This window comes from Peromyscus maniculatus, chromosome 7 (assembly GCF_049852395.1).
Source record: "Peromyscus maniculatus bairdii isolate BWxNUB_F1_BW_parent chromosome 7, HU_Pman_BW_mat_3.1, whole genome shotgun sequence".
Classification (NCBI taxonomy): Eukaryota; Metazoa; Chordata; class Mammalia; order Rodentia; family Cricetidae; genus Peromyscus; species Peromyscus maniculatus.
In genome coordinates this window covers 12,082,714-13,113,349 of record NC_134858.1, presented here as the reverse complement: position 1 = coordinate 13,113,349, position 1,030,636 = coordinate 12,082,714, and the positions used below count along the sequence as shown (strand labels likewise).

Sequence of the window (1,030,636 nt, the reverse complement as noted above, 5' to 3'; positions counted from 1 at the left end):
ATGTCAGTGTCTATCTCCTATCCAGAACTGTTCATACCAGTGTCTCACTCCACAATTGCCACTCTTTCCTCTCCCTGAGGACTTTAGAGCTTGATGACTAGAGCTAAAGTGGATGGGGGGGCTGTGCTCTCAGACCAGCACAGCTGTTGTTCTGAACTTTATTTCATGGCACCAGTTAGGACAACATAGTGGACCATTGTATTGGAAACTATCCCAAATTTGGGATGAGGATGTCAAAAAAGAACATTACCAAACATTACTTGTGACCCAGTGTGTGTGTGTGTGTGTGTGTGTGTGTGTGTGTGTGTGTGTGTGTGTGTGAGAGAGAGAGAGAGAGAGAGAGACAGAGACAGAGACAGAGACAGAGACAGAGACAGAGATTTCATTAAATACAGATCAAAGGTACCTTCATCTTTACCACCTCTTGCTTTGATTATCAGAAATGTCTGTGGCTGCTCCAACATCACCACCAAAAAAGGTGGGGGTTGGGGGAGATGGAGGATGGAGGGATATGCCAGGGTAGAAAGAAGAATGGCTTTCACATAATATTCACTTAAATATCTTACTTTGAGTGTGAGTGTGAGTGTGTGTGTGTGTGTGTGTGTGTGTGTGTGTGTGTGTGTGTGTTTATTCATATAGGCTATCACAGCTGACAGGATATTGAAAGAAGTATTTTACAAGTGAATTGCTCGGATGCTTAAAGTTCAGTCATTTTATGGCCAGTCTCCTCCCTGGCACAGAAATATTTTGATTTTCTCCAGAGGGAGAACAGCTTTTAGCAAACACATGCCTTCTCTGCCCCTGCTGTTACACTTCTTAATTTCCAGGTCTTTCTACCCTCTAGTCCTTCCTCATAGCAGGGCTCTTAGCCACAGGTCAGGGATTTGGATCTCTTTCTTGTATCCTTTATAAAAAAGGTTTAGGGAAAGAGTATACACTCAATAAAATTTGCTTCTGAATAAAATGATTAAGATCTCATTGGAAATTTTATCATGAATTATAAAGGAAAATTTGGCGATGTTTTAAGTATCTTTGGTAATGGAATCATTAACTAACAAAATGAGGGGACTATGGAGGCAACGCCATTGGTTAAGTGTCTGCTGCTCAAATGTGAGGACTGCGTTCAATCCCCAGCAGCACCGGAGTAAGACTCAGGGGCCATAAAGGTGGATTCCTGGCATTCATTCACCAGCCAGATAGCCAGCTTCAATGGGAAATCCTGTCTCAAATTTAAACTGGAGATCAAGGAAGATATCCAGGCTTGACCTATGGATTTCATATACACCCATGCATACATGCTCATGTACTCAAAAGCTTATGTGCACAAACCCACATACAATGCATTCAACACTCACAAGAATTTTAACTAAAACAAAAGGAAACACTCTTAAAGTGGAGATGGTGGCTGCAGCAGATGTACCAGCTTTGTGGCTGCAAATAAGCTACCCCTAAAATGTAGTAACTTAATAACGGTCAAGTGTTTTCTGACATAGGTTTTACAGGCCTGGAATCTGGTACTTTCTCAGCAGGGTGGTTCTGGCTCCTGCTCCTGGGCTCTCAGAAGGCTGCAGGCAGAAGGGGCAGGGTGAGGTCATGCCAAAGACAACTCTACTCTGGGTTTGTGGTTTCTTTGTGTGTGTGTGTGTGTGTGTGTGTGTGTGTGTGTGTGCCTAAACTGAGAGATGACTCCTGCAGCTGAAGCCATGGGTCAAAACAGCTGCAGATCAGCTTTGAACTACAAGGTGCTCAGAGCAATTTTGAGATGACTAGCTGAGATGATCCAGTCTCAAAGACTACTTGAATAAGGACTTGAGATAAACCCTGAACTTTGACATTATACACAGACTGGATAATGAAGGATATAGTTACCTTTCCTAGAATTTGACAATTAACCTAATTTTTTTCTTTCAGGATAAAGATAACTTCGCCCATACCCAGCAGGAAGCAATTTTAAGAATACGACGCCCACATTCCCAAAAAGGTGGTGTGAGGCAGGTGGTTTTTTGGTCTTTTTAATGGGTTTTGGGTCTGGGGTAATTTTCATTGTTTAGGGGGTTGGTTACAAGTTGTTGTCAAGGGTTAGGAAAAGGGCTAAGCAAAGGAGATTAGATTTAAGCTTCTTGTTTAAAAAAAAAGAAAAGAAAAGAAAAAGACAATTACTAATTTTAAATACTTTACATTGGATTGTTTTATATTGTATACAAATTTGAAATTGATATTGTTAGAAAATGCTATATGTATATTTCTAATTGTATTTATACCATTCATTTAACAATGTAATGCAATTTTCTGATCCTTGAATGTTATTATTACCAACTATTAGGATATAAAATGAAAGTTAGTAGTTAGACATTACAATAGAACTTGTATGTTTTAAAAATTAAGCAGAGATATTTTAGACAGGTCATCTTCAAACCCTTCAGAGATCTACAGAATATGGCATTTAAAATGTTTTAATAACTTAGAAATTTTTCTTTTTTGAAACATTGAGGCTCCTGGCAATACCAATCTACTTCAGAGAAAATATGGGCATTAAAGAAACTGCATATGGAGTCAACTTTCATTGTGGCAAAAGTTAGCCACTGGACAAGAAAGTATCCTCGAATCAACAGGACAAAATGGACAGACAGGACACGAAACAAAGGACTACTGATTGTTGCCAAAACGAGTGTGGTTATGGCTTTACCAAAAGGCATCTTCTGAGGCCAGGACAATATAGCACCACCCCTGAAGTGGCCTTCGCAATCCAGAAAAGGTACAGTGCCCTTTTCTTCGAAGGCAGTTGAACAGGCAGTGGGCCAATGGCTTCTATTGTGCAATGGAACAGCAGCTGAAAGCTCACGCCTCTCAACAGTAGACTGGCATTTAATAGAGGGATGTGGAGAAAAAGGGGATGCTGAGATGAAGCCATATATACACAGCCAAGAAGAATGAACAGCTGAATTAAAAAACAGTCAAAAATTTCCAGAATTTAAAATCCTGAATCATGACGTGACACTAGTGGAATTCAGGTGTTTCTGGTACATGGACTGCTCTCACCCAATGTGAGGTTGAACTGTTGACTCTGTGTACATCCTACTTTCACAAATGAGTCTGTCAGATACACTAAGCCTATAAGCTGAAGATGATGCCCCAACACTGCGGAGAAACCTCAGGTGACTGTCCAGGCAGCTGGCTGTTTCTGTCAACTCACAAATTTTTTGGAAGTTGCTTGCGTGCACTTCCTGTTTTTATTTTTGTTAGCTAATATTATTTCCTTCTTGGGTCTCTGAGGGAGTTGAAGATTAGTTAGTTATAGTTGAAGGTTAGTTAGTTATAGTTGAAGATTAACTAGGATAGAAAGTGAATTAGATACATTTTGGACTTAACAAAATAGGATAGATAATGGAATTATTTTCTCTGATTTGTCAAATACAAATGGACTAGACATTGTTTAGGTATTTATTACTTGTATATATTGTATATAGTTATTGTACTTTTGTATATAGTTTTTCTTTTGTTAGTTATAACCTTTTGCTTTTTTTCTTTTTATTAAAATAGAAAAGGGGAAATATGGTGGTATTCTATTTGTACTGAAATGTTATGTTAATAAATAAAGTTGCCCTGGGGTCAGAGCTATTAGAGCTATAGAAAGAGTGTGGCAGTGGTGGCGCACACCTTTAATCCCTTAGATCTCTGTGTGTTCAGGGATACAACCAGCATTGGAGACATACGCCTTTAAGACCTAGAGAGGTGTACTTATAGGCAGTGATGAGGCAGTCATGTGTTTGGGTTTACAACCAATGAGAAGGCAGAACCGAAAGACTATGTAAAGACGTACACACAGGAAGTAGCTCTCTTTCAAAGAGCTAGGACCACCGCAGGAGGAAGGGTGAGATTTTAGCTCTGAGCTCTGACCTCTTGGCTTTCTCTTTTACATTGGTTCTGTGTTTCTTATTTAATAAGACGGTTGGTTACATCTACATTCTTTGTCATCTCTCTACATAATCTCTGCAGCAAGCAGCCTCCAGGGCCCTGGGCTTGTGATTAGTTTCTTCTGGTTTTCAAGGGTTATGACCCAAGAGAGCATCAAGGCAGGCTCTTTCATCCTCTGAAAAGCCACTCTGGAAAACTGCCTCTATGTTCTATTGGCTAAGACAGTAACAAAGACCTTTGGGTGTTAAAGAGTGAGCACAAAAACCTCACCCTCTGCAAAGGAAGACCAATGCAATGTCATATTTGACAACACCTGGGGGAAGTATGCCTTGGTGTGGCCATCTTGGGAAAATGCATTACCAGGGACAGAGGGATCTAAAATCACAAACATTTTCAAATAGTGAAGGTTTCATAACTTTGCTAATAGCTACTATTCACTTTGCACCAGACCTGTCAGCGTTGCCGCTAAGGGAATGAAATTATGCATGTGGAGTCCTCTGGTGGTTTTGCATCCAAGCGGTGTACAGTGAGCACTGTAGTGTCTGAGAACATGAAAACCTGCAGCTCACTGGGGCCTCGGAACTGTCTCCTAGAAATCCACTCCGGCAATCCCCCCAGCCTGCTGACATCAGTGTACAGTGCCGGGTGTGCCAAAATGAATGGCTGGTATCCGTGCAGGTCTCGGTCCTCTCTCAGCTTTGTGACAGGTCTCTCTCACTGTCTGTCTGGAGTCCTGGGCCCCTGACTACTTTCCTTTACTGTGGTGCTTCAGACCAAGAAAAGTGCATACTGAGACGTTCTGCCTGCTCAAGCTGACAAGACCCATCGCTATAATCCCTATCTCCCCTGCCATTTCCACTTCCAGACTCCAATGAAGTACCAAACAGCCGAATATGAGGTCTGACTTTCTGAGCAACTGCTAGAGTTGGTTCTTCTCAGGGACTAATTTGGTCCAGTTGCCAACAGGACACAGCAGGGAGCCAGCAGAATACCCTCAAGTCTCATGCCAGGGATGATCAACCTGAAGACTTGTATTGTTTTTTGAAGGCATCCTTTAGGGCTGAGCTAGAGCAGTTACAAAATGACCAGCTGAGCTCTTTGTAGCTCAATATGCCCTGTGGCCAACAGAGTACCGCATTCTGTTGTAGAATCTTCTTTCATTACTAGGTACAATTCCTCTTTTATTCCCAGTGCTCTGGTAGAGCCCCTCCTAAGTAAACCTGCAGTATTTAACCCTTAACTCCAGGTCTGTTTTCAAAAAATGAAAGCTTACAGTGAAAATCATTGACTTCATTTTAATTTGAGCAAACTAAGAATTTGAGAGAATAAATGACTTCTCCATAGTCTCACAGCTCAAAGAAGACTTATATTGACATTTCTTTTTTAGCTACAACGCCTACACTTTAACCTTCTACATTAGGCATTTTCTTAAGAATGCAGGCAGAAATGGGAATATAGTTCTTACCACATTGAGACTCCTTGAGTACATAGAAAGGAACAATAGTTGTAATTTTAAATAGTTCATGTTAATTTAATTTTAACTAACACTATCTGACAATTACTGAGTCCTTATTACCTGTCATGCTCTTATTTTCAAACAACTTTATAACTTATGGACTATTATCATCAGTGCTTCATAGGGAAGGAAACTGAGGCACAGAAAGCTTAGTATCTACTAAGGTTCAAGCAATAAGTGATGCAATCTACAAGACTCAGTTTCCTTTTTCTATCAACAGACATGATTTTTCTCATGATTACCTGACAATATTCTCATAAAACTGATATCATAAACTCCCTGGAGAAAGTAAAACTATTGGGGCTGGAGAGACAGCTCAGTGTAGTACTGTCTGCTTTTGCAGAGGGTCAGGGTTTAGTTCCTAGCACCCACATGGCTCAAAATCATCTGTAACTACAGTTCCAGAAGATCCAATGCCCTCTTATAGCCTCCTTGGGCATCTGGCATGCACATGGTGCACATACAGACATGCATGAAAAAAACCTTGTACACATAACATAAAAAGAATTTAAGCACAACTTTAAGCCTGGTGTACAATTACTTTTCTATTGCTATAATTGTTAGCCCCAGTCTGCCTTCAGTGACTCAGCACCAGCAACCACATCATCGCTAGCTGCCAAATACAACACACATACCCTTTAAAAGGTCCCTGCCAACATAGCCTGCTCTCAGTCTCTCTGTCTGTCCATCTGTCTGTCTCACTCTCTCTGTCTCTCTATCTCTAACTCTCTATTTCTGTCTCTTCCCTCTGCAACCTTTCTCAGATGCAGCCTCTGTATACACCTCTCAATAAATCTCTCATGGGAGATCTGTTGTGTCGTGTGACCTTTAGAGCTTACCTTGGCCTCACCTGCCAAGTACTCCTTCTACCACTAAACCCTAACATTGGTTCCTGTGACTCAGTAGAGTATCCTGGTGCCTGGGCTCCCCCCATTTGGAGAGGTTTAAGCTGCATGGGGAAGCTGTTCCTTATCTTCAGTCCACCTGCAGCAGATTCACCTGGCTCACTGATCCTGGGCTCTCCATTCAACAGCACCAATTGATAAGTTTTGGCTTTGGTCAGCATAAAGGTTTCCCTGAATCTAAGGGAGTGGATATTGAACATCCAGCATCCCTCTGGTATTCTTGGAGGTGTGGGTACACCCAGCCACATTTTTTAAGGTTATAGTTGACCCTCTTCATCAACCCAGCCTCTGACCGTTTTCCTTGGGTCTTCATTTTGAGCTCAGTTTTGACCTTTTGGGTTCATTTTAAAGTTTTGGTACCAGGCACCCATGTCTCCTTGGGCTTTTTAACTCTGTCCCTGTTCTGGTGAGGTGACAGACCACTGTACAGCTTGTGCCTTCCTCATTTGGTCCTTGTGGGTCCTGGAGATGCCTTGGATTTAAGGCTATGGACGCCCCACACACATACCTTTTCTCACCATGGGAACTGTGTCATCCGTCTCTCCTGGTTCCCCTTTGAGATGCCTCTTAGAGAACCTCCAACTCCTCCACATAGTGCCTGACCTAAGGACCTCTAAACATATCTGCCTTTGCAGGTGAATCTGGCTTCAACACCCCTTAGATAATAACGGCCCAGCAGCACCCTAGGTTCCAACATTATTATGGACCTCTACAATTACTGCAAGCAATAAGGGAAATGGAAAGAAATTCTCCATTCACTGTTTCTTTTTTTCTCTGTTTAAAGCCCTGTTTGTTTTGATCTGGTCATGGTGTGTTTATGTGTGCATGTGTGCATGGGTCTCTCTCTGTCTCTCTGTCTCTGTCTTTCTGTCTCTCTGTCTCTGTCTCTGTCTCTGTCTCTCTGTCTCTCTCTCTCTCTCTCTCTCTGTGTGTGTGTGTGTGTGTGTGTGTGTGTGTGTGTGTGTGTGTGTGTGTGTGTGTTATAAATGACCTATCTTTAAGTTGTGGTTGATGGATCTGTAAATTTGTTGAAAGTGGGAGCCATAGCTAGCAGTAGTGTGTGTGGCAGAGAAACAGCCAGTTATAGTGTGCACACATCTATTCTCCATCGCATCACTCCCTTGGAACCAAGTCTTCTAAGGTATGGACAGATCATTTGTGAATTTGATTTCAGATTCTAGAGTCCTGTCTTCAGTTGCTGCTTCCCTTGCCTGCTGTACCCTCCACATGGACACCTGTGTACTTCTCCAGCTCCCGCAGCCCGCCGCTGGACTCATGTGGACATCTCCCTTCTCTCCTCGCTTTCTCGCACCTTCCCCTGGGAACTGTAGTCCTTCCTGCGACAGCCTGGCACAGAAGCTGCAGTCCCATCTGTGGCAGCCTGGGACTCTTTCTATTTTCCTTGCTTCCTCCCGCTCCAAGCTACCTGCTCTCTCTCTCTCTCTCTCTCTCTCTCTCTCTCTCTCTCTCTCTCTCTCTCTCTCTCTCTCTCTCTTCCTTTCTAGGCCTATACTCTGTAAATTCCCTTGCCTCCCCCTAGGCTCTGCCTGCCATGCTGCTCAGCTCTTGATTATTTCTTGTCATCCCTTACCCATTGCTTTCCTTGTCCTATGCCATTTGTATCCTCTGTCTCCTGGAGCCAGCTTCTATACCCGTGGGTGGCCATCACATGGGCAACTTTCTCTCTGGGCTCTGACCTTCTACAACGCTGTGGGTAGCTACTAAAGACATGTGCTGGATACTTTTCCCCTTGCATTCTCTTGGCTGTCTCTGGCTCCAGCCTGCAGTCCCATGGCTTCAGCTGTCAGCTCAGTCTCAGAGCTTATAAGAACATACTCATATGCTGTTCCGTTTTCCGACCCTTTCTTTCTCTCCCTCCATGAACGTGGATTTTATTACAACAGATTGGCCTCAGTACAGATCAATAACCAAAAATTGGCAAACTTGATTTCCAAGTTCTCACAAATCATAACAACTGATACCACACAGACAAATGATCCCCAAATATCTTATATCTAAACTTGCTCCACTCTATGCTTTTTCTGCTTTCCACTCTTAAAAATCTAATATCCCCATGATTTCTTTGCACTCTGCTCTCAAAAAAAAATCTCTTAAGATTATGCTGTAAACTATATATCAGAAATTTGGCTTTAAACTTATAACAAAAGGCTTATATTTAAAATCTATATATGGGTATATTTGTGTGATTCAACTCTTGTTTAGTGTGTGTGTGTGTGTGTGTGTGTGTGTGTGTGTGTGTAACTTAGATTCAACACTGTGTGCATATGTGTATGTAACTTGGATTCAACTCTCATATATATACATATATATGTTAGGTAAACATGTGTTTTTAATAGCAGCCCTGTGACTCTCCTCCACCTCGGCTAATGACATCATCAGAATGTAAGCAGCTACATAGGTGGCAACCATCTTTACTAAGGTTAAGGAGTACATGAATGTGACTCTACCATCTTCAGATGACCATGTGTTATAGAGCAACAATTGTAAACTTTCCTAGTCCCAATGAGCTCTCTGTTTATTATTGTATCTCCTTTTTAGACTAAGGAAGCAACAAGAAGTCTCAAATATTTTGGATTGGTATGGACTTTTGTATGACCATAAAAATTTAAGGTTGCATTTGCTATAACATACTATATATGATGAGTTTCAATTCTCATTTAGAATATATTGTATACAACGATGAAATTTTAAGAATATAAAGATCTATTTAGATTAATAAAAGCTGATTTAAGATGTATTCCTGACTATTTATATCTTTATTAACTGTTCAACACCAAACTTTAAAAAAAATTAGATAAATAACAACATATGTTTGATAAACAATATATATTTGATAATAAAGATTTATAAATTCCTAAGGTCTACTTAGCTTCACATCAGTATTTGTCTAGCTTTTTGTCCTTGCTCACTTTAAGATTTAGCCATTCAGATAAACTAAGCCATACAAAAAACCTGCAATATTCTGTAATGATGCACTATAAAAAGATCAGTAAAGCTGCCAGTCTCTCTATGGACTGTATCTATGATTTAAAAGTTGTATTTTGATACTAGAAGAGCTTCAATTCAAAAACTGTTATTTTTTTAAGGCTAATCCTAACAGTGATGCAATGTAAAATCGCAGTCTTTGAAAACTACTAACTTATTAGAAACTGTTAATGATAACTAAAACATGCAAGTTAATAGTCACTTATAGGTGATTAAATTCTTTAATGTGTCCATAATTATACTTATAGTCATGCTAAGTACCAGCATAATCCATTACATGAATAAGCTTTATTTAGCCTCCTGCATATGTTCTCAAAGTTAAGCCTAAAACAAGTAACTAGACACAAGCAAAATTTGTCTAGTTCAGATATACTTAAGAGATAAAGGTCCTCAAACATGTCAGAGATCTGGAAAATATGATATTTAAACTGTTTAGTAAAAAAGCTTTTTGTGATAGAGGGAAGTTCTAGCTCCTGGTAACACTCCTAAGAGCTCCTCCAAAGAAGATAACGGGCACAAGAGAATTCCACCTTTAGCCCTGTTTTAAATGTGACAAAGCTAGCCACTGGGTGAATAACTGTCCTTTACCTTACCCACCGCCAGGACCCTGTCCAAACTGTAGACAAGCAGGACACTGGAGCGTTGATTTTCCTGCTTTGCCTATACAAGGTAGGCCAGTCTCCCCAAATTCCTCCTCCACAGGACCATCTGTTGGCTCTTCTGGACCTGGGAGCTGAAGGTTGACACTGCCCTGGGACCTCTGCCCCCAACGATCATGGAGGAACCTAGGGTGACTGTCCAGGTAGCTGGTAAGTCTGTCATTTTATTAGATCCAGGAGCTGCTTGTTCCTCACTTCCTGTTTCCTCGGGTCAAATTTATCCTTCTCAGCTCTCTGATGGCGTTGACTACTAGGCTAGTGATAGCTTTCTCAGTTCAACAGCAGCAACCAAGGCTTCAGCTCCTTCTCAGCTCTGTTCACATGTGAAAATCAGGCCTCAGGCCTCACTCTCCTAGAGCTACTTCAGTTTACCTTGCTACCAGACTCTTCAAAGACAGAAACTCACAAAACAGATTTTAATGTAACTTATTACTGTTCCTCTATTTTAAAAAACTCATTTTATAATGACTGCTCTCAGTAATCAACCACCTGTTTGTCATGGTAAATTACTTGATAGAAAAATGATGTAAAGTTTATGTAAGGTCTGAGGATATAAAAGCTTAAGCTGTGACAATCTAAGAAAATGTTTTAAGATATGTAAATGCAGGTTATAAAGATCTGAGTATATGAAAGCTTAAGTTGTGAGGGTCTAAGAAGGTACTTTAAGATGTGTAAAGGCAATTTGTAAAAGTATAAGGAAAAGATTTAAAATACATGTAAAAATGAAAAATGTTTCATATTTCTTTCCTTTATGCAATTATTATATTAAGACTTCAAAAGTCCAGAATTTTAACCATCATTGAAGTTCTGATAAGCTAATAATCTAGATCTGGCAATCACTGACTACTATTATCATAGTCACAAGTTCAAGATTTGAAATTTCCTTTGGTTGTCTTCTAAGTATAGACTTAAATTACTTCTCATTATGCTAAAACATCTGTTCAATCTATATAAGCCTTGTCTTCTGAATAGAGGAAAGAGTGTTCATACTTTTATCCCAAAATAATTTTTGATCTCCAAGTTTCTACTATGACTCAAAGGCATGAGCTTACAATGTGGATTTCAGTACAGATTACAAACAATGTTAATGCTAACATATCTAAAACTTACTTCTTTTTGTAAACTTAAGAAAATTCTTGTAAGCTTCAAGAAATTAACTTGAATCTACCTCTCATGGGTCAAATGAACTCCAGGTAAGTACTATCAATCAATATCCTGTTCCCCCATCTGCTTATTCCTGAGGGTGGGATCTTCCCCCATTTCCCTGGTCTTGGGACTTGCCTTTCCCAAGTACCAGGACCATGGGCCTAAAAGTATCAAATATACATCCAAGAAAAATATTTACCCCTAAACTTCTTAACTTTATCTGCTGCCCCTAATATATATCTGTTCCTGCATTCTGCCTCGTCCAGGTGTTCTCTCATCATCTGCATCACAGACAGCTTCAAATTGGATAGCCCCAAGTGGTCAGCCCCACAAACTGCTTTAACTACTGCCTGCAAGTTCCTACCCCCAGATGGTTCCACAGAGCCTGGACAGTAAGTAAAACATCATGTTCTTCCAAGAGTTGGCCAGCATCCCAGCTTTTTGGGGCCCCAAAGATGTCAATGCCCCAGACAACAGGAAGTAGTCTAAAGAGCATGGTGTTCCCATTCCTGCCTCAACATTACTTCTTCCTATTTCCTCACCTTTTATTATAAACAAAAGGGAGGAATGTTAGGAACCAGGTGCCCCCGCCCCCCCAGTCTGCTTTCAGTGACTCAACAGCCATGCCATCACCAGCCGCCAAATGTGACCCGTGTACCCTTTAAAAGGTCCCAGCCATCACAACCTGCTGTCTGTCTCCTGGTCTCTCTGTATGTCTCTGTCTGTCTGTCTATCTCTCTCACTCTGTCTGTCTCAGCTATCTGTCTCTTTCTCTTCCACCTTCTCTCAGAGGCAGCTTCTGTATACGCCCCCCCCCCCGCAACAAGAAATCTTTTGCATGAGATCTGTTATGTGGTGTGATCTTTGCAGCATATCTTAGCCCCATGTACTACCTATGTACTCCTTCTATCATTAAACCCTAGCAATAATAAAGCACCATGACCAAAACAACTTACAGAAGAAAGTTTAAAGTTCTAGAAGCATAAGAGTCCATGATGAAAGAGCAGAAGCAGCAAGCAAGAGGATGCTGAGAGCAGACACTGAAGGTTCACACCTCAAACCACAAGCATAGCATGAACAAGGAGAACTAATGGGGAATCGCTCAAGTCTTTAAACTTTCAAAGCCTGTCTACAGTGACAAACTAACTCCAAAAAGACCACATCTTAAACTCCCAAGCAAATTGAAGCAAAAGCATAGAGCACTCAAACTTTCCTGTGCATTATCTAATTCAACAGTAAACTTTAAAAAGCCTTTGGAAGTTAATACTATAACCACAACAGTGTAACTAACCTGCATTGAGCACTTACTAAAGTAAAGTCCTGAGAGTTTTACACTGTGTGCTCCTCTTCTTTTTCAGTCTCTTTTTGAAGCGTGGAATGGTTAATTAGTGTTCTGAGGCCAAGAAAAGAGAATGCTGAGCCTGTCCAAACATCCATCACTTTGACCACTAGCCTACACCATGTGCTTGTCAAGTGAGGAAATTCTTGCATAGTTCTGTGCATTTCTGTGTATACATCCATGGCAAATGTGAAGAACCCGATAACTGATAGTAGATAAATGAAGGCAAGAGAGAAGAAAGAGGAGGAGATTTCTTCATTTACAAAGCAAAACAAATACACCATGCCCTAAAACAAAAGAGTATGTTCATGGGATTGTGACAGTGGTTGTCGCCAGGAAGCAGTCACAGAGGCCAACGTGTCTGCAAATATTTAGATTTCTGATTTATCTTCAAGAAGGCAGCCTGTGTACACAATTGCATTCATTCTGTATCTTTTTTGGGGGGCCTATAAATATCAGCAACAAGATGTAGTAGTAATACAGGCAAAACACACTTGAGCTCTGAGCCCCAAGAACACGGCTCTCTGAGGCCAGGCTTATACCACAAAGAAGAGCATCCTGCTCTACCCAACCTTGGCCAGATTCAGGGAAACTTGGAATGACTAAAGAATTGAAAGCCTTAGCACTTGATTATCATTACATAACTAGTGTAGTTGCTCTAGAAAGTCAGGTTTTATGTTTTTTAGAACCATTATGATTGAGTTTTCAAGACAGTCACAAAAACTTAAATCTCTCAGAACATGATGCAGCTTTGACATACTTTCACTCCTTTTTTTCCATCATGAAATATAAAAGACTATTCTGGTCTAGAGGGATAGCTGTGAGGCTAAGGAAGTTTGCTGTTGCTCCTCCAGAGGAGCAAAGTTCAGTTCCTAGCACCCAAAGTGGGTAGCTCACAACTGTCTGTAGCTCCAATCCCATGCCATCTGATGACCTTGTTCCACAAGGGCACCTAACACACACACACACACACACACACACACACACACACACACACACACACACACTCACACACACATAAATCATACTTTTAAGGTGGTTATGGTGTGTGCCTGATACTCTGAATATACAAACTCTAAGGAAAGATTCTGAGTTTGTTTTGGTTTTCAATTTCTTCTGCCCCAGTTGAGCATATAGCAGAGATGTAAAGTGACAAGTCAGAGCTCACCATTAGTGAATGATGACCTTGATGCCATTTTTAAATCTTAATCCTCATGGTACCAGAACTAGACCACACAAGATATTTTAGAAAATGGGGTCTTAGAGGTTTGGAGATTTATTTTTTTAATTTTCTAAATTTTAAAGTTTATTTTATAAGCATTGGAGGTACTGGGGTTCACTGCGGCATTGTCATGTGTTGGGTCATCACTCTGTTCTTGTTTGCTTCCTTTCCCCAGTGTGCCCCAACATGACTCTTCTTCCTCTCTTGGGAGTCAGTCTCCTTCTCTTCTCATAGTCTCTTCTTTGGTTTGCATTGATGGGAGAAAAGAGGAGGCCTGCTGTGTTGCCAATGAGAATTGCACTGGTGCAGCCAGTCTGTTCATTCCTCAAAAACTGAAAAGAGGACCATCACGTGACCCAGCTACAACACTCTGGGAATATCCCAGAAGGCTTCCAAGACAGCATGCAATACAGTTGCCTACCCTGCCATGTCTCCTGCTGTACAATTCAGAGAAATAGAGCCAGGCTAGGTGTTTATCCATGGATGGATGGAGAAAATTAATTTTAACTTCTTTCTGTGTGTCCCTCCACCTGCAATTCATTCTCTGTTCTCCTCTACTGATGGATCCGCTCGCTAAGACCAGGAGGCATATTGCCTATCTTTTTAAAGCCCTGTTTTCCAGAATAGCATCCACAAGTTGTACACATCTACTTAGATTTCAACTGGGCAACATTAAATTAAGAATCCAATGCCCTATTCACACTTGACATAGTTCAACTGCTTCCGAGCCACATGCCATCTCTGACTCTGTACTGGTTGGCAAGTCTATCCCGGCAGAAAGTTCTCTTGGGCAGCATTGCTTAAGCAATCCCCTTCAATCTGAGCTCTTGATGCAGCAACCTCACTGAGTCTAACCCCAGCTCCCCTCAACATACATCTGTGTTTCCAAATGCACCATCATGGCTGCTAGGACTGTTCAGAATCATCTGGCAGCAGGCTCAGAGCTGGTATGAAATGCCTAAGGGCTATCAGGGAGAAAGCTGACTGATAGGAATGTCTTGGATATGTGCTCCACATGTGAATTGGCTCTTGAAGGCCCATGTTATCTGAACAATTACAAGTCTAGGGTTAGATTATTTGCATTCTGATGAGGTGGAGAGGTCAGGGGGCAAAGAACATAATACAGCTCCATCCTCCCAGAATGTGAATGACTGTGCCTGCATCATTTATAACTTCCCCATAAATATTCATGGCAGATAATATATGTATAGATGTGTGTTTGTGTGTGTATCTCCATGTGCATGATTAAAATTCATCCACATTAGATTTGAAAGACTTAATGTTTACCATGCGAGAACAACCATTCTGTGACTAAAAATGACTTTGAGGAAAGGAGAACAGGGAAGGTGTCCTTTCTGAGTACAAGCTGCAAGGGATGGGAGGAAGTGGGTAGTATGTGTTTATGCAGTCATACTTTTTCATCTCATAACTGCTGATGTAGAAAGTAATCCATGATACCCTGGTCAGGCTGCCTGGTCCCTAGGGAATCTGTCATATGACTTTTCCCAGGGAGATAATACAAATTTTGGTTCTCCCCAGATAGCACAACACAACAGACCAAAGAAAGAATTCTGCTCAAGTCTACCTCAACAAACCAGTGTATTCATTGAGGGTATGTCAGCATTCTGTAGCCGGGTGACTTACTCGATGATAGCTCCATCACCAAAACCCACTCTAGCCTGGGTTATGATTCAGAAATGCTGTACCCCAGGAGCTCTCCGCACTACTTACAGGGAGGACCAAAGCAGGCCAGAGTGTATCTTCCCAGAAATTGTTACAACCTGAACAAGTTTGAAGACAGCCTTCTGCATCCTATAAGTTCCAAAAGAACCTGAGACTTGGAATTTTTATTTATCTCCTGAGTTCCCTTCTTTCATCAAGAGGGAATCCTTCCGTTTAGAGGGAACTATACAGCAAACCCTGTCAGAATGAAGTCTGCTTCCTCCCATCATTCTGATTATCAGAATGAACTATACCACTTCTTTATCACACATTTAAATAAAATCAATGAATATATATGTACATATATACGTATACGTTGAAACATATATGCTGATAAAGGCTGATTTTCTTTCAGTGTGTTTTTATCCATCTCAAATAGAAACCTTGTTTTAATTTATAGGGCAATTACTGTATGTTAGACCCCTTATGGCCATCAGCGCATGTTGCTAGGAGGATACCACAGGGGCAGTAAATGTTTAATACCCATTTTAAGGATGAGCAGATGGAGGCTACGCTTGGCATTGTTACCAAGGTCACAGAGAAGGGGATTTTCATGGCTATGATTCAACATGAAATACATTATTTCAAAGAAGCTGAAAAGGTTGTGAGTTGACATGTAGGAAGGGGGATCTGGTGTTGTGTATCCTGATGATTTATGTAAGCAACAGCTGCCACTGTCCAGGGGGACTTGCCTAATGTGCAAAGGCCATTCATGCCCTAAACTCGACAGTCTCTCCATACTGTGTGTTCCTGCTGTTATTTCCCAGTGGATATGTTCATTTTCCAACCAGCATCTTCCTTCCCAGCTCTACAACTGAGACTGTGCACAGTAGCAGAGCCATGCACTGAGTTTTTAGATTAGAGAATTCCCTGTGCACTTTCCTTAATTTCCTTGGCTTTCATTTTCACAGCTCTGGAATGAGGCACTGACATATATCCAGGCAAGAAACCAAGCCCAGGACCATCCCTGGCTTCAGATAAGATTATTCACAAAGACAAAAGCCTGGAACATTTAACAAATTCAAGTACAAGCAGCCAGCCCAGCCTAGCCAGGCCAGGGAAAATAGATTGTAGTGTCAACTTAATCAATGGTTCATCGCTGCACTTTTTCAGAGCTTGAACCTTATTAGGATTGAAGCTGCATTGCCTGGCTGAAAATCAATCTGGAATTTTTCAAACAGCTCCAAACTGTAGAAATACAATTACAAATAATTTGTTGAGTTTTCCAAGTGCCTTGGGAAAGTCCATGCTGAGATAAGTGAGGCTGGCACACAGATATGTGTCTGATTGGGGCACAAGAGTAGAAAAATATGGAATAAGGAAGTGGAGGCTGAGGTTCCAAATCCAGGGCATTTGATCAAACTCCATGTTTGATCAATGTTAAAGATATAGTGACTGAACAGGGCAAGATGAATGTTAGGCTCTCTTAACACAGAGACTGACCACGGCTAAGATTAGAATGGCAGATCCTACAGAGAGCTCTTGAGTTCCTGTTCAGCATCTAGAAATGGTTCCAAGGACTGCATGGATTATTGGATCAAAAGAAGAGAAACAAAATAGTGCCAGATTGCCTAATGCAGAGTGGGGCTGAGGGAATGTTAGGGAGCCTCACAGTACCAATGTATAGATTCTTAGGATGACGCTACAGTGATAATAGAAGATGAGCAATGACCATGCTGGAATAAGAGATATTCAAGTTATAAGACACAGGGAACAGAAAAAAACAGCATATAGGACCATGAGGGAGAGAGAGAGAACAGTTGCATAATGTTCCAGAACATGACCTCTAAAAGCAATGGTTAAATCCAGGCTCCTCCATTTACTACAAGGCTTGGTGCAAGGCATTTAACCTCTTTGAGACCCAATTTCACAGCCATTGACAATTACAATGCTTCTTACCCCCTGGGGCTTGTTGAAAAGATAAACTGAAACAATTAAATGCTAAGCAGCATGTTTGGTACATAATATGCAGTCACAATTAGTAATAGATGATAGTATCATGGCAAGCAGGAGGAAAAAAATGCTATTTTAGTAAAGGTTATTGTTATGTTAGATTATATGTCACCCAAAATGTTTGCTGAGGTCCTACCAAGAAATATTTGCTAATTGTGAAGCTCTCTACAAATAAGTTAGCATGAGGTGATTAGAGTAGGCTTCAAGCAGCACAACTGTGTCTTCAAAAGAGGAAAAGAAATGGAGAGAGCTATGCAAAGAAATAAAGCTACAAGGGAGTGAGGATGATAATGGAACTTGACCTGGGCTGAAGATGGATAGTCCCAAGCTAGGTACCAAGGCTTTGAACAGATCATGGTCTGGCTGACACCTTGACTGCAGACTCCCAGTCTCCAGAAATAAAAACCAATACATTTCATTGACATCAAGAAGCTAAAATTCCCATGACCCTTACCAAAGCAAAGCCAGGCTTTTATTAACTAGTGGACCATGGCAAAAGGAGGGTCTTCATTTCACCAGAAAGCATGAAAACATGCAGACAGACTGCACACCATTGAATGCTATAATTTTGTGGAAGACATTGATTTTTATGATAGTTATAATGATATGTTATACTGTATAATAAATTAGTTAGCTCTGGCTATTGTAACAAATCATCACTGGGTAGTTTAAAAAACAGGAAGTTGTTCTCTCTTGGTTCATGAGGCTAGACCTTGGCTATCTGGTGGGGTCTAGTGAGGCAGCTCCTCCTGGCTTGCAGGAACTTCCCTTTTGCTGTATTGCCTCTCCTCAGACTGGTGGCATAGGCAAGGAGGTAAAAAGAATGCCCTGGTTTCATTCAGGGCATTAATCCTATAGCACCAGTGTTGTGCCCTCATGATCTCACCGAACCTCAGTCACCTCCCCAAAATCCTTCCCAACAAGCTCCCTTCCCGGATCAGGGATTCAACATACACATCATGTGGAAATGAGGATGCATTAATTTTCTAACATAGAAGGCAAGCAAGCAAGCTGTACTTTCCTCACAAATAGATCCTGAGATACACTTGATACAAAAATAACTTCTTGGAAGAAGAGCCAGAGTATGACAAAGGACGAGTGAGCTATTGATGCTGCCCCCAGCATCTTAAAGATTGTAAGAGTCAGAATGGTAAAAGGATATCAGAAAATAATATAATGGGCCAGGGCCTGAGATAGGTCTGAAGGCAAGAGAGAGTTGGGGGAGCTCTCTGCAGGACAGTAGCATTATTATCCAGTCTCACAGACTACTTGAATAAGGACTTGAGATAAACCCTGAACTTTGGCTTTATACACAGACTGGATAATAATGAAGGATATAGTTACCTTTCCTAGAATTTGACAATTAACCTAAAATTTTTCTTTCAGGATAAAGATAACTTCGCCCATACCCAGCAGGAAGCAATTTTAAGAATGACGCCCACATTCCCAAAGAGGTGGTGTGGGGCGGGTGGTTTTTTTTTTTTTTTTTTTTTTTTTTGGTCTTTTTAATGGGTTTTGGGTCTGGGATAACTTTCAGTGTTTAGGGGGGTTGGTTACACGTTGTTGTCAAGGCTTAGGAAAAAGGCTAAGCAAAGGAGATTAGATTTAAGGTTCTTGTTTTTTTTTAAAAAAAAAAAGAAAGAAAGAAAGAAAAGAAAAGAAAAGAAAAAGACAATTGCTAGTTTTAAATACTTTACATTATTACCAACTATTAGGATATAAAGAAATGAAAGTAGTTAGACATTACAATAGAAATTGTAGTCATATTAGATATGTTTTAAAAATTGAGCAGATATATTTTAGACAGGTCATCTTCAAACCCTTCAGAGATCTACCGAATATGGCATTTAAAATGTTTTAATAACTTAGAAATTTTTCTTTTTTGAGACATGTCGGCTCCTGGCAGTACCAATCTACTTCAGAGAAAATATGGGCATTGAAGAAACTGCATATGGAGTTAACTTTCATTGTGGCAAAAGTTAGCCACTGGACAACAAAGTATCCTCAAATCAACAGGACAAAATGGACAGACAGAACACGAAACAAAGGACTACCGATTCTTGCCAAAACAAGTGTGGTTATGGCTTTATCAGAAGGCATCTTCTGAGGCCAGGACAATATGGCACCATCCCTGAAGTGGCCTTCACAATCTGGAAAAGGTACAGTGCCCTTTTCTTTGAAGGCAGCTGAACAGGCAGTGGGCCGATGGCTTCTGTTGTGCAATGGAACAGCAACTGAAAGCTCACGCCTCTCAATAGTAGACTGGCATTTAATAGAGGGATGTGGAGAAGAAGGGGATGCTGAGATGAAGCCATATATACACAGCCAAGAAGAATGGACAGCTGAATTCAAAAACCATCAACAATTTCCAGAATTTAAAATCCTGAATCATGACATGACACTAGTGGAATTCAGGTGTTTCTGGTACATGGACTGCTCTCACCCAATGTGAGGTTGAACTGTTGACCTTGTGTACAACCTACTTCACAAATGAGTCTGTCAGATACGATAAGCCTATAGGCTGAAGATGATGCCCCAACACTGCTGAGAAACCTCAGGTGACTGTCCAGGCAGCTGGCTGTTTCTGTCAACTCACAAAATTTTTGGAAGTTGCTTTTGTGCACTTCCTGTTTTTATTTTTGTGAGCTAATATTATTTCCTTCTTGGGTCTCTGAGGGAGTTGAAGATTAGTTAGTTATAGTTGAAGATTAATTAGGATAGAAAGTGAATTAGATACATTTTGAACTTACTAAAATAGGATAGATAAGGGAATTATTTTCTCTGATTTGTCAAATACAAATGGACTAGACATCGTTTAGGTATTTGTTACTTGTATATATTGTATATAGTTATTGTACTTTTGTATATAGTTTTTCTTTTGTTAGTTATAACCTTTTGCCTTTTTTCTTTTTATTAAAATAGAAAAGGGGAAATATGGTGATATTTTATTTGTACTGAAATGTGATTTTAATTTTATGTTAATAAATAAAGTTGCCCTGGGGTCAGGGTTATTAGAGCCATAGCAAGAGCGTGGTGGTTAGAAGAGCTAGGTAGATTTCTGTGTGTTCAGGGATACAGCCAGTATTGGAGACATACGCCTTTAAGACCTGGAGGGCGGTACTTACAGGCAGTGATGAGGCAGTCATGTGGTTGGGTTTACAACCAATGAGAAGGCAGAACAGAAAGACTATTTAAACACAGACAAACAGGAAGTAGCTCTCTCTCGCGGAAGCTAGGAGCACTGCAGGAGGTAAGATTTTATCTCTGAGCTCTGACCTCTAGGCTTTCTCTTTTACATTGGCTCTGTGTTTCTTATTTTAATAAGACGATTGGTTACATCTACAGGACAGCCTGTGTTACTGTTAGAAGCTGGGTCTCTTTTTAATCCCTGGCAAAGTGAGCTGGACTGCAACAAAGATGCAGTCTTTGTGTTCAACAACTACTTGAGACAATGGAAGAAGAAATGAAGAAGCACAGCAGCTTTGACCAGAACACACAATACCTCGTGGTGGTCAAGGCTTCTCTGGGTTGTTCCATTCTAACATGAAGTTGATATACAGAGGACAATACAAAAGGAAACTCTTTGAACTAGAATCCAAAGGATAATCTCAGTCCTTCGTTTGCTGTTAACCAGCCCTGGCACCTTAGATAACAGATAATTCTGAGAGCAACATGGGTATCTTCCAGCCTGTTGGCTCTAGACATGAGACTGGGGTTTGGTCACCGCACACCACCTTCAGAGCACTGTTGCAATCACCTGGATGCTTGGGAGACTTCATCCCTTTGTAAGGTAGAAGCCCCTCCAAAGGACCTAACAATTCATATAATAACCAGAGAATGAATGTTCACTGAATTGAAAGTGTATATTACTATAGATTCCCCAATGGATTTTATTTATTCATTCAAAAGTATGTGTCAGGCCAGGATGCAGGTAATAGTATATTCAGATGTCAATATGTATGTAAAGAAATATATGTGCATAAAATTTTTAAACGCTAAAATCTATTTCTCCTGAGAACTTCTAAAAACCTCTTGAAACTTCTGAACCTGAGTGCTTTGCTGACACTATGTCAAGGGACAAAGCTCTGTGGGACAGAGTTCTGCCCAAAGCTTTTAGTGCTTGGCTCTTGCTTCTGCACCACATGGTTATTGGAGCTGACAACCCCCAAAATAGCTTTATACCGTGCAGCCTCTCTAGTCCCCTCAGAGCTTAGAAAGTCATAAAGTCTGTGCTTCATTTCCATTGTGGGAGGAAGTGGGTGCATTTTTTAACCCTCTCAGAATTCAATCCATCCCTGTGTCCAGGCCAGGTTCACAGTTCCACCTTTTCAAAAGAGGCAATTCAGCTTAAAATTATGAAGAGGATTTTGATCCAAGTCACCTCTGCTCCGCCTTAGGCTGTTTCCAAAGAATTAAAGAATGTGAATGTGAACACAGAATTAGCTTAACACAACTTCTTCATTTTGTAGATTGGAAAAGTCAAACCTAGAGGGGGTGATCACCCACCATCATGTACCTAAAAGCTAGAAAGGCTGACAATGTAACCTAGGTCTCCTACCTTAAAAATCATAATCTGTTCCCTAATATTCCAAGCCAACCCTTCTCATACATTTGTTCATAAATGTAGGTACTCTGGACTCTCTCTCTTCCATTCATAATGTTGTTAGGTGAGAGACAAACTCTTGTTCTGCACAGGGCCAGAGAGCAAGCACTTTAGGTTCTGAGGTCCATTGTCTCCCAGAAGCAGCTGTAGACCAGAAGCAAGTAAGTTCCTCCAATAAAGCTTTGGGAAGGAGACCAAGAGCCACAACTGGGCAGTGGATCATTTCCTATCTGGCTTTGCTCTGGCTTTGACTTTGTCCTGGCACTCGAAGCCCATTCTCTCTGATTCTCACTATTGTAGATGTGGTCTGCCTTCCTTCCCTTATGTGCCAACAATATACTTTCATATACATTGTATACATTCGTTTGACTGGAAACATAGAACTTCCACCCTATGGAAGAGCAGGGCAGTGAAAAGAGCAGTGGCAGCTAACATCCAGGTATTATATCTTCTGAGCACTTCCCTGTCCAGACTGCTAGTTAAGTACTGTAGACATACCTTCCATTGACCTGGGAGAACCTTTGCTACTACAGGGAGCTCTAGAGAGTCTTGGAGCTAGGACTAGAATCTGGATGTCATGGCTCTTCCAGATTTGAAAGGGTTCATTATCTTATCATAAAGGAGCTACAGCTTAGCCCCGATGTCCATTTTACCTCTGAGTGATCCAGGGATCATCCCTCTTCCCCCATTTTTACTTTCTTGTTTCATAGTAGTTCATGTCCACATAGATGCTGTGAATGAGATCCTGGATCAAAGAAACAGCACAAAATTAGAATGATGGCCAAATCAATGTTTATAAAGAAGGTTGAAAGCCAAAGTGTAGATTTTTAAAGTGTGTGCCTGTGTATATGTCTATGTGTATGTGTTGTGTCTATCTGTGTATGTGTCTATGTTGTGTCTATGCATGTGTGTTATCTATGTTGTGTCTATTATGTGCACATCTGTATTGTGTCTCTGTGTGTTGTATCTGTCTATGAGTGTGTGTGTGTTGTCTTGTTGTGTCTGTGCGTGTTGTACCTATCTGTGTATGTGTCTATGTTGTGTTTATGAGTGTGTGTTGTTTTGTTGTGTCTATGTGTGTGCGCACATCTGTACTGTGTCTACATGAGTGCATACTTCTGTGAGTCAGTTTGTCTCTTTGTATGTTTGATTAGTCAATCCCTCCATGTGTATGGTTCTCTCATACACTCTGACTAGCAAAGTGACAGGAACCACAGCTTATAAAAGCAAGACTTTGTGGCTCTGAGGCAGAAAACTAACTCCTCTGAAAAAACCCTGGACCCCCACTTCACATTTTGGTGTTTCTTCATGTTCCATTAATAAAATGAGAACATTCTATTAAACTGTGACTAGGAATCTCTGGTCCAGCTGGTCAAGTTAGTGAGTCTAACAGAAAATGAGGATTCACATTCCAGCTCTTTTGGAGTTGGAGAACTGCCCTCTTGGGGCAAGGATCCAAGAGGATCCAAGTACCTAGGTGTCTCAAACCACATGTAACTCCAGTTCGATGGAATCCAATGCCCTCTTCAGGCCTCTGTGGGAACCTGAATAAATATACACATACCCTCACACAGACTCATGCACATGTATAATTAAAAAGAAAGTAAAATTGAAAAACAACTGCTCTACTTCATATATGAAGGGCATTTCATGGAAGCAACATGGAGGCAAAGAGCAAATGAGCTCAATCAATGCAGGTATGACCTGAAAGCATGTGTGTGCTTAAGTTTTCCTGTCCTCAGTGGCTGCTAAGCCTTGTTTGTCTACTTGCCCTATTATCTTGGTTTTGCTAGAAAATGTCAGAAGGTTTTGTGGAGGGTATTTCTAGGGACCCATATTTCATGAAGCATGCAAGGGCCTCATTGCGCATCTCCTTCTGACTGACTCAATCAAGTGCAGATGGGGCCCAAGGATCCTCCACGTTTCCCACTTACTCTTAAACCAGCAGTTTCGGTACAGGCAGCAGAGGCTCCATGTTCCAGGCTGAGAGCCACACGGATTGCTGCCAAATACTCAGTGAGAGTGAACTCACGGTGTGTTTTTCAGGTAAGACAGATGGCAACTGAGAGTAACCCAGGGGGCTCCATGGAATTCCTGCCCAGAGCTCTCTCACTTCATGTTCACCATCTACAAAACCTTTCATTGTTGCTTGGAGTTTTCCTTTGGGTACTCAGAAACCCCAGTGAAGTAAGCTCCCCACACAAATGTGCGTCCCAGTCACTGAAGAGTAGTTGGTAGATGAAGTATGCTTTCCCTCCTATAACACACCACACTGCTGCACCTTGGCTGTGACCATGTGAGGAAGTCCCTGCGGACTCTAGAGCTGCTCACTGTTATCCATCCCAACTTTACTTCTCTACATAAGTGATGGAGCTCCTTGTGTCTCTCTGGTCCTCTGTGTAGGAACTGCCAGCACTGACAGTTCACTCAGATTCCACAGAGGAATCTCATGGTTGGAGATAAGTGTCCTGAGATGAAATTCATTTCAGTATCCACAGCCACAGTTAGAGCCTTTGGGACAAGGTCCGTTCCACCAGGTCCATCTCCATGTCTGACTTTGATGTTTTAATTTTATTGGGAACCTTAGCTATATATTGCACAAAGATGCCCATGGCCTAGTTGCCAGCATTTCTTTATTGAAGGAAACTGTCTGAACCCTGTTTTGGAACTTGTTAGTCCCTACAACAGAGCAACACAAATCATAATTTTCCAGGAGGGCTGTGATGCCTGCCTCTAATCACCCTATCCTCCAAATCTTCTCTCAGTAGATTGCCAGGAAGAAGATTCCTGATTTTAGTGTGTGTGTGTGTGTGTGTGTACACCTGTATAAGTGATGGTATACATGCATATTTATGTATACATGTGGAGGTTAGAGGTACTCTGCACTATATTTTATAAGATGGAGTCTCTCACTGAACCTGAACCAAACCAGTTAGGCTAAAATGGCGACCTTGTTAGCAAGCTCTGGGAATCCACATATCTATATGCTGCACACCCAGGACTACGATGACCAGCAAATGGTGACGCCCATGGATGATCCAAACTGTGGTCCTCATGCTTGTGTGTCCAGCACCTTCCCAAATGAGCCTTCTCTCTGGCCTCTTCACATAACTCTTCACAGACGAGAGCTGAAATGGAAATAGACTAAAGAGTGACAGTCACAGCCGGAGAACACACTGTCGCTGGCTACAGCCCTGTGATTATAAGGCCTCAGTCCTGGTGCAAAGACTGAAAGCCTGTAGTCTCTGTACTGACCTTGACGGCTTCTCCTTTTCCCTTTCATTCCACTTAAGTACCAGCACACAATATGGAGTCACTATACTCAAAGCAGATCTTCCTCCTGGGGGGACATGGCCAATGTCTATTTATGCCAGACAGGACACCAATGACAGACTAAAGAAATGAGTTCACACAGGTATGCCTGTGTGAGCCAATCTGCTTAATGCTTTATTTCTAGAAGTAAGTGTAACTCCTTGCCAGGAGTAACCCTGAAAAATCCATCCTAGCATGAGTGGCAACTTACAATGTCACATCCCTAGAGTTCTGTGCCTAATTTGAAGGCAGCTCCATGAAAGACTCTCTGCTCCTTCAGCAATTGTTTATTGCTTATATAATCTTGAGGGGATTTGAGAACCTTGTACATTTAGAAAGCCTTCTGATCCCTGGTAAGTCCCATTGGCTTCCTGAGTCATGTGACCCTCCCTCCAGGGGTCAATGTTTAAGTCCAGATGAAATACCAATCTCCTAGGTGACTCTGAATCCTGTCAGATTGCCAATGATGATGAACTATCACAAGCCAATTTAGAAGAGGAAAAATGGGAGACTGGAAAGGAAACTAAGCAGTTAGCATATATGGGGGCTTGCAACATGAAACAAGACACCAGTTGTAGAAATAAGGCATAGGGCCTGAAGCGCAGTTCACAGCAAGACTCCTGTGAACTCTGAGATCTTTCGTTCTCGAATAGACTGAAGTACAGCAGAGCTGTCAAATCAGGGGCTCAAGTGTAGGCAATTGTACCTCAGTGATCTGAAGTGGAACACAGGGTCAGAGCAGAACAATGCCTTGTGGAAGGTGGAAGTCTTTGAGAACCTCAATGTGATGTCAGGCCTGAGAAGTTTCTCAGGCAGTTCTCTATAAGTCACCGTAGAACTAAAGCAGAATTGTGGGGAGACTAGCAAGAAAGTAGAGTTTGAGGTGAGCCCAGGGGCTCTCAAGGCAGGAAATGAATTTTCATTAACTCATCATGCTACATCATTCTTTGTCTTTTAAGAATTCTCTTGTCATCTGAAGGACCATAGTTTAAAAAGGAACTAAGGGATAATAGCTACAGGGTATATTGGGTGAGGGTTCCTAAAATTTTGTTCAACTGTCTTATTCACGAAGCATCCTTGGGCGATGGGATTTGTGAGCTGTGTTAGGCAGAAAGAACAGGAGTAAGATGTCTCAACTCAAGATGATCCATCCTGATGCCACAGGAAACACTGTACCACTGACTTCATGCCACCTTAGGACAGATGACCTACCTTTTAAATTCCTAAAGCAATATATTTGCTGAAGATTATCTCAAAGGAGAAAGATGAGATAGACTCCAAAGGCCAGTGGCTTGAGTTTAGCATAAGAAAATTCTGGGGAAAAAATAGTCCTAATCATCATCCCAGCAGGTGAGTTATGAATATACCAGCTGGTTTAAAACCTGGGTGCACCAGCAGCAGAATCTACCTAGAATCTCACCAATGTACTACTTATAGAATTTCCTTCTAACCTTAAGTTCACTCCATCTTAATAAGTTCCATTGTTTAAGAGAACTTGTAAGGTATTAAAGATTGGAATTAGCTATTGTCCCTGTTGCACTATTGAGGAATAATTAATATTTGCATCTCTGACATTTGATGCCAGTTCATATTTTCTACCCTCCAAGACTACTCTTTGTTTCAATGACTTACCTCACAGTTATCTTGAATTCCTGTCCCCAGGGCATTGTGAATCCCTGATTGCTATGCATTTATTGGACCATAAGTGTTCTATTTACCAATTTGTACTTCTAAGGTATCCAAATACTAAATATAGTCCTTCTTGACTGTATTGTGCAGGACAAATCCTACTACCTCATGATAACCTGGGTTAACTACCCATTCAATTTTACTGAAACTCTTTGTTTGTGAGTTTGATGATGGACAGAGAGAATAGGTGGCAGTTGTAACTTCAGTAAACAACAATTTTGCTCTATCTCCTGGTGGAAGCATTCTCTTCTAAATCCCAAGACATCTAATTTCACATATAAATAAATTTTCAGAAGTAGAAAGCAGTAACTCTGTATTTTTTAAATAGTGTGTTTGAATAGTAGTAGTACAATCTAAGTAGTTTCCCCACCACCCCCAAATCACACAGTGATTAGTGGTTTAAGATGATGTCCTTGCCTTTCATGATGGCTTCTCAAAGCTGGTACTTTAGCTGTGCATTGATCAACAAGCTTATCGTTGTACTCGGAAGTTTTCCTGTGTCCTGCCCAGTCCTGAAGTCCTGTATTTCTCCAGTCCCACCTGGCCTTGGGGTCCCACAGCTGCTTTTAAAACAGTTACTCAGAGGTTTAATATTAATTGCAAATTATATAGCCTATGGCTCAGGCTTCTTACTAGCTAGCTCTTAGAAGTTAACTCAACCCATAATTATTAATCTAAATTTTGCCACATGTTCCATGACTTTACCTTCATCCCATTACATGTTGCTCCTTGGATGGCAGGCTGGCATCTCCCCTTACTCTCCTTTCTCCTTTCACTGTCTCTCTTGGGTTTTCTGGCCTGGCTCCATCCTGCCCTGCCATAGGCCAATGCAGTTTTATTTATTAGCTAATGGGAATAACACATATTCACAGTGTACAGAAAGACATCCCACAGCATGTAGTCACTGAGATGCTGTGCTAGGATGGAGGAGCAGTGGAGGTTGTAGTGATGAATGCACAGCAGTATCTCCTTTTATGCAGAGTGGACAATGTTGTGGAGATCGCATGAATCAGACATTCTGTGACTTCTTAGAGAATGGGGTTGACTGGGTCACTGCAAATATACAATGGTGACCTGCTAGACTACTGTCAGGATCAGCAAGATAGGTTTGTCAAGATTAAATTGCTAATTAATGAATTTCCCATGTGTTATTTTTTAACGGTGATACTTATTTAGACAACCAATGCACATAGTCTATGTCTGTTCATGGAAGCTTAGCTGGAACAAGATCTTCACACATTTTGGCACTGCCACTAAGGCTCAGAGATCCTCATCAAGGGTGGATATCTCTTGATCACTTTATGGATTGCCTTCAAGTCTGAGAACTATCTCAGTTGTGAAAGCAGGTAAGAGATACAATTTTCATTAAGTCGGCTGACCTCAGCCTTTTATCCCCGACTTGAGATATTGTAGTCATAAGAATAGATACGGAGATATGCAATAAGGTTATTGGTTGCTCTTCTTTATTGCCATCAAGAACATTGTGTTACATAAGGTATCTTCACACCTTTGGATGATGCACACTGTCTACTTTTGCAAATTTGTCCCACGGCAGTGATAACACCTACCTGATTCTGAGTGTTATAAGATTCTGATTGTCATCACCTGTCCTTGATTATCAGCTATGGACACTGTTGCCACTGCTGTACAAAGCCCAGTTCCATAGCTGGGTCCCCTAGAAGCCGTCAAAAGATGACCAATGATGCTAGTGCCTTCCTCACTAACACATTGCTTACCATGTTGTAAATAGAGTCCTCTAGGCTTTCCTGGGGATCATGCCCAGATCCTTAACTTTTCCAGTCTTCTGTAGTATTTTCCCTCTCTCTGCAGTTTGCTCCAACAATTCTCCTACATGGCTTGGATTTTGTCTAATATGATCTATGGTTTATTCCAAACTTCTGAATGCTAGCCCAGTTTTGCAAGGTACTAAATCTTGTGTCACAGAAGAGTGTCTCCCAGACAGATAAACTCTCTTATCAAGCTTCCTGCTTTACTTCCTCAACACAGCATTACTTGGGGCCACTGAGAAAGCTACTCTCTAGTTCCAGACAGCATATATTAAGGCAATCCTCAAATTCACTATTAGAAGATTTGGATCATGCTGTATTTTGAGCCAAATTATCCATACTGGGGCCAGAGGATCTGCTGTCATCTGTAGGGTATCCTGCCTCATTTAAACTCCTTGTGGTCTTCAAACATTGGTAAGGCTATGGTCTTCCATCACCAACAAAGTGGAGGAAGTTAGCTCTACAGGATTCAAGAAACCAGAGGATACCTCAGCCTCCAGAGGTTCTGGAGGACATTCCCTCCCTCACTGCACATCTTGGAATCCCACTCCTTCTCTAAAATGGCCTTGCCTTAGGCCTTACTTAGGCTCAGATTTTAAGTTTTTGGAAGTTAAGTTACCTTCTGATTAAGCCCTGCTTCTGACTCACACATGTGTTTTCCATCTGCAAAAGACAGTGTTCTTTTTAAAAGGAAATTCTCTCCAGATAACGAATTCTGTGAGTCCTTATAGATTTTGCTTCCTTGTACATCTTGACTTCCCAAAATGTGGCACCAGCCTAGGCATCCTTTCTCATGTGTTTTATCCCAGCTCATATACCTTAGCAACTATACTGTTAGGTCCTTCAAGACCTGACTCATCGTAGACTTACAGGGTTCTCATCGCAATCTAACAAATGAAGGATCTAACTCCAGAACCTCATTCCAGGAATATCTGTGGTACCACATGCCTTGTTTATAGAAGTAAAGCCTGAAAGGGAAATGAGAATGCTTTCAAGAATGCAAGTGTAGTCATTTATAGGTCATGGCATAAGTAAAAATGATAATTCTACTAAAGACAGACACACTTTTCTTTGACAGCATAGAACACACACTGTACCTGAGTTAGTCCCACTTTGAGGCAAGTGGGTAGTCTGTTGTTGTCTGAAGTATGTAGTGAGCAGTGTTGGGGGTAGGGAATGCAAAGAAAAAGTGCATTCTCAGCCAATAGGTAATTCCCTAGGATCAGAACAACTGTGAACTGTTGTGAGCCAGCCCTCTCAATGGGGAGCAATGGATAGCAAAATGGAAAGGTAACCTGGGCTGGACCACTATACCACCCACTAAGCAGGATAGTAGGACTCTGTTCAACAAAATTTAAATTTTCTAATTGAGTTCACAAATAAAAGGAATTTTATCAAAATTAAATGAGTATTTACCAATATGAATCAAGTACTTTGTCATTTAAAAGATGCAACCAGGGCTTAGTGGTTATTACTCTGCCAGAGGATGCAAATTTGGTTCCCAAGACCCACAAAAAGCACCTCACAGTCACCTGTAACTCCAGCTCCAGGGGATATCTGACATTCCTGGGCTCAGTGAGCACCTCCACTTCAATGCACAATCCCACTCAGAAGTGCATATACTTTATTTTTCTCAAGAGACAAGGCTGATGCCAGGGAGGTAACTCAGCAGATAAGAGTGCTCTCTGTGAGCATGGAAACCTTAATCTGAGTACTTAGAACCCATGAAAACAAGTTGGGCATGGTCTTGTGTGCTGTAACGTGGTGCTGTGGGTTGGGGAAGAGATAGGAGGGTCACTGAGGATTGATGGATACTAGCTTAGCTTCATGTTTAATTAGAAACCCTGTCTCAAGGGAATGAGAGAGAGAGAGAGAGAGAGAGAGAGAGAGAGAGAGAGAGAGAGAATGCAGGACACAGAAGTCCCCCCTGTGACCCCAGCATGTGTGCATTCCCAGATACATGTTGTATAACACACACACACACACACACACACACACACACACACGTGTCAGTGGTGACTGGTCACTTGGATCTGACAAGGGGAAGATCCAGCAGGCTTTTTGTCATTTCATGTCTGTGATGCTATTATTCTACATCAGTGGGAGAAAAATAAATAAGGAAAATTAGGAAAGAAAGAGTGGTTATAAGGACGCAAAAAAAAAAAGAATTGAAGTCTAGGAGACAATGTGATTTGGCTTGCTTTGTTGCTGTGGATAAGCTCATGAGTTGCTAAGATTTCATGTTAAAATGAATGAGAGTGAGCATTTTGTAGAACAGTCAAATTTTATTCCTATCCTCAAAGGGTCTATGCTACAAATAGAAATGAAAGGCACAGTGAGGACATGTATTCTTTCTTACAGATGCAGGGCTGCTTCACTGAGAATCCTCTCTTGCTACATTGAATGACTGGGCTCTCCTTGCACCATTTGATTAAATATTGTGGGTTAAATTTCTATAAAGGTAGAATGAAATGAAATCCTCAGGAGATACTCTTTTTCTGAAGATGCAGTAGGTAAACTTTAAATTTTTAGACTGAAGTTCTGTTGGGTCAGTCTTTTAATGAAGATAAAGACCTAAGCATAATGAACAGATTTCATTTATACTAAATTTGAAATGAGGCCTTGCCTGGTGACTCTCTGGCCTCTGCCATAACCCCCTCTTTGCTACTTATATTTTGACTTTGCCTACATTGAATGAAAGCTCAACATTGACAAGGAAGTTATAAGAAAAACGAGGAACAGGGCAGAAAACAGAAAACCCCTGCAGTAAAGACAATGCTTGTCTCTGGGAGCCAAGAAACTTAGTTCTGTGTCAACAGCACAGGGAAAAGGGAAGAGGCTTGTGGTCTCTGCTGTCTACAAACTCACTGAATTCATCAGGAGCAGCCACTGGCCTGAATGAAGGGGTTGGTCTTTGGAGACTTTCATGAGAGCATTCATTCAATCCGTGCATCATGCTCATGGAAATGATTTTATAGTTTATCTAAATGACTTCCTCATCTCAGCAATTAATATGCTGAGGTCTGCAGTAGAGAAGTGTCATGGTCAAATACAGAGGATATTAACCTAGCCCTAAGTGATCTCACACATAAGCAGGAGCAAAGTTTTTGCAGCTAGGTTGCCAGAGACCAAATTCTGACAGCGCTATTCCTTGTGTGAACTACAATAGGCCTGGTAGCTTCAGTCTACGGACATGGGAAATGGAAATACTTTTGTTACAGATACAAGCTCCTATTGGAATTGCTCAGGCAGCACAGGGTTTGTACACAGAGAGGACCCAACGGTTCTACTGTTGCTGTTTCAACAAAAATCACCTGACTGAAAATTGAATGTTTTGTTCCTTGGTGTACTTTAGGCTCAAATTCAGGACCTTTAACCTACAACACAAGTGGTCAATTTGGACATCTGATAACCTCCAAGTGGACTTATTTTTCTTATGTGGGAGGTGAAAATGAAAGTACCTACCTGACGGAACTGAATAGTCAATGAAAAGTGGATAACACATTCACTAAATGCAGAAGACTCTCCCTGCTTCCCTGTGCGTAGTCTTTCCTCTAAAGGTCTTTGATTTAGAATTTCATGTTACACAGGAAGTTAGACAGAAAATAACCCATGGAAAATGAGTGGCTGTAGTATTTTTATTCAGTGTATGCATTTTCACCTGCCCCTTCAGTTTCCTTCACTTCAAACAGTATCTCTCATTAGTTCAGTTTTTTAGATGAGCAGAGGATATCTAAGATTCCAGGGAGCTCATCAGATGCAGTGTTGTCCAGGCAGAAGTCAGGGGCCAGTCATGGTACACACATCGGCAGCTCTTGCCACTGTCCTGTCTGCTCATGAAATGCAGCAGAAGGAACACCACACTCTCTAAGTCTCCACATGGATCCTTCTGTCTCTGGGATAGCTGGAGAGGCTTGGCAAAGTGTGATTTTGACAGTGCCAGAATACCCCGATCAGTGCTTCTGGATGTTACGCCATGGAGGCCACTGCAGCATTCCCATGAGCCTGCGCAGGAACTCCAAAAACATCCCTGTGAGCCTGCGCAGGAACTCCAAGAACATTGCAGTATCAATCCTTAACTTCTGTTTGTTCTATTTTTTTTTTTATTCTGAGGAAAGCTGGAAAAGGGTCCATGGATTTGTCCACACAGGTATTTACTCAGACACGGTTCTTCAAACAAATATTCATGGTGAAGTGCAAGTTGAGGAATGAACAGCCAAAGTCAACTACAGCTGCAGAGTCCATATGGGCTGTTGTCTACGCAAATATTAAGACACCTTCCATGAATTTGGAATTACTTCTAAGCCTGTGAAGAGTAGTGCCTGGAATCCATTGACCACTGGTCCAGAAGCCATCAGCCAGAGCATCAGACCTGATGGAGACATGGCTGTGGACAATTTGGGTTGCAGAAGTCAGCTGTAGGGTTTTAAACTGTCAGATTGTTATTGCTTTAGCAATTTCTTAAGACATTGCAGCTGAAATGTCTAGGCCATTATGAGCCCTTTCGTATCTTATCTTAATATATTAATCTGCATGTTCTCAGCACAGCGCTTGAAAAATTAAAAAATATTATGTCCCCCCAATATCATGCCTATTGATGGTTTGGGCTTTACCACATCCACACAACTGACTTATTTCCATGTTAATAGTAACCAGTCCCTCCTTGTTACTGTATAAACAAAACACATATGTTTTCATAACTCTGGGATATGGGTTTGGATTATTTCTCCCAATTTACAGATAATAAAGTAAACACATGTAAAGCAATTTAATAATTTATCCAAGATGGAACAGCTAGAAACCTGTCTGTAATTGAGACAGTGCTGAGAATACTCTCCTAAGAAGGGAGAAGCCAGAATTATACTCAGTCAAAACCTAGCACCTCATAGGAGAGGCCTTTGCTTTGAGAATATTGAGATTTAAAACATGACTTTGCTCAGCTGTAAAATGTGGGAAGGAATAGAGGACAGTCAGAAATGTTGTGGAAACTAAAGTCATCCATTTATATAATGTAAAATGTGGATCTGTATTTAAATGGACACACACACACACACACACACACACACACACACACACACACACACACTTGTACCTACCATGTCCTGGTTATTCCCTCTTGAAATAAAAAAGTGTCATTGTCTGAATTATTTGGTATCAGGATAATGAGAGTTGCACATAATTAATTTAGAAAGATTCTCTGCTCCTTAATTTTCTGAAACAATTTGAGAAAATTTGGCCTTAATTATTTAAATATTAAGTAGTATTCACCAGTGAAGTCAATTTGTCATGGACTTTTTCATGTTGAAAACTTCTGATTAGCTATTTGGGTTTCTTATTCTCTATTGATCTGTTCAGATTTTCTATATTTTTCCTGGTTCATCCTCGGTATGTTTCTAGGAATGTACTCATTTCTTCAGAGATACCTAACATGTTGATGTAATTACTCAAGACAGTCTCCTACAATCCTTTGTATTTTTTAGAAATCAATTCTAGTGACTCATCTTTCATTTATAATTTACTTATTTTTTTTATCTTTTTCTTCAATCCACTAATGATTTCTCTATTTTGTTTATCTTTTCAAAACCAACTCACTTTTGTTGACATTTTCCTTATTTTTTTTCTGGCCTCTATTCCACTTATGTCTCTTCTTTATTATTTTTTTCTATACTAACTCTGGCCTTCTTTTGTAATTTTTTAATTACTTGAAATGTAAAGTAGTTTAGTAAGATTCTATTTCTTTTAAGGCCATTATCTTTTTTTAAGAGTTTATCATTTTTTGAGAATTTCAGACACGAATACATTATATTTGGGCAATTTCCAATCATTCTTTTATCACCACCAAATTCTACCTGCACCCCTCCCTCTCAAAATCATGACCTTTTCTTCTATAATTATTATTGTCACCATGAGATGCCAAAAGAGGTAACTGGTAAAGGTGCAGCTTCAGCTGCAGCAGAGACCCCAAGATATTAGGGGTGTGAATATATAGCCTGCTGAGACTATTTATTGTTGACTGTATGATTATGTGTTAGGGTTGACCACTTTTGATTGGATTCCCTATCATGGGGATCATTCCTGGCGAAGACTGATTCTCCCACAGCAGCATTCTGCTGCCTTTATTTCTTCATCTATGGATGAGACCTTATGAAATCTCCCCATCCCCATTGACATGCTGACTGGTGTGGTCATTATGGAGGTCTTGCTTAGGCAGCTATACTGTTGAGATTTCATAGATACAGCATCCCTGCCGTGTCTAGAAGGCACTTGCTATAGCAGTGCCCTGATCCTCTGGCTCCCAGACTCTTTCCATCCGCTCTTCTGTAGCATTCCCTGAGCATTGTAGATGTACCAGTTGAGCCCAGGCACCACACAGTTACTTACCATTTGGGCCAGCCACAGATCTTTTTAGCAGCCTCCATCTGATGTGGAAGAAAGCTTCTTTGATGAAGGGTGAAACTACTTTTATCTGTGGGTATAAAAAGTATTTACAATACAGTTATAAATTATATTGGTTTAGTAAAGTCGTAGTAGTAGGTTCTCCTCTAGGGTTCATGATGTCTCAAACCATGCATACTTGGCTAGGTTTATAGTACAAGATGTGAGTTCCTCATAATAAGTAGGCCTTAAATCTAACTAGACAGTTGTTGGTTACTCCCATGGTATATCGCCATAGGAGTCGATGGCCATCTACTTCCCTCTTACTGTTATCATTTTTCTAAATGTTGTTTGACTGTCTTGTAATTACTTTCTTTTCACTTGCCACTTTCCCTGTGGTTCGATTATTCTTTTTTTTAAAGCAATCTTTAATTCGGTTCTCTTCACTTCCATGTATTTATTCATGAATTTTTAATTTGTTATCACTGTAGCATTTACATAAAACAGCTCATGGTTATAAAAACACATTTTTACAGATAACAATTTAGTTTTGATGGCACATAAAATTTTATACTTTTAATTATATACTACTTGGAAATGGTTGCTGATCACACAACTTATTTTATATAATATACTCACTAACAAATTGTTATAATGATAAATTGTCTTTAATAATTTTGTCTTTTCTGTTTTATGCCAGACTTAAAAATGATTCTTGTCTCATAATTACAATAGAACAATATTCTGAATTAAAAAGTATACTTATAAGAATATAAGAATTCAGTGAATTTTATTCTTGTGTTTTTCATATTTCTCATCTGCATCTCATCTTTTATTTAACTTAAAGAATTTCTTTAGCACCCTCTGAAAGGAATTCTGAGAATGTTTATTGTTCTTTCATTCTTTTTCCCCATATTTATTTATTTATTTATTTATTTTTCTATTATCAGCTTGATACAGTATAAATTCTTATCTTAATAGTGAAATGTTTCATTGAGGCTTGCCCAGTGATTGAGTAAAACCAAAACTTATTATAAGCCACAGTCATCCTAGGGTACCCCCTGCTATGTAGCCTCCCTGGTTCTGTGGGTTGCAGTCTGATTGTTCTTTTTGCATTATATCTAGAATCCACTTATGAGTGAGTACATACCATGTTTGTCCTTCTGGGTTTGGGTTACCTCACTCAGGATATTTTCTAGTTCTATCCATTTGCCTGCAAATTTCATGCTGTCATTGTTTTTCTCTGCTGAGTAATATTCCATTGTGTATATGTACCATACCACATATTCTTAATCCATTCTTCAGTTGATGGGCATCTAGGTTATTTCCAGGTTCTGACTATTACAAATAATGCTGTTCTTTAATTCTTATACTCTCGGTCAACCATATATGTGTCCCTTATGCAGGATGAATACATCATAACATTGTCCTGGCATGCAGATGCAGAGTTCCTGATAAGAAATCTACTGGCAGCATTATGAAGTTCCCTTGTATGTCATGAACAGCTTTACTCTTATTGCTTTAAAATTATCTCACGTTTAATGTAAAGCTCTCTGAGCTGATCCTGGCTGGAGACTTCAGATGACACTTAAAATATCAGTCTCTCTCTCTCTCTCTCTCTCTCTCTCTCTCTCTCTCTCTCTCTCTCTCTCTCTCTCTCTCTCTCTCTGGAATCCTATACTGCAACTGCATATAACAGTTGTCTTAATGATATCTCACAAACCTAGCAGGCCAGGCGTTCTTCACTCTTCCAATTTGCTTCTGAATGAAATGAATTGGTCAGTGATATGTCTGTTGGTTCTTGGGTGTTTCTGCTTGAATGAGTCTGTTCTTTTTTTCTCTCTCATTTGTCCATTTTTTTCTTTATTTAATTTTTATAAAGCACCAATCAAAGATCCCCCTCTTCCCTCCTCCCGCTCATGCAGCCTCCTACTCCCAACCCACCCCCTACTCCTCCCCCCACACAAGTAGGCAAGGCTTCTCATGAGGAGACGCATCCAATAGAGTCAGTCCAAGCCCCTCCCCCTGCCTCAAGGCTGCAAGTGGTGTCCCATCATAGGTAGTGGGTGCCAAAAATACTGCTCATGCACCAGGGATGGATTCTGATCCCACCACCAGGGGGCCCCCCAAGCAGATCAAGCTACACCACTGTCTCGCCATGCAGAGGGCCCAGCTCAGTAACATGCAGGCTCCACAGCCATTGATCCAACTTTCATGAATTCCCACTAGTTTGGTTTGGTTGTCTCTGCAGGTTTCCCCATTATGATCTTGATGCACTTGTTTATAGAATCCCTCTTCTCTCTCCCCGACTGGACTCCTGGAACTCTGCCTGGTGCCTGGCTGTGGATCTCTGCATCTGCTTCCATCAGTCACTGGAGAAAAGCTCTGTGATGACAGTTAGGGTATTTACTGATCTGATCTCTGGGGCAAACCAGTTCAGTTCAGACACCCTCTCCACTATTTCTAGTAGTCCAACCTGGGGTCATCCTTGGGGATTCCTGGTAACTTCCCTAGCACTCAGTTTCTCTCTATCCCTATGATGTCTCCCTCTATCATGGTATCTATTTCACTGCTTTCCCACGCCATCCCTGTTCAAGCTTGACCATCCCATTCCCTTATGTTCTCATCCCCTACCCCCTACCCTCCATTGTCCACTCCTCATCCCCAGTTTACTCATGGAGATCTCATCTATTTACCCTTCCCAGGGCAATCCATGCATCCCACTTTGGGTCTTCCTTGTAATCTAGCTTCTCTGGAGTTGTGGGTTGTAGTCTGGTTATCCTTTGCTTTACGTCTAGTATCCACTTATGAATGAGTACCATGTTTGTCCTTCTGATTCTGGGTTACTTCAGGATGATATTTTCTAGTTCCATCCACTTGCCTGCAAATTTCATGCTGTCATTGTTTTTCTCTGCTGAGTAATACTCCATTGTGTATATGTACCACATTTTCTTTTCTTTCTTTCTTCCTTTTTTTTTTTTTTTTTTTTTTGTTTTTTGAGACAGGGTTTCTCTGTGTAGCTTTGTGCCTTTCCTGGAACTCACTTGGTAGCCCAGGCTGGCCTCAAACTCACAGAGATCGGCCTGGCTCTGCCTCCTGAGTGCTGGGATTAAAGGTGTGTGCCACCACTGCCCGGCCACATTTTCTTAATCCATTCTTCAGTTGAGAGGCATCAAGGTTGTTTCCAGGTTCTGGCTATTATGAATAATGCTGCTATGAACATAGCTGAGCATGTGTTATTGTGGTATGATTGAGCATTCCTTGGGTATATGCCCAAGAGTGGTATAACTGGGTCTTGAGGAAGACTGATTCCCAATTTTTTTGAGAAACCACTATATTGATTTCCAAAGTGTCTGTACAAGTTTGTACTTCCACCAACAGTGGAGGATTGTTCCTCTTGCTCCAACATAAGCTAGATGAGTCTGTTTTTAAAACTATTTTCTTTCATTTCATTTTTATATCCTTCAGCTCCACTTTTCCTTTCTTCTTTCCTTGCCCAATATCTTTTTTTATTGATTGTCTGACTTCTTTTGTAACTAACTGCCATCTTTAAAAATCATTCCAGATTGATTGTTAGAGAATTCACAAATTTATTTTTTGGAGGGCCATCAGAAAATTATTGTGTTGATTTGGTAAGATCATGTTACTCTTTATGTTTTTAAATTTTCCTTGGAGGCTGATTTTGCTGTCACTTTATTAAATAATTCCAACTCCTCCACATTAATTTTTTTTACTTTTATATTGTTTGGGAATTTGTGCATGATAGGTTTGGGGAGAAAGAATAAACCAGTGAGCTGATGTGGTGCCTGTGTGGGTGCTACTCATTCTTAGAGCTCATCTTAGGTGTTGCTCACTCTGCAGCCATTCTCCCCTGCAAAGAAGACGATCCTACACTATTGGTGAAATTATTAAGGCCCCGCCACATAGTTAAAAGGGAGGTTTATTTTGTGGGGTAACTTACAAGTGAAGGGATAGGTTACAGGGTCTGGGAAAGGTGTAGCGCAATCCGGCGGTGTTCTCTGGAGAACTCTTCTCAGTCTACCTTCAGCATCCAGGGTCCAGGAACTAAGAGAGCAAGTGCATCCAGATCTCAGATCTTCAGGGTCCTCTCTCTCAGGCCCCCCTTGTAGGCGTGACAGTTACTGAAGCCTCAATGGGGCTTGGAACTTCCAGATCAAAGGTGGAATGGCTACCCACTACATCTCCCTCTTTGTCTAAATAAGAAGGTTCTAACCTAATACAAGACTACATACAAAGGAATGGTTATCAAATATTGTCCAGGAAAAATGAGGGATAATGACCAAGATAAGATGTAACTACAACCAATGCAAACAATATCAAGCAAGAAACACATACTAAAATCCAGAAAAGTCTAGAGCGTAGGTAAATGGCATGTTACAAAGATCATTCCAAAAGGTGTCCTACCCTAAAGAACCAGAATCTAATACTTAATGTGTTCTAAGATATTATATATATACTAAGTTGTAACTATAACTGCTAGTCTTCAGTCCCATCATAGACCTGAGAAAGAATATAATGGTACCTGAGAAATGGAAGATGGATATAATTCCATTAGGTAGGTAATCTTCAAACACTTCAAAGACCTACAGAATATGGCATTTAAAATGTTTTAAAAATTTAGATTTTCTGGACAATGAGACATGTCTGCTCCTGGCAGCACCAATTTACTTCAGAGAGGAGGATGGGCATCGAAGATACTCCATATGGAGTTTATCTTCACCTTGGCAAAAATAGCCATTTGGGCAAGAAACTGTTCTTGTCTGGACTGTTTGATCAACTGGACATGCAGGACCCATATGAAGGTGACCACTGAACTTTGCTTGGCGAAGTGGTCCCTCAGGTTCCTGCTTCACAGAGGAAACTGCCAGACATTCTACAGGACATCTCTCAGAGAGAGATGACTGAGAGACTCTGGGCCTGTGGGCTGAAGACAGATGCCCCAACTTTACAAAGAAACATTAGGTGACTGTCCAGGCTGCCAGCTGTCTCTGTCTACCCTGCAAGAATCCTGAAAGTTGCTTGCATCCTTCTCCTGTTTCTCGGGTAATAGTATATCCTTCTGAGGTCTTTGATGTAGTTGAAGACTAGATAGTTATAATTTCCTCAGTTATGAAAAAAGATAAGTTACATATAAAACCTTAGACTCACAAATATAAGATAGATAGGATATCTTATTTAATATTGTAACTGTAATTCTTGCTTGATAAATGTAATTTTACTATGTTAAAGTTAAAACCTTCCTTTTTGATAAAAAAAAAAAGAAAAAGGGGAAGTGCTGTGGATGATTGATTAATAAATAAAACACTGATTGGCCAGTACCCAGGCAGGAATTATAGGCGGGACTATCAGAGAGGAGAATTGAACAAGAAGGCAGAGAGGACGAGATGCCAGCTTGCTGCCCAGGGAGCATCATGTAAAGACAGCAGGTAAAGGCACGGAAGACATGGCAACATACAGATTAACAAAAATGGGCTGAGTATAAGAGTAAGAGCTAGACAATGGTAGGCCTGAGCTAATGGCCGAGCAGTTTAAATAATATAAGCATCTGTATCTTTATTTTAAAAGTGAGCTATGGGACTGCCGGCGCTTGGTGGGACCCGGAGAGAAAAACTCTAGCTACACTACACCTCCTTTCAGTCTCCCAAAGCCAGGCTGGGTGCTAAGTGCCTGCCATTGGCTTCCTCAGCAATGGTGACTTGGAGTTGATAAAGAGGAATCCTTTCCCCTAATCTGTAAAATCAAGTGAGATACTTTTATATCCTCACACACTGCCTTTAAAATGATGGCTATGGTGCCGAGGGAAGGAGTATGAAGAGCAGTATGGGCATGCACCGACTAGTGAGTGTGAATGCACCCATGACTCCTGGCTCAGCTGCGCTGTGGAGTTATGAAACAGTTGGAAGGAAGGCTGAGATCCCTGTCCTGTCGTCCTGTTGATGCCCTCACTGATACTCATTTTGATTCATACATCATTCTCACAAAGGGACCTTAAGGTCAGGTGTGAGGTAGTTCACCCAAAGTCACTCAACTCCAAGTGGTGGATAGGAAGGGCTCAAAGATCAAGTCAGGGCTTCAGATTCAGTTTTTACATATTACACTGCAAAGATACGTTAGGAAACACCAACAATAAGGACATTTTTAAAATAAATGTAAAGTACATTTATAGAACATGAACAGAACTGAGTCAATGCCTTTCCTGGACCTGAATTGTCAGGAAGCAGCAACCTACCTTTAACTTAATTTATCTTCACACATGGATATCATTTCTGTTCTGGGTTTGACTAAGGATTCCCACATGGTTTCTAATCAAATCCATTTAAGTGTTTGTACCTGTTTCAACTAAAACTTCTCAAAAAAAAAAGAAAGAAAGAAAGAAGGAAAGAGAGAAAGAAAGAAGAAAGAGAGAGAGAGAGAAATTAAACACAGAAAGTATCTAAAAAAAATGACACCCCCAGGGTATTCCATGGAAGGAAATTAAAATGCCATTTCAATGAAAAAAAATTGAATTTATAACAGTGGATATTTCAGTCTGTTCTTTTGGAGCTTGGCAGTATTACAAATTTATTGGCTCCTTTTTAAAGGAGAACACTATAGGGAGTCTGAGGTCTGATTCAATTTATGTTTGCTTAGTCATGTCCCCAGTAACCCCACTGGGATGAGGTCAGCCTTGAGGAATATCCCTATTTTAAAAACTTAAAATAAAGTCAGAATAAGTCTTCCTCCTTTTTCTCAAGTTTCTTATACTTTTCCGTGAGGTGCCATCTCCCCACATGCCCTTCCTCAGGTTATTCATTTTTAATTGTCTCTAGATCTTAGCATCCTGATGCCAGGGACAGAGCCTGTGGCTCTGTTCTGACAGTCCCCCCACCCATTCCTCATATGTTCACTGAAATAGGCTTAGCAGCCATCTGCATCTCTGTATGGAAGCAGGCAAAATGTCAGCCCTCCCATGGGTTCCACACAGAAGAAAGCTCGGGGAGACCCACTGGTTTCTCACCCAGACTACCGTGGCTCTGGCCTGGCTGTTCTCATTAATGTTTTAGCATTTGGGTCTCATGAGCTTGGGACGCACTTTTGTCATTGAGGTTCACAAGGTAACCTCCAGCATGAAGCACATTTTCCATAGACTGTGGAGAGGTGCTTCTTCAGTCTAAACAAAGAACACCTTTCACCACACACACATGGACACATTAGAGGAGGGTATTTGTAGCAAATCTTTAATATGGCAAAGGCGAAACATGCTGGTTGATTCTGAGTGGAAGAAAAGAAGAGAAAGGGGAGAAGGGGGCAGTAAAGAAAATCTCTAATGAAGATTTATAAAAGGGTGTCTAGAAAGGAAGAAGGAACTAATGTGCCCCTGTGTCACATGATGAAATTGCCATCATAGGTGGATCTATAGTAGAACGGAGAGGTTGGGGAGACTGGAAAGAAGAAGAGAACAGAGGGCATGCATGATTCCTTCCCTGTACCAGGAATGTCTGGGGTTGCTTCACCCCCATGTTGCAAAGACATTTATGCTTAGCATTGTCTAAATGTCAAAGTAAGGAGCAAGTAGGAAGCTCAACTCCTTACACTCCTTCCTTAGGAAACATTTGTTGAGTATTATGAACAGGTGATATGGTCACCATTATCTAATCGAACAATGTACAGCTTCCACTTTCAAGCCCTCACAATAAGTTAGGACAGGATTACTTGACAACTGTTGGAAATCTGACTACAGGTTGACTTGTCTGCCTGATTTGTAGGACAGCTCAGACTAAACATGCCTCTTGAGCATAGACAGATCTACCAGAAGTATCTGAAGACATCCGTGAAATGAATTCATATGAATCAGCAAGTCCTTGCAGGAAGATGTGTGGACCTCAGTAAGTAGAAGAATGAATCTATTTCTGAGTTAGTAGAAACTGACCACAACATTGGTCAACACTGGGCTATGGAAGCTTCTACACACTAATAACATTGTTGGGCTCCCTTGGGAAGTCTGTGGTGAATCACCAGAAGGGCTACCATCAGCTTGGACCTCTGCTTAGCTTGCTCCATGACTGTCAGTCTAGGATGTCAGGACACATTACTGCAGCCAAAGTCACTTATGTCACACATAGCTCTGAAAACTTGAAGGCCCTGGTCAAGGGATAGGAAGCGATAACTCCTGGTGTCTGTGAGCAAGGTGTATCTGCTCCTAGCTTCCCCCTTGTTCCTACAGCCCTGGGCATTTCTTGGCTTGTAGATGGAATTCCTCTTGTCTTCTCCTATCTTTCCTTCATAAATATCATGCTGTGTGCAGTTATGTTGAGTTAGTAATCACCACAATGGCCTCATTCACTTGTTTATAAAGACAATTAATTTCTTTTTTCTTTATTAAGAATTTTTTTATTCCTTTAACATACCAGCCACAGATCCCCCTCTCATCCCTCCTGCTCTCCCCCAGCCTTCCCCCATCAACTCATTCCCATCCCCTCCTCTGAAAATGTAAGGCCTCCCATGGGGAGTCAGCAAAGCCTGGTACATTCAGTAGAGGCAGGCTCAAGTCCCTTCCCCATGCATCAAAGCTGCACAACGTGTCCCACCATAGTTAATGGGCTCCAGACACTTAATTTCTAAATTAGGTCACATTCATAGGTTTTGGGGGGATTTCAACATCTTAGGAGAGCTTCTCTTAAGAGCAACTAAGAGTTCACAATTATATACTTCTAGAAATTCTCCCAGCTAGAGAAAGCCAGCTTTTCAAAGTCATACCCCTTCCCTACATCAGTCTAACCTATGAATGACCCATGACAGAAGAATATAAGGCCTGACACTGCCCTGATTCTGGGAAATTCTACAGGTGTAGTCCAACTCTAAAACTCCCTGGAGTTTAGAGAGACTGCTCCTTAACTCTGTTTGCCTCTTTCCCTACAGGCTTTACTGGACAGCACATCCCAGTAAATGACCTGAGCAAATAAGGAAATCAAAGCCACATCACTTGTACCAGTGTGTCTTCAGACATGGACCACGCTAACAATACAAAGATAATACATGCCTGCTCTCCAAAGCCTTTCTCAGTGTCCACAGGCATTAGCTGGTATGGCAGTATTTACTTCCTCTTGTGATTGGTCTCCCTTACTTCTGCACCTCCCAGACCACAGCTGATCATTACCTTCTTCCTCTCCTTGTGAACTCTACTTCTAGAATAAAGAGAGGATGAGGGATTGCTTCCCATCTATAGGGTACAGTGGCCATCTAGTCACTTTACATGTGTGATTCTAGTACAAATGGGAAAAAACAGATTCTAAGGAGGTCAATAAGATCCCAGAGCATCAGTTTGTGATAGATGCAGGAGTAGGATCCCAGGAGCATCCAGTCTGAAAAGCTGTGATCCTTTTGCAATACCACCGGTTCTCAGACCAACATCACGCAGACAAGTATATTAAAAGCAAACAAAAAATTGGTGAACATAAATAAAATTAGTGATGTAAGATCTTGCAAAAAACATTAAAAGCAAAATTTTCAATACACTGTTGAGGGAGACCAGCTCCCTCTTTTTCCCCCAGGGTATTTTTGAGGAGGGAGAAGTAAGAAATATGTAGAAGTATAGAGAAGAGAGACAGTTAGAAACACAGGATAGATAGTTCGGGAGGGCCTGGGTCAAAACCCACCATCCTCTTCTGTCCCTGCTAAAGGGCTAGAGCAAAAGACCTGCCCAGCACAGCCAAGTGCAGACCATCCCAGATACCTGGTGACCACACAGGTGGTCAAGCCATCCCCTATTGCAGCTCTGTTGTGCAAAGCACGCTCGGATCTCACTAGGAAGCTTTTGTGGGCTCCCACGCACTGTCACCACCATTTCATAAGGCGAGCAACATTTTAAGTCAGAAAAATTACAAACATTTAAAATCAAAACAGAGACTGCATGTGCTTCTATAAAGCCAAGAAGTTTAGCTGTGTGGGTAAGCAGAGTGCAGTCTTACTCCTGATTGTATTCATTTGACTGTGGTTCTTTTCATTTCAAGGATTGATACAAGTTGAGAGAGGGAGGGGAGAAAGAGAGACAGAGAGAAAGATGGAGTCAGGGAGAGAGGAATGAAAGAAAGGATCAAGGAAGAGAAGGGAGGGAGGGGGGGACAGGCGGGAGGAAGAGGGAGGGAAAAGCGTTGTAAATAGTTCCCAATGATCTAGGTTTTATTCACACTAAGGTGCAAAATGGCCTCTCTATGTTATTCTACTGAATATTTTCAGTGTTGCAAAAGATTTATCCAAGTTAGCTTTGATGGGATTTAACCATAGTGAGGTTGCCTGGGTATTCTGCACTTCATGCCACAAAGCAAAAGCACAAGGAAATTCTATTTTATAACTTGACTGTTTTTCCCCAGGTCTCAGATCTCTCAGAAGTCGAGATCTGGCAAGAGTCCAATTTCTAGTCAGAAGATTCTGTTTCCACCCTATCTATTCACATTACAATCCCCCTTAAAATTTATATCCACAAACTTATTTTCTACCATTGGTTACATCTGACAGGGAACTATAGTTAAAATTCATGTTGATAACTGGATGCTTCTAAAATGCTAGACAAAATGTATGCATTCCATAATGCTTGCCACATGCTTCTTAACAATCAGATGGGAGTGGAATGAGTTAATGTATTCGTAGTGATCACAAATATGTCCTCTGTAGAAACACTGATTTGTAAGCACTGTTCACCTGGAGGACTCCCCAAACACAATATAGATGAGAGTGGGACCAACCACCCACCAGTGAAATGCAGCTGCCTCAGGGGTACCAACTCTTGTGTCTGAGGTTTCAGTATTACAAAGAGAACTGCAGCATTATCCTGGGGAGCTCTAATTCGCTAAGTCTTTCAGATTTAGAACTGACAGAGGCATTTCGTTTGAAGAACAGCAGTATTTTAAGAAGGCTGAGTGTGAGTTTTGAAGTGGCAATCACTCCTTGCAGGCAGCTTGTCACCTTCAAAGGAAGGAAGACCTTTGCTTCAGATCAGTGCTGGGTTTGAATCCCAGCTCAAAAAAACAACAACAACAAAAAAAAGATTCAGATGGGTGACCCTGAACGCTGTCATCCCCTCAGTAGAAGGGGAGCTGATAACGCTATCTTTGCCATAAGCTTGCTGTGAAAACTGAATGACAGATGCATTCAGTAAATGATAGCTGTTGTCATTACTGTACCTATAACTCCTGGGGCTATCCTGAATCTTAGTGTTGTGAAAACAATTACAGTAGTAAAGAGTGTTAGCTGTGGTGTTCCATAAGCCTGGGAGTGCCTTCGGGGCTTTCTCATGTCCTCACTATAAACATGTTGTTTCACAGAAGTTGAAGTGGTCTTTGACTGAGAAATTTACTTACCCAGCCCAAAGTTACTGCGCAGCTAATGTACTTACTATTTACTATGCTTATCACTATAACAAAATATTTGACAATAGCCACTCAGTGAAGAGTTTATTTTGATGGCCAGTTAAAGAGTACAATCCATCATGGTGGAAAAAACACAGCAGCAGGAGCTCTAGGCAGCTAATCACACTGCTACCCCAGTCAGGAAGTAGAGAGAAACAAATTCCGGGGCTCAGCTGTGCTTCTCTTTCTTCTGCCTGGGCACCGCATCCATGGAATGATAATTCATGGTGGTCTTCCAACCTCAGTTAACCACATCTAGAAAATCTCTCCTAGACATCTCCAGAGGTTTGTGTCCTAGGTGATTCAAGATCTTGTTGAAGTTCAACATCAAATTTAAATCGACAAGATCTTGAATCACCTAGGAGGCAAACTAGGTGACAATATTAAGTTACAATGTCAAACCACCACCATTAGCAAGCGGCAGTGACAAATTGTAGAACCAGCCAAGCAGTGTTCGAATGGTCTCTTCAGAAAATGGCTTGGAATTTCATGCTGTCTCCCATAGCTCTCACCGTGCTTTGGCCTTGCTGAGCGCTCCTACTTGCCAGCCCTGACAATAGGATACGGCGGCTATGTGAATGAGGCATTCCTGTCTTGTCCTGTTTCTCCACCTACATTTTTCCCTGGTGCACAAGTCCTTAATCCAAGCAGACTGGTGTACACAACTCCTCACCACACTGCTAACATCATCATTGCTCCTACTGTTGTTATTCTTCGGGTTAGCAGTGCCCTTCAGGGACTTGTGTGTTAAATATTTGGTTCCTAGTTCTTGGTGCTTTGGGAAGATGGTGAAAACACTTAAGATTTGGAGCCTTGTGGAAGGACTGCACCCAGAGGAGGTGGGAACCTTGACTTCTCCTCCCCTTCTTTCCCACCTGACATGAGAACTTCATGCACCATATGTTCCCACCATTACTGGCAAAACAGCAGGGTCAGTCAGTCATGGAATGAAACCTTTTCTCTATAGAAACTGCTTGCTTATGCCTCTGTTAGAGCATTGGGAAATTTACTGTAGTGAGGAGGAAAGTGAGAGAATGGAGATGTCATTTCCAGAGCATAGAGATCTAACCTGAACCTGAGTTCGACTACCACTACCCTTAGCATTTCTGCCTTTTAACAGCATCTGCAAGTATGATTTCTAGGTTTTCCCAACTCATTCTGATCTTGATGTATTCAAGTCTTTGAGCCAAACTCTCAAGAATTCTCAGCAATTTTGAATTCTTAAAGGTGTCTTGATAAATTCTTTGTCATCCAAGTCATCCAAGATCTTTTTGTTGCCTTAAAGGACTCGAACCCATCCATAGTTCTCCATTAACATTTACATCTGCTTCACATTGGGTACATTCCCATGCATTGCCTTGTCCTGCTCATTTTCAGTGCATTTCTGAATTTTCTCCAGCTAAGTTATCAGGTCTTTCAGAGCAGACACTGTATAGTATATAATTCTCAATTTGCCTCTCTGAGGGCTTAAGATAGTGTGTTGAATAAAACATATGTAGTTCAGTTGGGTAATTGACTACCCCTAGAGGTTCAAAGTCACCTCTTTGGCCTCAGCATAATGTGTTTCCTAACATCCTGACATCAAGCTAGTTCTGGAATTTTCCAAATCATTAGAATTCTTTGCCAGACCAATCTAAGCTGTGATGGACAGGATGCATCCTTGTCTGTAACATTTCCCTGGTGCTGGAGCTTATTAGAGATTGCAGGCCTGTGAGCATCTGCTTAACAACAAAAACAAAATTCCTCCAGGGTAACTCCATTTCTGATCTTCCTTAAAATACATCTTAGATACAAGCAGTCAAATAAGAGCATTGGTTAGCCCTGCACTTTAATCACAGAACGCAAACCTCAGATTTCCAGCACTCCTCTGGCATTGGCAAACCCACTATAATCATAAGTGTCTGCCTTTCCCTGTGTTCAGCAGGTGAAGGGTGGACTTCAGAGTCACAAGCTCACACTGAAGCTTGTCAGGCTCTGTTTCCTTGGCCCTGTGTTCTGATTATCCAAGGCAAGCTCTCTTCTGTAGGAAGACTGCTCTTTGTGAAAGAACTTTGTTAAATCAATAGAATTTACTCTGAATCTTACTTTCACGTGGAAAACACACACACATAGAGCACACTACATAAGTAAAATATTTTGAAATACTTAAAATTTTCCCTTTGTATGAATTTCATATACTATTTTAAAGTAGTTCCACGTATATTTTAATAGTGTTTATTTCTCAAAATAAACTGAGAATTTAAACAGAGGTGTAAATATTAGCAATTGATTGTCTCAACAACTGAAACTAGAATCTTCCTTTGAAAACCTGTGGATATGCAGTACAGAAACCATGGGGATGCTCAGGCTTGATACTACTATACTATTGTTAATTTTAAAACTTTTAAAGTATAAGTAGAATATCCTTTTGTAAACAGAGGCTTTTTTCTGTTTTTTCAGCAACTCCCAAATACCCAGCAGCCACTTCCCAAATAATTGACTCAGAGGCTTAATATTACATATAAATGCTCGGCCAGTAGCTCAGGCTTATCACTAACTAGCTCTTACACTTAAATTAAGCCATAATTCGTATTTATGTTTTGCCAGGTGGCTTGGTACCTTTTTTCGGTACAAAATTCTCATCTTGTGTCCTCTGTGTTTGCCTAGAGACTCTCTGACTCTGCCCTTCTTCCCTTCCTTAGTTTGGGTGCCCCATCTATACTTCCTGCCTGACTACTGGCCAATCAGCATTTTATTAAACCAATTCAAGTGACAACTATCTACAGTGTACATGAGGATTGTTCCACAGCATTCTCTCTTCCTGCTTCTAGTCATGCCACCCTTTAATCCCTGTAAAGCTGGAAAAAATAGGGATATATATGCAAGTAATGAAAAAAGTTACATTGTGGCTTGAAGCAAACTTGGGGATATTTTCTCTTTTCACGTTACATTTCTGCTATCTAAGAGAATTCGGTGGAGTTTACATTAAGAATAAACAAATTATCTTTTAAAGACCTTAATGTGGAAACTCAGACTGTGAGTGACAGGACTTAAACTTCATGTGAAGTCTGTCTTCAACAAGAAAGCCTTAGACAACCTCATACCACATCTAGAAATTTTAGAACAATAAAAATGTCACATGCATAAGAAAACCAATTTCTTAATTATGAGAAAACAATGTGGCAATGTCTTGCCTTTGACTCCCTCAGGTGACTGCCTTGCTGCCTCTTATTATTGTTATTGGTAATAAGCATTTCTACACTATGGAGATATCCATGCATTCTTCACAGGCATTGTATCTATACACTGTTCCTCCCCCTGTACAAGGTGAATCAGTCATCCTGATTTTCTTAACAGCACAACAAAGACCTCAAGCAAAGAAGCAAACAATCTACTATTTCTAAAGTCTTCAACTTTAGAAATCATAGTTCACACTTTGATCCTCTGTCATCATTCTGATACACCAAGATTTGAGCATTGACACCCAAGGAATCTACCATTCATGGAAATAATGGTCTGTGTCTTTGGTAAATAGCTACAGTTAGTTCTTGAGTTTAGAACTTTGTTTTCTTTGCAGGTTTCTTGGAAGAAGCAAACATCAGCTTTTTACCTAGCCTTTAACTTAAACTTCTCCAAGCAAGTACCAGAAACTTCCAGAGAGGTGCTGCTTCCTGAGGCTGGAGTGATGGCTCAGTCAGAAGGATTCCTGCAGTATGAGCACAGCGGACTTGAGGTCACATCCACAGCATCTCTTTAAAAAGTTGGGCCTGCAAACTGGATGGGGAAAAGGCCACAAGGCCTCATCTGTACACAAAGAACTATACAGGCAACTGAAGGAATCTGGGAACAGGAAAGGTGACCCTTCCCAAGAAAAAACATAACAATTGGTTGTCCAGCGCTAAATGGTCAGCTCTTAAAAAAACATTCATATAAGTAATAATATATAACATATATCATATATATACACATATATATTTCATGCATACACATGCACACACACATGCATGCAATAACAATTAGTTGAAAAAGAGACTATGAATTTGAGGGAGAACAAGGAATGATATATGGAGGGTTTGAAGGGAGGAAAGGAAAGGAAGAAATGTTGTAACTAAATATAACCTCAAAAATAAACAAAACAAAAAGAAAGGAAGGAAGGAAGGAAGGAAAGTTGGGCTTGGAAATGCACTTCTGAAACCCTAGTGCTGGGAAGAAAGGGACAGAGAGAGAAATCCTTCCTGGAACTGACTACCCAGCCAGTCTAGCTGAATCAACAGGCTCTAGGTAGGTACAGTGGCAGTCCCCAAAACTGAAGGTGGAAAGGGATAGATGAAAGATACACTCGTTTTCTCACACACACACACACACACACACACACACACACACACACACACACACACACACACACGTACAATGTGTATATAAACACACATAAATAAAAACATGTGCATATACACACGTACACATACTACAAAAATTAAAAAGTATTAGGTCCTGTCCAATGAAATCATGTGTGTCAGAAGCCTAGTGCTATGTCTATGAAAACAACCTGCCAGTATATTACTGCAAGAGTGGGAGTCTCCATGAGTCAGTAATTCAGGAGGTGGGATTTCAAACTAGAACATTTATCAATTGTTCATTCCTAATAAAGTCCAATGCTAGGAGCAGAACTGATGGCTTCTTTTTCTTCCTTATAAAAGTGACAGTTCATGATTTTCTTAAGCCCAGAACTTTGAACAAAGGAGAAGAAAAGCAAGCTTGTTCTTTCTTGTGCATATTGGTTAATGATGAAAACCTTCTCACAAGAGCAGTTGCTTGTAAGCATCTAACACCGTGCATGGCTTACAGGGTTCAGTAAACTGACAACACATTATTAACAGAAAGATACAATGTCTTTAAACCATGTTGCAATCAGCATTTGGCAGATGTAAGGCAAACAGTTCTTGCCATATAAGTGGGTATTTCTACAAGCATGCCAGAAAGACAATCACAGGCATAGAGAATTATTTATAATCTATTGATACTAATTCACCTATATATTCTAAAGAATGTAAACGATGCAGCAAGCTTATTTTAAAATAAAATATGATAAAACAGGTAGAGTCTGAGTATTTGGAGTTGTGAACAAAGAAGAGCAATGTCCCAGCTCCTAATCCCATTTCCAATGAAGAAATCAGTGTTACTCTATGGACATGGTGCTTATTTGTTTGTAGTCGAAAAGTTACTCCAGTCCATCCTGGCCCTGCGGTCCTGCAGCTGCTTATGAAATAATCATTCAGAGGCTTAATATTATTTACAAACTGTGTGGTCTATGGCAGGCCTCTTGCTAACTAGCTCTTATGTCTTAAATTAACCCATTTCTATTAATTTATGTTTTGCCATGTGTTCCATGGCTTTACCCGAGTTTCATTACATGTTGCTCCTTGGGCTGCTGCCTCACATCTCCCCAGACTCCGCCTTTCTCTTTCCTGTCTCTCCTTTCCTGCCTGCCTCTAAACTGCCTTGCCATAGGCCAAAGCAGTTTATTTATTAACCAATGGGAACAACATATATTCACAGCATACAGAAAGACATCCCCCAGCATTTGTTATTCTTTTATATATATGGGTGTTTTACTTGCATGTATGTCTGTGACCAAGTGTATACCTGGTACATGCAAAGAACAGAGGAGAGTGTCAGATCTCCAGGAACTTGAGATAGTTGTGAGCCGCCAAGTGTTTGCTAAGAATTGAACCCAGGTCCTCTTGAAGAGCAGCTTTTAACTACTGAACTATCTCTCTAGCCCCCAATTATTCTTTTAACACTAACTCTTGAGAACTCTCCAGCAATCAGCAGTGGGAATGACCCTACCAAAAGGCTTCATGGCAACCTGTAAGACTCTCCAACCTCAGCTCTCAGAACTTCAGGTTGACCTGGTTGGAACACACAACCTCCTTAACTTCTAGGCTGTGATTCAGTGCTATCGTCTGGTGTTTTCTGTTCAGGGAAAAGACAAACACAGCACTGGGTGCTGAGTGATCACTAATGCGGGTGATGGCATGGGAAGATTGGACCCAGGGTCAAGACTCAGGCCTTTTATAGACCTCAGCCACTACCTTTGATGAAGCCTTGATCCTAAAACTATTCCATCAGATATGGTGAGAGTGGAGAGTCCAGTCTTTTATTTCTATGAAATGCAGATTGAGGACTGGACTAATGTTTAAATATATAGTTAAATCTTAAAATATCTCCTGATATTTAAAATAACATTGAGTTGGAGATATTTGCTTATTCAATAAGTAATTAAGTCTTGCAAGGGCTATTGGCAAACTAGAAAGCAATGTCCAGCACCATGAAAAGTCTCAGAAACTGTCAACTGTCTTCCATAACTCTTATCCACTTTATTTTCACACTAGCTTAGATAGTTAAGTGATGATGAACAAGAACTCCCTTGTAAAAACAAGACAATAGACCAGAAACATCACAATTTAAATGTGACCTACGTTCTCCAGCTCTATCAGTGTGACACTTCATCTCAGCATACTGGTTTCAGTGTGCTCAATTGTGTTCTCCTCTGCATCTCAGGATGCCAGGCATTCTAAGGACAGTGCTAGAGATGCCAAGGAGAAGGAGGAGGGGGAGGATGCTGAGAAGACTGACTAGATGCCCGGAGGGGGATACTTGAGATTCTCAGGAGAATGGGGATGCTGTGGAGGATGTTTGGGATTCAAAGGAAAGCTAAATGGATGGTGAGAATGTGGATTTTGACATTTGTTCTACCTGCATTCCCAAATGGGCATTACTGTAATAGAGAAGAAGCAAAGGAGTCTGGGTAAGACTTTGAACAGATATAAGCCTCCAAATCCTGAGTAACTGACCATCAACCACATAAATGTGAGTACTTGAAATTACTAGAGAACAATGGGGCTCCTATTGAGGTTCAGTGTGGACCTCTGTAGTCTCATGTGCCTAGCATTTCACATTAAAGTTTTTTACAGCATCAAATAATTCTCAAATGTTAGGATTTCATAATTTGGGAACTTCCTTCATTAGTCCAATAGGGACTATAGTTAAGGATAGTTGAATTCTATGTGTCCAGTTCAAATCCCCAAGGACAGAAGGCAGGGCTTATTTTTAGGGCCAAATTCTCTATGCTTTCTAGATTGCTTATCATCCCAATATGCCAACATGCAACTTTCTCTGAAGTTTCAGGACCTTTCATCATGGTCTAACCTTAGCAAATCCTGAGCCATTGTCATTACCTATCATCATCATCTCACAAACTGTCTTGTGAACCACATGCTCAAACACAGTTTCCCCACCCAACTGACAAAATCTGCAAAGATTAGGATGAAAGCTGTTTATGGTTCATCAATAAACCCTCACGGGTTTTGAGAACATGGTAACTGCTGGATAAATAGATAGTGAATGGAACAAACTCACATCCTCCAGGGTTGTATCAGTTCATCTTCTCAAGGACATCTGTCAGGACAAGTATCCTCAAGTAGAATTAAGTCCACAATGGAGTTGAAGGCAGTCCTTACAGGGACAGTCTGGGAACTTCCATGTTGGCAGAAGCCACTATAACATGGGGGGGGGGTGCATACCTAAATAGTTATTCCAGTAGGGTCTTAAGGAAAATACATGGATTTCAAGGAAAAGAATTTATTCTTGGCACACTCAGAGATCTGAGCCCAGTAATGAAGTGTTAACAAGCACCAGTACAGAGCAGAGTCTGCTGACTACATACTTCTTGGTTAATAGTGTGAAAATAGGATTGCGTGGATGTTAAATCTGTTTATTTTATAAAGCTAAAGTGCCTTTTAAGATTATTGATTCCTTAGGGAGATTCTCAGCACAGAGTATTCTAGTATATTAAAAGAGGATTCATTAGGTTACTCTGGACTAATTGTCCTGGTCTTAATTCTATTTCAAACTGAATTTTCCGTACTTTTGTTTCAGTGTTGGGAATAGAATGGAGGGACCTATACATATGAGACAAAGTCTAATACATCCTCAGCCCCCAAAGAAGCCATTTCTTAATTGTATTTAGAAGCTAAAAGTTAAGATGTTCTAAAAATTCAGACAACCTCTTGTTCATGAAATATTTTTATACTAGAAAAAGTTAATAATTGCAAGGTCCATAGTGTCTAAACTCATCCATTCATTCACTAAACCACAGGAATATTGGAGGTAAGCTATACAAGCCAATGACCAGAGCACATCACTGTATGGGAGAATATAGTACAACTACCTTCAAAATATACTCTATCAGCAAAGTTAGTTTGAATATATATATATATATATATATTCTCTTATATATAAGTCCTATTATAGTATTTAATTCAAATATTATTATAAATATGTATTATGGTTATATCATTTATTAAGCACATTTATAGTTGTCATAATATATGTTTACTTATTTGTATAATATTAAATATATATCTTTACTCTATGTAAATATAGTTATATGGATTATAATATATTCAGTCTATATAAATGTATTTGCATATTAAATTTTGTTTTATATTATATTTACATACAAAATAATTTTTGCTTATCCTCCAAATAATTTTTGGAAGGTTTTTGTTCTATGCCTCCCTCTCTCCCTTGGACAATTCCCATGCTTCACTGTTAGGATTTTCTCTTTAGTCTTCCAGTTAGTCACCATCACTCACTGTGTTTCAAAGCCAGACCGTGATTCCACATGTGCCATGTAGGCACAGGCTCAGACTCCACTGCATAGTGAGCAGCCTCCCCATACCTTCCCATCTCTCTCCAGCTCTTGTTCAGTCTCAAAGCCTGCCATCCCCTGAGGTAAGCAAAAGTACTTTCAGGAGCACGTAGTAGGACTACATGTCACTGGCAGCCACTTTGAAATTTGTGCTAAAATAACACAAGTTCTAGTTGAAAAGTTATGGAGCAGATAAAATTATACAACACATCAGTTATACAGAGTTATTTGTGGAGACACTTTTCAGACACCACAAATACCTTTTCCAATATCACTGAGCTCCAAAGTCTTTTATTCTGCCCTTTCTTCTGCTTCTTCTTTACTTAATAAACCAGGAAAATTAAGAATAGTACTACTGAAAATAAGTTATTAAAAGTTATTTATTAAATAATTTAAAAATTAACAATTTTATTTTTTGTGTTGTTTGTTTAAAGTTATAAACACAAACGTAGCCCTGTGTCATTGAGAAGCTGCCATTTCTCTTTACACAAAATCTTCCTTATACATCCTTTTCAGTCAAAGTACTTACCAGTGTATTCCTTTGTGATGGATCCCAAATCACTGAGCTCAAGTAATTATCAGAATTGTGGAAAAGTGTCACATGTCAAAATGTTCACATATTTACCACCAAGAAAATGAGGGTGGCAATGGGTATGTTTCATTTTGTACTTTGAATGTTCTACAATGTAGGCTATCCTTTTTGTAATATCAGTATAACAAAGATAGTGGCCATGATCACCAAACTTTAACTCTCTAATGATATTTTTTTTAACTACAATTTACTACTGTTTCAGTTTCGTCTTGCTGCTGTGATAAGAGCATTCTGACAAAAAGCATTTTAGGGAAGAGGGATTTATTTTAGCTGTGACTTCCAGAGGAATGGAGTCCATTATCCCAGTGAGGAAAGTATGCCAACAGTAAGGGGAAGAATGGAGGCAGGGGGGAGGCAGCTGGCTGACCACATTTTTGTCCACACTCAGGAAACAGGCCATGTATTGGAAGTAAGGCCAAGCTAAAAACCCTCATAACTATACCTTAGTGGCGTACTTCCTCCAGAAATGCTTTACCAACTAAAGAGTCCATAACCTTCCCAAGTAGCATGAACATTTTGGGGCCAAATATCCAAACACATGAGCCTGTGAGGGACATTTCTCTTTCAAACTCTCAGAATTTTGCATGCCTGGCAAGTGTTCTTTTACAGAGAATGAGTAATTATAAAGAAGAACTACACTAACAAGCCCAGGTGCAAAATCAAACTCATATGTTATTGCCCTGATCTTCCTTGACTATGACAATCACAAATGTAACATGCAAAGTACAGCATTCTCAGCTGAAGAATCATGAAAGCAAATAATTGAATTATCATAAGTTTACTCTGAAGCAAGATCAACATATGTGAGCAGGGTATCTCACTTCAAACTTCCAAAGCACATTCTTTTCTACATCTTGGAATTATGCACTTTTAATAGGAGCAACAAAGAGACACAAAGATATTCATTACAACAAGGTAAATAATAAGAAGTCAAGTGCTTTTCATTCATATCTACTCTATGTATTCACACCAGAGTTCTTAGAGGCACACATTAGCACTAGGACATCCAGTCAAGAGCAAAAGTTCTCAGCGATGGAACACAGATTTTCATGACATGAAATGAGTTTACTGACAATTTAATCTGAACTGGATTGGGAATAAAGGGTGGCAGAAGCCATATGCTTGCAGACTCATGATTAGTTTTTTCTTTTCTTTTTTTTTCTTGCTTAGGCAAGATGTGTTGTTTACCATAAACCACTCCCATACAGGATATTAGAAAAAAATTCTAGTGATCTCACACTGCCAATGAAACCTTAGGAAAGACACCACTTGTGATGGTAAGACTTGCTTTTGTTTTATGGCTGAGAATATGGGGAATGCACTCAAGGTTTCTGGCAAAAGCTTGAAAGGAGTCAGAGCATCTTTGTGAGGGAAACAGCTTTATCTGTAGATACTTGTGTTTGCTAAGCCTGCATCAAAATGGGTTGACCCTGACTTGACAAATATGAGAGTAAATCAGCTCCACAGTTTAGCAATGTTGCTGCCTCACTCACGTGTCTGGTAGCTACGAGGCAGAGCTTTCATGTATGCCACCAGCATACAATAGCTGCACTAATGGTGTTTCTAAGACTTCAGACCTGATTTATCTGAGCTATCACCTGCCCAGGGCCAGCTTAAGACATCTAATATTTGCAAAAGGCATTCTGGTGGGCAAGTTAAATGCTCCTCCTTCTAGACTCCTTGGATCATCAGGAAGCAATGTACTTGGACCAAATTATCTGAGATCTCCACAGAACCTCCTCCCTGACTGATGATTCCAGGCTTTGCCGTGGGCCTTTGCAGGGAGTCGATAGGAAACATTTCCTTGGTATCTGCTGCTTTGCAGAGCTGTTGCAGACAGTGCTTGCAAATACCAGTTCTTCAGATTCACCTCATCTGACACAGTTCCACCAAAAGTGTGCTTCTGCCTGCAAATGTGTGTGCCTTCTTTGGTCTGAAGTGAGTATTAGGTAACTAATGAGGTTTCTTTTTTGCCTGGGGTCTCAGGAAACTTGGAGCTAAATTCTTGCATATATTATACATACTTTAGAAATTAACTCACCTCAGGCAATGTTCTTCATGCTTTTCTTAGATAGTTTCTTCCTTCCAGGCACCATGTACCCTGCTTATAGGCTACACTTGGAAGTAACTTTAAAAGCTTATTGTGGAACATTTGTTTACACTGTAAAGATACGTCTCTGTCTATGGTGCCTTCTGATTGGTTGAATAAAGAGCTAAATGTCCACTAGCTAGGCAGGTGAGAATAAGTGGAACTTCGGGGGAGAGAGAGGACTCTGGGAAGAGGAGAGGATGAGATACGAGCAAGATGAGGAAGAAGTCAGATATATGGTACAGAAGAGAGGTAAACAAGCCACATGGCAGAAGGCAGACTAATAAAAACAGGTTAATTTAAGTTATAAGAGCTAGTTGGGGAAAAGCCTAAGCTAAGCCCAGGCTTTCATAATTAATAATAATTATCGGGGTCATTATTTGTGGTCTGGGGGGCCAAGAAAGTCCAATTACAAAAGCTTTTTCAAATTTCATGTCAAAAGGGAACTAAATTTATTGAATATTTGTTGATGCCAAGTAATTCACTTATAAAACCTTATAAATTTCTTTTCTTTTCTTCTCTTTCTGAGACAGGGTCTCACTATGCAGCCCCAGGTGACCTGGAAATTACTGTGTAGATGAGGCTGGCTTTGAACTCATAGAGATCAGCTTGTCTCTGCCACTGAGTACTGGATTAAAGGAGTGTACCACTAAGCCCAGCAAATTCTTCTACATTTCTTTTTATCTCCATGTCCTGGTTGAAAGATAAAGTTCATATTCTTCAAGTAAAACTCATAGTGCTTTAGAGCTAATAATAGTCAGGACTGATATTTGAAATCACTGCTTCTGCATCTGTCCAAAGCACACAGTCTACAGTATATTCCTAATATTTAATTAATAATTATAATAACAGTACTGTTTTGTTATAGTTAAATGTATTATTCGGGTATTAGACATCTATCCTCTGTGCACTGTACATGCAGTGTTATCATGAGAGTAAAATAAAATTAAGAAATGGCAGCATTTGTAAAAAATGTTAAATGATATATAAACATGAAAGATTTAGTTTATCTGCAGTGAACGTTAGGAAACTTTTTTCAATGTTAGTTTCTAATAGTGATCAGTGTGAATTATTGCTTTTAAATCAAGAGTTTGCATGTGAGTGTAAGGTTTTAAATCTTGATGAATCTATTATTTATTCTATTATTGTTCAACAATCGTTTTAACCAGCTGGAAAGTCCAAAGGTGTTTTAGCAATGGTCAGTAAGATATAAAATATCATGTAGAAACTCATCAAGTATATTATAAAGTAAAATTCACATTCTGACAAAGGAGTCGCAGCATGCCTGGACTTCCTCTCTCAAGTTCATCTGAAGCTGTCCATTTGAAAAGCCCACTGTGAGCCTCTGATGCACAGGAGAGATTTTCTCTTTGGGAGTTTGTCAAAAGCAGTGGAGAGTGATTGGTTGTTCTTTTCTGCATCCTGAGAATCAGTCTCAGACTTTATGAAGTGATCAACCATTTCTAAATCCAGACCGGAATAGTCTCCTCGATTCATCCCAGCCCAAATCCTCAGCCAATATTTAACTGCTACCTCAGCATCACGTTCAATCCTGTTTCACTCTCTTCTCATTTCAGCTCTTCACCCTTCCATAAAAGGACATCTGGATGCTGCCGCTCTTGATTCTAATTATATATATATGGTTTTCTCTGTTTCCTTTAGCTTACAAGTAAGAAAGTATTTTAGAGTCCATTGTATCATGGGATATGAACATTCTTCCTTAGGATTCAATAGCAGCTTCATGTGTCACTTTACTGAAAGATTTCTGTGTGGCTTCATGTTTCTAAAGCATCACATGGTTCTGCACTCTACCTCCTGAGTGACTGCAGTAGACTGCAGAACTGTGTAATGCTTTAAAACAACGTAGTGCTTCCACAGGACTTTTAGCAAGCTGCAGACTACAGACGTTCTCCATCTTATTTTTAGTTTAATGGGTTGTGATAATACCTTCGTCTTCCTCTCTCCATCATCACTGAGGCCTGAACTGACAATATAACTTTTATGTGTACTACAGCATATTGAATAACTCATGACTGGGAAATATCATGTGATCCTCAGAGGCTCTGTAAATTGTAAATCCCAACGAGAGAACTGTATATTAGAACCAGTGTGGCAAACTGTTGCAGGCTGTCTCTGGTCCCTGGTTTACAGTTAGAGCAGAAGGAAAGCAGAGAGGAGATATAGAATCCTCTCTTTTTGAAAGGAAGAACTTTGATCCAGAAGACCAGGTAGAGGAAGCTATTTAAGAAGCTCCATGGCTCCCTAATACAGCAAACGTGGCAGGGAAGGGGGGCCAGGAAGAGGAGGGGTGCAGGTATGTTTCTCGTATTCTCTGGAAGGACAGCCTGGGGTGAGGTTAGGAAAACCACATGCAAAGAAAGGAAAGAGCACGATGGAGAAGAGACTGATGCAGCACCAAGCACCTCCTGGTCTGGCCTCCCAGTTTCCAGACATGTGAAACTCCTGATGAGGAATCGCAGGCTCTTCCTGTGAAGAGAAGGGTGAATACGCACGCTTGATGTCATAGCATGGAGATAGACGCCGACAGGAAGATACACAAGCCTGCCTTTGTTCTAATAAAACTTTATTTACAAAAACAAGTACTGGGCTGAATTTGGCCCCAAGGTTCACTGAGTCTTTCTGTCAGGTGCACCCCTTAGGATTCTACAGGAAGGGGTTGAATCTTTTCTGTTTTAGTCATGAGCTATATAGCTGGGGTGGGCAGGGACATAAACTACCAGTAGCTCCATCAGCTAGAGCAGTGGTTCTCACTGCCCACTGTGACACAGCATCAAAAGGGAGGCTTGCTGAGGTAGATCTCAGGGTTCTCTGAAGCATACATGTTAGTGGTTCTGGAACGAGCCTGTGAGTTTTCACCTTTAGCAAGCTTCCTAGTGATAAGCCCACTACTTTATCCACAAGGACTGCTTGAGGCCAGTGAGCCCAGGCAGTTCTTCAGGGGAGGAGGCAGCTGTGGGCCCTTCCTCGGTGGCATTCTAATGGCTAGAGGCCAGTGGTACCATCCTGGGAAGGACATCTCAGCAGGGCATTGGCAGAATCTGGATTCTGCTATGAAAAGATGTAATGAGGACACTGCACCGGGGAGGTGGAGGCTTCAGAATCAGAAGTTCTTGCCCATCCACCGGTACAAATCAAGTTCTCTAGCTAGTTTAGTATACACAAGACCCTCTGTATTTCAAGAAAACAAAGTCCTGTATTTGTAATTGTCTGTTTGATGGTGCACACTTATAACTTAATCACTGAGGTGGAAAAATTAGATGTTCCAAACCAGCCTTGACTATGTATCTATGTATGAATTCTTGAGAACTTCCTGGGCTACAAGAAACTCTGACTAAAAAACAAACAAACAAACAAAAAATAACAACAAAAAACCTGTATGCAACATCAAATTAAACAACAATGAAAATATTTGTGGAAAGACACTGATTTGAAAATACAAACTCTAGATAAGAAAATATATTTATTCATCTCATGTTCCCTTTTTTGATAAGGACACTAATCCTTGAGTGACTTCTCGCCTAACTAACCAGCTCTGAGCCAGCTGCTTCTTAGCAAGCAGGCACTGCCCTCTCTATCTGCGCTTATGTATAAGTTTTCCACATGGGTTTATTGATGCCTTCATTGGTATTCATTGACATACTAATCCCTGTTAGGTTCTAATCTCCTTGATAACATAGGCCATAGTTATTTCTCCCTAATTTTATAACTAACACTCTCAGGGGAAAAGAATTCTGTGCACTTCAAGGCTGCTTTGAATCAATATTTTACTGGGGCGCTTGAAGCAGGCAGCATATAGAAAACAAGGTTTTCTTTACTTAATTCCTCCCATGACTTCTAGCTTATTCCTTTCTTTTATTTCTGTTATCACAAAATATATTACCAGACAATTGACATTAGGAATATAAATGTCAGATCTCTCAGTATTTCTGTCCCTTTACATATCACAGCCTGGTATTAATGTCTTCTCGTGAACATCTATTTCTGGCTCATAGATGCAATACAAGCAGATGACAGCCCCAAATCCTAGCCTGTGTTTTGTGCAGTCAGCTTTCTGAAATGCCTATGGATTTCTGAGGTGAGGAACCAATATGCCTGGGACCACATGCCTAAATATTAGTATCTGTAACAATGGAAAAGAAGAATGTATCTTGTGGTTGTGACAAGTTAACTAACCAGGCCAGTCTCTAGAATAAAATCAAGTCTATCTAAGGGATCATAATTATGGAGTCACTTCAGCTTCAGTGTTCAGAAGTTAATAATGATGAGAAGTGGAGCAGCCAGAATGCTAAAATGGAAATAGATGTTGACTTTTAAAGGTCTTACTAAATTTAGGGTGCGTGAAATGACTCAGCTGGTAAAAAACTCTTGCCACACAAGCAAGACAACCTGGGCTTCCTCCCCGGATCACACAGGAAAAGGAGAGACTCCCCAAAGTTGTTCTCTGATCTACGTGTGCATGTGTTCACACACACACACACACACACACACACACACACACACACACACACACACTAAAAAATAACACAGCATTTTATCTTAGAAAAGCAAGATTTTTTAAAAATATGTCATGAAATTTAAAAGAAAATCAGATTGTACTGCTGATTCTGTCAGTTGAGAGCTAAAACACATGGCAACGATCATTTTTAAAGAAGTAAAGGGGAAAAATGGAAATATCCTATTACAATTTCTAATTCCGGTTTGAAATGGTATAGCCTGATGTGAGTGTGGTAAAACACAATGTGAGTTAAAAATATAACATAAGCCTGATGTAAGTGATTAATACTGCTGAGAGAGGGAGAATCTATTTCGCCAGAAATGCTCTTCTAACTGTTTATCCAGAACAAATGGTCATCCCAGAAAACATACACATTTAAACAAGACTAAATGGACTGTGTGTGTGTGTGTGTGTGTGTGTGTGTGTGTGTGTGTGTGTATGCATGTATATGCCTGTCAATAATAAGGAAAGAGAAAGTGGCCATGAATTTGAGAGGAAGCAAGCGTTCATAGGAGGGGGTTGGAGAGAGGAGAGGGTTAGAGAAAATGAAGTTATGTCTTAGTTAAAACAAAATTTTTAAATATATATCTTAAAACCATTATGCAGAATTTTAAAATATTTAGTAAAAAGACAAGTGGAAGTAAAAAAAAATCTAAAACTTATTCAAACAAATACAAAAGGAAACAAAAAATCAGTAAAAACAACAAGGAATAAATCAGAAAAAGCTGAACTGTGAAAAGGTGTATTTGAAGATACCCATACCGATAGTCTAAGTATTATAGTTTTAAAATGACAAACACTGTGTGCTAGCCTCATTTTATGAACCAGTTCAGGGTGAGTGGCAGGAGGCATGTGAAGAACAGACCACCACTTGACCACGAAAGAGGCTTTCCTCAGCACAGGTCTAGCCGCAGTTTCCTATGGTGTTTTATGCAGAGAAAGCTGAGGTCTCCTGTGAAGTGACTGCTTAGAGTTGGAACAATAGGAGCAGGAATCTCCATCCCACACTACCAATAAAATGCCTACCTTGCAAAAAGACTGGGGCAGGCATAAATATGACATAAATATTTAATATAAATATGGCAATAAACTGATAGATTTGGCTTAAGCCAAACAAAGACCTGGTTGAAGTAAGAAAAGGAACTGCTCTTTCCTACAGTATGTAAAATTGAGTTCAGGGGATGGAAATGCATAGACAAGACTTCCTGACTTATACTGATTAAGTTCAGGAAAGCCTCATTTGGCCACAAGCATTAAAAGTTGGATGGATTCTAATTGGCTACATAGAACGAAGAATTCACTTCTGCTGTGGTCTGCTTTTGTGCTATGGATCTGAACTCACCCGGGATGGTTGGCTCTCACTTGAACTTCAACCTATCTCCAATTAGTGTCTCTTTGACATGATTGGAAGACCATAAACAAGCACCCCCTGGACACTTGTTTTCACTGAGCCTCCTGAAGTTTGGAATCCTCAAACCCAGTAACAGCCTGCCCTCTAACTCGGATGCTCTGGACTACCCTTTCTATGCCACAGCTCATCACATTACATATTTCCAGATTTTTTTTTTTTTTTTTTTTTTTTTTTTTTTTTTTTTTTTTTTTTTTGGTTTTTCGAGACAGGGTTTCTCTGTGTAGCTTTGCGCCTTTCCTGGGACTCACTTGGTAGTCCAGGCTGGCCTCGAACTCACAGAGATCCGCCTGGCTCTGCCTCCCGAGTGCTGGGATTAAAGGCGTGCGCCACCACCGCCCGGCATATTTCCAGATTTTATACACTAAGGTATGACTACACTTTAGGAAATGGTCATGTACATCTTCCATAATTTCATAATCACTTGGGATTAACCATAACACATTTATTAACTAATTTGTTTGTATCTGTCTTTCCCAAGTGTCTTCTATGCACCACTGGCCCTGCTAGGTATTTGAGTTGCAAAAATGAATTTAAGCACTTACTTCATTGTGATTTTACTTTCATTTGGCTTTCACAGTCAGTCAATGGGCATAAAGTTACATGTAAGTAACAGGAATAAATGCTGATGTTCTGTTGCAATGGTGGGGTAAGCATGATCAATGGTAGTGTAATATATACTTCAAAGTATCTAGAAAAGTGTTCAAATTCTCTTGCCACAAAGAAATGGTAAGTGCATGAGGCAACGACTACTAAATTAAAACATCTTCTTGAACTCCATGCATCTGTTCAATTACTGTGGAGTCATAAATGATAAGACAGAGGCAGACATTGTAACAAAAAGTTCCAGCCATTCTGAAACTCTCCTTTCAGGACTGTTCGTCACTAAACTATTCTAAGCCATTTTTAATCATTTGCAGATATTAGCACTTCTAAATATTAGTTGTCGTTAGTGAGTTACAGTTGATTTGGGTTCCTGTTATAGAAATTTCTACTGTCTTTCTTTCCTTCACCAACTTTAGGAACTAACTTCAGGTTGCAGTTACGATGTCCCTGCTCCCTCCTGTTCTTATCCCCTGCTCCCTGGCAGACACAATCTCCCCCTTCTCAGTGCTCAGTCCATGCACTGCCCTGTATTCATTTCATTCTTGTGCTCTCTGTTGCTGTTGTTGTCTTGTGTTGAATTGTTTGTTTGAGGTGAGAGTCTTTCTCTGTAGCCCAGATTAGCTTTGAACTCAAGATCTCCCCTGGTTTTTCTCCCAGTGCTGAGGTTCTAGTGTGCACCACCGTATCAAGCCAAGGATGTTGTGAAGTCACCCAATGCCATTTTTTTCTTTTATGTGGGTATCATGACTTCTGGTGTAATATTTTTTGGTCCAGTGTTACCTTTCCAGGATTCAGTAATTGTGCTGACTCTTCTTGAAAAAAGAATATTGCCGAATCACTAATTTTGATATTTCCCAGCTCTCTTTATGGTTTATGACCACTCTATTCCTTCTCATGAGATCTTTCTTCATAGAGAATGGTTGTCTCTTTATGATTTATTAGAATTGTTTCCCAGGCCTGCTCATCTAGGATAAATATCAACCATATTCTTGGCTTGGTCCTAAAACTTCTTCAACTCTCCTCTTCTCTCCAGGTTTTCAGGAACATTTTTTCTGCAGTCATGTTCTTACATATATGGAGATGTGGTAGGGAAGCTGGAAATCACAGGATCCTCTCTGATGATCTGCACGAGCCTGGATTCTACAGGAAGAAAAGCAAGAGAACAGGACTCAGCTACAAACAATCTTAGGGACAGCAATGCCCTGTATGTGAGTGGAACAACCATCCTGCAGAGACTCCACAAAGGGAAATCCAGGGATTAGATATTGAAGCTCCCTTAATGCCTTCCACTCATTCTTAGTAACATCCTCCACTGGCCACACCCTCCTATAGTACAGGGTAAGATGACATCACCCACTCATGTCAGAAAGCAGTAAACTGTGAAAAATGACACACAGAAATATTTAACTGAGGGTTAATACCTATAATATGTAAAGAATTTGAAAAAATAAAACACAAAATGTCCTAAGTAAGAAATGAACTGATAATGAACAGACAGTCCCCCAAAATAAAGTACAGATGGCCAATAAACACATGGGAAAAAATCATTGAATATCCTGAGCCTTCAGAAAAATGCAATTAAAATTACATCTCATCTCATTCTAATCAGAACAGTAATTTTTATGAAAACAGTTAAAACAAATGGTAGTGAGGATGTGATGGAAATGGGAGCCTTTAGATACCTCTGGTGGGAGTCTGAGTCTTCCTAGCCACTGTAGAAGTCAATGTGGAGGTTCCTTAATAACTCCTAAAGATTTGACCATAATAGCTCTACTCCTAATCTCCACTACCATAACTTTCTGGTTTTTCACAGTAAACCTCTTGTCTTAGTTAGGGTTTTATAGAAATAAAAGAAGAGATCTATGACCATGGCAACTCTTATAAAGGATTATTTAATTAGGGCTGGCTTACAGTTAAGATTTAGTCCATTATCATCATGGAGAGGAGCATGGTAGCATATAGACAGACATGGTGCTGGAGAAAGAGCTGAGAGATCTTCACCTTGATCAGCAGGCAGCAGGACAAGCATGCCACACTGGGCATAACTTGAGCATCTGAGACCTCAAAGCCAGCACCAAGTGACACACTTCCTCAAACAAGGCCACACCTATTCCAAAAAGCCACACTCCTAATGGTGCCACTCCCTGTGGGCCTATGGGGCCCATTTTTACTCAAACCAACACACCCCTCCTCACTATTATACAGACAACAACTAATCAACCACAGGCCCCTAACTCCAGCCTTACTAGGTTTGACCTTACCTATGCTTACTGGGACCATCTGTTCTGGCTATGGTCCTTGACACTCCTTCATATACTACTAACTGCTGCCTCCAGGTCCTCTAACAGGCTGATGTTGATTCAAAAATCACAAGACTGGAGTTTGGATCCTCATCTGCAAATGCAGCACAGATGTCCTGGTACCTTGGTGCATCATGTGACAGTGAGCTCACCTGAACTGGGGCCTTAGCTGAAACTAAGGCAGCAATAGTTCTTTCCACACATCTGGTGATGTTTAGTGGAGATATAATAAATGCAGGGTCTGGCAGTAGTTTGTTGGGGGAGAAATTTCCACTACAGTATAAGATAATCAGTCACCAGCATATAAAAAAAAGGAAGATAAAAATCCAGTGAGACACAGGAAGGAAGATTTCAACAAATCCTACCTGGAAAAACTTGTTATCAACAACAGAATGATGACACACACTTAGTAAATGAAAACTAAATAGTAGTTACCAGCTGTTAAGCATCATCTACAAAGGAGTATGAAGCAGTCTACCAGTAGAATGTCTTTCAATATGCAAGCAATCCTGTGAATATTACTGCCAGGAAGCTAAGAAAGGCTACCCCACTCTTCCTCTGTCATGATGCTATGGAGCCAAGTACAGCCAGCTGAATGCTACATTTCTAGATATCACCGATGGATGCTCTCCTTAAAGAGAATCTTAGGATGCTGCCAAACAAGAGGCTGGTTTCCTGGGAGCCAATGGTAGTGATAAGGAAAGGTTTAGAGCACAGATCAGGAAAACAATACCAACTGCAACCACTACACCATGTTTATTCACACCTATGATGTCATATTAGAAAGAGACTCTAACAAAGAAGTTAAAGGTATCTTTGAGCCTCATTCACATGCTTCATAATTCAAGATTTTCTGAGATATAACTTCAATATTCAGTAAGTCGTTTATAACCAAGTTTTCCCCTATGACACTGTTTAGCTGCCAAGCTTCCATTCTAGTGTAAAGAAAAGCCAATCGTAATAAGCAAGAAGAAATCCACATCCATGAAACTTACTGATTTCCAATCATCTTATGACACTACCTAGGCTGCCTTGAAGAATTTCATAACCTGTTGTATTTGCAATGATCCTTATTTGGGAGAATCTCTAAGCTTACCCTCTTCCTTCCATAAAATAATTTCTGAAACTCTTCTGTATCTTATTTGTCCTGTTACCTAGCATGCACTTTGACTGCTCTCTAGGTCTTTAATTTATTTTTATGTTTGTCGTTAGAAAAGGAAGTACTCAAAAAGATAGTCTGCTTTATTTTACACTTTAAAGTGGTCACAAGGTTTGCTCGCCCTGTTGCTGCTGCTGTCTGGGGGGAGCTTGTTTTGCTTTTTATGAGATGGAGTCTTGTGTATTCCAGGATGGCCTAGAGTCCTTTTCTTTGCAGCTGCCAGGAATTGAACAAGGACTTCGTGCAAGGTTGTCAATTGTAATACTGAGTTATATTCCCCAGGCTGGCTTGGAATTCTTTATCCTCCTGCTTCAGCCTCCCAAGAGTTGATGTAGATATGAGACACTATATCTGTCTTTGAATACCTTTATTAGGACAAAAAAAAATAAATGAAACATCTTGTTTGATATCATACTGTGGGCAGAAACCAGTCTGTATGGCTAGTGCCTATTTAGAAAGCACGAATGGATCAGATCACCCCTGCATCCTGACAGTTCTAACAGCAACAGCTGTTTCCACTGCCTGTGTCACCACAGAAACTACCTTCCCCCAAATCACCAGCATCATCCCTGCTTCCTCAGTATCCCTCTGATGTTCTCTGGTTTCCCTTGCCCTCTCAGCTCATCCACCATCTAACAGCCATGAGAGGTTTCCAAAAATGTAAACTGAAGCTGGCGATATGATGGTACAGCAGGAAAAGGCACATGCCTCAAGCTTGGAGGCTGATTTCCATCACTAGGACCCACATGGGGGAAAAGGAGAACCAACTCTCAAAAGTTATCTGACCTCCACACGTGAGTGGGCCATAGCTCACACCACACTACTCACATGCACACATACATACATACACACACAATAAATAAAAGTGTAATTAAAAATGTATAATAGAATGCACTCTATTCTACCCCTGCTAAAACCTTCAAGAGCTGTCACAGTATAAAGCTGATCATCTTAAAATGAACTGCAAGACCCTGTGCAATATTGTCTTTGAGGACATCAAAGCTGAACCCTTCCATACCAGCTTTCATCTCAGCCTGCATACAGTTGTGAGTGGTATAATCTTTCCCTTCCCTAAACGACTGTTAGTTCTATGAAGGGGCCATCAGAGTTCCATCATTTGTTTGTAGCAAACACCTGCTACACAAGTTCTCCACATTCTAATGCTAAATGAATAAAGGAACTTTGGTAAAGATTACTGCAACGAGGAGAAACTGTGCTGGTTCATATGCAGCCAATAAAATGGAAATTACAAACGTAATAGGCAAAAGATTATAATACACCATATGAGAAAAGTGAAATAAAAATGTTGGATAGTGTGTGGCATTTATAGTGTGATTAGCCTCACACTTACAATCTGATTGAACTGATTAGAACAGTGGATACAAGCTTTCTAAAACCACTCTGCTTGAATAAAAAAAGAAAAAAGAAAAAAAAGAAGGAGAACTATTTAGAGCTTAGATGCACGGTTTGTCTTCCAATGTAGGAACCAAAGTTTGTCTTAGGAACCAATGACCTCTGTCTGGAAGAGATGTTTTGGAGGCCCTTTGTTATTCTGGGTAGAACAAAATCCCTTTTTTGAGGTGGGACGATGTCACATGTTAATTGTTCTGAATAAGAGTTAATTTGTCTTCATGCAGTGAAAATCATTTCTATGGTTATTTCCCCTTTGAAAAATCTGAGCTAAGCCTCCTCTTCCACTTTGTGGGTAGCAGGATCAGAAATGTTTCAGAAAGGATTTGCCCCAGCTGTGATGACTCATGCCTGCAATCCCAGAACTCAGGAGGCTGAGACAGGAGGGTTGCTGTGAGTTAGATGCCAGCATAAGTGTAGAGTTAATTCCCATATTCAGTGTAATGCCGCATCATACTACTGCCAGTACTCATAATGACAGTAGTACCAAACGACGAGAAATGAGAGGCTTTGGAGTTGACCTCTGTGGAGAAGAAGAATGGGCTGGAATAACAGTGCTAAAGCCAGTCTACAATGGCTCTTAAGACCCAATTATTACATTTTCAGGATTTTTAATTAGTTAAATTTAAACTAATTAGTTTAATTAACTCTTAACTGTAGACATTATTTAATATTCAAATGTATAATCTTTAATTTAAATGAATTTTATTAAAAATGAAGGAAATAAATACCCAAAGCTCATCAATTCAATGGTCTTTGACTTTCACCTGTGCTTTGGTGTTATTTGTGCCTCTCACATCTGATTACTAGAAATGATATAATGCTGCTGCACAGTTTTGCCCAGTACTTTGCTTAGTGATAACCTGTTCATAGTTTTGATATTGACAATTGTGTTTGTATTCTCATTCTTCAAATTGGCAACCACTACAAAAATGAGGCTCTATTTATTTTTTTCCAAAAATTTTACATTTATAAAAATGCTATGAAATTCAGCCTTCTGGAGATGGAATGGCTGTTATGGTCATGACTTCATACCAGTAAGGTTATCTACCAAATACCTGCACAAAGATGAGGCATGTCAATATTCCATCACTGATGGAGAAAGAGATTGCGAGGCACCATCCTTAGCTCGAGGAGTTATTGTCAGTTAATGGTGGCTGGGAGGAGGAGAGTCATTCTCTTCAGCAGTGTAGACACTGGTAAATTGGTGTTGCTCACACGCACGCACGCATGCACGCACGCACGCACGCACGCACACACACACGCACACAGAGGCTCGCATGTGCACCCGCACATAGATTCATGAAAACAACTTCAAATAATCTCAGCAGGTCACAAGAGAAAAGACATGAAAGTAAAAGGTAGACTAGCTGGGGCTCAACAGGAGTTTGAGATAGCTGAGATCAGATAAGGGAAGTGAAAACAACCAAACTAAAAAGGAAATGATGAAGGTATGTTAATAATGTAAATGATTATATTTGGCTGTGTGTGCCTTTGCTTCATAAATAGCAAAGAATATTGGAGAAATAAATTATTATTCAATCCAGCCAAGAAGTTTGTCTTATCATAGTCAAATAAGTGAAGTTCTGACATACATTTTCATTGTTTAAATTTTGCTATAGCCTTGATTGCAAGCAGATCAACCCCCATATGTGTCTAAGATCTACTTGTTTGTTAATTACAGCCATATGTTGTCTATGAGTGCTGAAAATCAGCAAAATCAATGAAAACATTCTGTAAAAAATCAATGACTACATAGACTTTCGTATGAAAATATTGCACATTTTATCATTATTATACATTGTTCTACGTTACCTTCATAGAAGTAAAATGAATATATACATTCTTTAATTTTCTTGGAGAGTTGGGTGGTGAATTATAGCCCACTGAATCTGAGCTACTTCTACATGTGAATTTGAAACTATGAAAGGCCAAGCCTTTCTTGGAAGGCACAAAAGATGTGGGCAAGCAAGCCTGACAGTAAATGCATGGGATTGGGAGTCTAGCTACTGGGGCCTGTGTTTAAAATGAACGTAGAGGCAGAGATGTCTCAGCAGCTAAGAGCACTAGCTTCTCTTGCAAGAGCACAGATTTGTTTCTCAGCACTCAAATGGTAGCTCACAACATCTGTAAGTCCAATTCCAGGGGACACAACACACTTTTTCTGGCTTCCTTGGGCACCAGACAAGCACTTGGTGCACAAACATCCATGAAAGTGAAACACTTATGGGTCATTAGTAGTATAGTAGCTAGTCATCATTGTTCTAGTGAGAGTGATGAAAGAAACCACACACCCCTTTCATTATACGAATGTGGGTGAAGCTATGCTTGCGTGAACAGTTTCTTTGATGGTTAGTGGGCATCCTTTCTCAAATCTCATGTTATAAAACAACAGCAGCCTACCTCCAAACAATACTTCATTGGCTCTCCTCAGTGCCATCTCTATCATTAATGTGGAAAAGAAAGGATATACCTCTTAATAAGGACATTAATTATAGGAAGGGCTTTATTTCCTAACCTGGTGACTATAAACTAAATGTTCTGAGACTGATGCATGAGTGGCCTCAATACAAAGCCCAAAGGACAACTGCAGTTTTAAGAAATGGCACAGATAAGCCGGGCGGTGGTGGCGCACGCCTTTAATCCCAGCACTCGGGAGGCAGAGGCAGGTGGATCTCTGTGAGTTCGAGGCCAGCCTGGGCTACCAAGTGAGTTCCAGGAAAAGGCGCAAAGCTACACAGAGAAACCCTGTCTCAAAAAATCACAAAAAAAAAAAAAAGAAATGGCACAGATGACGAGGGGTCCTAAGGATGACTGTCCTTATTTGGAAGGTCTTTCTATAGTGACAACACGGGACCCTCACATAAAATTTTATGAGCAGTAAATCCAATATAATAGTTAAAGATAATTGCCCTGTGACATAAAAGTAGTGTCAATTGGCATTCCTGTGGGTAAGGGGGGTGCAGTTCACCAGGGAAATGTTATTTATTTTAATAAGTGACTTTCTACCCTCTCATTATTTTTGTTACTCATAATTGGTGTCAACGTGAGATCAATATTGTATCCCTACCTCATTTGTTCCTGTGAGGATTGAATGATATATAACCTGTGAAAACAGGAGGGCATGCACACTCTGGATGGTTACTCTTAATTCATACTACTGTTACCACAGTTCTACATGTGGGCTGGGAAGAGTCTACCTAAATGTGGTCCCCAGGGGTATTGTTGCCACCTTGTCACTGTCAGAAAAAGCCTGTGCCATAGCCAATTTCCCTGATGTTTGCCTGGTACTTTATTAAGACTTCTTGGGGACTCTCTGTCCATGCCACAGAAAGTAGAGGTTGATCTTAAGTCCAGAAGAAAATACAGGTAACAGATCTTTTAGAATTGCATGGTCTTGACTCAGAAAAGCTTCTTGGTTTACAATTGCTTTTCAGAGCCTTAATTCATGGTCACATAATAAATGCTATTTTTAGTAAGTCGTTTCCTTTTGTTCTGTTTCTTCAGTCATTTTAAAATCTTAAGTGTACAATGCTGTTTCTAGTCAATATAGTTTGGGACTGATAACTTAATGATTAACTTAAAATTTTGAGTGAGAATTAAATTAAGATTAATTATTAAAAATTAAAGCAAAAATAACCAAGCTCCCATTGTTGTTTCTGGGACTCTCCTCCTCTGCCCTTCCTCCAGCATCTTCCTTTACTGACATCAGAGCACTGGCTTCTGTGCTTCTTAACTTCTTCCTCTCTGCCCAGCCCACTAGAGGAGTGATCAGGTGACATAGGCTGCTCAAAGAATCAGCAATGCAACACCAGTGAGGGGCTTGAGGGAGACAAGGCGTCCAACATGGATGGTCAACATTCTGGAGAACAGTAAGAATGCCAGGAAGCAGGGGCACTGACCTGAGGAGAGCTCCAGTGGCATTGCTGGGTTTGCTGTCTGCGCCTGGTACTTCAGACACACTGCCTTTCACTCAGTTGTTCACGTTCATTTTGTTCTTTCACTTTGACTGTGCTGCCACACCTAGGATGTATGGTGCTGGGTGTGGAACGCAGGAATTTATGTGTGTTAGTAAACACTCTACCAGCTGTGCTGCAGTCCCAGGCCCCAGATACATCATCTCTCTGGATCTTTGCAGCCTTCACTCAAGGCAGATGCCATATTCCATTTTGTAGATGAGATTTGAGACTCAGAAGTACAGTACCTTTTCCTAAACCATATCATGAGGAAATTTCAGGGCAACGATGAATAGGGCTCTTCCCATCACTCCAAAGACTCATAATTTATCTCAATGGACATGATTACAGTCTGTTGCCCGGAGCAGCTTTCTCTACTGTGATAAAGAGTGTGAGTGTTCCTAGAGTGAGAAAAAATAGCTTAAGTGGCTTCTAAAGAACAGAAATTGATTTCTCAAAGTGTTAGAGGTGGGGGAATCCAGGATCAAGGATCAAGGTGCCTGGAGATTTGGTGTTTGTTAAAGGCCAGTCCCTAGCATTTTTGCTGCTTAGAAGAGGCACATGAACACTTTGAAATGCACCCATCCCATGGTTATAACAAGAGCAGCCATGGAGACATGAGCTTGGATGCTGCATGAAAGGATGTAAAACAAATCCAGGTTGGTTGATTTGATGGTTATCTTCTAGGTCAAGGTAATAGGATTTAGATAACCATGGAAATATACCTCTGGTGCTTCCAGAAGTGAAGACTCATCATGAATGCTAGCAACACTATTCTAATTTTTTTATATAAAGAAGAGGATAAGGAGGAGGAGAAAGAGAAGGAGCAGAAGGAGAAGAAGAGCAGTAGCAGGTATTTAGTCCAGGCAACCAAGCAAGTAGCATTACTTAAGCTCAAACCTCAATCTCTCTGACTCCAAAGTCTTTGATCATTTCACCTATGTATGGTTGCTTCTCAAAGGCATCCCAGCATCAGAAGGCCTGAACTTAGAATGTCTTGGATACTTCTCTGCACTGTGCATTTGACTGCTATGCCTGTGTTGACTTTCTCCTGAATGGAGAGAGTTCACCCATACAACCTTGCTTTTTACCATTCAGCCCTGATTTCCTGTAGGGAGTGTTACTGGACTGATGCCTCAGATAAGCTGCCATGTACCCCAAAATCCACACCATTCAGTACCTGCTCCTTGTAAAGGCTCCATGTTTATTTGCAATCAGCAACCTGGACAGAAACATTGTTTGACTGCATAGAACAACACATGTATTTATTTATATACTATATTATAGCACTACTTTGCTTTTATATAGTGTACATTATAAATCATATTGAAAAATACTACATTTTAATAAGAATACATTGGAAATAATGCAGTTAATGTTACAATCATGGTAGTCACTTCAGGCTACCATTAATGATAATAGTCAAGGATACAATTTGCACTTACATAAAGGCCTGCCATTAAGGGAGTGGTAATAATTCACTATTTCAAACAGTCATCTTTATACCATTTGTATGTGACAGCTCAATACATTTGATTACGCTGCCCTCATGTTTTCCTCTGTGACTCACAAGAAAAAAATGCCTGCCCTGAAGATTTTACTTTTAACTTGTGTTTGCTATCTCAGTTTTCTGCTCTCCACAATTTATTTTAAGGGAAATTTCCAAGCCGTTTCTTCACTTTGTGGAGGCTGGATGCCTGTAAATGCACTTTGCAGACACTTGTAACTTAGCAAACCGAGTAAAGCAATTTTGGAAATAACTGAGCAGACCTTTCTGCCCCTTTTAGACTGTTGGGATACATCTGCACACAGGATGTTCCTGCATCATACCACATGACTAACAGTAACCTAGGGAGGGCACATGAAGCCCAACACAGCCGCAGATGCTTGGTCTGCTCCCTTTGTATAGATTAAAAGAAAACAAGGAAAGGATATAAATGTGATTCCTGACCTTGTGGTGGCCTTATTCACACTGAGGATGCCTGCTCCTGACTTCAGAGGCGTGCTGCTCTGGGCTGTAAAGAGCCAATGATATCTTCATCTGTTTTGATTGATTCAACCAAAAAAAATCAATGTTTCACCTTTATGTCTCTCTGTCTCTGTCTTTGTCTCTGTCTCTGTCTCTCTCTGTGTCTGAATACTTTAAAAATGTTTTACTCTCACTGTTTAATCATTTAATTATTTTCTCTTCTCATAAAGTCTTCTCACGAGGTAGATATAATTTACAGGTAAAAACTTAAGGCAGAGAAATATTAGCTTAGATGTGGATGTGAATCTCCTGAGTCATTCAATTAGCAAATTATAGAGCTGAGATTTTAACTCCTAAGAGCTCTCTGAGCCCTTACACTTCTAAACTATTCCTTTCTTCTCCCATTTTAGCAATGTGTATACATGCATACACTACACAAAACACATTACTGTGTGTGAGACATATATACAAATAGAGCAAGAGCTACATGTATTTTCCATCCACCCATGTATCTATACATCTATTTATTTACTTGCTTCTCAAATATATTTTTGAGAAACAAAGAGCTGTAAAACTATATTCTAGGCACAAAGAATACAACAATGAATAAAGCAGACAGTGTGTTCCTGACACTCTGAGACCTTATAGGTAAAAACAATAAACACGCATTTAATTTGTAAGTAATTAAATGTTTGGAAAGAGTTCCTATGCTAAGTTAGAAAATGATGGGCAATGAAGAGTGGTAGTTGTACGGGAAGATGAGGGTGACTGTTATAGGGCATAGTTTTCAATAAAGGACCAGAGAAAGGCTTGCTGAGTAGGGAATATTTGAACCATGCTTTGAAGATGTGAACAGGAGCATGAGTATTGCTCCTGTGCATGTGGAAATCAGAATAACTGCTCCTAATGATCCCTATGTTCTTACATCAGGAACCTGTGGGTATGTCACCTTACACGGTAAAGGCGAGCCTTGCTCACTGATCTGAATTAACAACTTTACCTGCAGTGGGTCATCTCTGCCATCTGGGAAATCAAACATGTGTTGGGTACAGGGGGATGAGGGTTGAGTGACAAAATGGTAAGCCAAAGCAGCAGTCAGAACCAAGCTGGTCCTGTTAGAGAAACATGAGATAAAGACATTGGAAGCCTCTAGAAGCAGGAAACACGAGGGAGGGTGCTTCCCTAGAGTCCAGTTGGAAGGCAGCTTTGCCAGCACAGTGATTTCCAGGACAGCTAGAAGTCTGACTTCCCATCTGTAAGAGTGAGTGTGACCTTGTCCTGTGTAAACCCAACATTTGTGGCAACTTGTCATGGAAGCAACAGGAAACTAATAAAGCAAGGAAGGGAAAAACAATGGAAAATGGGGTCAAAGAAATCACTAGTCACCCATGCCTATGTAGCCCATACATGGGTAAGATGGAGAGCACCAGAGGGCTTCCAACAGGAGACTAAAATCTGTTTGGAAAGAGTTCCTATGCTGGATGTTGGGGGAAAGACCCAGGCACCTGGAAGTACAGTGTTAGGTGTGAGTTTTATAAAATGGATGGGCAACATGGAAGGAGAAGAGAAACATGGAACCACAAAAATAAATGACACAAAAAATGATGGTGGTGAAGACAGGGAGAGGCAACCCCCAATGGTCTCATTCTCATCTGGGAGCCCTGTGGGTCTTTTACCTGGCTGGCTGTGAACATGCACTTCCAGGAGTGGGAGATTTCCAGGTTCTGCCTGACCACACATAAACTGAGGGAGGGGTGAGGTGGAGTGTTGGTTGGTGGGATGTCACTTTTACAAATGCTAAATTGCTCATTGTAAAAGCAGTTGGGATTTTACCCTACATATTTTAATCTCTCAACACGGAACTTCTTCCAAGTGTCTTCTTGATTCATCATTATTATCTCCTGTGTTGTTTTCTGCTCCTGCCTTGTGCTGGAAGAGACATATTTTTATATAATTTTTAGTTCTTCTGAGTTCCCCTAGTTATCTTTTGTTTGAGACATGGTCTCACTAGGGAACTCTGGCTAACCTTAAACTCATAGTCCCCTTGCCTCACTTCAGTTTCCCAAGTGTGCATATTAAAGGCAAACACCATCACAATTTGCCTTATCCTTATATTATGACATAAATTTATAAATGCACCTCTCATGCCTCATTCAGTATTTTCATGACTAGCTTAAGACCTTAATTTACTTGTCATTTAATTGCTCATTGAAGAGCTCCTTCCTGAGTGCCACTGTTCCCTTTCCATATTGTGATCACTTACTGTCTTCATTTTAGTATAAAGAAGACATTAGCTCTCGCAGACTCAAAATGACCAATTTCCCATCATGTTATCTGCCCCTGCTCAGCTGGGCTTCTTCTTTTGCATTTTTCTCTTCAGTTCCATTTCTCTGCTTCCTGGAGGGCTGTTTCAATCAGATTCTAAGTGTGATGACCTCCAGAGTTTGAAATAGCTGAAGTTACCTCTTTTTTGCTCTAATTCTTAAATGATAGTTCATCTGGGTATATAAATCGTGTGGACAGAGGAGACAGTGATGTGGGAGGTAGATATCTCCACTAGAATCAGACAAGGTACCTCTTGTGAGAGAATTCAGCAAAGCTCAATTGTAAACCTGTCATGTGAGGTTTTACCATCAGCAAGCCTCTTCCTGTGATCTGGCTTCCACACAAATCAGAAGAAATAAATTCCATGCTTTCTCTAACTCACAGCATATGTTAAAAGTTGGCTAAGACCATTAGTGAAACAATTTCAGTGAACTGGGGTAATAACAGCACTGTGTGCATTAATTTTAAGATTTTCATATTAATATTATTAGTAAAAGGTTCAAAATATTAATTTTATATGCCCTCTGGCTCAGAGGTGTTTATTAGACAGGCTTTACAATTTGGTTTTTTATACTGCTTTTCCTCAACTTTATCCTTCTCATATGTAGTTTAAACAATTTAATATGAAGAGTTAGTTAAGAGAGGCACTAAATCCTCTATTCTATGTTACACACAGTAAAATCTCAATCTCCATAGGGAAGTATATTTTAAAGATATTTGTATTGCTGGGAAAGAGACTCTCTGTCCTCCCTGTGTGAACCTGGAAATTGCCCATATGGGAGGTGACCTCATGGTGGCCCTTCTAAGTGGAGAGTCATCGAAGGTCCTAGGACCATTGTCTCCAACACCTGGTATAATTGTCAACTTGATGTTGACTCCATATTCTGCTGCCAAAATACATTTTCTAATAAACATGAATAAATACATCTCTAAAGTAACCAGACACCATGGAAGTAATTTTTTGTACCATTCAAAGTTGGCTGTTTGTAGACGAAATTCTAAACGGTCCTATTAAATAAGAAACACAGAGCCAAATACAGAGTTAAAGCCAAGAGATCAGAGCAAGAGCCACTACTACCTTATCTGACCACCTCAACTCCATTGCTTCCCCCAGAGAGAGAGAGACCTTCTTCCTGTGTCACTGTCTTTTTATTGCCTTTCTGTTCTGCCTTCTCATTGGCTTTAAACCCAACCACATGACTTCCTTGTCACTGCCTGTCTATACAGACCTCCAGGTCTCTATGGTTGGTACTGGGATTAAAAGTTCAGGTCACCTTACTTGGCTATGTCCTTGACCACACAGAGACTCTACCTGCCATGTGGTCGGATTAAGGGCGTGTGCTACCACTGCCAGACTTCTGTTTAATGGCTATGACCTTTGATCTCCAGGCAACTTTATTAACATACAAATAAAATCACATTTCAGCACAAATAAAATATCATGATAGCTGTTGTGAACCACAAAATTCAAGAACAGGAATCTGCCTCAGATAGTAGAAGCTGAAACAGTCCTATAGAAGGAAGGAAACCCACTATGTCTGAATACTCACAGAGAGATGTGTTTCCTAATAGGGGCTGACAGGTATGAAATGAGACCACAAAGTGGTTGGCATTTATAATATTATTTATATTCTTTCTTGAATCCAGGTACCATACTGTGATTTCTATCCAGCAGTTAAAAAGCTGGGAAACCTGATAAAATTTAAGCAAGAGTTATTGTGCTTGCATTGTTACAAAAGAGACCCTTTTATGGCTCATGTTCACAGTCTGTCCACTTTCATTTTAACCCTGATTTCTGAAGTTTCTCGTCTGTGAAACTGTATAAAAGGTTAAAGTTGACATAAATTCTTCAAGGGCTGTAGAGGTGCACCTATTTTTTCCCCTTTAATCACTTTCCCATATTTTACTGTGATGGCCACACTATAAACTGGTTTGATCTGGACATTAAACTGCTCAGATCCCTTGCCTAAGTTACAAGGAGCCAACACACTCCTTCTGGGTTGAGTTATTAGTCGATTAGACTGAAAGCAAGGAAGCTGCCATTTATGAACACCTACTGTGCTCTGCTTCTTTACAGTGGACAGCCAATCATTGTCCCAGCCTTACGAAGCAGAAAACACCACCTCCACTGCCAAAAGTGAAATAACCAAGTCCCTGTGAGATCAAAAGAAGTTTCCCAGTGTTGTACAGCAAGTACATGAAATAAGCCTTTCACATCACTTATGTCAACCAGGTCTAATGGTACAGGCCTGTCATCCCAGCTACTCAGGAGACTGAGACTATAAGATCACAAGTTCAAGACTACCCTGGGCTACAAAATGAGTTCAAAACTAGCCTGAGAAAGTTAATGAGATTTTGTCTCAAAACAAGTTAGATGCTCATAAACTTTCAGAGCTTCTTCTGTCTCTAACTCTTATGTCACCCTAGGAGCATTACATACATGCTACTATACCTAGATTTATATGCATTCTGGGGATTTGAACTCAGGCCACCATGGTTGTAAAACATGCTCTTTACTTGTTGAGCCATCTCAGTTTTCTGGGAATTCTTTTTCTTTCTGCTTAAGAATATCCAATAAAGCTACGTAGGTGTGAGTGTGTGGACCAGATCAAGAGGAGTATTATAAGTTTTGTCTTCAAGATAAGTAGACCCTGATCCACTTCCTAAGCCCCTGCAGTGTCCTTTCCCAGACACCAAAGCCATCCATATCCTCTCTGACCATGTCTCAGGCCTTTATTTCCAAAGTAAGCCCTCAAAATTGTCAGCCAGTGTTTATCTGCAACATCCAGAAACTGTTGTAGAAGTCAAAAGTTTGCATAAGGGTAATTCATGTACCATTGCTCCAGGAGTTTATAATCTTTAAGAAAAAAAGCATTCAGACAGTTAATTTTGCTGCACTCTGACAAACAGTACAGGAGACTCCTGAAGCAATGAAGACAAAGAAGAGAAATAAGTCTTGCTGTGGGATTTGTGTGGGGATTCCTGAAAGAAACGAGCTCTTTGTTGGCTTTGAAAGATGAATAGGAAAATAATTTCCTTAGAAGAGAGAGCAAAGGATCCTAGAAAGAGGGAGTTGCATGTATGAGGAATAAGAGGCCACACGTGATGGCTTTGCATGAAGGAAGTGGAGAATAAGAGAACAGGGAAATACTGGTTTCCTGCAGCTGGCTGCTTCAATGAAGTTGATTGACTAAACTAGCAAAGTAGCATAACTCTGGAGGCTTGAGATCTGAAGCAGAGTCTCAACAGGGCCATGTTCTTCCTGATGGCGACAGGATAAAGGAAAGCATGGTTGCATCACAGTTTCTGGTGCTTTCCCAGCATTTCTTGGTGTGTCACCTAACTTGTGCAGACACCGATCCAAAGTGTGACCATCCTCTCTTTGTGTATAGTTTCCCACCTTCCTTCCATGTCTGACTGCCAGTCTCTGTCTCCATGTGTTCCCACTTGTTTATCTGTGTATATAAATATATAGATTGTGTGTGTGTGTGTGTGTGTGTGTGTGTGTGTGTGTGTGTGTATGCTTGCATGTAGGCGTGCAGGTGCATGTGTGTTGTCTCACGTGCCTTGTCCACATGTGGGAATCAGAAGACAAGCTCCAGTGTCAGTCTTCAATTTGCAGCTGTTTGAGGCAGGATCTCCTCTTGTTCTCCACTGTGCATACAGTAGAGCATCCTGCTCCCACCCCCAACCCGTCATAGCACATCTGTCTCTATATAGGTTCTGGAATCCAAATTTATCCTCATGCTTCCATGACAATAACTTTACCTACTGAGCCATCTCTACAACCCCAAATTTCTCCTTTTCAAAGGGAAAACAAAATTCAATGGGATAGGATCCAATCTAACAAGCTTACTGAAACTATTTTGTAGAAATCTTACTTCCAAATATATTTACATTCTGGGGACCCTTAGCTTAAGACTTCAGTCCATCTTTCTTCTGAATAGAGCACACAATTCTTTCTGCAACTTGGGATAAAGGTTGCAATGGTAGGTTAACAAGTGTGTTGAGTCACTCATTCATTCAACACACATTATTATATATGCCATGCTGAACAGGCTGCTGGAGAGGAAAAAAGTTTCTGCCTACAAAGCACTCTAAATTATTTTAGTTGACACAATGAAATTAGGAGAAAACATTTATTATTCAGTGTTTAGTAATGAATCATTCTAAACTTGGTATCTTACAACAACAGTAATGTATTCTTTTGGATCACGCAGGGTCTGTGCAATCTAGACTGCTTATCTGAAGTGACTCTGGGAGGCCAAGTTCCTAGCATAATGCCAGTTGGGTCACTGTCCTCATGATTTTAGCTGGGGGTTTTCTTTTCATGATGCCATTTGGAGACATTGCTCATATAGCAAAGGACTAAGAGAGCAAGAGGAAATCACCCAGAGCTATCATTTCTACTCTTATCAAATTAGCCAAAGCAAGACATAGTGCCAAGTTCATATTTTAAAGAAACTGTAGTCATATTGTCAAGGAAGTGGATACAGGGGAAAGGAAAGAACTAGAGGCAAAAGACATATGGTCTTTGCATCAAATAGTAAATATACCAACTTTGTACACTGGTAACTTTGCCACTCTCTTTACTCACTTTACAGAAAGCATTAGCTTGTTCATGTAGGGTCAAGTCAAAAGCATTCTTTATTCTTGTGTTCTCATCTTAATCTTAGTTGTTTGGGAAAGAAGGAAACCATAATATTTAAGATAAAATATAGGAGTTGAATGTCTTCCAAAAAGTCTATCAAGAGGACTCTGCCTCACTTGGTGGTAGATACAGCTTCATTGATCACAGTGAGGTAATAATGGGATATGAAGTGGCTGTTACATCCTTTGGGCTTTAAGCACAATGTTCCCACTACTACTCTGTGGGGTCACTGTCTATTTACCCAGTTAAAAAGCATTCATGATGTGAAGAATACTAGAGATGTTTCAGTTGGTCATTTCTCCTTAAAAATTGCCAACAAGTGAATGATGTCAAGGGCTGTCTGGAAGCTTTACAGAAATGCAGATTAGATGTAGACTCTAAGGCAGTGTCCAACCCTAGCTGACACCTTCCTGCTGTCAGTGCTCATTCAGTGCTCTTCCACATCATTACTGTGTTAACATCATCCTCCCTCTATCCATGTGCACTCAACCTCACCGATGTGGCAGCTCCCACAGACCTGAAGAAGGAAGACATCTCTGGACCCCTGTTTGTAATTGAATTACAGTTCAAATACATGAACCCTTGATCTGTGAAAGAGACAAGGATCTAGATGTCACTGTGCTTCATCATGCAGAAATGTACATTTGCTTCTATGGAGTAGAAAACAGCTAAAAGAAGGAAGAACTGGCTGTGTAGTTTCATTTCTAATTCCTAGATTATTTTTCTCCTGTTTTAAAGGTACTTCATGGTCATAGAAAATTGAGAAAGTTAAAGAAAATGCTACAAAGAAATATAAGGATTACCCTTCATAACCAGAACCCACAGATAATGTAGGCAGCATCTTGGTTGATTTCTTTCCTGTAACTCCTGTATGCACAAAAATACATATCTCATATACAATTGGAACACAGAGAATATATGGCTGGCTCTTTCTTCAGCTTTAATATTGTGGACATGAACCTAGATCATTTTTACTAAATATTCTTCAGGAATAGGGTTTGTATGGCTTTGATTCATACCTTTTCACTTTTCAAATATCTTATTGTCTTATTTGGAATCCATAAGTCATAATAGGGTCTTGATTTGGGATTTTTTTTAATATATTGACTTTCTATCTTTCAGATTTGTCTAACCCAAGTCTTTGTTTGTTTGTTTGTTTGTTTGTTTTGTTTTGCTTTGTTTAAGCAGCCAGCAGGGTGTAAAACGCTGATGATTCATTCAGAGTACAGTTCAAAGAAGCAGGAGTAAGGGACAAGGTAGAGTGGCTTGAAAGGAGGAGATAACACAGGAGCTGGAAGCCCGCTGGTGGTGGCACATGCCTTTAATCCCAGCACTCGGGAGGCAGAGGCAGGTGGATCTCTGTGAGTTCAAGGCCAACCTGGTCTACAGAGCGAGATCCAGGACAGGCACCAAAACATCTCTGTGAGTTCAAGGCCAACCTGGTCTACAGAGCAAGATCCAGGACAGGCACCAAAACTATACAGAGAAACCCTGTCTCCCGGTACAAAACAACAACAACAACAACAAAAAGCAGGAGCTGGAAGATCAGGGCCACTAGATCACTGGCAGGTAGAAGGAAGGAAGAGACCCCACTCTACATCCTTCTGGACAAAGACATCTTGATACAGGGCTTCTGGGATGCATATGCATGGATACCAGGTAAAATCCTTTGACACTAGCCTGAGGCAAATCACTGTTAAGCTGTGCCTGGGTGAATTCACAGAAGCTGGTCCCCAGCAGTGAATGGGAAAACCTGGGTAGATCTGCTAGAATAAAAAGATGTGTGTGAGCCAATACCTTGCTTCTGGGTCTACAATGTTATGCTTATTGAAAACCAAAATGAGACAAAACCCATAAATGTTGTGTTGGTCAGCTTTTCCTCAAGATGTGAAAACAAAAGAGAAAAGGTGTATTTGGGCTCAGTCTGGGGCGTTCAGTCCACACTCAGGTAATCCCACTGGTGTAAGCCCGTGGTAAGGAGTAATGATGGTGCAGAGAGGGTGGTGTGGCAGAGTTGCTCACACTCTGCTGGTCAAAGATTGCTCCTTCCAGGCTGCACTCCAACAACCTGCTTCCTCTAACAGCACCCTGTCCATTTTTTCAATCACTTCCCAACAAGTGATCAATGCCTTCAGTCCAGAGATTAGACTAGAGCCCTCCTGACCGGGTCGCTCCCTAAAAGTCCATCAGTTGGCACCAGAGCCTTGAACCCATGGATCTTCAGGGCAACATTTCAACACCAAACTAAAATCAATATTTTACTATCAGATTTATAGCATTAGACAATGGAGAAAAATAAACAAGAAGAAAGCCAGAGCAAGGGGCTGGAGTACCACACCCCAATAAGAAAGTCATCAGCCCTTCCCTCCTCTCCTTAAAATTACTCCTAAAAAAAAAATTGCTCCAATATGCTCTTCTTTATACACTCCCCAAAGGAGCATTTGCAGGGTGCCCCATGACATTCCTTGCCTTCTTCCTATGCAGTCATCATGACAATGTGGTAGGGCAGGGGATCCCAATTTAATAGTAGAAGTTCTTAAGCAGTAGAAGTTCTTAAGTTAGCCTTTCATGTCTGTGTATATGTTCAAAATTACAAAGTAATTTAGGACAGAACTGTGAAGTTAGCAGCATTTCACTTCAATATCACAAATCTACATTCACTGTAAATAGTAGTGTTACATACATTTTGGTGAACACAGATCAATTAAATATGACAGTGGAGATGGATGTAAAGAGGCACAAGTATAAACATATTTCATTCAACAAAAGCAGCATGATAATCTATTTATTCGTGCTAGCATGAGTAGGATATGAATAAAACCAGATACTACTGTCTATTTCAAAGGTTTTACAATGCCAGAATGTATGTTTGTTACAAGCTCAGATTTATATAAGTATAAATATATGGGTGTCAACTATTGAGAGGTTTATAATAGGTGTTATGGCTTCAAGCTCTGAAGGGAGATTTGGTTTCACATATGTTACTAGAGGGAGTGGGTGTGAGATAGAACTCCACCTTTATGGACCAAATAAAGAATAATGGTGATATTGATTTCATTGCGATGATTTGAGTACAAAATGAGGCACCTAGTCCAGTGCCAAACCCAGAGTAACTGCATTTTAGCAGTTTTTATGCTGTCAGATTTCACAGAGTTTGAATGCACTACTCAGTATCGTGTATTCGCCAGTGCTAGACCCTGGCTTCCCATGTCTCACTAATGGTACTTCAGAGGCAAAGAGTGCGTAGGAAGAAGCATGGCTCCAGGTGTCAGACTTCCTTCTCTAACAAACAGCATACCACTCTGCATATAACAAACAGTCAATAAGAAACGACTCCACATCAAATGGCACAGTTGCTAGTGCACAGTAAAAATAAGATGCTTTGCTTAGCATTGCTTTAGAGGACCCTAAGGATATCAGACACCACTTGTTCCTTTGGTCAACTACACAGTGATAAAAATTTTAGGTGCTCGTAGATTGTGGCCACATCCTTCCAAGATACATTTTGTTTTCAGAGAGTAAGACTGAAAACTAAGATACTCAGGAGGAAAGTACAGTGCTTATTATCAGGGGAAAAGAAATTAGGTAACGGAATTGCTGAAAAACTTCCTGCTTCTGGCTAAGATGAAGCATGTAGCAGAGGCTCCTATACCCCTCAGGGAAAAGTTCTACAAAGATTACCTAAGTCTGTCATGAGGAGCCTAGGACAAGAATGCTACGCCCATGCAGGCACCAAGTTATTCAACAATACAGATTGTCTTTCTGTTACATTTATTTATTTTGCAGAGCTAGTGATTGAACCTGGGTGGGCCTTTATGCATGCTGGGCATGAGTTCTGCCTGTAAACAGTCTCCCGGCTCAATGAAAGGTCAGAAGCCAAATTTATTTTTAATTAGATACTTGAGATTATAAAATTATAACATTGTTCTCTTCCCTCTCTCCTTCCAAATCCTTCCGTATATCCCTCACCTTCAAATTCATGGCCTCCGTTTTTCATTAATTGTTATTGTATGCATCCTTGAGAAAGAGCCATGGGATTGGGATCCACATTCCATGTGGAGAACCATGCTTGATCTGTGACAACAGGTTCTAGAAAACATGTTGCAATTTCCTTGTTCTCTTAGTATTTTCATAACCTAGTTTCTCATCCTTCTTTACTGAGCATCTACTGGACAATATATATATTTAATATATATATTTAAAACACACATATTACATATAAAATATATCCATGTGTGTTACTATATTATATATAGTATATATATGCACATATAGCATATATTATATATGTTAATGTATTGATATGTATGTTAATATATGTGTATTATTATATTATTATTATTATTATTATTATTATTATTATTATTACGTTCAGACCTCCCAAATTACTGTGCTGGTGAGGACCAGGTAAGGGTCTGGACCTAGACTGCGCCTAGAACAAGTTCCCAGCAGTCTTTACTGGCCGTATGGAAAGGAAAAGCACTTCCCTTCAAGCCAGAAACCTGCAAAGCCAGGTGACTTTCCCAGAAATGAAGGGGCTGAGTCTGCAACAGATGCAGGGCACTGCTGATTGTGCCCTCCTCCTCAACCTGGCTGCACTCAGCAGTTTCGTTGCCTCTAAGTCTTTCTTCCCTTTGCAATTCAGCTTCCCTGTTACTGCCTTCAGTTCTCGAATTCCTAGTCTCATCCTGTCACTTCTCAGCTGCCATAAGACATTCAGACTGTCCTATAAACTCCGGCCTTCTCATTACCATTTACATTTAATGCCATCACAGGGAAGTCCTGGTCCATGACTCTCACTGACCCTTGAAAAGGGCCTGTGTATTTCACCCCCTATATATCTTCCTTTGTGTGTCACAGAAAATCATCAGCTTATTCCTCCTGTCGCATGACCCCACCATATGCTACATTGCTCCTTTCCACTCAAGCTTTGCTCCCTCAGCAGCAAACAGTTTCCTGTTGCTTGCCCTAGTTTCTAGACCTTCGCACGATGCATCTTGCAATCAACAGAGTTTATTAGTCATGTAACACTCGGCTCCATTATTAGAGTGCAAACATGCTCAGAGCAGCCAGCAGTCATGACAAAATCAACTTTGAGTAGCCACCATGGCAAACACTGTATCCAGTATGCAAGAATTGCTGGCTGGGGGTGTAGAGATCCAGCTGTTAAAAATGCTTGCTACTCTTCCAGAGGACCTGGGTTTGATTTATAGCACCCAAATAGCTGCTTACAACCATTTCTAACTCCAAGACTGGGTGATTTAATACCCTCTTCTGACCTTTGAGAGCACCAGGCATGCAAGTGGTAAACAGACATATACCTAGGCATAAACAAATAAATACATAAATAAATAAAAATATATAAAATAAAAGTTGTTTTTAATGTAGAAAAAGAATTACTAACAGTATGCTTAATGCAACTAATTGGTTAGAGTATACTAGCTAAATATGATACATTCCATATATATCTGTGTACACAAACATGTGAAGTTATTGTTTTAGGAAATTAAAGAGCTACCATTCATTTCTTTTTCTTAAGATTTGTATATATGTATGTGTGTGTCTGTGTGTGCACATGCCACATATGTGCAGGTACCTGCAAAGGCCAGGATGACATAGGATCCCCTGAACCTGGAACTCCAGGTCCACTCTACCTGGCTGTAGGAGTCTAACGCAGATCCTCTAGAAGATGATGGCTGACCCATTCCTTCAGTCCCCGCCACTCATTCCTTGGTACTGTAAACTGCCTCTTCTTTTTCACCTCCTCATTCCATATCCTTTCTGTTGGGTAGGTTTGTTTGTTTGCTGCAGAGCAGAAACTGACAATGATTAGCTGAATCCAAGGCCCCCTCCCTGGATGAGCTGCAGCTGAGAGATCCCAGCCAACACTCTAAAAGGCTCCACTGGACAGTGATGGGTGTTTCGGTGGTGGCTACCACTGCATGGTAATTACTAGATTTCTATCTGTGCCTTCAACAGGGTCATGAAAGAACGGGGCCCAAAACAACAAGCCAGGCTAGAGACCGATACTTTGAAAAGCAATAAATTTGGAAGGGTTATAAAAAAAATCATCTAGTTAATGTTCATTAGAAACCATGAGGGCAGCCTTCTTGGGACAGAAGTCTTCCTTCAGACAGAGAGAGCACTGTGGTTCTTTCCAAATTAACCAATTGCAAAGAAAATGCCATTTGTCTATGAAACGTGTGCCGTGTTGTGGGGAGGTCAGAGAGATGCTTTCTGGCTTCACTGACATCTACCACTGCAATAAATAAACAAAGAGCTGCCTGAGTCCATTCTCAGAAGAGTCATTCCTAATCCTTTTAGGGCAGGAGGATGATTTGTGCACAGCAATCTCCTATCAGCAGCTGTTCCTATTTCTCAGAGGATTCTAGTTGCTTCAAGAGGAAATATTTGGAACAGTCCCCCAGAGACTGTTCAGAAACCAGAGTGAGGTCCCAGCATGTGGAATAGGCAGATTCAAGATCCTACTGGCACTCTGGAAGCAATTTTCAAGTGATTATTCACTTAGAAAGATGTTGGCCTTTTCTTTGCAACAAAAGCAGGTTGAGCATGACAAAGCTCTGAAGTGGATAGCTACTTGGGCATCATGGTAAGTGCAAGGATGGCACTGAGTGACACCTGTCTTCTGGAGTGCAGTGGAGACAAGTAGATCAACTACTCCTGGGAGCAGGAGCTATGTGTTAGGTCAACCTCCAGTCCCTCCACTTCCGTAACACAGTAACACTCAAGAGTGTCTGTATAATGCATCTACCATTGCACAATTGCTCACTAAATGAAAAACAGCAGGCTTTTCTTGCTGTGTTCTTATTGACAGGATTAGTCTCCTATTATTAATATAGCCTTTGAAACTATCATAACATCCAAATTCATAGTAATTAAAAATTCATGAGTCTGTGAAGATGATTTAGCCCATAAAGAATCAGACATGCAGGCATGAGGACCTGGGTTGAGATCCTCAGCACCCATGCAGAAGGCCAAGTGTGGTGGCACACCTGTAACCCCATGCTTCGGGAAGAGGAGCTGAGATCCATGGAACTCATTGGCCAGCCAGCCCAGCCAAATCCAAGACCTTCATGTTGATGAGAGACTGTGTCTCAAAAATTAAAAGTAGATAGTAATCAAAGATACCTGACATCAAGCTCTGGCCTCCATATGCACATTTGCACAATTGGTCACATCTACACAAGAAAGTACACACACACACACACACACACACACACACACACACACACACACACACGAAAACCAAAGTGCATGCTTTCTTAATTTTCTATAGCTCTCTAACATCCTAGCACAACAAGCTGAAATGCACATGTTCACTGAGAATGTTTCCTGGAACTCTCACTCCCATCTTAATACTCTGACTAGAAATTACAGCACGATCTTCAAATACTGTTTGTCAGCATCGGATCTGAAGACTATTGGGAGGGAGCACGGTGCTCTTCCTTCAGGACCTGGAGGGCACTTGACAGATTTGCAGATGTCCACCCAACTCTAGCCTCTCTACCAGCTTCCAAGAGTGTCCCTTCAACACCTGGTAAAGTCACTGCTGTCGCTCCAAAACAAGATCACAAATATGTACTGAGAAATGAAAATTTCTGCAGACATTTCTTCCCCTGAGCCTTCCAACTCTAAGAGATAGAAGGTTTTATCAACCCAGTCAATTTCATCTTAAAGGCAAATAAAAAGTTATTGGCACCAAGAGTTCAAATATTTCATGGAGAGTAACACTTGGAAAATGGCTAAAATATGTTATTGATTTTATGTGCAATTTGAAAAGAATGGAAACACTTCTTATGCAACTCCTGAAGCAGCATTCATTTTCCAGAGTGCTTAATCCTTCTAAGTAATTTCACTATTTCTTAGTATCAGTAAAGATTTTGTGTAATCATTTGTCTTCAGATTCCTATTTCCAGATTTCAGAAGTAACACGACATTTTTCAAAACATGCATAAACTTATATTTCTGCACACACCCATGCAAACACACACCAGGAAAACCAGGGTTGTTGGGGTACCAGGCGGCAGTTTGTCCTAGTAATCCACTTCCCTCTACGAGTCCCAGAGGAGGCAGATACCCCCTGCTCTCTGAAGGCACTTGACACAGATCAGAAAGCCTTTCCTTTATCACTTAGGGGCCACACTGTAGCATAAAATCCCATACACCAGGGGAAGAAGAAAGGGGCCAAGTGTCTGATTTCTCTTCCTCAGCAGGTCTCTACTTACCTGGAACTGGAGGGAAGGGGCTGTACAGCTTTAGGATACTGTGGGCAGTTTACCTCCAGCTGTGCCTACCTAAGCAAAAAATGTTAGCTAATAGAAGCAATTACCTGGTGATTCCAGCTCAACCACAACCCCTGTAAAGAAGCAACCTGGAGAATTTGTATTTTTGTCAGATGAGTCAGGCTGGGTACTTTCTCTTTACAAATTTAAAGCTATGTTAAAAAAGAAAAAGTATAGTGTTACGTCGTGAGAACTTCAGAACAGGGCTTGCAGTTAACTTGTGAGCACTTGTGTGTGTGTGTGTGTGTGTGTGTGTGTGTGTGTGTGTGTGTGTGGAGTATAACTGCATGTATGTTGTGTGTGATATGTATGTGTGTGTATAATTTGTGTATTATTGTGTATGTAGTATATGACCACATATACATGGTATATATGTGTGCATGATATGTGTGTGAGATAAATAAGTATATATGTGGTGTATGTGTGATATGTGTGCTTGGTATTGTGTGTATATATGTTATATATGTGTAGTGTATGTAGAGTGTGGTGTAACTGTGCATGTTGGTGGTGTGGTATATTGTGTGGGTTAATGTATATATGTGTATGGTGTGTGTGTGTGTGTGTGTGTGTGTGTGTGTGTGTGTGTGTGTGTGTGTTATGAGGAACATAACCTTGGCCAAAAGTCCTCAAATTTTAACAACTGTTAGAATCACTAAGATTCAGTGAATGCCAATTTCAGGCTGGAGCCCTGTGAGAACATCAGCTTAACACAATCTAGAATCACCTAGAAAAGAATGCCAGGGAAGGATTGTATCCAGATCATGTTGGCCTGTGGACATGTCTGTTGTGGTATCTTGATTGCCTGGGCTGATGCAGGGAGCCCCAGCATGTAAGTGAAAATGACATAAAACAAATCTGAATCCTATTAGCAACTCCTTGAACATGAAATTTCTGCAAAGTTATGAACAAAAACCCATCTTATTTGGTTACTAGTGGCTTGCAGGTTATCAGAGAAGAAATAGAAGGTGCCCTGACCTCTTTTTTGGCAACAGTGCCATAGGCATTCAGACACTTGTCCACAGAGACAGTCTCCATATGCAAATACCTTGATGCAATTTACTTTTGAAAATTCACGTTGACATGCATGGCTAACATTTGTGCTGGTAAAATGAAATGGATTCTAATTTATTTAGCCAAAAACACTCCTTAAGTCAGGGCAAATGGCCATTTTCATGAATTAAAAATGAAAATGGCATTAAAATGTTATTTCAGGAAATATGATGATATTTATACTTAATAATACCTTGCTGACTCAATTAAATAAAATCAAAACCAATTCGTCTGATGTATGTGGTGGCTCATAATCCCAGCAGTTGAGAGTCAAGGCTGGCAGCAGATCTTTGTGAGTTTGAGGCCATCCTGGTTGTACAGCAAGATCCAAGCCAGACAAGGCTGCTACATAGTGAGGCCCTGTCTCTAAAAGCAGAAAAGAAAAGAAAAAGAAAATTGAAAAAGAAAATAATGAATGAAAAAGAAAGTTGACTAGTCTAATTTAAATTTTCTTTTTTTCTTTTTTTCACCAACATTGTGGAAATGCTTTTTCATTGTCTTTGGTTTTGAGAGCCCTTGTTTCAGATGTATTTCTTTTTAACTTTGGTTCACAGTCAATGATGAAGAAAATAATGTAGTTCCACCTTTTAACAAGTAGACATGTTTTTATCTGCACCTCGGATGTTTTTTTAGAAGCTGCACCAGGGAAGTAAACAGACACTGAAGGGAGCCTAGCTGTGAGATGGGCCAACGGAAAGACAGAATCAATCCAATTTCTTTTCTAGGATTTTAGGAATATGGTTACCTCATTTTTAAGTTGCTTGGCAATTTTCCCTTTGATTGGCAAAGGAGCAAGTCGCATCCAAAGTCCATATAGGTTATCTTAAGCTCAGAATTCTTCTTTGTAGAGGAATACTACAAATGTGGCCTTAGTAAACCAGTTCACATGAGCATACTCCATTCATATTGCATTCACTGTACTGAATGGTAGAGACAAACAGTAAAAAAAATAATTTCCAAAAAATGTTGTAAGATAATAATTTTGAAAGAAAAAATCCTCAAAATTCTTGAGGAAAAACAAGTTCAATGAGAGGACAGGAGAGTATATAAAAACATGTTACCTAATGAAGTGGGGTTCGGGAGGTGGTCATACTTTGGTAAGGGAGAGCATATGCCCTTTCAGTATTATAGACTTAGTATGGACTAAGTGTACCCCTAATTATCTCTTATTATCATCAGCCACGGGTAATGTTGGATTTAACTTATGAATAAAATGGGGTGGAATGAAGAGCCCTCTTCACTAGGGTAGTAGTCGTCACGTAACTAACCAGTCCAAATCATTCAACCCACAGCCCCTGTCACTGCTACATTATTTTAAAACATCCTCTGATAAATGGTGAGTTCTAAATCCACCTAAGACACACAAGGATAGATAACTCATATCTCCCCAGTGCTTCTCAGAGCCAAGTGCATAGCTGCTCAAGAATAATGTTTGCTAGACAGATTGATGAACAAAAATGAATGAAAGGCAAAGAAGAATGCCTAAGAGATATAAAATTGTACAAAATAAAATGGTGTAACATGAATTTTAAAAGGTCTTATTAATAAAAAAAACAATAGAGGCAGATATTGGGGTGAATGTTGAAAGATCAGAGAAACAGAACAAGCCACAGCCAACTTCACCTTGCCAATTCCTCAGCTGATCCTGTTTCCACGAATCCTCAGACTGAAAGTCTCTGAGTCCTCACCCGAATGGTTCTCAGCTGAACTGCTTCGAAAAAGCTTCTAGTTCCTGGTCTTCATGTCTTATATACCTTTCTGCTTCCTGCCATCACTTCCTGGGATTAAAGGTGTGTGTCTTTCCCAAGCAAGACATGAGATCTCAAGTGCAGGGATTAAAGGTATGTGCCACCATGCCTGATTCTGTTCCCAGTGTGGCCTTGAACTCATAGAGATCTGGATGGATCTCTGCCTCCCAAGTGATAGGATTAAAGATGTGTGTGTGCCACCATTTTCTGGCCTCTATGGCTAATCTAGCAGCTCTTCTGTTCTCTGACCCCAGATAAGTTTTATTAGGTAGGGTACATAATATATTGTGTCCCCCAATATATTACCACAAAATGGCTTCTATTACATTGATTAACCTGTTAGCCAAAGTAAAGGAAGAGTTGTAGCCCAAGATGGATACAAAATAAAAAAAAAAGTCAGATGGTAAGAAACTCTTTTGAGGAAATCCAAGTAGTTAGGTATACCCAAGTCTAGTTTGGATGCTCTTTGAAAATAAGGACTGGGTTGCAGCAACTTTAAGATATTGAAGTGACTGCTGAATGCCGGGTTTTAAAAATCAACATGTATATCATCCCCAACAAGACCCAGGAAACATCACGGAAAAATGGACCAATAGATTAGAAGAGCTAGAGGATGGGAAGGAGTGCTGGGAGGCACTGTCTTCTACGTGTGATGTGGTCAATGTAATCCTGACAGCAGCTATGACTACCTGCAAAGGACTAGTACCCACCAAAAGTAAGGCGGGAAAGTAGGAGGGACTAACTGGGCACCAGAAGGGGGCCTGAAGTGTTGGGAGGGAGATAAAAGTGTGAACATTTTCACAGTGTGCTGCATACATGTGTGAAACTGCCAAAAATTAAAATTAGCAAGAGAATAGTTAAGGCTCAAAGAAGGGTATGCGCAAAGGAAGAATGTGATGCACCTGTCTTGGGCTGGTAGAAGACAGATTTGTAACATGTAGTACCAGGATTGGTGGGAAATTTGGAAAGAAGTCAGTCTGTGTTTTGGACTTACTACCTACTGCAATTCTTAAACCAGCAGTGACCTACTTCCTCCAGTGAGGCTTCAACTGCTAACAGTTCTACCACCTCCCAAATCAACACCAGAAGCAGCAACTGAACATGTTGGGGATGCTTCACACTTAAGCCGAAACACACAACAAAGCATGATTGTATCTGGTCCCAAAAATAGTGCTGGCTAGAGTCGTGTGCTTGATTTAATACTTCGAGGAAAGGACATTCTCCCACCTCCCTAAATAGCCCATTTGGTCATCAAAATATCTCTTAAATTCAATGTTTACAGGGTTAGCAATAAGATAGGTATTACCTCATATGACATACAAGTAAAATCTTCCTGAACACAGAGACAAACTCAGCAAGATGAACAGGTCTGGATAGAACGTGACAAACAGAATTGATCACTGAAAGAAGTCTTATAAGTACATAGAAAGTTGGGCATATATGTATTCCTGTGTGTGATCAATTCTGTATATATTCATATATTATCCTTAGAAGATAATGAATTATAATTTGGCAGTTGCTTAGAGTAAGAGATGATTAGGAATGACGATCAGACACGAACAAAGGGGTTTACTATGCGACTCACTGTGTCACACTGCAGCTTCCATGATGAAATTTTCAATCCCTCCCTTTTTCATTTCTCTTTCTTCTCTTAATTTTTTTTCGGGGTGTGTGTGTGTGCAGGAGCACAGGCCTGTTGCAAAGGGACAGAGAAATGGATGGGATCAAGATACATGATGTAAAAAGACACATAAATAAAAAAAGAAAGAGAAAAAATAAAAAGGAATGGCGATTGGTGTATTAGCTTGGGATTGCCAGAAAGTAGAGTGTGACATCAGACTTACTGGAGAGGCTGGAGAGATGGCTAGGGCTACAACGAGTAAGAGATAGCTTGGTCCTTCAACTCACATGCTTCCAGAGGACCTTGTTCAGTTCCCAGCTCCCATGTCTTGTCAGGCAGCTCACCCATTGCCTCCATCTCCAAAGGATATGAAGTCCTGTGGCATATACTCACATGCGTATAGGTATGTGAGAATAAAAATAATAAAAATAAACCTTAAAATTATTCACTGGAGAAACTTTGGGGGAAGGGATGTGAGTATGATCCCAGGAGCACAGGAGGGTCAGAGGGCCAGAGCCAGAGGGAAGGAGCGTGTGTACATCCAAGCTGACCACTGTTTCATGCAGCAAGACCACCCCAGAAGCTGTTTGGAATACATCTGCCTCCTCTATCTGTGGCAGAGAGTCATGCAAATTTCCAAACATACCCATGTCCTGTTCACTAAAGATTTCTCAGTGTTTAATCTCCTACACATCTAGGTTTCCATTTACATCAAACACTTCAAGAGACCCCTGGGTGGGAGGTGAGCTGCAAGAGAGGCCCAGGGCACCACACTATGAGTACAGCTTGCAGCAATCCAGAAGAGCAAGTTGTTTGCTCAGGGACCTAGGGGGAGAATAAGGCCCAGAGGATCTGGAGTGGACTTGGGAGGCATATAGAGCTACTTACATGATTACATATTCCTGATTTTTCAGCTTAGGGCTCTTTTCTGTGTTGTTATCCAGTCTAACAGAGAACTCTCATGCTGTCTGCACTCATTTATTCTTTGACTGTTTAATAAATGTATCCACTCCACTAGGATTTGGACAAGGTACCGTGTGTGGAAACTTAAGTGTTATTAATGCCTTTGGTTCATTCATTAAATTCATAGTTTTATCAATGATGTGACCTCAATACCACAGGTACATAGTAGGTTATGTTAAGAAAAAATAGATGTTTTTCTGATATCAACAAGCATTACTTGCTCCCCCAAATCTAAACTGACCAGAGAGTGTCCCACTGAGTAAACTACTCCACCCCCTTACAGAGAGTCCTTTACCCCCAGGTTGTCATGGCCCATTTCTGCTCTGGGAGTAGAGACTGTTTCCTTTACTACCTACACACTGCCTAAGGGCAGGAGGCAGAGTTAGACAGATTTCTGCACTTACAGGCAAAGTGCCTCTGAGGCATGAGAGAGCCTTAGGAGGGGCTGGACTCCCACAGCATCAATGCTCCTCCAGTTACCTGGCCAGCTTCCCAGGAAGGAGGTGGAAGATGGCCTCTCCTGCTGTGGACATCACTTCCCCGAGCATCCCAGGAGCCAACCAGTGACCCCTGACTCTAGCCCAAGTGCTGGCTTCAGGCAGCAGCTCTCCTAGTCCTTCCTCAGAAGCACTGGAACGGGAAATGCTTGATTCATTAAAACCTTTGATGCTATGTTAGCTGCCGTGGGTCAGTCACAAGGAATATGCCATATCGGGAGCATATTTATATGGCAATAAACTTTTAATGCCTAAGAAAGTGCCTGAATAAAAAATAAAATCAGAATAAAATTATGCAAATGACAACATTTTGGAGAGCAGGCAAGTTTTCTTCTGGCCTTTGTAACAGTGAAGCCCTGGACACCATCATGCTTCTGGCCTGGAATTAGTTGATGTATGGGGAGCTGTCAGTATTCCTTAGTATTTCCATTAACCGCTCAAGGCAAGCAACCAGAGCATGCAGAGTGCTTTATGGGGCAGTCAAGGCAGTGCAGAAGGCCGCAGAAGGCTTTCAAGGGGAACTTCCCACCTACTAAGAGTGGAGGGCTTTTTAGAGCTCTCAGGCCCCAGGCTTGGGAGCTGAAGACCAGGAAGGTAAATTCTATGAGCTCTTCAAAGGGCATGACTGAACACAAAGACTTTTAGCTGCCACAGACCTTGCTCCCCAAAGAGAAATTGAGGGGTGAAAAATAAAGAGCGATTTTCTCTACACAGCAGATCTGTAGGCCTGCCACACCTCTGTTGGTATTAGTGCTCAGTCCCAGAGTCCTGGAGAAGCTACCTGGGACGGGACACTTCAGGCACCTCCTTGGAGTGAGCACCTGCTTTAGACAAATGGGGGAAGGGGATAGGCGGGGACTGGGGGGGGGGGGCGCTGGCCATTAGGTTGAGCTGTTTCGCTCCCAGCTTGGGAGCAAGGGCTACTGCAGTAGTGGGTAGTGGGATGCGGGTGGGGGCGGCGTTTTCCAGAAATCCTTGCACTAGTGAGGATGATACAGAAGTTATAGCAATTAGAGGGCCACCAGTTGGCATTGCAAATCACCTAGTTCCTCAGAGATCACTCACTCATCCCCATTCGGAATGTCTTCCCATCCCACAGTGTTTCAGATGGGGAGGGGGTGATGAGTCATGTTACTCTTTAGTCGGATTCCCTCTCACACAAAGGTGATCCGTAGGATCTGAAATACGTGGGAAAGCAATGCGAGTCCAGTGTAGGCAGCAGGAGGTACAACGTTTGATAGTTTGGCCCACTGCACTTCCAACTAGCCTGAGGAGCTTGGGTAAGCCATCTTGGCCTCATCGTGCCTCCGTTTCCTCTTCTGTTCCGGAGAAGTCTAGGGCACTCTAGGCAGCGGGATGCAGCGCCGGGCCGATTGAATGTGGTGCGTGCGCGCGCGCGCTCTGAAAACGGCAGGGAGCTCTCCCCGCTACTGCCTCTGCACCGCACTTTGGTGCGTCCTTCCAGCCCAGCTAGGGGTGGAGGAAGCCTGGGCTCTAAAATTAGTCCAGCTTCCAGGCGAGGCGCCCAGAGCGTCCTGCTGCCGGCCGCCGCGTCTCCCCGGCCCCCTCCCGCGCCTCTCGTCTTCGCGTGGCGCTCGGAGATCACTGGTCGTCCCCCACGAGGACGCAGCTCTGCGGGGAGGGAGGAGGAGACAGCGAAGCTGGGGGCTTGGCAGTGCGGCGGCGGCAGCGATGGGGAACCCGAAGCAGCTCCTCGACTAGCTGTAGCGGTGCAGGCTGCCGAGAGCAGACGCGAGAACCGCTCCTCCCGGCAGGCTGCGCTGTGATCTGGGCTGAGCATTGGGACCTCTCTCCCGGTCCCCCTCCTCCCGCCGCCATCCTCCTCCGACTCCCCTCCTCCGCCCGCCAACCCGCAGCGGTGGCGGCGTCCTGAGCGCCAAGCGCGGAGCGCCTCCGCTCGCCTCACCAGCTTTAGCCGGGAGCACGCGGCGAGCACTGCGGCGGAGGCGGCGGCGTGGCCAGCTCGCCCTAGGCCGGAGAAGAAGACCACGGAGGACGCGTCTGGTGCAGGAGAGCATCGCCAGCCGAGGCAAGGGTGCGTGAGGATTTTTAGCGTGCTTATTTGGCTGCAGGGTGCACCGACTAGAGCGCACCTTTCTCAGAACAGCCCCAGCTACCAGGTTACACAGAAGCTGTAATGGGGTTCCGGCAAGCTAGAGCCATCAGAAAGCGTGGGGGAAACTTTTCACCTTGTAAAGTTCCTGCCTGGGTGCTGCCGGGAGCTGTGGTCATTACCGCTACCAGCTAGAACCCAGGGAGACTCAGCCTTGCTGCTGGAGCCAGGAAATAGCTACGGGAGTTGGTCAAGTTTAGGTCTAGGGATAAGAGGAAAGAGTGCTTGCGGGTCTGCATGCTTGCACGCTCCTCTGGGTCCTCACTGAGCTGTGGCGGCTGGCTGCAGGTGGATTTGATCAGGCGGCTAGTCCGCTTGGCTGGCGCTTGCAACATCAGGGGGAAGGCGCAGATGCCAATGGATGCACTTGCAGGACCTAGAGGCACAAGTTGGGTGCTTGCTAGAGGAGGCTATGTGCGGAGCAGAGAAGCTAGCCTGCACTTCCACCGTGCAGGAACGGTAGCCCAGACTGTTCGCCGGTCCTCTCCTCACATCTGAGTCTTGTCGGGTTGTGAAAGGTACTGAATGACAGCAGACTTTGAACTGGGGCGACAGTTTGGTTGAGTAGCCAAGAGATGATTCCCTGTTGTTTTGACGGGAAGATGGACCCGAATGCTTAGGGAGAAAGCATGATTTTTGGCGGGCGGGAGGACGGGCTTTCCTATTTGAAAAGAGAATAGCGCAAGTCTGACCATCCTAAGGATGCCGAAGGGCCCTTGCGGCTCTGCTTGGGCATGTTGAAGGCGCACTGGTCCGCGCCTGGAGTCCCTCCTGGAGGTGATGAGAGGGACTGTCGGTTCTCCAGAGTGCAGTTGGGGATCCTAGGGAGCTGGCTGGAGGTGGCAGAGAGGGCCTGGAAGGATTTCGCTTGGCGCTCAGAGAGCAAGAGGACGCGGCCAGCTGGGGTCGCTGAGCTAAAATGCATCGGGCCAGGCTGACGAGAGGTGGCGAGCCCGGGTATTTTTAGCAGTATACTAATTCACCGTTTCTCTCCCTAGCCGACTTTTGTCTCGTGTGTTTTCGGAAATGTTTAAGCACTGACCACGATTAGACTTTGTGGAAAGCAACTCGTGTTGCTTTTCTCTGCCCTGCTCTTGCATGCTTTGGTGCGCTTGGAGAGCGGATGGGGTGCAGAGTGCCGGGTGTTCCCGGGCGCACTAAGGCTCATCTCCTGGCTCCTGCTACCAGAAAAAAGGGGGCGCTCCTGGGTGTGCGTGCTGGCGGTGTCACCCACCTTCAGATACAATAACGAGCATGCCCGGCCATGGGGTTGTCCGCAAATGGACGTGAAGGTAGGGATAGGCTGCAGACAGTGAGGTCGCCGTGGAGGCTGGGAGTCTCCCAGAAGCAAGAAGCGCTGGCATCCGGGAGCGAGGTCAGCCAGTGTCCTGAGCCTCCCTGGGGGAGTCCCACTTCTCCGCCGCGTGCTCTCGGGACCTGGATCTTGCTTGGGGTATTCCTGAACCCGCTACGCAGCGGCGCGAGGGAGGAACACTGGACCAGGCGACGGATGGGAGTCTTTCTCTGCTTTCCCCTCCTCCCCGCCCCCAGACTCCGGCGCGTTTGCTTCCAAGTTGGATCCCACTTCCATTTACAAGTGTCAGACAAACCGCGCCAAGCACCCGCTCTCTCCGACTCAGCCAGATGGGGGAGGGAGCAGGGCGGGAGCCACGCTCCCACTAGGGTCGGCTCCCGCACGGGAGTCCGGAGTGCTTTCTTAGTTTTTAGGCCCTGATGTTTAAAAGGTATATAGAAGAAAACTGCAAAGCCCACAGCACTAGTGGACACTCGCGTCTCAGCCTTTTATCCTCCTTTCCACCGACACATTAATTTTCTGGCCCGGCGCTTGTCTTTTCAAAGGCGAGTTTGGGCGGTGGGAGGAGGGGCCGGGAGCTGGCCGCCAGTCCACCTCGGTGGCTTTGAGCTTCGGGCTTTGTTGCCAGGATTTGATTGAGCCCGGGCCGAGTTAAAATAAATGTAGAAAGACAAAAACAAGCCAGACATACTGCAGGCGAAGCTGCCTTGATTCGGGAGATGGAAAGGGCGAACTGCCATCTAGGAATTGAGGACCCAGAGGCCAGCATCTCAGCTTAGATGGAGAGAGCAGAGGCTCCCTTGCTGCTGCTGCTGCAGGCTCCCAACTCTCGGTTATCCAATGCTTGAGCGGGGGCGGGGGTAGAGGTGGGGGAGGGGGCTCAGAGTGATGTGGAGATTGAATCTCATCCGGAAAGAAAGGGAGGAGATGGCAGAGCGAGAGAGAGCAAGGGGGGGGGGGGCAGACACACACACCACACACACACACACACACACACACACACACACACACGGGGGGGGGCGGGGAGGGAGGAGAGGAAAGAGGGAGAGGAAAAAGGGAAGAGATTAGGAAATAGAAATGATATGGGCTCCTAAAAATTTCTGGTCACTGACTGCTTCGACCCGCCACTCTAAGCCCCCGCCCCTTTTCGTTCTTATTCCAAAATTGGACAGTTGCACAGGGAGAATTTAAAAAAAATGCAAGAAAACAGTGCGCCAAAAGACAAAGAGTATTTTTTAAATGCACAATTACTTCTGCTCCTTGATATGATTTTTATACAGTAAGTTTGGTGTGGGTGAGGGGTTCAGTTGGGTTTTTTTTTTTCTCTCTTAACATTGTATAGGGAGAAAAGTTGTCTTCCAGAATTAAACCAAATAATTAAAACCAATCGATCAGGAGTCCCTTTTGTTGCTTCTGGAACTTGGACAATGAATGATGTTGGAATCAGTTTCTATGCACTATGTGCTGGAAAGAGAAAGTTCCCAGAACTGTCCATGCTATAACGTCTTCATATCTGAGCCACACAGAACTCCACATGAGAGACAGCTGGCTGGGAGATCAGAAATTGGTCAGCTGCTGAGCTGGCTTCATCTCTCATCACTGCAGGATTTTTGCAGCCAATATTTGTTGACCAGCGACTGGCTTTCCAGCCTTGCCTCCACTCACTCCCCTTCTTTCAATTTTTATTTATTCTGGTTCCTGGCAGAGACATTTTGGGAATTTTTAAATAGTCAGGACCCAGTCAGTCTGTTAAACAGCAATTAAATTTGTGCTGAGCTACAAAGAAATGAAAACTAGTAGCAATAACCCGGGATGCGGTAGGGGGTGGGGTGCCCACCGACCAGTGTGTTATATAGATATTTTGCTAGCTCACAGGTTTTGTAAAGCAGGGTTTCTTCTGACTGTTCACGTAAGGGCAGTGGCAGGTTGTGCTATTCCTGCATGCTCTCCCTGCTAGGGAAGGAAGGGCCTGTTCTAGTCTACACAATGAGTTATGTCAAAAGGAAAGAAACAGGCAGCTGCTGTGGAGAAGGGGTATTCAGTCTAACCCACAAGTCAGAGGATGATCTGTGAGGGGCTGTGTTATTAAGGTGTGTTAATGTTTCTTCACAGACCAACAACCTAGTGGCCTTCTCTTATTACTCTCAGAGTTAGGGCTGGTGTGTCTCTGTGCCTTGGATCTGTCCAGGTGACTGTTGGACAAGAGGGAAACCACACTAGTGGGGGACATCTGGTGTTTCCCTCTGAGTTACCTCTGGCATTTTCCTGCTACAAGAACATTGAATAGGGTTCCTGTCTTGGGCTCAGGCGGACTTGCTCCTTTACATTGATTTCTTTGATTGCTGAAGTGGTATTGGTGAACCCCATCTTTGCTGACTGTGGAGACATTAGAATTGGAAAGGGCATTTAAAAGAAAGGAGCCTGCAGGCTGTAGCCTCAGCTCTCAGGTTATGGAGGCAGGAGGATCAGAAGTTCAAGGTTATTCTACAGTCTACAGTGAGTTCCAGGCTACCAGACCAGCCTGAGCCACATAAAAGCAAACTGGGTCTCAAAAAGAGGAGGGCTAATAAATGTAAGGGGAAGGATTAGTTTCCTGACCTGTTTCTCCATCCGAAAGTTCACAGATGCTCTAGCACTCACCAACACTGAAAGGAGGAACACAGATAGCCCTGTTGTTTGTTAGTAAGTCTCTGCCCTCCTTTTTGCTTTTCCTTCCTCCCTGTCACTCACTCCCTTCCTCTTCCTCCTCTCCCTCACCCTTCTCTTTTCCTACTGTTGATTATATCCTTATCTGCTGCTTTCTACCCAACTGTAAAAGCTGAGGACAGGAAGACCCACACTGTGACTACTTCCTTGGGAAGACAGGATAAAAAGCTTTTCTCCATGTGGGTTCATTTGACTGCACTGGTATTTCAAACTCACTGATTCTTTGAATATCTTCTCATCTCATAAGCTTTCTCCCCATTGACTCCTTTCTCCAAGAATATTTCAGAGAAGCTGGCATTTAAAACAATCAACTTAATGCCACAAATTGAATTTATTGAGAAGACATTAAGGACTTGTCTAGTGGCTTGAACTCTTCTGGTTTAGCTTCTGACTGTCAGTTACATGGAAAATAACAAATTACCCAATCTAGAGATTATGTATTGAAGAGGAATTCCTAAGGTAGGCTCAATTTAGCCTCTACCACCTTAGGAGTTCTTCCCAACCCCTAACTCAGTGGGAGGGGCAGAAGTTTGAGAGTGAATTCCCTGATGTGATCATGGAAAATGGAGAATGGACCTCAAAACACAATAATCAATCTTATGATCAAAGTGTGGTCTTTCTGTCAGTGTGATTACATTGATTTATTTATTTATTTGTTTGTTTGTTTATTTATTTATTATTCTGCAAAACAACACATCTGAACCACATCTTCCCCTCCTCCACTCCTGGGGTCTCTCATATAATGCATCCCAACCATAGTCTCCCCTCCCTCCACTCTTTCACTCCCACACACCTCCCCTCTTCCCAAGATCCACTGCTCCTCTGTTTCCCTTCAGAAAAAAGCAGGCCTCCCAGGATATCAGCCAGACATGAAATACCAAATTACAAAAAGACTAGGCACAAACCCTAGTATCAGAGCTGGGTGAAGCAACCCAGTAGGAAGAAAGGGGTCTCAAGAGCAGGTGAAAGAGTCAGAGACACCCCCACTCCCACTGTTAGGAGTCCCACAAAAACATGAAGCTAACAACCATGACATGTATGCAGAGGTCCTTACACAGAGGAATGCAGGCTCCATGGCGGCTGCTTCAGTCTCTGTGAGGCCCTACAAGCTCTACTTCATTGATTCTGTTGTTATGTGCTGATACAGAAACCTTGGCAGATTTCTGGGAAAGGCCAAGTATTATCTTCCTTCAGATACTACCTTCTGAAGATGATGCCATCTTGGACACAAAAGTTGTACAGAGGACCTGGATAGGTCTTAGATTTGACATTCTGACACTTCAAACTTTCAGTATTGGGAACCATAGATTCTGTTTAATGAACGAACTTATTAACGCTCTCTTCTAGGTATGTTTTTGTTTTTCATTATGTAAAACCATGTAGACTCTAAGGTAGTTAACCCTTTTATTCTTCTTACAAGTTAACTTCACTTTCAATGTTTCACCATAATCTTTCACTGTTGTTTGTATCATTTGAACACCCTTTCTTTTGTTTTATAAGATAGGACCCTGTCATGTGGCCTGAAATTCATGTGTAGCCAGGCTGGCTTCAAATTGATGGTCTTCCTCCTTCTAACTCCCAAGTGCTAGGATTGAAGGCTAGTACCACCATGCCCATAATTTATTTATTTTACATTATTTTCAGCAATATTTACTGAAACTACCTCTGTCTTGTAAGATTCAAAGAATAGCTAGCTACACCCATTGTTTTGAATCTTTGTCTGTTTTCTTGTTGCAGCATAAAAACAATCTGACCAAAGCAATTTAGTGGAGAAACTATTTACCAGATTCACAGTTCCTGGTTACAGTCCATCCAGCTCCAGTTACAGAGTCAGAAGCTGGGTACAACTGGTCACGTTGTATCAATAGTCAAGAAGCAGAGAGCAATAAATGCTTTTGTTCAGCTCCCTCTCTCTTTCTCACTCAGTCCACTGCCCAGACAGTGAAACAGTGGATTTGGGATGGGCCTTCCCAACTCAACCCAATTAAGAAAATCCTTCAGAGGCATGCCCACAGTCTAACCAAATCTAGCCAATCCATCACTGAGACTCCTTCCTAGGTTATCCAGATTCTGCCATGCTGACCAATGAGAGCAACTGTCATTGCTTGGATTAGTCGTTGTTTAATTGGGAAGGTGGGAGATAGCCATTCATCTGCTCTGTAAGTCAAAACATAATTGCAATTATTAACTGAAAAAAAAGAGTGACAATGAGCAGGTACTTGAATAGGAAGGTGAGTGAATATGGGGTGATATACATTTTTAGGAGGGGTATAAAATTTTCTTTCTCAATGAATATATTCTTTCACAATTTCATATATATAACACATATATACATATATATAGTGAGCTGATCATATTCTCTACCATTTATCTCCTTTTATTAATCTTAATGAAACCTGAATATATAATATAGTCATTGGACAGGCCAAAGAGGATGTTGGAATGTTATTTGATAGTCTATGAGGGATTCCAGAATTTATCCAACCCTTTCTCCATTATCCTCTTGAGGTTCTCTACTCTGCCAAGTTCAAAAGGGACTCTGGGGATTTTGGAACGTGTCTGGAAGCCTGGATGCAAGTGTACACAGTGCATTCCAAGTCCTACCTCTTTGTATCTGTGACTTAGCTATAGACATACAACTAGCTATGGCACAGAAAATTCTGAAGGTATTCTGTACCTCATAAATTAGTTCTGTTGCTTACATTTCAGCTGACAGGACAAAGCAATAAATAAAAACCAAGAAAAGTAAATGGACTGCCTTGTGATCTTGATTCCTGAATGTGAGCTCTCCATGTTTGTTATTACTGGGGATTTTTGTAACAGGTGTACATAGTATTTCTGTTCCTCTATCTTTCTCTCCTTTTTTTGTTTCTTTCTTCTGTTATACTAGAGATAAGTGCCCACGATAAGGGAGGCATAACCATGGAGACAACTAAACAGAGAATTTTGCCTTAAGGATGACCACCAAATTACAGTCCAAAGACTGTATGTAGTCTTTTCAATACCATGCAAGGTCAAACAAGAAAACTCTGGAGCAGCTAGATAGTGCTTCATGCTTTGAGATATGCCCCGAATTATCAGTACTACTAAATATCACCGAATACTACTCAACATTTAAAAGCATCTTAAATCCTGCCATATGGAAAGCATTAGATTCAGGAGAAATGTGATTAATGACAGTATAAATGTCAGGGTTTTTTGTTTGCTTTTGTAAACATAAGCTCTTGGGGGTTTTGTTTGCTTTAGAAGTCTAATGAAGCTATCTAGGTAAGAGAAGCCTCTCTGACATTTTGGAAACCTACACCATCGACTGCAGGTGACATTCTGTTGACTTTTAAAGTATAAATGTATAAGTAATATTTTGGACTTCTGAGATTTATTTCTAGGTGTAGTCTGGGTGTCTGTGCTTGGCCATCAGTGGAAACTGAAGGATGGGAGTGGCTGATCTCAGACATGGAAAATAAGGCAGGCGATTCATGCAGCTCACACAAGTCAAGCAGCAACTTGATACCAAGGTGACTTCAGCCTAGCTTGACTCTGGAGAACTTCACTTCAAAGAGATGTACACATGAAAATGGGTCAGATGCACATGGCTATTGTATGGCTGGTGTGGTGGAGAGAGGAGGGTGTGACTCTTCCCCACCCTTGAAGTAAAGATGTTTTATTTTAACCATCAGATGAATCAGAATTCACAAGTGTATGGTGTCTCCATTGGGAACCCAATGCCAGTTAGATAGGACTGTATAAGGACTTCAGAATGTCAGAGAAATGGAAAATTTGCCTAGAATTGAATATACTTAAAGAATGTTGAAATCTGCTGTCCATATTCAGATGCTGAACACAATGTTTAATTAGTGAACAAGGATTGGGGCTTATTGACAGGAAGGCTTTTTTGGGGTGCATTTCACTCAGTAAAAGCTCACCATCTTTTGGATCTTAGCTGTTTCAGTGTGACCATTTGTCATGTCGTGTTTGTGACTTCCACATTGTGTTCTCTCATTTCTTCCTTCTCTCCCTCCTCCATCCTTCTGTCCTCTTTCTTCTCTCTTTCTTTTCTTCTTCCCCTCTCCCCTTTATTTATTTATTATTAACTTCACAACAGTTGGAAATGATGTTCCTTCTCACCTTGATGGCTATTCCCACACAACAAGGATGGATGTCCCCTAAAACTACGACTATCACCAGGGATCTAGGCACTTCTAGTACCTTTAAAAGAAAGGAGGGTGCAGAGCAAAGCAGGAGCATTGGTAGAATTTCTGTTCTAGAAAATCAGAAGCAATTTGGGGGAATAATTTCATATCTGTAATGACAGGATCTGTATTAGATTTATTTAATGGTATCATTTATATATAGCTTTACATTTTTTTCCGTGCCGTTTATGTTTTTTGGTTGGTTTAGTGGTTCAAATGCCTTTTATTCCTGATTGTTGGCAAGAAAAATCTTCCAGTCTGATAGGAGATTGAAAATTTCTTTTTCTTTTATACTTGTCGGGTGTATTTCTTTTTGAACTGCATTTGACCATCATAAATGCTTGAGCATGTTGCAGTGAGTAAAGAGAAAGCCTGGGGATGCTAGTAACCATTGAGTAGAGGAGAAAGTAGCTTTATGGAGCCATTGAGAACTTCAGTGACCTGTTTGCAGTCTGAAAGTTGACGCCCTCTGCACTGGTGTACTGTGAACAGCTAATTCTTAAACAATTTTTAGTTGATCTTCCCAGATATATCCTCTAACTAGGAACTGTTTAACAGCAACTTAGAATTCCTTATGTTTTATAGACATAGCAGCTCATTTTCAGTCTGGCTGAACTAAGAACACATCGCACTGTTAGCCAGGCTGATGGTATATGCTGGGTCTTCACACTCACCATTGTTGGGGAAAGTGTATTCAGAGTGTGCTTATTTTCTGAGGCTGATTTTTACCTGTTATGTATTAAACTAATATGGCACCTGACTCTTGAAAATTTATCTTTCTCTTCTGTATGATATTTGTCAGTTAGGTAAAAGAAAAGACGTATGTATGTATGAACCCATGCAGGAAGATAGTCAATTGAAGTAATATGGGGTTGTAAGGTGCTAAAATTTTACAAGAGACATGAAAGCCTTAGATTCACATTCAGGAGAGAATGATTCCACTTGGATAAGGATATTGGGCAATGTAGACATTAGAACGGACATGTAAAATAACATGTATTTCTGAGGTAGCCTCAAATTATCCAGTGATTAGATCATGTCTCTCAGTTTGGAAGAGTAGATTGTGTGCATGTAATTACTTGGGTTAATCACTTTATTCCTAAACTGTGTTCAGCAGTGTACACATTCTGTACAATTTGCACTCTGTATATTTTTGTTAAATAGTAGGATTAATAACATATTACACCTTTTCTCTAAAGAGGAAGGAGAGAGGGTAAGATGTCAGTATTTATGAGATTTTCTTCCTTCTCAGAGCTCATCAGTGGTTATTATAATAATCAAAGTGAATAAGCTTAGATTGTTTTTATACAATAGCTACATTTTCAAATGTTGAGTATACATCACATTTTCCCCAAAGCAAATCATTCTTTAAATGTATTCAATTAGAGGACCTCACAGTCTGGAAAAATATTTTTTTAAAGTGAAGAATATTTTGGCTTTCAATAATCCATCTGTTTCTTACGTTTAGATTGGGGACATCAAATTTCTTAAAGAGAAGCAAATGTGTTTGCATTGTGGAAATACATTTTCCTTCAAATATATGATATTGGGAAAGAGTTTGACATTTATCCTCTATACTACTTTGAGGAAAAGCATCAGAGTAGAGGGCAATTGGGGTAGTGAAGAATTAGAAATGGGTGTTGTTGTGAATGCCTTTAATTCCAGCACTTTGATCCGAGACGGAGTCAGATGGATCTCTACAAGTTGGAAGACAGCCTGACCTATGAAGGGAGTTCAAGGCCAGCCAAGGTTATGTAGGTAGACCTTGTCTCAAAAAAAAATGCAAATGTTAAATGTCCACCTGGTTTTGATATTGAGAAAATGTAACAAAAAATAGTTTAAGATTACCTGGAGGTTTAGGCCAGGGTAATCCAACCCAGGATTCCATGTCTGGCCTTGTCAGGTTGCTTGTGAAGACCTTAAGTACGGCTAATGGCCATCTTAGTCTGTGGAAACCCAATATTGATCTTCTTGAGGCCTTGCTCTTTACTTTCCCTTATTCTTTCATTGTTGATTCTTGATCCCTTTGTCCCTTCCCAAGTCCCATGGTCACTGGCTGGAGGTCTATGCGTTCCAGATGGTCTTGCCTGTGCCCTATCTCCCATGTCCACCCCCCAAGTCTGTGTGCCCTCATGAAGGTCATGTCTACACCTCCCATCCTGTGTTCCCCCATCTCTGCACTCAGAGCCCATTACACTCTGTAAAAGGTGGACATTCATGATCTGAAGTGCTGGTTATTTCAGGTTTGGGGTTCATTTAATTTTTGATGTTGTACATGGAATAACATTTTTATGGAGCAGGATTTTCCCCTCACAGTGTCATATCAGTGCAGAAAGATCAAGATTTTGGAGAACGTCAGACTTTCAGATTAGGCACAGTAAACTTTATTATTTGAATGGCCTTCTTACTGCAACTCTTTCAGTGGCTATGCTGGTGTCCCCCCCTCACAGTGGCTATGCTGGTGTCCCCCCCTCACAGTGGCTATCCTGGTGTCCCCCCCTCTCACAGTGGCGTGGCTATGCTGATGTCCCCCCCTCACAGTGGCTATCCTGGTGTCCCCCCCTCACAGTGGCTATGCTGATGTCCCCCCCTCACAGTGGCTATCCTGGTGTCCCCCCCTCACAGTGGCTATGCTGGTGTCCCCCCCCTCACAGTGGCTGTGCTGGTGTCCCCCCCCCCTCACAGTGGCTGTGCTGGTGTCCCCCCCCTCACAGTGGCTATGCTGGTGTCCCCCCTCCCTCACAGTGTCTATCCTGGTGTCCCCCCCTCTCACAGTGGCTATGCTGGTGTCCCCTCTCACAGTGGCTTGGCTATGCTGGTGTCCCCCCCCTCACAGTGTCTGTGCTGGTGTCCCTCACAGTGGCTATGCTGGTGTCCCCCCCCTCACAGTGGCTATGCTGGTGTCCCCCCCCTCACAGTGGCTATGCTGGTGTCCCCCCCCTCACAGTGGCTATCCTGGTGTCCCCCCCTCACAGTGGCTATGCTGGTGTCCCCCCCTCACAGTGGCTATGCTGGTGTCCCCCCCTCACAGTGGTTATCCTGGTGTCCCCCCCTCACAGTGGCTATGCTGGTGTCCCCCCCCTCACAGTGGCTATGCTGGTGTCCCTCCCTCAGTGTGCAGCACTTCCGGGATTCAGTGGCATCTCCCCAGTCCTTGGTTCTGTACTGTAATTAGTACTAGACCTTGCCAACATTTAGTATTTAATGTTGAATGATTGTTTATATTTGATCTGGGCAGTGATTTTGACTTTCACTATTGAAAGTATAAGGCCAGATATTAAGATTTATCCCTGTGAGGTGCTAGGATCCTGTCTCATGTAGGATAGGTATTTGAAGTCCACATTTTATATCTGAAAGGAAAGCCCTTCAGCATATATACTCAGGTCTTGTTGACTGGTCAGTCAGAACTATGAAGCTTCCTTGAGTGTTCTCATTCAGGGTGATGAAGGCAACCCAGGAGGCAGGTGAATATGCCTGTGTTTCCTTGCCTTTTAAGAGCACAACATTGCTTGCAAGAAAGTCCTGATACAAGAATTATCTACCTCACAGTGTGCTTTCTTGGAGCTTGATGTCCAAAAATGATAAAACAGAAATACCTATCAGAGGCAAGCGCTCTCTCTCTCTCTCTCTCTCTCTCTCTCTCTCTCTCTCTCTCTCTCTCTCTCTCTCTCTCTCTCTCTCTCTCTCTCTCAAGAAACAATGATCTCATAATCCGGAATGTTTCTACCAGGACCCTTGGAGACCTTTTCTAATTAGTATTTAAACAATGCAACCCTTGTAAATGCTGTGGTATAACTATCATCACACTAAGTTACTGTCCACACACCCCACAAGGGGTTAAGACATGGCAGTGCACACTGAGAGTTCATATTTGGTTCTGACCATTGTGGGCAAGAGAGTGTGGGTTTACAGGGTGACCTGCAGTGTCCTTGCTTCTCTAAGTTCATCCACGTAAATGAATCCAGCCCTGATGTGGTGGTTAATAAGAGAACCCATTAAAGTTCACAGTCTGTTACATTTTAAATCTTTTCTTTTTAAACACTATACTGCAATATAGGCATTAGCAGAGGGCCTGGCCATTCATATCAACATACAAACAGGTGTGCCTTAGGATGTTGTATTATACAAAATGTTCAATAACTCCTCCTTGAATGAATGGAAATTGGAAAAGATTGTCTTTCAGATACTTTGCCATCCTTTGAGCTTAACAAACAAAATCTCATTAACATCAGCTCTATGAGAGCATGAGAAATATGTAATGTTCTTAATTTCCTTTTAAGTGAATTGTGTTTATTGAGAATTGGCGTGAAGATGCACTGAGCATAATACGTGGCAGTAGATGTAGGTAAGTTTAAGTCCCACAGTCCTGCTGTGTGTAGCATTTTCTAACAGCTCCGGTTGGGACTGTAGGTGGGGCGAAGGCTCTGTTCTTTCTGGGAGGATTTACTGAAATGAGACGATGGTGAGTTAAGACTCTGAAGAGCAGCTTTTCACACTCCTGTGCCTCTGGGGTTGGTGTGATTGGCTGAGCCTGTGTTTTTCCAGCCATACTCTGTACGTGTCCATAAGCAGATGAGCGTGAGAGAGAGGGCATACAGGGGCTGGTAGAGGCAAATGCCAGTCCCGTTTTTCTCTATTAACTCACGAGGCCTGCTGGGCAGCAGCAGGCATTACAGATACTTAATTGTGTGCTAGGTAAGCCTGGCACAGCTCCAACATCCTGCTGGAGCAAGAATTACACTAATCAGCTGGGATATACTGCATGTATTGATTAGAGTTGGATTTTGTTATGCAAAAAGAAAAAGAAAAAATCCTTATAAATAGTGGGAAAGTAATGGAGAGTAATTAAAAAGGCAGAGAGTTAATTCACAGGTCTTTCCATGAAAGGGTGTTTGAGCCTTTGCCTCCATGCAGATTCCGGGCAGACTGCACTGGGCTGAGTGCTGAGTCTAAATAGTATGACCAGTGTTGCTACTCAACTGGAAAGAGAATATATGGGCAGGCTCTGTTGATGGCTCAGTGATGACTGAGATCCAACAGTCACTTCTTGATGGCTTCGCTGATGGAAGTCCTCCCTATTTTTTGGATTGGAGCATTTTATTTTTTGTGGTCTTGCTAAAAAGAGACACTCATTATCAGTGTCTCTGATCAGAACTGAGTCCCAGGCAGGCACTGGGGAGATAGAATTGATTATGAAGACAACAGGATGGGTAGGGGCCAATTTAAGGACATGCATTTTATCTGTCAGTGTCAAGACTTGATCCTAAAGCTCTTCTCCACACAAAATCCTCATTCTAGTAAGTGAACGGTAACATTCTCTCAGGATCTGGGATAAAGTTGCAAGTTAGGCCATGAGCATCATCAACCTGGGCTTTGGATAATGCTTATACTGCAGTATAATTTTGAAATTTAATAGGATTCTAATTTCAATCAACTCTGTTGCTGTTGTATTGTGCATGCACCTCTTAAAACCAGATTCAGTATGTGCTGGAATGCCTTAACCCCTTACAGCAGTTCTCAACCTTGTGGGCTCCACAGGACTAACATATCTGATATCCTGCATATTATATATTTACATTATGATTCACCACAGTAGCAAAATTACAGTTATGAAGTAACAATGAAATAATTTTTGGTTGGGGGTCACTACAACATGAGGAACTATATTAAAGGGTTGCAGCATTAGGAAGGTTGAGAACCACTGCTTTAAGACATATGTGGACAGTAACTTAATGTGTGATAATGATTGTACTGGAGATATCTTTGAGAACTGAACGTTTTCCTTTGGAAGAAAATGGGATGATTTTACAGACTTTGTCTAGACACAATGATACTTTAATTTTCTTACCCATCAAAATACTCATAGCTTTATCCCCAAGGCTTTTGAGTAAAAATGACCCACCTAAACTTGCCCCAAGTACATCTTGAGACACATCTTTGGTATTTCAGATAGGGAGCCAGTAAAGGCAATCTGGTTGAGTGACTGGAAGAGCATGGTGACTTGGTGTCACCTAGGATTCGCAGAGCTGAGGAAGCACTCCTATCCCATAGTCTCGTCTTGTCTGAACAGTAGCCTTAAGACCTGTTGTTGTAGCTCCTGAAAATCAGAGTCCAGGAAGACTGCACAGGGCTGCTCTGCTCTGATTCTAAGAGTCACAGAAATGATGAGAGAAGAAATGCTGTCCCAAGTTAACTACCAGGGGCAATTTCACTGCACCAGCTTTAACACGAGATAGCTTGAGAAAAAGAGAAAGGATGTACCTAAAGAATCTTGAAAGCAGAACAATCCAAAATTCCCTACTTGTCAGCTGGCCCTCGGTTCCTAGGAAAATATGAAAAAGGGGTTCTTGACAATATTAATTACAGTGACTCATGACTTTAGAACTTAACCTCTGTACCATTTCCACTGCTGTTAGCAGCAACTAATACTGATAAAAAGCCTTCAGCGTGTATTCCCTGGTCCATCTCCTCAAATCCTCTGGCTTCATATTCTCCTATTTCTACCTTATAGATGGGACACTGAAATGCACAGGGGGAGGTGGGAGAACATCTGAGTTCTACTGCTAAGATTTGTAGTTAGCTTTGAGGCAGAAAAATTGTAGTTTTTGTGATCACCAATGAGTGATGTGTGGAAGATGATCTGGTTCCAGAAGTTTTGGAGTAAGCATTCTAACCTGGATTTTCTGAAGTGGGTTTCTAGTAGGGCCTAAGTTTGACTGCAGTCCCAGCAATTCTGGAGAAAGAGATGCTGTAGCCTAGAGAGTAGTGTGGTGTGAACTGTGAGGAGAGAAATATTCCCCAGCTTTCCCAGGATTACCAAAATTGAACTCAGAAATAAGAAACAAAAATGTCTTCAGATTTACATGACTATGTGGTCTTCAGAAATGAAGATCCAAAAAGACCCAGGGAATGTTCTCTCTGTTTCTGTCTTTCTCCCTCCCTCCCTCCATTTTCCTGTCCTTCCTCCTCTCCCCAGTCCCCTTCTCCCTTACCATTTCCCTCTCTCTCTCCCTCTCCCTCTTCCTAAGTTAGGATTGATTAAGAATGGACAGCTCTGTGCCTTTGCTATCTCATGGTAGGCAACTGAATCAGGGACACCCAGCAAGGCCTCTTTCTTCAGATTCTTCTCTGCTTCTCTATATTCCTTTCTTTTGTGTGGCAGGATGCCTCTGAAATGGGGGTCTTCTGTCCACCATGAAGATCAGAAAAGCTCCTTATGGCCTGATTCTACATGGAAAGGTGGGGAAGTGAGAGTTTTACTGCTGAATTTTGAAGCTAGCTTTGAGGAAGAGGATATGGAGTTCCCATAACCACCATGGGACAGAGGACTCTAATTTCTGTGACCTACTTGGGGAAAGAAAGAGACAATAAGAATTTAGAGACCTTCCCTTCCAAGACTCTTTCAGTTCCTTCAAGTGCAAGTTTATTTCCACGCACTGTCCTTTGGAGTATTCTGTTCTGAGTCCCAAAAATTTTCTAAAATTTGAGTGTACACCCAGGGCAGCTGGAAGCACACGGAGTCCTGCAGAGAGAGGGAGTACAATGCTCTCTTCTGAAAATGGCTTTGCCCTTTCAGGTCACGTGACAACATAAAAGGGAGAAGGAAGGTAATGGGGTTCTAATGCACTTGACGTCCACTCCATCTGAGGAATCTTCCCCAACTGATGGTCTGACTTTAGAACCATTCTGGGGCAATGGGTCTGAAACTGAGCCAGAGGATTCCCAGTGACTACCTTGTAGTTCCCTGTGACTGTTTTGTGTAGGAAGCTGGAAATCTGCTGGGTTTTCCTGGGTTTTGTTTTGGGTTTCTTTGGTTTTTTGTTGTTGTTGTTGTTTTGTTTTGCTTTGTTTTGGGTTTTTGGCTTTTGGTGGCTTTTTTCTTTTCTTTTTTTTTTTTTCTTTTTGGCATCTCAGATGAATGTAAATAAAAAGATGGAAGAAAAAAATGTAGAAAATTGCATTAGCCTGATTAGGGGTCTTATTTGCATAAAAGAATCTTTGAACACAATTACCCTCTGGCTTTGGACCCTGCTTTTTCTGAGTTCCTCTTATCTGGTCCAAGGTCATTTCTAAAAGGCTTCCTGTTTCGTGGGAGAGGACTTACTGAAATATTAATCTCGTTGCCTGAAGTAGATTCATAATGTCTGGTGAATAATTCGAGGTCCTATCAAAATCACTAACATAAAAGTTGCTACTTATGCCTTTGGAAGGGTGGCACAGGGTTTTGAGGACTTCTACTTGACATAGTGACAGAAGAGAATACACACTTTTGCATTCTTTACTTTCCTGAAACAATGTTATCTGGGGAAGGTGCATGTCTAAGGCATTATGAAGCAGATTTTTTTTTCTTTTAATTGCACATTGAATTTGATGCATAGGACTGGGAGAGAAGTGAGCTCATGAGATTTTAAGCTTGGAAACATCCTTTTTAAAAAAAAAAAAAAAAGAATACACAGAGCTTGAGGATTTTGTTGAATGTCTTCTCCATTTGTCACTGCCTGTACAATGCTGCCATTCTTTATCCTTTTTGTTACCTTAGCTGTGTGCATGATTTCGCCAGCATATTGACAAGCAGTGGCACTCTTCAATAGCAGGGGTAAAAGTCCCCACTCTTTCTTGTTAGTATCTGATGATTATAATACTTGCAAGCACAGTCCTTAGAATAAAGTAGACAAAACAAAAACAAACCCTGAATGTGATGGAAAGCTTTTGCATGATTATACAAAACAGCCCCAGGCTGCAACAGATACACTGGGAGTGAGTTTGGCTCGTCTTATTGACATATTGGCTTGTCTTTTGTGAGTAGACATGTATTATCCTTGGCTCAAATAACATACATCAGTTGGCAACTTACCTGGAAACATCCTTGAAAGTTTGTGTTGATCTTGTTCACGGAACGGCTCAATAGGTCTTTGCACATCGTAGTATACAGTCCATTTTATATATACATCTACCCAGACACACTGCTGGAATGATTTTGTATTTACTTTGAAAGGCAGTTTTGCTTAAAGTCACAACAAAATAAAGCAGGGTTAGAGACAGACAGCATTGCCTTTTCAGACCCTATGCGTTCTGGCATCTCATTGCTATGCAAATGAGATTCAAGGAGGTCATCCCTTTAGCAGTTGCTCTAGCCCTGGTGTCTACTTGATATTCCTTGGCCAAACTTACTAAGCATTCATTACTGAGCAATCCTGGGTATTTAACTCTTCGTTGGCTTTGGGCTGGCTGTTTGAGGTTGCTGCATTTCCCAGCATTTTCATGTTTTCTTCTCAGGAACCTCTCCTCAATATTCCTTTGTAGAAGATAGAAAGCCTAGACTTCTAAGATGCAATTGTTTGTACTTGGCAAAGACAGGATTACAGAAGTCCATTTGTGAAATTTCTTTTATTGCATCAAGTATTTTAATCATTGTTGTAGAATGTAATTCTAGATCGATATTTTATTCATTCACATATGCAAGGAGTTCTCACAGATATTTTTATGGAAAACCGTGTGCCTATGCTGGTTAAAGCTCCTGAATTACTTAAATCACATGGTCTGAAATTCACATTTGATTTCACCAGATTTGGCAGGAGCATTAATAGTAGTAAGTGAAGATGCTAACATCTAATTTCAGTTCAGTGAGAACTGGTGACTTGCACTGAGTTCAGGTTATTGTTGTGACTTTATCTGCTTGATTATTTACAGTATTTGTTTATCAGTGATTGCCTTCACCATATAATAGATAGCTTTGATTTTGTTGTTGTTTTCTCTTCATAATGTAGGGAATTGAACCTCGGCCCTTGAGCATGAGAGGGGAGCACTTGACCACTGGGCTGTATCCCCAGGTCCAATGGGTGTGTTCTTGAAAAGGTTCACCCACCTTCTTTTGTAATTGACACTGAATGAGCCTTCTCCAGCTTGAAAAGCTGCCCTATTGGAGATGATTAACTTGTAATAATCAGTACTATTTCAGTAGTGAATTTCATTTGTAAACCTGCAGACATGAGGATGTCTAGATTCTTAGCTTGCACAGGCATTGTGCCTAGAGTAAAGCATGGCTTATACCAGCTACAAAGCTTTAGGAACTATAATGTCTCCCCAACATTAAGAAGAAGAGGAACCACATTGCTTGAGGGGCAATTTGTTAACACAGAATTCCAGCATGAGCATCAGACTTACTCTTCATGAGTTAGGAAGGCATCTCTCGACTCAGTATTGAAATATACACAAAATTCTTTCAGGATGCTATGCTTGGCTTTTATAAATCATATAAAAGTATCTTATCTAAGTGTCTTCTGGTAATGAAGAACTACTCAGATAGCTGATAAAGATAGGTTATCTTGAATTCTGCTGAGAGGGGTATTACTACAAAGTTTTAATGAAGGGCATTAGAAAATGACTAATGATTAAGTAGTGGAACAGTGTTTAAATGGCCATGTAAGTGTAACCTTAGAAGTAAAAGTTAAAGAGCACCATTCAGTCTGGCTCCCCAACTACCCTACTTTTTTCTGACTCACTCTACATATAATAGAATAAGACTATTCTACCTGGGCAGCTTACTGGTTTCTAGAAGGGTCTAGGAAAGAAAAACAGCAGTTGTTCCAAAGGAACTTAAGTTCTAGAGAATGAGATAAACCTACAGATAACCATCAAGAATTCAAAGGAGTGTGGGACACTTGTATTTCAGCCACACTGGCCCTGAGGAAGGTGATTGTAACCCTGTCTCAGTAGGGAAAAAAGTAATTGGAAAGTAAAGTTTGGTAGGCTTTGGTATATCTGTAATGAATCCCAGACTCAGGAGGCTGAGGCAGAAGCATGATGAGATTGAGACCAGCCTGGGCTACAAAATGAAACTGCCTCCAAACTAGCTGACAAATGAATAAAACAAACAGAAGAGTCAGAAAGTAAAGTGCGGACCTTTGCAAGCTTGGGGGCCTGAGTTCAAGGCCAGAATCCATGTTAAAAAAAAATCAAGGGATCATGATACATATTTATATTGTCAAGAGAGGTGGCAATAAGTGGACTTACTGGACAGCCAGTCTTGTCTAAACAGCAAGCTCCAGGTCTCAGTGAAAGACTCTCAAAAAGCCAAGGTGGGCAGCCCCTAAGGAACAACACTGAAGGATGATGTCATTTCTCTGTGTACACAAAGGTAGGGGAGAGGAAATCATATTTAGTTTGTATTTTCTTGCAAGACAAGTATGTGGTGGTATTGTGTTCCCCAAAATATTGTGTACCTTAATAAACTTATCTGGGGTCAGAGAACAGAAAAGCCACTAGTTAGGCAGTGATAGCACACGTCTTTAATCCTAGCATTCCAGAGGCAGAAATCCTTCTGGGATCTCTGTGAGTTCAAGGCCACATTGGAAACAGCCAGGCATGGTGACTCATGCCTTTAATCCCAGGAAGCAAGCCTTTAATCCTAGGGAGTGATGGTAGAAAGCAGAAAGGTATCTAAGGCATGAGGACCAGAAACTAGAAGCATTTGGCTGGTTAAGCATGTGGCTGGTTAAGCATTCGGCTGGTTAAGCTTTCGGGCTTTTAAGCAGCAGTTCAGCTGAGAGCCATTGGGATGAGGACACAGAAGCTTCCAGTCTGAGGAAACAGGACCAGCTGAGGAATTGGCAAGGTGAGATAGCTGTGGCTTGTTCTGTCTCTCTAATCTACCAGCATTGACCCCAATAACTGGCCTCAGGTTTGATTTTATTATTAAGAACTTTGAAGATTCCTGCTACACAAGTAGTATTTGCAGGGTTTTTCCTGTCTGTCATTTTTTTTGTCCACTTATCATGGACAAATCTTTCCTTTAGAGCAGTGGTTCTCAACTTTCCTAATATGGCAACCCTTTAATGCAGTTCCTCATGTCGTGGTGACCCTCAACCAAAAAATTATTTTTGTTGTTACTTCATAACTGTAATTTCGCTACTGTTATGAGTCATAATGTAAATATCTGGTATGCAGGATATCTGATATTCATTCAACCCCCGTGAAGGGGTCACAACCTATGTGTTCAGAACCACTGCTCTGAAGAAAACTTACAAGTTATTTTGCAGTAACAAACACAGTATGAGTTTTAATTTTGTATTCATAAGACAGTGTTAAAAGTTTAAAACTGAAGATAGTTCTCTATCCAAGCTACATATGAACCAATCCTGAGAGTCACCTCTTTCCTGTGGTCCTGCTCTCCTCACCTCTGATATTGACACAGGGGCTGTCAGACTCGAATCCATCAACACTGCTTACATGAGAGGAGACAAAGTTGAGAGTCCATGGTAGCTAAAATGAGTAAAGTATGCATCCTGTCCTTCTCTGGTGTCCTTGTTTCCATGACCACAAATGATTCCACTGGATATGTTCCGGCTAGGTGAGTTATAACAGCCACAGCCACAGGGTTTCATCTGGGACTTTGGGGGTGAGTTCTAAAAATGAGTTTGCTTAGAGTTAAATGGAAATGTTCTTTGCAGAAGGCTTGATTTAAAAAAGAAATGTCTTGCTTTATGTTTTAGGAGATTGTCTTTTTCCTAAATAGAAAACTTCAGAAGAAAATAGTTGGCTAAGCATTTTGCATGTCGCTTGGCCTATTGTAGAGGCTTACTGCCTTGTTTCAAAGAGCACTGCTGAGCATGATGTCTGTGCTCTCTGTTGTCAAGGATGTTAGCAAATGCAACCTGAAAGGCTTCTTCCTGGGCCCTCATCCTACTAATGCGGTAAAATGCTACCAGATGGGCTATGGTATGAGCTGCAACAGTCACTTGAATTGGACTTTAGATCCTTATTCCAAACCAGGGAATATTCACTGTAAGTCATTTTTAGACAGTAGAACCAAACTTTATTAAAATGCCTTAAAATAGAAAGCTTCCCCCATGTGACTACTCACTGTATTCAGGATGCATGGAGAACCTAGACTCTGGGCTCCCATCCCAACCCTTCCCCTGAACAGCTCAATTGAAATGTTTCTCTCAGCCTCTGCACTCCCGACTCTTCGGTAGAGTTAGGATCTCCCCCTTCTGAAAGACTCAGTTTCCCTTTCTCCCATCGTAATATTTTTATTGATTATTTGGGAGTTTACATAATGTACCCCAATCATATTCACTTCTACATCTTCCCAAGTCCATGCCCCCTTGTGACCTACCCCCAAAAGGAGAATAAAAGAAAAAAAAGAAGAAAAAAAAAGTCCAATTTGTGTTGCCCATATACTCAGTGAAGTATGCTCAAACTCCCAGTGGCCAGCCCCTTAAAGAAAGCTGAGTCCTTCCCCTCCACTCCCTGCCAGAAGCCATCAACTGTGAGGAGCTACACTTCAGGATCCCTAACACAATTTTTAAGAGTTCTCTTCAATGGCTTCCTATCTAGACCATGTCTTTATGGGGGGCTTGGGGTGGGTGTGGGGGACAAAGAGAGGTTTTCAAAGAAGTCTTCTATGTCTCTTATTCTCAAATGTGAGTCTGCAATCATTGATACTACTACAAAAGAGGCTTCCTTGCCCTTCACAGTCAGTGACAGCTTGGACCACGGACTTCCACATGGTTTCTAGAGACAGCAGGAACCATGGACATCCACATGGTCTCCAACATCAGCACAGACTACACGATCATATAGTCTGCATTATGTGTATATGTGTGCAAGTATGCACATGAATGCAGTGCCTACAGAGTCCAGAAGAGGGCATCATATCCCATGATTGTTGTTTTTGTCAAGTTGACACAGACTAGAGTCACCTAGAAAAAGGCAACCCCAATTGAAGATTTTCCTGCATCATATTGGCTGAATTGGCCCATGATGATATCCTCTGCATAGATCACATCTTATTCTACAAAGGTCACTAAGAATGGGCTTTCTGGGTAACAAAATCAAAGCCCAATAGATATGTTTAGTGGTTACTTGGAAACACTAATTAGCCACACAGCAGTTCAGCTTGACTCAAGAATCAGCACCATGTGTCTGTACTTGGGGCCCTGAAGATGGCTCAGAAGTTTTCAAATTTTAATAGGCACCAGTTACTTGCAGGGTTTGTTGGAAGGAGTTCTATTTGGAATAGAACTCACAGACTGTGTATTCTAAAGCTCTGAGAAGCACCAACACTGCTTACTCTAGGGACTCCCCTTGGGAGCCATTATAAGGGCTATAGAGGAAATCTGCCATGTGTTTTCTGTAAGGGGCCAGAAAGAACATGCAGGCTTTGGTGGCCATTCTGTCTTTATGACTAATACTTAACTTTGCCTGTGTAGCTTGAAAGCAGCCACAGATGAATATATAAATGAAGGATTATGGCTATATTTCAATGAAACTTTATTGCAAATCTTGGCCATTGACCCGTTTGGGTGGCAAATTTTGCAGCAACTGCCTGAGGGTGAGAAAACACGAACCTTGAGGACAGGAGTCTGGGAAATCCAAGAGGAAGCCAGAAGAGTGGATGATAGGGGACATAAAGGGGAGCAGATTTTCAATGAAAGTGGGATATACAACACTCAGCAAGCCAGTCTCCTGCCACGTGGTGAGGATAGGCATGGGAGTGGGTGAAACTGGAGGAGATTGTTGCATTTGGCAGCAAGAGAAGTACCATTTACTAAGCAGTCTCAGTGAATTGATGGGAAGGAATGTCCCCCAGAGGAAGAGGTAGAAATAGCTGGGTGGTGGTGGCACATGCCTGTAATCCCAGCACTTGGGAGGCAGAGGCAGGCAGATCTCTGTGAGTTCGAGGCCAGCCTGGGCTACAGAGTGAGTTCCAGGAAAGGTACAAAGCTACACAGAGAAACCCTGTCTGGAAAAGCCAAAAAAAAAAAAAAAAAAAAAAAAAAAAGAGGTAGAAACAGCAAATTTTGAATATCCTTCTAAGATTCGGCAGTGAGGGAAAGGAAGGGGTGGGGCTTAAGGACAAAGTTGGGTCCAGGAAGGAAAGCCAAGCATGTTTGCAGAAAGAAGGGGAGAGGATGGGTAGAAACAGAAGCCTGGGCTGAGAACACATTGCCACCTCAGCAAATGGTTCTCTCGGGTCCATGAAGCCAGTGCTCAAAAGAAGGAAACAAAAGACACCAAGAGGAAACAAACAGCCTTCTCAAGGAGCAAGATTGGATGGGCTAGACAATCTGCAAAGTGGGTTCTCTGTGGGGCTGAGGTCCGTGTGCTGTAAGGCCACAAAGTTCGAGCTGGCGGGGATTACCCCACAAGAAATGTGAAGGACAGGAAAGGAGGAAGCAAAAGTTAGAGAGATCTAAACTGACTATGAAGAAAAAGGGCTAACTGAAGATATTTGTGGGGCAAAGCAGAGATCCCACAGAAATACAGTCTGCACTGGCACAGTGAGCATGGGTAAGAGTCTCTACTGGCACAGTGAGCATGGGTAAGAGTCTGCACTGGCACAGTGAGCATGGATGAGTCTGCACTGGCACAGTGAGCATGGGTAAGAGTCTGCACTGGCACAGTGAGCATGGATGAGTCTGCACTGGCACAGTGAGCATGGGTAAGAGTCTGCACTGGCACATTGCACACAACAGATACAAATGGTGGATCCTTCTGGAGGGGGCTATCAGGGGAGTTATGGTACAGGGCATGCCCTTGAAGGAAATATTAGGATTCTGGCCAATCTTTGCACTTCCTAACCACCATAGAGCAAGCAGTCAGTGTGCTATAACTACTACAACAATGTATTGCTTCTTCACAGAGTCCAAAGTAATGAAGTAATAGGCCAGCACTGACACTTCTGGAACTGTGAGCCAAAATTCATCTTTTCTCCTTATAAGTTGATTGCCTAAGGTGTTTTGTCACAGCAACAGGACCAGGCATTACCCTAGTTTTTACTTGGAAAGTCTCAACAATGGGTACGGGTAAGGGTTCTTTTATTAGAGCATGCGGTAGTTCTGGAGAACTTTTCCTAAATCCATGACAACCTAAGAGTTGCAGGAAAAAAAAAAAAAAGCTGAGGAGTTACTCAGAATAGTAGGTTGTCAGAAAATTCGGGTGGAGGGCAGAACACGATCAGATGTAAGACATCTAGGATGTGAATGGAAAGGGAACAACGAGCACATTGTCATAGACTTTAGAGATCTTGGCAAAGCAAAAGAACAGGTCTGCAAGGAAGAGGTCAGAGATGTTTAAAGAAGGCTTAAAACCAATGAAGGATGTTGGAATTTCTTAGTGATTTAAGAGATGGGGTAGTTTAAGGAATGTTTAAGGCCTCGCTGTTGAGTTCAGGTGAGTGGTTTGTGTAGTTAGACTCAGGTAAGTGTGTTGTGTGGGTAGGCAGGGCTGAGCTTGAAGTTACTTCAAAGGATCTCAGGAGTCAAGGCTGCTCCTGCCTCAGCCTCTGCCTTCCCGGGCCCCACCTCATCCCTCTTTGCTTTGTGTTTTGATGACTCTGATTCTTGCTTGCTTGTGTGTTCCTCCACCCCTTCCTGGTGTGATGCGTAGCTTCTGTGACTGCTTTAGTCATTTGCAATGTATTTCCACTCTTGCATTCTTCCACCTGGCAGAAACATAAAGAACATTTCCAGACAAGTGAGAATATGTCTGTGTTTGTGACTTGACTTCTGTCACCATCATTTCCAGATCCAAGGGGAAAACATTTCCAACTTCCTCTAAAGAAGAGAGGAATGGAGGGAGAGAGGGAGGGAGGGAGGAGGGAAGGGGAGGGAGAGAAAAAGGCAAGAATGAGAGAACTAGTGAGACACACACACAGAGAGAGAGAGAGAGAGAGAGAGAGAGAGAGAGAGAGAGAGAGAGAGAGAGAGAGAGAGAGAGAGAGAACAAAACTCCTATAAGATAGAACATGATTCTCCTATGAATGAGAGAAAGCTAGTTGCCAAGAGAGAATCTCTTCTAGGAGAGAGAATGAAGTTCCTCCATAAAAAGTTAGCCAACCTCCTCTCTCTATTTAGAGAGAGCCTCCTCTGTGAAAGACAGCAAATCTCCTCCCCCTGTGAGGCATTGCAGGTTGCCAGGCATTGCTGAGCCTTTATTGGTGACCACTCTGTGTTACAGGCATCCTTAAGGGAGCTGGCACTTGACTTGCAAAATGGTTGAGCTCTCCTCTCAGTCTTACTTCTTATAACAAATTTCCTTATAAAAATTCGCCAGACTCACTTTCATTAAAAGCATTTAGGGCTTGGCACAGGCAACACATCTTGAACCCTAGCACTCAGAAGGCTGGGCTAGCAGGATCGCCAGTGTAAGGTCAGAGTAAGCTACATAGCAAGATCCTGCCTCAAAAAACAGTGCAAGGCCATGCAGAAAATAACTAATGATTTCAATATGAGTAACATTTAAATAGAAATTGAATGTTTTGAAACAAATGTTTAGAAGGTTTCCACCTCTCACATATAAATCCAGAAAAGGATTAAAGCATTAGTTTAATGCTGAGATGTTATTGTGAGAACCTTGGGGACATGCCCACATGTTGGCCTGCACAAAGGTATTCATGTAGCCCTAAAATATAGTCAGAAAATGTAAAATGTGACATGTAGGATTATGTTATACAAAAAATAATAATAACAGTAGAGCAAAGAAATAATCAAAAGAGCTAAGAAAAAACACAGAATGAAAGAATATTCTGGAAAGAATATATCTGAGTCAGCATCTCATATTTAGAAGGCAATATCAAAAACCCAAATAACTTAATTAAAATATGTCTTAAAGTTGGAATAGAAGTTATTGTGAAAGGTGTTGTTTCCCTTATTTCTTTCTCAGACTCCTCACCACTTTTTGCCCCCAACCTGAGTCAAATTAGTGCTTCCCATATGCCCATGGGTGTCAATTATCAACTGGAGCATGAGCCACCTACTCTGGAAGCATGTCTGAGGAAAATAGATGCCCACCTCCATGGTAATCAACTCTTAACAGTGCCTTAGCTGGTGGTGGGGGATAAGGGGTGGGGTGGCCAGTCCATGCTGTAATTCTGGCTGTCCTGATTTTATGTAGGTCTTGTATATTCAGCCACAGCTGCCATAAGTTCATGTGCACAGCAGTCCTGTTATGTTCAGAAGACACTGTTTCACATCACTCCTCTCAGGCTCTTATCATCCTTCCCTGAGCCCTGGGGAGGGGGTGAGATATATATATATATATATCCCATTTGGAGCCAAGCACTCTGTGGTGAATAGCCATTTCTTTAAAAATGTCACACAAGTGCTCATCAGGCATGTAATGTTACAGGAAAGGCAAACCATTGCAGCCCAGTTAGAAAAGCTCTATGAAAGACTGAAGGAAAGAAGATGCCAGTAAGAGTGTGAAGAAAGAACAGGCTCACACACTGCTTTGGTGGAATGTATCTGGTAAAGCTAATGTAGTCTATAACATCGAAGTTGCTCGAAAAATTGAAATTCACACATTGTATGGGCCAGCAATCCCATTACTGGGCTCACAGTCAGAGGCATTAAGATCCCAGTGCTGAAGAGACACCTTTGAAGAAATAGGCTCAACATGAATGTCTTTCAACCAATGAATGAATAAAGAAGTTGAGGCACATGTAACACAGTCAGGAGTACTACTTAGCCTTGATAAGGGATGGAACATCATGGGTGGAACTGAGCATCCTTCTGTGGACTAAGCCAGTCTCAGAAAGACAAATATCACATGATCTCATTCATGGAGTCCAAAAATGCTGACCAGAGAGCAGTGGGGACTAAAGTGTGCTTAGGAGTCAATAGTGAAGAGGAGCAGGCTGATCATATGGACTGTGTTAGAAATGGGCAGGATGACTAAGGGCTAGTGATCTTTTACACAACAGGATAAGGTTAACAGCAATATGATGAATATCTCAATATAGGTAGAAAAGGGGGGGTGGTGAATGTACCAGCTATAAAGAAATATTAAAATCTTAAGATGATGGATAAGCTAATTACATAATGTTAGTATTATACAGTGTCTACATAAATGGAGACATCATGATTCCCCATAACCATGTACAGTTATGTGGTAGTCTAAAAATAATAGAGATGAACATGATTGAAATGACTTCAGAATAGCAGCTCCATCTTTTAAAATAACTACCTTCCTGTTTCCCCATTTCTTTCTTTCTTTGTCTCTTAATGTTTGATTCTTTTAATAATTTTCTTTCTCCCACTGAGATAAGAAAATGATATTTTAAATAGGCCTGTGTCACTGATGATTTTTCTTATTAATAATGGTTCAATTTGTACCTTATATTTTCATGTGTCACTTGAAAAATGAGAGAAAGTTAGTTAGCAATAGTATCATCTGTTAGGACCCACATGAGCACACCCCACACTGGATGTTTTGTGATGTGTAGATGCAGTTTACCCTCTGCCTATTTCACATCCAGTTCAAAATTGTCAAAAGAAAGATGTAGATATGAAAGGCAACATGGACAAGTTATTAGAATGGACACAGGGTGTGCTGAACTTGAGATGTGTTTCTCTCACATGCATAAAGGTTTACCCATTTACCTCTTGACTAAATTTGTGCAAAGTTAATCCATACTTGACATCTATGAATATTCTAAATACTAAAACATTAAAAAACACATTTTGAAAAAGTTGAAAGCTCTAGCCTAAACTTATTTATTTATATTGCCATTATGGAAACTATATTATTAGAAAATGAAAAAGGACAAGTGACAGGACAGCATCTAAATTCTAAATGTAAGATCTCAAATCTCCCTGCATTAAAGTGACGTGTCCACACATGTTAGGTAGGTTGGAATTGGGCATTAAAACTCTGCTCAGGTGGTAAAATACATTCCCACAACACAGGTGCGTTAACAGTCTCAAAGTGATTCCTCCCTGAAATCCCAGGCACTAGGGAGGTCAAGGCAGGAATATCACAAATTCAAGCCTTCCTTAGTGAAAGCCTGCCTCGAAGCACAAGTGCCCCAAGAGTTGGTGATGCACCTCAGTAGCCCAGCACATGCTTCGCATGTGGGAGGCCTCAGTTCAGTCCTCTTACTGGGGCAGAAAGTTCTCAAGATGTAAAAAGTGGGGCGTTTCAGGGCCAAAAGAACCTTGGAGCTTCCAATGTGTTGTTACAGATGAGTGGAGGATCACATAACTAATGAAGATTAGCACGTCATATTTCCTAAAATATGACATCTGGGCCTCACCATGTGCTGGGTTGGAGCATTTCAGATTTTTTGTTTTGTTTTGTTTTTACTCAAAATTGTAAGGTGATGGTGGGCATTTGGAAAACCCATTCTTGTTTTTTTTTTTTTTTTTTTTTTTTTTTCTTTTTCGAGACAGGGTTTCTCTGTGTAGCTTTGCGCCTTTCCTGGGACTCACTTGGTAGTCCAGGCTGGCCTCGAACTCACAGAGATCCACCTGGCTCTGCCTCCCGAGTGCTGGGATTAAAGGCGTGCGCCACCACCGCCCGGCCCATTCTTGGTTTTAAAGTAAGTTAGAGTGCCCGCAGTTTGTTTTTGCAATATGGGATGTTGAGTGCTGGTCATTCTAGAAACAATCCCTGTCTCCTTAGATGAACCTTGAGGAGTCACTGACAAGAAATGGTTATCAGAGAGAAAACAGGAGTAAGGGGTGTGTGCCCTGTCCGGCGTCCCACCCATCCATCAGCATTCGTCAGAGCAGAGGTCTCAGCCAGGAGCCGAGTGCTCTCAATCCAGGCATGTCAGTAATTGCCATCGACCAAGCATTCTGTCACACCTGCATGCTTTCCTTTCGTGCTTCTTTTTTTCCGCTGTACTTCATTACATATTGATTGACTTCCTGGGTTTTACAAGTTCATAAATCACATTCTTTTAAGAGGGTTCTTGGCTTTTGTGTGTGCAGATGGAGAGTCCTGGGAAAGATTGATATTGGACTCACTGTAACAGAGTGCTCATCTCCCCTCCTCCAGTTTCAAATGCAGACCAAGGCATCAGAAGTCTCCTTAAGATGAAATGGGTTTTAGACAGCACAGATACCTTATAAAACCTCACGGTGCTGGCAGCCAGCCGTCGGAGGTGTGATTGAATCTCTTACTTTGCATATAAGAGAGTTGGAAAGAATTTACAGCTCCAAAGTGGACTTACACTAATTGCATAGTGAGATTCCATTCTTGCAATTAGTTATAGACATCATTACCTGATTGCAAATCTATAATTCTAGAACAAGATGGAGCAGACTTTTCTGTCTCAAAGGGCTGCCTTTTATATCGCCTATGGCCAACATTACATAAGAAGAGAAACTTGTGATTTCTTCTACACCTCAAATTATTTCAGTTGTGGGGTATTAGGGATCAATGTTTTGTTATTAATTTATTTTTAAAAGATCCACCATTCTTTCAAGTATGGGCATTTAAAGTTATGACTTTGTGCAAAGACTTTAAGCCATGAAATTCTTGTTCTTTATAGATACAAAGTGGCTATAGAAACTCTGCAAGGGTACATTTCCTATTTTTAGCACCCAAGTATTTTTGGTTATAACATAAACCAGATATTTGACATTTTATATTCTTACTTATAGATCGCTCTTAAACATTTTTCCCATTTACAGAAATAAACTGGTATATAAATATTTTTTCCAGCTAAGCATTTTTTTATTCTACTATAGACCAGCTATAGTATTTTGTTATAGAAAGGTAATGTAGTATACAATGTTGACACCCAGCATTCTTTTAAGTAACAAGGCAGCCAAATTTGCAGGTTGGTGGTTCATTATTAGAAACAAAGGACGGTATTTAGGCTGTCTTTAATATTAACTTGGAGATAACTTGCTTGTTCCTTTCTGAATTAAGTCCAAAGCAGAAAGGATCACCACTCCTATGGCTGCTAGAGCTTGCTGCCGAAGCTCTGCTGAGCCCTCCCGTGAGTGAGAAGAGGCTGCCTGGGTGTGGGGGAGGGCAGGTGAGGGGCAGAGCTTTTGGGGAGACCTCCATGCAGGCATGAGAAGGAATCTCGGAACTATTTCCATGTTCCTGACTAAAGAAACTGCTTGTGTTCCCTCTGTGAGGAAGAGACAAAGGGGGAGAGGAAGCTTTCTGGGGATGGCTGTCACTTCTTCACAGAGTTTGCGAACAGAATGTATCGGCACAAGAGTGTCTTCTGGACTGTTTAGGAAAATGACATCCATACTCACAGTGCTGCTACAGAAAGGAAAATCGGTGCTTTGCTGTGATAAAGACAGCCCTGTTTGCTGCAGATCAATCAAGTAGCGCTGTACATGTGGTATTTACTTGAGACAGATTTAGTAAACACACAACTCCAGAGGAGTCCTCCTGAAACCAGACAAAATTCAAGTACTTCAATAGAAAAAAAGTATTACTACCCATGAGAAGCCACACAGATCCTGAACTGAGCACTGACTGTCACTGGAGAGCCTTCCCTAAACCTCACGACTGTGGAGACAGGTGCTGTGTGGGCTCTGAACCTGAAGTAAGGAAGTTCGAATGTGTTCAAGGCCAAGCTTTTCTTCAAAGCTGTAGTACAAATCTTCTCATAGTAGCTGGAAGCATCTAATTATTTGTCTTTATTAATTTAGAAGAACTATTTAGAATGCAACATTTGAACAAAAAGAGTAGGCACTTAAAATGAATTAATAATTGATGAAGCTATCAAAATGATATTATCTGCTCATGTTCAGACTATAGATTTTCCAGTTATTTTTTTCCTGTTCTAACTTCCTCACTGCTTATTTCTCATGCAACATGCTTTCAGGATTAAAATTCGTTTTACTATTAATTACAGTAGGGATATTGTAGAATATTATTTTAAGGTGTATTACTTTTATTTACTTTGCATTTGTTTAACTCTATGAAGCTGTGTTACTTTGCCTGTCTAAAACACCTGATGGTCTAATAAAGAGCTGAATGGCCAATAGCAAGGCAGGAGAGAGAAACAGGTGGGGCTGGCAGGCAGAGAGGATAAATAGAAGGAGAAATCTAGGAAGGAAAAAGAAGAAGCCAGAGAAGGAGGAGGAATCCAGTGTCCAGCCACCCAGCTACACAGCAAGCCTGGAGTAAGAGTAAGATTTACAGAAGTAAGAGAAAGGGAAAAGCCCAGAGGCAAAAGCTAGACAGGGATAATTTAGATTGAGAAAAGCTGGCAAGAAACAAGCCAAGTTAAGGCTGGGCATTTGTAGTTAAGAATAAGCCTTTGTGTGTGATTTATTTGGAAGCTGGGTGATGACCCCCCCAAAAGAGTAAAACAACAACAGGATATAATTTCAAAAAGAATAAAAACTGCTGGGAAAGCTCATAAAAGCTCATAACTCTCTGCTTTTGAATGAGTCTGTTAGATTAAATAAGAACTTAGATACTATGTTTCAAGCAGTTTTGAGAGGAGAAGGCAAGGCCTGCTTGTGGAAGGCTCATTATTTGGTTGGGAAGGAAAAATGTGGAAGAAGTTGAGATAAGACCTAGTTTACTTTCATCTACTTCTTTCAATTATCTAAGATCTTGGAAGGCTCTACAAACTGAGCACGCATTTTAAGTGCTGTATGATGGTTTGTTTTTAACTTAGATAACCACCCCTTCTTCACTATTTAGATTTAACTACTTAAAAACCCTACCGAAGTGAACTGTTGATTACTCTTGGAGCTGATTATCTGGGTTTCTGTGTCACTTCACTGTCACCAGTTACCACTCCATGCACTAATACAGGACAGGGGGTCTTGAGATGATAAAATCAAAAACCAGAACGGGACTCAGAAGCCTCTTGGCTGGGTGCAGCTTCTCCAGACTCCCAGAGAGTCCAGAGCCATACTCCAAGTAGAGTGGCAAAGTAACAGGAGAGAGAATTGATTTGGCAACTGTGCCTACGACATGTCTTTTGAACAATCCTTCAAATTGGGAGTATTTTCTAACAAGGTGCACATCTGCAGAAAGAGAGGAACAGTTACAGAACCACGTGGACCAAGTCATTCAGCTTTAGTGACCTTCATCTGGGACCATCCAGGCCACACCTACCTCTCTTATTGCCCAGAAGGGAATAGCTACACGGCTACCAGCTGGAACTAGAGCTGTGAGTTTGTCCCAGCAATATCATAATTAACTAAATACTGGTGTGACATTGACGACAGCCTTCTGCTAAACCAAGTCTATGGAGAACCTGCAAGAATGCACCTGGCTGCAAGAGTCACTGAAGTCATCTATTCTATTGTTTTGTCTCCCTTCCCTTCCCTTCCCTTCCCTTCCCTTCCCTTCCCTTCCCTTCCCTTCCCTTCCCTTCCCTTCCCTTCCCTTCCCTTCCCTTCCCTTCCCTTCCCTTCCCTTCCCTTCCCTTCCCTTCTTTCTTTCCCTCCCCTCCCTTCCCCTCCCCTCCCCTGCTCATGTGTCCTGTGGTTCCATCAACCTTAAAGACATCTTTAACAGTTACATGTTGGTATGAAAGTTACTTTTAAGTCCTGGTTCTCAAACCTGGCTCTCTGTAAAAGTCATAGGGACCCTGAAAGACTGCTTCCCTGGTTGTACTGTCTTAGGCCACTTAACTGGGCAAAGAACATAAAAATAATTGCAAGTAAGCCTCTACCAGAACTAAGACTATTTCTTTCTGAATTGTGGCCGGCAGTACTTCTGAGAAGGCCTCTCTGTTTCATTAGCCAGCTCTTTACCTCATCTCTTTATAGATCTGGGGACAGAGGACTAACTCACAAACCTTACTTCCCCAACAAGGTCTTGATGATCACTTTAGGACCATGAATTTAGCCTGAGTACTTCCTGTTCTCTCTAAAATGCCATGCCTTCCTTCCAGTAGTGGCTTTTGCGCAAATCAAGCAGTATCAGCAGGTAGACTTTCCTCTCTTTCATATCCATAAAGCTACACCAGCTTGATTTTCTTCTCTTTGGAGTGTCATGGGGTCCTGGGTCCAGCCCTTGTATAGTCAGCCAAGTTTCTTGCCGAAAGGTTGAAGCTGTTTCTCCTACTTCCTGATACCGAGTGGATAGTGTCCACTCAGAGGAGACAAGACAGTCCCTCATGAGTATATGTTCTTCTTTGCTCCTCTGGGATGGATTCTAATCCCTCTCTTCTTACAATGCATTTTAAATTTGTTCCTACTCCTCATGAGGGGCTTTCTCCAGTGAATATTTCTTTTGTTTAGAGTATTTAAATACATCCTGTAAAACACTTACTTTCACAGGTTATCAACTTTGCTTCTGTTCTTTGATTTTGTTGAAATTAAAATAAAATTATACTGTTTTCCCCCTTCCATTTCCTTCTTCCAACCCTTCCTATGAAACTCTCTCCTTTCTCCCAGATTCATGCCTCTGATTTCTTTAATTGTGTGTGTGTGTGTCACATGTACGTGTGCAGGCATGCATTCCTAAATATATAAATACAACCTATCCTATTCAGTCTATATAATGAGACACACCATATATATATATATGTATATATATATATATATATATATATATATATATATATATATATATATACACATTCAGGACTAAATATATTTTACTTAGTCCTTAGTTTCTGTTCTGAGAGTTTTCTCTGGAGTATGAGAACTGGTATTCATTTGCCAGGAGCACCTAGGACATATTTATTGGCTCCTTGGAAAGGAAACCAACTGGGCAGCTTAAGGGCCATTATTCAGTGTTGGGATTTACAGAGAACATTTCCTCACAGAAACTCGGGTTTCTTTCCATGGGAAATAAAGCTTTTCTAAGGCAAAACTAGCTGGGATTTAGCCATGATTTTTCTCTAGTACATTTTTTTTAGCAGTGAGTTTTAAGAAAACCAGCCGTCGTGAGGAATTTGTTTATTGAACTGTCCAAAGTGAAGCATCTAGGGTGAGAACAGATTTGCTGTGTTGGAGAATCTGCAGGTTGGAAGGGGCCTAGCGGGGCTCCTGCTCTGGAAACATTGGAAGAGTTTCACTATTGACGAATTCTGAACGGAAATTGTCCTACTGCGTAGAAGATTCCTGGACTGCTCTGAGATTTCCCTCATTTAGACTTGAACACTTAAACTAATTCAGATCAGCTAGCAACAGTCTTCAAGCTTTAAGGCAGAGATGTCATTTCATTATATCAAAGATCCCCATGAAGCCCCAGATCCAAAGCAGGTGACAGCAGTGTCCAAGGGGGCAGGGCAGGGAGCTCCACGTTCTAGTGGCCTCCAGATGGACAACACCAGCCATGTCCTGAGAGATGGAAGGAAGCCCCATGTTCTCTCTGTCACCTATGGAAACTGTGAAGCCTCTTCTTCAAACATTAACAGTGAGGTGGACCCTAAGAAAGGCTGAGACTCTCACTAAACTTGCAGCACAATCCATGATCCTGAACTAATCAGTGACAACTTTACGCACAAGACCCTCAAAATGAGAAGTTGTATTAATGCGTGTTTTTTAAAGCCTCTGAAAGACAAAGTGTGAGAAACAGAACTTTTATACAGCTTGACACCCTGCTAGGTAGCAGTGCTGGTCCTGCTTTCTGAGCCTTTGAGAAAATTAGGGTGTTGCTATGGATTAAAACTTTCTGAGCACTGGGTAAATTGCATGCTGAGGCTGAATGCCCTAATCAAGAAGCTCATGGATTGTGGAGAAGGGGGTGTTTGGAGGACAGGATACCCTACTGAAACCATGTGGTAGCTGCCCCTGCCCCTAGAGTTGTTGGGAAGATGGGTAACTGGAAACCTCATTGACACCTAGGATAGGGATCTCCACCTCATGCCGCCACCCAGCTAGCAGCAGAGATCCTGACTTTAATTACTTGCATAATTTTTATCCCAGGTTTGTAAAAAAAAAAAACTACTTAATTATTAGATAATTATGAATTTTAAGACTTGAAAATTCACCTCCTTACAAATGTCTTCTGGGTAGATATAATATGATCTTTCCACTACTTTATATGCCTGTGTGTGAGTGTGTGTGAGTGTGTGTGTGTGTGTGTGTGTGTGTGTGTGTGTGTGTGTGTGTGCAGGTGCAGGTGCATTTGTACATGTACACATGCTTGTGTAGATGGGAGGACAAACTCAGGTGTCATTCCTTACTTTCGGGGACAGCATCTTTCATCACCTTTAAGTCAGACAGGCTGGCCAGCATGCTACAGTCATCTTTCAGCCTTTGTCTCTCTGGCACTGTGATTACAGTGATGTTCTTCCATACCTGGCTTTAAACATGAGTCTTGGGATCAACCCAGGTCCTCATGCTGCCACGGCAAGCACTTTACTGACTGAGCTGTCCTTTAGCCCCAATTTTTTCATTATCCAGGCTGTGTTCCCCACTTCTGTCTCTGCCATCTAGGATAGAATCACTGATACACAAAGAACTGTAGGCAACTGAAGAAAGTTGGGAGTAGGAGAGATGGTCCTTCCCAAGGAAGAGCATACCAATTGGTTGTCCAGCACCAAATGGTCATCCTTGAAAACTTACATACAAGTAACATTATATGAACTGAACAGGCTATGTTTAGAAATGTACATGTATGTACATACACATGTGCATCTACATATATGCATGCAATAACAATTAGTGTAAAAACTGGCAGTGAATCTGAAGGTCACTGGGGTTGAGTATATGAGAGTGTTGGAGGAGGAAAAGGAAGGGAGAAATGTTGTAATTATAATCTCAAAAAGTATATTGAATAAATGAATGAGTGGATGATGGAATAAGGAATGAATGGGATTATCAGTAGAAACGAACCATTTTGAAGATTCTACTGCCTGGGATAGAACCTTATTCTGCCTCACCCCAGATGCTTTGAGGTTGGGAATTGTCTAACCTTTCTGTGCCTCAGTGTCCTTCTCTGTAAAGACATGATAACAATGAAAGCTACTTCCTAAGGTTTCGTCACTAAGAATGGGTCTCTTGCATGATGGATGAGACATGTGTGTCAGGGGAGATATACAAGAATGAGCCCATTATAGAACAAAGTGAAAGGTCTCATTGCCATGCACATTTCAAACACCCACTAACTAGAGGCATAACATTTCCTGTGAAAGACATGCCCAGGGTGTGTGAATCCAGATAGACAGTCCATTATGTAAAGAGTTGACATGGAGAGGTGTCAGCTATCCCATTCTAACTGAAAGGTTACACCATCATTTGCTTTCAAGTAAACTAGAGGGCTGAATTCTGATCCAAATGCCTTTAATTTGAGTGTAGAACTGTTTTTAAAAGTGCAGAATACTGGTTGAATATGGTATTCAGCTGGCTGAGTGCTTGCCTAGCATGCAGGAGACCCTGACTACCATCCTCAGTGCTGTATAAAACAAGCATGGGCAGAATATAAGGTTCTTAGTTTCCCTCAGAGACCTCATTTTCAATGTTTGGTGCTTATCACCAGTGTGTTTCTGTGTGAACAAGATTCTTTGTGTCTAGATGTAGACGTGGACTACCTGGAGACAGATGGGGAGGAGTGGAGTTTACAACAGCACTGTAGACCACAGAATCCAAAAAAAAAAAAAAATTACCCTTCAGTGGACTGTGGAGGTAGTGCTGCTGCAGACCAAGCCTCTGTGCAAGCCTTACAACTAGAGTTCAGATTCCCAGAGCCCATGTAAGATGCTAAATAGGCAAGATACCCCACTAGACTTCCAGTGCTCACAGGGTCATATCCACTGAGCATGCTGGCCGTCTCTAGGCTCAATTGAGAGGGGCTGCTTCAATAAATAAGGTAACAAATGACTGGGCCTCCACACACATGTGAACATGCTTACAATTCTGGCATTTATACATACATACCTGCACACATACAATGAAAATATTTCTCCAAATGAGATTTTTCAAAAATAATTAGCATATATATGTATGCATGTCTGACTGAATAAATAAATGACATGGAATTTGAAAACCAAAGTACAAAAGAAATTTCATTGACATGAAATAATCTACTTCTAAGCATAAAGTACTATATTTCTTTGAGTCTTATTAGTAACTGTCTTGTCTTAGCACTGATATCTATTATGGATATACTCTGGGTTATAGCTTGTTTTATGCTAAGCAGTTTATGTAATTTGTTTCATGTTCTTAATTATTCTTCCTGTGAGACATAGATATCACCATGTCCATTTTAATGTTGAAAAGACAGAAATTTGATGATCTTACTTATTCTGAGACTATATGGATAATTAATTGAGTATCCATGATATGAACCTAGTCCTGCCTTGATCTCAGGGCTTTATACTCTGAGTCACAATTAGGCAATGTGGCAAGCTCTAACACTAACAAGATGCTCTGGGTTGGGGGACAAGTGTTAAACGCTGATCCTCTGCTCTATTACTTTTCTGGTGGTTCTAGAACTCTGGCCACTTCTTCAGAACCAGGAATAAGTGTTTCTCAGTAAACCTTGTGTGGGAACAGCTATGGCAAGACTAACACTGAAGTGCATAACACCCTCATGTGGTCTTTTCCACCTGTGCCTTGAGGAGTCTGCCTCTGCTACACCCCCTGGAAAAAAGTAAAAGGAGAGATCTTGGTTTTAATGGCTGCTTGCAATTTCATCTTGGGTCTTGTTATAAAGTTTACATCGAAAGCTTTACAGTGGTACCAAGTTCAAGCTAAATTTGAAAGTAGCTGTGGGAGAGATGGCTTTAACATTTCCCTGGGGAAGTGGACTGGAAAATTGCTGGAGAGTGAGCTGCAGGGAACAATCATGAATTGGCCTCTTGGGCTGGACGTAATTACCTAATGGATTCTCCATCTCTGAAAAATTTGAGGAAGGAAAAAAATTACCTTAAAAATAACAACACAAATGTGAAACCTACAACCTTTTCCATTTCTCTCCAGCACTATAAACCCCAGTCTTCCTGTGATGCCTTTGAAGAATAAGTGTCCACTGAGGAGAGACCAGCAAGGGGCAGACATGTGGAAGAGAAATGGGCTTGGTGTGTGATTGAAAACTCACAAATTACATAGTTCTACTTTTTCAATAACTCCTCAATGAATGTGGCAATCCAGACCCTCTGAGATTGTTTTGGGTACAGACTATATGTAAATACAGTATATATTCTATATGGTGGGTATGAATGTGACTACATAAATGGTGGGGTCAGAGGACAACTTGCAGGTGTCATGTTTCTCTTCCATGTTGGTCCCAGGGACTGAACTCAGGTTGTCAGGCTTAGCAGCAAATGCCTTTACCTACTGAGCCACCTCACTGGCATAGGAACTGTATGTTAATGAAAAATGTGACCTAATTCTGACTATTTTACTTTTCCAAAGACTCTAAAGGCAATTGTGGACTGGCTCTAGCTGTCTGTGTACAGCACATTCTGATTCACGTGCCCCACTGTGCAATCAGTTTTTACCACATACCCACATCAGGATTTCCTCCTCTTGCTTGGAATTTTCTTGGGTCCAGGAACATTAATCCTAGCTCTCCCACTGACACCAGGTACATCACAATACATTTTCTGTTTTAATGTGATTTGTTATTATTACCCAGAGTGCCCTGGGGATGACAAAGCATCTACTTGTTCTCTTACTTATTATATTTTCATTATTAGCTCTGGGAATACATATGCTTCAGTACAGGATGATTCCCAATATAGTCATTGAAAAAAATAAATGTGAGAGCTTCCTGAGTGCCTAATGTACAACAGCTAAGGCAGACCTACAACTGCAGTTAATGCCCACTCCTTGCTTTCTCGGTGGGGAGAGGTAAGTCATTTGCAGAAGAATTTAAAACACAAGGCACATAATGACAAGAACTGCAAGGGATCAATGTACTATGAAATTCAAACTAGGAGACTTTGACCTGGCTTGAGGTACCATGGGATAGCTCCTGAGACACAGTTGTAGTGTTGAGTGAGCTACAAAGGAACATCTCAATTGAATACAGCACCAGAACAAAGACCCAGTGCTGGAGACAGAGGTATCATGGAAGGAATGTGTGAATCTTTTCACTCCATCGGAACTTGGCCTGTGTGATAGTTGTGGGTGGGAATACTGATGCTAAATATTGAATAGTGCAAGATGTCAAGAAGGGACCTTGGACTTTAATCACTTGGCAGTTGGGTTTCTTGAGAACTTGGCATTGCTGTGTGAGCCATGATTTTTATGGAGCTCTGTAGAAGTAGGCATTGTGTGATGAAGACCGAAGGAATACCAGCAAAGAGAGGGAGAGGTAAGTAAAGATGAATTTGACGATGGAGAACACTAGAAGAGTAGAATGACCATGTGGACCAGAAACCAAAGACCATGAAAGAAAAGTCATCAGTTTTCCCACTAGTTTGTTCAGAGGGAAAGATTAGAAGCTAGATAATAAGGAGAAAGTTAAAAGCATTAAGAGAATTTGGTGAGAAAGGAATGATGTAAATACTGTGGTGGAATTGACCAGAGTGGTTGGGAAAGTTGAGAGTTGGTAGACAGGCAGGGGAGGCAGTCTGGTCAAGCCTCTCTCTCTCTGCCTTTCTTTCTTTCTTTCTTTCCTTCTTTCTTTCTTTCTTTCTTTCTTTCTTTCTTTCTTTCTTTCTTTCTTTCTTTCTTTCTTTCTTTCTCTTTCTTTCCTTCCTCCCTCCCTCCCTCCCTCCCTCCCTCCCTCCCTCCGTGCCCCCCCCCCCGTCTGTGTGTGTGTGCATGTGTTTATATATGCACATGTATGTTTTATTGGGAGTTTGGGAGCAGATGGGAGTCAGCTGGTCAGGCTTTGTGTATATGTGTAAATGTGCATTCATGCAGGTATATGTGCTTCTATGTATATAAGTGTTGTGCTTGAAATTTGGGAGTAGGGAAGAACATGTATGTGTACATGTGATTGTCTTGGAGTTAGGGAGTAGGGAAGCACTGAGGTCATCAGACTGTGTGTTTAGTTTGGAGTTAGTGGGCAGGCAGGAGCTAGGTAAGCCAGACTTTGTGTGCCTATTTGTGTGTGTGTGTGTGTGTGTGTGTGTGTGTGTGTGTGTGTGTGTGCACATTTGTTGGCATTTGGAAGCCTGGCCACAAGAAGGAACTGGGCTACCTGGCTTTCTTTTCCATTTCAATCTAAATCTTTCTTAACAATGTTTACTGAGCAAACAGTTTCACCTTTTTTGTTATCCTCTGTATCTTTAAGTACATCTTTAATTCTTAGCCTTATTATTCCAATATTATTTCCACTATTATTATTTAGGAGTTATAGGAAATGGGTCTTTCAAGTAACTCTCAGAATTGGGAAATGGGGAGAACAAAAAATGTGACACAGAAGTCATCTGAAACTTTTTCTGTTGCACAAGAATCTTGACCATTACAGCAGATGACGCCCTTTAAATGAATGGTGGGCATGTATGTTAGTATGAAAAGGCAGATCTCAAGACTTAAGAAGATATCAGTAACATGGGGCCACAGGTATGATGTAAGCTCTTAGTGCCACAAGTCATAAGTGGGACACAGGCTGAAATTGCAGGGATTGTCCCATGTACCTTTAGAACCTATGAACCTTTAGAACTGTGCCTTCACGTCCTACCTTACCTTAACACACAGTGTAATACATATGTACATAAGAAGGAAATGTCCACTGTGGAGAGGCATCAGAGGTGGTTCAGTGCCTGGAATGGACTTCTTCAAGAAGGACTGCAGTCTCTCTCCACATATGTCAAGTCACAAGCAATTGCCTGGCTTCTAAGTCAGGAGAAGTGCTGAGCTGAAATGAAATGGAAAGGACCTGGTGTGCCATCGGATACCAATGGAATGGTCTTTCTGGGGTACTGGAAGGAACCTCATGACCTTCCAGCTTCAAAGGACATGATTTCCCGTGGGCTTTCATGTTTTCCTTTGGTGTTTTCCATGTGTGAGGTAGAGAGCAGAGGAAATGGTTGGGGTGCTCTTACAAAGGACCTGAGGTTTGCCCTCAAGTCTTTCAAAGCTAAGGTTTTTCCTCACCAGGGCGTGCATGTGTTGTGCACTAAACAGCTGTCTGTCTGAGGCGGCAAAGCAGAGCCGAGGTGCCTTCTACAGCTGTCATGAATTCTGGGCACCCAGTGTGAAGAACCGCCAGTGTGCCCTGTTCCTGAGTTGACGCAGCCTTGCCTTCTCCTGCCGCTCTTCCCCTCTGGTCCTCTGCTTTCATGGATTTTGTTTTCGTCTCCAGATAGAAATGTTCCAGTTTACCAGCTCATAGTAGTGTGTGTGTGTGTGTGTGTGTGTGTGTGTGTGTGTGTGTAGGATATGTGTTTTAAGAATATTAATTTTGTGCTACTAAGAGTCACATTAAAAAAAATCTTACCCAAGGCTCTGGAAATTTGCCTTGTAGGAAAAAAGAAAAGCAAAGGTCTTTATCAGCTTTCTTACTTGGTTATAAAAGTGATAAGGCATGAAATTGAAACAGATGGCATAAAAAAACAGCTAGCCTTATTTCTCTTATCTGGCTTTTGCTCAAAAGTTCTTTAATCTCTTTATAAAATCCCACTTCTGGTAGTTCTTTCAAGGGCTGCAGTGAAGACCCCCACAGTGAGTCCTCATGAAGATGTGTTATAGAAGCTTGATCATGAGCTGCTCGGGACCCACAATAGACCAGAAGCTTCATTTATATATTTTTCATACATACAATACAACATAAAGGTATTATGTGAGTCTCTTGTCTATACCAACACCAACACACTGTGGTGTTAGACGGCCCATGTATGTGCTACGGCCTCTAATGAGTTAATGTGAACATAACAAGAGCCTTCATGGAAAGTTGAGGGGACTTGAGAATATCAAGCTGGCTGTTTCTTCCTGTACATAGGCTCAGATAGACAGCAAAATGACTTAAGTAGTGGTTATCCAAGTCACGTTTGTCTGCAAATATTAAACAGTTTGAATGGCTGGGAAGATGGCTAGATCATTATCTGTGGATAGTGTCTGAGAGTTTATTATTATTTATTATTATAGAGTTTATTATAGTTACTGAGCTGGGGGGGCATCATTATTCATATTTTAAAATGCTGCCACAAGCATTGCATGAGTGTTTCTCTTTAAGTCACCCCCAAGTCCTCATGCTTGAGGTGGGGAGTGTTGAAAAGATAATTCTTTTCTGAGGCAGAAATTTCCATTTCTTCACTGGAAGAATTTTGATTGTAAGGAGAAATTCATCCAAGTAAGAAAGCTGTTTACTGTGGTTACATTATTAAGTAGGGAAGGTAGGAGAGATGTGGTCAGCTCAAATATGCCTCCAAACAACAACACAGCCTTAGCTGCATGTGATTCGGGATGAGGCATTTCTGTGGAATGCTGGCTTGAAATCCAACTTCTGTTCTTCTGAGAACTGAGAAGTGTGTTCTACAGGACCAGCATATCATTGGTCCACAATATTCCAATGCTCACACCTTGACTAAAGGTCAAGAGGCTCTAGGAACCTCTGTCTTCTTTTCCCATTCCTCCATCATATCTTTCTGATGCTTGAGTTAAGATCTAGCATTAACCTCAGCTGAAATTGTAGTTTCATTAAGTACCGTTTATTATTAATTACAAGTCACCATTTGTATTCTTTTCCTCCAAACCGCTAATTTGGAAGAGACTTGTCTATGGCCTAAATGTCTCTTAAAATAATGTCTACAAGCATTTAATTAACATAAGTAGGGAATAAATAAGCCACGTTTCTTTTTCAAAATTTTGTTCTCTGAGCATGCTATTTCTTTCTTTCTCCAGTTTGAGAACCTGGTCTCACTGTGAGCAATGATGTCCATATAATCTAGAAAGTGTGTTTTCTCTTAGTATATGAGCACTATATACTAAGTATATACACTATATACACTATAAAGTGTCTTAAAGAACAAGCTGCTATCTGTCCCATGCCTGAGACGTGACTCCTCCTTGATAAAGCATCATTAGGTGGGCATACTGAGTGGAGTGCAGTGATGACCAGGTGGGGTTCAGCTTTATCACTGTGTGTGTCAGGAAATTAAGTTTAATCTAAGCTGCTTCCATTGTTTTTTTAGCTCCAGTGGGTATACTTTGTGCCAGGAGACTGCCCTAGAGTCTGCTGTGGAGAATGTGAGCCTCTCTGCTCCACAGCATCAGCCTCTGAGACAGAGGTGTCCTGAAGGAGACTCATACCCCTTCCCTGCTCTGAGGGGACCTGGGATTTGTGGGGACTTTTCCTCTTTTCAGCTTGATTTTTCAGAATGTTTTTTTTTTCTTCTACTTGTATGGTAGTGACTATCTGCCAGAAGCTGTTGGGAAAAGCTGTCAGGAATTTGAGTGCTTTGGGAAGGGGGGGGGGGGCTTTTCTCTGATTTCATCAAATGACTTCCTTCTCTGGGTTCATGTTCCATAATTCTAATGCACTCTGGTATGTCACCCATGGAGTAATATCCCATGACCAAATGGCCTGTGTATGTGTCTGTGTATTGTCCTTTGTCCTTCTTCGGGAAGGACTTTGTAGTCAGTGACTATATCTGGTGTGAAAGGGCATATAAAACTACGTGCTAATCACACACTACCTGGCAAAGACCTAAGCTCCCGAGATTTCCACTTTGCTCACTTTGGTACCAATCCATTTGCTGTGAATGTTCAGTGAAAAATAAGCCAGTTGATCATTTGATATTTCATTCTGCTCACTCAGCACAGAATTATGGGGCAGAAGACAAATTCTCATGTTCCTATGGTGCTGTCTACACCTATCCTCCAAGAACACAGTGTAAAGATTGCTGTTGTAGACCCAATCTCTGTTGGTCTTAAAGAAATTTTAAGTGCATTTTGAAACCTCTGACCAGACACCTAATCAGCTAACTAGCTCTGACGTCTTAAACATAAGCATAAGAGAATGGTGGGCATATTTACACTAAGCAAAGTGAAAAGAAGTCATAGAGTCTGACAGGCCCCTTGGCATCCTGGAAGGGGCACAGGCTTTGCCAGAAGGTCCTTGGGCAAGAGCAGCTTTTTGGAGACCATGGAATTTAACAGCAACAGCTTCAAAGTTCATATGTTGGAAAAACAGGGGGTGGGGATGGGGAGTGAGCCCAAGAAACAGGCTCTCCCAGTTAGACCCAATACCAACTGTCTGTCTTTGATTACCCTCTGAATAAGGTGTAGAGGAATTTTTAAATGAAAGAGAAAAGAGATTCTCAAGGAAGCTTGGTTAAAATTATTTGCTTATAGGGGTTCCTTTGTTAGGATAGCACCTACCACTCTAAATAATTTTGTAACACAACAACAACAACATTTACAGGACCACATAAGGCTGTGTCCTTGACCAGGTAACATTGGAAACTTGCTTGTTAGAATCTGTGAAGTGAGGTTGGATGGAGCATATTCATTTCATAATGTACACGGTTATACTTTGAACACCTAGGGCCTTCCTCTTTTGCTGTGGACTGCAGGCATGACAGACTCTCAGAGAGTAAAGTTCAGTCTCTGCCCCAAACAGCCAATCAGTGCAGGTTTTAAAAGGGGCGAAAGCAAAGTGGTCACAACAGAGTCACTGTCTCTGTGATCCTCCTAATTCTTAGCATGGCAGATAGCCCCTCTCCATTTATTCCGATGTAGGTAAACTAAGACTCAGAGAGGCCGGGGACTTGCCCAGAAGGCCATAGAAAGAGGCAGAGGAAGTTTTGATTAGATCTGCCTGCATCTTTTGTCCACCTTTTGCCATGTCCCCGGATGAGGCCATTCCACTTAAGTGATAGCAAATGGATCAGCACCCAGTGCCTTTCCTCCCCTTCATGGTGCTCTTTCATATGTTCTGTGGTGGCGCTTGGATGGACTGAGTGTCTTACCTCACTACATGGTGCTCTTTCATATGCTCTGTGGTGGCGCCTGGATGGACTGAGTGTCTTACCTCACTACATGGTGGTCTTTCATATGCTCTGTGGTGGAGCCTGGATGGACTGAGTGTCTTACCTCACTACATGGTGCTCTTTCATATGTTCTGTGGTGGCGCCTGGATGGACTGAGTGTCTTACCTCACTACATGGTGATCTTTCATATGTTCTGTGGTGGCACCTGGATGGACTGAGTGTCTTACCTCACTACATGGTGCTCTTTCATATGCTCTGTGGTGGAGCCTGAATGGACCGTCTTACCTCACTACATGGTGATCTTTTGTATGCTCTGTGATGGAGTCTGGATGTGTCTTAACTCTCTTACATGGTGATCTTCTGTATGTTATGTGATTTAGCCTAGATAGCTTTGATCCTGTCCACTGATTGCAAAAGAGATTACTATATCATTATTATTCCTGATTTTTAAAGGAAAAATAACTTTCCTTAAGGTGATAATTTCAGTATGCCTCCTTTCTCTTTTAATGGTTGGCTGTCTGTAGATTTTAATTGAACCTTCAGACACATCACTAACTTAATTTTAATTTCTGGTCTCTCTCCTCTATTTATTTCTTATCCATTGAAGTGATAGGTGTGCAGTTGTGGTAACCATGATTAATGTATAATTTATTTCCCTGAAATTCATGGAGAATTGACTAAAGTATAAGTTATCCTTAGCTTCTAAAAATGTCTGATTGCTATTTGCAAACATGTACAATACATACCCCCTGGTAAACATTGCTTTTATTTACATTTTTTTTTCTGTAAGGAAGATGGGTTGGAGAAGAAAGAAGAATTGTTTTGTGGGATATTTAGATTAAACTGAAGTTAGATTATAGTTTGGGAACATTATGCTTTTCATTTCAGGTCTCACTCGGCCCAGAAAGAATTTTAAAAAATGATGTATTCAGGTGTTTTCAGCATGTTGAGCTGCAATGGAATGCAGAATCAGCTTTTCCTCCTCTTTATCTAAGAGCAAAAATACCGTCATGTTGTAAATTGCCTTGGGTCAGAACACTGTTTGTTGAATTATTCAACAGATTGAACTGGTAGAATTAGAGGACTCATTAGACTGAAGGTCAAAAGTTAAGTTAAAAACATTTCCTTATAGTTATGATACGACTCAGAGTGTTGACAGATTCCAGACAGGGCCCAGGAGCTGAGAGATGTTGGTCTTAATGAGCTACAAACAGACTTGCCTGGCCGTTCAGTCTCCAACCTCTCTGAAGTGCCCTGAATTGAGGTAATGTAGGTCTGCATTGAGACCCACATGTGAGTGAGATGACCAGCAGTTATTTTCAAAGAAAGAAAAGTGTAAAAACAATTCTTTTGATTTATTTTTTTCTAAAATTACCAAATCCCATGAAAAATTGAGCCTGGTATGCATAATCTGAACAGACAGAACTTCTGCTTTGCAGTTGATGTTTAAGTTATTTATTAGAATAGCTTGGGCTTGAAGTTGTGAGATGGAAACTATATTAAGAGTATTTCTTAGAGGCTGGGGAAATGGCCCAGTGGGTAAGTGCTCTTGTTAGACAAGCATGAGGGCCTAAGTTTGGGCCCCCAGAACCCACATGAAAAGCCAGGCCTGGCCCTATGCATATAATTGCAGTGCCTTGTAGGGAGGAGACAGGGGGATTGCTGGGCATAAAACAGATCCAGGTTTAGTGAGAGACCCTTTCAACAGTATAAAGTGGAGAGTGAAAAAGTGGGAAATCTGATATCCTGCTCCTGAGTCCCAAAGGATGGCCATGGGCACATGTCTACACACATAATACACCTCTTCCTCCCCCCCACTCATGCACACACACACACACATACATACATACACACACACACACACACACACACACACACACACACACACACACACACACACAGTATTTCTTGAGCTGGTATGATAGTTAGTTATAAATGTCAACAGTTTAGATTATCTAAATCAGGTTGACCTGTGGGCACATAGGGATTGTCTGATTGTTAATTGAGATGGAAAGACCCTCCATAAATGTAGGTGGCACCATTCCGTAGGCTGTGTCCTGCCCTGTAAAAGAATGGAGAGCATTAGCTAAGCAGGTAAGCAGGATCACAAGGGGAAGCAAGTGAGGATGTAGCAGACCATCTCTTTGCTCTTGACCGTGGATATGTTATGACCTGCTTCCTTCTTCCATCATGTGACCTGGAGCTTTAATCCAGCAGACCCTTTCTTCCCTTATGTTGTCTGTTGGTCTGCATATTTTTGTCACAGAAACAGGACAGCTGGAAATTGGCAGAGTGCTTGTTTAGCAGATGGCAAGCCCTGGGTTAATCTCAACATGATAAAGCATAAACTAGGTGTGATATTGCATGCCTATAATCCTAACATCACTTGGGAGACAGAGGCAGAAGCATATGTACTTGAAGGTCACCTTATACATTGAATTTGAGGTCAGCCTGGGCTACATGAGACCCTTATTTTAAAATAAAATTTGTGCCGGGCGGTGGTGGCGCACGCCTTTAATCCCAGCACTCGGGAGGCAGAGGCAGGCGGATCGCTGTGAGTTCGAGGCCAGCCTGGGCTACCAAGTGAGCTCCAGGAAAGGCGCAAAACTACGCAGAGAAACCCTGTCTCGAAAAAACCAAAAAAAAAAATAAAATAAAATAAAATAAAATTTGTATTTCTTGTTAGGAGTAAAGACAAAGAATAATCAAGAGATTGTGGGTCTAAACACCATTGTGATAAAATGACCATCCACCTTTCCTAGTTACTTTTATGTAGAGAGCTTGTAGTAATAAATATTACCATTTTAGAAATTGAGGAAACGATCTTTGTCACATAGTCTTAGAGCTCCGTTCTTAGATTCTCGTCTAGCCAAGGTGCTTCATGCCCCTCCCCCTTGGTCACATCCCAGTGAACTCCCAAATCCATTCCATCACCACTTGTTGCAGTGTTGTTCAGGTTAGATACATTAAGTTGTGAGTTTGACTTTTCCAAAGTAGTTGGCAGGGAAGCCACCAGGGTAGTAAGGATGATGTTCACTTTGGTCTCAGCTGTGGTCCACCTCTTTTGAAAACACTTTCTTGTCAGGTGATTCATGACTTGTTCATCTGACCTTTAAATTTTTAACCTCACTATTGAGTATCTCAGCAGCATTTGTCAGACATGGCTACTTCCATTTTAGTCTCCAAAGCACTATTTTCCGAGCTTCACTTCTATTGTGCTGATCTAGTTTTCTTCCACCACTCTGGTTTATCCTTTTCAGTCCCCTCCACTGATCCTCATACTAATATCTAATAATAGCAGCATTTCAGAGTTCATTCTCAGCAACACCTATCTCTTTATTTTCTACTTCTAATGATATTCCTAGTCTGTTGGTTTTAAGCACTTCCTATACTCTTGGATTACTTTTTGACCCTTGCCTGGAACCTTTCATGATTTCCCATGGGTAAAGACCAACTTGCCACTTACTCTGTACCCCAGGACAAACGTCCCTTCCAAGCCCTGATTCCTTCTCCCTCTTTTGTGACACGTAGGGCTTTCTCTGCCATAAGGCTCCCACATAGTCTTGCTATGTCACCTTATATCTGATTTCTTGAGGTCATCCCTCAGCTGCATCAAGCCTTCACCCTCCTCTCTCAGAAAAAGCCACCCTAGCTGAAACAATCCCTCTCTGCAAATAACTTAGCATGATCCTATCTCGCTGTCTTCAAAGCAGATTTTAGAACTGAAAAAATGGCCAGTATTTATAATGTGCTCTTTGTCTCCCACCAAAAGAATCCAGTCTTGGGGAAAAGAGTCTGTCTTGGGTTCACTGCCCTGCACTTGGCACAGGATATCTGCTCCATAAATGCCCGTTCACTGACTGACATTTAGCACCTTGCATTTTTCTCTTTACTTTTGTGGCCACCTTTGATTTATCTCTGGAAGGGAGAGCTAACAATCTCCCTTGATGTGCTGGGCTGGGTAAATTGGGTTTGCCCCATTCATCTGAAGTAACCGTACTGTCAGATCCCATAAATCCCTTTAATGTGATTTGGCCTTACCTGATTTCCTCTGGGTTCCCACTTTGGGCGTGGGTGTATTTTGTGCTTCAAAACTGTTATCCAGTTTTTAATCAGTGTGTGACACTTGGAAGAAGTGGCTCCTTTGATTTCTTTCTCAAGTTGGCTGCGATTGACTTGAGACTACATCTTTTTCATTATCCAGTTGTATAAAACTTTAGACCAGCTCTTCTAACAGTCCTTGTCACCTGCCACAATGCTCTGAGGCCACAGATTTGCACTAAAGGACTCTCTTGCTATTATTTTGCTCTACAGTCCTGCCCAAATCAGGTACAGAGATAAAAATGAGAAAAATGATGAAGCCCTTAGGAGGCATTGGTGGGGATCAGTGGGATTATGTGCTCAGAGCCCTCCTCCTTTGGACTCCCTCTTGGTTGGAAGTCATCCAACAGAATACAAAGTAGTACAGAAGGTAGAGTGGGCTGTGCCTACTTTCTGGTTGGAGGTTTTCTGTTTCTATACAAACTTTGCAGTGCTTTAGTGTGAGGGGACGATCTTGAGTTCCTTTAAGTCTATGGAATTTTGTGAATTATTGAGCAGTGATAATAGTGGGGGCTCTATTTTAATTCAGCAAATTCTAAACTAGACAATATTATGTGAAATCACATGTTTGATATAGCAGTTATGTATTTTTAAAATTGTAAACCCCTGAGTATATTATGTGTTTTATATAAGTGAGGCCAAACATGTTCACAGAGAACATGTATCTTCTTTTAAAATAATTCTAGCTGTTGGGGAGAAATAAATTTAATTTCAACATCTTTGTAGCAGCTCCATTAAACCCTTCACCTCCATCTCCTTCTGCCTTCTCCCCCGCCTCCCTGGGCTCTGCACAAGTTGAGCCTGCAGGGATTGTGCAAGACATAATAAGCAAGATCTTGGGTGTTTTAGAATCTGACATGCAGTGAAAAGAAATTACTGACAGAATCACCACTTAATGGAAGATGGTGATATCCATCTAGTAATGTTTCCTGCCGTCCTCATTGTAATAACTGTATAATATCATACACTTCTCGAAATCATTTAAAGACCTTCAGATGAAGTCGTTATAGAGCCCCTGAGTAAAGTCAGATGAAGGTCAGAGTTTCTAGACTGTGGCAAGGGCAGGAGCTGAGAGTTCGTGGACTGAATTACAAGACCAAGAAATTCCAGCTGGAATCTTATGAGGGCTTCCTTCAACTTCCTTAGCTGGCCCTCAACATTTCTGTAGCTCTTTTGTGTTTGTCTGTTTGTAGTATCTTTAGCTGCCTGACCATCAAAGCTCTCAAGGTTGCACAATTCCTCAGAGTGGTTTCTTCGTTGTTTTCTTCATTCACACAATCTAAAATATGGCTGTATTGAAATGATTGGGTGAAATTAAGGGCCAGGCCTTGATTTTGTTTGGAAAATAAACATTTTTGTTACCAAGACAGCACGATGAAGTAAAATCAAGATTCCATGATTTAGTATTTAGTTAAATATTAGAAAACCATTAATGTTTGGTTTTGTATTGGTGTTAAGAGGAGTTTGCTAAGAAATTCAGTATTTTAAATAGATTTCAAATGGTGGGTTTAAGTTTAGGAACTTCGATTTGGAGGCACTTTAGAAGTATTTATTTTCTTGATGACTTTGAGCTTATTTTCAAATCTTGTGAATGTGCAATGTACTAATTTTAAATCATTAAATAATTAACTATGACACCCTTCTATAAAATACTTTAGCAAAGGGTATATAAACTCTAAAATTATTTTATAACAAGAACAACAAAAAGCATTTTTTTTTACTATCTCTCTGCAATTCCTTTTCCACTTTAGCAAGAGAACTGTGACGTAACACATAGCTCTTACGTCTACTCCATAGCCTCATCTTATCTGCTGTTTAAAACCAGAGGGAACAAGAGCATGGAGTCTGGGCTTCCCTGTGACCACCAAGCCTTTCTTTCTAGCCCACTTTGCAGGTTTGCTTCTGTGAGTGCCAGCATGATGAGCGTGGGAGGGCTGTTAGAAGTCTTAGAGCCTTAGGGACAACAACTTTATAAGTGAGGACCGTTAGAAACAGTGTGAAAGTAGGACCCACATGAGCACCCATTTGACAATAACTAGCTGTATTTGCCAGGATTTTAGATGCTGTAATAAACATGGCTGGTGCCATGAGAGGCTCTCTAAGTTGTGTGCTCCCATCTTTCTGAGCCTACACTGAAAGTGGAAGCCTTCCAAGCCATCCTTTCTGTCACGGTTAGACTGCTACAGCCCCCAGCCAGAGCTTAACCTTCTCAGGTTGGATTAGGCCGCGGTGTCCGTAAGACACCCTCTTTCCCTTCTCCCTATCAAACTGTCCACATTACCAGAGCCACCGTCCACGTCGGCCCCATTCACCACCCACTTAACCGTATCAAGCCCTTAGGTCCGGTTTCTAATGCTATGAAAATTGGCTTCAGTTCTTTTCCAATTCTACTTCTTTACTCTGAGTCCCCCCCAGCTCTGGCTGGTATTGCGACACCTGTATTCAAGATTTTATGAACCCTTGGAACATAGTTTGATTCTTTGATATTCTATCTAAATCTAGACATTCATCAGATCCTGCCTTGTGCCTGCACTGTGACCAACCCCAATGTTTGGCTTAGTTTCCTCCTTCGCTGCTGAGTCTTTAGGTACAGAAGATGAGCTAGGTCCTCTTGGGGACAGAGCCCTAAGCTATTAAGGACTCATTACTGTCAGGAGTAAGCAGGATCACTGAGTCAGTGACTACAGAAAGGACGTTCTTCGGTAAACCTGAACAGCACATTGGACATTAGGGGCATGTAGAATTGTTTTGGAATCCATATTGCATCCAAACCATCCTTCCTGCTTATGTGGAAAAGTAATCTATACTTCTCCTTCACAGGAGTTATTTTAAAAATCAGCCACCACAGAGAAGGTTCCTTGATAAGGGCTGAGGACTACACATAGCTGTGGGCATAAGGACAGACAGAATGTAGAGAGCAGGAGAAATAGTCTCAACCCAAGGAAAAGCACACCAAATGGTTATCTAATATCAAATAGTCCACCCTGAAAACATATGTGAGTAACATTACACAGACTGAGGAGGTTAGATTTAAGTGTGTACATATCTACATCTATAACATATATGTTATATTATATATTTATTCCTATATTTAGGAATATATTATATATGTAACATATATGCTATATCTATTCCTAAATATAACCATCTTGAAGATACACTTATATGTATATACATGTTATGTGAATATATGACATATATATGTTATATTTATATACATATAACATAATTATGACTAAATATGACCTCAGATATATATGTATATAACATACATATATGTGTATATGTATTCTTAAATATATATATATATACAAATTAATGTTTACATATATATGCACATTATAACAATTAATAAAAAAAGAGATCACAAATTTGAAAGCATAAGGAGGGGTATATTGGAGTGTTTAAAAGGAGGAAAGGTAAGGAGGAAATGATGTAATTATATTACAATCTCAAAAATGAAAGAAATCATTATTAAAAAATCAGCCACCAACTCTTAGAGATTACAGGATCTTAAAGTCATTTGTATTCATCCTTTAAAAATAATTATAAAAACATAAATAAAAATAATTATAATGATTTAGCTCACTGAACAGTTATTTACTTGCTTGAATGCTTTCCATATCTTGGCTTAATTATCTCTCAGAAAGAGGAGGAGAGGTCAGGGAGAGGGGAGGAGCCTTTTGTGTATCCCTACTAAACAAATAGGATAATTGGGGTATTCTCATGCCCTGTACTCAGTTGCAAGGCGAAATGCAAAGATGGTCCCATCTTGGGAGCTGTGGCAGTGACCTCACTTTGACTGCTCTATTGAATCATGATTAACTTAAGTTTCCAGAAAAAAAATGTGGATGGCTGTTTTTGGTTTCTGTCAAAATTAGAATCTGAACTAATGTTTGACTTCTGGTCTCACCTAAACTTGTGGACATTCTTAGGTAAAAGGACTTTAGCAATCATGTAGTTGGAAGATTTTCTGTGTCCCGCCTGGCCTGCGATTGGGACAAAACTCTCACCCACAGTCCTGCAGCCTTTTATAAACTAATCACACAGAGGATTAATATTATTGATAACTGCTTGGCCATTAGCTCAGGCTTATTACTGACTAGCTCTTACACTTAAATTAACCCATAATTCTTACCTCTGTTTAGCCACGTGGCTTGGTACCTTTTCTCAGTTCTGCCTTGTCATCTTGCTTCCTGTGTCTAACTGGTGACTCTTGACTCAGCCTTCCTCTTCCCAGAATTCTTCTTGTCTTTTTATCCTGCCTATATTATACTTCCTGCCTGGCTACGGCCAAACAGCATTTTATTTATCAACCAATCAGAGCAACACACATTCACAGCATATAGAATGACATTCCACAGCACAACCATTCAGTGTCATTGCTTCCCTCTGCAAGAAAGTGACCTCGGTGATTATCTCAGGGAACACCTGAGTCTTGAGCACCTGATCTTTGCCTCTCTTCATCTAGATTTACTATCACAAAGACCCACAACAGGAGTGGACTGAATATCATGATTTGGATGTTTTGTCTGTTGGAATCAAATTAAAAAATATATACTATTTTCCTAATGACAAAGACACTATCATTTATGAACTCTGTAGCCACCACTTACTGGAAGTGAGAAGAAAAGCCCACACATGTGCCCTCTCTCACATGCTGCTATTGTTTTGATCTGCTCACTGGTAAATCCTGGACTATTGCAGGAGTCCTCACCCAAGCCTGTCTTATCTGTCACTGTCACAAACATGATCATGTTCCTGTTTTCATTAAACCATTTCAGAGTATTCGTGGCTCGTGGCTAGTATTTTGAGCTCAGCTTCTGTAGCTCAGCTCTCAGGGCTGTTCCTGTAATTTTGCATCCATGCACTTTCATATCAATTTCTTGTGTCAATAAAATACTTTCCCTAGTATTTTACTTTTGTTTTTCAAAGCTCATTTATATTTTATTAACAATATATTTCCTGGCTTAATAATTCTTTTAAGAGTTGTTTTTGTTGAAACAAATAATTATGTGCAAATATGCTTTACAATAGCAAATAAACAAACAAAACAACAAACCCCTGCATTTCAAGGACCTGAAATAAAATATCTAGAAATAAGGAAATACTCTGATTAATACTGTGGGATCCTTTTTTCTTGACATGCTCAGGGACTTGCTTATGCTAGGCAAGTATTCTACCACAGGGCTCCGCACCACCTGAGTACCATGGTACATCAGATATCTATTAGATTTATATCTCCACTGACTTTTAATAACAAAAGGGAGCATACAAAATATAATATTAGGTTAAAGTAATATCAATTACAAACTTATGTATATGCATTGTCTTTTATATGTTTTAATGTTTGTAACTGTTGGTGGAAGGAGAAGAGAGAGCCCAGGGATTCCTGGAAAGACACATGCTAAAGTTAATAGTTAACTGACAGATAAAGTTATAGGTGGTTTCTATTGTTCTCTACAGTATCAAGAATAATATTTTACAAGTGTATACAAGCATGGGTGTATTTTATAATCAAGAAAAACAATATTAGTTAAGCATACACTGGTGAGTTCAAAGCTAGGCCTGTCTGTGACATCTTCCAGGAACTCTCCTGCTAACCTGACCTGTCTTCTGCACTTCCACAGGCTGGTGCTTACTGTCTGCAGTACTTCTGCGACAGCAAGTCCACCCTTCACTTGGGCATCTCTAGCCGTCCTCATACTATGATCTTAAGATTGGGCATGGCTATTACATGACTTTCCTGAATAACCTAACATGATGACTGCCCTTAGTGAGTGCTCAACCAATGTAATTTATGAGTAAACTGGAAATGAAGGTTTTTCTCTAGTCACTCATTGGTCCCCTGTATCACAGTGGCCACCTTCCTGAGCATTGGAACCTGGGAGAAATTATTGCATGGTTGGAATAATGCTTTTAGGAGTATCTTGATGTTCTCATATTTATGGATTCTACATTTCAGATCTTCACATCCACCTCCTAACTGTAAAAACAGTCTCTTTAAAGTCAGGTTCAAATGCATCAGCTCATAATTTAAAATAAAGAGATTTTTAAATCCCTTTATCAGGACTTACTGTCTCCTACATTATTAGCAATTACTGTCTGGTCCTTGCATTAAAAAGCCTTTAAGATTCTACAGTGGATAGACATCAGAATGCAATCCTCTATGTCATAAATGCAATATTTAGTTCACTAGCTGAATGGAAAACTTTTAAACAGACTTTAAATATTATAAAACTAACATCTCATTTAGATGTTAGTCAACAGTTCTCATGCAGCTTCTTGATCACTAGCAATCTGTACATGACTTGACTTACATCATCAATTCTGAGGAAGTTTAAAACAGAAAACATTCTTTATTCAAGAGCTTCATATCTGTGATCCTATTTTTATTTTTATTTTGCTCTATAGGCATCTTTACTATCAGACACACTGAAAACCAAATGTTTATTTACAAATGTTATCTGTGTCTTTGAATAGATAGTGGCTGTGAGATAAATAATGAAAAAGGAATGAACTTCTTTTCCCTTAAAGAGCAGAAGACTAAATGCTTACTATATATTAAGTACCGTGTAAAGAATTTCAGATAAGTTGAGGCTCCTGAGCCAGGCTTCTGGCTCACAGAACTGTTCTCAGTGTCAGGCAGAAAGTATGTCATGTGTTGACATAATGGGCATGTACTGTAACCAGTGGAGTAAGCACAGGGGTGATGGTGATGCTGCTCTGAGTGAGCTTGGAATATAGAAAGATCTTAGCAAATTAAAACTAGAGATCTGGAGAGATGGCTTAGTGGTTAAGAGCACTTGCTGCTCTTCCAAAGGACTTGGGTTCAATTCCCAGTACCCACATGGCAGCTCACAACTGTCTGTAACTCCAGTTCCAGGGGATCTGACACCCTCACTTAGACATACATGCAGGCAAGCACCAATGCACATGATATAAAAATAAAAGAGAGAGAGAGAGAGAGAGAGAGAGAGAGAGAGAGAGAGAGAGAGAGGGAGGGAGGGAGGGAGGGAGGGAGGGAGGGAGGGAGGGAGGGAGGGAGGGAGGGAGGGAGGAAGGAAGGAAGAAAGAAAGAAAGAAAGAAAGAAAGAAAGAAAGAAAGAAAGAAAGAAAGAAAGAAAGAAAGAAAGAAAGAAAGAAAGAAAGAAAGAAAGAAAGTTTAAGCTAGGAGCTGCTCTCAAAACACAGGCAAGGTCTAGAGAGCAGGATGAAAAATAAGGTAGACTGTGTGGCCAGCTAGAACACAGACGAAGATCACAAAAGAAAGGATGAATTTGAGCATGTGCAAGAGACCATTTGCCTGGTGCAGAAGATGGCAGATAGGAAGGCAGGAGAGTTACTCTAAGCACAAGAACCAGTCTGTGTCTGTTGAGCATAAGATGGAAAGGCAGGTCTTGGGAAAGGTAAGCCATATGAGGAGGAAATGGAGGCAAGCAGAGACATAGGAAGCTCACCATCCTGATCAGTCTGCTGTGATTTTTAAAGGTAGTCTGACTATGGGTGTCATGTCTGTGGTATTTTAGAGGTCATAATACAAAATGGTACAGACATCTCGATGTACCCAACAAACCTTGGCTTCTTATTCTCTTTCTTCACTCACAGAGCAAGACTTCATATTTGGGGTGGGCAGGTCTTAACTGAGTACTTAGAAACTTCTGTATGGATCTGTGCTGACTATTAATTTCTGACAGAAAAACAGGCACTCTCAATGGTTAGTGATTTGCTGCTGCTTACCCACTGCTCTGACCCTACGTTTACAAGGTGACCGAAGTCTGTAGAGTGAGACTTCGAAGTAAGCACTTGTTACATAGATGAAAAAACTGAGGCTGTAGAAGCTGGATGACTTATACAGGCATAAAACAAATGACTTCAAGGTCTGGAGGGGCAGCCTGTTCTCAGGCTCCTACTCTACCACAAATCCAGGTTCTGTGCTCTGTTGTAGCACAGCCCGGTAAAGTCCACACCAGTAGCAAGCCCCCTTCCTTGCCACAACTTGGAATCTTGGACACCCCCCCCCCCACTTGGCCCCAGACATGCCGTACCACTAACCATTGCATTTCCACTACAGCAGAGCACCTCTGAGGTTTGCTGCAGTGACACACTTTGCTCAGGGTTTGGAAGACATTTGGGGTGTTTTACTTGACACAGAGGCTGAGCATTATAAAGTTCATCAGTCAAATACTTGACACCAAACTGCCACCCTGAGAATTAAACCTTAAATCATTTTCTGAGGCACCCTAGGTGCTATGACAGCCATGTAAGCCAGGGTCTCTCCTGACACTGGCTTCTGACACTTCCATGATTCTTATTCATTAGTCTCCTGGTTTTGGGTTCAGAGACGTTTTAGCTAGCAACCCCAGAAGGCCCAAGGACTCAAATCCAGCTTATCTGCAAATTTTTACAGCTAATGATGGTCTTTCTGTTCACTTGAAGAGGCTTCTGGTTTCAGCTGCAATTCAGAGACAGCTAAGCAGCATGATTCTCTCATTTCTTTATTCCCCAGACCATTATGCCTAGTGTACCTTGACACTTTTGAACCTGACCTACATATTGTCCTCAAGCACTTTATAGTTTATAGGAGTGACAGGTGCCTCTTCCTGGAAGCTTTCAGAGCCACCCAAGCAGATGTTACTCTTTGTTTTGTTTCTGGGGACATAATTCATTGGAACTTTATTAGATCTCTATGCTTTTGTGTTGTGTCTTGATCGTTACATATTTCTAAGAGATTTCACAGAGATTGGAACAAAATCATACTCAACCATCTCTACTTTCCCAGGACCAAGCACAGCAGAATTGGGCACTCCAAAAACATATGGTAAGTGAGTACACAAAGAGCTGAGTACATATTAAGTTCATGTCCATTTGGAGGGTGGTGGAGGAGATACTGTCTTCATTGGTTCTGATGGCTAGACATATAAGATGTGGGGAGGCAAATCGGTTCTGCGTGCAGCACACCCAACCCTAGAAAGGGTGAAAATGTATGACCTCTCTGAACTCCAGAGGGTAGTATGCTCAGGCGGGGCAGGGAGAGGGTGGTATCCTTGGGCTAGGGGACAGTGTTCATAGAAAGGAAAGCAGAAATAGTATTGAGAATGGAACAGGAGTTCTGCTGGCAGGTTTGGAGAGAGGCAATGAATATCCAATGCTATTTCTGTTCACTGGTCTTTGTCCAACTGTAAAGGCTCCATCTCTTCGGTTTAGAACACATAAAAGGTGAAGGGGTCATAAAAGGATAGGTCCTGAGAGATCAAAGCCTGGTAAACTCTGTGGAGCAGAAGGACTAGGGTGGATAGGAAGCCAGGCTATTGAGTTCTTGGATGCAAAAGTCACTTGTAAATCTTGGGGTAAAACACATGTTTACAAATCCTACTTTTGATTCTTTAAAGATGAATTCTGCAGTGCCTGAGTACTAGGAATTTTGCCCTTCCCCCAAACTGTACCTGCTTCTGGCATAGTACCTCAAACATGGTTTTGAGGACACTGGCCGGCAATATTCTCGATAGAGCAGGACGGCAGCTTGCTGTTTCTTTGTTTCATGGGAGCTGAGTGCAGTGCTGGCACACGGAAGCTCCCCTATAAATATCTCCTGAGTAGAATTGAATTCCTGAAATGTAGCCAAAGATACCATCACCTCGGGGACATCAGAAGCTGGAGTTTTTGTCTAGCTTGATGTTTGATACTTATAGCTCGTAGATGATAGAATTTTCTATTAGGAAAATGGCACCACAGACATTATTTTTGTGGCTCATCTGTGCAGTGGGAACAGAGGTGAGCAGAGACATCGGAGGGCGGTGACTGCTGCCAGTGGTCATTTCTTGGGCACAGATTGGGGGTGTTCATGAGAAATGAGATGTGTGCCAAAGACAGAAGATATATATATCCTCCATTTTTTGGTGGGAAAAAGTGGGAGAGGGGAGGACGTGGCCAGGCAGATGCTGTGATTGGCACGTGCAGCAGTAAGGTGACAATGTCTGAAAGTGGATGCTCCTGTCTGTCTCCCTGCTCACATTCACACTGTGTGCAGTTTGCTGGTTCTTTTTACTTGTTTGTTTTTGTTTTTTTGTTTGTTTGTTTGTTTGTTTTTGAGATAGGGTTTCTCTGTGTACCTGTGTGTTTCTCTAGCTGTCCTGGAACTCTCTCTATAAACCAGACTACCCTGGAACTCACAGAGATCTGGCTATCTCTGCCTCCTGAGTGTTAGGATTAAAGGCATGCACCACCACCACCCAGGCATATGCACAGTTTTTAACTATGGACAAACTATTTGGTACTGACATTCTACTATAATTATTGATGTTATTATTATTTTGCTAAATATTTAGGCTTTCTGCAGTGGAAATAAACCAACTGTGGGGTGTGTATGGATATGAGGGTTAGGACACTGGGCAGCTCAGTAGTCTGTCAAGTGCTGACTTGGTCTATCCATATAATCATTTCATTCCTGCTGCTTCAGTGAAGTCATCATAGAAGCACACTCCAATGTCTGTTGGATCATCTTGTGACATCTGGGAACAGGCAGCTAGGTCTTTTCTGTTCTTATGAAATCATCTACCTCCGCCAAATTTGAAATTATCGCCTTTATGCTTAGAGAAAAACAATCATCTTGGCAGAAGGATCTTATATCTGGTCCTTTTTTGCACATTCCTTGATCTTTCTCAAAATAAGGGCATTCATATGTTTTTAATTCAGTGCCAAAATTAAGAAAATGTTTCTTCAGTCAATTATGTGTTTGTATCTGCGTTTTATATTGAGACAGTTCATGGTAGACTTTAGTGTTCTGTTTTCTAGATTATTTTACCTTACTTACCCATCTGTCTTCACAAAGGTGTGGTGGGAAGGATGGCTGGCAGTGGGTAAACATCCTGGCAACAGCCTTGGGTGCCAAAGCTCATGCTCTTCCCCAAGAAAGGGTTGACAGAAACTGGTGCCTAGGAGCAGCCTCTCTTCCCCTCCCTGGAGACAGAAACCTCTCTTCTCTGTCAGCCCCAAGCTGTGGATCAGACACAATTCCTAATGCAAACTCCCCTAACTTTGTCACGAGTAATAACAACGCTGGTCCAGCTTCGTCATTCCAGGTGCTGATGGATTGCAAAATTCTGTCTGCAGGGTCTGTGGGCTGCAAACTTCAGGGGTCAAGCCTCTTTTATTGACTTCTAGGCAGACAATCCCAGTGCCAGGGTTTTTGCTCATTGCAAATTTTGTGTCATCAAAGCCTGGATCATCTGTCAATGAGTAATGGATATGAATGCTGAGATCCTGGAGACAGCTTTCCCAAGCTTTCTTAAACACACAGAGAGAAGAGACTCCAAGTTTTCACCCAATCCTTTGTGTAACAGGACACGGTAACATAGTAGAAGGGATATATTATTCAAATACAGAATGAGATTTTTTTTATTGCAGCTGTTTTCTTGAATGACCACACTATAGTCTTTGATAACTAGTTCATTTAGAAAAGTGCCCCAGCTTCCTTGTTTTAATAATACATAACACTTACGACATGGTTAAGGGTGCTTTACAGTAGTGACAGCCTGGGAGAAAGAATTCCAGCGGCTGCCAGCCCTCTCTCAGTGTACACTGAGAGCTCATTTGCCTTTTGCTATTAGGGCTGTGGCAGTTGCCAGGGAAGGCCAATCCTGGTGCTTGGTGCTGCATCAGGGATGCAGTCTGGAGGAGTCAATAAATCAAACTGTGGCTTCTGCTTGGATGGTCCCTCCTCCTTCAGCTAAAGACAATATGTGAAGAATTCTTAGTACAGCTCAGATCTTGCACTCAGAGAAGTTGCCCTTTGAATCTACTCTGTAAATAGTGATTAGCCGCAAAGCTTCCATTTTGATATTCTACCACCAGTATCAGTGCTTGGGTACCAGAGGAAAGTGCCTTCCTTGCTACAGCAGAACTTTAAATGGTGAATTCTTAACAAGAGACAAAAATAGGTTCCCTATTGTTCAAATGGGTGTTTTAAGTGCTTTGCAGGTGTATCTTAGCGAATGGAAGTATTTATATTTAATGAGGAGAACTGAAGAATAAAAAACAATCATAGCCTTGGAGAATTGAAGATCAAAGCTTTCTTCATTAAGAAACAAATGAAGGCCTTCATCCTAGGAGCTAGTAAATTCATTAATTTTTAATAGAGGAATAGGCTATAAATGGTAATTTAATTCTTTGGGGAGAAGGTCATTTAAGTGTTGTTTAAGCATCCACATGTGTTTTGGAGTAAAGACCTGCTGTGATAGCTAAGGTAGAAAGTATATTACACAGTTGAGAAACTTGTTTCCAAGCTCTGAAATCTTGCTTCGGAACTGCTGTTTCTGTGCAGGATAAAATTTTCTGTGCCTGTCATCTTTAGTTGTTCTTGTGGAGCTGCATTGCCCACCTTGCTGTCCCAATTACAAGTGTTGTTGCCAGGTAGAGTTGTATACAGAAATAATAAGCCAATTCAGAGTCCTCTGGCTGTTCTATTCCATGACCTTCCTGGCTGGGGAAGTGTCCCTTGACCTTTGCACATTCTAATGCTTCTCTTTGAGGACCTCTAGTGGGTGGTTTCTTTCTTTTACTTGCCTATCAGAAGGCCTGGTGTTTATTGAAGAAGCAATCTCTTTTCTCCAGATGTTGGTTCCATAAGAGAGTGCAGCTGCCCAGAATTGTTACAGGTCTCAAGGGGCAGCTCTTCCAAAGAGCATCTCTGTTGTGAACTGACCATGCTGGATGTCACCAAATTGAGGAAAATGTTGGCATTTTCCAAAGCAGCAATGTGAAGGGGTATGCCATACGGGCAGGAGAAGCACAGAGTAAGTGTGTTATGCCACAGATTTGTATATAGAAGACTATGTGCACATAAAGGAGTGAATGGACATGGAGGGATGTGTGAGCAGGAACTGATTGGCACATGCTTGTAATCTCAGCACCGGGAGGCACAGACAAGCAGGTCAATGGGACTCATTAGTCAACCTGTTTAACCTACTCTGTAAGCTTCCGGCAAGTAAGAGACCCGTGAATAAAAAACAAGGTGGGTGGTTACTGAGGAATAACACCTGGAATTTACCTCTGACCTCTCCCTGCGCGTGCGTGTGCGCGCACACACACACAAGCCAAATGTTAGAAAGAAGGAAGGAAGGAAGGAAGGAAGGAAGGAAGGAAGGAAGGAAGGAAGGAAGGAAGGAAGGAAGGAAGGAAGGAGTGAGATTCACAAAACCAATAGAGAATGTTGTGGAGTGTGACCCTAGCCTATCCTCAAACACTCAACGAGGAAAGATCATCTATCTGCTCCGATCCTTTGCTCTAGGGATAAAGATGGCTCAGAATGACAAAGAGACATTCCTGGAGCCATCAGCCTGTAAGAACAAGCTTGCTTCCTGTGTCTCCTGCGGTGCGTCTGTGCATTTTTCTCATGTTGAATGTTTTCCCAGGACACGCAGCACATAAAGGAATGAGTGCATACATCCTGTGCATTGCTGTGCCCTTGCTCATCAGTCTGCTGCTGCAACTCTGTTATCCATCTACAAGCATTTGACTCTGAATTGCTTCCCTCTGTGTAACTCAGCTGTAGAGATGCATGAAGTCAAGGACGCTGTGTAAACTGAAGGAACTGACAACTTCTAAAACCCTGTCATGTGCCTGTGAGGATTCAAAACATTTTGCTAGGGTATGAGCATCAAAATCAAGGTTTACTGAAACACACTTAGCTGTTTGGTGACAGATTGTTAAGCCTGATTTAGAAAAACAAAAAAGCTTCCCATGGCAAGGACTTCATTTGCATTCCTTGTGAATGTGCTCAGAACTCCCCTTTAGAACTGTAGGGCTCGAACAATAACTCACTGTATGCTTTGGGCCCTGTTTGGGGACTCCCCATTGGCTTGAGGTCAGAGGGCCAGGTCAGGCCTTAATGCAGAATTGGTGCAAGGCTGTGAAAACAATTGCTTACGTCGTCTTTCTCATCTCTCCAAGAATGTCTGTTCCCTAAATCATGCTCTTAGCGATTTAATTCACACATCTTGGGTAGCAGTTTAGAAGCTTCCAGTTTTTGAAGGGTTCTGTTGGATGACTCCAGTGGTTGTATGAGTTTGGGTGATCAGTTTTCCTTGCCTCCGATCTCTGTCTAACATGCTCTGTAGTCTAGATAGGAAGAACAGTCTGCAGTTTTTTACTGGACAGCTTCTTCAATGGGCATCTGAAATTACATGCCCAAAATGCATCTTGAGTTTCTCCCTCCTCACATTTGTCCCATCTCAGTAAATGTCTGCTACATCATCTTTGCAACGTGGAGCCTCCCTCTGATGTGTGTGTGTGTGTGTGTGTGTTCTTCTATATTCAACTCTTAAACAAATCCCATGACCCTAGCTTTGGGATATTTCCAGAGTCTGAACATATTTCATTGTTACTGTCTTCATCTAGTCCATCACTAGCTCTTTTTAAAAATCATTGCAATGGAGCTGGAGAAATCTCTTAGTGACTAACAGCACTGGCTGGCTGTTCTTCCAAGGTACCTGATTTCGATTCCCTGAACCCATATGGTGGCTCATAATTGTCTATAACTCCAGGTCTAGGGGATCCAATGCCTTCCTCTGGCCACTACAGGTACTAGGTATGCACATGGTATGTGCTCATAACATGCAGACAAAATACCCATGCCCCCTCCTCTTTTAATTAAAAAAATAAAATCATCACAATGTCCTTTAGCTGGTCTCCTTGCTTCTTCCTGTGAAGGTTAATATTATTTGTTATCTTGGTAGTATGTAGAGCTGCAAGTTTTGGGGCATGTCTGTGAGTAATTTCCCAGATTTGGTTAATTGAGTTGCAAGAAGGCCCACGCTGCACATGGGTGTCACCACTCAATGAGTCTTCAACTGCAAAAAAATGAAAGGACGGAGTGCCAGCATTTCCGCTCAGTGCTGCCTGCCTTTCCCTGCAATGTGAGCAGCTGCCTCTCCATCCCGCTGCCTTGTCTTCCACCCTAGGGGGCTGGACCCGCAAACTGTGAGCCCCATACACCTGCCTTGTTCCTCAGTCACCTTTGTCAGGCACTTTGTCGCAGTGGTGAGCAGAGTATCTAACCTGCTGCTTTTCTTTGTGTTTTACTTACAACAAATCAGCTCAGAAATACTCGTAAATATTGGCTACATTTCTCCATCTCACTTCCGCTATAAATACCAGTGGCTTCCTAGTTAATCTTGTGACCTTTGCAAAAATACTCATCATCTGGTCTCCTCCTCGCTAAACTAGTCTGACCTTTCTCAATGAATTGACTCCCGCACACTGTTCTCTCACTAGGCCTGTTCCTGCCTGAGAGCCTCATTCTCACTTCCCAGCCCTAGCTGGGTCTCTTTCCGGCTCCTCATCCTCACATGTGGGTCCCTTTCTCGCCAAGGTCTCACTGTAATGCTTTGTAATGCTCCTTTCTCCCCGCTGTCCTTGGCATCCTCTGACCTTCATCTATTTTAGGTATTGTCTTCATTCCTTTCTCTTCTTTCTCACCTAGAACACAGATACCCTTGGGAGCAAAGATTATTATCTTTGTCTGGGCCTGTGTTAGTAGCTCCTCAGTGAAGCCTATCTCATAATATGCCATCAGCATCAGAATGAATGAATAGATGTTTTCAGGAAAAGATTACCCTTTTGTGGCCCAAAGGTTTTGTTTTCTGTGGTGTTAATAGTTAATAAGAGAAATTCCAAGCTCCTGTGAAGGGGAGTAGATTGAACTTATGGCTTTCTTCAGCTGTACATTAGCCACCATCTAACACGAAGACTGCACATCTAATCATAGAATTTCCACTCAGTTATACTGTTAATATTACAAATGCTAGCCTTAAGGATCTGAGCTTACAAAGACATCCAAGAAGGCGGATGCCCACAATTGATCCTTCTGGAGACCAACCATAGCCAGATGGATAAGATATGCTCAGTGTTTATTCTAGGCTATGCTTTGCGAAATAGCTCTCTGTCTGTCTCTGTCTTTCCTCTCTGTCTCTCTGTCTCCTCTCTCTCTGTCTCTGTCTCTCTTCCTTCCTCTCTCCTTGCCTCTCCCTACCCCTTTCCTTTCTCTCCCTCCCTCATTCTTTGGGGGGAGGAAGGTAGAAACTGTCTCCATTTTACAGATGAATACTCTGAAGTTTAAAGACGGGCAGTAACCTGTCATTCTTTAACAGTGGAGTGGCAGTAGCAGGCTGCTAACCTCAGTGCTTGCTGCATACTTAGTAGAAGGGTTTTTTCTGACACATGTTAACTGAAGGAATTATTCCCAGGTAGGAGCTACTATTTGCTTTCATTAAAATCCTAATGGCTGCCCTCATGAAATCAGGCTCAGGTTGGAGAGTAGAGGGCAGGGTGAAGACATGGCCAAATTAGTACTGCAAGAAAGACCTGGAGCAATAAGTAATCCAGAGCCCTCATCTGTGGACTGCAGGCTATGGAGGAGGGGAACATTAGCTAATTAGAAATCCAGGAAGAAAGAAGAGTCCAGAGTCACTATCGTAATTGGGCAAAGATATACCCTGTACTGCCTCTCTCTAAACAGAGATATTTGGTCTAAATGTACAATATGCTCTGCCAGCTAGAAGTAATTTCTCCTTCTCAGCCCTGAGCTACAGAGAAGAGCCTACGCTCCTCAGGTCTCCCAGCGGACAGGATTTCAGACCTGGAGTGGTGTGTGGAGAGCTGTGCCGTTTCTCATGCAAAGGTACTCCTGCGTGTGAGTTCTCCAACCAGGTGATGTCTTTCTTAGCCTGGATCCACATGGTCTCCTCCCTGTCCAGCTAAACCTTCTCTCTACATTCCTTTGGCAACCTCTACCTGAACTTTAGGCTTGAGTCCAGGAGACAGAACAGGATTAGTTTCAAAAAGTTTCCCAAGGCAAGTAGAGACAGCAATGTCCTTCTGTGTTTACTGTTTATTCCTCAAGATGAAAAATTAATTTGTGTAATGACATATGTGAATGCCAGTAAAAGCTTGGCTAATGCTTAAATCCCTCTTACCTAATATAAGACAAAATGTAACCATGGATATGGACCACAAGCAAGCACATCCATTAACAGATATCGATGGCTTGTAACCAAGACAGAGCCTGTTGGTTAAATACAACCTTCGATTAATGCCAAAGTGAAGAATAATTTATAAAAGATGCCAAGTGTATATCTTTAGCCTAAGTGTGTGACTATGTGAAGCATAAGTTTATCATTATCATCATTAGGGAAAAAAGGTAGCAGGTTGTTTTTTAATGAATCCAGATGTCCAGAACTATATTTTTCTTTATTTTAAACTTACCCACAGCAGTGGTTTCAAAGCTAGAGCATGTTGAACATGACCACGGGAATGGTAGGTGAGACGAGATGGTTGCTTTTGTCTGTGAAGACTTAATTTGTGTGACACTTGCCTTATGTCTTCCAGGAAATTAGCATGTGAAGTTTTAAAACACAGAGTAGAGTTACCACTGTGTTTACCAATCCAACCCAACCACATATCTATGTGACTATGCATAATTTTTTTAAATTATGTAGGATGTTGTGAACTCTTCCTACCTGAAATGGCACATTTACTTAAAGGAGACCTTTAAGTGTGGAATCCAGAAGGAAGGGGGTGTTGACATTTACCAGTAGCCTCCTATGTGCCTGGCAGTGGGCTAGATACGAGAAGAAAGGATTGACATTTGTGGAGACTCTTCCTTGTGCCTGGGAGCACGAAGTTTGGCATTTTCCTGCTCATGGACACCACAGGCACTAGCCTAACCAATGTGTTTCTGAAAACAAAAGCTCCTTGAGCTGCTGCGGGCCAGTAGAAGTGTGGGGACTCGGAGCATACAGCTTCCCAGAGGCTTCCTGGTGCCTGAGGGAGGCAGAGGGTGGAACACAGGAATGAAGCTGGTACCGATGCTACCGGGTAAAAGGCTTAGGGTACCGATGCTGCCGGGTAAAAGGCTTAGGGTACCGATGCTGCCGGGTAAAAGGCTTAGGGTACCGATGCTACCGGGTAAAAGGCTTAGGGTACCGATGCTACCGGGTAAAAGGCTTAGGGTACCGATGCTACCGGGTAAAAGGCTTAGGGTACCGATGCTGCCGGGTAAAAGGTTGGCTTGTGAGGTTGATGGGAGCTTATCAAACTATATAAGGAAACCAGTTCTACTGTGTTCCAAATGTCAGTACTGGTTATCCATGAGTTTGTGGGTCTGATTGTAACTGTTCTTTGTATTCATATATCTCTCTGCATTTTCAGAAAACAGGAAGAAGCCTAGTTGTGCTCTCAAAAGGTCAAGAACCTTTAGCTTCTTTTTCTTTTTCTTAATTCAAACATAGTCCAACCATTTGGAGAAATCTTATAAAATACACATGAATGTAAGGAAGAAAGTCAAGGCTGGAGACATGGCTCAGTAGTTAAGAGTGCTTGTTGTTTCTGCAGAGGAGTGGAGCTTGGTTTAGTTTTATATATATATATATATATATATATATATATATATATATATATATATATATAATGGAACTTGGTTCAATTTATAAAAAGAAAATTATAATCATATTTGTGGTCCAGTTACTCTGACATATAATTACTGTTTCTGTTTTGAAGTAGAACTTCTGATGTTATATATAGAATTTTCTTTCCTATTCAGTTTGAATATATGGTGCATGCCCTTTACTTAATTTACCAGCAATCGGTTTTCTTGATTGACCAATTAAAAGTAATGGACCTGTAGTATAAGACATCTCATGGTGAGAGTCTAGTGGGGACTTCTTAGCCTTCTTTTCTCATGGACACTGATTGTCAGAGCCCAGAAGAAGGACCCTGCTCTGTTTGTAATAAGAGCACAGCCCTGTGATCATGGAGATCTTTAGTTTTTTGTTTTTTTTTTTTAAGATTTATTTATTTAATATGTATACAGAAGAGGGCGCCAGATCTCATTACAGATGGTTGTGAGCCACCATGTGGTTGCTGGGAATTGAACTCAGGACCTCTGGAAAAGCAGTCAGTGCTCTTAACCTCTGAGCCATCTCTCCAGCCCCATGGAGATCTTTAGTTATTTAGGGTTCGATACCTGAGCAGTGCCAGCAGAGGCAGATGAGGCAGGCTTTATCTAGTCAGTACCAAACATGAGAGAGCAGTGCATGGGTGAAGCTGCTGCCCCACAGAGACATGGTAGGACAGATGCTCCCATCTCTAAGGAAGTGGCTTCCTCACCTTGTTACAACCTGTCAATTTCGGTTGTCTTTGTCTACTCAGGCTGCCATAACAGATACCACAGAGCTGTGAACAGAGCAAAGGGGTTTTTCTTACAGCCCTGAAGGCTGCAAAATCAAGTAGCAATACTTTGGAAACCTGGTCTCTGCGGAGATCTCACTTGTGGGCTCCACATACCATCTTTCCCCATTGTCTCAGCTGTCTTTTCTTTAGATTTTGCCCATAAGAAGGGAGAACATTCTCTGAAATTTCTTCTTACGAGGATGCCAAGCCCACTGCATGAGCGCCCCATACTTGACACCTGATTTCTGTGATGACTCCATCTCTAGTATGGCCACTATGCTAGACAGAGCTTCAGGATGTGAACTGGTGAAATGGGGAGGACACACACCCCATACACAACACTTATACAACAAAGTATAGTGAGTTCCTATTGCTGCTGGACTGCTAAGGTGTCTAAGAAATAGAGATGCCCCATAAGCCACTGCCACATCACGCTGGAGTGGAAATAAGTGTGCCTTGGACCCCAAGTTTGGGATGGCTTCCAATCAGGCCTTAAGAAATAAGCGTTTATGATGAAGTAACTATCCCAAAGAATAGGACAACTTGATTTTGCCTGTCTTATTTTCTTGCATTTAACATTATTTTGCTACATCAAACCAAACTTTGTAAGTCACAAAAATCCTCTATCCCATAATCTCTTTTTGGTCTTATTTGTAATGTGAATAAATAAAACAAAATGCAGAAGCTGGAGCTAGGCATTTGTGGGATATTCATTTCAGGCATGCATCCTTTTGTTCCTTCTTCCAAGCCTCCTCTTTCTAAAGACCTGGTTGAAAATCCAGCAGCATTTGCATAATCTCCTGCAATCCTTCCTGATCTCTCTTAATGCCCTTTGCTTGCTTTATTCAGTGGCCATGGCCACTTCTTCTCTCAGCATCTTCCTCCACAAACTGGAAGTCTCATGTTGTCTTCTGAGAAAAGGACACGTAGAGCTGGAGGTTTCCACAAAGTGGAACGTCCTGTCATTCTATCATATACTCGATTTACATTTACTGAGCACTTGCTACTTGACATTCACTACATTTAGGGATCACTGACTTTGGAGTGCATTAGAGAGCTCTTCAGACTTGGGTGCATAGAGATGTTGCATGTAGGAGACACTGCTCTGACTGGGTCCATGGGGGCTCCCTGGAACTCTGTGGCTGGTGTTTCCTCCCCATTTTTTTCATAATTTGATCATACCTATTTATCATTGTACCTTGCTCCGATTCTTTCTCTATAACCTTCCCCTGTGCTATGACATTAGGGTGAGACCAAAGCCTCAGTCTCCAGTGCACAGCCTGGAGATCTGATAACAGGCAGGAGCTCCTGCATCTGGCCAATGGAGAGCTGGTATAGGGCAGCAGCCTGGTGAACATGCAGGCAGGACATAGGAATAGAGGCCTCTCCTGGCTGGGTGGGTGTCAAGCAAACTCCGGGTGGATAGACACAACTGTTCTTTCCTTGCCGGCTCTGACCTTGGGCTTTCTGCTTCCCCTGGTTTAAAATTCAGAATTCCACATCTGACTCCCACACAGAGTCTGTGAAACAGTAGAGTTGTGGCTGGTTGCAAGCAATGCAGTGGATGAGAGCAGGGGGAGAAGGGGAGGAGCAGAACAGGAGAGAGGAGGAATGGGGAGGAGATGACAACTTAGTTCACCTACATCACTAGAAGATTGTCCTTGACTGGATTCTGCCCATCGTTGGCAGAGTCCTCCTTCCTGAAGCCATCTTTCAATTCTTGGGTTCCTTTAGCAGATACACAATCTTCAGAATTCTCACAGTTAACTTTGCACAAAATTCTATAAGAATCTCATGAAAAGGCTTTGCATTATTTAATCTTTTTAAACACCTGACATACTCCTTTACATATAAGAACTCACCTTTCATCACCTAGATCTATATACATAGGGACAATCACAAGAAATAAATTTGAACCATTTGAAAATTCACTATTGTTCTGATCACCAAATGACAATTGCCATTTTTCCTGTTTTCAATTAGTTTATTGAGCTGTGACACCATCATTAGTTAAAGAGCATCTTATAATACGAAAATTAAAATAATTTTTAAATGAATCCCTATAATATATAAAAACTACAAAAAGATGCCATTTTTTAAAAGGTATTGAACCACAAGGCTTATATTCAGACCATTTATAGTCCTTTTAATACTACTTTAGATCTTAATTCATTCTCTAGACATAACCCATGACCAAACTCAGTAGAGATCTCCCGACATTAATTTTTCCTTCCAAACCCACAATCATTGTTTGAGCATGAATGTGAAAACATATTGTTTCCTATGTTCTGCGGGTTTGTAAGTGAGTGTAGTTACCATTTAGAATTCTCCCACCTGCTTCCAGATGTCAAAGCAGGGGGTATTACTCTTGAGAGCTCATCAATTCTGCTTCAGTGGATACTGGGAGGATGCAGGGTGGATAATTTTGCCTATCAATCCCTTTTGAAATCTTAAATTGTTCGCAATAGGTGCAAAGTATTGCTTTATTGGGTAGGGTGAGAAGGTGGAATAGCAATCATTTAGTAAGAAATTCTGTCCAGCATGCGCTGGACATAATAAACCAGCCTTTGCAGGGCTTGTGGTAAGCTCTTTTTGGAGGAATTAGCTTGTTTCTGTGGGGGTGGTGAAGGCATCCAGGATGAGGCAAGTGATGACTGACAGCCCAGCTGGTGGAGATGGGTAATTGGAAATTCATGGCACATAAATCTCCCGGTACTTATCTCGAAGCACAGGAAGAGAGGGGATCCAAGCAGGGGAACGTTTAACTCTTTCAAAGGGATCTAAGAATGTGGCATGTCTTCGGTTTGTCATCTGAACTTTAATTCTAGTTTTCCGTTTTAGACCAATGCATTCTGTTTAAGGAAAGGACTCTGCAAAGTAAATGAAAATATTTGCAACTGTTCCTAAGAACGATCTGTAATCCTTCCCCCCATGAGGCCTCCTGAGACAGTGACTGATCTCCTTACTCTTCATTGGTGTCTGGATTTCTGTGTGTTCACTTCATATATAGGACCTTCCTCTACTCTAAACTACTTTTAAAATGAGGTAACATTAGGTCATTTGCAAGCAATGTGAGCTAAAAATAGTAGCATGTAAGTGGGTACATTGTTCTTACTGAAGTCCCATGTACTCTCTGATAGCTTGAGTCTTTGCTTAACATCCCAAGATGCACATATACATTTGCAATCTTCATGATAAACCTCTATATTAAATATGACCAATAAGTCACTTCTAATTTATTAATTTTTCTTCAGGAAAATCAACCCTATCCTTTCTAATTAACTGAAACTTTTTAATCTCAACAAAGGTAAATCAATGTTTTGAGCTTGTCACAGTGTGGGTGAGATTAAGACTCTCCCTAAGCCTTGTGGACAGAACCCTTGACCCCACACTGTAAGTGGGACAGGACTTTTGAAGGGAAGGATTCATTTCAGCACCTGACCTTCCACATTTTCTGCCTCCTTTTTGCTTATGTTCAGAACACTTAGCTCATCTTGGTGGGTTATGTTCCTGAGGATTTGTGGCCATATCTGGACTGCTTGTGTCTGGAGAAGTGTTGCATCTTCTTCAATGCCAGCAGTCCTGCTGGTGAGCCCAGCTACCACATGGGAATCTAACTGTCCATAGTCCCAGAGCTTCGAGTCTATCTGAAGTCTGGGAAAGGAGGAGATTGTGAGTGAGACAACAGGGCAGGCACAGGAAAATAAATAAATAAATAAATGAAAATTTTCTGCGGTGATCGCTTTCGAGGAGGATTGGTCAGTGTGAGGGAACGCATCAACTTTCAATCCCAGGTCATTAATTATCTGAGTTCTTCTAGATACTTTGATACTTTTTTAGACTAGATCTTTCAGATGTGAAGGGCAAGGCTGGAGATGTAGTTCAGTTGGTTGAATGTTGATCTAGCATGCAAAAAGCCCCTAGATCAGACCCTCATCACGGCATAAACAGAGTTTGGTGGTGTATACCTAAAGTCCCAAAACTTGGGAGGCACCTTAGAGACAGAGATGCCATAAACCCTTCTGCCATTTCCAAAGGCTATTATAGGTGATTTCTGATTCTGATGTGTATCTCTCAGATAGACTGACTGATTCCATGTGAACAAGATAATGATGAGGGTGGATCCCAGAGAATGGGTGAATACTTAGATGTGATAATCGCAGCAGGAATGCCTGCATAGAAGTAATTATAAAGCTTTTAAAACCACCTTTCATCTCTTCAAACGAACTGCAAATAATGTATGTCTCTTTAGTGAAGGGAACAAAAGGCCATTTGAATAATATCAGTAGGGCTGGAGAGCAGCTCGGCAGTCTAGACTACTTGCTGCTCTTGCAGAGGACCAGGGTTTGAGTCCTAGCACCCATATGGAGGCTCACAACTGTTTGCAATTCCAGTTCCAGGAGATCCAATACCTTCTTCCGACCTCTGAGAGCACCTGCCATGCACGTGGTGCAAATACATACTCAAACAAATCAATAATAAATCTTTAAAAAGTATATATAATAAGGAAGCTTCATGATCTTTATGAAAAACATCAGCAGCCATGATAGATTTATAAGGGAGGCTTCTGGGCCAATAGTTTAAATTCATCTTCATCCAGTTTCTTATAAACTGTAAAGCCTTTAGTAGTCCGAGTAGGCACAGAAAGAAACCTTACTGTGTGGCCTTACATATTCCAGCCTTCACAATCTGTCTAGTTCTACCCTCTCTACCCACAAGCCCAAGAGATAGTAGCTTATGAAGGAGACATGTGCTAGAATGTACATGATTCAAAATAAATCCAGTTCTCATAGGCAAAGAATGTGCATTCCATCCATTGTGGCCATGGGGAATAGACATACCTGTGCTCATCAGCCCAACATGCACAGCTTGGCTGCAGAAGTGTCCCGGACTCCCTACCTTTGTTCCCCATGCTGGTGTCTTACTAACCATCTCTCTTACACTAGCTCAAATTCTTTAATCAAGTTTGTACTTGCAGGAACCTCTCATGAACCATTTGTTTATTTTTATTTTTGAGACAGGGTCTCTATAGTTCCAGCTGGCCTGGAGCTTACTTTGTAACCCAAGGTTACTCTCTCACTCATGTCAATCTTTCTGCCTCAGCTCCCCAAGGGCTAAAATTACAGGTGTCTGCATACCTGTCTAGAGAGCTCTTTCCATTGGTGATTATGGATATTTGTGTATTGGTTATTGTGTTTCTGAGTCTGTGCCCCCCACTAGACTATGAAAATATCAAAGGTAGACTGTCTGTCTTTTTTCTTGAGAGGAGTTTAGTAAACATGAGCAGACATGCAGCCAGGTTCCTCTATCCAAGGATTTGAACTGCTGTTCCTTCTGTCTTGCATGCTTCTCCATAGATCTTTAAACTGATGCCTTTGTTCTCAGAGAGACATCCTCTGAACACTCGGCTAATGAAGAGGATGAGTGCTTGGCACAGGAGAGAAGGCATCTGTCTCAGTTACGTTTCTATTGGTATGAGAAAACACCGTGATCAAAAGCAACTTGAGGGGGAAAGGGTTGATTCAGCTTACAGGATAGTCTATCACTGGGGAAGCCAAGACAGGAACTCAGGGCAGGAACCTGGAGTTAGGAAATAAATAAGAGAGCACAGAGGAGCACTGCTTCCCCAATGATGGACTGTAACCTGTAAGCCAAGTGGTTTTACTGCTAGTGGAACTGAAAGACATATCCAGTGTATAACTTCATCATTACTGTGTGGCTCATGTTAGGTCTGGGACTGTCTGTCAGTTAGGTTAGCTGTAAGCAACAGAATCTGTACCCCTCACCTGCTCCATGGGACTTGGAGAAAATGTGGGTCATCAATGTATAGCCTTACTCTGGGGAATATTCAAGAATTCCACTGAAAGACCAGGGTCAGTTCTTACCTCTGCTCTAGGGCTGGAAATATGCACACATGTGCATATGTATGTGGGGGGGAGGGTGTGCACGTGCATGTGCAAGCTCATGCACGCCATGACCTCAAGCACAGGAGGTCATGTTTGTCTTTTCATTGAAAATGAAGGTGGTAAGAACTACCTAATAGAAGATGCAGAGTATTCTCTAGGAAGATTAAAATACTACTGGATATAAATATTTAAAGGTCTTACTGATTTTTTGAGACAGAAACTGGAATCCTAAGAGGAAAAATTTAGCCGTTGTTTTAGAATGATTCCATAATGAACCAAACTAGTGTTTAATCAGCTCAAAGTCAAGCAGTTTATCATGAAGATGCAAACTGTAATTACCACCTAAGCTCTCATTTTACTCCCCAAGTTCCTTCACCCCTTTTCTTTTAGCATTATTGCATTCTATTTGGATTTCTGCATTTAGCTTCGGGGAAAAGAAGAGCACACTTGCTAAAACCGGATAGTGGACGTCACCCGGGTAGACTATTAGTCCACTCTAGCTGCAAAGAAGTTGCTGTGTGTACAAACAGGCTCTGTAGCTATACACATTTCCTTTCCTACTGGTAGAAAATTCCAAACAGAGCACACAGTCTTCTTTGAATGAGAAATAGTCTCAAGTTGGAGTTTATTATTTTAATCATTGTTTTTATTAGTCATTTAACAATTGCCTGGTGCTGATTAATTATCTGGCTGTGTTATGTTAATAAGATTTCCAGGGAGGAAAAGAAGTCATTTTGCTTACGTGGGTTTAGTCTAATTTTATTCACCAAAATGGTATTTACTTAATAACAATGGTGGGGATGAGCTAAGATTCAGGCTGTGCTGTCTTCAGTCCTGTGCCTAGCTGATTAGCAGACCCAGTCCTACCCAGGGGTGTGAGTCATGGCTGCATCTCCAAGCTCTTTACAGACTTTGTGGGGGATCAGTGAATCCTGCATCTCCTGCCATGTGAAGTGGTCCATGGGTTCCCACTGGATAGCCACCCATGAGGATGATGGAGTACTCCTGGGCAACTTGAAACCTTCACTGGTTCCCAAGCAAACAAACAAGGCTACTTCTTTTTTTTTTCTTTCTTTTTGTAGTTGGATGGGTTAGTTTTCTGCCTTGGGAAGGACCATCTGACACTGATGCTTTGGCCCCTGATTTGAATCTCTGTTGTGCCATTTTCTCTTCCCTCTATTCTGCATGGGTTTCCTTTTGTCACGATGAGAACTCTGTCAGCACATAGCAGCCCCAGAGGGTGTAAATCAGATCAGGGATCATCAGCCTTTCAGACCCTTGGAAGCACAGGTCAGACATTGAATCTTGGAAGAACCATCATGGGCTTTGCCTTAGTGTCTGAAAAACTGAGTCCTACACTTTTAGTCAAGTGGAGATATCTTTAGAACTTGGTTGTTTTTGATTTTGGACTCTAGAAGGTCTTTGAATTTGTTACTATAAAAATTACTTAAGAGCAAGAAAAACTTTTTAAGTTTTAAAATGTTTTGATAATTCAGACATGTATTATATATATATAATCAAATTCACCCCCTTGCTCCTTTTCCACCTGCTCTTTCTCCTATTGGTACCTTTTTTCCAGCCGGTCCACTCCTGCTCTCATGTCTTTTGTGGTTTTTGGTGGCCTACTGAGTTTAATTTGGATTGCTTGCAGGAGCACGGACAGGACTATTTGCTGGAGTTTCGCCAGTTCACCAATGGCTGAACCACTGCCACAGAAAAGCTATGAACTTCCAAAAGCCCCTCCCCTATGCAGGATGGAGTATTTACTGGCCCCATCCAGCTTAGGCCTTGAGTGAGTTGCCACAGCTGCTGTGAGTTCATGGGAGAAGTGGCCACATCACATCAAGAAGACATGTTTCACAGCGACCCCCCACACCCATTGTCTGGTTCCATGGCCCATCCTCTATGATGAAAAACTAGTTATTATTTATTTCAGAATTCCTATTATATATTTTAGGTGATGAGTTCTCTCTATTTTTGTTTTCTTTTTGAGACTTTTGTATTTGGGGTGCTCAGTCAGAAAAGCAAGAGTCACATCTGAGTTTGTTAGAATCAAATCATTGCTCAAACATTTCATTTTGAACAAGAATTTAGCAGCTTATGCTATAAACCATGAGATAGTGTTGACAGCCTATTAAAATATAATTTAGAGGGTTTTGGAAACCAATAATAAATAATGAAACAAGACCCCGTTTTAGGAATTGCATGTTTTTATGAAGATTTTAGTTGAAAGCCCAAAAGATTTGACAACATGTTCTGTTTGGTGTTTTCAAGTTTTGAAAGGGTGTTTTAAAAATATGTATCTGGAAAATACAGGAACTATGCAATATGATTTCCAATCCTCTCTGTATTATTTGCTTCATAAGACTTTTCCCTTAATCCTCTCCAGGTGGGGTTCTTAGTCCTCAGAGGCAAGGAGGACTTGGGCTAACTGTGCCCTGCTGCCTCTGGTTGTTGGGCTCAGTAGGGATGGAGGTAGGTCTTTTGTGACCTGCACTTTTGCCTCAGTGAAAACTGGCTTCTGTCTGCATCTGTATGCCAGTTTCTAGAGCGGCTTCTTTGGAAGCAACTGATCTCACTTGCTTCTCAGACTTCTTCATCTTCCTGGAAATCTGACTGATATGGATGCAAGCTTCTGGGCTAGAGTCTTGGCTTCTTGATTGTAAGGAAAAGATACTGAAGAACGGCTGGTTGGAAAACTGTGTAGTCTTGGTACCAGTGTGGCTTTCACGAAGTTTCCTCCTAGTAGATTTAATTTTATTCCTATTACTCCCATGACTAAAAATTAAGTCCAATAGATTGTGGCTAAGCTGGCTCTACATGGTGTTTATACATGTGAAATGGCTAAGATGGCTGATTTCTGGGTTTTGTTTTCATTGAGAACATAGGTGTGTAGAGAGATGTGTGATCAATCTTATTCTAGCAGGGAGGGCACCATTTCAGGATTGAAAGTCAAGAGGAAAGCTTCAGTCTGTGGCCTAAACAACTTGACTCTTCCTCAGCTAGACAGGGATGAGGTAAGACCAGGCTGAGATGAAGCAGACATGTGGTAGCCTGAAGGAGAAGGTCCAGTGATGGTGGTCAGAGGGTGAATGCACTGATGCAGGGGTATACTACAGCTTCATTCTGTGGGGCTGGGGTGATTTTTCAACTTTGTCAGACTAACCCAGGCATGAAGATTCAATGTGCTGTAGGACCCTGAGCTGGGCCAGAAAAAAAATCATGCATACAGGGCATTATAAATATAGGACCTTAGTAAGCATTTCTAAAAGAAGTTAGCACTGGTTTCAGAGTTCCCTTGTTTTAAGCCCTCGCTGCTGGGAAGTTGATGACATGTTTTGTTCTCCTGTTTTGTCCTTCTGCTGCTGCTGAAGATCTTGACATGCCAGCAGGAGCCTGAGAGGGAGGCCTCTGGTGCTCTCTCGCCTTGTCAAAGAGCAGGCAGCACGGAGGGGTTCTGTTGTGTAGGTATAGTATAGACCAACTATATTGGTTTAAGATCATCAAGTTTTCATAATTTTTTCTTTAAACAATTGTTCTAAAGGGATTTTTTTTCTTATACTGGGATTCTAACTGATAAATGTAAAAGGAATAATGGAATAAACACTTACCATGTGGCATCCATCAAAGCAAAGGGTCAAGAATGGGTTCTAAAGTTACTGGATGAAAGGCACCAAAAGCACAATACTCTCTGAGTCCCAGAGTAAGTCCCCATAAGAATGGCTTAGATTAAAAGGGGAAGCTGTAGATTCATAACAACCAGGCCTAGAAAAATCACAGAGTTAATCCAATGACCAAATTTCTGCATGTCAGGATATCTGGCATCATCCCATCATCTGGATATGATGGTAGAATTAATCTTGAGAATATACCAGATAGAACCAAACTGAGAGGAAGTTCACAATACTATAACCCAGCACTCTTCAAATGCCAACATTGTGAGAGACAAAGCGTAAGGGGATCTTACAGACTGGGGAGACAGAGGCAACATGACAGGGAAGGTCTGTGCAGATACCTGTGTTGAATGCTGAACAAACCAAATAACAGAATGTGCAGCTATTAGTTCCCAATATCAACCATAGTTAACATATAATTAGCATACCATAATCATCATGTGTGAACACCTGGAAGTGCTGAGGGAACGGTAGGTGAAAACTTTTTGTGTGGGTTTTTCCTCTTTTGGGGAGTTTTTAAAACAAAATCTTTTCTTTAGGGACATTGACCTTGCTGAATCAATGGGTGGACTCTCACGTGTTACCTGCATGCACTAGTTCTAATAAGAAAACAGAAGTGGACAATAGGCATGTCCTTATTGTTGTTTTACTTTTAGCTTCTCAGGGTGGCTGTCTTCCTACTACCCTCCTTCCATGGTCTTGTTTCAGGGAAAAAGAGGGGTCCAGCTTTGTTTAATGGCATGGCCATCCACAGCAGTGCTCCCCAGATTCTCCTGGCTGAACTTCTGAAACAAATTTCTTTCAGGGATCTTTACTTACATTTAAGTTGATAATTTATATTTTTTCTCATGTTGGGTTAGTATCAGCCCTCTCAACAACTAGATGTGACATCTGCTCTTGATGTCAGAGAATTCTCTCTCATGAGGTCCGTACAGGACAGTTCAGACCAGTGACACCCCCAACTCATTTTTAAAACAGCACAGGAGAAAACATCATATACAAGCCAAAATGGAATATTTCAGAAGTTTTCCTTTGTTTAATTTGGCTCACTCCCTGGCCAGGCAGAAATATAATCAAGTGAGACATAAGTAGCATTCCAGAAAGCAGAGTATATCCATTCCCTTCAGTCAGGCCAGATTTGCTCATCCAAGTGATCATGTTCCTAAGGTATGCCCCTTGGAGGCTGCAGGGGGAGGCTGGGGAGGGAAGGCATCTTAGACTTTCCCTTGAAAGACAGCTGCAGGTTCCAGCTACCAGCCCAGACCTAGCCCTATGCTCCTGGTTCTTCCTGGGTCACCGTGTCTCTCAAAGAAGCTCACAGTATGAAGTTCCTCCATGGTCGATGTTAAAGTACCAGACCCCACAAGAAGAGACCAATTATTCATAGGGAGATCTGTGTTAAATAAAACACAGCATTAGGCCAAGGAGCATGAAATCCGGGTTTGGTGTTGACAGCCCCTCATTCCTGGCACTTACTAATTTTATGTCTCCTCAGCCTGTGTCATTGCTTGACGATGATTTAAACGCAGGCTTTCAGATTCCATGACTTAACTCTTTAAGACCATCACTGACTCATGGGAATTAGTGGTCTCCTGTTTTACAAAAATTCTAAATTGAGCTTATTCTTATGGAAATTTGATCTTTAACAATTTTATCAGAAAGTGATGCAGCCAGATGTGTGCCTCCTACTGAAGCTCTGAACTTACCATGAACATTTTATTTCTAGTCACACACTTCTGAAACCAGAGGATTAGAACTGTAATAGGAAAAGCATGGTATTTGCTTTCAACTCTCTTGTCAGGTGTGTGTGTGTGTGTGTGTGTGTGTGTGTGAGAGAGAGAGAGAGAGAGAGAGAGAGAGAGAGAGAGAGAGAGAGAGAGAGAGAGAGAACAAAGGCATGTCAAGAACAAGGTCTAGAAAAGGATGTATCCCAGACGAAACTAGTCATACTGAAAATGATACTGTGAAGAGCCGAGACAAGCTTCAGAAGAGCAGCCTTCTTTTAGTAACAGCAAGATGAATATGTAAATTCTGTGCTGTTTGTCATCTTGCTTTATCTCTGGGTTATGATAAACTCCAGTTACCTGACAGTGAAGCAGAATTAAAACCAGTGGGGAAATCGTACCAATTAGTAAGGAAGACCTACTGTGAAGGTCACTGTGACAGGAGACAAGATAACACTTCCCAGACAATGTTCTCCAGTTCATCCTTTGCCAAAACACTAGGATTAGGTCATCACCAGTGGTCAGTCTGACCCAGAAAAGCCTGAAAGTGCCTCTGGGCAGATGCAGGAAAGGCAACTTACCAACTCAAAGCTCCCTTCAAAATGAAGGTCTTAAACAGGTTCCATCAAGTTATAGCCTGCTTCTTGTCTGATATGTGGGTACCCCTTCTGACACCCCACTTGGCTGTCACTCTACAGAGGATATAAATTAGAGCAGGCTCGCTTATTTTAAAGCAATGCTAACGGCAGCATATGTCATACTGATCATACCAGGGAGCTAGCCAAGTATGGTGTTAATTGGGTCCTCTGGAACTCAGCACCCCAGGGTCCCAGAACTTTCTAGCAAGGGGTGGGAGTGGGAGGGAGTCAATCCACAGGCTGCATCAAAATGAAATCCAAGAACCTGTAGTGTCTGGATCACTGATTCTTGGCAGTTCAGCCAGCTCATTTTGTATCTAATTTCTTCTTTTAGTTACTTGTGTTATTGCCCCCCCCAACTGCCTTTCCTGCAAAGCCATGAAGCCTTGTGAAAACCTGCTGCCCCAGAATGCAGCCTTTGGCAGTCCTGACCTCATCGTTCTGAGGCTCATTCTATATGTTGTTCACATTCTCCATTCTCTTCAGCCCTTCCCTCCTCATCCATACATTGGTGCACACTCTTTTTCTTTCTTACACACACACATGAGTGGGGGGGGGGAGAAGAGGAGGAGGAGGAGGAGGAGGAAGAGGAGGGGGAGAGCTGTACATACTTTTTTCCCCTTGGGAGACAGAAGTAGGGCAGGCTCAGGGCTTGTAATCAGCACCATTCAAACTAAGGGCCTCATTGCTGTGTGTTGAGTTCATGGCCAATTCTTCAACTCTGTGAGAGTGATTATCATGATCCTTTCCATTTTTCCTTCCATCCTCCTCTGTCTTCTTCCAGGACAAGGTTTGTAAGAAAGGGAGATGGTTGCCTTCCCTGGCTCTTTCTTGTTATCCAGACAGTGAATGAAGGACGGAGCAGGCAGGCTGGGTTCTGACACACAGTTCTTAGGGGACTGCATGAGGAGTTCAACAAAAAGTGTGCATTGCAGGCATGCCTGCTGAGTTTATTATGCTGTTATCTGTCACTTACTCTGACTGAAAGGCAAGGGCTTCTGTAATTTGTTGCTGCAAAGAATTGGTGCATTGTTCTTTTTCTAAGGCTTCCAACTAATTGGGTCTAGAGGGAAGATTGAAATGAGAGTTTTTTTCTTGACTTTTGTAGCTCATCTTATTAGACCCTCTTCTTTTTCTTTTAATATTTGAATGGAAAGCAATCACTTCAATCTGTGGCTGTAGACAGAATGTGTATTTCATTGTCTTAAAGGAAAAACAAACAACAAACTTTTTGATCCCCTGTTTCTTTCCATTTACAATTTTTCTTTTGCCCTTGAAGAGATAAAGTATACACAAGGCCATCTTTTCAATCATGCCTATAAACTTTGGAAACAGGAGCCATGATCTTCCCAAGACAAAACTATTTTAATTCCTTGGGTTCTGATTTGCCAATTAAAAAATCCAGAGCATGTTAGTAATCTATGTGAAGATGCCTAGTCACTATTAATGTAGTAGAGGCAGTCATACCTGTAGGTGTTCTTGGAATGTTACATCCTGGAGGATTCTGAGTCTGACAAGCCTATTGGATAAGATTGGTTCTTTTCTGTCCCACTTTTGTTGAAACTGGAGAAAAGCTAAGCATACATGTCATCTTACACATAAGCTGAGAAAACAGGATTTCTTATGTAGAGATTCTTAGTTTCAGAAAATAACTGAGTTATGTTTGAAAGGCTCTGGGAGTCCACTAGTCATTTTTATTCCACACAAAACAGGAACTGGCTTCTATATCAATCATACTAACAACAATTGCCTTGGAAATTACTGGGAACTCCAGCCTGACTGTCATAGAAGCCTGACAGTGATATGTGGAGAAAACATAACCAATTGAAAGCATTCTATTGCCTGTGCATTTTGGGTGAGTTCATCATCTCCTTAAACAGAAGGAATGTTCTTCTTTGCAGAGAAATTTTTATCCTACTCAGAAGGTTCCCAGGTGCTCCTAATTTACCAGCAAAGGCCTCTTAACCACAGACTAAGGATTGGTCTGTGACCAAAGCATGTGTTTTTCCCATCAAAGCTTCTTCCTTTTGGTACCTTCCATAGTTTTGACAGTTTTGCAAAATCTTGAGATTCTTGGTACTCTGCAGTGGTATACAACATGGAGTCTATACCCCCACATCACCAAAGCTCGGAATATGGAGATCCTCCAAGAAGTATCAAATAATGTCGAAACCATGACTACAGCCTCACAGGAATGCCACAAGGGCACCCATGTCCATTTTCTGAGCCTCAGCCATCCTCTTGGTTCAGCAATTTGCCATCTGATGTTTCCCACCACTTCACAGAAACTAACCAGTAAATTCAGGGTAACTCACATCCCTTTCCATGACCTCTTCCCTCCAAATTCTAGGACTTTTTTTTAATAAGATAAACTGCAACCTCTACTGTAGTATTCATATAGTTTTCAACCATTTAACGCATGTTACATTTTGCTATCACTTTATTAGCATCTTGCTTTTCAAAAGGTATGTTATGAGCAATGTTTTGATTGTGGTGTTTCCCAAGCCTTTTTACCTGATGAGCTGCTTGGTTTTGTTGTGTGGTGATGCAGAGCACAGATGATTTTAAGAATGCATATGCTTTATTAGTGTGAAGCCAACAGGACTCTGTCTGATAAACTCTCAGAGACTAGCTGCCGAGCACATTCATGCCCTAGTAACTTTTTCTAGGCGTATACAAAACACAGTTTCCTCTCATGTTTTTCTTAACCTAAGAACTTTTGTAATCTTTGACTAGTTAGTAGATCATTGCTTAATTGTAATTGATTCTAAGGTTCAGAGGGGAGCATCGTGATTCTTTCCTGCCTGTATGGTATGAAACTTTATCACACACACCCAGACTTGGTGATTTTTCACATTTACAAACAGGCTGGGATGGTAGCTCAGTAGGAGAGCACTTGCCTAGCATGCTCAAAGCCCTACATTCAGCTTCAGGGATTGCAAATAAAACAACCCAAACACTCTACAAAAATTGCTAAGGTGGTTTTTTGTTTTTTGGTTTGTTTTTGTTTTTGTTTTTTTGTTGTTGTTGGAGTAAGCAAAGGAAAACACAGCCCTGTCTTGGTCTGAGAGAAGGAAAGGGAATTTTAGTCTTCCTGAGCATTAGGGAGAACTCTATGCTGCATGCTTGTTTTATTTGCTGTCAGCGTTTGCTTCTTGTGGGTCTCAGGACCGGAGCAGGGTTTTCTCTCTCTGATTCTGTCTTTATCGTTCCTTTTATTCTTCCTATGTACAGATGTGTTTGTGTGTGTCAGGGGCTGAGATTTGAACTGCAGTGTCTTCCTTGATCACTCTGCACCTTACACACTGAAGCCACGGCTCTTGAACTGAGAGCTCACTGATTCTGTATCTAGTTAGTTTGTCCTTCTCTGCTTTACAAGGCATAAGTGTAGAGGTGGCCCACAATGTTCACCTAGAGTTTTCATGTGGATGCTGGTGACCTGAACTCTGGTTTTCACATTAGTGTCAGGCACCTTAGCCAGTGAGTCATCTCCCTTGACACAGGAGACTTTAATCCACAAGGAGTTACAGCCTGATAGTGCTCAGGGGACTCCCTTGCCACTTCCTGCTGGTAGTACCCTTGCCACTTCCTGCTGGCCCACTCTTTATTTCACCTCTAAAGCTGCGTCCAAGGAATTGAGCCTCACCTGGCCTGGGTTTGGCGCTGGGGGTGGGGGGGGGTGGGCTAGGGTTGTTGCTAAGGCTGTGGTAACTAGTATCCCTGTGGGTTATCTCTGTAGCCAAATTACCAGGAGTTTTAGTTAGTTCCTAAATAAGTTCTCCAACCTCTTCACTAGACCTTTCACCTGGCAGGCTTCCTGGCCACAGCCACCATAGTGAGGGAAGGTCATATGCACGTGTACAGTCAGTAGCCTGAGATCAGGCCCGATGCCTTGTGTGTTAGACACATATAGAGCTCAAAATCTAATATGGTCTTATAATAATAAAAAAAAAACCCAGAGCTAGATATTGGGGTGAATGCTGAAAGATCAGAGAGATAAAGGAACAAGCCACTCCATGTCTTACCTCGCCAACTCCACGAATCCTCTGTTTGAAAGCCTGAGTCCTCAGCCAAAAAAGCTCTCTATCCAAAAGGCTTTTAGCTGAAAAGGCTTTAGTCCCTGTCTCCTCATACCTTATATACCTTTCTTCGCCCAGCCATATTACTTTCTTCCTATTGCTGGGATTAAAGGCATGTGTGCTTCCCAAATACTGGTAGCTAAGGCATGAGATCTCAAGTGCTGGGATTAAAGATGTGTGCCACCACTGCCTGCCTCTGTTTCTCTCCTAGACTGAGTCAATTTCATGTAATCTAGGGTGGCTTTGAACTCACAGAGATCCAGACAGATCTCTACCTCCCAAGTATTATAATTAAAGGCGTGTGCCACCACTACCTGGCCTCTCTGTTTAATCTAGTGACTTGCTCTGTTCTCTGATCTTCAGGCAAATTTTATTAGAGTACACAATATATCACCACAGACACACTCAACCTGATTTTTATTTCTTAAACATGCATGATGTTTTACATTAATAGATTTTTGGGTTGAAAAGAGAAATCGTAAGAAATATTGAAGCACCCTTAAACTGACAAGACACTGAAAGTGGCATTCACACTGACGCTGTTGAGATTGTCATGAGGGTATTTCCAAGCTGAGGTGATCAGCATGTTAATACTGCATATCATCTTATAAAAAATGCAAAACCAAGTGCCTTTCTGTCTTCTTTGCTTTCTTAAAATCATGGAGGTTAAACAGCATCCATGTACTCTATGGTTGTCAATAGGTTGCAATTGAATCTTGAAATAATAAAAATGGAAAAAAAAGTTAATTTTAAGTATGTGATATGTACCTTCCTTTCCATTATCAAAAATCAAGTTTATATTTGATAAGATATTCAGTAGTTGAATACTTGATTCTAGGTAAATAAATAATACCTGCCATAATGCTATTTCAAATTTTAATTATAGACAAACTACAATTTTTCTTATAAAATAAATTTGAAGTAAATTAAACAGAATATATTACTTATACATGAGGGAAAGTTGAAATTTGTCTTCATACATAATGAATATTATTAAAGTTGTATTAAATGAACTTTGAGATAAAATCTTTAATAATATATTGATCTCAAGTGAAATGCTTTATTTCAAATCTTCTCTCACACACCATGCAAAAATGATGAGATCATTAAAAGATTTCCCAAAGGGTTTATCATGAAAAAAAATGAGTCCTCAAGTAGACACTGAACAGAAAGTGCTAGGTTGGATGACCTTCAAAGCCTCTGCAGAGCCTCCTAGTCCAGGCTGTGCCATGAGCAAAACGAGGTTAGGACTAGATGATGCTAGGAAGACAAAAATACTCAGGAAGTACAAAGCAGACACTCCACTCGGCGCTCTGTAAGCAGAGGAGGTCTTATTTAGCTGGAGCAAAGTGAGAGTTCGGGACTGAGAACCAACCTGTGCCCTGAGATAACATGCTTATTGGTAGTTTTAACTCTTTGTTCTTGAAGAATATATACCAAATGCATATTTATTAGTTACTTTGGTTTAAAAAAACTAAAAGAATTTCTATTAAAATCATTCTCTTAATATCATGTCAAAAATATGCCCTCGGCTACCCATGCTTAGCGAGTAAAATTGGAGAGTGTTCTCTTCTTGACTACTTCACAATTAACTGCTTAGGTTAGTCTTGGCAAATTCTATAACCAAATTGTCAATCAATTTTTCTAAATGCCCTCTAAAATTAAGCTAAAAATGCACATGAAAATAAGTTACCACTAGAATTGCGTATTTCTTACTATTTGTTTTAAGGAAAAATGATGAAGTCCCTTTTGGAATCATTGTCTTTCAATCAGTTTTGCTTTGCCCTTCAGCCTAGGGGAGGAGAGAGCAAGGAGGTATCAAGCTGCTGTGTGTTGAACTAAGGAGACTACTTAATGACCACATTGCCTTCCTTTCAAATTCAGTTCCTTGTCATGTTGTAAATACCTGTCACTCAATATGTGGGCTGTGCCACCAAGAGGGTGCTGGATTTGGAACCACAGGAAGAATTATTCTTAATCTTGACATGGTGTTCAATTAATTTAAATGTAGCCAGGATTCTAGAGTGTTCTGCTTACTTAGCATCATTGGAAAGAAGTATTCCCCAGTGTAGCCGTCAAAATGAAAATGAGGGGAGAAATAAAATCAGGAGCCTGCAAGAGCAAATTGATTCCCTTCCATTCTTTCCGAGAACCAGGACATGGAGATTCACGCCACTTTTCTTTGGGTTGGCAATAGTTTGACTCAAAAAAAAAAAAAAAAGAAAATTCAGATTTTTTTCCCTTGGATGTCCCTTCAGTTTTTTTGCTGTAGTTAAGCACTTACAGATCTGCCAGGTTGCTTGAGATTGGAGAGGTTTTTGTTTGTTTGGCTGGTTGTTTTTTGGGTATTGTTGTTGTTGTTTAACTGTATTTGCTGGGGCTGGAGAGATGACTCAGCGGTTAGGAGCACTGGCTGCTCTTGCAGAGGTCCTGAGTTCAATTCCCAGCAACCACATGGTGGCTCAATCATCTGTAATGAGATCTGGTGCCCTCTTCTGGCCTGCAAGCATGCATGTAGACAGAACACTGTATACATAATAAATAAATAAATCTTTAAAAAAAACTGTATTTGCTTCTGGAATTAGCAAGAGGCACTTTTCAGGAAGAGGCATGGCTGTTGGTTGAAAAAGGAATTTGTTCTTCAAAGTCCTGGACACCTGGCAAGTGTGCTTTGAGCTGTACACCAATGAAGTCATGCTCTCAGGTGTTCCTAATTATCAACTTCCTTCGCTAGACCAACATCAGTTCCCAAAGTCTATGGCTTCTTTGCGGTAGTCACTGCACACTCAAGGCTAAATAGTGATACCTTACATCTTTTTAGCGTGTTTGTCTTTCCTACAGCTTTTTCTATTGGCACCAATACAGTTCAATGACATGAAGTTTGATGTATGGAAGACCTGTAGAAAGAAGTCCGACCATGCCAGGAGACTGAACCAACTGGCCTGGAGGATTTTCTTCAAAGTGACCCCTGCCCTCTCAAGCTATAAACATGATACTTTGATCCTAAATGGCCCAGGTCTTATTTCTATTTATTCAGTACAGAAGACCCCATCTGTCAGGGAGACTTGGTCTAGAAAGACAGAGAGGAAGGGTTATTATAAATCTCCTACCACTTCCAGGGTACTTTGGGGGAAGTTATCTCTGTCTTTACTTTCAAAATATATTCTTTGCAACTCCCTCATGATATTTCATGATATAGTGGAAATCCTGATCTTAGTGTGGGTCAAACTGAGAACTAGACAAGTGAGTGACAACCTTGATGCCCTATCCCTCGAGGACCAACTAGTGAGGCAGGGAGTGATTTCCCAGGAAGCTCCTCTGAGGTTGCAGAAGGAAAAACTGACTGTTTCCTCACAGATGGAAAGATGGTCTTCTGTACCTCTGGTTTCTTTGTGTTTTCCAAATTTACCTTTTCTAGGCTTCCTCAACTTTTATAACTTTATATTGCAGCCAAGGTCCTGGAGGTTGGGGTTGTATTTTGAAAATTAGAGATATATGTAAAGGGCAAGAAATATAGAGATGTCAAACTCACTGAGATACTTGTATTTTAGAATGCTTGTGGTCCTAAGAAAGGAATCTTCCTCCTTTTTCTTTTATGTAGTCTTAATTGACCATTTCCCCTTTGTCTTTAGATTCTTGGAACATGAAGTCATGGTAGAAGAATTCCAACTTATAGAAATAAATGTATTTATAATTTCTTGGATTAAAAATATCCATAAAGGTTAAAAACATTGCTTTACTGAAATATAGTCAACATTAATGAGCCCTTTATCAAATAAACAAAAGTTTCAGAAAAGTTTAGTTGAAGATAAACAAACATTTTTTTTCTTTTCTTTTTTTTTAATATATATATTTTTTATTTTACAATACCATTCAGTTCTACATATCAGCCATGGGTTCCCCTATTCTCCCCACTCCCACCCCCTCCCCTTACCCCCAGCCCACCCTCCATTCCCATCTCCTCCAGGACAAGTCCCCCCATTTTAGGGAAACATGCCTTAGAAACCAGGAGGCTCACATCTAGACTGGCGACCCAAGATGGGAAAGTGTGGTGGTAACCGAGGTAAATGCTGTGGGACAGGTGCTGTGGTCTAAGTCTGCAGTGTCAGGAGGTGTGCTCACCCATGCTCACTGGGAAGTCTGTTCCTGTGTTCATCCAAGTTGGCTAATTATAGAATATGTGCTATGCTATGCACTGCATTCTCACAGCAGTGAGCAGATCAAGTGCCTTCTTACAGAACCTTCATCTAATAGAAGGTCACTGATGGCTGCTTGAACACAGACCTGAAAATTCCAGTTGATTCTTGGAAAATATGGAAGATTTCAGGCAGCGATGGGCCAAGTGAATAGTTCGCATCACAATACCTTCCTTGGAGTGCTCTGTGCTTTTCTTTAATTGCTGAACTTGGCTGGGGGTAACTGCTTGACACTCTGGAGTCGGTCAAGGTGGTGGACAAGGTATAGAACTTGTTCATTATGTGACACTGAATCATGGGGAAGTACTTGCATGCATATGGCTTAATTCAAACGATGTTTGGTGGCTTGAGACTTTGGATGGCACCAAGCCACTCTGCACTCTCACATCTTCATGTGTTGCTTTAAATGAGTTTTTTTTTTTTAAACAATGGCTTTAATAATTTCCCATGTTCAGTGTATGGTACACCTCGCCCATCAGCACCAATACCAAATATTGATTCCTTCTATATCCTGTGCAATGTGCCACTGATGGGAAAATGAAAGCCATGGTCCTTACATTTAAGGAGCTTACAAGATTGGGGATTCAAGGTATTAAGGGAATCGGCTTTTAAAAGTCATTTTTTTCATGTACCTTTCTGTAAATGTACGTACATTGGAAAAAGAACACTGAGCATTGGATGAGAACCAGGGCACTAAGAGCTATCTGTTGGATTGTCTGCCATTCCTAGTCAAGCATATGTGAACATGAGAATCTGAATATAATTAGAGAAGGCTGTGACACCCCTGAATTTGCTTTTACTTGTGTTTCCCACAGTTTATTCAATGGAATGTTGTTATTAGGTAGGGGCTGGTGCTGAGCGGAGAGCCCAAAGGAGGAAAGCAGCTGAGTTTTCCATAGCTAAATGAGTTTTAAACACTGAGCTAAAGGAAGTGAGTCAGTTTTTCTCCCAAGCCCTTTCTCTTTGGCTTTTCCTTGGAGGCACGTGCTATGTTCTATCCTGGGCAGTAGTTTCCCACTTGGCATCCTGATCCCAGAGCCTCACAGATTCCAAAATCCAGCAAATGAGAGCTGATGACTTGTATCCAAGACACATCTGGGAGATTCCTTTAATGCAGCTCTAGTTTTTCTTAGGGAGTTGATAGGTTTCAGACTTGACCTCAGATGACCCTGACAGGCCCCACCTGCAGGAAGCACCCACCCAACTCCATACAGTGGAACCCCTCTTCTTCCAAAAATGCATGCTGACTTTCTGGGATGTAATGGTTTGGAAAATGCTGACAAGCACATTCTCTTACAAAGGATTAACATATCATTGACAAGTCATCAGCTTGAGACTTGACTCTGCTGTGTGGTAGCTCAGGGGCCACTGAAGATCATGCCTGTGTTGGGGAACACACGTTTTCTGAAATGGTACATAATTCATTATTCTTAGGCTTTCTTTGTCTTCTTGTCAGCTGGCATGTCTACAGAGATTGAGTAATAAGGAGGAAACTATGTTTTTTAATTTTTTTAGAGAATAATGCTTAAGAGGTATTGCATTTATGAAACCAAAGTGCTCAGGGATAACAAATTATATAGAGTAAATATTGCAAGAATTTTATGAAATGGGTAAGTCTTTAAGGAGAGGCCAGTCAGAATAATAATAAAAAAAAAATTTCCTCAACGATGTTCTGTGGCATAATAGAGGTGATCTAATTAGACAAAATAAGAAAAAGAAATAGAAGAGAGCGAAAGGAAGACGAAGAAGGAAGTAAGGAAATGAGGGAGAAGGAGGAAGGAAGGTGGGAGGGAGGGAGGAGAAGTGAAGAAACCCTGGTCCTGATGAGAAGTTTCTGTGCAGGGATGTGATGGGTAGCTGTTAACTGACAACTTGACACTTCCTAGAATCAACTAGGAAGCAGGTCTTAATGGGAAATGATCTAGACCAGGTTGGCCTGAGGGCAAGTCTATGGGTGATTATCTTAATTGTTAATTGGGGTGGGAAGACCCACCTTTAATGAGGGCAGCACAACTTCATGATCTGGGTCCTGAACCATGTAAGAGTAGAGAAAGCTAACTGAACATAGGCACTAAGCAATCCAGGATGCCTTTGTTCTCTCTTGGCTTTTAACTGTATATGTGATATTAGTAGCTGCATCAGTTCCCACCTCAACTTCCCCTGAAATGAGGGACCATGAGCAGGAATTGTTAGTCAAATAAGCCACCATTCCTCCCATGATGCTCTTGTTCGGGGTGCTTTATCATAACGAGAGGAACAAAAGCCTGAGCAGGTAGGAAAATGAGAAATCCCCTATAAAGATAGAATATTCTCTCTGCCTGTCTCTCCTGTCATCTTTAAAGCTTTTGGCTAAACTGGGACTGACCTTGAACTGCTGAGTTTGCATTTTATTGGACCTGGCAGTACAGCCATGGGAAGAGATGATGCCTATCAGCCACTCTAGAAACAGTGGTTAGCATCTAGAGACACTAAGTGCAACCTGCAACTAGAATGCTCAGTGTGGTGCTCTCTCGTGTTACACTGCTTTTGGTAAACCCATTCTTGAATTTCTACCCAATTAAGTCATTCTAAGATAATGTAAATCATACCATCACTCCTATTAGCCAACTGTGGCTGAGGCTCAAGGCCAGGTGCTTTGAGACTACAAGTCAATGACTGGCCTTTGAAGATATGTCTACAGTCACTAGAAATCATGGTTGCTGAAATAGGGACTCTGGTTAGGTGTAAGTCTTGTCTGAGGGTCCAAGGGTAGTAAAGAATCATACCAGGGTGCTAATGGTAATTGTGTCATGGATGATACTATCAATGTAAATGTATGCTGAAAACGCAAATCTCTACAAACGTTGCTACAAGCTAGAACCATTGTGAGACTTTCACAAAATGCTCACATCAGGACTTTGAGGATGTTTATCCTTGAGCCAGAGCTTTTATAGAGATAGCATTTAAGACCCATTTCAAACATGTTATGTGCATTACAGTAAGTCTCCAGGGAGATATTCCTGGATTCTGAACATTTAATGGAGACTGTTGTTTGACACTCAGAGCAGGTGAGGTCCCTACATGTAGCATGTGAAAGTACTAAGGTAAGAAGATAACAGGCTTGACTTGATCTGAGTTCCTGCCAGCTGTGACAGCTCTAAGTAGTTGGTGGAAGCCCAAAGAGGGCTTTTATTCCTCAGAGAACAAAGAGTGTAAACACTCCTAAACACCCTCGTCATGGCTAGAGGTACTTCCAGGACATCTTTGCAGAGAAAAGGAAGAAGTTTTGAAGTTGGTGTGTGCTGTCCTGTCAGAACCGTGGGCCTGCTCATCCTTGTTCCCTGGGTGTACTGAACAGATGTCACGGCAGTTTGCCTTCCTCTTCCTCTCTTGGTTTTGTTTCCTATGTTTTTTCATATGCTACAGTTGAAGGCAGATGTTTTCTCATTTCAACAATTATTCCTTCCCTTAACTCCCATCTGACATGTGGATAAGATAGTATTTGTGCTGTTGGGACACAAGACTGTGACATATCACAGATGTGGGCCCATTCTCTATTGTATGAGTAGGAATGAGTTTGGTTCACAAGCATATTCATATTAAAACATACACAGGGTGGCATTGCACTGCTTGTGCTCAGTACTATGGCTAAGCACACTTCATCATATGCTCACTGTGTGGTTCAGGCAAGCAGTTTCACTATGGAGCCCCTGTCTCTCCATCTGCTTGTCTGTGATGCACAGCTAATAAAGCTACTACGTGGAGTTTTTTCAAAGTGAAACAAGACAAAGCCTTAAACATGCTAAGCTGTGCCAAGTACACAGACAAGGTTCTATGATTGTTGAGCCAACAGAATTGATGTAAAATATCTGTATTTTTCATTTTCTTAGCTAGCAAGGGTGATTCCATGACATTTCAGGAAAATCTATTGGGCTGTGAATGTGGGGTAAGATTTCTGAACGGATACATCTCTTCTTTCAGGATGTGATGGAGACCAGAAACACTCAGCAGCAGCTGCAAGCCTTGGATTGTGATAGGACTCGTATTCTTTTAGTTGTTGATATTTCTTAGCTTTTATTTTAAAATTTTAAAAATTACATTTACTTATGTGAATGGGTGCACATATGCTGAAATTTGTTTGTGGAAGCCAGAGGACAACTTGTGGGCGTTGGCCCCTTCTTTCCACTATGTGGGTACTAAAAATTGGACTTCATGGTGTCAGGCTTTGTTGCACATTTTGAAAAGCCTTCTTACTGGCCCCCCCATTTTATAGATCTTCCCCCTTGATTATATATAAATATATTTAAAGTATCTTTTAGTAAGTATATAGAAACATATATACATTATGTATAACAGGTTTGATGACAAGAAATAGCCCACTGCAGTAGCTTGCAAGGGGTTTGTCTAACCTAGTTGTCCAGCAGTGACCCAGAGCATAGATATATTAGATATTAGGGTCAGTGCTTCTGTGATTCTCTTAGATTCCCCTTTCTCTGGCTGCAAAATAGCTGCCAAATTCAAGAGAAGAAGAAGGGAAGGAGAGGAGAAGGTCCTTCTGTCTGCCATTCAATATCTAGTTGGGGGCATTCTTCACTCCCTACTCTATATTTTTGTATTCTCATTGGCTTGAATGATTTATATACTATCTATAAAGGATCTCTATGATCATCTCCCAGAATTCAGAGTGTTTGTTCTCTAATGAAATGTACTGTCCTCCAAGCAACACCATGGCCATAAACATCAGACAGGCTAGAACAGCCTCACACCACACTGCAGACTCTAGCTTTGTTCTGTGCAAGCAGCCTTATGAATCAGAGGAACAGAAACATGGTTGACCCTAACCCATCAACCCTCTGCATGTGAACTAGCTACAGTGAATTTCTATGTTCTATGTTAAGTATCATGCACAAAAGAATTGGGAGCAGCCCATTCCTGCTTCAAGCCCCACATTTTGAACTACAGTAGCTTTTCCCGCCATCACAAACTTCAGGATGTGGGTAGCTAAAGGAAATTAAAATGGATGTTATGTTGGGCTATATATGGTCCAGACCAGAGGACATCCAGACAAATAGTCAGGGCACCTGCCATTTTTGACCTATACTATGGGGATGAAGGACAACCACCTAATGTATCTTGTATACAGTTTTAGGAGCCACATTCCTTACCTCCTTCATCAGTGACCAGTGGTTTATTTTCTCCATAGACCCCTAACACAGAAATGAAAACTTGTGCAAGCTCAGTTCTTGTCTATGTTAGTGACTGGAGATCTAATAGCTCCTTTTGGTTTGATTTTGTGGGACTTTTGTGCACATACTTTCCCCAGCTAAGTAGTCCAGTTGGAAATGTCTCTCTGTCTCCAAATAAACACTCTGTTTCTGTTAACCAACTGACTCTCAAAAAGCCCTGGTCATCATGCAAAGGCGTGCTTTCACTGCGATAGTTACACCATTTTACTTTGTTCTTTATCACCTCCCCCAGATGCTCTTCTCTGTCCCACCAGCCACCTCCCAAACATGACAGGGAGACTTCTTATTAATTATGAAAGTTCGGCCAATAGCTTAGGCTTCTTTCTAACTAGCTCTTCTAACTTAAATTAACGCATTTTTATTCATCTATATGTTGTCACATGACTGGCTTTTACCTCTTTTAATGCATGTCTGTTCCCTCGATGTCTGCTGGATGACTCCGCTTTCCTCTTCCCAGCATTCTCTCTGCCCCCCAAAACCTGCCTAGCTATTGGCTGTTTAGCTTTCATTAAACTAATCTGAATGACACTTCTTCACAGTGTTCAAAAAGATTATTCCACAATATCTCATCCTCCCTTCCCTAACCCTCTCCTAACACTATGGCTGCTTTCTTTCCACTCACAAATGGTCCTCCCTCTGCTTGCATGCCACATATGACAGCAACCTTCCTTGTCCTCCTCCTTCAATAGACCTCTCCCTTTCCTCCCGTTGTCCCCGGCCTACTTTTACATCCAACATACACATGTAAGTGTGTGTGTGTGTGTGTGCATGCACACACACATCTATGAGGACAAACTCATGATACACATCTCTCTGAGTGTGGCTTATTTCATTTCACATAATAATTCCTTAGCGATTGCAGGGACAGAGGTTTCTGGAGTTGGCATTCACTGATCCAGGACAACTCACTGCTCTCTTACCCTGGTCTTGTGGTAGAGAAATAAAATTGAAGGCCTTTTTATTTCACTTGGCCATTTTTCAAGGCAAAATAGGCTTGGTTATGGCTTGAAGGAATTCCTTATGCAGTGGAGAGTCTTTTAAAATTATATTTATTAAAAGCCAAGGTTGTTTTGCTTATCATGCAACTTGTTAGTGACTTTTTTCTACATGAAAGTTGGTTGTTTTTTTTTTTTTTTTTTTTTTTTTTTTTTTTTTTTTTTTTTTTGGTAGACTTCTGTAGACCCCATATTAAAAGGCATCTAGGCTGAATGGAAGATTTCCTTTTATTACTCTTTTTCCCCCCTACTTGCAAAGCCAGGAGTCAGAACCATGGGATCAGAGGATTCAAGGCTTTTTGTAGTTGAGCAGAGTGGAGCAGAGAATGGACAGAAATAGGTCAGACAGCTTGAAAGGCTGAGCTGGGAGCAGTTGCTGGGGCTCACACTGGTGGGTTTTTATTTGGGGAAAAGAGTACTTCAGAAATATTGGAAAGCAAACACTACACTGTATGACATCCAGGAAAATATTTTAAAAATCACTATGTGTGTATGCTTCCCCACTTTTCTGGGTTTTGGAGGTGGTTACACTTTGTTCCCTGTGCCTGGAGCCTTTGCAGGAGTTCCTGGATTGCTGATCCCTCAGGAGCTGAAGCAGTGGTCCTGAGATTCCTTAGCCTTCAGGTAATTCATTTCTGAGCATAGAATTTGAGGAAGTCATTTAGCCCGAGACTGTGAAACAACATTTAGCCAGTTGACCATTGGAGCTTCTAAACTGACTGTGTTCATCTCACCTCGGAGGGTACATCCTTTCCAGATAACTGGATGGAGGGAGGGAGAGAGATAGAGAGAGAGAGAGAAAGAGAGAGAGAGAGAGAGAAAGAGAGAAAGAGAGACTCCACAGTCCATCCCTGGTCTTTGCTTTTCTTCCTCTTCCCCGCAGGAGATGGTGTGACACCCGGATCCCTGACCTTCTCTGGGCACTGCACAGGCCCCAATCTCTTCTTTATTCCTGCTCCATTAAGGGTTTGGCTCAGTTTTTCCGTCCCCTTTTGCTTCACTCTGTCTGGGCATTTGTAGGACTGTCAGCTCCCATTCCAAACCCAGACTTGTCTTCTGCCTCACAGTGCTCCTCCTTGCCTCCTGCCAGCTTCTCCTCCCTGTCTGCACTAAACCAAGTCTAACCACTGCCTGTATTGTTTTACTAACATAATGGACCATAGGATAAAAAGCGGAGTTAGCATTTTTTTTGGGGGGGGGGGTTGCAATAGAATTATTATAACTTTTTTTTCTAGCAGCCAGCCAACCTTCCTCCTTCTTTCCTTCCTACTCTCCCTCCCCTCCATATTCTCCCCCTCTCTCCTCCCTTCCCTCCCCCCAACCCTTCTTTATTAACTTCCTTTATTTTGGCTATGTATGCTGCAAATTTTTTGGTTTTGGGTTCATACCCAAACAGGAGTCCTGTAGAGTTCTAAGTTTAGTTATTATAGGGAAGGAAGACACAAAATTGTCCCCTAGAACTCCTAGAGACCCAGGATCTAGAAAATCACCTGAGTGAACTGGTGGTCCATTGTCTCAGTTCACCCACTAAGATCCCAGAAGCTGTCAGCAAAGTGTACCTGTTTCCAACCCCTGAAGTGTGTTTTAGGACTGCTCTCCCTAGGTTTGGGGATTCATAAGAGGGAATGGATCACATGAGCCAGTTCCTTGTGAGCAGCTTAAGCTGAGGGGCAACTTCCTACAAGAAAGAGGTTTAGTGGGGTACATCAGACCACATGTGGGCTTTTATAGCTTGGCTTCCTGAGCTGCTAATGCAGAATGGAAGGACAGCACAAGTCACAACAGCACATTCAGACAATGGCATCATCCTTTAGGATGTAAAGGAGGCTATACAAAAACTTCACAGAGATAGTATTTCCTTCAGCAAGCCTTTCTTCGAGAAATGAAAACTGAGTTTTATGATCCTTTCTTGTTCATTTGGTTTGTTAGGTCTGACTATGTGTCCCAGCCTGGACATGAACCCATGATTCTCCTGCCTCAGCATTTTTAGTTCAAGGATTACAGATGTGTGACATCAGAGCTGGCTCACTTAAGACCTTGTGATCTATTTGAGATCTCTAAAACTACCTGCAGTTTGAAAGGATTTGAAGTCTGCAGGCATTCCATAGGTCCTATGTAACGTCAGGGAGAGGGCTCCCCTGCTCTGCCCAGTCCTGAGCCTCACATCTGCACATCATATCTATATCCAAACTCTTTCAGAAAACAATTCCCAAGACTAATCTTTCAGTCAGCCAGTTACAACTTGAAGTACCATCTAATGAGGACCAGCAGATCCCTGTGTATTAATGCTTCTCTTCTGTCTGGAACCATGGCAGAGCTCAGCTTGACTGTGTTCTTCTGAGTTCTTGTGTTTGAAACTTAATCTCCAAATTCACAGGTGATGGTATATGGGCCATTGGCAGGCAATGAGGGATACCCTGTAGACTTGAGGGTGGGTCTCCAGAATGGGATTAGTGGCGATGAAAGAAGAAAATGGAGACCAGAGCCCCACACCTTTGTTTTATATTCTTTCATCCATGAGTTAACCATGCTCCAACAGGTCCCTGCTGGATGCTGGCTCCTTGATACTGAGCCAGTTTCTCTTGAGAATTATCGAGTCTGAAGCATTTATTTCAGGCACTGTAAATGGACACTTGATGTCTGTAATAGTGGGGGCTTCTACGCACCAAGAACCTGCAAGATTATTCCTTGTTCTGGGTCCTAGAGAAAAAGTTATTTTTTTTTTGAGCCTTGACCTTTCCATCTGTACAAAGAGAACACATTAGTCCCCTCTTCTCCATGGAGAGCAACTTTTGAGAGTACCAGTGGGTACTTGAAACTACAGATAGTACTAAGACCAATCTATCTTGTTTTTCCTAATTCGGTATACTCATACATATGTCAGTCCTTAATTTAATTATACAGGAGACAAAATAAGATGAGCAGTGACTAGTCACAAAACAGTCATGACAACACACCGTGACAATGTGGCTTCTGCTGTGGGATCCTATCCTAGATTTTCACCTGAGCATTTCTGGTGGCATTTGACCTTCAGTGAATCACTGTCCTACTTAAACAGTGGCTGTGGAGAAAAAGCTAGAAAAACTTGAAACATTACCTGAATAATTTGAAAAACTGTTCAGATGGCAGAGATCATAAAAATGCATTAATTCTATAAATGATTGGGATGCATTTTTTTTAGATATTTTTCTGGTATAGGTCAAGTTTCTTCTGATGTCAGTAAAATTTTTACATTGTATCATGGTACCCTGAGACAGGTGGCATTCCAAATACTTTTTAAAGAGTGTGACATTAGAAGGGAAATTTGAATTATGTGTTCTGTGTGGCAAAGGAGAATGTGGTGAGCTGAGTTTCAGAGGGCAAAGACCCTATTGTCTACTGGAGGACATTTGTCAGAAGCACCAGCACATGATAGGTAATAAATCGAGGTGTGCTGATGATCACAGGTAACTGAGACATGCTCCAGAGTTACCTGTGATAGGGAGAGCTGCCATAATGTTCCTGTTAGAATCTCACTGTTTGGATTACTTCTGAAAATTCTTGAATGGTAGGTGGGGTATCAGAAAGCTTCCGCAGCCCTTTTCTGTGTGCAGCCGGTGGTCTGTGCGGACACTGGCACTTGAGCATCTCTCTGGCCTTTGTCTACATTGTCATCTACTAGCTTCAGAGACCTAGGACATCTCATTTGCCTCCAGAACTCAACACTGAGAACTGGGGGAAATGGTTCTTAGCACGCTGTTCCTCACCAGGCACCCACCCTTCCCGCTGTCTGCATTATGCATTAGTCAGAGTTGCTTGCACCTCCTCACTTAAAGCCCCTGCCAGTGGAGCTGCGAGGAGTCAAGGGGTTTCTGAGAGAAGAAGGCTGCTATTGACTCTCTGGTTTAACTTCAGCTCTGAAGACTGGGGCCAACTTAAATTCTTCCTGCTGTGCTTCTGTTGCTGGGCGCCTCTCTTCCTTTGTTTCTCAGCTGAGACGGTAAACAGAGGGTAATGGTTGCCAGCTCTTTTGTGAAGGCTGTGAGCTCCAGACAAGCACCCTGGATGGCTGGGGGAGAAAGACTGCTGAATGACAAAGAAAACAGAAATGACAACAGAAACCCTATCCCTGCCGCGGTTGGCTTTTCCCGAGCCTCTGGGTCCTTCCTATCAGTGAGTCCAAAACTGGACTGCTTCTGCAGTAATAACTGTCGAGGAGGAAAGAAGCTGGCTGGCTGGGTGATAAATAGGGAGCCTTTAGCTGTGCTTAATAAACTGCAACTTCATTTGAATGTATTTTTCTCCATTACTAGAAATCAAGCAGGCTCTTAAAGCCAAACATTAAAATGACTTTATGCTTCCCATGTCTTCAACTGAAGTTGGGAATCCTTCACATGAGAAAACCCTCAGGAATTTCCAAAATGCTTAAAGGATAGTGGAAATGGGAATGAAGAAAACAGAATTGTCTGCTGGTATGGTGGATTATGCCTGTGCTCCTAATACTTGAAAATCTGAGGCCAGAAGTTCAAAACCAGCCTGGGCCACATAGTAAGTTTGAGGCCAGCATGAACTATATAACAAAACTCTGTCTCATAAATGAAAGGTTTCCATACCCCAATATTGGGTTTCTCCACCGATGCAATAAATCAGATCAGGCTGAATACAAAGTAGGAGAGAAATCACATGTCAGGTCTAGGGATAGTGCCTTAAATACCCTGTAGTCGTGGTCTTGAGCATCTCTGTGGGAGGAGCTGACCCTTGGTGGGCTTTCTGAGGATCCGGGTCTGGAATGGGAGGAGGGGGGCCTGGAGGAGCAGAGATTCTCAACAATAAAACCAAAGGGGCAAGGAACTGGGTTATCATCAAGGTGATCACAGAAGCCCCTCAGACAGCCAAAGGTGAGAAGGTGATGTACATGTTAAAACTGTGGTTCTGAAGTGCTGCAAGACTGTATGTATGCTGAACCATGCATTTCTAGATTTCATAACTACAGAACTTGGTGTTACCATAGAAGCTTCGATCCCTCTGCTCCCCTCCCCTCCCCTCCTTGTTTTGCTGATACCCTGACAATTGTTTTTTAGCTTCATCAGGAATCCATCAGATCAATTTTGACTCAATTGTTCTTTGTTCCTTGACACTGAACAAGGCATTTTGTCCTTCTTGCTTTCCATGAGCGTGCAATCAGAGATTGTTTATTACTTCCATTTCAGAGTGTTCTCAGATACATGGTTGCCCTGCAGTGTTACGGGTGTAAATCAGAGTGCTGATGGTACCTGCTGAGCTTTCCAGGTTCTTGTGTCCTGGAGCAAAGAAAAACAAAAGTAGCTGCCAGCATCGTGATGCTTATTAGATTATTTATAGGGCACATGTCATCCCCTACATTTGGAAATACTGGGATTTTTTTTTTGAATGCTGTTCATGAATACACATATGTTACATGGAGCCTGAAGTGGAGTAGTAGTGGAGATTTTCCTCTGCCAATGGTTTCTTTCATATGTTAGTCCTGATGCTCCCTTTCCTGCCCCAGAACTTCTGAGATAGGTGAGGAACAAGGTCACATTTGAACACTTTTCCCAGTGTCAAAAGACAAGCAAGAGGACGTCTCACATTTTCATGCTTCAAACCCAACGTCACCCCAGCTCACCATGTAGATTGATTCATTATTAATTCTAAGTGCAGGGCCCTGGGAAAGGGGTGAAGATAGGCATCACAGAACCCTGAGTATATCATAAGCAAATATTCATTTTAGTGTTGTCATTATGCCTCACAACTATGTAAACTGTTTATTATTGAGAATGTTAACAATTTGGAAGGAAAGGCTTCAAATAGCTGATAAACATAGGACATCTTTAGTAATGTGAAGTATTAGTGAGTTCCTAGGACATCTTTAGTAATGTGAAGTATTAGTAAGTTCCGATTGACCAGTTTGGGAATTATAGTAATGGAACAAAGAAAGGGATTTCTTACTAGAGAAACTTACAAGAACACTATGTGCCTCTGTGTGTGTGTGTGTGTGTGTGTGTGTGTGTGTGTGTGTGTGTGTGTGTGACTACGTGCTTGTGTGTGTGTGTGTCCCTGTGCATGTGTGCGTGTATGTATATGTGCCTGTTTGTGTATGCAGGTTGTACAACTATATTTATAAATTTTAAAATATCATCATTGAATGCTGTATACAGTTGTGTAAATGTTAACATAATTATGTCTAAAATTAAATGCTTTAATGTGTTTAATAAAACACACACTCAGGACTGTTGCTTGAGATAAGATTTGAGCCCATCTCTGAGATGAGGAAGATCTTATTTCACATTACCTTAGCACTACTATAGTACTGTTCGTGGTTGAATGGATACCAGAATGCAGTCTGCATGAAGGATGTGTTCTTTTTTCTCTTTTCCTTCGGCATGAGAGTTCCATCCAAACCTTTTTCTCATATTAAAGTCCTTTCCTTGATCTGAATAAATATTTTCTCTTCGGGCAGGTCATATTGTAGTTTGTTTAACAAAATAAAGGCAGTGGGCAAGACAAGTGGCCATAATTCCCCAGGGCAGGTGAGCACTGTTATTTCAGTCGTCAAGTCCCCCTTATTAAAGTGTCTGTCACCAGGGCTTTGGAAGCAGCTGACCTTCTAACCAAAGGGGATATAAAACCAAAGCCTGTTCTTGTCCTTCATCGGAGACCAAGACATTCCCAGCTCCCTTGCTTGAGGCTCAGTGTGTGGCCAACACAGTTGAATCTAGAAAGAATAAGAAGCAGAGCAGGAAGCTGGCTTTTACAATATGGAGCTTTCCATCCTACTCACAGGAAACCCTTGCATGCCTGAGGCAACACTTCTGTCCCAGTGGTTACCTGGACATTAAAAGGGAAGACTTGGCAGGGAAGCTTCCAGAATGGCCTTCAAGATAAACTGTGCTCATTAGGGTGCGAATGCTGCCATCTTGTGCTTCTGCTTCCTCTGGTTAGCTAACCCCGCTCACTGATTCTTTATTGAACAGACCCCACCATTGCTCACACATGGGGGGTTATGTCCTTTGCGTTTTCTGGATCGGGAACCAAAAAGATTGCCATCAATCATTAGGATGATTTTTGCCCATGTGAACACCTCAGATAGGAGTTTAGTGCTGGGTCGAGAGACTAGGCAAGGAAGTCAGACACACCATGTGGGAGATGCAGCTTTAGTAGATAGGAAGAAACACAATGTGGGCCAGGAGCCTAAGCTCTCCAGCCTCAATCGTACCATCTGTTATGTGGACATAATGGTACTCGATGAGCTCCTGTGAGAATAAAGTAAAGCAATACATGTAATGGTATATGGCCACAATTCGGGCATTTCATGGCCCTTGGTAATATTATTCAAGGTCTCCTGATTAATAGGTTTTGTTGCCACGTTTTGCTCACTCTATAGTGCTTTTTGTGCTTTGCTACCATTTTCTTTTCTCCTACAGGTTGATCTCTGCTGGGTGTTTAGCGAGAAAGAAGTAATTTTTGTGTGTAATTAATAGTTCCAAAGTCATTCTGGGAACATAAAGATCACACTTGTATAATATAGAACAACATGGAGCTGAAAAGCAATGGAATGGAAGATGAGATACTTACATTAAAGATCTCCTTAGATGACTGGAAAGGAGTGGAATTGGTAGCTGTCTGAAGTCATTCAACTGGCTAACATTTGGCCCTCTGGTTTCTGGGCTTTTGCACCTCTGGTCTGATGGGCACCTGTCTTTTTAGCTTCTTTTCTCCTGTTGTATTGTAAACTACTGACTGGGTAACTTGTTCAGTTTATTTGGCTCATAATTCTGGAGGCTGTGATGTCCAAGGGCATGGTGCCAACATCCGGCATGCTGTGTCCTAACAGGACGGAGTGTGAAAGGATGAGCATGAGCCAGCAACAGGAACCTGCTTCTGGGGGAACTAACCCTTTGCAGAGAGACTCACAGTCATTCATTCAGGAAGGTGGGTCTAAGGATGAAATTCCTGTCTGGCCCCACCTGGCAACACTGCTGTACTCTAACAAAAACTTTGGGGAGCCCATTCAAAACCGCAGCACTATTTGCAAAGCAACAGATATATATTGTAAAAGTGAATGCTGTGAGTTTTAGATTCTCATCAAGTCATAATAGTAGTGTTATTTATGCCCTAGGATCATTGAAAGTCTAGAAATAAGAGAATCAATTTCAATGAAACAGGAACTGGCATTGGTCTTTGATAGCAGGGAGGTGTGTCTTGAGTTTGGTGTGGCCATCTCTGCAATCTCTTTGAGTTTGATTTTGAGAGTTTAAACTCCAAATCCTCTTATTTAGATCTTCTACATTCTGGTCTTAAAACACCAAAAATTAGTAGTAATCGCATAGAAATTTCTTTCACATTCTAATTTTTAAAAGATTATTATACATCCTAATATATACCCTTTTTCCTCCTGTGGGTAATTGAACCAAGAGCCTTGTGCACCAGAAACAACTGCTTTACTGCCTAGCTTCATCTGTGGTCCTTTGTTTTGAGATAGACTCCCACTCAGTTGAGCAGGCTGGTCTTGAACTCATTCTGAAATTGAGGCAGGCCTTAAACTTGGATTCTCTTTCCTCAGCCTCCTGAGTAGTTGGGATACAGATAGGTATCACCAGGCCTGACTACATAAATATACCTTAAGCTAAGTCCCCTCAGTCAAGTGCAAAGCACCTTTAAAGGCTTAGATGTTGGATTGCCCCATATTCAAGATGTAGAGTTTAAATTCTTCTGAAAGTGCTTAGGTAATCATGTCTTCTCCTCACATCCCCACCAAAGGAGAAACAAATGGAGAGAAAGTTTCCTTTCTGTTCTTAGTTACCTTGATTCCAAGTGTCAAGAAAATTGATGGAGGAGGGGCTGATTGCTACACAAGGTAGTTGATCACTTACACAACACCTTTTCTTCTCATATGGAAAAAGGTAAAGGAAGGATGAATAATAATTTGAGAAGAGTAGAACCATTATATTTAAAATTAAGAGTAATGTTAATACAATCAAAATCATAGTAAGATTATGCCTTATGACTTTTTCAGAATCTATTTTATTCCTTCTATCACAGGGTCAATACAGAGCCTAGATTTTCATTCTTTATATTTTAATTTCAATTGTCTATAGAGAGATTACAGAGAATGCCATTGATCAAGGAGTAATTCTATCTCCCACATAGCAATATGTCTTATAGAGTTCATAATTCCACTCATGGTAGAATGTGGAAATACCACCTTAAGGAGAAAGACATCTGCCTCAATTCCTGACAGACCTTGAACAGCCTCTGGACAGCACCATGAAGCCTGCTCAGAGCTCTCCTCTCCTGTCAGCAGAGCGCTGACTCAGATAAGATTCATCCACAATTAAATGATGCTTGCATGAGGGATGTCAGGCTGGAGGGAGTACCGCCTGTACTCATCACACATTACACCTGGAGAGATTCTTATCCAGAAGGGATGGGAGTTATCAGGATCATAATGAACTCTGCATATATTAGACACAGTCAGTTCTGAGACTGCTCAGCAGCAAGATTGGCCACACGCCTGTCTGTCACCTGCTCTCTTAAAGGATGTGGAGTTTCCACAACTTACATTCCTCATCCTGAGAGCTTCATTTTTTTGTTGACCTACCTGGGAACCTAAATATTCATTTTTGTTTAAACACATCAGGGTTAGGGAATCATGGACATATCTCCCACCTGACTTAACTCCGTACTGAATGCTTCCAATACATCTCAAATTATTTTGCCGGGCGGTGGTGGCGCACGCCTTTAATCCCAGCACTCGGGAGGCAGAGCCAGGCGGATCTCTGTGAGTTCAAGGCCAGCCTGGGCTACCAAGTGAGTTCCAGGAAAGGCGCAAAGCTACACAGAGAAACTCTGTCTCGAAAAACCAAAAAAAAAAAAGAAAAAAAAATCAAATTATTTCAAACTGAAGGTTTTACTCTGCGACTTTTTGTCTAAGTTAACTGGTTGATTATGACTTTTTTTCTGGTTAAAGTACTTTTATAGTCAGTTTGGTGATAGACATAAGCTAGTATATTACAGTTATTGTGAGTTCCCTTGGGGTTCTGTAAGTCTTGAAATTGCATATTCTATAATAATTGCTCATTTCTTAGTTCTTCCAAAAGAAAAACTAGGGCTTTGCCAACAAGTTCAGATGTTCTGAATGATGTAAGCACCTAACCCCCACAGAAAATGTATTAAAGCACCATCCTGAAGAATAATTTGTATATATGTTTATCTTTAAACATATTAAAATATAAATAGTAGATGAACACACAAAACATAAAGAAGACCATATTATCTTCTTTGGAGTATATAGTTCTGTAGGGTTCAGTCAGTATATGAATACTGATGTTTGCAACTTAAGCTAATGGCCTTAAGAAAGAAATAAAAGGACACTGTATCTTATAGATGTGAACATGTAAAATGGAAATTAAATTTAAATTGAATCTATAGGGAGAAGAAATAGAACAAAATATTCATTTTAAATTTTCTCCCCATATCAAAAGTTTCAAAAGCATCAGGTTGATATGTATTGAGTCTTATTGTTACATATTCTATATGACTTTTATGTCATACAATTACACACCTGATTAGGTGGTTTGCTTCATGACTACTTAGCAAGAGATTAGTATTATAATAGCCAGGAACAGAAAGAAGTTTTGTTATTTAAAAAAAAAAAAACTAGAATGAAATAACCAAAAACTATTTCATAGCAAAACCAGATAATTTAATTATCAGATAATGTTTCTTGATGGTTTCAGAAAAAAACAGGAAGACGTTGAAGATGCCTTTAAGGACTTTGTAGACCACATGGCTTTCATCTGAGATTCTATGAAAGAATGGTCAATAAGCACGCTCTTTGAACCCCAAGAAAATTACTTTGAAATGCTGCACTAATATAACCACCTATTTTTAGTCTGAGACTTCTGCACTCAACCAGACATCCCTTGGAGTATGCTGTGGATTGTCATCTCAGCTCCCAGCACCTCCATTTCACATCTGAGCAAAGGCACTGTTGCTCTGCACTGCCCATGGCTCTTTTTCTTTGCATCCCTTGACTCTGGACACACCACCTTCAGGTTCTCTTAAACCAGAAGATGTGAACCTCTGCCCTGTGAACCAAATTGCAGAACATCTTAAAACAATAATTCAGGAGATGCAGCAAAATGAAGAGCATTCCTGCTGTGCTATCTATTAGTATTTATCAATTTGAATACTTTCTTGAGTGCCAAATATTTATTCTTGTAGAGTACATACAAATGAGTCAAAAGGAATATGCCCCAATACAGGGTCAAGAATATTTAGTTTAAATAACTTCTCTCTAGTCCCACAGTTTCTAATGTGAGTAATGGAAGGGTGACATTGTTGTCAAAGGGGCTCTGAGAGATGACATTTTCTTTTTGATGTGATGTGGTGGTTCTTAAAAAACAACAGTGTAGCCTGGTGGATTCTTGAAGTGTTTGGCACACGGACTGTTCTGTTTCTAAATTTATATCATTTACTCATGTCTCCTAGGATTTGCTAATAGCACACAGACATTCAAAAGCAAGCTTCTGAGCTCATATTTGTAATGTCTGAGTGACATTTGCTCAAAGTGGTCAAATCACCAGGGCTCCTTTCTTGAGTGGGGGAAAAAAAGAGGAAATGGGAGGCATGTTAAACAAAATAGAAATCTATTCGAAAGGAGCATTCAGACCTGAACCCTTTGGGAGATGAGTTTGGTAAAAGGTTAAACAAACCTTCCCTCACTCTTGTGGGAGCTTAAAATAAATTCCATCCCATTCATGTCAGCCTTCTTGTACAGCTGTCCCTAAACATCTGCTGTGGATGCTCCCCCTCACAGTTTACATATGCTTGTGTAAACTATTTATTTGTAATACATAATTAGCAGTAAAGTGTATACTTGGTTTTTAACTACATATACTCAGGGGTGGACTCGGAGAAAACTCTTTAACTATGTGAAATGAGTCTATGAGGTTTAAAGCTTGCCAGAGCAACAATCCCACTTCTTGTTCTGCAGCTGTTGATCGTAAGGGTTGTTTTAATGTGTTTGGGTTATTGTAGCTTAGGGTAGAATAGTGAAGTTGTGCTGAGACCTCCATCCAGGGCAGAGCTTGTCAGCCCCTGCCCTGTGAACCACACTGCAGAATAAAATCAGCCTTCAGGGCTATGGAGAAGTGTGGCTGCCCAGATACTCGGAAGCTGCAGTCTTCATAGACATGCAGAGAAAATTAAGCAAACCTCTGGAGACACAACCCTGGGTTGACCTGGACAGATCAATCTTCCAAGGTCTTGATTTTGTTGGCAGAATAAATGCTCCCATAAAGTGTGAGATCCAACTGAGGTTGGGTGAAGACTGCACAACACTAGTTCTTGGGAACAAATGGGGATCCTAGCTGTCAGGGTGACTGATGGTCTTGCCACATGTGAATGCTTTGTTGAGAAATGAGGTCAAATGGTTCCACCAGCAGCAGCAGGAGGTTCCTTTATTTTCTGTTGTAGGCAAGGAGCTGAGAACCCATTAGGTTAACTTACTGGAGATGGGAACCGTCTCAGCACTAACAAAAGGGAACCCCATTTGTTGAAGGTCCAGAATTGACCTTCTCTGGGGAACCTTTGAGTGGCAGTAGAAACACTCTAGACAGTCACCTTTATAAAGGGATTGATTTGTGGTTTTACATGGTTGGATCTATCCTTCTCCAGATAACGGCACTAGTTCCTCTAATCAAGTGCTTCTGGAGTCAGCATTGTGATGGCCAGCCCGTGTGATTCCATAGAGTCATCTGTGGCCTACTTGTCCTGGTGTTGTGTCAACAGCAAAAGATTTACATTATCACCCACTATTCTCTGGAGGTAAGCTTCCTGTGGAGAAAATTTGACCCCAGTTAATAAATACTGTTCTAATCTGATAATTTTCTGAACCTTATTAGGCAGTAGAAATGTATTGAGTACTTACCTACCTTGGGTGGACAGTGTTTGGAGTGGGTGACAGTAACTTCCCTTAGAGATAGTCTCATTCTTTTTGTAATTCACAGTCAAGTTGGATAATGCTATTCAAACAGCTTGATGGGGGAAAATGTTTAGAATAATATCTAGTGCTACAAAGAAAATATCCTGAGGCTATCCAACAGTTAGGCCTGGGAGTCAGTTGTATGCCCGTGTTTTCATGGTGGCATGGTGGTTAGGGTAGAGAGTTAAACTCGGGAAGCATGTGAAAGACAACAACAAAAACAGCGTGAAGGCCAGTGGTTTGCAGGCAGACAAAGGTTTGAAATAGTGCCCAAGACCAGTGCCAGAGTTACCCCCATCCCTCAGCTATACGGACAACTTTGGACTTTGTTGTTCTGGAAGCTTCAGAAAGGCTTTGACAGGAGGCCAGCTGACCTGGTGGCTGAGATGTGCTGAGGGTCAGGTGTCTGGGGAAGCAGGAGTGCTGGGGATGGGCTGAGCAGATGCACCAGGCTAGTGGGAGAGCTGGAGCACCTGGATGCTGCCCTCCTCTGCCTGGCATCCTAGCATTCTCCTTGTTCTGTCTGAGGTCTGATCTGATCCGCCCCGAGGTCCTGGCTTTGAACCTGTGCTCTGCTCTCATTTCTTTATAAACTGGTGCATTTGAAACTTTTCCACATCTGGCTTTCATTTCCAAAAATGATACCAGGAGTGAGATCAGAAGAAAAACAAGCTCTTCTTTGGTAACTGAACTTTTTTCTGTTGTGGTGGTTTTATATACTTCTTGTTTGGGTTGGTTTGGACAGGGACTTCATGTAACCCAGGCTGGTCTGCAGTTCCTAGTCATCCCGTCTTGATTCCTTAGTTAAGTAACAGATTAACTTTATTTCAAATACTCATCTCTCAGGAAGTCCCTTCGCTACCAGACTCAATCCTCAGATTCATATACGCAACAAGATTCACGGAGCTCCAGAGGAACCAATCCCACACCTCTTTTGCTGAGCTCACATGCCAGCTCTTCCTTAATCCCCAGGACAGAATCTGCCCTCAACACTTGTCCTAAGCTCTGTGGCAGAGCCTCCATGGGATAGCGCTTGTTCAGGCCCGTTTTGAGGGGCTGGGTGCACTTATGTGCACTCTGTTGGCTGCTGATTTGAAGCACAATGCTAAATCACCTATTCAGGCTCTTGAGCCTGAGGATTATTTCCCACAACAGAACCCATCAGTCACCGGAATTTTGACGTGGAGGATGGGCAAGCTGAAGGAACCAAGTCTACACTGGGCCCTTTGCTGAGGCACACTTGTCAGTGATGACAACCTGAGACTAGACTGACAAACTAGATAAAGAGCGAATTTCTAGACGGTGTTTCCAGGTCCACATACAAGCTGGTTCAAATCCCTGGGGATTGTTTCTTGCTCTGTACCTCTAAATAATTCCTCCTGACCCTGCTTGTTATGTTGCATCTCTCATAGCGTTCTCCTCTTTCTGTGTGAGGTTGCTTGGTTAGCTCTTCCCATCGCTCATCTTATGCCAATTGTTACCTTGAGATAGCCTTCACCATATGCTGATACACTATTTCTTAGTTTCTCCCCATCTGTCCATTCTCAACCTTTATGAGGCAACAGAAAATATATAATCAAGTTATAGCAAGCTCAGTATCTCTTATCTCCTTAGATTCATTTAGCAACAATTACACAGTGTTTATCTACTAATGTAAATGTTTGTCTAAATGGACGAGTGCATTCAACCAAATCCACTTGCTCCTGTGGTGTCCTCTGTCCAGGAGGAGACCTGACCTTTGTATAACCTTGGAAAGATTCAAAACCAAGTTATTTTTCAATTAGCACATCTACAGTGTTCAGTTCTTTCTGAAAATGACACTCATCATCCTTTTCTTCATCTGTGGGAAAGGACACTCATAATCCTTTTCTTCATCTGTGTCTGATAAACACACACACACCAGGTATTGGTGGCTGCACACACCTTTAATCCCAGCACTCAGGAGGCAGAGGCAGGGAGATCTCTGTGAGTTTGAGGCCAGCCTGGTCTACAGAGAGAGTTCCAGGACAGCCAGGACTACACAGAGAAACCCTGTCTTGAGCCCACACACACACACACACACACACACACACACACACACACACACACCCTTTCTTCCTGCCCCACAGGACTTCCTTTCTTCACAGGAAAGAGGCTTGCTATTATACCAATTCCTCTCATATTCCTCTTCCTGATTCCCAATGTTACTAATCACATAGTTTTTTCCTTAAAGGAGAACCAGTTCTTGTAACCGGAGGCAGAGCTTTCCCATACACCCGATTACACCAAGCAGTTACTTCCCAAATTACTACACAGAGGCTTATATTAATTATAAATGCTTGGCTGATGGCTCAGGCTTATTACTAGCTAGCTCTGACATTTTAATTAACCCATATTTTTATCTATGCTTTGCCACATGGTTCATGGCCTATTACCTCATTTTCTACATGTCTTGCTTCCTCTGTAGCTGGCTGGTATCTGCCTTGACTCCACTCTTCTTTATCTCCTTACTCAGTTTGATTGTACTGCTTAACCTTATCTTGCCTTGCCATTGGCCAAAACTGCTTTATAATCAACCACTGAGAGCAACACATATTCACAGAGTACAGAAGAACATCCCACAGCAAGTTCTGGTACTTGGGATGGATGATTAAAGACACCTTTTAGAAGAACAGCAGGGACACATGGAGAGGAGACATCTACTGTTTCAGAATCCATCACAAGGATTCTGAGGGTCCCCAGAGAGCACCCTCCCCCTCAGCTGCATTTGCCCCAACAACTACTGGAATTGATACTATTTAAGGATATTTGTCCCATTGTAACACTTTGGCTCTTTCTCTTTTACACAGTTATTACAAAGTAAACAGTATCATCGTGTAAAGGCTTCCTTTATTGTGCCTTTTGTTTTAAATTTGAGTCTAAGAGAATGCTAATGTGTTTACTGTTTGCTTTCTGTAAGAGACGCCTCCAGAGGAAAACTGAAATAGGGATCAGGCAGCCAAGCACAGGAACAAATGATATTCTCTCCATACATTTTTTTTCTTACACTATGATGAATTTTTTTCTCCAGAGAGAAGAGTGATTTCTGAAAGCCTTGAACAACATGCTAATCTTTCTTTCTGATAGTCCCTGGTTGAATTACCCCTGTATTTGTAGCATTTCCTGATGAAATGATACTTGACATTAACCAGTGTTGTATGGAAATATTTCCAGCACCTGGGGAGGAAATAAAGGAGGGAATTCATAACCTGGGCCTGGGTAGCCATTTTCTTCTGAATGAACTTGAACAATTCTTGCTTCATAGTAACTGACTTTTCCTAAGAGGTCACTCTGAGACAATAAAACGCTTTGCAAACAGTGGCAATAAGTTAGAATTTATAATGCTGTTAGTAAGAGAAGGATAATTTTTGGGCTGGTTGGCAAAATCAACTGTGGGCTTTGGGATTTCTGTCTTCATGTTGCGCAATAATAGGTCTTGTGAATTGAATATTCTAGTTATTTAGAAAGCACAGATTAGAGGAGCATTCAGGAGAAGCAAGCAAAATTTTCCAGATGGAGAAAATATGAAATTAGTATTTGGTTTAACATCTCAGAGCAATTGGGGTAATTTTGATTTGGCTAAGTAAAAATAGATAATGCAAATTTTAAAAATATCTGGATTATTCACCAAGCTGTGTTTCCTATGTCTGCTTTTGTATCTGGAAGAATGGTGTACATTCTATGATTGCTGCTTTTTCCTAGGATTAGAAAATTCTGTCAGAACTGTGGAGCTGCTCTCCCTCAGCTAAGCAGAGGGGGGTTTGGGGAACGGGTATCGGGGCACCTTCTTGGGATGTAATGCTCAACTTAGTTAAAATGAGAACTCATATCCTATGGTGCAAAGGGAGAATAAGATCTGGCGGCATCTGGGCCACCCCAGAGCTCTCTGCCAGTGCTTCCCCAGCCTCGATCTACAGCACACTTTATCCTGTCCATACTGCAGACATTTGTGAGGGGGAGATCAGGGCTGCAGGGGCATAGGTATGTGTTAGAACTGCAAGATGTACCACAGGAATCACACTTTACATGGTGTATGTTCAACAATACATGAAAAGTCTAGTCATGTGAACAAAACAATGTTTTGGTCAATGCCAGAGTGTGCCCACTTGAAAACAGTGTTCTCATGAGATTAAAATGGCTCCATCAAATTTTCATCACCTGGCAACATTGTAGCTGTCATACATTGTAGCATGATGCAGTTCTTACAGGCTGCCATGACTCTGGGATAAGCAGACATGCACTGCACAGGCAGTTACAGAGCATTAACAGACAGTGATGGTGTAAATAAATGACCGTGATCATGGGTTATGTATTTACTATGCTATACTTCTTGTCATTGCTTTAGAATATACTCTGTCTACTGAAAAGATAGTGTGCAGGGAAGCAGCATGCCCTGTTAGCCAGCAGCAGCCTTGGGTGCTGCCTCTCATGACTGTTTCTCAGGACACACTGTGGCTAAAGGATGAGTGGCTGTATTTACTGCATTCTGACTGCCTAATGTGGGAATTCTTCTAATGGTGAATGCAAACACTAAACCTGTAGCATGTTTCATCTAGAGAGAGCAATGCAATACTATTTCTTATATGTGGCTCAGCACAGGAAAGGAAAGACTTATTTGGGAACAGCTTAAAGGCTGCAAGGAATTCTAGTTTAAATATTTTTAGCTATGCCCTGCCGCTGTTTCTGCAAGTTTTCTAAGTTGTAGTGCTGATTTCTCTCATATTCATTTTAATTTTTTTTGTAATTATAATGACATTACACACACACACACACACACACACACACACACACACACACACACACTTCCTTAGCTTTCGTGGTATCAGAAGGTGTCATACAAACTCCCAAGGATGGGAAGCAGTTAATAGTCCTACTCAGATATGCTGCCTATAATCCAGAAAGACCAGCAGGTCAAGATGACCCCGAGGGTGTGGCGGAAGCATGCTCATTGTGTCTTCTTCTTGGAGCCTGAAGTAGAGTTCTGTTGTATGCAGACCAGCTCAGTTTCACTAAATGAAAGGTGAATCTTTGCCCTTTAAGACACTTGAGCAGACACTGTACGAAGGAGAAATGGTGGCCTAGCACTTCATGCCTGTGCCCAGTCCAGTGTCTGCTCTGAGTGACACTTGATAACTGAAACATAAGGGAGAAAATAATACACTAAGACCACCGAAGTTCAAACTGCAGAGTAGAAGCCCTCCAATGGGCTGCCTGGGCTAGGCCTTTTGGGAATTCATTAGAACTCTGAATCCTTAGAGCCACTGGCCCTAGGCCAATAGTCAAAATCTCAGAAAAAGAGACCAGAAACCTGGTGCTAACAGGTCCAATGATGGCTCTGACACACACTGGAAACTGCTGAGGTAGTTCATAGACTGAACCTCTGAAGGTAAGTGCAATTTGTAGACAAGCTTGACAGACCTGAACAATGATAGGAGGCAAGAGCAGTATTGGTGTCAGGTTCACACTGGAGATCTGAGGTCCCTTTTCAGCCGTGGGACTGGCAAACCATATGATCTTGTCCACAGTATATAAGCTGCTGTCTTTCTTTTGTGGTAAAACTACAGTGTTAGGTTAGTTGATTTGAAGACATCTTTGGCTGTAATGTTCATTGACTTTAAGTGGCTTTGGTTCAATACATCAATATATGATCTGTGATAGCATTGTCACATTAATGATTGGTGATTCAAATAGCTACTATCATATCCTGTATTATCTCTAACGGCTGTGTGTGCACGTGCCTATATATGTATGCCTATATATGCACGCGTGCACACACACACTCACACATGTACACGTACACTGTAAACTTTTCTCTTCTTTTCAGGCAGTCATTAGCATGAGGCAGACAGCACAGCTTTATTCCCTCATGTGTCATGTAGGCAGTCTATTACTGACTTCAGGAGCAAGGGCCCAGAGTGCCGAGCAGTCCCAAGCAATCCACAAAGGCAGATGTAGGGAATTCAAGTTAGATCTGCCTTTGGGATCATAAGCCCCAGGACAGCATGTCACTGAACAGGCCTGTCTCTTCAGTGATGCTGACTTCACCCATTGGTGTGGGCTTTGTGAATGGTAGTTTTCATAGGAAGGATGCCCTGCATGGCTAAGGGCAAACCAATGGTGTTCACTTATTTCCTGTTTTGTGTTATTGTTCCTGAACTTCTAAGTAATTAGAATGTCAGTTAGTGTTTGTGGAACTGTTTGTTTATCTATTGAGACAGGGTCTTGCCCCATGGGTAAGCTCCCCTCAAGCTCTCTGTATAGCTCAGGCCAGACTCTATAAACAAGATCCTTCTTTTCTCAGCCACCCAAGTTTGGGATGATGTGTAAAACACTACACCCACCTACTGCTAGACCTTGGGAGTAGCAGTAGGGTCTGCTATAAACTCCATTTGACAGACAAGAAAACAGACTCAATACACACAAAACTTGACTCAGGTTTCTCTGGTCATTGGGGTGGGGACACAAATCTTCATAGCCTTGGGCCAAGAATGAAGTATCCTTTTCTTTGACTTGGGTGTGCCATTTTCTATTAGAGAAGAAAATATAGAGTAGACCATGGATCTCCTGTAGTAACTCAGGAGTTCTAGTTTCTAGAATCTACCTTAGTAGATGGCTGGTTAAACTCCTATAATTACTTGTGCCAGGAATTGAAGTGCTTTATCGTTTTAACTCAAATCCTGCTGAGTGGGCACTATTTTTCTCATTTTTCATTAATAAGAGTAACTGAAGCACTGGAAGGTTAAATAAACTCTTCCAAGTTTGCACAGCTAATGACAGAGTTCAGATTTAAACCCAGGCCTGTGTCGAAGAGCATTCTCTGTAACTTAAGCAGCCTTTTGTTGGTGAGAGCTTTTTCACAGGGCACTTCTGATTGGTAACTGGTCAGTCTGGGGCAGTTAGGATATACACATCTTCCCCCAAAGACACCTGTGGAGGAGAAGCTGCATGTGTTGACTTTGCAGCATGTTCCACAGCTTCACACAGTTAACATTTTGAGTACTTTCTGGAGAACAGACTCTCTCTCAATCTCTCTCTCTCTCTCTCTCTCTCTCTCTCTCTCTCTCTCTCTCTCTCTCCTTTTCTCATACAATACATCTCAACCATAGCCTCCCAGTAGCCCCCACACATACCTCCCCTTTCTTCCAGATTCACTGGTCCTCCTCCTCTATTTACCTTCAGAAAAGAGCAAGCCTCCCAAGGATATCGACTGAGCACAGCATAACAAGATGCAATAAAACTAGGCACAAACCCTCCTATCAAGGCTGGACAAGTCCACCCAGTGGAAGGAAAAGGGTCCCAAGAGCAGGCAAAAGAGTCAGCGACAACCCCACTCCCACTGTTAGGAATCAACAGGAATACCAAGCTCCACAACCACAGGGGAGGAACTAGCGAATACCCACGTGGGCTCCATGATTGCTGCCTCAGTCTCTGTGAGCCCCTATGAGCCCTGCTTAGGTTTTGTGGCTGGGTTGGTGTTTCAGTCCCACTACTGGAAGTTGCCTGGTTACAGAAGATGACTGGTTTGGGCTCTAAATCCTCCATTACTAGAATTCCTCATCAGTGTAACACTTGTATTATCCAGTGAGTTTCTATTGTACTAGGTTTCCATGTCACGTGCCCCCAAATGAACCCAATTCCAGTCAATTCTCTCCATACTCTCTCCTTCTACCCCATTTCCCCATCAGATCCCTCCTATTCCCATCCGCACCAGCCCCCAGTCCACCTACAAAATCTGTTCTATTTCCCCTTCCTGGGGAGACCTGGGTGCCCCCCCATGTACCCTCCTTGTTACCTAGTTACTCTGGGTCTGTGGACTGTATGTAGCATGGGCGTCCTTTACAGCTAATATCCTCTTATGAGTGAGTACATATCATAGTTGTCCTTTTGGGTCTGGGTTACCTTACTCAGGATTTCTTTTTTCTAGTTCCATCCATTTGCCTGAAAATTTCATGATGTTATTGTTTTTAACAGCTGAGTAAGACTCCATTGTATAAATGTACCACATTTTCTTTATCTATTCTTCAGTTGAGGGACATCTAGGAGAATACACCATTTCCAAATGAGTAAGTCAGGAAAATAGGAAGGGAAAGTAGGATATTCCTTCTGGTGGCTTTTCCCTGTTTATAATGACGAGAGAACAGGTTTGTGCTGCAGAGGACAACATCACCAGGTTATAAACTCATGCCTGAGTACTCACAGGATCAAGGCTGACCAATACTGTCCCTGCCCCAATGACTCCATCTTTATTCATCCCCTGTAAAGGAAGGTCTGCATGCTCCATCCGAATCCCACACTGAGATTCACACTCACAGTGAAAAGGGCTGCCTGGGAGTCATGCCAGCCCTGCCTCTGAAAGACAAATGTCTCCAAGATTGATGGCTCAGTGATCTCTTTGGGGATTGTATAAAAATATTGATTATGTTGCTAAGTTGTAGAAAATGGGCTCTGGGGTACAGAAATAGGTGCTTTCTTTAAAATAATCCAGAAGCAGTAGGATAAATCAATGCACAGGGCATCTAAGACATCATAGCTATCATAGCTTCACAAACAGCTTTGGCTTCCATGTGGAAAAGCCAATACCTTGCTGAAATAATAGCAACTGTTATCTTGGCATGCTAAGAACAGAAGCTAGGGTTTTCTTCTAGTGTTTACTTTACAGTTGTACCAAATCCCTAACTTCTAGCACTCATGTATTCCTGAAACCCATGAGGGGAACTGCCAGACAGCATTTGTGCCAGGTGAGGTTTTGTTTTCCTTCTTCAAAACCACAGACATTAATGTCATAGGAGATATTTGGAGTTTGAGAGCTGAAGCTGACAGAGGTACTCTTGCTTAGTGTTTCTTTTTTTTTTTTTTAGTTAAATACAAATTTCCATACACAGTAGTACAACTCTATTTACACCTGCTTTGAAGTATTTCCAATTGTATCAAAAACCACTCATTCTAGTTTATAAGACAGGAAAAGCAGCAGAGATCTTGCTTCAAGAATAACTCAGTTTTTGAAAGCATCAATTTTGATTAGTTAAGTTGAACAGTCAGTTTCATATGACAGCACTCTCTGCTTTGAAGGATTCATAAAAGGCTTTGAAAAGGTGACCACCCCTAGGTCACGGTAGAAAACTACTCAATGGAGACAATATCCCAGGGAAGTAACCAGAGATTGGAACAGGATGGTCCTCCCAAATGTTGATGAGTGCTCATTCTGAGATTGTCCCATGGTTGGTCAGTGGATGTGACTAGAATGGACATACAGCACAGTATTTACTCTTGTCCGATCTGAGGACTGTGTATAGGGTAATAATTTCCTTCCTTAAGCCCTCAGTTTCCCCTATGGAAACTGCATTTTAAGCTGCTTTTTTAACCCATGTGATTTCTGAATTCTCTCTGTCTTTGTCTCTGTTTTTCTCTGTCTCTGTCTCTCTCTCTTAAGTAAGGTGTGCCGCTTGAAATGAAAAATTAAGACCTCTAGTTACATTGGCACTACAAGGTGCTGCTCACTGGACTGGCATGATTGTTTCATGTACAGTGGGTACTGCACTGGATGTCAGAGACAGAACTGGGCACACGTGTGCTTCCTCTCAGCTTTTCTGCAGTAGGAGCTTGGGGCGGGGATGGAAGAACAGGAGAAGCTGAGCACTGGGTCATGGTCCCTCTCTTGCAGTTGTGGACTTCAGGCTCTTCCAGCAGAGGATAGGCCAAACGGCTCCCATGGGCAGCTTCCCAAGTTAACGGGATGAATGGCAAATAAGGCAGAGCCTGGGTTTGTACTGCGGGAACTCCCGGGTTTTCATGTGAGAGAAGAGAATGTGGCCTTCACATCCCCTTCTCACAGCCTGCATTGCTGCTCATAGTCACAGTGTGGCTGAGATCAGCACCTCCACTGCTTCTAGGCATCTTCAGAGGATGACAAGACAGGTCCATCAGTGCACACAGAATATCATTAAAGCTTCTGGTGACTTCAGTGTGGGATTGCTGGAGAGGGGGCTACCACACTCAGAGTTTAGTTGTGTGTACAACACAAAATACAAATCATTACCTCTGAAATGCCCAGGAGCCAAATAGTGTGCTTCTTGAACCCCACTGCCTAGCATCACTGGCTGCCACCTGCCTGGTCTTATTTCTGGCTCTCTGAGCAATGGCACAGTTCTGATTATTTATGTTCTCAGCCCATGAGACATTTCCTGATGATACTCAAGGGAGCTGCATGTAAAATTAACTTCTTTTGTAGAAGTTATACCCTCTTTCTGCTTTTCACTGTGGTCTGTGCTGCCCATGAGCCCATGAGGTCCCTGTACTGAACACGCTGTCTCCTTCCTGATATTTAGCATTTTCTAGGTGATTCAGCTGGTGACAGCAGCAAGGCACACCATCCCCACAGGAACTCAGCATGCACACACTCCTCTCAACTCCACTCAAACTCACCCTCTGCCACTAGGAAAAGAAAGTTTGATGTTCTGCCTAGAAAAAGGATATAGTAATATGTACTTTGCCTACTTTGAAACATTTTATATGCTACAAAAATAATGTGTAATGCCTTAAAATGTTAAACTTATGCAGAGGTTTTTTTTTATTGTAATACCAGATTTATAGCCAGAAAGGAGATAAGGAATTAGAGATGTTGGATGGGTTCATGCGTTTTCATCAATAATCTTTATTGACTACTTCAGTAGAAGTAAATTACGTCACCTGTGCGTCAAGAAGCCTGAATTTGCCATCTGGCTTACAGCTGATTCAGTGAGAATGAAGGTATGGTAGAAAAGCACACAGACAAGTGACATTAGGAAAGCCAAGGGTCTGGGAGCCTGCTTAGCCACATCTACCTGGCAACATTGACTGGGCCAATGGCTTAACCAAGAATGCTAATTTATTTACCTGCCCGTTTTCTAATATGTGATCAGGTTAAATGGTGCCTGATTCAGAATTAAATGCAGCCCAGTGAGAAATTCGAGAGATGGCTCAATGGTTAAGAGCATTTGCTGCTCTTCCAGAGGACCTATCTATGTCAGGCAGCTCACAACCATCTGTAACTAGAGTTCCAGGAAATTGGCCACCTCTAGACTCCAAGTTACCCGTGCTTATTTGCGCATACACACAAACCTATATACATAATGAAAAATAATAAAATAAGTATTTTTTGAAATGCAGTCCAGTGAGAGGCTGAACAGTGTGCCACCTGAGTCATCTTGCACCTGCAGGGACATCTATGTCTCGATTTCTTCACCCCCTGCAGGGGACTGGCAGGGCCCTGGCAGGGCCCTGACAGTGCTACTTGGAGTAATAACTCATATTTAGACATTCTGAAGATATGATTAGCAGTATAACCTGATTTAGCCACTCCTTGTTAAATGGCCACTTCCCACCCAGTATTTAACAGATTTTACTGATTAAAATGGGAAAATGTTTTTGCCTTTCAATCTGCATGGTCATAAAACTGCAGAGACTGACAAAATTTGGTATTCACTGATAAAAGTAGCTGGAGGTCACTCATGTAATCCCTCATATACTTTCACAAAAGTACGTTTGCTCTCCTTCTGCCTCTGTGATGGATGATAGCCACTAAGGAGTGTCACGTAGGGTGTACAAGCAGCTTCTGAAGGAATTGTCACCTGTACTTCATTACACAGGACATTGTTTATTCTTATGACATCGAACTACCTACTCATTTTGATCAGTTTTAAAATGCACACAACAGAAGACAGTAATATGTTGACACAGACCTTTGTAAGATTATAACTGTGTAAAAGAATCTGAGCAGCCATTGGTAAGCAATGTTCAATGAGGGAAGTGCAAAATGAAATGACGTCTCCACATCCCTCAGTAGTAGACACTTCAAAGCTAAAGATGCAACTGTCCATGTCAATATTTAAATAGAACATTCTCCAATGCAGCCTGGCCACCTTTACCTTAGCCCTTCATCTTCATGCATCTGAAAGCATCTGTCTCTAACCATCATTTTTGGGACTACATCCTATTTTAAGAATGTACTCAATTATTTAATTTTCTATTGATAGTCTTTTAGTATCTTTGGAGTTTTTCTTTTAAAATTTGAACTGTGCAGTAATAAAGATATCTAAATAGCTTCCTAGTATAATTATATAAAAGGCTACTATAGGTCAAAGTTAAATGCATTTGAGGTCTCCAATTATCCATTTCTAAGTTGACCTCCAACATATAATAAATTTGGTGATCCAAACCAATCCCAAAAGAAGCAGAAAAGAGTCATTTAAGGAAGTCCAATCAAGATAAGGTTAAATCCTGGTGACTTTGAATTCTTTATTATCTGGTAGCAGTGAAGGTTCTGATTTTAGTATTGCTGCTTTACTGAAAAGATTTTACAATAAAGCCTTCTGAAAGCACCGTTTCATAACAGGTTTTTGGCTTTTGTGTGTGTGTGTGTGTGTGTGTGTGTGTGTGTGTGTGTGTGTGTGTGTGTATGTGTGTGTGTGTGTGTGTGTGTATGTGTGTGTGTGTTTCTTTCCCTCACTCTCTTCTGAATTAATCTATATCTTTTCTCTGTGTTTTTCTCCAGGATGGACATGTGATGTGATGGGTGTGACTATGGGACACTGTGTGGGCACAAGGCCTCCTTCCTGCCTCCTCCTGCTGCTCCTGAAGCTGTTGGCCACTGTCTCCCAGGGGATGCCAGGAACGGGGCCCCTGGGCTTCCACTTCACACAATCCATCTATAATGCTACAGTGTATGAAAACTCAGCAGCAAGGACCTATGTCAGCAGCCAGAGCAGAATGGGCATCACCTTAATAGACCTGTCCTGGGACATCAAGTACAGAATAGTGTCTGGTGACGAGGAAGGTTTCTTCAAAGCTGAAGAGGTCATCATTGCAGATTTCTGCTTTCTCAGGATTAGAACTAAAGGTGGCAATTCTGCCATATTGAACAGGGAAATCCAAGACAATTATTTATTAATCATTAAAGGTTCCGTCAGAGGAGAAGATTTGGAAGCATGGACCAAAGTGAACATCCAGGTTTTAGACATGAATGACCTGAGGCCTCTGTTTTCACCTACCACTTACTCGGTCACTATTGCAGAAAGCACACCACTCAGGACCAGTGTTGCCCAGGTGACGGCGACAGACGCAGACATCGGTTCCAACGGAGAATTCTACTACTACTTTAAAAACAAGGTTGATCTTTTTTCAGTCCACCCCACAAGTGGTGTCATCTCGTTAAGTGGACGATTAAACTATGATGAGAAGAACAGGTATGATCTAGAAATCTTAGCAGTGGACCGGGGAATGAAACTCTATGGCAATAACGGAGTCAGCAGTACTGCTAAGCTTTATGTTCACATTGAACGCATAAATGAACATGCTCCAATTATCCATGTGGTCACTCACATCCCTTTCTCATTGGACAAGGAGCCAACATATGCAGTAGTGACAGTTGATGACCTGGATGAGGGGGCCAATGGAGAGATCGAATCTGTGTCCATTGTGGCTGGAGATCCTTTGGATCAGTTCTTCCTGGCCAAAGGAGGAAAGTGGATGAATGAGTATAAAGTCAAGGAGAGAAGGAAGGTAGACTGGGAAAGCTTCTCTTATGGCTACAACCTCACTCTTCAAGCAAAAGACAAAGGGTCACCTCAGAAGTTTTCAGAACTAAAGACAGTCCACATTGCCAACCCCAAGAGAGACAGCACCCCGGTCAGGTTTGAAAAAGATGTGTATGAAGTCAGCATAAGTGAGTTTTCCCCTCCTGGTGTCTTGGTGGCCATAGTCAAGGTGAATCCTGAGCCACTGGATGTGGAATACAAACTATCTCCTGGGAAGGATGCAGAATACTTCAAAATTAACCCTCGGTCAGGCCTGATTGTCACAGCACAGCCCCTGAATATAGTGAAGAAAGAAGTTTATAAGCTGGAGGTAACAGACAAGGAAGGAGATGTGAAGGCACAAGTCACCATTGGGATTGAGGATGCCAATGACCACACCCCAGAATTCCAGCAGACACTGTATGAGACTTTTGTGAATGAGAGTATTCCTGTTGGAACAAATGTCCTGACAGTGTCTGCCTCTGATAAGGATAAAGGAGAAAATGGCTACATCACTTACAGCATTGCCAGCCTGAACCTTTTACCATTCGCCATTAACCAGTTCACGGGTGTGATCAGCACAACTGAAGAGTTAGATTTTGAATCCTCCCCAGAGACCTACAGGTTCATCGTGAGAGCATCTGACTGGGGCTCCCCATACCGCCATGAAAGTGAGGTGAATGTGACCATTCGGGTGGGAAATGTCAATGACAACATCCCTCTCTTTGAAAAAGTGGCTTGCCAGGGAGTCATTTCATATGACTTTCCTGTTGGGGGCCACATCACAGCCGTCTCTGCGATAGATATTGATGAACTTGAACTTGTAAAGTACAAAATCATTTCTGGAAATGAACTTGGGTTCTTTTATTTAAACCCAGACTCTGGTGTTTTACAACTTAAAAAGCCACTGATGAATTCCGGCATTAAAAATGGTAATTTTGCCCTCAGAATCACAGCTACAGATGGGGAGAATTTTGCAGACCCCATGACCATTAACATCTCAGTCCTTCACGGGAAAGTGTCTTCAAAGAGCTTCAGTTGCAGAGAAACTCGTGTGGCTCAGAAATTGGCAGAGAAGCTACTCATTAAAGCAAAAGCTAATGGAAAACTGAATCTAGAAGATGGGTTTCTTGACTTTTATTCAATTAATAGGCAGGGACCACATTTTGACAAGTCTTTTCCCTCTGATGTGGCTGTGAAGGAGGATATGCCAGTTGGAACTAATATCCTGAAGATTAAAGCATATGATGCTGACTCTGGCTTCAATGGCAAGGTGCTATTTACAATATCAGATGGAAATACAGACAGTTGCTTCAATATTGATATGGAAACTGGACAACTGAAAGTCCTCATGCCCATGGACCGAGAGCACACGGACCTCTATCTCCTCAACATAACCATCTATGACCTTGGAAAGCCACAGAAATCCTCGTGGCGATTGCTGACTGTCAATGTGGAGGATGCAAATGACAACAGCCCAGTGTTCCTTCAGGACAGCTACTCGGTCAGCATTCTTGAAAGTTCAAGTATCGGCACTGAGATTATCCAAGTGGAAGCGAGAGACAAAGACCTGGGCTCTAACGGTGAGGTAATGTACTCGGTTTTGACAGACACACAGCAGTTCACCATCAATAGCTCAACTGGAATTGTTTCTGTAGCTGATCAACTGGACAGGGAATCCAAAGCCAACTATTCTTTGAAAATAGAAGCCAGAGACAAAGCAGAAAGTGGCCAGCAACTGTTTTCTGTTGTCACCCTGAAGATCTTTCTAGATGATGTCAACGACTGCTCCCCAGCTTTCATCCCCACTAGCTACAGTGTGAAGGTTCTTGAAGATCTCCCTGTTGGTACAGTCATTGCTTGGCTTGAGACTCAGGATCCTGACCTTGGATTAGGGGGCCAAGTGCGTTACTCTTTGGTTAATGATTATAATGGGAGGTTTGAAATAGACAAAGCAAGTGGAGCCATCCGCTTGAGCAAAGAGCTGGACTATGAGAAGCAGCAATTCTACAACCTTACAGTCAGGGCCAAAGACAAAGGGCGGCCTGTCTCTCTGTCATCAGTTTCTTTCGTTGAGGTGGAGGTGGTGGATGTCAATGAAAACCTCCATATGCCCTATTTCCCAGACTTTGCTGTTGTTGGATCTGTAAAAGAAAACTCACGGATTGGAACAAGTGTGCTGCAGGTGACTGCCCATGATGAGGATTCCGGTAGGGATGGAGAGATCCAGTACTCCATAAGAGATGGCAGTGGTCTTGGGAGATTCAGCATAGATGATGAGAGTGGTAAGTTTAATGTTTTGTGCTCAATGTGTCCTCTCACCTCTTCTATTTGTCGGTTTTGGAGGAGGGATATGAATCAGGGCACTGGAGCAGATGGGGAAGATTCTCTATTAGAGGGGACCTGACACAGCCTGATCCACATCTTAGAATGGCTTGGTTTCTACGTAGCTCAGTCTACACAGTGCCCAGTGAGTCGCCTGTCTGTGTTGTGTTGTTTCGCCTTCTCCCCATGGCTGTTAGGAGGTTGTCTTCAGAGTTTTACATTGTTGTTTCCTCTGGTGATTGTATTCCTGACCCTCACCAAATGAATGGTCCTGATACAGCAATTATATTCAAATTAGCTTTAAATTAGAAGTATGAAATTGATTTTTAAATGCATCTTACATATGAATCTTTCCCTTTACAGTAAAGCTTTGCTGTAGGAAATCGTTGCCTGGTCTTTCATGTTGAATGCCTACATCCAGCTCTTGAACAATAGGCACTCATACTCTGACGTGAGCATGTGACTTAAGAAGCATTTTTGTAAAAGAAAAGAACCATGTCATAAATTCTATTCATAAAAACTTGGGTATAAGACACCTTTGAATGTTAATGGTTTATTTTTTATATCTTTTTTCTTTTATTGAAATATTTTTAATCTAATATATCTTGATTATGCTTTCTTTTCCTTCTGCTCCTCCAGTTTTTTCTCTCCATCTTCTCTCCCATCTGGATCCACCCCATTTCTGTCTCTCATTAGAAAACAAACAGGCTTCTAAAGGATAATAATAAAATAAAACAAGATAAGACAAAAACACATCAGAATAGAACAAAATGGACAAACAGAAGGAAAAGAGCCCAAGAAAACACAGATACAAGAAACATAAATAGACACAGAGACCTACTCATTTGCACATTCAGAAATCCCATAAAAACACAGAACTGGAAGCCATAACACATATGCAAAGGACCTGTAGGACAAAAAAGAGAGAAAAATAAATAAATAAAAAGTAAAATAAGATTAGAAAGAAAAAAGGAAGGAAGGAAGGAAGGAAGGAAGGAAGGAAGGAAGGAAGGAAGGAAGGAAGGAAGGAAGGAAGGAAGGAAGGGCGGGCCCTGACATGTCGTTATGAGTCAAGGAACTTGGAAACATTCCTTTGACTTCCTTTTCTGTTGGCCATCTACTGCTGCGCATGGGGCCTACCCTTAAGAGTACTTAGTTCCCCCAGTGAGACTCCCTTGGAGGAAACTAAGTTTTCATTTGTAAGTGATGATTAATTATAGATAGTTCCTAGGTTAGGAATGAGGACACATGTTCACTTCTCCCTTCAGCTCTGGCACCCCATCTGCTTTACACCATTGAAGGCCCTGTGTTTATTGCTTCAGTCTCTGTGAGTACATATGTGCATTGGTCATGCGGTATTTAGAAGGCCTTCTTTCCTTGGTGTCCTCTGTCCCTTCTGGCTCTTACATTCTTTCCACCTCTTCTTTTGAAGGGCTCCCTCAGCACTAAGATGAACGGATTTGATGGAGACATACCACTTAGGGCAGAATGTTCCAGGGTCTCTCACTCACTGTGTATTATCTAGCTGTGTGTCTCTGTATTTGTTCCCATCTGCTGCATGAGAAAGCTTCTTTGATGATGGCTGACCAAGGCACTGATCTATGATTATCACATGAAGTCATTAGCAGTTATTTTATCTCTATATTCCTTTAGTAGAACAGTAGTGTTTGGATTTACCCTAGGTCCCTGGATTATCTAGTTTCTGGTTCTTGGTCACCTAAGCAATGTCAGAAATGGATTCCATCTTGAAGATTGGGCCTTTAGTCAAATCAGATACTAGTTGGATACTCCCATAAGCTTAATGTACCATTATATTAGCATATCTTGCAAGCACAACACCTTTGTAGATAAAAAGGGTTATGCCTGGCTTAGTGTTGACATTTCTCCTTTTGTTAGTTGCAGAGTACTAGTCTGTAGTTGGGGGGGAGGCTCTTTGTAAGCATCAGCTCAACTTATCCATGTTCAATGGGCTGTGTTGGTGTTGCCTTCAGCAATGGGACCTTGTTTTGTAAAGAGCAACCAGTAGTCTTGACAACAGTCTAGGTTGTTAGAAGGTTCCCATGGGATCCCTTTGGCCAACAACTCAATTAACTATAACCCAGTCCCAACCAGAAGCTTCATTTGGTGACAAAGACATCCAGTTGGGGCTCTGTCTCCCCCATTATTTGGTGATTTTGTTTAGATTTCTTTCATACATGTATATATTTTAGGAAGCTTCTACTGTATTAGATTTCTATTTCAAATGCCCTTGATTTTAGCTGTCTCTCCCCATATTCCTTCCCTCATCCTCCTTTTCCCTCCACCTCCCCACCTGCTCCTCCTATTCTAGTCACCCTCTTACCCTTCCAGAACTATCTATTCTATTCTCCTTTGTTAAGGATGTCGATCTGTCCCCAAGTCTCTTTTTATCTAATCTCTCTGCCTCTATGGATTATAACCTGGTTATCATTGACTTAACAGCTAATTTCCACTTATATGCAAATACATACCATATTTGTCTTTTTGAGTCTAGATTGCCTCATTCAGGAGGATTATTTTTCTAGTTCCATCCATTTACCTGAGAATTTCATAGTTTAATCATTGAATAATATTTCACTTTGTAAATATATTATGTTGTCTTTATCTATTCATAAGTTGAGTGACATCTAGTTTGTTTCTAATTTCTGGCTATTATGAATAGAGCAGCAGTGAACATTGTTGAACATATATTTCTGTGGTAGGATGAAGCATCCTTTGAGTATATGCCAAAGAGTGGTATAGATGATCTCGGGATAGATTGATTCCCATGTTCCTGAGGAACTGACAAGCTGATTTTCATAGTGTCTGTACAAGTTTGCACTCCCATCAGCAATGGATGGGTGTTCTTATTCCAAATCTTTGCCAGAATGAACTGTCACTTACTTTATTGACCTTAGCCATTCTGACTGGTAAAAGATGAAACCTCAGAGTAATTTTGATTTGCATTTCCCTGATATCTAAAGATGTTGAACATTTAAGTGTTTCTCAGCCATTTGAGTTTCTGCTTTTGAGAATACTGTTTAGACCTGTACCCCATTTTGTAATTGGATGATTTGTTTTCTTGATATCTAGGACTTTTTTGAGTTCTTAATATATTTTGTATTTTAGCAAACTATTGGATGTGTAATTGGCAAAAATCTTTTCCCATCCTGTAGGCTCCCAGTTTGTCCGAATGATGGTGTCCTTTGCCATACAGAATGGCAGCTTCTCAGTTCCATTAATTGTTAATCTTAATTCCTGTGCTAATGGTGTTCTGTTCAAAAAGTCTTTGCTTATGCCAGTGAATTTAAGGATCTTCCCCATTTTCTCTTAAATCAGTGTATCTAGTTTTATGTTGAAGTCTTTAATGAGTTTTGTGCAATGTCATAAGATAGAAATCTATTTGGATTCTTGTACATGCAGTCATCCAGTTTGACTAGCACCATTTGTTGAAGATGCTTCCTTTTGTTCCAGTCTCTATTTCTAGCTTCTTTATCAAATATTAAGTGTCCATAGGTGTGTGGATTTATGCCTGGATCTTCAATTCCATTCCATTGATGGACATACCTATTGTTGTGCTACTACCGTGATGTTTTTATTACCATAGCTCTGTAATACAACTTGAGGTCAAGGAAGGTGATACCTCCAGGGTTCTTTTATTATTCAGAAGGTTTTTGTTGTTGCTGCTATTGTTTTTGTTTTTAACTGTCTTGGGATTTTTGTATAACACATTATTTATAATTGATTTTATAGATGTTTTAAAATGCAGAGCAAATTTGGCAAATACCTTATTGCCCAAATCTATCTACTTACCTTCCATCATAGATAATGGCATAATTTTAAAAATGCTTGCTATGTTTATCATTTTTATAAATGTATATTTGACTAGACATGTATGTGTATATGTGTGTCAATGTTTGTATGTCCTTTTCCACATTCGAGTGCATACACATGTGTACAAGTTTATGTGTACATGCATATGTGTGTGTGTCTTCTGTTAGCACCACATATTTTCCTTAGTAGTCTTAGTAGATTCTAAAAATTTCAAAAAAAGAAAATGCATATTCTCTTGTCCTGTGAATGGTGGTATTAGTGTGTTGTGTTTTCAGAGCAAATTTGCATATACTAACTAATTTTCTACAAAAGTCATAGAATTGCTTAGTACCTATCTCATTCAGTTTTAGGCTACTATAAAATCCATCCACCACCATGGGTGGCTTTAATAGACTTTCGTTTCTTATAGTTGTGCATGCTGGAGGCCTGAGATCAGTGTGTTCACATGGTCAAGGCAGAGGGCCTTCTTGAACTTGTGCTGTGCCCTCAAAGAGGGGGCTTTAGTTTCCCCCTGCAATGATCATTTTAAGACTTGTGACTCAGGTGGATGTCAATAGAAGGATGTACAGCTAAGTTATTAACTACTGCTATCTAAGGTACAGTAATTTGTCCAATTAGGAAGCTAAACCGTGGGCTTGACTCAGAGAGTCAAGGGCAGGAGAAGTTGTCACAAGTAGCCTATACTTTGCCTATATATTCTGCAGTTTACTGTTTTTACTTGAGTTTTTATTTTAGAAAATGACTCCAAACATTTAATATCCTTGCTGTTGGAAACCCCTGACCAAAGAAATATAAAAAACCTCAGTGGTTCATATCTGTTCTGTTGCATTCTGAACTTTGTAAAATAGACTCTTTCATTTATAAAAATAATGTCAGTTGTGTTGTAACACTACTTGACGAATTAAAAATTCATTTGATGTGAACATTAGCTTCGAGGGGTCAAAGCTAAGTGAATCGTGAAGGTTGCCTTTGCCTTACGTGGGGAAGAAAGCCAGACTGTGCACCTGCATCTGAGACTGAGCACAGCTGCTCTCTCTCTTCACACTCATTGTGTTTCTGAGATCTTTTTTTCAGAGCACCTTTTAGTTTTTAAAAGTATAGCAAGTGTCCTTTTCCCCTGTCACTTCATTTTCTTCTCTTAGACAATGAAAGTTTTCTCTCTATATTATGGAAAAGATGCCTGGATGTGGAGCTGAAGAGTAGAATTCTCATAATATTCCACATCATATTTCATAAGATAGAAATCTATTTGGATTCTTGTACATGCAGTCATCCAGTTTGCGTGTCACTGACCCCAAGTTTCAGGATCTAAGCCCAGGAGCTCCTGGGTGGTTGCTGTGTGCACTTGTGCCAGGGTTCAGAGGTTTGGGAAGTTCGTAACACAGAAGCCATCATCACAGGGCTCAGAGCCTCACATGGTTCTTTCAGGATCCATCGACTCTCGGCCCTGAAGTACTGAAAAGCATTGCTAGAACCAACACTCAGGGAGTGGTTCGTAAGCTCAGCAGCAGTTCCTGAGGCTCAGGCTTAAACTTTTCTGGGCCCACTTGCTACCCATGAAGGCAGACATGATCTCTGCTTGTTTGGATTTTTGCCTTTTAAAAGTTGGAAGTCAGCTGCCAACGGTTGCTCAGTGCCTGGCCTTACGCCTTACTCACCAACTTTGAGATTTGGAGCAAGAATTCTGGGGTTTGTTCGCAATGCAGGACCCCTGGTAAGGTCCCAGACTGCAAGTGGTAGAGCTTAGGTGAGATGAGAAGCTTCCTGTCAGTTTTCTAAGCCATCCTGCCACGCAGACTCTGAAAATAAGGCGAACTGTTTGGGGGGCACCCAGGCAAGGGGATCAGGATCTGTCCCTGGTGCATGGGCAGGCTTCTGGGAATCAGGTGCCCGTGGTGTGATGCCTTGTATAGCCTTGGTGCAGTGGGAAGGGGCTTAGACCTGCCTAGGCTCAGTGTGCTGGGCTCTGCTGACTCCCCATGGGAGACCTTGATTTGGGGGATGGGGGGATGCGGGGCGCGGGGCATGGGAGAGAGGGCTGGGGGTGGGACGAGGGAGGAGGGGGAATCTGTGGGTGGTATGTGAAGTGAGTAGAAAATTTCTTAATAAAGAAAAATGAAAATAAATAAATTGTTTTCATTTGAGAGAGAGAGAGAGAGAGAGAGAGAGAGAGAGAGAGAGAGAGAGAGAGAGAGAGAGAGAAGGCCTGAACCTCGGGCTCCCAAGAAAGGGGTTGGCAGAGTCGGTATTTTTCCTAAGGTCTTTTTTCTCATCTCTTTAAATGGCAGATGATGTAGCTCAGGTGCTAGGCACATTTCTTTTCTAATCAAATTTTACTATACAGATAAACCTTTTATTATTCCTCAGTGGCAATCTTTTTCTGAATGTCTTTCTGATGGCTCCTAAGCCCATTTGTGCTTCAATAATTCTGGGAGCTTGCACCTCATGAAAAGGGAGTGGGTGCTGGGGGTAGTTGATGCACTTCCTAGACTGAAATTCTTGACTTTCTGGTGCTCAGTGCACAAAACCACACCTTTAAAATTCTTAACCGTGCACCAGCATTTATTAAATGTTTAATAATATTCACAGGAGCTGGATTAACTCTCCTCATGCTACATTGAGTCTGATCACAATTTAAATCGCTAGTGTGGAAGATGCAATTTAATCAGTTTTTCCTTCACAAAGAATGAATTCTTACTCTATGGCACAACAGGAATCCATATTCTTGACTACTCAGAGGTACAAAATGTTCTAAAAAGAACACAATGTATATTTTAAACTGTGAATTTGTGTTCGATTATTTTGTAAACCACAAACTACAGCACAAATTTCACTAATTTGTTTACTTGGGGTTAAAGAAATATTTAATTAAGACAAACCGATTCTAGCTTGGGACTTTAATCAGAGATAATTAAGAAAGTATTATGTTACCCATTATTGCTATTTATTTCTTCCACTCACTGAGACTCTATAAAGACCCGGCCCGAGGCAAGTTGCTTTTAAAGTCAATGAGGTAGTATCAGAGGTTTTCTCAGCCAGGATCATGTGTCCAGTCGCTAGCAGTTCTGAGATCTGAAATCCAGTGGGAAAGATTCTCGAGTTTACCCCATGTCCCTTCCTGCTCCTGCAAGCCCTCATAGGCAGTCCCTGTGTCTTCTTCACAAGGAAGGATGCTTGGACTCATAGAGACTCTGGAAGATTCCATGCAGAATCTTCTCAGATTCTGAGAGTCAGAGCACAGCCCTAGGACAAGCTCGGCACTGTTTTGGGACAGAGGGACAGTCTGAAAGTGTCTGAAGGTTGGCATCCATCCAGAATCCATGTGTTGGAATCTAACAGCCATTGGAATCAGTGTGATGAGGTGGGTTTTGTGGAAAAGAAGTCATGAAGGCTCCTCTCTCATAAACAGGATTAATAACCTTAGGGTAGCAGTACAAGTGAACTTCTTTCCCCTTCCATTGTGTGAGGATACAGTTGAAGAAACCATTTATGAGGAATGGGCACTTGCCAGACATTAGGTCAATTCTCACACTGATTTTGGACTTGCCAGCTTCTAAACTTGTAAGTGGTATTTTTGTGATTGTCGATAAACTACAGAGTGTAAAATGTTTTGTTATAGAAGTCCAAGTGATGACAGCTCCTTTACTAAGGGAGAGAAAAGACAAGTGAATCACTACTAAATGATGACACAATGAAGCAGTGATGAGATCAGCTCCTATTGTCTATCTTATCTCACATGAACTGATTTTACCTAAATGAGAAACACCGGGCAGACACTAGTGATGTAAAAGAGATGCAAGTGTAAGGTGTGGGCCTTCCATAGTGGTGGCCTTTCCAGAATGTTCCAGAGCAGCAAAACTAATATTTACTGAGCACTGTTTATATGCCACATTCTTCATAAGATGCTCATATCTGTGATCACTCAGAAGTCCCGTGAGCCAGGGTTCATTTCCTCTAGGTTTGACTCATCTGATGTTGCAGGGGAGCTCACATGCACAGTGCCTTCAGCTGGATCTTTTCTTGTGTTGACACTCTGATAAGCATTTCTCCAACTTGTCTGGACATGGAATGCTTTATTTATTTTATAGACTCCGTAGAAGCTAGGGACCTAATATGTGCCTGGATCTAACTATATGCTCCAAAAAAGGTCCGAGAAATATTAATTATTGAAGAAGTAGTTGCTCTTTTAGACAATATATTCCAACCATCAATAAATAAAACTTTGTAACTTTTATAGGCATGTTCACTTGACTCTTCAGATCTACTTTGTATCCTGTTGTGTGTCCAGAAGACTATAGGCAAATTTGCTTTTATACTCTGTGACAGAAGTGAAGCTTGAGGAGGAAAAGGGTGGACTTGGGGTATTTCTCCTTTTGACTTTTTCACGTTAGGTGATGTGGACATCCTTTGATAGACGGGCCTAGAACATCAAATGCACACTTTTGACTTTCCGTGACCTTCACCCATGCCTTTGTTAGTGGCATATTTAGTATATGCTTCTTCCTCGGGTTAGCACTGTGTACTGTCTGCCTTCTTCCAGGAGCCTAACTAGTAAAATATTCTTCTTAGGTAAATGTTTTTGAAACAGATTTAATTTTAAATGTATTTTGAGTACTATTTTCCAGCAACTTTTATTAAATATGGTTTCTATAACCCTGCTCTGGTGTATTGGAGCTCTGAAGAAGCAGGCGTGGTGATAGCTCTCTATTTCACAGGGAGGAAAGTAAAGCAGGTCTTTTTCTTGCTATCTAACTCCTGTCCTGCTTCTCCACTACCAGAAATGGGCAGAGAAAGGGGTTCAGTGAACAGCAGAGTGACCTGAATATTTCAAACTCTCCATCATTATCATGCTGTGCTTTGGTCCTTTGCAAAGAGACAGATAAGTCTCACCTGGTGGCCAAGGAAACAATAAAGCCATGCACTGAATAGCATATATTTAGTTCACTGAAGAAGTAAGGCCAGTGCTATATTTAGAATCATTTCTCTGCAGTTTCTGATCATCAGATAATCCAGACAGTGGATGCCAAAAAGGGAAATTCTGTATTGTTAGAAAACACTGAAGAGCTTTATGTAATTGCAAAAACCATGAGCCCAACCCAGGTACTGACAGAGTGGTTGGTCCCCACAGGAGCATCTTTGACTTACTTCACTGTAAGTTTCCTTTCCTTGATTTCAGAGGCACTGGAAACAATGTTTGTCTTATGGATGATTGCTTATCTTTTCTATCCTTCTTCACGTTGCTGGTAACTCCCCCTTGATAAGCTCAGGATGGAAACATTCATTCTTAGGAGACTTTGGTGTAATTCATGACAACTTTAGACTGAACAGTGTTCCTTTTCTTCATCTACTTCAGATGTGATATCTTACTGGAGCTCATTTGACTCAAAATAAGCATAGCTTCTGGCCGAGCCCTTGGAATCAGAACAAGCAAATGAGAGGAATAAAGTTATGATTAGTGACACCAGAAACTTTACTTGGCTCTGAGATTTCTGACCATACTCATTTGCAAGAAAAACAATCAGGCTTCCCAGAGGATCTCTGAACATGTCACATTGTTCTGATGAACTTAGGAGTTGCCATGTAAGCCAGGCCGGAGAGACGAGAGACGCTTCTGGGAAATGATGGATAGAGAGTTCCTACCACAGTTTTCAGCAGGTGCTTTTTTTCTTGACGTTTTTTTGGCTGTTGGCTGGAGGCAATTTAGCTTTAATGGAGGACTGTTGGTTTATGTCTGCATTGTGTATCAATCTTGGGCTGTTATTGTCCCCATATAACCAGTAAATGATGAGAGTAACGACAATCATAAAGAAGTAATCCAGATAGGGTAGCAAGCTGACCACCTGGGGCGTGTGTGCTCTTTCCTCTGTGTGTGGTCCTTCTTTCACATTTAAAAATGGACACAGGCAGCAGTGAAAGGAAATGCAATAACAAGGACCAGCTCATATTTGTGTATCAGGCTGTGCAGAAGGTGGAGGGATGGATTTAGTGTCCTCCATGACTTTGGGTAGCTTGCATCAGTTCAATTTTCTAACCAGGGCAATTTTTGGAAGTGTTTTGCATGTACTTTGAAGGACATTTTCATTTATCATTACAGTTGGAAGAATTATAGAGTTTGATAAATATTTATGTGATGCCACTACACTCTCAGTGTTTCACTGAAATGAAAATGAAAATGGGCTGCAGTCCGTATTTTCAGCTTGCCAGTTTATTTTTTTTTTATGAAAGTACATCTTATCCAGAGAATATCTGCAAAGAGTTGTGAGTAGGAGTTGGTTCGATTACATTAAATTCTGTGCACTGCTATTGAATAAAATAGTGCTCTCCAAATTTTCCCACTGGACACTATAGGATTTAGTGGCTCCTCTGGGCCATTCTTCGTGATTAAATTCACAGATTTTCATTTGCATAGCATAGTTAATATTCTGGTTGCTTTGAAAAAGCAACATACAGTTGAAAATGATAGCTAGTAAAATATATCGAATATGAAACATAGTGACCTAAAAAGTACATAAAATTTGAGAAAATTAAGATAAAGAATTTAGGTATATACCATACACACACATTAAAAGGTAGTTTGACAAGAACATAAAGACACAGAGGTTTACCTCTGAGACCTATAAATGTTTTTCTGGCCCTCTACTTCTTTTTCCCCAAATTCTAATACTAACTATGCACCTGTTCTCTCTTGTTCTAGAGCTTTGCTCAGAATGGGTGGTGGCTTAAGTCAAGGGCAGGTCATATAGACAGAGAAATGTGTAACAGTAAAGTGTGTCATGTACAAGAACCAAAACCATCTACCAGCCACTCCTGTGGCCTTACCATCACCTTTGGATTGTGAGAGGATTTCCATATGTTCTGAGGTAAGACTCTCTGAGAGACACTTGGAACACTGAGGTGAGTTAGTGATAAGATGGAAGTCTTCTGAGGCAACCGCAGGAATGGACCCAGCTTCCTTAGGGCCAGAGAGGCACCGCTGAATGGCTGTATTGAAGAAAGAACAAGTTATGACAGAAAAATTGCATGTTTTTGAAATGAGGAAAAAATTATACTTCCATAAACTGCAAAGTTCATAAATACCACAGACATCATTTAAACCCACAGAAGCAACATGATACTTTACTGGCCAAATCCTGACATTGGCCTCATTTCTGGCTGCATCCTTGGTTTGCTTGCCTCTCTGTAGTATAGCAATCTCATAATAATTGCTGCAGAAAGCATGGAAATACCATTTGCTTATCTTCCACAGTGGATGGCTGAAATCTGGCTTTATTATTGAGAATTAAGATGTATTTTTCCTAGGCTTACTTGTTATTGATAATTTAATTTAAACTTTCAACCTTGCTATCAAATTTTGGAAGATATCCTATCAAACTCACTGCCACAAATATTCTTACCATTAATGTGTCACAGGTCTAGACTCTGTATAATAGGAAGAACAATATACCCTCTCTCTCTCTCTCTCTCTCTCTCTCTCTCTCTCTCTCTCTCTCTCATCTAATTATTTACAGAAAACAAGCCCCAGTGCATGCACAGTATCGGTGCTTCAGTATCCAGGGCAAAGCATTCATTCTGAATGTGGTAGGAACCATGCTTTCCTATGCCAGGTTTATATGTCTTTTGTCTTGGTGATTTTCCTTAGATAGCTTTCTGGATCTTTCCCTTTTATGTATAGAAATTGTTCAGATCCCTAGAATGCTTACAGGTACTTTGTCTTACATATGAAAATTACCATGGCAAGAATCTGGAGGCAAAGGGCAAAGACACTGAACAATATCAATAAACAGTTTGGGAGCTGGAGAGAGCTCAGTTGATAAATGTTCCACTCACCAGTATGAGAACCTGAGTTTGTATTACCAGGGCACACATAGAGTCTAAGCATGGCTGGGGTGACTGTAATCCCGGTCCTGTGGAGGTGGAGACAGAGGATCCCTCAGGCTCACTGCCCAGCTGCACTGGTTGAGTTCCAGGTACACAGAGAGAGACCTTGTCTCAAATAACAATGTGGAGGGGCATAAAATGATGCTATAGAAGGTAAAAGCACTTGCTGGAGTTTGGATTCCAGTACCCAATGACTAGAATTCCAGTTCCAAGGCATCCAACACCCTCTTCTGGTCTCTGCACTTGCCTGTAGACACATGAGTATATGCCCTCACACAGACACACACACTAAAAAAGATCTTAAAACAGTAAATATATGATGGAAATGACTGAAGGAGACACCAACATCAACCCTTGGTATCCACATGCACTCTACCCATGTACACACACACACACACACACACACACACACACACACAGAGAGAGAGAGAGAGAGAGAGAGAACTCACAGTTCTGCCTCACCTGGGTGTGTGTGGGAATGTGACTGGTATGCTCTGGTTGAATCACTCAGACAACTTAGCTGCAGATGTTCACAGATGCTAATCTTAGGTCAGAATTCTAAACTTCATAGGCACAAAGTGTGATTCAAAAGAATATAATCATAGTTTAGCTAATTTAGGGCTTCATAATTTGGTGGGATACCCTTAAGAAGCAGGATGTCACCCTCAAAACAAATTTGCTCTAATCTATAGTAAATTTATGCTTTATCCATAACCTGTTTATGTTAGCGTGTACATAATTCTATTAAAATCGATTTCCACACACATAATCCTGTGACATTTAGAGACTGCAGAGCAGAAACTTTTCCCAAAATAGTTTATGAACTACAATGAGAACCAGGCAGGAAGCGCGATGCACAGACCAGGTCTCCTCTGTACTTTATTACTAGGTAGTGATTTAGTGTTATCTCTCTTTCCTTCAGGAACACCTGCAGCTAGACACTACTGTCTTCCCCATCTCTCACATGAGAAAACAAGCTTGCTTTGGAATTTCTTTTCTGAGTCCTCCAAGTTTGTGATGGAGCTGCAGTTTGGGCCAGGCAGGCCAGCAGTGGATTCTGAGAGCTTAATCAGGGTACTTTAGTCATTTTCAGGATTAACAACCCCAAGCATCCTGGAGTTCATCACCTCATTACCACACAGTGAGACAATTATCATTGCAATGAGAAGACAGGATTATCAGCATTGCCCAGGTTCCCTGTAAACCAGCTGGGAGAAAGACAGTACCTGATAGGTCCTAAGGGTGCGATCCCAGGGGAGCACAGGGGAGGAAAAGGCCAAATGGAGGGGATCCCAAGTACATACTGGCATGTTATAAACTTGGTCTCAGCTTCACAACTGCCATATTGTTTCCCAGTCCCCTGTGCATCCACAGGAAGTCACAGGGAACCATAGGGTAGGGCAATTTCAGCCTGGACCTAGAAGAAATGTGAGCAGAGGCTAGCTTTGATGTCTCCTCTTCATGCCTGGCCTCATATTGACATGATTTTTCTCACAAGAAAGTACCAACTTCTCAGCTAAGACTTTTCAGATATGCTGATGTGTCTGGGTAGCAGTTAGGGAAACCAGAACTTTCATAATACAGTTCATCTATTTGCAGCTATTACCGTCTCCATTTTTTTTCATGGGTGCTGTTTCCAGTGGGAGGCAGGAATCTCTGTTATGTTGTATCAGTGAAGAGTTTCAGTTAGGAAGCAGGATGAGCAGTTAAGTATTATGTTGCCTTGGAGCATGCTTGACATTGGTAGAGCACCACCCGAAGAGTAGGCTGAAACTGAGCTGTGCTTTGGAAAGATTCTGTACTCACAACAAACCAAAATTAAGGCAAAAGCCCATACACTCTGATGCTTGTGTGTGGAGGCATTTTATTACTCAGAACATCATAACACAAACAATACATTTCCCAGGACTCTGCTTTGTTAAAACCCCACAATTCCCATCTCTGGACCCTAGAATTCTTAAAAGCATAAAACAAAAAGAGCAGGATTATTTATTATTTAATCAATGTGGCTAGAACATAGTTTTGTGTCCTTCCTTTCTTGCGAACATCCACAGTCAGAATGTAGTTTTATCAAATACATGTGTGAGTTTGTGGGCAGGAAGTGGAGAGAGAGAGAAGAGGCTGGGGTTGGGATCTAAGGGAATGGTATCTGCTCGGCTTCTTTTCAGGCTTCACCCCTCCTACTGTCCCCATGTGTGTGAAAGAGGCAGGTATTAAAAAGATCTGTCTCACAGGATTCTGGAGGTCTCCAAAAGAAGCATTTAAGCAGGAGAGCCAGGGAAGCTAGCAGCATGGCTCAGCCCTAGTCAGAAAGAGACTCCAGTTCTAGGTCTAAAGCCTTGCTCCACATACTTTTAGTTACTTTCTGTCATTGCCACAAAATATCTAAGGCAAACAATTTTAAAAGAAGACACATTTGCCTTGTCTCATTATTTCAGTCCATTGTCAACTGGTGTCAGTTTTCCTGGGCTTTCGCTGGGGTACATCACAGGGCAATGGCTTGATGACGCAGCACCGCTAAGGTCACTGGGAACTGGGAAGTAGACAGAGAATCAAAGCACCAAGAAGAAAAGACAGATAACAGACAACCTTCAACAACATTCTTGCAGCAATCCAGTTCCCCACCCCATAATAGCCCATCAGCTGTGAATTCACCAATGGGTTAACTCTTTGATGACATCAGTACCTTCATGACCCAGCAACCCTCCTATTGTGCCACTAGTTGGGCACCAAGACTTCAGCACATGAAGAAGGATTGTTTATACTCAGACCGGAACAATCTCAGAGATGACTACACTGATAGAAATCCTAGAGATCAAATGCAGGAGAGCCTTGAGTTCTGTTGTCCAAGGACAAGAGAAAGTGTTTCCGATCCAGAAGAGAAAGCTCACCTCCATGCTCTCTTTGTTCTGTTCCACTGCTTGGTACTCACTCATGTTGCGTGATGATAGATCTTGTTTACTTGCACTGATTCAGGTGCCCAGCAGTGCTCACTGGAATATTAGAAATCAAGCTACCCTGGCTATCCCAACCTCCCTCAGCTTGAAATCCCCTATCATTCACTCTAATGCAGTCATGACCAGCAGAGATAAATGTAAAGGATAAAGGACAGTAAGCCAGGCGACTTTAGACACAGACGAGGAGAAGAGAGTACATAGGCAGTAGTGGGTTATAAAGAAAATTCCCCAAGAAGCAGCTTCCTGATGAGGTCTCTAATCACAGGCCGGAAAAAAAAATGATTAGATTGGATGCTTGCCACAAACTCTGATAATTTCTCTGTGAAGAAAGGTGAAAAGGAGGCTAGAGAGATAGCTCAGCAGTTCTTCTTCCAGAGGACCCAAGTTCAGTTCTCAGCACTCAACACTGGGTATCCCACAGCTTCCTGTAACTTCAGCACCAGGGAATTGGACAGAATCCTCTTCTGGTCTCTGTGGGCACTTGCATACATGGACACACACACACACACACACACACACACACACACACACACACACACACACACGAGCACATGTATATACACATAAGTTTAAAAAATAAAAATAAATCTTAAAGAGTGAAAACCCCATAGGAAGAAGGGAGCTTTAAAACACAGTTGTATCTGGAGATTTTATTGAGCCTTAGAACATCCTGTTGGAACATATTTTTCTAATAAATCAAGTTTTGATGTTAATGAACCCAATATCAAATCCCTCCAGTTGTAGCAAATCTGAAGTACTGAATGTCATACTCTTCTTAACTATTCACATATACCACATCTCCCTGCTATGAACCCATTTTTACATATGCAGTTGTTTTGTTTTAACCAAGGTTGCTTTTTATTACCATAAAATCCATTGCCTTTAAACACAGTGCCTGGAACAGCCGCTGTGTCTGATGTGTTGTCAGATGCAATGGACATTGAGCTCCCTCCGTGGCCTAGAAGACTGGTGTTGAGTCTAGATAATAGGCATCCATGCAAGAAACAGGAAAAGACACCAACTTGTCTAATAGACACAATGGCTAAATTGCTAATTTCCAAAGAATTAGCTATTCAAAACGCTTAAGTAGTAATTGAATTGGATTTTTACATAACTGTTGATTCCTTAGAATGCTCAGAGTCAGTATTTCAGGAACGGAAACTATGGAGGTGAAATGATTTTCCCAGAGCCCTCAAAGGATCAATGGAACAGCTCAGCCTAGAACCCAGTGCTAGCCAACATGGCCATTATTCTGCTCAAGGCTGTCTTCATAATCTAGAAGATACTTTGGATGTCTGAAGTAATCATCTTAACAGACTTCACCAGGATGTTGTTTTTGATAAGACTCTAAAAAAATCTTTGATTCTTACTTGAGCTTAGTGCCAGTTTGTGCATTTCATATTTATACTGTGAGGTTTTGGGTAACCCTGGTGTGTGTGTGTGTGTGTGTGTGTGTGTGTGTATGGAGGCTGGCAGTCAACATAGGGTGTCTTCATCTGCTGCTCTCCATCTTACTTTTGGGAAGGGTCTTTTGCTCCTCCTTGAACTTACTATCTAAAGTAGGTGACCAATGCTACTGAAGATCTGCCTGTCTCGAATGCTGTGATTACACCGACATACCACCTTGACAGCTTTTATTTGTTTATTTTAACATGGAGGAGACAGGAACTCAAATCCTCAAGCTAGAGCAATTGCCCCCTGGGTCACCTCCCCCAGTCCGCCCCCTGGGCCACCACCTCAGTCCACCCCCTGAGCTACCTCCCCAGTCTACCCCCTGGGTCACCTCCCCAGTCTACCCCCTGAGAGACCTCTCCACCTTGATGGTATCTCACAACTTGGTGTTTCACATTTTGTTGCTTCCTGACTTAAAACAAACAAACAAAGATATGTAACATTTGAAACAAAGATCAAAGTACATTTTTAAAAAATCATACAGGGGCTGGAGAGATGGCTCAGAGGTTAAGAGCACTGACTGCTCTTCCAGAGGTCCTAAGTTCAATTCCCAGTACCCACATGGTGGTTCACAACCATCTGTAATGAGATCTGGCGCCCTCTTCTGTGTACATAATAAATAAATAAATCTTTAAAAAAAAAATCATACAAATTCAGCTTTTAGTTGCCAAAATTTTTAAGTGGTTAACACATGCAAACCCTTCTCAACATTTTTAATTCCCTAATTATTGTATTGCATATAAATAAGCCAGACTTTAAAACACCAGCATTAAAATGCAAACCATTGTGTTGTTAGGAAATACTAGAGGGTCATGGAAAACACAACCCATGCATTTGTGCCTGCAGGCAGTGCATGCTGGGAGTCTCTGCCCCTCTGTACTCCATCTCCTCAGGGCTAAATGAATTTCTCTACTGGAATTCACTGGCCACACCACTTGTTGGGGGTCAGAGAAGAGGGACTTCTGTGGTCATCTGCAGTTTCTCCAGCTGTGAGGAGAGCTTCTCAGGCCCTTTCTACATTTCAGTTGGTGGTAATTTCTGCTGTCTGTTCTGGTTCCAGGCAGACACGGGCACCTGGAAAGCACCCTGAGTGCTAATGAGCAGATGTGCTGTTGGCTCTCCATCCAGCCATCATCTTGGGGGCCTGGGATGGGACTCTTGCTTGATAGGCAGAGCTTGCCAACCAGCTATTGCCCTCAAGAACATGCTTCTGTGCTAGGAATATTTTCCAGTTTGTCTGTGGGGTTCTCCTTAATGATGCTGGATGCAGCTGTCTTGCTGTGTGTTGGCTTCTAACCTGAAGACGACTGAAGGCCTTGGGCCATTGTCCTTCTCTGATGAACCTTGGAGCCATTTGCTTTGGATAGCGATTTTATTTGCATGGTTGCTTCCTGGTGTGGTTTTCGGCCTTCCTAGTGTTTCTAAGTTGTTCTGATTTGACAAGTTTTGAATAGACATATGGGCCTCAAATAATTGTACTGAAAAATGCAGAAAATATTGAGCAAGAGGCTATTGGATTTCCATAAGTAAGCAAATATATTTTAAGAACTCACTAGTGAAAATTGCTTTTTATTTAATGAGTCATTTTTATTGGAAGGTAATGATTATGTCCAGGCCATAAATACAGTATAAATTCTCTTTGGAGGACATTAAAAAGATGACTCTCAATTGCAAGCAGCTTTTTAAAGAGCATAAGAATATTGAGGTATAAATTTCCAAACCTGAGGATTCGGTACATGTAGGAACATGAAGAAGTGAATGACACTCCACAATGGCTTGTGCATGGGAGCAAATGTTTACAGCATAGGCCAAACTTCATATAGGGATCTGTAAAGATACAAGAGCTAAGGTTTTCGAAGGTCTAGTTTCACGCTTTATTTTATTATTGCCAGTACTAAATGAGTTACCCAGTCCTCTTTCTGTCTTATAGGTAGAGAAATACAAGTCCAGGGAAGTTTAGAGTCTTGCCCAAATACTCAGTTAATTTCCCTCAGTTCTTTGTATATCTCATGAATGCATAATTAGCTCAGTGAGAAATCTGAGTAGGAGAGTGTTCTGATAACATTTAACCAGAAGCAAGAATTTTGTGTTGTGGTTAAAGGTAATGTAATGTTTGCTTGCTTGCTTGTTTGGGGCAAAGTATTATGTGGCCAGTTTCTTCTAACTTTCCTGCTTACACCACTGGAATGCTGTGACTGCAGGTATACATCATCATACACAGTTTTAAATGATATATTTTTACACTAGATTATGTTTGAAAGTCACACTGTTTCAGGAAACAAAAATTGTTGCCAGGTCACAAAGTAAATTCAGATTCTGTTATGCATTTTATCTGTGTTACAATTCTGTTTTATTTTAAAATGCATTCTTACACGAAGAAAATGAAATAATGATGATTAATAATAATAATAATACAAACAAAGATCCTGTTCAGCTGCCCAGCTTGCAATTGAGAGGGCTTTTCCACTTGATATTCATGCTACCAGGATTCCCAACTACATTGTCCATCAGCTGTACCAGTCAGCTCCCTTTCTTGAGGTGCTGAGCATACTCCTTCTGTAGGCATAGAATTCATCTTAAACTGATGTCACTGGTGATTCTTCTCATAGCTCAGGTCTACTGTCTGACTTACTTCCAATTGGACCGAATTCTTTGGCATTAGGATTTCTACCTGTTGAACCACTGTGTCTGGCTCACTCAACACTTGGCACTATAGGTATTTGTGGAAGAAGACTGGGAAAAGCTGCTGAGCCCAGGCAAGAGCAGCTCAGGGGCTTGGTGCGGTTGTTTTGAAAGGTTGAGTAACACGAAGAAGCCATGCTGTGTGTGTGTGCACATCAGTTTCAAATCCTGCAAGGAGAATAGCTCTGCTTCCTTTGTTCTTTTGTGGTTAAAAGCTTTGAATAATGCATATGTCCATGAAAAATAATTGAAACACTGAGGGTCTTTGAAGACCTTGACTGTAAACTCTGGGTTTTCTCATACTTTTTCTCAGCCATTTAAGATTCTGAGGAAAGAGATGATGACAGGTTAGGTTTGGAGAAATCAAACTGGAAATTATTACTGTTGGATTACTTTCACTGTGTTTCATTGCCCCCCAACAGAGATTTTCAGCTTGTATTTATATCTCCTCTCTTCCTCTCTCTCAAAGAAAAAAGAAAGAAAGAAAGAAAGAAAGAAAGAAAGAAAGAAAGAAAGAAAGAAAGAAAGAAAGAAAGAAAGAAAGAAGAGAAAATCACAGGTCTGTCCAGTATACTCTCATGTACAATGTCTCCTCATATTTCTGGTATTTTTTAATTTTAATTTTTTTGTCACCTGACTTGCTTTGCCACAGTGATGTGTTTAACACTTTCTTGGGCAGTTTTTTAAAGTTTGTTATCTAGGAGGCTTTATCTTCAGGACAGCCATCATCTTTTCCCTCGTTCCTGGTTCCTGTCTATTAAAGTCTCTACTCCCCATCAGCACAATGGCCTTGCCTCATCACCATGGCCTTGCCTCAGCATCATGGCCTTGTCTCAGCACCATGGCCTTGCCTCATCACCATAGCCTTGCCTCAGCACCGTGGCCTTGCCTCAGCACCATGGCCTTGCCTCAGCACCATGGCCTTGTCTCAGCACCATAGCCTTGCCTCAGCACCATAGCCTTACCTCAGCACCATGGCCTTGCCTCAGCACCATAGCCTTGCCTCAGCACCATGGCCTTGCCTCAGCACCATGGCCTTGCCTCATCACCATGGCCTTGCCTCAGCACCATGGCCTTGCCTCATCACCATGGCCTTGCCTCAGCACCATGGCCTTGCCTCAGCACCATGGCCTTGCCTCAGCACCATGGCCTTGCCTCAGCACCATGGCCTTGCCTCAGCACCATGGCCTTGCCTCAGCACCATGGCCTTGCCTCACCACCATGGCCTTGCCTCAACACCATGGCCTTGCCTCAGCACCATGGCCTTGCCTCAGCACCATGGCCTTGCCTCAGCACCATGGCCTTGCCTCAGCACCATGGCCTTGCCTCAGCACCATAGCCTTGCCTCAGCACCATGGCCTTGCCTCAGCACCATGGCCTTGCCTCACCATCATAGCCTTGCCTCATCACCATAGCCTTGCCTTATCACCATAGCCTTGCCTTATCACCATGGCCTTGCCTCAGCATCATGGCCTTGCCTCAGCAGATGCTCTCAATCTTGAGTGAAGCTTTGAGTTTGTTTTGACTACAGTTTTTTTTTTTTTTTCTGTAAGGTCTTCCATGTTACCTCAGCTGTACCCAGGCTGTTGCTTTTCACTACTCCAAGATTTAAAAACAAAATCCTTACTTATCTCAATTTAATATTATATAAAATTTATATATCTTAGATTTTTTATAAATTTATATAAATTTTTATATTTTATATTAACCTCTTTTGATATTTCTTTGCAAAAGTCTTTTCTTTGTCCATTCAGGCTGCTATTGAAGAATCATGTCTGCTGAAGTCTGTTTTCTGATTCTAAGCCAGTGTCTTGTGGTTGGGTCCTCCCATAGTGTCAGGGATGAGGAATTTTTCCCAGGCCTCTTTTATAAGGGCTGTTATTTTTTCATGGGTACTCTGTTCCATCCCCTCATCTCCCAATGGCTGTATCTCCTAGTCTTGTTGCCAGGGTGAAGATCTTTCATTACTAATTTTAGAAAGACAAATATGCAGACCTTAGAGTTACATTTTTTCATTTTACATCTCTGGCCTTGTCATCTCCTCACCCCTCCTGACCCCTGTTCCATCAACTTCTGGTAGGCAACACTTTCCTGACCTCTTCAGAATTCTGTGTCTTCTACATCAGCATGGGAAAATATGCTAGCATACTTTCTCCACATCTTTTTCATGTTGTATGGTAATGAGCAATTTTATGTATAGAACGGATTCCTCGTGGATTTACACCAGACTTCCTCATTCCAAAAGAAACTCCAGTTTTGAAACAGAAGATTGTAAAGTATCCATCATTTCTACACTAAACAAGCCACTTTTCTCTTCTGGCAGATAGCATGAGCTAATTTGGATAGCTTTGTTCTGTTTTATGGGACTAAGAAGAAGCCACAGCTCATTCTTTTTTTTTTTTTTTTTTCTTTTCATCCCATAGGCCTAGGCTGCTTGGTAACTCAGATCACTGCCCATTGCTCTTTCCTTGCAGCCCTGGAAAATCTTTTTAGTGGATTGTAGATGAGGGGGAAAAAAGCAAAAACAATACAACAACGGCAAAAGAAAGAGAGAGAGAGAGAGAGAGAGAGAGAGAGAGAGAGAGAGAGAGAGAGAGAGAGAAGGAAAGGAAGGAAGGAAGGAAGGAAGGAAGGAAGGAAGGAAGGAAGGAAGGAAGGAAGGAAGGAAGGAAGGAAGGAAGGAAGGAAAACAGACCAAGCCTCAGACTAGCTTTGCTCTATGCTAGCTGGGCAAATGTGGTCTTTGTAGGTCATCTTTTGGCTTTGGTGTCTCCATCTGTTTAAAGTCAATGTCATCATCTTCAAAAGTTTGAGACCATGGAGGTAAAAAAAATCATTTTCCATTTGACCTTTAGCTTTTCCATGTCACTGTTTTGGGGTTACTCAAATGACTAGAACAGAATCTTTGAAGTAGAGGAATTTGGGCTTCTAATTTCTAAACATTAGAGGAGGAAATTCAAGAAGCAATCAGACCTGGGTATGGCAGAGTGATAGAGAAGATGGCAGCTATCAAGTCAAGTGAGGCTGAGGGACGTACTACAGGATCTGGTTGTCAACTGGAGAGACATTTGGAGAACATGCCCAGGAGAGATGAATGGATTGCACCTTTTGGCTGATGATACTGTTGGCAAGGCCACCAGGTAATCACAGCTTTGTGGACACACCTGTACATGCCTCTGTGTGCACTCGTGTGTGTGTGTGTGTGTGTGTGTGTGTGTGTGTGTGTGTGTGTGTGTGTGTGTGTGCCTGTAGATGCCCAAGGAAGAGGGGGATGAAATATAGCAGGTGAGATGTTTGTTCTCTGGATAATTGGGATTAAATTTTGTTTAAAAAAATTTGAAAGGACTGGAAAATAAATGTGAGTGTACTTGCCACATGCAGTGAATGTTTTTTAATATCTAAAATGCTCTTTTTGGCTGGCCTATGACCCTTCCTGTGCCTCTCCAGAATGCTTGGAATTAATGGGTGGACCTGGTACATGAAGTACCAGTTTCACACAGCTTTCAGTGGAATTTGCCTGCTGCATGGCACTCACTGAATCGACTTATCTATGGCTCTCAGCTTCTTGGAGCCTCTTATCACTTCTGCATCCCCATATTCCTCTGTGACATTTGTTTCACCTGCCAAATACAGTTTATGTCAGCATATCTTTTCTTTCTTGAGCACCCCAAAAGAAACCTTACTGACTGGGCATCAAGTTGTTAGACGGTACCCATGTGACCAACCATTAGCCCTGTGAGGCACAATTACCCATGCTTCTGAGATGAGAAACACTGCTTGCATGATTCATCTTTCTCGAAGACCCGAGGTAGACCCAGTTGCTCTGACCCCCAGACTGCCTTTGAGAGATGCCTTCTTCCTGGTGACACATCAGTCTTTGATTTCCCAAACAGACTGGTTTTTTACATGTCAGGAATCATGGGAAATCACATTTCCTTCAGCAGGTGCTGCAAAATAAACTTGCATTCTTCTCCTTCAGCCCCCAGTTGACATCTCTGAGTCTGTGAGCTACTGATGAGATGAAGTCCCTAGGATTTCGATGGTTTTATTTATTTGTTTTATTGAGATGAAATTCAGAGAGCACACATTTCTCTTTTAAGTGTATACTTCAGTAGCTCTGAGTTTATTCACCAAATTGTGCATCCATCCCCACTCTTTATTTTTAGCATTTTCCTCACCCTGGCAAGAAACAGTAAACCTGAGAGGTGATCATTTCCATTCTCCTTCCTGTGACCTCTTGGCAACCACAAATCTGTTCTCTGACTTTGTTTATATTTTTTATAAATATAGACTATTGCTCAGGCATGGTGGTACCCATCTGTAATCGCAGCACTTAGGAAGTGGCGACAAGGTGGTCAGAGTTTGTGGGAAGCTACATACAGAGCTCAAGGCCAGCCTGGACTACATGAGACCTTGCCTTAAAAAATGGGAATCCATGGCTGGCTGATATGTAAAAATAAATTAATTATAAAATTTAAAAAATAAAGAATAAACAGAACATGGTCATCTTGAATGAAGGGATGCAGCCTTCAGTGTAGTGACAGGAGAGAAAGTCAAGTCTTAGACACTGAAACTGAAATCTATTTTTATGGCATTTTATGTCCCTACATATCTAAGAGTTGAGGTTTGAGAATAACACTTGCCTGACTTGAGAAACTGAATAGATAAAACTCTGTTCAAGCAAGTAGCCAAGTAACTAGAATATAATGAATTGATGAGCTATTCTGTTTTCTTTCTCCTTTCTTTTTCTTTCTTTTTTTCCCCCCATTGGTCTTGAAACGCTCACATTACATAGCCCTGGAAGGCCTGAAAATCCCTGTGTAGACAAGGCTGGACTTGGCCTTGCGGCGATCTTCCTTGAAAGGATAAAAATGGGGAAAGGGGGCACCTGGGCACCTTCGGCAGGCCCTGCCAAGGTGTGGCCGTGAGAGAACACACAATGTGCAACAGGGGTAGTGCAAGGGGCTTATTGGGGGAGGGGTGGGGACAGTGAAAGAGTGGAAGGGGGCAGGGGGCAGGGACATGAGAGAGGCAGACAGACAGACCAGACAGACAGAATAAGCAGGAGAGGAACAAGAGCAAGAGAGAGAACTGCGCGGCGGCGGCAGCGACGGCAGTGGCGGCAGAGAGGCACTTTGAAGAGGCGATGTGTAGCACAGCTGAAGGTTTAAAGACCCCCGAGGCAGGTGGTGCTTAACTCCGTCAGCAGAGGAGGCGCACTGGTCCTGTCCTGTCTTCTGAAGGCCGGGACTATAGATGGGAGCCACCGTGCTCAGATAGATTCTGATTTATTTTGTTGCTGTTTTCTTTCTTTGTTTTGAGCTCAGAGTTGAACCTAGGACCTTACACAAACATGCAAGTACTGTATCACTGAGCTGTATGCCAAGCACCCCAAACCTTCATTCACCCATTCATTTATTTTTTTATGTTTTTTCCACTTTAATTTCAGAAATCTGAATCCTCGCAGCAGTCTAGGGGAAAATTGCAGTTTACCCTCCACCTTAAGTACCTAATTCCATCCATTTTCTTAAAGGGCAGTGCTTTGGAGACATTGATTGGTTGCTCGTTGTGGAAAGGTATGCAGACAGCAAGAGTAACATGAAGGACATGTTGCTTGCTGTGTTTCTCTGAGACATTGGAGGGCAGTTTATGTCCTTCCAGCAAGCTTCATTGGGTTTTGCTGTTCTTCATTGCAACACTGAAGTTACTTTAGGGGAAGAAAGTCTAATAAAACACGAGGAGCTCCGGAGAAAATTGAACTCTGGCTGCAATCAATCGTGTGTTATTTCAGGAGACCCTGGCTTCTGGGCATCTAGAATTTTTGACATCAAGGGGCATGAGCCTGGTTTTCTTTTGACTTGGGATTTTAATATGAACTTCTAGTACTTAATAGTAAAAAAAAAAAAAAAAGTGGGGGGGCATGTTTTCACATGTATTTTTAATTTTCCCAAGTATGAACTTTGTGTATATGTTGTTACACTGGCCCTCAGAAGTGGGTTTCAGAGCTGGTACTTAAAATACAAAACCCAGAGGGCTCGTGGAGGGGCCCCGCTGAGGGTCATCTTCTGCTGGTCTCTGCTCAGCATTTCGGCCAGGGCTTGTGGGGAGTCTGGTGGTCAGCAAAGAGATCACACTGAGGGAATTACCTGCCGGGGCATTCTCATCCAGGAAGGCAGTGGGATAAGAACTTTCTGGTGCTCAGAGAGGGGAACATTTTGAGGTTCTGCCTGGAAGGTTTCCCTACGCCGATACTGGGTTTCTCTACCCATACAGTAAATCAGATCCGGCTGAATTAAAAGTCCAGGTTTAATGAGCAAAGCACTCCGGTGATTCTAGGGGGAAGAAAGCAGGAGAGAAATCACATGGCAGGTCTAGACACTGAATCTTAAATACCCTGTAGGCGTGGTCTTGAGCATCTCTGGAGGAGGAACGGACCCTTGGCGGCTTTCTGAAGGGAGGGTCTGGAAGGGGAGGAATGAGGCCAGAGTGGAGGAAAAGCTGGCTGCAGTCCTGGGTGTGCCTGTGGTCTTTGCATTGTGGAAGTAGAGGCAGGTTCATGGGACAGCTAGTCTAGAGATTTGGGGAGCTCCAGGTTCAGTGAGGAACCTTGTCTCAAAAAATACAATAGTAGTTCTGAAGAGATGTCTCAGCAATTTAGAGAATTTTTAGCTATCAAAGAGGACCAGGGTTTGGTTCCCAGCACCCTCATGGTGGTTCATAAGCAGAAGTAACTCCAGATCCAGGGGATCTGATGCTCCTTTCTCTTCTGACTTCCCCATGCACCAGGCATGCATGTGATGTGTGTGTGTGTGTATATATATATTTTTTTATATATATTTATTTATTTATATTTATTTATTTATATTTATATATTTATATTTATATTTATATTTATATTTATATTTATATTTATATTTATATTTATATATGCAGGCAGACACTCACATACCTAAAATAAAACAATTGAATCTTAGAACAATATAAGGTAGTGAGGGATGGAAGGGGATACTGGAGGCTGACCTCTGGCTTCTGTACACAATATGCACACACAAGTGCACACACACATATACACACCCTAAAGAACTTTTTAAAAAACCAAACCAAACATCTTTCTCTTCCTTCCGGTTCAAATCCTAAGACAGCCACAGTTTGCTGGCCTTTCTCACCTGTGACTACTGGCACACGTGCAGGTATAACAATCACACTCTGAGAAATACCATACTGACCTAGCAAAACCATATTTGAGCTTGATCTGCGTATGTATTGTCCCAGTTTTACATCATGTGAGCCTTGGTGACCTGATCCAGGATGTTGCTGCAGGTAGAAGAGTGAATTCAGAGTCCAAGTCACTAGATCCTGACCCAGTAGGCACTCTGCCTAGCGAGCAGTGGAGTTTGTCACTGTCTCATTTGGTGCCACATTTTCCCGTCCTCACCCACGGGATCTCATGAGAGAGGCCACTGTTTGGCTGCCATTAACATACGTCAAAGCTACAGATTTTTCTTAATCCACCAGTGCAGCAAATATATTTTATCTTAAATTGTATTTTAATGTGTGTACGCACACGTTTGCACTTGCTTGTACATGGCATAATACACACATGGAGGACAGAGTGTGTTCAGTGATCATCAGTTCTCTATCATGTGAGTCTGCGAATTGAATTCAGGTCCTCAAGACCCACAAACACGTTTTTTAAAAGATAAAGAATTGGGGAGGGAGCATTGAGGTGGTGGTACATGCCTTTAATCCTAGCACTCAGGAGGCAGAGACAGGTGGATCTCTGTGATTTTTGAGGTCAGTCTGGTCTACAGAGTGAGTTCCAGGATAGGCTCCAAAGCTACAGAGAGACCGTGACTTGAAAAACAAACAAACAAAAAAGATAAAGAATGAAAGTAGGAAGAGGAAGAGAGAGGGAGTGGGGAGAAAGAAGAGGAGGAAGAGAAAGAGAGAGAGAGAGATGAAAAAGAAAAAGGGAGTGCTGTGATATTTAATTCAGATGATATTGCTGCTCTTGACCATCTGATGGTAAAATTAAAACTAACCAATTATTGAGGTATTTTATGTGGAATCTTCAAATTGCAAGGCTGCTTCCCAGCAGCCACTAAAACTTAACAAAGAAATCCATGTGCATTTTACAAAACCCCCACCCCCACAGAAATGTGGGCTGACCTAGAATGTCATTAATCTCAGCTTCTTTTGTGTGATGGGAAGGGGCACTAATTCTTACACAGTGGTTTGGGGAGAGGTCCAGAGAGGGCATTTGGGTAAGACAATTCAAAGGCTTCAAAGGGGTCTGCCTTACTGTCTCATCCCACCCAGACCACCCCGAGGGTGCACCCTGCCTCCTCCATCATTGCTGATTGGTTCTGATGACTTTGTCTATTCTCTTTGTGCATCAAGTAGGAAACCAGGGTGAGTTGCTGCCCTGAGGAGAATGAGCCATTGGGAAGCAGATTTGGATGACAAAACAGAGTTTCTCTGGCAGGGAGTGGGGGGAAACGTGCAGCAGGGATGTGTGTGTGTCTTCAAATTCTGACCAGGAAAGCACAGAAAAGAATTTCACTAACTCACTGAAGCTTTTTCCTCCCAGAGTCCCATATCCTACTGCCTAGTGAACTCATTGTGGAAATCCTAAGGTAACTGAATCAGAGAAATCACTCACAGCTATCATCCTGCAAGAGGGATGCTTCAAAGCTCTGCTGATATACCGGTTGAAAGAGTGGGGAAAGCAAATTAATTATATTCAAAAGGAATTTAAAAGGGACTAATCAGCCGAGTGGAGGAGACAGAGGTGGGGAGCTGTTTACAGATGTGCCTAGATGTAAGGAAATCAGTGTTGGCTTGATGTGGGAGAAGGAGTGGGATTCCTCTTCCCCAGCTAATTAAAACAGGCTTATCTGTAAATTTACTTATTCATAAGGCTTGCTTCCACAGAGCTGATGTTTCTCTAATAAGACAGGAAGGCTGCTGTCTGTAGATGTGGGTCAGCACTGCGATGGAGTGACCCAGATTCCTGCAGACACCCAGAGAGAGAGAGAGAGCAGAGAGATGTGGGAATTCCTGGTAGGTAGCACATCAGGGCATGCCCAGTCCCTGCTTCATCTGGGACGGTAGCTACATTTGAACCTGAATGCTTCCATCTAGAAATTATATCATAAGAGCCCACCCTCAAAACCATATCAACCATCAGCTCTTTCTTTGTATTCTCAATTACCTCCTAAAGTCATATCTTTCCTGCATTTTAATTAAATGCATGTTTATCAACTGAGTCTGTGCTTGTGACAGCCCTAGGGGACAAGTGGGTAGGTGACCATGAGTGCCCATGGGTGGTCAGTTTGGAATTAGATTCAGGCTGCCTCTTAGACAGCTCATCTTGGCATTTTGTTTGCTCTCTGAACATTTTCTCCATCACATAGTGACTGTTCACATGTCATAGTCAGCCCGTGTTTTCTATATTATAAAAATTATAGCCAAGATTGCATATTCACTGCAGAAAAACCTAAAGAGAAAAATAGGCAAAATCAAATGAATAATAAAATTACCAACTCAGAGAAGCAAGCATTCTTCTTTCCACTACTCTTAGTATTTGAGGCAATAAACAAGACGCCGTTTCCATTTGATTTATTCTGCAGCTCTGTGGCTGCTCAGTTGCAGCATCTGGACAACTTAATGCTGTTTGTGTCTCAGTTTCCTCCTTGGTAAAATGTAGCCATTCACCTCAAGTGAATGCCTGGGAACATATAAACGACCTTGAATATCCCTGTCACAAGTGTCCCATAAATGTTTGCTGGAAAAGACATTCAGTGAGCTCTTGGATGGAATGTCTCCCATGTGGCACAACACTGTCTGTGGATTTGCTCCCAGATCAATGGTGACAGCGGTACTCAGACCCGGATGGAACCGGCTCAGGCCAGGGCTTAAGCAGTGTGTTCTGGGTAATGCACTAGTTACCACGGCTGCCTTCCTTCTTATTACTAGGCCCTCTTCTTAGAGTACCTGTCCAGTCAATAGAGAGTCGTGGTGCTCAGTCCTTATTTTAAGTAAGGTCAAAAGATATTTTCTAGCCGAGGGTCTTCATTTGAACTGCTGTGTCCATTTTGAGGTTTTTACCAAGCCGTGTGAGGCAGCACTCAGAAACAGGGAGAAGCAGATGAGCACTGACTATAGGTTTGGATGTTTTTGCTCCAAGCTCATAGAGTAATGAAATTTTAAAGTTTTATATCAGAATCGTTTTGTGAACATACCACAATTATTTATCTGCTTTTTCTGGAGTCCAGGAAATGAAATTGTTGCAGAAATTTGTCCTCATCTTGTCGCTGACTCGATTTGGTCCTGTCCACTCCCCCACCCCCATCTCCCATTTATGTGGTTGGGATCATTTTTATCAAGCCCTCCAGAGGAGATGCTTGCTAATATTGCTCATTTGTTTTAGCATGCACACTGCCTTAGGTAAAGTTATTTCCTGGAGGAGAAATGACAGCGAAACGGTGTACAGGAGGATGGAGACACAGCTATAATTTGTTTCTTAATTTCCTACTTACGTGTTTCAGACATGGAAGATAAAGAATTGGTTATATGTCTCGGTGACATTTATTTAGGACTCTATGTCGGCTAGGAGTGAGTTTCCTAGCAGAGAAATAATGGGTTGCACAGCTACAGACCAACTGAATAGAACCACTGTCTGGACGAAGCTTGTACTTCCTGGAAAAGATGGTCTGCTAAACAGTTAAGTTCCAAACAATGGGAGAGGTGATGTGAAAAAGGATACAGAGATCAGAGCATGACTGCCAGGAGAGAGCTGGGGGGGGGGGGGAATCTTGGCACCCTCATAGCAAGTTTGACCTTGTTGGAGGTCATGTCCCTTTCCCTGAACTAGACATTCCACTTGCCTTCAATGCCTTGCCTGGGTTCTCTGCTTTGTGTGATCACTTTCTTAGATATGTGTCTCATTTACAACTTGTGCTAGGACATCTTCAGGACAAGATCTCTGTCTGCCCAGCTGTCTCTCCCTCATGCCTTGCCTAGCAAACATCACTGTACGTGACCACTGATAATCTATGCTCAGAACAGCAGGATAACACTGCTGCTGTTGGTAACCTCTCTGCTACAGATAGGAAAACTAAAACTCACAGCATTGATGTCACTGAAACTTCTTCCTGAGTTTGGCCTGCTTTAACAAACTACACTAGACTGCTGGCTTAAACATCTGAAATGTATTTCTCATGTGTGTCTGGGAAGGCTGATCGGGATCTAGCACAGACAGGCTCTGGTGTGGGGGCATTTCCTGACATAGAGACTTGCCTTCTTTCCAAGTCCTCATGTGAAGCAAGGGGAACAGAGCTCTTTTTGACTGCTGCTAGGATGGCATATGATGAGGCTTATTTCTCAGTGTGATGGAGTTGGATGGCAGGGCCAATCAGGGTGGGGAGGACAGAGTCTACCGGAATGGGCCCCACCCTTCCTAAGGGAAGAAAGGAACTCTCAATTTCACACCACTGGGTTAGCTGCTGCAGGGCTGGGGTCGTGTTGTTTGTCGTTCCTAATTCTCTTGCCGTGAGTCCGTTACCAGAAGTATTGTAGCTTGCCATGTAGATTACAATCCTTCTTCATAGTTACACAGTACCAGACATTGTGTCATAGCTACAGGATCTGGACTAAGACAGTCTCACTCATGAATGCTCCACCCTCATGGCTTATTTACGTACTGAAAACACCTCTTGATGCCGTCACACTAGGGATGAGGGTTTCTGTGTATGAATTTTAGACAGATACTTAATTCAGCACACAAAGTCACACAGTTCACTGAGAGCAAAAGCCAGCTCCGTATTTTCTGTCCATCTGTTTTCATTGAAGCCCTTTCTGTAACTCCCACGTTGGGAGGCAGGCACTGTGTGGCTATACCTTGTTAAATATGAACTTCTGCTTTGGAATTCCCAATTCTTTGAATTTAGGGAGGTTATTAGGAGTAACGCTGTGAACTGCAGAGATTCTAAGGAAGAAATTTAAGGAAGGTAGGCATCCAAAAGAGTTGTCTTATTAGCCATTTATGCAGTGAACACAGGAGATTTAACATATGAAGACAACCTGGAAACTGAAGTGCAGTTTTGAGTTATATGGTCAAGGTGAGAGGGAAATGGGGTTCAGGGGTGCCATGCCCCATCAGACATTATCACAGATCGTTAGTGATGGAAAGATTAAATTCCTTGACCTATATATCCTTCTATTAGTTGGCAAAGTGTCCTTGACTAGTCCCAGAAACATAAATTTAAAACGTTAAAACTCCAAAACTCCAGAATGGAACTGTACCGGAAATATACAGAGCATGCCCTGTAATGGCAGTAGGACCCGAGGGTTTGAGTAGACTCTGGAAAGTCTCCTGTGCCTACAATCACTTCCTGGATCCAGGCTTAGGAATGTTCTTGGGCACCCAGCTTTTCTCTGGGGAATGTGACAAGATGACCTCTATTCTCTGCCTTAATTTGTGTTCAACACTCACAAACAGGGCTACTTAACATTTACAACTTCACCAGGCAGGTTATTCTTTTTTTTTTTTTTTCTTTTTTTTCGGGGGTGGGGGGGGTTGGGTTTTTTCTTTTGCTGTTATTATTTTTTTTGTTTATTTTTTAAATTACACTCATGATATTAATCACATTTGTGGTATTCATAGATTACATCCGAAGTATTCATTCAAATATATATATATATATATATATATATGTATATGTATATGTGTATATATATTTAATTTTAAATGTCGAATGTATGTCATTTCTTAAAGGGGGTAGGAGGTCTTAAATACAGGCTTACAGCACAATGGGAGGACCCCGGAGGGCAGAAGTTCGCTACTGATGTTTTACAATCTTGCATCTAAGCTGTTAATGCCCATTATTCAGGATACACAGACAAGGAACTTCCCTTAAGCATTCAGGAGGGTGGAACCTGGCAGGGAATTAGCATTGGGAGGATATCAAGGTCAAGGTCCACAAGCAAGGCAACAGTTACCCAAAATGGGGGCCAGGGCCCTGCAGGTCCCCTTTTATTAAAAAATGAGCTTCTGACTTGGGTTGCGTGGGACGTCAGCAGGTCACCTTACTCGGCATGGAGACGCCCAGGCAGGTTATTCTTAGTCCTGCTGTATAAATAAGAAAATACCATGAAAACTTGAAGTCATATTTGCAAAGAATGTTTACATGCAAAGAAAGTTGAAGGAAAATAGATCCAAGTAGCAGAGAGCAATTCCTTTAGGCGGCATGAGTCCCATCGCCAAGTGCCTAGTGTCTCCCAGGAGCCATCACTTCCTGAGTGTTCTAGACGCATGTTCTCACTAAAGCACTTTAGAATAATTTGGTCTCCAGGTAGCAGTCAGAAATGAAGACAATGACTTCTTCCTTCTATTTATGATGAAATGGGCCCTGGTGAGTTAATTGCTGATGAGTAAATGTCAGATGTGGTAGCTGGGCTCTTTCCAGGGTTTATTCTCGTAAAGAGTGTGGGATTATAGCAGTTCACATTTGTGGATAGTAAGCTTTGAGCTTCCCTTTCTGCGCTGTCTTATCTGCAGCCAGCAGTCTTCACAGGACCTTCTGAGAATCAGAGGAATTCCAGGTAGGGAGCAGAATAAGCAGGAGACATGCCCAGAGCAAAGCAAAGGGAAGGGTGGGGGAGAGAGAAAAAAAATGCTTAAAAAAATTTTTAAAAAGAGGGGAAAAAATGTTCCAAAATAGGCTTTTGAAGTCCACATCAAAATGACAGTTTTAAAAGCAAAGTTTTTGATCTTTAAGAGCTAAGTTTTGTTAGGGAAAGAAAAGACTCCTGAAATGAAAAAATACAGGAAAAAAGAAAGTTTCTAAAACAGCTAGGGATACAGCTTATGCTGGGATGGATTAGAAAGAGCCAAAGGGATAACTAAAAGCTTTCTTCCTTCTCTCAGGTCTCTCAAATGAATTATGTAGGTCTGATCTAGGAGTGGCATTCTCAGACTCCAACACTGGCGAGACCTGAGCAAAGCCCGGGGTGGAGAATGTGCAGGTAACAGCCATGCGTGTCTGAGGGCCCAGCTCAGCCCTGCTACCATCGCCTGCTTGGTGAGCACCCTAAGTCACCTGTGTCAAGGAGCTACTGTGGTAGCTGTCATGGCTAACTGGGCCTTGGTGATTGTCTGTGCTTTACCTGTGAATCACCTGCCAGAATTAACATGTTTTCTCTGTGCCTCAAAGTCTCTGTCAAACCTTGATGTGAGCCACCCTATTGGGGAATTCCATTCCATTTTTTATGCCCAGAATAATCAGAACAACACAAAGGAAATCAATCCACTCGATCTTTGTATATCAAGAGAAGTGAAAATTGCCTAAGGTGGCTTCCTGGGCTGGTACAATGGCTCATAGGGTGAAGGTGTTGGCCATATAAGCCTGTTGACCTGAGTTCAGTCCCTAGAACACATGTAAAAGTGGAAGGAGAGAATAAACTCTACAACATACACATGCACACCATGGCTGTGACACGTACCTCCACACACACTAATAAGAAATAAAATAAATAGATGACTTCTTGAGATCACTGGGACCCAAAAAGGATAGGTCATCATAGGATAGATAGATGCTGGTAGGACAGACAAGGAAGACTTGGTGACATGGATCAGAATGTGTGAATATCTGTTTTTGGAAAGGCAGGGTGTGGTAAAGGTGTGAACCCTGAGATTATAGACTGAAGCTACAGTCTGACATGTGGGTTTTAAAGTAGCAGGTTAAGGCAGTATACTTCAGTTCGTGGGCCTTGAGAGGCCATTGAAGCTATCTAGTGCTTGTTCATTGGTATTCATACTGCCTACTGAAGGCCTTGTTAATTAGTTCACACACACACCTAAGATTCAGTATTCAAACTCCACAGGGGCTAACAACTTCATGTAGCCCAGTGCTATGTGAGGGAGAAGCTGTGGGAGGAAAGGATTTGCATTTCCATCCACATGACCCAGTATCCATACTTTTCCAGTCTACCACGCTGTCCTTCAGCCTTCTTCTGCCTCTGCTAGTGTTTGGATCAGCAGTCATACTGCAGCTAGCATCTGGTCCACAGACTGTGAAAAAGCCAGAGGCATGCCTATAACCCTGAAAATAAAAATAAACACTCTGACACTCAACCACCCTGCCAAGTTTTCCTAGTTTGGTTATTATTAGGTTGTGTCCCTCCCCCTGATTCTCATGGAAGCCACTATGGTGGCATTGTTGCTGGCGTGACAGGCAAAGGGTTAGCAGCTCAGGTCCTGGATCCACATCTTGAAAACACCAGTGTATAATCTTTCCTTCTTACTTCTTCAGAGTCCCTAACCCTTCTGTGAAGGGGGACAGCACCGTGCTTTCTGTGGGCCATTATTCAAATGTGGGTTAGATCTCTACTCTGTCAGCTCATTAATTTGTCTACTTTTCATCCAGTTAATGACAAATGTGGGCTATGCAAATGTTTGACATTCAAAACAGACAGCTCGGCAGTTTTGTGCTATTAAATCATTTTCTCATTCCGACTTAGAGATTTATCTAAATTAGCGTGGTGGCGGCAATGCTTCCTGGTATTTGTACCTGTCCGTTCTGGAGTTGTATTTGATGTCTCAGAGCCAGGAACCAGGTCTGTGAACACCAGCTTGCCTCTGAGACAGACAGGCAAGCATCCTAATGCTCTACCATGCAGGAGGCAGCAGCGGGACTTATGTCCTGATGCTGCTCGGGTGGTGTTCACTGCTTCACAGGCTCGCTGCTGCCTTGCCACCTTCAGCCCCACACTCATGGTGGACATCACTCAAGCTCAGACTTCTACCCACAGAGCACGCGTACTCGAGCATCCTGCTCTGGCCCAGCTGAACAGTATTCGTCTCCTCACCCCAGTGTCTGTAGATGGTGATGGCTGTCCATTGTTGAATGCTATGCTTGTTATTCACAATTTCCCATTCATGTAATTTTTGCTTTTAAGAGATGAAGGACCCATTTCTCTAACATTTGGTATATGTGTCTGTCTGTCTGTCCACTCTGCTGGGCTGTGTATCCTTCTTAGACTTCCTGATTACAGTGTGTTCTCAGTGTTCATGGAATCCATCGATAACTCCCAATGCCTCCCTAACTCCCCATGTATATGAAGTGCCATGCCTCCTGAAGGGTCCACACTACCCGTTCCTTACTGGTGGACTATACTGTCTTGTGTTGATCAGTTTACCTGGATCAGTCCTTTCCTCGAGACAAGATGTCTAGAATTGTTTAACATTGAATGCTGGGGCTGAGCACAGACATTCAATCTGCCTGAGCTGTCATAGGCTTTCCTTTACCTGGCCTTTGCGAGTTCTCTGGAAGGCTGGTCGTATTGTTGATTGATTGATTGATTGATTGATTGATTGATTGATTGATTGAGAGTGTATAGTAAGTGATAGCTGTTCTGTGGGGGCAAAAAACAAACTCATTCTCTGCCTTCATACCATTGGGAGGAGATGGAAGGTGTGCATGGAAGGGGACTTTATCTGATATTGCATAAATGTGTGCTTGTGTGCATGGATGTGTTCCCTGTGTGAGTGTGTACCTGCGTGTGCACACTCACGCTGTCTGTCTTGGGACTGGAGAGGGCTTCTGTTTTGCCACCAGTCTCCTTGTGCAAAACATTGCTGTCATCGCGGGAAACATGTGGCGTCAAAGCGCAGCGGCAATTAGGCCAACATTGGGATGTCTGAGCTGTGCAGCATCTGCTGATGCCTCCAGACTTTTCTGCCAGGATTCCGCCTGCCAAGCCATCCAAACCATATGTTCTCATCAGCAGGAACACCCTCAACCCAAGCCTTGCAGGAGCAAGGCATCATAGATCAATGGCCGATACTGCGATCAGGAGACAACACGGCTCCTGCTTGATTTAGATTATGGAGGGGAGGGGACAGGGAGCTTGCAATTTTGCTTTCTGAATGCCGGGCGGTGGTGGCGCACGCCTTTAATCCCAGCACTCGGGAGGCAGAGCCAGGCGGATCTCTGTGAGTTCGAGGCCAGCCTGGGCTACCAAGTGAGCTCCAGGAAAGGCGCAAAGCTACGCAGAGAAACCCTGTCTCGAAAAACCAAAAAAAAAAAAAAGTAATGCTGAATTTACTTGTGACTTGCTATTATTGACAGCATAATTAATGGGTTAATTAAATTCCATGAGAGCGGTGTTTTCCGTGGTGTAATCCACGGGCTGCTTGTCGGTGAGCAGTCATGGAAAAGGACTGTGTGGAGGGGTTCACTCAGAAACTGCTATTTAGCTAAGTGGGAGAATTTTTAAACTTCTGGATGGTTGGGGAGGCATCTACTTTCTGGGGGTGCTGACACAGGGATTTCATATCCTGGCTGTCTTGCAGTATTTCAGGAATTGATCTAGATTGTTTTATGCTCGTTACAGTGTGCTTGCTTTGTTCTCTAGCCTCCCCTTCTAAAGAATAGCCACGCTGGCAGAGGGTGGGGGATCCGTCACAGGAACCCACAACAGCAGTGCATGTGGTGGGCACCTGCTGTCTGCACCCGTACATGTGAGAATGGATGACCCACCAGGACCCCCATCTTTTTCGTGTATGATTGGCATACATGACTCCATTCCTGCTTAACACTATTAGTTAAAATGGAGTCCAGAGTCCTAAGGATTTCCCCATAATTTTCCTAGCACTTCTCCTGTTACGTCTCTCACTTATTGTTTGTCTTTCTGTAAAACTAAAAGACTTAGGTTCTCAGGGGAAATCTGAATGGATTGAGGGAGGAGGAATGTCGTTTAGCAACTGGGGTCTCACTCATGGAGCAGTGGTCCCTAGTTGTGTTGTAGGGTGCCAATATGTGGCATAGCTCTTCCTGGCGGGGATCTGTTTTTGCACTGTGCTCTTCCGGGCTTCTTCCCCCGCAGCCCAGTCAGTCTCAGGATGGTCAAGACACTGCAGCGTGAGGAGGGGTACAGTGGTTCATTCTTGTATTCCCAGGGCTGGGATGCATTCAGGACAAGGTGATGGGCCCCTCACATACAGGATAGGTTTAAATGAGAATTGCATTTAATAAATCTGAGGGAAATGGTATACAGCTACGAGCCATGAATCCATGATGCAGAGAAGACACAGACGTGGAAGTACGCAGCAGAACCTTAAAGGGGAGCAGAGCAAAGCCAGGATTTGCTTCTTCAAAACCATTTTCACAGTGCTTTGTCTGCTACCCCACCACGTTCCATGGAGGGTTTTATGCACCTAGAGCTGTAGACTGTGAATGCTTTGTTGATGGTGGAGGTTAGACGGGGTAGGGAATGAAAAAGCCTCCTCTACCCAGAGCTGAGGCACAGCCAGGTTCCCAGGGAGGAGCCAGTTTTGTGTCACCTACCCCGCTCACTGTTCTGTGACAGAATGAGCCCTTAGCTTTTGTTTACGTCCTTTTGGTAGGCTCACTGGTCACACCTTTATAAACAAGTGAGGCTTATGATAATGCTGCTTTCTCAGTTAACGGAAATCATATCTTATATTGCAGGCATTTCGTGTCACTTAATTTGTATCACCGACATGTGTTACACTAGTCTGCAGCAAGGCTAAAACTGTTTGCAAAGTGCTTTTTGGTTTGGCCTTTGTAAAAATAAAATTTAACCAGGATTTTTTTGAGGATTTGGGCGTTAAGAAGTACACTTTCCCAGATGCAAAAAGCTAATTTCTAAGGGGTATGGATGTCTTGTTCATGGTATACAGAGGAAGCTTAAAGGGAATTAGTTTAATTGTGTAAGAATATTAACCAATCTCCCACCGTCTGCTGTCAACAGCACGTGGGTCCCTGAAGGTCTGCCTTTCCGGCACTCTGATTTTCTCCCTGTCTGGATGGAGATCCCAGTATCATTAACACGCCTCACATAGTTTCTTTTGAAGCTTTTGGCTGGGTTAAATCATTTTTACTTATGCAAAGTAGATGGCTAAAACCTTTTCCCCAAATACCTGCCAAAACCAGCTCATTTTGTTTGCTATCTCGCAAGTGCCACATGGCCAGTCTCACACCGTGTGTCACCAGCTCACTCGCCTCTCTCTTTAATGATGCTGCTCATCCTCCCCATCCTCCCTTTCTTAACTCACTGCTCTCTATCCCTCAGCCACCCACATAGCATATCTTCTTTCCCATACTTTTTACATTTTAATTTTGTTCTGGACCCTGTTATGAAAGGCTAGTGATAATCTAGTTGCTTATTTTATTGGACTGTTTTGAAATCTTCCTTTGACTGCAATCCACAAAAGAAATTGGATTTTACACTGTAACCCAGAATATACACACAAGCATACACTCCTACACACAAATAAAAAAAAAAGTGTTCACAAAATAACACAGTATTAGTTTCCACATACAGGGTAGGTAAGTAATAGATATCTATTGTCTGACACTAATAACTAATAAAAGAGGTTTGAAGTCTCCGAGTCAAGCTGTTAGCAGGGATGTGGTCCCAGTTAAGGTCTCTGTGGATTCTGTCATGTCTCACCCAACCTCTGGTGGACGCCACACCCTCCCGCGCTGTGCAAATGTGGTCATTCCAGCCCCGTGGCTGGTTTCTCCCAGGTAATCTCCCCTAGTGCATTTGTGCCCGTGCTCAGCTTCTCCTGTGATAAGAACGCCAGACACATCACAAAGCACCTATGACGCTGACTTTTAATTGGATGACCTCTTCAAAGATCCCAACAACACATAAAGCCTGTGTGTTGGAGGCGGAGGATATGAACCCAGTGATACCTTTCAGGAGACAGAATGCAACTCATAACAGAAAAAAATAACTCCTAAATAATATCCTCCTGGCTATTCTATTTTAATCTTTCATTTAGAAAACTCTGGTGGCTTTTCACTAAAATAAGTCCTTATCAGTTTCAAAGTCTTATGTCAGGCCAATGACCTGAGTTTCAGTGTGGGGCTTCCCTGATTTTCTTGTCCTCCATAGATGATTCAGTCTCACTTTACAGGACATAGCAAGAACTAGTTATAAATGAAGAAAGTACTTGGTAATTTAAATATAATGAAGGCAGAGCAAATGATCAGGTATCCATAGTATTAATCAGCTCTAAGAATCCACACAGAATCATTGGTAAATCTGATGCAGCTAAGACCTCTAGCTGTTTGCTAATTAAGATGGTCAGCAAATGCCTGATTCATTATATTTACAAATACATGCAAGGTGTGACTGCTTACACTAGAGGTTTTCAATGCTGCATCATGAGCTTCACTTTGGTTTCACCACTACAATTTTGTTAACAATCCCATGATTTACATAATTTTTCATTACTAAAGTCCAGGTCATCTGCACTTTTCTCTTGCAGACTCCCTAAAATGGACTGGAAAGGGAAATACCTAATAACCTGGGTGTTTGATTCTGTACTCATATAGGGAATTCTATTTTCTTGTGAAGTCCTCCACTTGAATTTGATGACTGACTTTATAAACCTATTCTCTCTTAACTTATTTTTTGTTCAGACTGATAGTTTTTGATGTGAAATATTTAACTCATTTACAAAATACTGTTAGCAAGTTATACTAGAATGTATAAATGTAGCTTTTGCTTACAGCACAAACCCAGCTTTAGCAACAGAGAGCAGATGTCCTGGAGGATGAACCGATGTAACCTAGCCAGGAGCATGGCTACTAATTTACAGAGTGAACAATGACTGAGCTAGATACACAGCAGTGGATTAAGGACACCTTTATGTTTTAACCTCCACTTCCACAAGTCTGTTCTCAGCCACAGATAGCCTCGGGGATTGAGGGGGGCTTTTCCATATCTGCACATCTCCTGCCCAGTGTCCTTCATGGACTCAAGGCTTTCAATCAGGAGGAGAGTCAGAAGGCACATCAACAGGAGAACAATAGAGAGGAAGAAGTGGGTTTGGTACTTGCATCTGCTTGTACCTGCTGCACTCCAAGGGTGACCTTGGTAGGAGTTTGCATCTAGGCTGTCATCTAGAGGCAAAGATTATTTAGCTGTTGCTGGCTTTTGCCCCAGACTTCTGAGGTGTTCAGAAACTAGTCCTCACCAATGTGGATCTGCCTTCTTGTACTCATGTACATGACGTTTTTTTTTTTTTTCTTTGCCTGTGTTCCTAATTTTATCTAGCAAAATAGGTATAAGCTGAACTTTTAGAAAGGCAGATGTGTAACTTCATTAGGTATTTATTATGAAATGTCAAATGGTGATTTATTAGCTTGGCAAGGTAATGCCAAAGAAACCCAGAGGAGGCTTCCAGCCTGGCTGGAAGCACAGTGAGCCTTTTTCTCTGTAACTACTCTAGCCTTGGATCGCTTATCAAGAGAAGGAATGTGCTTTCCACTTTGAATTGTGTTCTTTCAAGTGTTTTCTCTACGGATCACAGTCCTCAACAAGCATGCATAATGCTCAGAAGATAAGGTTGACTACAAATGGCGAATACTGTACAAGAGCCAGGGTCTGAGAGACTCTGAGATGCGGGTATTTGAAATTAAAGTGTTGTAAGCTGTGCTAAGTAGCGGTGCCAGCTGACATTTCTACTCAGTTCAGTCAGACACAGCGCTTCCTGCACACAGAGGAGGAAGAACTGGTTCCTACAATAAAATCTCATGCTGTCTTGCTGAGAACAAAGAAAATTATTAGTGCATTTATTTGAGAGACAATTAGGATAACTGTATAGAAAAGCAGGTTTAAGAGTCTTGAAAATTGACTTTAAAATCTCACAAAACAATGAAAATGTTGGCTATGCTTGGAGCTTAAAACCAGAAGGGGAGAGTGGATTCCTCTTTTGTCTTTCAGGAAATATATGTGGTTCTAACAAAAGCCATGCTGTCTTCTAGGACTAGGGTTGGGTGTTGCTTCAGTCTCTAAGTCATTTAGAAGCTTCCACAAATGCTTAATGGCGATTCTCTAAAAATTATAGTTTGTTACAGGCCAAATGTCAACACGTATCTTGAAACATCCGTTTAGGCAGAGGAGTTCAAAGGTTCAGCTATGGCTATGTGAGAGGCCATCCTGACAATGGCTGCCTGAACTGATCGTTGTTATGATTCAGTGCTAGATAAATACAATGTTGATAAATCTCTATATGAGAAAAGATAACCACATACAATGAAATACTGAAACAGACTGGTATGATCAGAACCTTGAGGAAGCATAAACCAAAAGAATGCATGCCTCCAGGTTAAGACGTTTGTATGAGTACATGCACAACTAACTGAATGACTGATACAGAAAAATAAGAAACCTGAAACGCTGAAAATCAACAACGAGACATTCACCTTTAATTCTAACAAGGGGGAAGTTTGAAAACCATAACCTTTGCCATTGAAGAAAACACATAGGCAAACTGGATTTTTGTGAAATAGGTTTCCTTGGAACAGAAATTACCAGATGCCATAGTTGGCAGAGAAGTTTTAATAATAATTTTTGATGAATTGCTGAGAGCTATGTGGAGACCAGAAAAAAATTTAAACTCCTATCACTTCCCTCTAATCGGACCAGTCACTTTCGTAGGCTTTTCTCCCTGGAACCATACCAGGTACTCTGGAGGATGATTTGAGAATGTTGTCTCACAGTCTGGGAAAAGGGGACACACCAGCCATCATGGCTCCTTTCAGTGCCACCCCAAAATCAGGAGAAGGCCTGGAAAAGAAGTTTTAGGGTAGGGAACAACTCTAAAACCTTATTCCAGTTGGGAGGAAGTCACACTTGGTCCTCAGCCCCTCAGCCTTCCTTCTTAATTTCATGTCCTTTTATAAATTTTGTATTAATTTATTTATTTTTACTTCTATTTATTCATTTATTAATCCACTAAGTCCAATTGGTGTTGCCCATATGCTCATAGGCATCTGGTCATTCATTAGGAAATGGGAGACCTATCAGAGGACCCACTACAAAAGAAAAGTGACCTTTCCTCCCTCAGGAGCCATCAATTGCCAATGGCTCCGTAGATAAGACTGATGCCCTCCTGAACTCATACTGGGGTTTGTAACTGCCTCGACCTTGTATAGTTCTCATGTATATAACTGCAGCCGCTGTGAATTTGTATGTGCAACAGCTAACTTGTAGCCCAAAGGGTACCATATAACAGCACTCTTCTTCTCCGCTCTCTGCCATTCTTAAACCTCTTCTTTCTCCATGGTCCCTGAACCCTGCACAGGCTGGGGTGGAGTGGGTGTAATATAGTTATCCCATCTGCAGTACTCACAGTTACTTATTTTGAGTACATTGAACATTAAGGAATCAAGATTGGGAGAAGCACAAACATATGGATAGAATCATAGATATTTAGAAGGAAATTTTCACAGCACAACTATTTAGAAAATAACATCAAGAGGTTCTCTCCTAGGGCCTATCATTTTCCTAGCCATGGTTTTAACCATGATTACACTGCCAGGTACGAATTCCATCCCATGGAGCAGGCCTCTAATACGATCAAGAGAGCAGAGGGTTATTTCCATATGACAGTCTTGCCACTATCGCACCAATGGGAGCAGGCTGCATGGCAGGTCCATGGTGGAGCGTGCAGAGCCTGTGCCTGATAAGACCATTGAGATCCTCTCCCCTAGCAGTCCGCATAGCGTCTTCCAACACTATGACAGCTAACCAACAGGAAGAGAGTGTCCTGGCCATTTTAAGATTGATGTCAGTATTCCCTGCACCCAAAGTGTGGTGTCTTCAGCAAATACCTTACCGTTCAGTTACAGGGAGCAACCAAGAGCACTGGCAACAGCCTGTCTTGCTCTGGCCGCCTTTGGAGCCACTCTAAGTAAGAATTCAGGGGGAGAAAACATGTACCTGGCACAGATATTTTCATTTATAAACTATGTCTCACAATGTGTTTTATAATGCTAATGTTTTTAGCAGAATGGATGCACTCTAGATAACAAAAGTACGGGTAGTTCTCTCTTATAAACATTCACATGAAAATACCAAGTAAAATATTAGCAACAGAAACAAATTCAATAGTGTAACCAGAAAAAAAAATAAGTTTTTCCATTCAGGATTTATTCTTGGAGATAATTCATCATTAAGAAATTTAACAATTTTGAAAACTGTTGAATATATGAAAGGAAAGAAACTAACCTATTTGCCGAGTCATACAACTGTTAATAGTTTGAACTGTGACTTTCGCTTCCACACCAGAGCCCAAGCTCTTCTCTAATATTCTCTCTTAGAAAAAAGACAGCAGAATCTTTCAATGGTAGCAGGTCAGGGCACAGTTGTAATGGCCACAAGAAAATAAAGGCTGAGTCTATTAGCCTTCTATTTATTTCTCTTCTTTTACCAAATCTTTCAAGTCTGACCTTGTGTCTTCTTAAATGGTTTAATTTGTAGTTTTCTTATTAACTCGCTGTGTTTTCCTCACCCAGTCTTATTTCCTCTTATGCCCACTAGGATGCCAATAAGACCCCCAGAAAGAGCAAACTGAATAGAAGCCATTGCAGAATGGGGAAGTAGCACGTGGGCCTCGGAGAGCATAAACACCCAAGCGGGGAGTAAGGACCAGAGACAAAGTCAGGGAAGATAAAGGGACGGAGTTTGCATGGTGGCATTGCTAAGGGCCTGATATGGCCATGTAGGAGACAATGCCATGAGGAGCCTCTTCCATCTGCCCTGCGGACCTGTTTGACAGATGTACCACTTCCAGGTGCTGGGGCAGCTTCTAGTGCCCTTATATGGATCTATCACTCTGCTCTTGGAAGCTGCCTTTCCAAGGTCTTATGCCCTGAGAGTGTCCCTGGAACACTGTTAGAGTAACACCTGAAATTCATAGTGGCAGTCTTTTGTAAGCCTTTGTCTAGAGAGGCTTATTGCTTGGTGATAGTTTCTCTAGTATAATCTTTTTAAAATATCTCTTCTGCTGCCATATTGGAATGTCATTTGAGCAAGGCTCCTGTTTACACAGTAAGATCTGTTAATCTACCAGAGAACATTTTCAATGGTTTCATTTGACTCTCTTTTAGAAAACTGTATTATTTTGGGCTTCTCCCCATTTCCCAGTTAAATCTGTGAATATTTTTAAACCCTGACTATTTCAAGACATGTTCTTGAAGTTTAAAATACATCTTGTTATTGTAAAGGCTGTAAAAATCCCTTCATTGTTTGGTTCACGGTGACACGTTACTTGATTTATAACAAACCGCTTAAAATATCCATTTAGATTCCACTAAATTCAGGTTTTAAAAAATCTGGTAGGAAGGCTCCTTTGCCATTTGCAACATACTTTCTATGGCTTTTTAAAATGTTTCTATGGAGAATGTCATATGCTCTGAGAAATAAACTATTTCAGAATTATAGTCTAAAGGATCGGATATATTTTATTTATGGTTCCACGTGTTACACCAGGCCCTGACAGAATGTGGCCACATTCTAGAAACAGTTTAATTTTACTCTCTGATTCTATTTTCAGCACACAAGGCGTCCTTAAAAATTCTTTCAAAACTAACTGTTCCCTTCTTTAAGTAAATACCTTAGTGCATCCTAAATTAGCATAACCAAGGGAATGGTGTTCCTGTTTCCCTGGATGGAGTCTGGTCTCTTTACTTCCTACCATTAATTAATGTTGGTGTGAAAGCTATGCAATGGACTGGCAGAGTTGTTTAAAAAGGAAAGCAATTTGTCTAATCCAGTAGGGTTCTCTGGGTGACATTACATTTCACATCCTTTCCAGCAACCAGTAATAGTGAATCTTGGACATTCTCTTGTGTGCAGAAGCTAAGTGGCTCTGGAACTCAGGCAACGGAAACCTCCCATGTGGGTTACATAGAGCTGTCCTGACAGGCAGTGCCTAGACTTGATGTGATATGCACTCTTTTCCTGGCTAGAGCCTAGAGGTGGGAGGCTTTGGTGTCTCTCAAAGGTGTTCAGCCAGTGATTTGTAGTTTCTCTTCATCATATCTTAGAAGGTGTCACCCATGGGGACTACCTCAGAAAAGGACTATGGGAATCTAAACATTTTTTGAAGATGAAACAGTTATTCCAGACACTAACCTCATGGTACCACTGATGCTCAGGCTTACCCACAGGATGCTATTAGAAAAGTTCTTTAAAAAGATTTCAAGAGACTGTGAGAGTGTTGTGTCGTCATCCCCTCTGACCTGAAACTGTCTTTCCTAGAAGGTAGAGAGAAGTTCATCCATCTTACCTGGATCAAGAGCCTTAAGGTTAAAGATTCACACGACCTAGCCTCAAGGTTATAGAAGCAGCAGCAGTGCTGGAGAAGTGAGTTGCCTGCAAGTTGGGCAGAGGGATTCAGGGACACAACTTTCATGAGTTACCCAGACTCCTGTAAGCAACCCAGGTAAACTGATGGATGTGGACGGCCATGCATCAGTACCCTACCTAAGGTTAATGACATTCTGTACATCTCCCAGGAAAAGTCACATAACCAAAAGGTGATGTGCTTAGGGGAGAAAGAGAGAGATGGAAATGGACTAGTTAGATTTCGTGGTCTCTTTTCAGAAGTGTATTTGTTTTATTTTCTACTAATAATTGGCAACAAATACCCAATACACTCTTGAAGCATTTCTTAGAATTAGGCCTTTTCACTCCATAACCCTTAAACAGCTTTAATGCTGCCTACCACAAGGCAATTACTCAGAAAACATTTATTAAGGAGTGGGACGAATAAATGATTTGATTAGATTTAGTTGATACATATCCTGTTGTTTGTGAATGTTTAGGTGCCATACCTTAGCTGGGCTTCAAACATTGACTATAATTTCCTGTGTGTCTGTGGGCTGATTTGAGAGGAAATGCCTTTGATTACAGAAATATAACTGGTCAGGACTGATCAGATTAAAATCTAATGTAGGCGCCTAATTCAATGAGGAGAGAAAAAATTACCCAGACAAGAGCACGTGTGATTATGCTAAGTTCCATAACTCCAGGGTCACAAATGGATTTTCCGTACTGTCCATCTGACATGAATTAATTCCAGTTGCTGACTGTTAGGCAGCAGTGTGTAGGGCGCCTTATGATAAGGGGGCGTTAATTCCTGTTAAATTACCATGGTGATCCTCCTGCAGAATCACACGTCTCATTCACATGGAGGCTGCTGATCGAGGCACTGCAAAACCACGAGGCTCAGAGGGAAGCTCTGCCACAGAAATTGATGGGGAGTGAGTTTTCCCACCTACCATGTAGAGTGGTAGAAAGAGTATCCCTGTGAACTGGTGTCTGTCTACCAAGCAGAGTGGTGGAAAGAGTGTCCCTGTGAACTGGTGTCTGTCTACTAGGCAGAGTGGTGGAAAGGGTCTCCCCGTGAACTGGTGTCTTTCTGTTGGGCTGCTACAACGGATGCCTTGGAGACGTGGCATGCACAGTGGAAACATACTGTCTTAAGACACAACTGGACACATCAAGGCCAGAGAACTAACTTCCAGTGTCAGTATCCACTGACACTCTTCCTAACCAGCAGGTGGCTGCTTAATTCACAGAGATTTGCTTCTGATTGTTCCAAGTGGAGCTAGAAAGTAGCAAGAGAGCTGTCAGGTGTCCTTCCCTCTAAGGACACTGACCCTAGCAGATGAGGCCTAAATCCACGGCCTCACTTACATTATGGCTGTATAGACCAGGACTCCAAATTCAGTGATTCTGGACTTTTCAAATGTGAGCTTTAGAGGTGCTGCTGCAGTCCAGTGTGTAGTTCTGGGGTAGTTGCTTTGCTGCTATTGAGGCTCTCCCACTGGTTACCATGATTCTAATGCACCAGTTACTGTGCTCCTTCCTGTGACAAAGCACAACCCAAAGCAGAAGCAGTGTGAAGGAGGAAGAGGGGTCCTTGCTCCTGGGTGGAGGCGGTGCCGTCACAGAAGCTGGCAACTTCGCACTAAGCTGCAGGAGGCTGCTTGCTCACATCACAGTGGACAGGGACAAGGAAAGAGGAACAATGGTGGCTCAGCTCTCCTGCTCACTTCCCTCTTCTTATTCAGTCTGGGACTCAGTGTGGGACACCATGTGACAGCACCTCTCCAATTTAAGAGCTGATCTTCTACTTGGCATTAACCCTTTGAATATACCTTCACAAATACATACATACAGAGGCACAAGTGAGTGTCACAGTAATGTCCAAGGCATTTCTTGATCTAATCCACTAGAAAATCAAAATTCTACTTCCCATTTACTAAGGTAGTAATAATTCTCGTTACTGCTGGCACATTACAAAGAAGGATGCCAATGTACAAAATGTCTTCCTTTGTGGCGGGTGGTGGTGGCACACGCCTTTAATCCCAGTACTTGGGAGACAGAGGCATGCAGATCTCTGTGAGTTCAAGGCCAGCCTGGGCTACAGAGTGAGTTCCAGGACAGGCTCCAAAGCTACACAGAGAAACCCTGTCTCGAAAAACAAACAAACAAACAAACAAACAAAAAATGTCCTCCTTTGGCTGGACAGCAATGTGGGCACTCTGATAGGGTAGCCCAAGGCTGCATGGGTCCTTGTCTACTGTTTGGGCTGAGTTAGAGGTTTGCAGAGAGAGCCTGTGAGCCCAAGTCCCTCTCAGTGATTAGATTATTTCTCAGGAGGGAAGAACAGAAACACTTCAGAATTGTAGATTAGCGAGAATGTATACCACATGGCTGTGTGGAGAGAAGAAGATGGCTCCCACACAGGTTACTTCCTGAGGTGATTCAAAGGACAGCACCTAGATCACAGGGTGACCCTAATTCTAGTCTCTAAATTATAGGGTTAGGCAAAAGCCTTTGATGAGAAAAGAAGTGCATTTTTTTCAGCAGAATTCCATATTTAAAGGATCCCTATCTTTAAGTATTTCTCCTTTAGTGATCCTGTCAACTGCTAATGAATTAAACATCATGTGTAGAAGTGCTGTTTATGTCTCCTGTGTAGCAAAGAAGTCTCAGGAGGAAAGAGTCTCCATCTTTCTGTTCATGGTATTTGAAATTAACTTTCTCTGGCCAAGTGTTATAGATACTCCTTATTCATGATTTTAGCACAGATGTTCATAAATGTCACCATAGTGTATTTGCTTCCTTTGTTCAGTTGAATTAATGAAGCTTTCATATGCATATCTATAAATACATATAAACACATCAGCACCACGTGAACATCAAGACTTTTAAAGACATAAGCATTTTTCTCCCTCTGTACTTAAGAAAACGCCATCGTGTGTATGTACAGCTGCATTCCAACACCCTTGTAGGTTTGTGAAATATGCTATGTGTACCCCGTGTCTGAGGCCCACTAATGAGCTAACTCCTCTACTGCGGTTTGTCTGTGGAATTTCCTCGGCTCAGCAAATGTATCTTCCATTCATTCAGCCCACAGAGCCGTTATCATTTGGTGTGATTTGCTGTGACAGGAGGGAGGGAAAGAACCACTCTTCCTTAAAACGCTGTCAAATTATTGTCACTTCCCCCCACCCCCCTTTGGTCCCAGTCCTTGTATTTGGTATTCAAAAGGAACCTTTATCTGCGGCATTGGGCACAGGATTAGATCAGTTCCAGGAGATAATGACCATATTTGCAGTTGTGAGCCTTTGTGATTGCAGGGTGGCGCTTACAGCTCGGAGACGCTTCTTTCTCTCTGCAGTTCTGCAGATGAGGCGCACTAGCAATGTCTCCTGGCTTTTGTGCCTGGCCAGGCTCAGCATTCTGTACTGTGGTGGTGGTGGTGGTGGTGGTGGTGGTGGTGGTGGTGGTGGTGGTGGTGGTGGTGGTGGTGGTGAGGGGGGACTTTTATTTTCCTAATTAGAGAGCACGAAAACAGACTGGGTCTTTATGGCTAGGGAATGTACCAGTGTGTAGGTTCATCTGCCCATTTCTAAGAAGAGGTAACCAAGGAACACACATTGTTTTGTCATTGATAGGAAAACATGATGTATAATCACCAGGGTAGTAATATAAAGATAAAGATGTTCTATTTCTCTCACTGGAGGGTCTTTACAGGATTCAGACTCCACCCCCTGCAAAAGATGGTCAGTGACCTCTTTGTCATATAAATAGCAGTAGCAACACCCTATAAATCAGAAATCCTTCCTGTCATGTCCACACTGTGAGCTAATTCCATTATAGGGCTATTTGAAAGAGCACTGTAATTAAAAAAAATTATTTGTGTATATTGTACACATCTGAGTATAGACATGTACACAGTGGTGAACAAACCTCTGTGTGTGTGCATATGGAAGCCAGAGGTTGAAGGTGGGTGTCATACTCCATCACTCTCCACCTTATCTTTGAGGAAGGGTCCTTTAATGGACATGGAGGTCACTGATTCAGTCAGTGAATCTCCATCATCATAGTATCAGTACTTCCTCAGTGCTGAATTTACGCACATGTGGCAATCAGCAGGGATACTGGACCCACACTCAGGTTCTCATGATCACTGTGCAAGCACTGCACCAGCTGAGTTCTCTCTCTAGCACCTGGTGTGTGTGTGTGTGTGTGTGTGTGTGTGTGTGTGTGTGTGTGTGTGTGTGTGTGGTGTGTATGCACTCCAGCATGAGTGTGTGTGCGTATGTGAATGTGTGAATGATCACTCTGGCATTACCCTGGAAGTGAGTACAGGGTTAATTCTACTTCTTCAGTGACTGAGATGAGGAGCTCCTGCTGCCCAGTGCTGGCCACACAGCCTGACAAAGACTTTCTGGAGGTCAGTTGGAGTGAACTCGAGGCTGGGGATGTGTTCCCCAGTTTTTTCCGTGAAGGGCTCTTGTGTCAGCCACTGCAGGCTGTATGCTATTTATGTCCTAACTCCTCACTTGCCATTCTTAGCCAGTGAGTAGCTTAGCAGCTCATGGGGAAGGGAGATGAACTTACTGAATAATTTTCCAGATCTCTTTCTGCCCAGACTCCAGCTGTGAGCAGCACATTTTCAGTCACACCAGGTCCTTATATGTGCCTCGACCTTCCTGGCCTTATTGCCAGAACTAGGCAAAATAAACAAAAATAGGAAATATGACTCATTTCATGCTGCTTTCTTGAAATAATCTTGGAGAATTTCTCCAAAACTCTGCTGTATTCTGGAGAAATAAGCCTCATAGGAAGAAGGGAGTTTTCATACTTCAGACTAGATTTTTAAGTCTCTTTCTCTCTCTGTCTCTGTCTCTGTCTCTGTCTCTGTCTCTCTCTCTCTCTCTTTCTCTCTGTCTCTCTCTCTCTCTCTCTCTCTCTCTCTCTCTCTCTCTCTCTCTCTCTCTCTCTGTGTGTGTGTGTGTGTGTGCATGTGTGCACACATGTGTAGATGGATAGGTGTATATATGTGAGTACAGGTGCTCACAGAGGCCAAAAGAGACTGTGGGATTCTGTGGACCTGGAATTACAGGCGGGGGTTGTAAAGCTACGTGATGTCAGTGCTGGGGACCGAACTCAGGTTCTCTGTAAAAGGGGCTATGTGCTCTTCATCATTGAGCCATCTCTCCAGCCTCAAATGAGATTTTTCATTCTTCAGTTTAAGGGACAGTTAGTTCAGGGAACAAATTTAATGCGCATAGATAAGAACGTCTTAAATCTAGTTAGTCACGTAGGCAAGAAACAGCAAAGAAACATTAGAATGATACAATCCATCATTGTATCAGCCAATTGATTTGACCTTCCTTTTTTAGGGAAAAGGATAAAGTCAGCATTTGGAAGTTTTGTCATGTCCAGGGCACTGTAGAATTTTTTATAGAAATGGTTTTGGTATTTGCTACATACCAAGGAAGCCCTCTGCTCAGTGAAGGGGAGGACATAGGGATTCCTGGACAAGGTGTTGTTAAGTCAAGCAGGCACAGCTGGCCCAACCTGAGGAGGCTCTAGGGGAAAGCAGTGTTCAAAGGCCTTAAGCGGCTGCCTCTTTTGTGCCTCCGACTCTCAGAATGAAAGATTTATTTTCCATTTCATCTACATTCGCCATGCTTCCTCCTAAGCCCGCTTCCTCTGTTTTCCTCCTCTATGGAATTGGGAATCACGGTGATCATATTTTATACAACAACCTCTGCTGCATTTCAAGGAGGCTACCGAGTTCCCCATGGTCTTTCTTCAGAGGGTAATTAATAATCATTTGTCAGCCTTTTTCTTACCTTCAAACCCTTCTGTTGCTTTCATCACCCCTGCCTGGGCTTTCCCCAAATTATTTGTATGTGTCCAAAGTTACAAAACCCAAATCAAAGCTGTTGAGGTCTTAGCCTGTGTGAGCCGAGTGAATGGATGGTTTATTCCCGACATGTTCCTAAATTCTAAGACTTATTTAAGTTCAAAACAGTGTCTGGCAACTCTAGCATGATCTCCACATGCATGGCCTTTTCACATAATGTATTAATGATTACATTACGTGAAAGGATTAACCAAATTCAAAATCTATTTCCTCTTCTGTATTTATGACAAAAGTACAACCACTATATTATGCATATACATGCATTCATATGTATACAATATGTTCATATATAATATGTATTATATATACTTACATGTAACTCAAGAGCAGCTTTAAATAACAAAATTGAGAAGAAATCAGAACTTCCCCATGTCCTTGGCTCTTTCACATACATAGCCTTCCCTTGCTTATTAGCCTCTACCACTAGCTTGGTGCATTTATTACAATCAATAAACTTATATTGCATCATTCTTAGGGGTCTGGAGAGATGGCTCAGCCATTAAGAGAATTCTTTGTTTTTCCAGCGAACCAAGTTCAATGTCCAGCATCCACATGGGAGCTCTGTCACTCCAGTTCCAGGAGATCCTCTTCCTTCTTTTAGGCTCTTCAGGCACCAGACACTCAAATGCTACACAGACATACATGCAGGTGAAACACCTATACACATAAACTAAAATTACTAGACACCAACAACAACCCTGGAACTGCATCTAGTCTCACTGTAAGATTTTGATACTGGCCTTCAAATGGCTCACACTGTGTTGAAGGCATCCTCATCTGGTGGACTCAGTCCTGGAGAGGAGACTGAATCATGACAGCTGACCAAGTCACTGGATTTATCTTCTGATGGAGATGTAATCTGAAGGCAATTGTAGGAGGTGGGGTCTGTCTGAAGGACACAGGCCACCGAGGGTTGTAGCTTTGAAGGGTATCGCGTCCCAGGCTCCTTCCTGGCTGGTGTGAGGTGGGCAGTCTCCAATGCCATCTCGTCCTGTTATGTTCCACTTTCTCTCATCCAGAGAAATAGTTCCATAAATCCTTGGCCTGAAGTCTCTGAGGGTGAGTGCAAAGGTTGATCTCTTTAAGTTGTTTCTCTCAGTTTTTGTCACAGCAATGGTTGAGACATGCACCACCTTCCATGGCTGCCTTGGGAGTCACAGCAGGTGTTATGTCTTCTGTCTGCCTGGGCAGTAACGAGTCAATGCAGGTATTAGGTATTCTGTCTGTCTGGGCAGCGGTACAGAGAAACCTCACTAGCCTAAAAGCCCTACATCGGTTCATCTCTTCCTCTAACTCAGAATCCTTTTACTGTCTTCATAACTATTCCTTTTCTGTAAATCAAATGATGGACTCATATGTGATACGTTTTGAATATCAATAAAGGATTTTTTCTCTTCATGAGAGCACACAGATTTGTATATTAAACCAGATAGGCCTTGTGGCCTGCCTTAATCTCTACAGTAGGGAGAAGAGTACCACTTCCCATGAAATCTACTGGGATAACATGTAGTCATGTTCAAGAGAACATGGTACATGTTAGCAAATGGTAGATACATTGTATGTAAATTAGTGTGTCTTATATCTGCCTACTATGTTTTGATAAAATCTGCCCAATCTCTAGCTACACCTCTGTATAGTGTCATGTTCTTGCATTTGCGCTTCTTCGGGTAGAAATGGAAAAAAGGTTTGCTTGTTAGTGTTCCATGAGTCTGAGTCGGTCTTTCTCATGTGTCTTCTCATCACCAAACATCCTCATTACATTCCTCTGTAGGGTCTAGAATGGCAGCTTTTCCTGCTTGCACTAAAAAGGTTTAGTTGGGTTTGTTCAACAGCACAGAAATGAAAACTTAAGCTATTTTTCTCTATAATCATTTATATTTTTATCAAGAACATTGTGTCCATGTATGTTGACAGAGAATATCGTGTTGAAGAGTAAATGGAAGTGCTTCCCAGAAGAAAGTTTATTTGGCTGGTCTCAATGACCTAGCTCAAGACAGACATGTGTCTTCATGGACCCCAGTTCTTCATTACTCTGGAATTTGTGTATCAAAGTTGGTAGTAATAAGGCTGTGATTTCAGTGCTTTCTGTAAAATAGACAACAGCCTGACCTCTATTCATACTTTGTATTTTTGGAGATGTCTGAGCAGGTACCTTTGCTGTGTGGTCAGTGATGCTCAGGCCTTACAGTGTTTCTCGGTTGGGTACTAGATTATCTTTGTCTGTCTATGTCACATGTGAAGCTCTATAACCCTTTGGTTTCACTCTGAGTTCTTTCACTTGCAACAAAATTCACAGATTTGAAAATAAGCTATAAGATATCATAGAGCAGAATAGGACTCAGAAAAAATAAGCTCCATGCAATTTGATGAACTAGCTTAGTAGCCATGTTGGACTTCACAGGTGATTTTCCTTTTCCAAACTCAGGGGTACTGGTTGCTTTGCATTGTGAAACAAAACATAATTAATTTCCTAAGGTTTTATTTTATATGTAACTTGTTGTTTCTTATGCTGGTTTTCAAGGCGTGGTATCTCTGTTGTGTTCCTCTACTACCTTTTGGTCTACAAAGAATGTAGCCGATGAAAGTGGGTGGCTTGCTTTCTTAGAAAATGTTCAACAAAGCTGTGTATAATAAACTGATAATTTTCACTGCAGGAGAGCCAAATACACTGCCCTATTTAGAATGGGCTTTTATAGAACCTAAAGAATACACTTACTAAGACAAACTTGGCATGGATTTTTATATTTTTTTGTAGTGACATCTCTGCTACAGAACATTCTGAATTGCAAAATATACAACTTTCTTTCCCTGATGGGGTGGGGGAAGGAGACTTTCCTGCCAATTCCAGCATGAATAGCTTCAGTACCTGTTTAATGCATTCTCTTCATGAGTTGCAAGCCTAAAATTATCCTACCATTTCACAATTTAAAATATGCTCTCATCTGATCTAATTTTTTCAGCAGTGAGTATGGGGGTATTGTGCAGACTGATCAGTCATCCATGTGCTACATGCCTAGGGTGCCACTTTCCTGAATTGTTGTGTGTTCATGGCATGCCTGAGTTAGGAAGGGCATGAGATCAGAATCTTTGGAGTGGGAGCAGATGCCCAAGGCTCATAACTAGCCTGTTCCCTTTCATTGGAGCAGCAGGATAGGATTTGACTTGCCTTATGCTGTCCAGTTTCAGAAGGGTGATTCTGGCCAGAGCTGACTCTACCTCCATGCTTTGGATGTCAATGGCTAGTCTGAGAAGATACAGAATGGTTAGGATGGCTAGTTCCAGGTAAGAGACCCCACTAGAAATTTGACATAAGCTAGAGTCATATGAGAAGCAGCTTCAACTGAAAAAAGAATGCCCCCATCAGATTGGCCTGTGGTACATTTTTTTTTTACTTATGATTGATTTGGGAGGACCCAGATCACTGTGGGCTATGCCACCCCTTTACTGGTGGCCCTGGGTACTGTACAAAGCAGAATGAGCAAACAATGGGGGGCAAATCAATAAGCAGCACTCCTCCATGGCCTCTGAATCCAGTTCCTGCCTCCAGGTTCCTGCCTTGAGTTCCTGCCCTGACTTCCCTGGATGATGGACTACAAGTTTTAAGATACTTTCCTCCCCAACACTTTTGGTCATGGTGGTGTTTATCACAGCAATAGAAAGCTAGCTAAGACAACCATCTTTATTTTTAGAAAACATTTGTAGTGACTGAAAAGAAAAAGATTACTTCACAGCATAACTCCATGTGTTGCTCAACAGGTAAGCCACAGAAGCTAAAATCCAGGACTAATGCTGACGTTTTCCCCAGGTTTGCTGCCTGTAGACGGCATAAACAGGCTCCTAAGAACACTTTTGCAGGGCTGGGAGAATGAACCAGTCTAGAAAGTTCTTGCCTTACAAATATGAGGACCTGAGTTCTATTCCTAGAAGCCCAGTGAAGAAGCTGAACATTGAGGTGCCTTGTAATCCCAGCACAGGAGAACCTGGGGCTCACAGGCCAGTTAGTCTAGCCTACCAGGTGAGTTCCAGGTAAGAGACCATGTTAAAAATAGTACAGGTAGACACCACCTAAGTAATAACATTGAGATTGCCCTCTGACAGCCAGCCACTTGTTCACATGCACTCACACGAACACACCCCTCATGCTGCCTTCTAGCCTCAACTATTTTGGCAAAGGAAAAGCACTTGAGTAGCCATGTCTAGGAAAGAGTTCTTATTTCAGCATGAGAAAGTTAGTGTTGTTTTGAGCCCGGCCCGTGCACGTCACTGTCAACCATTTCCATGCAGTTAGGCATAAGTCTTCAAAGTCCCCTTTTAAAAAGGAGCTTTCGGTAATAACGTGAGTCATAATTAACTTATACAATCGTTGAACCTGTGTTCTTTATATATTTTTCTCTTATTGGGACAATGGAAATTCTGTTCTTTTAAGTATATATGAGAAGCCCCTGGAAGAGTCACCCAGAAGCACCTTTCTAAACTTTGTCAGCATTTTATGGTGGCCTTCTTTTAGCATAAAAACAACCCAAACAAGAAGTTGTCATCATCCTTGGAAAGTGCTTGCAGTTTAGCAATCATCTCTGAAACACTGCCTGATGAATGACGTTTTATTGAAGTAAGAAGTAAGCTGACAGCTGTCTTTGTTCAGTGGGTCTCTGACAGGAAGGTAAAGTGCACAGGGGAGTTGATGGGACCCTTTCCCCGTGTCTTCAGCAGCCTCCTTTACAGGTGCAGGCAAGCATGCCTGTGTTCTACAATGAAACATAGATGTGTTTGAACTTTGGAAGGAGCAGAGGATGTGTCACAGGATAGAAGCAGATGAAGAAGTGGGCATTGTGTCCTGGGGCTTCCTTCCAAGGCTCTTGGATGTTTGACTTAAAAAATATAGTCAGGCAGGATGAAGTTGAGTCCAAACTTCAGGAACTAAGGAAACTTCAGGTAACTAAGGAAAACATTAAGCAGTTGTCTGATTCTACAGGACTTCATTTGGAGATTTAAAAGTGAATCTCTTGTCATTTATATATTCATATAATCCACTGGTTTGACAATTCTTAGGAATTGACGATTTTGTTCACAGTTCTTAAGAAGTCACAGTGATTTTTTTCTTGTTCAGTTTCCATTTTAAAAGTGATACTATACTAGCTACTATAATAAATAGTTGTGGAAGCTGGGGGTGGTGGTACATGCCTTAATTACAGAACTCTGGAGGCAAAGGCAAGCAGATATCTGTGAGTCTGAGGTCAGCCTTGTCCATATAGTGAATTCCAGGACAGCTAGGGCTATGTAGAGATGCTGCAATAGATAGATAGATAGATAGATAGATAGATAGATAGATAGATAGATAGATAGATAGATAGATGATTGATAGATGATAGATAGATAGATTAGATAGATAGATAGATAGATAGATAGATAGATAGATAGATAGATAGATAGATAGGGGCTGATGGGGAAGAGTTCATGATCACTGGGAACAGGATTGTGTTTCTCATTAAGTAAAAATATCCATTCAAGGGATTGAAGTTTTGATTGTGTGCATTCGCAAATTCAACATGGAAAATGGATTTTACCATCTCCTAAATGCTTTGCTGGGGTCTCAGGATACTAAAAGGAGACAACTATGAACTCTGTATTGTGTAGAACATATTATATACCATAGGTAGGAAGACAGCTGTACAAACCAGTAACACAAAATAGAATTTTGATTAGTTGTGGCCAGAGAAAGTTGCAGAAAGAAGCCAGATGAAAAGGACACTGAGTGTATGCATACTAGTGTTCAGCTTGCTTTCCCTGCTCTTACACAGTCAGATCCCTCTGTCCAGGGGATGGTGATACCCACAGTGAGTACGTCTCTTCACCTCAACTAATATAGTCAAGATAGCCCCCAAAGACACCCAGTCCCTTCTCCCTGGCGACTCTAAGTTTTGTCTCATTGACAACATCACTAACAGTTGCAGAAGTGTTCACCCCTTAAGCAAAAGCTGTAATGAATCCCATTGTCAAGCCCTGGCATTCTGAGGTAGGAAGTATAGCCCCTTTCACTGGGTCACTGCTTTGACTTGGCAAATCACTCACCAGAGGCTCTGTGTCATCTGAATCAAAATGAGCTGTTACTAGGTATAGTATTTAATGATTTCCTAACTTGAATTCCATCACCAATGAAATCATCTTTTAATATATTTTTCCTAATTGTAAAGGGGAATCATCTATTCTTCTGGAAAATCAACCCAAGGCATTCTGTGCATTTACCAAATCTCCCATACATCCCCTCCTTAGCAAATATGTAATGGTAGCCCTGCACGTCAGATAGCATCTTTTGCTAGACTGGAAAGAAGCTACCTTTAAAATTAATTATTTGGTAATCACTATAGTAACAAGAACAACAGCTTCACTGAAAGTTAAAAACTTCTCCACTCCCCTAATAAGACAAACAAATTCCATCTTAGAAACACTGGGCATCTGTAAGACTGCCTGGGTTGTAATCTTTCTGGTGTGGCCCTGCATGGGAAGGCATCTCAAGGCACTGGGTTCCTTGGAAAAGACAGAATTTACATAAGTCTGTCTCACTGTGCTCGGAGGTCCACAGAACCCATCCGAAGTGTTCTGAGGACCACCCAGGTGCCAAGAGCAGTCATTGGTCATTGTATGAAGTGAAGTGACAGACCCATAATGGTCTTTGCTAAAGGACTTTCCTTAGAGTCCTTTGTAAATTAAAGCTTCTCTCTCTCTCTCTCTCTCTCTCTCTCTCTCTCTCTCTCTCTCTCTCTCTGGTATTGCTGTTTTTGTGGAATGTCCTGCTGAGAAAGGCTTTAGGCAGTGTGCATAAATCCCCACCCTTATAATATTTTCAGTCTTTGCAAAACAAAGATATAACTATTGTAGTTTATAGAAAATCATTAGTTCTGTACTAAAAGCATTTTCATAATATCTGGACCTCCAGTCAAACAATCTATCTTGTAAAAACTCAGACAAAGTAGAAAAGATTCTAACACAGGCTTTGTCCTTTCCATGGCTGACTCTTCCATGGCTGAGTTCTGACTTAAAATCCCAAATATTCATCCCCCGGGCACCAGTTCCCCCCACCTCACCCCCAGGCTCCAGGTAATACTCTAACTTTTCTTGCCCGTGCTCCCTACAAAGACTCCCTTGGAGACTCTGCATTTTCTTTTCCTTATATAATCATTCTGGTTATAAAATGGTCTTCGTGCAGGCAACACAACTGTTGCTATACGCGTTTTTATGTCCCTAGTGTCCCTTTCTGATTCTGCTATTATAAAACTAAAAGGAATTCCACATATCTGAGGAGACATGGCTTTCCAGAAACTTTGTCTTATGCTGCAAGTGACAAGCATCTGACTAACCCACACACACTCAGGACTAACAACCTCCTGTTTTTGTCAATTTTGTTCATAGGAGACTTAGGCAGAGGGCTAAAGGTTGGCAGAGCTGGAGGGCCTGCTGGAGGTCAAGTGTAAGAGCAGAGATGGGTTCCTCTCGCCATTCCGTTAGACTCTGGATTGCTTTTGTTGTTGATAATCAGTAGGTGTGCTGAGATGGGGCTTGTTCTACTAGCAAGATAGCAGGAACATTTTGAGTTTCTACCTATGCCTCCTCCATGATCAATATTTATTGCTGTTATTGCTACATATTTGATCATCTCTGGCTGTCTTCTTATCACTAAAATCCAGAACCCCTGACCAATATTTTTTTTGTTTTGTTTGAGACATGTTTTCTCTGTATGGCTTTGCGCCTTTCCTGGAACTCACTCTGTAGCCTAGGCTAGCCTTGAATTCACAGAGATCTACCTGGCTCTGCTTCTTGAGTGCTGTGATTAAAGGCATGTGCTGCCACCACCACTCAGCCCCCTGACCAATCTTAAAGGACACAAGGAAGAATCTGTAAGAGTGAGTCAATTGGACTCGTTTTTAATTCACTAAGACATATCATGTAATCCTTCAGCCTCTTTGTTTCCTGAGGTTTTGTCCATGTTTTGAGGCTAGACTCTGAGAGACTGTAAGGATAGGAAATTTGCTACTATGGAAGGTCATTTCTTTCCTTAAGGATGCTTGAAGGAGGAAAAACACAGAGAGATCATTTAGATTTTAGGTGCACTCTGACACGTGGGTGATTTTGCAAATAAGGTTTTAATGGAAATCAGCTACTGCTGTGCAAGAGTAGAGCTTAATACTTAACTGTGAGAGTGATATATTATGGAGCCCGAATTTCTCCTGTCTGATTCCTTCAGCAAAAGCTGCCTAATGCATGCCTTACAGTATTAATTATACTTAATATTCATCAGGTTCTTTTATTGGTAATTAAAAATCACACCAAGAAAATATTTTATTGATAGGTCTGCTTCTTGACTTCTACTTTCCCCAAAGTTGTTGAAATTCTCTTGAGCAACCACGGAGGCTGGGGTGGTGGCAAAGAAAGACTCGAGATCTCATGAGCACAGCATCACTCAAACATGGTTCTTGGAGCCCTGGCCTCCGAAACACTGAGGGTCCTTGTTGCCTTTACTTACTGCCCAGTGTGGTCTCCCATAATCTCAGGCACCCACACTATCCCTCTGCTTTCCTTTATGATAGATAGAGGAATGAAAAGGGGCCGATCAAACTAAAGCTCTGGTAATTATTGAAATTCTACAAATCCTAGGCCTTCTGCATCTCCACTCAGGAGCTCTCTCCTGCCTCCCTGCTCGTTTTCTTTGAAACAAGGAGGGGAGATACACAAACAGATTAAAGTACACTTAGAAACCCAGCTGGCTTGTCTTCAGCTCCCAAAGGGGCACTTCATTCCCAATTACACTATTTTTCCTTTTTATCAAATTGCTAAGAAACAGTAACTCAATTGATTTAAATGATTTCTATCGCCATAGCCTTTAAGACAAGTAATGGGTTTATTATGCTCAGTCATAACGATGGCATTTTACATCGTTGAGTGTATTTTCAGCAGTGCTCATAAAATACTCAATTTGACTTCATTTATTAACTTTCTCATTCTCCATTAGCTGGTGTTTTCCTGTCTGAGGATAATTCCCCTGCCTGTTGATATTGCACAACATGATGGGAAGGTGTCTTTCAGGAGAATAAACAAAATTATCTGTGGAGGTTTCAATGGGATGGTTTTGCTTGAACAACATCCCAAAGAGTAACTCTTCAGCTCTTGTTTAGTCAAATTCAATTCTAAATGTCACAGCCTGTCTGGTCCTTGGAACACCATTTTGAACTTAAGTACACTAATCCTGCTGGTTGCTGCTTTAGTTTCTTGCTTCTAAAACCTATACTTTTTTGTTGTTTTAGTTATAATTTGGACTTTATTTATTATTGTTTGCAAAATTAATTGGGAAGATGTCTGGTCTTATATTTAAGTTTTCAGCTTTGTTTCCTTCTCTGCTCAGTATCTCTCCATCTGTCTGTAGGCAGAAGTCTTTGGAATTCTTTTTCTGGCTTCCTCCTGTTTTATTGGCATGTGCCTGTGTGTATGTGGCAATTGAGCTACTGTGTGCTTACGTGGGTTTATAAAATTTGCAATAGCAGCTTTTAGAGATCTTAAATTTGTTCTAAACATAATTGAAGAGGAAGCTTTCCAAAGTAGCATCTTTTAAATTTTAGTGTAAAATATATTTTGCATTTTGTTGAATGACAGCCTCACAACTATAATGATTCATTTTTCTTTCCTCTTAGATGCATCTTGTGTGTTTGTTCTCTTGAAGGCTGAGTGACTCTCTAATGGCAAGGGTGGGGGAAATGTGGAAAGAGAGAAGCACTGGGGAGAATACTAGGCTGAGAGAAACCCTCACACGTCCTCACAGGGCCTCTAAAAGCCTGAGCTCTTCCCAGATAAATGAGAATGCTGGTTCTTAGGCTGACCATGTCTCAGGGGCTACACGTATGCAGAGCTCAGCTTTGAACAGGCTCCCACTGGCATTAACGATGGTTGCTCCTTTAGCTCCTCAACTCAGCTGTGAGCAAACTCTTGTGTTTCAGTCTGTTGGCTTCCGGTTGGACTTCACTGACATAACATTACAGAGATACCTAGCTCTCTGTGCATCTGTGCTCTGACCAACCAGAAAGCCCAGCCTGTCTCCTTTTCTCATATCCAAGGACTTCTCCTGGTCTGAGCTCCACCGGGATGAGCATTCCTGGTGCTTGTCCCTTCCCTTGCTACTCAAAATCTTGCTCCTGCCCTCTGGCTCTTGTTCATACACCTGGAGCTTCCTTTATATGTTAATATCTAGAAGCAGTATTTGATGAGAAAATGTTTATGTTGATCCTGGGCGCCTGTCTTAAGTCAAACTCCATGTTGAGTGATGGGACCCTTTCAGAGACTTCCATCATCTGATAATATCCAGTACAGGCAGTGTGATGAGTGGAGCCTTTTGAATGACGACCTGGAGGGAGCATGGACATGGTAGGTGAGGACAGAGATCCACTGGAGGCTTTAGGAGGAATACGGGAGTGAAATTGGGCACAAAATAGTCTGTGGTGGGAGGAATAAAGGCTGGGAAGCTGAGCGCAGAGCCTAGGTGAGAATGTGATTGTAGACTCCACTGCGCTTATAATGAAGAGTTTCTGGAACTCATGGCATGGAAAGCTGGGCCTTGACTGTGGCTGGCCACTGTCAGTGACTTTATTGTATGGCTGATGGTCTAACTAAACTTTATGGATCTGCAAGGGAGATGAAATAGGCGAGAGATGACTGAAATCTGAGGCAGCATAATGCTGCTAACACTTCTGCTAGCCTCTGTGTGCAGAAAACAGTCAGAACCTTGTGAGGTACTAAAGGAAGTACACTCTGCAACCACACTCTTATTTGGTGTATCTATTATAATCCCACTTCATTTACCTAACAGAAACAACAGCCAGCACTGTAGTGTATTGACAGGAACATCACTAAGCTCTTTGAGTTTTCATATACATGTTATATATAATACATATCATGTGATAATGTGATTCATATATTATTGTGAGTCATAAAGAAGTTTGAAAACACCACCATAGGTAAAGGAACCTGTGATTATCAAATATCAAGAGTCTACCTTTTAGCTTTGAGTATAAAATAGTCATAGACATTATCCAACCCAGGACACAACCTGTGTTTTGAGTGGTGGAGGGACTCTTGACTCAAACCACGTGACAGTAGGGTAGAATAGAGTTAATAAAGAGATGTATCACCCTGTGTATGGGAGTCAAGGTTCTCTGGAGAGCAGAGTATGGGTATGTAAATGAGAAACAGGGTAAAGGAAAAAAGCAGGGAGGGAAAGGGAGAAAAAAGGGGAGAGGCTGAGATATACTCTGAAGTACTAGCTCCTATAATTTTGGGGGCGGGCACGGTCTCCTCAGAGAAAACCCACCTTTGCTTTTCAGTAGCCACAACAAGCAGTGGGTGAAACCTTAGCTAAATGAAATAGGCGAATGTCAGCCTTGGCCTTCCTTCCTGCCTCTGCTGGCAGAGTTGCAGTCTTGAGAACTGCTTCATTTGAAAAACCTGAACCTTTTCTTGTAAAGCCTTCAACTGACTGACTGAGGCCCACCTACATGAGGATGGAATTTGCTTTATACCAATCCACTGATTAGCCATGGCAATCATACTGAAAGCATACCTGGTGTTCAACCAAACTACAGAGGTCTATCACCTAGTAATAGAAAATTAACCTCGTGCTATTTAAATACGGAAAATGGTGGCTACCCATAGATAAAGGCTTTTGGTGCTGCACACTCTGGGCTGAGTCTGGGTCTTCTTTTTCGATGGTGGCATCGTTCACCTTTATTGCGTTCATTAGCAACGTACTTGTTGATTGTTTTTATGAGGGCCTTGCTAGCTTTAGAAATAATAACAAAAAATCATTTTTGCTAATTTACATAGCTTTTTAACTAGATGTAAATTGTATGTATTTATTTAACCAAGGATATTTTATTTTTTTATGAAATATTTGCAAGGAATGTTTCTAAACATTGAGTCTATGCAGGACACACTGTTTATCTTAAGAGCTTTAGGACATTTGCATATGGGGAATTTTCTAGCCACATGTGGCTGGCTGCTCAAGCCTCTGACAGCAGTACTTGGGGAGCTGAAGCAAAAAGAAAATGTTGAGTCCAGCCAGTCTGGGCTAGAGCAAGACCTTGTCACAAAGAGGTGGGGGGAAAAAAAGAAAGGTAATTTGTATTGTAAGCACCTTCAAATTCCCTTCTAAAGTGTGAGCTCAGCTGAGATCCTTGCAGATGCTTGGCCAGGCTCCCTGAGACCCCCACCCCAGAGAAAGGGATTTAAACTAAATAAAATGTGATTTCTGACTTCCTGATGGGGCCGAGATGACAATTGTGATCTTACTAACATACAAAAATGTGTCTTGTCTCACGGCTGTCTGCCTGCCTCTGTTCACACCTGCTGGCTGACTTTCCGGCAGATGCACTCCCCTGGTTCAGTACTCAGAGCACCTTTGTAGACAAATAGACCATGACCATAGGCTTCTGCACTGCCAGCTCAGTGCACTTCAGGATCCAGCTCCTCAGACCCTGTTCCCAGAGTTGTCTCTTGAGTGGCTGGGGCACCCCTCTTATGGGCAAAGTTAAAGACTGCTTCTCAGGTCCCAAAGCAAGCTCTAGAGACACAATGCTCTAGCATGGAGGCCTGCACCCCTTCTGGGGTCTGTCTGCACTGCTCTGGGGTCTGTCTGCACTGCTCTGGGGTCTGTCTGCACTGCTCTGGGGTCTGTCTGCACTGCTCTGGGACCTGTCTGCACTGCTCTGGGACCTGTCTGCACTGCTCTGGGACCTGTCTGCACTGCTCTGGGACCTGTCTGCACTGCTCTGAGGTCTGTCTGCACCCCTTCTGGGGTCTGTCTGCACTGCTCTGGGGTCTGTCTGCACTGCTCTGGGGTCTGTCTGCACTGCTCTGGGGTCTGTCTGCACTGCTCTGGGGTCTGTTGTCTGCACTGCTCTGGCGTCTGTCTGCACTGCTCTGGGGTCTGTCTGCACTGCTCTGAGGTCTGTCTGCACTGCTCTGGGGTCTGTCTGCACTGCTCTGGGGTCTGTCTGCACTGCTCTGAGGTCTGTTGTCTGCACTGCTCTGGGGTCTGTTGTCTGCACTGCTCTGGGGTCTGTCTGCACTGCTCTGGGACCTGTCTGCACTGCTCTGGGGTCCTATCAGCACTGTTTTGCCCTCTGAGTTTCCAGTTTCTGACAGATAGACTTTGATATCCTGTTCCCTTTCTCTGTGGCCTTACTATCTATGCACACGCCATAGTTCTGAGACATGCTGCAGAACAAACCCCAGAGGAAGCACACTCCTGTTCTTCCATTCTTGCCATCAAACAGTTTCCTGACACTTGCTTCTTGGCTCCATCTCTTGCACTGTCCTTGCATTTGGTTAATATGCTTGCTGACATACCCAAAGTACATTGATCGCAAAGAAGGAGCAGGAGTGTGTGGTTGTTTATTAAGTGCATTGCGATTTTTTTCACTCTTGTCCCCAGTGGATTTAACTGACTTCTTATTTATTTAAGTAATGTTTTGAGAAGGCAGCAAATAAGTTTATCTTTATTTTGAAAGTTGCAAAATTGATTACAGGGAGAGATTAGATAGGAAGGGAAAATGGAAAAGAGTTAAGTATTTTACTAAGGGGTAGGATAACTACTTCCAACAACTAAGCTCTCCAAATATGCATAGACCTGCTTCTGCACTGGCCCTGTTTCCTTCTGTAGGTGTTGTTGCATGGCTGTGTGACTTCAGGCTGTTCCCTCAAGCTCTTTGTGACTGCAACGCCCATTTTGTAAAATGAGGCACTTGTTGACAATCTCATAGACACTGAAATACAATTTATAGGCATTCAGAGATATGGTCTTCATCCTCAGCACTTGTCATGTATTAAGCTCATAAGTGCATTGCATGTTAAACAGAGAGTAATCTAATTTCACAGTTAAATAAAGTGCTAATTTAAATTACTTTTGAAATTAAAATGTTAATGGAATAAATTTCCTGGGTCTAATAAATGAACTCTTCAGCATCCTTCCCTTCCCCCGTCCACTCTCTGAATCCTCCACTCTGGTTCTATGTTGTCTGTGCCTGTTTTCCACTGTACCTCATGTTCTGGAACTCCTTTTATTTCAGGCTGGATTACTTTTATCTGCAGCTGTTTGGGTGGCAGGAATTAGATCCATTTGCCTGACAAGAGTTTTACATGGAACACATATTTGAAAGATTAATGTAAGCAGTTGTTGCCGAAACAATTTAATCTTGCTTTCCATAGTAATGAAAAATGAATAATCAGAAGAGTAAATTGTGTCTAGAAGATAATAAATGCCCCTTAAAGGATCTTAGCAATGTGGATGAGTTATGGCTGACCCCCCAGCTTAGAAGGCCACAGCCAGTTGGTTCTTAACCATATGTCTACTATACCCCTTAGTCTCAGAGGCTGATCCACCTTGCCTCTGTCTATCACAGCCAAGTGCTCTACTGTCTTCTCACTGATTTGAAACTACAAATAACATTTTGTGCCAATTAGGGGAATGCATGTATAAAGTGCCATGAAACTAGTATTTGATTTCTCCTATGTGCCATTGTACCCTGCTCTAGCATTCTTTATAAAATAGCTGTGTGGCTCAAACACTAACTTTTCTGCAAAGCTAGGGGCTGAAAGGAACTGAGGTCCCCTTAAAACAGGGATGTCCCTGCACCTGTGTGGCTCAGTGCTGTGGGGTCCTGCTGCTATGGGACCCAGGAGACCAACATCATCAAACCACCAAACAATAATGTACCATGCATCTTCTTATAAAACACTTGGGAATCACCTCTGCTGTGTGTAGTGTGAAAAACAGTCCTAGAGCTCAACCAGGAAGTACTTGCTGTTCAAATATAAGGACTTAGTTGAATTGAGTGTGGTGGCACATACTTGAAATCCCAGTGCTGGGGAGGCAGAAACAGGAGGATCCCTCTGGCTCCTTGGCCACCAGTCTAGTCTTATCTGTAGGTCCAGGTCCCAGTTAATGACCCTGTCTCATGAAACAAGGTTCATAACAACTGAGAACTAATACTCAAGGTTGATCTCTGGCACACACACACACACACACACACACACACACACACACACACACACACACACACCAGCAAAAACAAGTTCTATATCTCTGAAGACCTCAAGTCAGGTCTCCCATTCTGCTTAGATGAGACCTTTTAGCCAAGGGGCTTGGCCTTAAGAAGCTCTGTGTCCTCTAAAACAGACTCAGCTTCTACTCTCTCCTGTTTCTAAACATGTTTTTAAAATAAATGAGGGGCTGGAGAGATGGTTCAGCAGTTCAAAGCACATACTGCTCTTCCAGAGGACTCAAGTTCATCTTCCAACAACCACATCAGACTGCTCCCAGCTACCTGTGAACAGCTCATTGGGTGCCAACACTTCTAGCCTCCACTGTTCTTTGAGACCCGAACTCATGTGTGCATACTTACATGCACACACACATATAAGTAATTTAAAATATAATAACAAAACAAAATAAGAAATGGAACAGTGTTTGTAACACAGCAGGGCCTTCTGCACCCCATTGGTGAACACACCATACATGTGAGATAGGGCAGTCTCTCCAGCTGCCAAGGGTTAATTTTTAATATATGGCTGCTTATTTTCTAAATCAAAATTTTTGTTAGCATACAAATTTAATTGTGACATTTCCACGCATATCACTATGATTTTTTCTTATTCAACCCCCTTCATTTCTTCATCTTCTTCTTGCTGATGGACTTCCTCTCCCAAACCGGTGCCCTCTCTCATGACATCCTCACCCCACATCCTCTTCTTATTCCCACTGCCCTTCCCTTAGACTTATGTCTACTTCGTTTCTGTTGTGTCTTTAACTGCAACTATGTCAAAGGTCTAGACAAGAAACATTTTCATGTTCCTTACCTTTGTACAGTATTATCTTGACAAAGCTAGAGATACAACTTTGAAAGCTTCCAGGCTAGGGAAACAAACAAGCCACCAACACTATCAAACAAGTCTTTTGCAAGAGGAGAGGATTTTCTTAGCTTATTGTTCCTAAGAATAAACTTCCCTAATTTGGCGCAGCTGCTGGGGAGCAGAGCTGTGATGCCAGTAGCCCAAAGCCCTGACTGCACACAGCGCTGTGTTATCAGTTCCTTGTCGAACTACCAAACAATTTTCCTGGCATTGTGTTTTCTTCTAACAACTCCATGCAGTTTGGCTTTTAAATCTATTTTCATAGAAATGTTCAGGTTCTTCTGTACTCTTTGGAAATATTGCCAGGATGTGAATTAAGCTCTTGACTTGGCCGTGAGAGAGAGAGGTTGAGAACCAAAGATAAGTGGCCATATGGTCCCTTACACAGGAGAATCACCCAGTTAATTTTCAATCACCAAGGCCAGTCTAGCAGGAAGCATGTTCTAAACATGACATTTTGGGATATTTCCTGAAGGGCTTTTGCAAGAAATCAATCCTTTCTCCACAGAAGGATGGCAATCTCCCAGTGAGCTCTTTTCTTTGATCCTGTTCCAATTCATCATGCTGATGTTACAGGAAGAAGAAGGAGACAGAGGAGTAGCAATGAGGGAGAGAAGATCATAATAACACCCTTCAAACCATCTATTCTTCTATCACTTACAAAGTGACTGTATGTGTTTTTATCTATTTTGACAATAAAGACAGGTATTGTATCTTAGGTCTGTAATCCCAGCACTTGCAAAGCTGAGACAGGGGGATCACAGAGAGTTTGAAGCTAGTCTGGGCAACAGTGTAAATCCTCAGAATAGAATACATGAGACAGAAAGGTAAAATCACTGAGAGGAAAGATGCTGAGCAGAGAAGGGGAGGAGAGGGTGATGACATCAGAACTGATGAACAAGAGCACAAACAACCCTGTCTCCTGATTTATAGCTGGGCATGGGATCCGATCTATAAGGCATAAAATCTGGATTGTACATGCAAGTGGAAATAAAGCTCAGTTGATCAAAAATATTGGGCTCTGAGCACAAGTAGAAGTCCAAATTGTTTCTCTAGTGACCTGTGCTGCACAAGAATAACACACAGAAAATAGTTTGTTCTTTGTTTGATATCAATAGTCCCCATGCTTTAAGAGGAGGCTTCGTTTTAGTTTTTAACTATTTTATTTATAATATATAATATAAGGCAAGCAATATGTAACGTGTCCCTATTCAGTTATATTATTGCCCCCTCTCCTCCCTTCCTCCCGACTGCCCCCTTCCTCTCTAGGTAATCTCCCCTCCCCCTTCTGTCTCCTGTATTGTTTTTGAGAATTTACACTGTAACCTGGGCAAAGGGGTGAATCAAGGGTTATAATGTGACTCAGTGGAAGAAAATCTGCCTAGCATGCACGAAGCCCTGGCCTTGATATCAAGCACCATGAAAAATTAAATAAATAAGAGTACTTACTCTGCACAGCTGCCTGGCTAATTGAGAAGACAATCAGTCACACATTTATGAAATAGACACCCTCACAGCTCAGTTGCATCTCCTGTCTTCTGGTGTTTTGTTTTCACTGTTGTGTGGTTGTGTAATGCATCTTTATTTAATAGCTGTCCATATAACTAACCAAAGTGGAGCTTATGCTATAAGCCCATGTTCTACTCATAGTGGGTTCAATATAGAAATTTAGAAGATTAGTAAAAGAAACAAAAGCTAAGCTATGAGCAGAAAGAAGGAAAACCAACTGTTACAGAGATCCCTTTCAGCCACAGAGATCCCACAAAGCTCCCAGGCAGAAAACACTTTAATTATATCAGTGAATATTGCCAGGGAAATGCCCAGTAAGCACACTTTTCCTACACCATTCTAGAAATGGACCCAGTAGAGGAGAATGCTTCATGGTAGCTACCAGGGCATTTGGCCTTTTCTTTCTCAAAGATGCTATGACAGGGAATTCTGTCACTGAAGGAAAACCCCACAGGAAGCTGGTGTACTAGAAGCAAAGGTCTTTTAAGAGTTAAAATACAGCCACCCCAGCTCTTGGGAGGCTGAGGAATGGTGTGTCTTGATTCAGTGTGGCTGACATCCTTATGAAAAGGGAAAATTGGCTTGTACAATTGGAGGCTGAGGCAGGAGGATTGTGAGTTTGAGACCAGATTGGGGTATATTGCCAGATCCTATCTACTAAATAGTCACCGAATTTGGAATCAGACACACTAGAGGGAAGAAAGAATGAAGCCACAGTGAGAAGAGATCCAGGAAGAGGGCACAGAAGATAAATCTGCTGGTACCTTAACTTCAGAAGTGTGAGGGTAAGGAATTAAACTATGCTGTTCAATGTCCCGAGCCTGTGTGTCTGATCATGGTGGTTGGCCGTCCATGATCAACCACCAGTGTCTCAGAGTCAATTAGCAGTCCACACAGTGTCAAGGCTCAGGCACCATCCCAGGGAAGGGGAAACAGGGTCTCTGGGAAGTATTCTTTTCAAAATTCCCAGAAGAATCATTGGACATCTGCATTGAGAATCACTAGGTTATATTTCTTTCCAAGGATGTTCCCTCCTAGCTGCTTCAGAGAGAGAAGTGACTCTTCTACCCCTGTCTGGGTTACTGATGCTTATCAGTCTCAGAGTCAAATATCCTAAGTGTATCAGTAGTGCTCCAGCGTGGACCAGGATTCCATGGAATTGCCTGAGTATCTATAAATACAAATTCATAGAAACAAATTCTGTCATTCTCAGGGTGTCTAGGTCAGACCAGGGTTTGTATATCTAAATTAATCTCTGTGAGAGTGACTCCAAAGATAAGCTGGATTAATAAAGGCTTGACATTTGTGTGTCGGCTATGGATCTATGTATATATTATCTTCAACAAGGGAAACTTACTTCCTAGGCCACCAAGGAGCCTGCTTACTCTCTGGTCTCTACTGTTTCTAGAGGCCTGTTTTCTTCATTGTATCTATTTTAGTGATAGAGGTCATTGAGACTGACTTAACCAAGCAGGTGTGGCATTTCAGTGTGGTTTTTTGTAGTTGTGAGCTCAGGTTAATCAGTGCTTTCTCCTTCTAGAACCTGCTGTTGGCAGAAGGGTAGGGACTAACCAACTTTGTTGTTTACCACTGAAGTATAAGTTTAACTCCTGAATTCATTTGTTCAATAATCCTCATCTTTATTAAATACGTTTTGGCTTCCTTGGGGGAAATTCTTCCATGGTGTATAGTACCTCTACTCTGATCTCTGTGATCCCCAATTAAATAAATTAAGATCTGAAATGAAGGGAAAAATAAACCATTCCCATGGGAATGCAAACTAGAAATAACAAGGATAACTAACACGTGTCATGACTGACACTAAGTGGTCATCTTTGGTCACAGGACAGAGCCAGAAGAGGTGACTGCTACATCTAGGCAAAGTCCTCCTGTGAGGGGAGACTGCCTGTGCACAGAGCCAGGCAAGAGTCACCATGTGAGTATACTTGCCCACTGTCATGAGGCAGAGGAGTGCTCAGGACTGCAGAAGTGTTTGGGGGAGAAGCTGAAAGAAAGGAGTAAGAAATGACTGTGGAGTGTGGGAAGGGAAGCTAGGGGGGCCCAGAGGGTCCACGATGAATCCAAGCTTGTAGGAATGAGTCTGAGCTAGGATGAGGTTTCAGCTAGAACTAAGTTTTCAAGGTCAGTCTATAGCAAAAAGACGGGCTTCTGCAGGTGCAGGTGCAGGTGCAGGGTGCTGTCCCTCTGACACCAGATAGGCAAGAGCTCGTGGCTTAAGCCTTTAATAGTTGATGACTTTGGATGAGTCTTCTTTGTTTTCTGTGGCTAATTCCCTTACTTTTAAAGTGAGAACAAAAATAGCACTTAATTTATAGGGCTGTTGTAGAGAGGCAAGATTAAATCTCTTTATGGAAGTGCTCACAATATGCTAAGAAATACCATATATATATTATATATAATATATATATATTATATATATGTATCAAACCTACATGTCCAAGGGCTGCATGGCCAGTTTTTTGCTGTCCAAGAAGTTGTCCTTTCTTTTCTCTTTCTTCTTTATCAATTGAACCTTGATTTAGGTGCATTTCCATGTGAGAGATGATGCTTGGCAGTTCATACTTTTCCGGGGGTGCGTCAGTGTGAGGCTTTTTGAATTAAAAGTCCTGAGCTGGTTCTGACATAAATTATTGTCATGGAAACAGTTCCTTTCCCAGTTAGGAACTGCCTCTCACCCTTTATAATCCTTAAGATGCCAAATCTGTGGTATAATAAGCACACATTAGCACAGAGCACATTCTCAGGCAGAATAAAACCTCTAAATAGTCTGACGGTTCTGAAGTTAGAACATAAATTGACTTTTAGCAGAAGAGTTTGCTTAGGATCTAAGGGCAGTCTCATTCTCTATGCTGTTTTTAAGCCTAGCTGTAGTTGAGGGAGGTCTGGACCGTACCCCCACCCACTACTTCAACATCAACCTAGCACCCTTGTTGATTGGTAAAAGTAGACTGAGGAACAGCCTGGGTGCATTCTTGTTTCCTCTCTCCCTGGTCAGCTGCATCAGAATCTCAGGGATTTGACTGTCACTGGGCCCAGTGTATAGCCAGTGATCCTTGCACTGTGCTCTTGGGTTTTCCAGGCTGTCTCTCCAGAAGAGGCTTACACATGTCACTACCAAGGCAGTTCTAAATGGCAGCATGGGGTTGCTCAGATGTCAGCCTGTGCTGTGAGTCTAGAGACACACACTGCTGGGTGGCAGGTGGTGCTCCATGGGTTGCAAGTTCAACGGGGGTAGAAGAGTATGCTTCATCCATCACTCAGTGAAATCTTTCATGAGAGTAGACTCCGTGCTAGGTAGCTCAGATGCCTGCTGATCTACTCCTTAAAGCATTACTGTTAGTGCTCTAAAGTACCTAACAAAAGCAATTTAGGAAGGGTTTTTTTTGGCTCACAGTTCAAGTGCAACAATCCATCATAGTAGGGCTGTTATGTCAGTGGAATTTGAGGCAGCTGGCTACTTTGTGTCTGCAGTCAGCAAGCAAGGAAGATGGATGATGCTGATGCTCAGTTTACTTTCTCCTTTTAAGTCCAGGAGACCAGTCCATGGAATAGCTGCTCACATTTAGAGTGGGCCATTATACCTCAATTAACCCAATCTGGTAACTCCTTTGTAGACATACCCAGAGAGACTGTGACATGCCTAAGTCAAGCCATCAATGATTACCATTGCTTCTATGCTGAAAAAGTAGTGGCTGAAATATCTTTGTGATTTATAGATGCTAAATTGCTAGGTGTAAGTTATATGAGAACCAGACTTTTGCAAAAACCGAATCCTGAAGTTACACAACTGTTCACACCATTCACAGCCATAGTGTGGGCCTCCCTCTGAATGGAAGCATCTGTGCCCTGGGAAGAGCAGTCAGAGTTTCTTATAGTGGCTCAGCCTCAAGTCACAGAAGTGCAGAGCTGAGTGCAACACTTTTCTTTGTCCTGGATCAGTGTGGCATCCCTCCTAGATTTGAAATGGATGAATCAAGTATTGGAGAAAGACCAGGACTCCATTCAGGGAAAAGATGTCCCCATGGAAACCAGCACAAGGTGAAGGTCAGATGAGGAAACGGAAGCATGAGAAAACTGAAGAATCTGCAAAAGGCTTTCCAGTTCCGTAACACAGGGGCAAACTCCCTGTGCTTAGTGGGAGCCTCACGCCATACTGAAGGGCTAGAACTTTTTCATAGGAAGAGCTGTGTTCTCTCTGCTCTGAGGGACCGATTTGTCAAAGGCTCAGTCGTACTCTACAATCTACACAGAGAGCTTAGATGACTCCCCAAGAACAAGTAGGCATTTTACCCATGAATTTAGCTACTTTTCCTCTCATGGTTCTGATCACTTCCCTCACATGGTGCTGCCTTGGTCACTAGCTTCTTTCTCCTGACACTGGCACACTGCATGTCATGCCTTCCTTCCCCAGGCCTGATCTTGGTTCACTATAATTGCCTCCTTAGCCACAAGTGAGTGATACCCAGCACTGAGCTATTTCAGCTGCATGCATACCCATGGCCTTGAGGTCTTAAACAAACAAACAAAGGCCTCCTTTCAAATACAGTCAAACTTGGCTTTCGTTATCTAAACTGCATCTTCTTCAAAGGCAACAAGCAGGGGCGGTCCCAGCTTGAGGCTGCATCTGTACTTAAAGGACTGGTTCCTGGTAGCTATGGTGGCAGGGGAGTAGAGTGGAGTGGGCTTATGGGAGAACTTTTTGAATGAACTGGAGAGAACTAATGGAGATGTGGTGTCAGAGCCTCTTGTTTCTAGAAGTCCTTGCAAACCACACATCCCTACAACATGTTAGCAATAATAATTGTTGCATGAGAAGCAGAAGCGGGTGTGGGGGGCTCCTGTACCAGACTGAGACAAGAAGATGTTAAATTGCAACTCCCTCAGAGTCAAGAGATGTTCCCCAGAGCCAAGAAATCACCAAAGACTGCTATTTCATACATGGTAATTTTAGAATCCTAAAATAGTCCTGCCTTCGTGGCTAAGCCGAGCTGAGAGAGGGGAAGTTATAGGCTGTATTCCCCTGAGCTGTTATTAGCACATAGACTCGCACTGTTGCAAACTTATCTTTCAGTCTGTCCTATTTCAGACACAAAACAAAACAAAAAAGTCCTGCCTAACGTGGGCTTCCAAACTCGAAACCCTCCAGAAATCGAGAAGCTGACAAAAAGAACCGCCATCTTTACTAGTCACAATTTACCAGTTTCGGGGGAGAAAGTATAGGATGAATTTTGTTTAGAATTTCATCAGGCAATTATGTTATTTTTTTCTCCCCCTCTTGACTGAGCCTCATCAGATGATTGCCTAAGCATAAGCCTGTTCATTAAGAGAGTTCTCCCCTCCCCCCAGAGTGTAGAAGAGTTGCAGCCTGTGGCCAGCTGCACGGGGAGGCCACTCTGGGAAGGGTGTCCTAAGCCGTATGACTTTGGTGGCAGAGCTAGGGCACCCTCAGCACCGCTCAGTAGGTGGAGTTGTAACCAGTCTTCCATAGCTAACCCTGTCTTTGATTCCTTTGTGATAGCATTATTCTTTGGATTATCAAACGAGCCCCTTTGGATATTTCTATGACCTTGAAAATTAGAATAATTAAGTTTCCTCTGGCACAGCAGAGACTTGATACGCGTAATTAACAGCGGCTTGAGTTCCCTGGAGACCAAATTTATGAAAGACATTAAACGAGGAAAGAAGCCAGCCTTTCGGAGAGGGGAGAAGCGAACATTGTCATGTGGACTGGTAGTGTTGCGGTGTTCCTTGTCCTGTGCACATCTGTGTCTCCTGGAACTTGATAATGCATTGTCTCTTCATTTTCCTTCAGAATACCAATCACTTGAAACAGGACAGTGGCTATCAGTATCTGAATCAAGGACCAGAGATAAGAACTGAAAATTTTAATTGTATGGTATATTAACTTATTAACTTTATTGTGAGCAAAACAACTTCTGTTATTCATCTATTTATTTATCTATTTATTCATTTTATTTATTTTGTGTGTGTGCCAGGCACACACGTATGTCAGAAGACAGTCTCAAGGGCTGTTTTTCAGATGCCATCTACCTATATCTTGAGACAGGCCTTTTAATGGCCTGGAAATCATCAGGTAGGCTAGGCTAATTGTCCAGCAAGCCCTAGGGATCTTCTTCTTTTCAGTTCCTGTGTGCCAGGATTACATGCATCCCATATTTGGCTCCCATGGCTTCTGGCCATCAAAGTCATGATCTCAAAAGTTACGTGTTTTAGGTAATATATTCCTGTCTTCCAAATAATTCTTAGACCAGAGCAATTGTATGTGATAATTTTATGTTCCCAAGCTGTGACCTCATCAGATGTGAGTTGGTCACACAGTAGACACCTGAGATTTGAGCAGAGAATTTGATCAGTCATTTGTCTTTCTAAAGACATGGTCAGAAAACTCTGATTTTTCTCAGCACTGTTTTCTCTGAAGTTCCCATCATGAGTTCATTTATGGATAGGCAGATATAATCAAAAGGTACACAGCTTACAAGAATGTAAGTCTATAAATATCTTTGGATTGCTTTGAAAGGTGTTTGCTTTTAGTCAACGAGAGTTAAAAAGAGCCAGGCAGTAGTGATACATGCCTTTAATCCTAGCACTTGGGAGGCAGAGACAGGTGGATCTCTGTGAGTTCGAGGCTAGCCTGGACAGGCACCAAAACTACACAGAGAAACCCTGTCTCAAAAAAAAACAAAAAAACAAAATGAAAAAAATTAGTTAAAAAGAATATGCTGTGGATATGCTTTCAGCTAATGAAAATGAGTGTCCCATACTCTAAGAGCTTCCTCTTGGAATTCTCAGAACAGTGTGCCCACCACCTGGCTTCTGTTTCCAGCTTTGAGTTCAAGTAGTGGGAACTAGTAATACAAGTTCTGACATTGCCCAGCTGTTTGTAAGACTGACAAAAGTACTGTATGGATAATGATTTTAGAAACCTTTAGCAAACTACCCAGAAAACACATGGTGGAAACAACAGGTAGTGAAATCCTTCACGGTTATTAACATATTTGCACTGAGGAATAAAATCAGTAGCACAATGGGCAGAGCAGGAAACAGATTTGATGACAGGCAGGAAAGGATTGTTAAAGTTCTTTGAAGGGACATCTCACCTATGGGCTCTGCTGTATACCATGATTCTGTGAATGGGACACCTCACCCATGGGCTCTGCTGTGCATCATGATTCTGTGAATGGGACACCTCACCCATGGGCTCTGCTGTGCATCATGATTCTGTGAATGGGACACCTCACCTATGGGCACTGCTGTGTATCATGATTCTGTGAATGGGACACCTCACCCATGGGCTCTGCTGTGTATCATGATTCTGTGAATGGGACACCTCACCCATGGGCTCTGCTGTGTATCATGATTCTGTGAATGGGATGCCAAACTCATGGGCTCCACTGTGTACCATGATTCTGTGCTGCTGAATGGGAAACAGAAAATTTACTTTTTAATAGAAACTATGGAAAACTCAGGGAGGGGCAGATAAAGTGTTCCATAAACACTCACCACAGAGATCTTAACTTGATGTCCATGTTTATCTTAACCTACCAATGTTCTTGCCTTGGCTCCTGATCTCCTCTTCTCTCCCCAAATAAATCACTATTGAGAAGATCTTACCATTAAGATACAGTCCAACAGATGATCACAGGTCCTAGACTCAGTGCCAGATTGACAAGACGGAGTATGGTACACAAATGCGGAATCTCTTCCTCTTGACCAATAATGTTAAAGGACACAGCTAAATATCTATCCTAGATTATTACCATCATCGTTAACTTTGATCCAGGTCATGTAGTCTTTGTCCTTTCTTGGAAGTGTGTTGTTTTAATCAGTATTCCAAGTTCATTGGTTTGAGATAAAAAATTTCATTTCTTATAACTTCCTAGATTTGAAATTAAAACTACAATAATTTCCTTTTTTATAAAACAATAAAAGGAAACAGGGACTAAAAGAGAAGAGATGGTCAGTGAGGGGAGGGGTGACAGGAGAGGGGAGAGAAGGGGAAAGTGGGGACGGGGGGGGGGGGAATACAAGGACAGGAAAGAATACACATCTGAGGCCACTGAGCACTGGATCTTTCTTGATATATACACTACATACTTAATGTAGAGGAGCTTGGAGAAGGCCTGAACTAAGCAATTTGTTTGTTTCAATTTAAACTTTGGTCAGGGAAATGGCTCAGTGAGTAGGAAAAACATCGGCCTCCAAGCCTGAAGACCGGAGTTTGATCCTCATAATCAACATTCAGAAGGAGAGAACTGGCTTATGTTGCCTTCTCACCACAGATGCTCCATGTAGAGGTACATACACACACACACACACACACACCATGTGTTTAAAAACTTAATAATTAAACCTTTTATTCAATGTGATAGAAATATAGATAGAGAGGCAGGTAGATAGGTTGATAAATAGATAGTTAACATTTCTTGAAACACATTTTAGTCATGGCTTTCTACTATGTGCTGTCTACACTTCTTTCAAAGTAGCACCTATCAAGTGTTTAGGTGGTATATTAAGCCAACAAATATATTTCTGTGTGAGTAAGCAAAATGCTGAGCTGAGTGTGCCTATAATCCTAGCCAGTGAGGTGACTGAAGCCAAAGGAAAAGACAAGCTCAAGAGTTAGAGACCACCTTGGATAACACAGTGAGAGCCCCATTTTATTAGAAGGGAGAAACGGAAAAAAGCAAGGAAGGAAGGAAGGAAGGAAGGAAGGAAGGAAGGAAGGAAGGAAGGAAGGAAGGAAGGAAGGAAGGAAGGAAGGAAGGGGGAAGGAAAGAAAACAAATAAGAGAGAGACAGAAACAGACACACACACACACACACACACACACACACACACACACACACACACCCCAGGTGGACGGCACAAAGGCTTGTTTTTCACTGGTTCAGCAACACAGCACCTATCCTTTTCTGAGCTCAGTCTTCATCCATACTCTCTAGTAGCCATATAAAGCCATCCATATACCATTTAATTCTTTTCTAGAATAAAAGTGAAAGTTAGTAAAAGATCTTGGCAATATATTTAATCTGTCATATCCAAACTATTATTATTTTTGTATAATGTATTATTAGACATATTTTATTCTTTTCAATGACTTCCTCAAAATCTTTACTTTTTCCATATGTCCCATATGTAGCACACAGGACTCAGCAGCCTCTCGTCACAAGTCCCCTACCCTTCTTTCAGTGGTGTAGTTCAACCAGTCTGATTTGATCTCAACCATGTCACCTGGATTCACACCAGCCATGGGAGTCAGTTGGTGAAGACACCAAGTATAGGGTATTACTGTTAATCAGCTCCTGTATCAAGTTCACCCAATGGGAAGAAACGTACTTCACAGAAATCTTTGTGAATTAATGAAAGCCAACAGTAAGTGATCTAGAAACCTCTTTTAGCCTTGTAGGGATACATTATTTCTCTTACTTAGATTTGATACACCCTTCCATTTACTTGCAGCTTATGGAAAGCCTTATACATAGCTGGGTGTAGTTAGCTACATCAAGATTTGATAGATGAATGCCAGAGCAGACATTGAGGACCAGAGAAATTGCAAGTCTAGTGTGTTTAGAGGGGTCTGTGTATGTGCTTATAGGCAAGAGAAAATAGTAATGTTGAACACCTAGTGCCTTTTATGGCTGATCCCTGTTTATTGAACATTCCTTTAACCCTTCTAACTTTGGAGTGCCTCAAGATGCAGAAGAAAATAGGATTTAGGTATGTTCCATAGTCCTTGTCACTGCTCAGTACCAAGCTCTTGGGTCACCTGTAACAGGGGCTCCTGCCCAGTCTCTATCCAATAATCTTCAACCTTATAGGAGCATGTGGGGTTGGGCTCAATCAGGATAGTACAAATGCAAACTGCTGTACAAAATGCATCCTTGGGGCTAATATCCCTGGATGTCCTTGCCATGAGAATGTTGTTCACATATTTTCTCCAGTAACATGAATATAAAGACAGTGAAATTCCAACTCTGAAAGCTGTGAGAGCATTTGAATCTTTTCCTAGAGTATCAAGTTCACTCTGCATATCACTTCTGTGGAGCCATGTCTTGCAATTTTCACAGGACTCTGTCCCCAGAAGTTGTGGCTCTGGCAAGCTCCTGCTGCAGCCACTTCATTAATCTTACTCTACCGGGACACCTGCTTGCTGCTGTGTGGTGTCAGCTGATATCATGAAGTAATTACGTTGTTAATTCATGGGCTGATGTTTTCCAGGCTGAAGCATGGCTTCCTGTAGGCAGTGATCTGGGAAATCAAATCAAGGAGGCCAGGAAAAACACTGACAGTTGTCAGCTTCTGCTAGCTTGGTTGTGGAACATGACTACGGGTGGAACGAATACCATTTGTGGAAGACGATCTCTTTCATAGCTGCAGTTCAGCAGAAATCCTGTTCTTGGGCTGATGTAAACCAGGCACTCTCCAGTGAGAGTCTGCCAGACTGGAACTCTCTCTCAAACTCCTCCTTTCAGGATCATGAACTCACTGGCCTTCAGTGCCCTTTTAGCATGAGAAGTGATAACGAAGTACATGTCAAACACAAAATCTTGGTCCAGGACACTCAATAGATGTTAGTTTCTGTTATTGAGCACATGGCTGCCTTTTACTTAGCAGTATTGAAAAGCTACTTGGAGACAATGGCACTCATTTACCTTTGATTCCGAAAGTAAAGACATGTGAAACACGGGATGAAGGGGTGACAGATGAGAATGTGGTCTTGAATCTTGAGAACCTGAAAATGAAAAATGTGCAGTTTTGTTTTTCATGGTGGTGTGATTTCTGAAGGATTTAGGGCAGGTTCTTTGCTCTACTGCCTCCCAAGCAGCCTTGGGCAGGTCACTCCACTACTTGATTTCTTCTAACAGATACTGAGTATATACTTGAGGGTTCACTTTAAGCACTAAAACACCTTAAATACCAAACCATGCCTGGTCCAGGCTCAAAACCAAAGAGCTGGCTCTTCGTAATAATTCCTTACACAGTTGTAGTTTCACTGAGGATGCTGACCTAGCATAGAACATGTGTAATCCATAATGCATTGCTGTATTGTGTTCATGTGCATGTATGTATTTGTAGATAGATAACAGATAAATGACAGATGATAGATAGATGAAATAACATTAATTTCTAATTTTTTTTTACCTATAAAAACTTTTTTATCATTCCTTCCTCCAATGACTTGGAAAATAAAGCAAAATCACAACAGAAAATGTTTACAGGTTTTCTAATTGTAAAATCAATGAATAGGCATTGCAAACAGATTTTTGTAGATAAACCAAGAAGAGAGGGACACATCGGAGCCTTAATGGTGCCACTCTGAAGTAGCTCTTGTGAACACCTCCCTATGCCATCTTTTTATATGCTAGTTTTTGTGTGTTTATATCACTTGACAGAATGAAGTTATGTTATATGAACTGTATACAATCTAGCCTATTGTTTTTATTGTGTTCTTAGCTGATCTGGGACATACCAGACTGTAGCAAACTTGTGCCAATCCTTGCATCTTCTGAGCTGGGTTCATGGGTGCAACCTATCTTGTACTTAATGATAAATTATATATATTTGTTGGTGTTGGTGTTGTTTTTACTCTTTTGGCTCTTTACACTTTAGGGGACCCACCACCTAGCTCCCTAATAAATCACACAGAGGCTTATTCTTTGTTATGAATACCCAGCTTTAGCTTGGCTTATCTGTAGCCGGCTTTTCTTTTCTTTTTTTTTTTTTTTTTTGGTTTTTCAAGACAGGGTTTCTCTGTGTAGTTTTGGTGCCTGTCCTGGATCTTGCTCTGTAGACCCGACTGGCCTTGAACTCAAAGAGATCCGCCTGGCTCTGCCTCCCGAGTGCTGGGATTAAAGGTGTACACCACCACCGCCTAGCTTAGCCAGCTTTTCTTAACTCAAATCATTCTGTCTATATTTTGCCTCTGGGCTTTTACCTTTTCCTATTTCAGTATACCTGTCTTTACTTCTTACCGCATACCTGCTTTATAGCTGGGTGGCTGGCTCCTGGAGTCCTCTCCCTTCTTTTCTCATTCCTCTATATTCTCCCAGATTTTGCCTCTTATTTATTCTTTCTGCCTATCTTTTCTCCTTCCTTGTTATTGGCCATTCATCTCTTTATTAGACTACTCAGGTGTTTGAGGCAGGCAAAGTAACACAGCTTCACAGAGTTAAATAAATGCAACATGAAAGAATGCAATATATCTTTGCATCATTAGACAAATATTCCACTGCATAAAAATGTAACACATCTTTAGCTAATATTCTACAACATATATTTTTATTATTAAAATGTTTCTCAACAACATTTTATGTGTGGGCTAACACTATTGTATTGATATAGTATAACTCATTTACAGAGCTTTCAGTGCTGGACACAGGGAGCTCGTCATTGTGTGCCATGATAAATAGCTCTAAAATGAAATCTCAATCATCCAGTGACTGATGGAGGCAGAATCAGAGACCCACAGTCAAACACTGGGCCTAGTTCAGAGAGTCCTGCTGAGGTAAGAGGGATTGTAGGAGCCAGAGGTGTCAGGGACACTGGAGGAAAACCTACAGAAAAGGCTAGCCTGGCTCATGGGAACTAACAAAGTCTGAACCAACAACCAGAGAGCCTGCATGGGAATGACCTAAGCCTTCTGCATATATGTGACGGCTGTTTAGCTTGGTCTATTTGTGGGAGTCGTGGCAATGGGAGCAGGGGATGTCCTTGGATCTTTGTCTCTGTTCCTCATGCCTTGCCTTGCCAAGCCTGAATACAAGGGTAGTTGCTTGGTATTACTGCAGCTTGATGCTTTCTGAGAGAATAGAGAGACGGGGGGGGGGGGGGGGGGGGGGGGTTGGGGAGGAGTGGAGGGGAGAGGAAGAGAGGGAGTGGGAGGATAGGTGGGAGAGGAGACTTCAGGATGTAAAATAAATAAATTAATTAAACTTTAAAAGTTAAATCTCAGATTTATCCAATCTTGAAGGTTGTTGTACTATTATGCTATCTCTGGTATCCTGATTAAGAAAGATTCATGGTTGGGCCTACAGCTGAAAGGTGGCAAAATCGGTGCTGTGGTCCATGCACTGGGCAGGAGGGGATATCAGACCTGAAGTGGTTCGTGCCAAAGCAGCAAGGCCTTCCTTGGTCAGAGGCAAGTGTGGTATGTGTGAGAACAGTCAGGCAAGCTCAGAACTGTCTGCAGGCCCTTGGACGAAGCCGGGAAAGGCCAGCACTTGTTAGAAGCAGCCTTCCCAGAAGTGCAGTCCTCTGACTTTCACAGAGCCTTTGGGTCTACATACTTCTCCAGAGAACAGACAGAGACCAATAATTTTGTCAGCGGAGAAGCTGTGGGCAAGGATGCTTCTGAAAATAAAGCCATTTTAAATAGTTAGAAAGAAAAGATAAGCCTACTTCCAATGGGAGGTTATATGTACAATTTGATGTGATTTTCACTTATCAGCTCTGATGAGTAGATCTGCAATTGTGTGCTTGATTTCACCCTGAGAAATCTCTGATAACTGCCCATGATTTGCTTTGCTAACTGGGGCTGGGCCAGCCATGGTTATCTGGAGAAAGGGGGAAGGAAAACCAATCAATTGCCATTATTGGGTACCTTTTTCTTTTTATATTTATTATATCATGTGTGTACCTTTGTGTGCAGGCATACATGTGTGTAGGTGTGTACATGCATGATGTGAGTGTGGAAGGCAGAGGAAAACCTTAGTCTCAGTCTTCAGGAGCCTTGTACCTTTTTGTTTGAGGCAGGGTCTCTCCCTGGCCCGGAATTTTATGGAACAGGTCAGAATAACATGTCCTGGGACTTTCAGGCATCCTCCTGTCTCCACGTCCCATTTTACCATTGGTGGGATTACAGTGGTGTTTCTCCACACCTGACTTAGGCTCTGGGAATCCAAATTCAAGTGCTCCTCACACATCCCAGGCAGGCAGTTGAGACACTTCTCCAGCCCCATCTGTTTGTCTTCACAAAAAATCCATCAAAATCACCATGTGCATATCACTTTAGTATTCCACATTAAGACTGTTTAATTCAGTCAAATGTGAAAATAAACTGACATATCTTGGCCCAATAGGACTAACTGGCTCTCACCTGACTAATGACAGAATGAAACCTTACCTTCCACTTCAAAGTTCTTACCACACCCTGTTCTTACCACACCCCCCTCGGGGTTAGGTGACCTGTTTCCTTTTTCATGCCATGGTCCATGGCTGTGGTGAGATATGGTGCTCCGCCTGCATGTTTTTAAATATTTTAACTAATGAAATGTTGCTGCATTTTTGCCCTTGGGGACATGGAGTAATAATCAAACTCACCCAGGGCTAACTGGTAAATAACAGCAGCCACAATGCTGATTAATCTGTATTTGAAAGTGGCGTTCCCCACCGGTTCCAGGTTCTGACATCTCCTTATGCTTTGTCCTTCCGTATCGGTTTATATAGCTCTACTTTCTGCAAAAGCGTTTTCTTTAAATTTCCACAGATTACAACATACACTTCTCTGCTACTAAATCAGTGGGGGAGAATGGTCGTATTAGCGTGAGTGCAAGCTTGTATTTGGTAATTGGCAGTGGAACTCGGGGATCTAGTACTCTAGTCACCACTTATTTCTTCTACTGTTCCCAGTTTCCAACGTGGTGTAGGACATTGTGGCTGTGATTCAAAGGGGATAAGTGGCTTCCATTAACATTTCCAAGGAACAAGTCCCTCTGTGGTAGGCTCTTATAACATGTGAGACACACTGTACCCAAAAAAAACTAAAACACCTCACAAGATGCTGTCAATTGGGCTGTTCTTGGTTTGAGAAGGCTGTGAAGGAGAAAGCATTTGTGTTCCCCTCTGTAATCCTGTCTCCATGTCTGTCCACTCCCATCGTTCTTCAGGATTGCTCTGCCAGCTGTGTACTTGTCTCCCAGTGGAGTTCCAGGTGACCATCCTGGGATGTTTCCATAGGGCTTAGGGCGAGAGGAGGCGTGGAGTGAGGTCAGAACTGAGAACTCCCAGTTCCTTGCTTCTTCCTAGCTCTGCTCACTGGTAAATCTCGACACACCTTGTGCATTCATGGCATTGATAATACTTGTGTGCCTAACAGCGCAGCCAAAGGCTGATTCCATTTAAATAAACTCCAGTGGGTCTCAGGGCTCTCTGACTCCTCTGCCTCTGCCTGGAAGAGAGAATGCTCTGAAATTCTTCCCAGCAGAACGACTGTAAAGCAGTGCAGACTTAGCTCTGACCCAGCATTTATTATTCGGAAAGATGAGGGCTCATTTGCTCCTTGCCTCTTTGAGCATGGAGCAAATGTCCTGCTAATTGATAGACAAGCCAGCAGTGGATTGGTGTCTTCATGCGCTCACTCTATGTGGTCAGATATCAAACCCACAGTTCCTTAGGGCACAAGAACTGGAGTCTAGCTGTTACAGGACAGGATATATTTCTGCCATAGCCTCAAATGCCTTTGCATGCTCCATGCCCCGCCCCTTCATTCCCAGGGCTCCTGCATGCTGCGATATTCAGCAAGAGGAGCTTTAGCGCAAGCCAAAGAGGCAACTTTTGGATTTGTTTTCTCTTTGGCTCCAGGTTTGTTGTTTTCAGGGTTCTGTTTGCTATCCAGTGTGAAAAGCGGTTTCTCTGTGTCTCTGTCTCTCCAGTGACACCTGCCTCGGGGATCTGTGTGCAGCTTTGTGCTAGACAGTGTTCTGAAAAGCAAGGCCTGGGAATTGTTTGCAGTATCACTTCCAAGGGCGACAGACAGACATGGAAACACAGCTATTCAATCTGTGTATTAGGACAGGGTGGATAATTAAACTCCTGCCTGGTTCCCAACAGGATGAGGATGTGTTTTTATTTTCTAGTGAATGAGTAATGGTCATCAAATGCCCATGTCATCCGGGAAATAAGAATTCTGTGGAAGCACAGCCCCAGTCTCTGCCTCACCATGTTCTGCACAGGTCCAGCCTGAGCCACTGGCAGCAGCAGGGCTGGACCAGCCACACAGCTGTCAGAGTCGCACATAGGAGTGGAATGGCTGGGAGTGTTGCCTCCTTATCTGTGACAGTGTTTGTTAGTCCAGAGCTCACTTTTTTAAAGACAGTGGTTTGTTATCAGGCAGGCGCGTGTAAGATAAACATTGAGAACGCAGTATTAGAGAAAGTGTGTCTGTGCGTGGTGTGGCCCAGAGATACAGAGCGTGCTAGAAGCACAAAGCCGCTGCTTGCCTACAGGCTAAATAGAGGCGATTTAATGTCTCATCTCAAGGTAGAGAGCCAAGCACCCTATGAGACAATTCTCAGCCACACCACAACACATGCCCGGCACCCCCACCGTGGCTGGTCTTTGTTGTGTGTTGTACACCTAAAGCACAAAGGTGTTAGAGACATTCTGGAAAGCTTTTCTTTCATTTGAATGTGTTTCTATAAGATGGACGGGCCTCTCCTGGGTGAACTGTCATTATTGCCCTGTAGATACATAGGAATATCACCCAGAGAGCAGACAGGAGGTTGTTATTGTTCCGAGCTGTGCAAACCATGGGAATGTTCCTCTTATTGAGGCTCCTGGCTATTGGAGCCTAAAGGAAAAATCAGTAATGCTGATCCTGTCTTAATAAAATAATGTATCATTTACGGTGGATTCTATTTTTAGTTTTTAGTGTTGTGTCAAGATGCTATTTAGCTAGTTTCTACGGATTTTTTGTAACACCAATTCAGGTTCTTACCTGGGTGTGTGTTCAGCTGTCCTACCCTCTTTCCAGCCTCTCTGAAGGGTGCCTTGCGCTTTCTTCGGGTGACACCAGAAAGAGGGGCTTTCTCCCCACTGCCCCTGCTGCCCCGTCACTGGCCTGCTGCTGTGACAGCAATTGAATCAGACGTAGTCCCCACATTCACGTGGTTAATGATCTGTAAGTAATAATAGGCAAAATCAGATTAAACACATTTAAAATTAGAGTAAACACATTTATAAAAATTAGAGGAAAGTCATTTATGAATATTTTTTTCACAGCATGCACTGTGCTGTGTAGCCAGGGATTTGGCCATGTTTAAAAGGCGGGGGATGTGAGTGGTGACAAAGTTGGAACCATTTGCTCTGAGGGTTAAGTTGGAACTGACAAGGAACTGACAAGATGATGGGGGCAGAGAACTCCATGCAGAGGGCACTATCACCGTAGGGGTGAATACCCACAGAACAGAAAGAGACTTATTCAGAGAGGGAGGGAGATGAGAGGCCCAGCAATGTGCCTGGGCTCAGGCTGAGGCAGCTGACAGCAACCTAACAGTTTGGAGGGAAAATTGAGAAGTCTGAAGGGGCACCGTGGACCTAGGGAGACTTCTCTGAGAAACATGCTCACACTTTTTCCTCCACCCTCTGTGTCTACAGTTGCCCATTACTTATCTAAAAAGAGATTTTTGGATAGTGTAGGATCTGGAAAGATGGGCTCATGGTTAAGAGCCCTGGCTGCTCTTCCAAAGAACCCTGGTTCGATTCCCAGCACCCATATGATATCGCAGAACTGTTTGTAACTTCAGTCCTGGGGATCTGATGCATTCTTCTGGCTTCTGTGGACACTGCCTGTTACAGGGTGCACAGACATACCTGCAGGCAAAACATTCAAATGCAAATTTTTTGAATAAATCAAAATGTATTTGGAGCATCTAAAAAGATCCTTACTCTGTGCACAGAGAGTCTTGGGGTCAGAACCCTGTAGTCTTTAAGTATACATGTAGTTTTATGGCAGTTTGTCTCCTTCAGAATTTCCTTTCTCCTTGGTGACTGAAGATGATGGCAGTGGTCTCTTATTTAAGAGTTGCTCTGGTTTATGAATCCACAGAGGAAGATGGAAAAACAGCACAAAAGTGAATGTGGAAAGAAGAGCTGAGGATTCATCAGCAATCAGAGCATTTCTGAGGCAGCCTCATTTCTCATTCTCTGATGAAGCTTCCTATGCATGCTGCATGCTGGAGTCACCCCATTCCTTCACTCTTCTGAAAGACTTTCCATATCAAAATAATAAATAAGCTTTCACCTGCTGACACCCTCATAAATTCACTGGCTTCTCTCTACTGACACTTTTCATGTTTAGGGAGTAGAAGTCAATAAAATATATAACATTGTTAAGACTGCGTTTGTCTTTCACTCTGGTCAACCAACCTTTTGGCACGTCTCACTCCCTTCTGTCTGGAGAGAGTCACCAACTCATTGTAGTCAACTCTGTTATCCATGTGGCATTTTCATGACCTTTAATCTTCTTTTCTGTAGACACATGTTGATGCCTGCAGGTCAGAGCAGGGCTATGCACCCAGCTCTGTGCGAGGCAAATGAAGGATCCCTCTATGTTGGAGTGAGTTATGCCAAAAGACTCAATGTGCGCTTGGAGCTTGGCTTAGTGGAAGGTTTATTCTGCAGCTATTTTGGAAGGCTTTATAGAGAAGTAAATATCTATGCCAACACTTATAAATGCCTAATGATGTGTGATATTGACTCAACTTACACATTGTTCATTAACTATAGTTTCTGAATTGTTCTCATGTCAAGCTGGTTTTTTCTGAATAGATGAGTAGCAGATACCATTTAGCAAATGATTGTATCCTTGGTGTGTGTGCACACCAGGGTGTGTGCAGTGCTTTACATAGCTGACTCAGAAGAAGACAGTCTAAGCCAGTTGCAGCTCTACCCACCAGCCCTGGGCACGACTTCGCGGGACGTTCAAAGACCTTCAGGTCCAGCTCTTTGTCAATAGGGTGGGATGGACACCAGTAAATACCTAACCGTACTGTGAAAGGATGTGAAATAAGCCATGGAAAGAACCATTTTTTCTGGAAATTACCATTAGCTATTTGGAAATTACCAAGTGCTTCTCTGGAAGCTGATTTTGTTAGCATCAGAACTGCCTTGAGGAATTTGTTAAAGTTCCCAGCTTTCTGGTCCTCAGAGACCCACTCCATCTGCTCTTCTAGATAATTCTCAGCATCTGTGTGTCTAGCAAGCATTCTACTTACTCTTGCCAAAGTAGCCTGGCATCACATCTTTACCCCGACTCATCAGCTGCAGGACATGAAAGTCACACCAAAGGAAGCTGCCCTTGCCAGGCCTCTTTAGTGCCTTCCCCTCCATGACGTTGATATTTGCTTGCTTTCCCTGGCTCTTGGCGTTCTAACTTTGAAAAAGAGTTATTATTCTTTCATGATTTGGGAAAACCACAAGGGTGTTCCATCCCAAGCACACAGCACATGGTTAGTGGACAATGGGACATGGCTGCTGTTCTCCCAAGCATGTACTGGCCACGGTGTTAGGTGCTGAGGATGCAGAGAAAATATGTGCTTTCAAGTTTGCAGCAGGAGCCCGGAAAATGACTAGTGCTTTGGTCTGAAATAACACACAGTGGTTGGAAAAGGCCTTTAAGTTTAAAGTACTTTCATGTGGTAAAAGAATTGTCCTTTAACATCCCCCTCAAATGGCACTCCTGTAAGTGACAAGTCTGTCACATGTCACAGCAAATGAAAGCATGCTTTCCTGTTATTGATTCTTTCAGAGCAGTCCCTCCAGATCCCTGCAGCGTAAGTCTCAACCTCAGATGAAGTGTCTGTCTTGAAGTATCCAAAGGCAATGTCATATTTACTCCTGACTCTAATTTCCAAGTCAGCATGATCTGATTCTCACTTACCAGGACTTAGAGCTGCTCTGCGCCCTTTTCTGCTGCCATGGGCAGCAGGATTGCCTTCCACCTTGGGGATGGTTTTACAAAGGCTTTGGGGCATCCATGCCTCAGGAGAAGCATGTGTGCACCCCCTCTTCAAAGGCCTGTGTAGGAACAAATTGTCTGGTGATGTCAAAGTGGATAGATTTGGTACTTGTGGGAGAATATGGAAAGAATGGGTGTGAAAAAAAATCAGTGCTTCTTAGCATCTCTTAGAATATCCTCAGCCTTCATTTACGCCTCCAATTTCTGTTTAAAAGTCGTTTCTTTGGAATGTTGAAATATTCCTAGCACATAAAGCCTGTCTGCTTCACTGTGTCTGTAAGAAATGAGAACTCCCAGGGACGGTGTGAGAGGACAATGCCAGTTAAATCCAGGAGCTAATGAGACGGCCGAGGCAGACGTTTGATAAGCTTTGTCATCTTTTTGTCTGGAGATCATAGACTTCGCATTTTAATTTACTACACATAATGCTTTCTTAATGAGTTCCAGTGGATGGCCATTGAAACATGCCAGAGCAGATGCCCACGTGATTACAGGAGGGGGAAAGCATTTATTTGATTTACGAGATACGCAGTTAGGGTAACTAATATCTGCAGCTAGGGTACAATAACAGCATGAAAAAAAACATCAGTATTACTGTAGGTTTGGAGAAAGGTGCTAAATCAATTTATTTTTTTCCTGTACGTGTGAAAACTACTAAATTTAAGCTAATGGAATTGCATGTTGGATGGTGAATGACTTGTTAGACTGTGGTTCACTTGTGCCAGAAAGTTCATATTAAGCCAATGCAATTATCAGAATTATTTTTAAGTGAAAATTGAATTGAGGCTTCCTATTAATGATTTTGGCTATGTTATAAAACACTGCCCTCAAAAATAAGTGAGGTTTAGAACGATGATTGAAGACAATCCCAGTGAGTAAATCATGGAGAAAGTCACAGATGTAATGATGATAGTCACAAGAGCAGGCCAGAAAATTTCTCAGATGCACTACACCATGATGTTCTTAATATCTCTAAACCTTGCATATGGTTCCCACCTTCCTTCTGGAGAAAACAAGGGATAATACTTCTCCAAAATGTTATAAAAGGAGCTAGCAGATGGTTCAGTTGATAAGGTGCCTGTCCTCAATCACGTCTGCATTTATTTGCTCATTAGTCAGACCCTTGGATGTCATCAGTCCCTGAATCCTGTGGCTGTTTGCTCTGCTCTGTGCATAGCCTACAATAACATAGCCAGTGATGGCATTGGTCAGGGCTACGTGTGTCCTCCTTCTTAGCATAAGGCTGATGTGCCATCATTTCTTAAGCCCTGGGACTCTGGCATTGCCCTTCTATGTTAACAAAAGTCTTAACATGGGTGCATCATTTTATATCTAAGCTATATGCATCAGACAGATGTCAGAATCCAGAACTCTAGAAATGCCACAGGGAGTGAGCATGTCACACAGGAAGCACATACACCAAATGTGTGGCATCCTCAGCAGGGTCCAAGCAGTACCTCCTGACCAGGTGTTTCCACATTTCAGTGGCAGCAGTCCACAGAATGAACCTCAGAGCCTGAGTGTGGTGGCCTCACAGAAGGCCAGTTGGACCTCTAATTCAGCTTTTCCTGGTATGGGCAGTGGGCTGTCACAGCCTGGGGGATTTTGATTTTTCTAACTGTGGAGAGAGCAGGAATGTTAGTCTGCTACTAACCAATCACTACTTAAAATAATTCACTGTCCTGTGTGTTGTAGGAATTCAGTGTTCCATTCTCTAGGCAACAGTACACATTTGTATCATAAAATAGATTAGATCAGAATACAGTTGGCCTGGCCTAGTGTCTACAGCTGGGATGGTGTCCATAACTCCTCCTTCTGTCTATGAGATGGGGCAGCTACAAAAGCAAGTGATTATGGAATATCTAGAGACGTTGCAGCAAGCTCTATAAATCATATTTTCCCTGATAATTTATTTTTTTCATTTTTTAGGCCACAAACAACTAATATGTCTTTTCATCTCGAAATCATGTTCAAATGCATTCTGAATTTGGGAGCCAAATACTAACTTCACCACATGGTCTTGTCGTCTCACAGGGTTGTAACTTCATGAACCATCAGGTTGATCAAGGTCATCTTGTACGTTATAGATAATTAAGAGCAAACAGGCAGGCATGTGGGGTCCTGATGGTTACATCTGAAAATCCAAAATTGTTCAGGAACTCATAAATTAGCCCCGTTTAATGTTTATGAAGATAATTAGGGAAAGATTGCTTCAAAGTAATAACTGTTATAAAAATGAGACCTTTTAAAAACCCTGATTTATAAAGCATTCATTTGCCTTCAAGAATTTTGGGGGCTGATTTATAAGCTCATTCACCATCTGTCTCTTTTTGGCCAAACAAAGGGGAAAATTGTTAGATTCTATTTCAGAAGCTAAATTAAAATATTAATGGTACATTTTACGTGAGCAAGAAGTAGAAGGAGCTAGTATTTGCCGTTGACCATGGGTCCTCTTTTCTGTAAGGTTCAAAATCTATGGAAGTGGTATTTTAGAAAGAAAAAATTATGTATAGAAAGAGTAAAACTTGAAAAATGTTGCCCATGGACCTGTGTGTGTTGGGAGGAGTACATGTCAGGGAGGGCTGGGTGTGGTGAGGGCTGGGTGTGGGGGGTAGTGGGGGAGGGGCGTTTGTAGTGGAGAAGTGGGTGTGGGGGAGGGGCTAGTGGGGGAGAGGTGGGTTGGGGGAGGGGTGTTTGTAGTGGAGGAGTGGGTGTGGGGGGTAGTGGGGGAGGGGTGTTGTTTGTAGTGGAGGAGTGGGTGTGGGGGAGGGGCTAGTGGGGGAGGGGTGGGTTGGGGGAGGGGTGTTTGTAGTGGAGGGGCAGGTGTGATAGAGGGGTGGGTGTGAGGAGGGTCAGGAGGAGATGCAGGAGGAGGCCAGAGTTCTTGTTTTGGATATTGTTTATAAGGAGCCATCTACCTTGTGGTTTTTGTTGTTGTTTGTGTATTTGTTTGTTGCTGACTTGCTGGTTCCTGGGGCTCAACAAGCAGATGGGCTGACACTGTCTTGTCTTTCCCAACACTGAGATTCCCAGCACACCTCTACACTGGGCTTTTTATGCGGGGCTTTATGCTGGGGCTTGACCTCAGGCCTTCAGGCTTGCACAGCAAGCCTCTGCCTGCTGAGCTTCCTTCCCATCAGTCACCAGGCCTTTCACAAAGCTTTGGAGGTTTGGTTTGGTTTCTGTGGCAGCTGCTGTGTGTCTGGAAACTGTTGTACGGTGATCAAATTTCAGATTCAGAAGCAATCACTATAGTTCCACCGCTATTTTCTACTTTTTGTTTTGTTTTTGTTTTTTTGAGGCAGGGTTTCTCTGTGTATCTTTGGCTGCCCTGGAACTCACTCTGTAGACAAGGCTGGACTTGAACTCACAGAGGTCTGCCTGCCTCTGCCTCCTGGGTGCTAGGATCAAAGGTGTGTGCCACCACTCCTGGCTTGTTTTCTACTATTTGAGTGGGTCTGGCAGGCCACGTCAACTGTTTGCTTTCCTTATCTCTAAAGACCCAGTAGTCATCAATATCTGCTATTATCCCCATCCTGTGATAAATAATGTGAATCTACAAAATGATTTAGTAATTGTCCCAAAGCTGAGTTTAACTCTGTCTGCTTCTAAAGACAGTCTTTCCTTTTGTTCTATACTTGATATTAAGTCTGCCAAAAAATTTTTTGTTAATTATAAGCATACATTTCACAGATGGAAGACAATTATTCTAGTATTGAAGCTCACCACATGTGAGGTCATGGTGTTTTTGTGAGTCACTTCTCTCATTTAAGTTGAGTTGATATCCTCAGCCACATGAATTGTATGTGCTCTTCTGTAGCCCTCAGAATCCACTTCTAACTATGATTTCATTTAGCTAGAGTCTGAATCACCTTAAATTGTCCTGAAATGTGAGCCTGCGCCTAGAAGCCACATGCCCACTCCACGACGTGGGTACAAATTACCTTTTCCCAACACTTGTCTATTTGTCTTAATTGTCTCATCCATCTTGTTTAGAAAGTGAGCCTTTTGGGACTGTGGAGTTCTGCTGTATGTGGAACCCACAGGACTCCATGGTTATCATTTTCCATTAGGGGAGACAGGGCTGATCCAACATGATCATTTCCTGAGTGTTTGGCTGACATGTCTGGACTCAGACACAGAAGTCCTGCACACGTGTGCACATGAGTCTTATTTAATTTCCACCATGACTTGTTGAGAGTTATCCACATTCTGTCACTTAGATTATTTTTCTATTATTTTATTATTATTCTCCTATATTCCAATTCTGAGTCTTCATGATATATTTACATGAAAATCATTTTTTTAAAGGAGTCATGTCCTTCACAGAAATTTCAGAAAAGAAAATAGCTAAGATTCAGGGAAAGGTAGAGTGAGTGCTAATAAATTATTAATATCACTATATAGAAGGAAACCTAACAAATTCAACAAAATATCTTAATGGAAAAATAGCCAAATGTCTTGCCTAAACATTTTATACAGGAGAAGAAGGAAACACTCACTAACCATGCGAGAACTCACCCAAGAAACATTACATATACAGCAAAATAGAAAAGAGCACTTGGTTCTAAACAATCTGTTTTAAGGCTGTGAGAAACAGAAACTCAGGTTATTATGGAGAGGCAGCGGGAATCTTCAGGAGCTTTGGAGAAAGACTTGAAGATACCCAGAAAAGCACAGATGAAATATACTTACTCAAATCATTTCCTAAGAAAACACCCCCTCATGTGCACAGATGATTATTATAATATTGCTTCTAACAGAAGGAAACTGGAAAGAAGCCAGGCATCAGGCTTGATTCCTAATACTTCAAAACAAAGGCTGAGCTACTAACGTGTTCTTGTTGCCCGGATCCATGTCAGTGTAAACATAGTATAGCTGCCGTGGCCCCCAGCCTGCCCACCACCAGTTAGCCCTCTCCTTTCCAACTCACTAATGTGCGTGGACTGAATCCTTCCAGAGATGCTGAGAGATGCACAGCCCTTCCGCTCAGCGTTAGAGGACGTTCATGATCAAGCAGTGGTACACTTGGGCCCATCTACCACACTACTGAGTGGTTTGTGGTTCTTCAAAGAGCTGCTGGCTTTTCCAAATGTGTCCGCTTTACCATTCCACCTATCCCCTAAGACTTAAACATAAATGCTTGCTGCGGGGGGCAGGGGGGGTCTTTCCCGAGCTTCTGCAGCTCAAATGTACTTGCATTTCTGTGTGGTATCACTATCTGCACATGGTGGCCCTTCGTATGTGTGTCGATCTCTCTAATTAGGCTTATAAGCTTCTTACAGTCAGGGACTGCATTCTTCGTGTTTGTATACTTAATTGGCATAGTACTTACTGCAGAGAAGGCCCTCAGTCAATGTTTGTTAATTTAATTGGAATTAGCAATGCTCTTAGTTGTGTGTATATTGTATGTGGGGGAGTGGGGGGGAGAGAGGAGGGAGGGGGGAGTCACCAAATCAGCTAACTACATTCATACTTTTAAACCATTTGTCTTTGACATTTCGTTTTTCTTTGATAATATTTTCAGTAGACGATGATGGTTTTGAAGTTTTACCCAGGTTTTCATAGTATTTGGAGAGCCACCTGATTTAGCTTTGCCACCAAATTTAGTAAGCAGAGCTTTGCTTGCTTTATTTTAGGTATCAACACAGAGAGAAGTGGGTTGAATTTAAGAACCTATTCCTAATAAAAAACACTACCAATCACTCCAATTGTTTCATTTGGATTTGCATTTAAGTTAAATACTCACACTGAACATGAGGGTCTCACAGGTCATGGGTTTTGTATCTCTTCTTCAGATGAAACTACTTTGGCCAATAATCTGTTCTATGGAGAACAAACTCTGTGAATACAGGGACTGAAAGGAAATTCAGAATGAACCTTTTCACATAGATAAGGAAATGTTCATTCTTCTGGGTGCAAGACAGCTCAGCAAATTCAAGACGCTTGCTGTCAACCTGAGGACCTGAGTTCAGTTCCTGGGATTCACTTGGTTAAAGACAAGAACTGATTACCTAAGTTGCCCTCTGAACTTACAAGCACACCATCACACACACACACACACACACACACACACACACACACACACACACACACGGCAGGGGTGGTGGGGGCAGATAAATAATTCCTATAATTATAGACCAGAGTGAGGTCTAGACTTCATGGCCTTGTGTGTTGGGAGACAGAGTAATGATCTCCACAAGCATCTTTGGGATTTTGGGATCTGATGTCAGCCTAGGCTTTGTCAGGATGCTTCTGATGCTAGATTGCTTGTGTGTGTGTGTGTGTGTGTGTGTGTGTGTGTGTGTGTGTGTGTGTGTATGTGTGTGTGTGTGTGTAATTCTCAGTTTCCTGGAGCCCCATTCAAAAGTCTGTTGGTTTTCCTGGTAGTCCCTTTGTCCAGCACACCGTGGTTGTACATAGTGGAGCTCTGTGAAGAAGCTGTACAAGCTCCCACCATTACACCCAACATAATTCTGGGCCTATACATCAGTAGAATAGGCATGGATTCTACTTGGGTTGATTAGAACTCCTGTACTGAATGTGGCCATGCAAAAGTAAGTGGCTAACTATCATCTTAGCTCTTAAAATGCTTAGAGCATAGGGTGTCAGGACTGTAGGCTCTGAACAAGTAAACACAGGCAATGAGCATCCCTGTGAAGGAGAGACTCCAAAAGCCTGTAACAGCGGTTATACTGGAAACCAGGTCCCAAGGAAGGACACTGTCTGTGAATCTGAAGCCAACACTGACAGCAAAGCTTGGATAGGAGCTAAGAATAAAGGTGCAGTGCTTCTCTGGGCATAACAGCTGCTCCTGGGAAAGGTTGGTCCCAGCTGACTCCCAGGCTATGCAGAAGGAGCGTGAAGAAGCCACCGAGAGAAGAAGTCACTGGAGAGAACTCACAATGTGCTTGGCTGTCTCTCTAGCCTCTTGTTCACATAGATGGATTCCATTCATGTTTTTCTCAATTTGGAAAAACTAGCTACAATGTTATCATGTCAACTTGTACCTGGAGGGCCTTGAGGGGACAATACCTTCTCCTGCAGCTGACTGATCCCATATAATTCTCCCTGTTACCATATCCCCTAGACAGGAGTAAGCAGCTGTTTGGGGCTTTATCATCATCAATTTACTGAAGCTGTTTTCTCTGTCTCTTCACAGTCATTCTGACACAAACCTTGGATGTGGGAACTGTGTCTCTGTCTAGGTTCTGGGGGTACTGCTCCTCAGTTCTGTCTGCTTGGAGAGTCTGGTATTGGCATTGCCGTACCCCAATGCTGTTCTTAGCAGCTTCTTCCAAGACATGGCTCATCTCTCAGCAGAAAACTCCATGTACCAGGCATCGCCTGTTGGCCATTCTTCTCAGGCTGTTTTTGGTTGGTGTCTTTGAGTCACTAGAAAACAAGTGAAGATGTATCCTGAGCTACTTTTCCTGGTGGGAGCCCAGTGTCAGAAGTTGGACAAGCAGTTCAGAAGGAGCCTAAATATTCATGACAAAAGCCAGCAAGATGCCACCTTCAGAGATGAACCTGGGGCTCCCAGTTTCTACCACTGGCAAATGTAGTCTGCATTATTTCTTGAGCCCCTTCTTGACCAGAGGAAGACAAAACAAAAATGCAATCAAAGAGTACTTCAGGAGAGTAACAAATAGATGAGCTCTCCTGTGCTCTGAGAGAAAGCATGGGCCACCAGTGCCTCTTTGTTTGTGAATGGCCACATGGAACCTTCAATGTTAAATCTAAAGCTATGAGATAGAATATGAAGGAGAAATGGGAATTTATTTTTAGGGAGTCACTTCCATACAAACCTCCATAAAAAGTCTTTATGGAGAGAGGAGGTCATAAAATCAAGTGAAAAAGGAAGAAACTAAACACCAAAGGTTAATGTGGAGCAAAGGAAGATGGTTAAGTGATTTATGAGACAATTGAAGTGTCAGAAAAACCCCTTTCAAGGTCCATGTGTCTGGAGGTAGCTGCCTGGCCAACAGAGAAACAGACAGACAGACAGACAGATAGACAGAGGCAGAGAGGGACAGAGAGAGAAACAGAGACAGAAAGACAGAGATGGGGAAGAGACAGAGACACAGAGAAAGAGGGAGAGATATGTGCAAGCATGTGTATATGATGGGGGAGCAGAAGGGTGAATGGATGGGAGAGGACTCCAGGAATGAGTAGACAGACAGAAAACTGGTGACTACATAATACTGAGCAAATCTTTTGGATGACACTGACCAGTAAAGCGACTGTTCATTTAAGGTGGTGTTGGCTGGTGTACCTATTTTCTGTTGGGACCACTTGAAATCAACCATCCAGACAGAAATGCTAGGCCCATATTAATATCTACTATTTATGTAACATTTTCAAAACCATTTTTATGGTACATCTAAGTACATTTCTGTGATAAGAAAAATCACAGCCAGTCCACTTCGCTTCGATCTTTCATAGACTACTCTCTCTTACTATGGAGGCAAAAAAAAGTTTGTGATTTTGTGGACTTAGCAACAGATAGCTCCCATACTGCCTGCTCCACACATAACAAGAAGGGCAAGCTGGAAGGCTGAGAGGCACTGCAGAAAGCGAGGGTGGCTGAGGCAGCAGTCACTTAAATACACTGTCCCTGTCAGATCACAGCAGGTGGGCTGCGCAGAACTGTTACAGTTCCAGTGTGAAATGTCCCCAGGCCATGTGTGCCCAGCTGGTAGAACTATTCTTGGAGATTGTAGACCATTTGGGAGGTGGAGCCTAGCTTCAAGAAGTGGGTTGCTGGCAGCTGAGCCATTCGTTCTATAGCATGGCCTCACTCCTTTCGCCCTCTGCTTCTTCGTTAGTGAAGAGATGAGCCAGTAGCCTCTTGTTTCTGTCCCCACAGAGGAGTTGGCCCCACCACCATGCATTTCCTGCCATGCTGAACTTCTACCCACACAAACCCTGAGCCAAAGTAAACCTTTCTTCCCTCGAGTTTGTTCACAGTGAGGAATAAAATAACTAAGATGTAAATTTACTGATCTGTGAGTGTGAAATGTCAGCCCTTCTTCTCATGAAGCTCATAAACATTATGAACTAGTATGGGGTAGGAAGACCAACATGGATGGAGACAAGAAACCCATGGTCACTAAACCCATGCCAAGGAACTGGAGTACTGTTGTATCAGATATACCAGTTGAAAACAAAATGTAAAACTAAGTTCCATCTCAAGCATGGTAGCTGTTGCCAGCATCAAGTCTTCCCTGTAACATTCTCCTCTGTTTGTTTATTTCTCCTGCTCCCATGACCAGCATCAGGGCTCCTGTCTTCTGCAGAAGGCCAGGAGCCAAAGCTGGTGGTAATACACCATACAATGATTCTCTCATTGTGTTGAGACTTTCTCCATGTGCTATCGTTTAGATTCCGAACACCTGGTGGAAAGTTCATTAATGAACTTTATTAGTAAATCCAGAGAGACCATAATTGGTCTTTCATTTGTTATTTTTAATTGAGGCCGTCTGACAGCTTTATTTAAAACACCTTCCCACAGAAGAGAATGGGGATTTCTATGGTAACAGGAGGCCATTTGCTCTGGATAACAGATGACAATGAAGATGCCTCTATTTTGGGGGCTTCTGGTGTGATATGTATTTTTGTCCATTGCCTCATGCTGTGTGTAGGTGGCAAACACAGCAATCTAAAAATACAAGCTGCCAGACTCTTAGTTTAGTGACTGAATAAATAGGTCCAAAGTGATATATATATATATACACACACACAATCTAAATTCTCCAAGCTCAACGTGTCTGTCCTCTTTTCTGGATAAATCTGTTCCTGTTCTTCATAAGGACTTGTTCGTGTAGATGCATCTTTACTTTAAAAGCTCTATTGAGTTTTCCTCCTGACCTTATTCTCACAAGAATCAACTGCTCACCTACTCCTATCTGCAGCTCTCCTAGTTTGCTAGTCTGTTTATGTACTCTGTTGTCTGTACTCAAGCTGGGGTGTGAGCTTATTAAAGGTGGAAGCTGTGGTATGCAGTGTTGTAGCTCTTACATTTAGCACAGCTGTGACTGGATCCCAGAGCAGATGTTGAGTCAGCATGAAGGTTGAGTTCATTCATGGTTCACTGTATTCTGTGTCTGTATTGGAACACAGGGGCGGTTGTATAGCTCTGGTCTATGCAAGTCAAAACCACTCTTGACCTGGAGTCACTGGAGAGCATGCTGCAAGAGGTCTGTTAAAGAGTAGCATGGCCTGGGTCAGTGAGAGGACCCGGCTCATTAGAAGTCAATACTACTGCCCTGGCTAATGTTGTTAGTACAGAAACCAGAAGACTTCCATATTTTTGAGTAAGCTCGAAGGTACAAAGCTTCATAAAATGCTCTTGGGGAAAATACAGCACAGAGACGTTATTTAAGGAAGCTAGCCATAAGTTAAATACTGGTTTTCTCAAGTCACATGAACATTTCCAAACTTAATAAAGCAGTTTTTTGTTCTTGAAAACTTGGGTTTCAGTTTTCAAGATATTTTTTTAAAGAGTGGAGGATCTACAACTGATAAAAATTCCACTGCTTTTCCCTCTCTCTAGCCAGGCTTGCTTATAACAGATATTTGTACAGATTAGGGAATAATTTTCCCTGGTCCTAACAGATTGTAGTCATTTAAATTCATTCTATTTTGCTTATTTCTCTTATTAAAAATGTCTTCTCGGGCTGGAGAGATGGCTCAGTGGGTAAGAGCACCGACTGCTCTTCCAGAGGTCCTGAGTTCAATTCCCAGCACCCACATGGTGGCTCACAACCATCTGTCATGAGATCTGACACCCTCTTCTGGGGTGTAGGAATATATGCAGACAGAATATTGTATACATAATAAATAAATCTTAAAAAAAATGTCTTCTTAGGACTTCACATTCTATGGGTTTCAAGTCTGTATAGTCATTGGCATCCCTTTCTTTCCTCTAGCTTTTCCATCCTTGTCCTTCAGTTCTATTGGCCTAGTGACTACTACTGTTTCTTAATCCAATGGCTCAACTCAGGAAGTAGCAAGTAGACTGGAAAGGTGGCTTTTTGAGTTGGGCCATGAGGATGACTTGCCTGAGCCTCTGTTGTTTCTGATGAGAAATAATCTACCTTAGCCTCATAGTCACGAAAATGTTGAGACTGTGAAATAAAGAACATTGAGAAAACAACAATGTCTATGATTTTAATACAGAGAATTTATTCAAATATGTGATCTATGATCAGGAAATGGTGAGTTGACATAGTTGTAAATAGTTATTTGAAAATCAGCTTTTTTATGTGTCTACCTCAGTGAAACATGAACATATATCATATAACATATAACAATGCTACACACTTCAGCCCTCCACCTCTTCTGTCACCTTGGTGTGTTAGTTTGACTCTACTCAGTTTTGTTCTTGTTTTTAATCCCCTTGAACATATAAACTATTTCCTTTCCTTTTTATTGCCTTATTATTACTATTATTAATAGTAACATTATTATTTTGTAATAAATTGAACCCAAAGCTTCAGGCATCCTAGAGAAGCACTATTTCACTGAATTCCACTCTTAGACCAACACAAATTTCTTAAAGGAAGGAAGTAAACATTCTACTTCTGTCCATGTGCAATCCCAGGAACAGTTAAAGTCACAGATAGTAGATGGTTTTCCACCTCCAAAACAAAGTTTCAGTGGCCCAGCCTTAAAAATTCAGTGTACCTGCTTACTTGATTGACAATTGAAACATCATTGTTAAGATATTTTTCACTCATTTATTTTCAATGAGAAGAAAAGGCTTTATTTTCTCTTTGGTAAAAAATACTTTTAAACATATGAGAAGATCTTTTTTCTCTTATATTATTTGATTTTGCTCTTGTTTATTTTCATGCTGTTCTCAATCACCTGATAAGCAGAGAAGTAAATATAAAGGGGAAGAGAACTAGGAAACAAAGGTAGGAGCATGGGGGCAGGATGGATTCCAATCCCTATGACTGCAGGCTACTGGTCTACCTCAGGCAAACCACTATAGGCTTCTGTTTATCTTTTCCTTCCTTCCTTCCTTCCTTCCTTCCTTCCTTCCTTCCTTCCTTCCTTCCTTTCTTTCTTTCTTTCTTTCTTTCTTTCTTCCTTCCTTTTTTTCTTTCTTTCCAGCAATCTCACTCTGTATCCAACTGTCCTAGAACTCAAGTTGTCATCCAGGTTGACCTTGAACTCATGACTATTCTCCTGCCTTATCCTGTCTAGTTATGGGATTAGAGATACTAGCCACTATGCCTAGCTTATTTCTCCAGTTTTAATGATTGGGAAACATGACTTCCATAATCTCTTCTACCAAAAAGATTTTTCAGTTTGTAGAGTGCTCTCTAAAAAAATTGGGAAATTATCATGGAAACCTTGCTTCTCAGTTGAGTGATCTGGCCTCTCTCACTCCATTGACCATGCCAAACTCTTTTTCTTTGTAAGAGAATGGTCATCCACAAATGTTGAAAATGTCCCTGATATGGCATAGCTGATTGACATGGCTACTGGACAAAGCCAGCTTGGGCATGTGCATCAGAAAGCCTGAGCTCGCTGAACCCCAGGTTTATAGGACAAGCAGCAACTCAGTTGTAAGGTGGCGAAAAGGGGAAGCATGCAGCGTCTAGGGAGGAGAATTCTCCTCACAATTAATAGGTGAGGCGAAAGTCCTCAAAGCGGCTGTTAGGTCAGGTCCTAACCTGTTACTGTAGTTTGTCCATACTTTATTCACGTACTTTATCTGTAGTATGTGTTTTGCTCATAATATATACAGGCATTGAGAGATTTTTATCCAATAAACTATCACAGTTGGACTTGTAGTGTTGCTAGGAGAAGTAGTTTGGGGTACTGTGAAAGCATTTAAAGAAGCTCTTTTGCCTTCTATGGCTTTTGCTTGAAGGACTGAGGGGCTGTTGATTGAGAGAAGTCTGGTGTGCCTGGAGCCCAGGGAAAATGAGTAAGATGGATGCTCTAAGAACTCTCAAAGGACTTGAGATGTTGTCCACATGTGGTAGCAATTTATTTCCCCAGTCTACTTCCCAAGATAAATAGGAAAGGCAAGTAGCTCTCAACTTCTATAGTTTATAAATGATTAAAATATGACAGAGGTGTGCAGTGACTTGCCCACGGCCCTGACCCAAATACAGCAAATTCCAAAGTTATAGAATGTTCTGCTTTCAGCACACTCATTCATCTACTGGTTTTGGAAACATTTATAAATATTTACTATGCAATTGTGCTGTGCCACTTAATTCTTAATGTTTTCAGTATATTCCCTTTATCAAAGGGACTTGATAAAATCCCTGGTTATTCCTGAATAGCAGGTTCTGAATCATAACCAGTCTGTAAAATTGTTTATACAAACTAATCAGATCTTCTTGTGATAACCAGGACCACTGGGTTTTGACAACACCTGTCTCCCTTGACATTCCATTCCCAAGTGTACAAATTAGGCTCTGGGAAGCATATGATAGCCTCTTCTCTTGGACTGTGAGGACACATGACTAACACACAGCTCCTGGTCTCATCTCATCAGTGTGTCATACTGTGATAAAAACATGCTGAAGCTTTGAGCCTCACAGAACATTTTGAAGTCAGCTTAGCAAACTTGAGCCAGACTTTTCCCTGGTGCTAAGGAAAACACTCATTTCCAAAGGTTCCTGATACTAGAACCACACTGTTGCTGTTTATTGTTGCTCTGTTTTAGATTTTGGGGTACACTGTAGGAGGTGAAAGGCAAGATGAACACCTGATGCTGTGTTCCCTGCTCTAGTGAATTTTCATGAAATATGTCTCCTAGTTCCCCCTTGCTTCTGTTATTACTAAGAAATAGTCCCAAACTGGCCTACTGTCCATGGTTTTCCTGAGAAATCAAAGAGATATCATGGTCTATGGAATGGAAGTGAGACAGGTATTATTGTGGCTTTGCATGAACTTAAATGTTTAGTTAGAAGCATACAAGGTTGCCCAGTGTCTGACTTTAAAGAAAAATATTTCTATGTGTTAATATGTAGACAAAACATATGTAAGTCAATCATGGGTTGATATTATGATTTATTTCACTTATGAGCAAGTTAGAGGAGATACTGATAGAAATGCCTGGTGAACATCTGTCCTGTGGATGAAGGAAGCTTTGCCTGAGGGAGGTTACATCTATGTCAGCCCTGTACATTCATTCATGCAATGGAAAGCTATTGTGACAAAGTTGGAGGATTTGTCCTTGAAAATTATGATTAAGATCTTATCTCCTGTATAATATACTTAACTGTTGTCTAGAAGGAAGATTTAGTCAATATAATCTCTCCTTCCTTGCATTATTAGTTGAGTTGATTTCTTGGTATGGTTATGTACCACAAGGAAAGTACTAAATCATTCTAGGCCATCACACCAAACTCATAATCCAATAAATACCCGTGGGCAACACTGAGAGTTAACAATGTTAATTTGGGATATTCAATTTGTGCAGAATATAGACCTCTTCATATTATGTATTGAGTTTCTAGTAACAGTTATAATTCTTTATAATGCTTCAGATCCCAAATTATTGAGAAAATCACACACACACACACACACACACACACACACACACACACACACACACTTCAGTGCATATTGGTGAACATCTGTGTTCATTTTTCATCATTTCCAGTTTTCCATTCAGAACATTTATGGAAATAAAAACTTAGAGTGACTATTCTAGAATTAAGAATTGCTACATCCCCTAGTAATTTTGGAGTCTTCCTAAGTGTCGGGTCTGCTGCTATTTATATTACCTAATCATTATATCAACCTGACTGTGTGGGCTCTTTATTTCTCTAGTTTGTAAATGAATAAAGTTAGGTTGTAGAGAGATTAAATAGCTCCCCAGAATCCAGATGCAGGTCTCGATCTTTCTGACCCTGTATGTACCTCTAACATTGTGATCCCCACCTCCACACCCACAGCAGGATTGGAATCATCCCTCCAGTGCACATGGCACTGGAGTCACTGCTCCTGATTACCCCTGCAGCTCTGGTCCTGACAACCTGATACAGAAACCGCCAGGACCTTTCCTCCTCCATCTCTGAAGTCAGGCTGAGTGTCTCCCTGCTTGGATCCCTTGCTCCTTCAGACTCGCTCTCATCTTCCACTCCCCGTTGGCTGCCCATTGCTATTGCAGAAGCTGTAGCATCCCTAGCTCTGAGAAAAGGACAGAGGAGACAGTTCTTTCTAGGCTTCCTTAGTTTACAATACCTTTGCTTTCAGCCCTCAGATAGCAGTTGCCCCATAGTTTCAAAAGGAATCCTCAAAGAGCAGCCATGATCTTTGTATTAGTTACTCCACTATTTCTGTGATGAAATGCCTGACTGAAAGGAACTTGATGGAAGAAGGGCTTCTCCTGTCCTGTAGTTGGAAAAATAACAGTCCATCGTGGTGGGAAGTCATGGCAGCAAGAACTTGAGGCTGCCTGCTCATATCCAGGAGACTCAGAAAGCAGAGAGAGATGGATGAAGACCTCTACTCTCTTTGTCCTTTCTCCCTTTTTATTCAGTCCAGGACTCCAGACCATGAAATGATGCCTCCCAGTTTCAGGGAGGATTTTCTACCTCAATTAAGCCTCTCTAGGAAAGTGCTCACAAATATCCTCGGTGGTATGTCTCATTGAAGCCCTGGGGATTTTTTAATCTAACCAAGTCAACTATGTAATTAGCCACCAGAATTATAAGTGGGGGATGGGAAATGAGGTAACTGTATGTGCAATACAGGAAGGCATAGGCATTCTTCTGGGTTCTGAATCTTCCGGCTATAGCCCAACATTGGGAACAACTATGCAAATAAACTGGTCAAGCTAAATGAACGACAGTGTGCCTCATGTTTGCCACGTCCTATGTCCTGTGGAGGAGGAGCACACTGTCAGGAGTTTCTGGAAGTGGCCAGGAAGAGCCAACCTCTCTGACATTCTTTCCCTACTTGCCCTGCCACATGCTTCTGTGTCACTTGTTTTCATCTGAACAGAGCTGACACTTCTTTTTGTAGCTCCCTGTCTATTAGACTTCAGGATCTGCAGGTGTCCTGACAAATCTGTCTTTTATCTACATCGACGTTAACCTCCTCGCCTCCTTTCTTCCATCCAAGCTTGTTAAGCCCTTCTTTTGTATCACGTCTTGCCAAGCACATTGTATCTCTTGAGGTACTAGAGTGGGTACAGAGAATGAGCTCTAACAAAAGATCTAGAAAACATAGGTCTTTGTGTTGTGTTTACACAGAGAAGACACTAAATAAATGCCCACTTGCTTCATAAATGTCCTAGATCCCTGCAGATGAGATCCCAGTCTCTGTGCCACTAATGTCCCCGACTTGCAGACCTCAGGTTTTTGCTACCTGTTGCCATAGGGAACTTCCTAGGGGCTGCCCAATTTAGGGGATTCTTATTGATTTACACAAGGAGGGTCTGTGCTGCATGCCATTGTTTTTAACGATAGAAGAATTAGCATGTGATGTAACTAGGTAACCAGGGGGCTGAGTTCTCTTCATTTTTCCAGTAAGAACATCTGAATGGCTTTCCTTATGTCATCCTTGGCTCTCCTGTCCTGTCACCCCGGCAAAGGGCTTTCAAATCACCTTTATGTCTGTGTTGTGTAAGTTATAAAAGTCAGTCTTGTGCTGTCTCCCTCTTAGCAGAGTTATGTTTTCTTTTGCTTTTACTATTATTTAATTTTATTAATTTTCTGAGACAAAGTCTCCCTGTCTAGCTCAGGGTGATCTCAAAATTACCAGGGAACCAAAATTGGCCTCAGACACCTGCAATCCTCCTTCTTGTCTCAGCTGCTCAGTGCTAGGATTAAAGGTCTGAACCACTATGCTTGGCTCATTGTTTTAGATTTTGTTTATTCTATTGGCCTAGAAGTCGTATAATACAGTATCCAGGAAAGGGCAATTTGTGTGACTGGTGAACAAGAAAAATTTCTGGGAGATACAGCATAAGATGCTGTCAAGGACACCCATCTTCCCTTCTAGGATAAAGAGAGACAGGTGCAGAATGGTATTCAAAAGGAGATAAATCTGAGAAAATAAAAATTACATTAGAACAATGGATATAGCTTTCATCAGGCCTCTGCCAAGAAAAGAAACAAATAATATGATCACATCAGTGTTGTCTTGTGTAAGTCACTGAGCTGCAGGGGAAAAAAAATCAAATCACTTCATCTAAACCCCAGCTTATTGTATGGAAGTTTTATTAGAAGGCTGGCTCACCCCTGCCTCTTCTCTGTAGGATAATAACTGTAAATTCCACCCTGTATGTTCACTTCTACATTGCATCTTCAGCTAATAAATACTGCTAATAATATTTGGAAATCAGACTCCCAGGTTGCTAGACTGTAATTGTACTGAGTTTGTGGTGAGCTGAATTTATTTGTTCATAAAGAAGTTAATTGGACAAGTAATTTTTTGAGACATGTCTTTGAAAGTGTGTGTGCTTGTGTGTGTGTGTGTATGTGTGTGTGTGTGTGTGTGTGTGTGTGTGTGTGTGTGTGATGAATGCAGAAAGGAGACTATGAGAGGAGAGAGAGAGAGAGAGAGAGAGAGATCTTAAGGGCAGGGAGAGAGTAATATGTTTCATAGAATATAAAAGTATAAATGATGCCATTTCACGGGAGAAAGGGGATCAGAACAAGGTTCAGGAGAGGACTGGGGAAGGACTGAATAAGGACAAAATACATATGAAAATGCCATAAGGAAACTTATTTCTTTATATGCTAACTTAGAAAGTTTATATAAAAAATAAGTGCCAAAGAGAAAATATTTGCTTGTCTCTTCCATCCTGTTTTCTGGTTGACACATTTTATGTGGAAGAGGTTATAGAGACTGAAGTATCTGTGTGGACCCAGAGAAGCAGACATGGGCTACAAAATCATTCTCTGGAGATGGAAGAGGCCCTGACTGTAGCTCTGCTCACTGAAATCACTGTAGACTGTATATTGACAGAATGGCTTATTTTAATCATCATAATGAGGATATCACATTGAATAGATTACACGGAAATAAAGGGGCCCAAAGAAGTCCATTCATGAACAGCTCATTCCTTGGCCACAAATTATCTGAATGAAAACATTTGTCTCCTCTCTTTTCATTACATATGCAAACACACAATCACAGCTACAAATTTATATGTATCAAGTGCTCATGGGAATTCTCAATTATTTGCTAGCACTGGATCACAATCTGTGGGTCTTGACCTCTTTGGGGGGGGTCACATATCAGATATCCTGCATATCAGTTATTTACATTATGATTCCTAACAGTAGCCAAGTTACAGTTATGAAGTAGCAATGAAATAATTTTATGGTTGGGGATCACTACAACATGAGGAACTGTATTAAAGTTTCTCAGCATTAGAAGGTTGAAAACCACTGTGCTAGGGCAACCCAGTAAGGTAAGAACTGTTCTCAGTGTGAAGAATGAAAACACCAGCTTCTTTGCACCCTATGAATTGTACTGAATTAAATCCATGAGGATTTGACAACAGGACAACTGGTTGGCTTGCCAGCTAATTACAGGCTTGTCAATCTCTGTGTGGTCACACATAGATCAATACTGTTCGTGAGCAGGTACCTCTATGCCCATGCTGCGTGCAGGGAATTGAAGAAGGTGAAGCCACAAACACAGATTTCATATGGTATATTTGTACCTGAACAAAGGAGACATAGGAAAGACGTGGATAATTTCACAACTGTCTCTGAGGACTCATATGTGAAACAGACGAGAGGCTGCTGGCTTTTTTGCTAGACTCATCTTTGCTTTGCTTTAATTTGCTCTCCGAATAAAGCACTTCAGAACTGTCCTTTGGGGGGCTGTTACTACGGATTGGTTAGTTACTTTATTGACTGTGCATTAACAGTCTCCGAACCACGTGTTCTGCCTGTTGTCTTACTAAATTATACTTTGCAGTCCAGGCAGATGGTGGCGCCTATTTTAGCCCAATACTTTGTTGTGGTTTTTCTTCTCACAAGCCTGCTGTTTGCTGTGATCATGTCTGTCTTGTATCTTGGTAGTCAACAATAAGAGGTCAAAATGGAGAGTAGGGGAAAAAGAATGTAGGATTTAATTCCATCTATCCATTCATGCCTTGGCTTGTTCTAAAAGCATTCAGTAGATACTCTCTTTGTTCCAGATGCTGTAATCAAATTTCATTAAAAGTCCTAGATGTTTAGGGGCTGGAGAGATTGTACACTGCATAAAATGCTTTCCATACAAAGAATAAGACTTGAGTCCAGATCCTTAGCATTCACCTAAAGCTGGTCATGGTGACATAATACTGTAATCCTAGCACTGAGGAGGTGGTGACAGGAAGATCTTTGGAGCTCATTGGACAGTCAACCTAGCTGAATAAGTGAGTTGAGTTCTGGGTTCAATGAGAAACCCTGTCTTAAGAAATAAGGGAGAGTGATTGAGGTAGACACTCAATGTTGCTTACACTCATGAGTGTTCAAACACATGCATAGACACACATACATCATAAACATTAGCTCATATAAACACATGCATATGTACACAATGTGCATGTTCCATGTGTATATAATACATCCACAGGTACACATACAAACATGGTCATGCACCACTTATAAACATATATACATGCACATATATACATGAAGATTCACACACACTTAAATATGTGTTTGCATACAGATTCACACACACTTGAATATGCATATATATTACACATACCTAAATGTGCACATGGACCTGCATCTACATGTAATGTAGATGTACCTTACACAAGCACAGATATACCTCCAGTGTCTTTCCCTTCCCCCAATGAGCAAATTCACTTCACTTGCTTTCCACAAAGATGAACTCTGATCCCTATATTATGGGCATGGAGAACCATAGGAGAGTCTGAAGTTAATTTAATTATATTCCACCAATATTTTGCCTGTGTTTAACTCCCTGAGGAGCCTTGTAGCAGTCATTTTTTAAGTGAAGATCTCAAGTTTTGGGGAGCTCCCTTGGCTGGAGAGGAGGAAAGTAGACACAAGCACAGGAGAGACAGAAGAACAGATTTCAATTTCATTATGTTTTCCATGATATAAATTTTAATTATATCATGTTTTCCAAAATAAATCTCCCTCCCAAGACAACAGGGTGCTCCTTGTTTCTAAGGGTATTTAATCTTGTATCTACAGCATCCTGTGGAAGACTGGAGACACTGCCTTCTGAATGAGTTCCCACCGGCATAACTCTCCACTCAGGAGCTTTATGTAATCCCTGTTCCCACACCACAGTCAGAAGCAAGCAAACTCCATAGTTGTTAAGAGCAACAGTGGACCTTTACTGAACACATGCTTTGAGGCAGACATCTAGGTATTCCTGCACTGATGATCTTCTAATTCTCACAGCCTTCTAAGCAGTAGAGCCATGGGAATTCAGCTTTACACACAAGGTCTTGAGCTCAGTGAGGTTAAGTGGGTTACCCAAGGTCAAACAGGAAAAGACTTTGAACCACACCTTTATGCCTTCAAAGTCCATGTGTTAAATACAATGCTAGTGTGAAATTTCAAGAATCTCTTGAAATTTCAAGAATCCTTGGAAATGCCTGTCAAAACCATTGACTGAACTAGAGAGTCTCATAAAAGAGGGCAGGTTACACACAGAGACCTGGGTCTGTCTTGCAAAATGTCTGGTGCTCCCTAACCCCCGCCTTCTGATGTTCATGCCTTGGTAGAATACTCTCCTCTGATGTAAGTGATTGATGTTTTTCTTCTAACCACTAGAAAATGGCAAAGGTGACTCTCAGGATTGCAATACAACATTATATAAGACTGTCTTACTAGCAGATACTTTCTAAAGGTGTGTGTGTGTGTGTGTGTGTGTGTGTGTGTGTGTGTGTGTGTGTGTTTTCACATATGTGTGAGTATGCATGTACATGTTGTGCATGTGTACCCGTATAGAGGCTAGAAATAGATGCTGATGTCTTCCTTGTTACCTCATTTTTGTCTACTGAGGCACGGTCTCTCACTGAACCTGGAACCTGCTAATTCAGCTTTTCTAGATGACCAGCTTGCCCAGAACATTCCCTTCCTTCATCTCCCAGACACTAGGATTGCAGATTGGCCACCATGCTTACCTCGCTTTTATATGGGGTTCTGGAGAGTCAAACTCTAGTCCGTATGCTTGTGTGGCAAAAACTTCAACCCTTTTCTAGACTCTTGGTGGGCTTGAAAAGGTAGGCACCATGTCAAGCATGCTCATATGACAAGGAGGCTGTGGACAGATGATGACCAGCTGGAAGCTGACATTGACATTTCCACAACCACAAGAAGATTAATTCAGACAACATTCTGGATTGCGTTTGAAGCAGCTTCTCACCTACTTAAATCTCCAGATGAGAACACAGCCTGGCTGACTTTGTGATTGCATCCCTTTGAGACTTTGAGGCAAAGACTCACTAAGCCATGTGGGAGCTCCTGACCCAAGGGGTCTATGAAATACTAAACACTCTGTTTTCAGCTGCTAAATGTATATTGATGTATCACATAGTAACTAATGCCTGCCCTGTGCCAGAATTCTTATTCAGTAGATATTATATACAAACCTTTATTTTTACAAGGTCCTCAGCAGTCATAGATGCTACTACTGGTCCAGGGGCCACTCTTTAAGAACTGGCTTTAACTTAGACAGCTGTATTTTTCCCTCTTTCTACATACCCACTCTCTGAATCTCCGTTTTCTACACAGAAGCCAAAGGGTTTTGAAAAGGAAGGTTTTCGGTTGTTTTCTAGATGTTTTTCAGCTGCTCTACACAGCTTTAAAATACACTTGTAGCTCCTCACCCTAGGGTGTGTTTCCACAGTTGCTGCTACTCATGCCCCCTCTGCCAAACACCCTGCTATGGGCCTCTCTTTGTCCCCCAGTTTCCCTCCTCCGCCCCCAGCCCTCCACTCTTCTTTGCCATGTTTTCCTTCCTCTATTTAGATGAAAGCGTCCTCGTTTTCAGCTTAGGTGTCACCTGCTCAGTGAATCCTTCTCTCACCCAAGCCTGTTTGCGGAGATAGTTATACACGTGGTCTTTGTGCTGAAAAACCCATCTGCCTGCATTTGGATCTCAGCTCCTTTATTCCTTAATGATGGGCAGTGAACAAACACATCCATCTTTTTGTGCCTTTATGTCTCCTACCCTAAAGTGTAATTTCATTTAAGTAGGAAAGTTGGCATCTTCTCCATTGAGATTGAGTGGTGACTGGAAGCTATTTTAGCAGATTAGGAGAACAAAATGCATGAAACACATGGACCCCTACCTAGAGCCCAGACAACCCACCTGGGTGGAGCATCCTGGTGCCATGCAGATGATCCAACAGTGCAAACCTCTGTTGACAACAGAGACGGCCTCTGGGAAGCCTGTCTCTGGCTCACCACAGATTCATTTCTCATGTTTGGAGTGCAGTCCTCTGCATTTAATCCCTCTAGCACCACCCCTTGCCTTATCTCCTTTGCTCACTGGCTGTGTTGAGAAAATATGGTGAGCCTTTTAGCTGCCCCTTGGCCTGAGATCCAGGTGAACTTGCTGCCCATTGAAGTCTGTGTTTTTCCCATGGATCATAGATGTAGCCTTGCATACTTGTACTTGGGTCAAACATTAGGGCATCTTTGCTTATTGGGATCTTCTTACCTACTTTAAAGTCTGTCCAAAGTCTAACATCTACCAGATGCTAACAGGGTATCACCGAGCCAAACACAATTCTATGAGCTTCTCTCTGAGACCAGGAACTGGGTGTTCAGAACTTGCTACCTCTTTTCAGTGCTGGTAAGATTTCTGGAAAAGACATGACACAGGCCTCTACAGAGAACTAGAGAGTAGCCTTCTGACTTCCTTGATTGGAAAAAGAGACACACATTCCGTGGGGATTTTTTTTAAACTTCTGCTCAAGAGCAACAAAGAGACAGCTCTGAATCTGCAAGATTCTCTGGAGATGTCTTCCCTTCCTACCCCATTTCATTAACCTTTCTTCTGAGACTCCTTATGAGTGTCTGGGTTTAATTAAGAATTTTAGTGTGCAGTACAGAGGGAGCCCATCTCCCCCCCTTGGCTTTCTCCTTCATCTGATTTGGGTTGAGCATATACGTTTTTGGAGAATTAATTATAATTGCATTTGACAAAAGAAATGGCTCTTTTTTAAATGTCTGCATATCCTTAATGCTGGTTTATTTTCAAGCAATAATGATAGCCATCAGCATAATCAGTTCCAATGGCCTCTACTGTCTACCTGGTTTTGCATACAGCAATACAATTCCAGTTTCAGAAAGTTGGGGCTGAATGGTCCTTTGTTCTGCATTAAAATATTGCTTCAGAGTTCTGAAGCAGAGCAGAGAGAGGTCTGTTGCTGCAAACTGGACTAAAGCCTCAGCCTTATTTGGGACATAGGATGATTTCTTCGCTCTTGCAGGCTTCCAGCTTACCTTTCATGTTACCCACTCCTGAGCAGAGTAAACCATCAGAAGATCTCCTGTGGGACAAGACTTTGTAAACAATGAGGGGCCCCTCATAAGCATGGGATTTTATTTCTAATCCAAAGCATTCTATCAAGAATTTCTTCAAAATATCTTTGGACTATACCAAAAGCATGCAGGTCAACTCTTGTCACAGATGTTTGAAAACACCATGGCTTATCATACTCTTTGTAAATCATTGTTGTATACCTTAACCTGCAAGAACAGGAAAAGGTGATCTTGCAAGGCGATTTAATGTGTGCATTTTATTAAACACAAAAACCTTGAGAGATACTTAAAATTAACTGTACTCTCTAGAAGAGAAAATGTAGAGTCAAGGTTTGAATTTTGACTTTTAGAATTCAACATTCCCTTGACCTTACAGGCATAAATCTCTGTGGTGCAGAAGACTGAAAACAGAACAGTGAGGGGCCTTGAGTTTGCCACAGTAAATCACTATTCAAATTCCTTCCATTTTAACCTTTACCTGTGTTAACAGAGGGAAATGGACTTAGAAAGTACTATCAATGATTCACACTCTCTTCAGATCTAAGAGTAATCAAAGAACAAATGTAAAATCATAATCTGCAAGCTCAGGAATTTCAAACTAGTAGCTGTCCTATCCTCCCCTTGGTCCACGGATGCACTGGGACAGGCCCAGACATGTTTTATTGCAACTGGACAGATGTTCCTTGCCTCTATTAATGGGCCTCTACTCATTGGAGTGGATGCTATGAAGCATCCCCTGATGAACAGGACAGATTCATTTTCACAACAAAGAATTATACTGTCCAAGTGACAATAGTTCCAAGTTAAGAGACTTTGCTGGAACCAGAGGCTCCAGGAAGGTTCCTGGAGGGGGTAACATAATAACTGGGGTTTAAAGCATAATTCTACAGGCATGGAAGGGAAGGGGAGGGGAGGGGAGGGGAGGGGAGGGGAGGGGAGGGGAGGGGAGGGGAGGGAAGGCTAGATAACGTGAAAGACATTTGAAAAGTTGGATAGGCCTGGAACAGGTGGTATATGTTTTCTGAACCTGTAACAGTGCTGTCTACTTAGTGTCTGGCCTAGAGCAGGGATATATACTTAGTCACTCTGAACTTGGAGTAGAGCTGTATAGTAACTTAGCCTGGAACAGTGCTATAGACATAGTCATTCTGAGCCTGGAATAGCGCTGTGAGCTAAGTCCATCAGAGCCTAGAGCAGTGCTGTGTATTTAGTCATTCTGAACCTGGAGCCAGACTGTATTTAGTCATTCTTAGCCTGAATCAAGGCTGTGTATTTAGTCACGCTTAATCTGGATTAGGGCTGTGTATGTCATTATTCTGACCTGGAGTATGGTTGTGTGTGTGTGTGTGTGTGTGTGTGTGTGTGTGTGTGTGTGTGTGTTATCTGAATTTGAGCTGTATATTTAATCACACTGAGCTTGGGTTGGGATCGTATATGTTATCATTCTGACTTAGAGTTAAGCTTTGTACGTATCCTTAATTCTGAGCTCTTTGGTGCTGCTACGGCCTTCAAGTCCTAGGTATTGGCACTAGAAGAATGTGTGAAGGCCTTTTATTCCAGCAGTGGTTCACATTAAGACTTGAGTTGAAAATTCACTTTTCCCAAGGATGATTCTTTTTTCTACCAGCAATTTAAGAGAGTCAGAGACTCCTCTAAAGGGACACAGTAGGGCACAGTTATGCTCAGTTTGCTTCCCTAGGTAGGCATCTACAGGCTTTAGCTCTCTTCAGATGGTCTTCAGTATGGACCACTCTGGGCTGCATACTTTCCCTGGCATTGTATCCAGAGCTTCTGTGTCTGTCTGTTGTAACTCACATCCACTCTGCAGACATAATTGCCTGGGCAGCATGTGGGATGAGACTCAGGGACTCTGTTCAAGCTTGAAGTGTGTGGATCTCCAGCCAATGTAATTTGTTGGCTTCTCCGGAAGCTTATAATTATATATGGGCACATTATCACAGGCACTTGCTTCAATTTGGTTAAATAAACTGTTTAGTGAATTATGTTCACCAGTTTGCTGGCAAACCTTGGTTTGAATCGGCTTTGGTATTTTCTTGTTGTAAAACCTCTGCTGTGACTTCCACAATAATCAGTAAGATTATATTCAGAGTTAAAAGATGTGTGGAAGACCCCAAAGAGATGTTTGACATGCCCAATAGACAGTAGATGTTTTTTCTTAACTCTATTGTGGGGCTAGTGGGGAAGGCATGCTGAGTATTTGAATTTAGTCTGGAGAGTTGTAAGGTTTAATCAAATTCACCCTTGTCTTTGGAGTTCATTTCCAGAACTCTTCAGCTGGCCCCACCATGACAGGTGGACTGGCCTTTTTTTGTCACCTAGATCTGTTTTCAACCATGGCCACACCCCGTCTGAGATTTGTGATTTCGGATAAGTTGTTTAACTCTCTGGGCTTCACCCTGTGATGAAGCAAACAATTCTTGGCACACAGTGATTCTATACCACATTGGTTTCCTAACCCCTGGGACAGTCAGTATCAAGATCTTCTGAGAATTTTCCTACTGACAAACACAAAAGAGGCTAAATAAAAGTCAGAGGTGAAATTTGTTTCTGTTTTATTCAGCTTTGTTTTCCTCAAAATTTCTTCTCATTCTCAAACTTAAGGAACTTTCTGTAACTAGAGTTTTCCTGCCTTGCCCACAGTCAGGACAAATCTTTGTCACCCACCAGTCCCACAGCCACTCAGACCCAACCAAGTAAACACAGAGACTTATATTGCTTACAAACTGTATGGCCGTGGCAGGCTTCTTGCTAACTGTTCTTATAGTTTAAATTAATCTATTTCCATAAATCTATACCTTGCCACATGGCTCATGGCTTACCAGCGTCTTCACATGCTTCTTGTCATGGCGGCGGCTGGCAGTGACTCCCTCTGCCTTCCTGTTCTTTCTTGTCTCCTCTCTGTTAGTCCAGCCTATACTTCCTGCCTAGCCACTGGCCAATCAGTATTTTATTTATTGACCAATCAGAGTAATTTGACATACAGACCATCCCACAGCAGGTTTCAGCTAACTTATAGTTCTCCAAGGTGAAATTTACATCTTTGGTTTCATCTGTTGTAGACAGCTTTGACCCTAGATGAAGTTTCTAGACCCTTCCATTTCCTAGGGTAGCTGCTCACCTCTATTCATAGGTTTGACCTTGAGTAGAGTTCCCAGAATTTCTTCTTTAGCTCCAGCATTTCTGTTATGCATTTTGGGATCTGCTTGAATTAGTTCCTAGATGTTAGGAAGATGTTTTTCTATGGATACTCAAAGCTCCTTTCTTTTGGCTTTTTGTCACCTCTGAACTGTAGGCACCAGCTCCTTACAAGTATTCTGTCTGAAGTCCGAAAGTGCCCATGGCCCAAGTACAGACACCTTAGGAAAGCTTCTTCTCCATCTTCTGTTATATTTTCAGACTCCTATGCTGATAAGATCCCATTAATTCTGAAGATGCTGCTATCTTTGTAAATATCCCAGGTGGTCTTGGAGAGAAACTAGAGTATGCAGGCTGGGGACAATGAGGGGATGAGACTATGGCTCTCTTTGTCTATGGAAAGTCGTCAGCTATGCTGAGTGAAGACTTCCCAAGATGGCTGCTTGGTGGTTACACACACTCCTATCAATAAGCCCTCACTCATGCTCCATAACTGAGCTCAATAAAATCATTGGTTCCTTGTAGGGAACTACAATAGACTCAAGCTCTAGTTTGTCATTGTGACCTTAGAAGAAAGGGAGAGTAGGTAGACATTGCCTAGTCCCTCTCAGGGAGACACTTCTATTGAAAGTAACCTAAATAGGATTTTGAGGTCTTAGAGGACAGGAGTTATGCAAATAGAGTCTTCATTGAGGCTCCTAGGTGTGCTTTGATGCAGTTATTAAGGAGATAGGGACAAATGTCGCTGAGCAGAGTGTTTCAGTGTCATTGTGGTGTCTTACAAGCATGCACCAGCAGTGAAGAAACCAGGAGGTCAAGCACTGCTGACAAGGGACAAGATCCAGCACTGGTCCAGGGAAGTGCCCTGGTGGGATGAGAAGAAGCCACAACTATACTTCCATTCTCTCACTTCACAGGGACCTTACTAGCACACATGAAGCATGTGACCCATACCTTGCAAAATTTTGTACCTCAGATCTTCAGCTTTCAATCCCACAGAAATGGACCATAGCACCAGACAACCCCAAAGTGTTACTAGTGCAATACATGCTTGCTTGTTTTCAACTAACTGACTCAACAACTGAACATAATTTAGGGGCATCATGAAAGCTGGTTTAGATCTTGACATCTTTCTTTAAAGTACTCAATGTGGCAAAAAAAATATATATATACTAATTTGTAAGCAAAAACTCATCCTACCATGCCTTTTCTTCCTTGTGAGTTCATACCTTCATTAAGAATTAATAGCCACTTCTGTTGGGTAACAGAATAGTATCTTTGCTAGCAAATTTTACTTCCCAGGTGCTTTTGTTCAACCTTTCTCCAGTGCACATAGCAGCAACCAGGTGAGGTGGGCAGGGCGAGAGTCACTACTCTCCATAAACAAGAGAGATGGCTGAGGCACTTAGGGAGGGTGAGGTGTGCAAGGTCACCCAGCTGATTAGACCAGAGCTGGGGCTGAGATCCAGGTCTGCTCAGCATGCCTCCTTTCCCAGGTGCCTATTTCAGAGGGATCAGACAGCTGCAACCATTTGCACACAATGGTGTGTTCGCCCAGTGTTGACTGGCTGATTTGGCTGAAAACAATTCAAGAGATGTGTCACTGTGATTCTCATTGCTGCTCTAAAGGGACTGTGAGCTCATTACCTCCAGTTTGCTGGTGTGCAGAAAAGAAGCAGAAGGAAAACAACTGATCTGCTTGGAAGCTGTTTACTAGGCACCTAGAAAGTTTTCAGAGCAGAGATGTTATCTGTTCAAGCCAGTGAAGAACACCTGTTCTCCTCTCAAAGTCATGGCTGGGAGCAATATGCCTGCAGAACTAAAATAGAGAAGACACCCACCCAGCACCAGTGACTCAACATCCATTAGAGGGTCCAGAGAGAGCAGTGAAACTATGCACACAGTGTGATGGGTTTGGATCCATGACCCAGCAGTTTAGCAGAGCTCTTTGTAGTACAAGCCACATGGGCTGGAGATGATTTTGGTCATAAACTTTTAGCTATTCAGATCCAAATCAGCTGGCTTAAATCAGAGTTTCTAAGATGTATCCAAGTTTTGGCTATTTATTTTAGTAATCTGTGAAATCTTCATTAGATGTGGCATTTTTTTCTGGTGGTGATCCATCCAAAAGATGAGTACCGACAAATTTCAGTGCATAAACTCCAGGACTGATGAGTGATTGAATCTGTTGTGGAGATTATGGATGCAAGCATGGGTTAGGATCACTCTGCCAGTGTCTAACAATCCTGTCAGCTGCTTCCCAGACAGAGGGACAGATAATAAAAGACCATGATCTTTTCAGCATATGCAGACTTTTACTTACAAATTCAAAGTTATATAAGAAAAAAATTATAAAAAGACTTAATTATAAAAGAGTCCATCTCACTCCAGATCAGAATAGTTACTATCAAGGAAGTAAAGAATACTAAATGCTGAACATGGGGGGGGGGGGGCGGAGAAAACTGTCTCTGCTGCTCAAAAAATCTTAATTCATATAACTCAGTATAGAAGCCCCCCCCCAAAAAAAAAAAAAACTACTGTAGAGCTGAGCTAAACCACTACTGGGGATTCAAAAGTATCAGAGTTATCACTCCACAGAAATGTCTATACATTCATGTTCACTGCTACATGAGTCCAGTAACCAGTTCATGGAACAAGCCTAGGTGTCTGTGAGCAGATTGATCAATAAAGAAAACATTTTCCTTGTACACTGGAAAGATGTATCAAGTTATAAAGAGAAACATAATTATGTCATTTTCAGGGAAAATAGATGGACCTGGAGATCAATATGTTAAGCAAATAAGACAGAAAAAATATTGTATGTGTTTTCTAATATGTGGAAATTATATGTGTGCATGTGTGAAGTGTGTGTGTGTGTGTGTGTGTGTGTGTGTGTGTGTGTGTGTGTGTGTGACCTGATAATAGGAGGGGACTCATGGGATGGTGGAGGTGCTTATAAAAGAGAATAATAAGTTCAAGGGGAATACAAACAAAGTACATAAGATACATGTATGAGAACTCATAAGACCCATCATTTGTGCAATAAATGTACAGTATGCAACTGAAAACAAAAGAAAAATATACTAGTTAGCAGATATGTTTGTTAGTGAATATGTGGATGAGTTTAAAGAGGTATCTTAGACCTTCAGGATCTCGACCTGAACCTCCCACTCTGTTACCTGTTTCTAACCTAAATGCTGTATTTTTATTTCATGTTATAAAATTTCTTCAATGTTGCAGAATATTTCTTTACACTGTGTGAAGATGTGTTATACTGTGATTGATTTAATAAAGTGTTGAATGGCCAATAGCTAGGCAGGAGAGAATAGGTGAGATTTCGGGAGAGAGAGGGAACTCTGGGAAGAAAAGAGTTGGAGGTACTCCAAGAGACACAGAACATGTTGGGCACTCAGAAATGGAGAAGAGGTAAAAAGCCACATGGTAGAATGTAGATTAATAGAAGCAGATTAATTTAAGCTTTAAGGGCTAGTGGGACAAGCCTAAGCTAAAGGCCAAGTTTCATAATCAATAAGAAGTCTCTATGTTGTTATTTAGGGGCCAGTGGTCCAAAGATAATCTGACAAGAAAACTTGTTATACTTCTCCTATAGCTGCCTTTCTGCCCGGGAATCATATAGGATTCTTGTGATAGAGTTCATGGTCAGCCTCTTGATAAATGTTTTCCTGGGTTTCCCTTGCCAGTGTTTGGGGTATCTTCGTAGACTCCTAGATTGTATCAAGAGGTGAAGATTTGTCTACCACATTCAGCTTTTTCTCTGTGATGGTGCTCAAACACCACAGACACTTGCTAGTTTCCCATCGATTAGAAAGAAGGAACTGTACATGCCTCTGCTCACAAAGCACTTTAAGAAGGTGGAAGTTGATGTCATTTATAATTCAAGAGTGGCACATGAAGACATGCTCTGTTTCATTTGGAGAGCTCCAGAGATAGCATTAAAGGTAACACTTGATAGGCAGGAGGTGATACAGTTCTGCTTAATGGCTGGCACCATGTTCTTCCTACTGCACAAACATTGCACACATAACTTAAACATACAGCATCCCGAGGCATTTCCTGCCCTCCTCCTTGGTGGTGGAAGGTGTTTTGTAATGAGCCTGACACCAGTGGGGGAAATCCTGTAGCCTTTGTGTAGGGCTAACTTGAACCTGACAGTCTCAGTCAGTTCTCCACAGAACTGCTCTCTATAGGTACAAGGGAAGCTTCATGTCCTTCTGTATCACACATGTATCACATATCATCCCCCTTTGGCACAGAAACACTTCCCCCTTTTCCCTAGGTACTATAGCCCTTCACCCCAACTCAAAAGGGAGCATGGCTGATTTCTGCTGCACTTTAGGTCTGAGCCCGTTTTGTCAGATGATGAACCTGTATCACAGGGTTGTTTTCAGAGGAAGATGCAGGTCAAAACTCAGTCTGTTCATTTTCAACACTATCAGCAGATGCATACCCAGAAAGCTTTTGATGGAAAAAATATTTCTGTTTGGCTAATTGTATACAAATACTGAAAACTGTCTTTCTAGCACTTTTACACACATTTCTCAGTTAGTTATCTTAGTGGCCCTGTGGACTAGGTATCCTTTTCCTGTTATCATCCTCATCTCCTGAAGAAGGAAACAGACATGATGAGAAATTTATTGGCTGGCTAAAGGTCACACCACCACTTAATAACAGAGTCAGACCCTGACCTGAGTGTATCTCCAGATTTTATGGCATGACATCATCTGGTAATTATGGAGATACTGCAGCTTAAATTGGTCAGAATCTGTCAGTCAATCACTGTATTAAGGAATTCAGATGGTAAGTACTTTGGGAAAGTCTTACTTATAAGATAGCTGAGAGTTCCTTTCCAAGGTTTTCTGTATCTGTTATAACCCTGTGATTACATTCAATCTTCAGTATGAAGAGAGAGAGAAGTGTAGGTACATAGGGGATGTGGGGAAGGACAGATCTGCCTTCATCCTCAAAGAATTTACTGCTTTGTATTTAATTCATTCTTGCTGCCTGACTTGCAAAATGAATTTTTAACTTTACCTTTGGTTATTCATGCCCTTCATTTTCTTAACATCTCTATTGTACTTTCCTGTTTATGCTACTATTTTAGCAAACATTCATTGAAGACCTATGTGTCCTTCCTTGTGCTAGGTGCTGTTCACACGGAGCTAGTTACTAATGACCTTTGATGCCCAGTTGGAATATTAAAATGGAAATTGATGCATAGTATGGTTAATGGGTACTGGTGGTGCGTGAAATTTGCCTTGGAATTCCAGAGGGTGGGATGACCAAGTCTTTGCAAAAGAGGCAGAAGAGGAATAGAGAAAATCCCCACATGGCATGAGCTGACCTGGTTGTTTCATTCAGTTCATGGGAGGTGCCTTGGCTCCATCCACTTCATTATGTTATACAAAGTCCAACTTTCATTTTGGATGTCGCATGGAAACAAGTCACAGACAAAAACAGCAGCATCTCCTCTACATCTGACCTTGCCTTGGCTATCTTCTGTGTCGGTTTAAGTCAGTCTGGGTAGAAACTGAGTCCTGACTGCTTCCTGAGAAGAGGCCATCCTTTACGTGATTGAGCCTGGATAACCTAGAAACCAGCCAGTCAGTTACCTTGTGTTAGAGGACAGTGCACAAGAACTGTGACTTCTCTCAGCAAAGTGATAGACAGCCTAAAGCTGAAAGCCTGCACTAGGCCCTGAGACTGGGAAAACTAACACACAGGCTGAAGGTTTCATTTGAAATCGCTGGTAGTCAGACTTGGGTTGAACTGAAGTGAGAACAATTCTGTGTTCACTTTCCAGTCTGCACGAGCTAGCAGAGAAAGTACCTGTGCATCTTTGTTGACCAGAGTTAAAAAGCACCATTGACAGAGAAAAGCCAAACTCACTCAAGCTTCTTATTCCTTTACAGATCATTTCCCAAATATTTGTGTTGAGCTGTAAAACATTAGTTTAGGTTGAGTTATGTAATTTAATTTAATTTGGTATCAGTGAAATCTATATTTAATGTGGTGTTATCTATGTGGTCTTTTTTTCTTCTAAGAATGAATTTATGTTGGTGATTAAAGCACCCGCATTGATTGGGACATAGCTGTTCTAAAATGCTGATGAACGTGATTAGTCTGGTTGTACAAAAACTTCAAAGGCGGAAATATACCACAGTGTTTCAAAATAGAGCCATCTGCTAGCTCTCACACACAAGGCCTAATGTGCACTGTTCTTTATACTTCTCTGTTTCAGTTTCCCTAAAAACAGTCCCAGGAATTTTCCCCCTTATCAGAACAAAGTGGTCAGGTGTAATTCTTCTTCAAGCTGAATGTGACAGAACACACATCGGCATTCAGAACTGAGGCTTTTGCAGTGGGTAATAGTGTAATCGGGTTTGCCAACAGCAGAATGTACAATCCTATTAGAGATGGGAAAAGAAAGGGCCACCTTAATTTACCTCCAGGCCTTAAAGCAATGACTTGAGGTGCCTGGGGCTGCCTGTGTAAAGATACTTTAATCATATGGTAAAAACATTTTTAGTCTACTGCCTGCTTTCGATAAGGGGCAGCTCTCCTTAGTTAATAAAGGAAATCCATCCAGCTTATAGCCTGACAATCATGACATGCTATTTTTAATCTTTGTCAACATTAAACCTATGGAAGGCATTTAACAGGTTAAAGAGAGATCACCCCACCCCCTTTACATCCCCCGTGTTCCTTGCAGAAAAATTAGCTGATGACTGTCCTGTGAGATGGATGGGTCATAAGGAAGAAGTACCCTGGAATTGAGGGAAGCCAGACTTTCATCCTGCTACCTTCAGCTAGAAGCTGCTTTCTGTTGTCCTGTACCTCAGGGACCAAATTCATTATAGTAACTATCAAACTAGAAAGTCTTCAGCTGCGGGTATTCCTTGTGTCTGCTCTCTGGCTGTATGGGGGATGTGATCTTTAATTAGTTGGGATTGTAAAATATTGCAGGGAATTTCCCAGCACCCTTTGCTTTGTCTTCAGGTCAGCTAATGCAATTGTTTTAATTGTGGCTGAGCTATTGTCTTTGACTAGATTTCCTAGAGTGCCCTTTACCAATGAATGGTAATATGCACTGGGAAATTACGAAGCCTGTGGACAGCTGTAAATAGAAAGACACTAATCGGGTGCCTATTAATAGTGGTGCAGAGTCAGGGCCCTAATGCCATTAACTGTCAGGATTCCTGTATACAAACCAAGTACCATCCAGGAATCCAGCAGTCAGCTGTGCATGGAGTTTATGAATGCATATGAACACATGCACATACAGACTTGCTTCCAGTCTCTCTCCCTCCCTCCTTCGACTTTTCTGTTGAGCTCTTTTCTAATATGGATTTCCATTTTCTGTTCTGTCTATGATGGATTGGGTTCAAGAAAGTGACACGAGCATGCGGTTGCCTTTGAGCCTGTACTTGAGACACACTGTGTTTTATCTCTCCTCCTGCCTCCTGGCTCGACATCAGTTCTACCAGTGAGTTTTGACATGTGCAAATTAATAATCATTCAGTCCAAATGAGGAGGCTGACCTTTGAGCCCACACGATATACTCAGAAGAAAAGAGGCATCACTCATGAGCTCAGAGACTTTGCAGTTTAGTGAGAGAATCAAGGTACCGCCTCATTATTTCTATTATATGTGTACATATACACACATGTATTATGCATATGTGTATAAATTTGTACCTGTTTCTAATAGAATGACAATTTACAATCATTCAGTGTAACAACAGTCTCTATCCGCATGGGGTAGACTGCATAAAAGAATGGTTACTTTTGTGAAAGGCTTAATTATAAGTTGTAATGGCCTCTAGTTTGGGAATGGAGACCCAAAGCAAGGTAAGAAAATATTGCCAAATAACACAAAGTCTCCCAGTGCATAAATGCAGGGTGGAGACACAGCCTGTCAGCTGGTGACAAGCATTATGATGTTTCTAAGGCTGGGACAAAGCTGAGGGAGGAGGTAATTTGTTCCCAAGAAGCCTCCATGAATGGTGGTGGACAGATGGAGATTTCCATCTTTGCTGTTTAGTCATGGCCGTAGAATTTGAGGAGTAATATTTGATTATTGGGTTTTAGGAAAATACATAGTTGCAATATGTATATTGCCTTATAAAAACTGCTAGCAATTTTACGATAATCATGTAAACATCAAAAATGTCTAATAGTTAAAGCCTTGATTACAGACTTGCTAAACACTGAGCATAGTCAACAGTGTTTCTCACCATTTTGTGATAGGTGGACTAACTGTGTCATGTCCTCAAATCTGTGGCTGTTAGGAGGAGATGCCCTCACCTTATAGACTAGGAAAGTGACCCTTCCGCAGGGGACATCACTTCCAAAGGACAAAGGAAAAGCATAGTCTTTCCAACTCCACTTTCATTGTGCCGTGTCTAAACCCTGCCGCCCTGGCCTCTGCCTCTTTTGTGCATGCATTTTGTCAAAAGTGGTTTTTTTCTTACTACATACAGGCATCCTATTTTTTTCCTTTTTGTCATATTTAATTTTTGAAATCACAAGCCAAGCTGGGAGGATGGCTTAATGGGTGAAAAGTACTTTCCATGCTAGTGTGGGGACCTGAGTTCATATCCACATGTCCACCGTTTACACTCACAAAAATATGATAAAACTGTCACCTGTATATGCTCACAAAAGTATGATAAAACTGTCACCTGTATACACTCACAAAAGTATGATAAAACTGTCACCTGTATATGCTCACAAAAGTATGATAAAACTGTCACCTGTATATACTCACAAAAGTATAATAAAATTGTCACGGTGCAATGATTCCACATCTTATGAACTGATAGCTACTAATTACTACGAAAATCAATGAATACCACTTGTTTTCGTTCCTGTAAAAATAAAGTGCTCCTTGTCCATCTGCTGGACTCAGTTTTCGTGGACATAAAAGGACTTGCTTCCAACTCCTTTGAGATGGTACTCTGCCATGGCATCACCTCATTGTGGCAAAGGTTACAGCGAAGGAGAGGGACAGTATATGAATCACATTATCCAAATGAATTACCGCTGTCATCTGAACTCCAAGAGATACGCTGTTCCAAATGGGAGTCCTAAGTGACTTGTGCTTGTCCATTGGAGGTTGTGAATTATTATGTAATGGGAGCTAAATCGTTGTAGTTTTTCATTTTAGAACAGTTGTGGCTGTCGGATCCAGATCACTCTCCAAAGATAAGTTGGGCCATGGAAAACAGAGTGTGAGCCAGCAGGCTGCACCAGTTCCCAGAGGAGCCAGGCTTCTTGGGAGGTCGGTGTGCACTGAGCAGTGGGGCAGCACAGACTTGCTTCTGGGATTATTTTTTTCCACTCAGGGGTTTTGGATGATTCCCAGATGTCACTATGCCCGTCTATTTAACCAGCCTTTGAAACCTCTCTGGTCATGCTTGCTACTGCAGCTTGATGGGCAGAATACGGTGTTTCTGGGGCCTTTGGTTGTGAACAACTGTTAGTTAGGGCTTTAATATTGTCTCTCTGCAGGAATGTACACAAATGGCCAATTAAGCCCACTCATTAAAATAAAGTATTTTTATAGCTGATTCGAAAATCCTGTGTCGGCTATGTCTTTGAAGCAGTTAATTGTTATGAATAAATATATTTCATGTTTGCCTGCCTTCCTCACCATCCCTGCTGCACAACGTGCTCATAGTAGGTTTTATGGTCTTCCTGAAGACAAGGTTTTACGGTCCTCACCTGCTGGTGTGGTCTCTGGCAAAGTGCTACTGTGCAGGGCAGTGGTTCAGGAATGTTTCTTTTCCATTGTCTGTGCTTTGTGCTAAGCACAAGGAAGATAGAAGATGAGTCAGACACTGTTCCCTTTCGGAACCGAGAGAGGGACCGACAGGAAGAAAACTACAGGACTGTGCACTAAATGCCACGAAACTGTAAATGTAATTACAGCAGGAAAAGTAGAGGTCACATCTGCTTGAGGACCTGTTTACTAATTTCACAAAGCAGAATGTTCAATTTGTGAATTAAGAAGAAAGAGAGATTATTTGCATGCATGAACCCATGTGCGTTTGTGTGTGCATTCGTGTGTGTGTGTGTGTGTGTGTGTGTGTGTGTGTGTGTGTGTGTGTGTGTTAAGGGAGGGTTACTCCAGTTCAATTGTGACGTGGTAGCATAGGGAGAAGAATTCAGAAATTTTATTGTACATGGAGGGAGGCAATCTCAGTAGAAGGCAATCCTCCTTTCAAGGGACCCTAAAGCTATTGCACCAATCTAGTCAGACCCAGGCCAGATTTTCTAGGTAACAACTGGGCTCTTAGGCCATGGCTGGAAGACTGCCACCAACTGATTCTTCCTCTGTGATGGTCCTTGAGTCACCTTGTCACAGATGGAGCAGCCCTTATACTTGATCCATGACTTGGGGGTCTATATGCATTTCTGACTGTGGCCTTTAGGCATGTGATGGAGGCCTGTTGGAGGCCCACAGGCCAAACGTGGTGTTTTGCTACTTGTATGTACCACTAGACTCTCCAGAGTGTCTCTGTAGTAGAGTGAGCTCACAGGTCTACTACATCTGCTGTGTTTGTGTGGGCGATGCACAGCCTGCGCCAACCAGTGAGAAACTGAGGTTTTCTTAGCTGGGCCCCCTACTATTTTAATTAAATCATGTTTTTAACAGCTCATTCTGTCTCTGCTCTCCTGGGCTTTCTAGGTGCACTCTTTTGCTTTACAGCTTATTGCCACATGTTGGACACCATTAATGGATATGACAAAGGATGATAATTCTCTGTTAGGTTCTTCCTGCATGGCAGGAGCCACAGGGCCTCTGGAGATAGAAACAGCACACACATACTCAAGCCTAATTTATTGTTTGGTTACTATATGCAGTATCTGTCAGGTGCTCTGTAGGTGTGGGGTTCGTGCTGAGTAAGGTAGGCAGGGTCTGATATGCCCTAGGCCACAGCCCCAGCAGGCTAGTAGAGGATAGCCACTAACTTCATTATTAAGGCTGTGAATAAACCTACTCGTCAGAAAGACAGGGCCCTACTTCCATGGCTGCTGAACATACATAAGATTTCAAGCCAGCAGGTGGTCTGAACCCATCCCAAAAAGCCCCCTGTGTTATGTATGTGCTGGGGAGATGACTCGTTTGGGAAAGTGCTTGCTTCCCAAACAAGAAGGCCTAAGTTCAGTCCCCAGCACTTGTGGGAAAAAGCAGAGCATGGTGGTACAGGCAGTGCTATCTAATCAGCAAGATCAAGGTCCCAGTGAGACAGACCATTTCAAAAGCCAAGACAGTTCCTGAGGAATGACACCTGATGTTGAAACATGTGTATGTATTCCCACATATAATTATGTACACACACACACACACACACACACACACACACACACACACACACACACACACACGGACTTCACATGCAGTCACACACACTCACATATACCCTGTACTGTGTGACCTATGTCCTTCTGTCTTCTGAGCTGTCTTCTGAGACTCCAGGATTACTTGGGTATCCTCTGGTCGTGTCGCACCCCACTCTTGGCCTCCCTGTTGCAATCTTATGTAGTTCCTGGAACTTTCTGTGCTTATTTATGAACTGAGGTGGGTACAAGGAGAAAATGTAGATGTAGCAGCAGCTGCAAGAACCCTAGACCCTTATTTCTAGAAACTCACCCTGGTTTTTCTGCGGCTCTAGCTCGTTAAGGAATACACAGTTAACCTAAAGCTATGCATGTGGGGTGGAGGGCCCCAGCTTCAGAAGCATCTTGTACTATTTCCCTGGATGCCAGGGTCTGTCTAGGACTGTGCACACACTGATTGTTTCGAGGATCAGAACCCTTCAACTGTGTCAGCCAGGGCTTCTGCAGGCAGAATACCAACATGAAGTCAGGACAATTTACATAATCTTGTATTTTCACAGTATTGTTGTCACTTTCAAAAATCATAAAATAGAAGTTTCTGATTTTATTCATATTATTTACTTTGCATTATGGGTAGTTCCTAAATAAATGTCTTTATAAAGGGGAAAAAATTGACATGACTTTTCATATCTGCCTTGTAAATACAAGATAATTTCCTCACAAATCTCAGTCATTTCATAAAAGACCTCACTAACCTGAATTGTTATTTAAATAGCTTATGATCATGAGGTAATTTAAGTATAGAAATATTTTAAGAGATTAAATTCTCTTGCATGTGGCCAAAGTCAGTATGGTAACCAAGTGTCCTAAGATAGTCTTCTTTTTCTCCCCTGTCCTTTTCCCTTCCCATTCAAAGCCAGAATCTAGGTACTTAACAAATACTCAAGCTGCCCTCAGAGTTCCATTATAGGGACCATAGAATTCCTTTGTCTCCTTGTTACAGCTTAGTCTAGCACTGCAGTTATCTGGGTCTCCTCAGTGCCTCTGGCGCTGTCCATAGCCCAAGTGGGCACATTTCATCTCAATTAGGAACAGCAGAAGAATGTAAGGCAGGGGAGTGTCAGAGGTCACAGCCGTTTAATAGGATGAAATTCAAATGAAAATTGGAAAACAATCAAAGAAATCTATACATGATGAGAACTGGCGAAACTCAATTAGGAAAAACCATAGACTTTGCCCCTTTGGGGACTTGGTTTTTATGCTGCCGTAGTGGCCTATTTGGTGATAAATAAATAGGGAAGCAAAGGGCTTATTGTTTCTATTGTAAAGAAAAGTAAGTTGATTATCACTGTCATTCACACATTCTAACGCCTTTGTATATGTGCACTGCCCGTGATCTGATAACCAAAGCTGATTATCGAAGTATGACATTGTCTATGATTTGCCATCATTGCTCAAAGGAAAAAAGTAATTTGGCAAGATTCAACGTGGATAAATGAAACAAAGCAGAACTTTTACAGAATAGTTTTCCCATGTAAGCTTCAGCAAGTGTGTCATAATAGATGTAGCTGGGCTTTTGATGTCACAGCTTATAAATGGGGAGAAACGGTACAAAACTCAAGACCTGGTCCATCTTATTTTGTTGGATGTTGCATTTTCATTGCCTAGAATGTGTTTGATCTGGGAAATAAACCCAGCTCTTTATTTATTTGGTAAGTAGTCTCTGTGTGCTGTGTGCAGCTATTTACAGGACCTAGGTTTCTTTGGTAAGCATCAAATCACCATGCAAGTCAAGAGGCATTCTCTGGGGAAAGAGCATATGTGGTGTCTGCTTTCATTATGTTACTGGGCATTTATTTAAGGCTGTTACTCCTGATACTCCTTCTAAGATCCTAAGTGTACAATTTGAATCTGCAAGCTTTGCTTGCATGTTTCTTATCTGAAAAGAGAAACATCTAGAAGTCTCCTAAAAAGAGTAATGGTGGCACTTTTGTTATCTGCAGCTCAGGAGTCCACACCAGAGCAGCTACTGAATTCATACCTGTTTAGGGAGCCTTTCGAAAAAAAGCCTTTTCTAAAAATCCTGGAATTCCCAGACTACATACTAGGAGAACCCAACTCTATCCTTAGAGAGTTGAAGACCTGTAGCAAATAGGTCTAAAAATTGGATGAAGGTACAGCTAATATCTGACAGCACATCCCATTAAGACAATCTCAATTCAAGACCCAAAGGTCATGTTCTGACATTTCATTTAAAATCTCCATATTTTCAACCCTGAAGAATTTGGGGCTGTTAACATATTTTGACTTAATTAAAGTTATACCTCTAGCAGACTAGCAAACTTACCAGCATCATCTCTGCCTTTTGTCCTACCATAACTGGGACATTTTTGTGACTGAGCTAAATTATTAAAATTTAGAAAGGAATGACTCAAAGGCAGGAAAGATGCCTCTGTGCCTGAGTGCTTACTGCTCTTGCAGAAGACATGGGTTCAGCTCCCAGCACCTACCTCAGGCAGTTCACAACCACCTGTAACTCCAGTAACTTCAGGGGATCTGAAGCCCTCTGGCCTGCATGGGCACTTGCATGCAAGCACACACACATACACATAAATAAAAGAAATAATTATATTTTAAAATTAAAAGAATGACTCAAACATTCTGACTGGTGAATTCAATAGTTATTATTCCAGGAGACAAATTATAGTATATTTTAATTTTTTTGTTCTTCCTAATAAATATTATTCATTATATAAAGATGAAGATTTCTGATAGCAGTCTCCCGAGAACACCCAGTACTGATACACGCTTTCTGGAAGATAACAGGTCAAGCACAGTTAGCAATGTGTATGCAGGACTAGAGAGATGACTTGGAAAACTACTTTCTTTTCTTAACACTGTGCACAAATGCTGGGTATAGTAATATGTGCTTATAATCCAAGCACTGGGGTAAAACAGGCAGATTTTTTTGGGACTTGCTGGCCAGCTTGTGTAGACAAACTGGAAATCCCAGGCAAATGAGAGACACTGTCTCAAAAGAAAAAAAAAGTAGATAGCACCTGAGGAACAACCCCAAGGTGAATATGTGGCCTCCATGTGCACACATCCCATATGTACAAGTGCTTACATCCACGTGAATGAACAAGTACACAGACACGTACATCACACAAAACACATGTCTTTGCCTCATAAATTCAGTACTTAAGAAATTATTTTAGATAAGAATAGAAAAATAAATAGGTAGGAAGCTTTCTTTTTTCTGAGCATGAGTTTTATTATATAAAAAAAAGTTCTTACATAAAGAATGGGATCTCAAGTAAATCTCATATTATGCATGTTGTGATCTCTGTCTCTGACATATCACTGTGACAAACTGTGATAAATAACTTGGGAGCTTAGGCTGCAGTATCAACTGCCTCACCTCTTTTGAATATTCCCCCCTATCCTGAGGGGCACTCATCATTGGCTATTCCAACCTGTGTCTGTTTAGATGCTCTCTCCCTTCCCAGTGCAATACTTAATAGTTGTTTTTTTTTTTTTACTAGGTCTACAGGTCAAATTGTATGCCAAGTTAGACAAAAGGCCAGTTTTGAATGAAGGAACTGGGAATTAGGATTGCTGGGGAACCAGCTCCTGAGGCTTTTCCAGTTGCCTTTTGTAGCTTAAGGGTTTAATGAGCCCCACACCTTCTAAGAGCATCCTAACTAATTTTGAGATGTCCTAAGCTGGGACCTGGTTTCCCATCGTGGTAACTATGGCTCAGTCCTATCCTTGTGATAAAATTCTGTTACTTGGCTGTTGGGGTGATGGCCATGATGTGACATAAGAAAGTATAGTGTTGTCTTTTTGGTGTCTCTGGCTGTTATTTGATTTTCTGTTTGGCTTTCATTTCAACTATGAAATAAGAAAGCCAGAAGAAAGTAGCTTAGGCGATTTTTTTCGCCTAATTTAAAATGATTGCCCATGAGCCTCTCTCAGAGTGGTCCAGGGTTTATTTAGAGCCCTCAATAGAGTCCTTGAGGGTGATGAAGCTCATTTAGAAAGTGTATTGATATGGCTTCTTCCCTGACTGTTGCAGAATAGCTGTGACATTTGATTCTTCGGGAAAACAGTATGGTGCAGGCTTAGATCTTTGCAGGTAAAACATTTTCCATTCTAACAGACAAGAACATTTGAAGGGTCTATTTCATTCCTGTAAATGAGTAGATAAAATAATTTACCTGAGAAGAGTGTTTGTTTTGTATGAAATCAATTCAGCGCGTCACATCAAATAGAGAGATTGGCTTGCAAGATGGGGCTCTTTTTATCTCTCAAAAGACTGTCTTCTCACTCTTCCATCTTCTCTGTGGTGTGTGTGTGTGTGTGTGTGTGTGTGTGTGTGTGTGTGTGTGTGTGTGTGGCCAACTGTCTGCTAATCTTCTTCAATATGCCCAGACTATTTGTGCTGCCCTCCGGAATTCTGTGTGACTCACTTACCTGCCTCCCCTTGCCTGAGCCATCATTGCTCTGTGTTTTTTCCCTAGGAGTCATCACTGCTGCTGACATTCTTGATCGAGAGACAACGGGGTCATACTGGCTGACAGTGTACGCCACAGACAGGGGCGTGGTCCCTCTCTATTCCACCATTGAAGTCTACATAGAAGTTGAAGATGTGAATGACAATGCCCCCCTGACCTCGGAACCCATCTATTATCCTGTTGTCATGGAAAACTCTCCCAAGGATGTGTCTGTCATTCAGATACAAGCTGAAGACCCTGACTCTGGTTCCAATGAAAGACTGACCTATAGGATTACAAGTGGAAACCCACAGAACTTTTTTGCCATAAATATCAAAACAGGTAAGTACTTGCTTGGCTGAATTGAAATTGGCTGTCCACTTTTAAATGTGTTTTCTGGCCCTTGCTGTTGCTGGCTTTCCTATTTTATTGTCTATGGAACAGAGTCTTCTTTTCTGGGGGTAGTTTTTGCCCAAGTGGGTGTTTCTTCTGTCTACTTAGAGTGTTTCGATCTCACCTGACACTGAGGTGAACTGATGTAGTAATAATCAGAAACAGCACAGACAACAAGCTGCAGGCTTGCTCCAATCATTGTAAAACATGGTCCAGGACCTCTCAGATGGTCAGACACTCTTCTCTTTCTCCAGAGCAGCAGCCTGTTGCTGGGTTCATTGTGTGAGCTAGCATTGTGAGGCCTCTACTTCTAGGTCCTTCTGCCTTGCTTGGCCTCACTCCAGCTTTTTGTAAAGGAAGCTCTCAAAGGCTTAGCTATAAGTTCAAAAGTTTCCCTCCCTACATTCTCCATCAATGAAGTGCCAGTGTTCCAAAGAACTTCACATGTCTGTATCTGAAGCTTTACACAAAAGTAGGCACAATTTCATTTCCGACCTTTTGCCCAAAAGGTTTCTAAAGGCTATAAAAAGAGTTGAATTTGTTAAGTGTATGTTAGAAAGCAGTACTGATCAGGACAGTGTGGATTTGGGCTGAATGTGTCCTGACCAGGTTGCCGACTAGAACATGGCTTTGTGGTGAAGTCAATCTCGGCATGTTACTGCTCTCCTATACTGTGCCACTGTTAGATTTGAACAGAGACTTCAAGCCCTCAGGGAGAATGTGATGGTTGGGGACTTAATTAATTGAAATTTAGAATAATGGAATTCTTTCATGTTTCTCTGGGAAGGTGAATTAATGTTGGTCAATGTTGGGCTTGGTTGATGCTTGTTGGTGTGGATAGACTTTCCTCAGGAACACTAATGGAATTGGTCATTATTTGCCTTTATTTGTTAAAGGAGAAATATACAGTGGACATTATGTCCTTTATAGATATCAAGTTCCAATTCACAAAACTAGAAGGGTTTTTTTTTTTTTTGTTTTGTTTTGTTTTTATAAACCTAGTTCTGAGTCCATCAGTCAACTTTTAGTCATATTTCAATGCTCTTAAGAGTATTTGATCAGAGCTGGGCGGTGGTGGCGCATGCTTTTAATCCCAGCACTCGGGAGGCAGAGGCAGGCGGTTCTCTGTGAGTTCGAGGCCAGCCTGGACTACCAAGTGAGTCCCAGGAAAGGCGCAAAGCTACACAGAGAAACCCTGTCTCGAAAAACAAAACAAAACAAAAAAGTATTTGATCAGGACTTGAACTCTGTCTCATTATAAATGAAAGGTAGTGATCTGCTAGCAGTGTCTGGCCGAGGCATACTTATGCTAGAAGGAGAAGACACAGATAATGGAGCCTGGCCCAGCATCTGAGGCAGACCCAGCACAAACAGTCACCATATACCTGAGAACTAAGTCCTTGTTCAGTGCCAAGAAGACCTTCTGGTCCACTTCTGTGCTGTAGCATAGGACTATAAAATGTGAAGAGAGAGAAATGAATGCAGATACTTTACAGATTTAACAGGGGGAAGGCAGAGGGAAGGAGAAGAGAGAGGGGAGGAGAAGGAAGAGGGGAGAAGAAGGGAGAGCAGAGGAGACAGGAGAAAGGAGGAGAAGGGTGAGGGGAGGAGATGGGGAAAAGCAAAGGCAATGTCAATAAGTAAGTTGTGTGTGACATTTGATGCCGCAAGCTCAACATTATGCTGTTCCTTCTTGATCCTGTCACCATTTCAGTCATCAGAAGAAGACCTGACACCCTGCTTTTAGGTTAAAGGACTCTACAGAGGGACAAGTTCAACTGCTGCTGGCCTTTGCTTAGAGTTGAAAAAGACAAATACCTCTTATGAGCAGACCTCTAGGTTTTTCTGGCCATCCATCTTAGCCTAACAGGTTCCACGCCAGTGAGAGACCTTGTATCAAAAATAACATAGACATTGTTGCTAAAGAATTACACTCAAGGTTATCCTCTGGCCTCCACATATACATGGCCACATGTGTGTATATGCATGTAACACACATATACACACATGTGTACCCAACCATATACACACACACTCTTGAAAGAGGAATGATTATCATAGATAATATGTGTCTGATGTGAAGAACTTAGAGTAGACCTTTTGCACACTGTCTTTTCTGCATATGAATTTTCAGAAAGCCCTACATTATCATAATGTGGCTTACATTGCATAATAAGAGCCTTAATTGTATGCATAATATCTCTGTCTTTGCTAGAGATTTTTTAAAACTGTGCCCAGAATGACATTTTCATCTAACTTGTCTAATTGTCTCCAAGAAATGCACAGCATGCCTTGGTTTTCAGACACAATATAAGAAAACAATATATCTTGTTTATTCAGTTATTAAGATCATGGCACCTATTTCTTTTTATCACAAAATCCAATAAATAAGATCATAAGCTTAAGATATGTTTTGAGCTTTTGAGGGGCCAGAAGTAATATGAAAGTAACAGAACAGTTAACACTTGTGACCCAGTGGCAGAATCAACACTTAACTGAAGTACAGGAGCTTTAGTGAATATGGGTTTGGTAAGAGAGATTGGTCAGGGAGGGATTGCTTTATGTTTAGAATCCTATCTTTAAAATACTTGCCGTGGACTTCATAAATGTGAAACTCTATGAACCACCCTAGAGAACATGAAGTAAATCAGTCAGTCCAGGTGATACCAGCTTTCGGTGCTTGGGCAAGTTACTGATCCCCTCTGAAATTTAGTTTTCATGAGTGTGATGGTTAGCTTTGCCAAATTGGTGCAGCCAAGCATCATCTGGGGAAAGACAATCTATGAAGGATTGTCACCATTGAGTTGGCCTGTAGGCATGTGTGTGAAGGACTGACTTAACTAGATTAATTGATGTGGAAATACTATGCCCACTATGGGTGGCACCATTCCCTAGCAATCCTGTACTGTGTAAGAGTGGAGAAATTGAACTGAGCAAATGCTAGGAAGCAAGTGAGCATGTGTGTATTCATTTCTCTTTTCTCTCAACTGTGGGTATAATGTTAGCAAAGGTCTCAAGCTGCTCCTCCTACTGTGAGTTGGAACTGTGTACTACAATAAACTCATTCTCCTTTAAGTTGCTTTTTGTAAGGGTGTTTTATCACAGCAACAGCTATGAAACTAGAACAATGAGTAATGATTGCAGAAAGGAATTCAGGAGTCCCATGAGGACTTACCACACTGCCTAGCACAGCAAAGTCCCATGATAAATGATGATGCCCTGTCTGCTTTATGCTAATGGCAGGAATATGCTTTAATGTTTCTAAGCCTAGGTTTCTTATCTGGAAAGTGAACACAACTTTGCTTACAGCACAGTTATTACTCATGGACAATGGAAGTCACAGGGCATGTGGAGGATGCCAGTAAAATGCAGAACTCTATAAGAAATGTGTGTTATTATGACTACATCTCTTTTTTATGTGGGGGTGGGGTGGGGTGCATAGGTGTCTGTGTATATAGATGTTGTGTGGGTGGGAGGTCATATCTGTATATAGACATATGGAAACCAGAGGCCGAACTCAAAAAAAACACAATTGTTATTCTTCAGATACTGTTCATCTCGGTTTTGTTGTTTGTTCATTTGTTTGGTTTCTTTCTTTTTTTCTTCCTTTCTTCCTTCATCCTTTCCTTCTGTCTTTGATCAGCAAGCCCCAGGCACACATCTGTCTCTCCCACCCCAGGGCTGGTATTGCAAGCCCATGCTCTCTTGCTCAGCTTTTTATATGAGTGCTGGGGATCAAACCCAGGTCCTCTTAGGCTTGCACAGCAAGCATTTTGCTGACTGAGCTATTTCTCCAGGTTGTACTTTTTTCTTTCATTTTTGTAGCACTGGGGGGTCAACCTCACCGAAACTTGTAAGCTCCTTGTTTAGGGTGTTGCTCTTGTTGTGGGGAGAATCTGATGGACTCCCTAATAGCAGCTTTAATTTTCAGAATTTCTTCCATCCTTATAAAGTCATTGGTGTGAAATTGTGGCAAAAACATTGATGCAATATTTTTCAACACTGAAGCAGGGGATATAGGTAACCAGTACGTTTACCAAAGATTTGTACTCTGAGTTTTTAAAAGTGGAATGTTGTTGATTCTAGTAAACTAACCCTTTGTTCTCTCTGTGGTAGAGATGAAATTTAAAGAGTTTTGCCTTGTTCTGGAAATGTGTTACATGATAAATAAAGATGAAAATGATTAATGTAAATGTGAATTGTGCCAATGTTCTAGGTCTACAGCCTACAGCACCTAATGGATGTCACTGACCCTGAGATAGAGAGATTTCTTTGCTGAGCCAAAAGATCCATTTGAGTTTTCCCCTACCAGATTTGGAGCTGTGTAAAATAAGTGGGCTGTGGGCTTTCTTCAAGTACTTCTTGTAGGTTAGGCAGAAAAAGAAAAGCTGTCAAGTTGGAAAGTCTTCTTTGGCCAATACCCTGCACTAGCTGCAGACAGAGCAGGTGAGGTCACTCCAATGCAGCTCCTTGCTGGGGCTGCACAAGTGTGATGAACAAGAAGCTGTACAATGTTCAGAATCAAGTGAAGAGGAACTGTTCTTCCTTCCAGGACTTGCAGAGAGATGCAAACTGACCAGTCTCTGCTAATCCCCACAAAACTAGGGAGAAATGGTGGGAAGTTGCTCTGTAGCTTCAGAACATTTGCTTTATTTCTGTCTAGTGTGTTACTCTAGTTCAGCAGGCTAGCATTTGATAGAGCTCTCACTATGCATTAGACATGATTATTGCTCTGTCTGTGCTCCTCATTAGACAAACAACTGTGTAGACTACGAGCAGACTGCATCTGGGTGCCACTGTCTCATAAGAGTGCCTCTTGAAGGGACTTTGCATCACTTGACCAGTGTGTAGCACTCGGACTTTCCATTCAGTTTTATGAAGTGCATTTTTGGTACGGCTGTTTACCTGAATCTGATATTGGTGGATAGGAACATAAAAGAAGATGATTTCTGAACTAAGGAGATTTAGTCTCATGAGAAGATAGATCATCATACCTCATACAAGTCAACTGTGTAAGAAACTTGCATAAAATATGAACTACTGAACTCTGTAGATGAACTCTGTAGATGATGTAGATGAACAGGGTAGCTGGTATCAGGGCAAGCAGGCAGCTAGGGGAGCCTGGCAGCCCTGAGTGTCCAGAGGAATGGGCTGGTCCACAGAGGCAGAGTTCTGATCACGACCCAGAGAATATAAACTGGTTCAGTTAACCTCCAAAGCCAGTCCAGAGATATTTCAGCTACTCCAAGATGCACGCTCTTATTATTGAGGGGATTGCAAAAGATTTACAAATGTTATGCAAGATCATAACCTCCAGATAGTTGCACTTCTTTTGCTTGGGAGTTTGATGGTTGTTATGGTTCAGAGAGTCTTAAGAGTTCCTATTAAGAGTTCCTTTGAGAAGTCTGCCTCTTAAGTGATTGTTTAGAGGGGTAACGTACAGAAGACTGGAGGTTTTGTCTTTCTTCCCTCTGATAAACACAGGCTCAGGCATGGCATCCATTGTGTTGATAGCATGTGTCTATGAAACAGGTCCTTGCTTAACGCTGCTCTTCCCATGGATCCTTATCAGGACTTGGGATATCTTAGTTACCTTCTGCAGTTGCTATGTCTGCCTCTGATCTCTGACCATTGATCTGCTCATGGGCCTATTGTTTTACCTACATGTAAATGGTAGTTTAGGCTTAGCATCTTGGGATAAATCTGAGCACAATATACTTTATCTGCAAGTGACTAGCTCTGCACACACACACACACACACACACACACACACACACACACACACACACACAATCCCCAAATCATTTGAGAAAGAGGAGTCTTCAAAATTGTGTCTTCCATGGGAATGCCTCAAGTTCTACCTGACTATTGCTTCTTGGGATGTAGACACGTAGATATCTAATATCAAAATATTGGATAGCCTGAGTTTTTTCAATCAGCTGTGAATAATAGCCTCTTGCCTTTGGGTATGTAGTCTAAGAGATAACAGGTAACTCTCACCATTAATAAGAGAGTTAACTGAGGAACCCAAGCCATGCATCAACTTGATAATCACCAGGTGATCTTATTAGCTAAGGTGTCCTGTGGAGAAGCCTGGTAATTTGTGTTTCTGACAAATTCCCAGCAGAGGCTGAAGTCCCCCTGAGGAGCTTGATGTGTAGTCTCTAGACTTCATTGACCAAAGGGAGGTGGCTAGGCCTGAGATAGTGCTACAGAACAGGCAGCCAGCTTTGTAAATTACCCCAACTCTCTCATCTTACTGTGCTGTGGTTTTGAGAATTAACTGTAAATTCCAAGTCCCTTCTCCATCCATTCCCTACCAACCCTCATACCCTTATTCTCTTTCCGGTTTTATTAATTGGGTAAAAATGAAAATCATGTCCCTTTTATTATCAGTGTGAGTAAAACACCACAAAGTCTCATTTACAACGCTGGACATTATATAATATTTGGATACGCTTGTTAATTTATAATTTTAATTGTATTGAAAATAGTTTTCATGCAATATATTCTGATGATGGCGTCCCATCCCACAACTCATCCCAGATTCTTCCCACCCACCCAATTCTACATTCCTTCTTTGTATTATTTCTAAAACATAGAACAAAGCAGAATTGGTAAAATGGAGCTTAGACCTACTTTAATAAAGAAGCAATCATATCCAATTTCAGTAAAGTGCTTGAATACTTAATTGTCAAGGAAACACTACCTCACAAGATAGGAGTATTAAAAAATAATTTGCTCTCCAAAGTAAGTTAAGCCCTGTGCTTCTGCACAGCTCCATTTGGGGGTAATCTGCTTAGAACACCCCATGCTTCTGCACAGCTCCATTTGGGGGTAATCTGCTTACAACACCATCTCTTCCAGGAAACCAGAAAGAAACTGCCTGTACAATTACAGAGGTCTCAAGGGGAAAATAAAAAGCAAGGTGAGGGACAGAGCAAAGGACGGTGCTATTCCTCATTCTTGCTTTCTTGCACTGCCTTCATAGCAAATGGTAACTTCTCCCCAAACCAGTAAGGATGGCCTGAACGACACTTTGATATTCATAAGACCTAGGCACAAAGTAGACAATGTGGCAAATGAGTATGGATGGAACCGTAAATCACCCTTACTCCTTCATTCAGCCATGAAAGGAGGCCTTGTCCTATAGAATATTAAATTGTATTCATTTAGTCTAACAAGTTCAGGAGAACAAATGGGGCTCATGCAGATTTATTATTTAAATATTATTTAAATTCAGAGATGACCTTTGCATCCATGTCAATGTGTTCTAGATGAACAAGGACAACAGGAAAATCTCTGTGTTGTCCTTATGTCCTGAGGAGGATGGGTAATCCCCTCTGGACCAACTCACAACTGCAAGCTGGGATCATAGCACCTCTGGGATACTGAGGAATGGTCAGAGTGGCTATGGCCAAAGGACAATATGCTCCCTCCTACTGTGGGCACTGGCTGTACCTTGTAGGGCCAGCTCTATCAGGATGCATGTCGTTAAAGTCTGTTTCAGAATTTCTCAGCCCAAATACTTCTAGCATGTTAACTCAGATTGTGTTGTTCTGTTGGGAGATCTCATACACTTTAAAGTATCTAGCAAGTTTGTGGCCTCTACTACAACCTTAGTACACATCTCCTAGCTGCTGCAATGAAGACCTCTCCAGACTATATCAATTGTCCCTTACAGACAGAAATGCCCTTTCTGAAAACCACTGAAGTGCTGTGGAGCCCTTCAAAGGACCTTGTTTGCAAAGTATTCATACTAAATAAATGACAGGGCAGAATAATTTAAAAACAGTGAAACAAAGCATATATATGAGGCATATGTAAGTGCATATTATTACTAATAGTACATGGGAGCAGTTGGATGGAGGAAACGGAGGGAAAACGATGTAATTATATTTTATTCAAAATGAAAAGTAAAATATAAAAGGAGGAAATGCAAAGTTACCTCTTGTCCCTTTTTAATTCTAGTTTTCTCATATTTTAAAGGCCCTGTGAACACTTGATATCAACTCTATTAGAAGTAAAGGGGACCCCACGATAACAAAACTTCAAACATAATAATGTGTATAAAGTTATTGGCTCCTTAGTATTTGAAGAGGATTTAGCTGGCGACCAAACGCTCATCCAAGTCTGTTTTGAAAAGCTTTCTTCAGAAAACAGCATGAAGAGATTATTGGAGAGTTTTAGGCTTGAAATACTTTGTAGCTCCAAATCCTGTCCCTGCTTAAGGTCAGCCTTCTGATGAATAAACACACAGTGTGACTTCAGTCCTGCAGTAGAGTGGAATGAAGCAGGGGTGTATCACCCTTTCAACCGTGGGGAGGTAGTCAGCAGCTCAGGCTCTAGAAACTTCTGGTGTCTGCAGCAAGCATGCCATGGTATGTGTACAAGCCCCCAGGGAACTGAGGGGGGTTCCTGGGTGCTGAGATTGGGTTCTGGCATGTCATTGGATTATGAAGACTTAGGCTGAGTGGAAAACTGTACAACCATCAACAGCAGGGAAGTATTTGACCCCCAAATAGATACAAACTCAAAAAAAAAAAAACAAAAAACAAAAAACAACCAGGGTGTCAGTTTGAAAATGGCAAGTGTTTTATGTCACCTACAAGAAATAGCTTTGGATTTTGAGTAAGAGTAAATAGGATTACTTGGGAAAGGATTTTTGAAGTGCTGTTTATTTATAATTACATCACAGGATGGGGAGCTTTGATGAGAGGAACGGGGTTGTGCAATCAGAAGCTATGTGATTAAAGCTTGCAGCGATGGTACTGCATCTCTGACTGTCAATGGAGGGTCAGAGGCAGCCTGAGATGCAGTATGCTGGTCGCCCCTGAGGCTGGTCTGAGCCCTGTTGCCTGGGCCTCCATTCAGGCTCAGCTGCTCTGGAAAGCTATGAGAAATTACTGAAGATTATTTGGGAAGGTGATGGAGTCACATAAATAAAGTAGATGATAGAGATGTATTTATGAGTAAAAAGAAGACTGATTAAGGTCATAAATTTCTCTTTTATTTCTTGTATCTGGGTGTTATTTGCAGAGCAGTAATTTACTGTGTTGGTTTATTACTGTCTTCTGTTCTGAGGGAAACCTTGAATTTTAATTGAAACCACTGCCTGCCTCCCTGTATCTCTGGGTATTGGATGCCATTGTGAAAGTCTCCCAGATGCTTCCAGCGCCAGGCTATTGAGTTTCAGTAGTCCCTCATTTAGCATCTGCCAGAACACTGGGAAGAGACAAGGGTTCCTGCTTGTAGGTGATTGGCCCAAAGTCCCTCAGTAGTCAGCCCTATGAACATTACACAAGGTGGAATTTAAAGCAACCAATTGCCGATGTAGTCCTTCTTCTCTGGATAGAAAGTTAGGAACTTCAACTTTTGTCCTAGTTTTTAGCTAGATATGTGTGTTAGTGGTTTGAGTGGACACATGTGTGGTGTGACTAAGCATAACTATTTTGATTTTTCTAGAGCTTTATCTGTTGATGATGCTATCCTGTGTTTTAGACATGTTTGCCTAGGGTCATGAGGTTGTATGGAAGTCGTTGTTGACTGGTTTTTGGTACTTTGTAAATCAAGATCTCATCTATTTTTACTCACTTGTCATCTGTCAGGCTCACATTATCTGGAAATACCCCCTATAAATGAGCCCTGAATGTTACACATGGGCAGATAGTGTAAGATAAGTTGAGATTTCCTTATAGATTAGAGAACATCAAGGCTACTTTGGCCTTCATGCCACTTTTTCTTTTCTTTGGGTCTTGTGGTTGTCATCTTTGAGTGACTGTTCTTATCATCTTGAAAGTTTTATGAAGAGTTCAAGTGTTTTAAAACTCTATACATTCTGTTCACATTGAGGTAGATTAATTTAGGAAAGCATGTAAATAACAAAATTTCAAACCACTCTGTGGTGAGCCCTGACTGTTGTCTTATTAATTGATAGAAAAATTACATCATCTTAACTTTGCATAGTCAGTTAGGCTCCATGATAAACCTGAACACAGAATATGCCACCAAGAATGTGTTCAAGAGGATAAACACTTGGGTCAAACATCTTCACATTCGAATCCAGCTGCATCACTTGTAGCTTCATTTCTGCAGCTGCTATAAAATACCATGACAACAAAGCACCTTAGGGAGAAGGGTGTCTATTTGGCAGACAATTCCAAGTTACGGTCCACCATTTCAGAGAAGTTAAGCTGGGCACTGAAGCACCTAGTCACATCATATCCACAGTCAAAAGTGGAAAGAAATGCATGTAGCCAATGCTGCTTGCTGGCATGCTTGCTGGCATTCTTCACTCTTGCACAGTTCAGGGGTTAGCCTAGGGGATAGTACTGTCCATAACAGCCTGGCTCTTCCTACATCAATTGCCGAGAAAAGAAATTCCCCACAGGCCAATTAGATCTAGACAGTTCCTCAATTTAGATCCTTTCCCCAGGTGATTCTAGGTTATGGCAAGTTGACATTTAAAACTATCCAGCACAGAACTTGGCAATATGATTTTGGGCAGATTGCTTAACCTTTCTGGGCTTCAGTTTCCTCTGAGAAACTGCAAATGATCTTAATAGCACATTGATTTGCTATTAAGATTAAAGAGTTTAACGTATGTAAAGTACTAGAAGGAACACTTGGCACATAGCATACTCTCAATAAATGTTACATATTAAACAAATCTGCACATGCAGTTTGTTTCCGCTAACTGACATTCACAGTACATGATTAAGGCCTTAGACATTTGTGTTTGCAAACTAGGACTGAATGTAACACTTTCCTCAAGGTTCACTAAGTTCACTGTATGATTAAGACTGCCAGCAATGCTGGCTCCTATCTGTCATCACTTGAGTTGTGTCTGCCAAGTGGACAGTGAAGAAACAAAAGATGCAGACTCTCAGAAACCTATCTGCCTATCCAAGGTTGTTCTGCTTTTTACTCATTTATTCCTATGATGCCTTGCAAACGCACTGATGGGAGCAATGGGTTTTCTGAATTTCAATCCAGCCTCTGCCATTTGGTTGCTTTGACCACAAAAGGAGGGCTCATTTCGTTCCTGTCAGCCTCAGAATTGTCACTTGTAAATGAGAATTGGAGCAAGGATCAAACCTGCCAAACCCTAACCCTAGGTTGCTGCTTCATTTCCTGTGCAGACATTACTAATCATTGGTAACAACCTCTCATGGTCTGCTCATGCTGGCATGAACAGGCATCACTAAGCAAAGGCAGCATTATCTTATCATCTATCCATACTGGCACCAATTACTACAAAACACTGGTGGGAGCAGATGTTAGGGATAGAGCTACTTACCACTGATGATGCTAATAATAACTCTACCTAGGATTGTCCTAAGTCTTAAGTGACAGTGACATTGGAGAGAATACAGTGAGAGAAAAAAGTAGACTCAGGTTTTGAAGAGCCAAAGAAGCAATAAGAGTAAGAATTGCATTGACTATGCAGTGGGAAGGAATGCCTGAAGGAGGACCCCTCCCTGTGAGCTGCAGCTTACAGCAGCATCTCTGCTGCCCCTTTGCTAACCTCCAGTGCTTTCTCCCTTGTCGCAGTTACATTGAGGTAGAGGCTTGGACCATGGCTTTTTCTTCCAGAAATTTGTTGCTAGGCTTCAGAAATGATATCTGGCTGTAGTGGAATGTAGTTGCAAATCTGAGTGCCTACCGTTGACATACAGACAGATGAATGGACTGGCCATAGCAGACTTGGTCCCAAAGAACACAATGGCAAGTCTAGAAGTTACCAGAAGTCATCTGTGTTCTGCCCAGTTAATCTGTTGGTACTAATGCACAGCTTACCATTGAAGTTTGAAATGGGTTCTCTTTATATAACTGATAGGACCATAACTGTCTGTTACTGTGGAAACCACATCGGGAGTGAGGCTGCTGCCTGCCTGTTACTGAGAGGTGTTAAAGAGGAGGAAATGCCTGTACCTTTATATGTACTGATCTAGAAAAAAACAGTGGAAGGTGTCTGCCTGTACACACTCTTGACAAGACTCTCCATCTATGTCACTTGGAATCACTACTCATTTTTACAGTAAAATTCTGCATGTACTGACTAACATCATCTTAATTGTGTGCTTCAACAAAAGCTTAGATCTCTTTAACAGTTATTAGATAAAAATGTGCTGATTTAAGTTTTTTCCACAGTATTCTGTCTTAGTTAGGGTTTACTATTGTGATGGAAGGCCATGACAAAATGCAACTTGGGGAAGAAAGGGTTTATTTCACCCACAGTTCCATGTAACACTTCATTATCAAAAGCAGGAAGTCAAGCAGGGCAGGAATCTGGGGGCAGGAGCTGATGGAGGCCATGGAGGAATGATACTAACTTGCTCTCCATGGCTTGCTCAGCTTTCTCTTTCTCTCTCTCTCTCTCTCTCTCTCTCTCTCTCTCTCTCTCTCTCTCTTTCTCTTTCTTCCTTTCTCTCTCTCTCTTTCTTTGTTATTTAATAAATTTTTTATTCATTTTATTTACCAACCACAGATCCCCCTCTCATCTCTTCTCTGACTCCTCCCAACCCCATCCCCTCCTCCAAAAGGGTAAACCTGCCTTTCTTATAGAACCCAGACCAGCCCAGGGATGGAATCATCCACAATGTGCTAGGCCCTCTCCCACAATCACTTACACCTGGGCCATTAATCACTTACACCTGTATCTTATAAAGGCATTTTCTCAATTGAGGTTCCCTTCTTTCAGATAACTCTAGCTTGTGTCAAGTTGACATAAAACTAGCCATCACATGTTCCATAAAAAAACTCCACAAATATTCTGTTAAAAATTAATTATTTTAGTTTATTTGAATCGGCTTAACTATAGTATATTGAACAAGATGTGCATGAAAACTACCTATCTTCTCAGACTTATATCCTGAAAAATCCACCTATGAAGGAAGGGTTCTCCAGCCACATGGAAATGGACTAGCTTCTTAACTCCCTTAAGGCTCAAATTCCCCATGAGTATAATTATGGCAGTAAATGAGTTATTGCTAATATTCAATAGCTTAGTCAATTTTATGAAGTGTCTAGTTTGGCACTTACATGTGAAGTATTTACAAATAGTAATGATTATAATGAATTAAATGGATTCAAAATTCTTCACTTCAGAAATTTTACTTAAAATGAATCCTGCTTTGATGATTGATGGCAAGCCGTATGAGAAGCCTTGAAAGTCTTGTATGTCTACTATACGTTCATGTTTTATGAGTGCATACTACACATCGGGAACTGTGATAGGCACAGGATAGAAGGCAAGAAGGAATAAAATAATCAGCTTACCCTTCAAGAGCTCATCCATCAGAATTGCTTTGCCACCAATTGACATCATTGCTCCAGTCACCCAGTTTAGAATGCAGCAATTCATATTAAGGGCTTTATGTGAGAGCTTTATTTCTAATAGTGATAAATTCTCAGTATATTAATTGATGGTTCTAGGCAGAAAAACCTCTGAGAACATGAATGAGGCGAAGCAAAACAAGTTCATCACATTGAAAACAGGTTATTGCATGGGAAAAATGGAGAGCCTTTCCAGTGCACTGTTTCAAACACGCTGGCATCACATGCTTTGTCCAAGCGGGATGAATCCAATATTCCCTCCCACCACTTAAGCAAATTTCTTATCCCTGTAAAATCTGCTGTTTTTTTAAAGACATACTTCATCTCGGCTATGTACATTCTAAATAGTCCATTTTTTACTTAGTTAAATTGTTTTCTGTCATGGTGAGAAATGCTTTCTTCTGAAGAAATGATGTTTGGGTCCGGGAAATAGGGACATTTATTAAAATAGTGTATTAGGGAACTAGCTGTAGATATATTTTTTACAATTTTAGTTAGTATTTAAGAACTTTTAGTGCCCAGTGAAATTACTTTTACTGTGAAACAGCCTCTGTTAACAGGAGTCTCTGAATTCTCACTTTTGTACATAATTAAAAATCATTGGAAATTTATTTCTTGCCTATATATGTTGAGAAATGTCAGGGATGTTTAAGTGGATCTCTGCCGAGGCTTTGCTGGGTCGTAGCATCCAGTTAATGATGTAAATCAGTTGGTGCTTTTTCCCTACTCTAACTTAATGAGCCTTTATTGACTTGAGATTCTATGCAAGGAAAGAACACAAGGAAACCAGGGGCTTCTCAGATTATGTTCGCAAGGCAAAATCACTGCAATCAAGCAAAAAGAAGCCTGATTTCAAGGTGAATTCTGAGCTTGTTATCGAAGATTTGTCTTGGATCTGTGATCATGTCTTGTTTCTCTTAAGCACAAGAAGTGATGTGTATTAACAAACAGTTTTCCCAGATGATGGATCTGAAGCCATGGTGTGTCTGCACAAACAAACGGACCATCATTCTGGACCACTCTCTAAACTCGGTCAAATGTGTCCTTCAATTTTTCACCAAGTCTCTTGAACCAACCCACAGTGACATAAGACCCATGCTTGGGAGGTCCCATGACCTGTTGCTTGCTCCATGTACTTCCTGAACAAAGGCCCTTGCATTTTCATTTTGCACTGAGCCCTGCAATAGCTCTATGCAGTAGCCCATTCTGCATGTCTGACTTTCATTTAGCCTAGCCTGATGCTGTAACTCCTGGAGTCCTACCTTGAGCTCTGCTTACTGGCACTCTCTTCCAAGCTCAGCTCTTTCAGGACTCTGCCCTCTAACCTGCTCTTTTTCATCTGTGGTAACGTCATATAAATTAGACTTAGGATAGTAAGCAGGCTAGGATATGAAAGGTGACCTTGAAGAACCTCCCAAGAGGCAAATCTACCATGTTAGCAGCCATGCTCTGCAATGGTTAGGTCTGGAATCCCAGGCCAGTGTCTTCCCCAAGGATGACTGAACATAGCCTCTGTAGACAAATCCAATGGAAGAACATAGTCCCCATTTGTGTCCATGGAAAGAAAATTGTCATACCCAAATCATTTTAAGGGATGATAGTTCTTTTATTGAGACTCTTGTTTTCTATATCTTAGAGGTTGCACATTTCCCAGTGACCTCTTAGACTTACTAAAGTCCAATAATTTCTATGTCTGTCTTCCAACTGTTCTCAAAAACTTGAAGAGCCCTTGCTTGGAACAGTCTTGCCCTCAAATGGAAATCTTTATGGCCCAGACTCTGGTCACTAAGCTACTGATATAGTTTGTAACAATGGTTTCTCAATGTGCACAGCCCTCTACCAGCTCCATGAAAGATCAAAGATTCTCTCTATTGCAGTTTTTACTTTTATTTTAGTGAATATTTCTAGTTCCTGAATGACAACCAAAGAAATCAGATAGGAAGCAAGGCCAATTGTTTAACTGTTATTTCTTTGGCCAGTCATAGGGTGAAAAAATATGCTGGCCACAAAGAAATAAGATTCTTAAGAACAGAGAGGAGGTGACTTATTTGGTAGAGTGTTTGCCTAGAATGCAAAAAGCCCTGGATTTGATCCCAGTACCACATAAAGCAGGCACCATGGAGCAATGCCTGTAACCCCAGCCTTTTGGGAGGTAGGGCAGGAGGATCAGAAATTTAAATCATGCCAAGCAGCTGGAGACCAGCCTGGTCTACCTGAGAAATTTAGTTGATGGTGAACACCTGTAATCCCGGCACTCTGGAGGCAGAGACAGGCAGATCTCTATGAGCTCGAGTGCAGTCTTGTTTCATAGTGTTGCTTGGCTAGTCAGAACTACTGAAACCCTATCTCAACAAACAAATAAAACAACACAAACAAACAAATATTTATTAAGAGTAGGGAATTTTATCCCCTTTTAGATGCAATTTTTATTTGGTTTTAAGGGTCTCTTTATTCATAGATAAGCAAACCAATGCTGAATTGTCAGAACTGCCTTCAGGACCATAATTGGGAATGAAGTTCAGCAACAAACTATTTTGACAGCAAACAGAAGTCCCATAAATCACCTTTTCTATTGGCAAACTTGCATCTTCCAGTTTAAAGGGTTTTTCAGGTTGAAACCATTGAGGGCAAAGACTGTGTCAATATAAAATGGGCAGCGTCAATGTCCCCATCGTTTACAAACTTTCAATTGGTGGAGAATGGAGTTGCTAAATGCATGTCACCCCACAAGGCATAAGAAAAAGTCTGAACATGTGTCAAATAAAGATCAATGTTTGTCCTGGAGAATCAAGTTTCCAAAGACGTTATCAGCTTCAGAAGTCTCTGCAGAGAGGGGCCAAGGACAGTCAGAGCAGAAAGCACAGCTCATTAATCCCTTCTGCCTTCACTCACCCAGTCTATACAGTGACAAACAAAAGCCTTGCCATGTTGTTTTTGGGGGGAATGTGACAAACACAGGCTATCTGCTTCTCAGGTTTGCTGCTAAATTGAGACTGCTCACTGTGCTGAGGCAGGTTCCTTTGGATGTCATTGTGTCCCTACAATAAACTTTATATATATGAGTGTTTTGCTTGCATGGATATCTGGTCACCGTGGACATGCTATGGCCATGGGTGCAAGAAGAGGGCATCTAATCCCCTGGAACTGGAGTTAAAAATGGTTGTGAGCTACCATGTTGGTGCTGGGGTTCAAATCTGAGTCCTCTGGAAGAGCAGCCAGCTCTCTTAACTACTGGACGATCTTGTCAGCCCCCAGGAGTATTTATTTACCCATTTATTCATTCTTTGTTCAACATTAAGTATTGTTTATTGCACGTTAACTAGTTGCCAGGCACGTGTGTTGGCATTGATAACGTAAGCGACTGATTTTAGCCCGCAAGAGTACAACTTCCCACATTTCAGGTGCTCCATGACAATGCTGAATGAATGGATGGATAGACACAGGCTTCAGGTTTTCTGTATCACTCGCATCAAACCTGAGGTTTTACATTCCTCTTTGTAGCAAGTGGTCACTTGGCCTTATTGAAATCCAATGGGGGCTGAAATTCTCCTGGCTGATTTTGCTTATGATTACATTTGATATTTGCAATGTTTTTATTTCTTTGTTTGTTTTGAAATCGAGTTTCTCGATGTAGCCCCAGCTGCCCTAGAACTTCCTATGTAAACCAGGGTAGCTTCAAACTCAAACTCACAGAGATCTGCCTGCCTCTGCCTCTTAAGTGCTGGGACTAAAGGTGTGTGCCACCATGCCTGGCCTTTTGAAGTGTTTTCAAAATGTCATCTCTGGATTCCTCTGCCTCTGAGGAACTGAAAAGAGCTTTTTTATTGACACAGTATTCAGGCCATCAGGATATGCACGGTGGCTGGTGCTTTCACACCTATCCAGAGAGGAAGATTAAGAAATTGGTAGTCTCACTTTTAGTCGGTTTATTCTCAGTTACCAAAGTGCTTTGTGAGTCCCATCAGTGCTGGATTTTAACACTGACTGTTATGGCCAATGGCTTTGACCTGGTTAAAACAATATCACAGTGTCATTGTCCCCTGTGATACGATCCTTCTTCTCTGTTTGATTTTAAGGTGATTTAATACATAGGGGTAAAGGTAGGTAAATAGTGTGAAATGCCTTTTACTTTCATATACAAGAGAAATACAGGAGTTGGCCTTTGTTAGCAGAAATTCTAATTGTAATTGTAATTTATACCTGCGTCGTAGTGCTGGACCTCTTACGTAGTCTGTCTGTGGCGGATTTAGAAAATCCTGCTCTCCAAGTCTCCCAGTGCTGCATGGGGAACTCTCCAGTAAGAACCCTTGTCTCAGAGTCAGGAGATGCTTGTCTAAGTGTCATAACCACCCTGCTTAGGCCTGTCATTGTTTACCAGAGGTCAACCATGATATTGGCACTTTAAGTAAGTGGTGGGTGATGGAATACGTGCAGACAGATGTCTGTCAACCTTACCATGAGCAAATTTGAATACAGTGAGTCATGCTTATGGGTTCTGTCTGTCATAAATAAGTAAACTAGCCAGAGTTTTCTGGCCTTTGGTAAGGTGATTGTATTATTCTGCTTAATTGGTACATTAAAGATTAATTTAGCAATAATATATGAAAACAAATTCCATATCAGCTACTGGAGTAGGTACTGAACATATGAAAGTACAGGATACTTCATTCCCCGTGATGTGGGGGTCTGTCTCTCGAAGCATTTCCCTATCACTTCTGTGGTTTGTGTGGTGTTTAATCTCATTTTTATTGATCTGTATAGAACAATGCTTCCTTCCTCTCTACAGCTTTTATTTCCTCTACACTCCGAGTTCCTCATCAAGCCAAAACTGTAAACTAAGACTTTTGTGCGTGTGGCTCAATGAGATAGCTCAGCAGGTAAAGGCACTTCTTCCCAAGCTGAACAGCCTGAGCTCCGTCTCCTGGACCCAAGGGGTAGTAGGAGAGGACTAGCTCCTGTCATTTGTCCTCCAACAACGTCTGGACACTAGAGATCTAGTCTCTGTGAGTCTGGTGGTCAGAGCTCTTACTGCAAAGCCCAACACAACTGCCTGGGACTGAGTCCCTGTTGGCTTTTAAAGTGGTGTGTTTGGGGGACAATTTGATTTTTGGTGGCTAATTTGATTGGATTAAGGAACACATATCACTAGTAAGCATCATCATTCCCCTCTCTCTGCTCCCAGGTCCACCAAGCTTTGCACATGCAGACTCCTCTCACACTGTGGACTGGAACTGTGTGGACAGGAGCTGCTCCTGCCGCCTTGGTTTCCCTGCTACTAAGGGCTCAGTCTCCTACCCATGAGCGAAAAACCGTTTCCTCCCAAAGTCGCTTCTTCATAGGTCACAAATAATGAGAAAAGTAACTAATACACTCCTGCTAAAGGATGTTGATACAGAAAAACTCCTTTCCCAACTAAATGAAGAACTTCCAGTTTGTTGTGGCTGCCAATCAAAAGTATACTGGGACAAAAAACGCTGACCCTCACCTCCTGCATTTCTGAACCTGAGGAGCAAATCCCACTCAAAGGCCAAGCTTTCACCAGAGCTGTCTCAGCCAAGGCACATAGAGCCCTGTCACTAGCCCGGTTATTTAATGTATATTTGTTGAATAGGTTTAGAAAACAGATAAATTAACACAGAATCAATTGCTTAATAGTAATTCTCAAAGGTAACTAGCAATAGACTCCAAATGTGTCCTTTGTCCAGAAACTGCTGACCTAGCATGTTGGGATTTGCCTGGACAACCACCTGGACAGCTCCTTCCCCCATTCAGACAATGCTGCACCCCAGAACCGGGCTCTTCTGGCTGCACTGTCCCTAGCAATCACATGAGATCCTAACTAAGCATTTCTGATGTGAGACATTCCCTCCTGGAACAACTTTGTCATTTGCTTCTTGCGTCTCTTGTTCGATTTTTCTCCGTACGTTGTTTATCATAACTTTTCCCTGTGGTTGGAGATAACAGATTTCTGCTTTTAATTCAAGAAATGCCGTCTGCTGTAATGTTTTACAACATGATACTTCCCCAGATCCAAGGGAGAGGATGCTGCCTGGTGGCGTTTTTCTGCGTGTGCTGCAGTGCAGACCGTGAGTGCCCTGGAACTGCAGAGCAGGAAGCCCCTGCCCCTCCATCTCTGCCAGGGCTTGGAGCAAATGTAAAGGACTTTTTTTTTTTTTCATTGTAATTTAAATTCAGAAGGAGCCTATTTGTATGGTAATCATAAGCTAAGGAAAACAGTGTTACATTCCTCTCTGGGATTTGTTTTCTGACATCTTCACATTCTCTAGTACTTTAACCTGCATATTACAGGCAGTTCTGACTCCATATTTTAACAGGAGAACAGTGCCCAGGGGATTAATCCACAGTGACAACGGGGAAGGAAGAGGTCGAAGCTGTAATTAATGTTGCCCTCATATTATACGCTGGAGTTTTCTGGTCTTCACCAAAATATGCTCACCGTGGCTTTTCACCATTACAGCAAAACAATTGTGTGTGGTGAAGCATGAATGGCACTCTCCTTCTTTGAGAGAGTCAGTTTCCAACATGGGGATACAAATCATATTCTTGTTGTTTGAATCTATTATTCAACAGGACTGATGGTTTTGTATTTGGAGGAGTGCAATTTTCTTTCTGCCAGTAAAAATAGGAAGGGCTTCCCTCCCTGGCTGTTCGCCCAACTCACTCTGAGCAGAAGAAAGGTCAAGGGTTACAGGCTTCTCCTCCAGTCTACATGATGACAGTGCTCTTGTCTTCAGAGGGGCAATCCCAAGGCTTGGAGTCGCACCTTCAGTCACACACGGACTCTTGTTTGTTTGATCACGAGCTCAATTAGATTAATTCTGCCCGTGATTCCATTTGAGAAAGCGGATTTATCTTATACTCAAGGTCTCTTTGGGTCAAAGATCCTATGTTCAGATGCCCGCCCTGGCACAGGTGACATTTGGGGATGAGATGTGGCCAAGCAGAGCCACATCTTTTTTTTTTTTTTTTTTTTGCTGTTTTTTTGAAAAGCAGCCAATGGCTGGATTTGTTTGTCTCAAAAAAACTTTACTGAAAACCAGTAAAAGGGGCCCAGTAGACCAGTCCACCAGGCTAAGGAGGCAGCCTTCATTTAATCCCAATGAAGATCATGTCCTAAGTACTTCACTTACATGGCTGGTGTTCTTTCTTTGAGACCTGATAGAAGGTTTCATGTTCACATGAATTTCTGATAGTTCTGCGCATCAGTTGACCTCAAAAAAAAAAAAAAAAAGCAATCTTCATGCAATCTAAGCAAAAGATGCTTGTGGCTCTAACACTCAGAGGTGTGGGATCAAAGAAATGGGAAGACATCATCTCTGCTAGGATAAAGTGGAGAGGAGTTTTAGACTCCAACTAAGGAACTGTTGGTAAGACCAACTGCTGTGCTACTGGTGACAGATGTTCAAACCTGAAAAGCCAGTTTCAAGTTAGAGTTCTTCCAGACCTCAGAGAGAAAGAAGGCAACATCATGGGATGGAGGAGGCCCCACCTACCCCACACCCGACTCAAGTCCTCTTCTTATGACCAAATGCTTGCTATCTGCCTTAACTCACTTGTGAAGCTCTGCTCTCTCCCATACAGACTCATGGTTGACCAACCATCATCCTCATGTGTTAGGAATGTCTGGCCTGCTAACAAGGCAAAATGGACCTGACAAGACCAGAGAGAATCAGGCCAGGTTGTCATTTGAGCAGGAGTCCAGCATCTCAGGAGCCAGAGCTTGGTTTAGAATCAGGGCTTAGGTGGTATATGTAGGGCCCATGGAGGAGATACATCTCCTAAGTCTTCTGGGCTCCTGACCCTTGGGAAGACGCATGACTTGGAGCCTTTCTGCCCTGCATGGGAAAAGCAGTTTCCTTGGTGGCTGTAAAAAAGGGGACAGAGCAGGTTAGATCCATTGATTTGTACAATATTTGTTCTAGATGAGATCTTAGAGAGATGCTAGTATTTCTAAGGCCTCAGTTTATAAATAAGAATTTTGTCCAGGCAGTGGTGGCCTACACCTTTAATCCTAGCACTTGGGAGGCAGAGGCAGGCAGATCTCTACAAGTTCAAGGCCAGCCTGGTCTACACAGCTAGTTCCAGGACAGCCAATGCTATACAGAGAAATCCATTCTGGAAAACAAAACAAAACAAAACAAAACAAAACAAAACAAAACAAAACAAAACAAAACAAAACAAAACAAAACAAACAAAAAGGAGAATTCAGGATCACTAAACCCAGCACAACTTCCAAAGAGACACGTGTGTTGGGTCAGAAATACCCGAACTTACTGTTTAGTCCTGTTGCTTCTCTCTTGCCGATGTGTTACATGGGCACCCAGAGACTCCTTTGTTTCTCTGGAGTCCTCAGTGGGTAGATTTTATTGTCACATCACAAAAATATTTTATTGTCATATCCCCGCCCATCACAAAACTGAATTTGAGCCCTCTGGCTCCTGGGCCATTTTTTTCCAGGGAATGTGAGCTCCCATGAATCTCTGAGCAATCTTTCTTAGTGTAGTTCTGCTTAAATACAAGGACATTCTTGCATTGCTGTTGCAGTTCTCAATCTTTCTTTCTATTTCCCATGATAAAAAGAACAACACCATGAGCAGAATGAATCTGCTTAAACGTGAAAAAGCTCCTGTCTATTGTGGAAGCTTATAGTAATGATCTTTTCAATTTTTTTTTTTTTTTTTTTTCGAGACAGGGTTTCTCTGTGTAGCTTTGCGCCTTTTCCTGGAACTCGCTTTGGAGACCAGGCTGGCCTCGAACTCACAGAGATCCGCCTGTCTCTGCCTCCCGAGTGCTGGGATTAAAGGCGTGCGCCACCACCGCCCGGCTGATCTTTTCAATTTTAAGGTCCTTAGAACAATTTCAAAGCTCTGTATAATTTTTAAGATTAGTTTGTGTAAAAGACTTGGACTCTAGATGCTTGGCTAGGTTTCCCTGGAAACCTCAAAGACAATTTGCATGACTCACCTCAGTTCTTTGGAAAGAAGGCCCCAGAGGGAAGGGAAGAAGAAAGGAGGGACATTCTCCTTACATAGAGGACGCTGTCTTCAATACCATTTAAACCAAAGCTTTCCTCTAGTCAAGGACTAGTTGGCCTGCAAGTTGGAATTTTGGATGAAAGCAGAAGTTCGTCTTGGTAGTTTTTGTTGGCCAACAGTGCTGACCACTGAGCTGTGCACTGAGCCCATGGTCTCTTCTAGTTCATGTGCCCAGCCATTTGTTTAAAATGGAAGTCTGGAGAATGAGCACACCCAGCTCATAGTGCTGAATATATGGTGCTATGCCAGCGTCAGCCTTGGAACCTGACTTAGACCTATATGCAGAGGACTTCTAAGTGGCTAAAAAATATCACACTATCCCTTTGGTGGACAGTGAGACCTGTTATCAGATGCCCACTTTCTCAGACTTGTGTTCTTATTTGTCCCTATCTGCTAGGACATTTCATTTAAGACAAGCAGCACCCTATACTTAAGGTGGCAATCTAGAGCTCTAGTTGCTTATTAGGATATTTCAAAGCTGGGGCTGAGGGTACAGCTCAGTGGTAAAGTGCTTGCAGTGCTAACATGAGGACCTGAGTTCAGCATCCCAGCACCCCTGTCAAAAGCTGGGTACATTTGCACACATCTGTAACCCTACTGCCAAGGGAGCTTAATCTAGCAGATCCCCAGAGCTCACTGTCCAGACAGTCAAGCCAATTATTTAACACTGTTCAATGTCAGCCCCAGTGAGAATGCCAAGAGATAAGATAGATAGTAATCAAGCAAGACACTAACTCTGACTTCTGTCCTGCACATACATGCACACACATGTACACAGAGAGAGAGAGAGAGAAACACATATAATGCACACATAAAATACCTGCTCTGTTTAGACTAAAATACCTGCTCTGTTTAGACTATCTCAAAGCAAAGATCTGGCTTGCACTGTCTTCTTTAATAACAGAGTCTTGCAGACTCAGTGTCAGAGCTGAGGTGGCAGTGGAGGAAGACTGTAGAAGTGTTAGGTGAAGGTGCAGGACAAGGAGGTGGAAAACCAAGCACTCCTTAGTACCTCTTGGAAGTGCACACAGCATCTACTTTTTATTTTCAAAATTACACCTGAGGTGTGAACGATGGTGTCATTATTCCTAAAGGATCACAGAAGAAAATGGTTCAGGAACCTAACTAGTTAGAGACCCTCAGCTGAACTGCCATGGTTAGAACCCAATACTAAGTTCATTGATCCCAGATCATGCGGTGTCGGCTAACACACACCATGGAGAGAATTATGCATGACAGACAGTTGTAGCTTTTTAAAATACACCTTCTCTAGAATATAATTATATCACTTCTACTCTTCCTTCTCCTCCTTCTACCCACCATGTGCCCTTCCTCTTAACACTTGCTTGCCTCCCGTCTCAAACCGATGGTCTCATTTTCCTTGATTATTATTGTTGCACACAGATAGACAGATAGAGATGTACAAACACATAAATACAACCTGCTGAGTCTGTTTTTGTCATTTGTGTGTATATTTTTTCAGGACTGATCGTTTTGCATTGGCTAACCAATCAGGGTCTCATCCCTGGGTGAGGCTAATTCTCTCTCTCTCAGCAGTTGCCTGTAGTTCATAGGACAGACCATTTTTAAAGTAATAAGGCTCCGGCTCACATAGGCACTGTCACTGCTTGTCTTTCTATCAGGCAAGAAGAGTGAGTAACTTCACTGTACATAAAGATGCTGGGGCTCAGAGAGTTTCAGACATGGGCCAGACAGAGGTTAATAAAGACAAGTCGGCACCAACGCTCTGGTGTCCTGCAGTTTCTAGAGCACTGAAAAACTACCCAGGAAAGAGGAAAGCCTTCAGAAACCGAGAGCCTCCCTTTGTTTAAAGCACTTCATTAGGGACTCACAGATGATGCGAATGAAGCAGTAAAGCAACATGAAGATGTCTGCATTTAAATTCTCCAAACAAAAAGGGGTCATTTTTCAAGTTGAATGGGCTACTGTGAAATGCCTTGCCACCTAGCTTAGACAGAGACTACCTGCCAAGAGAGAAGAGCCAGGAAGCTGCTGGCTGTGAACGTCCAATAATTAGAAGGGATAATTATTAGATTTATTTTATGATTTATATTTCAGTAGAAATAGCCATCTGCCAATTTAAGTATAATTTGGGGCTGAAGAACGAGTGTCCTTTCCAGAGAACATGTGGCGTGGTTTCCTTCCTAAGCTTCTCCCTTGCGCCCTGTCTGCCCCAGGCAGTGATGACCACTGCAAGTACTGACCTGTCTCTCCCTGCTGCCCAGAGTCCCATCTCTGCAGAGTCCCCACTGAGACAGAAATTCACAAACAATAGGTGGCCCTTGCCAGCAATTGAAGCACAGCAGTCCTGGCCCTTGGCAGCAGTTGGCAGAAATTGGCAGCCTATTTCCCCAGTTCCCTGCCAAGAGAAAGCCGGGCCTCAGAGTTATCTTGTTCCTTTCACCTAGTGGTCATGCTTCTCTCTTTAAAAGAACAAAACAAAAGAGAAAACTCCCTGCACGTGTGTGTGTGTGTGTGTGTGTGTGTGTGTGTGTGTGTGTGTGTGTACATGAGCATGCACGTGGATGCACTCTTTACCATTTTCAGACTGAAGTCTTCTGGCACAACTACATGTGAGTCTCAGTATGTGCCAAGCAGCATGTGTACTATTAAAATCCATTCTTTCCTTGGGAGAGTAGGGCTAGGATATTGCTTTTGACCACATTGGTGTCACAGCTGAAATGTTCAGGATAGTTTGTATGATCAGTCTGCCAGCATACTATGTTTGCATGTGTTGGATATAAGATACATTTGATTATTTTTCCTTTCAATATAAGCACAAAATCAAAGTGATTCAGAACTCAGGTGATCCCCACTTTTCAGAAAAGGAAACCATCGACATGTACAATGTTTAATTGCACAATAAAGTCATTAACCTGGTTTGATACACTTAATATCCATGTCACAGGGTGTGGTGGCATCAAAGGAATAATGCTAACTTTATACATGATTGTGTGTGTGTGTGTGTGTGTGCATGTACCTGCATAGTCACAAGGAGGTCAGAGGTCAATGTAAAGGGTCTTGCTCAATCACTCTGCACTTTAGTTTTTGAGACAGGATCTCTCACTGAACCTGGAGCTCACCAAGCCAGCTGGTTTGATTGACAGCCAGGCTATGGATCCTCCAGGATCTGCAGCCTCCCTAGTACTAGAACTGAGCTCTTCTACGAGTGATGTCGATCAAAACTCAGGGCCTCATGCTTGTATGCATGTGGAACAAACAGCAGCATATACCTAGATGCTGTTGAGTAAAGTATGATCGTCAGTGGGTCAGTAGTAGTTAGTTTAGCAGTTATGAAAAGGAGAGCCACATTAGTCTGAAAAGACCAGAGAAGAGCTAACACTTGAGTCCACCCCATCCATTTATTTTTTCACAGAAATGGAATGAATTCTTACTTCTAGTGCCAGCACTGTCTAGACACCCTGGATAATTCAGTAAGGTGCCCTTTGGAGTAGAGGTCAAATGGCACGCAGAGGTAACTGGGGAGTAATGCTATAATGTGATGGGAAGATTAGGGAAGCATCCATGAAAACTCAGTTCACAGGATCTGAAGCCAGACACAAGAGTTCTAGAGAATGGATGTATAAGGAAAAGAATACCACAATTTCCTCAAGGTTACAAGACTCATGGCTGAGGTCTAGACAGTAAAACAAGTTAATATGATAAACACACAAATTTTGCTTATCAAAATTTTGAGACAGACACACAGGACCCTTAAGAAATGGAGACTTTGTGCATTTGTTTGTTTGTGTTGATGGAGCCAGGTCAGTTGTATAAAGAGCACCTGCACTCACAAGAATATGATCCAACTGCAGGAAATTGGGGAAGACTTGGAAAGTTCTTAGATCCTGTTTGGCCCTGTGTCTCTCAGTGTGTAGGACACAGCATCTTCAACAAGAGAGCATCCACAAGGATGGGAGGGAGAAGGCGAAAAGGTGACCTGCTTAGGTTTTATGACCTTCCCACTTGCACTACTTTCTCAATATCCAGGGTAGTGTGTGTGTGTGTGTGTGTGTGTGTGTGTGTGTGTGTATGTGTGTGTGTGTGCGCGTGTGTGTGTGTGTGTACACACATATGCACATATGATAGAAATGTATGAGAAGTGTGTGTTCTAAGAGAAGCTCATAGGAAGAGGTGGACAGAGCAGCCTGTCTGGGGAAGAATCACAAGGGAGCTGTCTTGAAAAGCACTTTACCTGCAATATCTGTCCTAATTCTCATCAGTGCTCATTTGGTCAGCAAGATATTAACTCAGGTTAAGGACCTTGCCCAAGGCCACAAAGGTAGCAAGAGAAGATCAGGAGTCTAACTTGGATCTCTAGGATGTAGGGCTTCCTTGCAGGAGTCTCTTCCTGCCTTCCTCTTCACAATCAGTGGTGGAGAACTTAGGTTAAAATATAAAGCATGGCTTCCGGAATTGGTGATGCCTCTGTAGACAGTGAGGTATTCTCAGTGAAACCAGGGTATGTAGGACCCTGAGCGAATTCAAAAGACATTGTCTTTGGCCCCAGCTGCAAAGTGCCCTGTCAGATACCCGTGGGTCCCTTTGTGCCCTCCCAGACCTGTCCTGGGGACATCTGAACATCTCAGCTAATTTCGTCCTTGTTTCCCAAGACACACTCAAGCTTCAAAGGCCCACTTTTCTGTGAACTAATACTTGTGTCTGCCCTTCTTACAGCTGGACTACCACTTGCTTGGACTTTAGGCTCTTAACCCAGGAATTGCCCCTACTTCATTCTTTGAATATGACTCCGTTTCTAGACTCACCTTCTGAGACCTGGGTGAACTTGAAACTCAAAATGCTTATACCTGTCAACACATGATATTCTGACTTTTTGATATGAGTATGTGTTGCACTAGGGATTGAACCTAAGGCCTTATGCATAACAGACAAGCAATCTACCACTAAACTGTATCTCCAACTGATCTCTGTTTTCTTGAATTATACTTTCTATGGCTGGCTAAGCCCCAAGGCTTTATGCACATTTGTGTGTGTGTGTGTGTGTGTGTGTGTGTGTGTGTGTGTGTGTGTGTGTGTGTGTGTTGATGCTCTTTGTGCATACACACACATCTGTGAAGTATATGCCTGTGTGTCTGTTTCAAGAGTTTCTTATCAGCAAGCTGTTCTTTAGCATCTCTGTAAAGTCTGGATGGATAAGCACACTCTTCTTAAGCCCTGAAGTCTAACCTCCCACAGTTTACAATGAGTGCAGCTATTGCACACAGAGGAAGCAACTCAGAAATCTCTCTTCCTTTATGGTTCTCTGTACCTTACAATTCTCACGGAAACCATTTCTTACTGAAATAACTGTACTTGGTCATATCATTACAAGAGATGGGCTTCTTGTTTTGACAGTGAAACACCCTTAGACTAAAATCTTAAATTTCTTATCTAGCCACAATGTGCTGCTGCTGTTCATAATGTACTTTGGGAACTGCCTGCTCAAATTTCAAGGTTTTCTTTTTTTACCTCTATCAAGTAAAAAGTGACAATTCAGTGATGAATAAAGGCAGCCTGTCTGCCTGTTTGCTGAGGCAAATGATATTTTATCTTAGGGTAAGCTTCCTGCTTTTGGTATGCTCAAAGAAATTAATTTGACTGTTTATGATGTTATTTAATTTTCAATAATCATTCAAGCATATATAACCACAGACATCTATGTAGTAGGCAGATGGATCAGCAAGTATGCATGTAATTAGAAATAACCCTTGAAATACAAAAGTAGATTTTAATATTCAGCATCTGAGAAATTGCTAGCATTACAAATTGCCCATGCTCTCTCTGTAGGTAGTGATGTAAAAATTTAAATATAAGAATTCAGATGAAAATTTCAACTACCTCAGCATCAGGCAATTACTGAATTACAGTAGCAAATTACAAAAACCAACTGGATACATATTCTTTCTGCTTCCCCTCCCCCCTCTGACACACACACACACACACACACACACACACCAATGGGAATTAAACAGAGCATCTTGTTCACATTAGACAAGTGTTCTTCTGTTGTGCTGTGCCCCTACCACATTCTTTCTTTAACACAAAATGTGATATATTTATGTAACTAATTATAACTTTAATTTAAATTTTTAATCAAAATTTAAGAATGTGATTACTCCTTTTTATAACAAGAGTACCACACTCAAATGGAGAAACAGACCTGAAAATAACTCCCATTTAAGATTAAGATTACTAGGGAGGAGAAAACATAATCTGTATTCTATTTTAACATGAGAGATAAGGTTCATACTCACAATTTTCAATAGACATAAGGGGTGTGCTTCGTTCCCAGTGGGGAATGGAGACAAGGCCTACAGAATCATATGAAGAAATGCATTTGTGTCACAATTCCTACGTTCCCTGGGAGGAGTATCATTAGCTTAGCAACCACACTCTGGGGCAGGACCCCTTCCCAGGAGTAGCTTAGCTGGCCAAGACAGAACAGAGTCCATGGGTTGTTTTGCTTTGTTTTTGTTTGTTAAACTTTTTGTTTTGTTTTGTTTGGGTGTATTTTCATCTTATTGTTTTTATTTATTATCATTATTATTTTGTTTGTTTTATTTTCTGGTTTTATTTTTTTGAGGGAGACAGAGAACCTGAGAACCTGATGTTGAGTATGTAGGCAGGAGCTGAAGGAGTGGGAGGAGGAGAAGAATGTTATCAAAATATGTTATATGAACAAAAAGAGGATTTTTAAAAATAAAATTCTTTTTAAAAGATTCCTGAGTTCCGATGAAGTCACAACCTGCTGTTTGTAAGATGAATAACTTTAAGCAAAAGCCCTAATCTTAACGGATTTATTGATGTTTTTTTGCAATGGATATTGCTGTTTTAAGGACATTTAACATTGTCCCTGATACTATAACGTACTTTAAATAATTTACTAAAGAAATCAAAGAGTAATTGGAAATTTGCAGGTATATAGAGGATGTAAGACACTAAGATAAAAAGAAATAGATGGTGAGAAAAAGAAAAACTGAACAACTTCGGTGCCTTTCCGGGTTTCCTAAAAGCACCCTTGGTTTCCAGGGTGAACTACCCCCTCTGATGGTGCTGTAAGAGTTAACAGTCCGGCTGTGCTTTTCCAACTGTAAGCATCACTGTTATTTACACCAGTGGTTAGGTTCTGTTTCTAAATTACAAATGCTTGTGAGCTTCCTACCTTGTGCCATAGGCCTGTGAGTACAAAGATAAACAAGATAGGGATTTAGCTTCAGGGAACTTGGAGTCTAGAACTTTCTAGAAGACTGCTTTTTATAGAAAAAAAGTAAGTCCCAGCTAGGGCATGCTGACACCAGGCTCTGTCAGTCACCACACATCTGCTTGGCTTTCAAATGTGGAAATGTGGCTTTTGTGCATAAAAGCCAGAGACTCTGTGCAACATAATGTAGCATGTGAGGGCTTTTGCCATACCGGGGGCAGAATTAGATGGTGAGGGCACCGTGGACATCAATCCCAGACCCTTCCATGCCTTGCTCATTTAGGGATGCCAAGTACGAAAGGAAATAAATGGTACCATCACAGGTCTATTACAAACACCTCACTAAAGTGGACCTGGTCTCAGAGGGAAGTAACCACTGGCTTAGTAGAAGAGGTCAATGCTTTACTGCAGCCACAGCTAACTCCGGTGCTGGTTTCAGATCCCCCTGCCTCTAAACACAATAGAAAAGCCCAGGAATCCATCTCATGCACACCTGTGCATGTATCAGGAATTGTAAGCACCACTGACAATTTAGCCAGCTGTGGAACAGGAAAGCATGCTTCTTTGAGTTATGGCAAAAAAGAATCTTATGCAACTTTTCATTGGAAATAGCTTGAACCACATGCCATAAACTTAGCCCTCACTGGAAATGGAGGCAATGGGTGTCTGTCTGTGTATGGCTTCCTGTTCTGATAATTTGGGGATAACAGTTTGTGCACCTTTAGCTCCTGGACCAAGTCTGCCTTTTCTTTATGACTTGTATTGGTTTGTTCATTTGAGCGTGTCTAGGCCACCTCTGGTCAGTTCCTTGCAGCTAACTCCCAGGCTGAGCTGAGCAGAGACTGTCCCCTTATCACAGCCTCTTTGTGTCTTGTGTCTGAGCTGAAAGGGAAGCAATGGCCCGTGCTGACTAATCCTGGCAGCCACACTTCCCCTCTGGATGGGCCAGGCACAGCTCTGCTCTGTCATTGGCAGAGTCAGCAGAATTCACAGAATCCTTCAGAGAAGCTATGGTGTTTATGTTCTCAATCAAAGGCACACAAACACTTGTAAATTGCAATTCTCACCCCTGGCTCTGCATTTCCTCATTTCTTTCTGCAGCCTATTTAGTTAAGAGGGAATACTTTGTGTGTGCATGCTGATTATACTATCAGCTTATGACCAGGGAAGCTAAACATCAACTCAGAGAGCCTGTCTGCTCATTTGGAGAAAAAAAAAAAAATGATAATGATTGATAGTCCCGTGGCTAACTCAGCCAAGCACGTAGTGTTTAGTTCAACACTTGGGATACAATAGGCACTCGAGAAATGTTCATTGTGATTACATTGTTTTTATGGGTTTCCATAGCTCAGCTCACTGCAGAGGAAGACTGCACCTTTTCTCCAACCCCTTTTAGGTAGAAGTTCTTTTCCTGTTCTGCTTAATACAGTGCAAGAAGACCCAGGTAATTTATATCCAGTCTCACGCCCTGCATTCCTTCCATTCTTTAAGCTTTTATCTAAGCCTCCCAGATGTCTTCCACGAGCCATGTGCTGTGCTCATGGTTTTCCATTGTCTTCTCTCCCCTGCCCTCACCATTATCTCAGGACCTACAGTGCCTGTGAGGAAGATAACTCAAAGTTCATCATTTCCATCTAAAGCATCCTCACTACACCTCAGCTTATCGCCGGGGCAAAGCTTGCACACTTTCATCATGACACATACCCGAAACACAGTTCTTTCAGCCCTTTGGTCTGCTTTCCCTGTCAGAACACTGAAAACCAGGGTGGCTTATTCATTCACTCGTGTCCTCATTCTCTTTCTAAAATTGGGTGCTCAGACTCCATGCTGTTCCAGGTGCTTTCCAAGGTGCTGGGCGGAGACAAAGAGCCAGACAATCATTTTGCAAACACACCAAGTTTCCCACCCAGTTCACTGCGCTGTCACTCTGGGTAAGCACAGCTGATGGTTAGTTTGCTATTTTCAGGCTGTCAAGCCCCAGTAAAGACAGGAAAAAAGCCACAGAATTGCTAGCCAGCCTCACTGAAAGGTATTCCTTCAAACGTCACTCACACCCAACATGTAACTTCTTCGGCTCTCCCCTGAGATCCTGACAGTGTCTGTACCCTGACTCAAACCTGGAGTATGGTGAGTATCCCAAAATACCTGCTAAAACTGAATCTATTCCCTTCTCATTTCAACCCTAGCTCAGTCTCTAGCTGCTGCGTGGCCTGTCCATTTCTCCATATTTCTTTGCCCTCTTTGATTTTCCTCTGTGCTGCCTATAATATTCTTTCCAGTTTTGATTACAAGCTTTTCTACTTTCCTTCCTTCATCTTCACTTTCTGTGGGAAGATTGGGCCCAGGTTTTCCTGAAAATGCCAATATACTGTCTCACACGAATTCCCCGGATTTCCCTTTAGCTGTTCACTCCTTTTGTCGTAATTACTACCCTATGGTGGGGTGCAAGAGGAGGGATCTGGGGTGTATCTGTCTCGAAGACTCTCTTTTGTCTGTACATCTCATTGTGCCAGGCCCATGGCCTGAAACTCAGCACCAGCACTTTGCCTGGAGCACTTAAGCTAGAATTAGCATGACTTCTCTCAAGATCCACCGCTCCTGCGCTGCTTTCCCTAATAGAACAGGAAGGCGTTGGTCAGTTCCACACAAGTTATAGTGTCAAAGGCCTGTGTGAATAGGCCTTGATGCAGTTACAGCCTGCAGATCTTTGCCCTGGGGAGACTTTGGAAACCTCCATATTTCTTCCTGGGCATCACAAGGGTGGCGAAGTGTGCATACTAAGGCTGTCCTGCCCCGAAACAGGGAAACTAGAATTAGCAGTGCCTTGGAGTATCCTGAAATCTTTGTCTCATTTACGAGGAACCTCCAAAGGCTCTGCATTTAGTAATACATTTAGCAGCTCATCCACGGCTCCTGAGGGCAGACTGCTTGGGCAGAAGATGTGCCAGGCACCTTTGACAAATGTGCTTAGGCATGCAGACTCTGCCCTACATTTTATGAGCCTCATTCTGGAGTGGCTTCCTCCATTTGGCTGGGTAAATGTCTCCTGCTATCACATCCAGCCATTTGCCTCCAGCTTGTAAGAAATGCTTAGCGATGTGAATCATTCCACCACGTACTCACATGCTATCGAGGGCCTGGGCCGACAGCAGGGGCAGTGAGAGTTTGCAGGACTCAGCTTCCAGGGAGAGGATGCTATTTTCTGTCCTCCTAGACTAGACCCTTGGCTATCAGTGTGCTTCTTCCAGAGAACATAATTACAAGCTATTGATAGGGATTTACTTCAATAACTCCAGAAAAATGTTTATTTAGATAAGAGGGAATTTTTCTTTCTGGAAGATAAGCTCTCCCTAACCAGCATTAAATTACCTTTCAAATAGTCTCTCAGAAGCCCAAACGTAGATGTGACATGCAATACTCCCGTGTGCAAGCATGGCTCGCATGCTTGCATGCACCTAGGTTGTTGAGTGCTCAAACCCTGCATTTGTAGGTTGAGAGCTATTTCTAGTGGGAGATGAGCCTGTCCAATTTATCTCTGGCACAGGGCAAGCCCTGTTTGTCGCTGGCATGGAACAGGCTTAGCTCGTCTGGTGCCGTCTCTGGTTATCACACTGCTCAGCAGGGGTAATTTGTTTTGTTTTATTTCAGTCCCAAAAGGTAATTAATAACACAGGGGCGAAATGGTTTGTGTGCTGTTTTTATGTTTGGATTATCCAGCGAAGCATTTTTTTCAGGAGCCTTTCCAAATGGCTGCTGTGTACCTGGCCGGGAAACCATAAGACCGAGAGCAGACCTTGGAAATCTTCCAGGGGTCCAATCCTCACCTTCATGCACCCCCGAGTCCAATTCAGTGTGGGTCAAGGAGACTTTTAGAGGGTATTCATATCAATGAACAGCCTTTGGTGCATAGTAACACAAGGACAGAATACGTTCCTGCTTCTGTGGGTAATTTAAAGAAATATTTTGTAACATTATCACCTCTAAGCTTTTCTCAATTTTCCCCACACATCTTGGTCTTGACAGCAGGCAGTAGAGCCCCATTGTCCTCACAGTTCAGAGGGGAGGAAGCTGAGATGCCCAGTGTCATAGTATTTAAAACCCATCTTTCTGTTTCTGTGCAGTGTCTCCCAGCACTAAAATTCCCATCTCTGCTCTCGACCTACCCCTGCTCTCCAGGGCCTGACCCCATAGGGTTGCATCTGACACAGCACCTGCTCCTCCGTCAGAGGCAGCTGACATTTTGCACCCATCTGTGGTTGCCAGGGAACAGTGATGGTCACTGACACAGGCCACCCAAGTATCTAGTACAAGTTGGAAACATGCTGCTTTTCATTTTAATTTGTTTACTTTGCACAACTGTTACTTAAGTTTTTGTTTCCAAAAGCGGCAAACCAAGGCTTAGAATTTGTACCTTTCCAAAAATCAGTTGGTGTGACTAGAATCCAAGCCTGTATAGCAGAATCCCACTGTGAGTGTTACTGATTTCATTTGTGTCTCTGTATGTGTTCACCAGCAACCATAGCATCCAGATCATTGTTAGGGGCTTTTTTATTCTTTGTTTTGTTGGGGAAGGGAGTTTGTAATATTTATATTGATTTGTAATTCACACTCCATACACATTTCTCACAACCCCCAGCACAACCAATTTTAGAGGACTGGTATTAGCTTTGAGCAGAAACCTGTGCCTGTTTGCCATTACTCTTCAGACCCTGCACCCCTGCAGTGAACAAGCATACATCCGTCCAGTTACTGTGATTCTCCCTATACTGGGTGCTTCACTACTGTGGAGTCACGCACCTCTAAGTCCTTCCTATTCATGTCTTTCACTTAGCCAGTGTCTTCAGAGTCCTTGTGTTACAGCATTCCTCAACTTTCATTTTTCTTTATTTTACACACATGTATACTGCTGGCACAGCTCCTTGCTGGTTCATCCATCAGGATGGATATTCTGATTTTATTATTATTATTTTTTTAACATCTAAGCATGAAGTTGTGTGTAATAGATACTTCTGCTTCTCTTGAGAATGGTCTCAGGAGTTGCATTACTATGGCCCAGAGTGAGTCTTCATTGAATTCTTTGTGGACCCACCCCACTATTTTCCCAGGTGACTGTTCTACTTTATGTTCCAACTAGTGTGGGAGAGTCAGTGTTCCCGCGTGCTCCCCTAAACTTTCTATCTCTATTTTTGGCGGCATGGTGGAGGAGTGCTGTGATATTGTGGTCTGATCTCTGTGTGATCAGTGGCTCTAGATATTGGATATCTTCTCAGGTGTTTCTTGGCCATTTGTTTATTTATTTGTAGCATGAATCTTAAAAGTTCTTATTAATAAAATCAAACCTGAGGCCAGTTATTGGGGTCCGTGCTGGTAGATCAGAGAGACAGAATAAGCCACAGCTATCTCACCTCACCAGTTCCTCAGCTGGTCCTGTTTCCTCAGACTGGAAGCCTCTGAGTCCTCATCCAGAATGAATCTCAGCTGAACTGTGTTGCTCCATAGCCTGAAAGCTTAACCAGGCCAAATGCTTAACCAGCCAAAAGCCTCTAGTTTCTGGTCCTCACGCCTTATATATCTTTCTACTTTCTACCACCACTCCCTGGGATTAAAGGCTGGCTTTCTGGGATTAAAGGTGTGTGTCACCATGCTTGGCTATTTCCAATGTGGCCTTGAACTCACAGAGATCCAGAGGGATTTCTATCTCTGGAATGCTAGGATTAAAGGCGTGTGCTATCACTGACTAACTAATGGCTTGTCTGTTCTCTGACCCCAGGTAAGTTTATTAAGGTACACAATATTTTGGTGAACACAATACCACCACATTTATTTATTTATTTATTTATTTATTTATTTATTTATTTATTTATTTATTTATTTTTGAAACAGTCCATTGTAAATCTTTTGTCCAGTTTTAAACTGGGTCCCTTTTCTTTCGGAGGAGTATAAGAATTCTATATACAGTCTAGATACAAATATCAGATATATAATTTACTAACATTTAGGTTTCCCTTCACTTTCCCTATTGAGAAGAAAATACATGAGAGGACAACTTGAAGATTTATTTGGGTCACAGTGTCGGAGCCTGGGGCAGCATCTCATAGAAGCAGGAGCCTGGAAGGGCGTGGTCCTTGGCCAGACAAGGAGCAGAGGAAGTGACTAGGAGTAACCTTGAAAGCCCCCACTGATCTGCTTTCTCCAGCAAGGCCTCCTCTCTTAAGAGTCCCTCCAGCTTCTACAGGAGTCCCACCAGGTAGTGACCAAGTGATCAACACAGAAGCATAGGAGAAGAGCTCTCGGATGCTGGCTGGACAGGACTTTTCTTTCCTTTCTTAATAGTTTCCTTAGATGAACAATCATTTTAAATTTTAGTTTCGGTTAAGAATAGTTTGAGTCTTGTTTGTTTTTGTTGCAAATACTTTTGCTTTCATGTCTAAGAATTCATGGCCAAATTCAAGGACATACACTCACAAAACAATCATGTTTTTGTTTTCCTAATGGAATTAATTTTTCTGAAATGTTTCTCCACCTCCTTTTTGTGAATCCATTCTTATGTTGTAGAAACTTGAGTGGAAAAGTCCAACCTTGGGCTTTGTAAAGCCCTCATTCTGCCAATCCAACATCACTTTTGTTCACTATAGTGCAGGGAGACCGCTGGTTGGCATGTGCTGTTATCCATTGGTCATTGTGTCAGTGAATTGTGTACGTAAGTGTCCATGTTTACTCTGTTCTTATTTATTACTCTACTGTATCACATATCAACCACACAGAACTACTTCTGTGGAAATATTAGAGAATGTTGGTTTCTTATAAAACCACTTCTGCAGACTTGAGAAATTTTTCTGCAGGAAAACTTTTTGTATTTTGAAGATTCTAAGATAAGCTTTTAGCAAAAGGAACAACATCTGCCAACATGCTATTTATCATATCACTTACCTTTTGACAAAATATTTAAAGGGTGACTTAAGCCTGGATAGGGAGCACTTACTGTGGAAGAATGTGTTAGTTCAGTTCCTTACCAGCCTATATGAGACACTTGCAATGTCTCCAGATTTCACCAGTGTTTCTACCATTTCCTGCCCCCTGGTGTACACCGGGTGGCTGATGCTTTCATAGCTGTTCTTTCACATTGCCAGTCACTTAGGTCTACGTTTTGTGTGTGTATGTGTTCAGGTGTGTGTGTGTGTGTGTGTGTGTGTGTCTGTCTGTCTGTCTGTCTGTGTCTGTGTGTGCATGTGTCTGCCCCAAATGGCTCCTTTGTGACAATTTATTTATCTAATGTAGCAATAATGTTCTGAGAGCACTTTGAAGATTAGTGTCACTTATACAAGAAAAGTCAATTTTTTTCATAACTTTAAGTTTTCCACTAAAGTGATAATTAAAGGTATTTTAAATTACCAAAATATTACCCACTCTATAAAATTGTCTTACCCTTCAAACTTTAAATAAGGTTCTTCTTTAATTTTCATTTCAAATTGACATCAAGTGTTTGATAACATGAAACAGGACATCAGGCTGACAAGATGGCTTCTCAAGTAAAGGCAAGGTTGCTGCCAGGGTTGACAGCCTGAGTTTGCTCCTCATACCCCATGTGATGGAAGGAACCAGTTCCTGTAAGCTGTCTTTTGACCTCCACACTTAGGCCCTGACATGTATGTCCATGTGCATATATGCACTCTCTCTCTCTCTCTCTCTCTCTCTCTCTCTCTCTCTCTCTCTCTCTCTCTCTCTCTCCCTCCCTCCCTCCCGCCCTCCCTCTCTTACACACACACACACACACACACACACACACACACACACACACACACTAACAAATATAATTTTAAAATAAAGAAAAGCAGTAAGTGGAAACAGCTGTTGTGCCCTGGAAGAAAGAGGATGTGGGTGTTAATTTTAATAGTGTCTGTATTTATTCACTAAACTGGGTAACTAAATACCTGCTCAGGATGCTGACTGTCCTCTACCTCTTTGTCCTGTTTCATAGCTGTTCCCACCTACTGGCCAGCAGTATTCTCTGAGCCATTCCTGACACTACAGAGCTCTGATAGTCTCTCTGGAGCCAGCCCATCACTAGCTAACATTAAGTTACATACATAGGAACCAGCACTTGGATACTCAAATTCAAATATGAGGTGTCTATGTGTCCATGTCCTGTTCAAGGCAGCCCTCTCTACTGTACAGAACATGAAAGTTGCCTTACGTGCCCTGTGATGGCTGGCTCTCCTTTTGCATCTTTCTTGTTTTCCAGAGTAATTCATGTAGAGAAGACATTGCTCATGTGCTACCAGTTGCTCTGATACAGATAATTCAGCTTTATTGAGCTTCAGTCTTTTACCTAAAACATAGATACAGTGTCTGTATTAGTCAAGGTCCTCTAGAGTAACACCACTTATAGAATGAATTTCTCTCTCATATACATAAAGGGGGTTTATTACTTACAGGCTGTGTGGTCCCACTAATCAAACAATGGCTACCTGTGAATGGAAGGTCCAATGATCCAAGAATACAGTAGTTGCTCAGTCCATGATGATGGATGGCTCAGCTAGTCTTTTGTATATGCCAGGATCCTGAAGAAGTAGACTCTAATGCCAGTGGAGGAAGGATTTGTTACTGAGAGTAAGAGCAAACAGGCAAAGAAGGAGAGCTTCCTTCTCCCATGTTGTTATATAGGTTTCCAGCAAAAGGTGTGGCCCAGATTAGATCTAGATGAAAGCACTGGATTAAAGGCATGTCTTCCTGCCTCAAAGATCTGGATTAAAGGCTTATCTTCCCACCTCAAAGATCTGGATTAAAATTAGGCCTTCCCATTTCAAATGATTTAATTAAGAAAAACATCCCTCACAGGGTATGCGCAGTCATTTGGGTTTTAGTTAATTCCAGATGGAGTTAAGTTGACAACCAAGAATAGCTATCACAGTATTTTATAGTGTGGATTAGCCAGGGTTAACCAATAGCTTCTAATTGGCTGATGAAAACGAGGGAGGCTCAGGGTGTAATTTAGCCCCAATCAGAATGCTTGTGAACAGGAGAGTGGAAAATGGGGAGACAGGATGTGGGTAATTATGATGTAATCCCAAGAGTCATGAACTCTGATGTTCATGGGCAGAAGATAGTAGATATTCTGGAGAGAGAGAGAGAGAGAGAGAGAGAGAGAGAGAGAGAGAGAGAGAGAGAGAATGAATAAATTTACCCTTCCTCTATCTATCTTATCTTCCCATCTAGTCTCTCAGAGGATTACATGATATCTACCCATACTGGAATGAAGAGGATCCTCTTTACTCAGTCCACTGATTCAAGTGCTAATTGTTTCTAGGAACACCTTTATAGATAGACACAGGCAGAAACAATATTTACCTCCTATCTGGACATCCCTTTGCCATTAAATACATCATCTTCATGGTGTTAAGTGCATCTGAAGGGGTTTTATAACTGGCCTTGGTATGTAGCCTAACCCAAGAAACTGCTATAGAAAGAGATTCTGTACCCAGTGTCTCTGCTTCTTCCACACAAAGGTTCTTTTCTCTCAGCCCAATGTCATCTGAGAGTAATTGCTCAGAAAATACTTTCTAATTAGTTTCTGGGCAGCTACTTAAGTCTCCAAATAGAACAAGAATCATCTATACCTGATATGGATTGCATACACACAACAGCAAGCATGTATGAGGGAAGGTTTGTAAGTAACTATGAGTTTCTAAAGAGTGTGGGCTTCCAGCCTTTGTGTGGGCATTACTATGAATAATTCATTTTTGAGCAGGAATCACATCTAACCCAGTGTTTTGTGTTTGGTTGAAAATAGATTGATGTAAACCAACTTCGGAAAGTCAAAGGTTGTCCAAATACATCACTGTTACTACTGAAGTCTTTCTTACAGTGAAACAAGTACCTCAGTCACATCAGGAGTGTGGCTCATCTATGTGATCCCAGCACCAGGCAGCTGAAGCAGGAGGATCTCAAGTTCAAGGCCAGCTTGGGCTCTGCAGTGAATTTAGACTAGTCTTTACTACAGCAGGAGACATATTCACAAAACAAATAACCTCTTGGTGCCTTTAAGAAACAGGTGTAAAGAAAGGTGGAGATCACGAAAATTATTCTTAGCTCTAATCTTCAGAGCATCCTATAAAACCTTGTCTGGAATTGACTCCACTCCACCAATCAAAAAATATTTGTGCAATGCCTTCTAAACAATGTGGGCACCAAGAGCACTGTAAGGAGCGCATCAGCATCCTCCTTCACACAAATCAAACTGTCAGCAGTGAGTCAACAGACTGAAGATGATAAAGTGCATTTTGCTATTTATTTTAAAATTCTACATTTATTTCAAGCACCTGCAAGACAAGAAGAATTTGAAATGTATTCATATTTAACAAAAAGATGACCTTGGACACAGTCCTTTTATCAGTGAGTTTGATAAACCAGCAGGGGCAGTGTCCAGAATGTCCTAAAAGCATAACCAAACACTAGAGAAAGGGACTATTGGGCAAATTTTAGTATAATGCACATGCCTTATGCTAAACAAGCAAAAAAATCATTTGTGTATGACCCATGATCAGTGGAATTAGCTGTAGCAGCAGAAAGTACCAAATGTGTGTCCCTGTGAGGCCAAGTGTGTAAAGTTGTAACAAAATGACAGGCTAAGCTTAGAATGTTGTGATTGTACAGATTTTAACATGGTCCTCCAGAGTCTTGAATGCCTCTCTAATCACACAGGGTGGAGCCTGTGCTCTTTACTGGGGCATGAAAGAGCTCCAGGCTGTGCTCAGCCTGTCCTTCTAGTCTTGGAAACCCTTTTGTTATGTGTTATGCCCGGAATGTCACCCTCACATTGCTTACTTGACAGTTCCCAACTCATCCTTCAGAACTCTGCTGGAAGATCATCCCCCCTATCCCCCTGTGAAGTCATTCTGGAAGTTTCCAGACAGGTGCTCACACTGTGCTCTGACCTCTTGGAGCATTTTCCAGTGGATATCTGTCAATGCTCAGGGCACCGGATTTTAATCATCTGTGCTCCTCCACTTCCAGCACTGCGCAGGGACACAGGGACACGGGAACAGAAAGACACGACTCCATCCTCATGAAAATGAAAACCATTTACTTTGGAGGGGAAGCATTCTAGATAGAACTTGTCAGAGATTAAAAAGACTCCTCCAATATTTGTACCCCATCAATTGCCATATGATTGAAGTTCATGGTGCAAGTTTCTAAGACATCTGTGCAAGTAACGTCAACATAATGTCAATAAAATGCAATGGGTGAGTGTCAGTCAACCTTGCATAGCCCCTCCTTTGCTACACAATATATCTTCACCTCATCTTATGTACCTCTCCAGGCCTCAGTTTCCCTTTCTGCAAGCTGAAGATATTAAGCATACTTTTCATAATATTATTACAGGTGGAATAATGTGATAATGTCAGGGAAACTTCTAGAACATTCTATGAATGCTAGCTACTTATGATTCAAATTCAAAATCTATGTGATTGCACAAATGTGTGTATAATCTCCATTAAAAGAGAGACAACATATCAGATCACTTATTTTGAGTAAACATGATACAGTGGATGGGGGCAGGCGGAGATGTCAACCAAAAGGAAGAATAAAGGAAACTGGAAGTTGCCCCAGTTTTTACCAGTGAAACCTGTATATTTTGGAGCTTTTTACTGTCCTTGTGGAAAATTTAGCAGAAACACTATTGAGCACATAATTGTAGTTCTTATCATTGTCCCCAAGAGAGATGGTCAAATTTGCTATAAAGTCTATTGAATTCATGAGAATTTTAGTGGTCACTTCTTGGCATGGTTAAGGTCCTCCCCATTTAATTTTCTCATTTTGCATATTTAATAAGGCCAGAATATTCTCTGCCTTCATTAGGAACCTAGTGTGTGTGGTGGGAATTGCAAGCCCTTCCTGTCTCAGTGGTCTGTCGTATAATTATTTGGGAAAGTGATTTCCAGCAGGTCATGCCATCACAGCTATGACTCTGAATGCTGTATCTCATCACAGGCCTCCTTGTCAGCCTCCTGGTGTGTGGCTGCTGCCTTTTGTCTGATGGTATGGGTTCACCTAATGTATATGACAGCAGTCTCCAAAATTGACTGTTTCAAATGGCGACGAGGATGGTGGGCAGTGTTCACTGGACTATGGTTTAGACATCACATAGCCAAGCCCAGCAACGGCTGTTGAGCAAAACAAAGTGAATGTGCAGCTACCCAGAAGTGTGCAAAACCACAAAGTGAGTACACAGCCACTGGGACACGTGCAGAATAAAACTGACCCAACACTACTCTAGCCTGTTTTTCAAGGGTGTATCTCAGCTCCCACTATCTAAAATTAGTAGATGCCCACAGCACACCTGGAGACAGACATGGTCTCTGGTTATCCCTATGTCTGCACCGAGGTAAATTTGGTATGTACCATGTGCTCATTAGCAGTCCAGCAAAGGCAGGGAATCTCAGCACAGGGCTGTATTTTCATTAGTGACTGCCTGAACAAATTTTCATGAAGTATGAATATAAAAGATATTTCAAAAAATACGAAAAACAATAGACTGGAGTAGAATGTCCCCTGATGCCCACCATCCAGCCTCCACAATCATTGGTTGGCCATTTCTGTCATCTATGATGCTAATCTTCCTTCTGTCCATCAGTTTTAAAGACAATGTACTGAACTGATTTTGACATGTTTGTGCAGATATTTGGTAAGTGAAAAAAAAATACAGTATTAGTTGATATTATCAACCTTCAAGGGGTTGTGCTAAGAGCAAACCCTGTGAGGTAGTGTGAACAACTGCCTGAAAGAGGCAAGGCTCTTTTCTATTTGCTCTGTTTTGAGCACATGGAACTATTCCATATCAGAATAAATTATGAGCAGGGTATAATTTCAGTGTGTCAAAGTGTGGATGCTTGTGTATTCATTCATTGTACACTGATTATGCATGAGAGAAACTCTCCTCCAAGCACTTACTCTGAGCATGAAATGCTTGCCATCTAATAAGACTTCAACTAAAATTGCTTATCAATTCCCATTTTATAATTATTCTATTCCAGGAACTGTTCTTGGGACCAAGATTTAAAACATAAGACCGAATAGACTTATTAGTATCAACTCCAGCTAGGAGTTGGATTCCTGCTAGGCGACCCTAGATATGAAGAAAAATAAGGGAAGAGAGGATTAAAGACTAAGATCACAGGGAAGGAACCTGGATGAAGAAGCCAGCAGGAGAGGAGGATGAGGGAGACTCCTGGAGGATTCCTTAAGGGTGAACTACCCTTTTCAAATCTGTGCAGCTCAGTGCTGGGGCAGGGGTAGCTAGGAAAACAAACAGTGGGCTCCTTCAGGGGTCTGAGAATCAACAAGGGTGGCCACCACTGTGGACCTGGTCAGCAGGCTCCTTCCTGCTCTGGCAGAGTTCTATCCCCAGTGTTTTCATTTGGTGATGATACCACCATCTAGTAACACCACACTCCTCTACAAATTTGACTGACGATGAAGATGAATTCGGTGAAATGTCACCTTCGAACTAAATTTGAATAGAGGATTCAGTAGTAAGTTTGGTCCAGTGTCTGTACAGAAGCTGGTAGGACAAGCATAACTGTTCTTGCTCTCTGCTTCTCAGCGGGTCTTAGCGCTTTATCTCCGTCCTTGGGTTTCTTCTTATCCCAAGTCTTCCTGTGTGCTCCCTCCTCATTTCAATCCCACTCTGCACTTGATTCGCACCTTACTCTAGGCTGACTCTGCAAGAAGACTCAGGATTGTGGCATTCCTGCAAACCTTTCTAAAGACATCTGAAATGTTGTGCCTGCCACATATCTGGGGAGAGAAAAAGAGCTTAAAATCTCACCCTTAAACGAACATTTGGCTTTTGCAGCTCCACTGTCTGCCTGATCCTTGATTCCTCTGTTCATTTCAGTGGTGTGATATCCTTGGTGTGACTGGACATTTGTGTGAGCACAACCTCTACACTTGTGGAGGTCCAACCTCAGTGTACCTCATGCTGAAATACTGTTCCCCCAACACACTTGAGTATAACTAAAGCTGTGCTATCTTACTGAGGTCCCTCATTTTAAAGATACTATTTAAGTAACAATGTCCATGACTTTCGTGGGTAATGTTTATGACCCAAAGCTGATGTGCTCTGAAATGAGCTTCAGAAATGATGCTGTCAGCATCCCAGTGAGAAAAATGCAATGGAAAATGCCCTGCAGAGAGTCAGGCATCTTCTCTCCTGTGCACTGAGGTCAGGGGATATTTAAAAGACACACTGTGGTCTGTGCTCCTGGATCAGGTTATTAACATCTGACCACAGCTTTGTTTAATTCCTGTCAACACTGTGATCTTAATGATGCAGTTAAATGAGAGGCAGCATGGGGTGGTGCATCTTTACAACCACTTGCATGTAAGAAAAGGAATAGGAATTAGAAGTCTTCCAGGAACGGAAGAATTGAAATGAATTTATGTGGGGGTACCTCCACCTAGTTAACTGGTAATTGAGATAGCTAATTGCTGAATGGGTGAGTTGTCCTTGTTCAGCCTGTTTTGTTGCCATGACAACAGAGCCTTTTATCTTTCCTAACGTATACTGAATGTTCAGTACTTACAATTTAAGGATTTTATTTCTTCATGAGTTAACTGCAAAGCATGTGGTATCTTGCTAACCAAATTAGAGAAACAAGTCCTGTGAAGATGACACTTAGAATTCACTTGAAAAGGAGAGGGGACAGTATTACAAATAGGCCCATCAAAAGCTGACAGATGCTATGTTAGATTTTTTTAAAGACTGAAGCCACTTTATCTTCTAGCTTCTATTCCATTTTCTTTCATTTTCCCTACCTTTTCCTGGAGCTCATCTGTGTTAATTTAGTAAATAGGTTAGGGTACCTGTTCAGGTGCTCAGTGCACAAAGATTTCAAAGAATGCCCCTGTTTTTATAAGCTGAGGATCAGTGAGAAAACCTCAGTAGGTGATGGTGGCCTTAGGTCACAACCGCTCATGCCAGTGGCTTCAGAAGGACTCTGAAGGATTCACTCTGTTCCTGCTTTCTGTCTCCCCTGGGCCTGGTGTGATGCGGAATAAAGAAAGCGTCCCAGGGGAACTTGGCTTCTTTCCAGCAGGCACTTGCCGTGTTCCTGCAAACATCCTTCTGTCCTGTCAAGCAGGGATACAACACAGCTACACAGTGCTTCTACGAATCTTAGGCCACATCCTAAACTCCAGCATCAAGAAAGCTATCTCATTTGGAAATAGGGTTTCCAAGTGTTCGGATGTAATTAAATTTAAGGCTCTTAAAATGATGTCACCCTGGAATAACGTGGGCTTGAATCAAGCGATGCTTCTGAATCAGAAGACCTGGCGGCACAGAAAACAGGCACAGAAAGATGAAGGCAGACATTAGAGCCACAAAGCCTCAAGCGAATGATATCACAGACTGCCAGCAAATGCCAGATAACTCAAGCTTGAACCAGATTCTACCCCAGATCCTCTTCCCCACCAACCTTGCTGGTATCTTGATTTTGGACCTTCTAGCCTTGGAGCTCTGAGAATAAATGCCTGTGTTTTTTCAGCTGCCCAGTTTGTGGTCATTTTCTATGACAGCCCAAGAAACTAATATACTGGTCAATTGCAAAACTAATAAAGGAAATTGAAATTACCTACAATAAAGTTCTTCCATTTGGCCACAGTGTGAAACTGGCACATTCCTCTCAAGGCAGGCTTAATAAAAGAGCAAATCTTTATCTCCACAAGGCAGGCATGTATCAACCATCCCCAGGGCCTGGAGAGAAGAGAGCTTTGATTTATGTCTCCGTGCTGGTTGGAAATGGCGTAGTAGTGAGTAAGGTTAACTGTCGAGTGCTGTACCACACACCTGTGTTGAAGTGCTACGTTCCTCCAGGGCCAAAGTTAACCAGGAATGTCTGAGACAACACCTAATCAACAGAACCAAGGAAATAAAGACCCCACCCCAAAACCCAGATTCTCATAGGAAGGATACAGGTGATCATGAAGTGTGTGCATGGTACAAGCCAGCAATGTAGTACCCTCCTGGCCATGGTGCCCTCTTCTCAGGTCACACATTGGGTTCCATCCTTGGATCTTAGCAGTAGTTCAGGTGGGGTCAGACCTGAGCCCCAAATTTTCTAGGCTGTATGCCTTGAGCCTGGCCTGAGTTTAGCCAGATCTTGTTTCTTTATTGATGAACTGGGAGATAATGAATGTCAGCCCAGGAAACTTTGTTACCCAGTCTCCACAGTGTGGGAAAAACAGTTCGATGTTCCATAACAGTTGGTTTGTTTTATTCTAATACAGCCTGTAAATTGTGAAACAGGTATTTCTTTCCACTTATTGAATGGGTTTGAAGTTGAGCGAGATGATATCAAGCTTCTAGTGAATGTCATCTCACACACACCTATGTGCTTCATGCTCTTTGCTATTTCTGGCATTGATGGCTACAACCTGTAGTGATTTACTGCATGCTGTACATGGTGCTAAGATTTCAACATACATTCTTGACTTTATGTCATGGTTATCTTATGATGGGTTAGCAGATTAAAACAAAACAAAACCACAGGCATTACTCCCCAGGATCCTCCCATAATGAGAAAGAGCAGTTCAAGAGTGTCAGTGGGTCTCATTCAGGCCAGATGTCCTCAGAGCCCAAAAGCGCACCGGGCTGTTTGTATGCCCTGCCAGGTCAGAATTTCACCTTTGTCTAGATTTTCTCATTTATTAGCTACAGGGCTAATGTGTGTGTTTTTCTCTTTCATGATTTTGGGAGGACTACATTCAAAATTAAGGGAGATGTATAGATGACTTCAGCTCATTAGACAAACACATCCTATATCCACACCCTAGACACAATGGACACATTGCCCCTCTGGATTCTTGCATAACTAATGGCCCACCCCAACTGGGTGTCTCCTGACTCTCGGGCAATGCATGCAGCTGAGGTGACAATGGGAAGAAAAATACATTTTCTATGAATCTGAACTAGATGTCCCCAATGAACAGATTTACATCCAAACACCACGGTGTATGAAATCTCTCACGCTTGCAACTGAAATAAGTATAAGGTATGTGTGTTCTCTCTACGGACCTCTTGAGCCAATTGTTTTGGGAGTGCTGGAGAGTGTAGGACAGGACAGTCCTTCACCAGTAATAACAATTCTGTTTCCTCCTCAGTCTGTGAAATGGGTGGATGGGGCTTACTTCACAAACTTGTCGCTATGATTCAATGACAAGGGCACATGTGATTCTATATTCAGAACTTCTAAGTGGTGTGATTTAATAATCAACATGGATGAATTTTGTTGCATCTCTAACTTTTCACCTTCTTTCTTGATGTAGTGGCTGTCTTTAATTTTTAAGACTCTAAATAAGTTATAAGACAGAAGAAGAAGGAAGGGCTACAGGGATGTTTGGGAATGTTTTCTGTTTTGTTTTGTTTTGTGTTTTTGACACTAGGAATAGAAACTTGAAACTTGGATTATTGGGAAGATATTTAAAATAGTTGACATTCTCCCTTTAGGTTACACTCAAATAATACCACATTTAGAATGAGATTTATATGCTAATGACTTTGGTATGCTATGTAATGAATTCAAAGTTGGGCGTTTAGAAATATGCTCTGATCCAAGTACAGCCTAGTTAGATGCAGGTCACTGCTCAGACATAGGACTGGGTTCTGTAACTTATGCAAATTGAAGAGCAGGTCTAAGGGAGAGCAGGGGTCTGGGGAGAGGGTTAGCAGCTGTGGTGCAGAGCTGTGTGTTTCCTGTGGATCAGTCCCCAAAGCTAATTCCTGAAGAATATTTAGTTACTTGATTTGGTTTAAATTACTTGTGGGTCTCGACTTTAACATGACCTGGCCTGTGTCATTAAAGAACATTTTGTGGTGGGATCTCTGGGACAGATTACAAACAGGTGGGTTGCATCACAAGTAAATTCATAAATCTGTAGCCCACGAGGAGTGATTATTTCCCTGTGTTGTAGGCTGAGTGCTCCTTTGCAAGCAGGAGACACCTGCTTCTGCTATTTCAGTTAGTATAGTCATGGAAACACTCTCTGTTCCTGGGGACAGTGGACTCAGAGTCTAGCCTCTGTGATGAAATGCCAAAGGTTACAGAGTTGGGCAAGCTTTCTAAATTTGCACATTCTATAATGCCCCCACTGAAAGCAACACTAACTTCCAGGCAAACATTATTCCCATTGACATTTTGTCATATACAGAAGAGAGAGAAGCAGAACTAGTCCACATTTCCTATTCATGACCAATGAATGACTTTCTTAACGGAAGTGGGATGGGTGGGGGAAAGGAGTCCGGGAAGATGAGAAGCGGGGCTGACCTTCTTTAACTTAGATCTTGCATTTGGTAACAAAAAGAAAGAAGCAGTACATTGGTTGTATTGAAACTTTAAATTTTGCCACAAAGGGAAGCTACCTGGGAAGAAATTAATATAGTAGAGTTGAGTTTCTTGAAGACAGGTGCCTAGAGCACAGAAACACACGAGACATTCCACAAGTCAAAAGTAGACCTGTTGCTATTAGACACTTCCTGTTCATTGATATGTAGAAACCTATTCCCTTCAGTCGTGACATGTAGGGGGAAAGAGATCAGATGGTGGGGGACATTGGACTAAACATGGAGACTTGTAGTGTGTGTGTAGTAAATCAGTGGAGCTTTCTGATGTCCCTATAGCATCCATCATATACTGGGATCCCCAGGACTAATATGTGAACTCAAATTAAATGTTGTACTTGAACATTATCTGTAAGCAAACTACTGGCCTAAAGAAATGCCAAAATAGTTCCCACAAATTAGCAATTTGAATTTTTAATGTTAAGGATTAGCAAAAAGAAAGTAATTCTGACCAACACTGACTAGACTATTCCTAGGATTTCTTCACCAACAGGGTCTGATAAAAAGTCATGGCAGTATCTGTTTTTCTTACTAAGGTGGTAAACATAATGGATGATTTGAAGTGTTACAGACCATGCTGACCATGCATTTAAGTTCTGGGATTTGAAGGTGACTTGCTCATTGAGGGTGATCCTCAGAACCCAGTTCAGAGACACCCCCCTTAAAAATTACTATTATTATCATTATTATTATTACTGTTATTATTATTATTATTATTATTATTATTATTATTATTTGTGTGCATGTGTGAGTGAACATGCATGAAAATGTATGCCACGTGTATGGGTACCCAGAAGAGGATGTCAGATCCCCTGGAGCTGGAGTTACTGATGGTTATGAGCCACCCAGTGTGGATGTGGAAAACTAAACCTGGACCCTCTGGAAGAGCAGCAAGTGCTCTTAACTGCTGAGGTTTCTCCTCAGACCCCAGAATCACTCCTGTCAGTGGGTGGCTCACCCTGTGAGTCACCTGTTGTCCTAGTGACCAGTCACCAGACAAAAGTCTAGGGAGTAAAGGTGATGTTGGCAGTCAGCTTGGCTAAGAGTGCTCACTGAATCCTTGACTGGACCGACGGGAGCTGCACAGATAGCAGTGTTGCTCACACTCAGTTCTATGGCAGACGTTTCCTATCTCGATAATGGACTACAATTTTGGGGAGTTATTGCTTGGTACCCTCTCCCAGCTGCATTAGCAGCAGAGCTGTGGGAAGCATCTTGTTCCAGCTGGCTTCTCCAGTCCAGCTCACCTTAATCATGCAATCTTCCCAGACTTCTCTTCCCCTGTTTATAAAATGAGGAGTAATAAAACCTCCCATCTCTCAGGGATGAGTGTTTTAAGGACATGTTAGATCACTTATGAAAGAATCTTTATGTTCTTCAGAATAAAAGTACATGGCAAAGTTACATTTTTACCATAACTGTCTAATATATCATAAAGCCAATGCTGAGAAGATAATTAAGTATGTGGCTTTGACAGAAGAGTAAAAGGAATGAAAATAAAAATAGCTATCTTGGTGAGTGGGATGTATTATTACCTTATAAGGACATTTCTGAGCCTGCTTCACTAAGACAGCTCTTTATTAAACATAAGATGAGTATCTATAGAGCCACGGTGCTGTAGGTTGAAGTACAGATTACATGAGTAGTTAAATTTGTGACATAAAAGACTGTTAGTCTGTTCTCATTAAACTCTCATGCCAAGATCCAACAGAAATGAAACATTTGCTAAAGACTAGGAATGGATCCATGGAAAAGATTAAAGAGTTAGGAGACAGAACCTGCTTGGGAAAGGTTGGAGGGGTAAAATAAAGTCGAAGATAAGTCTGAAGAATGAGAGAAATACGAGCAGCAGATGGTGACCAGAGGACAGAACGATAGAAATTGGTCTAAATTATGACCAGCGGCTTATACGGAACACCCAGGGGAGCCGCCAGCGCTCCTGAGGTTGTGAGCAACTGGAATGTGCTATTGATAGAATTTATGGAATCTCTTTTTTTTTCTAGAGATATATTCAATAATAGGCCACCTTTCCATTTCAGCAAATTGCTGCAGGCTGCGGATAAAAGGGAACATTCTATCATAGATTGTGGTTATGCCCTAAGATAATTAAATTTGGAGACATAGTACTTCACTGAGGGAAGTGTGTCACTGGAAAAGGCACCATATTTCAGGATTCCAATCAAACAGTACTGGACACGCTAAGTAAAAACCTGTGTTCTATTTTAAAGGGGAAAAATGCACAGTTGCCATTTTCTTCTTGCATTCTGATGACCTTAGCTTCGACATCAGGAAGTCTATCTATGAACAGTTTCTGTTTGACGAATCAGTGGGTGTGCATGACAGTGTTAGCCTCACCAAGGGGACACCTCAGTTCCTTAAACGGCAATGGGAATTTGATTGTCTTCTTTAAAAGTTACCAAACATTTATTTGAAAGCTAGGAATTGTATAGTTTCTGAGTATCACAGGATAATTATTATGTATGCTTTAAATGCCCAAGGTGGGTGAATAAAAGTAGGCACAGACCGGAACACTACAGAAGCACGATTACTCAAGTACACCATGGACAGCAACTGCCAGAACTACTTTAGTCATGCAAAACCTCTGGGGCCATGATCTGATTTCTGTTGAGTTAGCATAGAGCAGCACATCAGGATGAACAGTAGCTCACACAATCCCTTACAGGAGATCTTACTTTTCTTCTTCACTGTGGCTACATTCTACTCATCACCCCCAGGTATCTGCACCTACACACCTCTACATATTCCAGCTCAAGGTAATACCCAGCGTCTTGTTTGGTCCAGTGACACGATAGTGATTTCTGCATCTCCTCTATGTAGGAAATGGTTGTCCCATCACTAGCTGTGCCTCTCCCCATCCTCCTTTTTGACTTATAGCTTCCCCACTCCTGTCCTGAACCTCTGGTTGGAAGGATATTTTAGCTTGCACATACCCCTAGAGCTTCGCTTTGAATTTAGTCCCTAAGAGAATTTTCTGTCCTGCCCTTTATTTTCTTTTTCAATCATCAGCCCTTTCAAAGCGTCACCCTGGACTTCTCTAGAAAGCCTCCTGACCTTGCACATACAGAATACATGCAGACCATCTGTTCCACTGTCTTTACCTGTCTGTCCCTTAAGTTTGCCTCCATATCTATGAACATCCCTGCCCCTCCTACTTTTGCTATTGTGGTTTGTGCTGCCTGAATTGTTGCCCCAGCTCTCTCCACTGAGCCTGCTTGTCTGCTAGAATACTGCAGCTTCTCTTGGCAAACTTCAGAAACCCCTGCTCAAATCCCAGAGCTATAATTCAGGGACCCATGGGCTTCTGCGTTGACTTCTTTATTCAGCCCAAACCCATGCTTGCTTGGGGTTCCTAATACCTGGCTTGTTTGCACATACATGGGTTCAGCCCCTCTGACCAATCTGCCCCATCATCACTCCTGCTGGAGAGGACTGACCCTTTCCTCCATTTCAGCTCTTCTAGCCAGTGGCTCTGGACTCTGCCTACCCTACACCCCCCAAACTCACTACAGCACAGAAGCAAAGACAGACACTCACTTTTCACCATCCAGGGGAGCATTTAAAGCTCTGCTACCCTCTTTTCACAGGGAGAAATCACAGGGCTCTGTGTATCTAGCAAGTCAGCCTCCTGTGCCAGTATCCAATGTACTCTATAGCCTGCATCACCTGTCTAGGCAGAGGAGCTATAGTCAATGAGCTTTTCCACTATTTCTTCTCAAACAGCTCTTTCTTGCTGTAAGTCTTGTTGACTCTGAAAGACAACAGGCCCATCCTTCTCCCCTCTGGGCTCCTGCTGCCCTGAGATGGTACCTGAGAACTCTCTCCTCTATTACTCTTATTATCAATAGTAATTCCTTTCCATTGCAATTGAATATCTACTTATTTCCCCTACGTGTTTTGGTGCAGCAATCAAAGCCTCCTAACTTCTCCCCATTTGCACCCATGAAGTATCTATACTTTGTCTCGAATGGATTATTGCCATTTCATTGCTTTAGGAATGAGCATCTCATATTATCAGCTGGCTTAGAAAGTCATTCAAGGGAGAGATGATGCCATGTCACCTCCTGAGAACACTGTGCACACACACAAGTCTGTATATCTGAAGGTGTATTGTAAATACACACACCACCATAGATAAAGTTTGATGATAGATGTTTTATGCAAATTAATTTATTTAACCTGCATGACTACAGTTAGTAGTTTACCATCAGAAGAGCACCTTGGCTGGATTGGGGCCAGGAATGCAGCAGAAATCATATCACACAACAGATCTCACACAAGAGATTTATTGGAGGTGAGAAGGGGGCACCAAAAAACCACCTCTGCCTTGGAGTGGGGACAAAAGAGAGAGAGACAGAGAAATAGAGTCAGAGAGACAGAGCAAGAGAGCATGCCATGCTGGCGGGGCCTTTTAAAGGGTACTCGTGTTGCATTTGGCTGCTGGTGATGATGTGGCTGCTGGCGCTGAGCTGTCGAAGGCTGGCTGGTGGCTGACCTGGTTCTGGAATGTGGGCAGTTCTTAACAACTACAGAAACCACATCAGTATGCTATGATGGCTCCTGCCTATAGCCTCATCACTCAGGAAGCTACATAGTAACTGTCAGGTCAGCAGGGACTACAGAGTGAGACCTTGTCCAAAAACAATAATCAGGGGTTGGATTGATGGCTCACCAGTTAACCGCATTGGCTGCTCTTTCAGAGGACACCGGTTTGGTTATCAGCACCCACATGGTAGCTCACAACCATCTGTAATTCCAGTTCCACATGATCTGATGCATTCTCATGGCCTCTGCAGGTATCTGGCACAAATATGGTAAAATAAAATAAATAAATCTATGAAAATAACAATTAAAAAAGAGGAAATCTTGGAGCTGTAACATGAATGTTACAAATGACCTACCCTGCAATAGCTCAAAAATTATATCCTGAAAGCAATTTATTATAGATTTAATAATGAAATTTAGATGATTGCCCTGTATTTTTAAGTTGGTAATTATACATTTCCAAGAGGAAGGCATATATGCCATCCAGTGTTTCATAAATGAGGAAATGAGAGCTCAGAAGCCTTGAGTAGTCTGTCAAGAGCAGCACTTGAAAGGGGTTGTTTGTTGGTCTGAGAAGCCATGCAATCTCGAAGGCTCTCCCAGCTTAGTGACTAATGACATATACACCACGACATCACATCCTTTCGGGGCTGCTATCTTCTGCTTTAAAGAGATCATTGCATAACCTGTGGCTCATCCCCGTGTCTCCTGCTGCTGACCCTAGACACGCGTTCCACGAGGCAGAACTCTGTTACTTAACATACACACAGGCCTCTGCTGGACATGAAAGCGACATCCAAAACCAGCTGCAGGGGCTGTAGGAGGCAGTGGAGATAACCATGCTGTGCTTGATAAAGTGCCCTTTAAACCCCATTAGGTAGTTGTTTTGTTCTTTGCTTAACACATTTTCTTGCAAATACTGGTTTCCCTTATCAGACTATTACTACATTCAAATCATATTAGCGCTTTTAATAATTTCCCCCCAAACACCATCCATCTTTTATGATCACATTACATTAAACTCAATTCAGACTCTCTTGTGTAATCGTCACTACACAGACCTTTCCCCCAAACAGAAAGGACTCAGAGAAGCTCCCCTTGAACAGACATTCTCTTCCCTACAGACACAAAAGCCCAGGGGAGGGTCAGAGCATTGCAGGCAGCTCTTTCCTTTGTCCCTGCTTCCTTTCTGTGTGGGAAGCCCAGAATGTGGCAGAATGCTTCTCAGGTGCTGTCCCAGGGAAGCGGGCCTTCTGGAGGGAGCTGGAAACATGGACCCTCTAGGAAAAACTGAGATTTTGCCTCTTATGACTATCTTAAGGTAGTTTTCACCTGATCCATCTCAGCCTGTAGAAACTGGGTTTTTAAAATTAAGGTATCCATTCAGCATAACCTAGGTTCCACCAATCCTGGGAGTCTTAGGAGTGAGGTGCGGTGGCATCTGTTGCTATGATAAGCACCCAGTCAGATGGGTTATTTATCGGCCCAGGTAGAAAGTCACAGCATCCGACCAACCAACATGTCTGCCCTTTGTCCAGCAGATCCTGCAGCAGAGTCTCCCATTAGAGTGTGTAGAATACTGAAAGATTTGGAACCAGACCCAGCTAGGATAGAGGCAGAGGTGGGCAGTCATGTCCTGCTGGAAAATGTCTCCACCTGGACAAAAGATCCAACCCACTAACAATCCCACCATCAGAAACTCCTGTCACCTTTGTGAACAATATTATATTGATACAGAAATGTTGGGTTGGAGTGTTTTTGACAACAGAGCCTTTGTTAGGGGACAAGGGTCCTTGAAACTAAATAGACACCAAAGCTGCCCTGAGACTGGAGCTTTCGGGTTCTTGTCTTGTGAATTTAAGGAGTGAAATTCATGGGCCACAGGGGGTAGATTTTAGATAGTTTGTTGTAGATTCTTAGGTGGGAAGTTAAGAAAGGAAGTGGAAAGAGAAAGGGGAAGCAAGAGAGAGGCTTCCACATAGTAGACGGGTTCCAGGAGAAAGGATGCCATGGATCTGCTAGTCTGGGACTTTTTAAAGGAGATGTGCTGGTAGGTCCTGATGTCCCGGCCAGGTGTCCAGGTGTCCCTCTTTCAATGGTCATGTGTGATTCGATGGAGCCTTCAGGAGATAACAGACAGGAGCTGTAATTGTTGCTGGCATTCTGTCATCCTGCAAGGATGTTCTCTAACTGTGGCTTTGGGATCCCTGGCATGTCTGACCAATTTTTGTTCCTGTTCACATCACTATGGCTGGTAAATGTCCCGGTTAAAATGAGAATCGGCAGGGTGTTGGCTGCCAGGTGACTTCTTACCTGTTTGCCTCCCATTCTGAGCCTTCCTTACTTCTTGGGTCTTCTCTGCCAATAGTTCTCTTGCTGGTTTTTTTGTCTAGAGACTTTCTCACTTTTTCAGTCAGCCTCTAATGTGCTCAAAGGACCTCTAATGCCCGTGGGGCTCAGGCCACCCCTCTTTTGCTGTTGTTAATGCAATAGAGAAAATGCTGTTTGAGACATTGTCTCTAAAGCTGGAATTTCTTCCAGGCTGCCCATGGTCGACAGACATGTGCTCCCTTCCATGCTGGGGAGGGAGTATGGGGAGAGGGAATCTTACTCTTGGCTGCAGAATATGGATCCAAACAGTTCATTGAAATATGGATGCAAAGCACAACTCTATCCTCGAAGGATATGAGAATTTGCTCTTGAACCAAACACCAATGAAGTGGCCCTCAGGTTGCAAAGAAGGAAAGAAAGAAAGAAAGAAAGAAAGAAAGAAAGAAAGAAAGAAAGAAAGGAAGGAAGGAAGGAAGGAAGGAAGGAAGGAAGGAAGGAAGGAAGGAAGGAAGGAAGGAAGGAAGAAGAAAGAAAGGCAGGCTTGTTCCACTGTGGAAATGGTTTCATGAAATGTTTATTGTTATATAACAAAAAGACATACATCAGGACTTTTTAAAATGCATTGGTAGAAATGTCAGGTAAATGAGTGTTCTCATTTCATATCTGTTGCTGTGATAAGACTCCCTGAGGAAAGGAACTTCAGGGGAGAAAAGCTTTATTTCAGCTTTCAATTCCAGGCTACAGCCCATCATTGTGGATAAGTCAAAGCAGGAGCTTGAAGCAGATACTCACCTCACAGTCCAGAGCAGAGAGGGAGTGAGCACTTGCGTATTGCATGCTCAGCTTACTTTTTTACTCCTATGCAGACCAGGGCCCAAACCCAGACAACCATGCTGCCCAACTCCAGCCTAGGTCCTTGCACATGAATAAGGTAGCCCAAAAAGCCCCCCAGACATGCCCACAGGCCAGCCTGATCTGGACAATCCCTCCTTGAGATTGCCTTTCCAGAGGCAGGCTGGTTTCTGTGATTTCAAGGCTAGCCTGGTCTACACAGCAAGTTCTAGACAGCCAAGACTACATAGAGAGACCCTGTCTCAACAAATAGAAAGTTTATTTATGGGCTAAAGAGATGGTTCAGCAGTTAAGAGCAGTGGATACTTGTTCAGAGGACGCAGGTTCAATTCCCAACACTCACAGGGTGGCTCATAACCACCTGTTAATTCCAGTTCCAGGGCCTCTGATGCCCTCTTCTGGCCTCTGTGTGCAGCAGGCAAGCATGTGGTGCACAGAAATATATGCAAGCCAAACACCCAGATACATTAAAAAAACAATCTTTAAAAAAAGAAAGGAGACTCTCTCCCCAGGTTGTGCTTGGTTGTTGTTATCAAGTTGACAAAATAATGTATGACTGTTACAGTGAATGGGAAATCTTTGACACAGTCCTCACATGCTATTTAATGACATTCTTGGGTTTTTGGTGGGTAGAATCTAGAAGTTCTCTAACATCATACATTCTAAAAGCCATTACCTGATGGTCACAAGGTTGTTAGTTCAGACAGAGAGAAGAGTAATTGATTGATTGGCTATTGAGAGGAATAAAGATGGTCCTAGATAATTTAGTTCTGGGCCTGAGACCTCTCCAGAAACCACATCCTTGTCTTACCTTCAACACACACATGTCTTTCTTCTGGGAACAACAATTCACTAAAATCAGAAACAGAAAAAAAAAAAAGGAATTTTAGGGGAGGAGCCCCAGCTTTGGAGGCTTCCACAGCCTCTACTCCATTTCCTGTCCCTCAGTGGAACAAAGCAGAGAATGGAGGAAATGTGTTTGACGTAACCACGTTGTAAGGAACAGATACAGTGAGTCCCAAATATGTCTTCAGGGCTCTGACAAGGAACTGAGCTTCCTGTTTAAACAGTAAGAATGGGAGCAAGAGCAAGACATCTGTACAGTTACGCACATGCTCTTGCCCATCACTGGCTTGACTCCAGCAATGTTGGCTGAGGAGGGTATCACCATCATCATGGCTTGAGGGACCAAGCTGGTTCTTAAGAGACAGTCACGTATACTCCAGGGTTCAGCACCGTCTTCCAGGATAGTTCCCTCATCTGGAAGATGGTCTGCCCTCCTAGGCTTTCCTCTTTCTGGGATCATCCAAGGCAACTACACATTTGCCCCAAGGCAACTTTCATAAACTTTGGTTCTCTCTTTGTCTACAAAGCTGTTTAAAACATAGCCACTTTTCTGTATTTCTAAGAAGATTAACGGGGCGTGACTTGGCTACTTCTGAATCTGTAATGTCCTTTACTGTTGTGTGTATGACAAATATCTGATGTGCCTTTTTTCCAGTCCCATGCAAGCCTTCCCAGAGCATAATGGCTCTACCTTGGTGGCCACATAAGTAGTATTAGCTTTTGGATTCCTGAAAGTTTCCTTTGTGTTTTGTTTTAGAAAGGTCTCATGCAGCCCACTCTGTCCTCTAACTTGCTTCATAATTAAGAATGAGCTTAGCTCCTGATCTTCTTGCCTCCATTCACCAAGTGAGTGCTGGAACTAAGCTTGGTCACAATGCCTGTTGTCATTCTTTGTATTTGTAATCATTCACAAGAACTCATTCAACTGTGATTCAGAAAGTTTGTTAAAGTGAGTTTTATGGTACAGAATGCCTTGTGAGTTAACATGTAGGCACACACACACACGCTTCTACAGAGAGAAGAAATACATCTGAAAGCTTTTCTCCACCTTTTCTTTTTGGCTACCTTAGTACAATATATTTGTGAAATGCTATGTTCAAGAACATGAAGCAGATCTGAGTGGAGGTCTTCTGCAGACTACTGACAGGACAAAGGGACTAAAGGAGAAGAGGTGGAGAATAGAGCTAATCTAGTTTTTCTTCGTCTCATCCTCACAGAGGTCTGCCTGATAACAATTTATAAATTACAGTATTTCTTTGGGGAAAACCTTCTTTTTTTTTTTTTTTAAACACATGGAAGAGCATTTTCAGAGATCAGGAAAAACGAATCAAAAATACTTATTGGGAAATCAAGTTATTATCTCAGCTGGAGGGTAGAATGTTGCCTTGACCTGCGATCTGAATAGTCTTTGGATTTACTCAGGTTATTTGAGGCAGAGATTCGTAATTTTAAATGATATCCCTTTTGTATTTATGTAAAAGCTTGAATTTAATAAATGTTAACTCCCCCCCAAATACCCTTTCTACTCTGCAGGGAGAGGGGAAAGACAAGGATGATAATGACAGTTCTTGGCAGTGATGTTGTTGAGAGAGTAATATTCTTAAACCCCGATAACTAGGAAACCCTCGTTCTGGGGTAGATTGTGTGGACAGTCCACAGAAAAGAGGGATGGGCAGCAGGAAGGAGGAGGGCTCACATGCTCACCCGTGTTCTGTGTTTTAAACAGCAGTGACTGTAAACCTAATTTTCCCTTGCCTGTGATACTTGAAGATGTGTTTTGCCTTATTTTGTTGTTTAGTTTCAAAGTAATAAGTCAATATAAAATGATTTTAATTTAGACAGTTGAATTTTCAACACATTTATCTATTTTTTATAACAAGTTCTGTTATTTTGAAGTTTTTCATTGGTATACACAGTATTAGGATTTAATATGAGCTTTCAAACAAAACTGCAAATCTGTCACTGCGATTCTCTTCCCAAATTTTCCCCGTCCCATTCCCCCATGTACCCTCCGATGCCATTCCCCCGTGTACACTCCCATGCTGTTCCCCCGTGTACACTCCCATGCCGTTCCCCCGTGTACACTCCCATGCCGTTCCCCCGTGTACACTCCCATCCCGTTCCCCCGTGTACACTCCCATCCCGTTCCCCCGTGTACACTCCCATCCCGTTCCCCCGTGTACACTCCCATCCCGTTCCCCCGTGTACACTCCTATGCCATTCCCCCCCGTGTACACTCCCATGCCGTTCCCCCGTGTACATTCCCATGCCATTCCCAGGTTTAGTACCCCAAATGTCCTGCTGCCCCACTCTTTCTCAACACCTTTCTCTCCTTTTATGGCCTCCTCCATTTCCACACTCTACACTCCCATTCACTCCACTCATGTACATACTTAAAACATTAAAAATATATGAGGAAGAACATGTGATTTTTGTCTTTCTGAGGTTGGCTCTCCTCAACTAATAAAATATCAGAGAATTTTATTTTTTCTTTACAGCTGAATTTTTAGTGTAAATGCCTAGGTTCCAACAGCCCAACAGGCCAGGCTCAGCCCTCTGTCCCTGTCACACCGATGAATGGGATGCGTAGCAGTAGAAAGCAGAACAGGAGTTTACTCAGTGTGGCTAAATTAGAATGAAGAATACATAAAGGGTACAGTAACCCCAGGGAGGGACTGAGGCAAGGGGCAAGAGGTGCTAACATTTAACCAGTCCAGGATAAGGTGTGCTTTCTCCAGTCATTGCCCCTCTCTGGTCCTACAAAGTGGTCCAGAACAATCCTATTGCATCCTCTCTTGTGGGAAGTCTGGTTCCCACATGATATCGCTCCTGCTCCAAGGCAAACCTGGCCCTCTAGACAATGGGGGACAATAACCCTCATCTGGACTGAGGTCTGTCCTAGGAGTTTTCACTCTTCCTGGAATGGGGTGTGTCTACAGGTTTAGGACAGTGACTTCCATCTTGTGGGGGATGAGGCAGGTTAGATGGACATTCCTTGAGTGACTGGCTTTCCAACCTGCAAAGGTAAACTGGTTACCCAAAGTTAAGGAGGTGGACATGAAAATTCAGAGTGGCCACGATCTTACCCTGGTCTTAGTTGCCAGGTAGGTCCCAGTGAGGAGTCAGTGCTTTCTAGCAAAAGGACTTATTCCATCTGCGGTTTTCTCTGCTGCTCTAAGATATCTTAAAGTAAAAAAAAAAAAAAAATGAATAAGTTCATCAATCTCTTAAATGGGTATATCACCAAACATCTCTCTTGTAAGCACTACCTTAGGGAGACAATTATAAACTACTATAGACAAGCAGTAACAGTTGTTTGTTTCTAGAGAACCAGGTGTTATTCTAACTGTGTTGTGTATAGGGACACATCGATCTTTATAGCAGGCCTGCATGATAGTCCATAATCCTGCCTTAAAAAAAAATGAGAAACAAAGACAGAGAGAGGTAAAGTTAATTGGCCAAACTTTCACAGCTAGGAAGCAGGCAGTTTCCAGATTAAACTCAGGACAACGATACCGTAGCCTCCGCTCACGGCCATGGCACTGCCGCCTCCATCTCCTCTCCTCCCCTCTTCCTTCCCACTCTTCTTTCACTCCATTGACTACACCATGCTTATTGCTATCAAAGTAAGTATATTATCTGTCCCTTCTCTTTCCTGAATTTTTTCTACCTCCCTTCCTTTTCTTCTTTCGTCCCTTCCTTCCTCCTTTCCTTCCTTTCTTTCTCTAGCCTCCCTTTATATTTCAGAAGAAGCAAACATGGCCTGGTGAAGTGGCGGAGGTTGTTAGAATTGAGCCACTCAAGGAAGGTTCAGACGCAGTGTGGCGTACTGAAGTCACTGTTCATGCTTGAAGGAATGCAGACAAGGTGGAAACCTAGAGGAAGGAGCTAAACGGAAAGACCATGGAGGAGTGCTGCTAACTGGCTTGCCCCATGGATTTCTTAGTTTGCTTTTTTATAGAACCCAAGACCACCAGCCCTGGCGTGGCCTAATCCGCAATGGACTGGAACCTCTAACATTAATCACTAATTAAGAAAATGCCTTACAGGCCTGCCTGTCCCCCAGGCCCTCTGCTCTAAAGACCCTAGCTTGTGTCAAGTTGACATACAAATAGCCAGCACACCAATATAATTCGCAGCAGCATTCCAAATAGTTCTGCTTATATCATAGATAAGTGTAACTCTCACCTCTCATCAAAGAATTTCCTTTTGAAGCAGACAGAAGCCATCAAAATACAGAGGACAACTGGCCGTGTGGTGCCCATTCCCAAAAGATGCATTTACAACACAACCCCTATATCTAAGACTCAGTAATTATCATAGAAAAGGGAGTGGAAAGATTGTCAACTGCAAGATTGTGTCACACGGGGCACTGCACCCATGAAGTCTTAAGAGCATGGCTTTCTGAACAAGACCTGCAAATGACAGCACCAAGTGACATTCTAATATGGACAGAGGAAATATCCTAAAGCCCCACACATAGATGAAGAGTTAGAGGCAAAAATGGCTGCTAAGAGAGGGAGAATCAGCCCCCTGATTGGTTATCCAATCCCAAGTGGTCATCCCTAAACACATATACACAGAAGCGATACTTAATAGACTAGCAGGTTGTGTTAATATATACATAAGTATACGTACATTACAATAACAATTAAAGAAGAGGTCCTGACCTTAAGAGGGCGTGTGGAGGGACATGGGAGGAGCTGGATGGGAAAGAGGATAGGATAATCTAAAAGTTTTCAATAAAAATTAATTTAAAACAGATGAGTAGTAGTAAAGAGCTAAGAGAAGAGATTTAATAAATGTGGTCCCACTGCAAAAGATAGAGAGAGGAGTCCAGTGACCCGAAGTCTATCTTTGGGTTAATGACAGATGCTTTAAGCTTAAGCAGAGAAAGGACTGAGGCGGAAGCAAGAGGTATTCGTGATGCGTGGACAAGGCCCTTCCACAGTTGTCTCTGCTCTTTGATTCTACGAGGGGATCTGAAAGGTGGTTTTTATAGCTGTCATCTTCCAAGGGGGCTAATCTGACTCCTGGGAGTTGGTCTGACCCACATTGAAGCTTAGCCATTATAGATAAGTGTCCTCATACTGCAATGGGGTTTCTCCTGTGATAGTTGGCTGTTTCTAGAATCTAAGGTGGGCTTCAGGTTTAGGACAATGGTTTATCTTTGTGCCCTCATCCTTGAAGTAGGGAAGGATGGGTTAAGCAATCAAACGCTCCTGGGTAATTAAGGAGACTGTGGAGAGCCAAGCATAGGGCTGAACTGAAGTGAGGGCAAACATGCCAGGCTTTCATTCAGCTTTTAGTTCCCTTATAGCCCATGGAGAAGTCTGTGCTTCTTAGAAAATTTAGCCCTGAAATGTCTCTTATACTTAGATCCCATGCTGGAGTCCTCAGAATATCAGGCCATGAGGGTCAAGGGACTGAAGGCGGTCTTCTTGAACGAGAAGACTGAGCACACTCAGTGCCACGTGTGACCACACTCTCTGAACATAATGGCTATCACTAGGACAAATACACATTTGAAGTGTCTAAGGAGAATACATAAAGGTTTATATGTGAGTCCATGTTAATTTTCCATCTCCTACAACTTTTACAAAAGCTTGAAAATAAATAACAACTGAAATATTTAACAATGATGACCAAGATGGAAGCTATCTTGTTCTAGTTCTTTTTTTCAATAAATTCAAATTTGGGGAATTTGACCAGGTTTCCAGAATCAGAGATTATAAAACTCTACTAATTATGTATTTAAATGAGTCTCTGTTAATTGCAAGTAATGAGCCTGAATACTGGCAATCTTTTCATACCTTCCCTTTGGGGAGTGTACTCTGATTCACTGAATACATTGCTTTTAAGAAATGGGCTGTGTTTCAGCCACCAATTTTCCTGGATTGCTTTTGTTAAACCGAAGAAGAGAGGTTTTTAGAACATGGGCCCCAGGTAATTATACGGAAAGAGAGAGGTTTTAGAACACAGGTCCCTGGTAATTAAGGGAAAGGTTTCTTTACCTTGGAATGATTTCAGATGTGAAGGACATGGAGGCAACGGTGTGCATAGCAACACAGCGCATTTCCCTCAGCCCATCTGGGTGTGTGCGCGGCAGCGAGCAGCTTCATCCACGGCTTTTCTTCCCTTTTCCCTACTTGTTTTCAGAAACTAGGCCAATACTGACATGAGATTTTCTAAGGATTTTTAAATTTTGCATTAAATAAGGCATGGTTTTGTAATTCTCTAAAACTCAAATGAAGTCAGTGATGATTTGGGATCCTCTGGACAGGTATATTGATCTGTAGGAAGTCGTGTGTCGAATTAGGTAAAAGTGCTTCTTGGTATAATTCCATTAGAGCTGATCCCATGCAGCATCTCATTATTTATTTACTTATTTTCTTCCTTCCTTTCTTCCTTCCTTCCTTCTTTACTTTTTTTTTTCTTTAGGAGTAGACCTAAAATTGGAGCAAAAAATCTTTCCCATCTCCTGTAAGCTTTTCTTCTGACTTTACCTAAAGCCAGATCAGAGCAGGGGAGGGATTTGCTCCTTTGCATTTTTTCTCTCTGCCATGAAACTGAAGCAGGGTTGGTTGGTAGCTCTGTCTGCTGCTCAAAACCTCGTCAAATCGCTCACCTCCAGTTTGCCTCCCACCATCCACTCTCAGGGGGTGAACTGATGGATTAGAGGGTCCCCAAGCTCTGACCTTCCCAGGCAGGTTCCTTCAGGAGACATGCGTCTTTTCACTCACAGTTTTTTTCCATGCACCTGCAGACTAATTTTGGAGTAGTAGCATTTCCAGTGCCTTGCTCGATACTCCTTTTCTATGTCATGTTGGCAGGACTCACACATTTTTCATTTGTTTTCTTGCAATAAGATGCTGTTCCAGGGCAGAAATGAAATGTTTTCTTTTTCCAGTAACTTGCAAGTGTGCTACATCCATTAAGTCCAGTTACACACTTAGCAGAATGGTCTATGGTTATTGGCAGTGACCTCACTGATAAATCACAGTCTGACCCTCTTGACGACTTCCTCCTGACTTTACTTCCTGAGGGATTAGCTCCAGCATTGCTTGTTCAGTTGGGGTGACGGGGGCTTAGGGACAATTCTACACTGGAGCGGTCTCCACTCTACCCACATCAATTAACCAAACGCTGCATGGGGCAATGACAGAGCGGCAGACCTTATTCAGACCATGGCGGGTAACTGAGACCAGCTGATGGAATGAGAAAGGAAGCAGTCCAGTCACTCTCAGACAGCTGCCAGGTGTGTTTGCGAGAGGAGTAGTAGCCCCAGGTTAACACATAAGCCATTAAGACATATCATACTCCTGGAAACTATGGCTAAGCACAGCCTGTGTGTGCTCTGAATGCAGATAAGAAGGTGAACTGTAGCTACCCTCTCATAGTTGGGAAGATTTATATTAGGGAACTAATGATGAGTTATTTTAATTAAGGTAAAATTAGGCTATCATTACAAAAACACTCCTGAAGTTTAGGAGCCTTTCTTTCTCTTTACTACGGTGGGTGTGATACATCCAGGACATTAGCCAGCTCTATTCCACGCAACAAGACACAGACTGAGATTTTCCATGTTCTGACCGCACCAGCTCCTTGGACATTATCACTATCCCCATAAGTGATGCTGAGTCATAGGCATGTTCATTTCTGTCTTCCAGAAGAGAAAATGACAGAAGTATAGGACATTCAGATCATCTTTTTCATTGAAAGTGCTCAAGGTTGCCTTCTGCTGGCTTGGAGGAGCCACACCCAGCTGTGGAGAAGGCTGGGGGTGTTTGTAGCTTCCCACTGCATGGCCATGGCTTCTCACTACTGTGAACAGGAAGCAGAAATACTTGGTGAGCAAGCCTCCCGTGCAGGTGCACTGACTGTGGCCCTTCCCCTTGGCCAGCGCTTGAGCATTTGAGAGCATGCATTCAATATTGGTTGCACAAGCAGCTCTCAAGTACAAAGAACAGTTTGTGATTTCTAGTCTGCGCTGAGCACAAACACTTACAGAGACCAAATTCTCCTTTTTTAAAAAAATTTTATTTTACAATATAATTTAGTTCTACATATCAGCCACAGATTCCCTTGTTCCCCCCTCCTCTCCTTCCCCCCAGCCCACCCCCCATTCCCACCTCCTCCAGGGCAAAGCCTCCCCCGAGGATTGAGATCAACCTGGTAGACTCAGTCCAGGCAGGTCCAGTCCCCTCCTCCCAGACTGAGCCAAGCGACCCTGCATAAGCCCCAGGTTTCAAACAGCCAACTCATGCAATGAGCACAGGACCTGGTACCACTGCCTAGATGCCTCCCAAACAGATCAAGCCAATCAACTGTCTCACCTATTCAGAGGGCCTGATCCAGTTGGGGGCCCCTCAGCCTTTGGTTCATAGTTCATGTGTTTCCATTCGTTTGGCTATTTGTCCCTGTGCCTTATCCAACCTTGGTCTCAACAATTCTCCTTTTAATGTAATCATATCTCCTACTTAAGCCTAAACTTGTTCTGTATGTAGCTCAGCAAAGTCGACATGCTGTATTTGGTTTACCTGAGTGAACTTTTCTTCCTGATGACTTTGGATTCTCTCTCTCTCTCTCTCTCTCTCTCTCTCTCTCTCTCTCTCTCTCTCTCTCTCTCCCCTCTCTTTGTAAACAACATTCCTTCTCAGATCTCAATTACAGAGATATGACACGTCTAAGTGAGGCCTAATTGAGGCCATTCATATTGTGAAGCTGCTGTCTTCTTCTATATCAAATACCGTTTGTCATAAGACAATGTTTAAATACAGGAAATCAATCTTGCACCAAAGCAACCACATGGAACACCAGCTCACTACATCAAAGCAATATCAGTGGATGTCTGGAAGTTCATGTTTGGCCCAAACTGATTAAATTAAATCCCAGTACATTTTAAGTTGGAAAAAAAAATCTCACCTTTCTATACATTCTTACTTTTTTTTCAGTTCTCTTGCCTTTTGATCTCATTTAATACCATTCCAATAAATGTTATGTGAGAATTTCCTTTGATTCAGCGTTTATGTATAATTGAAATGCTTATTGTTCATAAGTAGTATGGCCAATATGTAAGTAGTATATAGTAGAGAATGGGGGTGAGACAGTGGTATTAGTCACCGTTCTGTCACTACAATGAAACAGTGGAAGCTACTGGCTTGTAAAGATGAAAGATTTGTTTTGACTTATTAACAGTCCTGGTTAGTTTGTCAGGTTGACAAAGCTGAGACATAAGAAGAGAGCCTCAACTGAGAAAATGTCTAGATCAGATTGGCCTGTGGGTATGTCTGTGAGGGATTGTCTTGATTGTTAATTTGGTGTAGGAGGGCCAAGCCCACGGTGGATGGCACCATCCCTAGCCAGGTGGTCCCGAACTGTAAATGAAGCTTAAATGATTCTAAGCCTACCTGTGAGCCAACTAGCAAACAACATCCATCATGGTACCTGCTGTACTTCTTTGGCTGTGAAGTGAGTTCCTTGGTAGGAAGCAATGCTTTGTAGAAAAGCATGCAGGAATAGCCTTTAAGTTCCTGTCTTGACTTCTTTGAGGGATGCTCTATGATTTGGAATCATAAGCTGCAATAAGCCCCTCCTCCCCTAAGTTGTTTTGGTCACAATATTTTATCACAGCAACATAAATGAAATTAGAGCAATGATTTCTGGAAGTTCCTTTTTAAGATCAGGGGACACCACTGTTTTAGGCATCTGGGGAAAAGGCAGCTCATATAGCAAGGACAGGTGGAAGAACAGTTGTCACCTGTGAACCAGGAACAGAGAGAAGAGGAAAGGACTGAAGACCTATGGTCTTCTTCAAGGGCATGCCTCCAGTGACCTAGGCACCTCCCAGAAGGAAGGCCCTGTCTCCTAGGGACTCTACCTCCCCCAAAAGCTATTCCCAGGAATGAGCCTCTAGCACATGAACCTTTAGGGGACATTCAATATCCAAAACAAGAAGCCTGACAAAAGCTACTTGGGACAGAGAAGATTTGGACTTGACCTTTATGCTGTAGATTGTAGCATGTGGTAGGAAAGCTGTCCTGACAGATACACTGTGACACAAGGATGGAAGACTTTCCCTAAGAACTGTCCTAAGGGAGAAAGCTAAAGTGAATTGAGGAAACCCACAACAATGGTTAGAAGCCATTTAGTAGATGATTGAAAAGAATGTGAGAAGTTACATGGTAGAAGTGACCAGGCTTTCAAAGGTATAGCATTTCATAAAACCAAATTTATATTTTATTAGTTACTGCTGCTGCTGCACAAACTTAAACATAGCCGACTGAATGTGGAAACTGAAGAGAGGACCTGAAAGCACAGACATGCTGTATTCTAGAACTCAGCCTTGACACAGTCTTGCGCAGCTCAGTTAGGTGCCCCTGTGTCAGTGTGCCAGAGTTTGTGGCCGGTTCACTCTATACTGGGCAGAGTTTGCTCAGACAGAAGCAAAGGAGAAATATGTTACAGACAACGGATGTGTTTTGCCTGCACCCCACGGTCTCCTTTTTGTCTATCAACCCTGTATCTCAGTTAAGGAAGAAATTGCATGAGCTAGGATTCCAACACAGGGCCTCATCTAGACTCAGTAGATGACCAGAGAGAAGGTGATGTAGAAACTACAGTGTCAAAGGCCAGACCCATTTCCACTCCTGTAGAGATAAACTAAAGTTAAGTCCAATTATTTTGAGCTCTTTGTGTGTTCTCAATCAAATTACAAAAGAGCTAATGGCCTTGAAGGTTTATGGTCATTCTCCAAAATGCTAATTTAGATGCATAACCCTTTGAAAGATTTCTATGGCCAAGCCTAATGGAAATTTACCTGCCCTTGGAACAAAGCAATAAAATGCATTTAGAATGCTTTTGATTGTGTTCCGCATTGTAGATGTGGCTTCTGTTCTCTCAGATCCTCCTCTTAGGCTGAAGTTTAATGCCCTTCTCCTCCAAACAGGACTGAGGGGACAGCCCATCCTTGCTCATAGAACAGGCACTTCCTGCTGATGGGTATCTCCACAAAAGGTTGCTTCCTCGGGAGCAGAACTAACATACATGTAACTGAGAGAGAAATATTCAGGGAGAAGTGAGTTGAGAAGTATTAAGGAGCACTGAATGAAATTATGCATTCCTATCAGTTCAGAGAGCACATGAGTTTCATACAAGCAAACACATGTAAAGACAAACCAGCAGCTAGAACAATCATGCTAATTAGCTTTTTTTTTTTTTCAAGACAGGGTTTCTCTGTGTAGTTTTGGTGCCTGTCCTGGATCTCACTCTGTAGACCAGGCTGGCCTCGAACCCACAGAGATCCACTTGGCTCTGCCTCCCAAATGCTGGGATTAAAGGCATGCACCGCCACCACCTGGCTAATTAGCTCATTTTTAATTTCAGAATTTCCACTATAATGTTATATTTTCAGGAAGACTTCTTTATGTCTAATGCAGTTTCACAATAGCAGAGACATGTAGGAATACCAGCTCCATCCTAAACTGTGAAACTACTGTTTGTTTTACAAAACTCATGACAGGAGCTTAAAATATCTCCACTCCCCCACAAAGGACAGAACTGTATCACTAGCTGTAGTCAGAATACGAGCACCCTGATTCTGACATATGAGCTGTTGCAAAGGAAAAATGAACATTTCCTGTGTCTATATCTGTGGAACACCTTGTCCTAATAGCTAAGCTGAAAATGTTCTCTCCTCTCTTAAGGTTTTAGTAATATAAATAAGGCTGCCCCATTAGTGTGTGGTTAAGGAGAATGAATCACTTCCAAATTCATGTAGGCACTAAATTATTTTTAGACAATAACATTTATTTTTGAAGTGTGAATCATTTTTAATACTAATTAAAACAGCTATACTAGAGAACATTATGAGACAAATGCATTTAACATGTTTATGATAGTATAGAGCTCTATTCTTTAAGCATTGTGCATATTTAACTTGGCTTGTTTCTATTGAATTTGCTGTTTTAGTTTTGATAGAATATGTATAGTGTAAGATTTATCATCTCCACCATTTTAAGCACACACTTCAATAATATCAAGTGCACTCTCATGGCCATACCATCTCAGAACTGGTGATACAGAATGGAACCATTATACCTATGAGAGAACTCTCCCTTATAACCACTCTGTCCCTGACAACCACTCTGTCTCCAGGAACTTGAATTTAACTATTATAAGTACCTCTTACTTATAACTAGAGTAACATGGTATTTGTTTATTCATGAGCTGCTTATTTTACTTAGAATGATATGCTGGGGTCAATGGCACAGATGTTTCTGAATCCCTTTTCTTGAAAGGCTGACCAGCATCCCAACAACACTGGGCTGTGTGTTGTCTCTCCATCTTTAAAAGGTCCCTTGTGTTGCTTGTATCTTAGGGCTACAGTGGATAACACTGCTTTTATCATCTATGAAAACCCGTTGAGTCTTTTTTTTAAATTTTCCCCCTGATTTTTACATAAAAAAGAAGTTTCTGGGTCAGAGTTAATTTTATTGAGGAATCCCAAACTGCCCCCATTTTCTCTCCCCACAATCAGTGTTCCACATGTTCACCACAACTTGTTTTCTTTTTGTTTTGAATAGTTGGGTGGTGGAGCACCACCCTGAGGTAAGGACTCTGAGCTGGGATCCAAAGTCTCTAGAATCTTTCCTACACAGTCAGTTCTCGGATCCATGATGACCTAGTAGTATCAGCAACAATCAGGTGCTTCTGAATCTTTCAGTTCCTAGAAAGGCAATTTCCCTTTGGTCCAGGGCCTCCAGAACTGGTCCAAGATATAGTATCGTATGTGTCAAGGATTCGCATGAATGCAGTAGCATAGTCTCAGATGCATTTACTAATCTCTTGTGGAAACACATGCCAGGACTTCAGGGATTCTACTCCATGGGAAGCCAGAGATGCTACAGAAGTGGAGGCACGTTGACCATGTATGGTCAACTTTTGTTATAAAGCATCATGTCAGCCACATGTGTTACCAATTCTAGATTATGATATCAGGAGCACATGACCCTACTCTACATTAACTTTACACACCCTTAATGACAGGAAAAGCTGGGACCCCTCCTCCTTATGCTTAGCTCTCCATATTTAATCAATGGCAAGCACCATGGTGGGAATTTGGCACCAGGTCCAGAAAGAATCTCAAGTCAGAATAGAAGTCTAGGGCAGATGAGCAGCATGTGGAACATGTGGATGCCACTTGTTAGATGTACATTGCTTCATACAAAAGATTCAACATGATCTCCCTTGCTCTCCAGGGCTTCCAAGCCATGAAATGATATCCCTTTTCATCTCTGTGTATAACTTCCACTACTGTCTTAGTCACTCAATCATTTAGAGTCAGCCAACCAGATTTCTGTTGTGCACATCATTTTAGTTCTCTGTCAATGATTTAAAAAAAAAAGCAAGTTAGCGTCTGAAATTCCAGCTTTGAATATCTGCTGATATTTATGGATGCTTCATAGTGAGATGGTCCTGGGTAAAGGATGTCCTGTATCTGATAGGACCGCAGGTTGCTTTACCATAAGTTATAGTCCCAACTCTCTTAATATCTACTGTTAAAATACACATTACACTTTAGAATGTTTTCTATTTTGCTTCAAAATGGGTGTGAGGTGGGATTGCCTATGGAAAAAAATGGAGTAGAATTAGTATAAAGTACAGTGCAGGGCTAAAGAAAGCACACAGAGTAAAGTACATATTCCCATGTATCATTCCTTTACAGCCAGGGATAAGAATTTCATATATATGTATCCATGTTAATCCTGTGTGCTCCTCATGTCTCTGGCCTTGTTGTTCCAGGTATGATGAAAGTCTCTTTTTGGTAGGAATAATAGATGTGCTGAGATGGGAACTCCTCAACTGAATCTGACTTTGGTAGCCCATGACTTCAGAAGAGAGTAATAGAGATTCAGTTGCTCATATTTCAGGAACCCATATTTCCATCAAGGCTCCTCTAAAGAGCCCTCTACTCCCCAACCCATGTGTCCTCTTGACGTCACTTTAGAATGCTTTTGTGAGGAGACTGCAATCAGATGAACTGGGTACAAGGATGTGGGCGGCTAACCAAAATGTTCCACTTAGTTCCTGACAGTCTTTCAACCGGCTGTGGTTATAATGGGAGAGAAATGCATTCTATCCACAGCACAAATTGCTTTTCTTTCTGAACATAATGGTAGTACTTCCTGACCCAGGATTTCTTCAGTTGTTTACTTTGGTCTTTCTTTTACTGGGGTATGAACTAAGTACAAAAGAAACAGGACCTTTCTTGAAGGACATCATCACCAAGTGTTTTACAGAGGCGAGCTCATTTCCACATCTTCTTCCAAGGCACATGAGACTCTCCTCGTTAGGAAACACTAAGAGTTCACTGATGGCATATGAGCCATCAGACAATGTATTTACATATGACCCGTTCAAGCATCACTTGGTCTTGTGCACCTGTAGGAAGACACTACTGTTCCACACGCAGCATCAGCCAGGCTTTCTTGCTTGCTTCTGTACCCTGCTATCAGGAGCTCACACGGTACCTTCCCCTGCATTGTAAGCCTACAGCAAGAGAGAGTGCTGGGTAATGTCTCTCTTGGGAAGATTCTAATGTGGAGGCTTGGGCAAGGGAGAGGTAACCAAGAGCTCAGTAATGCTTATGGAAGTGGTTTACAGGTCATCCTTAATTTCCAACTCACAGAGGATCAAAAGATAAACATCAACTTTAAAATAATTACACTATATGTGAATGCTTTACTTTTTAAGAATTTTAGTGGAGATTGAAACCATTTTGGGTAGATTCACTGTGAGATCTTCCGCATCAAGCAATCTAAGAACTATGACATCACCAAATCCCGTCTTCTACAGGAAATTGACAGCTTCAGAAGTACTATAGTCAGGGTTCACAGAAGTAGGAGCACAATGTTTGGGGAAGAGAATCTAGAGACTTACCACAAAGCTGTTTTTACGGAGTTTGCACAGTTCTTTGTTTACATTACATGTAACTTCAGTGCATGTCATGGACTGATGGAGGTTCTGGGTACCATGCTTTCATGAGGCCCTCTGCAAGACTGACTGAAGACATTGTGCTCCAATGTTCCAGGCAACCAACTATTTCTTCTCTAATGAGAAAAACCATAATTTTACTGACACAATCATGTTGTTGTGTAACTTTTCCTGAATAGATGAACAAAAGTTTGTTCTTCCCAGATGGGACGTTGCTGACAGACCAAAAGAATGATGGTAGTTGGTACCCAAGTCAGCTTGTTGAACATATAAATTCTGGGGGGCTGGTCACAGGAACATGGATGAACTTGGGCAGCTGTGTCACTGGAGAGCCCCACTCAAGCATGGGCAATGATACATGAAAGTTGCATCACCTGAGTTTCCTGCACTGGTTTCAGGCAGACCCACCCACTGAAGAATGTCTCCTCTGTGGCAACTGTATACTGCTTATGTGACTTCAGAGAAGTTCTAGAGTTCTTGCACCTTCCTTTTAAGTTTTGTGAGCTTTTGCCATTCTGTGCACAATAGATGTACTTACAGAGCAAGAGAGTGCGCTGTGGATACAGTAAGAAAGTGCATGTTCCTGTATTAGACCCGATTGTGTGCTCTTTTGTATCCAAGGAGAACAAGCAACTTTTTTCATATTCAAGTTTGTATAAAAGCTCTGACTACAACCTACACCAGGCTTCTATTCTGGCAAACAGCAGCGTGTCCCAGTAGCCCCAGATGCTGGCCACATGGCTCATTGAGGCCAGTTAAGTTCTGACAGTCTTGACATCAATGACTACATCATATTCCCCCTCCCGTGGTTTCCACCATGAATTATGAAGATTTCACAAATTTTGTTTCTCATGCCCTTGAATTACCAACAGTCATGAATATTCCCTTTCTTCACTTTCTAATTCAACTCTTTCCTAGTCTCTGTGCTTATTCCACATTTCACAAATTTATTTACCCCATACTCTGAATATTATTTCTCTCTACACATGTCTTATTGTATCTTACCACACCTAGATACATAGTTTGCAAATTTTATCATAAGTTAGCACAGTATTTATCATGACAGAATAAACCAAACCATTTATCAGTCATGGTTGGATTAGAAATGACTCTAGAAATTTTTCACAGTTTGTAGTTGCCTCAGTTTGATTTGGTTTGGTTTGCTGATATGGTTTTGCTGTATTGTTTATGCTGAAGTCTGTCTTATGGGCTCAGACAATCCCCTTGTCTAAGCCTAGCTAGTAGCTCACATTATAGGCACACCTTACCATACACTGCTAAGATACTTTTTTTATTAAAAAAAAAGAAGCTACAGTTTAATTATAGGTGAATGCTTGTCATATTTACCAATTTTTTTCTAACAGGTTTTTAGTATGGACTTACATTTATAAGCATTTTGTGAGTCCTATTATAAGTTCTCTGCATATCAATGTTCTTTTTTATTTTTAGTTTTTTTTACTTAATTTTTTTCCACTTTCCATACTAACCACAATTACCCCTCCCTCTCCTTCTCCTGCTTCCCTCCACCTTCCTCCCCCCCATCCAGTCCTCAGAGGGGGTAGGGCCTCCCTTGGGGAGTCAACATAGTCTGACATACTAATTAAGGCATGACCAAGCCCCACCCCCTCTGCATCAAGGCTGAGCAAGGTATCCCATCATAGGGAATGAGCTCCAAAAAGCCACTTCATGCACCAGGGATAATTGGGAAAGTCCTGCAGGATAATGTTTGAAATAGTTAAAAATAATAAATAAATAAATAAATAAATAAATAAATAAATAAATAAATAAATAAATAAATAAATAAATAAAATTAAGCGCATGAAAAACCCATAGAAATACAAATGGTCTTATTCATTTAAAAAAATTTCTTAGGAGAATAATCTTTATAGGCTATCCTTCTCTTTGATGCTTATAGTTGAAAAATAAGGTTGGAATCCATATGAAGAAACTGACGGGATTAGGAAATAATATACATATGAACCTGTGCTATGAAGATTCCCTAGCCTTTTCTACTTAAAAATGGTTTTCCTAGGCCATCTACATAATCAGGTTTACTTTCACACAAAACATTAAAGTTTCCACAGGGTTCTGAAGGCACCATGTGAGCTTTCCAGAACACTGTAGCGGAGAGAGTGTGGATATTCTCTTCTGCTTCCTTTCCCTTTCTAACTGAGCCTGATGAAAAACAAAGTTCTTTACTCCTAAAAACCTTTACAAGAGCCAATCTCAGGGCTGAGCAAGGTCATTGGTGAAAGTTCCCAAGCCAGCTTCCAGCAGAAAATAACACTCACTGTCCTTTGCTGTTACCCTACAGCGTTGACACCCCCCATGCCATGACCTGCACTCCACACCCCCCTGGGCTGTGTGGGAGCTAGAGCTAGGAGTTCTCTCATATCTCTAGATCTCCACACTGGATGTAACGACCAGGGAGGAGATGTCTTCTTAGAGGAGTCTCAAACTCCTCATAAGAAATATCAATAGAAGATCAGAGCTTCCACTCCCAGCCCCATAATTATTCTAGATAAATATCAAATCAAATTCTGGTTCCTTAGCAACTGAATTAGAGAGATGAAAAATTACCTTCTAAGAACATATTTCTATTATCAAGAGTTGTGAGCCCAGCTCTGTGCTAAGCCAACAAGAATATCTCATTTACTCCATCTCACCATGGAGCCAGTACCACGCATGCAAATGAGAAGTCTAGACACTAGTCCTGTAGCTTTAGCCATTTACACATTAGGTAAATAGTTTTTATTTATATGCTGGAATTCAAAGCCAGAGCCTTTTGTGTGCTAAGCACAGGCCTTACTTCTGAGCTAGCCACCCATCATGAAGAACTAGATTTGATTGAAAAGTTTCCAAGATACATAATTCTGACTGAACAGGGGGACACCCGTGACCATGCTGGGCCTCACCAACTTGCCTTTCCTGACGCTGTACACACAGTTAAAGTAGGTCATTGGCCATTTTCTGTGTATCCATCTGTGCTGCTTGACTTTAAGGTTCTACCTTTTCCTTTTTATAGATGTTCTCTTGACCCTTTTCTCTTACCAGTCACTTCTTGTCAGCTAATTTAATCAGTTCTATGTCTGCCTGAAATTATTCCTCTGCAACCCACAATTATGAATTAGGAAGCTGACCAGTCACACTTGCTAAAATTGTGCCTAAATAAGCCCACTGGCCTCTCTTGTGAGTTAAATGCTCAAACTCTTGATCACCCCTGACTCTAGCTGCATTTGTGATGGCCAAGGTTGCTGTCCTCAAGAAAGTTAAAACATTGATGGGGACTTAATAAAACAGAAAAAGAAAATGCTTATGATAAAGTACTACTTCTGAAAGTATGCCTGTTAGCAACTGGATTAGGTAGAACTGTTAGAGAAGGCATCATAAAGTAAGAACAACTTAGGGTAAATCTCAAAGAACTACTTGAAGCTGCAGAGTCACTAAATCCTCTCTAACTCATTCAGTGATTGTTGAGTATTATGTACAAGAATTGCTGTAAGTATAGGAGCCAAACAAGGAGTCGGCTTCAATAGAACATACATTAAAGTGAATGTGGATGCACCATGGGCAAGTAAGTCAGTAAGAAAGGAGACCCTTTCAGAGAATAAAAAGTACTAGAGAAAATAAGATAGAAAATAATATCAAGTCAGGCATAGCGGCTCATACTTTTCATCCCAGCATTTCAGAGACTGGGGCAAGAAGGTTACTGTGAGTTAGAGGCCATTCTGGGCTGCAGAATAAAGCTTTGTCTCAAAACAAAAAAAAAAGGAAATAAAGGAAGAAGGGAGAGGGGAGGGAGGGGAAGAGAGAGAAAGAAAAAGAGGGAAGGAAAGGAAAGAAATTGGAGTGAAGAGGACAGAAGACAGAGAAACAGAGCGATAAGGAAAGTGATAGGCCAACTGGGCAGTGTTATCATAGTTTAGAAAAGATGCTGGGAGCCATCAGCAAGTTGGAGGTTTCAGTTGAAACCCGACTGATCTGAAAAATGGAGGTGGGGAGAAGTGTTCTGGGAGAGGATAGATCAATGGGAAAGTCTGGAGACTGGAGCTAACTTACTAATTTCAATAACCAGAATGAAGGATTCAGGAGGAAGATGGACATGCCGTTAGAGAAGTAGAGAGGGGGAGAAGTTTAGATTCTAAGAAGCCACAGAAAGCTCTGAAGTGATGTGATACTAAGTGATACTGGCTATTCTTAAAAGACCACCTGACTGCTTGCTATAAGAAGAAAGTGTGGACAAGGCAGGTGTGGGTGTGAAAATAAAGACAGACCAAGACAGTCTATGCAGCCACCTTCAAATAAAAAGGTGAAGAGTAGCAGGTATGTGTGTGTGTCTGTGTGTGCATGAGTGTGTCTGTGTGTGAGTGTGCATGTGTTTATGCACATGTGCATGCACATGTTAGAGCAGATGACCTAATAAGCAACAAGGCAATGGGGAAAGACATCAAATTGTAGAGATGACCGACTGTGTGCAGTGTTAGAATAGACTTTATTACACAGAATATTAATTTCTATAGCTAGAGGATCACTTGTTTATGCTTCTGCAAAAAAGTTAGGGTTGTAGCCACACCATTATTTCTAATGATTGCCACTAAAAATCCACATTTCAGTGTGGCTAGTCCTGATTTATAAGTGGTTAAGTGCTTTAAATTCTGTGGCCCTCCTGTGTACCTGGGGTTTTGGGAGCCTGAAGCTTCCAGACAGGTCTTCATAACATGTATGCGTCTGTTTCTGCTTCTGTAGAATAAGAAGTCCTGACGTGCACTGGATTCACAATGTAAGGCATCTTCTATAGTATTATATCTACTACCTTATTTCATTTATACATCTTTTCCTTGTTATCCCAGTTTTACTGAAGGGGGAACAGATATAAATTGACTGATTATCTTGTTCAAGGTGACAGGCAATGAATGGTGGTGTCAGGACTTGAACTAGGGAAGTTTGGTTTCCAAGTCCACATGATTAACCACCTTGGCTTCTAAGATATGATGGCACATTCCTGTTACCCAATAGTTTTCAACCTTCCTTATGCTGCAACCCTTTAATGCAGTTCCTCATGCTGTGGTGACCCCCACCATAAAATTATTTTGTTACTACTTCATAACTGTAATTTTGCTACTATTATGAATCATGCAAATATCTGATATGTGACCCCCAAGGGAGTCACAACCCACAGGTTGAAAACTGCTGCCAGCATTTGGGGCATGGAGGCAGGAAATCTGGGAGTTTAAAGCCAACCTGAGCTGTATAGTGAGTTCCAGGTCAGCATAGGTTAGATGAGACCTTATCTCCAAAAAGAAAAATATTACTATGATAAGACCCTCTTGGTGAAAACCCCACAAATTTTGGTAACAGGACACAAGGAAAGGAAGCTGGTACTAACATATAAGCTTCTCTGTTGGCTAGACTTCATAGTACTGAAAGGTGATATGTAGTCCGCTGAGGGGAAAATTTATCAACAATCTTACCCAACTGTGAACCCTGCAAACTGTATCCAGTCTGGCAAGATCTATCCACAGGTGGAATAATGACATGAACATTGTACAGGTAACCAACCACTTTTTAATTGGATTTAAGGCCCAATCCACAGAGCCGTTGTACTCATGCACTCATGAACTCACAACAACTGTAATTGCCTGCAAAAGATCGAACTGGAACTAGTCAACATTCAGCACAGTTGCGAGAGGAGCTCTTGAGCCCCCACCCCCAGCTGAGCAGGTAGTGGATTGGGAGGGAAAGTCAGTGTTCATTTGGAGTGTAGCTCCTGGTAAGCTGGCCATGCTCCAATGGATGGCCCATATTTATGTGCGTATACACAGCATTGACTGGACTCAGTAAGTTCAAAAGTAAAGAAGGGAAGGGAGGGGGAGTGGTAGGGAGGGAGGGGGGAAAGAGAGAAGAAGAGAGAGAGAGAGAGAGAGAGAGAGAGAGAGAGAGAGAGAGAGAGAGAGAGAGAGAGAGGACATGAAGTTGAAGTTGAGATAAGAAAATGAGAAGTGTTGGAGATTAGGAATGAAGGCTTATATGATGAAGGCACATTGTATACCTGTACAGAACTCTTGAAAGAATAAAAATACTATGTTATAAAAAAAAAATCAAGGACAAAAACAGCTGCAGACAAACAAGCTGTATTCCCTCCTTACTTGATGCCATGTTCTAACCAGACACTTTCAGAATATAGGCAGGACTAGAGCATACTGAAAACTAAGGATGCTCAGATGAGCAGCCCCCTCAGGTTCTGACCCAGCTGATTTTCTTTATCACTGAACAGCTCTTACACTCCACTACAGTTCCCAAGTAGTTCCTTTTTGAGATGTAGTTGGTAGATGTTCATTCTTGGGAATACTCCAAAATATGATGTAAGTAGAGCAAACTTTCCAAGCCATTGAACAAAGAAGTCAAAAGATCCAGGTTGCCTAGTTCCTATTCCATTTATTGTTTCCCTTGTCAGTTATCAGTCCCAAAATAAAATCTACCCTACTGGCAGCTTATACTTGCTTTTTGACTATTATTTTAGGGTCCTGTCTATGCCAAACATTCGTTTGGAAAAGACTTTCTTACTTTCAGTATGTGCCCTGTGAAGGAAGGTGATGATAAGTCATATTTTTTTCAAGCTATACTAATCAGAATAAATGGGTAAGAGTCCTGTAGGGATGATGTATGTTTTCTCAGTAATTCCTGGTAAGCTTCACTGTGCCTCTAAGTCATTAGTGAGAGCTTCAGAATCTTAAAGCTCCTTGGGCTTGCAGGTTGAGCCTGTGAGGGCTGATCCTACCATGTGCTGCTTCGGAGGCACCGTTTCTAGGACCATGCATTCTACAGTGGCCTTGACTTTCTTTGCATATGAAATAGTTAACAAATAAGCCAAAATCCTGGACACTCAAGAATAAGAAGCAGGAAGTGTGAGATTCTCAAGATGGACTGTTCAGTCATATCGATGCTATTGTACTTTCATTACATCCCCTAGATAGAATTGCACCCCAATCTCAGCAAGGGCCTGGAGTCTCGACATTTCTACATTTCTCAGGAGCATACATGACACGTGAGGTCATTAGATACTTGGCTATGTGTCCATGTCTTCCTGTCACAGCCTCCCTGGCATCCAATCTGCTCCACTCATTTCTCCAGAGGGGCAGCCTCTTGACAGTCTGCCTCCTCCAGTAGCAGTTTTCTAGAGCAAACAGTAGAAGATGTTTTAATGCTGTTTTATAAAGCAAATGTTAATATATGGGGACTAATTTGCTGGGTAGAGGTTGTTTTCTTCACTTTTATTAAAAATTTGTACTCAGGGAATGCAGAATAACCTTATAAACTTAATGATATTTAATTAGTCTTTAATAACTTCTATATCTATAGTGGCAAGCTGGGAGCTCTGAAGAAATAGTGCTCTAGGAATAGTCTTTTCTTAGGCGACAAGTCGGCAGCCCACCCTGGGGACCCTCCAGTCTGACCACAGTCCTTCCCCCAGCTCCAATCCCATGATATTTGATGAGGGCCGATGATAGCAAGCAGACTTGACTTCCTCTACTGAATTTCTTATGTTAACACTAGTATACATGTACCCTTCATCCCCTCCCTCTGCTTCCAGCAGGGAACCTCATGAAGGCTGTTCTCCCCTCCTCATCCTTTCCAGTGTACGGCCCATACTGTCCTGAGCCAGACATCCTATGCTATATTCTCTCATGGAGGATGCAAAGAATTTGAGTTTAAATGAATCATGTTTGCAGGAGGGTTCTGCTAGATATCAGCAAGCACCCATGAGTTGTAACTGTTTGAACTTGGTCTTCTTCAACTTGGATGTAATGCTTCCTGTGCTGTGTCTACAGGGATATAAATGAGATCCAGATGCAAGTCTCTAACTGCAGTAGTATCCTGACACAGGTGCTGTGGTCCGTGCATGCAGCTCAAACTGACCACATCTTTGTTCTGCCTCCCTGATCACTGACTGTCATCACAAGGACCTTCCTATCCTGCCCCTGAATCTGCTACCTCCTTCATTCCAGGCTGTATGTGAGCTTTGTCATTTGGATTCCTACCAAATGCCTCATCACAAACAGGAAGGACTTAGCAACCACTGATACCTGCCCCATCTACAAGCATCCCCATCCTCTCACTAGGGACAGAGATTGACAGGACCATTGTCAGAGGGAGAAATTGAGAAGACTCTTATGAGTGATCACCTTGCTAAGATATTTGAGTGGGAAGAGCAGTATTCCCCTAAAGATACTTAACAGACACTGTTGAATAAGGCAGACATATTCCAACCAATAAATGAGGTAGTATCAGGTATATGAGGTGGCATCATGTGAGAAACAAATCTTGAAATAAATACAGACATCATGGTAAAATGAAGATAATGAAAATGTTACAGGAGAAAGAAAGGAGGAGGAGATAATCCTATATGGTTTGTAAATTCTCCTTTGTAAAAACAAAAACCCAAAAACAAAATGATATAATAATTGAAACAACTTAAATATTACCTTATATATTTTGCAACTCTCAGAATCAAAGCTGATCAAAATTAACTTCAATGTGATGTAACTAAATAGCTATGATTGTCACACACCTGTAATGGCAGCACTCAGGAGGTTGAGTCAGGAGGATTTCATAGCCTGGAATATATAGGCAGACTGTCACAAAATCATGGCCTAGAGTACACAGGCAGACTTCATAAAACTTCAAAATAATAAAAAAAGAAAAGACTAGCTAAGCTTGCCCTCTAGCCCAAATGAGAAAACAAATCTGGGAAGAGCTGACATGCTTCCTAGTCCTCTCCTGAGAGTGGCAGAGTCTAGACCCCTGCTGAGACTTTCTGCAGCTGTCTACTCAGGTGAGAGACAAACCTGTGATACTCTCCACATAGGTGGCTTCCACACAAGAGTTCTCAAAGGGAATCAAGGCAGGGAGACATGGACAGTGGATACAGAATGCCATCCTTGACCCAAGACCTCACGCTCTCTCCTCATTCACAAGCTGAGTGAGTTAGTGGTGTGATATCGTTCCCCCTCAGTCAGCCCTCAACAACTGGTGGCAAAAGTCCAGTCCTTATTCTCTATTGTCCTTGCTCCTCTGTAGTCCCGAAAGCTCCACTGTGTTCTCTCAGGCAGAGGTCCGAGAGACTTCTGTTGCAATGTCTTTTGGTCACAATTCTGGCCCAAGAGTTTACTAAAGTATCTATCTCTCCATCCATCCATCCATCCATCCATCCATCCATCCATCCATCCATCCATCCATCCATCCATCTACCTATCTTCCATATATCTCCATTACTTTATTTTAATTATGAGGCAAACATTCTATTCTATTCCATTCTGTTCTTGTTTAGAAAAAAAACAACAACACATAATCATTTCTAGACTACTTGGGCTGCAAGCATGCTCTGTTTTCCTGAAGGAGCATGCAGCATGCAACACCTTCTGCGGGAATGGATCATTGTTTACGTAAGGTATCTGGTGTCCACCATCCCCAGCCCCTGGGCACTTACTGGGAGGCAGACAGGAAGGAAGGATGCTCAGCTTTGCTGGTTAAACCCTACTGCCACTTCCTTCTAACTCACTAATGAGCAGACTCTTCACTTGTGAGATGGTAATGGCAGTAATGAATGTACTTTCATCCCTTGAGAGCTGTGTCTGTCAGTCATTCTGCTGACTGTTTGCATGGCTTAGCCTCACCTCAGCACCAGTCGCTGGGTGTGCTATTATTAAATCACATCTTAGAGCTGAAGAAACTTGAGCTTGAACATGCTGAATTTGTTTGCTCATGGTGCTCAGTTAGAAACTGAAAATGAACTTAGCTTTCTCATTCTGTCTGAATTCCGTGTCTGAATCCCAAACCTGTGTTCTGGCATTACGCCTATGGCCCCTATGTTAATTTCTTACCATTAGTCTCACAGGAAAACCTCTGTCCAGCTGCAGCAGCAAAGGGGTGGGACATAGGTTGCAGCAGTAAGCCTGACATTTCAGACTGCAGGTGAGTGTCAGTCACTTACTGAATCTCCCTCTCCCCGTTTCAAGCCAGCTCACTGTGAGTAATGCAGAAGTCACGGACACAGGAAGCTCTCACGCAGGACCTCTCTCTTCATGTCTGTTCTCTTGATTGAAAGTCTTCACTTGGAAATCTGGAATTCAATTAGTATTTTTGGTAGATTTGAATTCTTTGTAATGCTGGGACATTTTGTTGATGATTAATGAACAATTGTTAGATTTTTCCTGGTGACATAACTCATCTTGTGCTATTTCACATTCTGGCTCAGCACTCTGGCAGGTGAAGTAGCATGGTGGATGCATGAGCCTGAGGGAGGACAAGTGGCTTCCCCAAAGGCATGCATCTTGCTGACAGTGTCATCCATTAGATTAACGAAACATGGGAGCACTTATATCCATCCCTTACCTTCTAGAGGCATTTGATTAACAAGAGACTATCCCACATCTTCAGGGGACTTTATCTGCTTTCCCCTGGGAAGTTAGCTCTTCAGCAAGTGTTTAGGAATTTCTTGCATATGCGAAGGGATAATTATTGTTTTACTGTTCAGTTTTAAGACAAATTAACCAAGTAGAACTATATTTTAAACATGCATTTAAGAATAAGGTAAACAATTCAAATGTTAGGCATCCTGTGAAAGCCATGTGCCTGTATTTCCTGCACTTACCACAATTATCTCATCCCACGAGTCATATTATTTAGTCAGAACGTTACTACCAATTTCTCATTTACTTTTCAAATGAAAGTGCAACATCTACTTTTCCCACTGACTTATTTTTAGGTCCACTCTCTACATGCCTTTAATATTGCTGGTTCCTCTCTACCCAATTTCCTTTGCTCTGGTAAGATATTGGGGCATCATCTCTCAAATCTGAGATACGTAGGCACATAAATAGAATATCTGCCAGTTTGAACCCTCTTTTTTAAGACTAAAAATAATTGAATAGTATAAATATTGTGGCATCCAACATTGTGGTTGGGGTTTTAAGTGTGTTCAGGAAATTAAAAGCTAGGATCCCCACAGGAAGGGAGAGATAATGATATAAGAGTGTACTGAATTGCACACCTCTGTGAAGGAACTGTGAAGAAATACCAGTTCCCTGACCTCAGAATCTTCAAACATTAATGCATTTTACTTCTATTCCTGGCAAGTTGTTTGAGGCAGTATTACACACACAGGCCCTGATGGGTTTTATATTACCAGGATATTGATACTTGCCGACGCTCAGTTAATTTACTTTTCATTTCCAGCTCCTTATGGAATGATATGCGGGTAGCTGTTACTTTTCAATCGTGTGTTCACGCTTTCATATTGCAATTACTCAGCTTTTAATAAAAAACTAAATGGAAAAATCATGCTTGAGTGTGAAATATGTGAATTTGTAGATTCCATATTTTCTGCCTCCTTCTTCTCCTTGCATTAGACTTCAGAACATCTCCAGCCCGACTGTCCCCTGTCAGCATACAGGAACAGGGTAGAATGGGTTAGCTGTCTCCATGGAAGGATGTGGGTCAGAATGGGTTAGCTGTCTCCATGGTAGAATGGGAGCTAGAATGGGTTAGCTGTTTCCATGGTAGGATGTGGGTTAGAATGGGTTAGGATGGGTTAGCTGTCTACATGGTAGGATGTGGGTTAGAATGGGTTAGCTGTTCCATGGTAGGATGTAGGCTAGAATGGATTAGCTGTCTCCATGGTAGGATTTGTGTAATTATGCATGGGAGAATCAAAGAATTGATAAAACCTGATAGACCATGTTGGTTGTGAATTCACAAGTTCAGCAATAGTAAAATAAACTCCTTCCATCTCGACACTGCAGGATTTTGCTCCAGGGTCAACTCCAAGGAACGGTGAGGTCATTTGGTATTCTGGGAGCTTGAGAATGCTTTCGATATTTTGTTTGTAAGAGTTTGCTGGGCAGACTTGCAAAAGGAAGTATCACCGTGGCCCAGAAAAAAAAAAAGCATTATCCCCAGGAGAAAGGGAACAAGCCTTTAGGTCTGTTTTTGTGGCCATGGAAATGCTTGGGTAGGAGCTTTATGTCCACTTGGCACTAACAAGAGAAGTCCTTCCTTTCTTTCTGATCATCAAGAATGATGGCTAAGTAATGATTATGGTTGTTTTGTTCTCTGAAGTCTAATGAACTAAACCTTTTTCTCCATAAATTTCTATATTACTCCATTGTAGAAATGAACTTTCAAGTCATTTCTTGATAATGTCAAATTGTTTATAGAGGTTTACAATGGGAATAGGAGAATTTTGTGTACTGATCAACATGATTTTAAGTTAAAAACTGCTTAGGATTTACAGGAAATTATACGTGTGTGTGTGTGTGTGTGTGTGTGTGTGTGTGTGTGTGTGTGTGTGTGTAGTCAAAGCACACATTACTTTCCTGTTGGTATGTTGATATTTTGTATGTAAGTATGTGGGTAGGTGTGCTTATGTGAGTGTGTGTGCTTATGTGAGTGAGTGTGTGTGCAGTCTAAGAACACACTATCAGTATGTTGACACTGTCTGTTTTGTGTGTGTGTGTGGATAAGAATGTGTATGAGTGTGTGTGTGTGTGTGTGTGTGTGTGTGTGTGTGTGAGAGAGAGAGAGAGAGAGAGAGAGAGAGAGAGAGAGAGAGAGAGAGAGAGAGAGAAATCTAAATGCACACTTTCCTATTGGTATAAGGATATTGTATGTGAGAGAGCGAGTGTGTTTGTGTATGTGTGTATGTGAAGTCTGAGCACATACATTCCTGTTGATGTGTTGATATTATTTCAATTACTCTACAAATTGGCCCAGGAGGTGTATCATTTGTTATCATTGTACAGCTCCAGACACTGGATAATTGACACTGAGCTACTTGAAATTGGCAGACTAAAGCTGCCTTTTCTTGTTAGTAAGAAAAATGAGAATTTATTTATTAAGTTTGGACCTTAGTCAATAATTCTAGAAAAAAAATCCCAATAGGGCTTCTCATTTTTTTACATGAAAACTACATGTAGCCTTTTAGAACATATTTTTATGGAATTTTTTCCATTTGATATAAACTTGAGTAAGTTGAGATTAAGGTAAATTAACTTTGATTGAGGTGATATTTGAATTTGTACTGTGTGAAGAACCTGCTTCAAATTAAATAAATAAAATAAACTAGTAAAAATAAATAAATAAGAAAGGCTATTTCTGTTTCCACTTCAGCAAGTGGCACAATATCTCCTTGAGCATCTAGTCTGTGGGCAACTGTTTGTCAGGTGCATTTATCTTTCTTTTTGACTGAGACAAAGATTGACCCCAGGACCTTGCACACACTAGGTCAGCACACTGCCATGGAACCACAAGCTCTTCTAAAAGGCTTTGTCATTCATAGTTTATGTACTAGTGAAACTTCGTAGAGTGATTCTAATGAGTGCCAGAGGTCTTGAGACAAGTTTGAGTCATCTCCTAAATGGCTTCAATAATATTTATCCTATGATATTTTTTTTAAGACAAGGGTTTTTAAAGTGGCTTTTTTTCAATGTATTCTGAAATTTGATCTCTTGTGTAATTCAGATGAATATTTAGGCCTATCCAGTTTAGAGGTTTTAACATCAAAAAACAAAATATGCCTTGAAAGTCAGAGGCTCCAGATGTATGTACGTATGTATGTATGTATGCATGTATTTCCCTCCCTCTCTCATTCCTTCCCTTGCTTCTCCTCTTTTCCTCTCCCTCTCTCCCCCACCATCTCTCACTATCCCCTCCTCTTTTCCTCTCCCTCTCTCCCCCACCATCTCTCACTGCCCCTCCCCCTCTCTAGTCTCACTTCAGTATCTTGTCCTCAAGGATCTTTGGCAGCTCAGGTCAGCGTGGGTTCCCTCCTCTATAAAGCAAAGTGTCTTGCAGATCTTTATGGCACTTTCCATAACTGGACTGCATAGTCAGATGTTCCGTTGTGATTTGTCCTTCTTACTCCCACTGGCTTCACAGGATACCAGCCAGCAGTGCCTGGCACACAGTGGGTGCTTTGCTGTTTTCTAAAGAAGCAAAGACTAGATGCAGCCTCCCACCTCTGCCTCCATAAGAGGAGATCCTTCTGACAGAAACATTTAAATCAGCATTGATAGAAAATACTTTCAAATCCAAGATTAAGAAGTAAACCAAACTTGTTTCCCTGACCTTGATTCATTTATATGTCCTTTTCTGATGATATTTTTGGTTATGTCTTTGATCATTTCAATATTTCTTTTTCTTAGTTCAGGGGGAAACAAGCAAAAGCCAAACAAGATTATTGAGTGATTCCTTTCTAGATATTCTGGTGATTTAGGAGTAATTGAGAGAAGGAAGGGAATGATCAACTTACAATGGTCTTAGCAGAGGTTAATCAGAAAGTTCTATGATTGTGGGCAAAAGAATTGAATGTATGTATACCATGGGGCTGGATGCCTGCACACCTCAGGGGCTGGATGCCTGAAAACCTCAGGGGCTGAATGCTTACTTACACATCTCAGGGGTTGTATGCTTGCACACCTCAGGGGCTGGATACCTGCACACCTCAGGGGCTGGATACCTGTACACCTCAGGGGCTGGGTGCCTGCATACCTCAGGGGCTGGATACCTGTATACCTCAGGGGCTGGATGCCTGAAGGCCTTAGAAGTAGAGGAGGGCTGTTGGCTGAGACTAGAGTAACCTTCATCACATATTGGCTCTCACTATGACATTTAATGAGTGTAACTTTCATCTTTCTTCATCTCAAAATGGAAAAAAAATAGGGAGGAGGATATGGTTTTAAAAGATAATAAAAAATACTGAACTAACACATTACTAAGCATATTGGATAACTTCAGTAATACTCATTATTTTGTTGTGGTTTTGCATTTTCAGTTAATAGAGAAATGCCATCTCCAGATTTTCCTTCCCTTTTGATATCAATAGTGTTTTCCATACAAGACCTTTTCCACGTATGCCAGTCCTTTCTCCGCTTTGTTACAAAGCAATCATAGAAATGACAATTGGCTCCTTTCTCAATACTCCTGCCCGTGCCCCACTTGGCAAACTGATACAGAGATGCACCTCATCTAAGAAGACAAGAAGTGATTGGCTCCCTAATGAATCTTTGTCAGTTAAAAAAAGGAAAACCTGAGAAACTTGGAGGCTGCTATGGGCCTTGAGCCCCATTTCGTTGGGGGTGAACAGAGTGGAGAACTGTAACAAGAAAGGACAGGAGGTTCCATAATCGGAATGTGGCCAGCATTTGATACAAGCCTGCCAGCCCCTCCATAGAAGAGTGGGGGATGTTTTGTGAGCACGGAAGAGCCTGAACACACCCAAGTTCTGGTCCCACCGTGGAGAGCAAGCTACACTGCACTGTAACCCCCAACAAGAGTGGACCAAAGGTGGACCTAAGGGTGGGTGTGGAGTGTATAGAAGAGAGGACAAGAAGCCTCTGGAGATTGAAGCATCGCAGAGACCTGGAAATAAAGGTGCAGTTTTCACAGGTGCAGACAGAACCCTCAAAAACACCAACTGCAACAGACGAAATGGGATGCATGAGGGCATCAGACAGGAAGTGTGGGAGACAGTAGATTTGAAAATTACATCAGTACACGCAGGCTCACCAAGTGCCATCTCTTAGTTAACCGAGGCCTCTCTTCTCTCCCTGTCTTTGGGGATTATTCCTCTAACCCACATTCCAGCCTGTGTGAAATTTGAACCTAATAACTCTCCTCACTGGAGTATCAACTACTAAGAAGCTGCTCATTTCTATTCTGTGACATAAGCAACAGAACATGTTCCATTTGCTTCCTAACTTCTTTTTAATGTAAAATTCAACATTTATATACGTGGAATTTCTAACCACTGGCACAAACAATTTTAGAACACGGTTATGACCCCCAAACAAAACCTTGTCACCATGATAATTCACTCCATGTTTTTATTTTGTTTTGGGTTTTGGCAAGGTTCTCATTCATTGGCAAGCAGATATCTACTTTCAGCTTCTACATAATCACCTGCTTTGAGTTTTTTTAAAGATTGATTTATTTTAATTTTATGGATAGAATGTTTACCTGCATGTACATTAGTGTACCACATATATCCGTTCAGTGCTTGCAGAACTGAGAAGAGGATACTCGATCTCCTGGAACTAGAGTTATGATGGTTGTAAACCTCCATATGGGTGCTGGGAACCGAACCCTGAAACTCTACAAGGGCTCTTAACTGCTGAGTCATCTCTATATGCCATAATCTGAGCTTTGTATACAGTATGTCTGTCTTCTTTAACTCATGTTCGGAAGGCCTTCCATTTCACAGTGTGTAACAGTATTCCATTTCTTTCCTTGTAGAATAATATTGTATTATATCAATAAGTCATATTTATTTATCTTTTTATTAGTTGATGAAGGTTTAAGTTGTTTTCACATTTCGGTGACAGTGCTTATTTGAACATCTATATATGAGGTTTTAATATAGATACATTTTTCTTCTTTTAAGGACATACCTAGAGATAGAATTGCAACAACTTGTGATTACTCCGTGTGAATAGTCTGAGTAATTGCTGGAGCATTTTCCAGAAATGCTACACTAGCTAACATTACTACCAGCAGTGTATGAAGGTTCCTGTCTTCCCACATCCTTACCGACACTGATACCGGTTATTATCTCTTTGTTTTGTTGATAGCCACTCTATTGAGTCTGAGGTCATATTTTTTTGTGAATTAGATACGCATTTCCTCTCTGACTAATAATGCTGAGAATCCTTTAATAAACTGAATTGGTTTATTCTATTGTATTCCAAGCTTTTGCCCAATTTTAACTAGGCTGGTTGTCATTTTATTAATGGATTCTAAGAGTTCTCTAAGTATCCTTCATGCAAGTCTTTTCCTGGGTATCTGACTTGCAAATGTTTTCTCCTGGTTTATAGGTGTGTTTTCCACTTCCTTGATGCTATTCTTGGAAGAACAAAATTAGTGAAAATTTTTCAAGGAACCAAATTTTCTTTTTCTTTCTATGACATGTGCTTTTCTGCATTTATCCAAAGTCTTTGCCTAATCCCATGACTGGAAGGTTTAATCCTATATTTTTACCTATAAGTTATACAGAGTTAGTGCTTACATTGAAGTCTCTGACTCAGTTGGAATCTTTTATTTTCATTTCCGATGAACGGAGACCCTTCATGATTTTCATTTGGACATTGATTTGTTCCAGTGCCATGGGAAATCCTTCAGATTGTTCTATTTCCCACAGCATGGATGATCTTGACATCTTTCCTGGAGTCCGTTCACCTTGAATGTAAAGCTGGAGCAGAGCACTTGTGTAGCATGCACAAACCTTGAGATCCAGCCAACATGGTGTTGTATGCCTATAATGGCAACACCCATTGGGATCACGGAGGCAGGAGTTTCAGAAGTTCAAGGTCATCCTCAGTTACCTAGTGAGTTTGAGGCCAGCCTGGGCTATATGAGACTATATCTCAAAACTGTCTAACTCAACAAATTAATAAACAATCTAACATTATTTAGTAATATTCAAGAATCTGTTTCCCTGAAATATAAAGGCTAGATGCTATCCCCAAACCCGTATGGGGAATCTTTGCAACTTTGTAGTCATTTTTAAAATTAGAAAGTGACACACTGAACTTTGTTCTCTTTTTCATGACTGTTGTGATACCTTGTTCTTCGAATTTCTACAAAAACTTTAGAATTAGTTTGTTAACTTCTAGAACTAAACAAAAGCACCTGGTAGGATTTTGGTGCGCAGTGTTTAATCTTTAGAATAATTTATGAAGTACAGCCATTTCTTTTCTTCAGTACTAGAGATGGAATCCAGGACCTTGCACAACCTAAGCAAGCACTTGACCACTGGCCACAGCCCAGCCTGCAGTATTCCATCCGAACAACATTTGGTCCTGGGATTCACGAACATTAGACGTGTTTCCACTGATCATTGTAAATTTTCTTTGAACATTATTTTGTAACTTTTAGTGTTCAAGTCTTATATGCATTTACTTTAATTCCTAAGGTTTCAATGCTGGGGATGTTGATATAAATTTAAGTGCTTTTTAAATTTCATTTTTAGATTGTTCATTATAAGTGCATATAAATACAACTGATGTCTTCTATGCCCTGAACCTTTGTTTAATCTACTTTTTTAGTTTTAATTGTGCCTGGTGTGTGTGTGTGTGTGTGTGTGTGTGTGTGTGTGTGTGTGTGTGTGTTCCTTAGTATTTTTGACATATGAGATCAGGATCATCAGTAGCTTTCCATTCATCTTTTCTACCTTCATGTCTTTTATTTTCCTCTTGTGGTTAGAACCTCCAATACAAATTTTACCAATAGCAGCAAACATCCTATCCTCCTATTCCTTGTCTTAGGAACAATAATTCAGTTTTTTAATCACTGAGCACTATGCTAACTGCAGTTTTCCTGTATGTATCTTATTTCACAGTAACTGAGTCTCTGCCTGTGCCTAATCTCTTAAGTATTTAAGACCATTCTTTGAGTAGTTGGACAAGTTCATGTCACAAGAATAATGTTAAACTTGTAGGTATGTACAATAAAGCCAATCCCAGTGAGGGATCTTATTGTTTCTCGTGTAATGGTCTGTGGAATCACGGTATTCCAAAACTCTGGAATGCAGTTTTAAAATTTGGACTTGGACATAGTAGCTCCATGTTCAAGCTGAGGAATCTGCATGTTAATGGTCCACATTGTTCTAGTGAATGGAGGTTTCGATGCACAGTGTGGACCTCGTTAAGTAGAAACTCCATGTACAGAAGAATTCTTGACTTCATCATTATTAGATTTTAGTTAAATTTATCCCAGCACCTTAAATATTTTGGTAGAGCATAATTCTTTCAGTTACTGAGATTAATACAATTAATTAATACTTTTACTGACATAGTCATTTTGCATTAAATATTCATTATTGATCAAAGACAATGTTCCTAATCATCCAGTAGTGAGATATTCTTCATAATCAGTTAAATACATACGCAGCAAGTGTCCACATGAGCATTCAGAGATCATTGCTGGGTAAGGGTAGACTGTAAATCCATCATTGCCACCTCCTCAGCCTTGATTCCTGGGGAGCTTCCAAGGTTTTCCCTTTTGATAAGAAACAGGCATGCTGTGTGTTTATATATCAATCTTTTAGCTGAAGCATTACATATTAGACTTTGTGCCTGACTTGCTTTCACCAGATTTTAGGAAGTACTGAAAAATCAGCTCAAAGGAGAGGCAAGAGGCTTTCTATGGTAAAGGCACATGGAGTTCTTATCTGAGCTCTGGTCATTTCATAGCAGAGGCACAAAAGTTAATAAAAAGGAATTTAAATATTCTGCCTGAAACAGTGTTCTTCCCTGAGACTCCCTGCAACACGCTTGGCTGCAGAGCTACAACAAGCATTCTTTTCTGTGGGGATGAGCTTCGAGAAGAGTTATGGCCCAGTTCCTGGGTGGTTCTGTGACAATATATCAGTCACTGACCTTAAGACCCCCAGAGAGGCCTCCCAGCAAGTTGGATTCCAAGTCCCTCTCATAATGAGGTTGACCCAAGTGCTGCCTTTGAAGGTCTTCTCTCATGAAATCCACAATATTCAGCTCTATACTATCTTACAAGCTTAGGAAACAACAACAATAACAAAAATGCATGCAAAAATTTCTGTCATGCCAACTCCCCAGAACTACACAAGCAAGTGAATCTGAATTAAATGCAAAAAAGATTTGTTTCCCCCACTGACCTGAGACCTGGCCAAAGACGGTGCCTTGTCTTATTCCATTTAGCATCCACCTTCTCCCAGGCCTACCCCTTCCAGCACTTTAATTACTGGTCAGCACAGTGGCGCTTATCCTAAACATGTGCTGTTGAAGTGACTTAGAGGTGAGTTGAAGACCTGTTCTTAAATAAGATGGGTTAGCATAGGATAAGCCAACTCATTATTTTTTGGTGTGTGTACCAAAAAAATGGAAATGATGCCATATTATGTGGTAGGCAAGCAAGATAATTCACTTCTCACTGCATTAGAAAGAGTAATAAATTGTGGAGTAGAGATTATATATTGTGATTGCTTTTAAAATTACAGCATATGGAAGTACTGCCTGCTTTTAAGTATGAAAACTTTTCACCCCTCACAATAGATATTTATGAACTCTTTGCTGTGAGCTGATTACTATGCTAGATACTAAAACAGCCAAGGCTCCAAAGACAAACAAGGCATGGGTCACTCCCAAGAAACTCACAGGCAAGAGGCTATTACAGCGAGATTCAGTGAATCTTGATAGAGCCATGCACACTACTATGGAAGCAATCCAGGCAGAGAATCAAGCCCTTCTGGGATGAGTAAAAGTTTCCCAGAAAGACTCCTAAAGAGAAAGACAGCTGTCTGCAGCTGTGAGGCGCTGTGTCCAGTGAAGGCCAAAGGTAATGTTATCATGGTCCAAAATGAAGCAGAACGGTGCAGAAATGAAATGATACCAGCACTTGGGAAGTGGATGCAGGAGGATCAGGAGCTCGAGGTTAGCCTCAACTACGTGATAAGCTACATAACAACAAAGGAAACACTAGAGAAAGAAAGTAAGATGGGAGAGAAAATAGATGGAAGGAGAGAAGGAAATTTAGAATTACTGACATTGTTAGAATTAAGCAACCAGTTGAAGCTGGGGGCATGAAGAAAAAGATCTAGAAGTTGACTAAGTTACATCTTGATGGAGGGTGGCATACTGACTAAAGCCACTTCACATCACCTTGATGCCAGTAGACCTACCCTGAATATGTGGAAATAGATCAGCAATGTAGACTTGTTAGTAACCATGAGAATTCAATCAGCAAAAGTTTTTGTAAAAAATATTTATTTATATTGTGTGTACATATGTGTTCCTGGTTGTATGTATGTTCATCATATATGTATAGTGTGTAAAGATACAGAAAGAGGGCACCAGATCCCCTGAGTGTGTGTATGTTCATCATATATGCACAGTGTGTAAAAATACAGGAAGAGGGAATCAGATCCCCTGAGTGTGTGTGTGTGTGTTCATCATGTATGTACATGTAGAAGGAATCTTAAAAGTTCTTATTAATAAAATCAAACCCAAGGCCAGTTATTGGGGTGAACACTGGAGGGTCAGAGAGACAGAACAAGCCACAGCTATCTCACCTTGCTGGATCCTCAGCTGGTCTTGTCTCCTCAGACTGGAGGCCTCTGAGTCCTCATCCGGAATGGTTCTCAGCTGAATTACTGCTCAAAAGCCTGAATGTTTAACCAGACAAATGCTTAACCAGCCAAATGCTTCTAGTTTCTGGTCCTCATGCCTTATATACCTTTCTTCTTTCTACCATCACTCCCTAGGATTAAAGGCTCACTTTCTGGGATTAAAGGTGTGAGTCACCACCCCTGGCTGTTTCCAATGTGGCCTTGAACTCACAGAGATCCCAGATGGATTTCTGCCTCTGGAATGGTAGGATTAAAGGTGTGTGCTATCACTGCCTAACTAGTGGCTTTTCTGTTCTCTGACCCCTGATAAGTTTATTAAGGTACACAATATTTTGGGGAACACAATACCACCACAATACCACTAGAGTTACAAGTAGTTGTGAGCCACAGTGTAGGTGCTAGAATCTGAACCTGGGTCCCCTAGAAGTGCAGCAAATGTTTTTAATCACTGGATCATCTCTCGAGGCCTCCATAATTTCTTGTAGTGATGAAGTGAGAGACAGCAACCTGAGCAAAGTCAAAAGATGAGACAAAGAGTTCAACAACTCCTTAGCCAGGGCTAAAACAAAAACAGCCACCAACCAGGTGGCTTAAACAGCAGACAGTTATCATCCCATGATATTAGAGGACATAAATCTGCAATGAGTGGTCCAGCCAGGTTGAGTCTTTCTAAGTGAGAACTTGCTCAAGATGTTTTGGGTGGTAAGAAGCCACATTTGCCCCTGTGCCTCTTCATATCAACACCCCTTTGTCTTTTGTCTATATCCCAAATTCCTGCTTTTGCAAGAATATTTCTTATATTAGATTAAAGCTAATATTCTTAACTTTGATTTGATAATGTAGAGAGAACCCTTCTCCAAACAGGATACAGTGTGACACTTAAGAGTAGTGCTGGATGATTGCTTGAGACAGAATGCAAGAGGGGATTAGGTAGATGGAGACTGAACTGGATCCAAGCTGTCTTCTCCATCCTGCATTTCTTTTGATAAAATGGCATCACAGCCTATGGGCTGCCTGCTTCTGTGAGTTTTAGATTATGTACCTGAGGGACCTTAGTGTGATCCTCTTGCTTTGTAGTTAAAGTATTCTGACTGTACCTCAGGGAGTGGGTTTGTGGAGAAACTCCAGGCTGCCCAGCTTGTATATAGGCTGTCAGATCCCATAGCAACAAAGTCATTCTGTTTGGATGACAATAATCTGTGTTTCAATTGCCCCTCCCTAAGACTAGCTGTCATTGCTAAAAAAGACACCTGAGGCCAGCATAGCCAGCCTATGAAAGCTCCTTCCAATCATGTTGTCAGCTGGAGCCCCCAATGAAACTTAGACCACTTAGACCAATGATTCAGACTGCAGAGATGCTGCTGTCAAAGTTAGCGGCTAAACACAGCCTGCTGGCATGCCCTTGGCTCCGTATTTTCCAAAGTTGTCATTGACCCTGCTCATTTGGTGCTATGCTGGGGGAGCTAAGACAGGTCAACGGGCAGCAACCTGGTCAGTAAACATGTTTCTGTCCTTCAACAATTTTAAAGAAAAATAACATTAGTCAAACCCAAGACACACTTAGCGAACCCCAGGCTGAGAATCTCCTCTTTTGTCACTTTGAATTATTGGGTCCTATTGAAGGCAGAGATGAAGTGTGTGACCCAGACAGGAGAACCCACATTGGGCCAGGGGACTTCCTGGCTTTAATTAAAGTACTGAAATTGATGAGTATTGTAAGTGACTTGCCAAATTGCCTGACAAAATGATTTCCACAGATAACTCCTTGTTTTCAGAAAAATGCAAGAAAGTAGCCAAAGCTTTGAAGTGAACCAAACAAATGGCATCTAATGGAGGATTAGCTGGGGATGCCTGAGGTTTGGAAAGAGACCAAGCACTCCTCTGGAAAAGTCCTTTTTTATACTCCCTGGAGAAGCCCCAGAACCTGGCTGCAGATTTATCTCAGCTTGTTTTTTATCCCAATTTAAGTAAGACATTGGAATTATACTGGGCTGAATTATTATGGAGAGTTCATTTTAAATAAAGACAATTGAGATAATAGTTTTGAAGGCTGGGATTTAATTTGGTAGCTGGGCTTAAATTCTACTTAATCAAAGAATTTGGAGAAAGAACAACTTAAGAATTATTGGTTTAGAGAGATTCAAACATGAATTTAATGCATCAATTTTTGCTAAGTAGAAAGACAAAGAAAGATCATAAAAACAAAAATTTTAAGTAAGAATGAAGTCCCATGTATGTGTTCTTTTAAAAAAGAATAAATACAAACAATCCAATGTTCTTCCTGCTAAGTTTGCTGGCACATTTTAGGTATTTGCTACAGAGCCTTGATATCGTACCCCCAGAAGATCCTGAGTGTCTCCAAAGTGAACGGGCAGGCATTCTAAAGCTCTGGGCTGAGGGACAGATGGTCTCTGAAGCTCTCACCCCAGTAACAGCTATCTGAGGCAGCGGCACTCACTCCATGGCACACAGAGGAAAGGAAAAGGATTGACTTTGAAAAGGAAGCTGTGACGTTGTTGAGATAGGCACTGACTCCCCTACTCTGCAGTTTAATCAGTTGGAAAATCACCTCTCATTAACTGTGGGTAATCTGCCATGGATGTCCTACTTTCTAAAGGAGTTCAGAGGAATGTTCCTGTTGCTTTAGGTTCTTCTGTGATGTGCGCAAAGCTCGGATTAACATTGACAAGTGTCACAGATGAGAGATGATGACCCTTTTGTACAGAGGTTAGGAAGGAAGTCGGAGCCATTTTAGTGGTTCTCCAAGAGCAGGTAGGGCTTGTGGCATGGTTCTAGAAGGTTCTGTTGATCAGAGGAATAGAACCCCACATAGGGAGGAATGGCTTCAGGGTGGGCTGTAGAGAGATGGAGAGGGAAGCTGCCTTCTCTGAGGGTCTCTTAACTAGCAAACATTTCACAGAATGGGAGTCTTTTGTTAAAGTGTTCCTTGAGATTTAAATTATGTTAGGCTATCTGACTTACAACTCTCTTGAAATTTGATGGATGTGGGTAGAAAAGGAAAGGATTGGGTACAGAGCTGCTGACTTTTGACTTTTCATCTTTTGGTGAATGATGTCTTGATTCATCTTTTGGTCCCAGGTGTCTGAGGTGGAATCAGGGGGTGGTGTGAGCACTGAGGGACACAGTGCTTCCAATTTCACTAATGTACAGGAATTTACTTTTTCAACTTTGTTTTCTTAAACAAGGAGACAAGAGAGCTGGACAGCATCTCTTGACATTCCCCCTTCTCAAAGAGCTGGTGTTGAAATGGTAGATGCAGCATTGAGCATGCTGTTGATAAGTGGGCTGACAGCATTATAAGGATGAGTTGACATTAATCATGAAAGACTACAGGAACTCACAGTGTGAACAGCTTCATAAGTGAACAAGGCTGTGCGAAGGCCACTGAGCCCCATGAGTAGAGTGCCAGGCTTTGGGCATCTCAACTGTAGCTTGATACCCTCTGAGTGACTTGTTGAAGATCCTTCCTGCCACTGTGCAACTGGATAAACAGGAACAACCTCATTTTGTTATTCTATGGGGTAATTTAGACAGTGGATATCTAAGCCAGAGCAAAGGACCTACCTGTGGTGGGCTGTCAAAGAGAGGTTGTTTACTACCGTACACTGCATGTGTTCACAACTTACATGCTGTCATGGTTTGCAAATCATTCCTTAAAATTCACTGTTTAACTACCTCTTAGAATGTAAATTTTATCTTATGTTCACCTGGGGAGCTTGCTATTTCAAATCTTGATTCTCTTCATAGGGAATTTTATGGTGCTAATTATCTACATATAATTTATCTGGTTTATTAAGTTCGGCTTCCATTCTTTGGTGTTTATTGAAGTGAATCAGGCTTCATATCTTGTTCACTCATATTTGCCCTCTGCTGTGAGCTTTGTGATGTGTGATCACTGGTGTCAAGAGCAGTATCTCTCCCTCAGCTCTTGAGAATTAAACTGGAGGAAGCTTTTCTTCCAGCGATTATTCTCGTAGGTTGAATAGTCTTTAAATTGCAATTGACAGAGTGTTAGTCGGATGCTATATTTAGGAGCTATTGTGTACCTGCATCTATTATCTGTGCTTCTCTTTCTTTTCCACAAGGCAGTGTTTCCATGGAAAAAGCACATTTGTTGCTTAGGAGATTGTCCACTCTTCCATTCTTGTTTTTTCATCCATTTAATCCCACACAGGCTTGTAATGTCACTCCCAGTTGCTGTGGAGACTGTTATGATGTCATGTGTGTGCAGCTGATAAAGTGGTGACTTAGCAGCTAGAGATTCTGAAGTGAGACTAATACAAAAGACTTCTGCAGACATGCACATGAGTGCATACACATGCAGGTATGCCCTTGTGCATGTGTACATGTGTCTGCACACAGGTACACACACACACACACACACACACACACACACACACACACACACACTGCAGGAATTCTTTTTGGAAGTGATTCTATCAGAACTCATGAAAAGTGCATCAGGCTTTTTTTTCCTAATATAGTCAAACTTATGCTTTGCTCTCTGGTGGCTTGGCTTCTCAGTCATTCAGGATTAAAATGCTGACAAGATAAAGAAAGATGTACAACATTTTTTACTTAAGATACCACTAAATCTGTAGTGCTCTGGAACAAGGCTAATTAACTTGTAGCTTACATCCAGATCTCTCCTTATCAGCTTATCACTCTTTATTAATCAATGTGACTAGAAATGAATCAAGACACAGCAGCAAATTCAAAGACTCATAACTAATCTGGAAATCCCTGTAAAAGGGTAAAGGCCAGGAGAAGTGGCTCAAATGTATTGAATTATTTCTATGTACTAAGTGGTGACCCTCCTGAGGACCTTCGGCCTCTTCTCTCTCTCCCCACACCTTAACCTTCACTGCCCTTCCCCAATGCCAACCCAAGAAAGTGACTGAGTCTCTTCACCCCTTTTCTCACCCTGCACATAATTCTGACTCCCGCCCCATTTCTCTCATTCTATTTTATGCTGTCTTCAAAAACTAACCCATTTTCCCCAACAACGCAACCCAGTAGAATTACCGGGAAAGCCTGTACAATGCCAAAATTAAGTTTCATGGGCTCAGAGGAATTAGAACGTGGCTCGGATCTCAACTTCTGAACCAGATTCCTGAGAGATCCTGGTGTTGTCAGAGCCCTCAGTGGATCCCCAAGAGAGACCCTGGTGTTGTCAGAGCCCCGGTGGATCCTCCAAGAGCAACCCTGGTGTTGTCAGAGCCCTCGGTGGATCCCCAAGAGAGAGCCTGGTGTTGTCAGAGCCCTCAGTGGATCCCTGAGAGATCCTGGTGTTTTCAGAGCCCTCAGTGGATCCCCAAGAAAGACCCTGGTGTTGTCAGAGCCCTCAGTGGATCCCCGAGAGAGCCTGGTGTTGTCAGAGCCCCGGTGGATCCTCAAGAGAGAGCCTGGTGTTGTCAGAGCCCTCAGTGGATCCCTGAGAGATCCTGGTGTTGTCAGAGCCCCGGTGGATTCCCAAGAGAGAGCCTGGTGTTGTCAGAGCCCTCAGTGGATCCCCGAGAGAGCCTTGTATTGTCAGAGCCCCGGTGGAGCCCTCATAGTCCAGCTACTGTCCTCGTTGCTTTGGATTCCTCTCCTCCCATGCAGTCAGCAGCCCTTCTAGCCTTACACCAGCAAGCATGCTTTCACTTGGAGTCACCAGGACCCTCCCTCCCTGCTAACAGAAAAGTATGTCAGTCCACTGTGAAAGACGCTCGTGACTGGCCATGCCCACTTTGGAATTTCCTCCTCCTAGTACCACGGCACACTAGCCTTTCCAGTCATTCTCCTTGACACTTACTTCTTGCAATCCTTGTGGATTCTGTTTCCCCTCCCTACTCCTTAAAGGTCAGTTTTCCTCAGGCTACCACACTTACCCACCACTGTTGATGGTGCTCATGTGCATCTGACATTTCAATAATCTGAGCTGCAGACCAATGAATTTACCCACATTCTGAGTATCTGTGTCCTGTATTCTCCGAGGACTCGACTTCTTTAAATCTGAAGCATTCCCTCCTTACTAAATGTAGCAGAGAATGCTTTGTCGCCAGACTCAAACTTGAAGCTGTCTTAGTCTAACATATCCCTGGCAGTAAACAGTTCTAGAACTTCCAGTTTTCCTCTGAACTTCTCAAATGTGTCTCTTCTTAGTGTCCCACCCTCAGACCACACCATCCCTCAAGATGATTTTCTCCCATGGATCCAGCAGTAGCTTATTTTCTAGGCACCCCTTTTTAGATGGTTGGCTTCATGAGGTTATGGAATCTGGACCTTTTCATTCTGTATTCTCAGCACCTAGCAGAATGCCTGGCAGGCTATCAATGGAGTGTGATAAATGAAAGCATGAACTGTCCAGCACGCCGCTTCCTTGGAAAGCTTCACTTACAGATCAAACATGAAAAGCAAGGAGCTTTGGGGCCAGAGTGTTTAAAACCTGAATTGCCAAGAAACCAGATTGGTAATGGTATTAAGTGTAGAGTTTTACAATTTATTTCCCTCCTTCTAGTCTTGAGCATGAAACTAGGTCAACTGAACGTTTCCTCAACCTGAGAGAAAGCTGGCCACTTCACTTGAAAGTGACCTTCCTCCCATTTCATTACCACAAGCCCTAAGTTGACACAGATTCACTCAGGCTCCTATAGTCTCCCCTGAGATCTTAAGCTTAGTAGTGTGTGGTAGGTATTGCCAGGGTGATTTGAGTCTTTTCGGTCACCGGGGTCACCATGGCAGCCTGCTCACTGAGTCTTTGATTTCCCTGTTAGATCAGAAAGCAGGCATGCTAATGACAATAGAAGGTCACTGAGAAATTAAAAGCTGGCTTCCCTTTCCCCTTGGTAGACAACGCATTGCGTGATACACTTTATGGCAGCAAGTGCTCGGCCAATCAAGCTGCTGACCTGGGAGAATGGAGATCATCTCTCTGGTTTTGACTCACCAAGCTTCCCTCCCACTCGCCAGGGTGTTTGCTTGTTTTGTTTTTACTTGTTTGGTGTTTCTTTCCTGTTGTCTATCCCTCTGCTGAATAGCTGTCTTACGTGAGATTGTAGAATCTAGTTAGCTACATAATCTGCCATGGAGTAAACAGCCATTCTAGCAAGGCCTGGACTTCCACCCTCCATGCTAATGAGGACTAAACATGCTATGGATAATTTAATGCTGTGGATAATATAAAATTCCAGAGGCCCGCAGTGTTTTATATCTGTTGCTGCTGTCAGACTGGCAGCCATTTGAGTCCCCTTCTTCCCAGCTCACTTTCATGAAAGGCGCTAATGAGAAGCAAATGGCTCAGAGTCAGGCACGTTAATGTAAAAAGAGCTATGGCGAGGACAGTCCCCAAACCTAGCTACCAGCAGCCAGCAGTGCCTCATGTCATCGGGTCTGGCTTTGCAAGCCAGGTATCGTCCCTCTGTTCTGCAGCATGAAGTCAGACGGAGAGGTTGAGAAGGCAAGCAGCCTAAGACCACGCATGCACTAGTGCAGGAAAGCAGCCTCGGACCCTGTCAGGGGAAGTTCCTTGTGGCACAGGTGCAGTGGCCATTTCTCCCGGTGTCTCGTGTATTTGTGTCCACTTTTCCCAGCGGAGATGTACTTGGTGCCAATCCTATCAGGCCTCAGGTGAGACAGGAAGCGTCTCTTTGTATCTCCCAGCCTCTAGAGAGCCTGTCCCGAGAGCACATGGAGAAAGAAGGTGGGCCATTCTCTGCACCGCTTCCAAGGAGCATCTCCTGTTCTTTAAGACCCTGCCTCAGTCCTACTCTTCCCTATTGACAATAAGCAGTCGCAGTCTGAGATTCACAGTTGCAGTTCTCATTTGATGAGCACCTCTGTGGTTCTCCACTTTCGGCCATTCTTTAATGAGTTGTCACACTCACGACATGTCAGTTCCCTTGCTTACCACTGTGACAAAACATCTGACGAAAGCGACTTAAAGCAGAAAGGGTTTACTTTGCCTCACAGTTTCAGGGAAGAGGCTGTCATGGTGGAGAAAGCGTGGCACAGAAATGTGAAGTGTCCACTTACATTGCATCTGCAGTCAGGAAACTAGAGAGGAAAGCAGTACTCAGCTCATTTTCTGTACTCCCCTCAGTCCAGACCCCAGCCATGAAATAAAGCCTTGTTTAGGATGGGTCTTCCTATCTTCATTACCCAATTTAGAAAGTTTCCTATGGACATGTGTTTCCATACAGATTCTAAATTCCAACAAATTGGCAGTCAAGATTCACCATTCTACATGTATGTATACACATGTGCATTCTGGAGATGGGGAGATATACATGTGTGTGTATACTAGAGGTCAATGTCAGGTGTGTGTGTGGATTACCCAATACCTTGTTTTTTGAGCCTGGATTTCTCTCTGAACATGGCGCTCACCAACTGGCTAAAGAGGCTGACCAAAGAACTCCAGGGCCCCTCCTGCCAATGTCCTCCCGGCACTTGGCTTATAGACATGTGCTTTTACACAGTACTGGGGAGCTAACTCAGGTCCTGATGCTTCTAGGCAAGCACTTTATGAGCCGAGCTATCTCTCCATTCTCAACTAGTTCTTAGTACAAAAGACAGAGCTTTAATCCTTGACTCAGTAGGCTCAGACACCTATTTCTTATGCAATGGGTGTTTGTAGAAAATAGTTCATTTGATTACTGTGCTTTTCAGTCAACATAAGGCAGATATGTTGTCAAACAGTGACTTCCTATCCATTCTTTTACAGACAATATCCTGAGAACTGATCTGATGCCCCTGTGAACTCCACACGTGCTAATGTATCAAGTTGGGGTCAGTAGAATTTGAGAAGTTGACTAAATCCATGGGGAGCCATCCATATCACCGTCCTCTTGCACAGATGACTGGTGTGGGGAAAGAGCAGTGGACTCTGGGCCTAAGGAGGAGAGGTTATTAACTTTCCTTCTTACACACAACACTGACTAGCAGTTCCTATCTTGTTTACCGGGGTGTGTTCCTCCTGCTTGTGAATCTTGGAGGTAAAGGAGATAAGGAATAGAAGACTACTTTGTAGTAAGCAACTACCTCCTTGGCCATAACAGTCCTAATAAGAGAAGAATAGATTCAGATATTCAGAGAGTCTAACAGCAAAGTCTTAGATGGATAGCTCTGAAGTACAACGCAGCAGGGTCTGCTGTGACAGTATTTGTACTGTCCATAGTGGACTCCAGCCTATTCACTATTTTGACAACCTAGATTCCTCTTTTATAATCTGTTTCCCAAGACTGGTAGGTAAATTTCTATCACCAAGTTGATTTTCTGTTTGATCTTACTTTACTTTCTCCCAGTGCTAGAGCATAATCAGGGGTTTCCCCAAGTGACCCCTAGCTGCAAAAGGAGCTAGTCAGAATTCTGTGCGTAAGATGTCCTCCTACGTTGACGATCAAGCCACTGTATATTCTTTGCTGAGCAGTATATGGACTGAATCCCAGTGTCTCTTCAACCACACACTAAGTCTATAACCCCAATGTGACTCTCTAGCCACACTGAACTTGTAACACCTAGTATGACTACCTTATCACACATTGAGCCTGTAATGGCCACTGTGGCTGTAAATGCTGACGAGGCTCTAAGGAAGGGATTGAGGCTAAGTGGGGTCATTGGAAAGGGTCTGATCCAGTAGGATCATAGGAAGAGAGAGTAGATCTCTAACTCTATCTCTATCAACCCAAACTCTGCCAACTCAAGTCCCAAGAGCATGCCAAGATAAAATCCCTATGAGACCTCGTCTACAGACCAAGAAGAATGTGTTCAGAAACCAGACACTGAGCTTCCCTATCCAGAACTGTGAAACCATACATGCACACCATTGGGCTACCCACCTACATTATTTCTTTATGGCAGCCAGAACACTTTACACAAACAGTTCTCCTTCTGTACTGCAGGCCCCACTAGACAGTACTAGTGTGTACTGTCATGAAATACAATCGCAAGGTTTTCTTCCTTATTCTTATGACCCTTTCCCAGTGAATATTTGAAAGGCAGTTTTATGTTGCCATTGGTGAAGGGAGAATTTCATAGAGATTCTACTTCTGAATCAGACTCTGCTGCATGCTGTAGTTTTCTGCTAAAACTAATTTAATTGGTAGTACATTCAGATATAATAATAAGCCATATGATGAGGGCATTCTACTTTATTATTAAAATACCAGGAATAACTGTCTAATGAGGACTTCAGCATTATGTTTTAATTATATACAAAGTTAAAGAGTTCTTAGCCTTCAACTCAGGGTATAATTTTAAAAAATTACTTAAATTAACTTTGAAGCACCTTTCAGACATTTGTTCAACAGTTAAATCCCCCAGAATGCCTGCTGTTTCTCTCTAATCTTTGACATTGTTATCTTCCTAGAAACAGAGTGTGTTTAGCTCAGCCAGCACTTAACAGAGAACAGAAACTGGTTATTCTCGGATCTAACTGCAGTGATTGAAATACAGTCTTTTGTGTTAAGAGTAAAGCATGGGAAGAAAGTGTTCTATCTTATGACAAAGTAAATATTTCGACATGAGATGACTACAGTTGCTTCAGGGAAAACCGTATGAGTCATTAGTTGCTCAGTAACAAAGCTTGGAATTCCCTGTATTAGCAGCTTCCATTAGGACCATCTATGTATAGAAGACAGGAAGTCTTTCTTTGACTAGTTATAATACCTGGCTATGTAGAAGCAGCTCAGGTCAAGCTATTCCAGAGACTACTCTTTCTATAAATAAGACTTGTCGTTACCATATCCATAATCCAAACTCCAGCTAGAGCGCTCCAGAAATTACAATTCAAATCTACCATTTCATCTTCTCTTAAGGACTCACAGCCTTGGGGACGTGTGTGTGTGTGTGTGTGTGTGTGTGTGTGTGTGTGTGTGTGTAGTGGCTTGGGAAGAACTCCACAGATAAGCTCATCACACTGTTGGGCAGTGAGGTTTTTGTTTTTGCCTCTCTCAGAAACCTCCTAGGGCACTTACTAGTCTCTGAGAAACAAAGATCCACAATAAGAGAGAAATCAATATGTTATAAAGGCAATAACAAGGTCGGCAAGATTCCTAACAGCTGTTAGGGTTTCTACTCAGTAGCACAGTGTGAGATTGACTGAAGATTTTGTTGTCCTGGGTAATATTGCAATTGTCCTGTTCAGGCTTCACAGCTTCTCCAGTGTTCTGATGAGAGGTGCAAGCTGGATTGCTGAGAAAAAACATGGCGGCAACCCCACTGTGTCTTTTCATTGGTGGTCTCAGCCTTTTTAATTCTATTGTTGTTACTTGAGCATTTCATACATTCACATAATATGCTCTATTCAAATCCACTCCAATCACTTCTCCCCAACTCTTCACCACCTCACCACTTTTTACTTGTCCTTTCCAACACCCCGTCCCACCAAGTTTCACTGAGTACTGCCTGTATGGCACAGGTATAGGACCTGTGTCCTGGAGTGTGGGTAGGCTTCGGGAGCCCCACCCCTGGAGAAAACTTTGTCTCTCCAGATAAATGGACATAGTATTAAACTGGAACAATTTATGTTCTCATCATAATACCCACAGAAGAGAGTGCCTCTCAACCCTCATTGGAGAAGTTTCTTTTTGCAGTAAATGGTGATCAATACAGAGCCCTTCAATTGATCAATGTGCAAAGAATAAGAGACTATGGAGTGCCCAGCTCTAAATGAGACATCAGTATCAATCCTTTCCATTTAATAACAAGTCTTATATAAATTAAGTCACCTTGCTAGAAATTGCAATATTATCCATGATGTGGGTGCTGGACCCAAGTCCCCATCCTGATTGACTTTTGACCGTCACTACAAACAGCTCATATCTTCTCATAATCATTCCTCTGTCCTCCAATTTGCCTTTGAACAGTATTCAAAGACTCACTCACAGACTACAGCAAAGCCTTACTGAGCAAATCAATCAGTATCAGTTACTGTGCTGTGAGAGTTCAGATCTAAGAAAGAAGGGGTACAAAGACACAAAAAGCAAGACATTCCTTATTTGGTTGTCCAATGCTGAGTAGTCATCCCTGAAACCACATACATACCAACAACAGAAACATACTCGGGTTTCTCTCATATATATATTCTCATACATTTATTCATATAGTCTAAGAAAAAGAGGCTATCAACTTGAGAGTGAGGGCACAGAAGGAGATGAAGGGAGGGGAGCTAGGAGGGATAGGTGGAGGAAAGGGAGGGTGCAGCATGATGCAATTCTATTTCAGTTGAAAAAAATTTCAAAAGAAAGAACACCCTTACATGAAGCCGCCGGTCTGTAACAAGGAGTTGTCTGTGTTAGAGAGCACATGACAGAAAACCTGTGCCTCACAGGGATCGCTCAACGACAGAGAAATGGGTGAGATCTACGTGAGCAAGCTGGACGTGGGGGAGGTAATGAAGGGCGAGGGTCGGGGGAGGGGGGGGAGAGAGCTTAGGGGAGTGGGAGATCCCAGCTGGATCAAGAACAGAGAGGGAGAACAAGAAATAAGAGACCATGATAAATGAAGACCCCACGGGAATAGGAAGAAACAAAGTGCTAGAGAGGTCCCCAGAAATCCACAAAGATATCTCTACAATAGACTATTGGCAATGGTCGAGAAAAAGCCTGAACTGACCTACTCTGGTGATCTGATGGCCAAACACCCTAACTGTCATGGTAGAACTCTCATCCAGTGACTGATGAAAGCGGATGCAGAGATCCACAGCCAAGCCCCAGGTGGAATTCCAGAAGTCCAATTGGTGAGAAAGAAGAGGGATTGTATGAGTGAGAATTGTTGAGACCATGATTGAAAAAAGCACAGGGACAAATAGCCAACCTAGTGAAACACATGAACTATGAACCAATAGCTGAGGAGCCCCTAACTGGGTCAGGCCCTCTGGATAAGTGAGACATTTAATTAACTTGAACTGTTTGGGAGGCCCCCCAGGCATGGGACCAGGGACCTGTTCTTAGTGCATGAGCTGGCTGTTTGGAACCTGGGGCCTATGCTGGGACACTCTGCTCAGCCTGGGTGAAGGGACGAGGGGACTGAATTTGCCTTGACTGAATCTACCAGACTGAGCTGAATCCCCAGGGAAGTCTTTGCCCTGGAGGAGATGGGAATGGGGGATGGGCTGGAGGGGGGACGGGGGAATCTGTGGCTGATATGTAAAATTAAATTAAATTATAAAATAAAAAACCTATGTCTCGTCAAATGATGATTTTAGAGAAAGCCCTGGACATCTCACCTCTTCTTTCTCCTCAGAGCCCCAGATCTGATTTAGGCACAGGTAGATGCATTATCCTGCTGACTGGAGAGAAGGCTTAGAAGGAGCTGAGGAGGCCAGGAAACACCAGTTCTGTTTCATGTGACTTATCCCATTAAGGACTAAACAAAGGCTGTTAGTATGCTTCATCTCTTGCTGAAAAGAATCAGTTAAATTCTCTTGTGTTTGCAATGAGTTGTTATAAAGAATAACAGTGGCTGTGGCATATCTCTTCATTAATACTGTTGAAGTCACAAATGATTTTCTGAGCGAAGTGCTGGGTAAGCAGCAACACAAATTTCAATTATACCGAGTTGCAGCTACGATGATAGGAGCATGCTGGGAGTTCTGTGGGCATTCTCGGTCTTTGCTTCTGTGAGCTATGAACCCCTCAAAAAGCCAAAGCTGGGTGACTGTGAATACTGACTCATCCTTCCTTGCCCAGTTTCTGAGTGTTTTCTATAATATAGAAGGGATTCTGACTTCATCATACTCTAAGAAGTGGCACAGTCTTAGGCTTTCTATTTTATAAAATAAATGAATTAGCGGGGCAGTAGTGGTGCACATCTTTAATCCCAGCACTCAGGAGGCAGAGCCAAGTGGATCTCTGTGAGTTTGAGGCCAGCCTGGTCTACAGAACAAGATCCAGGATAGGCACCAAAACTACACAGAGAAATCCTGTCTCGAAAAAAAAAATTAAGTAAATAAATGAACTAGTGTGTTGGGTACATAGAATTCCTAGAAATAAACTCAATTCTCAGCAAAAGCTATATGTTGTTTGAACATTGTCCTTTTGCCTTGATATTCTGTATTTTCCTTGTCCAGGGACAGATGTCCATTGAGGTTTGGGATGTTCATGGAGCTCATGTGATTTTTAATGCATACTACAGGATGGGTTACAGTCACACAGAAACGGGAGCATCATCAACTTGATTTTTGCAACAAACAGACCTCTGTAAGATGGCTTTTGAGCAGATTGAGGGGCGCTCCTTGAACTGGCAGAAAGGATGGCTTTTTACACCTAAAATTTCAGATACGCTAAATAATACGGATAGTGTAGACATGTTTGCCAGCATACACACTATCCTGCACTCAGGTCTTCCCATGATTACCAGACATACCCTTGCCCTAATGCAAAAACATAATCAGGACCTTTCCAGATGATTCCCCTTGGGCACCCTTTATTCCTCATTTCCTATCAGCTTGCTTTACCTCTGATCTCATAGATGCAACATCATGGTTGCTGGTTTTATTAGCACCTTTCTGTTACTTCTAAAGGAATTAATTTGTACTGTTCATACATTGGAACTTTCAGAGTCAGTGAGTGAAAACATCGCTAGCTATTGTATTTAAGTCAGAAATGCAGTCTATGAACTCTTCTACATGCTTGGACCCTCTGTGGGCTTTTCAAATGGATTAAATGCATTAGTATATATTACAGCAAGGATTATCTCCAAAATAATGAAGTACACAAGAAGCCAGAAGATGGGCTTAAATTCCTTGAAAGTGAAATTGCAGACAGTTGTGAGCCACTCAATTTGGGAGCTGCAAACTGAGCTCAGGTCCAGAGAGCACTTTAAATCCCTGAGTCACCTCTAGGTCCTTAAACAATTCTTTAGAGAAACCTTGATTTCTGGTACTTTTTTAATGTCTCCTAAAATTTCAATGTTCTTTTAAGGAAGCATAAAATAATTTGATGCTGTTATTAGTAATATTGCAAAATCTCACAGAGGCCATGTTAGTCTGACATAGGCTGTGTCTAACAGAGACTATGTAGACCACAAGCAGAGAAATCAGGTTATTGTATTCTCCATGATACTACATTTCTCTGGGTTGATACATTCATCAATTAGTATAGCACCATGATATATTAATGTTGCTATGTAGAATCACAGACACTGAGGGGTTGTTTTCCAGACTAATCATCCACCCAGCTTCCCCTGACATGTGGATGGGTGCACACATGATGAGCGATGGAAGTAGCAAGAATGATTTCCATTCCTCCTAAGAATCTCAGGCACTTCAGAATACCTGCCATTCCAGAAATTTCTTTAATGCTATCTCATTCTTGTTGACCTGTTTCCTCCTTGTCTAAAAACAGTAAAGACTCTGCATTCTCAGAGGTGAGTGCCTCTTTATGTTATGTAGGAAGCTGCAGGTTCTGTAGCTCTTTCCATATACAACTAGACTCTGAAAGTATCAACATCATTACCCACGTGTTCTCTTGGAGGTGCCTAAGCCATCTGGCCCGTCCACTCTACTGGGAGCCGTTCAGTGCACAAGCTACCTGAGTGCAGAAACAGCTCTGGAGCAGCAATGTCTGTGAGCTGTATATGTTCTTCTGCCAGTGAGGCGATGGATTCATGGGTCTTCAGGGCGACACACCTTGTTATTCTTTCCCTTTAGTACTTGGTTGGTGGAGTTGCAGACAGACTCAGTTGTTGAGAACTGTCCCTTAGTCTTGAGTACTGTGTAGGTTTTACTTCTGCTTAGCTGCTTTTCTGCTTGGTTTTCTGGAATGGAAATCCAATTTACTTAATTCTCTTACGGGAAACCATGGGCACTGCACTTAGACTCATGAGCTTGGCTCTGATGAGTTCAGTGGACAATGCCAGGTCCAGTTCTCCAATGTGTCTTCACATTCCACCTCTGTATCCTTCCTCCTCCTCCTTGGAAGACCCATATCCTCTACTCTCCCTGCATAGATCCTTGTCTTTGTTTTTAACCCTCCCAATTCTATGCAGACTTTACTTCAAAACTGTGATTTAAACAGCCAAACAATAATAACACACACACACACTACACCACCACCACCTTTTATGCTCTCCCAGTATACTGGGACAGATAAATTGAAGAGGCCTCATCATGATGAGGACACAGGATAATCCCACAGTAGATCTCAGGACCTGCCTGCTCCTGGGCTTGATGTACACTGCTGGAGTATACAGCTGCATGCTTCTGAGCTTTGGAACCAACAACTGGGGCAGACGCTGATCAGCCATGCTCATAATGAGAAAGAGGATCAGCTCAGGAGAATCACTTTACTGTGCCCCAAACAGTGTATGCTTTTATATCTGCAAAAGCAAAATACATAATGGCAGTCCTCAGAGGAGTTCCATATAGATTTGTTAAACAAAGTAATGTGCATCAATGTTTCAGAGTGGAGCCTGAGTCACAGTAAGTGCTCAGTAATTATTAATTATGACCATCACAGCAGCTACTTATTGTTATTAATAGAGCTAGTTGGGAATTGGAAAGCTTACTCTAAAGGTGTACACATAAAAATAAGAACACAATTCATAAAGGTTTGGGGGGCCATTACCTTAAGCTTCATGTTGCAGAATATTGAGGACACAGTGTCTCTCCTTTGGTTATATGTGTTATTAATTCAATGAGTACAAACTTGGCCTGGTATTTCATTATTGCTGTGATAGCCTTGTGTAGTTTTCTCTCTTCTCAATTTATATTTTATTTTTTGAGTATTATTATGTCCCCCAGATGAGGCACAGTTCTTCACTTCAACTCTCCCATCATTCAGCACAATGTGCAGAGCGTTCTAAAATACTATCATGAAGCCTGAGGTGACGATGAAGTTTAGATATCATGTGATAAAACAGATCTTCATTAAACACTGTAATTCCCACTTGTTTCAGATTTATATATCTGTATGAAGACAGATTCATTATAATATATAGAATATCCATTATATAAATATATAATGTTGTGTGTCTGCTACTAATTATATATGTATTATTTTAGCTTCTTAGTGTCCTGTAAATTCTATAAACCACCACAAACTTAATATCTTAACACATTAAAATTGTATTTCAGTCTTCTGGATTAGTCTGAAATCTATAGTTAAGGATGACAATGTTCTCTTAAAAGGACACTTCTTTGCTTTGTCCAGGTTTGGTAGCTGCATATATTCCTTGGTATTGGGCCACAGGAACCTTACTTCTGTTCCTGTCCTTGGCCTTCCCTTCTATGTACAAATCTCCCCCTGATTATCTCTTAGGATGACCCCTGTCATTAGTGTACAGTCCACACAGGTAATCCAAGATAATTTCATCTCAAGATACTTAGCTCTATTCTCAAAGATCCTTTCTCCAAGCTTACATTCAGAAATTCTGTGGTTAAGATATATGTAGCTCATCTAATATGGAGTTACTATTTAACCTTCCACGTACATACATGCAACAGCCATTCTTGTTATCATATATAACTATAAAAACTCAAGCAAACAAAAATAATAAATGTTAACAGTGGAAACTGATGTTCATGTACCATGTAATACTGACATACTGAGCTCTATACGAATGAGACTTGCAAAATCAAGGAGCATGCTCGTAAGATGAACTCTGAAGACTGAGGTCTTAGAAAAGTCCAGCTCGGACCGTGTCCCTGGTCTTCTGTGTAGAGTGGGTCTCATATGTATGACCATGAACAAGGGTCTGTGAGAAGGATCCTCTGTGACAGAGAATTGATCCAAAGCAACCATGGTACAGGTAAGGAGACATTCCAGGCAGATCTACCTTGACCCTGAGTCTCAGCTTCTTTCCTTTGTCCACCCTATGGATGCCTGTGGATCCCTAAGAGTCTAATTTAGCAATGCCCTCATGGAGAGCGTGGCCCACTTTCCCCTCTGCTTGTCCGAATGTTGGCAGGGTCATTCAGCATTAAGAAAGAGAGCTGAGGAAGTTGGATATTTTAACCTCTAGTGAAAAAATGAACTATCATCTCAATTATTTTCTGGGTCCCACACAAACATTTGACTGTTACAAAGGCCATTCTGCTAAGTGGATATTAGAAGGTAGTTTTGGATTTCATCCTAACCAGAGAGTTGATACTGTATTCAAATCAAGAGGAAATCCTTATAATAATACAGAGATTACTACTGTGATCCCCCCCCTTTTAATTTATATCTATAAACAAGGAGAGTCAATGAAATTCTGCTGCTTACTAGAGCATTTCTAGAGAGCACCAAGATAAGGATTCTGGAACCTAAAAAGACTATGTTATGGCTACTGTTTCCTTTTGGATTCTTTTGACATGTGGGAGACAAGTAGGTCATCTTCATATTCCTAGTGTGCTAGACACTCCTATGAACTTGTGTGTGTGTGTGTGTGTGTGTGTGTGTGTGTGTGTGTGTGTGTGTACATTTGTGCTTGTGTAAGTCAGAGGTCCACCCTGAGTGTTGTTCCTCAGGAACCAGATACTTTCTTTTCTAAGACCAGATTTACTAGAAAGCCTCTGGTGTCTGCCTGTCTCCACCTGCTCTGCTTTCAAGTTACAAGTACAAACTACTGCACCTAGTTTTTATGTCCATGCTGGGGGTCTAACGTAAGTCCTGGTGCTTGCAAGGCAAACACTTTACCTACTGAGCAACGGCTCCTCCCTGCTGCATGTTGAGAACACTTATGGACTACCTCCCTTCCTGGCTATACTAGAACAAACCCCTAAACCCAAAAGAACTTCATGGAGAGAGGAACAGAGCTAATTCTTACTTTTAGCCAGGCATTGCACCCGTGGCTTTGGTCATTACAGCTCCCCCATCCTCCTGGCACTCCTTTGCGGTGCTAAAATGAACAAATGAATGCATTATGTCAGCCTTGGGATTCTTTGCTTGCACTGTGCTTTCAGTTGTTGACCACTTGCAGAGGTGGTTGTCTGTGAGGAAGCCAGGTCCCAGGGATGTTCAGCCATGGGATGGAACTCATGTGGGCTAGACTGAGCCTTGAACCCAGGCCGGTTAACTGAAAATCTGTTCTTTCCCCTGCATAAGGCTCTATAGAAAATGGCCTTGTCCTGCCCCAGTCAGTTTTCTCTTTTGGAGTATGGACCTGCAGCCTCAGAAGTACAGAAGCATTCTTTAAAGGCAGGCAGCCTTACTCAGCCAAACAGACTGCTCAGGCAGTCCTGTGGAGGGTTTAAGCTGGCATACAAACTTCTCAGAGGCAGGAGCTCTAGTTTGACAGGGTGAAGAATATCTGCAGAGTGGATCCATTGTGAGGTGACCTTCCTGTGAGCCCTCGTCAGGCTTCTTACTCATGGTTTGGCTTTGGACAAGTCCTTTAAGACCATTGTTTCACCTTTCACATCTGTAAGAAAGATAATCTACCTTCCATGCTTGCACCAAGAAAGATCCTGATAAGGCACATCATGAACTAAACCAGATATCATGAACATGCTATTACAAGATAAGTATACTCGGGATAGTTGGAGACAGCCCCTAGCATTACTGATTTCCCAGCCTTGATCATGGCTGTAGACACTGGAGCTACCCAAGAAGGCTAACACACAAGACATGGCTACCACTCAAACCAACAGGTCGGCAGTGTTGCTCTCAGATGACCACAGTAGAGTGGGGAGCAGGGTCTTGTTCTTCCCCTGGCAATGGGAGCAATGACTAGTCACTTCAGATAAGGCACTGACCACCAACGAGAGAAATAATTCTTCCAGACCTAGCTTAAAGAATCAGAGAACTTACTGCACTCCTTATCGGAAGTATGGATAACTCAGAGTCACCAAAAAGCATACCCAAACTGACTGAGGACTCACAAAGGCTACATCCCTGGGTCTGTCTGCATGAGTTGTGGGCAGCTCAACAGGTCATTCTTCTCTCCTTAGCAGCTCTTGGACCTCAAGAAAACTTAGGAATCACGGTTTCAGGAACTCCTTGAGACTGGTCAGTTTTATTTATTTACCTAGACTTGTAAGTTTCATCTCTTTCCTGAGACCTACCGAGCATCTCTCCTTCTCCCAGGGAAGAAAGGGTTCAATTCAGAAGAAATCACTTGCTGCTGACATCTGCACGTGCAGATTTCTTGCCTCGGTGCCTCACAATAAGTAGATGCCCATTACACATCAGTGGAAAGATTCAAACTTAGAATACATATATTCAAGATTTTCTTCATTGTTCTGTGACATCCTTGTCATCACACCAGGCAGGGTAAAGTGCTGACCTTGCAGCCATCCCTGTCGTTGCCTAGATGCCTGTACCACTGCTACCAGGGCAGCCCAGGGCCATCTCTGGGCCTGAAGGCTAATGTGTCTTTGTCAGACAGGCCATAGGCCAACTCCGAAGCTATTTTGACACACAGCATCACTCTGTGGTAAAAGTGTCTCCTGGGACCATATACCCTGTGACTCAGTTCATCAACCTGAATTTCCCTGTTTTCAGATCCCTCCCCTCCTCAGGATCAGTTCATCATGATACTGCACTGTGAGGTGTCAGGCAGGTACTCTATACATCCTGACCTCTTAACTAGATGTTAGAAATAAGCTAGTTTCTGATGTACATCACTCTCCATATTTCAGCTTGCCACAGAAAATATGCATGGCTGCTGATAACTCCCATCCTTGGCTTTATGCCTAAAATAAAATGATTAGCTTCTGAAGCCCCTCTCAAGTGCACATCTCCCTGGAAATAGATTTTGGTGAACTCCCTAATAGGGGTCATACCTGCTTTGATTTGCAGCTTGGAGATGTTGTTACATGCTACTCTCTTGTCCTAAGGCCAAAAACCCCATAAAGATGGCATTCCAAGCTTGTTGCATGCTCTGCTAAGTCTCCTTAGCGCATTGCAGACCCAGGTGTTACACTTTGCAGGCGGAGTCAGAAGTTAATTGAAATAGCTACCACAGGACACTGCATGGAAAATCTTTCTCCACCACGCTCCACTGCCTATGTCTCCATGTAGGAATTCTCTCCAAGTATGCAAAGCAGAAAGGAAACAAAAAGTCAGAGGACAGGGACTTGCTTTCGATGAGCGCGGCAGTGTGACTAGCGGAGAAGTACTCCATGTTGTCAGCACTTTCTCTAACAGAGTTAGCCATGTTTTTAAAAGTGTATTCTTCAATATAATCCTGCCATACTTCACTTCAGTCCATATTAAGAAGTTTTCTGAGTAGATGGCAAAGAATAATTCTTAAAATGTATGAATACCAAATGCAAGATAAAAAACATAATTGCAGTTTAGACTTCAGATTTATTTGAAAAGGGGATAATGATAGTAATTACCCAGTTTGAGTTTTGTGGAAGGCTAATTAGATCCCCAAAGCATTTGTATGCATAAGGAAAACCGTAAATACAAAAGACCATCTGGTCCTTATCAGCTTCCAGCACTAACGCTGTCTGTAATTATTTTTTCTATATTGTTTTGATGTTGACATTTTATGGAGCAATACTTCCTACCCTAGTTAGGGGACAACCTACATTCCTGAAAAACTGGGGGTTACCCCATTTTTGCTAAAAAAAAGTTTTAGGGCTCCTTAGGCAAACAAAATGTTGTCTTTTAGTGAAATAGGTAAAGAGGCCCTCCTGCTGCTGATTATACCAGAAACGTGGTGTTTACAAACTCCTCTGACTTATCTGACTTGTCATGCTAATAAATGAATCTTCTGAATGCGCTGATGCATTAAATTTTTTGTTTATTTTGTGTTTCGTTTTCTTTTGCTTGTTTAGGTAAAAACTTGCAAAAGTACATGCTTCATTCAGTAGTCACTTTCAGGCAATTTGGGTATCACAAAAGCAATGTTCTTGTTTACACATTCATTTTCTTCCTTGCTCCATCATATATCAGTTTCTCCAGGGCAGGAGGTTTTTTTTCTCATTCACTTGACTTATCTCCAACTCCTATAGCATTGCCTGGAAATGGCAGCTATTCCATAGCTATCTGGAGAGGTGAATGGCTAAATGAAGTCGAATGCATGATCTTAGCCTCTGGACACCTATGATCAATTCATTATCAAGCATTACACAAGCCATTCCAAAAGGTAGCATCTTCAAGCAACTAACATTTCATTGGATCTAAAACTGGGGAGGGGTAACTCTTGTTCTGTGTGGCACTGACAGAAGACATGAGTGATGCTTGGCGGCCTGATGAGTGATTCTAAGAGCTCCGCAGCATCTTTTTCTCACACCCCAAAGCCAGGGCTTAGCTGAACTATTAGAACACCAGTGTGTGGCTTGCACTTGTGGCTTAGTTTCTCCACAGCGTGGAAACTTGGGGTTCCAAGAGGTCAGGGCAGAACATCATAGAGTTGTCTGAGAGGATGCACCTGGAGTTGGCACTCCATATTCTGCTGGCATACAAAACTAAGGATAGTTCTGACTCAGTGAGAAGGTAACTGGATTTCTTCTTGCATGGAGAAGTAGCAAAAAAAAAAATTCAGACACTTTCATGTGTCATGTTGTTTAATAAAAGCAAACAATGTCACTGCTGAAACACCCTAAAAACAATATTGAATTAAACAATAATATCAAATTCCAGACACATAACTGTACAAGAGCGTGCAGACCGAGAAACCAGCATGATGGATGAGGCACGTATGGAGATTATGCAGAGGGCCCAAGAAAGAGCTTTGAAAATGTGAAGAAAACAGAAGAGAGTTCTCAAAGAAGAACTCAATGCTTAAATGTGTAGTTAAACTTTAAGCTTAAGTGTGGATAATGCATAGAATGTCATGACTAGACACTGTAGGAAGCCACCTACAGAGGCACAGCTCTATTTTCATTTCTGTGTGTTTCATATATATCATGTATGTGCCCATGTATGTGTGAATGTGCACAAGAGGACTATGCCAGGTGTCCCACTCTATTATTCTCCACCTTATTCCCTTGACATGAGGTTCTCATTGAGCTTGGCCCAGGCTGGCGGCCAACAGGCCCCAGCAGTCCTCCAGGCTCTGTCCTCCAGAAGGTTGGAGATGTAAAATCAGCTCTCATGCTTGCACAGCGTATGTTCTTATCTTCTCAGCCATCTCCCAAACCCCAGCTGTAACTCCTGTGAAATGTCCACTGTGTCCTTCCTCTTAGAATCAGCTGTAGCTGCCTTAGGCCTGCTCTGCTATCTTCTGACAAAACCCAGGAGATCTCTTTTCTGTTTCCCATTGGTTTCCAGGAAGCTCAGACCCAAATTTCAGTCAAGTGTAATTATATACCTCTAATTATATTTGTTATTTTGCCACATATCCTTTTCTTTGATAACAACACTTGAATTCTTTGTTTTGCCTCTTTCCTTGTATGGTCCTTTTGCTTTCATCTACCTCAAATGCTTTATAAAATCAATTGGCAATCATGTGCTAAGCACTTAATGTGCTTAGACTTAGATAAAAGATATATGATTATGATAAAATAAAATAGACTCTTATCCAAAGTGAACAAATAATTTAGCTGAGGACATATTTGCAGAAGCTTATTAAGGACAGCTACAAATCAGAAGATGGACAGCAAAATGAGGTCACTGATAAAAGTAAGAGGAACGAGGTGAGCTGTAGATGCACGGCTGAGTGCTTACCCAAAGCTTAGTCCTAGCTGAAGAGCCCTATGTCAATATGACACGGTGCTTCAAACTGATACAGAATGTACTTGCTCAAGAAGGTAAATATTTCATGGGTATTTTCTTCTAAATTGATCCTTCACACAGGAAATAGAGCAGAGTCGGTAAAATACATCTTACCCTAATAGCACTGAGGTCCCAACAGGAACAGCCACTTCTGGAAGATGTCAGGGCCACACAGATATAGCTCATGCTTCTAATGAGCATAGAGTTCAGATGAGGAGAAGGCACCAACTTGACAAATTAAAAGTCTATCAGATTAGCTGAGTTTCTTCTAATGTCTCTGGGTCTTCGTCCTCTGAACAAAAAAATACAGGACATGATAAACATTTTGCCTCATTCTTGTCTGAGATTTTGATAGTTCTGTCAAAAACAGGGTTTTCTACTTATGTTGAATGTGTGGGACAGAAAAATCATTAAATAAATGGTTTGCTGTCTATCTTAGTTAACCATTCTATTACTGTGATAAAATACTCTGGTAAAAGCCACTTAAGGGAGAAAGAGTTTGTTGTGGCTCACACACATCTCAAGGTACAGTTCATCTTTGTGGGGAAATCAAAGTAGCAGGAGCCTAAAGCAGCCGGTCTCATAGTACTCATAGAGAAGCAAAGAACAATAAATGCCTGCATGCTGCTGCCCAGCTCTCTCTCTGTTTTATACAGACCAGGATCCCATTGCCCAGAGAATGGCTCTGCTTACAGTTAAAGTGATCTTCTCCCACTAGTTAATACAGTCATGGTAATGCTCCACACATCTCCAGAGGCCCACCTCAGAGGTGATCCCTGATCCTCTCAAGTTGGCAGTGCTAATCATCACACCCCCTGTTCCTCCAGCTATGTGTGAATCCTATTATAAAGTGGATATAATGTAGTTCTTCCAGTAGATATGGGTTTTAATAGGTTCCTTTCAACTCCTTAGGGATTGTCTTAAACTGGAATAAAATACCTAACCAAAGCAGCTTACAAATGCATTTGTCTTGGCTCACAGTGTGAGGATATATTCTATTATGTCAGAGAAATGGGGAGGAGCAGGAGCATGAATCTACTGATCACATTGCATCAACAGTCAGGAGGCAGAGAGAGAGGAATGCTGGCGTTCAGCTCGCCTTCTCCGTCATGGTGTCTGAAAGCCCACTCCATGCAATGGTGCCACTCTCATTGGGACCTGTCTCCCCACCTCCATTAACCTAGAATGTCCCTCAAAGACATGCTCAGAAGCTTGTCTTTTAGGTCATTCTAGATCCTGTCAAGTTGACAATCCTCAGAAAATTGATAGTCTGCAGATCACAAAAGTCAGCGGTAGATATTTTCTCTTTGTTCTGAGGCTTCAGCCTGACAACATCATGCTAGCCAAGACAGAGGGAGTCCAACAGTAAAGATGGCAAAGTGCTTCCTGGAGTGCAAATGGCAGATGGAGAAAACAGGAAGGTGGTTACTTACAGAGTAGCTTAGAGCTAAGTATGATGGTTCAGGCAGTGGAGCAGGGTTATCTTGAGCTACATAGTAAGTTCAAAGTCAGTCTGTGGTACATGAAACCCCCATCTAAAAATAAATAAGTATAACTTTAACCACAGACACCACCAGGGTCAGAAAAGGCACTTTCATAGTCATGTGTGAGTGGTGCCTTTGACCACTCAGACTTGAGACCATGGTAGGTGCTGTTGTATGCTGGACATGGTTTTTAGGATGAATTACTGCCTCTTTCTGCTTCCTGGAAGCTGATAAACCCCATTGATCCCATATGTGGACATAGTTTTTAAATGAAGAGAGTCACCCTCTCATCTCCAGTGACAGGGACAAGGACAGTCCTAATGAATGGGATTACCGAAGCCTGCCCACATCAAGATGGGACAACAATTCAGGGATGCTGTGTGACACAGCCTTTCCTGGAGAGGTGTGACACATACCTCTACTTATCCCAGATATGGATCCCATGACAGGCCAAAGTACAGATACCACCAAAGCCCAATTTGGTGTGTTAGGGTCCATGAGAAGTCCCATAAAAGACCACCAGACATGTATGCAATCGACAAGAGCATTTAATTTCTCGAGAATGAAAATTCCAGCATATAGCAGACTATGGGGGGTCCAGCCCATCGATAGCCCTCTCCCAGAGTCTGGGAAGAATCTACAACTGGCTGATAATCTAATCTTTGATGATATCAAATGAATCTATGTACACAAAACTCTTTAGTCCATACACTTTATTCTTCTGAGTCTGTTCTCTCTCTACATAGCTTCTTTTCTGCTCTCATGCTTAGCTCCTCTCTGACCCTTCTTTTCCTGTCCTCTCATAGTCCTAGTAATAACTAAGCTCTTATGCTCTCAACCTCATCCTCGTCCTCCAGTCCTCCATCCCCCATCTTTCCTTCCTCTTCTACTCTCCTGATCTGAGTCAAATCCATCTATAATCTTCAAAACCTTTTCCTTGTTTTTTCCTGGGGCTGAGCCACTGTAACTCTAACCTGAAGTCAGGAATTCTGGCCCAGTCTTCACTCACCTGGTTGTGCAAAAACTCTTTTGTTTTGAGTCAATAGCTCTGGAATGCCACTAGGCCTGTGAAAGAAAGGGATGGTCTGAGCTTCATTTGCACAAGAAGCAAAGCTATGCACCTGGTGTCTGGTGGTGTCTCCTGAATGGTGTTTACCTTAATTCAGGAGACCAATTGCCTTTATGGCCTAGGAGTTATGAATGCACATGAAATTTATAGTAGAAGACAACTGATATATTAAAACCTGAATAACATCAAATGTTTTTTGATTTTTTACTTCTCCAGAAGGATTCCTTGATCCTTCTAGGTATAGCTTTATCATATACAGCTGAATCTCTATTTCATATTCTTATGGCCTGCAGCACCAGCATGCTTGGGTCAAATCATGTGACAAAATGGCAAATGGCAACCCTGAGAGAAGCAAGCAGGCTCCTTTTAAGCAAGATTAGGGGAATTCCAGCTGTGGTTAAGTGTACCCGGAAGTGACTGGGTATAGACCCTTACTGGTACAGGAAATCATTTTATGATTTGGCTCATGACATCTGGTCAGCAACTATGGTTGCAGTGTCAGGGGTCTGTCTGACTGAAAATAGCAAGAACAGCTCTTGCTTGTGGCCAGGTGGGACCTTGACTGGCTACCAGACTAGACATACTTCCTGAGGGTCTGGTTGATGCCAGAGTCAAAACAGGATGATGGGGTAATATGGGACAGAGGTCTTAACAAACTGGCCCCTAGGAAAAACAAACAAACAAAATACTGGCCCTATTAGGGTCAGTCCTGTTATAAGAGGGGTGGCTGCTTCAGTGAACCAATGATTTTTACTGAGGATACTTACAGAACTGTGGGTGAAGGGTTACTTACAGGGACAGAAAAGACTCAAAGGCCGCTGCATCACCAAAGCCACTCCAGCATAGATAACAGTTCACAAAGCTGGGAACCTGGAGCACACTGCACAGCCTGCAGGCAGCTCATTGGGTTGGAGAGTGACCTTTCCAGGTGCCTCCGTTGGTCTAAACCTCTCCCAGGCAGCTCAGCTGGTTTCTGCTTTTTCTAGGCAGCTGGTCGGATCTCAGTCTTCTGTGCAGCTTTTCTCCTCTGTCTTCTGTGCAGCTCAGCTTCTTTCTGTCTGAGGAGGACTCTCAGCTTTTATTGCTTATTTTGGCAGGGAGGGGCCTAGAGAATTTGGTCAGTTTCAGGGACTTCTACCTTCTTGTTCAAGGAGCTTCCCACTGGATAGAATATTTTAATCTCAGAGAAAACTGTTTTATAACAAGGGCTGTCCTTTCCAAAGAATCAGCTGGAACAGATTTTGGAATTCAGTTCCTCTTTCTGTTCCATTCTGTTCCCTTTATAGTCATAGGACCTGCTCACACATCTTCTTTACCTTGATCTGTTCCCTGGGAGAGCTGACAATGAGATCTTCGCCAGCTCCAAAAATTATAAAAACTGCTATTTACTTTTTGAGTGAAGGCCACGTATTCATATGACCTAGGGAGACTAGATAGTCTTAGCCTCTCCAGACCTCCCTGGATCCTGAGAAATACCATCAAGCACCACTGCGTACCTTCCTGCAGAGCTGAACCATGCCTCCTCTGCCGACTTCCATCTGTTTCCTTTGTAGTTCTCTACTGGGTCCCAATGCTTCCATTTGTCTTTATAATTCAGTTTCTTGTACCTGCCCAGTGAAGCATAAATGGTGATATTTGTCTTTCATATTTAGTGCATGGAAAAGCGCCTGGGCTTATAATGAAGTGTGTCTCACTCTGGGTTGTGATGAAGACTGATATTTTGCACTAATTGTACAGAGTATAAGATTCCTGGGTCTATTGATTTCCATTAAAGTTGTGTGGAGTTATAAATTTCAAAATGGAAGTCCAAAACTATAGTCACCCTAGGACAGTGTTTTATGGCAAGCTAGACTGAAGAGAGCTTCATAAAAATCAGCCATTCGTGCTTGTCCTGGGGTCTTATGTCTTAAGGAATCACTTGCCTTTTATCTGAAAATGATTCCCAGCCATCTTTGTGGTGCTGGACTGGCTGGATGAACACAGGGCTCTAGAAGATTCTGAAAACTGGCTGTCTTCTTCCTTTGCCAGTGTTCTTCCTTCTTCTGATGCTGTAGAGGCCTTGCTTCTCTGTCATGTGTTTCTGTGTGTCTCTCCAGAGCAGCATTGCAGCCATTGCTCTCTTGACTGAATGTTCTACCATACACATGTACATGCATGGCCCTGTAAAGAGGAAAGTGGACACTGTGTCCTCCTAAAGCCCAGCATCAGAGATGCAGACCACTATGAAATCATAAAGGAAGTCTTTCTTTATTATTTCTTTAACAACATTTGCTGAGTGTTATATTATACACCTTCCTTCTCTTTCTTGGGGTTTACTTTCATGGCAAATGGATCGAGAGTAAACCTCATTCTAAAAGCATTACTGGGGGTAGAAGTCTACAGCTCAGTGACAGAGCATGTGCTTAGCCTGTGCCATCACAGAAACAAACAAAACTAAACTATATTGTGGAGAAGAGCCGCTTCAACAGCTCACCCTCATCCCGCCCCCAGAATGAGCAAGCATCAGAGAAACAGTGACCAGTCTATCCAAAGTTGACTAAACTGTCAGTTCTTACTATTGCAACTAGATGGGGTCTTCTGTTCCTCTCAGGTATTGAAGAGGGCACCCTGGCTAGTATGGAAGGGTAAAACTACTTATAATGGCATAACTCCCAGCAAATTGGGGTCTCCCTGGTACAGACTTTATCCTGGCAAATCCTAGCACCAATTCTTTCATTTATAGTCTCTCTGCATCCTTGCCTGTTTGCAGTCTGTATCATACATTGTCCTTCTCATTTAACATCCAGCTGTTGCTGAGTCTCTGTCTATTATTTATTGGCTACACGAGAGTGGTTCATTAGCAGAGACTTTCAAATCAGGCAGCCTGAGCAGTGGACGTGCTGGAATGAATTGGCTCACGAAAAGAACCCTGAATAGCTTGCTGATTTCTTGTGGTGTAAATGTTCCCACCATAGCCAGTTCCAAGGCACCCAAGTAAAAAACTGGACTCTGTGTTGCTGAAGATGAGAGCGTAATGGGTTCCTGTGGGCTGGCACACAAGGATCTTGCCAAGGACTTGCCCTTGGCAGCACTAGAGAACATTTGCCTAAAGTTCTATTTGCCAAGGTAGGGAACCTGCTTTGTTAAACATAGATTTGCAAGGGGGACATCTTCACCAGTCAGAAAGGGAAAATTAGTTAACTAGGTATTATAGATGTATTAATCTCATCATCAGCCCATCTCTTTCTCTGGAGCCATCATTAGTTCTGATGAGATGTCCAGTATAAACCAACCTCCTCCATGAAGGATTCATTTCTAAGTAGCCCAATGCTAATATCCCTGTTCATTTCTGCATGTCCATCATCCTACTTAACAACTAAGTGTCATGTGTATACAGTTTTTTTTTCATGAATATGTTGTTCTAGATATTGGGAAGAGAAATATCTGAGCATGGCTGCCCATCACTCGAGTGGTATATAGGAGAGAGACAGACACTGAATAAAGAACACATAACTGGAAGACGGAGAAGGAAATGATGTAATCTGGGAAACCCTCTTGCTTCTGGAGGTTTCCTCTGGAGGAAACACCTGGCAGTCAATACATCCAGTGTCAGGGGCTGACCATATATGAAGCATGCCTTCTTGACATGTGAGTCCTCACTAGGCAGGAAGTGAAAAGAACCACCATTCTTCTCCTCTCTCTGGAGTTGCCTGTGGCCTTGTACTAGTGACCCAGAAGGGAACCTGTCTTTCAGTAAGAGTTGGACATATTTCTTCAGGATAAAACCACACTTCCCTCCTCCCTTCTGTCTTGCCCAGTCAGAGTCAAGGGTGTACAGAGCTGGGGGGGGGGGCAGATCCCTCTGCAGAAGGAATAGAGGGACCCCTGCACGAGTTAGATATTCAAAACAGTGTGACTTCTAAATATTTAATTTCACTATGCTTTACAACCATAAAACTTACTGCTTTTAAGAATTAACTGAGACATTTTGAAGAGATAAACTTACACAAAAACCCTAGCTCACATTTTCCAGTAAATTGATCCTGCGCTTATATTTTACTAAAATACTCTTTTCTTTTCTGCTTGCCAAGAGGAAATTGTGTGTGTGTGTGTGTGTGTGTGAGAGAGAGAGAGAGAGAGAGAGAGACAGACAGACAGACAGACAGACAGAGAGACAGAGAGACAGAGACAGAGAGCAGTAGGAACAGAGACAGGCAGGGAGACACAGAGTCCACATGTGCTTATGTGTATACACATACACATATATGTTCTTCAGTGTCCAAGTAAAATTGCCCCCTCCACGAAGCCTATTTTAGTCCCTAAACCAGCTTGCTGAATCTTTTGCTGTTGTTCTAATGGTGTGTTGTATCTTCCTGACCCCTCCTCTTCTGCCTCTGGCACTACAGCCTGTGAATAATACTGCTACATTGCCAAATCCCAATCTGAGCGGAAACATAAAAGCTTGGAGTCCAGCCATTGGTCACCTCTTCAGCCCACCTTCCACCAAGATGACACTGTGTATCTGTTAATACTCAGATCAGGTCTCTGTTTTCTAAAAGTATAATAACTTTACTAAAATAGGAATGTGCTCATCCCGAGCGACGTTCCCTGCAGCAGCTGCTGTGTCTGGCAGGAACGAAGCCTTGGCCCCAGGGCTGAAGCCTGCACTGCTGTTGGTCTGTAGGCTGCACTTGGCCCTTTGGTTGTAATTCTTTCCACCTGGGAACCTAACACATCCCATCTTCTCACTGCAAAACTAAGAACCTACTTCCCTTTAATTAAAATATACCCTCCTTCCCCCATTTTACTTAAATTATTATTATCATTATGATCATTATTATTATTAATTTACTGAAGATTGCATTCCAGACTTGAAGCTTGCTAGGTAGGCACTCTACAACCACTAAACTGAATTCCCATCCCCTTTCGCATTTTATTTTTACCATAAACATTATTTATGTTGCCTCTAAAAGAAGACTTCACTGGTTCTAGCAAAACAATCCTAACACATGCCACCTCCTGCATCTCGATGTTCCCCCACACATCCCAGGGAGCTATATAATATTTCTCAACTTTCCATCTTTTGTTTAAAATTTGACTACAAACAACTAAATCATCCCATTTTAAACATTTTTTTCTTTTCTACCCTGATGCACATTTTCAGATTAGTTTGTAGATCTTTCCTCAAAAACAGTTGCAGAAATGCATTTCCCTAGTGGGCTCTAGGTATTGCAGCCTTTGGGAGTGAGCACCAAGAGGTTAGTTTGTTTGCTTCTGAGTCTCAACCTGCTTCCAACCTGGCTTCCCTTTTCTCACTTTCTGCTTCTTGAAGCCTCAGCTAGAGTGAACATGTTTTTTAAATCAGAGAGACGCGAACTCTTTGATTTCTGCATGCCTGCCCCTTACTCCGGAGTAAACATGCCCCTTCTTGCTTTCCCCCATCTCCACAAATGATGGCAGCCTTGCCTAACTCTCCAGTTGGCTATTATGGCCTTTCTCTCCCATTGCGGGCCTCTGTCACAGGCTCAACCCAGCCATTGCTACTGTGTCTGCTTCCTCTGCTCTGCCCCTTTTTAATTGTTCTAGTTTTATTTTGTTCTGTTTTTAACCTGTGCTTCTATCGTCCTTGCTCAAACCTCAATCCAACTGAGATGGTTAATTTTGATTTCCCAGTTGGTTGGATTAAGTAACATCCAGGGGACAAGTGATGGAGACTCTAGATACAGATCAAGGGGGCTCTATCTATGGATTGATCCTGAGATGGATGCAAAGGACGACAGCATTATTAAGTGGTGCTGAAATTTGGGGAGCGAAGCCTTGTTAGAGGAAGCATCTCATTGGGTTGAGTGTCCTTGGAAATATATATCAATGATCCTGTGAGACCTTGTCAGGCTGTCTTCTCCTCCCTGCATCATGTTGTATTGTAGGGTCTCTGTTGCCTGTTCTCAATGACTCTCCATTTATTCCCATCTCAAGGCATGCACAGCCTCCTCCATCTACAGAGACCTCTCATGTGAGCTTCTTATTGTTCAGGTTTCAGCTCAAATGACCTCCTTAGTAATAACTTCAAGCCTTTCTTACTAAAATAATCATTGCGCGCACACACACACACACACACACACACACACACACACGCACACGCACACGCACACGCACACGCACATGCACGGCACTTCTCTTGCTGCAGCCTCTTCCTGGCATTTATCACTGTTGATAATGAATGCATGAATGAGAGGATTTATTTCACTCTTCTCTGCAGAATGCAATCTCTTGCAGGCTAGAAACAGGAATTTATTTATTTATTTATTTATTTATTTATTTATTTATTTATTTATTTATTGGTTTTTCAAGACAGGGTTTCTCTGCATAGCTTTGTGCCTTTCCTGGAGCTCACTTGGTAGCCCAGGCTGGCCTCGAACTCACAGAGATCCACCTGGCTCTGCCTCCCGAGTGCTGGGATTAAAGGCGTACGCCACCACCGCCCAGCTAGAAACAGGAATTTTTTTAAGCTGTGTCCTCAGCACCTGGCATGGACTCTGGAACTCAGTAGATGGTCAGGTAGTGTTGGATAAAAAGACTAATGGAATGAGAGCAGAAGCCTCTGGTCTGCTGCCTCATGCTGTGAGGATAGGGCTTAATTCTTCTCACTTGCCTCTGGAGTTTGTTGTCAGGACAAAGTATAATAATTATACGAAACTCTTAGTAAAATAAAGTAGACATCTGTCATCATGTGTTTATTTTTTCTCATTGTCTCATCTGCCTGCTTCAGAAACAGAGCTCAGCTCAAATACAGCCCTCAGTAGATTTTCCTAGCCCCTCCAGGCCGGAATTACTCTCCCCTGACTCTTTCCCTGTGCTTGCCCTAAACCAGGCTCTTATTCTCTGTATCTTATGTTCAACATTATGCTGTGCCCCTCAATGTTCTGAGAATTGTAATGGGTGCAATGTATTTATTTACTTGGGGCTATGGTAAGTTGATGATCATTAATCCAATCCCACTTCCCTCTCCATTTCTAGCCTGCCTTTTGCATGCTGTGTGTATTCTCTGACACTGATCTGTTGTCCCAGTTTTAGCATTCCTAATTTAAATATCAGGAATCTTCAATTCTTTGAGTGTCAATATGTTACTTGAAAAGTGTCATGTTTTGGAACAGTGTGAACTTCAGGTTTGGGGCTAAGTGATACTGTATGAATAAGGAATATATAATTATTTCTCAATCTTCAAAACTCACAAATCTGAAATTCTCTGGTCTCAAGCATTTCAGATAACCAGAGGCTTCTGGGGGGGCTTCATCTCTGGAACCTCATCTTGCCCTGCATGATACTGTACAGTTTCTCCTCATTGCACAAATAATCAGTGAAGGAATGAGAGAAACATCCTGTCTAGACCCTGAGCTACTAGATATCCTGGCCCCTTCCCATCTGTTACTGCCTATCACCCAAACACCTCCTGATGGGGCTGTGAGATGCGTAGACTCTGCCTGGCTTGCAAGCAGAGTTACATAATCCTCCACATTTTGGATTTATGAACCACTGAGGCAGGGTTGCCTAACCTGCCATTGACTCCACCAATTAATTGGCTTTGGCCTGTAACAAGTGTTGACACTGGTAACATTAATCACTTGTTGATCTTGTGGGTAGAAATGAAATTCTGTGGAGTTTGATGGTATGACCAAGTTTCCTTGAAATCTCCTTTATCCTGGCTCTAGGATATAAATAGTGAACTGTTGCTGATTTCTATTCTTTACTAAAATTCCCTTGGTGCTTCTCAACAGATCTGGGGCTCAGAAGGGAGTCCTTGCTCTCCTCTAGACCCATGAGTCTCACAGGAGTAGGGACCTTCTTTTCTACTTCATTTTTTGCACTTACATGTATTAATTTACTTCCCAGCATTTCTTTCACTAACCTGGGCTGTTCATCGCATATAACCAGTTTCTTAATGTAATGAGACAACCAAACCACCAGACACTTCCATGAAATTTCCACAGCAATGGCAGAGACCACCATTAGTTCTGCTATTTTTGCTATTCCAGTAATGGATTCTCAAGTTTATATCTACTTTCTAATTCAAAGCAACTGTAATTTTGCTAATTACTTTAAATGGTTTCTGTATTAAAAATACTTAGCATTAATGGCATTCTTTGAACTCTAAAGAGTGAGTTATGTTCATTAATTAGCCAATTAATGCTACATCCTAGGGTGGAGGACTCTATCAGCTCAGATACCATCTTCTAGGTGGAGAAACTCACAGTGACTCAGACATGATTCTTGAAGTTCAATTCTTTATCATTTATTTTTCTGCCCCTCATCTCTTGTTCAATGAAACAAATTGTCTTTTCAATAAATACTTGAACTAAAGATTGCTTTGAGGGGAGGAAGAGGGGAATGTGGAGAGGAAAGAGAGAAGTGGAGTAGTGGTATGTGTTGGGCATTATAGTGGTGTCATAAAAAATAAAAACTGAATGGATAACCAGCATCAGGAACTAAGATAGAGGAGACTGCATTCATGTGTTCTGTTGAGTGAAAGGTTTGGTTGAACAAAAGTCTATCTCATTGCTAAGGTTCTTTCCCGTCTTCTGTCTAATATGGCTGTTTTCCATTGACATGGCCAAGACCCCCGATCCCTGGGATGGTGGGGCTGAACTGCTGCTTCGATGAATGGTTGGCGTGTTCAGATACACTTCCTGCAGGGCATGCAGCCATCTTCCCAGCAAACTACAGTTAGCTTTTGCTGAGTAGATGACTTTAACTTTTCATGTTTCCTAGGTAACATTTTTCTGGCAGAAGTTCCGTTGACAGGGTTTAATGATTCATTGTACCATGCACACAGAAAGGAAGGAGGTATCCCGAAACATGAGGCAGTCAGGCTTATGCAGGACTGTTAAATACAAGAGTCCAAATGAAGACCCTTCACGGAATGGTGAAAGGAAAGGCCCTCATGTTTACAAGCGGCAGTGGGAAGTTGAAGTGTGTTGTGGAATTCCCATGTCTTCTCCCAAATGCATACAGCTTTTTGCCATTCAAACAAATAACCATATTTATCAGTTTTCAGAGAACATAAAGATTAAAGGGGATGAAAATGCTTTGCAATGTTATATTAAGGAAGAACTCAAATGGCAAGAGTAAGTTGATGATAAAATAGTAGAAGACAGACTCAAATTTAGCATATAGAACCAAGGCCCCATTAGAGCCAATAAATCCATTGCAGATCACATGGTATTTTCAGTGGTCAGACAATATCTGAATTTGAGGTTCAATTCTATAGTAGACCACTGTTGTCCAATGGAAATGCAAGAGGACACACGTGATTTTTCACAATTTTACTGGTCACATTAAGAAGGTGAAAATAAGGCAAAATCAATTCTAATATCTTTAACACAATATACAAAATATTATAATTGAAATATTCAGTAAATATAAAGTTAATAGTATATTGCATTTTTCAAATTGTTTTTAAAATCCAACATGCATTTATACTAACAATAGATTTTAAGTTCAACACTAAGCTGTCATCAAAAATAATTCATTTGCATTTAAATTTCATAAAATTTATAGTTGAAAGGTCAAATTAATAAATCCAAGTTGTTAAATGTTCTGAAAATTAAATCAAATATCACTTTTAAAAGTTAAGATTGAGCTGTTTAAAAGTGAGTTAACTTAAAAGTCAGCTTCTCTGGTATACTGCTCCCAATCTGTGTCTTCCATAGCCACTTGGAGGCACCGGCTGATGGCCCACGTCTCCACACAGAAATACAGTGGAGTCCCCAGGAAGCAGAGTCCCACACAGAAATGATGGACAGGGAAGGAAGACTGCTTGGGCTTATCCCAGAGCATAGAGGAGATAGAGAGTGATGCTATGATAACTTCCTACCAGTTCAACTTTTCAAAACCAATGTCCAAGTATTTCTCTGTTCTTACCTTGATGTCTTCCTATTTCAAAAGGAAAAAAAAATGAAAAGGCCTGGCCTTTTTAGTTTTTTAGTCTTTTGATTAGTTACTGCTTTCTAAAGTTCTTCAAGAGTAGGCATGTTTACACAACTCCTCAAGGACCCATTTCCTTTTCCGAATAGATGAACTTCCCTTTAGAAAGACAGCTGGCTCAGTATGCTTCAGCAACTAGGCCTAAGCCTTGTTAAATGAACTGTAAGTACCCTGTGTGCAGAGAGTCTAAAGGCAGCTATTGTCTCAGTGCCTTGACCACTGTCCTGGTCATCACCGTCACCACCATCACTAGCCTCCTCCTCCTCCTCCTCACCGTCTTTCCCACCTTCAGCACCACCACTGCCCTCATTCCTCTAGCACTCATTGCTCCGTTCTGCCTTCAATACCCAACTTCAGGCTCCTGTCTGAGACGAAGGAAATTCATATGGTAGATTACTGTACCATTTGCCAATCTATGTAGATTGTGAAGAAAAGAAAAGAAATGAAAATGCATTTTCACATAATCTCCACAGCTTGTTCACCATTCTCTTCTAACAGTTGAAAACACAACTCTAAAACTGACAAAGGTTGACTAGCTTGCCCTGGATCAAACGGCAGGGCTTAGGTATGAATCCATGGGAGCTGAAGCCTGTTGGAGAACAGGGCTCAGAGGATACAAGCACACTGCAAATCTGCACTGTGGTAACTGTAATGGACGCTAAGCTCCAACAGTCAGAATATGATGCTTTCATTGGCCCAGAAAACACATGGGAAAACTTCCTTCCTGACTGCAAATTATAAATTCATGAAATTCAGGGTTGGGGATTTAGCTCCATGGTAGAGCGCTTGCCTAGCAAGCGCAAGGCGTGGGTTCGGTCCTCAGCTCTGAAAAAAAAAAGACAAATACATAAAATTCTACTTTCACCTTCTCTTCTGAGAATGCTCACATGTATTACCCTATGACTTTCCCTGCTCTTCTTCATGGTTATCTTCATTTTATAGATGACAGAACAGGAAGTTTCAGACAGAAAAAAAATAGGTGCTGGAATAAGAGAACTTTTTTCTTGGGAAGTAATGTAAGAGCCACTGCCCAGGCTTAGACCCCTGCTGTCAATCATGGAGTGTAGTAGGAAGGAAGCAGGAGGCTGGTGCTAGAAAATGATCCTGTTTTTACCAGTGAAGAGTGCTGGTGTTGGTGATAAAGACTCATTGCAGGGATCCGCTGTCAGGGAGATGTGAGGAACAGCTGCACAGAGCAGCTGAGGAAATTCAGCCTGGATCTCTGCACATGTGCACAGCAAGCTGGCGACACACTGCTGTTAGGCAGTCACTCTTGAAAGAATGTTGGGAAGGTACTAAGGTGAAAATATGGTTAACATCAGCCAAGGTTTAGAGCTCCTTCTTGGAATTTTTCCATTAGCCATGTGTTATTCCAGGGCTCACGGAAAAGAACTGAGAACAGAAGTAAGGAAGAATTAGCGTCTCCATTGTGCACATATCTTGGTATCGTTTTTCCTCTTGAGCTGATGAACTATGGGGAGTTTTGCATAGGAGGAGCACAATGGGAACCCATTTGGCAGACTGTTTTAACAACTAACCTAAATGCAAATTACTGATTTAAAACACACGCACACTTTTCCGGGACAGGGGATGAATGATGATAGGGAGTTTATAGAGGTATTTTATGGGCAAGAAAGAGATGTGCTCCAAAACTGACATTAGAGTTCTCAAAGTGGATAAAGATACTCAGAGTATGTCAGGATTTTGTTTTTGTTTTTTTTTTTGTTTTTTGGTTTTTTTTTTGTTTTGTTTTGTTTTTTTTTACAGTATTCTATAAATTCCAAGGGCTGGGATAAGTGTGCAGTTCCTCAGAGACAGACTGGGTGAGAAGATAAACAAGTTCAGAGCAGAGGTCTGCCTAGAAAAATGTTCAAATACAATAACCAGTCCTACAATAAGGAACAACTATGCCTAATCTAGGCTGCCCTTCCTAATGAGATCTCACTATTACACATGATGGAGTGGTAGCTCATAGTGGTGCCTCTAGTTAGTTGTTATAATTAATTTAAGAACTCATGAGAGCCTAAGAGGAAAATTCTGTGTGTCTCTCACTCTTTGATTTCAATTGTGTCTTAAAATGTTGATGTAGCTATTCCTTACACTAAGAATCAGGGCTTAGAGAAAAAGGAGCCTCAGTTGTCTGTCACTGACCCTATGAACTGAAAGACTTTTATTAGATATCGCCGTCAATCAAAATCTCCTAAAGAGACAGAACATAAAATATTTCTCATCATAGATCATGTCTTAAGCAGCAACAGCTGTCTTCACAGTGGGGGTGTTTCAAAGTTTGACCTTAATGGCTCTAAAGGTTGTGTCAACAGACTTAGTAAAACTGATCTTTAAAAAAATATTATCCTGAGGGAACTGAGGATGTAGCTCAGTTTGTAGAGAGCTTACCTAGGATGCATGAAGCCCTGGGTATGATCCCCAGCACCATGTAACCACATGTGGTATACATGTCTGTAGTCTCATCACTTGGGAAATAAAGGAAACAGGTCATCTTTGGTCAAATAGCATATTTAAGGCCATCGTGCGTCAAAAATATTATTTTATCTCTCTCCACATGTGTGTGTTTGTGTGTCTCAATAGTTCATTATTTAAATTCTTTATTATTAAGCACAAATAATTACAAGGTTGAGCACCAGAAGCCCGCCCAGTGAATGATATTGTAAGTGCCTTGGAACCCCATAAAAGACTGTAGTTGATCTGGGACACAAGTAACCAAGGGAAATAAGGGACCACGCCTAGGGAGGGCTCAGCAGTGAGCTGTTCAGACACTGGTTGTCTATTTTGAAGCCCAAAACACTATTTCAGAAATATTCACAGAAAGATTTGATAAAACGTAATTCCATGGTGGCAGAAACGCGTGTGGTCCTCTGAACCATGGGTGCAGTATTGTTCTGCAGCTCTGAGAGAAGATGTTCTTTCCAGATGTGATGAAGCCTTGAGTGAATTCAACCCCAAGATCCATGTCCTGCCTCTGAGGACCATCCCCAACACACACATCGGACTTGTGGACATGGCTTCCCACATGGATTGGAAAGCATCATGAATGGACATTAATGTGTGTGACAGACAGTGTTTCTCTGATCTTAGCTTTTCTGCCAGAGCATGTTGACACATGTCCTCTTAAATAAATACACTTTCTCATTTCCACTGATCTGTTTAGAAGCAGCAATACATTTTTTTGTGGGGGGGAGAACCCATTTATCCTTAGAATTTAAAAACCAACTGTTTCAGAAGGATCTGGAAAGAGGAGAAAGGCCTTTTATAAATTATCAATAAATCAGCATCTAACTTTTTCCTAAAATAAACTGCAGCTATTTATATAATCCAGGTGGAGACCATGAAGAAGGAATTATAGGACAGAATGATACAAAGAATCTTTGTTTTTGAAAGCAGATGTAAGATGCATGCCATATATATCTGCCAGTATGGGTGACTGTTATACAGAAAAGTGACTCTCTTGAAACCCAGGTGCATGATTCATGTTTTCCCCCTACCTCTCTGTTTATATGCCCATTCTTGTGCTTGGAATTATTGAGATGACATTAGCATGCCAGGCCAGGACACATACATCACACCCATTAATACTGGTGCTCCCCTCAAGCTGCCGCTGCAGTGCTGAGCAGAGTGAGAGCATCTTAACAAGAGGCATTGTCATTCTCCTCAGTACAGCAGAAACTAGGGGCACATTTGGAGGTGAGGAGCATCTCTCCAGTCATTTCTGTAATCCTAATTTGGGGAAGTGAAACAGTTTACAAAATGGTGCCCTGGGCTCGGAAGTCCATTCCTTCTTGACTGTAGCTGGAGGTAGGTTATTCCCTTGCACAATAGTGAATTGTTGAAAACTGAGGTCACATGTTTTCCTGTAAGATGTGATGTTCTGTTTTTGATGAGTTCATAAACTTCAAAACATCACAATGGAACTGTTATGGTAATGCGTTTCCCTCATCTTGCTCTGCCACAGACATCCTGATGCTCTGGGCTAGGCAGCAAGGGTCCTGACAAGGAGACAAGGCAGACAGTGAGTGGGGAGGAACAGGGAGCTCTAATCTCTGCGTCTTTGTCAGCCCACTAAAGTCATTTGTCATGTTTCATCACATCATCTCAAGCTTTCTGTCCCCACTGGGACCTGGCCGATCAGCCCTGAAGCTTTTAGCTGTTGATGTGATAGGAAGGCCCTGTGCTCCCAGGAGGAGAGCAGAGTATGCTGTATGTGCTAAGCCCAAGGAGTCATTTCCACTCAGCACCTCTTTATTTAGCATATCCTATGGGCACACTTCCAATAAAGTCCTACTCCAAAGCAGGAAAGTGGTTTGTTAAGCCTGTGAGAAGACAGGCTAGAGGAAAAAGGATTGCTCACCAAAGCTGTGAACCCACCAAAGCCTAGAGGGACAAGAGATTGTGTACCACTGAACCAGTTGGAGACCACCTTAAGGCTATACTGACATTTGGGGTTGAAATTGATACAATTCAGATTATAATCTATGAAGTAAATATAGAAAAGGAAATTCTAAAGCTGGGAAAATAACGAATTCCAGGGGACATATTTGGGGTACACTGAGTAAATAGTTTTCTTGAGCATCGAGGTTGAGCGAGATAAGGATAAAAAAAAGTTTAGGAATAGGTCATAAAAGTTTTAACAATGAGGACAAAAAGTTCACACTGATTCGATAGAGAGAGGAGACCCAACTACAGATTAGTAAATAGGAAGTGACACGAGAACACAGTTTAAGAAAAAACAGGAAGTGACAGAATCCAAAGTAGTAATAGGAAGTAGCATGAGCAGAATCACAGGAGAGAGCAGGAAGTAACAGAGTAACAGCTTAGTAGAGAACAGGAAGTTACACAGTTACAGGCAGAAACAGGAAGTCACATAGTCATAGGAGAGAGGAGGCAGTGGCATAGTGTGATTTAAAAGATTAGAGCTCCTGAGGGTCTGCCAGGTGAGTCCACCCCTCTGCCTCCTGCTGGCTCTCCTATGCCCAAGACTAATCATCATTCCATCTGAATTTTGCATTTTGCATGTAAAATGTACACCCATGCTCCAAAAAGCACTACCATCTAGACTTACCCTTTCCTTTGAGTACATCAGCCTACTCAATTGTTCATCTAAAAAACTATATATAGAAAGTAAAATAAAAATGTAAATCTTACCATCCTCAAGTACTCTGTCTCCTACCTCCCACAAGAAACCAGTCATAACCAGCCTCCCATCCGTGAGACTGCTCAGTTCCTCTTACTCATCCCCATCTCACTGGCTTAAGGCGGGTCCACACCAGCAAACCCAGCTAATTGTTTTCTTCCCATTCAAACTTTCATGTAGCTGCTCATCATGGGTGGAAAATAAAGTTAAATCACATAGCTTGGTGCTTCTAAGATGAGCCTCCATTGCCAATGAAGAAAATCTATAGAATGTTTATGGAAGAGTCTTCATGGTTTGTTCTCCTCTGCTCTTTCTCTTTTAATGCCCCCTTCACAATACTCATCCAATACATGTTCATGTCAGGACTTCTGCTTTCCAAGTGTGCATTCTTGTTCTCACCTCCACATAAAAATGTGTAGTCAGTGTAGCAAGTCCTTTTCCTGCTTGGCCAGCTCCTACCCATCCTTTAGGACCCAAGTTGATTCTTTCTTTTTTTTATTTATGAATTTTTTATTAAGAAATTTTTATTCATTTTACATACCAACCTCTCTTACATACAGATCCCCCTCTTCCCTCATCCTGCTCACCCCCCAGTTTTCCCTCCCAACCCACCCTTTATTATCTCCAAAAGAGTAAGGCTTCCCTTGGGGAGTCAGCAAAGCCTGGTGCATTCAAGTGAGGCAGGTCCAAACCCCTCCCGCTGCCTCACAGCTGTGCAAGGTGTCCCACCACAGATAATGGGCTCCAAAAAGCCTGCTATGCACCAGGGATGGATCCTGATCCTACTGCCAGGGGACCCCTTAAGCAGACCAAGCTACACAGCTGTCTCGATTATGCAGAGGGCTGAGTCCAGTCCCATGGAGGCTCCACAGCTATTGGTCTATAAAGTTCATGAGTTCCCACTAACTTGGTTCAGTTGTCTTTGTAGGTATCCCCATCATGATCTTGATGTCCCTTGCTCATAGAATCCCTCTTCCCTCTCTTCCACTGGACTCTTGGGACTCAACCTGGTGCTTGGTTGTGGATCTCTGCATCTGCTTGCATCACTTACTGGATGAAGGCTCTATGATGACAGTTGGGGTATTTGCCAATCTGATTACCAGGGTAAACTAGCTCAGGCAACCTCTTTACTATCGCTAGTAGTCTAAGCTGGGTAGGGGGTCATCCTTATGGATCCCTGGGAACTTCCCTGGCACCAGGTTTCTCTATATCCCCATGATATCTCTCTCTATCAAGTTATCTCCTTCATTGCTTTCCCACTCCTTCCCTATTCCAGCTCTACTATCCCATTCCCTTATGTTCTAATCCCAGGGTGATCCATGCGTCCCTCTTTGGGTCCTTCTTGTTAGCTAACTTTTCTGGAGCTGTGGGTTGTAGTCTGGTTATCCTTTGCTTTATATCTAGTATCCACTTATGAGTGACTACATACCATGTTTATCTTTCTGAGTCTGGGTTATCTCACTCAGGATGATATTTTTTAGTTTCATCTATTTGCTTACAAATTTCATGCTGTCATTGTTTTTCTCTGTTGAGTAGTACTCCATTGTGTATATGTACCACATTTTCTTTATCCATTCTTCGGTTGAGGAGCATCTAGGTTGTTTCCAGTTTCTGCCTATTATGAATAATGCTGCTATGAACATAGTTGATCATGTGTCCTTGTGGTATGATTGAGCATTCCTTGGGTATATGCCCTAGAGTGGTATCATTGGGTCTTAAGGTAGATTGATTCTGAGTTTTCTGAGAAACTGCCATACTGATTTCGAAAGTGGCTGTACAAGTTCACACTCCCACCAACAGTGGAGAAGTGTTCCCCTTGCTCCACATCCTCTCGGACATAAGTTGTCATCAGTGTTTTTTATCTTAGCCATTCTGACAGGTATGAGATGGTATCTCAAAGTCATTTTGATTTGCATTTCCCTGATGACTAAAGATTTTGAACAGTTCCTTAAATGTCTTTCAGCCATCTGAGCTTCTTCTGTTGAGAATTCTCTGTTTAGCTCTGTAGTCCATTTTTTAATTGGATTGTTTGGTATTTTGATGTCTAATGATCTCACACTCTATGCTCTATGCTTTAATTCATAAAACATAGAGTTACATTGAATTTGTTGGATTGTAACATGACACTTTAGCAAATGGCCTTTCATATCAGGCTATGATCTGCTTAAAGATAGTGACAATCTGATTGATCTTGTTCTTCTGTCACTATGCATGAAGAGACAATTCAATTTCTGTAGATCAAAGGAAGGACATGGATGATAATAGAATCTTGGTGTGAGAATAACTATTAGCATGCCATTTCTTTTTCTAGGTCTCAGATCACCATTAAGTTTTTTTGTATTCTTCTAGGAAATCAGTTAATAACAATAAAACATCTAGGGCAATGTCTGTGCATGGCCAATGTGCTGTCCCTACCCACACATCACATTTTAAATGAGCACTTACATTCATAAAGAATAATGATTACCAGTGTAGCTTAGGAATAAAGACATAAAATATGCAATAAATTTGTTATGTTCATTTGAAAATTTACATCCCAGAATTTTAAACATTGTATTAACTTGTGATACTTTAGGAAGACATCGTCCCTATATAATTTACTAAAATATGAGATTCTTCATTTGATTGCTTTTCGAGTGGATGCCTTCTATTTGGTTTTTATTTCCCATCCCTTTCTTGATCCTATGTTCCCCAAAAGGACAGGTGGGTTATATTTGTTTTTCATTTTGTTTATAATATTAGATTTCATACAAAAGTAATCATTTGGCCATATGTTTAGCATGAAATTTTTACTCTAAAACTCCTCAGCAAGGATTCACACTGGTCTCATTTGTCATTGTGTCAGGTGAAATGTTGATTCATGCTCAACTCCTGTGAGGGCTTGTTAAGTCATTTTTATCCAACTCTATTATTTAGCCAAAGTTATTTTAATACTGAGAGATTGGAAAGGTTAGAAGGACCTCTGTTTGCCTCAGAAATGCATGGTGTTTCTTCAGGCCTGCCTGCCAATGCATGCTGTCCTTCACTCTGGGTTCAGCAGCCTCACTCATCTGACCTCACATCATGTCCAGGGTTCATTTGCCAGAGAGGAAAGGTGGAGCAAATGCCTCTCACAATAAGATGTTGTTGAACACGAAAGAATGAGTCCAGTGAAAACTAGAGATTTTTGAACATTTAACAGGTATCAACTGTGGCTATCTCATCAGGTCCTGATAGCAAGGGTTCTTTTTCTAATTCATAAGAAGGAAAAGGAGAAATGAAAACAAGAAAGTACTCAAAAGGAAAGGCAAGGGATCTTCTCTCTACCTATGTTGTTCTCCACCAAAAGTTCCTCCAGAGTGTCTGAAACTTCTTGAAATTCATTTGTCAAGAATAAGATGCTGCTTCCAGTCCTGGTCACCAAACCCCTAAGAACTAATGTCAATAGCTGTGATCAGTAATCTGGACTGATCATGGTTTATGGTCAGCTCTGCATTCCAGCAGAGAAACAGTCTCTACACATGTGCCCTCTTGTCTGACTTGATGGGGATCCCATTCTCTGTTCTGCATCAGGCTCCCTTAAGCCTGTTTCCACTCTTGTGTAATAAGAATGATGGCAGGTTCATGACGGTGATGAAGATATCACCCAGATCCCATAATTTGGTCTTTTATTTGACTTAGAAGTTATCCTCATTTTGAGCTTTTGTTGCCTCCCTCCAGTTTGGCACTGTGTTCAAATCTCCTGTCTCAATTGATGCAAATTTTACATTACCTGTTGACAACATACAACAATCAACAGCTCATTGAGAACTGGAAATTCTGTGAAGTAGAGGTTGAACTTGAGAGGAGTCACAGTCAAGAAAGCAGCTGTTAGATGACATCATTTATAAAGCTTTTGACAAGGGCCAGATGACACCTGATAGGTTAGTGGATCCCAATTTTATTTCCAATCGAAAGTTAAGGTTGCAATCAAATGGCTAAAGTATAGTCTAAAGGGGAGTTTTGCTGGTGGTAATCCTGCCAAAGTAGCAATCAGAGTGGCCCCACTTTTGGAGGGAGGGGTAGGGAAGCCAGAAGAAAGGAGTGGTGAGCCGTAAGCCAGCCTTTGCCACTCATTGCAGCAGTTAGGAAGAAAGGCAGAGATCATGAAAACAGGGATACCCAAATGTGGCTCTGATCCCATCTTCTCACATTACATTGGTGGAATCAGTCACATGACCACACCAGTGCAAGAGAGACTGGGAAACGGAGTCCAGATGTGTGTCCAGGAAAAATGATAATCTGTTAAGGTGAACAGGTGACTCACATGCTAGCAGACTTGGACCAAGAGAGCTGGGCTGTGGCCCCCACTGCACTCACTTGTAAGATGAAGGAGGTCATGACTAGTTTCCTACTCCTAACTCACATCGGTGACACCAATTTGGCATTTGCTACATCACCCACAGCTAACTCTCAGAATTTCCCGACACTTAAAGAAACTTTCAGAACTAGTAAGATAGGGGATACATCACCTTGTGTGCCATGTTCACAGATCTGGGGAGACAGAAAAAAAGTGGATCTCTGGGCCTTTTTAACCAGCCAGCCTAGCCTACATGGCAAGTTCCAGGCCAGACCAGTGAGAAACCTAGCTAAAAAAGAAAATTGGGCAAGTCTGAGGAATGATACCAGAGGTTGTCATTTGGTCTCCATGCATACACATTCACCACACACACACACACACACACACACACACACACACACACACACACACACAAACCTCTTCACTATGTTGCACTGACACACATACATACACATTCAAACACACATGTGAAAGCCTACCTGTGGCCTCTGTACTGTCCTCATGGTATAGTGCGAGGTTACTTTTTTTTCTCCTTAGCCTCCTTTCTCATTTCCTACTTTACCCCAGCAAGCTTGTAAACAAATACAACATAAACAAAACCCAAAAGAATACCACTGCACCACCAGCCCCATCCCCTCCAAGGAAATTCAGAACCTGAGCCAAATAGCCACAGAGTGGTATTTCCACTGAACCTCTGGGATGCCAAAGTGGGAAGAGATGACATTTGAGACTTCAGTGAATAGCCATGAAGAGGATCCAGTGCTGATGAACTACCTGAAGAGTGCTGGATCTGGCTGGGGCAGTGATGTCATCCCTAGTAAGAAGTAGCAGCCCTTCCTTTCTCCCTTTGCCCTCCTGGGGGGCCCAGTGTTCTGAAATGACTGAAAACAGTGAAGTGTCCCTGGGGTTAACTGCCTCTTTCACTCACTCTTCTCATGTGCTGCGGCCTTTCCCACAGAAATGTCATTGGCTTGAGGTGATTTCTCCCCCCCACACACACTTTTTATTCTGCTGTGCAGCAAATGTCAGGCTCTCATATAAAAGTAGGTTGCAGGCAACTTTTGCCACAGAAGCCTTTTCAATGGCAACATGATGATGTGTGAGCTTTTCTTTTGCAAAGAGGCGTGGACCTGTCTCAGGAAAGGGCAGAGGCCAGGAGCCTGACCCTAGTTTCCCCTTAGGAAAAACCAGATGAGGTAGCCCCAGGTCTGTTGTGCTTTTTAATCTCTTCTGCTTCTGGAGCAAGCATCTTCATGGCTGAGTGACAGGACAAGAAGGTTCTAAGAACTTGTGGAGTCCTTACAGGGCGATGTTAGACGGATTCTTTCCAGTTTGTCAATCCAATTCAGCAAAAATCAATCACTTTCCACTACAGAGTACTAGATACTTTTCTTGTTGCTGTGTTCAACTAGTCAACATGAAGCAACCTGCAGTTGCCTTGGCTCACGGTTCAAAGGGATACCAACTCTCACAGAGAGGAAGTCACGAGGCAGCTCCTTACAATGCATCCCAGTCAAGAAACAGGGTGAGAGGAATGATATCACTGAGCTCACTTTCTGTTTGCCATCCAGTCTCAGACCCCAGCCCATTGGATAGGGCCACTGATATGTAGGCTGTGTTTTCTCGTCTCAATTAGTATAATCTAGAAATTTCTAACATACTGTGTGAAGAGGCTTCTCCAAGATGATTTCTAGACCCCGGAAAGCTGACAATCAATATTGACCATCACAACCAGGAAGGAATCTTTTTCAAAATGGGGGCTCTCAGCACCCCTGTGTTCTCTATGCATAAGGTAGAAGGCATAAAGAAAAACCAGGTCCTCACCACAGGAGACTGAAGAAGGCAGAAAGAGCCTGAGCAGGTCTCTCTTTCCAGGGATCTTAGTAACTGTGAGACACATTGGCCCCAAGCTGCATCAGAGCCTTCTTGTAGAAACAGATTGCTGGAAATAATGTGAGATTCACACTCACACAATGTAGGTTTGAGTCTGGGCTCTACTGCCTAAAGCTGTGTGATTCTTGTCAAATTATTTAACTTTTTAAAACTTTGCTCTCTGCTACATGTAAAACAAGGAAAATGGCCGATCGGATAAAATAACCCATGCCCTCCACAATCACATGCCAGTGTCCTCAGCATACAGCCCCGCTCCTTGTTACCCAGACAAGCCTGAGGTAGTTGTATCCATGATTTTCTTTCTTTTTTTTCTTTCTTTTTTCTTTTTTAAATTATACTCATGATGTTCATTAATTACACTCATGATATTAATCACATTTGTGGTATTCATAGATTACATTTGCAGTATTCATTCAATTATATATATATATATATATATATATATATATATATATATATAATTTTAAATGCTGAATGTCATTTATTGAAGGAGGTAGGAGGTCTAAAATACAGGCTTACAGCACAATGGGAAAACCCCCAGAGGGCAGAAGTTCGCTACTGATGTTTTACAATCTTGCATCTAAGCTGTTAACGCCCATTATTCAGGATACATAGACAAGGAACTTCCCTTAAGCATTCAGGAGAGTGGAACCTGGCAGGGAAATAGCATAGGTAGGATATCAAGGTCAAGGTCTGCAAAGAAGGCAACAGTTACCCAAAACGGGGGCCAAGAACTTACAGGTCCCCCTTTTATTAAAAAAAATGAGCTTCTGACTTGGGTTGCGTGGGATGTCAGCAGGTCACCTTACCCGTCATGGAGATGCCTGCCCAGGCCACACAGGTGCTCTGTCTTAGGTTGGTGACTGCCCCCGAGGCATTACCCATCTCTGAATACTCATTATCATACAGGCTCAATCGTGTGTGAGCTACAGAATTAACTGCTGCCAAAGATCTCAAAGTGGCACTGGGCTTGCAATCTGTGTGTTCGACACAGAAAAGACCAACAGAGGTCCTAAATGATTTTCTTAATACACAGATTTAATGCACCATTAATACACCAGTCTCGTGTTACACTATCAACTTGCCAATCATCTCTCCCTCTGTGCTTATCCAGCTATGCTATGGCTCACATGAGAAAAACAGCCATTTTCCCACTGTGGGTTAGGACAAAATAGGTTAACTATTTTATTGTGAGTCAATGAGACAGTGTTATGTTGTTAGAAGAATATGCTTTTGAAAAAGGTAACCATGGCTTCCAACTCCATACCAAACACTTTCTAACTGCAAGCCATTGGAAGAATCCTTTAATGTCAAAATCCCTGTACCTGATCCATGATATGGAAATCTTCACATGAAGCTCTAAGTAGGAGTGTATGGATATGTGAGAGCATGTTACTCAGTCTGTTAGTTCTGTAAATAAGCAATATCTCCATGAGCTGGGGTAATAGATAGCTCATCTGTTAAAGCATGTGCCACCCAAGCATGAGAACTGAGTTTGATCCCCAGAATCACTGTAAAAATGCTGGCCATGGTGGTATAATCCCAGCACTAGGGAAGTGAAACCAAATAATTCCAGAGGCTTGCCAGCCTGCCTAGCCTACTCTGTGGATAGCTCCTGGGGAATGACAGCCAAAGTTGACCTCTGGACTCTATGGGCATGCATACCTGCAAACACATGTGCACCCACATTCATACACACCCAAAGAATTAACTGTGCTTAGCAAAAGAAGTAGCACTGATAGCCGTAGGGAAATGGATCAGGTCCAAGACCCAATTCTACCACCACAGAAGAGCCTTTCCCTTCTCTGTCTGTGATGTATAGGTCAGAGCAAAGACATGATTTTTCTCGAGAGGCAGCCGTTTTAGCTATGAGGCCCTACAAGAACCATTGCTGTTCTCCATGCTCTAAGGACCCTGGTGAGTGCTGCCCTGAGTGTCCCTTCCTACTGGCTGATAACTTAGCTCCCCTTTTGTCAGCATGCTTTTGAGACATAGGCAGGCTGTCATTTATTTTTTTATGATAAGGACATTTCATTCCTTTTGTGTTGAAATAGCTGTTTTCCATTCTGGAAAATTCCTTTAAATGCCCTTTGCAATTCACAAGTTTCTGATAACTCCAAGCCAATCAGCACCAACACCAGGGACTTTCCCTGCCCCATTAGAACAAATCACCCTGGGGATGTTTCTAGAAAGGAATCTGCAACCACATTCCCTGTTTCTTTCTTTATTAACAAAATACAGCAACTAGCATCCTTTTAACGGATTCTCAAATTACCTCTGGGAGGAAGCACTTTATTAATGAGCTGTACCGCCTTGTTTGGGGAGATGAGTTGTGTTGACATATCAGGTTTCTTTTGAGCCGGCTTGCAGAGTGCCTGGGAATTGGGGCCAGACAATGTTTCATGCCACAAGTTTCCTAAATTTTACTGTAGCAAAGCAGGAGCTGGATTATTTACACTGCGATAACATCTGCAGAGGAGACAGATTGGATTTCAAAAGAGAAAGAGCATTTTATAAATGGGTCACACCTGCATCAGGAAAACGAGACAGGTTAGCATGGGCACACTGTCTGGACACAAAAACACTCAATGTCTAGCCAGGGCTTACTCAGAGGATGGGAAGAAGGTTCAGGAAGCCACTGAGCCCCATGCTGATAATCAGTCATGTCACTCCTTCCTTTAGAAACACTTAAATAGCTTTCCATGGCCGTAAAAATAAATGTAGAACGAGATCCTAAGGCTGCCGTTCAAAGACTAGACAGGGTCTTCCACCTCAGAGTACAGGAACACCCTGTGGCTCAGGTTTCTGAAGCTTCGAAGATTCACTGGGCTCTTTCCTGCCTTGGCTGTTAGCTCATGCTGCTCACTCTAGTGGCTCTGTCCTCAGCTCACTGTTACTACAAGCTGGCCTCTGTCCAGGGCGTCCTCCTGCCACAAATTGATTACCATCCCAGTGGCTCCTCTTCCTCAGCTTTCCCAGTTGTGTTCTCTGTCAGAGCTCACCTTGTTTACCCTGGATACATGTAAGTCCTTCCTCCATGGATGCTTCACTGTTCTTTATTCCAAGCACCTACTCCTGTTTTTTCACTCCAGCGTGCATTCAGCATGTTTTCATTCCATATATGTATCCAGCATGGGCTTTCCTGCTAGACCGTAAATTCCAGGAGGTCAAGGACAAGCTCAGATTGGTTCTTCATCTTATCTTCTTTCTATCTGAGTAAAGTACTTAGCTAGTAATGGGGCTTATAGTCAGCTTATGAGGCAACCTAATGAGTGAATGAGGTTCTGGTATGTTTCACTGCTAAGCTCAAATGACATATGAGAGGTATCATCACATCCCAGACAGACCCATCTAGTTACAAGTCACAGGGCTTGCACTCAGATGTCATGTCATTGGAAAGACCCTTTAAGTCAGACCATGAACCCACTTTAAGGAAGAAAATCTAACAGGAGCATCTTAGAAGGTGTGGTTTCTGCAATGTTTCCAGACATTGGAACTGGGAGGCAGATATGGCTGGAGCCTTTGCTGTTAGCTTTACATAGTTGTCACTGGTGATGCAAAGTGCCTGGTGATAGGCATTCCTGGCAGAAGGAGAGTGGATATCAATCCCAATAAAATGTGAAAACCTTACCCAGCATGATTGTTCCATCTCTTTGTCTTTTGGTAATCCAATGAGCTCAAGGCCAATGAGAGACCTGGGTTCAAAGAATAAGATGGATGACATTCCTGGGCATTAACACCTGTGATTGTCCTCTTAAATCTTCATGCCTGTACATAGCATACGCACGCTTTTCAAAAGGGAAGAGAGATGCTTCCTAGGAGTGTCAGCTGATAGGCACCAGGTGCGGAGAAGGAGGAACCACACATGCTCTTCTACATAAGTTTGCAGTTGGTTTGGCATCTTGTTATTCAGACAATGTTAAGTGTTCAGGGGTGGCACACAGTTTTTCATGTGTTGGACTGCCTAGTTTTTTTCTTAGCTATGACATGGTTACCTTCCACACTAGTCTGGTTTCTAGACTTCCAATTAAAAACAGGGACATGGTCCTGACCCAGAAGACTGGTTGGAAAACAAATGAGTTCAGAGACTTTCCCTGACTTTCCCTGATCTGTGTTTGCTGAGACATATACATCCTCTGTCCCAGACATGGAGCTGAGAGGACCTGATGTGGAAACCATGAGGGATGAGAAAGCCTGGAGGTTGAATCCTATGGTGCAGATGCCTGAAAGGTCTGAGAGCTCCTGGTTTTGAACAAGGAGCTAAAGGAAGGCAAGTTAGGGTGCACTGTGGGGAAGGGCGGGGCACTGAGAAGTACGTGTTCAACTGGTGCAGATGCCACAAGCCCTGGGACAGATGGACACCACTCCTTTTTCTCTGTTGCCTGTCTGAGCTCTGCCTCTTAACTCTTTGATTAACTTTATTTCACATGTACAAGATATATTCAGATTGCTGTCCCTGTTCTCTCTCACTTCCCGCCCATCAACAGACTCCCATTCCTGTTCCTTTCCCAGAATCATGACTTTCCTTGTGTTGTGATCCATTTCATCTATCAAGAGCCCCTGAGTGGCCATTGTGCTGGAACTGTCCACATAAGTGTGTGTGTGTGTGTGTGTGTGTGTGTGTGTGTGTGTGTGTGTGTGTGGTGAGAGTTGTCATCAGCTGGGTGCACACTTGAAGTAGCGATTTTCCCTTCTTCGTTATTTTGCTTTATAATATAAATGTTACAAATATGTAGGAAAATATACATAATTAAAGTTTTGGAAAGAGCAAGACATGTGAGGTATGTTTATTAAGATATCTTTATAATTTTAAGATATCTAGGAAAATAGGGAGTAGGGAATGAGTATAATCAAAATATATTATGTATATATATGAAGTTCTGAAAGGATAAATAAAAAATACTTTTAAAATGTCTTTATAATGCGGGTATTCTTTGATGACTAGGAACTGTTAGCTTTTAATTCATAGTTGTCCTTCTAAAACAGGCCTTTCCCTGACTTACTCTTCTCATCATTTTAATTGGAGAAGAATGCCTGTTACTCTCATAATTTGAAAAGGTGCCCAGAGGATACAGCTTCAGTAGTTGAGAAAACTTAATTCTCAGGCAGGAAGCATGAGTGCCGTTCTCTTAGTGGTCCTCAAGAGACATTTACCATCCCTATGTTTTATTAAGAGGCCAAATGAGCAGCAAGGAAAGGCTCACAGTTCAGGAGACTCTTAACTGTGCAATAGGAGGAAGGGGAAACATTTCCTAAATGCAAAGCTAACTCTTAGAGAGATTTTTCTCTTTGCACTGTTTAGCTGGGAACTTCTCAGCATTGAAAGACCTGAAGTCCATCCCAATAGCACTTAAACTTAGAACACGGTGGGTAGCAATTAGGAGAAATTTAAAGCATACCCAGGAGGCTCAAAAAGTAAATATTTCTCTGGGCAGATGTGTTATAGCTGAACCAACTGGGTGTTTTTCTGACTGCAGTGAATCGGAGAGATAACAGTCTTTATTGCCTGTAGATGTAGTCTGTGATTTCAAAATACAAGTGGTGCTAAATGTTCCCAACAGAGGCTCACGCTCTCGCAGTTTGCTAAGCACGCCATTGCTGCTGCCAGGCTATAATCATGTTGCCTCCAGTTGTTTGTCCAATTCTAAGTAATAAGGTTGCCATCACCCTCCATTTGAGGTGTGTTTACCTTACCAGAATTTGGGTCAAATTGAACTTTAATTTCACTCGATCGTATTTTCTGCTAAGCGCCATTCTGAGAGCAGTGAATCACAAGATTCATTTCCTTCAATATTCTTGTTTAAAAGTTTTGCCAGACAAGGAAAATCAGTATCCCCTGTTACACTGATTGGATAATTTGGGGTGATTATTCCATCCTCTTACTTAGCAGAAAGTTGTAAAGAGGATAGTGCCTCTTGGGAGCTCTGGTCTTGACGGAGTTCATCCTTAGACTATTGACAGGGACAACATTTAGTGAGATTCTGCAAATGGGTAACTGCCAGGGTGGAGATGGCAGGGTACCAACCCAGAACAGTGAATGCTTACAAACCAGCACCCAGCAAATGCTATGGTGGTTTAAGAGGACTAGAGTTACCTTTGCTGTGATTGAATACATCTACCCAAGATAAAGATTACTCCAAAAGAGATCTGGATTATGTTTTAATCTAGCTGAGGCCCCCTGCAGGCAAGTATTCACAGGTGCACCTCCCCTGAAATGCAAGGTGATTTAAATGCTTTATCATAATTTAGTACTGATCATGTTAGATTCTTGTTATCTCTCACCTGACTGTTGAGGAAAGAGAATCCAGTGCCATGTGGAAAACAAATATCTGTCTTATTCTGCTGCTCAAATGCATCTGAGGTCTGTGTGACTGTCCAGAAGTCTTAGATACTCAGAGACATGAAACAGGAAAACTTCCAGGAGATATTAGGATCTCAAACATCTCACCTCGAAGTTTTAGGATGTTGTCTTAGTTATTTTTCTTTTGCCATGACAAAAATACCACAACCAAGGCAACTTACAAAAGAAAGCATTTAATTGGGGACTCACAGTTCCAGAGGGTTGGAATCAGTGAGCATCCTGACAGGCAGCATCACAGCAGGCAGACATACATGGCACTGTGGCAGCAGCTAAGAAAGTGTCTGTTCTCAGGCACAAAGCAGAGACAGGGGAGGGGAGAGAGGGAAGGAGGGGAGGGGTGAGATAAGGGAAGAGGGGAGGAGAGAGAGGGGAGGGGAGGGAGGGGAGGGGCACAGGGGGAAGAATGGGGCAGGGGAGGAGGAAGAGGAGAGAGGGAAGGATGGGGACAGGGAAGGGGGAGGAAGGGAGAGAGATGAAGATAGGGGGAGAGAACTAGGAATAGAATGGCCTTTTGAAACCTCAAAGACTGACCCCAGTAACACATCCCCTCCAACAAGGCCACACCTCCTAATCTTTCCCACACAGTTCCACCATCTGGGGACCAAGTAATCAAACATTAGAGCCTATAGAGGCCATTCTTATTTCAACCACCACAAGTTTTGATACATCTTTGTCAAGGGCATCAACAAAAATTAGATGAAAAGTAAGCTGCGTTTTTAAATAGGTACGGTGAGAAGTGGGTCTTAGTTGAAGTGGGACTCTCCTATTGCAGAGTGATGGAGAAGTTATTGACGCACATGCTTTTTAATTAGCATCTTTGTGTTGAAGCCTGAGAGCAATGACTATTCCATTACGTTCTCTTGCTCCACTTTAAAGCTTTCTTTCTCATGGTCTCTCTTCTACTGTCATGTCTCTCTTACACATGTGTGTGTACATTCGTGTGGGAGTTAGTGGGGGTGATTTGGCACATGAGAGACAATGGGTGACATTTCACTCTCTGAGTCTGGCTTATTTTGCTTCTCCAATTCCATCTTCTCCAATTCTGTTTTCCAGCAAACAGGATCATTTCATTCTGTGTAACAGACTGTAACTCCATTATGTATATATACCGCAATTTCGTTATCCATTTATCTACTGATGGACATCCGGGCTTATCCACATCTTGGCTCCTGTGAGTAGTGCAGTGATAGGCCTGTGCAGGCACATCTGTGATGCTTACAGAGTCCTTTGGGCACATGTGCAGGAGTGGAATCGGTGAATCAAACAGAAATCAATGCTTTCTTTATGAAATAAAACTTCTCCTCCAACCTCTAAACTTGTGTTTTATGTATACCTGGGTGTTAGCACCATGCAAAGGAAAGCTAGGATGAAGAGGCAGCTGAGTTAGGAGCATCTGAGAACCAAACATCTCTGACCTGGGTCCTTTCTCAAGAGGCTTGGAGCTGAACTGGACATTCTCCACTCCACTATTCTATCTTTTAGGTTTTCTCCCTGTTAGGATCCAGAAGACTCAGTCGTAGACTCAAAACCAACAAATTAAGTAAACAAATTTATGGCAATTATTGAAATATAATGACAGGAAGATTCCAGCAGCGCTTGTGGTTTTTCACAGAGATGTTCATTCTTTTACACAAGAGTCATTTATGAAGGCCTGAGCATACGCCACAGTCCTTATTGGTACCAAGGCTGTAAATGTGTCAGTACTAGGTATTGAATTCAGGCCTTACAGGTTAGGTGCACAGTGCAGACTTTTCACAGTGCGTGCTCCCAAGGAGGCCAGGAGAATGGTGATAGTCAGTGGCATGTACACCAACAGGGTACTTTTAGTTCCACGGGTCAGAAGAAAGAAAATGAGCCTGGGACACTTCAGGGGAGGGACAAGAGAGGAGAGTAACATTTGAACTAATTTTTTTAAAGAAGAGCCTAGCTATTGAGACAGCTGTGTAGACCAGAGAAGGCGAGAGACATTGGAAGGGAAGGCCAAAGGCAACGACTTAAGGAATTAAGATGAACGGGAATAGGATTTATGTGGTGATAGCACAAGAAGTGTGTAGACTCTGGTGATAAATAATAATGCACTCAATTCTTTGGGATTTATTTTGAGTATAAAGACTGCATTCAAAAGAAAGTATCTATCAGGAGTGGAGCTGGAGAAAGACACAGCTCAAGGGAGAGAAGTCCCTCTGAAGGAAATCCTGGAATCCAGAAGATGAAGTCTCAGCAGAACCCTTCAGAAGCACCTGAATCCCTTCAGGTCCCAGTGAAGGGGTCCTAAAACAGCCCAGTGTCGCAAAATGAAAGTCCTCCCACATCTGTAGCTGTTGCTTCCTGAAGCAGTACCAGGGCAGAGGGAGTGAGAGATGCCCCAGCCTACCAGGAGCCAAAACTCAAGGGCAGAGTCTTATTATCTGGACACACTCAGAAGTTAGTGAAAGAAAGAGCAGGAATGGGTGCTCAGATGGAAAACCAGATGTACAGTTTCAGATGTTTGGGTTTGTTGATGAAGTAATTTTCTAGAAATAATAGAGGACAGAATTAAAAGGAAGAAAGTCTTGTGTCCTCATGACTACCAATAAAGCTGCCACAGTCAGTCAACATGGTGGAATTTCAAAATCTTGTCAATCGACCTAACTTCAGGCCTCTGGGAAGTGAGTTGATCCTGTTAGCACTCAAACCTCTCACCTGCTGACTGCCATAGTCTTAGTAGTCTGTTAATAGTCATTCAGAATTATTTTGAGATAAATGAAATTGAATATGCATGTAGGGAATGTTCAGAAGATGTCATTTGATGCCAGCTGCCCTAAGAAGCAGCTTTGGAGAGGTTTTGAAAATGTGAAAATACATGAGTAAAGACAAAAGGAAATTCTAAAGCAATTCTGAAGGTCTCTGAGCAGGATCCTTACCTATGTGAGCTGAGTATTGTACCTGGGATTCCTCAATTGCAGACCAAAGTGGATGTCCAGGTACAGCTTCAAACACTGTCACCAGCATCGAGCATTGAGCATAGGCTCAGCTTCCAGATGTGGTCTGCAGCTAAGCTCAGCCGAGCAGCTCTGCTTGCACAAGACTTTATACCGTATTTGATACTGGATCTCTCACTGCTGAACTCAACAATCTTTGAGCACATCAGGATGACTCCTCTCTACAGATGCTTTCCATCTGAGGTCATGAGGACAGAGGATGGGGAGGGAGGCAGAGGGGAGGGAGGGACTTCCTTCATGGTAATGGACTGGCTTTCTCCCACCGCCCCACCTATGGTTTGGTTGGGACCAGTTGTTTGGTTTTAATGTCGGCAGTCTTAGTCTATTTATTTTCAGTTCATTCTCAATAGCACGTAAGAAACAATTTCAAGGTTTATCCTTAGATCTCCTGGAGCAATATGGGGACAGTTTTGCAGATCCTTCACCTCTGTCCCTTTTCTTCTCCATTAGAGTGTAGCTAAAGCTGCCTCACCTCCTTGGCTAATGGCATCTGACAAACCCTTCTTTGTCCTCTTTATATAACTGCCTGCATTCACTATGCACTCTGTGTTACTCTCAGTACTCAAGGGCAAGTACACAGATGCAGAAATAGGGTTAGCATTGTAACTGTGATGGTTGGCTTTAGTTGTCAACTTTACACAGTCTAGAATGACCTTGGAAGAGAGTCCCATTGTCTAGATCAGGCTGACCTGTGAGCATCTCTGTGAGGAATCTCTTGATTGTTAACTGATGGAGGAGGACCCAGCTCCTTGTAGACAGCACCATTCCTTGGGCAGAGACTCCTGAACTGCACAAGACAATAGAAAACCAGATAAGCTCAGAGAATCAGTCAGGCAGCATGGGTTCCTCTATTTCTCTCTGCTCAATTCTCTGAGTTTCTCTCAAACCCCTGCCTCTGTGGCTTCTCTGCAATTATAGGCTGTAACCTAGAACAGTAACCCCAAAGCCTTTTCTTCTTCATGTTGCTTTTTGTCAGGATATTTTTTATCACAGAAACAGAAAGGGAAGAACCATGGTGAATGTCCTATTAGAGACTCACAATGTCTGTCTGTCCACCAAAAAGAAAACAAAAGCCAAGCACCCAGAGAAGCCAAGACTGTCAACACTCTTCCCTCTGTTTTGGTTTGCTAATGAAAAGTCTGCCAACAGTTTTCTTTTCCACGGTAATAAACAAAACTCACTGATACAGTTCCAGCCTTAATTGATCTAGCCTTGAGCCCAGGTCTTTCTAGTCCTAGGACATTGAGGTAACTCAAAAGAATTAAAAATGCAGCAACATTAAATAATCTTATTGGAAGAATACAAAACCAGGAGCTAATTCCAGGCTATACAGCAAATTATTTGCTAATTACAGACACAGTAGCACTGTGCCAGCTCTAGGGTGGTAAGGGGTTGAAAATTCCCTCTCAGGCTCTGTGCACAGCCATTTGTTCCGAAGATACTGTATTTCCCAGAGTGTGACTTAGAAAGTCCCTCTCCCTGTGCCCTCCCAGCCACAAAGCCAGTGTCTGCTTCTCTCCATCTCCTCTCCAGATTTTCCAACTCTTGCAGCCATTCGCTGACTTGATTAATAAATCTCAAATGCCATTTAACTCATCCATTAAATAAGACAGCAACCCATAGCACAGTCCTACTAACTCTTATAGACATTTTTGGAAGGACTAACCTGAGGCTGATGGTTTCTTATATTTTGGGAAGTGAAATATCAGCTGAATTCTACGATTGGCAGGCTAATAACCCCTGTTCATATGTGACACGTTCTTGGACAAATAACATAATTTAGTTAAACAAAAAGTAAAAGCAAAATAGAAATAAAATACATTTTAGAAAGTCAGGAACATTGGCGATCTGCCATTCCCCCGCCGTCCCCCCACTAACCTCCTGGACTGCTGACTCGGCTGTAGGACAGAATCAACAAGGCTCTTTGTGAACCTGTAAGGTTTCACATTGAAAGCCCCAAACAGTAATTATCACAGCACAGGGTTTGTTTGGAAGCTCCACAAAGGGCATGATTTGAAAAGCCAGGTTTCAATGCTGAGTGAATGTTCTCACTATATAGACCATTACCTGCTCTGAATAGCAGAGAGCGTGTGTAACTGACTCATATACACACATATGCAAAATGTTTTCTATGGGGTACAGAGATGGCTCAGTCAATAAGCACTTGCCCCAGTAATGGAAGGATCTGAGTTCACTTCCCAGAATCCACCTTAATAAAGCCTGTCATTGTAACAAGCACCCACAATTCTAGTCTGGGGTAGACAGGGACTAGCAGGTCTCTGGGCTCCATGGCCAGCCTAGCGGGAGAGTTTCAGGCCAGTGAGACATGTTTCAAAAAACAAGGTGGAGCTGATCAGAAGGCTCAGCGGGTCAAAGCATCTGCCTCCAAGTGTGATGGCCTGTGTTCCATCACCAGAACCTACTGTAGAAAAAGAACTGATCCTATGGGTTGTTTTGATTTCCACACCTACTCAATGGCACACACACATGTATGTGCACACACATTTAAAAACAACCATGGTGGACAGTGCCTGAGGAATACTGCTCAGGTTTGATGTCTAAACTCCACACAAGCACACACATAAACTCACATACATATACCTAGCAACCAAAATATTTAACTAGATGCATTGTACTTCGTCTGATTATTTAATGCACATGCTTCTTGTAATTTAGTCCTTAGGTTTGTTAAGATATCTTGGTGCCCTTTTACAGAGTCTGTGCTAAGTCTGAAGGACACTAACAGTGGCTTCACTTCCCAAAAATGAACACCATGTGATTAAAATCATGGCTAACTTGGGGAAGGTCACAGGCTACTGCAGAAACAACATAGAGAGTTCTTAATGGGGTGGCTTATAGCGTGTTCTACAAAAGAGGCCATGTCTGGATTGACGTGGCCTCTTTTCCGAGGTGCTATAAATGATGTTAAACCTTCCTTTATTTCCACTTTGTTTTATGTAAGAAGAAAATTTCAAGTGTTACCCCCAGTGGGGAAGAGGTTATTTGCTACCCATAAAGCCATTGTTACTTTAGAGGGAAAAACTGGAGCTCACAACATTTTAAAAGAGGCTCATGTCCTCGGTGTCGATAAATAATGGTGCACAGGGTTCATCATTCTTACAACAAATGGTGCTTCCTCCCAAAGAACAGACAAACAGTGAGGTGCCATTGCTTCAGAATCTCAATGAGGAGGCTATTAGAGCAGTGGGAAGAGAGTGGGAAGAGGGACGTCCAGGCCAGGGTAATGGCTGAGGAGGAACGAGGCTTCCACCAAGTCTGAGTCCAATCCCTAGGGCCACAGAGGAAGGAAAAACTAAGCCCTGCAGGGCCACTCAGCTTCCACACAGCTCAATGGGAGACATGCACCCCCACACAACCATAATAAATAAGGTAGTACAGTTTTTAAAAAATTATAGAGGAAGAAAATGCAGATTCCAGAGTATTTCAGGAAGTGTGACTTTACAGGTTTTCACACATGGTTACTGTGTTTAACACAGTGTGGTGGAGCAGAAGCCCTGTTGGACAAATGCTAATAAACAGTTACATAGGCTATTTGCAATTAGAACATCAAAATGGCGGTTGTTAAAATTAAACTGCCTCACAAATTGTTTGTCTTGAAGCCATTAAACATTCTCCTGAGACCTTTCTGTCCCGTTAATTTACCAAGATGGCAGAAAGGTAAACCCCAACCAGCCATGGAGCTATCACAGATTCTCAGACAGGTGGTACAATAAGAATGAGCATGTACATTGCATATGTGAATTTAAAGCAAAGACTTGGATTATGTGAAAATCAACTGCAAAATGTGTGCCTTTTCTCTTTTCCTTTCTCTTTCTCTCTCTGTTATTACTATCAGGTTTCTGATAATGTACAAAGCCTTCCATAAAAAGTAGTGTTTCTTAATTTGATTTCACAACATTGCTACTAAGAGGTCTTGTATAATTTATAGAATAAAAATGCTCTTTATGAATTGTGTTTTCAAAGCACACATACATTTTCAAGACTTTACACATTCTCTGAGTAATTTGCACTTTATCCATCCTCTTGATTTTAGCTGTCACATGGAAACAGATGTGGGAAGAAATTATTTGCAGTGAAATAATTTCTTAGGGGAGTGCAGTGCCTGTTTTCACACCTCTGGAGCGAATTAAAGAATATTCCATGATCTTTCGAACAAACAGGAGGAAACTTCATCTCTCGGTTGTCTGGTTACTGAATTCACAGGCATTGTCAGAGCAACCAAGCTGAAATAATAAGGACTCCTTCCTTCTGCGTGCAGTGAGAAATAGCACCCTGTGCTCTTAAGGTTTTAACACAAGGAAGATGTGTATTGTTTTTGAAGTTTAAAAAATTATTTTTAAGTTTTTATACTTAAAATTGTATGTTGAGCATATCTCCCCACCATGTTACCTCCCATCAGTCTCTTCTGTTTCCTCCAGACAATTTTATAGCTACTTTCCTGTCATATGCCATACACGATGATTTTATGTCTCTGTACAAAATCCAGGAAGCAAAAGCAAGAGAAAGCATATGTTATGTCTTCCTGACCCTGGATTGATTCTCTTTGTGTGATCGTCTCAGTTGCTGTAAGTCAACACATCAGAGCAACACTTGCAGACCAATGCTTTTTGCAGTACTGCTCACAGTGGCTAAGTTACACAGCCTACTGAGGTGTCTAACAGCAGAGGAATGGCTAAGAAGAAAGTGGTTTATGTGCACAATGGATTAGTGTTTTCATTGATAAAGAAGAGTGAAGTCATAGCATTTGTAGGAAAGCAGAAGCACTGCTTTGCATACAAGCATACCTGCTTTACTTCTTTCAATATTAAAATATCCTCTCTCTCTCTCTCTCTCTCTCTCTCTCTCTCTCTCTCTCTCTCTCTCTCTCTCTCTCTCTGTGTGTGTGTGTGTGTGTGTGTGTGTGTGTGTGTGTGTGTGTGTGTGTGTGTGCAGGTTGGCATGTGCCATGGTACCCAAGTGGAGATCAGAGAACAACTTTGTAGAGTTGGTTTTCTGTCTGACACCTGGGTTCTGGTGTCTGTTCTGGTGTCAAACTCAGGTCAGCAGGATGGGTGGTAAGGAACCTTACCTTCTGAGCCCTCTTACCAGCCACTATTAAAGCTTTCCTGCAGCTCCTTAGAGCTGAATCCTTCATCTGTGTGCCTCCTAACTAAGTCTATGTACTCTCTCAAAGTCAAGGTGGCAAGAGTACCCAGAACCCTCCTTTACATATAGCAAAGAAGCTGCTGAGCCAGTGTTTAAACCCTGCTCCACCTCTTTCTTCAAGGCTCTGTCCCTAGCCTCATACTGATTTGGCATGTCAACCTTGCCAGGGTCTCCGGTAATCTGGTAATTTTACTGAGCACTAATGTCTAGGTCTAAATGTACCTTACTCCCCTTTACCTCTCCAACAGCACATTCCATCTGGGATCCTTCTCCAGGGCATCCTGATTTGCCTAGAGTAAGTGTTCAATCACACATTCTGTTGAAGTGTTTCCAATGTGTATCCATCTTCCTCACTGGGCTTTCAGTCCTATGATCCACAATGTGGCCTTAGAATTGTATCTCCTGGGTTCTCCCCATTGTGCCTGGGGGAGACATGTATGTGGAAAGAGGAGCCATCACCAGGAGGTGATGTCTGAACCTCTGCTAGGGGGGATCCACGGGCAAGGGAGGGTGAACTCTACAACAATGAAGAAACACTGGAGCCAAGATGAGTCATAGTGAGACAGGTGGAAGCATAGTTCAGATCACAGCTGGGGCGCAGGACATCCTCCGAGTGTGGTCCTTTGCTAGAGGGACTTGGAACAGAGGTCTAGAGAATTCAGATAGAGAATTCAGTGGACTACATTTCTTGAACTGCTAATTATGGGCAGTATGGTTCATGGCAGGGAAACCAAATCATCCAGATAAGCCACAGCTTGATTACTATAACCCTATCACCGAGAACATAGCAACTATATCCACAGTGGCTTTCAACCTTGGCTGAACCTCAGAACAGTGGAACCAGCCAGGATATTTCAAAAATACCCAAGGCCTAGGATTCAACCTGTAACACAATATAGACAGCCTTTAGATATGGGGCCTGATTTCAATATATATAAGAACTCCCCGAGTGCTTCCAGCACACAGCTGACTTTAAAACCCAGAAATTGTCTAGAGAAGAGCCCCTACTGATTCATTGCCTACCATCCCCTAGGGAACACTCAGTGTTAATCCATGCCACACTAACCATTGAGGATGTACATTCTCCTCTCAATGAGATGCAACAGACATACACTGAAAGTTCTTACCAGTAAGTCTTGGAGTAAGTTGCTTAAACTATAAGCAACAGCTTCCTTATCTGCCAGAGAACAGGCTGAGAAGTAGACATGATTTTTGTTACACTAACATTTGAAACAGTAGGAGGGAATCTCAAGATGAGAAAAACAAGGTTAGACTGTGGGATGCACAGGATAGCCCCGTGGCTATTCTTCTGGTTGATAAGAATAATAATATCATCCAGGCATTTAGTATGTGGGAGGAACCAAGCCAAGAATTTTTAACGGATTGCTTAATTTAATAAGTTTCATTTTACAAAAATTAAGAAAGCTAAGTAACTTGCCAAAAGGCATGCAGCTGCCTGGGCTCGAGCTGAGGTGGGCAGCTAGACACACAGAGGTCAGAGCCTGCTGCTGCTTGGTACACACCCAGCTGGAGCAACTTCCCAATACCTCCCATACCAAATAATCCCTAGAGCCCTCATATTTAGCTGAATTTAGATTTCCAGCCATTTCTGCTTCTTTATTTTCATCACACAGTATTTGGAATTATGCAAAAATATCTTGGCAGAAAGATAAAAGAGATGTGTGCCATACTGCACATCTGAGTCCGCACACCAGTGATGTGTTAATGGCACCTAAGGATGGCATCATTTTCTATGACATCCTTAATACTGACTTGCCATCTGCAGTTTAATTTCTCTGAAGAAATCCAATAAGCATTCAAAGTACAGCAAAACAGCCCAGAGACATTTTCAGGTGCATAAATGCTTCCCCAACCTAGGCAGATTTGCAGAGCAGAGCCCAAGGGTTCTGTGTGATGAGGAGGATGCCGATCAGGAGAAGAACTGTAAGAACAGATGGGCCGGGGAAGTATCCAGGCACCCTGGCAAAAGCAGTCTTAATTCTATGTGTGTGTGCATGTGCACAGGTGTGTGCATGGATGGTTGTGAGGCAGAAACAGCATCTACAGACAGAATACTACAGAGGAGGAGTTTGGAAAAGTCCTTCACCTTCAGATCACCATTACCCTTTGCTTGCTGGCGCTACCTTACACTTTACTCTGAGAGTAAGTCACTTTGACCCAGATGCCCTTCACCCATCTACTCTGTAGCAAATGGTACTGGGATGAGAAAGAGCTTGCTGAGCCTCAGAATGCTCCTTCCAGGTTATGGGCACCCCTCTCTGTCAGTTAGGCATGAGAGGAAGGTAGTAGACATGTGTGTACACCTAACTTTTCTTTCAAAAGCTGGCTTTTGTATGTGGCAGTCTCAGAATGCTCAATCCGAATGGGAAAGTGTCTCTGTCTGGCAGAGGAGCGCTGAGACTTCTCCACTGCTAAGGCAGACTTGTAAAATGCCATCCCCTGGCTCGCCCAGCCAGAAAATGAAGTGTATCTGTTACAGAGGCAGCCGCTGTGAACCCTGCTTACGTCACGGTGTCTCCATGCTTCTGTTGAAAACACACTCTCACTAGCAGAGTTCTAAGGCTCCTATTAGCATCTTGTAAATTCCTATTTATCAAGAAATGCATGTGTTGCAGGCTTAAGCTCTGTTGGTGTCCCTTGTCAAATTTTCTTAAGAAAATTTAATAGCAGCGCTTGTGTGCTCAGTGGAGCAACTCCAGATCTTCACGCCTGAAGAAGCAGCCCTTATTTAAGAAGCACATCAAATAGGTCCAGTTTCCATAATCCTTTTAACCCCCTCATAACCAATATCTTAGCTCCCATCCTTTCTGATTATTCTTTTCTTTATAAGGAATCATATATATGTATATGTATATATTCAAATCTGAGATTACATGTTCCTTTTTTTTCTATTTGTTTATATTTTAAAGATGCTTTTATACATATGAATACCACATATAGGTCTGTGTAACACATGCATGCCTAGTGCCTATGGATATGAGAAGAAAGCATCAGATCTCCTGGAACTGGAGTTACAGATGTTGTGGCCTTCCATGTGGATGCTGAGAACCAAATCTGGGTCCCGTACAAGAGCAACAAGTGCTCTTAACCTCTGAGCCATCTTTCCAGCCCAACTTTAAAAACTATATTTAAGCAGTCCTGACACTTGGTTTAATTTTACCTCTAAGTCTGAAGTTTATGTTTGGTATGTGACCATTTTATTTCTCTTCTTTTTGTTTTTTTGTTTTGTTTCGTTTTTGTTTTTATTTTTGTTTTTGTTTTTGTTTTGAGACAGGGTTTCTCTGTGTAGCTTTGGAGCCTGTCCTGGATCTCATCCTGTAGACCAGGCTGGCCTTAACCTCACAGAGATCTGCCTGCCTCTGCCTCCCAAGTACTGGAATTAAAGACGTGCGCTGCCACCACCACCTGGTGACCATTTTATTTCTTTCCAAGTTCAACAAATAGCCTTATATTCATATGAAAACACTATAAGTGACATTTTAAATTGTCTTTAAGGACTAAACGCTGAGGAAGAAAAAAATTCTGTCAGAGCTGCACTGGCCTCTGTGTACCTAGGTAACTGGATCTTGGAATGCCCTTCCCTAGTTGATTGTTCTCAAGCAGAAACTCACCATCACCCCCTGCCAACTGCATTCCCAATTCAAATTCTCTCTCCTTTCTATCAAATTGCCATTTTCACAACTTGGAGCCTGTGTGGATTAGGATCTTGTCTTCAGGGAACTTTTCCTATTGTCTCAGTGAGAGAACTGACTTTTTATTTTTTTTTCATTTATTTATTGTTTTTTTAAATTTTCTTTTATAATTTAATTTAATTTTACATATCAGCCACAGATTCCCTTGTTCTCCCACTTCCACCCCCCCTCTGCCTTCCCCCTAGCCCAGCCCCCCATTCCCATCTCCTCCATGGCAAAGACTCCCCTGAGGATTGAATTCAAGTTGGTAGATTCAGTCCAGGCAGGTCCAGTCCCCTCCTCCCAAGCTGAGCCAAGTGTCCCTGCATAAGCCCCAGGTTCTAAACAGCCAACTCATGCACTGAAGACAGGTCCCAGTCCCACTGCCTGGATGCCTCCCAAACAGATCAAGCTAATCAACTGTCTTACTTATCCAGAGGGCCTGATCCAGTTGGGGGCTCCTCAGCTATTGGTTCATAGTTCATGTGTTTCCATTCATTTGGCTATTTGTCCCTGTGCTTTTCCAACCTTGGTCTCAACAATTCTCACTCATAAAAACCTTCCTCTTTCTAGCCAATTGGACTCCTGGAGCTCTACCTGAGGCCTGGCCGTGGATCTCTGCATCCGGTTCCCTCAGTGATTGGATGAGGTTTCTAGCATGACAATTAGGGTGTTTGGCCATCTGATCACCAGAGTAGGTCAGTTTAGGCTTTCTCTTGACCATTGCCAGTAGTCTATTGTGGAGGTATCCTTGTGGATTACTGTGGACCTCTCTAGCACTTTGCTTCTTCCTATTCTCATGTGGTCTTCATTTATCATGGTCTCTTATTCCTTGTTCTCCCTCTCTGTTCTTAATCCAGCTGGGATCTTCCACTCCTCTAAGCTCTCTTTCCCTCGAACCTTGCCCTTCATTACCCCCACTCACGTCCAGGTTGTTCATATAGATCTCATCCATTGAGAGAACAGACTTTTCTCTTTAATGACATGAATCTTAACAACAGTAACTTTCTCCACACCTGCCTTGCCTGCTTCTTTAAATTCACTCATGCTCTTTTCCTAACCAACCGTATATTTCTTAAATCTTTCCATTGAACAGTAGTTAATAACCATGACACAGCTGGCATGTTATATTGTCTTGAAATTTCTTCTACAAAAAAAATATAAGTGCATTATTTTTTCGTTTGTTCTTGCTTAAACTTGCATGACATGAGCAGTACATTTTCAAATTCTTTGTCAGACTGTCATATGAACAAACCTCCAGCGTCCCTTCTAAGGCTAAATGGGCACAATCTTTATTGCGTGCCTATCTGTTTTCAGATTTCTGATACTCCCACCAGAATGGTCTATTAAACTCTGCTTACAACAATCTTGGGCATCTCTAGCCCATAAGTCCAAACTCTCCCATATTTTTCCTACAAACTTGTTCAAATTTCTATGAACCTCATAGTCAGATTATCACAGTAACCATCTTACTTCACAGCAGCAATTGTCAGTATGAGTTATTTCTTCATTGCTGTGATAAAATGTCTACCTTGAGCAACTAGAGAAGAAATTCATGGTTATTTGCACTGAAAAATCAAGTCGTTATCTGGTCAGTCCTAAGAAAACCTGCCCAAAAAGTTCACTATTTCTTAGTTCCAGATTCCCTAGACATACCTGATAATTTTGTCATGCATTGAAACCCAAGTTTAAGCCTGATTGCTAAGTTCATTCATTCACTAAGTATGTCACTTTGCAAATATGAAGATTTGTTAAAACCTGAAAGGCAAAGTTTGTGATTTCTCACAGATTTTTGATCACTTTGTTGATACATAACTTACATAAAATAACATCTGTGCATATAAAGTATGCAATTCAACACTTTTCAGAGTATAGTACAAATTACACAAGCCTTACCTTAATAATATGTAAAGGACTCTTGTTGCTCTCAAAAGAAACCGTATACCTATCGGTTTTTCTCACTATCCCCATTCCACCTCATCTGCTTTTCTAATGATTTCTTCTTTTAACTCCTTCTGCCCTGTGTTTTACTTATGTTTGAGAGTACACAGAGGCCAGAAGCCCAGAGTACTGGGGTGTGCAAGACTTCCTATGGCTTCCCTCTAGGAGCAATAACTGCTTGACTTCCCAGCTCCAGCTCACTGCTGAGTAACGAGTTTCAAGCCCCCTTCTATGTGAGCTGATGAACTCACTTATGAAGGACACAAATGGGAGACACTGGACTGCTCTCTCAGACCCATGTGAGCATTGTAAAAAATATACAAATTTCCTGAAGATTTCCCCTAGCAATCACCAGGAGAAAAGCTGGTTGTCACCCTGGGCAATCATGCTGATTGAGCCCAGGTTGCAGGAGTACTGGTGACATGAGAGGACTCAGGGGAGCAGAGTTCTGTGGTACCTGCTCTCTCTCTCTCTCTCTCTCTCTCTCTCTCTCTCTCTCTCTCTCTCTCTCTCTCTCTCTGTGTGTGTGTGTGTGTGTGTGTGTATGTGTGTGTGTGTGTGTGTGTGTGAGAGAGAGAGAGAGAGAGAGAGAGAGCAAGAGAGAGAGAGCAAGAGAGAGAGAGAGAGAGAGAGAGAACCACAGATGTGCAGTAGGAAGCAGAATTCTCCCTCCAACCACCACGTGTTTATAGCCTTCTTATAGCAAGCATGTCATAATCCCATTGTGCCTTCTAACATAGGACTCCCTCTGAGGAGGCTGGAAGCTGGACGAAAGGCTCTCTCACTCTGTGAAAACAGCTACTATTCACTTGAAAAGAGCCTTCATGACATATGACCTTGTCAGACAGCATGGGCCGGAACTGCAGAGTGTGAGTCAGACCACACAGATCCTCAGTCAATATGAAGCCAGGAGCCAAGCTTGTCTCTGCCTTCTGGATGTGGCTGAGCAGGCAGAAAGATGGATGACAATGGAAAGTGTTAGTGAGATTCAGCAAAGAAGAGTCCAATTGGACAGCTCCTTGCTCTTAAATGCGGAGGACCATCTGAGTCCTCATCCCCAGATTGTGATACAGGAAACCAGCGATGAAGTGGAGTGATAAATCTGTGCTTTTAAACTTCTAGGGAGTATTGTAATAGTGAAGAGGGAAGGGAGTCATTGACTCTACCTCTGAATACTACTGGGGCAGTGTTGCAGATGTCCTGCTCCACAAAGCAAATCCAAAGACAGTAGCGGGGTCCCCTTCCTTACTCTAGGTAAGGAACAAGACGGGTAACAACATTGGAAGCAACTGGCAGAGTCTTCCCATCATGACATGTCCATGTGTCCACTGGAAAGTCACAGACTTGAGAACAAAGAATTGTAATGATGACAGAGGAGGGCACTATTGACAAGTGGCATATCAGCTTGGCCAACACAAGTCAAATCTGAAAGTCTGTGGGTACAACTAGTTGATAAGAGGGTGTTATACATTTCAAATTTGCTAAGAATGTGAATTTTAAGTGTTCTCACCACAAAATAAGTACTTTAGGCTGAGCCACACAAATGAGTTCTTGGTGCAAACGAAGCACAGGGTGAAGGGGGTGTGCCAGCTGGTAGAGGACTGTGCTACTCTAACTGAGATATTATTTTGCATGTCACCAAGGCATCATTTAGTTTCCTATGGCCTTTTGTTTCTCTAGAGTCCATGCCCTCCCACCCATCCATCTACAGCTCAGCAGCCTGAGGTCAAGAACTTTCCTGTAGACCCCAGAAGCCTTCTCCATGTGTAGTTTTTCTTTGCTCTTCCTTTGTTAATCAGCATACACCATGAAAAAAAACCCAACTTGTATTTTCTTCAGAGATATTATAATGAAGAAATGGAAAATAAATTTTATTCCTAATAGCCATTTCGAAATAAGAATAATAAATGTGCAAAAGACAAATTTGTGCAATAAGCCAAGAGGCCTCAGAGGTCCACCTTCTCATTTCCTTTCTTTATAGACATTGGAAGAAAAGATAGGTCCTTCCCCATGGGATATCTTAGTATAAATATCCAAATGCATAAAGCAGAATGATAAACTTATCATGAGGTGTCTGTTGTGAGAACTACTGAATTTGAGATAATTATGTGTACAAGTGTAGCTATTGTAGAAACCATCCTCTTGGAAAGTGTAACTCCAAATTATGTAAGCATATAAAATTAAAAAAGAAAAAAAGTGACCTCTCATAGCTGGAATCTAATCAGTGTCAACTACCTGTTAACAACTTAAGAACTTTTAATGTAGCTCCTAGAGCACTACAGTCCTGGGTAAATGAATCTTTGGGCTGCCTCGGATTAGAAAAATAATGTTTCTTAGGAGTTTTTGCATTCTGCCCAGACAGCAATGGCTCTTCTGTGCTAAATAGAACTGTGATCATGTCCCACAGTTTCTTAGCACATTTGATTTTGCTTTAAGAATAAGTCTGAGCATCCCTGGGAAGTGGAGGGGTGCCATTCTCCATCATTTTTGCTTTCCCTTTAACTGGGCTTTTTTTTGCCATATTCAATGAGCTACTTGCCCCAGATATTTAAAAGTAAAATATTCTCATTTCTACACAGGTCTGATTACCACGACTTCAAGGAAATTGGATCGAGAGCAGCAGGCGGAACATTTTCTGGAGGTAAGCGCATAGAGAGAAGCAGCACTCATTAAAATTGACTTTCACTAAACTCTCCTAACCTTCATCTCAAGCAAGAACCTTAACACGTCTAAGCAGTGGGTTTCCAAGGCAGGTGCTCCTCCTGGCCTGATTGATTCCAAATTCAGAGGCTTCCAGTGCAGTCCTCTCCATGTACTGCTAAGGACAGGCAGGTGCCTGCACGTCTCTGCCTGGACTTCAGACTCTATCAATAATCAGAGAAGAACATTTGGGAGCAGACCCCTGTGGGCCTCAGCTCCAGATGTCTACAGGATAAAGGCAACATCACTACAGTTCGAGTGAAGGATGTCATTCGAGAGGATGCTGATCACCTCATTTCTCTTCCTGGGGAGAGGGCTGAGGCTGAGAGGTGCTTCTTGATTCACAGCCCAAGATGACTGCTCCTGAAACTGTAAAATCCACAGCCATAATTCATTAAGACAGGAGCAGCCACAGTAGAAACTCTAAGAGCATTACTTCTGAGGAGAGAGAGAGATTAAAAGACAGTGTAAGGCAACAGATGAGAAAACAGATACAAGAGAGTGCTGTGGGTCTTCTTTCTGTACATTTCCAGGTTCTTTATTGGGAAGCTTGAAGGAGTTTTATAGCACCATGATTTAAGTGTGACGGTGTGATATGGCATGGAGGATGATGTTCAAATGTGAGGGCATTATTCAGAGCTGATAATGTGCACACATTTGAAATGCTCCTTTTATCCCTAGGACTTGCTCACATGTACCACACCTGCTCACACATACACAACTACATGCCTATACACAACTTTATACCTACTTACCTACATGTACCTCGAGACACTTGCATACCTTACACATACACTTGCATACCCCTACAAACTTACACACCTACACAAATACACATATACTTGTACTGCACACACACAGCTCTCAAACCTTATCCAGGAGTCTCTTTGGAGTCCTCCTCTATTTACTTATTCACCACGAAGGAACTGTGCAAGGAACCCTGGGCATTGAAGTGTTCTGCCTTGTGTAGCCTCAAGCTTTTTATCACACTATATAATTAATCACCCTAGACTTCTATTTCCTTTCCCTGATCCCCTGAAGTATTGCAGAGAATGCATAATACTTATACCTTATAGGGACACTGTTAGTATCAAACATTGTGTTCTATAGCAAAGTATTTTTCAGAACTCCAAGTCCCATGTATAATAGAGTGTTGTTATTACAGCATAACCTTGTGATAATCTGTCTAAAACACCACCTTTATCCCATAAAGATAAAGACTACAGTCTTACAAAAATAATTATAATAATTCTTTCCCCAAAATCCTATTAATAGGCTGAAACTCCAACTGGTTCAGGTTGGTGATGCCAGTATTGTTTTGTGCATTTCTCTACTTTCCAGATGAGGCAGCTAAACCTGTTACCTCCCAGAAGGAGGGAAAAAAAGACAGTATTTCATGGTCCATGGTACCCTGGGGAGGGCATGGTACAGAGCAGGGATGATGTTGTGCTGGAGAGAAGTGATATAAGGTTGATTGGAGCCAGTAGGCTTTGCTTCCCACACACATCCCTGATGCTTACAGAGTCTTCAGAGACATAGCTGAGTATGGAGAACCAAGCTGGTGCTTGAACTGGTATAGCTTGGGGTCTAGAACCCAACTGCTCAGTGTGATATAAAATCAAGGGATGGAAGGTAGCATAGAAACTAATGTCACAGAGTTGTTACATGATTACAATTTATATGAGATCCTGCGTCCATCGACTGGCACTGAATAAGGGTTGAGGAAAGTAAATGCAATAATTGAGGCCTTGGCTATTATCACATGGGGCCCTAAGGATAGAACCCTCAGATGTAAACCCCATCTGATTCCTATGAGGGGAAAAAAGAAACAGCAGTCTGGGCAACTGCAGTACAGCCTGGTCTCTGCCTGTGACTAGATACTACCTAGTCCCTTTACAGACTGAGGGCAGGAATGATAAGCCATATGATAGTCAAAGGAAGAAGCCACTGAAAAGGTACAAAGAGAATGCCAGAGTAGGGGGGGGGGGCGTGGGCTGGTTAGGAAGCCCTATTTAAAGAGGTGGCGATTGATGGCTTGAGTCTGAGATTCTGCCCAAGAAACCGAAAGTAGAGGAGAGTGTCAATGTGGAGCAGGGCAGAGGGTGAGACGGTGGGAAGTCAAAGTGAAAAGCAGCAGGCTGATGCAGTCAGGATCCCATACTTCTCCATGACTGCAGCAGACAGCCATAGCCTATTGACAAGTTGATTACAGAGTCCAGCAGGGCAGGGCTGTAGTGATATTTGTTCTGCCCATGACCTTGGGCTAGGTAGTCCAAAGGAGGTGGTGCGTCCTGCCATTGAACATGACCCCTTATAAGCAGTTGAAAAAGGGTCACATGTACTTCTCCCTGCTCATGCCTGTGAGGTGGATTCGCTCTGGGTCAGATCAGAAGACAACTTCTACTGTCTACTCTGTTCTGTATTCGTGAGTGTATTTTCTCAATTTATATCTTAATAAATTCTGTTACTCATTTAATAGACTCATGTGGATTGATCATAATACAGGACAGCAGAGACAGTGGAAGACTGTGGGACATTTTAGTGAGACCCAGGAAGGACAGTGTGACCTTGGGGAGGGTAAGGACAATGTTGATAAAGAAGAAAATTATCTACTCCAGACCCCAGCTGGGATCCAGGGAAAGGCATGAAGTTAACTTTCTAAAGTTTCCACAGTTGGTAATTTAAGGGTGAAATTAATAAGGCCACTCCAAATAGTTAAAAGGGAGGTTTATTTAGTGGTGTAACTTACAAATGAAGGGATAGGTGGGTTGCAGGGTCTGAGGAAGACGTGGCACAGTCTGGTGGTGTTCTCTGGAGAACTGCTTGGTCTACCTCTAGCATCCAGGGTCCAGGAACCAAGAGAGGCAGCGTATCTGGATCTCGGGTCTTCAGGGTCCTCTCTTGGCCTCGCCTTGCAGGCGTGACAGTTACCGAAGCCTCAATGAGGGTTGGAACTTCCAGATCAAAGCTGGAATGGCTACCCACTACAGTTCTGGGTCATCTGAATCAGACCAGTGTGCCCCAGGGCACATCTCATTGCCTTTCCAGTTTCGTGACACACTGTCCTCAAAAGTCTACTGAGACTCCAAAGCCAGCTGGATCTTTCTCTCCTCTCTTTCTTCTTTCTCTCTGCTCTCTTCATGTCTGTTTCCCCCTCTCCCTCCCTCTCTCCCTTCTCTCTTCTTCCTCTTCTATTGATTCTCTTGCCCTCAACCTTTACATTGTATATTTTATAGCCATTGTGTTTATTTTGTGTAATGTCACAGGAGAGTTTGAATATACCCATTTGTTTTAATTGATTATCGAAGGAATATTATAACTAATATTAAGTTATATTAACTATATATTAACCAATATAACTAGTAATTATAACTAATAGTCCTGCAAAAATAATGCTTGGTAGTACAGACTGGAGTTTTCCATCATTGTACATAAATTTTTGTAGCTGCTGATTCATTTGGAGAATCCTGAGTGTGGGAATTAACCTCTTGGGGAGTTTAATTGACCAGGAAACACTTTGATCCTCCAATGTTCATATTTACCTCTGGTCTATTTCATAGTTTTCCTTTCCAATGAAATGAAGTTGACTTTTCTTGAAAGAACCTGTTTAGACGCCTACAAGGCACATACACGCTGTAAAGGAAACCCAGAGGACATGGGTGGTTGGGTGTTGGTGGCTGTCTCCATGATAGAAGGCACTTCAGGTATACCTTGGTTAAAGATAACTTTGATTGTGTGTGGGATGCATGGACTTGTGACTCTGTAGAGAAGTCACATTAGCCTGTGGCTGTCATATTGTTCTGAATCACACCTGTGACCCCATTATTCAGGAGGCTGAGGCAGTTGAACCACAATTCCAACTAATTTAGTCTCCATAGGAGACTGACTCATTATCATATCATATCATATCATATATCATGTTATATCATATCATAGGAAGCTGGTTATTCCCAGAATCCAGAGAACTTGAAATTGCAGAAGAACAACAAGGAATGCAGAGTGGCATGCACAGCTTCTGCATCCTCCATGATTTCTAAGTGTTAATTCTCAATTACCTTGGAAGTCATTTATGTGAAGATATTCTGCTGCTCTTCTCTTACCTTCACAGATGCAAAAATAGATGTGTAACTCATGCATTCAACGTTTATATATCCTTGACAGGCAGCCGTGGCTGTGGTGTGGGAGGCCAGTTACTACACCCACAGTTAGTGCTGGAAATAAACACATTAATTAGTGAATAAGCATCATGGCTTGGTAGTTTTGTCTTTGGTCCAGATTACTCCATTTTCAGAGAAATCAGCTACAAAATAAGTAGCAAAGGCACTAGCTCTTTCTTGTAGTATAATCACTAATGTAGATTATACTACAAGGTATACTTCAGCGTCTTGCCTATCAGATGCTGAAGCACCCCAAAGGTATAAAACTCGATTTCTCCAGGTATTGAATCAAGGCCACTAGGGAAGCCAGGCCTTCATTTCAGGAGTGTCTGACTCTGTTAGACTACAGAACTCGGATGTAGTCTTGGACCTCTCTAGACCTCATATTCCTTGTAGATGAATTTCTAAACTATCTTATTAAATAGAAAACATGGAGCCAGATATAGGGGTGAAAACCTGAGACAGATCAGAGGAATAGGAACAGCCACATGCTAGCCTCATCTCACCAACTCCACAGCTTCCAAAAGAGCCAGTTACTTCCTGTCTACCCACGCCTATATGCCTTGATGTTCTGCCATCTGATTTGCTCTCTCTGTCCAGCCACATCACTTCCTCTTCCAGCCCAGCTCTGTCACTTCCTGCCTGTCTGTACAGACCTCCAGACCTCCATGGTTAACTAGTGTTGGCATTTAAGGCATGTGCCACCATGCCTGGCTCTGTTCCCAGTGTGACCTTGAACTCTCAGAGATCCAGACAGATCCCTGCCTCCCAAGTGATAGGATTAAAGGTGTATGCTATCTTTGCCTGACTTCTGTGTTTACTTATAATGGCTGGCTTTTTCCTCTGATCTCTAGGCAAGCTTTATTTATTAGAGCACAAATAAAATCTCACCACATTTCCTCCCCCATAAAGAGGAATAACAGTCTTTGTCTCTCAGTTGATGTAAAGAGTAGATGAAATGACAGCTGAAAGGTGCTCAGGGTGTGGATGTTAGGGAATGTGTGTGAACAATGAAGGTATGGTCATTACAGACTGGCATTCTTGCCTCTGTGTTCTACACCTGGGGAACTCTGACTGCTATGTGTATGGCATGACTGGGGTCACCCTAAAAGAGGGTGTTGGAGGCACATTCAGCACATGGGAAAAAGTATGAGCTCAGAGATAGAAGCCAAGGGCCTTGTGCCTCCTTCCTTTGCATAAGGATTGACAAGTTAAATTTTCTCCAGCTATGATTTTCTTTATCTGTAAAATGGAAGTAGCAACACCTTGATTTATATACACAAGGCACAGAGAGCCAGGCACTTACAAAGCCTCCAAAACACTGCCAGCCCCTCCCTCTTCCTTCTCCTCCTTTCTCCCTGTCTTCAAAAAAACACCGTCAGTTACCTTTCTTTTCTGTAGCTGCCCCAGCAGTTGACTGTCTCATATTGAATTGATTATTCTTATACGTGCGCGCACACACACACACACACACACACACACACACACACACACACGCACGCACACACACACACGCGCGCGCGCGCACACACACACACAAAGTTCTGACTTAATTGTGTGTGTCTTTATCTTGCTTACAAAAAGAGCATGATTCTGCTTCTCTTTTGCTTTTGAAATGATGCTCTGTTAGGAGCTGGATATTCTGATTAAAATCTCCCAAAACAGAGAAAGTATTTTATTTGTAAATCAAAAAATATGACAGGGCAGGACCAAGTAACCAGTATAGAGACAGCAAATGAGAAATTATGCTGAATATGTGTATAACTTGAAGTAGCTGAGAGAATATGGTGAGAGTCTATGCAGTAAAATTGGTATAAATGTCAAATCATAGCAGAGATATACCTAAACCTACAGACATGTGTATTATTTAGTGTCTGTCTTTTTCACAAACTCATCCATCATCTTCTGTAGGATGCAACTCATGTGACTCTGATTTTCGGCATGCCTGGAAGTCTCTTCACTTTCCTATTAATGAAGTTTATTCTTTGACAATTTTGTTCAGATATTTAATTTAATCAGGCATTCTGGTTACTCTCTCCCCACAATAAGAGAAATGTGCTGGGGTTCAGTAAGATTGTACACACTTTCTCTTGCCTCAGATGTAAATCCAGTTGCTAGTGAACATGTTTCCCTGGGACTTCTCCACTTTGCTAAGCATCTGCCTTTGAAAGATGATAATTTCTGTAAAGACAAGTACAACCTCACTTCACCCTGGTATTTCCAGAACTTAATTCTAAGAGAGTTGGAAGGTGTCTCCTGGGTGTCCTGTATCAGCCACTTCTCCTGTTGCTGTGAAGGAAGGAAGGGTTTTTGTCTCATGTCATCCCACTCTGCATAGAGGCCACTGTTTGAACCACAGCCTGTGTTCAAAGCCCAAGAGCAGTTCCTAAATCAGTTTCCTATTGGAATATGTCATCCCCAGGAGATAACAAATATCTAATCCAGAAAGAACATCTTAGATTTTTTTTAATGATGCACTGTTGTGATCCCTGGCATGCTACTGTGCACTTTTAAAGATGCTGATGCATCAGGATTAGACATGGAGCTAAGCTCTGTGCTAATATATACTTTCCTATGATGCTATTGAAATGGTGTATACTTCCAGGTAACTACTTCAAATAAAACAGAAAAAAATCAACATTGTTTACATAAACTACTCTTTAGTGCTGTAATTACAAAGCCTCATGAACACAAAGCTCTGCAGACCAGGCAGCCAGAATCCACAGAGGGATCTGACCAAACTAGACCATCTTCACCACTGGAGAAAGGCATGATTCCTTCTGCATGCCTCTGTGTCAGGAAGAATCCCTCAGGCAAAGTCTGGCCTTTCCAAGCCTCTGGAGGGCTCTGAGGAGGTGGCAGAGAAAGCAGGAAGGCATGCTAAATTCCAAGCTCTACTCTAGCCTTATTGGCAGAGATCCAAACCTGCAGCAGACAGGCTCTCATGGTTTGCAGGAATTGGAGACCCTCTTGTTGTTTTTGACAAGGGAGCATGATAAGGTTTTTTATTTATTCAACATTTATTAAACAGAGGATGTTCTGTATCTATCAGCCATAGCCAGGGCATGCCTCTGCATGAAAAATCACAACCCCCTGCCCAAGGCCATGACAAATCCAGGATCTACACTTCAATACATCTCTGCAAAGCCATCTGCCCCTCTTCAGAAATGTTTCCAAGGGCAAATCACTTAAAAATTCCTATAGACCAAACTAATCAATTTCTGATGATTTAAAGCATATACATGGACCAGGATTTTGCTTTTAGGCCACCAACCACCTCTCAAACCAGGACATGGAGTTTTCTTATTAGTTATAAATGCTCCGCCTACCTTAGGCTCATTTGGCTAGCACTTGTAGCTTAAATTAACCTGTTTCTTTTTACCTACCTTTTGCCTCGGGGCTTTTTACTTCTCTTACTTTCTTTATATCTTACTTTCACTGCTTCTTGTGTCTGCTGGCTGGTGGCTGCCTGGCTTCTTATCCCAGGTGTGTCCCTTTCTTTCTCTCTTCCTTCCTCTCTTGTTCTTCTCTCATTCTTTTCTTCTCCTATTTATTCTCTCTGCCCGCCAGCCCTGCCTATCCTTTGTTTGCCTAGCTATTGGCCATTCAGCTCTTTATTAGACTAATCAGGTGCCTTAGGCAGACAAGGTGAAACAAATGCAACACATCTTTACATAATTAAACAAATTCAGCATGAACAAATCTGACACATGTTTACACAGTTAAAATAATATTATATAGCATAAACAAATGTAACACATCTTTGCATAATTAAAACAATATTATACAATATAAACGTCCACATACAAACACACAGAGAGGTAGGGACAATATACATATGCACACATACATGAATATATACACACATGCACACACAGGGACATAGACATATATGTACATATAAACACATATGTATGCACACTAACACACAAATTCATATGCACACTGACATATATACAGCATGCACATACACACTCAGACACACAGAAATATACATACATACATATATACACAAATACATAAACAGAATAAATACAAATGCACATGCACACATATATACACACACATACATATACACACATAAATATATATGTATACAAACATATGCACCCAAATGCATATATACATATATGCACATAAATACATACATATATACACTCACATGCACACATAGAACTATACCTGCATGCATATGTAATACACACAAATACATATACACAATAAATATAAGTGCACATTCACACATATATTCACATATACATGTACATACACAGGCATACACATATGTACCCACATGTCCACATACATATGTACATATATGCATACACTTAGATATACAAACGTGTATGCACGCAACACACATATACATACACATACTCATGTGCATACATTTATGCATCTATATACACAGACACACATACTATATGCCCACCAACCCTATTCACGCATACATACATACATATATACATAATACACACATTCATACATTAGTACATATACTCACACACAAACTCTTATGAAAGGGAGAAAAAACCTAAACTACTCTAAACCCTTAAATTTTAAACTGACTGGGGTAGGATGTAGTCAGAAGTTTTCCTGTGTCCCACTATGCCCTGCCTGCCAGACATTCTACAAGACACAGCAAAAAATGACTAAGAAACTCTAGACCTATGGGCTGAAGATGATGGATGCCCCAATGTTACAGAGGAACTTGGGATGACTGTCCAGGCAGTCAGCTGTCTATGTCATTTCTAGATTTTTGGAAGTTGCTTACAATGCACTTCCTGTTTACTTAGGTAATATTATATCCTTCTTGGGTCTTTGATGTAGCTTAAGACTAGATAGTTATAATTTTCGTTGGATATGATAAAAGATAAATTAGATATGAAACTTTAGACTCACAAATATAGGATAGATAATAAAATATTTTCTTTAATTTTGCCAAATACAAATAGACTAGATATTATAATTGTAATTATTGCTTGATAACTATTTATAATATGTAATTTTATTATGTTAAAGTTAATCCCTTCATTTTTGATTATACAGAAAAGGGGAAATGATAGGGGATGTCTTTCTGTATGCTGTGAATATGTGTTGCTCTATTGGTTGATAAATAAAGCTGCATTGGCCTATGGCAAGACAGCTTTGAGGCAGGCAGGAAAATCAAGCAGATAGACAGGAAGAGAAAGGAGAGGAGGAGAGACACCATCCCACCATCCAGGGAGCAGCATGTAATGGCACATAGGTAATTTCACAGAACATGTGGCAAAACATAGATTAATAGAAATGGGTTAATTTAAGTTACAAGAGCTAGCTAGTAATAAGCCTGAGCCATAGGCCATATAACTTACAATTAATATTAAGCTTCTGAATGATTATTTTATAAGTGGCTGCAGGACCACTGGTGAGAGAGATTTGTCTGGACCATGCAGGGCTGGGCAGGACACAGGAAAACTTCTGCCTACATTAGGATTTTAAGGAGTACAGTTACTTTGAATTATGAAATGGTTTCCAACATGTGACTATGATGTACAAGCATATAATACAAAACATATATTCATGTTGCAGGAAAGGAAAAAGCAGAGAGAGGGAGACATGCAAAAGAACATAAACAACTAGAAAAACTTTAATAAGGAAAATTTAATAGCATCCATAACTTCCCCAATCACTTTTTCTATTTTGTTATGTGATCTCTCAGAACATGTTTGCTTTTACATGCATACATGTAACCTCACATAAAAGCTGTCAAATATGGCTGAAGAGAGGCTCAGTGCTTAAGGCATTTGCTGCTATTGCAGAGGTCCAGAGTTCGGTTTCCATCACTCCCATCAGGCAGTTCACTGTCTGTAAATCCAGCTCCAAGGGCTCAGGCACCATCTTCTGGCTTCTGTGGGTACCTGCATACATGTGCACACTCACACATGCAGGCATCTACATACATATAAATCTTTCAAAGCTGTCAAATATATTGTAATGCTGTACATATTCTTTTAAAAACATTTCTCATCTATTGTGTTCATTTATATATTAACAAATTCATGCCCCCCCCATGGGATCTCATTAGACAGTACTCCATGGTAGTAGACTCTGTAATGACCTTAAGCAGGGAACCACCCGTCAGAGGACTGCATGGATTTTGCCCGCCCGCCTTCTAGACCCTCTGCTTACATGTCTGTACTGTTGGTATGCAGCCCACTCAGAGGCTCGTGGGTCAGTTTGAAGACAGACTGTTGAAATCAACCAACATCACATAACAGATGGCTTGATTAGGCTGCACTGACACAGTTGCAGAGGATCCTTGCTGGCCTAAGCCTGCAACCTCGGGGGCCTCCGCAACTTACCCACAAACACCAGCTATTCCTCTCACTTTCAGGGCAGAGTGACATTCTATACCACAGCGTGTTCTCACTGAAGCCACATTGTAACCATCATTTGCCAAAGGTATCAATAAATCCATTATATTCTTAAAATATGCCCATTGACCAACACCTTTGAACCAGCTCATCTAGATGATGGGGTGTTAAAATACTCGATGAAGGGTAAGTATTTACCAAATATGAGCATGTGAGCAGCAGCCACATTTAACATTGCTGCCTGCCCTCTCTACAGGTGACATTTTTTGATGTCAATGGAGACATGATGTCAATCAGTAAGCACCCTGGCTAAGGCCCAGTGTGTCTTTGAGAGGGCATGCATGCCATCCTAGGTTGGAAAGAAAAATCTGGCTCAGTGGTTAAGAGTGCTTACTGCTCTTGCAGAATACCTAGATTCAGTCCCAGCAACTACACTGCAGCTTGCACCCGTGCGTCACTCCAATTCCAGGAGTTAGGACACCCTTTTCTGGCCTCCGAGGACACCAGGAACAGATAGAATACATATGCATAATGTAGCCAAACACAAAATAAAAGTACATAAATCTTTCTTTGAAAAAAGTAAAGCAAAATCCTGTCAGATGATGCCCATGGAAGCCAGAGAGAGAGAAGCAGCCACTGACGTAGCCCCATCAATTTCCACTGAGGCTGGGGTGTGGGGGAGTCTGAAAACTCCTGGTGTGCATGCTAAGCAGTCATTGCTGCCCTGGCTTAAACTCACTTTCACACAACCTTGATATGTGCTTTGAGGAACGGATGGCAGGGAAAATAATATGCTTCTACAAAATGCCCTGTTTTGAAGGTAAAATATAAGTAAATATATAATTTATGGATATGAGTCTGTCAAGACCAAAGATTACAGGATCCTTAAAGACTATTTTTGTTTCCTTCCTGGCACTGAGTTAAACCTACTAGACTTATAAATATTGGCTGAACTGAATTGAAAAGCGTTTTTTTCCCTCCACAGCTTCATGTGTTTAAACCAAGGAAGGAGAACTGAGTGGCAGCTCAACTTTACAATTAGTTCTTATCTCAGGGGAGGTCTAGAGCCCTAGGACTGTGGTGGACATTTCCAGAGATGTGAATAAGGAACTGTAAATAAATCCACTTCAAAAATACTAGAAGGGGCCACATGTATGTGGAGGCCAACTGGAGAGAAAAATGAACTTGGACCCTTCGCTCACATTATTACATCATCCACCATAAATTGGTTTGACCCCAATAGGTCAGAACTTATAGCTCTGGGTATGAAATGACCCAGAAATCAGCACTCTGGCCAGTTTACATCTGGCATTGCATGCCAAGTGTTTACTCTTCACACGTGTGTATGGATGAAAGGCCTGATACAGCACATTAAGGAAACAAGACAGTAGAGTGATAAGACAGAGATGAACTCCCATCACAGGGATGATAGTGAGTCCTGACAAGGAGAGCTACCGAAAGCCATACCTGAGGTCTGGGTTATAAGTTCAAAACCACAAGAGTTGTCAGTGTAGGGAGAAGCATTGTTCTGCTGCTTCTTGTTCTCTTTTTAATTGCCACACACATTTCAATCACATCCAGATGTTCTATTATTGTGGCTACCAACTTGGGAAATTACATTATAGTCACTTTCAAAGCTGTCAGAACACTAAACTCAACAATGACAGTTTATAACCCATTTTCTCTAAAGTGCTTAATTTTTTTTCTTAACCCTAATGGGTTAGCATTTACATAAAGTCAGGCTTCTTCAACTAAGTTATTCCCATATCTGTAAAGTTACTCTTTATGGTTCCCAAAATGTGCATTGACTCCTCTATACATGCCCCCAGCCCATTTTAGTTCAACTTCTCTCTTTGTGCTTGGGCTAGTTTAAAAAATAGAAATTGTGGAGCTGGAGAGATGGCTCAGGGTTTAAGAGCACTGGCTGTTCTTCAAGAGAGGACCTGGGTTCAATTCCCAGCACCACATGGCAGCTCACAACTGTCTAGAACTCCAGTTCCAGGGTATTCAACACCCTCATGCAGGCAAACATCAATGCACATAATTTTTTTAATGGAAATTGCTTGACACTTCAATATGAAATAGCTGGATTTTATGATGAAATTCTTTAAATGCCTTTGGGGTGTGTGTGTGTGTGTGTGTGTGTGTGTGTGTGTGTGTGTGTATGTTCTGAAAATTGAAAGCTGGTTTAAAAGCTGAGCATTATTAATTTTGAAAATGCATGTTTTCCTACCTAAATTAAAAAATATATAATAGTGTATTTTCTGTTTTACCACTGATATATTTAATATTTCCCAGAAAGTTTTATCCATAATTTTCAGTTGCAAAGGGATGAGTTCTTCGTTCAAGCCCTCAGCATTCTTATGATAATTTAGAAATTGGGAGACTCGGCCACATTCATAGATAGTAAACTGCAGAGAATCAGCCACTTTCAAACCAAACAAAGGCATAGAAAACCTTGAGGGGACTTTTGAAAGGAGACTGTTTCTAACAAGTCAAATTATAGTGTCTATTTCTAAAGTCAATGAAAGGGGGAGTTCATATGAGATGGTTGCTGTTGCTCTTTTGTGGAGGCTGCTTGCATAATCTGTCTGCACTGTGCCTAGCACCCCATTGAACTCAATAACCATGTAGTGCTGGTAATGTTAGTGCTCAGAATTCATTTCGCACTTTCACATCTTTTGAGTGTCATGATGTTCTGCCTGCTAGGTGCAGGGAATTTTAATTTAATGCCCTCTTCCAGCTTTGGGAGTGTAATGACCCATGTAAGGTAATCCTCTACTCCAGCAGGACATTTTTGGAGCAAAGCCACAGAATTGTCCAAGAATTCATTAAAGAAAATCAGAGGAACTTTTCTTCCCACACTAAAATGCAGAGGCTTAGCTGACTGGCTTTTCCAATCTGTCTTTAAAGCCATCTGCATCATTATTTCCCAACACACACACACACACACACACACACACACACACACACACACACACACAAGAAAAGTAGAATGTGTCTATGATACTTAAACCACTCTAATCATCTTCAATTACACTGTGATCCCTGGCAGAAGTTGGAAGGGAAAAAAACATAAATAAATAAAAGGTCGAGCAGGAAGCCACCTGCCCCACACCCTGCTGCCTTTAGCCTGGCCTAGCTATGATTTAGGACTATCTGTAAGCTTCCGAATTTCTCCCATGAAGTCAAGGTTCCTTTTGGCTAAATAGAAACTGGCACAGGCAACTGTGGTTCTTCCTGCCTTGCTTTCATGATGCTGAGGATGGAACCCAGGATTTTCCACATATCGGGCAGACATTCTTCATGGACCACACTCACAGTCTCACAGATCATTTTGTTTTTTTAATCAATCATGTTTTTAGTTCTGACACAATTCCAGGCATCTACTGGGCACAGTGGAACTATTTATTTGAAGAATAAATGATCCATAAAGGGAAGTAGCAGCTAACTATAAAAACTCCTGTCTTGGTTATTTTGTTTCTAAAAAAGAAAAAAGAAAAAAAAAGCTATTTTGGGAACCTTACAAAATCTTCAGCTTTTTCCTTGTCTCACTTAGAAATCATAGGGTAACTAGACTACCTTAAAATTTGAGCTCATCAAGCAATGGAATACAATTGTGGGGAATATTTAAATTACTATCAAATCAAGGTGAATTATCATTCATGTGAGCACAGAGCCAGCTTTTTTTTATCACTGTGACAAAATTCTTGACAAACAAGTCAAAATGGAAAGATTTGTGGGCTGGCTGTCATGTCAGAGGTTTCGGTCCATCTTGGCAAGGAGGGCAGAACAGTGGCTCAGTTAGGCATGTACACAGAGAGCAGACCTTTGCTGGCAGGGCCTCTAATTCCATCTGTGCCCCAGCCTATGGGAGGATGCCGTCCATCTTCAGGATCAGTCCTACCCTTTGGTTAATCTTCTCTAGAAATGTCCTCACAGACATCCAAAGGTATACTTACTAATCTCCTAGCTACTTGTAAATGTACTGAAATTGACAATAAAGATTTACTATCACACATCCCATGATAAATAATAACCAGGGGCAGACATAAATGCACACATATATAGATTTTCCATTTTATAAAGCACAATAAATCCCGGAAAAGGTTGCCCTAAAAGAGTTGGGGCTATCAGAGTAGCACTAATTAGTTGGGGGAGAATGCATAACAGAACTATGTGTGAAAGTGGGAGAATCAGCCTCTATGTGGGATGGGGTCCAAGACTTCACCTAGAGAAGGGCGAGAGCTCCAGGCTTTGAATAAGAAGGGGAACAGCGTCAAAGAAAACAGCACACATGATTCCAGCACCAACATGAGCAGTAATGGATGTGATACTCTCGGGGGGTGCGACACCGGGAACCTGACTGGCAAGCCGAGTCAGGATCAGAAGAGGAAGGAGGATGAAAACTTGGGTCTGTGAAGACCGATCGCAGTGAGAACACATGGAATGCAGGGATGAAGAAGATGTGCCTTTGTCCTTAGAGTCTGACATCCAGGTAGGGAGGAAGAAGAGCGGGTGTGCAGGTCTGACTACCACAGCCTGGGTAAGCACACCAATCAGATGAAAGTGGCGCAGGAAAGAGGTGGGCAGAACTCTGGGACTGTGAAAAGAAGACGGAGGGTCACGGTCTGTCCCAGAGGTCAGAGCTGGAGCCACCAGCTCACCAGAACAGACATCATGAGTTCAGTTCATGTCAGTGGATTCCTCTTTACATGAAACCCTGTGGTTTGCCACCAGCTCATCCTGCTTGCTTATCTCCTCCTTCCCATACATGTAATGTCAGTGGAAAAGAAGCTCTGGGTAAGCATTTCCCAGAAAACCAAAAGGTGTTTTGTTTGTTTGGTTGGTTGGTTGGTTGGTTGGTTGGGGTTTTTTTTTTTTTTCATTAATTTTTCCTATACATTTACATGTATTTCAATTTTGCTCATTTTCATAAAGTTCTTGACTCACAGGATGTGATTAATTGCTGTTTTTCCAAACATTGGTGCTTGACTTAAGGCTGGAGCATTTCAGTTTCCTTCTTAGCTGTGTGTTTCCTTGGGATTTGATCCAAGGAGTCAGCCATTCACTAGTGTTATCTGAAGAATGTGTCCCAGAGGCCGGCTGTTATAGAGACTCTGGGGTAAACGCAGGACTCTTCCTTTTATCATAGTGAGCCTTTCTTCTTACTGGGGCAGCAGCCCAGAGAGTATTTGCTCAGAGGGAGGATCATTGTTGTAGCAGCACTCTTTACTGTGTGGAAAGAGACTCATGATTGTAGTCGGGCCAACCATAATTGCAATAAAGATTCTGCCAGATATCACTGAATGGATGAGAGAAAATTCTGATTCCATGACAATTTCAGTGTCCTCAGCTATAAATGGAAATGATAACAACCAACTCATTGGGTATTTGAAATGTTATATAGAAGCATAAACAGAGAACAGGAGAATGTCTAGCACAGGGCGGGCACTACTGCTAGTTTTCTTCTTAAAGTTAAAAAAAGGTTAAAAAAAAGATAGTATAATCTTAAACTTGTGATTCAATAAGAATGTTGTTCAATGGAAACAAAAGAGAAAGGCATTTTGACGATTATGAAAAAATAGCAACTGCCGTCATCAAGGACACCCCTTTGCCTTCCATCAGGGCACCTGCTCAGCTCCCTGCTAACAGCAGCATTGTGCTGTGGGTGAGTGAGGAGGGTGAGTGGTCTTATCTTGAAGACCTGTCAGGAGGATCACCATGACTCCCACTCCCACAGAGGAGGTTGATAAGTGAGTCTTTAGAGCCTTAGAATTACATGGAATGGCTTTGTCACCCAAGTGACAAGAGGCTTCACTTTGATAATGCTAAATCTGTAGAGGCTGACAAGTAAGATCTCTGCATGAGGGGCCAATGAACATGGGAGAGAGTGTGTTTCAAAGAGTTCTGTGACAAACCGCTTTTCTCCTCCATTAGTCCTGCCATGTGGTTTGGCTATTGCATTTGTATTAATTTAAAGTTGATTTTAAACCATTTCTACAGCTATTCCTTGATAGTCTAGAGTGTGTAGCTTTTGTCCTCAGTATGATGAAGACAAGGATAAACAAGACATGGCATGTTAAATCCCCACCTTCTGAAGTCCAGAGAAGTCTGTATCAAGCCAAAATGGTCAGCCATGGTCCCCATAAAAAGTGTTTTTGTTCAAAATGGCACTGGTAATGTGAACATTGCTAAGCTTTCTCTGAAGTGACTGTGGAATTTCAAAATGGCTGACCCTGAGCTTGACCCCAAGGAAGCCTGCTCCACTCTTTCTGTCCTTCTTATCCTGAGACACTGATGACAAGTTTCCATGGTGTAGCCCTCCAAGAGGAGAGAACTCCCTTCCAAACTTTGCTTCCTGATGCTCAATAGGCCACCGAGAGCATATGACAGGGTGTCCCACTTTCTGGAGAGAATGAGGTGGACCACCAAGCTGGTCTGTGAATGGCTTTGAAAGTAAGAAAAATTACTACCTCGGGGCTATGTGGTGGTTGGCTGGAGCTAGGGGGAGCTTGGGCTGACCCAGACTTAACTTTCTACCTTCATGCTCCCACTCAGAGCACACAGGAGAAGGAGTGAGGGATCTGAAAGAGTGCTCCCACACAGAGCACACAGGGGAAGGAGTGAGGGGTCTAAAAAATGAAAACTGACAACCTGGAAATCCTGTCAGGCATGACTGCAAGCACACAGAACCTGCAATTACTTTTCTGCTTTCTTTCTTTAGTGTCTATTTCTCTACCTTCTCCAGACCATAAGCAAGTTAAGATGAAATCTACATTGTTCTCCATGATTCTACAGCTTCTAGATCAGTGCTTGCCAAATAGAAAATTTTCAGGAAATATTTGTGAATGAGTGAACCTCTGCAGGTGTTCTGCTAGGTAAATTCCCAAGGCCGTCATTCACAAAGACAGCTGCATTGCTGGTGAGTCAAACAACACCCCACACCTCCTACCAGGTTCATCCCAGAGGAGTGCCTGAGAAATGTGAGCCTGTGTCCTTCTCCATGCTTTGAGTAATATCATCATGTCATGTCTGATCACATATGTGATCTATACACATGGAGTGAGACATTCTTGATTTCTGTGGCAACATTTTTAAAGTATCATATTGTTGAATCTTACTGAATTCTTGTACTACAGTTGTTATACTGTTCAGCCATCTCAGAATATTCTGTGAATGTGCTGCTCAGAATGCCATTTGCTTTCTGACTCCTGCATCTAAGGGCAGAGCTGAGCAGAAGGCATATAAGTTTAGAGCTGGTGGGAGGAAAGCATTAATTCCTTCATGTTCAAGGAGAATGTTAGCCAATTATTACATAATGAACCATAAGCTGCTAAGGCTTGGTAGCTTTCTGTCCCCCTACATTTTCTCATATTTAACTCACAATAACCCTAGTTCTTGTCCTTTATTTTCACATTAATTATATGCAGGTGTATATAATCTCTATATATGTTTTTCATATACTTAGGGCTTTTTTCTGTAATTTTTTTTTCAAATTTTATTTGGCAGTAGGCATCATATTAGTAATTCATAATGGATCTTATTCTGAATCAGAATTTACTGTCCAGGGATTTTTGTCTAGGGGAACCTGAAACATGGAAAAAAAGCCATGAGCAAAGCTGTCTACCTCCGTCCTGGCATGGAATGCTACTCTTGATGGCACCCATTGCCATTTAAGGGTAATGCATACTTGTTGCATTGCTCTGATTGCTCTCTGCTCTCCCCTGTGGATTTGTTTTGTTTATTTGTTTGTTCTTCAAGATAGGGCTTCTCTGAGTAGTGCTGGCTGTCCTGGAACTTGCTCTGTTGACCAGGCTAATTTCAAACTCAGGGATCCACCTGCCTGTGCTTCCAGAATGCTGGTATTAAATGTGTATGCCACAATGCCTGGCTGTCTCCCCTGGGTTTTATCCCACTCTACAGGGGCTTGGCTAATGATATTTGTGTCCACAACTTGTAGACTATAGACATGTAGAATTTGAAACATATACCTTCTCCAGAGATGGCCTAAAGGATACTTGCTAAGGGACGATTTTACCTTTATCTCCTCACTGTTTAATACAATGCCTAAGCCTCAGGCCCTGAGAACTATGGTGGAATAATTACCAATTGATCTTCCAGAGAACTTTAATATCTTTGCAACTCTAGGATTGATTATCTTCTTAGACCTAGAGTTTGATGCTCCAAAATTAAAACAAGAAGTCACTGTTAATATGATTGTTTAACCTATAATTTAAAATGCTTAAAAATAGAATTCAGTTGAATTTTCTTTAGGGACTAGAAAGGCACAATAAGATGGGCTACATGGTTAGTCTCTATAATGGATTTATATAATGGATCTATTCTTTCTCTTTTTTAATCATACAATTGGAGCCATGCTTTTGTCAAAAAACATGGCTTAAGGTAGTGAACTGTGATGGACTTGATGAAAGAGGCAATTTAACAGTGTTGTGTTTCACATTGCACAAAAGAGTATAAAAATATTTTCAACCTTTTTTAGAAAAATGCAGCACACCTCTAACTCTCTGTTTATTTCCCTTCCTTCATCCTTACTTTCAGATTCAGGAAATTAATTATTTTCTATCTTTTAATAGTAACTTGAATCACATTAATAGCCATCTAGATGTGATTAGTGTTTTACATTTTAAATGAATTATCATTAAAGTGTGTCAATGCTTCAAATTCAAACTCTGCTAAATTAGCTCCTTTAATTTAAATGTTTATCATCCTCTGAGGGTTTCTCTACCAACCATCTAGGGCTCCAGCTTAGAGTTCAGGAGTAAAACACACAGCATGTGTCACAAAGGGAAAAATCAGGCTGCTGGAAGAAATATGTGACCGTGACACAAAACAGCAAGTCCAAGCTCACTAACTGTTGGCCATAGAAAACCAGGAAGTAAACAGCTATGTCCTTTTGGGTTTATTGGGTGTTCTAAAATTAGATTACTGTAATGATTGTCACAGTCTGTAATTTTAAAGGAACATTTTAACTGCATCCTCTGACTGGGTGAGTATTATGGTATGCATGTCACATCTCAATAAAGATGGTTTGTAAAAGCTGTGTCCTGGTGGAGGATAGAAATAATGGAAGTAAACATATGGAGGCAACATGATTCTAAAAATCCCACACTGAAACAGGCTGAAACTGCGGCTCTCAGAACAAATGTCATCTCACTGAGGACCCTCCTAAGGGTTTCTTTTTGTCGTCGGATTCCACTGAATCTTTTGAGACTCAGAAACTTCAACCTGACCATGCTGTTCAGCAGGTGATGCTGGGTTCCATTTGAATAGGTCTGTTCTTGAAACATGTGAAATATGAGACACAGCTGCCCCAGGAACTCATCGCCATGTAACAACACATGATGACTTAATTACCAATCATTCTTCTTCTTTGGCTTTCAGTATGTAGGTTACTGATATCTGCAGGGCTCATGCAAATTGTGATCATGGGGTTGAGGATGGCTGTCTCATGCCCTGCAACTGCCAGGGCCTCATCTCTCTTCTGTGTGGCCTCTTATTGTTAAGTTTGATACTGTAATGGTCTAGGTTCACAAGTACAGCAAGGGCAGGAACTAGAAAGCCTCTTGTAGCTCAGGGTTGTGACAATGCCCCTTACACTGTCTTTCAGTGACTAAAGCAAGTCTCCAAGCCAAGACAAATTCACAGGGCATGACAATGGAGCCCATTGACAGTGCAGCTGAATCTATCCAGATTATCCTATCTTGTAAAAAGGATGACTTGGCCCTGAGTACTGCTGAATAGGCACAGAGTGTTACGTATTTATCAGGCTTTGAAATAGTTACCCTGGACTGAAAGCAACAGCAAATTTGGCCAACATTTAAATTTCATTTGATTTTAAAAAAACAGGTGAAAACCACCATACAAACCACAGCACTGAGCTCCAACTAAGATCAAATGTTAGTGCTTTGAGATACCAAGTACTGACTCCTTCTATAAACAGACTGGGCATAAGGATTGCTTTGTACTCTTAACGAATGCACCATTTAAGTGGGACCCAACACCATGCAGAGGTATGAAAGCCAGGATTTCCATTACAGTGTGGTCAGTCCATACTACACAGTTGAGGATCAACTGCTTATAACAAATGTTCTGATCCTGGACAGCTGCAGCTAGAATTTTTCTCACTGTAGTAGGAAAAGCTTGGGACATGAGCAGAGTCTTCCAATAAAAACAAGACAAGGGGAGAAACACCCCAAACTCTGCTAACCATTGTTAGAGGAGTTTATAAAATTGGAAGCCTTGGTTAAGATATACACCATAAGGTAAAACAGCAACAGGTAGTCCAGAATCACCAGATATGATTTCATAACCTTATTACAAACATCACCCACTGTCAGCTGTCCCCAAGAATCCTCTTTCTGTCAACCCTGACTTCAGGGCAATGATAGCAAAGTAAGTGTCCAACCCCAGGTTATCTGATGAAGTTTCAGAAAACTAGAGGAGAAAAAACTAGAAGGGGAGAGGAATGAAGGAGCCAGGAGGGAGAAACCATGCCAAAGAGCCGTGCTGGGCACTATGCCACAAGTTCATTTTTCAAGCTGTAATATTTTCAATTTTCAAATTAGCAAGTTACTAAAATACCTGCTTTCTAAAGTTATAAATTATAAACTACTCTATCAAATTTACTAGCGTATCAAATACTGTGTTTAGTGAAGTTCACACTGGATGGAATTGCTAAGAGCCATGATAAGCTATGGACATTGGGCCTTTTCATTTTCTGTGTTCATAGTAGCACTTAAGGATGTTCATGTTGTCAGAATGAAAAGCACAAGAGGCTTAATCTTTTTAGCAATGTCTAATATTCAGTCAAATATATTTAATGGTCAATACCTAAGATTTCAGATATTCTTTTCTTCATAAATATGAAATTTGTTGTAGAAAGATGTGAATCAGCTATATCAATAAATAATACTAAGAATTTCATTAAATACTTATCAAAATATGAATTTTAAACATGTTAATTATGATATATATGTATATGCATGTCTTTATGTGTATTGTTAATGTTGCTAAAGATGCTAAATTCTCAGTATTTCAAATGGGGCCTGTGGAGTGAACAGATATTTGATGCCTCAAGCAAACTCTCCACATATGACAAGATAAAAGTTAACAAGGAGCTTGCCTGCAGCACCAGATTAAGGTTGGAGAGTCATCCTGGTTGAAAGCATTAAAGTGATTATTATGCAATCATACAAAAACAGCTCAGGGAACCTGAAACATTCACAAATGATGAGTTCATCTGTTACTACCTGGCAAGTGGGATCTATGGTGAATGGGATGTGTGCACATAGACTCTACCTGAAAAGTGGGGATCATCCAGGGCAGTAGAAGAAAAGCAAGAATGGGATGCCCCAAGAGAGCAGGACACTAGTAAAAGCATCTCACTGATAAATCCTCTCAGTAGAAATCTTAGACACTTTCTGTTTCTCTCAATAAAGTAAATGCCCATAAAATACTGTTCTTAAGACAGAGTAAAACAATCGTCACCTTCAACTTCTTGGAGGTCTTTAAGAGCTGCTCAAACTGCCGAATCTAATATGAGTTCCTATTAGCTATGCAAACAGTTACAAGAAGGAAATGTTTTGGTAAATTTAGCACATTGATTTTTGGCAAATTGGCCTCTGGCAAACTGGCCGTTTTGTATATTGTTCATTTCAATGTATTGATTTTTTTAAGCACACTGGCTTTCTTCTGATATCTGGTACCCTCAGAGAACAAACTGGATAAGCAAAGATTCATTTTAAAAATGTACATCAAATGCTGCCGGACACTGGCTGGGAAGAGGGTGCAACCCAGTGACAGAGGCATTGCCCCTGAGCTCTTGGGATCTATGGGTGTGAAAGGAAGGCAGGAATTAAGTGAACGTTCAACAAACTCTTATATAGTGTTTTGATAACCATGATACAATGAGGAAATAGTGTCTGTGAGGAGAACCTAGGAACAGAACTTCTCTTACTCAGTCCATAGAGAATCTGCAGAATATAAAACTCAGGTTCCACTCATGGACACAGACAAAAAGATGAGAGTTGACCATCTGGTTATCCTACCAGATGAGCAGGTTATCAGAGGTTGGCTGCAGGGAGACACAGACCATGGGATAAAGAACATACTTTAAAAATCTTCAATGTTCACCTCTGGCAGGGTTCTTTTTTTTTCTTTTTTTTTTCATTTATTTTGCATATCAACCTCAGTTCCTCCCTCCTCTCCTCCCGTTCCCTTCCCCCACCTCCCTCCTACCTCACGCCCCACCCCAATCCACTCCTCCCCTATCTCCATTCAGAAAGGGCCAGGCCTCCCATGGAAGTCAACAAAGCATGGCACATCAAGTTGAGGCAGGACAAATCTCCTCCTGCTGCATCAAGGTTGAGTGATGCAACCTAGCTTGGGGATTGGGTTCACAAAAGCCAGCTCAGTTGACATTTGTCTCTAAAAAGACATCTTAAACTTCTACCTATTCACTTCAAAAATCTCAAAGTTGCTGGGCTCTGGATTTGAGGTCACCAATGTTTTTAGCTTCACTAACACTGAAAGGCATGTAATTATGAGAAGTTCTGATTGTTTGCAACTTGTTTAAAAACAGATAAACACTGTGTGTGGGGGAGTGTGTGTGTGTGTGTGTGTGTGTGTGTGTGTGTGTGTGTGTGTATGTGTGTGAGTGAGTGAATTGATTATGGTACATGAATACAATATTATACACATGTAGCATGTAAGTAGCTGGGTTAAAAAAAAAACAGGGTTGTATTAAGTGTGGTACTCCAATAATCGAGGCACATGAGAAGCTGAAGTAGTAGGATTAATAATCCAAGGCCAACATGGATATGAAACAAAACTTGTCTCACAATAAAACAAAAAACAAGAGTCCAACACCTAAGAGAGGAGAAATACTTTCATTTGCAATGTTTACAGAAGAGCTGGACTGCTGCAATGAACAACAGCCCAGCTTTGATTTGGCTTTGTTTTAAGTCACTGTATATTTACTTCCTAAGGCTACTGTCCAACAAATGACCTCATACTTGTCTTAAGACAACAAGAAATAGTTTGGGAAGGCTAGAAGCTCAACATTAATTTTACTGAGTCAAAATTAACAGGACTCTAGGCAAGAATTTTTCTTTGTTCTAGCTTCCAACAGCTTTGCTATGTTGGTACTTTCTCAGAACTGTGTGCAGGTTCTCCATGGGTGATCCCTGTTTATATGATGAGTATACTTGTAGAGTTAGCTAGGGCTCCACACGCTAGTCAAGGAGATGCTTGGTCATGTTTGGAAGGATGCATGTAAATTGAGGCTTTTCTTTGTCCCACCCTGTCCCCTAGCTATTTCCAAGTAATCACTCAGAGGCTTATATTAATTATAAGTCTTTGGCTGATAGCTCAGGCTTATTACTAATTAGCTCTTACACTTAAGTTAACCCATTCTATTAATCTTTGTATTGCCACATGGCCCATGGCTTATGGGTGTTCTGACATCTTGCTCCTTTGGCAGCTGGTAGTGTCTGCTCCTACTCTGCCCTTTTTCATCTCTGTATTCAGTTTGATAGTACTACCTAGCCTTATTCTGCCTCACCATTGGCCAAACAGCTTTATTTATCAACCAATGAGAGCAACACATATTCACAGTGTTCAGAAAGACCATCCCATAGAATTTCCCCCTTTCTTTCTAATCAAAAAGGAAAGTTTTTAACTTTAACATAGTAAAATTAGATACAACAAAAACAGCTATCAAGTAAGAATTACAGTTACAATATTTAGTCTATTTGTATTTGGCAAAATTAAAGAAAATACTCTATCATCTATCTTATCTTTGTGAGTCTAAAATTTCATATCTAATTTACCTTTCATCATAACTAGGGAAAACTATAATTGTAACTATCTAGTCTTCAACTCCATCAAAGACCCCAGAAGGATACAATATTACCCAAGTAAACAGGAACTGCATTGCAAGCAACTTCTAAAATTCTAGAAATGACAAAGACATCTGGCTGCCTAGATAGTCATCCAAAGTTCTTCTATAACATTAGGGCATCCATCTTCAGCCTATAGGTCTAGAGTTTCTGGCAGACTTTTTAATGAAGCAGGGAATTTGAAGAACTGTCCCACCTATATTGGCAAAGCTTGTCAGTTGCTTTCCTTTGTGTCCTGCAGAATATCTGGCAGTTTGTTCTGTGAAACAGGAACCTGAAGGACTGTCCCACCTTGTTTTGGCAAAGTTTAGCAGTCACTTTCCTGTGGGTCCTGCATGTCCAGTTTGTATAGCATACTGTTGAGCAGTCCAGGCAATAACAGTTTCTTGCCCAAATGGCTAGCCTTGCCACATTGAAAACAAAGGAGTTTCTTCGATGACTATCATCCTCTTTGAAGTAATTGGTGTTTCCAGGAGCAGATGTATCCCATTGTCACAAAAAAACCTTAGGTTAACAAAACATTTTAAATGTCATATTCTGTAGGTCTTTGAAGTATCTGTAGACTATCTATCTAAAATATATCTCTATATGATCTTGAATGCACACTTGACATCTCTACAAATTTGATTATTATAGGTGACTAGCTATTATCCCATGTTTCATGATTATACTAAGTAGTTTATAATAGGCTTTCAAAAATTAGAACTTTACCTTATATTTTAAATTAACTTCATAGGTACAATGACTTAAACAAGAGTAGAAACAGATATGCAATATGTTGTAACAAAAATAACCTTAAATTTGTATCAATATGTAAAAATCCTTTAAACAAGAATAGAAACATATATACAGTGTAACAAAATTAACTTTAAATCGGCATGATTTTACCAAAATCTATGCCAATGTAAAATATCTGAGATTAATAGTTGCCTTTTTATCCTATATTCCTATATTTCCCTAAATATAACAAACATATATAACCGACCAAATAACCAAAGACCATCCACACTCCCAATTCTTGGGAATGCAGACATTGTTTTCTCCAAACTGCTTCCTGCTGTCTGTGGATAAAGTATCTTTAGAGTCCCTGAGAAAATTTGAGATAATGACCAAGTCCTGGAAAGACCAGCAATAACTTTTATTGATAGATATCACCTGCCAAGGTTCATGAGGTCTCCCTTGATCAAACCTGATCCATATTAACCTGGAACAAATCCACAGCCTCTTGTTTCCACAGGAAACAAAAGCAAAACTTCTTTCCCAAAGCATTTTTATTTCCATTTGAAAAACACACTTTTTGACTTCTTTTTTAAAGTTAAGGCATTCTTAAAATATCTAGGTTGATATATTTCATCAATCCCTCTTTCAATCTCATGTCTCCCAGCAGCTGTCTCTTGCCCATCAGCCATTAAAAAAAATTCAAAATCAACACAATAACATACAGGATCCAGACTCCCTGTATATTTTGCACCTCTACATGGCTTATTCTTTTTTATTATTTTACTTCTCTCTCTAAAGACACTATTACATCATTTTTAAAGTACTTATTCCTTTCTATAACTGTCCATACCCTTTTTATTTCTTTCTTAAGCTTATACACATTGTAAATACAGGAACCTGATTAGAGTTTTTTTTCTGTCTGGACCTCTTTTTACTGTGTATCTTTTATCCTTTTTATCTGTTTGAGCAAAAGCCTTAGACCTGCCATGCAGTACACACTTATGCCACTGCCTGTGTGAGACAGTGCAAATCTGCCATGTTGCAGCTCAAGCATAATGCCACAGCCAGGGAACACATCTCTGTACAGCAGCCCACATGAGGGACATGAACTAGGAAGCTATTCTTGGCTCCATTTTAGAATTGTTTTTCAAGCTCTCTCAGGTTTTATGCAGATGGAGTTGCCAAATGTTGGGTGCCATGTGTAAACAGAAACTTTTCTCTGTCTTGCTCCATCCCATAGCCATTTCCAAATAATCACTAAGAGGCTTATATTAGTTATAAATAGGCAGCTGCTGGTGTTTGCCCTGACTCTGCCCTTCTTCATCTCTGTCTTCAGTTTGATAGTACCCCCAAACTTTATTCTGCCTTGCCATTGGCCAAGCAGCTTTATTTATCAACCAATGAGAACAACACATATTTACAGTGTACAGAAAGACCATCCCACAGCAGATGCATTTCCAAGTGTGGTGACATGCACAGTCTCCAGGATTTGGTTTTGTTCCTTTGGTGCCATCACTCACCTCCTGCAAGAGGTACCAGTATTTTAACTGTTAATCAAAATTCAAAGAAATTGACCAAGGCTTCCTTTATATTGAAGTTGGGGGCCTATTGGGCTGGTTTGTTAGAGGATGTAAAGTAGTTGCTTTCCCCTAACCATCCAGAATAGGCCTCCTGTGATGTAAAGTTTTCAATGAAAGATGTTCATGGGTGGGATTGCTGCTGTTTAGTCCACATGCAGGAAGACAGACTGGATTTCCAGTGAGAAAAACTGAAGCAATGATAGGTGAATGGAAGAGTTTTATTATTAATATTAATTAATTAATTTATTTATCTACTTGGTTTTTAGAGACAAGGTTTCTCTGTGTAGCCCTGGCAGGCCTTGAACTCACTCTGTCGACCAGGCTGGCCTTCCACTCACAGAGATCCATTTGCCTCTGCCTCCTGAGTGCTGGGATTAAAAGCCTGTGCTACCACTGCCTAGCTCAAATTAGTCTTTAAAATTAAATGAAATTTTAATTTAGAAAATATTTTAAGTACCCATTTAATTCGAATACTCTAGAGACTATTCTAGAATTCATAATCAACTTCTTACTCAGAGTCTTTTCTAATAATGACTACCTCCAGTGATTAATGAAATCATGGGTTTTATTTTCCTATCTTTATGATTTTGCTACATCAGGCTATACTGAACATATAAAATTGATTGAAACTGATACATTTGTGTTGGATTTTAGAGTTTCCAGATTATTCTCCTATTAAATGTTTTAACTGGTGATTAAAATAGTGGACTTCGTGGTAACATTTTTATATGTGTAAATCATTGTATTTGGCCCCTACTTGCCCGCCACCCTCCCTGTTCCCTTCCTTCTCTTATGGTCCCCTTCTTTCCCCCAGTGTCCCATTTCTGCCTTTATGTTCTTTACATGTATTGCTTCAGGTAGAGCTCTGTGAGATGGATACTCTTTTTCCACTTGGAGGATGAGGTATCTAGCTTGGCAAGGGCTGTGAGGCTTCAGACAGCAGGGAGGCATGCAGAGACATAGTGCTTCATCTCTTGATTTCAAGTCTAGTGGCTTAGTCAGAAGTAACTTTCTAAATGCCTATTTATAAATATGTTTTGGAAATAAATATTTTTTCTCATCCCAGTATGGGATCTCTAGGAGATCTGAATGTGTTTATGAGCATACTAATGACAAAGATTATGTATAGTTGCACTGTCATTATTTCTGAGAAATGCCCACTTATACCTTCAATTATCTATTCAAGTCTCATAAAAGACAAGTTTCAATAATGTGATTTTTAAATAATATTTAACTTCCTTGGTCTTACCATATGTATTCTCACACCAAGAGTTGATTCAATTTATATAAAATGAATAGAATAGGGTTCTTTTTAGACCATTGATCCTTTCCTTCAAAATTTGATTGTAAGTTAATCTTACGTTTGACACTCTCCATCTGTGCCTACCATCCCTTCAGAGAGTCACTGTCATTTGAGAGTCCTGCAGGTCAGCACTCTGTATTGCTGTGCTAAAACTCAGCATTTTGCTATTGAGTCATGGATTTGTAAATGAGGGAGTTAAGTACTGTTTTATTTTCCACTTTCTATTGACGCTAGAAATGCTTCCATCTGGGTGTGGTAGGAAGACTCTATAATCCTGTCTCAAAAAAAAAATTAAAACCTAGAAATAGTTTCTACACATCATATAGACTGTTATTTCATTACTAGGACTAGTTTTATCCATAGAAGACAGTTGGCAGTCTGGAGGAATTTTGTTGTTGCTCTCTTAGTGCAAGACTCGTGATGTGGAGAGGCTAAAGATGTTACTAACAACTCACGGAGGATAGTCTCCACACTGAAGAACTATATGACTCTAAATATCAGAAGTGCTCCTGATAGCTCAACAGCATCCTCTCCCAACTCTATCTCTGGAGAAGGCTGAGCTCCTTTTCCAATGAAGGGCACAAACACACAGATCCCACACAGCCTGCCTTTGGCCTGGGAGATGCAGGATCTCAGGTCATCAGATGCACTCACTCTGCCTCTTCCTGGTGCCCTTATCATGTCAGTAGCTGTCATGTACTCATGAAAATGTCCTACTCTCTGATCATTAAGGGCTTCTGAGAGGTCCTAGAGTCATCCCTTAAAAAAAAAGAATTAGCCCTATGAGAGGAGCCACCAAAGTACAGTTGATGGTCCAGAGTCTTTTACCATCTCTAACACAACATTTGCCTTTTCTTTGTTCTCTTTTAAAATTAATTTTGTCTTTGACAGTTTCTCCCTTGTAAATAATATATTGTGATGATATTTCATTCTTCCATTATCTTCTTTTATATTTTAAATTTTTTTATGGATTTTTTGGTGTCCTCAATTAACTCAGTTATTTTATAATAGCAACATAGTCAATGATTGTTGAGTGAATGGCTTTAATTGTGTGGTTTAGAATTTCATACTTGGTTACAGAGGATGAATCCTAGTCACCTACTTTTTCCTATCATGCTTTCAGAACTGCTCTGCCTTCTGAATTCTGTTTTAGACTCTCTGCTAGCTAAAGGATCCATTTTTTTAACCCATTTAATTCATGGCAACATGAGCTGAAAGATATAAGGTCTTTCAGGAAAAGAAAGCAAATCACGAATCAAGGCAGAAATAGGTAACGTAATTATTATACAGAAAAGGGCTGAATCCCATAAGAACCTGATACATAGAATAAAATGGGGTTAAGGTCTGTCTTAATTAGGGTTTTTATTGCTGTGAAGAGACTCCATGACCATTGAAACTCTTATAAAGGAAAACGTTTCATTAAGGTGGCTTACAGTTTCAGAGGTTTAGTTTATTATCATCATGGTGGGGCATGGCAGTGTGCAGGCAGACATGGTGCTGAAGAAGGAGCTGAGAGTTCTATATCTTGATCCATAAGCAACAGAAAGTGAATTGGACATAGCTTGAGCATAGGAGTTCTCAAAATCCATCTCCGCAGTGACACACTTCCTCCAACAAGGCTATACCAACTCCAACAAAGCCACACCTCCTAATAGTGCCACTCCCAATGGGGGGCATTTTCTTTCAAACCACCACAAAGTCATGCAGGAGTTTGCAAGTGAAGCCTCAACCTGTGCTCCTCTGAATAGAGTGGAATTTGTTTTTATGTATTCCTCAAATACTCACTCATTCCATAGACAGTTTTCACATGCCTGCTATATGTCCAGGGCACAAAGATAGCTATAATGTTATTTTATCCCTTCAAATGAATCATAACCTCATAAAGTAAGACCTCAGTGGTAGTCAAAGCTCCTGAATCTGTTTGTTGAGGGCCAGTGGAGTATCCACAGAGCATGACATGAAGAGTGAAAGGTAAGGAGAGCCAGCTACTTTGAGGGAATTTAACAGTAAAAAATGATTAAAGGTGGGACCCAGGAAGAAACTGAGCAGGAATTCCAGATAAAGAGAATAGCTATTGAAGAAGAAATGGTTAGGCTGGGCCTCTGGGAGGGAGGCATGGGGGAGGGAAGGAGACAGACAGTTGGAACCTGAGCAGTAGTCACCAAGGCATGAAGCTGGATATGAACAGACTTTGTGTGTCTTGTAAGAGACTTTGGACATACCCAAGAGCTGTACTCTATGGCCAATTAACAAATGAACCTACTAACTCTGTGTTCTGGAAGGTTTGCTGTAAAGACAGGTAAACTTGTAAGACTATGGTCCTATTAGCCCAAGGCTTGCATTTGAAAGTTCAGGGAATCAATTCAAGTGGATGAGTTAAGGCTGTGTTGGAATGTGATGACTTTGGTAGTCTCTCATTTGTCAAAATATAGAGGGTTTCAGAGACATGTGTTTTTGGTGTTCTAGATGATAGAATGGCCTGAGGACTGCATAGCAGATATGTAGCTGCTACTTCATCATCCAATTATAAAGGGTGTAAAGGGGAGTAGCTGAAAGAGAGATGGAGGGATGGGCAGAAGTCTTCTAAACAGAAGCATCAACATTGTGGGAAGGAAAGAGAACCTCCCACTCAGCAAGCTTAATTCAATGAAAGCCTGGCAATCCTGGTTCACACAGACAGCTGGGCTTTAAGACAGACAGTGCAGGTTGAGTTTGGTGCCTTTAGTCTAAGATACACAGGAGCCAAAAATGGGAAATTTCCCATAAGCGCTTTGGATGCATATGATCAAAGCTGTCCCCGACATTGAAGCTGGAGACACAGATCTGGAATCCTAAGAATAGAAATGATTATTTAAAGACTACATAAATACTTCTTGATTTTTATGTCAGTTTTTGAAATGAGTTTTTGTGATGTGGATTACATGCTTTGGTGTAACAGCTGATTAGTGGATTAACAGTTTTTCTCTGCTGGAAATTGTCAGTTTAATATATACTGGTACCTAACATGCCACTATGCTCTGCATCTGTAGTAACTCCCTTGTGATAAAATGGCACTTTGGAAGCTGTGTCAAGTTTATCATCACCTAAAACACTGTCCGATGTTTCAATTTGTTTTGTCATATTTGGGGTACTAGTCATTGAAGCCCAACTCTTCCCACATGCTAAGCACATGTTCTACCACTGAGAACACCACTAGCCTTTGATGTTTTAACATATAAAAAAAAAACGTGGCTAGTAAAATTATGGTAAGAGTCCTCAATTACTGGGTCCTATGTATGGAAGTTTTCCTAGTTCTTCTTGAGAAAGAATAACTTCTCAGAGGAGAGACAAGCCACATGAGGTTCATTTAGTGTCTCCTGTGCCCATAAAACCCCATTCTAAGTCTTAATATATATCAGACACTGGATTAGATGATGGGGCATTAACACATTGTCACTGGGCAAATCAAGTAAGCAGCTACAGTTGAGTGTGGAGAAGGGGTCAAGTAGAGGACGCTAGATGATTTGCAAACCATTAAAGACAACAGAGGTGACCTTGCTCATGGACATCGGGTGGGGAAAAAATCACAGTGCGATAATGCTTGCACTCAGCCCTTGAAGGCTAAGCTGAGTTTGCTTCTGTAGTTACATGTGAAAATTTTAGTTGGTCACCCTCGTGGTAATGTTCCGGAACATATACTCAATTAATTTTAAAGCAACATGCTTGTTTATTTGGAACATGATAAGTACTTGAAAATGGAGGACAAAATGCTAGTTATTAGTCAAGTAGACAAGGCAAGAAAGGAACAGTGTGCATACTACAGAAAGAAGCAGTGATGTGTGTATAGAATCATGTTCATAAAGAGAAGGTATGCGGCTGTCGTTAAGATCATAGTAGGATGTTGACAAATGAACCATTACAGTTGCTTTGGAAACTGTTCTTTGAACTTGCAAAGGGAACATGAGCTGTTCACAAAGTAAAACATGATGTCACGGCTGTATTTTTTGGTAAAAATGAATAGGGACCTGAATTAAGGAAGGGGATGAAGAAGAGAAGACAGATTTAAGATAGACTTGGGTATTAGAATGTATAGAACTCGGCGGTAAATTGGATGTGTGAAACAGTAGACAAAGATTCTGCAGGCACTCTTCAGAAACTCCTTATGGCATCAAAACACACCAACCTGGCTTAGCATGAGAAGAGTTGGCCCCCCACAACCTTTGCTGAATGAGGAACCTGATTTTCTGCATCCATGCTGCTCCTGACTGTCTTTGACCCTTTGGGAAGTAGCACTAACTCTTTCAGGTCACTAGGGCACTAACCATAGCCACTTTTATAGTTATACAACTATAAAATCAGTTATACAACTGATTTACAGTTTTGAGGGAATAAACATGGGAGAAGGCTTTCCTGGAATATGATGTCGCTGTCTTAGGACAAAGTCAACTGCATTAAGACTGTTCCATGAGGCTGGTGTCATGAACGGGAAAATTTATGGAGCTTTTGTTCTCAAATTCTTAGCCACCTCTGAGACATATTGTGTACGAAATTCTTTGTTCATTCCTGATATATTAAATCCATAGACACAGACTATTCTAAACGAATGAACCCAGGCACAGCTCACAAGCTTCAGGAAGGGACCATGATCAGGACTTTCACGCCTCAGGCTTGCATGCCACTCACCCAATTCAACAGCGCACCTTCTGCAGGGCCGCCCATAGTTCCCAGCCACCGACTGCCATGTTGAGATAACTGCATGTGACTCAAGGCCCATGCAACAGGGCCAGCTCACACTACAAAAGAGTGGATTTAGAGACAGAGTCTTCATGTGATAGAACACAATTCATCCCAGTTGACCCTTGAGTTATGTGATCAAACATCCATCAGACTTCCGAGAATAAGGGAGTTCTACGGAGTCTTCTCCTTCTCTTCATCTCAGGATACTGGCACTGTCTTATCAAAGTCTCTACAACATTCTTAGGCCTCAAGTAGCTATCAGTACTATGGAGTCGTAAGTATGACAACATTTCTGTTCTTTGAAATGGAAACATTGCTAGTCTGGGCTACGGAGTCGTAATTGGAGGGTCCATTTATCTGGAAGTTCTGCCACGCAGATGCAATTTCAGTCACTTCGAAGGTGGTCTTTTCTTCTTCTCCTCCTTTCATACATGTGAAAAGAGAGACAACCCCCGCCCTGGCCCTCCCTCTGGTGCCTTTACAAAGCTGGAGCCAGACTGATTACAGACCTTTGTTGCTATAAAGACAGAGCAGAATGCAGTTATAAGAGAAGAAAGAGCCTTAACTAGGATTTCTTCTCCTGTGATGGCTATTTTTTTCCCTCTGATACCTTTCCAGAACCATGGCAAGGTGACATCTGCTTAGAATGTATTTAATTACAACTTTCCGAAGGCTGAAACAGTAAAACCTCAGAGGATCCTAAGTCACAATTCAAAATGTTTGGAAAAGCAGATGAAGTGTAGTGTCAGCCAAGAGGGGAAGAAAATGGAATTTTGAATAGTCTGCCTGGTCTACTGATTACACGCTAACAAAAAGGATTGCCAGCCTGATTTTAGTCTCTGATTTCCATTCATGTGGGATCCTGTCATTACCATCAGGGTCTTTCCAGGTACCCACAGTCCTTACGATCTGAGGAATAGCGAGAGCATTCTGTTACACTATAATGTGGTAGCTGCAGATACAAGGAACCTGATCCCTACCCCTCTCTACAGCAATCCTAAGGCAGATTGAGGATCTCCCCTAAACTACAGTTACAGTGTGTATGTATGTGGCAGTCTGTACATATAGAGGAGCATGTATATACGAATGCTTGTTCAGAATAGAGCACAACAAAATCTTCTCTTTTTTTCTCTTTTTTCTTCTTCTCTCATACAATACATCCCAACCACAGCCCCCCTCCCTCTCCTCCCAGTGCCACCCCCTCCCCCAGATCTGCTGCATCCCAACCACAGCCCCCCTCCCTCCTCTCCTCCCAGTGCCCCTCCTCCCCCAGATCTGCTGCATCCCAACCACAGCCCCCCTCCCTCCTCTCCTCCCAGTGCCACCCCCTCCCCCAGATCTGCTGCATCCCAAACACAGCCCCCCTCCCTCCGCTCCTCCCAGTGCCACCCCCTCCCCCAGATCTGCTGAATCCCAACCACAGCCCCCTCCCTCCTCTCCTCCCAGTGTCCCCCCCCCCCCCCGCTCCCCAGATCTGCTGCATCCCAACCATAGCCCCCCTCCCTCTGCTCCTCCCAGTGCCACCCCCTCCCCCAGATCTGCTGCATCCCAACCACAGCCCCCCTCCCTCCTCTCCTCCCAGTGTCCCCCCCCCTCCCCCAGATCTGCTGCATCCCAACCACAGCCCCCCTCCCTCCTCTCCTCCCAGTGCCACCCCCTCCCCCAGATCTGCTGCTCTTCCATTTCCCTTCAGAAAAGTGCAGGCCTCCCAGAATATTAATGGAACCTGGCATAACAAAACACAATAATACTAGGCACAAACTTTCATGTGAAGGTTGTATGAGGCAACAGTAGGAGGAAGCAGTTCCCAAGAGCAGGCAAGTGTTATACATCCTTATTCCACTGTTAAGAGTCCCATAAAAACCCCAGGCTGAACAACCATAACATATATACAGAGGACCTAGCACAAACCCACAAAATCTCCGTGATTGTTGCTTTGGTCTCTGTGAGCCCCTATGAGCCCTACCTAATTGATTCTATGGAGTATGTTCTCCTGGTGTCCTTGATCCTTCTGGATCCTACAATCCTTCCTCTCTACCCTAGGTCCCTGAATCATTCAGCTCCTCGTTCCTGGCCATCCAGTCAGTTTCAAGCCTGGGCTCCTCTTTTTTGACTTATACCTCAAGTTAGACCAGTTGCTGGTGAGCCACTCCCACTAGGGGGGGCCTGGTCCTAGGGCAGTAAGTAAAGGGGCTTCTGTACTTAGGTGTCTACATCCTCAGCCATTGGGGAAAGCAATTGCTTCCCCACAACAAAATCTTACATGAACATCAAAATTCAATGACCTAGAGCAGTGGTTTTCAACCTTCCTAGTGCTACAACCCATTAATACAGTTCCTCATGCTGTAGTGATTCCCTCAACCATAAAATTATTTCATTGCTACTTTATAACTATAATTCTGCTACTGTTATGAATCTTAGTGCAAATATCTGATATGTGACCTCTAGGGTTGCAACCCACAGGTTGAGAACCACTGACCTAGAAGCTAAAGAGATGGCTCAGCAGTTAAGCACATATGCTAGTTGTTTTAATTTGTTTTATTGCTGTGAAGAAACACCATGACCAAGACAACTCTTATAAGGAAACATTTAATTGGGGCTGGTTTACAGTTCAGAAGTTTAGTCCATTATTGTCATGCCAGGAAGCATGGCGAGACACAGGTAGTCATGGTGCTGGAGAGGTACCTGAGAGTTCTACATCTGAATCCATGGGCAGCAGGAAGAGAGAGTGAGCCACTGGGCCTGGCTTGAGCTTCTGAAACCTCAAAGTCCACCTCCCAGAGACACACTTCCTCCAACATGGTCACACACACCTCCAATAATGCCACTTCCTATGAGTGAGTCTATGGGGGCCATTTTCATCCAAAATCACCACATTACTCTTTCAGAGAACCCAAGTTCAGTTCCCAGTACCTATATCAGGTACCTCACAATGGCTTTTAACTCCAACTCTGGGGGAATCTGATGCTTCTGGTTTCTGTTGGCATCTGCACTCAAGTGTACACACAGACATACACAATGAAAAGTAAGAATCAATTTTGTATGAGATCACTTAAAATAAGGCATTAGAAATTTTCACTATATATTAGTAAGCTTTGCTTATCAGTAGAATTAATTATCATAATTTGGGGAGAATAGCCTTTTATTCACTAATTCAATAAATATATTATGTAAATCACAAAACAGAAGTTTATGCTGTGGTGTGCCAGGAGGTGTTCAGATGAGAAGAATGCTATCAGGGAAACTGATACTTCAGTCCTTCCCTCCTCAGGGTCCAGTCATCCAGTGTTTTATTCACTCTTCTAAGAATCTATAGCTATGATCTCCTGTTCATGCTGAAACAGAGTGGTGGGATGGCAAACAGGAAAACAACCTCACTCCACTATAAACTCATGATTCTTATTTTGTAAAGGGTGTGCAAAACCTATGATCCTTTGTCCTCAAGCATTTTTTGAGAAGCACTGAACTTAAGAATAAGCAGGTGAGGAACCCTCTGGGCAGCTGTCCAAAGCAACACAAATACATGGTTCCAGACAGATTTCGAAACATCCCATTTTATGAAGAATTTTATAGTCACCTTATAAAAAGACAACTCAATAATACTGATTTCTTGGGGGGGATATTTGATTTCTCAAAAGTAAAGGGCATTCCTTTTAAAATATCAAGTTGCCCGTGACTCTGATGTGGCATTTGAATAATACCACAGCATCGGTGACAACGAGGGACTCTTAACCTGGTTGCTTTTATACACAGTCCATACATGGAGCCCTCTTTTTTCCTTCCATCCATTCATTATTTATAGTATAACTGACGCGCCTTGAGATGGGCAGCTCCTGTGGCTGGATGCTATATTTTAGTTCATCCTCATCTCTGTCTCCCATAGGGCTCTCACATTACAGACCTTCCAGGATCAGTGAATACATAAAAGAATTACACAGAGATCAAGAAGAATATTGATATAAATGATACAGTTTTTTTTTTCTTGGATGGAAATGCCCTATGCCCCCACTTGTGCAGCAGTAATGTGCAGCTGACATTTTCTAGGAGTGAGTGTGAATTTCTGCTGGACCATGCAGGTCTGCAAGGGCTGCATAACATAAGCCTATGTTTTACAAAGTGCTAAGTCTGCCAAGTCTGTCCTGTGACCTCTGAGTTGGGGGACTTGAAGGAAAGACTTTGACCTTGTTGAGTTTTCTGTCTACAATCTAGGGATTAGAATTTCTTCATCAGCTTTCCTAGTTAAGCTGTGAAGAGATTCAAATGGGATCACTGATAGCAAAGTGCTCTGAAAGAGGGGTATGGAAGAGATGGCCTCAATATCATCATTGCTAATAACACAGAACATCATGGGTCCCTCCAGCATGTACTGTTGGGATTTTATCACTCAGGCAACCCACCCACCAAACCCAAGAACACCAAGACTTGTGATGACTCAGGGATTGAAGTCCATCCAAGAAGTTATTTAGGACAGAAGGTCTCACTGTCAGCCTGCCTTGCAATGTAGTAATGTGTCCAAACCTCTGTCCATCAAAGATCCAGATCTTAGGGAATATTCCTCTGCTAGCTGGCCCTCAGCTGCCAACCAGACACTGTCTTGGTGTCTCTTCCCTCAGTCTTTTCATTTGTAGGACTTCTTTCAACTTCAAAGGAAGTGAAGAGGATCCCCTGCTATGATAATGTGCCTAGGCATTGGAACAGGGAAGCTGATAACTCTATAATCCACATATATCACCACTTCCTAAATTTGTTTTGGAATGGTTTCCCTGCTGGGTTTTTCATTCTAAAAAATCTAATGAATCTGTGAGTTTCAGAAAGTCATTCCACTTTCTGTCTGTGCAAGGCTTCCCAGGATCTGAGCTATATATTCTGTAAATTACTTTCTCCTTCTTTGAGTCCAGGCCTACTCTTTTGACAAAGCCAGGAGGAAAAGAGGGGTGCTGATTTACAAAATTCCGTGCTCAAATCTAGAAGGCAGCTTATCAGGACAAGCAGTGCTCATAACTCATAACTCAACATCCCACAAGTGTGCCCTGCCATGCTAAACTTCGCCAGCATTTGGCAGTCTCCACCATCTCACACATCCTGTAATGTGGTTTGGGAATATGTCTCCCAAAGTGCTTTTGCCATAAAGTAAAAATAGCTTTGGCTGCCCGCTAAAGAGAGTTCTTCCAAAGAGACATTCATTATTCATTGCTCACTGCTCTTCAGGGCTTCCCACCAGAGATCTCAGGAGCTTTCACACAAGGGCACTTACAGGCCTGACCTTCTGAGAGGAAGTGGAGGAGTAGGATTCTCCTGGCAAGGTCCTTCCATGCTTTGCAAAGTGAGTGGTACAGGTCGATTTGCTCAGCGTAGGGGCAGCTCCGGTCTGAATTGACACAGCTCTTAGAAGGGGGTCAACTTCAACATAACGTCACTCTGAGAGTGAAGCTCAAGACTGCATGATGTCATCTGTCAGATGTAGGTTTGTTAGGATTTACCTAGCAAAGAAACCCCAGGCTTACTAGGACTCTTCTTTGCAAATGCCTTTGTAATGTTTTTTGGACTAGGTAAAGACTCTTTTCAGAGTTTACAGATACACACCTAACTCATCTATCTTTAACTGACTCCTGAGGCTGTGTAACTCACATTTATCTTTCATGACTTAGCACATTTAATGGAGTTCGATTTTGACATCGCAGAGAGCTCACCAGCCACTGTTTTTACATTACTTAGGGCTGAGGACAGGGACTACCTGTGGCATAATGGTGGGAACATTCTTCCAATGTTCTGCCTCCACTGTCCACAGAAGTGAAGACTCATCGTGAGGCTGTATGTGGCAGCAGATGAATGCTGCTTGGGAATTGGGTGGAAAGTTTAGGCCTCGAGAAATTGTCCTTTTAGAAGATTATTAATTTTCTTAAGTTATGAGGTTTCTGAGTCTGTGTGATTTCATAGTCAAAGGATAGATTCCTCTACTAATTTCATGAAAGTGAATGTTGGAAGTAGCATAAATTCACAAAAAAACTGCTGTATTCCTTGCAATAGTTGTTTCAATTTTTCAAGAATATATGACAGACTACTAGAGTGCCATTACGATCATTTTATTTGAATTTTTACTAAAATACTGTATTAACTATTTTTTTTACAATATCAGATACCTAAGAGAAACAATTTTTTTTTAAAAAAAGTAAGATTTATTTAAGCTCATGCTTCTGGAAGTTTCACTTGATGGTTATCTGGCCCCATCTGTGCACTCGTGGTAGGGCGGAGCACCCTGATGAAGAGGGTCAAATAGAATAGAGCCACTCATCTCACACAGAGACAGAGCAAACCTCAAGACAAGCACCTCACGACCCATTTCCCCAACCAGGCTCTCCCTCCTGACAGTTCAACAGACAGGTCTGTCAGGGGGTTAATCCAGTGAAGTCAGGCACCTGTGAACCAGTCATTTCCCATAGTTCCCTCTGGTGAATTCTACTGTGGAGGGATCCAGGCCTTCAATGAAGGATTTTTCAGGGTCCATACTTCATTGTAAACCATAGCAAAAAACAATTCTAGACATTCCTTTTGGTCACTTTTGTATATAAGATTGGTTTCATTTTCTAGATACACAAAATTATTTCACTGCTAATATTATTCATGTTTGGGTTTTCCTGTCTCTGCCAGTATACGGTCCCACACATCTCCTTCAATTATTCTTTTTCAGGCCCTGAAAACTAAAAGATAAGAGTTCTGTCCTTGAAGAACTCTCAGATCTACTCTGGAGAGACAGACGGTTTTATAAGGGGTCAGAAGCATTTGATAGAAAAGTGCAAGAACATGGAGGAAGCAGAATAGGGACAGTTACTAGCTGGAGCTTATCCTGGTGTTACATTCTCCTGGAAAACAATGACTAATGGATATCAACCAATACAATACATTTGCTGGATACCAATAACTGTGATTAAAGTATCGGTATTGATAGTGTGTAAACCTTGAATTTGAGTCTATTTAAGTCTACTGAGTTGATCTTTATTTAAAACATGTACTCGCTGTCATCTTGTGCAAGTAATTAAGATACTCCCAGTACCTAAGGGGAGCCACATGTCTCTTTCAGTAGCTATATCCTGAGACACATTTCCCTGGGGGTTTTCATTTTATTATGTGTAAAGAACCAACATCACCTGTTGTGTTATGAATACAAGAGTGCACAGGGTTTTTAATCACTCTGTTAATGGGATAATGAATTATGTTTGTTTCTAACCAACAAGGTATCTACCTAATTTATTAGCAATCTAAGAACCTTGCTTTGGCTATAAAGGCAACATGCCTTTATGAGTGGAAAACAAAATAGAGTAAATAACTTATCCACTGATGCAGGGCCTTGTTCCTGGTACCTCATATGAAAACTAAATGGAAATGATGTTAGATCTGTAGCCATCATATATAGCCAGACATCAGTGTTAGAGGCTGACAATGTGGTGGTTGAGTGTATAACCTAGTTGAATGCAGAGATGTTAATGAGAACTAAGATGTGTGATCAGGGAGCATGTTGGTGCACAAACAAGGCCCACCAACATCTAAACAGGAAAAATTCTACCTGAACATGCTAAAATGTCATAAAGAAACAAACTGTTAGGCCAGGCCACAGAAGTATTTGCAAGAACTATAGGAATAAGGAAGATCCCATGCATGGGAACCCCTAACAATATTCAAGGGTCTGAAATAACAATAGTTGAGCTTTCCAGGAAGGCTTATTGCTTACTGCTGCATAGCCGGAGCTCCAGCACTGTTTCCACAGCACCAGCAAGTGTGTGTTGAACTGAGCCATCTGGCTGTGTGAGCAGAACTTTAGGTCAGTGGATTGATACTGCAGCTAAAGAAAGCCTGACAGACAAGTATATCACACCTCAGGGGTCTTGTTTGTTCAGGACAGAGAGTGTGAACCTTGTCCTATAATTAAGCACTTCCTAAACATGTTCCTTTAAATGTCAGGTATGGGACATGCAGGTTCATCACTCAAGGTTCTTACATCTATCCATAAAGCTCAGGAAAGACTGGTTTAAAAGTTTAGACTTTCTTGTGTATATTATAAAGCTCCAAGAGGGGACTATCATTCTTCAAATTTCTAAGATCCTGGATAACAATCAAAGACAAGTTCTGGCGTTCTCTGCATGTTTTATAAAATCTACTCTGAACAATGAAAAGTCATTACAGGTTTCTAACAAATAATTGGCATTCAAGCATTGAATTTCAGTTTAGAAGACTCGGGGTGAGGAACAGAATGGGTGAGGGAAGGGTGGAAGTAAAAAGACTCTGTGGAAGGCAGGTGCCACAGTTTAGGAGAAGATAGTGATGATGGCTTGAGATTATGCATAGAGAAGGAGGTGTGAGCTGTAACTGGCGTTCCAGGGGTAGAACATGTCAGAACTAGGAGCACACACAGGTTGTGCCCTGGACAAGGACAAAGAGCCAGTGGGTCCCAGTGCACTGACTCTGGCCTCTGTTCTTTGCTGCCAAACTTTGCACCAAAAGAAGCAGGGCTGCATGCAGTCTGGAGAAGATATCATCTAAGGTGCAGGGATGCATGCAGTCTAGAGATGATATCATCTAAGGTACATGGCTGCCTGCAGTCTGGAGAAGATATCATCTAAGGTGCAGGGTTGCATGCAGTCTGGGGAAGGTATCATCTAAGGTGCAGGGTTGCATGCAGTCTGGAGAAGATATCATCTAAGGTGCAGGATTGCATGCAGTCTGGAGAAGATATCATCTAAGGTGTGAGGCTGCATGCAGTCTGGAGAAGGTATCGTCTAAGGTGCATGGCTGCATGCAGTCTGGAGAAGATATCATCTAAGGTGCAGGGTTGCATGCAGTCTGGAGAAGATATCATCTAAGGTGCAGGGCTGCATGCAGTCTGGAGAAGATATCATCTAAGGTGCAGGGCTGCATGTACTACAGAGGACGATATCTGTACTTCTAGTAAGTGGCTGATGAGGTATTGAGAGGAGTATCTAAGATTATGACCATTTCTAACATACATGCTTGCCTGGATAAGGTTGTTTTATTTTATTTTTCAGCCTTCTTATAATTCTTTTAGAAATATAGTCCCTGAAATCAATATCTCTCGGGAAGGAATAATGAATGTGTAACTCTGTTGTTCTGAACAGACTCTGCCAAAAGCTAAGGTTTTATCTTTATCACATATTAAAGTATAGGTACTATTATACCAAAAAAAAGCTCTTCTGAGATTTGAAGCAGGGGTTATAAGTCCAAATGCTTACAGCACCCATTCAAGCATTGTAAATAAGTAAAGTGTGTAGCAGACTAAGAGTCTGGGCATGAAGCTCACAGAAAATGTCTCCATTAAAAAAAAAGTATTGCTCTTCATTTGCCTTTTAGTGGACAGTCTTCTCTGTCTGTATTGTATAACCATTTTAAAGGACTTGAGCAGTGAGCCACGTTTCTCCATCTTAAGAAGTGATGAATGTCATCCAGCACACCTGCATTGTTGGTGATGCAGTGGAGAACGGTGGGTCAGGAAGTTTCGCTTTTCAGGAGAAACTGAACAGTTCGCTTTTTATAGGAAATCTTACACAATTTAAATGGTTCACAGACATTTTTATAATATGTTGCCTAGAGTAAATAAAGCAAATCTATGGGCCATGGCTTACGCTCTCTACCTTGGTCCATATGGACTATCCTCTATACACATGGGTCTGATTTCTTACGAAGTTTAAAAGTCATGGTTTTTAGGTAGACAGGTGTTAAATGACCTGCTAAGTTGCCCTGAAAACCTATGTTGAGTTTCTGAGTTGGGAGAGAAAAGCCCTGTCTCCCGAGCCAGTAACTGGAGCAGTGTCCTTATTTTTGCATTAAGCCTTGGCTGTGGAAAGAAAGACATATATATATATAAGAGTTAGTGTTTAAATACAAGTAACACCATCAGTGGAGCAAAGGCAGAGAAACCTTCCAGGATAAAAGTAACAGAAGGCATGAGGTCCAGAGCTGTGATATGGAAGGCAATTTATTAACAGTATTTTCCACTGGCATGCAAACCTGGTGGATTCAGTTTCACAGAGAGAGTAATATAGAGCAGTATATCAATGAGGACCTTGATGTCAGGGGGACTGTGAATAGTGCAGGGGGATTTAGCCCTAAAGCTAACATGATGTCACATCTTGGTTCATGGCAAGACTCTTGAAGCACATGTGTGAGCACAGAGATCAGATCCATCTGGGCAAAGCGGGGAGTTCTCAAATGGGTGGTAATCACCCTCTTTCTAAGGAGACTCAGGAGAGGTGTTTCTGATGATGGGGAACATTAGAATCAAGCAAGTTTTATGAATAGAAAATGATGAGCAGATGAGTCTGCAAGGAAATGGAAATGGGATGAGATTAGTAGCTGATGCACACCTCTCTGCAGGAAAAAAAAAAAAATACAAAGCTTGAAGAGCTGTCAGGCTGGAAGAGGCTTTACTTCCTGAAGTGCTGTGAAGAGATTTGGACAAACCTACAATTTTAGTAGACAGATGCTGCCAACGTGTGCTGGTCAGGGCTCTTTCTAAAAAAGCTGCCCTTTAGGAGTTGCTGGGTCTAACATGGTGGGGAAAAGATGTCATTGTGGTCGTAAGACGCCAGATTCACAAATGCCTTCTACCAAAGACTACAGAAGGAGCACGAGCCCTGTGCCGGCACCATTCTGTCCCCTTTAGTGGCTCAATAACTTGGGAGAATAACCACCCTGTAGATGCGAGAGAATCAACTCCCTCAGGCACTCAGAGGGCTGCTTGTGGGGATCGAGGCCTGAGTTTGTCCTGGCCTTCACAACACTGTGAGTTCTTTGGGTTAAAGATAGTTTTTGTTTGTTTTGTTTTGTTGTTTTGGGGTTTTTGTTTGTTTGTTTGTTGTTTGTTTGTTTGTTTGTTTGTTTTTTGAGACAGGGTTTCTTTGTGTAGCTTTGCATCTTTCCTGGAACTTACTCTGTAAGCCCAGGCTGGCCTGGAACTCACAGAGATCCACCTGCCTCTGGGATTAAAGGTGTGCACCACCACTGCCCAGCTAAAGTTAGATCTTGAGAAGAAGAATTTGGTGACTTTGTCATCCTAACCTAAGGATCCTGGTTCCAGGGATCAGGCAGTATCTTCAGCAGAGCGTCTGTGGCTGTGTCCTTCCCCATACGAACTTCTTAGAAAGACAAACTTTGCGAAAGGAAGCAGTCCAGAGCAAATCCCTGTCAGCTGCTTTCCCATCTGCTCACAAGGGACGAACAGTCACGAACTGTAACAAACAGGTTCTCCTGTTCTGTGTAAATACCCTTCCCTGCAGAGAAGAAGTGTGCTCACTTCTCTCCAGAGCATTGCTCCATGCCTCCGGCATCACCTCTCCACAGAGGGTCACCATCCACCTGCCCTTCTTGCTCTTTGCTTCCTTATCTCCATCCTTATTCAGTCTTTTCTTCTTCCTTCTCCTCCTCGCTTCCAGCCCTCGCATCATTGATTTCAGAAGATTTCTTATGACGTCGACCATCTCCATCATTTTAACAATCTTCTTCCAGAAATCCCTGGTTGAGTGAAGTTGAAAAGAGCAGGGACACTTCTGTCCCCAGTTCACAGAAAGTGGGGTCCTCAACATGCATTACAGCAGGCAGCGTGGTGCAGGGCTAGAGCACCACACCTCTGGTTGATTTCTTAGTACCAAATTATCGGTCAAATAACAGAAACTGCTTGTAAAAGAAAAACTAAGGGTAGATGCATTAGTGTCAGCTTCCAGATGCCTTTCTGTTGTGGAAAACACGGGGAACCACTGACGTTAATTTTAGCTCCATGATTTCACCTTTTGAAGTTTATCTTCAAGAATGCCTACTCCTTTGAGACCTACCCTTTAATTCTCTGTTTGCTCACAGTTTTCTTTATAGAAGTGTCAGGAAGCTCTTGTCTTCCCAGAAATGCAGGAGTCTGAGCTCACAGGCAGAAAGGTCTGTAGCTCAGCCTTTATATCCACTCCTGAGTATTTTTTTTTTTTTGAGAAGGTCATTTCTCTGTTTTTCCACCTGCAAAGAGGAGATAAAATAACTTTCAACCTATTATCTCCAGAGAATTAGGCAGCTAAAATTTACAAAATTTCCAAAAGATAAAAAGTGGAAAATAAATATGCTCTCTATTATAGAACAGTAACTTTTTAAAGAGCTCAGCACTCTGGAAATACCTAAATTAAAACCATAAAATACTGAACTAGATTCACACACATATGTGTGTGTACATCTATTTTAGTACTTTGATATATATATATATATATATACATATATATATACATACACATACATATACATATACACACATGCACATATGTGAGATTATCTGAATTCATATTAATTCATGAATTCATGCTTTTTCTGAAGCTCAAAAGCCAGCTTGGAATTCTGATACCAATATTTCGGATAGATTGAGGTTATTTCTGGTGAAACGATGTCAGACTAAGAAGCTAATCTGTCTAGACCTCAGGCTCCTCTGAGTGAGCTGAACCAGGAGAGGGCTGATACACCCTGCTACTCTTGAGTTCTCCTAATCGCTGTTGACTTTCTGGGAGTATGAAGGTACACAAAGGTAGTTGTTTTTCCAAAGTTCTTCTGCATACATGAGGACATCAGGGTAGGAAAGTGTTCAGTAGTGGGTCCCCTCATCCATTCTCTTTCTGTTGCTAACTAGGATTGGAAGCACCCAAATATACACACACAACCAAAGCACACCACCCCCAACTCAGCCACTGAGAGGTGAGTTCAGGAGAGAACTAGAAAGGTGGTTCTGTGGGTAAAGCATTGTTATATGACCATGAAAGCCAGAGTTTGGATCGCTAGATCCATGTGAACCCAGACATAGTAGCACATTTCTAATGCCAGAATTCCAATGGCTAGATGGGGCTGGGTTGTAGAGGTGGGAGTGGGGTGGGGGTGGGAAGATGGAGAGAGGAGAATCCCTGAAAACCTACAGGCCAGCTGGCCTGGCATCACAGAGTGACCTGTATTGAGGTGGAAGACACGACAGCACCAAGGTTTTCCTCTGACTTTCACATGCTTTTGCACACCATGAAATATGTGAACCTTCATGTGCTCATGCACATAAACACACACACACACACACACACACACACACACACACACACACACACACAAATTTTTCAAAAGTGAAAAATTATTCTCACCAAGAATATTTTTAACACCCACAGTATCTGAAATTCTACCAAAGCAGCTTGTCCTTTGCATTCTGTGATTTCTCCAACTCTACGATTTTTTTTTAATTTTCATTGTTTACATCCATTGTACAAAAGGACCATTACATAAGGCCTTCCAGTACAGGTATATATTGTATGTTGAACACATTCCCCTCTATACATGCCTTCCTTGACTTTTATTCCCCCTCCTATAACCATTTGTCCTCTTTGTTTACCTAAACAGTTTCATCTAAGCATATTTTAAAATTGTAATCATATCAAAGAGAATGGTAACAAGCTTGTATATTAGCAATTTGTCAAAGGGCTTCCTAAATGATATTCAAAGAACATGGCAATACTTGTACACCTCCTTTAGGTGTGCAGGGACAGCCATTCCCAGATAGGAAACTCTAGAATAATGGTCCATCACGCAGGCACACTCAGCTGTTCAATAGCTATGATGCAGCTCCTGTGAGCTTAATTGCTGCATGTGTGTAGACACCCTCCCTTAGTTCAAATGGCTTGATCTTTACCTTTGCTCCTTGGCCAGAACCTGCAATCTAGGCCAGGAGCAGATAATGAGAAGGTGTACAAAGTCGTAACCCTCCTTCAAGAATTGTCTTCTTTAGAATAATAGCAGGTGCTAAAACAACTCATAGCAATCAAGAGGCCAGAACAAAGGGTGGCCAAGGAAAGGGGGAGTTGTCAAGATAGGACAATTGCTAGAATAAGAAAGAGAGGGACTCAGCCCAGACGGTGGCAGATCCGTGATAGTAACAGCTGCCTGCCTGCCTGCCTCCCTCTCAGAGATGTCTGAGGCCACATCACATCTGATGGTAACTGTGGCCTCCAGATATGGCAGCCACAATGATGCAGAAGTCACAATGCACGTCACACACTTGCCATTGTTGCCCAGGGTATGCTACACAGGGAAGCTGAGGCCAGGGAAGGGCTGCATTTGAACTATGTCCAGACAAAAGAGATGGAGCCATTCCAATGGGCTGGGACAAGCATTTTGATGAGAGGAAGCATAAGGCAGAGAGAAGGCATAGAAACCACAGACCAGGATGAAGGAGCCTTTGTGTCATTCTGTGTCATCCAGCATGGGGATGGTACTCACATTTTTTTTCTCTGTGACTGGTTTAAGGATACACAATTCATATTTCCCAAGAATTTAGCATAATGCCTACAATTTTCAACGTGGAATGGAATTCCTGATAAACTAGAGATAATAGAGAAAAACGGGGATTGCTTATCTTCTCTCATCTCTGAAGTCAGACCAATTCTATGTCCAGAATGATAGAGTACATTTTCTGAAAGAGGGATGAAGAAATCTATTTGCACTCAAAACGTTGGGCCTCCTGTCTCGGGATACTGAAAGACATTGCACCCATGCCCCGTGGCCAGTGTCAGAGTTTAAGAGAACAGGAAAAGTGCCCAGAGAATGGAAACAGTCAAAGATGTTCCCAATTATCAAGAAAGGGAGAAGGCTTGATTCTAGATGTACAGCTGAATGCTTGGATGTTGGATCCAAAGCCACATGGGGAGGGACTTCCAAACAGATGGTGGTCACATGCTACTCCATGGACTGTGCAGGGAGGTAAACGAGGGTGGGCTGTGACAGGGAGGTGAGGAGGGTGGGCTGTGACAGGGAGGTGAGGAGGGTGGGCTGTGACAGGGAGGTGAGGAGGGTGGGCTATGACAGGAAGGTGAGGAGGGTGGGTAGGCTGTGACAGGGAGGTGAGGAGGGTGGGCTGTGACAGGGAGGTGAGGAGGGTGGGCTGTGACAGGGAGGTGAAAGGGTGGGCTGTGACAGGGAGGTGAGGAGGGTGGGCTGTGACAGGGAGGTGAGGAGGGTGGGCTGTGACAGGGAGGTGAGGAGGGTGGGCTGTGACAGGGAGGTGAGGAGGGTGGGCTGTGACAGGGAGGTGAGGAGGGTGGGCTGTGACAGGGAGGTGAGGAGGGTGGGCTGTGACAGGGAGGTGAGGAGGGTGGGCTGTGACAGGGAGGTGAGGAGGGTGGGCTATGACAGGAAGATGAGGAGGGTGGGTAGGCTGTGACAGGGAGGTGAGGAGGGTGGGCTGTGACAGGGAGGTGAGGAGGGTGGGCTGTGACAGGGAGGTGAGGAGGGTGGGCTGTGACAGGGAGGTGAGGAGGGTGGGCTGTGACAGGGAGGTGGAGAGGGTGGGCTGTGACAGGGAGGTGAGGAGGGTGGGCTGTGACAGGGAGGTGAGGAGGGTGGGCTGTGACAGGGAGGTGAGGAGGGTGGGCTGTGACAGGGAGGTGAGGAGGGTGGGCTGTGCTGCCAAACTGTCAGGCACAGCACAGACCACCATTCTGACACTGGCTGAGTGGTATCGCACAAGTTACATGCCTTCTGAGCCTCAGTTCCTGCAGATATAAATCGGAAAACTTGCAGTTTAGAAGGTGCATGTGTGTGCATGCATGTGTTCATGCCTGTGTGTGTGTGTGTGTGTATGTGTGTGTGTGTGTGTGTAGTGTGTGTATGTGTGTGTTAAGAATCCATGTTGACAAGTCCAAGTGGATCAAAGACCTGAACAAAAATCCAGTTACACTAAACTTAATAGAAAAGAAAGTAGGAAGCACTCTTGAATGCATTGGCACAAGAGACCATTTCCTAAATAAAACACCAACAGCACAGACCCTGAGCACAACAATTAATAAATGGGACCTCTTGAAATTGAGAAGCTTTTGCAGGGCAAAAGACACAGTCAATAAGACAAAAAGACAGCCAACAGAATGGGAAAAGATCTTCACCAACCCCACATCTGACAGAGGATTGATCTCCACAGTATATGAAGAACTCAAGAACCTAGACATCAAAATACTAAACAGTCCAATTAAAAAATGGGCTAAAGAGCTAATCAGAGAATTCACAAAACAAGAATCACAAATGGCTGAAAGACATTTAAAGAAATGCTCAACATCCTTAATCATCAGAGAAATGCAAATCAAAATGACTCTGAGATACCACCTTACACCTGTCAGAATGGCTACGATCAAAAACACCAATGACAACCAATGTTGGAGAGGATGTGGAGCAAAGGGAACACTCCTCCACTGTTGGTGGGAATGCAAGCTTGTACAACCACTGTGAAAATCAGTATGGCGGTTTCTCAGAAAATTAGGAATCCAACTACCTCAAGACCCAGCCATCCCACTCTTGGGCATATACCCAAGGAATTCTGATTCATACCATAAAGATACATGCTCAGCTATGTTCATAGCAGCACTATTTGTAATAGCCAGAACCTGGAAACAACCTAGATGCCCGTCAATGGAAGAATAGATGAAAAAAATGTGGTACATATACACAATGGAGTACTACTCAGCAGAGAAAAACAATGAAAGCATGAAATATGCAGGCAAATGGATAGAAGTAGAAAAAATCATCCTGAGTGAGGTAACCCAAACCCAGAAAGACAGTCATGGTATGTACTCACTCATAAGTGGATTCTAGATATAAAATAAAGATCAATCAGACTACAACCCATAGAACCATGGAGGCTATATATATAGCATGGAGGTCCATAGGACTACTGTGGCTTATAATAAATTTCGGTTTTACTCAATTACTGAGCAAGCCTCAATGAAACATCTCACTATTAATATAAGAATACATACTCTATCAAGATGATAATAGAAAAATAAATTAATTAATTTTAAACAATAAAAAATAAATAAAAATAGAAATTTTTGAAATATTAAACAAACAAACAAACAAACATTTTACTAAAGTTAAAAAAAGGGAGAACTAGGGACTCATCATTCCTCTTCACATTCTATTCTTTCCCTTGTTTTATTTATTTAAAAAATTTTTTTATCGGTGGATTCTGCTAGAGTTTGTCGGTGGATTCTGCTGGAGGATTGGATGCAGATAAGCACTGGAGGGCTCCTGTTGCAAATCACCCTCTGGAGCGATGGAAGGATCTTTCTACTAGCACGTGGAGGAGACCTGATCTAGTGTTGGTGTGGCCCCAGAGTTTGGTTTATGTCTTTCCTCAGGACAGTGAGATTCCTCTTTGGATTCCTGAGCACTGAACGCACCCTGTGGCTGCTGCTGAAGCCCAACATGACAGAGACCTAATGGGTCATCATGAAAAAAATCTACCCTTCTGATGCCAATGGAGATTGAGAGCCCAATATGGCCAACTTTGGCAAGCATTAATATTAACCTAGGAACAGTAGCCATGAGATTGGATTCTCCAGAAGATCTGCCAGCCAAAGTCATGCTCGGATCAAGAAAACCGGGCCTTGGCAGTTTGTGTTCCTGGAGTTGTATCCATGCCAGTGGATGTCCACACAATCCAGAAGAGAATATGACATCGCTGCTGCCACTGTTGCTGTTATAACAATGGCACACACTGCTGCTACTGTTTCTGGGATTACCATTTTATAATTGCTTACTACAGCTAGCACAGTGGAGACCCTGGCAACAAAAGCAGCTACTACAGTTAGTTAATCTTTCATTCTATTGGGTATGATAAATTTAATTCAGTAGTTATATACATCTCGATTAGCTTTGAAAATTATAAATTTATAAACTCAAGTTCCAGTTGTTTTTGGGATACTATTTTACAAGGACTCCAACATACAGTATGGCTCGTTAAGGAAGGGAATGGCTCAGTTGCCTTTAGCCTACTGGCTATGGGTGAGATACTGTGAGATACAAAGACTCTGTTGGTCTTTTCTGTATCGAACACACAGATTGCAAGCCCAGTGCCACTTTGAGATCTTTGGCAGCAATTAACCATGCAGCTCACACACAATTGAGCCAGTATGATAATGAGTATTCAGAGACAGGTAATTCCTGGGGGGCACTCACCAACCTAAGACAGAGCACCTGTGTGGCCTGGGCAGGCGTCTCCATGACAGGTAAGGTGACCTGCTGACGTCCCACACAACCCAAGTCAGAAGCTCATTTTTTTTAATAAAAGGGGGACCTGCAGGGCCCTGGCCCCCGTTTTGGGTAACTGTTGCTTTGCTTGCAGACCTTGACCTGGATATCCTCTCAATACTAATTCCCTGCCAGGTTCCACCCTCCTGAATGCTTAAGGGAAGTTCCTTGTCTGTGTATCCTGAATAATGGGCGTTAACAGCTCAGATGCAAGATTGTAAAACATCCGTAGCAAACCTCTGCCCTCCGGGGTCCTCCCATTGTGCTGTAAGCCTGTAATTAAGACCTCCTACCCCCTTCAAGAAATGACATTCGACATTTAAAATTTTATATATATATATATATATATATATATATATGAATGAATACTGCGAATATAATCTATGAATACCACAAATGTGATTAATATCATGAGTGTAATTTAAAAAAGAAAGGAAGGAAGGAAGGAAGGAAGGAAGGAAGGAAGGAAGGAAGGAAGAAAGAAAGAGAGAAAGAAAGAATCCATGTTGATGATTTGGTTCTCTTTTGGGATGTTGGTTGCTCAGCTTTGCTGTGGGATAATGCTTTTGTACACTGGTTTAATAAAACACTGATTGGCCAGCAGCCAGGCAAGAAGTATAGGCAGGATAAGCAGACAAGGAGAATTCTAGGAAGGGAAAACTGAGTCAGGAGACATCAGTCCACCATCCAGGGGGCAGCATGTAATGGTACACAGGTAAAGCCACGGAACACATTGTGACATATAGATGAACAGAAATGGGCTGAGTTTAAATGTAAGAGCTAGTCAGTAGTTAGCCTGAGCTAATGCCAAGCACTTTTAATTAATATAAGCCTCTGTGTGTTTACTTGGGTCTGAGCGGCTGCAGGACTGGTGGGTGAGAGAGATTTGTCATGATCGCAGGCCAGGTGGGACACAGGAAAACTTCAGCTACACAGCTTATCCCCCAATTTGTCTCAAATAAAGTTTCTACATGAAGAGTACTGGATATAACTTTCATTTATTCCACACAAGTTTATTAACTACTTACTATATTCTAGGCATTTATTCTAGTTTCATTTCTAACACTGTGATAAAATGCTCTGACAAAAAGCAACTTGGGGAGAAAGAATTTATTTTAGTTCACAATTACAGCTTCTCATCCATTGTAGCAAAGAAGTTGAGGTAGCAGGAACTTAGTGCATGTCTACAGCCAAGAGCAGAGAGAAATGAGTATACACATGCCCACATGCTTGCTTGTTTGCTCTTCTCTGATACGGTTCAGGACCTCTGTCTAGGGAATAGTGCTGCCTGCAGTGGGCTGTGTCTTCCTATATCAACTAACAATCGACAATCCTCAAGACATGACCATAGCCCAACCTCATCTAGATGATTCCTTATTAAAACTCTCTTCTCAGGTGATTCTAGGTTGTGTCAAGTTAACAATGAAAACTGACCTTCATAGTGCTGTGCTATATGGCAGGAAATATCCTTGAACAGAATAGATGAGAATCATGCTTTCTAAGTCTTATATTGTACTAAATGTCTTGTAAAGATATGTAACAAATAAGCTCATAAAACAAAATAAGATCATCTTATTTTGTCAAGGGAAAATATAGAACATGCAGACTAATATGGAATCTTCAAAGAAGAGTGTGAAACTTTAAATATGTTGGCCTTGGAATATCTAGTTATGGTCAGTTTGCTGACCATAGGAAGGAATTTCAAATTTGAACTCTCCAGCCCAGAAATAATAAATACGTTCTCAGATATTCTTGTGATCACTGGACAATGCACTAGACAATTGTCAGGGTCTCATCTTTCAGGACATTATAGTTTCATGCTCTGTCGGACAGGGAATGACAACCATAATAAATATCAGATAAGTTTGGTGAAGGGAAATGTGGCCTCTCCCTGGCTGGTGTCACACCAGGTTTCTTAATCTCCACTTCTTTGTGGTCCCCTGAAATTCACACATCTTCCAGAAATAGATGTAAAGGCATGCTTCTTTTGTCATTGTGTCACCTGAATCCAGTGGGCCATGTTTGGTGCCTTCTGCCTCTGCATCTGTTGGCATTCATGGACCATGAGGACTCCAAAGAAAAATGAGATGGCCTTCACTGTCCTCTCAGTGGCACTGAATGTTCTGTGTTCCCCTTTGTTAGGAAATTAATCTTTCAAGCTTTTGATTAATTGCCAGGACTACTGATTATTGATCTTCAGAGCAGATCAGAAAACCTGGGTTAGCAGAGCAGTATTTTCTTGTCAGGCCACAGCAGAGCTGTGGCAAGTACACATGGATCATTCCTGAGCAACAGTGGTTCCTGGCACTCTTAATGGAAAATGACACAGAGGAGAAGCTGTTGGGAATTTGTCTCAGTTCATTTGGCTTTGATCTCCAATGCAATTACTCTTTCCATATTGGCAAAGTTCAGTGGGTGGGTTGAGGCCAAGGACAGTGTGGTAGTTAGACTTGTTGCTGCTGTGGTGAAACACCTGAGAGAAATAGTTTAAGGAAGGAAGAATTCATTCTGGCTTATGGTTTTAGACATGTTAGCCCACCATCCCTGGCTCTGTCAATTCTGAGCCTATGGGGAAACAAAAAAAAAGGAAACAAACAAAAGTCATAGCAGTGGGAACATGTAGATGAAGTCGCTCACATCATGGCAGACAGGTCATGGGCAATGGGAACATGTGTGTGAAGCTGCTCACATCCTGGCAGACAGGAAGCAGAAAGAGGAATGGAGAGGGGTACAAAACAAGGTATAGCTCCCAAGAACATGCCCACAGTGATCAACTTCCACCAGCAATCCCCAACTGCCTAACATTACCAGAACCTCTTAATACGGTGCTGCCATCTAGAGACTTAAGAACTCAATGCATGAGTTCTTTGGGGTGACACTCTACATCCAAAGCAGAATAGGCAGCTTGGAGTACTAGGGTCTGAGGATGGGAGTCACTGGTGACCCCCACTTTAGGGAGGAACATAACAATGGAGAGAAGGGTATTTAGAGAAACAGTCATGAGAACTATAAGTTAAGTTAGGTAACATACTACAGCAACCACTGAGAAAACCTAGGTTCCAGAAGAAGTTGAAAAGGAGGCCTAAGTCCCAGCCTCTGGTAGCTCACAGGATATCAAAAGAATTGAATACATGAGCAAGTCATTTCAGTAGATTGCAGATGAATATCCACAAGGGAAGCATCATTTTCAGACTGGCCAAAAGTCATTTGATCCTGAGCTGGCAGTGCTCCCAGAAGTGGGAAGGGAACAAACTCCAGAGTGCATGGCTCATCCCGGTTCTACCATAAAGCACTGGGTTGGGGGGGGGGGGAATTTGTTTGTTCTCAGAGATTCCTCCATTTCAGAATGCTCTTTTCATTTGTTGTCATAAAGAAGCATGTATGTAAACTAATTCTGATGACACTTGAGTGTTACTTGGAGCTGAATCAGGTGCCAGAGCATGGTTGTTGTCAATCAGCAGCCCTTGACCTCAAGGTATCCACAGTGGAGAGGATTGAATGGAGACCAACTTGTGGACAGACACTTGCAATGCAGGATGACTACTGTTTTCTGGCTCTGTGCATGCAATGAGGTGATAGTGCCAGGAAACTCAAAGGGCATGCCCATAGGTCTGGAGGAGGAGGTATGGCTCCCTAAAACAAATCAGGTATAATGACAGGAGCATTGGGTGAAGATAGTTTTTGGGGTGTTAATGTTAAGGACACATGGAACAACCAAGCTCTCTATGTCCTGAAACTTAGAGGTGAAAGGTCAGTTTGTGACAACAGTCAAGGTTGTTATCCTCCAGGAAATCCTGAAAAATGCCATGCAGGTCAGGGGCGTGATCAGCCTTTTAAAAAAGAAATGGCATTCTACAACACAGGAAAACTGACTCCTCAGAGGCTAGGGAGCTGCAGTAATCTACCAAGGAAGAGGGGATGAGGCCCATCCTAGGACAGGCTAGCAGGGGGCCGTGGCCTGGAAGTAGCACACAGGGGCCATGTCTGAAATGATGTGGATGGCTAGACAAGGGAGACTCTAGGTACACTCCCAAGACCCTAGTGTCACTGTGAACATGGATACAGAAGAAGGAAGTCTGAAGTCATACTTTTTATTTCTGAATTTTGGGAAACACACACAAGGAGTCTAGCACACGAATCTCTAGTAACTGGCCATGGTGTTTTAGCAAACGGGGATAATAGATACACACTAGAGAATACCAGTGAAGAAGCAGCAATTGAATTGGTGGGTAAGGAGGTGAGAGCATGTGGAAGGTGGTCACAGGGCGCTGCACCCCCATTGGTGTACCCCGAGAGCATGTTTCTGAGCCAATATAATAAGTGTGCTTCCACACACCAGCAGACACACTCTAAGGCCCTAGGCTTGTAAGTTTGCCTGCTCTGTACATGAGCTGTTTTTTAAGTGGTACAATATGCCAGTGATCAGGGTCTCTTTCCTCAGCTACCTGGCCTCAGAGTCCTTTGCAGGGTACATACTGATAGCCAGGGAAGAGGGGGGTTGAGGCACAGGGAAAACAGTGAGAGCTGCCATGACTTGGAAAAACTGTTCAAGCAGGGAAGAGGCAGAGAGACCGAACAGCCAAGAAATCAATCCTGGTCAACATAACTCACCTGTAGTATAATCTCAGCAATGAGCAGGACAAAACATGTCTCTTCAGAACTCAGGAGCCCAGGAAATAGCCCAAGCATCTACTGCCAGCCTGGGTACACATCTGGTCTCAGTGGCACTTTTGCAAAGCACAATAAACCAACAGAAAATGTAACATTGGAAGAAAACTGCATTGATTTAGTTTTTCAACAAAAGCAAGAACTCTGATAGAAATGTATCTCAAGTCTATTAAAGCTAACCTACTAGGCAGCTTGTAAAAGAAGCTAAACTATATTACAATTCCATTTGAAAAAGAAACTTTAATCTATTATCCAATAATTTTGATCTTTTCCTCCATTATTCCTGTCAAGTTGTCCTAACTGTCAAGTGCACTTAAAATATGCTCTGTGAATTATAAATTATGTATCATTATAGTACAAACCAACTATCTGATGCTTTTCTTTTTGCTCCATAACAATGTAAAGAAAAGACACCAGACGTTTCCATCTTTCTCTGTCATATGAGCAGATGGTAGGAAGCTGGGTCCGCAAACCAGGAAGAGCCTTCACCAGAAGTGAGAATCGGATGTCGGTCTCCCTACTCTGCATGTTCTGGTCTGAATATTTGTCTTCTCAAAGTTTTAATGCCCAGTTCAACAGTATCAGCAGGCAGGGCAATTAACTATAGTTAGATCATAATGGAATTAGTGTCCTTGTTTTAAAAAGGTTAATGAGGCTTTGTCTGTGCCCTTCTGTCATCAGAAGGCATATCTACAACGCTCTGTCTGTAAGGAGGCCTTCACAGACACTGACTCTCCTGGGACCTTGGCTGTGGACTTCCCAGCCTCTAAACTGTGATTGAGCAAAGGTTTTGTTCACAAATTTCCACTCTAAGGTATTTTTCCATGTAAACTTGATCACACAAGCACAGAGTCCCATGAAGCTTTCACGATTAACCCCACTTTAAAAACCCACCTGCTAATAGTGTTATATTGGGAACCAGAATTTGAGGATGAGACAAACATTAAGACATGGAGACTGGGACATCCCAGGTCAACTTCCGGCATGGTTTTATTTCTGGTGGAGGGCTCCTCTTGGCTTGTACCTTCTCGCTGTGTGCTTATATGGCAGAGAGAGACAGGGGCATCAGGCACCATCTTTCAGAAAGAATCCAGATAGGTCAGCACCTTTATGATCTCATTCAACCTTTTAACCCCTTTTCTTGAAGATCTCATCTGCATTAGAGGCTCAAGTAGGAGTAGGGCTTCAACACATGAGTTTTGAGGGGGAAACAATTCAGCTCACAGCATGATGGGAAAAAAAGAAGAAGAGCAGAATTAGATGGTGAAAGCCTTATCTGTACATTGGATGAAACCCTCATGGGTCAATGTATAATAATGATTATATAATATATTTTGTGTCTGTTGGGAAGACATCTTGGACTACACAAACTAGGGGTTTTGCAAAGTCAATTCTACTTCTTCTCTGCTGTACTCAACAATAAGTCCTTGCTGTGGCCTTCTCGTTGTGATGCCTCCACTGAGTTCCTATGTAGAACTGAAGAGCCCAGGGTGATGGCATCACAAAAAGGGGCTTTGTGAACTGATTAAGTTATTAGAATGCTTATTCAGAAGACTTCAGAGCGTGGATTAGCCTTTTCCCCCAGGCTCCAGACTCAAATAAATTCTGCCTTTTAAAGTCCCTAGTGTACAGCATATGACTCAGCAGCAGAAACCAGCTATGAACTGCTCTGCTTTGCTACTCTCCCTCCAGCAATGACTTTCACTGCTAGTTTGGAGGCCTTCACTCTCTTACGGGTTAACTATGAAAAAGTTGTCTATCCTATATAAATAATAGTACTCAGAAGAGCTGAGATGGCCCAGTGTATAAATGGGACATTTGTGGGATGAGCTGGGACAAGTAGGTGACAGTGTGCATATTTTCTGATTGCATCATCCTTTCTTTTTCAAAACTCAGGTGACAGTGACAGATGGTGGTTCTTCTCCAAAACAGTCCACCATTTGGGTGGTAGTTCAGGTTCTGGATGAAAATGACAACAAGCCCCAGTTCCCTGAGAAGGTCTACCAGATCAAGCTTCCAGAACGTGACCGCAAGAAGAGGGGAGAGCCTATTTACAGGGCTTTTGCATTTGACCGAGATGAAGGCCCCAATGCAGAAATCTCCTACAGTATTGTGGATGGGAATGATGATGGAAAGTTCTTTATTGACCCTAAAACTGGCATGGTCTCTTCCAGAAAGCAATTCACAGCAGGAAGTTATGACATCCTGACGGTAAGATTGAATTCCAGAGCATCACCCCCACCTGGTGAGCCCTCTTCTTCGTGCCTACTTCCTTGATCAATGAATCTGTAATGTGGAGAGTGCTGAGGTAGCTATGAAAAGCTGCTTTCTGGGGGCCAATTACAGGCGAGAACTCTTACCTTTCTGGGTGATGTTCTAAATAATCAGGTACCTTTGTTGCATCCTATCAGTGAACCTTTCCCAATTCCATGGCCTGCTGGGGCCTAGACTCCCAACCACACATCTTGGTCCCTAAATCATTTTCAAGGTACTGTACATAAAGGACAGTATGTATCTAGAGTAAAGCAGAAGAAGCTGTGATACATACACACAGGCATCATATGCTCACACTCACACACAGACACAGACATACATATACTCACACACATGTGCACACATGCATATGGTCATACAAATGCATACACATTTGTACACATTCCCACACATGTGCATGTATATTCCTACATGTTGTACACACTTATGCACACATGTGTATATCACACATGCATACATACATATGCATGCACACACTCATATGCATGTACAGTGCATGTGCACAAAATTATACTCATGTTCATATACATATGCACACATATACTTACATAGTCACACATGCATACCCTCACATACATATACATACTCACATGAATGTACACACATGCTCATACATCCTAACACACAAATAGGGACTCACAGTGTACTCAATTTCCCTTCGACTCTCACTAGAGGTAAAGTTCAGAGTCATGCTATGATAAATCAAATCAGCTATTTTTATTCACATAAACTATCATTCTTGCCCCTGAGATACAATAAATTGTAAGTACAACATTTATTTTTCATAGTTTCACATCTTAAAAGTTGGCTTATGACAGATGTTCTGTGAGCCCTGTTCCCAAACAGGTCATCTACTCGCATTCCAGAATCCCCTCAACAGGATACCGCTCTTCTTCTTGTGACACTGTGCAGAAAATGGTCTTTTAGCTCAGTACTGTGTGAGTGAAAGAGTTAAAGTTCCACAGACTGGGAACACTAAGTCATCTTCTGTGTTCCCTCCATGTGTGAGCAGATCAAGGCTGTGGACAATGGCCGACCACAGAAGTCCTCCACGGCCCGCCTCCATATTGAATGGATTAAGAAGCCCCCACCTTCACCTATACCACTGACATTCGATGAACCGTTTTACAACTTCACAGTCATGGAAAGTGACAAAGTCACAGAGATCGTAGGGGTGGTGTCTGTGCAGCCAGCCAACACCCCTCTGTGGTTTGACATTGTTGGTAAGTTGAAGTCTCTAGAGCATGTCAGGAAATGGACTTAAGTGTTTGAAGGAACTAGCCAAACAAACAAACAAATAAATTTTAAAGTAATTTAAAATGCAAAAGAAAAAATTTAAAAACTAGCAATTAAGCCTAAGATTAAAATTAGTGCTGGAATGCAAAAGAGCCAGTAAAATGAATAACCGACCTGTGCTTTCGTTCCAATTCTGTAGCTAAGCTGAACAGAAAGTGCTCTCTGGCTGGATTTTTCCATAGTATGTTATTTACTGCAAACTTAATGTCTTTCTGTGTGTCATTTTAATTCTATTGTCACACTTGGCTAATCTCATTTCTAAATGTATTGATGGTACTAGACTTGCTGTCCTTCATTTCTCTCTTTTTCTTCACCTTTTTTTCTGCATTCTGTTCTTTTTTTTTTCTGCTCCCGACTGCCCTGCTTCAAGGTGGCAAGCATGCTCGAGAGATGTTCTATATTCTACAGACAGCTTGTGGGCAGAACTGTTCAACAGAAGGTACCCTTAGTGCAAACACATTTGCTAAAATACAGCTATCCAATCTGCCTTTTACGTTTTTTTTTTAAACAAATTGAATTACATCTTTCATAACTGCCTGTGACAGACTGAAATGCAGCCCACAGATTTCATACATGCCTCTAACAGCTCTCTCATTACTCGTATCCAATGACTTCTTTGTTTGAGATTAAATGGGTTTTGGGTTTGGGGGGGTATTGTTTTGATTTTCTCCCATTGCTTTTGAGGTATGTGGGCTTTTTGTTGTTTTGTTTTTATCTTTTTGTAGGTTAGTTTATTTAACTGGGAATTTTCCAATTGAAAAACAAATGAAAATGTATTCCCGCCTCTCTATTTTTCAGCAGTAGTGGCATTCACAGACCAAAAAACCCCACCAGGAGAGTCCCCTGGCTGCTGTCCACAAGAGGAAGGGCAGGAAATAGAACCTAGATGTGCATGTGTAGCCAGTAAGCCTCCACTCGCCCTGAAGAGAGAAAGCAGATGGAAGGAAGCAGGCAGGGCAGACCTTGGGAGCCAACCTTTAAATTCCTTGAAAGAAAGCAAGCAAGCACGCCAGGCTGCAAAAGGAAAAGGGCGAAACAGCCTTTCCACAGACCTGCAGGGAGAGCGCTGGAGAGGAAGTGTGCGTGGGACAGGGAAATCAAACGGGCTGCTGTCAGAGAGAGGGGCTGGCGAGTGTGCCTGCCAGGGCCCATCAGGCCTGAGCCAGAGCCCACTTCCCACGATTCTCCGTGAGCAGTGGAGTAGCCAAAAGAGCAGTGATGTAGGAGAATCGTTTCTTTCCTCATGTTGCCTGGACAGTATGGGCAGGAACCTGCTACTCCTCCAGAACAGCTGGGTCTGGGAAAGCATTTAGGAGGTTCCACATCTGGTTTAATGAAGCATAGGAAAAGAATGTTCTATGTCTCCCAGTCAAACCTCAAAGAGTCCTCTGAACTCCCAACACATAAAGGCTTGCCTTCTGCATCTTATTTTGCAAAACATAGGGCATCTTTGTTTTACTTAATTGACATTAATCTCGCCATCTTTTCATATGACCATCCTTTCAATTCCTTCTTCATCTCTGCCAACATATTTGAGATGGAACACCTTCTGACCCCATGAGAAATGTCTCATCACCATCTCAGTAGTTTTCTGCTTGTTCAGCTATTGTATGGTACAGTTTCTTCTGTCTCGATGCAAGGAAGCATTGCACATGTCACCAGGCAATTGTCTTTTGCCTGCCTGGACACCTTTGGTCATTCCTTCACCAACTCAGTTTGCAAGCCTCTCTATTGCATAACAGTGCTTCCTGTCCCTTGCATGAGCATCCTACCTCTACCCACTTAGCCCAGGCTGCCCATAAATGGTAAATCTCACTAGCATTCCTTCCTTAGATACTCAGTGTGGTCCGTCACCTGAGGCCAATTACTTAGGCCAGTTTGCAGTTCTTCAGCATCTCCACAAGTATGTAGGTTAGCGTGCTGCTAGGAGTACTGCATGTAAGGTTGCTCATAGGCTTTTCACACTATGCTATCAGTACTACTGTATATTTTCATTTCTGCTTATCCCATCTCCATTCTTCACCCTCAGAGTGAGTGAAGAATACAGAAACTGCTGGTGATACCTCGGGCAACCATGTTAACCCTTCTGTGGACTCCTGGCCCTGCCCAGGGTCAGTGTGACATTCCATTGTACACCAGTCAGAATAGCCTCACTAGTCCAAGGATAAAGAGGAGTTTATAGAGAACACACTTCCTGGCATGCAAATATAATCCAGGAATAATATGCAAAGCATGGCCTTAGTTTTCGTGTCTCTTTATCTTTGGTTTCTAAGCACTGCTCTTCTCCATAGATTCCCTCCTCATCCATTTTACTGCATGAATAAGAGAGTAGTTTTTTCACTGAAGACTCCCAGGACTGTACCCTTGACTTCTCCATCGCAGATATTTCTCTGTAAATCTGGTAACAGTTTGTCAAGCTTCTTCTACAAATTGAACTTACTGGGCCGCCTGCCCAAACAGATCATGATTGTACTTCCATCCCCAAAGCTAGTCAACAAGGTCCTGAGATGCCAACTTCTTACTTCACTGTAGAACGTCAAATCCTTTCCTCAGGTGCTGGCGGTTTTCAGCAGAGATGCTCTCCTCTACCAAATCCCCTTTCTGAAAATGCAGCTCATCAGCCAGAGTCGTATTTTACCCAGTGTGCTACATCTTCCTTCTTCTAAAGCCCCGCATTTGCTTCAGCATCTTCGGGTGTTTCGTCCTCACTGTCAAAACTTCTTGCTTATTTATCTCCCTTCCTCCTTGCCTAAGCACCATCTTTGATCAAACTAGAAGAGAGGGACCAAGAGTGGGCAATGCTCCTTAGCACTTAATCCTCATCTATGACCTCTACAGAGATACAAAGAATAAGCACGAGGTAGACAAGATCAGCATGGATCTGAAATGAAGCCTCAGGTCCTATCAGGGTTTGTCCAAGTAACTCTTGTGAAGAATAAACCAACCCGTGTTTCTACCAGAGACCTAGTGCATCCAGACAAGAACACAATGAGAGGCCCAGGGATCTGGCATGTGCAGCTTTAAACTGCTCAGCCCAGTGAATCCTCATTCCAGGAAAAAAAAAAAAAAAAAAGGATACTAAAGTTTTAAACCCGTGACAGCCTGCTTCCACTTGCACATTTGCAAACTTACATGACTCTGATTTTAACTGAATTTCCTTACCACCTATCAGAACATGAAGTTGTAGAAACCCCATGTGAGCAACATTTTGTTCCCAAGCCCAGACACTTGCGTTGTCTTGACTCCAAAGAGACTCTCTTCAGCTCCCAAAAACAAGCCCTACTTATAACCAAGCTAAGAAATCTGTAATTAAAAGGCAACATAATAAAGTTCAGCTGTTGAGGATTTAAACAGCCCAACACACAGCATGCTTCCTCTCCTTGTTAAAAGAGAAAGAAAATGAAGGGAACAAAAATAACCCACAATCCTTTGTGGCTCTGTCATGTATCTTCACACTTCTCAGGAGGCTCCGATTTCCCTCAGCCATTCCTGATTTACACACCCTCCAATGTGCAGGCAATCTGGTTCTCAGCTCAGCCCCAGAATCTCATCCTGATGGCAAATATTTGAATTGTAAAGGCCACCGTCATTAACAACTCTGTATTGAGAACTGAGGCATGCTGATTTCCAGTGTTTCACTTTTACGTGAATCAGGTAGAAAGGTGCTTTACCTTGCAAATAGGAAGCTCATGAACCACCCTGATTTGCCCCACCCAATGTCAGGAAGGAGAAAGGCCCTATTAACACAAATCTCTGATGGCCAACGCTCTGTGCTGGCCTCTGGGCCATCTTTCTGTGTTGATAGACAGAGGTTACCTTGGTGCTCAGGTGGCTGTAGATCTCTGTGACTTGGAGTCATTGACTGGTGCCATCTCGACTCTCACCTGTCCTTTGTAGCCTTGTCTCCTGGGCCGCCGCAGATGGTTTGGGTCTGGGTCAAGCAGGCAAAGCCACACTCCCTGACAGCCCCAGCAGTAGTTTCGTCCTCTGCCAGGTGTGTCCAACCTTCCGAAATTGACGCATACTATAATCCACAAAGTTCATGCTTGAGAACTACGCAATTACTTTTTTAAATGGTGACGAGAAGAAATCTTGAATTTTAAATAAGTCTCTGATTTTTGTGTCTGTACTCACTGCTATCCTCAGCCACACGAGGTTGGACACGCTGCAGAGCTTGGGCACCTCTGGTTCTACCCTGACCTGGCAGCCACATCTTTCCATCATGTAACTCTCATCCAGCCTGTCTTCAGAGAAGCCACATCTATTTCTAACTCACCTGCTCCCCCATCAGAGTAAATCCTGCTCAGCTGGTCAACAGACATCAAACACTTCATTTCTCCTATCCTGCCTTCATGCTCAAACTTGATCACAAACAGGACTCAATTTTCTCTGTAGCAACCATCTCATTTATGGAATCTTATCTGAGGACATTTTAGAAAAGTAATAAAAAGTCTAAAAATACTTCACATTTTAATTATTTTAAGAAAAGGAACCTTGGACTGAATTCTAGAAGGTTTTTTCCCCTTCCTAGCACTCTTTCCTGCCCTCCAGCTTCTGCCCACCATTTAAATATCAGCCTGCTGTGCGCTTGCTTCATTCCAAGGCAGAAAATTATTCATAATCACACCGTAACTGGCACCGAATGTCTTTCCGTCGGTTGGGTGTACATGCTGAACTTGAACGAACAGCTTGTGCACGGCTCCTTCATTCATTGAGATTCAGTTGCTCAGGATTTTGGAAGCTCCTCAGTCACACCTCCCCCTGGGTGACTACTAGATTTGGGTTGGTATTTTTATAATTACACGTGTGAGAGTGGAGTTATTTTCTAGAGGAAGAGCCTGGGAGCTGTGCCATTATTATCACTGAGTGTCTTTGTGCAGAGACGGCACCAGCTTTCTCCTCTGTCAGGTGTGCCCAACCTTCTGAGATTGAGAGATGATGTGATCCACAAATCTCAAATCTCACAGAAAAGCTCAACTCAGTTATACCCCAGTGAATTGAGTGGTAGCTGCTAGCTCCCAGTGTTTTCATTCATGTTCCATTTCTAGTCTTTTCAGGACCCCTCCTTGATCCATTACATTTTATGATATTATAACAGAAATCCAGTGTGCCTCCTCTGCTCTTTTTTTACTCTATGACACCTGTCTGAACCAAAAATGGTCCACGAGAAATGTCCCCGAAGTGAATTGTTGTCATGCGGGCTGTTCACAACCTCGCTTGTAACTACTTCTGCCGCACTCCCATCCCACCCACCCCCACCAACCCCCCCCCCCCCCCCCCCCCGCAGCAATGCACAGGCTGTGACACTTCTGAACCCCACTCTGCTGGGACTCGGGCCACCTCTGCAGTGTCCTTTCTGCCCACTTTTTATTTGGCCTCATGCTGTTGCACCCGACACACTCTGGCTTTGCATGTTCTGTTACTGGCTCTGAGGAAGCATATCTTGTTTAAACGGAATGCTGCTAGTGAAGATGGACTCCTTGTATTTGATTGATAGCCTCGCCCCAGATGATTTGGACTTGTTTTCCTACAAAATTGAAATCACTTTTCAGGCTAAAAGGGAGCCTGGAAAAACAAGACCTGGGGGAAAGGCACGGAGTCGCTCATGAAATGGGATGCTTAAGTGTAGCTTATTAAATTGTGTCTGGGTTGATGGTGAACTGCTGGTCTAGATTCTAAGTCCCTTGTCAGAAATTCATTTGGAAACTTGAAAAGATTTTGATTTAAATGAAATCTTGGCTTAATTAGGAGCAAATGTCTTAGAAATGAGTATTATAGCATACTGACCACATTGGTGGATGGGAAAATGTACCAAGAATGCTATTGATGTATCTCTTCTATGACATCAAAAGTTTCTTATCAGGAGTATTTAAACTGCAAAGACTAATGAAAAAACAAATGCAAACATGGCATATACATGCAAAGGAGAAAAGCGAGGACTATAAAAACTGAAATTGGCAAAAGTTGCCAAAATTATTAACAAGACAAAAAATTATGAAAATGCATATCATCTACATACATATAAATATGCAAATGTTACACCATTATACAGGTGGGGAGAGAGTGTATTTTGCACAAACTCTGAAATGTCACAGTCAGTGAGAGAAAGAACTGACATTGGAAACCTTTGCCTGTGTTTCCGCTGAGCTTCATCTTCATTCATCTTTCAGCTGGAGATGATAATTCTCTTTTGATCCACAAATGTTTGCCTTTCCTAAATAACTGATGCAGAGGGATGAACACTATTCCCCCCAAACAACAACAATTTAAAACAAAAATCCCAGTCTTCATATTTACGAAAGTAAACAGCATCAGGAGTGGGAGCGAAAAGTCTGCCGTTGATTGAGCTGTGACTGGGACCATGAATTAATATCCTCCAGAAGCAACTTGAGAAGTTGTATCCTTGTCTTTCTCTCGTGTCTCTGGAGGTTGTTAGTACCTTTCTTTGAGGATTTCCATGGCAAAGGTGTTTGTTTTGTTTTTCCCCAGCATTTACCTCTTGGAGGTAAATAATCTGCCTTGGGATTTAAAATGACTGGTACCACCAGTCATCCACATCAGCTTTCTGTTTTATTCCATGTGCTCATCAAGGAAGCATTGGCTTCAACAAGAAGCTGCTCTCTAAGACCTACTTCTCTTAGGCTAGGAACCCTCTCTTCTTCTGAGCCCTCAAAACTCTTCTTTGGAGTTAGCATCTAGTACTTCTCAGTAAATCAATTAAAGACAGTAATTGGAAGATGAGTCTCTTTTAGATGAAATTTTTGAGAACATATATCATCTCCAAGCAATTCTCTGGTACCCCTGTATCTCCACAGCTTTAATTAAATGTCAAAGGCAATTATGTTCTCTTCAGTAATTAAATAATCTTATGTGAACATGGTAGCTGCAAGCAGTTGGTGCTTGGAATATACATGACTACATTTTTAGACAGTAAACCACATTATTTATTTTTGTCACTGTAGGACAAATTTCAATAATTTGGGGTGACTCTCCACTCCCTTCACTCATCTGCCTACTTATTATTATAATATCATAAAAATGTGTTGACCAGAAAAATAAAATTCAAAGACTGTAGGAAATAAGAAAAGTCAAGCTTCTCTTTTCTAAAATATGAAACTCAATACATACATTGCCCTACATACTAAAGTTAAACAAAATTATCATCTGAAACCAAAAGTATTTCACACATGCAATTTCCAAAAAAAAATAAATAGTGCTGGTGAACATACACTGACATTTAATTAAATTGTTCCAACACTTAGACCGTTATCTTTTCTCTCCCTTAAAAAGGTCTCTAATTTGGGAAAGTTTATAAGTGACACTTCTGTTCAGAAATAAAATGGTCGCAATTCTAATGCTATCTTAAGTATGCCATTCAAGACAAGAGGACAAAAGACAACTTTTTCTAAGCCTTTGTAAATTGCCTTATAAGTTCACTAGTGTTGTATCAGCAATATAATAGCTATGGCATACCTCTCAGATCTGCTGATTAAATGTTGTTTCTGTGAAATCATCAGCCACTTGGTACAAAATTAATTTACCCTGCCAAGATGCCAAATACATTTCTCTGAATACCCCAATGTTCAGAAAGACTCTTTTTCATATGAAATTCATTTTTTAAATTTTTCTTATCTTCCTGTATTCATAATTTTATTTCTGACATTTAATTGAGGGACTCTGAATTCTACCAGCCAAATGTTTACCAACAATCCTAGAACAGACCTAAAAGTATCAAATCACTTGTGTTTTTTGTAATTGGAATAGTTTTTACTTAGAATGTATTCTACTAGAGAAAAAGTTAAAGTATTTCCCAAGTTCCCAGGGTGGCAGTTGAGAGGAGCGGAAGGAAGGGCTGCTAGCATTCTCAGTGTTTTATGGAGTCAGACTATAGTCCATCACTGTAACATTAGTGCTGAGCTCTTTATTTACAGTATATTGGGTTTTGTGTCATTTGTTATGCTTATAGAGGATGGCTTTTGAAAGAGGAATTAAGTTAGAAATAGTAAGGTCCCATTTAAGAGTTATAAAATTGAGCCATAGGGATGCCTGCCAGAAAATGTATCTACATAAAAGCACCCTGTAAAGATATATGCCTCCATACACTCAATACCTTCTCAGCTGTGCTAATTCCATGTTGTTTCTGTGAAATCATCAGGGGGGAATTTTGACAGCTCTTTTGATGCAGAGAAGGGTGTTGGGACAATTGTCATTGCCAAACCTTTGGATGCAGAGCAAAGGTCGGTCTACAACATGAGCGTGGAAGTCACCGATGGAACAAATGTTGCTGTCACTCAGGTAAGATGTGAAGTTACTGACTAGCAAGAATGTGCAAAGATCTGCTAAAGAGAGAAATGGAAGAAGCAATGAAAACTAGATCCAAGGAGTAATAAATTATGTCCATGGATTTTCATTGTTCAGAAAATCGTTTCAGTGAATGACCGAGACGAAAGGTCCTATTGGTGATGTTGTAGAATTATTTGGCTGCCTCTTTCGAGGTGACTGTGGTTGCTTGCTCATGGAAGAGTGATACGTATTTGTTTCCTGGTCATTTACTGTAGGTTTATCTCTGACAACAGTCAACTCGCAAAGAGCCTATCTATGTGGTCAATGTTAGCACAACATGAAATTCTTCCCCTCCTCATTTCCTGGGTCACTGAAATTTAAAGCTAGAGGTACCTAGCAGTCCATGTTCAGTTCTATACTGAGATGGAAGTTACACAGCCAAGGCCCAAGAGCCTCAATTAAGGACAAGACTGAGGCCTGGGTATCCACTGTCATCTTTGTGTTAGGGGTTTTCCATCCCGACTGCACATCATACCCTCTGACATGGAGCATGGTGAGAGCGGGCCCAAAGCCCTGAGAACTGGAATCTAGCCCGAGTTCCTGTTGATGTCCCGGTGCAGCTGGGGCTGAGGAACTTCTGCTCTGCTTCTTGAGAGCCTATGAAAGACACTGAGAGTCGGAGGGAAACTTCCGGCTTATCGTCTGACTCAGAACACCTCCGAACTTCTTCCCAAGTGACACTAACACAAGGCTAGCTCTCAATACAGTGGATTTCTCTTAAATGTAAGATGTTTGTTTTGTTATTCAGCACCACAAACCCAGCCCCATACAGCATGCACTGCAGCTCCACTCTTCCTTCCTGCTTCTCTCTGTTGTTCCCACAACCCCAGAAGACATGCATGATTGATCTGGGCCCTGTTCTCTGCTGGACCCAGATGGATATTCAGAATCCTACTCAACACATTTAGGTAGTAAGAAAGTTTTGCCAAACCAGAAGCAAGCAAGTGATGATTTACTTTAAATATGATTTACACATTTATAACCATGAAACTTGAAAGCAGGAGGTGGGAGATTTCATATGCTTGTCCAGACAACTGTCTCTTGGTCTGAAGCTGCTGCAAAAAAATGTAACATGACTGTTTCCTTGTAATCAGAGAGTGGTAGAGGCTGAAGAGAGCAATGGGGTTCATTTCAAGTGACCATTTACTTCCCATTTGAATATAATTATAAATGAAAATGACATATATAGAGACAGCCAGTGTATGACCATTCCTGATTCTCACTTTGGTCCCTTCTGCTTATTAGGTGACCACCATTTGCCTTAGAGAGCCCCACTTACATCTGTTAACCTGGAAATATGTATTAATAGCACCTTATACTGTCTGATAATTGACCCAATTGAGACAACAAATTATATATTCTTCCTATCTAAACCATACCACTCCTTGGCATTTTTCAGTACTCAGATCTAGACTCATAAATGAGGCCCCTGGCTGAGATTCCTTGGAAACTGAGCAGTAGAAGAGTGTGCTAGAAGACCAATGCCAAACAATCCATGTACAGTGTTGCTATGTTGTTAGTGCTAATTCATTTTAAATGGGAACTTAAATTAGATTTTTTTAAATTAGTAGTTTCTTAACATATCCAACCCCAGCTCTTTTGTGCTAATTAAAAATCCAAGACATATTCTAATAAAATACAAATAAGCATGGGAGCCTATTCATTCCCAGACTTTCCTCTGGGTTTTTAACCAGTTGAATTAAGCAGTATTCAGTGTATCTAGAATGTATAATTCATTAAATATGTTCAGTATGAATGAATGAATAGATTCTCCATATCCAGCAGGGTCTGTCTAGAAGGTATGTAGATCTCTGAGGCACAAAACATTCATGTTAACAATTTAACAATGGCAATGAAAAAGTTACAGAAAGACATTTAGAATTCCACTAGGCTGAGATGAGCAACAGTTTAGTAGCATTGATTTTCTAAATATTTCTTCAGTCCATGCCATATGCAGTGAGCTAAGGTACTTAAGGTCACAGTGGTGTAGTTTTGGTTGTTTGTTGTTTGAGACACAGTCTCACTGTATTGCCCATATTGCTCTCAAACTCCTAAGCCCAAGCAACCCTTCTAGCTCAGGTCACGTGGTCGGTGAGACTATGGCACGTCCCACCACACTAAGCTAGTAAGGAAGTTTTAAGGCCAAATGTCTAATATGCACTCATTAAAATAATATGGAATTGCAAGTCTTTGAATGAGACCCTTGGATGAGAACTTGTCTGAGACCATGCTTTTCCAAGCTTATATACATTTACACTTGACTCCAGAGCATTCGTAAGCACCCTGAGAATTGGAGCGAACTTGGAAATAGCCTTAGCAAGAGCATTTAAAGAGGTTAATAAAGGACATCATGAGATTTTTCTTGTCAAAAATACCCAAGTCATGCTGTTCTCAGGAACCATGCCATTAAGGAATGAGGACGCAGTTTCCAAAGCATGTATTGTGTCCTCATCAAGACTGTTGCTGTCAGAAAGCCATAGACTGTATTGGACCTGTCTGCCCACCAGCGTTGGTCAGTCCAGAATGATTTACCTTTACCCAGGCTTCCCTGGGCAGGGCAGCAGAAACAGTTCTCTACACCAGAGTCAGGTACATTTGAACAATAGGATGTTTGGGAAATAAACAGAGCGTTCTAGACTTCTTTTAGAAACTGCTAAAATATTCTCAACTCCATGACCCCAGACAACACAATGACTCTACCACCAAACAGAAACCTCTCTCCACATAACTAGATTGATGTTCTGTAGTTTACAAGCCACCTGTTCAGAACTCCTTGGGGGACTTTTCTCTCCTTTGTTCACATGAGATCATAAAACATGGTAGGACATGGGCTTCTCATCAGCCATAAACAATGTGTTGAGTTTTACTTCACAAATATCAAATAAATCCGAGCCTCGGGGATTCAGTGTCAACATGAAACTCTCACTTCATCTTCAGGCTTGTCCTGTTCTTCCGACTCTCACAGGATTCTTGTGCCTCCAAGCTACACAATCCGATGCTACATAAATATCCCTTTCTTTCTGAGGATTGCCTAGGCCCTGTGCAGACTGTAAAGGGGCCTGTGCATTTCACATTACAAAGATTTCAAAGAACAAACTGTGAAAACAGAGCATCCCCACGTGGGCAGAAGCCACCTGATGAGGTGGACAAAGACTTCTGCAGGAAATTGTGTGGGGTTCAGCAAAGGATATTATTGCACTTTTCATATTACAACACAGTACAGAAGTGATCCCCATGTTGTGATAGAAGCCCAGAGATGAGCAAGGAAGTCTGTATTAAAATGGAAGGACAAAAGAGCAAAGTTGTCTCTGGACTGTCTGCTTCAAGTAAAGCTGAAGAATCACAAGGAGCCCTGGTAGTTTGAAGCAGCAGGACTGGGAAGTATCCAGAGAATGGGGAGAGGGGCAGGCAGCACATAGAGAACAGAGTAAGACACCAAAGAGGAGTCCCACCTACTCCAACATAAGTAGAATCGCAGGAGTTTAAGTGGATCCTCGCCTTGGTTCCCAGACAAGACAGCAGCTGTTTGCATTAGAAAAGAGCTAAGATGCTTTATAGAGATCGCTAGCCCCACGTTAGGGCAAGAGTATCAGTCATATTACCCTACTAAAGAGTCATGTTAAAAGGGGACCAGAGGCAATGCAAATTGGCTTTCACTAGATAAAGATGGGTAGGTCCCTCAACTTTCACAATGACTTTACAAAACATGTACTGAAAATACTCATTACAGGCAGAATTGGTATACCCTGCCTACCCCAAAAATGTCCACATTCTAGATGTCCACTTTAGAATCTTGATGTATTACACGGCAGAAGGGACTTAGATATAATTAAGGTCGAAGGTCTCCAAGTAGGACTTATCTACTAACAGAGGGTTGACTGTCGACTTTTCCCAGCTGGAATCAGAAAGGAAAGGGAGAAGCTGAGAATCCAGTGCAAGGAAGAGCTGAGACAATTTGAATGTACAGGTGGCCTCAAGACACTGGGGAGCCAGCAAGGAAAGAGGGATCCCAGTCCCACAACCAGAAGACACTATATTGAGCCTGAATGAGAAAGGAGAGCATTCAAAAGGAATGCATCTATGTCAGTCCCTTGAGTTTGGGCCTTGATTTCAGTATTCAGAACTATGAGATAATAATAAGTGTTATTTGAAACATCTAAGTTGGTAGTGATTTTTTGTGGCAGAAATATGAAACTCGTTGACTACTGTCATTTCCATTTTACTGTTCAGGAAAAAGGCCCAAAGCAAAATTAAGTGGTTTGAGGAGAACCTGAACGCAAACCTACACAGGTAGATACTAGAGCCTACCCTTTGGTCCACTGCACTGTGCCAACTCTCACAGACAACATTAAGCCTTTGGTGTCTGTTCTAAAACAAGAGTTACAAGAAGCACACCCTTTTAAGTTGCTCTCCTATGAAATATAATACCTGTAACCTTTGGACTATCCCCTAGCTATCCAGAGGTCCAGCCTCCTCTTAGCATACCTTCAACCCCAAGGACATATGTTGCCAAGGATGACCCATAATGACTATTAATACTCTCTATACATCTACCAAATCAATCAGAGCTGCTGCATCTTCATAGAAGTTGTAAACTAATACAGAACATGGCCTTCCCAAAGGCTCAATGGATGAAAAGGTATACAAATATATAATATTTGATGTTTGCATAGTGAGAATCAACAAGTCTCATTAGGAATGTCCATTTTCCAGTAACCCTGGAAAACTTAAATCTGGAGTTATCATCATTCTTTTCCAGGGAGAAATAGGGGCCCAGATTGGTTAAGTAACTGTCTAGGTTCACAGGAAAGAGATATATTTTCTTCCTTTACAAAATCACATGCTATTCAGGAAACATTCCTTTACACATTTATATCTACAAAATATGCAACTTCATCCAGTAGGGAAAGAATCTTGTATAGTAAAAAAAAAAAAAAAGTATTCAGCCAGAATCAGGTGGTGGAAGTCCAGGTTGCCACTTGACCTGTGTGTATTCCTATAGAAGGCAGCTTGTTCTGTCTAAGGCTCAATCTTCTTCACTGTGAAATAATCCTATGTGATTCACAGATTGTTGTAAAGATGAAGAAAGATGAGAAGGCTCTTGGAACTATCACATCCTAAACACATATAGACTTTATTAATACAATCTGGTACTCAACTTAAAGTTGGAACAACATACCTGATATCTATAAATTATGTGAGTGACCTTATTGTTTATGTGAAAGAAAACAGATAGTCCTAGCCAAATAATAATCTAAAAGCTATGTTGATTTGCTTCAGGGACTCGGGATATGTGGTTTTGTGATTTTTAATATCCTTTTCTTATTCAGGGCATCCTTTAGGTTTGTAAAGCTAGAAGAGCAAGCTCATAATTGTAGCTCTACAACCAAGCCTAACATTAAACATCTCTTTCCATATGCTCCAAAATTCTCAAGCTCTACATGGGCAGTTACTTGAGCACGGGCTGCACTGATTGGAGTTGGGGTAAGGTGGAACTATGACCAGATTCCCAAACTTAGGCTTGAATCCCACCCTGTGGATCCCATCACTAAGACTGCTGGGAATCCCTCACTGCCCTACTCACTTAGAACGGATTCTACCATGAAAATGTGTCTTCTGTCTTGATCCTTTTCTCTGTCCACATATGCTTCAAAAGGTGGAAAAGAAAATGATTTTTTTCTAAAGATGTTTGTTAGATCAGGAGACCCCCCAGATAGCTCTCCTCTCACTATGACTTCTCTCACATCCACTTTTAGTGCCATGTGCCTCTAATGTGTGAAAACAAACTGGCCCAAATGTTCCTTTGGTGTTTAGTTAGGTCAAGGAAGAGCTGAAGTGACCAATCCCGCTGCATATTGATAAAATGCCATATAAAACTTTCTTTTAAAAAAGGGGGGGGGACAAAGAATGATAAAATTTCACTATATGTAATAGATCTGTACCTGCCACCTTATGAGAAAATCAATTTTTGAAAACAGATTTCAATTTTCAAGGTAGCAGGGAACTTCCTATTCAAAATAATTCCTTGATAATGTTCTTGAGAAGAAATGGCCCATACCAGCTGTCTGTTTAATGAGTTAGCGTTTCTCTATAACAAAGACCATGACATTTACACATATTTGCTAACATATGTACAATGTAAATTTATTCTCAATGTCTAGGTAACCTAAGTGCACGTGAGAATGCTTATGAATGAACACAGAAGTGGCTCTGAAGAAGCCAGAGGAATCTGGTCTTGTCCCTGTGACTTTGGGCACACCCTTTAACATTTCTCTCCATTGAGGAACCAGATATAAGAGAGTGCACATTTCTACACAGGAAGCAACTGTGATATAAGTTTTCTATTCATACATTCCAAAATAAAATTCACACCTTTATGAAGAATGCAAGGGGCATCTCCCCTGGAAAGGATGTTTTAAATATGGCTTAGAAACGCCAACAGAGGCAGAACAGGATTTCAGTAATTTAGGACTTAATTGGTCTTGCCCAACAATTCACCCCATGGACTGTTCTACCGTGAGCCTTTGTAAAGCAGGGCTTTGGCACCTACCCAGACTTAGCTCAGAGGAGCCTGTGGAATGCAACGTGTTTATGGGGGGGGCGGGGGGGGGGGGAAGCATTGAAACCAGCCCTGGAGATACTTCCCATGCCTGGCTCTCCTCCTGCCTCAGGTCCTTTGTGCTTTTGTAAGCTTTTCAATTCCCATTTTGAACACAACATCTTTGAGAGTTACTTTGCTTTGTTAGTTCAGGAGCTCACAAGCGGCCCCAACTGTGGGAAATAAAAAGCAAATGAGGAGAAGGAGGTCTCTACAGAGGAACACTTGTTCTGACTGCAGATTAGGCTCAGGACAAAGCAAGCAGAAAGAGGCAAGCATTTCCAGATCACATCAGCTTTGAACTTCCTGAAGGTCAGGGCAGCTCGCTGGCCAGAAAGGCTTTCACATCTGTTGATGTAACTGCCACTCTCAAAACAAATATTTTAGCATCTTGACTAAGTTACTTGAACTTTTAAAAGAATTGGCATTCAAAGAATACAATATGGTTTTGCAAATACTTTAAAGATAAAAACAATACCTAAAACTCTCTTGGCACACTTCTCGACCTTTTTTGCAAGCACAAATTAGGGGACAAAGCCTGTCCCTGTTAGCATCTCTCCTAAGTGAAAATTGTCGTGCCACAGATGTGACAGAGTGTCTATCATTCCACTCAGCAAAGCATACCTCAGACACTGTAAGCAGCTGTGCAGCTGTTTGTAAGGGTGGTATGTCTGCATATATTTATTTGGAAAAAATCAATGATTTTCTAGAATGCAGTCACATTCTAAGATATTATGAAATGTAAAAAACATTAGTGGCATTCCTGTTAGTCAGGAGTAAGACAAGAAGAGGTACCAGACCTGTTACCGTGTAAAACTGTGTGGTAAGAGACAGCGCCACCAGGCAAAATAAAGCATTGAGCCAGAAGAATTATAAAGGAAAATGCAAGACCACCTCTAGTTTCACAAACATCCCTAAAACAGTAGCACAGAAAGAAATACAGAGCCATGAAGAGGAAAATTAAACTAGATCTTGCCCTCACATAAAATTCCAGAAAATTTCCAAATGCACCAGAAAGTGAAAGAAAAGAAAACACACACATGCCACCTATAAAAACTACATGTGTTCATCTATAGATGTGGAGAATATTCCAAAATATTCACCACCCAGAAACAATAGAGGAAACGCTGGGTGGCTTTCCTTCTGCATGGCACAGACACATTTATTTTCTTTACATACTCTAAGAACAAAGAATAGAAAAGTCTTAATGAGTCTGTTAAGGATGACTGAGCTGACCATGATGCTCACTGCAAGGGCATTTCTTTCAGGATACTGAGCAGGCTTCTCTCACTGCCCAGGACCATGAGCAGCTCTGCCCTGTGTCCACTAGATATCACCAGCATCTCTCCTTTCAGTTGTGAAAGCAAAAGCTGTCTCCAGACACTTTTGAAGTGACTCTTAGGCCAGTTGGGAACAATATACATTTTATGTTCATTGTAATTTCTAATGTTAATACAAAGTGATATAGTGTGATAGGGGAAATGTATATGGTATCACTATGTAGACAAAACAGAGGAGAAACCATCTGTTTTTAATAAAAGTTATCTACAGGAGAGAAGGAGAAGCAGGGAAGCCAAACTTCTTTAAATTTTTTAATTTTTTCTTCAACAGTCTAATAAATATATATTTTGATCATATCCACCCCATCCCCTTCTCTTATTCCTCTCCTAGCCCCTCTGCATCCCTCTTTCCCAACTATTCTCCTCTTACCTTCATGTCCTTTTTATGACCCACTCATTGAGAACCTAAACTTCTCTGAATACACTTTGGATGTGATTTTAAAATGGCAAAACAAAAATGTTGAAAAAGCAAGTATATGACTTAAGCCTGCACCCAAACATAGTTGACATATTTCCTTCTTTAACAGTGACTTTAAACTGGGCATACTCCGGGATAATCTTCCAGCACCCTAGGAAGTCTGCCTGCCCCAATGCTGTCCTCTGTGAACTTGTCTAGGTTCCATAATAAAGTCCCCAGGCTTCCTTTGTTCTTCAAGGCTCTGCTTTAAAGTAACCCCTGGACACTCCTTACTGGTTCAGCTAATAAATCCTTCTCTATCCTTTAAAAAAGTTCCAAAATATAGAAATAAATGGAAACAAATTATCTTATATGTGAATCTAATTCTGGAGGAGAATTATGGTAATGGATGTTAATCATCTAATTCAACTTTGAGTTCCTCCTTCAAGATTCATCTCAAGAATAAGAGAGCTGAAAAACAGTATCAACATGTTTTGAATAACTGTAACAGGAATGCAGGCTTTATTATTTGGAGTCCTTCAATTCATATCTCAAACAAAACAATGACTAATTATGATCTTGTCACTGAACATAGAAAATGTCAGCATCCGAGGAAGGAAAAACAAATGCAGAAACAATGGCACCAAGTGAAATCACGAAAACGGGAAACATTTGTGAACTCCTAACATTTTCTTATTTTTTAATTCTCTCCTAATTTTGTCCAGTGGATGAAAGCAATCCACTAACAAGAATTCCCAGTACTAGATTGTAATCTCCAAATATTATTTCTAACAAAGGGAAGAAAAGGAGATACCAACAACTTTTGGAGCAATGGATAATTCAAGAATAAAATAGAAAATGTTCAAGACAATCGTAAAATTAATACCAGTTGCAATTATCAGAACGCAAGGGAGCTGGCTGGGAATGCAGTTCAATAGCAAAGTGCTTACTCAGCACAGCAAGGTTCTAGGTTCGGTTACTAGCACATGAAAATCAATTTATCAACGAAGGGAGGGAATAAGAAAAGAAGAAAGGGGGAAAATTCAAAGACTACCAGGATTGTGTCAGAAAAACTCAAGCGCCAACCTGAAGACAATCTTACTGGCCGAGGAAAGACTGCACATTGCAGTAAACATGAACACCGCGAAGAATAGAATCGTCAAATATGATCACACTAGCTGGGGCGCCCAAGGCTGAATTTCTCACTTCCTTGTGCTAGGAACCCTACCATATCACTGTGCGGAGTGTCAGTGCAGTGCTCAGACATAAACGACACATCCTTATCACCCCCCACCCTGGTCAGTGCTCAGTGGACATCACAAAAGAGGGGGGTGAAAGAGGGAAGGAGCTGGAGGTTAGGGAGGACTAGAATGAAACAGTGTCTTCTCGACAACAGGACTGTTGGCACCCATGAGTTCAGAGCAGCCTTTGTCACCTGCACGAGACCTGGACAAGATCAAGCCAGTCAACATTCCAGCATGGAAAGGAGAGGAGGGCATAAGATCCCACCTCACCTGGAGAGCTGTAACAGTTTATAGGTTCTGGGGAGAGAGTCAGTTAATTTAAGGGTGTGGCCACTGGTAGCCAACCATACTCAAGTGGATGACACCACACTTGTGAGTATCTGAGGCACAAATTGAACTCAGTGGGTGCTTTTTTAAGAGGGGTGGGAAGCAGGAAGTTCGAGAGTGAGGAGGTAAGAACTGGATCTGGGAGGTCTCAGGAGGATTGGAGGGTGAATGTGATCAAAATACACTAAATGAAATTTACAAACAGTGAGTTGGTTAGTTTTATATAACCTTGCCAAAAGCCAGAGTCATTGGGAAGAGGGACTCACAATTGAGAAAATGCCTCCATAAGATTGACCTATCGACAAGTCTGTCTGGTGTTTTCTTGATTAATTATTTGTGTGGGAGGGCCACCTGCTGTGGGTGATGTTACTCCATGGCAGGTAGTCCTGAGCTGTACCAGAAATCAAGCTGAGTAAGTGTCCCTCCATTCCCTCGCTTTAGTTCCTGCCTGCAGGTTCTTGTCTTGAGTTCCTCCCCTTTGATGACGGACTATGATAGAAGTGAAAGATGAGTTGCTTTTGGTCTTTATCACATCAACAGAAACCTTAAATAATACAGAAATGCAGATCAAAACTTGATAGAGCATAATTATACTTAAAAATATTCATCATTGCTCACTCTCCGTGGAGCTAGGAAAGCAACAGCTTATTTAGAACTAAAGGATAGAATCAGTGAGCACCCTGCCTCTCCTCTACATGGTGAGCAAATAGTAACCAAAGATCTGAGGAGTTTCTTTAGCAGAGCTTTCCCAGTTGACAAGCCAGAGAGGGATCATAGAGTTGGAACATCAAACATTTTATAACTAGTTAGTCTTTAATGATCTCCAATGACTGCTAGCATCATAGTATAAGGGACAAAACCAGACAGGGTACATCTTCAGAAGAAGCACATGTGTCACGTGTACAAAGGTGTCAAACTGTAAAGGAACTTGAACCTGAACTATACCTTTTCTCCTATACCACACTGCCAATTTCTCACAAATAGGAGGACTGATCATGGAGAGAAAAGCCATAGGATGCTGCAAGCAAAATTCAGACAGGAAACTAAGGAGAAAATTCTCAATCTCTTCCCCAGTAATAATCACCATGGGGAAGAGAAAATCAGGAGGATTTACAAAGAGGTAGAAGGAAATTCTGTAAACTAAAATGTGAAATACAATGCTTGAACCTCTATATTATGATTAAAAGAAGTTTATATATGCATACACATAGTGTACACAATGTATTTAACAGTGGAGAAATATTAGCATAAATTGTACATTTAACATTAAAGAATTACTGGGGTTGGTTTTTTTGGTTTTGTTTTTATTTTTTTGAGATAGGGACAATAATACTCTGGTAGGTATTTGTACAGGTGTCTTATTTATTCTAAGAGTCCTTACTTAGCTCTTAGAAATACATACTGATGTAGCTGTAGAATTTCTCTCCAGCTCCCAAGTCCCACCAGTCCTGGAGCCCACTTATAAAATAAACACACAGACTCTTACATTATTTAAACTGCTTGGCCATTAGCTCAGGCCTATCATTGTCTAGCTCTCACTCTTATATTCAGCCCATTTCTCTTAATCTATACTTTGCCACGTGGCTTGTGGCTTACTGGTACCTTACATCTTCCTTGTCCTGGAGGCAGCTCCAGGCAGTCTCTCCTCTCCTTCCTCCTTCCTCAATTTTCCTCTCTGTTAGTCCCGCCTATACTTCCTGTCTGACTATTGGCCAATCAGGTTTATTTACATATAGCGATATCCACAGCGTACTGAAATGATGTGATAGCTGTGATTTGCTTCAAAACAATCTGGGTGGCGGGGTGGGGAGGATTAGGAAGACAGTTGAAGCCAGATTAGCCATGATCTGATCACTGTCAAAGTTGAGTGATCAATGTAACACTTCTATACCTGCCCAGAAGATTCCATGACAAAAGATCCTGTGAGGAAATGATGGTGGTTTTGTATTGGAGCTATCTGAGCAAGCTTTTGTCTGGTCTTCTCTCAAAAAACAAACACAGGGTGAGGCTATGACTGCTGAGAAGCTCTGACTGCATCCAATTCACCTCCATTCCTTCCTTCCTTCACCCTGTCTAATCTTGATTTCTTTCCCCACTTTGTATTAATTACTTTTTTCATTGTTGTAAGAGAAATATCTGGTAAAACAATATAAGGGTTTATTTTTCCTTATACGGCGAGGGGACACGTTCCATCACGACAGGAAAGTGTGGCTGCAGTAGTATGAGGTCACTAATTAGCTTGCTTCCTTCTCTTTCCCTTTGTATTCAATCTGGTACCCTAGCCCGTGATATACTGCCACTAAAATTCAAGACAGTGCAACTTTCAGAAACACCCTCAGAGTCATGTCTAAAAGTGTGTCTCCTAGGAGACTCCCAACACACTCAACTTGACAAAGAAGATTAATCCCTCCCTCCACTGCCATTATGTTAGTCCACCATAAGAATGGCATATAGATTGGACTTTAGGCAATAGAAACCTCCAAATGAAGGCCACCTTCTATCGTTCACATTGCACCTCAGATCAGACTGTAGAATTATTTTCTCTCATGGCTACCTCAGCTGTTCAATAATTAATGAGATTATAGATCCAAGAATAACTGATGTTGCTGCTAATGTGAACTGATGGTTTACCGAAAGCTACTTACTGGCAGAATGTTTTATAGGAGAACTTGCTCTATGTTGAGGTTGCTGCTAGAAGCTAGGATACAAGGATACAAAGAGAGAGGAAATGAAAAGGTGACCTTTTTCGTTAACAGTGAGTGAGTTGGAGTTCCTTATCACTCTTGTCTTCTTTTGACTACAGGTATTTATCAAAGTGCTGGATAATAATGATAATGGCCCAGAATTCTCCCAGCCACATTATGACGTGACAATTTCTGAGGATGTGCTTCCTGATACAGAGATACTGCAGATTGAGGCCACAGACAGAGATGAGAAACATAAGCTGAGCTACACCATCCACAGTAGCATTGATGCCATCAGCATGAGGAAGTTCCGGATAGACCCCAGCACGGGTGTTCTCTACACTGCTGAAAGGCTGGATCATGAGGCCCAGGACAAGCACATCCTCAACATAATGGTAGGACCAGACTCATGATTTTGCTCTCCTGACAGAACCATTAGCCAGCCAAGGCATATACCTCACTCTTCAGAAAGCCAGGGCCCTTAAATTCTGTAAATCTAGCCTTTGCACTGTCAGGGTACATTCAGTTTAGCCTTTGTATTTCAATGCAGAAGTTACTCTTCTTAGAAAGTAACTCCATAGTTTTTATCAACCCGAAATATTAGATACATTCTGCAGATGCTGGCTGTTCAGAAAATGCTGCTGACAGATGGTTAGAGAGGAAAGCAACAGACAATGTCCCCAACTCAGGGGTTTGTTTGGAACCAGAAGATTGTGTGGAAAAGTTTGAAAGAAGCCCCCTGAGAAGCTCTTCAAAAGGGTGGCCATTTGCTCAGTCCACATGAAGCACGGTCCTTAGAAGTGTTCAGAGACCCAGTTTATGACGTACCACATTGGTTTGAGACCTACGGGTAATACTGGTGACCCCTAAAAAACTGAACATGCATTAAATCTTCAGAGACTCTTGAATTCATTTACCTTCCTTTAAATTATGTAGACATGGCTTTGCATTTAAAGTGAGGTTTTTGGTTAATCCATCCAGTGGGCAAAAAAGATGAGTAAGAATTATCATTGATTCACTTATGGCCTACAATCTGTCCCTGTAATGAGCCCCAGAACAACTCTGGCATGCACAGCCTCTGCCTATCAGGGCTCCCATTATACTCCTGAAGAACAGGAAGGGTGACAGTGATTTAATCTCCTATACTGATTGAGTTTGGTATACCTAAACCTATGAATTCCAAAGTCATCCACAACAGTAACATTTTCCTTCACTGCAATCTTCTAGGATGAGAGGCAATTTGAATGCCATACCCTCAGCTACAGTTTCCACCTAAGATCCTAAGAGACAGAAGGAGCAGTTCCCAGGGGGCACCTGGTTCACCACTATGGCCATTCATTCATTCATTCATGCACAGATAATCTTGAGCACACATTTTGTAGCAAGTACTCTCACAAGCACTGAGATAGACAAAGTCCTCGCACCCTTGGGGCTAGTGTTCAATTCATTCAAAAAAAAAATCTCTAAATAGAGTTCAGTTGTATCCTTGGGCATGGACAACCAAGCTATAGAATTCCAGCATGGCACACTGGCCATAATGATGTTTACATGATATTATAGGAACAGAAAGCCTCACAGTGGTGAATAATCCCATTCTCATTGTTTTTCAAGTCATTTCTGTTCATCCTTCCCTCAGCAAACTCAAAAATCAGTTTGGTCACCCACTGCCATTCATCATTTATGTAGTTAGATGCTTAGAACAAATGACTGCTTCAGGCTACCTTCTTCCAAGCCTCCCTTGCTCATTCCTCCCTTGTACTAACCATGAAAATGCTTTTCTCCTTGATAGATCCTCTTGTATATGTTCCAATATCGTCACATTTCTCTAGAGTTATGCAGCTTAAAACTGAACAAGCAGGGGTATTAATTCAACTAATGATACATCAGCTAATAACAGAGCCACATGGGTAAAGAATAGATTATTTATAAGCTTCTGCCATATGCAATTCAGGGGAATTTTAAAGTCATTAAGCAAGTTTGTCTGGAAAAATCATACTGAGGGTTCTTGGACATTATGACTGAATGCATCTTTCTAGTGGTCAAGATTCTCCAGCAGCTCTGGGCTCTCCCTGCCTAAAATTATCACTTGTCACCATCACCATCATGCTATTCCTTCTACCTTTTCCTTGTTTGTTCATCCAGGAAGTGAAGTGTTAGATTACGTTCCTCTTCCCACTCACTATGAGGACCTTTAAATGTATCCCATGACAGCATTTAACTGCTCGGTATTATGCCTTCCTGTGGCTTGTTTGTATCACTCATTTCAAAGATCCTAATACTCTTGAAGGTAGAGACTGCCTGGTTCATTACTGAACCACTCTGCTTACACCATGAACAGGGCATCATAAATAGCAATAAATGTTAGTTAAATGAATGAATGGATGAAAGTAACAATACTGTATTCATTAATCCCACACCTTAGAAGAGTCTCTGTCTACCATTCCATGACTGAATATAAATATATAACAAGGAAGAAATGACTATGAAAACCAAGTGAGAGAAATGGGCTTGTGGTACCCACATATTACATCATAGGCCAGACATCAAGTGAAACAATAGAGATGATGTTGCCCTGCTCTCAGATGGCTCACAGTCTCAATCTCTCTCTCTCTCTCTCTCTTCTGTAATACCACTGTTGCGGAGTGCTTTCTGTTGTGCAAGACTGGGTCAAGCACTTTGCATGCATTATCTCATTTTATTTTCTCAACAAACATAGCATTGTGAGTTCTTTGCAATTCAAGTTTTTAGTCCTACTGCTTCTTATATTTTGCCCAAAGGTCAGAGATCAGGAATTTCCTTACCGAAGAAACTTGGCCCGAGTCATTGTGAACGTGGAGGATGCTAACGATCACAGCCCTTACTTTACCAATCCACTGTATGAAGCATCGGTGTTCGAATCAGCTGCTCTGGGATCAGTTGTTCTGCAAGTGACAGCTCTGGACAAAGACAAAGGGGAAAATGCAGAGCTCATATATTCCATAGAAGCAGGTGAGAGCTGCAGAGACCTCAGCACAAAGCATGACCCCCACCCTCGGCAGCACAGCCCACCCTGTAAACTCACCAACCTATCTGTGCAATGATGTGTGTAAAGCTCTTAGCATTTCAATATTAGCAGCAAGGGAAGAGCTTCCTTCCTTGCATTCAATCTTGGAGTTTTCTGAAATGAAGAAAAGAAGTGTGTAATGAATTCAGTGGCCCAGATCCAGAAACCAGCAAGCCACGAACTTAGACTAAAATAACCACAGTTGGGTTCACTTACCAGTGGGTGGGCTGCAGACTTCAGGAATCCTGGCACACCCATCATGAGCACAAACACCTTACCTAGGTTGGAGGCAATCTGAGCAACAGAGCAGTTGGTGGCTGTGGAACCTGAACTGCTTGCTTAAACAGACAGACAAATAAATAGGAGCATGTGTGCTAAATCTTAGTGTGTTTTCAAAGGATGTCAACATTTGAAGAGAAGTTTATAGATGGAGGTGGATAGCTTAAAAAACATTTACGACAGAGATGAATGTCCAAGCAAGAAAAAAAAAAAAAAGACCATGAAGCTAAAAATGACAAGTCTCCCTTATCTGTTCTGTGTCCCTGCCTCCGTTTTACCGTTTTTGAATATTCATGCTGCACATTCCCAGCGTGTTCTGTGGCATGTCTGTGGGTGCAATGCCAAATGCATACTCTCTCCATGACAGCATGGGACAGCTTCCTGCCCTTCTCTTAAATGTAGAGCATTTGTGTGAGCAGCTGAATTAAAATAAGCATGGTAGGAAAGTAGTTTGGGGATAAAAATTTAAGAAAAAGCAAAGCCAATAACATATAAAAAGCCCCTGTATCAAATGATAATCTAAAAACTACATTTTAGATTAGATGACACATTTTAAATGGATCAGAGTTAACATCCATGCAGAAGACACTGCTCACTAATGGCCATGTGCCTGAAGTTTTCCCACATATTACTGTTAGGACTTCCATAAATCTAGACCTACTTAGAAACTCTGTTTTATACCTCTTGGTTACCACAGAATATTGTTATTACTGCACCAAATCATCTTTATTCCTCTAGTTTACAAATAAGGAAACTAAGAAGTGAATATTAAATATCACAGAAAGCATTTTCCAGTCAGTCCATCCTCAGCTGTTCTTCCTAAGGTACCATCTAATCTTGTCTTTTCCTTTCCCTGTATTCATCCACGTACATTACCTCATGTCACTGTAAACATTTGGATGTAAGGCTTTATTTCCACCATTCTTATCATTTTATGGACATTTATCTGTTTATTATATTTATAAATTTACTACTTTTATCCCTGGGGCTTCAGATGATTTTTAAACTAATATTTAGGTTCTCATGAAACGTATTAGTTACATCCCTGAAAACACTTGTTTCACTCACATTTTACCTCCATGACTGGAACATGGAGCGCAATCATTTCTTTGACAACTGACTGAAATACAAACGAAAAGCTATATCTTTAATACATATTTTACATAGAAAACACAAATTTCCAGAAAAAATTAAATTCTGGGAATGATAGGTATCTCAAAAAAATAGGCTTTGATTCTATGCATGAGTCTAATGAGAGTTACAGTATGCATGACAAACCTGTCACAGTATCCGGGCCCTTCTAAACACACAGCCCGGCCCTGGGCCTGCCTGGCCCTCCCACACACACAGCCCTACCCCAGGCCTGTGTCCCTCACACACACACAGCCCAAACCTGGGCCTGCCTGCCCTACACACAGCCCTACCCCAGGCCTGTGTCCCTCACACACACACAGCCCAGCCCTAGGCCCGTGTCCCTCACACACACACACAGCCTGACCCTGGGCCTGCCTGTCCCTCTCACACAGCCCATCCTCCCCCACCTGGCCTTCCTGACACACACACACACACACACACACACACACACACACACACACACACACGCACGCGCGCGCGCACACACACTCACACTCACACAGCCTGACCTGGGACCTGCACAGCCCTCACTGAGCAGCTGAGCAAGCTCCTTTCCAGGTGATGGAAACAGAAGCAAGTGATAGCTGGTTGTGTAAAATGCTAGGTTTTATTGAACTTGTCTCACAAGCCTCAGATAATCCAGATTGTGTTCTGTTTACTGGTGGGCTATGAAATTCCTGTCTTTTGCCTGGTCTCGTCACACTGAAGCTTTTACTTTGGAATAAGCCAAGTGTTGGGGTGGGGGTGGGGTGGCAGAGCTTTGAGTCTTGTGGGGGTTTGGGGTTTGGTGCTCATGTTGCTTCTAACTCAGCAAAATTAAAGGCAACAAGGGTTGGGAGCACATCCTAAGACGCAGGAAACATCGTTTTCAAGGCTGCCCCTCCTATTGGTCATTCTGCAGTAACTACTGAGCCCGATGTCTGTGGCAGCTGCTGTGCTGTGTACCAGATAAGCAAGGGCAACACAGCTTTAGCCATGTTCCCAAAGGCTGCAGGAGCCACATATTCCAAGCCATAATCAGACGTTGATTTTCCAAAGATTCATGAGTAGAAGAAAAGAATAAGCAAGTAGCCAACTCTAAGGGAAGCTGATATTGAAGAGGAAAAGAGTGGAGAGGCCCAGCTTGGACGTGATACGGGAGCACAGCACCCTGGAAGGGTGTATCATGTGGCTCCGCAGTGATGGGACAGCAGGGGTATGAAGGCCAACTGGAGTGAAAATATGCCTTAGCTTCACTCCTTCTGTAAAGTTCTGTTGACCTAGAGTGAGGCAGGACTCACCTGCTGACTGTGAAGTAGGCCATTGACATCAATGAATGTGGACATGAACTATTCGCATCCTGTGTGCCACTGTCACTTATAGAGAATGACAATTGCTTGGATGACATGGATGCTGGGCCTACACATACTTAGCTAAAATGTTTCTTCTGTAAGCCCTCTTCTTTCCCATGCCAGACATGTCACAGCAGCACCCAGGCCTCCATTCCACAGGAGCTGTGCCTCATGTTTGTGGTTTCAAGGACAGTTTTGCTGATCATCATTGTCCCACTTCTCCTGAAACCTCCCTAAAGTGGAGTAAACAGAATGGCTACAGATTAGAGTAATGATCTTGCGTTTCTTGTGTCTGCTTTTACACCTGCATCTGTGCCTGTGTGTATTAATACAGTTTAGGAAAGGGACAAACAACACACTACATAGAGGAAGGGGAGTCCTGGGGAAATCCTTAAAACTTACAAAGCAATCAATAACTTAGAAGAATGCCCCTCCTAACCAAAGTCACCTTTGGAGAAAGCCTGTTTTCATGTGGAAAAGTAGCATGACTTCCATATCCAAAGCCTACCAATGGCACAACCTGAAACCATGTGACTATGATGGTGTTCTGAAACTATTCCTACAGTGCTTTTTTTTTAAGGATTAAGACAGAAAATGCAGCCCTATAATAGATACCGATACATATTCATTTTATATTTACAGTTTCAACATGTGTACATACACATAGGCAGATGTATTAGTGGAGGTACATGCCAATCCCAACTATCTCTCTTCTCATGGGTCCAAGAAAGAGGAAACTCCATACACACCAAGCAGAAGGGACTCTGCTGTAAATGCTCTTGTGTCCCAGTTCCAATGTGTACACAGAGCTATAGTGTTGCTAGTGACATTATCCTGGATTGAGAAGCTACTGATTTGATATAACTGTATTAGGAATCACTTGAGTTATTTCTCAATATCATAGAAAGAAAGTTCTCCCTTTGTTACCAGAATGATTGGGAGAGAGTATGAACAGCTGCTCAGTGCTTGCCAAATTAGAGACAAGTGCCTTAAGAGGAAGGTTGATTCTCCACTGAAAGGTTTTGATGACCCTTTCATAACTCATTTCCCCATCGATCTCTGTGTTTTAGGGAACACGGGGAACACGTTCAAGATTGAACCAGTCCTGGGCCTCATCACCATCTCCAAAGAGCCAGACATGACAGCCATGGGTCAGTTTGTCCTGTCAGTTAAAGTCACAGATCAAGGCTCTCCACCAATGTCTGCCACTGCAATTGTGCGCATCTCCATCAGCATGTCTGATAACTCCCATCCCAAGTTCACTCACAAAGACTATCAAGCTGAAGTAAATGAAAATGTTGATATTGGAACTTCTGTCATCCTGATCTCAGCCATCAGCCAGTCAACCCTCATTTATGAGGTCAAAGATGGAAACATCAATGGAGTCTTTACCATAAATCCATATTCTGGAGTCATCACAACTCGGAGAGCTCTGGATTATGAGCAGACTTCTGCCTATCAACTCATCATTCAGGCCACTAACATGGCAGGCATGGCTTCCAATGCCACTGTCAGCATTCAGATTGTGGATGAAAATGATAACCCTCCAGTGTTCCTCTTCTCTCAATACTCAGGCAGCCTGAGTGAGGCTGCCCCCATCAACAGCATTGTCAGGAGCCTAGACAGCAGCCCATTGGTGATCCGAGCCACCGATGCAGACAGTAACCAAAATGCATTACTGGTGTATCAGATTGTGGAGTCCACAGCTAAGAAGTTCTTCACAGTGGACTCCAGCACAGGGGCCATCAGAACAATTGCCAACCTGGACCATGAAGCCATTGCACATTTCCATTTCCACGTGCATGTGAGAGACAGCGGGAGCCCCCAGCTGACTGCAGAGAGCCCTGTTGAAGTCAACATTGAGGTGACAGATGTGAATGACAACCCACCTGTGTTCACTCAGGCTGTGTTTGAGACTGTCTTACTTCTCCCCACCTATGTTGGTGTGGAGGTTCTGAAGGTGAGTGCCACAGACCCTGACTCAGAGGTACCCCCTGAACTGACATACAGCCTCATGGAAGGGAGTGTGGATCATTTTCTAATGGACCCAAATAGTGGAGTGCTCACCATAAAAAACAATAATCTCTCCAAAGATCATTACATGCTGATAGTCAAAGTATCTGATGGGAAGTTCTACAGTACTGCCATGGTCACCATCATGGTTAAAGAAGCCATGGACAGTGGCCTCCACTTCACACAAAGCTTTTATTCCACCTCCATCTCAGAGAACAGCACAAATATAACCAAAGTTGCTATTGTCAATGCAGTTGGAAACCGCCTTAATGAGCCCTTGAAATACAGCATCTTAAACCCAGGAAATAAATTCCAGATAAAATCTACCTCAGGAGTCATTCAGACCACAGGAGTACCCTTTGACCGCGAAGAACAGGAGTTATATGAGTTGGTGGTGGAAGCCAGTCGTGAGCTGGACCATTTGCGTGTGGCGAGGGTGGTAGTCAGGGTTAACATTGAGGATGTAAATGACAACTCTCCTGTCTTTGTGGGCCTCCCTTACTATGCTGCTGTGCAAGTTGATGCTGAGCCAGGGACTCTGATATACCGAGTGACAGCCATTGACAAAGATAAAGGTGCCAATGGAGAAGTGACCTACATCTTGCAGGATGACTATGGCCACTTTGAAATTAACCCTAATTCAGGGAATGTGATTTTAAAAGAAGCATTCAACTCAGACCTCTCCAACATTGACTACGGAGTCACCATCCTCGCCAAGGATGGTGGCAATCCATCTCTATCCAAATCAGTGGAACTTCCCATCACTATTGTTAACAAAGCAATGCCTGTGTTTGATAAGCCCTTTTATACAGCATCAGTCAATGAAGATGTCACAATGGACACCCCCATTCTCAGTATCAATGCCACTAGCCCAGAAGGCCAGGGCATCATATACCTCATCATTGATGGGGATCCCTTCCAACAGTTTAACATTGACTTTGACACAGGGGTCCTGAAAGTCATTAGTCCTTTGGATTATGAAGTCACATCTGTTTACAAGTTGACAGTGAGAGCCAGTGATGCTCTTACAGGTGCCAGGGCTGAAGTCACTGTGGATGTGCTAGTGGATGACGTCAATGATAACCCTCCTGTTTTTGATCAGCCCACCTACAACACAACACTATCTGAAGCATCTCTCATTGGAACCCCTGTTCTGCAACTTGTCTCAACTGATGCAGACTCAGGAAACAACAAGCTGGTGCATTATCAGATTGTCCAGGATACCTACAATAGCACAGATTACTTTCACATTGATAGCTCAAGTGGATTAATCCTGACAGCGAGGATGCTAGACCACGAGCTGGTGCAACACTGCACCTTGAAAGTCACAGCAACTGATAATGGTTTCCCACCCATGAGCAGCGAAGTCCTGGTTCACATCTACATATCTGATGTCAATGACAACCCCCCAGTTTTCAATCAGCTCATTTATGAGTCCTATGTGAGTGAATTAGCCCCCAGGGGTCATTTTGTAACCTGTGTGCAAGCCTCAGATGCAGACAGCTCTGACTTTGACCGGTTGGAATACAGCATCTTATCTGGGAATGACCGAACGAGCTTTCTGATGGACAGCAAGAGTGGAGTCCTCACACTGTCTAGCCACAGGAAGCAGCGCATGGAGCCTCTGTATAGTCTCAATGTGTCTGTGTCTGATGGGCTGTTTACCAACACTGCCCAGGTGCACATCAGAGTCCTTGGGGCTAACTTGTACAGCCCTGCCTTTTCACAAAGCACATATGTAGCTGAGGTAAGAGAGAATGCAGCTTCTGGGACAAAGGTCATTCATGTCCCAGCCACAGATGGGGATCCAGGAACATACGGACAGATCAGCTATTCCATCATCAATGACTTTGCCAAGGACCGATTCCTCATAGACAGCAATGGACAGATCATCACAACAGAAAGACTAGACCGTGAAAACCCTCTGGAAGGAGATATTAGTATTTACCTGAGGGCCCTGGATGGAGGCGGGAGGACGACATTCTGCACCGTGCGGGTGATTGTGGTGGATGAGAATGACAATGCCCCTCAGTTCCTGACGGTGGAGTACAGGGCCAGCGTCAGGGCTGACGTAGGAAGGGGCCACTTAGTTACTCAGGTTCAAGCTTTGGATCCAGATGATGGAGCAAATTCTAGGATTACATATTCTCTCTACAGTGAGGCCTCGGTCTCAGTGGCTGACCTCTTGGAAATTGATCCTGATAATGGCTGGATGGTGACCAAGGGCAATTTTAACCAACTAAAAAATACGGTGCTGTCCTTCTTTGTGAAGGCGGTAGATGGTGGCATCCCAGTCAGGCACTCCCTCATTCCTGTCTACATCCACGTCCTGCCCCCTGAAACATTCCTGCCTTCATTCACCCAGTCACAGTACTCCTTTACCATTGCAGAAGATACAGCCATTGGAAGCACAGTGGACACCCTGAGGATTCTGCCCAATCAGAGTGTCCGGTTCAGCACAGTTAATGGAGAACGGCCAGAGAATAACAAAGAGGGTGTCTTTATCATAGAACAAGAGACAGGCGCTATCAAGCTCGACAAGCGCCTTGACCATGAAGTCAGCCCAGCTTTCCACTTTAAAGTAGCAGCTACTATACCGCTGGACAAGGTGGACATTGTATTCACTGTGGATGTAGATGTCAAGGTATTGGATCTGAATGACAACAAGCCAGTCTTTGAAACATCAAGCTATGAGACAATTATAATGGAGGGAATGCCTGTCGGCACCAAGCTTGCCCAGGTGAGAGCCATAGACATGGACTGGGGAGCCAATGGGCAGGTCACTTACTCCCTACACTCAGATTCCCATCTTCAAAAGGTAATGGAAGCATTCAATATTGACAGCAACACAGGATGGATCAGTACACTGAAGGACCTGGACCATGAGACAGACCCTGCCTTCTCCTTCTCTGTGGTGGCTTCTGACCTTGGAGAGGCTTTCTCTCTTTCTTCCATGGCTCTGGTCTCAGTCAAGGTGACAGATATAAATGACAATGCACCAGTCTTTGCTCATGAGGTGTACCGAGGAAATGTAAAGGAGAGTGACCCCCCGGGAGAGGTGGTAGCTGTTCTCAGCACCTTGGACAAAGATACCTCCAACATAAATCGCCAAGTGAGCTACCACATTACGGGTAAGTCCCATCACCCAGTTTTCCCACGTGCTCTGCTTACTGAAGAAAGGTGGGCAGTGACCAGTGGCAGGTGGATGAGATGAGGAGGCAGTGGTGGAACTTTCTGGGTCTGAGTGATATGATAACATGGAGACTTCCAGTTGTTCCAGAGGTTCTTCACTCATCCAGTCTACAATGCTCACACAGAAGCAGGTACCAACCTTAGCATCACAAAAACCAAGCAAAATATTTTAATTGAAGAAAATAAAATAACAGCTCTTTTTAGTAGGAAGAGGTGTTTTTAAACTTTAATCCCCCTCTGAGCTTTCAATAATGCTAAAGAACAATGGGTATGTCCCCCATTAAGCTTTGTGTGCAGCTTTCTTCTGGCTATAAGAAAGTGTTGTCGCACACACATGAAAATTAGCGGTCTCTCTTGGACCTTTTGCTGAGAAATTCTAGATCTATAACTCAGGATCAAAGGATATTTCCTCTGACGGCCCTTTTTCTTTGGAACCCCTGTCTGTCTTCCCCAATAGTAAGTTGTTGTTCACCAGGAAGATCAGGATAGACAAATAAGACACTAAGAGTGCACGAAAATGTCACCATTGCTCTGAGAGGCTGCCGATTCACATCAGAGTGAAGAATCTGCCCTGTTCAGGAAGAGCTTTCCGGGATGACCCACTTTCAGCGACGAAGCGGGAAGGATTGGTAGCACTAGGAAAGTCCTTCCTAAAAACCATTTGGGGCCTTGGAGCCAACACCTTGATGCTGAGACTTTTCCAGCCAGAACATAAGCCACGTGCCAAAAGATTTTAAATAAACCATCAATACTGTAGTCAGGTGGCTTTCCCCTTAGAAAAATCACATTATTCAGAGGGAAAAATGAATTAATTAGGATGCCCTCAGGACACAGATTCTGCTTAAGTAAGTTAGTGGAAAAGTTAATTCATCACTGCAGAATAAGATCTGTACTGGAGCAAACACCAAAAGCCTAAGATTGCCACACTTTCCCAAGGTTCTTCTTTGTGTCTTTTAAGGAGCTGGCATTTCTCACTTAAGAACACTTCACGTACTTTGTGCTTTCTCTAAAATCTGGCATCTTATTCCATAAAAAAAAAATGTGTATTTTCTTCAGTTAAAGCACAGAGCACCTTGCTAAGGAGAGACAAGAAAGAAGCAAGATTTGACTTATTTGTATTTTGTTTCGGAGGGAAGACACTCTGAGGGACCCGTTTGTACTTGAAAGAATTGTTAACTACCCAGCCTCAATGATGTTTCCAGTCTCTGAGGTATCAGTGGATGATTTAAAGGACCATCCCATCAGCTTCTCTAAAGTAATGAGTGCAGCGCAGCTTCAAGGCCCTCGTACTATTAGCAGAGCCAACCACCAACTGATTTTAATTAGATTTAAGCTTTGCTCTTGATGTAGCACAAGTTGGCTGTGCTGCCTCAGACTAACAAAGGAACATTAATCATTTTATGTAACAAAGGAGCGGTGTGGACTTGCCTTCATTGAAGGCGTTTAATAGAGAGGTTAACTTTGTGTGTGTGCTGGAATAATATTCAAATAAAGCACAATTGAATTCTAGCCAGTGGTGGCAGAAAGTGATATTACAGGGAGGAACCTGAGTCTCCCAAGGCACGGTTTCTCAGTCACCACTGCTGCCACCTGGGACTGGTGCATCTCTTATGGTAGGCAGACTGCTCTTTATATCTTACAGGTTGCTTCACAGCCATGACTGGCCCTCCACCCACGGTACTAGACAGACTCACTACCATCCTGTGACGACCAAAAATATCTACACTGATAGAAAAATCCTATAGAAAGGGGGGAACCATTGACCTAGTGGAGCAATGTGTCATCTAATATGACTTGGGTCCATTTGTCCTGTGTTTCCTTATAGCGAAGGGGCTCTGGAACCAGGATAATATTCAGAATTCTAGGACCATGTTTGCCTTTTTTTTAAAAAAAAAAATTTGATTATGAAGTGAGCCAGTTCCATTCTTAAAGTGAAATAACAGTTTGTAATATATGTTTTTTGTATGCTTTTGTTTATTGTGTTCCAAGATACGTTTAGGTGCATTCATTTCTTCATTTTGCTCTTCACTTGTAACTAAAAGTTTTTCTGTGTCCCGGCCTGCCGGCAGTCTGGACAAATCTCTCTCACTTGCATCCCCCAAGTCAACACACAGAGGCTTATATTAATTAAAACTGCTGGCCATGGCAGGCTTCTTGCTATCTAATTCTTATATCTTAAATTAACCTATTTCTATTAACCCATTTTTATTAATCTATAAGTTGCCATGTAGCCGTGGCTTACCGGTCTGCTGGCATGTTGTTCCTTTGGTGGTGGCTGGTGTCTGCCCCTTCCCAGAATTCTCCTTGTCTGTTTATCCCACCTATACTTCCTGCCTGGCTACTGGCCAATCAGCTTTTTATTTATCAACCAATCAGAGCAACACATTCACAACATACAGAACATCCCACAGCATTCACTCACTATGTGGCCCATTCTGACTTTAAACTCATGACCTTCCCATCTCAGCCTCACAGAGTTGGCATTACAGATGTGTACCACCATACCAAGCTTCACATTAAAATGGTGAACAGTTTATTTGAGGAAAGGGAAATCCATGAATCGAGCAGCTGCAGACTGTTCAGAGCCCCACAAAGGGACAGGAGGGGTGGGTGCTTCTAGAATGCCTATGCAATCAAAACCCAGAGTGTATGTTGCTGATGAATGTGGAATAGTAAGCAGAGGTTAGCTGGTGGGTTCTTTTGGTAAAGTTTGTCTTTCACCATTTCCATAGCATGGGGGTTTGGGGTACACCCGGAGGAACCCAAGGCAATGGGCTGTCTCAGCCACTTACTTGGTCATGTCATCCATCACCATCTTCCCCTTTATGACTTGAGCTTTACTGATGAAACAGTTTTTGTGGTCTCATCTACTGTTGAATCCCTGCTGTCTAGAATAGTGGCCTAGAGTAGAGGATAAGTACTTTACTGAATACCAAGTAAATGGCCACCCCAGTCTGCATTCTGACTATTTTCTGTCGTCTTTGGCCCAGCCTTTCCAGGTGTCAGAATTGGCATGATTCCCCCTTAGGGAGGAGAGGTCAAGTTTCTTTCCCTCTTCCCATCTTTTGTCGAGCTAGCTGCTTTATCTGTGCAGGGTCGTGACTGGAAAGGAAATCTGTCTGGGCCCCTCTACTCCAGCTCTTCTACTTTCCAGTTGTACAACTTCATGCTCATCCATTTGATTTCATTACAGTGCTTATCTTTAAGCTGTTTCTTAAATGACCTTTTGTTGGGACTATTAAATACTAATGGTTTGTCCTCTGTGGTACAAACTTTTCTCCCCAAACTCCAGTCTTTGTGAGGAGACCTCAGCTGTATGATAAAGCGTTCATTAAAAGATCGCTTAACAGAACTAGCTGCCTTTCCTTGATTGTATCATCAGCTCAGCAGCTAATGAAATTATCTTGGTGACAGGAACTACAGTGCAATGCAGCCTCTCTTGAGACTGAGTGGAAAGACAATTGCATCATCCTGAGGAGCCAATTGATGGTTCACAGTTTGAATCTGATTATCTTTAAGGGAAACTAAACAAAGAACCATCCCCAGCTTCTCTAAATGGATTTGATTATCTCGGAAAGTTGCTGTTTCACTTTCCACACAAGATGAGCATATAAATATCATGCTTTTTGCAAGAGAAATGAAGGGACTCTCCACTCTTTTCAGTATCATAAGGATACAGTGTTAGGGACACCTGGATACCCCCACATGGACTCTCATGTAGGTGTCCACTGTGACTTCTCAGAAGTTCTGTCTCCACCACAGGAGGGAACCCCCGAGGACGGTTTGCCCTGGGCATGGTACAGAGTGAGTGGAAGGTCTATGTGAAGAGACCTCTGGATCGAGAGGAACAAGACATTTACTTCCTCAATATCACTGCCTCTGATGGACTCTTTGTCACACAGGCCATGGTGGAAGTGACTGTTAGTGATGTGAATGACAACAGCCCAGTATGTGATCAGGTGAGCTTCAGGGGTGAAAACTGCTTTTTAAAACCCGGCTTAATTTCTCTAAAATGAAATTCAAACCCATTGCACACTTCTTCCTAAATCCAGACTAACATCTGTTGTCTCCAATTGGACATCAGAGGGAAGGAAGTCGAGTCTGGGATAAAATGTCCTAAGTGTGAAAGGAATCTAGATAGCCAGCAAGATCGTGCACCCAATCCCTATGGCACTCCCCAATTAAACAGAAATGATGAGCCTTAAAGTTAACTTTTAAGTAATTTGTAAAGGATCTTTAAAAGTAATTCTGAGCATCTTTCTAAGTCACTGGAGAAGAGAAATGGACCCTATGGGTGAGTTGCCTGTTTGCAGATGACACAACTGTTCATGGCAGCATGGTTGCTGAGGGAGGTCTCCAGACCCCAGTGAAATAGCCTTTCCATTGTTGTACAAACTCACAATGCTGACACAAGAGCTAGATTGCATTTTTTTTTGCCAAAATTAAATAATTGTTAATCTATGTTTTCTAACCTGTGGACCAAGAGATAGTATTTGTGTTCTATATCTTAGACAAATGATGTATGTAGATTTAATCTCACATACTAAGGCCAGATGTCACCCATGACTCTGTAAAGAGGTGAAAACCATCCCAGGAGCCCATTTGGTCTCAACAGAGAAATGGACAGAGCCAGTGTGTCAGAATGTCAAATTTCACAGTGCAGTGCTGTTATCTGTTTTCTTCACCACTGTGTTCTTACCAGTCATATCTTCTTTACATACAGTAAGTGCTCAATAAATGTTTGTAAGTGATTGTGCACAGAAATGTAATAAAATAATATAATAAGTTTTATTGCACACTGAAATGTGGTCTCAGGCAAAAGAAAGAAACCACAAAAGCTAAACCATGTGAATTAATTTTAAAGAAATCTGCTTAAATGGTAGCTATAAAATGTGTACCACAGGCAGTAATGATTTAGCCTGCTGGAGCACTGTCGATGGAGGATATTGTACCACAGGCAGTAATGACTGACTCACTCTTGCTGACCTTTGCCCAGGTTGCATATTCAGCATCTCTTCCAGAAGACATTCCATCAAATAAAATCATCCTGAAGGTCAGTGCCAAGGATGCGGATATTGGATCCAATGGAGAGATACGATACTCACTCTATGGATCTGGAAACAATGAATTTTTTCTAGATCCAGAAAGTGGTAAGGTGAAATTTATTCTTTGGGGAAATGCCATTATTTACCCATGTGAGAGTTTGAACTCTCGTATGGTCTCATCATCAGTAGACAGTTACTCAACTAGAGCCTTGATAAGAGGCGCTGATGTGCTAGACACTGAAATAAACATCTCCTAGTGTACAGATGTGGACGCTCTGGGCCACAGGAACTTGACTTGGTTAAAGTCGGGACTTTCCTCCTGTTCCTGTTTCCTCCTGTCTCCTCCCCCTTTTCCTTCCTTTCTTCCTTCCTTCCTTCCTTCCTTCCTTCCTTCCTTCCTTCCTTCCTTCCTCCCTCCCTCCCTCCCTCCCTCCCTCCCTCCCTTCCTTCCTTCCTTCCTTTTTCCCATCCTATACACACACACACACACACACACACACACACACACACACACACACATTTACTAGCATTAAATAAACACACAGCTCTGTGAGCTAAGACCAGGCTCACAAAGAGTGCCAGGCAGTTGCATCACAAACACTGGTCACCATGCAAACTAAGGCATGATGCTTAGTCAGAAGTTCCTTCATGGTAAAATTCCTTCGGCTCCTTTCTGATTCTTGTTAGCCCTCTTGTCTGGTTTTCATTACCATTCATGCCTAGTTCTCCAAAGCTGTGAGCCCCCAATTTCCTTGCATAATCAGACAAAAATTATAAGGTAAAAGGTTATGTAAACTAAAGTCAGATGCCAGAATTTGAAGGCCAGAGGTGGTGGAGAAGTCATTTACTATGGCAGCAGATTATTTCTGTGTTGTGGATTGGGTGGTTCACCTAGTGGAAATTCTTAAATGAAGTGTAAGGAGTAAACAGCTTGTATATTTCCAGGGCTGTGTTCATCCCAGTGAACTGCCCTCAAGAATCACTGGCTTCCCCTTGTCTCAGTCCCACGGATCCTACCAGGAAGCGTGGACATAGTCACATCAGCACGTGCTCCTTAACTCTCTGGGCCCTACTGGAAGATAGACAACCTGAAACCACAATAGAAAGGCACAGTGAAGGGACTGCCCAGAAGAAGTGGAAAGGCAGCCATATAGGAATATCACAGAAGTAGCTGATATTCTGAGGAAGGGAGATGGGAAACCGAGGCAAGATCCTAAGAGGTGAAACAGAACACTGCAGGTTACAGGGACCAGAGCCTGAGAGAAGGAGGAAGCTTCTCGAAACAGACCATGGAGGGTCTGAATGTCCTCCTGAAAAGCCCCTGGGAACTTTTGAATAAGAGAGGCAAATGACTCGGTGTGGCCTGTGTTGGAGAACTAGCTATATTTAGCAAGGAAACCATAGGAGGATCTGACTGATAACTCATGTGGCTTCTTCCAAATGTCACCAATGTTATTCAGAGTAGCAATGATCCACAAGTCATACATTGTACCAAATAGCAATTAATCAGGTTCTCACTGCACTTGTCATTTCCTATTGACATTTAAGCAACAACAAAGATAATTTGCACAGATTATGGATGTACATGTATATCCATATGTATGTGACATGAAGGTAAAAGAAACTATTTTGGAGGAAGAAGGAGACAAGACAGGGAGGTGGGCAAGAGAGGGTAATATAGAGGAAAAGACAAAAACAAATATTGCATATTTTCTCTCACATGCAAAATCAGATCCAACTATCTATCTATCCATCCATCCATCTCTATCTAGCTAGCTATCCATCCATCCATCTCTATCTATCCATCCATCCATCTCGTTCTATCTATCCATCCATTCTATCATCTATCTATCCATCCATCTCTATTTATCTATCCATCCATCTCTAGCTAGCTAGCTATCCATCCATCTCTAGCTAGCTAGCTATCCATCCATCTCTAGCTAGCTAGCTATCATCTATCTATATATCTATATATCCATCCATCCATTCATCCATCTCTCTCTCTATCTATCCATCCATCCAGCTTTATCTATGTATCTATCTATCTATCTATCTATCTATCTATCTATCTATCTATCTATCTGGTGTGACAGTAGAAGGGAGACTGTTTGAAAAGAGAAAGAAAGAAGGGGAAGGAGAGATGGTAATATGGCACAAATATGAACTAATACATTAGAACCCCATTATTTTATATACTCAGCTTGACCCTTGTACTGCTAGAATCTACATTAGTTACTTTTCCAGCTGCTGTGAAAAAACACCCTGGCAAAGGCAATGTAGGGAAGGAAGAGCTGATCTCGGCTCACAGCTCTAGGGTACAGTCCACCATGATGGGGGGCCCCTGCGGTAGGAGCTTGGGGTAGCTGGACTGTCCCATTGCTTCCACAGTCTAGAGACAGAGAAATGAATTCCAGCACTCTGCTCACACTCCATTTGCATGGTCCAAGATCCCAGCCCAGGGAATGGAGCCTCTCATATTTAAGATGGGTTTTTATGCCTCGAATCTCTAATTTAGATAACCTCTCTTTAATATTCCAGGAACCTTGACTCCTATTGATCCTGGTTAGGTCCTGTCAAACTGACCTATGTCAGTCATCACAGGGCCCCTCAAGACTTTTCTGTTAAAGCCAGCCATTTTTGATGGTTTTATTTCCCTCTAAAAGATGGGATAAAAAAAGCTGCATGTTTAGAAACAAGATACTGTGCTCCTGGGCCTCTGGGTCATGGATACCAGGACAATTATATACCTGGAGCCATCCATCTGTGAGAGCTTCCCCCATTCACCAAAAGAGACAAGCCCTGGCAACCTTGTAAAAGCAATAATTAATCTGAAGGTCAAGCAGTTGGTTTGTCAGTGCATCTAAAATTCCGGGCTATTTCCCTGATGCCTAAAAATTGAGTTTGCTCTATTTCTTCAATTTTCAAGGCACTTAGGCCTTATGTCCTTGGTACTTGCATTTAGAATTCCTCATACAATTGATTTTCTGCTTTTCCACGGAAGGACCGTTTTTGAAAAGCCAGACCAACTATGCTGCTGTTTTTGTTTCACAGGCGAGTTAAAAACCTTGGCCCTGTTGGATCGGGAGAGGATCCCAGTATACAGCCTGATTGCCAGGGCCACTGACGGGGGCGGCCGCTTCTGCCACTCCAGTGTCCTCCTGCTCCTGGAAGACGTGAATGATAACCCCCCTGTGTTTTCCTCCAACCACTACACTGCATGTGTCTACGAGAACACAGCCACTAAGGCTCTGCTGACCAGAGTGCAGGCAGTGGACCCGGATGTTGGTAAGTCAATTCACCAGCCAAGCTTATCCCATATTGGCACACTCCTCATAGGAGTAGGTTCTAGAAACTTCTCTTGCAGAACACATTCAGTAAGCCAGGTTTTCACTCCTGAGCTTGTGTGCCTCTTATGTAGGAAGAACTCCACATGTTCTCCTCCACCTCCTCCTCCCCCATTCCTCCTCTAGAGTCCTAGAAAGAGAACTGGGATCCCCGGACCTAGTAGCTAAGGATGTCGGGATAGTTTATAGGCTCTGGTCTTTTGCTTTTGTGATCTTCATTTTAAAACATAAAAATAAAAACAACAGCATTCTTACTTGCCTATTCCCATTTCTAAGAAGGCTCATGACACAGCCTCTGATGAAATATGACAGTCTGTATTGTGCTGCCCCACAGTGCAAAGACCAATAATTAAATCTGCCAGTAGTCCAATGCGGATTTTTTAAACTGGCATTTTCCAGAGTCCCATCCCTCTACCCAACCCCCATTACTTACAACAGACACCACTAGGCAGAGTGAGGGGGGAGAGATAAGAAAGACTTAGAACTGAAGTCACTAATAAAGTTTATGTTCAAATCCTTTTTACATAATGAGATGATGAGTTGGAGGAGACTGGAGTTAATTGCGAGGTAGCCCTTCTAAGAATGCATAAGTTATTGAGGTGACCATATGATGGAATATAAATATGAAAGGGCATACAGAGCCTTTTGCTTGTACGTTTTAAGAGCTGTAAATCAGAGGACTAGAAAATGATGGGGTGTGTCTGTTATGCTAAGCAGGCCTTTATATAATTCACTGTCTTACTGCTTAATTCTGAATTGATAGAAAAATTATTGGACTAATGGAAAAGCAAATACATGATAATTAGCTGAAAACAAACGTAGCACCCAGGGTCTCTTCATATTTTCCCTTACAGAAATTAGAGGCTACACTTGAGTTATTGCTCTTATCACATTAGCATAATTTTAAGGCAGAGACCAATTCTTTAAAAGCATATATATTATTGTGGAAAATGGCAAACAAAAGACTGTTTGTTAGTACATAATTATGTAATAACTGCAAATAATCTTTTTCAAATGAAGATTAGGAAAGATTCTCTGGACTCTTATCTGAAGACTTTTGGGAAAAGTGGACAGAGTTAATGCTAATGAGTCTTTTAACAATTTAAAATTTGACTTGAGGATAATTAGTCCATAGATAAAATTTCAAAAGCTGAAAGCCTTCAATTCTGTCACTCATTCACTTCATGAAGTAACCAGATGTGTTCAAGCTTCCGGAGAGTAGAAACACAAGTCTGGTCACTGCACATGCTGTTTGGACAGTGTAAGGGTAGGGTGGGGTGGGATGGAGAGATATGGTCCCAGAGCTGATTTGCCTGATGTGAGGAAGAATATGGTTAGCTATGTGTCCTCCTTCACTTCTGTCTGCTCAGCTAACCAGGTTGGCAGATGAGGTGGGAGGAATATCTAATTTCTTCCCATTTATCAGGACAGGGATAGAAAGACCTGGAAGAAGAAAAAATTGATGGAAACCTTATTTTATTTTGATCTTCACATTTTCCACAATAAGTAGAAGGCTTCTTTGCAGAGCCTCACATGGAGATCAAGGAAGGACCTGGGTACCATAGACAACAGTGTAGGAAATATGTGTGCCTGGCCATCATGTCAACCTTAAGAAACCTCCTGTACGATACCAGACTCTTGCTCATTTTCTCAAAAGAACCATAACAGGGCTGGCCAATGTCTCAGCAATTAAAGATGCATATCACTTGCTCTCTCTGGTAGCCTGAGTTCAAATCAGGAAACACATGCAAAACTGGAAAGGGAGAGCTTACTCCACAAAAGAACTGTGATAGCTGGGGTAGAACAAATGAGTGCCTTAAGAAATACAAACCGAGGACCCACCATTGCCCATGCACCAAGCTGAGGAAGTAATAGTGGGGGATTTGATCAGAGCTCACAGTAGTGTCTGTCTGAACTGTCATCAGAAGGTCTCTGAGTGTCATGACTGAGAGTTTAAGACACAGACTTTAGTGGCCCCAAAAGGACATGGGTCTCCAAGGTAAATTTCTCTGTCTTTCCTAAGGCGAAAGACTAGAGGAAGCAGTGTAGAATGATTATCAGGTGGTTGAATTGGGGACTCATTATGGGGCCAAATGAAATGTGTGGAAGTTGAGTTCACACACATAGCTGTGAAGCTGAATCTGGCCCTCTAGTGTGTTTTGTTTTCTTTATACAGTGTTATACAGAGCTCAATTTAGTTATTGTTATATAAAAGTCAGGTTATTGCTTGATATTTTAATCTCTAGCACTTGATAAATATCATGGCTCTCAGAAGATCTGAGTTCTATGCATTCGGGTCCTAGAATGTGTTCAATAGCAGCTGGGCTTAAAAGGTAGCCACTGACCCCTCTGTAGAATGGCCCCCCCATGCACTGACAGGACCACAAAACCTCAGTTCCAACCCGTTCCCTAGAAGAATAAAGAAATTTCCATCTTCCTTAAAGAAAGTCATTCTGAAATAATTATAGAGTCACAGGAGTTTTTAACTTTCATTAGCCCAATCCCCCGTGGAGATGTCCTGCCTAACTACAGAACTGTTACTGAAATCACAAGGCTGACATAGGTGGAATCCACTAGGCATCGTCACCTTTCCTGGGAGTGAGCATGGCTGCACACGCAGCACTATCACTGTGTACTTTCACAAAGCCTCCAGCATCCTTACCCAGCACAAGGCTCCCTCTCACACCATCATGACCACACCCTCCTGCCTCCCTCCCAATTTCTATACACTGCCAAACATTTACCTCTATATCTCCTATTTCATTATTTAAAATGTTATTAACCCAAATCCTATCATTTGTCCCTTTTGAGGTTGGCATGTTTTCTCTTAGCCGAACTTGCTTCAGCTTTATCTAAGTTATTGAATTAACTTCTAATGACAAGTTATGGATCTGTTTGGCTCAGGAGACTTCTGTTAGGAATATCCCTTTACATGAAATGGTAAACTAATTTTACTGGTGTCTGCTCATGAATTTTTGTGTCCTAAAATGCTTTCATTGAAATCTCACCCTTAATGTGTTTGTCTTGAGATGCAGCCTTTGAAGGGAAGGGAGTGCATGTAACAGAAGTGTGGGCCCATGAAGAGTGTTGAATGCCTTTATCAAGGAAGCTGGAGGGATCCTGTTGCCCCTTCTGGCTGTGAGGATACATAGGGAGCATCTTTGAGGAGTCAGCCTCGTCAGACACCAGAATTGCTGGTGCCTTGGTTTTAGACTTTCCAGCCCCCAGAACTGTAACAAAATTTTGGTACCTCTAAGTTACTCGTGAAAAATATTTTGTCATCATACTCCAAATGGAGTCTGACAGCCATCATTGGGCTGTATTGTATACTTGGTCACTCTACTTTGTAGAAACATGACAAGATATTAATCTAAAATCTGATTCCTGAATTCCCAAGTCCAAAGACCTTCACTTTTTGGGTTTCTTCTTTTTAAACATATTATTTCTTTTAGTCAAACAGGTCCTTTCAATGAATCATTCATAATGAATGAAAAATAATGTTATAAGAATTTCTTCCATCAAGAATAAAACAGAGGAAGATAATTTTACACCCATTTTATGAGTTCTAAGAAATAGCATGGTAACTGTCTAGATTTTAGCAGTAAGTTCTTAGTTTTCCTGTAAAATGAAAATATCCTCAGCCCCATAAAGTGGTGACATGACTTCATGACCCCAAATTTATGAAAGTTTAATAATCTTTTCAGTAAAGACAAGGATGTCTTGGCCTTTTAAGCAGTACTTCCGTGGTTAATCTGCTAGGTTTAGTAGACCTTTTAGATATTAACAGTTCTTAGGAGCTCAGGGGGTTGATTTTGTTGTTTTTTGTTTGTTTGTTCATTTTGCTTGTTTTTCAAAAAGTCAAGCAAAGCCGAGATTTATTCAAAGAGGACGATTTTATTAGAATTTAAACAAAAACAAAACAAACAACAAGAAACAGAACAACACAAAGCACGGAGTGGGGCAAGCCTTAAATCCCAGCAGTTTCCTGGAGGAGAGTGGAAAGAGAGGAGAGGAAAAGGACAGGATGCTGCTTAAGTGAAGCCGGGGTGGAGGTCAGCTGCCACAGCTGGGCAGGCAGCCCCGCAGTGAGAAACCTGTCTCTAGAGGAACAGTGAAGCCCAACGTGTGTGGAAAAGCATGCTTAGAAAGGAGATAAGAAAAAGAAAAGTTGCACTTTTCTTATATTTCAGAAAAGCAAGCTGACTTATAAAGCACACTGTGGTTGCATGCCTTAAAAAAGAGAGAATATACTGGGGGAGGGAAAAATTTCGTAGCTAATCAAATGGATAATAATTCTGCCTATCAGAATTTCATTTGGGGTGGATTGTTTGTTTTTTGTTTGTTTGTTTTTCCTATCAAAAGAAACACATGGTGTGAAGGATCAGAACAAAAAGCTTGTGACCATTTTAGGCAACATGGCATGAAAAAAAGTGTAAATTTGTAAAGTGTAAATAAATATGCTACAGCCCCTGGTTTATGAAAATGCCATTTTCTAGATACTGGGATGTGGGGAGGAATGTTTTCTTACTATGAATAAAGAGCATAAAGAAAGGAATGTATTCTAATGAGCCAGTTGCTCCTTTCTTGTTACCTAATTCCCACAAAATTTAGAATTTGAGGGATCTTAGAAGTGTACAGGCTCAGAGCACACCTCAGGTATTTTCCAATCAACTTAACCCACACTTAATGAGCACCAGGGTAACAATTGCTGTAAATGGGACAGTAAGACTTTCCAAGATGAGTTATATAGAGAGATAGTCCTCAAGCTACTCAAAAGTCAAGGAGTAAGTCATAAATGTTGAGCCCCAGAATAAGTGGGACTTGGGAATAGTCTTCAGTAAGAACGGACTTAGGAAGACCATGGACCATGAAGATGAAGTCATAAAGATGAGACTCTGTAAAGCCAACTAAAGAGCTGGAAGAATAGCATGAAGTCCAGGACAGAGGAAAGGAGATGGAACCAGAAAACTGGGCAGGGTGTGTCTATGATCATTCAGGAAGACTACAGATCAGTACTCAATCAGAAAGAAAATGGATGACCATGTTTAAGAAATGAATAACCAATTCTGGGTGTATGGAAGCCTGACACAGTAGGAGCATCTAAAGTGGATTAGAACAGTACAAACAAAGATATGAAAAATATCCTAAAAAATTGTTGAGAAAGACCACAAGGACCAAAATGAGAAGGATCAGAGGAGGCCCAGAGGGAGATTCAAGTGTGAAATCTACAAACTTTGGCAGGGGCCTGGGTCAATGGCAAGGCAGGCTCATTGAAATCTCAACCTTAGGGAACAGATGAACATGAGCAGAAAGATCATAAGTTCCAAACAAAGATATGGTATGGACCGATAATTACATTCAGAGATATGAAAAGCTCTGAGGATAACAGAAGGGGGTTCTTCCTCTAAAGTTAGAAGATAACATCCTTCTATTTTTTTTTTTTTTTTGGTTTTTCGAGACAGGGTTTCTCTGTGTAGCTTTGCGCCTTTCCTGGAACTCACTTGGTAGCCCAGGCTGGCCTCGAACTCACAAAGATCCAACATCCTTCTATTAATAGAAAAGAAGGAAGCAGGAAGACCAAGGAACCTGAAAACTTCCATTCTGACCTAAGTGTGTGATTCTACTGTCCCTGCACCGTTCTTCCTAGGGGACACTTATGATAATCACAGCTCATTTGGCCATTGGGAATTTGTACAGCAAATCCCTCATGAGGACCATGGCATAATGGGTCCTGTACTATTCATGGAGCAAAAACTATAAGAACCAGTCTTCCTGTACATATAAGGATGTACAGGACTTCCCCAGGGGCTTGGTCAACTATTAACTCTGAGAGCATAGGTCCTGATCAAAGGGAGGAGAGCTATGTGAGGGAGTGTTCTCTAAAGGAAACACTGGGGGCTTCTAGATCTCTTTGACAAAACTATTTCAGATGAACCTGTCCAGTGTTTCTCCTTTCTAGTCTGCCACTTCTGGAGAACCAGAAAGAGCAAAAGAAAGTATGTAGGTGAAATATTTGAACCAGCAGCAATGATCAAGTGCCTTGGCCTCTTCCTGGAATGGAATGTGAAGTACTTGTGCCATTCTGTGAGAATCAGAGATGTTCTCTATGCTGTGCCCAAGCTTCTCAAATCTGATGGCCAAAGTAAAGAGCCACCTCCCATGATCACCCTTCTGATTCCCTCATGAGGAAAAGTAAATATATTCACCATACTCTGTGAGAGCAATCTGGTGAGGACTTGGCTAAACACGGCACCTTTGCACGGGACCTCAGAGGCAAATACAGAAACACACAGGAACAGAAGAGGGGAATCTGAACTCTGAAGTGTCTACCACGTTCAGTCCTGGGGAAGGGAACAGCCTGTGGAGTCAGGAGCAAATTGGTTCCTGTGGATGCTGCAAGGGATCTATGCACATGTTCTGAGACTTTCTTTTGCTTTGGTTTCCTAAGCATTCTACACCCTCAAAACCTCACACCCCAGATGAAGCTGTACCCAGCCTCCTCTGGATCCTATGGACAAAGCCACAGGGATGGCCCCAGATGCCCCTAAGACACAGATCCCTTAATAAACAAATGGACCAAAATGCCACATATTTGTAGAGATGCCTAGATGATTAGCAGCCTATGGCCTTGGGCAAGTCTGGCCTCCCTCCTGCATAACATTAGAGTGACCGTAGCTCGCTTCGCCAACCTCAATGTCAGTGTGAGATTCATTCAGCATGGACAGGGATGTCTCCTAGAACTTGGAATGCCCCATTTTCCCCATTGGCACTCCATTTTCTGCCTTGAATTCCCTCGGCATATCATGACATTTTGGTGTGATGTATTTTGCATGACTACCAATCCCACACCTTCCCAAGCAAGAACAGCACGCCTTAAGGACAACAAATGACAATAATGGTAATGTTGCTGTTAACATCCACTTTTACAGCTACTGTTCCATGGCAGGCACTGGGCCAGGGCTCAGATACATTGTTCCCACTTCTCATAACAGCCCTGCCCTTGGCATGCCGTTGTTCAATTTACTATATGAGTACGTAGCAGGCTTTACTTGTTCTGCGCCGTAAGCTGGTGGCAGGACAGCAGGTATTAGAAAAGGGAGCTCAGGAGAACTGGGGAACAGACATGCAGGGGATCTCATAATGCTATTGAAATAGTGGTGCTCAAGTTAGTTCCCTGGACTACCTGTGCTGGTGTCACCCGAGAGCCCTCAGATGTCAGCAAGCAGCCAATTCAGTCGGGTGACTATGCATGCAACAGAGTCAGAAGCCCCATTACTAGAGCCCCACTGGCAATGGCCCTCCTCTAGAGTTTAAGACTCAGTGGTCTGAGAGGCAAAGCACAGTGGTAATTACATTTCAGATAGTTCCCAGGTGAACATGACCTACTGTTCCTAAACAGGCACTGAGAGCCACTCAAGGACTCTCCTTCTGTGTCTCAAACACCTGAGCACTTGGTTACATCACTAGATCATCTCTCAGAAGACCATTTGCAATTCATAAAAATAGAAACATTACAAATTAAATATATCAATCCAGGTAAATTCTAAAGTTGCTATTCTAAAGTTGCATTCATGTGCATTTCTTCTTTAGTACATTAATACCAAGATCCAGCACAGTAGGGCTATAAAATCACAGGCACCGCACATACTACTGTCTTTGTTGCCTACATCAGGTATTGAACATGCTTTCAAATCTATTTAGAAATTAATGAACATGAAGATGTCAGCAATTGTCTAGGTCACTATCTATTGCTGTGAAGAGACCATGACCAGGATAACTCATAAGAAAAATGCATTTAATTAGGGACTGGTTTCTAGTTTAAGAGGCTTAGTCCATCATCATCTTGGCAGGGAGAATGGCTGCATGCAGGCAGGCATGGTGCTAGAGAAGTGGTTGAGAGCTACAACTTGATCCACAGGCAGAGAGAGGAGAGAGAGAGAGAGAGAGAGAGAGAGAGAGAGAGAGAGAGAGAGAGAGAGAGAGAGAGAGAGAGAGACTAGGTCTGACACGGTCCTTTGAAGTCTCAAAGTCCATCTCCAGTGACACACCTCCTCCAACAAAGCCACACCTCCTAATTCTTCTCAAATAGTGCCACTCCCTGGTGACTATGCATTCAGATATGTCAGCCTATTGGGGCCATTCTTACTCAGACCACCACAGCTGTTCTCCCTCTGGTAGCTGCTCTAACCTTGAGCCCAGTGACTTTGGCTTCCTGGAATGTGCTCTTCCCTTGGTACCACTTTGACTAGTAGGTTTTAAAAGGCCATGACATTCACTGTAGCTATGTCAGCTACGTCTGTTGAGTCACCTCAGTTGCTGTAATGAAGCACTAGGAAGTTTAAACAAAATTATTTTTCACAGTTCTAGAATTTCATGGTCTAGAGTCAGGGTGTGCGTTGGTTAGGACCGGGGGAGGGAACTCCTTCTGATTTGCAGACCCCTGTCTTCTTGTTCTGGACTAACATGACCTTTCTTGTGTATACTAGGTGGGACAGAAAAGTATCTTTTTCTTTGTTTCTTTCATTTTTGTTTTTGTTTGTTTGTTTGTTTTTTGTTTTTGAAGTACTCCCATTGCCTCACATTAACTTCCTCCCTATGACCTTATTTAACCCTAAATTACCTCCCATCTTCCATCCCATCTCTTAAAGAATACAGCCTTGACACATGAATTTTAGGGGGCCATAGTTCAGTCCAGAGGGCTCTCTCTCTCTCACTCTCTCTTGTTTTACTCACAGCAGGGAGCAACCACTGCAGAGCTGTGAGAAACCCACATGGCAATGAATGGATCAGGGTTCACCTAAAACTACATGAGTCAAATTGAAAGTCAAACCTGCTGCCCTCACTGAGCTAACAGATGAACTCACATCCCACCTCACAATGTACTAGCAACTTCATAAGATTCCATAATGGAGAAACAGCAGCAAAGCCACACCTGGATTTCTGATGCATCAAAAGCATGTCATAGTGTGTATTCATTATACTATGCTGTTAGGGTCTTCAGCAACCTGCTATGGAGTAATAGAGAAATACATAAAGGCAAGTTCATAGGCATCTTAAATTCTATCTATCCATGCATCGCTGGGAATCCCCTGCACAGTGGTTATCTCTCTGAGAAACATGGGGTCTTATGCAGACCCATGCTAAGCCCCATGGGGACCAGATCAGCCACCTAGGGACCACAACTACTTTGACATGGTTGAGGGACGGGTGGATGTGATAACTCTTTCCTATGGAAATCATAATCCTAGTAGATGTTTACAATGTCACTACTGAAATCCAGCCCAAACTGTCCCTTTTTGAAGAGACATAGAGACTGACCCCAGAAGACTTTAAAGAGAGGACCTCAACACCTCGAACCAATATTCTAAGTCACGATGATTTCTCCTGGAAAATATTCTAAGAGGGATTTCATCCTGATTTCTCCAATTCTCCTGTAAGCATCATATGAATCAATGTTTTTCCTGATGCCTTAGAAATCATTACTGCTGAGCTGCACAGGTTAGGAATAAATATAGGTTTGTGTGTTCCTTCCCCCAAGCTCCAATATTGTCTGAAGTATTAAATCTTTGAAGGTGGCTGAGGGATTATTAAAATATCACTAAAAATTAAATAACCCTCTGTGAGGACTGAGAGATTTAAGTCATTTTCTGGAGAACAATGTGTTCCAAGCCTCTGTCTATGGTATAATAAAATGCTATGAAGGGTGGCATGTGCTTGTAATCTCAACACTAAAGACCTAGAGAGGTCTATCTCTGGGGCTTGTTGACCAGCCAGCCTCGTCTAACCAGTGTGTTCCAGACCAGTGAGAGACGCTATCTCAAAAATAAGTTAAAAGGTAGATGGCACTTGAGGAACAACATCTGAGGTTGACTTCTGCCCCCACAGACTTACATCCAAGTACCCACATTCATGCAAACATGTACACATATACAAATGCATTCTCTCCGTGTGTGTGCGCGCGTGTGTGTGTGTGCGCGCGTGTGCGCGCATGTGTATATAATATTATGCATAAGGCCATTCTCCAGATCTCAAAGAACTTTCACATGTATCACATTCCTGAAGGAGAGGATCTTTGTCCTCCTACCTGCAGATGGAGAAGCTGTTCAAAGTGAAGTGGCTTCCCCAGGTGTCTGTTCAATGTTGAGTGGCTTGGAGACAGTGAAGGACTCTGAGGCCCATTAAGACTCCCCTGGATTCTTTTCCTTCTCCCAGAATCAGGGTCCCTTCAGTAGTATATGTGGCTCAATACAAGCTTGAGACACTTACCTTTCCTATGTCACACTCTGGGAATGAACCCAGAATGACATTAGGATATAAGACTGGATTAAATATAGCAGTTCCATCTTTTACTAGCCACTGGAGTAAGTTCCCCAACACTCTGGACCTCCACACCATCTTCAAACTAGCTATAATTCTAGGCATTATCAGAAACACCTTTATTCAAAACAAAGGGGTAAATAAATAAGCATCCTAAAATGGCAACAGGACACACTCCACATCTAAGATCTGATTTGGGAAAACTGAAGTAAGGTAGGTAGGCCTGAACTAGTTTTTTCTCTAGTGAACTTTATTGCCCTGCTCAGCTTAGGAGTCTTTGCATTTGACACATAAGTTACACTTATTATTACCTTTTATAAAATCCAATTTCTCTACCTGTTATCTGTTAACTCAGTGAGTATGGACCAAAACACTAGTTGTCGAATGAAATGGTAATTCCTTCTAAAGAAGTGTGAGTGGAGAATTCTGATTTCTACCAAGGGATCACGGCGGCCTCTACCGCTCCCCACTCACATGCACATGTTGGCAGCCCCTCTCTGGATGAGGGGCTTACGCAAAGCACATCAATGCAGGGATGGCCTCAAGTAGGACTCACAGCTGGAGAATTTCTTCCTGCTCTTTGCATTTTGTGCAGAAATGCCAAGGACCCCGGGGTGACTTCCTGCCTTGTAGGCACATTGAGGCTCTTATCTGTAGTGTCATCCCACCGTGAGACCTCCCTGACAGGCATTATGCTCAATAACATCTGCTGGTGAGTTCCTTGAGCTTAGATATCACAGAACACGTTCTACTCAGACACCCTTTCCAAGCCAGCCTTTGCAAGCATCCTTATCTTTTTGCTGATTTCCCTCCTCATTAACTTAGGCCCAGTTTCTAGTTTACTCCAGGACTGATTGGTTCTAATGAACCGGTGTCTCTGGGCTGGTTCTGAGAACAGGCAGTTTCACCATTATGGCTTTATCAACACTAAGCCCTTTGTCTTCTTGTGAGTAAATGGCAGTTTCAGCATCCACGACTTCCCTTGTTCTTGCATCTCTCCCAATGCTCTCTTTATCTGTGATGGTTCCACCTTAACACTCCTGACGACATCTGCCCTCCCTTCATGACCCAAATTAGCAACTTGAGTCTCTGAGAAACTTCTCACCAATCCTTCCCGATAATCAGTTCTACACGTTTGTTTCCTGAGAAACTGGGGGTGTTTGAGGTTACATGGAAGTACTAGAGACCTTCAATGTGTACTGTGCAGCAGGAGTCCGCAGGCACTTACTGAGTACATACATGACTAAGTGACTAAGTGAAGACTGAATCAATCAGTCCAGCTCATCTTCAATGTTCCATGTATGAAACTTTGGGAGCATTATCACTGGGTCACAGCATAGCACAGAAGTCCAGGATGCTAGCAAAGATGGTGGGGTTTTTAGCTCTTTGTAGATTAATTAATTTACCCACGTTAACTATATCAGGTCTAGTACAAGGCCAGGCTATGCAATCTGTAGCTTTCTCCATGTCACAGGGAATCTCACTGCACAGGAGTCGGCTTCTTGGGTGTACAGTCCATGCTGTCCAAGCAGAATAATGCCCCTTGCTTAGAGGGGCCCTTTCCTGATTTAATTCTCTGACGTAGCTGTGCTGGATGTCTTCATGTTTCTAAACAAAGGGCCTGGGGTTTTGTTTTGGGTTGGGGCCACAATCTTGCCATCAGACCCAGTGAAAGAGCTGCTGCCAACTTACTTGGCACACACCCAGGAGATGTTGGATGAGGTTGGTGGGATCTCCCTGACCTAGTCATGGCAGCCTTCTGTCTACTTTGGACCTTTCAAAGGGAGCTTCAAACCCTGGGAGTTGATGCTCTGCCCAAGAGAATGTGGCAGCTTTAGTCATCACCCACTGGAAAACTTTTAAATGGCACTTAAAACAGAAGTCATTAGAAAGTATATTATAAGGACAGTAATTGCTAAGCTAAAAGTATTGCTAATTCCTGGACTTCATCATAGGAACTTCCAGTTTAATTCTATATTATCCCAACATATATTTTAAAGATAGAACAGGAGCACTCAGCCTAAGCTGTTTGACTCCTTGGGATAGCACTTGCCTTCTACTGAAGATGAGAGAAGAATTTTAGGCCAGCCATTTCCTCTAATTGCTTTAATTAAAGTGTAAAATTTAGTTTAAAAATACTCTTTGCAGTAACTTTATAATGGGGCCTTTGACAAAAGCAATTTTCTAAGTAGCATTAGTATCTTTCTAAGCATGATGAACTAAAATGAACAATGGAAACACCCATCAGAAAGCCTATACAATATGTAGGTCTAATTTTCTACAATTATTTCAGTTGGTATGTACATTAAGAATTAGAGCTGGGCTGGGAAAAAAAATCACTTGAAAACTTGGATACTTTACAAAATTGGTATTAAAGAATTGTTTTCTGAGTGCATGATTTTTTTTAACAGCTCATTTATATTTCACAAAGTGTCTGTGCCCACTGTATAAGATCCGGAAAGTTAGGCAAATGTGAAAAACAGCTTCAAAACAGTCAACATTTTGACTGAATCCATTCAGCTTTTTCTCTTCATAAAAATAAACTTATAAACTTGATACTGTTTTATGACCTGCACATTTTTATGCTGATTTACAAACAGATTTCCATGTCATCTATTCATTTACATTAAATACCATGTACAAAGCACTCTATCTGCATATCAATGTAACATAATTTATCAGCTGGTATCCACTGTAGAAAAAAATTGACTGGTTATCAGGTTTTCATTTCCACAGAATTAAATATCTACTCAAAAACATTTTTATATACAAATGCTTTATCTGCAATATATTTATTTTTAAGATTTATTCATATCATTTTTTAACTATGTATAGTGAGTATATGCACATGAGTGCAGTGCCCACAGAGACCAGAAGAGGCATCAGGTCTCCTAGAGCTAGAGTTCAGGTGGCTGTGAGCTACCAGATATGGTTGCTGAGCCAAACTTGGCTCCTCGGGAAGAGCAGCATGCACGCTTAACCCAGAGCTGTCTCTCCAGCCCTCAAATGTGCTCTTAGCCACAGAGCCAGCTCTCCAGTCCCTCACCACATTCTAATATTACTTATTCCATGTCTTTCCATGCTTTGTCCTTTTGAGGTTATTTATTCTTTCTACATGTACATTTTCAGAAGACATGCATATGGTGCATAAATCTCCTGCACTCACGTGTGTTAGCATTACCATGTCCAGGCTTTCTCTCTCTGGGTGCTTCTCCCTTATTGAATATGGCTCTTAGTATGTCTCTCTCTCTCTCTCTCTCTCTCTCTCTCTCTCTCTCTCTCTCTCTCTCTCTCTCTCTCGGTGTTGGACAATAAAATGATCAAGACATAATCCTTCTACTCACAAGTTCCTTAATCTAGTGGGAATAGGAGACACTTATAACTCAGTGTACAATAGAAGCAAAAATGGAATCAAGGTGGCAAAGAAGAGAAGAAGGCTGGAGTAGCCAAGGAAGCTACTCCAGGGACACCCTGAAGAAAGTGTGGAGGGCTTTGACAGATGAGAAAAGGAGAACATTCTGAGCAGAAGACAGCCTGAGCACAGGCCGGAGAAGTAAATGTGTCTCTGTCTGAGGAGACAGAGATGTGTCTCTGTCTGAGGAGACAGAACACAATATATATGGATCAAGAGAAGGCAGGGCGGGACTATACTGTAAGCGTTACAACATCATCCACCCCAACTACAGCTTCTGTGTACAGAAGTGAGAAGTCAGCAACTCTCTTATCCATTTCTTTTGCTATAACTGAATAGCCCTGACTGGTTCATTTATAAAGGATAAAGGCTTATTTTATTCATGGTTCTTGAGGTTGGAAGGTTAAGGGATTGCATTTGGTGAAGGGCTCCTTGTTTATGGAGACTGTAGAATCTTAAAATAGGGCAAGCCATTACAATGCAAAAGATCTCATGGAAAAGTGTCCCAATGTCCTTTATAACAGGCCCACCCTGTAATAGCCAACTTACTGTTAACCATTAAGCACTGAGGGCAGAATTTTATGACCTATTCATATCTTAAATGTCCCATCTCTTGACCTCACAGTGGGGACTGAATCTTAGCATGCCTTCTCATGCAAATAGCCAGTCTTCAGCAGTGACTATTTTGAACAGCTCAGGGTTTCCTGCAACAGTCTCGGGAAGAGAAAGGGAGCCCCACCTGGCTGTCATCTCTAGCCACAGTCCATTATAAAGGCCCACTTACAACCATTGGGTACTAATTGGGTAGGAGGGCTTGTAGGACAGTTCATATGTAGGTGACAAGGAGCACAGAGGTAGATGTCACCAACATGGCTCTACAGAGGGACAGTCAGAGCAGACATCAGCATCAGACAGAGAATTGGGTGAAGCAAATCCTGAAGGCTCCTTGTGCTTACAGAGCCTGTTAAAAAGGAGAGCACACCGGTCTTCAAGCCCAGATCAACATAATCTCGCCATGTTTGTGGTGCTGGGGACTCTTGCCATTTGTTTTTAAGCTGGTGTGCTTGCATGCGCACGTGTGTGTGTGTGTGTGTGTGTGTGTGTGTGTGTGTGTGTGTGCATGTTTACAGATGTGCATATGTATCCATCTGTTTGTGTGTGTGCATGTGTGTGCATGTGCACGTGCATGTAGAAGTCAGAGAATAACCTGAAGTGTCATTCTTTGGGCACCATTCGCCTTTTGTTGGAGCACTCTAAGTTGAACTCAGGTCCCCATGCTTAGAAGACAAGCACTCTACCAGCTGAACCATCTCTTCAAACCTGGTGCTCATGTTAATGCCTTTGACAACCTGATATAAAGCTGAGTGCTTTGACATAGCATTGGCTCTTTGGAGATGATCTCAGCCCATGAGGTATTATTTTTCACAGAAGCAATAAAACTTAGTTTAAGCTCTATGATTGAATTTCAAACAGTCATTAAATAGCATAAATATCTTCTGTTTCCTTTCCATCCACAAGATTCCAGAAGCTCTTTGTGGCCCAGCTTGCAGGGAATAGAGTTTCTGGTTCTTGTTCACAATAGGCTCCTCACAAGAGGAGTTGAAGTCCACTGGAGACACAAATAAAACTTGCTCTATTTGCTGAATTTGAAAATATACAGCAAGGTGGAGTTGGAGTGTAGGTCAGCTACTCTGAGGAGGCAGAAGCGTGGCTTTCTGCTGTTCTGCAGAAAAGGCTTGTCACCAAGTCACAGTGAACAGAATCAACCTGGAGCAGATCTCTGCTCTTAGTGTGGCTGACTCATATGAGCTGTGTAAAAGCAGCCCTCCTACAGCAGGGCCAGCATGAGCTAGGAGAACAGCATCTCCTCCTTAGAGAGGCGGACTCTAACCAGGAGGCTGGAAGAGAAAGCTGCGGACCTAGAACTTTTTGTTCTTTTGTTTGTTTGCTTCTCAAGACAGGGTTTCTCTGTGTAACAGCCCTAGCTGTCCTGGACTCTGTAGACCAGGCTGGCCTTGAACTCACAGAGATCTGCCTGACTCTGCCTCCCGAGTGCTGGGATTAAAAGCATGTGCCACCACTGAATGGCAAACATGTTATTTTTAATGATACTGTTTACCTGTCTCAATAAAGGAAACCCAGCCCCATTACAGGCACATTTCAGTTGGCCTTGCTGTGAGCCTCCCTTCGTGTCTGTCTTAATTCAACTTGTTTTCAGCAGTGAATCAGAAGTCGCCTTCCTCCTTAACTGACCTTTGAGCCTGAAGAGATAAAATGCCCAAGAGCAGATCTCCTACAACACCCCCAGGAATCTGAGCAAGGAATAGAGGAAAATGCTGAGAGAACCGGGCCAGGCCCTCAGCCCTGGGCTCCTGCACCACTGGAGTGAATTCAGTAGCTCCCAGCATATACGCACATGAGAGGCTCTGTGTTTTCTGTTTCCTGCTCTTGGCAAGAACTGTGTGCCATATGCTGGGGGTGGAATTCAAACCTATAGGGAATGTGTGTGATTTGAAAGCCTGTGTGGTATATTCATGTCAATTGCTGCTGTGTTTCTGTAAGCATTCCTCCATGGCTTTGAACAGTGTCCTGAGAACACTGAATCAGTCTAGACAGCATCCAGAGCACCTGTTCTGACACTCAGTGAGGTGATTGTTTTCAAGGAACAAACTCAATCCCTTCTGCATGCTTGCCTAGTCACATCAGCAAGTTATATGGAGGAATTCATTCTTCCAGCCCTTCCCTGAACCACAGTTCAAGGGACAAGAACAGAAGGAGAAAGTCCATTTGCTTTTAGTCTGAGCACAAATATCGGAGGTTGATATTTATAACAGGATAGTTGTTTTGCAACAGAAATAAAAGTAGATGATGAAACTTAGGGTGAAAAAAATGGACTCTTGGGAATGGGACCAAGAACATGCTCTCTATGTCAGCCTTTAAGTCAAGGCCACAGAGTGTGATTTATAGCATCCCTTCCAGATACTTGATTTTATTGGTTTGCTGGGAATTAGTTTGTTTTTCAAGGAAAATATACTTGGGGAAGTAAGATGTTCAGTGCTTATTTGCCAAATGCTTGCCCGCCCCCACCCCCACCTTAGTAAGGTGTCATGCTAGGAAATATACAATGAAGCCTTCCCCTAAAAAGCTTGTGTTCCAGGTTCCACGATTCACAAATGGCATTGCAGTTGGCCATCATAGCCAAAGGCCTCTGAGAGATGACTTTCTTCACTGAGAGGATTTGTGAGGGCTGGCAGAGATGGGCTCAGCAGCTAAGAGTGCCTGCTGTCTTGCCAAGGACCAGAGTTAGATTCCCAGAACCCTCTTGGACAGCTCACTGTAACTCTAACTCCTGGGGAGCTGACGTCCTCTTCTGGCCTCCACAGGCTCTCACAATCACTTGTGCATACTCAACAAAAGGGCACACACACATAAATAACTAAAATATTAAGTTAAAATCTATTCTAAAGGGAATTTTATGATCAGAATGGAGCTGTTTCCACCAACAAATTCATCCCACTTTCCTTCTTATAAATTTTAATGACTGAAGCAAATCTTAGGTTTAATGCCCATTTGGAAGAGCTAGACTCTTCTAATGAAGATAACCTTCAGGTAATGTCATTCAGAAATCTATTGGTGGACATTTCTTGGTTTTTTGTTTTTGTTTTTTTAGTCCATATTAAGATAACGTTTGGAGCTAAACACATTTCTTAAGATCACTGAGTCAGCTCTTTTTCAGCTAGAGAGCCCCAGGTTTGTTGGCCCCATGACTTCATTCTTCCCTCTGTGGTCCTTAGGGCCTCAAACAGTCTCCTTTTGTATGTGAATCATGGCTGATGATGCTCAAAAGTGCAACTCCAGTTTGAGCTTCTTTTCTGAATGCCAGCCTCTTCTACCTAACGTCTTCATTCAATGTCAGGTCTTTCACCACAAACCTCCTTCTCCCACATCTGTCTCCTTCTCCCACATCTCCCACATCTGTCTCCTTCTCAACAACCGAGAACTCCCTCTTTGCAGTTGCTCAGCCTGCATCTCAGAGTCATCTGAAGCCTCTCTTCTCTGGCATCCCATATGCTGCCAGCCCCACACCAGAAGGCATTCCTTCACCACCTCCACGTTCAACAGACACCTCACATTCTTCCCCTAGTACCCTCTACACTCAGAAGAGATGGAATCCAGTGCTTTCTATCACTGCCAACCCCAGACATTTGCTCAAGCTGCCTTTATGCTAAGCCTACAGTCCTGTGGGAGGCCATCGGATGGTGCTTGTCTCCTATCTGTTAGCCTTCAATCTGTTTAAGAGCAGTAGCTAGAAGAATCCTGTTCACGTCTAAGGCATGAGCCATGACTCCCCTCTCAAAGTCGTCAGGTGCTTTCAGATTCTCATCCGTGCCTAGAACCCCCATCACCTTCGCTAACACCTGGTATATTCTCAATAAATATGTGCTGAAGTGATTGGTTAGTTCGTTTCTGCTTTTCTTTGGGGTATATTATTATCCATACATCTATTGGCCCCTGGATTTTCTTCAGGGAAAATTAACTTGAATGATGTATACTTTAATTATAACCAAAGAATTTTGGTATTGGTTGTCAATTTCCCAGTTTTAATTTTGTTCTATTTTGCAAACTGAAGATTTCATTTCTATAAAGTCAGAGTTAATTCTATCATGGCTTTTTCTCTGGACGGGTCTTTCAGAAGTCAGGAAAGTGCAATATCTTGGTGTTACATTCTTGTTCTCTCATTCTTGTGTCGCTGCACAGGTATCAACAGGAAGGTTGTGTACTCCCTGGAGGACTCAGCCGGTGGGGTCTTCTCCATTGACAGCTCTTCTGGGGTCATCATCCTGGAGCAGCCTCTGGACCGAGAACAGCAGTCATCATACAACATCAGTGTGCGGGCCACGGACCAGAGTCCCGGACAATCCCTCTCCTCTCTCGCCTCTGTCACCATCACTGTCCTGGACATCAATGACAACCCCCCTGTGTTTGAGAGGAGGGACTACCTAGTAACAGTGCCTGAGGACACTTCCCTTGGTACCCAAGTCCTCTCTGTTTTTGCCACCAGCAAAGATATCGGCACAAATGCTGAGATAACGTATCTCATCCGGTCTGGAAACGATCAAGGGAAATTTAGGATAAACCCAAAGACAGGTGGGTAAATGATAATTTCAATAATACTTCCTATTTCTTCTCTCATCCCATCACCCTTCTCGGTGGGGTCTATGTGTTCCTCTTGCCTTCCTTGCAGGGCCTACATGCAGACCTCAGTGCCCTGCTCCTAACAATGGCCCTTCTAAATTCCAAGCTCCAAGCAGTAGGCTTACTTGGCAAATTCTTGACCCATAAGTTGACCACAGAACATCTAGTTAGGAGGTTTGGGTCAGCATGTGTTCCCTAAGTAACAGCTGCGACATTCACATTAAAGTTCAAGAGTCTATTTGTGTCTCCTTTCCATTTGTGTTCTGCTTGGATCCCATGTGCCTATGGTATGAAGGGTCACAGGAGGTGAGCTGCCTCTGTACCCCATCCATGGGTAGACAACCAGTCTCTCTGGCCAGCAGCCATGACTGATGTTGACTATCACCCCCAAACATCAAGTGAGTGATTTGCTGTTGTCAATCCAAAATGTGTTTATCTAGATGGGTTCCTACTCATCTTGGTTCAGAGTACCTTTGTATGCTCTCTTCTGAAGGAACTATCCTCTAATAGTCAAGACTATTTATTCCCATTTTCCAGGCAGGAGGTAAGTTTCTCACATCTCTGACCTTTGCCCTTTTACACAAGAAGTAAGTAGCTGTTATGCAAGATGACAGAGGAGGCCTGCTTCTCCTTAGTCAGTACACAGAAAAAGGGGAGTACCATGATCACCAACATTCAATTAACATTGCCAGTATTCTACAGTCCTTTTAAATCTTTGGGTATAACTCACAAACTCCAAATGAGAAAAACAGAACTTTTGAGTAGTTAACAGTTTCCTCAAACTTTACTATTCATAAATGGATTATGCAATATTTGAATGTTTTTATTCTGACTCAGGAGTGCCCGCTCTAATCCTGTCACAACTTAACTACTGTGCACAAACATAAAAATGTACCCTTGAGTCAAAGAAAGTGCAAGTATTGATTGAAGGACTGCACTAGCAGGTCCTCCCAGCAGAAAGTGTTTACTAAAGCCATTACTTCAAACCAAACTGTACGAAGATTCCACTCATCAAGATCTGCATTAGCTTTGCCCTGTCCAACTCCGACAATTGTATATGAACACCATGGAGGGGTGGCTAAGGATAATTTAAATTTGGCATTTGGTAACTAAATTGACAAAGTTAAGCTCCAGGGATAATAAGTGCTCAGAAAATTCAATTATGAATCAAAATGGGCTCTTGATCGAGATACAATGTCTGTTTCCACCATAATTTGAAGGAACCTATTGGCAGTCTTGGGACTAGAGTTCTCTGGATGGCTATGCCCAAGAAAATGACCCTCTCAATTGTCCTGATGACTGTTTTCCATGTGAGAGAAAGACAAACACCTGGGAACTGCCCTATGGGCACAATGACTAGCTACCAACTTGAGAACACTGCACAGGATTGTTACCAGACAGGGCTGGGACAGGAGGGGTGGCCAATCTCACAGTCCATCTTAGAGGTTGCCCTCAACTAGACACCTTCTTTTGTTCTGCTCACTTGATTCCTTGTGGCAGCATCACGAGGGCTACATGGGTGTGGCCACCTGGGCCACATGGGTGTGGACACCTGGGCTATGTGGGTGTGGACACCTGGGCAATGTAAGTGTGGACACCTGGGCTCTGTGGGTGTGGACACTGGGCTATGTGGGTGTGGACACCTGGGCTATGTGGGTGTGGACACCTAGGCTATGTGGGTGTGGACACCTGGGCTATGTGGGTGTGGACACCTGGGCTATGTGGGTGTGGACACCTGGGCTACATGGGTGTGGATACATGGGTCACATGGCTGTGACACCATGGGGCTGTTTGCTTTCCAGGAGCTCCTTTTACCTCATGCCACCCCTTGAGATTCCCCGAGTCCTCGGCCTCTGTGCATGATAGTTCTAGACAGGCACATTGTAAATTGGCACAGCAAGTGTGTGGTTATTCAATCCAGTGTTGGCTGTGAGTGGTTACCTGGTGACAGGGTCAATGCCCTCAGGTCACAATCACACATCACTTGTTCTTCCTCCTGGGTCCACTCAGGGACTTGAGAGACCCTCCTCAGGGTGCTTGTCCCTGGCCAGCTCTCCAGCTTCACACACAGAGACTTCCATGCTGCCTGAAAGAAATCCTGGAATTATCACAGAAACCTGTGAACACTGACCATTTCTCCAGAAGTGTGTCCAATAGGAGGCTGTGCTTACTGACATGCTCATCAGACTTCCATGATGCTTTCAGGGACTCGACCAACTCCCACATACACAATTTTGGCTAGAGATGATGTAAATATAGCACTTTGCCTACAGAACAACTGAACCCCAATAAAGTTATCTATTTTCCTTCAAAGGGGGTATTTCTGTCTTGGAAGCTCTGGACTATGAAACATGCAAACGATTTTACCTGGTGGTAGAAGCCAAAGATGGAGGCACCCCAGCCCTAAGTGCTGCAGCCACCGTCAGCATCGACCTCACAGATGTGAATGACAATCCTCCTCAATTCAGTCAAGATGTCTACAGCGCTGTCATCAGTGAGGATGCCTTGGAGGGGGACTCTGTCATTCTGGTAGGTGCCAGCAGCATCTGAATTCTGGAACAAAGCATCCTCATGGAGAAGAAATGAGCAAGGTCTGTCTTGGACTTGGTTCACACTCCCCCTTCCAGGGTTTTTGTGTAACCTCCTTCAAAGACGTCTGTCACACGTGGTCTTTCAATGGCTTCTTCCCTGCTTGTTGTATTAGAAAGGGTCTCACAGATTCATTTCTATCAGCATATGAATTACTAGTCATTGCTTTCCTTCCAGAAGTATATGCTTTTAAAGAAAACACAAGGTATCATAGGTGAACTTTTGAAAGATCACGCCTACTAGTCTGAGGCAGCTAATCCAAGACTAGAGAATAATTGACCCATGACTAAAGCAGAGATCCATAGGTGTGTTCCCACTGGGGAATGAGGGGTTGCACCAAAACACTGAAAGGGTGAGTGTGAACAAAGCCCATGATTCAAGAGGGAACACAGTCCATTGTGGTGGAAAGGCGTGGCGACAGGAGTGCGAGCCTGGTCACAGGTGTTCACAGTCAGGAAGCAGAGAGCAATGCCCCACTCGGCTTCTGTAATCTTCCTTTCCACTCAGTCTAGGGCCCCTACTCATAGTGATGATGTCATCCAGCACCTGTGCCATCCACAGAGGCACTCAAAGGGTCCCCAGAGCTGTGTCTCCGAGTGTCCCCCAGTCCAGCCACACACACAATGAAGAACCATCACAAGTGGCTGAGACCACTATGTGCAGAACTGTGAAGAGGTCGTGAAATCAACCCTGCCAGTTAGCTCTGGGGTCTGTCATCATTATCTCAAACGCTGATGGAAATCAGGCCTAATTGATATCAGACTCTGAGAAGGAACAAATGAATGAGGAAATATAAGTGTCCCATGCTAGTGTTTCCCTCTTTGGCCCCACCAGTCATCTCCTCCACTGAGAACTTATCATGGGCAGGGGTCCTAGAACACTGTCGTCAGCCAGAGACCCTAAGCACCAACCTTTTGTCTTTCTCTTGTGTTATACCTTGTCTTCGCTTCATTTCTTTTCTATGAAGCTGATAGCAGAAGATGCAGACAGCAAGCCCAATGGACAGATTCGCTTTTCCATCGTGGGTGGAGACAGGGACAACGAATTTGCTGTGGATCCCATCTTGGGGCTTGTGAAGGTTAAGAAGAAACTGGACCGAGAACGGGTGAGTGGGTTTGGGTCATCCCTCAACCATCCACACCTACACGATCCCTAGACTCATGGGCACAAGCTCCATGTGAGTAACAAGGAAGTGCAGGCAGATATTTGGGTTAGATTTCTGAAAAACATTTCTACTGATATTAGCTTTTGGCAGATGTTGGGGATCTTAGAGAAAAAGACCAATGTGTACCTTTCTGCACAGTTTGAATTTTAGTCCTTCATAAGTCAGAGAAAGAAGAACCCTCCAACCAGGATGCTATGCCCTGTTTTCATTAGCAACTTCAGTCCTACCTGTGAGCTGCTCGGGAAAGATCACCTGAAGGCACCCAAGGAAAAGAATGATCCAGAAAATCCCTTTGTCCGACTGAGCTAACTCCAAATACTGCCATTCTTGACTGAAACGTGTTTTCAAAGAAAATTAAATATAGAAATGAATTGCACAGCAATAACCCTAAAAGGCAAATCTAATCTTCTAGGTGATACAGCCCTCTAGCCCATGAATACCAAAATCAGTGGTGTGGGTCAGTGATGACAGCCACATTGAACAAAGGCTCAGGCAGAGCCTCAAAGGCGCTGGCTCCTCCCCTCAGGGAAGAGCTAGAAATATCAGGCTGCAGTTTGGATTGGCACGACTAGCTGGAGTGTGATATTGTATCCTAGTGGGCAGAGGTTGGGACATTCCAAACACCCTGAAATACGTAGGCCAGCCCCCAACAGAGAATGAGCCAGCCCCAAATGTTAATGGTGCCGAGGTCTACAGAATATGAGTAAAGGCGACACAGCCAGAGACGTCAGGATATCTGAGCATGCGCAGAAGGGAGGAGGCGCTGCAGTTCCTGATTGCCACCTCTATGCCTCTGCAGGTGTCGGGATACTCCCTGCTCATCCAAGCAGTAGATAGTGGCATTCCTGCAATGTCCTCAACGACAACTGTCAACATTGATATTTCTGACGTGAATGACAACAGCCCCGTGTTTACACCTGCCAACTATACTGCTGTGATCCAGGTAAGCAACTCTTGCCTGCCAGGTACTGCCTGTGTGGCTCGGCCTCCTCCCTCTGCTCTGGCTTGCTGAGTTGGGGTTTTATACAAAATAACTTAGAGTAGGAGACTCTAGTAGCCGAAGTTTACCACTAACAGTTTCAGAGGCTGAGAAAATCAAGATCAAGGCTTTCCCAGATCTCATGTCCGGCAGGGGCTCCCATTCTGTTCACAGTGGTGACTGCTAGCTGTGTCCTCACTTGGAAGAAAAGACAAATATGCTCTTTCAGGCTTTTCTATGAGGACACTAGTGCTCAAAAGACCTGTGTCTTAGTACTATTGCATTGGGACCTAGTTACCACCTGTGGGCTATTAGTATCCAATATCAACTTGTGTCTTCCTAGGGAAGGTATGAAAACAACCTCAATTTTCACCTCACTTGTTGAGAAGAGTTATTGAGTACTGTTTTTTCTAAGTATTAGATGTCCCATGTACACAGCCTGTCCCCATCACTATGTGTCATGGACTGACACATGTCCTCCTACCCCCATGCACACACATGCCTTACAGTTGAAAGAGCCAAGGATCTGTAAGCTTAAATAGTCCTCTCAAGATCATGTAGCTGGAAAGTGGTCAGGATTTGAACTTGAATCTACCATATAAACACATAATATGAATAATCTTTCTACAGTGACAGGCTATCTTTAAGAAACCTGTGGTCTTCTGAATGGGAGAGAGATCAGTATGAACCAGCCCAACTTCAGGAGAGAGCTGAACTTCAGGATAGAGCTCCTTAAATTCACCTTCCATAGGCAATTTCTTTAGTCCCTTAAATCCACCTGCCTTAAAGTCAGGTTGCAGGATGGAGTGACTTCCAGCTGGCATTCTGATTTCAGGGAAAATGGCAGCCTTCTCTGTTAGCTTATTATTCAGCAGTTAGCTTGTGAGCAGAGTACCTGAGTTTCATTAGTGGAAGCTGAAGGCCAGGTTAAAAAGATGTGCAGACCCAGACTGTGAGTGTGGAAGACTTGGAGAGACAGCTAATGATGCTCATGCCTTACGGGTCCACAGGGATTCTGGAGAAGAAGATCTTACTTTACTCCTTGGGTGTCACGGTGGCTCTCAAGCTCTCCCAGGGGCTTTGTGAAGAAGTCAATCGAGAGTGGTCGGGTCTCTGGAGAGCCCTTTGGGATCAGATGGAGGACCTTGAGTGTAGCCATCTGTAACTAGCCTCCTTCACCCCAGTGATCCTGAGCTGTCTGGTAATCAGGCTGAGGTGTTCATGAAGCAAATGCTAGCACTGTCTGCTCATCCCTGGCCCCTTGTCAGTGCGATCATATTCCTTCCTGGAGAGACTTTGATTTCCTCTCATCTGCTGCTGCCAGCAGCACATGTGATTGCTCTCCACTTTCATCCCCGTACCTCCTCCCCTCCTCCTCTTAGATCTCTGTGGCTGTGGCCTGCCAGAGCACTCTCTGCCTCACCCCACCCTGAACCCTCCTCAAACAAAATACACTTTGCCTTCTCAACATTCCGTTTACGACATGCATCCATCAGCTGGACAGACTATTTCAGATGCGGAAGTCGGCAAGGAGAACACATGGCCAGGGCCCCCTCCCCCTGCAGGCTGGGCTTGTCTGTAATTTCACACCCTTCCTTCTTAGATGGTGACCCCAAGGACACACATTCTCTCACTCTTTCAGATTCTTCTACAGAGGAGGAAATGGCCTTCAGAGAATGAGCAAACAAATCAATAAATCTTCTGTTTTGTGTGCTGCTGAGTATGTTGTCTGTGTAAAGCAGTAAATCTTCTCTGGGATGACATGGTCCCACGGTGGGCTCCAAAGAGAGCCAGTGCCTGGAGCCTGATGACCAAGCAGGCAGAGATGTGGAAGAATAGAAACCTCTGAGGTTCTCTCCTAGTCCTCTTTCAAGACTGCCTCCCTTTTCACAACCAGAATAATAGGTTTATTCCAGCACCTGGCTATCTTCTTCTTCTTTCTTTTGTTCATTTCTCTTCTTTTATTTTTTAATTTTAAATTTTTGTTGTTTAAATTTCAACACTAAGTCTCACTATATAGTCTTGGCTTATCTAGAACTCATTCTATATTCTAGGCTGGACTCAAACTCATAACAATCCTCCTGCCTCTGGCACCCAACTGCTAGAAATACAAGTGTGAGTTACCATGCTCAGTACACATAGTTACCATAAACTAATTCAGCATATGAACCTTGGGCTCAGCCAGTATCATGTATTACACTCCTCATCTCTTGTAACCCAAACATAATCCTTAAACTGGTGTCGTCATCAGGCTAACTAATAAAGCTGACATCAGTCTAGAGAGTTATAAGGCCAAAGTCTAACACAGTGAGTCATGGAAACCAATATTGACCTTAGCTACAAAGAACTTCATCTGGGCTTTCAAAGTGAAGAAGATAATCTTTGACCTCAGAAGAAGTTATGACTCTTCATGTTCCTGTTTTGAGATCATGTTTCCAAAATGGTTGCTAGAGTTGAAGATTCTGTCCCTCTTCATTCTCAAGTTGATAAATGTACTATTTACTTTCTTTCCCCTAGAGGAACATGGGACAACCATGTTGTGAGGTGGGTTGTAAAAGTCCATTGGTTTTCTATATTGACTAAAAAGTTTCTTACATGTTGTCTCCCCACAATGTCTGATAGGACACTGTGTTATAATAGTCTTAGGCCTCCAACAAAATCACCGCACAACATAATCACAAACAACCCACATTGCCATCCCAGCAGGGTGATGCTTTCTGGTCCTGGGTGCATTTCCAAGGTCATCACAAAGGGTGGATAGAGTGTCACTCACAGAGCGTGTAGTTCGGTTCTGAGAGTGATAGCCAGGTGGGGCCTGGCTGTATCTTTGGAACCTAAGAACCTGTTCAGCCAAAAGCTTGTGTTGTCATCTGCAGAGATTACAGTCCCCGGGCACAGCAGCGAGGAGGGATACAGATGGGAAAGAGGATGTCTGCAACCACAGCCTGTTTTCAAAGACGTAATAAGTACCATGGGGATTGCTTATGGAGAATGCCTGGTGTTCTAGCTCAGCACTCCCAGCCAGAAATGGTGTTTTGTTTGCTTGTTTGTTTTTAATGTGATGAGAGGTGTCGTTTTAACTTCCTTTTTGCAACACTCTTTTATACAGGAAAATAAGCCAGTGGGCACCAGCATCTTACAGCTTGTGGTGACAGACAGAGACTCCTTTCACAACGGGCCTCCCTTCTCCTTCTCTATTTTGTCGGGAAATGAAGATGAGGAGTTTGTGCTGGACTCCCATGGGACCCTGAGGTCAGCAGTGGTCTTCCGGCACATGGAATCCCCAGAGTACCTGCTGTGCATCCAGGTACAGCTTGCTGTCTGTCCACACTGGGTGCTGCTCTCTCATGTCTGTCCTTCTGCCTGTTGGTTGGTTTTTCTTTCTTCACTAAGTCAACATAGCTCGTGAAGGACTGTTCCTCTTTAAATCCCAAATTCAATTTCTTACCAATAAAGACCAGTTTCTATGTGTGAAACTGAATAAGAAGGAAGAGCATGTCACCGCTCAGCATGGATGTTTCTGGAGGTTGTTTCTTGTGGGCAGTTAGGAGGCTTCAATTGGTACTGTAAAGAGTCTTGAGGTTCTAACTGACTCCTGTCCATGCTTCTGGTGTGCTAAGTAGTGTCTGCCACTCCTTGCTGAGGAGGATGTCAATCACCATCATGGAAGACTTGACCATGTCTGACCTCTGCTAGATATACATTCCCTAGTGAGGCAGGAGGGAACCAGGGACTTAGATGACACTCGCTTTCCAATATCCAAATCCCTCAAGTTCAATGGCCTGTGTGACAAAAAAAAAGTCAACAATGGCAGGTATGCAAGGGTCACAAAAAGGAGCCATCAGTGATCAAACATGTCAAATTCCTGCCTGAACCTTTGCCTATACCAAGATTTGGATTCCAGTCATAAAACTGAATGACGTTTCAGGCCACTCCTGCCCACAGAAAGCTGCCTGGCCATTTGGAAGGGTGGCTGTGGTGACAGTGATTCAGCAGCAGCTCTTTCTCTTCCGTTCCCAGACAAATTAGTGACCGCTGGCTCTCAGCCCATCTGTGAACTCTCCATTGACACCTTTGTCCAGCCACTTAAATAACGTCATAGCACAGAACATAGACTCCAGGGACAAGGGGACTTTTTGGTGTCTTCTCACGACCCTAGCCCAGATCTCTGCACACCAGCCTAGAGCGCAGGTATCACATCTCCCACAGTAAACCCTCGGACTCCCTCATAGGAAACGCCCACAAGCTCCTTTTTCTTCCCTGGTACTTTACCCTCTCCCCCATATTCAAACTCTCTCTGTGAGAGCCTGTTGGGTCATTCCTCTGGCTTCATTTTCTCCTGCTCCATCTCTGCACCCATCCCAGGTTAATCCTTTTACTTTATGTCATTCCTTTCCATAAGAGACAAGCAAATGAAAAGCCCTAGTACAGTTCCACTTGTTGGCATGCTTTATTAAATAAATAGATAAATAAATAAATAAATAAATAAATAAATAAATAAATAAATAAATAAGCTTTATCAGGACACAGCTTTACCTATTCATTTCTGCTTCTATGGCTGCCCCTGGGCTCTAGAGACAGAACTGGGTGTTTACAGATCACATAATTCACACATCCTACACTATTAGTCATCCAGTGCTTACAGAAAGTGCTTGCCAACTAAGCCAAAGCTATCTATGGCTGGCATGGCTTGCAAACCTGGGCCTCAGCCTCAGGTCTTCAGATTGTGAATGCCAGGGTCCTTAGGTGTACACCATTTCCCCGTCCATCTCTGGCACAGGCTCACTGTCCTGCCACCTTCTGTCCAGTGATGTCATGCCTTTCTGATGCTTTGCTGACCTCTTACATCAGGGTCGGCAACCTCTGGCAGATCTATGAAATTCAAACTCATCATTGTCCTTTGAGTGTCCACAGTTTGACTCCAAGTTCGACCTCATTTGCCAAACTTGATTCCACCTTCAGGAAGTTTCCATTTTAGCACCTCTTGATTCACATAGCCAAATAAGGTAATGATGGCACTGATGAAAATAGCAACAACCATGTGCACAACTACATGCTAACTATTTTTATGGGTCTGATGCCTGTGATAAACACTTTGTAATCACTTTCTCTTTTAATTACCACAAGAACCTCAGGGGCTGATATTACTGTTGTATTCATGTTGAGGATGCAAAGCTTGAAGCTCAGAGAAGTCAAGTCACCCACAACCACAAACAAAATGTGTAGAAAGCTGGACTGAAAGCTTGTGTGGCGCTCAGGACTTGGCCTCCCATTGCCATCTACATTGAGGACACATTTCCTCTGCTGTAGCTCTTTCTGGATCCCTGAGGATCTGTCCCATGGGGGGACCTGACTTTATTCTGAAGCATGACACCACTGACCCCTCTACCATGCATGACAGGTGCTCATTAAAGATCTGTTGTCATGGTGATTGTTTCATCAGCTCCTCTGTTAAGGGGGGGGTGTCAAGCTTCCCATTTCCCCTTTGATGTGCCATCTTTTGTATTCTAAATCTTACCATGATGTAATTCTCATTTAAGTAATGGCATTTCTTCTACGTGCCAAAAGGTGTCACCTGGTCCAGTCAAAGGGAAAGAATCCAACAGAAAACAAATATTCCTTCTCTAAGTGAGGTTATCATGTATGGGATTTGTTTTTTTCTGTTTTCTGTCCAAAATAAAAATAAGGCAAGCCTGGTGTGGGCATGCTGGTTCTTGTAGCACCCCTGCCCATCATCCCTAATGTACCCCCACTGACTTTATTTTGTTGACACGTTTTATTGCCCCTAATACAGTACCCAGAGAATGACTGAGTGTGATAAACCACTCCTCTACTTTTGTGCCCATGCTCAGCATTTCTCAGAATAATGACAAGGGATGGAGGAAGAAGTGAACCCAGAAGAAGGTCCAGACACCTGCTGTCTCAGGGTGATATTTTCATTACTATTCTTAACTCTTTGTTTGTCCTCCCCTTGGTGTTCCTAGGCAAAAGACTCGGGAAAACCACAGCAAGTTTCTCATACCTACATCCGCGTGCGGGTCATTGAGGAAAGCACCCACAAACCCACAGCCATCCCTCTGGAAATCTTCATTGTCACCATGGAGGATGATTTTCCTGGTGGAGTCATTGGAAAGATCCATGCCACCGATCAGGACATGTATGATGTGCTCACATTTGCCCTGAAATCAGAGCAGAAGAGCTTGTTCAAGGTCAACAGTCATGATGGGAAAATCATTGCCCTGGGAGGGCTGGACAGTGGGAAGTACGTCCTGAACGTCTCTGTGAGTGATGGCCGTTTCCAAGTGCCCATCGATGTTGTGGTGCACGTGGAGCAGCTGGTGCATGAGATGCTGCAAAACACTGTCACCATCCGCTTTGAGAATGTGTCCCCTGAGGACTTTGTGGGGCTGCACATGCATGGGTTCCGGCGCATCCTGCGGAATGCGGTCCTCACCCAGAAGCAGGACAGCCTGCGCATTATTAGCATCCAGCCTGTGGTGGGCACCAACCAGTTGGACATGCTTTTTGCTGTGGAGATGCACAGCAGCGAGTTCTACAAGCCAGCCTACCTGATCCAGAAGCTGTCCAATGCCAGGAGGCACCTAGAGAATGTCATGCATATAGCAGCCATCCTGGAGAAGAACTGCTCAGGACTGGACTGTCAGGAGCAGCACTGTGAGCAGGGCTTGTCACTGGATTCCCATGCACTCATGACCTACAGCACAGCTCGCATCAGCTTCGTGTGTCCGCGTTTCTATAGGAACGTGCGCTGCACCTGTAATGGTGGGTTCTGCTAAATGAATCTCCTCCTATATTGCTTGTTTTTCTCATTGCTGTTACAAAATACCCAGCAAAGGCACTTAAAGAAGGGTCTATTTTGTGACAGTTTGAGGGTATAGTCTGTCATTGCAGGGAAGTCATGGCAGCAGGAGATTGATGCAGCTGGTCACATACGTAGCTGGAGTCATAAAGCAGAGAGTGAGGAATACCAGTGCTTCATTCTCTCTCTCTCTTTTAATCACTTCAGGACCCCAGCACATGGGTGATGCTGCCCACATTCACAGTGGGTCTTCTCAGATCAATCAACCCTTTCTGGAAACACCTTTGTAGATACACCCACAGGTATTTCCATGATTCTAAATCTCGTCAAGCTAACAGTGAAGATGAATCATCATACCTCCCAACTCTGAGAATTTAGAGGCAGACTGAAATGCCACTCTTGCATCAATCACTCATTCAACTACATAGTCATTCTCACATGCCTAATCTAGATGCTGAGGCTGTAAAAGAAACAAGAAATGGGGAAAACTGGCCCCCATAGTCATGGAGCTGTAGCTTAGTTTGTGAGTGATGGTGACTTGGAAGTGCCTATTGATGTCATCATGAATGTGGAGCTGGTGCAGGTAACGCTGCAACCCTCGGTCGCCACCGGCTTTGATCTTACTGTTGGAGTAAAAGCCCCTGCAGCAGGCTCGGTAGGCAGCTGAGTTTATCCCGTAGGCAGAGATAAACTCAGGTAGGGATCAGAGGAGGGCTTGCCTCAGGAAAGCTTACCTGAAAAAAGCTTAAAGGATGAGAAAGGAACCCATCCCAAGGAGAATGAAAGCGCTTCCGTCTCTGGCAGGAAGTGGCAGCCATGACAAATGAGACCAGAGAGGGCCATGTACACCCTCAGCCATTAGCTAGGATGAAGAATTAGAAAGCATCCCAAGGCAGCAGGAGCCATCGACTGATTAGAAGGGAAGAAGTGATGGGGTAGGGTATGTCCTTTCCGAAGGGTGCAAAGCGGGCAGGCTAGAGGGTGCTGGTAGCAAATGAGTTAGGAAGCTGGAGCCCAGCTAACAGCAGCACCATTTGCCTCCCTGAGAAACAGGCCAGCTGTCTGAGAACGCTTTCAAGGGGCAGGCTAGCCTCAGATGCAGAGACTAAGCTTCCTGCTTGTCACTGAACCTTGACCTTGCCTGGTCAAAGGTCATAGCTGTACAGTCACAGGCCCTCAGTAATCAGTGAGAAGAATTGTTCCCTCTGACCCTTTCCCTCTCTTTGACTTGGAAGCCATAAATTCACAGCCTTCCTCTAAGAAAATCATGCTGGACTTGCTCTTTCCAGTGTGAACTTGGTCCATGGGGACTATGGCCAGAAAAGAAACCATTTATAAAACATCCCTGTGGATAACTGGGCAGCAACTCAGGCCTCTTAAGCACCATTTTGGTTGCAGTTTTGGAGAAAAAGCTCATCAAAGGGAGGGCCTAGGGACTTCAACCCCCTGCAGGAGCCATTTTGACAGCCTCAGAGCCTCCCAGAAGAGTGGAAACTTGCCCTGTGGTAGGAGTGACTTTGGTTTGCATTTTCATCAGGTAGATGCAGTGAGGGCCAGACCTGTAACATATGTACTTTAGCTGCAAAGTAATTCAGCACAAGCATGCTAGGTAAAATGCATTTCTGGCAGATGCCACCATGAACAATTTATGAATGCCAGCTGTCCAGGCTCGTCTAGATGTCCTTTGCAGACAAACTGATTTATGCACCAAAGCTGTGCTAGAGAACCCATGTAGTGATTCACAGCAGGGTTCAGAAGGAGTTCAGGACAGGACAGGGCAAACTCTGCAGGAACTGCAGCAACCCATCAATCCTCAGACTCTGAGAACTCAGAGAAAATAAAAATCCTGGGAGGTAGCAGTGCTCTACACAGTGAAGATTCCAAATGAGAAGCACACGGCCTCCTCGGGAGCCAGTGATGCTGAGGATGGCTTGTAAGCACCTGCCTACTGTAAAGAGGTTCAGGAATAGAAAATAAGACTCCCTCCTGCAGCCCAAGGAAGCCTTCTGTGATAAGTGTACACAGAGACCAAGTATGTGGGGGTTCTTCAGATATAAATATGAGTTCAAGAGATGGGGGCTAGCCAGCTAAGCCAAGTGTCTTTATAGGAATGACGTAGTGGATTGTATGTTTGTTTGTTTGTTTGTTGTTTTAATGCAAAGACTTGCTCTGTGGTATATATATTTTTCTGGTATTCTAAATGCAATGTTTCAAGGTGATGTCCCCACCCAGAACTCCTATAGTCCCCTTAAATCTTTCTACTCTCAGTAAACCTGCAATGCTATTGATTTTGTGACTCGGCCCCTTGGGTAGGCAAGAGGAAGCCTCCCAAGTATTCACTAAGCCTCTCTCTGGTGAGACTGGGCTTGGTCAGAAAAGTCCTTAGCTCTAAGCCAGTCTTAAAATGAAGCTGAAAAGTAGAAGTCTAAAATGTAGTAGTAAATGGAGCTGATCTTCAGCAGATAGTGCAAGGATAACCTCCAACAAGAGAGCCATGTGTCTTGGCCAAGCCCACAGTAAAAACTCACACTGGTTCACCACAGAGATCAAAAACCGTTTCCTCAAGGTCTGTGTGTCAAAGTCTTGGTTTCCCAGCTGATAGAATTTTTTAAAATGTGTGTGTGTGTGTGTGTGTGTGTGTGTGTGTGTGTGTGTGTGTAATATGTGTATATTTGTACATGTGTTCACATGTGTGTGCCTGCATGTGCACGTACGTGTGTGTGTGTGTGTGTGTGATATGTGTATATTTGTACATGTGTTCACACGTGTGTGCCTGCATGTGCACGTGTGTGTGTGTGTATGTGTGTGTGTGTGTGTGCATATGCGCATATGGAGGCCCCATGCCAGGCATCTTTCTCATTTTCTCTGCACTTTCCATATTGAGGTGGGTCTCTTGCTGACTCTAGAGCTTGTTAATTTGACTAATCTACCTAGTAAGCTTGTCCCTGGTGTTCCCTGTCACTGCAGTCTGCGCTCTGCGATCTTATGTGGGTTCTAAAATCACCTGTGGATTAGTCCACTGGGAAATTCATAGTTGAGTTGTCTGTTAGAGGTGGCTCTGAGGGGTGAAAGGTCACTGGGGCATACCGTTGAAGAGGGTGCCTTGTTCCTTGATTCTTTCTGTGTCTCTCGGCTTCCTGGCTGCTGGGAGGTGAGCAACTCTGCTCCACCACTCTCTTCCACCATGATGTTCTGCTGTACCTCAGGCAGTGGAGACAACTGAGGGTGGATTTCAAGCCTTTGAAACCGTGAGCCAAAACCAAACATTTCAGCTTGATTTCCTCAGGTGTTTTGTCACAGCAACAAGAAAGAAAGAAAAAAGTACCACATTGCCAGCATTATAGCAATTTCTTTTCTTCCTATGTAAATCAGAATCTCAATGGAATGTGCTCCACGGGAACTCTCAGTTAACCCTCTTTCCTAGCAGAGTGGTCAGTGTGATCCCAGGGAGGCAGACAGTGTCTCAGACACAGTTTGCAAGGAGCTTGCTGCAGGCGCCAAGCCTCGTGTTCAGGCACGGACAGTAGGCTTGAGTCACAGCCAGGAGTCTGTCAACACTTGTGCCTCTACTGCTGATGAGCAGCAAAACAAACAGGGAGAAATGTCACAAGTTAAAGAAGAAGAAATTCTCCCGCAAGCTCAGGGGGCAAGCTATTGTCCCTCTCGCTTCTGCAAAAATTTCCTTTTAAGTGAAAATATAATGAAGGAATGTAAAAGGTTAGCAGGTGCTGACTTTTGAGGCATCTTTTCATTTACTAAAAATAAAGGGTCACTAAATTCAACAGACATTCTTCTCCCCAATACACACACACACACACACACTCAATCTAACTCACACCCTAGTGTGGCTGTTCTTCTGTTTATCCTGGGAGACTGACAGATTCATTAAATGGTCTTTCCCACCGCTTGGTGGAATAATTAGCATGATAAATGAATGTAGTGATCATTTGGGGCTATATAGTGATGTTTATACAGAGTTGGCCTCAGTACTCCGCCCCCTCCCTACTTCCAGCTCGTCTTTTTCTCATGCAGATTTTTGGGTCCAATTATCATCATTAGCATCTTGAACCAAAATGCTGAGTTGTGCTAACAAGTGAAATCCAATGTGAATTTTACTGCCAAATAAGCTCATTAAATCCCAGCCACCGTGAAACAGCTCCTTTGAACAGAACTAGAGAGACACAGAGTTCTGCTGTCCTGAGATGACTTCCACTCGAAACGTTGAGTAGTCAATGAACATTGGCATGCCAGTCAGGAAGTCTGACATCGAGTTAAACAGGGAGTGATAGATGTCATGGCCCTCCCATGGGTAAGCAAAAGGAAAGGATGTCAAAACAACACATGAGACCATACTGATTATCCTCATTTTAAATTTTTCATTAGCTGCTCAAAAAATACGAAATAAAAATATATCAAAAAGGACATATTGTCTAGAATAGACTCCCAAGGTGACCATCAGCATTTAAAGTCAGTGTGTTTACAGAAGCCATGGCAGAAGCAACTGCCTGGTTTGTCATATTTATTCAAATAAGAAACAGAATGGAACCTAGAGGGCCAGGTGAGATGAATGGGACATTTCCGTGAGTGATGCTCCAGGACAGACAGAGATGAATAGGACAGCAGCCATGCCCTCCACCAGCAAGGGAGGCCATAGCAGCACCTAGGCCCTGGAGCTGATAGTGTCAGCTTGGCGGGATGGGCAGCCCGGGGAGTTCCCTTACCTTATCTCCATTCAGAGAGCACCTGAAATGGACATTTAAGTGAAGAAATGAATTCAGAAAGAGCAATTGCGAGTGTAGAGGTGGAGTTTATGAAGGTTTTAACCCAGATCTTAAGCTCAGGCATTAGTAGAGGGGCACACAAGAAGAAAGTGAGGCCCAAAAGCTTCAGTGTGGGCTTCTCAAAGGACAGGCATAGCTCACTGTCTTTTCTACAGTCATAAACAGGATTTGAGTATATTTGAAGTTATTATGGTTGAAGAATTGCTTAAGGAATTTAGACAATCCCAACGTGGGTTCCTGACGTTTACCAGACAGGACTACAGGTTAGTAGATAGAACTCTAGATGCCAAGGATGCAAGAAGATGGGCTGTCCTCGCCCACCTTAAACATAGTCTACTTGTTTTGTAAGTTTCTCAGTAAATATCCAGAAGAGGGGAGGCCCTCTAGAGGTCATAGACACTTAACAGAAATATGGTCTCTACACTGGCAGTCTTTATGGTGAATATTACTTGTACTAGAATTCTTGATTTTTACCTGGCAAGAGGCCTTAACCAGACTCTGGGTCGAGGGGCTCCTTTTTCTTCCAAGGTCCTTATAAGTCTCCTGTCTTTCTATCCTACCTCACTGGAACCTGAGTGGGGTCTGGCAGAATGCCTGGAATTAGGCAGGTGGCCACAGGGGAGAACTCCAAAAGAGGAGTGTGGGAGCCAAGGCATGGAAATGAAGAAGTGCACAGTTCACCCACAGATCGAAGCAGGGATGGACGAAGAATTAATATCGGTTGGGCCATGACCAGTTTCCAATTCTGTTTCTAGAATTACATTGAACACTGTGACTTATCATCAGCTTTCTTCAAAAACTGAAGAAACTGAGACTTGGAAATGTCTGTTGACAGGCTCGCAGCTGCAGAGCTCATAAATGGCTAAACCAAGATTCATATACGACCATCTTGCTGCAAGCATTTGTTAGCTGCAGCACCTTGCTACCTCTGTGCAACTGTAGAATGAGCTTGGAGGCCACCCAGCCCAACTCCCCCACACTGAAGATATGTCTGCTTTATCCCTGGTGTAGAAATTCAGCTAAGGCTTAAGCACCAGCCCAGGGTCTCTCCAGATGATTGTACACCACTCCACCAAAATCCATCTTCTTATATCACACAGCTTCAGCCTTGACAGACTCACAGAACCTGTTCATCCCTTCTCTGCAGCCTGCCTGAGATAGCTAAGGAGAATGATTATGATTCCTCGGGTCTTCTTTTCTCAGCCAAACACCAGTGTTCTTTTACTCCTTGATATAAACAATCACATGCTGCCAAGAGGAAGAAGGGGCATAATTGGGGCACAGAGGAGCTATCAAGGAGAGAAGTATCAGTTTTAGTTGGAGGAGTCTAAGAAAGACTTTGGAAGCAGGAGTTTTTGATGATGTGATTTTTGCCAATCAGGGATGCATGTTGAGCAAAGAAAACAGTGAAGAGGAAAACCCAAGCTTTGGGCAGGATCTGAAGATGCATGGTGAAATGGTTGGCACAGTCCGTATCCCCACGAAGCCTAAAACAGCATCATGATGTCCAGAGGGTAGCAGAGCTGGGCTCGCTGGCTGGGAAGGAGTATGAACAGTCCCTGGAGTGGATACTATAGAACAGGGAAGGAGAGCCTGTTAGTAGATGACCATGGTGATGCATTCTAATAAGTATGGTAAAATAAAATGAGAGATTCTGAGGCAGCATAACACTTGAAACTTGGCTATGAGCTTTTTAAAACTATAAAAGAATTTTCTGACTTGGGTTTGTTCTCAGTCTAGAGTTTGTTGGTACTAATCATCTGAGGACTTTCCATCCACATAAGATGGCTCCAGGGAGGATATCTTAAATAAAACCAAACTTGGCCATTAGTGAAATAATACAAAAAAAGATGGCTGAGCCAAGCATACTATAGCCTGGGCATGTCTCTGCTTCTTGGAAAGCCACAGAGACTGCTTCAAATCTTGATTCTCAGGAGAATATGTCTCATATCTTCTTGCAGGCCATGAATCAAGAAGGCATCTCGCTGACTTACACAGCATTTACCAAGACACAGCATCTCAGCAAAGCATGTGGGGATTGGTTCGGGGATTTAGCATTAGTTATTGGATTCTTCAGCATAATGAGGCAATGGCATAAATCAAGAAATGGACTCCGCTCAAAGTGGCAGTTTAATAATCACAGCTAGATGCTGATGTATTGGCCATTGGATCAGACATAATCCCGAGGGGTGTGGGAATACTCCGGCAGTGAGGAGAGTCGGAAATGTGGAAGCAAAGCCTCCTAAAAGTCTCCAGGGAACCAACCTTTGCACTGCACAGAAGCACTGAGCTCCAGCTCAGGTGGCTTTTCTGTTGTCAGAGCTACAGAAAGAACTAGAATTTCCACCTGAGAAGAACTTCAGGAAGTGGGAAGTTACAGAGATCAGACACACCCTGTGTGCATCTCCCTGGTGTAGGAAGAACAGTTACAATTGAGGTAGGGAAGATAGCCACCTGGAGGAGAAGGAGGAGGAGGAAGAGGTATACAGATGTGTCTGCAGTGGAAAAGGCAGGGGACTGCCTGAGGTGGAAAAGGTTGGAGGACTGTGCATGACATGGAGACGCTAGGATGTGCCTGAAATGGACACGGTGGGGCCTGTATTTGATGTGGAGAATGTGAGAGAGCCGTGTCTGAAGAGGACATGGAGAGGGGTTGTGCCTGAGGTGGATAAGGTGGGAAGTCATGCCTGAGACCTGGAAGGAGAGGGCTTGTGCCTGAGGTGGAGGTGAAGGGTTGTACCTGAGGTGGAGGTGAAGGGTTGTACCTGAGGTGGAGAAGGTTAGGGAGGACTCTCCCTAAGGTGGAAACCCTTCGCTTTGGAGCAGAAGTGGAGATAAGGGACCATACACGGGGTGGAGAAGACAAGAGCTGTCCCTGGATTAGAGAAGGCAGGGGGCTCTATCCGGGAGTGGAAGCCTAGAGACACAGCTACACAGGCCCTGTGAGCCTGGAGAATCAAAGGCTCTAGGCCTGATTTTTGCAGCTCCGATACACATCGTATTCCCTGTCATCTCTCAATTTACGAAGCTGACTCAGATCAGGCAGCAGGCACAGAGATCTGGTTTCTGCCATTTGACAGGTCCTGTTAACATCATCAGTTTATCAGCCTCATTCCAAGTTTTCCTTACAACTCTTTCCTCAGGTACTTCCCCATTCACTTTTCACAACACCATGAAGAGTCTTTGCCCTGATTTTCTGAAAGCAGCCAAGATCCAGAAAAGCTAAGCAACGTGTCCAAGACCACAGAGCATATAAACTAAATAACTAACCAGGTCTTCAGTTTGTCAAGAGATCAGAACCCTTTCCTCTCACACTCCCCCCTCCCCCCAGGGGACCTGGGACTAGGAAATAGAGCTTATTCCTCCTGCTTCGTGTTGTGACAGAGACTCCCACTGCCCACCCTCCACCGACACAGGACAAACAGAGGCATTTGGCTTGGTAGAGAGGGCGGCCCCTCCCTTCAGGCTCACTCCGCGTTGATGGATGCCTGGAGATGCAGAGCCTGCGGTCTATGGGCCCCACTCCCTCGGCTGTCACGGAGCACAGCACAAGTTCATTAAACCTGGATTCTTCAATGATAGTTAACAAGATAAACTTCCTCCCGGAAGCCAACAGGAGTTGACACTGTCATCTCTTAACTGGTACTCAGGAGCTGATGAGGCACTTTCTGCCACCAGAGAGAGGGTCTTTAAGGCTCTTAACAATAATAGGTGTGCACAGTTGCCTGAGAAGGAATGACATAAACATGGGATTTCTAAAATCAGGTTAACCCCTCAGGGCCCACACAGGCAGGCTGCATTCTGTGTACCCAGAAAACTTTAGACCTCTACTGAAAAGAGCATTTATCCCCGAAGTGTTCCCAGGGACCCAGACCTGGCTCCATCAGAGGCCAGGAGCACATGGCTTGTTTCAGAATCAACATTGTAAGCCATGAGTCTTAGGCAATATATGCTTCAGAAAGGACCTGAGAATTTCTGTGTTACATGTGGAGACTCTCCTGTTCGGAGGAAGCTGGTTTTCACTGATTTTATGCTTTTATTGGAAATAAACTTGTTGACCTAACCACATCTTGCCAAAGGAGCATATTGAATGTAGACTGGCCTGCAGGCTCTGATCTGCTGTCAGAGTCCCTTAAGCCATCAGAGAGTGGGCCTGTGAGCCGAGCTCCCCGACAGGCTGCTGGATTGACTGTTTATTTATGGCTAAGCAGATCCCAGGCTGAAATGAAGGCAAAGGACCCTGCAGGTGTCTAAAGCATCCAGAGGTACATCCCTTATCCCAAAATGTCCCGTTCACAATGAAGAGCTTATTAAAAGCAAAAAGGAGGAAGAAATGATGGAAGGCAAATGCAGATAGAATGAAAACCCATGTACATCATTATGTGCTGAGTATTGGTATTCACTTTAGAATTCACTTGTTATATTTGTATTACTACTTTTCATACCTCATGCTGCTTTTCCCTAGTGGGGATTGGATGTAAAATATTCATTAATTGGTGGCTGTGGTTTAATTATATGCATTTCTGTGTATTATGACATAAAGCCCCAAGGAAAAAAAAGAGCTGTGGGCTTGAAATCCAATTGCTTGTAAGTGAATTTGTGCTTTGTCTCAAAGTCAGAGATTGGGCAGATCACGTGGAAAGTCCTATGCTAATTATCGTGATGAGAAGGGTAGCAACAGACCAAACAGGAATAACATGGAGAAACACCTGAGTGCTGAATTTTCTCTGAAATACCGTGGTTATCGTTCATTAAATATGCCCATAGAGGTTTAGTTTTATTTTTATTTTTTTTTTTTTTCTTTTTCGAGACAGGGTTTCTCTGTGTAGCTTTGCGCCTTTCCTGGAACTCGCTTTGGAGACCAGGCTGGCCTCGAACTCACAGAGATCCACCTGCCTCTGCCTCCCAAGTGCTGGGATTAAAGGCGTGCGCCACCACCGCCCCGCCTAGTTTTATTTTTAAATATAGTCACAGCTTCTATGGGAATAAATATCATCATGGTCACGTGTTTCAACTTACCTATTCATCTTTCCTTCTTTGAAATGGTGGCTTTTAAATTACAGTTTTGAGAATCTAAGATTTCTTAGAAATTTAGCAGTTACATAAAACTGTAACAGATAATGAATGTAATATCTATAGTGGTATGTTGAAAATGTAGTGATGTTTGGAGACAGCATCCCTACATGTACTGAAATAGGAAGGTAAAAGGAATGTAATGGAATCGAGAACAACAGATTTATATACATAAACTACTGCATGTTGGTCTTGCTTGGAAGTTACTGTAGCTGGAAGGATCTGCCAAGATAATCCAGACAAGCCTCCTCCTTATGAAGAGGTCTGATGTTCTCCCAGGAAACAGCATCCCTTTTCTGGGACATCCCTTGATCTCACATACCTTATCTATCAAAACAGTGATCTGATGTATAGTGTGTGTGTGTGTGTGTGTTTAATGTCTGTGGATATCACTTTCCATCATCCTTGTCTGTGGATATCATTTTCCATCATCTTTGTAGGCCCTGACTTATTAGCTCACTGGTCTCAGTTACTTTATTGAATTAATATTTTAGTTTTCTTGTTGAATGAATTCAACTATTTGTTGAATAAATATGCCTAAAGTTATGTTAAAACTTGTCATCAGAGCTCCTTGAAGTGGTTCATGAGATGGTCAAACATCAGTTAATATTCCACCAATACTGATGAATGTATGAAAAGCATAAAGATTTGGGGTGAAATAAATCTCAAGATGTATTTTGTGGCATTGGATCTTGTAGAATCATGGTAGAGCTCATTCTAAATAATCAGTTTAAATTCCTTCATCTTCTAAGACTGAGAGCTGGATTGATGCCAAGAGTGACTTTTGCAGCTGATTCAGAGCTAGTGGCAAATGGGGCTGATGAGTCCTGAGTTTGCAAGTATTGGCGAGCTGCTCCTCTTGGGGACTACAGTTCCAAAAATGTTTGCAGGTAGTTAGTGCCACATTCCTGCTTTCTCCTGGACAGTGATGACTGTCATAGGACAGTCTTAATAACCAGGGAAGGCATCATGGAGAGGACTATGTTCAAGAGCCAGCTCCTACCAATGAAGGGAGTAGCTGAAGCCCAGCGTGTCCCTCCTTAAGTGGGAAAGAGCACTCCAGCGAGAACACTAACCCAACGAGGAATTGCCATTGCATTTGAGGGTTAATTTTAGTTGATTCACTTTTTCAAGAGTCCTTTGCCCCTTAAACTCTTCCAAGTTGAAAAAATCCTAAATACATTTAGAATACCCTGGGCCTGTGGAAAGCATGCTTCTTTCGATAGGCTGTACCTGCCTTCTCCCTAGTTCTGACCTAATTTATCTGGGCCCTAGTCCACTTTAATCTTCTCTCAGGGATTTCCCTTCTAAGGGATTAAACTTTCATCTGACTGAGCGTGAATAGAGCAGTGGAGTGGAAGCCTGACTCAGCCAAGGATAATTCTGCTTTTTCTGATAGCTGTCAGGGACTCCTTATAGATAATCAATAGAATGCCACGTGGCAGAAAGGATTAGGAGACAAAATGAGTTGTGCTTTCACAACTTACAGTTCGACTTTTATTTAGGAATATGTACTCACTACCCCTCTCCCTTCCCTCCCACATCCCTTCCTCCTCACCATCCCCCCACCCACCCACCCCCTGCCTTTCTCTCCCTGAAATCAACAGCTAACATCTCTTACAATGTGCCCTTAAGTTTTTCAGAGTGGTAATGGGCTGCAGAAGACAGAGACGCCCACAGTGCTTGCTAGGATGCTGGAAACCTTCAGTACCTCCTGGCAGAGTCTTGATGTGGTGATCTCTCTATAGCTCATATTGGCCCAAATAAAGCTTTGATGTATTTTGTTCTAATAGGATGAACTCTTATCCTTTGCTCTTATCCTGCTTCAGCCTGGCATTGGAATGTTGACAGATACAGAGATCTGTGATGGGCACCAATAGCCAGTGTTGACCATCCTGATGCACATGCTTCTGGGTGGTCCCTTTGTCACTCACTTGAGATCACATATAGTCCAGGCCTTGACAATTTCTTATGATCCATAAAATTGGTGGTGAATCTTTTAGTGTCCTGATCATGTTGCTTCTGTCTTTGCCACAGGAGGAGTGTGCCCGGGGTCCAATGATCCTTGTGTGGAGAAGCCGTGCCCAGAGGACATGCAATGTGTGGGATACGAGGCCAGCAGGAGACCATTCCTCTGCCAGTGTCCTCCAGGGAAGCTCGGAGAGTGCTCAGGTACAGAGTGTCATGGACAGGGCAGGGTTGGATCTCCTGCTCCTGGAACCTGTTCCTTGTGTGAATGACTCTGCCCAGAAGACATGTGCCTGTGCATACAACATTTACCTTCAGAAAGGATCACGGCCTATGTTCACCCTCATGTTTACCTGGGACATGTCATAGCCAGTCCATGCTATGAGACATGAAGATAGGGCTCATTGTGTAAAGGGGAGGTCATGGGTCCACAGTCATGTTGCATGGCTGATATTTACATCATTTTCATCCAAATAATCTTCTTCAGAACTTTGCCCAATGTAACATTTTTATCTCCTTCTCACACTTTATTTTCACTTTGTTTCTCTTCTTTCCTCTTAAAGTGTATTCATTTGCTACATCAGTAGGATCATCTTTTGTAATAAGGTGTATTTAACACCCAGGCACATTAGTACCAAATTTGGAACCCAAGAGATAGTTACTGTCTCTTGTAATGCATACCCAACAGCATGGCTGTGGGTGCTATGAGTGATATAAGTGATGATAATTATAGTAGTAATCATGGGAATATGAGCTATCATGCTTAATGTATAAAGAAAGCACTTTGCTGAACACAGGGCTTTAGAAGTTCAGCCTTTGCAAGGAGAAGTCCTATTATAAAAATGAGAAGCAAACTCCATCATGGTTGATGTCCAGCATAGAGCTATCCAAGAAATGAAGGGAAAACCAGGGAACTTGAGCAAGTCACTGAGGTGTCCCTGTCCCGACACACATGCCGTGCACACAGCATCCCTTTCTACTGACGTCTAAACAGAGAACTTTTGATTGCTGATGACAATCACCCATTTGCTTTATTTCCATTCTCTCTGCAAGGCTGTTGATCTGTTTGCTGCAGCATTGTATTGGAGAGAATGTCCAAAATTAAAAAGAGGGTGAATTCAGAATCAGGTGAGTTCAGAATCGGTGGAGTGAGTTGGATTACAGACTTGGAAGGGGTGACTCTTCTTTGAGAAGTTGTGCTGTGCCATGAGCCTTGATTTCTTCTGAAAACCCTTTTTCTCCTAACCCTCAAGCTTAAGCCTTTTCAGAGAGAGGGTGGGGGAGGGAAGCCTTGTCGTAAATGATTAGCCCATGGAACTGTGACAGCAGCGGGGAGCCTTCCTCTTCAACAGCTGACCCCCCTTGGCTGGTTGGTGTTACTGGAGAATACAAGTATTTCATGAGAGTGGATTTTGCTGCCTTTTCTCTGTTTCACAGAACTGAACATTCTTCTTTTTAATTTTCATTCTGTTTCTTTCACTATGTGGGATTGACTTAGGACCTCGTATATGCAAGGCAAGCACTCTATCGTCTAGCTGCTGCTATCCTTTGCTTTTTCATTTTGAGAATAAGTCATCCAGGGTTACAGTGAACTCACCCTATAATCTAAGCAGGCCTTGACTTAAGAGCCTCCTGCAGCAGCCTCTCCTGCTGCTGGGATTTCGGCCTGCACCACCTGACCCAGCCACGCTCTTACGTGTCTAAGAGAAGGCAATGGTGGGGAGGAATCAAATGATATCTTTTAATAATACTAAGCTTGGAAAGAGGAAGTTAAGAATCTAATGTTTCTAAGAAAATTCACATTATGGAATTTACCAAGTTGCTCTGAACAGGAGACCAGTGGGATGATTTGGGTAGCTGACTGGTTAATAATTTAATGATATAAAATTATGAACTGGCTTTAATTAAGACCCCTGGGTTCCACCCTTAACTGCTGCGGTCTGTAGTCAGCTTTCCTGGTGTGTGTGTGTGTGTGTGTGTGTGTGTGTGTGTGTGTGTGTGTGTGTGTGTGTGTGTGTGTAGGGGTGGCTTCATAGGTCCCTGATCATTTCTGGATTTTAAAAGAAGACTTTTGCTATTGGAATGGTCTTTCCAGGGCACACTTCTCTCAGTTTTGCTGGAAACAGTTACATCAAGTACCGGCTTTCTGAAAATAGCAAAGAGGAAGACTTCAAGCTAGCTCTGCGCCTGAGAACCCTGCAAAGCAACGGGATCATAATGTACACTCGAGCCAACCCCTGCATGATTCTGAAGGTGAGTAAAGTGGGCTGCATTCTTCCTTCCACAGCTCTGCCTCTGTAGTTATCCCTCATTGTTGCTGAGACAGTCTTATATTGAAGCCCAGGACAACTTCAAACTCAAAACAATCCTCCTGCCCCAGCCTCTCGGTGCTGTGATTATGGGCATGAGCCACCATGCCCCATCCACAATCGTTTCTCATATGGCTACATTGACTGTTAAATTGGGAGATACTGAAATTATTGAATTGTTAGTTTAGAAGACCAGAACAGACTTCAGGACAAAAGAGAGAGCAACAGGGTTGGAAAGTGTGCTGGCATCCTATTTCTTTCTAGTAGCTGTATTTTCAAACTGGCTGGTGGAGACATCTCCCTATAGAAAGGGCTTGAATATGCACGCTCCTCCCTTATATTCCAATCACTCCATAGTTCATTAGGACAGATCTCTCTATTAATCCCATGGCAAAGCTAATCCTTTAACAGGCTGACTGTCCATGTTCACCACACGTTCTTCACACTCAGGCTAGCTACACTGTTACTCAGGGAGGAACTAGGAGATCTTGGGCACAAATATTCCACATATCCTATTATAACCCAAGTCACCCAATTTTTAAATCATTTCCTGACCTCAGAAGTTTGCCTAAAGCAGACAAATTTCATTTAAAATAAATCTGGCATTTGTATGCAACTTGGGATTTCAAGTGCCTTCATGATTACACTAAGAATACTAACAAATGTATCTGTATCTTTCTAATTTTAAATTTAATATAAGTTCTGCTATGGACATATTATCCCCACTTACCTGATCAAGAAGAACAATCCAGAGAGTTTTATGTATTCACCCAAGGTAGCTCAGTTACTGAGCATCGAGGCCTGACTCCACAGTGCGGTATCTCCCACCCTCTGCTCTTTGCCTCCAAGCTCTCCTCAGCTCTTCTTCTTGACATTCCCGCTCAAAGGATCACAGATTACATGCTGCACATCTTTAGACCAGACCTAGCTTTTGGGTCTGGGGGATAAGAGAAGACCAGATCCAGTGTCTAGGCATGAGAGTGTGGGAGAAATATGCTTCCCCTGATCTGTCCTTGGGGGTTATATTTCAGTCAAATATTCACTCTATTATTGCTTGGTCTCTTTAGAAGTCTTCAGAGCTTGCCCAGTAGAAACTGACCATCAAACAAGAACAGCTAGACGTGTAATGGGAAGGAACCTGTCAGAGCTGCCAGGACCTGGTGTCTCTGGCCTTCCCTCACCTCTCTTAAGCTCTGATGGATTACTGTAATGCCAATATTTGCTGTTAGATAATCTCTGTACAGCACTAAACTTGAGAGGGAACAGAATATCAAATAAGGATGACTTGATCCTAAACTGAGTCTTGCCATTTGTCCGTCCCTGGCAAGTATGTTATGGGTGCACCTCTCTGGGGACAGAAAAGAAAAGTAAACCCCTGAGGGAGCACTCACCATGCACGTGTATGATAGATACTTCACGAGACAAATGTGTTTCTGAAGTTGGATAATTGAATTCCTAAAAATGAATTCCAATAATCTAAGGCCAATTGCTGTCTGAAGAGACCCTCTGTGAGTGAATGCCATGGGGTTGTGGACTGTCACCACTCTTTCTCTCTCTCTCTCTCTCTCTCTCTCTCTCTCTCTCTCTCTCTCTCTCTCTCTTTCTTTCACATGCTGAATTTGCCAACAGCAGGAGGCAACGGTATTGAACTGGGGCAGATAGTCATCCATGTTGCCAGGAGTATCTTTGTAGGGGACTTGCTGAACACAGAGCCTCATGGGAGATTTAATGTCATTGGCTTTAGGTACAATGTGCACCCTGTGCTTTGCTTCAGCCACGAAAATGAAATGCTGGCCTAAACTGCACCTCCTTGTTGCCTGTATTTCTCGAGCAGAGTGTGTTCTGTAGAAAGGTAATTTAGACAACAGGGGCCAGAGAGCATCTCCTGGCACGTGGTAAAGAGTCGCACAGTGGTCAGAAAATACAAAAAACTTGGTGGACAGAAGTGTCGCTGTATCCTGGCCTCAGTGAAAAGCACTTGTCTTTCTGTCTCCCATTACCATTCTGGCTTCTAAAAGAGATTTGAGACTTACCATAAACACACAAATGCAATAAAAATCGAAGCGCCATTGACATGAAAAGAAAAGGTTACAATGCAATCAATGACGTGAAAAAAAAGTAAAATATCATGATTGAAAAAAATCATAGAAAATACATTAGTTGAGCACAAACCCACTTCTGAGCTTCCTGGAAACCAAAGCCACAGAGTAAGAAGGGTCTGTGTCCCCCTGGTGCCTGTGAAAGCAAAGTGTCAGATCTCCAGAGCAGACGTGAGGACGAATCAGAGCAGCTCTTTGTGCTGCCATCAGACCTTCTGGCACCAACTGGAAAGCAGACGGAAACTCGGGTGGCTGATGTAGAAATGTTCTTAAATATAAAAAATATTTAGGAATGTGATCTGTCAATAAGTCCTTTAATCAGATTATTCTCAGACTTGGCTTCATACCCCCAAACTGAAAGAAAGACAGAGTACTTTTGTAGGTGATGTGGGCGGGTCTTTCCATCATGGACTGCAGAAACTTGTAGAGTGTTTTCACATATGTGTCTTTCTGATTCTTACCCACTCCCTAAAGGCGGTGCCCATGTCTGCCTGTGAGAAGACTGAGACTTGGAAGCATTTTTTGACTTAACAAGTAATAACTACTCCACAGTGAGTGTGACAGGTTAGAAGCACGTCAGGAGTTAAGAAGAAGAGCATCCACCCATTTATTTATTCCTTCATGCAATTATTTTTTTCTTAAAATATGGGCATGTCTGATGCCCATTAAGTGGCTTTGAAAATACATGACTGAAGGATATCCTTTCCAGAGATTACTTAATGACCCTTGTGATGATTGGTCTTAATTGAGACTTTGATTAGATTTAGATATACTTAGGAGATGGGTGAGGAACACGTCTAGATATGGCTATGAGAGGCTTCCAGAGATAATTAACTGAGAAAGAAGGATTTACCTTAAATGTGGGTGACCCCTTTCCAACTCCACATTTCTTCTGCTTCTTGGCCACCAAGATGGGAGCTGTCCTGTTCCCCTGTCACACCTGCCTGGATAGGATGGACTGGGCCCCATCAAAGTGCAAACTGAAGACTAAATCCTCCCCTGTGCTGTTTCTGTAAAATATTTTGGTCACAGCAATGATAAAGCTAGCTAACACAGCCCTCTGACAAACAGTCCCATGCAACAAGACTCATAATTTAATAATTTCTACTCAAAATCCTTTACTACGAAAATTACTTTTATGGATCTGATTTCTTGTCTCTTAATGCCCTAGTCATTGAAATTGATCAAAGCACACCATTGATTTCACACAACTCTGAAGATGTAGATGTTTTATGACATAAGGGCATCTACCTTTCTCTGAATTATGAATATCACTGAAAAAATCACCCACCTGCCCAAGCAATAAGCCATTTCAGTAGCATGACTACAGATCTTTGCAGCTCAGACACACTTCAGTCTCCACTGCAATGTCTCACTGGTGCTCTGATTTGAGGAAGCTTGTCTTTTGCAAAGAAAAATACTTTAAAACTTGGCAGACAGATAAAGTTAACTACTATTAGAGTATAGTTTTCCCATGTGAAGATGACTCGGATACTTCAAAGAGAAGGAAGTATTCTATCTCTCTGGCATAACATACCTACTGTTATTAACTTTTCACAGGGTAGCTTTGGGCACCAGTATTCTAGAGTGTCAGAGCAACAAACCAGAAGGTTCAAAATGCCTAGAATCATAAAGATGCAGGTGATGTCTCTTCGGAAAAAAGTGAAACTGTAGGCACCTGGCTTCTTTCGCTTGACGATGCTGCTGCTGTTATGTTATAAAAAGGGCAGGGTTACTTAGCTGTGTTCAGTATTCACAGGCGATAGTTTTAGTTCCTTAGCTGCAAAATTTTCATGTGTGTGGATGTATCAGACTCATGTCAGTTTTTTCTGGTTATTACACACAGGCAATTGGTAGTGATGGGGGAAGGGAATGAACCAAGTAATATGTTAATTGAACACTTTGGTGAACTACACCTTCACCACCAGATTTTCCATGACAGACTGGGGACAGTGTTCTGTAGCCATGGGGCAAAAAGCAGCAGATGCGCTGCTGCAGAAGAAAGTGTTTCCAAAGCTGTGTTCTATCACTTTATTACCTACACTCAAATACAGATGTGAATGTTATCTGTGCATTGTCACTTGAGAAAGTCTGCTGTGACTTACAATAGCCATTCGGCCTATTTTGCTAAACAACAACAAAAACCAGCAATTGCATATGTTTATAAGTGAAAGCTCTCTGGAAATAAATGTTTGTTTTCAGCCCTTTCACATCCAAACACATATACTAGAGAGCAGTGTGTGTGTGTGTGTGTGTGTGTGCGCGTGTGTGCGTGCGTGCGTGCGTGCATGTGTGTGTGTGTGTGTGTGTGTGTGTGTGTGTGTGTGTTTATGCTGGTGAGTGCGCACACACTTCATATGTGATGTGGCCAGCCATTCTGCAGCAGACACCATGACACATCTCTCTGTTCTCTAATTCCAAACCCACTGAGGTAGAGCCGTGCTTTCCAGAGAGCAGGGTGATACAGGCAGACCTGGAGTTAAGCTCTGCATCCTCTGAGTCCCTGGCTCTGCCCTGCTCTCCGGGCTCCCAGTGTTGGGGGCATGCATCTATGACCCTGACTTGCAGGTGAAAAAAATCCATGGAGTCACAAAGCAGACATGAGAGTCACTAGGTTGTTTGGCTGTGGGCCTTTCTGAAACAGGATGTTTGTGAGGGTGAATGTGCTACAGAAACAACTATGTTTGTGAGGGTGAGTGTGCTGCAGAAGCCACTATGTTTGTGAGGGTGAGTGTGCTGCAGAAGCCACTATGTTTGTGAGGGTGAGTGTGCTGCAGAAGCCACTATGTTTGTGAGGGTGAGTGTGCTGCAGAAGCCACTGGTTCTTTCACAAGTAAAACGCACCATGCAAAGACCAGCTTGGCTCATTTCTAAAAATTCATTTAACATTTTATTTCTTTAGCTGCTGGTGCCATGGAAGGAGTGTCCATGTTGGTCTTTCATTTCCACTTTTCCTTTCTACTTTTTCTCTTGACCAGAGTCTATGCTGTATACAGAAATGCAGGTGTCAGCATCTCTCAGGACAGATAGACCACCTCCATCCCATTCACATTGGGACACTGGACTCCACAGAATCATTTTCTAGATCTAGAGGCTTTTGTCTTTCAGTGCCCAGCTATGAGTTCCCTAGTGGCCAAATTTAAGCTTGGCCACATGGGGGCCTAGCTCTCAATTCCTTAATCCTGATGCCACATAGGATTTCTAAGAAACACAGTCCAGAGTGGAGCAGCAAGGGTCAAAGGCCATCTCAACAGCAGGACAGTCCGGGTCTCCATGGATGTTGAAGATCCCTGCTGTCTGCCAGCTAGGATCCTTTGATGATACAGCCTTCTCACCTATAGGCAATGCTCTCTGGTGTTAGCCTCCAGGGGATGTGGTGAACACCATGTCTAAAGCAGGCATGTCTCCCCTGTAGTACCCTGACAAGGGATTGGAACACCCCCAAAGTGCAAACAGTTCACCAGAAGGTCTTGTTGTTAAATATGTATAAGCTCTAAGCAAGGACTCCAAACCAGTGCACCCTAGTATAATTTGAATACAGCTCAACACAAAATTATAAACTCACTTAAATGTTATTAGATTATCTGTGATTTTCACTTTATAACTTAATTGTGTAGTTTTTAAAAGCATGAACTTCATGCTTTTATAGATGACAAAACCATGTCCCAGTGTCACTCAGAATAAATGTTTGTATTTTTTTGCAAACTATATGGTGGGCTGAGTTAGACACCCATGAATTTAATATGTGGCCCCAAATAATCCTTCTCCACATGGTGTGGTCCAGGGAGGACAAAAGGTTGGACATCTCTGCTGTATGCAGTAGCCAAGCCTGGACACTCTGGGAGTGCCTCTTGTCTATATGGTGAACAGTGTAGGAAAAGACGGGCTTAAGAATTACATCAATGTTTATTATAGAGAGTTTAAAAATCCGAAGTCCACACAAAGCTGGCCACCAGGAAGCCTTTGCTTCTATCTGTCCTCTTCTCTCCCCCACATCACACTCTTGCAAATTTATCTGGGGAGTATGTCTGTACCAATTAAACACGTGATGTTCCCCCACTGGATTAGTGAGCCCCAGAAGGTCTGGGTAGATTGTCTTAGTTTATTGCCTACGACATGGTGAGTGTCCAGTGAATATTGGTGAGTTGATGGAAATCATTCCTGTGATAGAGTGGTGCAGAAACAAAAAGTTATCCCAGTAGGTCTTAAAAGGGGGGACGATCCGTTGTTAAAAACTTTCTTAAATACCACTGTGAGCTTCCTGGCTGTCCCTTTGATGGGTACCTGGAAGATCTGAGAAGTGTTAGACCGGTGTTTTCCTGGCAGACAGCGGAGGACTTAGTTCACACAGATGCAAACTCAGGCCTGGATGGAACATCTGCCCTGTTGGGATCGCAGCATTTGGGAGCTAGACTCAAGAGGGCTCTGCATTTCTTCCCACACAGATTGTGGAAGGCAAGCTGTGGTTCCAGCTGGACTGTGGCAATGGCCCTGGGATCCTAGGCATCTCCAGCCGCGCTGTCAACGATGGGAGCTGGCACTCAGTCTTCCTGGAGCTCAATCGCAATTTCACCAGCCTGGCCCTGGACGACAGCTATGTGGAGCGGCGCAGGGCGCCCCTGTACTTCCAGACGCTAAACACCGACAGTGCCATCTTCTTTGGTGCCCTGGTACAGGCGGATAACATCCGCAGTCTGACGGACACGCGAGTCACACAGGTCCTTGGTGGCTTCCAGGGTTGCCTGGACTCCGTGGTGCTTAATCACAACGAGCTGCCCCTCCAAAACAAGCGCAGCAGCTTCGCTGAGGTCGTGGGTCTGACGGAGTTGAAGCTGGGCTGTGTGCTCTACCCGGATGCATGCCAACGCAGCCCCTGTCTACACGGGGGCAGCTGCAGCGGCCTACCCTCTGGCGGTGAGTGAAGCTGTGTGCAGGCGCTTAGGGGAGGGGAGGTCATGCACCTGTTGGGAGGCTCACCCTCACAACCAGCCCCTCCCACCTTCCCCAGGATCCTCCTGGAGAGGATGCTCATCTGCTTCTGAATCCTCTGTGCTACAGAAGCTTGGCAGTAGCAGGGTATGCAGGTTAGCCAGTAACTGGATGCCACCACCTCTTCCCTGCACAGCCCACACCCCTGGAGACTGCAGCTCCCTGTAAGGTGTGAGTGACTTCAGAAGCCACCTGCTGTCACTGCAGAAGGCTGCCTGGTGTCACTGCACTGACTGAGCTGCTAATCAGGCTTGGATATAACTTTACCAGCAACTAAAGCAGGCAGAGGAGTGTGAACTTGCCTCGCTGGGAGGAGAATCAAGAGTTAATGGTTATGGAGCATGCTTTTGAGATGTGTCTTGAAAACAACTGTACTCTGAACTTTACAAAGACACAAGGAGTCAAAACAAAGGAGAGGGAGCTGGAGGATACCCCAGTCAGTCAGTGCTTGACTTGCAACTGTGAAAATCTGAGTTGTATCTCGAGGAGCCATGTATCAAAAGCTAGCCACAGTGATGTGCACCTGAAACCCCAGCACTGGGAAGGTGGAGACAGGTGAGCCCTGGGGCTCGATAGCCAGCCAGTCTAGCCTACATGGTGGGTTCCAGGCTGGAGAAGACCCTGACTCCAAAACAGAAAAGGTGGGAAGTGTCTGAAAAAAAAATAACTCCCAGGGATGTCCTCTATACCCTCCTAATCACACATGAACGTGCACACACACACACACACACACACAGAGAGAGAGAGAGAGAGAGAGAGAGAGAGAGAGAGAGAGAGAGAGAGAGAGAGAGAGAGAGAGAGATGAAAATATACAGAGGATCTCAGAAGGGAAGCCAGTCAGGGGTGGGCAGAATGGTCTTCTCTAGTCACATCTTCCCCAGGTATATCCTCAAGGGGAAAGGGGAAAGAGCAGGAAAGAGATGGGAGGTAAAGGGAGGAAATGAAGGAGGAAAGATGGGTCACAGAACCACAGAGCATCTTTATAGTTGTTGAAGGCCCAGGAGCCTGAGATCTAAGAATCCGCTGTTCCACATAGGTGCAGGATCTTTGTGGTGGTCCACAAGGTCAGGCTTCCTCCTGGCTGGGCCTTGCCACCTCTCAGCAGCCCCAGCTGGTCCCCTCCAGCCCTTTGCAGAGCTACTCAGCAGCCATCTGAGTAGCAGATTTAAACATTCTTCACATCATTTGAGACTGCTCGGCATTGGCATCTATGTTTCGTGCAGACTGGCTCTGAATTTAGAGTCCATTTTATTATTAGAATGTTCTAAACTGTCCATGGAACGATGTGGTGCAGGAACACAGACAGCAAAGCTGTTCAGATTCAGACATGTCACTGTCACAACGAGGGCCCCGTGCCCTGGGGGGACTTTCTACAGTCTCAATTTAAGAAATCTATTTGCTGTTTTTACTGTCTCAGCAGTCTATGTAAATAGAGGGTGGTTATGGCTCCATAATTCCCGAATGATGGGCAGTACCTCTCCACTAGCTGCTCTGTAAACCAGCCCCTTATGACAAATCATGGCCAGTTTTTCATGAGGCAAAAAAAAAAAACCCTACCAGTGTGAGCCACTGACAATTTATGAAAGGGCCATATAATTAAATTGGGTTGAAATGGAACACCACGCCATGTCAAATCCTGGGTACGCAGCCACAAATTGTAATATACTTGAACCATGTCAGGACATTGTTTTTCCTGGCAAAACCATGGTCTTCCATAGAGGGTTGTCTTTAAAATAATAATAGTCACTGAACAAAGGGGAATTTGGCTCAGTAGGGTACATTTTTAACTGCCACAAAATCCTTTAGCTAAGTACTCAGAGCAGGTATGTTATATAACTAAATGGCTCTTGGGCTCCACTGAGAAACACCAGGTTTTTTTCTGTTTTGCTCTGTTTTGTTTCATTGAAACAGGGTATCATATATCCTAGGACAGCTTCAAATTTAATGTACAACCAAGGATGGTCTTAGATTTTTGACCTTCCTGCCTCTGCCTTGCAAGCACTGGGATTCCAGGCATGCATCATCACCACACTCAGTGTCCAAGGCACTGGAGATCAAACCAGGGTCTCGTGCATTCCACCAGCTGAACTGCATACCAACTCTTTCCTATACTCTTTCCTTGCCTGCCCTAAAGGTCAGACTTGCTGTATATGACGCAAACCATCTTTCTTTGCTCCCCCATGTTCTATTTTTTTCTATGCTAGGGCCTTCTTCTTAAGTCTGGCCTCCTCAGCTCCTCTTCCTTCCAAGACGATGTAGTCTCTTGTCATCTCCAGTCTTCTCGTTGCACATAAGAGTATATGCTTTTCTAAAATGATGATGTGTCTTCTCTCACATCCATCCACATCACTGCCCTGCCTCAAGCCCACTACTCTGCTGGTGTGAGGAGGCCCCCACAGGGACAGTCATCCCACAAGCCACTCCAAGCCTGATTGAGAGAACCTGGTTCTGGAAACATGGCTCCAAGTGGAGCCACCAAATAAGAATGTCAGAGGTCCTCTTCCAGTATGTGAGGAGGGGCCTGCTGGCCTCCTGGCTGTAAAGATGAGGCCTTGGCCTCAAAGAAGAGGCTCTATTTTCTTCTCTCCATTTTCTATTAATATCACAGGCATTTTTAAAAGATTTTTTTGTTGTTGTTTTATTTTGTGTGTATGGGTGGTTTGGCTACCTGGATGCCTTGCACCATGTGAACCCTGGTGCCTACGGAGGCCAGGAGAGGGCATCAGACCCCCTGGAACCAGCATTGCAGGCAGGTGTTAGCTGCCATGTGGACAGTGGGAATAGAACTTGGCCATCTCTTCAGCACCTATCATGGACATTTTGGTCATGTCCTTATTTTTCCTACCTGAAAAATCCCTTTTGCCAAATTAGGGGGGTGGGTTACTATTGGTGAAATTACTAAGGCCACTCCACGTAGTTAAAAGGGAGGTTTATTTTGTGGGGTAACTTACAAGTGAAGGGATAGGTTACAGGGTCTGGGAAAGGTGTGGCACAGTCCAGCGGTGTTCTCTGGAGAACTCTGCTTGGTCTAGCTCCAGCGTCCAGAGTCCAGGAACCAAGAGAGCCAGCATATCCGGATCTCGGGTCTTCAGGGTCCTCTCTCGGCCCCACCTTGTAGGCGTGACAGTTACCGAAGCCACAATGGGGGTTGAAACTTCCAGATCAAAGCTGGAATGGCTAGCCACTACAGGTTACAGGAAAGGAATGAGCCAAAAATAAGGCCTCTACTTCCTATTTATGGAATCATTAAATTAATCATAAAGTCACTTACAAGAAATGCCTTCTTTAAAGCACAGTGAAATGAAGTATAGCCACACCCTCATGAACTCCTTCTGGCTGCCAGAAAGGCCTAACCACACAGCCGTGGACTTGGGCTTCCAGACCAAAAGCTAGGATGCATGCAGTGTTCCAAGAGGACATTTGAATTAAGGAAGTAGACTGAGATCCTTAGAGGTAAGCCCTGCACATGACAATCTGATGGCAGAGTTCACTGGAACATCAACCTGGGTTTTGTTTTTGTTTTTTTAACTCTCTCCTGTGGATCACTATAAAATACCAGGACATGATTTACCATCGCCATCCCCTTGATCACAGAACAATACTGGAGGACTGGGTCTCCTGGTAACAGGCTCCATTCTCAAACTGTGGCACATTGTTCCAGAACATTAATAATCTATAAAGTCAACCCAACCCACAGCAAGAAACATTTCCTTTCAGGATTCCCAAACCCAACCAAAGCCTTGGCACAAGGACCAAAGGGTTGCATCAACTAGCCTGGAATGGTATAGTCAGCAGCTCTGACCAGCCTTATAATTCTTCCTGCCCGAGAAGCAACCCTCAGCGACCCAGGGGAGTCAAAGCACAGAGTGCGAGCTTGTGGTGTGACTCTGTAAATCAACCACAGAAAGAAGGCTGCCCCTTGGTAATGTCTTAAAACTCTATATATACATATACATATGACCTGGAAACAGCAACCACCATGGAGAAGAACTGGCTGACTGGCTGGAGCCTGTTCTGACCCTTACATTTTCAGACCCATTGGGTGGGGCACAGACCAGAGAGCACCCACATTCGGAATAAGATGTGCTCAATTCTCCATGCCTCATCATGCTCAACTCAGGACAATTAAAGGGAGACGCAGCAGAAGCTAAGCTGTAATTTAGTGAAGAAATGCACCAAGCCTGTGTCACCAGGCCAGAGGCAATCACTCAGACAGCTTTGCATGAAACTGGACGCCTAAATCCTGAAAGGAAATGTGGGTCAATTTTCAGTGGTCGGAGATACTGGTTTGAGTGTACACAGTACTGGAATATTGCTAACCTTGCAAATGCTTATACACTAAGACATTTGATTTTTCAATACTCTGGGAACATTCTTCCCTTCTGCTGCCTGCTCCCATTTTACAGATTAAATAGACCAGCAAAGTTAAATAAGAAGTCTAGCATCACATACATGGGAAAGTGTGAGGCCAGAATTTTACTCCTTGCTCTTCTCAAGTGTGTCCCAGGACAAACTACATCATCATGGAGGATGCTAGAAAGATGCAATTCAGATCCCACCTGAACCTGCTGATTCAGTCTGTACCTCAACAAGCCCCCTAGACAATGTTCTGATTTTACCTTCGGGTTCCCAGGTGCCCTGGAGTCTGGGGGATCTTCTAGCTCTTGTTTCCTACTGTGTTATAGATAGTGGTTCTCCAACTCTGAGATGCATCAGATCACTCAAGAAACTTGGTAAAATGAAGTCTTGCTATTGAAGAGTCTCTTAATTATTCATTTAAAAGGAAATACATTTGCTTGTCTCTGTCCTTCATTACCCACATTAGAAGATCCCTCTGCCGGGTACCAAATTATACTTGCAAACTCTTGAATGTTTTGCTGAGAGAAATTCAAGGGCAGTGGGGAGGAGACACAAACCTTAAGTATCAGAATCTACAGGAATTCAGGCATCTCTGTTTCAACAAGGTGGGTTCAGCGCACATTCAAGTTTGAGAACCACTGACACTAAAGAATCCTGAGAGTTCTATATCTACAGGAATGTAGTCTGTGGGTGCCAGGAGATGTAAACAGACACAGGACATTGAAAGGAGTTGAAAGTCAGATGAATAGACCTGGAGTATCACTCTCTTGTCAGCAAAATCAGGTTACTCCGAGATCTTCAAAGACCAAAGCAGGATTATCTCTCCCGCTCATGCTCGGCAACCTTGAATATTCTGCCTATCAAGTTGCATGATGGGCTCTTAGATGATTCAAAGAGATGGACACAGACGTGTCCTTGGCAACAAAGCCCCCTTTGCTACCTTGGACCCTGTTTTGTGAAGTGTTTAGTTCCCCTTCCTGTAGGAGTCAGGAAGTTCAATGTGTCAGATGTTGTCAAGTAGCTTCGGTGTGCTGAGCCATGTTGAGTCCTAAGTCCCGCCACTGTTGTGTAACCAGCAGGTGCCACATGAGTAGCCTGCTTCCCCTGCTGTCCCACATGGATTCCACTACTGGCTCACTGAGCAGAGGCACAAGAAGGGAGAGTCTGTCTGCTGTGTGCATACAGTGGAGATCACCTGAACGAATTCTGCAGCTTATGGAAAATGTTTTTCTTTTTTGTGTGACTTTCTCCTAAGAAAAAAAGTTGGTCAATTTTTCGTGTTCTTTTGGACAGCATTAGTAACAATACATGCTAATAACAAAGTTCAAAAGATCTGAGTCATGTGAAGACACAAAAGAATATTCCAGAAGATGAGATTCAACTATATTCCTCATGTTGTGGGCACATAAAGACTGTCACATCCTCAAGGAAACTATTCAAGGTCTGGCTTAACACACGGCACCTGAAATGTGGGCCACCTGTCCTGGGAACAGCACAGTACTCTCCAGAAGTTTTCATTTCACGAGTTCCTAAAACATTGAATGCACCTTGCTTGCAAAAAGAAAAAAAGTCAAATTTACAATGATGAAAGTCGAAATCAGCAACTAGACCATCCCACCCGTGATTAGCAACTCAACCCCTTCCCCCCTCTCTCTCACACACACACACACACACACACACACACACACACACACACACACAAACATCTCCCACATTTATTGAGATTTGCAGAGACTAGGGGTCTCAGTACTTAGCCTAAAATTCATATTGAAAACCTTTTCTGGCTTCAGCTAGTAGGAGAGAGACAGAGACAGAGAGAGACAGAGATGAGTCAGAGAGAAACACACAGAGAGAGTGGGTATGCTTGGGTGCGTGTACATGCTCATGAGTTTGCATGCAAGTGGAAGCCAGAGGCCACCTCCACTGCAGTTCCTGTGAACATGGGTGGCGCACCTGACTTCTCTCTGAAAGCAGGTCTCTCTGGCCTGAAATTCAATAACTTGGCTAGGTTAACCAGCCAGTGAGCCCCAGGGATCTGCCTATGTCTGCTTCCCTCTCGGGTGCTGGGATTATAAGATGCACCATCATGCTGGACTTCTTGGAATGCTGCTGGGGCTTGGATCAAACTCAAGTCCTCACATTTGTGAGGCAAACCCCTGACTGACAAACGTGTTTCCTCTGCCTGCAGTTATTGGGTTTGTAAGCAACAGGGGGATGAGAGCGACTTCAGAGTCTGCAGTAATTACAGCACAACATCCAAGTACCTGGTGCCTGTGTCCTGCATCGACTTCTAGAATACAGAACCTTGTTCTCTCTGGCAGAGAATTCATGAATATGGTTGTTGAGAAAAAGCAAGGGGGTTCTTTGAAGTCAAGCATCTTGGACATGACCACATACAGATGATGGGCAATAGCCCGGACTCAGTCTTGGATCCAGGTCCTCACCACATCCAAGTAGTTTCCCAAGTCATGGTCATGCCGTAATTCAGCCAACATGGCAGCAGATGAAACTCTAGGTCTTGGGTACTTTGCATGTGTCTGTCAATATTTCCACCTCAATGCTGTGGGCATTGTTTTCTTATCAAGACTGTGGACCCAAAGAGTGATGGTCATCTGCCCTGATGAGTAGAGCAAGAGCAGAAGGTTGAGGCCATTGCCTGGGTGAACTGGGTTGAAGAACAAGTAGGCAAGTGGATAAGACAGGAAGTGTCTTGATCATTTGCCTACACCACCCAAATCTGCTCTCTAATTGCTTGTTCCAATTCTATTTTTGCATTTAATAGGTTTGGAGATGTTCTTCTTTGAGTAAGGGGAGGAGAAGCACTTTAAGTTTGTCTGGGTACAGGTTTCAAAACCATCTGCATAGGCTATAAGTAGGAGTGTAAACAGGAACACAGATTTGGAGGCAAGGCTTAAAAATATACTTCCCATGTCGCCAAGATTTGAAGGAAAAGAAGCTGCAGCTTTTTTTGTATACATATTTCAATGCTAGTAAGGCCATTTCCTTCTTCCAAGCTGAGAAGTGTGCACAGTCCATCTGCTCACTGGCTTCCATAACCACAAGAGAACCGTCTTACCTAAGTGCCTGTTTTCTCCTTTGTAAAGTAGCCATGATAATTGCTACCAGCTAAATAATACAATTCATGCGGTTGTTATAAGTTAAAAAAAAAAAAAGTTACAGAAAGCACTTAGAAGTTTTCCTAGTCATTTGAAAAGCTGTTATTCTGATTAGTGGTTTTGTAACTTCTCTCCTATCTCCCCCAAAATTAATTCTTATTTAGACTTTGGGAAATTATACAGTGAATAATTTTTTCTTTTATATTCGTGACAATGTTAGATAATTTTGTGATCATTTGATACTTTCTAGATATCTCTAGGAATTTGTGTATGTGTGTGTGTGTGCACGCATAGGTATGCATGTAGATGTATTAATATGTGTAGATATAGTTGTGCATGTTTAAGTGTGTACATGTGTGCAACTGTATGTGAATGTATATATGTGTTGGTATGTGTATATGTAGGTATGCATATGTGTTGGTATGTTGCATGTGTGTAGGTGTATGTGTATGTGTGTTAGTGTGTAGGTATATATGTGTCTTGGAGTGTATGTGTATGTTTGCATATGTGTACATGCTTGTGTGTGTGTGTATGTGTGTATGTGTTATAACAACATAGGGAATTCTTGGAAGAACAGAAACATATGTGATCTTGTTCATCTAGTGATTATTTGGCTCCCAGAAGGAGTGTCTGTTCTTGTCTGTCTTACTATTTCTCTTTTGCCTTCAGGAGAACTATGTGAAATTATCACAAACTACTCCCTCTTACTCTTGGCAAGTTATTAGTCTCACTCAATAATTTCTAGACTCTATACAGTATTATGGAAAATTCTTGGGAAGACTGTATTCAGTTCAGACTCAGTCACTTCCTAGTCCTATGTGTTAGAAAGGCCTCATGACCTCTCCAATGCCCCATGGGGACACTAGGGGACCATTCTAGGATTATTGTGCTGTTCTCTTTGAGGATCACTGTGATTCTCTGTTGAGTGGCTGGAAGTGATGTTTAAGTCACTGGATCACTTGGGATTATTATGGCAGATTTACTTATATAAAAATTGTTAATAAAAGGTTCTGCAGCAGGATAATGAGATAATAACATCATGGTAGTAACAGGTTAATTTTTATAATCAAGCCTTTCAAAGAGGGTGAATAATAGCTGTCATTATTTACTAAAAATCTCATTTGAGTATTTTAACCCATCATTTCCTCCCTCATTGTGTATCATAAACTTCCTCCAAAAGTAAATGTTTAAAAGCAGATTTGTTCCCAGAGCCCTCTTGTCTGGTGGGTCTGAGATCATAGTGCAGAGCTTGAACACTCTGCTTCTCATCCTGATGACAGAGAAATGCTCAGTGAGTTGTAGTTACAGTGATGTGTGGTATTAGAAACAGGCCAAGACCACACTGACCAGGCCTGAGTTGAAGTCCATCCAGCTTTGTGAGCATCAGTAAGTGCTGGCTCCTCTAGGACTAGGTTTCCTGGGCTGTAAACATCTTTTCTGACCTCATATCCCAGTGCTTTTCATAGTTTCTTTTCTACGAATGTGCTGGTAACACTCCCTGCTTTGTAGTGCTGGCTGATGTCTGTGGTTATCCTGTTTCTAATGGATCTACCAGGGGTTGAACAACTGGCCTGCCAAACCCCCACCACTAAGAACCAGCACCGACACTCCTCCATCTACCACACAGCTGATCCGTCTTTAGAGGAAGGGGATCAGTCAAGCAGACTGCTACATCAAGTCGATGTTCTACAGAAGACCATGAGGGATTTCTGCAATCTGGAAGATAATGTGTTAGTACTCCAGAGAAGCAGAAATCAACAGGAAGAACTCTACCATTCTCTCTCTCTCTCTCTCTCTCTCTCTCTCTCTCTCTCTCTCTCTCTCTCTCTCTCTCTCTCTCTCTCACACACACACACACACACACACACACACACACACACACACATGCATATTCACATACATACACAGAAAGGGTAGGAAAGAGATTTAATCTTATGGCATTCTCTAATGTGATTTGGGACTAGCAAGTCTAGAGCAGGCTAGAGACTGGAAATCCATCTAAGAACTGCTTTTACAGCATTGAAATAATAATCCAGTAAACCAGTTGGCTGGAAATGGGCAAAATCTCTTTGGTGTTGATTATGAGACAAGAATTCTTCCTGGGCCCACACACATTATGGAGAGTACTGACTGGTTGTTAAAGGTGATAAATCCGCAAATACCTAAACATCTAGACCAGTGTTTATGAGGCAGAGCACAGTAACCTAGCTGGCCTGAAACATGAAGTACCTATCATAGAGATCAAAAAAAAAAAAAAAAACAGGAGAAACTATACAGGTAGAGAAACACCGTGAATTATTATTAATATCCTTGGAGAGATAAGATGCTATTACCATAATATACAAATCTGGGGCTAAGGTTGTACATTAGCCAAAAGAAAAGGCCTGGGGAGGGTGGTAATGAGGGGTGGTAATTGGGGGGGGGGGTAAGGGGGGTAGAGCTGGAGACTTCAGTGACATAAAAAAATGTTCTTGGAAGATGACAGTGTCGGTCAGTCTCAAAAACAATTTAAAATGAGAAACTGTCCCCAGAAGAGAAAATAAAGGAAATCACCAATAAAATGATGCAAAAAATTTACCAAAATTAAAGGATGAGAGTTTTAAGATTGCAAAGGCCATCCAAGCACTGGCTAGAACAAGCCAGTGTTAAATCACAGCATAGCTAAATGTCATGAAATTCCAAAAATATGACCTTCCAACATGTTGGAATCAAAAAAATAAAAATAATAATAATAATAAATAGCAGGCCTCTTCCAAGCTTCAGAAGCTTTGGATTTCCCAAAAACAGCAGGCAGAAGATTGCTTCAATCTCCTAATGTAATCTAACTTTCAACGAGTTCTAAGGCTTTTACTATACAACTTCTCATAAAATTTGCCTCCTACAACCCCTTCCCCTGGGAAGCAATTACAGAATCTGCAAATGAAAGAGAGACTGAACCAGGTGATCCAGAAATGGAGCTTCAGCACAGGTTTGCACAGGAGCCACATAGGTGAGTTGTTCAAGGAGGAGCCCCAGAAGCCTCACCGAGATCTCCTTAGTGTGTGGAAGTACGAGAGCCACCGTGTGCGGCTCAAATGGGGAGACCCACTGGGCAAAAAGTCTGGAGGTCAATTTAAATAAGCATTCAGAAAAAAAGCAATCAAAATGCAGGCCCATCTTTGATTTTTTTTTTTAAGACAAAGATGCATGAAAATAAAAGTCACAGGTCACCAAGGGGCTTAGCTACAAAAAGAATATTACAGTTAATTACAATAATACAAGTACTGTTTGTTTAATTAACATTAAAAGATTATAAAATATTGAGAGGAAGGCCATCAGAAAACTGTCCATGTGTGGTGTGACTGATATTTTGAAATAAAAGCTATGATGGAAAACCAACAGAAAATGATTATGTTAGAAACAATCATGAAATATCAACATTCCACAGAAGAAAATATTAAAATACTAAAAGGGATACCCGGATTGTCTCTAAGGCAGTATAAATACTGTGATTGACAAAGCAGGACTCATAGAACATCCCCCATTTACTAAGTGCCTGCCTAACTCTAGGTGCAACAACAATTTCTTTAAGAAAAACATATCCATGGAAATGTACCCTTCCATCCTGAGACACATGTAATAGTCTGAGGGTCTTTGTTCCTCTGGTAGTTAATGTTGTCTGTAGTGCAGACGTCAGTGCCTATTTTTACATGGCAGGTTCATGAACAGAACATGAAAGAGATGCAATGATGAGGCTCTGCATTGGGGAGGTGAAGGGTTAGGGCTTGAGTTTTGGTTGAGTTGACTTGGCCTCACCTGGAGCTCGGGCAGGAGGGAGCATGGCACCAACGGCCTCTCCCACCCTGAGCTGTCACCGTTTGCAGAAGGTGGTAGAGAACGCATGGTCACCTCACGCACCACCCTGGTCTCTGCTCTTAGTGCCTCTGACAATATCGTTAGCGTTCTTTAAAATGTGCAAGTTAGGGGAATTTTTGTGTAGGGAAACTTTTTTGTGGACTAACATGGAATCCAAACTGTACCCTGGTTTTTTTTATGGCAAATAAGTTCCACATAGCCAGTGTGCTGATCAACTTTGGAATTTGGGCTGTGCTCAAGATAAGGAGTTGGGAATACTTGTCACAGATGAGTCCAAGGACTCTGTACATCACCGTGGCATCCTCAGCTCATGAGGCCCTCTGTTTCCCCCAGGCTATCAGTGTTCCTGTCTCTCACAGTTCACTGGAATAAACTGTGAATCAGAGATCACAGCCTGCTTCCCCAACCCTTGCCGGAATGGAGGATCCTGCGACCCCATAGGAAACACTTTCATCTGCAGCTGTAAAACTGGCCTCACAGGTGTCACGTAAGTGAGACTCTTCAAGGACCTCTCTCTACACTGTTTCTTGTCCTAAGAAAACAACCCAGCATATAGTTCATTAGAATAAATGGCCACGCTGCTGTCTTTCCCATACAGTGCTCACAGGGTCTGGCTTAGTAGGAAAAGTGACTGCTGTACAAGAGTCCCTAGCACCCACATAAAAACCTAGGCATGGTGGCACAGACTTGTAATCCTAGGGCTGGGATTTCCTGGGTCTCGTTAACCAATCAGCCTATTCAAACTAGTGTGCTTAAGGTTCAGTTAAGGTCTCACAAAAGATCAAAATGGAAAGTGGTGGAGGAAGACATCGACATCAACCTCTGGTCTCCACAGGGCATGTGCACACCACCACCACACTGACAAGAAAATACAACACACACACACACACACACACACACACACACACACACACACACCTAACTACATTTTTTAAGTACTTACAATGTCAGTAGGGACTCTAGGGTTATATCTGATCTGTATGTTTTACTTTATCTTTTTGTCTTTTCAAGCTTATTCAATCCCTATATAATCTATAATGTAGAAGACACTTCAAATGTGCTTAACACCACCTATACTTTCCAGTATAATTCTGAGACACACATAAAACTCCTTCCCAGAACCGGCTGGACGCTACTGTATAGTGTTTAATGACTATTCTGAGAAATTAATCCTTACCTTTCCTTTGAAAACTTTTCCTCCAGGAAATGAGTGAAATTTAAGTGTTAACCAGATGGAAAGGGAATGCTTTAATTTCTGAGTAAAAGGCCACTTCCGGGCATCCTTGATCGTTTCAAAGTATATCCGTGTACTCTCAGCGAGAGATAGTCTAATTACAGATCAGCCTGGCATGTTCATTAGAGCAAGTCTCTAAGGAGTCTACCAAGAAATACTTAGCTGACGTTGAATCGCTGGATGTAATTTAAAGTAATAAAGTTGCATTTATTTTTAAATACTCTGATTCTAACTAATTTCTGGCTGACCTGGCCCCAATCTGTTCAAATTGGGGATGTTTGAACTACATTTTAAAAGGTGGGTTACCAAAACTATAGGTGAATCAGACTTTTTCAATGAGCATATCAGAACAATCACTTAGGTGGAGAATCATGGAGGGCAGACGTTCTTTCACGAGCTTTCAGTGTTAAAGTAAGAAGGAGTCAGACTTAAAGGCTTGCCACACTGGACCAGAGAGAGAGGCCAGTGGATAAGACAGCTCGCTGCTCTTCCAGAGGGCCTGAATTCAGTTCCCAGCACCCATGTCGGGTGGCTCACAACCACCTGTAATTCTAGCTCCAAGGGATCCAATGCCCTCTTCTAGCCTGTACAGACACCTGCACACACATGGTATTCAGACAGACAGACAGACAGACAGACACACACACACACACACACACACACACACACATTCTAAAAGCCTGCTTTGTAGTTATTCTGCTGTGGTGGTACAAGAGGTCTAGAACTGCTCCAATGCTCTTCCTTGTCCGTTTCTCTCACTTGGTGCAACCATCCATGTTTCCCTGCAGAAATACTGGTGAATTTGATTATGAGGTCCTATGCTGCACCCTTAGGGAAGGGGTGCAGAAGTGTTTTACATGGTGTGACAAATTCATACTATATGCTGTTTCTAAACTTGCACAGTTTTAAATTCTAAGGTGCACCTGACCACAGTATTGGAGAGGGTATGTCTCTACACTGTCTGTTCTCCTCTTTATGCTCTTCTCTTGCCAGCTCATCCCTGTCCAAATCCCATGAAGACCTGAGAGGGCACACCTTAATGCAAGGAAATGGGCAAGGGCTTGGTGGACACAGAAATGCCCAAATTCATCCTTACATGTATGTTCATGTGTACATACACAATGCGCACACACACAGATATGAACATGCACATATGAAATGAACATGCATATACTCACACACGCACACACTGCCACATGGAATTGTACCCTTTAGGGGTTTCCTTCTGTTTTAAAGCTGGGCCTTTTGTCTGAACTCTGGTCTAGTGGTCCTGATGTTGGAAGGGCTTCTGTGTACTTTGTCTCTGAAGGTGCGAGGATGACGTGGACGAGTGTGAGCGAGAGGAGTGCGAGAATGGGGGCTCCTGCGTCAACCTGTTCGGCTCCTTCTTCTGCAACTGCACCCCAGGCTATGTGGGCCAGTACTGTGGCTTGCGTCCCGTGGTCGTGCCCAACATCCAAGCCGGCCACTCATACGTGGGCAAGGAGGAACTGATAGGCATTGCTGTGGTCCTCTTCGTCATCTTCACCCTGGTCGTGCTCTTCATCGTCTTTCGCAAGAAGGTCTTTCGAAAGAATTACTCACGGAACAACATCACACTCGTGCAGGACCCAGCCACAGCCGCGCTGCTGCACAAGAGCAATGGCATCCCATTCCGTAGCCTGCGTGCAGGGGACGGGCGAAATGTGTACCAGGAGGTGGGGCCCCCGCAGGTGCCAGTGCGCCCCATGGCCTACACACCCTGCTTCCAGAGCGACTCCAGGAGCAATATGGACAAGGGGCTGGATGCACTGGGTGGTGAGCCACAGGAGATGAGCACATTCCACCCAGAGTCTCCGCGCATCCTGACTGCCCGTCGGGGTGTGGTGGTATGCAGCGTGGCCCCCAACCTCCCAGCGGTGTCTCCCTGCCGCTCAGACTGCGATTCCATCCGGAAGAATGGCTGGGACACAGGATCTGAAAGTAAGTGAGGTGCAATAATGGGCGGGCGCGCTGGGAAGCCCCTGGGTCTCGGCAGCTCAAGGGTGCTAACCTCTGAGAAGCGGGAAGAAAGAAAAGGCAGTCTCGTGAGACAAGATGATGGAACACAGGCAGTGGCTGGAGCCAGGTGGCTGTACTTCCCTCTCCCTTTGGCTTCCTGCAGTAAGATGCTAACCCCTGGGAAAAGACCTGGGGGTATGAGCCCTGGCGTGGGAAAGGGCTTGGTGTGCTGCTTAGCAGAGTTGGTGTGGCTGGGATTGCCAAGCATCAGGCAGAAGGTGGGGTTTAGGGTCCACAGTGATGCGGGTTTGTAAGCAGGTGAGTGACATGAGCTAGTTACAGTTTTAAAGACAGCTCTGCAGACCTGGCAAGGGACGGATAAAGACTTAGAAGGGAGGCTGAGAGGGTAAAGCAGGTGACTGCTCCCTGCCCTGGCATCAGAGAGACTAAAGCAGGCTCCTGTCCCCTGACTTATGAGCAGGCTACACTCATTTGTTTCTGTAGCATGCTATATATGCCGAGGAGAGAGGATGCTGTGGGTTTGAAATGGTCCTACAGAGCATGTTCAGACAAGGAAGTGGACCACGCTCCTGGACAAAGGGGCATTACTGAGGAATCCTTAACGTTGAGTCAGTTCTGTAGGAAAACTATTGGAGGGGGTCTCCTTGAATCAGGAAGCGGCCAGGTGGGTACTAAGGATGCATGCAGGGGTTGGGGAGGGGCAATCCAGAAGTCAAAGAGATGACAGTGACCACCGTCTGCATATTGTACAGTTGATGGTGAAGGCTGGTCAGCTCACCGAGGGGAAAGAGAAAGTCAGCTGGCTGGACCTCTAAAAGAAGCTTGGACATGCCAGTCTGAGGGCAGAGGGCAGAATGGAAAACAAACTCTCCCTGGAAAGGAAGAGGAGGGGGAAGAGAGGCGGCTTCTATTATAGAAGCCAAGCATGTCCATAAGGCTCCTAGTGTGAGGTACCAGGAACTGACCAAAACAAAGGAACAAATACATATGGGGGTAGACACCATGATTTGATGAGAATGCGAAGTAAAGCTGCCAGTGCTGTGTGTCTGCCATCTGCTTGTACTATCACAGCTAAATGGCTCATCCAACATGGGTACCATTATCAGCTCCTGGGGAAGACTAGCTTGATGGAAGCGGAGGGCAGAGTCTGGGCTCTTAGTAGAACTGCTCCAGGAGCTCAGCAAAGAGGCAGAGCAGAGCATGAGAGAGTATCCTCCATGGGAGGGGAGACGTAAGGTGAGGTATTTCTATTCTAATGCCACCTGCTGGGTCTGTCCGGTGGACACACATGTATTTTAAACCATCCCCTGGCCTCTTAAGTGGAGTCAGGGATCATAACAATGCTGTGGAGAGCCCCTTTTTGATTGTTGTTGGTTTGTTTGCTTGTTTATTGGATCTCGCTTTGTAGTACTACCTGTCCTGGAACTTACTATGTAGACTAGGGCCTAGAACTCACTCACCGAGATCTGCCTTCCTCTGCCTCTGCCTCTGCCTCTGCCTCCCAAATCCTGGAATTAAATCTGTGTGCTATCATGCCCAGCCAAAGCACTCCCTTTTATTTTGGAAATGAAGGGAGTTCTAAGTTAAAGGCAGAGCTTGGGGGTGTCATTGAGGCCACCAGGGCCAGCTGACCACATGCCTGTTCTCCAGTGTTGAGAGCTCAGTCATGAACACCTTGCTCTTTGCTGAAATACGTCATTGTGTTTTGAGTTGTAGCTGTTGGGAAGTAAACCCCCCACCCTGGTTCTCTGGACACTTCTATCGGTTTATCCGAGGCTCTGGCTTCATCATCTGAAAGCAGGTGGAGAGTGCTTATGTTTGCCTTTGATGTTACTCTTTATGCAGGGATCTGTGGCTGCAAAACCAAGTAACTGTTTCCTTCATCACAGCTCTGAGTCTCTGGACACTCACATTCCAAGATGGTCTGCAGTAGTTCTTGGAGGATATTTTTCATCAACACCTCATGACATGACAGCTTTATTTCCAGAATCCACCCCAAGCCAAAGCTCACACTTTCCCCTGAAGTATCATTGGATTTTATAGAACATGTTTCCCTCTTTGTTAAGCAAGGCACAATTAGAGCTAGCAAGACAGTTTCTGGGCAACTAATTCATTGTGGACTTGACCACCTCAAGATATGGTGCTTTTGTTGCTTCGTACATCTATAAAAGTAGAAGGGGTGTGTGTGAGTGTGTACATTTGTGTGTGTGTGTGTGTGTGTGTGTGTGTGTGTGTGTGTGTGTGTGTGTGTGTGCGCGCGCTGGCTATTTTTCTATAGCAGAGAGAGAGAGGGAAAAAAACCACCAAGTGAATAAGGGAAAATTCACATCTGCCTGTCCTCTTACCAGACACAGGGCAGAGAACATTGGCAGCCCCAGGATGAAACACCACTGCCCTCTAGAAGGCAGAGCTGAAAATTCCACTTATCCCCAGAGATGGAAGCTGGAAGAAATATAACGGCTTTCTTGCCTATAAAATATTTATGCCCCTGTTTTAAAAGTAATCTCATTTAACCTGGTGTTGACACCACATCGGTTCATGTAAATGACATAAATTAAGTCTGAATGAAGAGCCAGTCAGCTACTCCATCCCCATTTCACTGTCTCCGCAGTCCTCACTTTGAGGCAGGAACACTTACTTTGAGCTGACAGCTATGCGGAAGCTCATTTACCACGGGTGAAGGGGTCCAAATCCATAATGTAAATCACTTGATTGACAGACCTTTGCCCCCTATGGCACAATCAATTTTCCATTGTGGAGCTAACTTATTTTCTCGAAGCAAATCAGAAAGCCGCTAAGAAAAAGGGGTAGGAAGGGAGAGAGCCAGACTGAAAGATTGCACGAGGCTGAGCGCTGTTTCTGCTTTCTCTTGCCTGCTCATGAAGACAAAGGGGCTGACGACCCGGGAGAGGTGACCTGCTTCACCAACAGTAACAAAGGCAGCAACTCGGAAGTTCAGTCCCTCAGCTCCTTCCAGTCGGACTCTGGTGATGACAACGGTAAGCACCTCCCCTTCCCGGCGCTGGGGACAGCAGAAGAGGCGAAGGGGGACACGACTGCGATCGTTTCTTGGCCTGTATGTTGGCCCTTAGCCATTCTTACCCATTGCTGAGAGTCCTTGCCAGAGAACCCAATAGGTGACTGGTCAGAGCAGGATCTGCATCAGAGGGAGGGCGTGACAGCTCCCGCTTTGATTTAGATGGTGACAGAACTGCCTCCTCCTCAACAGCAGCTATCTATGACGTGCGTCCCCTTTCTGTGCCACTTGTACCCTCTCGTTCCCTGCTCCCCATTCAGCCACCGCATCGTTGACATTGCTCTGGAGACAGGGTGACTTTTCTGTAGAGCCGGTGATGGCTTTGTTCAATTGAATTTCCCTCCTAATCAATCACGTGGGGTCGTGGGATTTTGGAGAACTGATTAAAAACGATGACACAGATCCTTAGAAAAAATGTCTGTCTGCCCAGAATGCTGCACAAAGTTCCTGTGACTCCCAGGCTGCTTTGGCAACTCCAAATCTGGTGCATCCAGTTCCCATGAGCCTGTCCTGATGGAGAAGGAGCTGATGTTTCTAACTAGGAAACCAGCTGTGGAGGATAAGAGGGAAAGAGGAAGAAGACTCCAACTAGCTAATATTTGTCAAGTGGTGCTAGAGCAAGAATCATTTCAGATGATTGTCGGGGCAGGCAGCCCCACCCAGGGCAGGCAGCCCACCCAAGCCAACACCTTAGGTTGCCTTTCCTGTTTACCAGCAGTTGGCAAAGAAAAAAAAAATTAACACTTGCTAATTAATGTGATCTTTCAACACATGAACCCTTGCTAATGCACTGTGTGCTAAGTCCTGGGCTGGGTGTTCTGAGCAGAATGAAATTGACAGCACAGCCCCAGCCTCCGAGCAAACAGGGAAAGTGACCCAAGAAGTAGTTAATGGACTACAACAGCTTGCTTTCTCACATCAACCCAAACCTCTTCCCATGTTCCCCCAACACGAGCCACCCCTAAAGAAGTTTCAATGCAAGAGCTGGGAAAATGGCTCCATAGGCAAGAGCACTGTTTTGTACACAAGGACCTGAGTTAGAATCTCTAACACCTACAAAACAGCATGTGGCAGCCGGGGGGTGGTGGCTCATGCCTTTAATCCCAGCACTCGGGAGGCAGAGGCGGTTCGAGACCAGCCTGGGCTACAGAGTGAGTTCCAGGAAAGGCGCCAAAGCAACACAGAGAAACCCTGTCTCAAAAAAAAAAAAAAAAAAAAAAAAAAAAAAAAATCATGTGACACATTGCAAACCTAAGCCCTGGGGGAAAAAGACAGGCCAGTCAGCCAAGCCAACATTCCAAGTTTCCTGTCCAGTGATAGAATCTGCCTCAAGGCAACAAGGCTGAGTGAGAGAGAAAAATACTTAGGCATTCTGCTCTGGCCTCCCCATGTGATTGTACAGGCCCATCAACCTGTACACATGCATCTACCATGCACAAACACACATGCATAAGCACACACACACACACACACACACACACACACACACACACACACACACACTGATGTATCTATCTGCTGGGATAACAAACCACGTGCATTTCTCCTGACCCTTTTCGAACCAAAGGCTCTGGCCTCTGACCCAGGTGTGCTTACTTTCTGCACCCGCCCTTCTTCACCTGCAGCGAGAAGAAAAACCATAGCAACTTTGCATCTTCTGTGAAACACTGAGAACTTATCATCTCAGAGACCAGGCAGTGGCTCCAGCCATAACGTCCCGCTGATGGTTCTCAAAGGCTCTGTAACTCACTCACCCACCCCTTCACGGCCTGCATCTGGGCAGGTAGCACTGAGCCCTGTCATCTGAAGTCCTGAGCATCTAAAGCAGCTCTAATACAACAGAGGTCTCCTTCACATACCCCAAGCCTCACCAGCAAGAGATAGGCTTCAGGTTGGGCTGGACCATCAGTGGCTTGTGCAAGGCCTAAGACTCATCCATTCAAAGAATCCTACACAGTAGACATTGGATTCAGAGCACATTGCTGACCAACAAGTAGTTCTCCCCAGGAACAGTCTTCCTCTGGGGCCTCTGAGAATGTTAATGAGAAATCTCCTTGAGTTCCATGGGCCACCCTCTTCCTGGTGTGATGTGACAGGCCATGGGGTGTGAAGAAATGACTCAGACATCCTTGAAAGTCATGCTTTTCAGGAGTACATCCTCAATCTTTCTGCTGTTTCCGTTCTGTTCCAACAGTCCTCAGGCCTCAGTATATAAGTGTCCTCTTGACACTGGCCCTGAGGGACAGACTATGGGAAGGCTGTGGGAGTTTATGTATAATGTCCTCATTATTGTTGTTATTGGTCAGTAACATGTGTTTGAAATATGTCACTAACCAGAAACTGTCCTCCCCCCACCCCTCCTGTCTTCTTTCCCTGCCCAAAGCATCCATAGTGACTGTCATTCAGCTTGTCAACAATGTAGTTGACTCTATAGAGAACGAAGGTATTTACTGTTATCTTTGGTTTTGATTTTTGTTTGTTTGCTTGTCTCCTCCTCTCATAGCATGTCTGTGTCCTTCTGGAAAGTTTGGTTCTGTGGTGCCCTATCTGGGGTTGACTGTAATCAACAGAAAGGACAAGGTTTTAGATAGAATAATGGGGCTGGGGTTCAGCTCAGTGATAGACAATTTGCCTAGCTAGTCCAGACCCTAGATTTGTTCTCCAGCACCAGAAAAAAAAATCAAATTCAATACCAGATGGATCTCTATGGATTGCAATCAATTTAACAATTTTAAGAGAAAAACCTAGTTCATATTTTTTTAATATTTAGGTTCTCTTATCAAATCTCTTCAAAGTAAAGAATATTCATTTGCAATCCAGGTTAATCAGTCAATATTACATTCATTCTTGTATGTTTTGAATAGCTGCTGTGAGCTGTGAATACTTATAAAATCATCAGAAATGGAAATTTTATGGGGATTAATTTATATCAGGTAATTTGTTAGTGCTTTAATAAAACTATAACAATATACAGATGGGATTTATGTTTTAACTTTCCTAAATAGCGATGGGGAGAGATTAAAAAAAAAAAAAAAAAAAAAAAACTAAACTCAGTGTTAGGTCTTGGTTCCCTAGGAGTAGTTTTAAGGCTTCTGGAATACCTGCTTTGTCTCTCTTCACATGGCCAGGATGGCCAGATTCACTTTTCACTTTGTGTTTGAACAGTGTCTGGTATGGACCAAGGACAGAACTACAACAGAGGTGATTCTGCCACCACCCAGGATACCAACTCATTTCAGTGTTTCACACCTCTCCACTCACTCGTACCATGCCCCTCCCCCATCCCCTCCGAGTCTCCCAATCTGAGTTTGGCATGTTCCAGGCATCTTGTGTGCTCAGTTCCACATGCATTCCCTTCCCAGCCTCATTCCCTGTGTGTGAAAAACCACCCATTTCCCTGCAAAGCTCCTTGCTTTCTGCAGTTCACAATACACCGGTGCATCTCTCTGCCAGCATGCTACCAGCCTGGTCTTGTGCACAGCATGTGGGTGGGAAAAGAGGTAGGGGTGGACATTGAGGATCCTAAGTCTGTGTTCCATCAGCATGCCTTCGTTGGCCATCTCTCTGGGCCTAGTGAGTATGAGTCTGCATCGGCCAGTTACCTTCTCTCTCTCCACGCCACAACATGGCTGGCCCCAATAGGCCCTTATCGAGAGTTTGCCTATGACCTTGGCCCTTGGGGTTCCCTAGGCATTAGTAATGCATGGCAGGCCCCTCCCTGCTCTCTGTTCGTCCCTGCCCCACCTCTAGTCTGCAGGTAGCTAATCATCTGGATTTCCTCTCACAGCCTATCATTGGGACACCTCTGACTGGATGCCTGGGGCACGGCTGTCTGACATCGAGGAAATGCCCAACTATGAGAGCCAAGATGGAGGGTCAGCACACCAGGGTAGCACACGAGAGCTGGAGAGCGACTACTACCTAGGTGGATATGACATTGACAGTGAATACCCGCCACCTCATGAAGAAGAGTTCCTGAGTCAGGATCAGTTGCCCCCACCACTGCCTGAGGACTTCCCTGACCAGTATGAGGCACTGCCTCCCTCCCAGCCCACCTCACTAGCTGGCACCATGAGCCCAGACTGCAGGAGAAGGCCCCGCTTTCACCCCAGCCAGTACCTCCCTCCTCACCCGCTTCCCAACGAAACAGATTTGGGGGGGCCCCAGTCCAGCTGCGATTTCAGTACTTTTGCAGGAAGCATGAACCAGGGCACAGAGGTCATGGGCCCAGCAGACAGTGTGTCTCTGTCCTTGCACAAATCCAGAGGCACCTCATCCTCGGATGTGTCAGCCCGCTGTGGCTTTGACAATTCTGAGGTAGCCATGAGTGACTACGAGAGCGCAGGCGAGCTCAACCTCGCCAACATTCACATTCCCTTCATGGAAACACAGCACCAGACCCAGGTGTAGAGGACACCCAGAGGTGCTGTGCCCTGACTGTTACAGCATGGAAGGAAATAAGCTGCACTTGTGTCTGGATGGAGAGAAGAAGTCTGTGGAAATGTGGATTTTCTATGAGGAACACCTTCACAAGTCTTGCTGTCACAAGCAAGCTTGACTCCCAGAGTGACAAGGAGAGGCTCAGAAATTGTTTTGGGGGGAGGGGGAGCTGACGATCCTTGTTTGTGGGTACCTGTGTTTGTGGCTTGGAATGCAAAGAAGAAGGGCTGGGTGTACTAAGTCAGAGGGAGAACAGGAACGGCTTTGTGCATTACTGTGCCCCGGAAGGTAGGAAGGCAAAGGTCCTTGCAGTATTACACCCTGCCACCGCCAGGGGCATCGATCGGTGCATGCTATTTTGAGCCAAGGAAGTGAAAATAGTAGTGATGTTTGTCAGAAAGTTAGTGTTCTAGATGAAAGAAAAGAGACGTGAATGTTAGACAAGAAGGTGGGCGGAAGCCTTTAAAACCAACTCTATTTTTAAACAAGCTGTCTAATTTTCAGCTATAAAATTAGGTTTGAGTAACATGCTTAGTGTGCTCAGATTTTTTTTTCTTGTTTGTGTTAAGCATCTGATATCATACAGTTGGGTTTGTGGTCTTTGAGAAAGTTTCCAGGAAAGAGCAATAAGAGACTATCTAGACTCCGGTGGGTGGGTTGGGGGAGGTTAATGTTCAAACATTAGAAAGACTGTAACGACCTTGTTCTGTGTTTTCTGGCAAACAATTCTAGCCATATCTTGGTTCTAACACTGCTGCAGAAATAGGCCCCTGCTGGTATATTGCTCTCTAGAATGAGACATATTGGAAAGCCTAAGCAGAATTCACAGATTCAGAGAAGAGGGGCATGTGAGATTGTCACAGGTGATCACAATTCTTCACACTGAAGGTGAAAGTTGTATGTGTTATTCTAAAATGGTAGTGTTGTCATTATAAATATTCTTAGGTTTTAAAGAAAAAGGTAAGCAGTGACCATGTATAAATTAAATTGTGTGTGTGTGTGTGCGTGCGCGCGCGCTCAGGTGGATGCGTGTGTGCAAGTGTGTGTGCCTGTGTGCATGTGAGGAGGCCCTAAGTATTGCTCTGAGTGTGCACTCACTACAGCTGCTCTTGAGGGAAGCTGCCCCAAAGGGTTTAGGATTCAGTGTTGGAAATTGTGAGGTGAGCAAGCATTGCTCAACCTCCTGATTTCTCTGATCTTTAGCATTATAGAAACACCAAATGCCATATCTTACTCCAATTTAGTTAACCTTATTTTAGTACTGCCATTTATATTAACTTAAAGCAAGTACTGTGATTTTTTTAAAGACTATTTTATAGTTTTCCAGAACTACTATTTGAAACTCTGTAACATTTGATTACACCTCGGGGTCTCCCTCCCATCTAACCTATGGCCTTTGGTCATCACTTTCCCGTGACAGCATGCTCATCCCACTGAGAATACAAGACCCCAACATTCCAAAGTTCAAGTCAGCAGTGGAGTTAACTTTCCTCTTCCACTTCGATCAGCTGTGGCCACTACCTGTGCAGTGAGCACGGCAAAGGAACGCATATTTGCACATCTGCCTAGTGAGCAAATCTCTGTATGGATGGCTCCTGTTATATAAAGGGAGCTGTCTGGGATCTGCTCATCACCTCCTCCATTGTCTTTAATCCTCTTACTTCTCTGGAGGAGTTGGTGTTTCAGAACATCTGTCATTTAAAAAATCCCTTCCATTCCCAGACTTCCTGAGTTAGAGGATATGCTTGTCGGGTTTCTCTGCTTTTCTCTTCCGTTCTCTAGGTTAGACTCACCCAAGGAGGCATTAGCCACACTGTGGTCTTGAAATAAATGACTTACACTAAGGCTGCTTTCAAGGATAAAGTCTTTAGTATTTTTCTTAGGTAAGAAGCACATTTGCAAGAGTCGCAAAGAAAATGACAAGCTAATGGTGCAGAATTGAATCACCGCTGTGCTCTAATAACACAACAGCATAAAACCATCAAAGGAAAACCAACAAGTCATTTCTTGCCCCCAGGCAATATGAGATGAGATCCATGCCAATGAGTCACCAGTGCTTAGCCAGCATCTCTCCCAGAGAGACTGCCTGGCCAACCCTATAATGAAGGCATCAATAGAGCTAACTGCAGGCAGTTGCCGAGTCACTGAAGAAATCCCCGCCCACCCTCTCCTCTGACCTACATACCATACATTTTCTTTAGGACACCTTTCTGTTAAATTTCAGCAAAATAGCTCTATAGACATTCCAGACGAGCACTGGGTCTATTAGGTTCTTCTCTTTTTAAAAAATTAGATTTCCTTACAGATTAGAAGGTGCGGTGCAGTGAGATCTACATGCAACTAGGTGGCATGACCACAGTTCTAAAGAACTGGGTCATTAAGATTTTCTAAGCTAGCCCCCATACTTCATAAGGGAAGAAGCATGCCCAGAGAAAGGAAGAGACTTGCCCAGGCTCACACAAAAGTTAACTCATTGACAAAAACTGTCACCCATCCACGTAGGCACTACTCTTTGTCTGTAATGTTGCACCCCACTAAGCTGTCCTGAACCGGCAGCTGCTTCCTTCTCCTGAGCTCCTAACTTCCCGCTGTTCCTTCCTTCACTGAAATATGCAAAAAAACAAAACAAATAAAGACCATTTCTCTGGGACTCTGATGGGCCCAGAGATTTGGACATTCATCAAAATGCTGCTTTTGCCAAATGAATGTTTCTAGAATGGGGATGGAGTGAGCACGGAACTATATTCAGACTATAGTTGTCACTGGTAGTGAAACTGGTGGTGTGTAGCACACCCACTAGGTGTGTTTTATGGGTTTAATGTTGCTGATTCCTTCTCATAAGCTCTGCCTGCTATCTGTTCTTGTTCTGTCCATCACAATAGAAAATTAGCCAGTGTCTGTGTATCTGTTGGGAGTTGTGTTGCACACGTTCTGGTGAGTGTGAGAGAAGCTGTCAATCTTTGTCCCACTCTAAGCAGGAGCTATAGGGCTATAAAGGATAGACAGTGTGCTTCATGTATTCCCTTCCTCTGAGAGTATTTTGCTGCTGAGCCTTATCCCATGCCTGCTTTCTGTGTACTCCTATCCTGCCCACTCACAAAATGCAATGGGAAAGTCATAGCAATATATGTAGGTCAAGGCCATAATCTTAAATTTTAAGCTGTTAGAGTCACAGGAAGGCCTGGGCAGATTTACCTGGAACTGCCGTAAGAAATCACTATCTCAGAACAAAGGGAAATGTTTCCTATTGGCCTTTTTCTGCCGACTCCCTAGCCACAGTGCTGTGTCTGCTCTGCAGAAGCTGAGAGAGCCAAACAAACAAAAAGAGAAAGATGATCAGAACAACCATGAAAGACCTGGTTAGATGAAGTAATTCAGGAAGATCTAGTGTTCATGTTCCGTGGGTTGTCTGGCAGACGTCTGGCCTCCTCACTGCTGCAGACACTGGTCATGTGCTTAGATTTGGATGTCCTGTGCTTTATGGGACCTGGGGCTTCCAAGGGGCATTTCTTCAGTGCCATCTCTCTGTGTGGTCTGTGAGGAGGCGGTGTGTGTTCTTGTTAGTTTGTGTCTTGCAACCTTCAACTGCACAGTGCTGATTCAGGCCCATCTCTTTGAGCTTCCGGTTGTACGTCACAGGGGGTTTAAAGTCGCCATGCATGGGTTTGACATCAGCGAACATTTAGCCAGACGGCTAAGACAGGAAAAAAATAAGGTATTTCTTTCCTTATGTAATAATGAAAAGCAATAATTACAAGTATGTAACAATACACAAAGGCCATAATTTGTCTCTTCCAGTGTTCAGGATGCACTAGAGAATTCTGTAGTCATTTGGAGTGTGTTGACCCATTAGAATGTCCTGTAGCACCCTTCAGCAAACAAATCCCTGAATTGCTCCTATTTCACAATTTTATGAGCCCATACTACTGGATTTCGGGAGTGACAGATGTGTCTGGAAATGGGGCGGGTTCTTGCAAAGCACTGTTGTTACCAGAGACCATGTTGTACATTTGTCTGTTATAAACAAACAGGCTGGTTTGTAAAAGATGTATGTTTTTTGGTGTTTAAAATGTTTATAAAATTGTATATAGGTGGTTTCAATTTTCCAGGCATTTGTAGATACAGTATTTGATGCCTATCCGGATGCTTTAATTTGGAGGGTCAAATAGAATTCTTAGTCATCCACGTTGTTATTCTGTAAACTTTTGAGGTACACCCACAAAGAAAAGAGGACGTTAGATTTGAAAAGGATGTTTTTTTTTGAAATGTATTGTGTCTTTCCTTTTATTCGGCTGTTTCCATTTAACTCTGTTTTCAAAAAATGTTTCTATTGGCTTTTTTTAAGATGAATGTGTTTTGCCCAGTTATTAAGCACTCGACCTTCATGCCATTTCCTAGACAGAATGAGCGGCCACTCCTTCACCTACACGCTCACCTCAGCTCCCACACACATCAACCCAAACCTTATGCAAAGGGGAAAGTGAATAGTTCACTGAATCTTGTCCCTTACAGAAATGGATTGTTTCTGCATATATTGCTGTTGGTGGTATTCAGTCTTGTGTTCTTTAAAAAAAAAAAGAAAGAAAGAAAGAAAGAAAGAAAGAAAGAAAGAAAGAAAGAAAGAAAGAAAGAAAGAAAGAAAGAAAGAAATGAAAGAAAAACAAAATGAAATAAAAAGACACAAAAATTATAGCCAAAAACTAAAACAAGAAAAAAAAATCTACCCAACGGTGTACAGGTTTGTAACTACCAAATTTGATCATTAAAACAAGTTTTCAAGTAAAAGGAAAAAATTAGTATGAAACTCCATTGCGTTGGCTCTTCTTAAGTGTCTCATCACATCCATCTGACGTGGCAGGTACTCTGGGAGCAAGCACTCTGCTAGGAAGACCCATCCAGCATGGCCTGTGGCTCAAAGAGGGGCTCTGTTCTGAAGGAGAGGGTGTGGCTTCCTTTGTTTCAGCTCAGAGATTGTTTAAATGATATTCTGATGCCCATATAGTAAAATCTTATGTCTTCCCAGGCATATGGTCTGTGGGCCGTTGCCTGATAAGAAGCATGAAACAGAGAATGCTGGAGGCCAGAGAGCAAAGGCCACCCACCAGCTTCTACCTCAGCTGGAATCACTGAACCCAATCCCAGCTCTGCAAGGCAGGGCTCCACTTCCTCTGCTCTGTCTCTGTCTCTGTCTCTGTCTCTCTGTCTCTGTCTCTCTCTGTCTCCTCTCTCTCTCTCTCTCCTCTCTCTCTCCCTCCCTCCTTCTCTCCCCCTCCCTCCCTCCATCAAAAAACTTCTTTTCAAAAGTTTAGGTCATAACTGGTGCTTGAGTCTTCCTCCAAGTCTCCAGAAACTTCTCTGTATGAAGTAAAGGTTAAACTGTGTGAGAGGAGAGAACAGGATACAAATGCTAATCTGAGGAAGTGGCTTCGAAAGTTCTGAAGACACGCTTCCCGTGGTGAGGCGGGTCAGGGTCAGCAGGAAAGTGGCTGGAGCTGCTGTCAAAGTGGGCTGTTCATCCACTTCATGCACTGTGGATCTCCACCTGCGGGGTGCTAGCCAGGATGCTGCAGCCTTCACCACAACCCCACTGGAGCACTGCAGCTGAGCGCCACTCCCCTTCACGCCTGAAGTCCTCCGAGCTCAAGGGCTCCCCTTCAACAGAGCAATCCTTGGTGACTTGTCTATCCTCTGTGATACAAAGGTAAGGATTAAAAGCTGGATAGGAAGGTGGGCACCAACTTACAATGTGCACCAATTCTTTGGAGGACTACTCCTATTGTGGCTGATTTTGACAAATAACAGAAGGGATGGATTGAGGCATTTTCATATTCTTTATTATAATATGTTGTGTTCCATGCTGTAGAAACGAATCTGCATGTGTGTGTTACTATCAGCTTAGCATATACTCAAAATGCCAGTAGTTTGTTCTGAGTTAACCCATAGGAAAATAAGGTTGAGATCAGCAGACAGTAATTTGACTCGGTGTTCGAAGAGGTGCCTGAACCCAGACATCCACGGAGGAAAGGAAGAATGCAAGGGATGGTGGTTAGAGAGGTACAGATGTTAGTCTCAGAAATGTGGCTGACCACAGTGTAGGCACCATGGAAAAAACCCTGCCCTGGCTTGACCTGGAGCTCCTGAAATCCCCAGCCCTGTGGGATTAAGGGCCACAAACAACTATCCATACTTTCCCACTAGCTCATTGGGCATGCTCCAAGAACCCTACAAAAGGCCCTCCCCTCTGCCCAGCCCTCCACAGTCTATTCCTGGTCAGAGGCAGCCGCCACTCTGTTCTCCCCAACAAATCTCTCGTGTGAAGTTTGTTGCATGGTGTGACTTTGTGGTATTCCTTGGCTACCAAATGCCTAGATGTCTTTGCATTGGAAGAACTCTTTCACACCTGACCAGAGAGGCGAACCTAAGCTCAAGAACAACTCATCCCCTTTGTTTCCTTCTCCCGCTTCTCGTAGTCAGTTGGGAGAGAGACACAAGGCAGTTCTTAGTGCGCTCATCTGCTGCTTCTCGGACTGTTGGCTCTCTAGATAACTTAAGATTCAATTCCTGTCTCTTATCACTAGCCTCTGTGTAACAATTATTCCAGTTACAATTTCAAGCTATAAAATGATGGGAAATAGCTTATAATATTCCTAAGAGTCTAGTTGTTGCCTGTCACAAACTAGTTTGAACCAACTAAATCTCTAAGGGTTCCCTCCACACTAGAAGCTACCTTCAGGACAAGTAATGACTTTCCTTCACATAGTACCTTTGTATATCACTAACCCTGTATATATGTGGCTTTCTTAGAAGGTTTTGACTAAAAGCTTACTTCTGTTTGCAGCTAACTACCTTTTGCTTCCTCATCATTCTTCATTTTGGTAAATTTGGCCATACTAGTAAGAAGGGCTTTCTGAAAGGGCAGTGTTGGTGATGCTGGTATCCTGCCACTCACCAGTGCCCTATGCTCCTTCCCACCTACCCACCCCCACACAAACCCGCCCAGACCTGCACCACCAACCACAGCGATGTGCTCAGGAGCTGAGCAGGAAGAAGACACTGTCACCGGCCTTTCTTCCCTTTCCAGGAAAGCCTTGACTTAAATCTTCACCCTTCCTTGTAAAATGGTAGGACAACCCAGAGATGAGACACAGCACTGGCCTCTCAGATAAGGAGAGCGGATAGGTTTTATCTGTCCACTTTCTTTGCTGTGTCTTTGCAGTAGGAAGGGTGGATTCTAACTTGGAAATAATTCTCTCAAACGATCTCTCCTTGGGTCAGTCCCCAAGACTACTTCCAGTTTGATAATTCACCAGGCAGATTTACGGAACTCCGTGGGCAACTATTCTCACACCTATGATTTACCTAAATGAAAGAATGCAAAGCAAATTCAGTGAAAGGAATAGCTACCTGGGGTAAGGTGGGTCTTCACTGGCAACAACGCTGTTGGTAGAAACATTCATAAATGAGTCACTCTGACCAGTTCTGGAAACTACAAGAACCTTCCCAAAGCCCAATGCCCAGAAATCATCAATGGCCAATCTTTCACAGGACTGCAGTCAAGTTGAAAGATATTTTATACACAGTTCCTTAAAATTTTCACCCAAGTGACATCGCTGATTCCCCAGACTCGGCGGTTAACAGTTTCTGCTTTTCACAGTGCACTATGGGAAGCTGAAGTCCTCCGAGAAGTCCACACACATTCCTGCTGTGACCTTCCCTTCCCTTCACCCCAGCAGTGGAGGCCCTGCCCACCATGCTTCCGCCTGAGCATCCTGTGTGAACACATGCTGGCCAATGGAGTGATTCTGTTAACGATGGGATTTGTACAAAATCGCCAAACCTCACTATCAGGTTTAGAAAGCACGGTTCTCTGCACAGAAGGGAAGACTTCCCACCTACAAGTTCATCTTGACAAATATCGGTTGGTTTGTGTTGTTTATTTCAAAGTTCTCCCATTTTGTCTGCACTCCTTTGCTTTTAAAATTCTACTTAAATTTTAGACAGTTTTGCCAACTCTATACTGTTTTAATAAAGGAAATTTGGAGCTGGGCAGTGGTGGCACATGCCTTTAATCCCAGCACAGAGCCAGAGCCAGGCGGATCTCTGTGAGTTTGAGGCCAGCCTGGTCTACAGAGTGAGATCCAGGACAGGCACCAAAACTACACAGAGAAACCCTGTCTCAAAAACACCGAAGAAGAAGAAGAAGAAGAAGAAGAAGAAGAAGAAGAAGAAGAAGAAGAAGAAGAAGAAGGAGAAGAAGAAGAAGAAGAAGAAGAAGAAGAAGAAGAAGAAGAAGAAGAAGAAGAAGAAGAAGAAGAAGAAGAAGAAGAAGATTTGGATCAATCTGAATATTAAACAGTAAGGGACAATCAATATCTACCTGCACACACACACACACACACACACACACACACACACACAAATAAACCACTTGAACAAGCTTAAAAATGACTTAAAACAGGAAAAAAATAAATATTTTAAAATTTAAAAATTAACGTATAAGGAAGGTGTCACGTGTCATTATGGTTTTTGAACAAAGTGAGTTTTAGTGTTCTCTGCCCTCCTCATCCTCAGCTGCAGCCCTGGTGCCCCGCTGTGCCTCCTCCCCAACTCCTTTTCCTCGTTCTGTCCCACGTGTCCTTCTGCCCACCCCACCCTTCCTCATCACCTCATCACTTCCCATCACCCTCTCCTCTTTAGTTGTTTGGACTGCACCCTACATTTACAATGGAATAAACAAAAGTTTAAGACAGTTATCACATGAAAAGTGTTCCTTCTACTGGTTTCTTCGTGTCTTTAATTATTGTACTACAGATTGATTGTCCTTTACCCCTCATTCATGGGTCCAACCATGTTTCAAATTTTCAATTTTTGTTTCGTTTTTTGACTTCTTGTATGTACATAATGAGCTACGTTGAGGATGGGACTTGAGTCTAAGCATGCAATTCATTTATATCCCATATCACACGGGATCTATTCAGTGGGCCTGCCATCTACTGTATGGGCTTCAATGTGGAGTGCTCCTCTGGTGGATGGTGGAGTCAGTGCTCAGATGTTTCAGATTGTGCAGCATCTGGGGCTTCAGATTGGGGAGACCCAACTTGTATTATTTCTTTTTATTATTTCCTGAGCAGTGCAAGTTCATTACCAACTGAGAAAATGAAGACAAGAAAACATGTCATATGTATGTTTTCATCAATGACTACCAGTATTTTATAAATTATACATATGTAACATATAATAGATATATGTACATAAACATATACCAATGTTCTGTAAATATTCCCTCAGGCTTATTTCAGTGTGGGTACATGTTGATATACATTTTTCTCATAAACATACAGAATCTTTATAAAAATAGTCCACATAATTAAAATTGACTTTCTTGTGAAGACAGAAGCCTACAAAGCTATGCACAGAATTCTGTGTCCACACCATTCCCATCTCCCATAGAAACAAGGTCTTCACACCATTCCCATCTCCCATAGAAACAGGGTCTTCACACCATTACCATCTCTGGTAGAAACAGAGCTACTTCCTTAACATAGGAGGCATCTTTAAGCTTCATACAGAAATCATTCTCTTCCCAGGACCTTTTTGTGTTCCTCCTTTTCATGGGTTGTATGATCTATCAGCTCTTCAGACATCCCCACTGCATTCCATAGGTTCAACCTTCTCCCCAGTTCCCTTTCTTGGGCTCTGTATTGCCCCTAGACTTTCTGCAAGGAGTGCTCTATGATTGTGCAGTCTCACTGAACCTCATGGCTGTTGAGACATTCAGATGAACCTACCTCACATATATGTGCTATGGGCTAAATATTGTATCTTCCCAAAATGCATATATTGAAACCCCAACTCTAATACTCTGGTTTGGGGAGGTGGGGATTTTGAAAGGCAATAAAGTTATGAGTGAGGAGCTCTCACAAATGGGATTGATTAGTGCTCTTACTATAAAGGGGGCAGGGCTGAAAACACTTTCACCACTGCCTTCCATGATAAAATATTGGCATTACAAGCTGGAGAGGTCCCAGACCCCAACTACGCTGGTACCCTCATCTCTGATTTCCACTCTCCAAAACTACAAAAAATAAATTTTTGCTGTTTATACATCTTCTAGCCTATAATCCTTGGTAATCATATCCCAAATAATCCAAGTCATATGTACCCATCAAGTCACACGTACAGATGAAGGAGGGTTCATAACAAAATTTGTTTTGTAGATATAAATTGTCCTGAAACTCACTGTATCACTTAACCACCTGAACACCTCCTGTGTCCAAGCTGGATAGACTGATGGGGTTTACAATCATTTGTCTGCTGTGTGTCTCTGTGCAATGGCTGTGCTGTTCACTGTACTATGATCAGTCTGTGGTTTACAAAAGCAAGCTCTTTGTCATAGGCTAATGTTTGACGTTGATGTTGCAGTGAGCATCGCTGTGAAAACAGGCACACATGCAGGTATTTCTGAAGACAAGTTTCTGGAAGGAAAAATTTAGGTCAAAGGGTGTGTCTGTCTGTTTTTAATTCTAAGAATTTCTTCCCATTTTAACTACCTGCAAAACCATTTAATAATTATAAATAGAATAAATTATAATCCTATCAATATTACACATTCCACATATAGAAATCTACATTGCACTCACTCTGTCAACTGAGTGAAACTGATTTCGTGTTCTTCAAGATTCCCAGAAGACCCTGGGTTGCAGATATCATGGCTCTTCACTGCCATCCTAAAAACTGGCTTTTCGGATTCCACATTTGTAGATTATGCTGGCTGGTTTTGTGTGTCAACTTGACACAAGCTAGAGTCATCAGAGAGGAAGGAGCCTCAGTTAAGGAAATGCCTCCATAAGACCCAACTATAACATATTTTCTCAATTAGTGATCAATGGGAGACGACCCAATGCATGGTAGGTGGTGCCATCCCTGGGCTGCTGGTCCTGGGTGCTATAAGAAAACAGGCTGAGCAAGCCACGGGGAGCAAGCCAGTAAGCAGCATTTCTCCACGGCCTCTGCATCAGCTCCTGCTTCTAGGTTCCTGCCCTGTTTGAGTTCCTGCCCTGACTTCCTTAATAATGAACAGCACAGGGAAGTGTAAGCCAAATAAACCCTTTTCTCCCCAACTTGTTTTTTGGTCATGGTGTTTCATCACAGCCACAGAAACCCTAAGACACAGATACTGAAAACTGTAGTGTGCTGTATGATATTTTGTTTGTGTTGTAACAAATAAAGCTTGCCTGGAGATCAGAGGGTGGAGCTAGCCACTAGGTAACCATAGAGGCCAGGCAGTGGTGGTACACACCTTTAATCCCAGCACTTGGGAGGAGGAAGATCAGGAGTTCAAGGCCACCCTGGGCTACACAAGATTGAACTAGTCTAAAAGAGAAACCGCCGGGAGGTTGAGGCTCACACCTTTGATCCCAGTGCTTGGGAGGTGGAGACAGGAATATAAGGCAGACACAGACAGGATCAGCCCTATTCAGTCTGAGGATTGGTCTGAGATTTTGTAGAGGTAAGAAGTCTCCAGTGGCTTCTCTGCCCTCTGATCTTTCAGCTTTCACCCTGACATCTGAGTCCGGGTTGTACTGTTAAGACTAATTAGGACTGTGCTTCAGTAGTATTCCTCACTTTGTCCAGAGAAAGCACACTGAGAAAGACCTGATGTCAGACCGGTAGAACTGTAGAGGCTGCATGTTCAGAGGCACCAGAGACCTGCTTCTCAGGCTGGATGCTCCGACAGGAAGGTTTGGGGAAAAGATTTCATGTGAGCAGTTCTTACTGGTAGCCACTACAGAAGCTCGTGTTGGAGAAGCCATGACCTTACAACCTTTAGCCTCAGCGTTGTCTGTTTCCGCAACATAGGGAAACCCAACATAGTCCTTAAAAGATAAATTTCCAACCGGGCGTTGGTGGCGCACGCCTTTAATCCCAGCACTCGGGAGGCAGAGCCAGGCGGATCTCTGTGAGTTCGAGGCCAGCCTGGGCTACCAAGTGAGCTCCAGGAAAGGCGCAAAGCTACACAGAGAAACCCTGTCTCGAAAAACCAAAAAAAAAAAAAAAAAAAAAAGATAAATTTCCAGACTGGGGAAATAGCTCATTTGGTAAAGTGCTTGCTGTACAAACACAAGGATGTGAGTTCAATCCCCAGAACCTACTTGTAAAAGCTTGGTGTGACACAGCACGCTTGAAATGCCACAGCCCTGGGGAAAGAGAGACAGGCAGAGCAATGATGGCATGCTGGCCAGCAAGCCTCGCCAATTGAGAAACAGTGTCTCAAAAAAAAAAAAAAGAAAGAAAGAAAGAAAGTGAGCTGCAGGGCCTTAGTGTGCCACCCAGCCACAGAGGCTCTCACCCCACACCACTCACTTCCTAATGAAGTCAAGATTCCCGTCTATTTTGGAAGCTGCTTCTTGAGACAGAGGCTGTAGAGCTGCATCATTTCCGTGACCCAGAAAGAAATAGCATTTAACTGGGTCACAGAGGAATGTGGTGACAGGTGAGGCGATCTGGGCTGGAGAAAGCTAACGGTCTGGATGCTTGTTCTAAATGGTAGGAAATTGACTTGAGAGGAATGAGATTAAAATGACCAAAAGGAACCCTGAAAGGCCATGAGAAGAGATCATTTATCCAGCACAGAAAAAGGCTTCAGAGGGCTCAGCGCATATGGGGACTTGCTTCCTCATGCCTCAGAATATAATTAATTAAGAATTCAAGATACAAGGTAATTAGAGGAGCTGTAACCTGAAGGCATTCTGCTCAATTATTCTGATCATTTTTAACAATGAGAAAATTTAATTTTCTGGTCACATGGTGTAGATCTTGAATTCAGATAATGTGAAGAGCAGTGTTTATGTAATGGCATCAGAAAATTAAGTTATTTTCTTTGATTTTGATTTTCCAGTGAAAATCAGTGTCAAATGATTGAATCAAAACTGGGGAAATGATTGTAGTACATGAAAAAATACTTAAGAGAAAAATTTCAATTGAATTTTCTATCTTCCATGACATGAAACTATAGTCACTCTATTTATATCTGTGTATGTGTGTGCATATGCATGTGTGTATGTGTGAATATGTATGTATGTATGTCTTTTGTGTATGCATGTATGCATGTATGCATGTATGTATGTGTGAGTGTATGTGTGTGTGTGTGTGTGTTTATTCTTGTATGTATGTTTATAAATATATATGTATGGGTCTGCGTGTTTGAGTGTATGTATATGTATAAGTATGTTTGTATGAATGTGTGTTTGTTTGTATGTGTGTGTGCGTCTATGTATATGTATATTTATGTGTGTATATATGTGTGTATGCATGTCTGCATACATGTATATATGTGTATGTAAAACCCAGAATCCACATGTGCTACAATTTACTCTAGCTTCAGAATTTCCTACTTTCCTAATAATTCCAGACATTGCTTCTATCAGTGTTTCCAGACTTCCCACGACACTTACGAATTCATCAGCTGTCCAATGAGCATGTTCAAGGCTGTTGAATGATTACCTAATACTTGTTGATTTTTATTTTATACCCATAAAGCTCCTCCTTTAATTGCACTATGAAAACTTAACACCTCACACAGGGTTTCAAAGACTTGGGTTTGTCTCTGTCCTTTGGTTTACTGTGTCCCCAAAATGATATTTCATGCCTTCCTACCCTGGTGCCTGTGAACAACCATATTTGGCAGTAGGGTCTTGGCAGATGTATGTGAGTTTAAAATGAGGGCATACTGGATTAGGGGAGTCCTTAATCCAAAATAACCATTGCCAACAATAAGAAGAAGGAACGAGACAAAGAGAAAGCCATGTGGCCACAAGGCTGAGTGCTGCTTCCACAAGTCAAGGAACATCAAGGGTCAATGACAACCAGGAGACACAGGAGAGACTCTAGGGAGAGTAGATACTTCCTTGGAGCCCCAAGGAAACACACTGTTCTGTGGAGTCCTGGAGTTCCAGTTTCTAGTCTAAAGCCCAGGTCAGCAGAGGAGAAAAGATGGGAGAAGTAGAGAGAGTGTGAAAGGCATGAGATCAGGGACGAGAAGTGAGTGTGTCATCTCCATTTGAATCTGGCTCTGTCAGTGCCAGAGATGGCACACTGTATACCTCCAGGGACAGTGCATGGCCACTGTCACTAGGCAGTGAACCACAGCTCTGGTCTGTTGGTAATGTAGCTAAAGCTCTTAGAGCAGAGCCGAAACCAAAGAAAGTGACGGGTAAGAAAAGAGTGGGATTTGTTGATGCTAGGGCGAATAAGGTGTGGCAGCTGTCTTGCACATCCGCTGAGTACCAGGTGGCTGCGTTTATATAATAGGTACCAAATTTCATTGTCAGGAAGTGGTCAGTCACCTAGTTGTCACCCAAACACACACCTTCACACTGTCCCATACAGGCTGTCCTTGGTTGAGGGACCACATCTAGAAGTGAGATTCAGGCTCTATGCTGGGACTCTTATTCCTACAAGGACAGGAGCTAGCAGCTAATAGGGGTCCATCCTGGAAGAAGCAAGGCAGTGATTTAAATGATGTAAGCATGGCTTCAGGCTGCCTTTCCCACACAACGTCTGGTAGCTTGCTATGTGCTGTCAGGTACCGCAGAGGGAAGAGAAGTCAAGTGTTCTCCTCTCTAGACTTTCCTCTTACAATATGCAGACCAGTTTTCACGGTGGCATGGCAAGACAGTGGCACAGACGCTGTGTGGGCTCTGCCCTACACGCCGTAGCTGAGACAATTATACTATTTGGGATAATTGTCTTGTAATTGCTGCTGTGATGTAAAAGCTAATGTTATCCTCCAATTGTTCTGATGTCTTTTCATGAATAATGCAGTTGTCCCAAGAGCCCTCTGCCAGTTTCTCATTTAGACTGGCCCTGTGTTTGAGTTATGCTCCATTGTCTCACAAAACTAATGTGGCAGAGACAATATAGAAAATAATGAGGACTTGGTAATTATGGGAAATGGGAATGCAAGTAGAGAAAGGTTTATCCATGGAAATATTTCCAACCCTCAGCTGGTCTGTAGGAAAATAGGATGAGTGTGGTGGTGACAGGCAGGATTCTCTTTAGGAATCTTGGTCTGATGATATTTGTGTTGTGATTGGCATATTGTTCTGTGTGGCAATAGGATTTTGCTTTGAAGAATAGAAGGAAAACAGGTTTCCCACAGGGTGACTTTTCCCATTTGGATTGTGTTATCACGAAACGCAAACAGCTCTGACAACATGAGCTGGTGCACATCCCAAAGAAGCTGAGACACCAGTTGTTTATTTGAATGGACAATGGAAGCCTGAGTTTCTATTTCCTGTATCTAGGAGTTGGTTTGGTATGACAAGAACAATTGTGTTCCAACAAATGTCAATAGAATCTTCTCAGAATTTCAATCAAGCCTCTGGCCAGAGAAGGGACCATCTCAGTCTTTTGGAGTCTTGACCATTTATTTCTATAACAATGACATAGATGTCATCCTGACTGGGCCGTATCAGGTCAAGAAGGCATGGGCTATGTCTTAGATAGAGAACCAAATCCAGTTCTAAGGAAGCTTAAAACACATACTCACCAGGCAGTGGTGGCGTACACCTTTAATCTCAGAACTTGGGAGGCAGAGGCAGGCGGATCTCTGTGAGTTCAAGGTCAGCCTGGGCTAGAGAGTGAGTTCTAGGAAAGGCTCCAAAGCTGGGCCTCCACATCAAGCTCAGACCCTCAGAGTGACATCTAGGAACTTAAATAAGATGTCTGTCTATTTACCTATCCATGGTACAGGCCAGCCATCGTGTCCTCCATGCTCACCATCCCAAACCTTTGCGTATACTTTTACAGAGGTCAATTCCTCTTGTTCTTCCATCTCCATTGTTCTCCATAGCTCTCACATTCCTCCAGAGCCTCATAAAGTTACCCCTATCACTGTGCTTTTACAACAGGTAATTTGTCTTCTGTTACATGCATGTCTCCACTGCTAGACTGTGGGAACTGGGTGGTAAAGCCTACATTCACCCCAGGTCAGCACGATCACATGCATGGTTGGGGCACTGTCCATCCTGTCAGATTCAATTGGATGCAATAAGCAGGCTGGCCATGTGAATCTGAAGAAGACAGGACCACTTTGCAACTTTTCATGGAAGTGTGAGTAGCAGAAGGCATCCTGAGGAAACCAGGAGGCAGCAAACCTAGCAAATGAAGGCTTCTAATACTTGACATGCAACCACAAAGCAACTAATAATTTCAACTAAGATGGCACTGATCCATTTACATTATGCTAAGGCCTATGCAGGACTCGGGATCACCAGGTCCCCAATGACCCACTAGAGGACAACTACAAAGCCCTACCCTCTAATGAGAGTAAGAGGATGGAGCTCTTACTCTCTGTCTGCATGAAACAGCCACCATTTGCTGAGAAACTCGCTTTATTGTAGTGCTGCCCCAAATGCTCATGGGACTGCATTGCCCACGCATCAGAAACTATTTTAGTGCATTTCTCGCAAAAGGTGCTTTGGGTGTCCACTGAAAGATGACCTAGCAGAGAACAGGTACTTGAAAGTTAGCTGATGTGCCAGTTAGTTTTTGTCAACTCGATACAAATTAGTCACTGGAAAGAGGGGCCATCAGTTGAGGAATTGTCTGTTCGCACATCCGTGTGGCATTTTCTTGATCAAAGATTGATGTGGATGGTCCCAGTTTACCATAGGCAGTGCTACCCCTGGGCAGGTGGACCTGGTCTGTTTAAGAAAGCCAGCTGAACAAGCTGTAAGATGTAATGTAAGATGGAAGGTGGTAATCAGTGTGTCTCTGTGGTCTTCATTTCTGCCTCCACATCTCTGCCTTGGCTTCCCTCTATGATGGACTATAGCCTTCGAACCAAAACTTCTTCATCCCCAAGTTGCTTTTTGCCAATGTTTTAACACAGCAAAAGAAACCAAATTAGGACAACTGATGCTTTAAGGTTTCTTTGCCAATTTAATTTTTGAAGCCATCCTCAAAAACAAGCACCTGAGCCCTGAATTTTTGAGAATTAAGAGTGAACTGACATCCATTTATTCTTTCACTCATTTCAGTAAATATATAGTGATGTCCACTCATTATTGCACAGTGCTTATTGAGTGGTACTAGAACTCTGGGTGTTTCAGAGTTAAATGTTTAGTTCCCATTCATTTTCAGCAAAGCTATAATTATGATTCATATAAAACTAAACAAAGGATTCCAGGTAAAATGGTTTGTTCACTGGTAGAGGTCTCAATAAGGAGGTGGAACATAGTATGGGAGCATTCTGCACTGGATTCCTACTTCCCTTTTCCCTGCCTGGATCTCCTGTCTATGAGGTGTGGCTTTTGATGACACTGACAGCTTGAGGTGCCCCACCACTTGGCCTGGGTCCCAGTAGGCATGGGCTCATGCTGGCAGCAGCTGGACTCTGACAGGCTTCCCAACACTGGAGACAAGTGGAGCTCTTGACATCTGTCTCGAGACAGGCCTGATCCTCTCCTGCTATGATTTCCAGGTCTGTGCTGGGTCAGTGTTTCCCAGGAGGTTTAACTTGAAAGGGAGCCAACATGACAGGAGAAACAGGTGATGTCATTGATAGATGAAAAACCAAAGAATGACAATCTAGCCTACTACCTCAGAATCTCAGGAGAAGCAATGGTATGTCCAACTTGACTCAGAAGAGGTTCAAGAGGTTTCCTAGAGATTGAGCCATTTTAAGTCAGAATTTTCAATATTTGGGGTGTATGGTCTTTGCAATAGAAATCTGGTTGCATTGTGCAGTAAGTTTCTTCTTCTATGGTAACAGGGTCTAAGTGTACATAGTAGTACATCCTAGGAGGTATTGAGGATGCTATATCCCACAATAATAGAATTCAAGGAACTTTTGTACTTTATCTAATCTCAGAGAAGAGACAGGATTTGAACCCTGACAAACCAGAGTCATATAAGCACTGAAGTCTCAGCTCTACCCAGCCCTTAGCCACCTTATACACAATCTCATATGCTTTGGTGTGATAGCCTCAGAGGCTTGTCGGCCCAACAGAAACGTGGAAGGACAAAGTTCAAAGCTCCTACCAATTACCCCATGGGTTTATCCTCCTTCTCCATCCTTGAACAAGAACATCAGCCCACAGGCAGAGTGGAAATGAATCTGGGGTATAGTTTCCGGCACCCCAGTCCAAGGCCATGTGTACTGCTCAGCCACCTGACACACTGGTGTCAAACGTGTTATTGCCAGACTAAGATAGACATGGAAGCCATGGCAACGGTGTTATAGGAGGATCTCAGTGTTAGTGGTGTTCTCAGGTTGTGTTTGGTGCTGTAGGCATTTCATTAAGTCTGTCCTGTTGACCACCACAATGATGTATTTCAGGCCTGCCTGGAGACATAGGGATGGGCAATAGCAGTGTGTGTATGTGGTCTGCATGTTCTTAGAGAGACCTGCCTGCAGTCCTCTGTTGCTGGAGAGCTTCTTTCCAGGTCCCACCAAGCCCCTGCAGTCCCACAACCCACATATAAAATAATCACTCAGATGCTTATATTACTTATAAACTGTATGGCCATGGCAGACTTCTTGTTTTCTACTTCTTCTATCTTAAATTAACCCATTTCTGTAAATCTATATCTTGCAACGTGGCTCGTGGCTTACCGGCATCTTCACATGCTGCTTGTCATGGTGACAGCTGGCAGTGTCTCCCTGCTGGAGGTATCCTTGAACACACAGAGATCTGCCTGTCATGTGATAGGGATTAAGGGCATGTGCTACCACTGCCAGACTTTTGCTATGGCTTGCTATTAACTCTGACCCCCAGGCAACTTTATTTATTAACATACAAATAAAATCACATTTCAGTACAAATAAAATATCACCATAGTCCTCCCATGCTCTGATCCACAGTGAATACTGCCTGGCAATCCCACACAGGGTTGAGAGAGGTACCATCTTGCATGCTGCACTAGAGCTTCGAGCTGTCCAAAAATTCCATACATAGTTGAAAAACATAGAAACAGTCCCCAGAAACTCAAAAGCAATTCACAGACCTCTTCAATGTGGTGTGCAAGGATTCTTCTAGCCTGTGATACTCTCATATATGCCATAAAAGATCCATCAACTGTTGCCTCCTTGTCCCCAAACTATCTACTTGCCTCAAAAATCAGAAAATCAAAGGCAAGGGGCTTCATTCAAGTGATGAGAATCTTCTCCTAATTCTTTCAGGGTAGATGATTGACAGGAGCGAGGGAGACACTTTCAAGGCTGTGGTCCACACTTCCTTCCTCAAGCCTTGTAAATAGAGCCTGGGCTACCCATGCAGTGTGGAGGTTCCTGGAGACATGGACTGCAGTACCTGGGAAGTGTCCCTGCTGGTGTTCTTGATGAAGTCTTCATGTCTTAGTATTTACTGGTCTCAGGTTTCTTCGAGGAGACCCCAGTGGTTATCCTTTCCACCCTGACTTTGATCAAGTCCCAGGCACACTTGAAGGACCTTGACCATGTGAGGAGGGGTAAGTGCATTGGGGAGCAGACAGGGATGCCACATTAGACCCCAACAGCATCCCCTACCTGAAGAGCATATCCTTCTTTCTGCAGTCTGCAACTAGATCACCTCTCGGAGCCTGTGCACCCACATCTTGGACCCTCAGTCACAGTGTGAGCCTTACCTCTCCTGCCTCCTCAGATTTCTTGATTCTCTTCTCAGCACCCCACAGTTGCAAACAAAATGCCCAATGATGGTGGATTTATTACCATCCACATGGTTGGAGTTGAGAACATTAATGTGAAACTTCTCCTTGACTGAGGCAATAGGCTTAGGAGCTACTACCCAAAAGAACAGCATGGTAAGTCTGAATTCTCCTATGCCTGTCACTGTCCTCTAAGTCCTCCTACTATGCTCCTGTCCAGCATCCCCTCTCCTCCTCTATGTCAGGTCTTGAGTGTGGATGAGGGAGATGGATGACTACAAAGGGATGTTCAGCATGATGAATGAATACATGGGACATAACAAAGAGTCTCATTTGGAAGCATCAGAGCTGTGGGGAGAGGTGAGGGCAGCTTCAGAGAGAAGAAACTGCATCTGGTCTTATAGACCGGTTTGTATTTGAGACCTCAGAGGAGAGGGCCCCACCAACAGAGTCATGGCACAGTCCTGTGTTCTGAGTAGGGAAGGTTATATATAGGTGAGGGGATGAGGAGGGCCTTCCAGCAGCCACAGCACAGTCCTGGGCTCTAAGTAGGGATGTGTAGAAGGTTATAGGACAGGAAGTGAGGAGGGGTCCTGGGCTCTAAGTAGGGATGGGTAGAAGGTTATAGGACAGGAAGTGAGGAGGGGTCCTGGGCTCTAAGTAGGGATGGGTAGAAGGTTATAGGACAGGAAGTGAGGAGGGGTCCTGGGCTCTAAGTATGGATGTGTACAAGACGATGAGTGAGATCAGAGGATTAGAGTAAACCTAAGTATTCTCCTTGTGGGGCGTTTACCCACCACCCCCACAGCTTCCCCGAGTTTTCTTGAGTGCGAGCAGCAGGAAATATTAGATAGAAGGATTTATAGCAGAGAATATCGTGGAGATAAACAGATAGAAAATAAAGGATAGCCTCGAGAGGGCCTGGAACCTATTCCAATAGGCCCGGACTGTCTCTGGTCCAGGGTTTTTATAGAGACACCAAGGGGTGGAGCAAAAGACCTCCTCCCCCAGCACAGCCAAGTGCAGGCCATCTCAGACACCTGCACTCAGGCCCGTGGTCTTGATCATCCTCTATTCGGACCTGCTGGGTAAAGCCAAGAGGAACCCCAGAACGGGCTCCCACAGGTCCCCCCTTCTTAATATATAAAAAAATAACTATTAATGGCTTACAGCAATCTCCATAGCTGTTACACCTCCCAGTATGGGAGTAGAGGATGATATAAATGGCATTTCTCTTTTGAATTAGGTCCAAGGTGACCACAGCAGTCTTAGCTGCCTCAAGCCCTTTCTAAACCAAAACTCTTAAGGCGACTACAAACTTAAAGAATCCCTTAGCTTCATCATTACCATTAACAGGTTAACATAAATATCGCTATACATAGTCACAATTCTCTCAATCTTACAACTCAAAGCAAACTCTTAACAGAACCATTAAATTAGCATATATGGTGCTATATATAGTTAACAATTTTCTCCGTCTTACAACTTTAACTCAGTCATTTGAACTTTCTTGTTAACAGAACATAGGAAAAATTTCGATGTATTCACATCAAACTTAAACATTTCCTCAATTCCACAAAGCCAGGGTGCCTTAATATCAATAGGTTTCTGCGAACATAATTCAATCTCATAGCTCCTTCTTTTCTTTATAATTTTAAAGCAAAATCTCAAGCCTAGTTAGAAAACCCAAACTTTTCTGTTTAAACAGTTCCATTTGTAACACAAAACCAGTTCCATAAGTAATTCCATTTTTACATAAACAGTTCCACAAAACAATTCATAAATCTCCAATTAATAAAGCATATATGCATACACAAAATTGCATCTTGATTCTAAGTAGAAATACATTTCTTCATTTAAACACTTCCATTTTTGACCCAATTCCAGAAAACTGTTCCTAGGTCATTACTATAAGTAAGCTCAAAATTGTCCCATTGCAATGAAATCTCTATTGTTCATTTCATTTAAGTACCAAAATTTAAATGATAAATATTGGTACTAGCCTTCCAAATTTGAAGAAATCCATAACCAAAATGTTTTTGTAGTTTTATCTCATTTTAAGTTCAAAAAGTTCAAACAAGAAATAAATTCTGGTATCAGGCTTTCACTTCCAATTTTTGTTCAAACTAGCGTCTCTGCAACTTTTGTTCTCACAGACAGACCTTTTTAGTTATAGTAATATTTTAAACCGCACCGTTTTTGCTGTTAGCTCAGGTTTTTCTGTGCTGTGTTGATATTCCATGGATCTCAGCTGCAGATGCCTTGTGCTGGTTCTAGCGTCCGCCATTCTTAGTGGCTTCTGGAGCTTTTGAAACCATTCAGACTGCCTACCTTGCAGTCTACTAGGACACTATCTCCTGTATCTCAGGTGTTTTCACCATATACATTAATAGACTCACACTTAACATTTACACTTTTTCACAAACTCACATAACATGTGCTCAAGCATAAACTCACTCAACATTACATTTTTACAAACTCACATATTAACATCTACTTATTTATACTTTAAGGAAACTATAAAACTACTTTAGCAAATATATTTCTTATTCTTATATACTTATATTCATTCCATCTTATTTCTTATTTAAACTTACATTTACAACTAGCATCTTACAAGCTTATTACTACATGTCTTAAGACTACCTTAGATACTTCTTACAAGCTTATATTCTTAAAGGAACTCTATAGATCTGTTTTACAAACTTATATAGGCTACCATTAGCAGATATCTAACTTAGCAAACACCTAAAGATTTCTTAACACAGATCTAACAAGACAGAATTTTTACAAACTCACGTATCTTATTTTCGTCTTTCTACTTCCTACTCCTAATTATTATCACCATCTCTATTAGAAAGATTCTCTTAACTAGACAGGAAGTACGTACATCATTTCTAAAATTTACAGTTTATAGTTAGCTTTGTGATAAAGCACTGGGATTTAGTGAGTGTTGTCATTATAGAGTTGTGATACTTGTTGCTAGGGGATTGTAACATTCTCAGGACGAAGCCACACACCAAAGTTGCGAGTGGGCCTTTTCGAACCGGCAGAGATGCACACTGTCAACGGTAAACGGTTTTTAACTAGAGGCTGTCCCTTCACCCAAATTCATAATAGCTCCCCTAAGAACTTCAACTGCTGCTATCACAGCAGTACTTTTGGTTTGTTCTACTGAAAAACTTTACTTCACACTGAGGGTGAAATTACCATATTTAGCTGCTGTAAAGCTCTTCACCAAAAACTGCACAGCTATTAGGTGGTATTTTAAGGATTTTAAAGTGACTTGTTTGTTCTTATAGGTAGCTTTTTGTCATCCAACTACCGTAAAAACTTTGCACAGCTATTAGGGTAAATAAGGCATTTTACCAACGGCGCCCCAAACCACGAAGCACCTAGAGTTCCATATCCTTTCAATCTTTCATTGGAACTGATACTTAAACGTAGACGACTTTCCTCCTTATTCTTTTTAAAAGCTGTATTTTAAGTTTACCATGAACGTATTTTTGAGCTGACAAAAGTGTTTCAGGGCAATGTCGCCATCTTTAGCGGAAAAACTACCTTTCCCAGAATGCATTTCCCTTATATCAGTCCATAATAGTATCAGTCCCATATATCATTTCCCATAGTTCTTATCGGGTTTGAGAGTCAACTGGTTCTCTTTTACCAGACTTGCTTACAAATTCTTGCCCGGGAGGTTTGAACAAAGTTTTTTGCTTTTGCAATGGGAGATTTGAACAAGCATTTTACATTTTCAGCTATGGCACATTGGGAAGTTTCTGGTCTCTCAGCTGGCTTTAACAGGTGTTTCAACTTCATCAGACACTGGCCCCCGAATCAGAACCGCACCTGCCTCGTTAGCGCGCATTGAGGCTGGCATTTCTGATAGCAACTTTCCTCAGGGCTTGTGTTTGTTTTAGCCAGTCAGTGAAAAACAAGATCATTTGCAACAGAGCTTTTCCATAGCTCTTTCAGAGAGATTTTTTCCCACTGATCTTATTCTCATTTTGCTTGTTCCTTCCCCCCCAGATGCAGAGCTTCAGGTATCTGTCTGTGGCTCTGTACCTCTGCTAGCTGCCTTTGGAGGTAGGGGCTTCCTTTTCTCCACCCCCCCGGAATCTGCCTCAAACTCTAGCAGCTTTGTCAGGTCATGCATTTTCTGGGGAGGAATCTGTCCCTTCTGTTTCTTCAGAGTCTTTCTCCCAGACAGTATCCAGTTTGGTCTCAGTTTATCCCCTCTACCCCAGAAATAGTTTCCGACACTACAGTGGCGGCTTTCCCTGCTACTGAAGGTAGGGGCTTTTTGTCCATTTCTGTTTTCGGGGTCTGTGTGGTTTGCGTCTGACTGAAAATCTAACAAGGGAGGTTTTTGCCATTTCTAAACTCCCATTAGGACAGGTGTTTTGCCTCTTCAGGCCTTCACCTGGCCCAGTCCCCCAGTGGGTTGTGTTTGCTTGTCTGGGTGCTCAGGACAGAGCTTATGCCAAAGGCAATCACCCCTCAGGGATACACTCCCTCATTTCAGGGAGTCAGTTGAAACAAAGCTTTCTCAAAGAGGTGCTTTCTCTGACAGAAAAGAAAGCTTTATTCCTGGATAGTCCGGTCTTGCCCTGGCCAGGTTCTTTCCCCAGACAGCATTCTGACTCAGCAGCACGACTGCTTCAGACCCAGTTCAGCTTTACTGTTTTCCCAGAAAGGTCCTTTCTCTGATAGGAAAGCTTTTTCTCAGATTTCTTTTTGCAGTTGTGACCTATCAACCCGGGACTTGTAGGAAAGCGCGCAACTGTGAGGTTCCCACCGGCTTTAGCTTTGTTTGTTCATTAGCAATCTTCCCCTGGGTCCTGCACCTTCCTGCCTCAGCTCTGTGCTCCAGGAAGTTTACAACTGCAGGAACCCTAGTATCCCCGAAATGCACTCCAACTCAGAGACGCTGGCCAGTCGCCTCTGGGTTTTTGGTCAGAAGTGAGGATACAATGCTAATTAACAGTTTGCATTGCTTCAGGGGATCTTTGCATTAGGAAGATTAGGAGCACCTTCCTTTCCATTCTGAAATGCTCGCTCAGAAACAAAGCACTTGATGCCTCAGCTCGGCTGTAACTGAAAAGCTTGGCTTGCTTTTCTCAGGTAAAGTTTCCTGCCCTTTTGGGCTCTCTGTAGCTCTTTACCCTTAACTCTCCCCAAGCGTTTCCCTCAGGGTACTCTGACCCACTGTCTTTTACCAGCTTGAAGAGACAGAGCTTAGAAGATGTTTTTAGAAACTTGTCCTTGCCTCCTGCATTGCAGGGAGGATTGTTAAAGCTTGAAAGAACTTAGAGAGGTTTTGCTGTCTTAAGTTTGTTGTTTTCCCTTAGAGCTAATCACAGGTGGTCCCCATACTAATATCTTCAGGTGATTCTACGCTCCTCTTTCTGAGAGAGGTTAGAGGCTTTAGTTTTTAAGTTTCTTAAGAGAGAAAGATTAAGGCTTTTTAGAGAGATTTTCCCCCCAAATTTTCCAAGAAAAGCTTTAGAGTTTAAGAGAAAGATTCCCCCCCCCAGGAGAAAGACCAACTTTTCCCAAAACTCCCCAACTTTAAACTTTGACTTCTTACACCCCCATTTTTGCCTCAGGGAGAAATTACTTTCTCCTGCTGCTTTGACTTAGCATTTCAGCTGTCCCCAGGTCAAAAGCTTCCATAGGAAACTTTTTCTTCCCCGTAAGCTCAAAGAAGAGCTTTTTTTTTTTTTTTTTTTACTACCCGTAAAGCCCAAAGATAGATTTTTTCCCCCTAGTTTGCTTTCATAAACCCCAAAGTTAGAAAATTGAAGAGTTTTTCTGTCTAGTTGCCTTACTTTTTCCTACACAATCTTACACTTCTAAGTTTTTCCTAAACTATATTACTACCCTATACCTTATACTTATCACAGATAGAAATTGAGAAAGGGATAGAAGATAGAAAATTTTGACAGAAGAGAATTTCGCTGCAGCATCGGACATCCTTCCAGTCCGCTTTCCTTTTCTCTCGAGGATAAAACCCCTGCCTCACCAAAAAAAAAAAATATATATATATATATATATATATATATATATATATATATATATATATATATATTCCATAACACCGGCATGCCTTTCCACTGGCAGGGCTGACTCAGCACTTTCACCAAAAACTCTGTAATAAAACTATTATTTTCCTTTATCTTTAGTCCCTATTACTTTGTCTTAAGTCCCTGTTCATTTGTCTTTAGTCCCCCCTTTTTTTGTCCCTTTTTTTTCTTTAGTCCCTTTTTTCCCCTTTCTTTAGTCCCTTTTTTCTTCTTTAGTCCCTGTTCACGGCGCCATTTTGTGGGGCGTTTACCCACCACCCCCACAGCTTCCCCGAGTTTTCTTGAGTGCGAGCAGCAGGAAATATTAGATAGAAGGATTTATAGCAGAGAATGTTGTGGAGATAAACAGATAGAAAATAAAGGATAGCCTCGAGAGGGCCTGGAACCTATTCCAACGGGCCCGGACTGTCTCTGGTCCAGGGTTTTTATAGAGACACCAAGGGGTGGAGCAAAAGACCTCCTCCCCCAGCACAGCCAAGTGCAGGCCATCTCAGACACCTGCACTCAGGCCCGTGGTCCTGATCATCCTCTATTCGGACCTGCTGGGTAAAGCCAAGAGGAACCCCAGAACAGGCTCCCACATCTCCTCAGGTTTAATTTGTTTTCTAAATGGAAAGTCTAATTGCATATTTCTTATGCTTAAATGGCTTGATTATTCTTTATTGCCCTCGGGAGGAATTTTTATTTTCGTTGTGTAAGAGCAGCTCAGAGTCACCTGGGACTGCAGGGTGGGAGCCCTAGACAGCAGCACAACTGTCTAGGCCATCTGACCAATGCTGAGCATATTTAAGAGGGAGGGGCACTGCGCTGGCATGTTTTATGTCAACTTGACACAAGCTCCAGACATTTAGAAAGAGGGAACTTCAGTTAAGATGTTCCTACCAGACTGACCCTGGGCAAGACTGTGGTGCACTGTATTGACTGACGATTGTTATGGGAGAGCCTAGCTCATTGTAGGCAGTCCCGGCCCTGGACAAGTAGTCCTAGGTGCTATAAGAAAGCAGGCTGAGCTGGGTGTTGTGGTGTATGCCTTATTCCCACCACTTTGGAGGCAGAGGCAGGCAGATCTCTGAGTTCGAGGCCAGCCTGGTCTACAGAGCAAGTTCCAGAATAGCCAGGGCTACACAGAGAAACCCTGTCTTGAAAAAAATGAATGAAAGGAATAGAAGGAAGGAGGGAGGGAAAGAGAGAGAGAGAGAAAGGCTGAGTAAGCCATGAGGAGCAAGCCAGTGAGCAGCACTCCTCCATGGCCTCTGCATCAGCTCCTGCCCCTAGGTTCCTGCCTTGACTTCCCTCAGCTATGGAGTATGACCTGAGAATTGCAACCTGAAACACACCCTTTCCTCCCCAAGTTGCTTTTATTCGTGGTATTTTATCACAGCAATAGAAACCGTGACTAAGACAGGGTCATTTAAAAAAGAAACTAAAGAAGCAGGTAAGAGTGTGAGTGCCACCAGGACTTGGAACATCTTTCATCAAGACCTTCTCCCTGACCAAGAGCCAGGCTATATAGTTTACCAGGATTCCCAGAGAACCTATCATGAGTGGAATTTCTGGTTCCTTCTTGGCTTTGTAATCCACTAACATGATAGAAATAAGCTGAACACTCCCTCCTCTTGATATGAAACTCCCCAGTTATTACTTTTAAATGTATATATAATAATTATGCAAATCTATGAGTTATATGATAATTTATACATACGTAATACAGAAAATCAAATCAGAGTAATTGGTGTTTCTATCTCCATAAACATTTCTTATTTGTGTTATCGGAGTTGAAATTCTTCTCTAATTCTTTATTAACTAAACAATACTTTGTTGTCCATCTAGTTACCCTCTGTGCTGTGAAATATTAGAACCAGCTCCCCTGGTCTTAGAACTGTGGAAGCCCTTGTCCGACATTGAAGTCCCTCAGTTTTATCAAGAAATCACTGGTCTCTCAGAATGTCATTCTCTTTAAAGTAGCTCAAAGGCACATTTAGCTCCTAAGATGACTGTGCCTTGGAGTTAGACGACCCAGGTCTAAACCTTCCTCCACTTCTTACTGTTGTGTCTCTACCGTCTCAGAGCCTCACCTTCCTGATCCTTAAGATGATGAGACTGTCATCTGCTTGCCCATCACTGTAAAAAGTCAGCTGGCAGAGCAACTCAGGGAATGTGGTGGTGAACATGGTTGTCAACTTGATAAGATCTAGACTCGCCTAGGAGACAAACTCTGAGCATGTCTATGGGGGGCTTCCTAGCCTAGATAAATTTGGGTAGGATCCACTCTGACTGTGGGGAGCAGCTTCCATGGGCCAGGGTTCTGGACTGGATGGAAAAAAAGGAATGCAAACTAAACAGCAGCATTTGTCTCCCTTTACTTCTTACTGTGAATGTGATGTGGCCCATTGCCTCATGCTCCTGCCTCCACGCCCTCCTGATCATGGCAGAGGACACCCTCATATCATGAACCGTAATAAACCTTCCCTTCCTCCCTTCCTCTTTCCCTCCCTTCCTCCCTCCCTCCCTCCCTCCCTTCCTTAAGCTGCTGTGTTAATTATGCTCCTGTTGCTCTGATAAAACACTATGACCAAAAGCAATTTAAGAGGTTAAAAAAAAGAGTTTATCTTTCAGTTTCAGAAGAAGAGTCCATAATCTGGGAATACATGGCTTTTCAACAGAAACAAAAAGGAAGCTGATCATATTTTATCTCTACATAGAGAAAGCAAACAGGAAGTGAGCGAGTCTCTAAATCTCCTAGCAAGGTCTATCTCCTAAAAGTCCCATAACCTCTCCGGACAGAACCACCAGTTGGGGATCAGGTGCTCTAATAGATAAGCCTGTGAGGAGTATTTTTCACTCAAACCATCACAGGATTTTTGTCTGTCTGTCGGTTGGTTGGTTGGTTGGTTGGTTGGTTGGTTGGTTGGTTTGGGGCACATCTTTTGTCCTTTTTGAGATGAGACTGGTAACTAGCACAGAGAGGAAGGATGTGGCTAACAGCTCAGGAGCTATCAGTCCCTCGTGATGAGGGGAAGCATGGTAGCTGGGATGGCACCATTCATAGTGGTGGGAGCTTTGGATGATCAGAAAACAGAGAGCCAGTTTGGGAGTGGAGGCAGGTATGGTGGGTAAGTCCTGCTTCTACTGCTCCAAACTGCCCCTATTAGACACCACATCCAAAGCTTCCAAGTTCCCCCCAAAACAGTGCCACTAACAGGGCACCAAGTCCTCAAAAGATGAGCTTCTAGGGAGCATTTCATGTTCAAATGACATGCCTGGCCCACAGCGATGAGCAATAACTGTAACTCCAGCCACCCTGCCTTCTTTTCCCAGTCTGCACTGCTGGATGGGGCTCCCGCTGAAGTAAAGTGCTTACATAAGCAAAATGCCCTGCCCAAGGTCACCACATGAATAAATGAGAACAAAATTATACACAGTTGAAGACTCGGGATGGCATCTCTTGGTCTGTAGGTTTCCTGCCTTTATCTGAGCCTGTCTTTCTCGGGAATTATTATTTCACTAGCTCCATGTGAGCTGTTTACATAGTGAGTGTCTGCTGGTACTGCCTGGACCAGAACTCAGAGAAAATAAGTTAAGAGGCTTCCTGACATTGAAGTAACTCAGGGGCGAGTATTCCTGCTTGGATGACTTTTCCTGTGTACTGTTACCTGCTGTTGATGGGGAGATATCTCGTTATTTATAAATTTGGAAGAACCTGGCAATTCTTCATCAGTTTTATTTTAAAAATTGTTTATAATTCATAAACATCAGTAAAGTCATTAGAGTCTCTACAATGAGATGGATAGGCATTAGAAATAAATTTACATTGACAGAAATACAAGGGATGAACTGGCACCATTTAGAATAACAAGCAAAATGTGGGGACCCTCTGGGACAGACAAGGTTCCATGTCAGGATGTGTCTGATGTGTAATTGTGTAAACACAGGGAGATGACTTTTTGGAAAAGCAAGCAAAGAGCCTGGAATTAGCTCCTAAGAGAAAAGATAAGGTAGGCAATACAGGCATAGGAACTAAACACAACTATGAACTGATTCCCATCTAGATGACTAGTAACCAAAGCCCTCGATGCGTTATAGTGAGCAGTGGTGGGACAACTAAATTTCTTACCTTTTCTAAGATTCTAGACACAGACTGGATCTGTATCATTGCATAACCACGTCTTACAATACTCAAAATGAAACAAACTAGAATCGGTGATGGGTTTTGATGAAGGTTCAGCGGAGAGAAGGGATGCAGCAGCATGGCCAAGAAGGCAGGAACCAGAGTGAAAGAGCCTCAGGGAAACGTGAAAGAGGCATGAAGGGTCCTTCCTACTGGAGGGCAAGAGTCCTGCAACCTAGCTGGCGAGTTTGCACAGGGTGAAGAGGAGGGTTTCTGTTGTCCTTTTCATTGCTGTGTATAGTTCTATAATCTAGAAAAATCTAGTTATCATAGGTTATCAGTTCATACAAGAGCATTTTCAAGTGATCTAGGTTCTTCTATGCACTTAAGAATCAACCTTCATGATCTTACAAGATCATGAAAGGGTCAGTACCCACGAACAGTCTTCTGACGTTGCACACTGATGTTCCCAGGACAATGCAAGGCTCTTTTAAAAAAAAAAAAAAAAAAAAAAAAAACTTTTCAGTTTAGTTGGAGCCCTGAATAATTTGCCTAGAGTTTTTAATTTTAGAAGATTACTAAACCAGGTAGAAGTCAGCAGTGGAGCAATCCTAAAGAGAATGTCAAAGAATGACAGACTACGGATTTGAAATTTTTCAGATTTAAAGTCTCAGACATGTTTAATGATTCCATCCATCTTCCCAAGCAACAAGAAAATATTCTAATAAATTTTTATGGCTTTTTGAGGCCAACAAATCTTAGAATAAAGATAGAACAAGAATAAATCTGTGCTTGTAAGGAAAGAAAGAAAGAGAGGAAGGGAGGGAGGGATGAAAGGAAGGAAAAAGGAAGGGATGGAGGGAAGGAGGGAGGAAAGGAAGGAGGGAGGGAGGAAGGAAGGGAGGAAGGAAGGAAGAAAGGAAGGAAGAAGAAAAGGAATAAGAAAGAAAGATGGAAAGACAAGCACACGGCCTCCCACCTTCAACTGTCAGGAAGGAGACATGGTCCTCATATGGTAATGGCTCCAAATCAGTGACTCTGCTTAAAGAATGGAGACCGAGGAGGAGTAGCCTTCCTTTATTTTCCAGAGATTGGCAAATCTCATGACCCACTACATTGTGGGAAGTACTGCCTGAACCCTGTTAAATTGGAATGATTCTTCTCTGAGGGACCAGGGAGCATCATTCATTCAACGCATTACATAATCTCAACCCTAGAGCTGCTTACAGGCCTTTCCCCAGCACAGCAGAGAGCAGGGAGATGTTGACAGGGAAACAGGAATCTCAGTCAGGATGTGTCTCTTCTCGCAGACAGCATCCTTGCCCCACACTTCTAAGGCTGCTTCTCCAGGACTGAAGAGTTCATTCTAAGCATCCAAATCTTTACTGATTTGGATCACAAATCCCAAGTTGACTCTGCACCTCAGCACAGAGGCAGATTAGAGCAGGGGGAGAGGACAAAGAGGGTAAAGAGGGTAAAGGTCCCACATCCCCAGTGCATGCTCAAAAAAAAATGTCCCAGGGAGAACCTGGGCAGCAGAGGAATCCTTTCCTCTGGCTCAACAGAGAATGAGCACCCAGCATGGGATGAGGAGGTGACAAGTAGGGTACTAAGGGCCTAGTGGGAGCTCAGTGCGGGCCTCTTGAAAATCTGAGAGGTCAGCAGGGGACATCTGCAGAGACCTGCCAAGTCATTTGTTCATTAGCTCATTTATTCAAGGAGCAACGGGGGTTGCGTATTTTCAGTTCTAATTTTTTCGATTGGGAACCATATGAAGCAATAAATCAGACTTGAGCTGTATTCCATATTCATTAGAATTCCTCCCTCCCTTGAGTCTAGAAATCCAAGTTCAGATTCTGTCTCTCACGGGTCTCCATACGACTTTGGATAGACCACCGATTCTCTGAACTGGGAGACCTCCCCCTACAGCAGAGATGGTGATCCAGTTCTGCCAGGCCACAGAAGAGGCAGACAACAATTTGGAAGCAAAGCCAATAGGCTCCATGTGGAACGCACAGAGCAGAGGGGTTGGGAAGAGAAAAGAGATGTGATGTGGATATATCCCCAGCGGCCCCTCCCCCTGGTACTCTCGGCTGGCTCACTCTGTTTCCAAGGCAACACTCACAGTGACTTGCAAAAAGCAGAAGTCCTATTACTGAAGGGTGAAGTGAAATGGTCAGATGTCATGATGTGCCAGTTTATCAGATAATGCAGCACCATACAGATCTGAACTTGCATGTTAACTTGTGAACACACACTGCATTTATGAACATTTTGATACCTCAGAAATCATTTAATTAATACATAGGAGATAATAGGACAAAAGAAAAAATGAAGGGGTAAAAGAGTTGATGCGTATCAGACAAACAACTAAAATATTATCCTGAGGAATGTCACTTTCTATTGAACTGTATTTACAATTTAATTGTTATTTACCATGTATGGATAACACACATATTTGCAAATTGTTTTACTGTCATTTTATAGCTTCCCTGTGAGAGATAATTAAAGCAAAACCACTTTAAATGAAGCTACTCAAAGGGACACCATTGTTGTGCCAATAATGTGCTATGTAAATGCAAATTATCAGAATCCCTATTATAGCGAAAACCGCTTTTATCATTTTTTATTAGACCAACATGTAAATATTTTAATAGTGCTCTGATTTACAGAGCGCTCTTCTCCCTAAAAGATCAACATGCCCAGCCATGCATTATTGAACAGATCCTCCCAACCCTGAGTAAATCCATTCATTCGCTAATCCTGTCCCTGAGATGCAGCCACAATGCCCTGATGAAACAGGTACTCAGTGCTGGACAACAGAGTGGAAGAAGGAGGTGACATTTCCACAAAGCTCACACACATCCGCAGCCTCCTGCAGAAGGTGATGGTTGCCGGAGGGTGGGGCTGGCCGTGAACTAGAAAAGGTCAAGGCAGCTGGGAAGGCACAGAGGAATTCAAATGACTTGGCAAAAATGGCAAGGACCAAGGAATTCATGTGTGTGAGCTGAGGCAATTGTTAGCATATAGGAGTCTATTTTTCCAAACCCTGGGAGATGAAGCTGTGAGGGGAAAAAAAAGAAATTATGGGAAAATTCACTTGTAATTGCTGAGCTTAATGTTCTGAAGAAATAACCCCAATGGAGCTATAATCTGTACACGTTAAGTGTCAGAGAAGCCGATAAAAATGTAATCCCAAGAGAGCTGTGTCTTCATTTGCCTGGCAGAGCCAGAGACTCATTGGTGGTGTGAACATAGCAGCCCACACTTGAGATTCTCCAGGAGCCTGGCTAATAGGCAAAGCTCGTCTTAGAGTTCACACATGCATTTAACTGGAGAACCCATTTTTAGAAACATATATTAACCCCTTGTGAAATTAAGACTGAGGAATAGTCTAAAATATGCTAGTTTGAAGAATAAAAAACGGGACAGAAAAAAGTCCCCATGTGTTCATGTTTCCTGAAAAGAAATAAACCCCAATCTTGCTAATCCCTGGCAGTTAACTGTTAAGAATTCAGCTTGTCCCGTGCCTGGATGTCTGAAAACCCCTGTCAGCTACTCTTGCTACTGTGTTTCTGTAACTGGGATATGTATATGACACCTTCAGCTGTTATTGATTGTGGTTACATGGAATACAGTGTTTTTACGGGAGCTATGACTGTCAATTCTTCACACCATTGAACAAACCACTACCCTGTCTGAGAGCACTGGCCCAATATGAGCTATGCCAGAGTGGGTCTGTGGGTCCCACAAACTGCACCGCCATCCTGGGCCTACATGGGAGATAAAAGTACCCTACTTCTCTCCCATCTGACGATGGATGGAGAAAGCAGTATTCTGACTTCACAGACCACAAAGATGGCCACTGGTTACCGCTGAGATTTGTTTACTCATAAAGTGACAATCGTAAAGAGTACATGGTAACCTCTTCTAAGCTTCGCAGTTCCTCACTTTCCACACTCTATTCCTCTCCCTCCTCCTTGTTAGTCCAAGGTGGGAGGGTTTCAGGGAGGAAGCTGATCAGATATAGGAATCTCAGTGCCACTTTTCTGACGTGAGACAAATGATGCCACTATTCCCAGGTCTTCGTGGTACTAGTGTAAATGTACACAGGCCTAAGAGAGAACATTGAATGCTCTCAACTGTAATAAATAGTCTGAGACCCTAAGCAAAGAAGCTTTAAAAAGGTATATAAACATTCAAAGTAGAAATATAAACCACAAGCCAACTGCTGGGAGCCTCTGGAAGTGTTCCCTATATGTTTACTATTGTGAGCAAATCATAGACAGTAATTCTAAGAGGAAAAATAGTTTCATTGAAAATAGGCATCAAAAAATGTCATTACTGTGGGCATTGCAGGAAATTGCTCTATTCCTTCGATGGCTTCTGAAAGTCCTGAGGGATTGACATCTGTTAATCTGGCATTGAACCGACCCTGGGAATGACCCTGCCTCCTCCACACATACAAGGGAGAGGTGGACGTTGAAACAGGCAGCTGTGGACTCCATACCCATGCGATTCTGTCCAGCCAGTCCTCTTCTACTCTCTCTTGTCTTCATTCACAGCCTCAAACCTGACTTGACCTAAAGCCCTGTTTCTAGAGAGAACTCCACCTTATTCTTTAAGGCAGGGTCTCTCAATTAAACCCAGAGCTCAACAAAAGACTAGTCTAATCAGATAGCTTGCCCTGGATCCTGCCTCTGTGTCTCCCACCATACCTTACCCAGGGTTAAATGGGTTCTGGGGATACAAATTCCAGTTCTCACAGGTGTGGGGCAAGCATGTTATCTACTGAGCCATCTCTCCAGCCCAGACTCCAGCTTCTCAAGCTGTTGGTAGCAACCCCATCCAGGATCCATAACCAAATACTCAGGTGACACACACACACACACACAAATAGTGGCAACAGTAAAAGGATGCAGACCTAAACTTAATTGGAAGTCAAAGGTGTAAGGAATCTGAGATGTTTCTCAAGGTACTCGCCCATATCGCAGCCTTGGTACTGAACAGACTTGTACACCGTGAATGTTGCACATCATTGTTCTGCAAAACATCATCAAATAATGTCTCAACAGCCTCGGCTTAGATTCCAGACTATTCTGTTATGAATTGATATGTTTTACTATACACACAAAGTTGTTGGCTCTTATAGAAATGTAGTAATTTAGTCACAAGAAACAGACTTTGAGCACTTTCCTAACAAGCCCACGTATATCAAATTATCTGGATTGTACTGTTCTGTTGAAATAGAATTTTGATATTTTCCTATGGTCATTTCTCAGCATGTATCAAATTAGCACATCTTTTCATTTTAATGTGTTGTTTGACTTCAAAAATTGCTAACTTGATATTGAAAAGAATCATTAAATAAATTTTGGCTTGGCATCAGGAAAGAATTTCCAATCATTTCCAAAATGATCCTAAACATTCTTTTGACATTTGTACTACATAATTATGCAAAATGGTGTTCTTAAGATTGATTATTATAAAATCAAAATACTGATCAGCTTTGAAACCCATTAAGGGTGTTCTACATCCTGCAGTACCAAATACTCAGCCAAGATTAAGTTCTTCGTGAAAAACAATCACATCCTTCTCAGTATGCAAATTTTTTCATCCTTAATAAATGGTGAAATATATGAACACCAAAGAATTATTTTAAAATGAATTTCTTTGTGACTATTCTCAGTGTTTGGCTTGTATCACTATTTTAAATACCTTTCTGTCCAGGCCTGCATAAAAATTTCTCATGTGATGAGGGGTGTAGAGACCAGTTGAAGAAGGCAGACTTTGAGCATCCCCAGGACTCCTTCCAGAAGCCTGAGTGGTGACACTGTGGTGAAGAGCAGCGGGTGGATGCTCCAGCTCTACTCTGTAGACTACTCATAGACTCTTGCTAATTGGAGCTTACAGCATGTGAAAAAGCTACCTTTTACAAGCTGAAATTTGTTTTGTTCTTTAGGACTCTCCATGCCATGTTCAGTCCATGAAAATCTGGTGACTGTCCTACCACGAGGTACCTTGTCTTCTCTGCGTCCCCACAGACTCAGGAGAGGAAATTGAATGTGGAGACTGGACTGCGTGCTTTCTTGTGGGGCAGCAGCCATCCTGCTCTCAACTCCAAGTATAGTGCCTTGTGACTTCTCATCCCCTAAGGCAAGTTGGTGTTGGAGAATGAGGCCCTCGTACACCATCCCTCACACTCAAAGCCCCAGAGGGGAAACACACGACGACTTTGGCTTCTGCACATATAATTATGAAGTGCACAGGGCAGAGACTTGACGCTAGCTTTGTAGCCTAGGACAAGGTACCTAACTATCCTCAGCCTCAGTTTCCTCATCCATAAAATACAGAAAACATCGTATTATAACTACTCAATAAAATATTGCACAGAACAGGCATTTAAAGTCCTGAGCATATACTCAGTAAATGCTGGCTACAGTTATTATTTATATGCACTTGCTATGGAATTACAGAAAGTAGTTTCCAAGGCAGAGCTGCCCTGAGAGAAATCATCACAGCCTCGGTAGGAATAAGCAGGTTATTCACCCAGCAGCCCGAGCTTTGCTTGCAGAAGAACATCCCTTTATTGTCCAGAAGGTTGATTTGCAGAACACAGCCCCCATTTTCCCATCCAGTCACTCTACATGGCAAATACTGGGATGTGGGGATCAACTCTTTCTTTCTGTAAGTTCTCACTATCAGATTCTGGACTACAAAGGAAGTTCTAAACATTTAAAAAATGAAAGTTAAAATACCAAAACTTCGCTGCTCGGGCAGGTGAAAGGCACCCACCAGCCATCCTGGTTCCTCAAGGCCTAGGCTGGCTAAAGGTATCCACAGCCCCACCTGGAGCCTTGTGGGTGGAAACCATTATGATGAGCAAGTGCATAGGAGGGAGAGAGAGAGAGAGAGAAAGAGAGAGAGAGAGAGAGAAAGAGAGAGAGAGAGAGAGAGAGAGAGAGAGAGAGGGAGGGAGGGAGGGAGGGAGGGAGGAAGGGAGAGAGAGAGAGAGAGAGAGAGAGAGAGAGAGAGAGAGAGAGAGAGAGAGAGAGAGAGAGGTGGAACAGCTCGTGTGCTGTGGTAAGAGGCAGGTCTGAAGGTCAAGGGCAGTGCTAGCCGATGTTGGCAGCCTGCTTGCCACCTGGGACCAAGGTGGGCCTGGGCTGCTGCCTAGGACCATGTCTGGGCCTGTGATCCTGCTGCATCCAGGATCTGTTTTGACATCCATGATCCATGTTGCCAACAAGGGCCATGAGGATGTCTGGGGTCTGAGCCGCCACCTGTGGCCACTTTGGCGTCTGAGGGCCATGCCACCACCAGGACCATGCTGATCTAGGTGGCCTGTGCTGCCACTGGGGGACATGATAACATCTGGCCCAAGCTGCTGCCAGGGCCTTGTCTAGGCATGTGGCCCTGCAGTAGCCAGGGTCTGTGCTCATGTCCATGGCTCAGTAACCACTGAAGGCTGTTCAGATGACTGGGGTCTGGTCAGACACCTGAGTCCATGTGGGTGTCCCAGAGCTATGCCGCTGCTGGAGCCATGCTAATCTGGGTGGCCTGCGCTGCCACCCAGGACATGTCTGGGTCTATGGTCCTACTGCATCCAGTGTCTGTATTGATAACTGTGGCTCCTGATACCACCGAAGACTGTGAAAATACCTGAGGTCTGGGCCACCACTTGAAGCCATGTTAGTATCTGAGGGCCCTGCTGCCATGGGGGCCATGCCAATCTGAGTGGCTTGTGCTGCCACCTGGGGCCATGGTGCATCTGGGCTCAGGCTGCTGCTGCTGAGGACCATGCCTGGGTCCATGGCTCTACAGCAGCCACAGTCTGTGTTGATGTCTGTGGTTCCTGATACCATCAAAGGCCATATGGGATCTAGGCCACCATCTGAGGCCATGTTGGTGTCCAATAGCCTTGCTACCAATGGGGTCATACTGGTATGGGTGGCTTGGGCTGCCACTAGGGCCGTGATGACATCTGGGCCATAGCTGTTGCCAAGGGCCATGTCTGGATCCATGGTCCAGCTGCAGATGGGGTCTGTGTTAATGTCCATGGCCTGTGTTACACAGGGGGTCCTAGGAAACATGCCAGCCCTGCCCCTCACTGGCCCTGGGATAGCTAGCCCTGCCCCTTGCTGGACACTGTAGCAAGAGAGTTGGCCCTACCCCTCATGGATGAGTTGGCCACCAACCTTCGAGAGATGGCCCTGCCCCTCACCACTGATGTGGAAGAGCCAGCCCAGATGGCCTAGGTGAACTGGCTCTGCCCCTTGCCTGAGGGGGTCAGTCTCAGTGGCCCAGACAGACCAGACCAGCTACCACACAAACCCCAAACCTGGGCATTGGGTTGGCCCACCCTAACATCTACCCTATCTATGACGTGCTGGAGTGCGTGAAGGGACTGGTCCCTGCAGAGCATTAGCTGCAGGATCGCCACGACTCAGGGCAGCTGTGGGCTATTCAAGAAGAGTTTCAGTGAGGATCCAGTGATGGTGGTGTACCAGAAACGAGAGGCCTTTGAACCAGACCAATGACTAATTGCATTCTGTGGGTGGGGCTGATTAGACAAAGGGGGTGTACTGTGTGACACCCCATGGCCCCTGATGCCACTAGGATGAGTGAAAAGGTGTTGGAAAGATGGAGGAGCAAGTGGGGGGGTTTGTTCTTTTTGTTTTGTTTTTAATTAATTTGGAGGGGGTTCTTTGAAGAGGGGACACTGCAGGGGTGAGAGGCAGATATGGAGGGACTGGGAGGTGAGCAGGGTTCAGGAGCATGATGTGAAATTCTCAAAGAATCAATAAAGAATTATGTTATATAAAAAGATAACAAAGCATCACGTTGAGTATTTTATCCTACTTTAACAAATTCACTTTAAAGATAACTGGAAGGCCAGGTTTGAATCTAGAGTTCCCGGAACTCTCAGAGTTGTAGGCCCAAAGGTGGCAGTGTAATTGCTGGCTCGGCCTCCAGCCACGCCTGACACATTTTCCTACACTGGTTCATTTCTGCAGCCTGCACCCCTGCACACAGGAGGGAGGATGCTCTTCCCTCACCCTGAGCTCAGTTCTGCAGCCTGCACCCCTGCACATGGAGTGAGGATGTCTCAGTTTGTCTATCCAAACCACATTCCCAGCTTTACCAACCTCTCCACAAAACATGCTTCAGGCCTGGGCTGCTCTCTCTAATGGGTTAGGCCACTTTGTGAGAATAAACTCAAGTAAGAGACATGTACAGTTGGCGGAAGAGGCTCTGGTCTATGAGGAAAACAATTGCAGGATCCTGCACACCTAGAAAGAGTACATAGCCTTCTATGACAATTGTTCTTGACCCTTTAAATTCCTCTACCTATGCAAAGAGACATCGCTGGAGTGGGGCAATCGGAGTGAACAGGAAAAGGAAGTGTACGAAAATCTCTAGGTGGAAGAGGTACTGTTTGCAAAACCCCTGAGGTGGAGAGAAACCAAATAAGATTGATGCTGTGGAGCGAAGAAAAGGACTCAGAACTACAGGTGTAGGAAAGGGTGGGCTGCTTTGTTTGGGGCTTTTGCCTTTATGAGCAACGGGAAAGCATTTAAGGATTTTAACCAGGGGTATACTCGTATGATGCTGGGGGTGTGATGCCAGGGGTGTCAGTACGTTTACACTGATTCCTGTTGCCTTACACAATGCCTACAGCTACTTACACCAGATAGTAAAATGCATGACTTGAACTCTGGAGATTTGACATCTAGAGTGCTTAGTGGCGGCCCACAGATGGCACTGTGGCCTGTGTGATGGGGTCAGGAGCCCGATGGAAGGGTTATAGCCAATGAGAGGTGAAGAAGTTGTGTGCCTGGAGTTTGAGTAACCTTGAACAAAACTGAATCTGAATGGGGAAAGGAAGGATAAAAAAAATAGCCAAAAGAGGGTTTGAAATCAAGAAATGTTTTTCTGTAGGATTTAAAAAGAAGAGGCAGAATTTGAAAACACTGATCATGGCCATCAAAGAGAAACACGTGAGAGACTTCTTGGACAGCAATCGATGTGAGTTCCATAGGAAGGCAGCACAGCACAAGGCCCACAGAGGACTGGGAAGGGGCTCTCCTTTTTCAGGAGCTGGACAGGTAGTCCAGTTAAAGGAGGAGCGGTGAGGCCGTGGGAGCATCAGGCGTTTCCTCTGGCGGCTTACTTTCATCTGGGTGGTGAGAGGGAGATCAAGGGCTAGAGAGGGTAAAAAGGAGGGAAGTCCAACACTTTGCAGAGAAAGGAATAAGAACTCCAAATCTCTGACACAGGAGGGTAAGTGGTGGTCCTGTTAATCAGGGGGCATGATATTCTGATATAACTAATAATATGTATTTCCCTTCCCTGTTCTTTGCTCAAGTCCTTGAGCTCTCCTAAGCGATATATCTGTTTTGTATGCCATGAGATAACGTAGGTTTGCAGCCCCAATACCTCCTAGGTGGGGGTGGCTGGTTGCCAAGGGAACCAAATCTATTACTAAATGGTCCTAACCTCCAGCAAGGGAAATGGAACTAATGGTCATTGGTGACCAATTATGTAATTATCTATGCTTACATAATAAAGTCTCCTTAAAAATCCAAAAGAAAAGGGTTGGAGATTTGGTTGCTTAGGTTGGAAAAACCTGCAGGGTGGTGGTCAGACGAACATATCACAGTTTAGGACTGGCAATTGGTGTCTGAAATGGAAGGGTGGGCTTGTGAGGTTGAACCCTTAGTCTGGGATCTTCACTAAGTCTGTGCTAGTTAGCACCAGAGAGCTGGAAAAATGGATCAATGTGGAGAAGCCGAACTTGTGTGTCAGAAGTGAAGTCATAGGGGAAAGCAAAAAGTGTGGTTAGCAATGAGAGACGAGTAAGTCTCTGGCTACCAAGTGGAAAGGATTGAAACCAATACAGGAAGCTGACCAGGGGTCTAAGTTCTGTGATCCGGCCTTTCCTATAGATGGGGAGAGAGTGATCTACAGTACTTTTTAGGGTTGTTTTCCAATGTAAGTTATCAGAACAATGGCATTGCCTCTCCTCAGCACATTAAGGCAACTGAGAAATTCATTTTTATATTAGAGAGAAACTGTGTAAGGGTCATGGGGCTCAAATATTTATCTATTATCAAATCTCTCCAGGAAGCAACAGTGTGTTGATGCATGAGCTGGAAGTTACTAGCTGGAGAGTCTTTGCTGTCTGAACTTGGGAGTGGGATGGGCATTGACCTCCATGGACTGACTGGAGGGATCCAGAGCTCTGGAGGAAGATCAATTACTATAAGACAGGCAGTGCTCACTCTCACAGGGAGAACGTAGAAAGGCTTCCGGGTCCAGCCTGAAGTAATCCAGGTTCAAATCCTAGATCTTCCACCTGGAGTGATGGAATGAACTCTCTTTAAACCTGATTTCCTGACTGTAAGAGCAAAAAACCCAGCCAGCTGTACACAGATGCTGACTGGAATCTCAATACCATGCAAGTCAGTCATGATTCTGTCTTATAGTCACCCATTTTATCCTCATCACTTATTTTCACCCTTATTTGAAAAATAACTGGATTCAAAGACGTGAAGGGCCTTGCCCAAAGTCTCTGAGCTAGTGAGAGTCTAGCTTGCAAAGTTGGGTTTTTCTGTTTGTTTGTTTCTGGTTTTTTTTTTTTTTTTGCTTTTGCTTTTGTTTTCTTAGCATATTTATTAAAGCTCCCACAAAGCATTCAGAAGGTGTGACACTAACACTGGGCTGTGAACTAAATACTCATGTTATGCTGAGTCACCACAGTTGGTCGCCATGGTAATCTGTGATGTCCCTGTAACACTCCTCCACAGACCATATGCCACTCTCCCGAGACCAGAGAGCCACTGTGTGGCAGAGATGGGCATAAACCAGAAGGCTGTATTTCAAAGCCTGCACTCTCCCTGCCACAGTAAGGTGCCCTACAAACTAAAGGAATGCATGGAGCATCTGGGTAGATGGTAAGACATTGGCATTACGCTTCTCAGAGTTGTGTGCTGCTTTTACAGATAACAATACTGAGGAGGGGTGGCTGGGAGGAGAAGTAACTGCCAATATTCTAGAATACAATATGATGCTGCAGTTAACACAATTGACTGTTTCAAAAAAAGCTAGTACATCCTAGGTTAAATGTTCCTGACTCAAGTAAACAATAAATGTCTGTCACTCAGCTTCTTGTTTCTGTGATGATTTTTGACAGAATTAAGATAAAGTCTATTTGAGCTTATAGCTTTGGAGTTTCTAGTTCTTGATTGAGTGGATTTCTTGCTGTTCTTCTGTGCTGAATGACAGGGATCATGGCCAAAGAGGGAAAGAAAGATGGGGGTGGAGCTTTAACTCCATAGGAGAATCTTTGTCCCAGGCAGGAGTGATGCCCTGAGAGGGGAGGGAAGGAGAAAGAGAGAGAGGGAGGGGTGGAGAAAGAGGGAAGGGATGTAGTAGGTAGCCATTCCAGCTTTGGTCTGGAAGTTCCAACCCCCATTGAGGCTTCAGTAACTGTCACGCCTACAAGGCGGGCCAAGAGAGGACCCTGAAGACCGGAGATCCGGATGCACCACCTCTTTTATTTCCTGGACCTTGGACGCTAGAGGTAGACTGAGGAGAGTTCTCCAGAGAACACCGCCGGACTGCACTGTGTCTTTTCCAGAACCTGCAACTTACCTATCCCATCATTTGTAAGTTATGCCACTAAATAAATCTCCCTTTTAACTACGTGGAGTGGCCTTAATAATTTCACCAATAGGGGGAGGAGAAGATGAAAGAAGGAGAGAGGGAGAGAGAGAGACAGAGAGACAGAGACAGAGAGAACCAAATCTCAATTTGGAACAGCCCCACATGACCTGAGACTTCCCACTTGGCTGTGTACTCTTATAAGTTTCACCATCTCCAACCAGTGCCACCATGAAGACCACCAGTCTTTAACATGGGACCTTGGGTAATGTTCCATATCCAAAGGGCGGCATCCTTACGATGATCTCCAGGATCCCTGTCCATCACAAAGTAAATGTCCTGTTGGTCCCATGTTCTATCTCCACTGTTTCAACATTGCTCACTTGCCAACTCCACAGTCTCCTTTGAGACTCCAAGAAAATACTTCCAAAATTAAAGCTAGTTACAAGTTTTAAAAACACAGGCTGTGTAACACAAATTGCTAAACAGTCTTATTAAGAAAAAACCCGGAGCCAGATATTGGGGTAAAAACTGAGAGATCAGAGAAGCAGAAAGAAGCAGCCACATTCTTACCGCTAGGAAATCCTCAGCCCAAGAGAGGGCTACTTCCTGTATACTCATGCCTACAGCCTTTCTGTCCCTGCCATCTCACTTCCTCTCTCTGCCCAGCTACATCACTTCCTCTTTCTGCCCAGCTCTATCACTTCCTATCTGTCTGTCTTTACAGACCTCTATGGTTAACTAGTGCTGGGATTAAAGGCGTGTGCCACCATGCCTGGCTCTGTTCCCAGTGTGGCCTCGAACTCACAGAGATCCGGATGAATCTCTGCCTCCCAAATGCTAAGATTAAGGTCGTGTGCTACCTGCCTGACCTGTATGTTTAATATAGTGGCTGGCTTTTTTCTCTGACCTCCATGAAAGCTTTATTTATTAGAACACAAATAAAATATCACCACAGTGGTGTGTCAGGCAAAGGACGTGCCATTCCTGTTTGAAATAGAGGAAGGGAAAGAGAACAGTGAGACTAGATCAAAATCCCTCCACATCAGCACTTCCAACTCCAAGTCCAGGTGAATTTTCCCTTACTACCACTAGGGGGCAGATGTGCCCACAATAATGGGCAAGTCTTCTCAAAAGGCAAGCCACGTTCTTGATGAATGAGGAATACCTCAATGAATTAAATAAGGCCCATTTGACCCTTAGTTGTTGAGGCAGAAGGGTGGGGCAGTATGGTCAGGGGAATATTGGAATGACAGAGCAGATTGAAGTGTGGAGAAGTTTTCCTCTCAGGTTAGCTGTCACAGCAGAAGTGAGGAGCTGGCGCAGCATGCGTAGGGTTACATGACATCCCTATGTGATGTCAATGGGACCCAGCACTGCCACCAAACAACACAATGACACACAGACAACAAAAATGAACTCAGAGGATTTGGTGATACATAGTAAGCATACATATACATATATGTAACAATAAAAAACAGGCCATCAACTGGAGAATGGGGATGGGAGGGAGGGGTTGGAGGCAGGGTACTTGAGAAAAATTGGAGGGAAGGAAGTTAGGAGAGTGATCAGTCCATTTCAATTAAAAATGTATTAAAAGAAAAAAGAGAGAGCCAACCATTCAAACACAGTGCTTGGAGAGGGAAGCTCACTTACTAGAGCGCTTGTCCAGCATGCACAAAGCCCTGGGTTTGATTCCAGCATCTCAGAAACAATGCATGGTGATGCGTGCCTATAATCCCGGACATAGAAAGCAGGAGACTTTCAATGTCATCCTTGGCTCTACAGTAAATACACGACCACCATGTACCCTGTGAACTTGGGCTGACATCCAGGAGATGAGAGCATATGACAAAGGAGGAGCTCACCCCCAGGATAAACTACAACCTTCCAGGGTCATAGTTCAAGTACCCTCACTCTCCAGACAAGTCCTACATTCTAACCTCTACAACCTCCCAAATAGCGCCATGAGCTAAAAACCTAAGTCATCCATGAGCCAAACTGAAGTGCCCCAGCTCCTGCTGGAGTGTTCGGGTCATAGCTAGCCTTGCAACCTGGTTGGATTCTATGACCAATCCATGTCCTTCTTCAAGGATACCCATGGCTTGTCTGGTGGTGTTTGGGGCAATCCCATCAGTCATTCCCATGGGGTGTTTTTGATGAGGAGTGGTGCTCCACACACCAGAACTAGCTCAAATCTCTATGACGAAGCATTCGTTCTGGCTTTGTGGCCTGCGACAGACTCTAGAAAATCAACTGGACTAGAACAGGAAAACATCTCTACTGGAGAAACCACAGGGAGAACCTAGATGGTTTTCTGGCCCTGTGACCTGAAAAGCCCAATGCGAAGCTGTTGAGCCATGGACCTGTGTGCTAACAGAAAAAAGGCTTGGTCTGCTGGTGGCACCTCTGCAGAGGCCCTGAGGAGAGACTGAACATCCCTGTGAGAGAAGAATGCAGGCACTTCCTGTGAGAGTTAATCTACATTGTCAACTTGCTGGGATTTAGAATCACCATGGAAACACATCTCCAGATGTGTTGTGAGGATGTTTCCAGAGAAATTTAATTGAGGTGGGCAGCACCATCCTATAGGCTGAGAGGAAACTGATGTAACAGAAGGGAGACTGGGGTGCGGGGGGCACTGAGTACCGGCATTCACAGCTCTCTGCATCCTCACTGTGTAGACCAGCTGCCTAGCACCTTGTCCATAATGGACTCTTAAACTGTGGCCCCAAATCAGCCTCTTTTCCTTACATTGTTTCTTACCATATATTTGATGACAGCAATGAAAAAACTAACTTAATACACCTCCAATCCTACCCAGCCAAGCCTCTGGGTCTGCACTCTCTACCCTCAGAGGTCATGAAGACCCATACACTGTGCCCCCAGAGATGGAGCCCACACATATAACTAATCATGCTATTCACTCCTGGGCTCACTTGCCTAACATCCTGTTCTGAGACTAACCGTCCTTTGTCTGTGTCTCATTAAGATTCCAAATTAGGTTTTTCTCTACTGGAGTCAGAATTATCACTATTATCATGTAGCCCTTTCTCTTGAATTTTTCTATTGAAGATATTTGGCTTAAAGTTTATTTTTAAGTAATGTTCATCAAGTAAACTGCAAACTACCTTTAATTCTAATAAGACAAAGATTAAGCAGTTTAAGTTATATATATAAAATTTGTAAATTAATTATGTAAAATAATTTACATATAAATTTCATAACATGTGTAGCACACCTATTTGTATATAAAATAAAATTTAATCTTAGTTGTTGAGGCATCCAATCTAGAAATTGTGGGATAACAAACAACAGTAACAAGATGGCTCAGCAGTTAAGAACACTTATTACTTATCCAAAGGACCCAAGTTTGGCTCCCAGCACCTAGTCAGAGGGCTCACAATTGCTTTAGCTCCAGATCAGGGGATTCAACACCCTCTTCTGGACTCTGCAGGCACTGCACTCACACATGCATATACCCACATACAAACACACACACACACACACACACACACACACACACACATAATTTAAAATAAAACAATTTTTTTAAAAGATCAAGGAGACTTACTCAGGAGTCAGTGTCATCCAAGGACAGGGCCAGTTCCTTCTAATTGAACACTGAGATTACCATCAAATAAGCAGGAAATTACCCCCTATTCTGTTAGTGAGGAAGTTGCTTCTGACAGTTGGAAAGCAAACAGTTCATTTTCTGTCACTATAATGGAATCTGTGAAGCTGGGTACTTGAGAAATAAGAGAATTTTCATTGATTCACATTTCTAGAGGTTCAAGGACATGGCTTCTTAAGGCCTTGTAGCACATGGCATCATGGTGGCAGGCACATACAGGAGAGGGATAGATTACATGATGACACAGGAAACAAAAACAAGACTTTAGTATCATGAGACCTACTTTAGTCCTTTCTACAGGTAAAACCTCCCATGTCTTCACTAGACCTACCAGGTCTCACCAGGTCTCACCAGGCCCTACTTCTCCAGGGTTCTGCTACCCATGGCCACCTCCATCCTAGGAACCAAGTTTCCAGAAATAAAATTTCTAACAGCAAACTTGGGTTACACACTCAACACATACCCAACACACACTCAACACATACCTAAGATGCACCCAACCCAACATACACTCAACACATACCCAACACATACCTAAGATGCACCCAACCCAACATACACTCAACACATACCCAATACATACTCAACAACACCCAACACACATACCCAACCCAACACACAACCAACACAACAAATACCCAAACCATAGCAGAGAAGAAGCAGACAAGAGTCTGACTTTACAACAGGCTGCAGATGTCTAAGACTCCCTCAACAGATTCCCTGTGCTTGGATATGAGCCCAAGCCCTCAAGAGCCCTCAACCTCACTCTGCTTCTCTAGACCAGGCTCTGAAATCACTTTCTTGAACATGAAACCCACTCTCTTGAGTCTGACACTACATCCATTACCTGGATGCCATAGCCCCAACTTCCTATCAGGACTGCCTCCCTGGATCTACTTTAGTTAGTCATACTGAAGTTTGCCTAAGTTCTGTTGGGTTGAGGAAGGATGAGCTCGGGGGAAATTTTCACTCTCCCAGCCAAAATCCCTTTCTTTTAGAAAAAGCTTTATTTTAGAGTCACAATAAAATTAAAAAAAAAAAATAGTTCCCACAGACCCCTTGTCCCCATATACATACAACTTCCCCTTCAAGTTCCTGCAACAAGTAGGACATTTGGCACACCATAACACCACATTGACACACTCTTGTCACCCAAATTCTACAGTTTACATTAGGGCTTGCCTTTGATTCATGTGATATGGGCCTGGACAGAGTCTACCATCATGGGATAGAAGCAGATTACTATCATGCCCTCCATGATCACACAGAAGAGTCTCAGTGACCTAAAGATCCTTCATATGCTGTCCATGCATTCCTTCCCCAGTTCCTGGTAAGCACTGATCTTCTTGCATGTTTGGTTCACAGTTATCAGAACTGTTTGGGAAAGTTGAGAAGGTGTTGCCTCAGAGGATGTATGTCACTGGGGTGAGGAGGGCCTTTGAGGATTTAAAAGCCCATGCCTGGCTCAGTCTTTCTCCACCATCCTTGTAACTTACAGATCAGATGTGAGCTCCCAGCTACTCCAGTGTCATGCCTGCCTGCCTGTTGCTTGAGCTCTCTGCCATGATGGTTATGGTCTAATCCCCTGAAACTGTAAGCAAGTCCCAAATTAAATGTTTCCTTTTATAAGGCAGTCATTGTGCTGGCTAGTTTTAAGCATCTGAAGGTAGAGAACTTCAACTGAGAAAATGTGTCCATAAGATCTAGCTATAGCTATATGTTTTCTTAATTAGTGATTGTTGGGGGAGGGTCCAGCCTACTATGGGTGATGCCGTCTCTGGGCTGGTGGTCCTGAGCTCTATAAGAAAGCAGGCTGGATAAGTCATGATGAGCAAGTCAGTAAGTAGCTCCCTCCACTTGGTTTTACACACAAACACACAAATAAAAATAGTGAATAGATCTTTAAAAAATGGTATGAATAAAAATTGTTGAAGCATATAAGTATATTTAGTTTGACTTTTAAATTGACTTTACAGTTGCTGTGTGCCTTCAAGACCCAGAACAGCCTGCTGGGTCAGGATACAGCATTGACTTTGAGTACTCCAATCTCAAAGGTCTTAGCATACACAACTGTGGACGCAGGCAAGGAGCAAGATTATATTCCAGGACAGCACAGGGCCGATGCCTGTGCTTGGCACTCCATTAGCCAAATGTCGTTATTAGAGTATGTTGGAATGAGGCGGCATAGCTGATATTCCACTTGTGCTAAGAATGTTGCTAAAAGCCAGAGGGATCTCACTGTAGGTCTGTGTGTGGAAGAAATGGCATTTGGCCGTTGTCTCTTCCCGTCAATGTGGACCTTCACTCTGTCTTGTTGCATCTGTATCTCTGTCCCCTTTTCCTCCCCATCACCTTCCTCCTCCCTGCTCTACCCATCTCCTAATCCCTCTCCTCCCCCTTCTCTTTGCTTCCTTTTCTCACTCTTCCCCTCCTGTCCCTTCTTTCCCTCTCCCTCCCCTTCCTCTTTCCTCTTCTTTTTCTTCTTCTTCCTTTCATCCAGTGGTAAAACACCCTGAATCTCATGTGTACTAGAAGCATCCCACTAAGCTACATCTCCATTCCAGACTTCCCCATCTCTAAGGCCCCTTTTTTTTCTGCCTCTCTCCAGAGACCAACTCCATAAGCATCTTCTGAGCCTTCCCAAGAGCCTCCACACCTCAGAAATATATTTTTCAGACTGGGGCATAGCTCAGTGAAGTGGGCATGCTCACAAGTACAAGGTCCTGAGTTCAAAACTCAGCACCACTAAGAAAGCAAGGAGACTTCACATCTCTAAGCACTTGCTTTCTCGAGATCACACTTTTAAAAATAAGACAACTCAGCACAATTCACTGGCCTTGCATGACCTCTCCTGTGATTTCACTTCTTTCTCTAGCTGAAGCAGGTCATGCCCCTTCTCACCTGCTTATCCGAAGCAGCTCTGGCTGCTGATCGACACCGCAAGTGGCTGGTTTAGTTTAAAGTCATACACAGGGACACTCCTGGCATGCACGTGTTCTGTGCCTCCTAGGTAGAGTTCTCACTCTCTGAAATGCCATTTTATATCTTCTCTTTCCTCAAACTCCACCCTATCTCCAAGCCTGTCTTATGATGTAGCCTCAAACTGCCCAAGAATGCAGAATTTGAAAGGAAACCAAACTGCCCATGCAGTTTGGAAGCCTTTCTGAATTTGCACCTGGCTTCAGCCTTCTCTCTGCCCCGGGGAATTCTCCTCTCCTCTTAACCACATCCCTCCCAGGATCCAGATGTGCTCATCTCACTTCGCCACATGTGCACGTCTGTCATCATACGCCTCCTCCTGCACTATCAGCCCCCTCCCTCTACTTCATCTTTTCTCTTGATTTCTGGGAAGAGTGTGGTGGTATTGTGTTCCCCAAAATATTGTGTACCTTAATAAACTTATCTGGGGTCAGAGAACAGAAAAGCCACTAGTTAGGCAGTGATAGCACACACCTTTAATCCTAGCATTCCAGAGGCAGAAATCCATCTGGGATCTCTGTGAGTTCAAGGCCACATTGGAAACAGCCAAGCATGGTGACACACGCCTTTAATCCCAGGGAGTGATGGTAGAAAGCAGAAAGATATATAAGGCTTGAGGACCAGAAACTAGAAGCATTTTGGCCTGGTTAAGCATTTGGCTGGTTAAGCATTTGACTGGTTAAGCATTTGGCTGGTTAAGCATTTGGCTGGTTAAGCATGTGGCTGGTTAAGCTTTTGGCTGGTTAAGCATGTGGCTGGTAAAGCATGTGGCTGGTTAAGCTTTCAGGCTTTGGAGCAGCAGTTCAGCTGAGACCCATTCTGGATGAGGACCCAGAGGCTTCCAGTCTGAGGAAACAGGCCCAGCTGAGGAACTGGTGAGGTGAGATAGCTGTGGCTTGTTCTTTCTCTCTGACCTTCCAGTATTCACCCCAATAACTGGCCTCAGGTTTGATTTTATTAATAAGAACTTTTAAGATTCCTGCTACAGAAGAGCTTGACTTATATAAAGTTATATAGAAAAAAAAAACATTCCAGAGCTGAGGAGGTACCTGGGCTTGCCCACCATTACAAGATTTGATACCCTTAAACTGCCAAATTAATTACTTAATTAGATAAATCTCTATTATCAAGCTAGTTCTGACTTCTATCACCACAGATGAAATTTAGACTTCATGAAAATGGAGCCAAATACTATGTACTTTTTGGATACATAGTATTTGAATGCATACTGCCTTTTTTTATTCCATTTAATACACATATGCACATGAAGGTGTGTGTGTGTGTGTGTGTGTGTGTGTGTGTGTGTGTGTGTGTGTCTGTGTGTGTGTGTGTGTGTGTGTTGGGTATATATGGGTTACACTTATAGCTTTATGTGGTACTTTGGTGATTAAGCCATGTTGTTGCAGTTTTTATCCCATTGTGTGAAGTTGATTCACCCAGTCTTCTGCTGATAGAGGTGTGGTTTGTTGTTTGATTTGGGCTAATACACACACAGCTATTGTGGAGAATGTTGGGTAAGTGGTTTGGAGGAAACAGCCTTTGTTTTTATGTTGAGTTTCATTCTGATTTCTGTTTAATCTTGATCATCCGTCCTTTGGTGGGTGGGCAGAGGAAAGCACAGGCACCTCTTTAAAGCTCCACCCCACTTTGCCTTGTTCTTGGGCATTATGAGATTCCATTGGCTGCTCTCTTGATACGCTCAGGTTTACTGGTCTCTCGGTGTTAGTGGTTCTAGTGGGTGGAAAAGCCGCGTGGGGCCAACATAAGAGGCATAAACGAGGTTAGTGACACTCTTGGAATATTCTTTCCATCTTGTGCTCACGCTTCCTTGATCTTCTTGTCCAAACCTACATTATAATAACCTCCAGCATAGACTACGCATCCATATAAGTGCCAATCTTAAATGGATATCCACATAAGTATTTTTTAAAGTATTGGTTTTCCAGCACTGACCTCAAGGCCATCCACAACACACAACACGTGGCCAAAGGATAGCTTTCTGTCACCTTTCAGAGGTGACAACACTTTTGGCGTCTTTGCTCTGGGCTTGCTCCTCATTCCCCAGGAGTCATGCGCTCTTTAGAGCTGCACCACCTGGCAGAGCCTTCTGACGACCAGATAGCTCGAACCACCAGCACCCACTGCAGTCTGCAAAGCAGGGTGTCCCCAGATGGACTCAGCTTCTCCACGTTGTAAAGGAACTAGGGGTTCTTGGTTTGTAGGGACACTGTCCTTACCAACTAGGCCACTAGAAGTGGGCCAGACACTGGTTGAGCTCTGGCGGCAGGGCTGAGATGCTGCAGCGCTGTTCCTGAAAGTGCCTCTGAGACGCAATCCTTTCCACAACGTCTGAGCCCAGGTCCTTGTCTGGATCCTTTCTTTCTCTCCGCCCCTCTGCCCACGTTCAATTAATTGTCTCCTTTAGGTCCCTCCCCACCCACCGCCTCTTGCTAGCACTGGCTGGGTCGGGCGGGCGGTGAGGAGGCGACAACTAGAGTGCCCGAAGCAGTGCTCACCTTGTGCCTCTGGCAGCGTCGGGATGCCTGAGAACAGCTCTGCCGCCAATTGCTCTGAGGCCGGCGGGCTGGCGGCGCGCCCTAGCTGGTCCGGGTCAGCAGGCGCAGGGCCATCAGGGACTCCCCGGGCTCCTTGGGTGGCTCCCACGCTATCTACAGTGGTCGTTGTCACCACAGCCGTGGATGTCGTGGGGAACCTCCTTGTCATCCTCTCTGTGCTCAGGAACCGCAAGCTGCGGAACGCGGGTAAGTGCCAGCCTTCTCAGGGCTGGGTTCCTCCTGTGCCCTGCCACTGCTTCGAAGCCTGAATCTTAGATCCTTTCGCATCCCACAAACACCCCCAGCTCCCACTTTTCTCTCGCCTCACTGCCAGGTGTCTCCTTCCATTCATTTCAGCCTGGTCCCAAACTTTGTTTCTTTGAAGTTAGGGTAAGTGCTGGTTCCCGGGGGTGAAGCTATTTTGGAACTTGCTTCTAGCAGCTAGCCACCCAGGACACACTTGACACACTGGTGCCAATATGAATTGAGCCAAGCTTTTCTTGTTCGCGGCAGGATGTGGGTTCCGAAGGGTTGCATGCTGCTATCCGTGGCATTTCAACTGTTGCTGCTAGATGGGGCATTCCTTTTGGCCATGGAAGCTCCCGGCCTGTGAGAGACACCCCTCTCCCAACCTGCCAAACTGATTTCATACACTAGGTAATTAGAAAGCCCTTGCTGGAGGAGAGAGTGGACACTGCATGGATGCAAGCAATGGATGGATGTGAGCATTCTGTTAGGCACTGTGTCAAAAATTCATCTAGTTACTGGAAAATCCCATTCCAAGCAAGGGTGTTGATTCAGACACTGGCTTTTCTGTTTTTTGGTTGTTTTTTTTTTGTTTTGTTTTTTGGTTTTTTTTTTTTTTTTGGTTTTTTTTGTTTTGTTTTGTTTTGTTTTGTTTGTTTTTCGAGACAGGGTTTCTTTGTGTAGCTTTGCGCCTTTCCTGGAACTCACTTGGTAGCCCAGGCTGGCCTCGAACTCACAGAGAGATTCACCTGGCTCTGCCTCCCAAGTGCTTTTCTGAATGAAGACAGAGAAATTGCAGGACTCACTGTGAGAACCACAACAATGATTTGGCTAAATCAGGTGGCAATTCTGAAAATATTTTTTCTTTCCAATCTATTCCCAGTTCAACTTTTCCCCACAGGGTAACAAAACCAGAGGGAGGGTCATGTAACTCATCTCCTGACAGGGTACTGAGAAATGCTAGTCAAGTGACCTTCGAGGAACCTCAGGGACCCACTGTTAATTCTGTAATTCTTACCTTGCATGTTAAGGACAAGTAAAATGGAAAGTGGTGTAAATATAAACAGTGGAAAAGCCTAAAGATGACTTTCTAAAATGTCAGGCCATTTGCAAAAGCCATTGCTAGTGAGTGATTATAAATGTCTTGGGGATCTTAAAGATGGTTCTGAGGATTTTTCTCTACAGAGGAAGCCAGAAGGGAAGTGTGAGTTTTTAGTTGTCCTGTGGGAACCCTAACGTTGTTAAGGAGCATAAACTTCACAGTCACTGGGGCTGGTGTTTCCTGGGATACCTTTTCAAGACCTCATTGCAGCTCTGGAAAAGAGACATGTGTTAGCAAAGAGTAAGTTACTGTCAGAATGTGTGGTTGCTATTTTTTTAATCACACTGCCCTGGCACAGCAGCCTCAAGCATTCATTTTCTGAGCAGAGGGGCAGAAGTTCAGCCACCCCAAGCTTTGTCCTTGTGGATCAGGGTGCCTAGCCCTCCAGGTCCTCATGCTTCCCTCCTGGACATGCTGGGGGCCAGGGAAGCCTCTACGTGCTGAGGCTCCCTGTTCAGCCCTTAGCTTGTCTGTCATGAGAGAAATGATTGAGGGAGTGGCCACTGCTGCTTCCTGCCTGTGGACGATGAGGATCCCACTTCTCCTTCACACCACTTAGGACGGCCCCACCCTGTGCTCCCCACAGTTCCCAGCAGCCAGGAATAGAGAGCATGTGGAGTTGCTGGTGCTTCATCCTCTTCTTCTGTCTCCTGATGCCTGTGCTGCAGCCCAGCACTAGAGAAACAACTAGCATGCTATCCACGGCGTTTATTCCTGTCTATCTAACCAGTGTTTTCTTTCTTTTTTCCTCCTCCTCCTTCTCCACCTCTTCCTCCTCCTCCTCCTTCTCCTTCTCTTTTCTGAGGTGCTAGGAATGAACCAAAGAACCACATTCATTCTAGGCAAGTGCTCACTATGTGCCATGTGCCCAGCCCTCGTTTGTATGATGGTTGACTTTGTGGGTGACAGTCATTTACTTAATGGAGTATTGGCTTAAACTAAATGACCGTGGTAAAGAGATATTTCAAAATGTTCTGAAAACCTCCAACACTGTGAGAAGTGAGCCCCTACTCACTCTTTATTAGTCATTTTTAAAGTGAAGAGTTTACATTTACCTCAAGAACAACTTGTCTCAGACTTTGTACTCAAGTCTGTTCCCTTAATCTGTCGATATTGTCCTGGTTATGTTTCCATTGCTGTGAACAAAGTAATAGAAGAAAGGGAAGGTTAGTTGTGGCTCACAATTAGAGGGTACAGTCCACCATGGTGGGAAGACCAGGCCTGCGGGAGTGTGAGACAGCGGTCACATTGTCCTCACAGTCAGGAAGTGGGAAGAGGTGCTGCTTCTCAGCTCAGATTCTATCTTTCTTTCTTTCTTTCTTTCTTTCTTTCTTTCTTTCTTTCTTTCTTTCTTTCTTTCTTTCTTTCTTTCTTTCTTTCCTTTGTTTGTTTTTCTCTATGTAACAGCCCTGGCTGTCCCAGAACTCACTTTGTAGACCAGGCTAGCCTTGAACCCATAGAGATCCACCTACCTCTACCTCCCAAGCACTGGGATTAAAGGCATGTGCCACGACCACCCAGCTCAGCTCAGATTCTTGTTTTTATTCAGTCTAGGAATCAGTGCATAGATTGGTCCTTCCCACATTTAAGGTGAGCCTTCCCACATCAACTAATGCTGTCTACAAATATCTATGTCCTGCAGACATACCCAGAGGTTTGTGCTCTGGGTTATTCTAGATCTTGTCAAGTTGAAAATCGATATCACTATCAACATAAACCTTATGAAATTCTGACTAGAGCATGTAAAGGACATTTATTTCCACTCACCAAGGTGCATGGCCCACCTGAGGTCTCAGCATGCTTCCGGGAGACATGAGGCCCCCTTATTGACTCCCACAAGGCCAGCTGTTCTTGTGTGGTGAGTTCCCATTTCAGACAGAACTTGGGCACAGTGGGGGGCAGGTTCAGGGAACTGACCACCAGGAGGGCAGTCGGGTGTGTGTCACCCCTGCCTATAAGCCAGTGCCTGCCCACCGTGGCTTGTCCCCTCACATTGTGCTTCCTGGGGGCTTGCCAAGCTTGGGGCTCTCCGGGGAGCACACACGGACTTTTGTCACGCTTGCTTTACCTCCGCCTTACCTGTATGTATGCCTAGTGGTTTGATCACTTCCTTTCTCTTCAGAAACAGTCCTCTATCAGGTCCTCTCCCCTCCTGTTTTCTCCTCCCCTCTCCTTCTCTCCTAACCTCTCATCTAGCTTCCTCTCCTACCTTCTCCCCTACTACACTCTCTTTTCTGGCCTCCAATTCCCCTCCTCTGCCCTCCCTTACCCTCCCCTGCCCTCATTTACTCTCCCCTGCTCTCCTTTACTCTCTCCTGCCCTCCCTTACCCTCCCCTGCTCTCCCTTACTCTCCCCTGCCCTCCCTTACCCTCCCTGCTCTCCCTTACTCTCCCCTACCCTCCCTTACTCTCCCTGCTCTCCCTTGCTCTCCCTTACTCTCCCCTGCCCTCCCTTACTCTCCCCTACCCTCCCTTATTCTCCCCTGCCCTCCCTGCTCTCCCTCACTCTCCCCTGCCCTCCCTTACTCTCCCCTACCCTCCCTTACTCTCCCCTGCCCTCCCTTACTCTCCCCTACCCTCCCTTACTCTCCCCTGCTCTCCCTTACTCTCCCTGCCCTCCCTTACCCTCCCCTGCTCTCCTTTACTCTCTCCTGCCCTCCCTTACCCTCCCCTGCTCTCCCTTACTCTCCCCTGCCCTCCCTTACTCTCCCCTACCCTCCCTTATTCTCCCCTGCCCTCCCTTATCCTCCCTGCCCTCCCTTACCCTCCCCTGCTCTCCCTTACTCTCTCCTGCCCTCCCTTACCCTCCCTGCTCTCCCTTACCCTCCCCTGCTCTCCCTTACTCTCTCCTGCCCTCCTTTATCCTCCCCTGCTCTCCCTTACTCTCCCCTGCCCTCCCTTACTCTCCCCTACCCTCCATTACTCTCCCCTGCCCTCCCTTACCCTCCCTGCTCTCCCTTACTCTCCCCTGCCCTCCCTTACTCTCCCCTGCCCCCCTTACTCTCCCCTGCCCTCCCTTACTCTCCCCTAATCCATGATATCCTCCCCTCCTTTATTTCCCACCTCTCTACTTGCCCTCATAGATGTAAAACCAAAGTCTCTTGTTTTTTGTTTGTTTGTTTTTAAAAAGAGTTATCTTAGTGAGGGTTTTTCTTGCTGTGAAGAGACACTGTGACCATGGCAACACTTACAAAGGAACAACATTTTTTGGGGTGGCTTGCAGTTCAGAGGTTTGTCCATTATCATCATGGTACAACATGGTGGCATGCTGGTAGGCATGGTGCTGGAGAAGGAGATGAGAGTTAACACGTCTTGATCTGTAGGCAACAGGAAGTGGTCTGCGATACTGGGCATGGCTTGAACATATTTGAGACTATTGTGATATTTTATTTGTGCTAAAATGTGATTTTATTTGTATGTTAATAAATAAAGTTGCCTGGGGGTCAGAGCTAATAGCAAGCCATAGCAGAAGCCGGGTGGTAGTGGTGCACGCCTTTAATCCCAATCACATGGCAGGCAGATCTCTGTGTGTTCAAGGATACAGCCAGCATGGAGACACACGCCTTTAATCTCAATACCAACCATAGAGACCTAGAGGTCTGTATAGACAGGCAGTGACGAGGAGGTCATGTGGTTAGGTTTACAACCAATAAGAAGGCAGAACAGAAAGTCAATAAAAAGATAGACACACAGGAAGTAGGTCTCTTTCTGAGGGGAAGGACGGCAGCGGCAGGAAGGGTAAGAAGGCGGTTTTAAGTCTCAGCTCTCAGCTACTGCTCTGACTTCTTGGGCTTTTAACTCTGCATTTGGCTCTGTGTTTCTTATTTAATAAGACTGTTACATCTACATGAGACCTCAAAGCCCTCTTCTAGAGTGACACACTTTCTCCAACAAGGCCATACTTATTCCAACAAAGTCACACCTCCCAGTAGTGCCATTCCCGATGAGCTTATGGGGGCCAATAAGATTCAAACTACCACACCCTTAATTTTGGGTCTCCCCTGATGCTTCCTCTAGCTATCTTGCTTCTCCTGCTCCTTCCCCAGCTTCTGGAACCTTCCTTCCCTGCTATGTGTGACACTCAGAGCCGTACTCTCCTGGGACATCCATTCCCTCACCTTGCCTGGTGCAAATCCCTAGCTCTTCCTCCTCTCTTTATCTCCCAGGCACCTAAGTCTTGGAAGTCATTCTTTTTTCATCCCAAATGTTTTTGCTCTATCATAATATTTCTCACTCTCCCCTTTCCTCAGCTCCGTATCTTGAGAGTTTGAATCCCCCTCATCTCCCTGACACACACTTTACAGTGTTTCGATGGTTTTCCCCACTCCTCCTCCCGGAACTATCTTGCCAGTCTCTTACCTCCTCCATCCAAAGAACAGTCTCTTCCAGAGTGCAGCCCCCATCAATCAGCTCGGCTACTTCACCTGCTCACAGCCGGTTGTCAGGTGGCCTGCAGGCCAGGCTGTCCAGTGGACCCAGGAGGTTCCCCCTCTTCCACCTCCTTGATGTCTGCTCCCCTTCCTCAGTCCCCAACTCAGCCATATGTTTGCTATCAACCCTGTGAACAGTGTAGTGAGTGCCACACTCTTCAGGCCCCCATGATACCGTGTGCTCTCCCCAACAGAGTAAATGCCCCCCATCTCTCTCTTTCCATCCCTTCCCCCTCCTTCTCTCCCTCCCAGCTTCCTGTCCAGTTGAATAAATACATAGAGGCCTGTATGCAGTAGGGACCAAATGTCCTTGGGCAAACAGCAGGCACAGAAGGACAGGAGAACTTCTGCTACAGTGGGTGGCAGAGTCCTGGACAACAGTACTCAGCTCAACACAGCAACTGACAAGCTAATCATTGCTTTGAGCAATGAAAGCTCAAAGATTGCCTCATGCTTTCCTTGGAAGCTGACATCTGGACCAGCCGCAAAGGCATGTATGTCTGCTCTTGCTCCTGGGTGCCTGGAGTCCCTTAGCAGCCTCAGCTGTACCACAGTCTCTAAAACTGCTTCCCGTTGCCTCTCGGTGCATCCTTGATGGTCTGTCCTGAGCCACCTTAAGCTGTCTGAAGGCCTGGGTAGATGGCTCCATGAGTAAGGTGCTTGCTGTGTGAATGTGAGAGGGAGAGCGTTCAGATCTCCAGCACCCACATAAATGCGGGGGGGGGGGCATGGTGGCCCACCTGTAACATCGGCACTCTGGGGGCAGAGATGGGATCCTTGCAGCAAGCTGGCTAGCCAGACTAGCTGAATCAATGAACACCAAGTTCAGCAAGATACCTTGCCTCTGTGTGTAAATGGAAATCAATCACGGACACTGATGTCAAGCTTTGCTCTACACACACACACACACACACACACACACACACACACACACACACACACTATAAAACCTGGATTTCCGGCTACCACCACCACCACACAGTCCCCAGCACAGAGGCTAGAAAATGTCACCCCTTCTGAGCTGCCAGCCTTTGTCTTCTCCTCTTTGCCAGCCCTGAGGGATGGACAACGGTGTCCATCACCCCCAGTTTTGTCTACAACTCACCCAGAGTTCCTTGTTACCAATCAGGAGCCATGATCTGACAATGGACTTTTGTGCTCAGCTGTGGTAACCAGATCATTTAGATGGTGTTGCTAGTGAGTGGACGCTGCCATTTTGAAAATTTTTAGCCATTTGTAAGGCAGAGGGCATCAGGGGCTAACAATTTCCTGGGAAAATATGGAGGGAGTGCATTCTGAACATAGGCCCACATGCAAGGCCTGTTCTCCCCACACGGATGCTTCCCTCAGTGCCCAGTGGCACCCAGGGCTCTCCCCATCCCTTACCCAATCGAGGGCTTTCCTAGGAGGTGCAGGTAAGCTATCCTTCCCCTCTGGTACTGTGCAGAGACTGTGGCCAGCCCCTGCCCCTTTCCTATAAGGAAACACAGCATGTGATACCTGAAGAAGGTGGGTGGCCATGGACAAAGGCACTTGAAGGCCTGGAAGGGAATGTCCAATAGGCCTGGAATCCCCGGCCCCAGGAAGACAGAGAAAGAGGAAGCCGCTCCAATCAGCACTCAGCTGGCCCTCGGGAAGATGCCACTCAATGTCAGCTGGCTCTGTTGCTGAGCCAGCGCGCAGGATATGGGGCATGTGTTATCAGCTTAAGAACAAACTAGGCCACCCTGGCCTCCCTCCCCAGTGTTTCTGAGATCTCCAGCTTCACATTTCAGCTCTGAGTACCTTATTATCTTTTCAGTGAGCAAAAATGAACATTTTTTTAAAGTCTGTAATTATGTCTTTAGCTGCATAAAGAAGAGAACTCTTAGTCTTCTCTTGTTCTTCCCAGGGAGCTCTCAGTTTCCTGGGGGTCATAGAGAGTTTCCTGTCCAACTGCCTTCATTCATTTCCAAAGCATGGCTTCCATACATAGACATGATGTCCTTCAGGACACGGCAGACATTGAGCACGGCTTCTGCAACTCACGGTGTAGAATGTGTGTTGCTGAAGAGGTTAAAGCTCTGTGCTTGTGGAGTTGGCAATCACCAGGGAACTTCCTACCTTCTTTGCTGTCTTTAGTCATCAGGACTACTGCAGGCAAGGGGTACAGCAGGCTGCAACATCTGTACTTATTTAAGGACACCCTGTGAAGTTCCCAGGAGGATTAAATCACCTGGCTTCACATGTGTCAGAACACATCCCAACCTGAAACACAGCTCGACAACTCATGACTTACCTCACAAGGATCCTATTCTGACCCAGGTGTCAAACGCTCAGTTCTTTCAATACAACTAACAGTAAGACAAGAACAATGCTCATAATGATAGTTGACATGACTGTGACGGACGGCTTGGCAGAATCAGGAGACAAACCTCTGGGCAGCCTGTGAGGGAGCTGCTTCATTAGGTGAATAGATGTGTGAAGACCCGCCCTACCTGTGGGTGGCAGCATTTCATGGGCTGCAGTCCAGGACCGAATAAAGAGGAGAGCTGAGCACCAGCATTCACCTCCTTTTGCTTCCCGACTGGAGATGGAATGTGACCCATGCCTTCGCCACCATAATGGTCCTCGGAAGCGTGAACCGTAGGCCCTCCTTGGAATTGCTTTGGTCAGGATATTTTTATCATGGCAACAAAGAGGTAACTAAGGCAGTGACTAGGTATTTCTCAGGTGTCAGAGAATGAGACAGAAACAGGAAGAAGGTGAGTGGGAGGGGAGAAGGGAGAAAGAAAAGGCGTGAAAGCACATGCTAGAGTTCAATGAAAACCTACATATGGTGACCCAGTAACTATAAACAAAACATGCACCAATAAAAACAAGGAATGGGGAAAAATAGAGAATAAAAAAATTAAATTCTAAAATCCTTTCTCTGAGGGATATTCCTGTCCAAGTGTTAACCCCGTCTCTCTTTCCTTGAAGACAAAGCTAATTGAGAGAATAGGCCATCACTTTATTCTCCCACAAAGAGCAGAGTTCACCTAGCTGATATCTTGGCTGACCTCCTCACTGCCAAGCTCGGTGTCCTGTTTCTGCCCTTCACTTGTGATGAACACCAGTTCTCTACACCCTTGCCTTTTACCCCACTTCCATCCCCCCCCCCCCCCGCCTCTCTTGTCTTCTGGTTCTTCTACAGCCTTCTCTGTTATAGATTTACATAATTGGGTGCCTGGTTCTTGATCTAGAAGATCTAAATTGTCTGCTTAAACATGCAGGATTCTTACAAGAAGTACCAAGTGCATAGCATTGAGTCTGGTGGCACATCCATTGTCCTCAGTCACTGTTGCATTTGTTAAAGCAAAAGATGGTGCTCATCATCACGTTTCCACAGAAGCTGATCTCTTCTGATGATTGTGAAGAATGTTGTGACATTATACCAGTTATTCTTTCAAACACATGCTCCTTACACTCTTAAATACATCTTCTGGTAAGTTTTTGAAACATCATCCTTGGTATTTTCCTGTACACTTTTAATTTATATAACTAAGAACAACTTTATCTCAGCCTTTCTATGAGTCATCCTGACACCCTGAGGGTTTTGCATAAACAATAGGACTTTGGAAGAAAACAATTTCTACCCTCCAGGAATTTGAGAACATAATGAGATTACCTTATGTGTATCCATTGCTCTGGTACTTGTGAGGAAACCAACTTTCTAACGAGTTATCTGCTCAATCTTCTCAAAATTGCTCACACCCAAAACGTTATTAGAATGCCTCATGTGACTCCTGTTGACTTTCTGCTGCTTGGGACCTTTCACTGTAAGGTTCTGATTGGCAGGTGCACTGCCATTCTTGGGTGGGAGCAATCAGGTCGAAGGGTTTGGGGGAGTTGTTCAGCCTGACTGACACCATCCCTCTTCAGTGTCTGACGTGGGACGTTCCCCACCTTGTTGCTGTGGCCTGGACTACCTGGGCTTCTGTTTCTCTGTGTTGGTACATCATGACAGGTCTTTCTCTAAGCACCATGCCATGTCTTTCCTGTGTATGGAAGAGCACAGATGTACTGTACATCAAATAAAGGATGGAGGAAGACTCTGATCTGAAAGTGGTTAGCCCTGTCGGCCAGCGTGGGTCGGCTGTGGACGTCCCTCACTGTGCCCTGCTTTCATTTGTTGACTGTCTTCTCTGTGAGGGAATGGATGCCCCTGGGTTGCTCACCCCGCTTCTCTAAGCTCCCAGCACAGTCAGAACTGCTATGAGGAGGTTCTCGGGGGGTCCCTGCTGAGTAACTGACTGGCTCAAGTGAACACTGACTTGAAGCTCCATTCCCGGGAGCATTTTAAACACAAGGAAACTCTTCAGAGTTCAGAAGGTGAGCAAAGGAGTGGCTGGGGACAGGGGTGGCTTTGCCTTTCAGAGTTCTGTATGATGAAGACTAGACAGTGAGGCGCTGACCACCTCCTCAGAAACAGAATTCCCAGGAAGGAGATGGGATGAGAAGCTACTGTAGTGTGCTTTACCTGTGAGTAATGGAGAGGCTCTGCTCCAGAGAAGACAACCCTGTTGTGGCGGCCCCTTCCCACCGTCACACCTTGTCTGGCAGAGGCAGGCAGGATGAGTCACTCCAAGCCTGGTATATGAGTGTTTATTACAAGTCATTGCACACAACGCAGAACAGAGCTACAGGCTGCCTGACTGATCTCTCACCTGGCTGGGGAAGAAATTGATGCAGCAGGGATCTCCTCCCAAATATCATCCTGAGAGACTCCAGCATCTCAGCAGCTCACAGATGGCCGCCAATGTAAGATCGGCAGTCACCTAATTGGGATTCATGCCAAGGAAGCTAGAAGACAGGAGGACCGCTGGGCAGATGACTCTCCAGCAGGGATTGGTGGATTTCAGCCTTTTAGGAACAGCCGGCTTAATAGGGGAGAGTAATTGAATCACTTTCCACGTGGAGCTAACGTGTTCTGCTCGCCATTTACAAGCTGTTTGCAGCCTCTGGGGCATTATTAGGGGACAAGCCGCATTAACGCAGCGGTGCCTGCCTTAGCTTTCCCAGAGAAACAGCTGGCAGAGCTGGCACCAGCTTCCAGGCACTTTTGACTTTTTCTGTCACATTCGTACATTCCAAGAGACTGTTTGCTGTCCATCCAGAAAGCGTTAGGATCTGCAGCAACCAAGCTTCCTGTGTTGGTGAAAGGGGGGTGTTCATTACAAAAACAACACTGTGAAGAGTGTAGGGGGGTCTCCAGCAGGAGAGGGGGTGGGTGAAGAAGTCACAGAGAAAGTTCAGTCATTGCCCAAATGCCCAATACCAGAAATGGGCAGAACTAAGTGTACCTCAGGCTCCTCCCACCTCCAGCACCTCCTCCAAACTTCAAAAGGAGCCTTAAAGTCCCAGAATAAAGCAATTCTTATCCTAACTGGGTTGTGAGAGGCAGTCCCTGCTTCTGGGAACTCAGGACAGTTTGAACTGGAGCATCAGCTGCTTTCCTAGTTACTTTGACAAGACACGTGCCACAGGAGACTTGAGGACAAAAGGGTTGACTCCTTAACTGTCGGGAGTGTGGCTCTTCACGGTGGGAAGGGACAGTGCAGGTCATGACTCACAGTCACACCTCAATCACAGAGAGAGGCAATGGATCCTCAGTCTGGGATCCCCGCCCGTGGGATGCTGCCACCCATATTCAGCGTGCGTCTTCTCTGCTTGGCTGCCCTAACCTAGAAACGCTCTCAAGACACACCTAGAGATGTGTCTGTCCCTTAGTGGTTCTGACTCTGCCAGGCTGACTAAGAAGATGAACTTTGGCCAGGAAGCCAAAGGATGCTGCTGATGGTGGAGACCACCACCAGGACTGAAAATGAAACTCAAAGATGCCAACCAGATCTGCCACATTGCGCACAGGTCCTCAGATGTGTGTTTCTCACCTTGAAGTAACAACTGGAAAGAAAATGAATCTTAACCCACAAAGTAACTAAAACCCTCAAATAACAGAGCAGGATGAAAAGCAGCAGAGCAGAGAATGCAGGATACACCATCCCTAGACAACCTCCCTATGTGGCCCTTAGACCCCAGGGCCATGCTCCTTCTCACCCCACACTTCTTGCCAGAGTTCAATGGCAACCTCTCACATCCCCTGGCCCTGTTCAATCCTGTCCTGACTCTGGATGCCAGTGTAGCCCTGAGGTCCTGAGAACTTCCTTAGTATGATGGGACTTATTTTCTCTCTGTTCTGAGCTAGACTGACCTGGAGCTTTTGAGATGAAAATAGGCACTTCTGCAGGTCCCTGCCCAAGGCACTCTATACCACACAGTCCTCTGACAGGGTGAGTATGTGTGTTGGGACTAGGGCAGGCTGGAGGCAGCCCTTTCCCAAGCTGTATTTTGACACGTGTAAGTGGAGTGTGCTTCATGTGAAGGTCTGACAGCTGAATTTGTGGCTGCTAGGCTCTAAGCCACCCATTTCCTAGACCTCAACCTGTCCTCTTCCTTCCCTGATGCTCTGGACCCTCAGGAGGACAGGTGGGGGTGGGTGGAGCTATAGGAGAAGGACAGATTTTAAGCTGGGTGGAGCGTCTGTGTCCTGGGCAACTTGTAAGTTCCTTTTACAAATGCAACCTACCTTCCCACTGCATCTGTCTGATGACAAGCAGCATGCATTTGTCGCATGGGCCAAAGGACAGAAAACATCATCCCTGTGTACGCTATGCCACCGAGAAATGCTACATGCGGACAGCCTGCTGCCTTTTGAGCATACAGCAAATGCTCAGGAAACACAAGGCTTGTGGGGGAAATGGTCTCAGGGAAGGGAACTGCTCACGCCCTGAGCTCCACGTTGGAACCCTCCAGGTTCCTGGTGCTTCATTCGGGCCCTGATGTTCTTAGACAGCGAATCTGGATGAGCAAAGGTGACACTTTAGGAGTGAACTGTCTCCTCCCTGGGACTCGAGCTACGTTCCTGGATGGCTGTGTGGCTCCCTGAGGCTCTGGCTGGCTGAGTTGATGATAAACTACCAAGGGCTCCATTCAGAGGGGAAAGCTCAGAAAGTCAGGGAATGTGCAGGCAAAGTAGGAATCGCCACCACCCCTTTCCTCCAGGACTATGGGCCAAGAGGACAACAGTCATGTCCCTGTGTGTCTTAGTTAGGTTTCTCTTGCTGTGATAAAACACCATGACCAAAAGCAACTTGGGGAGGAAAGGACTTATTTCAGCTCCCATGTCCTGATTACAGTCCTTCATAAAGGGAACTCAAGATGGGAACTGGAGGCGGAACTAAGGCAGACGCCGTAGGGGACACTGCTTCGTGTCTTGCTCCCGATGGCTTCCTTCCTACAGCTGGCTCAGACAGCTTTCTTACACAACCTGCCAAGCACTGGCACTGCCCATAGTGGGCTGGGCCCTCACACATCACTCGTGAGCCAAGGAAATGCCCCCGCAGACTTGCCTAGAGGCCAATCTTATGGAGGCATTTTCTCAATTAAGATTCCCAGATAGTGTAGGTTTCTGTCAAGTTGACAAAAGCCAACCAGGACACCATGCCTCTATACCTGTCCTAGAAGCTGTTGCTTGAGACCACCCACTCCACTGGGCATTGCTCTCATTATCACACCTACCACAAAGTAGGGTAATTATCAATGTTTTGCAAGTTAGCAAAGGGAGCCAGTGAGCGCTTGAGTAGACAAGTATGGATGCAATTTGAGTCCTCAACTTCCTCTAAGTGCCATTGGTTTCCACTCACAGTGATGAGAAAGCAGTTCAGGGAAGCATAAAATGTTGTGTGCATATCTGTGTATCGTGTGTGTGTGTGTGTGTGTGTGTGTGTGTGTGTGTGTTTGTGTGTGTGTGTGTGTGTGTGTGTGTGGTTTCTGTGTGGAAATGCACAAGCATGTGTGGGTACAGAAACCAAAGGTGAACCTTGGGTATCATTCCTGTACTCTCAGGTGCCATCTACCTTATGTTTCAAACAGGATCTCTTAAGAATGCGGAGCTCACTGATTAGGCTGGACAGCTAGTCAACGAGCACTAGAGATCTACCTGTCTTTCCCTGGAATTATAAGAATTATCCCTACGCCTGGCTATTTTTCTTTTTAAAGTGTGGGATCTGGAAATCAAACTCAGGTGTCATGCTTGAGTTACAAGCATTTTACCCAACAAGCGATTTCCCTCCACCCCCATAAATAATGAACACGAATTGGGGGGCCTCTACTAACTGCTAATCTGTGTTTCCTGCTCCAGGTAACCTGTTTGTGGTGAGTCTGGCCTTGGCTGACCTGGTGGTAGCCTTGTACCCTTACCCGCTGATCCTGGTGGCCATTGTCCATGATGGCTGGGCCCTTGGAGAGGCCCACTGCAAAGCCAGCGCCTTTGTGATGGGCCTGAGCGTCATTGGCTCTGTCTTCAACATCACAGCCATTGCTATCAACCGCTATTGGTGCATCTGTCACAGTGCAACCTACCACCGCGTCTGCAGTCACTGGCATGCCCCCCTCTACATCAGCCTCGTCTGGCTCCTCACTCTGGTGGCCTTGGTGCCCAATTTCTTTGTGGGGTCCCTAGAATATGACCCACGCATCTATTCCTGCACCTTCATCCAGACAGCCAGCACCCAGTACACTGCGGCCGTGGTGGCCATCCACTTCCTCCTTCCAATTGCTGTGGTATCCTTCTGCTACCTGCGAATCTGGGTGCTGGTGCTCCGGGTCCGAAGGAAGGCCAAGGCGGAGAGTAAGCTGCGCCTGAGGCCCGGGGACTTGCGCAGTTTCCTAACCATGTTCGCAGTGTTCGTGGTTTTTGCCATATGCTGGGCCCCCCTCAACTGCATCGGCCTTGCGGTGGCTATCAACCCAGAGGCGATGGCCCTCCAGGTCCCAGAGGGGCTCTTTGTCACCAGCTACTTCCTAGCTTACTTCAACAGCTGCCTTAATGCCATTGTTTACGGGCTCCTGAATCGGAACTTCCGCAGGGAGTACAGGAGGATCCTCTCAGGCCTTTGGAACACTGGGTGCTGCTTCCATGATGCTTCCAAATGCTCTCTTGCTGAGGAGCTGCGGAGCCCAACACCGCCTGATCTCGGGGCTCCCATGCCTGTCCAGGAGGGTGCTCTCTAGTCTGCATCAAGTACATGGACCTAGAGGCAAAGCTTTGAAGTGGGGAAGTGTAACTTGTGTCACAGTGCTGTGCACCAACCTGCTCACATCACAGCCCACAACTGGGGAAGTCTGGCAGGTGGCCACAAGCACAAACCTGCAGACACTCCTGGTGCCAGGTCGGACACTGGATTCCAAAGGGCTGGGGCAGAAGTCAAACCCTACCCATGAGATGCTGTTTTCCCTGCCACATGGACCTGTTACTAATGCTGCCCCTTCCTTGACGGGCCAGCAGGAAGATATCTCTTTTGATTACCTGCGCTGAAAGAGAAAAATTCACAGAACTGAATGAAGGTGGGTGGCTTTCAGGGACCCAGGAAAAAGGCAGCCGCAGAGGATCCTACCCATCAACCTTTCCTGCACACCATAAATGTACCACACCACATACCATGTCCATATCCAGCAACATATACACCAAACACACATCACACACATGTACATCAGACACACACCACATACTGTATCCATATCCACCACACATAATATATACCAGACATATCACACACATGTACATCAGACACACACCACATACTGTATCCATATCCACCACACATAATATATACCAGACACACATCACACACATGTACATCAGACACGCACCACATACTGTATCCACATCCATCACACATAATATCCACCAGACATATCACACACATATACATGAGACACACACCATGCATACTCACATACCGTGTGCATATATACCAGACACATGCATACCAGCACAACCATATACCACATATATATACAACAAGATTAACACCACACATATACATACTACGTACATATACACCAGAACACACGACACTCATATATACCAGGTACATACCCACAAAACACACACCACATATACACAAAACATTCACCACATACAAACACAGCACACAAATAACACATATGTACACCATGTTGTTTTCTTCAGATATTAATAGAAGGTGCTTGGTGAGTGTGGTCCAGCAGGAGAACCATGATGCCTGACCTCTGGGTGGTCAGTCTATTGGACAGACTGCTATAAGCAAAAGCTGGAGGGTGTTTTCTTTGTACCAGTCACTGTGATGAATGCTTGGTATGTACTATCATATCTAATCCTTTCAAGATTCTTGGAAATAGATAGTATTATGTGTTTAGGTAGGTACGGAGCCAGGCCCTGTCAGCGCCCCACTCTGCCCCTGCAGACTTGGGAACAAGTAGCAGAGATGCATTGAGCTAGGTTAAGCATCTTATGTGCATGCTGTCCACAGGGAGAAAGGACAGTTACCTCAGCTGGCCATGGGGCTTCCCTGGAGGCAGAACAAGGGGACCCTGGTGTGCTGCCGGCTCAGCTCTATACCACATCTTCACCTTCCCTGAAGTGGGAAAAATCCAGCCCAGGTTGAGAGCTTAGACACCTAGTTACCTGGGCATTCCTTAAAAATGTGAATTCCCTGGACCCTGCCAATGATTTGGTTGTAGAAATCAGAGTCTGATATTAGGGAACCACTAGAGGAATGATTAGGGAAATGTGTGGCCCCTTTGGTGACTGAGGGTGGATATTCCCACTTAGGGAACTCCACAGTTCACACCTCAGTCTCACAAAGCCCCCTGAAATGCCAGAGTCCTCAGGCTCCATGCACTCAGGTGGGTGGAAGTCAAAGTTGACCTACTTAGGCAGATGTGACTCTGGCCTCCTCTCTCCAGACACCAGACACAGAGGTTTCCTGGGACCTCAGCTCTGAAAAAGAAGGAGTCATCACTTGCTTGTCAACAGGGTGACCTTTCCCCTCTGATCATCGTGTCTCCTACTGCTAAATGTGTACACATAGTCAGTAAATATAGGAAGAAGGAATACAATCTCCCTTTGTTTTCTCAGCCTATCAATGTCGCTGGTCCTGGCATGTAAGTCTAATAACGAGGACCTTTTCTTGTGTCCTTAGGATGAACCAGTGTCCTAGAGAACAAAAGAAAGCAGAGAAAGCCAGAGCATCAGGCCATGATGTGCATACTCCATGGAATGGTCTCACACCACCGGCCCTGAATTTAAACAAGGACAGTCATTCAAAGGGCGTAGAGATGACTCACCTTCTGCTTGACAGACCCTACAGTCTCTGCAAAGATGCTTCCCAGCCATCTTCCTCCTGTGACCTTCGGAGAACACCTGTCTTGAGCTCTCTAGGAAACTCTCAGCCTTCAAGGGACCACAAGTTCAGGTGCAGACTTCTGACTGGGTTGACCTCTGAGGTCATTCAGCACGTTGGCCGCCATGGATCAGGACACACACATGTACACCTATACCTTGTCAGAGACACACTTGGAACACAGAAAGTCACAAGAGACTGACAAGTTTTTCTTAACAAATAATAGCCAATCAGATATGCTACCAATCATTGGTTAAAAAATAAAACATTAGTATGCAAAAATAAATAAATATAGTAAAATCTGAACTGTTTACATTTTCCAACGTGGAGACAGTTTTACGATAGGATCTCATATACTCCAAGCTGGCCTTGAATTAGTTATGTAGCTAGTTGAAGATGGCCTTGAACTTCTGATCTTCCTGCCCCTTCTACTTCCTGGGTGCTGGAATTACTAGCATACTGGCTGCTACACTTGGCTCAAAGGAGCAAATTTTAAAACGTGCTGTGTGCCAATGTCAAGTATGAACTCGGTGTACAGCAGAGCACTAGGAAACTTCCATGTGCAAAACTGCAACCTTCTCCACATAAGCCTACTTCCTGCTCCAGGGAGTGATTTCTTTGGAAGCTCTACTTGAGCTCATGCAGTACATGCCCTTCTGTGAGTGGACTCTTCACATGGGATAATGCCCTATAGGTTCTTTTGTGGTTTTGCTTAAAGTGACATTTTCTTCCTGCCTAAGGAAGAATGACCAATCTACTGTCCATCTACACCACACTGAACTGGCACTGTGACCCAAAGATTGCAGTTTTGAATGTCCACCAAGAAGAGGTGCGGTCAAGATTTCAGTGACTTATGTGCACACCAGTGTCTGTGGTGGTATTGTCAAAACAGCCATGATGTGGAAATGGCTGCGCTATCCAAATGTTCTGATACTACTGGGCGCTTCGATGAATTTCAAGTGTTGGTTCCATTCTTAGTGTTTTGGGAAACAGTCACGCTGTTTGCCAAAGTGGCTGCACGACTTAGGTCCAGCAAAAGCACTAATGCTCCAGCTCCCACACCTCCTTGCTAACAATGGCTACTTGGTTCACTTTCAGCTTTTTCATGACTACCATCCTAGACGATAGGAAGTGACTGTGGCACGAATCTTAGAGGGTCTTATTAATAAAAACAAACCTGAAGCCAGGTATTGGGGTGAACACTGGAAGACCAGAGAACCAGAACAAGCCACATCCTCACCTCGCCAATTCCTCAGCTGATTTTGTTTCCTCACACTGGAAGCCTCTGAGTCCTCACCTGAATGGATTTCAACTGAACTGCTGCTAAAAGCTAAAAGTGTAACTAACTGGTCCTCATGCCTTATATACCTTTTTGCTCCCTGCCATCACTTCCTGGGGTTAAAGGCGTGTGTCACCATGCCTGGCTGTTTCCAGTGTGGTTTTGAACTCACAGAGATCCAGACAGATCTCTGCCTCTGGAATGCTAGGATTAAAGATGTGTGTGCCACCATTTTCTAGCCTCTTTATCTAGTGGCTGTTCTGTTCTCTGACTCCAGATAAGTTTATTAGGGTGCACAATATTTTGGGGAACACAATATCACCAGAAGTGACTGCAGCTTTTATTTGAATTTACCTACTGTTCAGTGATTCTGAGCACCTTTTTTGGAATCCTGTTGCCCATTCTTGCCTGTATTCAAGTTCAGCTGTAGACTGAACATTTATGCCTCCACCCCAGACATCTCAAAGACCCATTCCCAGTGTGAACGGATCTGGAGGAGACACTGGGAGAAGCAATTAGCTCATGAGGGCAAAGACCCAGGGACCACGATTATCACTGCTGTAAACTGAGACCTCTGAGAGCTCACTGCCTCTTCTGCCACATGAACTCAAGTGAGAAGAGTCAAGCTGCAGCTTGGATTGAGGACTCCTCGGGTTGTGCAACTGCCAGAAACTAACGTCTGTTGTTTTTAAAGCACATAGTCTGTGGTGTTTCATAATAGCCGCTAAGCCAAATGAAATAAAGTATTCTGTCTATCTGTCTCTCTGTCTCTGTCTCTGTCTCTGTTTCTGTCTCTCTGTCTCTGTCTCTGTCTCTGTTTCTGTCTCTCTGTCTCTGTCTCTGTCTCTCTCTCTCTCTTTTAAACTTTGGGATGTTTTGCTTTGGTTTTGACTTTGATTTTGGTAATGACTCGGAGTTACCTTCAAAACTGCATGTTCTATTACTTTTGAGAAGCAATAATATTACACATATATCCATACATTCTTTAGTGATCAGACTAATTAGCAAACATAACCATCACCTCAAAGTCTCATTTCTTTGTGTTAAGATCATTCAGAATCCTCTGTTCTATTTTTGAAATATATGCAACAGCTACTATTACTTGTCATCATCTCACTGTGTGACAGAACACCAGAGCTTAGTCCCCTTGTCCAACAGTGGCATTGTACCCATTGATCCACAGGACTCCTGGGAGTTTCTTTACTGTTACAGATATTAACCCTTACAAGATCAGTGGTTTACAGATCATTTTCACAATTCCATGGGTTATCTGCTCACTCTGTTTCCTTTGCTCTGAAAATGGTTTTCAGCTTGATACCATCCTTCTTATCTATTTTGTTTTTGTTGGTGGTGATTTTTATATTATATCAGAGAAATGATTGTTCAGACCAATGAGACTCCCTCACCTACACACACATTTTCCTCCAGTAATTTTGTAGCTTCAGATCTCATATTTAAGCCTAGTCCATTTTAAGTTGACATTTGCACATGGGATAAAACAGCTGTCTAAAGGGTGAGGAAATACTACATTCAAACTTAAATAAAGAAAAAAAAAAGTATTTTTTCTGCATTCCAGGTGCAGTGAAGCCATGAGGCAGGTTTCCTAGCTCCAAGCAGAGTTACCCCACCCTGTCTGTATAGGGCGAACACATTTATGATAAACTCGTAATATTTCACCTAACCACTTATAAGACTATATTCTGAGCATGCAAATTCCCTTTCTAACTTATTTCAGGCCTTACTTTGACCCCACCTCCTCTATTCATTCCTGTTTGGGTTTGCAAATGAAGCTGACTCACTGCTCTAGTAGGGACCTTAGAAGTTTCGCATTGTATTGTAATAGTCAAGCTGCTAGTAAGACAGAGGCTGGGTCCAGGAGAGGAACAGGAAGGAACCAAGATGGACAGAAATGAAGATGAAGATGAGGATGAGGCAAAAAGAGCTTAGTTAGAACTAGGATAGGACAGGAGGAAAAGGGACAGAGAGGAGCTAAGCATGGGTACAGAATTGAAGCTGTGTAGACAGAATTTAATCTCAGAAGAATAAAGTAGACTCATGAAAGAGCTTGGTGTACTTAGATTCACTCCCTCAGATTATTCTCGCCATTGGTAGTATCTCCTCTGGACCCCTGGGAAGGAGACTAGAGGGGCAAGACCCCAAAAGTTTCCAATAAAGGCATAGAGAATCTATTCAATAAAATTATAGCAGAAATTCCCATAAATCTAAAGAAATAATGGACATTCAAGGACAAGAAGCATTTAGAACCAAAAATCAACATGACCTCAAAATGACCTCTCCACAACATATTGTAGTCAGAATGCCAAAAATACAAAGCAAGGAAATGATTTTAAAAGCTGTAAGGGAGAAACAAAAGGCAAATGAATCACAGCAGATCTCATTCCCGCAGCCTTGCAACCCTAAAACCCAGAAAATTCATAATTATATGTTGTTGTGGAATATTATTTTAAGATGAGTTATACTCATTTATGTTGTGGAACATTTGTTTAATGATGCAAAGATGTGTTGCATTCTTTTATGTTGCATTTGTTTAACTCTGTGAAGCTGTGTTACTTTGCCTAAAAGACCTGATTGATCTAATAAAGAGCTGAATGGCCAATAGCAAAGCAGGAGAAAGGATAGGCAATGCTGACAGGCAGAGAGAATGAATAGGAGGAGAAATCTGGGAAGAGAAGATTGAGATATGAAAGAAAGGAGGAGAAGAGGAGCAAGAAAAGAAGGGGCCAGCCACCCTACATACAGTTAGACATGGAATAAGAAGGAAAGAAAAGATATACAGAAATAGAGAAAGGTAAAAGCCCAGAGGCAAAAGGTAGATGGGATAATTTAAGTTAAGAAAAGCTGGCTAAAAACAAGCCAAGCTAAGGCCAGGCATTCATTCATAAGTAAGAATAAGACTCAGTGTGATTTATTTGGGAGCTAAGTGATGGGCCCCCCAAAAGAGTGAAAACAACCAACTACAATGTACTTCAAGATTCTCAAGTAAGTAACTACCAACTGAGATTGCTATACCCAGCAAATCTGCCTGTTCAAATAAAGACATACCAGGACAAGCACAAACTGAGGAAGTTCATGACCACTGTAAAGCACTACAGAACATACTGAAAGAAATACTCAGCACAGTGGAGAGAAATGACAGTGTTAATCACAAACCAAAAGAATAGGAAAGTCTCTGACCAGATGGATTCACCAGTAAAGTCTATGAAACCATTAAAGGAAAATATAACACCAATACTCCTCAAACTATTGCACAAAATAGAAAGCAAAGTATAATACCAAAATTATCCTACAAAGCCTTTATTGCCCTGATAATAAAACTGGATATTATATTTACAAGTTGAATTAAAGAACATATTAAAAGAAACATACACTATGACCAAGTTAGATTCACCATTGATGCAAGATTAATTCCCTATATACAAATTAATGTAATATAATACATAAATAGACTTAAGAACAGAAATTACATTACCATATCAACGGATTCAGAACAGCTCTTTGCCAGAGTTTAACATCCTTTCCTGATTTAAAAGAAAAAAATTGGAATAGAACAAACATAACAAACATAACTAAGGCTATAAATGTCAAACCATTAGCCAACATTATGCTAACAGGACAAATAATAAGACCATCTCCCCTAAAATGTGTAAGGAGATGATGAGACAGGGTGCCCAGCTTGTTCACTGCTATTCAGTACAGGGCTTGAAGCAATGAGACAATAAAAGAAATAAAAGGGATATATAGGAAATGAAGAAGTCAAAGGATTTTATTTATAAATGGCATGATTCAGCACTTGAAAGATGCAGAATACTCTACCAGAAAACTCTCATACCTGATACACACCTTCAGCAGAATAGCAGCACACAGCAATCAGCCTGTCTATATACTAATCATAAATTTTCCAAGAAAAAAGTGAGAAAAATATATCATTCACAGGAACTTCGTAATACTATGAAGTCATATGTGTTAACCCTAATTAAGGAGGTGAAAGACCTCTATAACAGAAACTGTCCAAAAGTGAAAAAAAGAAGCAAGACATTGAAGAACATCCTAGAAGATGGAAGAACTCATGCTTATATACTGACATCATCAATATTGTAAAAATACCCAAAGCAGTCTACAGATCCAACATCAAAATTCCAGTGACATTCCTCACAGAACTAGAAAAAAATCCTAAAATGTAGATAGAAGCAAAAAGACCACAGGCAGCCAAAGCAACCGTAGTGGAGAGCCATGTTGGAGGTCACAATACCCAATCTCAAATTGTACTACAGAGGGGTAGTAACAAAAACAGTATATGCACAAAAATGACATGTATACCAATGGGATATAATAGAGGACCAAGAAATAAACCAACTTACTTCAGCCACCTAATTTTAAATAAAGGTATAACACACATTTATTGACTAAAATCCCATTTAACATACAGGATAAAATCCCATTTAACATTTAAATGGTGCTAGGAAACCTGGGCGTACACATGTAGAAGAAGGAAACAAGACCCATTGCTCTCACCTGTATATAAATCAACTCACAATGGATCAAAGGTCTTAAGACCTGAAATTTTGAGTCTGATGGATGAAAATACCTCAAGATACACGCATAGGCAAGGACATTCTGAAAAGCCTCCACTAGAATAGGAGATCATCTCAGGGACTGACAAATCGGATTCCATGAAATTATAAAGCTCCTGCACAGCAAAGGAAACAGCCATCCTGTGAAGACACAACCCACAAATGGGGAGAAATTTAGCCAACTATGTATCAGACAGGGAATTCATATCTAGAATATATGAAGAAAAATATCCAACACCCAAAACCTAAACTATTCAATCAACATGAGATGATTTCACTGAACAGACAATTCTCAAAAGAAAAATGCAAATTACCAATAAATATTTGAAAAAAAATGTTCAACATCCTTAAGCCACCAGGAAATGTAAATTAAAAACACTCTGAGATTCCACCTCTCCTCATTCAAAATGATTATCATAAAAAAAATAGAAAAAATTCTGGGGAGGACATGAGGAAACATTCACTCATTCATTGTTAATGGGAGTGCAGATATGATGTAGTCAGTGTGGAAGTTTGTAAAAAAACTAAAAGCAGAACAACCACATGGCCCAGCTACACTACTCCTGAGTATTTATGTAATAGACTGTAAGCTGCCACACCCCCCAGATCCCTGCACATCTGTGTTTAGTACTGCACTACTCACAATACCAATGAAATGCAACCAGCTTCGATGTCCATCAACAGATTACTGGACAGTGAAAGTGCGATGTCTATAAACAATAGTGTGCAGCCATAAAACAAAATGAAAGTATGATGTTTGTAGGAATACAGGTGGAGCCAGAGCTTATGATGTTAAGTGAAATAAACCAGATGTAGAAAGACAAATACTGCATGTTTTCTGTTATGTGCAGACTCTGTGTGTGTGTGTGGGGGGGGTTATTAAGGCACAAAGGGAGCCATTGAATGTGAAGAAGAGCTCTTTGAGAGGTGCAGGACAGTAACAGACTATATATGGCACAAAAAAAGAAAAAACCCACAAGGGAAGTGTTTTTTAGGGGTAAAAGGACCAGCAAAAAGGGCTCAAGGGAACAGTTGGGGAGGCACACAAACACACAAATAAGAACAACAGATGATTGTGTGTGTGTGTGTGTGTGTGTGTGTGTGTGTGTGTGTGTGTGTGTGAAAACATCATGACAAAACCACTACTTTATGTTAACTTGGCCAAAATTCCAGCATGGATAGAGCAAGGGCTCACAAAACCCCAACCGCAGATGAGTAACTATTGGCACTTGATGGCTGCTGGGATATTCAGTTTTCTTCAGTGATGCATTCCCTATAGACTGCCCATGCTCCAATGGATGGCCCTACACCATGTTACATACGGCAGCACTAGGTGGATTCAGTGGGTTTAAAAGGAGCACAGGAAGTTGGGAGGGAAGATGAGGTGTGGATGTGTGGGAGGAGTTGAAGGGGAGTGAGTCGGGGGAGATTTAGTCAAACTGCATCATTTATGCATAAAATTCTCACATACTAAATTTTTAAAAGAAAAACTGAAGACACACGGCATTATATATAATACATAGATAGTATCTATACACATTAATATCTGTATCAGGGTCTAATTTTACCACTTTATACAAGGACATCTCATGTTCCCAGTGTTGAAGACACTTTCCTTTCTCCAATTATCTTCTTAGCACCTTTGTCAAATTTGGGACATGAAGAGATTGCCACAACTTAATCACACCCTATGTGACAGGGACACAGCTGGTGTGGTACACAACCATGAGAAGCAGCTTCTCCTCCCCGATCAAGAGCAGGTAGGAACACTTGCCACCTTCATTCAGCATTGCACTAGAAGTCCCCGCTACAGCAATAAGGCAAGAAAAAGAAATGAAAGCCTCAAAATCAGATATAAACATGAAAAACTAGCTCTCATCGCAGATGATACAGCTTTGTGTGTAAAAACTTAAAAACACACAAAAATTAGAATTGATAAACTAAAGTAATACATTATATATATATTTATTTGGCAAAGTTGAATTACACAAATATCAGTTGGAGAAACTAACTGTTTTTCTATACATTAGCAATGGAAACAAAGCTGGAGAAATAACTACATTTACAGGAGTACCATAAATAATAAAATATTCAAAATAACCAAGGAGAAAAAAGATTTGTATATTGAAAATTATAAACACTGCTAAAATAAGTTAGAATCACATGCAACTGGATAGAAATTTCATATTTATGAATTGGAAGACTTGATGTTTTTGTTATCCACATATCTTAAATAGCATATATAGTCAATATAATCCCCATCAAAATTTCAGTGGCATTTTTATAGAAATAGAAAAAATAGTCATAAAATTCATATGGAATCAAAAAGCATCTTTCATAGCCAAAGCAATTTTGAAGAAGAATGAGAGTGAATCCTCATGCCTACTGATCTAAAATGTATGAGACCAGCACAGTACCAGTGCTAAGGCTGATGCACGAATCCTCAGAACAGCAGAGAGAGCCACACGTAACCCATGAATCTCCAGCAAAGGCACCAATAATCTGTGATGGAAATGGCTCCTTGGCAGACATAGAATGCACAACCAATCATAGTTTAGAAAGCCCAGGCAACAAAGTGAATCAGTGCTGACCCAGTAGATCTGTCCAGTTTGTGGGTATCATGCACCAAAGACTGGCTGGGAGTGAGCTGACCCAGCCTAGAGAACTCCTGAATGAGCCACCTAGTTAGTGTCTGAACAGGATGATTGGGGCTAAGGGGAGGGTCATGGAGCCCTGGGCCAGACCATCCCGCAGCTCCTTTGTGGACTGCTCTGTAGCTGTGCTCAGATATGGGGCAGGGCAGTGGGAAACAGAGAGACCAGCAGAATGCTGAAGTGGGGCTGGTGTGCAAACAGGATTCACCCACGTGTGGAAGCAGGGCTAAGAGGCAGAGAGACTTCTCTTGGTGGAGAGAGTCAATGTCTGAGCTATGACGCACAAACAATTTCCAGGGTCTCCTTATTTTCTGATCATCAGGGGAACACCTCATTCCCACCTCCAAATTGTTTGAAACTCATGCTGCGAACACCAATTAAAGCTTCAGTGACGGTCACACTTGGGTATCTACAGAGTAAATTCACCCAGAGTCCCACAATAAAATCCTGACAGAATGGCCGTGCCCTTTGCTAAGATTATATTCTTTTTATTTCAGTTTGGCTTCCTTTCACAAAATCCTAGCATATAACTTTTTTGTTATTTTAATTTTTTAAAAATATCTTATTATACTTTTATTATTTAAAATGATTTTTAAATTTAAATACATTTTGATCATATTCTTCCTCTACCCATAGTCCTTCCAGATCCTCTTCCTCTCCCTACCCACCCAACTTTAAGTTCTTTCTCACAAGACAAACAAAAAATTGAGGAATCCACTTTATTCTGGCTAACTACTCCTGACAATGAAGCCTGTCCTGGGGGGTTAGTGACACTGTATTGGGAAAAACTGGTTGTCTTTCTCCCAACAGGTGTAAGTGACAGTTCAGGTATTAACTTTTACCTTAATGCCAGGTTTTCATTCATTAAAAAAAATACAACATAAAATATAATTAAAACAAAAACTATCACATTGAAGTTGAACAAGACACACTAACCTAAGGGAAAGAGCCCAAGAGAAGACACAAGAATGAGAGACTCGCTTGTCTGTATACTCAAGAATCCCACAAAAAAACACTAAACTGGAAGCCATACTATACATGCAAAAGATCTGTTGCAGAAAAAAAATTTTCTCTTCATATAATATTTTGTGGTCACAGTTTTCCTGTCCCCAAATCCTCCCAAATCTTCCCTACCTTACCACCCGCCTAATTCCATACCTTCTTCCTCTCTCTCTTTAGAAAAAAAAAAGGCAGCTTTAAAAATAATAGTAATAAAATAAGCACAACATGCCGGGCGGTGGTGGCACACGCCTTTAATCCCAGCACTCGGGAGGCAGAGGCAGGCGGATCTCTGTGAGTTTGAGGCCAGCCTGGGCTACCAAGTGAGTCCCAGGAAAGGCACAAAGCTACACAGAGAAACCCTGTCTCGAAAAACAAACAAACAAAAAAATAAATAAAAATAAAAAAAATAAGCACAACAAACACACATAAAGAAACATACACACAAATACAAATCCCATAAAAACACAAAATCAGAAACCAAATATACAAGGAAAGACCAGTAGGGGGAAAAATGCCCAAAGTGATATGAGTCAAAAAGTCTATTAAAATACTGTGGTGGATTGAGTAAGAACAGCCCCATAGACTCATGTATTTGAATGCTTGGTCACCAGGGAGCAGGGCTCTGACAGGATTAGAAGGATTAGGAGGTGTGGGCTTCTTGCAACAGGAGTGTCACTGAGGGTGGGCTTTGATATTTCAAAAGCCCATGCCAGGCCAGTCTCTCTCTCTGTCTCTCTGTCTCCCTGTCAGTAACTAAGAGCAATAACCTTATGCACAAGGAGAGAGACAGAGACTGACAGAGACTGACAGAGACAGACAGAGAGACAGAGAGAGCATATAACTTTTAAAACTATAAGATATGCAAAGATGGTAGGGCACATGATTTGTAGATAAAAACAAATCCATCCACAGAAGAGATGCACAGAGAGTTGCTTTTAGAAAGTTTTTTAAAGTAAATATGAAAAAAAGTGTGTTTAAAGAGGTGGTAGGGAAAGTGAGGCACATGAGAATTTTCAGGGAAGTAAAAGCTATGTTTGAAGGCAGAGACATCCAGATGAAAAAATGGACAAATGTGAACATCCTTTTGAAAGAGAACAGAAAATCACATGCTGCAGAGACAAGGGCTCCAAGCAAACACAAAGGACAAAGTTTCACAGGGCACATCTTGGCTGGGTTTTCTATTGATGTGAAAAACACAGTGACCAAAAACAACTTGGGGAGGAAAGGGGTTACTTCCACTGACACTTCCACATCACTGTCAATCATCCAAGGTACTCGAGGCAGGAACTGGAGGTGGGAACTGAAGCAGAAGTCATGTAGAAGTGATGATTACTGGCTCACCCCTAATGGCTTACTCAGCCTGTCTTCTTATACCATCTAGGACCACCAGCCTAGGGGTGGCACCACCCTCGGTGAGTAGACCCCTCCCATCAATCATCAATCAAGAAGATGCCTCTCCAGCTCACCCACAGGTGATCTGGTGGGAGCATTTTCTTAATCCAGGTTCCCTCTTCCCAAATGACTCTAGTGTGTCACATTGACATAAAACTAGCCAGCATAGCACACATCTGGAGGAGACAGGCACAGGCTTCTGTGAATCACACTGGAAGACGTCACTCAGTGATTGACAGAGACAGCCCAGGGAAGCTCTTCTGAGTCTGGTATTTTACTCAGTCAGTCACATAGGAACCCTCTGCCTGGAACTGACCACATGAAAACAAATGACCACACAAGCTTTGCTTGCTAATGTTTATGGCATCTTTCTCACAGTTACCAAAGCTTTAAGAGCCTAATACTTGTTAAGAAAAAAAAAAATGAATGAATCCCCATTGTAGCTTGAATTGTAATTGGTCTTAATAATAAAAACCTGGAGTCAGATATCAGGGTGAAAGCTGAAAGATCAGAGAAGTAGAGCAGCCAGCCACTAGAAAGACTTCTTACCTCTAGGAATCCTCAGGCTGAAAGGGGCTGAGCGCCTGTCTCTACCCCGCCTTATCACTTCCTCTCTGCCCATCCATATCACTTCCTGTTTCCTCCTCCCAAGTGTGTGCCACCACTGCCCGGCCTCTAATGGCTAGCTCCGCACTCTGATTTCCAGGCAAACTTTACTTGTGAGAGCTCAAACAAAATATCACCATACTCTCCTGTCCTTCATGCTTTTCTAAATGCATTTTCTAGTAAGATTGTAGCAGTTCAGAAAAATGTAAATGTTGGTTTTGGAAAGTGTACCACGTTTTCTTGGGACATGTTTGCTTGCTTTTTTTGTTTGTTTCCAGTACTGGGATTGAACCCTGGGCCTTATACATGGTAAGGGCTCTACCACAGGGATTTAGTCAGAACATATTGTTGTTGTTAGTAGTAGTAGTATTTGTTTGTTTGTTTATTTATTTATTTGTTTATTTATTTAGAGGCAAGGTCTCAACACCAAGTTGCCCAGACTGCATTCAAACTTGGAATCCCATGTTAGCTTCCCAGACAATTATAGGCTTGCATGACCAAAGCCATCCTGCAAAGGGAGTATGTTTCTGGTAGATCTAAATCTTGGATGCAGTTAAACACTATTAAGATAAACTGGGCATGCCTGATAAAGAGTTGTTCTAGGTCTTCACCGTAATTAGTATCACCAGAGAAACTGGAGGGAAATGCAGAGAATCCAGAATTCCTGCAGCCTCCTTAGCTCGTGGCATGGCCATCCCTGATGTCCTGCTAAAGCACAGGATTCTCGTGGCAGGCCACCAAGGATGAGAACTTCAGCTGGGAGGACAGGTTGGTTTTCCTGTGTGTCTTACGGACTGGCTTCTGAACTCCAAGCCAGATCTCTTCAGCACAGACAGAATGGAGTGCACAGCTTCCCAAGAGTGATGTTTGGAGGAAGAACAGCCATTGGAAGCACAAGTTGAGTTATGTCTCACTAAACATTTGTCTCTTAGCATGCACGATGGCAGAACAGTAAATGTAAAAGATTCATTCAGCAGACTCTAGCAAATAAATTCAGGTAGTTAAATATATAATTTTCAGAAATGTATTTGCAGTTTTCTGAGGGAAACTACATTAAATTATCAAATTAATATTTCATTAAAATTATTTAGTTTCTTTGCTTTTTCCAGTTTGTAAAAAAAAAAGATTTTAAAACATAAAATAATGGTTACATAAGGGAGGTAGATTAGTCGTGACAACTGAGAGATAAATATATAGCTATGAAACATATAGTCTTAAAGAATATGAAAGAGGGCAGGGGACATCGCTCAGTGATTAAGGCACTTGCTGGGCAAGCATGAGGGCCAGAGTCTGGATCCCCAGAAACCCATAGACAGGCATGGCAGCCATCTGTCAATCCAGGGCTCCTCAGAGCAAGCTGAGCAGCAGGACTAGCCATGTCTACAGGGAGCTTTGCATTTGATGGTGAATATGGCGGAAGACTAACAGAGATTACTCCTGTAACAACCTCGGGCCTCCACACGTGCACACATACACACACACACACACACACACACACACACACACACACATACACACACACACACACACCACATGAAAATGGGGGGTTGTTTAAGAGTGTAGATAGAAATAAATAGATAGATATAAACTTGTCATGAATACCCGGTGACACTGTCCACTGTCTCCTGTGGAAAATCCCGTGCTTTCAAAAGCCCTGAGCATGGGCGTGTACGTGGTTCAGGGGCACAATGTCTTTCATGGTTATTAAGTTATACGCTGGAAACTGGTTAGCTGGTTGTAAAGCTCTCAGGCCAGGCCAAATTGTACCTGGTAGCTAATTTCCCTTTAAGTCAGGCCAGTGATGGAGCCAGTGTGCCAAGCCAACAAGCATGCCAGCTCGGAGAGAGGTTTTTGGTACCAGCTGCAGGTCTGAGACTCTGACGTGCCTTGTGCCAGGCCGGAGGCTGCACTCCACAGCTCTGTGGCAGCTCACCTGCTCCTGGCACTGTGCGATGACTGACAGGTGTTTGGCAGAAAGAAGGGGACTGAAGGCATGCTCACATACGGGCCTTGCTCAGAGGATGGCTTCCCCATCTAAAGCGCAGGAAGAATACAAGTCTGGCTGTCCTACAGCCACCTGACTATTTGGACTGCAGCCACAACTGTGCTTGAGCTGGCAGCGATGATGAGCATGCTGTGCACTTAGGTTAAGGTCCTCAATGACTCAATTATTGTCAATGGTTGGTGCTTGCTGTGGGCCAGGCCCTGCACAGGTGCTTTGAACCCTTATCGTATTGTTTAAGTGAATTAGCCATTTAGATGACGACTTCATGGAGGTGGTGAAAAGCAGAAGTTCAAATTCAGTAGCTGTCCTAAATTCATACGTGGAAGTACCTTTAGCTCATGGGAGAAGACAGAACTTGCCCTGGGCCTCACTTTCCCCAGTCATCATGCAGAGAACTCCCACTGACCACCACTGCACAGCTGTTGTTAAGACTAGACTCCTAAGACATGTGTCCATTAGGATGTGACATGTGCCTGCTGAAAAGAGAACTGTATATCAAGCCCCACTGTGCAAATGTCTCAAGATGTATCTGTACCTGTTTGTTTGAAAAGCACTCTGATACTGGCATCAGTTTACATGGTCTCCAAGCAAGCATTTTGTTCCCTGATCATTAGCCCTACCTTGCTGAATTACCCAATCAGAGGGTCTCAGTGTGGACTGTTTTTCTTTCTGGGCATCCTCTGAACAGAAGGCAATTGCCCTTTAACAGCCACAAAGGCACAACTCTGTTCTAATTGCACATGAAAGTTCAAAAGGAAAACAAAGCCCTCTCAATGTTTAACCAAATTGCAATTATCTAGTTAGGTTCCGTACAGCTAATGCCCTACAGACTGGGCTGCACACTGCTGCTGACAGATGAGTTGAGAAGGCATTGCCATAGAGGAAGATTAACCTTGCTGTGGACATGAAAACCCTGAGCCCTCCTGCTCCCTTGGCTATTCATTTTCCTGGGTAAAGGTTGCAGATCCTATGATTTTCTTCTTCACCCATGAGGAGAAACTACAGCTGTCTCTGGGCTGGAGGTATTCACAGTTTGTAGACGTCACAGTGGTGCACACCCAGCATAGCTCACTGGACAGAGCTTCACTGGAGTCAGGAGAAGAAGATGGCAGGGCACATGCCCTCTACACAGAAGCAATGCCTTCTGACCACAGTACAGCATCACAAAACCTCCAGCCTTCCTGAAGTGGGAGATTAGGAAACAAATACTTCAAGGAATGGAAGGGGGATACGGTTCATGTAAGAACAGGTGCAGCTAAGCCTGACCTGATACAATTGAGCATGGTCTTTTGATGTCTGGGGGAATAGTCGCTGATAAAGGTGCAATGGTTTGGACTTATGTGTCTCCCCAGAAATCATATATGGAAGACCTGACCACTATGTAATGCACTGCAGGGAGATAATTGAGTCATGAGGAAGGAACCCTCAATAATGGGATGAGTGTCCTTACAAGAGGAGCCGGGAAGAGGGAGGCTATCTTCCTTTCAGTCTGCCTTCACTAAGCAAGCAGCTGGCCGTCTGGAGCCCAGGAAGAAGTCTCCAACCTGCAGAATTGTGAGAGAGAAATGTCTGCTACTCAAGCCATCTGTCTACCGCTGAGATACAGAGGAAAGCCAGAAAAAAACAAAAAGCAAAACACCGCTCTGAGAGGGCCTGCTGGCAGAATTATATACAGCTGTGTTAGCCTCCATCCGCATGATGTCAGAGCTTGCGAGCGAAACCTTGAAGGTTCCTGGAGAGTTGCTTGTAGGCAATGAGTTCACATTGGATGGTCAGAGAAGCTGGAGTCTCACAGTGGTGACAGGGAGCAACTCATTCAAGAAGAAGCAAGGGCAGACAGAGGACAGTGCTTTTCCTCAGACCTCTTTATGTCTGGGGTGACCCTAGAGAGTGAAGCCCACTTGGAGTTTGGGTCCAAGTAATGCTCTCTTTTCACACCTCCACAGAAATGCCCCGAAGTATGTCTTCTGGGTGATTCCAGACCCTGGCAAGTTGACAATCAAGACCAGCTGTCATGCCATCTTTTTTCTAGTCTTTGTTTTCCCCTTCTTTTTCTAGAATTTTTTTCTTTTCTATTCTTTTCTTCCCTAGAACTTCTTCCCAGGTGGGAAGTCGCTCATTGAGGGAAGTTGTCTTTGCTGGGTCAGCTCTCTCCAATCTCATCTTTCTTAAGAGGGGAAAGGAAGTTTCTGAACTCCTCACAAAATCTCTCACCCCTATACAGACTCTCTAGATCCTTTGTGTCCTAGTAGCTCAGTGGTTTTCAGGCTCATGCAACAACTCTTCAAGTATTTCTTACAAAAATGTGAACTGATTATGTACTTACATTTCTACATCATTATCTGATAAATATTTAGCTTGGTACCCCAGTCAGCATTTCTAAATTTCCAAAATGCTCTGTTGTAAAAGTAATTCCAGTTGGGGATAACTTTTACTGTATAAACACACTCAGAAGAGGACTATGTCCAGCCCAGAAGAGACAAGGAGGAAGAAAAATTAATCATGTGTACCACCAGCTGTGCAGTGGGAGATCTGTGTGTCACGATGAGATGCACGCCCCGGTGCCACTCACATTTGGATGGCCACCAAGGAAAGCAGGTGACGCATACAGAGACTGCATCAGGACTCATTCCTGACTTTGCACAGGAATCTCATTCTTGTTTATGTGCATTGCTGTTTTGTCTGCATTCATTCCTGTATGAGGGTGTCAGATCCCTTGCAACTGGAGTCATAGACAGTTGTGAACTGCCATGTGGGTGCTTGGGATTGAACCTGGTTCCTCTGGAAGAACAGCCTGTTGCTAGAGTTTTCCTGCCTTGCCCACAGTCAGGACAAATCTCTGTCACCCGCCAGTCCCACAGCCGCTCAGACCCAACCAAGTAAACACAGAGACTTATATTGCTTACAAACTGTATGGCTGTGGCAGGCTTCTTGCTAACTGTGCTTATAGCTTAAATTAGTCCATTTCCATAAATCTATACCCTGCCACGTGGCTGGTGGCTTACCGGCGTCTTCACATGCTGCTGGTCATTGCGGCGGCTGGCAGGCAGTCCTTCTGCCTTCCTGTCCTTTTATTTCTCCTCTCTGTTAGTCCTGCCTATCCTTCCTGCCTAGCCACAGCCGATCAGGTTTTATTTATTGATCAATCAAAACAACTTGACATACAGACCATCCCCCAGCACAGCCAAGTGCAGACCATCTCAGACACCTGCACTCAGGCCCATGGTCCTAATCATCCTCTATGCGGACCTGCTGGGTAACGCCACAAAGAACCCATACAGAACACCCCACAGCTCTTAACCACTGAGCCATCTCTCCAGCTCAGGAATCTCATTCTTAAAGTTGAGCTGTAAACAGACAAAGATTGGTAGGCTGGCAATGTGATGGGGATGGAAACTGGCTGCCTTGGAAGATGACAGAAACCTGAGGGAAAAATCAAGTCTTCGGGACTCATAACCAAGAAAAGCAATGAATGTCTCAGAACTTGGGTCAGACCAAATACATAGGACATACAAATTCACTGCAAACTTGTACTTCGTTACATTCGTCTTGTACCACACTTCACCTCTGCCTTCCTGACTCCTTCCCCGTGTCACAGTAGCCACATCCCACACTATTATCTGGAAAACAGAAGACAAGCTTTCACAGTAATTCCCCCACTCAAGTTAGCCTCGGCTATCCTGTCTAATTGTCCTCCCCTGGATGTCAGTGCTGGAGATGAATGACTGCTGTCTGTGAACCACAGGACGGTCACTCACTGCCTAGAGTGAGGAAGAGCAGAGGGCCACGGTTATGGCCCAAAAAGAACAAGGCAAACTCCAATTTGAAAGGAGTGAGCAGATACCGACAGCTGCTCGACAGAGCTCCTGACTGTGGAGCAGAGCAAAGTCCGTATTTGAAGTCAAATAGTCTCAGCTCTTGGTTAGATGGGGTCCCAAAGAAAAACAGGCAGACACCGATGCTATTGTGTGTACCTGAAAAGGTGCTTCGGATGTTAGGAGCAAAGCTGAATACCCCAGAATATATTTGCTCTCACATGAAGATTTTAAAAAATAAATATGCACATTTTAAAGAAATATAAGAAATAGCATTGACTCAAAAGTGACTAGCTTCCAGAATTTCTGATATATGTTTCTGGGAATAGACTTCTTATTCTGAATATTTTTGAGGGTCATTAAGAATGGAGAGGCTGGTCATGGTTATACACGCCTCCACATTAACAATGAGTTCATCAATCTCCATAGATCTCTTCCTGAGTTCTCCTGAAGCTCTTACCTGCTTGGAGATGATGGAGTATCAGGCAAAATGAAGAACACAAGTGCTGGCTTAGATTTATGACCTCCTTTATCACTCAAGGTAAGAACTCAAGAATTCAGAATATTAAATTTTATCTAATTCACAGGACTAGATTAAATGTTGAGCTACATGATAGATGAAGCTGGAATTAATTAATGTCAGTATTCATATAAATTGCTTGTGATAAGGAACAATGGAATCATGGGAAGTAGATATGATACATCATCATTGCTCTTCATTTACTCCAACTGAGAGGTGGGCCAGGAGGAAGACACAGTGTACTTTCGAAAAACACGGGCAGAGTGGTGATAAAATTATATTCATTCCCTTTAAGTTGTTGGGAGATGGTTCATGCACCTGAAATTCAAATTTGTTGTTCAAACTAGCCACTCTAAACAAAAGTCTGGCAGCTGAAGAGATGACTCAGAAGTTGAGAGCTTGTTTATCATTCAAGGGCCAGAGCTCACTTCCCAACACCCACATCAAATGGATCACAACTACCTGTAACTTCAGTTCCAGGTGTCCAGATGCCCTCTTCTAGACTCTGTACGCACCTGCACATACCCAAAGGCAGACACATGCAAACACACACATATGTAATTAAAAATAAAAACAAATGCTTTAAAAAAAAAGCCAATTTCTTTTTTTTTTCCTGTCTGTAACATAATCTTTCATTTTGACTATGTAAATGACCAGGGGTGTAGTGGATATCTGGTCTATGACCCTGAAGTGCATCCCTAGAGACTTGGCAGGTAATTACTCTACCTGCCTGTGACCTTGCCCCTGGGGCGTGGCCTCTTGGCTACCCTTAGGTCCTGAAATGCACAGGTGTAGCTCTCTTCTCTCCCTGGTAGGCTTGGATGGGACTGACTGAGACCGTCTGAACCGGTGAGACTGTGCCCCAGCATTCCAGAACCTGCGACAATTCTCTTCTGTACAGTGAATTTTTCTCCCCAAATAAATTCCTTTGCCCTTTAAGCAGACTCCGTGGATTTCTCACATTACAGGGGGACATTTTCAAGGGCAGAAATATTTGCATTCCCATACTCTTTGAAGTTTGGCACACATGACATGAAAGAGGGTTCACTCACATTCAGGAGTCAGTGTAATTTCACCCAGACCTACAGGGTAAAGTCTGGTGGTCACTGCCAGGATGGGGATGTAGCAGCTAAGCAAAGGAGGGTCCTGAGCCAGAGAGGTCCGGAGGCCGAGCAGCACCTTAGGATGGCAGGGAGCATAAAGCAAAGCTGGGGTGATGGGGAGGGGGGTCTTAGTCCCCTTCCCAATGCTGTGATAAAATATCCTGAAAAGCAGTGTGACGCAGAGCCCGTCATGGTAGGAAGGGCAGGAACAGAAAGCAGGCTCATCGCCCTTTCTCCCACACACATGATGGAGGAAGAGGGTGGTGAGGGAGAGAGAAGAGGAAATGGGTCAAAACTATAGAGCCTCCTCTAGTGACATACTTCCTCCACCTCCTAAAAGTTGCACAACCTCCCCAAAGCAGCACCCCACCAGGGATCAGGAGAGTCAAGGAAGCCTGGGGCATGCGCACTTCTAACTGTCAGACTGTCAAGTTAAAACCTCCAGTGCTATCGTTTGGGCGCCAGTGCTGGAAACAAGCCCTCTGAGTGTTTCTTGCTGGATCAGAAGTGGGTTTGAGCCCTTAATGAGGAGAATTAGACACAGCCCCCATGACAACAGTGCGTTTAGTCCATCGGTTCAGCTTTGAGTTGCTGTACTGTACATTCCTGCTCGTGCGAACCGCATTAGGTGAGTTAGGGCAACACCCTTTTAATATTTTGATGGCAAAAGATTAAAAGTAAGAGAGTATCAAAGAACTGGGAAAATAAACTTCAGAGCAGTTCTGCTCTGTGACACCATGGCACCAGGCTGTCGTGGGAAGGCTCTTCACAGTCAGGCTAGCCACGATTCAGGTTAGCCGGCATGCAAAGCAGCAGGTGCAGAACCACCATTTTTACAAATAATGGGAACAAACTGGGAGAAGCACAAGCATTTCATCACTGTTGTGTAGACTGAGGTGTGAGAAGCAGACACTTGTACCACTGTTAAAGTATAGATCTGGGTGTGATTGTGGTGGTGGTCCTGGAAGAGCCTGGCAGGTAACTCAGTAAATAAGATTCACCTTCACCACGTAGGCAGGTACCACCCAACCCATGAGGGCTTGCTTGGGCAAAAGGCCAAGCTGGGATGGACAGATTCTATTCCAGAACTGGGATATCTATCTCCCCACCCTTGGAAACCAGAACTCCAGGTTCCTGTGAAAATGGCCTGTTTCTTCCAGCTGTGGACCAGGAATTACAGGGGTTCTAAATATCTTCCGACCTAGCCTGATTTATACCACTGGCTTTCCTTAATTTCCATCTTGCACTTGGCATTTTGTGGAACTCTTTGACCTTTAAAATGTCAAGACCTGGGACAGTGAGATGGCGCAACAGATAAAGGCATTTGCTCCAAAACTGACAATCTGAGTTTTGTCCTCAAGACCCACAAGGTAGAAGGAGAAAACCAACTCCCACCCGTTGGCTTCTGAATGTGTGCTATAGCACACATACACAAGTGCCATATGCACATGCACACACACACACACACACACACACACACACACACACAAGTTAATATAAAAAAAATAAAGTATTAAAAAGTGAAATTAAATGTCATGAGCCAACTCTTTTTTTTTTTTTTTTTTTTTTTTTTTTTTTTTTTTGGTTTTTCGAGACAGGGTTTCTCTGTGTAGCTTTGCGCCTTTCCTGGGACTCACTTGGTAGCCCAGGCTGGCCTCGAACTCACAGAGATCCGCCTGGCTCTGCCTCCCGAGTGCTGGGATTAAAGGCGTGCACCACCACTGCCCGGCTTGAGCCAACTCTTATAATAAATATTCTCATTTATGTCTACTTCTTCCTATATGTACTTCCTATATGTACTACCGACTTAATTTCTCTGCATAGCCTTGACTAGTACAACAATGCTCACAAAATGTCTCTGAAAAGATAAAAAAAAAGATTCAGCATTTATGCTGAATGCTTGAGAGGAAGACAACTGGGGACAGGCACCTGAGTGGAGGCAGCTTCACTACATTCTTTTCTGTATGACCACATCACCTGAGATCTCTCCTATTGAATATATTCAGAGTGCTTGCTTTTGTTATTGTTTGTTTGGGTATTTTTGTTTGCTTGCTTGCTTTCCTCCTCTGTCTCTGGTTTTGTTTTCATAGTGTCTCACTGTGTCGCCCAGGTTAGCCTTGAACTCATGCATCAGCCTCTCTAGTGCTGGGATTCCAGATATGCAGCACCATGGCCAGCAACTAGCTAGCAGTTCATGGTATATAGTTTGTTCGGCACTGTGTTCCCACACTCCACCTAATGGCTGCACTGGAACTTTTACCTCCTCGGTGCAAATGATGTAAGGAGACACCTGTCTTCCATGGTTATGGTCTGTTCAGATGTCAGGCTAGGATTATTGAGACCCAGCTGCTGTGACTGGCTGAGACAAAGACATTGTGGGAAAAACATAGACTGCATGTCGTTTGCTATGTAAAGATTCAAATATAAATGCAGCTCTGAGCCACATTCTATTTATTTTAATACCACATTAAGCATGTGGTAAATGATTTGAGCAAGTCCTGTTGTAGAAGAAGAAGCAGATTGGAGATGAAGGTCTTCCATGCCAAAAGGAGAGGCGCAGTCAGGGCAGACCAGTTTTCAGAGCACTGATCAATGGGAAGGATAAGTAGCTTTGTAATTCTTTCTCTGGGTATATTCCCAAGTGTGGGATGTCTAGGCCATATGGTAGGTCTAATTTTAGCTTTCTAATGAACATCCATACTGTTTTCCATAGTGGTCACACAAGTCTACACTCCCTCCAAAAGTACAAGAGACACCTGTTCACCACACTCACAGAAGCCCTGTTCACAGCAGCCAAGTTAGGGATGTCCAGCCTAGACACCCACCATCAGGTGGTTGGTTTAAAACGTGGTACATATACACAACAGAATTGTATTCAGCTCCAGAATGGAGTTGGGGAAATGGATAGATTATTAAGTGAAATAAGCCGAGGAAAGATCAAAGTGCATGATAGACACAAACAAAACAGCATTGTCATATCTAACCCTTTGTACAATGGAAGTACAGTAACTAAAGTTCTTAAAAAGAATCCTCCCCAACCCCTGCACCTTGCTGGTGGCCTGAGGTCTACAGCAAGCAGTGTCCATCAGGCCATATGTACCTCTCCAGTAAATGTAGCTTCAGGACACTGTCTGGCCCAGTTCCAAGGACAGCCCACTCAAGTAAATATTTATTCCTCCCTTCCTTCTTTTCTACTTCTTCTGTGTCTGGGCTGCCCAATTATTGGGTTTATATGCCTGGATTAGAAGAAGAAAAGGTGCATCCTTCTCCACTGGCTCAGCCAAGGCTCAGGAAGCACACTGGAAGAGAGTGGAACAGTGTCCACTGAACCCCATGCTATCTTTCCAAAGTTCATTTAAAAGCAATTGTTCTAACTATTCAGATTGCCGGGGAGCAGACTGCCACTGTTCCATGAAACTCAGAAGGAGGGCTCACGAATCAGTACAACATAGAGATACAACCTGAAAATGGATGTGAGAGGGTGTTTCTGAGCACAGACACACACTCAGATACTCTCAGGAGTGATAGTTTCGGCGCTTCCCAGTCAGAAAAACAGCATAGTTCTGAGCCCCACTTCCTTCCTAGAGAGATGATGTCTGGGAAGCAATTAATAATCATGATGGTGAAAAAAAAAACATTGATTTAGAATGCAAGCCATGCCCCACCCACTCCTGAGAGCAGGAAGAGTGTGTGCTCAGGGTGGTGTGGCTGAATGGAGATGTGCTTCCTAAGATATGCAGGGACTGTACATTAGGACTGTGTGGACCCACAGCCCTAGTGATGACAGGGTTGAAGACAGCAAGACTGAAGTCCCTGAAGGCATCACATCAGGGAAGTAGAGAACAAGGGATCCCATGTACATTTATTTTGGGTAAACGGTAATATTTTGGATTCCTATATTTTTACAAATTGAAGAAAGTATCTCTCTAGCTTTCCAAGTTTCTGACCTTGTGAAGAGATCAACCTGAAGCCCTAGCCTACTGATCTGATACTTCCCCAGCAAGACAGTCAAGAAGGCAACAATGGAGGCTGGGTGTAGTGGGAAGGTTTCTCGGGTCCCACCTACTCCCCAACCCCCCATGGACCTACAGCTGCTTATAAAATAATCATTCTGAGGCTTAATATTATTTATAACTGCTTGGCCATTGGCTCAGGCTTATTACTGACTAGCTCTTACACTTAAATTAACCCATAATTCTTACCTATGTTTAGCCACGTGGCTTGGTACCCTCTCTCGGTTCTGCTTTGTCATCTTGCTTCCTCTGTGTCTGGCTGACAACTCCTCCTCCATTCTTCCTTTTCCCAGCATTTGCCTAGTTTGCTCACCCCCCCCCCTATACTTTCTGCCTGGCTACTGGCCAATTAGCGTTTTATTAAACCAGTGTACAAGAGTATTATCCCACAGCATTTCCCCTTTTGTGTCTAATCAAAAAGGAAGGTTTTAACTTTAACATAGTAAAATTATAGTTATCAAGCAGTAATTACAGTTATAATATCTAGTCTATTTGTATTTGGCAAAATTAAAAAAAATATTTTATTATTTATCCTATATTTGTGAGTCTAAAGTTTCATATCTAATTTATCTTTTGTCATAATCAAGTAAAATTATAATTATAACTCTCTAGTCTTCAACTACATTGAATACCACAGAAGGATATACTATTAGCTAAGAAAACAAGAAGTGCATTGCAAGCAACTTCCATAATTCTAGAAATGACAGAGACTGTCTGGCTGCCTGTACAGTCATCCAAAGTTCCTCTGTAACATTGGGGCATCTATCTTCAGCCTACAGGCCTAGAGTCTCTGGCAGACTTTTTAGTGAAGCAGGAAATTTGAAGGATCATCTCACCTATTGGCAAAGTTCATCAGTCGCTTCTCCCTGTGTTCTGCCGAATGTCTGCAAGTTTCTTCTGTGAAGCAGAAACCTGAAGGACCATCTTGCCTTGCAAAGTTCAGTAGTCACCCTCCTATGGCTCCTGCATGTCCAGTTTATACAACATACTATCAAGCAGTCCAGACAAGAGCAGTTTCTTGCCCAAATGGCTAACTTTGCCATAAAGAAAGCAAAATCCATATGGAGTTTCTTCAATGTCCATCATCTTCTCTGAAGTAGATTGGTTCTACCAGGAGCAGGCATGTCTCAATGTCCAGAAAAGTCTAAGTTTTTAAAACATTTTAAATGCCATATTCTGTAGATCTTTGAAGTGTTTGAAGATTACCTACCTAATTGAAATATATCTATGTATACCTAGAAAACCTCACTAACATGACTGTAAGTTTGATTATTCTAGATGACTATTAATCTGTTTTTAAGTATATATTACAATTTTAAATGAGATGCATAAACATAATGTAAGAGTAGAAATATACAAAGAGCATAACAAAATTAACTTTAAATTTGTAAGAAACTAAAGTCTATAGCAATGTAAAACATTTTTTAAAAGTTTTTGCTCTTTAAAAGTAGATTCAATAATCTACCCTTTTATCCTATCATATCTATATCCCCTTTTCTTCTTTAGAAAGAGATTATATTTATAATCAACCCCCTTTAAATAAAAATAAACATTTATAAACAGTATTTTGGGAATTTGGGTATAGCTTCTCATACTACTTCCTGCTGGTTTCGGGGGCTGGCAATCTTATGGGGATCCTGTGAAAATTAAGAATTATAGTCAAGTCCTGACTGGAGTAGTCTGTGAGGCTGCATTGTCTGAGCCAGTTGCCTTGAAGCTGTTCTGCATGTTGGAACATCTGGAGACCTCTCAGGGGGTCTTCCTTGATCAAACTATATTAGCTTGGAAGCAATCCACAGGTTCTTTTTTTTTTTTGGTTTTTCGAGATTATCTACTGTGGAAATAAGAGCAGAACCTCTTTTCCAAAGCAATGTATCCTTAGACACAAATTTTGAAGTCAAGATACCATGTGTGTGTGTGTGTATATGTGTGTGTGTGTGTGTGTGTGTGTGTGTGTGTGTGTGTGTGTGTGTGTGTTTGTATAGGTTTAACTGAGTGGCCTTTATGATAAAATGTCTCTCCATTTAAAAATCCCAAAGACAATATAATCCAGACTCTGCATGATTTCTATCTTTACATGGCTTATTTTTTATACTACTTTTGCTGTCTCTTTAAAGACATTATTTTTTAAAACTATTTCTTTATGTAACTGAATATACTCCTTTTCTTCTCTCTTCCAAGCCTACATACATTTTTATATACATTGTAAACCATTTAGAGTTTTATTCCATCTGAATCTGTCTAATTGTGAATCTATAATCCTTCTCTGACCAGGAGAGATTTTTTTTTTTTTTTTTTTTTTTTTGGTTTTTCGAGACAGGGTTTCTCTGTGTAGCTTTGCGCCTTTCCTGGAACTCACTTTGGAGACCAGGCTAGCCTCGAACTTACAGAGATCCGCCTGCCTCTGCCTCCTGAGTGCTGCGATTAAAGGTGTGCACCACCACCGCCCGGCTGACCAGGAGAGATTTTAAACTGCTAAACTGCATGGTTAGCATCAACATGGCAGCCTTGGCTGTTAACTCTACCCATATCAACTTTTCAACATGGTGGAGGTACCAGGAGAATCCCATTTACCCTGCCAACTCTAGGGTCCATGCTGCTACCAGATAGCATGCAGCTAGCCCATAAACCTTTTTTGTCTGTGTGAGTAAAAGCTAAATCCACCATGGGGCATGTTTCACAGCTTGGAGACATCTCTGTATACTGAAGCAGGAATCCACCATACTGTGCTCAAGCCTAAATGTTGCGGCATCTCTGTATCTTGGCGTCTCTATATCTTGGCCCACATGAGACATGAAGTAGGAAGCTGTTCTTAGCTCAATTTTAGAATCTCTTTTTAAGTTCCCTCAGGTTTCAGGTGGAAACTTGAGCCAACACATTAGGAAGAGATGCTGTGAAACGCTGCCAGGAGAAGCAAGATGTGAAAGTACTGGTAAGCCACAAAGCCACATGGCAACTTATACATAAATAAAAATGGGTTAAGTTAAGCCGGGCGGTGGTGGCGCACGCCTTTAATCCCAGCACTCGGGAGGCAGAGCCAGGTGGATCTCTGCGAGTTCGAGGCCAGCCTGGGCTACCAAGTGAGCTCCAGGAAAGGCGCAAAGCTACGCAGAGAAACCCTGTCTCGAAAAACCAAAAAAAAAAAAAAAAAAAATGGGTTAAGTTATAAGAGCTAGCTGGGGAGAAGCTTGAGCCATAGGCCGTCCAGCTTGTAAATAATATAAGCCTCCCTGTGTTTACTTGAGACTAAGCAGCTTTGGGACATGAGTGGGAGAGATTTGTCCTGACCACAGGCCAGGCAGGACACAAGACAACTTCTGACTACAGCTGGGAATGTGGCTCAGTTGATAGAATTCTTGCCTAGCATGCATAAAGCACAGAGTTCAATGCTCATAACACTATAAAGCAGGTCTTAGTAATGCATACCTATAATCCCAGCACTTTGGTACAGACAGAAGGACCAGAGTTCAAGCCTGAGCTCATCTTCAGCTATATCAAGAATTTGGCCTTGGCTACCTGAGAACATCAAAAGAGCAGAGTGTCCTTGTTTGCTTTCTATTGCTGTGATAAAGAACATAAGAAAGGGCTTATTTTGCTTACACATCCTAATCAAAATCAATCACTGAGGGAAGCCAAAGCAGGAATTCAAGCAGGACAGGAACCAAAGCAGAGGCCACAAAGGAACATTGCTTACTGGTTTGCTCCTCATGGCTTCCTCAGCCTGCTTTCTTATATAACCCAGGACCACGTTTCTAGGAATGGTGCCATCCTCAGTGGGCTGGGCCCTCTCACATCAATCATTAATCCACCATATATATATATGTTCTCCAACACTGAATAGGGCTACCTCATGCAGTACCAGGGTATTGTAGAGTGGACTATGGGCTGTTTCAAAGGGTAGGCTGTAGAAAATACTTTGACTTCTGATTCATGTCATCCTAGATTAGTATTTGTGGAAGAGGCTGATCAGCATGCTGGGAGAAAGAAGCACAAATCAATCTCACAGATGGGCCCATGTCATGAAAACTGAGACCCCCCTGCCAATGTCAGAACCATCTTAACAGACTTTGGAGTGAGGAACCTTGGAAGTAATGCCTCAGCCTCAAGCAAGCCTTCAGACATGTTGTCTCCAAGCAATGTGCTGATTTTCCTCATAAGAGACCCTCAGCCATAGTACAAGGGAAAACACCCCCAAACTCACAACCGAGAGAAGCAGCAAGCAGATATTTATGGTTGGTTCTAGCCACTAAAGTTTGAAGAAACAACAGATAGTGAAGACAAGAAAGGAAAGAAAAGGTGAAGGAATTATTCTAAATTAAAGGAGACATAACATTAAAAAGAACATAACCACCAAAGGTGATAAAAGAAACCACATTAGAACTCAGAAATAGGGTCTGTGAGCCAGATGCTAAGACATAACTGAGAAAACTCGGTGACATTATTGGATCAGTGTTTTGACATGTCAGGTGTGATGGTGTTAAGGGAAGTGGGCTAATGAGTTTGTTCTTAGAAGATTCAGGTTTGAGCAGTGAGGGGTAGAATATTATGATGTTCTTAGTGTTGAACACTTAAGAATACAGACTTATAAAGAGAGATAAGATTGTGTGAATCTATTCTTATAAGTTTAGGTACTTATTCTATTCTTTTAGCTTTTCTCTACATGAATGTCTTCAAAATAAAAATCTGAAAGGAAATAGACACGTGATCTAGACAGTAATTACTTCTCAAGAATTTACCCTAATGACACAATGATAAGTAAGCATGAACATTAGACTATAAGAATTCTATCATTCTCTTTAGTAGTCAGAATGCAATGTTTCACACATATTCTTATACTAGTTTTCATTCTTAATGAGGTAGACTCTTTCTATGTAACCCAGACTGGCCTCAAACTTCCAACCCTCCTACCTTGGCTGCACGAGGGCTGGGATGACAGTTGTGTGTCACTGGGCAGCAGAGACAGGCACTCCAGGATCAGGATCAATTGATGAGCTCCAGGTTCAGTGAGAAAGACACCGTGTGTTGGATCTCTAGCCTCTATGTGCACCTGCACTCGTGTACCCACATACAAAAATGTACACATACATATACCCCCCATACACACACCTTTTTTTTCCAGAATCATAGTCCAGCCTTTATAATCTTGCCTTCCACATGGAATTGACTGTGTAAGAAGAAGAATGAAGCTTCCCTTCTGTCTGCCTCAATACTCAGGTCTCTCAGCCTGGTTCACTGTGAAAACACATCTCCTCCACTAGGCTGTGGTGCCTGCACACCACGGTTCCTGTCCCTATATTAGTGGAGGTATTTAAGGTTTTCTGTTTGGGATTCTGTTTCACTGATCTGCATATTTACCCATTCCCTAAATCCAATTAGTTTTATCATACTATCTTTTAAATGAGTCTCAATTTCTGAGAAACTGAATTTCCCACTCAGATCTTGATCATTTTGTGATTTTAGCAATTCCCAGAAGAATTTTAAAATCATATTATTGAATCTCACAAAAAATCTCATTGACATTTTTTTGGAATTACAATAATCTCTAAATAAATTGGAGAAAATTTATATTTTAACAGTATCAACTCTTTAAATTAAATCATAATATACTTCTCAATATATGTAGATTGGTCTTAATTTCTTCCAGTAATATTTATCCTTTCTCAGAAAGTCCTGGACATGCTTTGTAAGCTTTAGCAAAGATTCTTCACACACATGAGGCTCAAAATCACAGAAGTCTTTGTTCTTCAGTGTCCTCTGTGGCTATAACACACATGTGTCATATGGTTTCTACCACCAGACCACTCACATAAGAGTGTGACCTTTGGAAGTCATCAAGGAATGTGTGGGACATTTTGCTGGAGGTGGAATCACACTGCTCTGCAAAGCTGTGGTTGTGCCATCCAGAGCTGGGGTCAGCCACTAGGTTCCAGGGTGGAGTGGACTTCAGTGGTGCCAACCATGTTTATAGTAAAAGTGCTTGCCTTATATTTAAGGCAAACTTTTATAGCGCAGTTCGCCCATCGGTTTGCGTCGAGAGCCTATTTGCTCTCCAGAGCACTTGGTTACTTGATTTTAAGCTCTGTTTCTGTAACCTCCGCTTCCATGTGAGAGTTATTCAACATGCAGAGGCAGCAGCCGTCCTGTTTGCCACTAATTCTGCTCATTCATCTCTAAAACTAATGCTGCTTAAATGTCATTTTCTACTTGGTATGTAGCACTATGACTCGCGTACTTTTAATTTAACAACCTATCTAAGTTGTCTTATCAATCGCACTTATATTTCTAGATGTGTTCACTATCTTCAGTGATAAAGATTTCATTTCATACTACTCAACTCTTTTAATTTTCTTCTCATTCCTCTTTCAAGTATGGAGTGTACACATGTGTGTTCATGTGTGCACATGATGGGGGAGGGGACTAAAAGTCAATGTCAAGTGTCATTCCTCAGGACACTATCTACTTCATTTGGTCTGGGGTTTGCTAGTTCAGCCAGGCTGCCCAGCCTGTGAGCCTGAGATGCGCCCGTCCCTGCCTCCACAGCGCTGGGGTTATAGGCACCGGTACCCACGCCCAGCTTTCTATAAGGAATCTGAGGACTGAACTCAGGCCCTCATGTTTTCACAATGAGCACATTAGAGGCCAAGGCATCTCCCCACCACCCAGCCCTCATTCCCATTTCTTCTGTCTTCCTCCCCACTTCCTCCCTTTTCATTTAAATACCAGGTAGAATTTGTTTTAGGAATTAGCTTGTGTGGGGGAAGTTTTTGTGACTCGATTAGAATTGTTAAATGATTTTCACTCTGTTCAAGGTTTTGATTGCTTTTGATAAATTCCATCTCCCTGTTGTTTTATCTGTTTATATAGTGTTATATTTTATAGTGTGTTGCTGACTCTGTCTGAAGCATCTATGTAAATATCTCTTTCAATTTCTATTATTATTCATGCCTTCTCATATTTTTCACCTTTTGAATCTAGCTTGGGGTGCTTTAATATCGCATTTTCAGTCTTTGCATCTTGTGAAGAAAAGTTGGTCCAAACAATTCTTTTCCTGCTGATACACGGGGGTCTTGGCATGCATCTCTGGTTACCTGTTTCTCTGCTTTCCTCTGATGGTGTCATGCTGGTGGTGAGCAACCCGAGGATTCTCCGAGGTCCTCGGCTACTCAACTGTGAATATTTCATTTACTTTCACAGGACTGTAAACTTTAGTCACACATTCCTTATAACCACAAAACTTGCTTGACATTTATTTTAGGAAACTTTATTTGTTCACTTAGGCTGTTAAATATATTTGTTAAAATAAATTGATTTTACTCACCCTAAAATGTACTCTCTAAGTCTGGAGTTAATGAACCCATAACTCCCTTAGTCTACAGACTGAATATTAATAACTACTTTATACTGCATGGTTTTCTTCATTAATGAGAAAACATCAGAATCTAGTGAATTCTTTCTCTGATGTCTGCTTGAAGTAAATAGTACCTTTAGCAGATTCTAATGAAGAGTCTTTCTTCTCTGTGAAAGTCGAGTGTGTTGAAACCAAAGGTCTTCAAAAAAGAGATACAGAGTGATGCAGACAGCCCAGCTAGCTGACTTTTGGAGATGACATTTTTTAGTAGGAGTTGGTAAAGTGGCTTCAGGGCAAATCTGCTCTCTCTGCCTTCATCACCGTTGGATGTCCTGTGTAGACTGACCCTGAAAATTACATGTGAAAATGGCGTCTCTCTGCCTAGGGGTTTGAATGGCAATAAGACAGAGACCCCTTCGTGATGAATGTGAGATGAAAGCCTACTAAAGTAGCCACTCACATTTCAGTAATGTGAACACGCACAACAAGGGTCTGGGTGGAGAGTAGGAGGAGGATGTCTAGGGTGTGGAACTGAGACACTGGGTACAATAAACAGATGACAAGCTTGCAAAAGTCCCTGTCTAGACAGAACTGAACTGGAGCTTTCATTATTCAAAAGGTAATTAAAACCACTGGTGAACAGGGTAACCCAGAAAGCCAGTGATCATGTCTTTTCTCTTTAGTACAAAGCTGATGTGCAAAGCTCTGTTATGATGCCCCAGATCTCTAGTTGCAAATGAGGTATCTCCTCAGAAGAGTGCTGCCCTGTGATCTGTTATGAAAAGGTGCACAGGTGTTCTGGAAATGTGAAATGACTTGTTTTGTCACTGAGCCCTGAAGCAAACAGGTGAAGGATGCCCTCTGACCCCGTTTCCTGGCCAGCAAATGCTAAGAGACTGCTGCCCTTCTTATTGCAAAGGATGCAATCAGCTGTCTGCTAGCCATCTTTATGACCAGTGGAGGGACCAGGTTAAGGATGCAGGCAGATTTCTGAAAATGCTCTTCTTTCTGGGGAAAATCTGCTGTTGGAATGAAAGACATTGTCAGTCAAATAGAATTTAGGGATTAAAACAATTGGAGCAGTTTTTGTTTTGGTGCACACATTTGTGGGAGATGTCAGCGATGTTAACATCACTGCAACATGCATTCTTCTGTCTTAAATTCATTTGCTCTCCTCCATTCCAGCACTAGGAAGTCACTATGGGGAATTCTGTGCTTAACAGGCTGAGTGCAACTTGAAAAGCAAGCACACATTGCAAATGGACCTTGGCCAAAGTTGCCATTTAAGGGTTAAATTCTTTTGAAAATATTGTTAGCCTTTGATAATTAAGTGCTGTGGTGGCAGGACTCTTTGTCTCCAATATTCCTCTCCTTAGCAAACTTCCGCAAAAGAAAGAGTGACCAGGCCCCACCACAGTGCAGACATTCATTCACATGGAGGCACAGAACAGCCCTATTCCTGTTTTGCTAAGCAGAGAAGGTCTGCTCTCTGTCCTAGACACCTCAGAAAGTGCCTGGGAACAGCAGCTACAGTATTCTGAAGCTTCGAAGCAAAAGAAAAGAGGGTGCTTGTCTATGAAATGGGGAATGGGACTAGAAAGAGTCTGTTTAGGTCTCCACATTACCGTGAAGATGCTGGCCTACAGGGCTTGAATTCTTGTTTCCCTCAATAAAAGTTTTCTTTACAACCACACATTCAGAACATCACTAATTTCTGAATAGAAAGCTATTTCTCTCACACCCTTATGTCTGGTGTAGAATCTGGTGCTAACTGAAGGGTCTGCCACCCACACGCAGTATGGAGTGCTGAAGAGTTTCTGCCAAGTGAAAACCCACCTCCATTAGAATGTCAAGGTTAACCTACATGTGGGTTTGGGGCATCTGTACTAAATATGTTAAAAAAGAAACTATCATACCATAAAAACAGGATGCTGTATTTTTTTAAATCCTTGCAAACTCTTCCCTAAGTTCCTACCCCTGATCTTTCATGGTTTTGACTGTTATTGGGAGTACAAACATGCACAGACCCCATTCCATAGTACTAAGATTTCAAAGCCACAGTAGTATTGACATGACAAAGTGGCCATCCATCTTCATGGAAACGTTCAGATGCTCGCAATGTTGGAACAGAAGTAAGAAACACAAACTACACAGAACATGGCAGAAGTTTTGAGGACAAGTTAGGGAGGGTGAGAGGCAGAGGATTAGGAAAGGTGTGTCCAGCAAGCTGAGGGTTTGACTGAGGCAAAGCTGCGGGTGAATTTCTTTGTATCATACAGCCACTGCTCTCACACTCAAGCTGCCGTAATCACCCCTGTTTCAGAGCATGGCAAGGCTCACTGGTGACCCACTGATAAAGAGTTTTGTGGGGTGCAATCTGTAGCACGAGTTCTAATAAATCTTAATAATAAAAACCCGTTATCAGATATCAGGGTAAAAACTGAAAGGTCAGAAAAGTAGAGCAGCCAGCCACTAGAAAGACTTCTGACCTCTAGGAATCCTCAGGCTGGAAGAGCTGAGCTTCTGTCTCCACCCTGCCTTATCGCTTCAGGTTTCCTCCTCCCAAGTGCTTGAATTAAAGGCGTGTATCTCCCAAGTACTGGGATCAAAGGCATGAGATACTTAGTGCTGGGATTAAAGATGTGTTCCACCACTGCCTGGCCTCTAGTGGCTAGCTCTGCACTCTGATTGCCAGGCAAGCTTTATTTGTTAGAGCACAAACAAAATATCACCACTCGGATGGATCTGAGAGGCCTTCATTGCCACCTGGGACCATGGTGACATCCGAGTCCAGACTGTTGCCAGGGACCATGTCTGGGTTTGTGTCCTACCACAGCTGGGATCTGTGTTGATGCTCATGGCCTGTGGTATTACCAAAGGCCACAAGGATGCCCAGAGTCTAGGCAGCATCCTGTGGCCATATTGGTGTCCAGGAGCCATGCCCCTGCCAGGGCCATGATGATCTGAGTGCCCCATATTCACTTGGGGCCATGGAGTCATCCAGGCCAGGGCTGCTGCTAAGGGCTATGTGTGGGTTCGTGGCCCTACTGCAGCCAGGGTCTGTGCCTCAGTGGCAGTGTGGCCCTTGGACACCAACACAGCCCCAGGGGGCAGCTCACACACACCACTTCCACATGGACACATCATTCTGTTCTTGAGGTCTGAAGCTTCAATCAGCCGTGCCCATGGTGGTCGGTAGTGGGAAGCAGCTATGACTGTAAAATGGATTTTTTTTTTCTCCCAGGATGCCTTGCCTGCTTCCCAGAGGGAGGCTGCAGCACTGCTACTAGATGATCACTGCTAAAATGAGTCGGCTCAGCATCCACTCCACTCTCTCCGAAGCCACCCTGCAGGAGGGAATTGTGTTTGTCTCTGGAACCCGGGCTCCTCTTAGGGGGCACTGAACAAATGCTATCTGCTTACTCTAACAGTTGAAAGGGTACCTGAGGGTGATAGTGCAAGTCATGACTTTGAGGAAGATGAGGCACACACCCACATGTTCACCATCAAAACTGTGCAAACATCCAGAAATATCATTTTGATCTTGAAGTGGCCAAAGTGTATTCACATTAAGCAATGTGTTTTCAGCCCTGCTCCCAAGGTTTGGGGCAAAGTTAATATTTATCTCTAGGGTGCCCGGGGTAAGGTCACCACCCAACCCTTGTAGCTGTAAAGCTGTGGTGTGACAGCATGTACTGTAGGGATACATGGAGTGTTTCTAAGAACTGATAAAGTTTCTGAGATTGGAAGTTCTGCAATCTACAGGAATTCTGGTGATATGTTCATCAAGCCACCATGAGAAGAAGGGTGCTGTAGTCTCCTAGTGGGGTGAGATAATAAGAGAGCAAACAGGATATGTTGGGGGTGTTACCATGAGGAGGGTTGCTCTGAGTTCCCCGTATATTAAGAACTTGTCTGCCAAAGGAGGAAAGTTGAACTCTGGTGTCTGCTGAGGGGCTCTTGGACCATCGATTTCTTTGATGGCGCACCTTTGGAGCACAGGAGACTCCAGAGATGATGCAGCTGTCGTTTACTGGAAGGATGCACAGTTCCCACAGAAACCACAGTGGGCTTCAGAGCCTGGGTAGCTGCAGCGTGGTGACAGAGCGCCCCTGCTCCTGGGACTGTCAGCTTGCAGAGCAAGCCTGCACCTGCCTCTGGGTGCTTACTTAGGAGGACATTATAGCGAATTACTCCCTGGAAACCACACGGGGAGCTTATTTCTGCAGACCTTACATGTTACATCAGAGACAAGACGGTACTTGAGATAATGGTATCACATTGAACACTGAAGAGCCAGAGTCCATTTTGACAAGTTAAAGGGCCCAATGTCTGGTGATTTTGAAAAGAGGGAAAATGAGCCCTTGATCTTTGTTGCGCAGCAGCCTCGTGTATGACAGAGACGGTGAGGGCTGAAGAAAAGGCTGAGAAGAAACTCATCCACCTGTTCCATCTGTGTGATTATCAGGATGGTAAAGTGTGCTCCTCTATGCTTTAAAGACAGAAGTGTGGGGGTGGGGAGAAGCCTCCCCTCCTCCCTACCCCCCTCTATCTGTCTCCTGTGTGTGTGTGTGTGTGTGTGTGTGTGTGTGTGTGTGTGTGTGTGTGTGTGTGTTGTATATGTGTCTGTGTGTCTGTGTGTCCGTGTGTTTCAAAACCAGTATGAAACGGAATAAGATGTTATGAGCTGCTTCTTAGAAACTTGCCTAGTGCCAATAGCCTGTCCATAGCCAGCGGCAGTCTCCCGGGCCTTTGATCTGTGGACCAATCCTTCAACACTCCAGAGAAGCAGGTCAGTGACTCTGAGCACACCGAGCTGGACAACAAAGATCAAAGCATGACAGGGTGTGTTGTGCCACCTCACTAAGCTCGTTCTAGACATGCTCTGACCAGTGAGGCAAGGCAAGCCACGTGATCTGCACAATCACAAAGTGGGTAATTCTTAACTGCATAGGGCAAATGCACACATTAACCCATGCATGTTTCCTTCTGGACCCCTTCATGGTGCCACCTGGTGACCCTGCAGAGACCTCTATGCATAATAAATGTTCCAGAGACCAACACTTGGCTTCCTTGGCAAAGTCCCATGGAAAACATATGCTTTGTACCTGATTTCTTGGTTCTTCCTGTCTCAAGAAATCTTCTCTCTGGGAAGCTGAGGGAAGGAACTCTTCCAGAAGCCAGTAGCCAAAGGTCTGTGCACCTCTGCCAAGTCTGGTGTGGATAACAAAGCTGAGTCTGCTGGAACTGCTCATGTTGCATCCACAAAATAAAGCAAAGCTATAGATAATCTGGAAATCTCAGGTTTTCCCTCAACTTGATGCAGCCTAGAATCATCTGAGAGGAAAGTTTCAATTAAGGAATAACTTAAATCAGATTGGCTGCTGGGATATTGTTTTGTTATTAATTGATATACAAAGGTCCATCTCACAGTGGGCAGCACCATCCCCTAATCAGGTGGTCTTAGGATGCATAAGAAATCTAGCCCAAGATTGAGCAAGAAGCAACTTTCCTCCATGGCTTCTGCGTCAGCTCCTACTTGAACTCCTACTCTGTTTCCCTTAATGATGGACTGTGGCCTGGAAATATAAGCCAAAAAACTTACTCGCTTTTCTCTCCTAAGCTGTTTTTGGTCAGGGTGGTTTATGAAAGCAACAGAATGAAACTGGAATAAGAAGTGAAGAGATAAGCAGTGTGTTGACCCAGATCTGCAAAGATTTTAAACAGAGGTAGAAACCAACTGAACGTGCTACCGATATGATGGTAAGATTCCAAGCATTGTCCTCTGGTTCTGGAATGTTCTCAGAAGGCACACTTGGCAAACTCAGCAGATAGAGCACACACACTTCTTCAAGAGAAAACACAGTCATGCTTCTACCCACCTGTAGACAGCACCATTCTTTGGTAACCATGAGCTACCTGTGACAACCACGCACTTGAAGTATGGCTGCTGAAAGGAAACAGGCTATCAACCTAAAACATGCATCAATTTCAGAAATGCTGTATTTTTTAAAAGAGAGCTTGGGATGTAGCTCAGTTTGGAAAACACTTCTCTGGCTGGTTCAAGCCCCGCACTGCATCAACTAGATATGGTAGTACATCCTATAATCCCAGAACTCAGGAGGAAGAGGCAAGAGAATCCAAAACTCAAGGGCGTTCTCAACTATATAGTGAGTTCAAAGGAAAGGCAGCTGGGGTACATGAGATCCTATGAAGCACACAGGCAGACACACAGAGGCGCGCGCGCGCGCACGCGCGCACACGCGCGCACACACACACACACACACCATGAAATATCCCATTACTAAAGTTTAATATTTATCATGTTAGGATGATATTTTGGATATATTTGATTATCAGAAACATATCTTTACACTTCATTTCACCTGTTTCAGGTGGTGATGGCACATGCCTTTAATCCCAGTATTTGGGAAATGGAGGCAGGTGGATCTCTATAAGTTTGAGGCCATCCTGGTCTACAGAGCAGCCAGTTCCAGGACAACCAGGACTACACAAAGAAACCCTATTTCACAAAACGAAAGGAAGGAAGGAAGGAAGGAAGGAAGGAAGGAAGGAAGGAAGGAAGGGAGAGAGAGAAAGGAAGGAGGGAGGGAGGAAAGAGAGAGAGAAAGAGAGAGAGAGAGAGAGAGAGAGAGAGAGAGAGAGAGAGAGAGAGAGAGAGAGAGAGAGAGAGAGAGAAATTTAGGGGCTCGAGTGATGGGTCAGTGGTCAAGAGCACTGGCTGCTCTTGAGGAGGACCTGAGTTTGGTTCCCAGCACTCACATGCTGCTTACAACTGTCTGTGACTCCGACACCCTCTCATGCCTCTGTGGACACTGTAAACATATGGTGCACAGACATGCAGCAAAATACTCATGCACATAAAATAAATCTCACCTGTTTATTATTTACTTTTTAAATGTAGCTAGTAGAACACTATCTTTTACTGCCATATCCTTTCTGGAGAACAGCATCTAATTTCATCCCTCTCTGTTTCAAATAGTGGAAAAGAAATGTGTGCAACCATGCCCACATGAGCAGAAGCTCAGCCAGTGACGTACTTGGGTGGTCTTTCTTGAGCATCGCTTTACATGGTCTGCCCAGCCTTCACCCTGGAAGAATGAAATTATTCTTCATCTGCAGAAATCTCAGTTGATGGAAATTTCTGCTATAGAGAAAACCTAGAGTTTGCACTGAGCTAGAAGCAGCCCCAGAAGTGACTTCGAGGTCAGAGGAGGACTATGGGAGCCCTGCAGACTTGGGTTGCTTCACAAGCTATCCTTGAGCAAGCCCAGCCTAGGTCATTTCCAGACAAACTTGTCTGGTGAGTTTTTGGGTGTAATGGAGGACCTCTGGGATGAGTGAGCTTGGAGCTATCACTGCTCGAAGAACAAAGAGGACTTTTATCCATCCCACTTGTCTTCTTTTAAAACAAAGTAAACTGTCTTTGTTTATTAGTGTATGAGATGAGCTTGAAGGAAGGGTGCAAATGTGCCATGGAGAAACCTCAAGGCAGGAAATAGCATGATTCAGTTTGTGACAGACAGACTATAATATTGTTTATTACCGGGACTGATGGAGATCCTGGAGGGAGACATGTGTACAGAGAGCAGAAGATAGGCAGAGGCAAACTGTCACTGCCCCAGTGCAGGGTGACATATTTATAAGACAAATAACCATTCCATTATTCAGACAGAAAGTAGAACACATTTTATCATCTAGCAACACACACACACACACACACACACACACACACACACACACACACACACACACCTTTGCCAATGATGATAGAAAGAACACATCACTCACTTAGAGAGATATATTACAGAATATGCAATGGTCCCATCCTGAAATGTTACTGGCATTTACCTTTAAAATAGATTATAAAGGCTAGTATGCTTAGACAAGTAACTAAAGAGGTTAAGAAAAATAATAATTGCTCTAAAGAAATGGGCTTGATGGGACCAAAAAAAAGTACAGTAATTCAACACCAGAGAAAATAGAGTCAATGGGCCAGGGGATGGGGTATTTGCCTGAAATCCCAGCTACTCAGGAGCTGAGGCGTGAGGATTGTGAGCGTGAGTTACAGAGTCAAATAAAGAAAGAGAAGGAAAAGAATGAATTAACCCTAACGTACCTAGTAATAACAGTTCTGAGCCATCAGCAGCTAAGGTTGGAGGATGATATACCTGGAAAATAGAATTATCAAGCCATTGTTTCCTGACTCTGTTATAACAATTGGTTCTGGCAGCTGTCATCGACTGTCATCGACGGTGGGTGCAAGTTGGTTAGGCCAAAGTGTTAACATACAGAGTTCTCAAGAGGGTAGATGTGAAGATGTACCTTGTAATGAAAAAATCTAAGGATCACTCAGCTGAGTGACAGGATAGGCTGGTCATTGTGAGACACTGAGGACTTCTGGTGAATGGTCTTTATCCAGCATTCAACTGAGCCCAGCAACCACACACCTTAGTGTGGTAGTGGAGGGGAGAAAGGTTCTTCTCAGCCCTCCAGGGTCCCTGGTTCAGTCTAAAAATGAAGATTACAAAGTCAGATGAATAGGACAAAAGCACACAAATTCATCATATATATATATGTATGTATGTATGTATGTATGTATGTATGTATGTATGTATATGGTTTTTTCGAGACAGAGTTTCTTTGTGGAGCTTTGCACCTTTCCTGGAGCTCACTTGGTAGCCCAGACTGGCCTCGAACTCACAGAGATCCGCCTGGCTCTGCCTCCCGAGTGCTGGGATTAAAGGCGTGCACCACCAACGCCCGGCTTCATCTGGTATATTTTATGTAACACTCAGACTGCAGAAGGAAATATAGATCTATCTCCCCCCAAAAAGGGAAACCTGCATGTTTTAAATGTTAGTCTGATGAAGTAAATGGTTGTGGAGAAAGATGAACCAATCCAACAAAAGAGAATGATACTCTGGTAATAAGACAGAGGGAGCAGGTACCCAGCAAGGCCTGGTCACCCCAATTCATTTCTGTGCTTCTGTCTAGAAATTCTTCCCTTCTACTACAGGGAGATCCCATCTAGAATGAGGGTCTTAGACCTATATTCAGGAGAAGACCTGATAGGTAGAAAAAACTCATAGAGACTTTCCTGCTTCTGCAATATCCTCAGGTGTCTTTGGACTCAGGAGTCAATGTATTAAGACATGATATTTGGGAGTCATGTGCTCTGGACCCATCAGTGGCTGCGATTCGCATTTGAGTGCTGGGCAACTGTAAAGGGGCTAGTCAGGAGTGGATGTATTAAGTAAGACTCCATGTGAGAAAAAATGCAAACTAGCTCATGTTGATTATATATTAAAATAACAACATTTTGCATATATTGTGTTCTGAAAACAATAATATTAAAATTAATACCACTAGCTTTATTTTCTTGAAAACTTGGCATTTGAGGTTTAATAGTTGAATCAAATTTCAATGTTTCAAAGTCTTGGCTAATTAAAGGCTTAAGAAATTGGCAATGGGTGTCACCTCTAATTAAGTGATTTCTCAATAAAGGTACTTTAGGGATGGCAAGTACTGCTTTGGCTGACAGTACAGGCATACATTTCATTAGGAGATGGGGTTACTGAACAGTTTACAGCAGTTCCCCCTCCCTGCAATTGAGATCTTTGTGAATAGTTCAAAGAGCAGGAGCAAACCAAGTGAGATGGGTCTTGCTGAGACAGTGTAGGCCACACATACACCCAAACAAGGCTCCCCTCCAGATGTTCTGTCCCTGAGATGGGGGACATTCTTCAAGATGGAAGGAGAAGTGCTCAGTAAGGATAACCATCATCACTAGTCCCATGGGACAGAACATCTGGAGGTGAGCCTTGTTTGGGTGTATGTGTGGCCTGTGCTGTCTCAGCAAGACCCGTCTCACTTGGTTTGCTCCTGCTCTTTGAACTATAAGGTGCCCACTCTGTCTGTCTTTCTTCCTCCCCCCACTCTTACACACACACACACACACACACACACACACACACACACACACACACACACACACACACCACTTATGTGTTTCTGAATGCTGATGAGGCCCTCCATGTGCATTGTGATTGATTTTAGGTCCAATTATCTTCTTCGTCAGAGCATTACTTGAATTTTATTACTTTTTATAAAGTTCATTCCTGAGTTCTTCTTACATTCTGCAGCAGTCTCATACCTTACCATATCATCTCCTCCTCCTCCCCAGTTTTGTGGACTGCACACAGGCTCATATCCATGCTAAGCACATGATTAATCTAGCATGATCTGTCTGTAACCTCCATTTGTCATTCACCTGCTGATGAGTATCTGTGTTGACCAGTTTTAGGGTTCCTCATTGCATCCACAGTCAGGGCTGCAATGCATGTGAGATCATTCCTCAGCACATCCACAGTCAGGACTGCAACGCATGTGAGATCATTCCTCAGCACATCCACAGTCAGGACTGCAATGCATGTGAGATCATTCCTCAGCACATCCACAGTCAGGACTGCAATGCATGTGAGATCATTCCTCAGCACATCCACAGTCAGGACTGCAATGCATGTGAGATCATTCCTCAGCACATCCACAGTCAGGACTGCAATGCATATGAGATCATTCCTCATCACATCCAGTCAGGGCTGCAATGCATGTGAGATCATTCCTCATCACATCCACAGTCAGGATTGCAGCGCATGTGAGATCATTCCTCATGACATCCACAGTCAGGGCTGCAATGCACGTGAGATCATTCCTCATCACATCCAGTCAGCTCCATAATTCATGTAGAAATGTGAGGTGACTGTAACTAACTGTTGGCTTCCATCAGACTCCTGCATGAGGAAAACGTGCCCAGAAGCTTTGAAGTCAGCATCTAAGAAGCGAATCTGAACAGAAAGGTTCTAAGTATATCTCTGCTTCCAAGTATGAGGAACTTTGTATATTTGTGCTAAATATTAAAAATTGGGACTATTTCCTTAAATGACTCTGTCTAGCATTTGATGATGAACTCCAGATTTAGTAAGAGACCCAGTCTCCAACACAGGTGGAGGAATTGAGGAAGACACCCAACATGAACTTCTGGCTTCCACATTTACATACACATATGTGCACACACACAGACACTCCTGCACACATCAATGAAAACATTGCTGCTGCCTTGTTTATTAATATTTACTCCTAGGCCTCTAGACTGGAGTAAATAATCTTTGGTTGTTTATAGTATTCAACTTGGAGGCTGATGGGCCAGGGTGATAGTGTGGGCCATCTGAAAATTGCTGGCTGTCCCCACAGAGACCTCCAGGCTCAGGAAGGACAGCTCCCTGGTTCCCCAGCATAGACAAGGCAGTACGGGGCTATGATTTCCTCTACGTCTAACTTCTAGCTCCATTCTTCTTCAGCTGATCCCTCCTATCCACACCTGCATTTTCTCCTGAATTTTTGTGTCTCTGGAACCCCAAGGGCACTGTCCTGCAAACTCAGTATACCCTCTTATCTCCGTGACCTGGTGGGCCTTCTCTCCCCATCAAAGCCCTGCAAGATTTCCCCTGACTCTCTTCTTCCTTATCCAGTGCCCTCTCTCCTCATGGAGCCCTTCCCCTTCTTGGCCCTTGAGCAGTGTGAACTGGGAGGCTTGTATGCAGAGGTGCTTTACTGGTTCAGATTGACCCATTGATTTAAAACAGAAGAAGAAAATTAAATGTGGCTGTCAGATCTTTCTTAAAGTAGTCAGAGCAGCTCACAGTGAAAACATGTCAAAACACAGCTTCCAGGAGTGCCTTCCTGGGAGGCCACATGATGATTTGACCCACAAGATGGGTCACATCCGAAAGGCTCGGTGCCTAGTGGGTTACTGGCACACTTCAAAGGTGATAGAAGCCTCTTCTCTAGGCTGGACCTCATGGGAGGGTCTTGGGGTCAGGGCTTCGATGGGGTTGGTAGGGTCCCAATTTCTTTGTCCTCTTTTGCTGACTCATGACATGGGAAGCTCTACTCTGCCTCAATATGCTACCTCCACAAAGGCCCCAATAATGGAGCCCTTTGCTCTTAGGTCAGGGTCTCCTAAACTGTGTGAGTCGAAATACAACTTTGCTCGTTAGAAGTTAATTGCCTCAGACACCCTGTTGCATTAATGGAAAACTAATAGGAAGGAGGAACAGACTGGAAAGCTGGAGTGCTGAAATGTGAAGAACTGATTCAAAGAGCAAGCAGGCTTTTGTGGGTTCTTTGGCTGAACCCGAATTCTATTCTGTGCAAAGGGAAGCATGAAAAGGCGGCGTTACCCCCAGATCAGGTCAGTGAGCCTGAAGAATCTGGAGAGATGAGGAGTTACCGGCACAGCAGAACATGTAGTCTTCACACGTCCTTGGAGGGCAAGTCGAGTAAATTGCATTCATTTCCTTGTAAACTCAAAACTTGTACTTCAGTCTTGGAAAGGAAGTTTGGTGTGTTTGCCAATGTGGGAAGTGTTCTTGCTCTAGACGCCTGAGTTTACAATTAATCAGACAAATTGCCAGACTGTAAAGTGAGCTGACCGGTCAACTGAAGAGGATGCTGTCCTGAATAATGCACGGCACAAGCTTGCTGGCTTCAGATTTGTTAGCCAGACACTTTCCTTCCCAGATTTAAGAGCTCTTTATTCTCTGGGGGAGCCTTTGTTTTATGCTCCTTAAAATACCTTCAATTTGACATTTCCTTGGATTCCCAGTGCACTTGAGGATTGTGCCTCTCCAGAACCCTGACCACTAGAGTGCTAGCTGGCCCTGGCCCTGCCCCAGACCTGTGCTGAAGCTGAGCTGTGTGCTCTCTCTTGTCACCTGTGGCTCTGACAACATCTTTTCTGCCTTCTTGGAGAGCTGTCGGGAGGAGGAAGGGCTTTGGGGCATTGTGTGGCTGTGTGGGCCTAGCTGTTCATGTTCTGCTCTCACACCCACACGCTGCCTAGGAGGCTTCTGCAGGACCAGGCACTGCCCTGTGCAGAGCAGAGACTGAGGTCTCAGTTCTGCTTTAAGCGAAGAAACTTCAGCTTTGGTCTGCATTTCATTCCAATAAAAACCTGCTACGGTAAGCCACCACCGTGTGTGTCCCATGAGGCTTCGGTCTTCAAGGTTATTGCCTGACTGGGGAAAGACAGAGTGCATGAAATTGTCATGTAGTTAGAGTATGATAATAGTCTTCACCTTGTTTTTAAATGATGTATCTCAGGGCTCTTGCCTCTTTTTAAAGACATGGTCTAATGTAGCTGACACTGGACTTGAACTCACTGGTAGCCAAGGCTGGTCTTGAGGGCCTGGCTTTCCTATCTCTACCTTGAAGTGTTGGGATTATAGGTGTTGTGTTCCTATGCCTGCACCCACCCTTATTCTGTCTGTATAATATTTCATCTGCTCCTGTGGCTTTAAATACAACATATGTGTAGAGCTATCCTTGACTGTATTCTCAGTCCTGATCCACTCCTTACTTCTAAAGTCTGTGCTGAAGCTTACAATTATCTCCCCCTTACACTAACAGAGATCTGAAAACTGATGTGTCTAAGAACCAAGTACCCCTACCTCGGCTCCCTATGAGGGCTCTACCATCAGTCTCTGTACAAACATCCCACTATCCACCCAGTCATGATTGTCTTGCTTTTTCAACTTATCCACAGAACCAATTCTACCTGAAAGTGTGTTTTTGTTTCTCTTGGGTGCTTTTTGGCTGAATCTCTAACAAGAATACTTGTACTCAAAAGATATTGTCAGGGTAGACAGAAAATGATATCAGGATAGAGTTGGGGCTGAGAATCTAGCTGTGGATATCGGGTGGAATACTATACAGACAGAATAAAGGTAGATTCAAACATGGTACCATGACATCTATCATCCCAACACTTCCAGGTAGGGATAGGAAGGTCAGGCATTCAAGGCAAGCCTTGGCTACAAGTAAGTTCAAGATGTTTGAAAAACGTGAAAAACAGTTATATAGATACTTTGTAGATAGAGAGGGAAATGTGAAGCTCCATGTTGTGGCTCCCAGAGATGGCTTTCAACAGTGCACAAGAGCCCATTGTCAAATATCCAGCCAGCTAGCAAACATAGCCTTTGTTAGAACCAAATTAAATTATTTCACAATTAAATGAACTCTACTGAAATAAAAGTAACAAATGCTCATCACTCATCTCTAAGCTATTTCATGACATCATTACCTAAGCTAAGACTGTTTACGGTATGCGATGATGGGAATAACTTCATATTTTATTCCACCATTATCTGAGCTATGAGGTTATTGTACCTGATGATGGAGACACCTTTGAATGATGACTCATTTCTGTTCCATTTTATAGTCTGCATTCTCTCCACAAACAGAGCCACAGTATCTGTTCAAGTGTTATAAATCAGTTTGCCCTTTCAGTGGAGATCCAGATGTGAAATAGTTACCAGCGTACTACAGAGGTCATACAAAGGATGTCTTTGAGGGATGGTATAGATCCATATATTTGGGGTCAGATGATGATCCTCAGTCACAATCAGATTCTAAGTAGTTGTCATGAAAAGATCAAAAGCCCAAAGAAAGAAATAGGGCCCATGCCTTGATGGTGCTTGTGTGTGTTGGGGAGCACCAGGGAGAAGGAATGGCCTCTGCAGAAGGACCTAGACACTTACATTTTATCTTATAGGAACAGACACTGAAAACCTGCTTTGTGACATGATAAGCTGAACTCATAGAGCAGACTCTTAGCAATCAAGAAGATGAAAGGAAATAACACTTCCATGGCACTTCACTCACCCAGTTGGCAAAGAATCAGAATGTGTGAGCTGAAGACCCTCCACACAAAGAAAACAATGTGTTTCCAGGGCCCATGAGATGACTCAGGAGTTAAAGGTGCTTGCTGTTGAGTCTGGAAACTTCAATTCAATCCCTGGGACCAATGGGATGGAAGGAAAGGACTGACTCCACCAAGCTATGCTCTGATCTCTTCGTATACCATACTCATACACTCACTAAACAGAGTAACAAAAACATCTTAAACTATGGGATGAAGAGATGACTCGGCAGGCAAGAGCACGTGGGTTCTTGCAGAAGAACTAGGTTTGATTCCCCATCATCTGTAATTCCAATTCTGAGGGATCTGATGCCTACCTCTAACCTCCTAAGACACTGTGCTTGTGTGGTGGGCAGACATACATGCAGGCAAAACACTAGTACACATAAAATGATAAAAATAATTTAAAAAAAAATATTTTAAAATGTGGTATTGAAAGACCCTAGCCCTTCAGGCTTACACCCCCAAGCCTCAGGAAAAGAGAAACTTCAAGCACCAGGAAATGAGAAACTAAAAAACTAGTTCCAAGGGCCACCTGACTGAGCCATTATTCAACCACCCCTACAATGTAACAATGTAAAAAGAGATTTCTGTTAAGAGATGCGCTCAACTGTGACTGGGTAGTTGCAGGTGTTCCAGGAAGGACCACTGTGACCTTTGTGCAAACTCCACTCCTGCCCTGATACCCCCCTTGAGGTTTCAGGAAGAATGTGCATGCGGACATGACTGTACCTACTCTGTGATCAGACCATGATCTTGTGAAATGAAATTGTATGAGAATTGTAATCTTATGGGTTTTATGGGTTTTTCCTTTATAAGCCCTTATGGGGCTGCAGTAAGATGCGACTCTTGCTCTCAGGACAAGAGTTTGCCCTTCTGTACAGAAGCTTCAACAATCCTCATGCTTTTGCATCAATTGGACTGGAGTCTGGGTTCTTGGAGCACCCACTTGAGACCCTAAACTTTGGGGTCCAACAGTATCAGGTGAAACTTACTTTCCCAGGTTTGTGTGAGCTACATGAAATTAAACTGAGCTATAGTCTGAGGACCTCTCAGCCCTGAATAGTGAAAACTCATGAAAAGGTTGAATCGAAATGTAGAATAAGGGTGATTATTTGATGAAGTTTGGCACAGCTAATTCTCCACAGGAAAAGTTCCCATGAACCCCCTAGCATACCCTCTCCACTGAACTAAAGTCTTCATGACCCTGCTAGCAGACCCCTCCACTGACCAGAAGTCCTCCCAAACCTCTGAGCAGACCCCCTCCACTGACCAGAAGTCCTCCCAAACCTCTGAGCAGACCCCCTCCACTGACCAGAAGTCCTCCCAAACCTCTGAGCAGACCCCCTCCACTGACCAGAAGTCCTCCCAAACCTCTGAGCAGACCTCCTCCACTGACCAAAAGCTCCCGTGAACCTGCTCTAATGCCCTCTCCACTGAGCTGAACAGGAGTTTTCAAGACATTTACTTAAGGATGTGTTTCTTACCACAGTTGAAGCTCATTAGCAGCAGCTGAAAATAATTAGAGGGCTAATTAAAACAGACTAATAAGGTGGTTCAGCGCTAATGATACGAGACTCTTTGTTACCACTCAATGGAGCTCTTTGTGCCTCATCTGTAACTGGGAGAAAGCATGTGTTCTGCCAGATACAAGGGGGCCGTGACACTTTCATTTTAACTCTCAATCATGAATGCAGCAGTAAAGTCACGGAAGAAGAAAACCTCGCCATCTCTCCTCTTATAAAAAGTAAACAATGCACCCAACGATGTGAGTGGTGCCTGGGCTGTCGTGGCTAGTCTTTCATCTTGATGTGAGGACCGGTGTCTACAGAAAGAGCAGCTTGCACCTACAGGGAGAGAACGGAGGGACCTTAGCACTGCACATAGAGTTGCTGAAGGAGACGAGAACAGCCCAAGGAGAATGTGAGACCCTTGTCCAGGAAGTTACCGTAAACTATCAAGCACTGAGAAACTGGGCTGAGTGGGGTTGGTTGGTTTGTTTGTTTTCCTTGAGCCCATTTGGTAACACTACCATGACTTGGAAGAAAATGACTATATTTCCAGGGGGGAATAGCTCAGGGGCAGTACATTTTGACTACAGAAAATGACTATTTTTCCTGGAGTGAGAAGTCTAATAGAGAAAATGGTACCATTAGTGGTTCAAAACAAATGTTTGTATATACACTCATAAAAGCTCACAGGACAATTTGAAGATGGTGATGTGGATGTCTTGTTATAATTTCTAAGAAAATGTAAAAATGTGATCTAAATAGAGACTCCCAGCTCTTTAAAGACTGATTCAAAACCAGTTGACATAGTCCAAACAGTAAACTCTTACGGATAGAAAGAAATGTCAGTGCTCACCTCCATTTGGTGGGGTTACGGTCTCCAGCAGAATTGACCTATCATACGGCATTTAAGTTCTAGTTATATCTATCTCTAGTGCTGATCTGAGCTCTTGGTTTTCTGGTGTGAAAACCAGTAAGCTATGTGTTCCCACTGCCTGGTCTAGCCCAGGATAACTCACTGGAACCATAAGCAAAAATAAGCCCGCATCAGTTATATTTTCCAGTTGAGCATTTTGTCACAGAAATGAGAAAAATAACTAAGATGTCCCTGGTGGTTAGTTTAAGCCTCTCGCCCTACTCAGAACTAATGAGGTAGAGGAAGTTAATCAGCTCTCTCCACTATGTTCCTCGTCCTGCCTTGGCCTCTGAGTTCTTGAATTATAGAAATGGGTCACTATGACCCACTCAAACCAGGGAGATAGAGCACAAGCACTGTTAATATTTGGAGTCACATAACTGTGCTGCTCTGTGCATTGTGTGGTGTCCAGCAGCATCCCAGGCCTGGGGTTCAGCAGCATCTTTGGCAGGAGCATTTAGTATTGCTGCCATCAAGACAGGGTGATCATTAACATCTCAAGGCAGTGCCAAATGTGCTCTGGGAACACAATCACTCTGATCTGAAAAACCAATGATTAAAGTCCCCCTACAGTTATCAGCAACATTTAGCTGGGGCCTATGTCCCAGGTACTTTGCCAAGAGATTCACAAAGACTGTCACTCTCCATTCTCACTCAGAAATATCCAGTAAAGAGCAGCAGCCTTCATTATGCCTGGGAAACAGATGTTAAGAGAGAGTTAGTACCTAGCTCAAGGTCACAGAGCTGGGGTGGTAAGAGGTCCTTTGAACTCCGTGGGTAATATGGGTATTAGTAACTGCCCGGGCTGACCCTCTCCCTCAGATTCCCACCAACACCACCCACACCTTCAAGTCTCTTCCCTACCAGGAACAACAGCTGTTCCCATGTTCACAGGGGCGCCATTATTGTGACCCCCGGAGACTCTAACACCTTTAGCCCATGTCCCCTCCTCACAGGACTGGGTCACACATCCTGGTGTCTCTTCATACATAGATATGCCAAAAGAATCAAGCTCCATTCTGAGTCACCCCTACCTGGGTAGGGCTCCCCATCAACTGCTTGGTGTTGGGTATTTCACTGTCTTTCTTTTGTTCGGCCAGCTCAGTATGGCAGCTGCCTTCTGAACTTGGTGTTTCTATGACTCTTTTATTATTGCTTCATTGTCATTATTATCAGAGAATTCCACACGTGCATACGGTATATTTTGATCATACCCACCCTGACATTCCCCCTCCAGCTCTTTCCAGATCCCTCCGGCCTTCTGCAATTTCATATCCTCTTCTTTTTCCAACAGCTCACAGAGTACAGCATCAGTGCTATCCAAATGCACGTGGATGGGAAGCTACCCACTAGCGCATCACCAACCTGTCCAGTGCCATGCCCCTGAAAAACACTGGCCTTCCCTCAGCAGCAACCACCAGTAGCTCCTCAGCTGGGGAGTGGGGCAGCTCCCCAGCCCCTCCCTTATCCACATTACGATGCTTCCTGACTTGACCTTGTCCAGGGATTGGGAAGCGCAGCTGCTGGGAGATCACCAGCGCAGAGGCCTGTCTGTGGGAAATCACCAGCGCGGAGGCCTGTCTGTGGGAGATCACCAGCGCAGAGGCCTGTCTGTGGGAGATCACCAGCGCAGAGGCCTGTCTGTGGGAGATCACCAGCGCAGAGGCCTGTCTGTGGCATCCAGAAGACGCTCCAGCTCTGGCTCCTACACCTCACCACCTGCTCCATCTCTGCAGTGTTCCCCAAGCCCTGGGGACAGCAGTTGAGATTTCTGTGATGTGTAATGGTTCTATCTTGACTGTTCAATTAACTAATCAATGTGTCTTTATACCTAATTAGGGACATTTTGTATTGTTAGCGTTCTTATAAAAACAACTGGCTTGGCTCTCATCTCTTGGTTGAGCTCTAACAGCAACAGATGCTGACTAACCTTCATGACGACCTAGCACCGAACACCCCTAGAGGAGAAAGACAGAACTGGTAACATTCATGATCTACAGCTTAAATAATACACATGCAGAGCTTTGCATAACATCTTAGGAATTGTGATGCTCATCAAAAATGTTAACATATCTGATCTTATGTCTATGAGATATTCATGGAAGAAAATAAAATAGAGATTGCTGTAATGATGATGGAGATGACTCATCTTTAACTTTGGTTCTGCTTTTCAAGTGAGGACTCTGAACACGGAGAGGACTCTGAGGATGGAGAGGATGGCAAGCTCCATGCATTAGAACGAGCAATAGAACATGTCTAGTAAACTTTTGACAAGGAAGATATTTAATAAGGCAATAACTGTTGGAAGGAAATTAAGTTGGAATGTGAGAACAGGGGTTCCTTGGGCCAGCCCCCTAGGGAAGCGCTAGAAGAAAGGAAGTCTGTGAAGAACAGAGTCCTGCCTGACAAATCCCAATGGTTCACTCTGAATAGCAAATAATTTTTCCCTCCGAGTCACAGGATGTGAACAGCAATGAGTTTTAATCACAAGGAAAACATGCTTTACACTTACGGCCCCTGCGTGATGTCCTAATATCTTTTCCAGGCACTATTCTGTGGAGTACATTCTGCCTCCAGAATGTCTCAGGGCTTTCAATTATGGCTCCTGTAATAAGACACAGCTTGATTAAAATGTCTGCCCCTCAATCTAAAGCATCCTTAATTCACTGAATTATTTCTACAGTGTCCCTGGGGGTTTCCATTAGCTGTCCAGGACTAACAACCATGTACAGGAGACCTGCAATCTTACAAAGACAGTTTCCTATGGAGACCCCAGCTATATAGAATCTCTGCCAGGACCCCTGTAGCCCTGGCAAAGACTGAGTTACCACAGAGGTCTCTTCCTATTTCAACAACCACTCAGACTCCTACAGAACACTTCTCTGAGAAATGGCACAGCCAAGTGAATCTGCCAAGATCTCTCCGGAATCCTTTGGGTTCTTCCATGGTATTTCTTCTCCTGAATAGTATGACATCCGACAAGCTTCAGTGTCCATAATCTTACAAGTCTCATAGCTTTGCCTCTGAGTCTATATTAAAGACTTCTGAAGGCCATGCTTACCTGCAGTTTCTTCATAAATGTTCATTATACTTCTTTCTTTTCTAATAATTTTGTTCAAGATTTTAACACAATAAGAATCATAGAGCCAAAGCTAGACATAAACCACTTTGAAAAAGGCAGCTTCATCTTTGCTCAGGAACAAAAATCCTGACAGCAACAAACTTTTTTATGAGAAGAAAGGGAGAGAGTATTTGAGTGCCCATGTTCCTGTTACACACGGGCACTCCTGTCACCAGGACAGGTCCAGGTTCTGGTCACAGCAAAGCAATTGGTCCGTTCCCTTTAGCCAAAACGAAATAGGAAATGGGCCATGCAGCTCTGATGTTCAATTTCTCTTTATGTCAATCTTGGATAGACTGCTGTGTTCCAGCCCCATGCATGAGGGTAGAGCATTCCTCAGTGGATGAAAAATGCTGCGGACAGCATCACACACTTACCATGAGCCCAATGCTCCCTCCTTCCTACCATCTGAATGGGCATACAATATGGCTTTCTTTCTGATAATAGGATTGCCTTTCTGCCTGGGCTTCCTGGAAGTTTAGAACAAATTGTTATGCTAATTACATTAGCCAAGCTATTACCAGGGATTGATGATGGTCTTTTTCCTCTATTTTTTTCTGTTCTAACTTCATTACCTAAGAGAATGTATTTTAATATGGACTACTTTAAAATCCTTTTAAGTCATAGCTGGAATACAAATAGCATCGTTTGATGTCCACATAGTTTGGGTAAGGTCACTGAGCAAATTCCGTCTATGGCAGTCTCTTTGAAGGGCCAATTTGCAGTCATAGAAATGAGTATGTACAGCTTCTCTCCCGCACCATCTGTTCACTCATGTTTATAATTCAGGAGACAGCATCGTAAACTCCAGAAATAATGAAAGTAAAATGGCTGGATGGCTCCCTGTAGAGCTGAGCTAGAAGGCTTCTGTGATTTTTCTAGAAAACTAATGTATACCAAGATCAAAAGAAAAAAATGGTCTTTATTTTCTCAACTCAGGAATGAATCCATTGACTTGCTGTCTTGTTGAGCAAACTGTCAAATATTGTTTCAAATGTCCCTTGATCCACTTCTATATCTTTTTGTGTTATTATTGTTCACTGTTTCATTCTTTGAAAATAAGACTATAAAGTTTAGCTTCGGGACCAGTGGCATGACTCCATGGGTATAGGTGCTTGCTGCCAAGCCTGATGACCTGAGTTCGATTCCCAAGACCAATATGTTAAAAGGGGAGAAACCTGTCTGACCTCCACATGCACACACAAAAACAAATGAATGTAATTTTTAGAAGAACTAAGCTTCAAAATAGCTAAAAACTTTGACAACATTAACTGACAGAGAAGTAAGAAAAGGCGCTTTTTAAGACCAAAATTAAATCTAAACTTTAAAATTAAAGTTTAGATTTTTAAAGACTTTGGTGCCTATAACACGGAACAATAGTGATTAACAATGTTGCAGGTAGATATCATTTATCCTAAGTGAGGCCTGTCTTAGTGAGTTAAAAGTGTCCGTCTATTTAATTCTCAAAAGGACCACATAGACAAGTGCTGGCAGGATCCCACTACACAGAGGAAGAATCTGAGATACATGCTAAGATTGAATATTGTCTTAGCTTGCTTTCCATTGTTCAAAAGCCACTTTCAGAGGAAAGAGTTTATTTCATCTTACAACTTTCAGTTCATTATGAAGGGAAGTCAGGGCAGGTCTCCAAGTAGGAACCTAGAGGCCAGAAATGAAGCAGAGGCCATGGAGGAACACAGCTTACTGGATTGCTCTCTACTGCTTGCTCAGCCTGCTTTTGTATACACCCCAGGACCACCTGCTCAAGGGTGACATTGCCTGCAGCGGGCTGAAACCTCCTACAGAGTGGGAATAGCAAGATGCAGGGGATATAAAGGGGAATGGGAAAAACAGGGATGCAGCCTTAATTAGGTCAGCAGCTTTCAACCTGTGGGTCTCAACCCCTTTGAGGGATTGCAAATCAAATATCTTATCCATCAGATATTTACATTATGATTCACAACATTAGCAAAATTATAGTTATAAAGTAGTAAAGAAATAATGTTATGGTTGGGGGTCACCTCAACATGAGGAACTGTCCTAAAGGGTCACAGCATTAGGAAGATTGAGAACCACTGATTAGGTAGAAGGGAAGGTTCAATACAGAGTGAAAGGGAAGGAAGAGGGACAGATGTTTGAAAAGCTTTAAGAACTCATTGTATCCATATAACTTTACTTGCAAGTGTATTTGCAAAGAGTCACCTGTCTAGTTTGAGGCCTCTGGTTTCTGCCACACTATCAATGCTGGGCCCTCACCTGGACTCCTCCTGGATATCCTGTTGCTGCCCTGTGTCATGGAGATCCTGCAGCTTTGGGTCTGCAGGACTGGTCCCTTCCCATGCTCCAGCAGATCACAGACGGGCTGGATGTTGGGGTGGGCCAGCACATAACCCTGGTTCTGGGCCTGGGTACCTGCAGGGTTGGATAAAAGGGTTGACTGTGTGACTCACTGTGTTACACAACAGCTTCCATGACGAGACTGATTTTTTCCTTCTCTTTTTCTTTTCTTTTGTCTTTTTCTCTTAACTTTTATTTTATTTTGGGGGGTAGGCTGCAAGGGCAGAGAATGAATACAAAGGGACGGGGAAATTAATGGAATAAAAATGCATGATGTGAAAACACAAAATAAATAATAAGAAAAAAAGAACTCATGTTATATTTACCTAAAATTACATATGTGTGTGTGTGTGTGTGTGTGTGTGTGTGTGTGTGTGTGTGTGTGTGTGTGTATCTGACAATGTTCCCCACAAGAACCACAGACTAACAAAACCCCCATTAGCAGGTATGAGGAACCACCTTTCAAGCTGGTGGTCAGGATAGTACAAGAGACTCTCAAAACAATATAAGCTGCTGCTGTTACCCCTGGCTGTCTCCAGAAGCCGAAGGTGAATCCCTGTTGCTGAACACACCATACACTCAGGACATAGGATTTGGAAGATTAGAGCTGGACTTGACCTGAAGGTCTCCCTCCTAAGCTCTAGCTTCCAGAATGTCAGAAGGTACCATGCAACTTGCCATGGGAGGGAAGCAATCCATAGTCCTACCCATCTGTGTAGTCTATGAACTACAATGACCAGCACGGCAAGATAATCAGTATGGTGGGGCAGTGGCACTCATATCTTGGTACAGTGAGGCAGTGGCACTCATATCTTGGTGGTGACTGACAGCTAGCTGTCTATTCGGATTAAGGCCCACTCAGCAGGAAAGAAGTCATGACTGGTACTAGAAACCTCGACAACTACCCGGAGCTAGTGAGGTTGTGGATCTTAGGGAGAACACACTACTGCTACTTTAGTAGACCAGCACACCTCCTAAATATTTATTCTTAACCCCACCATCAAGCGTAGCTCTCACCCTCTTTACAAAAGATGGTCTCTGAAAAATCACAAATCTCTAAATGCAGAGATCAACTGATCACAGGCTGCCCAGCCCCAATGGATATATCTACAGCACAGACCCTGCCCCTAAAGCTCAGGAAAATCAGAGAAGGGTGTGACAGTTTGGAAGAGTCAGAGGACCAGGAAGTCTGATGTGAGACTCTGATTCCTAGAAACGACAGGGAAGCTTCACCCATAACACCTCAACAACACGGCTTCCTACACAAGACCAAACAATGACACCACCAATAGACTTGCTAACATGGAAGAGGGAAATCTCACCAGTGGCCCGACTCCTACACAAAGAACTGCCTACAGGCAACTACTGCCTGCTGAGAGGGAGATTTAGTCTTTCCCAGGCATGAGCACCCTTTCCCAGGCATCAGATTGCATATCTAATACCAAGAGAGCAACCTTGAAACCATACACACACATATCAGGCCCTCACAGTAGTGCCTGGACACAGGAGGGGCTCTCCATTAGTTATAGCTACATTTTTACAATCAGACTCACCACTTATCCATGGGCAGTATGGCCTCGAACAGTATGTTTTTCTCTCAGCCTTAATTTTTTTACCCATGGAATGGAATTGATAGTGTTAGTGCTTTTAGGAGAAGAGGGTGACTTATGAAGGAAAGCAGACCTTGACAAGACCCTTCTGCCACTGATGATGTCTTCCTGAGGACAACTCAATCTTTCCTTTGACTCTGCTTATCTAGTAGTCTCCAGACGTGAAGATTTCAAGCAAAAACACCATTTCATCTCATGTGTTTTTTCATAGGGTGCCATCTGAGATGAAGTTGTCTACAGACTGGAAAATCTGGTCCCTCTTCCTCTTCTTCCAACAGCTCTGGGTACTTCTATGGATGTCATGGAACCCTGATGAGTGGAAGTAGAGCCCTTGTAAGAACAGACCCGCCATCCTCCTATCCCCTTCTCTCTGCCATGCAGGAATATGGACAAGAAAATTGTGCAAACCGAAAGGACTTTTCAGCCTCCAGACCAATATTTGTTAAGTCACCAAGTCTAGAGCAACTAGTTATGCAACAAAATAAATGGGCTTTGAAATCCAGCAGCAGAAAACTCCCCAGCAGCCATCACATTCCACTGTCATTTAAGATTGACGGTCCCCAAACACACTCTGTTGAGATGAGTCCCTGTCTAAGCAATGTGGCCATCCTCTACTGCTCCTCTCATTTTTCTTCCTCCTGCAGGTGGCTACTTTTCATTTCTATTCCATTTGAGCTTCTCCCACCTGCAGGACAGATGAGCTACTTAAGGTCTTGAAGCAAATGATCTAAACCTGAAATTGGTCGGATTGCTGGCCTCATCTTAGAAAAGGTGCGCATCAATAGTTTATGTAGCATCATTTAATTAAGGAAGAAAGTAATGGAAAATGGCTTATGGTTCACTGACCATGCCTTAAGAGAATCTAGTTGGTCTTCTGAGATGTGTTTTCATCTTGGAGTACATGTCTTTTTAATGAACTCTAGCCTCAGAAGTTATTTGCCAAATTATTTTTTTTTCCAGTATAAACACAAATGAAATAGCAATTCCTAAGTGAACACTTATTTGGATAAAATCTTAACTTCTCTATCTTACCGAATCACAGGATGTGGGTGTGCTCTGTGCTTAGAAAATAACTAAGGTCTTATGGCCAGCAATGCTCCATGGCCTGTGACATGATCAAGTATGTACCTGGATTTGGTCTCATGTTTCTGTCTGAATCCCAGCATCACCACATATTAGTCTGATCTTGGGAAACTCACTTGAATCTGAGTCACATCTGTTAAGGTAATAGTATAAAATCTGCCTCACATAGTTCTTGCAAATACTGAGTTACAGAAAAAAACAAACTGAAAATGGGTTGTAAGCCTAAATACAGCAGCTAAAACAAAACCACTCAAGACTCTATCCAAGTGGAAGGGTCTTACATTGAAATTAGTTACCCTCGGACCCCGGAAAGAGGGCTGGGAAAGTGGCTCCGTGGTACAGTGATTGTTACGCAAGCATGAAGACCAGAGTTCAGATCCCCAGACTCCAAGTAAAAGTCGGGTGGGTGTGGCAACCAACCCGTATCCCAGTGCCTGGAAGACAGAGACAGAATCCTTGGAGCAAGCTGGCTAACCAGATTAGCCGGAATGACAAGCTCCAGGTTCAGTGAGCAACTCTGACTCAATATATAACGTGCAAAGCAATGAACAGAGGCACCTGGTATCAACCAGGGCCTCCACACATGCACACATATGTGCACCACATGTGTGCACTTGTCCATATACCTGTGCCTCCACATGTACAAACTCACATATGCAAATACATACATATACCACACGTATAGATACACAAGAAAGAAAGAAAATGAAAAGATCTACAAGATAATAAAACATTTGCAAGTCATAAATCTAACAAGAGACTCACCCAAAACACACAAAGAACTCAGAAATGGAGGAAGAAGGCAGGCATCCATGAACCCTTCTTGCGGGTCACAAGAATATATTATAGAGATTCAGCTGGATATTAAAGCTATACCTAGAAATTTCAAGGAATTTTTTTCTAGTGGAAGCCATTTATCATGGAATATTTGGTGTTACCCAGTTTTTAATATTTCAGCTGTCTTCTACTATGAAATTCTTGTGAGCCCAAATATTCCCAGACCATTTGGCAAACAGTTCATCTTCTCAGCCCTGCTGAACCTCTAGGTAACTAATCCCCTGGCTGAGCCTAGGAGACAAGCAGGCTGTAGATGCACAGCTTTGCTTCTTGTGCAAATGAAGCTCAGACATCCCCTTCCTTCATGTCTAGGGGCATGGCAGAGATGGACTGAAGACAACAGGACTTTTTGCATAACCAGGTGCAAAAAGGAGGACATGCCCAAAGAATGAAACCTTATCCTCTGTCCTTCATATGTACAAGCACACATGTGTATACCCACACACAGATGAACACACACACACACACACACACACACACACACACACACACACACACACACACGAAATTAGCTTTAGGGTTAAGAATGCCCCATATATTACATGCCACCTTGCTATATGAGCCCCAAATCCTCTGGTGAAGGGATGAGCTAAGTAACCGTGTTCTTACCCAGTGCCCCGCCCCTCATCTGCTGAAGACACAGGCAACATGCTGTGAAGGTCCATACCCGCTGGGTTTATGGGACAGTTAATCTGTTTGCAGACAGGAGAAGATGAGGGCAGAGGTGCACAGAGAAACCCTGATGAGGAAGGCTCTACAGCCTTCCTAAACTGGTGAGTTCTGGGTTAAGCAAGAGACCAGGTCTCAAACAATAAGTAATTGATGAAGACACTCGATGTCAACCTGTGGCCTACACACACACACCACAAAACCTAAACCCAGAGCCGGGCGGTGGTGGCGCACGCCTTTAATCCCAGCACTCGGGAGGCAGAGCCAGGCGGATCTCTGTGAGTTCGAGGCCAGCCTGGGCTACCAAGTGAGCTCCAGGAAAGGCGCAAAGCTACGCAGAGAAACCCTGTCTCGAAAAACCAAAAAAAAAAAAAAAAAAAAAAAAAAAAAAAAAAAAAAAAACCTAAACCCAGCAGACATCAGTAATGATGAGGATGATGCCATTGTGTGGTCAGGAGAAGGGCTACTCTGCCTCCTTGGAAACATATTCCTACTCTGAACAGGCATGTCTGAAGGCATGCTGACTTCTCCTGGCTCTGTTGATGAGCCTAGAACAGTAAGAGCCATATATGGGCCAGAGAAGTCTCAGCCAGGTCCCTAGCTCTGTGTTCAGTTCAAGGACAACCAGGGAGGGAGAGGAGGGGGAATTGGAAGAGGAGTGGGGGGAGGAGTGGAGGAGAAATTTAAAGGGGAAGGGGAGGAGGAAGAAATAGTCTCAGAGCTAGGCACCAGCCGCTCCCTTCCTATTCAGCAGGTAGGGGACTCAGTGCAGGACTCCATACTGGGACATGGATGATGCCAGGCTCTGATTTAAAGCCTAACGCAACCATGGTTCTCAGTGAGATTCCTTAGGGACAAAATGTCTGTGTATACAGTCAGAGACCTTAAGGTCTCTTTCCCTGATGCATCCCTCCTTTCCCACCTCATGTGAACTGTAAGGAACACATGTAAGGCCTAGGGTGAACAACCCCGGTCAGGAGTGATAAGCAATAGAATGATGTAAGTAAACCGCGAATGGAGGAGTGATAAGCTATAAGCTATGTGTGGAAGTAGGGATAAGACTAGAAACCCAGCCAGAAAAGGATATAAAAGATGAAGCCTCAGACCCGACCAACAGAGCTGGTCAGGCCCTCATGCGAGACGACTCTCCTCCACCAGAGACATGAGATCCTGTCCCCAGTGCAGACGTGGCTGACCTGAGGAAGGCTGACCCGAGATCCAGAGGAACAGATGTGGCGAGTCCGGACCTGTACACCTGGAGAGGTACTCCTGCTTCCATTTGGAAGACAAGATGAATATTGCTTGTAATCTTACTGTGTGAATAAATGAGTGTTATACCAAGTCTGAATCAAGAGTAATTATTCTTCCCCCGTAACTGGGGTATGTGCTCGCTACATGGACCATGACCATGATTTCTGTTTTTTTTCTGTCACTCATTGCTCACCTACTACATCAGGCACATCGCCAAGAGACTTCCTTACTGTAATTCGTTAACCACAACAGCAACCTTCTAAAGTAAATACTGTCCGAGTTTTATATGATGTTTCTAGCCAACACTTATCTACATCTTTTCATCTGGCAGGTACTGTGCTAAGAACAGGCAGGATCTCATTTTAGAGAAGACAATATTCACATCCCTATATTGTAGAGATGAAAACACACAAAGAGAAGCAAAGAAAATTGTCCAAGGTCTCACCTGAAATGTCCTGGCAAGATTCCCCAGAAGAGTTCACAGGTGAAACTATAGCCCAGCAGCCTAAAGCTAATGCACTCAGTGTGATACCTCAGTAAAACCCCCCACTCTATCCCCTACAGACAAAGAGAAGCTTAAACCAGGATTCCTAAGTGTAGATAAGAACTTAGATCCCTTTTCCCCAGATGGCTGTATCTGCTACAGGGACTTTGAAAAACACAGAGTCAGGATATTCGACCAAAAGACTAAAAAAAGGAAGGCAGGTTAAAATAAATTATATGGTCTGTGCCTTTAAGAACTAGCCTCACAAAGAAAGGGGAGTGCTCCTTCCAACCTCCCTGCTGTGAGTGAGAGATTTGGAAGAGCCTCCCTGGAGGCTTGTAAACTTAGAATACACCTTACTTTTGCATTCTGTACCTAAAGTCTCCAGTGGCAGCTTTGGGGACGCGATCTAGGCACAAGACCCTCACTTTATTGTCTCAAAAAGGGGGCCTTAGCCAAAGATATCTCAATATAGATAGACCCAGGCCAGTTTCAAGTCCCCAGAAATGATGGTGCCAGCCCCAGGAACTCAAAAGAACAAAGTCAGGATGTCTGATGGTAACCAATTAACCACAAGATGCCGCTCTCCAGAGATAACATGACCAGACCCTGGAGATGAGTTGTAAAACTCCTGACAGGGCAAACAGATAAGCTAGAATAAGATAAAGTCCAGGCCCGGGAAAAACTGGACCAATCAAGGATGGACCCATACTAACTCCCTCCCCTCTAAGAAATTTTATGGGTTTTGCCTATAAAAACTAACTTCCCCAAGAAAGAGTAACTCTTCTCTGCCTCACTTGAGATGGCTTGAGATGAGTTCCCTGTCATGACTTGCAGCAGAAGTAAACCTTGCTTTTGCGTTCTGGTATGCTCGTCCTTGGTGGTCTCTCTGGGGGTTACGATCTGGGCACAACACTCAAAAGGCCTTCCGAGGGGATTCTTCCTAACAGCTCTGGTGAGGCTTGTCCCTGGCGGCACTGTTGACACTGAAGACCCTTGCAATAGTTACCTTTTGTTGCTGTGATAAAACACCACGACCAAACCAACCAAAGCAACGTCTAGAAGAAAAAGGTCCTTTGGGTTTACAGTTCCAGAAGGGAAGTCCACAAGAGACCAGGAGGCATGGCAGCAGACAGCTAGAAGAAGAAGCCGAGATCTAATCTTCAACCACACACGGCAGTAGAGAATGAAGAAGTGGAGTGAGGCCCTAAGCCCACCCCAATGACATACTTCCTCCAGCAAAGCACCACCTCCTAAAGGTTCCTCAACCTCCCCAAAGAGCAAACAGCACCACAACAGAGGACCAAGTGTACAAACACGAGAGCCCAGAGGGACATTTCTCATCCAAACCACCACAATTCCTATGCATGAGCATGGCTAAGAATCTGGGGCCACCTCCCTTCACCAGGCCGGACATATATCACGTCGTGAAGACTGGAGGTCGTGAAGTTTACACTCACTGGTGTACCAAGCACTTGGACTTGATGAGGACATGGTGAGTTCCATAGTTGATATGTGGAGAACAGTTTGGAGTGGACGCAGGAGTCTAAGTGTGACGTAGAAAGCTCCTGAGGTGTGTCAGAGGTCAGTGGGGTATTATGGCTGAACCTTGGCATTGGTGATAAATAGACCAGAATTCAAGTCCTGGATCTGTCAATAAGTGAACCTGAGCTAAAGGCATGTGTCCTCACTGCTTATCTATAAAACCCTACTTCACAGATTACTTGGGGCATTAAATCCTCTGGCTATAAAATAGTAGCAATTGTCAGTCCAAAGTATGGACATCTAGAAACAGGAGTGTCTTTGTGTCTCTAAAACCAAGATAATTGTCATCATTATTATTGTCACTAACAGTTTTGTACAAGTGTAAGATGAATCATGATATGGTCTTATTAATAAAAAATTCCAGAGCCAGATATTGTAAATATCTGGTAAATTCTGAAAGATCAGAGAGACAGAACAAGCCACAGCCAATCTCACCTCGCCAACTTCTCAGCTGATCTTGTTTCCTCAGATTGAAAGCCTCTGAGTCCTCACCTAAAAGTATCTCGGCTGAACTGCTTAAAAGCCTAAAAGCTTTAAAGCCTCTAGTTCTTGGTCCTCACACCTTACATACCTTTCTGCTTCCTGTCATCACTTCCTGGGATTAAAGGTGTGTGTGTCCTTCCCAAGCAAGACATGAGATCTCAAGTCCTGGGATTAAAGGTGTGTGCCACCATGCTGGGCTCTGTTCCTAGTGTGGTCTTGAACTCACGGAGGTCTAGATGTATCTGACCCCCAAGTGATGGGATTAAAAGCATGTGTGCCACCACTGTCTGGCCTCTATGTCTAATCTAGTGGCTGTTCTGTTTTCTGACCCCAGAAAAGTTTTATTAGGGTACACAATATATTGGGGCAACACAATGTATCACCACATACAAGACCTCATGTATCAGGGCTTGATGACTAGGAGCACATATTGTTCTAAAGGACTTGAGTTCTACTCCCAGCACCCACATCTAGGTAGCTCACTCACAACCATACTCCATCTTCTGGGAATCCCATGTCCACTTCTAGCCTGTGAGGGCAGCTGCACACAGGTGTGCATACACATAGAAACACACAGAGAGACATAAGCTAATCTTTAAAAGAAAACCTCATGTATCAAAGGCTGGCTTTGAACTTGCTATATGACCAAAGAGGACTTTGAATTTTTGATCCTCCTGCCTCCAGCTCCTGAGCCCTGGCCTGCCATGCGCTGGTTTACGCACAGTGGGGATGAGACCCAGGCCTTCACATATCCTAGGCAGGCACTCTTCCAACTGAGCTCCACCCTTACCTTCTAATTCCTTCTTTGTTGTTTGTTTTTGTTTTTCATATTTAATAACGTTCTAACAAATAGCTGGAAATGTTGACCAACTTCAGCACGCAATCCCTCAGTTGAAATCTTGTTCTAATGAAGATTCTAATCTTGAAGATCTGAGATGTGATCAAGGGTCTCATCTCGAACAGGTTCCCGAATTTGTTAATGGTGATTGTGGTCTCTGGTCCACAGTTTGAACAGCAAGAATCCAGGTCTTAACGTGCCGACAGCTACCCTGCTTATACTAGACTTGAGAGAAGCCAAGGAAGAAGGGAACAGGCCCATCACGCTTTAGAAGCACCGTCTTGGTTTGCTTCTCTGCAGCCGTGAGACAGCGCTGCTCAGCAGCAGCTTGGGAGGAAAGGGTTTACTTGGCTCACATGTCCTAGTCACGCTCTGTCACTGGGGGAAGATCAGGCAGGAACCATAGACAGTGCTCTTACCGGATTGCCCCTGTGGCTTGCTCAGATTTCTTATCCAATGCAGGACCACCTGCTCCGGGGCAGCACTGCCCACAGTGGTCTGGGACCTCCCACGGCATCACTGACCAAGAAAATGCCCCCGCAGACATGCCCACAGGCTAATCTGATGGGGACAGTTCTTCAGTTGACGCTCCCACTTTCCAGGTGACTCTAACTTTGTCAAATTGACAAAAACTAACCAGCACAAACCTTGTTCCAGAACGCAGGGCAGTGGACAGTCCGCAAGGGAGAGCTGTGACTGTTAATCTTTGAGAATAGAGCATATCTGTGCCCACGGGGTTCGCTGTCTGAATTAATGACTCCATGCACTGCCTTTATCTGCATGATTTCATTGTTCCGGGTTGCTTTGCCCCAGAGGATAAAATTGCAAAGAACTTGATCATTTCTTTTGAGAGTATCCGGAAACTTATTTTATGTGAACCTTAAACTACTAAACAAGTCTATATCTTTTTAAACACACAGCTTCAAATGATTGTTCCTGGTCCAACACTCCCCTGAAACCATTGCTCTTATCTCTATTTCTAAATATGTTATGGGTTTACTGAACATAACCAAGCCGCCGACATCCTCACCAACACTCTTTTCTTCTCCATCCTGCTCTCACAGTGGAGTGGCTTTTTGAACCGAAGGTGGGTATCCTCCCACATTCGTATGCTGAGGCCTGTGCATCAGGGTAATAAGCCACAGAGATGGGAACTCTGGAAGGTCACTGGGACATGAGAGTGGAGTCCTCGTGAACAAGTCCGGTGTTGTAAGTCCGGTGTTACAGAGATGTAAAAGAGAGAGGCCTTCTTCTGCTGTCCAGAGGACGGTCCTGGACAGAGGGAGTCCTGCTTCAAGAGTCCCGGTCCTTGCTCTGGCCCTCCAAGATGGAGTGTGGGTCAGTGACGGATGCTGGAACTTTTCTCATTACCCCTGTGACTAGGGTTCTAAAAGGGGAAACGTTCTTGTCCCTGGCAAATAGGAAAGAGGCAAAGCTATGAAGGGAGACTGGTCCTCAGATGCAGGACTTCTTAGCCTCTCGGGTCTTGTGGAGGCAACTTTTCCCCTCTAGCCCCAAGCTTGGAAATGACATCTCCATCCCAGCCTCAGATCTTTCATCACAATCCCCTCTCCCTGTTGATGTCCTGAGGGTGTTAGGAAGGGACCTGTGAGGGTCCCTCCTGGGTGGGCCTCATGCTTCTGAGAGTTTGATGTTTGATAACCTGGAAAACTCCCTAATCTTGTTTTAATGTGTTGTTCATTCTTTAAATGTTCAGTCAAAAGATGATTTGAGTGCCTATGATGTTCTATGTGCTGGAGCCAGACACAGATTCAAGCTGGAATCTCAACCTCAGAACAATTCACTGAGGTAGAGAGGGTTTAAGGGGAGATAGTCACAGAGATCCAGGAAGGGGATTCATTTACCCAGCAAGGTTTAGAAGGCTGCTTTGGTACAATTAAAGAACTCGACAAAGACTGGCTTGTGGCTTGTGAACAGGGAGCAGGGCACAAAGAGTGTGCAGTTGACCTTTTAATGCTCTGAGGCCGTCACCAGCCCCACCCCGCACCACACCTCCCAGGAGCTGAGCTAACTCTCTGTCCTTTGGTCCTAGCTTCTCTGTTGGTCCACACGTGAGGGATGCCAAGGAAGCCTTGACCTCCATGAGCCAAAAAACAATGGTCTGAGTAAGAGCGCGTGGTAACAGCAGGGCTCAGAGCATCCCGCAGTAGTTCTCAGGGCTCAGTGAACACGGTGGGGCTTACAAGTTAAAATGCATGGCACCGCATTGCAGGCAACTGGTGTCACCTCAGGGCCAAAGAACAGCTTGGTCAAATCTCACCACTTAAGGGAATTACTTCTCAGACGCCTCCAAATGACATCTTTAGGCTATCTACATTAAACCAGAACTCCCAATCTTTCTAGATTTCTGTAGCTCTAATCTCTAACACAAATGCATGTGTTGTTACTAAGGTAAAGAAGAATTTATTGGAATAAGTTCCTTTCTTTAAAAAAAAAATGTATATAGGTTTCCAAACTGACAATGAACAATCTTTACACATTCGAAGATATGTTTACTTAATAGTGTTACATCTCTGCTTGGATAACCACAACACAGTCACACAGTATTCTTACACTGATGGTGAAAATTTGTTTCCCTCATCTGCTTATGTGGTTTTTAGAGATAAGCAAAGAAATGTGATTTCTGCCTGATAATTTCAATGAGATGTCCCTTATTTTACTTTCTATAACTGTTATTAGGAAAATTATATATAGCTTTGATCACTATAAAAAAGATGACTTTGGAGCCAGGCAGTGGTGGCGCACACCTTTAATCCTAGCACTCGGGAGGCAAAGGCAGGTGGATCTCAGTGAGTTCAAGGCCAGCCTGGTTTACAAGGCAAGTTCCAGGACTGTTAAACAGAGAAACTCTGTCTTGAAAAACCAGAAAAGGGGAAAAAATGACATTGGGCAATAAAAGATCACTGGATAAACCTTTCAATGAAAGGCAAAGGCTCCAGGAATTACTTGACTCCATATAGAGGTGACTTTACCATGATAGTTTACAATTCCACGGGCATGAGTCAGCCTCTAATAAACAAAAATGCTTGTCCACAGAAATTTAAATTAGATGGGACCAGTTGAAATAAAACTATTGCCTTATAGGTAGAATAGTATTACGGGTTCATTTCAACATTTCCTTACTGTATTACAATTCATGTACTTGCTCAATAAAACCTATCTGGAAGTCATAAATCTTCTTGATTTTTGAAAATTAGCCTCTGTGGTCACAAATTTCAGTTAATTAGCATTGGTTTAGTTATGAATGGAATATAGAAGTGGCCTTCTGCTATTTTGGTCAGCACAATAAAACAGACACAAAATACTTAGCAGAACCCAGTGCCCTTTACCCAAATTTCTAATGAACTTGACAAGAACTCACACGTTTGCTGGTTACATCCTTTGCCAGTGTCACAGCAGTGATGGAGATGGCCCGATGGGGTGCTGGAAGGGTTTCCTTGTTTAAAATGTACATGGGGGTGGTACTGGGGCTTGGGTGAATGCTTCAATGAATGTAATGCTTTATAACAACTATTTCTTAAAGTATCACAGATAAACTGAGCTATGGGTTATTAGATGGTTTAAAGTAAGGCATCACAGCAAACGGCAGCATTTTCTGCAGCCCTGTTGGTCAAACACCATTTCCTACGCGTGGATCAGTGAAAACAAGTAGCAACGGTGTTGAATAAATGGGCAAATACATACAACAGTGGGCTTCCATAGACCCCAGACAGTGTGTACCGGATCCATCGACTGTGTGGAGCAATAGAACTGTTTGGAAGCCCGAGGCGTGCTGCAGATGTCTATCTACCAAGTCCTGAGGAAATTGTGCAATACAAGACAGTAAAGTAATTGTGGGTTTTTTTTTTTAACCACTTATATTTTTCCTGTGTAAACAAATAAAATATATGGGAAAAGCAATAAAAAAAAATATGGTAGATATGGTGGGGAAGGTGGGGAGGTGTCTGAATTGCTTTGATGTGTTGAAAGAGAAGATCTGGCTCTAAAGTTTGAACTATTTTTCTCAAAGAGCCCTGTTCTCTTTCTGATTGTCTTGTCATATACAAATATTAAGTCTGTTGACATAAATCTATTCAGATCCCTGGGGACCTTCCAAATTGTCAGTTCTCTTGTGCTGTCTTCAAGTTCACTTATTCTGTCTGGGTTGCATTCATTCTATTATTGAGTCCTTTGGTGAGGGAGTTTTGTTTCTGACAAGATTCTGCTACATAACACAGGCTGATCTAGGTTAATGTGTTCAATTCCAACAAGCGCTGTTTCTCTGTTGAGCTAATTGTGGTTTGGGGGCTTTATTCTATTGATACAGTGCATTACATTAATTGACATGGGACTACTAAAAAGATCCTGCAGTCCTGGGACAAATCCCCACCTCCCCCCACCCCCCTTAGTCATATGATGGTTTGAGTAAGAATGGTAAGAACGCTTTCCTAGGTTCATATATCTAAATGCTTAGAGAGTGGCACCATTTGAACAATTAGGAGGTGGACCCTTGATGTAGAAAGTATCACTTGGGGTGGGTTCTGAAGTTTCAAAAGCCCAAGCCAAACCCAATGGCTCTTCCTGCTGCCTGTGGATGGAACTCTCAGCTCCTTCTCCAGCACCATGTCTGCCTGCATGCTACCACACTTCTCATCCTGCTGGTAATGAGCCAAACCTCTGAAACTGTAAGCAAGTTAAATGTTTTCATTTATAAGAGCTGTTGTGGTCATGGTGTCTCTTCACAGCAACGGAACACTGACTAAGATGGTTATGTTGCATATTCCTTTCCATGTGTTCTGAGGCTCCTCTTTCATGTATGTCATGTCTATACTTATAAGGGAAGAGCGATTTACAATCTTCTCTCTTAGTGTCGTCTATATCTTGGTTTTGGATCAGGAATTTAGTGTCTGGAAGCACAACATGAGTTATGTTCTAGGTTTTGAAGAGTTTGCAGAGTTAGTTTCAACTTTTTAAAAACTAGGTCAGCTTTCAGAATTGGTAGTTGAGGTGAACCGGCACAGACCTTCTGAAGAAAGGCTTGTGACTAATTTCCCTGTCTCACAAGCAACTTCCATACCTGGAGGTGGGACTTCCACATCCGGAGGCAGGACTTCCATACCCAGAGGCAGGGAGGTCTGTGCTATCCAGGTTCCATGGAGAAGATCCATGTGTGCTCCTACAGCCTCGTTAGGATCATTTTCTGCACTGAATTCCTGCTGTGTTTCCTGTGTTTCCACATTTCCGGTGACATCATACTTCAGGAATCCTTTGTTTGCTGATAACTCTCCTGCAGCGCTCCTCACTGTAATGTCTCGTTCCCTTTGATATCTCTACTGCTCTTGCAAAGGAGGAGAACCAACTGTGGGCCCAACGAGCCATCAGGAGATGGAAGCCCACCACTTGATTAAGCCCTGGCAGACCCAACCTCAGTGTGTGTGTAAAGCAGAATCACATTAACTCCAGTATATTTATTTTGGAAGCTAGATTATGTTGCCTAACTATTACCTGAAGGTTTTTGTATTTACAGAATGAGAATATCATTTGATTTGCCTTATAGCCCCAAATGTGCAACATAAAAGGCACTGAGTTTCACTAATCATATATATATATATATATATATATATATATATATATATATATATATACACTTTAGAAGAATTTAAAATATACTATATATTATTCTAATTTGCTATCTGCTGCTGTGATAAAAATTATGACCAAAAGCAACTTGGAGAAGAAAGAATTTATTTGGCCTAAAGGTCCCAACACTGAGGGACCAAGGCAGGAACCCAAGCAGAGACCATGTATGAGTGCAGAAACCCAAGCAGAGACCATGGATGAGTGCTGCTTACTGGGTTGCTCCTCCCAGCTTGCCCAGTTTGCTTTCTTATATATCCCTGGACCACCTGTCCAGATATGGAACCATCCACAGTAAGCTGGGCCCTTTTATATCAATCATCAATCCAGACATGTCCCCCAGACAGGCACACGGGCCAATCTGATGAAGGCAATTCTTCAAATGAAGCTCCCACATCCCAGGTGATTTCAACTTGTGTCAAGATGACAAAGAAAACAGTACACACACACACACACACACACACACACACACACACACACACACACACACACGTATGTATATATATACACATATGATACATGTGAATCTATGGATAAATATGCATATGATATATATGCATAGATCAATATAATAAATACACATATACATATCTGAAATTGTAGCCATTTTAAATTAATATTGAAATATCACATTATATTAGCTCTCTTAATTTCCTTTGAATTCTTAAATAGCAGTGAAATATCATCAAAGCCTACGTTTTTAAAATAATTCTTACATTCAGAGAGAATGGGTACTGTTTGATACTTCCTAATTATAATCAAGATATTAGATAAATGCTATCAAGGATTTGAATTTGAGTTTGGGATTTCCTTACTAATGAAAATCCTTGATTCAAAATTAAAGTCAACCGGTTTCTCCAGTAGTGGGCCGAATCCTTTAAATCTTTTGAGGATACTTTAACACATTTCTAAGTCACAAATTTCCATAGTTATTACACTCATAGGAAATTCTTCTTACATCTGACCGGCTCCAGTTGGAACTGGTCTCCCTCTTTTGTCTCCTGACATTTTGAAGGAGACTAGAACATACTGGAAGCATAACATAATCACCTCCAAGAAGTCACTACCACGTCGTGTGACTTTTGAAAAATGCCAAGGGCAATTATCCTTAAAGTTGAACAAGGCCATAGAATGATAATGAATTTGATCTTTAACTGTTCAGTGTCATCCCCCTGCACAAAGAAGGAATGGATGGAGTAAGTGATGTACTGGCTAAAGTCAGGAGGTGTCGTGGGGTCAGGCCGCGGGGTTCCTCCTATCCCCTTGGGCATGCTGTTGAACCTTATTGACTCTCTCATTTGCCTTTCTTGAAAGTGGTTCAATACTAGTGCCGCTTTGCACGGTTGTGAGATTTAAACAGGTGTGACCTTAGCTGGAAAGAGCCCTGCACTGACCTGGATGTGTTTGCTCCCTTTGACCTGCTATATCAGAGCATCATATGTCCTAGGCTACCTAAGGGATTGCTTCCATTCTCATCGCTCCATGTGGTCAAAGTCGAAAGTAATGATGCAAGTTTATTTATTGGCTTAAATTTTTTTTCTAAGTTTGAATAAACGAGGGAGATTTTTTAAATGTTTTCACAAACTTTAATATTTTTTTAATTGAAAATAAATGCTTTTCACACACATTATTCTGATCATGGTTTCCTTCCTCCAACTCTTCCCAGATCCTCCCCACATATTCTTTTTTTCTCATTTTCATAGCTGCGTCCTCACACCTAGCTGACCAGGCAACAATGGTATTCACGTGGCAACTCTCAGCTACTGCTGGCCAAGTGTTTGTCAGGACTAAATGGCCGAATTCTCAGATTGCTTTATTCAGTTCACTAGACCACTATTGACTGAGTCTAATAGAAAGGAGAGGTAGCAGGAAAAGTAACATACCAGCTATAAAGCACAGGGGTTGCACAGCTCTATTCTCAGGGGAGAGAGAGACAGCATGTCAGGGGATGAACCTGGGGTGTGTGAGTATTCGGACCTCAGCCTCCTTACGGCTTGTTTTGCCCCATACTCACACAGAGGGCCTGTTACTCCAGCATGCTGAGCTTGGAAACCACACTCGGAACCTGGAACCCTCCAGAAATAAGGCACCGGAATCTTTGCAAACTCAACTGATCAGATGATGGCCTCCTGGGTTTGTTAACGCTGCAAGCCAAGAGCAGAGGACTCAGCTCAAGTGGTAGTTGTTGGTGAAAACTAAGCACGAAAGAACAGACCATAGGCCTTAATCCCACGAGGATGGGATTTCGGTCCTCTTTTGAAGAAGGTCTGGTTGTGTATTACCTATTACTCAGGTGAGGCAAAATTCCAGATCAAACTATTTACCAAGAAAAAGAGAGGTTCGTAGCTCATTGATGTTGGAAGTCTGGTGAGATTCCTAGGCAATCTCATGGATGCCCATGTTAGGAATACAGACATAAGGGACAGAAAGCCAGAAAGAGTCTGGATTCCACAATATCTGAGGCCCTGCCTCCAGTGACCCATGCAGGTCCCTCTCCATCCCACCTCTTAAAGGGTCCACAGCACCTCCACACCTCAAACCTAGGAGCAACTCCCAACATACGAACCTTTTGGGAGAACACATTTAAACCATACTCAAACCACACCAGGCACTTTTCACGTTACCTATTTCCTCCTAAGTTATATTTTCTTCAATGTTGTATTAAACAACGCATTGTACTAAAAAATACAAAACTTAACAGCAAGTAGCCACTCCCAGCTATGCCAGGATTATACATACTTCTAAGGCTCAAGAGAGACTCAAACACCAATCTGAGCACAGGGGAAGGCTAGTTCAAGCACCCTCTCCACCATTGCTGAGTCTTAGCTGGGGACAATCTTTGAGTTCCTGGGGATTTCCCTAGCTGCAGATTTCTCCCCATCCCCTTAGTGGTACACTCTGTCAAGACATCTCTTTCATTGCTCTCCCTCCCCCATGTTCCCACCTCCCATTCCCTCCAGTCCCCTCTCCTCTATTCCCCCTCCCAGTTTATGGGGATGGGGGAGGTAGGGGGAACAGGAGAAGAGGAGGGAGGGAGAACAGGGGTTGGTATTTAAAAGGAAAGAAAAAAAATTTTTAAATATAATTATTTAAAAACAGACTGAAAGCAGCAGGTTTAATTACTGATTTTATCTTTTAAATGGAAACTGGTGGCGCCTGGGGTCCTGCAGTGTTAAGTCCTGCATCTGTTCCTCATTCATCAAACGTTTATTGACACCTTCTTATGCTTAGACGGGAATCTAAATTCATCTCAGCAGCTGCACTCCTGGAACGGTGATGGTATAACTCTGAGACTTGGGGGCCGAGGAGGAAAAGGTAGATGCAAATTTCAGAATCAAAACACCGTGGAATATTATTCCATAGTCTCTGTAGTCAGGTTTCGTGGTTGTTTTTTGAATTCTAAAACCTAAATATGAGAGGGGATAATCTGGGGAGAAAAAGGGCATGGAGACAGGAAAGAATATGCTAAGAACACAGTATCATGCCATGGATGCATAAAAAGTGCCAACAAGGAGCCTGCTGCTTTGTATGACAACTTGTGCTAGTCAGTTTTTATCGTGAATTTGACACAACCTAGAATCACCTGGGGAGGGGGGACCCCAAATGAAGAATGCCTTGATCAGACTGGCCTATGGCCATGTCTGAAAGGAATTGTCTTGATTGATGACTGATGTGGGTACCCACTATGAGTACTAGACAGTGGGGCATGGGTAGTATAAATAATGGTAGCATTCTCACCTGCCTAAGCAGAGGGGCCTGGCTGGCGTAAGAAACTAACAGAGTGACTCAGAGAACAATCCAGCAAGCAGCTGTAGTGATTTGAAAGAAAATGGCCCCATAGGCTCGTACTTGAATGTTTGGTCCCCAGTTGGTAGAACTGGTTTGAATCAGATGTAAGCTCTCAGCTGCAGCTCCAGCACCATGCCTGCCTGCTGCCATGCTCCCCACCGTGATGACAATGGACTAAACCTCTGAAACTGTAAGCCCCGGTTAAATGCTTCCTTATGTAAGTTGCCTTGGTCATGGTGTCTCTTCACAACAATAGATGTTATTAAAACAGCAGCCCTCATCCATGGTTTCTGTTTCTGTTCTTGCCCTGACTTCCTCAGTGAGGGACTGTGACATGATTGTAAGCCCAATAAACCCTTTCCTCTCCAGGTCGCTTTTGATCAGGGTGTTTTAACACAGCAACAGAAAAGAAACCTAGATGCAGAAATTTAACCTTTTAAAAGCTGAAAAGCCCACATTCCTCCCCACCTTATTGTAACAGAAATGAGTTCTCCACCGCTGCATTTTCAGGACCTCATGTGGATGCTCAGTTGGCAGTGCTAATCAGATCAGCACTCCACAGAGTCTGGTCCATCCCAAGTCTCTTATCTCCACACCTCAGGAAGAGGGTGTGTGGGAGGGATGCTCTGAGTGTGTGTGGCCCTGTGGAGTGAGTGTGTGGCCCTGTGGCTGCTCTGGCTCCCCAGTGCTCCTGAGTGAGATGAAAATGAACCCATGTGAACAGCTCAGGCTGAGTCAGTTCTCGGTAACTTCATCACTTCAGCTAAGAAGATGAAGAGTACAAGCCTTAGTTTGTAAGACACCTGGTCAGCAGTGGCTCTGAGTTTTCTCAAGGGTCCATGGCACTTCCCAAACAGGAATCCTTAAATTCAAGCTTTATTAGGTCTACCATGCTTTAGCTTTAAATTTCATATTTTAAAATCATACTCAATAAAATTTTTTATCTAACACTCTTATTCATGTCTCATATGAAACTCAATCGATGTTCTCAATCCTACTTCCTCTTCCTGGTGTGTGTGTTCTTTGCCAGTCCCTTTCGGCTGGTAGCTGAAGACTACGTGATTAGTTGCAGGCAGTAACATGAAGAAACGGCATGTCTCTCTTCCAGTCCACACTCATTTTTCCCTCCAATGGTGACTTCAGAAGCCATGTTCTGAGCATGGTGGTGGTGGCACTGGTGAAAGATCCGGATGGAGAAGGGACCAGGGACACAAGCCAGGAACAGACTCTTATTAGGTTTGGTCACAAATGGTGGATAATTGGGTGTGGCTTCTCATTACAGGGACATCTCCCTACAATGGGAGTGGGGGGGAGGGGGCACTGTTCTCCTGTTTCTTCTCTTGTGGGTCAAACATATGTTCTACTCACAACAATTTTTGCTTATTGGTTTTGTTTTTGAGATGGGGTCATCTTCTGTAGTCCAGCCTGGCCTGGAATTTCAGCTCTCCTGCCTCAGCCTCGTTATTACACAACACCTGCCCAGTAGTGCTTTACCGTTCGTTACGTTCGTTATTTGTTGGTGGTTTGTTTTCAGTTTTTTCTCTTGAAGTTTCTCACACACTTTGAGATGTCTTTGTCGAAAGTTCACAGGATCAGAATTCCTGGGATTCTGTTTCCTTTGGCCGGAGGGTGGAAAAAACACTTTCTGAAACCATTGTCTCATTTTTATAAATCAACCCATATAACTGACATCCGATTGCTTCAAGGTTTTTCAAATGGCAAATAAAAATCAGATATTTTTTGGGTACAACATGAGGTTTTACTACATGTACACAATATGTAGTTTTCAAGTCAGGGAGCTGGCATGCTCATCATCTCAAACATTTATCAGTCCTTAGTGGTGACAACCTTTAACACACTTTAGATTTTTTGAAATAAAAAAAAAAAGTGGTAAATTGAGTCATGTACATCACTGGGTACATGGTTCTGAGTGTCCTTTCATTTTTAATCTACTCTTAAATCTTTGAGGCCTTTAATATCTATAAAGACTGTTTATACTATTCATCATGAAAAATTTCAGGCATCTCTCTCTCTCACACACATAGTAATAACAATGAAACAAGGTTTAAGTAACTGAAAACTGGGGAGGGACAGCAAAATGGCAAAATGATTAAAGAAGCTTGCCACACAAGCCTGAGGACCTGAGTTCGATCCCACCCACGTAAAGATGAGAGAACCAACTCCACAAAGTTGTCCTCTGACCTCCACATGCACTGTGGCATGTACAACCACACATCTGGATTATGTACACATACAATAAAAAGTTACTATTAAAAACTTCAATAAAACAAAATACTTGTGCATTTGTAGCTAGGATATTCTCCATTTTATTTAATCTTATAAATGGAAAACTTAAAAGGCATTTCATAGCAAGCAAAATAATACTTTATTGACAATTGAGAAGTTACAGTACTTTCAGACATTTTTCAAATTCTTTTACAAAGAAAAATAAATTATAAGAAATGACACAAGTCCAATGAAACTTGACCTTTAATAAAGCTAATAAAATCATTTTTGAAAAACAAAAATCTGTAGCTTGAATTTTCATGTCATGAATATACATTTTCCTATGTGATCATCACTGTGGTCCAATCTGTGGTAAGTAGTTGAACGGATTCAGAGGTGAGTCCCTTTGGGGTAACATGCAAGGATGCACATAAAAAGTAGCCAATTCTAACAGGAAATCTGAACAGTTGGGTGATTTGTCATTTCACTTTTTAGGCAATAAATTCCAGACCTAGCCATATTTCTCTTTATATCCTAACCAGATCCAGAAGTCCTGTGTGATCAAGTAACATGTAGCCATTTAGTGATAGGAAGCATCCTGTTATCCTCAGTAGACAAATTTCCCACTTTCTTAATTAAGGGGAGATAATTGGGCCAAGCTGATCAAATAAACCCATTTCCAATATTTTACAATTGTACACTACTGCTTTATATTTAACCAATTATTTTCTTGCCCAACAGTTAATGTCTGCTGACATAAGCAACTGTATCATCGCCATTGGCTTACTCTGTGTCTTTTCCATCTTGACTGAAGGAAAAGGAGTTGCATACAAGACCTACTGTGTGCTGCCAGTATCTAACACGCTGGCATCTGGGGGACCCATGTGAACCGGGAGGGCTGAGGGCGACTTCCATAGAAAGGGCACCCACATGCACTCACGCTGACGTTTTCTAGGACTACAAATACATCAACGACCAAAGTCTGTAGGAAATCACAAGTGCACTGCCGTAAATGGCTCACAACCACTTCACGCACACCATCTCACGAGACTCAGAACTGGCTTTGGTGAGGGAGAAGAGAGCAGGGCAGCAGTGGGGCATGGCAAACACCGGTGTGTTCTCGTCAAGCAGCACTACCTACCTGAAAACTTCTAGCTCCCTCTTCTTAACGTGAAGAAACTGGGCCATGCGGGAACAGTGTTTCCACAAGAGGACTCAGCCGCCGATGAATACTCTTTGGAGTGTCAGGGAACAGAGACAAATGGCACATGGCTCAGTCTAGCCCATGGGAGGTGAACAGTGGCTTTCCCCTCACCTCTCCACGGCAGAAATGGCACCCACACAGCCAGCTTTCAGGGGAAGTTCCCACTGTGCTGAGAAGTAAACTGCGGGGGTCATTTCAGCCACCATGTGATGGATCAAGAGAGCAAACATGAATTCAACATGTGTGGCCGCTTCTCCTTTCTCCAGGTCCCCAGACAAAGGGAACAGCTGCTAAAATCAAAATATCGTCTCCAAAAATCTTTAGAAAATGTAATTCTGTAAAACTAACTACTATAAAAAAATGATCAAAAGATAAATATATCTTCGGGTGCCCTTAAACAAGAGTGCATGCCTTTTACACTTTGCATCTAAATCGTGTTTCACACCATTTCCTCTCCTCTTAGTCTACGTTCCTTTCTGTCTGGTGACTGCTCCTGTGTTGATCATTTGGGGACTTCCACACGGGATGTTGATTCAGCACTCTTACTGTGTGGGAAATCCTGGCTGATGAGATGTTCACAGTGTTTGTGCAGAACTTAAAAAGTACTGCAGTGACCCAGTATTTAAAAACCCACTGCACTTGGTGAACTCCACAAGTAACAGGCGAAGATACAAAAATACAATTGAGCATGCAGAATAGAACATAACAATGAAGACAGCTAGCATGAGCCTCACATGTAGCTCCTAGTCAGTGAGTTTTGACTCGCTGTATGCCACTGCACATTTTTAAAGATCGACTTCTCAGTCACATTCCTATGAAATTCCTCTCCTCACAACCTTGTCCACTTTCTCTGCACAAGACTAAAGACTTGAAGTAACAACTTAACATTAAATGTCATAAACAATCATTAGAAATATCTAACACAAATGTTTTTAAAATTTTGGTTCTTATGAATTCATACCAAAATAAAGCTTCTGAAATATTTATAGGCTCACATGAAGACAAAGTAATGACATAAGCAAATAAGTTAACATTTACATAGAAAAATAGAGAATTGCACAGATGGCTTGGTGATATCTTACAGACCGGCACACTGGAGAGCCACGGGTTGAGAAGTCAGGAGATGACCTGGCACACATTCCTTTAAACCCCGTAATTCTCATCTTCATCATCAAATGAGCTTGTTTGCCTAGCTAGTGTGTTTGGAGACGGAACAAAGGACGCACTTCTCAGGATGATGCCTGAAGTGTCTCAGTATTTACCAGGCAGTTTTTGATTGTTTCAAATTTTCCTAAGCATGCATTTTAGCATTCCTTTACTATTGCAGTAAGAATGCGATGAGGCTAGGAAGATGCAAAATTATATTTTGTCATCTATCTCTGATGTCTGAAGGCCCAGGAGGCAAGTGACCAGAATACTCGCAGTTAGCCATCCGTCCCCTGCTATTTAAGGTGACCCTACCTCCTGTGACCAGCACACCCCACAGCTAGCCAGTCCCCTGCTGTTTAAGGTGACCCTACCTCCTGTGACCAGCACACCCCACAGCTAGCCAGTCCCCTGCTGTTTAAGGAAACGTTAGCTTCTCTTCCAGTGTGAGGTCTATAAAGCCACCAGGCAGGATTCTTGGATTTTTATGCCACCTATATTCAAAGAGCAGGCACACACTCTCAAAAGATGAAAATATAATTAAACTCTACATTAAAATTAAGCTGGATGTGGCTTTTCATTCTCCTGGACTATAACATGAAAAATAATAATTAAAAAAAAAACTCTGCATGGAGTCAACTATCAGGTTTTCTTGACTCAATAAGTGCTCTTGATGAAGTCACCTGACATTTTGGGACTCAGATACCTACACTGGTAACTGTCCTGTCCAGTTTATGTCTGCTTGACACACTCTAGAGTCATTTTGGAAGTGAGACTCTCAATTGAGAAAATGTCTCTGTAAGACTAACCTGTAGGCAAGTCTGTGGGAGTATTTTCCAGATCGATGATTGATTTGGGACGTTTCAGCCCTTTGTAGGTGGGGCCACCTCTGGGCTGGTGGTCCTGGGTGCTATAATAAAGCAGGCTGAACAAGCCATGAGGAGCAAGCCAGTAAGCAGTGTCCTCCCTGGCCTCTGCATCAGCTCCTGCCCCAGGTTCCTGCCCTGCCTTCCTTTGATGATGGACTGTGATGTGGAACTGTAAACTGAAATAACCTCTTGCTCCGTAAATTGCTTTGGTCATGGTGCTATATCACAGCAATAGGAACCTAAGACAGTAACTAAGGGAGCAGTATTCCAGAAACTTCAATGGCCTTTTCACCTACGATGGAAACAGGAGGTGAGACCCCTGTTCAGTGCTTCCCGGTGACTATGCAGCCCTATGGTCTGTAGAGACTACCTGTGAAGAGACTCTGGCTCTGGAAACTTCCTAATGTTTACATGATGGTCAATGGGAATCGTCTATCCTCCCCAGGGGCTATCAGAAGCATTACCCATGGAATAAAAGTACAATCGATACATTTTCAAACAGGAGGCTTACTTGCTATTGTGGGATGTTCCAGAAAGATTTTCTTAACTATGACCCTATTCAATTTCCACAATGTTGAATTCCTTTATCTTCTCAATAGTGGTAAGAAACATAATTCTTATTCAAAGTGTTTCTTACAGAAACAAAGACTAACAGGGTATGCTTATTGTTTGAGTTTTGATTTTAGTTTTTTCAATTCTCAAAGCTAATTTAAAATTTTTCATTGTCATTAGATAAAAGCAAAAATCTGCCATAGTTTACCACAGCTGCAAAAGATAACCAGTTCACAATCCAATTACAATACTGTGCCAACAAAAACAAGAGTTTGACACTATGTTTAGGTGTATGGCAATACACTGGACTGGTTCTTAATTGCTGTTAGAATTGGGATGATAACAAAAGGCTCACAGATCTTCCACTATTTCAAACCAGGTGCTAAGCATGTAGAGTTCACATTCAGAGCGAGACTCTGTGGGGTACCAGCTACTGTAGTTGGATAAATAATTTCTTCAACAGTGACATACGTGCCCAACAAGAAGCCAACGACTCCAGTGAATGCTATGGAAATGTTTTTCAGGATCATCCATATGTTGTAGTGTTCCTTAGAAAATGTAAGGATTTCCACGATGGGGGGCAGGATCAGGGCCAGCGTACTGCTGCTTACAGCCCCAACAAAGGAGATCACGATGTCTAGGCGAGGAATGAGAACTGCCCCAGCACCTATTAAAAAAAAAAAAACGGCTTCTGTTGACATGTTTACTACACACATAGGGACTTAACGAAGAGCTTTTTGATACAATGAAAGTAATTAGCAGAAGCCACTGCTAAAAGGGAAAATGTCATAATTTATCCTGAGCTAAGGAGAAGCAAACCAGAAGCAAACACTTTCTAGACTCATACTTATCAGGAAACATTTCTCATGTAAACAACTATTAACTCTGTGCTATGAGATTGGAGCGTCTATTTTAGAGTACTGAGCTCCTCTCCCTGGCACACACAGAAGTCTATGACACACAAAACAGTGTGGTGTGCCAGGAATAAATAGGAGCACAAAGAGCCCAGTTCTTACAGCAGAATTGTGGTCAGCCACTCTTCAGGACAACATACCACAGGGTCATTATCAAGAGAACAAGGCCACAGTCACTGAGCAAGAGGAGCCAATGGAGGATGCGGAAATGAGTGGACAGAGCAGTGCTGTGTGGCATTGCAAGCTTCAATCCCAGAAACTGGGTTTCCAAGTCAGGATGATCATGAGATCGAGGCCAGGCCAGCCTGAGCTACATAGCAAGGCCCTGTCTCAAAAACCCAAGTCTGGCCTGGGGGTATGGTGCATGTCTCGCATGTGTGAGGGTTTGTTTCTAGTACCAAGAATTCAAAAGCTGGATGAGATCTGGATATACGTATAGTCACAAATTATCCCCCTAAGACACTGTCTTTGAAGTGGAGAAACAAAGAGGCCACTTTAAGCAAGTGAGCAAAGCTGTGTTCGGCTGTGGTACACTGAGCAGTGCCCATAGTGTCCCAATACGGTACGCAGTGGCCAGCTCCTCCTGTGGAATTCTTGCTAATGGCTTAAGGCTAAATCAGGAGTGGTGGTGCAAAAGAATTTGGGAATCTGAGGCAGGAGGACAATGAGTTTGAAGCTGCCCTGATCTCCACATATACAAACATAGCCCCATTTCTAAAAAAAATAAATAAATAACTGTTTGCAAAATACATGATTTAAGCAGGTCTCACATTAACACATGCACATGCAGTCAGCTATTACGATAGACATGTACTGATACTTACAAGTGATACTAACCAAGAAGGACCGTATCCCAAATTCACAGATGCGCTTCCATTTGGCATGAAGTCTGGCAGTGACTCCAGGGATAATGATCTCTGCTGGAACATAGAACTGAATTGAATAGGTCACGAAAATGCCAAAGGAATACAGAATTTTCACTGACTGATACAACCTGTTGGAAAAAAGAAATTCAACATTTAGTTTTTCTTAATGTGAGTTTGACTTTCCTCTTTTTTAATCCTTAGAAGGTAAACAAGAAATAAAGAACATAAGGCAGTTTAGAAACGTCCTAATCAAAGGTGAAAAAGCCAACCAAACCAGACGTGGCGGTGTACAGCTATAAGGCCAACACTCAGGATGCCAACGCAGGGGGAACCGCTGTGAGTTCCACATCAGTCTGGCCTGCATCTGTACTCATTTCCAGACTAGACCAGTGGCTACAGACTAAGAACCCTGTCTCAAGGAAGAAAGCAAAATACACACACACATATAATTATATTTAAAAAAAAAAACCCAAAAAACTAACCTCCTCTGACCACATTTCTAGTCCTCAATAGACAACTCGCTCTGATGAGGCTGTGAGGCTGAGCGCAGACTTGGGGACACTGTGCTAGAAGACGGAGTTTAGGCCAAGCTGGTGCTCCCTGCCTATCCTCAGCCCCACAAAGAGATTTCCGAAGCTTTTCAGAGCAGTATTTTTTTTCAACTTTCTTTTAAAAATTTGAATATATTTCTTTGAAATATTGAGCCACAGCGCCAGTGATCTCCATGTAGAAGAAAAATGTCATATTAGACTCTCAATGTGAGCCCCCCTTGCTGTACATTTTTGTGAGGCAAAGGGCACAAGGAGGGCATCTGAATCCTTTCCCCAGCTGAGTTTCCATGCGGCACCTGCTGCCTGTGTTAAGATCAAAGCAGCAAGAGGAGAGCTGTGCTGCTGCTGCTTGGTTTGTGATGCAAACTTGTCCCTTGGAGGTCAGGGCTTCCAGTGCACATCAGTGCTCCACTCCTAGACATCTTCAGAATTCTCTAATTACTCATGCTATGTGATACACGGAGAGTCCCACATACTAACAGGGTCCAGTGTAGTCTGACAGGGCGAGACAGTGCAGAGGGTCCTCCATCTTGTATTGTTGCAAAGGCCATTTCAGGTTTAACCAGAATTTGATCTCCTTGACGGAGAATCCCAGGGAAAATTACCAATTCTATTCTAGGAATCAAGTCACGATGCCCCAGCTACCTCATTTCGGCCTCTGTTAAACTGCCTGTTTATACAAACCTCCCCTCCAGCTGACTGCTTAACTTAGCTCCTGTTGAACTGCTCGCTTATGTAAAATCTCCCCCTGCAGCTGCCCAGTGAGATACAGAAGGTTTTGTTTGCCTTTAAAAACCCCTTGCTCAGGGCTACAACTGGGTCCCAAATATCTGAGTGTAGTTCCAGCCAGCTACAATAAAGACTTTCAATTGGCTAGACTGTGTCTAGGTGGTCATCTCTGGAGGACTCACTATAAACAGTAGTATGTCAACTCAATATAAAATGTGTGATAGTCTTTAGATTACTACCTTGGTGATGGCCCCCTGCCAAAACTCACATGCACTTCATCTTCTCCTTTTTTAATTAATTAATTTAGTGCTTTATGTGTTTCGCCTACACGTATCTCTATGTTCCATATGAGTGTCCAGTGCCTCTAGAGAACAGAAGGGGGCACCAGATCCCCTGGCGCTACAATTACAACTGGCTGTGAGCCATCACATGGGCCTTGGGAACTGAACCAAGTGCTCTGAAAGGCTGAGCCAATTCTCCAGCCCTTCAGCATGCATGTCTCAGTCAATACCTCAGCAAATCCCTGTCTAGAGAAAGTGACATTTTTGGTGAGGTGTAGAGAATGTGTGGACTCACAAGAGTCAGATGAACAATAAACCTACTCCTCTGGGCTATGGATGATAAAAATAGTACACTGTATTTCAGTACTTTAACATTCTGATTTTTTAAAATATTTTTTTATATTTAAAATAATCAAAAGAAATATCCACAAGAAACAAACTAGAAAGGCGGCTGTGGCTGGGGGGAGCTACGACTCTGGGGCAGTGCTGAGGTAGACTGCTTTAGGTTGGGGCAGTGACCAACTCCTGTGTCCATTCGCCTGTGGAAATGCCAGGGTCCACAGCCTCTGTGTATCTCCTTGGAACAAATCCTATTATCCTAAAAGGATAGACAGGACTACTTTCGGCAAAGCCATTAATTAGGGCTTAAGCTTATTTCTGACATCCTAAGACCAACAGCCCTGAGAAGCATACGCACTCTGTGGTCTGTGACCAAGCAAGGATTCAGTAGGCTTTGGCCGCAGTGCACACACACATCTTAGGAGCAAATACAAGAAGCAATTGGGGCCGAGGAAGAGTAGAATTGAAAATACGGCAAACACCACAATTAGGAACAAGGAAAGTCCTTAGGGCTGAAAATAATAAATCTTAATTTAGAAACTACCCAAGGACATACTTAGCTAGGGCCTTAAAATTTAACTGTAATGGTTGTGGCTGAAAATATGCAAAATTACCAAATGACTATTTTTTTCGCATGTTCTGATAAGCAGCTGTAGAGAATTAAGCAAACATTCTTATTAGTTCAAAATTCAATTAAAGGAATATTGCTTTTTTTTCTAATTACTGTTATATCTTCAAAGTATGGCCGGTAATATACTTTAAAATGAAAACACTATTTTGCGTATAATTATAATTACATTCCACTGACATAAAGCTGGAGTTCCACAGGCTAACACATGGTTAGTGTTAATACCATCCACACGCAGTACTGTTATCTGGTGTTATATGGAACACTGCTCTGAGTTTTTCCTCACATTACATGCTGGAGAAGTGAGCACTACACAGACTGGTTTTTCAACCCTAGAAGAGGAATATAGAAATGTCAGTGTTCAGGCACACTGTAGAAAAGCCCCATTTATTTCACTTTTACTATTCTGTTTCAAAAGCCCATTTATCTCTATGGTTGGCATGCGTCCTTCAATAACACTTAATACTTTTTCTCAACTTTTCAACCTTTGGTCTCACTTCGGCTTAAGCAGCCACAGAGCTGGACACTCTGCGATGCACACAGGAGACATGAGCAAACACACAATCCCAGGCCTTCTGCACTCTCCCTTTACAGAGCACTAGCCTTTGAGAGGACAGCGCCACCCTGTAGCGCTCAGGGTGTTAACAGTCCAAGGGACTATTAACTCTTAATTCCTTACCAGGTCCACAACGCAGACAGTGAACAGGACAGGCTGCACCCAGCCGCCCTGTGAAGAGGTTCAGCAAACTCTCTCCAAAGGAAACCTCTCTCTACCCTGACTTGCTCGCCTACTTTTCAAGATGTCTACTGTTTTTCAGGATAACTCTTGGAGGCCTTCTTGTAGCTGAAAATTAGATGGCTAAACTATGACTGAACAGTCTTTGAGTCACAAGTCCTAATTTGCTCTGTTCTAACTTGAGAACCATAGCAAGCAGGGGTCAGAGGTGAGCCAGTCCTGTAAGGAATGAAGGGCTACTTCAAGTACAGGTCACACCCTCACACTTGAACTGGCAATATATAGGCATGCCTTCCTAGAGTCCTGCCGCGGTCCTTCTCCATGTCTTAGCTGGGAACAGGGGCCTCTATCTATCTGTCTGCAGGCTTTCTCTTCAGTTCCTTTTCCAGGAAGACTTTCCTTAAATACTTCTGTGAATAAATATTGTTACTGTTTTTTACCCATGTCTCATATTTTAAAAAAAAAATTTTTTTAAAGATCCAACTCTTTTTTTTTTTTTTTTTTAGATTTATTTATTTATTTATTGTGTATACAGTGTTCTGTCTGTATGTATCCCTGCAGGCCAGAAGAGGGCACCAGATTTCATTACAGATGGTTGTGAGGCACCATGTGGTTGCTGGGAATCGAACTCAGGACCTCTGGAAGAGCAAGCAGTGCTCTTAATCTCTGAGCCATCTCTCCAGCCCATATTTGAAAATTTAAAAGCCTGTCAAGTGCATCTTTAGTTCTACAAATAATGAAATCATGAAAAATTTTAAATGTTCAAATCATAAATCTAAAAATATATCTTCCCCATCAAATCTTATGAATATAAAACACAGAAACTATGACTGATAAGTCAGCTTTACCTACCACATGTCCTGGGGAAGATTCAGTGTAATGCTGCCTTTGATTTCATCACGGAAGCACATGTAGCCTAGAGTGGCTAGGCTGACGTACAGGACTGTGACAATTGCCATGCCGATGTTCAACGCCTGAGGAAAGCGTTTAGACTCCTTCATCTGGTTTTCCAGTGGAAGCACCTAGGAGGAGAATGTAGCTATTTTTAAAGGAACAGAATACAACAATTTACAATAACCAGGGTAATTAGAAAAGTTGGTCTTCTGCAGTCTCATGTGCAAAATCTTTTCTTTGTTCCACTTGTAAGAGCTATTTTCTTTGTGATATGTGGACATAGCCATGTATGTTTGTGTGTGTGTGGTGTGTGTAGGGGTTGACTTCAGTGTCTGCCTCTACCGTGTTCCACCTCAGTTTTCCCCTCTTGGGTTGGTTGAGAGTGTCTCACTATGTAGCCCTGGCTAGCCTGGATCTATACAGACCAGTCTGTCCTCAAACTCACAGAGCTCTGCCTGCCTCTGCCTCCCACATTCTGGGACTAAAGGCACGCACCACCATACCAAGCTTCCACCTTGCTGTTTGAGACAGGATCTCACTGAACCTGGAACTTCCTGGTTGAGCTAAACTGCCCACCTGTGAGCAATCAGGATCTGCCTGTCTCCATTTCCCAGCACTGGGATTCCATCTGCACCAGCTAATTATGTGGGGGATGGGCTCATCCTTATGCAGAAGCACTGTGCCAAAACACTCAGCCCTGTGCTCTGTAGATTTTTATATTACATTATTCTTTAATTCCTAAAAAGATTTGAAGATCAGCTCTCAGTAGGCAACCTGCTGGTTATTTTTATACACCTTTTCTGGTTAGAATAATTTTAGATTTGTTTTTTAAATGCCAAGGAAAACACAGATGGCTCCCATGTGCCCCCAGAGCAGCTCTCCTGTGATTAACACTTTATATTACCAGTTGTCACAACTGAGACAACAGTGGCCAACCACAAATGACTAAACCCCAAATACCATCTCAATTTCTCTAGCTCTTCCATGAATGGCCTTCCAGGACACCGTACTGCATTTTTCACCTTGCTTCCTCACTCTCCTGTGGTCTGGCTGGCTTCTCGGTCTTTCTTTGCTCGCTGTCCCGACTTGTTGAACCCCTCTGCACAACATCCCTCTGATTTGGGTCCGTCCTAATGCCTTCCTTGTGACTAGACAGGGCTCATGGCTTTTAGAGCCGGACACCACACCGTGAAGTGTTCTTTCACGTTTCCATCATGACTGGTGTACTTTTGTCTAGTCCCACCCACCTCATCATACTCTGGGTCTCTAGCTCCACCCACTCTCCCAGAACTAAGTGAGAGTTATCTCTACCCACTGGGGGAGGAGGTACAACTAGGGATCCTGCCTGTAGTCATTAGTCCAATCGCTTACTCGCTGTGGACTTCTGCCATCTGTTATGCACAGAGTTACAACCCAACATTCTGTCACTGTGATACGACCAGGCATGTGTGCATCCCTGGTGGTGCTCATCCCTGGTGGTGCTCACCGCCTCACTGTCCATCCTCTGAGCACGTCCTTCCTCTCTGGCCTATAGAGAGCCCCCACACTCATGTTGGATTCCATGGTTTCAGTCTTCATCAGACATTTGTGGTTCTTGTCTTGGAGCATGGCATTTAGAATTCGGATCTCCAGGGTGTGTGCTATGTGAGGAGTGTTGCTTCTGAAGCCCTCAGGACACAGAGCAAGTTAAAGCTCACATGCATAGGAACACACATGTAGACATCTGTAACTGCTCTAGAGTGTGTGTGGAGGGGGCAGGAAGGGGACCACAGAACAGGACAGGGATCTTGGGAAGGGATGAGAGGTAGGAATGGAGTGTGTGACAGGAAGGCAGGAGGGACTGTGTGGCACAAGGAAGAGACCAGCCAAAAGAAGAGAAGGACAGTATATGATATGTGTGTACAGAAATGTCATAGGACACTTTGTGTCCTAACAAAGCAAATATTAAAAATGAAAATAAAAAAGGGAAGAGAAAGTGGGGTGGTGAGGCTGGTTTTGAATGAGCAACTGTATGTTGGACTTTTGTCAGAGAATCAACACTTTACTAAATATCCAATGATTAAGATCCTAAACTAATGAAAGACAGACATTAAAAGCTGCATCCATGCCGGGCAGTGGTGGCGCACGCCTTTAATCCCAGCACTCGGGAGGCAGAGCCAGGCGGATCTCTGTGAGTTCGAGGCCAGCCTGGGCTACCAAGTGAGTTCCAGGAAAGGCGCAAAGAAGCTACACAGAGAAACCCTGTCTCAAAAACCAAAAAAAAAAAAAAAAAAAAAAAAAAAGCTGCATCCACAGCTACAACCGCGGTAAGAGGAGCTGTGAGAATTCCTAAGGATTCAGACAGCAGAGAGCCAAGGGGGATGGGGGGGGGGGGGAGACGCTGACATTCACTTGCATTCACAGGAAGAGGCATTTAAAGTGCTTTTGTTCTGATACCAAACCATCAGACTTGAAGACAGTAGACATTAATATTCAAATTTCCCTAAATCTACAAATTCTAGGTCACAAATACCGAAAGTATTTTGAGTAGAAATACTTAAGATGTTAGCGGCCTCAGGATGTATCTCCTGGCACTGACATCTCACTGATGTTGTACCTTAAAACAAATATGATGTGCCCGACCCAAAGGGAGACTTATCTTTGAGTTTCACATGGCAATAACTTTATAATTATTTCCATAACCTTCAAATATTCTAGTCTGTAATGTGATGCTGGGGCTGGCAGGTTGACATGCAAACCTGATGGCCTGGATTCAGTCACCAGAACCCTGCAGAGGCTGGATAAGCTGCCTCACATCTATAACTGCACCATTCCTGTGGAAAGAGGGAGGTGGAGACAGAGACCTACCTAGACCTATTACCCTGGAGAGCCCCAGAGCAGCAGGAGCAGGAGAGACCTCGCCCCCACAATGTAAAAGGAGAGAGCGACTCCTGAAGCTGTGCTCTGAACTCCCCTGACCCACCCCAGTACATGCACCTTTTAAAAAATGTGTTATCTGAGGGCTGGAGAGATGGCTCAGAGGCTAACAGCACTAGCTGCTCTTCCAGAGGACCTAGTTTTGATTCTCAGAACCCATGTGGTAGCTCACAAACATCTGCACCTCCTTTTCCAAAGCCTCACCAACCCTCTGCTGGCCTCCACAGGAACCAGGCATGCATTTGATGCACAGACATGCTTCCGAGCAAAACAACCCAGATGCACAACAGAATTTCAAATTGCTTTTTTAAAAAAGCTTTATTTGGGCATTCTTGAATATGTGGGATACAAACAAAACAAAATTGTGAGTTCTATTTTCTGAAGTTACGTGATACTTAACAAGAGTTTTTAGTATAATACCTTAAGGCTTTTATAGGCTTGAAATCCACCCCCCCCCCCCGCCCCCCACCCCCACCCCAATGCTAAAAATCTAGTCTCATATTGTCACTTAACCTACCAAGGAAAAGACTTAGAGAACCTAAGAAACATGTCTAAGGTTAAGTTAACTGGTCAGTAGAAAAACTGAATAATAGTTCAAGTCTACCCCACTGTTAGGTCTCAAAGCTACAACATGTCTTGTTCAGTGCCTGTGGCTCCTCCCAGCACACCTCACCCGCCCCTACCCTAAACCTCCCCACCGCAGGGGCTGGGCTCCCCCAGTCGCTAGGCCTCTTGGCCTGGGCCGGGGTCTGTGGCTCTTCCCTTGCTCCCTCTCCCGTCTTTCCGGCCAGTCACGTTCAGCCTGGACTCTCCCCTCTGTCTGCCTTCTCCTTCACATCTACAATAAAAAAATCTCACACCTTAGGGGCAGCCAGGCCCTCCTCCTTTCATTTCTTTGATTTCATTGTTTTCATTCACCCCCCAAACTGGAATCATGTTCTATGAATACACGAAACTAAGCCTTGCCCCTGCCCCCCCCCCAAAAAAAAACATGTACTTTTATAAGGTTGGATTATAAAAATTCTTGTGTTAAGAGTTTAAAAAACAAGTAATGGCTCATTCTTACCACTCCTATGCCTTCAAAAGCAAACACAGCAGTACCAAAAAACAGTGGGTATTTCTTCCAACCGGCCACAACTGGAAGGTTGTGGGGATCTGGCATGTTCTGCAGAAAAGAAAAAAAAGAAAAAAGAAATCACATCTTCCAAGCTTCACAGAGCAACTGGGCTTATGAAATTCAGTAAAGGTTTTACATATGTATGTTAAGGGAGGCTAAGCTGTTAGGACATCGTTACAGAAAGAATTGTTTCCCTCACATCCACACATTCCTCCTGAGTACCTGTGTCCACTGGCCAGTCCCAGGCCACACGTGGGATACATCTCCTGCCACATGAGAAGTATGCAGGCACACTCAGAACCCAGAGCCCACTGTCACCAGGCTGCTGCAGTCTCCATGCATCCCACCCCTTCAGGCCCCTGGCTCCTGACTGCCGTGCTGACTCTCCCTGGTTCAGGTCTCCTTCTGGCTTCAGTGTGTGCTCCGACACAACACACACAACCTATTCCTCACTGTGGATGGCCCCGCTGCCCTTTATTACCATCTCATGGTAATATTTCCCACTCTTGAGATCTAGACAAAGTCACTGTAACACACCTGGCTCAAAACCACTGACCACAGTGACCTTCCTTCCAGACACCCCAATCCTGGTCGCCCCCCTCACCACAATCTTCTCCTCTGCCTTACCTGCTGAATTAGAACTCAAGGCCAAGGAAAGAGGCTATGCAAACCAGTGTGAAAGCATGTGAGTAACGTGGGCAACGTGGAGGTTGGTAACAGTTGAGGCACATGCAGAATTACATGATATGAAGAAGACATGTGACAGGGAAAGCAAGGAGCAGAGTGAGCGGGGTCCAAAGGTCCTGATCATCTGCTACCACTAAACCGTGACTTGGGTGAGCAGGATGCTAGGGCACTTCCTTGTGCCCTTCCCTCTCCTGAGAGATCCACCAATCTAACATGTGCAGCTAAGGGACTGGGAAGCTCAGAAAGGCTCAGGCAACCTTCTTTCCTACCAGTTTGAGAATCCAGAGGGAGGAAAGTGAAACAGACCCAGTATATGAGTTTATATGAACTTCTCATGGAAATCTTATGATATCTGGGAAGTAGTATGTTTGATAGATTAGATCATGGGGAAATAAAACAGGATCCTTGACTTTCTTGGGGTCCTTGGCCTCTGTCTAATGTGATTGGGTTAAGAGTCCTGAGACTTCAAACAATGACCTCAGTTCCAGCTACTGCATGGTCTTCAAACAAAGCAGTCACAGACTTGTGCCATGGCAGTGGAGGGCACAGGGCAGCAAGCACAAACCTTAGAGCATTACATGCATGCCCATCCTTGTGACTGGCTCAGAGCTCCAATGCACAAGCACAGTAACTCCACGGCTGAGTCATGGGGGGCTCTGTAGGAAGAGCACAACCCTCATCTCACAAGAGCTGCGACAGGGAAGGGGGGATGGTTGGGAACACCGATGCAAACCCACAGCCCCCTCCCCAACATTCGAGCCAGACGCAGCCTCTCAGCATCTATGTCATGATTAACATTATCCCCTGAAGGGAAATCAACATTTGCTGCTGTCCGCATGCCATGTGTGTGGAACAGGTCTCTCTATATCACAACTGTCACCTCCAAAGAATGCTTTATACACATGGGAACACAAGGTGGTTACTCAAAAGCAAACTTACTCTAACAACATACTGGTAAATTATCACAAGACTGGCAGCCATGGAAACGTTGGCAAGGAACGAAAGTATGAAGAGATTCTTCAGCTCACGAATGAAGACCAAGAGAATTATAAACGGGAGAAAGCAGAGCATATAGACCCTGAGGTCCACACTTCTTCTCTCACATGCCTGAGATGGATCTGTGCTGTTGGAAACCAACGCTGTGCTCCCCAGGAGTCCTTCATGAACCTGCAGTACAGTCACAGAGGAGGACGGAAATTATCCATCAGCTTACAGTCACGAGAGAGAAAATAAAACTCACATTCTCTATGACCAAGCGCCGTGACAGTGATGACCAGTGAGGTCATCCCATAGTGTCTCCTATGACAGTGGTGACCAGTGAGGTCATCCCATAGTGTCTAACTGTGACAGTGGTGACCAGTGAGGTCATCCCACAATGTCTAACTGTGACAGTGGTGACCAGTGAGGTCATCCCACAGTGTTATCCTGACAGTGGTGACCAGTGAGGTCATCCCAAGGTGTCTCCCTACGACAAGAGTGACCAGTGAGTTCATCCCATGGTGTCTAACTGTGACAGTGGTGACCAGTGAGGTCATCCCACAGTGTTACCCTGACAGTAGTGACCAGTGAGGTCATCCCAAGGTGTCTCCCTACGACAAGAGTGACCTGTGAGTTCATCCCACGGTGTCTAACAGTGACGGTGATGACCAGTGAGGTCATCTCACGGTGTCTAACAATGACGGTGATGACCAGTGAGGTCATCCCACGGTGTCTAACAGTGACGGTGATGACCAGTGAGGTCATCTCACGGTGTCTAACAGTGACGGTGGTGACCAGTGAGGTCATCCCACGGTGTCTAACAGTGACAGTGATGACCAGTGAGTTCATCCCATGGTGTCTAACAGTGACAGTGATGACCAGTGAGTTCATCCCACGGTGTCTAACAGTGACGGTGGTGACCAGTGAGGTCATCCCATGGTGTCTAACAGTGACGGTGGTGTCTAACAGTGACGGTGATGACCAGTGAGGTCATCCCACGGAGTCTAACAGTGACGGTGGTGACCAGTGAGGTCATCCCACGGTGTCTAACAGTGATGGTGATGACGAGTGAGGTTTGGCCAGTGTACATACTAACGTGCACTGCCCACCATGGGAGGAAAACTTCTGCCCAGAGTGACAATTTCCAGTTTCACACTTCTGTGGCTGCTGCCCGCCCTGCCCACGTGGGTGTTCCTTGCTGCCTCGGGCTGTTTTCTAAAGTCTGACTGCATGTCTTTCTGTTTCCCTTTATGCTTCTAAAAGTCTTTCATCATTCTAGTTGTAGAAGACAATTTCCCTTTCCAACCAGCCAGGAAGGCACTTTTTCTACCTCATCTTCTCGTACCTTAAATTTTCCATTAAACTCTAGCTGGAACAGACATTGTTTCATATGAGAAAGTCATGAAAAGTCTTTAGATGTTTCCTCCCTCTCCCGCTCCCCACCCAAAATAAAACACTAAAATTCCTACCCAGTGATAAAAATCATTACCAAAGGTGGCCAACCAGGTGTGGCGGTACATAACTGGAAACCCAACACTTAGAAAATGAGACGCCAAGACCCTGAGTTCAAGGCAATACACAACCAACAAGCTACACACTAGGGTAGCAGCTGGGACCTGTGACTGAGGGCTGCATTCCAGGAAAAGGCCCGGTAAGTTCAGTACATGTCAGTCATGTACACAAGACTTCGCAGGAGTTACTCCAGGGTAATTGTAAAAGTTAACTGTAAACATAAAACCACATGGCATTGTTCCTAGATTCAAACAGGGCTTGTCGGCAACTCTCTTGGGAGAACTAGGAGACCCAGCCGTGACCAGTCACGGTGGCACACATCTGCAGTTCCAGCACTTGGCAGGTCAATATAGGAGGATCAGGCGGTCCAAGGCCAGCCTGAGCTACACAGAAAGTTCAACACAAGCCTGGATTGAGTGAGACCATCTGAAAAAACAAGTAAAAATGGTGGGGATGGGACAACAGCTCCATCACTGCCGTCTCCCATGATCCCAGACTCTGCTGCCATCACGTTCCATGGGAATGACTGCAAGACGGCATGTGTTTCCAGACCCTTTTAAAACAACAGCAAGTTACTGGACCTTAGGAATAAACGCTCGCCCTCTGACCTCTGGCTTCCTGCTGCTGCATACCATCCTATACCTCCTTTAAAGAACATCAACAACATCAAGGATGTGACCCCCAGTATCTACGTGCATACTTTTGAGATCTGAATTTGAAATAATCAAGACACAGTAAGCCAGACCACATCTGGCCCCCCCAAAACCAAGCACGGTTGATATAATGTCAGGCATAATAATACCAACAGCAATAACATCAGAAATCCAACCTGTCAAAGAGACACTAAAGAAGGAATCTATAAAAAAAGACTGAGTGAAACACACCTTTGGCTTCAACTGTGGCTTCCACAGATGAGCCGTGCAATAAACAAGGCATCTGAAGAACACATCTCACTGACTGCAGAAACACACTCACCTGTTTCACGTTTTCAGCTAAGAAGACGATATAGACACTGCAGAATCCCAGCTGTGTTATCACCAGAAAGAAGTCAACCACGCTCCTGAAAACACAGTCCCACAAAGAAGTGTCACTGGGAACTCTGAACAGGCAGCATTTTTCTTTTTAACTATTTTAAAACATCTGTAATACCATTTATTCTTTTACTTCCTAAGATAACAACCATTTAAAATATCTGTTTCCCAGGAAGTTCACATGTCAGCCAGCAAGGCATTAGACTAAGATACTAAAAGCACACTTCACTCAGTTAAAAGCAAAGGTTTTTTTTCAAGACAGGGTTTCTCCGTCTACCAGCCATAGCTGTCCTGGAACTCACTCTGTAGACCAGGCTAAGATTTTTACATCATGTCCTACTTCTGTGATTCCGCTGTGTAAGAACGGCTGCTTGTAAAACAATTCACAGAACTCTGTTCAGGCTTAGGGTGTGGCCCACAATGCAGCCTTTAGGCTAGTGTGCCCAAGGACCTTTGCTCAAGCCTCAGCACTGGAGAAAAATTTTAGACTAAACCCTTCCCCCTGCTTCTCAAGATGTTCCGCACACCAGCCCAGTGTATATCCACCCTGCCAGTCTCCTGTCATTTACACACAGAAGAAGTACACTTGCTACTTCCTAAGTCCATAAGAATGCAGAACACAGGAGGATTGGAAGCATGAATCAACCCTCCAGAAACATCTTTGGTAAATATTCACTGTTCTTATTTTATAATGAGATGCTCTGGAAAGTTCCAAAACAAAAAACAGTTATGTAGAAGGAGAGAGCAACTATTGCCAGACACCTGTGTGACATCATTTGGATATGGCAGGTCCCAGGTACTGCATCCTGCATACTGGACTTGGAGCAAGGGGTGAGCACAAGGTCTGAATGACTGACTGATGACTCCTGTCAACTGCCATCAACACCATAAAATAGCAAACAAGTAGCGACTAGAACCGGAGTCTGTCCCACTGTAAAAACCACTTACTATGTTCCCACAACTTTGTCATACTTTATGTCTTATTCAAGGAAAATAGTTAAAATCAGCATAACTTCACCACACAGACATTAGGAGCAAGGCCAGTGCTCACCGGCCCCATGCTGCCTGCCTCTGAAGGAAACTCCACGGGCTGGCCTCCATGGCGGAACTCACAGTGTCACTGTACCCCAACGCTGACTTCTTAAACCTGCAATTGGATGGCATACACACAGAGCAAATATTAAATTGGTCTATAAGGCCATTCCATGAAAACAGCATCACATAAATAGAGATTTGTGAACTCAGGATATACATTAGCAGATTTGTTTTCAAAATGCGAATAAATATCCGTGTACCCACGAGCATGAGTCAAGAGATTTCAAAACATCATCTGCCCTGTTACAGGCACACAAAATTTTATCTGCTGCTGTAGTTTTCCTATTTGTAGGACTCAGATAGCTTTGATTTAAATACTTCAAGCACCGCAAACTAGCAAGTGTACTGTTCATCTGAGGATGACCCATCCTGTGATGGCCTGTGGAACAGTGTGCAGGCTCTACAGTACAGTTCCGAAAACACTGTCGTGTTTAGTCTTCAGAACACCTCCATGAAGCCAGTGTCCCTTCTCCATTCTCCATTCCACTTTCCTCTCTAGAGTCTGCATCGTTATTTAAACAGCAGACATGATATAAAGTTTTATATTAAACCGTTTATATGAACATTTAATGAATGTTGGGGCCAGACCCCTGGTCTGCTATAACATGAAGCATTTCATGAAGCAGAACTAAAAGGGGACATTGATTTGTCTAGGTCTGTCAGCCCACTTATCGGTAACTGTCACTAAAGCCACTCTGGCCCAGACTGAATCACCAATGACCTGAAGACCTGGAGCTGCCGCTTCAAATGCACAGCTGCATGGTGGTGGCTTCCTCTTCTACTAGGTAAAAGAACCCACCCCATCTCCCTAGCAGAGCACCTTCTGAGTGTCTGTTGTCACAGGCCAGCAAGATGACTCAGCAGCTAAAGTACTTGCCAGAAAAGCCCAACAACCTGAGCTCAAGCCCAGAAGGCCCGGAGAGTGGAGGAGAGTGCTGACTCCACAAGTCCTCACCTTCACACATGCACTGTCATCCATGTGCCCACGTACATACAGCGTATACACACAGACAACAGTCAACACTAAAGGAAGTACAGTCATCATCCCCCCTTACCCACAAGTTCCTCATGTGTGGGTTAACCAACTGCATACAGAAGATTCATGAAAAAACATGTCTGTGATAATTACATACACAACTTTATTTTTCTTGTCACTATTTGGTGAATAGTATAAAATAATAATGTGCATAGCATTTATACTGCATTAAAGATGATTGTGGCATCTGGAAGGTGGGACAGAGGTTGCATCATTTTATGTGAGGGACTTGAGCATGTGTAGGTATCCATGGGGACCCTGAAAGCAGTCCTCTGAGGACACAAGGGATGACTGCCCACAGGTCCTGACCACATCATCTACAGAAAACGCTAGCCTGCCCCATGGTTATTATCTTAGCAGTGTCGGGTGTGGAAGGAAACACAACCTCTCAAGGCAAAGCACAACAGCACAGTAGATACACGAGACAAGGATGCTCTAAGCCAATATGAAGCTGAACAATAAATCAAAGAGACTTAATGAGTCCACATTTACCTCTGACATAGAAAGTGACTGCAACGTACCAATATGTGCATACAGTGGACGGAAATAATCCCTATAAACACAAGGCTGATTGGGCCAAGCTGCGGAGAAGAAAATACACAAGATTTAAATACTCACTTTTAAAAACCGAGCGAGCTTATTATAAGCAATGGGTCAATAGACAATTCATTTACAATGAAAAAATTGTTGAATCCACTGATTAAATAGTCACAGACATGAAGAAAAACAGTAATCCTGACACAGAAATTATTTCAGGTGATATTTTAGACAATGATGCTAACTTGCCGACTTGGCCACTGAAGCCTGTGTTAGAGAGGACACTCAGCAGAGTATGGAACGCAAGGTCACAGCCAGCACAGGAGGATAAATCTACAGCATCAGTGTCCCACGGGTGTAGTACACACTGAGACACCCTGTCTAGACAAAAAAGGATCTTTAACCTTCTAGAGATTGCTTTTGGAGAATCTGCACGTGTGTCAGGGACAGCAATTAGGAAATAATTCTTTCAAAAAGTGGTTCATGAAAAGTTTCAAGTGTGTACTCGCCAGACTCCAAGTGCCTGGATTGTGGCTGGGTAGCAGACACAAAGGATGCCTGGATTATGGTGGTAGCAGATTCAAAGGGATGCCTGGATTATGGTGGTAGCAGATTCAAAGGGATGCCTGGATTATGGTGGTAGCAGATCCAAAGGGAAGCCTGGATTATGGTGGGTAGCAGAACCGGGCAAAGCTTACCTGAACAATCAAAAATCTAGTTACTTTACACACAGGACAGAAAAATGGGATAGCTATACCCTCCATGGAAATCAACCCATTTAAAAACAGTTCTGTGTAGTTTACTTCATCCAGGAACCCACCTCACCACGGCCCTCAAATGCAGCAGTTACAGCAACTGTCTTTAACACTGCTTTGATATTTGTGTTTAAAAGACGCTGTTACTCATTTCAACTATTCTTCTTAGTTATGAATGCTGCATACACATTATAATGACTCTAAAACACTAATGAGATTACACACAAAAAAATCCATTCCCTTAATACATTAGTTGCTGTGGGTACACTGCTTAAGCCTCAACAACCCCCCAAAATGAGACTTACCCATCTTCAGAAATTAAGAACTGGGTTAGGTTTGAGACTTTATTGTTATTAAATATTAAAAATAAGCAATCACATATAAATGAAAACAGTAATTCTCACTCTGGGTTAGGCACCATGATTATTAGAGTTCACATAATTGTATCAGGACAACAGCCAATGGCCAGCTACATGTAACCCATACTGGATGAGGCAAGATGGTGGCTTTTGATCATTTTCACAGACTGTATCTAGAGTGGAGGGCACACGGACAGCCTTACCACAATGCCAGCATTCTTGATTGCCAAGGGGAGCCCCAAAAGGCCAGTCCCGATGTTCCCCTTAAGCAGATGCATCAGAGTCTGCATGAATCTGGAAAGTGAAAATCGTAAGATTTAAGCATTCCACCTAGGACCTAAGCAACAAACAAGTAATGGTTCCCATCCCACCGGCAGGCAAGAAGTCACCCTAGGATCAAATCCCATCTTCCCTCATAAAAGGCAATACAGAGAATTACTGTGGAAATTAAATGAAATAAGGGGCATATAGAATAGTCAATTAAAACTGCAGTTTTCTCATAAGATACTTTGCTGCTATGGTGTCAAGAACATTGAGGATCTGGCTGGTAAAACAGAAGGACTTGTTGGCACTGTCTAGATAAGTACGGCTCTAAACATTTAAGGAAGTTATAAAAGAAAAAATGTTTATACAAGTTTTAACACTACCCTTAGGTGAAATAATAATTTGCTATCATGAGCTCCCTCAGGACTTGGAAGTTTCTAGGAGTGACTGGAGGTCGTCTCCTTGACCAAGAAGAAACAAACTGAAATTAAGAGAAACCCAAACTTCAAACTCATGAAACAAAAACAACTACCTAGAGTTATTCGGTGTTTTTAGTTTATACTCAATCAAATTTCAGGTGTCTGTGCTTAATCACTAAATCACTATTGAAGTAAGAACTCAATGATCACAAGACACCAAAACATGTTTTTATAACCCATTCTACCAGTAGCTTGTCTTCTCATTCTGCACGAGCACCGTCCCTCTGAGAAGCCATTCTCCTAACACTAAACACTTCTGTCTTCTCAGACATCATTCTTTGGGGGACACAGGGCTTGACATCCATCAGCACTGAAGAAATCCCCATGCTGTTCAATATCATAATATCCTTCTCTCCCAGACTACAAGCATCTAGGAGTCTATCTGACTCCTTAGTCTTCCGAATCATCTCTGTATCATCTGTAGCATTCTGTAAACACTCAGACCTGGGGGAGACTAAGAAACACACACAGAGTCAGACCGAGCCCAGGACCCACGACCCTGACACTCACGAAATCCCATGCTGCCCATCCAGCTGGTAGTGCTTCTGCACAGGCAGGAGCGTCTGTTCCTGCTCCTCGTCCGACGTCCCATCGAAATTCTGCTCGTTTATTAAGGGCCTCATCACGTCCATATCTGCAAAATGTAAACAGTACTGTACCACTGGCTGTAAAACTGAGGTAAGGCTATATCTCTCGAATTTTTTTTTTTTTTTTTTTTTTTGGTTTTTCGAGACAGGGTTTCTCTGTGTAGCTTTGCGCCTTTCCTGGAACTCACTTGGTAGCCCAGGCTGGCCTCGAACTCACAGAGATCCGCCTGGCTCTGCCTCCCGAGTGCTGGGATTAAAGGCGTGCGCCACCACCGCCCGGCTTTCGAATTTTTAAATATCAGGAAGTATCAGGCTACAGAGACGAGATGGCACGCTGAATAAAAGAACTGACCCACAAGTTTTAGGACCTAATTTCTGATCCCTGGCACTCACAAAGAAGCCAGGTAGCCAGAGCAGCTGCCTGTAACATCTCTAGGGAAACACATAGACTAGCAAGATACCATAAACACTGAATTCAGTGAAAGATCCTGTCTCAATAAATAAGGTGGAGACAACCTAGAAAGATACTCAAGGTCAACTTCAGGCCTACACACACACACACACACACACACACACACACACACACACATTTGCAAGCATTCCTAAACTCTGCACACTACACACACACACACACACACACACACACACACACACACATACACACAGGTGCATGTGCACCCTACAAACACACAAGCACATATACTCTGCTGCACACACACACCACATGCATGTGCACACCCACACATGTAAGCATGCCTACACTCTGCACCACATGCACATGCATGTGTGCGCACACGTGTGCGCACGCGTGTGCGCAAACACACACATGCCATCTGTATTCACTGCAGCTGAGTATCTTAGTTCACCTTGGCCCCCAAGTCTTCTTTTTTTCTTTTTTGTTTTTGGTTTTTCGAGACAGGGTTTCTCTGTGTAGCTTTGCGCCTTTCCTGGAACTCACTCTGTAGCCCAGACTGGCCTCAAACTCACAGAGATCCACCTGACTCTGCCTCCCGAGTGCTGGGATTAAAGGCGTGCACCACCAACGCCCAGCAAGCCCCCGAGTCTTGATACTGTCATAAAGAAACATTCTATTGGATTATATACAGTGTAGAGGAAAAAGCTTAAGTAATATAGATAACAGTTCTTGTTTTATCCACATGAAGTTTACAGGACAAGAAATGTGAAGAAATAATCAAACATATTTTCCACATCTGGTCAGCTTCAAATCACATTGTAATAGGTGAGTACTTGTGTTTTTAAATACTTAAAATTATAGTCATTCCAATGTTAAAAATTTTAGTATCAAAACATTCTCTTCTTTCTAACAATGTTTTCATGTGACTATTCCTCACTGTCCTCTTACTGCAATAAAAATCACTAAATCTGAGTTCATTAAGACTGAAATACAAAGCCAGGCACAGTGGCGTGTGCCTTTAATCCCGGCGCTCAGGACACAGAGGCAGACAGAGCTCTGAGTTTGAGGCCAGCCTGGTCTACAGTGCGAGTTCCAGGGCAGCCAGGGCTACACAGAGAAGCCCTGTCTCAAAAACAAAACAAACGAAAGACTGAAGTACGGAGATTTTAAATGTAAACACTTTGATCTACCACTCACGGGAAGCTGACATACCAGGAGATGGAATAACTATAGCTAGACATGATCAACCTCGCTCTTCAAATTCTTCATCTTAGCCTAATTTCAGGTTTAAACTTGCAACAACAAAAAGCGCCAACGCCTTGTGCATTCTTTGCACTTTTTCTAATTTTCACCATTTGCTGCAATTGCTTTCCCCCCTCAAATGCAGGCTCACTTCCATGAGTTCCTGCGGAGCTCACACACATGATCTCAGTTCACCCTGTGGCAGCATCCTCCCTAAGAACTAGAAAGATCTCGAAACTCACATTAGGGCTTTCATTTCCCCAGCTGCACCAATTAACTCCTCTGAGCTGTTTCAGGATAGGAGGTCAAGGGCGGGGCCACAGACTCCAATTCCCTGGGCTGCTCTGCTGGTCACCTCTGTCACTCTGTCTTTTAGGATGTCCTTGGTTCTTCTCTTCTCCTTAACATTTTACTATCTAGATAGTTTTAAGATTTTTAAATCATGTGTATATGTGCATCTGTACATGGGTCTGTGTAAGAGTGAGTGCAGTGCCTGCGGAGGCCAGCAGGAGGCATCAGATCCCTTGGAACTGGAACTGTAAGTGATTGCTAGCCTGTATAGGTACTAGGAACTAAACTCAGGTCCTCTGCAAGAGCAGTGAGCATTCTTAACAACTGAGCCATCTGCTTTGACAGTTTTGATTGTTATACAATGTCTACCTACTACCTGCATGCTATAGTTCAAATGTGCAGTTCCACTGGCTCATGTTTGAACACTTGGTCCCCGGTAGGCACTGCTGTTTAGGGAGACTGTGGACCTTTAGAAGGACAGCCTAGCTAGACGTGGGTCTCTAGGCAGGGCAGGCTTTGAGGTTCACAGCTCAGCCTGCCTTCTGTCCTGTCTCTACATCCTGGTCCACTGAGAAGTGGGCAAGCAGTTCATGCATGCTCCCACCAGGATAGGGCCACTAAAGCCATGCACCGTCTGCCATCATCTTCTCCCTGCCATGATGGCCTGCAGCCTCTTCTGTTGCCATCTTGTGTTCTCTGTTGTCAACTGCATCATCTTCTGTAAACATTCTTCCTATCCTGTCTCCATCTACACCTTAGATTTAGATCTGCAGACAACACTGGCACTCACTACAGTTCTCTGACAATTTCCTCGATCATCCAGAGTTTATGCCAACTAGGATGTCTCAGAAAGGCCCCGTAGGGCTCGCTAGCAAACTGACATGCTCCACCCCAAAGTTTCTGACTCAGTATGCCTGGGCTGGAGCTGAGAGTAAGGCCTTGAGACCCTGATATGCTGGGGACTAACTCCGAGAACACAGTCCTAGCAGATTCTTCAGGAAGGAATCACCACTACAGTATTCTCCGAGGATTCATTCATTCAAAATCTAGTATACAAAGTCCTGGGTGTCATGATATTTTCATACATAGTTCATTTTTGTTGATCTTCCACCTACATTCCCCTACTTTCCTCCCACTGACTCCCCCCATCTGCCCCGCCATCCCCCCAAGGGTCTCTCTTCTGCTTCCATGCCCCCTCCTTCACCCCCTCCCAACCCTTCCTAAGGCCTCATCCCCCTCTCATGGAGCCCTTTCTAGTCCCATGGCCTCTACTATCACCAAAATACTTATATAAAGATTAAGATTTAAGAGCCACATGAGGGAGAAAGCCTGCACTGTCTTTTGGAGTCTGATATCTTTCACCTAACATAATTTCCAATTTCACAATTTTTCTATGTCATGATTTTATCTTTCTTCAAGTTGCATAAAATTCCATTATTTTGTGTAGCCGTAAATTTCTAGGGTCCCACTTGCCCCCCACCCACCCACAGTCCAGACAAATCTCTCTTACCCGTGGTCCCGCAGCCACTGGGACCCAAGTAAACACACAGATGTTTATATTATTTACAAACTGCATGGCCTATGGCAGGCTTCTTGTTGGCTAGCTCTTATAACTGAACCCATTCCTATTTATCTGTAAGTTGCCATGTAGCCGTGGCTTACCGGCACTTTCACATCTTGCTTCTCCTGGCGGTGCTGGTGTCTCTCTAGACTCTGCCTTTCTCCTTCCTTTCTCTCTCCTTGGATTTCTCTCCTGCCTCTAAGCTGCCTTGACATGGGCCAGAGCAGCTTATTTATTAACCAATGGGAACACCATATATTCACAGCGAACAGAAAGACATCCCCCAGCACTTCCCCTTTTCTATCTAATTAAAAAGGAAGGTTTTAGCTTTAATATGGCAAAATTATATCTAACAAACAGTTATCAAGCAAAAATTACAGTTGCAATATCTCATCTATTTGTATTTGGCAAAATTAAAGAAAATATTTTATCATTTAACCTATATTTCTGAGTGTAAGGTTTCATATCTAATTTATCTTTTATTGTAACCAAGAAAAATTATAACTATCTAGTCTTTTACTACATCAAAGATTCCAGAAGGATATAATACATTGCCTAAGTAAATAGGAAGTGCATTGTATGCAACTTCCAAAAATCTAGAATGACAGAGACAGCTGGCTGCCTGGACAGTCATCCAAAGTTCCTCTATACCACTGAGGCATCCATTTTCAGCCTATAGGCCTAGTCTCTCAGTCAATTTTCCCTGTGTCCTGTAGAATGTCTGGCAGTCTCCTCTGTGAAGCAGGAACTTGAAGGACCATCTTGCCTTGTTTTGGCAGAATTTAGTGGCCATTTTTCCATGGGTCCTGCATGTCCAGTCGATATAACATTTTGTCAAGCAATCCAGGCAAAAACAGTTTCTTACCCAAAGGGCTACCTTTTCCCATAAGGAAAGCAAACTCCATATGGAGTTTCGTCAATGCCCATCATCTTCTCTGAAGTAAATCGGTGCTGCCAGGAGTAGACATGTCTCACTGTCCAGAAAGTCTAAATTTTTAAAACATTTTAAATGCCATATTTTGTAGGTCTTTGAAATGTTTGAAGATTGCCTACCTAATTAAAATATATCTATGTATACCTAGAAAACTTAACATGACTTTCTTTTTTTTTTCAAGACAGGGTTTCTCTGTATAGTTTTGGTGCCTGTCCTGGATCTGTAAACCAGGCTGGTCTTGAACTCACAGAGATCTGCCTGGCTCTGCCTCCCAAGTGCTGGGATTAAAGGTGTGCACCACCACCACCACCACCCAGCTAATCTGTATTCTTAATTGTATAATGCAATTTTAAAAGAGTTGTATAAACACAATACCTTAAATAAGAGTAGAAATATACAGACAATCCCCCAATAAATTCCTATAATCATTAAGCTATTTCTATGGATAGCAATTTAATTGCATTAGTGTTATTTTTTAATCCATTCATCTATTGATGGACATCAGTGCTGGCTGCATTTCCTAATTATTGTGGATACAATATCAATAAACATGGTATGTCCACAGAAGGATTATTAAGTCTTTCAGGACTCTACAGGACCAAGTCATGTGGTCACTCTATTTTTGGTTTTTATTTATTTACTTATTTAAAGGAAAGTCTGTGGTATTTCCACAACACCTGCACCAATTCATATTTCCACCAGCAGCAAGGTTATTCTTTTCCCACGTCCTCACCAACACTTGTTGGCTTTTTCTTTCTCTGCATTTGTCTAATGCTTCCCACGATCCAGCTATCCAAAGGGCTGGGTATAAAATCCTCGGTTCATGCTTGCTTTGCCCTCCTATAGCTTCATTGATTTGTTCTTTTCCCTAGATGGCCTACCTGTATCTCTTTTTCTTTTTCAACTCCTTATTGATTCTTTGTGGATTTCATATCATGCACCTCAATCCCACTCATCTCCTCGTCCCTTTGTATCCACCCCCTGTCCTTACAACCTCACCTGCAAAACATTTTTTAAAAATTAAAAATAAAAAATCTCATCATGGAAGTTGTAGTGTGTCACCATTAGTCACACAGTATACCCTTTAGTCCAGACATCTTTACTTGCAAATCTTCGTTGCAATGAGTCACTGGTCTGCTTTGAGGCCTCTGGCTCCTGCTACACTATCAATGCAGGATCCTCACTGGAATTCCTCTTGTATATCCTGATGCTGCCCTGTGTCATGGAGATCCTGCAGCTTTGTATTTGCAGGAATGGTCCCTTCACATGCTCCAGATCATAGATAGGGATGGATATTGGAGTGGGCCAACTCAGCGCCCTGGATCTGGAACTGGATGGTTGCTGAGTTGGTCAGCCCACTAGCTTTCCCGAATCCTCACCACCAGGGTGAGTTCTCCAGCACTGCACCAACTAGCTCAGCTAATGCCGAAGGCAGCAAGGGGTGAGTTCTGCCCTCATGCCCTCAGGACCAGTTCACCCACACCTGTACCACCAGGGCCAGCTCTACTGGGCTGCTCAGGTGAGGTATAGGGCCTACTCTCCCAAGTTCTGCAGCCAGTGAGAGGCAGAACCAGCTCTCCCACCTGCCGCAGGTGGTAGGGGTAAGGGGGGTAGAGGGCATCTCTCCCTCACCCACATCACCACAGCAGATGAGGGACGGGTCCAGCTCTCCCACTCTCACACCCTCGAGGCTGGTTCATCCGCCCCACCTCCACCCCCGGCACCAGAGCCAGCTCTACTCTGTTGCCCAGGTGAGGTGCAGGGCCCGCTCTCCCAAGTGCTGCAGCCATCAAGGGACAAGGGCAGCTCAGCAGCTCTCCCTGGTGCTGCACAGGGGGGGGGGGGACCAACTCTGTGCAGCCCTTGGATACCGTGGTCCCAGGGGCAGCCACATGGCCTTTGGTAGTAACCTGGACCATGGACATCAACACAGACCCTTGCTGCTGCTGCTGCATGGCCACACACCCAGACCTGGCCTTCAGTGGCAGCACGTGTAGGAACTTCACATGGCCTCAGGTGGCTTTGCAGGCCACTCACATCAGGCTGGTCCTCTCCACCCTCCAGTCTCTGGATCCACCTCTCTTCAAACTGCTCAAGCTGTTCCGCTTCTCTTTCTCTCCCATCTCTCCACCCTACACCTGCACATTGTAGTAGCTTGTGCCTCGAGCAGGGTCTCTGGATGTCTTCTTCCTGCCTACTCTATGTGGCGGTGGGTGGGGCTTCTGGGTGTCTTCAAGTGTTTGTCCAACCCAAAGCTTCCAAAGGAAATAAGTCTCTGGCCAGAGTTAAGCACAGCACGATAAAACTGTAATTCAACATAGAACTGCCCAGTCCCATGGCTGAACCACCACCACAACCAACTAGAGAGGTTAGCAGCTAGGCCAATGATGAGAAGCCAACAGAGCAGGACATGTCCATCAGTCGTGGGTCTCCATTCCGCAGGTGCTGCTCTTCTTCCCAGGCTAGGATGCAGCTCTGGGAGTCACAGCAGCTCATCAGTGGTCAGTTTTCTCAAAGGAAAACTCAGAGGCCCACGAGCACCTGTGTTTGTTACCGGCTCAATTGATGGACGATGTCCTTCACCTTTTCCCAAAGACAAGAGGAGCATCCGTCTTCCTGTCTCCTGCTCCGCCTCACTTCAGAGTGCACAAACCACTGGTCTTCCCTTTCTCCACCGCCTATTTGCTCATTTCCCCTCTCCCATCACTCCACCATCTACTCACTCCCTTCCCACCACACCCAGCCGGCCATGGAGCCCTGGTGTGATCTCTGTGCTTCCCAGTGCACCTGGGCCCAGCTAGGACTAGGCCTTGGTGTCCCAGTGTCCAGGAGCTGTTTCTTTCTTTCTTTTTTTTAAATTTTACTTTACATCCCAATCACAATTTCCCCTCCCTCCTGTCCTCCCATTTCCTCCCTCCCATTCTACACCCCCGTCCTCCTCTGTTTCTGTTTAGAAAGGGGCAGGCCTCCCATGGGTGTCAACAAAGCATGGTGTATCCAGTTGCAGTAGGACTAAGCACCTCCCCTTGTATTAAGGCTGGGCAAGGCAATCCAGTATGAAGAATAGATTCCCAAGAGCCAGCCAAAGCATTAGGGACAGCCCCTGCTCCCACTGTTAGGAGTCCCACAAGTAGACCAAGCTACACAACTGTCACACGTATGTAGAGGGCCTAGGATGGTCCCATGCAGGCTCCCTGGTTGTTGGTTCAGTCTCTGTGAGTTCCTATGAGCACGGTTAGTTGTTTCTGTGGGTTTCCATACCCAAAGATGCTCAATCATACCACAAGGACACTTGTTCAACTATATTTAACAGCTTTATTCATTATAACCAGAACCTGGAAACAGCCTAAGAATGTCCCTCAACCGAAGAATGGATAAAGAAAATGTGGTACATTTACACAATGGAGTATTACTCAGCTGTTAAAAACAAAGACAGCATGAAATTTGAAGGCAAATGGATAGAACTAGGGAAAAAAATCATCCTGAGTGAGGTAACCCAGATCCAGAAAGACAAGTGTGGTATGTACTCCCTCATAAGTAGATATTGGCTGTAAAGTAAAGGAAAACCATGCTATAATTCACAGACCCAGAGAGGCTAGGTAACAAGGAGGACTCACGGGGGCACACATGGATCTCCCTGGGAAGGGGAAACAGAAGAGATCTCCTGCATGGCTGGGAATGGGTGGGGATGGGAACTTGAGGGATCAAGTTAGGGAGTGGGAGGAGGGGGAGAGTACTGAAAGAGATGGCTGGAAAGGGGGCACATTTCGGGGTCGGGTAGAAACCCGATGCAAGGGAAACTCCCACGAGTCTACAAGGGGGACCCCAGCTAAGACTCTTAGCAGTAGTGGATACATAGCCTGAACTGTCCATCTCCTGTGACCAGACTGGTAACTACCCCGATTGTCATTAGAGAGCCTTCATCAGTGACTGATGGAAACAGATGCAGAGACCCACAGCCAAACCTTAGCCTAGGCTTGGGGAATCCTGCAGAAGAGAGGGAGGAAGGGCTGTAGGAGCCAGAGGGGTCACGGACCTCACAGGACCTTGGTGATCCCAGTCCCGGTGCCGGCCAGGTGCAAGCAGCACTCTCTCGCCTTCTCTCCGGTGCTCTCTAGGACCCTCTCACCTGTGCCCTCTCACCTGTCCCCTCTCACCTGGCCAGAGAGGAGCAGGATCGCTAACTCTCAGCGGAGATGGGGCCTGGCTGAGGCTGTAGCCGTGGCAGCCAAGAGGCTGGAACACGATGCTCGGGCTGCCGTGGCCGTCAGTGTCATCTTGGTTCCCGCCTACCTGTATCTTTAAGGCCCAAATACTTCATTATGGGCGACTTGACCTGGTCCTCCTGAGCCCGTCTCTCTAGGAACTGAATGGGCCTTTCCGACACACCGATTCTGGTTTTCTCTTGTGTCTAAAATCTTGGATTACAGCTCCAGAGACTTGCAGGTTCCAATGCTCTCTTGGGGTTCCACCCGCACGCTGTTGCTCCCCCTTGCCTATCTTCCACTTCAGCCCCTCTCTCTAAGACCCTTTGGATGTCGGTCTTTGCTTCATTTCCATTTCTCGTTTCTCAAGGACACGTGACTTTTGTACTTCAATAGACTTTCCCTTGGCAATTCGTAATTTCCTACCTACTTGGCATTTCCCTGTTCCTAAATACCTCACATACAAGGATCCTGAAGCATGAAGTCCAGCTTAGGTCCTGGATGAGGCTGAGGAGGAAGCAACAGGTCTTCTGGCTCACTTCCCTCTGCAAGGTCCTAGGCTTTCTCTTCCTCGCTCTCCCTTCACTGCCAGGGTGAGGGGAGCCTCACCTCTGCTCTGTCTAGCTCTTCTCTATAAGTGATCTTTGCCAAGGCTGCCCCTCAGTCCTACTAATAATAAAATTAATTTCTGGGCCTCAGGCTTTGAATTGCTAACTTGAAGACTCTTAGCACTTAAAAAAAAGGTTTATTTGTTTATTTTGTATACAGTGTTCTGCCTGCAGGCCATAAGAGGGCCCCAGATCTCTTTACAGATGGTTGTGAGCCACCATGTGGTGGTTGGGAATTGAACTCAGGATCCCTGGAAGAACAGCCAGTTCTCTTAACCTCTGACCCATCTCTCCAGCCCCCGACTCTTAGCACTTTAAGACGATCACATTCAAGGAGCTTTCCAAAGTTTCTTCCTAGTTTTCTACTCCCACCTCTTCACGTATCCTGATACGGGCCCTGTCCACTCCAGGCTCTGCCCTGTCCACTCCACGCTGTCCCCCTGTCCACTCCAGGCTGTCCCCCTGTCCACTCCAGGCTGTCCCCCTGTCCACTCCACGCTGTCCCCCTGTCCACTCCACGCTGTCCCCCTGTCCACTCCACACTGTCCCCCTGTCCACTCCACACTGTCCCCCTGTCCACTCCACGCTCTGCCCTGTCCACTCCATGCTCTGCCCTGTCCACTCTCCATGTTTACAACAACTTGATACACAGTGTTTCTTTCTCTGCTTCTCATGTCTTTGCCCTGTAGCATCCATGGGTCTGCTTGCACTGTTCCATGAGTCATTGACTTTTGTTCCTTAACTGAATTCACAGGCTTGGGACTGATGTGCTCATCCATTAGCTCAGGCAGGCCAGTCCAGCACCACCTGGAGTACAGCCTATGGATTTTTAATGATTTGGCAAGGCTTTGCAATACTGGGAAATACTTTAAAAGTCTCTGCTTACATCATTCCTCCTGAAGTGATGTAACTAACAGACAGGCTAAAATCAGCTAAGCTACGGAAAGCTCAAATTCCTGTCATCCATCTAAATTCATGAGGACTCTGATAATTCAGGCTCCACCGCTTTCGTCTTTGGGTGGCTCCTCTGACTGTCATCCTTGGTATATTCTCCATGGGTTACTCTGTAGGGTTGCCTTTTTTCTCGGTCTCTAGTAGCAAAGAATGGAATTCAGGCTAGACCTGAATACAGTGAAAACTCAGAAGGGGACAGTAGTCATTTGCCCACGGCAGGTCTACTGTGACGCCGTCTCATAATTACCCCAGACACACATTACGATCGGTTATAAGCTTCCTTTCTAGGAGCAGATCCTGCTTCCTTTTCTGTTATGTCCATACAAGGCCATGCATTGTTTCCCTACAAAACCATCGCTTCAGCTTTGTGAGGATTACCACAACAAAATGGGACAACAAAAATCCATCATCCCAAAGGTCAAGAGGGCTGAAGCCTGAAATAAGAGTGTTGGGAGAGCGAATTCCTGTCAGGGGCTGGGAAGGCTCTGTCCGCCTCAGGCCTCTGTCCCATGCTGTATGGGTCATTTTCATGTTCATGCAACACTCCCCCATAACTAAGCCTGTACCTAAGTCCCCCACCTCTGTAAGGACATCAGTCACACTGCCTTCTACAGCAGGTCCTGTCTCAAGTAAGATCACTTCCTGAGGTACTGGACCAACATGTGACTTCTGGGGAAGCTGCTGAACCCCATCAGCCACCCCTATTCTTTCCTTCAGCTTTGGTTTTATGCCCCAATGCACCCCGCTGCCCTGTGGGCTCGACTTCATTCACTTTGATTAGCTCAGCTTGTCCAAACTACCAGTTACACCCACTTTCTAATTTCTTTCTGCCCTGGGCTGTGGCTGTAGTGAGTTCATTGTGTTCTCCATAAAGATAGTTATCACTTCGGTATTTCAAAACTGTAACCATCTATTATTTGAAGCCGGCTGCCAGAGAGATCACAGCAGCCATGAAACGTCGGGGAAAAGGTAAGTTCTCTCATGACTTTGAAAACGTATCAACTCTAAATGAGAAGTTTGCTTTCACTGTATAGGTGGGGAATTTATTTTCAGTATCTTTTTTAGATAAAACCTGGGAATCTAACGTACAGGTATCAAAATGGCTGTAGATGATAGTTTTGTAATCTACGGTTGACTTTCAAATCGGCATCACAGGGTTCCCTTGACTCTCACAGGTCAGCGGGGCTCTCGCTCCCTCCTAACTTAGGCTGTTTAGCAACTGACTGAAGTTTGTTAGTCCAGCCCCAAGTTCCCCCTTTCCCACGTTCTAAAGTCATTCTCAATGTTACAACAGTCCAGGAAACATTAGCCATGACTTACTGTGAAAAAATCCGTCGCTATATTTCTCTGCTTTCAATCCATTTTTTATCCCTCATATTGAGCATCTTAATAAAAGTTAATTATTCCAGGACACTCCTCTAACCTTCTCATAATGAGATTTAAGGGAATTTGTAAAAGTTGAAATTGAGAGATAATTCCCTAACAGGTTAGGAGCTCAGGAGTCTCCATTTACATATTACTTTGACTCTGCCACCGAAGCGGAACTCAGAGGCATGGTGCTCTGTTAACAAAGGCCTGCCTCGGTGCTTAAATGCTGTCTAAAAGCAGCTGGGAAGGCTCTATGACTTCCCCTTGTTTCAGACTTCATTACTGGAGGAACATTACATACTAAGGAATATTTATCTCCTTTAATTAGACTAAAATAGGTGAAGGGTCAGGTTCTAAAACTGACTACATCAGCTTAAAGGACACAAAGTAACTCCAACCTGAAGAATTAAAAGACACTCAGATGCTAACACCAGGAAAGCTACAGCTAAGGAGCTACAACTTAAAACATTCCTGAATATTCCACTTCAACCAGAACCTGAGGGTGAGATCTGCTACATACTCCATCACCTGTAACTCTCAGAAACCCCAGGAATCACTAACTGTGCACTGACACACTGTATTCGGTTCTGAACTTCAGGATATCGTATGTAAATTCCACAATAACGTCCTGTGTCAGACCCCCTAGTAAAGGCAAGTAACACGGGCTTTGGTCAGGAGACCTCTACAGAGCACACACCAGGCCTGAACCTCTGCCTGCTGGTGAGAGGCCATCTAATAGTGCATTGTGTTTAATCTGATGAGTCCCACATACTGCCACCTGACAAGAGAGTCAACATAAAAAGTGGGGTTTTCCATACCGAGGCCCTGAAATCCAGGGTGCAAATACTCAGAGACCAACCTCGTGTAGCCAGTGGCTGCTGGGGAGCTTTAAGGGGAGGAATGAAGTCAGCTGGATGACATCTTACCCAGAGGCCTCTGGGCCTGTTATATCACACACCCGATGAAAGTCACAACTTCTACGTCTCCGAGAGCAGACAATGAAATGATGCAGCAGGCATGAAGCACTGAGCCCACGCCACAGCACATGCACAGCAGTTCCGCCCCTCGGTGTGTGCCAAAGCTATAAGCAACACACATGTTCTAGGATTTAAAAGTACTAATCTTTGACAAGACATCAGAACTATAAATAAAACTAGTTAATAATAAGCATTTTGGAGCATCAAAGTGCCCAATAAGACTGAGTTTGCAAAGACAGGAAGTTATACCAGCTAAAGAGAAACGGAAACTAATGCGAAATTCATCCTTAAGAACAGCCAGAGAGACAGCTCAGTCGGCAAGGATGCTTGCTACCAAGCCTGAAGATTCCCTGGGACCTACACAGTACAAGAAAAGAACTGACTCCTACAGTTGTACCCTGGCCGCTCCCATGCGTACACACACACACACACACACACACACACACACACACACTCTAAATGAATTAGTGAATTAACTCTGAAATAATAACCATAGTGATGATACTAAAGACCTAATATGGGGAAAGATTTAACAGAGTTAAGAGGACACGGAATAACATCTGAATACTCTACATCAAGAAATTAAAAATTACATGAGCGAATGTAGTTTACACACAGTGTGTTTTCTGCTGGTGTTTTGATACTTTTTGGCCAAGCAGTAAATTAGACAGTTCTGATAAAAGCTGTGGTAAAACAGATAAAAATCAACAATGCCTTATAAAATACCAATAAGCAGTAGATTTCAAACTATTGGGGCACAATTATTTCTATTTACAAGCGGATAACATGTATGATAAGAAACAGTCATCTGATTCAGTGTTGTGCACCTTAGACATCCTATGCGCACACTAGTGAAACCTGAATGAGGCGGAACACAAATGCTCTCTTATGTCACCCCAACTCTTGTTCCAGCCTCAACTGCCTACCCCAAAAATCAGCTTAAGCTCCAGTTGCAGCCAAAGACTGACAAACTTAGCAATATGGATTAAGTCTTACAGCGTTCATTACTGGCAAGCTACTGATCAAGACGTCGTCTGTCGAAACATGACTTCTTAAAACTCATTAAATATGCAGCTTACTCTACGCACTAAGGCGCACCCCTTCTACAAAACACAACCCTGACCACACTGTGGTTAGGAGTCTCAGACAAACACGGGCAGTCACAGCTTACGGTGACTCAGGAGAGGAACTACATACTCACACTACACTGCAATGTTTTAGAAAGTAAAGTGGAAATGCAGAGAGAAAATGCATCAACGTAGGAATAAGCTAGCGAGGGCGCAGACGGGCCACAGAAAGAACATCTGAATCCTCTTCTCGTTATGGAAGTTTTTAAAACATGAAGTAATGTTAGATTGCTCTTCTTATTCCAGCAAAATAAGAAATGTTGGCAATGAAAACAGGACAAAGTACACATGGTTTATTTTATTTAAAAAAAATAGAAAAAAAGAAAGAAAGAGGAAAAAGAAAGGTCCGTGGCTTCTGTCAGGAGGCCTCCAATCCGTGCCCCATGGATGCTGTCTTGGGGCTGCCTGAGTATCTTCCCATCACGGCAGCCGGCCTCCCTTCCAGGGAGTAATTCTACTGGGAGCGTCAAGAGGAAGGCACAGAGCCTCCACTGTCTGGCTCTGAAGTGGTGACCATCATCACGTCAGTCAAAAGCTGATCATCAGTCCAGCACGAACTCAAGGGAGAGAAGATGGAGCCCCTTCTTCTGAAGAGGGAAACACAGAAGGCTGGACACAGGATAAAACTGCGGTAAGCCCTCAATCCAAGGCACCTTCATCCTCAGACATGCAGGTCCCTGGAGCCATCCTGTCTACCAAGCAAGCTGCTCTACATCCTCACATGCACAGTCTAGTCGCCTCTCCGTTTGCATCGCTGCCGCCATGCTGGTCTACATCCTCACATGCAGTCTAATCGCCTCTCCGCTTGCATCGCTGCCGCCATGCTGGTCTGACAGCATGCTGATCTCCTTCCTAGACTTGTGGAACGACCTCCAGCTTCTGCTTGTGCCTTTTAATCCCTTCTGCACATGGAAACCACCAAAGCTCGCCTTATTTTGTACTGTATTATTTTTTAAAACAAGGTCTCATGTAGACTAGGCTGGCTTCAGACTTGCTATGTAGCAGAGGGTGACCCTGAACTTCCAATCTCCTCCTGAGTGTCGTACCCTAAGCCCAGTTTATCCAGTACTGGGGACCAAACCCAGAGCTTAAGGCCTATTAGACAAATACTCTACCGGCCTAGCTACATCCCCCATCATCCTTTTAAAACCTAACTCATGCAAGGCTCACCCTTTAATCCTGGCACTTGTACTCAGGAGGCAGAGGTAGGCAGACCTCTCAGTTCCAAGACAGCTGGGGATACACAGGAAGGCCCTGTCTCAAAAATAAACAAATAACTCAACCTAAGTCAGTCATGTTACTGTAAACACTCAGCTCATCCTCACTTCAAATTCCCTTACACTGCTCTTCTTCCAACACACCCTTCACTGGACACGCTGTATAAATTCCTGACTGGAATCTCCCATGTTCATTCTGTGTGTCTGCTTACTAAACACAATAACCAAGGCAGGCATCCTAATGGGTTTGGGTTTGGAGTTTTTTTGGGGGCGGGTGGGTGTCTTTTTTCATGTTTCCTGTGTCCTGAGCTACACAGTGAGACCCCACCTCAAAATTTCATAAAGAGGGCTGGGAAGGAGAGAACCAACACAATTTATGGGCTAACAGACATGTTGCTTGGTGAACATTCTTCCATATCATGTTTAATGGCTAATCAGTAGATGACTATACGGCTAAATCATGTCTTTTATTGGACATTTGGACAGTAACTACCTCGACCCTATTACAAATGCTGCAATGAAAGTCTGACAGGTGTGTGTGTGTGTGTGTGTGTGTGTGTGTGTGTGTGTGTGTTGGTCCGAGGATAGCTGGGTCGTCTAGTCTCACTCCCACCTCGCTTGAGGCAGGACCTCTCTTGTTTCTGCTGCTGTGCCATGCAGCTGGCATTGAAGTGAACGAGTGATTCTCCTGCCTCTGTCTCCCATCTCAGGGTCCAGGGATAACAGATGGCCACGCTCCACTTTACATGGGTTCTGGGGGTCGGAATCCAGGCCATCAGGCTTGTAGGGGAAGTGCTCTTCCGCACTGAACCATCTTCTCGGCCTAATGTAAAATGCTATCACGTGATTCACTTCTTTGAGAAATACCCTAGACATAAAATTGCTGAGGGAAAAGATTCACTTTTCTGGAGGGAAGAGGTGAGTCGGGATCTCACTCTGTGGACCAGACTAGCCTGGAGCTCGCTGTGGGGCACAGGCTATTGTCCTCTTGCCTCAGTCCAGGAAAATGGGATTGCAGGTGTGTTCTATTACCACACCAGCTTTATAGGTTTAATAATAATGTGCTATCCTGCCCCTGCCAACCTCCTCACACCTCACCAACATGAGTTATCCATGAATTGAAAAGGTACATAAACTTGAGTTTGTAGGAACATGGTCGTGCCTTTAATGAGCTTAATTGCAAGACAAAAAAAAAAAAAACTTGCCTCACTGGACTCCTGGGAGGATCAAGTGGACACTGGCGAGCAAATTATGTAGCTCCCTGCTTGAGGCTCTCAATAAAAGTTACTTTACCCTTACACTTTCCATCATTATTGTAACTTTAAAGAAAACAACTACAAAGTGCTGGCACATTATTACAGAAATGCCAGCCCATAAAAGTACTTTTAAGTGCATCTTAATTTAACCTCTTTCTTCAGGGTTAACATCCTGCATGGAAATAGAAATATTCCTAAGCTCAGTGTGCAGCTGGGAGGACATCGTTTTATCCTAACCTTGGCTTCTGTTTTTCTTTCTGACAGCAGCAAACAGAAGCAAGCCTTCCAAAACCATGGAAGCAGAGTGCGGGCAGGTCACACCCAGGTGCGTCCTGTTCTCCCTGGCAGCCCCGTCCCAGTCAGACCAGCTGGGGAGCACAGAGTCAAAAGAGGCTTCACCTGGAGACGCCCAGAGTTGAGATCTGGGCTTAGAAAAGAACACAATGGCAACTTCCTTTACACATCCTGGAAAAAACCAGTGGCAGCTGCTCCCGCCTCCCTTTGACGTGGACGTGAACAAACTGGGCGACTCCCCGCGCGGGCGCACAGCGCTACAAGAACAGGCCGGTGGCCAGACAGACCGACACACAGACAGGAGACCTGAAGACACCCCATCAGACAGACACCGACACACACACACACGATGCAGCCAGCGCCCTGCAAGGCCAGGCCAGGCCTAGGGACCACTGTGAGGTGCTGGCCCTGGAGGCGCGCACCCCAGCCGGGGTCCCAGGACCTCCCAGCCTCTGCCTGGGGTCTCTGCACACCGCGCCACCCCGTCCCCAGTCCCCCAGTGCTCAGTGCGCGCGCAGGGACGCCCCCGCCAGACGCGCGACACACCGGGAGCCCGGATGCCGCCGCGGACGCGGAGGCCCGCACCCCGGACTGCGAACACGACAGATGCCCACGCCCCGGGTCCGGGTCGGACCCCGCAGACACCCACCGAGCTCCTCGCATCCCGCCGCCTCCGCCGGCGCCGGCGCTTCCATCCCTCGGGGGTCTCCAGGTCGCCGCCGCCCGCTCTGCCGCCCGCACTGCCGAGCATGCGCAGAGCCGCCCCGAGGGGCGGGGCCCGGGCCAGCCTCGACCGCAGCCCACGAGGGACTGCGCCTCGCGGGGTGACAGGCGCGATTCCGAGAGGCCGGGGAATCTGAACCCCGGGCTTCGCGTGCCGGAAAACGGGGCCTCGGGCCGCGCAGAAAGCGGGCAGCCTGCAACTCCGACGGTCGACGGTCGGCCTTCCTCCATCCCCGTTTACACTCTCAGCATCTTTTTTTTTTTTTTTTTTGGTTTTTTTTTTGGTTTTTTTTTTGGTTTTTTTTCGAGACAGGGTTTCTCTGCGTAGCTTTGCGCCTTTCCTGGAGCTCACTTGGTAGCCCAGGCTGGCCTCGAACTCACAGAGATCCGCCTGGCTCTGCCTCCCGAGTGCTGGGATTAAAGGCGTGCGCCACCACCGCCCGGCCACTCTCAGCATCTTAAGGAGAGCTGAAGCTAGGGTTGAGGCAAAGGGAGGTGCCCCGCGCTGTCAAGCACTGCACACATGGCCGCGTGGTTCTGTGGGCACCGGAGAGACGGCGCGATGCTGGAACCCACTGTGCTCACTGTCCACGCACAGGGATGTCACCTCACCACCCACAGTGAGCCAGTGAAGGACAGCATGGAACCGCCACTGCAGCGGGGACTCCTGGCCTGCACGCAAAGCTGGCCTCTCGTGGACCCCAATAAATACATGGTGAATCCACAGGGGAAAAAACACGCTTCTGATTAGAAAAATATTTAGTTTTGAGACTGAAGACTGTGTGGTGGCTTACTCAGGTAATCCAACGCTGGGAAGAAGAAGCAGGCAGGTTTCTGTGAGTTCAAAGCCAGCCTCTGCTACATAGAAAGTTCCAAGACACCCAAGGCTACATGCACAGACCCTGCCTTACCATAAAATTAAAATTTGAAAGAATACCACGGTGGCACATGCCTGTAATCCTAGCACTTGGGAGGATGAGGCTGGAGTTTAAGGCTATCCTTAGTTTTATGTGGCTTTTGAGGCCAGCCTGAGCTGCATGAGATTTTGTCTCAAAAAAAAAAGTAAGTAAACAAATAACTTAGAAATTACTGTCAGGACATCACACAAAACTTTTTGTTTCTTGTCTGCGTTTTGGAGTCAGCTCAGGAAAGAGGTGTGTTTGTTTCAGTGGGAACAGGGCAGTCTGGGTTCAGGCCACTAATAAAAGCTCAGTGTGTTAGATATTTAAACTTCCCAGATTAAGAAAGAGCCAATTCGTCTCAGACCCACATCTTTCCTCCTCTTGGAAATCCTCAAGGTTTTCATCCGATAACTAGGCACAGTAAAACTTTTGCTCACACCCTGTTTTCCCCTGAAAACACATACACATCACAGGAAAACCCCCATTTTCCACAAATAGCACAAATGTAGCAGAGATGGTGAGCTCCTGGGGCCTGGGTCCCTGGGCTGCAGGGCAGCTGAGGTCTGTATTAGAAGTGATAGCCTGTGTTTACCACTGTGTTAAAAGCATCAAAAGCCATTGCCTCTTAGTGATGGCACATGGGGAGACTAGCCGGACTATCCTGCAAGGCTTGGTTAAGACGGGCTTCCAGACTGGTTTTCATTCCTGTGATGTGAGAAAAAAACCAGTGATGAGGAATCAAGAGAACTGTGCTATCGTACATCATTGCTTAAAAACACACTTCCTTACATCACTCTTGCTCCTGGTCTTATGAATTGAGGCAGTAGTCCCCTACATCTCAAGACTGACAGAATGCCTGCAACCATGAGTGAAATAAACACTGAACCCTATGAAAGCAAACGTAAGACAGGGTTTAACTGACAAAACAAAAGACGTGTGAGATCGGTGTTGGGGCATCGGCGTTGGGGCATGGGCTTCTTCCTAAGGGTCACTTGAACACAAGCTCTATGGTACCACGATAGTAGATAAGATAAACCAAGACACTGAGTAAGTATTGGGAAGGTACTGTATACAGCATGGATACTCTACAAGAAGAGCAGATTCACAAACCTGCAGAGGAGGGTCCTCAGTGTGACACTTCACCACAGTGCTCAGAGTGCGGTTTGAAATTTGTGGCTTCCTCTTTGTTGTTGTTTTGCTTTATTTTGTTTTTTGAGACAAGATTTCTCTGTGTAGCCCTGGCTGTCCTAGAACTTGCTCTGTAGACCAGGCTGGCCTTGAACTCACAGAGAATGATTTCTTTATTTCTAAGATTTTTCTATTAACTATTTTCAGACCACAGCAGACAGGGAGTGACTACAGACTTGAGAGGCGAAATCACATATAAGGAAGCACACACTAGTCCTTGCCACCATAGGAACTGCGACCACTGCTGTAGTTGAAGGTGTAGAATGTCACTGCCTCCGTCCACATGGAACTGAAGGTGCCTTATACAGCAAGCCAGAGAGAGTGGAGAAGCTGGGGAGAGAGGGGGGAAGAGAAGGGGAAGCTGACAGATCTTAACTGCTGATGTAGAAAATGACAGTGTTGCTGGTAGAGAAGCCTCTTCAGACCGTGGAGGTTGAACAGTTGGACTCTGCTTCGGGAAGAGTTGACCAGGCATGTGTATAGAGAAGACCATTCCAGCTCGCCTGTTAGGTATTGCCTATTTTGTGTTTTCACCATCTGCTGATTTCCCGGAAGGAGGAGCAACCTCCTCCCCATCTTCTGAACATCGAAGGTGTCTGACGGGTGGACCTAGGAAACACAACGACGGTGCCCTGGGAGATTCCTCACTGGGGCTAATAACATGCCCTTCACTGCCATGTCTCTGTTTACTTAGCTCTTTAGGACTTCTCAAGCTGAAAACCAAGAAAAAAGATGTGTGAATTTAACTTATTGTGAAAAGGCTTCACACTGTCCTCACATAATTGTCTATAAACACATTGCATCTGCTGTCTTAGTTGGGGTTTCTGTTGCTATGATAAAGCACCATTGGCCAAATGCAGCTTGAGGAGGAAAGAGTTTATTTCACCTTACAGCATGGAAGTCCATCACTGGGGGAACCCAGGACGGGAACTCATGGCAGGAACCTGGAGGCAGGCACTGGAGCAGAAGCCATGAAGAGGTACTGCCTGTTCACTCTGCTTTCTAACAGCACCCAGAAACACCTCCTCGGGAGTGGCACTGCCCACAGAGAGCTGGGCCCTTCATCAATCAAGTCAATAGACTTGTCTACAGGCAGAAATGGAGGCATTCTCTCAATTGAGGTTCCTTCTTTTCAGATGTCTAGAATTGTGTCCACTTGGCAAAAATACAGCCAGCACATCCACAAAACGAAAATAGAATGAGATGAAAAAGAGAATAATGTGGGAGCAGGAAGCAGAACCAACAGACAAGGAAGAGTTAAGTATAGGATCCACCCAGCAGATCTGGAATCTTAATTCAGACAGACAAAGGGGAAGGAAAACCAGGAATCACACATCGGGACTGAAGAACACTATCATTGAAAGGCATTTGTTCAGAACTGAGCAGACCCCTAACTGCCCAATACAGCAGGTGACAGCCAACTTAAGCCAACACAGATTATCATAAAACTTTAGAATAATGAACACAACAGAAAGACGCTGAACGTTGTGCTGCCAGTTTAAAGACTAAAAGGCAATGGGGGGGAGCCCCCTTGGCTTGAAGCTCGCCTGCCAACTCAGAGCAAACGTCAAAGGCTAGCGCTCCATGAAACACTGAATTCCACTTTTTCAAGGAAAGCACACCCAGCTAAAACTCTATCCAAACTGTGGATACAGTGAAAGAAAAACACAAACACGCTTTGATATAACATAAAAGCTCAGTCTGACCATCTCATGTGCTCTGTCTTAGTGATGTCTGGAAGAACGCTTTACCAGAATGAAGGAGTAAACCTAGTTAGAAGACATGGCAACCAAGAAAGCAAGACTCCTAGGCAGATGAGGAAGTCCTAAGAGATCCCAGACCACAGTTGCACCTGGAGAGATGTCCGTCCATCTGGAGCACCAGGAAGGAATGAAAGAAATGGTGAAATTAAGGAATATTCTGAAATTATAAAATTGGGCAAAAAGACATTTTCCTCCTTTTGGAGAACATCAAAAGACTTTGCTGCAGACATGACAAAAGCCAAGCAGCAGGACAAGGTGAGGGGCCGGATAGACACATGGACAGCAGCTCTAATTAATACAATGTTGATAAAAAGAAATAGAGGAAAGTATAAGCAGAGCACATAATATACCTTGGCCATGAGTAATACACACACAGTCACATCCCAATAGATGATGAACAAATGCGTCATGATTCTGCAGATGCTGCCTGATATAAAGAAGCTAAGTTCTTACTTTTTATAGTTATGGGGAAATGGTGATAAACAAAAGGGAAAAATTAGTGTGTATCTTTCTTGAAGTGTGGAGGCAAATACAAAATGAAGTTCCTGAGAGTTTAGAGCAGTAGCCTCTCAAAACAGAATTATAAGTAGGCAAGACTCCATCTTTTATTATAAGTCCTATTGGATTTTAAGCTATGTACATGGTTTAAAAAATGCTAAATTCGGTGGTGCATGCCTTTAATCCCAGTACTCGGGAGGCAGAGGCAGGCGGATCCCTGTGAGTTCGAGGCCAGCCTGGGCTACCAAGTGAGTTCCAGGAAAGGCGCAAAGCTACACAGAGAAACCCTGTCTCGAAAAATCAAAGGAAAAAAAATGCTAAATTCATGAAAGAAATATCAGCCTCTACAAATTATTAATTTTTATTAAGACAAATATCCCAGAAATTCATCTATAACATGAAGCTTATTAATTTTTAAAATCATACTGTGTCCTGTTCTGTAGTTATTTTCAGAATCCTTCGGCATATTGGTGGTGTTGATGTTGGGGGGAGATAGAGAGGGTGTGTGTGTGTGCGTGTGTGCGCGTGCGCGTGCGTGCGTGTTGTGTTGTGTTTATCTCAATACTGAACCCAGAGTCATACTGCCAAGTAAGTTCTCCACCGATGAGCTACATCCCAGCATATATTTGGAGACAGTTTCAGTGATTGCTCAGATTGGCCTCAAATATTCAATCCCACTGCCTCATTTTCCCCAGTGCCCAGCACAAATTCACTGCTTCAATGCCGGCCATCTCTATGACTAAGGACATAGCACCTCAGATTCTAAATTTTTAGAGTCTGAAAGATGATGAAGAAAATGTATTTCCTGAAATATTCTTTAAATTACTATACTTAGAATCTAAAGGAGCCTGTGTGTTTATTAAAGACTACTGACCCACAAGTGACAGGTTTAAACTAATACTAACTCATCCAGCTATGATACCCATTTAAACCCATTTACATGTGAAAGTTTGTCAGGAACCATCATAAGTTATAAGTCGCTTTCCTTTGGGGCTGGGAAAGGTAAGTAAGTGTTCCACACTGGAAATTCAAGGCAGTGAACTGAACACTGGTTGTTATGCTAACTGACCTAGGGAGGGTGTCCTGGGAAGGCATGGCACAGTGGAGAAAGAGGAAGGCCAGCTCAGGAGCTGCCTCACAGCAGCCTGTGTTGCCCCAGATTGGAGGGCTCAGTGAGCATGCTCACCGTTGTGGAGCAATAGGTACTGTTACGGCTGCAATCGTCCCGTCTACAACAGAGCATATAGGCGCTGCTATTGGGAAAGCCTTTGGGCACGCGCACTGATACATTCCGAAATGTTCTGAAGATCCCGTGCAGAAAACATTGAAATGTTCTCAGATCATCCACTGGTCTCAAAGGTCCAGCTACATTCTGGAGTTCACTCTGGATTCGTCTCCTTACTACAAGGGTTGTGACTGAGTCAGGAAGCATGCTAACTGTGGTGGCCTTCCCTGGTTAATGCCAGCTTCCAGCCAAGCTCACACCCACTTTCCACCTAGCTCTTTGTCCTGGACAGCCTCGCTGCACAGAATACTCAGTGGCTCTCTTGAGTTATGTTTCCATCAGGTTTCTGGAAGGAGACCACAGAGCAGACTGGAGCTAGGTGTTCACTCCCACTGTGCCTTCCTTATAGGGTACAGAATGTGGTTCCTCTCAAGACCCTAACCTAAGGGGCTCTACCTTCCCATGCTGAGTTCTCTAAACACCTGCTTTCTTAATTAGCTGAGCCTTCAGTAACCAAGTTCCATTCAATAGGTGTCTGGTAAACAAAGAAACTGGCTATTCTGGCTTTTTGGAGCCTAGTGCCTATGGTGAGAGGCTTTGTGCAGCCTTGGTGCAGGGAGGAGGGGCTTGGACCTGCCTCAACTGACTCTGGCTCTGCTGACTCCCCATGGGAGACCTTGCCTTGGACGAGGTGGGAATGGGGGTGGGTTGGGGAGAATGCTGGGAGGTAGGAGGAGGGAGGACAGGGGAATCTGTGGTCAGTATGTAAAATGAATAGAAAATCTCTTAATAAAAAAGTGGGGGGCCGAGAAACTGGCAGATCCTAGCTCTGGACTGGAATCCGAAATTAAGGCGCAGCAGAGCACAAGTGGAGTGAGCCTCCGCCCAGCTGCAGACTGCCACCTTCTCATTGCATCCACACAGCAGAAGGATGACAAGATGGCTCTCTGAGATCCCTTTTATAAGGATAGTAATCTTGTTCACGAGGCTATGACCCTCATAAGCTCTCAAAGGCCACACTTCTTGTCACCATTCCATTGAGGTTAGGGTTATCCGGCATTGAGCCTGCTGAGCCTACTCACCCAAAGCAAACAAGCAAACAAACAAACAGAAGAAGTAAACAGTCCTTTCCTGCCTCTGCTGCCTTCAGTTATCCTTTCAGATAGCCACGCACATCCACGGCCTTATTGGTTTCAGCGATGGGCCATAGATAAGTTAAGGAATTCTAGTTTACAGCTTGGTGGTTATAGTTAAGATACTGAGTGCATGGAATGGTGGACATTTGCAAGAATAGGTGTTCAGTGTTCTTATTACATATACATAGGGCAACGATACCACACAGGTGATGGGTATGTTAGCTTGGCTATGATAACCATTTCACGATGTATGTCTCTCAAGATACCACAAACACTGTATGTAGAATCAATCAATTATTTATTTATTTATTTACTTATTTATTTATTTATGGTTTTGTAGGTCAACATCTCATGTAGCCCAGGCTACCTTCAAATGTAAATGAGGCTATCCTCTAACTCCTGCTCCTCCTGTCTTCACTCACCCTTCACACACACACACACACACACACACACACACACACACCTGCTAGGATTATAGGTGTGCACCATCCTACCTGGCTTACATTCTTTTTTTCAGTTATACAACTACACAGTCAAACAGGGGAAGCCAAACCCAGTGGCACAGGCCTGTAATGCCTGCTGCTTGGAAGGCTGAGGCAGAAGGTGGCCAGTTCGAGGCCTGCCTGGGCTGCCCAGTGAGCCAAAGCAGCCATTCTATCTCAAAACAAAACTAATACAAAATAGGCGATAGCTCAGTGGTAGAGCATTTGCCCGGTGTGCTCCAGCCGTAGGGCTAGTCCCAAACACCGCAGAGAATTTACCAAAGAGCAGAGGGGCATGCTTTAGACTAAGCAACTTGCCCCAGGTGTCATACCTGGAAGCCAAATGTAGCTGTGACTCTAGGAAGGTGTTTCCCACTCTGCTTCACAGCTTCTCAGGGTCCCGAGTTGTCAGTGAGTGCTGTCCACACGGCCCCTCACTGTACAGTATGTGACTCAGTCATCACACATTTCTGTGAACGTGTCCTCTCGGGACCAATGAAAGATTAGGAAAGTCCCTGTGGAGTCAGGTGACTAACTGCTGCAAGTGTCACTGCTAACATGCCAGCATACTATTTGTCTTCAGAAAATGTAAGCTGTTCGGAGAACAATACACACATAATGCCTCGCAGTCAGAGCTGGAAAGCACAGGAGTGGCCGACACAGCTCCGATTTTAATAAACGCGTGGTTTCAAAGCCTCCGATGAGAGAGAGCTCGCCCCAAAAGTGCTCCCATTCCACTGTAGGCATTATGTCTCGGCTAAACTATGAGGACACGACTTCACTTGCTCTGTCTTCAAATCAAACTGTTGTCCTGCTGAGCACTGAAGCCCAGGATTCCTCTGAATGCTCAGATCCTCCTGTGTAAATTTAACTCTCTGTTTCAGGATTTTAACATCAAGGTCTGGCTTGGGATTTAATTTCACAGGCTGTGCCTGTCAGCTTGTATGTAGCCCACTTTCATCACAGTTCAAAGGGAGTGTGTGAAAGATTTCTGATAAGTAGGTCACTTGAGAGCCATGCTATGCATGAGGAAGCCTGGAATTCCTGCATCCAACGCTCTCTCATGCTGATCTGGGGTACATGCTGGGAACTTAGTGATACCGTTGAGAGTATCAGCCCCACTGAGAACCGGAGCTCCCGAGGGAAGTTGACCTGGGATACACAGGTCCCTAGGGATCCTGATTAATGACACCAACATCCAGCCCCTGATAGCACACACATTAGAAAGCTTCAGGAAGAAGTTCCGGTTAGACAGTCACATCCCAGTCCACGAAGTTCACACCACCAGAAGTTTCTGGGACTCGGAAAGAGACATTTTAGAAAGAGGTGGCATTTAAAATAAGGAGAAAAAAAGTCTACCCATTGGTTGGTAGCCAAGTACACTGTGCTCTGTTTACTGAGTGCCTTCCTGCCAATCTTGTTTGTATTCGTTGTAGTTCATTATCTGTTACACCCAATATTTACAAGAGATCTACCTGTCCTCAGAAGACCCAGGATGTGACTTATCCTTAACTGAAATGCCTTCTTTTATGTGAGACTCCTGAACAGGGATTTATCAACTCAACCCCTCAGCTTTTCTTCAGCCATTTGAGAATAACCACAAAATATTCAGAGCAACTCTGTGATTTCTCTGTGTGTTTCTTGCTCTCACTCTCAATCTCTCCTTTGTTCTGGCTTGCCCTGCCCCCTCAGTTCAGTTAAAATAAGGGTCCATTCCCAATTGCATGATACCTGCGAGTGGAGCCTGCTGGTCACCCGGTCCCAGTTTGCCCAGGCAGTCTGCATTTTCTCTTATTCCTGGCATCCCAGTTTGAAGAAGTTACATCGTCCTAGGAAAACCCACCATCTTACATGTAAACATGGCTCAGGTGCCACTAAGTCCCTTTTACCATCAAAGCAGACCTGGGTTTGGTATTGCTCACAGTGTACATAGTTACCACAGACAAAACCTTAAGACCATAAACTTAAAGAGGGCCCTGGTTCTTTGAAATGCATCCTCCTTTAAGACCATCTGAATGGCCATCTGCCAGAAAATAACAGTAAATTGTCCAGATATTTTGATTCTTAGTGGTGTATTGTCTGTTTCAAGAGCCTGTCTAACACTCCAGCCCCATACAGTTCCTTCAGTCCTGAACATCTGAGAAAATTTAAATGCCTGGTGTCGCCACCCAATGTGCTACTTCAATCTACACAGAAACAGCTGGAGGACTGAGTCCAGAACCCACCAGACATATGTTACATTCAGCAAACAGGGTGCAGAGTACAGGGCAGGTGAGGAGCAGCCACATGCTCCACAGCTGTTCTGAGGGCAATGTAGCAGGACCGTGTGACAGCGTACACTCGGCAAAGGCTGTAACTCCCTGTCTCTCTAATTGAGAGACATCTTGCTATAGAACCACACTTTTTCTTTCTTCCTTTTTCCCTTTTATTAAAAGTAGATTTTTTTCTCACCTAATATATTCTTACTGTGGTTTCCCCTCCCTCTCCTCCTCCCAGCTTCTTCCCACCTCCTCTTCCATCCAGATGCACCCCGTTTCTGTCTCTCATTAGAAAACAAGCGGGCTTCTTTGTTTCCCCAGTGAGACTCCCTTAGAAAAAACTAAATCTTCATTTGCAAGTGCTTATCAATTGAAGATTGCTTCTGGGTTAGGGATGGGGCATGTGTCCACTTTCTCCTTTAAGTTCTAGAACTTCAACTGGTGCAGACCTGTGCAGGCTGCCTCAATCTCCAGGAATTCATGCGCTTGCTCATGTTGATTCAGAGGGACTTGATTCCTTGGTGTCCTCCATCCCCTCTGGCTCTTACACTCTTTCTGCCTCCTCTTCCTTGAAGGTTTCTGAGTTCTGAGGGGAGGGGTTTGATGGAGATGTCCTGTTTAAATGTGAGTGTTCCAAGGTCTCTCACTCTCTGCATAATGTCTGGCTGTGGTCTCTGCATCTGTTCCCATCTACTGCAGGAGGAAGCTTCTCTGATGGTGGCTGAGCAAGGCACTGATCTATGAGTATAGCAGAATGTCATTAGAAGTCATCTAACTGCTACATTTCAGGATTTTATTTGGTTTTGTTTTTTTGGTTTTTGCTTTTAAAGCAACAATATTTGTTTTTACCCTAGGTCCCTGGGCTATCTAGTCTCAGGTTCTTGGTTACCCACGCAGTGTCGAGTATGGGTTCCAGTTCATGGAGTGCACTTTCAGTCAAATCGGATATTGGGTGGTTACTCCCACAGACTAGGCCACCATTGCCCTAGCAAACACTGCAGCCAGGTTACCATTGTCGAGCCAGGGGTTTGTGACTGGGCTGGAGTTCATGTTTCTCATTTGGTAGCATTCAGAGTACCTTCCTGTACCAAAGGCACTAGCACACAGGGGTGATATTTGACTCCAGGTTTTTATTGATAAGACTAATTAGGATCATGCTTCAGCTCTTCCTTAGGGGACAGTGAGAACTTCACAGATGAGCTATGCTATCACTACCACCCATCATCATCATCACAATCACATTAACTGGTACTGACGGAATCTTATGACGGTGACCACTGCTCTAAATATTTCAAGTGCATTTTATATGGAGTTGTCTCACTTATTAACACAGAGGAAAGGCATAATCGAGAAAAATAGAAATGAAGAAGAAAGGAGATCCAAGGCGGTAAGGACAAGATGTAGCTTGAAAGAGGAGTTGGCATCTTAAACATCAGGGAAATAAATGTGAAAATCACCCAGCAGCCACTGAGGTCCCCTGAGAGCAATGGCACTAACATGTCTCAGAGAACCACTGATCGTGGTTAGTTTCAGCGTGCCCTGATGGTAGAACAGGGAAGAGCTAGGTGGGGCACACCCACCATGCAGAGTGTCCAGCTGGCAAACCTCGCCAAGTGGAACGTGAGGTGATTTCACAGGAACTGTGTATCACCTGTGTGCGTGACAGGTCGGAGTCAGCAGGGCTTGCACATGAAACAGGTTGGAAGAGAAAACAGGAAGACTCTGATATTCAAGGGCCCCATGGGGTGTTGGGGAGGGGGTTGGGCTGGAGTTGTGTTTATCAAAACTGGAAAGACAGAAAGTGATCATACTTGAAGAATAAGATCATGAATCTGGTTTTTAAAATTCTGAGTTTGAGATGGTACCGGGTAACCTCAGGTGGAGGTATATAGGAAATGTGTGTCAAAAATGAGGTGTGTGGAGATTTGACTGTCTGCGTGGAGTCTTCTGAACGGAGGACAAAGGGTAGCTAGTATACTCAAACTTTGTGTTGTGGAGATAAACATATGGCAATGTGAGGGAAAAAAAAGTTCCCAGTAATAAATGTTGGGCAGATCCACAATCAGCAGTGTGGCAAGGGGGCGTGGGAGGGCTGGGGGGTCATGGTGGAAATGTGGAGAGGACAGGCAGTAGACGCAGGGTGATGCTCAGCCAGGAGGGACCTTCCTCAGCACTGCTGCTTTGCGTTCCTAAAGAGGCTAATGTTCGGTCGGACTCGGTGTTTGGGCTGTGGACGCCAGAAGCCAGACGCTGGCTAGCTTAAACAGAAAACTGTCAGTGCTTGAGGAAACTCTTGGGCAGTTTGGAATCAATGACTGAACTAACAACAGAGTCCAGGGTAGGAAGCAAGGACTCTGAAATCTACAGGCCAGTCTAGAATCCACAGGCCTTCCCTGGAGGCACAGCTATCTGTAGAACTCAGCAAATTCTCCCAAGAGGGAAATTGGATTGGCCCATTGGGAGCTGTGTCTCCCTCTAGCAAAGCTAGGCCTCAGGGAGAAGAGGTCATCAGGGGAGCCAGCACCACCCTGCAAAGCATGCCCCGTGGCATTATGGGAACTTGAGGGAGCAGTGAGACCGGTAAGTGGAAGAGAGGAGTGGCCTAGCTCTGCGACTGGAGACGGAGGAGGGATGGAGCTGGGGGGCGTTTAGATCGGGGGCACGGGCTTCTTGTCTACTACTGTAGACCGGGAAGGGGTCTTGTGGATTAAGAAATGACTTGGGATTTGAGAGAAGGCTTAGCAGTTCGAGCACTTGCTGTATTTACAGAGGTCCTGGGTTGGATTCTGAGCACCCATGGTGGCTCACAGCCATCTGTAACAGGATGGCTGTGACACATGGGACTGGATGTCCTGCGTGTTGTTTATTTATCTATGGTTGTTCCTGTTTTCTTTTTGAAACAACCTCATGTGGTCTAGTCTGGCCTTGAACTCACCATGCAGTTGAGGATAACTTTGAACTCCTGTTTCCCTGCCTTCCACTGTCCAAGTGCTGGGATTGCAGGTGTGCACTCCACACGAGACTTATGAGGTACTAGGAGTGGAAATCAGGGCTTCCTGCAAGCAGCCCACCAACTGAGCCATAGCCCCAGACCAACAAAAACTCTTGAAAGAGAAAAAGAAATGTATGTGGGTTTGCAAGACTTGTCTGTAACAGAAGTGAAGGGATGACTTTGGCTGAGAACACCACGTGTAGGTAAGAAAGTGATGTTGTAGGGGCTAGGGGGGACAGAAATGGCCACAGAGGTGAAGTCATCAATGCCCAGGGCAGCACTGTCCCAGAGAGGGGTGGGACAGTGGTGTTTTCTGCCTGAATGAGAAACTTTCCCCAGCTAAAGGCATCTTAACCTTGAGCTCTGTGTTTAACACAGCCACTTCCTGAGGTAGGCTGGGCTTCTCCCTCCAAGTCTATGTGTTTTTATAATTGGGCTTTGTGTCTAGTGCCCCAGAGTAATTTCCTCTGAAGAATGAATGACACACACACACACACACACACACACACACACACACACACACACACACACACACGTGCGCACGCGCGCACGAATAGGTAAATGTAATTTAAAAATTAAAATTAAAAACTACAAATAAAAGATGCTCCAGTTACTCTCCCATCCTTACAAGCTTGGGTAATGTGTGGGGCCCTCAGATACATTGTCCCTCTGGAGATGAAGAAAATGGGTTCCCTTGGCCTCCGCGGGTCTCCCCGGGCCACTGCTCCTCTAGGAGGTGTGGGAGTGGTGTTAGTGTTTGTTGTTGCTTCTTTTCCTGTTGCTGGGATCAAATACCCTGGTGGAAAGCAACTTCAGGGAGACATGGTTTATCTCAGCTCACACTCAGGGCAAAGCCGAGGAAATCAGCTGGGCAGCAGGGACGGAGAGCAGCAGGCCACGTAAGGGTCACAGGCAAGACGCAGAGACGGTTAAATGCCAGTGCACAGCTTGCTCTCGCCTTTTTTTTTTAATCTTTGAGATCAGAATATAATATAATCACATTTCTCCCTTCCCTTTTCTTTTCTCCCTCCAAACTCTCCATTATATCCCTCCTGACTCCCCTTCAAATCCATGGCCTCTTTTTTCATTAATTGTTATTACATGCATGTATGTACATGTGCATATATACATCCTGCTCAGTTCGTATGTCACTTGTATGTATTTTTCAGGGCTGACCATCTGGCACTGGACACCTAACTGATTGTTGTTCTCTTCCCTGGAGGAGACTACCTATCCACTCCCAGCTGTTCTCAGTTGTCTGTAGTTCTTTGTGTAGGGTTGAGGCCTTATGGGCTATTCCTAGTCCAGTCTGGCATGTCCATTGGTGTCCTCCTGGTTCAGCTCACATTTGGGGAGTCACATTGGTGAGACTCATCGGTGTCGCTTCTGATGTTACCAGGAGACACATATTAAACACTCCAGGGTCCCCTGCCCACCCACAGCTGAGAGGGATCTTCCCACATCATTCCCATCATAAACAGCGGTGTCTCCTCCCAGGACCACTGCAAAACTGCCTGTCTTTCTCCACTGCCCGCTTGGGTCGAAGAGCAAATACAGTTTCTCTAGTGTCTTTCCCTATCACCTACACCAGGGACATCAGTATGTACGTCATCACCTATACGTCATCACCTATACGTCATCACCTATACCAGAGATGCAAACACTGAACACAATAGGCTGTACTGGACCCTGACTGTGAACCACATGTGGAGCTGCACATTTCACAGATGGGAATCCCACAGCCTGCAGTCTGCCAGTTCTCCAGCTCTGCCTCTGGGTCCCTGCGCTGCAAGCCCTGACTCCACGCCTTTCATCTCATCTGCCCCAACAGTCAGTCATCCAGGGATCCAGGCTCAGGTGTGGCCCTGAGTCGCTGGGCCTTCTCAGCCGTGGTTGTCCCCACTCACAGCAGCAGAGTGAATGATGACCACGTTGACTCCAAACACAGCTGAGCTGGCTGCAGCCACGAAGCCTGCGCCCCTTCAGGGAAATCAACATCCTCCCTTTTACACCTCTTTCTGTGCCTCTAACAGCTGCAGAAGTCAAGTGTCTCCACTCTTATGGGGGGAGGAGCCACAGATTTGTGTTACTAAATTGTATTAAGTACCCATTTCCCCCTTTTCCACTTCCCCCCTCAACAGAATAGTCAACATCTTAGTGTGCTGTTGCAACCACAGAGCAAATCAGCTAAAGTCACCTCAGTCCTGTTCTTCACAAGTTGCTAAAAAGTTCTTTAGAAAGATTAAGTCCCCCTGAATCTGGTTAGTATCATTAAGATGACAGTGGCAAGTGTCTGTTCCAGTGAGTGTGCCCTGCATGACCTTTGAACACATGGAGCAGCCCACCTGGAGCACTCCTGTCACGTGGGACAGCCTGCCTGGAGCACTCCTGTCACGTGGAGCAGCCTGCCTGGAGCACTCCTGTCACATGAGGCAGCCTGCCTGGAGCACTCCTGTCACGTGGGGCAGCCTGCCTGGCCGGAGGGCAAGAAGGAAGGGACTAAGCAGCACTCTAGCTGACCCACTTATCCCTCTCTGCCCAGGACTTCCCCAGCTTTAACTCTGAAAGTCCCTCATCCACGAAACTCCCTGGTCCCGGAGAACTGAGACAATTACATTCCACCTGCAGGAGAGCACGGTAAGCTTGATTTAAGATCACATGAGCTGCTATGGTAGGGATCATTGCAGAGAGCTGTCTAACATGTGGGGTTGATCCTCACCAGGAAGGGGAAGTGTTAGGATGTGATCATGCGCAGTAAGGCAATCCCTCCAAGACTTTCCTCCCCGGAATCCTACTGGACACACACACACACAGTAACAGTAACGGCATTTACTAAGCCCAAGAAGAAGACAAGCCTGCCATTAGGTACTACATATCAATATCCTAGAACTTTAGACTCTGCTGTGGTTTGGAAAAGTCTTGTCCCCAAACCATTTCTGTGCTGGAAGTTTCATCTTTGTCGTGCTGCGTTAACACAGCCGGTTAACTTCTGAAAGGTAAGCACAGGGTGTACTTGTGTAATTGCAGCAGGAGAGACTGAGGATGGCAAGTTCAAGGTCAGCCTACCTTAGCCAGGGTCTAGGGCAATCCAGCAAAACTTGAAAGAAAGGAATGGAGGAAGTAGGGAGAGAGGAAGGAAGGGTGGGGCTAACCAGCCAGGGCAGCGACCCCTGGGCTGATTCATGCTGCCTCTGGGGTTTTGGGGGACTAGTGAATTCTCCTGAGAGGCTTGTTACAGATGGAGGCCACTCCCAGGCAGTTGCCTTAGTTCCCCACATGTGTTTAGCACCCTTTCAGCCTCTCTGTTACACTGTAATGTACTCAGAAAGCTCTCGTCACAAGAATTGTGAGCCGAATAACCTTTTCCCCATGCAGAAACACTCCTGGATCCCACTGGAGCATCAAATGGAGTAAGCCAGACTCGAAGATTTTCAAAAACCTTGAACAAATATTGGAAATACGTTGACATAACTTTGATTCGCAAATCATGATTGTTTGTTTACTAAAAGCAATCCAAACACTACCAACAATGGCTAACTGACCCAGGCCAGCCGTGGGTTCTCCTGAGGCTAAGGAAACAACATTCTGAACGGGAAGATACAGGTCCTAAAAAACACCCATTATCACTGAAAACCTTGTGGAGGGCTCTAAACCTAGCTGCTATCACACTCAAGCAAACCCCAATCCTCCAAGCAGGATTAGAAGGCTGGATGCCAGATTCCCGGGGTCTGGGCTACCACTTGGGGCTGTGTTGGTGTCTGAGGGCCACGCTGGTCTGGGGTGGCCTGCACCGCCACCTGGGGCCATGTCTGCGTCCATGGTCCTACCAAGTGGGGTCTTTGTTGAAGGCTGTGGCTCATGTTACCACTGAGGGCCGTGTGGATGCACAGGTCAGCCACCTAAGGCCATGTTGGTTGTTGGGGAATATTATCTTAAGGTGTGTTACTTTTCTTTATGTTGCATTTGTTTAACTCTGTGAAGCTGTGTTACTGTGCCTGTCTAAAACACCTGATGGTCTAATAAAGAGCTGAACGGCCAGTGGTGAGGCAGGAGAAAGGATAGGTGGAGCTAACAGGCAGAAAGAATTAATAGAAGGAGAAATCTGGAAGGAGAAAAAAAGAAGAAAGAGCCACAGAAGAGGAGGACATCAGGGGCCAGCCTCCCAGCTACACAGCAGGCCACAGAGTAAGAAACAACAAAGAAAGGTATACAGGAACAGAAGAAGGAAAAAGGCCAGAGACAAAAGGTAGATGGGGTAATTTTAAGTTAAGAAAAGCTGGCAAGAAACAAGCCAAGCTAAGACTGGACGTTTACAATTAAGAATAAGCCTCAGTGTGTAATTTATTTGGGAGCTGGGTGATGAGCCCCCAAAAAGAGCCAAAAGAGTAAAAAGAACCAACAACAGTTGGTGGCCGAAGACCATGCTGCAGCCAGGGCTATGCAGATCTGAGTGTCCTGCACTGCTACCTGATGCCATGGTGATGTCTGGGACAGAGCTGCAGCTGAGGGCCCTGTCTGGGTAAGGGGCCCTACTGCAGCCAGGGTCTGTATTGATGTCTGTGGCTCCAGTCACCTCAGAGGGCTATAGGAACCATTCATGGCAAAAATCAGAGGACCATGCTGAGCCAGCCCTGCCCTACACTGGCCCTGGGATAGCTGGCTGTGCTTCTCGCTGGACACTGCAGCAAGAGAGCTGGCCCAGCCCTCACTGGACACTGCAGCAAGACAATTGGCCCCAATCCTCATGGGAGAGATGGCCCTGCCCTTCGCCATGGTTGCAGAGAGAACTGACCCTATGAAGGGGCATAGGGGAGCTGGCTCCACTCCTCACCTGAGGGCCACAGCCCCAGTGGCCTGAACTGATCAGCTCAACTACCACCCAGGCCCACAGCCAGGCCTTGGGTTAGCCCACCCTAACATCTACCCCATCTACAGTCCTGAGGAACAATACCCGCAGGATCTCCAAGACTCTGGACAGCCTTGGTACATCCGGGAGGAGTTTTGGTGAGGATCCAGTGATGATGGTGTGCCAGAAACCAGAGGCCTTGAACCAAACCAAGGACTCATTGCAATGAATATTTGCAAGTAAAGCTGATTGGCCAAAAGGGTATACTGAGTGATGTTCTGTGGCTCCCAATGCCACCAGGACGAACGAGGAGGTGTTGGAGAGGCCGGAAAGATGGAAAAGTGAAGAGGTGTTTTGTTTTGTTTTGTTTTGTTTTGTTTTGTTTTGTTTTGTTTTGTTTTGTTTTGTTTTGTTTTGTGTTTGCTTGCTTGATTGGTTTGGTTTGGTTTGATTTTTTTATGTGGGGTGGCAGCGCTGCAGGAGTCAGCGGAGGATATGAAAGGACTGGGAGGTGGGTGGAATTGAGGTGCATGATGTGAAATTCCCAAGAAATCATGTTATACTGAAAAAGAAGAAGGCTGCATGCATGGGTCAGGTGCTCCGTTATAGTTCAGGAGGGGCCCGGAGCAAGCTTAGTTCCTCATCCGTGGAGGGTTTGGGCCCTGGGGATCCTCAAGGATGCAGTGGCAAGAGCCTTGCACTCAGCACAGCTCCCGCACATAGCAAATCCTTCGTGAATGTCAGCCCTGTCATCTCTTTAACGGATGTAGTTGTTCCTATAAATTCTAGTGACAGAATGTCAAAAATTAAGATCTATTCTTTAAATCTAGAGTGTAGTTTTCTCAGGAGAATAACTACAGCATCTCAAGGCATATATCACAGTCTTGGGATGATGTGCATGGTAAGGTGGCAGACTCCACCACCCTCACCAGGTTCTCCATGCCCATGCCCTGCACACTAAGGCTTACTACAGAGATGAATAGCCATGCTGTGGGCTTTGCTGCCACCTTGCGGGAAATTGTATTATTACAAACCAACTTACTGAAGGAGTGTTTCCTTACAAAAAACAGCCAATCCCATGTGAGCTGCCCAGTTACAAACCAACACATACAGAGAACATTCCTATTGAACCTCCAGGAATCCCGGTCACTGGAACCAGTCTGTCTGGCGTGGTGAGTCTTTGACGGGTAACTGTTAGATAGATACTTGCTACTATATTACTGACAAAAAGCAACAAGGACAAGTACCTACTCAACATAAAAGTAAATCAGTCTGAGAAGAGAAACACATTTCCCCGTGTTTTCAGTCGTAATTCCTTATCTTACTTTTGGAAAAACCTATGCAATGGCATACCTTTTAAAGAAGGGAAATTCCATCTCATGAAGAACAATACAGCTTGGGCGCTGGAGAGGTCAGTGTAGGCACTCCATTCCTGAGCTCTGCCTGGTTCCCTGGATGCTGTGACGGTCATCCGGAAAGACCTTAGGACAGGCAGTTACCTTTCCTGTTGCTGTGTAGAACACCCTGGAAAAAGACAAGGAGGGGCTTGTTTTGTCTCACAGTTCAAGGCACCGCCATGATGGGGCGGGAGCTTGGGGTCACATTGCTCACAGCTGGAAGAAGAATGCTGGCAAATTGGCTCCTTCCCCCTTTTCATTCCGCCTGGGAGCCTGGCCTGTGGAGCGGAGCTGCTCACAGCAGGCCAGTCATCCCACTTGAACCTAATCATGATATCCCTCATAGGCCTGCCAGAGCTAACCGAATTCAGACAATCCCCCACGGGTATGCTTGTGGCATGACTTTTTAGTGATTCTAGATCCTGTCGAGCTGACAGTCAATCATCTCAACCATCACCGAAGGTAACAGTTCTGCGTTTTTAAAATGTCTGCTCACCTGAGATTGGAGACTAGTAGATCAAAATCAGGTCTCTGCAGAAGTCCAGCTTGGTGAATGGTGAGTTTATTGTAGTTACTTACAGTTGCATGGGTCACTCGAGGTGGCCACATCACCTGAAGGTCGCTGCTCAGCTTCCAGGCAGCCACATTTCCAAAACGTCCCAACCCAGTGGTTTGCAGCTTCTGTGACCTCTCTGAGGAAAGGGGTCCAGTGAGGATGTCATTAATGCCCCCTGAGCCCTGTGACCCTTCCACCTCCCTCCCCAGGGGAGTCTTAACAGGCCCAATCTCAAGAGCATCTCCTGCAGGTAGTCAATGCTGATCTCATTCAAGATAACAAGAAAAAGGCAAAAAGAGCTAGGCCAGTTCAACGCATCTACATATCCTAGTTTCCCTTTCTTTAAAATATTTCAACCTGTCGCTTGTCACTTTAGTCTACTAGTAAAGGTCTTCCTTTTTCATTTATATTATGTGTACGAGTGTTTACCTGCATATATGTATGTGTACCACATGTGTGTCTGGAGCCCTCCCTCGGAGGCCTAAAGAAGGCTTTGGGTCCCCTGGAACTGGAGTTACATATGGTTGTGAGCTGACACATGGGTGCTGAGAACTGAACCTGGGTCCTCTGCAAGAACAAGTGCTCTTAGCAGCTGAGCCTTCACTCCAAGCCCGAAAAGTCCTTCCTTAATCCCACAGTCTAGAAAATACACCTCTTTAGTTTTTACAGCAGGAAACTCCCTTTCTAGAAGACTCTTTATACATACTTGATTGATCCCCAAATCCACAAAAAGTAGTTTGCAAGTTGCTACACACACATTACTCCCATCATGGTGTACCTATGCTTCCCTTTGCTTTTATCCTGGAAGTATGCACCCTTGCAGACACATAGGACTTTGGGGTAGTGTGTTGCATCTACACAGAGCTGGCACTCACCACAGGACATGCCTTGATTTCAACAAGCCTGTCAGACAAGTCTGGTGTATTAGTATTTATTTTGTAGATGAGCAAACAGGAAGTTCAAAGAGGTAAACCAACTTTGGGGTCAAGTATCTGAAGTCAGCATGGCTGGATTACAGTCTGAGTTTTCTGGTTGCTGACTCTCTGGGGCACACAGCAACAGACGGGATTGACCAAAAGACCCTGAGGAGGAAGGTGCTCTGTGAACGAGCTCCTCATTTTCTCCCAGGACTGATGACTAGGTTGTACCAGCATGCAAACCCCTGAAGAGAGGATACCATAGAGGGAGCAGTGCCTCCTCTCAGAGTCACCTGAGCCAGCTGTGGTCAGTGGGAGGGATGGGCCAGCAGGAGTCCAAGAGAAGTCAGCGTGGCCCAGCGCAGAGATGCGACATGACTGCTTTGTATGTGTGCTTCTCTAACCTGGAGTGCCGCGCACATTTACCAGAGACTCTCTGCCCTTGCCTTGTAGTGAAGCTGGGACAGCCGGGGGAAGGAGCTCCAAGGCTGGGTAGGCCTTGCTTCTCCACGCAGCCATTGCTCTCTCCAGCTGGGATTCCAAGCAGGCATGGGGCACAAGGGTCCCAATCCTGACAGTAGCCAGATTGTCCTCAGGGTGGCAGTGCAGCCCTAACTAGCAGATGCTATCTATTCTCTGCAGGCGCCAAGCTGCTGAAGAGCGGAGCGTGGCCCTGCTGAAGCAGATCCCATGCCCAGGCTGAGGCTGCTGTGGGAGAACTCGGTGGGTGTCTCTGCAGGACACTGCTCACTCTTGCAGTCTGTTTCTGTGTCGGTTTAAACCATACTATACATAAGAATTCAAGTCAAGGGGATGCAAAGATGTGTCTTTGCTTTTAATCATCTACATTCCTTCCCAAGACCAGGGATCCAGATGCTGAGTGAAAGAGAGATGATGTGTCACTGTAGTCGGTGGCGGTGGGATTCGAGGGGACGTAATGCAGAGCGCAGCCCTTCAAATCTCATCTTCAACATGCTTCCCATCTTAAATGCCGGCTCTAACCCCCAGATCAGGCTGTGTACCCCTATTCTGTGGTGCCTCCGATCCCTGTATTTCTCTGTTGTGTTGTTATGCCTTGGCTAGCTCTTTTTCTTCCCTGCTGCACGTAACAAGCTACTCAGGCAGGAGGTGCTTCTGTCCAGTCCCCCATCATATCCCCAGCATCCGTCATTAAAGTCTGGCTTACGGTAGCAGGTTCATAAATGCTGCTGGATGAAGGAGAATGGGGGATTCCATGATGTCTCTAGCACAAAAACAAAACAAAACAAACATTATGTCTGCATTCTTCTAAACCAAAGAAAAACCTCAGTTTACCAAGGTTAGTTGTAAGTCCGCCCTCAGCCTTCAATCTCCTTTCACTCCTAGGGGCCATGCCAAAGTGGACAGTAGGTGCACCCGGCACGTGGGAAGAAGAGCCCCGCAGCCCTTCCCCCTGTCTCCTGCAGGGAGAGGTTGTGGTCTTTGACTGCCTCTGGGCCACTGTGCTGCTGGACTCCAGCAGCACCTGTCCCAGCATCCCCGGCCCCTGGCAGTGCTTCTCATCTCACGCCTGCCCACTTCCCACACTGCTCACAAGGAGGGCCCCAATGCTAAGTGAGGCCAGAACACACAGGCAACCCTGCCCGCTCCAGTCCCTGGAAAGACATCTGCAGGCCGGCCACTCCAAGTTCAGCTCTTCCACTGGATCTCAGCTCCCAAGCACCTCTATGGTTCTTGTACGGGAAGGGGAGGAGGAAATACTTCCCAATGAACACTGATTAGTGGCTTCAGAAAGAAAAGCACCAATTAACTCTCACAAGCTCTTCCTATTACTTAATAAATGGATGTGTATCCTTTCAGAGCAAACTTTCCAAGATATCTGCTTGTTTCTGTCTTCAGGTAGTTAAACTGTAAGTCAATTTGAATCTGTTATTTAGAAACCCAGGACTGACTTTGAGTCTCAGAAAATGGTCATGCACCACATAATGACATTTTAATCAGCAACAACCAATGGGTTGTGGTCTCTCACCATCATAATGGAGCTAGCCTTGGGTTTTCATTCTACTTTCTGTGAGATCTCTGTTGGAGTTCAGGGAGTGCCACCCCAGAGACCAGGGGTGCAATGGACTTTACCTCAGAGACCAGGGGTGCAGTGAACTTTACCTCAGAGACCAGGGGTGCAGTGGACTTTACCTCAGAGACCAGGGGTGCAGCAGACTTTACCTCAGAGACCAGGGGTGCAGCGGACTTTACCTCAGAGACCAGGGGTGCAGCGGACTTTACCTCAGAGACCAGGGGTGCAGTGGACTTTACCTCAGAGACCAGGGGTGCAGTGAACTTTACCTCAGAGACCAGGGTGCAATAAACTTTACCTCAGAGACCAGGGATGCAGTGAACTTTACCTCAGAGACCAGGGGTGCACTGAACTTTACCTCAGAGACCAGGGTGCAGTAAGATCCACCTCAAGGACCAGTGTATGGACTCCACCACAGAGACCAGGTGTGTCATGTCAGGGGCTCTATCATTTGGAGTAATGTAAGTGTACTTCATGATGTTACCACAACAAAAATGCAGACAATTCGCATCTCATGGTGGGTCTCAAAGTCAGGTAACTCGGGTCCGTGCTTACATCATGTGAGACTTAATGGAGATTTTGTCTTTGAGATCTCCTTGGGAACAGAACTATACAAACGTAGAGCATAGTTATCAACAACTGGGGAAGTCTGGGTTTCTCAGCCTGAGATGACATGATAAATGACTCGTGGCGGGTGTATTCCAATTTTCTCATGATAGCCTTTTAGCTAAAAAATCATCCTGTGGCTCTCCATTAGTCTACAAAGTCTTGCTATCTTTAAGAGGCACCCATGCGTTAGTTACCACATCTTTCTCTTTCATCCTTGCCTCCAATTCAATTCCGAGGTTTTTTGAGTGTTTGACCTGAAGCCAGTCATAAAGGAAGTAGACAAAGAGGCATCATAAGTCTCTTCATTCTCAAACTCCATGATTTATCAAGACCCCAGTGCGATAAGAGAAAATGTCTGCTTCTGCCTCCTTTTGGTCTAACATTTGGATATCATTTATTTGGTACCTACTCTATACACTTGTCAGTCTCAATATTCCATATGTTGATCATTGACCACCAAAAACATGCATGGACTATTGTGATAACACCTGGTATTTGATACTTTCAATTCACAGACCTCTCCCACTCTCTCCACAGAACACTCCCAACACCCTAAATTCATCTTTCAGAGACCCAGTCACAGGTTGGGGAGATGGCTCAGTGACTACAGCAATCACTGGGCCCCAAGTGCAGATCCCCAGAACCAATGTGAAACTGGGCTTAACTCTTGTCCCGATGCTGGGGGAATAGAGACAGGCAGAATCTGAGAATGCAAAGAGACTGTGCCAAGTGGTGATGGTGCACACATTTAATCCCAGCACTCAGGAGGCAGAGGCAAGCAGATAGAGCTCTGTGAGTTCAAGGCCAGTCTGGTCAATAGAGCGAGTTCCAGGACAGCCAGGATTATACAGAGAAATGTTGTCTTGAAAAAACAAACAAGAGAGAGACAGAGACAGAGAGATAGATTTATGGTGTTCAGGAATCCACTGGTCAGCCTAGGTGAATCAGTGAGCTTTGGGACCAGTGAAGAGACCCTGTCTCAAAAAATAAGGTGGGGAGCCATAGAGGAAGATGTCCCAATGCCAACCTCTGGCACACACACACACACACACACACACACACACACACACACGTGCATGCGCACACACAAGTATGCACTCACACACACATACACATGACTCACACACTGAGAATTACATTGAGCCCCGATCACTAGCTACTTCTTTTCTGTTTTCTGTCTGTCTCCTCGAATGCCTTAGGGAGAATGTGCCTCCTCCACCTCTGTGTCAATGTCTCCACTGCTCCGTGGCCTGTTTGGGTGATATTCTCAGAGGAGAAGGTTCTGAAAGCCTCAGATAAAACAGTCAGAAACAGCACTGAGATAAAGGCAATGGAGTAAAATCTCAGTGTGACAGAATAGAAACGCTGATCTCAAGAGCCGCCTGCTTTGCTGCAGCGGGAGAAACAGCCAGGCGTGGATGGGTAAGGCGGATGGGAGCACTGAGGCTGCGGATCTGCCACCCAGACTCTGAACGACAGTAAAAGAAACAGTCATTTCATTATTAAAATGAAGCTGTTGGCATCACAGGAGGCGTCTGCTCTGTGCCCATCATCCCTTGCTTCCCTTTGTATTAAGACTTGACTCGTTTACCCGCTGCTTCTCCAGAAGTCTGCCTGGTTTTGGGTCCCTGTTTTTCTATCCTGTTCCCCTTCCTCGCTTCCTATGAAAGGTGCCATGGAAGAGGGGTTGGGGACAGCTACACAGGGCACAGCTACGTGGGGGAGAACCCCTCCCAGCCCGTGTGTGGCCCTCCAGAAATTTCAAAATCTACACTAGTTTTGTTTCATTTTAAACTTTACGTCAACGGGACCATAAGCTGTGGGTTTTTCCACGTGGAACATTTCTGGGTTAGTGATCGGTATGGGAGGTCCCAGCCAACTGTGGGTGGGGTCCCACCAGAGAAGGTGGTAGTGGGTTGTATAAGGAGGCAGGCTGAGCAAGCCAGGAGGAACAGGTCAGTAAACAGCATTTCTTTTCATGGCTTCTGCTTCAGGCCCTGCCTTGGGCTCCTGCTTTTGACTTCCCTCGGTGCTTGACTATGACCTAGAATTATAACATGAAATAAACCTTTTTTCTCCCCATGTTGCATTTGGTCATGGTGTTTTATCACAACAGAAACCCGAAGACATCCTGGGAGGGTTTTCCACATAGGTTATTGTAGCTGGGGCTCGCCTGCCTCCGGGCTGATGTTGATCCATCCTATGGACTCACATGCCTGTTTCCAGTTTGAGGTCATTATGAATACTGCTACAGGAGACATTGTTGTTCATGTCTCTCGGTGACCAAGTGTGTAATTTCTGCTGAGTCAATACCTGGGGGTGTGAAAGGCTTTTGAAACAGAGGGTAAGGAATTGAATAGGGGTGGTGATAGATGGCTCATAGGGGAGAGAGAGTCCCAGTAATCAAGGAGAATGTACTCCAGCTGTGATTCCAAGACTCACCACCACCCTGCTCAACTCAGGCTCATAAAAACCGTCCTCTTGAAGGGAAAGATTTTTGCAGACAGCATGCATGGAGAGAGCATGTGTTTCAGGGATCAGTCATGCTTGAAGGACAGAATTTCTATCATGGTGGGAAGCATAGCAATGGAAGATTAGAAGGACACATGATGGCCTGAAATCTCAGTCACCTCAACCCCCAAACCCGAGAACTCTGCAGGGAGCCTGATCACAGGCAAAGGATTGTCCAGCGTGCACAGGCATGAACTGGATGGACTGCCTTTAGAGTGGGATATAGGAAGATAAACCTAAGCTGGGGGTGGAGACGGGCAATGAAGCCTCTCTAAGCAGGTGGTGGCATGGGCAGGGTGTCAGGAGGTCTGGCTAACGTGTGCCAGCATGCTTCTACCAGGTGCAAAATGGGGAACACGGCCTTCTAGTCAACACCATTCCCCAGCCTCAGCACGGTGACTCTGAGTGCTCTTGCTCACTCCTTGCTTCCCCTGCTGGGTCTCTGTGGAGGCTCCTGGCTTCTTTAGCCTCCCTGATTGATCAGTGACTGAGCATGTGGGAGGGCAGGCTGCTGTGTGTCCTGGCTCTCCCACTCGGCAGGCTGTGTCTCCCCCTTCCTGGCTGTTGTCCCCTGTGCTTCTCTCTCCTTGAAAAACAAGATCTAGAATCCCCCAGGTCCAGATTCCAATGGCTTGTGGGAAGGCTAGCCTCTGTGGGTTAGAGACCCGCAGACTGTGGAGACAGCCCAAGTCATAGAATTTCTGTGAGTTCTTGGAGACTTATACCATCCTCTGCAGAGCCCAGGCCCAGCGGCTACATGGCACATTCCCGAGATAAAGAAACCAAAGAGAATGATTCTTTAAGCTTGGTTGCTTCCTTTGTGTATTTCATCTTTATTTAGATCATTGCACATGCCAGGCAATTCTGCTAAAAGAAATCTGATTGTAACCTCAGCTCGCTCCTTGACCACTGATGAGTCAGAGGACTGGGATTCAGCTTTGTAAATGTTACTATTTGAGAATTCAGAAAATATTCCTTAAGCCTCAATCTGGGCATATTGTTGAGTAAGACAATACAATCACTATAAAACAGTTCCCTGGTTCGACACTGTGAACAGGATGCTGGGAAACAAAGCCCTTCCTTCCGGCTTGCACCTGAACAGTCACCTCGGACCACACCACGGCCCTCTGTTGTTTTCTTCCTCACTCAAGATCCTTCATCACTGCGTTTTGATTGCCAGTTCTCCCGTGTGGCTGGTGGCTGCTCAGTGGCATGGTCAGCTCGGGTCAGTGACAGGGCCTCTGAGTCTGACGTAGGGTTACTAGAGGGAGAAACTGCTACGGTCCAGTTGTGGAAGGTCATGAATTCTTAGAGCAGGTAGGGAAGAAAAGCACATATTCCTCATCCGCCCCAAGAATGTTCTGAGCGATTATGGTGAGAATGGGTTTGTTGTCAAAGCCAGCATGGCTGCTTCACACACACTCCCAAAGCTATCTGCTACACCGGGTCTAGTTCATCAAAGAGACCACCACCAAGAGCAAGCCTTTGACCTTGGAGATTCCAGATTTCAGCACTGCCATCCGGCTGCTCTTTATAAATTACCCAGTCTCGAGTGTTCTTTTACAGTCCCACAAAAAGATAAGATGCCTCCCATAATGCTCCAGTTCATGTATGGTTATTTTCATAGTGACATAGTTCACAGCGGCAAAACATTGAAATGCCTGACTGCCCGTTAAGAGAAAGAGGCCGGAATATTCACGTTGTGTGATCTCATCTTTTCAGCCACAGAATGGAGCAGTTGAAAGGAGCGAGCTACTGTGAAAAGTAAAAGATAAAAGGTAGAATCCGCACTATGTGAACTGAAAGAGAACCAACTGTGGAGGTTGAATGAGAAACATCCCTCAGAGACTCGTGTGTTGGAAAGCTGTCCCCAGTTGGTGGTGCTCTTCGGGAGGTCATAGACCCTTTAGGAAAGGCAGACTTACTAGATGAAGCCATCACTGAGGGCAGGCTTTCAGAGTTGTAGCCTCATCCCACTTCCAGTTGGCTCTCTCCACTTCCTGTTTGTAGTTGACAGATGTGATCTTCCAGCTTCCAGCTCTGGCTGCCTGCTGCCACCCCCCACATACACACAGACCTCATCCCACCCCCCACTCTCCATAGGGAAATGTAATCCCAAATAAGCTCTGTCTTCCTTTGGTCATGGTTCCTTTTATCACAACGGAAAAATAACCTGATATACCAATAGATCACACGCCATATAATTTCATCTTTATAGTGATAACGAAAAGCTAAAAACACAACATGTAAGAACACACGTGTGTGGTAAGATATATTAAAAGTGATGACCCTAGGCTAGGCAGTGTACACGGTTCAAGATTTGTGAGCTATCTATAGGTCAGTTCCTTTGTATTGTTAGCCAAGAATTATAATTAAAACTCTCAATCATAAAAGAGGAAGTGCCCCCAAAGAATATCATATCCGGTTAGTGCCCTCTGTCACTTGATCTTTCAGTATCATCTGTCTACCCAGGCAAAAGCTGTCGAAATCAGCCCATTTGATCTTCAATCTGACTCCTTTTTACCATGGAGAAGGTAGAAAAGTACAAACGGTAATTCTCAGGTTTCCTTCCAGCTAACACAAATCATCAGGTGAGAGATTGATTTAGTACTAGATCACACCGCAAGAAAGTGCAGAGGCCACACCAGTTTGCTGATGGGACAGCAGCATCTGCAGAGCAGCTGTGGGCTCAAGAGCAGATAGCTAGAGCATAAGCACTTTACATCAGCAGCCACTCAAACACTTCAGACAACCAGGCAGCCACTGCAGACAACCAGGCAGCCACTGCAGACAAACGGACAGACACTGCAGACAAACGGACAGACACTGCAGACAAACGGACAGACACTGCAGACAAACGGACAGACACTGCAGACAACCAGGCAGCCACGCCAGACAACCGCACAGCCACTGCAGACACCCGGACACCCACTGCAGACAACCGCACAGCCACTGCAGACAACTGAACAGCCACTGCAGACAACCAGGCAGCCACTGCAGACAACCAGGCAGCCACTGCAGACAACCAGGCAGCCACTGCAGACAACCAGACAGCCACTGCAGACAACCAGGCAGCCACGCCAGACAACCAGGCAGCCACTGCAGACAAACGGACAGCCACTGCAGACAACCAGGTAGCCACTGCAGACAACCAGGTAGCCACTGCAGACAACCAGGCAGCCACTGCAGACAACCAGGCAGCCATGGCAGATAACCAGGCAGCCACTGCAGACAACCAGGCACCCACTGCAGACAACCAGGCACCCACTGCAGACAACCAGACAGCCACTGCAGACAAACGGACAGCCACTGCAGACAACCAGGCAGCCACTGCAGACAACCAGGCAGCCACTGCAGACAAACGGACAGCCACTGCAGACAACCGGACAGTCACTGTAGACAACCAGACAGCCACTGCAGACAACCGGACAGCCACTGCAGACAACCGGACAATCACTGTAGACAACCAGACAGCCACCGCAGACAACCAGACAGCCACTGCAGACAACCAGACAGCCACTGCAGACAACCAGACAGCCACTGCAGACAACCAGACAGCCACTGCAGACAACCAGACAGCCACTGAGGACAACGAGGCAGCCACTGCAGACAACCGGACAACCACTGCAGACAACCGTACAGCCACTGCAGACAACTAGACAGCCACTGAGGATAACCAGACAGCCACTGCCTGGGTGTGTTTGATTCCATTTGTTCTTGGAATTTCAGCTAAGAAGAGAATTCTTTGACTCCTAATAATGAAATAGGCCTTACAATACCTTCAATAAATGTCCTGCTTTTATTCTGAATAGATTCTGTTCTTCTCAAGTCAAAACTAGCTCATACAATATCCACAAGAGAATATATCTCCTCTTTCTTGACTAGAATAACTGAAAAAGAAAAGCAAATGGCATTGGTTAGTCTTTTTCCTTCTTTTTTCCTCATAAGCTTTATTTTGATCAAGAAAGGCTTGGTGTGGGTGAGGAAGGATCACTGGGCAAGAGTGCTTGCTCTGCAAGTGTGAGGCCTGCGTTTGAACCCCTGGTACCCACGAAAAAGCCAGGCATGGCTGCAGGTGCCTGTAACCCCAGCTAGCCTAGTCAAAATGGTGACCTTCTGGTTCAGTTAGAGGCCCTGTTCAAGGCAAGGAGGCAGAGTGACAAAGCAAGACGCCTGACATCCTACTCTGGCCTCTGTGCTCATGTGGACAAGTTGGTACAACTGTGTGCACATTCATGTGCATGCATCCCACAACACACACAAAGAAAGAAAGAAAGAAAGAAAGAAAGAAAGAAAGAAAGAAAGAAAGAAAGAAAGAAAGAAAGAAAGGAAGGAAGGAAGGAAGGAAGGAAGGAAGGAAGGAAGGAAGAAAGAAAGAAAGAAAAGGAAAGACAGTATTCCCACATTTTAGTTTAAATAGGACTGACCTCTACAACCTGAAAGTTTGGCAGATAAAATGTTTATACTTCAGAGTTCATCTTATTTGAGCTAGATGACAGATGTCTTAGCAATCCACATTGTTATGCTCCTAGATACGTCTTCACAGTGAAACCACAGTGGGTTTGAGTATTAGAATTTGACAAATGTTGAAAAACGTGTGACAGTGTGATAATTAAATAAACTCCAACTTGCTATTAATGTCACATCCAGCGAGAAGATCCTAATCCATACTTACGAACTAGAAGTCTTGTCACAGTCCCACAGTGGCAGGAAGTGTGTGTGACATGGGTACTTACTTAGACAGGTCACCATCCAGCTAAAGGGATTCAGTGGGGTGTCTGTTCATCTTCAGAGAACAGCTTAGTCTCCAGGCAGGAGTCCTGCCTGATTATGCCTTGTGACTCTTAACTGAGTGCTCCTCCACTGGAAGCAGCCTCGGTAAATAGCATTTCCTGGGGAGGAGCCTTCTGCTTCCCACATGTTGAATGCATGGCAAGATGACAAGTGAGGACAGGAGAAATTACAGAGACGTTGTCACAGCAAGGCCACTACTTACTGCCAGGGCCACTTCTTATGGCTGCTTTCTACTGTGAGTAAAACAGATTCACTTCAAGGCTTAGCTGAGCAGAGTAGAACATGTGGCCCCTAAGGCAGGAGGACTGTGAGTTCAAAGCCAGCCTGGCCTGCATATTAGCTTTGAGGCCAGTCTGAGTTACAGACACCTTGAAAGAGTGTTTCTGGAGAACATTAACTGTGTTGGGCAGACACATACTGAAGTGGATGGCACCATCCTGTGGGCTGGTGGCCCAGACCAAATAAAAAGAGTTGGGGTCGGGGGAACCATCATTCATCTTCCCCTACTTCCTGATTTCCCCAGATGTGAGCAAGCAGCCTCGTGCTCCCACTGTGTGGCTTCCCTGCCACGATGGCGTGTACCCTCCTCACTGTGAGCCAAACTAAACGTCCTCATTCAAGCTGCTTCCTCTCTGGCATTTAGTCATGACACCGGGAAAAAGTAACAACAGCAGACACTGTCACCCACTGCAATGAACGTCATTGTTTCCAACGTCTCCCTGTGACTCTGACGGGCATACATATCTTGGCTTCCCTGAGCCCCTTTCTCCAGTAGAAACATATTAGAAATTATGCTTTATATCTGCATGGATAATAGGTAAAGACATGCTCACGGCCCTGACAGTACTGTGGGTCATATGCACCTGGGGACACAGTGTTGTAGCTGTGGATAAGGGGACACTGGGAACACGTCTGGGATTAGGCAAGAGGAATGTTTGCCAAGCATGCTGGAATCCCAACATTCCCTCTAAGAACGTTTCAGTTTTCTTTAAGATTGGCTCTGTGTTCTTTGAGGTTTCTTTGAAAATACATGACTGGTCTGTCAGCAGGTGCTTCCCGTTCTAAGCTGTCTGTCTCTACGTGGCTGTCGTTCCCATCCCCAAAACTGGTGTCTTTTACTTCCCCTGTCTCCCTTAAAAAAGTCTGTGACTTAGAATTGTTTCACCATAAGGATGTGAGAAGCTTTCAAAACTGGGAGTCTCTCCTCAGAGCATCAACAGAGGAGGCTGATCAGGAAAGAGATGGAGAATTCATCAGAAGAAACTATTAAGGAGCTGACACAAACCTCCTGGGGAAAGTGCAATATATGTGAGCAATCTATTCTCGATTTAACCAGCTTCGTCAAAGTGACTTGGCTCCGTTTCCCACCATCCTTCAGGAAGCCAGCTTCTCTGTGAACTCCACTCCAATGCCTGAAGAGAAATAGGCAAAGCTCACGTAATGCCATTCATGGGATGGGTAAATAGTAAACATAGACACAACCACTTCTCTGGAATCCTGTATACATAAAAAATATTGTAGTCTTTACTTATTTGAGAATATGTTTGAATACTGACTTCAAATTGTATTTAGTAGTTTAACATCCCTCCCTAGTTGGTTTTTGACAGATCAAGTAAACCAATAGATAGAGCTTCTTAATATTTGGGGGATCAGAAATTGTTTTAATAACCAAGGATTTTTTTTCTGTGAGTCTTCTTCCTACAAAATGGCACATAAAGCCAAGCCAGGAAAGAGTGTCACCATGATCAATCAGTAAAGTCAGAAAGATCTCAGGTAAAAACTGTAGCTGCACCCCAAGGAACTCCAAGAGTATAATCAACCCCAAGTTAGTAGAAGAGAGAAAATAATAAACGTTAGAACAGAAGGAAAACAGACTAAAATACGTCACATTAGCGAAACACAGCAACTGTGTTCTTTGTGAATGCACACGAAACTGACAGACACTGGAATCACCCTCCACTTTGCATTCCTCTACATTTCTGTGTATTTCTATATTGTGGGTTTTCTTTGCTTTCACTTAAGCACTTAGGACACAGCAGTGTGAGTCACAAGTGGGAGCCTCACTCTTCAGACCCGACACCCTCCTCACTGAGGGCCGAGTGACTGACAGGCAGAGTGACGCCTGTCATTACTCATCTGAAACAACACATCTGCTCAGCTCAAACCTCAGGGAGCAGAGATTTATTACACATTAGCAACTACTTCAAACACTGCAGATTAATGAGGCATGAGAGATTACTTCAGACTCCCATGATCTCGGGAGTTTGGTAAACATAACAAGCTTTTCAGTCAATGTTGAAAGGTCAGAAGGGCCGCAGCAGGCCTTATTTATGGAAGCACTGGTTCTACCCCAGTTCCGGGCCTGCCCTTTTACTCTGAGGGAGGATTCCAAAGACGGTGCAGGGTTACTGCACAAGATCCTTATTTCAGGGATATATGGAAACTCTCCAGCCAGCCACCTTCAGGATTAGTTATCTGAAACCAATTTCTCTGTGGTTACCAGAAAGCATGGAGGCTAAAAGTCACCTGTCTATCCCTCAGGGACTTACCTTAGGCACTTAGTGCACACCAGAGTGCCCTAATCAGTCCCTACTGTGGACATCGGATGCGTGCACAAAAGGAGGCAAGACAGATGAGGAAATATAACAGCAGCATTCTTGCATCAGATGCCAGATATTCAGGCAGCTGGACTACAGGAGGAGAGGCCAGGGGTCTTGGAGCAACCCTGGAGTCCCACTGGGGGAGGCACGGTGTGAGACTCTCACTTCTGCTGTGGACTCCTAAAATCCAAGCACACAGCATTTTCCCTCTGTGCTGCTTCTAGAAGAAGCCTCATAAAATTATTCATGGGCCCCCAGCTCTGCCTGAAAAGTCTTTTTCTATTTTCTTTCTGGACAAATCCCTCTCAAGGCTCACTTCCAGCCTGGTTTTCTCTTCCAGAGCGTTCCCTAACCCCCTTTGGCACCTGAGTCAATTCAGTGGCAGACTCCTCTGTGGTTCCACAGCCTATGTGTGTCCCCAGGGCAGTGGATGGCCACTCTGCACCTTCCTTCAATTATCCATTGTTCATATATGTTCTCCCTGTGCCATGGAGCCTGGCAAGGTACACTCAATAAAGAGCATTTTAATGCATGTGTGGATAAATTAACTGGAGAAGGCATTTATAAGAGACATGGTGAGACATCCAGTGAGCATGGATTTGAACTCTGACACACCTTTTAAGTGACAAACTGAAGGGATGTTGAGGAAGGAGGGAGGGGGAGGAAAACGGCACCAGAGCTTGTGTGGGCTAAGCAAAAGCATTGGAACTTAAAAAAAAAAAAAAAAAAAAAAAGATCCAGAAATGAAGGCTTCCTTAACCCACCTTTCTGAGGGATTTGCTGTAACCCCACCTCTGTGTCTCCAACAGGCTCTCTATGCAAACATCCTTACAGTTTATATTCACCACACATATCTGTTCTGAGCTTGGCAATGGTCATATAACAACAAACAAGACAGGCATTAGCCTTACCTCCTATGGATTCTATGGAATAGTAAACAAAAGAGCAACTAAAATTTTAAGTTGTTAGTAAATGATTAAAAGATGCATGAAAGGCACATTCACAACATTGCCGTGGATGTTTTCAGCTGAGGTCTGATAGGATGGATGCAATCTGGAGCAATTAGGCTGGCAGTATGATGGATAGAAAGGGGGAGTTAGAGAAAGATCTGCAGACCACAGCAAGCACACTCACACACAAAAGCTGAAACCAACAATCAATTTCAAATAAAACTTCCTAGTCTGCGGTCTGTGAATCCCTTTGGAGAGTGCAAAGAGAAACATCAGGATTTAAACCTCAAATTCATTCCTTATGTGTTTTATGTTTGTGGTTTGTTTGTCTCACAGCAAATTTCACAGTCTTCATCCACTTCCCAGTGCAGCGGGGAGCACAGTGTTCTCAAATCATCATGAAGGTAATTCCATCTGACAGCCTGACTGGACGAAGATGCTCACAGGGCTGCTGGCTGTTGCTTCTGGGTGTGCCTGCCTGCGACGGTGTTGGCCAACAGGTCAGCACTTGAACCGGTGGACTGAATGAAGAAGAACCGCTGAGCAGTGTGAGCGGGTGTCATCCAACGGATCTCAACAGAACAAAAGGATAGGGAAGGGATAGATCCACCTTCTGCTGAGCTAAGACAGCCATTTTCCCTGTCCTAGGACATCAGTACTCACTCAGTCCTCCCCACTGACTAGGACTGAGACTCATTTCACCAGCCCACGAGCCCTCCAGCCAGGAGGTGGACTTTGATTACAGACCATGAACTTCCCCCCAACCCCCACTCCATAACTGTGTGATCTGGTCCTGTATGAATTCCTCTGTGTCTACAGACTGTGAGTCTTGTTTCCTTGGAGACTGTTTACTAAGGTCTTCACTAACTTCAGAGTTAGGAGCACTGTGCTCAAACATCATCTGACAAGTTTTGAACCTTTAGAAAGTTACTTACCCTCTTAGAGATAACAGGATATTTTTCTGTATGTGTCTACAGGGTATAAAAATCAATACTCTCAAGAAGAAATGGGCAGGGTTTTGAGCCTGGCCGATGATAAGGGGGAGCAAACACAAGGACTAGGAAAAAAAAAGGAGTGTGGACTTCTAGCATAGAAGACTGAACAAGTTACGGCTTCCAATAGGATATGAAGGACCAGCTGGAGTCCCTCCGCATTGTGTGTCTGGGAAGGCGGCTAGGAGACATCAGATTAGAGATCTACCTTAGGAGTTTGGGGACATCTAGATCACTTCACTGATAATTAGGATATCGAACCTAGTTTCCATCCTTCTGTCATTAAAGGCAGACGATAGCGGGATATGGATGAAAGAAGGAATGAGAAGAAAGCTTAGGCGCAGAGCAGCTGGGCAAGGACAACTTCTAAGGGAGCCCCAGACTCTGCCCACAGCACTGCGCTTGGCTGAAGTGTGGCTGGAAGATCCTCCAGACTGCTGGACCTCCAGACCTGAGGGACAGACAGCAAACCACGTGGCTTCAGAGGCATCCTGGAAAGGTTCAGAGAAGTTGTCAACAACCACGTTCTTAAACACGTGTGCCTCATGGGTGGGCCCAGCCGTCCACGTGCATCTCAGGGCATTTACCTCAGCTTTTTGATTTTTCCCTTCTGTGAGCTGAGCACACTCTAAATGTTAGAAACCCTGCTGGTTGACTGTACAATCACTTTCATTATGAGTCCTTCATCAATATTTTTATAAATCTTTTAATTATTTAGAAATAGAGAATTGTATTACATTGTTTTATGCCACATAAATTTTGTGGCTGTCTAATTTCTATTAGTTATTAGCATAATAATTCACTGTGCAATATAATGGGTTTCATTATGACACACTCATGCATGTATATCATACGATGTGATGTTTTTTTAATGCAGAAACTACAAAACATGGATGTGACCTGGTCTTTCTCAGCAGAGATCTGCTAAGCTTCTGTGATAACTGGGGCAGAGGACACAGAGGTCTGAGAACACAAGCTCTTCCACCAGGAGCGGCGGAATTTCTCCTCTGGTCAAACGGTAAAACTTTAAAAAAAAAAAAAAACACAAAGGTGTAGCAGGAATCTTAAAAGTTCTTATTAATAAAATCAAACCTGAGGCGAATTATTGGGGTCCATGCTGGTAGATCAGAGAGACAGAACAAGCCACAGCTATCTCACCTCGCCGGATCCTCAGCTGGTCTTGTCTCCTCAGACTGGAGGCCTCTGAGTCCTCATCCAGAATGGGTCTCAGCTGAATTACTGCTCAAAAGCCTGAATGCTTAACCAGCCAAAATCTTCTAGTTTCTGGTCCTCACGCCTTATATATCTTTTTGCTTTCTACCACCACTCCCTGGGATTAAAGGCTGGCTTTCTGGGATTAAAGGCGTGTCACCATGCTTGGCTGTTTCCAATGTGGCCTTGAACTCACAGAGATCCAGAGGGATTTCTATCTCTGGAATGTTAGGATTAAAGGTGTGAGTGCCACCATTTTCTAGCCTTTGTATCTAGTGGCTGTCTGTTCTCTGACCCCAGATAAATTTATTAGAGTACACAATATTTTGGGGAACACAATACCACCACACAAAGGTATTTCCATTTATGAGAAAACAAATATTTAATTACTTTCAGTAAGACTGGTCAAGAGTTCCATTTGAGGATCTCATCTCCCTGAGAATTTGGGAAAATGAAAAGATAGTATAAGGTATTTTTCTGTGGATGTTCTCAAGCTCTCTGGTAGCTGTGGCATCAAGATAGATCTGCAAACAGTAACAATAAAACAACAGCAGAGAAATTCTAGATGGGCCACAGATGCTGCTTCGAAGCCAGGTGTGCTGACACTCGTAATCCTGAAGGCGTGGGAGCTGGTCTGCTGTCACAGACCGGTGAGCGTGGGAGCCTGAAGCTGAATTGTTCCATCTGTCAACTCCAGAGCCCGTGTGCCCTCCACCCATAACTTGGGTAATGGCTTCATTCTACTCCTGTTCCCTTTCTGGTCCGTGGTGGGCTAGTGGCTGTCAAATCCTCCCCCCTGCAGGGTGTCTTCAGTGTGACACGTCTACCCCAACAAGACAGGAGAGGCAGAAATACAGAAGTAAATCCAGAAGAGGCTTAGCTTAGAAACTAGGAAGGGGCTGTGTCACCGGGGCTGTGACAAGCTCACAGATATGCCGGTTCCCACTACATGCCCCTGGAAAATATTCAGCTTCCAGCTCCAAGTAGGTCAGATGGTACAGCATAGCATCAAAAACGTCACGTGAGATGAGTTTGGTCCTTGCTCACTAAGCAAGCCAAGCACACCATCTATCTGTTTAGGGGCATGTGTTAGTTAACTTTCCTCGCTGTGGTGACCAAGTCCCCGACCAGCAGCAGCGTAGAGGGGGAGGGGCTTACTATGGCATACAGCTGGAGTGGGTACATCCCACGGCAGGGAAGGCAGGGAGGCCAGAGCATTAGGCAGCTGGTCACACCCTGACGCAGTCAGAAGCAGAGAGCCGACAGGAAATGGGGTGATCTACCTTAAGTCACTTACTCTCTCTAGGCTTCACTTCCTAAAGCTTCCAGAACACTCGAAAACTGCACCCCCGGCTGGAGATAGACCGAGTGTTCAAATGCATGAGCCTGTGGGGCTGGAGATAGACCGAGCGTTCAAACGCATGAGCCTGTGGGGCTGGAGATTTTATGTTCCACCAGCAGCAGAAGAAACAGAACTCGAAATGAACTCCAGCAACACAGACGCCCACTAAACGCTTACTTGAAGCAATATCCGAGAATGGGCCGGAGAGACTCACTAGATTCCAAACCTCGAGCTCCTTGCAATCTCCCAGAACCAAACTGGGTCATCTCTGAGTGAAGCTTTGGCTCTAAAGGAAGCATCACCTAAAATGACAAATACCTTCTATTTCACTGACAGGAAAAGTTTGTCACTCCAGGTAAACAATATCTGCTTCCTTTAATTATAAAGAGGATTTTGATGCCTGATGAGCTTTTCAGCTGCCAAGAAACTCATAGCCGCAGTATGAGGTAGGAAGCTAGACACTGGTGGACCTCGGGTGCTGTAACCATTTGTGGATCTACTGTTTTTCAGCAGCTTTATTACCCTTTAAAATATAAACTCTTTAACATATCTATGGTAGTGTACGTTATTCTAGGATATTTTTGGAATATTTGGTTAAGCCATCTGAAGATGACGATTTTGAGACAGAATCTCACTATATAACCCTGGCTAGCCTGGAACTCTATATGTAGACCAGGCTGGCCTCAAGCTCGGAGATCCACCTGTCTCTGCCTCCGGAGTACCAGGATTAAAGGTGTGTGCCACCGTGCCTGGCTATTACAATTATTTTTCATCAGCTAAATGGGCAATTCTAAATAGTTCAGTTTGCAAACCAGAATTAAATGCAGGATGAATTTATGTGCGTGAGGAATGATCCCAAAGGGCATACAGCAAGGTCTGACTGTCAGGCCCTCGGTGTTCTGTATTTCTTCTCCCTAACACTGCTGCTCTCTAAATGCCCAGTGACCACTGACACGGCTGCTCCCCAGCCCCCAGGGCCTCGCTGCCCCGTGCTCATTACCCCATATCACGCCTCTAACAAAACGACGTGCCTTCTCTGTGAATTCCTGTAGACAAATCACTAGACTTGTGTATCTTCCTATCCACTGTACCTGCACTCGGGAGGGTGTAACAAAGGCCTGCCTGATGGGATGAATCAATGCATCTGAGTCTGACTTCATTGAATCAGAGCATATAATTCATGTACGACTTTTTCTACTTTGGCTCTGGTCACTGATTTTTCTAAAAATAATTCAATAGAATTTCCTAACGACTTCTCATATTTTACTTCCTCCCTCTATTAATACTATGACCTTTGAACGACATATTCTCTTCTTATGTTCTATTCAGGTGGCATTTACATTTCATCTTATTTCATTCTGACCTGGTGGCGGCTTTTTAGCATTGCATGACGACAGTCCTAAGGTCATTCTTGGATGTTTTCCAGATTTCTTTAATTAAGTGAAAGTTATGTTCAAAGGATGTCCTTGAGTCGTGTCTTCTCTGGCTTGGAAGTGTTTCTCTTACTGAACTGACTGTCTAGGCTGATTCTGTGGCAGTTAATCTTGAGGTCAGTTTATCCCAGACTCTTCCTTTGTGCCTTACAGCCAATAGCATTTGCATTGCTTTAGAATGGTCTGTTTGGGGTCCTAAGAACAACCTGGGTTTGACAAGTAACAGCCCCTCTCTCCCACATGGAAGCAGTAGATGGGTTAAAATTAACTCTCAAAATTGAATCTGCATACAAACCGTGCGATGTCTTTTGAAAACAGAGGTCATGGTTTAGGTGGTCTGAAGATATTCCTAATGCTGTTGGTCCTGGCCCACAGTTATAGTAGCAAGGATGTAAGCTCTCTGTAGACCTCTGGATACCCTTAAGTGAGCCATCTGAGTCTGATGAGGGTTCATCACTAGCAAATGCAACAATTCCAGTCTGATGGCGCTGCACCAAGTCCGTGCCCCGGTTAGTGAAATTTTCCAGCAGTTCTCTATCCCCTTTCATCATTTGATATGTGCTCTGCCAGCAGGTCCGCAGCCCAGGGTCCTCACTGTGGCAAGTCATGGATTCAATAAATTGAATTTCTTACTTAAGTTGTCTGATAGAAGCTAATTTAAACAGCCAAACTACATCAATAATTCGGCAATGGACAATATGGCTTAGTGTGTTAATTTCTGTTTCAAAGCAAAAGCCCTCAGTTTGCGTTCATTCTGTACCATTCAACGCTATCGATCTCGTTAAATTGATTAGTGCCCATTGGAGCCGAATAAATGTTTCCCAATCATGTCCTTATGTCTAAACCTGAAACATCAACTTTTATAGAAAAAGGGACTTCTGAACACCAGGATCCTGACATGAGATCAAGTTGGGTTTTCTATGTGACCCACTGTAATCATGGGGATCCGTAGAGGCAATGCTAGTGAAGAGAGAAACAGATTGGGATGATGAAGCCACAAGCCAGGTCAGCCTCTAGAAGCTAGATGAACCAAGGAATGGGTTCCCACCTTCAGGATCCAGAGGAATCAGCCACACCAATACCTCCATGAGGACAATACCTAAGAGCAACTAGAGGATGGAAAGGGAAAAGGGGGAATTATGTTTCAGTCAGGGTTCTGGAGGAACAGAACTGATGTATATGGGGTGGGGCGGGGAGATTGAGATTAGAGTGACTTACCGGCTGTGGTCCGGCTAGTCCAATAATGGCTGTCTACCAACGGAAGGTCCAAGAATCAAGTAGCTGTTCTGTCCGAGAGGCTGGATGTCTCCGCTGGTCTTCAGTGTATGTTGGAATCCTGAAGAAGTAGGCTCTGATAACAGTGAAGGAATGAACTTGCTGTGAGAGCAAGAGCAAGCAGGCAGAGTAAACCGTCTTCCATGTCCTTTATCTGGGCTGCCAGCAGAAGATGTGGTCCAGATAAGAGGGGGATCTTCCCACCTTGAAAGATACATATTAGTGCTGGAGAGATGACTCAGCGGTTAAGAGCACTGGCTGTTCTTCCAGAGGACCTGGGCTCAATTCCCAGCACCCACATGGCAGCTCACACCTGTCTGTAACTCCAGTTATAGGGGGTCCTACACCCTCACACAGACATACATGAAGGCAAAACAGCAATGAACATAAAATAAAAATAAATTTTAAAAAATTTAAAAAAAGAAAGATATATAGTAAATAAAGGTAGGCTTTCCCACTCCAAAAGACTTAATTAAGAAAATTGCCACAGCTGTACCCAGCCACCTGGGTTTCAGTTAATTCCAGATATAGTCAAGTTGACAACCAGGTATAGCCATCATATCATGTAATTCTATTTTAAATCTTTTATTTAAAATTAAAGAAGAATTGTAAAACAAGATATGGGGTATTGCTGTTCTGCTATAAACCCTTCAAATTTTCCCCAGTATCCTTAGCTCTAAATTTTAAGTTGTTAACCCAACCCTGGAAGTTCCCATCAGACCTCCTCTGTTTCTGAGCTTATCCGAATCCTGCTACCAGCCCTTAGCCACTGTGCCCAAACAGGTTTTCTTATCTTTTCCATTTCTTGCATATTTGGATCTTTCTGGGCTCAGGGTTCCTTTGCCCACATTGTGTTTGCTGCCTACTCCCTACTTGTCTAAACGACAAACATCTTTCCTGCTGTAAGTGTTGCCATCTCAGGGTACCTCCTCTGAGCACAAAGCCTAGGGTAGATCCCTGATTTTCTCTCTCAATGCATCAGTAAGGTTGCCTTCATAATAATTACGGAAACTTGAATTATATATTTTCTTCCTTAGTCATGCCTGTCTCCTCAACACAAGATGTTACCTTCGAGGACCTTGACCACACCTGCTGTGTACATCACTGGCACCCACAAAGTACCTTCAGCTCTCAGAATTTGTTGAATGAATGAATCCGTGAACTAGTGGGCAATCAAAGTCAAGCCTCATGCAATTCTCAGAAAAATGATGCTGGGCTGGAGTCACCAGAAAAGAAGGAACTTTGGGATCCTGGGGGAACTGAGGAAAGCTGATCCGGGAAGTACTTGTCTGGAACACAAAGGATAGATGGGAAGTTAGAAGGTCCTGATGAATCCTGTGGAGAAAATCTTCATGCTCAGGGCTAGGCTAGGACAGCAGGAATGGTGTACAGGGACCAGGAAGTCATGGGAGGATCACACCTGGACACCAGTGAGAAGCTGGACACTGAGACCAGGAAGCAGCTAACATCTTACTAACTCTGCCTCTTGAATGGATGTGTCCATGAAATGGAACTTCCACGCCAGTCTGGATCACTTACAGAGGAAACAGCAAAGGGCCCCATGGGTCCCTTCCCTCCACTCCCGCTGAGATTAGGCACTGCTCCCTCAAGGGGAGATGGTTTGGAACTCAGAGCATGCAGGCAGCTTTCTTTCTAAGACATTCACACCAGGCCTTCTCTCAATCTCCAATCATTCTACCACGTAATAGCCCTGGTTTGATGGATTCATGTCATTGGCTCTCTGCCATCTTGGACACCTATTCTGCCTCTGCAGGTAAACTGCCCTCCAGCTCGTAGCCCGTGCTATCATGTCAGTTAATGCCAGGAGTCCAGCTTCTTTCCACACTCACATTCCTCTCTCTCTAGCCTAACTCCTGCTTTCCTAAGAGAACATGCTCTTCAAATACCTACATTGTGTCCAGGGTCCCGACTCATGTGACTCAAAGCATAATATAGTAACAAAGATGTTTTCATGGTCATAAATTGACTGAAGGGAAGCTATGTCCTCAAGTGGCCCAGTTACACTGAAAACCAAGAGGATGCTGGCAGGCTCACTTGTGTGGTATACTATCCTAGCATTTGCTGGAAGTCGTGTTGTGGTCGTGAGGAACAATAGTGAGGCTAGTGCCCGCTGTGTGTTGGCAGAGCTAGGACCGGAAGCTCTTAACATGGTGTAGCTGGAAGTGGTTTACCTTGAACCTTCTTGTAAAGGAAATAAAAAGCCCTTATTACTTTAGTCAATTTGAGTCGGAGCTAGCAGTGACCTTCAGAATATTCCCTACACCAGCTCACAGTGCAAAGAACATGTAAGGACTCCAAGCAAAGGTCACTTGGTTCTATCCTGGGAGTGGAGGTAGAAGTCAATTTCCAAGAATCAAATGGCTCCCTCATATGATGGAAAACAGGGAGAAGAAAGGGAATTCCAAAGAGGAAAATTCCTCCATGAGATGATGGACAGTTGGTTTCAACAAGAATCCCGGAGGCCCTTTTCTTCTGTGGCTTAGAGTAAAGCTATGGTTAACAGCACCTGAGTTATTTTGGGATGCTCGAGTCATACGCTGCCTAGGTTCACCGTGATTGATTATTTCCTTCCCAGAGTTTTTAACCTATATTTTTATTAATTTATGAGACTACTGAGTATTTTTTCAAATCTGCAAATGCATTTTCTAGGAAGATAGCAAATCAGAATGTGGCCTTCTGAACTTCAGTTTTAATTACATAATGTCTTTATGGGAAACTGAAGTTTCCAGCCAACAAGGCTCTTCAGTTTACTGTTTTGTTTTAATTCCATCCGTTTGGTGAATTATCTATGTAATCTGAGTGTTTCTCAGAAGCTCAGATGCCTTCAGCATCTTAAAGAAACATGAGCATATTGCGGGTAATGTTGTGCTGCTTCTAGCTGCCTTGGGCATCAGTGATAAAGAGAAGGGAAGGAGGCAGAGGGACGCATCATCCGTGTCACAGCTGGAGAGATGATTCAGGACCTCTGAGTGCCTCTTCATCTTCTCTCTCCGCACTTCATTCAGCCTTCCATCATCTTGCTGGATTACCACGGAGCGGCTGAAGTGGCTTCCTTTAAAACCTCCTGTCTTCCTTAGGTGCAGGCTTCACGCCACTTCCACATCAATCCCAAGATGCACTGCTCCAGCTGCATGTCTGCCTCATTCAAGAGCCTCCAGGGACCCTCCACTGCCAGCCAGAATCGTTGGCATGGGGACCCTGGTGTTCAAGGGCCTTGTCATGTAACCAAAATACACTTTTCAGATTTTTTTCTGCCTCTGCTCCCGCATGCTCCCTATGACTAAATCAACCAGATTTCTATATCTCCCAACTGCCGCTCTGCCCACGCCCATCCGAACCTGATCCACAACCATCTCTCCTCAGAGCTTCGTTCCCGTTTCTGCCACTCCACTCTATCTTTAGCCTGTGTTTCTTCCTTTGACCTTCAAAGCCTATCTCAAGGTGAGGAGCTCTTTCCATGCACACCTATTAGGCGCTCACTGTAGACTCACTGGACACTGGACGGGAGGCTAGGGAAACATGCTTCGCTTCCAAGGCGTGCATTCCCTGGAGTTTCCCAACTTTTTTGAGACTCAACCAGGAAGGAACAGCGACCCTCACCTCATCTCAGTGACTACAAAAGAGAGAACAGTCCTGGGACAGGTGCAACAGAGAGCTTTGGGTAGTGCACACAGTGCTCCACTCCACATACAAAGAGGACAAGTTGAGAGGAGAGGCCGAGAGAGGGTGATGAAAGGACACAGCAAGGCTACGGGACTGTGGCTAGACCAACTCAAGAGGATTCCTGAAGACTGCAGACAGATATGAAGACATGGGGTACAGCATGTGGAAGTCAATTATTTGATACCAATGGGATTTTCGCTAATGAATTCAGCAAGATTCTGCTAAACCTAGACTAGGACTTAGAACACAGCCAAAGGCCATGACCTGCACAAAACAAGGAATTCAAAGTGTCTGATTTGAGGTTGCAGAGATGGTAAGAGCACTTGCTGCTCAATTATGAGTACCAGAGTTCAAATCCCAGCACCTCCATCGGGCAAAATGCCCGTAACCCCAGCTCAGAGGCATTCTGCACCCTCTGCACCATCACCCTGACATGCACATACACTCACACAGACACAGACACACACAAATAAAACAAACGGGCTGGTTAAGAGCCCGCACTGCTCTTGCAAAGGACCAGAGTTCAGTTCCCAGCTCCCAGCTGCTGTTAACTCCAGCTCCAGCAGACTAAATGCAATTGGCACGTGCCTATAATCCCAGCACTGAGGGGACAGAGCCAGGGTCCCTGGGGAGTTAGCCAGCCTGGCCAAACTGACAAGTTCCAGATTCAGTAAGAGATCAAAAATAAGGGAATGGGTGATTGAAGAAGGCACTTGACATGCACCCCGTCTTCCTCATGTACATGCACACATACACATACACACACATCCACAAACACATACGTGCATGTGCACACACACATACACAAACACAAATACACACACTCATGCATACACATGGATGCACACACAAAACATACATATATGCACATACACATGCACACATACATGAAGTGCCCCCTGTGGTTAGATGAGTTTCTAGTACACTCTTAACTGATAACAACTTTGCACAACTAGTGAGAAAATGATGACAACTTGGTGAAGTGTCACAGAGGGCAAATACACTGGAAACGGGTGGCAGAAGTCTGGACACATTGGGCCATTAGCATTCCATCACGAGGCCTTGGCCTTCCCTGAGGATAAGCAGACAACTAAAGTTTTCTAGAACCAAGAATCCAGCTGTTGAGAGAGCGAGTCTCTTCAATGTTGTAGCCACCCGTAAGGTACCCAGGCTCCTGTAAGTAACTCATCACCCATGCTCCGGAGTAACCCCACTTAATTTATCAATCCACAAAGCCAGACTTTGGTGGAATAGCTTCTGTTGGTGGTGCTCTGTCTGAAACCAGTGGATGGCTTGTTCCCAAAATAGCAGGATATAGAAGTTCAACCTTCATGGCCTACTGAGTTTTCACTCAGAGAGAAATCATTGTACTCTCTTCCCCTTCACGTCCAAATGAATTCATGGGAACAGTGCTACATCACTCCAATCGTTTTAACCCAAGATGCCCAAGCTGAGTATCATTCAGAATGGTGGCGAGCGGCGATCCCTGTGCTTGAGCCAAACTCCTGAGGCGTGCAGCATGTAAGTAATGAAAGCGGCTGGGAAAATGGGTCATCCTGTCATGGGGTGGTGTGTTAGTCTTCTCTAGAGGAATAGAACTGACAGAACGGATGTGCGAGCATGCACGTGCATGCGTGCATGCGTGAGTGTGTGTGTGTGTGTGTGTGTGTGTGTGTGTGTGTGTGTGTGTGTGGTTAATATGCATGGATGAGTTTGATTGGAGTGGCTTACAGGCTGTGGTCCAAGTAGTTCGACGATGGCATCTTCTAATGGAAAGTCCAAGAATCCAGTAGTTGTTCAGTCCGTGAGGCTGGATGTCTCAGCTGTTCTTCAGTATATGTCAGAATCCCGAAGAGAAGAAGTAGGCTCTAATGCCAGTGAAGTGAGAGCTACGCCAGCAGACAGGAGCAAGCTTCTCGCTCCCCTGTCCTTTAGGCTGCCAGGAGGAGGTGTGGCCCAGACTTAGGGTGGGTTTTCCCACCTCAATGGATCTGGATTTAAGATGTCTCTTCCTACCTCTAGTGATAAGGATTGAGGTGGTTCTTCATCCATCAAATGATCCAGTTAACTAAAACTCTCACAGGTATGCCCAGCAATGTGGGTTTTTAGTTCATTCTAGATGTAGTCAAGTTGACAACCAAGAATAGCCACCACAGGTGGTATACCACTGAAGTCACATGACTACAATCTCTAAAGCTCCACAATTTATTTTATTACCGCACTTCCATATTCCTTGTTTTAATAAGGACCTGGACTTACTTTCTCCAGTCCAGATCTGATTGATACCCCAATTAGTTGTTGCCTGTGTGTTCAGAAGCATACACAGAGATTCATTTTACAGACTACAACCTCAGCAGTTCAGAAACTGTCCAATCCCTTAGATGTATCAGGGTCATAGCTCTCAACATAACATTTTAATTATGACTTGCTGCTCCTTGGAGTGATTAACTCAAAGAGCTTCTTTTCAGTGTCTGATCCTGTTCACCTGTGTTCCTGTCCGACACGTACATCTTACGCCCCTGCTCTGCACCAGGCCTGGTCCACACGATTGCCAGGGCAGTGGGGAACTCTACAGAGTCTGCTATCTGAGTGGGCTTGGGAGTGAGGTACAGGCATCATGCACCCCAAAGAGCTGCCCCAAGTGTGAAGACTGACAAACGAAAGCAGAAGTGAGTTCCTCTCACGCTTTGGGGCTTGGTTTGTTTGTTGTTTGCTATCTGGATGTGTCCGGGGTGGAGATTAGTTCCCTGCAGATCCGGCTGAGCAAGGCCCCTTTTGCTGTTGCTGCTGCTGCTTCTTTTGCTGTTGGTTTTTTGTTCGTTTTTCCCCCCAAGGGCCTTGACAGCTATGTGGGTCAGTAACTGGTGTAAGGACAAATTTAAACCCCAATTTACTTCACCAAGGTCTCTGATCAGCTTCAAGGAGGCCAGTTCACGGGTTCTCACATTCAAGCTTATCAAAAATATCCATTTGACCTTGAAAACTTGTTTCTTGATAGCAAGTGGGTGAAAGATGAAGTATTTGAACAAAATGTTTGCATCAGAGGCTCTGAAAGGCCTAAACACTGCAGTGTGTCTGGGGTAGGAGGCAAAGAAGGCTCATTTGTTATTGTTCCCATGGGCTTTGTTCCTGTCTGTACTAAGAATGGCAGAATGTTGGTGGACAGACAGACACTCTTCCTTTCCACGCCCCCTCACTAGTCAAAGCATTCCCCTTTCTCTCCCAAACCCCATCCCTACCCCTGACATTCCCAAGGAAGTATAAATGGAATGTTTCAGTAGGGATATATGAATATTTAAGGAGAAATGTTCTCATCAACCACACTACAGCAAAGCCAGACTATGGATTGTATTATATTAAACTCTGATCTTTTCACACAAGGAAAAAAAACCGACTTGATAAAGGTTAATGCCTCCTTAATATTTGTACACTTGACTGATGTTGGAAGTGCATTTTAAAGTTCTAAATCTTGAATTAATATGACAATGTGCAAAGATGGTGTGACACATTTGTAATTCATTAGTACACACTTTACAACGCATTAGTATCAAACGAGGAATTGATTGTCCTGGTCCCAGCAAGCTTCTGAGCTTCATCTTCGCCTGTTATCTAGAACTTGAAGGTTTTGACGTGGGTGTCCAGAGATGCTCCCAGACGTTTCTAGCAGATCGGAAATAAATCAATTACTCCATCTACCTGCTAGGTATAATATATTACCTCGAGAAACGTGCTTACCCAGCAGGTGCGCAGCATATGTCTGTCTCCTCTGCAGCAGACTTTGAACACCAGACTGCCATAGTGTGAATGAATTGTGACATGATCTTAGTAATTTGGGGACAGCATCTGCCACACTGCACCTGGCACCACGTCTCTCTCCCACAGTGAGTCAGCAGGTGATTAACTGTCCCTGCCACTCACATCATTTTGAAACAGTGCCTGGATAACCCCACATGGACTATCAACAGCTCCTGAAACAGATGGAAATCCAACCGTGTTGAGGGTTTCATAAGCTGATTCTCTGCTGATGCTGAGTCCTCTGGAATAGTATCATTTTAGTCATCTCCTCTCTTGGGAATCCAAACAGCAGGCTCTCTAATTGGCAGATGCACACCATCCAAAACATGAATTTAATGGCCAAATGTATTGGACTCTTACTTCAAATATTTACATCTTCACTCTTTAAAAAGAATCCCCAAACGTGCAGGAGATGTTTGGATATCATAGAATATTCAGAGGGCCCCTGAGCACAGAAACTGTTGTAAGGAACACTGCATCGGAGCCTGTGCTGAAAACATTGACAGGGCTAAGTGTATGTCAGAGAAAAAGATGCATGGACTTCTGGGGACCAACAGGCTTATTCGTGTTTCTTAGTGGTCCATGACCCAGTTATTTCCACCCACTGTGTACTGTAAGCATTTGAGGATATGTGAGTGTGCCTGACTCCCCCACTCCCTCTCTCTCGGGACTCAGGTAGTCCAGGCTGGCCTCAAACTCTGTATGTAGCCAGTGATGACCCTGAACTTCTAATCCCCCTGCCTCCCCCTCCCGGTGCTAAGATTACAGGCAGGCACCACGACACCCTTTTGGTTGGAAGCCAGGGCTTCATGCAGGCTGGGAGAGCGCTGTGCCAACAGATGTGCATCTCCAGGCCTTGCATCCTATCTTCAGGCAATGACAGCGTTGTCTGCAACCTCATCCCGGCCTCGCTGCTTCTCCCTGCCCTGCTGTCTCAGGGAAACCACACTTATTCTATTATGTATTTTAGCCTCTCTAAAGCAGTAAAACACCGAGTTTCACATAAACACTTGGTTGTCCACACAAGTGATCTGTTTCCTGCTCTTTGCAGCTGCGTGTGGCCCAATGACCTTTCAGACAGGAGGAGAGGGACAGGCTTCTGCGGACCGCACCATGCCTTTCCTGTCTCCATCCACCAGCCCCCTGCCTGAAGCACAGACTCAATGGCAGCGCCTGCAGCCGCTGTTAATGCCACCAAACGAGAGTCAAAACCGTTACCCAAACTCTTTGGTCAAGTTATGCAAGCTTTATTTTCTGTCAGACAGGGCTATCTCCCTAAAGCAGGGTTTGAGAAAGTAACATGGAACAAGGAGAAGGTGGGGTTTATATAGCCCCCAAACTGCAAGGCTTAGGGGGTTCCCAAGGGTTGGGGGTTTCCGAGGGAATTTTGGTTACGTAGCAATTTGGCTGAACATTTCAAAATTATTTGGCAGAACATCTTATCATGGTGGAGGTTAGGATATAGGGTGTGGAACACATCAAATTCCTGAAAATGTGTCAAGACCTGGTCAAATTTTAAGTTTTGCAGAAAAAGGAATGAATTTATTCTGGCCTTGTAATAAGATGGATTCTAATCTTAAGATGGAGTCAGACCCGTCCATTACAGCCATATCCTGCAAATATCAAGTGAAATCCACACAGTGAGCTAGGAGACTTGTGCTCTGAAACTGGGACCCTTACCAGCCTCAAGCCTCTTGTGTTCAGATTATTGTAGACAAGAGAGAAACAACCCTTTTCTCCTGCCTTTGTTGTCTGTGGAGGCAAACAGAGTCAGAGCTGGTAAAAGTGCCCTGGCCATTTCTTCTGAGCTGGTAAAAGTGCCCTGGCCATTTCTTCTGCCCTTGCTGATGGTGCCATCTGTCCATCTCCTCACACTTCAGACCTCTGTCTGTCCCTCTGTCAAGATAACCACTGTTCCAGCTGACATCTTAACATCCTAAGCCAGGACTGTCTGGCTAACACACCCCCAAAGTCCTGACTTATGAAAACTGTAGGGACAGGGCAGCTGAGACCGTTCAGTGGCAAAGTGCTTGCTGTCATGCCTAGTGACCTGAGTGTGACCCCTAAGACCTACATAATGGAAGAAATGAAACTACTCCTGAAAGCTGTCCCCAGACCCCCAAAGGCTTGCCATGACACACACGTGCCCTTCCACACTAATATATGCACACATACATAAATTATACAGTAATGCATACATACATAATGATATAACATTTTCTAAGCTCTGGGATCACAAATGTCTGCTGTTTGGACTGTTAACTGTTGGAGTAATTTACCATCCAGCCAGCCCTAAGTATTATAAAGATGTGCTACTCTGTTACTTTCTCCTCTCTATTTTATAAAACTGTGAACGGTGTGATAATAAATTTCTATATATGAACATCATCATGTTCTCATGACTCATTTCTGGAGAATCCATTCCTAAAACTAGAATTGTGGGTCTTCTGCATTTTTAATGTATAGCAATTTTAATGTATAGAGTGGGAGCTAGAGAGTTAGCTCAGTGGTTAGGAGCACTTGCTGCTCTGGCAGAGGACCTGTGTTTCATTTCCAGTGCCCAAGTGGTAGCTCACAACCATCTATAACCAGTTGCAGGGATTTGTCCCCCTCTAGCTTCTTTGGAAACCAGGCATGCAAGCGTGCACATGTATACATACAGACAGACAAACATTCATACTCACAAGATAAAAATAGGTTTAAAAATCAGAACATTTTGTCGGGGGGCAGGTGCTTGTGGAGGCTGGAAGAGGGCATCAGGTCCTCTGGAGAAGGACTTATGTGTGGTTATGAGCCACCCAACATGGGTGCTGGGAACTGAACTCTGGTCCTCTGAAAGAGAAGCAAGTGTTCTTCATCATAAGCCATATCTCCAGCTCCTCTATTTTCTAAGGCTCGGTCTTATTAGGTGTCTCAGGCTGGCCTAAAGCTCACAAGCATACCACTTCTCTTTCTCCAGTGCTGGCATTCCAAGCATAAACCACCACATCTGCCCACGCTAACTTTAAGTCTTATATTCTTCTCCATTTTCCCCAAGCCTGTAAAAGAAAGCAACCCTCCACTTTGGGTTTTAGTCTTTAACTCCTGGTGAGGGGAAACATTGAGAATCCTTTTTTGTATGTTTATGGAATGGCAAAGTGTTTTCTTTATTTCAGATTAATTTCTCTTTGTGTGTTCTTATCTCTTATCCCAAACAGTTCATATTACACAAATTAGCAGTTCAAAATGGATGAGTGATTAAATAAGTGATGTTCAGATATGCAGAGTTTCTACTGAACCCTGTGCCACTAACTTTAATTGAGGAAAGCCTTTAATTAATTTAATTATCCTTTCCCTTCCCACTTTTCACTATTCAATTACCACTTGAGTATTCTCTAAGATCTTTATCTTAAAAAAAAGTTCATATTAATCTGCTTCTAAAAGCAGCCATGGACTGGAATAATCATAAGGCAATAAGGACATCATTAATGATGCTAATATTAAATATTGGGGATCTATACTATAGACAGTGCACTGTGTACATAACTGACCCAATGTAACCTTTGCTGCAGCCCTGTAAATACTGTCCCCACCATGGAAATGAGAAGGAGGAGTGTTTAGCTTGGATCCAGGCTCCTGTCTGCATAAATTCAAAGTTCATATTCTCTCCATAGTTCTCAGCTGACTATCTTAGACATAAACTGCTTACTTCATTGTTTTCTCATACTGAAAAGTAAGGGTTTTCTGTAAATAAATTCCCCAATTTAAATAACTCAAATACTTTTTTAAAAAAAGGCAGCCCCTTACTCCTATTGCTTATGTTTTCAGTAACCTCTAGAAAGAAGAAAAAAACCTTGAGTGAGAAGAAATGATATTTTCATTTCCTTTGTGGTTTACAATCTCAGCACAGCCATTGATGGGTTTAATGTCCTGTCTCAGTTCATTTTTGGTTACTACAACAAAATCCTGGAGGCTGGAAACTTTATAAAGAAATGAGTTTTCTTTTGACTAATGGTATAAGAGATTGAGAAGTGCAAGCTTGGTTGATCACCTGGTCCTTGGGGGTCTTATACTGTATCACACCATGGCAGATGGTACTACTTAGTAGGAATGTGAGAGAGCAGCCACCAGGATGGTAGGTCAAACTTTAAAACAACCTGCTGCAGTCCTGGACTACAGTCCCATGAGACAAACATAAATCCTTCCATGGATGGTGTGGTTTAAAAGAAAATGGTCCCCAAAGAGAGTGGCACTATTCGGAGTGTGTCACTGTCGGGGCAGACTTTGAGGTCTCTTTTGCTCCTAGCTTCCTTCAGTGTGACTGCTCTCAGTTGACTTCCTGTAGCTAGATGTAGCACTCAGCTCCAGCACCACATCTGCCTGCACACCACCATGTTCCCTATCTAAACCTCTGGAACTGTAAGCAAGCCACCCCAATTAAATGTTTTCTTTATAAGAGTTGCCATGGTCATGGTGTCTCTTCACAGCAATAAAAAATCCCGACTAAGACAGATGGTGCCCTGTGACACACTGACTTCCTGTAGGCCCATCAAATCTCTCTGCAGTCACACCGCAAAAAAGCTTCCAGCCCTTTACAAAGTATACAAATTGCAACTTGACCTATAGCTCAAAACCAGAAAGTGAAATTGAAACATTTAACTATAAAGGGAAAAAAATAAAATGCAGAAAATCTCCCTGTGATCAGTCTTTACTGTTGGAGGATTTATGTCAAGCTGTGAAAATTCTTTCAGTTGAGTCAGAAATAGAGCCTGAATAATGAATCTTAACACAACACCATATAGACAAGGATGGATGGCTTCTTCAAAAAGCAATTTGCAAACTTTCAGAGATAATATGTGCTTCAGGAAGTTGAGGTCACCGCGGACACCTTACATGTTCCATCAGAATGATGCAAAAAGACTTTTTTTTAGAGACAACTCCTCTTACCGTCAAAAATTATTTCTGAACAGAACCATAGCATGATGGAACTCAGACGTGGGAGGTAGCTGACACTGTGTGTGAGGGCACCTCAAGTTACATTCCATGCACAAGCATTTCCTTACTTCTTTTTTCTTCTGAGATCTGTCCATGAGTTTTCATGAATTCAGTCCAGACAAAAGGCAAAAGAAAAATTCTATCTTCTGTTTTCCTGCTGCATGTGGCAAATCTGTGGTCCCTCAGTGCTGAACTCAGGTGCATCCTGGAATAATGTTTTCTTATTTCTGAAACAGCCTATATGCTCCTGCAGCAGCTGTGCTGAGTGAACCAGGGGCAAAACAAGGAACAGAGAACCATGTAACAGTACAAGCCCAGGTGATGTGAGTGACAAGCTTCATTTCTCTTCAACCACATGAGAATTGAAGGTGACTCTTGAATGAACAAAACACTGGTATCTCTCTGGAGCGTATGCCACCTTGCTTCCTGGTACAGCCTGTTTATTCAGCCATGCTTGTTTTCAGTACTTGTCAAGTGTCTCAGCTCCACTCAGTTAACCACTGGTGTAGGCTAGCAAAAGCCTTGGGACTCAGAGATACACAGAGAGATTCTCAACTCATGGAGGATTTCTCAGTAAAATTAAATAGTAACTTATGAAATAAAAACTACTTGCTACTGTAAAATTATTCATTATGCAATCACATATTGGTTGTTGTTGTTTTTATTTCTAAGATTGGATGGCTCAAAAAAAATGTAACTCAGGCTGTCCTTGAACTTGCTATGTTGCTGAGAATAAATAACCTTAAATTCCTGATTGTTTCAGAATATTTGTTTACACTGTATGAAGATGTATTGTTGTGAATGGTGTAATAAATAGCTGAATGGCCAATAGTTAGCAGGAGAGACTAGGAGGGACTTCCAGGCAGAGAGTATTCTGGGAAGAAGAAAAGTGGATTCACTGTTGCAGGGGCCACAAGACATGCAGTGCTGAGATGAGGTAACAAGCCATGTGGCAGAACATAGATTAAAAAATATGGGTTAATTTAAGTTATACAAGATAGTTGGGGAAAAGCCTAAGCTGAAGGCCAAGCTTTCATAATTAATAAGTCTCCACGCCATTATTTGTGAGCTGGCGGCCCCAAAGAAAAGTCTGACTACATTTGGCACCCCATGTTGGGTGCCAAATGATGTTTTTCTGTTGGCTTAGTGGCTGCACATGAATCTACTGATATTTTAATTATCATCTGTGGCCCCATGACCCCACAGTCAGTACCCTGCAGGCTACTCAGGCCATAGCCTGGCAGGGCTTCCAGTCCTGTGGCCCTGGCTCTGCCACCGGCAACCATATATAGGTTTAAATTAAGTCTCTATTATTCTATTTACCAACAAAGACTTGGAAGTCAGATGTTGGGGTGAAAACTTACTAGATCAGAGAAGCCAGGAAGCAACCAGCTGACTTACATTTTGGCCAGAGACGCAGCAAGAGATGCATCTTTTCTCTCATCCCAGAACTAAAAGGAAGCTCAATCTCTAGTCCCCACCCTTTCCTTCCTGTGTGTCTTCTCTATCCAAATTGCTGGCTTCTCTATAGCCAATTCTGGTCAGCTAGTCACTGCCTCTGCCCCCCCCCCATTCAAGGTAAACTTTATTGACAGTCTGAAGTGTCACAGTGTGATCAAAATATCCCACAACCCCTGATCTTCTGCTTCCACCATATAGGTGCTGGGGTTCAGATGTGTGCCCCTATACCCTGCTCTCTAAATACATCTTAAAGACACAGCTCTTTTGTATAAACTATTGTATTGTATTCTTTAGTCTTTCCCTAACATTATTCGTAACAAATGGTCTTCACTCACTTCTTATTTAATCTATTTACGTTTTTCTCCCTGGTTCTAAAAACAAGAACCTAAGAAAATTTAAAAGATATATATAACATAATTTGAAAAAAGTTAGATTAATGTAGAAAGGACTTTTATTTCTAGTAGCAGACTTAAGTAGATACTTCTCAATAAGTGTTCAAATTAAAACAAAAAAATTCTTAAAATATTAATATATTGTGAGTTGGAATGAAAGAAGGGGATGCAAAAGTGTCAACCCCCAGGTAAAGGCAGGAATGCCAACAAGGGGGAAGTAGCTTACTCCTGGAGTTTCTGCTCTGTGCTGATCCCAGTAGAAGATTCTCCTCAAAGCCAAGATGGCAAAAAAGTGTCTCAGGAAAGCTTTTGTAGTGCAAAGGACATGGTCAATAAGACAAAACAACAGCCTACAGAATGGGAAAAGATCTTTACCAACCCCATATCTGACAGAGGGCTGATATCCAGAATATATGAAGAACTCAAGAAACTAGACATCAAAATACCTAACAGTCCAATTAAAAATGGGCTACAGAGCTTAACAGAGAATTCTCAACAGAAGAAGCTCAAATGGCTGAAAGACATTCAAGGAATTGCTCAACATCCTTATGTTATACCCAGATTGTGACCCCCCAAAGAGACCACCGTAGACCTTTGGATGTCCAGAATGCAACAGCAAGGTTTATTCTGCAGATACAAGTCTAGACAGGGACTCATTCCTACACCCAATACAGTGAGGCAGGGAGGAGTGCCTCTTTCTTGGGGAAATTAGTTTTTATAGGCAAAACCCATAAAATTTCTTAGAGGGGAGGGGGTTAGTACGGGTCCATCCTTGATTGGTCAAGTTTTTCCCGGGCCTGGACTTTATCTTATCTGTTTGCCCTGTCAGGAGTTTTACAACTCATCTCCGGGGTCTGGTCTTGTTATCTCTGGAGAGGGGCATCTCGTGGTTAATTGGTTACCATCAGACATCCTGACTCTGTTCTTTTGTTCCTGGGGCTGGCGCCATCATTTCTGGGGACTTGAAACTGGCCTGGCCTAGATCACAGTCCCCAAAGCCGCCACTGAAGACTTTAGGTACAGAATGCAAAAGTAAGGTGTTTTCTAAGTTTACAAGTCTCCAGGGAGGCTCTTCCAAATCTCTCACTCACAGCAGGGAGGTGGGAAGGAGCCCTCCCCTTTCTTTGTGAGGCTAGTTCTTAAAGGCACAGACCATATAATTTATTTTAACCCACCTCCCTTTTTAGTCTTTTGGTCGAATATCCTGACTGTTTTCCAAAGTCCCTGTAGCAGATACAGCAGATACAGCCACCTGGGGAAAAGGGGTCTAAGTTCTTATCTACACTTAGGAATCCTGGTTTAAGCTTCTCTTTGTCTGTAGGGGATAGAGTGGGGGGTTTTACTGAGGTATCACACCTTAGTCATCAGGGAAATGCAAGTCAAAACAACTCTGAGATACCATCTTACACCTGTCAGAATGGCTAAGATAAAAAAAACACTGAAGACAGCTTATGTTGGAGAGGATGTGGAGCAAGGGGAACACTCCTCCACTGATGGTGGGAGTGCAAACTTGTACAACCACTTTGGAAGTATGGTGGTTTCTCAGAAAATTGGGAATCAATCTCCCTCAAGACCCAGCTATACCACTCTTGGGAATATACCCAAGGAATGCTCAATCATACCACAAGGACACATGCTCAACTATGTTCATAGGAGCATTATTTGTAATAGTTGGAACCTGGAAACAACATAGATGCCCCTCAACTGAAGAATAGATAAAGAAAATGTGGTACATATACACAATGGAGTACTACTCAGCAGAGAAAAACAATGACATCATGAGATTTGCAGGCAAATGCATGGAACTAGAAAATATCATCCTGAGTGAGGTAACCCAGACTCAGAAAGACAAACATGGTATGTATTCACTCATAAGTGGATACTAGATGTAAAGCAAAGGATAACCAGACTGCAACTCACAGCTCCAGGGAGGGTAGCTAATAAAGAGGACCCTAGGAAAGACACAGGGATTGCCAAGGATGGAGAAATGGATGAGATCTACATGAGCAAACTGGGGGTGAGGGAGATTAATGGAGGGCAAAGGTGGGCGAAAGAGAGCTTAGGGGAGCGGGAGGTTCTATCCAGATCAGGAATAGAGTGGAAGAACAAGGAAAGAGATGCCATGATAAATGAAGACACCATGGGAATAAGAAGAAGCAGAGTGCTAGAGAGGTCCGCAGAAACCCACATAGATGACTCCACTATAGACTACTGACAGTGGTCAAACAGGTGCCTGAGCTGACCTACTCTGGTGATTGGATGGCCGAACACCCTAACTGTCATGATAGAACCCTCATCCAGTGACTGATGGAAGTAAATGCAGAGATCCATGGCCAAGCCCCAGGCGGAACTCCAGGATTCCAATCTACAAGAGAGGTGGGGGTGGATTATATGAGCAAGAGATATCAAGACCATGATTGGAAAAAGTAGAGAGACAACTAGCCAAACTAGTGGAAACACATGAACTGTGAACCAATAGCCAAGGAGCCCCCATGGAACTGGACTGGGCCCTCTGGATAAGTGAGACAGTTGATTAGCTTGAACTGTTTAAAGGGCCCCCAGGCAGTAGGACTGGGACCTGTCCTTAGTGAATGAGCCAGCTTTTTGGAACCTAGTGCCTATGCTGAGACACTTTGCTCAGCCTTGGTGCAGGGAGGAGGGGCTTGGACCTGCCTCAACTGAATGTACCAGGCTCTGCTGAGTCCCCAGGGGAGACCTTGTCTTGGAGGAGGTGGGAATGGGGGGTGGGTTGGGAGGGAAGGATGGGTGTGGGAGGAGGGAGGACAGGAGAATCTGTGGTTGATATATAAAATGAATAGAAAATCTCTTAATAAAAAAAATGTTAGAAAAAGAGTGTCTCAGCAGTAGACAAGGCAAACAGTGAGTTTAGTATGTGCAAATTTAAAAGCATTTAGGAAGCTGAAAGAACTGAGGATAGAATGCACATGGCAAAGCAAGGCACATGTGAAACACCTTGCTAAAAGAGGTAGAAGGAAAGGGGCCTGATCCAACCATCTTTGCCTCATTACCAGACGCTGAAAGGCTACCCACTTTCAGTTCTGTTGCTGTGAAAACACTCTGACAAGAAGCACCTTAGGGGAGAAAGGGTTTAATGTGGCTCATGATTCCAGGTTACAGTCCATCACTACAGCGAAGTGGGAGCCTGAGATGTCACATCACATCCACAGTCAAGAGCAGAGAGTGAATGCATGCATGCTCACTCATGTGCAGCTCTGGTTCTCTACTCTTACATAATTCAGGAGCCCCTGCCTAGGGAATGGTGCCACCTACAGTAGACCGTGTCTTCCTACATCAGTTTACATCACATAGGACAATCTCCCACAGACATGCACACAGACCAACCCAATGTAGACAAGCCCACCACTGAGACTCTCGGGTGATTCTAGGTTTCAAGTCGACAAAGCTAACCAACATAAAAGCTAAAGGTCAGATTTACTGCTGAGCTCTGATTGACAAAGTTGTCCCCCCCACCCCGGGTACAAGGTAATAATTCCATTATTATTATAATAAACTAGCATTTTTATATATACTACTACAGTTGCCCAACTAAATACAACAATGGCCAGAGCTTGTTTTTCCACTGTTGGCATCAGGATTCAGAGAACAACAAAGGGAAACCAGAACTGCCTATGAGTATGTCTGTGTAGTTTGACTAGAAATGGCCCCCATTGGCTCATATATTTGAATACTTGGTCATTAGGAAGTGGTGCTACTTGATGGGGATTAGATGGTGTAACCTTGTTGGAGTAGGTGTGGGCTTTGTTGGAGGAAGTGTGTCCCTAAGGGTGGGCTTTGAGATTAAAATGCTCACGTCCAGACCCAGTCTCTCTCTCTCTCTCTCTCTCTCTCTCTCTCTCTCTCTCTCTCTCTCTCTCTCTCTCTCTCCCCCTGTTTGCTTTTGGATCCAGATATAGTACTCTGAGCTCTGTCTCCTGCACCATGTCTGCCTGCTTGCCACCATGCTTCCCACAGTGCTGATAATGGGCTAAACCTCTGAAACTGTAAGCAAGACCCCCAGTTAAATGCTTTCCTTTATAAGAGGTGCCACGGTCCTCACAGAGAACACTGACTGAGACAGTGTATAACAGAATTGGGAATATCTGTATAAGCACATGTTTAGTTAATAAAGACACGACGAGATGGCTCAGTGGATAGGAGCACTTACCACAACCATTAGGATCCGAGTTCAGACCCCAGCACACACAAAACAAGCCAGGAATCCCATGTGTGCTTGTAACCTCAGCACTGAGATGGGGACAAAAGGATAACTGGGGCTTGATGGCTTCCAGCCCAGCCAAGAAAACATGAGCTCCATGTTCAGGGAGAGATTCTCCCCAAGGTAATAAACAGAGGAGATGCAAACGAGGGAGAGGTGGGGTCTGATGCATTCTTCTGGCCCCACACATGTGCATCATGTGCACCATATATACACATACACTCTTACTAACACACAAATAAATAAATCTCTTTTAAAATTCTTTTAACTTTTGATTCTTCGTGGATTTCACATCATGCATTCCAATCCCACTAATTTCCCTGTCCCCTCACATCCTCCCTCTGCCCTTGTAATCTCCCCCCACAAACAAAACAAAATTTAAAAGAAAAACCAAAGACCAAACATAACAAACAAATAAAAGAGGAAAGGGGGCGGGGGAGAATCTCGTCATGGAAGCTGTAGTGTGGCCTGTTGAGTTACACAGTTTATCTTCCAGTCCATTCATCTTTACTTGCAAGTGTTCATTGCCAGAAGTCTGGCAGGAGGCCTCTGGTTTCTGCCACACCACCAAAAACGGGCTCTCACTGGGGCTCCTCTTGGATATCCTGTTGTTGTCCTGTGTCATGAGATCCTGCTGTTTTGGATCTGTAGGTTTGTCCCCTTCACAAGTTCTAACAGTTCATAGGTGGGGTGGATGTTAGCGTTGGTCACCTCACAGCCATGGATCTGGGCCTGGGTGGTAGCTGGGTTGGTCAGCCCACCAGCTTTCCTCGTTGTCACTGCCCGGGCTAGCTCACCCAGTGCAGCCTGCAGCAAGGAGCAGGGCCAGTTCTGCTCAGCCACACTCACACCGCCAGGGCCAGCTCTACTGTTTGTCCAGGTGCAGGGTCCTCGCTCCTGATTGCTGTAGGGGACAAACGAGGGAGAGGTGGGGTCAGCTCTCCTGTTCTCGTGCCCTCAGGGCTGGCTCACCCGTGCCCTCCACCCCCAACCACACGGTCAGCTCTAGTGTGCTGCCCAGGCATGGTGCAAGGCCCACTCTCCTGTGTGCGGCAGCTGGTGATGGGCAGGGCTAGATCTCTAACTCTTGTGACCCTAGGACCAGCTCTCTTGCAAGAGGCAGAGTGGGGAGGGCATCTTTCCCTCACCCATTTCTCTGTATGGCAGACGAGGGGATAGGGTCAGCTCTGTTGCTCTCATGCCCTCAGCGTCAGCTCACCTGCATCCCCCAACAACAAGGTCAGCTCTTTTGTGCTGCCCAGACAGGATACATGCCCGAGGTGAGGGGTGGGGCCATCTTTCCCGAGTATGTGTGTGGAGGGGGGGAGTTCTCCCCTGAGGGGTGGATCCTGTTGCAGCATCCATCCAGGAGCAGGGCCAGCTATCCCAGGACCAGTGAAGGGCGGGGCTGGCTCAGCACAGCATGGCTCCAGTGGCCTCCTGTGCTAACTCAGGCCATGGACATCATCACAGACCCCAGCTACAGTGGGACCATGTACCCAGACATGGCCCTGGGCAGCAGCTCAGGCACAGGTGTCACCATGACCCATAAATAAATCTTTTATAAAGAGATATGGGTGATTATATATGGAAATCTGTATATATCTTTGCCTAAGAGACTAATACAAGACATATTGCCTTCTTCTATCAGCCAAGACAGCCTAGAAACAATGAGACCCAACTAGTACTCAGTGCCAAGATACCAGTTTCTAATTGCATTCTTAACTGATGATACCATGTCCCTAGGGAAACAGCTGTCTGCAGAACTGGGGATGATACATAATAGACAAGAGGAGCTTGGAATGGCTTACATTGTAGGAAGTACTGAAGTTAACCAAAATGAGCAATGAAGCCCCAACCAAAACCAAAATTTACACAGTGAGACCCCTGTGACAGCGCTCTCAGTGGTGAAAGCTGGTAAAATCATGGGACAAAATGTGGTAGCTCCAGGTTAAAAGACAAAGTACACAGCAAACATTCACAATTCTAAACTGATTTAAAAAAAAAAAAACAAAACAAATGGGAGACGTGGTTTCCATGTAAAAGAATTTTAAATAACCTAGACAGAAGCTCTGTGGTTCAGATGGAGCATGATTCTGCACCCCTCAAGGCTGGGCCTCACGTGTGACTGCCATCTAAGAGCACGGTGTGGAAAAGGGGAGGGTACCATCACAGTGGGCAGACATGACAACCCAGGGCATGGTGTCATGTGCCTTGGGACAATGTGATCCACGGGGCAGATGACTTCCATGACCTTCCCCATTAGAATTGGAAAACAACCTCTACAAAGGTGAAATCTACAAGACCACAGCATGCTTCAAAACTGTCAAGACAGTCGAGCTCATCAAAACCAAAAATTCTGGAAACTGACAGCCAAGAGGCACTTAAAGAGGTGAGGTGATTATGCATAGTAGGGTGTCCTGTGTGGACTGCAACAAGTATATTAGGTGCAAGCTGAAAAAAAAAAGTATGAGTAAAGAATAGGCTTAACTGGTTTTTAAAAATCAGTTTGGATTTGTTAATTAGAACAAATAGATTATGCTGGTATAAGGTGTCAACACTAGGGGCTACTGGATGTGAGAACATAGTGACTCTCTGTACACAGATCTATTTTGTAAATACAAAACTACTCTGAGGAAGTTAATTTCTTTAAAACAGCAATGTTGTAGAATTAAAGATGTGTTGTATTCTTTATGTTGTAGAATATTTGTTTAATGATGCAAAGATGTGTTGCCATCTTTTATGTTGCATTTTTTTTAACTCTGTGTGGCTATGTTACTTTGCCTGCCTAAAACACCTGATATGTCTAATAAGGAGCTGAACAGCCAGTAGCGAGGCAGGAGAAAGGATAGGCGGGGCTGGCAGGCAGAGAGAATAAATAGGAGGAGAGAGAGAGAGGGAGGAACGAGAAAAGGGGAAGGAGAGGAGGACGCCAGGGGCCAGCCACTCAGCACAAAGCCAGCTGTGGAGTAAAGAGAGATATATAAAACAGAGAAAGGTAAAAGCCCAGAGGCAAAGGTAGATGGGATAATTTAAGAAAAGCTGGCTAGAAACAAGCCAAGCTAAGGCTGGGCATTCATAAGTAAGAATAAGTCTCCATGTATTTATTTGGGAGCCGGGTGGTGGGGCCCCCAAAGAGTAAAGAGTAAATGTTGTGTGATATTTTGATTGCGTTCTGACAAATAAAGCTTGCTTGGAGTCAGAGGGCAGAGCTAGCCACTAGCTGACCTATATTAACCATAGAGGTTTGGAGGAGTGTAGACAGAGAGGAAATAAGAAGTAGGAAGGCAGAGCAGAGAGAGGACCTTGGCCCCTTTTGGACAGAGGAACGAGAGAGGTAAGAAGTGAATGTGGCTGCTCCCCTGCTCTCTGGTCATTCAGGTTCTTACCCCCGTATCTGACTCCCAATGTTTTATTGATAAAAATTAATTAGCCTAACACTTCAAGTAAATGAGTAAAAAAAAACCAACAACTCTACAGCAGTGTGTACCTGTAATCTCAGTTAGAGGCAACAGGATGTAAAGTTCAAGAGTGCAGTCCTGATCCCCTTCGAGTCGGATCCAGGGTGAGCAGTACATACTGGCCTCACTTTTAGAAACTGTCAGGGGTGGGAACATGATCCAATGACAACCCAAAATGAGGGGCCAGATGGCTCATGGGAGAGTGGATTATGGAGGACTGGATGGCATAGTGTCCTTATCCATGCCATGCTCTCCCACACTAACCTTTGGTAACTTCCAATTCCTTCTCTACCCCCTCACCACTCTTGTCTCTCAAATGCACATGTTCTGTGTTTTCAAACTCACTGAATCTACTTAGTGCTGTCGTGGATGGGTGCAGGACCATCTGCTGGACCATGAGAAGCCTCTCATGTTCTGTATCCCTGAAGAAAACTGACTCACCCAGCAAGTCATCAATTGCCAATAGCTCTCCAGCTACGGGGTGGGACCTATCCTGACTCACTTTGTCACATGACACTCTTTCAGAACTAAGTTCTTGAAGCACCTCTCAGCAGCTCCTGTTAGGACCGCATGCTCCCACTTGTACTCTTCTCTGAACCTGGAACCTTCCTAAACACATAAGCCTTGGCAGGCGTTTCCTGTTAAGGAGTGGAGCCCAGTCTTCATTTCAGTTGGGTCTTAAGAACCACTCTGAAAAGAAAGACTTTGTTCCTATTGTTGAATTGAATGGCAGCAGGTGGGGAGGACAGGTCTAGTCTGCATATATACAACTTCCTAAAGTCCATGAGAGTATATGTCCTCTCGAGCTTTGAAAATCCTTCCCACATCTATTCTTCTGAAAACAGGAAATCAACCATCACCTCTACAAGACCCAGACTTCTACATATAATGGACTTCTGGGTATTCAAAAACATAACCCTAATTTCTGGGAAGATTTTGAAGAGCACAGAATCTGGTCAAGATGGCCTTGGCTCGTATCTCTTTCCTTTCTGCTCTTTCTGCTCACTTTCATCTGGTGGCTCAGCCTGTGAAGGCACCTGCTACCGAAGCCTGAGGTTATCAGTTTGATACCCATGAACCAAAAGATAGAAAGGAAGAACAGAGTTCCGCGAGCTGTCCTCTGACATCTACAGTGAGCCATTCCTGTGTTACCTCCCCTGATGCCAACAATAAAAATAAATAAATAGCAGGGCGTGGTGGCACATTCCTCCTTTAATCCCAGCACTCAGGAGGCAGAGGCAGGCGGATCTCTGACTTTGAGGCCAGCCTGGTCTACAGAAGCTAGTTCCAGGACAATCAGGGCTACGCAGAGAAACCCTGTCTCAAAACAATAAAAATAAATAAATAATGCAATAATGATGATTGTGTTTCTTGTGGGGAAAATTTTCAACATAGGCAAGAATGAAGGCTATGATTAGCATTCTCAGAATAGAGATGTTTCAGGGAAAGATGAAATAACCATACTTCACTCGGCCCCTGTCAGAACTATGTAACACTAATCAGAACTAGCATCCTGAGTTACTCCATACAAGTCATCTAAGAATCAGACAGACCTGGATGGAGGACTGTGGGTTGGATTAAAATTGACAGCCATGTCAAAGTAGCCAAGTGACATGAAATATCAAAAGGATAATGCAAACGCAAGATTTTAAGACATAGCAATCTATCTACTAGACGTGTTGAGAAACAATTGTTTCTAAAGAAAGTTCAGCAACATTCCCAAATTCAAGTGCTTAGAACGTTTATTTGCTGTCACACCCGTGTATGTAGGTGTGGTTTTTTTTGTATAACAGTACGTGTATCAGTGTATGTGTGTATTTCTATATTGTGTGTGTGTTCTGTCATATATATACCCGGTACATACCGTCACTTCCTCGGTGAAATCAACAGGGTCAGACTGAGATTCTGTCATCAATTATTGTTGGAATGTGGCTGAAAAGGGAAAGAATTTGGAATCAGTTACCGTGAGCCCAGGTTGGTTCCCCTCGTTAGAAGCTAGCTACTTACTCCCTTGTCCCCAATACATTCTGATCCACCTAACTAGCAGTTTTCCAAAGACGCGACGCACTGTGTAAAGAGAGAGGTTCAAATGCTTCGAACCCAGTGACAGTGGAGTGAACCTCGCAGATTCCCAGCCAGAAGTCACTACGGTGAATTGAAAGGGTCTTTGAAAGGGTCTTTGCCTGGAGTTCTTTCTTTCCCGCGCCTGGTCTAGCCTGGGAGGGGGTCAAGGTCCAGGGTTAGGAGCTCCAGTCTGTGCTGTGTTCCCGGGGCCCACGGGCTTTCTGGTTGGGCGGGCAGCGTCCTCCCGCGCTCCTCTCGCGCCTCCTGGTGCCGGGTGCCTCGGGGCTGCTGCGAGCCGGGATAGGCGGGTCTCAGGAGGCGGGTCCGGGGGGCATTGGACTGCGGACTTCCCGCGCTAGTGCTGGGCAGTTCCCGCTGTAGAGAAACTGATGGGTGAGAGTCGGGTCGCGTCTCCATGGCAACCCGAGGGGCACGAGAGGCCAAAGGCGCTGGGCGGACGCAGCGGGCTGGACAGGACAGCTCAGACCTCTACAGAAAGCAGCGCAGGTAACCGGCTGGCTCCGGGACCCGGGACACGGGACGCTCCCCTCGGCCGCAGCTGGCGCGGGGACGGCAGGGACACGTGCTGGGCAAACTCAGGAGACAAGCTTCCATCAGAACCACGGCCTGTGCCTCAGTTTTCCTCTTTTATTTGTCTGTACTTTCTGATCTGATTTTGCCTTCTATCGCCTCCCATGTCAGCCCCACTGCTGCAGTTCCAGTGGTGTTAAAACGGTGTGAATGGAGATTCTCCCTCCTTCCCTCCCTCTCCCTTCCCTCCCCCTCCTCTTCCCCTCCCCCTCTTTTTTCTTTCTTCCTTTCTTCCTTTTCCCTTCTCTTCTTTCCTCCTCTCTCCTCTTCCTTCTTCTTTTCCTCTTTTCCTCTCTCTCTCCACCCTCCTCCTCCCTTCTCAGGCATTTAATTGATTCATATAGTTCTTAGAAGGGTTTAAATTCATTTTAACACTTGGTTAACTTACCTTACAGATTAGTCCACAGCTGGGGCAATCTGTGTGTGTGTGTGTGTGTGTGTGTGTGTGTGTGTGTGTGTGTGTGTGTGTGTGTGTGTGTGTGTGTGCAGATGCTCTCACAGGGCAGGAGAGGGCATCAGATTGCCCTAGGGCTGAGCTATAGGTGGTTTTGAGCCACCTGACCAGGGCTGGGGTCCTCTGTGCACTCTAAGCACTATGCATCCCAACTGCTGGGCCATCTCTCCAGCCCCTGTTCTTAGACTTTCTGTCCTAAATTTCCTGCTTTATTCGATCTTTCAAAAAGTCAAGAAAGGCCAATGAAAGAATATGTGCTCTCAAAAGCAAAGCGTAGGAACTCCATTGAGACGGGAATTTTGAGGGCTTCTAGACAACATTCCTCTAAGCAGGGATTATGAACTGACCACTTCACAAGGCAACTGACACTGAGCTGCCACTTAGTTAAAGATGAATGCATGCTGGTTTCAGCCAGTACCTCATATTTCAACCACGGGCTGAGCCAGTATGCCTATGTCTGTGTGAGGACTTCAAGCCAACGAAGTCCCACCCACTTCTGTGCTTGTAGAAGCAAGAGCCTCCATACACAGAGAACCCCATACTGTATAATAACTTACCAACAGCAAGAAAGTCATCTTATACTAATATATGTAAGCATTTTATAAATCTAAATAATTTCCCCTCACAGGTTAAAACTCAAGAAGAACAAGCCAGATGTAGACATTTCTTGGCATGGAGAACCAATCCCATACTACCCCAGGGTAAGTGGTTTAAAGCTAATATTTACTTAGTTGATCTTTATGTCCGAAACTCCTTAATGGAGTATGAGTTTTGAAATGAATTGTTACAAGAAGGATCTGCTGATCACTTTTGGTAAGTGGACTGAGGGAAATTTCAAATAACTTCTGAAGAATCTCTTTGCATGAGTCTTCCTGATGCCGAGACCTTGGCTCTGCCCTTGAAGACAGCACTTTCAGTGATGCCGTGGGCATCATAGGCACAGACCCAGGCTGGCCTCCGCAGCACTTGCATGTCCACCACACACATCCTGGCCAGCTTGCTCCTTTCTTGCTGTGATGAGTGTTTCTCTGCTCCTGTTCTTAAGATGTATCATGTTTCCTCAACATTTAAACACAGCCCCACAGTACACGTTTCCACAGAACAGCAAGAATGGGGTATTTTAGACAAGGAATGGGGGTTAGAAAACATTCACTGTGGTAGAAAATGGACCAAATCCCTTCTCACAACTGTCTGTCCCACCTTGCATCTGGCATCAGCACCATGAAGATCTCACTAGCCACCCGGCCACTGGCTGGGGGCAGCCAGCGGCACCTTAGAGCCCAGTCTTGGTTGTGACTTTTTGACTCTAGTCACAACTCTCGATGTCTCACTTCCAGTGACCTGCTCAGGCTGTGACTCTGACATCAGGGAAAGGGAAGCAAAGAAGTGTGAACAATGATGACTATATTTTGAGCCCCGCCCCCTTACTATAGTCCTTATTCTCAACAAGAAAATATAATATATTACAATATAGCTGAAGCTCCTGGAAAACACACACACACACACACACACACACACACACACACACACACACACACACACACACAATGCAGAGCCTTAAATAATACGAAAGCTCATCTCTATGTCAGACTGGGTGGTTTCATCTCTAGACCCAAAGTGATTGCTTCAGCTCCCCTCATTGTGACTGTTTACCTTCCAGCATGGCAATGCTCTTAATGAAGGGAGGGCAGGGAAGACTTCCCTTCTAGGAGTCAGCCTAGAGATGTCAGCCCTCGACTGTGTTCACTAACATTGGCCAGAACTTTCTTGCAACTCAGTTAGTTGTAAGAAAGGCTCAGAAATGTGGTCTCCACCTGGCCAGCATATGTTCAGCTACAGTTTAGAAATTCCACACATAGTTGGTGCTGGACTTAGGATCGCTCAGCTTATAACCACCTGTATGCCTGTGTGAAGCTGTAGACATTTGGTAGGAACCATCCTCAGATTTCTAATCTGGATCTTTTTTGCAGACTAATCTGTGGCTTCACTCTGACAATGCTAGTGAGCTCACACTCTCAGTCAGCCATGCAATGGTGACCACACCACGAAACACTAGGTGGTGAGCTGGTGATGCTCAGCGGGCAGGCATATTTGGTGCATTTTCAACCTATGGTATTTTCAGTATATAATGGCCCTGTCCAGCCGTAGGCAACTCCACTGTAAGTTGAGGGGCATCTAAAGGGTGAAGAATGACCATTGCTGCATCTCCAGCAGACTCTGCCCTACTGACCCTCAGAGAGATGGAGAGAAGGGAACATGGATTTACCCCCAGGATAGAATGCTGGTCAGTGAGGGAGGCAGGGTTTGAACGGAAATACATCTGGCTCCAATTCCTGAACTCTTTCTACCCTGGAAATGGGCGAGGGGCAGCCTGCCTAGAGTCCACATCTCAGTCAGGTCAAAATGAACATATGTGGGGTCCCTGGTGTGACTGTGACACTAGGGTACAGTAAGACAGACTGGAGGCCTCAAGCCTGAGGGTAGCAGATGACCTCAGCTCTGCAAATCTAAAGGTGTGGCTGGTTCTCTGTACACATTCAAGGTAAGCTGTACTGAGTGGTAAGCCCTGAAATGCAAAAGTTATTTCAAAACAGACCTGGTCCTTAAGGAACTTAGAATTATTAGAGAGAGTTGGACTTGTTTGGGTCCAGATAGTTACAGAGCAGAAGTTAATGAGGACACCACAGTTGTCCTGAAAGACTGTCACTCATCATGGTAGACATGCGGCCAGACACTCGGTACCATGGTCTCCAGAGCACAGAGACCACAGACTTTCATGCTGTTAAGGAGCCAGTAAATGTGGATCGTTCTCCAGGGACTTGTTAGCAAGTTCATAAACATGTTCCTCCAGCATTTCTTGAAGCAACCTGTTTTCAACAAATACTTAGCACCCACTGTGAGCTTATGTAGCTCCAAAACTGTATAAACATGCAAATATATATCGAACACTGATGAGAAGAGGAAGGTATGTGTGCATTACAAAAATTCATTTGGTTCTATGCATTACCAAAACCAGACCAAAATAAAATCTAGTTGTGTTGGTGCCCACCCAGTTTTCTATTCTAAAAGACATCCACTTCCAATTCTCTTGGCAAGGGCTCTCTCCCAAGGCCTTTGGTGTCTAACTCAGTATCTTTAAATAATGTGCTTTATTTGATTTTTCAGTTTTAGGCATTGTCTATTGGCTTTTACACGTATTCTCTCTCTCTCTCTCTCTCTCTCTCTCTCTCTCTCTCTCTCTCTCTCTCTCTCTGTCTCTCTGTCTCTCTTTCACACACACATGCACACACACACACACACACACACACACACACACACACGCACACACGCACACACGCACACACGCACACACATACACACACACACACACACACACACACACACACACACACACACACACACACTTTTCACTCCCTAACCCCCCCAGGATGATTTTGGTAGTCTCCACGTGTCTTTATAATAGTCTTCTTATGACTTTGTAAGTCACATCCATCTTGGAGTCTGACTATGGTCATTTTTCCTTCCTGCTCAGCGTTTTTGCCCCCTAGAGTTAGGAATCCTGATATCACAAACTTCTAAAGTTTTTTTCTTTCTCCACTGTTTCCTTCTTTACAAGGGGGTGGGGGTGGGATTTCATCTGTAAAATAAAGATGTAAACTTTATTTTAAAATAAACCTCTTTTAAACTATTTTCCCCCAAAAAAGTCTTTCTCTTTGGACCTGCCCATCTTCTCAGCCCGTGAGCTGCTTTCCTTGGGCCCCTGAACTCACTTCTTATTCAGTCCAGGGCCCACCCATGATATGGTGCCATCCCCACTTGGTGTGGGTCTTCCCTCTAGAAAGCCCCTCACAGACATGCCCAGAAGCTTGCCTCCTAGGTGAGTCCAGATCCTGTCAAGTTCACAGTCAATATTAACTATTCCAAGTGGCTACTTGACTCCCGCTGTCCCTGCCTTTGTAGGTTTAACTTCGCAGGTTAAAAATACGTGTTTGCTTCATTTTAGTAGGATTTGGGGGAAAAACAAATTTTGTGGGTTCATCCCTCTTTACCCAAAGCCTCCTTTTCATCTGCTGAGTCTCTTACATTCTCTGCATTGTTTGACGAACTCCTGAGCCATTGGTCCCTTTCAGAGTCTTGTCAAAGGGGTTCTAAAAATCAGGATGCCACTGCACACGCCAGTAAACTCTTCTCATCTCTCGGAGGACGGAGAAAGATTGAGTCTTAAAGAGAAGCTTCCCACCTGGATTCCCAAAAGCCCTTCCTGACACTGCTTCCTCTGTGTGTGTCTGCTCAAGCCTCAAGGGTCCTTCCCCTGAGAGACAGAATCACAGCTTTGCTTGCTCGTTTTGTGATGAGTTAAGTACGGTTTCATTTATAGTTGGTAAAAAGAAATTCTGGTTTTTCTGACGTAAGCCCCTACAGCAGGACCATAATGAACAGTAACAATGCATTCTTTCTGCACATTGGAAATGCCTTTTGACTAACTTCTGTGACTTTTTGTGACTTGTGGCTAGCCCAGCCCACTCCTTCCTGTCTCCCCACATGGCTCTTCACCATCCCCCATGCCTGATCCTCACCGGAATAGGCACACATACCAAGTTCCTCTAAACTCCTGTGTCTTGGATGAAGAAATAAGGAGAAAGAGGTGGGTGTGGGGCATCCTGCTGTGTGGCATGAAGGTGGACTCTGAAGTGTTAGCTTGGGGCTGATTAGGAACAGGTTTAGTGACTGTGAAAGAAAAAACTCAGGAGGGAGGAGGACAGAAGGGGAGATGCCTTCGAAAGACAGACTGAGTTACTAACAATGCTAGAGAAAGCTTAAGGGGCATCACCACACAAAACATGTGTGCCTTCACTTTTCATCGGACCCTATTGGGTAGGTGTATTAGCCACTGGTTACATTTAGGGGGTAAGGGACCTGAGTGCACAGACCTAACAGTGCACACTGGCACCACCTAACCTGACCTGGTGTTCTTTGGTGCATAGTTTTTCAACATGTTGGAACCACCTAGAACAGCTGAGAGCCTCTAGTCAGTGTGACTGGCACAGGAGAGTTAGTGATGTGAGCAGCGCCCAGGGGTCTCACCTCTGAAGAAAGGAGTGATCTCCTTGGACAGCAGCTAATGACAAATCATGCCCTCTCTCCACCAAAGTCAAGAAGCAGAAAGAAAAAGGAAAGCTAGAAACAGAGCCAGGAAAGAAGCTCCAGCAGTGGTGACGAAGGACCCACAGGTCCTGAATGGAACCCTGCGACAGCAACATCTTCTCGTGACACCTCCGTGACTGGAAGAGCATCTCACATGGGGAGCGTTCTCAGTCGGGAGTGATGTCTAAGACAGGAAGAGCAGCATGCACACCATACGCAGGGGACCAGAGGAGAGAGAGCTGAGTTCAAGATCGGGTAGAAGCAGAACAATCTGAAAAATGATGGGGTCCAGGAGAACCGGGGTGTTTAGGACACGCAGCCATGTGGCAGCAGTTCCTGACCCCAGTCTGCTCGGGGATCCTCCGAGGGTCACACCTGAGACACACCTTCTAACGCTGCTTAAACTAGGCTACACCTTGAAGTTAACAGGATTTTTGCCGTCTTTGGGCTCTCCTTGCCAAGCTGTCACATGAGGAGTGACAACAATGTGTACAGATGACAGCACATGGGAGACAGAATAGAGCCAGCGGGGCCGACCATGCAGATGCCTTCCAAACCTTCGCTACAACACAGTAAATCCTGTGAAGACTGTTAATATATGAGAATGGAATGATGGATATTGAGGAGGTTACTGCCCCTTTTCTGTTGCTATAACAACATGCTCAAAGCTGGATGGTTTTTAATAAACAGAGGTATAGTTAGCTCAGTTTTGGAGACTCACCCTCTGTCTCTGCTCACAGCATCTGACAGAGGTGTGCAGAAGAAAAGGAAGGTGGGGGGAGACCCATGGACCAGGGTTCCTCTCTTTAAGACTCAGCCCCACCAGACCTAAGCAGATTCCTACAAGAACTAAATCACCACACTGTCTCCCATAAGACCAGACCTTAAGGGGCCACCTCTCTGCTAGAAACCACACTTGTCGACCTTTGGGAGATGCACTCCAACCACAGGCTGACAGGAAGGGATGATGATCCTTGGTTAGATTTTATCACTGGATACAATGAGAGGGCAGAATTTAGGGTAGGGACCGGAGGTGGCACCAGTATCACTCACTTGTCAAAAGGAGAGTTTACTGCTGGCAGCTGGGAGCAGACTGGAATGGGGGCAGGTTTGAGCAACAAGGATCGGGAAGTCTGTTTACACATATGATGTTTTCAGAGTCCCCCAGCATCCTGTGGAATTGCCAGTAGTGAACAGGATTGGCCTGGATCCCTGGAGTTCAGGGCTTGAGGCTGCAGAAATGCCTAGAAGTTAGCACCAGCTAGCAAGACAGGTTCATGGGGAATTTCCAGCATTCTGAAAGCATCCCTCTAAAGTTTTATTTCTGTAAGTCTGTCAAGGCCTCGTGAGACCCCTGGCCCTGCCGTCAGGTAGGGAAGGCAGAGTGCCTGTCCTCGGGTCACTAACACTGCCGTCTCAGCAGATGGGGATGGGGATTGTCCAGGAGACTGGCTTACACAGCACATGAACCGAATATGAGGACAAACATTATCAGTTTCCTCAACGCTTACGTGCAGCCATCTGTGAGGGCAGGGAAGTGTGTGTGCTCCCTCATAGCCACAGAGTTCCCCTGGAGAAGAGGCCAGCACCTTCCAGCTCACATTCACTCTCTGCTCCCCCCTCCCTGTGTGCTCCCCCCTCCCTGTGTGCTCCCCTCCATCACTGTGTGCTCCCCTCCATCACTGTGTGCTCCCCTCCCTCCCTGTGTGCTCCCCTCCCTCCCTGTGTGCTCCCCTCCCTCCCTGTGTGCTCCCCTCCCTCCCTGTGTGCTCCCCTCCCTCCCTGTGTGCTCCCCTCCCTCCCTGTGTGCTCCCCTCCCTCCCTGTGTGCTCCCCTCCCTCCATGTGTGCTCTCCTCCCTCCCTGTGTGCTCCCCTCCCTCCCTGTGTGCTCCCCTCCCTCCCTGTGTGCTCCCCTCCCTCCCTGTGTGCTCCCCTCCCTCCATGTGTGCTCCCCTCCCTCCCTGTGTGTTCCCCTCCCTCCCTGTCTGCTCCCCTCCCTCCCTGTCTGCTCCCCCTCCCCCGTCTGCTCCCCTCCCTGTCTGTTCACTGAAAGGTTTCTCACAATGTGAAAAGCTATTACAGAGCCTATCTGTGATGTGTCCATTTTAACCTAACATCGCACTTTCGGAGGAAAAAAAGAGGATATTTTAGATTTTCATGTCAATGGCGGTGCTGGGATACTGTAGAGCTTTTCATCTGTTAGGGGCTCCCTGTCACCATCAGGTCAAAGGCTTTAGAACAGGCCTTTATTCATGCTCCCCTTCTTTAGAACGAGGGGGTTTGTAACACCTCCACATCCATTAAGCTTCTTGCAAGTGAAAAGGAGGACTGGATAGGACATGAGCCTCCATCACACGCAGGCGGTGAAAATAGACATCGACTACTGCTGACTCAGCAAACTCCCAGGACGATGGTAGCTATGTGTTTAGATGGCAGGGAGAGTGCCTGGGGAAAAGCATGTCCATGAATCAGTAATTAATCTTGAGGAAGGGAACCATGAAGCTATGACCTGTAGGACTGCAAAGGACAGCACTTCCATCCACCATCCTGCTGAAGGGGAGCCACGCTGACCACTGTGAGCATGGGAGTCGGTCGGGCAGGTCCTGGTCACCTCCAGAGCCCCTTTGCCTACATCTGTGTCCCCATGTGCTGCAGTGTCTGCTGTGAGCCACTGTGGAAAGGTCCAATGCATGCAGTAGCCTGTCAGCTCAGGGAAATGAGTACGTAATTTATTTCAGAATGAGTTTTCTTAAGAGCTTGTGACAAAGGTAAGGTCTCCTGAGCTTGCTCATGTTGGAAACTCGTTTTCAGAGGATTCTGTGTCTCCTAAAGGAGCATGCTCTTTCCCTGTCTCCATCCTCCCTGGTGACCTCCCTGTTTCTATGATGAGCTCCCCTGTCTTTCTCCGAAGCCCCAGACCCATGTTTGGTGAATACCTCGCTGCCTTCACAGTACCACACTGATGCAATCATTACTGATGACCTCTCTTCACTGTCACAGCTGCCTTGGTTTAGATGATGTCACAAGGCTGCCCCGCTGTCTTTTTAAGAAAAAGAAATAGACTTGGTGTCTCAAGCCTGCAATCCCAGGATTCAGGAGGCGGAGACAAAATGGTTGCTGTCATTGTGAGGCCAGCCTGAGCTATGTCCTGAGTTCTGGGCCAGCCTGAGAAACAGAGTGAGACACAGTCAAACAAATAACAACACAAAGGAACCAAAACAGAAGCCTGCATTTCAAAGCCCCATGAGGGGAGAATCCACCAGCTGCTGCGTCACCCTGGTCACGTGAGGATAATTCCATGTGTCTTCTCTGGACTCCATTTTTATTTCTCAGTTCTGTATTCACAAATGACATTTTTATATATTCAGAAGGTACAATGTATACATACAAGGTGATCAGTGCTGTCACTTTAAAACTCTATTGTTTCTTATTGACACACACATTGATTAGTCTGTCCTAAACACGTTGAGATGCGTGGTGTTTACCATTGATCATATTCACTGTGCTGCTCCACACAGCACCAGAACTTACTCCTGTCAACAGTTCTGTGTCTCTTTCTCATCCCCTCTCCCTCCACCCCATCTGGTAATGGTCATGCTGTCAAGATCTATGAGAGCAGCTGTTCTGAGTCTACATGAGTGGACGGTTATCTGTCTGTCTGTGTGTGAGGATGCACTTCACTTCATAAATGTCCTCTGTCTCCATCCACGCTGTCTAGATGTCAGAACTGCACAGGTTTTAGGTCTGAATAGTATTCCACTGTGTCTTTGTGCCACATTCTCTTTGCCATCTGCTGGGCTGGTAGACGTTAAGTTTGGGTCTGTGTTTTGGCTCTTGTAGATAGTAATAAATTTGAGTTGTGAGTGCCTTTTCAATATGCAGATAGAATCTGCTTCAGGTAGGTATAAAACCTGCAGCGGGATTGCTGGATCATATTGTAGTTCTACTCTGATTTTTAGAAATCCATGACGGCCACATTAATGACATTCCCACCAATACTGCACGAAGGTTCCTCTTGTCACAGCCTATAACTTGTTCTTTTCCTTTTGATAATAGCTATTCCTACTGTGGTGAGACCCAAGTAGACATTCTCACTGCGGTGAGACCCAAGTAGACATTCTTACTGTGGTGAGATCCAAGTAGACATTCTCACTGTGGTGAGACCCCACGTAGACAAAGCAACCTTGAGCAGAAAGAATAAGTGAGGAGTCATTTTACCTCAGAACACACTAAAACCCAGTCTCCGACACAGCATGGCATCAACATAAAGACGGACACACCCTCACCCAGCCTTGATAGGAGGGTTTGTGCCTACCTTATTGTAACTTGTTATGCCATGTTTGGTTGATATCCCTGGGAGGTCTGCTCTTTGTTTGAGGGGAAATGGAGGAGGAGTGGATCCGGGGAAGAAAGGAGTGAAGGAGGGAGGCTGCGGTCAGGGTGTAAAGTATGAGAGAAGAATTTTTTTTTAAAAAGGAAAAGAAAAAGAAAAGAAATACACAGAGACCAATGAAGCATCACAAAGCCCAGAAATAACCCCATGAATTTACAGCAAATTGAATTTTTAATTATTATTTTATTTTATAATTAATTTAATTTTAGATATCAGCCACAGATTCCCCTATCCTTCCTCCGCCCACCCCCCAGCCTTCCCCCGCCCAATCCGCGCCCCCATTCCCACCTCCTCCAAGTCAAGGTCTTCCCTGAGGATTCAGCTCAGCCTAATACACTCAGTTGAGACAGGTCCAGTCCCCTCCTCCCTATACCAAGGCTAAGCAAAGTGTCTCAGCATAGGTCCTAGGTTCCAAAAAAACCAGCTCATGTACTAAGGACAGGTCCTAGTCCCACTGCATGGGGGCCTCCTAAACAGTTCAGGCTAATCAACTGTCTCACTTATCCAGAGGACCTGATCCAGTTCCATGGGAGCTCCTCAGCTATTGGTTCATAGTTCATGTGTTTCCACTAGTTGCTAGAACATGGAGAAAGGATAATCTTTTCAATAAACTGCTGGGAAAACTGGATATCTATATAGAAGAAAGAATCTACATTCTTACCAGATACAAACAAGCTCTAAAAGGATTAAAGTCTGAAATGTAAGACCCAAAACTAGGAAACTACTAGAAAAAGGCATAGGAGAAAATCTGGGGGACCCTGACTTTGGCAGACAGATAGATAGATAGATAGATAGATAGATAGATAGATAGATAGATAGATAGATAGATAGATAGATAGATAAACCCTAGAAACACAGAAAACCAAAACAAAAGTTAACAGATTAGATTCCACCCAACTAAAAAGTTTTTGATTAGATTCCACCCAACTAAAAAGTTTTTTCCTAGCAAATGAAGCAATCAGCAGAAGAACACAAATCCGAATGACAGAATGCAGGCAGCCAGCAGACCATAGATGACAGCCAACAGAACATGCAAATATATCTGCAAATTACTTATCTGGCAAGAGGTTAATATCCAGAATACACAAGAAACTCGGACAACGCAGTGTCAGAACTCAGACAAGATGGCTGAAAAACTGGCTTAGGACCACACCTTCACTGTAAACACAACTTCCACTTCACCCCTGCCCCAGGCCCGCAGCTGACCCCTGCTGACCCTGCTCAACTGTCCTCTTCTCTCTCCTCCCGATGTCATATCCTGACGTTTAATCCCAGACTGTTCCAACACCATGAAGGCCTCGTGCCCTCTCCCTTCTGGCTCCTCATGTAAAGGCTGAAGGGTCTGGCCTGAGTGCAGAGCCCTCTCCAGTGAGTTGTTCCCACAGGTAAAGACTGAGTTTGCACCTTACGCAGACACATCCCACCCAGTCTCCAAATCCGATGACCCTAAGAGCTTCTTTTTATTCCATTTTGGCTCCTCAATCAACTCTTCTAAAATTGAGATATAATACCTACTTAGGGGATGTTGGAAGGACCAGGAGAGGAAGTGAAGAAAGATCCTTACTACAGCGTAGCTGGTGTGTGACTGAAGGGAGAAATGAGGGTATGAAGAACACTCGTGCCAAACTACGGGGAGGAGACTAAACCATCACTTTCACTTTTGGTTTAAAGTTTACCGAAACTGCAGCTTTAAAAACCACGCTGCTTTTCTCACCAAATGCATTTTCCTACCTTTCTGCTTCACATGCAGCATCCCCCCACCTCCCTCTCTCCCCCTGTATCAGCAGCAAGCCGTAGCCACGCCACAGCCTGGATTCTATGCTGTCCTGAAATTTTCTCCACCAAACCAGACAGTCTCTTCTTTTGAACTCTCCCTCACTCAAGTCCTCAGGACATGAACAGAACAGAGCCCTATTCTTTACAGAATATAGCCATGCTGTCGAGAGAAACCTCCAGAGCGTGCCCTCCACTGTCTCTCTTCGCATTCTGTTTCTCCAAAACCCTCCAGAACGGCCCATTAAACCCCGCTGCCAGCAGTTCCATTCTGTGAAACCGATACCAAGGCCTATGAAGCGCATGATAGGTGGTCACAGCAATGACCGCACTCCTTAGTAGGGATCTTCTGTATAATTTACTTTTCTACTTTCTGTGACAAAAGTCTGTCAAAATCAGCCTAAGGATGTGTCTTAGTTACTGTTCTATTGCTGTGATAAAACACCATGACCGAGGTGACTTCTAGAACGAAGTGTTTAATTGGGCCCATGGTTTCAAAGGGTTAGAGTCCATGATGGTGGCGTGAAGGCATGGTGACAGGGACGGCCAGGGGATTACATCTTGATCTACAAGTAGGAGGCAGAGAGAGCTAACTAGGGATGAGGGGAAGTTTTGGAATCCTCAAAGCTCCCCTCATGACACACCTCCTCCAACCATGGAGTCTGTGGAAGCCATTCTCCATCAAGCCACCAAAGGAAGGACATTTCTTTGGCCTCATGGTTTGAAGGGATTCAGTGCATCATGATGGGGAGACAGTGTGGCTGGGTGTCTTGCATCTCTCTGTAGCGGGAAGCAGAGAGACGAACGCCGGTGCTCAGTGGGCTTCCTTGGTCGCCTCCCCCCCTTCACTCCACCTGGTCAACTGCCTTGTCTTTAAAGGCAGATCTTCCCTCCTCAGCTGAACTTCTCCGATGATTCCCTCACAGAGCCACGCAGAGCTAGGTTTCCTAGGTGGTTCTAAACTCTAGTCAAGTTGACAATGAAGGCCGAACGTCACACGAGCATTTGCAGATTCAAGGCAGAGCAGACTGTGGAAAAGCCTGTAGGAGAGGAAAGACTCTGGGTTTGCCGTGGTTGAGGGCTCTTGGCACGGAGAGGTTAGAGAGAGGATAACTAGATGTGAGGCATCCTAGGCAATTGGTTTGGATAGCATATTCATCCTTCTCTAGTTGTTTCTGAGCTGGAAAGGGGAACAAAACTCAAGGACGCTCAGTGACCATGTTCTGCCATCTGGAGACACCTGCAACCTTGGTAGTTTGGCTTTCTGAGCTGGCTGGTACAGCAGATGCAGGTCAGAGTCTGCTGTCATGTGGTCTGGCCACCATTCACTTGAATATCCAGATATCTGATATGAAATGTTGAGAAGACAGGGTACAACCAGAACTGTACCCCCCACATGAATGACTCAGTACTGTGTGGTCATACTGTGTTGAAAGTCCTGAACGACTTCAGGATCAAGTCAGGACTAGGGAGTGGGAGAGAAGTCACTGTGAAAACAGAACACTTCTTGCTAACATGATATCATCTCAGAGAGTGGCAGTTACTTGTTCAGAGGAGACCTCAGACCTATGCTGGGTGATGTCTTTGCAGTGTTTTTTCAAAATAGATCACAAACTGTAGGAATCACTAGATACTTTTGTTACTGACACAGAATCATATCAAAGGCCCACTAAATCTGAGCATGGCTGTGTGTGATAGACAACTCTTTTGAGAAATATTTGTGGAAGGAGTGTACATGCTGGACCAATAGGTGAGTTAGATGCCCTCTGTGTGTGATTTCTTCTGCCCTGTGAGTCATGTATTCTAGCTTATTATACCATAGTCATAGCCAGGAAACAAGCCATTCGTTTATTTATTTAACAATATCAGTGGGGTAGATTCTTTTATTCCACAGTCTATGTTGGGCCAGTATGTGAATTCTGCTGGCTTGTTGTATTCCTATATGCCAAAGAAATGTCAATGAAAAAGCTCTTTTATCACCACAGAGGTGTATTGAGCACTTGCAACTCACCATGTCCTGGAGCACTTCCCACATGAGGGAGCACTTATCACATGATGGAGCACTTCCCACATAATGGAATACTACCTACGTGCTAGGGTACTCACCATATGCTGGAGCATTCCCTCTGTGCTGGCGTATTGCTCTGGCTTGTGGTGAGACAGTGATGAGCAAGACTAACAGCTCTTTCTTTCTCAGAGCCCAAACTAACAAAAAGAAAAGAATCTTTTTTACACTAAGTAGTAATATAAGTAGTTATGAAAAGACAACGTGAAAAGGAAACACCATGGTTCTTCTCCACATCATGACTCCAGTCTATTACTCAGGCTCTCTATAGAAGAATTGGCATACTTCCTTTCCTTAGGTTTAAGTTTTAAATAAAAATTGAAAAGCCTTTGGGCCTTAGTCTGGTACTAACATGAGAAGGTTTCAGAACAACACTTTGTACTTGGCCCCTCTCTAACATCAAGGCTGGTGAATGTCCTTCTGGATAAACTAGAGACACAGCACTGTGCAGACTGTGCTGGACAATTGGGGAAACACAGGATTTGGGCGGTTGCCATGGTCAGTACCATAGATTTTAAGTCAGTTCTTATCGAAAGGACCTGTTTTCACTTCACGGTACAAGGACTCCACAGTGGGAAGCTGAGGCCTGTGTCTGACCCTTCCACAGATGAGCTATGTGACTGTGGACCTGACTGATGTCCCAGGGTGTCTCTGTCTCTGTCAAACCTCCTTGAGTTACGACAGATGTCTGTGTGTGTCGTTTTCAATTGTTGGATCCCTAAGCACTTAGCATTTGTTCAGAATTACCATATCCCCTAGAAAATTAGCATATTCTAAAAAGACAGTGCTTGTTAAATTTGGTTTGGTTTCAGTTTGGGTTTTAGGGGGTTTTGTGTGTGTGCGTGTGTTGTTTGGTTTTTTGGCTTTTTGTTTTTTGTTTGTTTTTTTAGTTTTTTGTTCATTTGTTTGTTTTTGTTTTTAAGATAAATGTCTGGAACTCTTATATAGCCTGACTGACTGCCTAGGAATCCTTTTGACTCTGCTTCCTGAGTGCTAGGATTATAAGTGGGTAACAAGATTTTTTTCTTTTTAGCTAAGTATAAATGTACTGTGCTGGCTAGTCTTACATCACCTTGACATAAGCTAGAGTGATCTGAAAGGAAGGAACCTGAATTGAGAAATACCTCCATAAGATCTGGCTGTAGGGCATTTTCTTAACTAGTGATTGATGAGGTGGGCCTAGGCCATTGAGGGTGGGGCCATCCCTGGGCTGGTGGTCCTGGGTTCTATAAGAAAGCAGGCTGAGCAAGCCGGTAAGCAGCAGCCACTGCGCCGCCTCCCCCCACCCCATGGCCTCTGCATCAGCTCCCACCTCCAGGTTCTTGCCCTGCTTGAGTTCCTGTCCCAACTTCCTTCTTTGATGGACTACATTGTGGAAGTGTAAGCCAAATAACCCCTTTCCTCCCCAGCTTGCGTTTTGGTCATGGTGTTTCATCGAAGCTATAGAAATCCTGACTAGGACAGGTACTACCATCTCTGAAGTTACCTTTTTATTGAAGGGATTAACTTGCAGCTTTGAGGCTTCTTCCGACTTGAACAGTTGAACCATTTGAGGAAGCGAGGCAGCTGAAGAGTGTGAGGCAGGAATCCCTCCTGCCCCATCTTAGTCTTCTGAAACTATCTCACTTTTCCACATGCACCAGGGCTTCTCCTTGTGAAGCGGAGCTTCAAGAACTGATGGAACAAATTGACATCATGGTGAGCAACAAGAAGTTGGACTGGGAAAGAAAGATGCGGGCTTTAGAGACGCGGTTAGACCTTCGGGATCAAGAGTTGGCCAATGCACAGACTTGCTTGGACCAGAAAGGACAGGAGGTACTGAGCACACATGTCACCCAAGTGTTCACACGCCAAACTCGCTTGTCACTTACAATTCTGTCAGCACATTTGGTGTTAAATGTATGCTATCAAATAGATGCAGAGACTAAATCAGGTATTTTCTGATGGAGACACTCGCTACATCAGTGCTGCCAATAAATGTAAACAAACATTAACGGTACATGTGAAGTAAGAGTGTTTGGAAACAAAGGTAAAAATGCTTTGGCTCCTCTAGGAGCTCTGCCATGGAGACCGAAGCTGTCTTTCTTTGTTCAGCAGAGGTCAGGAGCATTGACTGCTTCTGATCTGCGAGAAAATGTTTTGTGAACAAGCATATCAAGAGTTAATTGCCAAAGGAGAGTGCATGTGATGAAAGTGTATGTGTGCATGTGCATGTGTGTTCTCATGTGTTCGTGGGTATGGGTGGGTGTGTATGGGGGTGTGGGGGTGTGTTCTCCCATGTGCATGGGAAAGCTCTCCAGTCAGGAAGTTTTCATCAGCCACTCTCTGCTTCTGTGGACTTCTGGATGGCACTTAGTGTTTGCAAAGCCGAGGGCATTGGTGTTTCACAGGTGGGCGTGGCTCTGGTTTTGGTTGGCAGGTCCTCTGGTCCTGGCAAGGACCTTCAGTGACACAGGTGTGTAAGACGTGTCTCGTCTGCATTGAAACCGAATCATTCAAATCCTTAACAAGTGCTCCTAAACAAGTTTATTCTTATTAATATGTTAGTTCTTATAAAATGTGACAATCATCCATAGACCACCAACCAGACTGGTAAGAAATGGAACCTAACCAAAAGAAAATCCTTTGGTTACATTAGCAGAAGTTTTACATGATAACGGCCTCCCAAACAGATCACACAGAGTAAATTCTAAATCTTCATTTAAATCGCAGTGGTGCCAAGGATCTCTTGGTAAACACACTTGGCCGTCCTAATACAGGGCCGTGGACCGGCTAGAGACACTTGGTGTCTGTGAATCCAGTTGTTAGCAGCTATTTTAAGAACTGCAGGACAGATGTTTACTCTTGGCCCAAGGCAGCAGCTTAGCTTGGATCGCACTTCCCCTTTGCACATTTTCTGATTTTTTAAGGTAAAATTCAGAAAAAGCTAACTTAAACTTTGTTCTTAATGCAGGTGGGGTTACTTCGACAGAAGCTGGATAGTCTAGAAAAATGTAACTTAGTAATGACTCAGAACTATGAAGGACAGCTACAGACCCTAAAAGCTCAAGTAAGAGAACCTGTGAAGGGCAATGTTACATACTTGGATACATGTTTTGACCGATAGGAGTGTTAACCTTTTTTTAAAAAGGTTTTGTATATAAGCAAATGTTCTTGTGTCTTAATTGCATGTTTGTCTCTGGCTTTCATTATCCTCTGTGTCCTGGTTTGTCTCCATGACGAGGCTGTCACCTCGGATACCGTCTGCACTGCCTTCGCTGTGACAGGACGCTAGACAAACAACTTTTGGTCTCTCCAGGGGCAGTTTTTTAATGGTTATTAGTTATGAGAACAACAAAAAACCAAATTCTCTCCTGTGGCTATTTCTGGGGATAGGGTTTCTTCCACAGCAGCCTAAAATATGGGTGCTTGCTCCTGTGAAGTAAGCAGCTGAAAGAACCAAGTTGGGCTTGCTGCTGCTGGGCTGTTCATAAATGGCAGTGCCTCTGCATATGCCATAGAGGGGTGCCAGTTTCTTTGTCCCCCGTCACTGCAGCTCCCCTAGGCTTGCCGAAGAGTCTTGTCTCCTACCACGGATGTCTCTCAGGGCAGGTGTCGGCATCACAGGCCCAGCAGCTGCTGAGGTCCTTAACCTAGCAACAGAGTCAGTGGAGAATGTGGTGTGATTGTGAACTCCGACCACCAACGTTTCTTGGACAGCAAAGATTTCATATGTAATAACCTAGTCAAGGGAGTCTGGAGTATTCAGTGTTCCTCCTTAAGTGCCTCTTCTAGAAAGGGGATTCAGCTATTAAAAACGGAATAGGAAACATTTGAAGCCATTACTTAACTGCTATTACAAAATATTTCCGACTAGCTAAATCTACATTTTGCCTGCAATTCAGCCTTGTGCCACTAGAAGGCAGCTTGTACTATGAAGCTGCATACAGTTTTCTGAGCTGAGACCAGAAGCATCTAAAACTTGATGCAATCAGTGTTGGCTTTTTTTTTCCTCCTACAAAAATAGCAACACAAATCTGAATTCACTCTGACAGTCCAGTGTGGGTATGTCTGATACTTCTGGAGAGCTAGACCAGCTGTGTGTTTCTGTATCCTCCTAAGCACAGTTGAAAGCCCTGGACATTGTAAGACAGCCTGTGAACTTGGTAGAAAGTAGGGAGAAGAGGCCAGTTGCTTGGGGGCCTTGAGAGCCAACACAGTGCATCAGTGAGCTCACTGGGATTTCTTTTAGCATTGTCACACAGCTCAGACATAGTAATGGGTGCAGACAGACAAACAGTGGCAGAGCCCAAAGGAAACCCTGTCGTCTATAGCAGAAAGACCAAGAAAGTAGCAAAACTACCAACACAAAAACTCTCAAAAATAGCCACATACCACAGAAAAACAACTGTGGCCCTGGCCCAGCAACAAACACTGAGTAGGAAACCTAGATTTCTACCCTCTCCCGTACAGAACCCCCTGCCCAGGCTGCCTGCCTGAGTGGTGTCAAGAAGACCAGATGTGGAGCCTGGATTTCTACAGCTGCCTTGTGGTAGGTCATAAGACACTCCACCCCTGCTCCTGAGGGTAGCATCAGAGGAAGCCTCCTAAAGCAGCAGCAAGGTGAAGATTCACCTCATCGCACCCCACACGGCATCGCTGAAGTCTGTATGCAGTAATCGGTACCATGCCCTCCAGGCAAGTGCAGGCAGCATCCTCGGAACTCCCCTCCCTCCCAGCTGCAAGGCGGAGCATTTGCCCTGGTACCTGGACTTCCACTGCCGCCCAGCAGGAGCCATGACCTTCCATCTTCCCTGCTCCAACATAGTCAGGAGACAGTCTCCAGACACAGTGTCCCCAAATTTCCAGGTTCCTACAGAGACTCACTCACAGTAACAAAACCAGATTATTGGTGTAATTATTAAGGCCACTCCACGTACTTAAAAGGAGATTTATTTAATGGCATAACGGCTACCCACTATACCAGATTTCAGTGTAAAGGAGAATACAGGATCAGCAGATGCCAATGACACCATTAGAATAATCTGACTAGGACTTCGAAGCAATGGTCATGAAGATGATTCAATGAATATTTGCAAACATGCTTGAAATTGATAAAAATTATAACATTCTAGCCAGGTGGTGGTGGCACATGCCTTTAATCCCAGCACTCTGGAGGCAGAGGCAGGTGGATCTCTGTGAGTTCCAAGCCAGCCTGGTCTACAGAGCGAGTTCCAGGACAGACAATGCTGCACAAAGAAACACTGTCTCAACACACACACACACACACACACACACACACACACACACACACACACACACACAAAGAAGTTAAAATATCGAAAATAATTATAAACTTTATAATTGAAAACTAGAATAATCAAACTGAAAATTTCAGTGGAGGGTCTCAGAAGCAGAATGGAGAATACAAGAGGTAAGGGACACTAAAGGGTACAGACCTGAGGGACATGGGGCTTCACAACAAACCATTTAAATCCCTGTCATTAAAATCCCAGGAGGAAAGGAAAAGAGGAAAAGGGTGGACAAAATGCCCCCAAATTTGACCAAAGTGTCAGCAAGCTGAGTGAACCTCAAACAGGATAAACCCGAAGAAATAAACAGTGAACAACCTCAGAAGCATTTGAAAGAAACAAGTCTTAAAGGAGAGAAAAGCGGCTCGGGTAGCAGCGACCTCTCATGGGAGGGGCAGAAGGGTCACAAGTGCCGAGAGAGCAGAACTGTCTGGGGTTCCGTCCCAAAGAAAATATCCTTCAGGAGTGATGGGAAACCAAGGCACAGTCAGAGGGGGAGACACTCAAGGCTCTGTTAGCGGTCGCGTTACCTTAACACATGGCCACCGGAAGTTCTTTACAGGCAGCAGGAAGACATCTGGTGTAAAATCCTGGGTCCCTGGCCACAGGCTTTCCTTCTGCTCTCGAGTTTTGCTAATTGTTTGATTTAAAAAATTTTAAATGTCTAATGTAGTTTCCAGTATATGTAGCAAAAATATGTATTTTTTTTTTGTTTATAATCGAGTCAGGATGAAAAGAAAATAAGGATTCCACATTTGAACTAGAGAAATATCAGATACCTGCAGACCGCAGCAAGCTGTGTGTATTTAACCTGATGCTTGGAGGAATGGCTGAAAAAGATGTGAAAAGACACACTCACAACTCACAGTGCAGCCTTAAAAATAGCCCTGTGAGCCATGGGAAAACAAGAAAGTAAAACCAAACTACAAGCTAGAGGAAGCCAGAAAACAAAACACAAGAAGCCAAGCTTAAGTTGAGCATATCCATAATTATATTAAACAAAAATGGCCTAACCACACAAATTAAGGAGTGCCAGATATGTAAAAAGAGGACCCAGCTCAACGAGCTGTTCAGAGAATTCCCTTCAAATTTGATTATACAGGCAGGTTGAAAGTAAAAAGACAAGACAAAACTCCAGCATGCAGTGTTTAAGAAGTGAAAGCAGGTGTGCCGCCATGATTCAGCGGAGGAGATTAGCCCTTCAACAAACACACGGGGGCTGCTCAAGAACACGGACCCTGAGTCTGTCAGCAGGGGCTTAGCTACCTCCGAGCTAGTTCAACACAAAGACAGTCAGTGGGTACAATGAACAGACTCTGAAATCCCCTCAGATGCTGCGATATGATGCTCTAGACGCACATGAAGGTATCAGCCGGCTGTTACACCAACTGAGTTGTTGAGATTAAAGTTGTCAACACAAGATGGCATTAAGTAAAAGTAGGGAAAATTGTGGGTTTTTTTTTTAAGACTGTCAGCTTTGCTGCCTACGTACACTTAACACAAAACTGAACAAAACATTTATCAAGTGAATCATGGGCTCACTGAACAGTAAATGAAGGCCCAGATTCATATGCACAGAATAGAATCACGCTCGGCCTCAGTAACTGAGTTTTAATAGCAGGTTCCATCCTCACTAATTGGAACATTTAAGTTTTACTGCACTTTCTAATCATGACTTACCATTTTCAAAGAGCTGCGCGACAAAGAAATGTTCTGAAGGGCAGCTGTAAGTAACTGGTACTATTTCGTATCATTTGCAGTTTTCTAAGCTAACCAATAACTTTGAGAAACTGAGATTACACCAGATGAAGCAAAACCAAGTTCACCGAAAGGAAGCCCCCAGCAAAGAAGAAATACCCTTTGAGCTGAGCAGTTTGAACCAGAAGCTAGAGGTGAGCACACGGCACCAGTCCTTGTGTTCTGAAGGTGGCTTGCTGGAGACCGGGCGTGGTTTCCAGGCACGTGGCACTCAGTATGGTCTCTCAGTGCACCTTCCTCTTCAGGAACTTGGTGAATTCAGAAATGACTATGATTATAAGACACACACATACACACACACACACACACACACACACACACACACACACACACACACACACACTGGGAAAGCTAAGAAGAATAAAAGTACAAAGACTGCAGCTGCTGAGTGAAACTGAAGGGCACCCTGGGATCAGTTAAATCCACCCACTAAACCTTTTAATGACCATTTAACTGTTAGTGTGCTAAATCTTGGTGAGCCTCAGTGTTTTCAGAACAGGGCCTGAAGGCCCAGAGATTTCTGTTTTGTTTTCTCTTCTTTAAAGGCCGAATTCCAGTCCTTTTAAATTGTGCCATGTCACTGAGAACTTCTAAAATCCGTCTCTGAAAAGGTTTCGTATACTGCCAGGACCTTTACCCCACCCTTTGAACATTACAGCTTTAGAAAACACGAACCAGCTCTTTCTTCCTGTGCTCTTGAGATCCCTTGTGGAAAATCCGGAAGGGATGGTGTCTCCGTGAGCCCCTGACATGGGGCTTGCTGGGCTCCAGCACAGCTTAGGGGTCACTTTGTCCTTAACCCTGTGTTACCCTATTCAGTTTCTTTCATTTTCCTCAGGTCCTAAGCTGAGCAGCCATCCCCAGCCAACAGTCTCATTTTCTCCTACTCATGAGCTCAGGACCATCCTGCATCTCCGAGGGGCCAAGGTCAGAGACAGTTTAGGGATCTTTGGCCTCTCTCGTCCTTGCCATGCTCCAGCTGGATCTGCCCTTGACCTTCCTGTCTCCTTGTCTTCAGACATCACCACCTTACTCTGCTCTTTTTTTCTAACTTCTGCTCCAAAGTCTCTGTAAAAGCAGGGAGAATCGCAGTTTGAGATCACAGCCATGGAACTAGCCAGTGTGGTAGAAGGCCCGGGCTTACCTTCAAGGCCCCACAGATTCCCCACCTTGCTGGATAAGATAGAGTTCTTCAGATATAAAGCCACTATCACTCAGTGAAGGGCACTCAGGAAGTCCTGACACCTGCTCCCAGCCTCTCAAAGGGTGTGACTGGCCTCTTAGAGGTGTCAGACATGGGCTCTGGAGAACTCACTCCTCTTGACACAAAGGTCAGAACACCCACTGTGCATCTGGTTGGTTCTTTGTGGGCTGCTGGGGGGGAACCACATTCATGAATATATTTATACTTACGCAAGAGTTTTGAGTAGACACAGTATAACTCAAATGATTATAAAGCATCCAACATAGCTGTTTTTCTTCAGCCATCTGGAAATAGCATGCAGGAGGATGGCTGTTCTTGTTTTCAAGCATGTAGCATGTTCTGTGTTAGGACAAGCACATTCAACACTGTAGTGATGTCACTAGGGACAGTGTGTGTGCAGTGGGAGAGCATCATGGCTTATTGCCCAGAGCATCCCCTATGTTGCTCATCGATTCACTCTATGACATTTAAGCCATGTTAGCCTCAGACGTTCCATCTTTGATCCGTAAATTGGGCCGGTGGGGCTAGGGGACAGTTCAGTCAATAAAGTGCTTGTCTCACAGACACAAGGACCTGAGTTCAAGTGCCGGACTCTAAGTCTGGAAGCTGGGCATGGAGGTGCACACCTGTAACCCAGCACTAAGGAGCCTGAAACAGATCCCTGGGCACACTGGCCAGCCAGCCTAGCCTAATCACTAAGTTCCGGGCCAAGTGAGACATAGTCAAAAACCAAAGTGGGCAGCTTCGAGGGATGACACCTGAGGCTGCCCTTTGACCTCCAAATGCATGAGTTCAGAAAGTCCCCTCAGAATACTTCAACAGATAAGAGCAAGAAATGAGACAGAACGTTAATGTAGGTAAAGATCGCATGGTTTTGATTATTCTCCACTTTTATGTAAGTATGAAAAAATTCCTAATAAAAAGTTAAGGTCATTTTGTGATTTGTAGTCTCACTGATACATCACTTGACACTGTGACTCAGGTTTCAGAAGAAGGGCTCTTTTAAACAACAACAACCAAAAACTAACACCCCAGGTATCACCAGAAATACTCGTTTTCATGATCATGACCCACTCTCAACCTAAGTGGCTCAGAGATGGCTTTGTAGTCTTAAGAACTCCCCCTGGAAAGCTGGGTGCCTCTCCTAACCTTGAAAGCCACACCTCTGACTAATGAAGGGACCTGGACTGTGTCGGTACTCAGTGATAGGCCGGTGACACTGTCTAGACCGCATCGACGCCTGTTCTAGCCCTTATGAGCTAAGCTTAATGGTACTGTCTCCCCATAAAGCATTCTGGGGGAATGTTTAAGATTATTTGTGGATGTTAAGTAGGTGATGATAAGCATATTTATTATCTAAAAGATATTTTCTAAACTGGGCATATGGGTCATACCTCTAATCTCAGCACTTTCGAGGCAAAGCCAGAAGGATCTTGAGTTCAAGGCCAGCTTGGGCTGAACAGTGAGATGCTATCTGAAACATTAAAAAGAGGAAAACATATTTACTGTTTAAGCCAATTTTATTCCGATTTTTGCTATTTTTCCCCAAAGAGTTCTTTTTAAATTAAAAAAAAAAAAATTAATTCCTAAAGTTAGCATACAAAATAATGGGTTTCCTCATGGCATCATCATAAATATTAAAATCAAATTCTTGAAATCTAAACTTGCATTGATTTTTAAATGTTTCTTATCCTCTATTTGTAACCTAATTTTTCAAATATGTAACTGCTACTGAAGACTCATTCTTAATTTTTTCATCATTGAGTGGCAACATCAGTCCATAGATGGACTGTCCCCGTTATCCTAATAAATAGAGGTTGTCATAAGGTATCTTTATGCATGGAGATGGCGAGGTGTGTGCCTGCATTTCCCCAGGCAAATTCCCTCCACTTGATTTCAGATTGCCTTTAATTACATAAAGTCTTCCTCACTCACAGACCTCCTTCACTGATTAGGACTTGTATATTTAAAACACACACACACACACACACACACACACACACACACACACACATACACACACACAGACAGACACTTAAATTTTCCCAAATATTCTTCAAAATCATTTCTATGCAAGGAATCTGAAAAGTGCTGTTTTTCTCATTCTAAGCAAGATACAGTTTGCATTCTCAGAATCAATGGATTTCCTTTCAAGCATAGCCCAGCCAGTCCCTGCAGCCATTTTCAAAATACTCCAGCCAAACACGCCATGTTCCAACTTGACATAGTAGGAAAAATAACCCCGTGGCTTTTATGTGACACCTTTATCATACTTGTGTGCTGTAAATGGCTTGTTTATATGTGCATGCTGCTCCTTTACTATATTTTCCTTTAAAAGTGGGGCAGGAGCCGGGCCGTGGTGGCACACGCCTTTAATCCCAGCACTTGGGAGGCAGAGGCAGGTGGATCTCCGTGAGTTCGAGGCCAGCCTGGGCTACCAAGTGAGTTCCAGGAAAGGCGCAAAGCTACAGAGAGAAACCCTGTCTCGGAAAAAAAAAAAAAAAAAGTGGGGCAGGGACTTAGTTTATGAAATAGTTCCAAACAAAGTCCTGTAAGCAGAGCTCGGAGCAGGCAGTCGTCCAGGCCAGTCTTCTAGATAGAAAGATAGAAAGGCACGCTGCAGTGGCCAGCCCAGCCAGAGTGAGATGCAGGGAGGTCTTCTCTGGCACCCCCGAAGCCATGTCCGTGGCTCACAGGGTTGCATTGTGCTGTTGTTCTCTACACTGCATTACCTGAGTCGACCCTGTGCAGCTAAGCGTGCAGAATCCAGCTAGTCGCACATTTTCTTCCCCAGCTGACACGTGGGAATGAAGGCCAAGATGTGTTCTCCCAAATGAGCTGATGTTAGCTTCACCCTATACACAATGGCTTTGAAAGCCAGAGGCCAATAAAACCAACATTAGCTCAGGCTACTTTAGCAGAATGCAGAGGCTGGGTAGCTTACACAGAGGGCCAACAGGGCGCGATTCTGATGGGGGCCTCCTCATCTTGGTTCAACAGCTGTCTGCTGGTTGTACAGCAGGAAATAGGAGGAATGGGGGCGGGGTGCGATTCTTACCTTTGTTGGGGATAGGTGTGTGCGTTCATGAGAATGTGTGCATGTGTGGAAGCTGCAAACATTATCAGGCATCTTCTTCATCTCTTTCTACTTTACTTTTCTGAGATAGGATCTCTCACTGAGACCCTATTTGGCTAGAATGGCTAGGCCAGGATTCTCCTGCCTCTGCTTCCCCAGCACAGAGATATAGATGGGCACTGATATACCATCCAGAATTTTTATACAATGGGTGGGGATTGCATTCAGGTCCTTGTACTTGCACAGTGAATGCTTTACCAGCTGAACGTCTCCCAGACTCCTGTCTTTCTCTCGTCCTTCCTCCTTCCTTCCCTTCTTTCTTCTTTCTTCTTTTTTTCTTTCTTTCTTTCTTTCTTTCTTTCTTTCTTTCTTCTTCTTTTTCTTCTTCTTCTTCTTTCTCTTCCTCTTCTTCTTCTGTGTGTGTGTTTGTGTGTGTGTGTGTGTGTGTGTGTGTGTGTGATTTTTTTTGAGACAGACTTTCTCTCTGTATCCTTGGCTGTCCTGGAACTCACTCTCTAGACCAGACTGACCTCAAACTAAGAGATCTGCCTGCCTCTGTGCTGGGATTAAAGGTGTGCACCACTGTGCCCAGCCTGACCCCTGTATTTCTTATATCACAGGAACACTAATCCAACCCACACTGGCTCCAGGATCATAACTCAATAGCCTTCCAGAGGCCCAACTTTCAATTTCATTACAGGGAGCATTCGGTTTCAACATCTGTAGTTGAAGGAGGCACAAACACTGAGTTCATGGGACTTGATAAGTAGGCATCTTTTTAAAGAATTATTTTTAATTATGGGGGTGTATACATGTGGATGCTGATGCCTGCTGAGGCCAGAGGTGGCAGATGCCCTGCAGCTGCGGAGTCCTCTGCAGAGCAGTACAGGCTCTGATCACTGACCATCTCTCCAGCTCCCAGACCCACCTCTTAAGTAATGAGAGAAAACGTCCAGTGACTAAGTGTAGGCAATGAAAAAAGAGAGGAGCATCCGAGGAGTGGACAGGAGGTGCCCGCTGGTGCCAACGGCTGTCCGACTCCCCCTGATTAGCACTCGCCTTTGACATGGGAGAGATCAGTGCTTTCAGTGTGTTTCTGATTTCTATGTATGTTAAAAATCGTATAATTTCCCCAAAAAAATGGAATACAAAGGTTAATCACACCTCTTCTGAAAACTTAAAATCCCCAAATGCACCAGAATCTCAGGCTTTTTGAGCACTGACACAATGCCACAAATCATATGGGTGGCCACAGCAGGGATATATTAAACACGGCACACAACGTCCCCTTTTGGCCGAGTACACGCAGGGTGTGTGGAACACTTGGGTTTGTGTTTAGACTTAGATGGCGTCAGCAAGGCATCTCATTATGAATATGTAAATAATCCAAAATCTGAAATGCAACTCCCCAGTCCAAGTGGTTCAGATGCAGAACACAGAGTCGTAGTAATCAATCAATGTGTAATTCCATCTTTTTCCTGTTTGCTTTCCTAGTAGGGAAGGAACAGACCTTTTCTTTTCCCAATGAAACACACAAAGGGAAGAAGGCCTGTGCACTGTACTTTTAGTGAATAATAATTTTCCATTTGTTTCTCTCCCCCTTCCCTATTCCAAAAGGAGTTTAGAGCAAAGTCAAGGGAATGGGACAAACAAGAGATCCTCTACCAGACGCACCTGGTGTCTTTGGATGCTCAACAAAAATTACTATCTGAAAAATGTAATCAGTTTCAGGTAAACTATATTATTGTCTGAACTGGAAACTATAAGTAGAGGTTAATACTGCCATCCTTGCGTTCAGCATGGCATCTGCTTACTCATGGAAATGTGGACTAAGGGAAGCCGCCATCGCGGGTCTAAGGGCAGCACGACCATGTGCGCAGCCCTTTGTCACCGGCATTTTAGCCTCTGTCTCTGAAAGTCTGGTGCTGTTATACCTTTAAACAACATATGCTCTCAGGCCGTTTGGGGAAACCCTGTAGTTCCTGCACGTGGGGACCAAATGTAGGAAGGTCATGAGTGTGAGGCAAGCCCACCCTGCTTAAGAGGACTCTGACTCACCGACAAAAAAGAAAAAAGGAAAAAACAAAATAGATGTCCGTGTGGTTTGTTTTACGTGTCCGTACCACCTGTGAGGCCGAACGTGGCCCCACGCTCTTGTTAGCACCTTTCATTCCTCCTCTCGGCATCACACCCCACACTTCGGCATTACACTCCATGCTTCACCATTACGCCCCACACTTCGGCATTACACCCCACACTTCGGCATTACACCCCACACTTCGGCATTACACCCCGGCATTACACCCCACACTCCAGCATTACACCCCACACTTCGGCATCACACCCCACACTTCGGCATCACACCCCACACTTCGGCATCACACCCCACACTTCGGCATTACACCCCGGCATTACACCCCACTCTTCGGCATTACACCCCACACTTCGGCATTACGCCCCACGCTTTGTGCATCCTGCCTTGCATAACTTGCTTTTCCTTTGAGATGTAGAGGTTGCACACATCAGGAATTACTAACACCAGTTATGTATTGGAAACTGTTTTTTCCTCAGTCTGTTTCTGGTTTTTATTTCTTTACCACAGAGACATTTTTCAACTATTATGTAATTGAATTAATATTTTTTCTCTTTTTATAGCTTCTAGATTTTCTTTATTGGTTAATAGGACCTCTCCTCCTCCAGATTCCTTCCCTGCTCCAAAGCAAATACATTTTCTCTTCATATGATTGAAATTAAGATTATAAACAAGCATAACACTGTACTGTACAAGCCAAGTTTAATACTAAAAGATATCTTTACTAATTCTTTTACTTCTTTGCCTGTTTGGAAGCTTAAGTATGATATTATTCTCTTAATGTACCTGATTATCATATTTTTCAGAAACAGGCACAGAATTACCAAACTCAACTAAACGGTAAGAAGCAATGCCCGGAGGACAGCAGCCCTGAGATCCCTCGCCTGGTGTGTGAATCAGATCCTGGCTGTGAAGCCAGCCAAAGAGATGAGTTCATTATTGAAAAGTTAAAGTCGGCCGTGAGCGAAATAGCACTGAGCAGGAACAAGTTACAGGATGAAAACCAGAAGCTTCTGCAAGAACTAAAGATGTACCAAAGGCAGTGCCAGGTGAGGGTCTGCACCAGAGTCGGTTCCAGGTGAGGGTCTGCAGCAGAGTGGTTCCAGGTGAGGGTCTGCAGCAGAGGTGGTTCCAGGTGAGGGTCTGCACCAGAGGTGGTTCCAGGTGAGGGTCTGCGCTTTCAGCTTCATTCCCAGCTGTTGTTGATGAGCTGCACAGATGCTGGCCTGACAGGGACACGACAGTCACATGACAGCTTTCTGTTGCACTGTCAGCTGAAGTCAGCGCTCCCCTCTGTAATTCTCACCTGAGTAAATTCATAATCTCCTGGGTGTGTTAGTGTCTGGAGTCTTGTAATATAGCACAGTGACAGAGTGTATTATTATTATTTTTTTTTTTTTTTTGCTTTTTTCGAGACAGGGTTTCTCTGTGTAGCTTTGCGCCTTTCCTGGAACTCGCTTTGGAGACCAGGCTGGCCTCGAACTCACAGAGATCCGCCTGCCTCTGCCTCCCGAGTGCTGGGATTAAAGGCGTGCGCCACCACCGCCCGGCGACAGAGTGTATTATTACCAGTGCATCGGGACAGCAGCCGCAAACCTTGGTGCCTAAAAACCATACCCCAGTAGCTACCCACCACCTTCCCCTCCAGTCTTGTTTGCAGGTTTAGACTTTGGTGAGAGGCATGGAGCTACCCTTTGATGTATGGCTGGGAGCTCCACATCAGCCCACTTTCCACCATTTTGCAAAGCATTCTAGGTAAACAGTGATGACTAAAGGTTCCTTCAGGCTCATGTTCCTGTGGTGGGGTAGAACATCATGGTAGGAGAGCAGGGTAAACTAAAACCTCATGGCCCACAGCAAAGGGGAAGGGGAACAAGCTGGGGTGTCCACGGGCCCCCATCTCCCAAAGGTCCAACCACCTGGCCCATAGAAACTCTTGAGAGAGTAAGCCTGTAGCTCACAGGCCTTTGGGCCTGTCAGTGTCTGGTCATCACACTTGGTCATGAGCCTCTGTGGAACAGTCTTGTGGAACTGAAGTTCTCAGTGACACCATCAAGTTGATGGGCTGATAGGTATGTACCCAGCTTTGTCTTCCTTAAGCCAACTATTTTTTCTTTGTAATTTTTGCAGGTACTTTGTACTTTAATTAGCAGGGAGGTTTGGTAATAGCACCCTTCCAAACCATCTCCTGCTGTCCCACACTCATTTCCTACCTGTGCGAATTCAGACACTGAGTTGTCCTTACCGGCCTTTCTCTGCCTCTGGTCCTCCTTTCCCACCTCCAGATGTTGTTTCTACCATTTTCGTCCTTCGGTCCACCCTCTCTGAGCTCCTCTCATCTGTTCCCATCCTAAGGCTCACTGCCTGGGCAGACCCCTGTTCTCTGAGAGTCTGGCCCATAGCTTCTGCTCTTCACCTCTCAGGATCATTTCCTGGTCCTGGGCCAGCCCCCTCCTTCCCCACCCTGCAGTGTGACCTGCAGGACTATCCTGAAACCTCTGCATCAACATCTGCTCTTTCCCTGAGTTTGCCAGGAGGGGGTGGGGGCGGATCAGACCATGAGGCTCCCACATGCTCTCCTCTAGTGGTATTTCTAAGAGAGCTGCATCTCCCCCATCTTGAACTCCAACTTTGTCTGGAGAAAGGCATTATTCTAACATAAACTTTGAGTACAGATGTAAACAAACAAACCAGACTGAACTGAAAATACTGCACCCTGAAGAAGTCAGGCATCCTCAAGACATAGGGAACAGGTGTGGTGGTATCTTCCCTGGTTCCATCATAGTCTAAGATTAATCCTTCTCTTCCTGGAAGTTTGCCAGGATCTCCTAGTATTGACCTTGCTAGTTAACCACCTGCCCGAGAGCTATTTGTACAGCTGCTGGGTCCAGCAGGAGTCTCTCCCCTGGGATGGGACATTGGCCCTACCTTCTGTTTACAAACGTGAGCATTCATGTCTCTGCTGTCTTCACAGCTGGAGCCTGAGCAGGATCAGACTCAATGAATAAGCAGATTATTTTTCTAGGGCCTCCCAAAATATTCTGCCCTGGGCCTCAGTTCACACTGCATGGACTGAAGACCTTTGTGCTTTGTCTCTTCTTGGGGTCTTTTTGCCTCTGGTCCCTGCAAGTCTGTTCCCTGCAGTGTTTGCTGAGTAGATGGGGACAGATGTGAGGATCCCCAGAGCTTTGCTAGCCAGACTGTCTGGCTGAAGAGTGAGCTCCTGGTTCAGCAAAAGACCGTGTCTCCCTTTCGCAATAAAATAAAACAAGGTGAGAGCAATAGGAGATAGCCAGGACCCACCTCTGTCCTACGCACACACGCACATACACACACACACACACACACACACACACACACACACACACACACACACTCACACACACGCACACACGAGCACATACACACAAATTACATGTATTAAAAAGAAAAGCTAATGATTGTGGAACATGTTCGGGAGGAAAAATATCTATTGTCCTACAAAAAATTATTTTTGAAAATTGAGAAGTAACTTGACTCAGAGTTTCACAATTTCTCTTTGGAAAAAGCACCAAGACCCCAGCTTTTTCTTTTTTTCTTTTTTTTTTTTTTTCTTTCTCCTCCACCCTGTGTTTCATTTCCAGGTGTCACTTATGGCTTGTCCTTGTGCCTTCTGGTAAATGCTGAGAATCCATTGATTAAGCTTGTCAGCTAATTTGAAGGTTTAAAACCGTTGCTCCTCTCAGAGTTAAACAAGTTCCTAATGAAACAGATGGGCCTTAGGTTTGTTCTACAAAATCTTCATTTTACCACATAAGGATAAGTAGAGGTAAATAATACTGCAACCATAATATACATTTGCAAAAAAAAAAAAAAAAAGTGTCCTCTCTCTCAGTCACCTGACAGGGCTCCACATCTCGGGCGTAAATGTAAAAGGACAGGAATTCCTGTCTAAATCGCTGTCATTTAACAGGCGGCGGTGGCGGCACCTTCTGACAGCGGCTGTGTCTGCGTCTTCCCGAGACGCATCATCTGTCTCTGCACAACCTTGAAATGTGTCAGCACACGTAGCCCGCGGCTCATGTTTATTTACTACCCTACACGCCCCTCAGGTTTTTAAATGTGCAGCATTCTCCACTAGATGAATGACAAAAATAAATGCTTCTGCGTCTTTCAAACATCTATGCTGGGAAAGTTAGCTTCTCATGTGCTTGCTAATACAGCACTAAAAACTAGAGCAACACCATCCGAGAAAAGTTTGCCCCAACTGCAGATCTAATTTAAATTCTGGAGTGTTTGTTATTGGTCTTTGTTTCATTTCATTGTTTTATTTTTATATTTATGTATGTATTTTTTTTTTTTGAGACAGGGTCTCATGTAGCCCAAGCTGCCCTCAGATTCCCTATATAGCCTAAGGTGACCTTGAACTTTTCATCCTCCACTTTCTGAACTGGGAGTTTGGGTGCACACCATCACAGGAAGTTTTTGCAGCACTAAGGACGACACCCAGGCCTTCATGCACACTAGATAAAGGCTGTACCACTGAGCTCCATCCTCAACCGTGGTTTAAAATCTTCTTGTAGCCACATTAAAGAACTAGAGAGAAATGGGTACATTACTGTAAGTAGTATTTTTAGTCAAACCAATATATGTGTATATCAAAACATTGTCACTTAAAATGTAATCAAAATGTAAAACTGATTAATGAGACATCTTACAGTTCTCATACTAAGTCATCAAAACTCTGTGTATATGTTAAACCTACAACATACCTACATTTCACTCCTAAATGCCTGATCTATGTTTAGATTTCATAAAAGATCAAAACTAAAGGGAGCGTGCAGTGCTCTCACTGTTCCAGACACGCTTGAAAAGTCCCAATAATGAATCATTTCCCAGATAGTTGACACATTGACAAATAATTGATCTGACTTTCATGCAAAATTGTACCAGTTTCAAAACTACGTTCTAGTTTAAAAATCCATTAATTCTCATGTCAACTTGGGCTTATTGAACCCAAAGCAAGAAGATGATTCTAGATTTATCAATATCAACAAATCCTTCCAATTGTTCTTATACTTTTGCAGCCAATTTACATTACTCTGTCAACTACAATCTATTTTGCCTATTTATCTGTCAAGTCATTATCTCCAACTTGTACAATGTATATCTTAATTTACATTCTCACACCTGTGGATCATTACACAGCGTGTTTCTCCCAGATACTCATCACCACAGAGAATTTTTTCTAGAAACGGAACAGACCACTCCCATCACCCTGACACCACAGTCACCAGCCTGGAGTTGAGACTTTCCCTCTTCTCTCCCCCAAGAAAGACACAGCCACTGTCTGCTTGGCATTCGTGTCCCACGGTGGAAATCCCACCAAGCAGAGAGCCCAGGGTGTCCCTTCTTCACCTGCATAACGTAACAGGTGGCTTTCGCATTAAGGTAAATTGCTTTTCTGCTGTATAATTAATTGTTTCACATCTCTTTAGTTTTTGAAATTTTAACTCTCCCTGAAAAAAATCCCCATTCTTCAAAACAGAGAATAGCTAAATTAATCTCATAAGACATCATTTTGAATCTGTTTTTAAACTTATTTCTGAGTCACCTGGAATGTGTGTGGCCAAGTATAGTAATCAGTTCTTCCCAAACTCAGATGCTTGGGAAAGACATGTAACGAAAGGTTTTCTTTAAGAAACCTTCCTGAGGACTCCCATCGTTGAAGTGGAATCATTGCTCATGACTGCCACAAAGCAGAGCTAGCCCTCAATGTGTGCCAGCTGATGAACAGAAACAGAATGTGGTATATCCATGTAACGGGCTATAATTCAGCCACAAATAGGAACAGATATAGTTCGGCATGGATGAACCTTGGAAACTTGCCGAGGGAAAGAAACCAGCTTCAGGAGCCACTTCCTGTGTGGTACCCTTTGATTCCTAGGGAGCTGCCACACTGCTGCAGGAGATCATCCAACAGGCCATGGTCGGGTCTGAAATGGTACACAGTGTACCATTTCACATGCTGAAGTGGCCAGCATGCTTGTCTGTAACCCCCACTCCTGACGCCTCCTCCCTTCCACCAACAGACAGCCGGGCTCTGAAGCTCCTCATACCCAAATGCAGAAACTTACCTCCAGCCCATCTGTCCTTCCTTCCTGATGCTGGAGGAGACTGGTCTCACAGAAACTTACCTCCAGCCCATCCGTCCTTCCTTCCTGCTGCTGGAGGAGACTGGTCTCACAGAAACTTACCTCCAGCCCACCCGTCCTTCCTGCCTGCTGCTGGAGGAGACTGGTCTCACTGCAGGTGCTCTCTCCTGGCTTTGCTTCTCCCACCCACCTTCTGAGGAGCCTCGCCCACTGCTCTTGCCCTTTCTCTCCTGTTCAGATCCTCTGCTTCACTCCAGCTGTTCAGGCCTCTTGTAGACCCACAGGGTCACTGGTATTCCTGGTCCTTCAGCATAGCTTGACTGCCATGGGGCAGGAGAGGAACCAGGCTCATAACCCATTGTGTTGCCAGCTTTGTGGGGAAAGCTGACTGATGGCTTTGGTCACGAGATTATCTGTCATTTGCTTACTATTTTATTAATCAGAAAATACCAGCATTGATTAGAGTTCGCCCTCATACTTTATTCAAACTTCACTGCTTCAGGTTCACACACAATATGACCACATAGGTGTAGTTTGGTCATTTGCTCCTTGTCTTTATCCAGGATGGCAAACTCTCTGAGGGCGATTAGCATCTGTGCCCCAGAGCACCTACCAGGAGCTCAGTTAGCATCTGTCCATTGAGTGAAAGGAATTCTCTGAGGAAGAGGGAGCAAAAGAGGGAACATGCTTTACTTAAAATTGAGTACATCGACTTAGAGTTGTTCATTTTTAATTTTTAAATTATTTGACAGTTTCATCCATGTATATGGTGGATTTTGGTCATTTTCACCCATCATCATCCTCTCTCAGTCCCCTCCTCCCCCACCATATCCCTCCTTCTTCCTAACAAGCCCTCTTCCTACTTTCATGTGTGTGAGAGTGTTTGAGCGTGTGTGTGTGTGTGTGTGTGTGTGTGTGTGTGTGAGACTGTGTGTGTATGAGTATTGTGTGATGTGTGAGTGTGTGTGTTATGACTCTGTGAGTGTGTTGTGAGACTGAGTGTATGTGAGCTTGTGTGTAAGGTGTGTGTGTGACTGTGAGTGTGCGTGCACAAGAGAGTGAGAGTGTGTATTTGAGTGTGCATGCATGAGAGAGTATGTGAGTATGTATGAGTGTGTATATGAGAGTGAGTGTGATAGTGTGTTGGTGTGAGTGTGTGAGTGTGTGTGTGTGTGTGTGTGTGTGTGTGTGTGAGAGAGAGAGAGAGAGAGAGAGAGAGAGAGAGAGAGAGAGAGAGAGAGAGAGAGGAGAGAGAGACCTTGTGGGTTTCATTAGGATTGCTTCCATGGGTGTGGACTTATTTTTTGGAGCATGGGCAACTTGCCTGTGACTGCATCATGGAAGAAAACAACTTCCCTCTTCCAGTTTCCATTAACTACCAGTAGCTTCTCATGGAGGGGTGGGTCCTCAAGAGCCCTCTCTTATCCAGGATGGAATGTTGACAAGCTCTGTCTTGCACAGCTGCTGTGAGTTCGAGTACAACAGCCAGGCCATGTCCACTAGACATCATGCCAGAGAACTCCTCATCCTCTGGCTCTTGTATTCTTCCCTTGCACAGTATTTCCTGAGCCTCGAGGGGTTGGGTGATATAATGTCCCATTTAGGGCTGAGCACCCACAGGGACTTATTCTCAGCATTTTGACCAGTGATGAGTCTCTGAGGTAACAACTGCCTGTGGCAAGAGGAAGCTTCTCTGACCAAGGTTGAGAACAGCACTAACTTATGGATACAAACAAATGTTTAGAAGGCACTTTAACGTGTTTGTTTAGCAAAGCAACAGTAGCAGCTTCTTCCTCGGACTTAATCTCCCCGTCATCCAATCCCAGGTATGGACTCCTTCCTGTGGAGCAAGCCTCAAATCCAGTCGGCATGTGACTGGTTATCTCCACAGCATTGGTTTCACTACTGCACCAGCAGGCACATGTTGCTTGGCATGTTGGTGGCACACAGGGTCTTCCACTGGGTAATACCACTGATGAATTTTCTCCCACATCAGCCTGGCTAGCACATTCTGGCACTATCAGTGCTGTCCTTCAGGGAGGAAGCTACCAGCTTGATTTTGACATGTCTTGCAATCAATATTTCAGCAGTAGGGTCTGGTGGGCAATGGAGAGCAATGGCAATATCCTGTACTGTTTTGAGGGCTAGATGGTTTTTTAATCTACTGTGCACAATAATTCTAAAGTGAACGTCAAAAAAATTTTACTGCAGGCCATGGAAGCAGGACTGTCAGAGGTGAAGAATGAGTTACAGTCACGTGATGACCTCCTGAGGATCATAGAAATGGAAAGATTGCACTTGCATAGGGAACTGTTGAAAATGGGAGAATGCCAGACTGCTCAAGACAGCAGGACAAGGTACAGTTCTCAGCCTGGAGTGAAACTTCTCAAAGCAGGATGTACGCATTCAAGGGCTTCACATTTGAACTAGAATAATGTTTATTTGAATTGCCATGCATTCTTTAGGATATCAATATAAACAACAGTGTGGAGCTAGTGGTTAATTATAGATTTGCAGAGACATGAGATTTATTCTTTATTATAATTGTTTCTGCTTTGGTTGAGGGTGGTGTATTAACTTTGCCTCTGCATTCACGACCTGCAGCTCCATGTTCAGAGTTATTACTTGTTCTGGAGGGATGGCTCAGTGGTTGAGAGAGCTTGCTACTCTTCCAGAGGACCCTAACTCAGTTCCCAGCATCCATGTCAAGGGGCTCACAAACACATCTCTGCACTTCCAGAGACCTGATGCCTCTGTCCTCTGAGGGCGCCTGCACTCACATGCACAGACACACATGCATGCACATAATTTAAAAAAGAGAAATCTCTTTTTAAGAAGTTATTACTAACTAACACAGATTCCCCCCACCCTTAAGAGCAGACATATATTAAGTTTTTCACAACCACTAACAAGTAGGTCTTCTGAGAATTCTTGGTGTTTGAAGTTCTGAAGAGATGGTCTGATTTCTTCAACAGTTCACTGGTGTGGAACTTTCTTCTCAGAATCAGCAAGCTAATGAAACGAATGATAGGATTTTTAAAAATCTGAATAGCTAAATGATCAAGGGTATTTTACTGAAAGATAATTGCTTTTCAGACAGTAGTAATTTCTTCAAAGTTGTAGGACATGATAACATGGAAAGATGGCTCAGTGGTTAGGAGCAATGGTTGCTCTTCCAGAAATCCTGGGTTCAACTTTCTAAACTCATCCCCATACATGGCAGCTCATAACCATCTGTAGCTCTAGTTCCAGAGGCTCCAACATCATCGTCAGGCTCTGCTGGCACTACACACGCTAACATGGTGCACAGACATGCAGGCAGGCAGAACGCCCATACACATAAAATAAATAAAAAAAAAAATGGCAGGCTAGGCTAGTCATGATGGCACATGCCTTCAATCTCAATACTAGGGAGACAGAGACAGGCAGATCTCTGTGAGTTCTAACCCAGCCTGGTCTACAGAGTGAGTTTCAGTCTAGCTAGTGCTACCAAAGAACAAAACTAGTAATGTTCAGTCCAAACATAGCCAGCTTTCTTTCAATACACAGTCCCTACGTATTTGGACAATACAAACTCTTCTCTAGTCTCTGTCAAGCTGTATGATCATTTTGGTCTCCAAACTATGTCTTTATCCCTTGAAGGGACCCCTCGATGTCTCATTCTGAGACGTCATAAGATGCCATGCATTGAGCACGGCAGCCTCCCACCATGGTAGAGTCTTCAGGCCTTGTCTTTCCCGCTGCAGTTTTTAAATCCTTCCAGTCTGGTTTCCGTGCCTGCTGCCTGTCTGCTCTGTTGTCTGAGTTTCTTGAACTTGGACCCTGCCTCCTCTTTGTGCTTTATTAAAGTGAAGCAGCCCAGAGCACGGGCACAGTGGTTAGTGATGTTTCCATTCATTCCCAGAACCTTTCTTGATGATATTAAATTTTGTTAGCTTTTCCATTTCCTTCTTTAGGGCACAAGCACCATGAGCTGACATGTTTTGCATTATTAAAAAACAATTCCAAGATCCTTTTCCTAAATGAAAAACCATACCTCCTTTATCTGTTTGCATTAGCATGGTCATGTTTTCCAAACACATATCCATATCAGAATTGCATGTTTTTCCATTCACTCACTGAACCTGGCAAGCTCACCACAAAGGCTTAGTGGTCATTCAGCATTGCACCCTTGAGAGTGCTTGGGAAGAATCTAGAAATGAGAACATTCTTTTTTCCTTTCCAAATCATAGCAAGTGAGAAATTTGAAGACTGCATTTGAAATAGGATGTTAAATAAAATGGAAGTACTCACAACACATTAGTTGGTGAGAAACACAAGGACACTAGATAATAACGTGTAGTGTGTACTCTAGGCTTATGAGAAACATGTTCACTTGTACATATGGAAGAGAGGACAACATTCACAGAAAGGCTGACAGCGCTCCTTCCAGGGTCGTTACACAACGGTGGTAGTTACACACTCTGTTGGCCTATGTAAACTCGGACGTAGGGAATGGGGGGGGAGGGGTGTATGATAACTGTGGTGGGGGAGGGGTGTATGATAACTGTGGTGTGGGGAGGGGTGTATGATAACTGGTGGGGGAGGGGTGTATGATAACTGTGGTGTAGGGGGAGGGGTGTATGATAACTGTGGTGTGGTGGGGGAGGGGTGTATGATAACTGTTCTGGGGAGGGGTGTATGATAACTGTGGTGTAGGGGGAGGGGTGTATGATAACTGGTGGGGGAGGGGTGTATGATAACTGTGGTGGGGGAGGGGTGTGTGATAACTGTGGGGAGGGGTGTGTGATAACTGTGGTGGGGGAGGGGTGTATGATAACTGTGGTGGGGGAGGGGTGTATGATAACTGTGGTGGGGGAGGGGTGTGTGATAACTGGTGGGGGAGGGGTGTATGATAACTGTGGTGTAGGGGGAGGGGTGTATGATAACTGTGGTGGGGGAGGGGTGTATGATAACTGTGGTGTAGGGGGAGGGGTGTGTGATAACTGTGGTGGGGGAGGGGTGTATGATAACTGTAATGGTCAGAAAGATCGACCCAGCTTAGACACGCATACCTCAGGGAGACCGCTTGAATTTGTACCTTTTGAGAGATCCTTAATTTCTAATCTTTAAAGTAATTATCTCTCCACCATTGCTCAGATTTGGAGTTGTGGTTTTATTTTGTGTGCTTTGTGTTTCTGATATTTGGAACACCCTCGGGATGTCTCTGGAAAGGCAGTTATCCTCACAGGTGACTCCTACTGAGTCCCAGCAGGTTCTAGAGTGGTGAGCTCACCCATTGTCCTGGAGCTGCCGCCTGCCCCCCTTTATATTTTAGTGACTGGTTCCAGTCTACCTACACAGGGAAGTGGCCCTCACTAGCTGTGCTTCTCTGAGCATCAAGTGGGGTTGTCTTCCCTCACTGCTCCCCACTCCCCATATTGAGAAGTGGCTTCTGTTCCATTTTATATGCAAATAGCAAAAAACCAGGCACCTTTGAGTTTCCTCCCTGGCCACAGTGTCGGGTGTCATTTTCAGTGTTCTGCAGACTGTGTGTTCCCTGGACTTCTAACATAGTTCCTCACCTCAGTGCATGAGCACTTGACGCCCCAGCAGCTGGGTATATTCCCAGTTAGGTTCCCAAGCTATGCTATTACAAGAAGAAGTCTTTTCCTCTTATTAAAAAAAAATCTTATCTACAAGGAATGGAGAGCTAGCTCAGTGCTTAAGAGCACTGACTGCTTTTCCAGAGGTCCTGAGTTCAATTGCCAGCACGACATGGTAGCTCACAGCCATCTGTAATGATGTCTGGTGCCCTCTTCTGGTGTGCAGGTGTACATGCAAATAAAGCACTTGTGTGCATAAAATATATAAATAAATACGCTTAAAAAATCTTATCTACATATGTAACCCCAGTATCCTGCCTATTTTAGTGTGTAATTGAGATGGTTATTAACGGCTTCCTTTTCTCCCATTAAAACCACTCTCACTCGAAAACAGAAATATTCTCAGAACTTGGAATTATTAAAATTTGTGATTTTTGTAGCCACTAGTGTTAACAATATAATGATCCGTTCTGAGCTTCCAATGACTAGACTAACGATCTAATTAAGAATTGGCCAAGTTAAGCTCAAGTGTTGCCTGCTTTATTCTTAATTTGTAGACTTGAATCGTCATGTTCCCCCTCTACTAAAGAACCGGAAAGGAAAAGAAAGGAGTTGTTTTCAATGGTCTCAGATCAACCAAATCATGAAAAAGAATTAAACAAGGTATGGAATGTGATGAGATCCATTCTTTCAGCTCTAAAGTCTCGGCATAAAATTGGCTTTAAAATCTTCCTTCACGCTCCCTTCTTTTTCCTGCTGTACGGTCTCCAAAAGAAATAATCCACCAAGCGGATAATTCTGATATTCTGTGTGAACACAAATCTTGGGTTACTCTGCTAGCGGGAGACTGCAGATGAAATGTGGAGGCGTGCCTCTGTGAGCGAGTGCAGGCTGGTGCTCAGCATGTGGGTGACCTTGGGGGACCTGCCTGCACACCTCATCTAGGACGGGGCGGTTAGTACTGTAGACAGAGTGAACAAACGTCTGTCACCCAGAGAGGGCACTGACTATAGGTGGGGGAAGGATTCCACTCAAGGCTCACTTGGCACACCAATGAGTTTATTGATTACCCTCAGAAGGGGGCATAGTTACAGGACCGTGTGTGACTCAGAGGCAGCTCCATCACTGCAGAGACCTGCAGGAGGAGGATGCATCACAGAAGCTGCATCCCTGGGGCTCTTGGCTGGCAGCTCTCCTCGTCCCATCAACTGTTAACTGCTGAGAACGGTGGCTGGACTTGGGGTTCCTTACACCTTTCTGGGCCCCTGGGCTTACCTTGCAAGGGGTTGTTAGTTTCCTGAGTCTTATAAGCTCTGTTTTCAATGCCAGAGGGATTGTCTCAACTCAGAGGAACGAGAAACACACCTTTCAACACCCTGAGGTTATGATGGGGGTGAAATGAACGGGTATCTGTTGATACTCCTGTGGCTCTTACCGTGTGCCAGGAACAAACTGTCCCAAGGACTTAACAGCCTAACGTCACTCAGTCCTCACAATCATCTTTAAAAATGGGATCTATGTCATCCTCTTTTTGCTTTAGAGAAAACTAAGACACAAAGAAGTTGAACAGCTTCTCCCACACTACACAGTAAGTGGTAGACACAAGTTTTGAATGTAGGCTATCTTACCCCAGAGACTACATACCAACCTCTGTTAAAATCCAGGAGCTAATGCAAGTCACATGCTTAGAACAGGGCCTGGCTCAGAGGAACACGTGACAGATGTGGCCACACCCACATTTCTGAGGGCCCAGCATAGACCAAGCACTCTGCCAAGAGCTGAACACCTTAGATGAGGAGGGCATGGACATGGTTCGTACGGAGTCTGCGGTTCTTCATTCTCCTGCAAGCAATATGTCCTCCTTGTAATTATTCCCCAATTGCAATAGGAAATACATTGGAATGATAGAGCCTGACTGGGGGTGGCAATTCATACCAATAATCCTAACACTTGTGGATGCTGAGGCAGAAGGATCGCAAGAAGTCTGAGGCCAACCTAGGTTATATATCAGGACTCCGTCTCTACCCTTCAGCCCCTTAAAAGACAGATCCTGGCAGAGCTGGCTGAGAACAAATGCAGGTCCAGCACAGAAAATGTGTGAGATAGCAATTGCTGTTTTCTCCTGTTTTGAACACTGATACCATGTAATCCCATAAAACTGATTTTACTGATTTTAAAAATATAACTTCCAAAAACTGCTCTTTATTGGTATTCCCAGAGATTGTGCCACGGTAAAAGGGGTGACTAGCACTGTGTGGAGTTGGACTCTCCTGGAGCTCAGAGGCTTCCAACTGAGTCAGAAATACAGAGTGAAGAATCCTCTGAGTCAGCCTCTGAGGTGGAGGGAGAGATCAAGGCCCAGATCTCCCAGGCCCCTAGAGGCCCAGGCAGCAGCACTGTGCAGGGCAATGGTGGATGGCCAGGGTAACTAGGTGCAGCTTCCAGAAGTGTTGGCAAAGAGCATTTCCAGTCCATTGTAAAGACACCAACAAGTGCCATGCACTATGAATCTCGTGAGTGGCTTTTCTTTTGTGGGTACAGAGCTGTTTTTAGTCACTTATTTTGTGATAAAATTCACATTTAAAAAAAATGTCATGTCATTGGAAGCACCGATAAATTCATCTCATTTAGAAACACACTCTGTGGAAGAGCATGTTGTTTTACTATCTAACTAATAAAAAAAAAAAATCTTAATCCTCTTTCAGAATAGCATATTCATTTTCTTAATTTTCTGACTTTCATTTTTAAGAGGACCATGCTAAAGTATACCACAGGAATATAAACAGTAAAATCTAGACTGTCACACTGCAGAATAATATGGTTGATTCACCAAATAAACTGCAAGGAGGAAAAATAGAGAGATGGGAATCAAAGAGATTCAGAGGGGGTGAGCAAGACAGCCCAGTAGGTGGAGGGGCTTGCTGCTAAGCCTGATGACCTGAGTCCCATCCCCAAGAGTCATGGTAGGAATGAACCAACACCTATGCGCTCTCTGGACCTCCACATGGGTGCTGTAGCATGCACGTGAACACACAAACAAATGAGACTCTTGTTTTGGCAAGCTGGATAACACACCCCTGGTTCCTATTTGCTGAATGGCAAAGTTGGGACCATGTGATTTCTAAGTCACATTTCTAATCTTAGTAATCAGAGCAGGACCAGATAAAGGAGTGGGTGGTGCCTAGCCTAGGATGCTGCACATTGGCCTTTGGACACAGCTACCCCTGCTTTAGGTCATCTTTCCCTGGGTGTCTGTCCTAAATCCTGGCCATCCCAGTGTGCAACCCACTCTGGATGGGGGCACAGGTTTGGAAGTGACTGCCTTTCATGAGGACTGTAACTGGAACATGAGATCATGGGATGGGATGAAGAGACCAGACACACACAAAGAGAGAGCAGAGTGGAAAGAGAGAGCCAGGCAGGCGTGGTGAGCTCCTAATTCAGTTTCACAAACTTGAAGAGCATTGGAGATCGGGACAATTTGACATTGGAATTCTGCCTGACTATTTGGTGATGTGGAAGAAGTGATCGTGAAGACACTGTGAGGGTGTTCTGCTGGGAGAAAGGACAGAGAAAGAGCCCTTACTCCTTTAGAGATACACACTGGGTTTTCAAAGAGGAAGTGTAGAAGAGTCACTTCTCACCTTCCAAGTGTCTGAGCATATTCATGTATGTCTCTGTGGATTTCCTTGGTTTCCCTCTCCGGCCTTATTTCTTGGCACACAGATGATCAAAACACTCCAGGCTCCCTCAGTGAACACAGCTCTGTGGCCCACCCTGCTGCATTGTTTGCCTGGGAGTTTTCTCCTGCCTTTCTGGCTTCCATCTACCCTTCAGGATTTGGGGGAGACTATCCTGATACCAGCCCCCCTCCCCACCTCTCAGCTGGGCTAGGCACCCCCCAGGGCATTCCTCAAACTTCAGTTCCTACCCCGTGCTGTGAATATGTCTCTTTTTCTCCCCCTGCCCCATAGGTGTGTGTTCTTTATCTGTGACTCCCAAGCGTGAGAAGCAGGGGGTAGTCTTTAAAACAATGCAGGGGAGTGTGAACAAGCGTGAGAAGCAGGGGGTGGTCTTTAAAACAATGCAGGGGAGTGTGAACAAGCGTGAGAAGCAGGGGGTAGTCTTTAAAACAATGCAGGGGAGTGTGAACAAGCGTGAGAAGCAGGGGGTAGTCTTTAAAACAATGCAGGGGAGTGTGAACAAGCGTGAGAAGCAGGGGGTGGTCTTTAAAACAGTGCAGGGGAGTGTGAACAAGCGTGAGAAGCAGGGGGTAGTCTTTAAAACAATGCAGGGGAGTGTGAACAAGCGTGAGAAGCAGGGGCAGTCTTTAAAACAATGCAGGGGAGTGTGAACAAGCGTGAGAAGCAGGGGGTAGTCTTCAGAACGATGCAGGGGAGTGTGAACAAGCGTGAGAAGCAGGGGCAGTCTTTAAAACAATGCTGGGGGGTGAGACCAAGGAGGGAGTAACAGGAATAGAGAACAGAAGAGCCCAGAGAGTGAACTGGGCTAGATTTGGACAGTTGGGGGTGGTGAGGAGTCCAGGTCCCACAGGTCCTGTTAGGAGATCTCCGTGAGTGATGATGACTCCGAGGGGTCCTGAGAAGCCAGGAAGGCATTCTAACCAACACAGTGTGCTTAGTTGTTTATTGGTTCTGAGATGCAGTGTGGAGTCACAGCTGGCACAGTGGGATTTACACTTTGTTTCATTTTTTAAAAACTTTAATTAAAGCCAAGAACTGTGAGTTCTAGTCTCAAATTTGACACTTACTCTTGTATGATTGGAGCAAGTTGCTTACCCTTCATAGGTCCTTTTTTTTTCCTCCATAAGTAGGTCCTGATGTCCAGACTTGGTGGTGTACACCCATAATCCCAAAACTTCACAGGCCAAGGCATGAGGATCCAAAGATAATGGACAGTCTGGGCTGTGGAGGTAGACCCTGCCTCAAAAAACAAAACAAAGTAACAATTTCTGTCAAGTCTGTAGCAAAGCTGAGTCCCTAGTGACACTTTACACATGACAAGAAAGCAATGGACTTTGGGGGTGGGGAGGAAACTGTGAACTTAGTGAGGTGCTTGTCCGTCAGCACTGGTCAGAAAGGGGTGCCATGGACCGCAGACATCCTAGGGCAGGAGGACTGAGGGCGTCCAGCCCAAGCTGCAGCTGTTCCCTGAGTGAGAGGGTTCATGTGTCTGGGTCACTCTCTCTGCAGATGAGAAGCCAGCTCTATCAGGAGGAAGACCGATGCTCCGAACAGGAACGCATGAGGAATGAGATCTCTGACCTCACCCAGGAACTTCACCAGAAGGAGATCACTATAGCAACTGTCATGAAGAAAGCTGCCCTTCTGGAAAGACAGCTAAAGATAGAATTAGAAATAAAAGAAAAAATGTTAACAAAGCAACAGGTATGCAGGCAGGAAAGCACTCTCCAGGGCTGACTCCTGCTCAGTCCTAGCCCTCCTTGTCTGTCAAGAGCCTTGGGTGCTCGGGGTCAGTGTCTGAGATTTGGTGTCAGAGATGCTTTGCGGTGCCTCTAAAATCCTGTGCCATACCACAAAGCATCATCAAAGAAACTAAAGACAGGGCGTGCAAGGGTGATCAGTCCCACGCCGGCATTCTCCTGCAGCTGTCTTCCCACATCACATGTACCCTGCTTCCTTTGCGGGTGTTTTCAATAGGCCCTTTCCACTAACGCTTCCCCCACACACACACACACACACATTTAATAGACTGCCATTAGTGTTTTAAACATGGAGGCTGCAGATTAAACATCCATCCAGCACACAGCTTGTCCTCAGAGACGAGCAGAGATTGCGAGGTTCATCCGTTAAGGGCCGCTCATGTACACCCTCCCTCCCTATTTAGTCTTTAAATTTCCCTGCTCTCTTACGAATAATCAAATTTGTAGCCTGCTTTTGACAGCACGGGCTTTATGGCCTTTTCATTCTAAATCTAGGCACACAAAACATGAACCAAAACAATCTGCATAAGAGCAGTTAAACCATGTGTATTTACAAAAACTAGAAAGAGTAGGCCTCCATCCAGTCCCAGGCCTTACACTGACCAATCTGTACCGTACCCAGGAAAATGGCGACGGGGCGATGCACGGGCAGAGGACACGCAGCTGGCAGAGTGGGCAGCTGCGCATGAATGAGACTCATTTTCATTTTCATATGGCCATGTTTCCTAGATTTTGTCCATGAACATATATTCTATAACTTACAAAAGTAAATCTTTATAAAGCGAGAGTTTTATAACAAAAAAAATGAGCCTTAGCTATACAAAAGAGCAGGCCAGGATTAGAGGCACACATCTGGCCTCCCAACCTTCAGGTAGAAATCAGGGAAAGAAAAAAGAAAGATACAAAATGAAGTCATAGGCAGGCAAGGAAACATGGCCAAAACACCAGAAGGAACAAATTAAGCCTATACTGCTTGCTGTAAAAGTTAATCGGGCGTTAAGAAGCGTAATGAGCAGTCTCCTCAAGAAGGGGTTTTAAAATCGTGACTCTTCTGGCTATAGTTCCCATACATGGGAAATGGAATTTCCGACTTGTTGGGAAAAGGTAAATCGTTATTTAAGTGTTTAAATCCAGCACTGCTCACACAGGAAGAGAGGCCAGGAGAGGGAAGAGGGGACCCTGACGAATGGTTCCCTTTCGCCACCCCAGAAAAGGCTTTGCACCCACAGGACAGAGCTAAAGAACAAGATGACGAGTTGCGCTGTGAGTTTCACTTGTGCCTCTTATCTACTAATCTTTCAGGTCTCGGATATAAGATACAAAGCAGTCCGAACAGAAAACACACATCTGAAAGGGATGATGGGAGACTTGGACCCTGCACGGTACTTGGTAATGCACTGAATTCATTCCCTGAACTGAACTCCTAGGAGGTGGTTGTCTGGCCAGGGCTGACCCTCTCTCTGTGTGCGCACTGAGCATGCGCGCCAGAGCTGGGTGCTGTCTTCCCGCCGTGGCTTGCCCAGGCTGGGACACTTGTTTAGGGCTCAGTTCTGATCACTTCCCAGACATGCAAAATATGCAGTTTCTTGACATTTAATCCCCAAACCCTATAGCCTAGACGGCCCAACTTCAGTGCCAACCTTATGCTCAGTCCGCAAACCCGAATCAGAACGATTTGGCCCGTCCTTACTTGGTTCGTATTTGGCTCTGACTTGTTTTGTGGCTTGTCCCTTTCAACTGGATGACAAGCAGGAAGTTGGCATAGCCATCAGCTCAGGACATCCGGTACAAAGTAAGCATTCAGTACTGTTGACTGAATATATGAATTAGCCCCTGGCTCGACCTAGTCTCACAAACAAGTGCAACGGCTCCAAGCCTCTCAGTTCCCGTTGTCTGTGGCTGTTGACAGTTGGTTTTAAAGAAGAACTTTCGTTGGTTGAAATTTTGACATATTAGCATTGCTTGTTATCTTTTCTTATAGTCACTCGAGAAAATCCTACCATTGTGTTTGTTGTTTTTTTTTTTGTTTGTTTGTTTTTGTTTTTTTTTTTAACTGTTCAAGGAACAGAAAGGGTAAGATAGGAAAATTTGGGCATCATGATTATTTAAGCTGCCTGAGGCCTCGGCCGGGCCCCTTCTGAAGCCAATGTTGTATTTCTATCATGTTGTGCACCTGTTCTCACACGAGTCCGTATTCCAGCATGAAGACAGGAGAAGCACCTGGAAGCACTCTTCCTTCTTCCCTGAGCGTGGTTGTGGACCCTGTGACTGCAGCACAGATGGATAAAAAGGGAAGATAAAAAAAAAAAGTCTCCCTATCTGCTACATTAAAAACCTGCCCGTCATCTCCGCCTTTTCCTTCCCTAGCATGGGACATAAGTTGAAGTGGCTGCCAAGTGTTTGTCTGTACATCTCCTAGGTCACCAGAGCCCTGCTGAGGGGCTTCACTCTGCTCCTTAGGCTGTTAGCTTTGTTCACTTATATTATTTGGTTTTTTAAGAACTAAAACACACAAAGATATATAAAGCAGCTGCTAATTACCCACACCCCCTTCTCCAGCCCCACTTGGGCAGCAGAAGGCTCTGTGGCAGCAAACAATGGCTTTGTCCTGACCATTCCCACAGATAAGGTGGGAGATGGAGTCTCCTACAACACAGATGTGAAACTCAAGTGTTGCCCAGAGCTGACCTCCAGCCGTGTGTGTGTGGACAGCAGTACAAGTCAGCAAGTCCGAGGAAACTTGACACTCACCTAAACTGCACATAACGTCTGTGAATTAACCACAGTGTGCATGCAGGTGACTGCAGAGCACACGTTTTCCTTGCTTCTGCCTCTCCCTGCCTTCTTCCACATCTCGTCCCCTGGGCCAGGCAGATACAATGCCTCCTCGGTTTGTATCTATCACTTTGTATATTCACATACCACACACACATATATGCTTATTTGGGGATTTTATCATTAAAAAAAAAACAATAAAGGATGACAGGAATAGAGGGGACGGCTCGGAATTTCAGAGCATTTGCTGCTCTTGTATAGATCTGATTCAGTTCCCCACCCCCAGATGGCAGCTCACAATGACCTGCCAAGTTCCGTTCCAGGGTATGTGATGTCATCTTCGGATCCCCTCAGGCTCCTGTACATATAAGGCACACATACATACACACAGAGGTACACAGAGATACATACAATTATTTTTTAAAACCTAGGTTCATATACCTCTACATACCACACTTGTCTTATTTTTGTTTGCTCCAAAATGCCTTTCCACAGCAACTGGCAGAAACCTAGTCTACCCTTTATAATAATTGTGTAATATTCCATGGTGTTGATATGTCAAAATGCGTTAGACTGTTTTCATGAGTATTTCAGTCCTAGTGTATTTGACTCTGTTTTTGTATTTTCACCTGGATAAATAGGTCATAAAACTCCCAACACGTACATCCTGGAGCAGTTTTCTGGGGGAGGGGCCATTGCTCACGGGACATGTGTGTTTTAATGTTAATGTCATTATCACAGCCTGCTTCTTTTGCAGCACTGTGCTTTCTTGTTGCCAGTACTGTTGCTACAGTAACTTTTCCAGCAGCACTTTGATTTCCATTCCCTGCCAATAGGCAGGCATTGGTTTCCTGCCATAGTTGACAGTTTGTAACAATATGAATTAGACACACTTGATGCATATTTTCTCTGATGTTAGTTTTCTTTTGCTTGTCAATTTATAGAAGCATTTTCAAAGTCTATTTTCTGTAACTTTATATTTTTGTGATACAAGAAGTTTTAAACTTTGACTTGCCAAAAATCACCCTCTCTTGATGGATATATTTAGAGCTTCCTTTTTTGGTAATAGGGTTTTCCACATGTACGAATATGCTTTTGTATTTTTTTCAGTTTTATATTTTCCATCCAATTGTTCAATCCATTTAAATTGTACTTTGAAGTGCAATGTGTAATAGCTCAGTTAAAATTTTCATGTAGACTAAGCTCAGTGCACTGGATTTGTCCTTGTAATTTCCTGTGCATTCTAGCTGGAATTGAATTTGTTTTTGTATTAACTTTGAAGACAATGCCTTTATTATAATAAGATATAGCATGATTCCCCATTTCTTTATAACACATTTCCCAATAATACAATTTTCTTTGAATAGTTCCTCTTTCCTTTCTTTAAAATTATTTCCCAAGTTATTTACAAGTCTTGTCACTGTTACAAATGGAATATCTTGCTTTTACCACATCAAGCAGCTAATTGCCAATATAGAAGAAGGTTATTTTATTCCTTCTAGAGCAGTGTTTCAAAACCTTCCTAATGCTGTGACCCTTTAATACAGTTCCTCATGTTGTGGTGACCCCCAACCTAAAATCACTTCTCTGCTTCTTCATAACTGTAATTTTGCTACTGTTATGAATCGTAATGTAAATATCTGACATTTCCAATGGTCTAAGGTGACCCCTGTGAAAGGGTCATTCGACCTTCCAAGGGGTCACGATCCACAGGTTGGGAACTGCCGTTCTAGAAGGAACTTTGCTAATGTAGTTTAGCTCTCTGGCTCTCTCCTCTTTTCCTGTGTTCACCCCAATCTCGTCATTGTCACAACGCCCTTGCCAGGACCTCCAGGAGAGGCATGGCAGTACTTGCAAACTTTCTAGTTTATGACTATAAATGGCTCACTTTTGGAGTTTTGCTGGATGTAAATTTGTTTTCGATTCATGATCCTGTGTCGTGCTTTCTGCCCATTGTGAAATGCGGCTGCTAGAGCTTGCCAGGGCCTTTGCAGCAGAGACGACACTGAGTGAGTCTCCCCCGTGCATTTGGTGATGTGTAGAGACTGTGGTTGACGTATTTCCCAGTTTTCATCCAAATTTGGGTTCCTGGGATATTCTTCCCAGTTCTAAATTGGCTTGATGTCACAGTGTGTTAGCTTAGAACAGCAGGGCTCTGGGAGGAGGCTAGAAGTCCCACACATGTCCTCAGGGTCATGCTCTCTCTAACCTCAGTGCAGGAGGATTCTGCACACACATAACCCACCCCCACCCCACCCCCATCCCTCCCTCTTTCCCTCCCTTTCTCCTCCTCTTTCTCTGCTGGACTGAGACAGTCTTTGGTGTTCCTGGGCAGAAGAGTGCCTCACACCAGTGCTTTGTCTCAGGGTGCTGTGGTTCCCAGGTCTGACTCATCCCATGATCCTCAGGAGTCAGTTTTCCTTTTCCTTTTGCTGGGCATTCACTCTGAGCCCACTGCCTCTGTGAAGACCCTGTTCTGACTAGGGGTTAGGACTTCAACAGTTGGTAGGAAGCCACAATTCAACCACAGTAGTCACACTCTGTCAGTTTTAGTGCGGTACTGGGTCAGTGTGATGATACTTTAGTTAAGGTGAGGTTTGTCCTTGGCTCTTTGTAATTGTTTTTAGGCGCACACTGGAGGTTCCTGGCTCTGGGGTGTCTAGAAGCTGTTAAATAATAAATGCTGGCCTTCGTTACTGAAAGGTTGAACAATGAAACATGTCAGCCTGTGCACGAAGGAGCTCCCTTTGCCTCTTCCTCTTGGCTTATTCAAGTCTCTATTTTTTTCTAAGGTCATTTGTATCTTTTTAGGAAATATGCTCATTTCTGCTTGTTTCCTCGTTACTGAAGTTACTCAGAGACAGCAGCATTATTCATCTCTCATATTCCAGGTGTTATTGTCAGGTTTTCTTGTTTGAGACAGGGTCGAACTATTTATCCAAGTCTGGCCTTGCACTCCTACATCAGCCTCCTGTGTGTCAGAGTTCCAGATGTGAACTGTTGTGCTCAGTTCTGGTTTTAGTTTCCTTTCTTACTCTTGGGCTTAGGTGGTTGAACACATTCTCTTCCATTTGTTTTAATTATGACTCACAAGTTTATTTTACTGACATGTATAAATAATGGCTTTGAGGGTACTATTACTTCATTTATTTTTAAAATTTTTAACCTTTAATTTTATTTTGTGTCTGATTATTTTGCCTCCATCTATGTCTGTAGACCACATGTGTGCTGTGCCTGTGGACCACATATGTGTGCTGTGCCTGTGGACCACATGTGTGTGCTGTGCCTGTGGACCACATGTGTGTGCTGTGCCTGTGGACCACATGTGTATGGTGCCTGTGGACCACATGTGTGTGCTGTGCCTGTGGACCACATGTGTGCTGTGACTGTGGATTACATGTGTGTGCTGTGACTGTGGATTACATGTGTGTGCTGTGCCTGTGGACCACATGTGTGCTGTGCCTGTGGACCACATGTGTGTGCTGTGACTGTGGACCACATGTGTGCTGTGACTGAGGAGGCCTGAATAGAACATCAGATCCCCTGCAACTGGAGTTACAAATGATTGTGAGCCACTATATGGTTGCTGGGAATTGAACTTGAGTCCTCTGGAAGACCAGCCAGGGCTCTTAACTGCTGAGCCCTCTCTTTAGCGCCCTATTTAATTTATTATTAGAGTTTATCAATATCTTATTCCTTGTTTATTTTACTTTGTTACTCTTTTCAAATTTTATGAAATGAAGAAAACTCTACTTTTATGTATTAAAATTCTGTAAGTACCAAAAATCCCATAATCAGATAATTATTTCAGCAATTACTAGAATATACAAATATAAAATTGAATGGTTAGAGCTGAAATTTCACCCTAAGTATAAAAAAACAAAATATATAGATCATTATTTTCAGCCTCCTAATATTTGTTATATTTGGGTAATATTAAAATAGTAGTTGTTTTTTCTTTTTCTTTTTTTTACCTGCATGTATGTCTGTGTACCGCATGCATGCATTGCCTGCAGAAGTCAGAGGGTGCCTGATCCCCTGGAACTGGAGTTAAGATTAGGGTTAGTTATGAATTGCCATGTGCATAGTGGGGCCACACCTGGATCCTCTGCAAGAGCAAGTGCTCTTAACCACTCACTGAGCTTTAACTCTAGCCCCGGAATTTCCTTTCTAGACAGGAAATTACTGATCCTGAGATTGGTCCCATCTAAATAATACAGAGTTGAGAATGTTCCTGGTTGCCTAATTCTGAAGCTCCTTGCATCCTTCCATTGAGGAGAAAAAGTTGATCAAAGACGCCCGGGCAGTGGTTGGGAAGCTCTCAGTGTACCACTGCCTTGTAGGCAGCTTCCTCTAGCTGTGGTGAAGGATTGGCTGGGTCAGCCACAGAGTGGCTAAGTTTCTCCAGGTCTCAGTGAGTTGCTTGGATGCCCTCCTGAGTCTTCAGCCAGAATTCAGACCTTCCTCTGCATTTCCTAAACTGTCATAGTATGCAAGAAAACAGTAAGTAGATGTAGCTAGCCTTCGACACAAAACAAGTAAACATTTTAATAGCTTATATGTACATATTGCATAATTGTATTTATAAGCTTATTTTCAGTGTTGATATGAACTGATGGTATGAATGGTTATCAATATGCAGCTATTCAAGAATGTGAGAAAGTTGGGGGCAATGTTGAGTGTTATTCTATGTGAATGGTTCTCAAAGCTTAGGAGTCTAGGGATTTCAAAAAGAAATGTCTAAGCCCCAATCATTTAGTTTTCTAGGCCTTGAATCCCAAATGTTTGGAGCTTCAAAAGTGAGGGGTTGCTCAAACCAAGCATTTTGTGCTAAAGTATTACCCTTCCGACACCAAAGAACTGTTGTCCCATCAGCCACAATGCAGCTTGGGATGGTCAGCTTATAGGACTGGAAGGATGGAGGTGGATAATAGAGCATCACACACAGTATTTAATTAAAACAGCCTGAGAAATCTCTAAGCCTCTTTTTAAAGCTTGTAATTTTTTAATTTTTGTAATTTAAATATATTTCATTTTACATTCTGAGGTGGTGCATTATTGTACCGGTTAGCAAATCTCTGCTATGAAAGGACATTGCTCCAAATGTGCAGTGTTGGCTCTGCTTCAACTGCAAGATCAATGCAGCAAACAGTCCAGATTCCAGTCCCAGTCCACAGAAGTTCATCATGTGATTTGTTGCATCACCCAGCAGTGGGGCATGATACTTTAATCAATATGCGATTTGAATAATTGGAAGAATTTATTATTTTTACTGTCTCTTCTACTTTTATAGCAAAATTAACTCAAAATAAGCTAAAGAATTGAATGTGAAATAATGAAATCATAAAACAAATAGAAGAAAGTAGAAGTAAATATTTAATAGCTCTTTAAAAAAAAAAGAAAATTGGATGTGAGGCAAAGAGGAAGGCGCAAGGGAAAGATGACGTTTCACTAAATTAAAACAACAAAACTCAAAGTCCCTTTCCAGATAAAACATGCCACATACCACAATTAAAACTTTTAAAATATCTTTTTAAAAACTACATACACCATACTTTCACCAATGGGAGAAACATTGGATTGCAGCCTCTACTGTTAAAAAATATGCTGATATTAGTAAACAGAAATTTCTCAGTGGGAATATGACCAAAGAATACAACAAGCAACTGAGAACACAGAGTGAAAATTGCCAAAAGAGCAGGAAAACATATTCAACTTCAGTGATGAAGATGGCTGTTTATTTACCATTAGCAAATCTAACAAAATACTAATATTAAATTGTGAGTGTAATAAATAAGACCATTAGTCTATTTTTGGTGGGAATTTATGAGATTCTTTTAAGGATTTAGTGTGTGTGTGTGTCTCATGTGTTCACAGCCCTTGGAGACCAGAAAAGGGCATCAGATCCCCTGGAGTTGCAGTTATAGGAGGTTGTGATATGCCCAATGTGGGTGCTGGGAACTGAATGCTGGTCCTTTGGACGAGCAGCAAGTGCTCATAGTCTCTTATCCATCTCTCCAGCCCAAATGTCTGAGAGTAATGAGAGGGATTAGCACTTCCCAGTGAGGTCCTCGAAGACACCCATTCAGTTATTGCCATGTTCTAAAGGGATGCCAGTGAAAGTCTGTGTATGAGCAAGTCACAGTGCCATTGATGATTTTGAAACAGACTCAATTTTGAAGAACAGGAGTGATTAAATAAATTTTACACCTTTTTAATGCAGCCATTAAAAGTCTTTTAAAATATTTTTAATTAATTTATTAATATTAATAATTTATATCTAAAATGTTCCGGGGAACAAAGAGTTCACAAAAACCATGTCACCTAGCTCAAATGAAAAGGCCTTCCCAACCTATGAGTCCAAACATGTGGAAAACACGTGTCGTGTGTGAGGTCACTCAGCGGGGATTTGTTTTACTCCCCAGAGTGTGGACTGCACTGACAAGGCGCATTCACGGTACACATCGATTAACAAACTGGAATACGAGAATGAAAGGCTCCGAAGTGATCTTGCAAAGCTCCATGTCAATGGAAAAGCAGCATGGTCTAATCAGAGTAGCTATGATGAAGCAGGAGCATATGCCTACCAGAGCCAGCTGAAGATGGAGACCAGTGGAGACAGGTATGCTGGCTTGACCATCAGGAACAGACATTTAAAAATGCCTTGGGGAAAATTCATAAGTAATATAAAATGATGGCTTCAGGTATTTATATTTTATCTGGTAGTGATAACACAGGAGTCGGGGCACACTATTTCATAAGAAGTATACACTGGCAATAGCTGTCCAAATATAATGGTGAGCTGGGTGGAGAGTTCCCAGGGATTTTTGTTTGCTAGTTGCTTCAGAACACTTGTGCAAGAAGACATGCTGTACAAATAAACTAGTAGTCTTTTTAATGTTCTGAGAATAGAGAAAACTAGATCATCTACTCTGTTAGGTATGATGGCAAAGCGTCACTTCTGTCTGTCCATCCATGGTACAGCCACTTGGTGTTGTCATTCTTGCCATGGTGACCAACTGCTGGTCATATCCTTACAAGGGCCCTAGGGACAGTAAGAAGTAGAGTGCATGGAAGATCAATACCCACTGTCCATTTCATATCCTAAGTCAATGTTAACAATGAAACATGCTAATTAACTCAATTTTAACAAAGGATTGATGGAGTCAGAAATGTCTCTGGAGGCTGATCACTGTTTCCTCAATCTTACAAAATGTTCAGCAAAGCGATTCTTTTTCCACAGAACTTCTCAGAGCCATGAAGACATTAGTTTACACTGTGGGTTTCTGAGAAGGGCTATGGCATGCTGCCATCACCAATCTTCCCTGATATAAGCCTTTCATGGTGACTAAGGAAGTCCAGACCACACTGCAACTCAGCCTGTCCTCAGAAGCTTGAGACACTTAGTGTGGATGCCTGACAATGTTTTCATGGTTTCTTGTGTGTAGGGTGTTAGTGGAGATTGTATGAGAGAATCTGTGTAATATGAGTAGTTGCATTAATGTTGGTCACTAATCACTAATATTATTAGTAGTAAATTGTATTTATTTTATTAATACTTCTATAATAATTCATGGTGTCTAAAATGTGTATTTTAGTGACTAGACTAGTAGCTGACCCTGAGGTTTGGAGAAGGTGATGCCAGGCTCGTCTTGATAGCTAAGCAAAACCTATGGAACAGAACAAAAGTGGGGGGTAAAGTCTGCCCAACACTCCCAAGCTATAGAGCAGCGCTCTCCCTTCACTACCCCAGTCCCATAGGTACCCATTTTTATCAATCTTCTTTTTGTCTTGTGGTTTTATTTCCTTTACTCTGTACTGTCCATACTGCTTCCTCTCCATCTGGCTGGCAACTCTGCCCTTCTTCTTCCCAGCATTCTCTCTGCCCCCAAAATCCTGCCTAGCTATTGGCTGTTTAGCCTTTTATTAAACCAATCCGAGCAACATTTCTTCATAGTGTACAAAAAGATTATTCCACATTTCCCCCTTTTTGTCTAAATCAAAAGTAAAGGTTTTAATTCTAACATGGTAAAACTATATACAATAAGAACAGCTATCAGGTAAGAATTTCATTTACAATGTTCAGTCCATTTGTATTTGGCATATTTGGGAAAAATACTTTTTTACTTATTCCATCTTGATGAGTCCAAAGCTCTGTACGTAATTTACCTTCTATCATAACTAAGGAAGACTGTAACTATAACTACCTAGTCTTCTACTCCATCAAAGACCTAGAAGGATATAATATTACCCGAGTAAACACAAAGTACAGTGCAAGCAACTTCCAAAACTCTAGAAGTGACAGAGACATCTGACTGCCTGGACAGTCACCCAAGGTTCCTCTGTAACATTGTGGCATCCATCTTCAGCCTACAGGCCTAGAATATCTGACAGACATTTTTATGAAGCAGGAATTTTGAAGGACTGTCCTACCTTGTTTTGGCAAAGTTCAGCAGTCACTTTCCTGTGTGTCCTGAAGAATGTCTGGCAGACTTTTTTATGAAGCAGAAATTTTGAAAGACACCCCTGCCTCATCTTGACAAAGTTCTATAGTCTTTTTCCTTTGTGTCCTGTTTGTACACTTTGTACAGCATATTGTTAGCAGTCAAGACAAGAGCAGTTTGTTGCCCAAATGGCTAGCTTTGCCACATTGAAAGCAAACTCCACATGGAGTTTCTTCAATGCCCATCATCTTCTCTTAAGTAAATTAGTGTTACCAGGAGCAGACATGTTTCATTGTCATGAAAAGCCCTATGTTAATAAAACATTTTAAATGCCATATTCTGTAGGTTTTGAAGTATTTGAAGACTATCTATCTAAAATACATCTCTGACCTTGATAACATACCTAACATGACTACAAGTTTGATTGTTATAGGTGGCTATTAACCTTCATTTCTTTATTATCCTAAATAGTTTGTAATAATAACGTTCAAGGACTAGAAATTTACATTGCATTGTTAAATGAGCTGCATAGGTACAATACCTTAAACAAGAGTAGAAACATCTATTCTAACAAAAATAACCTTAAATTTGTATCAATATACAAATATCCATACCAATGTAAAATGTAAAATAATTGAGACTAGTGATTGTTCAAAATTAGATTCACCAATCTACCCTTTTAGCTCATCATTTTTATACTATATCTCCCTTTTTCTCCTTCAGAAAGGGGTCCTTGAATCTAACTCCTTTGTTTAGCTTTTTCCCCTGACCATAAAAAATAACAACTTGTAACCATCTCCCCTAAATGATGACAAATATATATAACCCATTGAATGACCAAAAGCCGTCAAGCCCACCTCTTGGGAATGTGGGTGTTGTGTTCTCTAGACTGCTTTCTGTTGTCTGGGGGTGCTGAAATCTTTAGGAGACCCTGAGAAAATTGGGATAATGGTCAAGTCCTGGGAGAGTTAGCTGTATTATTTGTTGTCCAGTCTCTGTGCAATTGGAAAGTGCATGTCTTATTTGAAGTCCTGGATGGAGTGATCTGTGAGGCTGCACCATTTCAGCCAGCAGCCTTGATGCCGAACTCAGGAAACTGCAACAGAGGCATTCTAAGAGGCTGGGTCATCTGGGCCACCCATTTTCATTGGTGTCTGGCCCCCTTGTTCTGAAAACACCTAAATTTTCAAATATAATGTACATATCAGCATTAACACAAGTATGGAATGTGCAATGTCCACAATTCAGCTAGAGATAATCTTTTGTTTTATGTTAGAGCAAGTAAAAAACATCTGTCAACTTTCTAAGTCCGTTTGGATTATATAATCAAACTGTAATATAAATCTCTATCCATGCCATATGAAAGGATGGCATGTAATAAGTCATGAGGACTCTGTAGCCAACAAGATTTATCATGTCTCATCTCATCTCAGAGCTGTTCCCATGTCAAGAGGTCAGCTTACACGTCACCTGTCCTGTAGTCTTTTTGGCTTCTTCCCCCATGTCTGTAGCCAAGATACCCAGGAGGTCTGCCCCAGTCAAATCTCTATTAATCTGGAAGGAATCCAGTCTCTCATTTCTTCTGGAAACAAAAGCATAACCTCTCTCCCAACACAACACATTGACAGACTTCCATTTTGAAGTTAAGACATTGTTAAAATATATAGGTTGGTTTAATTTAGCAGTTTCAATAATCCAGTCTCTCTCAGCAGCTATTGTTTTTTTATACATTAGCATTATAAAAAATTCAAAGTTAACAAGACACCATATAGGATCAAGACTCCCTGTGTATTTCCCATCCTTACATGGCTTAATTTTATTACTTTACTCTCTCTTTCAAGACTTCATTATTTTTAAACTATTTTTTTCTATGACTGTTTATACCTATTTTTTTCTTAAGCCTAGACACATTGTTAAACACACTGTAACCTATTTAGAGGTTTTTTTTTCCCATCTGAACTTGCTTTACTGCATACTGTAACCTTTTCTCTCTGCATGAACAAACCTTAAACCTGCCATGCAGCTTAGATCTTGGTGCACTGGTAGCTCGAGCATTCAGGCAGCTGCCAGGAGATGTGTCTCTGTACTGTGGCCAGCATGAGGGACACAAGACTAGGAAGCCATGTTTGGCTCATTTTTTGTGTGTTTAGAATTTTTTTAAGTTTTCTCAGGTCTTATGTGGATATATGTGGCTGAATGTTGTGTGCCATTTGTTAATTATAAAGTTATTATTATTAATTATAAAAGCTTGACCAATAGCTTAGGCTTGTTACTAACTAGTTCTTACAACTTAAATTAGCCCATTTTTTTTTTATCAATCTACTTTTTGTCTAATGGCTTTATTACCTTTATTCTATACTGTCCATACTTCTTCTTCTCTGTCTGGCTGGCAACTCCACCCTTCTTCCCACCATTCTCCCTACCCCGAAAATCCTGCCTAGCTATTGGCCATTTAGCTTCTTATTAAACCAATCCTAGTGACATTTCTTCACAGTGTACAAAAAGATTATTCCACAACAGGTGGTACTATGGTGGTACTAGGGTGGGGGCACTATAGTGAGGGTGCCAGGATATGAGTACTGTGGTGGTGATGTCATAGTTGGGAGTGCCATGGTGTGAGTGCCATAGTGGAGGTGTCCTAGTGGGGATGCCATGATGAGGGTGCCATGGTGGGCGTCCTGTGGTGTGGGTGCCATGGTGGGGTACTGTAGTGAGAGTGCCATGGAAGGAGTGCCATGGTATGGCACAATGATGGGGGCTTCAGTGTAAGCATTGTGGGAAAAAGACCTCTGGCCACAGCCCAAAGCCTGTCCTCTGATGGCTGAGCACATGTTGATCACCCGGTAGACCTGAAAACCTGTTCTAAGAGGTCATTTCCTAATCTAGAATAAGAACCTCACAAAGCATGTGAGTACTTTCAGTCTCCACAGAGCCCTCAAGATGCTGGGAGGGGTTGGCCCACTAAGGGCTGATGTCAGCGAGTCACTGAGGCCCTGGGCTCCCAGCTCCTCACCTCAGTCACTAGAGCAGCTCCGGGAGCGTCAGGTGAGGTGCTGTGCTATTCCTCTGCAGTTTGTTATTTTAAAAATATTTTTCTTGGCCTTAATCTTACTTTGTCAGGCAGTGCAGCATGTATTAAAAGTGCCCAACAAAAACAAGACAGTGGGAGACAGAGGCAGAGGGAGTGAAAGGCTCCGTGGGAGATTATCTTAATAAGCTGTCTGGACAGCTGCTCCTGCCGCAGAGCCGTGCCCTGCCAGCTCCGTTTGCTGAAGTTTCATTAAATTTGTTTTAATGCCTCGTCTGATTTCAGTGTTCTTCAGTGACCTGGTTTTGAAAAGAAACAGCATTTCAAATAGTCTGAATAAATTATTGCCATGTAAAACCCACTATAGGGAAGAGTTGCTGAGATGCAGGGACACTGTGAGCTCAGCAGTGGAGAACCAGAAAGCAGGTAGCACCCCACTGAAGCCGGCCGTGGAAGAGGAAGCCTTTCCTCACAGCCCAGCTCTGGGAGTCAAGAAACAAACAAAATCCATATGCACATATGTGTGCATTTATATGGATGTGTGTGTATACATATGCCCATGTGTGTATACAAATAAGTGTGGTGTATGTGTGCATATGAGTATGTGTAATATATATATATATATATATACATATATATGTGTGTGTGTATGTATATGAATGTGTGTGGTTTTGTGTATGTGTGGTGTATATGTATCTGTATGTATATGCATGTATGTGTGTATATGTATGCATATGTGTATATGGATTATATATATAGTTTATATGTGTATATATGTATGTATGTAGGTCTGTGCATGCAGGGTGTGTTTCTGGTATAAGTTAGCCAGAAAATACTCAAGTCATCTTTACATATCAATGGGTTAAATTATTTGGAGAAGGGAAAATAAAATTGCTTCATAAAACTTCAAGGTCACAGTCTAAGGAAATTCTCCCTTCTAAGTGAGGAAGATTCAAGCAGTCTGTGAGTTAGACAATCTGTTGTTCATTCCTGACATTTGTCTTTCACCCCAGATGAAGTGATATCCTAATGTTAGCTCACTTGAAATCTGAAGCATTTTCAGGTGATCCAAAGCATCAAGTTTCTAGAATAATAATCTATTCATCACTTAAAATTTTTATGAGATTTAATGGAACTTAGTGAAGATGCTCTGTGTAGTGTTCTTTAAAAAACAGTGTTTTGAAGTTTCGGGAGAACTTACAGGCTGATTTGAAGTTCTGGGATCCAGAACTGTTAATATATAACTAATTTTAATGACAAACCAATTTTGTAATAAATGGAGCTTGTCCTTATATGAGAATCCACACTTAAAAGTGAAGTCACAGGAGCTGGAGAGATGGTTCGGTGGTTAAGAGCACTTACTGCTCTTCGAGCACCTGAGCTCGGTTCCCAGCATCCACAGCAGGTGTCTCACAACCTCCTGCAACTCCAGTTTCAGGGGATTCGACTCCCTCTGCTCTCCACCAGCACCTGCATACAAGTAAGCCCACACAGGCACATACACATGAAACTAAATAATCTTTTAAAACGTGATATTCATGGTTTAAATTCTCATATCATGAACCAAGAAGACATCAGTAATTGGAAACATTTGTCATTAAGATGGCTTCATGTCTAGCTAATCAAGTTAGTGTCCAATAGGGAAAGGCCACACAGTGAGCAGGGCTGTCATTGCTGCTTGCAAGGCCCCTTGTCAGGGGATGAATCTAGAAGCCAAAACTAGGTTATGAAATTCTGTACTGTGGTATAACCAGTAAGAAGTGGAACACAGCTGAATAAAGGGTCCAGGCCTGGACAGCGCAGCCCACAGAATGGGGAGCTTCTGTGGAGTGTGAGAAGGTGAGGCTGGGGAGTTGAGCAATAGGTGGTGGGTTCTTATCCCCAGCTAGTACATTACCCCCTAGTCCAGAAGGAGGACTTGGAGAAGTGGGATGGACCACACGTCAGAGGCCTGCATCCTCACGCTCCATCCAAGCAGAAGAGCCTGCCATACTCAGCGGCCCTGGAGCAGGGCCTATGGGAAAGCTAATTGCACAGTGGGACTTGTGAATGGATATCAAAAGCCTTCTGCAATAATTTTTAAGCCCTCTTTAAATTGATACGTGAAGCATTTTGTGTAAGGTAGTTTTATGAAGTATTTGAATAGCTATGTCCTAGAAGGGCTTTCAGCTATAAAGATGATTTAAGGAAAAGCACTTTACTTCATAATATAGTTTTTTCCTTCAATCTCAATATTTTATTGATCTTATAATATAAAAAATGTTCCTATATAAATCTTAGTAATTAACGCCATAAAGCCATCTCTATGCATTCACAGCAAAATGGATAATTGGGATAATTAGGTAATTTAGAAAAAATACTTTGTATAAAATCTATACACACACACACACACACACACACACACACACACACACACACACACTTTTCCGATCACCTCTATAATTGTCTTGTTTTTTCCACCTGGAAGTGTAGACACTAGGCTCAGTCCACAGATGATACATGGGTGCATTATACGATTGTTACTGCTCAGTTTGAACTGTGAGATGTTTCATCTATTGTTCACATCATAAACTATGTTATTTCCATTTAATTTGCTCTTCTGTTTCCATGGTAATTATGGTGTGGGATAATGGGGGAAAAGATTTATCTCAAGATAAGTAAAACCAGGAAACATTTGTTTGCTTCTCTACGCCAATCTGCAGGCACCTAGCACGATGGTTTGTGCCATTTGTATGCACAGACTTAAAGAAGTCTGGACTGGGCTTGGGATGAGAACAGAAAAATACAGTGTGGGTTTTTAAATTGTATCAAAACATTGCTTTGAAAATGGTCAACACCTGTGGGAAATCTGGGTTATTAGTAAGGATAAATAGCTTTCATTTAAAGAGATTTTTATGTTTTCATAGTCTTTGATGATTTGATTAAACTTAAGCCCCATTTTCATGAAAGACATTTATTTAGTCAAACAGGCCAGGTGGGATAGTCTTTGGTCCAATTTTAAGGGATGTTGTTTTGTTCCATTATTTGCTTATCTGTTCAGTGGGTTTTTTTTTTAGCTTACATTTTCCACCCAATATTTTAGCACAGACAATAAATTCCATAGTGTGCTTTGCATTCTTGTTGTGGGGTTCAACTTCAGGAAAACTTGGACTTGAGTTCAAAGTTACCAGTTCCTAGCAATTTATTCTCATTTTTAAAGTAAACAATTGTTTTTAGGGTTGTGAGAGTCTACTCCCACATTTTGAAGGGTTCTTAGGTGGAGGAGAGAGGAATGAGGAAATATCAGATAAAGATAGACCTAGACAACGAAAAGAAAGAGACTCAGGATAGCTTCAGGAGGTCCTGGGTCAATACCCAACAGCCTCGCCCTTTATTGAAAAGGGCTTTTTATAATATGCCAAGGGGAGAGGCAAAAGACTTCCCCCTTGCAAGATCAAAGCATGCTGTACAGCCAAGTGTAGATCCTTCCAAACACTTGGTAAACATGCCTGTGGCCAAATCATCTCCTTGCACGGCCCTACTGGGTAAAGCAAGCTGAGATTTTCTGACCCTGAGTAAGTTGTCACTAGGAAGCCTCTGTGGGCTCCCTGTGGGCTCCCACACCAGGGTTGACCATTTGGTACTAGATAACCAATTGGTGTACTCTTCCCTGGGGAAGACTATTTCTCCCTCTTAGCCTTCCTTAGTTGCCTGTAGTTCTTTGTGCAGAGTTGAGGCACCATAAGATTTTCTCCATCCACTTTGGTATGTCCATTGGTGTTGGCCTTATTCAGTTCACATTTGGGCAATCACAATGGTGAGACTTTCTGGGTGTAATTTCTGACATTCCTAGAAGGGACAGTCTCACAGCAAACTCATCCTCTCACTCGTACAATCTTTCTCCATCTTCTGCAATGTTCTCTGAGCCTTAGGTGCAGGAGCTGTATTGTAGATATATCTACTGGGACTGGGCTCCACAACTTTACATTTTGATTAGTTATGATTTTCTGTAATGGCTTCTCTCTGTTACAAAGAGAAGTTTCCTTCCTGAGGGATGAGGACTATGCTTATATGGGTACAGGGACAAATATTCCAAATGTAGTTGAAACTACACTGGTTTAGTAAAATTATGGGTTCTTCTCCAAGATCCATGACTCCACTAGCCTTGGGTAGTTGGTTGGATGTCTAGTACCAGGCATGATTATTCTCTGTTGAGTGTATCTTAAGTCCAGTTAGAGAGCTGTTAGTTATCACCAAGGCACTGCCGTACCTTTAGGGTTACAGTACCATTCTGCTTGTTGATGTGGTTCACAGGTGTCATGGCTGTGCAGGACTGCCCATTGCTTCAGTAACATTAGACAGACTGAGCTGTTTGTTGTTAGGAATATATAAGCATATCTGTACATATATATGCATGTAACAGTGGAAATAGAGACCATGAATTTGAAAGAGTAAGGAGGGGTGTATAGGAGGGTTGGGGGAGAAAGGGGAAGGGTTATGATGTTGTTATATTGTAATCTCAAAAGTAAAAGAAAAAAATGTCATACAATTAAAATAAATGATTGAAGTTGGACTGGTGACTCAGAGGATATAATCCCACATTTAGTGGGGCTGGGGCATCAGGGGAAGGTGAGGCACAGAGGCAAGAAAACTTCTAGTTCATGGACAGCCTGGGGAAACCCTGTCTAGGATTTAAAAAAATAAATAAATAAACAGAACTAGAATGTAGCTCAGTGGTAGGGCACTCATCTAGAAGTCTTTACAAGAATCTGCACTCATTTCCCCAGGACCAGAAAGAAAAAAAGGAAAAGAAAATGAATGGGTAAATAATTTAACTTTACATTTTAGTTTCTTCATCTGTGGTGATGTTCACCTTGTTGGGCTTTTTTGAAGATCAAATGGGCATCAAGATGACCCTGACCCTCACTGGGTGTCAAGAATGCAGCAGGCATCATGTTCTCCATGTTCTGCGTGCATTGACCCTGCACTTGTCCTAAGAACCCTTTCTCATAAGTGAGAGGAAAAGTCAGAGAACAAGTGACTGAGATGCCTGGGAGGGCGCCAGTGGGAAGCAGACAGTGGGAAGCAGACAGTGGGAAGCAGACAGTGGGAAGCGCCAGTGGGAAGCAGACTGAGTTAGTGAATCCAAAGGAACTGGTTAGTACAGAGATGTGGTACCACATACCCAAAGCATGACTTGTTACGAAAGCCTGTGAAGTGTAGCAGAGAACTCAAATGTTTCCCCCGTGGCAGCAGTATTCAGTGTTCAGATTTCTGTCAGATTTGCTTCAGTTATTTATTTGGCCTAGAATACAAAAGCACAACAAAGAATTAGGAAGGCTGAGACTACAGGACAGTAGACTGTCCTAGCAATCTTTGTGTTTTCTGCTTCATAATTCTGCATTCCAAGCTTTTAAAGGGAAGTTGAGATTATTTTAAAAAAAATTTTTTTTCGAAGAAATATGCCAACAAACTCATTCATTCAACTCATTCTCCTTAGCTGAACATCAGGGAAATCAAAACCTGCTACAATACACATGGCCTTTGGTGGGCTGTTGGAAAGAGAGTGGTCTCGTAGATTGGAATACTTGGTCCCCAGTTGGTGGAACTGTTTGGGAAGGGTTCAGAGGTACAGCCTTGCTGGAGGAGGTGTGTCACGGGGAGGAGAGAGCTTTGAGATTGGGAAGATTTGTGCCATTACCAGTTAGCTCTTCATTTTGTGGTTGTAGATCAAGATGTGAGCTCTCAGCTTTTCTGTCATGCTGCCATCATGGACTCCAACCCTTTGAAACCATAAGCCAGATGAAACACTTTCTTTTATAAGTTGCCTTGGTCATGGTGTTTTATCACAGCAATAGGAAAAAAACAAACCAGGATACTTAGGAAGACCATTGACATCCATTTCTTCTCTTTTAGAATTAGCCAAGACTGTGAGCTGAACAGATGCCCAACACCACCGATACCACCTTTGCCATTTCAGACCAAAGAAATGATAAGTCCCTTGGCTAGTGATGATGAAGTCTTCCCTCTGGTGAGTTTCTGGAAGCTGAGTTTTCCTTTAAGGGTAGATTATTCAATACTGAGACCAACACAGGGAAGGGCATAAGGGCTTAAAATGCCACTTCTTTCTCTTTTGTTTGTTTTGTGGTTTTGAGGTAAGGTTTCTCTGTGTAGCCCAGGCTAGCCAGGAGCTCACTATGTAGACCAGGCTGGTCTCAGAGATCCACTTGCCTCTGCTTCCAGAGTGCTGAGATTAAAGGTGTGTGGCACTACCTCTGAAATAAGACTACAGAGTGCTCTACAGGCCATTTGACCACACCTATCTCTAGAAGGAAAAGATAACACCCCATCAAGAATCCTGGCTATACTTTTTAGTTTTTTGTTTGTTGTGTTTTCATTTTTTAGAGACAGGATCTCACTTGGGCTCAGACTGACCTAGAATTCACCAGGCAGCCCAGGCTGGCTTTGAACTTACAGCCATCCTCCTGCCTCAGGTACTGGAATTGCAGGCATGAACCACCAGACCCAGCTAGATTTTAACATATAGTAGCATGTATAAACTGAACATGGCCATGTGCTGAGTCATCCCAGAGAACATTGATGTAAGTGCTAATGCCCTGAGGCAGAAAGGGTCAGCCCAGGAATGCAGATCACTTCCAGGGAGGAGAAAACTCTGCCCTCTCCAAAGTGCAAGGGACCCAGTGAGGTCTCACTGCAACCAAGAGGCTGCTTAGTGTCAGTGAGGGGTGGCACACCTCCTGGATTCAGCTGGCCCAAGAGTCAACAGAAGCAAGCTAAGTAGCTCCCGATGGGAGGGCCACTCTGCCACTGGGTCCATATATAATATCCTCTGGGGTTGCCAAGGACCGAAAATGGGACAGGTAACGTTGTCCATCTGCTAGCTGCTCTGTGTCGTCCTGGGCTCACAGGAAGGAGTAGTCTAAGGTTTATGCAGGCTCTGCTGTAGGAGACTCAGCCTCACACTGATCTTAAACATCTGCAACATGACTTTCCCTCTGAGGCTCATGAAATGCACAAGGCATTCTCCCTGCCAGAGATTTTTTTTTTCTAGAACAGGATTTACCATTCATCTGACCCCAGGGGCAGGATTTCTAACCTATCCTGAACCCACTATGGCACTCTCCTTTGTTCTAGGCTTGCCAGCCTTCTGTGCTGCCCGGTAATGGCATCAGGTTGCTCTATCCAAAAGCACAGAACTTCAGGACACATTAACTTACACTCTACATGGCTATCTCCGCTTGCCCCACACAACCTAAAAGCATGCCAAGCCCCTGAGTCTTGTGTGGAGCTTTGTTTCCACCCCTGGAGTGTGTGCAAATTTTCAAGCCTTAGGTTCCTCAGCTTCTCTAACTTAATACTTGTGTTAGTACACAGGCATGGTCTTTTGGGTGTCCAGATGGGCTAAGTCCATTGGAATTCACTATGACACATCATTAGCACAGGCTGGGCCAAACCTGGTGTTAACAGTGTCCATCACATGTAACAACAACTGCTTCTGATCTTCTTTGCCCTGGATATTTAGAAAGAGTGTGCCTGACCCACCAGCAGCAGACACTGCCTGTTCAAGGCTGTTTCCTTACACTCTGGTGGAGAGGCTGCACCTGGTGCAGAAGGTACAGTTGGGATTTGACCCTTGGATATGGTACAGGCCTCTGCTGTCACCTGCTGTGATCTGGAGTTTCTATAGATTGATGAACTAAACTTAGAACCAGGTTCACTTCCATAAAGCTTCATTCTTCATAACAAATAAAAAGTAAAGAAGAATAAAGGTGGCCAGGTGCATTGGTGCACACCAGGAATCCTGGCACTATGGAAGTAGAGATCCAAGTCACCCTCTACTACAGAGTGAGTTACCAGCAAGCCTGGGCTACCCAAAACACTGTCTCAAATAATAATGAAGAGGAAGACGGGTAGATAAAAGAACTAGAAAAGTAAAGTCTAATTTTTCAATAATTTTATGATGTTTAAATAAAACTAATGCCCTTTATTATGTAAATATACACTAAGCACATCACAAGCTGTGAAATACCCCCACACCTCCCAGCCAGGCACACTGGGCATCACTCAGATTTCTTCCACTAAGCCCGACTAGTGAGGGAGGACTAGTGGGGAGGACTAGTGAGGGAGGACTGCAGCACTAGTTCCATTAGAGAGAGAGAGAGAGAGAGAGAGAGAGAGAGAGAGAGAGAGAGAGAGAGAGAGAGAGAGAGCTCCTCCAGCAGGATGTTCTGGGCCAGCATCCTCCCTGCCTAACTCCCCTAGGCATTCAGCCCCTCCTCAAACCTAGCCTGAATCATATTTACCCAATCTGCTACATCTTCACTCCAGATCTGGGACTTACCTGTGTTCTGATTACCTGCCTTGCGAGTCAGCAAAATGTGTTCTGCCTGGGTTCCCTGGTACTTAGGTCCACCCTGGATTTGCAGCTGGTCACTTCAGTTTTCATTTCTAGAGCTCTTTAATGGTGTGGAGCCGAGATATCTCAAATCCGTGAGGGTTTTGTTAGCAGGGACTACACTGCAAGAGGAGGAGGACTCTGCTCAAACTTCGTCAACACTGCAGGGTTGACTGACAGGGAGGTGCATGCCTCTGACTTAAGGCTCTGCAGTGGCCACACCTTACATGACAGGGAGGTGCATGCCTGTGACTTAATGCCCTGCAGTGGCCACACCTCACATGACAGGGAGGTGCATGCCTGTGACTTAATGCCCTGCAGTGACCACGCCTCACATGACAGGGAGGTGCATGCCTGTGACTTAGGGCTCTGCAGTGGCCACACCTCACATGACAGGGAGGTGCATGCCTCTGACTTAAGGCCCTGCAGTGGCCATGCCTCACATGACAGGGAGGTACATGCCTCTGACTTAAGGCCCTGCAGTGGCCACGCCTCACTTGACAGGGAGGTGCATGCCTGTGACTTAGGGCTCTGCAGTGGCCACACCTCACATGACAGGGAGGTGCATGCCTCTGACTTAGGGCCCTGCAGTGACCACTCCTCACTTGTCTCCCTCTCTCCAGTCTCCACCAGATGTATCCTTCCCAGCTTCCCTGGCTACACAGCGCTTCCTGATGGAAGAAGAGAGACGGGCCAAGGAGCTTGAGAAGCTGCTCAACACACACATCGACGAGCTGCAGAGACACACCGAGTTCACACTTAACAAATACACCAAGTTCAAGCAGAACAGACACATATGAGCGCTGCACCTTTTCTGTGTGCTTCCTCTCCAGAAGGAAGAAAGGGGGAAGCTCCAGAGCAACACTTGCAAAGCAGGCTCATGAAACAGAAATCTGGTTCCGTCTCCACAAGTCAATCACTCTTCTGCAAGGCAGCTAGAAAACAGCATTTGTTCCAGAAAGCTGCTTGTTTCTGCATTTCACATACTAATTGTTCTGTTAGGATAGAATAAGCATGACTAGCCCCAAAGGGTTTCTCTCCTGTCTAAGGAACAGTTTGGGAATAAAAATGAATTATTTCTAATTTTAATCATGTATGCTAAAGTCCCATTTCCTGAGTAACAGGCAGCAAGAAAGGGAAGCACTCAACTCTAAACGTAAGGAAACTGAGTGCAGCCACTCTGTGCTGGGCACAAAAGCTCAAGGACTTCTAAAAGTGAAAGGTGTCTAGATAGATACATTGGACTATGTAAACACCCTAAGATTTGCTTCAGAAGCACAAGGACAGGCCTTTGCTGTTTCTACATTCACTTTTGTAGTGTCTCTGCCTTAACATCAAGCAGGATCCTGAATGTGCGCTGTGCACAGCCAGAGAGCCATGCTGCCACCGAGACACAGCACACACAGAGCACCACATTTCCTCTGTCTCCTTTGTAATCATCCCTGTTTGTAATACAATAAAGGAATGCAAAATTCAGGTTGCTTTACAAGTGTCCAGTTTCTACAGAAGTAATAGCAAGAAAATGAACAAGGAAATTCACATAACAAACATACAAAATGATAATCTGATGTCTTGTTCTTTAAACGTGGAATATACACACACACACACACACCCTGCCTGTACATCTGTATCAGAGCACACAGACTATGAAGAACCTCAAGGTAGGATACAGCTCTTGTAGTCTTCTTTCTTTTTAAAGAAATGGTGTCTGCACACTGAAAGAGAAGCCCTATGTCCGTGGATAACAAGTGTTGTTTTCATGTGAACTATACAAAATGGTATCTACTTTGGGAAGCATCGCTGTCTGCGCCTCTACAGCTCCAGACATTTCAAAAGCTTTCCATGGTGGTTAAGCTACTGTGAAAGTCCCACAGGCTGTGTGACTTCAACAGGATTTCTCAGTTTGGGAGGCTGCAGAGTCCCAGACCCAGGAATGGGCTGATTAGTCTGATGGCAGCCCAGTTCCTCGCTTGGAGACAGCCACTTCATTGCTGTATTCTCACATGAGGTAAGAAAAACAATTTCTCTCAGGTCTCATAAGGATGATAATTCATTACCTTTATGAGGCTCCACCCTCATATGGGCGATGCCTTCCTAAAGGCATCGCCCCACCCCCCCCACCCTCCGCCTACTCCTGATACATCTCATTGAAGGTTGGGAATTCAACATATAAATTTGAGGGAGATACATTTATGATATAAAATACCTTCTAAGGGGCTGGGAAGCCAGTTCAGTAGGTACCGTGCTTGCTTTATTACACACAGGATCTGAATTTGGTCCATAAAATCCATGTAAAGAAGCCAAGTGTGGTGGCTGCACTTGTAACCCAGTGCTGGAGAGGCAGAGACAGGCAGATCCCCTATTCACTGGTCAGCTAGCTTGGTCTAACCAGGGAGCTCCATGCCAACGAAAAACTCTGTTTCAAAAAATAAGGTAGAAGATACCAGAGGAATTGACCTTTAGCCACCACACATGTGTGCCCTCACACACACAAACACACCACAGCACCATTTAAACTTAAGAATTTGATGTTAGCAAAATGAGTATCCAAGGTGCCTCAATAAGAAAGAGAATTTGTTGCTTAATCATGAAGACCTGAGTTCAGATCCAAGTACTGATGTAAAAAGACAGGGCATGGCCATACACACCTGTAAGCCCCATGCTGTGTGGACAGAGACAGGGGGATCACCAGGGCTTGCTGACTGCCAGCCCAGCTCCAGGTTCACTGAGAGACCCTGTTTCAAGGGGATTAGGTGGAGAGTGACAGAGCAGGACACCTGATATCACCCTCTGCCCTCTGCACACACACAGGTACACACACATCCACATACATACTGTAACACAAATTTTAAAAGGTCTTATTAATTGAAAACCTGGAGCCAGATATTGGGGTGAAAACTGAAAGGTCAGAGAAACAGAACAAGTCACAGCTAACCTCACCTCCACAACTGCTCAGCTGATCCTGTTTCTTTAGACTGAAAGACTCTGAGTCCTCACCCAGAAGGGATCTCAGCCAAACCGCTTAAAAGCCTCTAGTTCCTGGTCCTCACACCTTATATACTTTTCTGCTTCCTGCCATCACTTCCCGTGATTAAAGGTGTGTGTCCTTCCCAAGCAAAGACATGAAATCTCAAGTGCTGGGATTAAAGGTGTGTGCCACCACTGTCTGGCCTCTATGTCTAATCCAATAGCTGACTCGGTCCTTTGATCCTCAGATAAGTTTATTAGGGTATACATACTGTGTATTGGGGTGGACAATCTATCACTACACACATACATCTGCAAAACAAAACAAAAGTATCCTGTAGCTAGAGTTTTCCTGCCTTGCCCACAGTCAGGACAAATCTCTCTCACCTGCCAGTCCCACAGCCACTCAGACCCAACCAAGTAAACACAGAGACTTATTTTTCTTACAAACTGTATGGCCGTGGCAGGCTTCTTGCTAACTGTTCTTATAGCTTAAATTAATCCATTTCCATAAACCTATACCTTGCCACGTAGCTCGTGGCTCACCGGCATCTTCACATGCTGCTTTTCCTGGCGGGCGGCTGGCAGTGACTCCTTCTGCCTTCCTGTTCTTTCTTTTCTCCTCTGTTAGTCCCGCCTATACTTCCTGCCTAGCCACTGGCCAATCAGTATTTTATTTATTGACCAATCAGAGCAACTTGCCGTACAGACCATCCCTCAGCACAACCAAGTGCAGACCATCTCAGACACCTGCACTCAGGCTCCTGTGTGTGCATCCTCTATGCGGACCTGCTGGGTAAAGCCACGAGGAACCCGAGAACGGGCTCCCACAGGACATACGGAACATCCCACAGCAGTATCCTGTAGTAAGCAGCATATACAGAGGAAAGAGTATGAATTTTAGAGTCCTGGCTTTCATCACAATATCACTTCCTGTAAGCAGGCAGATAAGGAACAGAGGTACAGTCAAAACATCGGAGAATTCCATGCCCTTAATGTGCCCACAAAAGCCCCTTGTGAGGAAAACCATAGGATTGGGGGTACTTTTCTGTTACTGACTAGTTTCTAGGCTGGGTGCCATGAACAGAGAACATGGGTCTAACATGCGTTAAGCCTTGAGGTGAATCCTGAACTGCACAACAGAAATAAAAAGGACCAAACCCCCAAGCAAATAATGAAAAAAGGTATGTCAGTGTTCTCCTTAGAAGACGGGAAGAAACTGTTGACTTAGAAATGGGGCCCTTGGCCAAACCACCCTGAAACCATCTGATCTTGTCTACATCCTGTACATCCCTAAAACAGACAGAAATGATCAGAAAGTCTAAACATACCTTCACCAAGTCCTAAGTCCTGGACCACTTGAGTCTCCTCAGGGTAACCAAGATCTAGGATACAGCATTCTCGGATGTCAGCTGTGTGGAGAGTGGGAGAGTGTGTCCTGAGACCCGGCCTCCATGTACCAGTGCATCAACCCATGAGCAGACTCGAGTTAAATCACCACTTCAGCACTCCGCTTAATATCAGCTTTCTCTAAACCATTTTTGTCTTGTTTTTTCTTAACAAGAGTGAGAACTTACTTTGCTTCGCATAAGGTAATTAATGGGCTGGCGAGATAGCTGAGCAGTTAAAGCCCATGCTGCGGGAGCCTGGCGACCAGGGTCTACTCCTCAGAGCCACGGAAAGGAGCAAGGAGGGGTCAGACTCCAGGAAGGTCTCCTCTGACCTCCACAGGCAAACTGTGGCGTGTGCAAGCCTGCACACACACCACGGATAATGGGAAATTTCCAACAATTAAGCCTCTCACTTATAGATTTGTGTTCCTTCAAGTGTGGTGACCTGCTGTCTTAGTCTGTTTAGGCTACTGTAGCAAAATACCTTAGACCAGATGACTTGTAAACACCAGAAGTTCACCCTTCACAGCTCCAGAGGCACAGGAGCACCCTGGGGACAGAGGCAGAAACCAAGGTCCTGCTCCTATCAGTCAAGGAAGGCCAAAGATTGACAGCAAACCACAGGCAGCTAGGAAGGAGGCCTGAACCCAGATTCTTCCTCACAGCACTCAGCAGGAACATATCCAGTCAACATCCTGATTTCAGATGTTCAGCCCTTAGGCGCGAGAGACAATGCATTCCAGCTGTTTGAGCCACCAGTCTGTGGCACACTGTTGGGGCAGCCCCAGCAAACCAACACCCTATCATATCCCTGAACTGGAGCTGGAAAAGCTGGCAATGTATCGAACCAAAAAACCTCAGCAAACCCCTCTCTCACTAGGAAAAGACAAGACTAATCCAGTCAGAGACGACAGACAGCTGAGGCTTTGGTAGGCTAGCCACTGTGAAACCTGAGGCTTTGATAGGCTAGCCACTGTGAAACCTGAGGCTTTCATAGGCTAGCCACTGTGAAACCTGAGGCTTTGATAGGCTAGCCACGAGACAGCTGAGGCTTTCATAGGCTAGCCACCTTTCCACTTTGAGAGTCTCCTTCACAAACAGGCTTAAGCAGTGCTAAGAGGGAAATTTAGTCACTAAATGCATACATTAGCGAACAGGATAAGACTCAAATCTGCAGAATCTAGGAGCATAAAGTAAAAAAAAAAAAAGCCACAAAACAAGTAGGAAACAATGAAGCATAAGGGGCAATGATAAGCAAAGCAGAGAAAGTGCAGAAAACTCAGAGCTGTCTCTGAAAACAAATCAATAAATTGACTAATCTATAGCCAGACTGACAAATTTTTTAAAAAAGGGTATAAATTACCAAAACAAGGACAGATACAAACACAAATGGTTATCAGAAAACCAACTTGAAATGGACCAAGTCCTTAAAACAAAACCATAAATCAGTATGAAAGACCTTATGGAAACTCATACTTTGTAAGCTAATTAAAAATATAATTTTAGCTGGGTGGTGGTGGTACACGCCTTTAATCCCAGCACTCAGGAGGCAGAGCCAAGCAGATCTCTGTGAGTTCAAGGCTAGCCTGGTCTACAAAGCAAGATCCATGACAGGCACCAAAACTACACAGAGAAACCCCGACTCGAAAGACGAATATATATAATTTTAGATCCCCTTCCCCATACCCATGCCCACACACACACCTCCCAACACTCCTTAAAGCCAGCCCAATGTCCCCCAGCAGCACCCCTCCCCTGGGCTCCATATCCCAGCCCATACCTCCTACTCCTTTATGAGAAGCCAGGCTAGTCCTAGGGACCATAATTAAGACATCACCCACCACCCACTAATACCCCTTAAAGCCCACCCAACAGCCCCAGAGGGAACCCCCTTGCCTTGAGCTCCAGATCCCAGCCCACAACTTTGGCAGCAAACTTTTGCTGTACTGGAGGCCAAGCTGTACTAGCAATCTCAGAGGCCAAGCAGGTACCCAGGACCCCAGATGCCACACAGGTACTTGAAACTGCAGGGGCAATTTTGGCACCCAAAACTCCAGAGATGTTGGAGGCTGCAAAAACCCTATTGGAGATAATCTACTGGATCTGAAGACTCACTAGTCACCAGAACCCCTGGCCACAAAGGCCAGAAGACCAGAGAAACCAAGGAACAAAACACCCATCCAACAAAGACAAACGCAGGAATCAACACCTAGACCTATAATTATCCCAAATCCAAATGCCTAGAGCCAGTGTAAGAACACAATAAACAACAGAAAGGATGTGGCTCCACCAGAGTCCAGCAAGACCTGAAGAATCCAGTGCAGCTGAAGCACACGAAAACAACCTTAGAACCAACTTTCTGAAGATAATAGATATATATCCTTAAAGATGAAATGAAAAATGCCTTATGGGAACTGAAGAAAAGACAAATACTGGAGGAAATCAATAAATCCCTTAAAGAATGCCAAGAAAGCCAAAGGAAAAAAAAACAATCAGCTGAAGGAAACTGTTCAAGACCAGAAAATGGAAATAGAAGCAATAAAGAAAACACAAACTGAGGGAATTCTGCAAATGGAAAATCTGGGTATATGACCAGATACTATAGATGCAAGTATCACCAACAGAATACAGAAGATGGAAGAGAGAATCTCAGGCGCTGAAGATATGATAGAAGAAATAGATTCATTGGTCAAAGAAAATGTTAAGTCTAAAAAATCCCTAATACAAAAACATCAAGGAAATCTGGGACACTATGAGAAAACAAAACCTAAGAATAATAGGTATAAAGGAAGGAGAAGAATCCTAGCTCAAAAACCCAAAGAATATATTTAACAAAATCATGGAAGAAAATTTTCCTAACCTAAAGAAGAGCATGCCTATAAAGGTACAAGAACCTTACAGATAGAGTGAACCAGAAAAAGAGTCCCACCACCACATAATAATCAAAACACTAAACACACAGAACAAAAAAGAATATTAAAAGCTGCAAAGGAAAAAGGCCAAGTAACATATAAAGGCACCTATTAGAATTACACCAGACTTCTCAGTGGAGACTCTAAAAGCCAAAAAGGCCTGAACAGATATGCTGCAGACTCTTAGACCATGAGTGACAACCCAGACTACTATACCTGTTTGGGTGGGAGCTCCACCTCACAGAGCTCCTCCCCAAACCCGCCCCTTCAGAGCCCGCCAAACACAGCTCCTCCCCAGAAAGGCTCAGGATGACTCCCACAGGAGATATATAAGCAGCATCTTCCACCCGCACCCCGAAAACAGACTCATGGTTCTTCTGGTCTCCCTTCCCTGTCTCCTCTCTGCGGGGTGACGCCTGGGAACCCATTAAACCTGGGCTTTTCCTGATTCTGATTGGTTTGTTGCAACCAAATCAGAGGCCTAAAACTTATTAATACACAGCAAAACTTTCAATCACCATAGATGGAGAAAATTAGATATTTTGTGACAAAGTCAAATTTAACCAATATCCATCCACAAATCCAGCCCTACAAAAGGCACTAGAAGGAAAACTCCAACCCAAGGAAGGAGGTTAATTATACCCATGAAAACACAAGCAATAAATAATCTCACACCAGATTAACCCAAGAAGGAAAACATGCACACACACACTATCACCAACACCACCAACACCAAAATAACAGGAATTAACAACCATTGGTCATTAATATTGCTCAATATCAACGAACTTAATTCCCCAATAAAAAGACACAGAATATCAGGAATGGGTATGAAACTAGGATCCTTCCTAGTTTCTTGCTGCATGCAAGAAACACACCTCAATACCAAACATAGACATGACCTCAGAGTAAAGAGTTGGAAAAACATATTCCAAGTAAACAGACCTAAGAAGCAAGCTGGTGTAGCCATTCTAATATCTAACAAAGTAGACTTCCAACCAAAATTAATCAAAAGAGATGGAGAAGGACATTTCATTCTCATCAAAGGAAAAGTCCACCAAGATGACATTGCAATTTTTAACGTCTTTGCCCCAAATGCAAGGGCACACACATTTGTATAAGAAACATTACTAAAGATTAAATCACACATTAACTATGGGAGACTTCAATATCCCACTCTCACCAATGGACAGGTCATCCACATAAAAGCTAAACAGAGAAATAACAGAGCTAAGAGACATTATAAGCCAAATGGACCTAAAGATATCTACAGAACATTTCACCCAAACACAGAAGAATACACCTTCTTGTGGTGATGTTTTATTTGTGCTCTAATAAATATAGGTTGCCTGGGGATCAGAGGAAAAAGCCAGCCACTATATTAAACATAGAAGTTAGGCAGTGATAGCACATGCCTTTAATCCTAGCACTAGTTAACCATAGAGGTCTGGAAGTCCATACAGACAGACAGGAAGTGATAGAGCTGGGCGGAAAGAGGAAGTGATGTAGATGGACGGAGAGAGGAAGTAAGATGACAGGGCACAGAAAGGTATATAGGCGTGAGTATACAGGAAGTAGCTCTCTCTTGAGCTGAGGATTTCCTAACAGTAAGAACTTGTGGCTGGCTGGTTCTGATCTCTAAGCTTTCACCCCAATATCTAGCTCCAGGTTTTTTTATTAATAAGACCATTTAGCAATTTGTGTTACACCTTCTTCTTAGCACCTCATAGAACATTCTCCAAAATTGTCCATATACTTGATCATAAAGCAAGTCTCAACAGATACAAGAAAATTGAAATAACCCCCTGTACTTTATCAGACCACCTTGGATTAAAGCTGGATTTCAGCAACAATAGAAACAATAGAAAGCCTACAAACTCATGGAAACTGAACAACTCTCAACTGAATCACCACTGGGTCAAAGAAGATAAAAGAAAGAAATTAAAGACTTCCTAGAATTCAATGAAAATAAATGTACATATACCCAAATTTATGGGACACTATGAAAGCAGTGCTAAGAGGAAAGTTCAAAGTACTAAGTGCCTTCATAAGGAAACTAGAGAGATCTCATACTAACAATTTAACAGCACACCTGAAAGCTCTAAAACAAAAAGAAACAAACACACCCAAGAGGAGTATAAGGCGGGAAATAATCAAACTGAGGGCTGAAACCAATAAAATAGAAACAAAGAGAACAATACAAAGGGTCAATGAAATGAAGAGTTGGTTCTTTGAGAAAATCAACAAGACAGACAAACGCTTGTCCAAACTAACTAAAAGGCAGAGAGGCAATATTCAAATTAACAAAATATTCAACTCTACAAATTTGGAAAGTTTAAAAGAAATGAACAATTTTCTCAATAGATACCAAGATACCACTTACCAAAGTTAAATCAAGATCAGATAAACAACTTAAATAAACCCATAACCCCTAAAAAAATAGAAGCAGTCATTAAAAGTCTCCTAATAGAAAGAAAGAAAGAAAGAAAGAAAGAAAGAAAGAAAGAAAGAAAGAAAGAAAGAAAGAAAGAAAGAAAGAAGAAAGAAAAGAAAGGAAGGAAGGAAGGAAGGAAGGAAGGAAGAAAGAAAGAAAGAAAGAAAGAAAGAAAGAAAGAAAGAAAGAAAGAAAGAAAGAAAGAAAGAAAGAACAGGGCCAGATGGTTTTAGAGCAGAATTCTACCATACTTTTAAAGAAGAGCTAATATCAATACTTCTAAAATAGAGACAGAAGGAACATTGCCAAATTCATTTTCTGAGGCCAAAGATACTCTGATACACAAAGACAACAAAGGAAGAGAATTACAGGCCAATCTCCTTCATGAACATTGATGCAAAAATACTTAATAAAGTACTTGCAAATTGAATCCAAGAACATACCAAAAATTTCATCCATCATGATCAAGTAGGCTTCATCCCAGAGATGCAAGGATGGTTCAACATACAAAAAACTGTCAATATAATCCACTACATAAAAAACTGAAATAAAAAAAACACATGATTGTCTCATTAGATGCTGAAAAACTTTGACAAAAATTCCAATACCCCTTCATGATAAAAGTCTGGGAGAGATCAGGGATACAAGAAACATACCTTAAAAAAGGCAACATACAGCAAGCCAACAGCCAACATCAAATTAAACAGAGAGAAATTCAAAGCAATTCCACTAAAATCAGGAACAAGACAAGGCTGTCCACTCTCTCCTTATCTATTCAATATAATACTTGAAGTTCTAGATCAAGTAATAAGACAACTAAAGGGGATCAAGGAGATACAAATTTGAAAGAAAGAAATCAAAGTGTCACTATTTGCAGATGATATGATAGTATATATAAGTGAACCCCAAATTCTACCAGAGAACTCCTACAACTGATAAATACTTTCAGCTAAGTGGCTGGATACAAGAGAAACTAAAAAAAAAAAAAAAATCAGCAGCCCTTCTATTCATAAATGATAATCAGACTGAGAAAGAAATCAAGGAACCAATACCCTTCACAATAGTCACAGATAACTCTAACCAAGCAAGTGAAAGACCTCTTTGGCAAGAACTTCAAGTCTTTGAAGACAGAAATTGGAGAAGACATCAAAAAATGGAAAGATCTCCCATGTCTTGGAGAGGTTGGATTAACATAGTAAAAATGGTCATCTTACCAAAAGCAATCTACAGATTCAATGCAGTCCCCATCAAAATCCCAACACAACTCTTCACAGACCTTGAAAGGACAAGTCTCAACTTCATATGGAAAAACAAAAAACCCAGGATAGCTAAAACAATCCTGTACAATAAAAGAATTTCTGGAGGTATCATCATCCCTGATGTGAAGTTGTACTACAGAGCTGTAGTAATAAACACCACATGCTATTAGCATAAAAGCAAACATGTTGATTAATGGAATCAAATTGAAGACCCAGACATAAGTCCACATACCTAAGGACACCTGATTTTTGATAATGAAGCCAGAAATACACAAGGGAAAAAAGAAAGCATCTTCAACAAATGGTACTAGTCTAACTGGATTTCAGCATGTAGAAGAATGCAAATAGATCCATATCTATCATCCTACATAAACCCAAGTCCAAGTAGATCAAAGATCTCAACATAAGATCAGATACACTGAACCTGATAGAAGATAAAGTGGGGAATAGCCTTAAATGCATTGGCACAGGAGACTAGTTACTGAACATAACACCAATCATACAAGCATTAAGATCAATAATTAATAAATGGGACCTCATGAAATTGAAGAGCTTCTGTAAAGCACAGGACACCATCAAAAAGACAAAATGGCAGCCTACAGAATGTGAAAAGGTCTTCTTCACCAACCCAACATCTGACAGAGGGCTGATTTCCAAAATATATAAGAAACTCAAAAAACCAGTGATCAACAAACCAAATAATCCAATTAAAAATGTGGTACAGCTCTAAATAGAGAATTCTCAAAAGAAATGTTCAACATCCTTAGCCATCAGGGAAATGCAAATCAAAACACCTCTGAGATTCCATCTTACACCTGTCATAATGGCGAAGATGTAAAACACAAGTGATGATGTAAGGATTCTGTCCTTAATTACGTCACCAGCCTGTGACGGGGTCCCAGCCTAAAAAGCAGGTGGGCCCTCTGTGCATCCCTTTCCCTTTCCGCTCTCTCTCCTTCCATCTGTTCTCTCTCCCTCTCCCTCTCCTTCTCCCTCTCCCTCTCCCTCTCCCTCTCCCTCTCCCTCTCCCTCTCCCTCTCCCTCTCCCCCTCTCTACCTCTTTCCCTCTCTTTTCCTCTCTCCCTCTCTCTCCCAATAAAGCTCAAAAAAGGTAACTATGACTCGTGATTCTCTTGCGACCCACAACATCCATCAGCATGGCCACCGCAGGCAGCAGCCGGCCACGAGCGCCAGTACATAACTAACAGATATCTCATGCTATCGAGGGTGTGGAGCAAGGGGAATACTCTTCCATTGCTGATGGGAGTATAAACTTGTACAGCCACCTTGGAAATCAATATGGAGGCTTCTCAGAAAAGTGGGATCGACCTATCTCAAGACCCAGCTCCATCACTCTTGGGCATATACCCAAAGGACATTCTACCATACCACAAGGACACTTGCTCAACTATGTTTATAGTAGCTTTGTTTGTAATAGCCTGAAACTGGAAACAACCTAGATATCCATCAACAGAAGAATAAAGAAAATGTGGCAGTCTGAGGGCTGTGCTGTTGCCAGGGCCATATAGACCCTAGTGACGTGTGCTGCCAATTGGAGCCATGATATTGTCCTCGCAGAATTGTGGCCAGAGCCATAGCTGGGTCAGTGGCTGCTGCCAGGGTCTACGTTGATGTCTGAAGCTCCTGTTGCCTTTGGGGGCAATGCAGATGCCCGGGATCTAGGCCACCACCTGCAGCCATGTTGGTGTTCAAGGGACTTGCAGCTGCCGGGCCATGCTGATCTCAGTGTCCTGCACTGCCAACCAGGGCCATGGTGACATCCTGCCCCAGGCTACTGACAAGGACCAGGTCTGGGTCCATGGTCCAACCGCAGCCAGAATCTGTGTTGATATCCATGGCCTGTGTTGCCACTAAGGGTTACTTGGAAGTCTGGGGTCTGGGTCAACTTCCTAGGGCCATGTTAGTGACCAAGGGCCATGCCACTGCCAGGGCCATACAGATCTGAATGGCCTGTGTTGCCACCTGGGGCCATGGTGTCATCCAGGCCTGAGTTGCTGCCAAGGCCATGTCTAGGTCCTTGACCCTGCCATAGCTGTGTTCTGTGTTGATGTCTGAGTGATTCTTGTTACCACCGAAGACAGTGAGGATGGGGATGCACAGAGTTGGCCCTGGCCCAAACTGGTTGCTGCACTAGGGAGAACTGCCCCTGACCCCACCAACCCTGTACTCACCTGGGCAGCTCAGCTGACCCCGTTGACAGGGGGTGAGCCTGCCCTGAAGGCTTGAGAGTGGGAGAGCTAAGCCCCACTTTCCTTCTGTCACACGGTGGTGTGGGCAAGGGAGAGATGACCCCCTCGCCCTCTACTGCAGGTAGGAAAGCTAGTCCTGGGGTCACCAGCGGGGAGAGCTGACTGTGCACTCGGCCGAGCAGCCCTGCACCTCACCTGGGCAGCACAGTAGAGCTGACCCTTTTGACAGGGGTGCAGGTGATCTGGCCCCACCCCTGATCCGCCATATGGTGGAGTGGGTGAAGGAGAGATACCCTCCCCCATCCCTCATCCTTTGCTGCCTGTAGCAGGTGGGAGAGCTGGTCCTGTATGTACCTCACAGGTGGCAGCACTTGGGAGAATGAATGGGCCCTGCACCTCCCCCAGGCATCAGAGTAGAGCTGACCCTGTTGGTGGGCGTGCAGGTGAGCTAGCCCTGAGGGGTGAGAGCAGGAAAGCTGACCCCATCCCCCTTTGTCTGCCATGTGGCAGTACCAGTAAGGAAAGAAGCCCTCCCCCTGGTGCACGAATCCTAATTGATCTTAATAAAAACCTAGAGCCAGATATCAGCGTGAAAGCTGAAAGATCAGAGAAGCAGAGTAAGCCACAGCCACCACCTCTTACCTCACCAATTCCTCAGCCTGAAAGAGAGCGAGTTCCTGTCTCCTCCTATCTTATATTCCTTTCTCTACCCAGCCACATCACTTCCTGTCTCATCCTTCCTAGTGCTGGGATTATTGTGTTATCCTAAGTGCTGGAATTAAAGATGTGTGCCACCACTGCCTAGCTCTGTTTCTCTTTTAGACTGAATTAATCTCATGTAGCCCAGTGTGGCCTTGAACTCACAGAAATCCAGATGGATCTCTACCTCTGCCTCCTGAGTGCTAGGATTAAAGGTGTGTGCCACCACTGCCTGACCTCTGTGGCTGGCTCTGTCCTCTGATCTTCAGGCAAGTTTTATTTCTTAGATTACAAATAATATATCACCACATCCCCCCATTGCCCCTTGCCACGGCAGGAGAGCTGGCCCTGCTGCTCATTGGTTGCAGCATACAGGACAGTGGGCCCTTCATCTTGCCTGGACAAAGTAGAGCTGGCCCTGGTGGTGTGGGTGTGGATGAGCTGGCCCCAAGAGTGTGAGAGCAGGAGAACTGGCCCTGCTCCTTGCTGCCTGCTGCATTGGGTGAGCTAGCTGGGGCAGTGCTGGAGGGCTTGCCCTGGTGGTGAGGATCAAGGGAGATGCCATTCATCTCCCCATCCCCTCATATCCACCCTCTGCCCTTTGCAATCCTCCCCCAATAAAATAAAATTTAAAAGAAAAACCAAAAACAATCAAATCTAACATACAAAAGGAAGGAAGGAAGGAAGGAAGGAAGGAAGGAAGGAAGGAAGGAAGGAAGGAAGGAAGGAAGGAAGGAAGGAAGGGAAGAAGAATAGAAAAAGTCTGGGAGCATGGACTATGGTGAGTCACACAGTACACCCTTTAACCCATACATCTTTATTCGGAAGTGTTCATTGCAGTGAGTCATTGGTCTGGTTCAAGGCCTCTGGCTTCTGCTACACCCTTGATACTGGGCCCTCACTGGGACTCTTCATGCACAGCCTGTTGCTGCCCTGTGTCACAGAGATCTTACAGCCTTGGGTCTGTAGGTCCAGCCCCTTCACATGCAGAGTGGTGGATGTTTGTGTTCAGCTTTCTTTCCTCTTTTTCATAGTCTGGGATCTTGGTATAATCTAATATTTTGATACAGTCAGGGAAGGATCCCACCCACAGCGGGCAGGTCTTTCTTCTTAATCAATCAACCTAATCAAAATCATCCCCCACAGGCTTGCCCAGAGGCCCTTCTCCTGGGTGAGTCTAGACCTCAAGGTCACAGTTGAGACTGACCATCACAGGTACTGATAAGGACCTTAGGAATATCCCATACAAACATGCCCAACAGATTCTTCACAAAAATACCAAGCTATTCAGAGGAGGCATGGCAGCCTTTCAGCAGATGCTAGAGGCCTGTTAGTACATTAAAAGGGAAAATGTGTACCTTATGCTCAAATTAACGTTTTAAAATTAATAAATAATACAATCAATAATTGTATGAAGTAGATCGTGTGACAGAATAAGCCTGTAATCCTAGAACTTGGGGATCTCAGGCAGACAGATTCTGAGAAGTTGATCAAAGTCAGCCTGAGCTACCATGTGAGACTCTGTCAAAAAGCAACAACAGATGGGGGTTGGTTCAGTTAGTAAGGTGTTTGCCATGAAAGCCTGGAGAGCTGGACTCAGATCTATGTAAAAATCAGGCATGGTCGCATGTGCCTGATATCTGCATGGAGACAGGCAGAAGCCGCTGGCCAGCCAGTCTAGACAGTCAGCAAGCTCCAGGTTCAGTGAAAGACTGTTTCCCAAAATTCAATAGAAAGAACTAGAGGAAGACATTCCACATTGACCTTTGACCTTTAGACATGAACACACAAATATACACGCGCACACACACACACACACACACACACAAACACACAAATCATGGATATAAATATGAAGCCATAAATCTTTTAAGAAAAAAGCCTAGGATAAAAACTGTGGGATTTGCAGCTAGGCAGGGTTCTGAGATGTGACGGGAAAATCAAAATGCATAGAATGGCAAATTGGTAAGTGGGGAGCTACCACAGCAAAAACATTTGCTCAGCTAAAGGCCCTGTTAGAGGATGAAGAGAAAGCCTCCTGGGAAGTGTTTGCAAATCACATAGCTGACAAGAACTAGTGTCTAGAATGTATAAAAATCTCTGCAAACTCCACAGCAAAACAGCCAGCAATCCAGCGAGAACACAGTTAAGAGCTGTGAAGACCCCTTCCTCCCCACTTCACCCAGGAGAAGCGGGGGGCGGCGGGGTGAGGGGGGGCGGCGCAGAAAAGCACATGGGGAAAGTCTAAGCATTAACCATTCAGGAAATGCAAATTAAACTGCAGTAAGAACCAAGACACTGGCGTCAGCAAGATGAAAATCCTCAAACAAGGCTCGAAAGGCGGCTCAGAAGGTTACAGCACTGGCCGCTCTTGTGACAGACCAGGGTTCGATTCCCAGCACCCACATGTCGGCCCACAACCGTAACTGCAGTCCAGGAATCCAACGCCCTCCACAGGCACAAGGTACGCATGTGGCACACACACATACATGCGTGAAAAACATTCATATACATAAAAATAAATCTAAAAAATATTTTAAAAGAAAATTCTCAAATAAATTTTTAAAAAGTTGGCAAGAACAGAGAAAGTGAAGGGGTGTGGGAAACCCTATGAAAATCTGTAATTCATCTCAGTGGCACCAATGTCAGGCTACCCTCAGACACTCATGATAGGTGTGAGGAAGTTAATCTGTTTGTTAGCATTCTGATCCCCCTCTTGGCAACACTGTATGCCCTGACACAGAAGCCTATACTTAAGGAAAACTCCACCCCTTCCTCTCTCCTCTCTCTTCCACTGTCCTCCCACGAGGTGTGCACCTCTCGAACCCCTCACCACCACCACCACCACCATCACCACCACCCACCCCCGTCTCCCTCTCTCTCTCTCTGTCTCCCTCTGTCTTTCTGCCTCTTCATCTGTGCTGATGCAGCGTCTGGGTTGTGTGTCTCCACCTGCTGACATGCAGCTGTGCCCACATGGACTGGGCCACCCACCAGCCCACTGCTGCATCTGGGGGTCCTGCCCACCGTGTACAGTTACTAACGGGGGCGGGGGGTAGGTAAGGGGTACACACAATCTCTGTGTTATTTCCTACAGTTACATGTGAGTCTATAGCTATCTCAAAATAAAAGTTTACTTTTAAAAACAACTATTCTTAGCTGCTATCTGTTCCAACAGGTGGCAAGCTGGATGTGGCGCACAGGCTGTGGTTTATTCTGCAGAGCTCAATGCAAACAAGAAAGAAAGGCAGTTGTTGTACCTGTTTCGCGAAACCCCAGAGACTACCAAGGAGCTGGTTTCCGATGCAAGCACATAAGGGTCCTTTTATTCAGGTTCAACCTGGGCCACTGCAGGGCAGATGGAAGGAAATGTGGTGGCGGCCACAAGGACAGGTATAGAGAGTTTTTTATTATTTTATTTTATTTATTTACTTATTTATTTATTTATTTATTTATTTATTTATTTTTTATTTTTTATTTTTTATTTTATTTATTTATTTATTTATTTATTTATTTATTTTTTGTTTGTTTGTTTTTTTTTTGTTTTTTTCGAGACAGGGTTTCTCTGTGTAGCTTTGCGCCTTTCCTGGAGCTCACTTGGTAGCCCAGGCTGGCCTCGAACTCACAGAGATCCGCCTGGCTCTGCCTCCCGAGTGCTGGGATTAAAGGCATGCGCCACCATGCCCGGCCTTTTTTTGGTTTTTCAAGACAGGGTTTCTCTGTGTAGCTTTGCACCTTTCCTGGAACTCACTTGGTAGCCCAGGCTGGCCTCGAACTCACAGAGATCCGTCTGCCTCTGCCTCCCGAGTGCTGAGATTAAAGGCGTGCGCCAACACCGCCTGGCGAGAGTTTTTATAGGGAAAAACTACAAGCCAGGATTTGGCAAGTTGGGATTGGGTAGAAGGGACAAGGTGATTTTTTGAAACTATTGGTCTAGACTTTGGGTGGGAAACCACATTTGAAACCATTGGGTTAGACTTTTGGCGGGGAACCACAACGTTTTTGAACAGGATTATCTGGACTGCTCAGCAGGATTATCTAGGTATCTTCAGGGGCCATAAACTGCAGACAGTATCTGTTCAAGTTGTCGTGGCACATTCCTGAGGTCCTTCCTGGAACTGAGTACAGCAGGTGGTCTGAGATGGTGGCCCTTTCCCTAAGATGGAGCCTGTAAAATCAAGTCTAGACCTTCATACAGTGTTCATTCAATGGTGTCCCCTGGGTAGGACATGCCATTGCCCACTTGACTGCTCAGCAGCTGTATTTACCTGCACAAGACCCACTCAAGAAGAGACCCATGGATGTTCCCTCATGGACTGTGAGGGACTCATGGGGCCTCTCCAAGTCTTGAAGATACAAACTGGTAAGTGGGAAAGATGCACTTCTTGAGTGGTGTAACCACTGATAAGTTGCCCACACTCCCGTAAGTAACTTCTCCACCACACTCCTGCAAACAAGAGTCGGAGTCTTCTGGGTCCTTGCAATCACTGAAAGGATGATAAATGGCATTGGTGGTGGTGCTGGTTACCACGTGGAAAGGTCACGGTCACGACAGAACCCAGTGTTAGTTTTCAGAGCTTTATTAGGAGGGAAAGGGGGGAGGGAAGAGAGGAGAGCCAGGTCTGCAAAAAGAGAAAGATGGAGGGTGGGGGAGAGGGGAGCAGAGCAGAGAGAGTGTGGGGTCTGCATCTGGCTTTTAAGGCACAGAGTGTGTGACCACGCTGTGCGTACGTAGTCACCAGTGCCCACTGATGACGTAAGACGCAAGACCCTGACCTGCGCATGTGCAGTGATGTAGCCGGGGTGAGGGCAGAATTCTAACAATCACACTGTGGTTTAATATCTGCACTGTGAATTTATCTCATTTTCCATTCAGTCACTTTGACCATAATTCAGCAGAAAACAAGTTTTAAATCATTTAAAGTATCTGCATTTAGACAGGAGCGATGACTCAGTGGCTGAAGAGTGCTTGCCGTGAAGCATGAGGACAGACGTCGGAAGCTCAGCGCTCACATGAGGAGCTAAGCGTGGCCATGCATGCCTGTAGCCCTGCACCGTGGCGGGAAGAAGCGGGAAGATTGCTTGGGCTTGCTGCCACTAGCCTAGCTCATTTACATTCTCAGCAAAATGGCCACATGGCCTCCATATCCTGTCCATCAATCATCCTTTAGGCTTTGGATGACATCCTGCTCTACAGGTGTGGGGTGCTAGGTCATGGTTGTAGTCCCATTCCTCAGACTGGTGGTCTGCATTTTTAACATCCTCCTTGACCATTGGGTGGCTTGGGGTGGACGGGGCTTTCTACTCAGATCCTTTGTCTTCTTTGCAGTTAATTCATCTGATTTCTTACTTTTGAGCTGAGTTCCCTATTATATTTGGGACGTTAGCCCATTATCAGATGTATAATTTGCAAATATTTTCTATCATTCTGTTTTTCAAGCTATTCATTGTTTCCTTGACTATGCATGAGAGTTTTGCAATATCAATTTGCCTACTGTTACTTTGAGGTCCTGACTCTAAGAAAAACAAAAACCCAAACTCCTTGTCCAAACCAGTCATGCAGCTTCCCTGCTTCTCCACGCCCTGTCACCTGACCCTGCATGTATGCAGAGGCTAACATGCCCTTTCACTTCCTGATACATCCATCCCAGGCCAAATTAGCTGCTTACATTTCTACTTGTCTTTCAGGTTACCCTTTATCATATACTGTGAGCTTTATACTGTAAAATCCTAATGAAAGAGTAAAAGATAGGCTTCCTATGCACCCTCTTATTTTCCCTTCCCACTTCCAATTTGTGCCAGCTTTTCCTAAGCCATAATCTCAGAAACATGACCAGGGACGTGATTCTAAATCCCAGTGCAAATTCTCATGCTGCATTTTTCTCTATTTCTCTCTTGAATGTTTGAATTTCATCATTTCTCCATAAAAGGTTCATACGAAAACAGTCTTCAATTGCCCCACATTCATAAAGGCTTCTGGATTACTGTCATATGTTAGCTGTCACGCACCAGAATGCACATCCCATAAAAACAGGAACCAAAAACCAGTGTTTTCTCACTGCTAGGTAACCAAGACCAAGAATAGCAGCTACCACAAGGCAACAGCACTGTGAGCACCTGAGAATAGAGAGCTCAACCAGGAAAGAGCCAAGGAACTCTTGCTCCATCCCATCTGGTTTCAACACCCACCACAATTTAATTTTGGTCTCCAGTGAATTGACCAAGGTGATCTTGCTTAGTGCTTGTTGAAACTTTGAATTGTAGATTTATATTTTTTACCCAGTTTGGAAATTAGCCAATTTTTAATTAATGTTTCCAGGTATGTGTTCTTAAAAATGTACATTTCCTGTTGAGGGAACATATTGCTTATAGCTATTTATCTACCAGATCAAGCTTACTAATTTTATTATTCTGATGCTCAGTTACTTGAAAGGTGAATCATAAAAAACAATCAAAATGACCATGTCTTCCTGTGGCCCCCTCAGCAGTCACTTGCTTCATATACAGCTGAGGCCAGGTTATCAACCCACACATCTACAGTCACGTCAGGCTTTTTGCTGACTGACTAGTATCTGCCATCTTTTACCCTCATGACACATCCACCTTTTATTTGTTTCATCTGTTGCCATGGTTTTTGTTCATGTATGCTCGCCTCATCTCCCTCCACCTTCTCATTCCCCACTTCTGTGTACATTTCTGCTTTATGTATGTCTTTGAAAACCCAATCTGGGAGGATCGTGTGAGGCAGGCGTTTTAATGTCTGCGGATTCTGAGTGCGGAGAATGAAATGGGTCAGCCGGGCTTTCAAACAGTCAGTGACAGAGTTGGAAGCAGAAGTGTTTCAAAGTGGGGGAGTTTGCAAAAGGTTCTCATAGCAGGTTTTCTTCATTTATTCCATTCTGAAGCAGCTGGTAACTTGAGAACCAGCGTCTAATCCCAGAAACTTAGCAGGCCTTCTGAAACAGCCAGGTGACCAACACTGGAAAAGGAATATTCAAAAGGTGGAAAAAACGTTCTTGCTGGGAGAGTTCAAAGACAGACAACTTTTCTGAAACAGTGGGGAGGAGAACGCCAAGGGAAGTAGAGAGGTTTAGCCAGGGTTTTACCAGTTTTACCAAGCATTCAGGCGCTCTCTGGGATCCACGGTGCTTATGATTTAGCAGCTGAAGGGATTAAAAGCTTTTTGAAAAGCCTGTTCTTTTTGAAAGAACTGACAGGCAGAGAAATAACACAGGGCAGCACCTGATATATACTAATGTCAAAGAAGTTTGCTGTGGAAGGCAAGATATTACACCAAAGATTCATGAGAAGAAAACAGGGTCCTGCAGAGTACGTGTGGCAGGCCAGACAAGCACACTTGCTCTTCCTAATATCAGAAATGTGAGGACAAGGACAGTCTCCTCCAAGGCCTGAACACTGCCGTTCTTACTGCAGGCATTCAGGAAGGACTTAGAAGGCGGCTCCCATGTATTTCCTCAATCTGAAGATACTGTACCTCATGCCTGATGTTTGCACAGTGGTGTGTGGCAAACACCATAGAGAACACAGAATCAGCATGGCTCCTACAGAGAGAAACCGCAGCCCTGGCAAAAGCACGAGACATACCCCATGGGACAGCATCAAGGAGCAGCTGCAGAGGATGCAGACGCATGTGATGGTGGACACAACCAAGACACTTGCCTCTTTCTCTCCTCTAGCAAGTAAGTGAATGGTATAAGATCCTCTGGGGGGCAGGGGAAGAGCTGTCTGTTTAATGTTGCCAACAAACCAAGCCAAGTGTCAGCATCTCCAATTCTCGGGTGAGCCTGGCTGCTGGCAGGAAGCAAGGAGGGTTACATGCCTAGCACTCTTTGAACTAGCCAAGGAGGAATTAGAGGAGCCAACCTCAGAACTCATCAAACTGAGCCCTTGCTCTCCCTGGAGCAGGCTCATAAGTAATCAGAGCAGCCACACAACACAGAGTAGGTGGAGAGGCCATGCAGGCTTCCTAAAAGCTTCTCTCTTCAGGGCTGCTGGTTCCCTGAGTTCTGTGTGATCTTTTTGACTCATGTGGGGACTTTGTTGATGCTGCATTCAGAATCTCTGGGATACCAGAGGCTATATGAGAATCTACAGCCAGACGTACCTACATAGGAGCCTGGCTGAGAAGAAGACTGGGTCTGAATTCGTCGTTTCACACCCCAACAGCTGCACTGATGGGTCACTGAGATTCTGCTTAGCCACAGAATGGGTAAGCAGACACCCAGGGTAGCACCAATACACAGCAAATGACACCATTTACACCCACCGCCATGGTTCCCATCCCTGTTTCCCACCTGATTTCCATTCTGGAACATGCTCAGTAATGAGGACTGAACACCAAGAGTCCAATATCCTGGAAAGAAATCCCAGCACGACTCTCTGATATGCCTAAGAAATCAGTCCATTTCGCCATGAAGCCAGTGAGTACCTGGGAATAACTCAAAAGCCAGTGCCTCAACTCATTACCAAGAGCACCCACATGAGAGGACACAATTTACCTTGAGAATTGGTTAGCTTCCACCCAGCAGATCCACAGTGAACAACATCTCCTGCCCGCCAGGAGGTCGCCGCTCGCAGCAAGACTCAGAAGTCCACTTTCAGCCCACCTTCATTGAGCCTGCCAGTCATTGCCTCTGTAGATCTAGTTTAAATCCGCATGTCCTTCCACAGAACAAGAGAACATCGAGGCATATTGGGGACTATGGGGGTCCAGCCTCCCAGGGTCCGGGAAGAATCTACAACCAGCTGATCTTTGATGAAAAGAAATGAATCTATGTACACGAAACTCCTTAGTTTATACACTTTATTATTCTGTGATAGTTCTCTCTCTACACAGCTTCAGTTCTGCTCTCATGCCTAGCGCCTTTCTTGCCTAATTTCTCTCTATATTTATCTTCTGTCCCCTCTAGGTTCTACCTTGATTCCTTCATCTAGTTCTGTCCCTTCTAGGTTCTCATCTATCTAGTTCTTTGCTCTATCAGCTCCTCTCCCATCTCCTTCTCTCTCATCTGGGTCTTCCTCATCTTGTTCTTCCCCATCTGGCTCTTCCTCATCTTCCATCTCGTTCCTCTAGTCCCCTCTTCTAGCCCTTCAATCTAGTTCTTCCCCATCTCAGTTTGTTCCTCTCAAATCCTTACCCATCTAGTTCTTCCATTCTCTTTTCTCTTCTCCGTCCTGTGCCCTGGAAGTCCCAGTATATAAAGGGAGGGTCCCAGCTAAATTGTGTAAAGCTATTACTTAACGTCCACCTCTCCTAGGTGGTGTCTCCTTGTGGAATTTACCTTAAGTCGGGAGACTTGCAAGTGGGCTGCTATCATTGTTAGTCCTCAGAAGTTGGGCGCCCACCTGGGTGGTGTTTCCTGTAGTTCTTGAAAGTGGCTAAGGGAGATATCTGATTCTTTCTCAAGGCTGTTCTCCAAATACCTGGAATGTGTATGTCCAGAGAGTGATCAGTCCACACTGTTAGTCCTTCTTTGCTGCGGGCCACAGGAATATCATAAGAACTCAGCTGGTTATGGCAAAGTCACTACCTGGAGGAATCAGGGAATTCCTCTAGAGGAAGCCAAATCCCAAGGAGTTTTTGGTGTTACTTGGCTTGTTATATATCAGCTGTATTCTGTTATGAAAATCATGTGTGACTTCATAGCTTTCCCAATTGACTTTTCCCTAAGAAGGGCTAACAGTGTGGACTGATCACTCTCTGGACATACACATTGCAGGTATTTGGAGAACAGCCTCAGGAAAGGCTTTCTCTGGAATCAGATATCTCCCTTAGCCACTTTCAAGGACTAGCAGTAATAACAGTCCACATGCAAGTCTCCTGATTTAAGATAAATTCCACAAGGAGACACCACCTAGGACAGGTGGATGTTAAGTAATAGCTTTACACAATTCAGACCGGACCCTCCTTTCTTACAGCCTTACCAACTTTATAGACCTCTAACTCCTTACCTAACCACTTCTAGGAATATTTAGATAACCTTCTGTGCTGACAGATATGCTCAGCCAGAACTCCAGTTCAAGCCTCCCTATAATCATCATTAGCAGCATCCGGCCAGGTCCATCCCCAGATGGAGGAAAGTACTTTATCAGAGATACCTCTGTACTCTCTAAGAACAGACTTAAGCATCCAGGCTACCTGTGTGAGAAGGCCTGGTGGATATGCCTTACTTCCTCTTTTCCCAAACCTTACCGCCAGTTCCAGATCTCCCTTTAACTATCACCAGAGGCATCTAGCTGTACACAGGTTGCCTAGCGACTGAGCACACTTTCCCCAACCCTGCAGAAAAACGGCAGATAGCTTGGACAGATAGGAGCTACAGGAAAAAAGAAGACAGTTTTATTTTCTCCCATTGACCTAGCAACTTATAGATTCTTAACACTTTCTACCAACCACGTTTAAGATTATAGTTGAGTACATAAGAGCCCTCTTCTTAGATATTACCTGAATTTAGCCTTTAGTTAATTCATTTCCCCATTAGTCACTTCCCTTTGGGGTTGCAAGTGATAATTAATGGTTATTGCCTCCCTATGTGATTCTTACCACCCCTCCATTTGACCCTGGAAGCCTGGTTTTGTACTGCTAAGGGAATACTGCTTGTAAGTGTATATGTATCAGGACTCCCAGGGCATGAGGGGACAGAGAAGAAGAAAGAGAATGGAAGAACTAGATGGGTAAGAACTTGAGAGGAACAAACTGAGATGGGGAAGAAGTAGATTGAAGGGCTACAAGAGAGTACTAGAGGAACGAGATGGAAGAGGAGGAAGAGCCAGATGGGGAAGAACAAGATGAGGTAGAATGAGAAGAGGAGAGAGGAGATGGGAGAGGAGATGATATGGGAAGGAACAAGATGGATGAGAACCTAGAAGGGACAGAACTAGATGAAGGAATTAAGATAGAACCTAGAGGGGATCGCAGACAAGTGTAGAGATAAATCAGGCTAAAGATGACCTAAATATGAGAGCAGAATATAAGCTTATAACTGTCACAAAATAATAAAGTATATGGACTAAGGAGTTTCGTGTACATAGATTCACTTCTTCTCATCAAAGATTAATTATCAGCTGGTTGTAGATTCTTCCTGGACCCTGGGAGGGGACTATAGAGGGGCTGGACCCCCATAGTCCCCGATACTTCTTAGGGAAAAATCAATTGGGAAAACTATGAAGGCACACATGATTTTCATAACAGAATACAGCTGATATATAACAAGCCAAGTAACACCAAAAACTCCTTGGGATTTGGCTTCCTCTGGAGGAATTCCTTGATCCCTCCAGGTAGTGACTTTGCCATAACCAGCTGAGTTCTTATGATATATTCCTACAGCCTACAGCAGAGGCAAGCAAGATTTAAAGGCATATGACGGGCTCATCGCATGTTGTTTTCTGCAATCTGAGCTGCTAGGAAAGCCTGGGGAGCAGGAGTGCAAGTGTGTTGTTCTGTGAGGTTCTGAACACACTGACGAGGGCGCGAATGGACATTTATTGAGCTCTAATGATCTACTGGATAGGATGCTATGTTGGTTTTGATTTCCAATTTATCCTCTTACCATCTCAATGGTAAAATTAACAGATGTGGAGTCCCAGCGCTCAGGTGTGGGAGCCTGAGGCTGCTCAGCTGGAAAGCCAAGGGATGGGATTCACAAATATCTTTGCTGTCCCAAACTCATGCTTTTAGACAACTCAAGATCTTGTATGTCAAAGAACCCTCAAATGTTTGCATGGGGAGCCCACGGGACAGACATCTCTCTTGATGTCTTCTGGCAAGGTTCTTCTTCACCTAGACGATGGCTTATGAGCATGCTCCTTTAGGCACCCTGGAGGGGATGCCGAACTCATCTCCTAATGACACCTAAGATGCTGCAGTCTCTCTCACTAGGGGAGGCCTGTTCAAACACACCTAGGCAGTGCAGAGTGAGGGAATCCATTGACGCTGGAGTGGAGACTGTGGCCTCTGCAGCTGGCCCTCCACGGTTCACCTCCTCTGCTAAGTAGCTGGTCAGATAGTAGCTTGAAGCTCTGGGACCTTAAACTTCAGGAGTCTGATTACTGGCCAGAAGAACGGGGTCCAAGTCAGATGTCTAGGCCAGAGTGGGGACATGGCAATCTGAAGGGCCCCGAAGTTCAGTTACTGTTGAAACTGAGGCTCTTTCTGGTGAAGAACAAAGACATATTGACAATCAGATACATTGTCCCCTCTCAAGAATTGATCCAAGTAAACCTGTCAATCACCCGGACAGGAAAACCCACCTAAATATGAAGGTTAGCACAATGGTCCCTGGACCATCGCCCACCATCCCTTCTAGAAAGGGCCTCTTTTGTAGTAAACCTTTCCCATCCTCTTCAGTATAGTGTGGGTCTTGTGTGAATTCTTTTGACAGAGACAACAGCTAAGTTACTCAGGATAAGATACTAAGTTTCCATGTCACCTCTATGAACTAAAGTTCCCAGAAAGAGAACTTATCACCTATCTGGAACATTCTACAAATTGGATTGGCCAACTATGACTTCAACAATTGTGAAGATGTTACAGTGTTGCTAACTCTGAGACAAATATCTTGGGCTATCTTTTGGCCCCTTTGAAGAGCCATTTATTGCCTTCCTCTGTACATGACCTAACCCTCTATTAGACCCATCTTTTTGAGAGGTGTGAAGAGGTCCCTAGCTTCCACCAACCCAAAGGCTAAAAATGTCATCAGATACATAACTATGCTATAACCTGCCTACCTGATGTTCCTGCTAATGTATTTAGAAAATATCTTGATATATTACTTTCTTTGTTCTCTTACTAGAAAAACTTCACAAAACTTTTATGTTGCAAAATAAAATTTGGGGCAAACTAAATTTTTTAAGGACCATGGCTGTTCATATTTGGCTCCAGGAAAAAAAAAATTATCTCCTACCCGCTTCAAGGTGAGAGCTGTGGTTTTTATGCCCCCACTGTGCGCTGGTGTCTTTGGAAGCCTGTCAATGACCACACTCCTCAGTCATCAGGAGCCTTGCACATTCTGTTCCTACTTGTGTTTGAAATCTCCCATAACAAACGCCAAGGAAACAACAGACCTGGGCCTGCCACTGCAGTGTGACTCAGTTTCCTGGAGTGCTGGGCCTTGCCACTGCAGTGTGACTCAGTTTCCTGGACTCGTGGGCCCTGCCACTGCAGTGTGACTCAGTTTCCTGGAATGCTGGGCCTGCCACTGCAGTGTGACTCAGTTTCCTGGAGTGCTGGGCCCTGCCACTGCAGTGTGACTCAGTTTCCTGGAGTGCTGGGCCTGCCACTGCAGTGTGACTCAGTTTCCTGGAGTGCTGGGCCTTGCCACTGCAGTGTGACTCAGTTTCCTGGACTCGTGGGCCCTGCCACTGCAGTGTGACTCAGTTTCCTGGAGTGCTGGGCCTTGCCACTGCAGTGTGACTCAGTTTCCTGGACTCCCAGGCCCTGCCACTGCAGTGTGACTCAGTTTCCTGGAGTGCTGGGCCTGCCACTGCAGTGTGACTCAGTTTCCTGGACTCTTGGGCCCTGCCACTGCAGTGTGACTCAGTTTCCTGGACTCCTGGGCCCTGCCACTGCAGTGTGACTCAGTTTCCTGGAGTGCTGGGCCTTGCCACTGCAGTGTGACTCAGTTTCCTGGACTCCCAGG

The 1,030,636-nt window shown here is 43.1% G+C and overlaps 4 protein-coding genes and 1 long non-coding RNA gene across 19 annotated transcripts; 3 read left to right on the top strand and 2 right to left on the bottom strand.

Moving 5' to 3' along the window:
- The first annotated feature begins 97,903 nt into the window (after positions 1–97,903).
- Fat3 (FAT atypical cadherin 3) lies at positions 97,904–697,483 on the top strand. Of its 6 annotated transcripts, none has more exons than XM_016008860.3 (29): positions 97,904–98,465; positions 218,557–221,862; positions 352,503–352,817; positions 515,809–515,870; positions 573,332–573,646; positions 574,722–574,932; positions 575,376–575,444; positions 583,161–583,300; positions 596,058–596,333; positions 598,716–598,926; positions 602,796–606,869; positions 610,693–610,889; positions 611,927–612,080; positions 615,027–615,260; positions 633,807–634,196; positions 636,559–636,773; positions 637,801–637,938; positions 638,798–638,941; positions 642,087–642,284; positions 644,962–645,760; positions 657,689–657,823; positions 659,715–659,872; positions 666,473–666,941; positions 678,680–678,833; positions 680,890–681,542; positions 684,467–684,580; positions 687,002–687,061; positions 687,784–687,819; positions 688,406–697,483. In XM_016008860.3, exons 2-29 carry the CDS (start codon positions 218,574–218,576, stop codon positions 689,026–689,028), a joined length of 13,833 nt encoding a protein of 4,610 aa, XP_015864346.1. In that variant the 5' UTR covers positions 97,904–98,465; positions 218,557–218,573; the 3' UTR covers positions 689,029–697,483. The 6 variants fall into 6 exon arrangements, with proteins under 6 accessions (XP_015864346.1, XP_015864347.1, XP_076431822.1 ...); XM_042280462.2 differs by lacking the exon at positions 97,904–98,465 and adding an exon at positions 205,713–205,852; XM_016008861.3 differs by lacking the exon at positions 575,376–575,444.
- A 43,237-nt stretch (positions 697,484–740,720) lies between these two features.
- Positions 740,721–759,800, top strand: Mtnr1b (melatonin receptor 1B). Its single transcript, XM_006990545.3, has 3 exons — positions 740,721–740,943; positions 754,736–755,940; positions 757,560–759,800. The coding sequence occupies exons 1-2, from the start codon at positions 740,721–740,723 to the stop codon at positions 755,605–755,607; spliced, it is 1,095 nt and encodes a 364-aa protein (XP_006990607.1). The 3' UTR covers positions 755,608–755,940; positions 757,560–759,800.
- A 71,490-nt stretch (positions 759,801–831,290) lies between these two features.
- Slc36a4 (solute carrier family 36 member 4) lies at positions 831,291–871,505 on the bottom strand. Of its 5 annotated transcripts, none has more exons than XM_006990544.4 (11): positions 871,366–871,505; positions 854,191–854,314; positions 853,141–853,231; positions 851,779–851,867; positions 850,207–850,302; positions 849,100–849,184; positions 846,574–846,801; positions 844,897–844,995; positions 840,873–841,042; positions 836,715–836,884; positions 831,291–835,643 (listed from the first exon to the last, which is right to left on the bottom strand). In XM_006990544.4, the coding sequence occupies exons 1-11, from the start codon at positions 871,409–871,411 to the stop codon at positions 835,342–835,344; spliced, it is 1,500 nt and encodes a 499-aa protein (XP_006990606.1). In that variant the 5' UTR covers positions 871,412–871,505; the 3' UTR covers positions 831,291–835,341. The 5 variants fall into 5 exon arrangements, with proteins under 5 accessions (XP_006990606.1, XP_015864342.1, XP_076431818.1 ...); XM_016008856.3 differs by having other exon boundaries at positions 836,728–836,884; XM_076575703.1 differs by having other exon boundaries at positions 846,742–846,801.
- Positions 871,506–935,136: 63,631 nt separating this feature from the next.
- Deup1 (deuterosome assembly protein 1) lies at positions 935,137–1,004,582 on the top strand. Of its 5 annotated transcripts, none has more exons than XM_042280457.2 (14): positions 935,137–935,348; positions 937,112–937,184; positions 951,504–951,675; positions 952,814–952,909; positions 956,912–957,043; positions 962,807–962,920; positions 964,088–964,330; positions 971,627–971,772; positions 975,558–975,663; positions 980,214–980,408; positions 981,767–981,853; positions 989,665–989,861; positions 1,000,607–1,000,721; positions 1,003,730–1,004,582. In XM_042280457.2, exons 2-14 carry the CDS (start codon positions 937,156–937,158, stop codon positions 1,003,904–1,003,906), a joined length of 1,809 nt encoding a protein of 602 aa, XP_042136391.1. In that variant the 5' UTR covers positions 935,137–935,348; positions 937,112–937,155; the 3' UTR covers positions 1,003,907–1,004,582. The 5 variants fall into 5 exon arrangements, with proteins under 5 accessions (XP_042136391.1, XP_006990605.2, XP_042136394.1 ...); XM_006990543.4 differs by lacking the exon at positions 935,137–935,348 and adding an exon at positions 935,388–935,524; XM_016008824.3 differs by lacking the exon at positions 935,137–935,348 and adding an exon at positions 935,831–935,945.
- LOC121830743 (uncharacterized) lies at positions 969,890–982,443 on the bottom strand. 2 transcript variants are annotated; one of them, XR_013052624.1, is made up of 3 exons: positions 979,800–980,227; positions 972,326–972,427; positions 969,890–970,069 (listed from the first exon to the last, which is right to left on the bottom strand). It is a non-coding gene; the product is annotated as an uncharacterized LOC121830743 (long non-coding RNA). The 2 variants fall into 2 exon arrangements; XR_013052625.1 differs by lacking the exon at positions 969,890–970,069 and adding an exon at positions 982,155–982,443 and having other exon boundaries at positions 972,286–972,427; positions 979,800–979,940.
- Positions 1,004,583–1,030,636: the final 26,054 nt, after the last annotated feature.

Bases quoted from the DNA above. Each gene is read 5' to 3' on its own strand.
- Fat3 (XM_016008860.3), top strand. From the start codon at position 218,574: ATGGGTGTGACTATGGGACACTGTGTGGGCACAAGGCCTCCTTCCTGC. The intron at 352,818-515,808 runs GTAAGTACTTGC...ATTTCTACACAG, and splicing joins TGCCATAAATATCAAAACAG to GTCTGATTACCACGACTTCA. The intron at 634,197-636,558 runs GTGGGTAAATGA...TTTCCTTCAAAG, and splicing joins TAGGATAAACCCAAAGACAG to GGGGTATTTCTGTCTTGGAA.
- Mtnr1b (XM_006990545.3), top strand. From the start codon at position 740,721: ATGCCTGAGAACAGCTCTGCCGCCAATTGCTCTGAGGCCGGCGGGCTG. The intron at 740,944-754,735 runs GTAAGTGCCAGC...TTCCTGCTCCAG, and splicing joins CCGCAAGCTGCGGAACGCGG to GTAACCTGTTTGTGGTGAGT.
- Slc36a4 (XM_006990544.4), bottom strand. From the start codon at position 871,411: ATGGAAGCGCCGGCGCCGGCGGAGGCGGCGGGATGCGAGGAGCTCG. The intron at 853,232-854,190 runs GTGAGTGTCAGG...TTCACTTTCCAG, and splicing joins GATGGGCAGCATGGGATTTC to ATTCATGCAGACTCTGATGC. The intron at 846,802-849,099 runs GTGAGTGTGTTT...ACTGTACTGCAG, and splicing joins TAGCTGAAAACGTGAAACAG to GTTCATGAAGGACTCCTGGG.
- Deup1 (XM_042280457.2), top strand. From the start codon at position 937,156: ATGGAGAACCAATCCCATACTACCCCAGG. The intron at 952,910-956,911 runs GTAAGAGAACCT...TATCATTTGCAG, and splicing joins TACAGACCCTAAAAGCTCAA to TTTTCTAAGCTAACCAATAA. The intron at 981,854-989,664 runs GTAATGCACTGA...TTTACTCCCCAG, and splicing joins TGGACCCTGCACGGTACTTG to AGTGTGGACTGCACTGACAA.